The sequence below is a fragment of the Podarcis vaucheri genome (genome assembly GCF_965113315.1).
Source record: "Podarcis vaucheri genome assembly, chromosome: Z".
In the NCBI taxonomy this organism is placed as follows: domain Eukaryota; kingdom Metazoa; phylum Chordata; class Lepidosauria; order Squamata; family Lacertidae; genus Podarcis; species Podarcis vaucheri.
Window position 1 is genome coordinate 28030201 of NC_138758.1, and position 900144 is coordinate 28930344.

The 900144-nt window shown below is 44.4% G+C and overlaps 9 protein-coding genes and 5 long non-coding RNA genes across 29 annotated transcripts; 9 read left to right on the plus strand and 5 right to left on the minus strand.

The window, feature by feature from the left end:
- Positions 1 to 100023: 100023 nt before the first annotated feature.
- On the plus strand, positions 100024 to 102138 carry LOC309524261 (uncharacterized protein; the record flags this gene model as incomplete). Its single annotated transcript, XM_082208718.1, has 2 exons — positions 100024 to 100345; positions 101240 to 102138. 2 exons carry the CDS (start codon positions 100024 to 100026, stop codon positions 102136 to 102138), a joined length of 1221 nt encoding a protein of 406 aa, XP_082064844.1.
- Positions 102139 to 117758: 15620 nt separating this feature from the next.
- On the plus strand, positions 117759 to 258355 carry LOC309523955 (tigger transposable element-derived protein 1-like). The gene is made up of 2 exons (XM_082208258.1): positions 117759 to 118190; positions 256334 to 258355. The coding sequence occupies exon 2, from the start codon at positions 256575 to 256577 to the stop codon at positions 258276 to 258278; it is 1704 nt and encodes a 567-aa protein (XP_082064384.1). The 5' UTR covers positions 117759 to 118190; positions 256334 to 256574; the 3' UTR covers positions 258279 to 258355.
- Positions 124435 to 125915, plus strand: LOC309524262 (uncharacterized protein; the record flags this gene model as incomplete). Its single annotated transcript, XM_082208719.1, has 2 exons — positions 124435 to 124808; positions 125503 to 125915. The coding sequence occupies exons 1-2, from the start codon at positions 124472 to 124474 to the stop codon at positions 125913 to 125915; spliced, it is 750 nt and encodes a 249-aa protein (XP_082064845.1). The 5' UTR covers positions 124435 to 124471.
- On the plus strand, positions 169485 to 212451 carry MTMR8 (myotubularin related protein 8). Its single transcript, XM_082208254.1, has 15 exons — positions 169485 to 169735; positions 175790 to 175912; positions 176959 to 177121; positions 184310 to 184467; positions 186470 to 186598; positions 188371 to 188505; positions 189364 to 189496; positions 190764 to 190873; positions 191591 to 191716; positions 196975 to 197024; positions 198596 to 198796; positions 199991 to 200119; positions 201023 to 201149; positions 201644 to 210396; positions 210762 to 212451. The coding sequence occupies exons 1-14, from the start codon at positions 169712 to 169714 to the stop codon at positions 201941 to 201943; spliced, it is 1908 nt and encodes a 635-aa protein (XP_082064380.1). The 5' UTR covers positions 169485 to 169711; the 3' UTR covers positions 201944 to 210396; positions 210762 to 212451.
- Positions 227628 to 237463, plus strand: ASB12 (ankyrin repeat and SOCS box containing 12). Its single transcript, XM_082208283.1, has 3 exons — positions 227628 to 228081; positions 235358 to 236201; positions 237232 to 237463. Exons 2-3 carry the CDS (start codon positions 235379 to 235381, stop codon positions 237363 to 237365), a joined length of 957 nt encoding a protein of 318 aa, XP_082064409.1. The 5' UTR covers positions 227628 to 228081; positions 235358 to 235378; the 3' UTR covers positions 237366 to 237463.
- On the minus strand, positions 238228 to 243667 carry LOC309523990. Its single transcript, XR_014215717.1, has 2 exons — positions 243141 to 243667; positions 238228 to 242852 (listed from the first exon to the last, which is right to left on the minus strand). It is a non-coding gene; the product is annotated as an uncharacterized lncRNA (long non-coding RNA).
- On the minus strand, positions 255955 to 370465 carry LOC309524005. Its single transcript, XR_014215740.1, has 2 exons — positions 370300 to 370465; positions 255955 to 256309 (listed from the first exon to the last, which is right to left on the minus strand). It is a non-coding gene; the product is annotated as an uncharacterized lncRNA (long non-coding RNA).
- AMER1 (APC membrane recruitment protein 1) lies at positions 262219 to 274105 on the plus strand. Its single transcript, XM_082208235.1, has 2 exons — positions 262219 to 262377; positions 268707 to 274105. The coding sequence occupies exon 2, from the start codon at positions 268791 to 268793 to the stop codon at positions 272085 to 272087; it is 3297 nt and encodes a 1098-aa protein (XP_082064361.1). The 5' UTR covers positions 262219 to 262377; positions 268707 to 268790; the 3' UTR covers positions 272088 to 274105.
- LOC309523989 lies at positions 274277 to 279396 on the minus strand. The gene is made up of 2 exons (XR_014215716.1): positions 276402 to 279396; positions 274277 to 276365 (listed from the first exon to the last, which is right to left on the minus strand). It is a non-coding gene; the product is annotated as an uncharacterized lncRNA (long non-coding RNA).
- ARHGEF9 (Cdc42 guanine nucleotide exchange factor 9) lies at positions 313999 to 608594 on the plus strand. Of its 10 annotated transcripts, none has more exons than XM_082208208.1 (14): positions 313999 to 314084; positions 377680 to 379970; positions 392276 to 392423; positions 398592 to 398701; positions 532269 to 532448; positions 556190 to 556384; positions 560709 to 560888; positions 569217 to 569449; positions 573984 to 574113; positions 585246 to 585377; positions 593875 to 594118; positions 595363 to 595431; positions 603035 to 603224; positions 607879 to 608594. In XM_082208208.1, exons 2-13 carry the CDS (start codon positions 377751 to 377753, stop codon positions 603214 to 603216), a joined length of 4023 nt encoding a protein of 1340 aa, XP_082064334.1. In that variant the 5' UTR covers positions 313999 to 314084; positions 377680 to 377750; the 3' UTR covers positions 603217 to 603224; positions 607879 to 608594. The 10 variants fall into 10 exon arrangements, with proteins under 10 accessions (XP_082064334.1, XP_082064332.1, XP_082064335.1 ...); XM_082208206.1 differs by lacking the exon at positions 313999 to 314084 and adding an exon at positions 345523 to 345666; XM_082208209.1 differs by lacking the exon at positions 313999 to 314084 and adding an exon at positions 345525 to 345666 and having other exon boundaries at positions 603035 to 603194.
- On the plus strand, positions 471206 to 532366 carry LOC309523986 (uncharacterized protein). 2 transcript variants are annotated; one of them, XR_014215711.1, is made up of 3 exons: positions 471206 to 472545; positions 477386 to 477447; positions 532269 to 532294. XR_014215711.1 is itself a non-coding variant. In XM_082208313.1 (2 exons), exon 1 carries the CDS (start codon positions 472354 to 472356, stop codon positions 472531 to 472533), a length of 180 nt encoding a protein of 59 aa, XP_082064439.1. In that variant the 5' UTR covers positions 471206 to 472353; the 3' UTR covers positions 472534 to 472545; positions 532269 to 532366. The 2 variants fall into 2 exon arrangements, 1 of the variants encoding a protein (XP_082064439.1); XM_082208313.1 differs by lacking the exon at positions 477386 to 477447 and having other exon boundaries at positions 532269 to 532366.
- A 67252-nt stretch (positions 608595 to 675846) lies between the features above and the next one.
- Positions 675847 to 879306, plus strand: LOC309523943 (vascular endothelial growth factor receptor kdr-like). Of its 4 annotated transcripts, none has more exons than XM_082208216.1 (30): positions 675847 to 676735; positions 732380 to 732476; positions 739661 to 739881; positions 758675 to 758799; positions 764432 to 764594; positions 765407 to 765543; positions 767955 to 768120; positions 770683 to 770800; positions 771151 to 771329; positions 782499 to 782649; positions 791204 to 791324; positions 805120 to 805228; positions 812917 to 813210; positions 818426 to 818572; positions 822724 to 822849; positions 823880 to 823986; positions 825228 to 825363; positions 827505 to 827609; positions 831554 to 831670; positions 833724 to 833812; positions 835528 to 835693; positions 837511 to 837608; positions 838423 to 838545; positions 842561 to 842672; positions 850849 to 850948; positions 853868 to 853973; positions 856339 to 856463; positions 857878 to 857956; positions 865622 to 865722; positions 875048 to 879306. In XM_082208216.1, the coding sequence occupies exons 1-30, from the start codon at positions 676672 to 676674 to the stop codon at positions 875244 to 875246; spliced, it is 3981 nt and encodes a 1326-aa protein (XP_082064342.1). In that variant the 5' UTR covers positions 675847 to 676671; the 3' UTR covers positions 875247 to 879306. The 4 variants fall into 4 exon arrangements, with proteins under 4 accessions (XP_082064342.1, XP_082064343.1, XP_082064345.1 ...); XM_082208217.1 differs by having other exon boundaries at positions 675848 to 676735; positions 831557 to 831670; XM_082208218.1 differs by lacking the exon at positions 675847 to 676735 and adding an exon at positions 731733 to 731894.
- On the minus strand, positions 682254 to 686433 carry LOC309523987. 3 transcript variants are annotated; one of them, XR_014215712.1, is made up of 4 exons: positions 685132 to 686425; positions 683670 to 683786; positions 683137 to 683297; positions 682254 to 682371 (listed from the first exon to the last, which is right to left on the minus strand). It is a non-coding gene; the product is annotated as an uncharacterized lncRNA (long non-coding RNA). The 3 variants fall into 3 exon arrangements; XR_014215713.1 differs by having other exon boundaries at positions 683137 to 683259; positions 685132 to 686424; XR_014215714.1 differs by lacking the exons at positions 682254 to 682371; positions 683137 to 683297 and having other exon boundaries at positions 683438 to 683786; positions 685132 to 686433.
- LOC309524004 lies at positions 831637 to 849101 on the minus strand. Its single transcript, XR_014215739.1, has 3 exons — positions 847557 to 849101; positions 832527 to 832716; positions 831637 to 831710 (listed from the first exon to the last, which is right to left on the minus strand). It is a non-coding gene; the product is annotated as an uncharacterized lncRNA (long non-coding RNA).
- Positions 879307 to 900144: the final 20838 nt, after the last annotated feature.

Below are 900144 nucleotides of genomic sequence, written 5' to 3' on the forward strand. Positions count from 1 at the left end.
ATGTTTCTGGAATGATATAAACCAGGCTTTCTCAACCTCGGCCCTCCAGATGTTTTGAGACTACAACTCCCAGCATCCCTGACCACTGGTCGTGCTAACTAGGGATCATGGGAGTTGTAGGCCAAAAACATTTGGAGGGCCGAGGTTGAGGAAGCCTGAACAGTGCCAGACTATTTTGCACCCTAGGCAAGGCTAACTACTTGAAACCCGCTCTCCTGGCCCAAACTGCTAATTTTAATTTTCAAAAACAGATGTCTTGTAGAAAGAATGAAAAGCACAAACTTAAAACTGCTGAATTTGTTTTAAATTGCAAGAATAAGTAATACAATATTTGCTTATCTTCTAAAATTATAAAGAAAATGTTTTAGCACACAAATCATTTTGAATAATCTTGTGAATTGTGATATTAAATTGCAAGTCTCTTTAAAGTTTCAATTTCAGGCACATCAAAATCTCATTTTGCATGTCTTTTTTTTTTTTGCAAATTTTGTCACCAATTCCTTTAACTCAAGTGCTGAGGTTTGGGCATGCTCAGTTGATGTAGTTTCAAAACCACCTAGTCTCTTTTGCAACATTGTTGAGCATATGTAAAGTTTTTGTAAGTTGGAGATTTGATAAACTGTATTCACCACATGCTGCTGTCACTGAGAAGGATCCTTAACGCAACAGCAACATTAGGTACATTATCCAGGAGTTTTTGTTGTAGCATAAAGAGAAATATTCCATGTGGGAGCATAGACTTTGGAAGCCTTTGTGTTATTGTTGTAAGTTGTAAGCACAAAATCTTGCAGGCTTTAAGTACTGTATTTTTCGCTCCATAAGACGCACTTTTTCCCTCATAAAAAGAAAGGGGAAATGTGTGTGCGTCTTATGGAGCAAATGCGGGGGGGAGGGAGGCAGGAAAAGCCCCCAAGAGCCGTACACAAGCTCCGTGCAGCTCTTGTGGTCTTTTCCCCAGGAGGGAGAAGGGACTGATGCGGCCAGTCAGTCCCTTCTCTCTCCTCATAGAAAAGCCCAGAGGAGCCGCACGCTCCTCAAAGGAGCTTTTGCGGGAGGTGGGGGTATTGCCATAGCCGCGTGCAGCCCCTCCGGTGGCTAAAGAAGCCAAGACAGTGAGTGGGATCCATCCCTGGAGAGGTTGCGTGTGGCTAAAGAAGCCATAGCCGCGTGCAGCCTCTCCCGGCTGGAAAGGTTGCACGCGGCTAAAGAGGAAGCTGCTAAAGATGGATCCCGCTCACTGTCTTGGCTTCTTTAGCTGAGCACAGCCCCTCTGGCCGGGAGAAGGCAAGCTCGCTGTCTTGGCTTCTTTGCTCTTTGCGGCGGGAGGTGGGACCCGGGCTTCCCCCGGCAGCCCCAGAAGCTCTGAGAGAAGCAGACAGGCTGCACGCAGCCTGTCTGCTGCTCTTTGGGGCTGGGAGAGGGAATAAGTTTTTTTTTTCTTTATTTCCCCCTCTAAAAACTAGGTGCACCTTATGGTCCGGTGCGCCTTATGGAGCGAAAAATACGGTACATCTTCAGTAGATTTTTTTGTTGATACAGTGGTACCTCGGGTTAAGAACTTAATTCGTTCCAGAGGTCCGTTCTTAACCTGAAACTGTTCTTAACCTGAGGTACCACTTTAGCTAATGGGCCTCCTGCTGCAGCCGCCACATGATTTCTGTTCTCATCCTGAAGCAATGTTCTTAACCCGAGGTACTATTTCTGGGTTAGCGGTGTCTCTAACCTGAAGCGTCTATAACCTGCAGCATCTGTAACCTGAAGCATCTGTAACCCGAGGTACCACTGTACTGTATATATCATACAGGAGGTGAAACAGAGAGTAATATTGTTGTAGCTCTTGGAATCTCTCTTCAGCAGATGGTATGGCATAGTAGAAACCTACTTAGAATTTCTGCTTTGGATCTTGGGCCTCATGCACAAACTGCCATTTCTTTCTCCTTTTTCTAATTTGTTCTGTCTTGAAGTTTGGTAGTGTTTCTAGCTCTTTTGCAATTTCAGTAATACAATGGAACCTTGTTGTAGAACCTTGTTGTAGAACCTTGTGTATCTGAAGAAGTGTGCATGCACACGAAAGCTCATACCAAGAACTAACTTAGTTGGTCTTTAAGGTGCTACTGGAAGGAATTTTTTTTTTATTTTGACAATGGAACCTTGGTTCTCAAACGGCTTAGTTGCCGAAAAAATCGGCTCCCTGCAAACCTGGAAGTAAGTGTTTCAGTTTGCGAATGTTTTTTAGAAGCCGAATATCTGACACGGCTTCCTCTCGAGTGCAGGAAGCTCCTGCAGACAATCGGAAGCCGCACCTTGGTTTTCGAACGGTTTCGGGAGTCAATTTGAGAACCAAGGTACCACTGTACTATCAAAACTTGTTTAAAATCCTCCACACAGTAATTATTGTTCACTTGCAGTTGGCTTGCACCTGAATTTAAATCAGTTTACTTATTCTGTAGTAGCTTTCTTGTAAGATCGACTTCAAAATGGGATGTTGTACCATGCAACAAGAGATGCGGCAAACTTGAACTTAACAAATTGCGTCAGCGAGCACCTTAGCTTCAGTTTGGGAAATATTTCCAAATAAACCTTTTAGGCTTGTGTCATCAAATATCTTTATTAAAGCACCGGCATCTGCTACTAAAATGGTTTCAAAGCATCAATATAAAATATAAACGGTAAAACATCAGAAATTTATAAGATACAACAAAAAAACTAATCTGTATAAAACTGTGGCCCTCAAAGATGATTACTGCGCCTTTCTGAGGTTTGTAGGTTTCGTTTTTGCTTAACTGGCACAATGAGAGCAGTGGCCCTGAATCAAGGAGTTGGGAGGGCTTAACTGGATTACATCCGGCTGCTTCTTTGGAAGACTAGTTAGAAGCAGAGAGTGTGGGCCGAGACAAGGACGTGTCCTCAGACGGAGCTCACATTTGCCGGCTTTTGCGTCACGATGCGGGGTCTGATTTGCGCCCTCGTTCTGCAGGTGGCTTTAGGGGGAGTGGCCTTGGGGACCGAAAAGGTACCGAGGAGCGACACCTTTCAGAGCCTGGAGCAACTCCTGGCAGAGGAGGATTTGTTCTCTCCAGACATCGTCTGGCTGGACGACGAACTTTCCCCCTCTGATAACCCGCTGATGGCGTACCTTGACAACGACGAAGTTGGAGGGATAGACTGGTCCGGACCCGTGAACCGAGGTAAAGCATCTACTCTTGGTTTTAGGGTGGCCAGGTGGGCTATTAATGGGAGTAAAGGAACACGGGAAGCGGCTTTTTTTAAGTTCCTTGGTCCATCTAACTCAGTATCGTATGCTGGCAGGGTTTTAGACAAGTGGGGTGGTTCTCCTCCGGGTGCCATGTGGAGATGGCAGAGACTGATCCTGGGTTCTTCTTTATGCAAAGTCGTCTCCTATTTCCATTCACAATGATTGTCTGTGGAGCCTTGCGGAGTCCGTCAGTTTACTGGGGGCTTTGGGGCATAGCTGTCAACTTTTCCCTTTTCTTGCGAGTAATCCTATTCGGAATAAGGGAATATCCCTTAAAAGGGGGGAAAACGTTGACAGCTATGCTTTGGGGGCGTTCTGTGACTTTACGGAGTACCGCAGTAAGGGCGGCAGTTGCGTGAGCAGTCGGGAGTTAATAACTAAGTAAACCGGTTGCGGGACTTGGAAATAGGTCGCATTTGTTGCGGGAGGGTAGTTCATGGAGGCGCATCCCCGCAAAGAACCCGCTTTGCGCTAACAGCGTTGCTTATCGGTCAAACTATCTCCTGAGTTTCCTTGCTTGTGCATGAAGTTACGCATTATCTATCGAAATGATTTTATGTACCACCATCCTTTAGCGCAATTCTTGGACTGTTGTGAACAAGAGCGAGTAAGATGGCACCAAAAAAAGACATAAAACGGCACGCTCATTAACACAAGTGGTAACTAATAGCTAAGTAGTAATTTCTAATCTCTGTCGCAGTAGCAACTAACGCATTTGTCTAATCGATTCCTCCTTTCTCCAGACGCCTCGGCGGGGAGTGTGTATTAACCAGCTGCCTAAAACTATAAAGAGATGTGTTGGCCGGACTTGCTTTAGTTACTAATGTGGGTAGTCATCCCTAAGACCGCATATACACGCCGTGCGTTTGAAGTACAGTGGTACCTCAGGTTAAGAACTTGATTCGTTCCGGAGGTCCGTTCTTAACCTGAAACTGTTCTTAACCTGGAGCACCACTTTAGCTAATGGGGCCTCCCGCTGCCGCCGCCGCACCATTTCTGTTCTCATCCTGAAGCAAAATTCTTAACCTGAGCTACTATTTCTGGGTTAGCGGAGTCTGTAACCTGAAGCATCTGTAACTGTACACTACTTCCCACAAAGAATTTTGAGAATTTTAGTTTACCCCCAATGTGCAACAATTCCCTGCACCCTTAGCAAATTACAGCTTCCTGTCACCTATAAGTATAGGAAAACGGGTTTAGAGTGTCAGTGTGGTATAATGCTTCCTAGGGTATACGTGGCAAGTGGGTGATGTAAGCCTATTACAGTGGCCAAAAAAAAAAAGGTGTCCCTGGAAAGGTTAGGAGAGAAGGGAATTGTGCAGCTTGCTAGTAGGTCAAGAAATAAGGATTTAAGCAGAGAAAAAATGTTTTTGGAGGGGAGGAAAAAGGCCTGGACTTTTAGCTGTGATTGTGATTGTGACAATGTGCCACTCCCTTTCTCTTCCTAGTTGACTGGGACCTGAATATTTTCATCATCATGCTCGTTGCTGCTGAAATTTTTTGTTTGGGGCTCTGCTTGTACTACCCCAAATCACGACGTTTCTTGAGGTCCTGCTGCGTGCGATGCCATCAGTGGTGGTGTCAGTACCTTTGCGTTCCTTCGGTGACCCGTGTCCTCGATATTCCTCTGCCTTGCTACGTCTGCAAACGCAGAGCTTCACCACCCTCTGCAGCTGCAGTTATTCCGATCATCGTGGTTACCCCCCCTTCCTCAGATGCTGCAAGTGATGGACCTCCACTGGAAGAAGCGGGTCACTTGTCTCCAGTGACCATTGAAGACAGAGCTCGCCGTCCTTCTCGCTACATCATAGACAACTTAGGAGACAACATAGTCTAGACAATTGTGTACTTGGCCATCTTCTAATAGAGCGGTTTGGTGCACCTACCAAAGCAGAACTACCTGCTTAGTAGTTACACACCTCTTTCAAGATCAGGGAAGGGATTAAGCTTTATGAGATTCATACTTTTAGCTGTGTGTTTTGACTAGGCCCCTTCTAAATGTGATTTTTCATCCCAATACTTTTGCTTAACATTCTTAAAGACAGGATACTGACATGTTGTGGGGACAGTTTTGTGCTAATTGTTTACTGTCAGTGGGTTGACACGTGAAACCCCAATAGTTCTCTTGAACTTGTGAATTGTTTGACCACTTCTTGCATATTGAGGGAAAACAGGAATGTATGCTGCCTTTGTAAAGTTTTTGTACGGTGCAAGAAATTCTTTTTAGATTACACCTGTCATGGACACTTTCAAAATGAATGTTTGCAGGCATACGTAGTGAAGCATTAATAAAATTGGTAAATTTCTGATGCAGATATCTTGAGATTATTTGTTCACCTTCTGATTTCATTGTAGCTGGTACATACTCCCTGTTATGCAGCCTTTGAACTACCTGGTTAGGTTATAAATACTTCATTTCTCAACACAATGAACATAATCTACATTGCATCTTGTAAAGGAAAAATACACGGCATAACAATATCCATTTGATGCTTTTGTGAAGTTCTGAACATTGGTACAGCCCCATCCTGTGTTAGTCTGCTAATAGCTAAGAACTACTATTCAGTTTTAAGTGTGCATATTTATTATTTTATTACATTTATTAATTTCTATTACATTTATTTGATGCTTAATACAGACATGGCTCAGAGTGACAATTACAAAAGCATACATAGTGCAAAATACATAAAAATTGAGCATTTTTTGTCATAGCAGGGGTCACCAAACTTTTGGAGTTTATGGACACACCTTGCAGGCTAGAGAAATTGCTGTAGGTAATGCAAATGTGCTGAAACTCTCCGCTCCACACCTTTAACTTCCACCCAGTTGCTCCCCACAGCACAATTAGGCTTGAAAACAGCCTCCTATTGACTAAAAAATTCTTCTTTTTTCAGCATTGGGAGAAGGGGATTGGGACCCTATAGGTGCCAGAGATGTCTCTTCCTCCTCAGTTGGTTAAGAACACACAATATCAAAATATCAATATATTTTACTTGGGGTCTTATGATATTCTCACAAATCTGAAAACTTACTAAGGATTCAAAACAGTAGCATATTTCACAGGAGGCACTGGATATTACATTACATACATACAGACATACAGACATAATTATTTTTTGCCAGTTGAAAATGAGTCTTTCTGTTTGTCCTATTATCCCTTAAATTTTGAGTTCATGGATTCCTGCTTCAAGGGGCTAGATGTTCAGACAGAGCATCACACACAAATATGTGTTTTTTAAACATCTATGTTTTGCATACATATGAATTGATTTCTTACAACTTAACATTTTTATTTTTTTAGCATCGTAGCACTGAAGGGTAAATCTTTTGAAGGAACCCTGCTTACCATCTAGTTCAGCAGCAGGGGGCAGCTTTTAGGTTAGTTCATGTATGGGAAGCCATACTTGTCCAGAGAGATGCTACACGGGGCAAGGTATTTTTTTGAACATGGGGAAGTTCACATTTATTTTATTTTTAAAAACATTTTTATTAAAGATTTTCTTTTATAAGTCTATAGAAAACAGGAACTGCAAAGCTCTGGGCATGCAAAGCATTGCAGTCGAGCACCGCAGTATTTTATGTTTATTTGTTACATTTCTATCCCACTTTTCCTCCAAATACTTCAATGTGGTGACATACATGGTTCCCTGCTTCCCATTTTATCCTCAGAACAACCCTGCAATGTAGATTAGGCTTAGAGGCAGTGACTGGCCCAAGATCATCCAGTGAGCTTTGTGACAGAATGGGGATTTGTACCCTGGACTCCCAGATCCTAGCCCAGCACTCTAACCACTATGCAACACTGGGCCGTTAAAAACACTTATATATTTCTGCATGGTTTTGAACCGGTGACCTTTAGTGTGCTAGGCAAACATAATAACCACCACATTATGGAAGGCCATGTACATGCAATATTGCCTCTCCCCACAACCTGGACTCTGAGGTCTTTATCAGAGGAACTGCAGAGGATGGCCACATAAGAATGGGCCTTTGCAGTGGTGGCTCCCATTCATGGAATGCTCTCCCTAGGGAGATGCACCTGGCACCATCCTTGTCAGCCTTTAGGTGCCAGGCTAAAACCTTGTATGTTTACCCAGGCACCTCCTAAAGGTAAAGGGACCCCTGACCATTAGGTTCAGTCGTGGCCGACTCTGGGGTTGCGGTGCTCATCTCGCTTTATTGGCCAAGGTAGCCGGCATACAGCTTCTGGGTCATGTGGCCAGCATGACTAAGCCGCTTCTGGTGAACCAGAGCAGCGCACGGAAACGCCGTTTACCTTCACGCTGGAGCGGTACCTATTTATCTGCTTGCACTTTGACGTGCTTTCAAATTGCTAGGTTGGCAGGAGCAGGGACCGAGCAACAGGTGCTCACCCCATCTCGGGGATTTGAACCGCCGACCTTTTGATCGGCAAGTCTGAGGCTCTTTGGTTTAACCCACAGCACCACCCGTGTCCCCAGGCACCTCCTACAGTAGTGCTAACCTTTTAGTATGGTGGGTAAGACTTGACCATATTAGAATCCTGCTGGATGAGCATTTTATGCATTTTGGATTGTTCATTGTTTTACATTTTTTCTAGTTTTAAAGTGCTTTTATTTTGTGTTGTCAAGTTGGTTTGAGTATTTTAATTGTATAAAGGGGCCAACAACAACATCATCACCAACAAGAACACCACAGAGACAGTGCACTGGGAAGAGCGGCTTTGGTTTGTTTTAATGATTGTGGTGGCATAATATTTACTTTCATTTATTGCATTTATATCTCACCATTAATCTGAGGAGACCAAAGTGGCATGCATGGTTCTCTCTGCCTTTTATCCTCACAACAACCCTGCCAGGTAGGTTGGGCTGAGAGACTGTGGCTGACTTAAATGCCACCCCGAGCCAATCCATCAGTGTTCTGCTTGGGGATGGAGCAAAGCTTGGAGGTTTTTTTGTTCTTTTGTTTAGAACAGGAATGATTACAACAGCTGCCAGGATGCTGGGGTAATTAGTGATGCTTCCATACACTGGCAAACAAATCAGGTGAAAACATGGGCATAGCCAAGGGGGGAGGGCAGGGGACAGCTGTCCCTCCTACATCAATAAAAACCAACACAAATACTTAACTAACTGGGGTTCTGCTCCCCCCACCAACAAAAATCCAGGCTACATCCATGGGTGATAACAAGGCTTACAGGTACATTGCAATTAATGGACCTCAATTAGTTATGCCCACTAACAGCAATGGCCCATTTATTTCAACATGATTTATTTCTGAGTAGACCTAGTTAGGACTGCACTGTAAATAAATATCTGAGTTGGGGGCTGATACCTCATTCTGTAGAGGAAGAGACCTTTTTTTCTATCTCACATATTATTTGGGTTTCTCTACCCTTTTGCAGATGCAGAGAAACACTGCTCAAGTAAGCACAACTTCCAAGCACATGGATTTTATTTTATTATTTGAACTTATAGCTGGGGCTAACAAAGCCTGACATAGGGTGTGGACAATGGGTCTGTTAATAACCTCTTTTTTGGACTTTACTGGCCAGGATAGAGAAGATGGAAGCTAGGACCATAATTTTTTAAATAAAAATATATATATCTAGTTTGTTTGTTTGTTCCTCAGCAGCAGAATGGGAGTTGGTAAATGACTTTCTGATCCAGTTCCACATTTGTATGGTGTTTCTGTGAACTCCCACCCACCAGCCCCTAGTTCTGAAGGCCCTCAAGGTACCAGTCGCATGCCCCCTGCCTTAGAAAAGCCGCCTGCTCTGTAGGTCAGCACTCTAAGTTCTAGAACTTCCAAGGACTCGGAGCTCGTCTTCTTATCTTGTTTTCATGAGATGCTGAACAACCTTGGAGCCAGCCTTGGAAGCTCAATCTAACCAAGGATGTGTTAAGACCTCATCTTCTAATATACAGATTAAGTATCCCTCTACAGTACAATGCTGTGATATATAGCTGTAGCTTGCTATTAGGATCAAGGAAATGGACAAGCCCTCTAATAATGCTTTGTACATCTATTAGATCAGGGGTCAGCAAACTTTTTAAGCAGGGGGCCAGGCCACTGTCCCTCAGACCTTGTGGGGGGGGGTGGCGGACTATATTTTGAAAAAGAATAAATGATGCAAGAGCACCACGAGCCCCCATGACTGCTTACCTGTGTCTTTCAAGCGAAAGGGGCTGGCAATAGCAGTGGTAGAGGGATGATAAGCAGCACGCGAAAGGGCTCTGTAGAGGGGTTACTTAAAATGGCGGTTGCTCGGGCACTGCTGCTGCTGGCACCAACAAAGCCCAGCCCCCTTCCTCCTCTAGGCAGGGAGGGGAGAAGCCAGGAGGAGGGAGGGAGGAGGCTGTGGTGCCGCTGCCACGTGAGGGAGAGGGAAAGAATGTGCGTGCTGGCGATCCATGCGGTGATTCCTGGACCGTCTGTGGGCCGGATCCAGAAGGCAATTGGGCCTGATCTGGCCTGTGGGCCTTAGTTTGCCTACCCATGTATTTGATGAACCAGGGAAGAGTGTTCCCTGCTTTCACAAGGTTTCCTTAATCTAGGTGTGAACAATACATTGTGTCATAATCTGGAGTGTTCACAACACCTGCTTGCCAGCAACTGATGCAGTAGTTCAGGGGAGCATATAAGTGGGAAAGCACATCATTCTCCTTACTGTTCCCTTTTCTTAAAGAGCAGCATTTGCTTTTAAAACAAACTGAAGGATAATATCGATATATTCCAAGGTGGGCTGGATCGTCATGTGCTGCTGATGTAGCGGGACTGCATGGCAGTATGTTAAATGTTTTGCTTTCCATAATAAATCCATCATTAAGACAACCCTCTGGAGACAGTGACAGCTTGAAGGGGCAGCTCCCTACCTTGGTGGGTTGACTGAGGTTGGGGACCTGCCATAGCTCAATGGTAGAGCATCTGCTTTGCATACAGAGGGTCCCAGGTTCAATCTCTGGCACCTCCAGGTAGGGCTGGGAGAGACGTCCTGTCTGAAACCCTGGAGACACACTGCCAGACACTGCCAGCACTGAACTAGATGGGCCAATGGCCTGACTATGTCCTTTTTGCTGATGCTGGAAGATTCAGGACAGGTGAAAAAAGTACTTTTTAAAAAAACTTTTATTTATGTAATTTTAGCAACTTTTATACATACATCATACGGTATCCAACACTTTTCTCTTTTCCTAAGGCTTCCCAGTCCATCTCTCTATGGCATTCTTGGGAAATCTTGATCTCTTGCGTATCCTGAGATTCCACCCATTATTATCTTGTCTTCCTTTTTATTTGAAGTTATAGGCTGCTCATATGTTAACTCCTACTTGTAGGTTAAATTGTATATTGCACCCTCTAAGTCACCCCCCCCCACACACACCTCCACTCTTCTCTTCTCTTTTACTCATACTTATTCCTTAGTTTTGTGGTCATAGTTATTAGTTCTATGTATTCTATCACTTTGTTCTGCCAAATATCCTTCATGGATACCTCTTCTCTCTCCCCACCCCCACCCCACTTTTTAGCATATACTACTCTAGCTGCAGCAGTCACATACAAAAAGACGTTGAGTGCCTTTTTTTTAATGTTATCACTTATTATCCCTAATAGAAAAGCCTCTGGTCTTTTGGGAAATGTGAGTTTAAGAATCTTTTTTAATTCTGTATGAATCATTTTCCATTTCTCTCTAGCGTACTTGCATGACCACCACATGTGAATTAGGGTTCCCTCTGCCTCATGGCACTTCCAGCAAAAATTATACCTTTTTTGGGAGGGTATATTTTCACTAATTTGTTGGGAGTCAAGTACCACAGGTACATCATCTTAATAAGATAGCAGGCAGAGAAATCCATGATTGTCACCCTCATACTTTCCCCCATGCAGACAGTTCTATGTTGTAACCAATATCTATAGCCCATTTTGTTATTGTCGCCTTTGCCACCTCATCTTTGGTCTCCCACTCCAGGACAGGTAAAAAAAAAAACTTATTCATGCAGCACATAGTAAAACTATAGAACTTGGTGGTGGTCAGCAGTGCTTCTGAATACCACTTGCTGGAGACCACCGGAAGGGAGAGTCCTCTTATGCTTGAATCCTGCTTGCTGGTTTCCCACTGGCATTTGGTTGGGACATTGTCTGGATCCAGCAGGGCTGTTCTTATAACCTTATACCTGTGCATATAGAATGACATATGGGGTCCAAAATGTTGGTTGGACTAATTAATCATCATCATCATCATCATCATCATCATCATCATCATCATCATCATTTATACCCCACCCATCTGGCTGGGTTTCCCCAGCCAGTCTGGGTGGCTTCCAACAAAATATTAAAATACAATAGTCTGTCAAACATTAAAAGCTTCCCTAAAAGGGCTGCCTTCAGATGTCTTCTAAAAGTCTGGTACAATGGTACCTACGATTACAGATGCTTCAGGTTACAGATGTTTCAGGTTACAGACTCCGCTAACCCAGAAATATTACCTTGGGTTAAGAACTTTGCTTCAGGATGAGAACAGAAATTGTGCTCCGGTGGCACGGGAGCAGCGGGAGACCCCATTAGCGAAAGTGGTGCTTCAGGTTAAGAACAGTTTCAGGTTAAGAATGGACCTCCAGAACGAATTAAGTTCTTAAGTACCGGTAGTTGTTTGTCTCTTTGACATCTGGTGGGACGGCCACTACAGCAACTGGTAGCAAGATCATACAAAAGTACTGTAAAACCCCTGGGACATTCTGTGATAAGCAGAGCCCATGTGATGCTGTCAGCTATGTATGGAGGCCACTGACTAGGCAAAGTATGGAGGCTGCACGTTGCATGGTATCCCAAGGCTTTTAAAACTTGAGTATTGTATGATCGCTTAGGTGTATTGACCGCTTAGGTGAAGAAGATAAGCAAGTATGTTCCTTTGGAGTGAAATGCTTCTGGGTTGCCAGTTGCATGCTTTTAAAATGTGTTTCTAATCAACAATTTAAAAAAATACGTGTAGTATTTTGATACTGATTTCTTGTTGTGGTTTGCTCAACTTCTGATGAGATCCTGCTTTAACTGCTACTAGATATGTTGTGGCTCATGGTTTTAGGTATGTGGCTTTAGTGCTCCCCACTAACATCTTGGGTTAACATTTTAGATACCAGGATTCTTTGAAGTCATTGTTCCCAGTCCATCCTGTGCCTAGGGTGCATAGCTGATGTTCCTCCTGAGGTGGGGTGTCTGTGTTGCATTCACTGGCCTGCTCCCTCCCTCCCAGTTGGCTAACGTCTAGGGCAGGGATGAGAAAGCTACACCTCCTGCCCACTGGTCATTACTGCTCTATTCTGCTTTGGTCAGACCCCACCTGGAGTCATGTGTCCAGTTCTGAGCACCACAGTTTCAAAAGGATATTGACAAGCTGCAATGTGTGCAGAGGAGGGTGACCAATATGATAAGGGGTCTGGAAACCAAGCCTTATGAGGAACAGTTAAGGGAGCTGGGTATGTTTAGCTTGGATAGAAGGAGACAGAGGGAGATATGTTAGCCATCTTCAAATATCTAAAGGGTTGTCACATGGGGGATGGAAGATGCTTGTTTTCTCCTGCTCCAGAGGCCAGGACCCAAACCAATGGATTCAAATTACAGGAAAGGAGATTCAAACTAAACATTGGGAAACACTCACATTGTTCAACAGTGGAATGGACTACTGTGGAAGGTGTACTCTCCTTCACTGGAAGTTTTAAATAGGAAGAGTAGTAATTTGCCAGAGATACTTGAGCTGCAATTCCTGCAGTGCATGGGTTTGGACTAGATGACCATTGGATGTACCTTCCATCCCTAAAGTTTTACAGTTCTATTATTTTACCTGTGGTTAAAGTATTGCAGCTGCTGCCCAGTCTAACTAGTCTGTAATTAGGTAGGAGGGTTAGGGGACTGAGAGGGCTTGGAGTATTGCAGGTGGTGCTCATTTTTGCATCTGTGTGCCCTATGACTTAACTGTTGCATGTATGTAGAGCTGTGTTTATAATGAATATGAGAGAGGTAGACAACCTGTCTAGATCTCTGCTAAGAAACCTGTACTCAATATCACCAGGGATGGGAGAAGCAATAGCTAATAAGGTCCAGACGGTATCAAATGCAGTGCCACACATCTGGATTTGATTCAGATGGGTGATGAGGACCAAAGAAGATCATAGCAGATACCATCCAAAGGTGTTGTCAGTCTTTTGTGTGAATGGGCCATTAATGAGCACACAAAGGTTTTACAAATCATATCATAAGAAAGAATCTATATACAGTTTGGGATAAATATAAAAAATTGCTAGAAATAAAGATGCTGTGGTGGCTCTCTCCACTTGAAGCAATTTAAGTGGGGGGAAAGAATATGAGAGGTGATTGGGCAACGTATAGAGATTTATTAACAAGGAAAGATTTTGACTATCAATTAAAGATGTTTGAAGAGTTAGACCAACATGGAACCGATTGGTTAAGATATCATCAACTTAATAAATTTTGTAAAATTGATAAAAAGAATGGTTTTTCAAATCAAGCTTCACAATTTGAAAGTGACCTATTAGAAAATAATGTCAAAGTAATTTCCAAAATGTAAAAATTATTATTGGAAAATGAAAACGAAAGACAAGCAGGTGAAATCTGTGATTATACAAGGGGCAAGAGCTATAGGATACTATATAGAAATGGCTGTGTGGGAAAAACTGTGGAACGTAGATATGAAATTCACAACGTGCTATACATTGAAAGAAAACTATCTGAAAATGATGTGCAGATCACCTAGTGAGTTAGCAAAAAGTTAGCAAAAATGTATAAATCAAAATCAAATATATGCTGGAAATGTAAGGAGAAAGAAGGGCTTGTAAGAAGGGGAAAACATTCTGGAAAATGATTTATAATGAATTGAAGATTATGTTTAAAATAGCTTTTACTAAAAAAAAACTAGAAGCTTATCTTTTAGGGATAATTGGTACAAAAAGACCAAAAAACGAAAAGCAAAACCTGTTTATGTATGCCATAACTGCAGCCAGGATGATTTATGCTCCCAAATGGAAAGAAGACTTTGTACCAACCAAGGAGGAGTGGCAGACTAAATTAATAGACTATGCCAAATTGGCAAAACTTACAGGAGCAACAAGGAACCAAGATGAAGAAAAAACTTTATAAAAGACTGGGGAAATGTGTGGATGATTTGAAATGTCATTGTGCACATATAAGCTCACCAGCAGGATTAACTTAAACCAAATAGTTTAAATTATTGTTAAAAGATAATTAGGAATAAATTATTAATTGGAGTAATGAAGGAGAATCAGTGTTACAAATTTTAAAAAATAAGAAACTGCAAAAGGAGTGGGGAAGTCTATATATATATATATATATATATATGCTTTCGTAGATTTTCACGGGTACAGGAATGCAGGTTTTGGTGTCTTCGGGTGTCTTCCCGTGTAAGAGTTGGGGTGTCTGGGCGACGTTTCGACGAGGTCTCACTCGTCATCTTCAGGCTGGTGCTTTCGGCTTCTTGTTACTGGAACAGAGCAAGAAGCCGAAAGCACCAGCCTGAAGATGACGAGTGAGACCTCGTCGAAACGTCGCCCAGACACCCCAACTCTTACACGGGAAGACACCCGAAGACACCAAAACCTGCATATATATATATATATATATATATATATATATATTTGTTGGGAAATATTGGGTTGTATTTATGTCAAAATATCTCTGAAAATTTTAAAAATTAAATTTATATTTTTAAAAATACAGTAATAATAATGATACAGCAGCCCAAATAAGCATAGCAACTGAGTTATACTTTCATGTTCTACTAATGAAGGCAACCTAAGATATGGCAACTGCCACATGGAAAAAAGGCTGCATTGTGTCCCAGTTACTTTCAGCTCGTTTGACTTAATTCAAGATCCTGGTTTTAATCATTAAAGTTCTGAATGGTATGTGCTCCAGACACACTGCTACTATCTAATCCAATAATTGGCTACACCTGATGAGATTTCTTCTCCTGTATCAGCTTCAGAGGAGTAGACATTCTGCCTCCTCACCGACCCTTTTTTTTGCACCTGCGCTTTAGTGGGGAAGGGCTGTTCTTAATATATGAGCTGGCTTTCTCTAATTTAGCTTTGTCACACGATAAGGCATTTGTTGTGCACCCAACCAATACATTCTTATAAAAAAGCAAACCCAAGAACATTAAAAGGGGATTTACACCCACATAAGATAACAGTCTTGGCACACTTAACTGTGAGAAAGCCCCATTTGCTTTTGTCACCAGCTGTTTCCTCCGGGAGGTAAAATTGTGTGTATCCTCAAATAATCGGGGGGAGGGAGAAAGTATGGAGTCAGGATTCATAGAACCTGGAGTTTTAAAAATGGAACAAATTACAGAATCAGAATCGCTTTTAGATTTAACCTCTGTTTCAGTTATGGTGGATCCATGTTTAATTCTCCTTGTCTGCACGGGACAATGTTGTTATGAAACTTCTCTACAACCTTCCTTTGGAGTGGCTTGTCAAGTTCACAGCAGTTCCACTCCTTTTTAATTCAACCAGAAGTTCAGGCAGAAGAGTGGCTTCTTTCAGAACATAACATTTTGTACAATGATAAGAAGGAACACCAAACATCCCGTTCAGTGGAGCCAAGAGATCCGTTTGTGTTTGGTTTCTCCCAGAAACCATAGCATCAAGATCAGGCCTTAATAAAATAAGGTTTAAAAATGAATTTAGAAATTATAGTAATTGTTAAATGGATTTGTCAGAAATTTAAGGTGTGTGCAAGGCTGACACTCTGCATTACATGGCTCTTGTTCCAGTCCAATTTTATGTATGCTTCCTCAGAAGTAAGCTATGGGGTTAATGGGGTTTATTTACATGCAAGCCTTCAGTCTTGAGATACTTTTCTAGCAGTAAGCCTCCCCAAAGTAAGTTGTTCCCATGTAAACATGCTTAGGTCAGGCTGTGTATGACAGTGTGGCGTAGTGGTTAGGACCTGGGAGACCAGAGTACAAATTGCAACTCCACCATGAAGCTCACTGGGTGACTTTGGGCCAGTCACTGCGTCTCAGCCTAACCTACCTCAGCGAGGATTAAATGAGGAGCGGGAGGACCATGTACATCACTTCGATTCATAAAAGGAGCCTGCTTTATTGGAGGTATGGCTGATCCGCTTCTGTAGGGCTTCTTCCTAAATGCTCTATGTGAGTCCCATTGAACTGAGACTTCTGAGGAGACATGCCTCAGAGTACCAGTGTGGTGTAGCCATTAAGAGCGGCAGACTCCCGATTTGGGCAACCGGGTTCGCGTTTCCGCTCCTCCACATGCAGCTGCTGGATGACCTTGAACTATTCACACTTCCTTGAAGTCTCTCATCCCCACTCAGATCACAGAGTGTTTGTTGTGAGGGAGGAAGGGAAAGGAAAAAGTTGGCTGCTTTGAGACTCCTTCCGGTAGTGATAAAGCGGGGTATCAAATCCAATCTCCTCCTCTTCTTCTAACCAATTCTAAGTTAGTGGCAGACATTTTGCTAGCTCAGAGGAGTTTGGTCCCGAGCAAAGGTAAGCCCAGACATAGGATTGTAATCAGCCCTTGAGTAACAATCACCAAGTGGCCATTTGGAGCGAGTCATTCTGCTCTGTTGCCTGGTGAGGGAGGTGGGGGTGGTTGGAGAGGTCGTTCTTTATGGGCAGCTGGGATGGGGGCTTGCTCAGGTGAGGCGAGTTGCGCTTCCCAGCCTCGTTAGTGAAGGCGCAGGTTTATTGAGAGGCCTTGATCTTTTATAGCATGTTTGGTTCCTAGCAAAACTTCCGACGGGGTAGCGGGTATGGGTCAGAGGCTCTGGGGGGTACGGGAAAGAAGGCATTTTGTACTAAGCTAACACCCGTTCAGGGTGGGTCTGCCAAATGAGGAGGGATCTGTTGCGCTGCCTGGTCCTGTTGTTGATCGTAGTCGGTGTCTCTGATAAAGGCGGGGAATTGGAATACAAAATCCTGATAGGCGAGATCCAGTACATACTGAAAAACGTCAAGTTTGTACTGGAGATCGACGACCAGGACGAGATCCAGACTTGTGGAGGGTTTCACCGCCTGCCCTCTCCTCGGTCGTCGGAAGAAGCTCGTATAAGCGGGCCCATGTGGGTCAGGACTGCTGATGACCGTTTAAAAGTAATACGTTCATAGGAGTGTTCTTCCGCCTAGGGCATCAACTGAGCATGGGTCGCCTTCTGCTGTGCCTCCTAATCCTGCTGTCGGTTGTTGGGACCGCGTCTGGGCCGACGAAAAGCGAGTGGTGCCGCCTGTGGGATGAGGGCGCGAAGTGGCCTGGCCATTTCTTCTTGTGCCCACAGAAGAACGGCAACCCAGCCGACGGGTTCTGCTGCGGCACTTGCACCGACTCTTACTGCTGCTCGTCTGAAGAGAACCGGCTGAACCAGACGCTGTGCCCAGAGAGAGACCTAACTGTCCGCGGAAAAAAACGCAGTAAGATGTGTTAAATCTAGTGAGGTCTGGAGGGTTTCTGGAAGAAAGTCAAGCCTGTAATAGAATTAATGCTCGCGCACACGCACACACCCCTCTAATGGGTCACCTAAATACGCTTTGTGTTTTTTCCACTCTTTTATACATCACGACATTTGTTTACAGGCAGGGCTCTTCCTGCAACTTTCTCTGGGCCATGATTCCCAAGGGGTATGACCCTGCACAGGATCCTGAGCACATCTCGGGAGTAGAAGGTGGTCCAGTAGGGGGAATGTGGTGCTGCCCCACCAATCTCAACCTGCAACTTACCTGGCCCTCTCTTGCCAGCTGCCCTCTTACTCATGGGTGTCGTTAGGAATGGATTTTTGTTAGGGGGAACTGGCCTTTTGTTGGTGGGGGGAGAACCTCAGTTAGCTATCTATTTTTATTGGTTTTTATTGTTGAGGGGGCAGTTGCCTTTCTCTGCCCACTCTGCCTATGCTCTTACTAACAACCATTGGGGTTTTAGCAGCATCAGCTGTCTCTCATTGCCTGTACACTCACCTACTGCTGGTCTCCTTGGCTTCTGCCCTACCACTGCTAATAGGCACTGGCCACAATTGCCTCTTGGGATTAAATCCAGGGCTTGCTACTACAGAGCTGCCCATTAAGGCTCTCAAGGCAATGTATGTCTTCCCACTCACCCAACAACCCCATGAGGCAGGCTAGGTTGAGAGATGGTGGCTGGTCCAAACTCACCTGTGAGTTTCATCATTGGCTCAGGATTTGAACCTGGGACTCTTCACTCTGCCTTCTTAATTACTGCATTATGCTGATTCTTTTATGCTTGGTTCAGTTCTAGAGTTTCCTATTCATGCAAGCTCTCCATTCTAAAGAAACTCCCAAAGCTGGTCTTCTTCTGGGTCAGATGGCCTCATTTTTTAATTACATGAGAATGAGATCCCACGGTGACTGTGTGGAAGAAATTAGTTACTTTTAACATTCACAGTTTATTGTGGCCTCTCTACATTTTTAAGCAGCTAAAACTAGGAATTACAGCTGCAACAGCTGCAAAGGTCATTGCCATCCATAAGGTCTGGTGGTCCAGGTTTTCTGGGCAAGTGCACATAACCAAGAAATTGCCCTTTAAGACTGCTGTCTGAAAGCAGTTGTATATCTGGTTATCTATTGCATCCCCTCCTACTAATTTGGGATAGTCGTGTCCAGATCCTCTACCCACAGTTAGTTAATAGTTTGGGACTCCATCACAGAAATGTTCCATTTAGTAATTCAGACCCTATGAAGCTACAGTTTGTGGAGGCTGGATGTTAGACAGTCTAGATCAGTTTCCTCTATCTTGACTGTACTATTTGCCTGTCTCAGTTCTACTATTTGGGTTAGAAAGTGTTTGGAACTAGTAACCTGAGACCTTCAGCCTACTGAGCATGTCCTAAATGACTTGGCAACACCCCTGTCTAAATTCTTGGTCCACCCCACTCCAGTTCTTGGATGGCCTCTGTGCTTGACCTGATGTGCCTCTAATGCTCCTCAACTATGAGGATGGGGAAAAGAAATAAATAGTGATGAAGGTAGGATTATTATTATTATTATTATTAGGTACGTATTAATACATGGGGGTGCAGTAAGTGGTTCTATGGTATGTCACTGATGTGTCTTCTAAACTGCCCAGATAAACTGGTGATGGATAGAGAGAATCATAAATGCATCCCTTGTTGTTAGAGTTGGAGAGCAGTATACTGGGCTACATTAAACGTGGATGAATATATGTGGGACTTTCATATGCAGACTTGCCCTCCTAATAGGAGGCATTTTGGGTTTTGATAGGGTAAGACAAAGCAATAAGAGGGAGTATGTAAAGGTACCTGTGGTGACTAACTTGTATCCCTCCTTTTTTTCCCAGGCCGCAAGACGTTTCTTCATATTATCTTGATAGCGGCTACCGCTGGTTCCATCTTTATCTGTTTTGCCTGGGTCACTTATGTTCTCTGTGATGTGATGAAACGACGCAATTCAGGGAGCCATAGCTGTAATATGGAGCTGAACGAAGTTACCCTTCCTTCAGATTCTGAAGCCACTGATGAAACAGAGCTACAATCTGCAGTTGCTGAGGACCCTCAAGAGATCTGCGACTCGCCCTCTGCCTCGTGTGAACCACCTGCTCTGGATTTCAGTAATCCAGACTGCAGCACTGGGGAAGACAGGGAGCTGCCCTTGTCTCCGGTAAATCCATGTGCTGTTCCCCAAGATGCAGTGGATGAAACCATGGAAGCAGAATCTTCTGTTTAGCCAGTGATGTTTAGTTGTGCTTTTACTAGACCAGCTGCTCTAGGGGTAAGCATTGTGTTTGTCATCTAGATGTTGTTGAACTACAACTTTCATTAGGCCAAGCCAGCATGGTTAATGGCCACATATTATGAAAGTCCCACAACAGAAGGGTACCACATTGCTTACCCTGCTTTAGACATGCAGTGAACATCTGCCCAAAGTTTGCCCTTTGTTCTGAACTGCAGACCCAAAAGAGGGCCTGAGCAAGTGTTTTGATGCAGAGGATATAAAAAATGCCAGCATGGCCAGTTCTAGAACACTGTGTGCAGAGCCTTGCTACCTCTACAAACATGTCTTGACAACCTGTCACCATTGCAGTGTCTGCACCTCTTCTGTAAAGGCAGTGAGACTCTGCAGCTGTATTGTAAGTTTACACCTTCCCCTTAATAAAGCACTTGAACTGACCATTCCAACAATTTTGTTATCCTTCCTTGGTATCCCTGCATCATATCACTTGCATAGTCCCTCCTTGGCCCTTCCCCTGTTTGTGAAATACGTTTGTGAAATATCACAATAAAGCCCAACAATGAGGGGTGCAATACATCCCTTTGCCTCAAGCAAAGTGGGAAGAACCCATTAATCTTTCTGGCCACAGCCACTGAGTCTTTGCATGATGGATAGAGCTTGTTTGATGTCCTCAGTGCTTTAAAGATGTCACTAAATGGACAAAGCTTGCGGTTGTCCCCGAAGCCAACTTTGCTCCTTTACTGCCAATGTTTGCAAAATATTCTTGAGTTGCCATTTGAAATACTTGGGTGGGTGACTCAGGGCAGTGGGAGGTACTTAGGGTTTTATCAGCTATGAATAATCGGCTCTTTCTCTTTTTCCTCACTTGTGAGATAACTTCTTTTCCCATTCTTTCTGATTTATTGACCTCTACCTGCTGAGATGGGCAAAGAGTATGTCTGAAGTTTGTTGAGGTTATGTTGTATAAAACCCTCAAACTTGTATATTCTTTAAAAATGCTTTTCACAGTTACACTGCATGTTTGTTTTATTTTTGTAATGCTTTTAAAGCATTTGATAAATCTTTCTTAGACCATAAAACATTTTTTCTTAGGATATGAAGTTTCCTTTTTTTGCTTTAATTATCTTGTGCAGTCAGTCTGCAAAAGACCATTTGAGGCTGGTGGTTGCCAGCTATTTTCCTTTTATGATGCATGCTTAATAAAGAGATACCATAGCATTCAAAACTGTTCCTTCATGTGTGTTTTTTAATTGTTCCTGTGTTTAACCTTTTTGGCCATCTTTCCACCAATGCAATTGTCCAAATTTGCTTGACATCTTTCCTCAGGGCCTGCAAGACAGAGCTGTTCCACCAGGCCTTTGGCCAGGGCACAGCCTGACCCCCTCCTTTGGTAATCCTCACAGAACTCTAGCCCAATGGTTGCCATTAATTTGATTTGAACTGATTTTATAATGAAATGATGTTAGAATGCTGTATTATCATATTTTTTGCTCTATAAGATGCACCAGACCATATGACGCACCTAGTTTTTGGAGGAGGAAAACAAGAAAAAAAATATTCTGAATCCCAGAAAATCATCATTGAACAGCTATTGTTAGGACACACAGGTTCAATGATGCTTTTCTGTATGTAAGGCAACCGGTGTGTAATGGGGAATAGCTTGTTCCTCTTGTGAAACAACATGAATGACACATAGCTTGTACACTGTAGCATTGTGAGACTCCCAACTGCTAGTGACTGGCTTGTTCCCAAGAAATGCCAACAGGTAGATCTTACATGAGGGTCCTAGTGAACTGTTTCTAGATTGGACAGAGACATCCCAATGTGCCTCATAATAATCCTCATTCGTGAGGATGATGGAAAAGGAAATAGAATGTTGAACCTGGTATTGGTGTGGTGCATATTAATGCATTGAGGGTGTGATAAGAAATTATTTACTGATATGCTTTGCAAATTGCCTAGTTGAATAGTGTGGCTCTCCTAAATAAATAACCCATCTTGTTCTAGTTGGATAATTTAGGGTGTGTGCAGGGACTTGCCACTCTTTGCTACCACATCCTTATTCCAGTCCAAATTTATAAAGGTTTACTCAAAAATAAGATCCACTACAGTCAGATGACTTTATTCACGTGGGTGCAGGCAATGCATATGTACCAGGCCTCAAGCCAGCAGGAACTGCAGACTCTCCACTTTTATTAGCAGCAGCAGCAGCAACAACAACAACCACAGCAGCAGCAACAACAACAACAGGAAGAAGAAGTGGTCCATGGACCCCAGGGCCCCAGGGCGTATGTGCCACCACTCACATAACAAAAATTACCATAGAGGTATCAAAATTTTCAAAAGTAGGGCATCCATCTCAACACATTTACAATGGTGTCAGGCCTACAGGTAAATTGTGCAAAGTCAGAAGCTATGTGCTTCAACACCCCTCCCCACATGCAAAAAGAGCTAGCTAACGTCACCAAGACAAAACTTTGCCACACTAAGTTCAGATACCTAGGGGTACAAATGACCAGAAACCTCAATCAATTATACCTCCACAACTACAACCCCCTGTGGCAGCAAATTAACAAAGACCTACAGAGATGGAACAACATGAACTTCACTCTCTCCCAGACAAAATAGCCATGATCAAAATGATCACCCTACCAAAACTAACCTACCTATTCCAAACCTTCCCAATCTGGATCCCCCCAACCCAACTCCGAAAATGGCAGAAAAACTACACTTATTCATCTTCTCACACAAAAAACCAGGAATAAGCCTCACATATCTGCACCTCCCCTCCTCAGAGGGAGGATGGGGAATCCCCAACATAGAAACATAATACATTGCCAACCAAATACGCCACATAATCCCATACATACTAGGAGATGAGACAAAACAATGGGTACATCTGGAGAGAGACACAATTGAAAATACCTGCACCACAGCATACCCATTCCTTCCAAACAAACTAAGGAAAATTCCCACAACACTTACCAGATACACACTGACCATGCTTAAAGCATGGAAAACAGAAATAGATGAACTGTCCCCAACCCCATCCCCACTAATTCCCCTGGCACACCACCCACTATTCCATCACGCAGCACAAAACCTCCAGATATAAACATGGCAAACCAAAGGCCTATATCGCATAGCAGACTTCTATAAAAATAACAAACCCTTGTCAACACAAGAAATACAAGACAAACTAGAGGACACCCAAGTGCCCTGGTTAACACATCACCAATTACATGCCCTCTTAAACAACCCAGTAGTAAAATCAGCAGCAACTAGGCCCCTGACAACCTTCGAAAACCTCCTCCTAACAATAAAGGGACACGGCAAAGGGATGGTATCTGCAATATACAAAATACTACTCCAAAACCCCATGAACCCCCTAGACATAATCAAAAAACAATGGGAAGACGACATAGGCTATGCGATTAATCCCACTCAGTAGACCAATTGGGATTTTTGCATCTAAACACACACTAATCAAGACAGATTAAGATTGCATCTTAGCCTTGAGGTATACTGTATTTTTGGGGGTGGGGGGGAATATCTCCCTTTACAAAGATAAATCATTTTGGTTAAAGGAAGCAAAATTTAAAACCAGCAATAAACTAAAAACACATCAGCATTCTTGTCTGAACAAAAATGTTTGTATCAGGTGCCTAAAAGGTACAGTGAAAGCTCCTGCCTAATGTCAATAGGCAGGGAGTTCCAAACTGTAGGTGCTGCCACAGCAAAATATCAGATCTTTACAAATGCAGAACTGGCATCTGTAACTGTGCCAGTTCTGCAGATTAAAGTGGTCAAGAGGGCATATATGAAGTAAGGTAGACTGGTCCTGAGTTATTAAGGCCTTTGTATAGCAATAGTAACACGTTGAACCTGGCCTGGTAGCAAACCCAAAACCAGTGCAGATCTCTGAGCCCAGGTGCTATTTGCTGACAATATCTCACCCCATCAGAAAATGTATTTCAGAAGTCTCCATATCAAATACAAGGGAAGCCCCACATAAAGAGAATTACAGTACTTAATTCAGTATTGAAGTAATTAATGTATGAACTACTGTGGCAAAGCTTTTCTGATCCACGTATAATGGCAAGCTGTTGAACCAACTGCATTGGTAAAAGGTGCTTCTAGTCATTGACACTACCAGAGTCTCCATTGACAATGGTGTATCTAGAAGCATGCCAAACTGCAAGCCTGCTTATTCAGGGGCAGCGCGACCCTATCCAGGGTAGGCAGTTAACCAAGTTTCCATCCATGGGAGCAGCTCATCCACAGTGCCTCCATGTTGCCAGGGTTCAGGCTCAGCTTGTTTTTCCTCATATTTCCCACCCTTGCACTCAGGCCAGGGACTGCATGGCCTCTCCTGATTCAGATGTTATAGAGAAATAGAGCTGAGTGTCACCAGCATACTGATGGCACCTTGAGACAAAACTCCTAATGACTGCTCCCAGTGGCTTCATATGAATATTCAGTAACATTGGAGATAGTATTATGCCCTGCAGTACCACGTAATGTAAGTGCCAAGGGGTCAAAAAACAGTCTCGCCATGCTACTCTCTGGACACAGCCCCAAAGGTAAGAGTGGAACCACTGCAGTACAGTGCCTTCAATTCCCATTCCACAGAGCTGGTCCAGGAGGATACCATGGTCAATGGTAAGCAAAAAGCCCAAGAGAGATAAAAAAGCAGGAACAAGGTCACTCTCCCCCTTTATATCTCTTTCTATGTCTTCACAACAGCTACAGGTGAAACTCGGAAAATTAGAATATTGTGGAAAACTTCATTTATTTCAGTAATTCAACTTAAAAGGTGAAACTAATATATGAGATAGACTCATGACATGCGAAGTGAGGTATGTCAAGCCTTTATTTGTTATAATTGTGATATTATGGCGTACAGCTGATGAAAACCCCAAATTAACAATCTCGGAAAATTGGAACATTAAATGAAATCATCAAAACAAGGATTGCAAATAGAGCAATACTGGACCTCTGAGAAGTAGAAGCATGCATATGTACTCAGTACTTGGTTTGGGCCCCTTTTGCATCAATTACTGCCTCAATGCGGCATGGCATGGATGCTATCAGCCTGTGGCACTGCTGAGGTGTTATGGAAGACCAGGATGCTTCAATAGCAGCCTTTAGCTCTTCTGCATTGTTCGGTCTCATGTCTCTCATCTTTCTCTTGTAATGCCCCATAGATTCTCTATGGGGTTCAGGTCAGGCAAGTTTGCAGACCAATCAAGCACAGTAATCCCATGGGCATTGAACCAGGTTTTGGTACTTTTGGCAGTGTGGGCAGGTGCCAAGTCCTGCTGGAAAATGAAGTCAGCATCCCCATAAAGCTCATCTGCGGAAGGAAGCATGAAGTGCTCCAAAATCTCCTGGCAGACGGCTGCGTTGACTCTGGACTTAATGAAGCACAGTGGGCCAACACCAGCTGATAGCATGGCTCCCCAAATCAGCACTTCACACTGGACTTCAAGCATCTGGCATTGTGTGCCTCCCCATTCTTCCTAATGAGATGCAAAAGCTGCTCTCATCAGAAAAGAGGACTTGGGACCACTGAGCAACAAACCTTTTTTTTTCCTTTACCCCAGGCAAGATGCTTCTGACGTTGTTTCTTGTTCAGGAGCGGCTTGACAAGAGGAATACAACATTTGAAGCCCATCTCCATGTTCCGTCTGTGTGTGGTGGCTCTTGATGCACTAACTCCAGCCTAAGTCCACTTCTTGTGAAAGTCCCCAACACATCTGAATGGTCTTTTCCTGACAATCCTCTCCAGGCTGTGGTCATTCCTGCTGTTTGTGCACCTTTTTCTTCCACACTTTCCCCTTCCGCATAACTTTCCATTAATGTGCTTCAATATAGCACTTTGGGAACATCCAACTTCTTCTGCAATTACCGTTTGAGGCTTTCCCTCCTTATGGAGGGTCTCAATGATGGCTTTCTGCACAACTGTCAGGTCAGCAGCCTTCCCCATGATTGTGCTTCCTACTGAACCCATTGCAGGTGTTATGGATTGAATAGCTACTGCACCTTTTCACAATATTCTAATTTTCTGAGATTGTTAATTTGGGGTTTTCATCAGCTGTACCCCATAATCATCATAATTATAACAAATAAAGGCTTGACATATCTTGCTTTGTATGTCATGAGTCTATCTCATATATTAGTTTCACCTTTTAAGTTGAATTACTGAAATAAATGAACTTTTCCACGATATTCTAATTTTCTGAGTTTCACCTGTATATGAAGTAGGGTAGGCTGAGATTTGGTGGTGGGACCAAGGCAAGAAGTGAACAAAAACAATGATGACTTAAGCGAGTTTAAAGTGTGAAACTGTGCACTCTCAGAGTATTACAAAATAAGATTCAAATTTGGCAAACTAATTTTTGTTTGTTTCCTGTAAAACACCAGGAGTGAAATGGAGCAATCAAAGCATAGAGGGTAGTCAGACGACTGCTTTCCTGGCTTTTGCTACAATCCTAACTACACTTACCTGGGAGTAAGCCCCATTGAGTTCAATAGAACTAACTTCTGAGTAGACATGTTCAGAAATGCGCTCTCAGTGTGGGGTTTTTCTTAAATTTCTAGTGTTTCGTCTCCTCTCTTAAATGGGTTTTTGTTGTGAATGGAAGAGCTCAAGATGGTGTAAATGGCTTTCCTCACTTGCCATATTATTCTCAAAACAAGCCTGCGAAGTAGGCTAGGCTAAGAGACAGTGATCCAAGCGTTCCAAGTGAGTGTTGTAGCTGAGTAGGGTTTGAGTTCTTTGCACGGTTTGGGACTGGTACTGGGGGAGAGGAGGGCTCCTATGCCTTTAAAGCTATATAGCAGACAAACTAAGGGTTTTCTAGTCTGCAGCTACACTTATGAAGAAAGCTTCACCTACTGATATTTTGTTTGACATCTTATTACTTGCGTGTGCCCCCTAATTCATTTTGGGTGCTCCAGCCCACCTACAAAAACGGCTACAAATTTGCGTGCCATGTAAACTGTTTGCAAACTTTATGCAAATTTGTGACGTTTTTGGATGCCCTGTTGCACTTACCAATCAAGGCATAGTATACAGGGCACAGAGAAGCCTATTGGCCCCTGATACCTACATACAAGCCCCCAGTCTTAGAAAACTTTTCTAGCGCTAAGCCCTGCTGAATGAGTTACCCCACTGTAAACATTCAGAGATACTACAGGATACTGGGGAGAAATGCGTTTTTTTCCTAGTGGCATGGAGAAGGCTTTTCTTTGCGTTGTGTTTCTGCTGCTGATTTATGGAGGGGCGCCTGAAGAAAAGGAGAGCCAGTTGTCCACCGCCTCCATGGGTGCGACGGAGCCTCCGGCGACAGTTTCGGAGGGGACCGAGGGGCGTGGCACATCCGACCCCAACTTTTCTGGCAGCACCGCAGAAGTCGGACTAAATCAGACGGAGAGCCCCACCGATGGAGAGTTGCAGCCGAACACAACGTTCCTTCCGCTTAAAAAGGAACGTAAGTTGTCTCCACCCCCTAGCCTAGTAGTTGCGAAGAGGACTTTCTGGAACCCCGAAAGCCACTTTACTTTCTCTTCGACCTTTCTGTGGAAACCCTGTCTCCTCTTTTCCCCTATGCAATTGCCTTTCCTCCTCTCAACATCCAACACGTGTTTACAATAGTTTCACTTCAGGCAACTTTCCTTTTAACCCAGGGTCTCCAGGTGGTGGAATCCAGAAGATGCCTTGCACTACAATTCCCATCAGCCCCACCAAGCATGGCTGTGGTCCCAGAAGCCCCACGTCACACAGCTCTTTTGTAGTCCTAAGCATCCGCTGGGGGACAGCAGGCTGCCAAAAGGAATATAGCTAACTAGTGGTTTTGATATACCACAGGATCCTGGGTAGTGCTCCGCACTGAGCCCAGGGTTGCCTCCCTTCCCTTCTGCTCTCTTGTCTGGTGCATGGCCTAAGCTTGCCATGGACCTTCAGGACTACTTGCAGAATTTGATTTTGGTTCCCTTCAGTCTGCCCTCCTTGTTCTGCCACCATCTTTCAAGTTCTTCTGCCTGCAGAGTTAATAGCTGGGAGCCACGATACTGAAAGTTTTCTCTCAGTAATTTAGATGCGTGAAACCAAAATTTGTGTAGGTTCAACATTTGGTCAGCTTTCCCCATTCCTGTCTATTTTGGACTGTGGGGGTGTGCCTTTCTCAGCCCTTCTACTTGAGTTAGAGGGAGTGGAACTTGTAAGGAGAGTCAAGCATCCTCTTAACCACTAGACTGCACCCCCATATTAAATTATTGGTTTCTCGGTACCAGAATGGGAGTTGGTATGACTTTCTGGTCCACATCCCATTCTTGGATGACCTGTGTATTACAGCTTCTGATGACGAGATTTTTCTTTATCTTACTGATACATTTTGTAAACTGCAGAGAGAGCTTGAGTGATGAATAAAATGAGACTCCTAAATAAATTATCTCTCCTTGTTTTGCTTGGAGAGCAGTGAGATACTGCATGGCTGCCTTAGCCTGGCATCATAAGGTATTGGTTGGAACTTTGACACTGTAAGATGAACTATTGAAGGACAGGTGTGTGGGAAAACCTGCAATCAAAATTATGATTATGATTGCTAAATAAGCGTATGAAGGGGGTTAAGGCTGACATAGTTTCTTTATTCCTAGAGAAGACAGACAGGAATAGGACAAAGGATCTTAATATTTTCTTCTTCCTACTTCTGTCTCTCTCTTCTTTCAAGCCAGTGATTGCTTGGGCTTTTCTTAGAGTCCAGACTCCATTTTTGAAACTAGTTTTGTATTTTGTAACTAAAAAGTATTTGTACATGAATACTGCTTTGATACATTTGCTGTCTCCATTGAAATATAAGTAAACTTTTTTTTTTTTTACTAAAATATGTGACTCATCAATGGGGACAAAGAAGAGAAAGGTTAGCAGGATAAGAAGTGTGCTTTTACTCTGCTAAAAGTGCTCCGCAGCCTGTTTACTCTGTTTCTCCTGCACACATGGGACAGGAGGTTTAAATTTTAATTTACAGGTTTAAACCTCAATCCATCTCCATGAAGGGGTGGGTTTTGAGGATCCTGGATCTGTAGGGGTGCCTGCAAAAAGTCATGACTGACAAGGTATCTTCTATTTTTCCTCCTCAGGTCGACAATACTACCCGTGGGTGCTCCTTCTTATGCTTTGCTTTTCACCATATGTTGTTGCATGTGTCTCTGTTACTGCCCGTTGCTTCTTTTCAAGGCAATGCAAAGCCCGTTGGCAATGTGGAGGAAGTGATGTGGAGATGATAGGTATGCGGCTATTAAGCAGTTCTGACTCTGAAATTCCATCTCCTGAGACTTCTGACGACTAGGCAATCACCTTTATCCCATCAGCTCTTGCAGCTCATGCTCCTGATTCCAGCTTGGAGCCAACTTGGAAGCTGAACCTGCTTTGTAGCCAGTGATGTCCTAGGATCTTCTTCTCTAATGGACAGACTGGGCAGGCCTCTGAAGCGCAATGCTGTTTTCAATAATAATTAAGGGTGATATGTCTTGCACAATGCATTATTGATTATGCTTCTGGTTATGAATAAACTAGATTCACTACTGCACGGACAAGCAGTGCTCTCCTTGTCCAAAGTATTTCCTTCACCTTTAGTGAAAAATGTGCTGGTATGTCATAATATGCATGGAATGGGATATTCACTACACTCTCTTGCCCCAATTAATACATCAGGGGAAACAGTAGTGAGGAAAGCACAGTGATTGCTCTCTTAAGGGTAGAACTTGTGCATGAACAAAGTGGGAGCATAGCAGGAATACATTTATACATATGCTGGATCTTCACATGCTACGCACCTACCTGGACTTTATGGCAGTATGTTAAATGTTTTGCCCTCAATAATAAGTCCACCATTAGGACAACTCCCATGAGCAAATGATAGCCTAAAGGGGCTTTTCTGCCTCTGATTTGGAATATTGACTAGATGGCATATAAGAAAACAAATGTGGTGTCCAAAATGTTGGTTGAAGGGAGAGAAGGAACCATGACAAAGGCACTGCAAAGCCACTAAGCCTTTCTTTGATGCTATCAACAAGTCTGATACTGACAGCTCCCTAAAGAAACCACTGGCTAGGCAAAGCATGGAGGCTGTCTCTGAAAGCAGCTCTGAGAACATTGCCAGTGAAGAAGGGACAAAGCATTGTTGAGCTCCCATGTGAAACCCTTGGGTGGCTGACTCCTGCAGGTATGTGGGAATGTTCAGGGAGGCAGGAGAGGATGGATTGTTTAATTATATCCTTTCCAATTTGTGTTAACAAGTTCTATAATTTAACAGAGTAACATTCCCCTTTTAAACTTACACAGTGGATAGGTTTGCCAGGATTGCTTAAGTCTCTAAAATAAATTTTGTGGTAATTCCCCTTTATTCCCTCCTAAAAGGAATAGACATGACACAGCCTTGTATAAAAGGTATAAAATAGTTTATTCACACATTCTGTTCACAGATGGATCCCAGAAGGCAGACTTAAGTTACCCATAAGGAGATAGTTCCTTTGTCCTCTCTTGGCTGCCAAGAGAGCATCTCAGGCTGGTGCTTCTTCAACGAAAGCAAAATGGAGAAGAGGAGGTGTGGTGGCCAGCCCTGTGCTTTTGTTACCTGCACAGGTAAGGTCACGCCCACCTCTAGTCACATGTAGAGGAAGTTTGTCCCAGTTTCTCCAGGAGGAAACAGGAAGTTTATCTACTGGCTGGACAAACATCCCTCTTCGTGTCTAAACATGCCCCCTCTAGGAATGTTGAATTTGACTGCTCTATGTTTCACACCCCACATTTAGGCTATCTCATCCATGAATAATTTGGTATCACACATTTTCTGATTTGTGATTTGACCTCTACCTGTTGACAGGGGTCTACACAATGGCATTAGCTTATGTTGCATACTACCCTGGAGACTTTTCAAACCACTCTCTAATCTGACATGACAAGGTGTGAGCGTCTTGCACCTCATGGATGCTCCTATTTGGCAGGTGGGGGGAATTTTTGGCCCTCCTGATGTTACTGAACAACTCCCATCATGCCTGACTGCTTGTTATGCTTGCTGGGACTGATCAAGTTTGTAGGCAGCAACACCTGGAGGGTCCAAGTATAGAAGTTTATGCATGGTATAAAAAAAGTTGGTTGAGAACAAAATTTCTCCCTCTGTCATAACATTATAATTCATGGACATCCAATAAAGCTGAATGTTGGAAGATTCAGGACAGATTCTTAAAAAAAAAAAGCCTTCACAGAATGTATAGTTAAACTATGGAACTCTATCCCACAGAAGGCAGTGATGGTCACCAATTTGGATGGCTTTAAAAGAAGATTAGACGAATTGATGGAGCAGAGGGCTGCTGATGGCTGCTAACCATGATGGCTGGGCTCAGATGCCACAGTTAGAAGCAGCAATGCTTCTGAATACCGCTTGCTGGAAACCGCAGGAGCGGATAGCGCTCTTGTGTTCGAATCCTGATTTCTGGTTTCCCACAGGCATCTGGTTGGCCACTGTGAGTACAGGATGCTAGACTAGATGAGCCATTGGCCTGATTCAGCAGGCTCTTCATATGTTCTTATATCCCCACACCTGGTCTGAGGCAAAGCGGGGAGAGAAGACCTTTGCTGCTTCCCTTCCAGGTGTTCTGAGATGGAGCAGATCAGGTGTAAGGCAGGGATGAGGAACCTATGATGCTTCTGCTCCAAACCTCTTTGAACCTCCAACTCACACCCTAACTGAACATTACCTATTCTGCTTCAAACAGAATGGAGTTGTAGTCCAAGACATGGAAAGCCACAGTCTTTCACTGTTCTTTGGGGTTCCTGCACTTTCCTTTACTTTTTATTAAAACTGGATTTCTTTTTAGCACATGCGTGTTTGGAGATGCTTTTCAGGGTCCCCATTTTTGTTTCTGTCTAGGATTGGATTGAAATGGGAACTTTCAGAATTCCTGACCTACCATTCTCCCTTCCAGCCTTTCTCAACCTTGGGTCCCCAGATGTTTTTGGCCTACAACTCCCATCATCCCTGACCACTGGTCCTGTGAGCTAGGGATCATGGGAATTGTAGGCCAAAAACATCTGGGGACAGAGCAGGCCAGTGTCATATCCTCCAGAGAGAAAGAGGCACTTTCTCATTGATTCTGGAGTGGCCCTCTTAGCACAAAAGAGTGGCTGCTGAGACCACATAACACTGGTCCTGAAAGACCTACATTGGCTCCCAGTATGTTTCCAAGCACAATTCAAAGTGTTGGTGCTGACCATTAAAGCCCTAAACAGCCTCGGCCCAGTATACCTGAAGGAGCATCTCTACCCCCATTGTTCTGCCTGGACACTGAGGTCCAGCTCTGAGGGCCTTCTGGCAGTTCCCTCATTGCGAGAAGTGAAGTTACAGGGAACCAGGCAGAGGGCCTTCTTGGTAGTGGTGCCTGCCCTGTGGAATGTCCTCCCATCAGATGTCAAAGAAATAAACAGCTATCTGACTTTTCGAAGACATATGAAGGCAGCACTTTGAATTGTGCTCGGAAGCGTACTGGGAGCCAGTGTAGGTCTTTCAAGACCAGTGTAATATGGTCTCGGCGGCAGCTCCCAGTCACCAGTCTAGCTGCCACATTCTGGATTAGTTGTAGTTTCCGGGTCACCTTCAAAGGTAGCCCCACGTAGAGCGCATTGCAGTAGTCCAAGCGGGAGATAACTAGAGCATGCACCACTCTGGCGAGACAGTCCGTGGGCAGGTAGGGTCTCAGCCTGAGTACCAGGTGGAGCTGATAAACAGCTGCCCTGGACACAGAACTGACCTGCGCCTCCATGGACAGCTGTGAGTCCAGAATGATTCCCAGGCTGCGCACCAGGTCCTTCAGGGGCACAGTTACCCCATTCAGGACCAGGGAGTCCTACACACCCGCCAGCCTCCTGTCCTCCAAAAACAGTACTTCTGTCTTGTCAGGATTCAACCTCAACCTGTTAGCCACCATCCATCCTCCAACCACCTCCAGACACTCACACAGGACCTTCACCACCTTCACTGGTTCTGATTTGAAAGAGAGGTAGAGCTGGGTATCTCCTGCATATTGATGGACACCCAGTCCAAACCCCCTGATGATTTCTCCCAGTGGCTGCATATAGGTGTTGAAAAGCATGGGGGAGAGGACAGAACCCAGAGGCACCCCGCTACGTAAAACACATGTGCGGTGTCGCACATGCACTGTGCATAGTGACACTGTGCAGGCGCTGTACATAGTGGTTTACCACCGGAACCGCCCAAGCACCATACGGACAATGGTGGGATGCCTCCATCGCTGCTACAGCCGCGAGCAGAGGACCCCACCACCGTCCATGTGGTGCTGACAGCAAACCACAATTAAAACGCATGTGCGGTGTCACACACATGCGCTGTGCATAGTGACACCGTGCATGTGCTGTACATAGCAGTTTGCCAAAGGTGCCGTCTGAGCACCGTAGGGACAGTGGGGGGGTGCCTCCATCGCCACTGCAGCCGCGAGCAGAGGACCCCACCACTGTCCATGGGGCGCCAGCAGCAAACCGCTACGTACAACGCATGTGCAGTGTTAAACACATGCGCTGTGCATAGTGACACTGTGCAGGCGCTGTACATAGTGGTTTACTATCCAAGCGCCGTACGGATGGTGGTGGGACGCCTCCATCGCAGCTACAACCGTGAGCAGAGGACCCCACCACCGTCCATGTGGCTCTGACAGCAATATGTTACGTACAACAGATGTGCGGTGTCACACACATGCACTGTGCATAGTGACACGGTGCATTCGCTGTACATAGTGGTTTGCCAAAGGCACAGCCCAAACACTGTACGGACGGTGGTGGGACGCCCCCATTGCTGCTACAGCCGTGAGCAGAGGACCCCACAACTGTCCATGCGGCGCCAGCAGCAAACCACTATGTACAATGCATGTGCGGTGTTTCACACATGCGCTGTCCATAGTGACACAGTGCAGGCGCTATACATAGCGGTTTACCATTCAAGCGCCATAAGGATGTTGGTGGGACGCCTCCATCACCGCTACAGCCGCGAGCAGAGGAACCCACCACTGTCCATGTGGTGCTGACAGCAAACCACAATTAAAACGCATGTGCGGTGTCACACACATGCGCTGTGCATAGTGACACCGTGCATGTGCTGTACATAGCAGTTTGCCAAAGGAAAGGTGCCGTCTGAGCACCGTAGGGACAGTGGGGGGATGCCTCCATCGCCGCTGCATCCGCGAGCAGAGGACCCCACCACTGTCCATGCGGCGCCAGCAGCAAACCGCTACGTACAACGCATGTGCGGTGTCGCACACATGCACTGTACATAGTGACACTGTGAAGGCACTGTACATAGTGATATACTTTCCAAGCGCTGTACGGATGGTGGTAGGACGCCTCCATCATCGCTACAACCATGAGCAGAGGACCCCACCACCGTCCATGCGGCGTCGGCAGCAAACCGCTACGTACAACGCATGTGCAGTGTTGCACACATGTGCTGTGCATAGTGACACCATACAGGCACTGTACATAGTGATTTACCATCCAAGCGCCGTACGGATGCTGGTGGGACATCTCCATCGCTGCTACAGCCGCGAGTAGAGGACCCCACCACCGTCCATGTGGTGCTGACAGCAATATGTTACGTACAACAGATATGCGGTGTCGCACACATGCACTGTTCGTAGTGAAACCGTGCATTCGCTGTACATAGTGGTTTGCCAAAGGCACAGCCCAAACACCGTATGGACGGTGGTGGGACGCCTCCATTGCTGCTACAGCCGTGAGCAGAGGACCCGACAACTGTCCATGCGGCGCCAGCAGCAAACCGCAAGTACAACACCTTTCCAATGTCGCACACATGCGCTGTGCATATTGACACTGTGCATGCGCTGTACGTAGTGGTTTACCTTCCAACCGCACTACGGACAATGGTGGGATGCCTCCATCACTGTTACAGCTGCGAGCAGAGGACCCCACCACCGTCCATGTCCATAGTGACACGGTGCAGGCACTATACATAGCGGTTTACCATTCAAGAGCCATACGGATGTTGGTGGGACGCCTCCATCACCGCTACAGCCGCGAGCAGAGGAACCCACCACTGTCCATGTGGTGCTGACAGCAAACCACAATTAAAACGCATGTGCGGTGTCACACACATGCGCTGTGCATAGTGACACCGTGCATGTGCTGTACATAGCAGTTTGCCAAAGGAAAGGTGCCGTCTGAGCACCGTAGGGACAGTGGGGGGATGCCTCCATCGCCGCTGCAGCCGCGAGCAGAGGACCCCACCACTGTCCATGCGGCGCCAGCAGCAAACCGCTACGTACGACGCATGTGCGGTGTCACACACATGCGCTGTGCATAGTGACACTGTGAAGGCACTGTACATAGTGATATACTTTCCAAGCGCTGTACGGATGGTGGTGGGACGCCTCCATCATCGCTACAACCGTGAGCAGAGGACCCCACCACCGTCCATGCGGCGTCGGCAGCAAACCGCTACGTACAACGCATGTGCAGTGTTGCACACATGCGCTGTGCATAGTGACACCATACAGGCACTGTACATAGCGATTTACCATCCAAGCGCCGTACGGATGCTGGTGGGACATCTCCATCGCTGCTACAGCCGCGAGTAGAGGACCCCACCACCGTCCATGTGGCGCTGACAGCAATATGTTACGTACAACAGATGTGCGGTGTCGCACACATGCACTGTGCATAGTGACACCGTGCAGGCACTGTACATAGTGATATACTTTCCAAGCGCTGTACGGATGGTGGTGGGACGCCTCCATCACCGCTATAGCCGTGAGCAGAGGACCCCACCACCGTCCATGCGGCGTCGGCAGCAAACCGCTACGTACAACGCATGTGCAGTGTTGCAGACATGCGCTGTGCATAGTGACACCGTACAGGCATTGTACAAAGCGATTTACCATCCAAGCGCCGTACGGATGCTGGTGGGACATCTCCATTGCTGCTACAGCCGCGAGTAGAGGACCCCACCACCGTCCATGTGGCGCTGACAGCAATATGTTATGTACAACAGATGTGCAGTGTCGCACACATGCACTGTGCGTAGTGACACCGTGCATTCGCTGTACTTAGTGGTTTGCCAAAGGCACAGCCCAAACACCGTATGGACGGTGGTGGGACGCCTCCATTGCTGCTACAGCCGTGAGCAGAGGATCCCACAACTGTCCATGTGGCGCCAGCAGCAAACCGCAAGTACAAACACCTTTCCGATGTCGCACACATGCGCTGTGCACATTGACACTGTGCATGCGCTGTACATAGTGGTTTACCTTCCAACCGCAGTACGGACAATGGTGGGATGCCTCCATCGCTGCTACAGCCGCGATGAGAGGACCCCACCACCGTCCATGTGCATAGTGACACGGTGCAGGCGCTATACATAGCGGTTTCCATTCAAGCGCCATACGGATGTTGGTGGGACACCTCCATCACCGCTACAGCCGCGAGCAGAGGACCCCACCACTGTCCATGTGGTGCTGACAGCAAACCACAATTAAAACACATGTGCGGTGTCACACACATGCGCTGTGCATAGTGACACCGTGCATGTGCTGTACATAGCAGTTTGCCAAAGGAAAGGTGCCGTCTGAGCACCGTAGGGACAGTGGGGGGATGCCTCCATCGCCGCTGCAGCCGCGAGCAGAGGACCCCACCACTGTCCATGCGGCGCCAGCAACAAACCGCTACGTACGACGCATGTGCGGTGTCACACACATGCGCTGTGCATAGTGACACTGTGAAGGCACTGTACAGAGTGATATACTTTCCAAGCGCTGTACGGATGGTGGTGGGACGCCTCCATCATCGCTACAACCGTGAGCAGAGGACCCCACCACCGTCCATGCGGCGTCGGCAGCAAACCACTACGTACAACGCATGTGCAGTGTTGCACACGTGTGCTGTGCATAGTGACACCATACAGGCACTGTACATAGTGATTTACCATCCAAGCGCCGTACGGATGCTGGTGGGACATCTCTATCGCTGCTACAGCCGCGAGTAGAGGACCCCACCACCGTCCATATGGCGCTGACAGCAATATGTTACGCAGAACAGATGTGCGGTGTCGCACACATGCACTGTGCGTAGTGACAACGTGCATTCGCTGTACATAGTGGTTTGCCAAAGGCACAGCCCAAACACCGTGTGGACGGTGGTGGGACGCCTCCATAGCTGCTACAGCCGTGAGCAGAGGACCCCACAACTGTCCATTTGGCGCCAGCAGCAATCCGCAAGTACAACGCCTTTCCGATGTCGCACACATGCGCTGTGCATATTGACACTGTGCATGCGCTGTACATAGTGGTTTACCTTCCAACCGCAGTACGGACAATGGTGGGATGCCTCCATCACAGCTACAGCCACGAGCAGAGGACCCCACCACCGTCCATGTGGTGCTGACAGCAAACCACAATTAAAACGCATGTGCGGTGTCACACACATGCACTGTGCATAGTGACACCGTGCATGTGCTGTACATAGCAGTTTGCCAAAGGTGCCGTCTGAGCACCGTAGGGACAGTGGGGGGGTGCCTCCATCGCCACTGCAGCCGCGAGCAGAGGACCCCACCACTGTCCATGGGGCGCCAGCAGCAAACCGCTACGTACAACGCATGTGCAGTGTTAAACACATGCGCTGTGCATACTGACACCGTGCAGGCGCTGTACATAGTGGTTTACTATCCAAGCGCCGTACGGATGGTGGTGGGACGCCTCCATCGCAGCTACAACCGTGAGCAGAGGACCCCACCATCGTCCATGTGGCGCTGACAGCAATATGTTACGTACAACAGATGTGCGGTGTCACACACATGCACTGTGCATAGTGACACGGTGCATTCGCTGTACATAGTGGTTTGCCAAAGGCACAGCCCAAACACTGTACGGACGGTGGTGGGACGCCCCCATTGCTGCTACAGCCGTGAGCAGAGGACCCCACAACTGTCCATGCGGCGCCAGCAGCAAACCACTATGTACAACGCATGTGCGGCGTTTCACACATGCGCTGTCCATAGTGACACAGTGCAGGCGCTATACATAGCGGTTTACCATTCAAGCGCCATACGGATGTTGGTGGGACGCCTCCATCACCGCTACAGCCGCGAGCAGAGGACCCCACCACTGTCCATGTGGCGCTGACAGCAAACCACAATTAAAACGCATGTGCGGTGTCACACACATGCGCTGTGCATAGTGACACCTTGCATGTGCTGTACATAGCAGTTTGCCAAAGGAAAGGTGCCGTCTGAGCACCGTAGCGACAGTGGGGGGATGCCTCCATCGCCACTGCAGCCGCGAGCAGAGGACCCCACCACTGTCCATGCGGCGCCAGCAGCAAACCGCTACGTACAACGCATGTGCGGTGTCGCACACATGCGCTGTGCATAGTGACACTGTGAAGGTACTGTACATAGTGATATACTTTCCAAGCACTGTACGGATGGTGGTGGGACCCCTCCATCATCGCTACAACCGTGAGCAGAGGACCCCACCACCGTCCATGCAGCGTCGGCAGCAAACCACTACGTACAACGCATGTGCAGTGTTGCACACATGCGCTGTGCATAGTGACACCATACAGGCACTGTACATAGTGATTTACCATCCAAGCGCCGTACGGATGCTGGTGGGACATCTCCATCGCTGCTACAGCCGTGAGTAGAGGACCCCACCACCGTCCATGTGGCGCTGACAGCAATATGTTACGTACAACAGATGTGCGGTGTCGCACACATGCACTGTGCGTAGTGAAACCGTGCATTCGCTGTACATAGTGGTTTGCCAAAGGCACAGACCAAACACCATATGGACGGTGGTTGGACGCCTCCATTGCTGCTACAGCCGTGAGCAGAGGACCCCACAACTGTCCATGCGGCGCCAGCAGCAAACCGCAAGTACAACACCTTTCCGATGTCGCACACATGCGCTGTGCATATTGACACTGTGCATGCGCTGTACATAGTGGTTTACCTTCCAACCGCAGTACAGACAATGCTGGGATGCCTCCATCGCTGCTACAGCCGGGAGCAGAGGACCCCACCACCGTCCATGTCCATAGTGACACGGTGCAGGCGCTGTACATAGCGGTTTACCATTCAAGAGCCATACGGATGTTGGTGGGACGCCTCCATCACCGCTACGGCCGCGAGCAGAGGACCCCACCACTGTCCATGTGGTGCTGACAGCAAACCACAATTAAAACGCATGTGCGGTGTCACACACATGCGATGTGCATAGTGACACCATGCATGTGCTGTACATAGCAGTTTGCCAAAGGTGCTGTCTGAGCACCGTAGGGACATTGGGGGGATGCCTCCATCGCCCTGCAGCCGCGAGCAGAGGACCCCACCACTGTCCATGCAGCGCCAGCAGCAAACCGCTACGTACAACGCATGTGCGGTGTTGCACACATGCGCTGTGCATAGTGACACCGTGCAGGCACTGTACATAGTGATATACTTTCCAAGCGCTGTACGGATGGTGGTGGGACGCCTCCATCATCGCTACAACCGTGAGCAGAGGACCCCACCACCGTCCATGCGGTGTCGGCAGCAAACCGCTACGTACAACGCATGTGCAGTGTTGCACACATGCGCTGTGCATAGTGACACCATACCGGCACTGTACATAGTGATTTACCATCCAAGCGCCGTACGGATGCTGATGGGACATCTCCATCGCTGCTACAGCCGCGAGTAGAGGACCCCACCACCGTCCATGTGGCGCTGACAGCAATATGTTACGTACAACAGATTTGCAGTGTCGCACACATGCACTGTGCGTAGTGACAACGTGCATTCGCTGTACATAGTGGTTTGCCAAAGGCACAGCCCAAACACCGTATCGACGGTGGTGGGATGCCTCCATAGCTGCTACAGCCGTGAGCAGAGGATCCCACAACTGTCCATGTGGCGCCAGCAGCAAACCGCAAGTACAACGCCTTTCCGATGTCGCACACATGCGCTGTGCATATTGACACTGTGCATGCGCTGTACATAGTGGTTTACCTTCCAACCGCAGTACGGACAATGGTGGGATGCCTCCATCGCTGTTACAGCCGCGAGCAGAGGACCCCACCACCGTCCATGTCCATAGTGACACGGTGCAGGCGCTATACATAGCGGTTTACCATTCAAGAGCCATACGGATGTTGGTGGGACGCCTCCATCACTGCTACAGCCGCGAGCAGAGGAACCCACCACTGTCCATGTGGTGCTGACAGCAAACCACAATTAAAACGCATGTGCGGTGTCACACAAATTGCGCTGTGCATAGTGACACCGTGCATGTGCTGTACATAGCAGTTTGCCAAAGGAAAGGTGCCGTCTGAGCACCGTAGGGACAGTGGGGGGACGCCTCCATCGCCGCTACAACCGTGAGCAGAGGACCCCACCACCGTCCATGCGGCGTCGGCAGCAAACCGCTACGTACGACGCATGTGCGGTGTTGCACACATGCGCTGTGCATAGTGACACCGTGCAGGCAGTGTACATAGTGATATACTTTCCAAGCGCTGTACGGATGGTGGTGGGACGCCTCCATCACCGCTACAACCGTGAGCAGAGGACCCCACCACCGTCCATGCGGCGTCGGCAGCAAACCGCTACGTACAACGCATGTGCAGTGTTGCAGACATGCGCTGTGCATAGTGACACCGTACAGGCACTGTACATAGCGATTTACCATCCAAGCGCCGTACGGATGCTGGTGGGACATCTCCATCGCTGCTACAGCCGCGAGTAGAGGACCCCACCACCGTCCATGTGGCGCTGACAGCAATATGTTACATACAACAGATGTGCCGTGTCGCACACATGCACTGTGCGTAGTGACAACGTGCATTCGCTGTACATAGTGGTTTACCAAGGGCACAGCCCAAACACCGTATGGACGGTGGTGGGACGCCTCCATTGCTGCTACAGCCGTGAGCAGAGGATCCCACAACTGTCCATGTGGCGCCAGCAGCAAACCGCAAGTACAACACCTTTCCGATGTCGCACACATGCGCTGTGCATATTGACACTGTGCATGCGCTGTACATAGTGGTTTACCTTCCAACCGCAGTACAGACAATGGTGGGATGCCTCCATCGCTGCTACAGCCGCGAGCAGAGGACCCCACCACCGTCCATGTCCATAGTGACACGGTGCAGGCGCTGTACATAGCGGTTTACCATTCAAGAGCCATACGGATGTTGGTGGGACGCCTCCATCACTACTACGGCCGCGAGCAGAGGACCCCACCACTGTCCATGTGGTGCTGACAGCAAACCACAATTAAAACGCATGTGCGGTGTCACACACATGCGATGTGCATAGTGACACCATGCATGTGCTGTACATAGCAGTTTGCCAAAGGTGCCGTCTGAGCACCGTAGGGACATTGGGGGGGTGCCTCCATCGCCGCTGCAGCCGCGAGCAGAGGACCCCACCACTGTCCATGTGGCGCCAGCAGCAAACCGCTACGTACAACGCATGTGCAGTGTCGCACACATGCGCTGTGCATAGTGACACCGTGCAGGCACTGTACATAGTGTTTTACTATCCAAGCGCCGTACGGATGGTGGTGGGACGCCTCCATCGCCGCTACAACCGTGAGCAGAGGACCCCACCACCGTCCATGTGGCGCTGACAGCAAACCACAATTAAAACGCATGTGCGGTGTCGCACACATGCACTGTGCGTAGTGACACCGTGCATTCGCTGTACATAGTGGTTTGCCAAAGGCACAGCCCAAACACCGTACGGACGGTGGTGGGACGCCCCCATTGCTGCTACAGCCGTGAGCAGAGGACCCCACATCTGTCCATGCGGCGCCAGCAGCAAACCACTATGTACAACGCATGTGCGGCGTTTCACACATGTGCTGTCCATAGTGACACAGTGCAGGCACTATACATAGCGGTTTACCATTCAAGCGCCATACGGATGTTGGTGGGACGCCTCCATCACCGCTACAGCCGCGAGCAGAGGACCCCACCACTGTCCATGTGGTGCTGACAGCAAACCACAATTAAAACGCATGTGCGGTGTCACACACATGCGCTGTGCATAGTGACACCGTGCATGTGCTGTACATAGCAGTTTGCCAAAGGTGCCGTCTGAGCACCGTAGGGACATTGGGGGGGTGCCTCCATCGCCGCTGCAGCCGCGAGCAGAGGACCCCACCACTGTCCATGTGGCGCCAGCAGCAAACCGCTACGTACAACGCATGTGCAGTGTCGCACACATGCGCTGTGCATAGTGACACCGTGCAGGCACTGTACATAGTGTTTTACTATACAAGCGCCGTACGGATGGTGGTGGGACGCCTCCATCGCCGCTACAACCGTGAGCAGAGGACCCCACCACCGTCCATGTGGCGCTGACAGCAAACCACAATTAAAACGCATGTGCGGTGTCGCACACATGCACTGTGCGTAGTGACACCGTGCATTCGCTGTACATAGTGGTTTGCCAAAGGCACAGCCCAAACACCGTACGGACGGTGGTGGGACGCCCCCATTGCTGCTACAGCCGTGAGCAGAGGACCCCACATCTGTCCATGCGGCGCCAGCAGCAAACCACTATGTACAACGCATGTGCGGCGTTTCACACATGTGCTGTCCATAGTGACACAGTGCAGGCACTATACATAGCGGTTTACCATTCAAGCGCCATACGGATGTTGGTGGGACGCCTCCATCACCGCTATAGCCGTGAGCAGAGGACCCCACCACTGTCCATGCGGTGCCGGCAGCAAACCACTATGTACAATGCATGTGCGGTGTCGCACGCATGCGCTGTGCATAGTGACACGGTGCAGGTGCTGTACATAGTGGTTTACCATTCAAGCGCACATGCACCATCAGCATGGGATAAAGCACCCCCTACCAGTCTCTGGAAACCATTTGAATCCACTACGTGGCGGGGGTGGACCATCCAAATCGGTCCTACCTCCCTGCAGAGGGGAAGGGTCGTGGAGAAGTCCTGTTGCACCCGGAAGTGATCTGACTATGGAACTTCTTTCATTTCACTTTTACTTAGTGTCAGATCACAAACAGCCATAGAGGTGTCTGAACACCCAGTCTAAGGCATGTCCGCGGCTATGGATTGGGCTAGACTTATTCAGGGACAGCCCCATGGAGGCCACGGAGTCGTGAGCGGCCCCTTGTAAGGTCGTGTCGACATGGATGTTAAAATCCCCTAGGACAATCAAACTACAATCTGAAGCAGCTCGGGCAGGGAATCCTTGGTGCAGTGAGGAGGTCAGTACACCAAAAGGAATTCTGTACTGCTCCTATTGCCCAACTTCCAGAACATGCACTCAGAGAACTGGGTCTTCCCAATAGGACACCTGGTGCAAACTAATGACTTCCTAAAAATCACTGCAACCCCCACTCCCTGCCCAGAAGGCCTGGGTTGCTGTGTGTAAGAGAAACCTGGTGGACAAGCCGCGGCAAGGACAGGCCCACCTGCTTCATCCAACCTAGTCTCTGTTACACATGCCAGGTCAAGTCCTCCATCCATGATCAAGTCATGGATGGCAGTGGTCTTATGAATCATTGACCTGGCATTGCACAGCAGCATCTTCAGGCCGTGTGGGTATCCCCTGCTGATTCTAGTATCCGTCCAGTCAGGACCAGGACCAGAGATAGGGACAGTCCTCAAACAACAACTAAACCTGTCTCCTTGGTAATGACATGGTCTGGTCTTAGCGTAACTCCTCTTCCTACCCGTGATCACTGAGATCGTCCCAGTGCATTCCCCCCCCCCCCGTGGAACCTGCCCCAGCCATTTTGTTGGCTGGGACCCACTTCCAGCAGCCCCTTAAGAACAAAATTAAACCTTTTAAAAAACAACAATAAAACGATACAAACTAAAAACAGTAAAAATTACAAACACACCAAAATTAAACAAATCCCTGAATCTGATTAAACATCCATCCCATACACCCCCACAAAAAAATTTAAAAGGGAAAAAAGAAATTTTAAAACATTTTTAAAAGCAATTATTATTATTATTATTATTATTATTATTATTATTATTATTATTATTATTATTTGATGGCCCATGGGAAATGCTACATTCACAAAGACCTCATATATTGCTTCTTGGGGGTTTTGCGTACATATATGCACACAAACAGAGGGAAGAGTAAATCTTTCTATGGTTAAAGCAGCTGCCTTAATCTCAGCACACTTCCTTGAGAGTAAGCTCTGCTTAGCTTTGTCACCTGTGGTTTTCCCAAAAGGTGAAATTGAGGAATTGATGGAGATCTGTGGGTGGAGTAAATAATGGGACATGTTGCATAATTTTGACTATTGCCTAAATTTTATTTTATTTTCAGCCATAGTTGGTTCAATTTCTGTCCTCCCTGTTTGCACAAAGTTGTTAAGAAACCTCCACAACAGTGGATTTGTTTTGAGTTGATTCTCAGGTATGAAGGAGTTACAGTCCAATTGGTTTATTCAGAAGAATAGACTTCTGTGGAAACACAAAATTCTGTAATATGATAAAAATGAAGATGGGATATAAGCAGTTTGGCTATACCAAGAGAGAAGGAACTTTATATATTCCAGAAATGTAACAGCAAGGTCAGGGCATAAAAAAGTATTTTCAAAACTCTATTTGCAAATGACAGTACTTGATAAATGGATTTGTTGGGGATGGGGTCGTTGTGTCCACACAGTCTAATATGGGCTTTGGACATTTTGGTTTCCCACTCATTACAAATGCCTTAGTCCAAGTAAATGTTCAGTGGGGTTTAATTACATACAAGCGTTCGGACTTAAGAGCTTTTGAAGCACTATCCCCACCAAATAACTTACTCCCATGTAAACCTGTGTAGGATCAAACAGAAAGTGTGTTTACTCAGAAGCAAGTCGCACGGAATTCTACGTATGATAGGACAGAAAGCTTTTCCCGGCAGGTAAGGCTTGCAACCTGGTTCCCTATTTGCTTCCTCGGAAGTAAGTATGACTCATTCAATGGAGCTTCCTAGCGTGTATTCTCTGCACACTTACTTGAGAGTAAGCCCCTTTAAACTGAGTGAGATTTACCATTGTAGAGCCATGCTTAGGGTCCAGTTGTGGCACAGCCTCAGAAAAGGCCTAATTCTGCAAAACTTGGATTAGGCAGAATTTGAGTTTGCCCAGTGGAACGAATTTCCAAGTAAACTCCAGCATTTGGCAGCGGCCGAGTTCTTATCATTAGCGGCCCACTAATCAGGGCCACCGGCGGTGCCGGAGCAATCTGGGAGGAGTCCTCGTTAATTGATGGGTGGAGATCGAAGCTTACCCAGCCGGGGCAATTTGCGCTTCCCGGACCCCTTAAGGGGTATATAAAAAAGACTGGTTTGCGTGTCTTGCACCAAACTTGCGGTTGACCACTAAGGTAAGATTACTTGTTGCTGTTGGACGGGGAGGGATCGGCGTACTCAGGTGCACTGTGGGGGAAAAGACGTATCTAAAACTTGTTCTCTGTCTAGGATAACTCGCCGGCATGATGAAGGCTTTTTTTTGCGTTGTGTTCCTGCTGCTGATTCATGGAGGGGCCCCTGAAGAAAAGGAGAGCCAGTTGTCCACCGCCTCCATGGGTACGACGGAGCCACCGGCGACAGTTTCGGAGGGGACGGAGGGGCGTGGGACAGCCGACCCCAACTTGTCTGGCACCACCGTAGAAGTCGGATTCAATCAGACGGAGAACACTACCGAGTTACAGTCGAACACAACGCTCATTCCGCGTCCCGAGAGAGGTAAGCTGCCTCCACCCCCCAGTGGCGTAGCGTGGGGGGTGCAGGGGGGCCGGCCGCACCGGGCGCAACATCTGGGGTTAGGGTTAGGGGGCGCAAATCCACGGGTTAGGGGGCGCAAATCCACGGGTTAGGGGGCGCAAATTACTTGCCTTGCCCCGGGTGCTGACAACCCACGCTACGCCACTGCCACCCCCTAGTCTAGTAGTTGCGAAGAGGACTTTCTAAAACCCCGAAACTTTCTCTTCGACATTTTTGTGGCAACCCTGACTCCCCTCTTCAGAAGAGGCTTTTTTCCCGTCCAAGGAAAAGGAGTCCTTCCTCTTCCTCCTCCCAGCATCTGTTTGCAATAGTGGCTCTCGGGCAACTTTCCTTTTAACCCAGCGTCCTCAGGTGGTGGAATCCAGAAGACGCCATGCAGTACAATTCTCATCAGCCCCAACCACCATGGCTGTGGTCTCAGAAGCCCCACCGTCACACAGCTGTTGTAGTTCAAAGTATCCGCTGGGGGCAGCAGGCTGCTAAAAGCTGCTTTAGATCCGTGCCTGGGATATAACTAACTAGTGGTTTTGCTATTCCATAAGATCCTGCCTAGTGCTCAGGTTTGAGGCCAAGGTTGCCTCCCTTTCCTTCTGCAGGACATGGCAATGCTCTTGCAAAAATCTTGTGTTGTAACTTGTTAAGAACTATTAAATACCTGAGTTGTTAAATACCTGCCCAGAGAGCTTGGCTAATGTATAAAGTGAGCCTCTTAAATAAATAATCCCACCTTGTTCTGCTTGGGCAGCAGTGTGTTACCATGTGACTTCCTTAACAAGGTGTGAGCATTTTGCACATGCAACATTATTCTCCTAAAGCCAGGCAGCTGGGACTGTAAGATGAAGGACAGAGGGGAGTCTTGATTTATAGGGGTCCTGACTGAACAATTTTCTTTTTTTCTTTTTCTCTTCCCAGAACGAATCAACTACCGCTGGTACTACGTTGCACTGTGCTGTTTTTTTGTCTTTGCTTGTTCCTTTTCCCTCCCTTGTTGTCCATCGCTGCCTGACGAGGAGATATCCTGCAGTCTGTCCGATGATACGGAACAAAGTAGATCTGAATGTGGTTCAGAAGCTTCAATGGATGCTGTCGTTGATATGCCACACACCGAGACGTCTGAGGATTTAAGCCAATCAGCTTGAGACCACCAGCTTTCGCAGTTCATGCTGCTGAGTTTACTTGAAGCAATGCTTAGAAGCTGAACCTCATTTTCAGCCAGTTCAAAGTGCATGTTTAGTGCAGTCATTGCATGTGTTTTCAATTGATGTTCGTTATGCTCAATAAAAATTTAAAATGGCATTTCAAAATGGACGTCTTTGAGTGGTTTGTTCAACATCTGGTGATCCCCAGCTCTCATTGCCACTTGGTATCTGGTCTACATTTTCAGCCCCATGTTTTCAGGATACAATTGTAGGCCTTAGCAGGCTTAGAAGTCCATGTTACCAGTCAAATCTATGACTGGGAGGTCACACTGATGCTCCTCTTAGGTAAGATGCGGGATGTATTTTACTTTCCAAATGTTGCTGAACTACAGTTCCCATCAAGCATAAGAAGACACCAGGAATTATGGGAACTGTAGTTCAGCAACATCTGGGAAGTAAAACTTGAAGATTCCCCTCTCCATTCTCAAAAGCTTTTAGTCTCTGTATTTTTAGTAGTGCCTTCTCTCCAAGAACTATGAATCTAGTGTGCCAGGTGTTGCATATCTTTCTAGTCCTCCAACTTGTAAAGAAATCAGGCAAACTGCAGACAGCTGATGTAGCCATGGGGCCCAAGCAGGTGTCATGAGCCACTTCCTACAAAATAGAAAAGGAATAGCCCCTCAAGTTAATTAACTGGCGAGGCCATACAACAAGCAAGGGGGCACACAGGAACCAAGTGCTGGTTATTTTATTGCATCAGATGAAGCATGAAGTTTATCATTACTAATTTATATGATTTTTCTTTAGTGAAATCTCAGTTGGACATCCCTTCTAACGCATGCATTTTGTAATCCCAGAGATATTGTCACCATTTCACTTCTCCCAGATTGATCTGATTCTGTGCCACACTGAGCTTAGCATGTCACCTTAGTTCTCCTAGATGAACAACAAGCTATAAACCATAAAGCAAATCTAGGTTACAAACTCATGGTTAGTCTGGAATGAGTCAGACTGTCAGCTCGGACTTGGGCAACAGGTTAAGTCAAACAATGGCTCAGCTCAGTGCAGCAGCAAAACAACCGGGGGGGGGTGAAACAGACTGCAGAATGCACTGCACTGGCAAAGCAGGGGTGCCAAAATAAAAACAGGTTTTGAGATTTTATATAGAATTTGACATTGGATATTTTAAATACCGCATCTAAGTAGTCATAATGGGAAAAATCAGAAAACAGACTTCCTAACAATAGGTTCCACACACTTTCACCATACTTCTCTTACTATTACGTAGCAAGCCCCGGTGGTACCCGATGCGGAATTATTTTTTGTCACACACACACACACACACACATCAACAGCTCACGGTAGGCTTGGGAGTCACGGGGCACCGAATGTTAACCCCCTCAGCAATGACACCTAGGGGTGGTTCATCCCCCCATCCTACACCCCTGCACCCCAACCCCCGTGAATCCCAAGTGCCGTTGGGGAAAGGGGGGCAGCTATGCCACTTTGCCAGGGCTAAGACAAAGCTGTGCAGTTCGGGATCCCACTGCTGTACATACGGCGCTCCGGCGGTACCAGTGGCAAACTGCTATGGGCAGCGCCTGCGCGGTGTCACTATGCATAGCGCATTTGGGTGACACAGCACATGTGTTGTACGTAGAATTTTGCTGTTGGCACCGCATGGACAATGGTGGGGTCCTCTGCTTGCGGCTGCAGCGGCGATGGAGGCATCCCACCACAGTCCATACAGCACTTGGGCAAAGCCGGCGGTAAACTGCTATGTACAGCGCCTGGACGGTGTCACTAAGCACAGTGCAAGTGTGCAACAACGCACATGTTTTGTACTTGTGGTTTGCTGCTGGCGCCGCATAGACAGTGATGGGGTCCTCTGCTCGTGGCTGCGATGGAGGCATCCCACCACCCGTCCATACGGCACTTGGGCCGGTGCCAGTGGCAAACTGCTATGTACAGTGCCTGGGCAGTACCACTATGAATAGTGCATGTGTGTGACACCACATATGTTTTGTACTTGTGGTTTGCTGCCTGCGCCGCATAGACAGTGGTGGGGTCCTCGGCTCGCGGCTGTAGTGGTGATGGAGGCATCCCACCACAGTCCATACAGCGCTTGGGCAGTGCCAGTGGTAAACAGCTATGTTCAGTGCCTGCGCGGTGTCACTATGCACAGTGCAAGTGTGCAACACCACATATGTTTTGTACTTGTGGTTTGCTGCCTGCGCCGCATAGACAGTGGTGGGGTCCTCGGCTCGCGGCTGTAACTGCGATGGAGGCATCCCACCACCGTCCATACGGTGCTCGGGCCGGTGCCAGTGTCAAACCGCTATGTACAGCACATGCACAGTGTAACTCTGCACAATGCATGTGTGCAATACTGCACATGCATTGTACATAGCTATTTGCTGCCGCTGCCGCAGGGATGGTGGTGGGGTCATCTGCTTGCGACTGCAGTGGGGATGGAGGCATCCCACTACCGTCCGTACGGCGCTCGGGCCGGTGCCAGTGTCAAATCGCTATGTACACCGCATTCACAGGGTCACAATGCACAGCACATGTGTGTGACAATGAGCATGCATTGTACGTAGCAGTTTGCTGCCAGCACCGCATGGACGGTGGTGGGGTCCTCTGCGTGCAGCTGTCTTGGCGATAGAGGCATCCCACCACCGTCTGTCCGGTGCTTAGACGGTAAACCGCTATGTATAGCGCCTGCACGGTGTCACTATGCATAGCACATGTGTGCAACACCGCACATGCATTGTACATAGGATTTTGCTGTCAGCGCTGCATGGACGGTGGTGGGGTCCTCTGCTTGCAGCTGAAGCGGAGATGGAGGCATCCCACCACAGTCCATACAGCGCTTGGGCAGTGCCAGCGGTAAACCGCTATGTACAGTGCCTGTGCGGTGTCACTATGCACAGTGCAAGTGTGCAACACCGCACATGTTTTGTACTTGTGGTTTGCTGCTGGCGGCGCATAGACAGTGGTGGGGTCCTCTGCATGCGGCTGTAGCAGCAATGGAGGCATTCCACCACCTGTCCGAACGGCGGTTGGGCAGTGCCGGCGGTAAACCGCTATGTAAAGCGCATTCACAGTGTTACTGTGCACAGCGCATGTGTGCGACACCAAGCAGACATTGTACATAGCAGTTTGCTGCCATCACCCCATGGATAGCGGTGGGGTCCTCTGCTTGCGACTGTAGTGGCAATGGAGGCATCCCACCACCATCTGTCCAGCGCTTCGGCGGTAAACCGCTATGTACAGCACCTGCACGGTGTCACTATGCACAGTGCAAGTGTGCAACACCGCACATGTTTTGTACTTGTGGTTTGCTGCTGGCGCCGCATAGACAGTGCTAGGGTCCTCTGCATGTGGCTGTAACTGTCTATGCGGCACCGGCAGCAAACCCCAAGTTCAAAACTTGTGTCACTATGCATAGCGCATGTGTGCGACACCGCACATGCATTGTACGTAGGATTTTGCTGTTGGCACAGCATGGGTGGTGGTGGGGTCCTCTGCTTGCGGCTTTAGCGGTGATGGAGGCATCCCACCGCAGTCCATGCAGCGCTTGGGCAGTGCCAGCGGTAAACCGCTATGTCCAGTGACTGTGCGGTGTCGCTATGCACAGTGGAAGTGTGCAACACCGCACATGTTTTGTACTTGTGGTTTGCTGCTGGTGCCGCATAGACAGTGGTGTGGTCCTCTGCTAACGGCTGTAGCAGCAATGGAGGCATCCCACCACCCATCTATATGGCGGTTGGGCAGTGCCGGCGGTAAACCGCTATGTAAAGCGCATTCACAGTGTCACTGTGCACAGCGCATGTGTCCGACACCAAGCAAACGTTGTACATAGGATTTTGCTGTTGGCACCAAATGGACGGTGGTGGGGTCCTCTGCTTGCGGCTGTAGTGGGAATGGAGGCATCCTACCACCGTCTGTCCGGCGCTTGGAAGGTAAACTGCTATGTACAGTGCCTGCGCAGTGTTACTATGCACAGTGCAAGTGTGCAACACCGCACATGTTTTGTACTTGTTGTTTGCTGCCGGTGCCTCATAGACAGTGCTAGCGTCCTCTGCATGCGGCTGTAACTGTCTATGCGGCGCCGGCAGCAAACCCCAAGTTCAAAACTTGTGTCACTATGCATAGCGCATGTGTGCGACACCGCACATGCATTGTACGTAGGATTTTGCTGTTGGCACAGCATGGGTGGTGGTGGGGTCCTCTGCTTGCGGCTGTAGCGGTGATGGAGGCATCCCACCACAGTCCATACAGCGCTTGGGCAGTGCCGGCGGTAAACCGCTATGTACAGTGCCTGTGCCATGTCACTATGCACAGTGCAAGTGTGCAACACAGCACATGTTTTGTACTTGTGGTTTGCTGCTGGTGCCGCATAGACAGTGGTGGGGTCCTCTGCTAATGGTTGTAGCAGCAATGGAGGCATCCCACCACCCGTCCATATGGCGGTTGGGCAGTGCCGGCGGCAAACCGCTATGTAAAGCGCATTCACAGTGTCACTGTGCACAGCGCATGTGTCTGACACCAAGCAAACGTTGTACGTAGGATTTCGGTACTGGCCCCAAATGGATGGTGGTGGGGTCCTCTGATTTCGACTGTAGTGGCAATGGAGGCATCCCACCACCATCTGTCCTTCGCTTCGGCGGTAAACCGCTATGTACAGCACCTGCACGGTGTCACTATGCACAGTGCAAGTGTGCAACACCGCACATGTTTTGTACTTGTGGTTTGCTGCCGGTGCCGCATAGACAGTGTGGGGTCCTCTGCTCATCGCTGCTTTTGAGGCATCCCACCACCCGTCCGTACGGCACTTGGGCCGTTGCTAGTGGCAAACTGCTATGTACAGCGCCTGGGTGGTACCACTATGAATAGTGCATGTGTGCGACACCGCGCATGCGTTGTACGTAGGATTTTGCTGTCAGCGCCGCATGGACAGTGGTGGGGTCCTCTGCTTGCGGCTGTAGCGGTGATGGAGGCATCCCACCACAGTCCATACAGCGCTTGGGCAGTGCCGGTGGTAAACAGCTATGTTCAGTGCCTGCGCGGTGTCACTATGCACAGTGCAAGTGTGCAACACCGCACATGTTTTTTACTTGTTGTTTGCTGCCGGCACCGCATAGACAGTGGTGGGGTCCTCTGGATGCGGCTGTAACTGTCCATGCGGCGGCAGCAGCAAACCACAAGTTCAAAACTTGTGTCACTATGCATAGCGCATGTGTGCGACACCGCACATGCATTGTTCGTAGGATTTTGCTATTGGCAAAGCATGGGTGGTGGTGGGGTCATCTGCTTGCAGCTGTAGCGGTGATGGAGGCATCCCACCACAGTCCATACAGCGCTTGGGCAGTGCCGGCGGTAAACCGCTATGTACAGTGCCTGTGCGGTGTCACTATGCACAGTGCAAGTGTGGAAAACCGCACATGTTTTGTACTTGTGGTTTGCTGCTGGCGGCGCATAGACAGTGGTGGGGTCCTATGCTCATGGCTGTAGCAGCAATGGAGGCATTCCACCACCTGTCCGAACGGCGGTTGGGCAGTGCCGGCGGTAAACCGCTATGTAAAGCGCATTCACAGTGTTACTGTGCACAGCGCATGTGTGCGACACCAAGCAGACATTGTACATAGCAGTTTGCTGCCATCACCCCATGGATAGCGGTGGGGTCCTCTGCTTGCGACTGTAGTGGTAATGGAGGCATCCCACCACCATCTGTCCAGCGCTTCGGCGGTAAACCGCTATGTACAGCACCTGCACGGTGTCACTATGCACAGTGCAAGTGTGCAACACCGCACATGTTTTGTACTTGTGGTTTGCTGCTGGCGCCGCATAGACAGTGCTAGGGTCCTCTGCATGTGGCTGTAACTGTCTATGCGGCACCGGCAGCAAACCCCAAGTTCAAAACTTGTGTCACTATGCATAGCGCATGTGTGCGACACCGCACATGCATTGTACGTAGGATTTTGCTGTTGGCACAGCATGGGTGGTGGTGGGGTCCTCTGCTTGCGGCTTTAGCGGTGATGGAGGCATCCCACCGCAGTCCATGCAGCGCTTGGGCAGTGCCAGCGGTAAACCGCTATGTCCAGTGACTGTGCGGTGTCACTATGCACAGTGGAAGTGTGCAACACCGCACATGTTTTGTACTTGTGGTTTGCTGCTGGTGCCGCATAGACAGTGGTGTGGTCCTCTGCTAACGGCTGTAGCAGCAATGGAGGCATCCCACCACCCATCTATATGGCGGTTGGGCAGTGCCGGCGGTAAACCGCTATGTAAAGCGCATTCACAGTGTCACTGTGCACAGCGCATGTGTCCGACACCAAGCAAACGTTGTACATAGGATTTTGCTGTTGGCACCAAATGGACGGTGGTGGGGTCCTCTGCTTGCGGCTGTAGTGGGAATGGAGGCATCCTACCACCGTCTGTCCGGCGCTTGGAAGGTAAACTGCTATGTACAGTGCCTGCGCAGTGTTACTATGCACAGTGCAAGTGTGCAACACCGCACATGTTTTGTACTTGTGGTTTGCTGCCGGTGCCGCATAGACAGTGCTAGCGTCCTCTGCATGCGGCTGTAACTGTCTATGCGGCGCCGGCAGCAAACCCCAAGTTCAAAACTTGTGTCACTATGCATAGCGCATGTGTGCGACACCGCACATGCATTGTACGTAGGATTTTGCTGTTGGCACAGCATGGGTGGTGGTGGGGTCCTCTGCTTACGGCTGTAGCGGTGATGGAGGCATCCCACCACAGTCCATACAGCGCTTGGGCAGTGCCGGCGGTAAACCGCTATGTACAGTGCCTGTGCCATGTCACTATGCACAGTGCAAGTGTGCAACACAGCACATGTTTTGTACTTGTGGTTTGCTGCTGGTGCCGCATAGACAGTGGTGGGGTCCTCTGCTAATGGTTGTAGCAGCAATGGAGGCATCCCACCACCCGTCCATATGGCGGTTGGGCAGTGCCGGCGGCAAACCGCTATGTAAAGCGCATTCACAGTGTCACTGTGCACAGCGCATGTGTCTGACACCAAGCAAACGTTGTACGTAGGATTTCGGTACTGGCCCCAAATGGATGGTGGTGGGGTCCTCTGATTTCGACTGTAGTGGCAATGGAGGCATCCCACCACCATCTGTCCTTCGCTTCGGCGGTAAACCGCTATGTACAGCACCTGCACGGTGTCACTATGCACAGTGCAAGTGTGCAACACCGCACATGTTTTGTACTTGTGGTTTGCTGCCGGTGCCGCATAGACAGTGTGGGGTCCTCTGCTCATCGCTGCTTTTGAGGCATCCCACCACCCGTCCGTACGGCACTTGGGCCGTTGCTAGTGGCAAACTGCTATGTACAGCGCCTGGGTGGTACCACTATGAATAGTGCATGTGTGCGACACCGCGCATGCGTTGTACGTAGGATTTTGCTGTCAGCGCCGCATGGACAGTGGTGGGGTCCTCTGCTTGCGGCTGTAGCGGTGATGGAGGCATCCCACCACAGTCCATACAGCGCTTGGGCAGTGCCGGTGGTAAACAGCTATGTTCAGTGCCTGCGCGGTGTCACTATGCACAGTGCAAGTGTGCAACACCGCACATGTTTTTTACTTGTTGTTTGCTGCCGGCACCGCATAGACAGTGGTGGGGTCCTCTGGATGCGGCTGTAACTGTCCATGCGGCGGCAGCAGCAAACCACAAGTTCAAAACTTGTGTCACTATGCATAGCGCATGTGTGCGACACCGCACATGCATTGTTCGTAGGATTTTGCTATTGGCAAAGCATGGGTGGTGGTGGGGTCATCTGCTTGCGGCTGTAGCGGTGATGGAGGCATCCCACCACAGTCCATACAGCGCTTGGGCAGTGCCGGCGGTAAACCGCTATGTACAGTGCCTGTGCGGTGTCTCTATGCACAGTGCAAGTGTGGAAAACCGCACATGTTTTGTACTTGTGGTTTGCTGCTGCCGCCGCATGGACAGTGGTGGGGTCCTATGCTCATGGCTGTAGCAGCAATGGAGGCATCCCACCACCCGTCCATATGGTGGTTGGGCAATGCCGGCGGTAAACCACTATGTAAAGCGCATTAACAGTGTCACTGTGCACAGCGTATGTGTTCAACACCAAGCAAACGTTGTACGTAGGATTTTGCTGTTGGCCCCAAATGGACAGTGGTGGGGTCGTCTGCTTGCGGCTGTAGTGGAAATGGAGGCATCTTACCACCGTCTGTCCGGCGCTTCGATGGTAAACTGCTATGTACAGCGCCTGCGCAGTGTCACTATGCACAGTGCAAGTGTGCAACACCGCACATGTTTTGAACTTGTGGTTTGCTAACGGTGCCGCATAGACAGTGGTGGGGTCATCTGCATGCGGCTGTAACTGTCTATGCGGCGCCGGCATCAAACCACAAGTTCAAAACTTGTGTCACTATGCATAGCGCATTTGTGCGACACCACACATGCATTGTACGTAGGATTTTGCTGTTGGCACAGCATGGGTGGTGGTGGGGTCCTCTGCTTGCGGCTGTAGCGGTGATGGAGGGATCCCACCACAGTCCATACAGCGCTTGGACAGTGCCGGCGGTAAACCGCTATGTACAGTGCCTGTGCCATGTCACTATGCACAGAGCAAGTGTGCAACACCACACATGTTTTGTACTTGTGGTTTGCTGCCTGCGCCGCATAGACAGTGGTGGGGTCCTCAGATCGCGGCTGTAACTGCGATGGAGGCATCCCACCACCGTCCATACGGTGCTCGGGCCGGTGCCAGTGTCAAACCGCTATGTACAGCACATGCACAGTGTAACTCTGCACAACGCATGTGTGCAACACTGCACATGCGTTGTACATAGCTATTTGCTGCCGCTGCCGCAGGGATGGTGGTGGGGTCATCTGCTTGCGACTGCAGTGGGGATGGAGGCATCCCACCACCGTCCGTATGGCGCTCGGGCCGGTGCCAGTCTCAAATCGCTATGTACACCGCATTCACAGGGTCCCAATGCACAGCGCATGTGTGTGACAACGAGCATGCGTTGTACATAGCAGTTAGCTGCCAGCACCACATGGACGGTGGTGGGGTCCTCTGCTTGCAGCTGTCTTGGCGATTGAGGCATCCCACCACCGTCTGTCCGGTGCTTGGACGGTAAACCGCTATGTATAGCGCCTGCACGGTGCCACTATGCATAGCACATGTGTGCAACACCGCACATGCATTGTACATAGGATTTTGCTGTCAGCGCCGCATGGACGGTGTTGGGGTCCTCTGCTTGCAGCTGAAGCGGAGATGGAGGCATCCCACCACAGTCCATACAGCGCTTGGGCAATGCCAGCGGTAAACCGCTATGTACAGTGCCTGTGTGGTGTCATTATGCACAGTGCAAGTGTGCAACACCACACATGTTTTGTACTTGTGGTTTGCTGCTGGCGCTGCATAAACAGTGGTGGGGTCCTCTGCATGCGGCTGTAGCTGCAATGGAGGCATCCCACCGCCGTCCGTACGGCGCTCAGGCCGTTGTCAGTGTCAAACCGCTATGTACAGCACATGCACAGTGTAACTCTGAACAGCGCATGTGTGCGACACTGCACATGCGTTGTACATAGCTATTTGCTGCCGCTGATGCAGGGATGGTGTCATCTGCCTGCGACTACAGCGGGGATGTTTTTTACTTGTTGTTTGCTGCCGGCACCGCATAGACAGTAGTGGGGTCCTCTGCATGCAGCTGTAACTGTCTATGCGGCGCCTGCAGCAAACCAAAAGTTCAAAACTTGTGTCACTATGCATAGTGCATGTGTGCGACACCGCACATGCATTGTACGTAGCATTTTGCTGTTGGTACAGCATGGGCGGTGGTGGGGTCCTCTGCTTGCGGCTGTAGTGGCGATGGAGGCACCCCACCAATGTCTGTCCGGCGCTTGGATGGTAAACCGCTATGTACAGCGCCTGCGCGGTGTCACTATACATAGCACATGTGTGCAACACCGCACATGCATTGTACATGCATCCACTTAGTGGATTCAAATGGTTTCCAGAGACTGGTACGGGGTGCTTTATCCCATGCTGATGGCGCATGTGCGCTTGAATGGTAAACCGCTATGTATAGCGCCTGCACTGTGTCACTATGGCCAGCGCATGTGTGAAACGCCGCACATGCATTGTACGTAGGATTTTGCTGTTGGCGCCGCATGGACGGTGGTGGGATCCTCTGCTTGCGGCTGCAGCGACGATGGAGGCATCCCACCTCCGTCCATACAGTGCTTGGGTGGCGCCAGCGGCAAACCACTATGTACAGCGCATGTGCGATGTCACTATGCACAGCACATGTGTGTGACACTGTGCAAGCATTGTACATACTGGTTTGCAGCCAGCGCCACTTGAATGCCATACAGACGGTGCTGGGGTCCTCTGCTTGTGGCTGCAGCCGCATACGTAGGATAGTCAACATGCAGCTGCGGCAGCACAATGGGTGCTCACACCGCCGTGCCTGGGCCAAATTGCAGGGCAAGCACCCCGCACTGTGCCTTCTTGTCACTCCCCCCGGACATGGAACCCACGGCGCACCACCCCCCCTGCCCCCACCTTGCAACACCACTGCATATCTCCCTCCCAGCTTAGAGTGAGAAATGGAACTTTCCTTCATAGGTTGGCTTCTGTGAAAACATGGCGCTCGACTAGATGGGCCATTGGCCTGATCCAGCAGGCATATGAACATGTCCCATAATTTTGACTATTTTTTTTAGATTTAACTTCACTTTCTGTCCCCGAATCCATAGCCATCTTCCGAGTTTGAACAATTTTGTTGAGAAACTTCATTAGGAGCAACCTCGCAAGTTTTGGCTAACAGCAGTTTTATTAGTTTATTCACATGGTCACTTCTTTTGAAACATAAAATTCTGCACAGTGATGAAAATGAAGATTGAAATTGATTGGATTTATTATATTTCTATGCTGCTTTTCATTCAAATGAATCCCAAAGCAGCTTACAAGCAATAAATAACAACAATATGACAATCTATACAACACTTTTAACAAAGTAACAACTAAAAATAAAATAAACATCACAATTAAAGCAAAAGTCAGATTATATGAGTAACAGATCAATACAGCATTAATAATCTATGAAACGATATTAACAACACAGCAACAAAAAATTAAGCACTGTTAAGTCCATACACTCTCTCCACACACCCTTGATTCACTATCTTTAACTTTATCTATCGCATCAAAATGCATATGCAGATACAGTGGTACCTCGGGTTACAGACTCTTCAGGTTACAGACGCTTCAGGTTACAGTCTCCGCTAACCCAGAAATAGTACCTCGGGTTAAGAACTTTGCTTCAGGATGAGAACAGAAATCTTGCAGCAGTGGCGCAGCGGCATCAGGAGGCCCCATTAGCTAAAGTGGTGCTTCAGGTTAAGAACAGTTTCAGGTTAAGAACGGACCTCAGGAACGAATTAAGTTCTTAACCCGAGGTACCAGTGTAATGTCTATGGCTAGAGCAGAGGCAAAACAAAGCGAGTTTAGGCTGGACTTTTGTCCTAGAACCTAACTGAAGCCTTTAGCGGCTCTGAGCCCATCAACCATTTTACTGTCTGGGCTTCTCTCCTGCCTCCCGCTCTTTTCCCCAGGCGTAACCAGGATTAGGGGGGGGGCTTTTGTTGGGAGGAGCAGAACCTTAGTTAGCTATGCATTTTGATTCATTTTTATTGATGGGGGGGGCAGCTCACCCTTCCTGCCACCCTTCGCTATGTCCATGCACCCTCCCCTGCAGCCCTGAGATTCCCTTCACCGCCAAAGCCAAAACACGGAGCTCCAGCTCCAGGAGGAATCTTGCATAGGAGGAAAGATTAGCAGCGCTGGGTGCTCCGTTGTCCTGCTCACCCCGCCCGCAATGAGATATACAAGGTGGTGGCCCCGCAGAGTGTTCTGCTCATTGCAATGCCAGAGCTTCAATCCCACAAGAGTCCTCTTCACCCTACTTAGGTTGGGGCTCGCCCCAGCATCCACCAGGTGTATGGGACGAAACCAGCGCGACGAGCTGTTTGAAAAGGGCTGGAGTAAATTTATACAATATATGAGAGAACATTGCAAACGTTTGAAAACGTCTGCAGATTTGAGTTAAAATATTTTGTAATGTTACTTTTTGGAACCTTTTTGCAATTATTAAGGTAAATTTTATAAGCATGAAAGAAGGTAGATAGGTTGATATAGGAATGCTAAGTTGTAAGTGAATATTTATGAAAGCCAAGGAGTGGGGGCGGGGGGAGTCGAGGCTCGGTTTGAGCAAAGCTATAGGTGATGTTATGATTCTAACGGATTGTGATTATGGTAAAAATAATGTAAACTCAATAAAAATTATTTTAAAAAAAAAAGGAGAATGGGATGTGTGCTTGTGTTCCCTGCTGCAAAAGAATCCATGGGTGGTGGACGTGGAATGCGGGCACCCAAGATGCCTGCGAGAGAGATGCCTCAGTTTCACTCTTGTTGTTGACCTAACCCAAGGGTTCCCAATTTTTTTTCTTTTTAAACAAAATATATATAACAAAATGAAAAGGAGGTTTAAAATAATGTTTGCACAATCTAGTAAGGAAAATAATAACACAATAAAATTCATTTCATATTTATTCAAAATCTAATGACATCGATTTAAATTATTTCAACAAAATCGATTAACTTGATCCAGTGATACCAGCATTAAAATTATAATACTGTAGGTTGATATACATTACCCTGTGGAATGCCCTCCAATAAAGGAGATAAATAACTACACAAATTTTACAGGACGTCTGAAGGCAGCCCTGTACAGGGAAGTTTTTAATTTTTGATGTTTTCTTGTGTGTGTTTTGTACCTGTTGGAAGCTTTCCAGAATGGCTCTGGCAACTCAGCTAGAGGGGTGGGGTACAAATAATAAAGTTGTTGTTGTTGTTATCTGCTAATATTGTAAAAAAAAAAATGCTAACACCTATTTTTACTTTTGTTATAAGCAATCTTATGTGAGGTGGATGAGGTACTGTACCTGTAGATGGGTTTGTATCTGGTTGAGAGATCCAACTCAGAGTGCTCACTAATGGTTCATCTTCATCCTGGAAAAAAGCGACAAAAGGGGTGTTGCAGGGGTTCTATCCTAGACCCATTGTTGCTGAAAGTCTTTGTAAATGTGATGAAGGAATTGTGAGGATACTCATCCAATTTGCAAATGACACCAAACTGGGAGGGGTAGCTAATGCCACAGAAGACGCACTCAGGATTTAAGGTGACCTTAGCAGATTGGAGAACTGAGTCCAGACTAAGAAAATGAATTTCATTAGGGACAAATGTCTGTTTCTACGCTTTAGCAGAAAGAACCAACTGCACAAATATAAGATGGGGACACCAGACTTACCAACAGTATGTATGAAAAGGATTTGGGGTCTTAGTAGATTACATGGTTAGCATGAGTCAACAATGTGGTGCAGCAGCAAAAAAGGCAAATGCCATTCTGTTCTGCATCAACAGAAGAGCAAGGGAGGTAGTAGTACCACTCTGTTCTGCATTGATCAGACCACACCTGGAATACTGTGTCCAGTTCTGGGTGCCACAATTTAAAAGAAGATTTAACATGTGCAGAGGAGGGAAACAAAAGCGATCAAGGGTCTGGAAACCAGCCTGGCGGTAGGAGTTGTTTAGAATGGTCTCCCTCAGGAGGTGGTGGACTCTTCTTCTTTGGATATTTTTAAGCAGGGGTTGGATGGTCATGAGTCAGGGATGCTTTCACTGAGATTTGTGCATTGCAGGGGGTTGGACTAGATAACCCTGAGGTTCCCTTCTACAATTCTATGGTTCTATGATTGTACTTTTTATACCCTTTAAGAAAATATGTGTTGAGGTTTGCGGGAGAGGGAGAGGGAGAGGGAGAGGGAGAGGGAGAATGCACATTTACCAAGTGAGGGCATGTATGAACTTACTTAACTGATTAATATATTTAATAAGTTTGTACACCACATTTTGAAACCAAGTGCCCGCAAAAGGGCACATAAAACAAAAACACGGTATCTTGATCCAAGTATGCAGTAACCGAGTGCAGCAAAGTTGTGGCGTGTTTGTGCATATAGACCTTCATCCAGGGATGATTAACCTGTGCTGTTGAACTCAGGGCTTTTTTCAGCTGGAACTCACCAGAACTCAGTTCTAGCACCTCTCAGGTGAGCACCAATGCCATTCTAAGAAAAAAGGAGAATTCCAACACCTCTTTTTTGTAGAAAAATAGCATTTGTTGAACTCTGGAGGCGCACTGGCTAAAAGAATCCAAGTTTTATGCCCATGATACAAGCAGAGCTTGTATACCTTCTTCTGTACCTTCAAAACAGTCTAACCCAACAGGATGGGTTAGACTGTGGGCTGGTCACTGGCCAAAGCCAGGACTTAACTATAATAATAAATAATAATAATAATTTATTATTTATACCCCGCCCATCTGGCTGGGCTTCCCCAGCCACTCTGGGCGGCTTCCAAAAAAATATGAAAATTCTGTAATACATCAAACATTAAAAGCTTCCCTAAACATGGCTGTCTTCAGATGTCTTCTGAAAGTCTGGTAGTTGTTGTTCTCTTTGACATCTGGTGGGAGGGCATTCCACAGGGAGGGCACAACTAAAACTAATGATGAATCACACAAGTTTAAAATGGAAAACTGCACATGCTGCTTTAAATAAAATAATAATCAAGGTTGGGGTGGAAAGTTGGCCTTATTTGAGGTCTTCTTTTTTTGCATGGAAGTGGTGGCCTTATTTTGAGAACTACACCAGGACTCCCAGCCACCTTAACCTAACCATACCTCTTGAGCTTACTCCAGAGTAAACATGCATGTGCACTGCAGGGAACTGGACTTGATAAGCCTTGGGGTTCCTTCTAACTCTACAATCCTATGATTCTTGTTATTTATTTTATTTATTAGATTTGTATACCCCTATCCATCTGAAGACCACACAGCAGTTCACAACATAAAAAAACAAAATTTAAACACAAAATACATAACAAGAAAACAAACCAATAGCCCCACCTGCACCCCTGCCACAGTTTAAAAGGCCATACGTGGTTCTAGAGAAAAGTTTTTAGAAGAAGAAGAAGAGTTTGGATTTGATATGCCGCTTTATCACTACCCGAAGGAGTCTCAAAGCGGCTAACATTCTCCTTTCTCCTCCCCCTCCCTGCAACAAACACTCTGTGAGGTGGGTGGGGCTGAGAGATTTCAAAGACTAACCCAAGGTCACCCAGCAGCTGCATATGGAGGAGCAGAAACGAGAACCAGGTTCACTAGATCACGAGTCTACAGCTTTTAACCCTTGCACCACACTAAAGATATATATTGGAGATTCCGTGTTAGACTCCCTGGGGAAAGCATCCCACAAATGGGGAGACGTTTCTATCTCTTTTCCAGAAGTTTGCAATCTGAACCCCCTTGGCTGCTTCTGGACCATTGCCTCTTCTGATGCAACCCACAACATTTCCATCCAGTAATCAGATGAGCAGTTGAGCCAGTCATAAGCAGAGGTGCTAGGGGAAGGGGAGCTGAAGAAGGGCTGCCCAGCAGGGGAATGGGAAGGAAGAATTGTGACGTCCATCTGATCTGATCCACTTGCTTTCCTCATCCTTACTTCCCTGGTCTGAAGTTTTTTCATGTTAGAAATGCCATCATATTGATGGAAGCATGCGTTCACCTTCTCTGAATTGCTCCAGAGGCTATGCATGTGGCCTTTGTAACTTCTCCACACTGCAATCCAAAGGGAGCTTCAGAGTTTAAGGAAATGGCAGGGCCACCACTGGATTTGCAGTCCTGCTGCTCATGCCAGCAGGAACAGCAGCAGAAGGGGAGGGGCCAGAGGGGCAAATTGCTTCATGGTTGAAGCCATCATATGATGGTATCTGGCCTGACATGGGCTCCAGACTGGCAGAGCACTTTGTATATGCTGCTCTGTTAAGCCGTGATGCTCCCCTGGCTGAGGTTTGGAATGCCCCCATGCTGTGCTTGCGCCCTGCCAACACACAGTGCTATAGACTTGAATAAAGTGTGGCAGGGAGAAGAGGAGTGGACCACCTTTCTCCCATCAACGGCTGGATTCTCTTGGAGTAATCTCTCAGCAGAGATGCTTCACGCTTCTCTTCCCCCACTTCCTCCCCCCCCCCACCTCTTCTCTCCTGATGGCTGGTTGAATATTCCCTTCCCATGTGGACTGAAGCTGGCAGGGGGGAGGGTACTTCCATCAGAATTGTGGAAGAGGGAGGGAAGGTTTAAAACCTTTTGCTCCCTGAAAAGTGGCGTGGACTGCCTATTGGTATCCTAAGGCCCCACCTCATGGAGGGCAAGGAGGGAGCAGAGAGAGAGAAACAGGAACATTAAAGGTGAGAGCACCCAAGACCCTCCCACCAGTTCCACAACATCTTTGGCTGAGACAATCACCAGGGTGACCTGTGAATGTTTAAGGTCCTTAATCAAGTATAGGGTAGTGGTGAGAGTGTTGGACTAAGGATGGGGGGAGCAGGGTTCAAATCCCTCCTTCTCCATGGCACTCCTTGGGCAACATCAAGACACTCACTCTCCCGTCATCCAACCTACAAGGCTCCTTGGGGGAAGGGTAAAATATAAACTTAATAGAAAGCAGATTGAATTTAATCTGTGGGGTCTAATTAGGGCTACAGATCTAAAGGAGGCAGCTAAACCATTGGGCCACATCATATCAAGTCCCAGCTGTAATAGAATTTAGTCAGAAGATGGAAAACTAGAATTGAAGAGACCAGGTTGAGGAACAAATATTTTTTATTGATTATTTGGTAGATACGTTTGACAAATTATACAAACATTCCATGCATTGAAGATGCAAATTATTCAGGACCCATCCGGGCTTTCCTGGTTTGCTCTTCAGGAGTCACACACAGAAATGTTTATACAGTGAAAGATTAAGGAAACCTCAGAGTCTACCATGTGGCAAAAAACCAACCCTCCCATAAGTCATACCCCTGGCCTGTGCCAATATAGAGCAGGCAACAAGTCTCCAATAAGAAAAGTTAAACAAACAGAATGAAACAATGGTCTGACCCACCACCATGAATTTATAGCATATCTAAGTTGCATTATAGCATATCTAAGTTGCAACATGAATTTATAGCATATCTAATTTGCATTACATAATAATAAAGCAGCTTATTGCAACAAACCAGTGTCTACAAAAAGGGGACTGATGGTATTGCATAATAGAAGTAATACTTTTACTTAAAAGGTGGTAAGACATCCTCCTCATAGGATTAGCCAACTTCACTGATTCTGCAAAGCATGCTGTGGGTGATTAGCACAAGGCTCAGCTTTGGTAGGGAAGCCTAAGCCTTAAATTTCAGGATCTCCTACTTCTCTGGTGCAGCCCACTGTGGAGGAAGCCACTTGGGCACCTCGGGAGGTGTGCCCAGGGGTAGGATGTGCCGCCTACCAGGGCGAGGTGAGGGTGGGGTGAGCCCATCGGGGCGGCGCACACGGCGGGGCCTACGGAGTCTGCCTGACTCGTCCCACTCAACCATCCTACAGCCGGGGGGGAGACAGCGGGCAGACTGTCTGGGCAGCATGGAGTTTCTGCGCTCCCAAGTCACCGTGTCTCTCCCAGGAGTGGTGACACCTGGCCGCACCCCCCGCCCTCTGTCCCAGGGCCCAGCCAAGGGTATTTTGGCACCCCTGTTTGGCTGCGAGGGAGAAGGGTCAATTTGGAGTGAGGCAGGTTCTTTTGGATTCCAAATCCTTCTCCCAACATTAGAGCCCTCAGCTTGGGGCTGGGCACTAGGTGCATCGCTGGGTGTAGCTGCTGGTTGTCCACGGGGACCTGGAAGACCCTCTGCACCAACAGAGGACGGTGAAGCTGTAGTGGAGGCATTGGAAGAGCCAGGATGCTCACGGGGTCTCACGGAAGAGCGGTCCTCCAGCTCCAGCTCCTGCTCTCTTGCAGAGGTATTCCTACGGAAGTATCTTTTGCCTTTGCCCCAGAGGGCCCAGTAAAATATCGCAGCAACAAGAAGTCCTGCACAGAACCACGTCAGCTTCACTCCGACTGAAACTTAAGAAAGATATTGATCAGTGCTTGTTCTGTTATCAATTTGCTCGATTGTTTTGCTCAACGGCACAAACTGGACTCTCTGTGAATGGAGTGAGAGGTTTTTACCCCAAAAAAATCTGGGGGCGGGTATGGCAAGCATCGTGAGGTAGACTATCTCATACCGCAACCATTCCCCCGCCCCCCGTGTCTCACTTCAGGAGTCAAGACTCCAAGGCAGGAAAGGAAAGGAAAGCGTTTCCTAATAACTGGGGCGGCCTACACCGAAGCAAACTAGAAAGCAGTACACCTGAGGCAGAGTATCTCACACTGCAGCCATTTTTTCGAAGGGAAGTAAACGAATAGAAAGGAAAGCGTTTCGAAGTAACTGGAGCCTGACTGTACTAAGTTGAGAAGACTCCCTGGGACAAATGTCCCTGCACGGGAGAGGCCTAGAAAGCAGGACACTGCAGACTACGCCGGGAAATGTCCCCCCGCCCCGCCCCCCGGCGTACAAAACTTGCCCAAGTCTTTCGGAGCTGCTTGCAGAGCCGCCAGCAAGCTAGTCCGTCCGTGCCAGCCCAGAGTCTTCTGGCACGTTAAAAACCAACGAATTTCTCACAGCACCATAAGGCGTCTTAGCGCAGCCTAAGACTGGGCCCACGCGACCCCCCTGAAGCACCTTCGAAGCCCTTCTTGCCCTCCCCGCAAGTCTTCTGCGCACTGGACTTCACCCTAATGGAGTTCCCGTTCCCAGCCACCCTTCCCAAGCGATAATGCGCAGCCTTCTTGGAGAGGCAAAAGGGGCACCGAAGGTGCTCTCCCCGTCGCATGCAGAATTAGGGGTAGCGCGGAGGTAGTGTCCGCCCGAGGTACTAAGAGATAGGAAAGGAAATGGCCGCCTTACTTAGCGCACCAGGCGGAGGGCACGGCTCTGGTCCGCCGTCGGTGGGACGCGCAGTGGAGCCCTGGGCCAGCTCTTCGAAGGAGCAATTGCGCGTCTCCTCGCAGGTCCCGCAGAAGAACTTGACTTCGGCGCCGTCGGGTTGCCCCGCGCACTGGAAAGCTTCCACCTGCGGCGGCACGGTCCCGTACAGCCAGGGAGCACATGTTGATCCATTGGTCTTATTCAGCATCAAGGGGTCTTCGGTGGGAGCAGGGGCCCCATTGGTCTTATTCAGCATCAAGGGGTCTTCGGTGGGAGCAGAGGCCCCATTGGTCTTATTCAGCATCAAGGGGTCTTCGGTGGGAACAGGGGCCCCATTGGTCTTATTCAGCATCAAGGGGTCTTCGGTGGGAGCAGGGGCCGGGCTCTGGGTCTCGCCACAAGACAGAAGGCGCAGCAGCAGCAAGAGAATGCAGAACAGAGCCAACTTCATGGCGGCGCAACTCCCAGCTGGGCTCACCTCGAGGAACCGACTCACTCTCTGCAGCAAGCGAAGGAAGTCTGGCTGGCTAGTCTAACCCGCCCCACCCGGACAGGTCCGTCCCACTCAAGCGCAGCCAGTGAGCAGTGCTGTCCCTGGTATCAAACTTCCTCTAATAAGACCGCCGTATCCGCTGGGGCGGCCCCGATTCCGGCCTCACAAGCGCCCCCTGCAGAAAGCCAGCTTACACTGGAAGCCAGACCCTTGGTCTATCTCCCTGGGTGTCCTATCCGGCAACTCTTCTCTGGTCTTTCAAAGGGGGGCGATGGGTGGAACCAGGGACCTTGCGCCTTCGACGCAGGTGCTCCGGTACGGAGAGCTGGTGGGGTTTAGGGGCATCGAAACGCTCCCTTCCCGTGGCAAGTGGGCGCCAATAGCTCCAGAAGCTAACTGAACCGGCTGACCTCTGACCATTCCCCCATCTCCTGCCCCGATTCCTGGGAAGCTGTCCTCTCGAGCCCACCCAAGCTTCCTCAGGAGTAACAACCACAACGTGCGTTTGTATTAGAAAGAAACACAGCTGGCGGATATTTGCTCGCAAGAACTGCTCCTTCTAACTCATCACTCTTTAAAAACAGCTGGCTCCGAGGCAGGAGCACACAGAAGTCTCCATTATTCCGAGGCGCTTCTTAAGGGGTAGTGTGGTGCAATGGTCAGAGTGCTGGTCTAGGAAGACCAGGTTCAAATTCCTGCTGGGCTATGAAGCTCAGTACCTTGAGGCAGTCAGTATCTCTCAACGTAGTCTACCATGCAAGGTTGTTTTGAGGTTAGAACTGAGGCGGAGAGAACTACGTAGACTTATAGAACTGTAGAGTTGGAAACGATCAGGGGGGTCATCTAGTCTAACCCCCTGCAAAGCAGGAACTCTGCCTTTAACTCCTTGAAGTAGCAAAGCAAGTACATTAAATAAAATAAATGCATGCATTGGACACTTAGAAATCAGTACTGAACCAATTAGGACGGGCTCCTGACTCTCTTTCAAGCACGTCTTCTACTTACTGGGAAGTAAGCGCCATTCAAATCTTTGGCAATTATACTTGGGCTGTCCTCAAATATCTGAAGGGATGTCACATGCAGGATGCCGTAAGCTCATTTACTATTACGTACAAGCAAGCAGTAGGAATAACTTTTCCATGGGAGGAGTGGACACAGGAGCCAACTCCTAGGGACCAAGGCCCTTTCTGCCCACTCCAGCAATAAAATATTTGAGGGGGCTACCCCCCCAGTTGATGGACGTTGCCATTCAAATGGTGCCTGTGTGCCACGTCTTCTGATTGGTTAAGCTGAATGGGTCTTACCTCGGCCCCCAAATATTTTATTCAAGTTGGCATCCCTGACAGTGGATAAGATTACGTTGAATGGTGGTAATTTTCCAACTCCACAGTTCTATCTATGACAGTTCTCATCTATACTGCCATTTCCCGGATGACCCCCTCCCTCATTAGCCCATGTTGCTTTCAGGTGCGAGCACATTAATGGCACTTTCTGAAGTCCTTGCTTCCCATTTGAACGAAGCTTAAATGCGGGGCTTTGCAATTGATCACAAACCACTTTGGTTAGCCTCACCTGTACCTTAATTTCAGGATTTTGGGTTCAAGTCCCATTACACACTTGAGGTGTGTTCCCCTGCAACCCCGAGTTCTATCTATGACAGTTCTCATCTATACTGCCATTTCCCGGATGACCCCCTCCCTCATTAGCCCATGTTGCTTTCAGGTGCGAGAACATTAATGGCACTTTCTGAAGTCCTTGCTTCCCATTTGAACGAAGCTTAAATGCGGGGCTTTGCAATTGATCACAAACCACTTTGGTTAGCCTCACCTGTACCTTAATTTCAGGATTTTGGGTTCAAGTCCCATTACACACTTGAGGTGTGTTCCCTTGCAACCCCGAGATTCCCCTTCATCCCCAAAGCTAAAAGAGGGAGCTCCAACCCCAGGAGGGAAACACCAGTGCCTTTTGGAGTTGCAGGTTGCTATGGAGGGCATGGGTGGGTGTGGGTGGGTGGGTGTCCCCTCAGCCCCACATCCCCCACCACCCAGATTCCCTTCCTCTCTCGTAATCTTGCATAGGAGGAAAGATTAGCAGTGTGGGACGCCCTGTTGTCCTGCTCACGAGGCGGTGGACCCGCAGAGGGTTTTCCAGCCCCATTCTGCTCATTGCAACACCAGAGCTGCAATCCCACCAAAGTCCTCTCCACCCTAGTTATATTGAGGCTCGCTCCAGCATCCATCAGGAATATGGAATGCGTGTTTGTGTTCCCTGCTGTAAAAGAATCAACGGGTGGTGGATGTGGAATGCAGGCATCCAAGATGCCTGCGAGAGAGATGCCTCAGTTTCACTCTTGCTGTTGCCCTAACCCAGGGGTTCCCAATTTTTTTCAGGCCACTGCCCCCTTGGTTCCATAAACTCCACCCCTGTGCCCCATTCCCTAGCCTACAAGAAGCATGAATCACAATGGCAGTTTGCACAATCTAGTAAGGAAAATAACACAATAAAATTCATTTCATATTTACTCGAAAATCTAATCAAATCGATTTAAATTATTCAACAAAATTAATTACTGTAACTTGATCCAGTGATACCAGCATTAAAATTATAATACTGTAGGTTGATATACATTACCCTGTGGAATGCCCTCCAATAAAGGAGATAAATAACTACACAAATTTTACAGGACGTCTGAAGGCAGTCCTGTACAGGGAATTTTTTAATTTTTGATGTTTTATTGTGTGTGTTTTGTACCTGTTGGAAGCTTTCCAGAATGGCTCTGGCAACTCAGTCAGAGGGGTGGGGTAAAAATAATAAAGTTGTTGTTTGTTATCTGCTAATATTGTAAAAATAAATAAATGCTAACACCTATTTTTACTTTTGTTATAAGCAATCTTATGGGAGGTGGATGAGGTACTGTACCTGTAGACGGGTTTGTATCTGGTTGACAGATCCAACTCAGAGTGCTCACTAATGGTTCATCTTCATCCTGGAAAAAAGGGACAAAAGGTGTTGCAGGGGTTCTATCCTAGACCCATTGTTGTTGAAAGTCTTTGTAAATGGCTGTGATGAAGGAATTGTGGGGATACTCATCCAATTTGCAGATGACAACAAACTGGGAGAGGTAGCTAATGCCACAGAAGACGCACTCAGGATTTAAGGTGACCTTAGCAGATTGGAGAACTGAGTCCAGACTAACAAAATGAATTTCATTAGGGACAAATGTCTGTTTCTACGCTTTGGCAGGAAGAACCAACTGCACAGATATATGATGGGGACACCAGACTTACCAATAGTATGTATGAAAAGGATTTGGGATCTTAGGAGATTGCATGGTTAGCATGAGTCAACAATGTGGTGCAGCAGCAAAAAAGGCAAATGCCATTCTGTTCTGCATCAACAGAAGAGCAAGGGAGGTGGTAGTACCACTCTGTTCTGCATTGATCAGACCACATCTGGAATACTGTGTCCAGTTCTGGGTGCCACAGTTTAAAAGAAGATTTAACATGTGCAGAGGAGGGAAACAAAAGCGATCAAGGGTCTGGAAACCAGCCTGGCGCTAGGAGTTGTTTAGAATGGTCTCCCTCAGGAGGTGGTGGATATTTTTAAGCAGAGGTTGGATGGTCATGAGTCAGGGATGCTTTCACTGAGATTTGTGCATTGCAGGGGGTTGGACTAGATAACCCTGAGGTTCCCTTCTACAATTCTATGGTTCTATGATTGTACATTTTATACCCTTTAAGAAAATATGTGTTGAGGTTCGCGGGGGGGGGAGAGGGAGAGGGAGAATGCACATTTACCAAGTGAGGGCATGTATGAACTTACTTAACTGATTAATATATTTAATAAGTTTGTACACCACATTTTGAAACCAAGTGCCCGCAAAAGGGCACATAAAACAAAAATACGGTAACTTGATCCAAGTATGCAGTAACCGAGTGCAGCAAAGTTGTGGCGTGTTTGTGCATATAGACCTTCATCCATCCAGGGATGATTAACCTGTGCTGTTGAACTCAGGGCTTTTTTCAGCTGGAACTCACCAGAACTCAGTTCTAGCACCTCTCAGGTGAGCACCATTGCCATTCTAAGAAAAAAGGAGAATTCCAACACCTCTTTTTGTAGAAAAATAGCATTTGTTGAACTCTGGAGGCGCACTGGCTAAAAGAATCCAAGTTTTATGCCCATGATACAAGCAGAGCTTGTATACCTTCTTCTGCACCTTCACAACAGTCCAACCCAACGAGATGGGTTAGACTGTGAGCTGGTCACTGGCCAAAGACATGACTTAACTAAAACTAATGATGAATCACACAAGTTTAAAATGGAAAACTGCACATGCTGCTTTAAATAAAATAATAATCAAGGTTGGGGTGGAAAGTTGGCCTTATTTGAGGTCTTCTTTTTTTGCATGGAAGTGGTGGCCTTATTTTGAGAACTACACCAGGACTCCCAGCCACCTTAACCTAACCATACCTCTTGAGCTTACTCCAGAGTAAACATGCATGTGCACTACAGGGAACTGGACTTGATAAGCCTTGGGGTTCCTTCAAACTCTACAATCCTATGATTCTTGTTATTTATTTTATTTATTAGATTTGTATACCCCTATCCATCTGAAGACCACACAGCAGTTCACAACATAAAAAAATAAAATTTAAACACAAAATACATAACAAGAAAACAAACCAATAGCCCCACCTGCACCCCTGCCACAGTTTAAAAGGCCATACGTGGTTCTAGAGAAAAGTTTTTAGAAGAAGAAGAAGAGTTTGGATTTGATATGCCGCTTTATCACTACACAAAGGAGTCTTAAAGCGGCTAACATTCTCCTTACTCTTTCTCCCCTGCAACAAACACTCTGTGAGGTGGGTGGGGCTGAGAGACTTCAAAGACTAACCCAAGGTCACCCAGCAGCTGCATGTGGAAGAGCAGAGATGAGAACCCTCTTCACTAGATCACGAGTCTACAGCTCTTAACCCTTGCACCACACTAAAGATATATATTGGAGATTCCGTGTTAGACTCCCTGGGGAGAGCATCCCACAGATGGGGAGACGTTTCTATCTCTTTTCCAGAAGTTTGCAATCTGAACCCCCTTGGCTGCTTCTGGACCACTGCCTCTTCTGATGCAACCCACAACATTTCCATCCAGTAATCAGATGAGCAGTTGAGCCAGTCATAAGCAGAGGTGCTAGGGGAAGGGGAGCTGAAGAAGGGCTGCCCAGCAGGGAAAAGCAAAGGAAGAATTGTGATGTCCGTCTGATCTGATCCATTTGCTTTCCTCATCCTTAAGTCCCTGTTTTGAAGTTGATTGATGTTAGAAATGCCGTCATATTGATGGAAGCATGCGTTCACCTTCTCTGACATCACTCCAGAGGCTATGCATGTGGCCTTTGTAACTTCTCCACTCTGCAATCCAAAGGAGCTTCAGAGCTTGAGGAAATGGCAGGGCCACCACTGGATTTGCAGTCCTGCTGCTCATGCCAGCAGGAACAGCACCAGAAGGGGAGGGGCCAGAGGGGCAGATTGCTTCATGGGTGATGGCTGTGGCAACTCAGTAGGGGTGGGGTACATATAATAAGGTTGTTGTGTTGTTATCTGCTAATATTGTAAAATAATAATAATGCTAATGTCTTCTTTTTTCACTTTTGTTATCTTATGTGAGGTGGATGTACTGTACCTGTAGCTGGTTGACAGATCCAACTCAGAGTGCTCACTAATGGTTCATCTTCATCCTGGAAAAAAGTGACAAAATGGGTGTTGAGGGGTTCTATCCTAGACCCATTGTTGTTGAAAGTCTTTGTAAATGGCTGTGATGAAGGAATTGTGGGGATACTCATCCAATTTGCAGATGACAACAAACTGGGAGGGGTAACTAATGCCACAGAAGACGCACTCAGGATTTAAGGTGACCTTAGCAGATTGGAGAACCGAGTCCAGACTAAGAAAATGAATTTCATTAGGGACAAATGTCAGTTTCTACGCTTTGGCAGGAAGAACCAACTGCACAAATATATGATGGGGACATCAGACTTACCAGTAGTATGTATGAAAAGTATTTGGGGTCTTAGTAGATTACATGGTTAGCGTGAGTCAACAATGTGGTGCAGCAGCAAAAAAGGCAAATGCCATTCTGTTCTGCATCAACAGAAGAGCAAGGGAGGTAGTAGTACCACTCTGTTCTGCATTGATCAGACCACATCTGGAATACTGTGTCCAATTCTGGGTGCCACATGTGCAGAGGGCAACCAAAATGATCAACGGTCTGAAAACCAGCCTTATAATGAGTGAGGGAGTTGTGTGAGAATGTTAAGGAAGGTAGGAGAGGATATGTTGTTGTGATATTCTCCCTCCTCACTCATGCTAGTGAGTAAACTGCAGAGTATGTTTCCTTTGTAATTTATTGTAAGAAAGTTGATGATTCATTAGAATCCTTTAATTAAGCAATCCAGTCTTATAATAATAACACAACACAGTCTTCTTTAAAAGTAAGAACAAAGTTTTACTAATGTTCAGTTCACAGCAGTCATCTGAAGGCAAGCTTTATTTTGTGGTTACAGTGAAAAGAAGGCTGAGCTACATCACAGGCTTTCTGCTTGTGGGCTCAATTCTATGTGAAGGTTGAGCCATGCCCTGGCTAAGAACCAGGAGAGTCCAAGAGCAAGAGTAAGAGTAAGAGCCCAAGAGTCCAAGAGAGAGATGGTTGTGTGGCCGGCCCTTTTATCTGGTCAGCTAGGGTCATGCCCATCTACCTGGTCACACACAGGGGGAGGAAGCTCCAGTGCAGGTATGACAGGAAGTCCTCCCTGTCTGGAGCCACATTCCCCATGTGTGTCCATTCTAGGCAAAATGAAAATGTTGACTGCTCAATTAATAATGCAACCCACATTACTTGCTGGCCAACACAGAGTCTCCACCCCCCCTTTGCCAGTGTGGTGTAGGGGTTAATAGCGGTAGACTTGTAATCTGGTGAACCGGGTTTGCATCTCCGCTCCTCTACATGCAGCTGCTTGGGCTAGTCACACTTCTTTGAAGTCTCTCAGCCCCACTCATCTTACAGAGTGTTTGTTGTGGGGGAGGAAGGGAAAGGAGAATGTTAGCCGCTTTGAGACTCCTTCGGGTAGTGATAAAGCGGGATATCAAATCCAAACTCCTCCTCCTCCTCCTCCTCCTCCTCTTCTTCTTCTTCTTCTCCTCCTCCTCCTCCTCCTCCTCCTCCTCCTCCCTTCAGTTTGGGCATACCCAGAGAGATGAGTTTGCAAGAGACTTTTGGAACCTTTTTGCTTATATAAGTATTTCACAAAACAAAAGGAAAATCCCTACACTGTAGTCCATTATATGTATTTGTTAAAATGATTGTTTTATTTATTTATTTAGTTAGTTAGTTAGTTTTAAAAATCACAGATTACAGGACTTGGGAAACGGATTTGCTGGGGATGGACGTGAGTGCAAGGGCTTTCTTCTTTTCCACTCCTCCTTACAAGGCACTTCTAATGGAGATTTACTCAGCTCCACTGTGGGCAATACTTTCATACAAGTCTTAGGAAACTTCCCTAAGGAGTAAATCCCATCTTACTAATCAGGTAAACATGCTTAGCATCATGCTAAGAATGCACATGGGAGATGAGCACTGCTGCACAATATTAAATCTGTTTACACAGAAGTAAGTCCCACTGAAGGGACGCGGGTGGCGCTGTGGGTTAAAGCCTCAGCGCCTAGGGCTTGCTGATCGAAAGGTCGGCGGTTCGAATCCCCGCGGCGGGGTGCGCTCCCGTCGTTCGGGCCCAGCGCCTGCCAACCTAGCAGTTCGAAAGCACCCCCGGGTGCAAGTAGATAAATAGGTACCGCTTACCAGCGGGAAGGTAAACGGCGTTCCGTGTGCTGCGCTGGCTCGCCAGATGCAGCTTTGTCACGCTGGCCACGTGACCCGGAAGTGTCTCCGGACAGCGCTGGCCCCCGGCCTATAGATGTGAGATGGGCGCACAAACCCCAGAGTCTGTCAAGACTGGCCCGTTCGGGCAGGGGTACCTTTACCTTTACCTTTTAAGTCCCACTGAACTTGATGTTCCTTCCAAGCTTTAAACATGTTAGGATGCAAGGTCTTTCACTTATGGCCTCAATCTATGCCTTTCTGCTCAGACTTACTTCAAGATGGCTTGTGCCTGGCAGTTCCATGCACCTTACATGGAAGGAAGTCACAGTGAACTAAGTGCAACTTACTTCTGAGGAGACACGTCTCAGGCTCAGCTCTTGCAAGGAGCAGCCTCGGACCACTGCTCAGGGTTTGCTTCTACTCAACCACCATTTGTGCCCAGTTTTTCTAGCTCAGAGGAGCATGTTTCCAATAAAAGACAGGCTGACAATGAGGGCTGTTAAGGCCAGTGAATCAGGACCATGTGCTTGGTCGATTCCTCATTTGGAGCAAAAATGGTCAAAGATGTTCTTGGGATTGGGCCAGCGCAGGTGACGAGTCTCATTTCCTGGCCTCATAAAAGACACTTCTGGGGATGGATAGACTTGGTTTGTATCCAAAGCTGGTTGAGTTTGCTGGGCTGGCCTTAGGAAGAAGCCTTTTTCATAAGTTGTTTGCTTTTAGGTGAGGAAGGTTCTTCTGTGCACCCTGATCACGTTGCTAACTTTAGGGTGTGAGACTCAAGGTGAGTTATGCGGCACCTGGAAACATGGGTCAGCGTTCCCCATGGGAACTTCCTCATGCCCTGAGTGGGGAGATGGTGAGGACGTCAAGTTCTGTTGTGGGACTTGCAGCTGACCCTACTGTTGCTCATTGGAAGAAGCTCGCTTACATCTTTGGGCTAATAGTATCCTTGCTGCAGCTATCGCATATAAAAACTTATTTTTACCATTCTTATGAATTTCTGTGCCCACCATACCCAATAGAAGGGCTTCTGGTTTTTTAACAAATGTATATTTCAACATTTGTCTTTATCTCATTATAAATCATTTCCCAGGTGTCCTTCACTTTCTTACATTCCCACCACATATTGTAAAAGGTACCCTCTTTTTCTTTACATTTCCAACATTTATTATCTGTTTTATACATTTTAGCTAATTTCGCTGGTGTTATATACCACCTATACATCATTTTCATAGTATTTTCTTTCAGTGCACTGCAGGCAGTAAAATTTATTCTTGCCATAATTTTTCCCAGTCTTCTATTTGTATATTATGACCAATATCATTGGCTCAATGGATCATAACTGATTTAACTTCTTCATCTTTCAAATGCCATTCCAATAATAATTTATACATTTTAGATAATATTTTAACCCTATTACTTGTTGTTGTTGTTTAGTCGTTTAGTCGTGTCCGACTCTTCGTGACCCCATGGACCAGAGCACGCCAGGCACTTCTGTCCTCCACTGCCTCCCGCAGTTTGATCAAACTCATGCTAGTAGCTTCAAGAACACCATCCAACCATCTCATTCTCTGTCGTCCCCTTCTCCTTGTGCCCTCCATCTTTCCCAACATCAGGGTCTTTTCCAGGGAGTCCTCTCTTCTCATGAGGTGGCCAAAGTATTGGAGCCTCAGCTTCACGATCTGTCCTTCCAGTGAGCACTCAGGGCTGATTTCCTTCAGAATGGAGAGGTTTGATCTTCTTGCAGTCCATGGGACTCTCAAGAGTCTCCTCCAGCACCATAATTCAAAAGCATCAATTCTTCGGCGATCAGCCTTCTTTATGGTCCAGCTCTCACTTCCATACATCACTACTGGGAAAACCATGGCTTTTACTATACGGACCTTTGTTGGCAAGGTGATGTCTCTGCTTTTTAAGATGTTGTCTAGCTTTGCCATCGCCTTTCTCCCAAGGAGCAGGCGTCTTTTAATTTCGTGACTGCTGTCACCATCTGCACTGATCATGGAGCCCAAGAAAGTAAAATCTCTCACTGCCTCCATTTCTTCCCCATCTATTTGCCAGGAGTTGATGGGCCCAGTGGCCATGATCTTCGTTTTTTTGATGTTGAGCTTCAGACCATATTTTGCGCTCTCCTCTTTCACCCTCATTAAAAGGTTCTTTAATTCCTCTTCACTTTCTGCCATCAAGGTTGTGTCATCTGCATATCTGAGGTTGTTGATATTTCTTCCGGCAATCTTAATTCCGGCTTGGGATTCATCCAGCCCAGCCTTTCGCATGATGAATTCTGCATATAAGTTAAATAAGCAGGGAGACAATATACAGCCTTGCCGTACTCCTTTCCCAATTTGGAACCAATCAGTTGTTCCATATCCAGTTCTAACTGTAGCTTCTTGTCCCACATAGAGATTTCTCAGGAGACAGATGAGGTGATCAGGCACTCCCATTTCTTTAAGAACTTGCCATAGTTTGCTGTGGTCAACACAGTCAAAGGCTTTTGCATAGTCAATGAAGCAGAAGTAGATGTCTTTCTGGAACTCTCTGGCTTTCTCCATAATCCAGCGCATGTTTGCAATTTGGTCTCTGGTTCCTCTGCCTCTTCTAAATCCAGCTTGCACTTCTGGGAGTTCTCGGTCCACATACTGCTTGAGCCTTCCTTGTAGAATTTTAAGCATAACCTTGCTAGCATGTGAAATGAGTGAAATTGTGCGGTAGTTGGAGCATTCTTTGGCACTGCCTTTCTTTGGGATTGGAATGTAGACTGATCTTCTCCAATCCTCTGGCCACTGCTGAGTTTTCCAAACTTGCTGGCATATTGAGTGTAGCACCTTAACAGCATCATCTTTTAAAATTTTAAACAGTTCAGCTGGAATACCATCACTTCCACTGGCCTTGTTATTTGCAGTGCTTTCTAAGGCCCATTTGACTTCACTCTCCAGGATGTCTGGCTCAAGGTCAGCAACCACACTACCTGGGGTGTACGAGACATCCATATCTTTCTGGTATAATTCCTCTGTGTATTCTTGCCACCTCTTCTTGATGTCTTCTGCTTCAGTTAGATCTTTACCACTTTTGTCCTTTATTATGGTAATCTTTGTACGAAATGTTCCTTTCATATTTCCGATTTTCTTGAACAGATCTCTGGTTCTTCCCATTCTGTTGCTTTCCTCTATTTCTTTGCATTGCTCGTTTAAGAAGGCCTTCTTGTCTCTCCTTGCTGTTCTTTGGAAATCTGCATTCAATTTCCTGTATCTTTCACTATCTCCCTCGCATTTTGCTTGCCTTCTCTCCTCCGCTATTTGTAAGGCCTCGTTGGACAGCCACTTTGCTTTCTTGCATTTCTTTTTCATTGGGATGGTTTTAGTTGCTGCCTCCTGTATAATGTTGCGAGCCTCCATCCATAGTTCTTCAGGCACTCTGTCCAGCAAATCTAAATCCTTAAACCTGTTCCTCACTTCCACTGTGTATTCATAAGGGATTTGGTTTAGATTGTATCTTACCTGTCCAGTGGTTTTTCCTACTTTCTTCAGTTTAAGCTTGAATTTTGCTATAAGGAGCTGATGATCTGAGCCACAGTCAGCTCCAGGTCTTGTTTTTGCTGACTGTATAGAGCTTCTCCATCTTTGGCTGCAGAGAATATAATCAATCTGATTTCGATGTTGCCCATCTGGGGATGTCCATGTGTAGAGTCGTCTCTTGTGTTGTTGGAAAAGCGTGTTTGTGATGACCAGCTTGTTCTCTTGACAGAACTCTATTAGCCTTTGCCCTGCTTCGTTTTGATCTCCAAGGCCAAACTTGCCAGTTGTTCCTTTTATCTCTTGATTCCCTACTTTAGCATTCCAATCCCCTATAATGAGCAGAACATCCTTCTTTGGTGTCACTTCGATAAGGTTTTGTAAGTCTTCATAGAACTGGTCAATTTCAGTTTCTTCAGCACCAGTAGTTGGTGCATAAACTTGGATTACTGTGATGTCCAATTCAAATCTTGATTTTGTATATCCAAATCCATTTTTATTTTTATCCTCTTTAAACATTTCATTGACTTGACAATAATGCAACCAATCATTCACCATACATTTTACATATTCATATGTCTTTAATTTCCATTGGTTCTCCCTCTCTATTACTAGTTGTTCATAGGTGGCCCAGTTTTTCCTCATATTTGTCTTTTTTACACTCATTGCCTCAAATGGCGAGAGCCACCATGGTGTCTTACGTTCTAGTACATTTTTGTATCTACCCCACACCTCATACAATGACTTTAGAAATATGTGGTTTCCACCATTTGGTATCCATATTTAGTTACCGCCATGCGTCCCAAACACATCATTGCGACTGGAGGCAAGTCTCCCTTCAGTAGAAGTACGGACTTGGCAAAGAACTCTAAACTTCTGGCTCCACTGAAACTCAAACCCCCCTGGTTTACTATCCCTAGTACTTCAAGACTCCCATAAAAGTGCCTGGCTTAAAACCATCTATCAAAAACTCCACTCTTGTGGCCTATCTCCACAACACCTACTCACTATGGGCCCTACTAAAGCAAACAGTCTAATTGGTCAACATCTAAAAGATATCGAGCATCAGAACAACCAGGCCACTAGAAGGAAATTCTGCCCTTGGTATGTTCATTTTCCACCTTTCCATTTTGATTCTCTGGCCCCATATCTACACAAACTTATTAACCCAAAATACAGGTGTGCTTTTACACTTGCAAGACTGGGTGTTTTGCCATCTGCAGTACTTATGGGTCAATTCGAAAAGATCCCGCCTGAGAAATGTTTGCCCCTATGGAGACGGTAGCACCAAAAAAGTAGCACATGTCCTTCTGTCTTGCACTCTCTACAAAGGCCTGAGGAATGAGATAATCACCCCACTCATACTAACCAATCCAGGGTGCTTAACCACTCCACCATGTCCTTTCTCCTATCAGATCAAAATGAGCAGATAACAGCAAAGGTTGCTAGGTTCATAGCAGCGACAATCAGAATAAGGGCCACTAACTGACTGCTGATTCAGGACTTTAAATTGTGCTCTTATATCAAATTTCCCTTTCTGCATATACTGTAATGTTTTATTGTTGCTATGGCCATTGGCTAATGAGAATAAAGTTTTTACCTATCTATCTTGTAATCAATTGACATCATTTGTATGGTTAAAAGAAGTTTTGTAAGGAGTAATTTATAAATTATTGTGAAAAGAATTAAGAATAGATGTATTGGAAATTTGAGTTTATAGCAATAATTATAGAAATAAAATGCATAATTAGAAGGACTTTAGAAAACTATCATTTGAGGTTGAAGGAAGTCTTAGGCTGTGATAGCCAAAATTTTTGAAAAGATGTTTAAAAGTATAATTCTGAAAATATGTGTAAAAACAAAACAAGAAAATACTCTTTTTGTTAAAAAAAAGGAAGAAGCTTGCTTAAACCAAGCTCTCTGCTGCACCGAAGGGCAGTGGGAAGGGATGGGAAGTGCTGAGAATGGTGTGGTGACTCCACCCTCCGTTGGTGGTAAGTTTGCGGGGGGAGGGGAGGGGGATCTTGGCAGCAAAGAGACACGACGAAACCTTGTGAGGATCTGGGAAATGAATCAGCTCTACATAGATACGTTTTCATTTTGCATTAAATAGACCAAGTAATCTTCTAGGTATAGAGTCTGTTGCTCTGCTTACCCTAAGTTGTCTTTCATTTGTTTGTGAAAATTGCATGGGTGTGTTGTAAAGGTAAAGGTAAAGGGACCCCTGACCATTAGGTCCAGTCATGGCCGACTCTGGGGTTGTGGCGCTCATCTCGCTTTATTGGCCGAGGGAGCCGGCGTACAGTTTCCAGGTCATATGGGCAGCATGACTAAGCCACTTCTGGCGAGCCAGAGCAACACACAGAAATGCCGTTTACCTTCTGTGATGGCCTGGGAATCCGATTCAGAGGGTGAACCGGAGGAATCCCAGCCTGCACAGGAGTCCCCGCCTCCAGGGCCGGCTGAACTGGGGCAGGGCCTTGATTCTGAGGCGCCTGCACCTGTGCCGGATCCTCAGGAGCAGGCACCAGGTGAATCCACTCTGGCTCCAGAGGTGGTTGAGGACTCAGTGCCTACAGGTGAGTCTCCCTCTGGGGCCAGTAACCCTTCAGCCTCTCCTGAACTGCAGAGGCTCAGGGCAGAGAGGCGAAGGGAACTGGTTTCTCCCAGGAGGAGTGCTTGCCTTAAGGCCAGGAGAAGCGGGTCTCCTGGGGGCCGGGACCGCCCCTGGCCTCAGAGAAGATAAATGCCAGTCAGCCCGGTCCCAGGTTGTGGGAGCAACGTCATTGTTGAGTACCTGTTCCTGCCCGGACCCAGACCTGACCCTCCAGTGTTCCTGTCCCCGCCCAGCTTCCTGCTTCGGACCTCGCCCCGCTCCTTGTGAACTGTTTCCAGGCTAGTGACCCAGGACCGGACTTTGACTACGCCAACGGTAACCTTCCCCCCGGAACCAGCACACCTTCCCACCCAAGCGGTACCTTTTTATCTACTTGCACTGGCGTGCTTTCGAACTGCTAGGTTGGCAGGAGCAGGGACCGAGCAACAGGAGCTCACCCCATCACGGGGATTTGAACCACCGGCCTTCTGATCGGCAAGTCCTAGGCTCTGTGGCTTAACCCACAGCGCCACCCGTGTCCCCTTTCTTGTCACATAAGGTAAAGGTAAAGGGAGCCCTGGCCATTAGGTCCAGTCGTGGCCGATTCTGGGGTCGCGGCGCTCATCTTGCTTTATTGGCCGAGGAAGCCGGTGTACAGCTTCCGGGTCATGTGGCCAGCATGACTAAGCCACTTCTGGCAAACCAGAGCAGCGCACGGAAACGCCGTTTACCTTCCCCCCAGACTGGTACCTATTTATCTACTTGCACTTTGATGTGCTTTCAAACTGCTAGGTGGGCAGGAGCAGGGACTGAGCAACAGGAGCTCACCCCATCGCAGGGATTCGAACCACCGACCTTCTGATCAGCAAGTCTTACGCTCTGTGGTTTAACCCACAGTGCCACCCACATCCCCTTGGATGTGTTGTAAGCGCTGTCAATTCACCATACCTGCCGACTCCAGTTAATATATTAGTTCAGGAGAGGCTATAGTGGGAAAGTGCACCTCTTTGCTGTTGTCTTCTCTCATGCCCTCTCTTCTTTTAAGCACATCAGTGCATTCATAGCGGGGTTGGATACTCACATGCTACTAATCTAACTAGATTGCAGGGCACTATATTAAGTGCATTGCCTTCAGGAATATAGGTCACATCTGCACCATACATTTAAAGCACTACCACACCACTTAACAGTCATACTTATGAATTATGGGAACTGAAGGTGAAGAAGAGTTAGGATTTGATATCCCGCTTTCTCACTACCCAAAGGAGTCTCAAAGCGGCTAACAATCTCCTTTCCTCCCCCCCCCCCACAACAAACACTCTGTGGGATGAGTGGGGCTGAGAGACTTCAGAGAAGTGTGACTAGCCCAAGGTCACCCAGCAGCTGCATGTGGAGGAGCGGGGACACAAACCCGGTTCACCAGATTACGAGTCCACCGCTCTTAACCACTACACCACACTGCTGTTAGGAGACCTCTTACAGTGCTGGGAAATGGGGCACGTTTAAAAAATATTTTGTGGATCATTGTAAAAACATGATGTCTGTGGCAGCCTTTGAATAATTTCTGTGATACATCAGATAAGCACAAGGAAATACTTTATTCATTAAACTTGACAAAGTAATTAGTGTGTTAGGTTAACCAAGGTTTACAGGCATGAGAGGTTGACAGGAAATTGTTAGAATCTGGAGAAGAGTGTGATACAGTGTAACAAAATTACAATTTTCTTTTTCTTTTTGTTATGGATAACCTTGTCTTATGTTCCTTTTTTCTAATTTTCAATAAAGCATTTTAAAAGGGGGGGAGTGCCAGTCCAAATTGGTTCCATACTGATTTATTGTGTTTGATGCATGTATTTATTTTATTTTATGTATCTGCTACATTTAATTCCGTTGTTACTTCAAGGAAGTGAAGGCAGTTAGATGAGTTCCTGTTTTGCAGGGAGTGGTCCCTTCCAACTCTACAATTCTATGATTCTACTTCATTCTCTCCACCTCAATTCTACTCTCGCAACAATCCTGCAGAGTAGGTTAGACTGAGAGATACTGATCGTCTCAAGGTGAGCTTCATGGCCCAGTAGGGATCTGGTCCTCCTAGACCAGCACTCTGACCACTACACCACACTGCCCCTTAAAAAGCCTAACGGAACAATACAGGCCTCTAAGTGGTCCTGTATCGCATCTAGACGGAGCTTTCCTTGCCATCAAATATCTTCAAGCTCCGTTTGTTTGTAACTCAAACGTTTTGGCTGTTACTCCTGAGTAAGCTTGGGTGGACTCGTGAGGCTAGCCCCCTAGGAATTGGGAAGGAAAGCAAATTCAGTTCGCTTCTGGAGCTTCTGGCGCCCACTTCCAACGAGGAGGGAGCATTTCAATCCCCGGGCAGGGACGGGAATGCCCCACCCATCGGCCCCTGTTTGGAAAGTCCGGAGAAGCGCTGCCGGATAGATCGATTAGGTGGATCGACCAAGGGTCTGGCTTCCAGTGTAAGCTGGCTTTCTGCAGGCGGCGCAGAAATCGGGGCCGCTCCAGCAGAGACAGCGGCCTTGCAGCCCTTATCAGAGAAAGTTTGACACCAAGGACAGCGCCTGACTGACTGGCTGCGCTTGCGTGGGGCGGACTTGTCCGGGTGTGGGGCGGGTTAGACTAGCCAGCCAGACGTCGTTCGCTCGCTGGAGAGGTTCGGTTCCTCGAGGTGAGCCCAGTTGGGAGTTGCGCCGCCATGAAGCGGGCTCTGTTCTTCCTCCTGTTGCTGCCGCGCTTTCTGCCTTGTGGCGAGCCCCAGAGCACGGTCCCTGCTACCATCGAAGCCCCCCAGCTGCTGAACAAGACCAATGGATCGACGTGCGACCAGTGGCTGTACGGGACGGAGCCGCCGCAGGTGAAGGCTTTCCAGTGCGTGGAGCAGCGCACCGGCATCGAAGTTAAGTTCTGCTGCGGGACCTGCGGCCAGCCAAGCAATTGTTACTTCGAAAAGCTCCTCGAGGGCCCCACAGCGCGCCCTACCGACAGTGGCCTAGAACTGCTCCCGCCTGCACCTCCAGCGCCACGTAAGGCGGCTAGCTCCCTTGGCTTTATTAGCACCTCGACACTATCTGGGCCTCGGTCTGCATGCAAACCCGCCGTTCTCTCTCTTTTAGACACGGGTCCCCCGCTCCCTGTCGGCTGCCCTTTCGGTCTATCGCTCTCTTCCCCGCCCTTGAACTGGGGTTGCGGCTCAGAGGCTCCACTCGACGGGGAGGGCACCTTCGAAGCCCTTTCGCCTCTCTAAGAAGGCTGCGCGCTTTCGCTTGGGAAGGGAGGCTGGGAACGGGCACTCCGGGAGGGAGGGAGGGTGGCTAGGAACGGGAAGTCCAGTCCGCAGAAGACTTGGGGGGCAAGAACCGCTTCGAGGGTGCTTCAATGGGGTTGTGTGGGCCCAGTCTTAGGCTGCGCTAAGACGGCTCCTGGTGCTGTGAAAAATTCGTCGGTCTTTCACGTGCCTGAAGACTCTGGGTTGCCACGGGCAGACTAGCTTGCTGTCGGCTCTGCAAGTAGATCCGAAAGACTTGGGCAAGATTTGTACACGGGGTGGGGGACGGGAGTGTCCTGCTTTCTAGGTTGCTTCAGTGCAGGCTGCCCCAGTTACTACCAAACACTTTCCTTTCCCTGTCTTGGCGTCTTGACTCCTGAAGTGAGACACTGGGGGGGGGGGGGGCGTTGCGGTATGAAATACCACCTCACGATGCTAACTATACCCGCCCCAGGCTTTTTTGGGGGGGTTAAAAATCCCTAGCTCCATTCCTAGAGAGTCCAGTTTGTGCAGTTGAGCAAAACAAGTGAGCAAACTGATAGCAGAACAAGCGCTGATCAATATATTTCTTCTGTTTCAGACATGGACAGGCTGACCTGGTTTTGGGGAGGAGTTATTGCCAATGCGATATTTTACTGGGCTTTTATCCGCACTTGCAGAAGATTCTGGCGGAGGAAGATTACCCGAAAAAGACCCGTGGAGGGCCTTGAGCTAGACATCAGTTCTTCTGGGAGATCAAGTGAGCATCCTGACCCCTCAGGTGCCTCCACCAGATTGGTTCCGCCATCGTCTGAAGGTGCAGAGGGTCCTGCTGCTGCATCTGGCAGCGCACCTAGTGTGCAGCCCCAAGCTGAGGGCTCTGAGAATGTGACCATCATGTGGACAGGATTTGTCCCACTCCGAGTTGGTGCTACTTCTCCCTCTCAGCAAAAGCGGGGTGGCAAAAAGCGTCGGGCTAAGGCAAAGATGGCAAAGAAGGCAAAGAAGGCAAGGAAGTAAGAGATCCCTCATTCAAAGGTTAGGCTTCCCTGTCAAAGTTGAGTCTAGTACTAATCATCCACAGCATGCTTTGTAGCATCATTGAAATTGGCTAATCCTATGAGGAGGGTGTCTAACTATCTATTAACTAGAATTACTACTACTATTGGTAAAAAGGTAAGAAGGTAAAGGACCCCTAAATGGTTAACTCCAATAAAAGGAAACTATGGGGTTGCAGCGCTCATATCGCTTTCAGGCCAAGGGAGCTGGCCTTTGTCCACAGACAGCTTTCTGGGTCATGTGGCCAGCATGACTCAACTACTTCTGGTGCAACGGAACACTGTGACGGAAACCAGAGTGCACAGAAATGCTGTTTACCTTCCCGCCGCAGCGGTACCTATTTATCTACTTGCGCTGCGTGCTTTCGAACTGCTAGATCGGCAGGAGCTGGGACAGAACAACAGGAGCTCACCCCATTGCGGATATTTGAACTGCCGACTTTCTGATTGGCAAGCCCAAGAGGCTCAGTGGTTTAGACCACAGCACCACCTGCGACCTTACTACTGTTATGCAATACTGTCAGGCCCCTTTTTATTATGTATTGTCACTTAAATGTGCATTGATTGTGCTATCAGTGTGGATCAGCCCCCCTTTTTTTCTTTTCTTTTTTTCTTTTCCTATAGGTGGTTTGCTGCCTGCTATGTATTGTCAAATGTATCAATAAAAATGTTTGCTTCTCAACCTGGTCTCTTCAATTCTACTTTTTCCTTCTTCTTTTTATTAAAGATTTTCTTGTTTTACAGAAGTATGTGTAATGTCTCTTGTATTTTTTCCATGTAACATTTTTACAAATCAGTTTCATTTGTTGAGACATTGCAGGGGGGGGAGATGGGTGGGGCTGGGGTTGGGTGGCGATGTTTCTATTCTGCTTAATGTATGTAGGGTTTGGTGTCAGCATTGCTTGTGCTGTTCATTTGTGTTTCTTTGATGGTGAGAGAGGCTGGGGTTGGCCTAGGGTGTGGTTCTTTGTTTGTGATTGGCTGTGGTGATCTTTATCTTTGTGTGTGAGTGGGGTGGGTGGGTGTTTAGGATCAGGTTAGCCATATTGATTTGTATGCTGTTGGTGGATTCCAACTTCTGAGTAAATTTGCAGCTGGGACTTGATATGATGTGATTCAAGAGTTTAACTGCATCCATTAGCTCTCTAGCCTTGATTAGTTCCTACAGATGAAATTCTGTTAGCTTACTAATATGTTTATATTTCACCCTTCCTCCAAGGAGCCTTGTGATGTAGGTTAGAAAGTGAGAGAGTGATGGCCTGATGTTGCCCAAGGAGTGCCATGGAGCAGGAGGGATTTGAATCCCGCTCTCCCAATCCCTAGTCCAACACTCTCATTGCTACCCTATACAATACTTGATTAAAAACCCTAAACAGTCACAGGTCACCCTGGTGATTGACTCAGGCAAAGATGGTAGGCTGGCTTGTGGAACTGGTGGGAGGGTCTTGGGTGCTCTCACTCTTAATGCTCCTATTTCTCTCTCTCTCTGCTCCTTCCCTGCCCTCCATGGGGTGGAGTATCTCATACCTTAGGATACTGAGAGGGAGCAAAAAGTTGTAAACCTCCCCTCCCTCTTCCACAATTCTGATGGAAGAACCCTCCCCACAAACATAAATCCACATGGGAGTCACAGGGAGGGAAGATTCAACCAGCTGAGGTAGCATCACTCAGCAAGGGGAAAGAGATGGGGGAGGAGGAGGGGAAAAGAAGCGTGAAGCATCTCTGATTCTACCCTCTGCCGAGAGATTACTCCAAAAGAATCCAGCTCTTGTTTGGCAGAAAGGTGGCCCACTCCTCTTCTCCCTGCCACACTTTATTCAAGTCTATAGCACTGTGTGTTGGCAGGGCACAAGCACAGCATGGGGGCATTCCAAACCTCAGCCAGGGGAGCATCACGGCTTAACAGAGCAGCGCATTCAAATTGCTCTGCCAGTCTGGAGCCCAAGTCAGGCCAGATAGAATCATGACTTATTATCATCATCATCATTTTTTTATTTTTATGCCACCTTTCCACAGTTAAAAAAACAATGCTCAAGGTGGCTTACAGCAGAACAAGATTTAAAAGCAATAAACAATAACTAAACCACATTAAAAAACACACAAACAAATGGGAAACAATTTCCAAACAAATCAAAATCTAGAACTAAGAATACAGCATGAATATCAAAGTTTAAAATGACATAGGTAAAAAATAACAGCAATTTAAACAAAAAACAAAGACAAAATAAAATGGAGCCCTCTGTGCCCAGCGGCAGCGGCAGCAGAGGCAGCAGCAGCAGTTCTTATAAGGCCGTCAGGCCCCATCATGGGAAAGGTGGTGAGTGGCAGGACTGGGGCCCTCAGGCAAAGAGCAGGGAAGTCCTCCTGGGTGGCAGCCGCAGAAGCTGTTCTTATAAGTCTCTCAGGCCCCGCCCCAGGCCAGGTGTTGTGTGGCAGGACTGGGGCCCTCAGGCGCTGAGCAGAAGAGTCTTCCTGGGTGGCAGCCGCAACAGCAGTGCTTAAACGCCTGTCAGGCGCCGCCTTGGGCCAGGTGTTGCGTGGCGGGAATGGGGCCCTCAGGCGCTGAGCAAGGAAGTCCTCCTGGGTGGCAGCCGCAACAGAAGTTCTTATAGGTCTGTCAGGCTCCACCCTGTGCCAGGTGTTGTGTGGCAGGACTGGGGCCCTCAGGCGCTGAGCAGCGGAGTCCTCCTGGGTGGCAGCCCCAGCAGCAATTCTTGTAGGTCTCTCAGGCCGCTCGTTGGGCCAGGTGTTGCGTGGCGGGAATGGGGCCCTCAGGCGCTGAGCAAGGAAGTCCCCCTGGGTGTCATCCACAGCAGCTGTTCTTCTTGGCCTGTCAGGCCCCTCCCTGGGCCAGGTGTTGAGTGGCAGGACTGGGGCCCTCAGGCGCTGAGCAGGGAAGTCCTCCTGGGTGTCAGCCACAGCAGCAATTCTTATAGGCCTGTCAGGCCCCGGCCTGGGCCAGGTGTTAAGTGGCAGGACTGGGGCCCTCAGGCGCTGAGCAGGGAAGTCCTCCTGGGTGTCAGCCACAGCAGCAATTCTTATAGGCCTGTCAGGCCCCGGCCTGGGCCAGGTGTTAAGTGGCAGGACTGGGGCCCTCAGGCGCTGAGCAGGGAAGTCCTCCTGGGTGTCAGCCACAGCAGCAATTCTTATAGGTCTCTCATGCCCCTCCCTGGGCCAGGTGTTGCGTGGCAGGACTGGGGCCCTTAGGTGCTGAGCAGGGAAGTCCTCCTGGGTGTCAGCCGCTGCAGCAATTCATATAGGTTTCTCAGGTCCCTCCCTTGGCCAGGTGTTGCGTGGCAGGACTGGGGCCCTCAAGCGCTGAGCAGGGAAGTCCTCCTGGGTGTCATCCACAGCAGCTGTTCTTCTTGGCCTGTCAGACTCCTCCCTGGGCCAGGTGTTGAGTGGCAGGACTGGGGCCCTCAAGTGCTGAGCAGAGAAGTCCTCCTGGGTGTCAGCCACAGCAGCAATTCTTATAGGTCTCACATGCCCCTCCCTGGGCCAGGTGTTGCGTGGCAGGACTGGGGCCCTCAGGCGCTGAGCAGGGAAGTCCTCCTGGGTGTCAGCCGCTGCAGCAATTCTTAAAGGCCTGTCAGGCCCCGCCCTGGGCCACACGTTGCGTGGCAGGACTGGGGCCCTCAGGCCCTGGGCAGCGAAGTCCTCGTGGGTGTCAGCCGCAGCATCAGGTCTTATAGGCCTGTCAGGCCCCATACTGGGCCACATGTTGTGTGGCAGGACCGGGACCCTCAGGCGCTGAGCAGGGGTGTCGTCCTGGGTGTCAGCCTCTGCACCAATTCTTATAGGTTTCTCAGGCCCCACCCTGGGCCAGGTGTTGTGCGGCAGGACTGGGGCCCTCAGGCGCTGAGCAGGGAAGTCCTCCTGGGTGTCAGCAGCAGCAATTGTTATAGGCCTGTTAGGCCCCGCCCTGGGCCACATGTTGCGTGGCAACACTGGGGCCCTCAGGCGCTGAGCAGGGGAGTGGTCCTGTGTGGCAGCCGCAGCAGCAGTTGTTATAGGCCTGTCAGGCCCCATCCTGGGCCACATGTTGCGTGGCAGGACCGGGACCCTCAGGCGCTGAGCAGGGGAGTCGTCCTGGGTGGCAGCCGCAGCAGCAGGTCTTATAGGCCTGACAGGCCCCATCCTGGGCCACATGTTGTGTGGCAGGACCGGGACCCTCAGGCGCTGAGCAGGGGTGTCGTCCTGGGTGGCAGCCACAGCAGTTCTTATAGGCCTGTCAGGCCCCGGCCGGGGCCACATGTTGCGTGGCAGCAATGGGGCCCTCAAGCGTGGAGCAGGGGAGTCGTCCTGGGTGGCAGCTGCAGCAGCAGTTATTATAGGTCTCTCTGGCCCCGCCCTGGGCCACATGTTGCGTGGCAACACTGGGGCCCTCAGGCGCGGAGCAGGGAAGTCCTCCTGGGTGTCAGCCACACCAGCAATTCTTACAGGTCTCTCAGGCCCCTCCCTTGGCAAGGTGTTGCGTGGCAGGACTGGGGCCCTCAGGCACTGAGCAGGGGAGTCGTCCTGGGTGGCAGCTGCAGCAGCAGTTATTATAGGTCTCTCTGGCCCCGCCCTGGGCCACATGTGGCGTGGCAACACTGGGGCCCTCAGGCGCGGAGCAGGGAAGTCCTCCTGGGTGTCAGCCACACCAGCAATTCTTACAGGTCTCTCAGGCCCCTCCCTTGGCAAGGTGTTGCGTGGCAGGACTGGGGCCCTCAGGCACCGAGCAGGGAACTCTTCCTGGGCGTCAGCCGCAGCAGCAGTTGTTATAGGCCTGTCAGGCCCCATCCTGGGCCACATGTTGCGTGGCAGGACTGGGGCCCTCAGGCGCTGAGCAGGGAAGTCCTCCTGGGCGTCAGCCGCAGCAGCAGTTGTTATAGGCCTGTCAGGCCCCATCCTGGGCCACATGTTGCGTGGCAGGACTGGGGCCCTCAGGCGCTGAGCAGGGAAGTCCTCCTGGGCGTCGGCCGCAGCAGCAGGTCTTATAGGCCTGTCAGGCCCCATCCTGGGCCACATGTTGCGTGGCAGGACCGGGACCCTCAGGCGCTGAGCAGGGGTGTTGTCCTGGGTGGCAGCCACAGCAGCAGTTCTTATAGGTCTGTCAGGCCCCGGCCGGGGCCACATGTTGCGTGGCAGCAATGGGGCCCTCAAGCGTGGAGCAGGGGAGTCGTCCTGGGTGGCAGCTGCAGCAGCAGTTCTTATAGGTCTCTCTGGCCCCGCCCTGGGCCACATGTTGCGTGGCAACACTGGGGCCCTCAGGCGCGGAGCAGGGAAGTCCTCCTGGGTGTCAGCCACACCAGCAATTCTTGCAGGTCTCTCAGGCCCCTCCCTTGGCAAGGTGTTGCGTGGCAGGACTGGGGCCCTCAGGCACTGAGCAGGGGAGTCCTCCTGGGCGTCAGCCGCAGCAGCAGGTCTTATAAGCCTGTCAGGCCCCATCCTGGGCCACATGTTGCGTGGCAGGACCGGGACCCTCAGGCGCTGAGCAGGGGTGTTGTCCTGGGTGGCAGCCACAGCAGCAGTTCTTATAGGCCTGTCAGGCCCCGGCCGGGGCCACATGTTGCGTGGCAGCAATGGGGCCCTCAAGCGTGGAGCAGGGGAGTCGTCCTGGGTGGCAGCTGCAGCAGCAGTTCTTATAGGTCTCTCTGGCCCCGCCCTGGGCCACATGTTGCGTGGCAACACTGGGGCCGTCAGGCGCGGAGCAGGGAAGTCCTCCTGGGTGTCAGCCACACCAGCAATTCTTGCAGGTCTCTCAGGCCCCTCCCTTGGCAAGGTGTTGCGTGGCAGGACTGGGGCCCTCAGGCACTGAGCAGGGGAGTCCTCCTGGGCGTCAGCCGCAGCAGCAGTTGTTATAGGCCTGTCAGGCACCATCCTGGGCCACATGTTGCGTGGCAGGACTGGGGCCCTCAGGCACCGAGCAGGGAAGTCCTCCTGGGCGTCAGCCGCAGCAGCAGTTGTTATAGGCCTGTCAGGCCCCATCCTGGGCCACATGTTGCGTGGCAGGACTGGGGCCCTCAGGCGCTGAGCATGGAAGTCCTCCTGGGCGTCAGCCGCAGCAGCAGTTGTTATAGGCCTGTCAGGCCCCACCCTGGGCCACATGTTGTGTGGCAACACTGGGGCCCTCAGGCGCTGGGCAGAGAAGTCCTCGTGGGTGTCAGCCGCAGCATCAGGTCTTATAGGCTTGTCAGGCCCCATCCTGGGCCACATGTTGCGTGGCAGGACCGGGGCCCTCAGGCGCTGAGCAGGGGAGTCGTCCTGGGTGGCAGCCGCAGCAGAAGTTCTTATAGGCCTGTCAGGCCCCAGCCGGGGCCACATGTTGCGTGGCAGCAATGGGGCCCTCAAGCGTGGAGCAGGGGAGTCGTCCTGGGTGGCAGCTGCAGCAGCAGTTCTTAAAGGCCTGTCACACCCCGCCCTGGGCCACATGTTGCGTGGCAGGACTGGGGCCCTTAGGCGCTGAGTAGCGAAGTCCTCCTGGGTGTCAGCTGCAGCAGCAATTCTTATAGGACTGTCAGGCCCCGCTCTGGTCCACATGTTGCGTGGCAGGACTGGGGCCCTCAGGCGCTGAGCTGGGAAGTCCTCCTGGGTGTCAGCCACTGCAGCAGTTCTTATAGGCCTGTCAGGCCCCATCCTGGGCCACATGTTGCGTGGCAGGACTGGGGCCCTCAGGCGCTGAGCAGCGAAGTCCTCCTGGGTGTCAGCCGCTGCAGCAGTTCTTATAGGCCTGTCACGCTCCGCCCTGGGACACATGTTGCATGGTAGGACTGGGGCCCTCAGGCTCGGAGCAGGGAAGTCCTCCTGGGTGTCACCTGCAGCAGCAATTCTTATAGGTCTCTCAGACCCCTCCCTGTGCCAGGTGTTGGGTGGCAGGACTGAGGCCCTCAGGCACTGGAAAGGGGAGTCATTCTGGGTGGCAGCAGCAGTTCTTATAAGCTTGTCAGGCCCCGCCCTGGGCCAGGTGTTGCGTGGCAGGACTGGGGCCCTCAGGCGCTGAGCAGGGAAGTGCTTCTGGATGTCAGCCGCAGCAGCAATTCTTATAGGTCTCTCAGGCCCCTCCTTGGGCCAGGTGTTGCGTGGCAGGACTGGGGCCCTCAGGCGCTGAGCAGGGACGTCCTCCTGGGTGTCAGCTGCAGCAGCAGTTCTTATAGGTCTCTCATGCCCCTCCCTGGGCCAGGTGTTGTGTTGCAGGACTGGGGCCCTCAGGCGCTGAGCAGGGAAGTCCTCCTGGGTGTCAGCCGCAGCACCAGTTCTTATAGGTCTCTCAGGCCCCTCCTTGCGCCAGGTGTTGCGTGGCAGGACTGGGGCCCTCAGGCAATGAGCAGGGACGTCCTCCTGGGTGCCAGCTGCAGCAGCAGTTCTTATAGGTCTCTCAGGCCCCACCCTGGGCCAGGTGTTGTGTTGCAGGACTGGGGCCCTCAGGCGCTGAGCAGGGAAGTCCTCCTGGGTGGCAGCCGCAGCACCAGTTCTTATAGGTCTCTCAGGCCCCTCCTTGGGCCAGGTGTTGCGTGGCAGGACTGGGGCCCTCAGGCAATGAGCAGGGACATCCTCCTGGGTGCCAGCTGCAGCAGCAGTTCTTATAGGTCTCTCAGGCCCCACCCTGGGCCAGGTGTTGTGTGGCAGGACTGGGGCCCTCAGGCGCTGAGCAGGGAAGTCCTCCTGGGTGTCAGCTGCAGCAGCAGTTCTTATAGGTCTCTCAGGCCCCTCCTTGGGCCAGGTGTTGCGTGGCAGGACTGGGGCCCTCAGGCACTGAGCAGGGACGTCCTCCTGGGTGTCAGCTGCAGCAGCAGTTCTTATAGGTCTCTCAGGCCCCTCCTTGGGCCACATGTTGCGTGGCAGGACTGGGGCCCTCCGGCGCTGAACAGGGGAGTCCTGCTCAGCACATCCAGATTGCTCTGCCAGTCTGGAGCCCAAGTCAGCCAGATACCATCGAAAGTTTGGAGCCTTCCCCCCTCTCTTGCGCGTGGTGGCAAAAGCTCGTTGGATTCTTGGCACTCACTCAGGGTCTGTATTTCCTTGGGGAATAGAGACATAGCTTTTAGAAATATGGTTTATTCACCTATTTACAGCTTTAATCTTCATATAGAGTCCAAATCTTACAACATTGTCATTTTAAGAGGGCTTGTACGCCATTGAAGTGTAGCCGTGGAATCTATGACACCTCTTCCAGCCAGCCTGCAGCAGTCCTACCCATCATGGATTCCAGCCCTTCCTGCTGCTTCTTCCTAGTAAGCCTTGCTCAAAACTCTCTTTTCCTGTCACCTCACACCCAGTTACCCTGACAACCTTCCAAACCAAGTCTCTGTTCACACCTCAGGAAAAGGGGAAAGACAGTTCTCTTGATTGCCAATGTCCCTCAATGATCCTGTATTGTTCCTTAATGGTCCTAAGTTGGCCAGGTCATTTTGCATAGGCTACTGTCAACCTTTCCCTTTTCTTGCCAGGAATCCTGTTCCGAATAAGGGAATTTCCCTTTTAAAAAGGGAAACATTGACACCTATGCTCAGGAATTCTTCTGCAGCTTCAATTCTCACTTCATGTCTGAGATACCGTATTTTTCGCCCCATAGGGCACAGCGGCCCATAGGGCACACCTAGGTTTTTTTGGGGGGGATAAAGAAAAAAAATATTCCCCCCCCCCAGGCACGGGGCTGGGGCAGGGGAAGCTCAAGCTTCCCCCGACCCCAGCCCCCAGGACAGGCTGCTATCCGCAAGCCTAGGGAGCCGGTGGGAAGTCACGCTGGTCTCCCCCGGCTTGCGGATATCTGCCCGAAGCCCGGGGCGTGCTGGTCAGCGCGCCCCAGGCTTCAGAATGCAGGCTGCTATCTGCAAGCCTAGGGAGCCCAGCAGGAACTCCCGCGGGCTCCCAAGGCTTGCAGATAGTTCCTGAAGCCTGGAGAGCGAGAGGGGTCAGTGCGCACCGACCCCTCTCGCTCTCCAGGCTTCAGCAAAAGCCTGCGTTCGCCCCATAGGACGCACACACATTTCCCCTTCATTTTTGGAGGGGGAAGTGCGTCCTATAGGGCGAAAAATACGGTAATAAAAAACCCTACCATTTATTATTCTAGGGTTTTAAAGGGTTTAGGGGTGTCCTCCAAAAAATCAAATATGATGGCAGTGGGATTGTCTCAGCCCTCACCCCTGAAGCAATTTGCCCTTTTACCCCTCCCCACCCCTCTTCCCTTCTGCTGCTGTTTCTGCTGGCATGAACAGCAGGACTTTGTGGCTTAGGGCCCTCATATTTACAGGACTGTCTCTCCTGGTATGCTCCACAGAGGACCTTAAGGTCCATGAATAATCATAATTTAGAGATCCACCAGGGCCAAGGCCTTCACAGTGATGGCTCCGACCTGGTAGAATGCTCTGTCCCATAAGACCAGAGCCCTGCAGGATTTAACTTCCTTCTGCAGAGCCTGTAAGACAGAGCTATTCCACCTGGCTTTCAATTTAAACCTAGCCTGATTTTTTATTCCCCTTCCTTCCCTCCCACTCCCCTTTTTATGAAGATTACCCACTCTGGGATCCCACAGCTAATTCTCCCCTGGTCTCCTCGTTGGCCCAAATAGGACTAATTTAGCCAGCTAATGTAGATCATCTAATGTTTATTGGATGGATTTTCACCCTAAATTGATTTTTGAATTCTGAATTTATTGTTATTCATGTTTTATACAGTATTTTATGCTGTTTTTTGTTGCATCCATTAAGTGTTTTAAATTTGTTGTTAGCTGCCCTGAGCCCGGTTTTCTGAACCAGGAGGAGTGGGGTATAAATAAAAAATTATTTATATTATTTATAGGACTGCAAATCCAGTGGTGGCCCTGCCATTTCATCAAGCTCTGAAGCTCCCTTTGGATTGCAGTGTGGAGAAGTGACACAGACCACATGCATAGCTTCTGGAGTGATGTCAGAGAAGGTGAATGCATCCTTCCATCAATACAACGGCATTTCTAACATCAAACAACTTCAAAATAGGGAATTAAGGATGGGCAAAGCACTACAGAGGTATTATTTGCATAGGATTCTAAAGAGCTGGAAAAGTTACTACAGGTAACACAGAACATCTCAACAATGATATATATACGATATACGATATACGATATCTTTATTGTCATTGTCCCATGCAGAACAATGAAATTGAAAAACTACATAAAACTACATAAAAACTACATAAAACTACATAAAAACTACATAAAACATTCAAAACCCCCTAAAAACTCTAAAACCCCATTTTAAAACACACTATACTATAGAGAATCCTTATGCTGCGTTTAGAACCAGAATTGCATTTGCGTAGAAACAACAAAATGTGCAAGTTATGTCACTGAAAACACTGTTAAAATTTCATTTTCTCCTTGCAAAGAACAAAGAAGCACCCAAGTGCTTGACATAGTCTACAGTGATTTATGTGGTGGAATGAATGTTCACTCATTGGGGAAGAGTGAGTACATATTAATATTTCTCAATGGCTTTTCAAAATACAGTATTGTGTAGCATATTTTCTCAAGGAACACTGGCTGTAAATGTTCCAGAAATACCTTGCCATGGTGCAGAACAAGTTCCAGAGAAAGCCAGCTATTCTGATGACTGACAGTGGGGGTCAGTAGGGTTCAAACAATATGGAAACTCTCCTGGGAAAGGAGGAGACTAAGCATGTTCCAAGCGTTCCTTCCACCCCACAACAGAACTCAGTAGCAGAAAGAAAGTTTAGATCCATCATGAAGATGAAAAGGTGCATGTTAAAATATGCATCTCTACCCCAGTGCATGTGGGGAGATGCAGCAGGGATTGCAGTGAATCTCCAGAACAGATTGCCAGAAAAAGGGAGCAAAACTCAAACCTTTTGAGCTTTGGCATGAGAGAGCTCCCAATCTGTTACATATACATGTATTTGGAACTGGAGGAAAAGGCTACAAAATTATGGATCTGAAAACAGGATTTCAGCTCAAAACACATGGATAATTCTATGAACAGAGTAAGGATGACACAAGAGGAAGTGTTGCTGATTTCTCTAAGCAATCAGAAGAAGAAACACAAGACCTAATGTATGTGGGAATGTTAAAGAAGCTGGGGGGGTTATATTGTTTTGCTATAATCCCTCCTCACTCACGCTAGTGAGCAAACAACAGAGCACGTTCTCTTTGCAACTTATTGGAAGAAAGTTGATGATTCATTACAATTCTTTAATTAAGCAATCCAGTCTGGTTTGTCCAGTCTGAATTGTTCCTGGTAAGATTCCCCATTTCCCCCTCTTAAAATAATAACACAACACAGTCTTCTTTAAACATAAGAACAAAGTTTTACTCACATTCAGTTCATAGCAGTCATCTGAAGGCAGGCTTTATCTTGGGATTTAAGTGAAAAGACGTCTGAGCTACATCTCAGACTTTCTGCTTGTGAAGCTCAAGCCATGTGCTGGCTAAGACTCCAAGTGTAAGAGAGTAAGAGTCCAATAGTCCAAGAGTAAGAGCTGGTTGTGTGGCCAGCCCTTTTATTTGGTCACACAGGGTGGGGGGAGCTCCAGAGCAGGTATGATAGGAAGTCCTCCCTGTCTGGAGCCACATTCCTCTGTGTTTCCATTCTAGGCAACAGGAAAATGTTGTACTTGACTGCTCAAGTAATAATACATCCCACAAAGTGTTTGTACACCAAGTGCAAATTTGGACAATTTTTACGTTCTTGCCTCTGTTGAGGACTTTATTGTTGTCGTGGTCGATGATAGAGATTGCATACAGGATGTGAAACATTTAAGCAAGGATGTGGAGGTCAAGGAACTAGGAAAGATCTTGTACAATCTAGGAATCAAAGTTGAGAGAGAAAAATATGGTTCTTTTCTTGTAAGTCAAAAGCAGAAGGTTGCTGAACTGATTGGCAATCTCGAGATGCAAGAAGCACATCTAGTCGCCACACCCATTAACACTGACTTCTCAAAGAATCTAGAGGATTCAAAGTCTTTGCCTGACAACAATAAATACAGGTCAGCAATAGATAGACTTATACCTGGCCACAAGCTGCAGACTGGACATAGCCAATGCAGTGGGAATTCTATGCAGAATGGTAAATGTTTCCACTGAACATTACTGGGTGGGTGTGAAAACAGCAGTTTCCTATCTTAAAGGTGTGGAAATGTTGAATCCACCAAAAATACTCAACTCTGAGTCCCATAACCCTTTGTGGGAATGTTGAGGATAGTAGGAGAGGATATATGGATTAAATATTATCCTTCCTCACTCAAGCTAGTGAGCTAGTAGCAGAGCACATTCCCTTATACATAGCAGGAAGCGACCGTATTTTTCGCTCTATAAGATGAACTTCCCCCTCCTAAAAAGTAAGGGGAAATGTGTGTGCGTCTTATGGAGCGAATGCAGGCTGCGCAGCTATCCCAGAAGCCAGAAGAGCAAGAGGAATGGGTGCGCACCGATCCCTCTTGCTCTCCTGGCTTCAGCGATAGCCCCACAAAGCCTCCTGAGCACAGCTGGAGTGCTCCTGCCTCTTCGCCCAAGTGGCTTTGTGTTGCTTTCTTGTTTCTTGTTTTCCTCCTCTAAAAACTAGTTGCGTCTTATGGTCAGGTGTGTCTTATGGAGCGAAAAATAAAGTAGTTGATAGATTCATTAGAAACATTTGATTTAGGCAATCCAGTCTGGCTTGGGGTGCAGTATCACTATGCACATGAGGCCATTCCAGATGGATTTGTGGAGTTGGCTTCAGGGGTGTCTTACCCATAGAGGCTAATAGCGCAGGGCGCCAGGGTGCCAAGTTCTGGAGGCTGCCAGGGAAGAGGTGGAGGCTGGACACAGCGCCTCCCAGCATCAGCTCACCGCCCTTGCCTGCCTCCGCCATGCTGCACCAAAACAGTGCTGTGCCTGCAGTGGCCACCATGGCACGAAGCAGCCAGCTGAGCTGGGAGTCGCCATGTCCAGCCTCCACCTCTTCCCCACCAGAGGATCTGCCCTCCAGCCGCTGCCTGCCTCCTCCAGCCCCGCAAACCTGGGCACAGCGCCGGCAGCGCAGTCCTCCCTAAAAAAGGTCAGCAACTCTGGGAAATGGGGGGGGGGATCTTTGCACCACTGTGTCAGATATGCTTAAGACAGCCCTGATTGACTTGTTGCCACACAAGAGAGATGGCTGCAGATATCCTGACCAAGCCTCTACCAAGAGACAGTTTGCAGAATGTTTGAGTGAAAATGAGTTTCTGGGTGGTTTCATAAAAGTGTATATGAATGTATGTTGTTTTGCTTGAGAAGGGGTGTGTAGGATATTTACAATGCAGTCAAAAAAACAATTCATATTTGCTAGATAGGCACATGATAGGAGCTGAAGAGAATTTGGAGCTCACAGATATTTCCTGTAAGTTTGCTAGAGAGAACTGTGAGAGCCACTTCCACTGTGCCCTGTCAGGGGGCAGGCGTAACCATGTATAAACTCATTGCCAAGGCAAAAATGTGAGAACATCTGCCTGTCTGGGCTCCATTGCTCAGACACCACCTTAATCTAGACTAAAGTAAGTCTAAAGCTGCTGTATCTCTTACTCATCAACAAATATTCTGAGTAAATAATTGTTATTTTTACCTTTTCCAATATAATATGTATGATTATTGTTTTAAAGGAGAGGGGAAAGACCAAGATAATCCAATCGCTTTACAGCATCCTGGATTACTTAATCTAAGAGGCTAAAACTAACCAATCTAAGATTCCCTTTTAATCTGCAATGTGATGCACTCTTCTGAATTCACAAACGTGACAAAGGAAGGATAATATCTAATAAATACATATTCTCCTACCATCTATACACATCAGTGGTGTAGCGTGGGGGGTGCAGGGGGGGCCGGCCGCACCGGGCGCAACATCTGGGGGTTAGGGTTAGGGTTCGCAAATCCACGGGTTAGGGGGCGCAAATCCACGGGTTAGGGGGCGCAAATTACTTGCCTTGCCCCGGGTGCTGACAACCCACGCTACGCCACTGATACACATGTCTATATTTCCAAGGTAATCTTCTCGACGGTCTAACGGCTTCTCTTGTTACAAAGTTAGAGCTACCATTTACCTCTAATTTGAATCCATAAGTTTGGATCCTACCCTCTGGAGAAACAGAAAATGAGCTTGCACCACCGTGCATCCCTTCAGACATCTGTTCAGATATTTGAAGACAGCCCAAATAATTGTCAAAGATTTGGATGGTGCTACCTACCCAGTAAGTAGAAGATGTGCATGAAAGAGAGCCAGGATCCAGTCCAATTTGGTACAGTACTGATTTCTAAGTGTTCAGTGTATGTATTTGTTTTATTTTTGTATTTCCTAGATTTGAATCCTGTGTTACTTCAAGGAGTTGAAAGCATAGTTCCTGTTTTGCAGGAGGTTGGACTAAATGACCCTCGAAGTCCCTTCCAACTCGCCAATGCTATGATCTTACATAATTCTCTCCACCTCAGTTCTACTCTCACAACAACCCCTCAAAGTAGGTTAGATTGAGAGAAACTGCCTCAAGGTCACGGGCAAGCAGGGATTTGACCCTGGTATTCCTAGACCAGCACTCTGACCATTGCACCATACTACCCCTCAAGAAGCGCCTCTGAACAATAGAGACTTCTGTGTGCTCCTGCCTCGGAGCCAGCTGTTTCTAAAGAGTGATGCGTCTAGAAGGAGCAGTTATTGCGAGCAAATATTCGCCAGCTCCGTTTTTGTTTGTCTGTTTACTTCTAATTCAAATGGGGGTTGTGGCTGTTACTGTACTGAGGAAGCTTGGGTGGGCTCGAGCGGATAGCCCCCCAGGAATCGACAGGAGATGGGGAAATTGTCCGAGCGCATCAAGAGCCTCTTCATTCGACTTCTGAAGCTATTGGCACACACTTCCATCGGGGAGGGAGCGTTTCGATGACCCTAAACCCCACCAGCTCTCCGTACTAGAGCACCTGCGTCGAAGGCGCAAGGTCTCTGGTTCAATTCCCGGGAGGGCGGGAATGTTCCACCCAGGGCCCCCCTTTGAAAGCCCAGAGAAGAATTGCCGGATAGCGGAGAGAACACCCAGGTAGATCGACCAAGGATCTGACCCTCCGTGTAAACTTGCTTTCTGCACGGGACACCTGTGCGGCCAGAATCGGGGCCGCCCCAGCGGATACGGCGCCCATGCAGCCTTTATGAGAGGAAGTTTGATACCGAGTCATTGTCTCTGACTGGCTGCGCTTGAGTGGGACGGACCTGTCCGTGTGGGGCGGGTTAGACTAGCCAGACAGACTTCGCTTGCTGGAGAGAGTCGGTCAGTCAGTTCTTCGAGGTGAGCCCAGCTGTGAGTTGCGCCGCCATGAAGTGTGTTCTGCTCTTCGCTCTTCTGCTGCTGCTGCGCCTTCTGCCTTGGGGCGAGACCCAGATCGCGGTCCCTACTCCCAACAAAGACGCCCGGCCGCTGAGCGAGACCAATGGATCGACGTGCGCCAAGTGGCTGTACGGGATGGAGCCGCCGCAGGTGGAAGCTTTCCAGTGCGCGGGGCAACCCGACGGCGCCGAAGTCAAGTTCTGCTGCGGGACCTGCGACCAGACGCTCAAGTGCTCCTTCGAAGAGCTCGCCGAGGGCTCCCCAGCGCGCCCCACCGACGGCAAACCGGAGCCGTGCCCTCCAGTGGAATGTAAGGCAGCCACCCACTTTCGCATCTTTTGGCACCTCCGAGGGACACTACTTGAGCCTCATAGGCGTAGCCAGTATTTTTGTTAGGGGGCGCAGACCTCAGATTTGTTATTATTTGTATTAATTTTGATTAATTGGGGAGGCAGCTGCCCCTGGGGCCCCTTGGCTGCGCCCATTGTGCGCCTCATTCTGAAAGCGAAACTGCTGCTTTCTCTTTTTTGGACACGGGTCTCCCGCTCCCCTTTCGGTCTATTTATGTCTTCCCCGCTCATGATCTTGCGGTGAATCGCAGAGGTGTACACGGGACGAGGAGAACACCTTCGGTGCCCCTTCCGCCTCCCCAAGAAGGCTGCGCGTTATCGCTTGGGAAGGGTGGCTGGGAACGGGAACTCCATTAGGGTGAAGTCCAGTGCGCAGAAGACTTGCGGGGAGGGCAAGAAGGGCTTCGAAGGTGTTTCAGGGGGGTCGCGTGGGCCCAGTCTTAGGCTGCGCTTATGGTGCTGTGAGAAATTCGTTGGTTTTTAACGCGGCAGAAGACTCTAGGTTGGCACGGACGGGCAAGATTTGTATGGGGGCGGGCGGGAATTCTCCCAACTAAGTCCAGGGTTCCTGTTTTCTAGGTTGCTTCGGTGCAGGGACATTTGTCCCAGGGAGTCTTCTCAGCCGAGAGCAGTCAGGCTCGATTAAGGATATTGACTCCTGAAGTTAGAGATGGGGGAAATTGTTGCAGTGTGAGATACTTTGCCTAAAGATGTTAGCCATACCACCCCTCTCCGGATTTTTGGTTAAAATCCCTTGCTCCATTCCTGGAGAGTCCAGTTTGTCCCGTTGAGCAGAACAATCGAGCAAATGGGTAGCAGAACAAGCATTGATCAATATCTTTCTTTTGTTTCAGACTGGCTGTTGGTGACCGTTTTTTGTGTTGGAGTTCTTGCTACTGTGATATTCTACTGGGGTTTTTACCGCCCTTGCAGAAGATTCTGGCTTACGGAGACAGTCACCTTTGAAGTACCAGAGGAGATCGAGGAAGAGAGCGGCTCTTCTGTGAAACCCCGTGAAACCTACACCAGATTGGATCAGCTATTGCCTGTTGGTGCACTGGGTCCTCCAAGTCTCCATGACGGTCCTGCTTCTACCAGCGATGCCCCCAGTGTGCAGCCTCCAGCTCCCCCCAGCAATGCACCCAGTGTGCAGCCTCCAGCTCCCCCCAGCAATGCACCCAGTGTGCCGCCTCCAGCTCCCCCCAGCAATGCCCCCAGTGTGCCGCCTCCAGCTCCCCCCAGCGATGCCCCCAGTGTGAAACCTCCAGCTCCCCCCAGCAATGCCCCCAGTGTGAAGCCTCCAGCTCCCCCCAGCAATGCCCCCAGTGTGCCGCCTCCAGCTCCCCCCAGCGATGCCCCCAGTGTGAAACCTCCAGCTCCCCCCAGCAATGCCCCCAGTGTGAAGCCTCCAGCTCCCCCCAGCAATGCCCCCAGTGTGAAGCCTCCACCTCCCCCCAGCAATGCCCCCAGTGTGAAGCCTCCACCTCCCCCCAGCAAAGCACCCAGTGTGAAGCCTCCAGCTCCCCCCAGCAATGCCCCCAGTGTGCAGCCTCCAGCTCTTCCCAGCAATGCCCCCAGTGTGCAGCCTCCAGCTCTTCCCAGCAATGCCCCCAGTGTGCAGCCTCCAGCTCGGATGCCTGGGAATGTGGCCGTTGTGTGGTTTTCAACAGGACTTGTCCCAATTCGGATGGAATCACCTCCCCCGCAGCGGAACCGGGGCCGCCGAAGACCCCTGACTCGCCCCGAAAACTAGGAGATCCTTCTCTCAGTGAAGTGCTTAGGATTCCCTGCCAAAGTAGAGTAGCTTGATAAGCAGCATGCTTTGTAGAATCAGGGACTGCAGAAGAAATGAGGCAAATTATCAATAAAAATGTGTGTTTTTCAACCTGGTCTCTTCAATTCCTGCTTTCCATCTTCTGATTAAATTTGCAGCGGGTACTTGATATGTTGTGGCCCAAGGTTTAGCTGCCTCCATTAGATCTGTAGCCCTGATTACAACCCACAGATTAAATTCAATTTGCTTTCTATTATGCTTATATTTTACCCTTCCTCCAAGGAGCCTTGTAGGTTAGATGGCGAGACTGTGAGTGTCCTGATGGCCCAAGGAGTGCCATGGAGATGGCGGGATTTGAACCCTGCTCTCCCCATCCTTAGTCCAACACTCTTGCCACTACCCTATACTTTGTTGTAATAAGGTGTTTTTATCATTATGTCATGTGCTTTAAGTATGCATTGAATGTGCACTGAAACGCTTGTTGTGGCTCAGCATGTTGCATCACTTTGTTTGTTTGACTTTTCCTATTGGAGGCTTGTTACCTGCTCTATATTGGCACAAGCCGGGGGTATGTCTTATGGGAGGGTATTTTTTTCTTTTGCCATATAATAGTCTCTGAGGTTTCCTTAATCTTTCATTGTATAACCATTTCTGTGTATGACTCCTGCAGAGGCAAATCAGGAAAGCCCGGACGGGTCCTGAATCATTTGCTTCTTGAATGCATAGAATCATGTTTGTATCATTTGTCAATGTATCCACCAAATCATCAATAAAAATGTGTTTTTTGCAACCTGGTCTCTTCAATTCTAGTTTTCCATCTTCTGACTAAATTCTATTGCAGCTGGGATTTGATATGATGTGGCCCTTCATTAGATCTCTAGCCCTGATTAGCTCCTAAAGATGCAATTCTATTTGCTTTCTATTATGCTTATATTTTACACTTCTTCCAAGGAGCCTTGTAGGTTGGATGGCGAGACAGTGAGTGTCCTGATCTTGCCTAAGGAGTGCCATGGAGAAGGAGGGATCTGAACCCTACTCCCCCCCATCCCTAACCCAACACTCTCACCACTACCCTATACTTGATTAAAGACCCTAAACCAGCGGTTCTCAACCTGTGGGTCCCCAAGTGTTGTTGGACTACAACTCCCATCATCCCTGAGCTCTGGCCTTGCTAGTTAGGGATGATGGGAATTGTAGTTCAACATCTTCTGGGGACCCACAGGTTGAGAAAGACTGCCCTAAACAGTCACAGGTCACCATGGTGATTGTCTCAGGCAAAGACTGTAGGCTGGCTTGTGGAACTGGTGGGAGGGTCTCGGGCGCTCTCTCTCTCTGCTCCCTTCTTGCCCTTCACAAATAACCCAGAGGCGCATTTTAAATAAAAGCACACATTCTACTCACATAAAAACACCAGGCAGGCCCCACAAATAACTCAGAGATGCATTTTAAATAAAAGGACACATTCTACTCATCTAAAAACACACTGATTCCCGGACCATCCATGGGCCGGATTGAGAAGGCAATTGGGCCCCATCTGGCCCACAGGCCTTAGGTTGCCTATCCCTGCCCTAAACAGTCACAGGTCACCCTGGTGATTGTCTCAGGCAAAGATTGTAGGTTGGCTTGTGGAACTAGTGGGAGGGTTTTGGGTGCTCTCGCCCTTAATGTTCCTGTCTCTCTCTCTCTCTCTCTCTCTCTCTCTCTCTCTCTCTCTCTCTCATCTCCCTCCTTGCCCTCCATGGGGTGGGGCCTTAGGATACTGATAGGCAGTTCACCGCACTTTTCAGGGAGCATAATGTTTTAAATCTCCCCTCCCTCTTCCACAATTCTGATGGAAGTACCCTCCCCCCTGCCAGCTTCAGTCCACATGGGAAGGGAAGATTCAACCAGCCAGCAGGAGAGAAGAGGTGGGGGGGAGGAAGTGGGGGAAGAGAAGCGTGAAGCATCTCTGATTCTATCCTCTGCTGAGAGAATTCTCCAAGAGAATCCAGCCGTTGATGGGAGAAAGGTGGCCCACTCCTCTTCTCCCTGCCACACTTTATTCAAGTCTATAGCACTGTGTGTTGGCAGGGCGCAAGCACAGCATGGGGGCATTCCAAACCTAAGCCAGGGGAGCATCATGGCTTAATAGAGCAGCACATCCAAATTGCTCTGCCAGTCTAGAGCCCTAGTCAGGCCAGATACCATCATATGATGGCTTCACCCATGAAGCAATTTGCCCCCTTGCCCCTCCCCTTCTGCTGCTGTTCCTGCTGGCATGAGCGGCAGGACTGCAAATCCAGTGGTGGCCCTGCCATTTCCTCAAGCTCTGAAGCTCCCTTTGGATTGCAGAGTGGAGAAGTTACAAAGGCCACATGCATAGCCTCTTCACCTATAATGCCTAGTAAAAAGGCTTCTGGTTTTTTTAACAAATGTATTTTTAAACATTTTCTTGCGTTCATTTTATATCATTTCCAAGAAAGCCTTTACCAATGTACATGTCCACCACATATGGTAAAAAGTATTCTCTTTCTCTTTACATTTCCAACACAGTTTAGAACTTGTTTTGTACATTTTAGCAATTTTATTTGGGGTTAGATACCAAGGGTACATCATTTTCATATAATTTTCTTCCAACGAACACAAGGCAGTAAATTTTATTTCCACTTTCCATAACTTTTCCCAGGATGAAAGTTGGATATTATATCCAAAGTCTCTAGCCCAGTCTTGATCAAGATCTCAATGGGACAGAGAGCCCATGGTTTGCATTCACCCCAAGCATCTCAGCTCAGAGTAAAAGTGGATATTATCACATTATGCCGCTTGCGGGTTTAGCACCACTCATTCAGGAAAGCTTTTGGAAGCCTACAGAAATAAATTCCTGTTATCAAAATGCCAGCCTATATCCCTTCCCACACTTTAGTACAGATCTACCTTTTTCAAGAGGAAAAAAAATGTTAAAAAAGTCTAACACCAATGACCTTTTTTGACATGCCAGGGACCCATTGCAACATTAAACCCTCGAGTGGGAACATCCTCTAGTGCACTCCTGACCCCCTGCCTTCCAGTACACCACCTTTGGCAAGCCTAATGTGAGACCTCCTCTTAGCCTCCACTTCATAGGCCATTCTTACCAGGGACAGGCCCTCCTGCTCCCTTGCCAGAGGCAAAATGGAATAGTGCCATCTCACCCGGCCACTGGCTCTGCCACTGTCCCACTAAGGGTGGGGCTGCATGGCTGCAGCATCAGCTTCTGGGTTCAGGGGGTGGGAGAAGTGGTAGCAGGTTCTGGGTTCCAGCAAGATCTCTGAACTCACCTGCCTGGGTGTGAACTCCACTGAAAAGAGGGGACTTCCCACTACAAAATATACTTAGAATGCACACTTGTGCAAAGGCAGATAGTCCTTTAATAATATGATATCTTCACTCAGAAGCAGTTCTGAAATGGGTCTCCTAGTTGTATATGGTTACAGCCCAGTGGTATCCGTTTCTGCTCAAAGATTTTAATGGTGCTTATTTCTATGGAAGTGAAAGAAGCACATAGAATCATACACAGCCGGAGGAACGGGGATGCGGAGGGAATGCACCGCCCCCGGCACCACTATTCTGGTAGGGTGCCATTGTGCCCCCCCGACATGTGTTGTAAACCCTCACGTGTGCTGGGCGCTACGCCCCCACAGGTGGCACGCCACCCCCCCGCGTGCTCTCCGCCCCCAGTAGCGGAGCATGCAGCTTTGCCCCTGGAATCATATGAATCAGCCGGGACCCTGTGATTATCATCTGAGGCCCTTTTTTGTGTGCCTCCTTCACAAGAGGTCTGGAGGTGGCCTTTTTCTGCATGGCTGTCCATTTGTGGGATGCTCTCCCCAGGAAGGTTCACCTGGGGCCTTCCATACGTATCTTTAGGTGCCAGGAAAAAACATTTCTCTAGGGCCAGGCCTCTGGCTAACAAAACATTCTATGGCCTTTTAAACTGTGTGTTTGGGACAAGGGTTATTGGCTTGTGCTTTTTTCAGTATTTCGTGTTCTCATTTTGTATTTTTATGTTGTGAACTGCCTTTTGATCATTGAATGAATAACTGAATACAAGTCTAATAAATAATATAAATAACTAGAATCATAGGATTATAGAGTTGGAAGGGACCCCAAGGTTCATCTAGCCCAATCCCCTACAATGCGCATGCATGTTTACTCTGGAATAAGCTCAAAAGGTATGGTTAGGTTAAGGTGGCTGGGGGCCCTGGTGAAGTTCTCATAATAAGGCTACCGCTTCCCACAAAGTCAGATACAAATGTGATTCTTTTAGCCAAGTGCTTAATGACTCAGTATATCTTATCTTCAGAGTAAGCGTATGTTGGCTGTTAGCAGTTATGTGCTTGCTTCTGAACTAGTTGAAACAATCTGGAGCTGGCATACCCCCACAAACCTGGGCCAGAGGTGAGATAATTCTCCGATTCAGCTTCTTTTTTTGTCTATTGGCAGAAAATGTTCAGAAGAGAAAGAGCCTTCTGCAAAGGCTTCCCAGTTTTTGGAATCATTCAGTGGCCCATATTTAAAGATCTATGTTGGGACTTGCATCCTAACCTGCTGCTTCTCATTGGAAGAGTCTCATATAGGTCACCCTTGATGCCCTGCCAAAGGCAAGCCATCAGTGCCTGTGAGGTGCCTCAATCACCATGGCAACATGAGAAAGGGCCTTTTTTGCAGTGACTCCCTGCTTCTGGAATGCTATCCCAAGGGAGGCTTGCCTGGCACCATAATTTATCTCTATCTCTATCTCTATCTCTATCTCTATCTCTATCTCTATCTCTATCTCTATCTCTATCTCTATCTCTATCTATCTCTGTCTCTGTCTCTGTCTCTGTCTCTGTCTCTGTCTCTGTCTCTATGCCCCCAGCAAAAAATCCCCTCATAACCAGGCCTTTGGACTTCAATAATCTGTAGCCTTTTAGAAATGGGCAGGATGTTTTATGTATGGGCATAGGCTGGGGGGGCAGGGGGGAAGCTGCCCCCTGCCTACCTTCCCAACATAAAGCCCGCCCCCTCACGTTTTAACGTATTTCTTTTTCCTATTGGTTTTGATGTCTCTTTGGTAGGGGTGTCTGTCTGGCTTTAAATTGCTTTGGAATACCCTGGGTAAATACTAAGAAATTCATATTCAACAACAACAACAACATTTCCCAAGCTGGCATGGGTGGTCAGCATTATTCTACTTACAGCACTGCAGCTCCTTTGGAACAGAAGGAAAAGTGGCAACCTTGTGGATCTCAGAGATCAGAAGTGGAGAACGGGCCTTCTTCTTGTCACTGGACTACAGCTCCCATAAGCCCTGACCACTGATAATGCTGTCTGGGGATAATAGGAGTTGGAGTTCAACAACACAGGCTAATCATCCTTGGATGAAGGTCTACTGAATAAATGGCACAACTTCTCCGCACTCTGTTATTGCACACTTAGATCAAGTTATTTTTCTTCTTATGTAAACCCTTTTGAGGACACTTGGTGATAAAAATAGATATATAAACTCTTTAAATAAATTGATAGGTTAAATAATGATACCTGCACTCACTTGGCAAATGCAGTAGACTAGGGTTTCTGCTGATCAAGTGGGCTGTGCTCTCCTTCTTATGCTTTTAAGAGGAGTGCAATATCTAGACATTGCTAGGTGATGATACGTATCTTCACCTGGTGTTGTTAGTTAGTTAGTTAGTTAGTTAGTTACCGTATTTTTTGCACCATAACACTCACTTTTTTCCTCCTAGAAAGTAAGGGGAAATGTCTATGCGTGTTATGGAGGGAATGCCTACGAGTGGCATGCCTATGGATTTTCCTCCTCTAAAAACTACGTGCGTGTTATGGTCGGGCGCGTGATATAGAGTGAAAAATACAGTAGTTAGTTTAAAATGTGTGAATCACAGGGTTAACTAAAGGCAGAGGAGTATGACTGGCCATCTCATTTGGGTCTTGCCTGCCACATCAAGTAAAACCTTGCTACCATGATCTAGCAAGCAAGCCACATCTTTCACATCTCCTCTGGCACAAGGCTTTCCAATGGATTCGGTTCACCCATCCATTTGACACTCAACTCTCTAGCATTCTAATGTAATAAAGGGATATCATCACCATTGTTACTACATATGCAAGGTGTTCCCTGTTCAAATTTATGGTCTCTCTCTCAATGACCCTCTCCCTAGTTTTTCTATTCCCCACTAAACATGGAATAGGCTCAGTCCTCATTGGGTTGTTGTAAAGAATGGAGTGCCTCTCAAAAAAAAAAAAAATCCCCTTTCACTTTTATTTTAGGTGGACTTAGATTATCTTTTCCTGTTTTATGTTTCCCTCTTAATGGAGAAATCACTCTCAGGCTGTTTAGTAAACAAGGTTTACTCACTTATCAAAGTCTTGTCACGATTGAACAGATACAGTGGTACCTCTAGATGCGGACGGGATCCATTCCAGAGCCCCGTTCTCATCTAGAAGCAAACGTAACCCACGTCTGCACGTGCGCGGGTCATGTTTTGGCGCTTCTGTGCATGTGCATGATGTCATTTTGAGCACCTGCACCTGCACATGCACAAGCGGAGAAACCCGGAAGTAACGCACTCCGTTACTTCCAGGTTGCCGCGGAGCGCAACTCGAACACACTCATCCCGAAGCACATTCAACCCGAGGTATGACTGTACAGTGATGAAAACCAGGAAGGCAATAATCTTTAAATGTTACAGATACCCATAGGTAAAGGTAAAGGGACCCCTGACCATTAGGTCCAGTTGTAACCGACTCTGGGGTTGTGGCGCTCATCTCGCTTTATTGGCCGAGGGATCCAGCATACAGCTTCCGGGTCATGTGGCCAGCATGACTAAGCCGCTTCTGGTGAACCAGAGCAACCCACGGAAAAACCATTTACCTTCCCGCCGTATCGGTACCTATTTATCTACTTGCACTGGCATGCTTTCAAACTGCTAGGTTGGCAGGAACTGGGTCTGAGCAACGGGAGCTCACCCCGTCGCGGGGATTCGAACCGCCGACCTTCTGATCGGCAAGCCCTAGGCTCTGCGGTTTACCCCAGAGCCACCCACGTCCTTTACACATACCCATAGTCCAGTTCAAAATGAAGATTGGTCTTTGGGGGAGAGCAAAGATATGTTTTCCCCATCACAGGTAGGAAAAAGAGTGTGGTGATAGGAAGAAGTAGAGATTAAATTTCCCTTTCCAGCCACAAAAGTTTATAGGATGTGACATCATAGAGTCCCCTGTTTGCATCTATCTAGCAATCATGCATTTGTGATTTGGCCACAGATTCTCCCACAAAACCCTTCTCAGGAAAACATTACATTGCATACCCAATTTTATTAAACTACCCAGAGTCCCAACTTAACTCAGAGGTTCTAGAAACTGTCTCTTGGTAGAGGTTTCATGAGAATATAAGCAGTCATTTTCTTGGTATGCCAATAGGTCAACTCAACAAGCCTATTCTGGATCGCCTCATGCACCAAGTGGTACTTTATTTTGATACATTTGGTTATCGAGTGGAACTTCTCACTGTGTGTTCACTTCAAACAGCTCTGGATGTCTTCCGTCAGTTAAAATGGCTTCTCTCAAACGAACACAAAGTCCTCAGTCAGTTGATCAAGACAGGCAAGCTCTCTGCATGCCCCTATAGAAGCTACATATTCAGATTCTGTGGAAGAAAGAGCTACACAATTTTGTTGATAACTGCCCCATTTCCATACCTAAAAACATAACCACTGTTGACTTATAGTCTTCAGTGTCCCCGGCCCAGTCAGCATCATCAGTGCAGGATTGATGTCTGCTGGCAACTTAAGCTTACACTTCATAGTTCTTTCAGAGATCTGGCAACTCGTTTGACACCTGTTCAGTCCTTTTCAGTGGGAGCATTCATTTGCCTTCTAAGGATTCCCACTGCATCTATGATATCTGGTCTTGTAGTCTTGAAGTACCCACTTCCCCGCCCATGCAAGGCTAAGGACTTACCCAGTGCCTAAACCGCCTAAGTTGTTATGATTGCTATGAGGTAGGCAAAACCCTCAGGCCATAGCCAATTCGCCTGCTAGGTAAATTCCTGCCCCAAATACGGCGACCACTACTAGCAAGGCCAATCAATAAGTGAAATGCAAAGCTGATGGAGTCGGTGGGTGGACTGATGCAACAAGGAGAGCTGGGTGCAGGGGGCTGGTGTGGGCAATTTAAATCCCCAGGGAGCGAACCTGAGGGAAGCCTGGTTGCTCCATCAGCCCCTCCCCACACAGTGTGCTCAGCCCTCTGAGCCAATCTGCCATTGACTAATTGAGCAACTGGCACAGAGCTGAAACTCACACCCCAGCTGGGATTAACTCCCCAATGCCCAGCTCTCCTGTGTTCTGCGGATGAGTGGACTTATCAAGTACAGAGATTTCCCTCTTGCTGACCTGTACTGGTTGTTGACAGGCAATAAATAGTTCAGATTCAACTTGATTCTTAAGATTAGAAAATCAGTGGCCATAAGTCTGGCAACAGGATGGTTTAAAACTGTCAAGTGACCTTCTGCTTCTGGCTTAGAAGGAATGATCCATCTTTCTCCCTTTCAGTTTGGTTCCCTAGATATTAGGAGACTTTTCCAAGTTCTTTTTAAAAAACAAGTTTTAATTGAAGCTTTTTCATAATGCCATAAAATAAAACAACCTAATCTAAACAAAAACAAAGGGAGAAAGAGAAAAGACAATACCAAAGGAAGAACAAAAGAAAAGTGGAAGGAAAAGTAAATAAGAGAAGAGGGAAAAAATTAAAAGGACTGCTGATTCTCTGTATGTAAGTTACATACAAAAAATATTCAAAATATTCGCCCTAGAATAACACACAACTGATCTACTTTCTGTTAGGCAATATTTTCCCTATTTTCAAAACCAAACAGATTAATTCATTTTCCTTTCCACACAAAAAGGCCAAAAGGGGTTCTCTAATTATGATTATTAATGCACGTCAGCGATAGTTTTTCCTCTGATCAAACATAGCAACATTGTCTGCAATGACTTCAACAATCATTCCTCCCTATTAAACAATAACAAGCCTTCCCATCTTTGTCTACACAATTCTCTCTGCTGTGACCATTCCACGTCCTAAAAGCCTGTTTCAGTCCATATAGCCCCTTCTGAAGCTTACATACTAAACAGGCTTCACTGGGTTTAACAAAACCCTTGGGCTGTTCCATGTAGATCTCCTCCTCTTAGATCTCCTCATGCAAAAATGCAATCTTAATGTCAATGTTCATTTCACACGCAAGCAAGGTTATGCTTAAAATTCTACAAGGCAGGCTTAAGCAGTATGTGGACCGAGAACTCCCAGAAGTGCAGAGGAACCAGAGACCAAATTGCAAACATGCGCTGGATTATGGAGAAAGCTAGAGAGTTCCAGAAAGACATCTACTTCTGCTTCATTGACTATGCAAAATCCATTGACTGTGTTAACCACAGCAAACTATGGCAAGTTCTTAAAGAAATGGGAGTGCCTGATCACCTCATCTGTCTCCTGAGAAATCTCTATGTGGGACAAGAAACAACAGTTAGAACTGGATATGGAACAACTGATTGGTTCAAAATTGGGAAAGGAGTACGGCAAGGCTTTATATTGTCTCCCTGCTTATTTAACTTATATGCAGAATTCATCATGCGAAAGGCTGGGCTGGATGAATCCCAAGCTGGAATTAAGATCGCGGGAAGAAATATCAACAACCTCAGATATGCAGATGACACAACCTTGATGGCAGAAAGTGAGGAGGAATTAAATAACCTTTTAATGAGGGTGAAAGAGGAGACCACAAAATATGGTCTGAAGCTCAACAGCAAAAAAACGAAGATCATGGCCACTGGGCCCATCACCTCCTGGGAAATAGAAGGGGAAGAAATGGAGGCGGTGAGAGATTTTACTTTCCTGGGCTCCATGATCACTGCAGATGGTGACAGCAGTCACGAAATTAAAAGATGCCTGCTCCTTGGGAGAAAGGCGATGGCAAACCTAGACAGCGTCTTAAAAAGCAGAGACATCACCTTGCCAACAAAGGTCCATATAGTTAAAGCCATGGTTTTCCCAGTAGTGATGTATGGAAGTGAGAGCTGAACCATAAAGAAGGCTGATCGCAGAAGAATTGATGCTTTTGAATTATGGTCCTGGAGGAGACTCTTGAGAGTCCCATGGACTGCAAGAAGATCAAACACATCCATTCTTAAGGAAATCAGCCCTGAGTGTTCGCTGGAAGCACAGATCGTGAAGCTGAGGCTCCAATACTTTGGCCACCTCATGAGAAGAGAAGACTCCCTGGAAAACACCCTGATGTTTGGAAAGATTGAGGGCGCAAGAAGAAGGGGACGACAGAGGACGAGATGGTTGGACAGTGTTCTTGAAGCTACGAACATTGAGTTGACCAAACTGTGGGAGGCAGTGGAAGACAGGAGTGCCTGGCGTGCTCTAGTCCATGGGGTCACGAAGAGTCGGACATGACTAAACGACTAAACAACAAATGTCAATGTGCCTCACTTCCATTTGATTTGAAATTGCTGTGCTTAAAGTGTTCTGATAGTTGTGTATCTGACTACAGGAGCAGAGGTTTCCTCACAGTCTTCTCTGTGCTTTTGCAAATAGCCATTCGTGACAACACTTGCTTTGAAGCGTTGAACTTCCCTTCTACACCTTGTTTTACTTTAAAAAACCATTTTCTGCCTATCACCCTCTTTCCAGGAAGTCGGTCAGTAAGGATTCAGATTTTTCTCTGGTGGGCTGCATCTATTTCTTCCTGCTAGCATCCTTTGATAGCTAAGCTTCAGTGGCTGGCATCTGCTCTCTCTCTTCCCAGGTAGAAGGCTCTAGGGATTGTACAGATCTTGTGGTCTAGGAGAATTTTGGTGGCTGCCCAAAGAGTAAGGTTACCTTAACTTCCACCATAGAGCTTAAGTATGCTGATGACAACGTAGGATGTGCACACTCAGAGGATGACCTCCAAACCATCCTAAATATCTTTGCAGAGGCTTACGAAAAGCTTGGCCTATCGCTCTACATCCAAAAAACCAAAGTGCTTCACCAAAAAGTACAAAATAACCCCTCTGCAGCACCACAAATCCTACTCAATGGTTTAACGTTGGAAAATGTTGATCACTTCTCCTACTCGGGCAGTTATCTTTCCACAAGGGCCAACACTGATGCCGAAATCCAGCATCGCCTGAGCTCTGCGCATACAGCTTTCTCCCAATTGAAGTGCAGAGTGTTGAGGACCGGGACATTCTCAGGAGAACCAAAATGCTTGTTTACAAAGCTATTGTACTACCAAACTTACTGTATGCTTGTGAAACATGGACCACTTATAAACACCATCTCTAGCTCCTCGAAAGATTCCATCAATGGTGTCTCGGAAAATTTTTACTCATCACTTGGGAAGACAGGCGAACTAATACCAGTGTACTGGAAGAAGCAAAGATCACCAGTGTTGAAGCAATGATTCTTCAACATCAACTTTGTTGGACTGGTCATGTTGTGCGGATGCCTGATTATCGTCTTCCAAAGCAGCTACTCTATTCCAAACTTAAAAATGGAAAGTGTAATGCTGGTGGTCAACAAAAGAGGTTTAAAGACTGTCTCAAGACTAATCTTTAAAAATGTAGTATAAACACCAACAATTGGGAAACACTTGCCTGTGAGTGCTCCAATTGGAGAACAGCCTTTACCAGAGGTGCCATGAGTTTTGAAGACACTCAAACTCAGGACACAAGGGAGAATCATGTTAAGAGGAAGGCACGCTTGGCAAATCCACACCATGATCAACTCTCACCCAGAAACCAATGCCCCCTCTGTGGAAGGACATGTGGATCCAGAATTGGCCTCCACAGTCACTTACAGACTCATTGTTAAAACCGTGTTTATGGAAGACAATCTTACTCGGCTACGAGTGATCACAGGAGAAGAGGAGGAGAAGGAAGCCGCTAGGAGCTTGACCCTCTGCTTCTACTTCCTCTTCATGGTTCCATCTGGATGCTGTGACAATAGGAAACAGATCTGGACTGACATACAGTGGTACCTCGGTTTATGAACTTAATCCGTTCCGGAAGTCCGTTCTTAAACCAAAACCATTCTTAGACCGAGACGTGCTTTCCCTAATGAGGCCTCCCACCACCAGCGCCCTTCCACAGTTCGGATTCTGTTTTTAGACCAAGGTAAAGCTCTCAAACTGGGACACTATTTCCAGTTTTGCGGAGTTTGTAAACCAAATCGCTCTTAAACCAGACTGTTCTTAAACCGAGTTACCACTGTACAGTATACAGTGGTGCCTCGCAAGACGAAATTAATTCATTCTGCGATTTTTTTCATCTAGCGAATTTTTCGTCTTGCGAAGCACGGTTTCCCATAGGAATGCATTGAAAATCAATTAATGCGTTCCTATGGTCAAAAAAGTCCAAACAAAGCCAAATTTGGTACAACAAGAGTTTATTAAGTGCTCTTTAAAGTCACACATACTGTAAAGAGCATTTCAAAATTCAAACCCAGAATTTTTTTTAAAAAAAAAGCAGAGTGGCCCAATGGTCACAGAAAATCATAAAAATGCAGAAAAAAACCACAAGCTTACAGATTCTTGCAAACCCCTCCCCAACTGTTCCCCCAGCCACCCAGCACACAGAAATTCAAATCCAGAATTTTTTTAAAAAAACAGCAGAGTGGCCCAATAGTCACAGAAAATCATAAAAATGCAGGGGGGGAAACACAAGCTTCCAGATTCTTGCAAACCCCTCCCCAGCTGTTCCCCCAGCCACCCAGCACACAGAAATTCAAATCCAGATTTTTTAAAAAAACAAACAAACAGCAGAGTGGCCCAATGGTCACAGAAAATCATAAAAATGCAGGGGGGGGGGGACACACAAGCTTCCAGATTCTTGCAAACCCCTTCCCAACACCAAGTCCTTGAATTCCAAACACCCCAATGCAAAATCCAAACCCCCCCAAAAAAGTATTAAAAGCTTAACTTACCAAATGGCTGCAAAAGAAGTTTTGGAAAAGCTTCAAAAATCACCAAAGTCTTTAAAAACCTCAAAAAAGGCTACTATGTACCCTGCTTTCTATGAGTTGCTCCTCGAAGTCAAGTCGCAACTGTATTAATGGTGTTAAGAAAAAGGAAACAAACTTGCAAGATGTTTTTGTCTTGCGAAACAAGCCCATAGGGAAATTCGTCTTGCGAAGCAGCTCAAAAACGGAAAACCCTTTCGTCTAGCGAGTTTCCCGTCTTGTGAGGCATTCGTCTTGCGGGGCACCACTGTACCTGTTTTGGGAAGCACCCAAGAGCTTGGGATTCTTCCTCTGGTTGCTCAGAAAGATCTATTGCAGTTCCTCTCTTATCAGCTTTGCACCATTCATCAAAATGAACTACATGTCTCTCCCATCTTTAAGTCTAAAATTCTGCATCCTTTGCCTCCAGAAGCATATCCTACCACGATTCCTAGTTCTGCTCTGGAGTCTGGTTTTTGCCTATGGGGGGGGGTCACATATGTTCTTGCATGCCAAAGTTCAAAAGGTGAGTGTTATGGGAATGTTGTGGGTAGCAAGAGAGGTTATATTTATTAATATTATCCTTCCTAACTCACGCTAGCAAGTTTCTTCATATAGCAGAATGCGTCCCCCTATTACACAGCAGGAAGCTGGTTGTAGACTAGTTAGAATCTCTTAAGTTCTATTATTCCTGGTTAAGATCCCTTGAATCCCTCCTAAAAGAATAAAGACACAACAGTCTTACTCATAAGTAACAAAAAGAAGTTTATTCACGATCAGCACAGTGTGATTCCTGAAGGCAGGCTTAAGGCTTGAGGTTACAAATAAGTACAAATATCTCCCATATGGGAGATAGCCCAGGCCAGCAGTGTAGTCCAGGTAAAGCAAGAAGCAGGCAGGACAAAAAAGAAATGGGGAAGAAGGAAGGTAGCTATGTGACTTGGCCTTTTACCAGGTCTGGAAAGGTCACACTCACCTACCTAGTCACATGCAAAAGAAGGATGCTCCAGCCAGGTGTAACAGGAAGTTCAGCTGGCTGGACCAACATCCCCTGCATGTCCACTCTAGCAAAACAGGTAATGTTGTACTTAACTGCACCAGTGGGTTACATCCCACAAGTGTTTAGCTCCCTTAGTAGGCAGTATGTTTTGGAGGTACACTGCAGTGGATACTGTGTCTCCCCACATGTGTTTGGGGAGATTTGTATCACTTACCATTCATCTGAGAGAAAAAAATTCTACCTGCAACTGAGTTCTGTTGCAGGGTGTAGAGTGCTCCTCAGCTGTGTAATGCCTTCCTCTTCCAAGAGGTTTCTCATGTGGTGTGAAGTGTACTCACCACCATCATTGCTCATGAAAATTTTGGGTTTCCTCTGGAACTTGTTGTTCACCATGGTGAGGTATTTTCTGAACACCTCCATGGTTTCACATCTCTCCTTAAGAATATATGCAACATTTTATCTTGAGAAAGCATCTAAGAAAATTAGGTAAAGGGTAAAGGGACCCCTGACCATTAGGTCCAGTCGTGGCCGATTCTGGGGTTGCGGCGCTCATCTTGCTTTATTGGCCGAGGGAGCCGGCGTACAGCTTCTGGGTCATGTGGCCAGCATGACAAGGCCGCTTCTGGCGAACCAGAGCAGCACACGAAAGGAAACGCCGTTTACCTTCCCGCCAGAGCAGTACCTATTTATCTACTTGCATTTTGACATGCTTTCAAACTGCTAGGTGGGCAGGAGCAGGGACCGAGCAATGGGAGCTCACCCCGTCACGGGGATTTGAATCGCTGACCTTCTGATCGGCAAGTCCTAGGCCCTGTGGTTTAACCCACAGATGGGTTAGATGGTGCTTACTTTTCTATTGTGAGGGAACATTCAGTGAAAAACATATATTAGTGTGTGAACAACATCAAGTACTCTGATACTTTGCTCTATGCATGGAGGAAAAGAAGGTTTTACCATTTCCCAGTACAGTGGTGCCCTGCAAGACGAACGCCTCGCAAGACGGAAAACTCGCAGGACGAAAGGTTTTTTCGTTTTCGAGTTGCTTCGCAAGACGAATTTCCCTATGGGCTTGCTTCGCAAGACGAGAACGTCTTGCAAGTTTGTTTCCTTTTTCGTAAAACCGTTAATACCCAGGGTGCATTGCTTGAAGAGGTGCAGTTGCGACTTGACTTTGAGGAGCAACACATTACACGCGGTGTGGTGGCCTTTTTGAGCTTTTTAAAGAGTTTGCTGAATTTTTGAACTTTTTCCAAAACTTCTTTTGCAGCTGTTTGGTAAGTTAAACTTTTAAAACTTTTTCGGGGGTTTTGGATTTTGGGTTGGGTGTTTAGAATTCAAGGACTTGGTGTTGGGGAGAGGTTTGCAAGAATCTGGGAGCTTGTGTGGGTTTTTTTCTGCATTTTTATGGTTTTCTGTGACCATTGGGCCATGTTTGTTTTTTGGGGGGGGAAAAATCTGGGTTTGAATTTCTGTGTGCTGGGTGGATGGGGGAACAGTTGAGGAGGGGTTTGCAAGAATCTGGGAGCTTGTGTGGTTTTTTGTTTGTGGTTTTTTTTTTTTTGAATTTTTATGATTTTCTGTGACCATTGGGCCATGGTTTTGTTTTGTTTTTTTGAAAAAATTTCCTGGGTTTTGAATTTCTGTGTGCTGGGTGGCTGGGGGAACAGTTGGGGAGGGGTTTGCAAGAATCTGGGAGCTTGTGTGGTTTTTTTGGAATTTTTATGATTTTCTGTGACCATTGGGCCATGTTGGTTTTTTTTGAAAAAAATTTCTGGGTTTTGAATTTCTGTGTGCTGGGTGGCTGGGGGAACAGCTGAGGAGGGGTTTGCAAGAATCTGGGGGCTTGTGTGGGGGTTGGTTTTTTTTTTGGAATTTTTATGGTTTTCTGTGACCATTGGGCCATGTTGTTGTTTTTTGAAAAATTTTCTGGGTTTGAATTTCTGTGTGCTGGGTGGCTGGGGGAACAGTTGGGGAGGGGTTTGCAACAGTTGGGGAGGGGTTTGCAACAGTTGGGGAGGGGCTGGGGGGAACAGTTGAGGTTTTTGAAGACTTTGGTATTTTTAAAGCTTTCCCAAAACTTTTTTTGCAGCCATTTGAGGATTTTGAAGACTTTGGTGATTTGCAGCCATTTCGTAAGTTAAACTTTTAAAACTTTTTGGGGGGGTTTTGGATTTTGGGTTGGGTGTTTGGAATTCAAGGACTTGGTTGTGGGTTTGAATTGCTGTTTTTTTTTCTTCTTTTTCTGAGTTTACGAAGGTAAGAGCTGTGCTGCCATGGGACCCAAGAAGACTGCTGCTGCTGCGGAGGCCGGCGAGAGGAAGAAGGAGAAGGTGACGCTGGAAATGAAGAAGGAGATCATCTGGAAGCACGACGGTGGAATGCGTGTGACGGACCTCGCCAGGGAGTACGGCAGGAACCCATCGACCATCGGGACCATCCTGAAGATGAGGGAGAAGATCCTTGCGACTGATGCAGCCAAGGGAGTCACCAGGATCGTGAAGAACTGCCCAGCTGTTCTGGAGGAGGTCGAGAAGTTGCTGCTCATCTGGATAGAAGAGAAGCAGCGTGCAGGGGACACAGTGTCTGAGGCCGTCATTTGTGAGAAGGCCAAGGCCTTGCACGCAGACCTCATCCGGGAACAGCCAGGAACCTCAGGCAAGCCAGAAGTCTTCAAGGCAAGCAGAGGCTGGTTTGACCGGTTCAAGGCAAGATCTGGAATCCACAGCGTGGTCAGGCATGGAGAGGCTGCCAGTTCTGATGTTCCTGCAGCTGAAGACTTTGCAGCGGAGTTCCTGGAGGTTGTGAAGACAGAGGGCTACGTTCCACAGCAGGTCTTCAACTGAGACGAGACCGGGCTGTTTTGGAAGAGGATGCCCAAAAGGACTTTCATCACACAGGAGGAGGCCAAGTTGCCTGGCCACAAGCCCATGAAGGACCGTCTGACCCTGCTGTTCTGTGCCAACGCAAGCGGCGACCTGAAGATCAAGCCCCTGCTGGTGTACCACTCGGAAAACCCACAGGCCTTCAAGAAACACAAGGTCGACAAGGAGCGGCTGAGTGTCATGTGGCGATCCAACTGCAAGGCTTGGGTCACACGTGTGCTGTTTGTGGACTGGGTCAATCTTGCTTTTGGCCCTGCTGTCAAACAGTACCTGCTGGACAACGACCTGCCGCTGAAGGCTTTGCTTCTGATGGACAATGCTCCTGCTCATCCTAAAAGCCTTGAGGTGGACTTGTTGGAGGAGTTCAGCTTCATCAGAATCATGTTCCTGCCGCCTAACACCACGCCACTGCTCCAGCCGATGGATCAGCAGGTCATCGCCAATTTCAAAAAACTCTACACCAAGGAGCTTTTCAGGCGATGCTTTGAGGTGACTGACTGCACCACCATCACCCTGCGGGAATTCTGGAAGGACCACTTCGACATCGTCACCTGCTTGAAGATGATCACCACGGCCTGGAACGGGATCAGCCAGAGAAATTTGAATTGCGCTTGGCGCAGCCTGTAGACGGACTGTGTGGCACCAAGTGACTATGATGCACCAGAGTCAACAGTGGTGCAGGACATTGTTGCCTTGGGGAGGACCATGGGCCTGGAGGTCACAGAGGAGGACGTCAGCAAGCTGGTGGAGGAGCATGACCACGAGCTGACCACCCAGGAGCTGGTTGAATTGCAGGCAGAGGTTGCGCAGGAGCAGGCCTGGCTGGAAGAGGAGGAAGCAACTGAGGAACGGCCGTTCTCCAAAGAACTGAGGGACATTTGCCAGAAGTGGAAGGAGGTGCAGGCTTTTGCAGAGCGGCACCACCCGAACAAGCACGTGGCACATGACCAAGCGAACACTTTTGATACGACGGTCATGTTGCCTCTCAGGGAGCTGCTGAAAAGGAGGATGAAGCAGCAGACCATGGACAGGTTCCTCAGCAAGAAGCAAAGAGTGGAAGAGGAACCTTCTTCGAGTGGTCCCCCAGAGTCTTAGAAAATGTAATGTACCCTTTTTTGATTTTTAAATGTTTTTCCTGTCATGTTTAGAAACTTAATTTATTGTTCCTTCAATTTTTGAAATGCTCTTTAAAGTATGTGTGACTTTAAAGAGCAGTTAATAAACTATTGTTGTACCAAATTTGGCTTTGATTGGACTTTTTTTTACCATAGGAACGCATTAATTGAATTTCAATGCATTCCTATGGGAAACCGTGCTTCGCAAGACGAAAAATTCGCTAGACAAAAAACTCGCGGAACGAGTTAATTTCATCTTGCTGTACATCACTGTACTGTACACCACTGTACAGTAATGTAGTTCACACACTTTTTGGTGATGGAAGCATCCTGAGTTAGCTTTACTCTTCTTTCAAGCTCCTTGTGCAGTACTGTATAGCCATAATAGCTTTGATGTCTCTGTGGCCAAGTTTTCTGTGCCAAAGTTCCACATTTGTGTCACCCTTCTGGAGGGATTGGACCACACATTAACTCTGGGGTTCTGAAAAATCAGTCTTATATACACCATTAGTTAGAGGTGCTTCTTCTGCATACAATCCCCATCTCAAATTGGTCTAGAGAAAACCAAGCCAACCATGCTTGTTCTCAGACAACAGAACCAAGATGAACTCTCATCCTGAAGTGCAAATGGGAGGAAGTTGTAAGTGGGTTGCAAGTTAAGACTGTGTCTGGCTAAACTTCAAACGACAAAGAAATCAGCATACAGGTCAAAGGTGCAGAAACAGCCTAGGAACCTGGAGGTCTATTATAACCCAATGTAAACCCCTTACTGCAAGTTGAGTTTCACCTAAACTTTCAACAGAAATGGCATAGAATCATAGAAGGGAACCCAATGGTCATCTAGTCCAACCCCCTACAATGTAGGAATTTTTTTGCCCAACATGGGGCTTGAACCCATCAGTGGCAGAGCTAGCCTCTCTGGCACCCAGAGCGGCACACATGCCGTGCAACTGGGGGGCAGGGCAAGTTGGCCAGGGGGGGAGAGATCAGCATGGTGATTGGCGCCCAGGAAGGCATTAGGGGCAGTGATCAGCGCCCATTGGGGGCGATCGGCACAGCGATTGGTCCCAGGGGGTTGACCGCACAGCGATTGGTGCCCAGGGGGGCGGCACAGCAATCCGTCCGGGGGGGGGTTGTCACACACACCCTCAAGGATGACATCCAGGACAGGCCGCCCCCATCACCCCCTCTTCCTATGCCCCTGGAACCCATGATCCTGAGATTAAGAGACAGTGAGGCTAACCAAGGTTGATAGTGATCAAATGCAGAGCCCCACACTTTATCTTCCTTTCAAGTGGGAGGCAAGGGCTGCAGAAAGTGGCAGTAATGTGCTCAACACTTGAAAGTAACATGTCCTAATGAGGGAGGGGGCCATCCAGGAAACAGCAGCATAGATGAGAACTGTCATAGATAGAACTGTAAAGTTGGAAGAAAAGTTGGTTATCTCATCCAACCCCCTGCAATACAGGAATCACAGCTGAATAATCTCTCACAATTGGGCACCCAACCTCTGCTTGTAATTGCCATTTATTTGAATGGTGCTACGGGTGGCACTGTGGGTTAAACCACAGAGCCTAGGACTTGCCGATCAGAAGGTCGGCGGTTCAAATCCCCGTGACGGGGTGAGCTCCCATTGCTCAGTCCCTGCTCCTGCCAACCTAGCAGTTTGAAAGCACGTCAAAGTGCAAGTAGATAAATAGGTACCACTCCGGCGGGAAGGTAAACGGCGTTTCCGTGCACTGCTCTGGTTCGCCAGAAGCGGCTTAGTCATGCTGGCCACATGACCCGGAAGCCTTGGCCAATAAAGCAAGATAAGCGCTGCAACCCCAGAGTCAGTCACAACTGGACCTAATGATCAGGGGTCCCTTTACCTTTACATTTACCTACCCACATGTGGAGGTATGTGCCTGTGAAGGTGACCCTCTCCAGCATTTTGGTGAGGTTCCTGGTTGTATTAGCGCTGGTTTTCTCGGTGTTAGGTACCAGCTGTAGGTGATTTTCAGAGTGAGTTTTTTTCTTTTTGCTGATATGGATTTAAAGGGGGGTTTAGACCACATTCTGCTCCATTGAGTGGGGTTAATCTCATAGCCTATGTCATCCTCCCATTGTTTATTGATTGTGTCTAGGGAGTTTGTGGGATTTTGGAGTAGTATTTTGTATACTGCGGATACCATCCCTTTACCGTGTCCCTTTATTGCTAGGAGGAGGTTTTCGAAGGTTGTCAGTGGCCGAGTTGCTGCTGATTTTACTACTGGATTGTTTAAGAGGGCATGTAATTGGTGATGTGTTAACCAGGACATTTGGGTGTCCTCTAGTCTGTCTTGTCGCGGGACGCGGGTGGCGCTGTGGGTAAAAGCATCAGCGCCTAGGGCTTGCCGATCGAAAGGTCGGTGGTTCGAATCCCCGCGGCGGGGTGCGCTCCCGCTGCTCGGTCCCAGCGCCTGCCAACCTAGCAGTTCGAAAGCACCCCCGGGTGCAAGTAGATAAATAGGTACCGCTTACCAGCGGGAAGGTAAACGGCGTTCCGTGTGCTGCGCTGGCTCGCCAGATGCAGCTTTGTCATGCTGGCCACGTGACCCGGAAGTGTCTCCGGACAGCGCTGGCCCCCGGCCTATAGATGTGAGATGGGCACACAAACCCCAGAGTCTGTCAAGACTGGCCCGCTCGGGCAGGGGTACCTTTACCTTTACCTTTAGTCTGTCTTGTATTTCTTGTGTTGACAAAGGTTTGTTATTTTATAGAAGTCTATTAGACGATATAAGCCTTTGGTTTGCCAGGTTCTTATCTGGAGGTTTTGTGCTGTGTGATGAAATAATGGGTGGTATGCCAGGTAGTGGGGATGGGGTTCGGGATAATTTGCCTATTTCTGTTTTCCATGCTTTGAGCATGGTCTGTGTGTACCTGTTAAGTGTTGTGGGAGTTTTCCTTTGTTTGTTTGGGAGGAGTGGGTATGCTGTGGTGCAGGTATTTTCAATTGTATCCCTCTCTAGGTGTATCCATTGTTTTGCCTCATCTTCTAGTATATATGGGATTATATGGCGTATTTGGCTGGCAATGTAATATGCTTCTGTGTTCGGGATTCTCCATCCTCCTTCTGAGGTGGGAAGATGCAGATATTTGAGGCTTATTCCTGGTTTTTTGTGTGAGAAGATGGATAAGTGTAGTTTTTCTGCCATTTTCGGAATTGGGTTGGGGGAATCCAGATTAGGAGGGTATGGAATAGGTAGGTTAGTTTTGGGAGGGTGATCATTTTGATCATGGCTATTCTGCCTGAGAAAGTGAAATTCATGTTATTCCATCTCTCTAGGTCTTTGTTTATTTGTTGCCACAGGGGCTTGTAGTTGTGGAGGTACAATTTCTTGAGGTTTCTGGTTATTTGTACATACCCCTAGGTATCTGAACTTGATGTGGCAAAGTTTTATCTTGGTGACATTAATGAGTTCTTTTTGGGTGTGAGGAGAGGTGTTGAAGCACATAGCTTCTGACTTTGCGCAAGGTAGGTTAAATTGAGAGAAAGTGACTGCCTCAAGGTTATGGGACAGCATTCTGACCACTGCACCACACTGCCCCTTAAGAAGCGCCTCTGAACCACGTAGAATCATAAGTGGTCCAGGCTTGGAGCGGCAGAGCCAGCTGTTTTTCTAAAGAGTGATGCGTCTAGACGGAGTTTTTCTTGCGAGTTTATATCTTCAAGCTCCGTTTGTTTGTAACTCAAACATGGATTTTGGCTAATAGTGCCTTAGAGACCAACTACGTTTGTTATGTTACTCCTGAGTAAGCTTGGGTAGACTCCTGGGGATAGCCCCCCCCAACCGGGAAGGAGACAAATTTCAGTCCGCTTCTGGAGCTTCTGGCGCCCACTTGCCACGGGAAGGGAGCGTTTCGATGCCTCTAAACCCCACCAGCTCTCCATACTAGAGCACCTGCATCGAAGGCGCAAGGTCCCTGGTTCAATTCCCGGGCAGGGTCGGGAATGTTCCACCCACCGCCCCCCTTTGAAAGCCCAGAGAAGAGTTGCCGTATAGCGGAGAGGACACCTAGGGAGATAGACCAAGGGTCTGGCTTCCAGTGTAAGCTGGCTTTTTGCTCGGAGCGCTCGTGCAGCCAGAATCGGGGCCGCCTCGGCGGATACAGCGCCTATGCAGCCTTTATGAGAGGAAGTTTGATAACGGGACATTGTCTCTGACTGGCTGCGCTTGAGTGGGACGGACCTGTCCGTGTGGGGGGCGGGTTAGACTAGCCAGGCAGACTTCGTTCGCTTGCTGGAGAGAGTCGGTCAGTTCTTCGAGGTGAGCCCAGCTGACAGTTGCGCCGTCATGAAGTGTTCTCTGCTCTTCGCTCTTCTGCTGCTGCTGTTGCTGCGCCTTCTGCCTTGTGGCGAGACCCAGAGCACGGCCCCTGTTCCCACCGAATACCCCTTGATGCTGAACGAGACCAATGGATCGATGTGCGCTCAGTGGCTGTATGGGTCCGAGCCGCCAGTGGTGGAAGCTTTCCAGTGCGCGGTGCAACCCGACGGCGCCGAAGTCAAGTTCTGCTGCGGGACCTGCGATCAGATGCGCAATTGCTCCTTCGACGAGCTCGCCAAGGGCTCCCCAGCGCGCCCCACCGACGGCGGACCACAGCAGTGCCCTACTTCGCCTCCAGTGACCCGTAAGTCTACCACCTCCCTTTCTATCTCTTAGTACCTCGGGTGAACACTACCTGCGCGCTGCCCCTAATTCTGCATGCGAACCTGCCATTCTCTCTCATTTAGACGTAGGTTCCCACCTCCCCAGCTGGTTCCCATTTCCTTCTATTTCTGTCCGTCCCGCTCTTGAACTTGCGGTGATGCGCAGAAGACTCTGGGTTGCCGCGGTCGGACTAGCTTGCTGACGGGCATGCAAGTAGCTCCGAAAGAGTTTGGCAAGATTTGTACACCGGGTGGGGAGTGGGCAGCTTTCCCGAAAAAGTTCGGAGTGTCCTGCTTTCTAGGCTGCTCCCATATAGGAACGTTTATCCCAGGGAGTCTTCTCAGATGAGTGTAGTAAGACTTCGGTTACTATGAAACACTTTCCTTTCCTTGAGAATGTTAGGATATTTATCTTGGTACCTAAAGAAGGAGGGGAAGGTAGTTCCTGTACTCAGTATGCGGTGGGCTTTATTTCTTGGCGTATTGACTCTTGAAGAATGGCTTCAGTTTGAGATACTTTACCTTAGGATGCTAGCCATACCCGCGCTCCTCCTGGTTTTGGAAGTCAAAATCCCCTGCTCCATTCCTGGGGAGTCCAGTTTGTCCCGTTGAGCCGAACTCTCGAGCAAATGGGTAGCAGAACAAGCACTAATCACAGTCTTTATTCTGTTTCAGAGTGGGAGAGGGTGACTTTGTTTACCGGAGGAGTTGCTGCTAGCGTGATATTCTACTTGGCCGTTTACCGTACCTACAAGATATTCTGGCGTAGAAAGAGATCCACCCGCGAAGCACAGGAAGGGATCGAGCTAGAGGTCACCCCTTCTGAGAGATCCCATGACTCCTCCGATCGCTCCAGCACATTGGCTGCACCGTCGTCTGCTGGTGGAGAGGGTCTTCAGAGTGTCCGTGGCGCTCCTGCTGCTGCATCTGGCAGCCCACCAAGTGTGCAGCCCCAAGCTAGGGGCTCTGAGAATGTGACCATCATGTGGTATCCAACAGGATTCATCCCACTCCGAATTGGCCCCCCTTCTGCCTCACAGCCAAACCAGGGCGCCAAAAAAACCCCGGCTAGGTCAGAGAAGAAGTAGGAGACCCTCCTCTAATTTAAAGGGTTAGGCTCCCCTGCTAAAGCTGATCACCCACAGCATGCTTTTTAGAATCAGGGAAATTAGCTGATCCTATGAGGAGAATGTCTTGCAATCTATTAAGTAGAATGTCACCTATTATTATTCAATACTATCAGTCACTGCTTTGTTGTAATAAAGTGTTTTTATCATTATGTCATGTGCTTTAAGTATGCATTGAATGTGCACTGAAACGCTTGTTGTGGCTCAGCATGTTGCATCACTGTGTTCGACTTTTCCTATTGGAGGCTTATTACCTGCTCTATATTGGCACAAGCCGGGGGTATGTCTTATGGGAGGGTATTTTTTTCTTTTGCCATATAATAGTCTCTGAGGTTTCCTTAATCTTTAATTGTATAACCATTTCTGTGTATGACTCCTGCAGAGGCAAATCAGGAAAGCCCGGATGGGTCCTGAATCATTTGCTTCTTGAATGCATAGAATCATGTTTGTATCATTTGTCAATGTATCCACCAAATAATCAATAAAAATGTGTTTTTTGCAACCTGGTCTCTTCAATTCTAGTTTTCCATCTTCTGACTAAATTCTACTGCAGCTGGGATTTGATATAATGTGGCACAGCAGTTTAACTGCTTCCATTAGATCTCTAGCCTTGATTAGCTCTTGAAGATGCAATTCTATTTGCTTTCTATTATGTTTGTATTTTATCCTTCCTCCAAAGAGCCAGTAGGCGAGACAGTAAATGTCCAGATGTGGCCCAAGGAGTGCCATGGAGAAGGAGGGATTTGAACCCTGTTCTCCCCATCCCTAGTCCAACACTCTCACCACTACCCTATACTTGATTAAAGACCCTAAACCAGCGGTTCTCAACCTGTGGGTCCCCAGGTGCTGTCGGACTACAACTCCCATCATCCCTAAGCTCTGGCCTTGCTAGCTAGGGATGATGGGAGTTGTAGTTCAACAACATCTGGGTACCCACAGGTTGAGAAAGGCTGCCCTAAACAGTCACAGGTCACCCTGGTGATTGTCTCAGGCAAAGACTGTAGGCTGGCTTGTGGAACTGGTGGGAGGGTCTTGGGTGCTCTCTCTCTCTGCTCCCTTCTTGCCCTTCACAAATAACCCAGAGGCGCATTTTAAATAAAAGCACACCTTCTACTCACATAAAAACACCAGGCAGGCCCCACAAATAACTCAGAGATGCATTTTAAATAAAAGGACACATTCTACTCATGTAAAAACTCGCTGAGCCAGATTGTGGAACTAGTGGAACTGGTGGGAGGGTCTTGGGTGCTCTCGCCCTTAATGTTCCTGTTTCTCTCTCTCGTCTCCCTCCTTGCCCTCCATGGGGTGGGGCCTTAGGATACTGATAGGCAGTTCACCCCACTTTTCAGGGAGCAGAATGTTTTAAATCTCCCCTCCCTCTTCCACAATTCTGATGGAAGTACCCCCCCCTCAAAGCTTCAGTCATCATGGGAATCATGGGGAGGGAAGATTCAACCAGCTGAGGTAGCATCACTCAGCAAGGGGAGAGAGATGGGGGGAGGAGGGGGGGAGAGAAGCGTGAAGCATCTCTGATTCTACCCTCTGCTGAGAGATTACTCCAAGAGAATCCAGCCGTTGATGGGAGAAAGGTGGTCCACTCCTCTTCTCCCTGCCACACTTTATTCAAGTCTATAGCACTGTGTGTTGGCAGGGCGCAAGCACAGCATGGGGGCATTCCAAACCTCAGCCAGGGGAGCATCACGGCTTAACAGAGCAGCACATCCAAATTGCTCTGCCAGTCTGGAGCCCATGTCAGGCCAGATACCATCATATGATGGCTTCACCCATGAAGCAATCTGCCCCTCTGGCCCCTCCCCTTCTGCTGCTGTTCCTGCTGGCATGAGCAACTTGACTGCAAATCCAGTGGTGGCCCTGCCATTTCCTCAAGCTCTGAAGCTCCCTTTAGATTGCAGTGTGGAGAAGTTACAAAGGCCACATGCATAGCCTCTGTCGCGATTCAGAGAAGGTGAACGCATGCTTCCATCAATATGACGGCATTTCTAACATCAAACAACTTCAAACCAGGGAAGTAAGGATGGGCAAAGCATTATAGAGGTATAGCTTGCGTACAATTCTAAAGAACTGTAAAAGAAGCAGCAATGTGGCCTGCCCTTTTTTTTAGTGGAACTGAGAGCATTTCATGCCAGCTGGGGGGAAAGGAGGGGTCAGACCACTAGCCAGTGGTGGACTGGGCCCAAAATGGCCATGGCATGGATCAGATGGACATCACTCCTTTTCCTTCGCAGCCCCCTTTGCCCTGCTGGGGAGCCCTTCTTCAGCTCCCCTCCCCCATCACCTCTGATCCTGACTGACCCCACTGCTCATCTGATTACTGGAAGGGAAGGTTGTGGGCTGCGTAAGAAGAGGCAGTGGTCCAGAAGCAGCCAAGGGGGTTCAGACAGACAAAGGGCATATGTCCTGGGGGCCGTGACCAGAGAGTGTGCGCATTGCGTGGAAAACCTACCAAATACAGGCCAGATATGCACATTCCCTGAAACCTCTTGGGACATTATGCATGCTGACTAGGAAATAGGCACCATTCCCTCTTCAAGGATGCATTGGGTGCACATTCTCCATGACGTGTGGTGAATGTGCACAATGGCCGCTTGTTACACATATTAACTACCAGTCCCCACAACAGATATCATCCATGCTAGGATTCTTAGGACTAATTAAATTTAGTATTTAATTATTCAGTGTGTTTTATTTTATTCTGAAGTGCTTATGAAAAAGATTTTTTTAAACAAAATTACAGCATTACATGCTCCGAGTAATGATAGTGCAGCCATCATGTGAAGTTCAAGTCCTCTTTGAACTAGTTTTTGGTCTCTGCAGCTGTCTCCTCTGCTGCTGCTCTTTCATTTGAGCTGGGGGGGGAGGCGCATGGGTTCAGGTGGTGGGAGAAGTGGTAGCAGGTTCCGGGTTCCAGCAAGATCTCTGAACTCACCTGCCTGGGTGTGAACTCCACTGAAAAGAGGGGACTTCCCACTACAAAATATACTTAGAATGCACACTTGTGCAAAGGCATATAGTTCTTTAATAGTATGATATCTTTACTCAGAAGCAGTTCTGTAACTGATCTCCTGGCTGTATGTGGTTACAGCCCAATTTTATTCATTTTACTCAGATTTTAATGGTGCTTATTCCAAATAACCAAAGAAGCACATAGAATCGTATGAATCAACCTGGATCCCCCTGCAATCATCATCTGAAGCCTTTCTTCCTGTTGCTGCTTCACTGGAGGACAGGAGGTCGACAATACAAGAACTGGCCCTTTCTGTAGTGGCTACCCATTTGTGTGATGCTCTCACCAGGGAGGCTCCTCTGGAGTGTTCAATATTTATATTTAGGTGCCATTTCTGTATAACCAGGCCGTTGGCTAATAAAACAATCTATGTCCTTTTAAACCGTGTGGGACAAGGGTTATTGGTTTGTGGGGGTTTTCAGTATTTTGTGTTCTCATTTTGTATTTTTATGTTATGAACTGCCTTGTGATCTTTGGCTGAATAGCTGTATATTAAAATAAATAAATAAAAACTAGAACCATAGGGTGGAAGGAAGCCCAAGGCTCATCTAGTCCAAACCCCTGCAATGCACATGCGTGTTTACTCTGGAGTAAACTCAAAAGGTATGGTTAGGTTAAGGTGCCTGGGGGCCCTGGTGAAGTTCTCAAAATAAGGCCACCACTTCCATGCAAAAGAAATACCAGAAATAAGGTGCCAACATTTTTTCCAATATTGATAGAAAAGGAAGAAGATACTCTGAGCATGTGCAGTTTCCCATTTTAAATTTGCTTGACTCATCATTGGTTTTAGTTACTTTATGCCAAGGGCCCATCACCAGCTCACAGTCTAACTCCATTTGGCACTTTCCATTTCCTAAACTGTGTGTCGAAACCTCTTCTGTCCAAAACATACACACCAAGCATATTGAAATTCAATTGCGGCACATAGAGAACAGGAATCTCTGTTAGTTCAGTTTTACCTATACTGTGTTACCCTGCTTTTATCTGTCTTTTTCACATTGTTTTACTGTGTAATTTAATGTTTTATTTTTGTGGACAGCACACACGCACGCACACACACACAAACAAACCAAGCATGTTATTTTCTTGTGCTTGCTATTGCACCCTTAGATGCTAATCAAGACAATGAGAGCTGTGGAAGGCAGGTAAAGCTTTCAGTCAGAGGATGCCAATTACCAGCTATGGCTAAGTTAGACTAGAGATCACAAAATTTCTTCGGCCCTTTTGCAAACCATTGATACCATGTACACACTGCAAACACACACACTCAAATTCCCTTCAAGTCAATTAGTATTTTAGAAGTTTGCTTTCCACTCTGCAGGTGTAACACACACCATATGAAAGCTAGGCTCCAAAGAAATCTTTTCTATTGACAACCATTGATAGCTTCTTTAAAGCCTAGTTTTGTGAGGGTGTGGCAGGGAAAGCAGGGAACCCTGAGGACACAAGGAAGGGCCTCTGTAGGTACATGTGGGCACCACGTTGATGACCCAAGAATGAGACCAACCAATTTAAGACAGAGACCAATATCAAATCACATGTTTTTATTGAATTGGTACATGTGGTTTGTAAACATAAATCTGGACAAGGGTTTGTGCTATAAAAACAGCTTCCTGCATCGCACGAGCAATAGATTAGTGAGGCACCCATCAGGGTTTGCCTGCTTTGCTTCTTGAGGGGTCATATATAGAAGTGGTCATACAAATCTCAAGATCAAACAAAAGTGCTTCGGGACAACATAATGTAGGAATGTTAAGGAAGGTAGGAGGGGATCTATTGTTTTGATATCTTCCCTCCTCACTCACACTAGGGAGCAAACAACAGAGCACATTCCCTTTGCAACTTATTGGAAGAAAGTTTATTGTTCATTAGAATCCTTTAATTAAGCAATCCAGTCTGGCTTGTCCAGTCTGCACTGTTCCTGGTAAGTTTCCCATTTATTTCCCTCTTAAAATAATAATACAAAAACACAGTCTTCTTTAAACGAAAGTTTAAAGTTTTACTCACATTCAGTTCACAGCAGTCATCTGAAGGCAGGCTTTATCTTGGGATTTAAGTGAAAAGACGTTTGAGCTACATCTCAGACTTTCTGCTTGTGAAGCTTGAGCCATGTGCTGGCTAAGAGTCCGGAGAGCAAGAGTAAGAGTAAGAAAGTAAGGGAGTAAGAGAGAGATGGTTGTGTGGCCAGCCTTTTATATGGTCAGCTAGGTTCATGCCCATCTACTTAGTCACACACAGGGGGAGAGAAGGCTCCACAGCAGGTATGACAATGTCCTCCCAGGCTGGAGCCACATCCCCCCCCCCTGTGTGTCTATTCTAGGCAATAGGAAAATATTGTACTTGACCGCTCAAGGAATAATACATGACATATTAACTCCCATGGTAACTGCACAAAGGTGCCCCCCCCCCCCGCTTGTCTCTATGTAGGCAATAAATATGAAAAGTAGGAACAGACATGCAAACAAAATCATTTATGGGAAAGATCAAGCTGACTCAAAATACATCTCTCCCACCCCTGTCCCAAAGTAAACGTAACAAGCTGTTGTGTAGCAGTTCAACAATGATACATAATGTCTTCACTGGTCCCATTTGCAGAGATTATTTTCAGGGCATCATCTGTGCTTTGAGTGCAACACAACCATCATTTGCAGGGATGAATCATAGACTCATAGAACTGCAGAGTTGGGAGGGAGCACAAGGGTACTAGTCTCTTCCCCCCCCCCGAGCTACCAATTGAGCTATCCAGCTATGAGATGGTGTCTTCCCTGCTACTGGCAGCTGGGGTAGTTCAGCCAAACCAACAACTTTCTGGATTGTACTTACACCCTGTCTTGTACTTACCAGTTTAGTAATCTGTGCTGAGGCAGCACAGAACTAACTCTGCCCTGTAGGAAAAGAATATACAGTCATATCTCGGGTTACAGATGCTTCGGGTTGCGCAGTTTTGGGTTGCGCACTGTGCCGAACCTGGAAGTACCGGAACTTCTGGGTTTTGGCGCTTGTGTATGCGCAGAAGTGCTAAATTGCTCTTTGCAGATGCACAGAAGTGCAGAAGCGCCACCCGCGCATGTGCAGACACGGCACTGCAGGTTGTGAAAGCTGTGGGTTGCGAACGTGCTTCCTGCACAGATCACGTTTGCAACCCGAGCGTCCACAATATCATCTCATTCAGTCCATTACTGAGGCCAGACACTGGTCCAGCACACCCACCTGTAGATGTAAAGGAGAAATTGTTCCAGGAACAAACACTCTAGATTCCCACTCAGCTGGACAGAAAGCTTGGAGAGAGAGAATTTCTATAGACCACAACAACCCCCTACTCCTTGGCCCTCAAATTTGTCCTGATGTTGGGCCTTAAAAGTATGTTTAAATACTACCATGTTTTTCTCGAAGGCTCAAATATTTACATCAAAAACCATTTCCTAACCAGGGGGCAGGAGGGGGGGCAGGGCGCCCCTGGTGTCATCTCTGAGGAGGGTGACAAAATCTCCCCATGGCGGATCACTGCTCTGCTCCCCGGGTGCCCATCGCCGCACCCTTCATCTTCCTGGACGCCCATCGCTGTGTCCATTGCCCCCATTGGGCACCCATCGCTGCACCCCTGGGCTCCAATTACTGCACTGATTGCCCCCAATGGGCACCGATCATCATGCCAATCGCCTCTCTGGGCAGCTTGCCCCCGTCCCCCAGGTGCATGGCATGTGCACCACTCTGGATGCCTGAGCGGCATGGGCGCTGTTCCTACCATCGGAGACAACCCAAAATGGCTTGATTTCTGCCTAGAGTTCAACCTCAGTTAGCAGTGGGATAAATTCTGGGTTTTGATCTACTTGTCTGCCAACAGAGAATTGTTATTTGAACTAAAAGAATGTAAAAAATAACTTTGCAGGGCATCAGATCTGAAGTACTTCACCTATATATATTGGAGGAAGGGATGGGTAGAGTAAAAATAATTCTTGGAGTGGAAGTACAAGAGAGATTCCATGGGGCAGAGCCCCCCCCCCAATACTCCAACAATATCTAGATCTGTTCCCCTGGAAGAGATAGATAGGCTAACTGCACTGGATTCAGTGATGATATTAGAAGGAATATGTTCAGGCCAATGGATCAGAACCCGTGTTCCTCCAAAATTATATCCTCCAGTAAGGACAGGGGGGTTTACAAGGCCAAACTATCTAAGTCTGGGATTGGTTGTACTTTTATTTTTTATTTTTCTTGGCAGCTCTCTAGGGAGGTGGGAAAATGTGCCTGGGGAGAAAGAACTGGGGAGAGCTGTGTGGGCCCAATCATATTGGTTCTGGGCAAGGTGAGGTATGGTGTGGGAGGTAGGGCAAAAAGGATAAAGGACAGACATGAGAGACAATTGGTGATTGTGTGCCAACACTCTTTCCAACCTGAAGAATTGTGATGGTCCTATCAGCCAGCCCTCAGGTCTATGGCTGCTGCAGTTGAGTACCAGATTAGCCATGAATAAAGTCTCTCATCCGTGACTTGACTGTGAATGAAAAGGCTGACCTGGCTTGAATTACTGAGACCTGGGTGGGTGAGCAGGATGGAGTTAGTCTTCCCCAGCTGTCCCCACCTGGATACTTCGTACAGCATTGGGGCAAACTTGAGGGCCAGGGATCAGGGAGTACTGTGGTCTACAGAAATCCTCTTCCTCTCTTCAGGCTTTCTGTCCAGCTGAATGGGGATCTAGAGTGTTTGTCCCTGGCACAATTTCTCCTTTACATCTACAGGTGTGGCTGTGGATGTGCTGGACCGGTGTCTTGCCTCAGTAATGGACTGGATGAGAGACAATAGACTGGAGCTCGACACAGATAAGACAGAGGCACTGTTAGTGGGTGGTTCCCTAGACTGGTTGGATGGGAGACTGCCTGGTCTTGAGGTGGCTACATTCCCTCTTAGGAGCAGGTACGTAGCTTTGGGGTGCTCCTGGATCCATTGCTGTCACTTGAGGCCCATGTGGTTTTGCGCCCCGAGGCCCCCAAGCCCTTCCCCTGAAATAACCTCACACTGACATGTAATTTTAGTTACAGATAGGTAGCCGTGTTGGTCTGCCATAGTCAAAATAAAAAAATTCCTTCCAGTAGCACCTTAAAGACCAACTAAGTTAGTTCTTGGTATGAGCTTTCGTGTGCATGCACACTTCTTCAGAAGTGTATCTGAAGAAGTGTGCATGCACACGAAAGCTCATACCAAGAACTACCTTAGTTGGTCTTTAAGGTGCTACTGGAAGGAATTTTTTTATTTTTTATTTTGACTATGTAATTTTAGTTTAAGTTATTGGGAAAAATTTAGGCCACAACTTTATTGATTACAGCAAAGTGAGCGGTGTTGGCTTAGGCATTGGCAACAGACTATAACTGACTCCTGCCTCTATGGCTGGAAGTCTGAAAGGGTAAACACCAAACGAGAGAGCAATATCGATGAAGACCAACGAAGCTCACCCCGGGGTTCCTGTGGTCCTGGCATGGCCCTAGCCCCTCAAGCGGACTTCGGACAAGATCCAGGACCCCCAGATTCCTTTACCGGAATACCCTTATTCATAGAGGGGCAGGTGATGGCTGCACCTCCCCTCCCACACACTTCAATAAGCCAATGCCTAACCACCAAACTTTACAAAGTTGTGACGATTACTAAGGAGGTAGGCAAAAACCAAGTGGCTACATCCAATCTGCCAAATGGAAAAATTCCTACCCCGCCCCTGCTCCAAAGCAGGCAACCCAATCCAAAGCAAGGCCAAAGCAGCAGCACCTAAAACTAGGGAGGGAGGGTATTTGGCAGCATGAGGCAAGTTCCCCTAGTTACACCACACCACTGCTTTTATAGGCCCCAAGAATCACACCAACTGCCCCGATTGGCCCAAACAGCCAAGCACGATCCTGGGGCCCAACGGTTAAGGCTTGGGCCATGCCTGGCAACAACTCTCCCCGTGGGGGTGGCTTAGGGGCCTGCACGCAACCAGGACCCTCATTAAGGAAGATCCCATTTGCTGGCACAGAGTGTCTTCTGTCAGCTTCAGCTGATGGCTCGGCTACAGCCCTATCTGGACAGGGATAGCATAACTTCTGTGGCCTCCTCTATGGTAACCTCTATGTTAGATTACTCTGATATGTTATACATGGGGCTGCCTCTGAATATGGTTCAGAAACTTCAGCTGGTACAAAATTTGACAACCAGGTTGCTCATGGGGGCAAGACAAGTCGAGCATATAATGCTGCTTTTGGGCCCCATTCAGAGTGCTGGTGCTGACCTATAAAGCTTTACATGTCTCAGGACCTCAATACCTTAAGGACCACCTCTCCTCATATCAATTTGGACCCAGTGCTTGTCACCTGAGGCCCTTCTTAGTATCCACTCTCCTCTAGAGGTCCATAGGCTGACATATCGCAAACATGCCTTTTTTGTGGTGGCTCCCAGAGAGGCTAGTCTGGAAACATCATTACATGTCTTTAGGTACCAGGCAAAAACATTTCTCTCTATCCAGACCTTCAGCTAGTAAACAATCTATGGCCTTTTAAATGTGGAGGGACTTTTGTTTTTATATTTTCTGTGGTTGTTTTATTGTTTTTTATTATTATGCTATGAAAATTATATTTTTAAAGTTGTACACTGCCTTTGGATCTTCAGATAGTAATAAAAGCAAGTTATGGTTGCGCAGTGTGGAGTTTTGCTTTGGTGGGTGCACCAATCTCTTTCATTATGTAGAAGTGCACCTCCAGTTATGCTGCTGGTTTACTGTTTGGTCCATAGGATGTCCATGAACAACTCCATGTAGTAAAAATTGAACCTCTGTGTTTCTATTATTTGCATGATTAAACTGCACTGTTGCCTCATCCTGTGGAACTCCATAATTTGCAAGATGAAACTATTCAGTAGTGGAACTGGGCCATGGAGATGGCATGATGCCATGAGGAACCTCAACATTATATGGCAGTCGCAGTTCATTGTTAGGATATGGTGGCTGAGAATCAGTAGGATGTGGTACTGGGTTTTGGAGGAGGGGCAGAGCAGTCGAGGAGGTCCAAGATTTTCCAGATAGTTATGCTCTTGGTTCTCACTGTTGATTGTGCCCTCGTCCACACTGTAGGGATGAGTGGCAGTGTTGGAGGTCCTTAAACAGCCTTATTAGGAAAAAGGTAAAGGGACCCCTGACCATTAGGTCCAGTCAAGACCGATTCTGGGGTTACGGCGCTCTCACTTTATTGGCCGAGGGAGCTCCCAGGTCATGTGGCCAGCATGACTAAGCCGCTTCTGGGGAACCAGAGCAGCGCATGGAAACACCGTTTACCTTCCTGCCAGAGCAGTACCTATTTATCTACTTGCACTTTGACGTGCTTTCGAACTGCTAGGTTGGCAGGAGCAGGGACCAAGCAATAGGAGCTGCGGGGATTCGAACCGCCAACCTTCTGATCGGCAAGTCCTAGGCTCTGTGGTTTAACTCACAGTGCCACCTGCATCCCTATTAGGAAAAACTAAACAATTAAAAAGAAACTGACATGGGGACAAATAGAAGAAGACACCTTCAACCTGGTTTGGTTCCCCTTTATCACATACACAGCCCAACAAGACAACAAGAAGAATCTGCCAACAACATACATATCAATCTAGCTAACCTGATTCAAAAATACACACTTACACCCCACTCCCTCACAAAAACAATTCTCACTACAGCCAACCAAAGACAACCAACCACACCTTAAGCCACACTCTCTCACCACCAAGGAAATACAACAAGTGAATAATAAGAGAACCCATACAAGTAATGCTGACACAAGGCCCCCCCCCCTGCACTAAGTAGAATAATAGAAGCATAACTACCCCCCCTCACCATTCCCGCCCCTCTTCCCTTTTCTTCTTCTTCTTCCTCCTCCTCGTCCTAATTGTTTAAACCAATTCATGAACTGAGAACTTATGCATTGACCACTAATAATGAAACGTATGTTGTAGATATCTCCCCAAATTTATTATGCTATTTTTGTGATTATACAAATGACGTGAGAAATCTTGATATATTTATTTGTATAGCATTATTCATGGTAGCCTTCATTATAGAGTATGTGCCCCGTTTCAATGGATTTTTGCTTGTGGAAACAAGCTGCATCTCAGCTTGTAGAAAGAAACCCCAGAGATTGTGAAGATTACTAACGTGTATATGTACCTAAGTGAACTTGAGGCTGGAAACAGAAATCGGCTGGTCACTTACTGCCTCAAGGTCTTCCCACGTTTTTTCTGCCCCTGCAACTCTGTAGGAGATTTTGCAGTCAAAACAACTAGTAAACACAATGCGTTTCTCAAAACACTGTATCTAACATGATAAAGGCCACAGGCCTCAGAAGTAGCAGGCATAGCTGTGGGAACTTCCACTCCTGGATCCTGCAAGGATTCCTCTGCTTGAGGCAACCGCCTCTGCAGAATGGTAGTACCAGTGATGCTTGGCCTGATGGGAATTGTAGTCCAACAATGTCTGGCGTACACTAAGCTAGGGGAGAAGACTGGAATAGACATTACTGGGATAGATTAGGCATTAATAAACTTTTTAGGGCCTAGGACTATATTGAACCACCATCCAACCTATAGGGGAGAGGTCAGCTGCACATCAGAATGGGTGTGGCCACAGTTCAAAAGTGTGCAGGGCAAGAAGTGCAGTCCTTAAGAGTGCCTTGCTAGTCAGCTAACTACAGTGGTACCTCAGGTTACATACGCTTCAGGTTACAGACTCTGCTAACCCAGAAATAGTGCTTCAGGTTAAGAACTTTGCTTCAAGATGAGAACAGAAATTGTGCTCCGGTGGTGCGGCGGCAACAGGAGGCCCCATTAGCTAAAGTGGCGCTTCAGGTTAAGAACAGTTTCAGGTTAAGAACGGACCTCCGGAACGAATTAAGTACTTAACCCAAGGTACCACTGTATTCAGTAATGTTTGTCTTTGTAATGGGGGGCAGGGTTCAAAAGGGAGGCAATTTTGCCCACTACACAACCAATTGTGCTTATTTATTCATTTTATTAGATTTGTATACTGCCCTTCATCTGTAGATCTCAGGGTCATATACAACATAAAATTACAATATAGAAAACGCAGAATACATAATAAAAATAAGACAAAAGCAAACCAATAACATAGGGGGGGCCCTTCCACAATACATTTAAAAGGGCATTGGATATCAATCAGCCAAAGGCCTGGTTGAAGAGGAGTGTTTTCACCTGGCACCTAAAGCTGTATAATGAAGGTACCAGGTGAACCTCCCAGGGGAGAACATTCCACAAATGGGGAGCCACTGCTGAAAACATCCATCCTCATGTTGCCACCCTCTGGACTTCTCATGGAGGAGGCACAGGGAGAAGGACCTCAGATGATGATTGCAGAATCTGGGTCAGGTTATATGGGGAGAGGCAGTCCTTGAGGTATTGCGGTCCTGAGCCGTTTAAGGCTTTATAGGTCAAAACCAGGTCTTTGAATTAGGCCTGGAAATTAATTGGAAGCCAGTGCAGTTGGCCAGCATCAGTGCATGCACTGCCCAACAATTAGCAACCAGCAGAAATTTCACCCCAAATTATTTAAGCAGTAATACTTGTCCTAATTGTTTTGTTGAAACTTGTATTGTACAAAAACTCTTCCTTTAAATTTGGCTTTTAGTGGATTTTATCCATTTGTATTTTATTTTCTTAAGTTTCTTTGATACATTTATTTTTCCTATAATGCAGCTATGTGAAACTTTGGACCGTTGGTTGCTGCTGAACTACAACTCTCATCAGCCCCAGCAAGCATACATTGCCACTTGCCTATTCTGCCCCTTTGGGATTGCTATACAGAAGCCATCAGTACAGTTCACAAGTTTTAAAAGGCCTTGAGGGTATCATGTGGTATACACCTTCCATAGTAATGTTGCAAACCTGTCTCTGGCTTGTGCAATAAAGATTGCACCTCAAAAAGGAGCTGCCACTTAGAATTAAGGTGGCCCAGAGTACCTTCCCTTTGCACCCAGGAGTTTCATAGGGCACCTCAACAAAAACTCACTACTGTATTGTATTCCCCAGCAGCATCTAAGGAGTTTGCTTAGAGGACAACCTCTATGGCTCTTGTTTCCTGATCTCTTTATAGGTGGCTGCAATGACAGCAAGAGCTAGCTCTTCACATCAAAGGATCATGCAAGGCCTTCGGCAGCAATTCCTTTGCCTCCTCACCTCAGGGTTGGGCAAAATCATCCCATACACGCTACTTCCTTTTAAACATTGGGCCTTTTAGAGTTGAAGAAGACCTTTCAAGTGTCATTTTGAAGGAGAAGGTTTCATTTTCAGGACAAAACACCAGACACACATGTTTTAAGCATGAATTTATAGGAGTGATTTATTTGATATTTATATTATATATTTCATATAGTGATTTATTTGATATTTATATTATATATTAATTTCATATAGCAATTCATAATGATCCAGCATGACATGCAAATAAATATTCTTAAAGGCAGATCTGTTTTCCCCGCCCTCCATACATCATTCTTTCAGTAATGACTCCAATTCCAGGTTGGCTTCAGAAGCAGCTTCAGGAACAATTCTGTGTCCCAAAAAGCAGGTCTCAGCCTCGGCATCTGCAGTATTATGGATCTGAGCAACCGAGATGGGCGGGGGGTAATCCACATCTTCTCGAGGGCGCCAATCACTGTTGTTGGACTGCTGATCATCATCATCATATGGTGGCATAACCGTAAAGAAAGATGGAGGGACATCAAGCGTATCAAGTGGATCAATACGTTCCTCTTCGACCCGATTGTAGTAGTCACTGATTGCTCTTGCAAGACTGCGATTTCTCCTCCGACGCCAAATCTCTCTGTAACCCTTGGTACAACAGCGGTACAAGCCAAATAATAATACGGCACCGCATATCATTGCGAAAAGGAAAACCATGATCCGACCTGGAAACAGAAGAAGGCTCCAGTCACCACTTGTTAAAGATGACCCATCTCTCTCTCTTCCTTTAAGCAATGATACATAAGCAAAAGAGCAGCCCGGCCAGATCAGACTAAAGGGCTCCTCTTCTCACATTGGCCAGCAAGTTGCCCATGGGAAGACCCAAGTACAACAGCACTTTCCCCTTTGTGATTCCCAACAGTGTGCACTCAGAGGCATTCTGGCTCCAACAGTGGAGGGAGAAAACCACCCAAGCTGATGACCATCACTTCTTGCTGGCATGAATGCCATAGTTTAAGTACGCAGTGTGCAAAGCACTTTCTTTAATTAGCCCTGGGTTTTCTAGCATTCTAGGATGGGCTCAGGTTGTAGCATCACGAGGGATAAAACTTTACTGCTATCTGCTTTCTCTACACCAGGCATGGCCAGCAGGTAGATCGTGATCCACTGGTAGATCACTGGGACATCTGTGGTAGATCACAGTAGATCACTTTGGCTTCCCTAAATAAAAGCTCAACAACTTTGCCCTGCACCCCTAAAAAGCTTGACCTTCCTCCTCCTCCATAAAATTCAAAAATTTGACCTGAACCCCCCAAAGGGGGTAGATCACTGCCAGTTTTTAACTCTGTGAGTAGATCGCAGTCTCTTGTGAGTTGGCCACCCCTGCTCTTTACCATTGACAATTTTATACATGGAATCATAGAACTGTAAAGTTGGAAGGGAACCCCAGAGGTCATCTAGTCCAACCCCCTGCAATTCAAGAATTGCAGTCAAAGGGTCTCTAAAAGCTGGCCATCCAACCTCTGTCCAAAAATATCCAAGGGAGGAGAATCCACCACCTTCCAAGGTACTCCATTGTTTTTTGTTTTTTTTTTCTCTCTAAACTGAAAAGCCCCAAATATAACTTTTCCCAAAAGGGAGATGTTCTTATCCCTTAACCACATGCATTGCCTCATTCTAGCACTACAATAACACTAAAGAGGTGAGGTGGGCAAAACTGTACATGACATTCCAAGTATAGTCTGACCATCATGGGCACCATTGGGGGGGCAAGGGACCCCTAAATTACAAGGAGGGAGCTGGGCCCCCTCAAAATTCTGTGGCAATGTATGCACACAGTGCCATCAGGGGGGGCCAAGGGCACCCCCAAATTACCAGGAGGGGACTGGGCCCCCTCAAAATTCTGTGGTGACGTATGCACACAGTGCCGTTTGGGGGGCAAGGGACCCCAAATTTACCAAGGAGGGGGATGGGTCCCCTCAAAATTCTGTGGCGATGTATGCACACAGTGCTGTTTGGGGGGCAAGGGCACCCCAAAATTTACCAAGGAGGGGGATGGGTCCCCTCAAAATTCTGTGGCGATGTATGCACACAGTGCCGTTTGGGGGGCAAGGGCACCCCAAAATTACCAAGGAGGGGGATGGGTCCCCTCAAAATTCTGTGGCGATGTATGCACACAGTGCCGTTGGGGGGGCAAGGGCATCCCAAAATTACCAAGGAGGGGGATGGGTCCCCTCAAAATTCTGTGGCGATGTATGCACACAGTGCCGTTGGGGGGGCAAGGGCATCCCAAAATTACCAAGGAGGGGGATGGGCCCCCTCAAAGTTCTGTGGTGACGTATGCACACAGTGCCGTTTGGGGGGCAAGGGCACCCCAAAATTACCAAGGAGGGGGATGGGTCCCCGCAAAGTTCTGTGGCGACGTATGCACACAGTGCCATTTGGGGGGGCAAGGGTACCCCAAAATTACAAAGGAGGGGGATGGGCCCCCTCAAAATTCTGTGGCGACGTATGCACACAGTGTCGTTGGGGGGGCAAGGGCACCCCAAAATTACCAAGGAGGGGGATGGGTCCCCTCAAAATTCTGTGGCGACGTATGCACACAGTGCCATTTGGGGGGCAAGGGCACCCCAAAATTACCAGGGGGGTGGGTCCCCTCAAAATTCTTTGGTGATGTATGCACACAGTCCCGTTTGGGGGGGCAAGGGCACCCCAAAATTACTAAGGAGAGGGGGATGGGCCCCCTCAAAATTCTTTGGTGACGTATGCACACAGTGGCGGCCAAGGGCACCCCCAAATTACCAAGGAGGGTATTTTGATGGAGCCACAGAATTTTGATGAGGCCCAGCCCCCTCAATAATTTGGGTGTCCCTTGCCCCCCCCCCAATGGTGCCCATGATAGGGTAGACTTAGAATGTTTTGGCCACCTTACCTCCTAAATGTTATTTTATGAGTGCAGCACATCAGCATGTTGCACAGTGTGCATGCATGACATGAGCATGGCATGTGTGCAGAGTTTGCACATGTCACATGGCATGCACACATGAATTGAGCATTTGACATGGCATGTGTGGATGTTGTCTACATGTTGTACTGTGTGCGCGCCCAACATGCACACATCACATGGCATGTGCACAAGGCACAAGCATGTTGTGAGGCATGTGACGTGTTGGGAGGAATATGTGACTTGGCATACACGCAGAGTGTGCGTAAAGTACCCAGCATTTGTGCATGACGTGATTGGGTTGAGTGTGCTGCGCCCCCCCCCCCAAAAAAAAAACCAACCATGGCAGTCATGTTTTCAATTCCCTTCCTAGTGATTCCCAACAAAGTATTCACCTTTTTCCATAAATGCATTGCACTGGGTTAAATTCTAGAATGTATCATTTTACACTTGCCCACCGTAAATCACATTTTATTACCCATTTACCCTATTTGGAGAGATCTTTTTAGAGCTCTTCCCCATTCTTTTTTGTTTTAAACACCTTGTCTCTTAACCAGTTACAGATCCATAACACATAGAAAACTGCCTCATAGTCAGACCACTGGGTCCATCAAGCTCAGCAGTGACTACACTGACTGGCAGCAGCTCTCCGGGGCTTTAAGCAGTTTTCTCTCCAAGTCTTTCCTGGAAATGAAAGGGTTTGAATATGGGACCTTCTGTCTGCAAAGCAGATGCTTGCTCCTTTATTCTGTTAGCTCCCTTCCCATTGAGCTAGGGCCTATGGGCATAGCTGGGAGGGCAGGTGGGCAGCTTCCATCCCAAATCAACAAAAACCAATAAAAACATGAGGTCCTGCCCCCCCAAAGCCTGCTCTCCTCCCCCCAACAAAAATCCTAACTACGCCCATGCTAGGGCCTCTCCTCTCTTCACAGCGTGTATCCCAAATATGCTAGAATTTGCTTACTTGGTCAAGGTACCCAAATCAATAAAAACCAATAAAAGCATGAGGTCCCCCCCCACCCCCCAACAAAAGCCTGCTTTCCCCACCCCGCAATAAAAATCCTGGCTACACCCATGCTAGGGTCTCTCCTCTCTTCACAGCAAGCGTATCCGAAATATTCTAGAATCTGCTTATTTGGTCAAGGTACTCTCAAAAACAGCGCTGGCCCCCGGCCAATAGATGTGAGATGGGCGCACAAACCCCACAGTCTGTCAAGACTGGCCCGTTCGGGCAGGGGTACCTTTACCTTACCTTACTCTCAAAAACATCATTAAAGTAGTGTTACTTACCCACTGTAGCTTCTTGATTAAGAGGCCGGATGGTGTATGAAATCATGGTGATCACTTCATAAGGAGCAGCTTGGCGGCACTGCTGCTGGTCTAGTTGGGCTTTTGCAGAGGAGCAACAGTAGGGTGTGGCACAAGTCCCACAGCAGAACTTCATATCCTCAGGACAGTAGAAAGATTTAACTGGCGAAGCTATCCCTTGTGTCCAGGCATGGCACATTGCATCATTGATCTTCGTAGAGACACCCCCTACAACCAACAGCAGAAGCAGGAGGTGTAACACAGCCATGGTCACGGTACACTCTTCTCCAGGCAAGAGAGTCCACTGCAGTAACGCCTCTTTTTCAAATGTTGTTCTTTTACTGCCAAGGTTGCCCCAGAAGCAGCCTTTATATCTCTAGAGCACTTCCCTTAATGAGGCACAACTCCTTGCAGCTGGCCTGGTTCTGATCCCAGCCCTCGACCACACCTCCTTCTGCCTGCAAATAGTGTTTCATCACACTCTATGGTGTTGGTGAATATTCTAGAATAAGCATAGTCACTCCATCTACTTTCTTTGGAAGTAAGGTCCTGAGTTCTCCAAGACTTACACATTTGCAGTACATCCTGTAATGTCTATCCAAGAGTAAGTCATTGAGTTCCATGGGGCTTACTCTCATGTAATCAGCTATAGAATTGCAGCCTTAGTAGTGAGTCTGCATGTGCAATGGAGACTCCTTTCTAGGTGCAATTGAGATTTCACCTAATGAAGTGTGCACAGGTATGGATGAAGTGAAAATGAACTTACAATTTTAGGGGGGGAGAGTTATGTCATAGAAGGAAGGGCCCTTGCTTAGTGGTAGTGCACCTGCATAGCATGAAGAAGGTATCATGCTCAGTCCCTGGAATCTCCAGGTAGGGAAACACTCCTGTCTAAAACCCTGGAGAGCCATTGCCAGTAAGTGTAGACATTTCAAAATAAATTAGTTCACAGTTGTTGATGGTGGTTCTGGACAAAGGCAAAAGCCCTCTCCTGTTGCTAGCCACAGATTCAGCTTATTCTGGGCTGGATGGCCTCTAGATGGCCACATAGCAATCAACTGACATTTACATTTCCTTCTCCAAGTTGAGGTGCAGTCTATCAGTGAATATTCTGAAGGAGACAAACAACAGAAAAGCATTATTGACCCCAAACACTGTTTGTGGGCTTCATTGTGCATATGGTTGCCATAGTGAGGAGCAGGATGCTGAATAAATGGATCTTTGGCATGATCCAGCACAGCTGCTTTTATTTTCAAAGAAATACCCACCCACCCCTTTTGCAGAAAATATTGCTCCTAACTTTGTTACTTGAGTTCATTTTTATTTTAAACTTTTGTTAACCTGTGAGCACAACTCTGTGATTCAAGACCCTTTAGCAAACCCCACTTTTCCAGAGCATGAAGAATTTAATCCTGCATATTGTACAACGGGGAGAGAAATGAAACAGTTTACCCCTCTGTCCAGCAAGCAGGAAAAGGTTTCCAGATTTGATCACAAGGTTCAATAATGAGATGAGACAGTTATAATATGAGTCTCTCTTTGAGGAAGAATTTCAAAATAAGTTATCAGGGAGGTGGGAGAAAAAAGTAATCACTATTCTAATTTCAACTCTGCAGATGATCATAGTGCCTGGAGACAGGCAAGCCAGGTCCTGTATCCACAGAAGTGACCAGAGGAGGAATGACCACTGGGAAGAGCAGAGAGAAGATATGCTCTCTGGGAAATACACAGGGAGTGTACCTGTAGCAGCAAAACCGGACGCCTTCATCTACCTCAGCTGCAATAACACATGTCTCTCCTGTATTGGTCTCTGCAGCCACAGAAGGCACTGTAAGTCTCCAATAGTTTGACTTTACCTCCAAAGGTTAACTCTTCTATTGTCTGCCAAGGCAGACAGCTGAGTCGTTAACTACGTGTGAAATTTGAGGTCCCCTCCAGACAGTGCCAAAGTTTTGCAATCATTTTGCAGCCTTTGGCAGTGCAGCCACACATTTTGCAGCACCCCACAAATTGGGTAAATGATACTCAGTGAACTGGGGTTCATAGGTATCGCCCCCAAAACGCAAAATTGTACAATTCATTCCAAACTGGTACCAAAGTTTTGCAATAATTTTGCAACAATTTGCAGCATGAATCCTGCATTTTGCAACGCCCCTCAAACTGAGAAATAGATACATCAAGCCAGGGGTTCATGCTGCAAATCAGTTGCAAAACCTTACCACTGGTTTGGAGTATCATTTGGCATTGGTTTGGAATCAGACGATGTTGGGATTTTAGGTGATACTCCTGACTTGAGTATCAATTACTTAGTTTGAGGAGGGCACTGTATACTGCAGGCTTTCTGTTGCAAAAAAATTTGCAAAACTTTGGCACTGGTTTGGAGACGATCCCAAACTTTGGGGTTCATAGCTAATGAAGTGCCCCTGTGTTTCCATTCTCCCTTCCACTTCATCTGCTGTCATTATCTCTCTCACACACACACCCCACCCCCAAATTTGTCATCCCTACAACTGTCAGCCTCAGTAAACACCCTCCATCTATTCTGGCTCCAACATTCTTCTGCTCACTTTTCTCTTCTACCCTGATGCTCAGGATACCCCTAGAGGCATCTTCATCCAGATGTATCAAAGATTGCTTTCTCCATTGTTTGCAGTGTGGGAATAATAATTGGGGCTTTAATCGGGAGCAGTAGATAATTTTGCAGTCCGCCCCCCCCCCCCCCATTCCAGGGATCCTGATGCACCTAAAATGGTAGAGGCAATGTCTGCAAACTGCAGTTCAAGAGCTTGGGCATAGCTGGGAGGGGGTGCAGGGGGCATCTGCCCCCCCCCATCAAGTAAATAAATACAGTAAAATTACATAACTGACAGACTGTATCACAAATAACTCAGTTCTGCCCATGTATCATAAAGCCTTCCCCCCACACCCTTAAAATGGATCCTGACTCAGCCCCTGGGCTACATTTCTGATTTGGCTACTCTGCAATGGTTCCTTGCAATGGTCTCAGCAGAGAACATTACCCACACCTAACATTCTGGTCTAAGGTTCTCATTCTCATCTTTCCCCACATTTTTTTCTAGATTTAAATGCCTGCAAAACCTACTGTCTCACAGGACTGCAAAGGCAACCCCTTTAGGGGCCTCTTCCAAAAGAATGTGGAAGCTCCCTTGCTTCAGGTGGTGGAAGAACAAAGTCATCCCTGCCAGTGAAGCCAGACCAGGTGAGGCTGCTGATGAGGAGGTTAAGGTGGGGGCCTGGAGTCTGAGATGATGGCAGCTGGTGCTCAGGCTTCCCCCCTAAGAAGAGTCCTGCTGGATAAGGCTAAAGGCTTGTCTATGATCCCCAACAGCTGGTACTATTGAGAGGCATACTGCCTCTTTTCCTAGGGGGTAAGATTGAGCCATTGATGGCCTTATCTTGCATGAATTTCTCCAATCCTCTCCTACAGTTGTCCAATATGGCAGCCGTCCCCTTAGCTAGTGGCAGGGAGTTCCATCCTTCGGTGATGCAACAGTGTGTGCAGAAGTCCTTCCTCTTGTCAAGGGCATTGAAGGTGAAAATCCTGGTGAAAACTGGAGATGCCCATGGTTCTATGCAGAATAGATCCACTGAAGTTAATGAACAGGACTAACTTGTTTCAGTGAATCTACTCTGCATAGCGCTAGGTTTAATGCAACCTCTGGTGTTTGGGAGGTACCACTTTGGCAGCACAAGTTATATGAGGTGGCAGGAATAGATTGATAACATTCAGAATGATCCAATGGCCTTAGCAAGGGTGTAAGTTACTGGTGTGAATTGGGATTTGCATTGGCACAAGGACCATTGGATTGTCCCACTAGTTACTGTATAGTAGAGAACTACTAACTGCTACGGAGAGATCAACACTAATACAAGGATGTAAGCAAGGACCAAGGACACTTTGTTTACAGTTGGGAGTTGTTGTTGTTTTTTGGTGTGGAGTGTCTGACAGGGAACCTGTGCAGTACGAAATTTGCTTTAAAAACAAGAACTGTACATTGAAGTTACATTGTGGACATGAGCTTGGCTTTGATTAACTTCTGTTTTGTCCATTTTTGTGTTTAGGAAAAAATGTTATATTCTTGTCCCCAAATATTACACTAAATAATAATAATAATAATAATAATAATAATAATAATAATAACAATAACAATAACAACAACAACAACAACAACAACAACAACAACAATAATAATAATAATAATAATAATAATAATAATAATAATAATATATTATTTATACCCCGCCGATCTGGCTGGGTTTCCCCAGCCATTCTGGGCACCTTCCAACTGAATATTAAAAACAATACAGCATTAGACATTAAAAACTAATGTGAGTTTCTAGTGCAGGGTGTTTTTTCTAACCTTTCAGTGGCCATCCCTGCCCCTGCCCCCCCCCCCGCCAGCCTCTCAACATTCAACTTTACAGTGGGGACTACAAGCATGTTGGTGTACACTTAAATGTATGTACACCAGCATGTTGTAGCTTGCATATTTGCTCAAAGTGCCTTAGAATGCAATCCTATTCAAAAGCAAGATCTATTTAACACAATGGGTCTTACTCCCAGGTAAGTGGCGATAGGATTGCAGCCGTAGTGTTTTGACCCTTCAAGCCACTCCATGAATAATTGGAGATAGAAATCACAGAGAAGCAAGTTTAGGAGAAATGCCCTAACAATAAGAGCAGTTTGTCAGTGGCACAGACTACCCCACACTAACCCCCCCCACACACACACATACCTCATTGCAGGTACAGTATTTAAGAAGAGTCCACCATCAGGGATGCTGTAGAACCTGCAAACCTGCACTGTAGAACCTTAATTCAATAACGGGTGCAACTAGATGGCCACAAGCCGCTAAGGCACCTTTCAAATGATGATGCCAAATATAGTCAGGCTAGGCTCCTTCACGGAGAATACGCAGGTGGAGCAGCTGGTTGCTGCTTTACTTTCCATTGCACACAATAGATATTGAATCCTGGTAGGGAAGGCAAGGGGGCAGCAGTAATCAAGCACACACACTTATCCTGTCCAGTACGTCACAGCACACCAGCCTGCAGTCTTTGCCTCGGAAGCAAAGACTGGGGAAACCTCCCAGATATAAGGATAGTTTAGCCTACTCCATGCATTTCCAGCCCACATGCAATTGAGGAATAGCGTCACCAAATGGTCATCAAAGTAGGAGAGATACAGGAGACAGCTACAACTTTAGGCTGTAAACATACCACCTGCAGTAAAATCTCAACCATAAACCACGCCACAGAAGCCATTATACACATTTTTATTCATGAGCCTGTTACAAAACAGAAGCATCTGATACAAATATATTTGATACTAGAAACAAGTGCAGTTGATACAATTAAACAAGTGATAGTTCTCATTACAGCTCAAAAGTTTAATGTTGTAATACACACCTCCCATAGTAACTATGCAGATTTCCATATCTAGACTGGCATTTGCCCACCCTGAATGCTGCATTGACTGGTATGCAACAGTGAGGTTGTGAACATCTCCACACTTTTCCTAATCACAACAAACCTAAATACTGTTTGAGAGAACTAACATGGTTGGTGAAGAACACTCTTAAAGATCATTTTGGGGGTTTATCCATTTTCTGCATCGCAAAAGCAACTTGATGGTGACCTGCCACTGTACCCAGTAAACCATGTTGGAAACAGAGTTGTCCCTCTCCATACATCAGTGGTCAACATCAGAATCAGAATCGGATTCCAGGTATGATGCTGAAACATTCCCAGCAGCATCTCTTTGCAAGATAAGCCACATGACAGGCCCATTCTCTCCATTTACAGGACGTCGTACACGATACTGTACATAAGCTAGGCGGGGATTTTGTGAGGGTGGATTCCCAAAAAACACAGAGGCGCCAACATTAGATGGTGATTGACTTTCTTCATAAGAGGGAGGGGGGCCATCAACATAGGGAGGAGGGGGGCCTTCAAAATAGGGGGGAGGAGGGCCTGCAATATAAGGGGGAGGAATGTCAATGAGATGGTGTGGTGGAGGAGAGTCCAGCTGAATCTGCTCCAGGGGTTCATCCAATGTGTCCTCATCCTGGAGGTCTCTTCTGCGACGGTAGTATCTCATCCTGCAATGGCAGAATGTGTTCCAAGCTAATATGACAGCAGCCAGCATAGTGAAAAACGGGAAGGAACCTGGAAAACAGAAAAGTCATAGAATCAGAGTTGAAAGGACCCCAAGGGTCATCTAGTCCAACCCCTCCAATGCAGAAATCTCAGCTAAAGCATCCATGACAGAGGAAAAGGCTAGTCAACCATTGTTGCAGAAATCCCATTTCCCCCAGCTAGTCATTTTAGCTTATTGTGGATCTTAATTATTTTTGGATTCTTTTAAATAGCTGGTTTTACTGATGATTTTATTGTTTTACTCGTTTATGTAAGATGCGCTCCTAAATTTGCAAAGCGCAGGGAATCTCCGTCAGGCAGGAGGAAATATGGGACAGCAGGGGCTCCGAGTGTATAAGACTGAATTAAAGGAGGTGAGAGCGAGGGGTTCACAATCCACATTAAGACGAGGTATAGACGGGCCCTTAGGGGATTATCTTTAAGAGAAAAGCTAATTTGTTCGGCGTACAGAGTTTTCCCAATGAGCAGACCGGGAGCGAAGAGCATTGTCCCGGCGCCCCGTGCCCCCCCCCCTTCCCTATTCCACTACACCACTAACCCAAGGGGAAGGAGAGCGAGAGAAGAGAAGGCTAGAGCCTTGATCTGAAGGGAAAAGCCAGGAGGCTGCAGAGGGTGTGGAATATAGCTATTCAATAGGACAGACTTATTTCCTACCTCCCCCCCCCCCAAAAAAAAAGTCGCCCTCAAGTTGGTGGACGAAGTAGGCTTACCTCTCCGCGCGGGACTTTCAAACGGAAGTTTTGTTATCCGTAGACCTGCGGCAGGCTTCTGTTGCTGTTTCTTTAAGCCGGTCTTTCCCAACTCGTAACAGCGAGGCAAGATGTCATTCCCGCCGCGCTCCTTGGAGTCAACGGCTCCGAACCCGTATCTCCAGGCTGGGCACATTTCGACCTCGGGGCACAATTGGACTTCTATGGCCAAAAAAAGTAGGATCCAAGACACAGCCTTCGCCATGGTGCACACGGACTCGAGGGATCCCTTCAGCGCGCGACACCACCTTTCCAAAGTCGCTGCTCCTCTCCACGAACAAATTGCTTCCACTCTCTCCGTCTAACAATCCTGATTAACAAAACAGCCTCTTCGCCTCTTCCCTACATCAAACTGTCCTTGACGAGGCCTTAGTCGCTCTGCGTTTTAAAGAAACATGCACGAGCATCCCAGGGTCACATGAAAACCAAAGGAAACAAGGCAGAATTCCCTGGAAACTGCCTGTGAGAGTTCCACCAACTTACTGCGCTCTCATGAGTATGCATTTTGTTTTCTCATTGTGGGGGCAGGGGAGTGCGTGGAAGAACTGGGGGGGCATAGACAGCACAAGTTATAGTCTTCTCGCTTTGTTTTATAATGACAGTACTTCTAAAAAGAAATCCTGAGTAGGTGAGAAGTGTATGTGTTTCAAGCACAGACACAAATTTAAGTAGGTATAGACGTGTTTCCACCCTTAACATCGTTCTTTAGACTCCTTCGCAGCTAAGAAAGCTAGGAGCGCCTTGAGCCCAGGGCTTGCTCACCCCCCCCCGCCCACTTGATGGCTCTGGGCCAGACGGGGTGGGATGGGGGCCTGCAGGTGCAATTAATATCATCGGCACGCTAACAGTGCGTTATTTATTCTGTGATCCTATACCTGCGTTGCTACATTGTTGCTATCTGCAAGAGTGCTCTTGTACCGTAGCGCAATGAAAGTGGGGTGGGGGTGGAGGGGAAAAAAGACCCAGATCCAAAAAGCGAATCACAGATTTAAGTCGGTATAGGAGTAACCAGAACGTGTGGTAATGCAAAAGGTAACAGGATTTCAGCAATAATTTTCTGGACATGCGTCGGTTGAAAATGAAGCAGCATGTCCACCCCAAAGCTTCTGCAGGCGTAAACAGTACTGAAAGAGGGGCTGCTCCTACCTGCCCCACACACTTTCGTGAACGCAGAATAAAAATTATGTCTTGAGCGGTCCTCCATATAAGCAAGCAAGCAAGCAAATAACGCTGTATCCCGTTCTCATATTTCGCAGCTAAGACAAGGAATAAAGATAAATGTGCGGGGTGGGATGGGGATTAACCCTCTTTTCCTACCTAGACTCCAAACACTTCCCAATAATGAATGTGTGCAGCATTTTCTTCTTCTTCATAGAATCATAGAATTGTAAAGTTGGAAGGGGCCATAAGGGTCATCTAGTTCAACCCCTGCAATGTAGCAGTCTTTTGCCCAATGTGGGCTCGAACCCACGACTCTGAGGTGAAGTGTCTCATGCTCTCTGTTTAACTATAACAAGGATAACTTAACAACAACAACAAAAAAGTGGCACTGAGCACTGAAGCACAAATTTGGCTCTCAATTTCCCGGCTGCCAATGCAAATAGAGAAATACGCAATGTGGCATGATTTTCCATATCGAACTGCAAAAAGCGCACAATCTCACTTGATTTAACAAAATTCCTCCCGAAGTTACATTCAAACGGACTTCTTAGAAGTGTTCTGATTTTTTTACTTTTTTACTTTTAGCGCTAAGAGAAGCCTCTTTGCTGCAACACACACGGTAAAACAGGGTTTCCCAAAGTTGGGGCTTCAGCTGTTTTTGGACTACAACTCCCATCATCCCTAGCTAGCAGGACCAGTGGCCGGGGATGATGGGAGTTGTAGTCCAAAAACAGCTGGCGATCCAAGTTTGGAAAACTTTATCTTAAAGGTTGGCATCAAAAATAGTAGGTTGATTTCTGTATTTCCCTTTTTAATATCTGGGTTTTGATGCATTGAGAAAACTCTGTGAAGGATTACTTTGGACTGAGATTAACTAATCTAAATTTTACTCTAATTCTCCTTAACACATCTCAGTCTGACACAAACTAACCTGTGAATCCAAGAAAGGAAATTGTACAAAATCTTACTTCTAATATGGTTTTTCTTTTCTTTTTTTACTCAGCATCTGGTATTTTGAGCGTTTTGAACAGGAATAAAACAGGGCAGCACTGAAAAAAACTTTAATTAAAGTTCAGCTGGACCCTGATTCTGAAAAGTGGCATTAAAAGTGTATTCCTGCATATGTCTACTCAGAAGTAAATCTCATTAAATAATCTCATGATGAAAGTGACTAATAAATTTAATTATTTATTAAATCAGCAAGAAAATACTATCTTAGAAGCAATGGGAGAGAAGGACAGGTTCTCACTGCCTAATGTAATCAGAGAGACTGGTTTCCTACTTCACACCTATGCAATGTGATGCACATGTGCAAGATAATGTGAAGTGATCAGCTCCACACAGATCCTATCCTATGAAGAGCACTTTGTGCTACATGAACCTGCATAAATATTATGGTAAGGATGCCATATGTCCAGTTAAAAATCGCTGGAATATCCAGGAAAACCTGGACATGGCAGCCCATGTTGGTAGTGTAGATTTCGGGCTCAACAATTTGAAGGGGAGGGAGCTCAACAACTGGGGGGGGGGGCAGGAGAAAGCTCAACAACCTTTGTGTCCAGATTTTCAGTTTTTGAAATATGGCAACCCAAATTATGGTCATTGATGAAAGCTTCTCTCCACATCCAAGGGCCAGTCCCACCATGCCAGCGGGTTGAAGCAACCAGGTTGTTATTATTGCCTGACTTCCCTTTAAATGTGAAATCACACTCCCATGTTGGGTAGCTCAGTTGGTTAGAACATGGTGCTGATAATGCCAAGGTTGCAGGTTCAATCCCAGCTGCACATTCCTGCATTGCAGGGGGTTGGACTAGATTATTCTCAGGGTCCCTTCTACAAGTCTATGATTCTATGTGTTCTAACTCTACAAGTCTATGATTCTATGTGTTCTAGAACAACCTCCCACAACTTGGAGGGGGGGGGCTCGATGTTTTGAGCAACTGGGAATCTGCTGTATCAGTGATTCCACATGCAGGGTACTCTGACACATTCCCAGTGTTGGTTTGCCAAAACAAGTTATGCTCTCCTTTTTGCTTTCGCTATGTTTGGGCTCAGTGGTAGAGCATCTGCTTCGAATGCAGAAGGTCCCTGGTTCAGTCCCCAACATCTCCAGATAGGGCAAGGAGAGACTCGCTGCCTGAAACCCAAGACAGACTCTGCCAGTCAGTGTAGACAATACTGATCTAGATGACCCAGTAGTTGGACTAGGTAAAAGGCAGCTACCCATCTTCTTATAATGGCTGCTGCTGCTTTTCTGTTTCTCTAATCATGTCAATGTTTTCACAACCCTTATCAAAAACAGCAAAAATGCGTACAATCAAGTCCAGCTGGGGATCTGGGAAGAGAGAACAGGAGTTCAGAGAGGGGAGTAAGTTCTGTGACCTTGCTGCTCAACTCAATCTTTTGTGGTATTTTGAGTATTGTAATTTTGCTGTTCTTTTTATTGATAATAATTTAGTGCAATTGTTTAGAGTGAATTTCTGTACAATTATTATTTGCTGATATTCTGAGAGTTAATTTTATTGTGTACTTTTATAGTCTAATGAATTATTTAATATGGCTTTAAGTTGTTTGAGCCATATTTTTTATTTTGACTTATTTGCATTGGATCGTATTGTTTAAAAAATTGTCTTTGTTTTATATTTTGTTGTTTCTTCAGCTTATAAAGCATCTTCTGTATAGGAATATAAAAGGGCAATATATAAATCAAAATGACGATGATGATGATCTAGCTGTGAAAAGAGGGTTGGTCCTCCTGTGGATGAGTAATGATGAAGAACTAGGAAGCTGAAAGGAGGAGGAAATGGAGGGATGTGGAAAGCTATCAATGACTAGTAGCTGTTATGGCTGTGTTCGACTTCAGGTCTGAGGCATTGTGCCTCTGAATTCCAGTGGTGAGAATGCTGTTGTGCTTGGGGCATGCTTGTGGGCTTTCCATGGCAACCAATTGACCACTGTGAAGACAAGATGCTGGCTGAGATGGGCCTTTGGCCTGGTCCAGCAGAGCTCCTTTTTTAAAAGCAAGGGTATATGTGTTGGTCAATAATGCAGTTGCTCAAAATTTTTATGAGAATAAAAAAGATGCTACAAAATCTTGGCTTTTCTCTATTGGCCTGCTGAACCCCTGGCTCTCTTGAAGTTGTCTGGATTTTCCTTCCAATCAATCTCTCTTCCCCTTCCCACAATTGTTGTTGTACAACTATTGTTGTACATAGTTCAGTCTGTATTCCTTTCCCCCAAGTGGCTTGAATTGATGTTGGCTTCGCTGCACAATCTTCTTGGGTACCCGGGATCTGCTTGTTTTCTAAGTGTGCCAGGAGGGCAATTGCAGTTTCTCATCACTGATCCAAACAGTGTAGTTACAATGACAGTGCCAGCCCTACTATTAGGCAAAGCGAGGTGACTGCCTTTGGCTGTGTTTGTTGAGGGAAGGTGGGATTGTGGCTGCCCAAACACTAGCCATTCCCATCCTCTGGAGCTGGCAGAGTATGGACTGCAGTGCTGCTGGGTTGAGCTGGCTGGACCTCTCACCTAGTGGCTTTCTTCTAATATTCCATAGATAGTATTCCATTGGGAAAGGACCCTAACTGAGCCACCAGGTAGAAAAACAGCTGATCCCAACCACACATTCCAACAGGCATGATGACAAACCCATGTGCCATGCAAGGAAAACAAAAACAACAAATCACCTGAGGCCAGTGAAGTTAAATCTTTATTCAAGGAAACCAACCACAAAGCTCAGGCCTAGTGGTCTCAACAACCAGTGTGGTGAGCCAATGTGGTGTAGTGGTTAAGAGTGGTGGACTCGTAATCGGATGAACTGGGTTTACTCCTCCACATGCAGCTGTTGGGTAACCTTGGGCTAGTCACACTTCTTTGAAGTCTCTCAGCTCCACGCACCTCATAGAGTGTTTGTTGTGGGGGAGGAAGGGAAAGGAGAATGTTAGCCGCTTTGAGACTCCTTTGGGTAGTGATAAAGTGGGATATCAAATCCAAATCCAAACTCTTCCCAGAAGGTCCTGGCCCAGTGAAGCAGCTGTGAGGACTGAAGGTCCCCACCTTCCCACCCCTCTCTAAGGTTCTTCCTCGCCAAGGTTTTTACCACACAGCACCAATCTGTGACTGCACACAACTAATCTCTGTTCTGCTCTTTTCATTTCTCTGTGCATTCTCAGAGACCAGCAGGGAGTGGGGTTGGTTGCAACAGGAGGGGGAGATTCCCTGAACTGCACTCTGCTCAGGCCTCTTCCTTCTTACCAGACCTTGTTACCTCTTCAGCTTTTGACAACTCCTCCTCCTAGTCTGCTCCTTCTTCTCCCTCTGACCACATAATCGATCACAAGACGTGTCACAGTCACACCATTTGAATGGCAATAATAATAATAATAATAATAATAATAATAATAATAATAATAATAATAAATTATTTATACGCCACCCTGGGCGGCTTCCAACAGAATATTAAAAACAATACAGCATCAGACATTAAAAACTTCTCTAAACAGGGCCGCCTTCAGTTGTCTTTTAAAAGTAAAATAGTTGCTTATTGCCTTGACATCTGCTGGAAGGGCGTTCCACAGGCCAGGCACCACTACCAAGAAGGCCCTCTGCCTGGTTCTCTGTAACTTGGCTTCTCACAGCGAGGGAACTGCCAGAAGGCCCTCGGCGCTGGACCTCAGTGGGGGTGGAGACACTCCTTCGGGTATACAGGACCGAGGCCATTTAGGGCTTTAAAGGTCAGCACCAACACTTTGAATTGTGCTTGGAAACGTACTGGGAGCCAATGAAGATCTTTCAGGATCGGTGTTATACGGTCTCGGCAGCCACTCCCAGTCACCAGTCTAGCTGCCGCATTCTGGATTAATTGCAGTCACCAATTAATTGAGTCACCTTCAAAGGTAGCCCCACGTAGAGTGCATTGCAGCAGTCCAAGCGGGAGATAACTAGGGCATGCACCACTCTGGCAAGACAGTCTGTGGGCAGGTGGGGTCTCAACCTGCGTACCAGATGGAGCTGGTAAACAGCTGCCCTAGACACAGAATTAACCTGCACCTCCATGGACAGCTGTGAGTCCAAAATGACTCCCAGGCTGCGCACCTGGTCCTTCAGGGGCACAGTTACCCCATTCAGGATCAGGGAGTCCTCCATACCAGTCCACCCCCTGTCCCCCAAGAACAGTATTTCTGTCTTGTCAGGATTCAACCTCAATCCATTAGCTGCCATCCATCCTCCAACAGCCTCCAGGCACTCACACAGGACCTTCACTGCCTTCACTGGTTCCAATTTAAAAGAGAGGTAGAGCTGGGTATCATCCGCATACTGATGAACACCCAACCCAAACCCCCTGATGGCAATGCCAATTCATGAAGGATATGAATATCTATGAATGTCTATTAGCCATGATGGTCTCTGAATACCTAGCACAATACTTTGCTGATAACATATTCCTTATGACATCCTATAAGGCGGTGGCATAGGCCAATGCATCTGTGATGCCAGTTTGTTGTCAGCTTCTCTAGCTCCACCACCAAACTGGCAGTAAGAGATATATCAGTGAGTTGAAAGGGTTTTCATTCCTGACTCTAGCAGATGAAGGGTTGTGGCCCAGTTGGAATTAAGCACTTCCCTAATTTTTTGAATGTGTTCATTTGAACCTCAGTCCCTGCTTTTGCTAGCTTTAAGGCCTCCCTGTGCTTTGTTGTCAACTAGCCTGCTGGTAGAGGCTGAAGCATAGGAAGCTGTTTTATACTGAATCCATCTAGCTGGGAGCAGCTTTCCAGGATTTCAGACCAAGGAGCCCAACCTGGAGATGCTAGGGATTGAACTTGGGACCTTTGTATACAGAAGTGGATGAATTCACATTAAGATATGGGTCTTTTCTAAATTAGTAGTTATGATGGCCCTTCCCATAATTTGCCCTTAGGTGATGGAGCTTCTGCGACCTCCAGTCAGGAGAATCAGGAGACATTACCTGTATGCAGATTGAAAGGCGGGTGGTCTCAATAGGATTTAAGGACTTCCAAGCAGGAAAAACCCTGTTGATCGGGAAGACTTGGAACTAAGCCGTCACTTTGCCAAAGGAACAAGCCATGTTCCCACTACTCCTGTTTTAGGGAAACTCCTAGACTCAGTCCCCATGAGAGGCGATATAGGGGTGTACCAAACAGGGCCTCCTCCTGGGTGGCATCACAAATGTGGAATAGCTTCCCCAGGAAGGCCAGCTTGAGAATCTAGCGTGGTCACTTTCGACACTGCATTAGAACTTTATGATGATTATAATTCTTCTGCAAACACCTCACTTTTCAGTTTTCTTATTAGCTGTTTTCTCCAGCTTTAGATTTCAGCACCTTGTTTACAGTATTGAGCTTCATGCCTGTGACCTGTGGCTAGGATTTCTTCTTCTGCAGTTCTTCTTCAGATCAAAAGTTGGAAAATACAGTGGAATAAATTACCCATTAGTGATTATTCACTTTGCTCTAATTGCAAACTAAAGAAAACTGCATGGGATAGGCAGCTCAAGATTCATCTATCAGCTTTCTCAGCCCTGTTGGAAGCAGATTGAACATCAGGGGATTTTTGTTGTTCATTCCTTTCAATTCACAATATCCAGATACAGCAAGAACAACACACTTGTTTAAGCATTGCCTTATCTCCTTTGTAGCTTTCAGGCTCTGCTAGCAAGGCCTTAATTAAAGGGGAAAGTTCTAAATTTGTGCAGCTTGGGTCTCAGCAACCTAGGAGGCTAAATGTAATGGCAAAAAATATTTTGCTTTAACCGACTTACAGCATAAGCATTTCAGATTTCAGGGAATTGGGAAGAGCCCTGCTTCTCACTTTAAATGTCTAGTCTTAGTCTCATTTTAAGTGTCTACTCTTTGATATGTTTAAGCTAAAGTTATAAATGAAACATACTTTTATTGCAGCAGAGCTCTGTTCTTCAGAATAACCCAAGGAATGCTGTCAGAAAAGGTCACCCCACCTTTGTGGGTGTAAAGGAGATTTGCTTTTTTGGCAAACATGCAGATAAATTATGGTTTAAAGCTGCTTGTCTGCTTCACTCTTCCACCTGTTTGGCACTGTAGTTTCTTTAGTTCAAGGTCCTCTAGAAATGGAACAAACACTATAACTATGGTTTGCCAGTTCAGGCATGGCTCTCAATCACAGGGGTATGCATACCCCTAAACATTTTGTGAAACTATGTTTGGCCTCATTGAGGGACAGTATTTCAATATGAGTAGGAAAATGAGAGTACCCCTAAACATTTTTTAAAGAAAAAAGCACTTTATATAGATATGTGCCATATGCATAGAATTAGGACCCATTGCAGCTGAGAGCCCCCAAAGTTATTAGCATACATTGCTAACTAAGAGGATATCACTGAAATGTGACTACAATGAATTGTCATAGCTGAATTCCAATTTGTAAGTTAGTTGCATCGTTTCCACTCTTCGTTTCTCACACTGCCTGATTATAGTCAGCAGAGGCTAGTCCATTAGGGCAGGGGCCACCAACCTGGCACCAGGTCTTATTTGGCACCCCTGAGCTTTTATTTTTTTAAAAAAAAAAATGGTAGGGAAGCACCGCTCGCCTACTTCTCCTGGACACTGTCTCCGGCTGAACGGAATTACAGCCAGCTCGACAAGGAGGCACTGGCACTTGTGGCTGGAGCAAAGAGGTTCCACGAATACCTCTATGGGAGAACCTTTGACCTCATCACTGACCACAAGCCACTCCTGGGCCTCCTCGCCAGTGATCGACCAACTCCATCAGTCCTCTCGCTATGCATGCTGCGATGGACTGTCTTTCTGGCAGCTTACAGCTACCAGCTCCAGATAGGTAGCCTGTTGGTCTGCCATAGTCAAAATAAAAAAATTCCTTCCAGTAGCACCTTAAAGACCAACTAAGTTAGTTCTAGGTATGAGCTTTCGTGTGCATGCACACTTCTTCAGAAGAAGTGTGCATGCACACGAAAGCTCATAAGCATGCACACGAAAGCTCATACCTAGAACTAACTTAGTTGGTCTTTAAGGTGCCACTGGAAGGAATTTTTTTTATTTTGAGCTACCAGCTCATCCATCACCCTGGAAAATTGATGGGTCATGCCAACACTCTCAGTCGTTGCCCACTTCCAGCGCTTGTGGAAGACCCGGCTCCTGCTTCATCGCTCCTCCTAATTGAGGACCTTCCAGCAGCGCCAGTATCGGCTGCCAATGTAGCCTCTGCATCTGCCCAGGACTGCATCATCAAACGTGTACTCAACTGGGTGTGGAGGGGGTGGCCGGAAGGGTCTTTTGCACCAGAGTTCCAGCCGTTTGCAACCAGACAGCACGAGCTCTCGGCTCATCGCGGCTGCCTACTGTGGGGAGACCAAGTCGTGGTTCCCCAAGACTCCGCCAACGCGTCCTCAAGGCTCTGCACATCGGCCACCCAGGGATTGTCAAAATGAAGGCATTGGCTCGGTGTTATGTCTGGTGGCCTAACATGAACGATGCCATCACTTCGTGGGTTGACTTCTGTCAGGGGTTCAGGAGCAGAGGCGAGGGCAAGGGAGGAAACAGAGAGCGAGGGGGAGGAGGCAGAAGAAAGGATGAGTGATGACGACGACCCGAGATCTCCGAGTCTTTCCAGTGAATCAGAAGATTCACAAAAAGGAGCACCAGTGGCCAGGGCAAGGGGGGAGACTAGGGGGACACCCCAGGAAGATAGAGCCAGAGGGGACTCAGAGGGGAGCAGTTGGAAATCGGGACCAGCGTCACCGCCAGAGAGTAGGAAAGAGGAAGAGCGCCAGGGATCAAGCGCTGGCAGCTCGCAACAGGAGGGAGGGCACGAGTCAGGAGTGGCCACACCTTCATCGGGGAGCGAAGTGACGGTTAGACGGAAAGTGGAAGGTTGGGCGCGCGCGCCAAGTTCAAATGCACAGGAAGGTGGCGCAGTAGGCAGCCCGGAAAGGGAGCCAGGTCCTAAAGCCCGGCGCAAGGAGACAGGAGAGTCAGGGGGGTCAGCGTCAGAAGAATCCCGGAAGGAAGAAACCCAGGGGGGCAGAGGGACCCAGAGGAGAACTGTCAGGCGGAAAAGGTGGAGCAGGGCTAGGATATTAAGTTGGTGCGCAAGGGGCGGAGACTCAGACGGAGCTTCGCCGATCTAAGCATAAGACGTAGGGTTGCACGCAGCAGCTCGAGAATGGAGACTGTAACTCAATAAAGACTTTTATTTAACGATCGCTGGCTAGCGTGATCCTCTGTGAGCTAGGATCTGGAAGTAACCCTGACAGTAAGCTCCGTCTCATCAAATTGTGGGCATCCACGGCTTCGCGGAGAGGAGAGAAAGCGGGTGCCTACAAGAGAGCTCACGAACGGCAGGCAATATGACGGCCGAACAGCAAATAACGGAACTCAGAGAAGCAGTTTCACGACTGAATGCCGAGGCGCTGGCGTCCAGGAAGAGAGAGGAGGAAGCAGCTGCCGCCTACAGGGATCTCCAGCTCAGGTTGGACGTGCTTACGAAGCAAGGGCAACAGACACCCAAACCAGAGGGGATTGGGTTGGGGAGACGCACAGGCGGTCTGGTCTCTCACTTCGATGGGAATTTGCAACAGTACCCCAACTTTAGAGCAGACGTAATGTGTGCACTGCAACTGCTGCACAAAGACTTTAGAGATGAACAAGAGAAAGTGGGGTTCGTCACGTCCCATTTGCATGGAGACGCTAAAGCATGGCTGCGCAATTTGTGGAGAGATAAGGATCCTGCGCTCCAAAATGCGGACGCCTTTATTAAAGCGATGGATGGCTGTTTTTTATCAAGCATTGACGTGGATATTGCCCGAAAGGAGGTGCATGGACTAAGGCAAGGGAGGGCCAGCGTAAGGCAGTATCATGCCCGCTTTTTCGCTTTGGTCAGTGCCCTGGAATGGGACAGAGATTCGGCTCCTGTCAGAGACCTTTTTTGGGAGGGCTTGCACAACTCGGTTAAAGATGAGATTGCGAGGGGGGAGAGACCTCGGACCACGCAGGAGATCGTTCAGAGGGCGCTGGCGGTGGGGGTGCGGCTGGAAGAACGTCCGTGGAGCAGGGACGAAGGGCGCAGCGGGCGCGAACCAGCCAGGGGCTCCTCCTTCCTTTCCAGAGAAGCAGCGCGTGCGCAATCCACGCCTCCAACAGGGCGAGGGGTGGAACCGATGGAGGTTGGGAGTGCAAGGGCTCAGTCAGCAGCCAGAGCCCTAGCACCGGCAGCAGTGAAAGCGAAGCCTCCTAGAGGGAACAGGAAGTGTTATATCTGCGAGGATCCAGGGCATATGGCGAAAGAGTGTCCCCGGAGGCTCCACAAGCACACTGCAGCCTCAGCAACGGTGACTGCAGCAACGCAGCACGGAGAACCACAGCAGGGAAACGACGATGTCTGGCTGGAGGAAGAGGCACTGGGGCCCAGCCAGACGTGTCAGTGAAGCAGTCCCCAGAGATTTTACCGCCCATGGACCCCCTCCCGCCCAAGCCAGTAGTGAGGCTCACCGCATCGCTCCAGCTACCCAATGGAATCACCATGGACGTGCCAATCACCGTCGACTCGGGAAGCAATGCAGACTTCATAGGGCAGGACTTTGTCGACCGGCACGCTATACAGTTGCTGCCTGCCACGCTGCCCCTGCAGGTTGTCACGGTGGATGGCAGGGAACTGCTAGGGGGGCAAGTGGTGAAGCAGACGCCACCTATGGTGCTGCGGCTTGGAAATCACAGGGAAATCATCAGCTTCAACGTCACTCAACTGTCGGACACGCCTATTGTATTGGGCATGAGTTGGCTGGACAAGCACAGCCCGACGCTGGCTTGGTACCAGAGGCAGCTGACCTTCGGCTCTTCCTTTTGTGCTGAACACTGCATCATGCCCCAGCAGGAAGGGGAGCAAGAGGAGTCACAGCTGCTGCTAGGCACGCTGCAAGCGATTCCCCACAAGTACGCAGAATTTTTGGAGGTTTTCTGCGAGAAGGAGGCAGACAAGCTACCCCCCCACAGACCATATGACTGCAAAATTGACCTGCTGCCGGGGGCGGCGCTGCCCAAAGGGAAGCTGTATTCCATGCCTGAAGACGAACTGCAGGAACTCAAAGAGTTCATAGATCATAATTTGGAGCGCGGTTTCATCCGAGAGTCCCAGGCAGCGGGGGGCAGTCCCGTATTCTTTGTGAAGAAGCGAGACACGCCCCAAAAGAGACTCGTAGTGGACTACCGCATTTTGAACAGTGTGACGAAGCCATCGGACTTCCCCATGCCCCGAATCGACGACCTCCTCGCCAAAGTACGCAAGGGCAGCGTGTTCACCAAGTTGGACCTGCGAGGGGCGTACAACCTCATTCGCATGCGGGAAGGAGATGAGTGGAAGACAGCCATGTTCACGTCCCTGGGCACCTACGAATATAGGGTTATGCCTTTTGGATTGCAAAATGGCTCCCACGTTTTTCAAGCTTTCATGCATCACGTGTTGGCGGGGCTCCTCTACAAAACGTGCGTCTGTTTCTTGGATGACATCCTGATCTTTTCGGAATCGCAGCAGGAGCATGACAGACACGTCAGGGAAGTGCTGAGCAGGCTACAGCAGCATAGGCTTTACGCCAAGCTGGAGAAATGCCAATTCGACGTGACGGAGGTGGATTTCCTGGGCTACAAGTTGTCTGACAAGGGGCTCGCCATGGACAGCGCCAAGGTTCGAGCGGTGTTGGATTGGAAAAGCCCACGCAACCGGAAGGAGGTCCAACGGTTTGTCGGCTTCGCGAACTTCTATCGCAAGTTCATCAAAGGCTTCGCTATGCAGACAGCGGCCATCACGGACACGCTCAGTTCCAAGAAAAAGAAGTTCATCTGGACAGCACAGGCGGAGCAGTCCTTTCAGGCACTCAAGCGTCTTTTCGCGTCGGAAGAACAGCTACTTCATGTCGACCCCAGCAGGCCGATGAGAGTTGAAACAGACGCCTCGGACAGGGCCGTCGGAGCAGTCCTGCTGCAGAAGGACCCGCAGGGGGTTTGGAGGCCGGGAGCGTTTTACTCCAGGAAGCTCAGCAAGTCCGAACAGAACTACACCATCTGGGACAGGGAGTTGCTGGCTATTCATGCAGCGTTCAAAGCATGGAGGCACTTCCTGATTGGAGCCAAGCACACGGTGCAGGTCTGCACGGACCACAAGAATCTGGAGCACTGGCGCACGGCACAATTCCTGAACCAGAGGCAGATACGTTGGGCTGAGTTCTTTGCGAACTTCGATTTCCGAATAGAGTATGTCCCGGGGGACACCAACATCATGGCGGACGCGCTCTCCCGTAAGCCACAGTATCTGGAGGACGCCACGCCAGCGGCCGCCATGCACATCTTCGCACCAACAGTGTGGGCGTGCGCTGCGGCGACAGTGGACCTGGAGGCGGTGCGACGAGCGTTGCAGAATGACTCCTTCGCGCAAGCAAAGATGGCAGAGATGCAAAGGGGCACGGCAGCGACCGACGGGTTCCAGCTGAGAGATGGATTGCTCATCCGCAAAGGGGCCATCTACGTGCCGGGAGACGAACTTCGCGCCAAGGTACTGCATCAGCTGCACGACGCGCACACTGCCAGGCACTTGGGCAAGGAGAAGACGGTGGAATTAGTCGCCAGGGATTTCTGGTGGCCCGGAATGAGAGGGGAGGTCGCGGACTACGTGGCGAGGTGCGACACCTGCCAGAGGGCCAAACCAGTGCACAGACCGCCGGCCGGACTGTTGGAACCGCTGCAAACTCCGGTCGAGCCATGGGAGAGAGTAGCCCTGGACTTCGTCACGGATCTGCCCAGCTCGAGGGGCAAGACGGCCGTGCTGGTGGTGGTGGACTTGTTCTCCAAGATGGCACATTTCATCCCGTGTGCGAAGGTGGCCACGGCGGAACAAACCGCCAAACTGTTCATAGACCACGTGTTCAAGGTTCACGGGCTGCCACGGTCTATTCTGTCCGACCGCGGGCGGCAGTTCATCTCGAATTTCTGGCAGAAGCTGATGGGCTTCCTAAACGTCAAGATCAACCTGGCGTCGGCGAGACACCCGCAGACCAACGGGCAAGCGGAGCGGGTCAATGCCATCATGCAGCAGTACCTGAGATGCTATGCGAATCAACAGCCGGCGACGTGGGTGGATTACCTGCCGCTCGCCGAGTTCGCCTACAACAACACGAAGCACGTGTCCACGGGGGTCACGCCGTTCTTCGCCAACAACGGGAGGCACCCCAGAACCTTCCCGGGACTGGAAAGACTGGTGGAGGGGGAGCCGCAGACAGCAGAAGCGTTCGCGTCGGAGTTGCAGGAGGTCCACGATCAGCTGCGGCGGCACCTGGAGCTGGCTAAGCACGCATACAAGGTACAAGCGGACAAACACAGGAGGGTTGGCGAAGAGATCCAGGTGGGAGACTGGGTCTGGTTAGCAGCCCACGCAGTGCCGGCCAGGTCGTTGGCCAAGAAGAAACTAGGGCATAAGCAACTGGGGCCCTACCAAGTCGAAGAGCAGGTCAACCCGGTGGCTTTCAGGCTGGCGCTTCCGGAGGGTTCCAGAATGCATCCGGTGTTCCACAGATCGGTGCTCACTCCCTACAAGGCACCGCACAGGTTTCAGGAACCCGGAACGGCGCCGAGTCCGCTCCGAGAGGGAACCAGGCAACGGGGAGTGGCACAGGAGGTGCGCCTCAACGAAGTCACGGAGATTTTGGACTCCAGATGGGGGGAAGAGGGGGTAGAATACCTTCTCGCTAAGGAGGGCACCCCGGCCAGTGCCAACAGCTGGGTGCCGGGCTACGCTTTAGATGAACCTCTGCTCAAGGAAGAGTTTCATGCCCTCTTCCCCCATAGGCCAATGCCAGCGGACTTTTTCGACGACTGGCTTTTCACGCCCACGCTTTCAGCCAGCACGTTCCGGGGGTTCGACTCGGATGAGGAACCGACACGAGACGCCCGTTCCCCGGAGGGGTCACCCTCGGGATCTGCTTCAGAACCCTCGTATTGGTGGGATGATCGACCAGAGGAGCAGTGGCGCAGAAAGTGGCTGGAGGGTCCAGGACGAGCAACGCCTCCAGAAGGAAGCGAGGGAGAGACGGACATGGACGTTTTCGGGGACGACCAGGGTTTCGAGCACGGCGGCACAGAGATGGAAGCAGAGGTGACCGTCGTCGACGAGAGCAGGGAGGAAGAACTGGAAGACTTCGGATGGAGGCCCGCCACGGGAAGCGAACTGTACCCGACATTCGTCCCCTTGACACTGCAGCACCCAGCTCCCACACCGGAAGGAGGGGAGGGGGGAAGAGGGGGCTTCGAGGGGGGGATGGATGTCAGGGGTTCAGGAGCAGAGGCGAGGGCAAGGGAGGAAACAGAGAGCGAGGGGGAGGAGGCAGAAGAAAGGATGAGTGATGACGACGACCAGAGATCTCCGAGTCTTTCCAGTGAATCAGAAGATTCACAAAAAGGAGCACCAGTGGCCAGGGCAAGGGGGGAGACTAGGGGGACACCCCAGGAAGATAGAGCCAGAGGGGACTCAGAGGGGAGCAGTTGGAAATCGGGACCAGCGTCACCGCCAGAGAGTAGGAAAGAGGAAGAGCGCCAGGGATCAAGCGCTGGCAGCTCGCAACAGGAGGGAGGGCACGAGTCAGGAGTGGCCACACCTTCATCGGGGAGCGAAGTGACGGTTAGACGGAAAGTGGAAGGTTGGGCGCGCGCGCCAAGTTCAAATGCACAGGAAGGTGGCGCAGTAGGCAGCCCGGAAAGGGAGCCAGGTCCTAAAGCCCGGCGCAAGGAGACAGGAGAGTCAGGGGGGTCAGCGTCAGAAGAATCCCGGAAGGAAGAAACCCAGGGGGGCAGAGGGACCCAGAGGAGAACTGTCAGGCGGAAAAGGTGGAGCAGGGCTAGGATATTAAGTTGGTGCGCAAGGGGCGGAGACTCAGACGGAGCTTCGCCGATCTAAGCATAAGACGTAGGGTTGCACGCAGCAGCTCGAGAATGGAGACTGTAACTCAATAAAAGACTTTTATTTAACGATCGCTGGCTAGCGTGATCCTCTGTGAGCTAGGATCTGGAAGTAACCCTGACAACTCCTGTCAAGAATGCCAAGAGTCGAGACCTGCACCGCCGGCAGCTAAGGGCAACATCTGGGAGATGCCCATGGCACCCTGGACGAGGATGCACATCGATCTTGCTGGCCCCTTTCACGGCCGGATCTTTACGGTAGTGGTGGACGCCTATTCCAAATGGCTGGAGGTCGCCCTGATGCCCTCCACCACTACCGAAGCCGTCATCCGGGTGCTGCGGAGCCTGTTTGCCACTCCTGGGTGTCCTGATGTCCTTGTCTCCATCAACGGACCTCAGTTCACGTCGGGCACCTTTGAAAGGTACCTCTTGGGGCTAGGCATCTGCCATGCTCTAACAGCACCATTTCACCCAGCCAGCAACGGGCAGACAGAAAGAATGGTGCATTCAGCAAATGAGGCACTGGCGCGCCTGGAACAGAGGGAATGGCACGAGCAGGTCACTGAACACTTGCTCATGCAGCACATCACCTCTCATGTAGCCACAGGGCGGAGCCTGGCCGAACTGCTAATGGGTCGCCACCTCCCGTCTCCGCTCGACTGGCTGCACCCAGACTTTGATGTGGCCGAGCCCACGGGCTGTACTCACGTGCCACAGTCCTTTATTCTGGGGAATCAGGTTTTTGCCTGGAACTTTGTGGACAACATTCCTTGGGTGCCAACCATGGTAGTGGGAGTCACAGGGCTCCGTTCATACCAGGTGGCACTCAAGAACGGACACTTGTGGTGCCGGCACATAGACCAGCTAAGGCGCAGGGTTGGGGATTTGGACAGTACTGCTGTGCTCCCAACTGCGGCCCCAGCTCCGGAGCGGTCGCTAATGGAAGGCGAGGCTCCACCTACATCTTCCTCACAAACTGAGGGCATGGAGCCAAGCCAAGCCGTTTCGGTGGGTCTGCCTGGCTCTCCAGAGACTCAGACCACCGCCGTGCCTGACCGTCCACCGAGTCCACTCATGGTTCCTTCGACAGCAGCGGAGCCAGGGAACTTGGGCTCAATGCCACATTTGGTCGCACCACAGTTGCAGCCAGAATCGGGCAGCCACCTGGACTAAGGTACTGGCCCTTGGAGGTCTGGCAGGGTTTCCAAGCACCCAGCTTATTTAAAAGACTATGTTCACTGGACAAACTGCACATGTAAAGCTGTATGATGCATAGGTTCAATTAATATGCTTATGTGCCTTACTGAAACCAATAAGGGTATTGCTGTATGTAATGGAACCACTATGACTGTAACTACAGTGGTACCTCAGGTTACATACGCTTCAGGTTACAGACTCTGCTAACCCATAAATAGTGCTTCAGGTTAAGAACTTTGCTTCAGGATGAGAAAAGAAATTGGGCTCCGGCGGCACGGCGGCAGCAGGAGGCCCCATTAGCTAAAGTGGTGCTTCAGGTTAAGAACAGTTTTGGGTTAAGTACGGACCTCCGGAACGAATTAAGTACTTAACCTGTGGTACCACTGTAATGCCTTATCTCGGTGGGGAGGGGTGTTATGTATTGAAGTTCTCACCCTGGCCACCAGGGGTACTGTGTATATACAGTCATACCTCACATTAAATATGCTTCACGTTGAGTGTTTTCAGGTTATGCTCCGCGGCAACCTGGAAGTAATGGAATGCGTTACTTCTGGGTTTCGCCGCTCGCACATGTGCAGACACTCAAAATGACGTCAGATGCAGATGCGCAGTTGTGGGTTGCATTCTACTCAGGATGCGATCGGGGCTCCTGAACAGATCCCGTTCGCACCCAGAGGTACTACTGTAGTTTTCACTCAGGTCCACGTCAGTTAATTTAGGTGGGAAACCCTGGGGTGTTGTTACAATGTTGACAGCCGGCTGCCTATAAAAGCAGGCTGGCTGAGCTGTTCAGTTCAGTTCAGTTCCAGCTTACTACTATAAAGAACTACTTGGAGAAATCTCTGTGTCGTCTGCTTTGTCAACCCACTACTTAATAAAATACATACATATTTGCTTCTTATCTCCCAGGAGAGGAGGGGACATGACATCACACAGAGCCTTCTCTAACAATCCTGTTTCTATGGACTGCCTATCAGCAATGCAGCTCTATGGTCTTAACCACATGTTAACTAGCAAGAATACACATCGTTAGCTTTGACTGCATGTCTTCCACAGTTCTCACAGTGGCCAACCAGATGCTTTTATGGAAAACCTGCAAGCAGAACCCAAGCACAAAGCTGACCTCTCCCTTCCTGCAGCTTCCAGCTACTGGTATTCAAAAGAATTGCTGCTGGCAACTATGGTCATAGAGCACAGTCATCGCTGCTAGCAGCCATGGATAGCCCTCTCATCCATGAACTTGTCCAATCCCCTTTAAAACAATCTAGGTTGAGGGCTGTCTCTGTTCCTGTGGCAGAGAGTTCCATAGCTTAACCAAGCACTGCATGAAGAAGTATTGTCTTGTATCCATCCTGAATCCTCCAACCTTGCTCTTTCCCTGCTTATCCAATGCAGGCACATATGCATATAGTTTTTGAATTTGAACTCGGTGCAGTCTGTATCTGAGTAAATATACTTAGGCTTGTACCATTATCCTGCAATCCTGTGCAATATGACTTGCTCGCTCCATGTAAACGTGTATAGGGCCAGGGCTCTCTGATTGACGGATACCTGTTTACACTTATTTTCAAGACTGCTCCGTATTTTGGGGAAATTTGGGAATATAAATAGGCAACGCAGCAAAGGCCACAATTTTCCCCACAGCCAGTTGTGTACTATTATCATTTGTTGTTGTTGTTGTTGATGATGATGATGATGATGATGATAGCACTAACGTGTTTCTCTCCCTGGATCTCTTTCCCCGGCCTCTACTCCCAAGCGGCGTGTTTCGAACTCAAGCCTTGGCGGAGGTCCTCTCCTCCGCCTGTTGCGTGGTGAACGGTGCCCTTACGCAAGATGGCGCTTGCGGTTTCAGGCCACGGAGCAGGCCTCCGTCGGGCTCGGAATCTCGCGAGGTTCGGTGAAGAGACGGGGCTGAGGTTCTGAGGAAGAGGCCGGGTTTTTTTGTTTTCCTTTTTTGCGGCGCGGGCGGGGAAGGTTCGGTCGAGGGTTCCGCCGCGAGGTAACCGGGGAGAGGTGCCCAGCTTTGGGGTGGGCCTCCCTCAGCCATGGAGCACATCACGACGCCCAAGGTAAGGGGTGATGTGTGTGTGATAGAGAAATGTGGCAGGTGCTGGCCATTCCTCCTCATGAGGCTTTTTCAGCCACCCCCCATCCCCCAAATTTTCAGCTAGTCCTTCCCATCCCCACATAACGGAGGAGGAGATGGTGAGGAAGGCCTGTTGTGGATATTTCCTTCTCCCCCCCCCATCCCTCCCCCCTTTTTGGTAAACCATATGCAGTGTAAAGTAAGGGGTCCCTGAGCACGTGCAGAGTGCATTTCATGTTCGCCTTTCTGGTGTCTTATGCCCTAATCTCGTATTTGCTTGGCCAGGACGGGAGGGTGCGTGCTACAACCCTTTAAAAAATCTCACCATAGTAAAAATAAATAAACATACATACCAATGAGTAGAATATGCAAAATGAAACATTATTAAAATACATAATTTTAAAATAGAAATCATTCAGTAATGATAATATCCCGTACTGATGTAGTGGGGTTATTTTATTGTGCATCTTAATTACAAATGCTTACATAAAATGTTTGTGTGACTAGTTTTTGTGCTTTTTATATCGTTTAGAAGCCTGTTTCAGCATTAAGTAGTAGCAATAGTAATGATGATGATACCCATTTAAAGCCTGCCAGGAATCCTTGTTTTCCTTTTTAAACCAGACAGCACTAGTATTACTGTATGCTAGCCTTGAGGCTGCTGCTGAATTGCTAAACTGTGGAGTTAGGTCTTGATAACACCACCTGGCCTTCCTGTACACAGGAATTGTTAGTCTTAAGGATGTTTTCCTCCTCCCACAACAAAACCTAATCAGACCCTCATTCTCATCCAGCCTTGCTCCAGACTCCCAGATCTTAGTCTTAGCAGCTGGTTGGGGTGTTGAAGGGAGGCAGTGGTTAGAAGCATAGTTATATGCAGTGTAATGTAATCTCAGAGTTTTTGAGCTTGTAATAGAGTGCATTCCCATAATCTTTCAGATGTTACATTATTGCTGGTGAACTGGAATTGATTAGCATTGACATAATGGAATATGCTTTCAACAAGTCTTAGAAATGGCTCAACTCATCACTGAAAATAATAATATTTCTATAAACGTTTGTGTGCTTATTGTTCTCCCTTAATGCATACTGAAACCCTGAGCCTGCTTCCCAAGGTGCTCCTCAACCTTTGCCACTTATCCACATAAGGTGGGCTTCTTGAGATCTTGGTCCTAGAATCTGGTCTTGAAAGCAGGGATAATTGGTGCCAGACTGTGCAGGCATCTCACAGGGATTCTGAGCATGTGCAGAATATGTTTCCCACTTTTAGCACCTTAAATGGTAGATTGAAATTCATTAGCAAAATTCAGATTGTTAAAATCTACTAATCTGTTCATTTAGCTTTTTGACATGATACTCTGCAAACATTTGAGCTTGTGTAAAAATGTCGTAGTCTTGCATATCATTGCCTTTCTGGACTCACTACACATTTTTCCTGTGCTTTTTCCTGTAGTTTTTCTGTATTTAAATCAGCCATGTAAATAAGACTATGTAAATATATAAGCATGCTAAGTGGCCAGTAACCTCTGTTCCCATGCTTACTGTAGAGAATGGCTTCACTATGGAATGCTTACTGTAGGTCATAGCTTCACTATGGAATAGTGAGGTGTGGGTCTTTTGACAAATTCACTCCTGAGTACCCCCTTGGGTGCTATGGAGTCAGTTTTACTCCTTAGTATACTGAAGAACGGTGGTTGATGAAATGGAATGGTCAAGGGCTGGAGCACAAGTGGTGTAAATCTTGATTGGGAGCTGACTGAGCACATGCTCATAATTTGAACTTCCACACAGTGGTGAGAGTCGTGAAGGGATCCTACTCCGTTGCCTCCATTGCATCCTCAGGGAGCCATCCAGCAAACCTTTTCCGTGTCCAGAGATTGGTTATTCCTGACGAGGCAAGGGTTGATCTTTGGAGTACAGTGGTACCTCGGGTTAAGAACTTAATTCATTCTGGATGTCTGTTCTTAACTTGAAACTGTTCTTAACCTGAAGCACCACTTTACCTAATGCGGCCTCCCACTGCCGCTGTGCTGGCGCCAAGCGATTTCTGTTCTCATCCTGAAGCAAAGTTCTTAACCCGAGGTACTATTTCTGGGTTAGCCGAGTCTGTAACCTGAAGCATCTGTAACCCGAGGTACCACTGTACACAGTCGCCAGCTGTAACCAGATGGCTAAACAATTTGAGGATAAAGTTGCTTGGCTCCACAGCAATTTAGATGCTACTAAATCGAGAGCTATAATAAGTTAAAAGCAACATCCATAATTGTACTTACTGCTCCAAAACTTTTTCTTTCGAAGTCTTTGGTTGAATATTGAAGAATGTGAAGAAAATATTTTGTTTAGTGGGTTTTGCACTTGCTGGAGCATTCTCTGAATTCAGTAATGAACATTATCTAGCAAGCGTATGAAAGCATTCACAGTGGTACCTCTGGTTACATACACTTCAGGTTACAGACTCCGCTAACCCAGAAATAGTACCTCGGGTTAAGAACTTTGCTTCAGGATGAGAACAGAAATCACGCAGCAGCTGCGCGGTGGGCCCCATTAGCTAAAGTGGTGCTTTAGGTTAAGAACAGTTTCAGGTTAAGAACGGACCTCCGGAACGAATTAAGTACATAACCAGAGGTACCACTGTACTGTATAGTTTAGGCATTCTTCACTGAGAAATGATAAGCAACATCACTGAGAAATGATAAGCAAACACCAGCTCCAACTAGCATGGACAATGATAAGAAATTATGGGACTTGTAGTCTAGAAGCATCTGGATGGCCACAAGTTGGCCACCCCTATTTTAAAATATTTATGACTTTAGAAAGTTGGTGTCTCTTTAACTAAAGCATCGTACTCTTACCTAAGATGAAGAAATCTACGTGCAATATTTTTCTTTAACCTAATAGTGGTTTATCTGAATGGAATAGATAAGAAAAGCAAACGCCGCATGAAAGGGTCCCAATGAGTCATTCATATATCAGGATCAGGAAACTCTTGGCTTAGCCATCTTGCTTCTGCTGTGTCCTTTTAACTTGTTACATCCACACTCCAACTTCCTGTTTTGCTGGCTGTTGCCTTTCAGAAGGCATGGGGGGACATGACAAGCTCTTTCCTTAGCCTGCACCATGCTAACATGGCAGAGAAAAAGCTAGAGATTTAGTTCTCCATAGCATTTTTTATTCAACAGTTTCTATCCTGACTTTCTGTCCTAACATTGAGCTGTGCAAATGCATATTAAAATAGAAAGCATGAAAGTTCTAATGTTTTTGACAACGCTAATGCTGGATAGCTCTGTTGGTTAGAGGGTGGTATTGATAATGCCAAGGTTACAGGAAAATTCTGCAGTGTACTTGTTTAATTCATATATGTAGCTTTATAACCTGACCCATCTCAAAAATGTGAGGCAAGTAACAAAAGCAGGCTTCCAGCTGTGATTTGCTTAACCTTGAGCCCCAAAAGCTCAACAGGTAGGCATTTCTCTCTTTAGGCTAGGTTCACTACTAATGAAATATTCACTTTGCAGATGAGAAAACAGGAGGGATCACTGGCTCGGTTGCTATCACTACTGCGGCATCTTAAAATATGATATATGTCACAAGTTGGTTGTTTTGAGTATGAATCCAGAGTCAGCTGTGCTGCAATCCTCTCCATTTCCTCTTCGATTATTTTCGTATTATCTGTATACCAAGGAGTCCTCTAGCAGCAGGAACTTGTGCTTGGAAGCTCTTTTGCCAGTGATCCAAAAATCCATTCTTTGTTGCACAGGCTAGCAAGGCCATTGGCGGAAGAGCTATCAAAGCTAGTAGGAGTGTTTCCTACAGAGCTCTGGCTCATGATTCTTTTGGATAGAGTTCTTACAAACACAATGAGGTGCTGAAAAGGAGTTGAGAGCTAACACTATTTGCACTTAGAAAATCTTCCTTGCTTGTTTGCCTAAAAGTCATTATTTTCCTCATCACGGGTGATCAGGTGAATGGTTGTTGCAACTGGTTCCCCACCTGGAATATGAGTATCTATGCTGAATGATAATAATAATGCTGTTTCCATATGCTCAATAATTAAAAACCTGGTGTTCAGACCAAAGCATTCTCATTTAATGTTGAATGCTTGAAAGTAAATAAGCTTGGTGATAAAACTCCACATTCGGAATATGAATCTTCCCCCCTTGATTTGCATTTTCTATAAAGATGTTATTGGAATTGAATAACTCCATAGAAATTTTCTAAGCAAAGAATTTATTTTCTGAACATATTTTCCAGATACTGTATATGAACTGAGATCCTGTCAGAATATAAATTAATCTGGGAATAATGTTCATTTTGAGAGCATTCACTTTCCCCCAAATGGTGAGGTTTAATGACTCTCATCTATCAATATCTGAATAAACCTCTCCCTATATTTTATTTATATTGCATGTTACTAATTGAGATATATTTTGGCATAGACATACCTAAAGATTTGATAAGATTTGGTACAAATACAAAATTGATTTGGGCAAGCAAATTTTCACCTATAGGCATCAATTCCGATTTGGACCAGTTAATAGAGTATCTTGATATTTTACTAAAGGCATCTATCATTTGCATCAACAGAGGAATAGTAGTATGAGGTTTAGAAATAAACAAAAGAATTAAATACTAGAAGCTAACAATTGGTGTTAATTTTCTGAAGTGGGCAACTTTGGAATATACCATACATAGCATCTTTGGTTGGGTGGATAGTATTGGGATCAAAATACATTAGAACTCTGGTATCTCTTGAAACGATTATGTCTGAGAGCTGTGGAATGCAGTGTCTTAAAAAATAGGATTTGACCCCTTTAAAAATTGGGGGAAAGATGGTAATGTGGAAAAATTTGATGGAAGTGGGCATATTGACTTTGGATCAACTGATAGATGATGAATTTTAACATACACTGTGTTACAAGATAAACAGTAGCTATTGCATGCAACCCAATGGCAGTATTTACAGCTACAACATTTGTAAACTATGCTACTTTGTTTGGACCAGTAGCATTTTCAGCTTCTGGGACACCTGAGATACTAGAAGAACTGGTTAAATATTTTAAAACTAAAAAAACCCACAATTACTTTTTATAGTTATTTGTTATCAATAAATCAATTTGATATGCAGATGTTAAGAAATAAATGGAATAAAGAACTGGAGGTACTTATATGGCCTAGACAATGGGAGAGCTTTTTAACTCTTATACCAAGGGTGTTAGTGGACCTTAAATTATGACATAAAACAAAAAATAATATTTAGAATTTGTTGTATTCCACCATGTTTATATAGAAAAGAATTTTTTTGGGAGATTTAATAAGGATAATGTTTCTTTAAAATGCGTTTTTACAATGTCCAGTGCTTTCTAAGTTTTCAAGGGGGGCAAAAGGGATCTCAGCCCCTAGGAGTTGGCTCCTATGTACATTTATTAAATGGTTTGAAGACCTGACTACACCTGCCACCTATGAGAAGATTGCTTATAGACATAGACTTTGCATAAACAATTACAGTGGTACCTTGGGTTAAGTACTCAATTCATTCCGGAGGTCTGTTCTTAACCTGAAACTGTTCTTAACCTGAAGCACCACTTTAGCTAATGGGGCCTCCTGCTGCCGCCGCTCCGCTGGAGCACGATTTCTGTTCTCATCCTGAAGCAAAGTTTTTAACCTGAAGCACTATTTCTGGGTTAGCGGAGTCTGTAACCTGAAGCGTATGTAACCTGAGGTACCACTGTATAATGAAATTTGGAACTCCATTATACAAAATACAGTAGGTTAAAAATTGTAATTGTTAACAATTATAATGATATACTATATCTCTTTTTGCTCTCTTTTCCTCCACTTTTCTTTAAAACCACTTTTTATATGTTGTATTTAATTTAAAAATGAAATAAAACATTAAATCTCACAAGTGTGCACCCTATCTGGGCAGCGCAGATGACTTTTACGTTTTGCAACTTATCTGGTGTACTGCAGATATTTTAGAAATGTTCTAAACTAATGCCTACCCCCTGGCACTCTTCCTTTTATTATTACCCTACAGGTAGAAAATGTCAAGTTACTAGATCGTTACACCAACAGAAAGCCAGCTAATGGAACACTGTACCTGACCGCAACACATTTAATCTACGTAGATGCTTCGGCTGAAGTTCGAAAGGAAACATGGGTAATGTCAGAGTGCAGTGTAACTCTCTTGCTGAGCACTGGGAGACAGGTTGGGGGTGTCTTGTGACCTAAAGGGCTGTATTGATGTCCATGTGTCTATTTAACAAGCCTAATTTTTTTCAGAGCTTTTAATGTACTATGATGTGTTCAGGATTTGTCTGGTGATCATTTCGCGAGCATATGGATAAAAGCAGCCCTAGTGGTCCATCACCATCAGCAGTCTCTTCAATGTGAATTGGAAGCCAGAAGCGATCTGTGAAGGCAATAGCACAGTTTGTTGTTCAGCAACTAGTATTCAGGAGCATACTTCCTCTGATACTGTTTCTATAGTGTTGTTGGTGATGTTTTTAACATGATATTAAGCCCATAGCAATTGTTAGAGATAAACATCAATTGGCTGAGGACTAAGTTTGCAACTATAAAATTTAAGCAACATTTGCTCAACTTTGCATTACCAAAATGGTATCTCCATACTGCAACAAGTACACACCCACCTACCCCAATTAATAGTTTCCTTTTCACATTTTTTCTCGCACTATGTTAATCTTATTTCATAAAAAGGAAAATCTTAAAGCAGGCTAGCAAATAAGTCATACAACATTTTTTGTCTGCAATTCCCCCATCTGGCCCACAGTTTTCCTGCCCACACATCCCTATCTTAGTCATTTGTGCCTTCAAAGTAAAAGAGAATCTACTCCTATAAAGCACCCCTGCCTGTAGACACTCGCCCCAGGAAAGTAGCTGTTTATGAGCCTGATTCAAAGTATCTGTACCAGCTGAGATTTAATTCATGCTTATGAAATTAAGCATCTTAGTAAACAATAGTGTTCCTGTGGTGTATGATGGCATAACTGAGAGATTTAACTTTCTAGAAGTAAAATTACATCTTTCATGACAAGATGTAGTTCTCAGTCATAAATACTGAGTATTTGGTTTTTCTAAAATGTAAATAGTCTCTAGTTTCAGTTAGAATTCAGTCAGAATGGCTTTTTAAGCTGCAGTCAGTATTGACCCTGTAAGCTTTCTTTCTCTTTTTTTTTTTTACAGATTCTCCACCACCATATTGCTACTGTGGAGAAACTGCCTCTGACCGCATCTGGCTGTCCACTGCTTATTCACTGCAAGAATTTCCGTGTTGCTCACTTTATTATTGGTCATGAGCGGGACTGTCATGAAGTCTACACTTCCCTGCTGAAACTTTCTCAACCAGGTACTTGGAAAGTGCAGTTTGCTTCCATATGAAGGAAGGAACTTAGCTTAGTGATACAATACTTGCATTGCATGACAGAGATTTCAGGTTCAATCTCTGGCATCTCCAGGTATGCAAAAAATGACACCTGTCTATCTGGATTTCCACTGCCAGCCAAGGCAGACAGTACTGAGTGGATACACCAATGGTCTGATTCCTATATTTCATACCCTGGCAATGCAAGTGCTTGTTGATGATGAGCTTTGGTTATTGAACTTTGAGCTCTTGTTAAACCAGACAGGAAGAAAGGAAAGCATCAATAGCTCCAGCTGTTTCCATCGCTGTTAAAAGAGTGGAAATACTTTGCATTTTCTCCTCTCAGGATGTTGGTAATAATTAAAACATTAATTTTGTTTTGGTGTTTGTATAGATTAAAATTGTCTTTAAAGCTAAAAAAAAAAATATCTTTTGGCCCTCTAAAGTAGGAACCTGAGGCCCTCCAGAAGTTTTTGGACTTTAACTCCCATCAGTCCCTGCCGGTCAAGAATGATGGGAACTGTAGCCATGCAACATCTGGAGGGCTGCAGGTTCCTGATTGCTAGTCAAGAGTATTTGTATTCTGCTTAAAAGATTTCTGTAGTGATTTGATGTTGGTGGGTAGTAATTAAATTTGTTAGTTGCTTGTCGCACAAAGAAGCTTTCCAAGTGACTTACAGTGTATTTAAGAGCACAAGCACACATGAAAATAAAACACATGAAATCCATAATAAACCACAAAGCAACCCTCAAAAGTAGTTATTGTTGAGAGGGGAAAGTGCCTGGATTGTGTGGTGATCAATTACATTATCAGTTTCATTTTAGAATCATATTTTTAAGAGCAAAAAAGAGAACACATTTGCTGACTTCTACTTTTAACTATGGATTGCTATAACGACTCTCGTTTTACATACCCATGGAAAGGAGGATGTGTCCTGGAAAAAGAGGACATATGGCAACCCTACTCTAGTCACTAAAACTGGAAAAAATAAGATACTGTTTCAGTGTTTATAGGACCTATATGATAACAGAAAAAAATTATCTGCACTTAATACCTTATTGCATGTAATAATGGGCCATGGATGAGCTGGCTTCCTCACCTTCGAAGACAGAGCAATTTGTGTGGGATCTGGAAGAAATCCTACAGGCTGTATTGGGGACCCTGCATAGGCCTGATGAAGCTCCTTGGGTCAGTATTTGACACTGTTGAGATTAGAATACCTGTCACGTGCAGCATTCCTCAACCTAGTGTCCTCCAGGTGACTTAGACTACATCTCCCATCAGTTCCATCTAGAACAGGGCTGATGGGAATTGATGGGAATCGAAATCATGTGGAGAGTACCAGATTGGGGGGCGGGCTGCATTAGAGAGTCCTGCCAGCAGCTTCCATTTTCTCTCTAATTTAGGGCATCGTGGTTTTTGTTTCTTTTGTGCTTGAATACCCATAGTTTTGTTGTGGTTCAGTACCTCCACAGAATCCCACACTGTCTTTCCTCAGCAGAGCTCAAATAATTACTCATTATTCACTAGTGGGTGACTGACGGTTGAAGATTACCTGTTTGGCAAACTGACTATTTTATCAGATGCTGGCAGAGACCAATCTGTCTCTGGAGAATCTGCTTACTTGAGAGTCAACAGGATAAGTTATCGATTGGATTTGCATTTTGCAACAGAAAGGAAGGAGGCCTGGAAAGGCAGGGAGTGAAAAGGTAGGGAGTGAGTTATTGTTGATCTGTTTGAATTTCAAAGCTGTCACTGAGTTTGACAATGTTTCAGAGAGCTACCATGTTTTCCCAGCAAACCCAAGAGCATCATTTTGCTGTAACAGTTCTAGGCAGATGAGGTTATCAGATTCAGATGATAAGCAAACATATTTATTTATTTCAGTTTCTTTATGAATTGCTTCCTGTGAAGCATCTCATTGTAATTTAACAGTAATAACTGAAAAAGGAAGGTCTTCAGTAGGGACCAGTGGAGACGGCATCTGTCTGATAAGTAATGGGTGGGAGTTCCAAAGGGTAGATGCTGCCACATTAAAGTCCCACTTCCTACATTATATGGAGCAGACCTGCTGAGATGGTATCTGCAGAATGCCTTCTCCTGCAGAGGATATAAGGGATATAAGAGATGAGATCCTGTTTTAGGAATCAACTCCCAAGCTGTACAAAGTTTTGTGTAAAAGTACCAGCCCCTTGGAACTTGGCTCAGTAGTTAATGGGCAGCCAGGGAAATTTTATACATTTATTTATTGAATTTATATACCGCCTTTTCCTGGAAGTCTCAGTGTGGTTCGCAAAACAAAATCCAAATATAAACTACAAAACGTGTAATCAAAATAACAACAATCCAATAAGCCACCCCCCAAAAAAAACACATTTTAAAAGGGTATAGGATGTCAGTCAAATCAACCAAAGGCCTGGTTAAAAAGGAATGTTTTTGCCTGGTGCCTAAAGGTGTATAATGAAGGCGCCAGGTGAACTTCCCTGAGGAGAGCATTACAGAGACAGGGAGCCACTGCAATGAAGGCCCGTTTTCGTGTTGCCACCCTCCAGACCTCGAGGAGGAGGCACACAAAGGGCTTCAGAAGATTATCTGGGTAGGTTCATATGGAATGAGGCAGGCCTTGTGGTATTGCGGTCCTGAGCCGTTTAAGGCTTTATAGCTCAGAACCAGCACTTTGAATTGGACCCGTAAACTAATTGATAGCTGGTGCAGTCAGACCAGTATCGGTGTAATATGCTCAAACTGTCTTGCTCCAGTGAGTAACCTGGCCACTGAATTCTGCAGTAGTTGAAGTTTCCAAACCCTTTAGAGGCAGTCCTACATATAATGTCTTGCAGTGATCTAACCTTGAAGTTACCAGAGCATAGACAATAGTAGTTTGGCTATCCCTGTCCAGATAGGGGCATAGCTAGACCACTGATGGTACTCCGGTCCATTGAGACCACCTGAGCCTCGAGCAACAGCAAAGGATCCAGTAGTATCCCCAAGCTATGAACCTGCTCTTTCACAGGCAGTGTAACCCCATCAAGAGCAGGCGACCTCCCACCCATCTGGTCTAGGGAACCACCCTCTGACAGTGCCTCAATCTTATCTGGATTGAGTCTCAGTTTGTTGGATCTCATCCAGTCCATTACCAAGGCAAGACACTAGTCCAGCACTTCCACTGCATCACCTGCAGTTGTAAAGGAGAAATAGAGCTGAGTGTCTTCTGCATACTGCTGACAGTTCTCCAAACCTCCAGATAACCCCATCCAGCGGTTTCATGTAGAAGTTTAACAACATGGGGGATGTGATTAAATGACCCTACGTTGAAGATTCCACGGGGCTGAAAAGCATTCCCCAAGCAGCACCCTCTGGGAATGACCATCCAAGTAGGACTGGACCACCACAAAGCAGTGCCACCCACTCCTAGTTCAGACAGTTGCTCCAGAAGGATACTATGGTTGATGGTATTGAGAGGTCGAGAAGAATTAACAGGGACATGTTTCCCTTGTCTCGCTCTCGACAGAGGTCATCATACAGGGTAACCAAAGCAGTTTCTGTGCCAAAACTGGGCCTAAACCCTGATTGAAATGGATTCAGAAAACCAATTTCTTCCAAAAGTGCTTGAATCTGGTCTGCAACCACTTATTCCAGAACCTTGCTCAGAAAAGGGAAATTAGCAACTGGCAGGTAGTTAGTTAGGTTTTCTGAATCCAGGAAAGGTTTCTTAAGGAGTGGTTTTACCACTGCCTCCTTCAAACAGGCAGGGACCACCCCTTTTTGTAAGGATGCATTCATTGCTTCTCTGGTCCAGCCAGCTGTTCCCTCCCTGCTGGTTTTTATCAGCCAAGAGGGGCAAAGGTCTAGAGCACAAGTGGTTGCCCTGACTGATCCTAGCACCTTGTCCACATCCTCAAGCCTTACCAACTGAAACTCATCCAACACAACAGGACTAGACTGTGCTCTAGACACCCCATGAAAGCCATCTGCTATAACAGCAGAGTCAAGGTCTTGGTGGATGCAAGCAATTTTATCCTCAAAATGCTTTGCAAACAAGTCATAGTGAGCTACTGTTGGTTCTATCACCTCCTTTGGGCCAGCCTATAAAAGGCCCCATACAACCCGGAAAAGCTCTGCCGGCTTTTGATGACATAATAAGGATGCAATGGAGTCAGCAAAGTATGCCTTCTTTTCTGCCTTCACTGCCACTAGGTAGGCTCAATAATGAGCTCTTACCAGTGTTTGATTGCATTCATTTGGATCTTTCCTCCACTTGCGATCAATTTTTTAAAGCAGTGGTGCAATAAGATGGTGATGTGTTTGCACAGTGAACAGCCAAGCTGCTGCATTTTGCATTAACTCGATAGTTTCAGGCACCCACATGATCAACTTTGCACCTACACACAAGCAGCAAAACCCAGGTGTTCCAATTAGTGCTAGAAACACCACAGAATGACAGCTTGTTTTTCTGATTTCCAAGGGAGAGCAGCCATTTCTGCCTGTTTCATTTGTCTTTGGTGCAACATGAGCCTAATCTAATTAATTCTGCATATTGCTTCCCAAAAACATAAGAATAACATGTTGGATCAAGCCAATGGTTTTCTAGTCCAGCATCCTGCACCATAGTGGCTAAGCAGATGCCTTTGGGAAGCCCACAAGCTGGATGTCTTCTCCCTGGTTCTTTTTTTCCTCTTTAACATCCAGCAAAAGTTTGCTTATTCCCATTTTCCTTCTTTTCTTTTTTGGAGACTTATTTGGTTGGTCCTAATCAGCAAGGTTACATGTTTTCACATTCTACACTAAGATTGGAGTTAGGCTGAGAATATGATCCCTGTGGGCTGAAACCTTGGATTTGTTTTGGCTCTTGTTGAATGCAAACATAAAACCAAAACAAGCCTCTTCCCAGAGAAAAGAGCAAGGTATTCCGCCCCCTCTGACCTTGTACTATGTATGAGGGAACAGAAATCTTGATAATGTCAAATGTCTGCCTCACCAGAAGGGTCTGCAGAGCTTTCTTAACCTCTGATGATAAAAGTACTATAAATGCTTTTATGTTTGACTTCATCTCCAAAGGACCAATGTGGCTACCTACAGGTTTTGGTCATATATGTACAAAGGCATCTTTTGGGGTTATTGTACATCCATAGAATCATAGAATTGAAGATTTGGAAGGGAACCTGAGGGTCATCTAGTGCAACTCCCTCAATGCAGGAATCTCAGCTAAACCATGCATGACAGATCCAACCTCTGCTTAAAAACCTTCTATGAAGGAGAGTGCACAGCCTTCCAAGGGAGTCCATTCCACTGTTGACTAGCTCTTACCATCAGAAAGTTATTCCTCTTGTTTAGCTGAATTCTCTTTCTTATAACTTGAGTCCAGTATTCACATCCTAGCCTCTGGAGCAGGATAAAACAAGCTTGCTTCATTTTCCAAGTGACAGCCTTTTAGACAGTTGACAGTGACTATCATATCTCCTCTCCATCACCTCTTCTACATGCTAAACATACCCAGCTTCCTCAACTGTTCTTTATAAGGTTTGGTTTCCAGGCCCTTGATCATCTTTGTTGCCTCCTCTGCTCACATTCAGCTTGTCATCCTTCTTAAATAGTTGCACCCTGAACTGGTCACAGTATTCCAGATGTGGTCTGACCAAGGCAGAATAGAGTGGTACTATTTTTTGATACTTTATTGCGGTCATTGACCATAATAAAAGGACTTGACTTGATGACTTGAGTGGTACTGTTACTGTTCTTGAGCTGAACAAGAGACTTCTGTTGATACAGCGTAGAATAGTGTTAATTATTTTGCTGCTGCATCACACTGTTGTATCATTTTAAATTTGTAGTCTACGAGGATCCCTAGATCCTTTCTGTGTACAATCCAGATGTCCCCCATCTTCTTTTTGTGCAGCTGGTTATTCCTGCTTAAGTGTAGAATTTAGGGTTTAGCTTTTTTCTATTTTATCTGTGTTTTTGTATTTTCATCTATAAGCCACCTCAATTCCCAGACTGGGGGGAAATTGGATGATGATGATGATGGTGGTGGTGGTGATTAATAATAATAATGCTAGTCTAAAATATATCCATGGGTCTTTCACAATAAAAACTTATAAACTTTAAAATACAATGAAATAGCAAAATAACCTCACAGAGCACCAAAATTTTAACTACAATAAACAATAAAAGTATCAGTGGTTTGGTTTGGTTTTGAGAAGGAGCCTAAAGGCCTGGGCAAATAGAAATATTCTTTCTTGGCACCTAAAAACCATGTACCTCCCATTCAACCTGTCGCAGAAGCTTCATGAAAGTTTGTTCTTTCTTTTAACAGTGGAATGGACAATCATATGTATATGTAGATGAATAAGAGGGAACATTGGTAAATGTCGTGTGAATTAGTAATTTAAGGGCTTTTCCCCCCAAGGCTGGGGGAGGCTGTTAAAACAAAATCTGAAATTGGAACAAAACTGAACACAAAGGAAACCTCTCAATGAGGATAGAGGAGAAATTTGTTCTGTTTTACTGCTACAGCTCAAACATCAGCTGGATAGCTCAGTTGGTTAGAGTGTGGTCTGATTATACCAAGGTTGCAGGTTTGATTCCCATATGGGACAGCTGCATATTCCTGCATTGCAGGGGATTAGACTAGATGATCCTCAGGGTCCCTTCCAACCTGACAGTTCTGTGATTCTATTTTACCTAATTCACACCTTCTAAACCAAAACACAGTTATCCTTTTAAATTCACACTTCTCTGAATTGTGATGCAGTTTTTTGTAATGCAGTTTTCCCACCAAAAATGTGTATATAAAAAAAGCATATGTTACAGGAACATGTGTGCAAAAATATGTATAATAGTGAATGAACTGTCCCCACCCAGACCCCATAGAAAGGAATTATATTAGGGGAATTGCCAAAAAAATGAGTACAGATTTTGTGCTGACTTGAAAAGAAAAGCATATGCCATTTTAAAATGCCACATTTATTTATCTATTTTAAAAAAGCATAAATAAAGCACGCAGAGCCTAAAACTGGAAAAACAAGTAACCAAGCAGAGCACATTTGCAGAGTAATCCATCCCTACTCCTGATTCCACTTGTGTGTGTATATGTGTACCTGTGATTTATGAAGGATTCTGGCTTACACAATCACTTATCTTTTTCCTCTTTCAAAATTGTTTTTGTGCTCTAGTGAAACCGGAAGAGCTTTATGCATTCTCTTACAATCCCAAAATGCCCAAAGAGAACCGGGAGATGGGCTGGAAGCTGATAGATGTCAAAGTAGACTACCAGCGCATGGGGATTCCAAATGACTATTGGGAAATAACCGGTTTTAACAAAGACTATGAGGTAATTCTTGTTCAGACGGCAGCTTAATGCAGTGTTTCATTCCAATGGCTTGTTACATTTTTCATTCTAATTTTGTTCATGTATTACTTATTTTACTTGTGAGCTGCTTCAAAAGATGAATATCCTTAAAGGCAGGATATAAATAAGCAGAAGAATACCAACTATCTTCCAGTGGCAAATATGCCTTTTTCTGGGCAAAGTGCTTGAGAAGGTGTTGGCAGTCCAGCTTCAGGCATGCTCAAAGGAAGCTGATTGCTTGGATCCAATCCCTTCCAGCTTCAGACCTGGTCATGGCACTGAAACAGCTTTTGTCATCCTAGTTGATGACATTTATCAGGAGAGAGATGTGGAAGCTGTGCCCCTGCTCCTACTCCTTGATCTTTTTGCAGTTTTTGATACTGTTGTCCATAGTATCCTTTTGAGGCAGCTCAGGGAGGTAAGGGTTGGGGGCACTGTATTTCAGAAACTCTGCTCCTCCCTCCAGGTCCATTTCCAGAAAGTAGGCTACTGTTCAGCACCATGGCAGTTGTCCTCTGGTATCCTGCAGGATTCCATCTTATCCCCCATGCTCTGGTGACTGGGAGTGGCTGCCGAGACCATATAACACCGGTCCTGAAAGACCTACATTGGCTCCCAGTACGTTTCCAAACACAATTCCAAGTGTTGGTGCTGACCTTTAAAGTGCTAAATGGCCTTGGCCCAGTATACCTGAAGGAGCATCTCCATCCCCGTTGTTCATCTCATACACTGAGGTCCAGCGCTGAGGGCCTTCTGGCGTTTCCCTCACTGCGAGAAGTGAGGTTACAGGGAACCAGGCAGAGGGCCTTCTCGGTAGTGGTGCCCACCCTGTGGAACGCCCTCCCATCAGATGTCAAGGAAATAAACAGCTCTCTGACTTTTAGAATATATCTGAAGGTAGCCCTGTTTAGGGAAGTTTTTAGTGTCTGACACTGTATTGTTTTTAATATTCAGTTGGAAGCCTCCCAGAGTGCCTGGGGAAACCTAGCCAGATGGGCGTGGTATAAATCATAAAATTGTTGTTGTTGTTGTTGTTATTTAACATCTATTTGAATTTTCTGGGAGCTGTTGTCATGAGGTTTGGAGTGACACATCATCAATATGCAGCTGACACCAAGCTTTATCTCTTTGTTCCTTTTGGATCAGGAGAGGCGGGTGAGGTGTTAGACCAGTGCTTGGAGGCAGTGATGGAATGGATGTGGGCCAATAGAATGAAGCTGAATGCTGAAAGTACAGAGGTGGAACCTTTGATTTTTGGGGGCAGCAGACAAAGAATCTCAAAAAAGAAAGCCAACCCTAAAACCCCTTCTATTTTCCCTTTACTCTTAACTTGGTTAAATATGTCTTAAGTGATTTGGACATCCCATGGATGGGGCTCTGGAAGGCTGGAAAGCCATTTGGAAAAGGCCCATAATTTTATAAAATAAGGCTGGATATGTTAAGGAAGGATAAAACTGAGCTAATTATGCATCACTTGTTTTGGGATACAAGCTTTTGTATTGCTACATTGCAATAAGGTGTATTAAGGAGATAATAATCTATGAGAAACAGTACAAAGTCAGGGAGAAAACCTGCTCTTCTCTCTAGCCTTGCATTCTGTAAAAAACTGTTGAAACAAACCACACATAAAAGGGTCCTGTAACACATCTCCTGAAAACAGTTACTGTTGGGCTTTGGTGAGCTTTCCCTGGGGAATTGTACAACAGTGAAACTACAACTGAAAAGGTCTGACTTGTTAATCAACCTGACCTTACATGTCCAGGGAACTTGCAGAAAGGTCCCTCTCTTCTAGATCATAATGAACAGTAATGCTGTGCGTTCTGTCAGTCAGAGCAATTTAGAATGAGTGTTTGGTGCGTGCTTGCTTGCTTGTAGCAATAGTATCTTACTCCTGCTGATTCTGAGCAAATACTGCTAAACACCTTAACACATTTGCAGCTGACTTAGCTTTAATATCAATGTTGAGTTTCTTTTTGTATCTTAGGTTTGCAGCACATACTCTCCAGATCTAGTGGTGCCTAAAGCAGCTACTAGGGCAACGGTGCTGGGGAGCTCAAAGTTTCGAAGCCGGGGTCGGATACCAGCACTTTCCTACTTCTACAAAGAGAATAATGTTAGTAACACATGCTCTGCTTTTCATGGGGTTTTGGTCTTCCTCCATAGTCAATCCCGTCGTCTTCCTCAGGACTCAACCTGATTGTGCTGTATGTGTAGACTAGGGGTGGGGAACCAATGGCTCTCCAGACATTACTGGACAACAGGTCCCATCTTCCTTGATCAGTATCAATATTTGGAGCTGAAGTCCAGCAACATGCAGAGGGCCAGAGGTTCCCCACCGCTAGGATAGAGCAAGCCTTAGACAATTCTTATTGATGCAGAGGGCAATCTTGTCTTCTTGTACTGAAATTGCTACCTTGAAACTATTTTAGCTTTACATTTTAAACACATGTAAATATGGCTCATGTCTTCTCTCTTCCTCTACCATACCATATGACTTCTTGGCAACATTTTACAGAAGTGGCTGGGCAAAATAATTTTGACCATGATTTGTCGCTTTACGACATAGCGTGGCCAAAATTATTTTGCCCAGTTTTGGGGGGCCCATCCTAAATTGACTAGATGTTCTTTTTCAAAATTTCATTTAGAGAAGAGATGAGGAAAAGCAGCTTCTTAAAATTAAATATTATTACAGTTTTAAACTGGACTCCTAAAATCAGGAGCCCAGAATTGTGATTTTCCAGTGTTGTTTCATCCACAATTTGTGGAGGGGATGTGGAGGTGAAATGAGTAAAGTTAGATGGTTCAGCAACTACTGGCTCCTGATGACTATTAGCTCTTGGCTGACTGAGGCATGTACAGCAATTTTTTGGTGTCTCCTTTTCCATACACACCCCACATTGTCCTAGGGAGACAATGCAGGACTGATGGGGAGAACCAGCTCCTGGCTATACACACCTCAGCCTGCAAGTGTTGGTGAAGTCTTCAGTGCACACAGATGCCTTGGCTCTGGCCTTGTGGTGACTCAGTGGGGGCCTTGCCAGAATCTCTTTATGGGAAACCCCATGGACAGCAGTAAGTTTCTCCTCTTGGTCTCACCTGAAACTATTTTACCCAGTTCCATTTTGCACAGAACCTAGTGGCAACACTTCATTCAGATCAATTCAGAACAGCATTTTTCTTCTTGAAAACTACAGATCTAGTTATGTTGGGCAATGTTCAGCTAATTATATTTCAACTCTGCTAATCTCAGCTTTTTGAAACAGGAAATAGCTTGCAACAGAGAACCCTCTTTTATTCATTATTGGCCTGATTTAAATGGCACTGGTTCTCATTGTGGAATAAAATGCTGAGCATTTAGCTTTTAACTTTGCTGTCCTTGCAGTGCCCCAGGTTCAAGTATGGACAGAATTATTTTGTTACTGCATTTTGGGGGAACTTCCCTTGGTTGGTGGTATATGCGTTTTCATGCCAGTATTCTAGTTACTCAGCATTGGCACTGGTTTGGGAGAAGAATGATGATCAAAAGTAAATGGATATGAGGGTGATGATCTCATTTCACAAAAGGCACTGTCTCATCCAAAAGGAGGTATTCTTGGAATTAAAGCTGTTTCTCCTAACCCTCCTAAACATTGGCAGGCCAGATAAACTTCAAACAGCTGTTAAAAGATAAGTTGGTTTCCCTCCCCACAATTGTGTCACTTCTGTATACTCTCATAAAAGTTTCTCTCATAATATTTATGCATGTTGGTAGACCAAGGCAATTGCTTAATACACTGCTGCTTCTATCTGCAAGTTGTGGGTGGAGAAAAGCAGGTGACTTACTGCACAATTCTGTGCTGGAGAACTTCTTACTTGCTACACGTGACATACTCTTGTGTCTTTCAGGCTGCAATATGCCGTTGTAGTCAGCCCTTGTCTGGGTTAAGTGCTCGTTGCCCAGAGGATGAACAGCTGCTGCAAGCACTTAGGGAAGCCAATCCAGGAAGTCCCTTCATGTATGTTGTAGACACAAGGCCAAAGGTATCACTTCATGGGATCTGGGGGCACTTATGTGGTCAACACTCTGACTTTGACATTGCCTAAACACAGTGTGGCCATAAAGGGATTCTGCTAGGGAGGAGAATCATGACATCCTTTTCCTAGTTTCATGGGTGGGCCTTACATAGTCCTTGGACTGCTTCATGTGGACCTTGGGCTAACTTCTTGCAGGTGGTAAGAAGGAGGGAAAGGAGAGGAAAGAGGTTGGCAAAAAGATAGAGAAGAGTGTGACCTGCTCACATTTTGTTCTTCCCAGCCCACCACTGCATGTACCTCCCACAACAGATTATCCGCAAGGGAATGTGGCCGTCAGCGGAAAAAGCGTTACCAGCTCTTGACACTACTGATGCTTCTCACGCATGCACAAAAGGATCTGCCAGTCACTTCATATTTGCTACTCTGTTAGTATGCCTTTTAAATCAGCCTTCTGCAACTCGATGCTCTCCAGATGTTTTGGGCAGAAACTCCCATTAACCCTAGCCTGCACAATGGGAGTTATGGTCCAAAGCATATGGAAGGCACCAAGTCAGGGAAGGCAGATTTATCTCTTCTTAACTGGCTGCTACTTGCAGCAGGTGGCAAAAAATACTGACAATGATGCATCATTTAATACTTAGCATCCCTAGGGGAAAGAGGAGAACATTATGGTAGGATTGTAGCCTTGCAGTTCTGATAATGTTCTAGTTTCTGTCTTAGAAATTTTTGTGAGACACCACACTGTATATAGGAAGAATTCCACTTTTTAAGTTACTTTTTCAAATAATGCTAAAGAGGGCCGGTGGGTGTGTATGTATCAGAAAGGGCTGTGCATAATCATTTTTTGCTACCCAATTTTTCCAGCTGAATGCCATGGCCAACCGAGCTGCTGGAAAGGGTTATGAGAATGTTGATAACTACGACAACATTCGTTTTAAATTCATTGGTATCGAAAACATCCATGTTATGAGGAGCAGCCTGCAGAAGCTACTGGAAGGTGTGTTTGGTTTTTTTATTTTGGCTGGCCACTTGCGATGATCACCTGTTGAGCTACGTTGCTGTAAGACAGGCAATTATTGTAGACACAGGAGCCTGTGTACTCTGCAGGTGTGGGACAGGCAAGAGATTAGGAGAGTAAATAACCTGGCAGCTCTCCCGGCTTGCTGAAGTGGCTTGCTGGTGTTACAGCTTGCTCTAAAAAGCAATATTTAGAGAGATGAAAGCTGGTGGGGGATAAACACCTGCATTTTAATTTTAAAGCACATTGAGAAAGGAGGGTTTGAACTATTTGAGCTGCAGAGTTCAGAGTCCTCCTTGTGAAATCAGAAGTGACCAACTTCTTTATATGGAGGAGGAGGGTCGAATCATTCCTGGCCTAGCTGTTTGGAGGCAGGATTCTCCCCAGTCATGATATCACGAAGGGAAATCTGATCATGCAGGGTGAATAAGCTGGCTTTCTGTCACTTCTCACAAGCTGCCAGCTGAATCAGAATGGTACCTGATGGCACTTTGTTGCACACAAGTTTGTGTTTCCACTTTGGAGGATACCTTGTGAGGTGACTGGATGCCCCAAAGGCTTTTCACCTTTGGTACATAGCAGTGATGGAGTGCCTCTTTCCATTCCAGCCTGCCCAAGCATTAAGGTTTTCATATCCGTGAGTTCCATCTCTTGGAGAGATGCATTATGCATCTGCAAAGGATAGGGCCTTCTTGGTGGTTTTGCCCTGGATTTGGCATACCCTCCCACAGAAGGGACGAATGGTGTGTACTCCTTTTGCCACTTCGTTTTGGATTAATATTCCTCAGATTTTATTCGCATCTCATTTTTATTATTTTAATATTGTATTGATATTTAGAATTTTTATGCACACTGCCCTGGAATCCATGCTTGAATGAAGTTTAGGAATCTGCAATTTTTTTTTTTTAAGCGAAGCACATAACCTGATAATATTAATAATAGTAATTATTATTTTATTTATATACCACCCAGCTGACTGGGTTGCCCCAGCCACTTGTGAGTGGCTCCCAATAGATTATTAAAAACACAATTTTTGCTTCTCAGCTAACATGCCTTTTAAATCAGCCTTTTGCAAGGTGCATGGCTGAAAGACTCCCTAGTTTCTGCCTACATGAAGGAGGAATTTATATTGGGTAGCAATTTCTGAGTGGCCTTCACACAAACAATTTCTCAATGCTTGGAAGAAACTTCCATAATGATAGAGACAGTTGTATGTTTATCATACCTTCCGCTTTTGTTCCTTTAGTGTGTGAAACGAAATCTCCTTCAATGAGTGATTTCCTTACTGGCTTAGAGAACTCTGGCTGGTTACGGCACATTAAAGCTGTAATGGATGCTGGTGTCTTTCTTGCTAAGGTAAGGCCCACCTCTGAATTTCCAAAGATATACGTCATCAGAGAAATGGGAGAGCAGGAGTGAAAGCTTTATTGCTTGGGCTGTGCTTGGGCGAGGCAGATCTTGAATGAACACTAGGGAAAGTAGGTCTTCTGTGTTAAACCTGTCATAGTTCCATGACTTTTTACATGGATTTGGCACTTCAGTGTGCTCAAGATGAGGCAGTTCCGCTATTCAGCTTGATTAGGAAGTTGTTCAGTGTTGGGGCACTCTTAAGGGCAGCAGAAAAAACTAACAGATCGTTAAAGTCCTTGATGGCAAGAAGCATAGAGGGGAAATCATAGGTTTGTTTTTTTTCATATCCAGGCTATTAAAAACAAATGGAGGGCCACCTACTTAAATGGGGGGTGTTGGAGGGGGTCATGTGTTCTGTAGGCTAGGAATGGGAAACGTGGTGCCCTCCAGATGTTGCTGAACTCCCAACTCACATCAGCACCAGTCAGCATGGCCCACAGTCAGGGATGATGGTAGTTGTAGTCCAGTACGAAGGATCACAGGTTCCCCATCTGTCCTCTAGGCTCCACCTGCTTCATAGTTCATTGTTTGGCCTTCTCTCCATATTGGTATCATGTAATCCAGCATTTTATTTAAAGCAGCAGTCAAAATATTTTGCTGTGAAATGTTCAGGAGGTTTATATGGTATGTTTTTATTTGTGTGTGCCATCTCACCTGTCATAGGCAGTGAAAGATGAAGGTGCCACTGTCCTAGTGCACTGCTCTGATGGCTGGGATCGCACTGCCCAGGTCTGCTCAGTGGCCAGCCTCCTCTTGGACCCCTTTTATCGGACCTTTAAGGGATTTATGGTAAGAGCCGGAGAAGATCTGTCTTCGCTTTTTTGTTTTTAAACCATATGGTCGATTCATGTAAATGGTTAGAATTGGTCTAGGTGTAAACAAATCCTAATTAAAGCATCTGATTGCGTCTGTTAAATGCTTGTGATTTGGAGAAGTCATGGTGCAGTTGCACATGACAAATCTAATTAATTTGAACAGTGGTGGGACTGGGGGATTATAATATATCATATATGACATGCCCCTTGACTTCTTTATATACAGTGGTACCTTGGGTTACATACGCTTCAGGTTTCAGACTCCTCTAACCCAGAAATAGTACCTCGGGTTAAGAACTTTGCTTCAGGATGAGAACAGAAATCATGCTCTGGCAGTGCAGCAGCAGCAGGAGACCCCATTAGCTAAAGTGGTACCTCAGGTTAAGAACAGTTTCAGGTTAAGAATGGACCTCCAGAACAAATTAAGTTTTTAACTTGAGGTACCACTGTATTTTCAAGTAGTGATGTGGGATGGATTTTTTTTTTTTTGGGTGCTTTATGTCTCAACAGAATTTTTTCTGTTTCATAAGTTAATTAAGTTAATGAATACTGATTGCAAATACAGTATTAGTCAAGCTTGACAACTTCAAAGGTTTTAGCTTTGTTTACTGAAAACATGTAAAATAAACAAGCTAAATTAGAACACTCTCTAGGGCATCAGAAAATGTTCTGATCCAAAATGAAATCCAGTACAAATCATCTTTTGCAAATTTACCCTAATTTGCATAAGACATTCTTGAACTGTCTTCAGGAGCACTGAGTGAAGGTGAGCAGGCAAGTTATGGCATGGGCAGCTGCAGTTCCTGGTACCAGCTAACAGAATGCTTATGGGCCAGGCAGTGATGTGCAGTTGTGCCTACTCTCCTTCTTCCACAGCTAAGCAGATGGGAGGCAAAGCCGTTCCACTGGGCAGGGCTGCACTTTTACTGCAGTAGTATGCATCAATGTCACTATTTCATACTTTGAACTTGCAGGGCATTTTTCTCTGTGCACATTTGAACATAACATCAGTCTAATAAGACTTGAAGTAAAGACTCATGTGAGTTGTGGAGGAGGCTCTCCCTTATTTCATACAGCTCATACATATTTTTTAATTAAAGCCATCTATTCTTGCAGTTAAACTTCTGCATAAATGTTTGTCTTTATTCAGTCTAAGGGTATGTGTGATAGACCACCATAATGAATTGTTTCTCTCCCTTTCAGTTTTAACCAAGAATGATAGCTGATACTGAGATTGTTTCATTTATTAGCATTCTTTGAGAACTGAAGTGAAGGGTTGTACTAGGTTGCTTATTAGCACTCTTTGGGTTTACTCCCCAGTTTTTACAACAAGATACTTTTTGAATGCTACAGCTTTATAATCCACTGAGGAAAAAGGCTTAAATCCTTCTAGAGGAACTGTGCTGGGGGACTTGTGATTTCAAATTCCTGTAATGTAAGCTGCCTTTTAGGATTATAAAGTAAACAAAGTTAGCAACTACCGCATTTTTCGCCCTATAGGATGCACTGCCCTATAGGACGCACCTAGGGTTTTTTTGGGGGGGGGAAATAAAGAAAAAAAAATATCCCCCCCCAGGCACGGGGCTGGTGCAGGGGAAGCCCGAGCTTCCCCCGACCCCAGCCCCCAGAACAGCCTGCTATCCACAAGCCTAGGGAGCCGCGCCGGTCTCCCCAGGCTTGCGGACAGCTGTGCGAAGCCCAGGCGCGCTCTTCAGCGCGCCCGAGGCTTCGGAATGCAGGCAGCTCTGCGCAACCCTCCAGAGCCCGGCGCGGCTTGGCGCCGGGCTCCCGAGGGTCGCACAGAGCTGCGCGGAGCCCGGGATGGCAGGCAGCTCTGCATGACCTTCCGGAGGCCGGCGCGGCTTGGCGCCGGGCTCCGGACAGTTGTGCAGAGCTTCCTGAAGCCTGGAGAGCGAGAGCCTCTCGCTCTCCAGGCTTCAGCGAAAGCCTGTATTCGCCCCATAGGACGCACCCACATTTCCCCTTCATTTTTGGAGGGGGAAAAGTGTGTCCTATAGGGCGAAAAATATGGTATATGCATCAGCTTATGTCTGCCTGATATCTGCTACTGCTACTCGACATAGTAAGGAAAGAATTACTGTGCAAAATGCTGAAGAATTACTGTGCAAAATGACCTGTATGTTAAATCACAACCAGCATTATTTTTAAAGCTTCCTTACACTTATTAGGCAGTTAAAATGCTAATTTTGAAAACACGCACACACCACAGTGAATGTAGGTTTGCAGTCTAAAAATAAACAGCACAATGGATGACAGAAATATGACTCATTCTGGCTTCAAAGATTTCATTACATATTGGCTATCAGATTCAAATTCATATTTGTGTGGCTTTATTAGAGAGTAGATTTATTTTGAACAAAAAGAACGATATTACATATTGGAATGTATTGCTGAATTTCCATATCATGGGCTACACACAGTCAGGATTCTAAGTTGACGTGGTCTGTCCTACATTAGAGATGCATATGCTCATTGTATAAGCACAGCGTTGCCAACAAGCATTTCATATATTTAAAGATACAAGCGTTTGTGCGGCACTGCATAATCTGATCCCAAGGTGTACCTCAGAATGCTTCCAGGCACTTAAAAAATACTCACTGGAGGCATTTCATGATTCTAAATGGTTTTTCGCTTTTTATGTCGCTCTGAGGTTGACATAAATTGGTCTTCGTGGAGATGAGTCATGCATCTGTGTATGTTGTCTGTTTTCTTCCATGGGAGGGCTGCTGGAGCAATCCCATATCATGTAGAAATGCTTGTCTTAGAATTGGAAATCTAAATGTGTGGTGGTGTTGCTTTTGAAAGCAAAAATCACTTGTGGGAAGGGAAATGAGGATTTTTCAGTTCTACTGTGTCTCCACATGCATTTCTTCCTTGGGCATCTTTCTAGAAGCCCTCCTGCAGAGGAAAATATTGTAAGAGATCTGATAAATGTTGCTTGGCTATATTAACAGTCCTTTAATAGGCTGCTCCTTCCCTTGTGCAGAATGAGGTAGTAGAATTCCGGGCTATACCACATCAGTCTGAAGGTGGAGTTGTTCATTCTTCCCCCTCCCCTATATATATATAAATCCTATAGCACACTAATACATTAGGGAAAGGGCCGTGTTTAAATCTTTCATGCTGAAGTACTTGTTTATTACATGCTTTAAGCTTTCTGTGGAGTGGGAGTGCATTCAACAATATGACACATACATGATGTGGTATAGTTCAGAATTATACTGCCTCATTCCTCATGTATAGCCAGGCACTTAGAGCTATTTTGCACACAATGCTCACCCTATTAAAGCATCTCCATGATGCTGATGTTCAGAATTCTTGATGTTCTGATCTTGCCCTGAAACGACCTGCATTTGGCAAGAGCTTCATGATTTAACAAAGAACTGAAATTGCTATGATATTCCAAAGGTTATCAAGCAGCTACTTTTCGGGTAGTAGAGAGATACAATTAACGATGAAGATCTTTGAATTGACTGCGTCTTTATTTATTGATGCTAGGCTTCATGCTGCTGTTTGCTGCCATTGCTGCACTGGACCCTTTCCCAAGTTAATTAGATACACACCAATGGTATAATAAAATCAGGACATTTATTCACAGTGCAAGAGGAACAATTAGCTACCTTTTTGGCTTCTGTTGTTTTACGTCACGCTGTTGCTTTCGTAGTAGCTACCATTTCCCGCTTCTCCCCATCCCAACTCCTATGGAAAATTAGCTACCATGGATGGAGAAGAGGGTCCCAGTGCTAACAATGAGACCCTCTTCTCCATTCTTTGTAGCTAGTTTTCATAGCCATTCCTCCACCAGCGGGTATGATTTCTAGCCCTCCCCCCCAATCTTAAGCTTTCTCTGTATTTAGGAGGGAGGAGAACCTTTAGAAATCTTAAATGAGAGAACTTCAGATTGATTTGTGTTAGTGTAATTTGTTTAAATCTGAGCAATATTGGGGAGAGCATTGAGGTGTCTCCTGCACTGAGGCTTCAGCTTATTGCTGCTGCTGTTCACTATCTTGGTTGTTGGCTTTATGTCCCACTGTTCTTCCAAAGGAGCCCAGGGGGTGACAAACATATCCACAATTTAAAAGCAAAAGCTGTTGTCCCCCCAAAATGCTTAACTGCACTCTGCCCTAGAAACCTTACTCCCTTTTCCTCTGTCTAAATCAATGTTTCCCAAACTTGTGTCTCCAGCTGTTTTCGGACTACAGTTCCCATCATCCCTGATCACTGGTCCTGCTAACTAGGGATGATGGGAGTTGTAACCCAAAAACAGCTGGACTCCCAAGTTTGGGTAAGACTGTTCTGGATAATTTGCATCCAGGAGGGCACCCTTGCCTTATTAAGAATGACTTGCAGCATTTGAAATGGACTGCAGAACACAGTGAGAGCACACTTAAGCCCTGTCCCAGTACTCTCAGGAAAAGGGAGTGGGGTCTTCAGTTACTGAAAAATGTGGGCTGAGGATTTCTTTTCCCTCTTCCTGCTTCAGAGCCTCATTGGGTTAAAATTTGCCCAATTCCTGCTCCAGATAGATCAGTCATTGCTTGCGATTTTTAAAATTTATTTATCTGCATAGTTCTTGAATATTATTTTTTAAAAAACACACCTCTAAGCAGTTTACATAAAATATGCAATAATCTGATTTACATCCTATGCCCTTTTAAAAATGTGGGGGGTTTTGGGGGGGTGCTATTGAGTTGTTGTTATTTTTATTATGTATTTTATAGTTTTATATCTTGATTTTATTCTGTGAACCACCCTGAAAGCCCAGGGTATAGGGTGGAATAATAATAATAAATAAATAAATAAATAAATAAAATGCGAACAGAGTTAAAAACCTATTACTGTAAAACAGAAACCCAAAATATAAATAAAACCAGCAGTTAAATATACGTTATAAAATAATATTACATGTCAGCTTTACATACTGTAGTAGGCTTGCCTAAACAGAAAAGGTTTTAGCCGGTGCTATAAACAGTACAGCAAGGACACCTTCCTAATGTTAATGGGCAGAGTTCCTGAGTGTAGGTGCTGCCACACTGAAAGATCAATTGGACGGTGTCTAGGCACAGTTGGTTTTTCTGATGGACCTGGCAGCCTTGTCTTACACTTGTTTAGCCCGAAGTAAGTCCTGATGTGCTGCCCTGAATGGTGCCACTTATTTTTCTTTGTAAGCCACTTTGTAATTTAATTTCTGTCTCTAATTTATCATTAAAGGTCCTGATAGAAAAGGAATGGATTGCAATGGGCCACAAGTTCTCACACAGGTAAAATCCAAATTGTGTGCTAAGATTAGAATGTCTGGAAAGGGGATCCTTCTTGTATATGCTCTTCTTGGCCAAGTGCTTTCCGTTGATATTACAATGTGGTTAAGGGGCTGTAGTATGACTAGGGACATCAACATTTATATCCCTACTCAGCACTGAAGCTCATTGGGTGACTTTGAACCACTAGCTTTCAGCCTAACCTACCTCACAGAATTGTTGTGAGGATACAATGCAGAGAGAGAAACTCTGCATAGCACCTGATGAACTCCTTAGAGTGGAACTGGTACAAGGAAAGATAAGGACTTGTGCTAAGAAATTCCACAGATAAGACAAACTTCTCTAAGCGCTCTCCCATCCAGCTTAGCAACTGGAGTTGCTTGGCTGCAAAGGACTACGTTTTTTTTTACACTCAGTCCTGCCTTTGAGGTTGTGCAGCTTCTCTAAACCCCTCACCAGTTAGGGATGTAGGAGGCTGCTTTTTTCTAAGTCAGATGGTTGGTTCATCTAGCTCGGTATTATCTACACAGGACAGCACACAGGGCCTTTTTAAGGCCTACCTTGAGACAACAGAGATTGAAAATGACACCTTTTGCTTGCAAGGTAGATGATCTAAAACTGGGTTGTGGCCCATCCCCAAGCATAACCTTATCAAGCAGGGGTGGTGTGTGTGTGTACACACACACACACACACACACACACACACACACACGAGTCCCCCACTTACTGAGGGGTTTTGTTCCTGGTCACTGCACACATCATCAGAACATGCACAAACAAGTTCCAGCCTGTTCTGTCCCCGCCTTGCCCCCTTTTCTTACCAGAAACAATGCGCAAGTCAGTCACACGCATGCTGATCGTGTGCAAGTGGGGAGTTGCCTGTACGCATGCGCATACACACACCACCCCATCATAAAATATCAGGGTAGTGTACAACAATATAGATGAGATAAAATATAAGAACCAATAAAATGCTTTGAAAATGTTTCTATCCACAAAGTTTCCTCACACAATTTAGAACCCTGGAAGATCATTCACTTCTTACCCAGTTCCTCCCTGCCAGCTCTGCGCTAAGCCAAAACTTGTTGCATGAACGTCACCATAGAAAATCCTACTAACATCTTGGTTGTTACAGAATATTCAGTGATATTGCTATATTCATTCAAGGCACCATAATAGTACTTTGATATTGTGCCTTTCCTTCAGGGAGTTCAAACTGGCACACATAATTTTACAGGTTGAACTTCTGTCTAGTCATCAGATAAGCCCAGACCTCCTTACCAATAATCATAAGGTCAGCTGGTCTATCAGAATAATCTCTCCAGAGTGTTTATTCCTGCTACTTCTCCACCAGATAATCCCCTTTCTTGATTCTCTCCTTGAGGTCCTAAAAATGTGTCTTTTCCCTACCCCCAGCTAAAATTACAGTAGAAGTTTTGTGAAGGATAACTGAATTTTCCACACCTCTGACCAGATTCTTTGGTGAAGGATGAGGATCCACTGAAGGTTAAACATCTATTGTCTTCCTTCAGCAACACTTTTGATGATACCCTCAAACTTTTCTGTCTCTCCAGGTGTGGCCATCTAGAAGGGGACCCCAAGGAAGTGTCTCCTGTCTTCACCCAGTTCATTGAATGTACCTGGCAGCTCATGCAACAGTTTCCTTGTGCATTTGATTTTAATGAGCGGTGTCTTCTTGAAATTCACGATCACGTCTATTCCTGCCAGTTCGGCAATTTCCTGGGGACCTGTCACAAGGACCGGGAAGATATGAAGTGAGTTGGCATTTCCAGCCGGCAAAATTCAGTATTTTCTCCTTTGTTCCCTGACTATTAAAATGAAGGAATAATTTCCCTAAACCCACCTGAACTCTGGAGAGTACAGTGGTACCTCGGGTTACATACGCTTCAGGTTACAGACTCCGCTAACCCAGAAATAGTGCTTCATGTTAAGAACTTTGCTTCAGGATGAGAACAGAAATTGTGCTCCTGTGGTGCAGCAGCAGCAGGAGGCCCCATTAGCTAAAGTGGTGCTTCAGGTTAAGAATGGACCTCCGGAACGAATTAAGTGCTTAACCCGAGGTACCACTGTAATGCTCTAAAAACATTAGTTGAGGCCCCTGCAAACGTGTATGTGTTTCTTAAATGCATTGTCCTGTTGAGTCAGAAAGTATTTTAGAGATGGCATTAAAGGGGGTTAAACAAATCTATAAGAGAAGTTGATGGCTGTATGGAACCTCCATGTTCAGAGGCAGTTGCTGGGCAGTTGGTAATAGCAGGAAAAGTGCTATTGCCCTTATGTCCTGCTTGTGAGCTTCACTGAGGAATCTGTTTGGCCACTGTGGTGAGCATTATGCTGGACTAGATGGACCTTTGGTTTCATCCAGCAGGGTATTTGCATAATGTTCTCCCGCACAGAAGCAGCCTGAGGTGTGTTCTTGGAACTCCATGTGAACCTTCAGGATTTGCAGGAAGCTCAAGAGGATAAGAGGGCAGCTGACACTAGACCCCAATGGTGTGTCTTGCCTCCTATGAACTGCTATCCCAGACCTGTAAAGGGGGACTGTATATGGATAGAGTTACAGATGACAAAGAATTTGGGCGTGCCATTGAATGTGGTACCCCTGTAATATCCTTCTGTAATACGCCAAGAAACTAACCTGTGTCCTGATCTTACCACACCGCTCATTTCACCTCCCTCGTTCTACTGCAGATGGGAAAGTGTACAATGTAATGGTGACAGGAAGATTGAAAGGGATGTTTCATGGTAGGGACGCAGGAACTTGACACAGGGCTGCCATTTTTGGTGGCAGCAGCATGTTTTATGTCACTTTTAGTTCTTTCCTATGATTGGCTGAATTGCAGCAGTTCTCTCCCTCTATAGCACCCTTCTGCTTCACTAGATCCTTTTGTTTATATCTCCTATCATCAAAAACTGGCTACTGTAATCACTCACTTTTTATTTCCTAGAATCCTTGAGAAGACTCATTCCCTGTGGCCTTTCCTTCTCCAGAAGAAGCAGGAGTTCAGAAACCCTCTCTATAAGGGATTTGCAGCTTACAAGGAACTCCGGCCGAACACACTGCCATTTAGTTTCCAGTAAGTTGCTTATTAGCTGCTAACATGAGTTTGACTAAACTGCAGGAAGCAGTGGAAGACAGGAGTGCCTGGCGTGCTCTGGTCCATGGGGTCACAAAGAGTCGGACACGACTAAACAACAAAAGTTGCTTATTGGCGGAAAGTAATTAGGGAAACAAGGAACCTTGCTGCTGCCTTGACTCTTGAGTTGTCCCATTGCTGATTCTGCTTTAATTTTGTAACTGCATAATGAAAATGAAGAGACTAAGGCTGCCTCCCCCAGTCCTGGTGCTCTTCAGAGGTTTTGGGCTACAACTCCTATCAGCCCCAGGCATCACAGCCAATAGTCAGGAATGATGGTAGTCCAACAACATCTGGAAGGAACCAGGATGGGGAAGGCTGCTGTAAGGAAAAATTAAAATTTTATTGCTTTGCTTGACCTCAAAACAAGGAAAACGCATGTTTGAAATCCTTCACTAGAAGCAATTTCAGTAGAAATAACTGATTGTGTATACTGTTGTACACTGTGTTGTCTATCAAAAGGCATGGACACAATTCCCTTGTGGCCAGAACTGTGAAAAAAGTTGTTGCCTGGGATTGTGCTGCTTCACTGGGTGAAGAAGCCCCTTCCCAGAGAGAAATGTTTGCCAATGTTTAATGCTTTGTTATTGTGAGATGCTTTGAGTTCAGTGTTATTGGAAGAGCTGCATACAAATATTAAATCAATCAAATGTTGAAAACTCTTTTGAATTCTGAAGTGTACCTCTTCCTATCAGGTTTATTTAACATGAGGAGGATGGGGGTTATTACACCTTATAAAAACTTCAGATCGCTTTCTGTAATAAGGAAACACACTTACATTGTCATCATCATCATCCCCTTCGCAGATCTTAGTTTCTATTTTTCTCTCCCCCTTTCCTTGAGGTTCTGGTGTGGCATGTATAACCGCTTTGACAAAGGAATGCACCCAAAACAGTGTGTATTGGATCATCTCCTTGGCTGCATCAGCCAGAAAGTGGAGCTGGAGGGTGTTGCTACTGACTTGGAAAATGTAAGTAGTGCACAGCAATGAAATACGTGTTCAGAAAAAGAAAACCTAATCTTGCAATGCAGGCCTTCACAATACAACAGAGATTGGGAAAAAGGAGGCACTTTTCACTGGAAGGTAGGTGTGGAATTATCCCAAACTGTGCCTTAGTATATCCATGCCTTTGCAGTCCTAGGCAGCCGGCAAAGCCACAGTACTTGTGAAGCTTACTGTGGGCTGTGTTTTGGTTTGGTGGTTTACCAGCTGTGTGGGAGTCTTCCAAGTGCTCTGTAATTCTATCTTTAATAATGCTGTCTGCCAATTTTACTGTGACCAGTTAGGGTTAGTCCAAGATGTTACCCAACAGGTACATAATATCAGCTAGGTGTTGAAGTGCTTTCCTTCCTCCATTCCGACCTGCTTCAACAGAAGATCTGATATTTGTAAAGCAATGATGCTCCGTATGCTGGTCTCAAAAATGCTTTTATTCTCATAGTTCATTCTTTCTTCTGATATAGAAGTTGCCTCCCTTAGAGGGACCGCTGCCAGATGAGGTTTCCATCTTATCCAAAATGGTTACTGCATCAAGTGTCTGTTCCAAGTCCCCAATGCTCAACACACCCCAGGACTATGAGGATGAGCCTCCTGCCCTGTTGGCTAATGGCATCCTGGCAAGGGAGGAGGGAGATGAACCTGATCAGCAGCTGAAGAGCCAAGAGGGTCTTGTTAATCCCCGCGACATTCCAGGTGGCGACAGCAGCAGCAGTAGCATCCGTGGGACCATCCAGCCTGAGGCTCAAGCAAGAAATCTCCATTGAACTGATCTTTGCATCTGCCCTGAGCCATAGAAAATTGGCAATAAAGCATGCAAGACCTGTGGCCCGGTGCTGGGAGAGCCACCTCACTCACGTATGGCTAAGTGTTGTGTTATGTATTTTGGAAGCAAGGGAGGAGGCTGGTGTTCAAAGGCTTTCAAGAGCAACCCATGGGTTTGCATGGGGCTGGCTTTTGGGCTGCCACAAATAGTTTCTGGGCATATCTTCCAGAACAGCCACACATGTTCCTTTTTCTGGTGCAAGTACACATGGCTTCTGAGGCAGGTAGCCCTTTCCAAGATGAGGAAGTTTTTTAAAGCCACAAGGTTTCAGATACATGGATTCAAAAGCATTGTGAGCTACTAGCGAATGGAAGAAAATGCCAGTCCATATTAGAGAGGCTTTCTTTGGCTGGCTTCTGACACCTTGCATGGGAATTCTATTCAGTGGCAACATTGGGTTAATATTTGCTGGCCCCTGCACATATTTTTGTAAGCAGTTGTGCCTTTTTTGTTCTTTGTTCTTTTTTTAACTAGAGATTACAGTCGTGTCCAACCATTAGCAATGTGATGTTTTATTACTGTGATATGTGGCTGTAATGTGCAAGTATGTGATCTTTTTTATTGATACCTTTTTTAAAACACAAAACAACCTGTTTTGAACCTGTCTTGCTGATAGTTTATATCTTTATCAATGTTAATGAGCTTGAATAATATTGTGGCATGTAGATGAAGTGGCGATAGACTATGGTCAAAGGTCTTAAAGCATCTAAAGTCTTGGCTGCTCAGTGACATGCCATTTAGCTTCCACTCATTCCTGGAGGTCTAGTCCAAGCACTGTCTGGGTTACTGTGCATCTTTGCTGGTATAGGAGTGGGTGCACAGACTCTCCACTCTACCCCACCTACAGTGTTACATGTGCACAGAAACCCAGTTACATAAGACAACACATTCTCAATCTTCCTGGCTTTCAGGATAATGAATCACATGAATTCATTAACCTTGTGGAACACCTGGTTCATGCATGGAAGGAAGGAGGGCAGCACACCTATTATTCTACCATGGGAAGCCTCTTGTCAGCTTCCTAAATATCTGAGCTGGACCAAAGTCTGATTACTGTGACATATTTGAGACAAAATGGGACCGAGGTTTCCCATTTCATCTCTTGGGAATTGCCTTGTGTGATTTGCTATTGACCTCCCAGAGTGAAGGATTTGGAAATAAAACGTATGAGTTTGTAGTGCTTCCAGTTCCACCATTATTGAAATAGATGCACAAGATTTGTGTTGTTTTATGCTTGTTAGTGGCACACTCCTTATCTGAGTGAGTGAACTGCCACCATGCTATAGATCAGGGGTGGGGTACCTTGGCTTTCCAGATGTTTGACCCCAATGCCCATCATCCCTGGCCATTCTCTGTGTTGGTTGGAACAGATGAGAGGCAGCTGTATTCCAGCAACAATTGGAGTGTCACAGGTTCCCTATCTTTCTTTTAATACATTCCTTATTGGGTAAAATAGTGATACGTAGGCTTGGAGATTCCTGCTGACTTAACAAGAGGAAGAACAGTTTGCACTTGCAAAATCCTAATTTTTCCACAAAGCACTAACATACAGTGTAGCATCCTACATTTGTTTTTTACTCCCCATCCCCCACCCCACTGTTGTGTATTTGCAGTCTTGGCAACAGGAGTGGATCAAAGTGAAGCACTGCTCCTTGGAATCTTCTGCACTTATCCAGGGAAATGAGATTCCAGGCACTAAAACACTGTATCCTATTATGATAGAAAAAAAGTCTCTTCATAAGTTAGTCACAGTTCCTGACTTGTCATTAGCAGCTGATTTCAGGACTGTGTTTTAGGGAATACATTTTGAAATATTGTACAGTTTATGACCAGCCTGGCATTTTCTCCGCATGTAATATTGCCAGAATGGTATATGCTTTGCCAGGACACTGAGCTCTGGTATTCTAATAAAGGTGCTTCTTAAGAATCTCTGCCTGGTTAGACGAGAACATTTCGCCTCACTTCCTCTTAGCCTTGCTGCTCAGAAATCCATTAACAATATGCTGCTAGAGAAGATGCAAGCTTATGCTAATGCATATTTATCTTGCTTGTTTGCTTTTTGACTTGCTGGTCTTTTAAAAAAAACAAACACAAAAAATCTTCATTTTCAGAATATAGAAAAGGGAAGAAAAGTCAGGACTTGAAACCCTAATTAAGCACCGGGTCCTGATGAAGAGAGTTGAAACAGTACACATACATAACAATTATTAGCAAGCAAATGTGTGACCAAATATATTGATGCTAATCCATGGGCACTAAAAGTCACATAAGTTGTAGTTTATTTCCTGTAAAGCAGGTGTGCAAAAACCTTCTCAGCCCAAAGGCAACATTCCTTCCCAGAGAACCTTCCAGAAGCCACATATTGGTGGTAAATGAAGCCAGAGCCTAAAGAGGGCAGATGTAAGGATGTGACTCTCAGCAGGCCACATTCCAGGAGCACAAAAGTTGGATGTTACTACAGCTACCCATGTAGGCAAGCAAGAGTCATAGTTGTCATTCAAGCACAGATTCCAGCCATGCAAAAACACTCAAGCATGTATCAGAGCGTTAGTGAGTAGCATGGCTTGAGTGGGGGTGGCCTCATGTTGTGGGGCAGCATAGTGAGAGTCCCAAGCAGAGGAAAAGGCCTGGAGGGCCACATCTAGCCTCTTGGGCCCGAGGTTCCCCACCCCTGCTGTATAGATAAATTAAGTCCTTTGTTACACTGTTTTTAAAAGGAAAGCAACTTTTTAAAATATGAATTATGTAGGAGTAAGACATTCCAGTCAAAAGTGAGAAAATGTTAAACTATGCATTCAAATGTACCTCTGTAATAAGCACCTAATACTACTATATAGCATTTGCTAAGTGATTCCGTTTAAATTTCAGTATTAATGTTGTTCATTGTGTTCCAAAATGAACTTGCCTTTTCCTGGGGTAAAAGCACCTGTTATCTGACCAGTGTGATTTGAATGGAAAACAGCATTAGAATCATAGAATTGTAGAGGTGGAAGGGACCACGGGGGTCATCTAGTCCAACCTCCTGTAATGCAGGAATCTTTTGCCCAACGTGGGGCTCGAATGCACAACTCTGAGATCTCATGCTCTACGGACTGAGCTATCTCCTAGTAACTAAATTCAGTCTTCTGAAAGAATGGTAGTTGCAAGCTTTGAAGCTGTGATTCATGTCTCTGGAGAAAGTTCTGAAAGCACTTGAATCTTTGCCTGATTGCTGAGATTTTGGATTCTTGCCATTAAGACTCAGTCATAAATTTCATTATCTCAGTCTTTTATCACTACTGAAACATCTTCATTCTGTGCTAGCCTGAAGTGATCACATTTTCTTCCATTTCTTCAAGAAGATCACCAGTTGCTATCTTTTTCTTTGGGCGACACCTCTTAAAATATATTTTTCCTTCCTTGTATATCTAGTTCCTTCATTTTGTTAAACACAATCCCATCCAATCTAATAAACTTTTCCAGCCTTGTAGTTTTGATCTCTAAGCCTTTCTAGCCTTTCATCTAGTATCAAAGTTCCTTTCCTCATGTAGATTGATAGAAAACTCTAATGTTAGTTCTTGGTAAACAAGAGGATAAGTTTTCAAATAGGGATGCTTACAAAATTCTCCCCATCTGAATTTCTTATAAATCAATGTGGAGGGGATCCACATTACTCCATATTACCTTAAACTTGCTGAAGTGGCACTAATGTATCATTAGTCCAAAAAAATTCAGATCCTAGGTGTTTTGTTTGGTCTCATGTGAAACTCATCAGTCTGCTCCCCCTCATTACAGATACATTCACCAGAACCTAGTATGTATACTGATTAAGCTGTGGGAATCCTGATACATAGATCAGGGGCGATCAATCTGTGGCTCTTGGACTAATTTCTTGCATGTGTTGAGGAAGAGGTAAACAGAGGAAGCTTCCTTATACCAAGTCAGATCCTTGACCCTTATACCAGGTCAGGCCCCATCTAGCTCAGCATTGCCCACACTGACTGGCAGCAGCTGCCCAGGATTTTAGACAGAGTCTCTTTTCAGCCCTTCCTGGAGATGAACTTGAGACCTTATTCATGCAAAGCAGATGCTCTACCACTGAGCTGCAGCCTCTTTTGGAGTGGGGTGGAATGACAGGGGGGACCTGTTCACTTTGAGTTCTGGCCCGACTCACCACCATCTGGAAGCAAATACAGTCCTCAAGAGAAAAAGCTTTCCCCATCGCTATGGTAGGTTGAGATCCATTTTTCCTGACTGTGATTTAATCAATCTGGATTCCATTGGTGTGTGCATTAGTCACATGGAAGTAGGAGAAATATGTGAATTAAGAACTGCAGTGCCTGCTACAAATTCACAGGTTTTATAGTCCTTGCCCAATCTAGAAAGTCATGCATGACCCAGTAAATCCATGGAATGAAATTGGGGTGCGGGGAGGGAACTAGCCATCCCTAACTTTTAAGATATTTAACTTGTGCCATGAAATGTAACATTTGGGGTGGAGGAAGTAAGTCAGGGAAGGAAGATCCATAACAAACTAGAACAGAAATAATTATTATAAGAGTTATTTCATGTTTGTACACAAGTAAGCTTATATTTTGTCAAACTCAGTTACAAAATGTTTTGTAAGAACTGAAATGTTCCCTTTATGCTGGAAACAGATTCTGTAGCATCTACCTCTCATTATATTCAGAGATCAATTTGCTCTCTCCCTTTTCCTTCAGACTTCGTCAGAGGAGATAGCCAAACATTCCTTGCTAATGTGAAGTAGTCTGTTAATAAACTGATTTTATTGCATTGTTTTCTCTCTATAGATATTATTAAAACAAAATATGATACCTAATCGTTCAAAGCGGTTTAAGCAAAAAGGGATTGTGGTAAAATGGCAAATGCAGTCCAGTGTAAGCAAGGGTCAGGTTATGTACACTGAGGCAAAATAATAATAATTAATTTCACATATACAGTGGTACCTCGCAAGATGAATGCCTCGGAAGACGAAAAACTCGCAAGACGAAAGAGTTTTTTGTTTTTTGAGTTGCTTCGCAAGACGAATTTCCCTATGGGCTTGCTTCGCAAGACGAAAACGTCTTGCAAGTTTGTTTCCTTTTTCTTAAAATCGCTTGAAGAGGTGCAGTTGCGACTTGACCATGCTTTGCAAGACGAAAAATTCGCAAGATGAAAAAACTCGCAGAACGAATTAATTTCGTCTTGCGAGGCACCACTGTATATGCTCTTGGGGGATGAACTGCTGGTGAGTGACCAGGAATGAGACCTTGGGGTTGTAGTGGGTATTTTAATGAAAATGTTGACCCAGTTGTGAAAAAAGTGGATGCCATGGTAAAATAAAACTGCCAATATCATATTTCAAATAATGCAAATCTATGATGCAGCCACTCTTAGAATACTTCCCTCAAAAAGGATATTTTTCATGGAAGAGGTTATGAAAAGGGCATCTAAAATGATCAAGGGGGTGGAGCAGCTCTCCTATGAAGAAAGGTTACAGCATTTAGTTTGGAGAAAAAGCAAGTAAGATTTTGTGGCATGGAGAAAGTAGAGAGAAGTTTTTTGTCCCCCATAATACTAGCACTCAGGGACATCCAATGCTGGAAGAATCAGGACAGAACGTATTTCTCCACACAGCAAATAGTTGAAATGTGGAAATTGTTCCCACAAGAGGTAGTGATGAACAGTAACTTGGATGGCTATAAAAGAGGATTGGACAAATTCATGGAGGATAAAGTTATCAATGTCTGTTAGCCAAGATGGTTATGTTCTATCTTCACTTGATGCTGGGAGGCTTCTCTTGTGCTCGGATCCTACTTGTGGGTTTTCTTTAGGCATTGTTGGCTGCTTGAAAAACAGAATGCAGAACTAGATGTGCTTTGTGGTGATGCAGCAGGCTCTTCTTATATTGAACTTGTCGCACAGCGAAGTCAGAACGCAGAGTCAAAATTCACAGTAAAAAAGAAAAACTTGTACTGAGGTAAACAGACTTCTTTACAAACACTGTACAAACAATAATGGAAGAGAGCAAAGTAAAAAGAAGTAAAGTGCACACCGAGCCCATGTATTTATCCTTCCTGGCTCCATGTGACTTCCTGTAATTGAAACAACATAAGGAAATGAGTTAGAGTGAGTCAGCTAAAAGAATGAATCTGCACTTTTCAGCCTTTTCCAACACTTTACTGCTTCTGCTCTCAAAGACCGTTGTCACATGACAGAACTTTCCATCTTATGCCTTGCTCACATTTCTGTCCAAGAGATGTGCATATCTGAAAGACTATCTTTGCATGTGGACAGATGTACATATTCTGGAGGTAGGCTGTATCTCTTCATGTATATGTCTGTAGCAGAGGTGGACTGGTTCAGTTAAGAGATGCAAGTAATTCTTATGCAGGCAAGCTCTGAGATGAGTTGAGATGAAAGAAAAATAGGCATCTTTTATTTTGAGCAGTACACTTTCTACTTAATGTTTGTGTGTAAGATCTGTATGCTAAAGGTCTACACACACCTGAATGTACCAGGTCACTTGCACTGACGTGTAGTGCATTAGCAGGCAATTTCACCAGACTGCATAATGTAGCTCTTCTCTCCAGCAGTTGGATCATTTTTGACTTCTCTAATTATGAACAACATTTTCCATGTCAAGAACAGAAATACAGAAGACTGTTGAAAACGCTGTAGCACGTCCTTGGACCTCCTATATCAGATATAATTGGCTTCCCACTGTGGCACCAAACAGAGTCTAGATTTCTTAAAGCTCTTACCTGCTGCTAAAAATAGTGTTTAGGGATGAATGGGAAATGGGAAGTCTGAAAATGTCTGCCCAAGTCTATCCATGAATAGGTTTCATGAGGCTCCTTTTCTCAATGGATTTGTGGAGCGATTTACCTGATCACGCCCACTGGTCTTCCCTAAGAGTCTGTTTTTTCTGATCCCCCTTGCATCACTGTTACCTCTGGTCTTTATTTGACTCCCTTGTGTTTCCTTCTGCTCAGTATGCCATCACAATTAGGAAAAAATGCCAAAGGGGGGGAACCAGTGCCAGGTGTTTACATTACACCTGTCATGGACATTATAAAGAGAAGGCAAGGCCTCTCCTGGTTCCCACTCAAAACACAATGGCAGCTGCTCTTCCTTGAAAGGGTGGAATAGATCTTTAGTGAAGCAGAAGTAACAGTACAGACCCAGTGACCAGCATAGAATTATAGTAGGATCAGAGCTCTGAGAAAGTGACAGTAATTGGCAGGATTCGTTGGGCTAGAAGCAGGAATTCCAAATTCAAAGAGTCCAAGATCAGGGCAAGAGGTTCAGAAATGCACTGAAGCCAGAGTTCTCACAACCAACTGCCAAGCTTTTAAAGGTGGGGTTTGCTTATTCATGAGATCCCTATACCTTGTGTGAATGTTGAACTTGCAGACATGCACTGCATTGGTGATGGTGGGATGTCTTCCCACCTGCAGAGCTGCCATGAGGTCCTGAATGACAAGGCTGTGCCCTTCATTTCTGTATCCTTCACACACACACACACACACCCCGAGTAGTTGGCTGATGCACTCCCCAGACTGCACTGATACTGACTTCTCTGTTGGAGGAATTCCCACCACCCCACCCGGGGCTGCCGGACCCTGGGGAAGGGGTGAACCTGCCTCCTCCAGTCTCTCTTCCATTGACACAGCTCCCACTATCCCTTTCTCCTCATCACCTTCCTTGTTCTCCCCAACTTTCCAACCCTAAATCTGACAGAGTCTCGGGACTCACAATATAGCTGCTGCTGCCCCAGTCTTTTATGAAAACACAAGATGGGCACTGGCTAATACTGTCGAAGCAAAGTGAGTTCCTGTTGGCTGCTTGCTTGCTTCCTTGCTTATGATCAGTATGTGGAGTTGGGCAACATGATGCCACATAGACACCTATAACCTTGTAGAGTGCTACCAGCAACTGGGTGGGGAGCAGTTACTTGTAATGGTGAGTGATTATGCCATGAATAGGTAAAGATAAGAAGATCCTGGTAGAGCAAGCCAGTGACCCACCTAGCCCAGCATCTTCTCACAGTGGTCAGCCAGATGCTTATGGGAAGCCCCAAAGCAGCAACCAAACGCAATAGCACCTTAGCCACTTGTGATTCCCGGCAACTGGCATTCAGAGACGTACTGCCTCCCAACAAAGGAGGTAAACATGTGGTCCTCCACATGTTTGTTTTTAGACTCCCAACTCCCATCAGCTTCAGCCAGCATAGCCAGCGGCCAGGGATGATGGGAGGTGGTAGACCAGCAACACCTGGAGACTCACAAGTCCCCTATCCCTTGGTTCAGCCAAGCTTACCATGCCATCACTACCACATGGAAGAAAGGGTAGCATGGACAGAGTAAGTCTGGGTTCATCGCTGTCAAACACTGCCCCCCTACACACCTGCAGGTAAAGGTAAAGGTACCCCTGCCCGAACGGGCCAGTCTTGACAGACTCTGGGGTTTGTGCGCCCATCTCACTCTAGAGGCCGGGAGCCAGCGCTGTCCGCAGACACTTCCAGGTCACGTGGCCAGCGTGACAAGCTGCATCTGGCGAGCCAGCGCGGAACACGGAACGCCGTTTACCTTCCCGCTGGTAAGCGGTACCTATTTATCTACTTGCACCCGGGGGTGCTTTCGAACTGCTAGGTTGGCAGGCGCTGGGACCGAGCAGCGGGAGCGCACCCCGCCGCGGGGATTCGAACCGCCGACCTTACGATCGGCAAGCCCTAGGCGCTGAGGCTTTTACCCACAGTGCCACCCGCGTCCCTGCAGGTAGTTGTGTGTAAAATAGCTGTGTGATGTGATGACTTCCAGTCCATACAGTGTCCCCTGTTACCAGGTTAAACCATAAACTATGACTATGAAAAGGAAAGTAGAATTTGCACAGCAAGGGTGAGAGGCCCCATTCTCCAGTTCTTGCTGAGCATTTGCATTAGTGATGCAATGAGACACAGCACACATTGCTTGGGCTCTTGTCTGGTTGTCATTGCATGTTATATAATTTGATTTGAACATAGCTGTTGGACACGAGCAATCGTGGAACAGACCTCTGATTTTACATCCCTCCTCCTGCTTTATTCAGCCTTCATGGTTTCATGGCAAAAGTCATCCTTCTTGCATAATGGCACTTCTCTCTTTTCCTTCCAATAATACCTTGTACCTTGAATACTTCAAGAGCACATTTTACCTACACAGAGCCTTCAACTCCCACAGAACCCCAGTGCATTGCAGAGGATAATAGGACATATTCTGCAGTAGCCTTCCCCAACCTGGTGTTCTCCAGATGTTTTAGACTGGGGTAGTCACCTTTTTTATACCTACCACCCACTAATGCATCTTTCTTGATGGTAAAATTTCCTTACCACCCACCAGTGCTTGATGGAAGGAGGATTCAGCTTGTTCCGTAGAACCCTCTACCGCCCACCTAGAATCCTGAAACACCCAGTAGTGGGCAGTAGGGACAAGGTTGACAACCCCGGTTTTAGACTGTAACTCTCACCAGTGCCCCCACCCCCTATCTTGGCTTGAGCTGATAGGAGTAGAAGTCCAAAGCATTTAGAAGGCATATGTTTCAGGAAGGCTGTTCTTCCATCAAGGAGAGCACTTGACCAAGCTTATTGATGAGCCTTGTGACCCTAGAACATGACACAGAACACACCTGCTTCTTCTCTGTGGATCAGCAGGAGGCTGAAATGCTTCTGAATGACCCACAGGACTCCATACCATCCAACATTTCTCCAATGAAAATAGGGACATCCTAAGGAAAAGTACTTTCCAGGATAAAATCAGAAATGGACGGCTTTTCTAAATCAGGGACATTCCTGGAAAATAGGGACACTTGGAGAGTCTGCAACAGATGGGAGTTGTAGTCCAGCAACTCCTGCAGGCAACACATGTTCTCACCCTGTTCTAGCTGAGGAACACGCCCCCCCCCAAATGTATTTGGCCCATTGCCAGAAGAGGGTAGGAACATCTGTACTAGTTACCACAAACATTAATCCGACTGTGCGTGCATATTTGTATGTATATATGTGTGTTTGTGGAGCAATGTAATTATTGGGTTGTGCAGTGTGTCTGTTTCTGTTTTTTAAAGTGAGCATACAGAGATTGCTTCCGAAACTGCCGAAACTTTTGTAGTAAATTTAAATTACATCCAATATTCAAGCTGAAATGTTTTTTTCCAGTTTCTGTAAGCATACTGGCCATATTTTGTCTTAAAATATTGCTGTCTTGAACTATGTGATTAATGCCTCACTGTATGTCAGTTTGAATACATTTCCGTGGTCCAGTTTCACTTGATATAGTGCTTAAAAAACAAACAAGAAAAATATGTTACTGCCCCTTAGAGTGGTGCATTGCATTATTTAAAATGTGGTTACAAGTCTCATGGAGAGTTTAATTCGTACGTATTGCTTTTTTATTTCGTATGAAAATGAATAAATTCCTTGCATTTTTTAAAAAAGATAAAGCTATTGTATATTTCTTGAATATTGATTAAGAGAGCTGTGGTAAGAAACACAAAATACCACTTCTTTCTTTCTAGAGAGGTTTCTGTTGAATGAAAGAATTGTGTTTCCTGGAAAACACCTTTGGCGCCAACCGTGGGGTTTGAAGATACCGGTGCCGTCTCAGAACCATTCCTGGAATTAAAACAAGCAGCCCATCCCCTGCAGGCTTACAATCCAAAACACACACACACCCCACACCAGTGAATAGGGGTACAAAGGAAAGTGGGAAGATCAAAATCGGACACCAATTTGCAAACGGTTTTGTTTTTTTTAATGACCAGCTTGCATAGTTCAGGGGCAGGAGGTGTCTGGCGAGGCTTGTCTTTTGGCAAAGCTAATGCAATGAGCTCTGCTTTCTAACTCTCCCACCAAAAGAATCCAACGGAACTGCTGTTCCCATGGGACAACTGAGGGGGAGGAGGTTTCTAATGCAGCTGCCTTTCAAGTTACTCAAAATCTTATCGCATGGATGGTATTTGTTGCTAGCTGAATACTTATAACACAGGAAGGTAGTTTCAGCTGCACGATAGCATCTGTTGCTTAGACTCTTGTGTGTCCTTCCCAGTAAACAGCAAGTCCGGTGCATAATTAAAAATTGAAGCCTAGTGGGAAAGGGACAGTACCATGCTAAGATTGATGTTCCTGTTTCAAGGTCAGCCTTCCTTTTCAAAAAAAATTTCTCTCTCTCTCTGTCTCTCACACACACTACTGAAACCTCACCATTGGCTGCCTTCCTTCAAAGACTTCTTTGGTGGAGCATACTACTATTCCCTTCCATCATTTCAACCCAAAATTTGGTGCACAAAAGCACCATCTGTGCCTTTCCCACATTTTGGAAAAGGTATAAAAAGGTTGGGGAGCTTGGGACCCTTCAGAAGCTCTTGGACTCCAGCTCACATCAGTACATGGCTAATAGTCATGGGTGTTGGAAGCTGCACAAAGCACCTAAGGGAAACTGAAATCTTCAGTCGGCTTTTTTTTGGGGGGGGGTAGACTTTATACTATATTGCTTATAGTATATTAAAGGTACAGGGACCCCTGACCATTAGGTCCAGTTGTGGCCAACTCTGGGGTTGCGGCGCTCCTCTCGCTTTATGGCCGAGGGAGCCGGCGTACAGCTTCCAGGTCATGGGGCCCGTCGCAGGGATTCTAACCGCCGACCTTCTGATCGGCAAGTCCTAGGCTCTGTGGTTTAACCCACAGCGCCACCCGCGTCCCTAACAGTATATTGCTTTATACTAAAAGACTCATTGTGATTTGCAATATATACAATGCAATAAAACATGATGAAAACATACCAAAAAATACACAATAGCACTGTGGTAACGCGGGTGGCACTGTGGGGCTGTGGTCTAAACCACAGAGCCTAGGGCTTGCCAATCAGAAGGTTGGTGGTTTGAATCCCTGCAATGGGGTGAGCTCCCGTTGCTCAGTCTCAGCTCCTGCCAACCTAGCAGTTCGAAAGCATGTCAAAGTAGATAAATAAGTACCGCTCCGGCAGGAAGGTAAACGGTGTTTCCGTGCGCTGCTCTGGTTCGCCAGAAGCAGCTTAGTCACATGGCCAGAAGCTGTACGCTGGCTCCCTCAGCCAGTAAAGCGAGATGAGCGCCGCAACCCCAGAGTCATCAGCGACTGGACCTAATGGTCAGGGGTCCCTTTACCTTTACCTAACAATTGTTGAAACATACACACTAAAAGAGTGGATTGAGTAGCTAACAGCAATGTCATTAAAGCTGCCCGTGTACTGTAACTGGTGTTACCTGGCACCAGAATGATAGTAAATTTGGTGCCAGGTGAGCTGCCTGGGGAAAGCAATCCAAAAACTGGCAGCAAGGTGGGTGGGAGGTGCTGTTATTTCTGAATCGGGAGTTTGCATTGCACCAGGGAACTGGATATATTTAGAACAAAGTAACTAAATGAAATTAAACCATGACTATGTGTGATGTACCACTTGATCTTTTGGTGGTTTTATTAAGACAACTAGATGGGGTAGTGCAAACATGGGGCCACAAAAATATAGGTAGCATGATACAACTTTCAGAACTTACTGGCAAGATGTGCAGATGGGAGACAAGATGTGCCTTCTGTTTACTGACTCCTGCCAGTCTGCAGCAAGGATATTTAGGTACTTAAAATACTCATGTCGCTTTTCCTTCTGCAATTCAGTGCAGCTAACAGACATTGTAAAATACAATAAAAATGCATGTTCGCCCTAGACAGACGGGCATTTCAGAACCTGGCACATCATGCTTATTTCTCTTAGAAATCAAGAAGAGAGAAATAATACTGGATTAATGAGAGAATGGGTTTTGTTTTTTGGTAACATTTTGGAACAACCAATGCCAAGATGCCATGCAACCCTGTAGTATTCTTTTAATTACTGTGAGTTGTAAGTTGGCGGGGGGGGGAGTGTTTGTTTGTTTGTTTGTTTGTCTTCTGCCTACTAACTGTAGTTCTTAAGGCAGCTTTTGCAATGTATTTAAAACACAATAAAAAAGGCAGTTATGCACTGTCACTACAGCAAGGCAAAGCTGTATACAAATTGTATATAGTGAATTTTGTTTGGTATTCCTATTTTGCAACAGAATTAGTTACGTAAATAAAATGCAATAAGAATGTATCCCTATCAGTGAGAGGGTTCAAAGGCAACATTTCTGCTATTCATCCCGTCATTGTACTCATTGCCTTCTGAACTCTGCAGAAGTTGGGTGCTCTTTAAATAGTTACGTGGGCTTAGACTTTTTTAAAAAGAGAGGGGGGGGAACTTGCCATCAATTTTTTTGCCCTTTTACACAAATTAATCTTTTTTCTATTAGCATAATTAAATTGCTAACATTAATACAGAAATGAAATGCTAAGCCTTTGATTTTCATTTTGGAACTCTTTGGCAGGGTAATGGCTTCCGTTGTGGAGTCATTCTCAGCCTCTTTCTATTAATGAGTATTTATCTACAATTTAGAGATGCCAAGCACCTGTGGATGTCAGGCATAGATTATGAAATGCAGAACTATATATACCCTCTGCTTAAAATATACCAGAATTTTGTGTAAAGAAAAGCAGATTTGTAAAAACTTCAATTTTAAAAGTAAGGTCAGGTTTCTCCCCTATCACTATGGGTTCAAGGAAACTTCAGAGTCTACACAATGAAATTCATTCCTAACCACCATTTATAAACACAGGAAATACGATAGTGCAAAAAGTATTGTATCCTCATGCACTTTCAGGCACCTGATAAAACACTTAATAAAGATACTTATTAGACAGAATGATCCCAACACCCGCTGAAATATAACTGTGTTTAGCTCCTTTTCATCCTTCCCTCTTTTTAATGCGGAGTGGGTGGAATTGCACAGGTGTGATGAGCTTCTCTACTCCAGCCCTGCAAAGACCCTCATACCAGCCAATCTTGCTTCAGGTAAAGAAGGGGCTCGATCATTCAGCAAAATATGGCTTGCATAATCTCAAGTCTTGTAGAGGAGAGCAATTGCTTGAAGGATCTTTTGATATAAGCAAAAGGCAGTTCTAGAACAAACTAATAACAACCGGCCAGCTTGTGACTCCAACTCCTATCAAGCCCAGCCAGTATGGCCAGTAGTCAAGGGCAATGGGAACTGCAGAAGCAGCTGGAGGGCCATAACTTAGCTACCCTTCAACTAAATGCTCCTTAATCCTTCTCCATTATAAATCCAGCAAATTCTCCAGCAGTGGATTTCCTTTAAAAATAATAAGCAATCATTGAATCCCTGGCCATCTCTTTTTACAAGAAGCTATTGACAGAGCCTCTCCCCTCTCTTTGAGACTGGTGGGTGCCTATGAAAAAATAGATTCCCTATGGCAGGGATGAGGCAGCTGTGGCCTTCATGATTAAGGAGGGAAGAATCTGCTCATTCCATGTTCTAATTTTCCAGTCCTAAACTGAGCTTTCCCTGTTTCTGTATCAGGCTGTGTGCACACTATATATTGAAAGCACACACTCCCTACGAATCTTGGGAACTAGTCTGCAAAGGGTGCTGGCAATTGTGAGATAACCATGTCACCCTGACATTGACAGTAAGGAGGACATGTGAATTGACACAGATATACCGTATTTTTCGCTCTATAGGACGCACTTTTCCCCCTTCAAAAATGAAGGGGAAATGTGTCTGCCTCCTATGGAGCGAAGAAGCCATAGCCCCGTGACCCTCTCCCGGCTGGAGAGGTGGCGCGCGGCTATGGCAGGAGCCTCTTTAGCCACACACCACTTCTCCAGCTGGGAGAGGGTCGCGGGGGGCTTCTTTAGCTAAACAAGCCCCCCGAGACCCTCTCCTGGCTGGAGAGGTGACGCGCGACTATGGCAGGAGCCTCTTTAGCCGCGCACCATCTCTCCAGCCGGGAGAGCGTGCGCGCGGCTAAAGAGGCTCCTGCCGTAGTCGCGCGTCACCTCTCCAGCCAGGAGAGGGTCACGGGGGGGTGCTTTAGCCGCGCGCACGCTCTCCCAGCTGGAGAGGTGACACGCGACTATGCCAGGAGCTTCTATAGCTGTGTGTCATCTCTCCAGCCTGGGGAGCGCGCGGGGGGCTATGGCAGGAGCCTCTCCGCTGCGCACCTTTCCCCGCTCCCCGACCTGCTCTTTGGGGCTGGTGGTGGGCTTCCCCCTGCCAGCCCCAAGGAGCAGACGGAAAGGAACCTGAAGCCTGGAGAGTGAGAGGGGTCGGTGGGCACCGACCCCTTTCGCTCTCCAGGCTTCCAAGGTAGCCGCCTGAAGGCGACTGAACGCACCTTAAACGGCACCTTGTTTTAGAGGGGGAAAACAAGAGGGGGAAAATTCTCCCCCTCTCCGCGCAGCGTCTCCTGCCGCTTAGCTGAAGGGGTGCTGGGCAGAGAGGGGGAGAATTTTTTTTCTTGTTTTCCCCCCTCTAAAACAAGGTGCGTCCTATAGTCCGGTGCGTCCTATAGAGCGAAAAATACAGTAGCTGTTGTTAGGAGGGGTAAAAAGAAAGAGAAAGATCAAAGGTTTGCAAAGGGTTTGAGTAATATTGCAGGTAAACATGCTAGGTATTGAAGGAGCAAAGAGAGGGGATTTAATAGGAAGATCTTCCCACGTGTATTGTGATTTTAAGTGGTGGGGGTGGACCATCCGAATTGGTCCCACCTCCCTGCAGAGGGGAAGGGTCACGGAGAAGTCCAGTTGCACCAGGAAGTGATCTGACCATGGCACTTCTTTTGTTTCACTTTTACTTAGTGTCAGATCACCCACGTCACTAGAGGTGAACACCAGGTCTAAGGCATGTCCGTGACCATGAGTTGGGCCAAACTTATTCAGGGACAGCCCCATGGAGGCCATTCTTTCCACGAAGTCCCGAGCAGCCCCTTGTAAGGTCGTGTTGGCATGTTAAAAGCCCCTAGGACAACCAAACTAGGTGTCTCCAGGAGAACATTTGCCACAACCTGAAGCAGCTCGGGCAGGGAATCTTTGGTACAGCGGGGAAGTCGGTATACCAAAAGGAATTCTGTACTGCCCCTATTGCCCAACTTCCAGAACATGCACTCAGAGAACTGGGTCTTCCCAATAGGACGCCTGGTGCAAACTAATGACTTCCTAAAAATCACTGTAACCCCCCCTCCCCGCCCACAAGGCCTGGGTTGCTGGGCGTAAGAGAAACCTGGTGGACAAGCAGTGGCAAGGACAGGCCCACCTGCTTCATCCAACCAAGTCTCTGTTACACATGCCAGGTCAAGTCCTCCATCCACAATCAAGTCATGGATGGCAGTGGTCTTATGAATCATTGACCTAGCATTACACAGCAACACCTTCAGGTCATATGAGTTTCCCTTGTTGATTCCAATATCCATCCTGTCAAGACCAGAACCTTAGGTAGGGATAGTCTTCAAACAACAACTAAACCTGCCTCCTCGGTAATGACATGGTCTGGTCTGGTAACTACTCCTGCTGCCCTTGATCATGTCCCAGTGCTTCCTGCCCTGTGGAACTTGCCCCAGCCATTGTGTTGGCTGGGGCCCACTCCCAGGCAGCCCTCATCCCGCCCCTTAAAAACAAAACGCAAACTATACAACAACCAATAAAACAACAAAAAACAAAAACAGAACAGTTATACAGTGGTACCTCAGGTTAAGTACTTAATTTGTTCCAGAGGTCTGTACTTAACCTGAAACTGTTCTTAACCTGAAGCACCACTTTAGCTAATGGGGCCTCCTGCTGCTGCCGCGCCACTGGAGCACAATTTCTGTTCTCATCCTGAAGCAAAGTTTTTAACATGAAGCACTATTTCTGGGTTAGCAGAGTTTGTAACCTGAAGCGTATGTAACCCGAGGTACCACTGTACTAAAATTAATCCCCAGCCAGATATCCAAGCCACCCCCCTGCCCCCCCAACAAAGCAAAAAGGGGGGGGGGTAACCTTAAAATGCCACTGACTGCTTAAGGACATTTTAAAACACATTAGCCACTTGGAACAGGGAAGCAATAGCGGAACAATCCTGCACTTCCCCAAGGGTTTGTTCCAAATGAGTCCAGCCCCACTCTCTAGGCACTGCCACAGGAGTCCTGCTGTAGCTGGGAGAGTGAGGGCCTGGGCCACACCCCCTGGGCCAGCTGGAAAAGGCCTTGGAAGGGAGCAGGCCCGGCAGTCCTCACCTCAGCTGAGTGGCACCTGAATTCAGATGCAGTATTTGTCTGGGAAAATATGTGTACGTTGGCACAATACATTCCCGTTTCATGAAGAAACCGGAGAAAGGAGGTGGGAAATTATGGAAGAGCATGTGAATATCTGATTTATATAGCTATTTCACACAGGGCTAATAGCAATTTAGGTAATGACACAGGTTATTCGTATGCACATTTCAGTAAGTCAAATGGAATAAATGGCAGGGATCCAAAGCTCCCATGACCCTGATCAAGGCAACAGAACAATATGGTGATTTGGGCTACCCCAGAAAATATTTGGGGTTTGTGGCACCTGGGTGGGCAAAGTGTTGACACTCGCTTCAAATGCAACATGCACGTTAGGGACCTTATTCCCTTCTGGATATTCATTCTATCCACACCAACCCTGTCAGACCAGACAACAAAGGGATGTGAAGAAATAGATAAAAGGAGACTTTTTTTAAAAAAATTGAATGTATTCAAATACCCCGTAGTGGGGGTGGGGTATTTATGAATCAACTAAGGTCAGATAATGAAATCTATGGCAAATGCTACCCTGGAAGGATTAACCAGTCTCCAAACAGAAGTTAATTTCCTGGTTAAAACGGTTCTCCGTGTGGCTCTTGATTGAATCCGGCTAAGCAGGGAGGTTTATGTGCTTTCTTGAACAACACCTGCTGTTATTATGTTGCTAGGAGTTCTGTAACAGAAGCCAGCTCCAGGTGTTGGCATAGGTCTCTCAAGAGCTGTATGATGCCAGGTGTAAGCCTAGGCATTACCCGATGTTCCTGCTCAAACTATGGGCACAGTCCCTGCATACCCACCCTCTCATTCAGTGTGGGTGTAAGAAAATTGGAAGCACCTGCTCCCTGTTTTAAACTAGCCAAAGTTTGTCATTATGTCTGAATTGTGGAGAGCTTGGTTTAGCTGTAGTTTCTTAATAAGCTGAGATCAACAACCATGACCTGATTGTGACTTCTTTCAACAAACCATAGTTTAATTTAAAGTTTAAGGTAACCAAAGGTACACCCAACCATCCCAAAGTTCAGACATAAGTAGTTCAGGTTAGTTTAAAACAGGAAGTAGATGCTTCCATAAGATCATACTCAGAATTGGAAAAGGTTTAAAAGATTATCCAGCCCAACCCTGTACCACTGGAGGAAATCTACTGCTAGGCAGCCCTCTGGAAATCTCAAATGAAAGTGAACTGAGCACTTCCAAAGACTCTTTGTTCCACTATCAAGCAGTTCATGTCATCGTGAACTCTTTCTTAAATATTTCTTATCTGTGTTCCCGTCCTACTCTTATCCAGCAATTGGCATCAATTCTTTAGCTTGGTAATGCTAGGATGTTGGTCTTCTTTCCAAAACATCTAGTACCATTGTGCCCTCTAGCGGCTTAGAGCAGGAAAGGCAGGGGAAACATAACCTTTTTGTTCAAATTAGGCACATTAAAGAGGGAGAGGGAGAGAAGCTCCGCTGCATATATACAGTGGTACCTCGGGTTACATACGCTTCAGGTTACAGACGCTTCAGGTTACAGACTCCGCTAACCCAGAAATAGTGCTTCGGGTTAAGAACTTTGCTTCAGGATGAGAACAGAAATCGTGCTCCAGCAGTGTGGCGGCAGCAGGAGGCCCCATTAGCTAAAGTGGTGCTTCAGGTTAAGAACAGTTTCAGGTTAAGAACGTACCTCCGAAATGAATTAAGTACTTAACCTGAGGTACCACTGTATATTATGTCGCCCATAAGAAGGGCACTAATATTTCATGCTTTACGATCCTGCTTCAGCCAGTGCTGTGTCTCTCCAAATGTTGCTGAATTAAAGCCTCCACCATCGCTGACCACAGGCTATACTGCCTGGGGCTGATGGGACCTGGAATTCTACTGCCCTGGAAAGCCACAGGTTCCCCAGCACTGCCCTATGCAATCTAAACTACAGACAGCAAAAGCAAGCCTCTGAGTCAGGGATGAGGAGCCTGCCCATAGTATGTTGTTGGACTCTGTTATCCCTAGCCAACAATCAGGATCGTACGAGTTGTACTCCCAAAACATGCCAGGAACATATGTTCACCACTCCTCTGTTAGGCCCATGGTGGTCACAGAACCATAAAACTGTAGTCTGTCCCACTGTTGAATGGCTCTCACCATCAAAAAGTTTTTCCTAATATTTAGTTTTTGGAATCTCCTTTCTTGCAAATGGACTCCATTGGATCCGGTCCCACTCTCTGGGGCAGAAAAGAAACAAGCTTGCTATGTAATGCATGCGAGAACCCCTCAGATTTTTGAATATGGCTGTCGATCCCTGAGGGTCATCTAGTCCAATCCCCTGCAGAGCAGGAATCTCAACAAAAGCACAGGTGGTCATCCAGCATGTGCTTTAAAACTTCCAAGGAAGGAAACACCACCACGTACCGAGGGAGTCTATTCCACTGTCAAACACCTATTACCATCAGACAGTTCTTCTTGGTGTTTAGTTGGAATCTCTTTTCTTTTAAGTTATCTTAAATCCATTCATTTGGGTTCTGCCCTCTGGTGCAGGAGAAAACAAACTTGCTCTGTCTTCCATGTGACCGGTCTTTAGATATTTAAAAGTGGCTATTCATATCTCAGTCTACTTTTATCCAGGCTAAACATACCCAACTTCCAATGTTCCTCCTAAGGCTTGGTTTCCAGACCCTTCATCATCTTGGTTACCCTCCTCTGCACACCTTCCTGCTTGTCAATATCCTTAAACGGTGGTGCCCAGTGAGTGGCTCATGATTCATACTTTCTTTTCCTCTATTGGAAAAAGTCTTCTGTTTCAGGACTGGGAAGCCTGTGGCCCTCTGCATATTTTTGGACTACTGTTCGCATCATCCCTGACCATTGGCCATGCTGTCTGGGCTGAAGGAAGTTTCTGTCCAACAACAACTGAAGAGCCACATGTTCCCCAGACCTGCTTTACTTTAAGGGGAGATGGATCTGGGAATCTTGGCCCTTCTCCATTCAGACCAGCAGCTCAGTTGGTACAGCATGAGAACTCTAGGGTCATGGGTTTGAGTTCCATGTTGGGCAAAAAAGCTCCTGCATTAGCTGTGGTCCCTTCCAACTCTACAATTCTATGCTTACGTTAAAGTGATATTTCCTCAAATGAGCATGTCTGTCTGAAATATACTCAGAGTCAAGTGTGGATTTCATGCTCTTTATTCAGCTCATAGTAGTGAGGAATGAAAGTTTCCCCAAAATATCTGCTTTATATACATTATTTACACAATGGGCCACACGTGATTGGCTAATTCTGGGATTCTACTGTAGGCCAATCAGGTTGTGGATTCACTTCCACCTGGAGCTGGATTGGGTGACTCCTGCGGACCATACTGCTGCATTGTTCTAGGACCAATCAGATTGCTGCATTCTGAATCCTATTGTTCTAGGACCAATCAGACTGCTGCCTTTTGGATCCTATTCAACTCAGTACATAACACTGTCCATTCTTCCTCCCACATTTCCCCTAGTTTTAGCTGTTTCCATTTGCTCCATTCATTTGTATGGGACAGGGGAAGTGGGTGACAATCAGGACACATTCCCAGAAGGCAACATAGTCACCATCATTCCATTATACAAAAACTAACTTTTGCATAGATCAGTGAAATAGTTAGCCCTGAAAAATCTCAGCCCTTCGTGCCTTCAGATCTAAAGTCCCTCTCCAGGTGTGTGATCCACCCCCCCAAACATTTTTGTGTGAAGTGAAAACATCACATTATAATGCAATTCGCCTCTCGCAGAGGAGGCACAATAATCTACCTTATTTTTTATCAAACATATTGTGCTAAAAAATAAATAGTGCATTACAGTGGTACCTTGGGTTAAGTACTTAATTCGTTCCGGAGGTCCGTTCTTAACCTGAAACTGTTCTTAACCTGAAGCACCACTTTAGCTAATGGAGCCTCCCGCTGCTGCTGCGCCGCAACCACACGATTTCTGTTCTCATCCTGAAGCAAAATTCTTAACCTGATATACTATTTCTGGATTAGCAGAGTCTGTAACCTGAAGCGCATATAACCTGAAGCGCATGTAACCCGAGGTACCAATGTACCGGTATATGATTGCGAGATGACAATTGCTTTTAATTTTGAACACTTTGCATAAGTTGTTTTCTTTCCCACACACACTCCTTTGCCCCTGCCCCAAATATCAGGCCAGGGTTGCCTCCAGAATCAAAAGCAAACCCCAAGGAATGCTCTCTTTCTTCCATCCTAGGACGTCTTTCTCATGTGACTAATTTAGTTTGTTTATTTACCACTTCAAAGTCCTGATAAAAACCCTTCAACCTGTCAGATAAATTCTCCTGGCAGTTTGCTTTTATTAAGGTGTGGAATCATCCAGTCTAAATCCAAGAATGCCTTTCCCTGGGAGGGCGGGGGGAGGAGGCTGATAAGGCTGGCTAAACTGCCGCTGCATGAATAGCCGCACACTCTTTAATGTGATCAACCATTTCTGCAGTCTTTTAATGTCCAAGAGACCTGCTTAGACTAAATCCTCCTACATACTACACTCACTGAATTAGGCCCTCCAAATGTTACTCAGTGGGAACTCCCATAGCCACACTAATGAGTCTGATGGAAGTTAATTCAACCTTTGGAGGGCTACAGCCTCCCCATCCTTGCAAAAGCCCCACCTTCTAATCTAAGGATGGGAAAACTGTAGCCCTCCAGATGTTGTTGGAGTACAACTCCCATCATCCTTGACCACTGGCTGTACCGTCTGGAGCTGATGGAAGTTGGAGTCCAATAACATCTATGGAGTGCACAGATTTCTGCTCTAATCCTAAGAGCATGGTGCAAACCACAGTTGTTCAGTTTTGAGAAGCAAGCGCTCTGCACATGCCCCAGGCCTCCCTTTGTGACAGTATTCCACATGTCCGGTTCTGTCACTGAACACAAACAGAAACCTGGTGTACCTGCTGCTTTCTATCATACCTACAGAAGGTATTTCAGGAGCAGGTCTGATGCTCTCATTCAGTGCATTGGTGCCTTCAAGCACTGGCACATGACTGGCACTGTAATACTGATATTCTACATGGTAAACTGGTGAAAACTGAGGGGAGAGAACTCGATCAAGAGAGGATCCGCTGAGCACAGGGAACGGAAGGGATGAAGAGGTGAAATCCTTATACAACCCACACCTTTCGACATGACAGCTTGCAGGATGTCTGTGTGTGGTGACAGTTCAATGACTGGCCAACCGATCACTCAAGTACCAGACCAGAAACCTCTGCCACCTTTGAGTCTGCACTGTTTCCAGCTATGTGCTAAAAACATTTTTAAAAAATATGTTGGAAGGGATCTTGAAGGTCCTCCAGTCCAACCTCCTAAACAGTGTGGGATCTGCAATGCAAGATGCAACTTAAAGCAAGGGTCACAATAGGAGCACATAGCTGTAAGCATAGCTGCTGTTTTCTACACCTTCTTGGGGGGGGGCACTTTTGGCTGTGTGCACACAATACAATTGAAACACATTATTCCTTGCACAGCTACAATTCCCAACACTCTTAACTACAGTTCCTTCCTTTGGGGAAGGCCTTGTGGAACGCCCCCACATAGCCAATACAATACAAATCTGAGGTTCTGCCCCCCTAACAAAAGCCTGCCCCCTTAAGAAAAATCCTGGCTATGCCCATGCCCCCAGCCATTGCCAAGTTCAGTGAAAGTGGGGCAGTCTAGCACCTTCACATTTCCACTCATCCTTCCCATCCCTGGAGCAGAGGAGAGGAGCATCAGGGCCTTGGCAGAATGCTACCTCTCTTGCCAAGTTTTGGCAGTGGCAGAAGTGGCAGGGTGGGCAAGGGGGTGCAGCAGAAAGGCAGAGAGTGACATACAGTGGTACCTCTGGATGTGAACGGGATCCGTTCTGGAGCCCCATTCACATCCTGAAGCGAACGCAACCCGCGTCCGTGTGTGTCGCAATTCGCCGCTTCCGCGCATGACGTCATTTTGAGCGTCTGCGCATGCGCAAGTGACGAAACCTGAAAGTAACGCGCTCCGTTACTTCTAGGTCGCCACGGAGCACAACCCGGAAACGCTTAACCTGAAGCTACGTCAACCCGAGGTTTGACTGTACAGTGGTACCTCGGGTTACATACGCTTCAGGTTACATACGCTTCAGGTTACAGACCCCGCTAACCCAGAAATAGTACCTCAGGTTAAGAACTTTGCTTCAGGATGAGAACAGAAATCGTGCCCTAGTGGCGCGGCGGCAGCAGGAGGCCCCATTTGCTAAAGTGGTGCTTCAGGTTAAGAACAGTTTCAGGTTAAGTACGGACCTCTGGAACGAATTAAGTACTTAACCCGAGGTACCACTGTATTCCCACTTCACCTCAGGTGGTGATACACATTTACTTCTAAAGCAGGAAACGGCAAACTTCAAGCTTGCAGGATCTAATTTGTGGTGTAAAAGTGCAACCCCGAGATTCATCAGCTGAAGCCTGACGCAGAAGACATATAGTTAAAATTACATAATCCTGAGCTCAGGATTTTATTTCCAGTCCCAGATCTGAACTGAGCTCAGTCCTTGCATGCAAAACCAGTGTGGCATAGTTGTTAGGGTGATGGACTGGACTGAGGAGACCATGGTTCAAATCCCTGCTCAGCCATGAAGCTCACTGGGTGACCTTGGGCCCGTCACTGCCTCTCAGACTCACCTACCTCACAGGGTGGTTGTGAGGATAAAATGGGGAAGGGATAGAGCCCATGACGTCCTTGGAGGAAAGATGAGATATAAAAAGCCCAAATAAATAAACAAATAAACAAATCCATTCAGGGCGTTTCCCATAGTTTCAGCACATAATTAGTGGTTCACTTTGCTGTTGCCATCATTAAACAGCTAGGAGTAAGAAATCCTTGTTGATCTAACTTGCAGTGCACACAGAGCTCTACCAGTAGATCCCCACCTACCCTTTGAAGCCCACACCTGGCCTAAAAGGGAGCCATCCAAAACGCATTAAGTCCAAGTTCTGAAATTGCCCAGCTTCCCCACCAGATCCCATCCTCATGTTAATCAAGTAAGCAAACACATCTCTAAACCTGCAGGCACTTTAATGGCATTGTGAGTCTGGAGCAGATGGCTTTAGCAACACGTTCTCTCCCAAGTCTAATAATAAACCAAACACACTGGGGAGGCAGATGATAATGTTGTTGTTGTTGTCGTCTCAGAGTTGCATGAGCCTCTGCTGCCCATCTCATTTTACTTCTGTCCCACGAAATTGTTTGACCAATGATGCTCACGGGACAACGAGTGTACAGTATATGAGCCACGGGCAATGCAGAACATTCTTCTCCCTCTCCAGACCGGATGTGTGAGATTCATTAATCCTAAAGGCATCAACCAGGGCTGAGAAAGAGTTTGGTGTAGTGGTTAGAGAGTAGGAACAAGGGCCTGGGAGAGACCAGGGTTCAAAATCCCACTTAGCCATGAAGCTCACTGGGTGGACTTGGTCTAGTCATTGCCTCTTCCAGTCTAACCTACCTCATGGGGTGGTTGTGGTGATTACTGGTAATTGAGATGGAGGGAGAATCATGTATCCACCATGAGCTCCTTGGAGGAAAAGGGTGGGGTATAACTGCAATAATTAAATAAATTATGCAAACATTTCCCCCGGACTTGATCCCTGAACACTTGGTAAGTGGTGGCTGAATGTTTGAACCAACTCAGCTGAAAAGTATTTTTGTCGAGAAATGGCTGAGGTGATAAGATACTTCCGTCTGTAGGTGTATTTGAGAAGGTTTGGCCTCCCCCAAGTTGATGGGCATTGCCATTCAAATGGTGTGCGTGCGTGCCACATCTTGTGAATGATTATGTGGGGTGGGGCTTACCTGGAGCCTCCCTCCTCCCCATATTTTATTCAAGTTGACACCCCTGACTGGAGGCCACCAAGCTCCTCCTCATCCTTGAACTAGGCTGTGGGGCCACTCAGGGCCAGGAACATAGCTGTCAACGTTTCCCTTTTTTAAAAACGGAAATTCCCTTATTCCAAATAGGATTCCTCGCAAGAAAAGGAAAAAGTTGACAGCTACGGCCAGGAAGAGTATGCAGCCACATGCATCATTCTCCTGGGCTGAATCCTGGCACTGCAAATCTCTTCCAGGCCTGAGAGCTTGTTGCCGACAATGCCTTGTTACCGCCATAAACCTACTCATCCCCTTTGCTAAATCCCCATGCAAGGGAACAGATCACCTGGGGAAGGCTTCTCCAGCCTAGTGCCCTCTGGTGGGGGAGGGTTTCAGCTCACTGGTGGAGCACCGGCCTGGCATATAGAAGGCCCCAGGTTCAGTCCCCCGTGGCATCTCCACCCCCGCCTGAAACGCTAGAGAGCTGCTGCCAAGCCGTGTAGGCAATACGGAGCTGGATGGAGCAATCATCTGACCCAATATATTCCTATGCTTTGGACGGCAGTCCCTGGGGATGATGGGAGTTGTAGTCCAAAAGACCTGCAGAGCACCAAAAGGCTGATCTGCGCCATGCGTCCCGTGTGCTATTGCGAGGCCCGAGGTCCAGGTCCCAACCCAAGCCCTTCTAACTTGCCTCCTGCAGGCTGCACTTTCCAAGAATGGAAGTTGTCAGATAAGACGCCCAAGCAGGGGGCTAAAATTAGCCCGAGAGCCCTTATTTGATCGGCGGCCGGCAGCAGCGCAGCTGTCCACTTAGCCGGCTGGCGCTAGCCTTCGCTATTCTTCCTAGTCGGTGCCCCGACGACCACCCCTGCCCCCGGTCCCCTTCCCTTCTCTCGCTATTCTGGCCCAGGGAGAAACCCGCGATGTGGGGAAGTCTCTTGCCCTAGCTGGTCCCCAGCGACCTCACAGAGGCCCGGCGGCGACGTAGCCGGGCTGGCCGGCGGCTCACCAGACACCGCTCCGTCGAGGCACAGCCAAGCGACTCGCAACCCGCCCGGCCAGCAACCAGCTCGTGAGTATCTTCAGCCAGGTGGCCTCTCCGTCTCTCCACACCCCTGGCCATGACTCTCAGTCCTCCACCTGGAGAGGCAGATCGTTTTTTTCCCGGGGCGGCTGGGAGTTGGTGCCGGTTCACACGTGCGCGCATACAAGCAATTCCCAGGCTCTCTTTCTACGCGCTGGATCGCTGCCCACTTGGCCTGGCCTACTAAGCGGAGGAGGTGGCGGGGATGGATTGCGACACTTGGGGGGCGGGGAAGGGGGCTATTAATCCTGGTACCTGGACAAAACCAGAATATTTTTCCCCGATAGGAAGTGAAATTTGTTGGTTTCTAGAATGGGTTTTGCTGTTGTTTTCGGACAGGAAGCCCTGAGAAATGGTGGTGCAAGCCTTTCAAGATTCTAATTCCGAGTTCCACTGCGTCTCTCCACCTACAACAGACGTATTACATTCGTGTACAGTAGTTGTGCAGATTTATTTATTTTTGCATTTTTGTCCACCTTTTTCTTCCAAGGTGGCACATAACGTTCTCCTCCTCTCTCATTTCACACTCACAACCTCCCTGTGTGGTAGGTTAGGCTGAAAGCTAGCAACTGGTTCAAGGTCACCCAATGAACTTTAGGACTGAGCAAGGATTTGAACCCTGGTTTCCCAGGTCCCAGTCCAACCTCATTTATCATACTGCCATAGGGATTGTGGAAGGAATAAGTGCACCTCAGGGCCATTCAGCTGATTAAAATTGTTGTGGTATGTATTAACACAAATTTCAAAACTGTACTTGATTGTCCTTGTAACTGTTATAAAAATTATTCTGACTGTTTTGAAGGATATGCCTGTAAATTACCTTGGGGCATATTATGTGGAAAGTGATTTGCAGACTAAATAATAATGCAAATAATAATATTAAGCTTGGGTACACAGGAACATAATGGGGTGTGGGTGGCGCTGTGGGTTAAACCACTGTGCCGCTTGGGCTTGCCTATCAAAAGGTCAGAGGTTTGAATCCCTGCAGTGGGGTGAGCTCCCGTTGTTCGGTCCCTGCTCCTGCCAGCCTAGCAGTTCGAAAGCACACAGTGCAAGTAGATAAATAGGTACTGCTCTGGCAGGAAGGTAAAGGGCATTTCCATGCACTGCTCTGGTTTCACCAGAAGCAGCTTATTCATGCTGGCCACATGACCTGGAAAAACTGTCTACGGAAGTGGACAAACAGTGGCTCCCTTGGCCTGTAAAGCGAAATGAGCGCCGCAACCCCAGAGTCGTTCGCGACTGGACTTAATTATCAGGGGTCCCTTTACCTTTTTACACAGTAGCATAGGAATCTGCCTTATACTCAGACCTTTGATCTATCTAGCTTAGTTTTGTCTACACTGAATGGCAGCATCTCCAGAATTCCAGACTGGGTACATTCCCAACCCCAATTGGAGATGCTGGGGATTAAACATGGAACCTTTTGCATGCCAAACAGATGCTCAATGACAGCCTTGTTTAGACCCTGGCCTTAATGCTCTCACAGGGGCTTCCTTAGACAGACATTTATTACTTTGGTTGTGAAGCACACAATTAACATTCCCCACCCCCCATACACCATTCTCTTTACATTCCTTATATCAGAACTTTCCAAACTGTGTGTTGCGACATGTTAGTGTGTCAGCTGCAGTGTGTAGGTGTGCCGTGCAACTGCTCCCTGCGTTCCTCCCAGGGCTAGAAATAAGTTAGTATGGTTCCAGTTTGCTAGTAGAACTGAATTACTGTGTCACAAAATGGTGCATGTCTAAAAAGTGTGTCACCAACATGTAAAGTTTAGAAAGCTCTGCCTTATATGTTAAAACTAAAAGGCATTCTGGCCAACCCAGATTATTATTATTATTATTATTATTATTATTATTATTATTATTATTATTTGGAATAAGAAAATAAATACTCTACTCACGTGCAGTTTTACTTTCAAACTCACCTATAGCATGATCATGAGATTGGGAATAAAATAGGGTTTGTGTCTGCTGCCCTGAAGCTAAATGCCTTGATTTAGAAATGAGCCCCATTTTGTTGAAGAAAAGGATAATGTGGTTAAAGTAAAGATAACAAAACGAGCATTTCTAATAATGTACTTGCCTTGCTGGCCACCTCGACTTTAAATAGAATAATAATAATAATAATAATAAGAAGAAGAAGAAGAAGAAGAAGAAGAAGAAGAAAATAAAGGATGTTGTGGCAAGCTGGACCTGTTTGCTGCGGGTCCCATCACCTACTGCTTCCTGACCCCAGAGCTGAGGTCCTGCACGACTGTATAGAACACCCCTCTTGTATGTACCCCCCTTTACATTAAACTCATTATGGTAGGCCTCTCTCAGTATGCTGCCCCAGCCTGAAGTTTGGAGGGTAGCCATAAGGCCTCTTTGGTGGTGGTCCCCTCAGCTCTGAAATGGTTTCCCTAAAGAAGCTCGCCTGGTGCCCACATTTTTGTCCTGGAATAAAATGATAGGTCCTCTTGTGGATTAGGAGCTGGTTAAGTAGAAGGTGGGATGCGGGTGGCGCTGTGCGTAAAACCTCAGCGCCAAGGACTTGCCGATTGTATGGTTGGCGGTTCGAATCCCCGCGGCGGGGTGAGCTCCCATCGTTCGGTCCCAGCTCCTGCCAACCTAGCAGTTCGAAAGCACCCCTAAGTGCAAGTAGATAAATAGGTACCGCTTTATAGCGGGAAGGTAAACGGCGTTCCGTGTGCTGCTCTGGTGCCGGTTCACCAGAGCAGCTTCGTCACGCTGGCCACGTGATCCGGAAGTGTCTGCGGACAGCGCTGGCTCCCGGCCTCTTAAGTGAGATGGGCGCACAACCCTAGAGTCTGTCAAGACTGGCCCATACGGGCAGGGGTACCTTTACCTTTTAAGTAGCAGGTAGCAGAGAGTAGGAATAAATGGACAATTCTTTGAATGGAGGGGTGTAGAAAATGCAGTCCTCCAAAGATCAGTATTGGGAACTGTGCTTTTTAACTTGTTAATAAATGATCTGAAGTCAGGGGTGAGCAGTGAAGTGGCCAAGTTGGTGGATGGTACTCAATTCAGAATCCTTAATACAAAAGGGTTGTGAAGAGCTCTCCAAACCAAGTGAATGAGAAGTAGAATGGCAAACGCAACCCAGTGTAAACAAGTGTAAAGTGATACATGTTGGGGCAAAAAAATAAATAAATCTTAATTTCACATGTACACTCATGGGGTCTGAATGGGAGATGACTGACCAGGAATGAGACCTTGGGGTCATAGTAGGTAGCTCAATGAAGATGCCAACCCAGTGTGCAGCAGCTGTGAAAAAGGCAAATTCCATGTGAGGGGTCATTAGGAAAGGAATTGGAAATAAAACATCATAATGCCTTTCTATATAGGCTTGCAGCTCTTTTGGAATATAGTTCACAGTTCTGATCGCATCACGTCAGAAAAGATATTGCAGAGCTGGAAAAGGTTCAGAAAAGGGCATCCAAAAAGGCTTTTCCAATGCCCCTATGAGGAAAGGTTGCTGGGTTTGGGACATTTTAGTTAAGAGTAAAAGTGAGTAAGAGGCAACATGAAAGAAATTAATAAAATTTTGCATGGCCTGGAGAAAACTCCTGTTCCGTCCCGTCCCCTTGCCCTGTATTCATAACTCTAGAACTCGTGGATATTCAAGGAATCTGAATGTTGAAAGATCATTAAGGACAATTTTAAAAAGTGCTTCTTCATGCACTTCATAGTTAAGCAATGGAACATGTGTCCACAAGAGGGAATGATAACCACCAACTTGCGTAGCTTAAAATTCATGGATAATAAGGCTGTCCTTGGCTGCTTACTGGCCATGATGGAGCCTATGTTCTGAATACTTCCAAAAACCAGCTGCTGGTAACCCCAGGAGGGGAGAAGGCTCTTGTGCTTGGGCCCTGCTTGGGGGTTTTCCATAAGCGTTTGGTTAGCCACTGTGTGAACAGGATACTGGACTAGATGGGCCATTGGCCTGTTCTTATATTGCCCATTCAACACCAGCTTAAATATTTTCAATTTCCCAGTCCTTTTAATATAGACCAGTAGTTCTTTTCAGTGGTGTGGCTGGTGGGTGATTTTTAGGTTCTGTATTTGGTATTTCATCTCCTGTATTCCTTGATTTCGGGTATTATGAGAGGGAGGGGGGAAATTCTCCCCATTTCCTCCAAATCACATGTTGCAACCTTTCCTCCTAGGGGAAAGGTTCTTGGTGCAGGCCTTCCTAGATAGGCTGCAACTAAGGCTTGTGGGTGGCTGTTTCCAAAACCAGGGTGGGCTTGTCCAGGCTGAGGTTGCGAGGTGAGCAGCTGGAGATGGATGCTTTGCAGGAGGCTCTGGCCTCTCATTTCAGAGCAGGAATGGAGGAGTAGGGTGGTTGACTGAGAGGATATATTTGGATGCTTTGGAGATGGAATGCATCTGAAATTCTTTTTTTACCCTTCCTCCGAGCTTAAAGCATTTCGTAGCTGGGCAGGTGGAGTTTGGCATTCCTTCAAGTGAAAAATGTTAGGAATTGGCTTCCAAAGGGCCTCCCTGGCTGTCTGGAATATATTTCTGCCCCCCCCCTTTTTTTGGCTAACATCTGATGCAGCCCCTACCACTATGACCCTGATCTCAGGTTGCAGAAGCACTTGTGATTTTTACAGATTGAAATGTTAATAGCATCAGGACAAGAGTAAAAATTGGCCACTCACAGAAGATCCTGCCTGCAAGGGGCAGACTTTGGTAATCATTCATAATATTGTGTCCAGTGCAAGACCAACATTTGGTGGCCCCAAATGGATATTCTCAGCTGTGGATCTTCTCAATTTTGCACCCCTTTCAGCTTGGCACCCTGCGTGGGGGAAATGCACGCAATGCCCTATATCCAGTGATGCTCCAACCTATTCTGTTCCTTCATGAGGCATCTGACCTTTTTTTTTGGTATGAAGTCAAATCCAAAGCAGTGACTCATGCAGAAACACATCATCGTCATCATCATCATTATTAATTTATTTATATTTTATTTATCACTAACCTGCTTTTTTAAAAAAATAGTGGCTTACAAAAATTAAAGCAAGGCTAAAACATTGAAAGCAAAATACATATACCATTTTAAAAGTAATTTATAATGGATCTGAAATCATGTAAAAAAAGCAAATTTAATAAAACACAGTAAAAACATTAAAAACAGCACAGCACTGCTAAGGTGCTTCTGCAGTAATGTCTCTCTCTAATGCAGAGATGGGGAAACTATTTCAATCTGAGGGGCACAGCCAACCTTCTGGGGTGGGTGGGGGGAAATGTGCTAATAGTGGGTGGAGCCAGAGACAAAAGTGGGTGGAGCAAAGGATATGACTTTGTAGAGTAGGTTAGATTCCAACCATGCAAAAGTCAGATGTTTCAAGTTTCTATGCATGCAAACACATGCAGAGAGAGAGAGAGACAGACAGGCAGACTACTCTCCATCAGACAAACAAGAGGAAGTTCAAGCATACTTTCAAACCAGTCGAAAGCACAGGAGGAGAGTGCAGACCAGGTCCAGTGAGGGGTGCAGCCTGATAGAGAGGGATGTTGCTTGGGAAGAATCCCGGGGACCCAATAGAAAGGCATGGAGGGTCACAATTAGCCCTGTGTTTCCCCACCTTTGCATGAGCACCTGCAAAACACACCTACAGTAAGGAAGGCCTTTTATCAGCTACAACTGTTCTTGGATGGGGAAAGTCTGGCCACTGATTTATGCATTGGTATCCTCAAGATTCAGTAATTGCAGTTCACTCTACATGGAGCTATCCTTGGGCCTGGTCTGGAGATTCCTGCTGATGGAGAATGCTACAGCTAGACTGTTGAAGGGGACAAACTATTGCCAGCACATAACTCAAAAGCTTGCACTGGCTGCCTGTACACCACTGGACCAGGTTCAAGGTTCTTGTATTCATTTTCAAGGCCCTTAACATTTTGTCTCCAGGATACCTGATACTTTATATTCCTGTTTGATCACTGAGATCTCTGTGAGGAGCCACTATTAGTGGATCCCCCATGACACAAATGCATGGCTTGAATCTGCTAGAAACCATGCATTCAGTATCGTGGGCTCTATTTTATCCCTTAGAGTTGAGGCCAGGCAGGCCCCCTCCCTGTTGAACTTTCAGTGCCCACTGAATTTTAATTCCAGCTGGCATTTTGAGTCATATGTGATTTTATAGTTTTTAGCTGTTTTTTATCTTTATCAGACACTGCTTAGGGACTACTGTATTGTAACTAAGAAGTAAACAAATAAACTGTCAGAATAATAAATAATAATAATAACTGAAGATTTTACGGCTTAGACAGGATGGTTTGGAAGGTGATTCTTCATATATTTGGGTCAAAAGCTGTTTTAAAGGTAAGTACCTGCATGCTGATTTTGGCTCGACCATGAGTAGTCACCCAGTGTAATTCTTTCCAAATTCAAGTAATAGAATTCTGGTAACCAAGTTCTATATATATGACATCAATGTTGGCCCTGATGCAATTGACAAATGAAATAATAATATATACATAGCCACTTTTTGTTGCAGTCTGTGATGTACCTGCATGTGTGACTCAACCCAGAGAGCTTGATCTCCATGACTGCCTTCTAAATCGCAGAAACTGGCCATTAGCTCCACTGACCCCCATCCCTGTTTATTAGCTGATCCCCAGGACTCTATTACAAATGCAACCCATAAACAGATACCTGTTGGTGTCTGGCTGAATTTGAATGAATTTTATGTAGGAGATGGTGTTGATGTTGTTCAAATTGTTCTACCTTATATATTATTTATGCATTTTGACAATTTATATAGTCCCCAAGCAGTGTGCAAAGACTACAGTACAATGTAAATAAAAACGGGTTAAACCCATAAACTTAAAATGCCTCCTGAAATAAAATTAAAAAGTCTTTAGTGAGGCCAGGAGTTCAACTGTAAAGGGACCTGTCTGACCTCAACAGTGGGGAGGCGGATTTCCACAAAATTGGTGAACATACAGCTCCTGGGGGATACAAGCATGCATCCCATAATTGGTTTCCCCCCCCCAATTGTTTTAATATATAAAACAGTGACACCTGCTTTCATAAATGCAATTGTGCTCTATGTGTGCTTTAATTGTAAATAGCTTTGGCATGCCTCATGGGAAGCAATTGACAAATGAAATAATAATAATGAACGATAATAATAACTTTTGCTCACCGATCCCACCAGCTAGGAGCCCCTATCACACATGCATCCCATGTATAACCAGGACATTGTGACTGTGTTTTGTTTATTTGCTTTGCCTTATAGCTCTCTAGCATTGCACAGTTCATGATGAAAATCACCCTCAAGAGACAAGCAAAGATGAGCCTGGTGGACATAACCAAGATTTTCTCCATGCTCCAGCCCAGTGAAGATGAAGAAGGCGATGAAGAAAGACAGGAGCTGAATCTCGCCGTCTCCCAGGACAACTACAGACTTCTGGACGAACTGTTGCGCCAAGAGAGATACAGGCGGTTCATCAACAGCAGGAGCGGCTGGGGGGTGCCAGGGACCCCGCTCCGCCTGGCGGCTTCAAAGGGCCACGTGAGGTGTGTCAAGGTCCTCCTGGCCCATGGAGCCGAAGTGGACAGCCTGGACGTGAAGGCCCAGACACCACTCTTCACAGCTGTCAACAACGGCCACCTCAACTGCGTGATTGCCCTCTTGGAGGCAGGGGCCAGTCCTTCTGGCAGCATCCACAACAATTGCACCCCACTGCTCACGGCAGCAAGAGAAGGGGACATCGACATCCTTCAAGAACTTTTAGAACATGGGGCAGAGGCCAACGTCAAAGCCAGAGTCCCAGAGTGGGCGGCCAACTCTGTTGCCTGCTCAGGCCCTTTGTACCTGTCCGCTGTCTATGGGCACTTGGAGTGTTTCAAGATGCTGCTGCTCCACGGTGCGGATCCCAACTACAACTGCACTGATGAGAAGATGATCACCCGCATTAAGCACCCAAAGAGTCTGCTGGAAATCTGCTTGAGGCACGGATGTGGAGCGGAATTTGTCAAACTCCTGATAGATTTTGGAGCCAATGTATACCTACCGGGTATTGTGCTCGATAAGATCTCAGTGAACTCTGAGATGCTGGATTTGTTGGCCAGAGAAAGAGGTAACTTTTTTCCATTTGATTATTATTATTATCATTTGGTAACATCCATTACTGACTGTGTATGCACCATACATTTTAAAGCACACACACACCTTCAAAGAATCCTGGGAATTGAAGTTTGTTTAAGATGATGGGAACTGTAGCTCTGTGAGGGGTAACCTACAGTTCCCAGGATTTGTTGGGGAGAGAAATGCACTTTAAACGTACGGTGTGTACACAGCCACTGTTTTTTTTTGTCACAACCATACAAACACAACACGTAGGCTAATGATATCATTATTCTATTATATATTTTCTACGTGTTGTGTTTGTATTGTTGTGATTAGTTCTTATTGCAACACAGGGGTTTGTTTTTGGTTCGCTGTTTTTTATTGTGACATTCATGTCTTGTCTTTGGAAAGGACCTACTTGTTAAAGCAAACACAGCCAACTAAATTCACTAAAGTGCAACTACTTTGTACATTAACAAATACTGTTTAAATTGAATAGATAGGGCCCCTTAATATGCTCAGTTGCAAATTTAGGACCCATCCACCTGTATTGTGTAAATGCCTAATCAGATGTGTGGCCCTGCCTACCAACAGTATTTGGCTCCAGCCACTTTTCCTATAAGGAATGTGCATTGGCTTCACCCCTCTCACCATATATATCTTTCAGGGTAGCTCTCCAGAATTTGATCAAATACTTCAAATACTAGGGAATAGCTCAGTGGTAGAACATCAGCCTTGCAAGCAGAAAGCTCCAGGTTCAATCCCTGGCATCTCCAGGTAGGATTAGGAGACACTCATGTCTGACAGATCATCTCCCAGTCTGTCAGGAGGTGGATGTAGATTTCAGTAAATGTTAGAACTGCAAAATTATGAACACCTGAGGTGTTGCTCTAAAGTGCCTTCCCAGATTTTTGTTCAGCTCCCTGCTTTTGTTCTTGGCTAATGCCTCAGACATTGAGGAGTTCTGGGGGGCTTGGAATCTGAGCGGTACAATCATCATAGTCTCTCCATTCTCTTTTTCCTCCCCACTCCCCTTCCAGCTGTCCCCAAATCCTTGATGTCGCAATGCAGACTAGCAATCAGGAAGTTCCTAAAACTGGCCAACCGTCCCTTTGCTGTGGATCAACTGGATATCCCACTGTCGCTGCTGAACTACCTCAAACACCGGTCGTAACTGAAGATCAAAGTTGGAACTGCCCAGGGTTACCAAATATTGTAACTGATTAAGGGTAAAGCAAAAAAAGAACATTCTAAGAATAGAAAGAAGCGTGATTTGGTGGCATTGTTTAGATTTATTGTGTGTGTGTAAGTATTGCCTATGCTGCATTTATGCAAGAACACTGTTTATTTTTCTTTAGAGCCAGTGTGGTGTAGTGGTTAAGAGCGGTGGACTCATCCACATCCCTGCTCCTCCACATGCAGCTGCTGGGTGACCTTGGGCTAGTCACACTTCTCTGAAGTCTCTCAGCCTCACTCACCTCACAGAGTGTTTATTGTGGGCGAAGAAGAGAAAGGAGATTGTTAGCCGCTTTGAGACTCCTTCAGGTAGTGATAAAGCGGGATATCAAATCCAAACGCTGCTTCTTCTTCTTCTTTCTTTAAGCAGAAGTTGATCAAGTGGAATGAAAACTGAAAACCTCACTGTATCCTGTAGATATATTCTAGATTAAACACCTTACTTTGTTATTCTTTTTAAAAGTACCTGGCCGAGGTGTTCTCGACCAGTCTTCCCCAATCTGGTGTCCTTCAGGCATTCTGGATTCCAACCAGCGTCAGCCCATGCATGAGGCGAGGTGAAGCCATTTGCCTCATGCAGCAGATCTGACCCCCTCTCTGCTTCCCTGTTGCCCCATTCCAAGCCCCACTCATGCCGCCAACAATGTACTCACTGCACCCTTGCCACAAAGTTGGGCCAGCAGTGCAGCTACAGGTGAGGGCACAGGTGCAGTGATGGGACTGGCAGCAACATGGGAGCAATGGCGAGGTCAGGCAGAGGGAGGGGACCCAGATCTATGGGGTTGGGGCAGGGGGATTAAGTCTGCAGCAGCAAAATGTCTCTGACAGCAACTTGCATCAGCCCCAGCCAGACCAGCTGTTTGAGATCTTGGTCCCCCTTACAGTGTAGGGCATTTCTACCAAGGTTGGTAGGTTGTTAACAGCCTGATCTTATGCATGCCTGCTCAGAAGTACCTATTGAGTCTAATGAGGCTTACCTTCCCACCCACCACTCACCCCAGATAACTGTGTGTAGAATGGGAGCAGGCTAAAACTGCATTTTACAGATCAGTCCCACCAGGGAAAAGGTGAGACCGTGAGATCCTCAGCAGAGCTACCACCATTTCTTAAATGCAGCCAGTTCAGGTGGAGGCAGAAAAGGGAAACATTTGTTTTTCTTTCTTTGGTTTGTTCCCGTTGCCTCCAGTGGGGCAGCCATGGATTGTGGATATTTGTGCCATCTCCCAAAGATGAGAGATGGCATATTCAGTATTCATATTGATGCTTTAATTTTCTTTCATTCTACAGAATTCAATTTGTCATAATATAAAATACGACATATTGCAAAATAAAAGGAAGGAATAAAAATGCAATTTAAAATCATACAGCATCTAGTACACCACATTATGATGTCTACAATGGGAAGAAAAATCATTAGGTGTTCTGTCAATACTGACAGCAATTTTCAAATGCTTGGGAACCACTACTCTAATGAATGTTACCTTTTTCTTGATTGGCAGGAATAAGAAATGCAATAATAGGTTTGCAGTGTTACTTGTAAAAAACATTATTAATTCTATGGGGGGGGGGGACAGAGAGAACATTGTTTACATTTTAAAGCACACACACTCCAAATAGCAAACTACAGAAAAAGGGGAAACAGGTTGAAATAATATCATCATTACAAAACACAGAGAATATTTAAGAACTATTAATTAAAAATGCAAAGGACACAACTTTTATAGAGCAATTTTGAAAGCAACCTCAGAACACTCAGCACAATGTACCTTTCTTGTTTTGAATTTATTTAATTCATCTACTTTAGCCATTTATACTCCCACTCTTCAGGATACAAATTAAGTTAGCTCACAACAAAACAAAATTGGTTTTAAAAACTAATTCTGCATGTCCATGGCATGGTTTGAATTGTGGAAAAGCTGGCTGTGGGAGGCACTGATTAGTACCCTTGTCATCACCAACACACCTCACAAACCCCAGGAACGACTTTGCAACTATTATTAAAATGCTTGTACATTTTTTTTATAAGGTGATGAATTGATAAACAAAGAGGCAAACTCAAAGATGGACCAGTGTATAACTAGCTGACTTGTTTGTATGCTCTGTCTTTAAAAAAGGTAAAGTTACCCTGACCGTTAGGTCCAGTTGCAAACAACTCTGGGCTTGCGGCGCTCATCTCGCTCTATAGGCCGAGGGAGCCGGTGTTTGTCCACAGACAGCTTCCAGGTCATGTGGCCAGAATGACTAAGCCGCTTCTGGCGAACCAGAGCAGTGCACGGAAATGCCGTTTACCTTCCCACCGGAGCAGTACCTATTTATCTACTTGCACTTTGACGTGCTTTCGAACTGCTAGGTGGGCAGGAGCAGGGACCAAGCAACAGGAGCTCACCCCGTCACGGGGATTCGAACTGCCGACCTTCTGATCAGCAAGCCCTAGGCTCTGTGGTTTAGACTACAGTGCCACCCACGTCTCATGTTCTGCCTTAACCCTAAGCAATAATGCCTAGTTCACATGATATTGAGATGAGTGATGAGATATGTTGTTTTGTTAGTTTTAAAAAACAATAGCATATAAAATCACTACCACTAGATGCCACTATTGATCCAAATGCAAGGCCAAAATGTATAATGCATGATTGGATCTCCTGGTGTTTTTATTTTTTTTATTTTTACTTAACAGCAGTCCTGGCAGGCTCCAAATTTAGATGGAGTAACTGCAGGGAGAAGGGATGCTCAGGCCATTTTCCTGACCTATATTGCCCTAACTTTTTTTTTTAAGCATTTAGCCCTGCAGCGGAGGTGGTTGGGGAAACAGGTACCTGTGTTTCCTCCTTGTCCCCAGGGCTGACAGCAGCTTTGATGGATGAGGAGTTAGCCTGGGAAAATGGCACAGGGATTAAGCACTGCTCTCCATCCCAGTGCTGCTGTTTCAGTTGATCTTGGAAGCTCCAACAATTGCTTTGGAGGAAGGGGGGGGCAGGAATCCAGGCACTCCAGTCATGGACCTCCTCAGGAAATACTTACCTTAGCCTGCAGCCACTCACTTGGCAGATGGATTGTCAGTTCCTAAGGCTCTTTCTTTTTTACTTGGGGGGCCCCTCTAGATGTTTTGAACCAAAGCTCCCCCTAGCCCCAGCCAATTCTGACCATAGGCCATCTTGACTATTGGATGTGCTGGTTGGAGCTGATATCCAACAACTGTGTGAAGAACTGTCCAGCAGAGCACAGGTGAAAAAGCTTTGTGTTTCTATTGCCACAGGGACCACGGAAGTGAATCTGAAGGGATCTATGATGTAGTTTCAGTCTTGAGATAGACAGCAAAATGCAGAGTCCCAGCTCCTAAGAGTTAGGACACTCACTCTTTGTTCTGTTTCTCATAAGCAGCTAATGAAGTAGTAAGCAACCCTGCAGTTGAATTGGAACTGGAAGGATCAGATTTATTAATTCCGGTGGAATGGAGACTGATTTCACTAGAAAACTAGATTATGGTTTTGATAGATCTTGGAAGTGTGCAAGAACGGGCAACCAAAATGAACAAGGCATTGAAACATCTTGCCTATGAGGAGAATGTTGGGTTTGTTTGTTTTTAGTTTTAAAAAGTGGCAACTAACATGGGGCATGTAGAGGTCTGAAATGCATGTGTTTTTATGTTGTGATTTTATATTGTAAACCACCCTGAGACCTGTGGGTACAGAGCAGTGTACTACTACTACTACTTACTACTACTACTACTAGTAATAATAATAATAATAATAATAATAATAATAATAATAATGTCATCCCCCCAACCCAAACTCCATATGCAAACATGGGGCCATCAGTCAATTGGGACCTGTACAGCTTTGTTCAGTGAACCTGGGAGATCAAGGTTCACTCAGCCATGAAACTCACAGGGTGACCTTGGGCCAGACACCATCTCTTAGCCTAGACTACCTCACAGGGTTGTTTTGATGATGAAATGGGGGCGGGGAGAACTGTGTACACCACCTCGAGCTCCTTTGAAGATTAAGGTGATGTGTAAATATAATAAATAAAATAAACTTTGGGCCTAAATATTTTTAGGATTGACTCTTCCTATAGTCTGCCAGCCAGTGAGATCTACTGGGGAGGCTCAGCTGTGATCCCACCAGTAAGTATAGCCTGAAGGTAGGGAGCAATGACCTGATACAAGGCCTTTTCTGTTGTGGCACCCAGTTTGTGGATCTCCCTGCCTCTAGAAATGCAGTAAGTGCCTTTGTTTTTTAAGTTCCTTTGATATTGAGCTTCCGTTGTCAGCATAAGATAAATAAGCTTTTATTATTTAGTTATTTATTATTTCATTTCTATCCCACCATTTCTCTAAGGATCTCAGTGTGGCACCCATGATTTATCTGTCCTCAACCCCAGTTTTATGTTCACAGAAATCCTGTGAGGTAGGTCAGGCTGAGAGGAAGTGACTGGCCCAAGGTCACCCAGTGAACGGCTGAGTGGGGATTTGAACCCATGACTTAGTTCAAGATTCTAACTACTATACGACACTGACTCCTATCTCTTGGAACCTTTTAATGCCAGGAACTGCAAAATTGGTTTCGTATTTGTTGCTGTATTCTGATTGTGTATTATATTACAGTGGGACCTCTAGTTACGAACTTAATTCATTCCGGAGGTCCGTTCTTAACCTGAAACTGTTCTTACCTAGAGGCGTGCTTTCGCTAATGGGGCCTCTTGTTGCTCCTGCGCCACTGGCACACGATTTCCGTTCTCATCTTGGGGCAAAGTTCTCAACTTGAGGGAACTCTTCCAGGTTAGCGGAGTTTGTAACCTGAAGCGTTTGTAACCTGAGGCGTTTATAACTTGTGGTACCCCTGTATTGGGTTTCATTTTAATACTGCATTAATATCATTGTATTTTATAGTTTTTATCTGCACTGTATAAACTGTTTTGTGTGGGCTTTTTAAAATATATATATATAAACAGCAGGCTTGAAATGCAATGTGATGAAATAGATAGAAGGGTTCAACAGAGAAAGAAGTCACAGCTGCTCCTTCAACCACACACAATTCACTGATGGTGTTTGCTGCCACAAGATATAATAATGGCTGCTCCCAGAGCTGGCCCAAGACATTTTGCCGCCTAAGACAAAGGACAAAATGTTCAAAAGGTAATTGGACTAAGAGCTGACTCAAACCTCAATGCTGGCAATAGGACAGCAGCATTCCTGAAGCACACCTGCGGGGGGCTACCCTGCACATCCACTTCTGGCAGCTGTGCGAGGGCCATTGCCACACCTACCTGATGTCCCCTCTAACCTGGTGGAAGTGAAACCAGGATGTGCAAGGCAGAGAGAGCATCCAGCTCACCTGCTCCTCACCAGAGTTCCAGGGGGCTTGTTGCTTTTCCTTTTCAATTCAACTTACAAATACATGCTGTTTGGGAAATACAGTGGTGCCTCGTAAGACGAAATTAATTCGTTCTGCGGGTTTTTCCGTCTTGCGAATTTTTCATCTTGCGAAGCACGGTCAAGTCGCAACTGCACCTCTTCAAGCGGTTTTAAGAAAAAGGAAACAAACTTGCAAGACGTTTTCGTCTTGCGAAGCAAGCCCATAGGGAAATTCGTCTTGCGAAGCAAGCCCATAGGGAAATTCGTCTTGCGAAGCAAGCCCATAGGGAAATTCGTCTTGCGAGTTTTTCGTCTTCCGAGGCATTCGTCTTGCGAGGTACCACTGTAATGGCTCACCATGTGAGGGGTAAATAGCCTTTTAAGTCTGGCACAAATGCATGCACAGGCCCCAGCAGCCAGTTTTCAGAAATATAAGAAAAGTCAATAGGATGAAAAGGAAGGGGGAGTATGGGCCTCTAAGAAAATAAAGAGAACATTTTTGTTCAAGTCTCGCTGCTCTGTTGTAGCTGTTTTCCAAGCAGACTTTCAGTCTCCTCACATATAAGTTGGCAACATGAACAGCCAGGTGGAAGTTTAGGGGCAAGGACCTGTTTGTTACAGTCATCTTTTAAGCACTTCAGACCAAGGTGGGTTTTGTTTGGAAGATGCATTTTAGGCCACATTTGCACCATATTGTTAAAACAGTGACAGCTTCCTCCAAAGAATTATGGGGGTTGTAGTGTGTCAAAGGTGCTGAGCATTGTTACGAGGCCTCTTTCACCCTCACGGAACTACAATTCCCAGAGTTCCCTGTGAAGAGGAATTGATTGTTAAACCTCTCTGGGAACTGTAGCTCTGGGAAGGAAATAGGGATCTCCTAGTACATGGGTATTAGGGACGCGGGTGGCGCTGTGGGCTAAAGCCTCAACGCCTAGGGCTTGCCGATCGAAAGGTCGGCGGTTCGAATCCCCGCGGCGGGGTGCGCTCCCGTTGTTCGGTCCCAGCGCCTGCCCACCTAGCAGTTCGAAAGCACCCCTGGGTGCAAGTAGATAAATAGGTACCGCTTACCAGCGGGAAGGTAAACGGCGTTCCGTGTGCGGCTCTGGCTCGCCAGAGCAGCGATGTCACGCTGGCCACGTGACCCGGAAGTGTCCCCGGACAGCGCTGGCCCCCGGCCAATAAATGTGAGATGGGCGCACAAACCCCACAGTCTGTCAAGACTGGCCCATTCGGGCAGGGGTACCTTTACCTTTACCTTAGTACATGGGTAGGCAAACTAAGGCCTGGGGCCAGATCTGGCCCAATCACCTTCGAAATCTGGCCCACGGACGGTCCGGGAATCAGTGAGTAGAATGTGTCCTTTTATTTAAAATGCATCTCTGGGTTATTTGTGGGGCCTGCCTGGTGTTTTTACATGAGTAGAATGTGTGCTTTTATTTAAAATGCATCTCTGGGTTATTTGTGGGGCACAGGAATTCGTTCATTTTTTCTCCTTCTAAATATAGTCTGGCCCCCCATAAAGTCTGAGGGACAGTGGCCCAGCCCCCTGCTGAAAAAGTTTGCTGACCCCTGACCTAATATCTCTCAGCACTCTTCACAAACAATACTTCTCAGGCTCTTTTGAGAGAAAGCTATGAATGTTTAAAATGGTATCATAGTGCTTTAATTGTATAGCCTTATTTAGCCTTTTGTAAGGCACCCACATCTCTCAGTGAGAGGGGATTGACACCTTCTTGAAGCTGGGAGATAAGCTATTGCCCATAATACTTTGCTCCTCCTTCCTCGCTAGATGGGTTCTGAAGAGGTGATGTGATTCTGTTGATGACAGAGGACTAGCTTACGGTAACTGGGCAGTCTTGTGAGGCAGGTAGATATGAGTCAAGATGATTCTATGACGCTTCTATGTTCAGAGGCAGTGTACCACAATATTGACTGCTGGGGAGTAGCGTTAGGAGTGGAATTTTGCCCTCAGACTCCTGCTTGTGGGCTCCTTGAATGGCATCTGATCTGCCACCATGTGAAGCACAATGCTTAGCAAGATGAATCTTTACAGTGGTACCTCGGGTTAAGTACTTAATTTGTTCCGGAGGTCTCTTCTTAACCTGAAACTGTTCTTAACCTGAAGCACCACTTTAGCTAATGGGGCCTCCCGCTGCCGCTGTGCCGCCGGAGCACGATCTCTGTTCTCATCCTGAAGCAAAGTTCTTAACCTGAAGCACTATTTCTGGGTTAGCGGAGTTTGTAACCTGATGTAACCTGAGGTACCACTGTATAGCCTGTTTAGGGAAGCTTTTAATGTTTGATCTTTTATTATATTTTTAATATCCTCTTGGAAGCCACCCAGAGTGGCTAGGGAGGCCTGGCCAGATAGGTGGGTAATAAATTATTCATTTTTGATATTTTTATTATTACTATTATTATTAGGTCTGACCCAGAAGGGCTCTTACTAGGATTCAAAACTAGACACTTTCCCAACATGCTAGTTTTGTGGGTACAGGGGGATTAAAATAAAATAAAATAAAACAGTGGTACTATCTAAAAACAGGCTTACAGACTCATCTGTTGTATTTGAGAATTGGGCCTCAGACTATGCTCAGTTTGGGCACCAAATGCCCCTTTGAGAGCATTCTGGATATTTGGAAACACCGAAGTCTAGAAACAGGTCTGCATTATTTATAAATCCAAAATCAAATTATAATGTCAAGGGCTGTGAACTCTATTAACCAGCCATCTATTAAGCAGTGTGCAGGTCTCTTAAGGGAGATGCTGGAAAGCTCTGTGGCCCTGTGCAGTTAAAATTAAGCCGGAGAAACAATTAGAAAGGATATTGTGGAGAGCAAGAGTTGTTTGCCTCAGTAATAGAGTGGATGCTAAATTAGCTGGTGTTTGTGCTGCCTGTGTGTGTGTGTGTGTGTGTGTGTGTGCGCGCGCGCGCACATATACACACACACACACACATTTTATCTCCCATTTTTTCCTCCAAGGAACTTGTGGTACAGTACAGGTTTCTCCCCCTCTATTAATCTGCACAACAACTCTGTGATGTTGTTTAGGCTGAGAGGCAGTGACTGACCCAAGGTCACTCAGTGAGCTTCATGGCCGAGGGGGGATTTGAACCTTGGTCTCCCAGGATCCTAGTCCAAACTCTAACTACTATGCTACACTGTCCCCCTCCGAGGTGGTCTGCAGCCAGCCTGCTTCACAAAGGTAATGGAGACAAGCAGCACATGGGAGAAGGACCAAATGAAGATATTAACTGTGCATCAGAAGGCGAGATGGTTGTATTGAATCCTCCAAATCTATGTGGATATGAGATGGTGGAGATGCCTTCTGACCCATAAGCATCTGCTTCGCACTTCACAGAGGTTGCCTTAAACCAGGAGTGGGGAACTCTTTTCAACACAAGATCCACATTTCCTCCTGGCTAGGTTTCCAGGGGTCACATGCCAGTGTGCCACAGGCAAAAGTGAGGAGAGCCACAAATGTGAGCATTTTTCTGTGTACAGTAGTATGCAAGTTTCTTCACATACCCACCCCATCATACACCCCATCCTACTTATTCCAACCAGGCAACAACATTGGTAAGTCAATAAGAGGTGTTGCCTGGGGAGAAGGGGTGTGGCTGTGGAGCAGTATATCTGGGGAGGGTCTCAAGGGTAAGATAAAGAGGTCTGAGGTGCCACATTGGGCCCCTGAGCCTGAGGTTACACACACACACACACACACACACACACACACACACACACACACATACCTCATCTTAAAACAGTCAAATAAGTACAGTGTTACACTCACAAATGTTTCTATCTGTAACAGACTGAAAAACAGGAGTGTGTTCTGATCTGTGTGGATGTTTCACTCAACATAAACCCTGACTCTTGCTTCGCTTGGAAAAATGACTTTTGCTTCTGTCTTGACTTGTGGGAAAAAATCTATGTCAAAGCTCAAGAGACTCCAAGCAAAAAACAAACAAACCCTGAAATGCTACAATATTTAACAAGCCTGTGTATGTGTGTGTGTGTGGAGGGGTGTTTATAACTCAGCTTGCTATGGAAAATTAGAAACAAACACTTATTTTTGATCTGCAAAGAAACTTCAGCTGCAACCTTAAATGCTCTAACGAGGAGATAAACCCCATTGAGCACAGTAAGGGCTTACTTCTAAGAAAACATGCTTTGGCCTATGCTATGACAATGTTTGCTGACGTTTGTGCATTTGAAGCAAAAGTGTCCCCCCCACCTTCCTCAGCCTATGGACTCTTGAGTATTATTATTATTATTATCATCATCATTATAATTACTATCATTATTATTAAAATGTATATCCTACCCTTCCTCCCAAAGGAGCCCAGAGCAGCAAACACACGAATGATAAAACAATTGCCAATTCTACTGTAAAAGTAAGGGGCTCTGAGGGAGCCCCCCCCAACCTAGTGTCCTTCAAAGGTTCTGGGTTCCATCAGCCCCAGCCAGCCAGGCCAGAGGCCAGGAATTGTGGGAATTTAACTCCCGACTAAGGGCTCCTCCAGAATTGGGTGTGTGTTTTTCTGCCGGTGTAGTCTGCAACATGTCATTGATTCAACAGTGCATTTGCGGTGGATTCAAACTGGGCTGTTCACAAATCATTCTGCTTTACTAGTTGTTCTGCAAAGTTTCCGCAATGTTAATGCATTATTGCCATTGAGAGAGGCAGTCTTGGTACTGTACAAAAGCAAGAGTTCAGACAAACAAACAAGCCAGAACACTTGTGACATAAATTACAAGATTTCAGCAGGAAGCTTTGTGACATGCGCAGATTAGAAATGGAGCAGCATGCCTATCTCAGAACATTTGCAGGCACAAGCAGTATTGAAAGCAGGGTTGCATACTACACCCTGAGAGCATCATAAGCACAAATCATCGTGAATATAGTATGAAAAGGGTGTCTGGAGGGGCTGAACATCTGGAGGGCACCAGGCTGCGGAAAGCCGGTGTGACCATTGTTTACCGAAGTGTACAATGAGATTAAAGGAGGTAGTCATTGGCTCCTAGTCATCTCGCCTGAGTATACTGACTGAGACCCCAAAAGCTGTGTCTTCCATTATGCTTTTGACACCACCACCAACTAATCCCACCCTTTCACTGCACTGAGCTAAGCAACCATCCAGAATGTAATGCCTTTTGGGTTGACCTGGGATGGATTTGAACTGACAACCCAAGGGGAATGTAATTTGTTGATACTTGAATGGGCACCAAAAAGATAACAATTTTTAAAGCAATCAGAAACCACCAGCTGGATGCAGTGCTAACAGCTGCCCATGCTTATTTGTTCCTGTAAGTTTCATGATCAGGGGCTTTTTCTCTTGATCATTTACTATTCTCCCTCTTGGGTCTGAAAAAAGTCAGATCTCTAGCAAAGGATTAAAAAAAGAAAGATGGTTTGCATGGAAAATAAGCATGAACAATTTTCCATGGATTTTCAGCTGATGAATAATTGGCTTTGATTTGGGAAGTTTAATAAGCCGCCTAGAGGCTGAAGCCATACCAGGCTCAATGAAAACTAGCTAGGAAGGTATTGCAAAAAGCGGCAATAAAACCAGAAAACTATCTGCCCCTTCTCCTACCTCTAGAACCAGCCTCGATCATTTTCTTCACCCTGATCTGTTTCTTAGAACTCTAGCTGCCAACTAAGAATGGATGAATTGCAGTTCTCTAAGTTTCTCGTTCTTCTGGTCTTAAATTCAGTTCTCCACATTTCTACAGCAATTGGCAATTATTCTAAACAAGAATCCTCATGAAAATTCATTAGCGTTTTAGTGCCATTTTCTCCCAGTAAATACATTTTTGTATGTAGTTTTCACTAATTACGCACTTTGCAAGTCATTATGCTAACAATGGTTTTTTTGGTAGTTTCACTAACATGCATTTTTCTGTACCCTTTCCCCTAGTATATGTACTTTTTGTACAGATTGTTTGTGTGGGGAGCTCCATTGCAGAATGCAGAGAAGCACACATTTCAAAGGATTGTTGTGCTTTGGAATAGTAAGAGCCTGCTAGAGCAAGCCAATGGCCCATCTGCTCTCACAGTGGCTGACTGGATGCCTGTGGGAATTCTGCAAGCAGGACCTGAGCACAAGAGCACTCATCTTGCTTTTGGTTTCCAGCTATTGGTATTCAGAAGCATTATTGCTTCCAACTCAGGAGACAGAGCACAGCCATCCAGCCATCGTGGCTAGTACCCATTGATAGTCTCCTCCTCCATGAAGTTACCTAGTCCTCTTTTAAAGCTATCCAAGTTGTTGGCCATCTCTGCCATCACTGGGAGTGAGAACTTTCTGTTATTTGTCCTAAATTCTGTAACTTCATTGGATGTCCATGAGTTCTAGTGTTATAAAGGAAGGAGAAAAATCATTGTCCACTTTTTCTATCCCATATATAGTTTTATAAACTAGCACAGGGGTAGGCAACCTAAGGCCTGGGGGCCAGATCCAGCCCAATCGCCTTCTCAATCCAGCCCGCAGATGGTCCGGGAATCAGCGTGTTTTTACATGAGTAGAATGTGTGCTTTTATTTAAAATGCATCTCCAGGTTATTTCTGGGGCATAGGAATTTGTTCATTCCCCCCCAAAAAAATATAGTCCAGCCCACCACATGGCCTGAAGGACGGTGGACCGGCCCACGGTTGAAAAAGGTTGCTGATCCCTGAACTAGCATGTCACCTGTTACTTACCTTTTGAGTATAGAGAAAAGTCCAAACGCTGCAACCTTTCCTCATAAGAGAGTTTATATGCCCTTGATCATTTTGTTTCTGAAAGTGCAGATCTGGCCATTTCTCATTTCTCCAGAATCTCAGGGAAGATTCTGGAGCAGATCATTAAGCAAACAGTCTGTGAGCACCTAGAAAGGAATGCTGTGATCACCAATAGTCAGCATGGATTTCTGAAAAATAAGTCATGTCAGACTAACTTGATCTCATTTATTGACAGAATTACAAGCCTGGTAGATGAAGGGAATGCAGTGGATGTAGCCTACCTTGATTTCAGCAAGGCATTTGACAAGGTGCCCCATGATATTCTTGTAAAGAAGCTGGTAAAATGCGGTCTTGACTATGCTACCACTCAGTGGATTTGTAATTGGCTGACTGACCGAACCCAAAGGGTGCTCATCAATGGTTCCTCTTCATCCTGGAGAAGAGTGACTAGTGGGGTGCCACAGGGTTCTGTCTTGGGCCCGGTCTTATTCAACATCTTTATCAACGACTTGGATGATGGACTCAAGGGCATCCTGATCAAATTTGCAGATGACACAAAACTGGGAGGGGTGGCTAACACCCCAGAGGACAGGATCACACTTCAAAACGACCTTGACAGATTAGAGAACTGGGCCAAAACAAACAAGATGAATTTTAACAGGGAGAAATGTAAAGTATTGCACTTGGGCAAAAAAAATGAGAGGCACAAATACAAGATGGGTGACACCTGGCTTGAGAGCAGTACATGTGAAAAGGATCTAGGAGTCTTGGTTGACCACAAACTTGACATGAGCCAACAGTGTGACGTGGCAGCTAAAAAAGCCAATGCAATTCTGGGCTGCATCAATAGGAGTATAGCATCTAGATCAAGGGAAGTAATAGTGCCACTGTATTCTGCTCTGGTCAGACCTCACCTGGAGTACTGTGTCCAGTTCTGGGCACCACAGTTCAAGAAGGACACTGACAAACTGGAACGTGTCCAGAGGAGGGCAACCAAAATGGTCAAAGGCCTGGAAACGATGCCTTATGAGGAACGGCTAAGGGAGCTGGGCATGTTTAGCCTGGAGAAGAGGAGGTTAAGGGGTGATATGATAGCCATGTTCAAATATATAAAAGGATGTCACATAGAGGAGGGAGAAAGGTTGTTTTCTGCTGCTCCAGAGAAGCGGACACGGAGCAATGGATCCAAACTACAAGAAAGAAGATTCCACCTAAACATTAGGAAGAACTTCCTGACAGTAAGAGCTGTTCGACAGTGGAATTTGCTGCCAAGGAGTGTGGTGGAGTCTCCTTCTTTGGAGGTATTTAAGCAGAGGCTTGACAACCATATGTCAGGAGTGCTCTGATGGTGTTTCCTGCTTGGCAGGGAGTTGGACTCGATGGTCCTTGTAGTCTCTTCCAACTCTATGCTTCTATGATTCTATGATTCATTAAATACAAGCAGAATCAAATTCCTCCTCCATACTTAACTGGCAACAGAGGAAAGTGTTGTGCTCTCTTTTTCACCTTGTCTTTTCAGATTCAAAAATCTCAGCCTTATAGAAGATCCTGTGATTTGATAGCATTTTGGTTCCAAGAGGCTCAAAAAACCTTTGGGAGAACTTTTTCCTTAAATGAATGTTGAGGTTCAGCCATCCCTTGTGATGACTGCATTGAGTCTGATAGTATAACAAGCCTAGAGCCTCAGGAAGGATCTGTGCTGTGGTGTAGCAGGCAGGAGAAAGGATGAAGTTCTTCCCCTTACATCACCGCAGGGATGCTGAGATCATTTTGGGTGCCATTTGCCAATCCTCTGCACATCAAATTTAAAAAAATCATATTCCCCCCCCCAAGGAGGAAACTACCAAAGAAGCTAAGCAGAGGAAGAGGTAGGTTACATCAGTGTGCATGGCTAAAGCTTAAAACTGTAGACCAACCAAAATGTCACAGAATAGTGAGACTGGATGGAAAACAAAGTAGGGGAGATTGTGTGAAAGAAGATGCTCACTTTCATTGAAGCCTGCCACAGCACTACAGTTTTCTGGGGTCCTGTGCTGTGATGAGGAGAGGGAGATGCAGCCTGGTTGGAGTAGATCCCTTTCTTTTACACCTTTTCTGCCACCAAGTGAAATAGTCGTTGTCTTTCACCAATCGGCCTAAAATTACCTGTGTCTCCCCCAAGAACACTTCCAGGTATCTTAGCATGTTGCACTAGACATGGGGCAGCCTATTAAAGGAGACCATTCAAGTTATTTTCCCCAGTAGTGATGTATGGAAGTGAGAGCTGGACCATAAAGAAAGCTGATCGCCGAAGGATCGATGCTTTCGAATTATGGTGCTAGAGGAGTCCCATGGACTGCAATAAGATCAAACCTATCCATTCTTAAGGAAATCAGCCCTGAGTGCTCACTGGAAGGACAGATCGCGAAGCTGAGGCTCCAATACTTTGGCCACCTCATGAGAAGAGAAGACTCCCTGGAAAAGACCCTGATGTTGGGAAAGATGGAGGGCACAAGGAGAAGGGGACGACAGAGGACGAGATGGTTGGACAATGTTCTCGAAGCTACGAACACGAGTTTGACCAAACTGTGGGAGGCAGTGGAAGATAGGAGTGCCTGGCGTGCTCTGGTCCATGGGGTCATGAAGAGTCAGACACGACTAAACAACAACAACAACACAAGACTTCCGGGTTGGTGCCTCCGGTAATGGCAGAATTCCTCTGATCGGGAGGAATTTGCTCCATGGGAATTTGGGTCTGGCCGCCACGGCGAAGGCGGAGACCCGCAAAAATCACAGGTGGGAGAAACCTGTGAGCGTGGGATTCGGCGGGCACCCTTTGCGCCTCCCCTACTCACGGGGAAACCCAGTTTCGGGGGTCCGGAGCGACGTGGGGTGAGCAGCGCGGTGCTTCGAATCATCTGCTTCTTCCACAGAGTGAAGCCACATAGCTGTTGCTGGAGAGCACTGGCTTTTTCCTGTGGACAATTTGACTTCAAAGTAATTACCCGTGAGTAGAGCTGAAGCGGGAGAATTGGATTTTTAAACGTTCGATTTGGTATTGAAACGGGGAGGTTCAATGCAGGAAGTCTGCCTTCCCCCTTTTGTAAATAGGCTGAAGCAATGAGGCTGCAAGCTGAAGTCTTGGAAAGCCTTTTGTAAAAGACTAAATTTCCATCGGTAAAGAACATTAAACCCCCCCTTGGAGGCAGGAGAAGAGGGGGGGAAGTTGTGGACTGAGAATGCCTGTAGGAGAGAGTGAAGAGAGCTAAAATACCGCCGCTCTGACCCTGGAAATGGGCTGCTAGTAGGACTGACGTCTTTTGGAATGTTAATTGACAGCGTTTAGAACGTTCATTGACAGTTAGCTAAATAAGAGAAATACATTGTTTCTACGGTCTCCGGCTGCTTTTAAAAAGGAGTAAAAGTAACTGAAAACTGAAACTAACTTTGGATTGTTTGAACTGTGTTTAAAAGAGGACATTACTGACTAATATAAATAGAAACTGTTTCCCCCTAGTGGAAGCCTTTGAAACTGGTTGCTTTATAAGAGCTGGGCTAGGCGAATTTGCAGCTGCAAGATAAAAAACTGTGAGACTCTGGGACTGACCTTGAATCTTGTAAGAGTTATGGCAAATGGAAAGGAAAAAACAGACCAGTCAACTGCTGAAAAAACATTAAGGTCTGGGAGGAATTGGCAGCAACCCAGGTGAGGCTCAACATTAGACCCCCCTGCTTCTTCTTCTGCTGCCTCTGCACCAGCACACTCAAAACCAAGAGGAATGTCGACAGAAGAGGCCTTAGCGGTTGCATTAGATAAGATAAATCATAGAATCATAGAGTTGGAAGAGACCACAAGGGCCATCGAGTCCAACTCGATGATTCACTGGAACAGCTAAACAAGAAAATAGACGCGATAAATGTGAAAGTGGATGTTGCAACTACTAAAATCGACTTAAATACAGAAAGTATAAATAATACCAATACAGAAACCATCCAGAAATTGATACAGGAATCTACTTTGATACGGCAAACTGCGGAGGAAGCCAGGGAGAAAGCCATTGCTGCTGAATGTAAAGTAACACAACTGGAGAGAGAGAGAGTCCCAGCCCTACAGAGGCAACTTGATGAACATAAGTTGACGCTTGCTATGATTGAACGTAAAGAAAAACAGACGAATCTGAGGATTAGAGTTCACCTTTGGTGGACATGCCCAAGGATTAAGACATTCTGGGAGATGATTTATAACGAAATGAAAAAGGTATTTAAATATACCCTCCTGAAGAAACCAGAGGCCTTTCTCCTGGGCATGTTCGGCCAATTGGTGTTAAAGAAGGATAGAACTTTTTTTTACGTATGCAACAACAGCAGCAAGAATACTCATCGCGAAGTATTGGAAGACACAAGATTTACCCACCCGGGAAGAATGGCAGATGAAGTTGATGGACTATATGGAACTGGCGGAAATGACTGGCAGAAATCCGAGACCAGGGAGAAGAGTCGGTGGAAGAAGACTGGAAAAAGTTTAAAGACTATTTACAGAAATACTGTAAAATTAATGAATGTTAGAAGAATGTTGGAATGAAGTTATATGGCTTTAGTAGAAATGTTATAAGGAATTAAGTATAAATAGATTAATAGAATATTAAAGGAAAAAATAAGGTTAGAATGTGTTAAGATAATTATAGGATAGAAAACAGAGGAAGATGGAAAGGAATTGCTGAAACAATTAACAGAAGTGGAATACAAAAAGGGAGGTGTGAGGAGGTCGTTGAAATAAGTGAATGAAAGATAAGATACTGAAATTGTTTGATGTGTTTTAAATTGTTTTTGTTTTGTTTTGTTAGTTTAATGTGTTAGTGTTATGTAGTGTTTGTGTATTGTATTGTTCTTTTTTGTGTGTGTAGTGTTTAAATTGTTGGAAAAGTAATAAATATTTTAAAAAAATAAACAACAACAACAACATGCAAGTTATATGAAAACAATAACAAAAGTTTAGTAAAGGATTTCGGTGGTTTTAAGGTAATTGTTGGGGAATAGGTTTAACATAGGAATAGCTGTAAATATCCATAGCTTTCCTTCCATTTGGAGCAAAAGAGCATATAAACAAAGAGTTAAAAGCAAATCTACTTTCCCTCCAGCCTAAAACATTCCCTATCAACATATGACAGCCAGGCAGTTCTTAAGATGTTAGAATGGTGCCCTTTAGCAGAGTTTCTTCCTTTGTCTCTTGAGATCATGCCTTGATCTCTTCATCCTTTGTTCTGGTTCTCCAATATACCTTCTGGCTACAAGCCTTCCAGTCCACCAGTTCAAGTACTAAAGTCTTTTGCCAACTATATACAGCCTATTTTTCAATGCTATTTTTCAATGAATCTACTACCTTGCAATTTGATCCCAGGGTGGGTCAGGTTTAACAAGTCCATGCCATAATCCCCAAACAAATTTACATGCAAAATTTGAATGTTTATATAACAGCAGAATCTATAAAAGGATCGTATATTTCATTTACAAAGCCGAAATGTCTGTTTCCCCCTCTTCTCTTGTTTCCTCAAATCCAAGATCCTGACTTAACTGGGTTCTGGTCAAGCTGCTTGATTCTCCCATTCTGCAACCCATTTTGCAGAGTTCTGCAAAAATTCTGTACTACTAAGATACAAATTGTGTATCTTAGTAGTACAGTGAAGCACATTCCTTACATTTGCAGCACAAAAGTGTACTTTTAGAGTATTTTGGAATAAGAACAGCTTCCGTCTGCCTTTCACTTCAGAAAGAAAAAAAGGCGAGTTGAAGACAGAGATGATAGAGGCATATGAAATTAAGCATGATACAGAGAAAGTGGGTAAGAGAAGTTTTTCTTTCACTCATTATATTAGAACCCAGAGTCATCCATTGAAGCTGCAAATGTTCCAAGATTCAGGACAGACAAAAGAAAGTACTTATTCATACAACACAAAGTTACACATTTGAATTTTCTACCACAATATGAAATGATGGCCTTAAAAATGGATTATACAAATTAATGGAGGATATAGGAATTAATTTATTTGCATGTTGACTTATTTATACAGTCTATATCCCATCCTTTGTCAAAACACCTCAAGGTGGATCACAATGTAAATGGCTATTAAAGCCACTTCCGGCCTGCCCAGGAGGTGGGGTTTCGGGCTTCACGCCCACCCCCACGTGAGCGGGGGCTGGTTTCAGCCCCTGCAGGAGCAGGGGAATCCCGGCTGCGTCTGCCCCCCCGCCAGCCAATCGGCTGGCGGGGGGCGTGGCCTGCCCTATTTAGGGCCGGCACAGAGGGGGCCCGCCCTCTTTCGAGAGTGGCATCCCTGGGTGGGAAGGTCATGTTGTTGTTTTTTTGAAAAAAAAATCAGGGTTTGAATTTCTGTGTGCTGGGTGGCTGGGGGAACAGTTGGGGAGGGGTTTGCAAGAATCTGGGAGCTTGTGTGGTTTTTTCTGCATTTTTATGGTTTTCTGTGACCATTGGGCCATGTTGGGTTTTTTTGAAAAAAAAAATTCTGGGTTTGAATTTCTGTGTGCTGGGTGGCTGGGGGAACAGCTGAGGAGGGGTTTGCAAGAATCTGGGAGCTTGTGTGGTTTTTTTCTTCATTTGTATGATTTTCTGTGACCATTGGGACATGTTTTTTTGAAAAAAAAAATCTGGGTTTGAATTTCTGTGTGCTGGGTGGCTGGGGGAACAGTTGGGGAGGGGTTTGCAACAGTTGGGGAGGGGTTTGCAACAGTTGGGGAGGGGTTTGCAACAGTTGGGGAGGGGCTGGGGGAACAGTTGGGGAGGGGTTTGCAATTTCTGTGTGCTGGGTGGGTGGCTGGGGGAACAGTTGAGGTTTTTGAAGACTTTGGTGATTTTTAAAGCTTTCCCAAAACTTCTTTTGCAGCCATTTGAGGATTTTGAAGACTTTGGTGATTTGCAGCCATTTCGAAAGTTAAACTTTTTAAACTTTTTTGGGGGGGGGTTGGATTTTGGGTTGGGTGTTTGGAATTCAAGGACTTGGTTCTGGGTTTGAATTGCTGATCCCCCCCCTTTTTTTCTGAGTTTACGAAGGTAAGAGCTGTGCTGCCATGGGACCCAAGAAGACTGCTGCTGCTGTGGAGGCCGGCGAGAGGAAGAAGGAGAAGGTGACGCTGGAAATGAAGAAGGAGATCATCTGGAAGCACGACGGTGGAATGCGTGTGACGAACCTCGCCAGGGAGTACGGCAGGAACCCATCGACCATCGGGACCATCCTGAAGATGAGGGAGAAGATCCTTGCGACTGATGCAGCCAAGGGAGTCACCAGGATCGTGAAGAACCGCCCAGCTGTTCTGGAGGAGGTGGAGAAGTTGCTGCTCATCTGGTTAGAAGAGAAGCAGCGTGCAGGGGACACAGTGACTGAGGCCGTCATTTGTGAGAAGGCCAAGGCCTTGCACGCAGACCTCATCTGGGAACAGCCAGGAACCTCAGGCGAGCCAGAAGTCTTCAAGGCTAGCAGAGGTTGGTTTGAACGGTTCAAGGCAAGATCTGGAATCCACAGCGTGGTCAGGCATGGAGAGGCTGCCAGTTCTGATGTTCCTGCAGCTGAAGACTTTGCAGCGGAGTTCCTGGAGGTTGTGAAGACGGAGGGCTACGTTCCACAGCAGGTCTTCAACTGCGACGAGACCGGGCTGTTTTGGAAGAGGATGCCCAAAAGGACTTTCATCACACAGGAGGAGGCCAAGTTGCCTGGCCACAAGCCCATGAAGGACGGTCTGACCCTGCTCTTCTGTGCCAACGCAAGCGGCGACCTGAAGATCAAGTGCCTGCTGGTGTACCACTCAGAGAACCCACGGGCCTTCAAGAAACACAAGGTCGACAAGGAGCGGCTGAGTGTCATGTGGCGATCCAACAGCAAGGCTTGGGTCGCACGTGTGCTGTTTGTGGACTGGGTCAATCTTGCTTTTGGCCCTGCTGTCAAACAGTACCTGCTGGACAACGACCTGCCGCTGAAGGCTTTGCTTCTGATGGACAATGCTCCTGCTCATCCTAAAGGCCTTGAGGTGGACTTGTTGGAGGAGTTCAGCTTCATCAACATCATGTTCCTGCCGCCTAACACCATGCCACTGCTCCAGCCGATGGATCAGCAGGTCATCGCCAATTTCAAAAAACTCTACACCAAGGAGCTTTTCAGGCGATGCTTTGAGGTGACTGATTGCACCACCATCACCCTGCGGGAATTCTGGAAGGACCACTTCAACATCGTCACCTGCTTGAAGATGATCACCACGGCCTGGAACGGGATCAGTCAGAGAAATCTGAATTGGGCTTGGCGCAGCCTGTGGCCGGACTATGTGGCACCATGTGACTCTGATGCACCAGAGTCAACAGTGGTGCAGGACATTGTTGCCTTGGGGAGGACCATGGGCCTGGAGGTCACAGAGGAGGACGTCAGCGAGCTGGTGGAGGAGCACGACCACGAGCTGACCACCCAGGAGCTGGCTGAACTGCAGTCAGAGGTTGCGCAGGAGCAGGCCTGGCTGGAAGAGGAGGAAGCAACTGAGGAACGGCTGTCCTCCAAAGAACTGAGGGACATTTGCCAGAAGTGGAAGGAGGTGCAGGCTTTTGCAGAGCGGCACCACCTGAACAAGCACATGGCACATGACCAAGCGAACACTTTTGATACGACAGTCATGTTGCCTTTCAGGGAGCTGCTGAAAAGGCGGATGAAGCAGCAGACCATGGACAGGTTCCTCAGCAAGAAGCAAAGAGTGGAAGAGGAACCTTCTTCGAGTGGTCCCCCAGAGTCTTAGAAAATGTATGTACAGTACACTTTGTTGATTTTTAAATGTTATTCTGTCATGTTTAGAAACTTAATTTATTGTTCCTTCAATTTTTGAAATGCTCTTTAAAGTATGTGTGACTTTAAAGAGCAGTTAATAAACTATTGTTGTACCAAATTTGGCTTTGTTTGGACTTTTTTTGACCATAGGAACGCATTAATTGAATTTCAATGCCTTCCTATGGGAAATTGTGCTTCGCAAGATGAAAAATTTGCTAGACGAAAAAACTCATGGAATGAATTAATTTCGTCTTGCGAGGCACCACTGTACGTTTCAACTGTGAGGCCCTCTACCGGTTTGATGGCGTGCATCTGTCGGATGCTGGAAATGATGTTTGGCTAATGGATATAGCTAAGGGAATAAGGGATTGGTTTCAGACATGAGAGTACTGGCGGCGAGCGATTGCTCTCGTGTGGCGGTAGGCATTGGTAAGAAGGGGTTAAGAGGATGTGGGGGGGGGGAGGAACGCCATCACCTCCCCCAGTGAGCGAAGGGTGGTCCATTAAAGGACTCCGGGGGGGCGTGGCCCTGTCCGAAGCCTATGGAGGTGTGGGCCAAAGGCACGCCCCTGAGTGGTGACCCAGGGGAGCTCCTAGTCGACATGCCTCAGCAGGAGACTCCCCCGATATGGTGTTAACCCTTCCCCGTGTCTCCAGCAAATGGGCTGCAGCCGGATAGTCGATAGGACCAATGCCTAAGCCAATGCCTCCCATTCCTGAATTCAATAAAGTTGTGGCCTAATTCGCCCATTTAACCTTAAACTATGGTGTCTCGTGTCTTTATTTTATCCTGATGGGGGGCGGGAACTCGCCGCGCAATGTCTAGGCTATTGCCTCCAATATTGATAGTATTATGCTCCTCTGTGTTTTGGAGTGTGCCTCCTCCTTAGAATCCAGCAAGAGACTCTGCCGGGGGTGCGGGGGATGCCACTCCTCTGAGCCTAGTAGGTAATTGATTCATGCTGCTTCTCTTCATTGGTAGTGATTGAATGTTCCACTCAAATGCTATATGGAGATGCTGCAGGATTGCTCGTCCTCAGCAGAGGTTGATTGGAAGGAGATAAGTCCAGAGCAATGACTCATAAGAAGGAAACATGTAACCCCCTCTGAGGATAGGTCATTACGCTTCATCCCTACAGCAAAAGCAATTGAATGGCTCTGGTGCATCACAGGCCAAGGCAAGGACAGAGCAATGAACCAGGCAGAGAGGCAGCAAACAAGCTCCTTTGTTGGTGGATGTTTGGGCTCAGATAAGCCTTTCTTAAATGTTCTCACTACACATGCTCAGCTGCCATATTTCCAAGTTAAAGGAGCTGGTCCAGGACACAACCCATGAAACTGTCCTGCTTTTGGCTTGAGCTGAACGGTTTCAGTGCTTTCCACAGGTCTGTCATGCACAGGTCGTTGGCTTGTGCTATTACTTTTGATTCTCTGCCTGGTTTATAAGCTGCAGCAACAGCCCACAGGCACCATCTGTCCACTCAGCAAGTCATCTGTCTACTCAAAGCCTGTAAAGATCTTTCCCACACTCCTCTTCTCCCGCTCTGCACTTTTGATTACTCCAGTGGAAATTGGATGGGCTTTACGAGGGATGAGAGTTGATGCAAATGAAAACCGACTTGAGGCTGGTTGCCATGGCAAGCCTAAAGATTTACTATCTGGAGGGGGAACTTCTGCTCAAAGAGCCAGTGGCAACTGACCTTTTCCTATGGAATTGTCCAGCTGCAGTTTGCCTGTGAGTTTGCAACATAAAGCAAGCGGCAGCAAAGTGCCCACAGCAGACCTTTGTTTGGCTAAGGGGGCCAGACCAAATAGAAGGGTGTTTCCTTCTTTACAGCAGTGTTTCCCAACCGGTGTTCCGCGGCACACTACTGTGCCGTGAGACGTTGGCTGGTGTGCTGTGGGAGGGAGGCGGGCGAGTCGGGCGGTGAGAGGCGGCGGCGGCGAGGATCCGCGTCGAGCCGGGGGCGGCTCCGCGGTGGTGGTGCCGAGCGGTGGGGCAGCGCGTGCAAAAGGGAGGAGCGCGAGACAGCGGAGGAGGAGGAGGCCGGCATGTCCGGGCAGCAGCAGCAACAACAGCAGCAGCAACTCCCGGCGACGGCTCCTCAAGCCCCGCCGCCGCCCCCTCCTCCGCCCGCTATCGCCGCCGCCACCACAACAGCCGCCGCCTCAGTTGCCGCCGTCCCTCAGTCCCTCGCTCTGCTGCCTCCTCCCACCCCCAAAGCTTGGAGGTTCCCCAGCAAGGGGGAGGGAAAAAACTTTCACTTTCGTGCGTCCCTCCCGGCGTGACGCTGCGCGCTGACGTCACGGGGCTGTAATGGTGGTGTGCCGCGAGATTTTTTTCATTAAACAGGTGTGCCGTTGCCCAAAAAAGTTTGGGAAACACTGCTTTACAGTATGACAGCAAAGAAGCCTTTGGCTGGTAAGACTGCGATAGTCATTTTATGATGAGTTATTTGCACCCTGAATCCAACTTTGCAACTGGTCAAACCAGCAAGCTGGATGTTCGGCTGGTGAATGGTTTAGTCCAGGGATGGGGAACCTTTTATGTCTAACCAAGCCAGGTCCTTATTTGTCCCCACCTTCCATGGGCCAACTTTGACAAGTGAGTGAGGCACCCTCTGTCATTTACTTGATGTCATGATGCCAGAGGGTTGACTGGTGGTTTGTCCCACCGACCAGTCAAAGCTCATTGCACAGTACTTCCCAAGTGTCCTGGCAGCCATCTGATTTAATTATTTATGTTTATTTCATAAGGTTTATACACCACTTGATTGTAAACAACAACAACAACCCACCCTCAAAAAAGTTTACAAAGCGAATAGAACAATAAAATTATCAGTATAAACAGTGGAAGCAATTCTTTAAAACTTGAAAAGATAAAATCAACAAGAAATTACAAAAGCAGATAATATGTATATCAACATTCCACATGCCTGGACAGATTCATCTTTAAAAAAAAGAAGAAGTTTTCAGCAGGTGCCAAAAAGAGTACAGTGAATGTGCCTGCTTGATGTCCATTGGCAGGGAGTTTGAGAGCATAGGTGCTGGCATGCTAAAATGTTCATTTCTTACAAATGTGGAATGAACACTGGTTAACTGTAGCAAAGGGGGCTTTGCCAACCCCGTGCTTGGCTCTTGAGTTAGTCCCAAACTTTGTCCCTCCCCTTGTGCAGGGTAAAATCTGTCTTTTGATATATTTATTAAAAATAAATGCATTTATTAAAAATAAGTGCATGCTTCATTTTACAAATACTTAGACTTGGAAGATCAGGGTTCAAATCCCCACTCAGTTGTTCACTGGGCTGGTCACTTTTTTTCTCGTTCACCTTGGGCTGGTCACTTTTCTCAGCCTAACCTGAGGATGAAAAGTGGGAAGAACCATGTGTGCCACTTTGAGCTTCTTGGAGGAAAGAAAGGTTGGTAAATACATACATACCTACTTACATACATACACCAATGCTGCCTGCCCCCGGCGCGCATTGAGCATCTTCAAAACCCAATTCCACTCTGTTGAACGTCACATGCTTCCAGAGAGGTATAGGATCGCAGTGCAATCTATGCCCCTCCTTGAGTTCGATGGGATTTGCTCCCATGCAACCCAGCCGTGAATAGGATTGAAGTCTAATGCATAGGATTGGAGCGCAGGTGGGGAGCGTGGAGTAGGAACGCCCACTGATCTCAACTGGGGGCTTGCTTCTCAGTAAAGATGCATACTCTGGCATTGCAGATGTACTCGTGATAACAACTTTTAATCTACGACTGCAGCACTTTGCATTTCAAAGAATGTTGGAGTAAGGCTGGAAAACCACAGGCGGGAGACAGAAAACCCCGCCCGACTCCGCCTCGATCGCTCCTCATTGGTTCTGCGTGGCCGTCTATCACCTTTCCAGCCGGCCCTGCCTCTCGGTAGTAGTAGCAGCCGGGAGCCTCCGGCCCCCACCTTCCTGTCTCTGCCCCTGCTCCGTGCTGGGTTTGGCGAGGCGAGAGCCATGAATGTATTGCCAACTTTCCTCCAGACGCGCGCTGTGCGGCGGGTCCTTGCGCTCCGGGAGCGCACGCAGAGGCGGGTGAGTGGGGACTGCAAGGCGAGCGAGAAGGGAGGGGTGCCTGCCTGCCCTTCTCCTGCAAGCTATACTGGCCTGCTTGGAAGTGCCAGGAGGAGAGGCGCCCGGCCGGCCGCAGCACAATCGCCCGGGGCTTGCTCGCGCAAACAGCCTGCGATATTTACGCGTTTGCAGTTTACCGACACATTCTCTCCCTTCTATCTTTCGCGCGCGTGTACGTGTGTGTGTGTTGGGACTGGTTGTGTGCACGCGTCTTTTTCTTTTGTGTCGACTCCTGCAGGAAGTCGGGAGGCCTTTTTCGCTTGCTTCTCCCCCCACCCCCCGCCGCCCTTTCTTTCTGCGGTTGCCATCTCTTTTGGAGGAGAAAGAAAGAAAGGACAGGCGCGAGTGGGATTTGTGGAGCGGAGCCGATCACCTATCGCTCCATCGCATAATGTATGTGAGGCTTCCTCCGGTTCTCTAGCCTCTTCTTTTACCTCCGTCGGCAGTCTCCCTCCCTTTCCCCCCACCCTTGGGTAGGCCGGGCGCTGGGTAGCTTTGTTGCTGAGTTGCCGGAGCTTGCGGTGGCTGGTGGTGGCTGGCCTCCCCTGCTGAGATCACCCCTTCCCCACCGCAGACGCGCCGCGCTTCTTAAGCATCCTATTATTTTTAAGAGGCCAGGATAGCTTAGAGGCAAACCTGGTGATAGTTTGCCTGCAGGAAGCCCTAGGATTAGACCCTGGTACCTCCCTCTTCTATTTTATTTTTAAAGGACCAGGTAGCAGTGCTAAGAAGCACACTTCTGCAGCTTTTCAGAACCAGAGAGCATTTCGAGTTGGAAAGCATCTGGATCGGTGAAATCAGAATCTATCAGCTTCCTGTGCTCTTTTTCAGAAAATGGGGTGGTAGCTTTGTGGTGGTGCACAGGCTTTAAGTGCAGAAGAACCAGGTTTGATTCTTAGAAAATGTGGGTGATGGGAAACTCTTCTGCTAGAGAGCTGTTGTCCAGAGCAGACTATATTGGGCTAGATCATGGAGTCCCTGTACCATCATCTTCCTTTGGCCCTCCAGATGTTCTTGAAGTACAACTCCCATCAGCACCAGCAAACATGGGCAGTGGCAGGGGAAGATGGGAGATGTAGTTCAACCACACCTGGAGAGCCAAAGGTTTTGGTGAAAAACTAGTTTGGCTGGGTGTATGACACTTTTCTATGTGATTATGCTCCATCCACTTATTGCCCTCTCTGTCTGGGGAAAAGGGCATATGAATAGTGTGGCCTCTCCACCATGAAACTCTCTGGCTTGGTGGACTCTTGCCTTTAATATCTTAATCCTCAAGAGGTGTTAGGCTGGTGGGTAATAGGGACAGGGCTTTTTCAGTGGTGGCCCCACAACTTCGGAACTCCCTCCTTGTATAGATACACATGACCTCATGACTGCTGGTGTTTAAAAATTCCAAACCCTGAAAACACTTGTCTGTGTTTTGTTGAATTGTGTTGTCCATGGAAAAAAAGCTGCTACTATCCTTGGGTGTATATTTTATTTTCATGTGTTATAGAGTCTTGTAAACAGCCTTGTGAAAGTGGTGTGCCTGGAAAGGTGGGCTTTTTTTTTTTAAGTAAATAAAGAGACTTTCTTCCCCCCAACACAGTTCCCTGATTGTACACCTAAAATGCTGCATGTGGATGTGTCAAACTTCACTTTGGAAATGCACAAGTGTTGTAAAATTGCACGCCTTAACATTGGCTGCAGCTTCTTATTGAATGTAAATTCCACCACTCAGTAGCAAATATATGAAATTTCTGGGGGAAACATTTCTCTCTCTCTCTCTCTCTCTCTCTCTCCCCACCCCCCTACATAAATCCAGGTTTGATAGGACAATGAACTCAGTGGTGGAGCATCTGTTTTGCATGCAAAAAGTCCCAGGTTCAATCCCCAGCATCTCTAGGTAGGGCTGGGAGAGAATCCAGCCTCAAACCCTGGAGAGCCACTGCCAGTCAGTGTTGACAATACTGAAATAGACAGATTGGTGGTATGGCTCAATATAAAGCAGGTACCTGTGTTTCTGTGGCTGGTCCTTGAAGTCCTGCCGATTTACAGCGGGACTTGGCTTCCTTGCGTTGTGTTTAAGTATTATAGAGACTGACATTGTTTGTTTATTTATTTTATTTCCCCCCCCACCCTTTTCTCCAAGGAGCTAATGGTGATGTACGCATTTTTGCCCCTTCCTTACTTAAACCCCACAACAACCCTGTGAGGTAGGTTAGGGTGACAGGCAGTGAATGACCCACGCTCACCCACTGAGCTTTATAGCTGAGTTAGGATTAGAACCCTGGTCTCCCAAGTAATAATATTCCCACTCTCTTAACCCCACACTGGCTCTCCCCTGTTACCTGTGGCTTGTGTCCATCACAAGAGAAAAGTGACAGTCTTGTGGCACGCCTTTAAAAAAAACTGACAGATTTATTATTGATCAATCCAGCTTCTCCAAGATGTTGTTGGACTACAACTCCCATCAGCCCCAGCCAGCATGACTGGCGGTCATCGATGACGTGAGCTGGAGTCCAGCAGCAGGGTCAGGATAGGCCCTAGGGGCATTATAAAACAACAAGAGTCAGAAAACCTAGCTGAATCTTCTTCAAGGCACACAGAGATCTATCTACAGTTAGGTATATCAATAGCTAGGGTTTGTTTTTTCCTTTAAAGAAAAGGGGAAAAAATGAAGCCTGGGTTTCAAGTAAAAGTCAAGAGACACTTATTTTGAACATCTCTTGCACACGTTTTTATATTTGTGCTAGGATAATTTATTTCCAGATTTTAGAATTCCCAGCCAGATCCTATGCATAAATAAGTGCACAGGACTGTAGGCAAGGTCAGGCAAATCTAGTGTCAAAAGAAATCATCTGGACAGTTTTGTAAAAGTAGTTAATGACATCTATGTTAATCGCTGTCAGCTTTTCTTTGTGATAGTTGCATTAAATGAATGCATACAGAAGAACTAATGTTGACCATCATTTGACCCCATTTTTAAAAAAATCATAATTGGGGTTGGGGGGTTGGAGGCTTGCATCTGCTTGCCTCCCTACTCGTTTTACAACATTGTATGTCCTGCGAATGCATGAACACAGTTTATAGCAGGACTGAGCAACCTCTAGCCCATCAGACTAATAATGCCTGCTCATTTGGCTCACCGGACTGTTTTGGCCATGCTACACACACCTGCCAGTCACCTGATGTCTTATATGATGCCAGGGGTGGACAGGTTAAAAAGGTGGCTGCACTGGGCCAGAAACACCAGCTGATAGTTGGCACTTTAGGAGACTCATGCTCGGTTCTTCTTAAGTCCTGACCATCCTCTGGGACCTCCCAAGAACTGCGTCCTGAGCTTTGAAGTTCCTAGCAACCAGATGATTTCTGGCACTTCAAAGTGCTGCACAGAGCTGTTTGCAGGAGGCTTGCAGAGAATCCTGCACAGTGCTTTTAAGGTTCTAACAATCATTGCCACCTCATTTGACATTAGGTAATTGACAGGTGCGGCAGCCTCCCACCTTTCAAAATTGGTGGTGTAGTGGGTAAAGAAGAATCTTACAAGGTTAGAGTGTTAAAGGTGGCCTGATAGACCATCAAGCATAACTCCTTGCTTGGCATAAGTGTGGGGAACCTTTGGCCCTCCAGGTGTTGCTAAACTAGAACTCCCATCAGCCCTGGCAAGCACAGCTAATTACCAGGGGTGATGTGAGATGTAGGTGAGAAGCATCCGAAGGGCCACAGGTTCCCCACACCTGGGGTAGAGGCTCCCCAGTAGATGGCTGTCCAGCCCCTGCAGACTCCAGGAGATTCATTAAGCTCTTGTGAAATTGTTTTCTGTGAAGACGAGTTGTGTAAAGCAAAGCACCAACAGTTGACCAACATGAGCTCATCAATTTAGAATTTGTGCGGCTGTTAGCGATGGCTGCAACAATTCAAATGAAAGGCTATTCCATTGTAGCTGGAGAGCTATGCAAGAGAGTGAAAGTGATTTGACATGATATTAAAAGTTGGCTTGTGATACAATACCAAAGGTGAGATGGTGTTTTGAAGTCGGGTGGCCTTTGGTGAAATAAAGCTGGTATTTTGTGGGGAGGTGCTTGCTTATGCAACATGAGTGCCTTGGTGGGAAGTTATTTATTTACCCATATTTATTAATTTATATCCTGCCTTCCCTCCAAGGAGCTCAACACAGCATGCAATGTGTTCTCCCTCAACTCTTCTCTATCTTCACAACAGCCCTGCGGAGTAGGCCAGACTGGGTGATAGCGACTGGTGCAAGGTCCTGCAGCTGTAGGCCTTCAGTCTGGGTTGCGTAAACTGCCTAGCACTGCCAGGGTATGGACTGAAGGCACGTGAACCCCCTTCCTGAAATGAAGCTCATCTGGGTCTGGCCAGTGCCTGCATAGGTGGCCACCTGGGAATCACATGAATGTTAAAAGGTAAAGGGTAAAAGGACCCCTGACCATTAGGTCCAGTCGTGACCGACTCTGGGGTTGCGACGCTCATCTCGCTTTATTGGCCAAGGGAGCCGCCGTACAGCTTCCGGGTCATGTGGTCAGCATGACTAAGCCGCTTCTGGCGAACCAGAGCAGCGCACGGAAACGCCGTTTATCTTCCCGCCAGAGAGGTACCTATTTATCTACTTGCACTTTGACGTGCTTTCAAACTGCTAGGTTGGCAGGAGCAGGGACTGAGCAACGGGAGCTCACCCCATCGCGGGGATTCGAACCGCCGACCTTCAGATCGGCAAGCCCTAGGCTCTGTGGTTTAACCCACAGCGCCACCCGCGTCCCTCACATGAATGTTAGCACAGGTATTATACCTGGAGAACAACCTTTTTTACATCCCCTTCTGAGTTCTTTAAAGTAGAGGCACAGGGAAGATTGTCTGGCATCTATTGACAGATCTCTGGGTGTAGTTATCTAACAAGGCTTTGGAATTTAATCCCAGAAACTGTCTCAAGATAATCTTAAACAGCACAGTGCTGATGTAGAAAGTTTTCAAGCCATAGGGGTTATAAATGAAAATTTTGAAGCAGCTGTCTCTGATCTGATGTGACTACTATGATGGAAATGCTGCATTTGAGCACAGGCATTTTCACTTGGTCGGAAGCTGTTGAAGCCAGGTGTAAATGCGCCTGATGCCTAGTTAATTTCTAACACTGCATGAAACTCACTGCTCAGTATCAGTCTAACTTACTTCTCAATGCTGTTGTGAAGATAAAGTTTGGCAGGGGTGAATGATGTATGTCACCTTGGAGGTAAGGTGGGATATAAATCCAATGTAATTAATTAATTAAAAGACTAAATTGTGTGTTTCAGTGCTCAGTGCAGCTTCCCTTTCCCTTTTAAGAGAGTTGGTGGGTGCTCACTATTAATGAGAGATAGAAGTCTGGCATTAATAACATTGCAGAGTCCCCTGCAGTTGCTTTGGCCTGTACTAGTCTTGGAATAAAAATTGCTACCAATGTTGACTGTCCGAAAAAGAATAGGGAAAAGCTCTGACTTGATCGATGACCTGATGTTAGAGCTCTATTTCATTCTTAAATGTGCCACCCTGAGGCCTGTAGCTCTCTCTTCAGTCCGTTGTGGGGCCACAGGAGAGGAGAGAAAGAATATGACCAATAAATTGGTGGAACAGCCAATTCCAGGATTTCTTAGGCCTCTTGTCTGAAAATTTATTTAATTTATTTCATACAATTGGATACACTGGGAAACCTCAAAGCAGATTATAAAAAGATAAGACAATAAAATGAAGAAAAAACTACAGCCCTACTTTAATACACACACACACACAAATACTACAACATGTTAAAATTACCTCAGCTTTCTAATCATCTGGTTAGAATGTTTTTAGCAGCTGCCGATAGGCAAGGAGTTCCAGAGAGCAGGTGCTGCCACACTAAATGACCAAGTTCTTACAAATATAGAACAGGTATTATGTGGCACCTGTTGCAGTGCCAATTCCACCCATGGAAGTGGTTGAGTGGACACATGTGCAATAAGGCTTACATTGGGTTACATTAAATGTAATGTCCATTTGTGTATTTGTCAATTTCTCCGACCTAAGTCTGCCAGCTATTTACCTAATGTAGGCTCTTCTGCTTTTTTTGAACAGCTGGGAGAAATGTAACAGAGGCAGCTTTCCTCCCATTTGTTACATCCCTCCCATATTTAGAAGTATGGGAGCCCCAAACAGGGCAGCTGTTGTGGCCCTGGGTTTGCTTGGTTACGATGCACTTGGATGAAATAATGCTCAGCACCAGTATAATCTCCTGATGCATTTCCTGTTGTCCCCCTCCCCTTCTTTCCTATTTCTTTCAGATCAGCCAGGATGCTTCACCCAGAGCATGTTGAGGAAGATGCGGCCGCAAGAGACTGCCCGTCCAGCTAAACCCGCATGCCAGAATGGCCGCCACGGAAGCTGCCTGCACTGGAAACAAACCTGGAGCCAAATCTCCACTGGTAGAGGAAGGCCATCACCATCAGCGTCTGCAGGAAGAGAATGGGGCAGCTGACCAGCTCTCTGAGCACAGCGATGCCTCCTTTGCCACGGTGGAGCCCAGCCGCCAGCCGCCACCTGCTGGGAAGCTCAGGAAGACTGCCTTCAAGCTCTTTGGTGGGAAGCGAAGCATCTGCACCCTGCCCAGTTTCTTTGGTGGGAAAAACAAAGGCCAGGGAAAGGGAGCTGCAAAGAAGGGCCTGAGCAAGAGTAAGACACACGATGGCATCAGCGACGTGGGGTACGAAGAGGCCAACTCGGGTGGCGGAACAGACTTCCCTCCTGCACAGCTGCCGAGTTCTCAGAGCGCTCTCCTGGGAGCAGACGCCAGCCTCCGGGTTGGTTTTGTCCGGCCATCAGCATCCCTGTCTGGAAGCTCTGAGGGCTTTGAGAAGAAGCCCTGTGGGGAGAAGTCCTTGTTCCTTCCACGCTCTAAGAAGGGGCTCAGGGGCCTCTTCAACAGCATCCGGCGCCACAGGAAGAGCAAAAGCACTGAGCCCGAGAGGACTGAGTTGCAGGAGTGGACTTCAAGGGATGCTGTGGCTGAAGGACTGCCCAGTGCGAGTAAGCAGAAGAGGGGTGCCGAAACCCAGCAAGTCTTGAAGCAGGGGAGCCTAAAAAGCACTGCACTTCCGCCAGAACATGGGGAGCATTTTCATGATGACGCTTCTTCTTCACCTGGAGTAGCGGCTGGTCTCAATGAGTCAAGAGAGGAGGTCCAACCGGTGGCCAACGAAAGTAGCTCTGTAGGGGATGCAGCCAGAGGAGGGACGGGCAGCGAAAGCTCTCGAGATGCAGAGCTGGAAGCAGATGACACCCTCTGTGCTAACTCTGTGTGCGGAGAGCTCCCTGATGCTCTCCAGTCTGAGGACCTAGACAGCAGCCCTCCCTGTGTCCCATCTGGGGACCAGCTCAGCTTGATGTTTGGAGATGTCACTTCCCTCAAAAGCTTCGACTCCTTTACTGGCTGCGGAGACATCATAGCTGAACCAGATATCGACAGCATCGCTGAGAGTGCCACCACTGCAGAGCGCGGCAGGGATGTGGCCAAGAGGAGCTCCTGCCTAGTTACTTACCAGGGTGGAGGGGAGGAGATGGCCATGCCAGATGACATAGAGGAGTATCTGCAGCAGATGTGGGAAGGTGCCGTCAAAGCAGATGCTGGATACGAAACACGCCTTCCAGAACTCATGGCGAAATGTGAGCATCAGGGAGTGAACGGTGGCAAGCCAGAGGTCCACCTCTATCCTGAAGGCACAAGGGGTGACGTGGACCTCTTAACACCACACAGTGACCAGCAAGAATCTGCTCCCAACAGCGATGAGGGGTACTATGACTCTACCACTCCAGGTCCTGATGATGAAACTGGTGATGGGCTTGAAGAAATCAAGAAGGACCGCCTCCCGAGGGACAGCTACAGTGGTGATGCGCTGTATGAGTTCTATGAACCTGATGATGCCCTCATGAGCCCCACTCGTGCTGATGAATCTTGGTTTGGGAGCAAAGTGTCCCCACCAGAGATCTTTTCCATGAGCCAGTTCTTGGACTTTGCTCTCCCTGACGAGAAGGATTTGGTGCAGATAATGGGCCAGAAGAGGGAAGTGATGGAAACCGAGGAGGAGAGGCTGGCTGCCATTCAGAAGCAACTGCTCTTTTGGGAGATGCAGAGGGAGCCAACTTTGAAAGACCTGGATATCCTCAGCAAAGACCAGCACCACTCCAGAGAAAAGCTACATATGGAATGTAACACAAAAGTGACCAGCTTAACCGACAAGAGTCCGAGTGGCCTTGGCTGTGATCAGATGTCCCCCCCTGCTTTGAACAGTGGTCTGGATGCTGAAATTCTAACTGAAAAGCAAGAGTGGAAAGATTTCAAGGAGATGCTGTGCCCAGAGAAACACTACAATGGCAGTGGGGGCCTTTTTCAGCACGTGGAAAATGGCTCAGTGTTGGATTCAGATAGAGATAATCCAGGGCTTGAACCGGGTGCTTTAAGTGGCCTGGAGAATTCTGTGGCATTCCCTTTCTTCAAAACGCACAGCTGTCCACTCAATGAGCAGCCAAGCAGAACCGAAGCTGACTTTGGGGAGCCCCCCAACATGGAAAATGAACCAGAACAGGCCGTTAACTTCTCCCAGGCATTGGTGGAGTTCACCAGCAGCGGGACTCTCTTCTCCAGCCTCTCTGAAAGCCTTGGGAGCTCTGATTCAGGCTCTGCGTTCACCCAGAACCTCCCTTCCCTCCCAACGATGGTCACATTCGACATTGTCGATGTGGAGCAAGAAGGCGAAGGGGAGTGCGAGCAGCACCTGGGGATGAACACTGATGAGGACATCGCTGCATCCTTTGAGGCCTTTGATGATAGCTACGCTGCAAAAGAATCCTTCGCCGAATGTGACGAGAGAATGTTTCCTGGGTGTTTCCAGAGCTCTTTCCAAAGCTGCAACTGGGGTGTCACCAGCCTTCCCCGGCGCATGAGGCTTCAGGAGATGAGTCCTCCCATGCCAGAGCCTCTCTCCAGCTGCAGGAGGAGCAGGTCCCTTGACACTGAGAGCTTGGAGTTTGAGCTGGCTAGCTTGCAACTCTCCAAGGGTGGCTTCAAGCCTTTTGACCTCTGGTCTCGATGGAGTGGCTGCCGGAAGGATCCTGTGTCTCCTGGTCTAGATGCAGACCGTGAAAATGCTCTGGGCTCTCCAGAAGGAAAGGAAGGAAGTGATGCTGCTGTCTTTCCTTGGGCAGAGCTGCAGCAGAATGTATCATGCAGGGAGGATTTTCCCTCACAAGGCGTGAAACCGTGGGACTGTGACCTGAGCACCCCAGCCTTCCAGAGCACGTGGGGTGCATCGGAACAGCCAGGTATGGAAGCACCTTGCATGCCCATGGTGCAGGAATCCGCCAAGGAGTCTGGTGGGAAACCTCGCGCAGATGGGGCCAGCGATCCGGCACCGATGGCAACCAGACCAATGGCCAGGCCATCCAATTTGCCTCTGCAGACTCCTGCTGTGCCCCAGGAGGTGTGTGCCTCCCACAGGCCTGGTGGGGACAGCGCAGGTAAAAAACTTGCTTGGGTCCTTCCTTTGGGAGAGAAGGGGGCTGACCTGCTCCCGGACCCCAGCTTCACCCATTCCCCCGACAAGCCAGCAATGTGCAAACCTGCAGGTGTGACACAAGGAATGTCCCAGCTTCACAGCAAGCAGTGCTGAGACCTTCTGATGGCAAGGCTGAGCGTCGTGGGAGCGCCGACTCTCTGATCTGCAGAAAGGGAAAGCCCCCACGTTGGAGGTGGCTGCTTGTGCTGCCAGCTGTTGGAACACCGCGATGAATGTAACAGTAGCCAAATAGCTTGCAGGAGAGGGTTAAAGGAGGATTAGGGTGGGTTTGGTTCCCTAGGGCCTGCAGAGAGACTTGGAACATTACAGATGGTTAACTTTGATTTGAAATTGGGTGGTGGTGGTAGTAACCAATTCTTTCATTAGTGGTGGGTAAGGCAGAGTGTGCCTGATAGGACTTCTGTTATAACTCATCACTGCTTGATGGTGCTTCTTGTTGGGTTGATGCTGAATTGCACTTCCATAGTGTGAACCACTGTTAATCCTGAACACAATACAGGGGAAAGGTGCCAATACCTTGGCTTGGAGATATTCAGATATGATGTAAGAGAGCTCTGGAATGTCCAGCTTGCCCTTTAGTTAAAATCAGAAAAAAACAATTTCTTAAAACCGACTAACTGGGTGCTTCTTAACAAAAAACGAGTGGTTGTAACAACTTTAAGAAATGGGATGGTTTACTGGTGGTAAAAAGAAAAAACTATTTAATAAACGTTCTGTGTTTTTGACAGCACAACCCTACTGTGCATTCCTTCTCTGGAAGCAAGCCCCACTGAGTTCAGTGGGGCTTGCTCTCAGCTAGGGGTGCATTGGTTTGCAGCCTTGTAGTGCAGTCATGTGCAGATCTACTTAGAAGTAAGTGCCACCCTTTTCCAAAGGGGGGGGGGCGCTACTTGCAAGCAGTTGTGCATGCAGAGCCATCTGTATCAGGTGGCATTTTGAAGATGAAATAAGACCTGCAAAGTGTGTTGCCTGCCAGGGGTGGGTGGGTGACAGTGGCAAAGCATTGGGCATGTGGTTCTAATGAGGCAAAGTTTGGCCAGGGGAAAAGAAGTACTAGGAAGACATTTAAAAATCTGGCGTATTTTATGGATGCTGTCAGTATGGAGTGGCACCCAAGTGACTGCAGAACTGCAGACTTCAAATAGATATAGTGTGTGTGCGCGCTTTAAGCTAAAAGCAGCAAACTCTGTTTCAAACTGTATCCCTTTTTAAAGATTTTAATCCCATTATTTCCTTATGACTAAATCTCACTCAGTGGGATGTCCAATGAAATGAATTCTCCTGTGTGCCCCCAGAACAGAGCCTCCCCCCCAAAAAAAAATAATTTACTCTTGAATACTTGGGTTCTAATGCAAATCTGGGCAAGCGTATTCACCATACTGTGGTTTAACTGGCTTGTGTAATGCAAGGCTGGCGTTCTGTTGTTTGTAAATAAACGATATCAAGGATGGGGAAACTGTGGCTCCCCAGGTGTGGCTGGGCTACAGCTCCCAGCACCCCTGACCATTGGCCATGCTAGGGCTAATGGGAGCTGTCTGTCTGGAGCATAGCTGTCAACTTTTCCCTTTTCTTGCAAGGAATCCTATTCGAAATAAGGGAATTTCCCTTTTTAAAAAAGGAAACGTTGACAGCTATGGTCTGGAGGGAGCTATATGATGGACTTCTGCTTATAGATGCTATGTTGCAAGGCCAAATGTAGCCTTCATTGGAAAATCTGTTTCCTCTCTTCCAAGCACGGCTGGCCCAAGAAGTTGATTGGAAAATCCAAATCTTTCCACACATGCAAACAGATGCTACTGTTTAATCAGCCAGAAAGGTCTCCATCAAAACTCCACTTGAAGGGACCTTGTGAAAGCATGTTGGAGCTGTTGGTGGAGATGTACAGGAGGGCTTCTTGGTGGATTGAGCCCCAGGAATCAGTTCTGTTCACCTCTTTCTCAGCTGCCCCTTATGGGATTGCAACATCTATTGCTTGAGGTGGACATAAGAGGAGCCCCTGTTTGAGTAGGCATATCTAGTTCAGCTTAGTTTTTCTAACTGTGGCCCATTAAATGCTTCCAGGGAGGCGGCAAGCAGGGCTTGAAGGAAACAGACCGCCCCCCCCCAATCAACTTGCCTTGTGAGAAACCTGCCATGGCCTTCCACCCAGAAGTGATCTTCCTGGAAGGTAAGCCTGGCAGTAGAGGAGGGTCCTCAGAAATGCATGAAACTAGCACTAATCTGTCTAGTCGAATCTGGTCAACTCTTGACTAGCAGAAGCTGTCCAGGGATTCAAATTTGGGGGGGGGGTCTTCAAAGCCCACTATGCAAGGGGCCTTTTTTGGTTGCAGGGGGAGGAGATGCAAGTACCAAAGACTGGGGTGTCCTATATTGGAGGTGGGGAATCTGGCTCTCTGGATGTTGCTGGATTCCCATCAGCCCCAACCAGCATGGGAGCTGTGATTTGTCTTCTGGTCCAGGAACACCTGGAGAGCCACAGGTTCCCCTCCCCTGCTGCACATGCAGAGCAAATGTTCTGCTGCTAAGGCGGGCCTTGCCCTCTTGTTAATTTGCTCTGGAAGAGTCATATCTGGCATGGTAGCTTTTAGGGGAAATCATTTTGAAAGAGGTGGTGCACAACTTGCTGCTTTGCTCAAGGAGTGCCCATACCTGCCAGTGTTTGTTAGCTAATAAATCAGAGAAGAAGACCAGCAAGAGGAAAATCCTACATTAAAGCCAAGTCCCTTGAAGCTGCTGTCAGTACAAGGGCAACTTCAGAGGAAGGGCCCTACCTCAATGCTTTGCATTCAAAAGATCCCAGGTTCATTCCTCAGTGGCACTGCAGGTAGGGCTGGAAAGGGTTTCTGCCTGAAACCTTGGACAAATGCTGCCAGTCAGTGTAGACAGCACTGAGCTAGATTGGCAAAATGTTCTGATTTGGTATGAAGCAGTTTCTTATATTCTATCTTCCCTTCACTCTTGTTTTCTTTTTTTAGCAGTGTGTATGTAAATACTATGTAGTAAGACTCGATTATTATTATTATTATTTTAAAAAAAACACACCTCTGACCAGCCTCTTATGAAAGATTAATCTTATTTCCTGCTGTAGCTCAGAGCCAGCCAAAGAGAGTGAGGAACCTGAGGTGGAAAATCCAAATGGTTTGTGCATACCTTAAACTAATTAAGATAGCATCAAGAAGTTTTCTTGCACTGGGCTCTTTCTGTTCCTTTGTGGGGCTCTTCATGTTCATTCCAGCAGGGCTCAGCTGGGAGAGTGTTGATGTACTTACCCAAAGGCCAGATCTGTCTCTGCCTATAGTACTTCATGGCACAACAAATCTCCTGTCTGTTCATCCTCCTCCTCCAAAGGAGGACTAGCCATGTGAGATGGGTTGCCAGGTTTTTGCCTTTCTGTTATCTCATGTGGCTAAACATCCCCTGACGTTCAGAGGGGGCTAAGCACATGGCAAAAGGGTGTGTGTGGAGTTCTGAGCTAGCCAAGATTCCCCCCCCCAATTGAGAACTACATGCCGACCTTTTCCACGTACATCACCCACTATGAAGGATGCTTCCTCACGTGAGAGAACCTAGGCAACTGGTAGCCCACCCTGTCCCAAATGCTAGTGCAGAGGTGCTCTGACAAGGCAGAGAGTGCATGCTCTCTTGCTGGGAGTGCATGCATGCCAGCACGTTGAGCTGCATGCTAGCAAATCAGTTCTGTCCTGCTTTCTTTGCCTGGAGTGGCACCTGGCCGGAACTTCTTGTCTTGTGATTCTATGTAATGTGTAGACTAGCTTGCAGCCTGCTCATCATTCCTGCCTTCACTAAGCAACTGAATTAACATCAAACCCAAATCCTCCTTTGCTTTCAGTAGAAAGCGCAGTCAGCTGAATGTTCACAGAACTGGTGTCAGACCTTTGTTCTCAGTACATATGGGGCAGGTTGAGGGTGGGGCTTGCACCCACACCCCTGCACCTCTGAAGCTTTAGCTTTCAAGTGCTCAGGGGACTTAGGAAACAAGCTGCAGAGCAGTTGTGGATGAGGTCCTTCTCCTCAAGCTCTTGATTTGACAAAGAATCCCTCCTGTGGGATGGAATGTAAACATTTGCTTAAAAGATAAGTATCTGGGCAAGACAGGGACACTGGGAACCAAATGTCCAGATTCGCAAATCCACCCATGTTAGATTGCATAGATCTTTTAGCCTTGATGTCTGCCTGATTAATGGCCCCATTGACCCAAACACAACCAATTGGCCATGCAAAGTAACTCACCAGGGGCCTAATAAGCCTCCATGTTTTGGTATCTGTGTGGGACTGCCAGTGAAGGAGCCTTGTCAAGCAGCTGCCAAGCTGCTGGGCCTGTCTCATTTTGCCTCTGTTCTGAATCACAAACTACTGCTACAAACTCTGTTCTGAATCACAAGCTACTGCTCACAAACTAGAACTATTAATGACCACACTGTATCGCACACAGGTTTTCACTGTGGCCTGCCTTGGCCAAGTCTTCAATGTGTTTTGGGTTAGGTTGGAGGCATGGCAGGTCCCCCCGCCCCCATTTTCCTTTTGAACACATCACCAAAGACATCTTGTGAAGTTTGTTGTCAAATGGTGTAACTCTTGTTGATAATGTATTTGTGTAAAAAAAACAAACCAACAACTCTGTGCTAATAAGAATGTTCTTCTACAAATGTGTGCGTATAAGCATTTTGGTTTTTACATATTTAATGGGGGAATTTTAAAAAAGAAAAGAAAAACATTTTTATACAAGTGTGTACAACAGTTTGACTCTGCCTTGGTAATTTGACCTGTTTGTAAAGGATTTTTCAATCTTCGTACTATATAACCTTTCCTCTGTCTCTTTTTAAAATTACCATCTTATCTGATTTGGTCTGTGGCTAAAAACAATGATTTGGCACACAGAAATGACAGCAGGACAATGGGGTTGCAGAAGCATGAAAGGTTGGCTGCTTGTTCGTCTTTCTCTCTTCCTATGGTCTTGTTTTTTGGATTCTTGGCCAATGGTAGAAGTACCTGCTTTGCATTCAGAAGGTCTTGGGTTCCGTTCCCATATCTTCACTTAGGGCTGGGAAAGATGCTTGCCTGAAACTGCAGAGCCACTGCTTGTCAGTGTAGAGAATGCTAAGCTAGATGGACCATCGTCTGACTCAGGGTAAGGCATCTTCCTGACTTGAAAGACGTAGAACAGGGTGGCCAACCTGTGGCCCTCCAGTTATTGTTGGACTACTGTCTACATCATCCCTAACCATTCACTAACTGGCTGGGGCTGATGGGAGTCCAGCAACATCTCTGGAGAGCCATCGACTCCCCTCTCCTGACCTAGAATAAGGTTATCAGACATCCCCGTTTCCTGGGGACAGTCCCCAAATTTACAAATCAGTCCCCATTGAAGTTGAAGTGTCCCCGGACTCATTGGAAAAAATCTGGTAACCTTAACCTAGAAGGTAGGGAAGGTTGACTTCAGTAGTGAAGCTAACTGTATTTTAAAATTATTTATGCAGAATGTGGTAGGATCTTGGATATGGGTCATGTTTTAGACTGTTTCCCCTCACTAAAGGGGGGGACCCTCATTGCACATCAAAAATTAGTTTTGAGGGGAAATGTTTAGCATGGCCTTTTTTCATGGCTAGTTCACCATGAAGATTTTAAGTTGGGGAACATTCAGAAATTGGACCTCCCCCAGACAGTCTAAACCAGTCCAACTTAGAATTATGCCAGCTCATCTTGCACCCCTCAGTAATGTATCAGATGGCTCTAAGGAAAGAAATAAAAGGCCGTGTTGATTTGTGTCTATGGCTATAACCCAGAACATTGCCCACTGTAGCCCCTTCACTAATACTGTTGTCTTCCTAAGACTAAGAATAGCTTTGCCAAGGAAGACATTCAGTAGTCCAATGAGTAGATAAAACTCTGTACAATCAAAGCTTGAATATTTGGCTGCAATCCAAAGAGGTGAAATGCATCCAAAAGAGAGCACTGTGTACAAATACATAGCTTTGACTTTTAATTTTTAATAGAACTGTTTCCCCAATTGTTGAAGAGGCAAGCCACTATCCATGGTTAAAAAGCTCTTTTCCCTCCAGTCATTGGAACTGTTGCTTGATGAGCAAAGACTGATTGTTTGCAGAGTTCTGCACTGTGCTTGCCTACAATATCTGTTGATGCTCATTTGAGGCTGGTTCTTTTTCTCCCCATGAAGCATAATGTTTTTATAACAAGAGGTCCAGAATCTTCATGTGTAATTCTAGTAGGAATTGTTGGGTGGTGTGGGACTGCTTTGGAGAGGCTTCTTTTCAGGTTTTGCAATCTTGTGCAGTTCCATTAAGAATGGAAGTATCTTTGGTTTCCTTTGGTTGGCATTGGGTTCAAGCCAAGGAATACTGGGATTCCTGTTGCAATGGGGCAACAATTGGTTGGTTAGTGTTAAGTGGTTGGGAGTGGAGATAGCATTGGTACTATTACTAGAGGAATAGGCAACATGAATTCACATGCTCTAAACCACTGATATTCAACTGGTGGGTCGGGACCCACTAGTGCATTGTGTCCTGCTCCAATGTGGGTTGCAACAGACAGGAGAACTACCACCATGCAAACATATGATGAAAAATTAAGAAACTGGTCCCGGAATGCATATTCAGGTTAAAAGTGGGTCTAAAAAGGTTGAAGATACCTGCTCCAACCCATGCTGACTTCTAGTCTAGTGTGATCTAGGGTTGGTTAGAGGTGGATTTGCTTTACAGTCCATTAGCATGTGTTTAAAACTACAGGACTTCAGGATGTCTTGCCAGATAAAGCATAACTAAGCTGTGCTAAGTGATCCTGTGGATGCTTAAGAATTTAAGAAGTCATTTGCTGGGATCATATTGAGCTCCAGCTAAGTCCAGCACATTTGTGAAAGTCCCAACAATCGGCAAGCGGCAGATGGTCCAGTTCTTACCTCCCTCCAGATTAAGAATAAGTGGACAGTTGTTACAGTGGAGGGAAGGAAGATGTGGAATCTCCCCACAACCTGTACCGAGACCAGTTCTTTTTTTTAACTTGGTCAGAAGCAATCTAGAGTTAGGGGGGTGAGCAGTGAGTTTGCAGATCATACCTTGTTATTTTAATGTTGTGAACGTCCAAATGGGTAGGAAAGAGCCCTGAAAGGGTTGCTTTGCAAATGGGGTGAAAGAGCAACAAAACAGCAAGTTAAGATTCAGTGTGGGTGTAAAGTGATGTATACTGAAGCAAATAAATCCTAATGTTCTACACATGCTGAGGGGATTAAGAACAGGTAATCAGGAAAGATATTTAGGGTGCATGATGAATATATAGATCAATGAAAATATCAAACCAGTATGAGGTAGCTGGGGGAAAAGGGAAACTCCTTACTAGGGATTATTAGGAAAAGGATTGAAAAATAAAAGCTACACTTCCGGCGGAAACTGCAGCCATGATAAGAAGTGCGAGATAAACCCTCCGGGGGATCTCGAGCGGTGTGGGGGCTATTTGAGAGGTTTCGCGAAGGCTACGCGGACCTCGGAACCTCGGGAAGAGATCCTGAGGGGTGCTGGTACCCAGCGGTGCCCAGAGGTGCTCTCTTGCTCCCTGGGTCTTAATAATAGACTCAGGGACAGGATTGAGCTGCGGGCACGAAGGGGGAGCAACTTTAAACCCACACCGTGAAGCCTCAGACTTCTTATGAAAGCAGTTAGCTTCCAAAACCAACAACGAATTCGGACCTACAGCTGACGGAGTTAATCCGAGCATTGCTTTAAAACTTGAAATCTACTAGAATTCGGCGAGCTACGGGATGCAGAAAGGGAGTCCGTCCCGGACAACTGGGAGAAAATGGCGCACGACGGAAGGTTGGAGGAAGGAGGAGTGAAAAGAAGTCTCTGCTGAGTGAGTGTTACTTTCTAAGCCCTCAAACACGAATTACAAAGTGCTGAGGCAAAGCTACTTTTGAAATGACTACTAGGGAAAAAGTACTGTAGGTGTCTCTTGATCGGCTTGGGACGGGTCTCTGTCGGACGGAGGCAAACCACTAAATAATTCACTGCATTCCTCCATTTTAAGTGAAGAGGGGCGCAGCTATACTGGACTTACAAAAAGATTTGGACCGCAGACTCAAAGAGAAAGCAAGGAGAAACTCTGATGGTAGGCTTCTACACTGACTTTTAACAGTTTCTTTAGGGGGCCAAGACCAATATTAAAGGAACAAAGAAAACAAGGGGGGTTTAATCTCCCCCTCCCTCCCCCCTCCACCATCGGGAGGAAGAAGAAGCCGGAAATTACGCTTCGGGAACTTGGGAGCCTTACACAATCCGCACGTGGTTTGGAACAACCTTATGGACTGATAGAAGAAGAGAAGAAAACACACGGGGGATAACAAATAAACTTTTACCTTTTGCCCTTTGGAATATTTGTCTGAAGACTCTCGGACTTCCCTGCTGCCTCCTGTGTATTGGAGGACGAGGGGAGAGGAGGGATAGAAGTGACGGACGTGCTGGGAGTGAAGATACAGCGTGTGGATTAGGGACTGCCACCGTGTGGGGAGCTAAAAAAATTACATTCTAAAAGCAAAGAAGGCGGGAAAGTGCTCCCCCTGGTGGCTGGTTGAAACACCGTGTGGACTGACCTTGTGTGATATATATATAAGATCTAAATTTTTGTATAATATATATTTAAGATGTCCGGGAAAAATGGGAAAAAGGGAATAGGGACCCCAGCAGAGAGATGCCCATCCAGGCAAGAAAATGGAAAAGAAAACAAGGAATATGAGAGCTTACTGGGGGAAATAAGAAAAGAGTTTAAGCAGAATGAGCAATATATAGAGAGAAAATTATTGGAGGTCCAGGAAGCGTTAGACAAAAAATTGGAAATGGTGGTGGGAGAGTTGACAGGGAAGGTAAAAGATTTGGAAATAAGAACTAAGGTAGTAGAGGATTCAAACAAACGCAATCAGAAAGATCTAAAGGAAGTAAAAAGACAGACAGAACAAATTAGAGGAGAAATTATAGAAATGAATAGGGCACAGGAGGAGATGTTGGATTATCTATCCACTCTGGAGATGCGTCAAAAAGAGCGAAATTTGAAATTCAGGGGTCTCCCGGAGACACCAAATGAGAATATAAGAGATAAAATAATAAGAGAACTGGCTGGGTGGATGGAACTAAGAGAAGAAGATATTGGCCCAATGATAATGAATGTATTTAGAATAAAGGTTAGATCAACGAAGGCAAGGGTAAAAAAGCTTCCTGGAGACGTCCTAGTCATGTTTAACTCATTGGACATAAGAAATGAAATACTGAGACTGAATTACAACAAAAATCTATGCATAGATGGAGTGAAAATCTTGATTTTTAGGGAGATCCCTGCCAGGTTTTTGAAACGAAGGGGAATTTATAAAGAAATGGTGAGTCTACTGAAAAGGAATGGAATTCAGCATAGATGGGAATTCCCAGAAGGAATCTCCTTTTACTTTAAAGATAAAAGATTCAAACTAACTAGCCCCCAAGAGTTAGAAAAATTCTTCAGAAGATACGATAAAGAGTTAGGGAGGACAGGGAAAATAAAACCAAGACAGGATCAGAAAGAGGAAGGAAAGGAAAAGGAGAAAGAAGAACAACGTCAGGAAGAAGAGGAGGAACAAGAAGAGAGAGAGGAATCAGAAGAAGAAGACAACAACAAAGAACAGTAAATTTAGCGCAACTGAGTGGGTACTCATAGATAAAAGAAATAATGAACCTGAAAGTATTTTCCTGGAATGTTAATGGGATGAACAATTTAAACAAGAGACGAAAAGTTAACCATGTTTTGATTAAACGAAACCTAGATATCATATGCTTGCAAGAAACGCATGTAGCAAAAAAGCATAAAAGAATTTTAAGTAATAAAAAACTGGGCCAAGAGTTTATCGCGTCAGATTCAAACAAAAAGAGAGGCGTGGTAATATATGTAAAAGAGAAGCATGACCCAAAATTAATTTTTAAGGACGATGAGGGAAGAATATTGATTGTACAAATTGGGTTCCAAGGGGAAAAATGGCTGATTGTGGGGATCTATGCCCCAAACGATAAGAAAGCGGAATTCTACACAAAGTTGAATGAAATAATGTTAGAGTACTTAGATAAGAAATTGATATTACTGGGAGACTTTAATGGAGTAGTGGTACCGGACTTAGATAGATTAACAAAGAGGCAAAATACATATGAAGGCAAACTCCCGAAGGCCTTCTTTGATATGGCCAATACATTGGGAATAATTGACATCTGGAGATTAAGGAACCCAACAGTAAGACAATTTTCATTTCACTCTGAACCAAATCAAAGCTTCAGCAGAATAGATCAGATCTGGGTCTCTAAGATTCTAACACCAAGAGTAACTAGAATTGAAATCCTCCCAAGAACCCTGTCAGATCATAATCCGCTATATATGGAATTAAAAGGAAAGGACCCTTCTACACATAGATGGAGAATGAATGAGAGCTTATTTAATGACCCGAGAGTAGTGGAAACTGCAAAAGAGACAATAACAGACTATTTTAAATGGAATCTAAACAAAGAAACACCAATTGAAACAGTCTGGGACGCGAGCAAAGCGGTGATGAGGGGTTTCCTGATTCAAAAAAATAGCTTCCAGAAAAGAGGGAGAGAGAAGAAGAAAGAGGAGATCCTGTCCCAGCTCACCGAGAACGAAAAACAGCTAATAACAAAACCCAAAGATGAAATAATAAAGCGAAATATAAAAATGCTGCAGTCTCAGTTCTCCATGGTGGTGGGACAGGAGATCGAATGGAAAATCAGTTCTGTCCTGCTTTCTTTGCCTGGAGTGGCACCTGGCCGGAACTTCTTGTCTTGTGATTCTATGTAATGTGTAGACTAGCTTGCAGCCTGCTCATCATTCCTGCCTTCACTAAGCAACTGAATTAACATCAAACCCAAATCCTCCTTTGCTTTCAGTAGAAAGCGCAGTCAGCTGAATGTTCACAGAACTGGTGTCAGACCTTTGTTCTCAGTACATATGGGGCAGGTTGAGGGTGGGGCTTGCACCCACACCCCTGCACCTCTGAAGCTTTAGCTTTCAAGTGCTCAGGGGACTTAGGAAACAAGCTGCAGAGCAGTTGTGGATGAGGTCCTTCTCCTCAAGCTCTTGATTTGACAAAGAATCCCTCCTGTGGGATGGAATGTAAACATTTGCTTAAAAGATAAGTATCTGGGCAAGACAGGGACACTGGGAACCAAATGTCCAGATTCGCAAATCCACCCATGTTAGATTGCATAGATCTTTTAGCCTTGATGTCTGCCTGATTAATGGCCCCATTGACCCAAACACAACCAATTGGCCATGCAAAGTAACTCACCAGGGGCCTAATAAGCCTCCATGTTTTGGTATCTGTGTGGGACTGCCAGTGAAGGAGCCTTGTCAAGCAGCTGCCAAGCTGCTGGGCCTGTCTCATTTTGCCTCTGTTCTGAATCACAAACTACTGCTACAAACTCTGTTCTGAATCACAAGCTACTGCTCACAAACTAGAACTATTAATGACCACACTGTATCGCACACAGGTTTTCACTGTGGCCTGCCTTGGCCAAGTCTTCAATGTGTTTTGGGTTAGGTTGGAGGCATGGCAGGTCCCCCCGCCCCCATTTTCCTTTTGAACACATCACCAAAGACATCTTGTGAAGTTTGTTGTCAAATGGTGTAACTCTTGTTGATAATGTATTTGTGTAAAAAAAACAAACCAACAACTCTGTGCTAATAAGAATGTTCTTCTACAAATGTGTGCGTATAAGCATTTTGGTTTTTACATATTTAATGGGGGAATTTTAAAAAAGAAAAGAAAAACATTTTTATACAAGTGTGTACAACAGTTTGACTCTGCCTTGGTAATTTGACCTGTTTGTAAAGGATTTTTCAATCTTCGTACTATATAACCTTTCCTCTGTCTCTTTTTAAAATTACCATCTTATCTGATTTGGTCTGTGGCTAAAAACAATGATTTGGCACACAGAAATGACAGCAGGACAATGGGGTTGCAGAAGCATGAAAGGTTGGCTGCTTGTTCGTCTTTCTCTCTTCCTATGGTCTTGTTTTTTGGATTCTTGGCCAATGGTAGAAGTACCTGCTTTGCATTCAGAAGGTCTTGGGTTCCGTTCCCATATCTTCACTTAGGGCTGGGAAAGATGCTTGCCTGAAACTGCAGAGCCACTGCTTGTCAGTGTAGAGAATGCTAAGCTAGATGGACCATCGTCTGACTCAGGGTAAGGCATCTTCCTGACTTGAAAGACGTAGAACAGGGTGGCCAACCTGTGGCCCTCCAGTTATTGTTGGACTACTGTCTACATCATCCCTAACCATTCACTAACTGGCTGGGGCTGATGGGAGTCCAGCAACATCTCTGGAGAGCCATCGACTCCCCTCTCCTGACCTAGAATAAGGTTATCAGACATCCCCGTTTCCTGGGGACAGTCCCCAAATTTACAAATCAGTCCCCATTGAAGTTGAAGTGTCCCCGGACTCATTGGAAAAAATCTGGTAACCTTAACCTAGAAGGTAGGGAAGGTTGACTTCAGTAGTGAAGCTAACTGTATTTTAAAATTATTTATGCAGAATGTGGTAGGATCTTGGATATGGGTCATGTTTTAGACTGTTTCCCCTCACTAAAGGGGGGGACCCTCATTGCACATCAAAAATTAGTTTTGAGGGGAAATGTTTAGCATGGCCTTTTTTCATGGCTAGTTCACCATGAAGATTTTAAGTTGGGGAACATTCAGAAATTGGACCTCCCCCAGACAGTCTAAACCAGTCCAACTTAGAATTATGCCAGCTCATCTTGCACCCCTCAGTAATGTATCAGATGGCTCTAAGGAAAGAAATAAAAGGCCGTGTTGATTTGTGTCTATGGCTATAACCCAGAACATTGCCCACTGTAGCCCCTTCACTAATACTGTTGTCTTCCTAAGACTAAGAATAGCTTTGCCAAGGAAGACATTCAGTAGTCCAATGAGTAGATAAAACTCTGTACAATCAAAGCTTGAATATTTGGCTGCAATCCAAAGAGGTGAAATGCATCCAAAAGAGAGCACTGTGTACAAATACATAGCTTTGACTTTTAATTTTTAATAGAACTGTTTCCCCAATTGTTGAAGAGGCAAGCCACTATCCATGGTTAAAAAGCTCTTTTCCCTCCAGTCATTGGAACTGTTGCTTGATGAGCAAAGACTGATTGTTTGCAGAGTTCTGCACTGTGCTTGCCTACAATATCTGTTGATGCTCATTTGAGGCTGGTTCTTTTTCTCCCCATGAAGCATAATGTTTTTATAACAAGAGGTCCAGAATCTTCATGTGTAATTCTAGTAGGAATTGTTGGGTGGTGTGGGACTGCTTTGGAGAGGCTTCTTTTCAGGTTTTGCAATCTTGTGCAGTTCCATTAAGAATGGAAGTATCTTTGGTTTCCTTTGGTTGGCATTGGGTTCAAGCCAAGGAATACTGGGATTCCTGTTGCAATGGGGCAACAATTGGTTGGTTAGTGTTAAGTGGTTGGGAGTGGAGATAGCATTGGTACTATTACTAGAGGAATAGGCAACATGAATTCACATGCTCTAAACCACTGATATTCAACTGGTGGGTCGGGACCCACTAGTGCATTGTGTCCTGCTCCAATGTGGGTTGCAACAGACAGGAGAACTACCACCATGCAAACATATGATGAAAAATTAAGAAACTGGTCCCGGAATGCATATTCAGGTTAAAAGTGGGTCTAAAAAGGTTGAAGATACCTGCTCCAACCCATGCTGACTTCTAGTCTAGTGTGATCTAGGGTTGGTTAGAGGTGGATTTGCTTTACAGTCCATTAGCATGTGTTTAAAACTACAGGACTTCAGGATGTCTTGCCAGATAAAGCATAACTAAGCTGTGCTAAGTGATCCTGTGGATGCTTAAGAATTTAAGAAGTCATTTGCTGGGATCATATTGAGCTCCAGCTAAGTCCAGCACATTTGTGAAAGTCCCAACAATCGGCAAGCGGCAGATGGTCCAGTTCTTACCTCCCTCCAGATTAAGAATAAGTGGACAGTTGTTACAGTGGAGGGAAGGAAGATGTGGAATCTCCCCACAACCTGTACCGAGACCAGTTCTTTTTTTTAACTTGGTCAGAAGCAATCTAGAGTTAGGGGGGTGAGCAGTGAGTTTGCAGATCATACCTTGTTATTTTAATGTTGTGAACGTCCAAATGGGTAGGAAAGAGCCCTGAAAGGGTTGCTTTGCAAATGGGGTGAAAGAGCAACAAAACAGCAAGTTAAGATTCAGTGTGGGTGTAAAGTGATGTATACTGAAGCAAATAAATCCTAATGTTCTACACATGCTGAGGGGATTAAGAACAGGTAATCAGGAAAGATATTTAGGGTGCATGATGAATATATAGATCAATGAAAATATCAAACCAGTATGAGGTAGCTGGGGGAAAAGGGAAACTCCTTACTAGGGATTATTAGGAAAAGGATTGAAAAATAAAAGCTACAGTAGTATAATGCCCTTATACAAATCTATAGTGTGGCCATGCATACAATGCAGTGTATGGTTATAGTCAGTGAATCTCAAAAAGAAGACAGGGCAACCAAAAGCAACTGGAAGGTGGAGGACCTTCCAGTTAAGTTAAAATGTGGCCTTTTTTTAAAGGAAGAAAGAAATGACTAAATACTATAATCGAAGAAGAAGAAAAACCTTGCCTGAGAGTAAGCCCTACTGAATTCAGTAAGGGTTACTACTAATGGAACATGATTAGGATTGTACTGTAAGGCACAGAATGATAGGCTGATTAAATTGTACAGGTGTTTCTCCCTCCTTTGTAACACCAGAAGGGATCATCAAAAAAACAACAACATTGATTAGTGGTAGATTCAGAAGACAAGAGTTTCTTCATTGTGTGCATAATGCAACTTACAGAATTGGCTGCCTTAGGATTCATTTATTTTATTCTATTCCATGTATGTCCCTTCTTTCCTCCATAGAGCTTACTGTGGCATACATGTTTCTCCCTCCCCCCTAATGCTACATATATAATGCAGGTCAGATTACCAGGTGCTGTGCCTACACTGCACATCCGAGATTTATCTATTTTTCTATAGGTTTCATTGTTGTTGTATACATTCATGGAAAATTTTTATGGGCTGTTCTTTTTACTGTCTATTTTTAAAGAAAGGTGCAATTCGCAGTTTTGAAAGGGGGGAAAGCATTGGCTACTGCTTATACATGTGCAAAACAGTGGCGGGGGTGCAGCAAGCTGTTCAGAGGTCATTGCTGGACTATAAACTGACAGCCATCTTGGAAGATTTTAAGTCCCCCTACCTTTTTCATTCACATATACCCCTTGCTTTTCTGGGCTCTAATATGCATTTAATAACTTTTTGTAACTGTTTTGTGGTGTTCTCTCTGTGTGTGTGTCTTTATTTCTGCTTTAATCTGTAAAGGGTGTCCCATTTTTTTCTTGCAGGTCATCTTGGTTGCTACTTAAAGCTAATAAACTTGCGTATTCCCCCCTCCCCTTCCTTTTGGTGAAAACTTGATCCACAGTTAGGATGGTTCTCCCCTAGATTTACATTAGCAGAAAAACGGCGTTTTCTCTGTTGAATAAGGTAGCCAAGTTCCTTTTCCATTTTTTTCTGGCTGGTCCTTTTTAGTAAACTATGCCTCCTTGAGTTAGCTACAGCCTTTCATTCCACATTCATTGGCAAGAATGTGGATTGACATCATGCTTTGTTATGGGGGGAATTTGGATGAAACTTAAAACACCTGAGTCTTCTTCTTTCCCTCAAAGATAAGAGGACTGGTTCTAATAAGTAAAAATCAAATGCATTCCAATAGTACTACTTTTCTTTGGAAGGAGATAACTGCAAATTCCTCATATGGCTTTGTACCAGCTGAAGAACACTGTTCACATCTCAGTGTCAGTTCCTGCCATTATCTGTCTTTATTGCACCACCTTCAGGCTTGTGGGATATACTTTTGCTTTTCACTGAGGACCAGCAGCTGAAGTCAGGTGCCACTGAACCCAGGAATTTTGCTTTGAAGTGCAAAACCAAGTGGAGCTCACAGTCCTTCCATACAGAAATGCACTCCTAGCTACCCCCAAGCTTTCTAACATTTCTGCAGTACCATTTAAGGCAGGGAGTAGAGTTGTTCTGTTGCTGCTATTCTTAACCAGTTGGGAGTCAGAAATCCTTGAGATCTCCCAGCAGATGCAGATCCACCTTCTGCCTACCCCAGCCATGAAAGTATGCAATGCAGGGCAAATAGTGATGCAGCGTTCGAAGGATGACAGTGTATTTCCTGCCAGTGGGTTTTGATAAACCTGTCCTGCAGCTTCTCAGGCATAACTGGGGACAGACTGACACTGATTGTTTTACAGCTGAGGTGGTTTTATCTCCAGGGCCAATATGGTTTTTGTAATGCTTGTGCAACCAGTAATGCATCTCTGCTTTTTTGCAAGTGAGGAATATAGTTCTCTATATATTCCCCCCTTAAAAAAACAAGCCCAACCCTATCTGTTGCACAAACGGAAGAAGGAGATTGAGGACTGTCAGACTGGCTGATGAAACTACCTCTTAGCCGCAAAGCTGGGTTATACCATGAAGAACCCAGCTGTAACATCAGTCTTCACCTTTCACAATGCTTGGATACTCCTGCACTGACTGAAGATGGGTGCAGTAACATATGGGGTTCCAACCACTTGGCCTTGCCTCTCCGTATCCTTGTGTACCTATTAATACTTCCAGGGTCATGCCTGGAGACTGATGCATCACTGTTTTGCAGAGCATTTGCTAAGTGTATGTCTTGTCATTGTGTGTTTTCCTACAGGACCCTCAGTGTGGGGCATTGCTTCTCCCAGTGTTTTTGAGGTGTCTCTTACCAGTTTCAGTTTTCCTGCTTCCGGTTACCTAAAGTGAGAGAGAAGGCGCACATTCATAACTGAGAATGGCAGGAATTGAAAATATTTGTAAGAGGGCCCCCCTTCCTACCCCTAAAAGGGAGTTGGTATCTGCTTTGTAAAGCTGTGAAGATAATCTCCCTATTTTGGGGGTGGGGAATAATTTGATAGTTCACTTGGTGCTCATTTTCCAAAATAAGTTATAAGAACTGGTCTGTCATACTGGTTTGCTAAAAATGGCTCAAAGCTCACCCCTGCTGCCACCTCTGTAGGTGACTACCTTGAGTTATTCACTCTTGACTGGCTCTTAATCTGTGATGAGTGGATAAGAACGCTGATCTACTTTACAGAGTTGCACACCCTCACTGTGAAGAACAGAGAGTGGTTTTCATCCTTGCTGCAACACTGGGCTAGGAGGAGAAACCTCCCACCCCAGAGCTGTCATGGGGATGAAAAACATTGACTTAACTTTGTTAGATCTGCTCTTTTGCCTGTTTTCTAAAGTGCTAAGACCTAACAATATTGCTGTGCCAGAAGAGGATAAGCCCCCTTTCCTAGGTAAATGGAGGTCCAAAGGGAGAGGCTAAGCCCCTGGTTTTTGCAAAGGGCTGGTGAGCTACTAGAAGTAGCTTCATGGGCTGGATACAGGCCGTGTGTGCTTTGCACCCATGTTATGGGAATTAGTGACATAATGTCTGTAAAATGCTTTAAATTACTGAAGCACTAGAATTGTATACTAAGTGTTCCTCCTAAGCCTTGGTAGGCTTAAACATTCCATTGTAGTACTGTATTATTGGGGCTGGTTTTGGTCAATGGCTAATGTTGCTGTTTTGGTACAGGGTTTACATGTAAAGGCTTGAGAGGGAAGTGATTTTATGTACCCTAATCCAGAGAAGAAGATGCACACATGGATCTCCAAATTAGGGAATGTGGCCGTAAGGCAAATCCAGATGTCCACTCTGCTGCTTTCAGTAGGATCCCCACATAGCTGGATCGGGGGACGACGACTATATAGAGCAGTGGTGGAATCCTGTGTCCCTCCAGGTGTTGTTGGACTCCCAATCCACATCAGCCCAACCAGCATGGCCAATGGACAGGGATGGTGAGAACTAAAGTCTAATAATATATGGAGATTCAAGATTCCCCACGTCCTGAGTTAATTGGTGACTTAGGATGCATAGGCCCAGTTTTACTTCTTACCATAGAACTTTGAAACCATTCCTATTGAAGGCAGTAGGATTTATCACAAGTAAGTGGTTTCAGGTTTTCAGCCTCTTATTTAAACACTGCCAGATACTCATTTATGTGGTTTGATTTAAACAAACTGTCACTCCATTATCCTCCATTGCTGTGTCAGCTGGTTTATGTTTTTGCTGAAGTTTCATTAATATTGGTTTATTTTATTTTCATTTTATCTTCAAGTTTTTAATGTGTTTTTCTTTGTTTTGCAATGTATGCCCTCCTTGCTGAAGTCTAATAAATAAATCTGAGGGTTTTTAAAGAGACCATCCTATTTCATTAGTGTCCTTTGATTTATTTCTTTTTACGGGAGCTTCTTCCTTGCTGATGCCATGGTCATAATCTTAACCAAAGAGGAAGAAATAGGAGAACAAAACAGTTTGCAATACGTCTTCCTATCAGCATTCACTAACCTGGTGCCCTCCTCATGTTTTGGGACTGCTCCAATAGGCAGAGTCTCAGTGCTAGTGCATGCCACAAAGAATCGTAAAAATATTGGGAATGCAATAAAAACATACACTGAACAATTGCACATACAAGATCAGCTCAAACATTTGCATATATAAAAGCAAACATATATGGAAATAACACATCAAATCACACTACAAATAAGATAGTATCTGGGATTTTAAGAAATCACTTAGAAGAATGTCTTCAACAGGTGTTGAAGGGACAAGGTGCCTGTCTGATGTATAAAGTGAGGGAGTTTCAAAGGGTAGTTGCCACCATAGAGCCTGATTCCTGTATGGAACACTCCTCTTGAGAAGATGGTACCTGCAGGATGCTTCTCCTAGAATCATAGAGATGGAGGGGACCACAAGAGTCATCTAGTCCGACACCCTGCAGTGCAGGAATCTTTTTGCCCAACTTGGGGCTTGAACCCACGACTGAGATTACCAATCTCGTGCTCTGCTGACTGAGCTAGCCCTCTCCTGCAGAACACAGCAATCAGTTGGGTTATGTAGAGAATAGGACCACCTTTCAGATATTCTTTTCCTGAGCTGTACAGGGCTTTGCACACCTCAACTAGCACCTTGAACTTAACCCAGTAGTTGAATGTCAGTCAGTGCAGTAGTAGCGTAGGATGGTGGTTATCCCACCATCAGTGAACAGTTGAACTGCCATATCTTACAGTAGTTTCATCTTCTGGCTCAGCCCCTCATAATCCACATTTCGGTTATCCCACCTGGCGGCTACCAGAGCATGGACAACAGTGGTCATGTTATCTCAGTCCAGAAATGGTTGTAGCTATTTTACTAAAAGAAAAACTGGTAAAAAGCACTCCTAGCCACTGAAGTCACCTGGACCTCTAGGAATCCAGACTATTAACCTTCTCGTTTAGGGAGAGTATGATCAGCACCTCTGCCTTCCCAGGATTCATTGTTAGTTTATTGGTCTTCCAGCTCACTATAGATTTAAGGCACCAGTTCAGGGCTACAGCTGCAGTGCTACAGAGAAACAGATCTGGGTCTAGTGAGCTAATGTACACACAAACTGCTTGGAATGCATGAAAGCAGTAACTGGCTTATAAAATGTATATAGGTTCTTGGTCTTGAACAAGTCACCAGGCTTTTGCACTCAGACTTCACTGAACCATGGAAGGCCAGTAACAACCCTATGCATTACTTGAACAGTCTCCCTCCCCACTTGAAATGAATGGTGTCACTGGGATGTCACAGGTGCACACAGCAAATGTGATGCTCCCAACCAGGCTAGAAATTTTATTTCTTAAAAAAATCTGGGTAAACAGTTGCACATGTGTATGTACCTTTGTAATGCTGTGTGCAGCGTTTTCCATTTTGAGTAGCATCAGACCCTAGAAGTGTGTCTGTGTGCTTTGCAGGGAGGGAGGAGCTGACCGTTATTGATTTGAACATGAAAGCTAGAACTAAGCCAAGTGTGTGTTTGGCCATATGCACCCAAAAAAATCAGACTGGGGAGGGGGCTATGACATCCACACCAAGCTCCCATTGCAACAGTACAAACAGTATACACTCCTGTATTATAAGAACATTAAAAAAGCCTGCAGGATAAGGCCAGTGGTCCATACAGTGGCTGAACAGTTGTCTGTGGAAAACTCTCAAGCAGGATCAAAGTACAGAAGCACTCTCCCCTCCTGTGGTTCCCGCAACTGGTATGTGGAAGCATTGCAGGCGGAGTATAGCCATCAATAGCTCTCCATAAATTTTATCTAATTCTCTTTTAGAGCCATTTAGGTTGTTGGCCATCACTGCCTCCTGTGGGAGTGGGTGCCATAGTTTAACTGTGATGCATAAAGGACTGACTTCCCTTTGTGCTGAATCTTCCAATGTCCAGCCTCTTTTCATGGCCACAGGTTCTAATGTTGCAAGAGAGGAAGGAAAACTTTTCTCTGTCCACTTTCTCCATGCCATGCATAATTTTTTAAACCTATATCATGTCACCTCTTACTCACCTAAAGTCCCCAATACTGCAGCCTTTCTTCATAGGTGACTCACTCCACCCCCTTGATCATATTGATTTCCCTTTTCTGAACCTTGCGATCACACTGCTGAGTTTAAGCAACTCTCTCTTTACAGGGTTTAGAATATGAGCCTCTGTTTTTGGCCGCAAGTGGATTTATTGAGGCAGTTGATGCTGCTGAGAGGACACCAGATGTATGTGCAGTGGCTGGTTCCAGGTAAAAAACACAGATTAGCAGATGCTCTTGGCTTCCCAGCTGTTTTATTCTTACTGAACATCATCTGGGATTGGTTGTTGTAATCAACTAAAAGAAAAAAGCTTAATTCCATTCCAACCCCTTAAAAAAAAAAGCCTTCTAAGCTTAGCTTGGCTATGCCTGCTATTTCGGATTCTCAGGCATGGCTGCTGGTACTTACAGAGTCAAAGCTGCATCAGCCACACACAGAAGAAATACCAGGCTTGGAGGAGTTTTGCAGAAGTACAAAACATATTGAGAAGAAAAAAAGGCTGGAGGGGGAACCCCCAAAGTAGCCAAATGAGCAAGGGAGGCTGGTCTATTAGGGCAAATGGGGCATCCATTCATTCATTCATTTCCTAACAATTGTACACTGCTTGTAAAAACAAACAAATCTGAAAACTGTTTACAAAAAAGATAAAACAATCAGTAAGAATAATTAACAACAACGATTTAAGACTTCCAAAATGTTATTTTTTTAAAAAAAACAACAACACCTAAAATAGATTAAAGCTCACACCAACTTTCTAATCATCTGGGTAGCCTTATCTAAACAAAAATGCTTTTATCAGGCACCAAAAGGTATACAGTGAAGCTGCCTGCCAGATATCAATAGGCAGGGAGTTCCAAAGTGTAGGTGCTGCCACATTAAAAGATTGAGTTCTTACAAATGTAGAAAGAGTATTATGTGGCACCTGTAACAGTGCCAGTTCCACTGATCAAAACAGCAGAGTGGGCATATTATGGGGGTAAGGCAATCTCTTAGGTAAAATGCTCCTAGTGCAGAATTCACAAAAAAATACATTTCCTAACACCTCAAATTTGGCCATGTAGCAAACTGGCAAGCAGTGCAGATCTTTGAGCACGTGTTACATGTTGACAAGGCCTCACTTCTGTCAGCGACTGTGCTGCAGCATTCTGTACTAACTGCAAATTCCAGATCAAGCTCAAGGGAAGCCCCTCAGATAGCACATTGCAGTAATTCAATCTTGAAGCAACCATGTCATGAAGTGGGCATTGACCTATCAACTTTAGCCTGGCCTCAGCTAGCTCCCACCAGCCTGCCTTTTGCCTTACAACCAGTCAGGGTCCAGCTTCAGAATGGTGGGCGTGGAGACACTTCTTCAGGTATACTGGGCCGAGGCCATTTAGGGCTTTAAAGGTCAGCACCAATATTGAATAGTGCTCAGAAATGTGCTGGGAACCAATGTAGGTCTTTCAGGATCGGTATTATATGGTCTTGGCGTAAACACATCAGTGCAGGATTATCTTTTTTATATACAACAATTCTAAAAAGCTTTACTGTTTATGTACTTTCACAGTGATTCAGAGTCTTAATTGGGATGCAGTCTTAAACACCCAGTTATTGAAGAAGAACAAGTCACTCTGTACTTTGGAGGAACTTATGTCTGAATAAATATGCTGAGTTTCTTCAGAGTATGGATCTGACATTAAAGAATGTTTGCACTGCATAGTACAAAATCAACCTAATGACTGATTGTCCATTTGCAGAATTTTTTATATTCTGAGCCAGAGAAGAACTTCTCAGAGGAATTTGTAATACATCTGAGCCTTACAAGATCAGCAAAAACATATTTAGAACCAAGGTGATTCTGAACTTCAGCGGCATGGGTATATACACAAATAGCTGCCCAGCATGAAGGGGAAGGGCTGTCTCCCAGTGAAAATGCATTTGCTTTTTATGTAAATAGTCCTCATTTCAGTTCCTGGCATTCCAGATACTGCTGGGAAGGGCTCCTGCCTGAAACCCTGAAGGGCTGCTGCCAGTCAGTGCAGACAATGCTGGGCTAGTTGGACCAATGGACTGACTTAATATAAGGAAACTCTGTATGTTCATAAAAGCCATCACTTTGAGGGTTTGTTATTATTGTTATTATTATTTCTAATTCATGTGGGGTGAGTAGTCATTTTAATTTAATATTTTAGGGTCCTCGTTCCAATCTCTCAGTTTCAGGGTTTCTCCAACAGTCATTTGCATAAAATGGCTTTCAGCCTTATCTGTTAGGCAGATCTTAAAGAAAGCACAGAGAAATGACGATCAGGGTGTTTTTTTCTGTCAGGTACCCAATTTATGAGCATAGAGGAAAAGCGTGGTGTCAGTATGATAAACAGTCCTTAAAATCACTATGGCTAAGCAAGTGTAACCCATTTTGACCCGACATCTCCTCAATTGGATCTGTGTAAAGCCATTAGCAAAGGCAGCACCTGTCACCAGGTCTTGAGAGAAAAGCTGAGATCCTCTCCTGTGGGGACCTGGGGGTCAGGTGGCAATGGAAGAGGTTGCTTGTGTGCCTTTAGGGAGCCATGACAGTGATATGCTATCCATCTTGCTGCATGATCTAATTAGGCCTAATTCAATTTAAGGAAGTGGCAGGAGGGCAGGGGCAAAACTAGAAAAAAGGCAGGAGGGAGGTATAAACAGACAAAGAGTGATTGGCGGGCAATTATGGCTTGGACAGAATGAAGGCTGAGATTAGGAGGGTAAGTGGCTGTAAAAATTAAGTGCAAAATTGAATTGGGTAAAGGCCCAACAGGGACAGCTTCTCTGCCCTCCCTTAAATTACAAGCGTGAAATGTCTTACACATACATGAAATGGTAGAAACCATTTCTTCTCACAAGTAAAACAGAGCAAACTTTCTATGAGGCCTTGTTTAAAAAATGGTAGATTACCATGCACCACATCAAATTTCTTCAGAGCCTGGGTTTTGATCTGTTTGGTTTGTTTGTTTATTCATGAGGAGTGTCTAGCGCTTCCCGGAAATTTGTAGAAACCTAAAAGTATTGTGTTTTTTAAATGGATAGTTAACTTGTAGGAGTTTGGACCTGTAACACCAAAAATCAGGTGAAGTTATATCAAGGTCATATTTAGGTCTCCCATCTTGATTCAAAATGGCAGCCGACATCCAACCCCCACCTTGGGAACTACCATGCTGAGTTTGGCAGTGATATATCGAGATGTGTCTGAATCTGTGAGGACAAACGGACAAACTACCTTTGAAAATATATAGTAGATTTCCAATTCTTAATTGCTTCCCTGCCTGTCTTTTTACGTGCATCCAACCCATGGGTAGGCCCTGGTTGTCTACTTGTTCATGCAGTGCATAGTTGAACTATAGATCTCACTCCCACAGGAAGCAGTGATGGCCATCATCTTGTGTGGCTTTAAAAAGAGGATTAGACAAATTCATGAAGGATAAGGCTATCAATGGCTACTAGCCATGATGGCTATGCTTTAGCTTCACTGTTATGTTCTGTATTCGGAAGCATTCAGAACCACAGAAGAGGGGAGTAGTCTTGCACTCAGGTCCTGCTAATGAATCTCCTGTTTGCAGCATTTGGTTGCCCACACTGAGAACAGCAAGCTGGACTAGATGGGTCATTGGCCTGAACCAGCAGGACTCTTCTTATATTAGGTTCCTTAATGCTGGGTACAACATTCAGGTAAGTAGCCGTGTTGGTCTGACACAGTCAAAATAAATAAAAAATTGTCCAGTAGCACCCTAGAGACCAACTAAGTTTGTTCTGGGTATAAGCTTTCATGTGCATGCACACTTCTTCAGATACACTGAAACAGAAGTCGCCACACCCTTATATATAGTGGGAGGGTGGGGCGGGGTTCTTCTGCTTGCTTTCTTCTGACACCGTTGACTCTTAGTCTCCTTTTCCTCTGCCCTGCCAGTCACAATAAACACCAGGCAGCACCACCCTCCACATCCCCCTACCTCTCTCCTCTTCCATCCAGGCAAGGAAGAGGTGTTGTCACGGTTCAAGGACACATTCCAAGCAGCCAAAGGGCTCGAGGAGGGTGGAGAGCAAAGCTGATGAATGGAGTGGGCTGGGAAGAGTGGTCTGGAGGGCTGGGCAAGAGGTCCCCCCAATGAAATGGTAGATATACACACATCTTTTACTATACTTAAAAAAAATAAAAATATTGAGAGCTTCTGCTACTGACAGTGCAATCCTATGCATGTCTATGCAGAAGTAAGTCCTATTGACTTCAGTAAGTCTTACTCCCAAGGATGCATAGGATTGCCAACTGAATTTATTATTTGGGCAGTCATTTATACAATTTATTTTGCAGTAGAATGCATTGACTTATGAGTCTGTGGCCACTGCGGTGGAACCAGCCACGCTGCCCTAAATCTACCTCTGCTTGCAGCTGCCCACCTCCCCCATTTGTAACTATTCAATAGCCAATCCAGCTCAAGGGGTCCAGGGTTGGTTTGTTTAGGAAAGGCTGCCCCACTGCATATTTCAAGGCAGTAGGCACCAACGCCTCACACAAATCAAGCATTAGCCACTCTCTGGACCCAACCAACCCCCACACTTTACTGGACAGCCATAAGAGGCTGCTTTGAACCACCTGGTTTCATAACTTTAATATAATTGTCTGTCTCACAATGAAACTGTGATCATTGCCCAAGAGCAAATCAACTTACAAAAATGACCTTTCATTCTCTGCCAGAGATTGATGTAATGGGAAATTATAACAGCCACGTAGATGCTGTTGTTATCTAATTAACTTGTGATGGATGCTCATTGTGGGAGTTATTTAAACTTGCTTCATGGAGGGACAGGTTCTGAGGTTCACAGCAGATGAAAAGCAAGAATTCTGGAGAACCATTTCAGTGGTGCAGAGAAGAAAAGGGTATGGTGGCTCACTGATAACATCAGGTTGCAGTGACCCAGGCTTTAGCTGTTTTCACAATACTTACAATATTAATTCACCAGAGCTTTAGGGTGGGGTGTAAGAGTTAAAAACGACAACAAAAGCCTTTCCAAAAAAAGGTCAACTGATGCAGTAAAAAGGTGTGGGGAACCTTTTCTCCTGTTTGGGGTGGGAGGTTGCATTTCTTCAGAGGCAATCTGCGAGGTGTTATGAAATGTATCACAAAGAGGTGATCAAACAAAGGATGCATATACAAGAAAACTTTAATGCAAACTGTGCAGTGGGGAGTTTCTTGTAGCACAGAACAGAAATGAAAAGCACAATGCTGGAGAACAGACTTGAGCAGTTCCTGGTATGACCAGGCAAGAAGGTCTACATAGGACAGGTTTCATGCAAATGATGGGCAGGGTTAAAGCCAACAACAGGCAGGAAAACTGCCCCCCCTTCTCTCTGCCCCCTTCCTTCTCTCTTGCTCTTTCTTTTTTCATATTTATTCATCTATTAATAACAAAAAAGAAACAGAGCAGGACATAAATATTTTTATGCTGGTTTTAATGCATGTACGAGTTTGGTTTTCTGCTTTAAAATGCTTTAAGTAACTTTAAGTTGCCATGGCAAAAAAAAATTGTGACTAATAAATTTAGTTAACTAATTAATTTAATTATGTTAGGTAAGAAACAATTTCTACAAAAGAAAACAAAAATATTATGAATGCCAAATTTCCTTGTATGGTATAGGCAGGGAATTTTGCACCTTTGAGTTTGAAGCATAATAAATAAAGTCCACATGCAGAAGTGTTATGCATGTGAAACAGACTAATTAGTTAACTTTTATCAGAAAGAAGTGGACCAAAATAAATCAAGAAGAAACAAGGCAGGTGGCATTCATAGAATCATAGAATTGTAGAGTTCGAAGGGACCCATTCTCATGCTTTGCTAAAGACTAAACTCCCTGTTTTATTTTGAAAACCCCAAAGGATGCTGAAGCAAAATGTCACAGAATAGCAAGCAAACATCTGAGTCCACCAGAACTCTTCATCACACTGGATGTTAAGCAAAGTGTAAGAGGAGGTGAGAGGAAAAAAGCCTGGCGTGGTGTTGTAGCCATAATTCCAAGCACTGATGAAAAATTCACTTTTGCTGCATAGTCTTTTAAGAGGAGTAGCCAATGGTGGTTGGTGCCCATTGGGACTGGATGGGTGGAGGGCAGGGAGACCAATGGTAGGTGGAGCAACAGGCAGAGCCATCCTCCTGGATTGGTTGTAAGAAAGAAGACAGACAGGTGGGAGCTGGTTAAGGGTCGTCTGAGGTTGGTGGTGCAGGGCCCCATTTGCCCAAATGGGCCAACATCTACTGGGCACAGCTATAGGGGTGTGGCTGTAGAGGTTGCCAGGAAGAGCTCCTGCAGTTCAGGATTTGCCACTGTACTACTGCTGGTGCATTGCTCTGTTCACAAACACAGCAGGATTGTAGATCAGACCCACCACCTACTCACACCCCCTGATCCTAAGACCTCTAAATATCACCCAAATTCCTTGTGGTATTATTGTCCCACCTCTCCTTTGCTCAGCTTGCCCACTTAAGCTAGTAAGTCCAGTGACACGTAAAACATCACCTTTTGCTGGGATTTCTGCATTGCAAGGGGTTGGACCTGATTCCCCATTGGATCCCTTCTAACTCTACAATTCTTTGATTCTAAATGACAACAGTCCCCCAATAGATTAGTGTAAGCTGCACCATTCCCCCACCTCCCACAAAGGTCCAAGTTATAGATATTCAATTACAGAGGCACAGAGATGGGGCAGGGGGGACGCCAACCAAATCACATGTTGTGTTAGTCACATTTAAAAAGGCACGCTTAACCTGGCCGCTTTTATTTTGGAGACAAAGTAACCCAGGGCCCTGATCTGGAATGTGTTCCTGGTTGGAATCAGCCCACATCAATTTTCTGCTAAAAATTACCCCTTAGTTGTTTGCTATTGCCACAGATCATGGGGTGGGGGGTGGGGTGGGAGAGCTGTCCAACAGGAAAAACGTGGCATGGTTGTACCAATTGGGAGGAAGTACCAGAATGAGGCCTTGCAGCTGTTTCTTCTCAAAAATGAAAGTGGCCAATTGAGCATGGTTATTTTAACATGTGTTTAACATCACATGCAGTTTGGTCCACAGAGGCAATAACAGAACAGAACGCACACCCTGCAACATATGCATGTTTGTAGCAGCCATAATTATGTCAGCTCTCTTGATTTCAAGTTCTCTAGCATACACTCCAACAGCAATACAAGATATAGTTCCTTGCAATTTCTCTAAGGAGCACTTTTAGTGAATTCAGTAGGATTTCTAAGTATACATTGGGATTGCATTGCAAAGTCATTTGAGGAAAGTCTCCTTATACGTGATGGGCAGAATTAATGCACTGAAGTTTTTTAACCTGTCTGTAGTGATACCTGCAGCACTAGCCATAATGGTGATAACTCTTCCAGGAGATGCCCTTCATAAACCTTTACATCAAACCACAGAGGTGCAAAATTGAAATTGCCATAGCAACACTATCTGCCAGCATCTGATACTCCTTTCTCCTGAAAGCTGTTTGTTCCTTGCTGCCTCTAGAGGATGACAGTAAAAAAAAAAAACCAAAACCCTCAATGGCTTTCATGAGGAATTAAAATGCACAGCATTCTCTGGGTTTATTTTTAATCTCTTTATTTTTAGTGCACATCTAGGGCAACAGTCTCTTTTGTGCTTCAGATTTAAATAATAATAATGGAGGCATGCGCACGCACGCACGCACACACACATGCACACACATTTGCAGGGTGGGCATAGGATGTGCAAGCTATTCTGGATGACATTTTTGGTATGAGAATGGAAATGTTTGGGGGCAAGCTTAAATTCTTTGGTGGTAATGAAGATCCTATCTAGACACGGTCAGAGGCACCCCTGAGGCTGTTGGAGAACATCCACCAAAGGGTCAGAATGAAAATGTGACCTAAAGTTGGATGGGTCTTTGCACAATATGCAGAATTCATTCATCTCCTAAACCTTGGAGAATGTATTCCCAATTACCCAAGACTTACATTCCAACTTGGTTGACTTTTTTGACAGGAAATGTGTTGGTTGTGGCTAATACCAAAATCCCCCCCCCCCCCGCTCTCCCAGGCCTATTACATCTAGCAGTCAATGACCAATGCAAGATGTGTTGGTTGCTAGGCATTCAAATAGCCCTGTGAGTGGGACAAATAGAATGATGATTGACATCTTTAGGAGGGTAAGGGGGCAATTGCTCCCCTTTCCCATAATCCACAGATTCCCAGATGTCATTTAGAGGCTGCGGCAGGAGCAAAGGTGACATTCAGCCGAGTTTTACTCCGAGTAGACCCATTGAAGTAAATGGACATGACTGTCCATTAATTTCAATAGGCATACTCTGAATTGAATCCTACCGTGAATTTGTAGCCCTTGTAGAACCCAAGAAAAGAGGCAAAATATACATGTACTATACTATTCTGCTCATTTTTTAAAACATGAGAAATCTATTATTATTCTGAGTGCAGCTGCGACAAGGTAGTAGTGGACCTACTCTCCAAACTAGTTTGCAACAGAGGCAATGATGTTTCCAACTCTGATCTTATTTCATACAAGAAAGTGTAGACCTTGTAAGCATTAAAAAAAATTACCGTAGCAATGTCAGCACAGAGAAAGTCCATTGATATTTTACTAATATTGTAGGAAGTGGGGTGGGGGCTGAAAGAATGGGGATTACACCAGCCCAGCAAAACAGTCCAGTCTTGTTATAACCCACTTTACTGCAGACAGGGGAAAGTACAGTGGTACCTCGGGTTACATACGCTTCAGGTTACATATGCTTCAGGTTACGGACTCCGCTAACCCAGAAATATTACCTCAGGTTAAGAACTTTGCTTCAGGATGAGAACAGAAATCTTGCTCTGGCGGTGCAGCAGCGGGAGGCCCTATTAGCTAAAGTGGTGCTTCAGGTTAAGAACAGTTTCAAGTTAAGAACGGACCTCCAGAATGAATTAAGTACGTAACCAGAGGTACCACTGTAGTGTATTATGAACCTGCAGCACACTCCAGTATTGTTATCCAGTCTCCTGGCATATTGTTAGGGCTTTCTTTGTTTTTTAGGGAAATGCGAGTGGTGACTTTATAAAGTTGGTTGTAGCTGCAGAGCCAGTAATTAAGGGCTGAAAGCAGGTGAGCAAGTTGGGTAAATGCACTGAAAAATTATGGGATGGGTGATTAACAGGAAGACACGCACACACACCTTACAAGCAAATCAGGATGGCTGCTCATTGTCGTATAACTACTCTGCAAACAATCCAATAAAATGCTCCGGATAAAGACAGGATATGGTCTGACATTCTGTGTACGCAAATCAGGATGAATGCTTAATAAGCAGGTTGTCTGAAGGAGCCTTAAAACTCAGGAATCATCCAATGAAGCAAAACAGTGGGAGATTCAGAACAGACAAAAGGAAGTATCCCCCCCCCCCGCCACAGCACATGGTTAATTTGTGGTATCTTTTGTGAAATCAGGCATATGCTTTGTATTCAGAAGATCCCAAGTTAAATATATGGCAATGCCAATACTTTATTTTTAAAAACTGAAATTAGTCCGTATTATGAACCCCAAAAAGAAATACGTTAAGGGGAAGCTTTCATTTCACAAAATTCCAGCTTCTGCTTGGTGTTACGGTGACCCCTAGTGGCAACGTTATATTCCTGTCCCTGTCTCTGCTTCTTAGCTATTGTTAAATAATGAGCAAATAAAATCGCAAAACAAAAACATATTGGTCCATAATCGGGGAGCGAGCGAGACACTTCAGAATAAACAACTGAACAATAAATTTATTCGGATCAACCAAAAGATCAGAAAAGAGTGCACAATTTTTAGTTCTCAGGTACTCTGTAACAGACTATATGTTACACAAAACAGGGCTGGATGAAGGAGGAAGTATTTATTGATTTATTAAGGTATCTTTATACCACCCTTCACTGCAGCAGTCATAGAATCAGAGTACTGTAGATTTGTAGAGGGGACTTCAAGGGTCATCTAGTTCAACCCCCTACAATGCAGGAGTCTCAATTGATTTGCTTTTTTTGCTTTTTTCCTCTCAACTGATTTGTTGATAGTGTTTATAGACTGCAATCTGCTGTACTTGCATCTTGCGATGCTCAGGTACAGTGACAACTTTCCCATCTATCAATGGTATCTGGGCAGTTTGCTCCACAGATCTCTCTCATACACATGTATGCTCATAGCTGTCAACTTTTCCCCTTTCTTGTGAGGAAGCCTATGCAGAATAAGGGAACTTCCCTTTAAAAAAGGGAAACATTGACAGCTATGTGTACGCAAACCATTGCACACAGAAGGGAGGCCCACCTCACAACCAGGACCAGTGCCCAGGATCATGCTCTTGGCTGTTCCGTTGTGGGGTATGAACCTCCTTGCTCTAGGCAGGCTTCTGTGCTCTCTGGTGGTGTCTTCAGGATACTTCTTGTTGTTTTTACACATATATGCAACATGAGCATAGGATAGAGTGGCTCACAGCATTAACACTGCAAAAGTTATTGCTTCCTCATTAGGTTTCCCTGGAAGCCCCAGGCCAGGGGTCTGCAACCCGCGGCTCCGGAGCCGCATGTGGCTCTTTTACATCTTTGCTGCGGCTCCGGGGCGGATACTAGCGAGGGGAGGAGGCGCATTGTGCACCCCGACACTCCCCACTGTGGCGGGCGCTGTACTGGCTGTGACGTCGCATGGGGGCGGTGCGTGCCTTAGTCACGCACCATCCCGACGTCACCTTCCTGCCCGCTGTCAGATTGTGGCTCCGGAGATATATTTGTTTTAAATGTCGCAATGGTTTAGCGGCTCCCAGTTGTTGTTTTTTCTTCGGAAATGGGTCCAAGTGGCTCTTTTTGTCTTAAAGGTTGCAGACCCCTGCCCCAGGCTCACTGTCTTTTGTCCAGCACAGAGCAATCATGCTTCTGTGTCTCTACCTCCCAGCATCAGCCAAAACTCTTTCTCATACACTTACACTTCTGGGGCTTTCGGTCCCCAAAAGACATTCAGTTTGAGGCAGCAAATATTCCGCCCCCACCCTTTTGTCTCTATGGCAACAAAGCTCACTTTTTAAGATGTGGATGACAGGTATTTAACTGAGTGGTGAAGACACCTTGACAAAGAAACTGATCTAACAAGTTACAGATTCTACTGCCTCTGATACAGGATTGCAGGTTTGGAAGGGGCAATAGGTATCATCAAGACACATCTGCCCAGACTCACAACAGGCAGTTAAACCCTTAGCTGTGTATGCTTAGGGTTGCCATATGTCCAGAGTTTCCCAGACATAGCCGGAATACTGCAGTCAGAGGGAGTGTCTGGGCAGAAATTGCTAAAAATGTCCAGGAAAATCCGGACACATGTCAACCCTTGTGGGCAGTGTCGCTTTTGGCAATTTCCCTTTAAAATAGCTCAAAAACTTCAATTTTTGCGGTTTTGCCAAAAAAGCGCAACAACTTTTGTCCTGATTTTCACTTCTTGAAATATAGCAACCCTATGTATGCTTGTGTATCCCAGTGTTTCACAATAGGGGGCCATATGGCCCCCTGGCCCCCACCCCCCCGGATATTCCAAGGGGGACACAGGTAAAAATCGTGAGGCTAGGGGACCACAAAGGGAAGTGAGAAGTTAAATAATCCTGATTGGCTGGCTATCTGCTAGGCCAATCACGAGCTGATAAGGGGGCAGCCCACCAGGGCCTAATCTCCTTTTTGCCATGTGTGTTTTCTTGGAGCAGTCTTGGTTTGTTTCCGGTGGGAGAGGGTGATCTCTGAGGCCTCTGTTTTGACCAGTAGAGCCCACAATCCAGAACCCCCAGGTCAAGTAAGTGCGGTGGTGGGGTGGCAATGGGTAGGGCTGGGCAAGTCAGAGCTGCTTGTTGCTGCTGCCAGTGCTGGGCCCAGTGGCAGCCTGGGACTGACTCTGCAAGGTGCAGAGTGCAATTCACCCCAGCGTCTAGTGGATCAGGGCCTTTGGATGTTGCCAAGGGGCAGAACCTGTTGGCAGCATTGATCTGCCCCTGCAAGGCTCAGGGTGAAATCCTCTCCAGGCCTAGCCAAGCAGGGTCGTCTGGTGCTGCTGACCTGCATCTAGTAAATAACTAAGTGTCTACTCAGAAGAAAGCCGCACTGAGTGGGCCTTACTCCCAGGTAAGGGTGTGTGGGGCTATAGTGTTTTATCTAGGCAGCCAGGGCTCCTCAGGATGACAAGATCTTTTTGCACCTGGTCAGTGAGGACCACTTGCTTTTTAAAATTAACCCATACATACAGAACTCGCTTTGCACCTTTTGGACTGTATCTGTAGGTTTACCCCTCTACGTCAAACAACTGGGATCAAATAAGTGTTTACTTTTTATAATACATGGAAGATGAATCTCCCTTGGTTGGTTCTGGACTAAGAGGTTTTTAAGCAGAGGTTGGATGGCCATCTGTCATGAATGCTTTAGCTGAGTTTCCTACGTTGCAGGGGGTTGGACTAGATGACCCTTGGGTCCCTTCCAGCTCTGTGATTCTATGTTCTTCTGCTTCAACAATATTTCAATATGTTCCTACCATTTTATGTAATTGAACTTTGTATAAATTGTATAAACTATAAATAAAACATGTTCCATTTTCAAACAAAACATTTAAATAGCTATCTTTCTACCAGTAGGCTATGGGTGTAGCCAGGATTTTTGTTAGGGGGGAAAGCTTTTGTTAGAGGGGGTCAGAACCTCAGATTTGTATTGATTTTTACTTATTTTGGAGGGCAGCTGCCCCCCTGTCCCCCCTTGGCTATGCTGGGGGGGGGGCACAGGAAGGAAACAAGGTTGGAAGGTTGGGAAACACTGGTGTATCATACCTCTTCCTCTGCAGATCATATTTAGTGGGTTTTTCTCTAAGAAAAGCTTATTTATTTGGCACACAGAGAACTGGCAAAAAGTGCCTCAGGAGATTAGATCATTCTAACAGCACTTTGTCCCTGTTCTATGACACCTCTGAGCAGCAACACCAGCCGCTCCCTCTGGCCCCTCCTGGTACCAGAATATTTCAAACCCAGAGTTCTCATCCAGGCAATACATTGTGCCCTCATTGTGCCAGAGTTCAGCTGTGGTCAAGAAAGCAGAACCCAATGACGACACTGTGAACTTTCTCCTGTCCATTGTTGTCTGAGTGGATGCGTCAGAAAGCAACGAGCCTCTCTCTCTCTCCCCCCCCCACTAGCTGAGCACAGCCAATTAGTTTGCATCCTGTAACAGAGATATTTTTAGGGGAGGGGGAATCATAGGGAAAGGTCAATTGTTCAGCCTCTTTGTGAAATTCTTGGGCCTGGTCCAAATGCCTCAGCTACACTCTTCAACTCTGTCTTCTGTTTGTGCTTTGGCACATAGGAGGTTACTGGATCGGACCATTTGTCCATCAAGCTCAGTACAAGCAGTGGTTCTCAGATGGAGGACATTCTCAGCACTGCTTAGAGATGCCCTTATGGATCAAATTTGGTTCCTTCTGCATGCAGAGCATATGCTTCACTGATGAGCTTCAGCTCCTCCATGATCAAACCTTATATTTCCTGCAGCTCATTGCCAGCCTCCACCTCAGCGCTCCACTTCTCTAACACTGGCACACTTGGGACCCAGGCTTTTCAGGAGTGGATTTCAAAGCAGCATTTTCCTTGTGAAATACAACCACCAGCTGTTCTTGGTAGGAGAGCTTCCTGCTCTGAAAGAACAGGCATGTTTTGTAGAGATTCCACCTTCTTTGCCACACCAGAGATGAAAACAGGAACTCTTGGGTGCTTGTAATGACAGCCAACCTCTGCCCTTGCCCCATCACTGCTTCAGTTCTACTCCTGCCACACAGTACCTGTTACCTGCATTTGCCAGGGACTCTTCTGGCAGGGTGCCATCAACAGGGTGCCCTCCCCTTCAGATGGTGTTGGACTCCTACTCCCATCAGCCCCGGCGAGCATGGCCAGTGGTCAGGGATGATGGGAGATATAGTCCTGCAACATGTCACATTGCACCACAGTGGGGAAGACTGCCCAGGTAACAGGTGTGCCACTCAGTCTGCTATCTGAACACCAATGGTCAACTGGAAACTTCACAGCCTATTACCCCCCCTTCTTATGCAATAACGGAATACTAAATGGTATAGTTTTTGTAAAATATGCAGGTTTTATGATATATAAAATGAACCATGAAAAGAGAAGAGGGGAAGTCACTTAAAATAAGTATTTTAAATTGTAAAACAGAAAATTTAATTAAAATTATATATATAATTATATATAAAAATTATATGTGTGTGTACAAAATATGTCTCCTATGTTACTTCTGCTAGACAGCCTTGCCACCAGGGGTGTAATCTAGGGGTTGGCCATGATGGCCCCCAGCCAAGGGACCAACAGGCCCAGAGGCATACAAAATTGTGTCTTTTCAGTCCGGCTTGGAGTGGCTATGAGCCCACCCACCCACCCACCCACGTGCTCCCTAGGCTGCACCTCCACTGCTCTGGGCAGCTGCCAAGGCACACAGGCTCCTCTGGGTGCCTTGATGGAGAAATCTGACGGCTGGCATTGGCCAGCGGCACTATCAGAAGTGTGAGCAGAGCACCCAGCAGGGCTTAGAAAGAAAAGAAAGATGGGAGAGCCAGCAGTGATCAAGGGACTTCCGATGCAGCTCTTTGCCAAGGGTGCCTAGGTATGCCTCTGCTTGCTACTGCCCTGCACTTGATTTACCTCCTATAAAGATTATTGTAATGCCTTCTGTGTAGGGTTGCCCTTGAAAATTGCCCAGAAACTGCAGCTAGTGCAGAATGCAGCCACAATAAAACCAACTGATAATGCAATGATAAATCATTGAACAACTATCTTACGAGATCATCTCTGATGTCCAGTATGTTATCAAACCACATAAAACCCTTGCATCTTCGTAGCTAGGCATCTGACAGAGTTCCTCTCCTCATGATAACCACCCCATGCTGTTAGAGTGGCATGCAGTCCTCCCAACATGCATTGTTCGCAGTGCAGGATGTCAGAGGGGTTGGTGGAACTTGTCATTCAAAACATCTAGATGGCACCAGGTTGGTAGAGGCTGCTATGTGGCTGATAAACAATATAAACTAAAATTAAAAATCTAACAAATTATCTGAGTGCTGTTGAAAGTGCATTTATACGCCAATGTAAACCTATCCCCATGGGTACTGAAACACCAAGTAGTGTCTGACCCTTGCCATTCTACCCAGGGTGCTACTTGATTAGCCTGCTTATTGAGCATTCATTCTGATCTGTTTATTGGGAGATTAGAGGACACTGGATATTTAATGATGATTCATTCTGGTTTGCAGAAAGGTTAGATGATGCTATCAAAACAAGTATTATCCCACATTTTGCAGTGTTTCCTCATTATTTTCCTTATCACAAAAGCCTGATCTTTTGAAGGAAGCAGGGTAATTATTGCCAAGACCTCCCCATCAACTATAATTGTGCAACCTGAAGTTGTTGCTATATGACTGAATCCCACCTCAAGAGAACGACCGTCTGGAAGTGTCCATACTGCAGCTGGTGCAGTTTACTTTAAATGGTTATGTGTGATGAAGATGTTAGGTTACTGGACAATCAGATGTTTCTATCATAATAATTGTCTCGGGCTTAGTTATGTTATTTTGCTTTTGTGTTTGAACAGCAAAAACTCACTGCCAACATTAGCAGGTGAGCCTAATTCTTAGGACCCTGCATCAAACTTCACCTGCTGATTCCTGCAAATGAAGCTGCTGTTAAAGGCATAGGAGCAGCCGAGGGTGCATTTTCTGGTCAATTGACAACCATTACACATAACTTCTATTGTAATCTAATTTAGGTTGGAGATTAATTAGGCTGTTGCCCACATGAATTCTGCCCGCACACAAACAAAAACCAATGAACACACCTGAAATTAACCATCTTCTATACCTGATCCCCGGAGGATAGAAATATTATAGCCACATATCTGATAAGGTGACTATTGCTGCAAGAGGACTCTAGTGCCTCGAGAGGCTGACAAAACAAGTAACAGAAACACAAGATGCTTTTTTCTTTCTTTTACAAGAAAAACAATGCCTTGACATACGCCCCTTGCAGATGAGCGTAGGTAGATGTTACAGAGTGCTGCAAAACACCATAGTAAGTCACCACTGAATTCTGTGGGACTTAGGGCCACTCCAGGGTGATGGTTATTTTGTGGGTGTCTCCTGACAATAATAATGCATTAGTGGTGGATTTATACTAGGCTATCAGCACCTCCTTCCGCTTTATTAATTTTTCTATGATGCTTCCCTACTGTTACCACATTACTGCTACCTAGAGGGCACTCTTGCACTGCAGCTCAACAAAAACAGGACCCCCTCAACACCCTCCCCCCCCCCGAACATTTGTGATATAAAAAGTTACAGGATGCCAGGGGAAAGCTACGGGTTATGTCTGCACTGAAACTTTTGCAGCTGCAAACAGTATTGAAAAGCAGGATCGTGTATAACCTCCTGGTGTCATAGCTGTCAACTTTTCCCTTTTCTTGTGAGGAATCCTATTCGGAATAAGGGAATTTCCCTTAAAAAAAGGGCAACGTTGACAGCGATGCCTTGTGTCCATTATGAATGCACAATAAAAATGACATCTGCAGAGAGACCCTTTACTTCTTAGGAAGAATTCTGTAGACTACCCTGTTAGCTTCTGTGTGTGGAATTTAGGCACATACAGTATACAGTGGTACCTCGGTTTACATACGCCTCAGGTTACATACACTTCAGGTTACAGACTCCGCTAACCCAGAAATAGTACCTCAGGTTAAGAACTTTGCTTCAGGATGAGAACAAAAATCATGCTCTGGCGGTGCAGCGGCAGCAGGAGGCCCCATTAGCTAAAGTGATGCTTCAGGTTAAGAACAGTTTCAGGTTAAGAACGGACCTCCGGAACGAATTAAGTACTTAACCCGAGGTACCACTGTACTGAGTTAGTCCATCTTAGCTCAGTATTGCTGACACTGGCAGTAGCTCTCTAGGGCAGGGGTCAGCAAACTTTTTCAGCAGAGGGCTGGTCCACTGTCTCTAAGACCTTGTGGGGGGCCGGACTATTTTTTGGGGGGGTGTGTGTGAATGAATTCCTATACCCCACAAATAACCCAGAGATGCATTTTAAATAAAAGGACACATTCTACTCATGTAAGAACACACTGATTCCCAGACTGTCCGCGGGCTGGATTTAGTAGGCGACTGGGCCGGATCCGGACCCCGGGCCTTAGTTTGCCTACCCATGCTCTAGGGTCTCAGAAGGAGGACATTCTATACCTGAAAATGCTGGAGATGGAGCCTGGAACCTATTGCATGCAGAGCAGGTGCTATACCACTACTGAGCTTATTGCCCTTCACCTCAGCGGTACATTGTACTTGCACATTTTTTGCCCAATCTTTACATATTTTCTCTATTTGGCCCCAAAAGGCAAAGTATATTTTTTTAAAAAAACAAGCAGACAAAACTTTTGCCAGAGCAGTGGTGATAAAATGAAAGGTGTATGTGGTTCTGGTTCTGCACCTACTTAATTTCTAAGTGTCCAGATGCTGTTACAGGCAATGGAGTAATTCTTTAGGGGAAAGGATCAGGTGGGCTGCTTTTAACTGGCTGTCTATGGGTTTGCTATCTCTTAAGTGCACATTTCTTCTGTTCTGATATTCATGCTTTTGCAAGAAATTTCTCCATATATAATGCATGTTTACTTCACTAATGTTTTGCAATACTGTCCTCTGATATACACATTTACAGTTTTTTGCTGTGAGAATCGCACTGCAAAATTAAGTCGTGAGAAATTTAAACGGCAGCTATATTCCATTTGTATATCATTTGCGGACATGTTTGTATTAAAATGTGAACTAAACTGAAATTCTCCCCCATCTCTATCTTTCACAGGCAATCGAAAATTGCCGCATCCTTTGGCAGTGGCCCCATGGGATGAAACAATGAACTTCAAAAGGTGCCTTCTCAGTGAAGGTTCCTTCAGGCCCTAAACAAGAGGTGGGAGGAGCCTCAAAGCTGGGGCCCAAATACAGCCCACAATGCCTTTCTGTCTGGCCCTTGGAACTTTCCCTAGTCCTCACACACACCCCTGTTCCCAGCCTACGCTGCTCACTAGCCCTGCTGCACATTCCAAGTGCCTTGAATGTGTCCCTGACCTCCAATAATGCCTCTTAGTTGTGTGCATGGAAAACAAGAGGGATCTGTAAATGTGTGTAGAACTTATCCTACTGTAAAAAAGGTAAAAACTGCATTTGTTGCACTGCCCACTTTTATTTGTGGGTCCACTCACCCACCACTGGCATGCCATGGTGGGCATGGAAGGTTGCCCCAGAAGGAATGTAGTCCTTGGATTGAAAAGGGTTCCCTTCTTCTGCCCTAGACTGATTTTGCCCATCCATGCTGACTATTGAATCCTTGGCAGGAAGGAGTTAAAAGGGCCAGCTGTTCTGATTAGGATTTGCTTGAGGAACAAGTTTTTTATGAGCTCTGATGCAGCCCTTTGTTCTTCATCCTTTGGTTCTTTCTTCTGGCTTGCTCTTTGACATGCCACTTTGTAAACCACTTTGAGGGCGTGTGGTTTTTTGTGGTTTTTTGTTTTGTTTTGTTTTACAATCAAGCAGTGTATAAATTTTATGAAATAAATAAAGGCCTCCTGAGCTGTCCTTTGGACTCAAGCAATAGTGATCAGATCCATGCATCAAAATGTATCATACAGTGGGGTGATTAATGTATGCAAAAGCTGCATTTTGAATTGGGCTATAAATGCAAGGGGGTAGGAAGCATTCAAATATTGAAAAAACAGGCAGGGGAGCCTGAATATGCTTCTTGTCTGGGGCGCCATTTAGTCTGAGGCTCGTCTTTGCCTAGTGACATCAAAGGTGACAGGCCAGCTCACTGGAAGAGAATGGAGCAAAGGGGAGCTGGGTTCTATTTATTTCTGAGAGAAATCTCACATCAAATACCAGAGAAAGTGGCTGTTGAAGGAGGCAGTACTGTCTATTTCTCTTGACTGAAGTGCTTCCTTTGATAATACCTTAGGGAACGGGAGACGCCGAGTCCACACAGAACGGAAAGGGAACAGAGGTTGTTGTCTCCTAGGCACCAGCTTTTTATATATTTCCTCCTGCTTGGACTTCTCCTTGCTCTTCTACTCCTCCCACCCCATATAAAATAAATTAGAAACAGGAAATGGACCCTTTCCCCTCCAGGCCATGATTTCAAAGCCTGTCGTGTAAATCAAATCCTGATATTAAACTGCTAAGGTGAACTGGATGGACCTTGACCAAGTACTGGGGGCATTTGTTTCTGTGTGTAGTGTCAAAATGCTCCCTGGAGGAGCAGGGTTGCTATTGAAATAACCTACCCAGTCAAAGATGGAGGAGAAACCCAGTTGTTTGCATTTAAAGGTGAACCCACCTTATTCACATTTTCTGAAACACAGCAAACCCACAATAATTGAACTTCTCCAACTATTGGACCCCAGCATAGCATTACTGAGGCATGCAGTGCCAAGCGTTGGGCCCAGAGGTATTCTGTGGGTAATGTAAGATGGCAGCTGCATTGCCTTGCACTTTCTCTCTCAAAGCCAGGCACTCCTGAGAGATACGGTTGCCAGTCTCACCACCAGTCCCCACTGTGGCTGATCTGACCACTGAAATACCTGGCAACCCCATTGCCTCGTTTGACAGGAAGGGGATGCAAGGCTTTCCCTGGAAGTTCCTGCTGGAGAAAACCTTGCCCAGGACACACACACTCTCTCTCTCTGGCCTTCATGACCATTATTTTGGGTATATACTTACTGAAATCACTGACTTAACGCTTTGCAAGTGTACCATCTCCCAAAGTGGTCACAAAGTTTTCAGACAACTCAGGATCAATAAAAATCTATGGAATATAGCAGAATGCTTCCTGCTGTGGCCTTACCCCCAATGCATTGGGTTGCCCACTATGGGAACAGACTGCTGGACTACATATACCTTTAGCCTGATCTAGCAAGACTTTTTTTATGGAGGAAGCCTGAGCACCAGCTGCCATCAGCCTAAACTCCTTGTTCTTACCCTAACCTTCCAGGGCTGGCTCAAGACATTTTGGTACCTGAGGCGAACCACACAATGGCACTCCCACCCTGCCACCACCAGCACAATGACATGGAGGTGATGGTATGGAATAAATTTTGCTTTATCTGGATAAAGTACAAATCCAGACTTCTAATCACAACTCCAATACATACCACTCTGTAGTCCCCACACACTGAAGCACACAAGCATCAAGTTGCAGTGTTTTGGGCCTCTGGAGTTTTCAAGGTTACATACTTTTAGCATTCCAATTTTGATACCAAGGATAATTGTGTGAGCTCTGTGTTGCCCTCACCTTGTCTGCCCAATGCACATGGTAACACACTCAGATATCAGGTTCAAATCCCAGCTTCCCCATAAAGCTCACATGGTCACCTTGAGTCAATTACAGCCTCACAGCCTAACCTACCTTACAGGGGATTGTTGTGAGCAAAAAATGGGGGAGGGTTATCAGTCAGCAGCATCTGCGGAGGTCAACTGGTGGAGGAAGTGTGTGTGTGTGTGTGTGTGTGTGTGTGAAGATAATAGAATTATAAATTGTAGAGCTGGAAGGGACATAAAGGAATCTTCAGCAGCGAGATGGCCTGGTCATTTCCTGAAGTCTTGCAGACCTCATGGGCAGACTACTGAAATCCAGACCTCTATTACACATGGAGTTCACATGGTAGACTAAGTGTTTCCAGTTTATTTGTATAGAAACACAAAGATGGCTTGTTTAAGCCACACAAGCATCTGGACTTGGAGTGATCAGCAAAGATGTCCTTCCTGGTCAGTTACACAGTGCAAAAAAGGGAGACAAACAAACAAACGGACTTGATTTCCTTCCTTCCAAGGTGAGGGGTCATGACCTAGTTAAGTCTGGGAAAACAGCTTACTCTATGGCCTTAACCCCTTCATGCACTTACTAGAGCTAAGCATGCTGGTTACAGTATATGTGGCTGATTTGTCCCACAGGTCTGTTGTACCTCAAAGCAGATGCTTTTCCAATGAGCTACAACCTTTCCCATAGACACTGGAGGTATGAGTTTTATGCTGTGCATAGAAGGAGGCTGGGATGGTTTCCCTTTAGAAATGTTGTTTAATGAAGTCAGAACAGCAGGTGCCTCAAAGTTTCAAAGAAACACCAAGACTCTGGAGGATCAGCGATAATGGTCCAGGTAGGTGAGTTGCCATAAGGAAAACACGGGGGTCTAATTTGATCAGTAGAATGTTGGGTATGTGGTGGGCGGGGCTTGTGTGTTTTGCTCCGGAGTCAGCCCCTCCCTTCAGTCTGTGTTCCGTTAAGAATGTCAGTTAAGACCAACTGCCTCTTCTTGCTTCTTGCCTCAGACTTGCCTCATGTTGTTGTATTTAGTTTCTCTCATTCAGGGCTGGATTTAGGTTTGATGAGGCCCTAAGCTACTGAAGGTAATGGGGCCCTTTATATGTCCAGCTGTCCTTTGTCAACAGCAAATTGTTGCTGTTTTTTGTGTTGAATATATACTATATGGTAATTTATGGACCTAATAGGTATCTAAAGCCATTTGCAGATAACAAACAGGAACCTACAAAACACAAAACACTGTTGCTGTATGTAGGTTTTATTTTATTTGTTTTTTATCTTGTATTTTGGAAATGTACATCCAGGCTTTTTCCTCTTTAATTTTTTTGGGGGACCCCAAGAGAGTGGAGCCCTAAGCTATAGCTTGTTTAGCTTATACGTAAATCCAGCACTGAGAGTCTCATTATGTTATTTTGTTACAGTTTTCTTTATTATTAAAGCTTAGTTTAGATATACATGAGCCACTTATTTTTCTCAAAGGAAGAGAAGCTCTGCTGAAGAATGGTGGAATATCCTAAACTAGGGTGGGTGAGAGGATATTCCCAGTTTGCCAAGAGGATTGATTTTGCTAATCACCCCCACCCAGCTCCAGTTGCCAAGGTAACAGTGCCATCCTTGTGACATCTCTTGCTGCTGGCTTAAAAATCATCAAGCAATGTGGGCATGAGACATGTTAGAGAAAGGGGAGGAACTAAAGAGTGAGGCTAGGAGAATTAGAAGAGAAGTGTTATTTGTTTTAGTTACTTAGATTTTTAGGGTGGGGCAGAGTACTCTGGGAAACCAACCTAGGTATACAAATCTCAAACAAAAATTGGAAAGCGCTATGGACCAAGAGACCATTGAAATCATTCTCCTCCAAAATCTGGAAATCCACTCTGAAGCTACTACATAGGTAGTCCAACACACCAGCACAGCTCTCTAGAATTTCCAAGTTAATCAAGCCTGCTGGAGGGGATGTAACACTCTAGGTACCTATGTCCACATGTGGTGGCATTGGGGAGGTTGTAAAAATATTTTTGGTTGTGGGGGACGGTTAATGTAAATAATGTGTGGAATGATAATAGATATGACACCTGAACTAGCATTGTTGGGCATAAGAGCTACCCACCCTCAGGGGTCACTGAACAATGATTTGCTCTCCTTTGTGTTAATGGCAGCGAGCATGGAAGTTGCCAAGTGTCGGAAACATGAGGAAAGTTTAAATATTCAAATAATATGGTGAGTAGCATTGGCTGAGAAACTGATAAGCAGACTCAAAGCTGCCAGAGGAAATTCTAGTCCCTTTTCATTTTATAATACTTGGCAATCATCAATGGTTTTTGTAACGAAACCAGAACATGACAGAAATAAATCCTCCTTCAGTGCACACAAGAATATGGCCAGACCTTTTGAAATAATTTTTGAAATGTTTATTATAAGATATTGTACACACTGATCAGTATGAGTTTCGTAATTTATTGTTATATGTATTCCATGTAATATGCAGTTATAGTGATAGTTTTGTTGCATTATGATGGGCAGATGTTGTATGTACAGTGTACACCATCCTGAAATCCTTTCATGACTGGCAGTATAAAAAATGTTTCAAATAAATAATGCAAGACTGTTATCCTTCTGGACTTTAGGAATGTCTGTCTTTTGTTATGTCTTTGACAGACGTTCTGGTTTCTAGAGGACTTGTCAATATGCGAAGCCTATAGATAGTCCTTGTTCCCTGTCCTTGAATGTATGTTTTACTTACATTGTTCTCTCCGTGAATTATGCTGTACCTGATTTCTTACGGTTTGAGAGTGATGGGAAGCTATTTCCTCGGTCTTCTACTCTTGTGTTCTTTTTATGAGTGATTTGGCCAAATTGTTGATGATGCCTGCCAATGTGAGCTAGTGTGAAAAAAGCTTTGGAATGCCCCTGAGGATTTGGCAATACAATGGTGTTATCCACCACAGCTGGGAAACCACTGCATATATTTGCCAACCTGGTGTTGAGATCTGCTCTAGGAAGCTGTCCTCTGATGCTCTATATGTTATGTTATGTTATGTTATGTTATGTTATGTTATGTTATGTTATGTTATGTTATGTTCTCTGTGTTGTTCAAGACCGAGAAGCTTGGGTGGTGTCTGAAGAAAATCAACACCCAGGATTTGGGGTTGCTGTTTGCTTTCCAAAGAAGCCAAGAATAGTCTCATGCTTTCTCTTAGATGGGATGTTCCTGGGACTAGGGCATAGACCCATGGCTCAAACTTGCATATGCTAATTTATAGGTATTAGATGTCTTTAGCAAATTAAGATGGCAGGTGGATGGGGCCTTTGCAGTGTACCCAGCTCCCCTCGCCATCATCATAAGTAATAGTAAGTAATAATGATATTCTTGCATGCCACCCCAATCTCAGAGTGATGTGAGATTCTAGGGGTTTCAGGCACTTCCCCAGGGTTCATGTTTCCTTTTGGAAAGAGGCATAACAGAGACAACAGAGACTGTGGTGCCTTTATTATATATGGTATATATTTACACATATATACAACCTGAGTCAATGCTAGAGGGGTACACAGCATTAACACCCCTAAAGAGTCAATTTTCTGCATAACTGCAGCTTTGGATTCAAACAGAGATCAGACATTGCTCTCAAACATTGCTCATATCCTCTCTCCAGTTTGCTGCTTTATTTCTAGGTCACATCAATGGAAAACTCCAAACTCATAACAATATAATAATAAGTCTAATAAAAAATTTAAAGGGAGGGAGGCTCAGTGCAAAAGACTAAGGTCACAGAACTCTGAGCCACCTAATGATGTCCATGCTCTTAGATGCGGATGGGAGACCTCAGACCAAGAGACCAAATGTGGCCCACCAGACCTTTCTGTCCAGCCCTTGGGACTCCCCCCAGACCACACCCCCTTCTCAACCATACCCGCTTTCCACAGGTCATGCCCCACACCAGCCTTACTCAGAAGAGTCTTTGAATGCTGGTAATGCCTTTTGCTTGTGCAGCTGAAAAATAGAGAATGGTGTGTGATGCAGCGGCGTAGCGTGAGTTGTCAGCACCCGGGGCAAGGCAAGTAATTTGCCCCCCCCAACCCCTAACCTGCGAGTTGCCGCTGGCGCTGCCGCCCAAACGACGCCGCTTGCCTGGAGGAGGAGGGGGGCAGAGAGGCAAGGAAAATGCAACATTGCCCAGCAGCTGCAGCAGCAGCGGCGGAGGTAGGGCTGTGAGGAGGGGCTGCCTGGCGCGTCCTCCGCGGCGAGCGCTGAGAGCCGCTGCCTGCCGGGCGCCTTCAGCCCGGACGCGTGCACAGCTCGTCGGTTCTGCGAGACATGCGGCTCGGCTACAGCCTGCGCCAGAGGCTCTTCAGCGACTCCAGAGGCAGCAAGTGCGCCCCCCCCAGATGTTGCGCCCAGTGCGGCCTGCCCCCCTTGCACCCCCCACGCTACGCCACTGGTGTGAAGACACTAGCATACTGTGCAGAAGTAAAATTTACATTCATTGCTCTGACCACTTTCACTCCAAAGGCCACCTACCACTGGCATGCGGCTTTTAGAAGGCTGTCCAGAAAGGGAATGCAACCTTTGATTGGAAGGAAAGGTTCCCCACTTCTGTCTTGGATGCTCTATACAGAAAGAAAAAGGAAGCACTACTTAGGGGCAAATGCCTGACTACACCACCCTCTGAAGTGTGGCAAGACTAGTGCATGTCTCTAGCAGTCTCTCACAAGCCTTTAAGAGTGTGCATAGAGCCTCCACATCTCCAGATCTAACTCCAGCATGGCACCTTTTCTCCTGGGGCAGATGAGAGGTGAGGTATGGATGTGAAGCTGATCTGAATCAGGACCATGTTGGGGGCAAATAGTGAAATCTATTTTCTCCGTGCCATGGCCCTAGTCAGGCTCCCTCACTCTTGCTGTTAGGCAAGAAAAAACAAGTGCAGAAATGCTAATTACTGGCTTAACACAAACTGTTGTTTGGCCCAAAATCTGCATTTCTTAAACTTATGGTAATGGAGGCTCACTTTCCCCACTCTGAACTAAAACCAGGTGCATTGCTTGGGGCTATTCATGCCTGGATCTGAAAAGTAGGCCTATAACCCAGTGTTGGTTGTTGTTGTTGTTGTTGTTGTAAAAAAAACAAAATGATAAATCGTATTAGATTCATTGTGCAGTTCTATACATGCCTTCTCAAAAGTTAGACTTGCTGAGTTTATTCAGGTTTATTCCCAGGTAAATGGCCTGTCAGGCCAGGGGGGGGGTACATAAGCTGGTGGAGGAGGCACAGTCCCCTGTTGCAGCAACTGCTCCATACAGCACAGACCTGGGAATAGCTGTCTAGATGCTAGACTGCTGCGTGGGGGTATTCAGAGCTATAGGAACAACTCTAAGTGTTAGCTTTTACAATAAAGAGTTAACTATTAGCTGTGTGCATTCCTTTGGCTAGGGAGCACCCTTGACATAATTGACCAAAGCTAATTGGAAGGAGGGGACTTGGGTGGCACTGTGGGTTAAACCACAGAGCCTAGGACTTGCTGATTAGAAAGTCAGTGGTTCGAATCCCCGCGATGGGGTGAGCTCCCGTTGCTCACTCCCTGCTCCTGCCAACCTAGCAGTTCGAAAGCACGCCAAAGTGCAAGTAGATAAATAGGTACCGCTCGGGCGGGAATGTAATCAGTGTTTCTGTGCGCTGCTTTGGTTCGCCAGAAGCGGCTTAGTCATGCTGGCCACATGACCCGGAAGCTGTACGCTGGCTCCCTCGGCCAATAAAGCGAGATGAGCACCGCAACTCCAGTGTTGGACACAACTGGACCTAATGGTCAGGGGTCCCTTTACCTTACTAATTGAAAGGAGGCATGGACAAATCAGTAACTCATGACTAGCTGGATGTGCATGTATTTTGTACACTGAAATAAATATATTTAGGATTTGGGGGTGCCCCCCTGCCCCACAGACACTCATGACAAAAAAAGACCTTAAAGACCCTGTAGAGTCACTGTAACATAGGATAGCATCCTACATTCAAAATATTATTTTTTAATCAAGTTACAACATTGAGGTGCTCCGAAATGCACTTGCACATTGCATGCAATTAGGCTACTCACTTATAGGAGCAGGTGCAGCCTTCCAGATCTTGTCACATGCTTCTCAGGAAGATTTACAACTGGGGTTCATCCTAGCATCCTCCCTAAAAGCTATGGGTGCTTTTATCTGTTGTTCAGGTTGATCACAGGTGCCAGTATTAGCCAGGATCCATATGCCTAGAGGAACAGAGACCGGGTGCTCCTGTGATATACTGCAAGCAATTATGTTCATTACTTCTGAACATCTTCCATGAACCTTTTGATTTCTTAGAGGAGACCCCTTTAATGAAAAGTGGAACAGTCATGCCCAAAAACAATATTGTGCCCCAAAAGCTACATTTCCCCCTTAATCCAGAGGTGCGGGGCAGGAAAGTCTTGGAAAGGAATCAGTTACATAACTCTTTGCTAATGAATCATCTGCCTTTTAAGCAGCTACTCAAGTCAGTAATAAAATGTAAATAAACATACATGTATATTGCCTCACAAGAGGTGCATTATTGGAGGAAGAATAAGATAATGAACAATTTAATGAACAAAACTTACCATTGTTGTTGTTACAAGGCAAGGTCCTTGTTAAAGCTCTTCCTAGTTTTCTTTTAAAGAACAGATGGGGAACTTGTGGCCCTCCAGATTTTATTGGACTCCAACTCCCATAATTCCCAGTCAACATGGTCAGTGGTCCAGCATCATGTGGAGGGTCACAGGTTTCCCAACCCTATTTTACATTTGTACACCAAAATCAAGTAACTTTAGTTAATAGATAACTTTAGATGATAATAATAATAATAATAATAATAATAATAATAATAATAATAAGGAATTATTCCTTACTTGTAGTCCAACCAATTAAAATTTGGTCCTGCCAATAAAAACTACCACCACACACTAATTACTAGATTGTCACCCATTCATCTACCAATCAAAGCAATTAAAGCTCTAATTTGAACAGAGCCATGCAAAATTGCCATAGAAATGGTCCAGTTATGTTGTCAGAAGCTACAGAGAAAAGACTTGTAGAAATGTAGAGTTGGAAGGGACCCTGAGGGTCATCTAGTCCAATTCCTTGCAATGCAGGAATCTGTTGAGTGGTTTTATTTCTGTTGCATTGCCAGATTGAGGTCCCCTCCCTTGATGTTGTCACACCCTCAATAGCTCCTGCCCAGAAGCCATTAACCTAATTTAAAGCAACAGCTTGTGCTAGTACAGACATGCTACTTGTCTTCAGCTGCCTTTGCAACATCCAAGCAGATTCTGGAAAGCTGGAACAATCCCAGTGCTGGAGAAGTGGCTGTCTAGAACATGGAATTGTTTCAAAATGCCAAGAGTTTCCCAGTAATGAAAAGTTGCAGGAGGGGATGAAAGAAACCCATATGCTACCAAATGATAGCTGTATACAGTGGTACCTCGGGTTACAGACGCTTCAGGTTACAGACTCCGCTAACCCAGAAATAGTACCTTTGGTTAAGAACTTTGCTTCAGGATGAGAACAAAAATCGTGCAGCAGCGGCGTGGCAGCAGTGGGAGGCCCCATTAGCTAAAGTGGTGCTTCAGGTTAAGAACAGCTTCAGGTTAAGAATGGACCTCTGGAACGAATTAAGTTCCTAACCCGAGGTACCACTGTATATAGTGATAGAACTAGGGTAAACATGTGCCCTGCTTTGCACAGGAAAGAGACTCTTCCATTTGAAGGCTGTTTTGTCCAGATCCACATTAAAGATTAAAAAAAAAGGTTAAGAGAGAGAGAGTAGATTTACATGTAAACTGTTACTTCTTTACTACACTTACCTGCTGAGGAGTAATAATATATTCTTATTACATTAAGCACCAAAGGGTCTGTTGGGGGACGGAATTTAGTTTTGTTTCAATTAGCTTTTTAATTGTTAAATATAATTAATGCCCAAATGAGTCTCTGGAGTGGGGGGGGGCATTCAGACATGGGGAATATGCCATAGTCTAAGAGGTGCTAGTGCTTCTTTTCCATTTCCTAGCATCCGTTTCACACTGACCGGCTGTCATCTTTTGGGATAGTCAGTGTATTTCCCTCCAGATGCTGTGGACTACAGTTCCTATCATCCCCTGTCACTGGCCATGCTGACTGTGACTAGTGGAAGTTGGAGTCTGCAACATATTGTCTACCTCTTAGAGAGAAGCACCAGCACTGTGAAGAGTTGTTTAATACAAAACAAGTTAATTCGTCTTGTGTAATTGCAGCTTTCCCCAACCTGGTGTCCTCCAGATGTTTCAGTCTTCAGTTCCCATCTGGCCAATAGTCAGGGATGATGGAAGTTGGTATCCAAAACTTCTTGAGGGCACCAGGTTGAGCAAGACCATGTTAATAAAGAAAGCCAGCATGGAGAGCCAAACAAGGGTCTCCAGATGTTGGACATCAACTCTCAAAATTCCAAGCCAGCATGGCCCATGGTGAGAAATGCTGGTATGTATAGTCCAACAACACCTAGAAACCCAAGGTTGGGAAGGCTGGGTTATAGTGGTTATAGTGTACACTACCCTGGTCTCTTTAGAGGAAGGACTGGATATAAATGTAATAAATAAATAAGTTTATAGTTAATGCCACATAATACTTCCTGTCTTCATGCAGGTGTGGGGAGAAAATACTTAATATCCTAACATTTCAACTGTACACATAGGAATCTGAAGATTGATGGGTTTCCCCTTTTTGGGGCGGTGATGCAGTTTAGAAGTGATTGTCTTGCATTGATTCTGCATATTCAAATAAGCCCTTGATCTGTCTGATGCATATCTGCATAAACATTAACGATGAGCCTGAAGTAGCACTGCCCAGTTTTACTTTCATAGGAAGCTACCTTATACTGAGTCAGATCATTGGCCATCTACCTCAGTACTGTTGACACTAACTGGCAGCAACTCTCCAGGGTTACAACTGGGAATCTCTCCCACCTGTACTTGGAAATACCAGGGATTGAACCTGGTGCCTTCTGCATGCAACGGAAATGTTCTACCACTTACTTATATGCCCTTTCCTTTTCATACCTCCTGGGCAGCAGGAACAGTTCAGTTTTCTTTTTTCTTCTGTGGCTGATAAATGGAGCATATTCTTGGTTTCTAGTGTTGGATGAAGGAACTGCACACAGCAGCCTCATACTTGCTGTTGCCAAATGTCCACATTTCTCTGGTGCCACCCACTCTGCCTCCCTTGGCTCAACAGAGCCTGTGGTGTGTGTGTGTGTGTGTGTGTGTGTGTGTGTGTGTGTGTTTGCATAGTCGAGTAGGAAGAATGCACCATCCCACACAACAGCCTATGAAATTGTGCACTAGGCCTTTACTCTGTAACATTAGTTCATGTGGTTTGTTTGTTTGTTTTTTCCAGAGTTCAAGCACGTGTCCCTGACAAAAAAGATATGTACTGTAGAACTGTGGTCAGAAAATTCCAAGTTTATTAAAACAAACACATAAAGTTTCTTCTTTTTTCTCTGAATTTAGTTATTTTTTAAAAATGCCTAGCACTGTCCCCTCCTCTTCCACTTGCCCTCCACTGGTTAATTGGCAGCCAGACAATATTTCCTTTTCGAATTAACTAGGAGGCAAAGCTTTTAAAAAAATAAAAATGAGGGAAATAGGGTTGGAAGAGCAGTCTCTGTGAGTGCATTGTGTCATGACTATTTTTATTCTGCTCCCTTATGATAACTTTTCACGGAAGGAAAGGGAACTTAAAGAGCAGAGGGCGTGCCAGAGAGGAACTTTGCAGGAATATGTGTGTGTGTGTGTGTGTGTGTGTGCGCGCGCGTGTGCGCATGCACACACACACACACACACACACACACACTGCTTCTGACTCACAATTCCTTCACACTCCCTAAGGGAAGAAGGAGCCGATGTTTTCCTTGCCAGGAACAGCTCTTACTGTGGCTTCCTGCTTGAAGGTTCATAAACAGATGACGTCTAATCTGACAAAAGCCCAGTTCTCTCACTGTAGCGGAAAGCCTGTGTGGAAAGCTGGACCACTTCAGACTTAGAGTGAGGGCTCATGGAGTTTAATGATGCCCCATGAAGAATACAGATATTCTCTGCATTGCACATAATGCTCTAATTCAGCCTTATATCTGCTCTACTTGCACAGGTGTTTGGGGTGGTGGTGGTATAGACAAGGATGCAGTCATGTGAGTCCTGCCCCCAACCCTGCAGTCTCACCCTGCAGTCTCAAGTGGTGCAGCCCAGGACAGAGTGGGCTAGATCATTCAGGACAGTGAGAACTAGATCATGGTGACTCAATCCTCTGATAACAAAGAGAGTCACTCCTGTCCTGACTCATTTCGCCCACAGGTTACACCAGCCTTCCCTAGCCATGAGCAGACTACAGTTGAGTTGACTGGGGCTGATGGGGGTTGTATCCTAAATTGTCTGGAGGGCACTGGCTTGGGTTGCACCCTCAACTAATTCCATTTGCTTGGTTTTAAAAAATAAAGAAAATAAATACCAGAATCATGCCTTTTAAAACTAACAGGGGCTTCAATTCCAGCTGCCCTCCTACGACACAAACATATTGCTGGGTGCCCATAAAATAGCTACCAAAACACACAGGCATGAGCCAATTTGAGACAATAGGTCATGTGATACACCATTAGTTCTTCAGCAGGTTAAAAGTGTGAACAGGAGGGAGAGGTGAAGGGGCTGTCTCCTGATGGAGTGGCACTTCAGTTTCTACTTCAACCTGGCTGCTGGTTTTTCTTTCTTTCTTACAACAGATCACACATTATGGGGGCAATCCTATGGCAGGATCTGATGGGTGGGGCGGGGCGTAGATTCAACAGAGCTTGTCTGACTCCCATAGCAGGAGTCTTTCCCATGAAACATGCCCGCCACGCTGCTGCAGTTTAATCTAATCTGATGCTACATGCTAGTAAGCAGTAATGTAGTTCCAGATTCTACTATTGAAGTCTTGCAGTGCATACAGACAGGCATGAGCGTTTCACCCCTGGCCGTTTGACCCATTAAGTCCTGGTTGGCTGGGAGGCCACTTAAGTTAGGTCTACTAGACCAAAATTTTAAAGCAATGTGAACTAAAATAGCTTCTGGGACACCTTTGGAATTAGTTTCACAGTGAATCTGACCCTGGCCTTGTGTGAAAGGATTTCCCATCACCCTGAGAGTCTTCTAACCTGGGAATGCCAGGCATTCAACCTGGAACCTTGTGTGTATAAGGGATATGCTGTACCACTAGGCTATAATATGACAAACAATTTTGCTGAAGATGGGAGCAGAGCAACATGACTAAGTCTGGCGTGATTTAACCTTATTACCTGTCCAAACAACTTAGAATTCAGGGATTCTCTATATGTGGCTGTGCATAATGTAAATCTGCAGCAAGGATTCTTGATATTGGGGTTCCCATGATACCTTATTCCCTCAACCAAGTATAAATTAAAGCTGAGGCATGATGGAAACACGAAGCACATTTTTATTAACCAACAGCCCATGAGGGATAAATCTTGACAATTTCACTATTAAAGTAACAGAACTTCTGTCAGAAATGCTGTTTCAGGTTTGAACAATAATTTTACTTCTAAGAACTTTATTTGTTATTCTCCACAACAGAACTGTTTTTTGTTAAAAATATGTCTTCCTAGAATGGCTGCTCATTTTAACTCTGCCTGTAAAACACCACTAACCCATTTCCATGTCCTTTTCCGTATCCTAAGGCTGTAGGCAATTAAACAGGTTTATCCTGCTTGACAAACCTCTAAGCACACCCAGCTACCTCTTCTTCTTTGGCGATCAGTCATAGCCGAGTAAGATTGTCTTTCATGAACACAGTTTTAACAGTGAGTCCATGACTGTGGAGACCAATTCTGGATCTACATGTCCTTCCACAGTGGGGATATAGGTTTCCGAGTGGGAGTTGATCATGGTGAGGGTTTGCCAAACGTGCCTTCCTCTTAGTGCATTTCTCCCTTGCGTCCTGAGTTCGAGTGTCTTCAGATTCCATGACACCTTTGGTAAAGGCTGTTCTCCATTTGGAGCACTTGCAAGCCAGTTGATGGTGTTTGTACTACATTTTTTTATTTTTTTTTTATTTATTTTTTTATAATAATTTTTATTACATTTTTCCAAATTACAGAAAGAACAGAAGAAAAAGCAAAACAGAAGAAAAAAAGAAAAAAGAACAGAAAATCACATCCATTTCAACAACTTATTTCAAATTTCCATTGGACTTCCCCACATCTCCCGCATAATGCATTCTTGATAATAAAATCATCAGCAAATTATACCCTTATTTCGTGTGTTTCTTTATATTTTCAATTGCAATTTAAGTTTAAATCTCTTATTCTCCAATTTTTCTAAAAATATAACATGATATCATTTTTACCCATTTAAACTTTGATTCTTTCACAAATGTTAGCAATTTCATAAATAATTAAATTTCATTACTGGGGCTAACGTTCCAAGTCATACGACGTCTTATGTTTCATACAACTTATAATACTTTTGCAAATAGTCTTTAAATTTTTTCCAGTCCTCCTCCATTGCTTCTTCTCCCAGGTCTCGGATTCTTGCAGTCATCTCGGCCAGTTCCATGTAGTTCATCAATTGCGTCTGCCACTCCTCCAGTGTGGGCAAATCTTGGGTCTTCCAGTGCTTGGCGATAAGAATTCTTGCTGCAGTTGTAGCATACAGAAAAAAAGTTCTATCCTTTTTTAACACCTTCTGGCCGACAATGCCCAGAAGGAAGGCCTCTGGTTTCTTGGGAAAGGTGTACTTAAACACCTTTTTTAACTCGTTATAGATCATTTCCCAAAAGGCCTTCAATCTTGGACAAGTCCACCAGAGGTGAAAGAATGTCCCTTCAGCCTCCTTACATTTCCAACATTTATTATCAGACAAATGGTATATCTTAGCAAGCTTGACTGGGGTCATGTACCACCTGTATACCATTTTCATAATGTTTTCTTTCAAGGCATTACATGCCGTAAACTTCATACCGTATGTACTACATTTTTTTTAGATTTACCTTGAGAGAGTCTTTAAAATTCTTTTGTTGACCACCAGCATTACACTTTCCATTTTTAAGTTCGGAATAGAGTAGTTGCTTTGGAAGATGATAATCAGGCATCGAAACAACATGACCAGTCCAATGAAGTTGATGTTGAAGAATCATTGCTTTGACACTGGTGAACTTTGCTTCTTCCAGTCCACTGGCATTAGCTTGCCTATCTTCCTAAGTGATGTGTAATTTTTTTCAGAGACATTGTTGATGGAATCTTACAAGGAGTTAGAGATGGCATTTGTAAGTGTCCATGTTTCACAAGCATACAGTAAGGTTGGTAGTACAGTAGCTTTCTAAAAAAACATTTTGTGAATGTCCTGGTCCTCAAACACTCTGCACTCCAATTGGGAGAAAGCCGCACTTGCAGAGCTCAGGCGATGCTGGATTTCGGCATCAATGTCAGCCCTTGTGGAAAGATAACTGCCAGATAGGAGAAGTGATCAACACTTTCCAACATTACACCATTTAGTTGGATTTGTGGCACTGCAGAGCAATTGTTTTATGCTTGTTGGTGCAGCACTTTGGTTTTTTGGATGTTGAATGATAAACCAAGTTTTTGTAAGCTTCTGCGAAGATATTTAGGATGGTTTGGAGGTCATCTTCTGATGAGCTTGTGAAGTTGTTGTTAAGTTCAATTCCACCCACTTTGAAGACTTCGGCAGATATCCCATGAGGTCAGCTGGCTTTATTATTCTTCATTTGGTTAATAGCTGTACACAACTCTCCCAGATTTAGAGATACTGCAAGCTCATCTCTAATTTGTTTATGTGGAATTTGTGAGAGGACATCAGCAGCTACAGGGGAGTTGCCATTAAGGAGATGCTGGTAATGTTCTTTCCAGTGCAGTGCAATAGCTTCATTATCTTTTAGAAGTGTGGTACTGTCTGTTGGGGATGCGGGTGGCGCTGTGGGTAAAGCCTCAGTGCCTAGGACTTGCCAATCGTATGGTCGGCAGTTCGAATCCCCATGGCAGGGTGAGCTCCCGTCTTCCGGTCCCAGCTCCTGCCCACCTAGCACGAAAGCACCCCTAAGTGCAAGTAGATAAATAGGTACCGCTTTATAGCGGGAAGGTAAACGGCATTTCCGTGTGCTGCGCTGGTGCTGGCTCACCAGAGCAGCTTCGTCACGCTGGCCACGTGACCAGTGTCTTCGGACAGTGCTGGCTCCCGGCCTCTTAAGTGAGATGAGCGCACAACCCTAGAGTCGGACACGACTGGCCCGTACGGGCAGGGGTACCTTTACCTTTACTGTCTGTTAAGCGTAGGGGGCACATGCCATTATTTATTGGCCCATAGATTGTCTCTGAATGCTCCAACTACCGCACAATCGCACTCATTTCACACGCTAGCATGGTTATGCTTAAAATTCTACAAGGAAGGCTCAAGCAGTATGTGGACCGAGAACTCCCAGAAGTGCAAGCTGGATTTCGAAGAGGCAGAGGAACCAGAGACCAAATTGCAAACATGCTCTAGAGAGTTCCAGAAAGACATCTACTTCTGTTTCATTGACTATGCAAAAGTCTTTGACTGTGTCGACCACAGCAAATAATGGCAAGTTCTTAAAGAAATGGGAGTGCCTGATCACCTCATCTGTCTCCTGAGAAATCTCTATGTGGGATAAGAAGCTACAGTTAGAACTGGATATGGCACAACTGATTGGTTCAAAATTGGGAAAGGAGTACGACAAGGCTGTATATTGTCTCCCTGCTTATTTAACTTATATGCAGAATTCATCATGCAAAAGGCTGGGCTGGATGAATCCCTAGCCGGAATTAAGATTGCCGGAAGAAATATTAACAACCTCAGATATGCAGATGACACAACCTTGATGGCAGAAAGTGAGGAGGAATTAAATAACCTTTTATTGAGGGTGAAAGAGGAGAGTGCAAAATATGGTCTGAAGCTCAACATCAAAAAAACGAAGATCATGGCCACTGGTCCCATCACCTACTGGCAAATAGAAGGGGAAGAAATGGAGGCAGTGAGAGATTTTACTTTCTTGGGCTCTATGGTCACTGCAGATGGTGACAGCAGCCACGAAATTAAAAGACGCCTGCTTCTTGGGAGAAAAGCAATGACAAACCTAGACAGCATCTTAAAAAGTAGAGACATCACCTTGCCAACAAAGGTCCGTATAGTAAAAGCTATGGTTTTTCCAGTAGTGATGTATGGAAGTGAGAGCTGGAACATAAAGAAGGCTGATCGCCGAAGAAGTGATGCTTTTGAATTATGGTGTTGGAGGAGACTCTTGAGAGTCCCATGGACTGCAAGGAGATCAAACCTATCCATTCTTAAGGAAATCAGCCCTGAGTGCTCACTGGAAGGACAAGTCGTGAAGCTGAGGCTCCAATACTTTGGCCACCTCATGAGAAGAGAAGACTCCCTGGAAAAGACCCTGATTTTGGGAAAGATGGAGGGCACAAGGAGAAGGGGACGACAGAGGACAAGATGGTTGGATAGTGTTCTCGAAGCTACCAGCATGAGTCTGACCAAACTGCGGGAGGTAGTGGAAGACAGAAATGCCTGGCGTGCTCTGGTCCATGGGGTCACGAAGAGTCGGACACAACTAAACAACAAACAACAACAAGATTGTCTTTGTGGCTTTAAGTAACTCTGTGCATCATGAGTGTCCAGTTAGTGTCCACCAGGTTTTTTTTAGTTCTCTGGTTCTTCTTTGAACCTTAGCCTTAGCATTGGTATAGTTTTTCCCCCCTTAGTAGCACATTTTCTTTCTCTTTGCCAGATCTGAAAGGTCTTCCGTTTCCTGTCAATAATGTGTTCAATCTCACTGTCACCCTCATCAAACCATTCCTGGTGTTTCTTGGTTTGATATCCAATAGTTTGTTCACAGGCTGCAATAATGGATGTTTTTAGCTTGGTCCAGTGTTCCTTGATGTTATCAGGGAACTCTGAAAGCAGATGGTCCTTAAGAGTCATTTGGAAGCAATCCCGCTTAATGGGATCTTGAAGGACTTGGGTGTTCATTTTGTGCCTTGATTTCCTTCCTTGACGCCTGTGTTGAGGTATAATCTTGATAGCCATTGTGAAGCGTATTAATCAGTGATCTGTCCAGCAGTCATCGGCACTCATCATAGTTCTGGTAAGGGGCACATCATGGCAGTCTTCAGCTTGGAAAATTACATAGTCTAAGAGGTGCCAGTGGTTGGACTAAGGGTGCCTCCATGATGTTTTAAATTTATTTTTGTTGTTGAAAGAATGTGTTGGTAACAGCAAGATTATAGTCAAAAGTAAGAATCCATTCTGGTTGCTGTTGCCAATTCCTTCTTTCCCAATAGTTCCAGGCCACAGATCAAAATCTCGCCCAACTCTTGCATTAAAATCACTCAGGAGGATAATTTTATCATACACCAAGCTCTTAGAATAGTAGCCTGTTGGTTTTTGGCGAGTTTTATTTGAAGGGTTGAAAGTTGCTCATTAATACCAGTAGGGACTCCTGACAAGAGCTTAACAAGATCGTTTTTGATAGCAATCTGTGTTATCCAGCAAAGTCTGTATAATCCATGTTCTAAAGTTCACTTGTCTTTTACGACTGCTGGATGGTGACCCAGTCAGGAAAAAAGAAGGCAGACTATATTTAGGGAACCTTTTCTAGCCCCTCTCCCTTTTTGGGGTGAGCAGAGTGGATCCTAAATAGGGCTGCTCAGTCATGGATACAGCTGCCGAGCTGCTCAACTGCCTCATTCCTTGAGTCAGAGCGCATGAATCTGTATCCACTGCCCATGTGGTGGTTCATGACTAGGGGCTTCCAGATTTCATGGATCTGCCCCCGTTACCATTTGCTGATCACCATGGGACTTTTTTGGGTTTGGAATGGGTTTTTGGAAGACACCTGTGAGTGAATTTGTTTTGTGTGTGTAGAGCAGTGCACGCTGACCAACGCACAGTCTTCGCAGTAAGGCTCTATTCCGATGGCATGAGTATCACAATGACTGGTAGATTCTAATCTGATGCAACCTTCATCTGCCTTCACAGCTGTTGTAACATACTACTTGTTATCTTCTGCCTGTTTTGCCGTTGAGGACTTCTTGGATCGTTCTTTGTCTAGCTCCTCCCCTTTGACCTTACCGCCTTGGGTGACCCTGCTAGGAGTATGAGACTCCTGACGGCTTTGCTCACAAGGGACATAGGAATGTGCAAGTCCACTCACCACGACAAGGTGGTGATCCAGTGAGTGGGATCATAAGCCAGGTCCTATTTGGTTGTTAAACTGCCAAACTCTCTCTTTACCATCCTCACTCTCTCCTGATTGGCTAAAGGTCTCTAGGAGGATGACTCAGTGTTCTTTCTGTCATGTATGGTCCTTCCCAAAAGCTGTGTGAAGGTGGGTTGAGATGCACGTGAAGACTAATCCATTCATGTGGGCGGGTGCTTGTTGGTAGAAACATGACTAAAATAATGTATGTGCCCCTGTGACAGACATGGCAGGGAAAAGGTGGCAAAATAGTGGCTGTATGTGGAGGCCTCTAATGATCTGAAAAGCAAAAAGGTGACAGGAGAAGGCATATCTGGTAGAAGAGGAGAATGTCAAGAGTGAATGAACACCCTGAGCAGCAATACATATTAAAAAAACAACAGTGGGAAGTGAGCTATACAAATTCTCAGGAACCAAAGTCAGGCAGGCCCAGATAGAGGCTTTAAAAAGGATGTTTGGATTACTCTGATGCATTAACAAGTTCTGCTTCTGACAAAGTGGGGAGGCAACTTGTCAAGAGGAAATGCAACGAAATAAGCATCTTGCAGGAGCTGTGAAATATTTCTCATCATATGCACATTTTTGCATACAATTTCCCTGTTACAGACATTTTTGCAAACACTTTCCAATAATGCAATGCATTTACATACAATATTAGTTTATTTAATATATGAAGTAACATTATTTGGGTGGAGAAGTGTGAATTTTGATTCACATTTTGTTTCAGAAAATGCAAAATAGGTAGGTTCATACTGATATTCTAACCAAACCTAGCATCTCCCCCATCTCTAACTGAGATACAGCAAAATTCTCTGGTGTAGAATGAAGAAGGCTCAAATCACACATGCTGGTGAGGGTGGCTTAAACCCAGGTTTCCTCCAATGGACTGATTTAAATAATAATAGAAATAATAATTAAGGGTTGTATTAACTAATATGTTCTATAAATACAAGGATTTGTACTTGTGCAACAGAACTCCCCCCTCTCTGTAAAGGTAAAGGTAAAGGTACCCCTGCCCGAACGGGCCGGTCTTAACAGACTCTGGGGTTTGTGCGCCCATCTCACATCTATAGGCCGGGGGCCAGCGCTGTCTGGAGACACTTCCGGGTCACGTGGCCAGCGTGACAAAGCTGCATCTGGCGAGCCAGCGCAGCACACGGAACGCCGTTTACCTTCCCGCTGGTAAGCGGTACCTATTTATCTACTTGCACCCGGGGGTGCTTTCGAACTGCTAGGTTGGCAGGCGCTGGGACCGAGCAGCGGGAGCGCACCCCGCCGCGGGGATTCGAACCGCCGACCTTTCGATCGGCAAGCCCTAGGCGCTGAGGCTTTAACCCACAGCGCCACCCGCGTCCCACCCCCTCTCTGTACACCCTCCCTAAATCTGCTTGATGGGGGTAAAGAAGATGTAATGTCTCCTCACTCTCCCCTCCATAGTTTTAAAACCCTAATTAAACATTAGCCCCACCCCCAAACTAATTGAGACTGAATCTGATGAGGAGCAGGTGGTCCTGGTGTTACCTAGGGCAGGGCAGCTGGGAGGGGAGAAGCTGTGCACAGCCATAGTAAATATATCAGGAATGAGGCAAACCTAGTAACATTGTTATATATACCTGCTAAAACACAGCTCGTATCAAACTGTAAGAGGAGGCACCATTAAATCAATGGTGGTAAATCTGTAACAATTCAGTTGTTGCTGAGCTACAGTTCCCTTACTTGCCATGCTGGCTGTGGCTGATGGGAATTGGAATCCAATGATAACTGGAGGGCCACTGGTTTCCCACTGCTGCATCAAATAATGATTTGACACGTCTTGGAAGTGGTAGTTGTGGGTAAGATTTTGACTCTGATTGTAGAGACAATCAATCCCTCATATACCAATGATTTCCTTGAATGATGGTCAGCATTGTATTACCGTATCTATACAAACCCAACCAAAATTCACACAGTTCAATATTTAATTCATCATGACAAGAAAATATACATTTCTTAGTTGCAAGCACTGGCAATGGTAAGGAGAAGAAGCAGTATCTTCCACATGTGTTGTGCTCTCGAAGGGAGTGGTGTTGTGGTACAGAGAGTCAGTGGATCTTGCCCAAACCTCTCCCACCTTCACACAAAATCTGGAACTGAAACTGAACAATAGAAAAGGACACTCAGTGATGGATGGTGTAGTTAATGTAATGTTCAGGAAACTGCCTTACTTACTTAGTCAGATCACTGGTACATTTTGCTTGGTGTTGTCTAAGCCAGTAGTTCCCAAGCTTTTTGGGGGCATTGTGTTCTTGGTTCCATAAACTCATCCTCAGTGTCCCCTACTTGATAAAAAGTATTGTTCTAAATAGCTGTTTGCACAACTCACTAAGACAATAACATTCAAAATAGTAACAATTAATAGTAGTTTTATTCAAAATCCAGTTAAAAAAATTTAGTTTAATTCAACAAAATTGATGAACTTGATCCAGTGATACCAGTTTTTCAAAATCTGGTAGTCATTTACACCTTCAGTCACCCCTGCCATCCCTTACCTCTTAGTGCCCCCCCTTAGGTAATCTCACTGCCCCCAGGAAGTGGTACCACCCACTTTGGGAACCGCTGATCTTAAATGACTGGTAATGGCTCTCCAGGATTTCAGACAAGGAACTTTCCTTGCTCTGTATGCAGATGCTGAGGACTGAAACTGAAACTTTCTGCATGCAAAACAGGTCCTCTGCCACTGAGTCATGGCTCTTCCCTATGAGTCTTTGTATAGGTGATGCACGATATGGGAACACCCTCCTCATATCATCATTTTCCACGGACTGTAAAAACAACAGGAGTTGTATTCCTAACCCATTATTAATACAGGGTTGGATCTTGGCGGAGTTAGTCGAACTTAGTTCCTGCTTTAGTTACAGGTAGGTAGCCGTGTTGGTCTGCAATAGTCGAAACAAAATAAAAAAAATTCCTTCCAGTAGCACCTTAGAGACCAACCAAGTTTGTTATTAGTATGAGCTTTTGTGTGCAGATACACTGAAACTCAGAAGGGTGGTGGGAATGGGTGATTGGCGTGGTAAACCTGTTGATGTGGTAAACCTGCTGATGTCTATTCAAACTAGGTCTCTCCATGGTTTTAAGTTTGGTAATAAGTTTGGTAATAAGTGCTGAATTGCAACTTATTACCAAACTTAAAACCATGGAGAGACCTAGTCTGAATAAAGACATTGTATTCTTATCTCATTATACATGATAAAGATATTTTTAGCCATCTCACCCCTTGCTTTTTCCTGTAAGACCAATTGCGGTCGTTAACAGTCGTCAACAGGTTTACCACACCTATCAGCCAATCAGCCATTCCCACCACCCTTCTGAGTAATACCCCTCCCCACCCTCTCACTATATATAAGGGTCTGGTGACTTCTGTTTCAGTGTATCTGAAGAAGTGTGCATGCACATGAAAGTGCATACCAATAACAAACTTAGTTGGTCTCTAAGGTGCTACTGGAAGGAAGTTTTTAGTTCCTGCTGAAATCAGTGGCATGTAAGTAGGTAAAGTCATGATTAACTTGTCCTCATTGATTTTGATGGGACCTTTGTTTGTCTGGATCCAACCCCCAGTATTTATGGCTAGGTGTAATATGGTGCATAATAGCATAGGCAAGTCTTGGGACCAAGTTGGCGGGTGAGCTGAGTGGATTTATGGAGAATCTGACATGTGCATAAACCAGCCAAATTGCAATGCTTTTCTGTCAAAAGCTACAAAATATGCAGGTGAAGTGCAAGTTGTTCACAAAGGAAGGCACTGTAGATATTGAGCCTCATACTCTGGTAGCTGTGCCAAGTCATCATTCTCCCCTGTGCTAGGTGTAGAGAACACAGAGTTATACTGCAACTACTACCTAGTAACAAACAGGTGACATGAGCATCCAATAGGCTCCCATCTTGACCTATAAAGCTCCTTCCTTAGCCTTCATTCTTCAGTGTGGACAGGGCCACTGAAAAATAAAACACTGTGACCTTCCCCAATATGTGGCTATCCAGATATCGTTGGACTCCAAGTCCCATCAACTCCAGCCACCATGGCCAATATCAGGGGTTATGGGGGCTGAAGTCCAGCAGCATTTGGAGGTCAACAGGTTGGGGAAGCTAATATAGTGGATTTAACGTACAAGGGGGTCTTCATCTCTCTCTCTCTCTCTCTCTCTCTCTCTCTCTCTCTCTTTTAAAAAATATATCCCAAACTACATGACTGCATGACAACAACCTATAAAGTTACAGAATGTTGATAGCAGCTGAGCCTAGAGACCGGTAGGCCACTGTTGTGTCCTTCAGACATTACTGGATCCTAATTCCAATCAGCCCTAGCCAGCATATAGTGGGAGTGTAGTCCAGCAATATCTGGAAGGCATAAAGAAATTAAGTCATAGGAGCCAACTCCTTAAGGGCCAAGGTCCATTCACAACCACCCCTAAGATATTTAAGGGGTCCCCCCAGTTAATGGGCTTTGCCATTCAAATCGTGTGCATGTGCTGTGTAATGTTATCGATTATGCAGGGCAGGGCTTACCTGGGTCCCCCAGTATTTTATTCAAGTTGGCACGCCTGGTTGGAATGGAGAAGGAGCTAATATGCTGTATGTGGAGCTGCCATTGAATATGAATTGGACACTTCAGTTGGTTCAAAATGCAGTGGCCATTTCTTCTTAGAAATGAAAGCAAGTGAAATAGTCATGGCTTGCGAGGGAAGGAAACTTTGCATTCTGCTTTAGCTTTTATAAATGTGAATTACTGTCACAATGGTTTGGGGAGGGGACAGAAGTATGCTTTTGAAAAAGATCTATGCCTTTCCCCTATGCAAGTTAATGGCAAGATCTCTCTCAGGGAGAAGAGGCTGTCCCTCCAAAAATCTGTGGGGGAAGGGCAGAGGCCCACCCCCAAAGAAGGAGTGGCAGGTGGGGTTCCCACCTAGTGGCAGGAGCTTATTTTACCCCATTCTCAGGCTTGCTGGGTTTTTGTGTGTGTTTTTTTAAAAAAAGGTTAGAGAGGATAGGAATCAGTACTGATGATAGCTCAGGCTGCTGTTGCCATTTAGTTCCTTTGCCTCATGCTGGGGCTTGTTTATTTCATATCTTTCAGCCCTTCCAGATGTTCTTTTAATTGTTCATCCATTATTATTTGTGCCCACGGTGGTATTGGGGCAGTCCTGCTTTAAGAACTTATAAAAGAACATAAAAAGAGCCCTGCAGCTGGATCGGCCCAGTGGCCTATTTAGTCCTGCATCCTGTACTCAGTGGCCAGCCAGATGCTAATTGTGGGAAATCTGGAAGCAAGACCCAAGCACAAGATCACCCTCCTCTCCTGTGGTTTTCAGCAACTGGTATTCAGAAACATTGCTGCCTCTGACAGTGGAGGCAGAGCATAGCTATCTATCATGGCCAGTAGTTTACAGGTTTGCACCTGTAAACATTTTGAAGTGTACAGTGGTACCTTGGGTTACAGACGCTTCTGGTTACAGACACTTCTGGTTACAGACGCTTCAGGTTACTGACTCTGCTAACCCAGAAATAGTACCTCGGGTTAAGAACTTTGCTTCAGGATGAGAACAGAAATCATGCAGCAGCAGCGCGGTGGCAGAGCAGGAGGCCCCATTAGCTAAAGTGGTGCTTCATGTTAAGAGCCGTTTCAGGTTATGAATGGACCTCCGGAATGAATTAAGTACTTAGCCTGAGGTACCACTGTACTTCCTTTGTTTCTAATAGATGCATGCCTCAGGATCTGCTGAAATCCTGTAACTTTCATGCCACAAATGTTCTGGCGTTTCTTCTCACTCACCCCACTCCACTTTTGAGAATAATTGCTATAACAATCATTAAAGTGGAATGATGTGTGGATGGCCCAGTATAAATCTACTACTATTGCACTGTAGAATACACACACAAAAAAACACCTTTCTGGAAGGGAGTATTCTGGATTCCCTTCTGCAGAGCAGATTTTCTGTAACAAAACTACAAGGGGTAATCCCCTTCTAACACTACAATTTAATTCAGCACACACACACCCTGCCTAATTTGAAAACAAATTTAAAGGGAATGAAAATCCGATTATCAGCCTAGGTCTAATAAAAGCTGTGGATTAAAAAAGAAGCATAAAACATTCAAAGGAGCCTTTTCTGCCCCCCTTTTTATAATAGCCTTTGTGTTTAAAATTGTAAGTGATATTTTACTTCTCAGAAAGGCACTTATGTTGAGGTTTCATAAAATCTGCATGTTCATTTAAATTTAACTGACCATGAGGCAGATAACTACCAGACAACTGCCAAAGAGAACTGCACTTCTTGCAGATGCTGTCCTGATTTGCAAAACTCATCAGGTGAAACTCACAGCATTGTAACACATAAATGTGTGCAGATAAAACTGCTCTTAAAGGTTGAGATGGTGGAGCCCCTAAAACAGAAGCTGAGATTGTCAACAGCAACCCCGGGGGTGGGCAGGGGACCTCTTCTGTCTCTTTACCAGATGTTTAATCTACCAGCATATGCTTCTGATGCTTTTTAATGGCATGGAGATCAGCAGAATATTACAGGATAATTAATGCCAATCAAAATACTCTTTGAGGGATATAATAATAATAATATATAATAATGTATTATTTATACCCCGCCCATGTGGCTGGGCTTCCCAAGCCACTCTGGGTGGCTTCCAACAAAAAATTAAAATACAGCAATCCATCAAATATTAAAAGCTTCCCTAAACAGGGCTGCCTTCAGATGTCTTCTAAAAGTCTGGTAGTTGTTTTTCTGTTTGACATCTGGTGGGAGGGCATTCCACAGGGTGGGTGCCACTACTGAGAAGTAGTGGTCCAGTATATCTGAAGGAGCGTCTCCACCCCCATTGTTCTACCCAGACACTGAGGTCCAGCACCGAGGGCCTTCTGGCGGTTCCCTTACTGCAAGAATCAAAGTTACAGGGAACCAGGCAGAGGGCCTTCTCGGTAGTGGCGCCTGCCCTGTGGAACGCCCTCCCATCAGATATCAAAGAAATAAAGAACTATCAGACTTTTAGAAGACATCTGAAGGCAGCCCTGTTTAGGGAAGTTTTTAATGTGTGAAATTTTAATATATTTTTTATCTTTGTTGGAAGCCGTCCAGAGCTGCGGGGGAGACCCAGCCAGATGGGTGGGGTATAAATAATTTATTATTGTTGTTATTATTATTATTATTATTATTATTATTATTATTATTATTATTACTACTACTACTATGATACATATTACTTGGCTGTTGAACTGCATTGCAAAATTTCAAAGGGCGGTTGTGTGTCAGTTCATGTATTATTTCAGAAACTATGGATTGGGCACATTCGCCATTAAATGTGAGCTGAGTCAAACTGATCTGCTTACCCTCCACCATTCCTCAGAACATAGGGACATTATTATCTGTATCAGTAGAGTGTTCCTATTTCCTCCAATTCCTAGTGCCAGGAGGAGGGAATGGTAATCAGAGGCGTAGCCTGGGGGGCTAGGGAGGCCATGGCCCTGGGCACATTTTCGAGAGAGGGGGTACAGCCAAGTGGCCCCCCACATGCTTACTCATTGGAACCTGCCTTTGGCATGCAAGGGAGCTGTCAAAGCATGCCCAGCCACAGCTCCACTGTCAGGTCAAGTCTGGCCTGTGGGCAGAGTGGAGGAGAGGCAGTGGCAGCGGTGTTGCCACCCTTCTCCTGCACTGGGCTGTTGATCACTCCCACATCCATGCTCCTGAAATTATGTCAGCAGACTTTGGCAACATACCAAAACTGAACTGACAAATGAGCCCCCAAAATGAGACATGTGTATGTCTGTGTGTGAGAAAGGGATGTTGGTATGGCTTTGGATTAGATAAGAGATTATTCAGGGATGTAGAATCTAAACATGGTGGGACATAGGAGTGAGCTGGAAGCTGCAATCCTATGCACATTATCCTATAAAACAACAGGCCTCACCACTTGCAGCATTTAACTATTACGTTTTATGTTAAATAATAGGCAAGCATGGGAAACTGCAGCACAGGAAAGAGAGATTTAAGCTTCTTGACTTCCGGGTTAGCACCATCGGCAATGGCGGAGTTCCTCTGACCGAGAGGAACCCGCTCCGTGAAAATCAGGTCTTGCCGCCGCGGCGAAGGCGAATGGAAAGTCTTTTGACAGATAGTTAAAAAAGAGAAACATATTGATTCCAATGTTGCCTTTTGCATTCAAAAGAAACAAAATATTTGAAAAATGAAAGTAACTTTCTTTTGTTGGACCTGCTTTCAAAAGATGGATAAATAGAAATTGTCTCCTCTAGAGGGAGCTTGTTAAATTATTGCTGGAGTCGATCTGGGGATTTCACAGCTGTGGAGATTAAGGATCGTGAGACCAGACTCTGACCTTGGATAAAAATGTGTCTAGAAGAAGTTTTGGTGCTTGCTTTTTGCAAGACAAGTGCTTTGTTGGAGCAGCTGCATGAGAAGATGGATTTTATGACTGTTGCAGTCAAAAACTTTGGACAAACAGTGAATACTCATATAGAAACCATTCAGGAACCAACCCAGGAATCTGTTTTGACAGGGCAAGTGCAAGGGCAGAAGATAATGGAGGAGGTTGCTGTTGAACCTCAAGTAACACAAATGGAGAAACCTGAGGCCCTGCAGGAGCATAGGCTGCTGTTTTTGAAGACTGAACCTGGAGAAAGTCAGATATGGAGAGAGGGAGTATCGTTTGGTTGGGAGATGGGAAGTTGGATGGATCCCCCTAGGCAGGGACGTTTTGGTTTTTGGGATTTGGTTTTGGGCCAGGGGGGGTTTTGGAGTTGTGGGGGCTCTTAACTTTGGAGCGACTTTGAAACATGCTTTTAAATACTTTCTGGACTACAGTGCTGACTGTGGAGAATGGGCTGATCTGTTGAGGGGAGACGGAGATATTGTTGGGTTGGAGTGTCCCCAAGACCTACTCCTCAATGATAAAGGAAAGAAATTAAGAAAAAGATCAACAAAAGACAAGGTAAAGCGCAGGTATAAACAAGAAGAAGATCTGCAGAAGGGACATGGAAAAGAGTTAAGAGCCTTGGACATAAGATCACCAGGTTGATGGACTAGATGGAATGGACAGTAAGGACTGACTTAACCCGAGACCAGGAAGAAGAGACGTTGGATGAGGATTGGAAGAAAGTTTTTTTAAAAAAAATATTTTGAGAATTAGGGTAAAATTAATGAGTAGATTAATTAGGAAAAATGTTGGAATGAAACTATTTGGCTTTAGTAGAAATGATATAAGGAGTTATGTATAAATAGGTATTAAGTTTTAAGTTTTAAGGTATTTTATGGTAAGATAAGGTTAAAATAAATTAAGGTAAATTGAATGACAGAATATAGTGAAAGATGGAAAGGATTTGCTGAGTTAATTAATAGGTTAGACCGTTAAGATAAATTATTTAACAAAAATTGAGAAAGATGGAAAGAATTTGCTGAAATAATTAATTAAACTAGAATACAAAAAGGGAGGTATGAGGAGGTCGATGAAACAAGCAAATGAAAGATAAAGATATGGAATATTGGATGTCTGTTTTAATGTTATTGTTCTTTTTTGCTGTATTGTATTGGTTTTTACGTTTTTTTCTTTTTTATGTATTGTAATATATGTCTTGTTAAAATTTTTTGTTGTTTTCTTTTCTTCTTTTTTCTGTAATTTTTAAACTTCTAATAAATATCATATTTTTTTAAAAAAAGAGAGAGAGATTTAAGCTTCTTTTCTCAGCTGTGGTCTCCCTGCACCCATGCAGCCAGGCAATTAGCATTAGGAGAAAACTCCCATTGGTGTAAATGAAAGGTGTCTTTCCTAGTGCTAATTGCTATGTGTGTGAACTTCGTGGAAATTGTGGCTGCGAATGGAAACCTTCAACTTATAATCTTGCTTGTGGTATCTATTTTTAAAAAGCAAACCTACATGATTCCTAATGACATTATTAATGTCACAGTGGGACTTACTTCAGAGTAAGGACTAGACCTCATACATCGACAGTGGAATTTGCTGCCAAGGAGTGTGGTGGAGTCTCCTTCTTTGGAGGTCTTTAAGCAGAGGCTTGACAACCATATGTCAGGAGTGCTCGGATGGTGTTTCCTGCTTGGCAGGGGGTTGGACTCGATGGCCCTTGTGGTCTCTTCCAACTCTATGATTCTATGATTCTATGATCCCTTTCTGCACACACAGGGCTGGATTAACCTTTGAGCAAAATAAGCACAAGCTTAGGGCATCAAAGGAATGGGGGAGTGGGGCACCACAGAAATTTCCCATTGCTGGATTTTTAACATTAATGGTCATAAATTGCTCAGCTGAGCACTCATTTTCTTAGTTGAAGTATATTAAAAATCCCAACAGAACAACTATGCAACAAGACAGGCTGAATGCCTTATCTCTACTGAGTATAGAAGCAGATCTGTTACAGAAGATTGGTTTTTTGAGGATCTGATCAAAGACTTTGCAATTAGAAAATGTAGGAGAAATTTTTTTCAAATATAAGTAAAGTGTAAATATACAAAAATAAACATTATTGTCCATCTTACTATAGGTTTTGTTTCATTTCAAAAATTGAAATTTTATTTTATGGTTTATGATTGTTTATATTTTGAATTAGATATATTTGGGGCACCAAAATCTTTTAAGTGTTTTGGGCCTGTAAAGATCTTAATCTGTCCCTGTGCATGCATGTGCAATTGTGCATGGCTAGTGGAGTGGATAGTAGATAGTAGATAGTTCAGGCAGATAGTAGATAGTTCAGGCGGAACAGGGCATTGGCTCAGTATGGTTCAGATAGCCTCAGGTCAGATCAGGTAATTCCACAGGAGATGCATTGGCAAAGCAATCCGCAGTAGAATTGCATACACCGCTTACTAGGTTGTGAGCCAGTGGCTCAATCCTGCTGCCTACAGAGATTTGCAGTCACCAGCTGGTGAACAGAGGGTCCAGTCCTGTGGCTACAGTGTGGCAGTGAGAAGGGGAAGGAGATCTTGATGATACATGGGTCTGGGAGGAGGCAGGGAAAATCCCCCGCCCCAAATCAATTTCGGCTCTAGAAATTGGACTGAGGAGCATGCATAGCCCTAATGGATGGAGAGATGATAGATAGATAGATAGATAGATAGATAGATAGATAGATAGATGATATATAGTGTTCTACAGCAGCCTTCCCCGAACTGGTGACCAGATATTTTGGACTTCAATTAGCCCTAGCTAGCACTGCCCTGCCAGCTGTGGCTATTGTAGTTCAAAACCTCTGGAAGGCACAAGGTTGGGGGAGCCTCTCCTGTTTGGTGGTGTATGTGCCTCCCTCAAGCTTCCTATTCATTAAGCTAGAGGACCAAGTTCATTACAGCTAAAATGAACAGATTATATATAATAAGCACCACCCCAGAATTTCTGGCTAAGGGCTTCAGTGCAGCACCAGACTGGAAGAGTAGGTATCTCCTGTGTGGACATGCCCAAACTAAGTGCACCTCCCTTACCAAATGTGACATCTCCATTTCTTCTGTAAGAAGAGCCTCACTGGATCAAGCCAACAGCATCTTGTATCCACAGTGGGCAAACAGACGCCCATGGGAAGCCCATATCAGGATCTGAGCACAACAGCACTCTCCCTTTCTGTGGTTTTCCAGCAACTGGTATGCAGAAGCATACTACCTCTGACAGTGGAAGCAGACGGTAATCACTATATCCTCAATGAATTTGTCAAATCCACTTTTAATGTCATCCAATTTGGTGGCCATCAGTGCTTCCCACAGAAGTGAATTCCATAGTTTAACTAGGTGCTGTGTGAAGAAGTACTTTTTTTGTCTGTTCATCTTTCCTAAGGGCACACTGAGGTAGGTAGGTGTTTATGAGACTGGTATGGGGTACTACCACTTTGGTTATAGGCAAAAGCTCAGTGTTTTAAATCATGGCAGCAGTGATGGGATGGGGGGGGGGGGAGCTTCGGTTGTGAATTTTTGCCATGCAAAAGCATGAGCCTCTGCCCTCTAAGAGGAAAAAAGGAACATAGCAACCTTGGCAGCTCTTGAGTAAGACTTTTATTCACTTGCACAATCCATTGAAACTTGAGTACATCCGATTCCTGCTAAATTCAGAGAGTAGTGAGCATATACTTAATAATTTCATCGACACCCATGAGGTGTGTTTTAGATTGCACCCATGTAATATGCAAAATACGGGGAAGAAGGATGATGCTACTCTGCACAGCAGGGACTTGGAACTTGTACCCTCTTGGTGCTGTTGGGCTTCAGATCCCATTATCTCTGATCATTAGTCAAGCTGGGGTTGATGGAAGCTGGAGTCAATAATGCCTTGAGGATGGTAGGTTTTATCAGATGTTCCTGTGTATCACAAGCATACTCATGCTCCAAGTGTGAATCCTCATGTAGCAAAAACAGTACCACTCACACAGAAGGAGGATGTATTAGCAGGCTCAAGAGAATCCCAATGTTTGCAGAAAGTTTTTTTAAAAACCAATCAGCATATGCAAGTTTGTGCCCTGTAGGCCTGGGATTCCTCTCTTTTCGGCCACCAGCTAGCAATGCCTCTGAAAGGCAGCGTACAGAAAGTGTAGTGTAATGGTCAGAGTTTTAAAATAGGACCTGGGGGACCATGGTTTTAATTCCCACTCAGTCACGAAGCTCACTGGGTGACCTTGGGCCAGTCATATTCTCTCAACCTAACCTACCTAAGTGGGTTGTGGTGATGATAAAATGGAGAGGAGGAAAACAGTATGAAGGAAAACCTTCAGCTCCTTGGAGGAAAAGGTGGTATATAAATGGGAGAATTCGAAAGAAATAACTTTTCCAGGATGGAAGCAACCACTTTCTAACTTTCTCTGATAGCCATCAGCTTTCATATGCTGTGAAATCAGCATATGAGTCCAGTGCCCCATAGCTCATTTTTAAAAGTTTTGTTTTGATTATCTGGACTTATTAGAAGGAATGATAGACTTTGGGGGACAGGGAGACATACTTAAATGATATATTTGTTTTATTAAAACTTATATACCATTTGATTGTAAAAATATCCCTCAAAGAAGTTTACCAAAAGAGTTAAAAACAATTACCAAAAGAGTTTAAAACAAATATAAACTGTGCACAAAGTGCAATCAAAATAATTAAAAAATTTAATTTTAGCAGCTTAAATGTTAACATTCTACATATATTTTTAGCAAGTGCTAAAAAGAGTACACTGATATATAAATAGGCAGGGAGTTCCAAAAGATGCCTGCATGCCACATATTTGTCATCTACAAAAGCTTGTGTCATAATACATTTTTTTTTTTTAATTCTGCTACAATACTCTTTCTTTCATTTTCACTCTATCAAGAGTGGTCCAAATCATGGGGAGAGGTTCATAGCTCAGTGGCAGTGCATCTGCCTTGCAGGCAGATGGTCCCTTGTTCATTCCCCAGCATCTTCAGGTAGGGCAGGGAATGAAACCCCTGAAGAACTGCTTTCAGTCTGTGTTGACAGTTCTGGAGTCAGACAGGCCAAGGACTCTGATTCAGTACAAGTCAGCTTCCTATGTTTCTATACATCAGGGGAAGATAACCTTTGGTGCTCTTTATTTTGCTGGACTCCAACTCCCACCAGTCCCCAGCCCCCATGTTCAATGGTCAGGGATGATGGGTGCTGTAGTCCAACAACTTTCCCCCTAACCCTGTTAAGCATTAAGAGGGGTGGAAGAAAGATACCAACAATAGTAGAATGGCAATTGAAAATGATGGACTATGCAGAAATGGCAAAACTTACAGAAAAGCTCAGAGACAATGACATTGAGAAATTTAAAAAAGAATGGGAGGCATTTATTGCATATGTACAAAAATATTATAAAGAAGTAGAAACATTGGCAGGCTTTGACTAAACACTTGCAAGCAATTAAAATAAGATAAAGTTTTTGGAAGGAAATTTGAACTGAAACAATAAAAACTGATGGTATGTAATATATTCAATGAACCAGGAAACGAAATGGAAGTCAGGAGGTTACAGAGAACCTCCGAAAAGATGTTTTTAAATTTTTATTTTAGTTCTTATATTCCATGTTGGATATTTTGTATTTCTCTTTTTTATGGAAAATAATTGTTGAATTTGAAATTGTAAAACCAGTAAAATTTTATTTCAAAAAACACACCAAAAAAACCCAACCAGTTTCAGAGGACATACGGTACTTTAAAGTTAATGCACGCCAGGGATTGGACAGGAATGGTTTCTGAGCAGACATGGCAGATGTTTATAGGATTGCCCTCAAGGTGTCTGATGCCAGAAAGGTCCCCACCCACCTACTTACCTCACTCTACAAAGAAGACTAGTCAGAGACAGGAAGCCAGACCGCCTCTCTTCTCTCCCTGCTTATTTCCAGAAAGTTGAATAAGGTGGAAGGAAATTATGTGGACCAGGGCCTGGGAGACTGGGGTTCAAATCTCCATTCAACCATGAAGCTTACTGGTAACACTGGGCCACGCATTGTCCCTCAGGCAAAACAGCCTAACAGGTTGTTATGAAGATAAAATGGAGAGCGCCACCTTGAGCTCCTAGAAGTCATAAGTGTAGTACTATTTTTTTTATTTAAAAAACAACCTTAAAAGAAGCCTGTCAAGCGATCCCAGTGGCAGGAAGAAGGGGTGGGAAGTTTCTCAACAGCCAGCGAGTAGCAGCTGTGAGGCCAGACTTTGTTGCTTTCCGACGGGAGCCCCGGGACAACCGGCTGCCTCTGAGGAACCAGCCTTACAGATTAAGGCTTCCCGCGTTCTCAAATTCACACGCATGTGCCCCCCCTCCCTCCCGACTCGTGTGAATCTTTGCGGATAGCGGCGGCAGCGGCAATTGCTCCACGCTTCTTGCTCGACGTGTCTCCGCAAGCCCAGAGCAGCCTCTTTCGCTCTCCGGTTTCTCCCGCAACTTCAATGCGTATTGCGCGTCAGTTTGGCCTGGGGAAAAACGCGTGACAAGGAAAAGGAGGTGGAGAAAAATAATAGTACTTTTTTTTTAAAAAAAAAAAAGTTAAAGCACGTTTTGCAAAGCAGTGAAAAGTAGATTCGGCTAGGAGAAGGAGGAAGGGTGTGTAGCTGTCTGTGTTGGTGTTCGGGTTGCGGAAACTGCCCTCTGTATTCGGATTCCTTTCTGGAGCGGCGGGGAGAGAACAGCCGCGCTTGGGGAACGGAGGAAATTCCCTCCGCTACGAGGCGGCGGCGGCGGCAACAGCGGCGGCGGCGAAACCAGACGGCCGCTGCGGGGACGCCGCTAGAGCCTGCTTCTCTGGAATGAGGAACCAGCTGGCGCCTTCCTTGACACCAACCTCGGCAGGCCGCGCCAGAACCGCGTGCGGAGGAGCCGCGCAAAACTTGACAAGGTAAAACCACACGGGGAACTTCGAGTCGTTGCGAGCTCCAGACTTTGTGGACGTATGGTGCGAGGGCAACGCGCATTGCTTCCCATCATGCGAAATGCTGCGAGGCAGACCAGTTCTTTTTGGCCCCTGCAGAGTCGGGGGCCGTGAACGTCTGCCCTGAAGTCCTGCCCTGGTGGCGCCACTGGAGCCGCGGAGGGAGAGGGAGGGCTTCGCTTTCTCTTGGTCGTCTGAAGGGGTGGGTTACCTCTAGACTTTGAAAAGAACAGTTAATTTTCTCTCTCTCTCTCTCTCTCTCTCCCCCCCGCGCCCCTAAGCTTCAATAGATCAAATGCTGTTTATATATCTATATAACCCAACGGGTTTATTTCATAAGGGCTGGGGAAAGAGTTCTCTGGCTGAAGATCCCTGGGGTGACAGCCCTACAGAACTCAAGCAGGCTTAAGACCCGGGTCCACTGAGTGATTTATGGGAAAGACCCATCCGTGCAGTGGAACTGAATCCTGAGCATGTATAGGACCGGGAGGTTGTGTAGGCTGCAGAGGTCAGACCTATTAAACTTCATTAGGCTTTCAGTAATCTCAAAAACAACGACAACAACAACAACAACAACAACAACAACAACAACAACAACAACAATAATAATATGCATTTAAGGACCTATTTCTTCTTCTTTATATGGTAATGGTACTGCTGTTGTGACCACCTTAGATCAAGTCCTGGTAGAGGACCAATACCCCCCCCCCAGCCTGGCCCACCCATCTTCTATGCTATTGTCAGCCGTATTGGATCCAAGTAAACATGTATAGGATCAAGTTGCAAACCTGAGCTCACACATACACCCTGGGATAGCACAAGCATTTAAGTCAGTGGGATTGACTTCTGAGCCAACCTTCATATGATTAGGAGGTAGACCTAATGAGAACAATTAATCCCTAACTTTGGGCGTAATGTGCCATAATTTTTGAGTAAGTCCTATTGACCATAAGTGGGATGTGCTTCTGAGTAAACTTGCTATGAAGACTGAACTCCTATAAACACACTGGCTGGTGAGTCCTGTTTACTTTTTAGCAAACATGCTTAAAGTTCTGGTGTTATCTAGCTGGGAACCTCTCACACCCCCCCCCCCCAATTTAAGGGCAGATGGACAGAAGGGCAGCTGCTGCAGATGGAATGTGTGTATGCAGTTTTGGCTCTCTCTTTTTAAAAAGCACCTGGAAGCACCTTATTTGAATATCTGTTAGCTCCTCCCTCCCACCATCTGAAAACTTATCAGATGCAGACCTAGATGGCTTGATTTAACATCAACATCCTTTTCTCTTTCTCTCACCCATCCCAGCTTTTTAAACATCCACTCCTGATGAAGGGTTCTGTGGAAGTCAAAGGTTTGGTGACATTTTGCTTGGCCTAATAAAAGTATTGACATAATAAGGGCTTGGGAATTTTTCTAACATGCCAAAACAGCTAGCACTGATCTTTAAAAGTGAGTGTCTGTTTTGCAGCATAATCAGTGCATTGCCTTGTGGCACATCCAAAGTGGACAAGTTCATTGTGAGTTCATTTTTTCAGTTTGTGTTAATTTTTATTAATTAGCCCCCAACTTTGAAAATCAACTGATAGCTAGTACAGGGCATGCACCAGTACCCCCAGTACTTCTTCCTGCATTCCATTACAGTGGTGCCCCGCAAGACGAATGCCTTGCAAGACGAAAAACTCGCTAGACGAAAGGGTTTTTCGGTTTTGCGTTGCTTCGCTAGACAAATTTCCCTATGGGCTTGCTTCGCAAGATGAAAACGTCTTGCGCTTTTTTCTTAAAGCCGCTTGAAGAGGCGCAGTTGCAACGGACCGTGCTTCGCAAGACGAAAAACATCGCAAGACGAAAAGACTCGCAGAATGAATTCTTTTCGTCTTGCGAGGCACCACTGTATTGACTTGTGAAATTTTCTGCTGCAATTGGTGGCAATGACTACAGTCTGGGGATGCCTTTCAGATGTTGTTTGAACTCCCATCAGCTCCATCCAGCACGTTCAGTGGTAAGCAATGATGAGAACTATAGTCCAGAAAAAAACTAGAGGATGCCATGTTGACTATCCCCTGCTTTAGGCTGAGAGGTCTTTCTTTGAGGGTTTTTACAAATTTGTGCAGCAGGTGATTTTTATCACTGGCTGTTAACTATAATGTCTAAATGGAGCCATTCTGTTGAGAGGCAGTCTATCTCTCGATAACAGTTGTTGCTGGGCTAATGGTAGAAGAGGACTGTCTGTTTTCTTCATCCTTTAAGCTTGTGGGCTTCCCAGCAGCATCTGGCTTGCCACTGTGAGAAACAGACTGCAGGTCTAGGAACACAACTGGTCTGACAAAGTCAGCGGGTAGTTCATTTACTTTTCCGCCTTTTGTTTCTCTCTCACTTACATCTATGTGCATGCAAAGCCTTCTGCACAGGGATGCCATATGAAATGTATCCAGAAACTTGATTTTGAATAAATGTGCAATTAATCCCTTTTTGAATGTTATTATGTTGTTATCTTCCTTAGTGGGATGTGCAAATCGCTATTATAAATAATGTTTTTTGTAGGGTGGGGGTCACTGAGGATTAATTTATGGAATCAAGGGGCAATGGTTTTTGGGAACAATCCTATGCATGTTTACTCAGGAATGCATCCCACTTTGTTCAATGGGACTTCCTCTCAGTGTGGATAAGATTTGAGCTTAAATAATGAAGAGGCAGAAACTTGAGTCACGCTCCAATGGAATGTCAGTTTTGAAAATGGCTGGACTCTTGGGGTGACTGAAGACTATGTTTGCAATACCCATGTCAGTAATTATCAGTTAAAAACAGGCCTCTTCCCCTCTCTATGTTGCACTGATGACATTCATGCATTTTCAGATTACTGTATAAGGGAGAGGCTCCACCTTTTCCATGTCAGATTTTCTGTGTGAAAATGGTCCAGATCTAAATACTGAAGATTCTTGCTCTCACTGAGTATATATTACAGTACTACAAGTATTCTAAGCCCTTATAGATCAGATGATGACACACAGTGAATATATATTTAATGTATTTTGATTTGCAGGTGTGTGACTAATGGTCTTTGAGGTTTTGTGGTTACCTGACTGTACTCCAAGCATAACAAACCAGGCCTTTGCACTTTTATACAGTGGGAATATGCTGCTTTGGAGCACTTAAAATATAGAGAGATTTATATACATGTGGCTCAAGAAACCAACAAGTGAAAGCAATCCTGCCTCTTACTTTCACCTAATAATACGGTGTACCTTTTACAGTCACGTAATAATACATCACATAATAGGCTGTTCTGGTGAGCAAAGTCTGTAAAATTAGGTTGTCTCAGTACACCTTATTTTATAATATACCACAAACTGGAGAATCTGTCTGCCTGCTTTCTCTTGCTGAACCATGTTGTTGGTGCAGAGTTCTCTTCCAGAGCTGTGAGGGATGTGAAAGTTACATAAGAGCAGCCTTCCCCAGCCTGGTGGCTCCAGATATTTTGGACTACAACTCCCATCAGTCCCAGTGGTGTCTGGGAGGTGTCCTGGCGTCTGGAGGGCACCAGGTTGGGGAAGGCTGTTGTAAAGTGTGTTCCCTGATGAAGCCTACCAAATGTCACCTTTCCCCAAGCACTTGTGATGCTGTATTCCCCTTCTTTAGAACCTTTGGGCATCTTCTACACCATCCTGTTTTGGGGAACTGCATTTGCCTCTCGTTTTTCAGAGCATCTTGAAATATTACTATAGAGACATGCAGGTTCCTTGCGATCCTATGTCCACTGTAATTGTCTCTAATTCTTTTAGACTTTCTGGGCATCTGTGCCGCAGGCGGCAATTCCCCCAGTGAATGCAGCCACCATGTTGCTTGTGTGCAGTGACACTCGGTTGTTGCTCTGCTGTGCTTAGGTAATAATAGCTGCTCATTTGCAATTGCTGTGGCTTGACCCCTTCTGAACTGTGCATCTGTTGCCCTGGGACTTGATTATGAGCCCTCTGGAAGCCAAGCGCTTAACTGACAGGAGCCCTCCTTCCAAGGTGGGAACGTATAGTATACCCTGCACTGGTATGGTTAGCATTCCTCCATTTAGCTTATTGTAGTTCACAAAACCATGTCCAATTCCTTCTGCAGTGATGATGCTTCCATCTGCTAGATTGGGTTTTTTCTTTACTGTTAAGGTCTAACTCTGTAAGGAAGCTTCTGTTAATGGCCATGTGACTTGTTGCTCTAGTCCAGAGTCCGCACATGAGCTGTGGGATAAGTTTCCTTGTGTGGCTTTGAAGCACGCACTTCATTGCTGTTATGACTTTCTTACCTTATCTCTCTGCCTTGGTTTTTGGTGCAGTACTATTTTTGTTAATACTATTGTTAGCACAATTCACCCTCCTCTTTTTTCTTTTTAAAGTTTACTTCATTCCCCCCTCTCTCTTTCTTTCCTCTTTCCTTGCTAGATTTACAAATGAAAAAAATAATTTAACAAGTTAAACTGCAAACCCGAAATTCTTTTTATTTAATTATGTTTTGATAGGCAAATTGGTGGAAGACACGGTATAACCGGCTACTAGCTGTGATGGCTATGTAATGCCTCCACTGCCAGAGGCATTATGCTTCACAATACCAGTTGCTGGGAACCACAGGAGTGAAGAGTGCTCTGGTGCTCAAACAATCCTTGCAGATTTCCCACATGCATTTAGTTTGCTAATGTGCAAACAGGATTCTGGACTAGATGGACCATTGGGCTGATCCAGCAGGCTCTTCTTATGTTTTCAGGCTTTTGCTGTTTTGCTTTCCGTATGAAGCAGCCCCTTGTGGGTTCATCCACACTTCTGTTTGCCCTACGATTTCTAGACACTGGTCAGAGAGGTTTTTTCTTTTGTCCTGCTGCTTTTCCTGGGAAAACCCGCTGTTTAGTACTGAATCGCAACAAATGTCAGTTGAGTTTTCTATAGATTGACACGTGGTCTGATTCAGCAGTAATCAGCAGGGTATTCCCGGGAAAAGCAGCAGGACGAAAGAAAAACCTCTCAGACCCGTGCCTAGAAATCAAGGGGCAAATGGAATAAACTGGGACAAAGGGAAGTGTGGTTGAGCCCTAAGTGTCCTTTAAGTGTTCCTTAAGTGTTGTTTCCTTCTTCTGCATCTTGCGGTCAGTGCTTCTTAGCAAAGCTTCCCTATCCTGGCGCTGACTTCCCTGTATAATCTCCTTCATGCCCTGGAATCCATCCATTAGTCGACCCACCACAAACTCAGGGTGAGTTGCTTTTCAGGCCTTGTTTCTAAGGCATTCACGAGGGCAGCCTACGCATGAGTAAAGCTGCCACATGGTTGTCCTTCATGTTCCCCCACCCCATGCCAAATAGTTTACCCACCGCTTCCAACTTTGTGCTTTTGTGGTCTTGTATCTCAACTCCATCCCAAGTCTTCTGCTGTATGGGAAAGACCCTTTTTAAAAAGAAGAAGAAGAAAAGGTATTTTCATGATTTATTTGCCAGTCCCCTTTTAATGTTTCTTCCTAATGGTCTTTGGATGCTGACCTCCTCTGCTGTGGTTTTAATGAGAATGATGTGAGTTCTGAAGTCTGTTCTGTTTTTCATGGTGGATGTGGTTTTATTCTGCTGTTTATGTCTTTTTCTTCTTTGCATTTTTTATTTATGTTGTTTTTTAATTGAATTTATTGAATTGCTTGCGATAAGGCAGGGTAAACACCTTTTAAATAAAAGCAAGCAAGCAAGTAAGAGGTCTCGCTAAGGTGAAGAAACAGTAACAACAACAAAAACCATTCCAGTAATCCTTCATCTTTATCTTGTATCTTTTTGTCTGGCTAACAGCCAAATAATCAAAGGAAGAATTTCTCAAACTGTTGCCCATGGACTGCTTGTGGTCCAATTGTTACACAGTTAGGAGTATCTGTTCTTGATGCCACAAATGATTGCTGAATATCAATTTCAGGAGATCAAGGCTGCTTTAACTGGGGCTGGGTTATTAGAAAGGCCTCTTACTTGAGGCCTGTGATTGTCGTAATATTTTAATTTTTATTCTAATATAACCCATAAGTGCATTTATATACCTCTGAACATCAAAAGCATCTCCAAGTGGTTTGCAACAACAAAAGTGTGTGTGTGTGTGTGTGTGTGTGTGCGCGCGCACACACACACACACACAAAACGAACTAAAAACCACGGTACCAAATAAATCAATAAAATTCCCCAAAAGCAAGAACAGCAGCCTATTTCGAAAACATTTTGAGTCAGAGCTCTTTTATCTCTTCACTCTCCCTTTGCAAAGGCAAATCCTGACTCACATTATGCATCATTCACCCCACCAACAGATACATATCACACCCAGATTCTCCCTTACATGTCCTCCCAACCACTTTTCTCACTACGTAAACAGAAATCTTGCAGTACCACTACTCATCGAGCATCACTCATTCCATTCTGCTCCCACACCTCTTGCTAACATCCCTCTCCCATCACTCTAAAATCTCCCTGTGAATCAGGAAACCACTCTCACCAATGACATCCACCACATTGGAAAGGCAAGACTGTGCTTATAAAAATATCAGTTTTGCTTGCACTCTGACTGCACCAGCAAAGAATATATTTTTTATAACAATTTATTAATTTTCCAAAAAGATAACATCAAAAATAAACATAACAGCAACAATATATAAAGAAAAAGGAAAAATAAAAATAAAAATGCAAAAAACAAAACAACCCCCCCATCATAATCAAAAAATTTAAACCATAATTTTTGATTGACTTCCCTCCCCTCCTCCTCTTGGTTTCATTGCTTAATGCTTGTTCATGCACGTCCTTATAACCTTAATAATCCATTTTTTAGACCTTGTTCATCTTAATACAAGTGAGTTTTTAAAATTTATACTAACGTAAAAATCTATACACAAAGCTTAAAAGATGAGCATTAAACCTTTACCCTGAACACCAGCAAAGAAAAAGGTTTGATGAGACCTCCGTCAATTTTCAAGTGGTCGATGGGAGAAAAACACAATTTTCAAGTGGTCGATGGGAGAAAAACACAATTTTCAAGTGGTCGATGGGAGAAAAACAAACAAACAATTGTGCTAAACCAAGGAGGAAACTGTTCCCCCCTTCCTTCTTTCTTTCCCTTCCTTCTTGCATTTACTAGTCATTTTTTCATGAAAAAATGTGATCAAAGCAACTTATAAAAATGCAATTAAAACCAAATTTAAGAAATCAAAAGGGGGTGGGAATAGAAACACATCCATGCCTTTAAAATACCAGATGTAATATTTTAAATTTAGTGTGCAGCAGCTTATGGCATAGTAGAACTGGGCCCTTAATCACCTGTGTAGGGATAGAATTAAGTTGTGGCCCTTAGTTTGAGAATTGACAGTGTTACACATGGGGAATCAAAGGCCACAGGTTCTTCATTTCTGGCTTAATAGAAGGATGAGGCATGGTACAGGGCCAATACCAAGCAATTGTATAATAGCCCTTTCAATACATCACTGTATACGAAACAGGAAGGTGTGGATTGCACATAGGAAACCTACACACGTTGCATTCAGCTGTATGCACATAGGACCTAGAATACACAGCAATTCCATCCCTCCACCTGTTCACTTTTATTCTGCAGGACCACCAGTAGAAATATTTAGTTGGATAAGAAAGATGGGTATTTGTCATGAAAAGCGTTACCTGAATTTGTGGGTTTCAAGGAAGTGGGGTTACAGAAGTAGCACAGCAAGATTCTCTTACAAGCCCCTTCTCAGTTTGGGGGCACATAGAAGCTACTACAATTCCAATCTTGTTGTTACTTACCTGGCATTAGGCCCCCCACTGAGCATACTTGGATTTGGGCTGTTCAAAACGGCTTTAGGCTTGCCTGCAGGATCATGTTATTTATATACGTATAAATACTGATATATATACCTAAAGCAATGCATTGCATAAAACACAACCAAGACAATAAAGCAGTATAAAACCAAACAATTTAGTGTTTATGTATAACAACTATCCAGTCTGATGTTTGCATGTGTAGGCAACATGTGTGTTTGAAGAAATATGTTTTAAGCATGCAGAAAAAAGATAATATGGTTGCACATGCCTGCTCTCCAAGGGGAAGTTGTTCTACATGGCCAGTGCCATTCCTGTAGAACAGTTGTCTTCAAGCTTTTCAGACCCAGGACCCAGTTTTAACTCAAACATACATCTGGGGATAGCTTTCAGAATCTTTTACCATCTATTTGCCTGGTGGTAGTGCTCCTGTTGCGACCCACCTCGGATCATGTTGTGAGCCACTAGTGGGTCCTGATCCACCAGTGAAAGATGAGTGCTATCCTTCTGGATGGAAGGATCCTTCTGGATGAAACACCACAGGCTGCAGACAGGTCCATTGGGGATAAGACACTCTTTCAAATAAATTGTTGCCAAGCTGTTTAGGGCTTTATGAACTACAACAGTAAAGCCTTAAACCTAGCTAAGTAGCCAGCCAGCCAGTGTACCTTTCTCAGCAGATGTAATATATGCTCACACCACGGTGTGCCTCTCAGATGAAGAGCTATGCTGCTGCATTCTGCACTAGCTGCAGCTTCCAAACCAGGCTTAAGGGCTTCCCCACATAGAAAGCATTGCAGTAATCCAGTGTTAGTGTTTCATTGCATTGGGTTTTGAATAGTTTTGAATAGTTCAGGCTGCAGCAATGTGAAAGGCAGGAGATAAATATTTTAAATAAGTAAAGTAAACTTCATTTATTTTATTGCATTTAGGAGGCAGGGTGCCTCCAAATGTCAGTTACTGAGGTTCAAAGACAGCAAGAGTGCTCTTGATTCTGGTTGGCCACTGTGAGAGCAGGATGCTGGACTAGAAGGCCCCCCCCCCCGATCCATTAGGATTTTTCTTCTGTCCTAATGAAACCTCTTTTTTGTATTTCACATGGTACAAATGAAATTATTTTCTGTTTAATGCCTTTTCTGTCATTTTTAACTCAAAAGGTCCTGGAAGAGTAATGTTTTCTAAAGAATATAAATACCCCTCTCAGGAGAAATATATCAGCCTTTTTCCTCCCAGGGGTTTGTCTATTGCTGTTTTTGAACACCAGTGCCCATTTTATTTTTAAAAGGGCTGGCCTGCAATGCAAATATTAGCACTAGACAGGGCTATGCTGATTCATGGCTGCTTTAAAAACCTGAATGCTCCGTACAGTGGATTTGAACTTGCTCAGACGGTGTGTTTTTTGGAATGTTGGTTACTCCCATACCAGTACCTTGAATGACTAGCTTTGGGGGAAGGAGAGGAGAGAAAAAAATGTCAAGTTTATCTCAGTAAAACTCTTATAACTTCTACAGCAGGAAAAACCTGGCGGCGCTTCTTGTTGGATGCAGTAAGCACAGTGGGTTTTGTTTTTGTTTTGGGGGGAGTTGGTTTTACTGAAGGATGGTGATGAAAGTGGAGCCAGTCTGACCCAGTACCCAGTACAGGCAGCTCTCTATGGTGGTGAAATTATGGTGAATAAACCTTCTAGGCAGGGCACAATTCCTATTCTCTGCTCAACTCCAGAAAACCTTGGAACAACATGGTCTTAGTCATGGGTATAGAGTGTTTTTCAACCTAAGGACCACCTTCCCTTCTGGAAGAGGGATGAGAGGGTGCAGTCTGGACAACCCTTTTCAGGGAGAAATTTAATTGATCCTCCCCAATGAATACAGCACAATGGGATTCTCAGGCCTAGGAGCCGATGGTGGCCCACTAAGCCCCTCTGTCGGGCCCTTGCCATGTTCTCTAGGCCACAGCCCTACCAGTACAGCTCTGTGCCCTCCTTGGGCGCTTTTGCCTGGCCTTTTCCTTGAACTACAAAAATGTCACTTGCTTGCCTATATGGAGGTTGGAGAGAGGTGTAGGTGTAGGAATCTCTGCATTTTGCCTGGCTGGAGTACTGCCCACAGTACAAAGATAAGAGTCACTCGTCCGTTGCTCCTCCCATTTTCACTCTGGCCCCTCCCACCACTGGCATGCAGCCACACGCCCTGAAGGTTGCCCAAGAGGGAATCCTGCCCATAGGCTGAGCAAGGTTCCTCACCTCTGGCAAAGGATAAGATTGGGCGGGTATTGGCAGGTACAAAGAGCTGGCGTAAAATTTAGGGTTGACTACCGTGTCCTTTGGGTGGCACTGTGGGTTAAACCACAGAGCCTAGGACTTGCCAATCAGAAGGTCGGCAGTACAAATCCCCGCGACGGGGTGAGCTCCCATTGCTCGGTCCCTGCTCCTGCCAACCTAGCAATTTGAAAGCACGTCAAAGTGCAAGTAGATAAATAGGTACCACTCCGGCGGGAAGGTAAACGGCGTTTCCATGTGCTGCTCTCGTTCACCAGAAGCAGCTTAGTGATGCTGGCCACATGACCCGGAAGCTGTACGCCGGCTCCCTTGGCCAATGAAGTGAGATGAGCGCCGCAACCCCAGAGTCGGTCACGACTGGACCTAATGGACTTTTACCTTTACCTTACAACTAATATCTGCTCAGAGTAGACATTAATGGCCCTAGGTTCATGTTCATGAATTTCAGTGGGCCTTTTCTGAGTAGAACTAACTTTGGAGACAACCCTTAGTAGTGGGACTCCTACATTTTAATAGTGTCAGTCATTCACTTGGTCACTTTTGCAACAACCCTACATAGGGTGGGGGTGGTGACTGTATTATTCCCATTTTGCAGTTGCGGGAACTGAGACTGACTGACTATGGATTGCCTGAGAGGCAGAGGCAAGTTTTGAGATGTGGATGTCTGGTTCACAGCTCAGACTCCTAGCTGCTCTGCTAGCTGTCAGTGGCACAGGTAGACCCCCAACGGCTGCATGCATCCCCTGACCTTATTATATAATAATAATAATAATAATAATAATAATAATAATAAAAATAATAATAATTTTTTATTTATACCCCGCCCTCCCCAGCCAAGGCCGGGCTCAGAGCGGCTTACAAGCAATAATAAAAACAAGATGAATGATTACAACTTAAAAACAAAAATAAAATACAACATTAAAATAATGGAACATTAAAATATTAAAATGGAGCCTCATTGCAGGAGAAGGAAAAGAAAAAAGAAAATGGGGGGGGGGGGAGGGAATCAAATTGGCTCCAAGCCAAAGGCCAGGCGGAACAACTCTGTCTTACAGGCCCTGCGGAAAGAAATCAGATCCTGCAGGGCCCTGGTCTCATGAGACAGAGCGTTCCACCAGGCAGGAGCCAGTGTTGAAAAGGCCCTGGCTCTGGTTGAAGCCAATCTAACTTCCTTAGGGCCTGGGACCACTAGGGTGTTGTTATTTATGGACCTTGAGGCTCTCCGTGGGGCATACCAGGCGAGGCGGTCCCGTAGGTACGAGGGTCCTAGGCCGTGAAGGCAACTCCTGATACCACCTACAGTTGTCTCATTCTTCCATCCAAAAATAATTCCTTCATTCCTGCTCCTTATTTTTTCCTGGCTGTTAAAAAATGTAAAAGACACTTCTGGAACTATAATGGAATATAGTGCAAGCTTAGTGCTCATGTTGGTATTACAGGCCACAACCATTTCAGGCACATCTGATATGTGCACAACCGCGCTGAACCCAGAAATGACCTGAAAACGTCACAAAAATGGGCAGGGGAGGAACAGGGTGTTTGCAGCCTTTATCCATGGATGTTCCTATTATATGTGATTTCATGTAAGCCTGCAGTGCCATGGAACATAACCCCACACAAATTGGTCACTGCCTTTATTTGCTTCCGGGAAAAAGCCTGTTTGCAAATAATATGGCAATATGGGCTAAACTTGCACTATATTCCACTATAGTTCTGGATGTGGCTTCTACATTGTCTGAAAGTTCAAACATAATGTGGAAATTAACAGGGAAACATGAAAACAGAATAAACTGCCTAATAGGCTCTTTAATTTCAATCAGTCTACAACTGAGTAGATCTGCCTTTCCACACTTTCTGGGCCAAACTAGACAATGGTGGGACATCTGTGTTTTAGGCCCCAATCTGCCCCATTCCCACAGAAAGCAGGAAGATGCGCAGGTCCAGTGTAAACTCTCCCCCTGGAATGTAGGAAGATGTCCTAAACAGTGTAGATAGTTCTAGATTAAATACATTAATCTGCTGCCATGATGTCTAATTTGACCATTTCTGTAACAACATTTACCTTCAAGTATGCCTCTTTGCAGAACTCAGTGGCCTGACTTCTGCACAGACATGTGTAGGATCATGCTGTTAGTCACTTTGACACTTGGAGCGAGCCTCTGGTTTTTGTGCAGAGCTTTAATAGGTGGGTAAACAGGTTTTCAAAGCTGAATTGTGGAGGCTTCAGCCCCACTGCCTCTCTCTTTTCCTCTTGCACCATCCCTGCTGTGTTTTAGAAAGTCCCACTACAACAGCGCCCTTCAAAAGAAAATCCTGTTAGCTTTCACATTCATTGTTAGCGTGAAAGCCCTGGATGGCTAAACTGTGCTCTCTTATTCAGCGGGACCCTATTCTCTCCCTCAGAGCTGACAATGTGGCATACTTTGGCCTCAGCATGCAAGCACAAGGTTGAAATCGCCAGGCTGCCTACATAAGCCAGAGGGGAAGGGAATATCGCAATGGGATGGAGAGTATATGAACCTCTGGAATAAAAGCAGAAAGAAGAGGAATCTCATTGGTCAGAAATGGTTGTGAATGAAATGTTTGAACTACAGATGATGCCCAGCCCTACCTTTTGTGGCTGGGGCAACCCAGTCAGATAGGCGGCATATAAATAAACAAGTTGTTGTTGTTGTTTGTTTGTTTGTTTAACTGCTGTTTTTAGAAGGTTGGAGAGGGGGGATAATGGGCTTAAAACTGGCAGTGTGTGTGTGTGTGTGTGTGTGTGTGTGTGTTAGAGTATAGAAATGGGGCTTTTGGCTTAATTTGTTGCATTTAGACTCTTCCCTTTAGCAAAAGGAAAAAAAGAAAGCATTAAGAGCAGTTTGTAATCTAAAGAAAGACAGATGACACACAAAGAAAAAGGAACAGGAGGGAGGAGGGAAAAGCAAGCTTAAGCACATGTTCTCAAAGTTACAGTTCTTATAACTGAGTTAAGACCAGCAACCCCTTGCCATTGTGAGTGGTGGTTCTGGGTACCTCACCATAATGAGTGCCTCCCCAAAACACCCTTTCCTCCTAGATCAGATGCAGGAACCAGCTGATCCACTGGGCAGTAATAGAAAGACAACCTGCTCATCCTCTCTCACTCTTCTTCCTCCCTACTGATTCCTTCTTTTTAGTAACTACAGTGGTATCTCGGGTTACAGACGCTTCAGGTTACATACGCTTCAGGTTACAGACTCCGCTAACCCAGAAATAGTACCTCGGGTTAAGAACTTTGCTTCAGGATGAGAACAGAAATCGCACGGCGGTGGCGTGGTGGCAGCGGGAGGCCCCATTAGCTAAAGTGGTATCTCAGGTTAAGAACAGTTTCAGGTTAAGAATGGACCCCTAGAACGAATTAAGTTCTTAACCTGAGGTACACTGTACTGGTTCATAAAGTACATCACATCCTTTCAGCCATTACTTTCTTCTTGCTGGGAGACAACCCTGCCAGAAATCCTGGAGAGTAGCTGCCAGGCAGTATGGACAGTGCTGGACAAAATGGACAAATGGCCTGACTTGGTATAAGGCAGCTTCCTATGTTCCTTCTTACATGCACATGCAGTTGCCAAGTTGGCAAACCCTGCTCTGTGTGACACTGACTATTAAATCCAGATGTTCACTTCAAAAGCAGGAAGGATGGAGGTGCTGGTGGTACCTTTCTCCCAGGCTTCAAAATGCTTGATGTTGTTAATGGCTGGTTTGTTATCTGCCTCCTTTGGCAAACCAATGGATGAATCAAGAAACCCTGTTCATGGGAATGGACGGAAGAGAAGAGAAATTATTATCTCCCTTTTCTAAATAGGATGTTATTGCTGTCCGCTGAAGTCACTTTTCAGTCAGAGACTTGTCTCTTTCTTTCTCATGTGTTGCCTTTCAGCTAGATCTTCTATTTTCTGTGCATGTGGCTGGGCAAACAATTTGGAGTGCTCTAATACCTTTCTTTTCGGAGTGCCTTAAGTTGTGTTTAAGTTGCATTGTACATATCAGAACTTGTGCAACATTACAGTGGTACCTCGGGTTACAGACGTTTCAGGTTACAGACTCCACTAACCCAGAAATACAGGTGAAACACAAAAAATTAGAATATTGTGGAAAAGTTCATTTATTTCAGTAATTCAACTTAAAATGTGAAACTAATATACGAGATAGACTCATGACATGCAAAGCGAGATATGTCAAGCCTTTATTTGTTACAATTGTGATGTTTATGGTGTACAGCTGATGAAAACCCCAAATTAACAATCTCAGAAAATTAGAATATTAAATGAAATCAGCAAAACAAGGACTGCAAATAGAGCAATATTGGACCTCTGAGAAGTAGAAGCATGCACATGGTTCAATGCCCATGGGATTACTGTGCTTGATTGGCCAGCAAACCCACCTGACCTGAACCCCATAGAGAATCTATGGGGCATTGCCAAGAGAAAGATGAGAGACATGAGAACGAACAATGCAGAAGAGCTAAAGGCTGCTATAGAAGCATCTTGGTCTTCCATAACACCTCAGCAGTGCCACAGGCTAATAGCATCCATGCCACACCGCATTGAGGCAGTAATTGATGCAAAAGGGGCCCAAACCAAGTACTGAGTACATGTGCATGCTTCTACTTCTCAGAGGTCCGATATTGCTCTATTTGCAGTCCTTGTTTTGCTGATTTCATTTAATATTCTAATTTTCTGAGATTGTTAATTTGGGGTTTTCATCAGCTGTACACCATAAACATCACAATTGTAACAAATAAAGGCTTGACATATCTCGCTTTGCATGTCATGAGTTTATCTCATATATTAGTTTCTCATTTTAAGTTGAATTACTGAAATAAATGAACTTTTCCACAATATTCTAATTTTTTGAGTTTCACCTGTAGTACCTTGGGTTAAGAATTTTGCTTCAGGATGAGAATAGGAATCGCACAGCGGCGGCGCGGCGGCAGTGGGAGGCCCCATTAGCTAAAGTGGTACCTCCGGTTAAGAACAGTTTCAGGTTAAGAACGGACCTCCAGAACGAATTAAGTTCTTAACCCGAGGTACCACTGTATCTTGAAGCTGAAGCTTTGGAGCATACAGAACCGCTCCTTGCTATTCTTCCCACATACCTTCCCCAGAGTGACCATAGGAGCCAATTCTCAGTGGCTGACTCACCACCTTTCACTCTGACTCCAATAAACACAAATGGCGAAAAGATTTCATGGTGGCTAAAAACCTCATCTTTCATGCTGACTGGAAGGCTCTGGGATGCTGGAGACAAGCACCCCTCTGGGATCGCGCTGCGGAAGTAGTAATGGGTCCTTGATCTCCTGCAACCCAGGCCACTACAGCTTTTATTTTAATAGTTGTAATGGTTTACCAAATCACTTTACTTCCCTCTCCAACACAATCACTCTGTAATGCTGTGACTCCCAAACTAACTCTTTAACTTACTCAATAACTCTTTAACTCTCCTGAAAGAAATGCTCTAAGCAAAAACCTTTGGCAAGAGGACATGTAGGACATGTCACCGTTTCTTAGCAACATTGCTCAGCAATGACATTATTCCTCTTAATGTTAGTTTTTGTAGCCTTTAATAGGTTAAGCAGTTTTATTTATATCTATTAACTTAAAAAGTAATAATTCTAGACCATCCACCATTCACCCAGCAGATCCCAGTGCAGTGTTCCAATCACAGAAATACAATATATGAAAAAAATAAGATTCTTAAAAGAGAAATAAGATTGAAAAGCAAAAATATTATAAAACTGTTGCAGCAGAACAGAAGCTGCACAAACCCAGTGCCAGAAATATTACACTACTTTTCTAGCCAGCAGAACTGTTGAGATTTCATATGTGTGTTACTGCATTAGAATTTTCAACTTCCAGTTCCTGAAACACTGGGGCCAATGACAGTTAGGAGGAGTGCAGAGAGAAGAAATGCCATGATTCATCTGCAGCACCATGACTAGATGCGTTCATGTGCCCCAGCTGCAACAAAACATGTCTCTTTTGTATCAGTCTCTATAGCCACAACAGGCACTGTAACTCTCCATTGGTTTGATGTTTCCCCCAAAGGAGTACTCCTCCATTGTCTCTCAAGACAGACAGATGCCAACAGAGCCAAAAATATCATATTGCCCAAAGGTTGCAGAGTAACATTGTCTGGTTTTGGCACCTGCACATATACAGCAGATACAAAAACAATGAAAGTGTGTTTGTCACGTCAAAATTCCAGGTTGAACCCTTTGGCACTGAGACTACATATACTGGTAGATAAGTTAGGAGGGCCATTCCACGGAGCATTCTTGGGGTGGTAGAATCTTGCAACAGTTTGTTGGAGACTGAAAAAGGAAATTCTTAGAACATTCATCACTTAAGGGGAGCCCTGCTTATTCATGACCAACTGTTCCAAGGAATGGACAAACCAGCCTCTTTAATGATGCAGGCATTCAGTCATAAACTAATCCTGTTTTCTGCAGGTTTCCCCCCCCCTTTAGGTGGGGGAAAAAATGAAAAATATTGGATCTAAACTTTACCCATTTCAGGTAAAGGTACCCCTGACTGTTAGGTCCAGTCACGGACGACTCTGGGGTTGCGCGCTCATCTCACTCTATAGGCCAAGGGAGCTGGCGTTTGTCCCCAGACAGCTTCTAGGTCATGTGGCCAGCATGACTAAGCCGCTTCTGGTGAACCAGAGCAGCTCATGGAAACGCTGTTTACCTTCCCATCGGAGCGGTACCTACTTATCTACTTGCACTTGATGTGCTTTTGAACTGCTAGGTGGGCAGGAGCTGGGACCGAACAACAGGAGCTCACCCCGTTGCAGGGATTGGAACTGCAGACCTTCCGATCGGCAAGCCCTAGGCTCTGTGGTTTAGACCACAGCGCCACCCACGTCCCTACCCATTTCAGGTACTTTCCCCTATAATACTCCTCTTGCATCCAATTCTGCTCTAAAGTGAGGACACTCAGCCTTGTGCACTCAGCACCCGCTCCTATAAAATGCAGATGTTTGAGTTTTTTAAAGTCTCGAAACTGGGAATTATGTGAGATTGCTTTAAAATTCAGACCAAACAAAATTCTTCTCCCTTCTTACCTGTTCCAGTTCCTAGTTTCTGATGGTGACCAGCCAGATGCCCCGAGATGTCCAGAAGCAGGTCATGCAAGGCACTGAGTGTTTCTCATTCCCTGTACTCAGAGGTACACTGACTCTGAACATGGAAGAGCCATGTCGCTATCCTAGCTTGCAGCTGTTGGTAGACCTGTACTCCTATGAATCTATGTAAACTCCTTTTAAGAACAATAGGTGACTGATTGCTGTTGGTCTGCCTGTCTGTGTCTAAGTATGTTTCCCTAGAGATGAAATAGCGGTTCTGAAATGCCCTCTGGGCCTTATTAGTAAACCCAGTAAGCAGATGCTAGAATCCCAGCTGTAACAACGTGGGGAGCTCCAACAGAATTTTGGTGGGTTCACTCTGGCTCCCAGTCTCCTTGTGTAAATAGCCTTCATCAGCAGCAAAAAGTCACTTTACTTTCAGGATTCAAAGTGGAGCTTTGGTCTCATTGAGATACAACTGCACTCCCCATGGGTTACTTCAGATATTCCATTTTTCTACTTGCTTTGGGGGGGCATATTTGCTGCCAACTTTAAAATATGCCCATTACCAAAAGAAGCAGCAGCTGAATGTATAAATGGAGAAACACAGAGAATGCCAAAGGGCAAGCAGGCATAGACAAACTCGGCCCTTCAGATGTTTTGGGACTACAACTCCCATGATCCCTAGCTAACAAGACCAGTGGTCAGGGATGATGGGAATTGTAGTCCCAAAACATCTGGAGGGCTGAGTTTAGGGATGGGCTAATCTGTCAATTTTGGTTTCTCTTAGTTCCTCACTTTCTTAGTCTTAAATTCACTTCTCCACATCCACAGAAATGTAGATTGAAAACAAATCCATTTTAAATAGAACATTGAATTACAATTTCAGCTAAGAGAGGGCATAATTTTGAGAACATCCATAGGAATGCGAATTCTGCTGAAGCCAATGGGGCTGACTAAGTGGTGTTAAAGAGAGTAGGGATGTTAATGTCAAATCTAAATAGGTTTGTGTTTTGGATTGGTTTTAATATTCAAGATGGAGCTTGCCACCTTCAAAATCTATCCCCCACCCTCTGTGGTCCCAGTGTGTCTGTGTGTAATAGGGTTGTCTGGAATGATGTGGAATGCAAAAGAGAGGGCTGCATACAGGATGTCCTTAGGAGGTCTATGCGAAGCTGTGGACTGTGCGTGAGAGAGAGAGAGAGCTGGGCCCAGATGTTCCCGAGTGCCCTGCTCAGTAATGAATTAGCCACACGTGTTTTCTCGATTGTACGGTTTTTGTCATTCTTTTCTGCCAGAGGAGCTTTACTGGCCCAGTCTTCAACCTTAAGCCTCCCTCCTCAACAATCTGGCTGTAGGGAATATATGTCTGCTGTCCTTTCGGGATTTATGCCCGCCCCACCCCCGTCCCACAACCCTGCTGTCTTAACGATTTTCCATGCTGACAAGTGAGCTGAAAGAAATGCCATTCCGTACAAAACCTTGGCTGTATTCTGTTGCTTGAGACCAGCCCCTGCGAAAAGAGTACAGCATCCTCCTCTTTTTGTTCATACCAGAAGTGAAATGTTGAAGGAGGTAGGAATGTCAAATAATCTACAAAATTTCGTTTGAGCAGTAAACCTTAGAGGAAGCGGTGTTCTTTTTTGTTTTCCTGAGCAGCCCTAAAAGTTCTGTGGTATTTGGCCTCTGACTTCATTTGGCAGAGATGTAAGTGGTACACGCCAGAAGGGTGCTTTGCTGCATTTGCCGCAGATGTTTGTCATAGGGACCAAAACAAGGATGGGGAACCTCAGGTGTGGGTGGCCAAGTGTGGCCCTCCAGGTCTGGCTCATGGGACTTTTCTTCGGTCACATTCCTCAGTGGCTCATCTCTGTTCCCCCCCTCAGCACATTTGCCTGACTGGAATGTATCCTTGAACTATCACCATGGTCAAACAGTACATGAAAACAATATGTGAATTGAAAAGTCTCCTTCCTTCAAATTTTTAACTTCTATGGATTTTGGAATGCAGTTCTCCAGCCAAGTAATCTGTACAAAAAGGCATATACTCATGTGCCAAAAAAAGGCATATGCCCATAAAAATAACACACACAAATGCATAGTAATGGGGCAAATGGCTTAGAAAAATTTGTGCATTTGGCAAAATTACATACAAAACGGTATATATTAACAGAAATTCAAAATTAATCAAAATGTTCATTAATTTTCATGAGGCATTTTTTCATCAATAATGAAAACTTATGTGGAAATGTAGAGAACAGAAATTAGGATTGCAAAAAAAAAGAAACAGAAAAACTGAAATTGAGATACATCCATGCCTATATGTAACATGCATTTATATACTTTTCAAAAAATATGTGCCACTCCTTCTCAAAGTGGCCATCATCTGCCACTTCTGCTGCTTTCATAGGCTTGCCTTCCCCAACCTGGTGCCCTCTGCCACTCTCATCAGAATCTTTTGACTATTCTGGTTTAGGACTGATGGAGGTTGGAGTCTAATACATCTGGAGGGCACCAAGTGGATGAAAGCTGATCTAATCAATCTGGGGGTCAAAATATCTTGTGAATTCCTGAAAGCCCTTCTGTGGTTGGAGCTGTAGGTTCTCAATTCACCCTGAATCTCATGATCCTTTTGTTAGATTTCATATATATATATATATATATATGAATGAAAACAATGGGAGGAAGCCACCTGGGCACAATTTAAAGTAAAAATAAAGGTTTCAAAAAAGAGCATCTCTCTCTCTCTCTCTCTCTCTCTCTCTCTCTCTCTCTCACACACACACACACACACACTGATTGGTTTTTGTAGGAACAAATTATGTATTCTAAATTAAGAAGGGGAAAATGGAGCGTTAACAGGAAAATGAGGTAGCTGTTCCTTCCGGGGAAGTTTCAAATGCAAAGGGAAATACATCTGGAAAAAGTATAGTATCAAGTAACTTGTCAAAACCATCACTCAGACCATCACTCAGGTTAACTACTTATTTAGCGTTCATCTTGATTTGTTTGCTGGGACATTAGCTGGGAAGGGCTATTTAGCAGATAAGCTTTTTGATATATTTGTGGGAAGGTTAGATAGCATTGCATCAAACCAAAAGTAGTATCGAAATTTCCAGTGCATTTCCCTCGTCACTTTCCAGATTGCAAAAAAGTCTTGACATTTTGGGGAGGCAGGTTTGTTGCTCCCTATCAACTGCAGGTGCCCAACCTGAATTTGCCAGTCTGCTATATTCATCAGGGAGAGGACAGTGCATCGAGATAGGAGTTTCACCAATGGGGTGGAATAATGTAAGCGCTGTCTTTATTTGCATATAACTACAGTTCACAGGAGTTTGGGCAAATCTCACTCTAGATATGAGGCAGGAGCCAAGAAACAGAAGAGCTATGGGCTAATGATAAGAGCTGCTGGATCAGGCTAATGGCTCAATGGCCCATCTAGTCTAGCATCCTTCTCACACTGGACAACCAGATGCCTCTTTTGGGAAGCCCACAAGCAGTAGTGCAACAACACACTCCCCACTTGCAATTCCTTTCAGCTGGTGTACAAAGGAGTGTACAGAATGTAGATGGAGCCCAGCCTTTGTGTCTAGTGGTCATTGATAAGCCTTATGCTCCATGAATTTTTCAGTCTTTTAAAAAAGCCATTCAAGTTGCTGGGCTGGTGGCCATCATTGCCCCCTGTGGGAGCCAGTTCCATAGTTTAACTTTGTGCTGATCTGGGGACCGTATGTGGATTGGGAGCACATTTTGAATTAGGTCCTTATGTTTTCTTCAGGGTATCTCCTGCTGCCAAAAAAATTCCTCCCCAAATCTCTTCCTTTTTCAAAAAGCCTTTTCAGAGGAGATTCTTACTCCAGTCTGCTATCTGTACTGGATTTGTAATTGATTTTATTGCTATAGTTTTTATTGAAGTTTTTATTGTTAATCACTTTTGGATATCTTATGGGAAGCAATTCATAAATGAATTTATTTATATAAAATAAATGTGGCAAGGTTATGTGCACTTGGGTTTTGTTTTGTGTTTTTTTTTTTAAGAAGTGTCTTTCTATTAATGTGTACTTTGGCCTGAATTTATTTATCAGGAAAGCAGTAGCAATGTATGATAATCTGGAAGTAGAATCTTCTTGGTTTTCCAGATTAGAAAACTAGACTCTCATCCCATTGTGTTGACTTTGTGTCAGCTGGGTCTGTGTTGAGTTGAGTCACCCTGGATTCCAGAAGCAGCCAGAAAGGCCTTTGTCCTTCATTTCCATGTTGGGTTTGGTTTGGTGTTATTTTTTCTATTCTTTTGTGTCTTCACTTCCCCCAGTAGTAATTCCACAGCAAGGAGGAAGTACAAAGCAAATAAACTCCAAAAACACACACACAAAAGGAGTAAGGGAAAAATAACCCTTTCAAATGGCTGCACAGGAACAATGGGGTCGGATATGTGCCTTCTGGGGAAAGGTTTGGACTGAAAGAGAGGAGCACGCAATCAGCCCAGTCTTGGAAATGATAGTCTGTGAGCTATTTTGTGAGTAAGGAAATGGGTGATCTCCTCGGTCACCCCCAATGAAAAAAGAGTTTTGTCTCATGTTTTGGATGAGGCGGTGAGTTGGGCATCGGGGCAACACTTTGTATAAACAAAGTTTGGTTTGTCTGCATTCATTTGTAGAGTTTATTTACAGTACTGGCACAGCATGGACTGATGTCATTTTATAGGCACTTGCTGGGGAGTAAATCACATTAACTTGCTTCCGAATAAATGCACTGCCAAACTGTTTTGTTCTCTAATGAGGCATGGGTGGCACAATCCATATTGTGCAAAGATGGGTCATTTCTTAGGATGGTGGAGTGGGTCCTACTGCAAGCATTGATCCTGCATAGTGTTGGGGCACAGCTCTGGATGAATGCTACAGGAAACCAGAGCTCTGGTATTGCTTCAGCTCTCTCTATAGGAGCACCTTTTTTTTTTTTTTTGCATTTGCAAGCTCCACTTTCACTGAAAGGTAAAGTAAAGGTAAAGGGAACCCTGACAGTTAAGTCCAGTTGCAAACGACTCTGGGGTTGTGGCACTCATCTCGCTTTACAAGCTGAGGGAGCCGGTGTTTATCTGCTCTGCAGACAGTTTTTCCAGGTCATGTGGCCAGCATGACTAAGCCGCTTCTGCCGCAATGGAATACTGAACTGACACCAGAGCAGCGCACGGAAACACCATTTACCTTCGTGCCAGAGCGGTACCTATTAATCTACTTGCACTTTGACGTGCTTTCGAACTGCTAGGTTGGCAAGAGCTGGGACCGAGCAACGGGAGCTCACCCCGTTGTGGGAATTCAAATTGCCAACCTTTTGATCGGCAAGCCCAAGGCTCAGGGGTTTAGACCACAGCGCCACCTGTGTCCCAGGAGCACCTGGGTTTTTTTTTTTTTTTGCATTTGCAAGCTCCTCTTTCACTGAAGGGTACTCTTCTGTTAAAGAGGCCCAGCCCATTCCAGCAGTCTTTTATGTCCAATAGAGCAATAGAGATTCTGGCTGGATTGGGGCTTTTGTGACTGAGTCCTCTGAGTCAAAGGATGGCAATGCAACATCCTTGGGCTGGAGGGGGCACTGACACCACAGGATATTTTTGCAGGGCAGGCCCTGCATGAATTTCTGACTCTGAGACCTCAGTTTCATTCCCTGAAGACGGGGAGTCTGATCTGCAAGGCCATGCCAAGGAGTAGGTAGAGGTTCCACCTTGTTCACATCTGATTTTTATAACATGAGGGAGAGGAAGTTTCCTGGTCAGACATGTTTTCAGTAAGCTGTTTGGAAACACTTCAGTGCAAAACTGCACATTGCAATAAACATGTTTTTGTTTTTTAAAAAGCATGCATTAATTGACCATTTTTGTTTTTAAAGAAAAGCAGCCAGCCCAACTGTTCCAGAACATGAGGATCAATGCCTCATGCCACTTTGCTTCCAGAACTAAATCCTGCTGCAACTTGACATCCCGACTGGGATGCTTATTGTAAACAGCACCCATGGAAGCAAATAGCAATTGGAAGGGGAATGATTTTCAGCATGAAAATGTCACGAGGGTCTGACCCAAATCAGGAGTTTGTTCCAGAATGAGGCTTGGAGGCAGTTTTTCATCAAAATGCAAGTGGCTAAGTAACGCTGCAGCTTGCAGGATTTCTTTACCCCACATTTGCCCACTTGACAGCCTTGACCTGCAGAACTGACACTGTTAGATGTGCCACATAATACTCATTCCACACTTAGTGTGATAACCTGGCCAACAGGGTGGGCTGAACCTGTGGTAAAGCTGATGTTGTTTGAGGATACACACACTAGCTCTATGGTGCTTCTGTAGGGATGGATGGATCTATTAGTTTTGGTTTCCAATCTTAAACTCAGTTATCCACATTTCTGCAGCTATTTGCATTTCTTTTTAAACCTCATGAAAATGAATCCTCATTTTAGTGCCCTCCCAGATATACACATTTTGTGTGCAATTCTGCCTAACGTATACATCTTTGCAGAACAGTTTTCTCATCTACGGTGAATTTCTGTATGTTATTTTCATTAATGTATGCATTTGTGTGCACAGCGGTACCTCAGGTTAATAACTTAATTTGTTCTGGAGGTCTGTTCTTAACCTGAAACTGTTCTTAACCTGAGGTACCACTTTCGCTGGGATGCAGGTGGCGCTGTGGGTAAAACCATAGTGCCTAGGACTTGCCAATCGTATGGTTGGCAGTTCGAATCCCCACGGCGGGGTGAGGTCCCGTCTTCGGTCCCAGCTCCTGCCCACCTAGCAGTTCGAAAGCACCCTTAAAAGTGCAAGTAGATAAATAGGTACCGCTTTATAGCGGGAAGGTAAACGGCGTTCTGTGTGCTGCGCTGGTGCCGGCTCGCCAGAGCAGCTTCGTCACACTGGCCACGTGACCCGGAAGTGTCTGCGGACGGCGCTGGCTCCCGGCCTCTAGAGTGAGATGAGCGCACAACCCTAGAGTCTGTCAAGACTGGCCAGTACGGGCAGGGGTACCTTTACCTTTACCACTTTCGCTAATGGGACCTCCCGCTGCTACTACACTGCCACCGCACGATTTCTGTTCTCATCCTGAAGCAAAGTTCTTAACCTGAGCTACTATTTCTGGGTTAGCGGAGTCTGTAACTTGAAGTGTATGTAACCTGAAGCGTATGTAACCCGAGGTACCACTGTACAGTGGTGCCCCGCAAGACGAATGCCTCGCAATACAAAAAACTCGCTAGACGAAAATTTTTTCCGTTCGCGATTTGCCTCGCAAGACGAATTTCCCCTATGGGCTTGCTTCGCAAGACGAAAACGTCTCGCGACTTTTTACTTTGACTAAAAACAAAGACATGTTTTGTTTATAAAGTTAATTTATTTTCCCTTAAATTTTTGAACTGCTCTTTACAGTATGTGTGACTTTAAAGAGCAGTTAATAAACTGTTGTTGTACCAAATTTGGCTTTGTTTGGACTTTTTTTGACCATAGGAACGCATTAATTGATTTTCAATGCATTCCTGTGGGATTTCGTGCTTCGCAAGACGAAAAATTCGCTAGACGACAAAAATTGCGGAACGAATTAATTTCGTCTTGCGGGGCACCACTGTATATCACTTGGCTGGAGAAGTGCATTGCAAAATTTGGAAAAGTGAATTTTGAAGGATGTCTGAGGCTCAGTTTGCATATTGTTTTGGAAAGTGCAGATTAAGTAGGTTTACCCTTAAAAGTGAATTTCATGAAATTTCTGCATTGCAATGCCTGCACAAACTGTTTTAGATGTTTTGGATCTTTTAAAAGCACTTCTGGCTTTAGCAAAGCCAAACCAGCCACAATACGTGGTAACCAACATTACTGCAATAGAGAGTGTAAATTTTATTATGATGCTGAGGGCACTTACGCCTGTGATGAGCTGTGCACACATTCCCTCTTCCATCCCTGTGCCCAAAGCAATTTGAAACTTGAACAAATAATGGTGGATGTTTTTTTTTTAAAAAAAAAGCAAGAAAGGGCAAGTGCATATTTGCATTGTCTCATCTACACTGATGCGTTGTGTCTAGCTTGATCAGTTTCAGCACTTATTTGATTTGTATTGGACAGGGTGAAGCTGCTGCACTGAGCATTAGAACAATGAAGAAATGTGCAGTGCTCTCTCTCTCCTAAATGAAGGCTCCCTGCTTGTTCTTTAACTCTGCATGTGCATGATAGCCGTAAGACATGCTGCTCTCTTTGTTTCATAAAAAAAAGGTATACAACTGAAGCCCAGTCAAAACATAAGATGTGTCTGTGACTGGAAATAAAAAATAGCTTTCAAGAGAATTGATGATGGTTTGACAGAGATGCCCTTTTCAATGCAGCATCTATTTACATATTTCTTGTCTTCCCACTTCAGGCACTCCACCCACCCACTCACCTACCCCCCAATTAAATTTAATTAGTCTTGGCTTCCCACAAAAACCTCTCAATTGTGCCTCTTAAGCAGAAACTCTACATTTGCTATACAAGTTGCTTTAATTCAAATTTCAATAACACTTGTAATTTCCAATATATTTCACTTTAGGGGGGACTTTTCATCCCATTTCATCTTAAATTGTGTGCCAGCCGCTCTATGGTGATAACCTCCAGGGGTGGGGGAGTGGTGCTAGTCTGTTGCAGAATGCGCCCCCCCCGTACTGTTACATCATAAAAACAAAGAGATTTATTAGCCTTTCATATATTTATCAGATGAAGTGGAGTCTAGCTAGTCCAACAAAGCTTCTGCCTTCATACTTTTTAGTCTGTAAGCTACTACAAAGCCCTTTGATATTCTTGCTCCTCTATTGGCTTTCGTCATAGCAGATTTTCAGGAGTTTGAAACTTTTTTTTTCTTACCCGCCCTCCTCGCACTCCAAACCTTGTACTCTGAGGCTGTGCACATGGAGGCGACAATGGTGCTTTCCACTCCTATTAACAGCAGCCAGCATGACCAGTGACCAGGGATGAAAGGAATTGTAGTGCACAACATCTGGAAAGAACCCTCTGGGTTGCCCCTGTTGGCTGTTTAGTCGTTTAGTCGTGTCCGACTCTTCGTGACCCCATGGACCAGAGCTCGCCAGGCACTCCTGTCTTCCACTGCCTCCTGCAGTTGGTAGTTGGTGTTTATTTAACCATTTTAAGCTGATCCAGTCCTGTTGGAATCAAGGGAATTAAGTAGGTATTCACATATCAAACTTACCACTCACCTCCAATACATAACATAGGAGTAGCTCATTCATTGGCTAGAGATGTTTTAGCAAGGAATGCCATAGGTGTGTTGCTATCTTGTATGCTTTGATCATTGTCTTATTACCTGGAGCAGGGATGGGGAACCTGGGCCCCTGCAGCCATCAGGGGTGATAGGAAGTAGAGTCCACACTATGATCCATGATCTGGGCAATGATGCTACCTCTGTTATAGCACATTGTCCAAGGTGATCTGGTGCTTTGTTTGAATTGAAATAACTTTGATATCAAGGATCATCATCCGATGAATTTTTGCAGCCCAGGGTAGGGTTTGAACTGTTGACCTTCCTTGAGTGAAAAAGCTTTTGCATTCTGCTGTTTGATCTCCTCCTTCACTTTGTCTCCTTCTTGCTAATAAAAGAGCTTAATGCTTCGCATACAACATGTTTTTCAGCTGATGTATTAAAAAAACCTGTGGCTTTAATTCCATTGCTTCTTCCTGCAGCAGACCTTCATTTCCTTTAGGGACTTGGTACTGGGATATCTTTTCATTTGGCCTTCTAGAATACCAGGGTTTTCTTCAGCAGACATAACAATCACTGTTTGACTCCTAGCACCCTGCCCTGCAAAGAAACTGATATAAAAGAGGTAGCTATGATGAGCCTGTTGCATGAAGAAGAATCCCATGGCACTTTAAAGATTAACCAATTGTATTATGGCATCAGCTGATGTCATGAGATCCCAAACTCTGAGTTGATCAGTGACCTGAGTTGTTACATAGGTTGCTGTATCTGATGTATGCAAGGAATTGGGGAAGGGTGATAGCTTAGTAGAGCATCTGCTTTGCACACAGAAATGCCCAGGTTCAATCTCTGCAGCTTCAGGTAGAACTGGGAATGCCCTCATCTAAAACAGTGTTTCCCAAACTTTTTTGGGCAACGGCACACCTGTTTAAGGAAAAAAATCTCGCGGCACACCACCGCGGCACAGCCCCGTGATGTCAGCGCGCAGCGTCACGCCGGGAGGGACGCACGAAAGTGAAAGTTTTTCCCCTCCCCCTTGCCGGGGAACCTCCAAGCTTTGGGGGTGGGAGGAGGCAGCAGAGCGAGGGACTGAGGGACGGCAGCAACTGAGGCGGCGGCGGCTGTTGTGGTGGTGGCGGCGATAGCGGGCGGAGGAGGGGGCGGCGGCGGGGCTTGAGGAGCCGTCGCCGGGAGTTGCTGCTGCTGTTGTTGCTGCTGCTGCCCGGACATGCCGGCCTCCTCCTCCTCCGCTGTCTCGCGCTCCTCCCTTTTGCACGCGCTGCCCCGCCGCTCGGCACCACCACCGCGGAGCCGCCCCCGGCTCGACGCGGATCCTCGCTGCCGCCGCCTCTCACCGCCCGACTCGCCCGCCTCCCTCCCACGGCACACCAGCCAATGTCTCAAGGCACAGTAGTGTGCTGCGGAACACCGGTTGGGAAACACTGATCTAAAACACTGGACAACCATGGCATCAGTCAATTAAGGCTCCTTCTGGTGATCCTATGAGCTCCCCAGATCAAATGAGCCTCTGATTCTGCTGTGCCAGGTAACGTGGCTCATTTGCTAGAGAGAGCAAATACATTTCTAGCCTACTTAACATCCTGCTAGCACCTCCTAACAGTGGTACCCTGGGTTACTTATGCTTTAGGTTACATACGCTTCAGGTTATAGACTCAGCTAACCCAGAAATAGTACCTCAGGTTAAGAACTTTGCTTCAGGATGAGAACAGAAATCGTGCTCCGGCGGCGCGGCGGCAGCAGGAGGTCCCATTAGCTAAAGTGGTGCTTCAGGTTAAGAACAGTTTCAGGTTAAGAACGGACCTCCGGAACAAATTAAGTACTTAACCCGAGGTACCACTGTAATGCCTCCTTCACCTCTGCAGTTGTTTACAGCAGTGTCACAGGGACCAGCAAGGCTGCATTGGCCCAAGCGTACCCCTCATGCCTGCTCTGGGTTAACCAGAAGCACAGGTGGGCCAAGACAGTGTGGTGCAGCTATAAAGGTGAGATGAGTGACTGATAGGGATGGATGAATCTGTCCACTTTGGGTCCTCTCAATTTCTCATTTTCCCAGTTCTCCACATTTCTACAGCAATTTGTGATTTTTTAAAATTTAAAAATATCATTCGCATACCACTGTGAATTTAACTAATTATACAAATTTTTGTAAGCAGTTTTAACTAATGCATATGTTTTTGCAAGCCACTCCCCCTAATACAATGCATTTATTTCCTCTCTTCCTGCCTATCACTCTTGCCTTCTGCTATGCAAAGTGAGGTGATTGTCCAGGGCTGTCGTAAGAGTTCTATTTTGGCATACTTCTCCCTGTGCAATCAACACTGCACAAAGGAGAGCATTGTGGACTGTGTTTGCAGGTGCCTCCCCTGCCCAGGACTCTCAGGACTCTCAGAACTTAGCCTGCCACTATCTCCACACTGCCACGCACAGAAAACACACAGCAAGGCTCTCACTGGTTACTTGCCCCAGTTGCATTGAAGAAGCTGTACCATGAAAGAGATATTCCTGTCGCTATATGACAAACATCTGTTTCCTCCTATTTTTTGAATGCAGCATACACTGGCGGAAATGCTGGGGGGCTTTCTTCCCTTTTCTGGGCAGGGGGAAGTTGTATGCCCTGGATCTAAAGAATGTTTGGAGCAGAGAGGTTTCTCTTGAGGGTTGTATGATTGTTACTCAGTTTCTCTCCCCCCCCCCCTTCTCTTTTTATCTTCCTGGAGAGGAACGGATATGAGTACTGTACGTTGAAGCCAGGCGGAACTTCCTTAGCTTGCTTTGGCACCTTTGGGAAAGTGCAACTCTCTGTGCTTAATGTTATGTGTTCTCCATGTCCAACAAAGCAATGGCCCAAATGCTCCATTCTCTTGTCTTTTTCTGTTCTGTAGCAGTATCAGTGACAATTTGCCCCAGGATCCAATGTGGCTTATTTTATAATCTATAACTAGTTCTCAAAGACAACTGATCTCAAAAAATGCAATCACTGCCCTTGTTGAGCAAACAGTACATTTCCAAGCACAATTCAAAGTGTTGTTGCTGACCTTTAAACCCCAAACGGCCTCGGCCCAGTATACCTGAAGGAGTGTCTCCACCCCCATCATTCTGCCCGGACACTGAGATCCAGCTCCGAGGGCCTGCTGGCAGTTTCCTCATTGCGAGAAGTGAGTTTACAGGGAACCAGGCAGAGGGCCTTCTCGTTAGTGGTGCCCGCCCTGTGGAACGCCCGCTTGTCAGAATTCAAGGAAATAGGCAACTATTCGACTTTTAGAAGACATCTGAAGGCAGTCCTGTTTAGAGAAGTTTTTAACATTTGGAGTTTTATTCTGTTTTTAATGTTCTGTTGAAAGCCGCCCAGAGTGGCTGGGGAAACCCAGCCAGATGGGTGAGGTAGAATTTAATAATAATAATAATAATAATAATAATAATAATAATAATAATAATAATAATTAGCACCATGCTGTTGCTGGTACAAAGAGACACCTTATAGAGAGAGATGCCTGGTATTTATTTCTTATTTTTTAAAGTTGAAAGGGTCTGCCTGTTGTGTACAGTAATCTTAGGTATTGGCACAAATGTCACTGTCTATCTCTTTCTCTTCCTCCTTCTCCTAAAAATCATTCTAAACTATTCTTACAAACTAGTGATTGGCTGGAAGTTCAGGGTTCTTGTGAATCAACTCCTGAACTGACAAGCAAAAGGGAAATCTAGTACTGTCCCTTTATTTATGGAAGACTTGAGTATGCAGAGAGCCTCAAGGTGCTGGTGGGTGGAGACTTGGCACCAAGAAGGCTACCGTAGCTTGCTGTTGGCTTGAAGGCACTTGGCACTCCCACACTCCTGTGGGTACCACCCAGCCAGGATCTGGCCCTGTTGCAACTTGTTCTCTTTAGATGGAAAGAACAAGCCTGATGTACTTTCTTATTGTTATGAAACATAAACATCCTGTTTGAATGGATGCTTCCTTTTCAGTTCATCCCTCCTTTTCTCTCCATTTGAGCTCTATGAAAAGCCCAGCCATTCATAAATTGGCAAGGATCAAAAATGGAGGAAAATCAAAGCATTGGCCTCTTGTGCACTTTCGTCTCCTAGTAGGATATGTACACACAAATACACATTGCAAGAGGCCTCAGGAGAAGGAGTGCCTAGCCATTGCCAAAGCTTTGCAAGGAGTGCATTTATCTTCGTAAAAGGGCCATTTTTCATGTTCATATTTTCTGTCTTCATCAAACCAAGGCATACATGGTCTACAAATTTAGTGTCTGCCTAAAAACTACTGAGCACAATTTTAGATCTTAAGTCTGCAGGCTTAAGTCTCTTATTTTTTTGCTAAGTGGTTAGATGTGGTGCTTCATGTAAGATGCTGCATAGATAGGAGGCTGCGTCAAAATGGAGCTCCCAGAAATCTGGCTCTAGCACCTTCTCTTGAATCCAGCTAAGTCATATGCAGGGTGGACTCATTGAAATTAATGCACCTAAATTAGTCACATTCATTAATGTCAATGGGTCTTCTCTGAATGTGTCTAGTCAACCTCTTCTCTCCTGCAGTACCAGGCCTCTATCTCCAGCGCACACATGTGCTTCCAGTGCACCACCAAGACTGCACTACACATCTGTTTGAGCAGTTTGTCAACTGACTGCACTACACATCTGTTTGTGGGGTCTGAACTGAACCTTGTGACCAGTGGTTCTTATTTTATTTCTTTTTCAGATATATAACCTGTGGGACTAGGTTTGCTCTTGCCCCATAAATGTGCTGGTTCCTCTTTGTTCCCTGTCCCCAGTATCCTCCACCATGCACCCACCCCTGGTGCTGACACTGGGGGCCAAACTAGATGTGACATTTGTTATGTGGCTGGCCATGAATGATTTATTTTTTCTTTTACAAATGGCTGGAATGAAGGGGAAGCTAAGCCAACTCAGGAGCATGGGAGGGGAAACAACTTATTCCCATTGTTTCTACTGCAGTCCCAATTGGAATTGCTCCCCATACACCAGCTAATTGGAAGAAAGCCCCCATTGGTGCTGTTGGAAACTTTCTCCTCATTGCAAATAGGTGCCAGGCAGGGGTGGGGATAAGGGTTCAAGTTCCCCTCCCCAATGTCACAGTCCTGATCCAGATCAGGAGGGCTTTATACCGTCTACTCATTAAAAAAAATATCAGCCATGCAAGGCCAAACCACAGGACCAAGCCACCTGGAATGCACTTCCAGTTTCACAATGGAGATAATGTGTGTTTTATAGCATTAGGTGTAGTAGCTGAGGTCAATATTGTTCCTTATTCACTCCTTGACAGCATGTATATTCAGCAGTACTGGAAACAAACAGAAATGTTTGTTTTAGATAGAATATTTCTGTGATTTATTAAGAAATGTATTCAAAGGCATTACTTATTCAACTTATAGAAAGTTTTTAAATTTTTGTGTCTGTGTTTTTTGGAAATTTCTGTGAGTGGTCTGCAAATTAGTCCTTGTAATGATCCGGCTGTTAGATGCCATTTTCAGAAATTCAACTTTCCTTTCTCTGGCTTACTTTTTTTAAAAAAAGGCACAGAAACTAATTGAATTGTTTTCTGTTTACCCCCTTAAGCTCTGCAGAACGTAAGCATCTGGTGGTGATGGAGCTGTGACATTCGGACATTGGATTTGTCAGCTGGAAGTATGGAATTCGTTGACAGCTGCCAACATGGTTGCTCTAGGCCAGTTCCAAATGGATATGGAAACAAGATTTTTCAAACTAATCAAAAGGAAAGATCCAGTGATTTTAAGCATTCTAATTCTTGTGATTTCAATGATGATGAAAAGGAGGATGGAGCCAAGCATAAGAAGAAGAGCAAGGGCAGTCGGCTTTGGAATTTTGTCAACCTCAAGAAAGCATCCTCCATGAATTCCAAGAGACCTCAGTCCATGATCCTCTTTGGAGATAATACGGAGATCTTGGAGCAAAATCGTAAGATGTCCTTAATGGAAAGGGTGAGGTCTTTCAAGAAGCTAAGATCGTCTGGTATGGCCAAGAGTATGTCCAAAACCAAGGCTGTTATTATATCTGTGGAAACTCAGGAAGATCTTGAGCAAAAAGCACTTCACCGAATTAAGAACCTAAGTAACAATCAGCGTCCATACCGCCATTCCTATGCAGGTCATATTGAGGATTTGGATTCTTCTTTTGAAGATGTTGAGGTGAATAGCTGCGTGCTAGATATCGCTGCCAGTGAAATTAAATGGCACAAGAATTTTGGCACTGAAATAAACAGCGACAGTACTGATAATGACTGTCACAAAATGCCATCGACTCAGAGGTGCATGGCTCTAGAATGTGAGAATTCTCAGGAATCTGGTGTTGCACAAGGGGACTCTCAAAGGAGATGTTCTGCAGCTGCTTCTGAAACTAAAAAAGGAAGAAGTTCTGGGGTCTGGAGTTACATCAAAGGGATTTCATTGACAAGCAAGGACAGTGAAAAGCTGCCCGACATAAGCAGGGAACCTAATTTTCAGGACATGGGAAATGCAACAGATGATCCCACTTCTTATTTTGACTTTGATGTGGGATGTGAGGAGAGCGTTGGCCAGTCTCAAAGGGTTAAGGGCAGCCACTTTGGTGGGGTTCTCCGATTCTTCAACAGCTTTGCTAGGAAATGGCGGGGCTCTTCGAAAGAACAAAGGCCAAACTCCAGTTCCAGACGCCAAAGGCAGGAATCAACTCCTCCCCAGGAGCCTCTGGTCATCATAAATGATAAAGCCAGCAGTTTCTTTTCTCCAGGATTGTCTCCGGATTCCGGAATCTGGGATAACCGTAGTTCAAAAAGTTCTGCTGGTAAAGGGCCACCCCAGGAAAGCACAGATGCCGAGAATTCCCATGAAGTCTTCAGTGAGAATAGCAGTTTCAATGAAGTTTCACCCCCTGCCATAGGTTTGCCAGCTTTTTGCCAAACAGGCTTTCTCAGTGACTGTTCATTTCTTGATGTGCATGGTCTGTCTATGGATGTGCCACAGGTTCAAGAGCCACTTCTCGATAAAGTAGACAACTGGGGCTTAAGTGCTGCTCCAGTAGGCACCTGGGCATTAGAGTCTTGGGTAGAAGGCAATACTGAACACTCTGCTGATACCCCAGTGGACCCCAAGAGCTTGGATATTAGTGATTTAAAGACTCGGGATTTGACTAAGATGGATGTTAGGGATATCAAAAATGCCTCTCTGAATTATGAAGGGTTTTGCAACACTGAGCTGGATTTGGAGGTTTTTTGTAAAACTGATGAGGGTACACTGGGCCTAAGCATTGTATCAGAGGATGTTGACACTGTACCAAGTAGTGTTGTTGATGTTCCAGATCTGGCTTGTCCTGTAGTAGATGCTAGATCTCTCCATAGGACTGCAGCAGATGCAGAGCACCTGGTCAGAATTTCACGAATTAACCCAGACCTAGAGCTGATGACACCAGCAGATATCACAGATGCTGGGACTATATTAGCACATAGCCAGATCCTGGAGAGTGTTCCAAGGGATGGACCGCCCTTGGCTACTGTACAAGCAGACAGCCAGGATTTAGCAAGGACTCGAGTAGATGCCCATAATTCAGAAAGTTATCCTGTGGATACTGAGAACATTAGCACTACTCTGTCTTCTACTCAAGGTTTGTGCAGCATCTTGGAGGATGTTCACAACCCTTCTACATCTGCTTCTTTATGCTGCCAAAGCTACAGCCAGCAAGTGCCAGATCGGGAGAATTTTCCCATCAAAATGAATGGAGACACCTTCCAATTACATCCAGATCCGGTGAGGAAAGCTCGCAAAGCACAACGCCCTGAATGCAGGGGAGTTCGTCATCCAGTTCAGATGAGTGTGTGTACAATTGCCCCCTTCGCTGAATTCAACAGTGCAAAGGTAGTATCTTGCTCCAATTAGGCAGTATGTCAAATAAATCTCGTTTATTGCCTCTTCCCCTATTCCTTCTACAGTGGTGCCCCGCAAGACGAATGCCTCGCAAGACGGAAAACCTGCTAGAGGAAAGGGTTTTCCGTTTTGAGCTGCTTCACAAGACGAATTTCCCTATGGGCTTGCTTTGCAAGACGAAAACGTCTTGCGAATGTTCCGATTTTTCCCCGCTCACCCCCTTTTTCTAATCCACTAAGCCGCTAATAGCCTTTTAGCCGCTAAGCCGCTAAGCCTTTAATAGCCCCTAATCCGCTAAACCGCTAATAGCGCTAATCCGCTAATAGGGTTGGTTCGCAAGACAAAAAAACCGCTAGACGAAGAGACTCGCAGAACGGATTATTTTCGTCTTGCGAGGCACCACTGTATTCTTAAAGCAAAGCTATGTGTGCACAATGTGCTAATTGCAGATCTTTCGAATTCTGTGATCAGAAAAGCTGCATTCTGCAACCTATAATAATTTTTTGTTCGTCCTTTTTTGTTATAATATTCTTTTCCTGCTAGTCAGGAGATTTCTATGGGTTGCAGACACCAAACACTTTGCCAAACTGCCCTATTTGCATAGTGATTGGTTACAAGGGACACTCAGACCCAACAGTGTAATACATTAGAACAATCTTTCTCCAACCTGATACCCTCCAGATGTTTTGGACTACAACTCCCATCAGTCTATCTAGCATGTTAGTACTGGCTGGGACTGATGAGAGATGTAGCCCAAAACATCTGGAGGGTGCCAGGTTGGTGAAGGCAGTACTGAAAGAACTGTGACTTTAAAAAAGCAAGCACTAAGCACAGTTGCAAAGGAGCTATTGGTCACCAGTGGCAAGTGTGCTGCAGGAATTTTGCACCTTGATGTGTATTTGTTTTATTATTATTATTATTATTGCATTATCTTTCTGTCTATTTATTCTCAATCTAGTTACAGGTAGGTAGCTGTGTTGGTCTGCTGTAGTCGAAACAAAATAAAAAAAATCCTTCCAGTAGCACCTTAGAGACCAACTAAGTTTGTTATTGGTATGACAGAGCTTATTTATCTGTAGTTCTTTCTGTGGATTTTCTCTCTCAATAGAGGACATATCTTTTCAGTTCTGCCCGTCTGTTCCTGACAACGTGCTAGGCCTCTATTCTGTGCAAACACCCTTTCGTTTGTTCAAATTGAAATGTACAGAACACTTCAAGTAGAGAGAACTGAGGTTTTCTTGGCAATTTGGGGTCATCTGTGGAGGATACCTGCCAGCAGGGTCTAAAGAGAGTGAGGAGCATACACCCCCTTTTAAATCCACCCCCTTTCCCTCTGCTTTCCTTGCCACTTAAATGAAATTAGGCACAGCACAGGACAGATGCACAGGAATAAATGCCATGTTGCACTGAGCTGACCTCCTTGCTACCTCACCCTTCTGGTAAAGAACCCACCCGCAGGGAAGCTAGCGCATTGACCTGGCTTGCCATTTTTGTCAGGGTGATGTGAAAGCACTCAAAGGTTTCCCGACCAAAGTTGTCACATGTAATTGGCAGTTGCTCTCTGTTGCGGGTTAATCCCCTAAATTTGACAACTAGCAAGGAGTTAGGGTGGCTGAATCCCTGTAATCTTACCGTTCAACTCTATCACTGCATTTCCATGATTTCCACAGGGCAGGCCTGTGAATGTGTGCAAAATACGTGCATGGTTTGTGCTTTTCTCTCTCCTGTGGTTGGCTTGCTGCAGTTTACAGGGGGAGGGGGAGCGCTCCCAGTCCAGCGAATGGGCTTACACAATACAACAGGAACCTCCCCCCCCCCAAAAAAAGCCCAACAAGCGCAGGGATCAAGCTGATAAGAGCAACCTGTTGACTCCTGGGCCTTCCGGCCTCAAGCATTCAGGAGCCTCTTGCTATTTTTGGCCAGAGGAACATCAAGAGCAAAAGGGATACAAAAATATCCCTCCCTGGCCTTTAACAATCCGTTTTTGCATGCTCAGATAAAGTGATGTCTAGAGAATTAGAAAAACAGATGTAGTTCAGTGGCGTTCTAGTTAGGGAAGAGTGCAGAATAGCTGTCAACCAGCTTCCATGTTTGGGAGAAGGGGTGGCATCAGGCACCAGACTTAAAAATGCTGCAGAGAAAAAGCCTCTTGGAATGTTTATACTAATCGGCCTTTTGGCTGCTGTTCTTCCCGCAAGGATTTGATGGCTAGGGAAACTTCTTCAGGAAACCGGCTTGAAACATAGGACTGTACATAGTGATGGGCAAACCTTGTTAATTTTTCTCTCTTTCTCAGTTTCTTGTTTAAATCAAACCTTAAATTCAGCCTGCCACATTTCCACATTGATTTGCAATAAAAAAAATAAGTCTTTAAGGGAATTTCTGTGTACTTTCATGTACCTTTTTACTTAATACACACATTTTTGCAAGCAATGACCCCTAATAGAAAGCATTTTTGGACATTATTTATATCAATGTGAGCATTTGTGTGTGTGTGTATTTCCCCTAATACATTGGTGGGTGTGGGTGGGTTGTACAATATTTTTGCTTGGATAACTATATTGCAAAGTTCAAAGAAGTCTGAATTTTTAAGGATAGCTGCATTTCAGATGACACTTTGCAGAGGCAGCCAAGTTGGTTCCCTCCAGCTGTTGTGGATTACAACTCCCATAATCCCTGACCAGTGGCCCTGCCGGCTGGGGCTGATGGGAACTGGAGTCTAAAAATATTCAGACGGTTCCATGTTGGCTACCCCTGTTGTTTTGGTTTAGGAAGTGCAAATTAAGTAGCTTTATATTAAAATGTCCAATGAATGGGTATCTCACCCATTCTTACCTGTATTTACATTAGCCTGGAATTGTGACTTACTAGGTGCTCAGCACAGTAGCTTATTAAAGTGGCCTTCCTTTTGTTGCTGGGTGTGGAGTAGGAAACTGCATGTTCAATGACTTGGATTAGAAAGGTGCAATTGTTAGTGGAGGGAGGAGGAGGAGGAGAAGGGGCTACTAAATCCTTAATTTAATAATAATAATAATAATAATAATAATAATAATAATAATAATAATTTTTATTTATACCCTGCCCTCCCCAGCCAAGGCCGGGCTCAGGGCGGCTAACAAGCAATAATAAAAACAAGTTGAATGAATACAACTTAAAAACAAGATTAAAATACAACATTAAAATATTGAAACATTAAAATATTAAAATGCAGCCTCATCACAGGAGGAGAAAGGAAAAAAGAAAAAAGAAAGAGGGGGAGGGAATCAAAGTGGCTCCAAGCCAAAGGCCAGGCAGAACAACTCTGTCTTACAGGCCCTGCGGAAAGAGATCAGATCCTGCAGGGCCCTGGTCTCATGAGGCAGAGCGTTGCACCAGGCCGGAGCCAGCGTTGAAAAGGCCCTGGCTCTGGTTGAAGCCAATTTAACTTCCTTAGGGCCCGGGACCACTAGGGTGTTGCTATTTATGGACCTTGAGGCTCTCCGTGGGGCATACTGGGAGAGGCGGTCCCATAGATACGAGGGTCCTAGGCCGTGAAAGGCTTTAACGGTCAAAACCAACACCTTAAATCTGACCCTGTACTCCACCGGGAGGCAGTGTAGCTGGAAAAGCACTGGGTGAATATGCTCCCAGGACAGAGACCTCGTAAGGAGCCTCGCTGCAGCATTCTGCACCCGCTGGAGTTTCTGGGACAGCCTTCAAGGGCAGCCCCGCATAGAGCGAATTTACGTGCTAATTGTTTCCTAGAAATCCCCCTCTGCTGATTTTCACCTGGTGAAAGAAAATATATATGGCTCAGGACCCCAATATGTTAAGGACTTCAACTTCTCACATGAACTTACTTGGATCTTGCAGTTGCCATCTGAGGCCTATTCTCGTGCACAGTTCCCTTGAAGGGGTGGAGTGCAGTGTGGCAACAGAAGAAAGAGTCTTTTCAGTGGTGGTTCCCCAATTGTGGAACGCTGTCCTCAGGAACCATTATTTTCAACTTTTTGGTGCTAGGTAAGGATGTTCCACTTTACCCAGGCATTTGATCTTTATTTGTAACCATATGGTATAATGATGCCTAGCTTGAAGTTGTGTTCAACTGTTTTGTATGGTGAAGTAGGACTTCTCCTTTTTGTAATAATATTGCAGGATGAGCTCCTTTAGTAAATAATGTTTAAACTTTTGTATTTGCATTTCTTTTTCTTTTTTTACAATTGAAAGTCACTTATGTAGTAGTAGTAGTAATAATAATAATAATAATAATAATAATAATAATAATAATAATACCCCACCCATCTGGCTGGGTTTCCCCAGGCAGTTTACAACACATTAAAAATGGTAGAAAAAAATATAGTAAGTAATATGCTGTTAAACTTTTAAAAAGATATATTGACACTTTGCTTTTTCCACATTTAAATTAGGGCTTGTTACCCAATTATTGAAACCATTGGCTCTTTGTCTGTAGGCTAACTCAGTAATGAACATCCAGCTACTGCATAATGCTAGCAGAGTTAGAGAAAATCTGAACTAGTTGCTGCTTATGTGGGTTTTTGCTTTGCATTTTTTGCTTTGCATTTTTACTGTCTAGCCCTGTTCATATGTAGTAATCCCAGTCTGATAAACTATGGTTTATCAGACTAAAAATGAATCCTCCCTTCTTTTGTGCACATTGATGCAATATTTTTCGTGTTTGTTAAACCATAGTTTCCTATTAGTATCTGAATCAGGAAACTCTGGTTTCAGCTCTGACTACAGATAAGGATTGCAAGTTGCTGTTTCATGATTGTAGACAGAACTTAAACCACACTTTCCCCATTTAGACATAATGGAAAACTGCTTTGACAAATCGTAGAAGTATTGTTTTATAAAGGCTTGCTTAAAAAAGAGGAAGCGCATCCCTTAAAGAAGACAAGAAATGACTCAGATTTGTGTAGATTTGACCCAGATTTGAGGACCCAATGTGGTGTACTGTAGTGGTTAGAGCGCTGGACTACAACCTGGGAGACAAGTGTTCTAGCCCCCACTCAGCTGTGAAGCTCACTGGGTGAGCTTGGGTCAATCACTGTCTCTTAGCCTAGCCTACCTCACAGGGATGCTGTGAGGATAAAATGAGGAGAGGAAAAGCTGTGTCCACACTGAGCTCCATGGAAGAAAAAAAAAGGTGGAATAAAAATGTAATAAATAAGCAAACAAACAAATAATAAAAATTGCACAGTAAATTTATAATTACTGCAATTGCACATTTAAAAATAATTACCAATAATCAGCATCAGACAGCATAATGGGTTGCTTCCATGCACCAGACTTCTAGTTGGTCGCATTGCTGTTGCTTCTTAACCCAGAGGTAGATGGGGAGGGGTAAGGCAGCGAGGAGGTTGCTATGGAGCAAACACACCAGACTGGCTCTGCCGGTGCATCTGCACTGCCTTGACTTTAGGGATGGGTGAGAAATCTGGTTCAGTTTACATTGAAAGGTAAACCTACCTAATTTGCACTTTCTGAAAAAATACACAAACTGAAGCATAGCTGTCATTTGAAATTCACATTTTCTCCAATTCTGGCAGTTCTCCAGACGAGTAATTATCAGTGCAAAAATACTCATGCTTAGGGTAAAGTGTGCTTTAAAAGTTGTACATTTAGTGGAAACAACATACATATGTGAATTATGTTAAGGCAAATGTAAATATTAGGGGAAATATGCTTTGCAAAAATGTGTGTATTAGGCAGCATTGCATACAAAAATGTGTACATCATGAGAATTCCACACTAAAACGCTGCTTAAATTCCACAAGGACTTCTTTTTAAAATTGCAAACTAATGTGGCAAACTGAAATTAATATTGGAAAAATGAGAAAACGGGAGAAAGGGAAATTGGCAGATTCTCCCACTCTTTCTTTTCAGTTCCTAGCAATGACCCTGGTCTAGTCTGCATTCCTACAGCATCTTCTCTGATGTGAGAGGGAGGGTGCCAGTACAAAGAAGGAATGTGGTGTCACAGAATGACCTGGTGCTGGCTATCTCCTCCCAACCCTGTGCTCATTTGGCAAGGCAATTGCAGTGCAGTGTGCTCTAGGAGCCAAAGAACATCTTACTTTATTGGTGTGAGTGCAATCAATGGGCTTCACTTTGAAGTTTAATCTGCAGCTTTCAGGGAGGGAGAAACATCAGGATCAGGCTTGTGGTATGTGGGAGAGTTTTGAAAAAGACTTTGCCTTCCTACTCCAGTCCAGATGAAAATTATCTACCCATAAGCTTCATTCTAGCCTTGAGGGGGAATCTCCCATTCATGCTTTCTGGTGTGGATGTGGGTATGTCATCAAGACCACAGGCAAGTGGGGGAAAGGGTTAATCATCCATGCGACACAGTCCTGATTTCTTCCATACATGCACAGTTGCAATTAAAACTTTAAAAATAAAGCAGGTTAATTACATTCAGAAAATTAAAATGACACCTAGTTTGGAACTAAATTGTGCAGTTTGGTGTCTTGTCCAACACATGCAGACAGACAACTTTTATTTGTACTTAAGGAAGATATACTTATTCAGGCAAGGAGTTGTAGAGGTTGGGCAGCAGAGGCAGTGCTCAGGAGTCACAATGCAGGAGTTCAAGAGCAGGGCAAGAAGTTCAGAGCTGTATGGAAGTGATGAAGTTATCCCAACAAGTTTTCCTGCACCTCTTGGCAGCATTTAAAGGCAGGATCTGGGATGCTCACTCATGAGACTCTCTCACGTTATGGGAATGTTGAAGCTGTTGAATGCACTCCTTCAGAGTGGGTCTGGGTCCCATCTGCAAAGGTAGCACCTAGTTCTAGGTGGCAAGGCTGAGCCCTCCTGTTCAGGTTCCCCCCTCGGCTTATCAAACCCCTCCTCTGCTTCCCATGAGGGGAGAGTCCGCTACACTAAGGATACCAGATTTTTTCCTAAGAATCTGGGGACACGTTTTTTTTTTTTTGAAAAGAGAAAAAAAAGTTATTTTTTTAAAAAAAATGAAGAAGTAATATAGTCTCTTATGTGGTCTCCTCTGTCACATGGCCTTCCTCTGGGCCCTGGCCTGCTCTCTTGGAGTGCTAGCCACCGTGGAGTAGGCTCGGGTTGGCCTGGGCTCGGCCACGTGTCCTTCCCGGTGCTCTCCTACCTCTCCTCCTCAGCGGCAGTGGTGCGGCAAGGTCGGGGCTCCTCTCTTTTTTCCTCCTTACTTTTTCTCTCTTCCTTCTCCTCCTCCTCTCCTCCTTCTCCCTGCATCGGCTCCGGGGTTTTCCTGGCCCTGGAGCGCTGCTGGGCAGTCGGCCGGGTGCTCTCACTCCCAGCTTGATTTGGTTCGCGGGGTGTGTGTGTGTCAGCGATTTCCCCAGTTGACACGCCGGGTGTCCCTAATTTCCCCTCAGCAGTGGCGGTGGCCGCAGCAGCCTCAGCAACCTGGAGCCAGCCAGGTAGTGCAGTTGGCTCTGGCTGGCTTCAGGAGCTACTTGCTGCCATGGCGTCCACCATTTTGCCTTGCCAGAAGTCCCCACATGATGTGTCTTGTGCTGTTGAACCAATCACGCAACATTCATTCCCTACTAATAAATCTACAACACTTAAAATATAAATCTGGGGACATTAAATGAAACCCGGGGACATTCTAGGGATGGATTTTGTCCAGGGACAGATTTGAAAATCTGGGGACTGTCCCCGGGAAACAGGGAAGTCTGGTAACCATACTCTACACTCCCTTCCAAAGTGAGTGATGTTGGGGTGGAAAGAGAGCTCTCCCTTCTCCAGGCCAGGTTCCCACCATTCACCCCCCCCTCCTCTGTTTCTCCCTCCTCCTATGTCAGAGCTTGCAAGTTCAAGCCCAGCAACACTATGAGGCTCATGACACTCAGTTGTTTTTTGACACTGACCCTCTCTATCCTATTTTATTGAGCCTCAAGCCATGCTTAAATATTCAACATTTTAAAGGTTTTAAAGATTCTGCTATTGCTTTGTAAAGAAGATGTAAAGAACTTCTTCCCTGGAGTTTTCTAATGAGAAGTCAGATGGCCATCTGTCAGGGATTCTTTAACTGTGATTGTAGCGGGTTGGACTAGATGATCCTTGGGACCCCTTCCAACTCTAGATTCTATGATTGTATGGCAACATTATGCTTTCCAGTGGCAGGTTTGCCCAGGGCTGAGGAAATGGATTCCAACAGCTTGATGCCAAGAATGCTGGTGAAAGGCTCTCACATAAAATCAGGTACATGTAGAGAATTATTTTTACTCTCACTGAGCCTTCAATCTAATGCATCTATATCTTTCATAGTTAAATAAAGTTAAAAATACAGACAACTTTTTTCATTGTAATCTTTTACTGCCCTCTACAGGCTGCTGGTCAAATGAGTATTTTTGTTTTTAGGGATCTTGGAAGTATAATTTTCCTAATTAGTTGCTTGAGATTTTTTTTAATATATTTAAATAAAATATGAGATAGAGTCTGGTTCAGATCTGATCTGTGCTGGAGAAGAATTTCAGGGCATGTAAAGCTCACTGCCCATTTGAGGTACTAGGGCAGAGCTTCCCAAACTGTATGCTGCAACACATTACTGTTGCTCCCCCAAACTCCTCCCGGGGCAGGAAAGGGGTTAGTTTAACCTCCACTTTTCTAGCAAAACTGAATTACTGTGTTGCAAAATGATGCATGTCTAAAAAGTATATCACCATCATGAAAAGTTTGGAAAGCTTTGTGAAGTGTGCAGAAAAATGGAAATATTATACAGAACTATAGCATATTAGGCAAAATTGCTCTGCAGATATGTTTGTGTTCAGCAAAATCATAAATGTATACATTAGGAGAAAGTCACACTAATCCTGCTGTATTTTCACAAGGACATTAAAAATAAAAGAATCACAGACTGATGTGGGACTGCGAAGAACTAGACTTAAAATTGGAAAAATGAGAAACCGAGGGAAACCTGAAATCAACGTATTTGCTGATCTCTAGTTTCATGTTTAAGGTTCAGCTCCACCTTGAAGAAACACTTCTCATTTTATTTTTACAGACACCACTGAGCATTCAATCTTATACATCATTTTTTGCTCACAGAGCCTGTTTGATGATAAGGATTGCTGTGTAATCTGATTGCAATCACTGTGATAAGAAATTAAAGGATCGTGCTAAACATTCAGCATCGACAGATTCCAGCTGGTTTTGCTTCTTAGCAAAGCATTTTCTCCAAGTTTGAAATCCCAGGAACAGTAGCATGTTTGGTGCATTGACCTTGAATGTGGATCCTGTCGTGGCTGTTGCTTTGGCTTCCAATCACATCTCCTCTGCCCAACTCCCAGTGCATACAAATAAGGCACTTTCCCATTTGCTTCTGTTCACTGAAATTTCCGCAAAGTTCCTGACTCCCACATTATTTACCGCGCCTGAACAGTGGCATTGATTGACAGCGGAGCAGGCTCAAATACAGGCTTTAGGATTGATTAGTTAGCACTGCATCAATCTACTCCGCTGTATTTGTGTCTTCTTTAATGTAATAGTATATTGGCAGCAACAGTTGGCCATAACAGAATTTTCAGTCATTAAACCTCACGTCAGCCTACTGTATTGGAAAACTGACAAGAACTGGTGAATAAAAATAGGTAGGGAAGCTATTCTAAGGGTATGAATGATTTGTGGTTAATAAACCACTTCTGAATTTCAACAAAGGCTGGCTTTCCTTTTGTTCTGTTTGATTTTGGAGGTTTGGTCTTTCTAAAACAATTATTATAGGTCTTCAAAACTTGTTACAGAGAATTGCATAATGGCATCCATAATTCTGTAGCCCACCAACATGGTGGCAGTCTCCTGTGGTTTTTCAGACATTGGGTGACCCTTCTCCCCTGCTGTTCATGTAGTCCAAGGCAAGAGGAGGGAAGGAAGATTACTGAGTTCATGGTGGGCTGGTGACCTGTTCTTGGTCGGGTGGGTCACACGATGTTCAGATGTAGTGATACCGTGTTGGACTTGGCTTAAAGTCCCACCCAGCTGCATCTCTCGTTGAGTAACCTTCAGGCCACCCTAGGCTACCTTCAGAATTGTTTTGTGGGTAAAAGAGGGGCAATTCCCCTTGTATGCTGTATTGAGCTTCTAGGAGGGCACGTGGTTTACAAGTGTAATACGTATTCACTTTCCCCAGATTGACCAAAGGGAGGGATCATTCATTCAGTGGAGTCTCCTGTTTCTCAATCAATAAGAATTTTGTTTTAAATAACTTGTTCCTCACAAGAGTAGGTAATGCACTTATGCCATCAATCATCTTTTGCAGCTATTGCCCCTATGAGGCCTGCTGCTTTCTGTGGTAGGGATGATGGGCAAGGTTGAGAAAGAAGAGTCGGTTGAAAAGGGAGGAAGACTGTGCAGAACCCTGAATGCTGGTTCAGTGCTGCTTTTATAATGGAAATGAAGTCTTGCTTTCTGCATTCTTACTTTGAGAGGTTTGGAAGGCTGCTGTATCTAAGAGGTTTTTAAAAGGCTTCAAGTGTTTCTAAGGAACTTGGGGAGGAGGGAGCCAGGAAGGTAAGAGCTTATGCCTGCTGCAATGAGGAGTGGAGCTTTAAAGGGGCATAAAGCTTAGAGATGACAGGGTCTGACCATGCCTCATGGGTCTGGATGCAGCCGGATAGACACAGAGAGGTGGTGATGAAATAAATAGAAGCACTAAGCAGAAATCAGGCTGCCCATGCTTATTGAGCATTTTTATTTCTTTGCAGGAAGATTGGATGATGTTGGCTATTTTATAAGTGCTTATCCTGAGTTCTTTTTGAAGATTTTATATGATGTTGTGCCAAAGAAACTGTTATCTCACATTTCCCAATGCATTTTCCTGTCACTTTCCTTATTGTAGAAAGTTTGATCATTGGAGGAAGTAGGTTTGTTGGAAGAATAACGAACTGAGACAGTCCAAAATCTACATATCCACCCATCCCTATTTGTATCAAGGTTGTTTTTGTGTATGCATCTTCTGTGTGATCTCCTCTTTTTGATACTGTTTATCTGGCCTTATTATTAGACAAATGGGTAGTTATTTAGTTTATTATTTTGTATTTTTTACTGTCAGGGAAAAGTATATTTTTACTGTCGTGGTGCTTGTGCGATTTTCCTGTCTCAGGTACCTGAGTAACTTCTCTTGACTTGGAGACTGTGGATCTTGACTTGCAGAGGTTGGGTACTAGTGACTGCTTTGCCTCAGGCAATAAAATGTCTTGAGCTGGCCCTGTGAATATAACACATATATGTGAGAGGAGAGCACCTTATTTTTGAATGTGGCTAGGTTCTGACAGAGCAGAGGAACATACTGCATTTTAAAGTGTACACAGAGGATGTCATGTGGGGATGCGGCAAAGATGTACATCCCAATGCACATCAGGTTGGCTTCAGTTCTCCTGTGAGTGTTCTCTGGACAGTTCCCTAGACAGCCTTGTGTAACGTAGTGGTTGGGAGTTACTCATGCGTAATCCTGCCCCGTTTGAGCATCGGATTGCCTGGTTAAACCCTCCGGACTGCACAGCCCATCTCAGCGTGGCTCCCCTTAGTCACTCGTAGAGTCTGTCTGTGGGCGTTTCTTAAAGCGCTGCCAACATAAGAGTTGTTTGACGCCTAAGCGTCTCCTCCTCTCACTGCGCAGGAGTCTCCTGTGCAGGGTGGGCGTGGGCAGCGGGGTGCTTGGGCTCTCCTCACTAACTTCCAACGAAGAGTCTTGGAGCCCCTGCACCTCCCTGTCCCGTTGCTCTCCTGGATCTCTGGTGTTACACTCATTCTCTTCCCCTCTTTCCCAGCTGAGTCTCCCCCTAGCGCTAGGACCTTCTCCTGCAGAATCAGAGACCCTCTCCTTCTCCCGTGCCTCTGATGTCAGTTCCCTGACATGTAATGTGGTAAAAAGCTCACAGTGCGTAGAAATCACTCCCATGAGAGATCCTGATGGCCAGCAACTTGAATGGCTTTAAAAATGGATTGGACAAATTAATGGAGGGTAAGGATTTCAATGGCTGCTAGACACAATGGCTGTGCTACATCTGCCATGTTCTGTATGCTGTACTATCAGAGGCTGTATGCCTTCATGTATCAGTTGCTGGGAATTGCAACTGGGGAGTGCACTGTTGCACTCAGATCCTGCTTGTGGGCTTCCCAAAAGAGTCATCTGGTTGTCCACTATGACAACAGGATGCTGGACCAGATGGGCCTTTGGCCTGATCCAGCAGGGCTCCCCTTATGTTCTTATACCTGCATCTTGATGCCTTCTTAATACTCCTGCAATTTTTGCGGAAATAATTTAACTCCTGTTTGTTTTGCTTTCCTCCCCTTCCCAGCCACTGTCCCACCCAACTCATCCATCACCAGAATCTCCACCTTTCAAACTCCTCTTGGACAGATGCCAGTCTGTGCCACTCTCCCAAAGTACCCCAATGGGGCTGGATCAGCTTGGCCGGCAGCGGAAGTTACTGTTGAGTGCTGGTGGTAAGTAATGTTTTGCGTGGACTGTTTCGAAGCAAAGTCCTTTGCTCTGAAAGGTGAGATTGCAACGGGTGGGGGGGTGCATGAGGGATGGCGGCGAGGGAACATGATAGAATGCTGTGAAATTGTGCACAGTGGAGAGAAAGTGCATTAGGGCACATTTTCCCTTCTTCTTTGGGTCATCTAAATAAATTGATAGACAGTTCTTTACACAACATTCAGTTATTCACTGCCAACAGACATGGCGTGGCTGCTAGCTTTAGAGGGTGATTTGACAAATTCACAGCGAAGTTACAAGCTGTTATAGTGATATATACCATCTCTGGTTTCAGAGGCAGCAAGGCACTGAATACCAGCTGCTGGGACCAACAGCAGCTGAGGGCTAGCGTCTTTACATTGCATTTCTAGGCTTCTCAGGGGCACCTGAGTTCATCACCATGAGGATATTGAATGGGATGGGCCTTCTGTCTCATCCAGGCTTCACCAACACAGTGAACTCCAGATGTTTTGGACTATAACTCCCTTCAGCCCCAGCTGTGTGAGCCATAGTCTGAAACATTGGAGGGCAAGTTGGTGAAGTCTGGTCTTAATCCAGTCAGACTCCTCTTATGCTCCTTTGATCATCTTTGGAGCTAAGTCCTGTTTGAGGTACAAAGGCTAAATCTCTTTCAGTCATGCCCCTGATGTTGAAGTTCTGACACTTGATTTCCATGAAAGTTAGGTTTCAAAATGGAACATAATGCTTGAAAACATGGGTCTTACTCTCCATCTCCCTCCCCATTTCCCCCCTCAGAACAGCTGTATAACGTAGGCTAGTTGGAAAGTTTGTGAATGGACTTCATAGCTGAAAGGGGATTTGAACTTAGGTCTTCCCTCGTCCAAGTTTAATGCCCCATCCCATTGATTCCCAAACTCAGAAATGGATTCATTAAAGACTGTTGTGAGCCCAAAGCTCCCATCCATAGAGGAAGTCCCACTGTTTCTCTGCATGAATCACTACTCTTGTTTTCCTCTTCAATTAATTTCTGCTGGAAGCAAGTAATTTTGTGTCTATCCATTGGTTGTGATTGGGTCATTCATTAACTCCTGATGCAGAGATGCAGCAAAATTAACCACTCTTAGGGCTTATCTACAGTTCCTCTTGTTGTGCTGTTTTCCCACGGGGAAAACCCACTCTTTAGTGTTCATTTGGAGGAAACGGCAATTTGGGTTTTCCCTGGATTGTCATTTGTTCTGATCTAACACTAAAGAGCAGATTTTCCCTTGGAAAGGAGCAGGGCAATGAGAAAACTACTCAGACCTATGGCTAGAAAGTGTGGGTCAAATGGAAAACCACTCAAACTCATGCTATCTAGACACGGCACAAGCAAAAGTGAGGACGAGCCCTTAGACTCTAGAGAATGTTGTTTGCTGCATCTCTGTATGAGTCACTGCTCTGGGCCTGCCTCCTTTGATCAGCTTCCACTGAAGTCTGTGCATCAGACATGCTTAGATTATCATCATTCCTACTGCAGATACAGCATAATTACCACACTTCATCTCTTCATGATTATCTGCTTTGGCTCCATTCCTTTCTAATTAGCTAACCCCAAGTTAGGCTCAATTCCTCCATATCTCTGCAATGGGTGTGTTTGCATCATTCAGTCCCTCCCAGTACAGAGCAGCAGTATTTCCCACTTTTTAGAGGAAAGCTGGAGATTGTGTCTCTGTTTGAGTTGCTTCCCTCCTCCCAATCAGGCGTGCTATCAGAAACATTGGGGAGCTGTTTCTCTGAAAGTGGGTGGTTCTGGACCCTTTTGCATATTAAAAAGTGATGACTGTGAGGATGTTGAATGATGGGTGCCTCCCCTTGGAATTCAGGGGAAAAAATTGCGTTGTGCAATGGTTTGTCAATGCTGTGCTATCCACTGTCCATCTTTCTTTTATTTGTTTCTTCAACATATGCTGCTTTCAGATGTTGTGGGTCTCCAATTCCCACCAGCCCCAGCCACTGCTGGGAGTTTTAGTTCAGTGAGTTCAACAGGGCCACAGGTTCCTCACCCCAGGTTTACAGCCTGCATCTCAATTTTCCCTTGTTGTGCCATTGCACTGTATTGATTTTAAGTTTCAGGATAGGACTATGGAGACTTGCATTGTAATTCCTTCTTAGCATGACTAGGTGAGCCAGTTGTGCTTTCTCTCCCTCTCTCTTTTTCAGCCTAACCTACATTGCTGAGTTGTTGTGAGGATAGTGTGTGTGTGTGTGTGTGTGTGTGTGTGTGTAATGAACCATGAACACTGCCTCGAGGTTATACAAATAATCCTTAATGAATTAATCTCATTGAATGACTTCATTTCAGTGTATTAGTGAATTTTACTAGTCAGCTGAGTTCCTGAACAAAGATTTGAATTATGTTTTACCTATTCAAACCCACTGCTCTTTCCTTTCCCACCCACCCATTGCCGGATCCTCTAGTTTTGGGTCATAGATCTATTGCAGCCTTCCCCAAGTTTGGGACTACAACTCCCATCAGCCCTAGTGCTCAGGGGCCATGGGAGTTGTAGTCCAAAACATCTGGATGGCACCAGGTTAGGAGAGGCTGCATTACAGTGCTGCATACTCCCAGATAAATATGGGGTGCACCTGTATTGTCTGGTGTAGTGGAGGAAATTTAGTAAAATACAGACTGAACTTTATTGAGGAATTCATCCCAAATCCAGCTGCTTTTGGTAGGCGCTCTTCTCCCTTAAAGCGATGACAAGCCCAAAGGAGGGAGGGAGTGAACACACAAACCCCCACATGTGCAGTTTGTGATGTGCTGAAGCCACGTGCAGCCTGCTGACTCAGGAGCCTGCCTAAGCAGCAGCTGTGGACTTGCACGTGGTCTCTGCGTTTCTCTGCAGCCTCTGCTTCCCATTGTGTGTCACTTCCAAGCGAGAACAGTGCGAAAAAGGAGGATGTGGCTTTGCACCCTATCAAAAGGCAGCCGTGCCTCTCTGGAAATCTCAAAGGCTGCTCTTCTTACAGCACTAGCTAGGGGGAGCTTAATTCTTGGCTTAATTCAAATCATACCTTTTAATTTTAGAAACTTTGATTCCTCAGTAGGAATGCTTCCAGAATTCTCATCTGTGTTCTCCCCCAGATTTTGGAGTTTTGAAACACAGAGCCGGAAGCTTGCCGATCAGAAGGTCGGCGGTTCAAATCCCCGCGGCGGGGTAAGCTCCCGTTGCTTGGTCCCTGCTTCTGCCAACTTAGCACTTCGAAAGCATGAAGGGCAAGTAGATAAATTCCCGCTCCGGCGGGAAGGTAAACGGCATTTCTGTGCGTTGCTCTGGTTCGCCAGAAGCGGCTTAGTCATGCTGGCCACATGACTTGGAAGCTGTACGCCGGCTCCCTCAGCCAATAAAGCAAGATGAGCACTGCAGCCCCCGAGTCGTCCGCGACTGGACCTAATGGTCAGGGGTCCCTTTACCTTTATTCTTGTTTCTGGAGTGGAACACTGTTGCATAAGAGCACGGGGAGTGGGGAAGCTTGTTGCTCTCCAGGTGTTGCTGGATTTACACCTGTCATCATCTTGGCTGACTGTGCTGGCTGTGACTGATGGGAGTTGGAGTCCAGCAAATTCAGGAAGGCCACACATTCTCCATCTCTGCATTAGCGAACCCTCCATTGTTTACCCCTAATATTGTTGAAAACACCCTCCATGCACCACTTGTGCTAGCATTCTTTGTTCCTACACAGGTATTTTCCCTCCCACCCTTGCAAGTACACAGTTTTAAAAGTACTGCTTTTAAAAAAGCCATCTTGAATAGCATGCCTATATACCTGGTTGTATCCAAGGTTCTTTGATGTGGTGCACCAATGCAAAGGAGCGCAAGTGCACACTGGTCGTGCAGTGAACTGACGGAACAGAAATCATCAAGAGGCTATGCATGCCCCATTTCTGTAATTTATTTTAGAAAGTTCCTGCAGGTCAGCGGTGGCTAGCCCGTTGCAGTCCAGATGATGTTGGACTTGGAACTCCCAGTAGCCTAGGCCAGCATGGCCAATAGTGAGGAGATTGGATAATTTCTGTGTAAACTGGAGCATAAATTCCTAGTGTTCACTTTTTTATCTCATGTCCAGAATGGAAACTAATCTGGCGAATATGATAGGCATTTTTGTTTGCACGCTCACTGGTTGTGTTTGTTATTAGTCAGAGTGATCTGACTTCCGGTCAAGATGGCAATGGAGATGGTTGGATGAAAAGAAAGCTCTTCTTTGTTCTTTTTAAGCATTGCTTGATGCTTAATTCACTTTCTGCATTAAATGGATGAATTAATCCCAGGGATTCTTAATATTGATGATGTAATAGGCATAGCGAACCTCTTTTTTATGACTGCCGTCATGCACTCTGTGGTGACATTTCATAAATGGCAGATGGCAAAAGGAGTATATGGTAAAAAGACATAAATTATGGAATCAGGGAACGATCAGATTCTTTGGAAACCCCGTTTGTACACCCGTGTTCCATGAGGATTATGAGACCTAAGCAAAATGATAATGAAATTGTTGATCTTATTGGTTTGGAGGAACCCTGAATCTGTGATTATCACAAAAATGTAAATCACCATTGTAGAAAGCAGCACCTACCCTATGTAGAAAATGATTCTAGAGACTCTTTCTGTGGAGCATATAAGATTTCTAAACTCTTTCTTAGCTTTACCTAATCAGTCACAAGATAAAATAATTGACAGAATATCATCCTTGAGATACACTCTACGAGGCCTTGATAAAGGCATAATTATTCAAGAAGAAGATATAGAGATAATGAGCAACCAAGAGAGATCTGAGCAGGGGAACAGAGGAGGTTAACCTTCTTTAAAATAAGGACAAAATACCAGGGGAGATTTACTCCCTCACTAAAGAATGGTAACTTAATGTGCCTCCTAGGGGCCCGTCGACTAGAGCAAAATGGCAACAAAGAATATATTGCAGCTCAGAAAAATGGGGACAACATGAATCTTTAAGGCACCACAATACAGTAGTACAAAAATAACTCTTGAAGACCCAGAAAGGAAATTGGTTTGTTTTTGTGGACAAAAGAGGGAACTTTGTATAAATGGAATGACAGGTTACTTATCAAAATGGTAATGGGGGAGGGGAATAAGGGGGATGGGATTTTTATGTCGTGGAATGTGTGGGGACTAGGTAATCCCATAAAGAGATTTGGAGTTTCTGAAAACCTTTGGAAGTTCTGCCCAAACATAATCTGCCGGCAGGAAACACACCTTCATTCTAGGTGGACATGCTTGCTGACTCACAGATACTTTGGGGGCATTTCTCAGCTCCTGGGATGCCCAATGTGATGCCTCCTTCCTAATAAGGGTCACTCAGATCCTGAGAGACATTGCATATTCTTAAAGGGGAAATTGGGATCAAAATCCTTAACTATTGCTTCTATCTATGGTCCAAACTCCCATCAGCGGATGTTTTTAGTACACACCTTTTCTCTTTTCGAGAAATTTAAGGAGGATGACTTCTTGATTGGTGGCTATCTTAATATGTCACATTGTGAGGGCTTGGACAGGAAGGATGAGGGAGCCCCAATTTCTCTGTCCAGGGAGTGCACAATTACAAATATTTTAGTCTGTCATGGCTTGGTGGACCCAGTTGTCACTTTCTGTTTCTCTTGTTATGGGTCCCTCTCCAGAATAGATTATGTCTTAATAGATTCTTCCCTCTATGAGGGGTCCTCAACCTAGTTTCAAGCAGAAAGTTATCAGCAGAGTTTTAATACGTAGTTCTGTAGAGTTCTGAGCTTTTCTTTCCCTCTGCATAATTACGTATTAAACATTTACTAAATTTTCATCCTGCCTCTCCTTGTATGTTGTTTTCTCTCTATGCCCATTTTATCCTCACAATCACCCCTCAAGGTAGGTTAGACTGAAAGCGATAACTGACCCAAGGCCATGCAGTGAGCTCCAGAGCTGAGGGGGATTTGAACCTAGGTCTGCTCAAACTTTCTCTGATATTCTTTCTTCCCCAATGAGTAGATGTTGGCATGCCCAAATTCCCTCTAGGGGATTCAAAAGATTTAGAACTCGAGAACTGGGAAGAAACAAGTTTGCAGAAAAAGAAAGAAAAAGAAATCTGCTTTTCCAAATATGTTTTTATTTCATCCCACTTTTTGTTGAAACTTGTCCCGGCAGCTGAGAGTGATCTGGGGTCGAAAACCTTGGAGGTGCATCGTGCTGGGAAGAATGGCAGGCGTAGATGGAGACCTCTCAAGCCTGGAGGGGAGCAGTTGCTACTCAATAAAGTAAGTCACCATCTGAAAATGTGTGCCTAACTGCGTCGACAGCATCATTTATCTGCTGCATAGCTAGCTGTGAAAGAAGATGAAGAAGATGACTCTGTATAACTTGCATAAATATAATTTGCTTCGGCAGCAGCACATTCTTGTTGTTTTAAAGCGTTATTATTCTTAGCAATTAGTCACTGAATTATTTTGTGACTCAGTAAAAACTAGCACATTAACCTCCCCATTTCTGTTGGATATTAATGTTGGAATATTATCTTCAGCAATCTTAGTTTTTGCAGATGGAAAAACGAAGTAATTTTGAATTTTTGTGTGGCTTCGACCTGCTTTTTCCTTATCCTTTGTGGCAATAGAATGGAAATGATCTCAGCAGCATGTCTATGCAACTGGTTTCTTTACAAAGTGCTTTTCTCATATACAGTTAATTTGCAGGGCTGTTTCACACCTTGATTTAATTTCGAACTTCTGTGCACATGTTGTAGTCTAGGGCTTGCAGACTAGGTTGTGGAAATGTGTATTTTGATAAGAATTGCCTGGTTTCTCCTGACAGCGTAAGACCAACCGTCAGACAAAGTGAGATGGTAGATTCTGGGTAATGGTACAGGTGTCCACCAACTTATGTGCGATCAACTTGTGTGTATACATGCATCACGGGAAATAATTAAATAATTCAATTCAAACCTGGAAATGGTGGGCGAGAGCTGGAGAGTACTCTTGACTCCTGAAGAGACCCTCCTCCGAGCCTGAAGAGGATGTCAATGAGAGTGGTGAAAGCCCTGAAGAGACAGGAGGGACAGTGGGACTTTGTTTATATTGCTCAGCCTTCCCATCAAATAGCTTATGCGTGCAGTAGTGCAGCTGCAGCCACCAATTTTCCACGCGTCCTCCAGCCTCCAGCTGGCTCCCAAGCCTCCATCCTGGTTGCAGATATTTTTGGATACAGTATTTTTGGTCTGGATTGGAGAGAGTGGCAGAGAAAGCGCTTAAATGGTATTTGGAGGGTGCTCCCCACGTAACACGATTTTCGCTTATGCAAACAGGGACTCCGAACGTAACCTGCTGTGCTTTTTAAATACGTTTGGCTTCTGTATGTGGAATGTGGGGTAGGAGGCATGAAAATTAGCCTAGAGCTTGTCTCCTGAACCTCAGACCTTGAGACTTTCTGGTGGCATGCAGATTCAGAGTCCCGGAGTTCAGCTGCGGTGCATCATTTAACAGGAAATGGTTATTGTAAGTGCTTACAACTGGTTATTGTAAGTGCTGCCAGTTAGGATAGGAGGTAAATTGTGGATGCAGCAAATCTTTTTTAAAAAGATAAAGAAATCACATGCCTCTCCTCTCTATTTCAGAATTACCACCCTCTTTCCAGTGTGTTTACAAAAAGGTTTTATTATCACATGTATTTGTGTTTAACACTCAGTGTTTTGACCTTGAAATCCCTATTCAGAGAGAAAGAGATATGATGCTTACTGGAGGAACATGCTGAAGAAAGGAAGCAATGTAAACTTAAGAATGGGGGAGAAGGGCAGGTGATGGGTCCCTGTGTCAGGAGAAATATTTGCATACTTCCATGAAACGCCTGGTGTCCCTTAGGGCAGTGGTGAGATAATGACATATTCACCCATCAAGTATATTGTAGAGGAACTTTATAGGCGCTGTTCTAAACTTCAAAAGTGTGTGCAGAGGCTATACATGTTTATTCTGTACTCATTTGCTATATGGAAAGGATTACTTGGCTTGACTGTGCGTGATGGTTTTTATTTTTTATTTTTACATGGCTTGGGAGAAAATGCTTTTCAAGGGCTTGCAGCTGTCGATGAGACAGTTTGCTGTACTTTGGACAGTAACACCTGGGAAGGAAAGGCTTGCAGAAAAAGGTTTTCAATTTGGGGAGCCTCTTTATCTCCCTGCCAAGGCTGCCACCTTTAATTGCTCCTTGTTTCTTCATTTATTGTGTCAGCTGAAATATAATCCATAGAGAAGAATCCCATTAATTGGGGGACAGAGGTGGAGGGAGATGGTGAATCTTGTCATTCCATTTACATTTGGCTTTGATTAAAATGGCTGCCTGCATATTGCAATAGGACCCTCACAAACAGACAGAATAAAGGTAAAGGGACCCCTGACCATTAGGTCCAGTCGTGACCGACTCTGGGGTTGCGGCGTACATCTCGCTTTATCGGCCGAGGGAGCCGGCGTACAGCTTCCGGGTCATGTGGCCAGCATGACTAAGCCGCTTCTGGCGAACCAGAGCAGCGCACGGAAATGCTGTTTACCTTCCCGCTGGAGTGATACCTATTTATCTACTTGCACTTTGTGCTTTCGAACTGCTAGGTTGGCAGCAGCAGAGACCAAGCAACGGGAGCTCACTCGGTCATGGGGATTCAAACCGCCGACCTTCTGATCGGCAAGTCCTAGGCTCTGTGGTTTAACCCGCAGCACCACCCGTGTCCCTAACAGACAGAATATATCCCTGTAAAAATGGGGATTGGCAAGGGGGGGTCCAGTGGGCAGGTAGGGTTGACAAGTGGAGTAAGCATGGGCAGCAACTCCTAGTTGCCTGCGGTGTTGGCAAAGGCCTAAACAAAGAAAACGACACTGTTGTTCATCGAGAGCGGATGTGACAGTGTACAACTCATCTTGTTGTACAGTATACAAGCCCTATCCAGGCATGCTGTCAAGTGCATCATATTGTACTATAACATTACCATTTCCAGGAGCTGGCTCTATCTGATGCATAGTTCTGGTCAGCCAACTTTAATAAATCACATTCTCTATTCATTCAAGAGACGAAAATGCACCAACCATAAATTACCATATCCACTGTTTCGTTGCCCTTGTGTGATAATGAAACCAGTTCCTAGAGTTGATGTGCATTCTCATGGCTAACATGTTAATTTACCATCTCCATCATCTTGTCAGCATTGCGAGCCATAGGAGAAAAATTTTAATGCAGAGATTTCACATGCTTTTAAAATGAATCTTGGGAAATCTCCTATGACAATATTCTATGCACTTGAATGAATCTGAAAGCGTTTTTAAAAGCTTAAAAATAAGAGCTCTCTTCAGGTGTTTGAAGCAAATGAGTGGGGACTTGAAAAGAGGAAGTGTGCTGTGCACCAGGGCTGGTTCTACCATTAGGCAGAGGGAGGCAACTGCCTCATCTTTATAACCACTCTGCAAGGTAGGCTAGGTTGAGAGACAGTGACTGGCCCAAGGTCACCCAGGAAGCTTCATGGCTGAGAGGGGATTTGAACCCTGGTCCAACTTGCTTAACCATTACACCACACTGACTCTCTGGTGGATAACACAGATTTCAGTCATTGGTCCATCTAGCTTAATATTGTAGCTCAGTGGCAGAGCTTCTGCCTCACATGCAGGAGGCCCCAGGGTCAATCCCCAGCATCTCCAGGTAGGGCCAGACACCTGTCTAAAACCATTGAGAGCAGCTGCCAGTCTCTGTAGACAATACTGAGGTAGGTGGACCAATCAGGTAACTTCCTATGTGACTGGCAGAAGCTGCCCAGGACTTCAGACAGGGTTCTTTTCCAGGCCTACCTGGAGATGCTGGGGATTGAACCTGGGACCTTCTGCATTCAAAGCTGATGCTCTAGTACTGATCCAGGCCCTTCCATAAAGCTGCAGCTCAAAGGAAAGGAGGCTGAAAAGGGAAACCCAGCTGACACCATGGAAAAGAAGCTGGACTTGGCACTCCACCCTACAGCCCATTCATATATGGCCACATTTCCATATAAACACCCCTACCATGTGGTGGCCATTTTAGTCATAATGTTGGACTCATCAAGCTACTGATTCTTCTAACCTCACTTTTTAGGCTGTGCAGTGGGTCTTTCTGGTGCAGCTCTAACTGCTGTTAATAGTGTCTGTCCCAGCATGATTACATCTTTGGTTGATACTTGCTAGCTTTCAGACTGCCACCCCTGACAACTATGTGCCTCTGCCATATGAAGTTCAAATGAGAGTGTCCTGTCTGAAATGCATACTCAAATACCTCTTGAGCCTTGTTCTCCATCCAACTGCTGATGCATGTTGTTCAGAGCCTGAATTACAGCACTTCTTAGAGCATCTCCTAAAATCTTCCATTGGGTTTATAAATCAGGTCTGCCAAGTTAAAAGAGGCAAGTGGGGTTTGTAAGCCTGGGCGTGGTGATGGGAGCACTTACGGTTCCATCCATCTCCAGTAGCCCAAAATAATATCTGTAAATCAGGACCAGCTAATTATGGAGCTCCTTGTAAGCTTTGTAATGCTGCAGTAAGATTTGCAGCCCTTCGCGTTGGTAAAAGATATCTATTGAATCTTCGTGGAAGGTAGCAAAAATGTGGCTGCTCAAGCACACAAATATTGGTCTATTTAAAAATCAATAGCACCTACCTGCAAGTAAATGCCATCATGACAGAGTTGCCAGAAGCTTAAGGCTGGATAAGCCCTGTATAATGAAGGGATTTCTTTTCGGCAAACATAAGCCCAGCTCAGAGAGAGATGGAAGCATCCAACTAGGGGTAGACAAATCAGACTGTTTCTGGTCCCTGTCAATTCTGGTCCCTGACAACTCCTTTCAAGTGGAAAACTCCCTGCAAATAGAAGACTAGATGACACATAAAAATGGGCTGGAGCTTTGATGTTTCTCTGCTGTTTTCTTTTTATATGGGAGGGGCATTGCAATTTGACTTCACCCATAGGCAGTCTGAAGTAGAACAGTCCTCTCTGTTTTCTCGGGACTCTGCCGTCCCACATGGTCACATATGCAGACCCAAAGTTTGGCACTTAGCTAATGACTAGGAGTTGCAGCCAGAGGTGGGCGAGATTGCCCATGCTCACCTTGGACTGACTGGAATAAAACTGACTCAGAAAAAAGCAGAATAGGGCCATCAAAATGTCCAAGCGAATGGAACCATTCCCTGCCCCCCATGAGGAAAGGTTGCCACATTGGGGACTTTTTAGTTTAGAGATGACGCAGGTGAGATGTAATATGACAAACGTTTATGAAATTATGCATGGGGTGCAAGAAGTGGATAGAGGAAAGGTTCCCCTTGTTTCTCATAACCCTAGAACTCATGGATATTCAAGGAATTTGAATGTTGAAAGATTAATGACAGAAAAAAATGAAAGTTATTCTTCATGCAGGGAGTGGTTAAACTATGGAACTTTCCTCTCTGACAAGGAGGTAGTGATGGCCACCAACCTGGATGACTTTAAAATGAATTCATAGAAGACAAGGCTATCAGCGGCTATTAGCCACAATGGTTAAGTTTTGCCTCCATGGTAGGAAGCAGCTATGCTTCTGAATGCCAGTTGCTGTGAACCACAGGAGAGGAGAATGCATTTGTACTCTGGTCCTGCTTGCAGGTTTCTCATGGGCCACTGCGAGAGCAGAACGCTGGATTATGCGGGCTGTTGACCTGATCCATCAGGCTCTTCTCATGTTCTCACGTTTCTTAATCTGAGGTTTGAAAAATATTCCCCTCGCCTCCACCAAATACCCTCCAAACCTGGCCAGAGAATGGGACTAGAGGCAGCGTGTGAGGGGGAGAGCAAATGAATGAAGCTTCTTTCCCCTGGTCTCTAGAGATGGGGAAGAAATTCAATTCAGTTTGCATTATGGGCTTACCTAATTTTCACTTTCCGAAAAAAAATGTGTGCAACAAAACACAGTCATACTTTGAAATTTGCCCTCCTTCAAATGTTGCAATACAATTCTCTAGCTGCGTAATGTGTACAAAAGATGGATATAACAGGACAAAATGTTCCTTAAAGTGCTTATAATAGTGAAAACAACATGCAAAAATATTACCGTACTTTTCCGTATATAAGGCTACGTTGGTTTTTTTACTTTAAAAAATCTTTAAAATGGGGGGTAGTCTTATACAATGGGGCAATCTTCCCCCCATTTTCTTAATTTTGAGTACCCCAAAATAGGGGGCGTCTTATACACGGGGGCGTGTTATACACGGAAAAATATGGTATGTTAGAGAAAATTACTATGCAAAAATGTGTGTATTATGAGAAATTGAAACCATTTTCTTTCTGTCCCCTAACCACATGGGTTACACAAGCAAATAGCATTAAATGTACTTTCCTATGCAAAGCAAAAGCAAAAACCCTTTTGGGCTGCTTATCACTTTCTTTTCTCTCCCCTTTTTTAAAAAAAGATGGAAATTCTGCATCTGCAGTATGCTGGTTTCGTAAACATCCCTCTGTGCTAATAGCAAGTGCAAACCTGCTGTGGGGAGAAAGCATTTAATATTCACAAGAGATGCACTTCTCTCTGTAACAACTACTGCTTATTTCTAGAGGCAGGAGGAGGAGTAGAAGTCGGCAGTCACAGTGTCTGTGGACAGGGTCCCTTCTGGGTGATGCCCCCTCCAAATTCCTTTCACTTTGCTTTTTTTAATGCATATGCAAGGAAGCGGTGTAAATGCTGCATTTCCAAAGAGTGAAAGATGAGTGTGGGCCGCTGGAGGTATTGTCTCTTAGTTTGCATGGTGCATGGCGATAAAGAGGTTGGGGTGCTCTTTCTTGCTCCGGCTTTGGAACTGCTGTATTTTCAGCTCCTTGCAGGGTGCTGAATGAGTGATTTGTTTTAGAGGAGATGCTTTTCCGTTTGCTGTTTTTCAAAACATGGCTGACACTGTAATTCTCTCCTCGGGGTGGTGGTGGTGGGGAAGATTGTCAACTGCTGCATGGGGAGACGTGAGCTGTATTTAATCATGACAGTAAGCAACAGCCTTCCTTATCTAAGGTGAGGAGATGACAGACAGGAGAACAGGAAATGGTGTGAATTTATCTGGGTTAATTAGTTTTAATGCCAGTGCACCAGTCAACTCTGAGGTTTTATTTGCATGTGTGTAGAAGAGCCAGAAATCTTCACCTGCTCTTCCCCTTATGTCTCTTTCTTCAGTCTCAAGCTCTGCACATTTCAGGAGCATCAATATATATTTTCCCCATGCATTAACCAATCACTACCCAAGGACTGTAGCTCAGTGGTAGAGTACCTGCTTTGCATGCTGAAGGCCCCAAGTTCAAGGCAGGGAGAGACTTCTCTCTGAAATTCTGGAGAGCCACTGCAAGTCAGTGCAGGCAGTACTAAGGTAGATGAATAAAGGTCTGATTCAGTAAAAGGCCGCCTGTGTTACTATTCTGGGGTCTTGTTTGAGCTAGAGCTGGGCCAAAACCCTCTCTCCAGTTTCATCGAAATTCTGCAAAACAAAATGGATCCCTGCAAAACAAAACAGGATGCAATTTTGTGCTTCTTTTTGCAGAGGATTTCCCCAACATTTTGGGTTCTGTTCCTTCCCCCCATACACACTTAACTTACATTAATCTGTTGAGGTGACTGAAGGTGTTTTTGTTTCCAATGTTAAAAGAAAGGTTTCTGCCTAGCCTAGCGGCACTTGGCTCTGTCTGCAGCTACTTGCTAGCTATGCTTCCTGGAATGCTTTGGGAATGGAAGCAAAGGTGCCCTCATAATGTACCTCCTAGGAACCCCCGCCAGCAAAATGTGCTCTGGAACATCTGGATGGCACCAGATTGGCGAAGGTGCTCAAAAGGTTAAGAAATGGTGATCAGCAGTCCCTGCTTGAACAATATGGGGAGATTTCTTCTCCACCCTCTTCCTGAGGGGCTCCAGCACATCAATGTATCTGTTCCCATATTCAGTGGTATCTCTAGTTCAGGGCCAGGGAACCCTTTTCAGCCTAGGGCCTGCTTTCTTTCATGATCAACTTTCCAGAGGCCATATGCCGCTGAAGGGAGGGCACAGAGGCAAAAGTGGGCAGAGCAATAGATGTGATTCCTGACCTTTGTGTGGTAGGCTATATGCCACCCACCCACAGAAAAACCAGATGTTTCTACACAAAACTCTTCATTTTCTTCCACCCAGTCAAAGCATAAGGCTTTGTTCAAGGACACTCCAGGAGGGGGCAGGATCAGGGCTAGTGAAGGGTGTGCCCTGGGGAGGCCAGGTAGAGAACTATGGAGGGCTGCATTTGGCGTCTGAGACTCAGGTTCCTCACCCCTTCCATGGCTTTGGAATGAATGACTTGGTTCAAGCCCTTGTAGAGGGAGCATTGTGCAGCATTGGCCATCAGCCTCCCACAGCTGAGTGCTCCAAGCTTTTTGGTATGGAAAAACGGAATTAAGATCATGACAAACCTCAAAAGGGAGGGTGAGGGGCAAAAAACCCTCATCCCCCTAGGGTGGAGATAGATTCCTGGGATGTTCACGTCACATATGTAAGCCTATGACTTGATATGAAGGTGATGTGAAGCTCACACATGTACACAGCTGGATCAGAGCCGGGCCCCTTCTGTCTGGACCCCTTCCTGCCTTCTGCTGATGTTCCTCTCAGTCACGCTCAGTATTTCACCCTCACCCTCAGATCTGGATGGGCAGGTGCATGCAGGTATAGCCTTCCCCTTCCGGCTGCGGGCTCTCACCAAGCTCTCCTGGGAAGTGCCTGCTGCTCAAAGCAGAGAGGTCACAGTTTTGATTTGTATAAAGCAGCTGTTTACATGGAAAGGGAATGACTTTTATTCCAGGAAGAGAAAGTGTAGTTTAGGGACTCCCAGCTTTAGGCTCATGGGCACATTTGGAGTGTGTGTGTGTGTGTGTGTGTGTGTGTGTGTATGCATATCAAACTTTATTAGGAAATAATTGATTTTAGTAGAATAGGAGAAAACATCTATTTTTCAAGTTGATAACATAAAGACCAATTTGGCAAAATTCAAAATCTATCTTAAAAGTTAGGATGGTACTTAACTTGGCTTTTTGTGCCTGCCACCTTGCTGCAGTCTTTAGGAGAGAGATTTGTGTGCAAACCTTTTGCTATTTTCCTTTTTCCTGATCTTGACATGTGTCCAGTCAAAGACCCATCCAGTCTAGCATTATGTTCTTGCAGTAGCCAAGCAAATATACACAGACACAGAGTGTTTCATAGGAGGAGCTGGGAGATTTTTTTTTTTTTTTAAAGGAAAGCAAAGAGGGAGCTGTTTCAAGCTGTCATGCCACATTAGTGTCTATCATCAGCTCAAATAGCTCAGGGTGGATGAGTTCAAGAAAGATCCACGGAGGGGCAGGGAAAAACAATTGGTGTGTCTGCATGACCATAGTGTGTGTGTGTTTTTAAAAGAGGCAAGTGATTGGAGGAGCTGCTGACTGCATCACTTTGACTGGATAGAGTCAGGAAGTGGAGTGACAGGACAAGTGGGGACAGGGTGCACGTTTCCATTTGTTTATCCTGCACCGCAGGGTCGAGATCCGGACTAGCCATTGTTGGAGGGCTATCTGTGCTGGAGGCCCACAGTTGGCCCTGGGGACTCCTTGGTGCCTCTGCCTTTCCACCTGCCCTCTCTGAGCATGCAAGCAGTGACCAGAGGGAGGAAGTGTAGCAGCATCTTGTATGGAAGAACTATAGGTCATTGGTAGAACCTTGTGTGCAAAGGTCCCTGGTTCAGTCCCTGGCATTTCCAGGTGGGGCTGGGAACCGTGCAGTATGGCTGAAAATAAATAAAGCAACACAAACCTACTTCTGTCGATTTTTGTTGCTTCCCATTTAAAAGTGATGTTTGTATGGCTCAAATATATATAGATGACTCTCAACTTTTGCTGGAGCTACATTCCAGGTGTAGTGCATAAAGCTAAAACACACTCTCCCTGCACCTTCATATGTTCTTCCAAGACCACACACACACTCCAAGGCTACTAAACACTCTCGCTGTACCTCCAAACACTCTCCCAAGGTGCGCGCAATGGTGAGTGGAATTAAGAATGGGATTTCCCCCTCCCGGATGCCCAACCCTTTTTATTTATTTTTATTTTTATCAGCCAAGCATGCAAAGCTGAATTTGCACAGGTTAAATGCACGTAAGCTGCAAGTCGACTGTATGTGTGTGTTTCTCATTTTTTCTTCATGAAGGAGGACCTTGTGTGTTGGATTAGGAAACCTGGGTTCATATCCCTAGTCAGGCTTGAGCTGACTGTGTGATATTAGGATGGAAGCCTGTCTCAGCCTAACAAGGAAGGCTGGTCCATAAGGGCAAATGGGGCACTTCCCCACTCACTTTGTTCTCAGTCAGCCCCATCCCCGACCTGCCTGTCTTCTCACTCACCAGCTGAAGGAATGGTCCTGCCATATCAGCTTCCTTCTCCTCTTTGCAGTGTTGCCTTTGTAGAACTTTATTTTTCAACTCTATGTGCCTTCCAAGGCTAAGATAAATTCTACTACATCTGACTGTTACTCATGGCCCCTTGGAAAAGCAAAGTAAATGCATGCATGCTTTGTTTGTGTGTCAGTGTCTCTAGGTGGGGGCTGATCTGGGAGAGTAGGGAGAAGGTACTCCAGCACTTGCTCGAGAATTCATACGTGCCCATGGGCCTAAAATGGTTGTTAGCTCCTGCTTTGTCAGTAGGAAGAGCAGAATCAAATCTTCATATAGTACCATTGAAAGCTGTGCAGAATGAGAAAGCTTTCTTTTTTTTAAACTGCTTACCTGAAACTAAGCAGATATGGCAGACAGCCTAAATTTTCTTATTGTGTGTGTGTGTCTTCACTCCTTATTCAGAGTGCATTAAAACACCGGGGATGTGTGACCTGCAAAGGTGTCAGGCTGGCATGTGAATGCAGAATGGTGGAGGGTCTAGTTTGATTCAGTGGATTTTTTAAAGCATGCCCAGCATCTTGGGAGCTCCACCCTCCAGACCCAGGCTTAGCACACGGGTAGCCAACATATTGTGGGCTCTGACTCCCATCATCCTGGACTATTGGACATGCTGACTAGGGCTGGTGGAAGTTGCAGTCCACATCTGGAGGGCATCAAGCTGGCTTTCCTGGTTTAGCAGCAGAGAAAGAGGATTTTTTATTTTATGTTTTGGCCTGCTGCTGATGTACTTGATCCCTCTGACATTAATGTGTGAGGAAGTGGGTTGCTGAAGGGACTGCTGGCGTGAAGATGGAAAAACGGTAGTGAACTGAATATCAAGCAGGATGCGGCAGGTACCGCCCAAACTGCAGCTGCGGTGCTGTAGTTTTTCTGCAATTAGGTAGAATATTGCCAAAGGTGAATGCTAAAAGGGGGTGGGCTTGAGGAAAAGGGTTTGCAGTGTGCAGTTTCACAAGTCGATTGATCCCACAAGCTCTGAGAGTCCTTGATAATGACTGGATCAGACCCAAAGGCCTATCTCAGTGGTTCCCAAACTTTTTCAGACCATTAGCCCTTTGTTTTCATGAACTCAAGTACTTGCAGTTATATTGTATATTAGTGTATATTAGTATCTATTATTGTTACTATTATTATTTAGTATTACCTAACATTTTCAGAAGGTAAAATTAAAATTCTTTGGTTTACCACGAACAGTTTAAGTGCTTTTTCATCAAGAACAGATTTACCAAGCTAAATGTTTTCCAATCACAAAAAAATTAAAAGCAGGTTTGAATTCTTCATACCCCAAAACGTATTTTTAAGACCCCTCACTGAAGAAATTTGCAAAAAAATAAGTTTCAGCCCCTTAAATGACACACCATAATACCACGGTGATATTCAAAACAGTAACAATGAATTTCACATTTATTCAGTAGCTGATAGAATGGGTTGCAGCATCTGGGTGGGTAAGACCCACAACAATTAATAAATGTGAATCCACAGACCCCAAAAGGTTGGTGACCCCTGCTGCATGACCTCACATGTTCCTTGAAAAACTGGACAGATTTTACAACTGTCTGAGAATCTATTTAAGGCTGAGGATTTGCAGATGAGGTATAAATTATCCTGAATTGGGTAGATCTGGGTGGTGCCCATAGCAATCAGGAGAACCCAAGCTATAGCAACCGTGATACGTTCCTAGGCAATGTGCTGCTTTGATGGGTATCAACAGTCCCTAAATTACACAGGATATTATTAAAGTGCCTGTGCTGTCTTTGGAGAGCAGTTACAATATGCTGTCTCCATCAGAGGCACTCAGCAATAGATCACCGTGGATTTGCCCAGTAATTACATAATACGTTGCTTGCTGCATGATTCTCTAGCCTCTGTTTTAGTGTGTGAAAGAACAAGAGCCCATCTATGTCACCAAAATGTTGAACAGTGCACTTTTGAAACAGATTTTCAATACCTTCCTTTCACTCATCTGATAGCATAGTACAGAGCAGAGAAACCTTTCTCAGCCGGAGGGTCACAGTCCCTTCTGGGCTACCCTGCTAGGGGCCACATGTGGGCAGGGCCAGAAGTAAGTAAGTACAGTGGTACCTCGGGTTAAGTACTTAATTCATTCCGGAGGTCCGTTGTTAACCTGAAATTGTTCTTAATCACTTTAGCTAATGGGGCCTCCTGCTGCTGCCACGCTGTGAGATCCTGAAGCAAAGTTCTTAACCTGAGGTACTATTTATGGGTTAGCAGAGTCTGTAACCTGAAGCGTCTGTAACCTGAAGCGTCTGTAACCTGAGGTACCACTGTAGAGCAATTAATATACATTTTATCTGTGAGCAGTAGGCTGGCTAGTTTCTGCAAACCCTCGCATACACCCTTCTTTATTCTCCATTCAAGCAAGCAATAGCCATTATCAGAATTAAAGATTGCATTCCCTCCAACATTTGTCCAGTGAAAATAGGGAGGTCCTGTTCAAGTTGTTGTTGTTTTAATGTTGATACCCCACCCATCTGACTGGGTTGCCCAAGTCACTCTGGACAGCTCCCAACATAAATAAAAGCATAATAAAACATTTAAAAAGCTTCCCTATACAGGATTGCCTTCAGACAGCTCAGGGTTCATCCTAAGGAAAAGTGGGACGTTCTGGGATCAAATCAGAAACCAGGATGACTTCTGTAAATCTAGGAATGTTCCTGGAAAATAGGGACACTTGGAGGGTCTGAGATTGAATTCCAGCCAAGCAAAACCACTCAAGGAGGGTGTGAAGTTGGGCCCCTGAGGGGTGTGGCCTGGAGGACTGTATTTGACCCCCTAGGCCTCTGCATCCCTGCCCAGAGGTAGCATTCAGAGACCCTGTTGGCAACTGTCTTCCCCTGCAGTGGCATTATTCCCATATTTAAACACATACAAACATAAGAAGCCTTCTGCTGGATCAGGGCAACAGGCCATCTAGTCCAGGGGTAATCAACCTTTTTATACCACCGCCCACTAATGCATCTTTCTTGATGGTAAAATTTCCTTACTGCCCACCAGTGCTCGATGGAAGGAGGATTCAGCTTGTTCCGTAGAACCCCCTACCGCCCACCTAGAATCCTGAAATGCCCACTAGTGGTCGGTAGGGATCAGGTTGACAACCCCTGGTCTAGTCTATCATCCTGTTCTCACAGTGGCCAATCAGATGCTCCAATGGGAACCTTGCAAGAAGGACAGGAGCACTCAACCCTTTCCCTTGGCTTCCATCAACTGGCATTCAGAGGCAAACTGTCTCTGACAGTGGAGGTAAACCATAGCTATTGTGGCTTTCAGCTTTCAATAGCTTTAAAGGTAAAGGGACCCCTGACCATTAGGTCCAGTCGTGGCCGACTCTGGGGTTGCAGCGCTCATCTCGCTTTATTGGCCGAGGGAGCCGGCGTACAGCTTCCGGGTCATGTGGCCATCATGACTAAGCTGTTTCTGGAGAACCAGAGCTGTTTCTGGAGAACCAGAAGTGCCGTTTACCTTCCCGCCGGAGCGGTACCTATTTATCTACTTGCACTTTGATGTGCTTTCGAACTGTTAGGTTGGCATGAATTTCTCCAAACCTCTTCTAAAGCCATCCAAGTTGGCGGCCATCACTGCCTCCAGTGGGAGTGAGTTCCAGTGGGAGTGAGTTGCATAATTTAACCACGCAGTGCATGAACAAGTACTTTATTTTATCTGTCCTGAACTTTCCAACTTTCAGCTTCACTGGGAGTCCACATGTTCTAGTTATCAGAGGAAGAAAAAACTTTTCTCCATCCATCCACTTTCAACATTCCTTACACAATTTATATAATAAATTTATAAATTAGAAGTTTATATAACTTCTATTTTGTCATCTCTTACTTTGCTTTTCTCTAAATTGAAATGTCCCAAGTGCCACAACTTTTTCTCACTGAGGTGTTGCTCCATCCCCTCGGTCATTTTGGATGCCCTGTATGTTCTGCTATAGGCTATGTCCATTTTGCATGTGTGCGACCACCAACACATGCACCATTTTTGGCCTTGGAAGGGGGTGGAACGGGGGCAAGGGTGGGCTTATGCACAATCCAGCGACATGCACAATGACCTGGAATACAACCCCTGCACAAATAGGGAGTTGCCTGTATTGGGTACTTCTTATTTTCATAGTTTTTGTTTCATAGTTTATTATTCACTGCTTTGGGAATTTCCAGATAGAAAGCTGGTTTGTAGATCTGTATCCATGAATAGACCAGCTGATCTTTCATTTCAGGCACATGTATGTAGATTATGATCAAGCATGATAGCCAGTCTGGCAAACTAGATTTGAGGGTGGAATGGAGTTAATACGGAACCTGGTTCACATAGTTCTGCAGGCAGTTCTGCCTTGAAAAGGAACATTATCAGCCTCTTGTCACCTGGCTGGTCTGATAACCCCACATCCTGCCCACTCTTCTCTCATCAGCCAGCATGGCCAATGGCCAATGGCCAGGATGGTGGGAGTTGAAGTCCTGCAACATCTGGAGCAGCCTAGTGCCCTTCAGATGCTGTTGCACTCAACTTCTGATCAGCCCCAGCAACCATGGCCAGTGATCTGGGATAATGGGATCTGGGATAATCTGGAGTGTAGGAACATAATAACACACACACACACCCTTTAAAAACATTTATAACATAGCATACAGTGAGCCTGCTGGGCAGCACATGAATGATGGGAACTGATCTCACAAGTCTGCAGCAATCAAGAGGCAAATGAAGAAAAAATTAAACAAACTTTTTTGAGGGCTGGAGACTAGGAATCCTAACTGAGATATATCTTACTCTTCAGAAATGCCCCCACCCCCACCCCAAGAGCCTCTGTCAGAAGCAAATGTAAACACAAAATCAGCACATTTCAAATAGGCCATGCAATCAATGGGAACATATTGATCAAAGGGGATAATGCAAAGACTATTATTCAGTGAGCACCACCTTTGCTTCCACAAGCCTGCACATGGCTTCAATCAATAATTCAAGCAAATGGTCCGTGGAGGCTTCAAGGAAAGGGAGAAAAATAAGCTACAAAGTATTTCCCAACAAGAATCTTTAAGCATGACAGGCTTCTTACTCAAATTATGATCAGGCTTCAACATTAAATAATTAGAGGATTATTTAAGATTACAGACTGGGTGAAACAGGGTGCAACTGAGCCAAAATGCAAGCATCTTACTTATTTATTAATTAAATGTTGTTAATTGGATTTTTGCTACAGCAACCTAAAGCGACTTACAATATTCTAAGCAATAAACAAACACAAATATACATTAAAACCAGCAAAAATATCCCAAACCTACATTAAAACATCCCCCTTCCCACACACAAATGTCCATAGATAGTCAAAAGCCAAAAGGCCTGGCTGAAAAAGGAATATTTTTGCCAGGCACCTGCAGATGTGTAATAATGGTACCAGGCATGTCTTCCCAGGGAGAGCATTCCACAAGCAAGGCCTTTTCTCAGGTTGCCAAAGGAGCCTCATTAGAGCAGGGCCTGTGTCAAATCAGGACACACAGCTCCCCTTCATCTCTCTTCTGAACCCCCCTTTCACCTTTCTAAAGCAGATGGGGAATCTTACCTTACAGAAGAGAGAAGGAGTAGCAGGTGGTAGAGATCCTGCAGAGTCTACTCTTGTTTACATACAAATGACGCATAGGGCATCTTTTCATTCTGGGGATCATGGACTTATTGAGTCATGACAAGCCCCAGCAAAGAATCATGCCCTCCACATCACATGCAGCCAATGAAAGGTTTTGTGGGGTCAAGGGAGGAAGAGCTTTGCATATCCTCAAGTCTTATAACTATTTAAATATTTTAATTCAACAGTTTGAGAAGTAACTTTTGGTGGTCTTTTATTTTATTGCTTATTGCATGCTATTTTTGACAATGCTGGTAGCCATCCTGAAAACAGTAGGTGCTGGAGGATAGGATAAACAAATATATTAAATAAAACAGTTTGGCCAGAATACTACTATTATTACTACTACTACTACTAATAATAATAATAATAATAATAATAATTTATTATTTATATCCCGCCCATCTGGCTGGGCTTCCCCAGTCACTCTGGGCTGCTTCCAACCAAATATTGAAATACAGAAATACATTAAAAGCTTCCCTGAACAGGGCTGCCTTCAGATGTCTTCTAAAAGTCTGGTAGTTGTTGTTCTCTTTGACATCTGGTGGGAGGGCGTTCCACAGGGCGGGCGCCACTACCAAGAAGGCCCTCTGCCTGGTTCCCTGGAACTTGGCTTCTCGCAGTGAGGGAACCTCCAGAAGGCCCTCAGCGCTGGACCTCAGTGTCTGGGTAGAATGATGGGGGTGGACACGCTCCTTCAGATATACTGGACCAAGGCCATTTAGGGCTTTAAAGGTCAGCACCAACACTTTGAATTGTGCTCAGAAACGTAAAATGAGACAAAATACTAAAACAGCCTTCCTCAACCTGGTGCCCTTCAGATGTTTTGGACCACACCTCCCATCAGCTCTCACTATTTGGTCATACTGGAACTGATGAAAGTTGCAGTTCAGAATATCTGGAGAGCACATGCGCACGCATACACACACACACACACACACACACACACACACACAGTTGCTTTAGCAAAACCATTCTTTAACACATGCCCTTAAAGCAATGGTTTTTTACCAGTGTGCTGTGGCACCCTGGGGTGCCTTGAATGATGGTCAGGGATGCTGCAGGCAACAATGGCCTCTGCCCCCCCTTTCCTTCCCTCCCTCCTCTGTTGCCCTCTCACATCTTTGCTGCCCAAAGACTTGCACAGCTTTTTATTGCAGCAGCCCTGGCTATAAGCTCCCTGGGTGAACGGTGCCTCTGGGAGGCACCTCTCTTTGGGGGGTGGGGCAGCTCAGAGACCAGGGATGGCAGCAGTAGCTGCCCAGAGGACCTCCAAGCAGAGGGGAGAGGAGGCTAAGGGAATACTCTGCAAAGGAGGGTGTTTGAAAAAGGGGCTGCCAGCTCTTCAGGCAAGGGGTGACATCACTGGGCTCCTGAGCCCCACAGGGATGCCACAGAAAGAATGTAGTTGGTCAAGGGAGCCGTGGACTTAAAAAGGTTGAAAACCTCTGCCTTAAAGGAACCATTAAAAGGCATGGTGAGCAGAAAAAGGGAAATGGACCACTGATTTCCATTCAACTTCCAAGGTCAGTCAGTGTTTGTCCACCATCAAAGCCTTCTCTTATTTCATGCTCTCCGTTTCTCTTGCCCCCATCTCTGATTGTGCCCTTGATCCTCAATTAAACCTGCAGACAATTTCTCCAATTATCATCATCCTGATAACAGACAAGGAAAGCAGAACAAGCTATGCAAACATATCACCCGGGCATGCGTTCAAAACAAATCTCAAAAGCGATATAGAGAATGGATAGGACTCATGATAAGCCCATAATTATATTAATTTAAAACCTCTATGTAAGAGGGGGGAAAGGCTCTGTGATAGACTGATCTTTGCTGCCATTGCATTGTTTATTTCACAGCCACCCAGAGAGGATCCTCATGATTTTATTTAATCGACAGGCTAATCAACCAATGCTAATCTCCCTTTCTTTTGTATAGTTACGCATGCTGATTTTCAGCCCAGGTCAGCTATTAGGGCTGATAAACCTTTCAGTGTTTTCCCTGGAACCCTCCAAAGCACCACAGGGGATGGAAGTCTCCTTCTCTTCTTCCACCTCCTTCCTCTTCCTCTTCCTCTGTCAGCAGTTTAAGTGTTCTGTTTGCACTATCCAACGATATCTGCACACTTGGGGGCTGAGATTGTACTTCAGAAACCCCAGTTGGATTACTATCTGTCTATTGCATTCATATCCCATCTTTCCTCCAAGGAGCTCAAAGTGGCACACGTAGTTCTCCTACTTCCCGTTTTTTCCTCACAACAACAGCTCTGTGAGGTAGGTTAGGCTGAAAGTGGTTGATTGGCCCGAGATCACTCAATGAGCGCCATGGCTGATTTGATTCCTGGTCACCCAGGTCCTAGTCCAACAGTCAAACCACTACACAACACCACCCTATTGCTAGAAGCACAGATGAGCTGTAACAGGGCACCTAAACTAGACAAACGGGGGCAAGGGATGCTCCTTTCCACAAAACATTTAATTGTCCTGCAGAAAGACAGGAGATCCATCTTCAGAGCTCCTGCCATTAGGTCTATTTCACAGGGCTTAGACATCCAGTGTGGTATAGTGGTTAAAGGAGATTTGAACTCAGATTGCCACTCAAACATGAAGGCCACAGGTTGACTTTGGGTCGGTCACTATCTCTCATCCTAGCAGAGACATCACAGGATAAAATGGGTCATTGGTCTGATCCAGCAGACTCTCATTACATTCTGATGTTCTTAGGCCATCTTTCCAGGTGTGCGCTTTTCCAGGTGGTGTCTGAGCATTTTCTTTTTTTGCTCCACTGCTTTCCCCAGGAAAATCCGATCTTTGCCGCTCAATCAGAGCAAATAGCATTTGAGTTTTCAGTGGATTGCTGTTTGCTCCAATTCAATGGTAAAGAGTGGGTTTTCACAGGGAAAGCTTTTATTGGCATCCCTCTTTCTAGGGAGACAATGGAGGTATGTGCCTAAAAACAAATAGGTACCTGGAAAGCCCAGACCTGTGCTTAGAAATGCAGAGCAAATGTGAGTGTAGATGAGCCCACAGGTCCAAATCCCAGATTGGCCATGAAGTTCACTGGGGAACTTTAGCTTTACCGCCAATGTTTTCCTTGCATGCTGTTCAGTTTTCCTTTGGCACACTTGAGGCTCAGGTATGTGTTTCTATTGAATTTCTTCAGGTTTTCCCAGATGTGCTGCCATCTCTGTCCTTTGCCTTGCCACTCCCCCAGGTTCTTTGTATTGGATTTCTCTGCAGCAAAGCTACTTCTGGGACAATCTGGCAGAACATCTATGGTTGTGGTGGTCGTGTGTGTGTGTGTGTGTGTGTGTGTGTGTGTTAGAGAGAGAGAGAGAGAGAGAGAGAGAGAGAGAGAATGAACACACAACTAAATCTAAGTTAAGAAGCTTGCTCAATTTTTAAACACTTACATAAAACCATCAGAGACTGACAACTTGAAGATGCACATTTCTGCAAGAAAAGGATGATGAACAAGAAGGGGAAAAATGGGCTGAAATGGAAGTATTGATGTCAGTTCCTTGAGGCTTAAACCTAAATGGAGCTTCAAATCATGGGAGAGCAGGTAGGGGTGGGCAAACAAAGCAAAATCCTCCACAGCTTTCCGTTTTGCTTTGTTTTCATCCATTTTACTCTTTCGGACAAAAGTTTTTACAGCATGAAAGCAAGCAACTTCCCAAGGCCTATTAGAGCACTCCCTCTTCCTCTCCAGTCTGCAGCCAGATTCACATATGGGCTCCTGACCAGTTTGAAAGGAAGACTTTTTGGGTCACATCCGTGCAACACATTTGGAGCACTCTTTTACCACTTCACCTGCCATGGCTTCTTCTCCAAAAGAGTGCTGACCTCACAGACCTCCAATTCCCAGCACCCTTTACAAACATTCATTCCCAGGTTTCTCCATGACAGTTAGCAATGTATAAGGGCGCTTTAAATGTATGGCGAGGAGGTGACTTTAGTTCTCAACCTGTGTCTGGGTGACCATTGTGACACAGGACCCTGGCCCCACCATTTCTCTTAGCCAGGCTGACTAACTAGCTCTCATCAGAGGCATACCTAGGGGTTTGCAAAACCAGCCCTCACTGGGGGCCCAGGCCCAGGGGTGCACAAAAATCACCCATCAAACTACGGCGTGTGACATATGCAGTGCGGTTTACCTAGAAAAAGGTGCTGGAACTCACCATGAATGCCTCCCTTGTTCTCTTAGAATGGTAATGGCACCCACCTGAGAGGTGCTAGAACTGAGTTTCTGTGAATTCCAGCTGAAAAAAATCCCTGCATATATGTGTATGTGGCAATGTGTCTCCGCTATCACACTAAGATCAAACATGGGAGAAGCTTCCTGTCTTTGCACCATGGCACAAAGGCATGCAATTTTTTTCACCCTTCCTCCTTGCCCTCCAGATGCTTTGAGTACTTGGGTCACATAATATGCTATCATTTCTAATGCAACTATTGCAGTAAAATGATTTGAGGGGAGGGACAGATACAGCTCCTTGACAAGTATGCAAGGGTCCCTAGGTACACCACTTGCTCTCATTGCTCCAGTGACAGGGGAGAGAGCCTTTGAAAGCTGACTGTCCTTAGTTTTGTTCCCTATGCCACCAACATGAGTTTTCTAAACCACCAGGAAGCTGATTCTGCTACACTGCCTACTCAGCCTAGTCTAACACTCTAACCACGACATCACTACTGGCTCTGCATTGCAATGCCTCTCTTCCGGAGTGGAGTTTTCATTAGTTACTGGGAAAGAAGGCATATACTTCAACAGTCATATCTTGTTTGTTTTGCATGCTATGACTTTTACGCACTTTTAAGAACAAGCAATGTGTTTGTTTTTAAATAATTTATGGGGTCGCAGGAACAGTAATAAGAGGGAGATTTGAGCTCCAGGGATTGAAACTTCAGGGTTCAGTTTCAAGAAAGAATACCACTACCTACAGTAGTCTCAAGATGGCCTGGGTGGAACTATTTCAATTTAAATCTTGGGCAAAAGAATAATTTGCACATGATTCTTTAAAAAAAAAAACCACAAAAAAATCCTGTTGGAACTGTCTGTACATACACTATTTCAAACTGCAGCATTATACGAGCTGTCTCCATGGATACATATCCACGTATAGCAAAGGACCTCATTAGATGCTGGTGGGAAATGGCATCCTTTTGATTTGTCCATGTAGAGACCTCAAAATGTAACTATATAAATCTTCCTCATCTCTGATTGATGGATACTTGTGGGTTCACAAGAGGAGTTGTACTACAGAGAGAACAAGGAAGCTATCTGTTCAGTGACGCAATTCACACGGAACTGCGTGTGTGTGCTATAATTATGAAAGCTGGGAAACCCTTCCCTTGAGAGAAAAGGGTTTCCTTCACACACACCTCTGGCCACTTTTTCCTCCAATGCTTGCTTCTTTAATACAGCTATAGGAAAAGGAAGTTGTAACTGATGCTTCCTTGGCTACTGGTTTTGCTTCAAGTTCATTCATCCAGGACCAAGATACACATTACGTGAGACATGCAGACATTCCTCCAAGGCAGGAATGAGGTTGGACCTCATCTCCTATCAGCACCCACCAGCCAGCATGGCAAGTGGTTGGGGATGATGGGAGTTGTAGTCTAACAACATTCAGAAGGCATTAGGTCATTGCTTTAAGTTTAGAGTGTGGTTTCAGCCCCCACCCACCCAAATTCTCATACATAGTGTTAAAAACCAATTAAAACCAAGTGTTAAAAGCTAATTAAACCAGACTAGGCTTCCAGCATGAAGTGATAGCTTGGGGGATAAGCCGTTAAGAAAGAAAGGATCAAAGGAGTTTGCTGTGAGAGGGCAAATGGGTGGGCCTTTCCCTCAACTCAGTTAGAAGATAAAGCCAGAAATTAGAGAGATTAAACTCAGAGTTGCTGTGATGAGAACTAGAGAAAAAGAGGCAGAGCATGATACTGGATCTCTCCCTAGGCTGCAGCTATGGAGGCAGCAAGGCCCTCTTGGAGTGCTAATGCTGTGAACCCCTCCATAGCAGGCTCAGGTTGTATATATGTGTAAATAAGCCATATATCAAAAAGAGACCACCATCTCTGTGAGGCCTCATTCCCAAAAAGAAGCAGAAACCCTGCGTTCCTGGAACCCCTGGAATCTCGCATCACTTGGAGACTGGGGTGGTATGTAACAAATTCGTAGCTAATGTAATAAATGGTTTGGTCCTTAGACTGTATCCAAAACCAAGGTCTGTGAACCCATAAGTATAAATTCCAACTGTGATTTCCAGACTTCCAACCTCTCGCTGTGTGTCAGGAAACCTGCACACCTGCCAGGAACAGGTGCAACTCTGTCAAGTGCTATCTACTTGGGCCTGCCCCCATTCCACCCAAAGAACCCTTTGCTCACCAGGTCTCACCAGGTGGCAGTGTCATGTTGCTAATGGCCATAATTGTAAGCCCCCCACCACATGCCCCCAGTGTAGAACTCTTCCAGGGAATTGCAGGGCATTGAAACAGAGGCTTGCAGTGCCTTGAGGAGCCCAGGTCACGTATCAGTGGCTGTGGGCACTCAGGGGTGCCTAAGAATCCAAGGTCAGGTGATGCTAGGCGTGGCGTTTGCTGAGGAATTCCTGTGCAACACATACACACAAATCTGGGGCATGCTGAAGGGCACCTGCTCAATGTAAGTGACATGTTCGCCAGCCTCACAGGATCTGCTATGCCATGCATGCATCATGTGGAAAGAGTGGGCCACCTGGAGTGTGCCTGTTGCACACTCTTGTGGGCTGTCAAGGGCCCTTTTCTGAATACCGGTGGCACGCAGCAGGAATCACAAACTCCCCTTTGTCTCCGGGCCTGCTAGGATCAAGACTGCACACTTAGTAGCTTGCCACCTCATATTTTGAATGGTTGTGGGAGAGTGGAGAACTCAGGCTCCTGCTGGGTGGGAAAGCAATGAATCAGACTTTTCAGGAGTCTTGAAAGCTGTTAACTCCTCTCTCCTGACAGCATGTGTGGGAGGCATCGACGTCTGAGGGCTGCGATGTCTGAATATTCACTGTGAAAGATTGCAGGCCTGGAAGGAGATCTTTTATTTTTCATTTCCTTGTCAGCTGACACTTCTGTTTTAGGATGGAGGTGGAACATCACCTTGCCTTGGCAAGTGTTTGCTTCCAAACTTGCATTTGCCAAGGTGACCTGACTATGGAAGGGTGGGTGGGTGGGGGACAGTATGTTAAGTGTAGGAGGAAAGGCTATGGGGAAGGTTGCTGATCACTACCTGCCCCCACTGATCTCTCCCTTGCAAAGGCCTCACTCCGCACCCAGGCTACCTTCGCTTCCAGAGCCCAGCTAGGAAGAAAAATGGATTTCAAATGAATTCATGTTTGGGGTGGGTGGATAGCACTTTTCAGGGGGCAACTGACATGCAAAGAAAAATTGGAAACCCTCTCTCACTTATCAGTACTCCTCTGCTTCGTATCTGTTTTAATGAGAAATCTGGGAGAAATTGCATCTGTCTTAGAAAGCTGAGTGGGAGAGCACATGTTTTTCATGCGCCGGGACCCAGGTTCAGCTTTGGCATCTCTGGCTGAAAGGATCTGGGCTAGTAAGTTCCTGAAGGGCCTTTCCCTGAGAAGTTGGAGAGCTGCTGCTAATCAGTGCAGGCTTTACTGCACTAGGTTTGCATTCTTTGTTCTGAATACTTATACCTCTGGTTTCACCCAGCATTTGCATGTGGTCGTCAGAAAATTGTCCAGAAGGGAATGCAGCTCATGAACAGCCTGATCAAGAGTCCCTGGTATAAACCCTCAGATGAAATATTTTCAGTATATGTGTACCTTTAAAAAAAACACCAAAACAAAGATCAAATTTAATTGCTCTCTCCTCCCGTCTCTGGACTAGGGCTCTTCCAATTTACTGTTGCGGTTGTTAGAGTGGAGTCCAGATCCTTTTCACACATAAGAAACAAAACAAAACAAAACAAAACAATTTCTTACTTCTAATTAGAGCTTCCTTATTTCTTTTTGCCTTTTTTTGGTTGTCCAGCCTGAGATGTTGCTCTTGCATGCTTGAGCTGAGAACAGGCACTGGGGAGAGTCATCTGCCGCTTGGAGCTGCAGCTCTTTAAGTATGTTGTCAGCCTGTTGGTTATCACTCCCAACCCAGGTTCTGCCCTTGTGCTGGACCATCAACTTAAAAGGGAAGCCCCAGCAATATGCTATGCCCGCTTCTTTTAGTGCCGATGTGTAAGGGGGGAAACCCTCCACTGCCGCAGTGTGGCTGGGCTGATATCCTGAGATATTTCAGCGGTGGCTTTGCCGTATTTTAGGTTTCTAACATTTCACAGAGCTCTGAAAACTGAGTCTATAGTGTTCAGGGAACACATCTCTTATAGCTTCCCTGATTCTGATTCATAGAATCATAGAATCATAGAATTGGAAGAGACCACAAGGGCCATTGAGTCCAACCCCCTGCCAAACAGGAAACACCATCAGAGCACTCCTGACATATGGTTGTCAAACCTCTTCTTAAAGACCTCCAAAGAAGGAGACTCCACCACACTCCTTGGCAGCAAATTCCACTGTCGAACAGCTCTTACTGTCAGGAAGTTCTTCCTAATGTTTAGGTGGAATCTTCTTTCTTGTAGTTTGGATCCATTGCTCCGTGTCCGCTTCTCTGGAGCAGCAGAAAACAACCTTTCTCCCTCCTCTATGTGACATCCTTTTATATATTTGAACATGGCTATCATATCACCCCTTAACCTCCTCTTCTCCAGGCTAAACATACCCAGCTCCCTTAGCCGTTCCTCATAAGGCATCGTTTCCAGGCCTTTGACCATTTTGGTTGCCCTCCTCTGGACACGTTCCAGTTTGTCAGTGTCCTTCTTGAACTGTGGTGCCCAGAACTGGACACAGTACTCCAGGTGAGGTCTGACCAGAGCAGAATACAGTGGCACTATTACTTCCCTTGATCTAGATGCTATACTCCTATTGATGCAGCCCAGAATTGCATTGGCTTTTTTAGCTGCCGCGTCACACTGTTGGCTCATGTCAAGTTTGTGGTCAACCAAGACTCCTAGATCCTTTTCACATGTACTTCTCCCAAGCCAGGTGTCACCCATCTTGTATTTGTGCCTCTCATTTTTTTTGCCCAAGTGCAATACTTTACATTTCTCCCTGTTAAAATTCATCTTGTTTGTTTTGGCCCAGTTCTCTAATCTGTCAAGGTCGTTTTGAAGTGTGATCCTGTCCTCTGGGGTGTTAGCCACCCCTCCCAGTTTGGTGTCATCTGCAAATTTGATCGGGATGCCCTTGAGTCCATCATCCAAGTCGTTGATAAAGATGTTGAATAAGACCGGGCCCAAGACAGAACCCTGTGGCACCCCACTAGTCACTCTTCTCCGGGATGAAGAGGAACCATTGATGAGCACCCTTTGAGTTCGGTCAGTCAGCCAGTTACAAATCCACTGAGTGGTAGCATAGTCAAGACCGCATTTTACCAGCTTCTTTACAAGAATATCATGGGGCACCTTGTCAAATGCCTTGCTGAAATCAAGGTAGGCTACATTCTGCCTCCTGGAACGCAATGGGCTCTTTATATGTCATTGGGGGACAGTGGTATGTTTAAATTTAGGGAGAGTATCTAGTCAGTAATGAATTGCACCATGTACCGTCCCCCCCTCCCCGTTCCTGGTTCTCTGGTAGGCCTTGTATATTACATTTTTTCCTCCTATCCCTGTCCAATTGTTCCTCCAGCTTCATTGCTAAATTTTCAGTCATTTGTAAGAGCTGGATCTCAGACTGGTTGATTAGAGCAAGATTGTGCATATCATTTGCTGTTTTAGGAATATCTGACAGTTAGTTAGATGGCATATCAAATTTCTGCTTGAATGGAGCTAAGGCTGCTCCTTAGTATTCATCTGAGTCTATGTCCTCCTCCATTATGGCAGATATTTCCCCGCTTTTGGGGACCCTCATCTTGCTTTTGGTCATGTCAGTATCTGAGGCCTTCTCTAAGTCTCAGAAAGGGCTCCATCTATTTCTTCCTGAAGATCTAACTTCACAGATTTGCTTTTTGGTCCCCTTATTCCTTGCTGGGGTGTATAAAACTTTTTGTTTAGATGTCAGTAGGATCCACTCTTAGGGTTGCCGTATTTTGAAGAGCAAAAAAAGAAGACATGTTTGCCAACTTCTGGGTCAGTATTGTCTACACTGACTGGCAGCAACTTTCCAAGGTTTCAGACAGAAACTCTTCCCAGCCCTACCTGGAGATGCCAGGGATTGAATCTGGGGCCTTCTGCATGCAGAGCAAATGCTCTGTCACTGAGCTATGGCCCTAAAACAAACAGAAGATCACATGAGCAAAGAGCGGTTTAAAGCGATGGACAGACCCTGAATGAGGCTCTCACTAACAGGAAGTCATTAGGCAGAGGCTAGGCAGCCACCATAGTGTAGGGGGTAGAATGCTGGACTTTGCGGGGGGGGGGGGAGAGAAAAAGGACGCAGCAGGTGGTGGAGGAGGAAGCCCTTGGAAGGACGAGGAAGTGGAGAAAGGGGAGAGAATGGAAGAGAGATCCCAGTAGAAGGAGAGAGATGGAAGGAAAGGAAGAGGGTCTGGAGGAGGAGGAGGAGAGGGGTGTGCTGGAGGGGGTTGTCCAGGCAGGAGGCAAGAGGCAAAGGACTGAAAAAGCCACACAATGGTGAGAAGCTGGGGTGGGAGCAAGGGAATGCAGCATCAGAGAAAGGGAGAGTGAGCGAGGAGACAGCGATTAGAAATTGCAGCAAGAGGAAAACAAACCCGTTTGGGGGAAAAAGTTGGGGAGCACAGCTGAGATGCAGGTAAAGGAAGGAGGGGGAAAAATCATTAGGTTCCAGTTGGGGGAAAGGAGGTTCTCCCTGAGCCAAAGATAGCCTCATTTTCTGGAGGACGCCCCCCCCAAAGGGGGTGAAGGGATGGAAAAAGTGAGCAGGAGAGGGGGGATATGGAGGAGGCACGCCAGGGGAGGGAGGGTAACAAGCAAGCGAGCACTCGTGTGCCAAGAGACAGGGTTTGGCGGATGCTGACGGGCAGGTGAGCGTTTGCACGCCACCAAGCAAAAAACCCCATTTTGCCACATTTTAAAATTCCGGCCAGATATAAATTTTAAGCCTGAAAAAGGGGACGTGTCCAGCAAAATCCAAACGTATGGCAACCCTATTCCCTCTGGTTATATTGCATCCCAGGGAAATTGGAGACACAGAATAATGCCACTTTTTAGCTTTCCAGCTAGCCACACCCCCTTGAATTTTTCACAAATGTAATAAACTCTGTCACACAAGATGAATTACAAACATGATTGCAGTGAATACTTCATTCATATATGTATTACACTACACACATTAATAAATAAATCTCAAGCTACATTTTTGTCTATATCTGCTCTTCTACCTCATAGCAAAGAAACCAAACAAAATCACAATGTTATTGGACTGCTAGCTGCTTTCTCTTTTTAAAGGCATCTTTAAAATAAAAAAGATACAAAAAAAAATACTTTTGAAAAAAAAGTTTAATTTTATTTTGTGGATTTTTAACCTGCTAATTTGCTGCCTTGCCTTGCATTCATTTTAACATTTGCTATTAATTACTGCTTTTAGTGCTGCTTTATTTTTGATGTAATTTTGTTCTTCACTTTCATTAGCTGCTTTGAGTGATTTAAAAAAAAAACAGCAACAGAACATCAGTAGGAAAACCAATGAATAAATCAACTCCTTTTTATTTCAGTTAGGTATGCATAAGATAGTAGCCTGATGGGTTGCTCCACCAAGTCAGGGATGGGAAACCTTTGGCTGTCTAGATGTTGCTGGACTACAACTCCCATCATCCCTGACCATTGGCCATGGTTGCTGGGGCTCATGGGAGCTGTAGTTCAGCCGCTTCTGGAGGGCCACACATTTCCCATCCCTGTTCCACACTATTTTGTGCGTGTGTGTCTTTGTGCCCCAAATGCCCAAGGCCAACCCTCTCACACAGCACAGTTGGTGTTAACAGATGCTTCCTTAGAAATGTCACTGCACACCAAGTGAGTTACTTTATTCAGGTTTTTCTATTAAATGAGAACAAAGGCCGCCGTTTAAGGGATAATAATTGCCTGACATAAAGAAGAAGAAAAGCCAACACCGTCTTCTTGAAGCACTTCCTCATCCCATGCCTGCTTTCACCTCCTTAGATCCATTTATAGTTTGGTAGGTATTCCTGGAATGTCCAATATTAGCTTTCTTGCGTGTCTTTTTGCAAGCTGGGAAAGGAAGGCAGTGGAAACAGAGACCCACTTGAACAAACTTGTTCCAGGCTAGTGACTCAGCTCAGTAGGGGCTGTGCCTGAATCTCAGAAAAGAGCAAAAGATGGTCTTGTTTGTTCTAGCAGTATTTGCAATAGTGGGATGTGAAGGGGGAGGTGTTTAAAGAGGCTGAGAACAGATTTCCACTAAACTTTCACTAGCAATGCAAATGGGACCTGCAACAAAATGTTGCAGGCCTGACCGTGAGTGCCTGGGACCGCTCATGCAGCAGGCAGCATGTGTCTGATGTCACACCTGCATGTCAGTGGGCGCGCTGATATTGGGTACACACCCCAGTGTGCATGCAGATATCGGGCATGCATGCCCCTGTGGTGTGTACGGCCCTGGCGCAAAACTTGTGGGTGTCTGGCCCCTTCCTGGGGATTGTTGTGGGGGCTGGAGCACCCAGAGCCCCTGGCACCTATGCAGCATAGAGAGCTTCTCTTCAGAGCTCTAGCCAGCCAGCTACCCCTTTTTCCAGGATACTCCATTCCATATACCTTCCCCAGTTTGCCTCCCTATCTCATCTTCCCAATAAATCATTTGCTAATGCATCAAATAGTGTGAAAATGTGCAGGCACTGCTTGCTAATGTTGGGGAAATAAATTTCATTTTCATTTCTATACCACTTTTCAAAACTGCTGTACTCAAGTCCGTTTACAATCCATAGAAATGACAAAATAACACAAGAAAAATTGCTTTACCAACCTATAACAATTCAAAATACCACTAAGAAGACCACATTTCAAGAATGCATTTCATATACAAAATTACAAGGTACAGTGGTATCTCGGGTTAAGTACTTAATTCGTTCCGGAGGTCCATTCTTAATCTGAAACTGTTCTTAACCTGAAGTACCACTTTATCTAAGGGGGTCTCCCGCTGCTGCCGTGCCACCGGAGCACAATTTCTGTTCTCATCCTGAAGCAAAGTTCTTAACCTGAAGCACTATTTCTGGGTTAGCAGAGTCTGTAACCTGAAGCGTATGTAACCCGAGGTACCACTGTAATAGCAACAGAATGTCAGGAAACAGTTAAACAAATTCACCTGCACCTGCTGCAGCAAATTAATCATTACAAACAACTGTGATGTTTGCAGAGGTGCAATAGACAGTGTGCCAGAAACTATGCAAAAAGAACAAGTGATCTACAAAGTCACGTATTTACTTTCTTGTTCTGTAGCAGTTCTCTCTCATGCCACACAAGGAGCCACAGCACAAGAGCCCTTTGACTCATGCCAAAGGCTCACAACATTGGTGCAAGCATCTGTCAGATAAATGAATTCTGGAGAGAAATTAGATTCACTTCACATTTAAAGGCAGGCCTAACTAATTCACACTCTCCAAAACAAGTACACAAACTGAAACACAGCCATCCTTTGAAATTTCTACTTCTCCGAATTATGTGGTACAGTTCTTCAGCCAAGTCATGTGTAATGTACAGTAATGGATATGCTAGAGTGAAGTGTACATTAACATGCACATATGAATGGAAAACAATGTGCAAAAATGCATTTATATTAGGGGACATTGCTTAGCAAAAATGTGCATCTTGAGGAAACTTGCATACAAGCAGGAACCTATCAGGAGAAATTTGCGCTAAAACACTGATGAGTTTACATGAGGGCTTTTCAAATACAAATTAAATAATTGCACTCTGTTGTGGAAAGGTGGAAAACTGGTCTTAAGAGTGGAAAAAATGAAAAGTCCAAATTGGCAGATTTGCCAGTCCCTGACTCATTCTGCCCTCTTACAACCAAGCCAAGGGTGACACTGCCTGTCGGCTTCTTCTCCCTTAGTTGGTATCAGTATTGCAGGGAAGCAGATGGGGACAAACCTTGAATTAGTTTGCTCTGCCTGTCATTGGCTCTGGCCCCACTTACAGTTTGCCACCATGCTTTCTGCCCCACCAGTCCCATTGGTGCCAGCCACTATTGGCAGGGTGAGAGGATCAAGGTAGACAAACCTAGCTTCCAGTCCTCCAGGTGCTTCTACTTGTGACATGCCAGCCCTTCTGGGCCATATACAGATTCTGCTTGTGTTAAATCCATAAATCCTGTGTTTCTGCGGTATGAGAAATGAGTCAGGGCAAATTCAGTGCAAGAAGATAATGCTCCTAAAGTAGGGTTGCCAAATGTTTTTTAACCAATCATTGCTCTCATGCCTCTAACAGCAGCATGATCTGTAGATATTAGCAATTGCTCATGCTTATCTCCATGTTGCAAAACAAAACACAACACAACAACAAAAGCCTCTGCTGGTTGATTTATCTGGTTGCACTTCTGTTAAAGGCACATAAGCATGATGTGTCATTTTCCACCAATCATTTGGCAGCTTTATTTACAAAGTGCTGGCTGACAGTGTCCATCTTAGCTAGGAGGGGGCAGAATCTATTAATCAACTTGAGCACCTTATCAAGACAAGCAGTTTAATTCCAAATTATGAGGCTGAGGGAGATTCAGTGGTCCTTTAAAACTGTCTGAATAATTAAAAATAAAAAAATGCTTTCATGTTTAAAAGTATGATTAAATATTAAACACAGCTTATTTTCTTCCCATTGTGAAGCTAACTCTCCAGTGCCTACAGATACTTCTCTGCATATTTTATTTATTTATAGGTTCAGTTTATAATTATTGCTGAAATGTAGCCTGCTGGCCAAAGTCCAGCAAATCAGGAATTATTCTTAAATAGATATTTTGGGTTTGATCCAACCATGCATATGCAGGGCTGCTGGGGCTCTTCATTTGAGGTCCTGCTGCTGTTTTGAGGGGTTGCCACAAGCTCAGATTTGGCACTTGGACAGGCAGTGGCTCCTGATCGACAGCACCTGCAGGTGGCAACATTGGCTTTGGTGCTTTAGTGCAACAAGGAACACAGAAAACAACATTAAAGGTAGCATTTCTAATGTTCGCCTTGTTCTCACATAACACTAAGCTGTGGTTTGTTTGAATGCCTGCATCCAGCCCAGAAGGCTCACTATGGTTTGTTTTCATGGAATCAAAGAATTGTAGAGTTGGAAGAGACCCCATGGATCATCAAGTCCACCTCCCTGCAATGCAAACATCTCAGCTAAATCATCCAGGACATAGGGCCATCCAACCTCTGCTTAAAATCCTCCAATGAAGGAGAGTACACCACCTTCAAAGGGAGTCCACTCCACTGTCAAACTACTCTTACCACCAGAATGTTCTTCCTTATGTTTCATTGGAATCTGCTTTCTTGTAACTTGAAGCCATTTGTTGGGGTTCTACCCTCCAGAGCAGGAGAAAATGTACTTGCACCATCCTCCATGTGAAAGGCTCTTAATTAATTAAATTTCTATACTGCCCTTCATCCAAGGATCATAGGGCAGTTTACAATATAAGAACACAAAAATATGCAACATCTTAACTAACAAAACAGTAACCCACCTACAGTTTAAAAGGGCACAGATTGTTTAATTAGCCAGAGGGCTTAGAGAAGAGGAATGTTTTTGCCTGGTGCCTAAAAATATGCAATGAAGGCACCAAGCAGGCCTCCTTTTGGAGAGCATCGCTTAAGCGGGGAGCCACCAAGGAAAAGGCCTGCTTTTGTCTTGCCACCCTCTGAACCTCTCACAGAAGAGGCATGTGAAGTTCTCAGCATCCTTGACCATTGATCATGTTGCCCGAAGCTGATTGGAGTTGGAGTCTAACAACTTTTGGAGGGTTGCATCTTCTTCAGTCCTTCTCTAAACCACTTGAGTGCCCTGTTCTGAAAAAGGATGACTTGTGCTTACATAAGAATGCAATGAAAAAGGTTTTAGACTTAAAGATCACCATCTGAGCTTGATCCAGGTAGCAATATTTTAAGCGCTTGGGTGACCAAAGACCTGGAACTTTCAATCATTGCTAGCAATGCTGTGAATGTTAAATCTGTTTTTCCCTGAGAATGTATCCTACATTTCTTTCTCTATAGTATCCCTATTAAGACTTTCAGTTTTGCACCATCAATTTGTAATAGTGCTGTCATGTTGCTTTCTTAACGCTGTTCAGGGATTGTTTTGCTTAGTGGGCAGTTTTGCAAAGCCATGGGGAAAGTTTCCTTGCTCAACTGTTTCTTTCCAGAGTTCTAATTTTAGATCCAGTGCAGGGTAGGGTGAGACTCCCTCATTAATGTTTAATGCTTCTGAATTTTCATTGGAACCTGAAAAAATGTTTGCATCCTGGGTGTTCCCTCGGCACTCTGCAGAAGGGCTGTTTGTCATCTCTGAGGGATTCGGACATCTCTCTAGCTCTTCTTTGTCTGCCAGATCACTTTATGAATCTTGAAGACAATTCGATGCTTGGTAGACTTTTTTAAAATGGGGCTTCCAAAGGAAGGAGCAAACACATTCTGGGGATAACAGCAACAGAGCCTTGAACTCGGACTCCTTGTTTTGATGGGATATGTCATCTTAAAGAGTTTGTATCCCTGCTGCTACAGCTACACCATCTGCACCGTAACGTGGGAATGGTTGAAACTGGCAGAGTATGGAATTGTGTAGTGCCAAGAGATGAGGCTTCTTACAGATAACATCTGGATTTACAAGGAATAAAACTATGTAAACAGCCCCCTTGATCTCATGCCTCCTCCCGTAGCTGCAGGACTTTTGTTGTTGTTGTTGTTTAGTCGTTAGCACGCCAGGCACTCCTGTCTTCCACTGCCTCCCGCAGACTCATGTTTGTAGCTTCGAGAACACTGTCCAACCATCTCGTCCTCTGTAGTCCCCTTCTCCTTGTGCCCTCAATCTTTCCCAACATCAGGGTCTTTTCCAGGGCGTCTTCTCTTCTCATGAGGTGGCCAAAGTATTGGAGCCTCAGCTTCATGATCTGTCCTTCCAGTCAGTGGCGTAGCGTGGGTTGTCAGCACCCGGGGCAAGGCAAGTAATTTGCGCCCCCTAACCCGTGGATTTTGCGCCCCCTAACCCGTGGAGCGCCCCCCCAGATGTTGCGCCCGGTGCGGCCGGACCCCCTTGCACCCCCCACGCTACGCCACTGCTTCCAGTGAGCCCTCAGGGCTGATTTCCTTAAGAATGGATAGGTTTGATCTTCTTGCAGTCCATGGGACTCTCAAGAGTCTCCTCCAGCACCATAATTCAAAAGCATCCATTCTTCGGCGATCAGCCTTCTTTATGGTCCAGCTCTCACTTCCATACATCACTACTGGGAAAACCATACCTTTAACTATATGGACCTTTGTTGGCAAGGTGATGTCTCTGCTTTTTAGGATGCTGTCTAGGTTTGTCATTGCTTTTCTCCCAAGACGCAGGCGTCTTTTAATTTTGTGACTGCTGTCACCATCTGCAGTGATCATGGAGCCCAAGAAAGTAAAATCTCTCACTGCCTCCATAGGAAGCTGCAAACTAATGCCAGTCTGGTATCCCTTTTGATGGTGATTGAGTATTTTTGTAAAACAAAACACAGAATAAGACACAGAATAAGACAAGCCTCTGTGTCTCCAGCTTCCAGTATCAGTTAAAACCTTCTGTCTCACACAGCCCCGCAACCCTCCCCACAGCCTATTGTTCTCCATCCTAGGATTATGTGGCATCCAGGCAGGTGAACTGGGGGGGGGGAGAAACCCACCCATTTATCTCTATGGTAGCTTTTAAGACATGTAAATGGAAGTACTGAACTGGCCAACCAAGGCCATTACCTTAAAAAAGGGAATGGCTTGGCAGCTTTTCCTCTTAAATATTCCAACCCTACATATATGAGATCACAGGTTTGGAAGAGTATCACCCAGACTGACTCCTCCTGACCTGTGACTATATTTATAACCTACGCTTCAATCCAAAGGTTGCTAAAAAGCAGTATGCAAACAATTCATTGCAATACATCATAGTAATATCACATGGAAACCATGAAGTCAACAGATACCATAACACAAAAGTCCATCAGCAGAAGAAACAAATTCATATTCATGGGCCTAAAGAAACAAATGGGGTGCCATTACATCAAAGGTCCTGCTTTAAGATGTCACAGCTGTCGCTGTTGATAGAACTGCAAGCAGGGGCTCTCTCACAGATCTTAAGGTACAGGTCAGCTGGTAATGGGAGACTTGGAAGGTGGGTGGAAGGAAAAATTAACCAAGCTCATGCCTTTATTCAGATGATAGGTATCATCACAAAGGTACATCCTAAGTTCAGTTCACAAATGCCCACATCAGTAGTCATGGAAATCTACCAGCATTTTATTGAAGGTATCTCCTATTATGCACATTTTAATGCAAATTTACCTGATCCACACATTTTTGCAAGCAATTTCTCCTAATGTATTTATTTTTGAGTCCATTTATACTCATATATTCATCTATCTATCTATCTATCTATCTATCTATCTATCTGTTTCAAAGCCTTTTTAATTACTGTGAGAATGGTAGAACAAAAACATTTCAGATCAGTAAGAAAGACAAACTCAGGAATAAATTGTTTTGATCTTTGCTCATACTTTAGAGGGCACAGATCGCCTTTGGAAAAGAGCAAAGCATCCCTGTTGACACTGATTGACATTGTTTTGCTGAGGAAATTCTGTTTTTATATGCAAACACTGAAATGGCTCATGAGAGGGATTAGACTGTTCTCCAGACTCTTCTGCAATTAGTAGGACAGGTTGCTGTTGAGGGTCAAAGGGGCTTAACCATACCTGTCAACTTTCCCCTTTTCTTGCGAGGAATCCTGTTTGGAATAAGGGAATTTCCCTTAAAAAAAAGGGAAATGTTGACAGCTATGGGCTCAACAGGTATCATGACCACAGAGTCCAGTAGTTGGGGGCTGCAGAGTCACCAGCCAAGGACCTAGGCCAGGTTTAAGGCTCCAAGCCTCCCATTGGAGATTGGGAGGCAGCTGAGCCTCAGGCTGACAGCCAAGAGCCCACAAAAAAGCCTCCCATAGCAGCAGAGCCTGTATAGGCAAAGTTGGCACCTTTGTGTTAGCTGAACCTGAGGAACCATATGCTTCTGACCATACATCCCAGGTCCAACGGCACAAGGAGTGCAAGAGGCCTTGGTATGTAGGAGGAGCCGCCTTCTCCAGGCCAGACGCTTGGCCCTTTTAGGCCCTTTGGAACTCCCCACCTATTGATACCAGGCAGGTACTTCACTGTAATAGAAGTTTAGAAAACTTATGCAAATTTTTAGTCTCTTGTTATTTTAACATTTTGACAACAACTTTTTGTTGTTAATTTTTCTTATTGATAATTTTTCTGTTGATAATTGTTTCATTTATTTTTTGTAAAGTCCTTTGAGGGTGGGCTTTTTTAAAAAAAGTGCTGCATAAATGTTATAAAGTAAACAAACAAACAAAAACAGGAAATTTAGTTCTACACAAGGGAATGGCACATGGGAGGTGTAGTCTGGGGGCAGAGGCTTAAAGAGCCTAAATTGGCTTTCACCTTTGTTGTCCACTTATGTTTCTCCAACTCCTGACCAGCTGCCTTACCATGTGGCTCCTTGTCCAAACCAGAAGAGGACACCAGATTGTGGATTGTGTCTAATTAAATCCTGCTTAGAGCAGACCCACTGAAATAAGTGTGCTTAAGTTGTCCATTAATTTCAGTGGGTCTACAGTGAGCAGGACTATCATTGGATAACACCTTTAATCTCCAGAAGCTTAGAGTTTGTTTTTGGTGACTTTGTTTTATAAAAACAAAAGCTTTATTATAGGGAGAAAAGGGTTTCATAGGGAAGTTGTCTAATGGACTGAAAGATCTGGTCAGTGGTCTGGACAGCAGAAGGAATGCTTTTCTAGCCAGCTTCAAGTAACAGTTGGTTGTTTAGGGTTCAGCAGTTTCCCTAAAATAGAGAAAAGCACTAAATAGCAAATGGAACTAGTCGCACAACATTAACAGGATGTGTGTAACTATAGAGAAAGTACAGGAATATGGAACTGGGTGCTGAATTCAGTTATGTTCCCTGAGAATCTCAGCTTTGTCTCTAAATTAAATATCAAGTTCCTAGTCCATGTGGCTATAGTGATACAATTGAAAGCAAGTGGACAATACCCATGGAAGTTCCAAAAGGAAGAAGGGTAACTTGAAGCAGGGCCTCAGTGCCTTGTCCCTTTCTGTGGCTACAAAGAGCAGAACAATTTGTGCAAAGTGTTCTGGAAGAATTTATGCAAAAAAGAGAAGAGGTGCATTTGCAGACCTCATCTGTTCACCAGACCTTGTACTCCTCCCAATGTTAAAACATAGCTTTTGCACCTCTTTAAATACATGTTTTTAGAGAGAAAATGGACATTTTAATATAAAGTAAAATATGAACCAAATAGGCATTTAAATGGGTGTTTTGAGTTTAAAAATTAAAAACAATAACCACAGAGTAATGTATAAGTGAATTATGGATCAAAACATGTGAACATCACATGGTGATAGATTTACCCCTCCTTAAGTGGACAGTGGAGGCTACGAAAGAAGCATGGAGTGTTTCAGAGAGATGAAGAGAATAGTGAGGGGCAAAGAGTAAGAGTCAGACAAGAGAAACTATGCAAGTGACTGGACAGAGAAGAGATCTCCAGGTAGCCAAAAGCTGCTATATTGGTATGAAATAACCAGCCAAATCTTTGGCTTGCAGTTTTCAAGTTATATTAAGGCGGTCCAGATATATTGACATTTGTTGAAGTCTCTTTACTGAGTGTTTCTGTAATAGTTTGTTATGTGCAAACTTATTCTTCATCTTGAATTGAGTGATAACTGAATTGAGTGATAACTGTAAAGTGGATTCTGTGTTTGGCTAAAACCAGCTGGTGGCATTAGTAAAACAGTGTGTTCCCTTGAACTTAGTCAATGCCTCTTGCTTGCCTGGATGGAGGATGGAGGATGGAGATGTGGACAGTTTTCGCATGGCTGGAATGTAGCCTTCTGTACAAAGACAAGAGTCACACATATTGCCCCCCCCACACTTTTACCTCTGGCTTCTCCCACGCTGGTATGTGGCCCCCAGAATGACTATGGTCAAGGGAAGGCAGCCCCTAGGCTGAAAAGGGAAGAAGGGATAGAAATAGATGAAGGGTGGTGGGAAAGAGTGTATATGGCCTGGAGCTATATTACTGTAATCTTGTGAGCCCCACTAAATGAGATGGCTTCTGTTCCTGAATGACGCTTTTCATCCTCTGCACTTTTCCATTGCATATCCATTGCCTGATCATTCATGGTGAGACTTCTTGACAATGAATATGCCAGGCTAGCAGAGTTTTAGCTTCATTGTGCTGGCTCTTTTAGGTCCTCTTGTCATAGAGGGATTAAGGCTCTTCCCACTGCATAACAATGTCTGGCCAATTGTCAGATGGATGACTAGACAAAGGCTAGTCAGCAGCTGCTGTGAACCAAGGGATTTGGGGCTAGAGCTCTCTCCGGCTGGGTCACGGCACATAAGGACTCAGCTAGCCCTTGACAAGGGCTATGGGAAGGTGGGATACAGGAGCTCCCCATCTTTTTTGAGGAGTAGTACTGGTAGCTCAGGGATGTTTATGCTCAACTTGGCACTACTAGGGATGAGTGGATCAGTCTATTTTTCTGGTCCTTATCTCTTGCTTATTTGCCTAACCATAAGTCCATTCCATCCCAGTTACCCTTGAATACATCATTTTTTAAAACCCACATTTAAATATATATCTTAATATATTTTCTCTCAAAATAGCATTTCTGAACATAGCCTTTTATTCATTACATAGATTGCAAAACATATTCTTCATCTTGATCTGACTGAAACTGATTTGTTACTTTTACCCCAGTTTGCTGCCCATGGGTCACATACACACTACAGATTTAAAGCACATGGCTTCCCCCATAGAAGTTGGTGGGAGCCCTAATTTATCCCCCTATATCTTTGGGTTGCTTTTTGGGCCAGTGGACGTTTCTGAGCACTTTTCAAAGGCAGCCTCACGTAGAGTATGTTACAACAATCCAAATAGGATGTAACTAAGGCGTGTACTACTGTTGCCAAATCAGACATCTCAATGAATGTGGGTGCAGCTGATACACTAGCTTGAACTGTGCAGATGCATTTCTGGTACCTACCTGCTGGCTATACCAGTAAAAATAAAGTGCAATTTTGATGCTAGGTGCAGGCAGTCCCCTGTTCTCTTTGGCAGGGGAACAGGCCCTCATCCTCTCACCACCCCAAAGTGTAAAGCCTCTTTGGTGTCATCAACAAAGCTTGATGACCTAGTCAGGTGTTGTTGGGGACTCAGTCGGGGCTTCAGTTCTGCAAGGAGGCAAGACAGATCAGGAGTCACGCTAGGAAGCAGCCAACCACAGATAGCTGGCTCCTGATGTTCTTGGGTTCTCCCTCTCTCTCACTGGGGCGCTGTGCATCCATTTATACCTATTGTGCCTGTGTATATTTTTGTGTGTGTGATGATGGGGAAGAACTGTTTCCATTATTTTATTCTAATTATGTGTTGGGTACTTTCAGGGTGTTCAACAGAAGAATAAATGTTTATTATTCAGATTTGCATGGCTTAAATGCCCTTTTCGAATAAGAGTCATTTGCATGAATTACATAGCTTTGTTTGAAGGCCGAGGCAACCCAAAGTGGACCATTTCAAAAAATTCATGCAAATAATCTCATCTGGGCACCCCCACTTCCACTCTGATTCATTATTTTAGAACCATGTGTGCAATTTGGCCATAGAAAATATTGCTGAGCCTATGCTAATAAATCACAAAATGGCTTTTTCCAGTTAGAAGTTAATCTGGAATGATTGGCAGTGTCTTTTGTTAGCGCTAGTAGAAATGCAGATAACTCTGTAGATGGGGATGCTGAACAGTGGAAATGCAGAAATCCATAAATGAGCAGGAGCATATAGGCAATTCTCTGAATCACACTCTTCACTTTAGTCACTGTTAATCCCCAATCCCCTTGAAATGAGATGGAGCCACCAACCAGAGCCTAACTCATGTATTATGACACGAGGCATTAACTGGCCTAAAAAGATGGCAGATCCTTCTCTCCCCTTTTAATCTGAGGCCACATTCACACCATGCCTTTAAAGCACCATGCTACCACTTCAGACAGCCAAAGCAATCTGGGAACTGTTGTTTGTTAAGGGTGCTGAAAGTTGTTAGGAGACCCCTGCTAACTGGGAGCTGGTGTGGTGTAGTGGTTAATAGCGGTGGACTCATAATCTGGTGAACCGGGTTCGCGTACCTGCTCCTCCACATGCAGCTGCTGGGTGACCTTGGGCCAGTCACACTTCTCTGAAGTCTCTCAGCCTCACTCATCTCACAGAGTGTTGTGGGGGAGGAAGGGAAAGGAGAATGTTCGCTGCTTTGAGACTCCTTCGGGTAGTGATAAAGCAGGATATCAAATCCGAACTCCTCCTCCTCCTCCTCCTCCTCCTCCTCTTCCTCTTCTTCTTCCCTCACAGAGCTACTATTCCCAGAGTTCCCTGTGAAGGGGGATTGATTGTTAAATCACTTCGGGAGCTGTCACTCCAGGAGGGCAATAGGAGGCCCTCATACCCCATTCATATTGTACGATGGGGAAACTCAGGCTGGGGACCAAACACAGCGCTTGAGGTCTCACTGTTTGTCATGGTTCCCTTTGATTCGGAGTAGGGGATGGAGGCACCTGAAGACAAGGACTTGAAGTGGGAGGAGGGGTAATGTGACTATGCAGCAGAGTCCACTTGATGGAGAATCCCCTAGATCTGATGAGGCAGGAGACCCAGGGACATTCGCTTCCTATCCTATGAGGGATGATGGGAGCTTGGGGGCTCAGCCTGATGGGACACAACAAGAGAGTTCAGAGGAGGAGGTGTGCTCAGTGATGTCTCCTAGGGAAAGGCAGCACATCTACCCACTTTACCTCTTGCCGCACATCTGTGTCCCCCAGGAAGTTGCTCCAAGAAACTTTTATCCATTTGTCAAACCTAATACCCAAGTGGGGTCCTGAACTCACGTCACCCACTTCCAAGCACCACACTGGTTCTTGTGGTATAAGCAACCTCATATAACCAACATGCTTAAGTCTAATTAATACATGAAGGGGTGAATGCTATAAAGTAAGCTGTGCTTTGTCCACTTCCCCTCACTTTGGGAGAAACTAGGAAATCAAGCCTTTGTTCTCCCCCAGTCTAACTGAAAAGCTCTGTGCATGAAGAGGTTTGAGCTGGTTGCTCCCGTTCAACCTCATGGCTCTCACAAGCCACTCTTGCGTTCCTATACTGATAATGTAGGAACTTTCACCACTTTGTAACTAAGCTAAATTTTACTGCCTGTGCAACTTTTTCTGAATGCTATATCGAGAATCACATGAATCTGATCTTTGGAGAATTTATAAGTACAGTGGTACCTCGGGTTAAGTACATAATTCGTTCCAGAGGTCCGTTCTTAACCTGAAACTGTACTTAACCTGAAGCACCACTTTAGCTAATGGGACCTCCTGCTGCTGCTGCGCCGCCGGAGCACGATTTCTGTTCTCATCCTGAAGCAAAGTTCTTAACCTGAGGTACTAATTCTGGGTTAGCAGAGTCTGTAACCTGAAGCGTATGTAACCTGAAGCATATGTAACCCGAGGTACCACTGTAAACCATTTCTAGCTTAGCAGTGTGTGGTCCTTTCCTATGCTGGGGAAGAGGGAAACTTTGGAAAAAATCTATTTGGAACCCACTTGAAATGGCATCTTTCTATGCATATTTTGTGTCTATATATCTTACCTACAGTTTTCCATTTAGCCCATGTAGGAGCAGAGCTACCTACATAACCAGAGTCAGACACTGCCTGAATCGGATGGAAATGACAAAGCACTGAAAAGAGTGCAGTTTTTAATGAGCCCAAATGGAATATTGATGAATTTTGAAGAAGGGATAACAAAAGGAGCTCAGCTTTGCTAAGAGGTGGGAACTCCCAGTGCGATGGATACTGTTTTTGAGGAAAGCTTCTTTCCCTCCTAGGAATAGGAGAATATGATACCCAGCTGTGGTTTGTTTGTTTGTTGTTGTTGTTTGCTGCTCTTTTAATCTGTGTAATGGGCACACTTTATTTATTTACGGTAAATCACACTGAGGGCCAGACAGAAGGTTAAACAGCAATATGTGGATGGACAAGAGACTATACAAAAGCCCTGCTAGTTTCTGAAAAGTCAGCAAGATTAGCAGCCATTTAAAAATTGAAGCATTGTCAGGCTAGACAATGCTTCTGTTTTTTTAAAAAAAACACCATGAGGCCATGATGTTGACACTGAATATTATCCTGGTCCTGCTAGTTCAGAAGGACTGGATGGGTTTAAAAGATAGATTCATGGTGATAGGCATAGTGGCTTTGCTTGACCCTCACCGTCAGAGGCAGTATGTTGCCTCAGAATCCCAGTTGCTAGGAATCCCAAGTAGGGAGAGTCCACTCTGGCCCTGTTTCCCATGGGCATCTCATTGAGAACAGGATGCTGAATGAATGGATTTCCTATTATTGTCACAGGCACAGGTTGCTGGGCCAGAGGAGCCTTTGACCTGATCCTGCAGAGCTCTTTTGTCTTCTTATGCATTATGCTGTTAAGCACTAACCCACTGGGGACTAGGCAAGTTAAAAATAGGATGAGTAAGAGGCATGGTATCCACACTTGAGGCTTGGATGGGGTGGGGCATCAATCCATGCTCAGCACTGAAGCTTACTGGACCAAAGACTCTCACTTGGGCCAGACTCTTACAGAGTCACTGTGAGGACAAAGATAAATTACCCACATGTGCATCAACCTGAGCCCTGCAGAGGAAGGCAGTGCAGAAGACAATTGTGCAATAAATAAAAATAAAACCATTTCATGTGTTTGGAGGGCTAACTGGAAAATTAATGCAAGCAAAACTACGGTATGTCCCTTGTTGGTTTCATTTAAAGTTACATTGACCAATAAATTCTCTGCCCACCACCTGTGGTGAATTACATCTTCTGCCTGGCATTACGTGCCCTTCAAAAGTCTAGATGAATTAGATTGCAATTATATTTCTGTGGACAGTCTATTGCTCCAGGTCACCATGACCACATTTGCATCTTTAGATCTGTGCCAGTGCCAGTAGCTGGCAGAAATTGAGTCAGTTTTTCCTCCACTTACAGTACGCCCACTGTTACTGTCTCATTTCACAGATGAATGTGGGGTCATTCTTGTGTGCTTTAAGCACACACACATTCTCAATCACAAGGTCATTTGGTTACCCCACCTTCTGCTATTAAAAATTGCTGAGGAAAAGTATCTGCTTCCTCTGTAGAATGGTCAGATCTTTAACCAGTCCCTGCTTCTCCTTCTTGAACTGTGGCTTGAGGGGCAGCAGTTAGCAGGTGAAACTCTTCAGGTCAAGGAGATACTTATATTAGTACCTTCTTCTTGCTCCAGGTAAAACTGTGGTTAAAAGACATAGAAAGTATGCACACTCCTTTCTGTAACCCACCCCATTTTGCATTTTCAAAACTCCATGGATCCTAATGTGAAAATCACTGTCACAATGGATATTTACCTGCCTTTTCAATTGTAGGATAAGTGGGTAGTTCGAAGACCTAGTTACGTTCTCTTCCACATGCTCATAATCTGGCTGTTCCCAAGATTCTCAAGTGCATTTATTTAAGGAGAAGTGAAACTGCTTGACAATTTTGTTCCAACCCAGACTGCCCCCAACCTTTCATTTTACAGCAGCCCTTATAAACCTGGTATCCTCCAGATGTTTTTGACCACAACTTCCATTGGCCCCAGACAGCACAGCATTCAGAACCTCTCAAAACATATTGAGGGCACCAGGCTGGTAAAGACTGTTCCTCACTCACTTTATGTAACTTCAAAATGAAATCAGTTCATTAATTTGCAGCAAAGGAGAGTCAAATTCTTTCACTTAGCTTTCTGCAGCAATATTATTGTTACTTATTACTAGGGATTGATTGATCTGTCAATTACGGTTCCCTCACTTTCTTATTTTTCTAACAGTAAATTCAGTTAGTCACATTTCTGCAACAATTTGCATAAAAAAACCGCATGAAAATTCATCAACATTTCACTGTGAATTTCTGCTAATAACACATTTATATATAATTTTTACTTAAGTAAAAAAATTTGCTAGGAAATTTCTGAAATATAGTGCATCTTGTACGTTGTTTTCATTGGTGCAGGACGTGGGGGGAGGGGGAGAATTCCTTGATGCCAAGATCCAACTTTGGGGGAAGAACTCTTTGCTGAGAGAACCTCAGTAGAAATATGCAGGAAAGTAAAGCATGGAAATATAGGCTGTTAGACATTTAAAATATGGCTTTGTGAGAATTACCCCAGCACAGGAAAATACCACGCATTTTGCAAGTTAAAAAATGTTTTACTTGCAAACTGTTCAGAAGTCTGGTTCATGTGCTTTTTCATACAGTATGTAGAAAAAGCTGCCTAGGTAGTAAAGCATGGTTTAGTTACAGTGGTCAAAGTTTGTAAATTATTGTTATAGGAACTTGAAAGTGGCTTGTGAAAGCCATGTGGTCTGAGCTTGGAGCAACCAGAATACAATTCTCAGAGGGGTTCAACAATCATTCCCTCTTCACAGGGAGATCTGTGAGTTGTAGTTCTGTGAGGGTAACAGGGATTATTTGGGGGAAGCCATGACTGTTTAAAGTGGTATCATAGTGTTTTAAAGGTATGGTGTGGATATGGTCCTGCTACTGAATACAGTGGTACCTCGGGTTCTGGAGGCCCGTTCTTAACCTGAAACTGTTCTTAACCTGAGGTACCACTTTAGCTAATGGGGCCTCCCGCTGCTGCCGCACCGCCGGAGCACGATTTCTGTTCTCTTCCCGAAGCAAAGTTCTTAACCCGAGGTACTATTTCTGGGTTAGCGGAGTCTGTAATCTGAAGTGTATGTAACCTGAAGCGTATGTAACCTGAGGTACCACTGTAGGTGATTTTTATGTCAGTAGAAAGAACCAGCTTGTTACATCCTCATATGCTTCAAGGAAAGGCCCACATATTTTGCTTGCCTTTGATGGCAGACCTCAAAACTATCATTGCCAGGGCTCTGAACATGACAGTCCTGTCTGAAGAGCTGCCCATTTTAAAAACAAAGAACCGTAAGAAAGGAAAGCAAGCAGGGGCCTTGAAGTTACCCACCCACAGTTAGTAACACCTGGACAGCAAACTGAGCAGGTGTGCAGGTTACTTGGCCAAAGTTGTTCCAGTATGGTGATGCATATAATATGCATATTTTATGAAAATCCATGTTATTATTTGTTATGATGCATATAACTGGCCATCCTGTTTCAAAGGATTCTGAGTTCTGGGGCCCCTCCAGACAGGTGGTCTATTGTGTGTGTCTTCTGCAATGTGTTATTAGCACAATAATAGTGCATTCGTGGTGGATTTATTCATTCTGCAATGCTTCCCCAATGCTACCACATCATTGTTATCTGAAGAGGGCATAGTGAAACAAAAGCAGCACTACACACCCACCCTGAACATTTGTGAAATTAGAAGTTAGAGAATTTCAGCAGCAAGTTACAGGTTATGCACTGATTGGAAGTGAAATGGTATTTCCTCCCCCAAGCAATTTGCAGCAGCAAATATTATTGAAAGTGTATCAGGTATAACCAGTGCTTTTTTCTAATTAAAATGTTTAGGGGTACTCTCATTTTGACTCAAGAAAATCACCATTTTATAGTTCAAATTGGGAAAAATAAATATAGTAAATGGACAAAAGTACAAAGATTCACAAATGTTTAGGGGTATGTGTACCCCTGTGTACCTCCAGAAAAAAGCACTGGGTATAACTGTGCCTTTACCACCATGAGGGGAACTGATAATAATAATAATTTATTATTTATACCCCACTCATCTGGCTGGGTTTCCCCAGCCACTCTGGGCGGCTTCCAAAAGAATATTAAAATACTGTGATACATCAAACATTAAAAGCTTCCCTAAATAGGGCTGCCTTCAGATGTCTTCTAAAAGTCTGGTAGTTGTTGTTCTCTTTGACATCTGGTGGGAGGGCGTTCCACAGGGAGGGTGCCACTACTGAGAAGGCCCTCTGCCTGGTTCCCTGTAACTTGGCTTCTCGCAGTGAGGGAACTGTCAGAAGGCCCTCAGAGCTGGACCTCAGTGTCCAGGCAGAACGATGGAGGTAGAGACGCTCCTTCAGGTATACTGAACCAAGGCCGTTTAGGGCTTTAAAGGTCAGCACAACACTTTGAATTGTGCTCAGAAATGTACTGGGAGCCAATGTAGGTCTTTCAAGACTGGTGTTATATGGTCTCGGCGGCTGCTCCCAGTAACCAGTCTGGCTGCTGCTTTCTGGATTAGTTGTAGTTTCCGGGTCACCTTCAAAGGTAGCCCCACGTAGAGTGCATTGCAGTAGTCCAAGCGGGAGATAACCAGAGCATGCACCACTCTGGCGAGGCAGTCCGCAGGCAGATAGGGTCTCAGCCTGCGTACAGATGGAGCTGGGACACAACTGTCCTGGACACGGATTTGACCTGTGCCTCCATGGACAGCTGTGAGTCCAAAATGACTCCCAGGCTGCGCACGTGGTCCTTCAGGGGCACAGTTACCCCATTCAGGACCAGGGAATCCTCCACACCTGCCCGCCTCCTGTCCCCCAAAAACTACTTCTGTCTTGTCAGGATTCAATCTCAATCTGTTAGCCGTCATCCATCCTCCAACTGCCTGATAACTGTTAAAGATGCCACATAACACTAGTTCTCTGTTTTGCAAGTAATCAATCTTTTAGTGTGGCAGAACCCACATTTTGGAACTCCCTGGCAATTGATACAAAGTATGCATCTTCACTGTACTCTTTTTGGCACCTGCTAAAAGCACCTTCATTTAGACAATCCTATCTGGACACGCAAAGCATTGAGATGGGCGCACAAACCCCAGAGTCTGTCAAGACTGGCCCGTTCGGGCAGGGGTACCTTTACCTTTACCTTTAAGAGGGACGCGGGTGGCGCTGTGGGCTAAAGCCTCAGCGCCTAGGGCTTGCCGATCGAAAGGTCGGCGGTTCGAATCCCCGCGGCGGGGTGCGCTCCCGCTGCTCGGTCCCAGCGCCTGCCCACCTAGCAGTTCGAAAGCACCCCCGGGGGCAAGTAGATAAATAGGTACCGCTTACCAGCGGGAAGGTAAACGGCGTTCCGTGTGCGGCTCTGGCTCGCCAGAGCAGCATTGTCACGCTGGCCACGTGACCCGGAAGTGTCTTCGGACAGCGCTGGCCCCCGGCCAATAGATGTGAGATGGGCGCACAAACCCCAGAGTCTGTCAAGACTGGCCCGTTCGGGCAGGGGTACCTTTACCTTTACCTTTAAAAGCACCTTCATTTAGACAATCCTATCTGGACACGCAAAGCATTGACTTGTGTTTTAATCTGGTTTTTGGCTTATTGTTGATTTTAATTATTTTTTAATGTTTGAGGTAGTTTTTAAAAAATTGTTTTATTCTTTTTGTAAACTGCTTCAAGGTTTTTTTCTTACAATCAAGCAGTATGTATTTTTTAATAATAATAATAATAATAATAATAATAATAATAATAATAATAGTTTGGGGTTGGGAGAATAGGCTGTATGCCCCAACCCCTTCTAATTCCTGGATCCAGAAGGATTAAAATCAAACAAATTCAAATGATTGAAAGAGCCAGACAAAATTCTTGGTAATGGCCCTCTATGTATGGACCATTAAGGTAACAAAGGAAGTTTCTCTGTACCAGAAAGCATATGGGTGGGGCTCCCTGCCTCAACTCACCTGTATTTAGAAAGACAAAGGTTGAGAGTTATGTGATGTAGAAGCTAGAAGCTGGCAGGCTGCAGGCTGGGCAGCTGGGAGGCAGAACTATGCCTGATTTCTGCTGGATTCCAGGGCTGAAAGAAGCAAGAGCCTCTTGGAGTGTTAATGCTGTGAGCCTCTCCAATGTAGACTCAGGTTGTATATATGTGTAAATAAGCCATATATCATAAAGGCGCCACAGTCTCCACTGCCTCTTATTCCAAGGAAACACAAACCTTGGGTAAATGCCTGGAACCCCTGGAGTCTTGCATTGCTCAGAGACTAGGTTTGTGTGCAACAATATAAATAGATAAAATCAGAAATGTGTAACAAAAATGAGGATTTATGGAGGGGCCCTCACTTGTAAAGGAAGAGGTGCTAGCCTCCATGAATCAGGAGGCAAAAAAATAAATAGTTGTTTTTTTCTTGAGAACTGAAGGTGGTATGTTAGTTGCTGGCATCATTTCCCCAGAATAGAAAGTGGTCCTGCCAGTAAATGCAGCTTTGCCCAATTTCGCATCTTCTTGTCAAAAACACTTTCCCAGACCGGCATGTTGCTGCTGCTGTGAACTGGGGCATGTTCTTCTTTATGCTGTGAGTCTAATTTGACCGCTGGTTATTAACTCTCACTTGCAAAATAAGAGGGCCTTGGCAACCAACTGCGTTCCCTGGCAACAGGACCCCAAAGTTTAATTAAAGTAGGCTTGGGAGTTGAAAATGCTGGTGTCGGAGTGTGTGTGTGTGTGTGTTTTGGGGGAGGGGGAAGGAGGAGAGTGAAGAATATTAGCAAATAAAATGGGCCTTAGGAGAGCTGGTGAGGCAGAGGGCAAAGTATAATGCCTGAATAAATAAAGCTCCTTGAAGGTAGAATGGACAGTGCTTGGGCTGCAGTCACAACGTGACTCAAGGGTGTTGTGGTCCGCCAAAGCTTATTTACTCAGATGTTAAGCCACACTGAGGTCAATGGGAAGCATGCACAGAACTGTGTGAAGCTTGGGAACACCAAGGGCTGAGCTTAGTATTGCTTTTAGTGACTTCTCTGGAAGGAACAAAGGGAAAGGAAGATTAACACTTCCTCCCCACCCCAAATTGAAGCTGAATGTAGGAATATATTGATTTAAATATTTGGCACTACTACAAAGTGATGTTTTCTTTTGTCTTATACTTTTGGTAAACTGACAAAGGTCTCATCTCCATCCACTTCACAGGGCACAGACTTTTTAATATGCAGATTGTTGCTGTTGTTAGGAGTTTGGGTGGTCAGTCTGGATGATATCCTGGCACCCCTTCCAAATCTGCAATCCTGCATCTGTGAGAGCAGAATGTATAATAGGAAATAATAGTAGTAGTAGTAGTAGTAATAAATAATAATAATAATAATAATAATAATAATAATAATAATAATAATAATAATAAAAATTATACCCCGCTCATCTGGCTGGGAAGCCTGCCAAACCAGACAAACCAGTTCCTTTGTAATGCCTTTGGTTGGCAAGTTAAGTACCATCATTTAGCATTTCCAAATAAAGCCATAGAGACCTTTCCCAGGTGGAGAATGATAGGCCAAGGGGAGCTTGGTATGTGAGAGTTGTATGCAAGAGTTTTTGGGCTGAGGCTGGAAGCTGGAAGCAGAAGCATATTTTCCCCTGAGCAAGAGCCAAGCTGACTTTGGGGTTCCACTGGGAACCTAATGGGGAAGCAAGATCTGTTCACCATCCCATGATCCCTCCTTATATTCTGGGTCAAAAATCCAGACTCCTGGACAGCTGACTATTTCTCCCATAGCCACTCCTCATAGTGTCATTGAGAGTCAGCCTGCCCTGCAGCATCTCCCAGCTTCTGCCAATGTGCCCCTGATTTACACATCAGGATGGATGCCTTTCTGTTTCCCTGAAGGACCTTCATAGCCCCTGTTAGCATTCAAGCAGCCCATACCATCTGCCACCACACTCCAGCACATTACAAAGGATTCTTGGTTGTGTTTGAAGGTGCCAACTCAGTTCATCTATTATGGTGGCAGGGCATGATTTATGCATGAGCTGAGGATATATTATAAGACACACCCAGCATTGCTTTCTGGCTTTACATAAGATGGGTAGGTTAATAATGATGGGCAACCTGTCTCTCAATAATGTTTGTCCGCCACAACCAATCTTCTCATTCAGGGTATCCAACAAAGCACAGCTTGAAATCTATTGGTACAGGCATGTGTGATCCTCAAAGTGTTTCCACTCCTTTCAAAGTCAGTTTTGCATTGGCAAAGGGATTTGATGGTCAGTCTGCAACTCTGGTTCCAGCCTTTACATCTCTATCCAAGCTTCCACACTCCTGGCATTCTTGTTCCTTTTCTGAAATGGGGCTTTAAAAAATAATAAATCTGGTAAACAATAAATGAGCATCAATATTTAAATTAGAAATAATTATAATAAATGCCAGCAGGTATAGTCTGTGGATACGAAAGCAATCCATGCTGAGGAACCGGCAGTGAGACAGGACTCCTGGGTCTTTTTCTTGTTTACTGTGGTTTTCTCTGTCCCATTTGTGCAGAAAATGAAGGCAACAGTGACATGGTTAGTACATAGTCTAACCATGGCTTAATGTTAACAAGCAAACATGCATGTTCACGGAGCAGAAATTGTGGCTGCTGTGCTTCCCTCCCATTCACACTGCTTCTGCAAGACCCAGAGGTAAGCCATGGTTTGACTGAGCATAATGTCTGAATCTTGGCACATGGTTTGTCTTGTTCCTGACATGCCATGAGCTGTACGTAAGGTTTGCTCTTGGTTTACTGCTCATGGTTTGTCTGGGGGAGACAAACCATAAACCTAGGGTCAGACACAATACTAAGGCAACTAAGCCAAACCATGACTTTGCCCCAGGTCGCACAGGAACAGCAGGATCAAAGGAGCAGCAGAGCCCCCATCAGGGCTGGCCAAAGATATTTTGGCACCTGAGGCTGACTCCAAAATGGTGTCCCCTTCCCCACAAGCGATGAAGGAGCTAGGGACGATCTACAACAGGAACAAGTGGGGAAGAAAGATCTACAACAGGATTTGCTGTTCCAGTGGATTCTGCTGCCTGAGCTGGTCATCTCACCTTTCCTCATGCGTGGGCCGATCGTGGCCCCCCATGAACTCCTTTCCATTTGCTCATTTGTGCTAAGCTTTAGTTTGTTAGCATTATGGGACATCGACTATTGCTGCTGTTCTTTTTCATTTTTAAAACATTGTGCAAGGTCAGAGGAGACAATCAAAGCATGCAATTCAATTCTAGTGTGTTGTTGTTACTTTCACCATCAACATCTATTTATCATGCATTATAAGCCTGAAATTTATCAAGTGCTGTAAACAATTTAAAAACAGTTCCTGTTACAATCTAAAAGACACTACATGAAAGATATAACCTGCTTGTGCACTAAGATCTTAGGAGGTGGCCCTGCTTGTGATCCTACCCCAGGTGAAGTTCACTCTTCTTCTGGTAATGATCATGTACATGATCATGTACAAGTCCTGGAAGTCTGTGAATGAGGGGAAACCCTTGGCCACCTTATTTGCTTAAAAAGATAAATGTACCTCCACAGCAATGTCTGCTGCAAGATCAAAGCAGGGAAGGAAATGGCTCAGCAGAGAGGTAGACATATTCTTTGCAGATATGTAAAAAGTGTACTTGCATTTTGCAGTTGTGTGCATGAAATTAATGGGATGCAATTGCATTTTGAAGTTGGAGGTTTTAAATCCCTCTGAGATAAGACTTGTATCTCACCTGTACATTGATGATATTTGCATTCTTCTGGGATTACCAAGTTATTTTGCCTTTTGCACAATGAGGACAGATAAAAGATGCCAGAGAGTTTTCTTTACCAATTTATTACAAAGTTATTGAATAAAATGGAAAGTGACTCTTGAACAGAATGTCTGAGAATTTAATATATGCCTCCGTCTCCATGGGAAACAGCTCTGTGTGTGTGCGCATACCAAGAGTGTGTCAAGCGATTTTGTGCAGGACTGGCCACTTTTGGAGCAGGTCCTGCCCACTACAACTTTCCATCAGGGCAATGTGATCCTCAGCTCAGAAATGTTCCCTACATTTGCATTAGTGCACTCGAATTCTATGATATCAGTACATCTTTGTATGAACATTTAGCTAACATTTACAAAGCTTTTTACAAACCTATCAGATATTTGCTTCTTTTCATTTTTTTATATTTGCAGAATTTTTATTGCAATAAACTGCCCATTTGTGTGAGTTAGCCCGCTGACAATTCTCTTTGTACAATAATTTTTGTTTTTGTTTTTACTTAATGCCATACAGTGGTGCCTCGCAAGACGAAATTAATTCGTTCCGCAAGTTTTGCCGTCTAGCAAATTTTTCGTCTTGCGAAGCACGGTTTTAACGGTTTAACAAAGTCGCGAGACGTTTTCGTCTTGCGAAGCAAGCCCATAGGGGAATTCGTCTTGCGAGGCAAATCGAAAACGGAAAAACCTTTCGTCTAGCGGGTTTTTTGTCTTGCGAGGCATTCGTCTTGCGAGGTACCACTGTACTTTTAATCGGAAGGGAAGCAGGTGGAGGGTTAAAACCGCTGCTTTTAAAAAATGTGTTTTTGAATCCTACAGCAGTATAATTTAATTAAAAGCTATATAAATATAATATCTAGCCATTTAGACCTGCTGGCAATTAGCGTTAGATCAGGCTTCCTCAACCCAACTCTGATCATTGCTGATTCTTGTCCATGATGGCAGGGGCTGCTGGGATTTGTAGTCCAACAACTTCTGAAGGGCTAGGGCAGGTTGGGGAAGCTTGCCATACATACATACATAATTTTAATTTTATACTGCCTTTCCACAGTTTAAACCATGCTCAACATAATTACATGTAGTCATAAACAATAAATAAAACATCAAAAATACACAACCAAATTGAACAATTTCCTCATAAATCATAAGATAAAAAATAAACATGCAAAAAAAATAATAATCTATGTCAATAACAGCAACAGCACACATCTTCAACAAAACCCCTTAAGCAATACCCCCGCTCAAGAGTCCACTCAGCAGCCTCAGCTTTTGTAATTGGAGTCAGTCTGGGCCCTGCCTTCCCAAGCCTGGGGGGAAAAGGCCGGAGGTAGGTCTTCCAAGATGGTCTCTCCCATAGACAATGAAAGCTGGATGGTTTAGTATTTGGTTTATTCCTATGTCCCTACTTCATGTGGTAGACTTCATTCATTCAGCTAGATTTAAGCAACGGGTGGATGGTGTGGGTGGCAGAATGGTGTTGTTGTGGAATACAAAGAACATCAGAAGAGCCCTGCTGGATCAGGCCAATGGCCTATCTTGTCCAGCATCTTGTTGTCATATTGATCAACGAGGCACCTGTGGGGAACCTGCAAACAGCAGAGGTGGATTTAGGGGAGTGCAACTGGTTCAGTCACACTGGGCATAAAGTCTCAGTGTGCCTGCAGGGGGCAATGCAACAATGAGGTACAATGGAAGGCAAGAGGTGGGACGGCATGTCAAATTTTGGTATTGCACAGGGTGCTGCTGAAAATTGAGACTCCAAGGTCTGCCACTGCAAGAAGGGCCTGCAGACAAGAGCAGGACTTTCCCCTTCTGTGGTTTCCAGCAGCTAATATTCAGAAGCACTAGTGTCTCTGACCATGCAGGCAGAGCATAGCTGTAATTGCTTGTAGCCATTGAGAACCTTATCCTCCATGAAAATGTCTAATCCTCTTTTAAAATCATTCAAGTCGGTGGCTATCAAGGCCTCCTGTGGGAGTGAGTTCCATAGTTCAACTATGTGCTGCATGGAGAAGTCCTTCCTTTTATCTGTCCTGAATCTTCCAACATTCATTAGACGTCCATAAGTTCTAGAGTTATGAGAGAGATTTATTATCTTGCTCTTGCTCACCTCTCTTTCTGTCCATATAGTGATCTTGCATAAATGTTATGGGGAGGAGGGAATTCCTGCCTTAAAATCCAGGCACATTAAAAAAAAAGGGGGGGAGATTTATAGAAAGGGACAGGTTGGAGGGTATTAGTGGATGGTGAGGCACTTCCTCCACTGTAGGTAGAGAATCCCTGGTAAATGGGAAGGGTGGGAGGCGGAAAGAAAGGTGGGGGTGCCACAAGGCATTAAGAGCCAGTTCTTGCCATTCCACAAATGTCAGCAGAAAGCTTAACAGTGAACTGTGTGCACACAAGCAGATCTGCTGACTCTGCACACCAGGGAGATCCCCTAGCAGAAAGGCTGTGGGGTGTGGGGTGGATGGGCAGAGAGCCCTGGAGCAGCAAAGCCAAGGGGAGGGGGCATAGACAAAGAGAGAGCATTACAAACCCCACTTGGGTCTCTGCTGTCCCCCACACCCTCACCCCTCTTTTCTGCGCGCACGGTGAGGGGGGGCGGGACGTCAACACTGTTCCCTCTTCCTTCCTCCCTTGAGCATACCCAGTTTCCCAAGCACAGGTAGTGGTTGGGGGAAAGAACCCAAAGAAAGAGTTGGAAAAGGAGGGGAGGAGAGAGAGAGAGGAGAGAGGGGAATCCTGCTCCTTCCTCAAATGAAGCCATAACTTCCAAGGTAGCAAAGAGGCGGCTGATCTCTGCTCCTTCCTGAGTTGCTGGGCTGGAAAAGACTGGGCAAGAGACGAGGAGGAGGGGGGGTCTTTCTTTCTTTCTTTCTTTCTTTCTTTCTTTCTTTCTTTCTTTCTTTCTTTCTTTCCAGACATCGTCAGGCAGGCTTCTCCCCTCCTCCCCCTTTAATAACCAAGAGGACGACATCCAAAGAGAAGATGCAGTGGCTCAGGAATGGACCTGCCATGGTGAGTTCAGGTAGCTCTCTGCCTCCCACCCCTACCGCCCCCACCCTGCTCTTTCTGCCTGCAGTAGTTGGGTGTCCCCGTTTTCATCCCCCTCGCTTAGGAGTCTCTCTTTGCTTTGGGGATAGCTTCGATAGGTTCGTGGCCATTTTATGGATCCTCTCCTCCAAGACAACGAAGCGGAGGTGGAGGAGGAAGGGGGGGGCACTAACGGAATTTGGTTTTCTGCAAGGAGGTGGAGGGGAGGAAGGTTGGGTTTCAGGAAGGATGCTTGTGTGTGGAGAGGGGATCCCCTTTCCCGGGTGCAGAGAGTTGCCGTGAGGTCTCTGCCCAAGGGAAAGAAGGCGGGGGGATGGACTTTTTGTGAGCGGCGGCGCGGGGGGGGGGCATTATTGTTAAAAGGATTGTGCGCAAGTGAAAGCTTTGCGATCTGTAGCAGCTTAATGGAGATGTTCTTTTGGAATAGGAGCGTTTCTTAAGGTTTGTCTTCCAGCTTTGTGCTGGCAGAGGAATGTATTGAGGGGTTATAGAACGACAAGGCAGCTTAAAAATAGAAGCTGCCGCCGCTTCTTCTTTGTTTCCATTCCGGTGCAATTTGGTGGCGAATGACTTGGGCAAAGGGAGGAGGGGATCTTTCACTCACCCAGCTGTGAGGTCCTTCAGATTCTTAGAATGCACAGCTCCACAACGCGAGGATTTGCAAAGCAATCCTGTGCTCCCTTCTTTGAAAGGAGCAACCCTGAACCTTATAATTAAGCATTTGCTGAGGGATGTACGTACCACATAATGCCAGGCATCCTTATTCGGAAGTAAGTCCCCTTATGCTTTACTCCTGGGTTAAGTGACTGCATAGGATTTCGGCATTTTGGTGCCATCCTATGCACATCTACTCAGAAGTAAGTCCCATTGAGTTCACCCCCAGATAAGTATTATAGGGCTCCACAAGCTTTTGTCCTTTCTTTTTATCCCCACAAAATGACCTGAGACTGAGGTGGGCATCATTTAGTGTTCAAATGAATCAGAATGCATATGTGAACCCAAGGAAGCATTTGCTTCAACAACAACAATATCCCTCCTGCTTCTGTGTGCATGTTTGCAGCCTTCCATTTCTCAAAAGTGGCCCGACACAAGCGACATGCAAAGACTGGGCTGGATCCTTTTGTCTGCCATGTGCCTCAGTCAGCTCTTGTGGATTGTGGTCCACACCACACCTCTCTTTTCCCACAACCTTGATATATTGATATTGTTCTGTTGGGGTGACAGTGAGGCAGGAAGGTTTCCACTACCTGGTTCAGATAAGCCTCACCTGGACCCTGAAGTTTAATGGCAATAGATATCCTTCTTTGGAGCATCCAAAACTACGTTATATAGATCATTCTATGTGATCATCTGGCACATGATTTCCCAATCTTGGGTCTCCAGCTGTTTGGTGAGTACAGTTTGCATCATCCCTGACCACTGGTCCTATTAGGCAGGGGTGATGGGAGTTGCAGTCCAAAAACAGCTGGAGACCCAAGTTTGGGAAACCCTGATCTAGCACAATTGCTGTCTACTCTGACCAACCTGCAGTGGTTCTCCAGGGCTTTGGGCAGGGTCTTCCCCGTTACCTACTACCTGATATGACTGTATAGAATTATAGAATTGTACAGTTGGAAGGGGGCGTAAAGGTCATAAAGTCTAACCCTCTGCCACGCAGGAATGTTTTGCCCAATATGAGGCTCGAACCCATGACCCTGAGACCTTGATGCTCTACTGACTGAGCCGCAAACTAGATGCTGGGGTCTGAAACTGTGACCTTCTGCCTGTGAGCATGTTTATTTATTTTATTGCATTTATACCCCACCCTTTTCTCCAAGGAGCTCAAGGTGGCACAAGTTCTCCACCTCCTCATCTGACCCCACAACAACCCTGTGAGGTAGGTTAGGCTGAGAGGCCATGAGTGGTTCCCAAGGTCACCTAGTGAGCCTCATGGCTGAGTAGGGATTTGAAGCCTGGTCTCTCCCAGGTCTTAGTCCAACACTCTAACCTCAATGCCACCACTGCCTCCCTTGTGCACAAACACTAGGCTATACTTTGCTTCAGCTGTGCCCCCTTCCTTTGAGGCCACCCATCTCCTTGAATAGCTTGATGCAAATAGCGCTAGATAAATCTGCAATCTGAATCATGATCCTTCAGATGCATCTGGTGGCGGTGAGTGAGGGTTGCTTAACTTCCACAGTGTTCATCTCCTGCGCCCACTCTTATCCTCCCACACAATCTACCTCCTGCTTCCCCTGCCCCCCTCCCCAATGCACAGAATGTAATATTCAAGCAAAGTCCCTTGCTTGTTCCCACGCTGTGCCAGAGCTACTCAAGCTGTGCCATGCTGATTTGCCTAGTAACATTTTCGGAAGAAAAATAGTTATGGGGGAATAAAGCTATTTTGTCTTCCCTGTGGTGTGGGGAGAGGTGAGGGCAGTTGTAATTGGAAATAATGAGAGACATTCCCTACTGTTTGATGTTTTCAAAAGAGGCCTTGAAGGTATAACTGATAATTCTCTTTTCCTATATCTAAAAATAGGCTGACAGCTTAAACACCCTGATTTGTGTAAGTGTATATCTGATTCTCAAACATGTTCTGTTGGGCCAGTGCATCCTACTAATCTTTAGAAAATAGAGAAAATTTCCCTTCTTTCCTTTCATCTAGTGGTTTTGCCTTAGTGGAAGCAGTTCCCCTTGCACAAAACAGGGAACAAGATTTTTGCCTTCCCCCCTTGCCTGCAGCACCCAGCACCCCAGAAATCCTGCTCTTGAAACACTTTTTGGAATAGCATGGGATACTGAGGTCCAGCTCTGAGGGCCTTCTGGCGGTTCCCTCACTGCGAGAAGCAAAGCTAGAGGGAACCAGGCAGAGGACCTTCGCGGCAGTGGCCCCCACCCTGTGGAACGCCCTCCCATCAGATGTCAAAGAGATAAACAACTACCTGACATTTAGAAGACATCTGAAGGCAGCCCTGTTCAGGGATGTGTTTAATGTGTGACATTTAATGTAATTTTAATCTTTGTTGGAAGCTGCCCAGAGTGGCTGGGGAAACCCAGCCAGATGGTCGGGGTACAATTATTATTATTATTATTATTATTATTATTATTATTATTATTATTATTATGTGAAAGGGTGCAGTTGCTGAGCGGTTTTGGTGCCAGAGTGGAATCACAAACACTAGGCTATGCTTTCCACTTGTATAAAGCCACTGTTGGATGCAACTCCTTTCTTAAATGTGCCCATTGCAAAGGCAGCAAGTAAATCAGTTTTGTAAATTGGTTAAGTTGGGGGTGAAGAATCTGTGATATGTTGTTTGACTCCAACTCTCAACGGCCTCAGCCAGTATGCCCAATGATCAGGGAGAGGGCTGGCCCAAAACATTTTGGTACCTGAGGCAAACCACAGAACAGCACCTCCTCTCCCACCAGTGAAGAAGAAGGTGTGAATGAAGATTTACACTGGGAACAAGGGGGGTGGGTGGAGATCTAAATTAGGAACAAGGAGGGAATAAAGATCTATGTTGGGAACAAGGGGGGGGGAGTCAAATAAACCTTACCCAATGGTTGAAGTGGGAATTAAACGCCATTGCAAGGGGGAGGGGCACTCTGAATCACCCTGGGCAGGTGCAGACCCCAGGAGACCCTAGAGGGCAGCCCCTGGGGTGGGAGGAGACCAGTAGCACCTCCTATTCGCCAAGAGGCCACTGTAGAGGCAGCTTTGGGAGGGCTGCTGAGCATAGGAGTCAATTCCTATGGGCTGAGGGAGCTTTGGCCTCCCCAATAAAATATTTGAAGGGGCTGCCCCCCCAAAGTTGATGGGCATTGCTATTCAAATGGTGTGCATGTGCCCTATCATATGATTGATTATGAGGGGCAGGGCTCACCTGCCCCTACCAATTCAAGTTGGCACCCCTGTTGCTGAGGCAGCGGCAGATCTGGCCTCCGAGGAATGTGTTGCTGTCACCACAACAGCGGCACTGGGAGTGGGCGGTGCATTTCTTGGAAGCCTGGATCTGTTGTCCTGGTGGATCCTGATGCCTGAGGCAGCTTCTCCACCTAATAATAATAATAATAATAATTATTATTATTATACCCTGCCCATCTGGGCCAACCTTAGTCAGGGATGATGGTAGTTCAGGTCCAGCAGTGTCTGGAGGGTCACGGGCTCCCCATCCCTGAGCTAAGCAGATGGGGCAGCAATGCTACATACTCATATCTGGGATTCAGCCCTATTAAACTGATTGGGATTTTTAATTTTTTTTATATATATAAGCATGTTTAGGGTTCCATGGAAAAACACCCATTTCAGTTTTTAAAAAATACATGATCTACTATATTAAATTAAAATTGCCCCATTCCTGCTTAATCTAGAAACGAACCTAGAAACGAAGATGCTCCTCTTTGCTCTCCACTCCATTAATGTGCCCATCATAGAGAATGTTATTATTAAAAACCAAGAGAGGAATGCATCTATAAAATCTTATAAGCCAGAGCATTGCACAGCAAGGCCAACTTCACTTACTGGAGCAATGGTGGATGTGCCTGTTCAATGCGTTATGCCTTTATTGTGGCATCAAGTTAGCACATTATTGTTTTGTTGCAGAGAAGGTGCTGTTTTGATGTAAACACTGTGATGTAGCTGATGTGCAAATTGGAGTAGCACCTGGGAGGCCAGGGTTCAACTCTCCTCTTAGCTATCAAGCTCCCTGCATGACCACAGGCTAGTCACTGTCTCTCAGCCTAATCAGCTACACAGTATTATGAGAATAAAAGTTCCTTGAGCGTGAGCTTGGTGGAGGAAGGGTGGGATATCATCATCAATAACAACAACAACAACTTCTGCACACATAGAGAGTGTTGTTAGAAATTCCATGTGTTACACACAATGGCAGTATGCCTTGGGTGGAAGATATTGAAGAGTTGAATTTCTTGTTACATTTTCACCACAGTCTTGCATGTCTGTGTGGTGGACTACACTTTTGAATGCATCAGGGCAGACATCGTCTCAGAAGAGGAGGAAGAATTACCCATCTCAGGGGGTGCCTCTAAGTTTGTATGAAAAATTTAATGGAGGGAGCATTTTGAATAAAAACATTTTTAATTACTTAATAACCATGCTCAGTCAGCCAGTTGCAGCTTGTGACTTTTGCAACTGGCAGAGTGGAAGGCAGAGAAGTGGAGCCAGAGCCAATGGAAAGTGCAGGCAACCAATTCTGGTTTGTTCTTCATCCTAGCCCCTGCTGAGTTCTGCAAGGGCAGTACTGAGACTAAGAAGAGAAAGTTAACAAAAGAATGTAAGAAGAGCCCTGCTGGATCAAGCCAATGGCCCACCAAGTCCAACATCCTGTTCTCACAGTGGCCATCCAGATGCCCGTGGGAAAATTGCAAGCAGGTCCTGAGCAAAAGAGCCCTCTTCCTGCTGTGGTTTCCAGCAACTGGTATTCAGTAGCATTACTGCCTCTTACAATGGAGACACAGCATAGCCGTAATGGCTAGTAACCATTGAGAGCTTTGATGGTGATCAAGTGATGTGGCTGAGGTGCAAAACGAGTGTGGTGTAATAGTTACTTCCATAGGCAGATGCACCACACCCTTGGTATAAGTAAGAAGGCAGGAAGGTGGGGCTGTCTGAGAGTAGACTGGGATTGGTGGGGCAGTGCCTCATTCACCCTAATGGATCAGCCTCCACTGCAAACCAACTAAATATCATGGTTGGTTGTAATTCAGCTCAGGAGCAGAATGCTCAGAGAAAATCTTAAGTATCTCCAGCTGAGAGGATTTCGTGTAGGAGGTGATGGAATGAGTCTCCTCTGCATGAGTCCCTGAAAAAATAGTCCTACAGATATTGTTGCTTCTCCAGCTCTGGTCAATCCCAGCTAGCATGGGTGAGGAATGATGAGCTCCAACAACATCTGGAAGGTACCTGTGAAGGAGACAATGCTGAGGTAGATGAACCCATTGTGTGGATCAGTTCAAGATAGCTTCTTCAGTGCAATAAAGAATGAATAAATTCAGTGATTTATTGATGGTATTTGAAGAGAAGGTGCATTACCAAAAAGTGGTAGCAGAGGTCTAGATGACTTAAATAAGTTGCGCTGAAGGCATTAGGGAAGTATAGACACAGATAAGATTAGCAGACAACCTGATCTTGGTAATCATTCATTCCCAACCTATATCTTCCCTGTCTATAAATTGATTTCAGATGGTGGCATGACATTGTTAATTTCTAAGCTATATTCCTTAAACAAGGGAGACTTCTAAAAATAATCCTCATCCAAATTTCTACCTGGATTCTGGAGTTCTGAATTACCTGGTCTCTTTACCCCTCAAAGTGAAACAGATATCTGATACATTAGGAATTCTCCATTGTTTTTATCCATCCACAATAGCTTTTTCCAATCTGATGCTCTGCAAAGGTTGTGGATTACAACTCCCATCAGTTGGCTGTGGTGGCTAGGGTTGATGGGATTTGTAGTCCTAAACATCTGGAGGGCATCAGATTGGGAAAGACTGGTGGAGAGAGACAGTGAGAGGTATAAATAGATATGGGTAATCTATGGTTAACAAAACAGAGGGTTTTTTGTTTGTTTTTTAAAAAATGTATGTGGCAAAATGTTTTGGCTTCTGCTTTCATCAACTGTTCTGATGAAAATGATGCTGTTTTCAAAGTGGTACTTACAGAGCTTTGAAGATTGAATGCTCAGAAGGGCATCATTCACTGAAGCCAAGTGATGCTGCTACTACGCTCCAAGCTGAAGCCGTGCAATGTTATTGTGTCCAGTGTGTACACCTTTCCTAACACTGTTGGATCTGTTGGCATCTCTGGAGGAATTATTTATAAGTCTGACAGGTTGTGGTTTTCAGAACCGAAATGTTTATGAACCGGTTGCTTCACTTTGGGGGTCAAAATTGCAGATTTGTCGTTTCTAAAATGTGTGCATAGCTTGGTTGTAGTTTTACCTCCTTATTAGATATGACAACCCATTTTTTTGCAGGATCTATCCATACTGGTGCTTTTGAAGGTAGCTTCACACAGTTGATACAACATTTGGAACTAGAATCATAGAATCATAGAATCATAGAGTTGGAAGAGACCACAAGGGCCATTGAGTCCAACCCCCTGCCAAGCAGGAAGCACCATCAGAGCACTCCTGACATATGGTTGTCTACAAGGATTAGATTCAGGATTGTCGATTTGGAGGCTAGTAAAATGCTATAAGAAGAGGTCATTCAGAGTTTGCTAGCAAGGGGTAGATTTCCCTGACAAATGAAAAAACAGTGCTTAGAACAATTTATAAGTTACATCAACTCCATTTATCCAATTATCAAGTGTTCATTAAATAGCACCACTGATACACATCCTTTCCCTTGATGTCCTCCTTGCCACTGAGAACAACAAAATAGTAGCTGATTTCTGAAACAAACCCACTAACACCTATGCCGACCTATCCTGGAAATCCTGCCATCCAAAACATATAAAGAAAAACATTGCCTATAGCTTGGCTCTCAAAATGAAACATGTTTGCAACAGGAAAGATAAGTGTCACAGAAGAATCTTCCAGTATATTTCACTGCAACATCCTCAGGGTTTCCATCCTGTCTAGGGAAAACCTATTCCACCAAAATGAGGTGACAACAAAGAAAGAACAGTGTATCCGTTTTGTAGTAGATTTTCACCCAGCAGTTCCTAACTATCACCTGACAACCAGAGAAAGCCATACTTTGTAGCTTTATTCACGCACATGTGTGTTGGTGATATATAAAGCCGAAGCAGGGGGTGGGCGGTGGACACTGTGGCTAACTTTGTGTGCTCCGTTTCCAAAGTTAATTTTAGAAATGTTCCTGGTTCAATTGGGATTCAGGAGGTGGGAAACGCAGGCAGAGCAAAGCCACAAAACAATATGGGATCAGAATGTTAGAAATCCTTTCATCCCTTTTTTCAGGCTTGCTCAGCTTCTCTCCACTGTACTCAGTTGTTTAATGGTTGAACACACTGATTTCCATCCATCTTTTTTTTAAAAAAAGAAGTTTAATCTACGGCTATTCATGCCAGCTTCCCATGAGGGTATTTTTGCATGCGTCATTGGTACTGGGTTGCTAAAATCTTTTGAGTATCTTCTTCAACCTCATATAATAATTCAGTTGCCAGTAAGAAAATGAAAAATAAGCATCTGATCAGCAATGCAACAAAGTAATTGTCTAGTATTGATTTCTGGAACACCCGCCCAGAACAGCTACATGCTGCTGCTCCTCTCTTCTCCCCCCACCCCCCCCTTCCATCTCCTCCTCCTTTCCATCCATAACCTTTCTGTTATGTGAACTCAAAAACATAAGAAGAGGCTGCTGGATCACACCATCCTTTTTTCATAGTTTGTTTGCTTGTTTCATAAATTTATACAGTACAGTGGTACCTCGGGTTACATACGCTTCAGGTTACATATGCTTCAGGTTACAGACTCCGCTAACCCAGAAATAGTGCTTCAGGTTAAGAACTTTGCTTCAGGATAAGAACAGAAATTGGGCTCTGGAGGCGCGGCGGCAGCAGGAGGCCCCATTAGCTAAAGTGGCACTTCAGGTTAAGAACAGTTTCAGGTTAACGGACCTCCGGAACGAATTAAGTACTTAACCTGAGGTACCACTGTATTACCATTTGATTTTAGAAAAAAACCTCAAAACAGTTTACAAAAAAAACCCAAAACAAACAAACCACAACCACCCCTGATAAAATTACCACTAAATTTTTTACAGCCATGATTTAAAACACACACAAAGTTAAAACCATAAAATAACAGACTAAAATGAATTTAAACGCATACAAACTTTCTAAACACCTGAGTAGGCTTGTCTAAATAAGAATGTCTTCAGCGGGCACCAAAAAGAATACAGTGATGGACACAAGTAGAACCTGAGTGCAACAACACTCTTCCTTTTTGTTACTTCCATCGTCCGGTCTTGAGAAGCATTATTGCCTGTGACAGCAAAGGGAAAACATAGCAACCAGGGCTAGCCTTATACTCTATGAATTTGCCCAGTCCTCTTTTAAAGCCAACCAAGGAGATAACAGTGAATAAGCAGGCCAATGGCCCATCTAGTCTCTTATCCTGTTCTCACAGTGGCGACACAAATGTTTGTAGGAAATATGCGAACAGGACCTGAGCACAAGAGCACTCTCCCCATCTGTGACTCCCAGCAACTAGTATTTAGAAGCATCGCTGCCTCTGACCATGGAGGCAGAGCATCATCACTGGCTTCATCCCTTAGACTTCATCTGCAACTGATGACCCTCAGGGTCCCTTCCAACTATACCATTTTATGATTCCTAAGTTCCTTTCATAAGATGAGCAGCCTTTTAATGTTACCTTAAGAACTGCCACCTGATGGAGGCATCACTGCCAGCCTATCCATTACCGTTTCATATATTTAAATTGGACACACCTACCACATTCCTATTCTTACATCAAGGCTCACTACCCAAGTTCCGCCCCCCCGCCCCTCCTACCAACTGTTAGCAAACCTCTACTCCACCTGCTTGCATTTTGATAGATAGCAGTGGAGCTGTATGGAGACAGGAGATTCTTCTGCTGAGTCTCCAAGTAGGTGGGGGAACACAGCACCCTTCACAAACACATTCTGAGCAAGGCATTCCCAGAATGACTCAGGCCCCAGATACCTGAAAGACCCCTTCCTTGCCTGCAGACCCTCCTGGATGCTAAGATCTGCTGAGGGCCCTCTTTGTGGTTCCACTGCCCTCAGAAGCTTAGACTGAAGATGATCCATAAGACAGCATTCTCTGTGGCAGCCCCAAAATTGTGGAACTCCCTCAGAGAGGTGCATCTGGCATCTTCATTATGTGAATGCTGGAGACACACCTCTTTTTCCTGGCTTTTGGTCATATATTAGGGCAAACGTAACAACTTAAGGGCAAACTTAACAACAAGAACAACAAAAGAACAGGCAGCAATTTGTCCAGGTTCCAGAAAACAGGGGCATTTGGTGACAATAAGTCCTTGGACTATGAGTGTGGTTTGCAGAAGGCCAGATCTGCCCAGTTGATACCAGTCTTAGCTGGAGACCAGTGTGGGAGGAGTCCCAATGCATAAGTAGTTGGTAAGCCTGAGCACATTTTGGAGGCTTAGTAGAAGCTTCTTTGTGTTGCTGTTTGGCAGCTGGGAGCACTGTCTGCAGCCAAGTGTGTTCCTTTAGCTCAGGGGTAGAGAACTGCATCCAGCTGGTGGGCCAGATCCTTAATTCCTCTCTCCCTCTCCCACTGACCAACTTTTAAAAAGATGCATAAATTAGTTTTACTGAGATGTTATTAACAGAACAAACTGCATTATAGTAATGCATACTTCTGGCAGAGTACTTTGAAAAACCAAAGTATAAATCAGTGGAAGAAATAAGGAGAAGTCAAGAAGAAGCCAAAGTGGCCTAAAAATATGAAAAGAAACTATCTGCCAGAATTCAGTCTGCTAATGTAAGACCTCAGTAATGTAATTTGCCTTGATGAGGTTGTAGTAAATGCTCACATTGTTAACATAGGCTATAAAGGGCCACCATATTGTATCAAGCTTACCTTTCTTAGCTGTCCCTCATACTACACTATTTTGGTAAGCTGCTCTTTCAGACTAAACCATATACCATATTTTATCCAAACTCCCACAGGCCAACTTTCGGCTTTGATTGGAGAAAGCCCCTGTGATGTCCATTTGCACATGTGGTTTGGCTTCAACCCACGTCTGCAAATGGCTAAAGCGAGGTTTGCTGACAGCACCAGTCAGCTGAGCCCCTTCAGTTGTACCCCCGGGCAAAGGACTGTAGCTTGGAGGTAGAGTATCTGCATGCAGACTGTCTCTGATTCAGTCCTCAATGGCATCTCCTACCTGAAACCCTGAAGAGCCACTGCCAGTCAATGTGGACTGTGCTAAGTTAGGTAGAGCAATGTGGTCTGATTTCCTATATACAAATTTCCAGTGTTCCAGTAGGCTACTCCTTAGTACAGCCAATCCAAGAGGTACTCATTGTCAGTGCTAATATGCTATTTGGGACTGACAGGGTACCCCACTTGCCAATAAACCATCAATAGCTCCCTTTAAGCTCCCTATTACTCCTTTTTAGCCACACACATATGACATCAGGTGTGCCACAGATTTCTTGTGGCCTGGGGGAAATGTTCTTATGGGGCAAATAGCAGCCCATGCTTGGCCTAAGCCCTCAGGTATACATAAATTTGGAATTAAGGATCAGAGGGTTGTCTCCAACTAAGTCAACCTATTAAAATAATGGACCTCAGTAAGTCATGTCCATTATTCTCAATAGGACCAGCATTGGCACAACCCAGGATGCCAAAGATTTTTACTCCCCTAGTACATAAATCAAATTCATGGGGGACCCCAAAATCCCATTCCTGATTCCCTCTACCTTACTTGTTTATGGCAGGTTCTTTTCTTTTTCAAATTTAGGAAACAAAATGTTGGCTGTTGCTAAACAAATGTGAATCAGAGACCTTACTGGAAATCTGCTAGAGATCTGCAAGTAACTCCATCTAACTTCTGCCCACCGCTGATATAGTATATATCAGATTAAAAAATAGCATACATTAGTAAGCTGTATTGTTCCAGACAAGACCGTTCACCTTTCTGGCAACTGCTCTCCAGGATCTTTCACATCTCTTGCTATCTGAACTTTTTTTTGTCAAAGATGCCAGAAATGGATTATGGAATCTTCTGCATGCAGAGCTTATCACTGAACTCTGGGCCCTTATCTCTAGACAGACTGAAACCTATTCTAAACATTTAGAGACAGGAATGGGATAGTGCAAGAAATCACTTGAATATTATTGATTATTGAATCAACTTGAACCATTTTGCGCTGGAATATACTTGAAATTGCATAGATTCGTGGTGGGGGCCCTGAAGTGAAGTATTGAGATAATTATTAAGTAACAAGTTTACCATTTAAAGGAGATTCAGACCATTAATTTTCAACAGGGAATGTTTAACATTAACATATAACAGCCACAGAGGAGCTTTACGTGTCTTTAATGCCCCTTCTTACCCTCTTAAGTTGGTAAGGAAGCCTATTTTGCCATTAAAAAGCATACAGATTAATTAATTAATATAAATAAAATTTAAAAATGCAAGAATATCATACCAAATGATCTGCCTATGATAGTAGTACCAATAAAGAGGGAACAATAACCACTGTATTAACATGGAGTCAGCAAGATCTAACAAACCGTGTGAACCTTGTACTTCCATGTCATGGGTTCAAATTTCAACACAGCCTTGAAGTTTTGAGCCAATCAGTGTCCCTTAGTTAAGTTCTTTGTTTGTAAGACAGCCGTCAACTTGTAGCACAGACACAGAACGTGAATCTTTAAGACTTTGTCTATACATGCAGTAGAATGAGGAACCTAGGTAGAATCCTAAGGTGGTTAAGAGTGGCTGTTCCACTTCTGGGTTCAGGCAGGAGACGATGCTTTTGAATGCTCCTTGGTGCAACAACTTCCCTGTAAGTGGAAGGTTGTCACACCAAGGACAAATGTCTAAGCCCATGTTGTTCTTGGTGTGCTATTCATTTTTAATGCAAGGGAGAATTCAAGAATGGAAGTGGTATTGTCCCATTCCTTCACCATAAGACTACCACCTCCTTCTGCTGCATGTATAAACCAGGCTATAATCTTTCCCCACACCTTTTGGATGGAAGATATGGCCATAATGTTTGGTTTCTTCAGTTTGTTGCCCTAGGACAAATTGGCTCCTCATATGTTGCTAATCTACAACTCCCATCAGCCATAGCTAAGCAAGGCCAATAGCCAGGACTAATGGGAGTTATAGCTCAACATCTGGAGGACCAAAGGTACCCCACACCTGCCCTAGGACAACATACCTCTACATTATGGTGCAGTGGTTGAAGTATCACACTAGAAGATAAGAGTTCAAATCCTCACTCAGCCATGAAAGTTACTGGGGGACCTTTGGCCAGATTCTGCCTCTCAGCCTAAGCTACCTCACAGGAAGGGTTGTTGTAGGGATTAAATAGGGGAAGGACTTTGAGCTCCTTGGAGAAAATGGTGGGATATAAATACCGGTATAATAAATAAACAAACCTGGTGCCCTCTGGGTGCATTGGACTACAATTCCTAGTATGATGGGAAGGCTGCCCATGGGATGCAAGTTATTATTTTTTCACGCCTCCAGAAAGTGTTTGACATTCCATTGCGTCTTCCAATTGACCTCTAAAAGTAACTGGAGGAGTGGGTTTAATTCAGCTGACCAAAATGAGAAACAAATAGACGATGTGCTAAGGGGTGTTTGTCTGAAAAGTTTGTATGAGACATACAGAGACTTTGTAGTTCACAAGTTTTTGATGAAGGCCACAACATTATTTTCCTATCCTTGATCATGAAGAGTCAACTGAAGTAGGTGCCTCTTGAACAAGGATGTTCTTGACCCCTCGTTATGACAAGAGGGTGGATTTGTGCAGCGAACAGCTTCGTTAAACCATTTCCTCCTTCAAGGCCAGCTGATTGAAAATTTCCCTCTTTCTTGCCACTCCTTCTGCGTGGTTTTTAGTTCTGCTTTTTATTTAAAAATCTAACTAACTATATAGTTTCCAGTGCGCCATTTTTCTTTTGGCTCTTGATTACCATCTTGAGGCAGAAAATCATCATAATCATTTAGATATGAGGAGAGGAGGGTTGCAGCAGCTAGATCATTCCTAGAGTTATAATTGTTGAGATAAAATATAAATTAAAAAAGCAATTAATATACATTTCACGGAGTGCTAATTTTTAGATGCATACATTTTAAATAAAATGCTAATTGGGGTGCAGAACAGGATAAGGTAGAGACATTCAACTACAAATCTTTAGGAGGACTACCAGTTCAAACGTTTCATTGCCCACTTGTGGAAGGAGAGGTAGCCTCAAGTCAGGGTGGTCAACCAGGTGATGAGGAGTCAATGGTTAGACTGGATGGGTGCAGCCCAAGATCACATCACAGCCCAAGAATGTCCAGGACTTGCAGACCTGTTGGCTCACTGTATGGGACAATAGGGCACAGATTCTGATGGTGTCCAGTTGCCTCCAAATAACAGAGCAGGAGATGCAATTTTTGAATGATTAATTGCTGTTGTCATTGTTATTTAATTTCTATCCTGTAATTCATTGCTGAGTGATACCATTGCAGGTTACATATTGAAAACAAACACACAAACATCACCATTCAATAAACTTATCAATGTAAGACCTTCCTTGGGGAAGAGTCCATAGCTCAGTGGCACAGCATCTATTCTCCGTGCAGTTTCAAAGCTCCCAGGGCTGGGAAAGACCCTGTCTGAAATCCCCAAGAAGCCACTGTCAGCCAGCAAGTGATACTGAGCTAGGTGGACCAATGGTCTGATTCTTTATAAGACAGTTTCATATGATTCAACTGGCCACTAGCAGCTAATGGTACTAGAAAACATATCCAAGTTTGACTTTCTTTAAATAGCAGGTGTAAGGATGCCCAGTTTTATTTGGAGCCACATTGCAAAGGGAGTTTTAAGCCATGGTCCTTAGCAAAAATCCCCACCCCTTAAACAGGTGGTATTAACCCTGGAAGAACAGCCCCCCTTGGTGCCTCTTGAAGATAATGGCAACTGTGGGGGCAACTTTCATTGTCACCACGGATTTTTATCTTAAAGACAAACCAGTAGACTGAATTCCCACTTACCCTTTTGCCTGTCTTTCTTTTTCCTTCCTTCCTTCCTTCCTTCCTTCCTTCCTTCCTTCCTTCCTTCCTTTTTCCAAGGGGGAGGGCAGTTCTAGTGTTTGGTCTTAGGCTGCACCACTGTGTTGCACAATGTTTCCCACCATAGCCTTTACCCATGCACACTGCTGATCTGTGCTCCATGGAGGAAGTGTGGGAACAATTATTGTTAAATAAATATTGCACACCATTCATCACAAAAGTTAATAATGGACTATCCATGTTCAGAGGCAGTATACTTTACAGGACACAGGGTTGAGGCAAAAACCAGCCAAGGCTATTGTCTATAAGCCCTGCTTGAAGTCTTCCCAGAAGCATTTGACCGCCCTTGGGCCATTGAATTCCAGGAATATTATTGTTGAATCATTTCAGAAGTTTCATAATTCATAAATGGAAATAAATAAATAAATAAATTCCTTTTCAAAAGCTAGTGCGTGAGAAGTTGGGGGGCAGAGGCTGGAGTCATTTGATAGAGCAGGAGTCTCAATATGCTCTTTCAGAGTTGCTTCATCTCTTTTTTTCAAGAGCTTCCTGAAGGTACTTCTTCCTTCGACAGCCTTCTTGGATCCTTCTAATCCTCCCCTCCCCACCACACACACCTTCACCCCTTTTCATTCCATTTTCTCCTGCTATTCTGGATCAGGATGAATGAAATGGCATCAATTCTGCCCACACACTGCCTCCATCTTCTAGCAAGGCTTTTAATGCCATTGTGCTGTGAATACAAAATATGTTCCATGAGGCTTAAGCTGATTAGCAGCTATTGTGAATCAAGGACCTCTTCAGTCACCTCTATACTTTTGCATTTCACTCTGATGATGGGCATGGAGGGCACTGAAAGAGGCTGTTTGGGGCAGCATCAGAGACTCACCAGGAGAAAGGTTTAGTACACGGGCTGTTGGGGGAGAACAAACGGACCTGGATCATGGCAGTGACAATCTCAGACCCTCCAAGTCTCCCTATTTTCGAGGGAAAGTCCCGGATTTACAGAAGTCATCCCAGTTTCTGATTTGATCCCAAAATGTCCCACTTTTCCTTAGGCTCTCCCTATTTTCATTGGAGAAATGTTAGAGGAGATGCAGTCATGGCTTATAGGAGGCCAAAATATTAGGGGTGCCTGGAGTGTGAAAGATAGAGAAAAGAAGTGGGCTGCAAGATACATGCTTCCTAAATTGCAGTCAAATTTTCTCAAGTATCATGCACAAAGCAAAGGTAAACCATGTTGTCCCATTAACAGCCATTCTTTTGTATGGTTTGAAGGCACATGAGCCTATTACCCTTGCTGAAAAGAAGCCGGTCAGGGTCACTGATGGGATGGGAGACCTTCTGAGAACCATACACATGCCTCCTTGGGTTGTGCGATTGAAGAGAAGTGGGATGCAAATGTTAGAAAATGAATCAAACAAAATTTATAGTGGGGCAATACATTTATTATGCCCTGCTTATTAAAATTTCTCAATAAATTTATTTTACTTCTTTCTTTCATTTGAAAATCAAGCAATAAATGTTGTTTCTGGCATTATTTGAGGGGAGAAAGATAAAAAGAAAAGAGCTTTTAAAAATATAAATTCCTGATTCCTAAAACTGCAATAGTCCAGCCATTTAGCAGCAGAATCCTAAGCATAACCACTTGTTGGTAAGTCCCATTGACTTAAACGGGCCTTACTCCCAGGTAAGTGTGTATAGGACTGCAGCCATGCACACCATGGCTGTGGAGCCAACCCTTCCTTCTTAAGCATGAGAGAATCAAGGGCTGGTGCCACTTCTAATGCAAAATAGTCTCACCCATTCTGTGATGATGTCAGCAGTCACACCTGTCTGGATGCAAACAGATTCAATGTCCATTGCTTATTGCCTACATAACACCATGGTGCTGTGCAGAATGCATGGGTTGAGCATGAGCCCAGTATATCAGTGAGAAGCATGTTTGCATTAGTTCAGCAAAGACTTTAGGACTGGGTCTTTCAAAAGCAGTCAACTGGCATCTGGGCTGCACCATTTGAAACTGAAACAATGAAGCTCTTCTATGCCAGAAACTCCTTCTACGGTGATGGCTGGTGCCCATTGGGACTTGCAGAGTGGAAGGTGGGGAGATCAACTGTAGGTGGAGCCAGAGCCAATGACAGGTGGAGCCAAATCATTCCAGTTTTCCCCCAATTCTTACCCCTCCTGAGTTCTACAAAGGACAAAACTGAGGCCAAGGAGAAAGGAGCTGTCATCCAGTTCTATTCCAACCTAGTAAGAAGGCAGGCAGGTGGCAGGTGGCTGGCTGGGGTTGGTGCAGCAGCGGCATTTGGTTTGCAAGTAAAACTATATGCATTAGGTGGATCAGCAGGTACTACTGAACTAGAAACCCCTCACCCTACCCACCCCTTGTTACTGTTCTCACTGCCCTCCATGAGTTGGAAGGAGACTGTCTTAAGTAGGGAGGTCTTGCATTTTTTGATTGATCACTTTAAAAGGTTTATAGGTTGCCTTTTTAGAACAATCATCTCACAATCACTAAAGTGCATCAATAGCAATAATTAAAATGTAGGAATAAAACTGCTCAACTTGATTACAAGCGGGTAAATAAACACAATGAAATACACTAAAACTGGTGTTGGACACATGGCCCAACTGTTCTAAATCAACTGCCAGCCTTACATTTAATTCCCAAGGGCCATTCTTTAGAACTCATTCAAAAGAGGTCTGTGAGGGGCCATTGCAGAAAAGGCACTGCTCCTTGTGCTTACCAGCTAAATGATTTTTACTGTTGAGCCTCCAACATAGATTTTAAGGGATGGGTGGGTTAGTATGGGTGCAGATGCCCCCTAAGTTAACTTGGTCCTAAATCAGGGCTTTAAATGGCAGCAAACGACATGGTGAGGCTGTGCCGCTCACTTGACATCAGTCCAGTTGAGTTGCTGCAGTATATTGGGATAGAGAGAGGGAGGGACACTGTGGCAAGAAGGTTGGTATGGTGCAAACGTGCCATCAGTGCCAATCCAACACTCCTGCTGGTGCATTTGCACTCTGCTGTGCTTGTTAACACAACTGCTTTGAACTCAGGCAAGATTTTGGAGGCTCCCCAGGCAATTTAGAACGGTGGTAGAATTGGGGTTCCATTTGTGACAGCATAGTTTTCATAGTTTTCCTTTTGGCTGTTTTGAGTTTCCAAAAGTGCCTCTTCCCACCCCCACCCCACCCCCGGACTCCTCTTCAACACTCTTTCATTCCCAAAATGCATCTTTTCAGTTACTTATTTCAACACATCTACTCCATCTTTCTTTCACTGAGTGGGTTCTGAGGCGGTTAACAATATATCAGTACAAAGTCATGAAACATTTGCCTTTAAAAGCATCAAAAGCAAAACAAATTACCATTATATTTAATTGTTCCAATTAATTGCCAAATAGATGAACCTAATAACGACCACAAATGTTTTAATGCAGGCAGAAATTGATAGAAATATTCAGCAATTAAGATTGCTGTGAAGTTGTGATTGAGCCATAATAGCAATTCACCATGCAGAATTACCTACCCCTGACTAAGGCTGTAAGAGGGGAGGGGAACCCTCAGCAATGTCTCATGCAAAGATGCAGTGGAGGGTCTCAGTGGGCAAATGCTTCCCAGGAGCCTCTGAATAGTGAATGCCTGTATTTCTTGTGGCACTTTTGTGGTTGTGTTAAGACCAAAGTTTCAGATAAATGCACTTTACATGGGGCTACTTCGAGAAGTGGCTTGGAAACTTGGAAACTGGTGCAAAATGCAGCTGCCATTATGCTGGGGTGAGTGTTGGGAGGAAGCGGAAGGCCTGGACATGTGACACCACTTTTGCACCATAATTGAATGGAGTATGCTGGGAAAGGGCCTGGCTGGCTAAGCTGAAAGTTGAAAGTGGAGCACCCAAAACTGGATGATGATGATGATGATGCAAGTCTTTTAAAAAGAATAAACTGTTTCATAGAGGGACATCCTGTCAGTGACTACTGGTAGCCAGGATAGCTAAGTGGTACTTCTGTATTCAGAGGATGCCTATCTCCGAACACAAGCCGCTGGGATGCGGGAATAGTAATGGGAGCACACTGTTGCATGTGAGGTTTCCGGAATCCGGAGGCACCTGGTTCTCTTCCCCACCTCCGGCCCCGCTGGAATTGAGATGTTGGACCAGATGGACCTACCCCGCCAGATATAGCACCCAATACCTTTTTCTTCTTTTGCTCCCAAGTCACTGCCGCCTCCTTCCCTTGCGGAACAAAGGGAGGTCAGGAGGAAAAGAAAGAGCGGAAGGAAGGAGGAAATGTGGGGCGGGGAAAGGGAGAAGGAAGGAAGGAAGAGGAAGGAATGGAAGGAAGGGGGAAGGGAAGACTGAAGAAAGAAAGAAGGGGGAAAGGGGGGGATGAAAGGAGAAATAGGAAGGAGGAAGAAGAAAGGGAAGAAGAAGGAACTTCGGCAGGAACAAGGAAGGAGAAGGAAATTGGATTTTGCTTTTCCGTGCTTGGAGCTTTTGCTCCTCTCCAGTTTTTCCTCCTCCTCCTCCTCCTTTTACCCTTTCCTTCTCTTCCTTGCCACTGAGTGACAGCGCCGCCTCTCCTCCGCCCGCCCGCCTGGCTCCTGGCAATTGATTCGTATGCGAAGGGGGTCCGCCTCGCGACGAGAGATGCGGCAGCAGCAGCAGGAGTGGCGGCGGCGGCGGCGGCTTGAAGAGCCCTCCAGCGCGGCCAGGCTTCTGCTGCTCGGCGCTGCCTTGGCGAACTGAGCGGGCAAAGGCAGCTCCCCCACCCTACCCAAGAGCTGAAGCCACACACACACGCAAGCTCCTGGGGGAGAAGGACCTTTGCGGGAGTCGGCAGCAGCAGCAACAGCATCCTGCAATCTCAAGCGAAGAAAGAAAAAAAGAAAGAAAGCATTGAGGAGACTCCCCTCCCTCTTCTGTGGCACCTTCCCTTCCTGCTCCCTTCCTTGTGCATCTTCTCCAGCGCTCAACTAGTTGGCGATACTGCTGCTGTTTTGCATCGCAGGTTCCAGCAGGGGCTGAGAGAGAGAGAGAGGAATATACAAAGCAACAGGCGCGTGCACGCGCTCCCCCTCCCCTCCACACAAACACACACACAAGCAGGCAGACCCAACAGAGCCTCTACCACCACCACCACATCATCCTCCAAACCAGCAACCCTAAAAAAACCCGCAAGCGGAGAGAGCCAGCGGATAAAAGAGGGAGCCAGAGAGCTAGAGAAGCGGTGCCTTTCCCTTGCCTCCTCCTCTCCTATAGCATGGTGGATGTATGGACAGTCTCACAGAGCAGAGGTTGACAGCTCCAAGCCTCCAAGCTCCACATCTGGAGCACTACAGTGTTCTGCACTGCACCATGACCTTGGATGTTCAGACGGTGGTGGTGTTCGCTGTCATCGTGGTGCTCCTGCTGGTCAATGTCGTCCTCATGTTCTTCTTGGGCACCCGTTGAATGGACTCTGGAGTGTGTTTTTTTCCTTCCTTTTTTGATCTCTCTCTCTCTCCCCCCCTTCTCCTCCCCCCTTTTTCCTTTTATTTTTTGCTCCTGAGTTGGTGATGGTGGCAGCGAAGGAGGCGGCGGCAGCATACCACTAGCAAAACTCAAAACAAAACAAAACAAAAATCCCAAGTTTCCAAATTAACAAACAAAATCCATCCAGAGAGAAAGGGAGAGATTACACACACATAAGAGAGAGAGAGAGAGAGAGAGAGGAATTTCCTTACTGAGGGGGGAGAGCAGCTTTGAGAATCAACATGGCCTCGCTGTGATCTGTATGACGTTGGTATATTATCTCTCCCTAAATCTTTTGTCATGTCTTGTCTATTAAGTATGCCTGTAAGTGTATCTGCTTAATGCCCAGTTAATTCTATATTGATGGCTATAGATATACAGATATATATACACACACACTAAGCCAATGTCTCTGTGCCTACCTATCTAGGTAGACACAGAGTGCTGCTATAGCTCCATATCTCTGTCTATACTGAATTAATTCCTGCTTATATTTCTTGTTGTTTGCAAATGATCAGTGGGAGATAAATATTTCAAAGTGAAATGTGGGTTTGCATCATAATAATGAGCAATGGATGCACTGCTAGTTTTAACATAGTGTGTGCATGTACATTTATTATTACTTCTTAAAGCGGAAAAAGGGCACTGGAATGCTTTAGCTTAATACCAAAATAAGGCTTGCTTTGTGCCAAGTAAGTGGGAATCAAATGCCTTTGCAAAGGAGATTGCAGGGGTGGAGAGAGTGCCCATTCAGCTTTGCATTTTCCTGATATATATTTAAGAGGTTTGAGAGGAAAGGAATGTCATTGAAAGCTTTAGTCAGCTATTGGGAAATAAGAGTGTGTGTGTGGGGGGGGGGAGAGGTTTATTTTATTTGGTTGCCTTGGAAGTGTGATTTGAATCCTCAGACCTTCTGGCCCCCGTTTCAACCCTTTCAGATCTGCTTTTACACTGCTTATTCACAGCTGCTCCATTCAGCCCACTAGAAGCACAACCAGCTGGGCTTCGGCTATTAGTGTGCTTCCCATCTTTGCAGACTGGCGAAGCAAATAGAAGAGGTGTTTTGTTTCCTTTTAAAGCATGCTTCCCCCCCTTTTTCTTTTTGAAGCCATATTTTCACAGTGACTTGGTCTGTCAAGGTGGATGGGGGAGTGGGGGTAGGGAGGGGAGAGGGGAAAAAAAAGCTTTATGCACCACTTAGATAACAAGATTCAAATATGGGTCGCTTAGGGTGACTTAATTCACATTGATTTCCTTGAGAATGAAGTGCTAAATTATGTTTTATGAGACTCTGGCAAAGAGGTGTCTTCCTAAAAAGAAAATGAAATTGTTCCATGAGAGATAGCTTTGCATGGCGGGGTGGGGAGAGGTATGAGGGATGCAGGTATGATGAAACAAAGTCAAAGTGGTACAAAATGTACCTTTGTGTCATATGTCTCCTGAAGCTGTGATATATATAGAAAGGGTATGGTTGATTGCAGTCTTCCCTGCCCTTTGTTTATTTATTTGCAGGAAGAAACGGCACAGGCAATTTTATCTCGTTCTATTTGCTTACATCATGTCCATCCATTGCCGTGTGTGTGTGTGTGTGTGTGTTACCATTTAGCACACTATGGTTAAATAGTTAAAAGTGCTGGTGTCTGAAATGAATTAAAACACCGGCACATAATTTTACAAAGGTAGAAGTGCCGGTGTTTGAAAATAACTAAAACATGACCAAGTTGATAAAATCACAGAGAAAAAGAGAATAAAATTGGGTGGGAACACTGAGTGATTCTCATTACCTATGACTGATTTGGCAAATTTAGGAATAAAAAATTCACTGACATTCACAACATGTGTTAATATAGAAATATATTGTGATATCGCTTTTTATTCATAACCTATTGCTTGGATTTCCAGCTTTCCTGATTTCTTTCCTTCTCTCTTACTTGTAGCTTTAAGAGAAGGAACAGGTGTTATTGCATTCAAGTTTGGGTGGGTGGTCTTTAAAAATAAAATAAATATTCAGTGAGACAATTTGGCTTGGAATATTTCCCTCCCTGAGTATTTAAACACACAAGTTGGTGTCCCCTTAACACAGCAGCATTTAGCAGGGTTCTCTTTTCTTATGCAATGCCTCTTTCCAGGAAACAGGAGATTGTTATAAAGTTAATATCATTCATTCATTCATCTGGCATGAAGACTGAATGGTGGAACTAGGAGGGGGGCGGAATGAGTTCTAAGAGGAAGAAATAAGATACATGGATTTTATTAGCATCTCAGAATGCTGCTTATTTCTCTGATGTTCAGTTTAGCCAAAACAAATAACTACAGGCAGCACTTGGCAACTGTCAAATTCCACCACCTGGGTGAATCAGATTTCTCCATGTCCAGATGTTGGCAGTTTGCTCTATGCATGTGTGTGCATATGGATGTGTGAACACTTAGTATGCAAAGGATCTGTTTTCTTTTGGCATGGCTCTCATGACTCATTTTGATTACATCACTGGTGCTTTTTATTTATTCATTATTTTGGAGGTGCATTTAATCAAGCTTGAAGTACCTTTAGATGCTTTAATTTGGTGGTGCCTGTTAGTTTATAGCAACAGGCATATTATTTTGCTAATGCTGATACTCCTTGCCAGAGCAACAGATGCCTGAATTCTAAATTTTGTCTGGAATTCTGCAATTCAGAATCAGATTTCTCCCCCACCCCACCTCACCCCACCCCACACATAAAGAACCCTGGATGCCAGATTCAGACATTATGCCATGTCACCTGGAGTTTAAGGGTGGGGGGTGGAGATAGGAAACTTGAAGCGGGTTAAAATTGGGGGTGGATTTAAGACATTAAAAGCCTTAATTCAATATTGTTTACTGTTAAGACTTAATGAGTCTAATGGAACTGATTCCCAGGAAAAGCTGCCTAGGATTGCAGAAGAATTATTAGTAAATGCTTGCTGAATATGTTTTAAAATACATTTTGAAAACAGCCCCATTGTTAATACTCTGCCTACTGGTAGTGTGTTTGCCTGGAGTTGGCAGAGAACTCTGAGAGCAGCTGAACTTTGTGATTAGCTGTGCAGATATAGTACTAAAAACAAAACAAGAACCAGCAACCCATGATACTTACTTGTACCCCAGTTTGCAGGGTGTTGGTTTGGTCCCTTCCTGCTGTAGTGTTATATGATTATATACATATATAGTATATAACTTAAAAGAAAGACCCACTGAGATCACTGAGACTTACGCACACATTAGTGTGTGCCGGACAAAACTGCAACTACAATTTTGCATTTTGGGTTTGGTAACTTGGCTTGTTTGATGGGCAGAATAAGCCTTAAAGAGGGAATGAGTATTTTCTCAGCTTTGAATAGGGGTGGAGAACCTGGTGCCCTCCAAATGTTGCTGGACTCCAGCTCCCATAATTCCTGATTATTGGGCATGTTGGCTAGGGCTGATGGGAACTGAAGTCCCAACAACCGGAGAGCCACAAGTTCCCTGTGTTGAGTTGTCATTTTTTTAATAAGAGAGAATAGAGGTCAGTGTTGTAGGCAACGGCGTTCGGTTATGCTTTGTAGTCCTAGAAAAGGGTGCTGCATACACCTGCTGCACAATATGTCATCCACCTGTCATGCAAATTTGAGCTATCCTGCTTTATGGCATCAGAAGCCCTCAAATTTTGCAAAGTTGCTCCCTCTCCATCTGGTATTCAAACCACAAGACGGGGCAGAGGGGGATCTCGCCTCTCTGATCTTTTGTGATGATAGGTTCCCTTAGCTACAGCTTTAGGTGAAACCAGGAGTGTCAAAATTTGGATACAGTTGACAATAGTCAAGGAGTGAGGCTTGTGTATTTCATCAATCCCCTCCACCTTATGTTTTCCCCCACCCCATAATTTGAGCACTGTTCCCCTCCTGGATGTATAGGAACCCTCCAACTATGGCATTTCCCCTCCCCATAGACAAATCTGAGAGAGAAATCCTAGCAGCTGTGGCCACATGTACTTTATAGATAAAAGTCTCAGATGCATTATTTTCTACAATATCCAAGAATAAAGCTATTGACTGTATCACAGCAACTCCTGCACCACTGTACTTTTTAAAAATAAAAATAAAAAAGCATATTTCCTCCTGATCTGTAATCCACCACCTTAAAGCTCCAGGATCCTTTCAAGATAAGAGGAGCATTGACACATCTCTCCTCCCTCCCTCCCTCCTGATGCTCTGGATTGGGGGGGGGGAGGCAGTCTCTCATGCCACCGCTGCCGATGCCAGACCCATTGGGCTTTCCTGGTGGCTAGTACATTGAATCCTTCCAGGCTGACAGGATAAATTATTTTTATTTATTCTTCTCTTCAAACTCTCCTTTATTTCATTTCCAGCTCCTCCCTCCCTCCTTCCCTCCCTCCCTCCTTCTCCATCCCTTCTCCCCCTTCATTCTGAATTTCACATGTCAAGTAAGAGGGAGGGGGAATAGGCGAGCTCTGGATATTTCTGACGCTGTTTTGGCCTTTTTTGCATGAGCATTTGAGGCTGAATAGCTATTTATTTATTCTCTTCCCTGCCCATCTCCCCACTTCAGTGGAGGGCAAGGGTAGCTAGGGAGCTTTCCACTTCTTTCCCAGTTCAGACAGTGGCAGGAAAGCTTTACTGGATCCCAGTCTTTCTGACTGGAGGGGGCAGTGGGGAACCCGGCAGAGAGGTGCTTTCTTCTAACGTTTGTTAACAGCTGCATGCCTAACCTAATTCCTCCTCTTCCTCCGTCCCTGTCTCTTTTCATAATGTGGTTATATTTCTCTTTGGATCAGGTATTCTGTACACAGCCCAACTGCTGTGTATAATGACCGAAGGAAAATTGCCAAAAATCAATGTAAGTTTTCTTTTTTTAAACACCCCCCCCAATTTATTTTAAATTATTAGAACCCATAGTTTATGGTTCATTGTCTCGTCTTGTGCTGTCCTGTCCATTAAAAAAAAATGTAATGAATGCTAGTTGAGTGAAAATGCCTTTCCTTCATTTCTCTGGGTGAATGCTGCCTGCCTGCCTGCCTGCATGTATGGGTGTATTTGTGCATCTTTTTGCTTGCACTTCGCTTGTGTGTGCAATGGATTGTGAACAATGCCTCTATATGGAGCAAAAAAAAAAAAAAAAAAAAAAAAAGCACCGGAAAGGCTTTGATTCGATATGTTGCATTTACAGTGTGTCTCTTTTTGTGAGCTGAATTGGGTACTGTATTAATGTGCATCTCCATTAACTGGATATGAATGTAGCTGATGTATTAAAAGCATACTTAAAAACACTGCCAGTTGCTGGAACATAGCTGGTAATTCTGCTGAATGACTGATCTAATGGCCTGTTGTATTCAGTAGATTATGGGTTTTATGGTGGTTATTTTTAGCTGTTAAAACTGGAAGGTTATGCTACCTCTTCAATGCCTCATTTTGTTAGATGACCCAAAGCAATGCTTCCATGAGGTGAGGAGGTTGCCCTCACATTCTTACGGTAGGGTGAGTGGGGGGCTGGCTGTGAGAGATGCCTGATGAAATACCCTTCAGTTAGATGACACATGGCATTTAAAAACCAATGCAGATGCCTAAAATATGCTGGTGGCCAGGATCAGTTGAAGTAGATAGTGCTGTTTTTTTAGCATTCCTTTCTAAGGAAATGGTGTGCCGTAGTGTGAACTGCAGTGATTTATATGCTCCAGCCTAAAAATAGATGCTCTTAGAAGGAAGACTACTGAGGAAACCAGAAGAGGGCTTGCGCGTCTCATTCGATGCACTGTAGACGGATTTCATGTGACACCTGACTTTCCTTTTAGGGGGGGGTCAGGAGGGAATAGCATTTTATCTTCCATTTTAGAGAACCCGCAGACAACTGGGTTTCTCTTAGCCCTCCTCCTTTTCCATGTTGAGTCCATTGCTTTTAAATCCTCCCATGCTAGCTGTACTGCAACATATATCTCCCCCAACCCATTTCTAAAAATAATACTGCCTTCTGCTTTATTGAGCACCATTATCTCTAGCATTCACAGGGCAAGCAAATAGGCCAACAGAGAATCCCTCGTTTCATTGATGACTTGCGTTACGTTGGTGAGCAGGAAGCTTTATCATTAGAGCAGCGCAACTGCATGTTGGCTCAGGAGTAGGACCAGCTATGCTCAATATGGCTTACTCCTAGGTAGGCATACACAGAATTGCAGCCCAAGAGGCAAGAAAGCTCAATCTATATTAAATACAAGTACTGAGATTTAGGTCGCATTCATGGTTAAGGCACTTGACAAAAATCTGGATTAGTGTTTGTCATTTCTAAGGCTGGGTTTTTGGCTAAGCTGAGCCCCAAGGAGATCTAGCTTCTATATATAAGTTTTTTAAGGCAGCTAACAGTAGATCTGGCCCTTGTGATTTGTATGTGGTTTACTTCTTGGATAACACTTAACTTTTTAAGCTTCTAAAATTCCTTGCAAACTAGAATCAAAGAGCAGTTTCATCTTTATTTGCAAAATTGCAATTAGATTTCAAAAGTTTTCTGACTTGTTTTGGACCGAATGGCTCTCTTTCAAGGGTCGCCTTCAATTATTTTTTTAAAAAATGAATGGTTCAACTGTCTGCTGTGAGATGGAAACAAAAGCAAAAAAAGAAGAGTTGTGTATTAATTTAAAGTTTGCATTAATGGAGTTGCTAAAATGAATCTAAGAGCTTTTTCTGTAACTACCTGCACTTTGCTTGGTTTTGTGCAATGGGTGCCATGAATACACTTCTAGATAAATATGGGGTCATATTCACCTACTCTCACCTTCATGTAAGATCTCTATCCTGTAGTGTGCAGTTGGGCCTAGGCCTAGTATATCATGGTAAATACAATAATTATCATAACTTTACAACATTCAAGCTAGCCAGCTTCCAGTTGTTCAGAAGGATGTAATATCTGTTTCCACTGCACTGGTATATAGATATAGCACAGTATCCGCCGATTAAGAACTCAGAATAGACCCTTGGAAATCAATGGCATTAAGTTGGTCATGACTGACAAGTCCATTGATTTCCAAGGGTCTACCCTGAGTACAAGGTATCTGGATACAGGCCATGACCATTAAAAATAGCATGCTGCTGTTATGTCACCATACAGTGTGGAGATTTGGAGATTGACAATGTGACATAATGAAAAAGTTAGAGTCTCTGCCTCAAGGAGATTCCAGTCTGTATGATGCCAGAAGTAGAATGCGTAAAAAGGGGAAGGGAAGAGTAAGAAGGAACAGATCCAGACAAACTGCAGTTACGTGTAACTTAGGCTTCAGCTGGGTTGTACGCACTGTTTGCATCACAGTTGTTTTCATAAGATGGGTTGTTACTAATGCAGCTCAACTGACCTTCTTTTTCCACTGCAAATCTGTGCACCATTATTTGGGAATGAATCCTGTTTGAAATCAACGGGATTTACTTCTGAGAAAGCATGAATGGGATTGTTCTGTATGTGTCTGAGCATGTTTGGTTTGGAAGTCTCATGGAAACCAGGCTGATAATTAGGTATCTGGGCTCATCCATTTCTAGTCTTATCTAGGATACCTCGAATTTAGCCTTCCCTCCTGCTTTTTTAAAGTGGTGTTTCCAGGATATATATATATATATATATATATATATATATATATATATATATCCAAGATCCAGGAAATTTAGGTGCATGAAGTATGTGCAGGGAGCACCTTCCACCACTGAGCAGATATTTTTGGAACATTATTAGTGTGTTTGAATTCAGGGTGTGTTTTTTGCGAAATGTTGTTGACTAGTCAAGAGACTTAGATATTCATTAACATAAAAGGTGGAGCGTCTCAAGAAAAAGCATTAAGCTTTACTGATTCCTGTCTGTAATAGTTTAGGTTCAGTACTCAACCAAAAATATGAGAATGTGTCCTCCAGCTGGGCTCTTTTTTCCTTACTTAAAAGGGGTCAGCCACAGCCCTGTTTTCACTTTAGCTGTAAGGCTACCAAAGCTCTCAGATTAAGCTGCATTTGATCCTGGTCAGTATTTGGGCAGACAAGGACCGAAGAGACTGCTCTGCACAGTGTTGAAAATTTGGGAGGTAGCCTTCCTCTGTCTGAGCTGGTATGAAGAGAATATTCGGGATTAAGGTGAGCAGGACTTCTTAATTCTCATAGCAATGCTTATAACTAAGATTCTCCTTGTTTCAGCATTCCTCAGGATCACAATAAACCCGCTAGAGATTCCTCTGGCATCTGACTTAGGCCAGCAAATGTATTTTCCTACATGTCCTAACAGCGCTGACTTACTGGGGGAAATGCTGTTACTTTGCAAAAATAATAAATAAAAACAAATCACCATAAATTCCGTATGTAACGGAAAGTGTGGGCACTGTCGTTCTGTGCTCATAATTTGATGAACGAGTTTGCTGTTTAATCTTGAACAAACTGTGCTGGTCTCCCCAGAGGTGGATGCTTCTCTGTAGTAGTGAAGAAAGAATTCTGCTTTATATATCTGAGTGTGAAAGGCAGCACATCATCGGAATATAAGTGTTGTTCTGCTTTTCTCTAGTGTTGTTTAGTCCTTGTTTGGTGCTGTTTTTAAAGGAAGTTTTTAAAGAATCCAATGCTCTTTACAATGTTCTTACCCTTCACCTTTATTGTATTGAGGTATTTATTGTAAACACTTCTGCAGTTCCGTTTGAGGGCCAAAAGATAGTTTATAATTTATTTATAAATATAAATACGTAAATAAAAGACTAGGCTGTATTTGCTGTTATATTTCAGGAAGAGACTAAGAGCAGGCTCTCAATGCTTATCTTTTTAAAATGACATGTTATTCATAGTACATTATTATGCCATTTGTCGCTGACCTGGAAGGCATTTCTCACTGAGCTATGCTTCTGGTAATCTTTCGGATGCTCACTGCTGAACAACAGCAAATCTAGAAATCTCTATTTTTCTGGGTTTTCTGTTGTGATAACTCTGATATATTTACATGGGCATCTTTTTGGTTCCCTGTGGAAGGCAGGTGCCTGCTATTCAACGACTCCTTTCCTTTGGCTCCAAGTCCTTGAATGCACAATGTCCTTTGTTTTGTGGGCCACCTAACAGGCAGCTGTGAAAATGATTCTGATGGTGTCACCAAGACTTCAGGAGAGAATTTGCCTGCTGGAAAGGAATGAGATTAAAACATACACACAACTTCTTTATGAGCAACAATAATAGGGTTATTACAAATGCATGTACTATGCAATGAGGTATCTTAGGCCCAGTATGGGGATCGGAGAGGAATTAGTTTTGGTTTGCATTTTAATACAAACTGACCTAGTTTGCACTTTGCAAACCAAGACATGAAAAACAACACAGCTGTCCTTTGAAACTTGTGCATATCAGAATTTTATGATGCAATTTGTCAATTAAAACAATGTATACAAAATTGCATATATTAGGGAGATGCGTGAGCAAGCATGGAAGTGGCATTGAAAAATGCATTAGAGGAGAAGGCTTGCAAAAATGTACATAGGCAGAATTGTGTACAAAAGTGTTTATATCAGGAGGAGTGTGCATGAAAATGCACATGAATTTTTGTTTATGATTCCCTCTTCTCCAGTCATAAACAGAAGCAGAAAATGGGTAAAGTGAATTTAAGACTGGAAAAAAGAGAATCTGAAATTGATAGATTCTTCCATTCCTAGCCCAGACTCCCTGCTGACTCCCTGCAAACTATGTTTTGTAAATTGGGAGCCAGCCTTGAGACCTTGCACTCTGCACTTCCTTCTTCTCTCTCTCTCTCATAAAACCCCCTTCCCTTTGCTTCTTAGTTTTAATCTCTGGTGTAACACTGCGCACTCAAGGTATCCATAGTTAATTTTAGCCATGGTTTCTTCTTAATCAGATTTGGCAAACACATGCTTATATATGACTTCAGTCCGTGGTTTCTGAGTAAACCATGGTTTACTTAACCACAATATGCATTAAGTATGGTTTGACTCAGTGCTAATGTATCGCTAAACCACAGTTGACTATGGAAGGGGAAGGAGAATTCATGGTATGGAAGGCGAGAGAAGGATACATTCTTGTTAGTGAGTCTGGAGGGAGCCACATACATGCCCCTAGTTTTATTTGTACATGTTAATTTGTTTTCAGTGGGTGTAAGGTAAAGTGGGACATTGGCTTTAGAACTGAACAAGAATGCTAGATACAAAGTGGAGCTGACTCAGGGCTCTGTTGCCACTAATGTGACATACAAATTCAAGAAATAAATCGCTTGTCACCCCAGATTTTTAAATTTCTTTTTAAGGTATGCTGCTAAGCAGCTACACTTGTATTCTGAGCTATGCACACAGAAATGGTTTTGACATACCAAGTGCCCCTGCTATGTGAACAAGATTGAAGATTTGCTCCTAAGAGGATTATTTCAATAATTCTTATAGACTAGATTTTTCCATGTTAATTTTTCTGGGCTTTGTCTCATTCGGTCCCACCAATCAGTATTTATTTGCCAAGCAATATTTAGATGCCTGTGTTTTTTACAATTGTTACTGTTCTAATATGGGGGTGGTAATGATGATGAAGATGATGACGATGATGAATTATTTGATGCCTGCAATTATGCAGCTCGGACAGTCTGTGGTTCATGCCGCACAAGCAAAGCATTTCAAGGCAGCACTCAGGGCTAAGCCCCAGAGTGTAGCCACAAATTTGCTGGGGCCACAGTGTTGCTCCGATCACAGCTGTTGCTCTGTGCTTCCTCTTCACATATCAGAAGTTTGGGGCAGCCTGAAGGATTCTTGGTTGCACACCCTTTCTCTTTCTAGGGAGCCCCTTTACCAAAGTCCGCACACAGCCTTTGCAAAAGAGCGAGATAAATAACCATTGAGCCATTAATAGCTACAGTATTGACCCTTCCCTTTGCAGTTAGCAGTGATAACTTATGAGTAAATGCAAGTTATTATTCTGTCTTCATTGCGTTGTCTGGTCCTCAAAATGCACGAGGGAAGTGGAGATTCATGCTGAATCTAGTGCCCTGATATCCGTGTAGTTTGATTCACATTGCAAGGGTTGCGGCCAGTGCTTTTTTTTCAGGGGGGATGCATGGGGACGCATACCCCTAAACATTTTGTGAATCTAAGTTTGGCCTCATTGAGGGACAGTATTTCAATATGAGTAGGTAAATGAGAGTACCTATATATATATCTATATATGTATGTATATATATATATGAGAAAAAAGCACCAGTTATGGCTATCAGATGCTCTGATAGATTGGTTAAGAGTGTGGGCTGTGAGCCAGGAACTCCTTGGTTCAAGTCCTCTCCTGAGCCATGAAATTGACAAGAGGCCTGAGGCAGGCAGATGCTTTTCCATCCCCACCTTTGCAACAAGGGGATAGTATCACCTACCTTAATGTGTTGTTGTTAGTGTTTCTGTCAGTGTCTGACAAGTTCTTTCTGGGCACTTCAGAACAGCTCTAAATCAGGAATGGGGAGTACTTTTTAAGCTGAGGGATTCATTAACCAGTAACAAGTTATTGAGTGGAGCCAGATCCAAACATGGATAGGGCTAGATAAACATCTCTACACATGCACACGCCACACACACTCTCTCTCCATTCAAACTGAAGCATATATTGAACTCTTACTAACTCCATTAAAATTGTGCCTTCAATTTTCTCCATAGACAATTTAAAAAACCAATGTTTGTAAAAAAAGAGAGAAAGAAACAAGCTCTCCAACATTCTTTATGTGTTCTGAATGTGCAGAAGGCAAAAATAACTCACAAATTCCAGAAGAAGTATGCAAAATAAGGTGCACAGCTCAACTGCCTTACAGCTATTAAAGCCTCAACCTTCAAATGCAATTGCACCCTAAAAAAGCCATTCATGCAGTTGCAAAATTCATGGACAACATTTGCATTTTTGCAAGGAACATAATTCTACCTGTCTCTGCTAAGACATTTCCCCTCTGCTTCGATTTTCTAGCAGATGAAGGAGCAGCAGTTGCTCTTTTTGCACAACATTAAAGTCCTTGCTGAACAGCTGCTGAGTGGGAGGAGACCAAGAGGGCCTGATGAAATCTGGGAGTTCCCTATCCCTGGTTTAAATATAAGTATTAGGTGCGAGCATTTTTGCAAGCATATTTACTTATTTACATAGCACCATCAGTGTGCATAGCACTTTACCGAGTACAATAGGATAGGTCTCTGCCCTGATGAACTTGCAAGGAAAGGAACTGAATGCACACGACAGTTATATGTGCTTAGGGTTAGCTGCAGTAGGACTTGGAACAAGGAAGTTATACCAAAGTTGGGTTTGGGGGAATGTTCTGAAGGAACACGATCAGGCAGGTGATCTGAAAGACAGTTCTAACAGAAGCAGCTTGTCATGCAAGTCAGAGCCACACTCCTCCCAACAACTGGGTCACTTCTGCTTACCAGGAGAGGGGGGGGGGAGGTGGTGAGGATTTGTGGTGCAAATCATAGAATCATAGAACTATAGATTTGGAAGGGACCCTAAGGGTCATCTGGTCCAACCCCCTGCAATGCAGGGATCACAGCTAAATAATCTGGCACTCTTGCCAATACATTGCACCAGCTAGCATGCAATGCTCCTCCTCCCAGTAAACAACAGCAACCCACCTGCCAAGTAGCTTAATGTAGCAACTCTGCCCTACCCAGCGAGTTGTTTCTGAGTTGGAGGAAGCAAACTTTGAAATGAGAAAATATATTGGAGGAAAATCTGCATTTGAATTAGAAAGATATTGTCCCCAATCCAACAAAGGAGAGATTTTTAAGCAGCAGGTTTTGCCACATGGTGCTGGGGTGCGATGAGATCTGCTTCTGCCTTGCAGTGCTCCTTGAAGTCCCACTGAACTGGCTGTATATTTTGGTGCACATTCTAGTCCAAATGCAGGTCACTGATTGTTACATGTATGACTAATAGAAGCCTTGATCCATGGCATTAACGTCTGGAAACTTCTTGGCCTGTTTTTAGTGATAGTGTTGTTGTTGTTAATGGCACCCATGATTTCATACCTGCCAGGTGCTTTGAAAATGCCGGGACCGTCCCTGAAAACCCTCTAGCCACCACAGCTTCACACAGAGTCACTGGTCTCAATTTCCCAAGGGACCTTCCCTTCAGTAAAGCATTTCAGTCTATTACCAGAAGTTCATATCTGTGTGTCCCTCAAACACATTTCTTAGATCTATGCCTCCCTCTTCCCCCACCCACTCAATAAGTCTCACTTCCGGTTGGAGGAGAGGGACGTGTAAACAGCATATAACTTTGCATTGGGGCTTGCAAGCCTCAATTATCTTGAGTCCTTTCCCTTTCCATGTGCTATTAAAAAATATTTGTGCTCCAGCTGCAAACCTTTTCAAATATGCATAAGTTTTGGTTTTTTAAAAAGAGACTGGTTACTTGTCCTTCTGATTCTGTTTTGTGAGATGGGCACGCAGCTGGTATGCACATTGTTTTTTTCTATGGGCAGGTCCCCCTCCCTCTGCGTGTGGTGCAAGATAAAATGTATAAATAAAAACAGGAAGGGAATTTGGTGCACCTTTTAACTTTTCATAACTCTACGCCTATGTTTCCCAAACTTGGGTCTCCAGCTATTGCTGGATTACAACTTGCATCATCTGTAGCCAGCAGCACCAGTGATCAGGGATGATAGTAACTGTAGTCCAAAAACAGCTGTAGACCCAAGTTTGGGAAACCCTGCTCAATGCTGTGAGTTCCTACCAACATCTTTGCGCGAGGTGCCCCATTTGGTCAAGTCAGGGAGCAGTAGCAGCAGCAGCAAGGGGAGGAAGCAAAACACATGCCACAGCTGCATACTGATGTAGAATAGGATGTCCCTATTTTCATCTGAGGAATGTTGGAGGGTATGTGGGAAATAGTGATGGGGCATTTTAAAAAGCCTTGGTGGATCAGACCGAAAATCAGTTCTAGCCCAATGTTCTGTTTCCACATGTGGCCAGATGCCTTTGAGAAACCCACAACCAGGAAAGGAAAGATGGCCTTACCTCTTTTATATCCACTAGGTCACTGTGTACTATAGGAGAGCTACACCTGCAAATTACAAAGATTATCTGAAGCCTGCTTTACAGTAACTTGGAGCAGGACTATTAGTGTAGGTGCCACATTCTGTGGAATAGCATTTCTGTTGAGATATGACAAGTGCCCCTAACTGCAGTTTCTGGAAACAGCTGGAGACATTTCCATTCCAAAAAGGTTTTCCTGGTATATGAATAGGTCTCTACCGTGGGTGTCTTCTGTATACAGTGGTACCTTGGGTTAAGAACTTAATTCGTTCTGGAGGTCTGTTCTTAACCTGAAACTGTTCTTAACCTGAGGTACCGCTTTAGCTAATGGGGCCTGCCGCACTGCCACCACATGATTTCTGTTCTTATCCTGAAGCAAAGTTCTTAACCCGAGGTACTATTTCTGGGTTAGCGGAGTCTGTAACCTGAAGCATCTGTAACCTGAAGCACCACTGTATTGTTCTTAAAATTAACAGACATTATCTTAAAAAAAAAGAACTTCTAAAATTTTTAAAGAAAAGTTGCTCATCCCCTTACTCCTGACCTTTTCAGGTTTGGCATGAATGTTTGAAGCAGAATTGTGTGCTTGAATGGCTTGAAAGCCTCTTTGAAACCAGGAACTCTGCTTTGATTCACCCAGGAAGGTAGAACTGGTTGGCCCCCTCTAACACATGCATATTTTGCCATTTTTGTATATAGATGGTTTCTTGGTATAGTGGTACCTCGGTACAGAGGTACGATTTCTGGGTTAGCAGAGTCTGTAACCTGGAGTGTCTGTAACCTGAAGTGTCTGTAACCTGAGGTACCACTGTAGTTGTTAGGGGGGTTTTGTTTCATGTTTGTTGCCACTTGCTCTGGAATTTATTTTCGAATGAAAAGCAGAACACAAATTATAAATAAGGAAATAAAGCTTTTAAGAAAGTGTTTTGGGAAAGGGCAGAGCCTGTGTTGTGTGTTTGGGAGACCCTTGATGTCTCCCTTCAGAATGTGATCTCAGATAGCAGAAGCAAAAAATGTCTCCTAAGCAGACAGTACTGGGCTAGGTGGTTTGACTCGGCATAAGGTAACTTCCTATGAATCAGTGGTTATGATTCAAGGGCTGGACACATGCTTTGCATGCAGAATGTCACATCGTCAGTGGTGTAGTGCTGGGGGTGGGGCACAGATTGCTCCGGGTGCAATGCTGCTTCTCCATGCGAACCAGGAAGCCTCCTCTCCAGACAAATCCAGTTCTTATCTCTGTGGCTGTGATCTCCTGGGTGACTCAGACGCTGTGAGGCAGTTGAATGTACATGCATGCTCCATTTCCTACCTTCTGCGTAGCCCCCAGCACTGGCAACCCATGCTATGTCACTGCACATGGTTAAAGTTGTTGTTTCTCCAGCCAAGAGGATCTTGGGTAGCAGACAGGACTTGGATGAGCCAAAGGAGATGGTTCAGGAGTAGATCAGGGCTGGGGAACTCATGGCCCTCCATGCATTGTTGGGTTCACAACTCCCATGAACCCCAACCAGCATAGGCAGTAGTCAGAGAGGAGTTTTAAAAGACCATTAGCATCTGGTTCCCTATCTCTGGGGTAGGGCAAGCAGCAAGCAGTGGTGGGGCAAGTAGAGTAGCAGCAAGTTATATCCATAGTGTAATTTGTTAGTTCTTCAAACTATTTTTATGCTTCCCCTTAACGAAAATGATCTGATAATTAATGTCAAACGACGCAGGTGGCACTGTGGGTTAAACCACAGAGCCTAGGACTTGCCGATCAGAAGGTCAGCCGTTCAAATCCCCGCAATGGGGAGAACTCCCGTTGCTCGGTCCCTGCTCCTGCCAACCTAGCAGTTCGAAAGCACGTCAAAGTGCAAGTAGATAAATAGGTACCGCTCCGGCGGGAAGGTAAACGGCGTTTCCGGGCGCTGCTCTGGTTCGCCAGAAACAGCTTAGTCATGCTGGCCACATGACCCGGAAGTGTACACCAGCTCCCTCGGCCAATAAAGTGAGATGAGCGTCGCAACCGCAGAGTCGGTCACGACTGGACCTAATGGTCAGGGGTCCCCTTACTTTTACAATATATACATTTACTATGTGAGAAACATCTCAGTAACTAGTCAGTAGTGATCAAAGGCACATTTGCTCTCCTGACTTTCCAACGCAGAGGGTCACTGGGACTTAACAAGAGGGAGAGGTGACAGCCAAGGTGTAGCGGAGTTTAGTCCAGTGTGGTGCATGGCAACCGCTACTGGAATTGGTTCATTCCAGGCATTGTACAAACCAACTTAAGTGTATCCAAGATACTGATAGTAAAACAGATTTCATTTGCAGGGTGAGGGGGGGATATGTCTTGTGCTTTATACAAAGTAATTGCTTTAGGTTGCTAAAGTTGACGTACGTTGATGCCCTTTGTATAGTGTCTCTTGTTGATATGCTTCTCCCACCATTGGGGGGAAATGCCAAGCTCCATAGGGCAAAATTCAGAAAGAAATGCTTCTGAGCAAACCTCATTGAAATGAATAGGTGCTGCGCAAGAGTTCTTGGATTGTTCTTGCACAGTTCTCATTCAGTTCAACAGGCCTTTTGCTAGGGAACTTTTCCTCCAGATGGTCCCCTTAGGCTCCTGCATATAGTTTGTTTGCTTTTTCAGATGATAACTATTCCAAAATCTTGCATGTATGTCAATTATGAGAAGATTGCATTCATCCTTCACTTGTTTACTGGTGTCTTTTGATTGCCAGCAGACTCTCAAGAGCCCTTGTGAAATCTCCCTTTTGGTCACAACTCCATTACAGTGATCAAATAATCATACTTGACAAATAATCATACTTGTAGAATAGAAACACAGTAGTTTACTCAAATGTGGGGAACACAATACTTTATATATATTTTCTGTTTCTCTTAAAAGAATAAATGGTCATGTGAAACTGACAGATAAATGCCTTACGGATCAATCAGCAGCCGTAGTCCAAAAAATGCAATTACAAAGCTTATTTTATGTGCTATAATCATAGCTGTCAACATTTCCCATTTTTAAAGGGAATTTCCCTTATTCCAAATAGGATCCCTCGCAAGAAAAGGGAAAAGTTGACAGCTATGGTTATAATGCACATTTGTAATCCTGGTGAATGGTGTGTTTTTTTTGAAACTTGATAGGTTATATTATGAGAAAAAGATAAATAAATCTGAATAACATGTTACTATTTCGTGGAAACTGCTTATTTTAGGATGTTGTGTATTATTAAAGTTTTTATACTTACTTTGTTTTTAGACATAATTGGCCTAGTACAAACCTCATTTTCTAAAAGTTGCTTTGGTGCATTTTGTGTGTGTGTGTGTGTGTGTGTGAGAGAGAGAGAGAGAGAGAGAGAGAGAGAGAGAGAGAAGTGGGGATATTAACCCCCCCAAAGTTATTATTTTACCCTGAACATGTTTGCAGGTGATCATTGAGTATAGGCCTCCTAAAAATAACAAAGAGCATATGTTGTGTCACAGTTATTTCTATATTCTAGGGCAGGCATCTTCAACTTTTTTTCAGACCCAAGACCCACTTTTAACTGAAATATGCATTTTGTGACCCATTTGTTTATCTTAATTTCATAAACAGTGAAACAGAGAAAAAGTGAAACTGACAAATTCCTCTCTTCCTATTCTGGAAAGGGTATGGTCTCCTCAGTTATCCAAATGATAATATCCTGTGCTTGAGGAAAGGCTGGGCTGCTTCCTTCCAATCATATTTCAATCTGCTGCAACATATCCAGGGCCTCCATCATCATTTCCTATCCTGCTGAGAATTCAACGCAGTTTATGAGCTCCTGTTGGGACAATGTTGACCAAGAGGCAATAAAAAGGAAAAAGGTTTAGAATGATTTATGGGTTGGGAACAGCAACCTTCCCCTTGGTTGAGGCAAAGGCTCTTTTTTGGCCCTTTGCCCCTGATTTTCTGGAAGGCTGTCTCCCCAGCTCCATCAGCCTCTGTGAAGCACAGGTATATCATTTCCATAGTTTTAAGCAGAGGGTTGCATTTTCTTAATGGGGAAGAGACAACTGGTAGTTAGATTATGTCCACCCCTCTTCCCATTTGGAAAAAAAAGGAAGAAGAAAGAGAAGATGCTGCAACCTTGCTGGGAGGAAAAATAGTTTTTTTGTCTTGATTTCTCTCTAGACTGTATTTGCACTAGCCTGCCATTGTGCTGGTTTCATTGTCTGTTTCCCAATTGTCAGGGAACTGACATCGGAGGAAAGGGAAGTGGTAGGGCTCCCAGAGACTGGGAGAGAGTCAACAGCTAAAGCAGGGACCAGTAGGGGGAGCGCGGGGTCTCTGGAGGAGGATCTCAGTAATGCTGAGAGAGACGCAGCAGCCCAGGCAGGAAGCAGAAGGGGAGAGAAAGGGGTGAGAGATACTTCGAGCGAAAATAGCGGGGAGGTGTCAGAAGCAACTGCAGGGAGACCTATGTTTCGCCGGAAGCTGTCACGTCGTGAGTCCAGGAGACGCGTTTCCGTTAAGGAACTTCTTTGCTGGAAGCGCTTCCGCAGACAGCCACTGTCGGACTCTACAAGTGACTAGAGCAGACATGTCTGAGGAGCTCTGTCACACACAGAGGTTTGTGGGGTCGCACAAACTCTGAAGGGGCACTATTTTAAGCACAAGCAGCTAATCATCCCCTGACAGCAGTCCGACAGTCTCTGTACGCTGCCTGTGCAGGAGAAGGCATCATGAGCGACCCAGCAGGAGCCGGAGCCGCAGGGGGTGGAGCTGGTCCAAGCTTGGAAGACAGATACCGAGCATTGGAGGTCCAACTTGCGCTGCAGACGGCGAGGCTCGAGGAGAGGAGGGCTCAAGATGCAGACAAGAAGGGGAGAACCACTCAGTTCCCCAGAAAGGTACCAGGATTAGTGCAGAAGTTTGGGGGGGACCCCAAGGATTACCATGCCTTTAGGACTGAAATGCAATATGCCCTGAATGTGCAGTTTGATGAGTTCCCTGATGAGGAATCCCGAGTTGCTTTCGTAATTGGGCATCTTGAGAAGGGGGCGCGGGACTGGGTTCGACCCCTGATGGCAACGCACAACGATATCCTGAAGGACGCTATGAAATTCTTTCGTGCAATGGATATCATGTTCTCCAGCGATATTGAGGAGGGGGGAGTGCGCAGACAGCTAATGGCTTGCAAGCAGGGAAGCAGATCTGTCCGTGAGTACTGGACTGAATTTACCATGCTGATTCACAGATTGGGGTGGGATTTATCGGCAGCACCCATTCAGATGCTATTTGAAGAAGGTCTTTCTTCAGCTGTGAAAGACGAGCTGGCCAGGAGCCCCAGGGCGGTGTCTATGGATCAGCTGACCAAATCTGCGCTGACCATTGGAGCGCGCCAGGAGGCAAGAGCCTTGGAGAGGCGGGAAGGGAGAGGGGAACGTTGGAAGGAGTTACGCATTCCAGACATTCCTGAGCCAGCTTTCCCGCCGGCAGAGCCGATGGAAATCGGAACAGCCCGCGCGCGCGCAGTTTCAAAGCCCAGTGAGGGGGCGAAGAAGGAGGGAAAGGGACCCCGGAAATGCTATCTCTGCCAACAGCCAGGCCACTTTGCCAGAGTCTGCCCCCAGAGGAAGGAATGGCAAGGGATGGTGGGAACTGTTGAGGGGGAAGAGCAGGGAGAAACGGAGCAGGTAAAAGCCAACGCCTGGTTGCCAGCAGGGCACTGCAGCCAGGCCAAAGAGCAGTGAAAGTGCCCCTTTCCCAAGTGCCAGTGCCAGAAGCTCCTCGACCTGCTCTAGTGATTGAAGTGTCGCTAGAGTTGCAAAATGGACACCCCCTAAAAATAAAGGCGCTGTTAGACTCAGGCAGCTCCTGCAATTTCATGAGCAAGGAGTTTGCGGCTGAACACCAGATACAGACTATCCCCTTAAGCAACCCCCTGCAGGTGACCACGATCGATGGCAGAGAACTGTTGGGAGGAGGCGTCAGCTTGCAGACCATCCCAATGATAATGAGGGTGGCAAGGCACACAGAACTGATAGCGTTTAATGTGGCCACCTTGGGAGGCGCTCCCATTATTTTGGGAATGAGCTGGCTAGCCCTACATGATCCGCTGGTGGGCTGGCATCAAAGAGTGGTTTCCTTCGGTTCCGCACATTGCTTAGAACACTGCAGGGGGGAAAAGGGGTCAGCAGGGGCCCAAGCCACCCTAGCAGGGACGGAAGTGATGGAGAAGGGGAAGGTGCCATCACAGTATGCTGATCTCAGCGACGTGTTCAGCGAGAAGGAAGCTGACCAACTACCCCCGCATAGGCCCTTTGATTGCCAGATCAATTTACTCCCTGGAGCACAGCTTCCTGTAGGCAGGTTGTATGCCATGTCAGACAGGGAGATGCAGGAGTTGCGAGCGTTCATTGACAAGAACCTGAAGAGAGGCTTCATCAGAGAGTCCAAGGCAGCGGGGGGTAGCCCAGTGTTTTTTGTGGATAAAAAGAACACGGACAAGCCGAGACTGGTATGTGACTTTCGGGCCCTAAATGCAGTGACAGAGCCGGTGGCTTTTCCTATGCCCAGGATTGATGATATTTTGACCAGGGTGCGAAAAGGAAAGATTTTTACAAAGCTGGACCTAAGGGGGGCGTACAACCTGATACGTATAAGGAAAGGGGATGAATGGAAGACCACCATGTTCACCCCTTTGGGGGCATTTGAATATCTCGTTATGCCTTTTGGATTACAAGCAGGCTCCGCGTGTTTTCAAGCCTTTATGAACCATGTACTGGGGCCTTTGCTCTACAAGAATTGCGTGGCCTTCTTAGATGACGTGTTGGTGTATTCGGAGAATGAGGAGCAACATGTGAGAGACGTCAGAGAAGTGTTGAGCAGGCTGCATGCCAACAGACTGTGGGTGAAACTGGAGAAGTGTCAGTTTCATACCAAGGAGGTGGAATTCCTGGGGTACCGCTTGTCAGACAAGGGGTTGGCCATGGACCCCGGCAAGGTTCAAGCGGTGCTGGAATGGAAAACCCCCAAGACTAAGAAGGATGTGCAGAGGTTCCTAGGGTTTGGAAACTTTTATCGTAAGTTCATCCGAAACTTCGCTCACCTGACGGCGCCCATCACGGACTGTCTCAGCAGCAAAAAGAAGTTTGTTTGGACGGGGGAGGCGGAGCGAGCGTTTGAGGAACTGAAAAAGGCCTTCGCCTCTGACGAACAACTTCTACATGTGGATTTACAAAAAAAGCTGAGGGTCGAAACAGACGCTTCTGACAGAGCCATAGGGGCGGTGCTTCTTCTGCAGCCAGGGAAGGAGGGGTCCGAGTGGCGACCGTGTGCCTTCTTTTCGCGAAAGCTGAACAAATCGGAGAGAAACTACACGGTGTATGACCGGGAACTTCTTGCGATTTATGAGGCCTTCCGGAGATGGAGGCACCTACTAATTGGGGCACAACAGAAGGTGCAAGTACGCACGGACCATAAGAATCTAGAGTATTGGAGAACTGCGCGAGTGCTCAACCAACGGCAGTTGAGATGGGCCCAGGAGTTCTCCAAATTTAACTTTGAGATTTGTTACGTACCAGGCCAGGAGAACGTTAGGGCGGACGCTCTATCACGCAAACCTGAATATTTGGAGGGAGAGGGTGCACCCGAAGAGACCCATGTCATTCCCGAGGATCGCTGGGTGTGTGGGGCGGCACTGGTGGGGCTAAGGGAACTGATAGAGGGAACGGTGCAGGATGAATATGCCCAGGACAAACTCAGGGGTCTCAGGAGGGAGGGAGACAAACCCGGGGGTTTTGAGGAGAGAAACGGGGCGTTGTACTACAAGGGAGCGTTATACGTACCTGAAGGAGAATTGAGGGAAAAGGTACTCAAGCAACTGCACGATAGCCCCACAGCAGGGCATTTTGGGCAACACAAAACCATGTGGCTGGTTACCAGGGAATTCTGGTGGCCCAAGGTCAGGGAAGATGTGCGGGAGTATGTGAGAGGGTGTGACCGATGTCAACGAGCCAAGGGGGAGAGGCGGGCACCGGCAGGTTTATTAGAACCACTACCCACGCCGGAAAGACCATGGGAGGCAGTGGCAATAGATTTTATGACTGATCTGCCCAGGTCCAAAGGGAAGACAGCCATTATGGTTGTGGTAGACCTGTTAACCAAGATGGCCCACTTTATAGCCTGCTCACATGCGGTCACAGCAGAAGAAACCGCTAAATTGTTTGTGGAAAATGTGTTTAGATTGCATGGTGCCCCCTTGAGGGTGGTTTCGGACCGAGGGAAACAATTTACTTCCAGGTTCTGGAGGAAGCTCATGAGCTTATTGCATGTAGAGGTGAATTTCTCAACTGCCCGTCATCCAGAAACCAACGGGCAGGCGGAAAGAGCTAATGGTGTCCTCCAGCAATATTTGAGGTGTTATGTGAATGACAGAGAGAATGATTGGGTGGAGAAGCTGGCGTTGGCAGAATTTGCCTATAACAATGCGGAGAACGTGTCCACGGGAATGAGCCCTTTTTTGGCCAATCACGGGTGTCATCCCCGAGCCTTCCCAGGGGGGGAGGGGGAGAACTGGAGCGTTCCAGCCGCAGAACAGTTCGTTGAAGAAATGGAAGCGATCCATCGCCAGCTCCAACTTAATTTAAACAGGGCGAAGGAGGAATATAAGAGGCAGGCAGACAAAACCAGAAGGGAAGGAGAAAGCATTAGGGTGGGGGATCAGGTGTGGTTGTCCACCCAAGGGTTACCATTTAAAGGAGGTTGTAAGAAGTTAAGACCCAAAAGACTGGGCCCATTTGAAGTCACGCAACAGGTCAACCCAGTGGCTTTCAGACTCCGGTTACCTAACCACATGAAGTTGCACCCAGTGTTCCACAGATCATTGCTGTCACCGTATATAGGGGACAGAGAGGGGAGGGTCAATAGGGGACCAGCTATGGAGGAAAAAGAACACAGCTACCATGTAGCGGAGATTCTCGATTCCAGGTGGAGGGGAGAGCAAGTAGAGTATTTGGTAATGTGGGAAGGGGAGCCGGAGTCGGAAAACACCTGGGTCAGGGCAGAGGATGTAGATGACGAGGTTTTGATTGAAACTTTTCATCAGAGATTCCCTCGGAAACCCCAGCCAGTGGCGAGGTTCCGGAGGGAATACTTCGCCACCACCGACGAAGAAGAAGAGTTGGAGGGGTTCGCTGATTCCGAGGTGGAGGAGGATTCAGCGAGTCGGAACGAAGACCGATGGAGGGAAATGTTCGAGACGTCGGAAGATGAGGAGGATTCTTTTAGGGGTTTCAGCTCCTCACTGCCCAGAGGAGAGAGAAGGGGCGGGGGAGAGGGGGGCCCTGGAGGGGAGGTGGATGTCAGGGAACTGACATCGGAGGAAAGGGAAGTGGTAGGGCTCCCAGAGACTGGGAGAGAGTCAACAGCTAAAGCAGGGACCAGTAGGGGGAGCGCGGGGTCTCTGGAGGAGGATCTCAGTAATGCTGAGAGAGACGCAGCAGCCCAGGCAGGAAGCAGAAGGGGAGAGAAAGGGGTGAGAGATACTTCGAGCGAAAATAGCGGGGAGGTGTCAGAAGCAACTGCAGGGAGACCTATGCTTCGCCGGAAGCTGTCACGTCGTGAGTCCAGGAGACGCGTTTCCGTTAAGGAACTTCTTTGCTGGAAGCGCTTCCGCAGACAGCCACTGTCGGACTCTACAAGTGACTAGAGCAGACATGTCTGAGGAGCTCTGTCACACACAGAGGTTTGTGGGGTCGCACAAACTCTGAAGGGGCACTATTTTAAGCACAAGCAGCTAATCATCCCCTGACACCAATGGAAACAGGTAGGAGAAGAAGTAGAAGTTGGAAAGGGTGCTTTGTGGTTGCATGGAGTGGGAAAGGAAAGTGGCAGAAAGCGAATTTGTGGGGAGTGATGGCGGGGAGCTGGCAAGCAGGATGGCTGATCCCCCCTTTAGTACACCTAAATGCATGCTGTATATCTAGAAATAATTGTTTGTTTATTAGCTGTTGCATTTATATCCCACATTTCCTCCAAGGAGCTCAAGGTGGGGTACATAGTTCTGCCCCATAACATTTCATGCTTGCATCAACTGTGAGGTAGTTCTGGGTGAGAGACAATGACTGGCCCAGGGAGCTTCATTACTATTATGTTTTACCATAATAACCACTGCACCACACTGTCAAGTGCAAGAGTAATGACCAACCCGAGAGATGATTTGAGCCAAGGAATGGGTTTCTCAAGGGTTAATCAGAACCTGTTGGTACCGAACCATTCCAGCACATTGGAACCTTGAGATTCTCTAGCCCTCCTTGAACCAGAGGTTACAGGAAGTAGCTATGTTATGCCTAAAAGTGAAGACCCATGGCTAACAACTAATAGTAGACCCACCCCCCCTCAGTGAATTTGTCTAATCCCCTTCCAAAGCTACCTGTGCCAGTGATCATTAGCTCACCTTGCGTTAGCAGGATCTTTCAAGCAGATTCCAAAACCTCTTTGACTGGTGGGACAAAAGAAAAACCTGTGTGTGCCATAGAAAGTGAAGCCTCTTTTTGGTCCCTTCTGACTCTCTTAAATATAATTGCCTGTCTCCAACCTAATGCAGAGTGCCTGAGATAGTGTTTAATACCACGTTTTAATAGGACAATTTCATTATCGTCACCATCCTTAACCTGGAGGATTTTCTTTGTCTTCCCAGGCATGCAGAGAAAGTTTTCTCGGTGCAACCCAACTGCCCGATGCTGTAGAGAAGGGGAGGGCAGACTTTTGGCTTGAAAGATCCATTATTTCTTTTTTTTTTTTACTAGAACCCAGAGATTCACCAGCATTAAAGAATTCTGAGCCCAGGAATTTGTTTTGAGTATCAGAACTGGACTGAATAGATAAACCCACGCCATGTTTTCCCCAAGCAATATAATTTAGGAGTTCTTTCATTGCTGTCATCTCAAATAAACAGGGGACAGAAATACTTGCTAATCTACTTCAGATCACTCAGGTATCCACTAGTAGATCCCAGTCTACATTTTGCTTATCCCTGTTTAGGGATGAGCTTTCAATTTTGCTTTCTCTAAATTTCAATTTTGCTTTCTCTAAATTTCACACTTTCGTAGCAATTTGAAACTTAAAAAAACTCCTTGTGAAAATTCATCACAATTTCTCCCAGTAAACACATTTTTTTAAATATGCAGTTCTGACTAGAAATCCAAATTTGGGCAAGCAATCTTTCCTAATAAAATGCAATTTTTGTATGCTATTTTCACTAATGTATGCACTTCCCCCTAATATATGCATTTTTGTATACATCGGGTGGTTGGAGAACTGCATTGCAAAATACAAGGTGTGTATTTCAGGCGATAGCTGTGTTTTGACTTTCATATTGGTTCAGAAAGTGTGAAGTGGGGAGTTTCTCATGAAAATGCAAAAAACACTGAATCCCTCCACCCACGCCCTGCATTCCAACGCCTGCTATGGACCATGTGTTTGTGGCACGTGTGTGATTTTCTGACTGCATTGTCCATAGCACACTGTCTGATAAATGAAGGAAGAGTATCTTATGTAATGCCTTGAAAGGAATAACCCAATGCTGCTGAGACCAGCCTTCCTCTGCAGGCAGCCTCTGTTAGCATCAGCGAACCATTGGGGTGTGCAGTTCTGCCAACTGGCCTTGTTTTCTTCTCCTCTTCCGTCAGACATCACCTTTGTTGCATTCTGCCTTACCCCAAGCAAAAAAATGGGGGGGGGGAGTGCGGGGAAGCAAGAGCGTGAAAACTTAAAGAGGGTGGCTTTTTCTGTCCTTCCCATGTTACGTGCAAGAACATGCTTCGTGTGGGTGGGTGGAGCTCAGGGGAGGGGAGTGAGAACTTCCTCCCCACTCTCTTAAAAAAATAAATCACACAGTTTCTTCTAGAAATAAATGCAATGCCCTTTCTTCTGCCTTCCCACACACTATCGCCCACTCATCCACCTACGTACAAAATAAATTGTAATCAACAGCTACTTTTAGGGCTGATCTGTAGCGCCTCTGTGCTCTTTCAGTGCACCGATTTTAGACTCCTTTGTCTCTCCCACCAGCTCCTGCTGGGTACATGCCTGTGATTGCTGTATATATTAATGGTAAATTAGGAACTCCATCTGAGTTTTGTTATTAATTAGCACTGAAGCTTTACAAGCCAGGTCAACAGGGTTTCACGCTGCTGTCGTTTACATACTGTGTCCGATCATTTGCAGCAGATAGGCAGTTTCCTTCTTGTTTGGGTAAGCTCTGTGGTTTGGGGGGCTCACTCCACTGACAGTGCCTGCTGAGCAATCTGTTAGTCTTTGCATAGCACCGATGCTTGGTGGATTGTGCCCTTGGGTGAGCTGTGTATATAGTAAGGGACAGTGCTTGCCAAGGAAGTAACTATGAATGGTCTAGATTTGGATGGAGTTGAGGAGGGCCGCCAATTCCTAAACGCTTGCAGACAACTGTGTTTGGCTGCTGTAGTAGTATCTTAGTGGTTTCCTAAAGCTAAAGGCGACAGAATCAGGAGGAGATCAGACATCATGTTGAAAATGAGCATTTAAGAAAGGCTGTTGAAAGACAATAAAAATGCCATTCTAAGCAATTCTTCAAAATTGGTTCCCGAGGGTCAAGCTGAAAGTACCTGCCTTTGCTTTCGTCTTCCGAAATCTGCCTTCTGTGTTCCGTGACTTTTGGCACCTATGGCAAATAGATTTGTATCTCCCCCCACCCCCATCATTTTTAGTGGCACCTCTCTCCTTGGTAAATCCTACTGGCCTCAGTTTCATTGGCTGTCGCTGCATTCAAGTCTGGTCAGCTACGATGGCCCACATGGTTTTTGTCAGTGACATTACGGTGTCACATCTAACTCAGTGGCATCACAGGGACCCAGATACAAAATCATGCAGGTAGCCACAGCCTGGAAAAAAAGTTCCGAAAAGGGCATCTAAAATGACCAGGGGGCTGGAACAATGTCCCTATAAGGAAAAGTTGCATTGTTGGGGGTTTTTAATGATGCCCTCAAAAAGAGGCTCTCCAATAATAGGCAGTACTTCTTCATGCAGCACATAGTTAAACTGTGGGATTTGCTTCCCCAGGAGGCTGGGATGACCATGAGTGGTCTGCTAGCACAGGGCAGCTTCCTTGTTTCCCAGAAGAGCAAGGAGTAGAATTGTTTGCCTTCTCCCTGCACCTTATTATTTTGGCAGTGACTTGTGCAGCCCTCAATCCACTTTACTCTAAAGTAAATCAATAGAAGACAGGGTGAGAACACTGAAGGTAAATAAAGAAGTGCCTTAGAGGTTTTCAGCTCTTCATCCATTTAGTTCCATGTCTTGGTCACCTCTTCTGACTTCTCTGATGTTATGGCAGGAACAAATCTATCCAGGATGGCTTAATATGTGCATTTCCTCTGTACAAATATCAGATTATAGAAAATAGTACCATGGACACACGTGGGGCATTAAACATCACTAATCTTTATTTATTTTCGTTTAAAGTACAGTTCAGCCTTTATTTCTGTGTATATTTGTTATTTTAAAATTTCATGATTATATTTAAAAGAAAACATGTGGAACATCTTCTGTGGAATCTCTAAAAATTATATCTAGCATTCAGCTAGTCTGTAGATAAACGAGTGCAGTAAATGTTCCAGAAGTTTGATCTTGCTTTAATCATCATGAAAAGCATTATTGAATTGGGCTTCAGGTACTTTAAGGTGAAGCTCTTTGAGCATTGGCAGGCAGTGGAAACATAAGGCTACAATACAACACACACAATTGTCCGGCCCTAAGGTCCATAGAATTACGTGGTATTTAAACTTCCTCAGGCTGCTCTGTGTCGCTCCAGCCCTATGCATACGTATTTGGGACAAAGCCCCCATTGAACTCATCAGTGGAGAAGTTCAGTGGTAAAACATCTGTCTCAGGTCCAATCCCTGATGTCTCTAGATAGGGCAGCTTCCTATTACCATAATGGCAATCACATCTGAATGAACATGTGCAGATTGCACATTAATTAATTAATTTACAAGGCACTCTAGGCAGCATGTAGAATATTCATTTTATCCTCACAACTGTGTGAGGTAGGTTAGGCTAAGTGATAATAGCTTTGTGTGTTCAGACCCAGAAACCTCCCCCCTAAATAAATTCACACATGACTCAAATTTTGGTTTTGGCTTTTGGCAGAATTTAGGCCACAATGTTATTGATTACAGAAAATGATTGGTTGCATAGACTCTGGTTCGACTAGCTCCCTGCCATGCAGGTAGTGCTGACCCAGGGTTCCAGAATAGGTCAGCCAAGGGTGAACACCTGGATGAGCGGAAAGCCGGAAACAGGCTAACTCCGCCACCCAAATGTCCTTTATTATATTCCCAACAAATAAGGCGCCTTCCTGGCTTCTTAACCTCTTGCTTGGATTTTGCTTGCTCAGTGGACTTGCTCTCAAAATTCGGAGAGACATAAGTAGTCCACACATCAAGGTATTTTCGATCCCATTAAGCAGAAGGGATCCTGGCGGCACAACGTCTAAAATTCTCATCGTAGCCTATGGCTGCCACCTGACCAGCCAATGCAAACGCCTTATGCACCAATGATTGGTAAATCCACAGGTGCAGACTTTTTGGGGGATATACTCCTGCAAATACCTGAAAGGCATCGAGCCATTTCTCAAAAGACCTCTCTACCTTAAGGGTGCTGGGCTTTCCCTTCCCTGACACCACCTGCTTGTCCTTATCCGGACATTCCTCAGGTGGACATTCCTTCATGGCTAAGCAGAGACTTGAACCCAAGTTGGCCACAGCTTGGTTTTGCAAGCTTTTTCAGGAAAATTTCTGGCCCTTGGATGAGCAGGGCTTTTTGGCCTTTATTTTCCATCATGCCATGCAGAACCAGTATTGCATAATGGCTAGAGCATGGGTAGGCAAACTAAGGCCCGGGGTCCGGATCCAGCCCAATTGCCTTTTAAATCTGGCCTGCAGGCAGTCCAGGAATCGGCATGTTTTTACATGAGTAGAATCATAGAATCATAGAGCTGGAAGAGACCACAAGGGCCATCGAGTCCAACCCCCTGCCAAGCAGGAAACACCATCAGAGCACTCCTGACATATGGTTGTCAAGCCTCTGCTTAAAGACCTCCAAAGTAGGAGACTCCACCACACTCCTTGGCAGCAAATTCCACTGTCGAACAGCTCTTACTGTCAGGAAGTTCTTCCTAATGTTTAGGTGGAATCTTCTTTCTTGTAGTTTGGATCCATTGCTCCGTGTCCGCTTCTCTGGAGCAGCAGAAAACCACCTTTCTCCCCCCTCCTTTTATATATTTGAACATGGCTATCATATCACCCCTTAACCTCCTCTTCTCCAGGCTAAACATACCCAGCTCCCTTAGCCATTCCTCATAAGGCATCGTTTCCAGGCCTTTGACCATTTTGGTTGCCCTCCTCTGGACACGTTCCCATTTGTCAGTGTCCTTCTTGAACTGTGGTGCCCAGAACTGGACACGGTACTCCAGGTGAGGTCTGACCAGAGCAGAATACAGTGGCACTATTACTTCCCTTGATCTAGATGCTATACTCCTATTGATGCAGCCCAGAATTGCATTGGCTTTTTTAGCTGCCACGTCACACTGTTGGCTCATGTCAAGTTTGTGGTCAACCAAGGCTCCTAGATCCTTTTCACATGTACTGCTCTCAAGCCAGGTGTCAATGTGCTCTCAAGCCAGTAGAATGTGTTCTTTTATTTCAAATGCATCTCTGGGTTATTTGTGGGGCATAGGAATTCGTTCTTCTTCTTTTTTTCAAAATATAGTCCAGCCCCCCACAAGGTCTGAGGGACAGTAGGCTGGCCCCCTGCTGAAAAAGATTGCTGACCCCTGGGCTAGAGTGTTGTACTAGGACCTGGGAGACCAGGGTTCAAATCCCCACTCAGTCTGGAAGCTCATTGGATGACCTTGGTCCAGTTGCTATCCCTCAGCCTCACCTACCTCACAGGGTTATTATGAGGAGAACCATGCATGCTGCTTTGAGATTCTTTGGAGAAAAGGCAGGACACAAAGTGTAGTAAATAAGTAAATTCAACAGGTGATTTCCTCAGTACTGAGTTCACATTCAGAGTGGCCAGAGCTGTTCAATTCACAGCTCTTAAGGGCATAGGGCTTCACTGTAAAGACAAGGAGACAGGAAGAAACTCAGAATGGGCACCTCAGACTAATTCCAGTTTGTATCACTTTCTCATGTGTTCTCCCATTTCCATTTGTTCCATCTCAGTTCTGCACCACACTTCTGTGGCTTTAAAAAATGTGCATGAAAACCCAAGATTCTGTTCTGTTCTGGATTAATTTTGATCCCATGGCCATCTTAACCATACGCGTTACTGGCGCGGGGAGCCAGGGCACCTGGCCGAGAGTCCGATGCCGAGATTTGGAGTCCGGGGAAGAGCCCGTCGGAGCGCCACAGGCTGTTCTGCTACGGGTGGGCGGCTCTGCTCGAGTTTGGGGCGGGGGTGAGCGAGGCACCGAGGTGGCCAGCCAGCTCTCCTGTGCGCCTGGGAGGGGGAGGGGGGGGAGAGAGAGGCAGTGGTAGGACTCTAGCCTTTTAAATACGTAAAGCAGCAAAGGGCAGGACTTAGCCTGGTGCTGATTTAACAGGAGGGGGGTGGAGATGCCCAGTGGAGCATCCAGTTGGTCAGGGCGAGGGAAGGACCAGGAGAATCCCACTCTGATCGACAGGCGGTGGGGTGGGGCTTGAGCAGAATGGTGGCAGCCGTGGCTGCAGCTGCAGCAGCGGCTCTGGGCTGAGGCTTACACCCGTCTCCCTCCGCCTGGCAGCTCCGAGGTCCGCTCACAGGCTGTGGCAGGCTGCTCTGCCCAGCCGCCTGCGGCCGCTGCCTCTCACCAGTCGTGGGGTGGGAAGGCGAGTGCTACTGCATGGAGCTGCTGCAGCCTGCAGAGAGCTTCCCCCCACCCAGATTCCTCCTACTCGGGGCTTGGATTTTTTGTGAGCTCCCTAACCCTAACCCTGTCAGTAGATTCCCCTCCATTAGATGCAAGGATTTCACATTTTGAGGAAAGTGAGGAGAAGGAACAGGGAGAATGCAGGAGAAGCAGCATGCGAGGCTGCAATCTTACACCTGCTTACTTGGGAGTAAGTTCAGTTGAGCACAGTGGGGCTTACTTCTGAGTAGACATGCTTGGCATTGCACTGTCAGTTTATTAACATTACACTAGAAAAAGAAGCTGTCAATTAACAGAGTACTCTCCATCTTTTTAAGTACAGCATCTTAAACCATTTAAGATCAATGGGGCATAGATATATCTATAATAGTAGTGCCTAGACCCACCGTGGGAGAGAGAGTTATAGCTCCTTTCCCCTCGAATTATAGTATTGTAGAGTTGGAAGGGACCCTCTTGAGGATCATCTAGTCCAGCCTTCTGTAATGCCTAGAACCTGGCATTGGGCTGCAAGAATGTACTGTAACTATCACATTTTCAAAATGTCTGATAGCCAAGACTACTTTTCACAGGCTGGGAATAGTGGCTCCCTCAGATTGTACCCGCTATGGAATTAGATTTGAAAAGAAAGTTTGTGTTGTGGATATGCTACTTCCATAGTTTACTTGACATGGTTCAGACTGACCAATGCATTATTTTCAGTGATGGTCTGTAGCAATGTGAAATGTGCTAGGGGCAAGCATTTTTGTTGTTGTGAATTCTATTGCTGATAACATTATCTGACCAATAGTACACAAAATCTCTCAACTGGTCTTTGAAGCATACAGTACAGTCATACCTTATGTTACATCTGCTTCTTGTTACGTTATTTCAGGTTATGTCCCGCGGTGACCCGGAAGTACCGGGAAGGGTTACTTCCGTGTTTCACCACTTGCGTATGCGCAGAATCACAAAATGACGTCATGCACAGAAGTGCCGAATTGCAACCCGCGTGTGCGCAGAAGCGCCGCTGCGGGTTGAGCTCTTTTCATGTTGCAAATGGGCCTCCAGAATGGATCCTGTTCGCAACCAGAGGTACCACTGTATGTGTTAATGAGATGAAAGAAAACTAACCATGGCTCCAATTGAGAAAATGTTTGATATACATTGACTTTTAGTGACTTTTTTGTGGGTTGATTTATTTTCCACATTGATCAAAAGGTCGACTCTGGGAAACGGGGCGGGGGGGGCAGAGGAATCTTTGCACCACGGGGCTGGATATGCTTAAGACGGCCCTGTTTGTACCGCCCTGAAATCTTCAGATGAAGGGGCGTTATGCACATTTAATAAACAAACAAACAAACAAATTATGCAATGCCCTGAGCTATAAATCTTTGAAAATGTAAGTTTTATAGACTTGTAGTCCTATCCAGACTATTTGCAGGCTTGGGCACTGGAATCTTGATAAATTTTATGGTAGGCAAAGACTGCAAATGGGAGATGTGATTCAAAAGTTAAACTACCACCTGTCTGGCTCTAAAACAACCTGCAGGGGCTCAGTGGGGAAGTCAGGGAATGGAAGAGCAGCTGGGTCAAGTGAGTAAGAAGCCTTTCTGAGCCCCTGGAGCCCCTAGCTATTTCCCAACTTGGCTGGTCACTGGCACAGGGACTGCGGTCCCTTGAGCTATTCCTGCACCAGACCAGACATGTAAAATGGCTACTATAACAGCATGTTAAAGGTAAAGGTACCCCTGACAGTTAGGTCCAGTCGCAGACAGCTCTGGGGTTGTGGCACTCATCTCGCTCTATAGGCCGAGGGAGCCTGCGTTTGTCCTCAGACAGCTTCCAGGTCATGTGGCGAGCATGACTAAGCCGCTTCTGGCGAGCCAGAGCAGCGCACGGAAATGCCGTTTTACCTTTCCGCCAGAGCGGTACCTATTTATCTACTTGCACTTGATGTGCTTTTGAACTGCTAGGTGGGCAGAAGCTGTTAGTACTGTGTAATTTTTGACCTCCTTTATTAGTGGTGGTTGGGGGTTTTTTTTGGGGGGGGGGGAAGTGACACTTTACTAGATATTCTAGCAGGTTTATACATCCAAATAATAACCATTTTTAACTTTTCCCAATTGTTAAGAATCAATGAGCTTACTAAAAATAGGACGTTGATAAACATAAATAATTGCATTTGGTAATAAATTCGTTGTAATACAGTAGTTGCTGTTCTCCCTAACCCAGACACCCAGTTTATTTTTAGTTCAGTGGTAGAGCATCTGTACTGCATGCAGAATGTCCCAGGTTCATTTCTTGGCATCTCTAGGTAGGGCTGGGAGAGAGACTGTCATAAACTCTGAAACCCTGGAGAGCTGCTGCTAAGTCAACATGAACAATATAGACAGACTGATGTTGTTATGCTGCAATAGGCTGTTTCCTATGTTCTTTTGTTAATTTTTAAAGTGGTTTTATTGTACAAGTGTTTCCAATTCAGGATTAGATTAGTTTGATTAGATTAGTTTCCTGTGGAATGTTACTCCTTAAGGTTAACAGGCTTCTTAATTCTCTTGGCATATTACATATCATTCATTCTGATTTACTGTGGTTGATTTTATAACCAGATAAATTACAGGGTTATTATAATATATTTATGAGTTGTGGAAAATATTATTCAGGGCTTGTTGGAGTTAAGGCAATGTTGCCTGTGCACTGTAAATGATTTCTGCCCGTGCCTAGTCTGTAGCCCAGGTGTCTTCTTATAACAGGTGGGAACAGTATTTAAAAACTGAGATATGAAAGCTAGGAGCTAAATGGCACCTTAAACATAGGTTATGGACACAACAACGGAATGTCTAGGTATGCTTTTTTAATAACTAGAATACAAAGTTGGAAATGAACGAACTGCAGCTAAAATATGTTCATTTTTTGCATGGTCTAGTCCTTCCCCTGCCCACCCACCCCCCAATATTTTTAAGAAGGTCTTCTCCAGTCTTCAGAGAGTAGCTGGAAGTGGGGAGGCAGAAAAAGGCCCTCCTTTCCTTCCACTCTGCAGTTTTAATCTGAAATCTTAGGCACAGTACTGCGCCAAGAGCTCAGAAACAGATTTCAGTGCACTAATGAAATCCCCTGTCGCAAAATGCACCTAGAACAATGGGAGCTTCGAATGCTGAGTGGGAAACCTGTGGCCTCATGAAGTTATTGTACTACAGCTCCCATCTTCCATGACCATTGGCTTCGAATTGAGGTCAACAACATGAGGACCACATGTTCCCCACCCCCATCATATACATCTAGCTAAGTCATAGAGTAGACATATTGAAATCAATGGACTCGTTACTTGAGTGTGGATTTCAGTAAGCCATTTGTTGTCTGGGCAGCCCACGACCTCCATGCACACTGTCTAGGCTTTCTTCCAGGAAGGTCACTTTGATGCTGCCTCCCACACAGTGGTTTGAGACCCCCCCCCTCGAAATGCACTCTGTTAACAGTCTCTTATGACAGATGGGTGCCAACAACAACAACTCTGTGTATGCCTAATGTTGGCTACCACCAACTTGATCTGTGAACAGCAAGGAAGGAAGTGGATATCCCTGTCAAACACCTTTTTGATACTGGGGTTCATGATTGTGGGGAGGCTTGCAAGTACGTTCAGGCAAACACACAACCCTCTTCAGATCTTTCTGCTTAGTATACCAAAGGTGAAAGGGGGCAGGGCCTGCACACATAGCCCTGAGGGCTTCATTCACAGTTAGAATTTTATAACAATCGAACAAGAAGCCATCTCCGTTGTGTACTTCTGGTTTTGAGCCATCGTCACCAATTTCTCTGTGGCAAATAATACAGAATGGAATAGAATCTAGTGGAGGCTGGTTTATAAGGGCAAATGGGGCATTGCCCCACCAACATCAGCCTATCCTACCAGCTACAACCTGCCTGCCTTCTTACATACAAACTCTCACTGGCTCCAGTTCCACCTAGTGTTGGTCTCCCGGTTGAGACCCACTAGTCCCAATTGGCAGTCACCACTGTATCTAGCAGGGAATGGAATCTATAAGAGCAATGTATGGAAAAGACTCTTGAGGGGCTTCATGTAGAATAGAATCCACAGGGGGATTGCATCTAGAAGGGCTATATTTGTCTTCTTTCCAAGTGCTTGCTGAGAGGAACTTGCAAAAGAGTGTGTGCATTTGTGCATGTTTCTACTTCGCTCAGCATATGATATGAGCATCATGCGACTGATGCAGTGGCTCCCAGAACAGATGTTATGTTGCTTAAATGCGCAAGCATCATTGTAAGTCCTCTCTCAGCAGCCCTTTTTTAGTTCCTGAAACAGGAATATTAGCCACGGGCAAACTATAAATAGGGAGATGTAGCAAAGAGTATGAGCTGCCCATAATGTAATCCCTGACTTAATAAAATATAAAGGCGGATGGATGTAGAACAGCTTGACTTGAAAATGAAAAAAGTGGGGGGGGGGGAGTAGGGGCAGGGGAAGACAGAACTACAAACCATAGGCATAATAATGTCTAGACCAGTCTTTTTCAACCTGGTGCCCTCCAGATGTTTTGGACTACAGCACCACTGGGGAGTTGCAGCCCAAAACATCTTTAGGGCATCTAGTTAGAGTATCCATTTTGGGGGTACTTTGGATTCTACCCCCCTCAGAAAAAATACTCCACATAATTTTATTTAACAAATTTATCTTGAAGACAAAAAGCACAAATTTCTGCACATTTTAGAATTCGCACATAGCACTAATAAGATTTAGAATGGTAATGAATGGTCAATTACTTAATTATGAGATTATTATTTTTTCAGGCTCACAGGACAAAAAAAACAACAACCCCAAACAATGTAGTCTGATACATGTCTACTCAGGAGTAAGACCTATTGAGTTCACTGGGCCTTACTCCCAGGTAGATGTGTGCATTGGCCTTCCCCAGCCTGATGCTGTTTACATGTTTTGGACTGCAACTCCCATTAGCATAGTCATTGGTCACGGATGATGAGAGTTGTAGTCCAAAATATTTGGAGAGCACCAGGCTGCAGAAAACTAGTTTAGAAGCATGAAAGGTTCAAAGACATTGCACAGAGAGGCGCTACAATGAAAGCACTAGTGAAACAAAGGTACTATTAATGACATAGTGCCATTCTTTTGTGCCTCATGCCTGTATGTGGCAGGAAACCATGACAAACACAGGTGATTTAGACTATGGGTAGGCCAACTAAAGCCCGTGGGCCAGATCCAGTCCAATCGCCTTCTAAATCTGGCTCATGGACAGTCCGGAAATCAGCGTGTTTTTATATGAGTAGAATGTGTCCTTTTATTTAAAATGCACCTCTGGGTTATTTGTGGGGCATAGGAATTCATTCATTTTCCCCCTTCAAAATATAGTCTGGCCCCCGACAAGGTCTGAGGGACAGTGGACCGGCACCGTGCTGAAAACGTTTGCTGACCACTGATTTAGACGATCCATATCACAAACTAAAACTGCTTGAACTGTCATTTCCTCTACTGGGGGGACACTTGACAAGGGTTGCTTTGTCACAGCAGCCACACCCTATCAAAATTCCTTGGATCCTTTGGGGCAAGCCTAAGTGACAGGGCAAGGCAGGACAGCAAAAACATGAACAATGGCTTGCATCACCCCAATCACCTTTCTACTTTCCCCCCATGTATGTGGATGTGTTGGTTTAAAAAATAAAATAAATAAATCAGCAGCTCTTTAATATAATGTTGCATTGTGAGCACAATTTCTTCTCTATCCAAAGTACTGCCCTCACAGTGCAGGGGGCAGTAGTCATCTTCAGGCACAGTGAACCCCTGAGAGATGTCTTAGTTGGTAGAGCATGAGCATCTTAATCTCAGGGTCGTGGGATCAAGCCCCACGTTGGGCAAAAGATTCCTGCATTGCAGGGGGTTGGACTGGATGACCCTCATGGTCCCTTCCAACTCCACAGTTCTATGAGTCTATGAAAGCTGTTGCACACTGAGTCAAACCATTTATCCGTCTACCCTAGTATTGTGACAGCCAGCTCTCTAAACTCTTAGGCAAAAGAGTCTTTCTTATCTCCTTCTAATGTGATTCTTTTAGGTAGAAGTGACAAGGATTTGAACCTGAGAGCATCTACACACACAGCGGATGCTCTTCAAATGAGCTGTGGTCATTCCATATCTGATACCCCATGGTTTAGGTGGGGTTAAGGAATAAAAAGGGAACAGAAAAAATGGAGGAAGGTAGTGTAGTGGACTGTAATGAAGTCTAACAAAATTGATCTTCCCCCAAATGACCACTTCAGTGGGGTTTTTCTGGTTTTTTAATTAATGACAAAATATTTTATATATAAAAAAATGTGTTTGTGTGTGTCCCTGCTTTACTATTGGGCAATCCAGGTGTGGTAAAGGGAATATGAGAATACTTTGACTTTCTCTGTGTGGCTGGTGACTTTACCTCAGTTACCTGTTTCCTCTTTGTTAAGGAAGGGCAACCCAGCTGTCCTTTATAGCTTTTGAAAATGGGGCAGTGCAACTCCTGTGATCACTGCTGGCCATCAGAAAGGCAGAACAAATGACAGTAGACTTTCCCTGGAAGCTTGGCAGCCACTAGTGTCAGGGTCATAAGCAAAGGGAGTCATCTATGAGTGTTAATATATGGACTCTGCCCAAGATGTATAAAGGAGCTGGGATCCTTAACTCTGAATATGCTGAAAAAGATTTTGAGGTTGATTGGTTAGCTAGCAATACAACTAATCTATCATGATGAGCACTTTGCGACTTACATGCTATTGCATTTTCAGCCAGAAGCCTCTAAGATTCTTGGCAGATCTCAATGCAATGTGCCATTTCCTTTTCTTTTCAGATTGGGAAAACTTTGGCTTGGTCTCAACTGCTGACTCTCAATCTCAGATGGGCAACCTGTAGCCCATTTTAAGTAGATAGATCCCTGCTGTTGCATTATACCTAGTCTATTATTTTTCCTAAAAATGGCAGATACCTGTGGGAAGCCATATACCATAACTGTAACCATTCTTCATTTGATTTTTGTTTGTTTGTGTTTTGCCAGGATCTGTTATTTAGATGAAGACTGCCTTCAAACATGGAGATTCCTTTTGGCCATCAAGGTTAATAACTACTGATAGGCTCAATTACCATAAGTCTTCTGTTCCTTTAAAAAACACACTGAACCATTGTCACACCTTCCTGCAGCGAGTTCTCTGAAGATTGAACAATCTCCCCTGTAGTTGCTCCTGAGTCAGGAAATAATTACTGTACAGTGGACGTGGGGAACTGGGTCCAGCCAGTGGGCTGGATCCATAATACCCTCCCCTGCATGAGGACTAACTTTTATAGGTGGGGACACACACTTTTGAAGTCTATTTGCAGATGCAATTTGGATTTAAGCAATACTTGCAAATGGACAAAGTGAGCCCCTTTAGCTGCACTTAGGAGTTCCTAATGGGGAACTCATTAGTGCAGCCAATCTCAGTGGGGTTTGTTGTCAGCTGATCGGTGTTGTTAGCTAGCCCTGCTTGCAAAGGAGCAATTTTGAGCTTACATTAAGCTCTTGATTGTTCCTATGCAGCCATACCTGCCAAACACTTGGCATCATTAAAACACACACACACACAAACACAAATTTTAATTCTTAAACCTAAATGAAATTAACACGTTTGACACAAACTCCTACTGAACGTCAGGCATTTGAGCGCAAGTTGTTTTCTGTTCTGCTGAGTTTCCTTTGGGCAGAACAGGATGGGAGTAGCAAAACTGAGGAGAGCAGGTCCCACCTTTAAAGTCTAGGTTTATCTTTTGGTCTATTAAAACAAACAAACAAAAAACATGACCCCAAATCTGTTCTGACAGTTTGTCACAATGGCTCAGACAGTGAATTCAGTCGTGAGGAAAACTAAACTATTTTGATAAAGGATCCAGTCAACTCACTTAAGTAGTTTCTGAATATCTGCTGTACTGACTTTGGTCTAGAATCACGGCTGGCAACTATTAAGTCTTACAGGCTCTAATCTGATTTCAGCAAAGGAGTGACTTGCCACCGACCAGTAAGAAACTGCTTTATATCAAGTCAGGCTGCTGGTCAATGTAGCTCAGTATTATCTACACCAGGCACCCTCAAAGTCGGTCCTCCAGATGTTTTGGGACTACGATTCCCATCATCCCTGACCACTGGTCCTGTTAGCTAGGGATGATGGGAGTTGTAGTCCCAAAACATCTGGAGGGCCAACTTTGGGGGTGCCTGGTCTACACTGACTGGCAGTGGTACTCCAGCATTTCAGACAGAGCCTAACTGGAGTTGCCAGGTATTGAACTAGGGACTTATGCCTGCAAGGCAGATGCTGTAACCACTGAGCTATGATGCTTCCCCCACTTGCTGATTCCTCCATGAGCTAAGTACAGGTAAAGTTCACTCTGGCCTCCTCTTTCTTGAAGGCTTTAGGAGAGCATGGCCTCCAACGTTCTTCAGAGGAAAATAGGGGCATTTCTCACTCCCCCCTCCAGCTGATCCCATTTTTGTCGTCCCCCTCACCATAGACCATTTCTTATGGCCACCACCACCACAGCAAAAGGACACAGCACCCATGCTCTCCACCATCCTGAGAAAACCCCTTAATCCCAATTTTATTTGATTTGATTCTTTGGCAGATTTGCAAAAAGAAAAAAAAACCACCGATAAATAAATTTTAGAAAGGGGCAAGATTAGACATGGATGCACAAAGCATTTTAAAAAACCAAAAAACCCTGTCAAGTTGACTTGTGCTCCATTCTCCCTTTCTTCCTGCCCCAGGCATTCCTACCCTTAGAACTGGCATGTAATGCTGGGCTGGCCTTGGCAGTAGCAGCCTCTTCTCCTCCTCACCTGCTCTCCAGCAGCTGCTGCGAGTTGCCCAAGGGAGGAGGCTGGCAGCAGCAGCCATGGAGAGGCAACCAGATGACCCCTCATAGCTGCTGCTGTCGCTGCCACCACTGATATCACTTGGGACAAGTGCCGGCTTCTCCCCCTCAAGCTTAGCGTTGGTGGGGGAAATAGGGACATTCTGGGATCAAATCAGGAGCTGGGATGGCTGTCGTAATTTCGGGACTGTCTGTGGAAAATCGGGACACTTGGAGGGTATGGAAGAGCTCTCTCCTCACAAGTCTTAAGAGACTCGCTCCAATTTACCTTTAAAGCCCTATGCACTTTTGGACAGCAGACCCAGCTACCTGACGAAGTAGAAGCTTTCATACACACAAAGGTCATATTTCGAGGCCTTCCTCCAGATGTCCCCATTTTATTTTTTTCTTGAGACAATGTACTGTATATAACATTAACTTTATTTTTTTAAGGAAAGCTTATGAATCAGGCCTCTAGGAAGACTTGCTTGCGTATATGGTTTTGGTTTCAGGTGGATAGTTATTTCCTCAAACCTTCACTGTTTTGTTGTTCTTTCTTTTTGTTGTTTTTCTGTTCTCTGATTTTTCTGCATTTATTTACTTATTCATATAATGGCCTCCCTGGAAATAGTAATATTGATCAGATATTAGTACAGTGGTACCTCAGGTTAAGTACTTAATTTGTTCTGGAGGTCCGTACTTAACCTGAAACTGTTCTTAACCTGAATCACCACATTAGCTAATGGGGCCTTCCACTGCTGCCGCTGGGCTGCCGCCGCGCGATTTCTGTCCTCATCCTGAAGCAAAGTGCTTAACCTGAGGTACTATTTCTGGATTAGCAGAGTGTGTAACCTGAAGCGTATGTAACCTGAAGCTTATGTAACCTGAGGTACCACTGTATAATAGATGATGATTAGATATATAGATGGAGAGAGAGATAGCTATTCATATCTATATGTACTAATATTCAGATGTCATATAGAAACAAGGTTCTGTGCACAAGCTTTGAAAGAGATTTGCTGAGTCCTTCCTGTGTTACAACTGGAGGAAAAAATAATATAATAGTCATAAAAAATATCTATTTTTTAAATTTAATTCTTGCAAGGGGGAGAAAAGGGAAGCACAATAATAAAATGCCTTTTCTATGGCTGCAGGCAGAGAGGAAGGAGAATCTCGGGTTTGTTGAGCTGTGCAATGCATGCTGGGACTGAGGCTCACATTTCCTCTCTCTGTACATCCTGCCTTCAGAAGAAGCCCCTGTGGCGCTGCCTTTAATTTCCTTTTCATATAAATACTTAATACTCCTGTGTTCATGCTGCTGGGTGATCAGCTGTGAGGGTGAGATGCAAAAATGCACTTCTATTTTTATATCACATGCTAATGAGGCTTTGGCTCAGAATTGCCTGCTGCATGATTGGGTGCCAGCGAAGCAGAGAGGAGACAGGCAGGGCAAATGGGCAAGGAGGAATACTAGGAAGATGGAGCACAGAAAGCTGTCTTTTTCTAAGTCAGGCCATCAGTTCATTTAGATCAGCGTTGCCTTCACTGACTGGCAGCAGCTCTCCAGGGTTTCAGGGAAAGGGCAGGGACTGAACCAGGAGCTTCGCTACCGAGACAGTCAGATGACATTCTAGTCCTTACTACCGTTATTAAGAAACATTTGCATATAGCTTGACAATAGTCTGGGTACGGGTTCTTGAAAAGGTGTATATTTGCAAATTCTGGTGCAATCTAATCTGACCCGCACCTCCTGGGCTCAGTGACAGCTACTGTCATGGGAACCCTCAAATCATGAGGCTACCTTCAGACTGCCCTCACTGTCAGATGCTGATGCTGTTCTTGTGTCTCAGTCATTGCAGGCAAGCTGAACTAGTGTACAAATATACAGTTGCAGATACTTCTAATCACAATGGTTGTTTGCTTCCCTATTCCACACTTGCCCCTGCTTGCCCTCCCACCTTGCTGGGGCAGAATGTGAGGCAGGTTTTTATTTGCCTATTTATTACCTGCCCTTCACCTTAAGGTCCCAGGGCGGCTTATAACATTAAGATTCAACATTTCTAACCTGTTGTAATATTTTCCCTCCCTGCTGCAAGAAAAGGTGGAGGGGGGGAAAGCCTCCAATTTAATAGCAAAATGCCTGTGTATGTGAGTCTGGTTTGAGAGTTTGCATAACATGGCTGGAGAGAAGTGCAGTCCTCTCTGTGTGCTTTGTACATGAAGGGGCCTGGCATTTTGGGGGATCTTCCATAGAAGCCTGCAGGGCAGGTACCATGTGCATGCTCTTAAATCTTTATGAAGAGTAAATAATAAATAAAAATGGCAGGTAGTAGTGCTGGTTCATTAGATAGAAGAGGAAAATAGAGAAAGTTGGTCCCAATGAAGGCATTACCCAACCATCTTTCAAATGGTGTGGGGAAAGCTATTATCACATCACCACCACAGGAATTAGGACAGTTGTGTATCTGCTACCAGTGTGAGAGTAGCAGTTTACACAAGCTGCATGTATGAACTGACAGCAGGCGTGCCAACTCCTAGGGGTGGAGGTGTTTTCGGACCCCTTCAGTATTGGCTGGCAGGGGGCGGGGGGCTGAGCATGGAGCTAAGCGTGGCGTGGTTCAGTGGCTGGCTCCTGCTGAGTGCGAGCAAGGAAGCAACACCATGCTGGGCTCCATGCTCAGCCTCCTCCCGACAATCTGACATATCGCACATGTGTTGCACATTGCACTCTCGATGTCCCACAAACATGACTTGTCCCCCTCGATCCTAGGTGCAAGATTGCACCTCTGACTGACAGGTATTTGCTTGTCTACCTTGCCTTCTTCTAGTGAAAGGCTGGTTTTAGTGATAAGTGGTACCAATAATTGGTGAATATGAACTATGTGCTGTGTTGCTTCTTCTATGAGACTCTTGAGGTTCCTACCACCATCTGGTATTTTTCAAAGCTGCTGAAATTCTCATATCTTTGGCAGATAATCACTATAACCTCCCACTCATCTATTATTGGCTTCTCCCAACTCCTGTTCTCCCTCCCTCCATCATCCATCTCCAGCATGCTACAGCCCTGGTATTATTATGATTATTATGATTATTATTATTATTGGTAGTCTGCAACTATCTTTCTTCCGACATGCTTGTTGCTAATATCTGCCTTTCTTGCAGCAGGGAGATTTTCTTCTTTTCACTCTGTTAAATATCAGCACAAAAGCAGGTAACCTGACAGGTATCTTACTCCCCTTTTAAAACGTCTGCCTTTCCCCTTCTCTATCTGCCTGCCCCCCCTTACACACACACACACACACACACACACACACACACCCTTACCCTTTTACCTGCCAAGATCCATCTACTTGTAGCTTAGATTATTGGCAGTCCCTTAAGGTATGACAAATGAAAATGCTCCTTTGCCCTCCACTTATTGAAAAAGTGTTGGAAAGCAGGTAAGCACAAAATCCCTCCCCCACCTCATAGCACTGCCACGTTCCTCTGGTGTCAGTTCCTTCAAACAACAACATCCTTCTCAGAAGGAGTGGGGAAGAATCCTGACCAAATCCAGAGTTCATCTTTACATGGAAGAGCTCTGTGCACATACAGCAGTATGTAAGCAGAACTTCTTACGTAGTTGGAGTGTGTGGACTTGGCAGGGGAGCCAACTTGGCCCCCAGGTTATGGGTGCCCAGTGCGCTGATGTCATGACATCACGGACATGCCCCCGGCCTTGGAACCTGACTTCTGGTGGCATCTCACACACATCAGCGAGTTCCATCTGACTGTGGGGATGGCCTGTGTCTCAGTGGAAAAGCATTTGCTTTGCAAGAGGGATCTTATATTTATACAACAATGATAATTAGGGATGCATTGCAACAATCAGTGCAGCTCTCCATGTGTTGCCCTTCAGACATACCTTCTATTTTCTGTTCACATGGCTGGGTAAATGGTTTGGAGTACTCCAGTATACTCTTTTGGAGTGACTTCAGTTGTGTTTCCCTTGGAGTCCCATTGTACGTAACAGAACTTGCACTCTATTCTCTTGAAACCGTGGCACTTTGTGTTTTCAGTGCTCCTAAATGCTTAGCTTTGGAGCATACAGAACAACTCCTCAGAGGCCTTCCCATGTACCTAGAGTGACGGTCAGAGCCAACATTCAGTGGCTGACTCACCTTATTTCACTCTGATTGGCTCCAATCAGCACAAAGGGTGAGAATACTTCTTTTCAGTGGCTAAAAAGCTTCCATTTCGTTGCGATTAGATGGCTTTAGAATGCTGGAGACAGTGACCCTCTTGGGACCCTGCTGCAGAAATAGTAAATGTACGTTGACCCCTCATGACCCTGATTTTAGAAAGAAAAAAAAGGGGTGACAGAAAGAGAGATGGGAGAGAAGTGAGTGTGAAGAGAGAGGGGGGAGGTGTCAGAAAGACAGAGAAAAACAGGTTGGGGGGGAGTGTTGCACCTGCTTTTAGTTCTGGTCCCACCCACCACTGCCTTAAGCCCCACCCATGTTTCCAAAAGACCTAGGAGGTTGAAGGCCAGCAGAGAACCTGTCCACTGCTTTGCTCCCAGCAAAATGTCAGAATTAGTTGCCAATTTTGTACAGCTTTTGTTCTGTTAAAACCAATGAGGAAGGTTAACACCCAATCAAATGCATCAGAAGTAAATTGCTTCTTGATGATTCTGAGATTCGAAAAGAATTGCTTGCTGGCACCACATTGACAGTCTGGGGTTTCTTCTGGCATCCATTACGCTGTTCCTTGTTCCAAGATTCTGGAACAGTTGTATTTGTAAGGTCTTTGTTTCCCAGAGCTAAATAGCTTTGGCTGCATTGGAAGGCTGGATAATTAATATCCTGTCTAAGGATTCGTTTTCAGGACTGCTGTGTAAAGGCAACAAGGCCTTCAGTAAGGCCCCTTTTACTGAAGAAGATATATTTCCCGCAAATGATGGGGCTTTGTTGATTCATGCAAAACTAACATAGTACAGAATAATAACTGTAATAACAGTGATAGAACTAAAGTCTTCCGAAAGAAACTTAAAGCTACAATTCCTCCCCCACCCAAGAAACAGCTACATGTTCTCAGATGAAAATGTTAATTTTCCCATTTTCAATTAAAGTTTAATCCTCTGTATTATATTTTAATCATTAGTTGTGGAAGTGGTAATAAGTCATCATGAATTGTACAGGCAGTGCATCTAAACGTGGAGATGAAATATCTTCATTTCCCAGTAGGTAGCCACTGTGGTGCTCTCCAGATGTTCTTGCACTCCGAATTCCCAACAACTCCAGCCAGCATGGCAAGTGGAGTGGTGGGCGTTGTCACCCAAAATATCTGGAAGGGTTGACACTGGCTACTCCTTTCTTAGCTGAATGGGTGTGGGCTTTTTAAAGGTATGAGTGCATGAAGTGTAACTGAATATGCCTGTTAATATATGTATCCATGCATATAGTGCTTGCTGATGGATATTAAGGCATGCATATCTTTCTTGTTTTGATCACTGTCATCTGCAAAATGTTACACACACAGAGAGAGACACATATGAGAAGGAGAAATATGTATCTATATCTAATACAGAGAGAGAGAGAGAGAGAGAGAGAGAGAACCCTTGCTAACATAATGAGATAATAACTTTAAAATAAATGGATATTAATTTACTGGAAAGTTTGAAAAAACAGTTCTCATCACCAATACCACTGGGTTTTCCATTCCCCTTTTCATTCTGCTATAAACTTGTAAATTGTCACCCCTGAAATTTGCAAAAAGGTCAGCAAGCGTCTTGCTTTGCTCTGCTCCATTCCCAAAGGTTCTGAACATGAAAAGTAGCAAGCCCTAGTTCAGCTTTTCTTCAGACTTGCTATTTTGATGGGCTCTCTCCACAGACCTTTCAATTATTTATAGCAGTAAAGGGAAATAACGTGAAATGTAGGGCCAGCGCTGGTGAATTTCTCACGCTTTTAACATTAGCCACAGCATTTCCCCTTGAGTTGAGGGCAGTAATTGCAGGAATACATTCTTCTGTAGTTACGGCAAATGGTTCCATCTTTTCTTAAAACTTAACTATCAAGTAGTCACAGTAGATGAGAAATTGTTTTCAAAATAATGTCAGTTCAATAAACTAACCGTCTTTAAGGGCTTTTTTGAGGGGGCAGCGGCGTTTGTATGTGAACTCAGCCTCTTCCTCCACTTTGTCCAACCTCTGAATATTTATAGCTGTCTTTCAAACCTGGTGCCCTCCAGATATTGTTGGACTCCAACTCCCATCAGCCCCAGACAGCATGGCCAATAGTTTGGTATGACGTTTGAAGAGCTGCAGGTTAGGGAAGGTCAGGCTGATTTACAGCATTACAGATGTTGGGGGTGGGATTCCCTCAGGCCTGAAAAGAGTGGCTTGAATCAAGTTTCTTTTAGGGAAGGTCTGCAACTCAGTGGCGGAACACATGCTTTGCCTGTAAATCTCTTGGGTTCAGTCCTCACTGGGAAAGACCCAGTCTTAAGACTTGGAGAGCCGCCGCCAGTCAGCGTGTAGAGCAGCGGTGGGGGACCTGTGAGCCTCTAGATGTTTGCTAGACTACAGCTCCTATCACCCTGACCACTGGCCATGCTGGCTAGGGCCGACAGGAATCACCAAATAACATCTGGTGGCCTACCTGGTGTAGACAACACTGAGTTAGATGGCACAGTGGTGTAACTTAGTTCAAGGGAGGTAAAGCTAGGAAAGACCCAGATTGAAACCCTGGGACCAACTGGCCTTGGTGTCTGGGGCTGATGGGAGTTGCTTTATCTTCTCTATGGTTAAATTGAACGGAGTTACCTAGTACTAGAAATTTTGAGATATCACCTGAAAGGGAAGTAGAGGAAGTCACTTGTCAAAAAAATAACAAGATAAATCCAACCAGCATTATCTTTATTATTACTACTACTTTGTAATCACAATTTCAAAGCATTGATATAGATATATTTTCAATAATCTCCAATCTAACTAATTTCAAACAACTTTATATAAGGGCATAAAATATGCAACTCTTTAGCGGTATTATTAATAGCTACGACTGAAAAGCCCACTTAATCATTAAATCTTTTCTTTTGCCTGACTGTAAATCTTAATTTTTATGTGAGTTCACTCTTTCCATTACATTAAACAAAATATAATGAGCAGGAGGTTAAGCTTAAATAGATGTGCTCCTCCTCTGTCGGAGCCACACTCCTCTTCTTCCTTTTTGATTGGTTTTGTTACATCTCCCCACCCTTCTGAAGTTTAGGTACAGTGGTGCCTCGCAAGACGAAAATAATCCGTTCCGCAAGTCTCTTCGTCTAGCGTTTTTTCCGTCTTGCGAAGCAACCCTATTAGCGCTATTAGCGGTTTAGCGGATTAGCGGCTATTAAAGGCTTAGCGGCTAAAAGGCTATTAGCGGCTTAGCGGCTTAGAAAAAGGGGCGGGGGGAAGCGAAAAAAATCGGAACACTCGCAAGACGTTTTCGTCTTGCGAAGCAAGCCCATAGGGAAATTCGTCTTGCGAAGCAGCTCAAAAACGGAAAACCCTTTCGTCTAGCAGGTTTTCCGTCTTGTGAGGCATTCGTCTTGCGGGGCACGACTGTACAAGTTAGGCAAAATGAAGGCTTATGTTGAGTTAACTTTGCTGATAGAATCTATGTTTAAAAACACTGTTTATGTCAACTTGACATTTAATAGATTGAAAAAGAAAACAGTGTCTGGAGGGCCACAGGCATCCCATGCCTAGTGTGGACAACACTGAGCCCAATGGTCCAATGGCGTGATTGTACAAAGCAACTTCCTGTGCTTCCTAAACTGTGCCAGGGCACTGCAAATTCATCGTGGAACAGTGTCCATAGGAGCATAGAGCTAAAAGGGACAAAAATGCAATTGAATCCCATCCATGCTCCATGGCAGAGCCCGCTAGTGTTAGTACAGTAGAATAGTAGTAACCTGGACAACTTTTGTGGGAAAGTCCACAGGAAGACGGCACCTTGCCTGCCTTTTTCACACCATCATATATAGAGAGAAATAATCCACTGCAATTTTTAAAGTGGCATTTGTTTGTTTGTTTGTTTTTATTGATTCTCTGAGAATGTGAAGCTCCTAAACTGGGATAGTGGGGTAAGGAGATATTGACTTGGGTGCTTTACCCCCACTTTCCCAGTTTAGGAGCTTCATATTCTCAGAGAATCAATAAAAACAAACAAACAAACAAACAAACAAACACCAATTTAACAATTGCAGTGGATGATTTCTCGTAAGCAGTTATACCAGGAGACCTTTTGTAATCCAGTTTTTGTAATCAGTTTTTGAAAGAGTTGGGGAGGACAACGCAAGCAAGGATAAAAAAGACAAAGAGAAAGCAAAGTAAATATGTGATATATGACTTGATGTTACTCTCCCACTGCCACCACTTCCATATGTGCAGAGAGAAATGTTCCTTGTGGAACTCTCAGTTTGTTTATGCTGTAGTAGCAGTAGGAATAACTGTAGCATTTGTTATCTTTATACCATACCGCATAGAGAATAATTCCTGTGTGGTTTTTGCTGTGCCTACTAGTTTCTTGAACTGGATTTTGTTTCTGCTTTAAGTGATGTTCTGAATTTTGTTCATATTTTTAAGTCACGTTCTTTGTATATTTCTGTGGGGGGGGAATTAAAAGGGGGGGGGGACAGGAAAGCATTGTTAAAAACTACTGTATTGAAGAAGGCAGCGCTAATCTGCAATAATTTTAAATGGGGGTGAGGAAAGTTCACACCAGCCAAAAAAAGCAATGGAACTGATTCTGCACGTTCCCAGAATAGCATCCAGATATGCAGGATGAGATGAAGATATTTGGGAAATGTGTGGATTATGAATATGGCAAATGCAGCAAAATGAAGAATCAGGCAGTCACATGTGTGCTCCTGCTATCCGAAACTGCTCTGTCTGTGCATCTGTTCTGTCTTCTAAATAAAGGAAGGGCCACTTGTTCACTGGTAGAGCAGCTGTTTTGCATGCAGAAGGCCTCAGGTTCAATCTCCATTCAGAAGTATCACGCAAGTCCACTGGTTGGGGAGATCCACTGCAGACAGAGTAGGCCAGCACCCTCCAAGTGTTTTGGTCCCTAACTGGTGTAACTACTAGTTAGAGATTAATGGAATGGCAGCACCAAGTTGGGGAAGGCCGAAGCAGACAAATAGTCTAACTTGATGTAAGGTAGATTCCTGCATAAATGATGGGTGGGAGAGTATTGCAGAGGGAAAACTGACTTAGGGAAAGGGATGGAATAGCCTGTCCTGCCTCCAGGCTATCAGAGTCGACGAGTCTTTAATTAATACATGCAAATAGGGGGTGGGGGAGGCCAAGCAATTTTTATTTATTTAATTTATTGCATTTATATGCCACCTTTCTTCCAAGGCATTTTGCAATTTTAAAGGGCTTAAACTAATTATACATGTAAAGTTTAAAGTTGACTGGGGGCGAGCAGGGAAGGACAGTCCCTCCCTTGGCCTTCTTCCTTCTCCCCAGCAGGCAAAGAAAATAAGGCTAAGAGCCTTCCCATTATGATTTATTCCTTTATTTAAAAGCATTTATAAATGGCTCATTAAAAAATAAAGTGGTGCGCAAAGTAAAACAATAAATGATATCATTAAAGCAAAAATCCAACATGAAGCCAGTGAAGCAATAACATAAAATCATATAATAACAGGAATTCGGGGAATTTTTGAAAAAAGAAAAGCAGGGTCTCATCTGATGGGTCAGAGAAGCTGAGGCAGAAAGATAAATCTTCGCACAAGAAATCTGAAGCAGGTGGTGGTTGCTGCTTCATATACATGTAGAAAGAAGGGAATTGCATAATACAGGGGCAATAGTGGGAATTGCCTGTTTTCAGGTCACTGCCCCATGATACTCTGTAGGGTTTGCCAGAAGCAGAATTTCCCCAGATAATCTTAGTGATATTATAGGTCTAGATAGGGGCAAGCAGTCCTTCAGATAAGCTGTAATTATCAATACTGTATTGTGATGCTGGGCATTTTGATAGCGTGCAAGAACTTTACAAATTGTCACACAAATGCATGTCTCTGAAAGAGGTGTGTGTGAGAGAGAGAGAGAAAGAGAGAACACACGTTAGGCTTCTCACTGAGCTATTCACTTTACTCCTGGGTCCTGCTAGCCATCATCCATTCCTCACCAGTTGCATGACACACCCGCAGTCCTGTTGGCCAGTGTAACAATAGGATTAGGCAACAAATGAGAGGGACCAGCTTCTTCTGTGTTCTGATGTGTTGGAATATTTAAGTTAATTGTACAGAGTCCAGGTTGCAAGGTTGCAACACATCATAGCTGTCAACTTTCAGATTTGAAAATAAGGGATCAGCAGCCTCGAAAATAACGGATCAGCAGCCTCACCTGTTCCGGGGACAGTCTACAGGATATCTAATAATCCGGGATAGCAGTGGGAAACGGCGCTGGAATAAGGGAATTTCCTGCAAAAAAAGGGAAGGTTGTCAGCTATGCAACACATGTGCAGACACATGACCACACTTGAGTTTGACTTGAGCACAGCTTGAAGGCACCTGCCTAAGCAATTCTTGATCTGCTCAGTGCCTGGATGGGAAGCACCAATTGGCTGCCTAGGGACTCCATCTTTGACACCTTGAGCTGTGTCATAAGAAGGTGGCATATTGATGTAATAAATAGATGCTGTGTAGTTCTTGTTGCAGTCTGATAAGGCCCCCCCCCATGTAATGGACACTTGTGGAATTCCATTTGAGAGGCCTGTAATAGAACAAGGCAAAAAGAGCTTGTAAATAAGTAATGGAAACTTCAGTTACGTTTTGTCTTTTGTGGCTGGAGACTTTCTACACAGTTCAAAAGCAGTAAGTGCAAAGCAAGAAGAGAGGGAAAGAATCGTAGCAGGGAGATGGGCTTCAGCAAAGTGACTTGGAAGGAGACCAGAGACTTATTTCAGAACAAAGATTTCTTCACAGCCAGCCAGCTCCAGCAAAGGATTCAAATGAAAGGTCTTTATTACTGAGGGAATGATTACAAGTTACAAGGAGGGGCACTTGTAACCATAGAGCTCAGCTGGCATGGCATTCCCTTCCTAGTACAGTGGTGCCTCGCAAGACGAAATTAATTCGTTCCGCAAGTTTTTTCTTCTTGCGAGTTTTTCGTCTTGCGATGCACGGTTTCCCATAAGAATGCATTGAAAATCAATTAATGCGTTCCTAGGTAAACCGACTTCAGACCAGGTCCGGGGACAGTCTGTCCCCGGACCTCCTCTGAAGGCTGGGGGGGGGGACAAGGGCTTTTCTTCCCACCCCCAGCATTTTAAAAAACCCTGGGACAGCGGAGGACTTCTCCGCTGTCCGAGGCGATCTTAAAATGCTGGCGGGCGGCATTTTAAAATCGCCCCGGACAGCGGAGGACTTCTCCGCTGTCGGGGCGATTTAAAAGCCCCTGGGAAGGCAGGCAGGGGGGGACAAAGACTTTTGCCCCCCGCCAGCCTTCAGAAGAGGTCCTGGACCTCTTCTGAAGGCTGGCGGGGGCGAAAGTCTTTGCTCCCCCCGCCTGCCTTCAAAAGCTGTCCGGCCCAGGCTTCCCGGACCTTTCCTGCTGGCGGAGACTTGCCGGCATGCAGAAGCCTGCGCGCAGCGCGCCCAGGCTTCGCGGATCTCTCCGCCAGCAGCGGCAGCGATGCCGCTGCTGGCGGAGACTTGCCGGCATGCAGAAGCCTGCGCGCAGCGCTCCCAGGCTTCGCGGATCTCTCCGCCAGCAGCGGCAGCGATGCCGCTGCTGGCGGAGACTTGCCGGCATGCAGAAGCCTGCGCGCAGCGCGCCCAGGCTTCGCGGATCTCTCCGCCAGCAGCGGCAGCGATGCCGCTGCTGGCGGAGACTCTCCTGCCTTCAAAAGCCGTCCGGGATAGCAGGAAGCGCTTCCCTGCTATCCCGGACTGCTTTTAAAATGCTGGCGCTGGGGAGCAAAGCCTTTCGGCCCCCGCCAGCCTTCCTGGACCTCTTCTGAAGGCCGGAGGGGGGGGAAGGCTTTGCTCCCCACCGCTAGCATTTAAAAGAGGTCCCCGGAGATTTCCCTATGGGCTTTCGTCTTGCGAAGCAAGCCCATAGGGAAATTCGTTTTGCGAAGCGCCTCCAAAACGGAAAACCCTTTCGTCTAGCGGGTTTTCCGTCTTGCGAGGCGTTCGTCTTGCGGGGTACCACTGTATGCGTCGTAAAATAAGGATACATTATTTAGATTTCTGTGTGCATAAAATTGTGTTTCATTTTCGTGGGCCCTTCCACCTCCAGTGAGCTAGCCTCAGTAAGACTTATGCTTGCCTAGTCTACTTCATATTTAGTCAGCGGTAGGGATGGATGGATCCACCTATTTTGATGTTGGAGCTCAGAATATCACTCAACAAGCAGATTGAACTCCTGAAATCAGTGAAGAGGTCAGTAAGATTTTTATAGGAATATAAGACCGTGATCTCGAGAATAACTGTTAGGGAGGAAATAGCACACCACCACTGAAAACCTTCTTGTGCCAAGGGTCTTTCTTTTGCTCAACTCCCCCCATCCCAAAAAACATGCCACAAATAACACCCAACACACTTGATAGGGCAAGCTGGGAATTCTTCTCTGACTCAGATTGTAATGTCTCTGTGCGGTGAGCAATACTGAGACTGCCAAAGCCCATTTCTAGGTTTCAGCCCAGTGAGTTTTGCCAACATCTCTAACCTTTAATCACCCTTCCAGTTCACATGACAGTAGAGGGAAGGTGCAGCTGAGGTTATTTAACTCATCACTTCCTTGGAAAGGTGTGTGACCTTTTTTGCACTCTTTGCAGCATAAAAGATTTCTCCACAAGGCAGCAGCACCTTTCAGGTGACCTTCTCTGTGCAGTGCTTACCTAAGGAGAGTTGGTGGAAATTACCTTGAGACAAGCTCCCCTCTTGCTTGTGTGTCAGAACAACCCTATACTTTGGAGTTGCCAGTTTGATTGATTGTGGGGAGCTGTTAATTCAGTCTCATGAAATCACAATGTTTTGGGTTGTTTTTGATACTTCCAGTTCAGCTTACTGATGTGTGGTGATCAAGGTGGAACGGACTTATTAGAGACATTTGTATGAGCAGTCCCTAACCAGAGCTGAGTATTATACTGTAATTCTGCAGTAGTTCCAAAAAGTGTAGAACATTAGACGAGACCCAGAATTCAGCTTCCTGAGAATCTTAGCTGTTTCTTTCTTAAAGACCCAGATTTCTAGCCACCCAGGTTGAGTAGATAGCCTTAAAGGTTTGTGACCAATGGTGGCCAAAATATCAGGCAATGGGAGGTTGAATAAGATTTTCAGGTGTGTGTGTGTGTGTGTTGGGGTCAGGGCCAGTACCTTTTCTCTCCTCATAAACAGCAAAATTAGAATCAGTTATGCAAAATAACAAGCATTGTAGAATAAGGTTTATGTGAGGGGAACGTGTGCCCCCAAAGCAGATACATTAGTGAAAATAATGTACAAACAGGTTTTATGTTTAGCAAAACTTTGCAAAAAAGGGCATGCATTAGGCAAAATTGCTTACAACATGGGCATATTAGAAGAAATGTGAGTGGGAAATGTGTGCAAATTTTCATGCTCATTTAAAAAAATCTCAAACTGATGTGAAGATGGGATGAACTGAATGTGGTGAAAACTTGAAACTCAAGGAAACTGAAATGGATGCAACTCATCCCTCCCTAGTAACAGTCACACCACTGATCCATCTAGCCAACAACTTGGCTACTCTTTCCTTGACAACCATTCTCTCTGCTGTATGATATATTTTTAAATGGAGATTCTAGGCTTGGGACCTTCTGAATGCAAATAGGTCCTCGACTGCTATGCTTTGACCTCTCCCCAGCACACATGCAACTGCCTACTACTATATCAAAACATTGGCTCAGATTAGCCAAGGTGTGACTGCCAATGACTCTCTAGGTCAGTTGTGCTATCTTAGATCACTTGAACCGTAGCTGCTGGGAGCTGAACCTGTGACCTTGTGCCTGAGGGCAGAGACTGTTTTATTACTGACATATGCAAGCCACCTTGGGAGTCTTTCTTTCTTTTACTGGAGAGTAGAAAAAAATTGCTTAAACAATAAACTCCCAAGGGATTGTGCCCTGTGTTAATTATCTGAAGGTGGGGAGTGGGCCAGAGTTCTTTTTTTTAGATTTTCCACTTCAGGCACCTGAAAGGCTTGCACTCAGATTCTTCAAGGTTATTAGAAACCCAGGCTCTTTTGAAGACAAATCTTTCCTTTCTGAAGTCTGCTGAGGATGGACCTACTGTCTAAGAAGGGGTCACAGGTTGAAGCCATCCTTTTAACAGTTCTGTCCTTCTCAGACCCAGGCTTCTAATGAGCCAAAATCACAATCCATTAAAGAGGAACAGCCAAGCAGCTTATTCTACAGTCTGGAGAGATGGGATCAACTGATAAGGGGCAGGAGCTGAAGCAGTTATCAGAATCATTAGGACATCAGATTTTATTTTATTTTTTATCACAGACTCTGGCTGTGGTTTTTCCAAATCAGAGGCAGCAGGTTATAAAGATTCAGTTTTCTCCTTCCACTAGATATCTTCTTTTTTTATGGCAAACCACCAATTGATTCTCACAGCTGCAGCAAAAAAAATGAGCAGGAATGGAAGCAAGGTATAATATCCCACTGAAGATGTTTTGGTGAAATTCCAAATTGCAAAATTAACAATGGGGGCAGGGGAGCTATTTTGAGAACGAGGGTCAGCTTCATAAGGAAATGAATTATATAACATTAATGGGTATCCACAGCTACGGAAGGGATGGAGTCCTCCAAGTAGTTCCTAATCCAGATGTTGAGCAGGTTCTCACACTGACTCTCTGGACACTAGATGGAGGGGTGTGAACCCTAGGGTAGCCAAGTTCCCTACATTACAGAAGATAACCCTCTATTTGAAATAGTACTCTGTTTGAATGGCTGTACTGTTCAAGTCTAGCTTAAAGATACACATGAAAGAAGTACATAAGGGGCATTGAAACTGCCCATCCGTAGTTATCACTTGGGCAGCAAACAGACCAGACACACCAATTATCTGACTATGGTCCTTCCCACCATGATGAAATATGTAATATAGTAATTCCCCACTGTGCTGAGAAACAATATAGTAATTATTGTGGGAAATTTCAGTCAAACTTTACTATGCATAAGTTTGTGCATGAAGGGGTTAAGACCAGAAAGGTCTGTTTCTAAACTCAGGTGGTCATGCTCCCTCAGTAAGGGAGGAATTGAAGCTGCTCCTCTTCCTTTCACTTTCTCCACACCATATAACTGACCAGGGAAGATGTATCTGAGCAAACTTCTAAGCTTAGAGCACATGTTTGGAACTATCTGTATTTTCTACCCAAGAAGTATTATGCCTGTGTTTTCCTTGCTTCTGCTTAGATAAATGCATGAATCTGACCTTTGGAACTTTTGTAAGTAAGTCATTTAAAACTTACTGAACAGTGTGTGGTCTGTTAATTACAAGAGGGGTAGAAAATGGGGAGTTTAAACTCTGCTACTGGGGACTCTCTCCTGCTGGAGAGGGAGTTTGTCCCATGTTTTGAATCCAGGTACCCAGCTGATTCTTTTGTTATTTAGCCCACACATGTGGGTCACAGGCAGTGCTTCTTTTTTTCTAAAAAAATTGTTTAGGAGTACTCTCATTTTCCTACTCATATTGAAATACTGCCCCTCAATGAAGCCAAACTTAGATTCACAAAATGTTTAGGGGTATGTGCACCTTTGGGTCCCCCCAGAAAAAAGCACTGGTCACAGGGATTCATATTTTCCTCCCACAGTTGCAAGAAAGTCTCTTACGTTCCACTCACACAGACTGAATATGTGGAAGAAGGGGATTGAAAAGTAAACTTTAGCCAACATATTAAGTTAGGTTCCTTCCTTTCATCCTCAGCTCTTGCTTGCTTCTGATTGAGGTCATGATTTTGTCTTCTTCATTGCTGGCATAGCTTGAAAAGCAGATCCAATTTCTGGATGTTGCCCTTAAGCCTTTTAAAGTGTAACAGAAAATGATAGTTATTCTGGAAACCTTTTAAGGCATTCTGCGGCATTTAACAGGGTCAGAGTGTTGCAGTCAAGAATGACAGCTTTGGTACAGAATGGAAAACTTCTAGAGCTGAACTGCGTTTTCTGTGATAAATTTTCCCTGAAAGTCTCATATGCCAAGTTTGAAAATGAATATTCTCTAAATATGTGATTGCAGAATGTGTTTTTGACACACTGTGTTATTTGCCATTGTGTCCTAGATGTTATTTATTTAGCCGTGTTTGATGAAGTCTACAATTGTTGTGCCTTAATATTACTATCCAGCACACTTGATAACTGAGCCACAGCAGTATCTAGTGTTTGACAGTACAAAATTTTTGCAGTGTAACCTTACCCTCTGCAGAGTGGGATGGGGGAATGAACTTGTTTAGAGTGCCAGCCAGCTAGCAATGCCATCCTCCAGGATACCCTATTCCATCCCCCCATTCTATGGTCACTTAGGATTGGCTCAGCCCTCATTGAACTGTTTGGGCTTTATTTGCTTACATTTAGGATATTTCTTCCATTGCAGAGTCCAAGGCAGGGTACATGTGGTATTCAGGCAGTCTCCCATCCAGACACTGACCAGAGCAAGTTCTGCTTGAGCTCAGCAATGTGATGGTCTCACGTGTCTTCAGACCATACCCTGGGAGTGGGAGTGGCCAGCAGAGCAGCACAGGTGGTCTGCATTGCTCTCCTAGCTTTTCAACACCACATAGTGGTTCTACTTCCCAGGATGGGGTGGGGGAGGTGGGGAGATAGGCACCCCACACATCCCACTAGCCACTACTTCCTGGGACCCCCTATTTGTCTCATTAGATTTTTAAAAAGGCATTATACTTCTGATATTCTTGGGGTTCCTTCAAGCATACTGATACCCCCTTCTTGTTTACATGTCACCCTATTTGGGGTACATAGGCATTGTCACCCAATACATTAGTTTGCTATTACAGTAGAGGTAGTGATTTGACTGTGATGACTAAAACCCAACATGGGTTTCTCAAAAGCAAGTCATATCAGACGAATCTCATATATTTCCTTTCTTTCTTTTTCTTTTTTCTTTTTTGGTTACAAGTTTTGAATTTTGGGAGGGAAATGCATTTTTAATGGAGTTACAAGTTTAGAATTTTGCATTTAAACTGTGAACTAGTAAAAACTAGAAAATGTCAAATGTTGAATATTTGCAAACATTTCCCTCCCAGCTTCAGTTGACATTTAATGTGTATTGGTATTTAGTGTGGTAGATGACATGCAGTGATAACATTTAGTAGATGACCTGCAAGAGTATTAGAATCTTGACAGTATTTGATAGCCCTAAAAGCAGTATTGCCAAGACTTGAAGTCAAACATTGATGTCTATCAATTGCTACCAAGGATAAGGCTTTGTGTTTTGAGCTGCTGTATTTCACTGACATGTTTTGCAAATAGGGGCTCTGAACAGAGCTGTTGTGTCTGTCTACTGGCCCTCCTCTCTTCCTGTTATGGTGCATGGCCAGAGAATTATCACATAACTGTGAATGGACACTTCCTTCTCTTGTAATTAGAGCATTATTTTGTGGGCTCTCTGATTCAGATATGCTGTGTGTGTGCGCACATGCGTGTTTACTGCTTTTAGAAGAAGAAGAAGAAGAAGAGTTTGGATTTGATATCCCGCCTTTCACTCCCCTTCAGGAGTCTCAAAGTGGCTAACATTTTCCTTTCCCTTCCTCCCCCACAACAAACACTCTGTGAGGTGAGTGGGGCTGAGAGACTTCAAAGAAGTGTGACTGGCCCAAGGTCACCCAGCAGCTGCATGTGGAGGAGCGGAGACTCGAACCCGGTTCCCCAGATTACAAGACTACCACTCTTAACCACTACACCACACTGCATGCAGCCCCATTCTTAAGTCATGTGCCTTGTGAAAGACTTATATTCTGTCCACATAGAGTTTTCACATGGTGTGCCTCAAACAAGCACCACCACACCTCAGATTCTGAGACAGTGTTAGACTGGGCCATATTGGCAGCTGAATATTTGAAGGGATTCTCATTAATAGCTTCTTCAGAGTTTAGGGACTAAGCCAATCCAGGCTTTGAATCAGTGGTATACCTAGAGTTGGACAGCTGGAGCTGGAGCTTAAACCAAAATCTGGAATGTGGCCTTCTTTGGAGAACCCTTGGATGTTATTATCCTGGGCTTTGGGGTCTGCAGGGCAAATTGTAGTGATTACCGGAGTCTTTTCCAGTCCTAAGCCCTCAGCAGCTCCCAGTGGACTCTGGCAGCTAAATTATGAAAAACATTCTCTCAACCAGAGACCAGAGCTCTCCGAAAACCTAGAAAGGTTGGCAGGGCTTTCCCTCTCCAGTGGCTTCACCCTCCCCTCCCAAGACAGGCTTTGTGGGAAATAAGGCTATCAAAGTGTACTTGCCGTGGTGGTCATATCTTATGTCTAGGGCCAGATGTTGTTGCTGAAGGCTAGTTGTGGGAAATCCTAAGCAAGAAGAGTTCTGCTTTTGTGCTCCGGTCCTGTTTGTAGGCTTCCCCTAGGCATGCAGTTGGTCGCTGTGAGAAGATAGGGGTGGGCTAGATAGGCCTTTGCCTGATCCAACTACGGGGCTTTTCTTGTGTTCCAAAATGGCCCATAGAAATTCTGCAGCTGTATGCATCTGCATGGGTTTGGGGCAGGTGAAGTTGAGGTTTCCAAGGATGATAGGAGAGACACATACTTAGGCTAGGATGGTGTAGAAGGGAGTGTTGAGGGGGGCAACTCATGAGTATCAAGATTGCCTAAATGAGAAGATTAGTAATGCTGGACAAACTTTCATTACCTACCATTGTCCATCTGTTCCTGCATGTCTGGGAGGACTGGGTGTTTTCTGGAGTGCACACTAAAGTCTAGTTCTTTCTCACTGAGACAGAAAACCTGCATCTCAGTTATATTGCCTCAGGTGGAAAACGCTTAGCAAAGTGTTTTCTCCTAAAACAACTCCAACAGACAATTTGCATAGGAAATCTGCCCAGACAATACAAAGCTTGGTTATAACCACGATGATTTATTTATTTATTTATTTATTTCATTTATACTCCGCCTTTCCCTCCAAGGAGCTCAAGGTGGTGTACATGGTTCTGTTCCTCCTCATATAAATCCCACAACAACCTTGTGAGATAGGTTACGCTGAGAGGCAGTGACTGGCTTAAGATCACCCAGTGAAATTCATGGCCAAGTGGGGATTTGAACCCTAGTCTCCCAGGTCCTGGTCCAACACTATAACCACCACACCACACTAGTTCTGCAGAGATTTTATTTGTGCATGGAGCTGTGTGTGCCCTCATCTGCAGCCTCTGGAGTGCTGTAGCTCAGACACAGAGTGATCTTGGTGAGATTTAGTCCCCCAAGGTGCCAGGAAGGGCCCAACAAACTGGCATGGTGTGTTGTGTCAACTGGATGTTTGCAGGGGGTTTTGTAGTGTGCGAGTCACATGTGAAAGAGTTTCATAAAAATATAAAGTTCTTAAATATAAATTATGTGTTTGAAATGTTATACTGTTTACTTCTCTCTCTCTCTCTCTCTCTCTCTCTCTCTCTCTGTGTGTGTGTGTGTGTAATGTAGGTTTTCCATTAATTAGAAAATGCTGTAAAAGTTTATTGGAAAAAAGTAAAAGCATTGCTCTGGGGTACAGCTGAAATTCCTCACAGCAAGGTTGTTGTTTTTAAAAGGAAGAAGTATTGGACAAACCAACCTGCTGTAATGATATGGTTAGGAAATGCCTGCTGATGTTTCGTGTGTTAAGAGGGTGGAGGAAAGGGTACAAGCCTTTTCCCAGGGAAGACGTATTTGCTGATTGTCTCTTATCTTGTTTTTCAAGCTGATCAGTGGCGGTTCTATTGTAAGCGCTGAGGCAGTATGGGATCACGTCACCATGGCCAACCGGGAGTTGGCGTTTAAAGCAGGAGACGTTATCAAGGTCCTGGATGCCTCCAACAAGGACTGGTGGTGGGGACAGATCGATGATGAAGAAGGATGGTTTCCTGCCAGCTTTGTAAGGGTGAGTCAGACCCTCTTTTTTCCTCCTCTCTCTCCCTTCTTCCTCTATTCCTGAACATTTGTATCTTGCTCATGGATATTGTGATGACCATTGCTTTAGGAAATCACACAGCAGGGGAAGACTTTTGCCACCATTGCCTTTCCCTGCAGACTTTCAAGAAGCATCTGGTTGGCTATTCAGGGGGTGGGTGGCAAGGAGGTCTTCACTTTGCACCAAAATGAGTACACCATGGACACCAGGCAAGCATTTCTGAGGAGGGCAAGCCACAGTCAGCGTGTCACCACTGAAAAGATCCACTCTCTGATAGCCACTCTTGCACCTGATTTGGCATGGGCACTGCAGAGAAGGGCCTTGGTAGATGGCCTTAGGGTCAGTTTATATGGGAGCAGATGATCTTTCAGGTATTATAGGCGCAAGCCACTTGGGGCTTTAAAGCTTTGAATTACCCATCAAAAGTTAACACATATAAGTTAGCACATGCAACTTGATATGCAGATCTCTGTCACTTTTTGCCCACCCTAATGAACAACCATGTATCTCCACCATCGTGTTCACACCTGCCATGCTTCGTGCCAGTGGTATGTTTAGGGTAATGGCCAACTCCTCACTTCCATGTCCACATGCTCCCCCAGCAGCTACACATACAGTGTGCGTTTCTGCAGATATACTTCTGCAAATATTTGCACACATACAGATTTTATGCAGATATGCGCCCGCTTTTACCCTCTTTGTTACAATGAATTTCATGGCCACCCTAGTTGTAGAGCGAAGGCCTTTCCAAAAAAGAACATCTGTCAAAATACCATAAGGAAGGGGAACTAAAGAAACTTTCCCCCAGGAGGGAATTCGAGACCCCAGTCATGAATCCTGAGTAGAACCCCCTCTCTAGACCAGGGTTGAAAACCTCTTTACACCACAAGAGATACATTTCCATCCAGGAAACCTTCAAGGGACCACATGCCAGTGATGGGTGGGGCCAGAAGCAAAAGTGGGCAGAGCAACTGGTGCTAATTTTACCTTTCTAAAGTAGGCTACTTCCTGCACAGCCATATCTCCATCATAGCAAGCATTATCAGAGTTCAGTGATATGTTCCAGTCAGGCAGAAACACTCAGGGAAGATTCATAGTAGGATTGGTGAGGTGTGTGGTATGAGGAGAAGAGATGTGGCTGAGGATGGAATTTGGCCTTGAGAGAGTCCCTAGGTCTGCCGTAGACACAATCCAAGTGACATCAGGGAATGTTGGAACACATGAGAAGACCTTTCTGCCAGGACTGCAAAGGGCCTTGCTAAGAATTCCGAAAGTTTTTAACATATGTCTTTCTTGGCTGTTTTATTCTGCTGCGTTTGTGTTTGGTTTTGTAGGCTGGACGTCTCTTTTATGTGTATTGCATATTTCTTGTTATGTTTCATTCTTTTTTTCTGTACAATGCTAGGGAACTATATTTCACGAAAGGGTCTCATAAATATAGCAAATAAGTAACCAGCCTATTGAAATTTTCTATCCTATTTGAGAACAGAAAAATGTCAGGTGGGGTAGATTTAATGGCATTTCTCCGAGACGGAGAAATTTTCCCATCTGTTTCTCATGGCTGGGGCTGACCATTAACAGAGACAGTAACACAGAATCATTCTTTTACCCCAAGTCATTTCATTGTCCGCACCACCACTGCATCTGTTTCAAGTGGCAGCAACATCAACATCTGATTTAACAGCCTGGCCACTGTTTTGCTTCCACCACAATCTTTTGCGATGTAGCATCATAACAAGGTATTGTTCAGTGGGGGAATGGTGGCAATCATATAAAGTGGTGGAGAATATTCTGCAAGATTTTTTTTTTTTCTTTTATGGAGAGGTGGACAGACAGAGAAAGGAAAAAAATAGCAGATATTTTCTCTCCAAAAAATGTCAGCTCAGCTGTGTTTCTGTCATTCTTCCCTTCCTTGTTGATAGGATTTGTGGTGTATTCTCATGGCTCCCAAAGCAACCCTGCAATTTGTCTTGAATGCAGCAATCCTTTCATAGTTGGGAACGATAGGAGAACTTTGATGATGGTGTTATTGTTATTAGTCCCAAGAGAACAAAAGTGCAACAGGATAACTTCCTCGCTGTCATAATTCCTTACCATTTTTCTAGGGACTTCTCAGACAGTTGGGGGGGGGGCTGAGACCCAGATATTAACCCCTGTCCTTTTTAGTTCCATCCATCCTTCTCCTCAGCACAGCGTCTCTGTGATAGGTAGGACAATAGCTTTAATCTCTTTTGAAGCCTAAGAGATATGGAGATTCCTTTTTCCTTACAAAATCATCTGAGTTGGGTGTTATCTGCTTAACTTTCCAGGTAATTTGACTAGCTCTGTGCTGGTGGGTGGAAAGAGGAGGCAATTTTATAAGCAGCACATGAAATACTTTTCTGATGGTGCATTGCTTTTTCTGTCTCTTCCACCTGAGCTTATACCAACCACCCTAGCTTGTCTTAATCCCTAATTTATGTTCACTGTTCATAATATCAACCAGTAATGATAACAGTAATAATTACCATTTGCAAGAAAAATGCCTTTATGATAACTGCTGTGTGTATAGCGAAGGCTTGTATATTACAAAGACGTCTGGGGGTGTAGTGCATCTCTGCAGAGGCAAACCAAACACCCACCCCTATACAATTGTAGTTGGGGTGGGAGGCAAGCTTTTTCTACTAGATATTTCCCTGTAGAATTAAATAGCAGCCATTGACATATATGGAAGAAAGTTAAAAGGCACTCCACTGGGGTCAAGTGCAAATGATCTTCTCATGAGTCAAGGCATTCAGAATCAAGCTGTCTTCTGTCTGCAGAGTCCCGCCTCTTCATCTGCAGAGCTTCCTCCTTGATTCTGTTTCTTGGGCCACATGCACACTATATAGTTAACACACAGTGATACCACTTTAAACAGTTATGGCTTCCCCCAAAGAATTCTGGGATCTGTAGTTCATTAAAGGTACTGTGAGTTGTTAGAAAACCCAGGTAACTACTGACTGGTGAGCTTGACATCAATACCAGGAAAGGTCCTGAAACAGATCATTCAACGGTCAGTCTGTGAGCACTTAGAAAAGGATGCTGTGATTTCTAAAAAACAAGTCGGGTTCTACACTTAGACAGGAAGAATCAGCTGCTCCAGAATAAGATGGGGCGATAAGATGGGGAGACATGTGAAAAGGATCTTGGGGTCTTAGTAGACCACAAGCTTCACATGAGTCAACAGTGTGATGCAGAAGTAAAAAGAAGAAGAAGAAGAAGAAGAAGAAGAAGAAGAAGAAGAAGAAGAAGCAGCAGCAGCAGCAGCAGCAGCAGCAGCAGCAGCAGCAGCAGCTACTTCTATTCTAGCCTGCATAAACAGAAGTATAGCACCCAATCAAGGGAAGTAATAGTACCGCTCTATTCTGCTTTGCTTAGACCATGCCTGGAATATTGTGTCCAATTCTGGGTACCACAATTTAAGATGGATATTGACAAGCTGGAATGTGTGCAGAGGTCTGCAAACAAAGCCTTATGAGGAATGACTGAGAGAACTGGATATGTTTAGCCTGGTGAAGAAGAGACTGAGAGGTGATATGATCGCCATCTTCAGATATCTAAAGGGCTGTCACATGGAAGACTTGTTTTCTTGTTTTCTTCTGCTCTGGAGGGTAGGACTTCAAACCAATGTCTTCAAGTTACAAGAAAGGAAATTCTGACTAAATGTCAGTAAGAGCTGTTTGACAGTGGAACATTCTTTCTCGGGGGGTAGTGGACTCTCCTTCGCTGAGTTTCCTGCAGTGGGTTGGACTAGATGACCCTTGGGATTCCTTCCAACTCAGTTCTATGATTCCCCTCACAGAGCTACAATTCCCAGGGTTCCCTGTGAAGAGGGATTGATTGTTAAATCACTCTGACGATTGCAGCTCTTTCAGCAGAACAGAAGTCTCTTGGCAACTGGGTGCTGTTTCAAATGGATGGTGTTAATGTGGGAACCAGACTCAAAACAAAACCTAAGGCTAAATGTGAGGACTAAGCATCCTCTTTACAGCAGAACAGTTTGTTCTGGACAAATGTCCTTCAAAGTACAACAGCAAGGAGAACAAATCAAGCACCTCACCTTGTTTCAGAAATACTTCTCCCCCAACCCTGCAGGGACTGTTTTTCAGATGCTTTAGGTTTGCATCTTAAAAAATTGGCAGTTTCTTCCCAGATTTGTCATGGTGAAGACTTTCCAAGAACTACTGTAGTAATCTGTCTACAGCATGGGACCTCAGTGGGGAAGTGCCTGCTTATTTATATGGACATCAGCATCCAAATAAGCATTTCCACTAGTGCAAGGACTTTTAAAATAATTTTATTATTGAATTAAATCAAATTAAATTTCTTATCCATCCTGCACCAGCAGGGCAGGTAGCAACAATTTAATATTCAGAATTTTTAAAAGGTAAAACAGATTACACATAATATCAGTTCCTCTTGTTGAAATGGGAAGACAGTGGGCATTTCAGAATAGCAACTTTTTATTTATTCTAGCTTATTTTAAAGCATCACATATATGTTTATACATACATTACCAAGAAGCTCAAGTCAGCTGGAACTTTGCACATGTCCTGTAAATGATGTGTCTGTTTTGTGTTTGCTCAGAGCAGTGAATATGGTACCATTGCAAAGGTTTCACAGAAAGCTGCATTGGTCTAAGCCAAATCCTCTCTCACAGTGGTTGCAGCCTGATTAGTCCTTGGAACCTTTGCCATTTTGAATGCAACCATGTGCTCTTATTTGGCCCTAAGGCATTTTCCACTGGTATTTGGGTTAAGTCTAAATATGTGTTTCCTGGAAGATGCCACCACCTTTCCTTATGAGAGACACCTCAGTAACCTGGCTGTGAGTTCTGGTTGGCCAGAAACCCCTCATGACCTCCTGGCCATTCTGAGGTTAGAGTATTGATATGTCTGGTCAGCTAAGTGGCTTCTAATTCCCCTTTGCATCCAGAGCTGTCATTAAAGTAATCATTCCAATTGGCATTAGAGCTAGCACCCACCAGGAAGCAACTGGGCACCGAGCACTTCCCCAAACTTCTCTTGCCTAGGAGAGAGGTTAGCCTCTGACGCTGAGATGGAATGGGTCCCATGTCTGAGATCAAGTGTCGCCTTCAATGCCAGAGGGAAACCTGGCCCATCTGGAGAAGGACCTGACTACAGGCAAGGACTACAGGCAAGAGCAAACTTTTCAGGAATAAGGCCCTCCTCTTAAGAAGACCTCTGGGAAAGAGGAAGTTAACAGGAGTCAGCTGGTGTAAGCATTTGGTTCCAGCAGCTCCCACTGAAAACCCCCAGTGTTGGGTTGGAAGAGCTCCTTAGACAACATCAATATACCAGCTCTGTGTCCTGCCTATCACAAACCTGGCCATGAACTCCTCTCACTTTTGCCTCTTGCCTGCCTCTTTGTTGTGGACTCTGCTTGATTGGACTCTGATCTTGGAGTAGCCCTGGATATCACTTTGGTTGCTACCCCATTGTTGCTGCTGGCAGGTCCCCTGCTTACTCAGGATTGAGAACAGGTTGGGCTGTGAGTCCTGGAAAACTTGCTCCCTGCCTTGCTGGCCTTTTCCCACCTGGCCTAGAAAAGTGGGACACGGACTGACCCCAGCTACAAAAGTTGCTGAACACATTCTTGGGTTGTGGTATTGTTTAGGGTTTTTCGTTTGGTTTTGTTGTTGTTAATGATATTAATTAGGGTATGTTTAGCCTGGATAAGAGGAGACTGAGAGGGGATAGGATAGCCACCTTCAAATATCTAATAGACCGTCCCATGTAAGACAGAGCAAGCTTGTTTTCTCCTGCTCCAGAAGGTAGAATCCAAACCAATGGCTTCAAGTTACAAGAAAGGAGTTTCTGACTAAACATCAGCAACAACTTTCTGATAGTAAGACCTGTTGACAAAGGAGTGGACTCTCTTGGAAGTTGGTAGACTTCACTGGAGGTTTTTAAGCAGAGGTTGAATTAGGTTTGCACTTTTAGAAGACACCTGAAGGCAGCCCTGTTTAGGGAAGCTTTTAATGTTTAATAGGTTATTGTATTTTAGTGTTTTATTGGAAGCTACCCAGAGTGGCTGGGGAAACCCAGCCAGATGGGCGGGGTAGAAATAAATTATTATTATTATTATTATTATTATTATTATTATTATTATTATTTTGCAGTCTCACATAAAGCCTGTTGCAATAATCCAGCCTGGAGACTAGCAGTTGATGGACGCAGTGATCAGGCTATTGTGGTCCAGAAATGAATGTAAATCACCGTATTTTTCGCTCTATTAGACGCACCGGACGATTGGGTGCACTTAGTTTTTAGGGGAGGCTCCTCACTCCCCTGCGGAGACTTCATCCCGTGGCTAAGCCAGAAGCCAAGACATCCAGCGGGATGCATCCTGCTCGCTGTCCTGGTGTCTTCTTTAGCCACACGCAGCCTCTCCGGCCTGGAGAGGCTGTGCGCGGCTAAGGCTCCCCCAAGAGCCGCGTTCCCTTTAAAGAGCACTCGGGAAAAGGCCCCAAGAGCCGCACACACGCTCCATGCGGCTCTTTAAAGGGAGCGCTGACAGAGCCTTGCGCCTGCATTCGCTGCATAAGACGCACACACATTTCCCCTTACTTTTTAGGAGGGGAAAAGTGTGTCTTATAGAGCAAAAAATACGGTATGTACCAGCCAAAGCTGGTGGAAGCCACTCTTAGCTACTGATGTCATATGGGCCTCTAGCAACAGATGGATCCAGGAGCACCCCCAGATTGCAAGTTTCCTCTTTCAGAGGGATGTCAATTCCATCCAAAGGAGGCAATTGACCAATTATCCAGACTTGGGAACCACCCACCATCAGTGCCACTGTCTTGCCAGGATTTAGAGTCAGTTTCTTGGCACTCATTCAGCCCACCACCGAGTCCAGGCACCGGTCCAAGGCTACACAACCTCTCCTGATTCAGATGTTACAGTGAAGGAGAGCTAGGTATTATCAGCATACTGATGACACCATGTTCCAAATCTTGCAATGGTGACTTCAACAGCTTCATATATGTTAATCAGCATTAGGGAACAAGATGGTACCCTGTGGCGCCCAAAGCACAATTGCCAGGGAGCTGCTGACAGATCAAGTAAGAATAATAGAGTTGCATTCACCACGTCCTTCTCCATCCATCAGGGTGGCCAAGGTGAATGCAGTCCCATAACCAGGCCTGAACATAGACTGAAATTGGTCCGTTGGATGAAATTGGTTTCATCCAAGAGAGCATGCAATTGTTGCACTACAACCCTCTCAATCACCTACCCGAAAAAGAGAGTATTTGCAACTGGGCAGTAGTTGTCACATTGTGTCACAAGCCAGTGGGTCTGCGGTGGGCTTTTTCAGGAGTGGTTTGATAACTGCATCTTTCAGTTACAGATAGGTAGCCGTGTTGGTCTGCCATAGTCAAAATAAAAAAATTCCTTCCAGTAGGACCTTAAAGACCAACTAAGTTAGTTCTTGGTATGAGCTTTGTGTGCATGCACACTTCTTCAGATATCTGTATCTGAAGAAGTGTGCATGCACACGAAAGCTCATACCAAGAACTAACTTAGTTGGTCTTTAAGGTGCTACTGGAAGGAATTTTTTTATTATTGCATCTTTCAGGACAGCCAGGACCACTCCCTTCCACATGGATGTTTTGCCCACACCCTGTATCCACACATTCATAATCCCATGGCAAGCTTTAAGAAGCCAAGAGGGGTAAGGGTTGAACAGAGATGTTGCTGGCCACTGGCTGCATTGTCCCAAGAACCTTGTTCCCATTGTCAGGCGACATCAACTGAAGCTGATCCCAATAAGTTGAAGCAGATGTTGCACTGGATGCCTCACTGGGGAATGTAGTCTGTGGCAGAGGAAGGGAGGTGCAGGGGGTGCTGTCCACCCCGGGTGTCATCACTGAGGAGGGGGGGTTGACAAGATGAGTTGGGGTGTGTGGTTTTTTTCAAAAAATGGGCTCACAAAACTTTTTAGGTGTGACGTGGTGGCTTAGATGCCTGCAGGTTCCACATGCCTGAAATGGCAGCATAGGACTTGTGTCTGCCTACTGCCTCTCCCTCAGCCTCCCTACAGCTAAGGGGGAGGCAGTGGAGAGACTCCAAGCGTCGGAGAGGCTCACCTCTCCCCACCCCCAGCTGCAGGACACCCCCCCCCCGCCCCAGGCACCGGAGCAGTTAGCTACGCCGTTTAATGTAGTGAGTATGGATATGGCATTGATATTTCTATGAAAGCGAGTGACTTTAACCTCAAAGTGCCTTGCACTGAGCCTAAAACTCGCTTCCCTGAAGTAGATGTTAACAGACCCTGGGCAATATGGCTACTTTAAGATGTGAATGGAGGCAGAGAAGTGAGCCTTCTTCACTGCTCTGACTGCTCCGCAGTTATGTTTTACTCATACTCTGTCAGCTTCTTTCATCACTTGCACTTTAGCCATTGTCTGGCCTGTTTCATTGCCCCTAGTTCACTGGTGAGCCAAAGTACACAACAGGCCTCACAATGCAGGAGAGGGCACTCGGGGCAGTCATGTCAGCACGCGGACCTAGTGGTGGGAGGAAAAAATCCTTAAATAAGAGACACGGGGGAATGATTAATGGACTTCAATGTCTCTACACTAATGCGCAAAGCATGGGAAATAAACAAGATGAGCTTGAGCTCTTGGTACAGCAAACTAAATATGACATAATAGGCATCACTGAAACATGGTGGGATAAGTCCCACGATTGGAATGTAATAATGGGGGGATACAATCTATTTCAGAGAAACAGACCAGACAAGAAAGGAGGAGGAGTGGCGTTATATGTCAGGGATGTGTATACCTGTGAAGAGATCCAAGATTTAGAACCTCAAAGCCAAAGTGAGAGCATTTGGGTCAAAATTAAGGGAGAGAAGAATAACAGAGACCTCATTGTGGGAGTTTACTATAGATCCCCAAGCCAAACGGAGGACATAGATGATGCCTTCCTGGAACAGATGGCCAAGCATGCAAAAGGAAGGGAGATAGTAGTAATGGGGGACTTCAATTACCCGAATATTTGTTGGACGTCAAACTCAGCCAAGAGCATAAGGTCAAACAGATTCCTCACTGGCCTTGCAGACAACTTCATTGTCCAGAAAGTGGGAGAAGCAACAAGAGGAACAGCCATTTTAGATCTGGTCCTAACCAATGTTGATGACCTGGTTAGTGGGGTAGATGTGGAAGGATCATTAGGCGCGAGTGATCATGCTCTTCTGAAGTTTACTATACAGCGGAAAGGAGCAGCCAAGCATACTAGGACTCAATTTCTTGACTTTAAGAAAGCCGACTTCATAAAACTTAGGGAAGTGCTGGGTGAGATCCCATGGACAGCAATACTAAAAGGAAAGGGAGTTCATGATGGCTGGGAGTTTGTTAAGAGGGAGATAGTAAAAGCACAACGACAGGCAATACCAATGAGACGGAAACGTGGAAGGTGCCTAAAGAAGCCAGGGTGGCTATCTAAAGAACTTTTAACTGAATTAAGATTAAAAAAGGATGTGTACAAAAAATGGAAAAGGGGGGAAACCACCAAAGAGGAATTCAAACAAATAGCCAGCACGTGTAGACACAAAGTCAGAAAAGCTAAAGCACAGAATGAACTCAGGCTTGCTAGAGAGGTTAAAAGCAACAAAAAAGGCTTTTATGGGTATGTTCGTAGCAAAAGGAAGAACAAAGAAACAGTGGGGTCACTCAGAGGAGAAGATGGTGAAATGCAAACAGGGGACACAGAAAGGGCTGAACTCCTCAATGCCTTCTTTGCCTCAGTCTTCTCCGATAAAGAAAACAATGCCCGACCTGAAGAATTTGGAGCAAATGATTCAGCAAAGGAAACACAGCCCAGAATAACTAAGGAGATAGTACAAGAATATTTGGCTAGTTTAGATGTATTCAAGACTCCAGGGCCAGATGAACTGCATCCAAGAGTATTAAAAGAACTGGCAGATGTGATCTCAGAACCACTGGCAGTCATCTTTGAGAATTCCTGGAGAACAGGCGAAGTCCCGGCAGACTGGAGGAGGGCAAATGTTGTCCCTATTTTCAAAAAGGGGAAAAGAGAGGACCCAAATAATTACCGCCCAGTCAGTCTGACATCAATACCAGGGAAGATTCTGGAACAGATCATTAAGCAAACAGTCTGTGAGCACCTAGAAAGGAATGCTGTGATCACCAATAGTCAGCATGGATTTCTGAAAAATAAGTCATGTCAGACTAACCTGATCTCGTTTTTTGACAGAATTACAAGCCTGGTAGATGAAGGGAACGCAGTGGATGTAGCCTACCTTGATTTCAGCAAGGCATTTGACAAGGTGCCCCATGATATTCTTGTAAAGAAGCTGGTAAAATGCGGTCTTGACTATGCTACCACTCAGTGGATTTGTAACTGGCTGACTGCCCGAACCCAAAGGGTGCTCATCAATGGTTCCTCTTCATCCCGGAGAAGAGTGACTAGTGGGGTGCCACAGGGTTCTGTCTTGGGCCCGGTCTTATTCAACATCTTTATCAACGACTTGGATGATGGACTCAAGGGCATCCTGATCAAATTTGCAGATGACACCAAACTGGGAGGGGTGGCTAACACCCCAGAGGACAGGATCACACTTCAAAACGACCTTGACAGATTAGAGAACTGGGCCAAAACAAACAAGATGAATTTTAACAGGGAGAAATGTAAAGTATTGCACTTGGGCAAAAAAAATGAGAGGCACAAATACAAGATGGGTGACACCTGGCTTGAGAGCAGTACATGTGAAAAGGATCTAGGAGTCTTGGTTGACCACAAACTTGACATGAGCCAACAGTGTGACGCGGCAGCTAAAAAAGCCAATGCAAATCTGGGCTGCATCAATAGGAGTATAGCATCTAGATCAAGGGAAGTAATAGTGCCACTGTATTCTGCTCTGGTCAGACCACACCTGGAGTACTGTGTCCAGTTCTGGGCACCACAATTCAAGAAGGACACTGACAAACTGGAACGTGTCCAGAGGAGGGCAACCAAAATGGTCAAAGGCCTGGAAACGATGCCTTATGAGGAATGGCTAAGGGAGCTGGGTATGTTTAGCCTGGAGAAGAGGAGGTTAAGGGGTGATATGATAGCCATGTTCAAATATATAAAAGGATGTCACATAGAGGAGGGAGAAAGGTTGTTTTCTGCTGCTCCAGAGAAGCGGACACGGAGCAATGGATCCAAACTACAAGAAAGAAGATTCCACCTAAACATTCGGAAGAACTTCCTGACAGTAAGAGCTGTTCGACAGTGGAATTTGCTGCCAAGGAGTGTGGTGGAGTCTCCTACTTTGGAGGTCTTTAAGCAGAGGCTTGACAACCATATGTCAGGAGTGCTCTGATGGTGTTTCCTGCTTGGCAGGGGGTTGGACTCGATGGCCCTTGTGGTCTCTTCCAACTCTATGATTCTATGATTCTATGTCAATAGCCCAACACATCTAACTGTTCCACAGCATGACAAGGGCTTCAAGAGGGTCACTTGCTCTGTCTACTAGAAACTCCTCCAATGCACTCAGGAATCCAGTGAATTCTGTGAGTCTTCAGGAATGAACCATCATAACCCACCATTCTTGCTTTTTTGTATGTTATTTCAATGATAAATATGTTTCTAGGTAAACATCCCATTGATATGCACATGGTTTTTTTGTTGGAGAACTGAGGCAGTATTGTTTTTGTTTGCTACTCTGCAATTTATTTTTGTGTTTTTATATTGTAAACCACCCTGCGATCATCGGACGAAGGGCAGTAGATAAATTTAATAAATAAGAATAAATAAAAACCATATTACAAAATTCAGAGCAGTGTTAATTTTGAAGGATTATATGTGTTTAGAAAGTGCAAGTTAGAGAGGGTTCACATTAAAATTCAAGCTGAATCTAATTCCCCCCTGTCCCTATCACAAAGGTTATTATTATTATTATTATTACATTTCTATCCCACCTTTTCTCCAAGGAGCTCAAGGTGGCATATATGGTTCTTCCTCATCTCCATTTTATCCCCACAGCAACCCTGTGAGGTGGGTTAGGCAGAGAGATGATGACTGACCCCCATGGTTATGTAAGGATTTGAATTCTGCTCTCAAAGGTTCTACCCCAGCACTCTAACCACTCTACCACTTCTCAATATAAATCACTTTATGTAAACCATTAATGGTTTTTATGAATAAGCTATATATAAAACCTGCTAAATATTGTATTTTTTTAAAAAAAAATCATTGCAAATCTCTTAAATGCAATTCTCCTTTTCATCAAGATGGCCTTCCTGTTATGCATGACTATTGCTTGGTAGGAGGAATCTTAAGACCAGAGTGTTGGGCTCTGCAGTCTTGTCATTGTTCCTTGAAGGGACTCCTGTGGTTTTTACAGTCTCAGTTCTCCCACCCGCAACAATATGAAAAGCACGATTGTCAAAAATGTTTCTCACTCCTACTCTGCTCACACAAAAACACAGAGCAGCTCAGTGAGAGGCAACACGAGTGAGGTTAGCTGCAGAAAATGTTCTGTCTAACCAGCTAAATGGAGAGTTGTGTCAAATGCTCAAAGGAGACTTGCAGGCGGGAATCTTCCTGCTGCACTGTCTTTGCCTCCAAGTAAATGCAGGTGTTATTTTTTTAAATAGCTGTAGGCTTGAATATCTAAACGTGATTTATTATTTATTATTTTTATCTTTTTAAGGAAAGGGGTGCTTGGGACATCTGAGTGTAGGGGTGGGCATGTGGTGGCTCAGCACCCTTGGGCTAGTTGCCAGGGACCCTCTTTATGTCACTCCCTTTTCTCCTGTGTAGGTGAGATACACAAGGGAGATGGAGGTAAAGGGTGCCTTGAAACCTTAATTTGCTGTGGGAACAGCAACAAAGTTTTTTACAAAGCCCTCATTTTTCACATCTCCCTTTTAGACATAGACAAAGGGCTCTTTAAACCCCTTATTCCTCTAGAGTGGACAGCAGCAAAACCTGGCTCATTTCTCTCCCTCAGCTGATGACCTTGCATGTAGCAGATACCAGGAATTGAGAGTACTTATGTGGGATGAGTGTGTTTCCATGGGGCTTTCTTGTTATATCTATCTATCTATCTATCTATCTATCATCTATCTATCTATCATCTATCTATCTATCTATCTATCTATCTATCTATCTATCTATCTATCTAATCTATCTATCATCTATCATCTATCTATCTATCATCTATCTATCTATCTATCTATCATCTATCTATCTATCATCTATCATTAATTAGTTAATAATATCTATATCTATCATTAATAAGTTCTTGCAGCATATTGAACCATCAAACAAACATAACCTTTAATATCTCACCCTGAACCAGAAAATGAAGTTTGAACAATCCATCCAAAATGTGTAGAAAAGACCTTGTTTAGTTTATGCTAACCAAAATGTTTTATAATATGAAAGGAGTTCTCTGTTTTCATGTTTAGTCATGTACGTGTACCAGTCTTTATGCTTCAGACCTTGTGCCAGTTGTATTTTATTAGTTTCTTACAAGTGCTATTTGACCAGTTTGTCAAATAAGCACCCTCCAAATTTTTCCAATACTGTATCTTATTATTACAAGCCTGGCTGCCCTCTGAAGCCTTTTTTTAGGAGGCCAGAAAGAAAATGTGAGTCCCAAACTGGGGAGGGAGCAGCTGTGCAGGTTGTGCCCTGCTCCACAATGGATCCTCCCAGATCATGCAGGAAGGCTGGAGGAGGGTTTCTAAGTGTGCTTGATTGGATAACAGAGTTCCCAGTTGCAGGGAGCCTTCTACATGTGTACATGCTTAGATGCTCTCTTCAGACCTTCCTGCTCAGTGTGGGGATTGGGAAGAGGAGCTGTGTGCATGCCATCCTCCTCCAATTTCACCCCTTACACATTCTTTCTAAACGCCTGCAGAGGACTCAAGCTGCACTCATTTCCTGTCCTACTCCCCATCTCTCAGCTGATGCATAGGAACCTCATTTGCATGCTGGCAATTTCCCCCAAGAGTGGGGTGGTCATTTTTTCTGGATGAGGGTGTGTCTTTCACCTCCTGCTCTTATCCTACTGAGTCAGCTGCCAGAAAGACACTGCTGCCTCCATGACTACACTGTTCTCACCTATTTGATTCACCTGTGTAATGCCCTGTCTCATCCTAGCTTGGCTCAGGGCTCTCAGGAGAGACTGGAGCAGAGGCACTTACCTGGAAGGGCAAGATTATACCAAGAAGATCACAGTCAAGTCCAATAGGGCAGGAGGATCACAACAGTCCAGTCTTATTCAGCACCCTGGACAGATCACTGTGCCAGGTGTTGGCTGGAAGTCATCCAGGAAGAATGGTTCTCTTAGTAGCATATTGACGCCTTTTGAAGGGTGGCTGATCTGGACCTGCTATTATCCCTGCTCCTCTCAGGGGAACTATCTCTGTTTCTTAAATGGGCATTGCCTAGTTCTACAAGTGTTGTCTCCCGTGGCATGGGGCAGTGAGGTGCACTCTGAGCCTTCAGAATGTAGTAAATGTATATCTTCTGACCTGCAAGATCTTGGTGTAGGGAACAATGACTCCCCAGACAATGCATCTCCCCACTCTAAGTTTTCCTCTCAGCCAGAGGAAGGCTGAGGTAACAGAGTCTGGCACTTCTCAGATCCAAGTCTCCCCTGACATGGATCCCACTCATGTGATCTCTGGCTTTTTGCAAGGAAGATACCTCCTCCACTCAATCTCTCACAGTAAACAACCTAGGTCATAATGGGAGAGATTAGAGTAGGGTCTCCGCAGGGAGTGCACTCATATCCCATGGAGGGGTCTGGGCTTCAGCAAAACACCGAAAAGAGTGTTGGAACTGGAACAGTGTCTCATCCAAGTGAAGATTACATCTAATAAGGTACCAAACTAAGAGCATGTCACCCCCAATTTGTCTCTTCAAGTGCACTGTTGTCTAAAGCAAACCATCAAGCAGGGTTGAGTAGGCAGGCAAGTGAAGCATAGAAGATTTGCTTGGCAGTGTTGTGACTAGGCCAACAGGCCCAATTAAAACTGTACAGGGTGTAACCCTTTGAAGCTCAAAAACCTGTCTACCTCTTAGATACCACTGGATGAAACCTCTGCAGCAATCCTTTAAATCCCCAAGCTCCTAACAAATATCTGAAATTTATTTATATTTGTAAGTCATAATAATTGGAGAGAGATGATTTGGGGGGGGGGGTTCAGAGACTGGAACTGGTGTGGGGGAGGGACCATAGCTCAGCGGTAGAGCATCTGTTTTGCATGCAGAAGCCCCAGGTTCAATCCCCGGTATCTTCAAATAGGGCTAGGAGGCACCCAGTCTGAAGCCTGGGAGATCTGCTGCCAGTTTGCATAGACAATACTGAACTATATAGACCAATGCTCTGACTGGGTATAAGGCAGCTTCCAGTGTTCCTTGTCTAAATGCTTTTGCTTCTGGTTAAAGAGATTTTGCATTGTTTCTATACCTGTTTGACCAGAGTTGACAGTGGGACCCCCTGGAAGTGATACCCCTTATTGAATGCTTCAGGGAAATACTCACTGCAAGTGATGATTAGCTGTGCCATGTCATTATATGATCAAGACTAAGGCTTATTCCCCACCCCCCGCCTTGCCTCTGTCACAGCAGTGAGGAGGATAATCAGAAGCTTCCACTTTTAAATATCAAAAATATAAATGGGGGGAATTGGGATGGCCTTAGAAAGGGTCACAAAAAACCACTTTTGCCATCAGGGCACCCCTGCAATAATAGTGTGTGTGTGTGTGTGTGTGTGTGTGTGTGTGTGTAAATGACAAATCTGTGGGATCTCTTAGGAGGCAGCAAACTGTCTTTGGCCAGCCAGCCTTGCTTACTTTACATGCTGAAGTGATAAACTGGCTGTGATTGGCCTTGTCCTACAGCACCCTTCACTAGCTACTGCCTTCCAGATGTTTTGGACTACAAGCCCTTTCAGCCTCAGTCAGTATGTTGTAGTCCAAAACATCTGAAGAGTACCAGATTGACAAAGGACAGCCTTCCTCAGGTGCTCCCCCCCCGTGTCACATGCTGTTCAACATGTACATGAAACCACTGGGGAAAGTTATCTGGTGGTTTGGATTGAAGTGTTGCCTACTCTGCTTTTCCAACTAAGTGTCCCAGGGAGACTGTTAAACGTCTGACTCAATACCTTGAGGCAGTTTTGGGCTGGGTGAGGGGGGACATTCTGGCACTTAATCCAGATAAGATGACTGATGCTGTGAATGGGGGAAACCCGTCTCTTCAGATGGAGGGTTGCAATCCTTCTTGCATGAGGCAGCACTGCCCTCAAAGGGCTAGGGGTATGTTCACATTACTGTCTTAGAGAACAATGAAAGTGTTATTTTTCCGATAAGTTTTAGAGCTCTTCCTCCCCTAGCTGTTCACATCAGCACAGCTTCAATTAGTTTCTTATTGTATACACACCTGTCCATTTGTTTGTTCTCTCTGCATTTGGACACTTCTTGAGTTATTATCGCCAAACTTTGCCAGAGGGTTTTTGCAGTGGGGGCAGCAATTTTCATAGACTTTTGAACATCAAGCACCATTTTGATTCAAGACGGCAAACCAAAATGTGACTTTGGAAGGAATTTGCCCATTTCTTGGCATAGGTTCAGCCACCTCTTGAGATATTGTTGCCATGAGAGATCCTGGGATAGGGGCGACAATCTTAATCAATGTTTGGATGCTAGGCACCATCTTGAATCAAAATGGCAGACCAAAACGTGACTTTGGCATGAAGTGGCTTTGCAAGCTGTGGGCTTGTGCTTCATCGTGGTTAGGTGAGATGTCTGAATTTACAAGCCATAGAAGAACAGAAGAAGCTGCCTTGTACTGAGTCAGACCCTTATATTGCCTTATACTGAGTCAGACCCAGATCCATCTAGTTCAGTATTTTCTGCATTGACTGGCGGTTGCTCTTGTTTCCTGCTTGGCAGGGGGTTGGACTCGATGGCCCTTGTGGTCTCTTCCAACTCTATGATTCTATGATTCTATGATTCTTCAGCTTTTCTAGCAAGGGACTCTTCCAGCCCCATTTGGAGAAGCTGGAGACTGAACCTGGGACCTCCTTTAAGACAGTCAGTGTGCTAAGCCCTAACCATGTACCACAGAGGCAAGAATGTAGTAATGAAGCTGAGTGTCAAAAGATTGGAGAATGGGAGTAGAAATCATTATTTGCCTGTCAGCATGTTGGAAGTTCATGCCATGGTTTTGGGTTCTAAGCAACAGTTCACACCAATAGTAGTTTGACATGTTGTTTTAAGTGCACCAACCTCCTTTATTTTCACTCTCCATAAGCTGGCACTGAAAACATGTCTCTAGGCTATAACTCACAGCAAGCTTTGAGAACAAGCCCAAAGGTACAGCTTTCCACGGCATGGAACAGTGTGATTCTTCCCTTTTCTAAGAACAACCCTCTAGTTTTTACTCCACTCACTCAGAGCCTGCCAAGTAAAAGCTTTGCTTTGCCTTTACAACAGTGGTTCTGTTTGACCCTAGCATCACTGCTAGTAGGTTCAGTATCGTGGAGGAAGTGTTTTGTTTTTTGCCGCCTGACTCCCCTGTTCCACCTTGGGTGCATCAGGACATGAAAAACAAGAGCTGACAGCCGTATTCTCTGCATTTCATTTCTGCTCCCTCATGTAAGACATTAAAATGGGCTCTCAGTTTTACTATTGCTGGAAAAGGTACAAAGTGTTAGGAGTCAGAAGGTGAGCCTCTTATATAACGCTGGGTAGGTGTGGTTGGAGAGAAGGGTGTAAGGTCTTTTTGTGGGAGATTTTTCACGCGCACACACTCTTTTGTAACTCAGATTAAAGAAATAACAACAAAAATCACATTTCAGCAAGTTACATTTTCATATCCTGATTTTCAGAAGAAGTTGAATATACTAACACATTTTCAAGTTCAAAACAATTATAAAACACACCGGACAGTCGAATTGTTGAATAACAAGTCTGGGGTCACCACTGTTAACACCTGGAAAGGATCCTTGCTCCACCTTAAACTGGGAATTAGATCACTCAGGGTTCTAGTATTATCAGAGGGAGAAAAATGTCTCTCTGTCCAGTTTCTCCACGTGATGCATAATTTTAAGCATTTCCGTCACATCTTCCCTTACTTACCATTTCCCCCTCTTCCTTAAACTAACATTGTCACCATGTCTCTTAGAGGAGTTGCTCCAGTCCCCTGATAATTTTGTTTGCGAACCAGCATGTCCCGCATTCAACAGGGAGCTGCATTGGATAGAACTCCCTGATATTTGCAGCGGACTGTGGTTTATATCTGTAGAATGTGTGGAATGACCCTGAATTGGGTGCACGAAAGAACTCAGTGATCAGACAAAAAGGGATCTCAACAAAGACATTTGTAATTTGTCCCCTATCTCATAGTTAGTTTGTTTTTTGTACACAGTAGTTCTTTTCCTTGCTTAGCCCAGTTTCTGGAATTGGTTTTCTATTCTTAAAAGGCCCATTATGTATTTTTTCACTTCATTTTGAAAATAACCTATTTTATGCTCACTGTGTCTTTAAATCCTAAGTTAGGGAAATCGGTAGGCCGTCTCTGAGATCTCCCATTTCTTGACCTTTAAAGTTCTCTGTAGGAAGAGAAAACACTGGCACAGTAATAAAAAGAATGTTGTTTAGCGAAGTACAATCATCAGACAGAAGAGTGGTGAACATACATTGTAGGGGAAAAGAATTGATGGAGCCTTTTGCAAATTAAAAGGACACAGCCATTTCAAAGGTACATGTTGTAAATGCAACAGCAGCTTTGTACTTGCTAAATTATATTTTGGCGCAGAGTATACCGGTAACTTGCATGCTTTTCTTAATATGCATGCTTTTTGCTGCTGGACTGTGATGGCTAATGAAGAGAGTTCTTCTGTTTGTTGCAATCATTTTCAATTATGAATGGGAAGGAAGCACTGGAATTTAAAGAATACCATGCCATGTACTTAGGACTTATTTTGACCTCTCACTGTTTCTACTTTAAAATTGTTGGATGTTTTCAGACCGGACTGAGATGGTTGAGCCTTCTAGTCATATTTTTAAGGGATCTTGGTGGGGAAAAGTGGGGAGGAGGAGATCAACAAAACGAAAGGAATAAAGCTCTTAACTTTATAAACTGAAGCTGCACGCTCAGTAGAAAGTCCTGTTGAATTAATGTTATTTACTAAAGGCCAGACACCCACAGGATTGCACTATTAGGCTCCAATCCAGATAAATTTGCAGTACAACCCTAAACATCTTTAATCAGAAGATAATCCTACTGCTCCTACTGCTTGTTTTTAAAATTGAAGCCTTAGTTGCACTTATGTCCCATCTGAAATAAAAAAAGACCAATTTATTTTTAATGGTTATAGTCCAGTCTGATGTGACCGTGCCTTTTAGGTGGTCTTAGGGAAGGAGAGAGAAGGAGCTATGCAGTCGGGACGTATGTCCATACTAAAAAAAATCAAAATCAAAGATCAAGCTTCTAGTTTCATAAAACTAACTGTTTGGTTTCATAAACTCTGTTAAATGAAGTGGGAGTTACTACTGAGAAAACATGTTTAGAAATCCAGTTAGGTTCCTGTCCAGAGAAAATGAGTTACACTTTTCTCCTGTTTGAAATCACTTGAGACTTACAGCTTAAGCTACGCATTACATGATGTTTTGTGATTCTTATCTTAGCAGGCTGTATTTGAGCAGTTGGAAATGGGCAGAGAAATACTGCATAACTGTATTATGTGTTTTCTTTTATCTGTCCTGAATTATCCAGCATTCAGCTTCATTGAATATGCATGAGTTCTGGTGTTATGAGAGTGTTATCATTGCAAGGTGGCCCAGGGTGTTGTTGTTGTTGTTTACTTCCAGTAAACATTTTCCAGTAGTCTGCATCCTCCCTAGCTGGCTGTGCTTCCTGATCTGAAAAATCCTCCTGAGAGGAGTTACCTCACGATGTCTTGCCTAGGCTTTAATTGAAGCTGGCCACCAGGGAAAGTTACAGAGTTCAAGGCACTGATGAGATGATTTGTAGAACAACAACAACAACAGGACACTCACAAACACCCCTTTGGCAACATCAGAAACCCTAAACTTCACTCATGAAGAGTCCACTGAATTTTTCCTCTCTTCTAATCATTTGGAGATGCAATTTCTTTTCTCATTAATTGATGAATAGTGGGGGTTTTTTAAAAAATAATAATGAAGGAATATTTATTGGCACAGCACTAGCTTGTTAATTTTTTTTTAATGATGTTTATTGAGAATTTTAAAATTACAAAAAAAACAGAAAAAGGAGGGAAAAAAGAAACAAGAGAAAAACAAATAGCAATTAAACAATACAAATCGATAAAAGAACAATACAAATCGATCAAAAAACAAAAACAAAACACATAGCACATCAAAATCATAAAGCAAAAATGAACCACAAAGATTTAAAAACAGATCCAATATTCCCAAATCCTTAACTGTCATTACCTTATTTCATCGACCTCCTCATACCTCCCTTTTTTGTATTCTAGTTATTGATTGTCACAGCAAATCCTTTCCATTTTTCATAATATTCTGTCTTTAAATTGCCTTAATCCATTTTAACCTTATCTTACCATAAAAAACCCTAAAACTTAAAACTTAAATCTTATTTATACCAATTTCTCATAACCATAGCGTATTCTTACATAGTTCTTTTAAACATTTCTGCTAAAGCCAAATAATTTCGTTCCAACATTTTTCTAATACTCGTTAATTTTAGAAAACATCCCTAAATATTTTTTTTAAAAAAACTTTCTTCCAATCTTCATCCAACGTCTCTTCCTCCTGGTCTCGGGTTTTGTCAGTCCTTTCTATCCCATCCATCTAGTTCATTAACCTGGTAACCTTATGTCCGAGGCCCTTAAGTCTCTTCCATGTCCCTTCCACAGATCTTCTTCATATTTATACCTGTACTTTACTTTGTCTTCTGGTCCTTTCGCTCGTGGAGACTCCAGCTTAACAATATTTTTGTCCCTTCTCGACAGATCAGCCCCTTTTCCATAGTCCACACTGAACTCCATGTGGTATTTAAAAGCATGTTTCAAGCTCCCTCCAAAGTTGAGGACCCCCACAACTCCAAACTCCTCCCAGCCCGACGCCAGACTTGAAAAGTCAAAACATCCTTCATAGGGGGGTCTATCCAGCCCCCCATCTCCAAGCCAAACAAGACTCTATCTCTCCAAATCTGGCTTTTTCCAGGTTCATTCGTCAGATCCAACAACTCATGTTCCTGCTGGACCACAGTTCCCTCCATCTCTGCCTCCTGGGGTCCAGCCACAGCCTCCTCCCTCATCTGATCTGTCAGAGCACACTCCTGAATTGATTCTTGAGTGGGTTCTATATAGATACCCGCTACCTGTTCAAAATTTCTAATCGCACCAGTCATCAAATCTGTCTTCTCATGTAACTGTTCCAATAAAGCACTTGTCTTACAGAAAGCACGCACCAGAGCCTCCGAATACATTGTTGTACAAGGTCAAAGTCTGATCCCACGATCTTAATCTGTTGCAGCTGCAGCTGCAAGGCTCCCCAGTTCAGATTTAATAACAGTTTCACAAGCTCCCTCTAGGGGAAGAACTTCTATTTGTATCCATCTCTCTTCTTCTTCTTTTTTTTTAAAGCAGATCTAACAACAAAGTTTCCTTTTTCAGATATTTTGTCAATATTTTATTCCTTTAAACTGCGAAAGAGAACAATGGAATCACTATGTTTCTCTTCTTTTAACTATCTGTCAAAAACGTTTATCTATAGTCAATGAACTCCGAAAACGTCTGTCCTGACACCCCGCTCCCAGGTTCAAGATGGTGGAAAATTGCTTTTCTTTACACACTCTTCTGCAGGTTTAAACAGTCCAGAAAAGAAATCCCCCCTCTTCTCCTGCTTCCAAAGGGGGTTCAGATGATGAAAGTTGATCCTTTACAACAATTTACTAAACTCTAGCTTGCCATGTCTTTGCTTTAATCTTTCTACAAAAAGCGGAAGGCTGACTTCCCGTTTAGACCTTCCCGCTTCAGTGCCAAATTAAAGGAATTTCTTAGTCCAATTTTCCGTTCTACTCACGGGTCATTGTTTAGAGTCCAATTGTCCAACTTTAACCTACTCACAGGTAGTTGTTTTTGTAGCCAGATTGTCACAGGAAAAAGGTAGCGCTCTCCGGCAACGGCTGTGCGTCTTCGCTCCACGGAAGAAGCAGTTGACTCTCAGCACCGCGCTGCTTGCCCCGCTTCGCTCCGGAACCCGTAATTGGGTTCCTTTACAAATTGGGGGGGGCGCGAAAGGTTCCTGCTGAGTCCCATGGTCACAGGCTTCACCCGCCTGTGATTTTTTAAAGGGTCCCTGCTTCGCCGTAGCAGAACAGACCCGATTTCCGTGGAGCCAGTCCCTCCGGATCAGAGGGAGTCTGCCATTACCGATGGCGCCACCCCGGAAGTCCAGCACTAGCTTGTTTAGCTTGGAGAAGAGAGGATGGCTAAGTAGTACCTTTTGAAGATATATAGGAGGCCAAGAGCTGACCATGGACTCAGACTCCTCCTCAAAAGGCTTAGATGAGAGCTCTGTGGAAATGGCCTCTCAAAACTCTTCACCCTATTTGTGTGCAAACTGCAGAAATCATGTCACCAAATTTCTTAAGGGGAGGAGAAATTCTCCCTACAGTTTCCAGCTGTGACTATATTATTTTTTAAAAAAAATTGTTGTGACCTGGCCTGGGACCTGTTGGTGGTACATGGGTAGTAAATATGATGATGATGATCATTATAGGGGTCCTTATTAGCAGTGGCAGTAGCACAAACTCTGTTGTTGTTTTCTTTTAAAGTTTCGTTGTTGCCATTTCAGGTGGCAACAGCAACAACTTCGGTGGGCAGCCTAGTCCCCATTTTGCATTCCCACAATGCATTGCATCCTCTGCCTAGCATTGTTCCAGGGCATTGCCCCCCTGCGGAGACCATTTGGAGAAGGTTCTGCAAAGTGGCCTTCTTTCCTTCTTTTTTCTGGGGTGGGCAGGGAAATAAAATAATAAATTGTCAACTTATAAATATCTGATGATAACCTTTGCAAAGCACAATCAATTATTCATTTCTAAAGCTTCAACAAAGCATATAATATGGGTATGTGCAAGGAGATTTGCACATATGTCAGGTTGGAGACATATTGCAAATAAATACATAGTAAAGTCACACATTGCTTTTCCTTATGCTTTAAACATTATGAACCAATAATTTGCTTCTGGCAACAACTGTTTTCTTTTACCACCCCAGCTGCAACAAAACATGTTTCTTCCACATCAGTCTCTACTGCCACAGCAGGCGCTTTAATCTTCAAACAGTTTGACTTCACCCTCCAAAGGTGCACTCCTCCATTGTCTCCCGAGACAGATGGAAGCCAACCAACTCATTAAATGTATTTTATTTTAGTGAAAAACTATCATGCCTTTGCTTTTGCTCTCTAAAGGTTTCAATTTAGTCATAGCTTCAAATTCCTATAATTTCATGACCTGTTCTTAAAAATCTTTTTTAAAAAATTGTTGGAGGTGGGAAGTACAGAGACGTTTCAGAGGTTTACATCAGACATTAGGGAGAAATTGAAAGATCGGTGAAGTAGAGATGAGCTTTGGAGAAGCTTATCTCCAAATCTAAACTTCATAGTGTTGCGTTTCCTTTCTCTACAGCTATGGGTCAACCAGGAAGATGGTGTTGAGGAAGGGACGAGTGAAGTACAGAATGGGCACCTGGACCCAAATGCTGCTGACTGCCTTTGTCTCGGGAGGACCCTCCAGAACCGAGACCAGATGAGAGCCAATGTCATTAATGAAATCATGAGCACGGAGCGCCACTATATCAAACACCTGAAGGACATTTGTGAGGTGTGTATGCATGTATTCTTACTTATCCCTGTTTGGCACAAGGTAGTGGCTGTGCTGGTGGAATCGTAATGGGGAAGGCCAACAAATGACTTTCACAATCATTTCATTGCCATTGGAGAAGTCTTCCTGGCTGTCAGTAACACCAGCCCATAGCAAGCTGGCTGTGCCTGATTCAGTTCCAGTTAAACTTTTCTTCCACTACCTTTCCCTGCCCCACCCTCTAGGGGGGAAAACAAACCCAAACCCTACCTCAGGTTAGAGGGAGCGACAGAGGTGGTGAATGCTCACTGCCCCCTGGAGCATCATTTCCCACTGGTGTCGGGGACTCAGATTCTCAGAATCCAACAATCCGTTCTGCATTGGGGAGAGACTTGCTGTTCCTGGTTGATAGTGTAAGGTTCAAAGGCGAGGTTCACTGCAAAGGGGGTTGAAACCATTATCCAATTCTGCATGAGCAGTGTTCTGCTCATGAAACAGGAGCTCCCCTCCCTCTCCTCTCCCCATGCACCCCCAAAATCTGCTCCAGAGTGTCTCTCCCATCCCTAGGAGGAGAATTTGAGAGGGTTTCAGGCGGAAATTCCAATGTGCAAGAAGTCTGCTTTGTGAGCTGAACGGCAGCATTGGATACAAATTGTAGTGGCAAACTCCACAGCATCAACTCCTTTTGCTTAAACAACACTGCGTGCTTCTGAGGGAAAGCAGTCAATTATTGCCTGTTTTTTGCCAAGCCGTATAGTATCCCCTCACATTCATTCTTCCTCCTTTGTACATAGCTTCAATGCTCTCTGCTTTAACAAAAAAATGGGGAAAAGATTTGAAATCAAAGCACTCAGCTTTGAGCTGCATGCCTCAGAAAGTTTAAAATTTAACAACTCTTGCTTACAGCCTCTGCAGAATCTATGCTGTTGTCCAGCTTCTGATGCCTTTAACTCTTAGGTGGGCTCCCTTCCTTTACCTCAGAGAGGGTTCTGTTTCAGTTGAGAGGCAAATTTCACTCCATAGGAACGGGAGCCTCCAAATGAGGGTTTTAGCATAGTATTAGAGCATCTATTTTGCATGCATATGGCCCCAGATTCAATCCCTGGTATCTCGAGGGCTGGGAAAGACATCCCCATCTTCAATTCTGGGGAGCTGCTGCCAGTCAGTGTGGACAATATTGAGGTAGATGGACAACTGGTCTGACTTAGAATCATACAGTTGTAGAGTTGGAAGGGACCCCAACAGTCAAAGGCACCTTCCTACATTCCTATTCAAATCATCCCTTTATTCTGAACCATGTAAGCTGGATTCTCACTCTTTTTTATGAGAAAGGCAAGAACACATGACTTGCATGCAGAAGGTCCCAGGTTGAATCCCCAGCCTTTGGGAGAGAACCCCACCCAAAACCCTGGATAGCTGCTGCTGTCAGACAGTGTAGACAATACTGAGCGAGATGGACCAATGGTATGACTCAGTATAAGGCAGCTTGTTAGGTCCCTATCCCACTCTTCAATTGAAGAGGCTCTCAATGTGGCTTACAAACATGTAAAAGAGCAACAAAACCATCAATGAAATAGCAGAGCAGCATAAAAACAAAGTCATTAACATGCAGGTTAAATAAACCATGCGTCTAAAAAAAGATCAAGAACACCTAAGCAAATAAAAAGACATTTTCTCCACACTTGTGTCCCCTGATTTGCATGCAGAAGGACCCAGGCTCAATCAGTGTAAGGCAGTTTCCTGAGTAGCAGTCTTATTGCATCCTGGGGAGCTTTGTGATTTTAGTGTAGAAGCAGGTACATTTAATTTTGTTTACACCCCCTTTTAATCAGAGGAATCTTTCTGCACCGCAGAAGAAATAGCATCTTCAGTGTGTGTTCTCCTGTCCTCCCATCCCCCAATCTTCTCCTATTTTCCTGCCAGCAAAAGCTAGCAGCTTTTGAATCTGACCGTGCCTGATACTCTTAAACTGGATCTCCTGGGTCGAATTTGTAGCAGGCCGATGGCTCTGTTGGAATTGCTCCCATTTACTCCAGCCTGCAATTAAAATCACTGTGTCAAGGCAAACTATATTGCTAGGCCTTGTACTCTGCTCTTTATTATCCCAAATGGAATCGAATGAGAAAACCTGCCAGAAGGTGAGAGTTGCGACAAATCTTCCAGACGTCTTTTTAAACTAGAGACGACTGCAGCAAACATTCCCATTTGCAACGTGATGGCCTATATGCCACTTTCGGGGGGTGGGGGGGCGGACTTCACTTTGCCCAGATTAAGTGCTCGAAACCAGAGTGACATCATGACTACCAGAGAGAGAGAGAGAGAGAGAGAGAGCGCTTAATCACTCTATAGGCTCCATCTAAATTGGTCGGCTCTGTTCTGTGCTTAAATGGAATCCAAGGGCGCTGGCACGAGCTTTCACAAAGAAGGCAAGGAAATGGGTTTCTTGCCTTTTGGCAAGGATGAGGGACCTCGTACCACTTAGGACTCTTCGCAGGCCACATCATGAGGCATGACCAAAGGGATATTTTAAGAGTGTTCCACAACATGGGATCAGCAACATTAAATGCCTGATTTATAGTGGAGGCTAATCAGGCCTCTGTAACATGGGGCACAAGTAATAGTTCTTCAGCGGAAGATGCCACTATCATGGCTGTCTGCTGATATCATCAGCAGGACAACCAGCAGTATGGTAGTGCTCACTTGAGCACAGATTGAGCCTATGTTGCAGTGGACACTCCAACATGCACACTACCACCATCAACAACAGAGCCCCACTATGAGAACCATAGCTCAGTGGTAGAGCAACAGCTTTGCATTCAGAAGGTCCAATGTTTAATCTCCAGCATCTCCTTGTAGGGTGCTCGGAAAGACCCGTACCTGAAACCCTGTAGAGCCACTGCCAGTCAGTGTAGACAATATTGAGCTAGATGGACCAGTTGTCTGCCTGGGTATAAGGCAGCTTTACCTTGCTTGGTGGATGAGTTGCTTGCTGGCTGGTTGACAACCCATCCCAGTTAATAATGAGGCAAACAGCAGGCACTGGAACACTAGTTTACTTCCAGAGACAATTGTCTCCTTGCTGCTCATTAATGGGCCAGTGCTGGGAGAGGGAGAATATCAGAGGGAAGCAGGACCTCCCTAGCTGGCAATAGCAATAGCTGGCAATAGCATTTTTTGCTAGAGCCCTGTAAATATAGGCATAGTTTCTGCATTGGAAAAGCATGATAAATGAACTTGTGTTCACTTTCTAAAAAGAATTTTTGGGTTATCTGAGAGACCTCAAATTCAGTACAGTTCCAGGCTACCCACTAGATAAATTCCATCCACTCCTCGTTCCTTGAAAAGGAGGGAAGATAGATGAACAATGATGGAATGCATCTATCTCCCAACCCACGACTCTGAAAACTTAGCACTTAACCTCCTGCAAATACTCCCCAACTTTGTGCAATACCACAGGGACTACATGGAAACGTACTTTAAAAGGAGATGGTCTGGAGGCTATTTATAGCCCATCACCAAGCACAGACTTCTCCAGCCTTTGATCATCTGTCCTTTGAATCTGAGGATATGAGCAGTGACTGTATGACATTCATCTTGCATAACAGGCATAAATTTACTGGGAAATCCATGGAGTAGCCCTTTCAGGTGATAACCTGCTGCGCATTAGTCATGCTCAGCCTTTGGGAACTTCACCAAGCCACCATGGCATATCCTATGGAGCATTTCAGCGAGAAACATGTTCCCTCTGCAGCTTGGTGGTCAAGCTTTTCTGTAAATGTGCCAGAAGCAAGCCCAAAAATGTGAGAGGTGTCACTCCTGAGGGGCTCACAACAGTACACATAGAATCATAGAAATGTAGAGTTGGAAGGGACCTCAAGGGTCATTTGTTCCAACTCCCTGCAATGCAGGAATCACAACTAAAGCATCTATGACAGATGGCCATCCAGCCTCTGCTTAAAAGGAAGGAAAGTCCACTACCTTCCGAGGGAGTCTGTTACATTGTCAAACAGCTCTTACTGATGTTTAGTCGGAATCTCCTTCCTTGTCATTTGAATTTGTTCAGCAAAACAGCAAAAAACAAGCTTGCTCCATTCTTCCATGTGACATCTCTTCAGAGATTGGAAGATAGTTATCATGTCATCTCTCAGTCTTCTCTTTTCCAATCTAACTAAGCCTAGCCAGCTCCCTCAACCATTCCTCATAAGGCTTGGTTTCCAGATCCTTGAAAAGCAAGAGAATGCAGAAAATAATAGTTTCATTGCTTCAGGAAAAAGTGTAATTGAACACTGGAAATTTGTTTGTAATATTTGTAGCATCATTACCCTCTTTTCTCTGTTTCTCACAGGGTTACCTGAAGCAATGTCGGAAAAGAAGAGACATGTTCAGTGATGAACAGTTGAAGATAATATTTGGCAATATCGAAGACATCTATCGGTTTCAGATGGGCTTTGTCAGGGACTTGGAGAAGCAGTACAACAATGAGGACCCCCACCTCAGTGAAATTGGGCCGTGTTTTCTGGAGCATGTAAGTGCTTTTGAGAGGAAATAGCTTGAAAGGGGGGAAGTAACTCACCTTATTTATTTACACTTGTTTAAGGCCCCTGTGGGATTCTGCATAAGACCACACCCCCTAAAAGTGTTCTCTTATATCAGAGGACAGGAATCTCTGTTCTTGAACATAAAGCCCCAACTCGAAGTATTGATAGATAATACCTCTTCACATATGAACTGACACGGACCCTGCAAACGTAATATGAGGCTGTTCTCTAGGTGCCCCCTCCAGGTAGGTTTTTGGGGAGTAGCAACAGTACAATGGCTCTTTTCCCAGGTGACTCCCACTTGTGGAATGCTCTCCCCAGGAAGGCTCACCTGGGGTCATCACTACTTATCTTTAGGCACCAGGCAGAAACATTTCTTTTCTGACAGGTCCTTGGCTTTTAATTATCTGTGACCTCCTTCAGAGAGTAGGATCTTTTAGTTCTTCCTTTTGAAAATATGAATGGGTTTTAGATTTTTCCATGTTGTTTTATGATGGTTTTAATGTATGTGCTATTTATTATTGTAAGCAACTTTGAACTACCTTTGTTAAAAAGAAAAAGAAAAAAAGCCACTAAGAAATTTAATCATAATAATCCATGGGAGAGACCATTGCCTGTGGACATACCCAAATTCTTGAAGTCCCTGTTTAGGGAGGCTTGCATGACCCATCTCTGTTGGCCTTGTGCCATCTGCTTAAAAATGTTTCTTTCCAGCAAGTTTTTGTTTTGCTCAAATGATGAATTGCTTTGAGCTGACCCTTTCTTCTAAGGTTGTGTTTATTGACCATGGCTGTAACTGCCTCTCTTCTTTTACAATAGAAATGTGGGGTGCAACTATTTTTAAATAAATGTTCTACAGATAATTAACACAGAAGGTGAACTAGCAATGACTAAAACATTCAAATTAATAAAATGATTCATAAGTCATATGTTTCCCGCCACAACAAACACACCTATGCCCACCCTTTGGGGCTTCGAAACCAATGATGGAATTCAGATCAATAGCAACATGTGTGCTTTGAAGGATTGTGTGGGATGTCAGCAATAAGAAGATGCCGCAAATAGTTTGCTTAATTTGATGCTCGTAAAACTGTACTGGAAACAGCAGCAGCCAGAGCTTGCTATATGGGAGCCACACGTAGCACAGGTAGTCAGGATAGGAGCAGGAGGGGTGAGGAGTTGAACTTTTTGCACTTCTACCTGATATCTGACTCTGCAAAATGCAGGCGAAAGCTACATAAGGGTGTGTTGTGAGGTAGCGGCACTGCCAGGTGCCTTCTGTGGCCCTCCCAACCACTCTTCGCCATCTTCCTTTACATAAAACTAGGGTTGCCATATTTCAAAATGTAAAAACCAGGACACCTAGAAAGTTGTTGAGCAAGACCCCAAAGTTGTTGAGCTTTTTTTTTTTTAAAAAAAAACACCACAATTTTTATTAGCAGACCAAATAAAACAAAAGGTGGCTGAGGGTTGCTCTCCTTATCTTCTGCCCTCCTGCCCCTTGCTTATTTGAAATTGGTTTTTAAAGGAAAGCTACTGCTTTCTCAACTCTCAGGACACGGGGGTCCTTTCTCAGAGTGAGGCATTCTAGGAAACGTGACCTAGGAGAGAGCACCACCCCTGCCTTTGCACATTAGCAACTACAAAAGCAATTTTAACATAGACAAGGGTGAAAGGAGAGGGGATCGTTATCTGGTGCCTGTTGCTGGTCAATTTAGTCTTTGACTTGCCTTTGGAGGGTTTTTTGGCATAAGGTTGCCTTGATAACATTTTTATGTGAATGCCTGTCCATGCTTTAGCATTGCTGTTCTTTGAATTTTTACGCCTTTCCCTTTAACTATCAGCAGGTAAATATCGGAGAGAGAGAACAGGTGCCTCTTGACTCTCAAAGACATGCATGCACTAAATATCTCCCCATAAACAGTATGGCACCATGTAGCGAGCCTCCTCCTGTTCCACAAACTGCAGCTGGCGATGTTCATTTTGAACTGTTATGCCTGATAACATAATTTAGGATAATTAGGCTCCCCCTCCCTCATCCCACATCCTTACTCCAAACAGCCTCTTTTCTTTTAAATCATGTGATCAGGCTCAAGCTGTGTCTAAGTTGATCCATTCTTGGTTTTCTAAATATAAATCGTCAGTACACAACTAGCCTTCACACTCCCTGCTTTATTCTGATTTTAAGTGCTTCTGGATGCAGCTCAGAAAGGTTTTCAAGTTGCAGCAATCCTATATAAGTGCAGCCTGTTCCGTAGTGATATTCTATCAGACGTTCTTCATTTGTTTATATCAGTTATTATTGTTAATTGTTTTCTGCTTAACTAAATCCTACTCAGAGTAACCCACTGAAATGTCTAGATCTAAGTTAGCCCTGTCTTTTAATTTCAGAGGAGTTTACTCTATGCATGACTAACACTAGATACAACCTGTTATTACATTTATATACTGCTTGGTGCCAAAATAGATTTCTAAGTGGCTTACAATGTATGAAAGCCAGTTACGCAAACAATTAAAGTCCACCATTCAAATCCACAATGAAACAATCCCACTAAAAACTGTGCAGCAATTAAACAGGAGATAATATCACAGAACTTCTGTGGCTTATGGTAATCATGGTGGCTGGCTAAGACCGTTATCTTACAATTGCCTAAAGAAATGGGCTGGTTTGATAAGCTTCCTGTCAGACCTTCTCCTTTTTGTCCCATAATCCTGCATTTCCGCCCACTGGAACCTCTGACTACCCCCAGGATGCTGGAAACCCCCTTTCCCTTGGGCTCCTTGCCAATGCATCACTGAATGCCCACTATGGCTGGGAAATGCCCGCTCACCCTGGGTTTGGATTTAATCACCTGCTGATGATTCACCTTCCATTCCCGACCTGGCTCATCTTAACAAACTAAGAATGGTTAAAAAGAGTTCTCTCGCACACTCACTTCTATCCCTGACGTATTACCCAGATTTTACTAATTACTCTCCAAATGGAATAATTGCATAGAAATTGCAATTGCGTAAAACTGGGAGCCTGCTTCAGGTGAAGAAATCCACCCCCACCCCCAATCACAATTACTGTTTTTCATTGCATGGAAAAATGAGTTTTAAGGAGGTAATGATAAGACTGCTTCTTCAGAAACCATCCCTGGATTCTGGGAACTTCATTAATTACCAGCCAGTTGCCAACCTCCCTTTTCTGGGCAAGGTTCTTGAGCTGGTGGTTGCTGACGAGATCCAGGGGCTCATGAAGGAGACTGATTTCCTAGATCCATTTCAATCGGGGTTTCGGCCAATAAGCTGAAGCTCAATCCAGATAAGACAGAGGCACTGTTAGAGGGGGATTTTGTAGACCAGATGGATGGTCTTGAAGGGGCTACCCTCCCTCTTAAGGAGCAGGTCCTTAACTTGGGGGTGCTCCTGGATCCATTACTGTTGCTTGAGGCCAGGTGGCCTTGGTGACACAGAGTGCCTTCTGTTAGCTTCTGCTGGTGGCCCAGCTATGCCCCTATCTGGACAGGGATAGCCTAACTCCTGTGGCCTACACTCTGGAAACCTCTAGCCTGGATTATTGCAATGGCATTATACATGGGGCTGCCTCTGAAAATGGTTTGGAAACTTCAGCTGGTGCAAAAACCAAAAACCAAATTGCTCATCAGAACAAGACGATTTTGGCCTATAAAGCCAATCCTGGCCCAACTGCACTGGCTGCCATTTAGTTTCTAGGGCCAATTCAAAGTGCTGGTGTTGACCTCTAAAGCATTCCACAGCTCAGGACCTCAATATCTTAAGAACTGCCTTTCTGCATATGAACTAACCCAGACACTGTGGTTGTCATCTGAGGCCCTTTTCTATGTCCCCATTCCCTGAGAGGTACATAAGGTGGCAACACAAGAATAGTCTTTTTGGTGGTGGAATGCTGTCCCCAGAGAGGCTTGCCTGGCGTCATTATTGCATGTCTTTAGGTGCTAGGCAAAAACATTCTTTTTTACCCAGGTCTTTGGCCATTAAATAATCTATGGCATGTTAAAGCTCTGGGGGTGTGGGAGGCTGTTACTATGATTATTTTATTATTATGCTGTCCATTATTTTGCTTTTTATTATGTTTTTATTATTGTGCTCTGAAAAATGTTGTACACCACACTGGGATGTACCATACAGGGCAGTATATAAATTGTAATAATAATAATAATAATAATAATAATAATAATAATAATAATAATAATAATAATAAACAGTGTGTATGTCTCAGACCAGTCTCTACATGATGAGTTGATAACTACTGGTGAGGAGCTGCGATTCCATCATATTCCCCCCCCCCAGCTGCTAGCCCCATCTTTTTCTTTTTGCTACTGCCAAAATCGGGGGGGGGGGGAGGTGGCTTTGTGAGTGGGAAGAAAAAATTACTTATGAGGGAGGTAAATACGGTGCTGGCTGGTTGGAGAGGTTTAAATCTCTTCACCCAGCCTAGTATGGAGATACAAATCTTCCCCTTCCCACGCATCAGGCTAATCATTTGATGAGCAGAGAAGGAACAATTTGCATCCCCATTAGGTGAATCTCTGCAACAAATTAAATGGATGTAAATCTGACATCAGAAATAACAGAGTTCAAAAACCAGTAGAGGAACTTTTCAGTATTGCAGAACCTTCTGTAATTGAAGGACAACCTTTTCCCATATGAATCAATCCAGACCCTTCAATCATAAACGGAGACCCTGCTATGTTTGCCCCTTCCCCAAGAGGTCTGGAGGACAGCAACGCTAGAATAGGCCTTTTCTGCAGTGACTCCCTATTTGCGGAATGCTCTCCCCAGGGAGGCTCGCCCCGTGCCTTCATTACATATTTTAGGCTCCACTAATTAAACAATCTATGGCCTTTAAAAATGTGGGGAGGGGTATTGTTTTGGTTTGTTACTATGTTATGAATTTTTATGTTTTAAAATTGTAAACTGCCCTGCGATTCTCAGATGAAGGGTGGCATATAAATTTAATTAATAACAACAACAACTTGCAATGACCATTTTTGAACAAAGGGGAGTGTAATTTGAAATGGCTGAGTTATAATTAATCAAGTAATTAAATTATTCCATATGTGGCTTGAGTTGGGACAAAGGTTTTCATTTCATTTCTTAAATCACGCTACATGCGTTGGTTAGCTTATCAATGCCAGTAAGTGTGTGTCATATCACTAAATTTTGTGAATGACCACTGTTAATAATGCAGGTATTACTTTCTGGACTTTCTTCACTTAATTCCCCTCTGGCCCCACTGTTCATAAGTCTCCCTTTCTCCCAGCCATGTGCATATAATATATATCTGTAATTCAGGATAATGCTCCAAGCATTTGATGAACTAAATTGTAGTCCACAAAAGCAGATGCTGCTGTACATTTGTCTAAAGTTCCACAATACTCTTGGTTGTTTTCCTGTTCCCATATTTCATCCTCACAGCAACCCTGTGAGATAGGTGATCCTGAGAGATAATGAATGTCCCAAAGTGACCCAGGGAACCTCACAGCTGAGAAGACATTAAAATCTTTCTCCCCCCCCCCCTTTTGTTTTGGTTTGATGATCTTAGTTCAACACTCACTGTACCACACTGACTTTTCCCAGTTGGTACATAAACATATACAATGAGTAGGATGCTTAAACTGACAGCGTTCACTCTCAGAGATCCCACCAAGCCCGTCCTCCCTTGTTACATAAGCTCCACTGTTATGGGAGCTGACGAAATGGCCAGTGTTGTAAATACGTCAGGAAATGTCAAGAAAATCATGCAGCCTTGCTTTTTGAGCTTTTCCTTGAGGGGGAAATAAAGCACTATCTTGGCACTTATGTAAGCGGATGCAGCTATCTAGGATGCTGGATCCTTTTATGCATAAATATATTACTTTCAGTTATGGCTTGGCTGGGCTATATTTCACACCGGCAACACTTCAGATACTATTAGAGAACCACACTGTAAATGCTAATGAAATTACAACAGGGCACAATTAAAACCATTCACAGCAGCTTCTCTCTGAGTGCCATAGATTTCCCATTCCTGTAGTTTCATTGTTGTTGTTGTTGTTTAAAAAGGGATAAGGTTGTAATAGCAGCACTTTTCTCTGCTTTTCAAGCTCAGGCTCTTAATGGCAAGCAGGCTTCTGAACAGGGGTGAGCAGAAGGTAGATTATGATATACTAGTAGGTCTCTGATTGCCAGTTTTCTAACAAAAGCAACAGCCCAAAACATTTTTCTCTCTCAGCTGTCATCATATTAGGTGGCTGGAAAAGATAATCAAGGGAAAACCAGGAGTGAGTTTTTGTATGAAAGGGTTTGTGAACTTGGTTCTGATACTGATCACATGTTTGGAGCATGTGCTCAGAGGTACCCTGTTCCTTAATTTTTACGGTGTGCTCATCCACCTGAACTACCATTTGCACTTGGCTCCAGTTGATAGACATCAGAATTCTAGTAAAAAAGCACACACGCAAAACAAAATAGATCCCAGAGGTCCGTGCTATAAAACATGCAGCGGAAATAAGCAGAACTGGAAACTGTCAAAATCCATCTGTGGATGTGATGGCTTTGCTCCAAGCAGAGCTCTTGCCACAAAGGTCAGAAAGTTTAACTTCAGCTGTCGGTTTCCAATAGAAGAGGGTAAGGAAACCTTGTTGGCAGAACCACGTAAAAAAGGAAGCCGGGGGGGGGGGATGGAGGAGAAATTTGGTTTGGTTTAGCATTTTACTGCATACCTAATTCACTTGCAAACAGCAACATGACTATCCTTCCAAAATTCATTGAATATTGTAATTCAATTCTCCAGCCAAAAAGTGTGTACAAAAATGCCAAGGCTAAGTTTGCACAAAGATTAGGGCTAACTGTGCATAAGGATGCATTTCTTAGGATGCAATATCATTCGAAAATGCATCAGGGAAAATTACTTGCAAAAATTTGAGAACTGCTGATGAATTTTCAAGAGGGCTTTTGAAAAGGAAATCACAAACTGGTGCAGAAATATGGAGAACTCACATTTAGGTTGTAAAAACAACTAGAAGAAGCCAAAACTGACAGACGAGGGAGAAATCTGTGAAGTATAGTATACGTTCTCCTAGGTCAAGAAGGTTTTACAAAAATTAGCCCTGGCATTGAATATTGGAGACCAAAGTTCAAATCCCCACTCAGCTACAAAGCCCACTTAATGGCCTTGGGCTTGTCACTGTCCCTTAGGCTAACCTACCTTACGTGAATTTTGTGAGGATAAAAAAGACAGGGGAAGAAACATGCACCCCACCTTGACCTTGTTGAAGGAAAATAGAATACAAATACAAATAAGCCAAAATTTAGAGCTCGTGTAGTAAAGATGATGGAATTTCAGGAATGGCATACTCAGGAATTTCAGCACTTGTGCCCAGATAAGGATATCATGTAAGCTGCTCTGAATGTTCCATCAGCTCCTACCAGGGTGGCCGATGGTAAGAGATTATGAGAGTTGTAGTCTAGTAACATCTGGAGGACCACAGGTTTCCCATTCCTCTCCTTTGCATCAAATCAGATTCAGAGGACCCCCAAAGCAGACCAGAGGAGCAGTGCTAGGCTTGAAAGTGTTAAAACACCTTTTCCCCAGGGCATTTTTCACACATCCCTGCCCACCCCCCTCTGTATTGTTTTGGCTTCATGCTGTGCCATTTTTACCCTGCATGTTTTCAAAAGTCACATATCTTGCATTAAATGACTAATATGTAAAATACCTCTTACAATGTATAGATCAGGGGTCAGCAAACTTTTTCAGCAGGGGGCCGGTCCACTGTCCCTCAGACCATATGGGGGGGCGGACTATATTTAGAAGGGGAAAAAATGAACAAATCCCTACGCCCCACAAATAACCCAGAGATGCATTTTAAATAAAAGCACACGTTCTACTCATGTAAAAACACACTGATTCCTGGACCATCCGCAGGCTGGATTTAGAAGGTGATTGGGCCAGATCCGGCCCCTGGGCCTTAGTTTGCCTACCCATGGTATAGATACAATTGTTATAAATCACACTGGTGTTTTTATGAAATTGCAGATATGAATATCTATATGGATAATATGTCCAATAAATTAATAATAGCTCCCTGCAAATAGAAATGTATTTTTTAAAAATAAAAATGCAATGTTTTTGTGGATTGATGCAACAGCAAGACAGAATGGACTTGCAAATGAATGCATGCAAAACTGAGATAGACTGAAAATAAACTGATTGGTCCATCTGTAGGTGAGTAGCTGATGGTTTGTGATGTTTCTCACACTTCTTTGTTTCCTCCTCCCCCCCCCTTTCCTGCTCCCACCCCTTGCAGCAAGATGGCTTCTGGATCTACTCAGAGTACTGCAACAATCACTTGGATGCGTGCATGGAGCTATCCAAACTAATGAAAGATGGCAGATACCAGCACTTCTTTGAAGCTTGCCGCCTCTTGCAGCAGATGATTGACATTGCCATTGATGGTTTCCTTCTGACACCTGTGCAGAAGATCTGCAAATACCCACTGCAGCTGGCAGAGCTGCTGAAGTACACTGCACAGGACCACAGGTACACTGATGCTTGGGTTTGGATTCTTTAAAATAGGGATCTGGCAGAAGGAGGGCAACAGGAGTTGCTCTCAGCCCCCGCCTGCCCATCACCCATGGAACTTCAGAGATTTGACAAGTTCCTTAGGCTGAGCATCTTTTGGAAGTCCTCCCAAAGGAGTTTAAATGATTTTAGAAATAGTTAATTTGATTTGCCCTAGGCTTTTGAGGAAGATAGTACAACTGCTATAACACCCATTAGCCCCAAGATGGCCATGGATCAGCAAAAGATAGGAGTTGTTGTTGTCGTCATTATACTACTATTACTATTATTCCTGCAAACCTTGGGATCCTCTCCCAAGCTTCCTTATACTGCATGATCGTGAATGGATGCTGCTATTTTGACTAGAATAAGCAACTGCACTCATAGTCTGCATATGAGAAACAGAAGGGGTGGGGACAGACGACGATCCAGCCCACCTGGCCAGACAGGTTCCCCGTCCCTGATCTGAACCAACAGCATCAGGTAGCTGTTTAAATAAGCTCAGGGACATCTCTCTGTCTCCCATAATGAAGGGTTTGTAGAGCAAGGACCATACTAGACGGTCCTTTCTGGTGTCCATCTAGGCAAGCAAGACTTTTAATGCCATTTATTTCAATTAGCTACCTTTAGCTAATTGAAATAAATAGCAACAATGCTTTGTTCTTCAAGCCATGCACATTTACTGTACAAGATGCCGTCTAAGGCATTGAATTGGAAGCCAGATTTCTGGTTATTGAAACCCCAATTAGCATAGGATGGGCTGGCAGAGAGCCTCATCCATGTTCCCTGCTTAAGCATTGCGAACAACTCAATGCCTGTCCACCTAAAGCCAAGGAGCAATTTCATGGAATTAATGTATAAGGCCTGGGCAAATGCCTTCCCTCCCTCTCCTCTGATGGTTTTCATCTGTGTGTTTTTGCTGGTTCAGCTGAAGCTGCAGGCTCTCTTTCTAAATGTTCATTTTATTAATGAATGGAGGGGAGGTGGGGAGGGGACCTCGGTCATGATGACACCTCTAATAAAATGAGTGAATTAGGCTGGAATTAGACGTTGAGCATCCGTCGCTGCCATTGAGATCAGCAGCCCAGGATCGCCTCCCCTTTGGCTCTCTCCCCTGCTGACAGCTAAAAATACCAAAAGTGATGTCATCATGCTCCGTTTCCTTCCCCAACCCTCCACCAATGTCAGCCAGTGAGGCAGAACAAGGGCAGCAGCACACAAGGCAGGGGTGGGGAATCTGAACCTAAGGGCCGCATTTCCTTTTGGGAAGACTTCCAGGGGCCACATGCCAGTGGTGGTCAGGGCTAGAGGCAGCAGTGGGTGGAGCAATGGATGTAAATTATACGTTTGTTCACAGGACTGTTTTCTATGCACCACCCTCTATCCCCCATCTGGGAAATCAAGAAGCACCATCAGGTTCAAGGACACATTCCAGCTAGGAGTGTGTAAGGGAGGCTGGGGAGGGGTGCAGCTTGGGTACAATACAGTGATACCTTGGAAGTCAAACAGAATCCGTTCCAGAAGTCCATTTGACTTCCAAAACATTCGGAAGCAGCAGAAGCTGCACTGGACATTCGGGTTTCAAAGAACATTCGCAAACCAGAACACTCACTTCTGTGTTTGTGGCGTTCGGAAGCCAAAACATTCAAATACCAAAGCGTTCAGAATCCAAGGTACGACTGTACTGAGGGCCTGTACTATTTGGCCCTTGACTCTGAGGTTCCCTGCTGCATACTGTAGGTATGCACAATTTGGTCCCAACTGATTTGGCTGATCAGCGGATCTGTGAGCATGTGGCACAGAAGCATTTGCCCACATAGTGATGCACAAAGACTAAGGGCTTTTGTCTTAACACTAGCTGTGTAGGGATAATGGGAGCTGATGTTCCACAACACTCGGAGAGTGTTAGCCACCCCTGCTGTATAGCTACAAAGCCTACCACACTCTCAAGCTGGATTCATGCCATTTAAAGCACATGACTTCCCCCAAAGAATCATGGGAAGTAGAGTTTGTTGCTCACAGAGCTACAACAACGGTGGGCAGTTCCCAGGATTCTTTGGGGGAATCCTGTGTGCTTTAAATGTATGGTGTGCATGTGGCCTCAGCTTGGGCTGTCTATCACTAAGTGAAGCCACTAGGATGCTTTTCTGCCCAGCCAGATGCCACCTGCAACTTCCTCCTGTTGGTTTTTGCCTTCTGCCTGCCAGTCTCTTTTCTGCTTAGTTGTACTTCACATCCATCAAACCTTGGCCCTGGCTTCTGCCATTGGCCTCAGTCTCCAGTTTTGCTTTTCTCTTCTGCAACCTGCAGCCTCTCCAGCCACAGGGATCTGAGCCTGCCTGTGCTCAGAACTTTGTGTCTGTCCAGTTGCCATCTTACACATCTCCTCGCCTCCACTGAACAAACACATTCTTCCACATGCAAAAGCAGCATGGGTGGCTGCAACAAAACCATAAATAAATAGCAGGAACTGGCGTACTTTTTTATCTGACATAATGACGAGTGGGAACATACCAGGTGCTTGTAGGAGGCCAGAGTAAACTCTGTGCTAAAATGAGCAACTCATTTTAAAGCTGAATACATGGGAACATTCTGCACAGGGCAGGTGTCAAGATGCACTGAGGATGCTGCTAGTGAGGATAGAAGAGAAAATGGGTTCCGTTTGCATTTAAAGATGAGCTCTCTAATATTCACCCGTTCCAAAACAAATGAAAACAGATACATGGTTGCCTTTCAAATGCTGCACTTTTCCGAATTTTGCAGTGCTATTCTCCAGTCAAGAAATGTGTGCAAATATGCATGTATCACACATATCAGGGGGATATGCCTATATTTTGTTTACAAAACTATGCATATAAGGAGAAATTCGCACTAAAATACTGATGAATTTTCATGATGATTTTTTTAAAAAACCCTCTTCTGGATAAGAGCTGAACTTGAAAAAATAAGAGAGAAAACCAAAATTGACAGATTAATTCTGCCAGTACCCTCATTTTAGATTCTGATGGAAATGCTGCCATGTGGTGTCAAGTGATGAGGGGCTCAGAGATAAAGGTGCTTGAAGAATTCAGGCTGACTTTGATACAAACCAACCTGATCTATGCCTCTTGCATCAATGTGCAGATCCAGCTATTCATTGGGTTTTGCATATCTCTGAAAATTCTCCCCATTCCTCCTCAGGATCTGGCCATCTGCTCCATGACATCCCCATGGAACTCATGGCACATATAAAATACGTAATTTTGTAAAACACACACGCACACTAAACAATGTGAAGCTTTGTGTGGTGTAAAAGCCAATTTGCAAATTGAAGCAGAAATGGGACAGGGTGGATTTATGAACGAAGACATCCAAAATGAACTGGGAATATACTTATATGCTCATCCCTAGTGGGAAAGGGCTATACTTCAGAACTACAGCTGTACACCTCCAGTCCTCTTGCTCAACAAGGAAACTGACTCTGCAGAGCACCTTCACTAACCTGGTGCCCTCCAGATATTTTGCACTACGCCTCCTGTTGTCTCCAGCCAGCGCAGCTGTGCAGCCTCAACCAGGACGCAAATATGCTCAGCAGGCTTCTTCATTTTTCTCATTAGTCAGCAGTCAATAGTAAGTCCCGAGTTAATCATAAATTTATGATGACACTGAGATGGCAGCTGGCCCTGTCTGGCTCTCCAATTGTGATGAACATTAAGGTTTCTTGGAATGGAAAGTAAAGCATAAGGCAGAAATCAATAGCATTGATTCCAACATCACTTTTTCAAAAGACTGCTCATTGTCCTTGCTGGCCCTGGCAGGAGGCTATTTTCTTTCTGTGTCATGACTCACATGTGCATGCACACACACACACATCCAGAAAGCAGAAAAATCCCCCCCCCCCCGGATTTGCATAGAGAGCTCACAAGCCATCAACAGTGAGAGCCAACACTGCCTGGGCTAAAAGGGCAGAGAAGGATGCCATATGGCACTCCTTGAATCACTCTGTGGCCACAAAAAACCTCTTACATTACAGTTGAACTGACTGGCCTCCGTTCTTCTGTCTTCAGGGGCTGCAAGGCCACTTACGCACTGTATTCTCTGCTGGCTCCAGCCATGGAGCTCTGGATTTGATATTCTAATGAATAATGAGACCACAGCTGGGTAGAAAATTCTGCTTGGAGCCACGGAGTAACTGCCTGTGTGGAATGAGCAAGCGAAGGCAGCCTAAAGTGGATGGGGGAAGAGTCCATGACTCTTTGTAATAGCACGTATTTTGCATACAGGAGGTCCCAGTTTCAATGCAGTTGAAAGAATTGGGTAGGAGATGATGGGGATGACCCCTTCCTAAGACCCTAGAGGGTCACTGCCTGGCAGAGTAGACTTATGGGGTCCCTTCCAACTCTCGGATTCTATGATGAACCAACGCCCCGGCCTGGTCTAAGGCAGCTTACCAGTGAGTATCTTACTAAAATTCCCATTTGCATTTCTCAGGCTGGTTTCTCTCTCCCTCCCCCCCCCCCTTTCTTCTGCATAGTGATTACAGGTATGTGGCTGCAGCTCTTGCCGTTATGCGGAATGTGACTCAGCAGATAAACGAGAGGAAAAGGAGACTGGAAAACATTGACAAGATTGCTCAGTGGCAGGCCTCAGTTCTGGACTGGGAGGTATGTTGCACACGGAACAGTAATTTTCTTCCATCGTTCAGTGTGATGCTCCAGATCAGACCCAGTGTCTTATGTTCTGGGCAAACAGTTATTGCACTTTTACCTGGGAGGTTGCATTTGTAGGAGGTTCTCTGTGACAAACGCAGCCTGTGATGTTCTCACCAAAAGACTCTTAGGGCTTATCTTGAGAGGTCCAAGCTACCTCTGTAGTATAAAGCACTATTTTGCCTGTTGATTTCCAGCTGCAACTCTTGATGGAGTTTAGATAGCTTGTCCACATGCTCTGGCAGCCTCAAAGTTAGACTACTGCAATGCATGGGGGCTGCCTTGGGATACTCATTTGAAACACTAGTTTGTTATATCTGTTAGTATATTCCAGTTCCTTGGGCTCCGGGCTGGCCTTACCATTAGGCAGAGTGAGACAGCCCTTTCAGGTGACACATGTTGAAGGGCATGAAGCAGGCCACCCAATCTGCTCTGTGTCCCTTAAACTAGCTTGCTGCCTTTGGGTGCAATGGAGGATGCTGTCCCATTGCCGGTGCTAAAGAAAGAGTGAAGTCCCCATAGAGCTGACTTCTCTATGCAAAATGGGGAGGGCATCTTATCCTTTGCCCCGGGCAGCCAAATGTCTTGGACTGACCCTGTTTTGACTGCTAATGTTACTTCTGTGTAGGAATGGCTAGGAAACTGACACACTGATTGATTGATTGATTGATTGATTGATTGATGGGTTTATTAACTTACTGCACTCACATACTAATGTTCTGCCAATGTACTGAGCAAATTAAAGCTTGTGGCCCCAGGTACCTACCCTCGTTTCAACATGCCCACATGCTACAATTTTTTACTGAGGTCCTTCTCCAGGTACCCTTGCCATCAGGTATAAGGTGGATGGTGGAAGCAGGATCAGGCTTTTTCACCTGTGGTGCCTAACTATGGAGGCCCCTCTTCAAAGAAATGCACATCTGGTATCTTCTCTGTTAACTTTAAGGCACCAGGCAAATACTTTGCTATTCTCTACACAGTCGCTTACCAAGTCATTTAAAAATGTTATAATGCTTTTTCCATTTATACTTGCATTTGTCTTACTGTATTTACCATTTTTAATTTGTATTGTAAACTGCCCAGGGATATATATTACAAAGGGTGATATAAACATCTTAAAATAAGTACATAAATGAATTTAAAATAGCATGCAATTTAATAGAGACAATGCAGAAGGAAAGAAGAAAATAAGCAAACCAGGTCTCAGTTCTTGCATATTGTTATACAGTTGTTATAATAACCAGGTAGAAAATATTATTATAATGTCCATGCTATCACCATGGTTACTGTGGCATAGTAGACATAGTCAGCAGACACATTTAAGCTGCCATGAGCTGTGAAGTAAAGAAATTATGTGGGTTGTCACAGCCAATTATATTTAATAACTGTGTGGGCAAATGAAAGGAATGATCAGATTCCTTAAAATTTTCTGCTGGGATTAAGGGAGTTGCTGGAAGGCAGGTTCCGTCCCAGGATAAAATGAGACACACCCAACCTCTCAAATGCTATTTTGCCACAGTGTGGAGATAGACCACCAGAGAGATTTAACTGGTCATGAGGAGTTTGGTTAGTAAAATGATTTATATATTTATTTTATGTGCCATCTGATGCCAATATAGGCTTGTTAGCAGGCTTCAACTATAGAAAACAGACCACACAAGCATGTGACTATAAATACTCAATAAAACAAACCCATTAAAATATAAGCTTTGATACTTAAAATATGCAACAAAGCAATCTGATTAAATAAGAGCTAGTGTGTGTTAGCTGAATCCTGCATCTTTCTCTCTCTCACACACACATATACACATAGGGTGACCACTTAATGCATCACACAAACCCCAAAAGGAGAAGAGAACAGAACACACTTTTCATGAAATTGCATAGGTTGCTTTGCATATATAGATGCAGCTATCGTTATCACTTAAATAGAAATACAAGCCATCTCACCAGAGTGGAAGAGGTTGTGTACAAGTGGCCCCTGTGCCTGCTCAGTTCTCTCCAGGTACCTGTGGCAGCTCCTTCAAGGCCTCTTGCTCTCTCTCTTCTTAGGGCTCTTTGTGGAAGTCAGGCTCACAGATTGCATGTAGGAAAAATGGGGTAGCAGATGTAGGGCCAATGGCCTTCTTTTTTTAAAAAAAAAAAAGCGGTGCAGTCCCAACAAAAGCCTTTTTGATTCTCACTGGGAGTCACTTTGATGAGTGGAAGTATAACTTGGAAAGAAAACTCGCAAGTGCTAAACCAGTTTGCAACAGATTGATTGTGGGTTATTGGAGGGGTAGCCAACATGGTGCTGAACTACAGTTCCTATCATCCCCAGCTGAGCTGTAGTCCAGCAACATCTGGAGGGCACAACATTGGCTACCCCTGGAATTATTGCTTGTGTTCAAAAGCAGTTGCTTGGGAGGAAATATAGCCTCAGATATTTTGATGCCTGCCTGTGATCTCATGTGACTCATTTGTAAGGATCCTCATGCTGTAAAAAAAAAAAAGAGCTCAGTGTAGGAACATTTCAGCCTCAAGATGCTTAATATTCATGTATGGGTGGAAGGATAATATGACCTCTGTCTTGGATCGATTGCTATTTTTATTCCACCACCATTACTACTTTGAAGCATTCACTTTTAGCAAACCGTGGCTATCTGCCAATTTTCTCTCCTTGGGATTATCTTTTTTACATTAATTTTCCAAATCATTCAGGAGGCTGCCCAAATAGAAGTCACTTTAAAAAAGAAAACTGTAACCTGTTTGAAGATGAAAGCACTCCAAGCATACCAACCATTTAGAGGAGAGTACTGTAGTGATTTTGTGGCTATTAAACTTCTTGTATTAATTGGCTGAGCGGGTGCTTGTTTGCAAGGAATGTTCAATTGCCTGAGGAACTGATCAATTTGCCACAAGGGTGGCCAAGCTGAAGTGTAATGCCTTGAAAATGAATTGAGGGCTGTTGTGCAGTTAGGAATGTGGGAGAATTCTGACAAAAATTGAAAGGGGATTGGAAATTGCCAAGGTTGACTTATTTGTCTCCTGTTCAGAACTGAGATCAATGCAATGAAAACCATTGGCATTCACTGTTGTTCTTGCATTCATTTTGCTAATTTTCCATAATTAATTACATCCCCTCACATTTTGCATTGTGTTTCCTTTGCATTGAAATTAATTTGTAGGGATAATAATGCAATGGCATTAACAGCAACTGTTTGCCTACCCTTGCAGGTCTGTATTGCACCTGTCAACCCCTTTGCTTCCTGAACAGGCAACCCATCCATTCATTTAAACATAGGAAATTAAGAGGAATTGAGTGCAGAGGCAAAAGAAGGGTATGTCCAGAGTGATTAAAAAACTGAGAACAAGGAACATGAAGGGACTTAACAACTTGATCCATACCCTAATTTAATGAACTGCCTCACAGCTCCCTCGAAGCATAGAGAGAGTTTAGAGGTGGGCAAATAGAAGTATTTTGAACCTCTATAAACATCTTGAGCACAGGCTCACTGCATCGGTTTGTATGCAATTTGCATAGGCAAATATATATGCATATGTGTCCAGGGCAGATGTCTCCATCTGGGACGCAGGCTGAGACCCTACCTGCCTGTGGACTGTCTTGCCAGAGTGGTGCATGCCCTAGTTATCTCCTGCTTGGACTACTGCAATCCGTTCTACATGGGACTACCTTTGAAGGTGACCCAGAAACTGCAACTAATCCAGAATGCAGCAGCTAGACTGGTGACAGGGAGCAGCCACTGAGACCATATAACACTGGTCCTGAAAGACCAACATTGGCTCCCAGTATGTTTCCAAGCAGAATTTGAAGTGTTGGTGCTGACCTTTAAAGCCCTAAACGGCCTTGGCCTAGTATACCTAGTATACCTGAAGGAGCACCTCCACCCCCATCGTTCAGCCCTGACACTGAGGTCCAGCTTCAAAGGCCTTCTGGCAGTTCCCTCCCTGCAAGAAGTGAGGTTACAGGGAACCAAGCAAAGGACCTTCTTGGTAGTAGTGCCCTCCCTGTGGAACGCCCTCCCATCCGATGTCAAGGAAATAAACAACTATCTGACTTTTAGAAGACATCTGAAGGCATCCCGTTTAAGGAAGTTTTTGATGTTTGATGTTTTATTGTGCTTTTAATACTCGGTTGGGAGCCGCCCAGAGTGGCTGGGGAAACCTAGCCAGATGTGCAGGGTAACAACAAGTTGTTGTTGTTGTTGTTACATTTTTATGCTTCAAAGGGGAAGGGGAAAGAGATCCCGGTCTGGGACACACACACAACTCTACCAATGCCCCTGGTGGTCTTTGCAATTGTCAGCCATGCAATGTTGAGTAGGAGCTACTTGGTTGTGACCCACTGTGTCTACTTTAGCTGGGTTTCCCACACTTTTTTCCTGCTGCCACTATCATCAGAGGAGCTGGAGAGGGCAGACATTTTTTTATGGGATTGGGGTAATCAGGCTCCTGTACCAGGGGTTTAGCCACCCTTGCTCTAAAACAACCATGGCACATCTGAGGAAGGATTTGGAAACATGAAGTAGAAGCAAGCTTGTTGGCCTATTTGTGTCAGCATTAGTATTCATAGTTCTGCTTGGCCCTCAAGGTTGTTCTGTTAATCCTGTAGTTTGAAGGTTAAATTTGGGGGTCGGCCTTTGCAAAACACAAATGCCCGTGGGTTAGCTAGATAGTGGTGTTCTCCCCCGCCCCGCCATCAGACATTTAATTCTAGCTCAGCTCAGGTTTTGTTCTCTGAGTTTATCTTCCTTTAGCCTTATCAAGATTGAGAGTAAGCTACTAATGGCTATGAAGTCAACCAAGGGGAAAGAGAACTGGGAGGGGGGAGCAGCTAAAACTCAGTAGTCATCAGCTGTGCAGAACAATCTTAAGCATGTTTACTTGGGGGGGGCACTTGGAACCAGGGGACCTATTCAGGATGGTCCATTTGTTGGACTTAATGCTCTAACCAGGCAGGGGAGGGGAAGTCAGTATCTCAGGTGACTTGCTCCACCTTATGTGCAGTGCCTGCCTTGTGTAAATTGTTAACATGGGGAAGCAGCTCTAAAAAGCCACTAAAGAGAAGTTTTGCAGGTGAAATGGTGCGGTGGGTGTCATTTGCAGCATTTTGAGTGTCATCTGCAGCACCGTCGCTTGGAGGTAGTAGTGCTTCTGAATGCCAGTTGCTAGAAGCCACCGGAGGGGAGAATGCTCTTGTGCTTGGGTCCTGCTTTCGGGTTTCCTGCAGGCATCTGGTTGGCCACTGTGAGAACAAAATAATGGATTAGATGAGCCATTAGCCTGGTCCAACAGGTTCTTCTTATGCTCTTAGTTTATTATGCTCCAGTTGCCTCATAGAAAAGATTTTGGTAGTTGACATGCAAATATGAAATTCCCCACTGCTTTCAATGCACACAAATGCACAAATTCAGGGATATACACAGTTGTCCCCTGTCGTCCCACTAGGTTTTCCTTAGTTGTCACAGTGTAGTGATAACATCATTCAATTCCTAAAGCTACAGCCTGGTCTGGGCCAGTCTTCTGCAATATTGGGTCTTCAAGTGTTGTTGGATACCCCCTACCCTTTAGGTTTCTCTTTGTCCTTTCACGGCCTTCTCTCATGCTTTGCACCCAGTGCTATTTTTCTGGGGGGACGCGTAGGTACACATACCCCTAAACATTTTGTTAATCTAAGTTTGGCCTCATTGAGGGGCAGTATTTCAATATGAGTAGGAAAATGATAGAACCCCTAAACATTTTTTAGGGGGGAGGGAGCACTGTTTGCACCTATCATTTCATCCCATCTTTAGGCTACCCTCTGTCCCGGGACTTCCTGACAGTCCTGGCCTTTCTCTGTGTGAGGTTTTAATCTCAGCCAAACAGACTATTGGTCCTTCCCTCCCAGAATCTGAACCCCAAACTGTTTCATTCCCTGAGCATATGAACATTCCGTGCCTTAGGAAGCAGCTCAGCCAATCAGTGCCCGAGGTTTCACTACCACAAGCGTAATACAATAAATATGTTCTCTCATTGGATTCAACTGTTTACAGTAGCACCTCGGCTTACATTACCCTTGGGTAATGTAAACTTTGGGTTGCGAAAGCGGCAAATCTGGAAGTGTTTCGCCCCGTGCGCATGTGCAGAAGCACTCTACTGTGCTGCGCGCATGCACAGAAGAGGTCCCTCCGGTTGCAGAAACCTCGGGATCCGATCGGAGCTCTGAGATGGATTCCGTCCGCAACTGGGATCCATTCTGTATTGGCTTTCTGTATTCAATAAATTACTGTGTTTCAAGACTTGTTATTGAAACTTATGCTGTCAGTGATTACAGTTTTCCTTGTGCTCACCATGTTAGCCCCTAGAGTTAACTGTAAATACAGCTGTTCTGTCTGAGAAACGGTGTTCTGAAGCTCAGATGGTTCCACCATCTAATATGTCAAATTTTCTATCCCCCTGCCCAGCCAGATTTATCCTTACCTAATGTGCTACTCTCATTCTCTGAGGTGTGATTTTTTGCGCTTTCCAGTAATATTAAATTCACTGAAAGATGAATAACTGTATAAAAATGTAATTGGCACTGTCCTTTTAAATTTCTTCTAGCTCAGAAACCTTCCAGTTATTTATGGAACCTCTAATGGAAGCCTCCGTGCCCTTAATTATGTAATGTGTGAGAGCTGGCTGCGGACTAATGCCGCATTATTAAATCCAAAGACCGTTGTGAATAAAAAAATATGATGCATGCAGCAAACTTCCTGTTTTCAAAGCTAGAGCAGTATGACAAGAGATAACCTTTTGAGGGAGGGGGAAACTCATATGGAGGTTCTGCAAGAAAGGAAGGTTATTTTACTCCTGTCTCCGGCAACAGAGGGTCTGAAAAATGAGGCTGATGAAAAAGATGGTATTTCTCCTGCTTTTTTTCATTCTTTCTGATCTTTCTATCACCCAAAACTTTGATCAGTCAATCATTAAAGCACTGGAGGCTCAGTCATGGAAAGGGCATGTTTTTCTGAATAATGCAACTGGTGCAGTGCCCAAAAAAACCCCTCCTTCTGCAATTTCCTTCAACCATTCTCCACCAGTTAATGAGAAAAGAACTTTGTTTGATAAAAGGGGAGTGAACTTTTGATGAAATTTTCATGGGTGGGGTACCAGGAATTTGTCACTCTTACCTTACTGTTGAGGTGGCCAAGGGGTGTCTGAGTGTCTGAATCATTTTACCAGTGGTCTGCACTCCCCAACTTATCACTCTTCAGTGAAAGGCATGGGTGCTTCCAGACTGCTGCTCTTTTCACTTGGGATTCAATTGCATACAGGCAAATTCAAGTTGCATGATTAAAGTTGATTAACAAACCCACTTCTTCCCAAAATTGGACCTTTTGTAATAAGGAAAGTGACTGGGAAATGCACTGGAAAGTGTGGGATAACATTTGCTTGATGCAATGTCATTGCACTTTCCTGCAGACAAATCAAAACGAGTTCTAAAAGAATAGCTGATGTTTGCAAACTTTGTGCAAACAAACCAGGGTAAATGCTGAATGAACAGGTCATCTGGAAGTGACCCACAGAATCCCTCCTTTCGGGGAAGGGTGTTGAGATGAGGAAATGGGGGTGGCTGCAGTCGGTTGGATAAATATTTGCTGAAAATAACTCTCACACACCATGCTCAGCCACCTCACATGATCAGGTAAGCTCAAAATTTTACTCCCATTGGAAGTCTTAAATGTCCTGAAAATAGTGTTGGAAACTGGTGGACCTCAACCCTATTCAGTGTTTGAACCCTAGTCTCCTCATTCTCCTCAAGGGGTCACTAAGAAATCCAAAAACCCTTATGCCCACCATGGGAGAGGCCAGAAAGTCAATCCTCTTCAAGCAGGTCTCATGCTCCATGCTCTCTGGGGGTCGAGGCTATCACGGAAGTGATACCTGGAGGTCCTGAGTGTCAGTATCCTTGTTGCTGATGAAAGCTGTGAATCAGGGCCCAGGATGCCACAGTGCATTGTTGTTCTCTATTTTTTCTGCATAACCAGGCATAGAATGTGGGGGATAAGAGGGTATAAAGAGGCCTTACATAATGGCCCAAAGTGGAGCATAGGAAAGAGAAGCAACACACTGGCAGAAGCTAATAAGCTGTCAGTCATGCATGACCAACCTGCTAATGAAAAAGGCTGCAGAAACCATCCTTTTGCCAGGCATGGGCACTTAATTGCCAACCAGATATGGAGATTCTTTGTATTGGATTATTGGTTTACCATTTCATTGCAAGCCCACATCAGAGATCATGGAATAATTTGGTCAAGTGCAACCCATTGTTCTTCCATGCTTCTATAAGTTCACAGGTGTATGGACTAATTTCTAAAGAACATCCCCACTGATGTCAATGGGATTTTCGAAATTCATGAACACTAACAACCTTTGCCTAACTGCCCCCCAAATGTCATCATCACACTTTCTAAAAGATATATAATATGTGGAGAGAATCCAGTACCTTCTGAGCAAAGCACCAGTCTCCCTAGGGAGGTGGAGGAGAAAACCGGCATGTTTATACATAGCACACATCTGGGTCAAGGAGACAGAGTCTTGCGTATGCTTCAGAACTTATAGCAACTATGGATGACCTGCCCTATAGCTGTCCTTAGATGAACTCTGGTCACCTATTGTGTTTTTAAGGCATTGTGTGAGAGCCCCTATCTGAAAGATGCTGAATGGTCACTGTGTGAGAGGCAGCTTGGGTTTCGTGTTGACTATGCTCATTACAAACACTTTCAATGTTCATATGTAAATTTTGTTTGAAATTGTGTCTTTGTAATCTATTTTACGTGTGTGGGGATTGTGTCAGGGGAAACCTTGTCTAAATATTCAGGGCAGTCTACTAAATACGTATTTAAAAAAATAAAAAAAATAAAAGAAGGCATCCTGGAGCCCCTCCCTATATGTTAGGCTCCATATCCCCAAAGCATCTTTCCTCCAACCTAACCATTGCAGGGCACATCACCGTGTCTTGGAGGAAAAATGCTGACTGTACTTTTGCATATGGAATTCATACTGACCTCTGAGGCTGCCAGCTTTTTCACCTAAGCCGGTCTGTGCATGTTTGCAAACAGAGATTTGAAATGCATCTATTTATACCCTTGATACAGTGCATTTAAGTGGGGCTCCCAATGTATTCAGTGTAATAAAAACCTGATCTTTTTCAATCTCAGTCTCATTTCTCCATCCCTTGCAGGGTCTCAACAATTTTGATTCAGTTAATTATCTTGGAGCACTTGCAGAGGCATTCAAGTCCTCAGGCCTTAGCTACTTCTAAAACTGGCTCCAGGAGCAAATGTTCTATTTTTGTTAGGCAGAGGGTTCTTCTCCTTTTCCCTGACCAAAACATAAGATGGCCAATAAGTGTTATCTTGAATAATTTCTCTTTTAAAAAAGGAAACAGAAGCCTTTGAAAAAATGGATTAATTTGTAACATAAAGTTAATATAAAGTAGTGAAGAGAACATTCTCGCCTCCACTGTGTAGACTACAGATGGTGTTGTACTCCAGCTTCCACCATCCTGGCCTGATGGGAGGTAGAGTTCAAAAGCATCTGGCTCCCCATCCTTGATCTACAATGATGGGAGTGGGGCCTTTTTCAGATGAAGGGCCACATTGCCTTGTGGGCAGTTTTCTGGGGGCCACAGGCTCGTAGTGGCAGAGCCAAAGGTAAAAGAGGGCAAAGCAACAGACACAACCCTTAGTTTTGTACAGTAGGCTGCATTCCCACCATGCAGATGACAGAGCTTTCTACAGATGTACACATCTTTCTTCCATCTATCTAGGCAAGCAAGATATGCTGGATCCTTTTATTGGTTCCAGTGTAAAAAAGAAGAAGCCAGTGCCTGATAATCCAAGTTCCTTCCTGACATTTGATGGCTTTACAGCAGGTATCAGCAGGCTTGCAGCAGAGTAATCTGCTAGATTCCAATGATTCAGTAGCCTAGTGCAAAAAACCACACACAGAGAAAACAACTCTTGTAATTGCAGTCATACCTCGGGTTAAAGTAGCTTCAGGAGGAATATTTTTGGGTTGCGCTCCACGTCGACGCGGAAGTAACGAAGCATGTTACTTCCAGATTTCGCCGCATGCGCAGACGCTCAAAATGACGTCACGCACATGCATGGAAGCATCAGAACATGACACGCACAGATGCGCAGTCGCGTTTTACATTTACTTCAGGATGCGAACGGGGCTCCAGAACGGATACCGTGCGTATCCAGAGGTACCACTGTAAAGAGTTCTGAACCCAACAATTTGTCCTTGCACAGTCCGTATAATTCGGAGGTGGAGGCTAAGTTTGTTGCAGCTGTTATTGAGGGTAAAAGAATCCTTGCTCATCTACTGAAAATCACCCAGAGATCAATCTTCTGTCCACCTGTGATTTACACATTCTTCCTCCCTACATCTAGAATAGTTAATTTGTTACCTGAAATTGTCTCCTGCAAATTTTGATGTCTGATATTTTCAGGAGGCTGAAATGTTTGTTAAATTTATTATCTCACATAAATATTTCATTTCGACAGTTAATATCTGACAGTATTTGATAGCTGACATGCAATGGTAGATGTGTCTGATACTATTTGATGTTAGCATGCAATGGTGTTTCATTTTCACTGCATATCAGTTCTATAGATGGAGTTGGCATATAATGATACTTACTATTTGACAGCTGTTTATGAGATTTCATTTTTAAGGCTTGCCGAACCATGAAGTACGGATATGTCTTAAAACTCTCAAATGTCAAAATTTGAAGTAAGAAAATTCACATTCAATTTGGAAAAAAAGGAATACCTTATCACTTTCAAGTATGTACTATTATCCATTGGTACATGTGAATCCCTGTGGGAAGTTTGAAACAACTAAATTTCTGCATATAGCATATTAAATTTCTGTCCATGTTGCTTGTATTCCCTGAAAATAAAAAGGATTTTTCCCATTCTGCAAGCAAGATTTTCTACCTCTGTTTTATGTTCCATATTCCATTGCATTTCATAGGAGGACCCTGTTGTCAAATGATACTCCATTAATTAGAGAGGTAGGATAATTTATTCTCCCATTTGTCTTATACTCTCTAGGGGGAGGACATCTTGGATCGCAGCTCTGAGCTGATCTATACAGGAGAGATGTCCTGGATTTATCAGCCTTATGGACGAAGCCAGCAGCGTGTCTTCTTCCTCTTCGATCATCAGATGGTTCTCTGCAAAAAGGTAGTTAAATTTGGGGTGAATGAAGAATTTAATCTTTGTGAATTCCTGTGAGGACTTACCTGATCTGTGCCACACAGACTACTGTGCCCATTGGAACAGAGATATTCACCCACTTTTGTACTTTTGAATTTTGTGATATAGTAGTTCTCAGCTCAAAAACACTTACCAAAGTGTGTTTTAAAATGTGTATTTTTAAGATAAAATACATTTAGAAAAGTGTACCTTGAGCAAAATATATTTGGAAATCAGTATTTTGTGGAAAATAAATTGAAAAATTGGCATTAAATAGAATTTTTAATGAAAAATGTGCAGTTTAATGTGGAAAAAAGGGAATACAGACTTTTGCATGAACATATATAAAAGGATCAGATGTTGTTTGACCAATCCAAGTGAAATCTATAGCTGCCCTCTGGAGACAGCTAGGGTTTAGTCTACTGCCCCCTCAGAAAAGGAGCAGAGTCTTTGAATGTTATGACACCCCTGGTGAACCATAACTCACTGCTTATTGCAGTTGGCTTACTTTAATTTCTTATTTATCCTTTTCAGTCTGAAAATGGTTCAGATATGTTGTTAGTCCAAACTCTGGGTAGAGATCCTCAACCCGAAAGAATAAAATATGGTCTGATTTGATCTAACACTAGGTGTTTTGGGTGGGGGGGATTCAGGGTGTACAGCAGAGCTTTCCAGACTTTTCAAGTTGGCGACACACTTTTTGGACATGCATCATTTTGTGACACAGTAATTCAGCTTTGCATTATTTTGTGACACAGTAATTCCGTTTTACTAGCAAACCAGAGGTTAAACTACCGTAAATTTCGCTCCAAAACACGCACTTTTTTGCTCCGAGAAAGTAAGGGAAAATGCCTGTGCGTGTTAAGGAGCGAATGCACGGATCAGAGCCATGGCTGCCGTCAGTCAGGCAAAGCGGGAGCCACTTACACGCTCTACGAGGCTCTCACTTTGCTTTCTTTAAAGCGACCTGGAGCCAGGAAGGAGGGAGGGAAGGAGAGCCATAGCAGCAAAGCCGGCAGCAGCCGCTTACACGGGAGGGGAGAGACGCTAGCAAAGATCTGCGCGCTCTCTAAACAGAGCAATGAGGCTGCAGAGAGACGGCAGGAAAGATAAAATTTAAGCAACCAGCAGCAAAATAAAACCAACCTCGAGCTCTGAGCCAGCGCAGTGAAAACCAGGAAGTAAAAAAAAAGGCTGGGGAGGGCATGAGGGAGAGGGGAAAACTTCGCAAATCCCCCGCGTCTCAGCTGATCGGCTGGGATGGAGCAGCTTGTTTTCAGGCAGGATAGATTTGAGCAATGTCTAGGTCCTAGTGCCCCTACCGCTTTTTTGTGCTCCATTCTATTGCTGCTGGTGGCTGCTTATCATTCAGGCTGCAAGGAGGAGCACATTTACACAGCTAATGGTGAATCTCCTGCAATCCAAGTCCTCCTCACTTGCTCAAATCTATTCCACCTCAAAACAAGGAGCGGAAGGAAAAGGCTGCAAACTGTTAAATGGGAAAAAAAACCCAGGCACAGGGCAAATACCTTAAGTATACCTTTAAAGCAACAGTGCTCTTTCCCTCCCTCCTCCCCGCGGAAAAGCTCCTTGTCCCTTGAGTTCTTTTCCTTCCCTCCCCACTTAAAACGTGGTTACAAAGCATGGATCCACATGGATCCTCAGGATTTTTGTATTGGGCTACCCCAAACTCACTGTCAGATCACATGTCTGTGGCCACAGCATGAACCATAAAAATCATACATCCACTGTTTCATTTAGAATATTTTTTCCTCGTTTTCCTCCTCTAAAAACTACATGCGTGTTATGGTCAGATGCGTGTTATAGAGCGAAAAATACGGTAACCCTCCAGGAGGAGCTCGGGGAACGTTCCTGTTACACTGCAGTCGACACATTAATGTGTCACGACACACAGTTTGGAAAGCTCTGGAAACTCCATGTTTAGTTCTAGTGCCCTGCAAACTACCGAATAAAGGATTCTGTGGGAAGGGAGGAAGCTAGCATCAAATACCCAGGTTGTTGTGTAGGGTCTCTGTATAACCTCTTCCTGTTAGTTTCTCCCTATATCTGTGTTCTTTTGTAAAGGTCCTAATGCCTTCTTTTGTAAATGCATTAGAAATCTATTGATAAAAAGAGTAGAAGGCTGCATTTTCAACTTCTGTGTTCCAGCATAATTTGATTAAAGGGGGGGGGGGCAGCACGGAAAGCAGAAGTGTAATGTCACTGTCAGCAGAGCACATCAGGATACAATGAATGCATCCTCCCTGCCACCAGGGAATTGGCACAATGAGGGAAAGCTGTGACTTCTTCTGACGGATTGACTTTGAATCTCAGGGCTGCATGGCTCTGTCTTTCATGTTGATGCTTATTAATTTTAATAAGGTCTCTTCTGTCAAGGTGTCGGAAGTTCAATATCGAAGCCCTGTGGGTTGAGATGGGTAATTCTCTTTGCAAGACAAAAGGGGGTCCTTCCACATTATTCAATTAACTTTGATGTGATAGAATTGGGTTTCACTCTTCCTCTAATTCAGCTCCTGAGCACAAGAGAGCATACATTCAGATGACTCACTCACCCTATTGTGTTTGCTGTCGCTGTGGGATAAACACAGCTCCTGAGTAATATTATCATGCTATTGTAGTACTGGTTTGCATAGTTTTATAACCATGACATTTCTGAGCACGGTGAAAAGTACTGGTATTAATCTTCAAAGCCTTAAATGCCTTTTAGTTGGGATACCTGAAGGATGGCCTCCTCCTCCATATACCTGCTCAGACCTTGAGATCTTTATCAGAAGCTGTTCTACAGGTTTTCCCACCTAGTTTTTAGTGAAAGAACCTTCTCAGTGGTGGTGCCACAGTGTTGGAATATCCTCCTCAACAATAATTGGTGTCGTTGTCACAGTCTTCTAGGAGAAATTATCTCTAAATTATTTTATTTTCTTAAGTGTTTTACTGGTTTTGCACTGACAGGCTGACAAAGGTTTTGGGTTTTTTTTGTAACAGCTGTTTTTAGCTTTGATTGCATTTGCGTTAGCATTTTGTTGATTTTTAAATTTGTGAGTCATTCAAAGGATGTGGTTAATTGGACCATGTAAAAATAACTAAATTCCCTTCTCCAGAATTCCTCCTTGAATTTTAGAACTCTGAATTTGCCTCTGCCAACTAAGACTTGAGGAATAATTTCAAACACACAGCTGTTTGTATTCCACAGTCCTGCAATTGCAGCTCCCTCAAAAGCTCAGCTTGATTTTAAAAGCAAAGTTTCTGCTCTCAGTTAGAATTATTTATGCAGTTTGCTGATTTGGGGGGGTGGGTCAAAGTTTGGGTTACCTTAATGCAGAGGTTCCATTGCAGCTGTTAATACAATCAACTCAACAGTTATCACCAGTCTGCTACTGTAAAAAATTAAAGGTGTTCTTATTTAATGTAGATTTAAGCTCCAATTATCACTGACTTAATTTTTGCATCTCATTCACATTTTATCTATTCATTATAAATAAATATCCCACATTTCCTCCAAGGAGCTCAAAATGGAATTTCCCTTTGAAAATTAATAAAGAGGGTTTGTATTATTTTTACTGCAAAATATCATTGACTCTTAAAAAACTGCATCATTCATAATCATAGCCATGTGTATTTCTAAAGAAATGTATGGGTTATGTGTCTTTGATCTCTAGATCAAAGTTGATCTACAATTCAGTTAGCTTTTTGCTCCTAGAGCGTGAAATGTGCATATAAGTCAGACTTATCCAGTTATTACAGTATGTGTCTAAACTCACATGCATGTCCAGCAGTCATGTGCATCCATACACACACTAAATAAAGGTTTGGGATCATTTGCTAGAGTTACAATGTGTGTCCATTTATGAATGTTCTTGACATCCAATACTTTTTGTTATGGGCTGGTGATCCTAACAATCTCTTTAACTGCCAGATGGACAACCAGTAATTTTTAAAGGTGAACAAATAGCTTTACATTAAGATCCTTGAGAGACAAATTAACAAAGAGAGCTTGGTTTATTATATAAAATGAAAATGAGAGACTACATAAATCCTGTAAAAATACAGTTTAAGCAGGCAGCAAATCCTACCTTGATCTAAAGAGTGAAAGAATCCCTATGTCTTCTCAAAACCTACAGAAGTGAGCATGACAATTTTACCAGCAGGACTCGTATAATAGTATGTTAAGCAATGGAGGGGGGAGTATACCTGTCCTTAAGTGAAGCAGACATGTGCTGATTCCTTGAGAACAGTGAGTGAGTTATTTTTGTTGGAGCAAGGAGAGCCAAACTAACTACTGAAATCTGGAGGATTTAGGTTGAAAGAATATCATCCTAGTGTCATCCTTTGTTTTCTCTCTGCCTTCAAATTATCTCACCATTATCTTGATAGCTCCTATTCAGGTGGTGAATAGACTGTATTGGCAGCTAAATTTACACATGCTGACCTTTATGCAAGATGTGAGAAACTCTGGATATTTCCTGAATGACTTCAGGTCATGTTTTGTGATCAGACTTATACCAAGGTCACCAGAATTCATCATGGAGGATCTCCTGTCATATTAGAGTTATGTCCCTTTTCTTTCTTTTTTATTGAGTTTTGTTGGACAAATAGCCCTCTCATAACCGCCTTGCTGGCGTCCTATACTATCTGTAATGAAACCTCCTTATTCAAATTTTGACACTATTTTTTAGGGGGAAAACCTAGTCTTATACACGGAAAAATACGCTAGTTGGTCAAGAGAGCTGTGGACTCAAAAAGGTTGGAAACCTATGCCACAGTGAAACAGACCAGCACCCTGGAGAGCTCCTTCAAACAGCATAAACATTCTAATCTAGGCAAAAAAAGAAGAAGAAAAAAAAAAAGGAAGATGTAAAACTGGTCTGTCAAAAGCCAATTGCAGAAGTGTAGACTTACTAACTAACTAACTAAGACTTGATTCAATAAGCTGTGAATGAATGCAGAATTGGTGAATTATTTGGACGTACCTTATTCTGCAAGATAAGACCAGATACTGTACCTTTAATGCAATTTCAATTCAAGCCTTCTGTATTTACTTACTTTGTTTTTTAAAATAATGTTTCATTGATTTATTAACAAAAAAGTGCAAACATAACCAAACAAAAACAAAAAACAAAACAAAATGTAAACCACAAGGCAATCTGTACCTACACACACTTTTCTGATATTTGCATTTGGGTGTCTTATTAGCATCTCATACTAAGTACAGTGGTACCTTGGGTTACAGACACTTCAGATTACAGACGCTTCAGGTTACAGACTCTGCTAACCCAAAAATAGTACCTTGGGTTAAGAACTTTCTTCAGGATGAGAACAGAAATTGTGCAGCGGCAACGGGAGGCCCCATTAGCTAAAGTGGTGCTTCAGATTAAGAACAGTTTCAGGTTAAGAACTGACCTCCAGAATGAATTAAGTTCTTAACCTGAGGTACCACTGTATATTCATACTTGGATTGCTCACCTTCCCCCTCAAGTGCTTCTGTCCCATTCATTTGTATCCCTACCAAACAATCACCTTACTAGGAAAGCAGGAGAAATGTGTTCATGTGCATTTGCACCTAATGGATTCTTTCTGAACCAATACATGAATTTAAAAAACAGCTTTCCTTTGAAATTTGCACTCCTCCAAATTTTGTGTTGCAGTTTCCCAACTGAAAAATGCAGCCCCCCCCAAAAAAAAGTGTGTATTAAGGAAAAGTGCACACAAGTATGTATTTTAGTGGAATTAATATACACAATTGAACTGAAAAATGTGTGTATTAAAAGAAATGAGGATGGAAATGCATCCACAGAGAAATCATAAACTGATGTAGAAATGAGGGTAAACTGAACTTCAGACTGGATTTCCACCAGCCCCATCTAGCATAGTCATTGCTTAGGGATGTTGCAAGTTATATCCCAAAACATCAGGAGGGCGCTAGGCTGGGGAAGTTGATTACTACAGTCCCATTACCCTTTTCTCTTAAGCTCTGGCTGGTACTCAGTCAGTCCTCCTTGCATCATTCAGGTGCCTAGTCCTTGCTGTTTTTTTCGCCTTTAAAAACCATGCAGCTAGGAACCAAACTTTCACCCCAGGAATTCTGCTTTTTTAGCAACCATTTTCCTGTGCTCACCCAAACCTACAAATAAGATAATTCTGTAGGTAGCTGACCAGGTTGTACTGGCTATCTGCTGAGTCACCGAATACTCATGTAGGTCAGCTGACTCAGCTGATTCCCCTACTGCTCCTATGAAAAAGCTATTCAGGTAGCTAGAGCATGGGATTTGTTTGTTTTTTAACCACCACCTCTGTGCCAGCAGTCCTAAATGTGTGTCTGTGTCTAAATAAATTATCATTTGCCGATTACCCTTGGCCCAAAACCTCTCCTGGACTTTTCACCATTAAATTTTGTTGATGTTTGGTCTGCTACTTGTTCCTGCTGCTAAGATTAGTATTTCAGTGTGACATTTATCTTTTCAAAAGATGCTTTTCAAAAGCCTTGAAACAAAATTTCCAAGAAATTTCAACTCCTTGCTGCTTGAATGGTCATGAGATCAACATTGCACAGCCTGAGATATGTTTATGGTTCTCTTGTAAAAGACAGCATTGCTTCAGTTCTGTTGAAATTAGCTATTTAACTTTTAAATGGTTATTGTATGCTTCTCCTTATAAAGTTGTGCCTTTTTACATAATCAGTTTCTGTGGGTTTGTGTTTTTTCCTGATGAGTTAGCTTTTCTAGAACCAGGTCATGTAAATGATTGATACAGCAGGGCCTGCTTTTCATTTGGGCTGCACTGAGGTTCATCAGAAGTTAAGACCTTAGAAACAGTTATGTCTTGAATCTTGGATGATTTATATTATATCTTGCTATGTGGATAGGAATAGGAGATGTTCTGTGATAAGATGGGTGTTTGCTAACAGCTGCAAGTTTTGTGGTACCCTTCTGTTGAATTTCCTGTAAGATCTTTCCAAATATTTGCAGTGTGGCATATTCACTGAGCTAGAATAAGCAACCAGCCAGGCTGGCTGATGGTTCAAGCAATGCAAGCAAGTCAGAAGCAGGAAGGGATATTAGGCTATGCCAGACATATCTAGCTGCTCAGTAAGCAGAGAGAAATTTGTTTAAGAAACCTAAACTGTTAGAAATAAATAGCAAACAGTTCTGGGAAATGTACATCCCATATGCACACTTGAAACCCTGCAATCCCAAGCTCTTTTGATAGAGCTAAAAAAAATCATGGCTTGAGGAGTTCCCCCTGAAATCTCCCTGCCAGTTTCCATCTCCCACTGCTCCCCCAGCAAACTAGTTATAGGAGTAAGATCAGCAATAGGAAGAGCTTGCTGACAATGGCCAGAACCTTGTAAGTATCAACCTTATGGTCTGGACAGTCATGGAGTATGATTAGGGTGCTATTTCCTGCTGGGCTTTTTGAAATGTGTAGTTTCTCCTACCTCCCAGAACAGAACATTTAAGGCATAGGAAATTACAAGTCCTGTGCACCCTGGCTGGAAATGATGCTCTAGAGCAGGGACAGGGAACCTGTGGCTTTCCCATCAGCAGTAGAGAACCATTAGTCAGTAATGATAAGACTTGTAGTCCATCAACATCTAGAGGGCCACACTTTCCCCAACTCTGCTCCAGGTCATGTTTTAGACTACCTGGCTTTGTTGTTGACAGTGTTCACTGCCATTCACCCTCATTTCAAAAAAGAACATTGCTTGGGAAAAGGGAAATGACAGATTCTAGAAGCAAACTCAGTTTGAACTAGGTCTGAACTTCAGGGAAAGACTGGTTTTGGCTCCTGTTGGATTTCTCTCAATTCTGAATGTCCTCTATTGTCAAATGGTTGTACTTTTAGAGAGAATGGAACATTGGAAGAATGAGTATAAAAGATAGATGTTGAAAGCTCATTCTAGTATATGATTGGGGTCCTCTCTCCTGCACTGTCTAGCATAAACAGAGGACTTAGGAGAATGGCATCTTCTCTCCATTGTGTGGGGTATGGAGAACAGTGAAAGTCTCTTCTGCTTCTTACAAGGGACTCCTGCTTATTCCCTGCTTGAAGATTACAGTGAATATGTGTCCTATGGTAGGGATTTCTGTGGGTGCTGAATGTGTTGCTCACCAAAAGACTAGGAGAGGGAAGGAAGGTATCCCTGGCAAACTTGCAAGTGGAGTTGTGGATTCCTGGCTGAAGTTCATAGATGGATAAAAAACTACTATCCAATCCTTGCCTGCATACCTCCAGCATTGAGAGAATGCTGCAGTCACACCCAGACATCCCATTTCCTAGTGCTCTAGGATTACGATTAAGGATAAGGTTTAAGAACGCTCATCAGCTAAGGCTCTGACCACCTTAATTAGCAGCCTTTCATATTCTGCTCTTTGATTACATTGTTAAATCTCCCAATGACATTAAGTTGGTATTTAAGTCCACCTAGATTCTAAAATGGCTTCTTTTTCTTTTTCAACTTTCCACATAGGACCTGATAAGGAGAGACATCCTGTACTACAAAGGACGCATTGACATGGATCGGTATGAGGTTTTGGATATTGAAGATGGAAGGGATGACGACTTCAATGTCAGCATGAAGAATGCCTTCAAGCTTCGCAACAAGGAGACGGATGAAATGCACTTGTTTTTTGCCAAGAAGCTGGAGGAAAAGCTGCGGTGGCTGAGAGCTTTCCGGGAGGAGAGAAAGATGGTGCAAGAAGATGAAAAGATAGGTGAGCCCCATGGGTCAAGTCAGCTGGTGGGCTGGGTTACTGATACCCCAGACTAGTTGCTGGCCAGTAGGACCATCTCAAGATATTTTGCTACCTGAGCTTGAAGGGTATGTTGTAAACAAAATCTGCTCTTTTCCCCTTATGGGGTACCCAAGAACCCGTATAGAGTCCTTAAGTGGGTTCCCTATTGGTAGGAGAAAATAACAGAGGCTAACCAGAGAATACTGAGAAGCAAAGCAGCCAGTAAGCCTGATCTTTATTAAACTGTTCAACAAGTTGCTCACTCACCACATGCAGGAGGGAGGAGGAACCCAGAACATTGGTGTGCAAGCTCTTATATAGACTTTTGAAATTGCCCACCCTGTAGCCCAAGCCACCACCCCAATCCATCATACATACATCACTGAAGGACGTGGTCAACAGCAGAGGAGGCGGTCTACAGCAGAAATTCTGTCTGCCAGGACCTGATAACGGTCTTAAATTTCATTACTTGGGCAGTCTGGCCATTCTTTTGTGAGAATGTCATGTGCATGTGTGCATAGTGGAAACCACAGGAGGGGAGAGTGCTATTGCACTTGGGTCCTGCTTGAGGTACGTGCTTGGCCACTTTGATAACAGGACACTAGACTAGATGTACCATTGGCCTGATCCAGCAGGCTCTTCTCATGTTATTGTGTTCCTTAAAAGTAAAGGGGGTGGGGAGATGTACCTGGGCGGAGAGAGAGGGAGATCTAGTTGTATATGTGTGAAGTGCCTGTGCATGTAGGAGTGACAAAGATAGCACCAGGGGGATGTATGTGTCAGTGGTCTGGATGTGCATGATGAGTGCATGTCTCTTGTGTGCGCACACAAGGGAGTGTAGTATGGTCACATTACATATCTTTGTTGGTTTTTTGAAGTTCATCACAAATTCCATAGTGCGGAGGGGCACAGGAAGCTGGGAAGGGTAGAAGAGGCATTTGATGGTTTATCAAGGTATGAGTACAGGTTCCTCGTTTCCTTCTTCAGAAGAATAGTAGCACTGGGAACACCCGTGTGGTGCATTAAGTCAGACAATCTAATTTCGCACACTAGCTTAAACTATATGAGGTGGAGTTGACCTTCCATTTAGAGTATGTGTACACAACAATCAAACTAACATGATTTCACCTATAAAATATGGGGATTGTATTTTTTACCATGATAAAGAGAATGCTTGTTCTGACCTTTATGTCACATTCACTTTCCTCCAACACCCTCTTTAGGTTTTGAAATTTCTGAAAATCAGAAACGGCAGGCAGCAATGACAGTAAGGAAAGTCAGTAAACAGAAAGGTAAATTACCTGTGCATGGTCTCTTTGGTGGGGGGGAGGGAAGGGGGAAGAATCCATCTTGGTTAATGTAATCCCACCAAATTATCATGCTTTGAGCCAATACATGAACCAAAATGCAGATATTCTTCGAAATTTACACTTCTCTGGATTTTGCAATACAGTTTCCCAACCAAACGCACACAAAAAAATCATATATTTGAGAAAAGTGTGTGCATAAATGTGTATGTTGTGCAAATATTAGGATAACTGCATTATAATAGGAGAAATGGCCTGCAAAAATGTGTATATTTACAAAAATGTGCATGAAAATGAGTAAGTTTTTTATGAGAACCTTGGGAAAAAACTGCAAACTGATAGAGAAATGCGGTGAACTGAAGAATGGAAAACGGAAAACAGCAGATTCTTCCATCCTCATTATTTTTATGCCATCTTCCCATAATTAAACCATACTCCAGGTGGCCTGGAGAACTTTTGAACAAAGCACACATACTCCTTCTTGAACAAAGTACAGTCATACCTCGGCTCCCGAACGCCTTGGGAGTTGAACGTTCCGGCTCCTGAACGATTGAAAACTGAAGTGAGTGTTCCGGTTTTCAAATGTTCTTTTGGAAGCCAAACATCCGATGGGGCTTCCATGGCTTCCAGTTGGCTGCAGGAGCTTCCTGCAGCCAATCAAAAGCCGTGCTTTGGAAGTTGAACGTTTCGGAAGTCGAATAGACTTCCAGAACGGATTCTGTTTGACTTCTGAGGTACGTCTGTACACTGAAATGAAAGAAGCTTGCAGAAGTAGATTTCCTCTTCTCAGTTATATCGGGAAAAGTTCCTAGCAGGTTATGAACATAGCCTTGATTATACTTAATGAAACTCAAGTCAACCCAAGACTCTGTATGAACATTTCCAATTAAATTTCCAGTTAAATTGCTTTAGACCTTCATCCGAACAAAAACAGCATACTTAATTGTGTTTAGTTTTTTTTAACATAACAATTGCTTTCTCATTTTCTTTGTCTCTCTATGGATCCTCTGAAAAATTGAGGTATAATGTTAGTCCAGGCTGCTTTCAACATAAAATTAATTAGTTTCTGTTTCTCTAGTTGATCAGGCTGTGCCTTCCTTGTGCAGTGTGAATGTCTTCTGCAATACTGGGAATTCCTTATATAATTAGACATCTTTGGTCTTCCTGCTTTGGAGAAACAAATGGAGTGAAAACTCAATTGTGCTCTCTCTCTGTATGTGTCTTTTAAACCAAAGACATTAACCTGGAGATAACAATTAGAAGGATTTCTGTACAAACAAACAACAGTTACGTAGCATGCATGTGCCTAGTCTGTGAAAGCTTGTGCTGCCATGAAAGTTATTAGTCTTTAAGCTGCCACACAAACATTTTAACTCTGTAAATAAGCTGCTTTGAAGGCTGCATGCAGAAAGGCAGTGTATACATTTCTCAAATAAAGCTCATTATAAAACAAACTCCCAAAGTGTAAGCTGGCACTCAAAGTGAGGAGGTATGCTTTGCCTCTGATGTACTAGCTCATCACCTGCAAGGAGGTTTAAGATAATGGTGGGGGTAGGGGGAGTTAAAACAACACACGCCTGCAGTCTGATACTATCCAGAAATCTACCACCTCATTCTGTATAATTTGTTGATAGTGGCTCCTAGAGACTAGTTAAAATTTCTGCAGCACTTGATTATAACATCCCATCCAGCAAGGCATTTTTTCCTTGTGGATTCTTCCAGTAATTGTGTCTTACATGGAGAAGGGACCTCTGACCTTCTAGATGTTGTTGGACTATGATTCCCAATAATCACCCCTGATTCAATATGCTGTCTCGTATGCTGTCTGGGGCTGATGGGACAACATCTGGAGAGCCACAGGTTCCCAGTTTCTGGTCTGTTGCATCCTTTAAAACATATGAAATACAACAATATATTTCTCTGTTGCAGTTCTTTCCTTTGTTCCCTGTGTTTGGGGAATAGACCCTCTTTTTTGTCAGTGATAGAATTCCTAATGCAGTGAGGAAGGAGCAAAAAGAAGTGTTTAAGGGAGTGAAACATAAACACATGAGCCAATCTAACAGAGGTGAACTTGACGATAAACTGCCACTTCATGAATGGGCATGCCACATATCCCGAGAGTATTCAACAGGAGATGAAGAGCAGACTCATTAAATGGAAGTGTGTAGGTAACCACTTTCTGCAAAATGACAGGGAGGAGACGTGAATAGAACAATAGCAAGGAGAAAAACCTACAGAATGCATTTGATCCAAATGTGCACAACAAAAGCCCAGCGACTTCTCTTGTATTTGATGGAGAAATCAAGATTTACAGTGCAGAAGCTGCAGGAGTATGTGTGCTTAGCTCTTCAAACACAATGCAGTTGTGTATACAGAGGCTATTCTAAATCATCTCTAAAACTCCTACACTATTGGGACCATACTCCTGGCATGTGCGGACAAGTACATCAGTAAAACATTACAGAAAGCATCTTGGTGCAGTTATGCATAGTCATGCATGCACCCCAATTTCCTGAGTGGCGTGGTTTCAGGGCTCCCAATGCTTACTCAGGCTTTTGGTTTCATTTAAAGGACATCACTTGACACTTAACTGGTGTTTTGTGATATGTGGTACACACACACACACACACACACACACACACACACAGGTTGAGCATATTTGGAGAGTCCACAGCTTTACATATGTTGAAATTTTCTCATTAAGAACCCCTTTTGTGCAGCCCAACTCAGCTATGAGTTGCTTTTCTTTCTCGTTCTTTCAGCCTGAGTCAAAAATTCAAGAGCCACAGCAGTGTAGTAGACCACCTAGAGTGCTAGATTTAGACCTTGGAGACCAGGGTTCCAGTCCCCACTCAGCCATGGAGCTCACTGGGTGTCCTTAGGCCAGTCACTCACTTTAAACTTAATGTAGCTCTGTGAGTTGTGAGGGTAAAGGGAGAGGAGGGAGGACTCCTGTATACTAGCTTTAGCTTCTTCAAGGAAAAGTGGGATATAAAGAAAATAAAAAGCCCACTTTGATAATCATGGAATTGAATCATAGAATTGAATCATAGAATCACAAGGGTCAACTAGTGCTACCCTTTGCAAAGCAGATGTCATCTGGTTATTTCCTTAGTCAGAACTTGCTGCAAAAATGGGATCTGACAGGCTAAACTTGTTGAACCAGTATAGACCTCTTTAGCACACTATTAATTTTACTTTACTTTACAACAACAACAAACCCACATGATCTTGGAAGAGGGGATCCCAGAGAGATCATTCAGACCTCACCTGTCTCCTTATAAAATGCTCATATCAGGCTTGCTTCTGGGCACATGCTAGTTTCTGCAGAAGCATGGGGAAGGAAAAACAACAGAAGAGAGAGCCAACCTCCATGGCCCTTTGCTAACCACACTGTTTGTCCTTGAGTGCATGGTTTTGTTTCCTCTGCAAGGGAGGATAAAATCTGGATTGGGATCGCAGTGGGGAGCCAGAGGACTAAAGGACCCCTACCTGCTACACCAGGTTTCTGATACACTTAGAGGGGAAATGCTGGCTGTTTCTGAAACAAAAATTCATGCACTCCAGGGTGAATGAAGTGATTAATGTTGTGTAGTTTGGCCCAGAAAGCTGTGGGAAGCTGGCCATGCATATCGCTCTGTCAAAATTCAGTAATAAAGAGCAGCAAAAAAGCCTGCATAATGCTCTTCAGGCATTCTCTTTGCCATGCAGTTGCCTTCACATGAAGGAGAGTGGGGTGCACTGCCAAGCCCCACCTCCATTGGTGTGGCCTCCTCCCAATGATTTTTCAAGGAGCCTATAGGAGGCTTCCTGCCCTCCCTCTCACAGTGGGCTGTAAAGCAGAAAGCAATGTGCCAGAAAGGTTTGGATTTGGTAGCACACCATGTGATAACAATTGCAGAAGCAAACAGAGGAGGGCTCACCTAGGATTCCTAATTCATCAGTTCCACTGCAGAATCGATTTCTGAATCCCTAGATTCAGAACTCCGTAATCCAGGGGGAAATTTGCATGGTGAGAACTCCAGGTGCCTCTTTAGTTAAAAGATTTCAGGGCTTTGTGGTGGATTAAGACCCCTCCAGAAATGATATCATGACAATGAGTTTAGATTTCCTGGGATTTGCAGTTTCAGATTGAGAAAACCCAGCCATATCAAACTACTTAAGGTAACTCTAAACTAATTCTATACTTTCCCTAAGTCTGCTAAGCTTAGAGTAAAGTGCACAAGGGGAAGATTGGAGGCATTTCTTACCCAAACAGAATATTACATTCAGTGATCAGGAACAAGATCCCAGATTTAGAGTCAAAGACACAACAGGAGACCTGCGATTGTGACTTCCCTTGGTTTGGTTCATTTTAAAGCATCCACTCAAGGAGGTGTCCATTTTTTTTATCAGAGCATCAATGCTGGAAGTGGGAGGGGGATGTTCCTCTGTTCTTCCCCCATTTCAACCCTCTCCTCCCATACAACCTTTAATTGGTGGGGGTGGAGAGACCTTTCTACAGACATGATACAATTTCATATTTTTGCATTAGATAACATTCAGGGTCAAATCATAATGTGTTTAGTAGGAGTTAAATGCTGACATGTGGTACAATCCTAAACAGAACTAAATCTAAGTGTGTCCAATGGTGTTTAGGATTGCTGCCTTAACTGAGCTTTATCTGACCACATTGTCAGACTGGTAAAGTATTATTATTGTTTTCTCCACATGTAGGATGATTATTGCTTTTTTCTGCCTGGGAGGAAATTGAGATCTATGCAAGGGCCAGTCTGTACAGGTTCTGGGTATTTGCATCCTTGTTCTCAACTCCTTTGTCATCTACCATGATTCTGCTGCTAGTCCAAAGGAATTTACAATATTTGCAGGCAGGTCATTGTCTATCTTGTGGCTGCCACTAATAGTTCTAAGCACCTGACACTCAGTTTAGGATGATGGGCTTGTATACAAACCACCCTGTTCCAGTGGTTTGCAATGCCTTACACTGTACTAATTTAAAATGCCTTGCATTGATTCAGGAAAATGTTCGGGCTTTGATGGAAAAAAGCATCCCAGGAGTCTAGTGGTGATTCTGACTAAGCACATAGTTAGACTAACGAAAGCACTTCTGGCTGTGTAGACATGTAAGGTGGAAACAACTTCCTAAATATGTGAGCTTAAGACTGCTTCAGGTTATTTGTAAGTCAACATCAGCACCTTGAATTGAGCATGGAGGGCAACAGGGATCCAGTGCAGATGGACCCTAGAGCAGGAGTAGCCAACCTGCTGCACTCTAGATGATGTGGTTTCCACCTCCCATTCACCCCAGACAGCATGGTCAATGGCTAGGGATGGTGGGAGTTGCATAGAGCATTGGTGTATGGCTACCCATGCTGTAATACATTGATGCATGTGGGCAACACAATGCCTTTCTGCAGGGGCAATCTGGGAAAGCTTTTTTTATGCTAGGGGAATGACCTAGAGTCAAAAACAAACATTCCCAGATTGCCAAACTTCAATAAAGCCTAGGCACTTTTATGAATCTATTTCTTCTCTCCAGAGTTTCAGGTAGGAATCTTTCCCAGATCACTCAAAAATGTCTCAAAAAATGAAGCGTAATGCCCTCTGGCATATGTTTCTGGATGTAAACTCTAAATAATATTCTCACCAGCTTCCCACCTGAATGTGTTCATCCATATCTCCTGGCAGTTCATTGCCCAGCTGCTCCCATGCTAGGACTGCCCCCTTCTGGCTTTTTTCTAATCTGGTCTGATCCAGTGTAGTACAGCACAGGCTTCAAAAGGTTTGCTGTTCAATTTTTGAGACATTTTGGAGTTTGAGCATGCTCATAAGTATACAGAGCTCTAAGAATCAATTAGATGTTGGTCTTTGTTGGTTTTATTGGAGTAATTAAAATTAAAAGGGAAATCTGTAATGTTACAGTATTCAGAGAGCATAGGGCAATATTCTTACCCTATGCTATATTAAGTCTAGAAAGTCTAGAAATATAATAATAATAATAATAATAATAATAATAATAATAATAATAATACAACCAAACAGTGCAATTCTTTGCAAACTCCAGTGAAGCAGAATATTGCAATGACATATTTATGCTGTGCTCAGTCAGATCAAATTTCCCCATGCCCAGTATGCCACCTGTATCAGTCACCAGTAATAAGCAGGATGAAGATAACTGTCATTTGCAGATTGCTTCACATCTATCAGTTAGATGTGTTAAGGTTTCCTCTTTTAGCTATCATGACTAATAGCTAATGACCAAGTATTCGGCGAGAAAGGATATCCTACTTTTTTTGAACAGAGCTGATTCAGAAAATGATTCATTCTTCCTACCCCTTAAAATATGGTTTAGTTTGGCATTTATCAGAGAGCTATATCTTACCCACAAATGCATTTATTAGTAAGTGAGTAAGTTAATGCATTTATTATGCATCTTTTCAATGTTGATTTGCCTGGGTATTTTTCTTCGTATTTGTTTATTAATTAGCTGAGCTACTTCTCCGCTTCTTTTCTGTATGCTCTCAACCACCATTAATATTGGGAGTGGGGTAGCTCAGTGTTTGAGCACATGCTGAATGGAAACTATTCAGGTTCAGTCCTTGACATCTCCAGGTAGAGGGTTGAGGGGAACCCTGCCTGAAACCCTGGAGAGGCACTGTACATTGGGCTAGCCAAAAGGGTGCTCTTCAGATGCTGTTCTACTTCTATCCATGAGCCCCATCCAGCATGGCTCATGGTCAAGGGTGTTGGGAGTTTTAGTCCAGCAACATGGAAGGCACTAGGTTGACTAATCCTGGTAGCCAAGCTACCCTCACATCAGTGTGCAGCTTCCTATTTTCCTAGCTCAACAGGAACCATTAAGAAGTAAGAGACAATGTTGCTTTTTCCTATGTGGCCTTGCCCTGGATTCTGCTTCTTGAGGGGTATTCATACATCACGTTCAGCTAGAGTACAATCTGTGTACCTGTGTGCACAGTTGAGCTCTACATTCATATAGTCATTCACATGTAACATTCCACAAGTGAACCTGCGTATCCAAGAGTTGAGCTGCACAAATAACAAGTGCACAGTCTTTCATACAAACACTTGTAGATGTGTAGAATCACAGAGGGGGAAGGAAACCTGAGGGTCTTCTAGTCCAACCCCCTGCAGTGCAGTAATCTCAACTAAAGCAACCATAACAAATGGCCATCCAACCATCGCTTAAAAACCTCCAGTGAAGGAGAGTCCATCACTGGACATCACCCCTCCAAGGGTGTCCATTCCACTGTTAAACAGCTCTTATTATTAGAAAGTTCTTCCTGATGTTTAGTTGGAATCTCCTTTCTTGTAACTTGAATCCATTGGTTCTGGCCCTACCCTTCAGAGCAGGAGAAAACAAGCTTGCTCCTTCTTCCATGTGACAGCCCTTTGAAGAGACAGCTTGAAGCTTTGTAATGTGTAAATAAGCCTTTGTGCTAGAATTTGATGTAATATTGGGAACTGGGATGAATGGATGTTCGTATCTTTAGCCAGTACATTCTGATGGGCGTTTCTTTCTTCCTACTCCATCCCACCCCATATTCTTTTTCCTCCACCATTCATACAGGTGTTGGCTACTCTCGATCAGTTCCTCCAGCCTACCCACCACCCCAGGATCCACTAAATCAGGGACAATACATGGTGACCGATGGCATAGCCCAACCCCAGGTCTACGAATTCAACGAACCCAAACGCAGCCAGTCACCATTCTGGCAAAACTTCAGCAGGTTAACGCCATTCAAAAAATAATATATAGAGTGAGATGGAGAATTTTAAAATAAATTTTAAAAAATGCTTAAAAATATTTAAAAAATATATATTTATAGATGGACCTTTTTTTGGAGAAGCACTGTTGCAACTTAAAAAAACCATATAGATATATATAGATATATATAGATATATATATAGATATATGTATATATACAGACATGCATATATACATATACATACATATATATGTATATATATTTGAAGGACCAAAAACCTTTTTGTTGTTGTTGTTGTTTTGGGGAGGCAGTCTCTGCTACTATATTCTAAGTAGCACCAATTACTTCTGATCATGTAACCTGCTTTATTTTGGCACCATTGGAACCATTGTTGTTACTGTTGTTCTTTTCTTATATATATAATTTGTTTTGTTGTCTCAGAATCGTCTCCCGGGATGATTTCTTGTTCATTGTGCATTTCCTCCATTGACATGTTCCATCCAGCGCCACACTGGTGTATATTTCCTTTGGGGTTTTATTTATAGATTACCTTCTCTTAGAAGGGGGTTGGGCGCATGGTGAGAAAAGAAAAGAAAAGAAGTGTCTGTTCCTACATCTCATTCCCACAGCCCACCGTGGATGCAACCTGTTCCTGTCTGAGCACCATTGAGAAAGGAATGAGAGGCCTCATTTGCTTCAATGGGATGTGCTCAGATGGTGTGCCGGGGCGATTGTACCACACACATTGAATGCTGATTTAAAACAAGTCAACAAGCTGCATTTTATCTCCCCACATTCTTCTGTTCTGAGTCCATGCTCCATTGTGCACTGTATAATATGCTGCTCAGTACTTCTGTTGCTTTTTAATGTTGGGTAGAGGGATGCTGGACATGAGACCCTTCTGCTCCGCAAACTCCCAGGTAAATGGAGGTTGGAAAGCAGAAGCGCCTGTTGGACTGTGTCCCAGGTGTGCAGGATGGTAAGAGGGCATCCAACTCTTTATTATGCAAATAATTATGTCAGTTTAGCTGATGTCGTTGCATTTTTTTATTGCACTCCCCCCCTTTCCCTTCTTCTTACTCTGTGGTTTGAGCATAACTTCATCTTTTTTTAACCCCCCTAGTAATATCCTTAGGGTTGTACCCTTTTTGGTTATATATTTTATTGCAAACAAGTTTCCCCTTTGATTTTACCATTTTCTGTTTTATTTTTTATCTGAAAGATCTGCCAGTTACAGTGCCCTGTGCTCTATTTATACAACCTACAGACTCAAAACAATTTGCAGAAAAGAGTTTGTGGGTCCATATCCCATATCCAAGATTAGAACCAAATGGCTCTTAGGACCTCCCCACCCTCCCACTCCCAGAACTGGCCACTTTCCCTATCAAGGAGACCTATTGATTCTGCCATATGTAGTGTGGCTTTTATGCACCATTGGTTAATGTTTAGAGATGCATTGTTCCCAGTGAAGACAAACTATTATACAGACCTTTGTGTCTGACCTGTTTCATTTGTCCCTAGTTGTAGCCATAGGTCTCTAACTACCATGCACAGCATTAGCCGGTAATAATGAGCTATTAGCTGTAGGATCATTGCCTTAGTAATCAGAAGCATTTCCCCCATTTTAAAGGTATCAAATCCATGGAAGGAGCTTAGCGCTGCATATATGAACAGACCTGCAATGCTTATTTGGACCGAGGAATGTGCTGAGCCTGACAAAGCTAATAGCTTGGTGATGATTCCTTATATAGGTTATAGCAGTTGTTCAGCAAACAGGCATCACTGTCAGTATCCAACCTCTTTCTGCCTTTCTGTCTTCCCACTCTCTTCTTTTTTCCTCTCTCTCTCTCTCTTCTCCCCTTTCTCTATTGAAAAATGCATTTTTTCAAAGCCATCTTGTAAATTTCACTTTGGAGTTCCTAGATAGGCGCTGGTCTCATCTCACTAGAAGAACAATCCTCAGTGGCGACCAGAGCTATATGGCAGAGGTACCACCACATCCAAACCCTGGGTGGCTCATGTCAACCAGGGTGCAAAGGGTTTGGGTGTGTGGCGGGGGTGGTGGTTTTGCCAAGCTTTTCGGCCTGGCACCCAACATTTTAACCTCCCCACCCCCACTGAAAGCAATTAGTCACACCAACTCCAGGCTGGTGTAGCTGAGGGCTCCCAATCAGAGAAGCTTTGGATCCAGCTGATCCACAGCCTGCTCTGCTCCACCCCAGTTTCAGGGCCCTATGCTTGCTACCAGCAGGAGGAACACTGCTTTTTTTAAGTTCCCACCCACTGAGCAGGTGCATTGGATGCCTCCACCTTGGTAGGGCCACCTGCCTCCCAAGTGAAGTTGGTAGGGAGGCACCTCCATAATGTGATTGTTCTCAAAGGCTTCAGGCCTAAACACACTTACTAAGGAATAAGCCCCAGTGGAACAAAGCTGAAATTTCTCAGCAGGCATGATACCAGAGATTCCTCTTGTTTTCCTCAGTGCTTCCTGAAAGAAATAAAAAAGGATGCTACTTTATGAAATTTCCTCCAGATATTCTCCATTTTATTCTTTTATTTAGCTACTTATTTTGTGTTGCAGTAGCCATTTCATACTTACAGTGCCCCAAATAACATGAGGCCCGGGGCATTGTGGAGGATACAGGATGGAGGCTGAGCTGCCAACACAGTTGGTTCTTGCTGCCATTTGCAACAAAAGAAACCCCTAAGGGCAGAAATAGAAAGAAGCTGAGCTGCTGCCACCACTGATAATGGTGAACCCTACCTCTGAGAAACTGTTGAAGAATTTCTAACCCTTGAGAAGCTTGATGAAATTGTCTCTCACAAATAGGGTCAAGATTTCAGTGGACAGCTCTGCATTGAACAAATACGTATAGGAGTGAAGTGTGCACCCCACATTTAGTTGCAAAGACATAGAAGTAGCTCACCTAAGATACCAAGGCTAAACAATAACAGAGTGTTGCATTATCTAAAGCAGCCTTCCTCCATCACCTGGTCCTCCCAGGTGTTTTGAACTACCCATCATCCCTGACCATTGGCTGTGCAGGCTAAAGCTGATGGGAATTGGGAGTCCAGCAACATCTGGAAGGCACCAGGTTGCAGAAGGCTGCACTGAAAGAAGCATCCCTGTGCCTAGGAATAACCAGCAAGCTAAAATGGTTGGCCTGACATCTTCCACTGCGTTGTGAGTTTCTCCCCTTCGCTGATTGCCATTTGCACAGGAATGGAAGCCCACAAAGTGGTGACACCACACAGTTTAGCTTCCTATATGTCACCAGGGCAGGTGGGAGGATGAAAAGGAGAAGCTAGGTGGTAGGTGCTCTGGATGCCAAGCCTATTACCTTCATAATGCTTAGCTTGCAAAGAAAGGATGAGCTTGGCTAAAAAGGCTAAATTTGGGGTAGGTGTACTTTTCTTTTCTTTTTTAAAAAGACTCCTTTGAAAACAGACGGCAAAATGGCCCAACCTCCTTTGCTTTCTTGCCTGTTCACTGTTGGGTTTTTTTGGTCACAGTATTCTCTTTCCTTCCTAGGCAAATCTGGCCAGCCTTTAAATAGGGAAGATTCATTAGCTTTGCTCATAAAGCTGATGCTAGTGGGAGTTGTAGCTCAAAACATCTGGAGTTTCATATTTTACCCAGTGAACAAACAAACAAACAGATTTTTAGAATAAAAATTTTAGAATAACAGCCTTTGAGTGCATTATTAGGTTGAAAGAAGCCTCTTTCAGGTGCATCCATAGGATGTTTTGTTAACACTAACACGTGTCACTGTAACATGTGTCTCAACTCTTGCTGGTCCTCGTCCCACAAACCCACAACAGATGACACCAGCCAGTTCAATGTGCACAACACTGTTTGTGCCATGATGTTTGATATGGGCTTCTTCAGCTGCACCCCATAATTTTTAATCTTCTCTTGGGCTACTAAACCAGGAGTAGAGGATGCTCCTGGTCTGAGTAGTGATCCTGGTCTGAAGGGCTACAGCAAGCTCCAAGAAAAGAAATGAACTGGCAAGATAAGTGGTTGAACTTATCTCATGCCTTAAACACAAAGGCAGCCTAAGTATTTTCTCCTAGCTTCATCCTATCCAGTTAAATTTAACCACCTAATTCTAGGCAAACTGTTGCAGAGGAGCACTGCAGTGTGTGTGTGAAACAGTCCCATCTGCATTCATTTCCAGGGAGAGGCAGCTCTTCATGCACAGAACTGCTTATGCAGCAACTCCCTGGGTGCTGACTTTGGATCAGTCTTCCCAACTGACCTTAGTGTGTCCAGATTTTCAGTGCAGAGTGACCAATAAAGGGAAGAGTCAGTGACAAAGTTTTGTATCAACAAAGAGCATATTTTTATTGTGGGTTTGGGGGTGGGGTACTCTTTTTTAACTTTGCATGTTAGTGGGTAACAGAACAGGTTTTAAAATAGACTTTCATTTGTTTAATACCTTGGTTTTCCTAGCTAGGCAGATGCTTAGGAATTGAACCAGGGTTATGAAACTGGAGGTAGAATTTCTTGCAGTTTGTGAATGGCTAGCGAGAAAGAGAGAGAGAGAGAGAGAGAGAGAGAGAGAGAGAGAGAGAGAGAAATTAGGGGCAAGTTGTCAACATGATGAAAGTTTTACTTATTCCTTTGCCTTTTTAATTGCATAAGAGGTGGGAGTAACAAGCACATTAGTTAAGCCTGTTCATTTACTGTTTTGTGCCCCAGAGAGCGAAAATGAAACATCCATTATTTTTATGAGAAGATGCTTCCTAACTATTCAGCGCTAGGAAAAAAAAAGAAACCAACATCGTCACACCATTATTTGCATCATAAATCAAGATTCGCTTGGTCTGACAAGAGCCACTTGTTGGACTCCCAGCATCTTTCTTAAAGTGGAAAAAATAATACCCAAAGGGGAAGAGCTTTGCCGACTCAGTGCCAAAGCAGAGCAGATGCTGGCATTTGTTCCCAACAGAGGGAGTGCGTTTGCCCCGGCTAGTGGCATTCAAGAACTCTCCTCCTTTCAATGTGTTGCCAAGGTGCTACGAGGAACGAAGCATTGCTGCCATGAAGAACCAGCCGTGGGTGCCAGTGTTACTACCTACTACATGTTCTTGATGGGGAGGGCTGGTGTCAGGTTGGGCTGTCTTGTTATTCTCGAATGCTTACATCTGCTCAAATTTGGGGAGGGAGAATGTCGGAGGAGTATCAGAGATTGAGCATGTTACATAGACTTCAACTTTCCATTGCCAGAAGAAGAGGAAGCTGTGGTATCACAAGGTATACATCAAGGACGCTTGTAATACGCTTACTGTACACAGGATCTCTCTGGCATATATAGATATATTTGGGGAGGGGGGCATTTCCCCACGCCTCTTTCCTTAAACCACTGATCACATTACCCCTTTGACTTTGCAAATACAAAGGATTTATCTTCAAGATTATTGGCTCCCTAACCTTCTTTTAAAATTTAAGGGAGGGGAGGCAAGGCAAAGGTGCATCTAACAGTTGTAAATAGACAATAAATAGAGGGGGAAAACAACAACATATATTTGAAATTTGTTTCAGTTTTGGATGGACGCTAGCCATCCTTTGCAATGTTATTGATAGTACACCGTGGTGCTTTTGGGTTTCTGGTTCCGTTCTCTTTATGCTCAGTCATCTTTTTTAATTGCAGCTACATTTCAGGGAACATGTATATTTAGTAGCTATTGTAAGTTCTGCATGGCATCACCAAGCTTATTTTTCCTTGAGAAGATTAAGAATGAGCCTGTCGGAGCTTAATGGCATGATGGCTGGAGAGAGGCTCTTGCCAGAGAATGCAAGTGAGGTTGGAAGAAGATTGAAAATCCAAGTTTGGGGCTGAATGCTGAGGTTTTTGTGTGTGTGTTGTGGGGGAGGCTTTAATGGTCTGAAGGAGCAGATAAACGGAGGATTTGGGTAACCCAGCTAATTCTCACTTGCCAGTTCTATTATTTTGTTTCTATTGGATTGTTTGACTTTGTCAAACAAATGTCAGAATTGTGTGTATTAAAAAAAAAAAGCAAGCAAACAGTGTTTTAAAAAAAAGTGTTGTAAAAGACACTGAGCCTTATGAAAAATATTTATGGAGTTAAATAAAAAGAAGTAAAAAAAGACATCTCTGGGCATTTCTTTTCTATTAAAAAAAGAAACACGGTTTCTCTCTACATATATCAGATTTATGCTTTGTTTTCAAAGTGGTGTCTCTGGCACCCACATGAGTCATAGAAGAAGAAGAAGAAGAAGAAGAAGAAGAAGAAGAAGAAGAAAGCAGTACTCTGTGCCGAGGTACATTTCCTGCAGTTTGCAGCAGGTATTAATCCAACACAACACCCAGTTCTTCACTCCTTTTCTGGACATCCACTGAAGTCATAACTTAATAGCTGGAAGGTGTACCAAGTTTTGGACAAAACGTCCATTCAGGACTAAGGCAAAGCCACAAGCCAGGTTTCTTAAGTTTTCTTAAGGGTCAAAATTCTCCTCCCACTCCGAGGTTAGGTGTCAGCAGATGTATTTGCACTGCCTTGATGCTCTCTGGTGCTCTTTTTTGCCTGGGCAGCTGTTTCTCTCCAGCTCCTCCTCCTTTGACTTCACTGTCCCTGCTGTCACCGATCTGGTGACCCAAATGTTTGTTTGTTTGCTTGCTTGCTTGCTTGCTTTTCTTGATAGCATCATTACAAAACATGTGGCCTGAGGTGTAAAAAGCACAAGTAAATAAATAAATGCAATGACAAAGCAGGCAACATTACTTAATTATTAAAAAGCTCTGACTAGCCTGCAGCATTCTGTATCTTGGTGTGAGTAAAGGCTTAATGATGTCTCCTTCCAACTGGATGTTGGTAGTAGATAATTCCACTGCTCTGCACCACTGGTGTGACCAGAGACCAGTTTACACATTCGGTTTCCAGCAGTCACAGAAACCACTGCAAAAAGGGGGGGGGGAGCACAGACCTTCAATGAGGTTTGATACCTCCAGACTTGGAGGTTGTATGCTTCTGAATGTCAGACATTTTGGTACCTAGGTTGGTAAAGTGTAGCAGAGCACTCCTCCATCTCTCTGTCATCGTCCCCCCCTACACACACTGAGGGCTCATCCACACTTACCTCCCCCACCCCCCTGCTTTCTAGGCACAGGTCCTCACTTTAAAGCTCCATGGCTTTCCCCAGAAAAGCCCACTCTTCAACACTGAATCATAACAAATGCAATTTGGGTTTTTTGCATAATGACATTTGCTCTGATTCAGCGGTAAAAAAAAAGCAGGTTTTCGTGAGGAAAGGGCTGGAGGAAAAGAAAACCCACTCACACATGGAACTTTAAAGTGCAGGCTTGTGCCTAGAAATGCAGTACAAAAGGAAGTCTGGGTGAGCCCTGAAACTTGCTTAGTTTCAGCAGAGTTAATGCATTGTGTGCCCTCAAGTCCATGCTACTTGGCACTCTTGCTTCATAGAACATGCTTTCCACCTATGTTCCCGATGCCATCCAGAGACTATCACATGGAAGCACAATTGACCCATCATCCAGTCTGTAAGGCTGCCAAATTTAATTTGGAGTAGAGTGACTAATTATCAAAGCACATATATGCCTTTCTGGTTACGGTAGTTAATCTACAAAGTTATGGAACACTTCTCCTACGAATTATTGTCTGCTGTCTTTCTGGACCAAGCGAAGATCCATCACTCCACTTTGTGCTTTCACACAATAGCTACCCTGGTGCCTTGGGAATTTCACAAGCAAGATACAATGCTCTCTCTCCAGTATCTGGTAACCTGAGAAAACCTGCTTCTAAACATGGAGGTTATGCTGTGTCTTGACAGCTCATGTAGGGATCATATTGTTATTAGGTACATTTATATTTTGTTATAATGTACTTTTAGTTCATCAGATTACCTCATTTGTTCTTACAAAAGCTATGTGGGTCACTCCCTCTCCACTAATGTGGAACCAAGCAGAGAATAAAGCTTGCCAGTGGTTAAGAACTGAGGCCATGTGCAGTGGGATTGGAACCCAGTTGTGACGGATTATGAGCAGCTGTCAGGAGGCAGCAAATCACATACACCACCATGTCCCCACCCCAGAACAAGATCCAGTGTTGCCAGCATTTACCTGGTCCATTATGTAAAATGGAGAAAATCAGTGGACAGCCCACCCCCGATGCTGCTCAACTACAGCTCCCATCATTCCCAACTAGTGGCCATATTGGCTGAAGCTGTAGGGCCACAGGTTGACCACCCCGTATGACAGTAATGCCCTTGCCTCCTTACAAAGAATTGTGGCCATGTCTTTCTTTACCTGATCTCATCTCAATGAACTCTGCAAAACTATACAGAAGAGGTAGGGGTTGCTTTAACTGTGGCTTTGATAGACAATTCAGATAAGGGCCTTTTAATCTTTTCATTTTGGAGAAGGTAAGCAAATTAGCAAGGAGACTGTTTCTCCTGGTCCATTCCTTGATTTAAAGCCTTTCCTCCACTCTGCACTTCCCTAACGATTGCTGGTGCCCATTGAGACTGGCAGGGCAGATGACATGGCAGCAAACACCAGGGAGAGCCAACTCATTTTGGGTTTGTCCCAATCCTCTTCCCTGATGGAATCTACAGTGACAACACCAAGACTAAGGACATGTAAGGTTACAAGTAGCACTTCCCCTGGACTGGTTGTTAAGTCAGGAGGCAGACAGGAGGCTGGCTGATGATAGAATGAGGTTGATGGGGCACTCTAATGTGCTGGGCTTGTAGCCAATATTAGTCCTACTCAGAGCAGACCCATTGAAATTAGTGGACCTGACTTAGGTCTATTAATTGCAATGGGTCTTCTCTGAGTAAGAGTAGCATTGCATAGAACCACTGTATTTTACTTCTCCTGAATTCCTGCTTTAACTTGGAGAATTTATAAAATGAATTCCAGATTTGGAGCATATTTACTTGCAGTTTTCAGTATTCCCCAGTTTGTTTTGCTCCTTGCCCTTCATTACTAGCACATACATTTGCATGAGTGAAACATTGCAAAAGAAGTACCAGTAGTCCTGGTAACCATTAATAAAATACTGCTGAAACAAAACAAAACAAAAACCACAGTGTTGGTGCCAAATTATTTTTGTGCAGTGTTTTATTCATGCACACGAATGAGCATGCTCATTGGTAAGATGCCACACAAAGAGATATGATGTGATTGTATATATGATTTCATTAAAAGCACTTTTTTGGCAATGTTTTATCAATGCTTGCATGTGGAAGGGAGAGTGTAGACTTGAAGGATCTGAAGACTATTGCAAACTGCACATGAAACATGTTCTGGATAATAATTTGAAATAATAATGAAAAACATATCAATGGAAAATTCATAATTCATCAGTTCTGCTTCAGAAACAGAAAGGTTTAATATGGAACTGCAAAATACGATGGTACATTCACATGAGAATTTATGCATTTGACTTTCATTTGCTATTTTCAGGGATCACTCTGCTACATACCCACACCAATAAAACTGCAAAGGTCCCCCCCCCAAAAAAAAGCATCCTCAGAAGTGTAGTGCAATGGTACTAAAACAGATTTTAGAGACCTCTAGGCTACCTCACTGACCTACTGTTCTCAGAGTTGGGAACAAAGGAAGCTGCCTTATGCCACCGGTCCATCTAGAATGGAAATGTCAGCATTTGCACAAGATGTTGGACATAACATTATGATGGCTGACTGGGAACAGTTATGGACCACAGGTATGAAGTTCACGGCATGTAATGCCTTAAGAGAGAATATTATGAAAATGATATACAGGTGGTACATGACACCAGTCAAGCTTGCAAAAATCTATCATTTGCCCGATAATAAATGTTGGAAATGTAAAGAAACTGAAGGTACATTCTTTCACCTTTGGTGGATGTGCCCAAGGATTAAGGCTTTCTGGGAGATGATCTATAATGAAATGAAAAAGGTATTCAAATATACCTTCCTGAAGAAACCAGAGGCCTTTCTCCTGGGCATAGTCAGCCAATTGGTGCCAAAGAAGGATAGAACTTTCTTTATGTATACCACAACAGCAGCAAGAATACTTATTGCAAAGTACTGGAAGACACAAGATCTACCCACCCTGAAAGAATGGCAGATGAAGGTGATGGACTATATGGAACTGGTGGAAATGACTGGCAGAATCCGAGACCAGGGAGAAGAGTCGGTGGAAGAAGATTGAAAGAAATTTAAAGACTATTTACAGAAATACTGTAAAATTATTGAATGTTAGAATGATGTCGGAATGAAGCTAAGGGGTTTTTAGTAGCAATGTTATAAGGAGTATGTAAAAATGGACTGCTAACAGATGAGAATATACAATTATTACATATTAAGACAAAGGACTAAGATAAAAACAAAGAGGGAAAGGATTTGCTGAATTAACTTACTGAACTGGAATACAAAAAGGAGAGGTGTGAGGAGGTCAGGGAAACAAGTGAATGAAAGACAAGATATGGAAAGATTGGTTTGTTTTTTATTGTTTTTACTTTTTTGTATTTTGTATTCTCTTTTTTCTTTTTTATCTTTTTTATTATTGTAAATTTTTTTTGAAACTTTAATAAATATCTTATATATATAAAAAAGGAAATGTCAGCATTTGAAACTGAGACCTTTTGTATGCAACGCAGATGCTCTGCCACTGGAGAAAAGAGAAATTATTGCACCAATGTAAGTTGGTGCTATAAAAATGCCTGCCTGCTGTGAGTTGCAAAGGCACATTCATTTGCTATCTCAAAGAACAGAAACTGAATTCTGGGTTGCTTCCTGGTTTATTCTGTTGAGAAAGCTCAGATTGGTATTTGTTCCTGTGCACAATCATATTTGCTCTTGAGCAGAGCACCCCTGTTTCCTAAACCACAGGTGTAACAAAGCAGCTTATTTTGCCAGTTCTAACTTTGATAAGTCAAAGCACTGAAGCTCATCTTTCAGTGCTTTCTAGAAAAGCACTTAAGAGTGGCTAGTAATCAGTTATTTAATGACACTCATTGGGGTTAAGAATGTTTAAGGACTTAAATGCCCCCCCCAGCTAAACATGCCATGTTTAGCAAATTAATTTGTATGCCAAAAAAATCTACTTTTGATAATATTTTACTATTGTAATAAATGAGAATCTGCCCTTATTCCCTTAGGGGGGACACAAGAGCCCTTATAGAGTCCTTTGTAGGTTCCCCATCGGTCAGAGAAAAGAATAGAGGCCAACCAGAGAATATTGAGAAGCAAAGCAGCTTGTAAGCCTGATCTTTATTGAACTGTTGCAACAGGGTGCCCCCTTCACACGCAGGAGGAGGAGGAGGACCCAGAACCCAGGTGTGCCTGGGTTTAAATCCCCTGCCCTGGAGCTCAAGACCACCCCTCTATACATCATACATACATCACAGAAGGGATGTAGCTCAAGACCACCCCCAAACACATCATGCCTACATCACAGAAAGGGGTGGTCTACAACAGAAATCTGAGTGTGTTGTTTACCAGAAATCTGAGTGCATTGTTTACCTCCTGTCTAGCAGGTTACCTGTTAATGCTTACTTGGTTGGATACCCTGGGGAGCCTGGTCAGTCTTTTGTAATGATAAATACTTAGTTCCTGAGCCAGGTCACAGGCTCATCCTATTCATACACAGACATACCCTTAAGACAGGATTTGTGAAGGAAAAGACAAAGGGGAGGCTTTTCCATTTTCCTTTGACCTTGCAGAGAAAACATTTGGTCAGTTTGGGAGCCAAAATGGCTTCATGGCTGTATTTCTGTGCTGCTGCAGACATTTATGCTACATATATTTATGTACATGTTTGCTTGGTACATTTGTGAACATTTATTATATATTGAAGACCTTAAGTTTTTTATTTCACTATTTCTCATGAAAAAACCCAGGCATTCATTTAAATAAATGAAATTAAATGGACAGTGGAGTTATTGGTTGGTTGGTTCTTGTTTTTATTATGAATTTTGTGTTTTTATCTTGTATTTTTATGTTGTGAACTGCCCTGAGATCTTCAGATGAAGGGCGGTATACAATTTTTTAATAATAAGAATAAGAATAATAATTGTCCTCACTGACAATTGCCCACAGTGACATTGGAAACCCAAATCTGACTGGCTACAAAGCACTGGGATGTCATCCAATATGTGATCCCTGACTGAGTGGGAGCCTACTATGTGACTAATCCAGGAAAATGAAACAGCAACCAGGCACCTAGAATAAAATATGGCAATTGACAGAATTGGAAGAGCTGACTTAAAAAAACCCAAAACACCCTGCTGAAATCACAAGTAGCTATCTATAACATAATACAAAGAGCTTCTTTAGACAATGGCAATAGGAACAATAAAATAATCTATCTATGGTTTGCTAAACAACCACAAAAGGCTTGCAATAAGAAATTGCACATGTCACTGGGGATCACTGCTGTTCTTTTCCCTCGCTGGAACCTAGCTAAGGAAGCTAACTACCATTTCTGCAACCAACCAGATTTGTAGCTGTGAGCATTTGTGAAGCTAATCAATGGCTTTTCCAGCTGGCTGCCAATTCTATTCTTGCCACAATCCAAATGCTACTGTAAAATACTTCTAATTCAGTTACATGTCTCAAGTGTTCAATCAAATGTTTCTAGTATCTGAGTAACAAGCTTACTGGACTCACTGAAAGCCTTTAACCGACCATACGCTTTATTAATCTCTGCAGTTTTCTTCAAAAGCTCTTGGTTTTACATTATTGCTTCCAGGAAAAGAAAATCAGAATTTGCTCAACTTATAATTGAAGAATATGTAATGCTAAATAAGTTTCTTTTCATGGACACACACAGGCAGATTTAGGGCAGCATGACCAGTTCAGCTGCACTGGGGGCTGAATCTCGGGGGACCACAACTATGATATAGAATGGAAGGGAAGAGGCACGGGGTTCTGTATTTTGGCATTGCACAGGGTGCCACTGAAATTTGAAACCCCAGTGTCTGCCACTGACAAACACCCAGCCTTTTATTTGTTTTATGGCTGACCACTCCACACATCTGCTATATTTTATTTTATTATACTTTACATACAGTAACTGTTGTAATAAGAGGATTGATTATGTGTTCATACATGTGCAGAAGCATGCTAATCAATCCTAAAAGCTGTGCTGGCAACAGCCCACCATGCCCAAATACTCTTATTACCCACTCTTGGCCATTGTGGTTCATGGTTAACTAAAGCATAAACATTTGTCTAATCACACCAAAATAACTGAATCATGCAATAGTGATGACAGTATGAAAGTACCAAGCCATCTGCAATTTCTCTTTTCTTCTGTTTTGGATGACCTCCCTCAAAGAGGTATGGAGGTTTGGATGACCACCCTTTAAAACAGGTATGGGAGAACCTGTGGCTTTCCAAATGTTATTGGACTGCAGCCCCCATAATCCTTGACCATTGGTCATGTTGGCTGTGGTTGCTAGGACGTTTTGGCTGGCAAAGAATCCTGCTGGAGTGTTAGGAGGGTCAAGCAGATAAAGGTAACTTGTGTTCACTGCCCTATCCATCACCATTCTCCAGATATTTTTTTAAGCAGGGAATTGTTATGATTGTGATTTTGATCATCTGCTATTCACTATCTGAAAGGCCACAGGTTCTCCATATCTGCTGTTAAACATTTGGATGATGGCACTGGGTCAGGTGGCACACACCTTCTGTCTGCTTGCCCCCTGACGGCACCCCAGCTTGGCTCTTTGCCAACAAGAACTTCATGCACAAGATATCCTTCCCATGGTCCAGCAGGAAGTTTTCTGGATTCAAAGTCTGGTGGGATCTTTTCCTTTTTGAGGCTGTGGGGCCTGGAATAATAATACTTGGTGAATATTACCTGGTGAATAATAATACTTATAATAAAACACCCAGCACGTCATAATAATCATGAATCTTGTGTTTGGCAAGGCTGTGATAACACAGAACTAAAGACACGGTTTCCATATGTATATTTTTTCCTTGTTAAAAATAGTTTCAAATACACAAAGGATAGGCTGCTTCTCCCTTTGGTCCACAGAGCAGAATGATTCTGTCGTAGCAACCAGTTTCTAAGGAAGAAGAATACCTTGCCTCCCCAAAAGGCTGACTTCTTTTCTTTCTCTCTTATGTAACATAGTTCACTAGGAACATCTTCCATAAAATAAGGACAAATGATGTGAGCTGTATATATTCAGTGAGCCACTTCATTCAGTGTATCATACAAGTTGTGGTGCAAGCTGACCTGAACATTTGATGATTCTTCTTCTTTAGTCCTTCAGCTTGATCAAACAGCTTTGATCTTGATGGTGATGAGCTATTTGTGTTCTGTTTGGAAGGGTGTACAGATCATCAGTGGATGCATACAGGCACTGAATGCAGAAGGTCCCAGCAGCTCCAATCAAAAGGTGCTCGTGCCTCATTATTATTATTTTTTATATATATTATAAAAAATAATATTATATACCAGCTTTCATTTCAAGAAGGAAGAAGGAACCAAGGTGGTTCACAAAAAATAGAAACCAACAGAAAAATAAGAATGGCAATCATAAAAATACAACTACGGTATCTGCAATCAAAATACATAGTAAGACATCTACATTTAGATACCTGTAATCAAAATGTGCAATATTCAAGCCTGTTTTCAGCCTCAAAGAATTTCCCCCTCAAAAGGTCCAGAATAAGTACCAAACACCTGCCCTTCCCCACACTTGAAGGAAGCTGGGGAGTCCCAAAACAGGTATATTTCATTGCTAGCCAAGTAAGACATACATTCCCTTTTATTTTAGATGATACTTCAAAACAATGGTTCCAATTGGAAGCAAAACAAATTGACGGAATTTCAGCCTCAGTATACCCCTTCTTAAAGCAAAAATTTAGAACTGGCCTAAAAGTTCAAAACCTATAGAGATACATACATAAGTTTATTCATATGCTGCCTTTCCACAGTCCAAACTATGCTCATGTTGGCTTACAATATGAAAAAATGCATAACAATAACATAACAAAAGTAGTTATAAGCAATAACTAAAACATTACAAAATACACAAAAATCATGCTTAATTGCATGGAAAGAGAAGGCAGGAATCCTAACTCCAGCACTGTCCCCACTGAGACACTTCATCTTCTACCCACTATTTCAAAAGATCTATTCTGGTAATGTGGCTTTTATAGCAAAAATACACCACTATCAGACCAAGAAATGTGGACTAAAATTTACAAACTCTTTGACCGCTACTCCATACAATCCACACTTTTCTGCTAACCCAATTACCAGTAAAGCAGCCACAAGACCTCTAGTCCCTTTTGAAAGACTTGTAATATCCACAGAAAGACAAGGCCCAGCTATAACCTCCACAATCTACAAAATTCTACTTAGTGCATTGGTGGGTTCACTTGACGCTATTTTGGCAAGCAATAGAGAATTAACCCTAAAACACATATATAGGTGGTACCTGACCCCTAGGAAGCTGGCAATGATCCATCCTCATGCCTTACTATGTTGCTGGAGGGGCTGCCCCACTCTTGGTACATATCTGCATGTGTGGTGGGAATGTGCAAAAATCCAGAATTTCTGGAATTTGATATTCCAAGAAATTAATAAAATAGCAAAACAACAATTGGAAATCAAACTAGAATTAGCTTTATTAAATATATTTCAAGACAACAATCTTGAATTACATAATAAATAATTAATAAGGCATTTATTACAAGCGGTGAGACTCAGCATAACCAGACACTGGAAATATTTTTCTGGCACAATGATAGACAATTGGTACAAAACAGTTTAGGAAACAGCTTTCCTCGAGAGATAAACAAATAAACTACAGTTGACACGTGGCTAGCTCAAGAAAGATGTTTCTACCCCAGTGTGGTTTAATACATCACATACCGGTATGTCAGTATCCCAGAAAATAAACAATCTATCCCCCCACATCCTCAGCATTTGTCTCAATGAGGTTGGATCTAAATTTAAATTTAAACAGAAATTATTATCTTCATTTTTAATCTGCTTCTCACATCCATCAATAGACCAACACTTTATATTGTTTCATTGGTAACATAAGAGAGAAAATTACCATTACTCATAGTGATTCAAAGCACAACCAGTGAAAGATTCAAGAGCCTGCGGAAAGCCAATACTGATGGGGACTATCATATTCCAGCAGGAAGGGAGAGAGAATGGAAAGCCGCCACCTAAGCCCTTGGGAAGCTACTGCCAGTCTAGACAAAAGTAAGCTGGATGGGCCAATTGTCTGAATCAGCATGTGACAGGCTTATAGCTGCAAACAAACACAAGAAGCACAGCAAATAAAATTACTCACAGACATCCCCAGTGCTTAACATTTTTGCTGCAATGAAGCTATTCCCAAAAAATCATATATTTAGTCAGTATTGAAGAGAAATGCCCCAATAAGCAAAGTGTTCTTGGGTTAGTATGAGGGGGCAGAGAAAGCATAGTGACATGATGTGCACTTTAAGCCAGTCAATAAATGCTCAGGTTTCTGCTTTCCCATTGGTAAATGATGCACAATTATGTCAGGCCCATGCTACGATGGGTAATAAGCAACACCTGTGCTTTCCAATGAGGTAGCATGCACGATGATGCCACTTGCATTTTGCAATGGATAATAACCATGCATAATATCTGAGGCTACCCTTGGTGTTGGTCTTGAGGCTGAAAATGGTGCAGAATGTACCAGCTAGGTTGTCTGTGGAGGCCAATTACCACCAACATATAACACCCTGTCTGTAGGATTTTCACTGGCTGCCAATCCACAACCAGGCCAGCCCAGGTTGTTGGTACTTAAAATATAAGACCATATACAGTTCAGGGCCAGGTTATGTGAGAGACCACCTTATACTAGATTGCTGCATGAAAGTTTCTCCTGCAAGTTCCTAAGATTTCAGAAGCCTTGTTCCACAGTAGCTGAGACATCATTGGTTGATGCCCATTGAGACTGGTAGGGCAGAAGGCAAGGAAGCCCAGCAATAGATGGAGCCAGAGTCAATGGCTGGCAGGGCCAACTAATTCCAGTTTTCTACTCTTCCTCATCCTCCCTGCTGTGTTCCTCAAAGGACAAACACAAGACTAAGGAGAATAAAGCTGACAGGCTGTGCCCCCCCCCCCTGGACTGGTTTTAAATAATAAGGCAGGCAAGTGGAGGTTGGCCGAGAGCAGACTGAGGTTGGTGGGGTACTGTCCTATTTTGCCTAATGGACCAGCCTCCACTGAACTGGTCCATCAGTGAAGATCCATTTATCCAAGTGGGAAAGCCTGCTGGAAGAAAAATGTGTTCAGTTGTTCTAGGAAAGTGCAGATAGTGGGAACCTGCAGTATCTCAATAGGAATTCTGTTCCACAGAACAGGGGCAGCCCAGCCATTCTGAAAATTCTGCTCTGAGTTCAGTGGAGGCTTTCTTCCAACAGGCTTTCACACTTGGATAAATGGGTCTTCACTGATAATGTCTGTTTTGCATTATTTTATTTTTGCTTTAAATGTATTGGATCACCATCTCAAAGTCTGGAACAATCTCTTCCCCCTCAGAGCAGGAGATCCAATGCTCCCTATAGTACCTGAGTGTCCTCCCAGTAAACGTAGGATTGCAGATTTAGTGGGTAAGTAAAACAGTGGAATGGTTTCTATGAGATTTGAAATTACACTGGGAGCAGAAAAATGGCATGGTCCTTGGTGGGTTTGGCTCCTACCACAAATGGATGAATGTCCCTTAATTAAACAGTGTAATTATAGTAGGTGTCACCAGATGGCACTGGAACATACAAGTTTATTTTGTTTGTCCACAAGTGCAAAGGTTCTCTCTTGCATAAGACAACATAAAAGCATTTTATTTTTTTTAAAGAGAGAAAGAAATGTTGTAGGAGTCAGAGGTAAGTTTTAAACTGAAATGTAATATGGTGTACAGAGGCACCTAAGATCACAGTCAAGTGTGGACAGGTGTGCCCATATATGTATAATCGCCTAAGACAAATTCTCAAGATGATGCACTTCTGTGATTTTACCCAAGGGACTCTACCCAGCTGGAACCACTCAAATTCATTAATAATTCCTTTTGTTGCAAAATTCTCTTCATGAAAGGCAGTAGAATAGTAGAACTGAAAGAGCAAAACAAATGTTAACTTGAAGAGGGTTCCACAACTGTGGGGCCACCACCACAAAGGCTCTGTCTTGTGTGCTTGCCAACCTGATTTCATTAATGGGCACACAAATATCTTAAGATAATGGGCAGAGTCCAAAAGTCACATAAGAGGGGGGCCACTAGGTGGCGCATCAGAAGATGGCTGACAATAACATCTCTCCGACCCACACGAGGTAATTTAGAGGCTATGATGGGAGTAATTAGCCTCCCTACCCCCCCCAGGATGGTGAGGGGGGGACTGCCCTTGCCTGCTGTGCCCTATACCACCCCCGAATTTGTGGGGGTGGGGGCACTAGGCACAAAGCCCTCATGTGGGATTCCGGCGCTCCTGGACGCCGTCCCTAATCTGCGCCACTAGCTGCAAGAACTTCAAAAGAAACAATTTGGATGAAGGAATGCACATATTTCAAGGAAGGAGGGGGAGTAAAGACTGCTAACAGAAGAGATCTCTGATAAAACAAGACAAGAATAAATCATGAGAAGATACGCCAAGATACGGTATGGCAAATGACTGATGGGGGAGGGGAAAAAAACTTTCCTTTCTTTCCTTATGTGATTAATCAAGAACCCCTTCCCCCCACAAGGTAGAAATGTCGTTTTAAGGACTTAAGCTGTGGATTTAAGGCTGTGTGGAGATAAACTTTTGAACCAAAGCATGTTTTAAGAAGAGCGTGGAATGTATAAGGGCTTTAGAATGACGCAGTTAAAAATGCCGTTGCCATATTGGGAAGTTCTGTCGGAGGACATAAGTCTGGGAGGAGAAATAGAGAAATAGAGCTGTTTTTATATTGTGGGTGAAACTCCTCAGAGGGACTTAAGAGCGACAGTTCTGTAATTAATGATGGAAAGAGCGATGTTATCTATGAAGGCGATGATATATGGAAACCATCTCGATTTGAGGATTGGAAGAACGGAAAAAATCACACAGGATTATTATTATTGGTGTTTATCGGCTTAAGGAGACTATCAGAAGAGATCATAAAGAAAAAAGAGAAAATATATGAACAAGATGTGATGTGGAAACAGCAAGATAAGACTGGATAGAATTATGAACTCTGTTTGGACTGATTTGGACATTAATGGAGTAGCAAGAAGATGATCAGAATCCCCCTTCGGATCTTGAAATATGGGTCCCCCCAACAAAATTTAAAATTCGGCTTTGTAATTCGGAATTTATGTGATGTGATTTAATTTGATTTGATTGGCTGGTTAATAAAAATTATTTTTTTAAAAAAAACAAAACAAAAGTCACATAAGAGCCCTGATTTTGCATTAGATCTGCAAAATTCCCCCCCTTTCTTAATTATTTCTTAATTATATAATTTATAACTGAGAGAGATGTCTCCATGGAGATTTACATTTGGTGCATGAGCTGCATTCTAGTTTCCAGAAGAAGGGGAGGGAAGGGAAGTCCACTGTTAAAGGGTTGAAGGCAGAACAAAAAGCCTGTCTTATGGCTTGAGACAAGAAAGTTTTAAACAAACAAGAATTGTGCTGAGAATTTTTTTTATTTGTTGTTTTCTCAATGAAAGTCCTGCTTAAAAATTGAAAGTAACTCTGCCATTTGATACTGTGTGGGAAAGGAATTTGTTCATTCTACATGGACTATGCCTGTTGGGTCTCATGTTACATGAAGAGATAAGGCTGTGAAGATATTAAGGAAAGGAATTTGTTCATTCTACATGGACTATGCCTGTTGGGTCTCATGTTACATGAAGAGATAAGGCTGTGAAGATATTAAGGTAGAGATGTGAGATGTAATGAGACTCAGTTGTTCATAATACATTCAGTATGGCAAAAGCATTCAGTATGGCATGTATATATTTGGACATTACACTTACTGTTTGTATTCTTCAGCAAATGTTTGCTGAGCAAATGAAATTGATTAGATCAAAGATTGATTAAATGGGAAATGAAAGTAAGCCTCGGATGAGTGAAATGAAAAGCAGAATCAAAGATGATGCAGAGACTTTGGAGAAGAATACGGATAAAGGACTGGCAGAGGTTGAAATGGTAGAGTTAGAGGGAATAAATGGTGAAGTAGAAAAGTCCTTCACAGAGGTGTTTGGAGGATTGAAACAGCCAAATGGAAGAGTTGTGATTTTGGAGGAGTGGAATGAAATCATGGATGGAAAGATGGAGAAACATCTGGATCTGGCATTGATAGAGCTGACAGAGAAAAGGCTTTGTGTACAACTTGGAGTGAACTCAGAGGAAAGAGCTATCAAATTTCTGGCACTCGTCTTGGAAAAAGAATGGAAGAAATGCAAATGAAATGGATAGTTTTAGATAAGGATGGAAAACCATGGCAAACACAACAGGAAATGGGAACTGAGGATACAGAACTGGGTGCAAATTAATGGATATATAAGAAAAGAACTGTGGAATAATATCTCAATATATGAACACAATGGGGAGACTTATATGGACAAAGACAGAAATATTTATTATTGTTTATTATGAAGACATGGTTATTGAAATTATTGGAGGCAAGGTTGATATGGTTGATTAGAGAAAAACCATTGTTGACCTTTAAAAATAATAATTAGATAACCCCTTTTGGACTTTTTGTGTGAAAAGAAAAAATGAATGCATTTGAAACCTTTGGATCTGAAAATTGGACAAAATATTTCTTGACAGAAAGTAGAATAGTTGGATGTCATCCTTGAGTGAATATTTTGAATAATTTATTTAATGTAACTGACAAATGGAAAATGTGAAGACCTTTCCCCTTTTTTCTTTTTTCTTCTTTCTTTTCTTCTTCCCTTCCCTTTCTTCTATTCCTTTTTTCTTCTTTGGTGTCCTGTGCTCTTGGCCACTATTGGAGTTCAAGGATGACACATACAGTGGTACATTGGTTTGCGTGGACAGGTGGAGTCCCCCAACGCCAAGCGACCCCCAAGTGGAATAATGACTCAAGACAACGTGCTGTGGGATTAAAATTGGCCACAACTTTATTAAGTTTCAGATTTAGTGAGCCCTTGGCTCAGGCATTGGGCATTTATCCTTCCTAGTCCCCAACCGGGGATCTGGGAGACTTCAGGGTTATCCAGAATGTGTGGGGTTTGCTGGCTCTGGAGAATGTATGTTCAAGCAGGGAGCCCACTCCCTGTTTTCCAGCCATTGGAGGGGAGAGCAATGACAACCTCTCGGCGTATGGCCAATGCCTCCCCTCAAGACCCCTTTAACGGGGAACCCTGGTATCACCACCGTAAAGGGGGCGTGGGTCACTACTTCACGCCCCCCCATTTAGGAAGATAGACTAAAGGATTCCACCCAAGGCCTGAAACCGCCAACCCGAGGCCACAATTCTTTTGTGCACGACCACAAAAGGCACAAAAGGCGCTCCCATTTAATGTGGGGAGTTGTCATTTTGAATGTAATCCATTCCAGAAGACCATTCGACTTTCGAAACATTCAAAAACAAAAGTATTTACTTATGGAATCGTTTGTTTACGGAAAACTCAATATGGAAGCTGCGTGGCACATTTGACTTCCCAAAAGCATTTGAAAATCAAAGCAGTTACTTCTGGGTTTTCAGCGTTTGAAAACTGAAACGTTCAATTTCTGCGATGTTCAAAAACGGAGGTACCACTGTATATGAAGGTGGTAGAACATGTGTGAGAGACAGGGAAGTGAAGATCTTCCAATGTGAGAGTTTTGGAGAAGAAAGGGAAGCTCACAGGTGAGAGCTAGGAGAGTCCACCACTTTCTATGGGTGACAATAGTCAAGAGCTACCTTTGAGAGAGTTTTCTTTTCTCTTTATCTCTGTTTTTTTAATTAATTTATTTTCTTTTATTGTATTATGAAAAAGCTTTAATAAAATCTTACGGAGTAAAAAATAAAGATTATGGGCAGAGTCATACAAGTGCAGGTTGTCCTTCAGGTGATCTGATCCTAAATTATTAGGGCCTTAATGGTGGCTCCTCACCCAACCCCATACCAAGCAGTTTTTTTTCTGGCCAAGCAAGACCCAATTAATTTTGGCAGTGGGTGCAAAAAGAAAATAAAAGTAGGCTAGGCCCAGAGCTGGGATGCATGGAGCTCAACACTGATGGAAATTAAACCATCCCTGATTATCAGAGTAACCGTTTGATGAGCAGAGAAGGAACAATAACCACCCATTCTCATCTGAGCTGCATGGATCAGAAGATGGAAGCTGTGTGCCTGTGTGTGTGTGTGTGCGTGCATGCATCTAGGAATGAGGGAGAAATTCAATTCAGTTCCTATTTTGCAGATGAAGCAACCTAAATTTGCACTTTCCAAAATAATATGCCATCCGAAACACAGTTATCCTCCTAAATTCACACTTCTCTGAATTTTGCAATGCATTTCTCCAGTCAAGGTATTAAAAATGCATATACAACAAGTGTGTAGTGTATAAAATGGACATATTAGCAGAGACAGGGTAGAAAGATGCATTATATTTTGCTTTGTAAAAGTGTGTATATTTGGTGAAATTCACACACACACACAAAAAAAGAAAATTTATGAAATGCTGTGAAAATGTGGGGAAATGAACTTATGAGTGAAAAAATGAGAAACTGAGAGAAACCAGAATTGACAGGTTCACCCATCCTCAGTACATACACAAAATAGGGAGGGTGGGTAGTGGTGAGCCAACACTGGCATGCAGCCCTCAGGGAGCTGGCCAAGTGTGAATGCATGCCTCAAGTCAAAAAAGATTAGCCAGACTAACTAAACCTTAGAGTACAGCTTCTCCACAACAATTGTGTATCACCCAAAAAGGACCACCTATCTGCTTTTTGACACTTTTAGGATTTTGTTCCAGTTTTAGTTATGCCTCTTTTCTTTCATTTCCATTACTGTTAAATATAATGAAAAATCTTAGTACATTATTGATTAATAACACACTGAGTTTATTTGACTATTGCCTGTGAAGCTCTGATAACACCTTGCAAAATGATAATGCTCACAGTTAAAACACTTCCCGCCTCGCCCCCCAATACTTGGCATTATTTAGGACTATGCTCCATGGCACAATAATGAAATGCTTTTCTCTTCAGCCTTTCTCACTTAGTATGTAGAAGGAGACCTTTCCAGTTTTCCAGCTGACTTCCTTATACAGAGTTCTGTCGTAATCCGTTTACAAACAATACCTTCAGACAAATTCAAATCTTCGGCTTGTAGCTTCAAGATTCTTCAAATCTTAATATCTTTGAGTGATCTTATTCTTGTAGAAACCTCTCTGATGACTTTCTCCTCTGCCACCAGAGACAATTCTATTGCTTGTTAGAAATCCTGCTAATTCACTCAAGCAGCAATTGTTACTGACCCTTCTTAACTGTGTGACATAAAGATAAACAGTTTGATCTGCTTTTTGCATGCATGTACAGAATAATTCTTTCCAAATTTTCACCACCACCATCATTTTAGGTATGCAGTATTCTTCAACTCTGGCCAAAATTTAACTTAGTTTCATATTTTCCACCTTTTGCAAACCTAGAGCTATTACAAAAGTCCAAGGCATTCTCTCCCACAACATGTAGAAACATTTACAGTTTTGTTTTTTCACTTCTCTTTATGCTCCAGTTGTTGCCAGGTAAACTTCTAACCATTGTTTGTCACTCCCCACAATATCCTCTGACAACTGAAGGCTTGCAGGTGGTTGTAGCAAATCCATGTTTTTATGGATCTTTTTCACTTCAACAGTACTTACAGAAGCCTTCTGCTCTTAATGGTTCCCTTGCCCGCTGTTAACACGTCGTATATCCCAGAAATGGTGTCTGCCAGGTTATTCCAAGGTCCTCTTCAATCGGGTATTCTGACAGTGTGAAATGATTTTAGATCCATAAATATAGATCCCAACCTGAATCTGCAGAGTGACGCAGCAAAGTGCATGTCAGCCTGAACCCCTTCTCTGCTCCAATCTATTGTGGCCTGAGGGTGTGCCCACAAATGATAATTTCCTTAATATTTATTAACCAGTGCCCCATATGTGGGAATGCCTCTCAATGCTAAACTATATCACTATAGTAAGGAAGCAGGACTTAGTTCTATTCTGTCTATGTGCATGTATTTTTTCTGCAAATGAACATCACTCAGGCTCAAATCCTATACATTGATATCTGGGATAACATCTCATTGAACTCAACAGGACTTAATTACAAGTTGGCATTCACAGGATTGCAGAACTGAAGATTTAATGTCATATGGGTACAGGCAGCCCAGAGGGAGAGGAGGCCTCAAGTATGGGAAATGGGGGAGGAAAGCCAAAATGGATGGAGCTATTTGAGAGGAAGATAGGTAAGAGAAGGCTCTCTTAAAGCAATCTGTTCCTCCAATAAGAAAGATCTACCCTATCCCAACAGCCCCACCAGGTGAGGAAGAAGAGAGAGAGAGAGAGAGACAGACAGAGACAGAGAGATATTAAAGGAGAGAAAGTGGGTGGCCCTGCCCATTTTGGGATCCAGCCCCACCCAGCCCCAGAACACCTGTAACCTGAAGAATAATAGTGGAACAGCGGGGGGGGGAAGCATCACCAACCCCCCCCCAAGTGGAAAAAGGGGTACTATAGAAACATGGAATCACAAAGTACTCTGAGGGTCTTCTAGTCCAACCCCCTGCAATGCAGGAATCTCAACTACAGCATCCATAACAGATGGCCATCCAACCTCTGCTTAAAAACCTCCAAGGAAGGAGAGTCCACCACCTCCAAGGGAGTCCATTCCACTGTCAAAGAACTGTTACTGTCAGAAAGTTCTTCCTGATGTTTAGTATGAATCTCCTTTCTTGTACAGTCATACCTCAGGCTGAAGTAGCTTCGGGATGAATATTTTTGGGTTGCGCTCCGTGGCAACCCAGAAGCAACGGGACGCGTTACTTCCAGGTTTTGCCGCTCGTGCAGACACTCAAAATGACGTCACGCGCATACACGGAAGCAGCGAAACGCAACCCGCGCCCGCGCAGTCGAGTGTTATGTTCACTTCAGGATGCGAACGGGGCTCCGGAACGGATCCCGTTCGCATATAGAGGTACCACTGTAACTTGAATCCAGTGGTTTGGGTCCTAGCCTCTGGAGCAGGAGAAAACAAGCTTGCTCCATCTTCCATGTGACAAGTCTCCTCTTTTCCAGGCTAAACATACCCAATTCCCTCATCCATTCCTCATAAGACTTGTTTTTCAGACTATTGATCATCTTGGTTGTCCTCCTCTGCACACATTCCAGCTTGTCAACATCTTCAATTGGGGTGTCCAGAATTGGACACAGTATTCCAGGTGTGGTCTGACCAAGACAAAATAAAGTAGTACTATGGCTTATCTTGATCCGGATACTATACTTCTGTTGATGCAGCCCAGAATAGAATTAGCTCTTTTTTGCTGCTGCTCCACACTTTTGACTTGTGTTAAGCTTGTGGTCTACTAAGACTCCAAGCTTCTTTTCACATGTACTATTGACAATCCAGGTGTCCCCCATCTTATATTTGTGCAGCTGGTTATTCCTTGGTTATACCAATAAATTTGCATTGCCTGTTATAAACAGAGCATTATTTGTAGGATTCCTCTACTGCAGAGTGGAACATGTGGTTGATTCAATCCACCACACACCTTTGCAAAACAATTAACCACCAAACATTTCTGCTTTAACACAACAAAGAATGCTAGCCTTTGTTAGCCTTTCTTGGGCAGTGTTTTGATGCAGGTAATTCCCCTACCAATGGTGTAAATATATCCTCATTCCAATGCACCATGAAGGGAAGGAGGTAATGGGGAGAGCTTTTAGTGTTTTATTTTCTTGTGGCAGTTGTCACACCCACCTTCCTCCCAGTTAATTTTTAAAACAGATGCAGATGGACAGGGAAGACTCATTGTACTTTTAATTGAAAGCTCAATTAAGCAATAGTAGGATGGGTGTTGGCCTGATTTACAAAGCAATAATCCAGACCTGGAATGAATAAACAAGAATGAAGGTTAAATACAGTTATTGGCTTTAGCCAGAAGGCTAAATTAATCCTGGATGAGTCAAAGATAGTGTTTCCCAAACATCCCCAAAGGCACACTTCTTTTGGCAAGGAGATGATAGAATTGGAGGTGCATCTTATGCCTCAAAAGTTTTAGTTTAGAGTGGGTAAGCATCAGAACACAATCTGCCCTCCATCTGCCCTCCAAGCAACCTCACCTCTTCACACACATGCCTCATGTTTCTCCATGCTTCTTTATTAGAATGTGGTGGGTCCAGATCAGGGAATCATGTAGGGATGTAACATTCTCTATAGACAGGTAATTCCAATGTACCTCTTCATCAGGAGTGATTAAGTAGGCCCTTGCAGAGATAGGGCAAAATTAGCTGACACCCAGTAAAATATGATTAAAGTCATATTGACTCAACAGTTAGCTGCTTCTGGAAGTGAGGAGTCCTGCTGTGTCCCTGCATTGGGAGGCAGAAAACAATCTAATCTCATTCTACCCAGAAATGTAGCAACATTACTTGCCCTTAGCAGACTCAGTTTGGAAGGAGGCAAAGCCAGAATGATCTAATGAGTAGTCTTCTGGAGGGTAGATGGCAGGAGCCATTAGCAAAACCATTGATTTCTCACAAACCACTAACCAATTCTTTCACAGGACCCACAGGGCAGCAGTTTGCCAGTTTAGAAAATCAGCATGGATCTGTAGACATCCCTCTCGATGCTTCCATCTCATACTTTACTGCTTTCCAGCAAGTAGGAAATGTTTTAATGGTGACTAAGGGAGAAGGGGGTTGGCTGGGAGGAGGAGGCTCTCAGAGAATACTCCTGGGGAACTTTGCAAGGCTGTCAGTGATATTTTGAGTTAAGGGCCAAGAACTCCAACAACTCAGTAAGGTTTCACAGGTAGCTGGTGGTTGGCAGGATCTTGAGTGGAAAACCCCCATTCCTTCAAGATGAAAAGTGTCTGACATTGTGCCCTGATTATTTTAAATTGAAAGAGGAGAAGGAAAACACCAGTCCTTGCTCCTAAGTAGGAATGGGTTGGTGATTTAGGCACTTGAGGAAAGAAGTCCAAACTGCCACATGGTTGCACCACTTAACATAGGTGCTGGGTCTAGGGGGCCCTGTGTGTCAGGACAGCCACACATTTGGGGGGGGGAGAGTGCTTAGCACCCACAACATGGGGCTCCAATGCAAGTTCCAGTTTCTACCAGAAGTCACACAAGAGCCCCAATGCGAACTCCCAGAGGATGTCAGAGACCCTGCCAGGCTTACAACCACAACTTCTGGTACTGTAGTGTCCTGCACTTCTGATAGAAACCGGAAGTCACAACGTCACCATGCCATGTTATATCACAGGCGGCATTGGGCACCCATAACCTGGGGCCCAAGTCAGCACCCCTGCCATATAAAAAGAAATCTCTAAGCAGCTCACACAAACAAACTAAAAACCTAATAAGCTGTAGTTGTTTTTAGAACATTTTAACTGTTTTAAGAACACAGGTATATCTGTCAAAAAGCCAGTTTCATAAGACAACTGGTACAGCAGTGTGAAAGGAGCAGTAGAAAATGGACCAGAAGCGCTAATGATTGAATCAGGAAAAGTAGCACAATATTCACTGTCTCTGAATGCACCAAATATCTCGAGTCACATGTTCCCTGTCCCCAATTTAGATGTTCTTGGTGCAACAACAACAACAAAAAGGGAAAAAGAAGGAAGCTTGAACAAAGTCTTGGGTATCCCTTGTGGAGAAAGCATGAATGTCTCTCATATCAGCTATCTCCAGGTTACCGATTTAGGATGCTGAACAGATAAGCTGATACCAGCTGCAGCAGCAGAAGGGCTCCTTTCAGTCAAGCAGACATATTCATAATTAGGAGAAATGCATCGTTTGTCACGTAACAGCTTGAAACTGCAAATGGGGCTGCTGCCGTTTCACAGTTGCCTACTAAGAGAGTGGAACGGCTTCAGTGCCTCAAATTGGCATCTCTTGAAGGAGCATCACACTTTTAAAGGGTGCATGAAAATACCATAAGGAACTACCCCATCCCAAAATACACACAGTAGCCACACCCTGGGTGGTGATGCGCATGCCATACCTGAGCACCTCCTGCCCCTGCCCCCACTTGCTTGCTAATCTATCTATCATCTATCTATCTATCTATCTATCTATCTATCTATCTATCTATCATCTATCTATCATCTATCTATCTATCTATCTATCTATCTATCTAATCATCTCTCTCTCTCGCTATCATATAGCTAGCTAGCTAGCTATAACTCTTCTTTTCTCTCTGAGTACTCAAGGTGGCTTACAGATAAAAACAGGAAAAATCCCAATAATTAAAAAACAATTAAACATTGATAGAATTAAAACTATATAGTTGTTGGCATTGATTCAACAAAAGTGATTAATTTGATCAGTGATACCACTTTAAAATTATAATGCTATATATTGATATACACTATTATCTCCTAATGCTGTAAAAATGCATGCTTTCTTCTTCTTTTACTTGTTATAAGTTACATTGGATATTTTGTTGTGTAAATTATGTTGGAGATCAATTAAAATATTATATTAAAACATATATTTTGTATTCAAATAATATATTGCCTACTTCTTATGCCCTTCGAAAGCAAATGTGTGTGCAAATGCACATGGTGGTGGTGGGTTCCGAACTGAGTCTTTGACCATGGTAAAAGAAAGCCTAGTGCTTTGAATCAGGGATGGGCAAAATTTGGCCCTCCAGATGTTACTGAACTACAGCTCTCATCATTCTTGCCCATGGGCCATGCTTGCAGGGGCTGATGGGAGTTGTAGTTCAGTAACCTCTGGAGGGCCAAAGTCTGCAAAGTTCTTACAGTGGTGATTCACTGTTAGGTATTTCTCAGTTTATGAAAAGCATCACAGGACAGGCCCCTGTTCTTTCTTCATGGAAGCAGCAACACAAGCTCAGAGACTGACAGCTTTAAGGCCTAACAGACTGGAATAGTTAAGGTGAGCTGCAGAGACTGGTGGAGCTGCCTGGCTGGTTAGGAGCAGTCCAAACCCCAAGAATGCTTAAGTGCCCAGGAAGACACTCCTTGCTGCAGTCCTGAAAGCTCATGGCATAGCTCAGCTATGCACAGAGCTGATTCTAGTCCAGATGACTCTCAACGATCTCTACAGTGCATAGACTCCTATTATTAAGAATTATGTTATACCTTTGTTGCAGACATAAGATTGCACAAACAATGGTCTGCTATACTACACTAGCTTTTGTATAACCCAACATGTTTCGTTAAGCAAGGGATTACAGGAAGGAGCCCTTGGAATTATGGCCATAAAAAACACACCACCCAGGCTGTTGTATTCTGTTTCTCCTTTCCTTCCTCCTAGTTCATTGGAGCAGAGAGGGCGGCAGGTTGCCCATCTTCTGCATCCATCAGAAGAGATCAGAGCCCTTTGCCAAAACCTCACCCATGTCATGAAACAGATTTCAAGGAAGTTGGCAGCACATTCAGGACAGGTAACAAACACCCCTTGCAGGCAGGGATTCAAATTCTATTTCCCTGGGCTGACCCTATTGAAGAGGCTTGGATTGCTCAACACTCATGTCACAATGCAGAAGAACGATGTGTACTGTATACATTGGGGTAGCCAATGTGGTACCCTGCAGAAGATGTGACAAAGGCTCAACCTCTGAGCTACAGCCCTTCTCAAGATCAACTCACCTGAGATCATCTGGACTCTTGTCCTGCTTACCAGACTTTTAAAAGGAAGATACTTTCTCCTCTTCATACATAATTCTGATATGACACTTGTCAGTGTATGAGTGGTGGGGGAGAGATCTGATCCACTTCACATTTAAAGATGAACCTTGCTAATTCACTTTCTGAAGCAACAGGAGAACTGAAAAACAGCAATCTTTCAACATCCACATTTCCCTGAATCTTGCAATGTAGTTCTCCGGCCATGTAATGTGTGCAGATGTGCATGAGCAGGTTAAAGTGTGCATAAAAATTACTCCATGCGCAACACATTAGGGTGCATAATATATTAGTGAAAATAATATACAGAAATGTATTATATTATGGGAAATATAAATTTTAGGGAAAATCCATGTATTCAGCAAAAATGTGTCGATTAGGAGAAATTCCTACTAAAATGCTGGTGAATTCCCATGAAGACTTTGAGAGAGAAAAGCTGTGGAAGTGTGGAAAACTGAAGACTGGAAAAATGAGAAACTGGGAGAAACAAAAATTTACAGATTTTTTTTACATCACTTGTCAGTTTACCGGATAACCTATTTTAAAGTAGGAGGATCAAATTCTTCTAACTCCATTATAATATTTTCAATAAATTATAAAATGATGAAGAGTTTTGTAATGGTCCTCTTCATAAGGGCATATTCTTTCTTCCAACTGAGTATGGCTAAATTGACTCTCCATTAGTACTTGTAGCAGAAGTCTGCTCCATGCCACCATAAAAGCTATTTGAAGAGTTAGAAAGGGCACTTATAAACTGTTGCTATTTTGGGATGGAATTCAGTCATATCCCAGCAAAGTCAGGTTGCACAACCTTGGTTAGAAGGTCTTGCACAACAAACCCACTTCCCCAAAATATCAGACATTTTTCAACAAGGAAAGTGATGGCAAAATGCCCTTTCAAACAGGTAATCTTTTCTCCTCACAAACAAATCAGAAAGGGCGCTCATTAAATAGCCAACATTGCCTTATCTACCAGCAAACAAATCATGGATGATTCCTTAATAAGCAGGTCATCTGTAAGCACCCAAAGTTTAATAACTTGTTCATCTATAATTTTCCAATTATCCAAATCCAAATGTATTGGCGGAATGCTATCAAGTACTGAGATTCCATTGTTGCGTCATTAGATTATGCTAATAGAGCAGCACCCAGTGTCTCTGCTAATAGCACCATCACTCAAGAAACATCATTGCACCCTTTCTTCATAGTTTTTGCTGTTTGTTTTTGTTTCCAGGTCTGAAAGTCACCTGATGTTGCTAATTTCCAACAAAACCATTCAGCTGACATAAAAAGAAAAAAAAAAGGACAGTGGTACCTCGGGTTAAGTACTTAATTCGTTCCGGAGGTCTGTACTTAACCTGAAACTGTTCTTAACCTGAAGCACCACTTTAGCTAATGGGGCCTACCGTTGGTTGCCGCCGCACCACTGGGGCACGATTTCTGTTCTTATCCTGAAGCAAAGTTCTTAACCCGAGGTACTATTTCTGGGTTAGCGGAGTCTGTAACCTGAAGCGTATGTAACCTGAAGCTTATGTAACCCGAGGTACCACTGTATATGTATATACCAACCCTTCCTGACCACCAAAATGAAAATATCTGCTCTCCGCTTCCTTAACATGACATGCATTTGTAAACAAGCCCATGCCAGGGTTGGGGGAGCGAAGTACACTTGCCACAGGCCTCAGAGGGCTAAGCTAGCTGAGGGGCCCCCACCAGGGGCCTGCCATACTTATGCTGTCGTGCCAAAAACAAGACTCCCACCATGAGCCTCAGACAAGCTCTGCACATGCCTTAACCTCAAGCTTCTCCAAAGGCATGCAGCACTCCCTGCTGGATTTTTAACTTGAAATGAAAAGGCTTTTACCTCGTCCTCTAATTAAAATCCTCAAGAGCATTTCAAATCCAGCAGATATTAGCTTAGTTTGCATGTAACTATAAACTTAACCATGGTTTAGTATATCCATGGTTGTGACTGTATGGGCTCCCATAGACGAGATTGCAGTCTGTCTGCTTCTCTTCCAGTACTGCTGCTGTTGGGCTAAGTCACAGTTTAACTATGCATGTTATCCAAACCTGGGCTCACAGTTCGTCTCTCCAAAGAAACCACAGGCTGCAAACCAGTAACAAACCATGATCCTGAATTCAGATGATATGCTAAACCAAACCATGGGTTAGCTAACACTAGTGCAATAGCAGTAGCAAAACTAGAGGAGAACTAAAGTGACCAAACCATGATAAGTCAACATTATGCATGAACAAAGTACAGGGCTGCCATATGTCTGGCCATTACCAGGATTTCAAAGATGGCATTTCTGGGGGGAATTTCTGAAAGACGGAGCTTTGCCCTGGCCTTTAAAAAGCTCTACATTTTTGGGGGGGTTCCTAAAAAAAGCTCAACAATAAACCAGTTCATTGTCTCTACTAATCTCCTACTCTGTAGCTCCATGATTTATATCATTCATTTATTATCTAGCTAGAGGTTTCTTCCTACAAGGAAACATCAGAGTCAAAGGCAAAAATAGCTGTGGGTATTTCCCCTTTTCCTTTTCTGTTTAATTTGCAATTACATTGCTTCAAGGAATGTCTCACAGACAGATTTTTTGATGCATCTTTGGGCAAGAGTTTTAGGCTGATGTGAATGGGAGCCTTCCTTCCACTGAGAACAGCATTTGTGCTACTCCAACCCACCCCTGGTGGGGGATAAAAGTGGTCCTGTGGTCCCAATTGAGCTCTGCCACTTTCCCTGCACTGAAGGCCCCTCCAGAAGTCCTTTTTCAGTGCTCATTCATGATGACTTGTGCTCATGGTGGTATTGGGGAGTTTATATGTGGTTCCGCTTTCAATACTGTTTGCACCTGCAACAGTTTCAGGATGGGCATACTGCTTCGATTCCAATCCAGTGCATGTCCCATTGCTTTGGGCTCAAATCCTGTACCCTTTCATACCACAAATGTTCCGGGATTGGTTTCTCTCTCCCCCTTTTGTTGTGCTATAGTGCAAGAGTGTCCCTCCTGATGGCAAAAGTGCAGGAACATTGGGGAAGCATTGCAGAAAAACTAATAGAGTGGAACGATTTATGGGTGGTCCACCACTAACGCAATGCACCAATGCAATGGGTGATCCTGGACTCATGGATGTGAATGGTTTTTGGACTAGGGAGGGGGTTGAGGTTTTGTTTATCTGCTAATTAGTGAGTCTGAGTATTGCCTTGTTTATTGTTTGAGTATTTCTAATGTTTTTTGTTACTGTTTATGGGGCTAATGTGTTGTTTTTGTCCCCCCCCATCAGCTGTATTTTATATGAAATATGAAAGTATTATATGACACCCCCCTCTATTTCCTCCTATGGCATATGTGCATATATTCTTCTTCAAAGTCAGATGTTTGAACACCTTTAAGTGACAAGGGACTTTTAAGTTCAATAAATAATAGCAATAATAAAAGACTATTGTGTCAACAATATGTCAAAGAATATACCCACAAAAGACACAAGTCTGGGGTGGGGGTGGGGAAACTGCTCAGTGGTGTGAATAATGTTTCATCTATCTTACAAAATAATTAAGGAGGGAAGAATTATTGAATTTTTGAGTGAGTGCTGTGGGTGACACCCCTTCTGGTCAATTCCACCCCCGGACTCCACCTGTCCTCAGGATTACCCCCTCTTCTAGGAGACTAGTTGTGTGTCCACACACTTCACTTTTCCAAGGGATCTGATAAAAGCTGGGTGCAGTAGAATTAAGTTGATCCTTAACAATCCTTTCCTCTTTCAGCTCTATGTCTTTTTCAAAAGGGGAGGGTTAACTACCCTCACCACCTCTTGACGAAGGGAAGAGTGAGTGGGGAATATATTTTTTATTAAAGATTTCTTAGTTTACAAAAATATGTGCATTGTCTCTTGTTTTAAAGTTATGTTTTCTATTCACTTGTTGTATTTCTTTGGTGGTGAGAGAGGTTGGCCTGGGGTGTGGTTGGTCATATTGTATTGCTATGCCTTCTTTTCTGGCTGTCAACCTACAATAGCTGAAAAGCTTTTTTAAAAAAACAAAGAAACAAAAACACAAAGGCTTATTGAAACAGTTTCTAGGCCATGCTCAAGCATTGCACCTGATATGCAAGAAATTTTAGTTATAGTCCATGAAATGGTACTTGCACTTTGACAATTGTATTACGTCATTTAAAGGAAGGAATCAGACATTTAATAGCAACGCTTTGAACAGCAACTAGAATGTGCATTGGTCTTTGTTGAAAATAATCACAAACCTCAAATCTCTGAATAGTTAAGCATAATTTTGTGGGAAATAGCACTATAAAAAAACTAACATATTTTTTGCAAGGTATCAAGGTAGAGTACAGGCAATCATGTTTACAGAAAAACTGGGGATTTTTTAAATAATAAATCCTTGGGATGATAATGTTCCTGATACTTTTTGTCCAGTGGTAATGGGAATTAAAATGGACACTTAGTCTTGTATTATTATATTTGTTCTTAATTTTAATTATCTTTGTAATGTTTATACCTGTGTCTTAAAATAAATTAAACACCCATTTGTATAACTTCACAAACCTGTAGTCACCTGTTTACCGAAAGACTGTGTAAGAAACAGAAATAAGCAACTAATCAAAAGAAACAAAAAAGCAGCAGGTGGCCTGAAGGGGCAGCACCACTTACCTGATCTTCATCCAGCAGAGTCCCTGCCGTGCACCATGATAGAGAGGGAGAGGGGTTAAGCCGCCACCAGTGTGGTGCAGTGCAAACATTCCAGCAGAACAAATCTAGTACTCCTGCTGGTGCGTTTGTACCAAGCTGAACTTGATGCCACGGTGCTCCTCCTGCTCTCCAACCCAGTACAAACATAACCTCATGTTACGTTTTCTTCATGATACATTTTTTCAGATTGCGTCCTGCGGTGACCCGGAAGTACTGGAAAGTGTTACTTCCAGGTTTTGCCGCTCACGCATGCACAGACATGCAAAATGACGTCATGCGCATGCTCAGAAACGGCGAATTGCGACCCGCGCATGCACATGCGCAGAAACGCCACTGCGGGTTGCGTTCCATTCATGTTGCGAAAGGTACCACTGTATGCTGAATTGACTCAGCTGGAGGGAGTTCAGGTGAGTGGCACAGTCACACCACTCTGTCTGCTGCTGAGCCTTTACTAACTCCCTTTCTAACACACTCCCTGTTTAACATCCTAAACCCCGAGGGTGGGGGAAGTATTGAAACAGGTTGCTTCCAAAACTAAAATACTCATGATTAAATTTCACAGTGGGCACTATTTAAGAAATCTTACAAAGTTTTCCATCCTAGTTTATTGTTAAAGACATATTCCATTCAAGGAAGAGACAATGTTAGGGGATGAAACCCTGGAAGCCCCTATCTGCACTTTCTCCCCCCCCCCTTTTTTAACAAGTGCTAACAATATGTTTTACAAGCATAAGACAATCAATAATAAGAAGCATCAAGTCTTAGCATCAAATACATACAACTTGCAGTTTTCTGGCATAAAGGGCTAATGCAGTAGCAACTTTCCTAGATGAGGCACTGGAAATACTCTCCTCTGTATATAATGGGATGTCAGATTCTATTGTACTTTTGAGAATGCACATTTTCCAGTTAAAATATCACTCCTAAATTGGTGGCTCCCGTACAAAATAGAAAATGTGCTGAATGTGCCATTTAGCTTTGATGGCGGTGGGGGGGGGGCTCCATTTAGTGGTTTACTTGGTTCTGATCTGAAAACAGAGTTGATTAATACATAATGAGACAATCTAACAGGCACATATGTTCTAATCAGCAATTCCAGACGAGTCCTGAAAAGCTGAGAAGAAAAACAATTGCAACCTCCCTTATTAACTTGATTATACTAGACTTATAAACACAACCCAGAAACATGATTCATTTTCTTAAAAGCTTAGCAGGTAGTGCTGTAGGGAGACGATCTCTAGTCTCTGCCTACAGGGCAGGCCCAGGATGACCCTGCCCCCCCAAAGAAAACTTCCGTCAGGACCAAAGGTAAGTAGTTAACACAGTTTCCACCTGAGGTCTTTCACATAACACCAAACAAACTGAGATTCCTGACCACAAGTCAACATTGTACTTCAGAATGCCATTTTCAGATTGATGTGCTAATCAGATTTTGAGGGAACTAGACTGATCATGTCTATTAGCACGTATTGCACAAAACAACCAGCTGGGGAGCTTATTTTCTCCAAACAGAGTCCTCCAATCATGCCTTTCAGATGTAGTCATAGTGAATTCAGCAGATATTCTGCAGTCACTTTTTATTTTTATTTTTTGGCACCGTAAAGGCTAACAAATTTATTATGGCATAAGCTTAGGAACAGAGCTGTCAGTACGAAGGTTTTATTTGGGGGGGGGAGGGTTGCATTCATTTACTTTTTTAAAAAAAATATTTTTATTAAAGATTTTTTGGTTTACAAAAGTATGTGCAATGTCTCTTTTTTTCAAGTTATGTTTTCTACAGATCAGTTTCATTTGCTGTGAGACATTAGTGTTACATTAGGAAGAAAAGGGGGGAAGGGGGAGGGGGCATGGTGAGTGGGGTGGAGTGGCAATGCCTCTATTCTACTTTGTGTATGTGTGGCGTTTTGTGTCACCCTATCTGCACTTTCCAGAAAAAAAGTAATTTTTGTTTCAGTGGGCTTTTGTAGTTGCATGAAGGGTCTCTGACATGAATATCTATATTGTTTATTAAACATATTTCTGTTTCCTGTGTTGCCTTGACTGCTTTTAGCTGTTTTATTGTGTCTTGTATATCACATTGAGAAATGTGTGTCACATGATATTATTCTGAGTGCATTTCAAAGCTCATCTTAATTTGTTCATAGGCATCTATACACTATTTATGTTATGGCTTCTAGGTTCTAAGTTGTTTACAAGTGTAAAGCCAACTACGGAATAAAAACACACATAATTAAAATACACAATGAAAGAATTCATTCCAACCATAAAAATCCACAACTGATATGTGCAATAAAATGAGCCCATTGAAACAGCACAACAATTAAAACAGGAGGTTTGGGTTTTGATAACTTTTTTCCTGCTTCTCCAATTATAGGTCTTGTTGTGACTCGTGGTTTTGTAAGCGGTTTTATTTTGTACTGATTTTGTTCTGCTTTATGGTCAAGTAAGCAAAGCTCACTTATGAAGGGCACCTTTGGAATATATGTGCCCTTATTAGGGCAAAGCCAAGCTTTCTCCCACTGGGAACAATAGAAGGGGAAATAATTTTGTTGTGGTTCTTTTTTTTAATTTTAAGGTCACAGAAAAGGGCCACCGTCTTCTGCCCTGGAGGCAGCAGAGCTCCAGATTCAGTCGTCTCTCATCTTCAAGTTCCCCTTCCTCTGAGTCCTCATCCTATGCTTCTTTTCACCATGTTCTTCTAACAAATTTCAGTCATAAGAAGGTGTATTTATTTATTTATTCCATTTCATAATCTGGCTATCTTCCATCATGGAGTCCAAAGATTTGATTTACTTGTTCATTTAATTTGGAGCATCTGCACTCCTCTCTTCAGCCAAAAAGGCTTCCCAGGTGACTTACATGCAACCAACCAATCAATTAATCAAGACAAGGCAGTCCCTTCCCGCAGGCTTACAACCAAAAACCCCACAACACACAAGGAAAAGGGGACAGGGAGGGAAGAGGAAAATAAAAACCAAAGCTCAGGCACTAGTCTTTAAACAGTTGCTCCTCTAATGCCCAGTTGGCCCAGTTCAGGGGCAGGAGGTGCCTGATGGAGCTGGGCTCTTCACAAATGTGATGGAGTGAGCCTTCTGCTTCCTGTCTCTCCCACTGTGGCAGTCTGGGGGAATGAATGCCTCCCGATGACAGCTGAGGGGAGAGCAGGCCTAGTGGGGCTGGCCTGTCACAGCAGAGCCAGTGGAGCTTCCCCTACTGCTGGAATGGCTGTCCCTTGTTATTCTTGCAGTTGACTCTTTGTGGAGCTTCACTTGCTCTTGGTCCAGAAACTTGTTAGTACAGAATGATCACTCATAAGAGTGAGTGAGATCCTATCAGTATATTGTTCAGAGATCTGCCACTGCTGCCAATTTGTTACCGGGTCAAATTCAATATGTTACTTAGTATATATGAAGACCTCAACAGTTTGGGACAGTTTCCTTGCTCCTCATTCAGCTGCTTCAATATGTGGAACTACCATGTTTACATGTCCCGGGTAATAATCATTCTGCATTTGCAAAAAAGTCAATCCTTCAATGTAGAAACACCTACTCTCTGCAACCCCCAGCCTAACCCTATGCTATATTGTTTTCAGATAAAGTTTTGATAACTTTATTATGTCTACTAGTTTTGAGGTCTGTTTTTATTATAATTTATATAAAATAATTTTATTGTATGTTATGTAAACCACCTAGAAGCCTTTTTAAAAAATTAAGTGGCATATAAATCTTGCTAAGACAATACACAGCATTTATTACATTTCTAATACACTTGTGCACTGGTTCTAGCTGAGGCTTGAATCATGAACCAAATAAGGCCATTTCAGCTGGGTTTGGGCTTCTGGATGATTGGGTTCTGGCAGCCTTGGATCTCCCCAGGTTGAGATGGCCCACCTGGATTGATATGGGGCTGCCATAAGACCAGGAGGGTGGTGGTGGTAGTAGGAGATGCAGGAAGCCACAACAGAGTCTGGTCATGCTATCCTAAAACCTCCTTTGCAAATTGGATCAGTGTATGTGGGCATGCATGTAATTCCTAGCTGGTCATCCATCCAAGCACAGACCAAATGCAGACCTGCTTAGCTTCAGCAAGGTGTTTTCTCTTGGAGAACCATTGCCACCACTGCCACCATTGTCTTTATATTTGGAATAAATGGACATTGATTCAATAGATCCTCCTTGCAGAAATGAGGTTTCTTTATTACACAGCTGCTCATCCCTTCTGGTGGGTATGCTGGGGGCATCACAGCCAGTTTCCTAACTGTAAAATAAGGTGGAGGATGAGAAAGAACTCCTTGTAGCGGAGGTTGTCATGAGCACAACAAAGATTGTAGTGGACTTTGAATCGGAAATTCTAATAGAAACAAAACTGAATCAGACCAAGTGTTTATACCACAAAGTCAGAAGGTCTCTCTCTCTCTCTTTATTTAAGGGGAAGGAAAGCACAACCATCTTACATCTCTGGCAGATCATACTTCCTGTGCGTCTTTTTATTTATTTAGCTCTGCAACAGGATGCCGCATTTTCCAGGATATGCTGTCTGTCTCCCTTGGCACTTACCGGCAGTTACAAGGACTGGGTGCATTGGGAAGCTAAAGGCAAGTTCAGGATGTCTTGAAACCTGAAGACTTGTCTAACCTCTGCACGACAGGTTTATAAACTGTCCTCTCTTTAAACTGTGCACTTATTTATAACTTTGCACTGGAACAACTGCCTCCACCCTATTCCCATCATGGAAACCTGGATTTATCAGTAAGTCTGTTGCATTTCCCAGAAAACCGGCACAGCAACTGAGACACTTTCATTTGTTGCTGGAATTACTGGTTACTCCTAAGGACAAATGCTAACATTGCAATGACTCCCTTGATTCTGAAGTTCTGAACTACCTGGTCATATTTTCAAAGTGGAACTGAGGCATTTAGGAAATTTGTTTTCAGTCAAATTGTTTCTTTCCCACATTACCAATATGAGGAACAAGTGGGATTCAGGGGAGGAAACAATAACCATTGAACAAATGTTTTACTCTGAGCCGTATTATAAGGAAATATACTAAGAACATTAAGAATAATATTTATGTAGCCTTTATTGATCTTTCCGCCGCATTAGACTCTGTTAATCCAAATAGACTATGGGAGAAATTTTAAATTGCCAACATCAACTGCAGGCTTCTGCTATTGATCCAAGAACTATACTGCAACACAGAAATGAAGTTCAGAGTAAGGACTGATGCTATTAAAACATAGTGAGGAGTGAAGCAAGGTTTAATTCTGGCTCCCACTTTTAAAAAATGTTTATATTAATGATTTGGTACCATATTTAGCCAATGCAAACTTCCCTTCTCCAGTAATTAGGAACAGAAAGATCTCAATCTTGATGTATACAGATGATTTAGTGCTCCTCTCTTTCCATATTGGGCCTCAAAAATCTTTTGGAGGTGTTCAGCACCTGCTGCAAACAGGAAAGCCTGTATATAAATTACTCTAAAACCAAGTTACAGATAGGTAGCCGTGTTGGTCTGCCATAGTCAAGATAAAAAAATTCCTTCCAGTAGCACCTTAAAGCAGTGTTTCCCAACCACTGTTCTGCGGCACACTAGTGTGCCGCGAGATGTTGCCTGGTGTGCCGCGGGAAAAATTAAAAAATTTGAAAGATATTTTTTTTAAGTCAAATTTTCGATTGGGGCGCCGTCACTAGATGACCCCTGGGGTTCCCTCCCTCCCGCTCTGTGCCTCCCTCCTCCTCCTCCTCCTCCTCCGGGGAGGCCCTTCCTGGCTCTCGGCCAAGGCTTGGCGGCTGCCACTCACTCACTCGCTCACCCACCCGTCCCTCCATCCCTGCACCCGGCCTCTCCCCCTCCGTCCCCGGCGCGGGGGCTGCCGGGATCCGTTGTCCCCTCGCCCTTGGGCTCCGCGCCCGCGCGGGGTGCGCGAACTACGTTTCCCAGCGTGGCCTGGCGGGCCAGGCATTTTGTTTGAAGCGCTCTTCTCCCGGCCATGGAATGAGCGCGGCGGCCGGGCGGGCAGGGGCTCTTCCGCGCAGACCCCGCGCAGCCTGCCTGCGCCCCCGCGGAGATCGGGCGGCAGGATGGAGCCCGGGGATCCCCGCAGAGGCGGAGCGGCAGAGGCTGCCCCCCAGGTAGGGCTGCGTCGGGGGGGGGGGTGTTATTTTTGCAATGCTGCATCCGCGCCGGAGGGGATGCATCGGACCGCGGGGAGACCCCTTGGCGGGCATGCAAGGCAATGCATGCGTGCAGGCGTTGCATGGAGTGCAATGCAATGGCAACGCGGCGCCTTGCATGCATGCATGCAACTTCCACCGGCGCTCCGGACTTGGCAGGTGAGGGGGGTCCCCAGTGGGCGGCAGAGAGAGCCGGGAGGGTGAAGGGGAGCCGGGGGGGAGCAGCGCTGCTCCCCGAGCCGAGCCCGGGGGGAAACTTCGGCGTCGTTGCGCCGGGTGTTGGAAGCGGAGGCTGGCGGGGGCCCCTCACCTGCAAAACCTGGTTGCCTCTCATATATTTCGTGCATTGCATTCATCGCCCGCTTTCTCCTCCAAGGAGCTTCCGGGGGCGCGCGTGGTTCTCCCCGTGTTATCCTCACAACAACAGCCCTGCGAGGTGGGTCAGGCGAGTGGCCCAAGGGAGCACCCAGGGATTGTCCTGGCCAGGTGGGGTGATTTGAACCCTGCTCTCTGCCCGGTCTTCGTCCTCATTTAGCCCCCACATGTGCATGACTGTGCGTGACTGAGGTTTTCCCCCCTCGTCTTGGCTATGGTGTGAGTCTGTGCTGTTAATTAATGGGGTTCTGCCTTCGGAGAAGATGAGCCAGCCCTCAAGGAGGTGATTATGTAATTTGCTAGCAATTCATGTCCCTCCCGGCGTGACGCTGCGCACTGACGTCACGGGGCTGTAATGGTGGTGTGCCTCGAGATTTTTTTCATGAAACAAGTGTGCCTTTGCCCAAAAAAGGTTGGGAAACACTGCCTTAAAGACCAACTAAGTTAGTTCTTGGTATGAGCTTTCGTGTGCATGTATCTGAAGAAGTGTGCATGCACACGAAAGCTCATACCAAGAACTAACTTAGTTGGTCTTTAAGGTGCTACTGGAAGGAATTTTTTTATCTAAAACCAAGATTATGCTTTTTGGTAAACATCTTCCTAGATATAAATGGTGCTTATATCAGTAAGCTATAGAACAAACTCACCTATTTAGAAGACACTGCAGAAACATAATCTTGAAATGATCACACACATATAGTGACATAGGAAGCTGCCTTATACTGAAATAGACCATTGGGCTTTCTCAGTAGCCATGCTCACCCTGTGGACTGCCTTACCATCAGATGTTAAAGAGATAAATAATTATGTGAGCTTCCTTAGACACCTGAAGGCAGCCTTGTATTGGAATGCTTTTAATGTGTGATATGCAGTTGTGTTGTTGTTGTTGTTGTTGTTGTTGTTGTTGTGTTTTTATATACTCTGCTGGAAGCCTCCCAGAGTGGCTGGGGAAACCCAGTAAGATGGGTGGGGTTCCTCCTCCTCCTCCTTCTGAACTACTCCTGTCCCCAGGAGGGATGGGAAGGCAATTGTTTAATATGTTGTTTTTTTTACAGTGGAACAATTGTCATCAGGTGTTCTTGAGCTTGCATGTGGATCAGAACACAACTCCCCATCAGCTAACACACTCCAGATTTTGTGATGCAGGAAATGTGCACACAAAAATAAGAAATGCAAATGAAATGCATATTTGATAGGCAAAAGTACCAAAAAGTACAGAAAGGTGTGTGTTTTGCATTAAATTTCTGCACCAACTATTTACAGTTTAAGTTTGTGCATGTTTTTATTATTACACATGGAGCTGAGAGGACTGACTTGAGTACTAGTGGCATGCAATGGGACAGAACTGGGGGCTGAGCCCATCCCTATTCCCCAGTTAGCTTTTTCAGTATTGTTAAACCTCGTTTCAACCAGTTCCCATCCTTTCCAGGAAATCTTGCTATCAAAAGTGTTTTATCTGTCACTTAGACTCAACCTGAAACAACACATCCCTTAATGGATACACTCTGACACTAGGAAGACACAACACTGGATGAGGTAAACAGGCTGCTTTGTATTAATAGTGCTAACCAGATTGTCCAATGTGAAGCCAAAGATAAGCTCAGCATCTCAAAAAAAAAAAACCACACATCCAGCAATATTTTGGATTTGCACAGGGCTGCAGGACTACACAACAGTTTGCCCTGTAGCAGAAATGGTTTCCACTGCCTCAGAGTAGAAGGAGACACAGCTCAGTGGTAGAGCATCTCCTCTGTAAGCTATCAGCTTCAGTCCCTGGCATCCCCAGGCAGGGCTGCGAGAGACTCTTGGCTGAAACCATGGAGGGTTGTGGTCAGCCAGCGTAGGCAGCAATGAGCTGGATGCATCAGTGGTCTGACTCAGAAAAAGGTAGCTTCCTGTATTCTTAGAGTCATGCATTCAAGGAGAAAAAAGAAAGTCATATCAAAAGTAGGTTGGGGATCAAGGACTGAACTGATATATTCACACAATAGAGCACAATTGAATATGTGGCCTTGATTGCATATTGAACAGGTATTGTATCTGAGTCATGGCTGTGGTCACGGGGGTGAGAGTAGGCGGCAGTGTTGGAGTGTTGGCCTTCCTAGCCTTCCCTCAAAGTTCATCTTTCATCTGCAAAGTAAATCTTTAGCTCTTTCACATAAAGAGATAGAAGGGGAATGTGTGTAGGCAATGCTTAGTCATTTTTCTAAGAAGTAAAATTGCTTCTGCCTTTCAATATTCTGCCTAAGATGTACAAAAGCCACTGGTGCAATGGGCTACATTTTACTTATTTTTTGCCAGTAACAGAATGTTGCACTGAATGCTGCCCTGTGGAGTCCTTCAGTTGAGAGATCCAACCAGTCGCCCAAATTCAGGAGTGTGTCTACTATGAAACTAATGAATCTTTAGCTTCAGGGCCCGTAATCCTGGAGGTGACCCAGAAGCAGTTTAGACCACATTGCTTTAAAATGTTAGGTCTAGTAGACCCAACTTGAGTCACACAACACAATTTGCTTAATTTTTTGTTTTAGATATTTCAACTATCTCAAGATTTAAGAGTCATTAGCACAGATGAGGTTGTAAAAGTAGAGTGTGGCAGTAAGTTGGCTGTTCCGCTGAAGTGCGCTTGAATCTTTATGCATATTGTCTCCAGAAAATGGCATTGGAAGGAAACTCTCCTATGATGAAACCATACATGAACACGTTGCTAGAAAAACCAGGAAAACAGTATTTTGTAAAATGTGCTTCATGTAAAATGAGATAATCCAGTACAACAATTGTAATCAAAATCTGAGATATAGCAGTTAAATTTTTAAATAAAAAAATCTGTGGTGATCTGTCGTGGAACAATCCCACTGAACAGTGGTCATCCCAACATCGTTGCTGGTTGTGATGAGCTTCAGAGCCCCCCCCCCAAAGTAGGTCTACCACTGCCCAAATGCCATCTTTTAGGATACTCTGTCACCCATACCAGTTTTCCACACACACACCATCCCAATAGGACCTTTTTCTCTGCAGATTGTTTTGCAGTGGTTCCCATGAGGCAGCTGAGACCTCCCTCTTGTGCTGGTGTTGCATTGGCCACCTAAGGATTCTCAAGCAGAGAATGAGTTCTCTATCTGCACACAACACATCTTATGCACATTTAACATACACGATTTCAACCATATGTGGTTGAAGGCAGGCTGGTTGGAATTCCTCAAGTTGAAGCCAAGCAAGGTGAGGAGCGTAAATGTTATTTTGTGCTGAGTCTGCTCTGATTTACCTGGTGCAGGAAGAGTTTTTAAGCTCCTCACTTTGCTAGGGGGAGGGGGCAAGGGCTGCTTGGTGCACTGGCTCTGATGTGCTTTTGAGAGGTCTCATGCCATCTGAGTACCTGTCATATCTTGCATGAGCATCTCTAGGCTTCCACAGCTGGTGTGTTGAGATGGCCTTTCCTTCCAAGCAAAGCAGAGACCTTAAAAGCTCTTTGCCTGCTGGGTCTGCTTGGGCTACCTAGCATGAAAAGAGCTTTTAAGCGCTTTGTCTTGCTTGCTGGGCAAGACCCACTTGGTGCAGAAGTTCTGGGAACATGTGGGATTCTCTCTCCCTCTTCCCTATTTGCCTGCTAACAGTGGAGCAGTTCCAGGGGTTTGGGTATAGTGATTTTTAGGTATATTCAAAACCCTTGGGACTGAAGCTATGCTTAAGATGGTATCATAGAATCATGGAATTTGTAAAGTCAAAAGGGAATATGAAGGTCATCCAGTCCAACCCCCTGCAATGCAGGAATATTTTGCCCAACATGGGGCTTGAACCTATAACCCTGAGATTAATATTCTCATGCTCTACCAACTGAGCTATCCCAGCTGTTGTATATAAGAGACAACTTTCTTTTAAAACACACATTAAGCTACCTGTATATGTGATCTGGCTGTTTTGCAGTGACTCCTTGCAGCCTTAGCCCTTTCCACAAACAGTCACAAAATCTCTTTAAATGCCTGGTTTGTGTTGATATGAACCTCTGCTTTCAAGTCCGTGACCTGCAAGCCTATGCATCTAGCTGTTTAATGCCCAGAGCCCAAAATTATCTCTCCCCCTCCCACCCCAAAATCAGGTGCAAGTTTGGATTTCTAAATTTGGGTGTTGATGGCAAAATTTGATCTCAAATATTGCTGTTTGGATTGTGGGATCAAACCTGGATGCCAGCATTCAGCATTGTGTTTCTTTAACTAACAGCACAATCCTATTCACAATCTACTCAGAAATAAATGTTATTCAGTTCAATGGGGCTTACTCCCAGGTAAGTGGATACAGGATTGCAGCCTAGGTAAATTAAATGAGTTCCAAAGCCCCTAAATTCCACTGCAACACAGCAGTCAGATGCTATCAAATAATGGCTGCTACCTGCATTGCTGCTGTCAAATACTTTCAAAGGCTGATAGCTGTATGTCTGGCTACTGCCAGATCCTGGCATCCTCTGCAGGGCAGCTGCCAGAGGCTATTGAATGCTATTGTTGGGGGGGGGGGGAATCAGCTGTAAAAAGCCGCTGCTGAATACTGAGCATCAGGCAAGACAAATAGCCCAATGAGTATCCACACAGCCAGAGAACCTGGTGAAGTTGAATTTCAAGCAGAATTGCATATGGAAGAGCCAAGGAACCTGTGAGCCTCCATACGTTGTTGGACTACTGTTCCCATTATCCCTGACTGTTGGCAGTGCTGGCTGAGGCAGATGGCAGCTCAACAATATCTGAAGGGCCAATAGTTCACCATGCCTAGTGTAGGGGCAAAGACATTCACTCTCTACAGATAAATGTACATACATATATGAATTTATTCTAAGATGGAGAAAGTGGATGCACCATTAACTTGCTAAACTATATGCAACCCACCAGGTTCGTATTGGTTCAGTGTGTGCTTTCTGCCTGTAGCTATAAAGATGGTGGGAAGTAGGAATGTCATCCATTTGTTTGTTTATTAAACTTATTAGTTATTTATATAATACATTAGGGGGGCTCATATGATACATATAATTTTGCATAACACTTATGGAAAAACAAAAACAACACACCAGCCCTGTAAATAGTAGCAAACGACATTGACAATACTCAAATAATAAGCAAAGAAATACTCCCACCCACTAATTAGCAGATAAACAAAACCTCAAACCCACTCCCTAGTAAAAAACACACACACCCATTCACATCGAATCAACAACCCCCCCTTTCAACTCCCCACCCCACCTAGAAGTAGGTGGGTTAGGCCCTCCAGTGATGCCTCAGCATTTCTCATGTGGGGCACAATAGCAAAACAAAGCATGGAGATGGTGGCAGCAATTTTACTTGCTTTGCAGTTGTCCCGGCTGCTGTACCTCTCTTGTTGATGGTGAAGGTGCAGAAAGCATCTGCCATGCATCTGCTAGGGCACTACACATGCCTTGTGGGCTTTAGTTGCACTTGATGACTCACTAGTTGTCACTAAAATGATTCATTCTAATTGTTTTCTCTCTATTGACCCTTATTACAATGGGACTTCCTCAGTGTATATCCAAATATATTGGTCCTTTTATACAGCCAACATGGTACCCTCCATGGCCAAGGGTTGATACGATGGGAGTTATTATTATTATTTATTGAATTTATATACTGACATACCCAGAGGTTTCAGAGTGGTTCACAGAACAATATCGGTCACTATGTTGGCTACTCTTGCCTTGAATAATAGTCTTTCATCTTCAACTGTAGTCCAGTTGTATTATATCCCCTCCCACACATGATGAACAGGGCTTTCTTCTCATTCCCTCCATTCCCACCCACCCACAGAAGACCTGGAATGACACACGGCATGGGAGGAGAGTGGTCAAAAGGGGCACCATAATATATATTATTAGTAATTACATGGTTGAAGTACATCATCATTCAACTTAGAATATTTTAGTGGGGATTCTAATAGTAACTTGTCTTGAATGCACATTTGGTTCCAAATATGGTTAATCTAAACTTGCCAATGCAGTAATAGCTTTGGATATAGTAGGGTTATATAGTAGGATTATGACTGTAATTCATACACACCTGGAAGTCTCATTGAACTCAACAGGACTCCTAAGCAAACATGAGTAGGTTTGCCTTTGAAGTTAGAGAAGGTAGGCAGGTAGATAAAAGATATACAGAGAAGTGGAGCATATTTGTAACATACTGAAATTCTCTCTCTCTCTCAGTTTTAATATAAACAAACAATAGAAAAAGCATGATCTTTGTCAAAGTGCAATGGGTACTGCAGTCATAAAATCATTATAATAGAAAAGCATAAAAGAAAACAATATCTGCAAACACAGTACAGTACTAGGGTAGAGGTAGCAGTTGATTTAAAGTATAATAAACATCAAACACCAACAGCATCTAAAGTTATTTCTTAACTTCCCAGGTATGGGAGCATTGTTTAAGAATTTACCCAATAGCATTCTTTATCTGTTGAATCAATGCACTAGAATTCTAAAATACAGGATGTTTTCCAGCCATATATCTTATTAGGCATTGCAAAATATTTAATATCTAAAATATTTAATATTAGTAGTATAAAATATATGTATTAATCTCTCTTTCCTCTGAGAAAGCTCAGGGTGATGTACAACCAAGGATCAGCAATGGAATTACACCAGTGGATTAAAACAAATAAAGCACTAAAATATTCATAAAATAAGTCATCTAAAACACAAATCAACACATCAGTGCTTGAAGCAATTTGTGTGTGTGTGTATCACATGCATGTTAGATTGATTACTTCTTATGTATTTCACTACCAGTGCAATAAAAATATTATTTAAAAATGTGTGTTACTTTGTGACATGATGAAAATCCAACCTCATTAATACTAATTGAAATCCAGGTAATATGTCAGTGGCAGAAATCACAATCGATATATACAGTGGAACCTCGGTTGTCAAATGTAATCTGCTCTGGAAGACTGTTCGACTTCCGAAACGTTTGACAACCAAAGCATAATGGCTGATCAGCAAAATCCATTGAAAAAATGGAGAAACGCACCTCGGAAGCCATTCAACTTCCGAGGCATGTTCGAAAACGGAAGCATCCACTTCTGGGTTGCCAGCGTTCAAAAGCTGAAACGTTTGACTTCCACTCTACTGTATTTCAAAATGCTAGTTTTTCTACCTTCCCTCTATGTGTTGATTAAAACAGCTGTAGATATGAGCTTAAGTGTCCTGAGACCGAAAGTTTTGTGTGGGTGAACTTTCTAATCATATGGGGAATTCCCAGGAAAATGAATCACAACTTTCCCTCAATTCTGCCCCTACATCAATGACATAGTTGTCAAGTGTCCCTTATTTGAAGGGACAGTCCCTTATTCCAGCGCCATGTCCCGCTGCTGTCCCTTATTGGTGGATGTCCCTTAAATGTCCCTTAAATGATGTCCCTTAAATTTCAAAGGAAGCAGCTCCTCTCCCTCCCTCCCTGCCAGCCAGGGAGGAGGGAGGCTCCAACTGTGTTGGTTGGCTGTGTTGCTCACCCAATAAGAAGTCTAAGAACGACTGGGGGGTGGAGCTTGCATGCCTTGTGCTGATCAAATCGGCTGTGTTTCCTGGGGACTTGCCTTTGCTCAGCGCTTCCCAGCGGAGAGATGACGGTGGTTTTCCTTGAGGCTTTGTTTGGCTGCTGGCTGGCCTTTCTGCCATTGGCTCAGAGGGGCTCAGAAGTTGAACATACCTGTGCTGAGTGCTGGGATCGGAATTGGATGGATACGTCATCGACGGCCCACTCACCCTTGCCGGCGAAAAGGTCTGTCTGGAGCGGGGGCACATGGTGGGGGAAAAGGAAAGGCGATCTCGTGGGAGGGGGGGAGGCTGTGTGTGTGTTAATGCAAGCTGAGGGTTTTTTTTTATGCTGGATGCCATTTTGTTGCACGTGCTGCTGCAAACTTTGCAGTGCAAAGCCAGGCCGGGAAGCCATCCTAAGTTGAGGCTGCATAGGCCTTGTGGTGCATGTGATTCAGATTCTATTCAGTTGAACCTCTGGTTACGAAGTTGGTTGGACAGTGTTCTCGAAGCTACCAGCATGAGTTTGACCAGACTGCAGGAGGACAGGAAGACTGGAGTGCCTGGAACAGGTGAGGCTGCAGGTCCCTTATTTTGGCTGCTGGTCCCTTATTTTCAAGGCTGCTGGTCCCTTATTTTCAAATCTGCAAGTTGACAGCTATGATCAATGAACATTGTTCTTTGGTCCACCTGTTTCATAGGATCTTAGCAAAGCCTAACAAGCCCTTCCAAAATTGAGGACCACTTGCACAAGACAACAGCTTATTGAGCAACTGTTGGGTCCACCACATGGAGGGTTACCCTGGACATGATGGGCCACCTGTTCTGCACACCTAATACAGATGTCATTTTCTAGCGCTAAGCCAAGAAATTTCCTGGGGGAGATTCTAGGGTAAAAATTATTGGATTTGAGGATCCAAAATGGCACCCTGAACCCCCAACTCATTTACTAGAAGAAGGTGTCCATAGCTGTTTGCAGCCCTTTTACACTATTCCTTCACTATCATATTCATTTCTCCCTCACTGTGTTTTCCAGTAGTGTATTGCCCGTGCTTGCAGCAAAGCACCAGATGGATGGGGACAGGATGTGCCCTTTTGCCTTGCTTCTGCAGTCCCAAACCGTTGCAGCTGAATGTTCTTTCAGGCAGGGAGAAGGAAGTGAGCTCACTGAAGCTGCTGCTCCTTCAGCTGATAGACAGGTCTCCTTTCCCCTCTGCCATGGAGTTATTCCTGCGGCACTGAAACCCGGTCTGCTCCCTAGCTGTGGAGTAGAGGATTCAGTTCTGCCAGGGTATGCTGTTACTGCAGTACGTTTGATGAGAGGAGCATTTTGGGGCCACTGGCCTCTCCTTCTTCCCAACCACTGACAGCCTCATATTGCTTTGGATAGCCCAACCCAGCCTAGGATTATCTGGGGTTGCCTCCAACGGGCTCACCTGAAGCTTGGCTCCAGCTGTATTTTATGTGAAGCCCTAATTATGAGTAGTTTGGATCAATTTTGTAATTTAGCACAGTGCCATATGAATAGGGAAAGGTAGAAATGTAGTTGCTGAAGATACTTTCCAGATTTGCAAATCCATGCTCACTTATCTCTGCTGGAGGTTCTGTGATTACAAGGTGTGCAAAAAGCTTTATGCTGCCATCTGCTCATGCAACAAATACTTCTTGCTGGTTGAAGACTGAACCCTCCCACCCCGTGGTTTATTGATCCTCTCAGAGTGGCCATTGCTAATTACTAAGAGAACACCATTCTAGGCCACCAAGAAGCAGATGCAGGGAGCACTACTTTGCCAGACTCAGAGTCAGCAAGGGTGCTACACACTTTAGGCTGCTGCTGCTGCTTTAGCCCTAAGAGAACAAGAGGTATAAAGCAATTATGTGAAAGGTACAAACATCATTCAAAGCATCACTTTGAGTCCTGTTCTGATCTGGTGAAGGAGCTCACAGAGCAAGGCACGTCAGGAAGTGTAGAACCAAAAAATAGCTAAAATAATGAAATCACATGCTCAGGCTTTCCCACAACTGTCATGACTGAATATGTGGACTGACAAAATGAAAGCTTTTTGCTCCAAAGGGATTTTGACATGGATGTTACCTGCACCTTGCATTTTAATAGCCCAGTAATGGAAAACCTTGAAAATTATACCTTTGTCTTTGTAGTATAAGAACTTGTGGGCTTTGGCTGCTGCAGAAAAAAGTGAGGAACAGTGTGGAGGGTCACTGGGATGGTATTTCCTTATTATATACACACACACATTTTGAACACAAAATCCAGCCCAACAATCGTCTTTGCACTGAGGGATGTTGGAATCTCAGAAGAATGACAGAATGTGACAAAGAGGACCTGCTCAGCTGTACAAAGCCAGGAGGGCTGTGACTCAATATAACAGTTTTGTTTACACTTCCCCAAGTGGGAATTCTTTTTTATACAAAACCACAAAAGGGCCTGTTCTATTCTGAGGGAAATCACTGGGGTTTAAGGATTGGGGAGAAATTCCATTCAGTTCAAATTTATAGGTGAAGTTAGCTGGTTGGTTCACACTTTCCAAACCAAGATGCAAATCAAAATTCAGTCTTCCTTTGAAATTCATACTTCTCTGAAATTTGCAATGCAGTTTTCTAGCAAAGCAATGAGTACAAACAAGGAATTACAAGGGGGAAGTATGTTAATTCTCCTCGACATCTCCGCAGCTTTTGACACCATCGACCATGGAGTGACTGTCCAAGTTATGGGTGGGTGGCACCACGTTGCAGTGGTTCCAGTCCTACTTGGTTGGTCGTTTCCAGAGGGTGGTACTTGGGGAATGCTTTTCAGCCCCATGGAATCTTCAATGTGGGGTTCCTCAGTGTTCAGTTTTATCCCCTATGCTATTAAAATCCAGAGGTTTGGAGTACGCTGTCAGCAGTATGCTGATGACACTCAGCTCTATGTCTCCTTTACAACTGCAGGTGACACAGTGGAAGTGCTGGACCAGTGTCTTGCCTCAGTAATGGACTGGATGAGAGCCAACAAATTGAAACTCAATCCAGATAACACTGAGGCACTGTTAGACCAGATGCGTGGGAGATCGCCTGCTCCTGATAGAGTTACACCTCCTCTGAAGGGGTGTATATACATACGGCTACTTCTGAAGACTGTTTGGGAACTTCAGCTTGTGCAGAATTCAGCAGCCAGGTTGCTTACAGGGGCAAGATGGTTTGAGCACGTAACACCAATCCTGGCCTGACTGCACAGACTGCCAATTAGTTTCCAGACGCAATTCAAAGTGCTGTTTTTGATCTATAAAGCCTTAAACAGCTCCAGACCGCAATCCCTCAAGGACAATTCCTCTCCATATGAACCTACTCAAACCTTGAAATCATCCTCTGAGGCCCTTCTTTATGTGCCTCTTCCATGAGATGTCCGGAGGGTGGCAACATGAGAACAGGCCTTTTCTGCAGTTCAGTGCTAGAGCATTCACTTTGTATGCAGAAGGTCTGAGGTTCAATCCCTTACATCTCCAGGTTGCCTGAAACCCCAGAGAGTCACTGCCAACCAGTGTAGACCAGCCTTCATCAACTGACAGATATTATGGAATACAATAGCCCCATCAAACATAGTCTTAGGGGAAGACTGATGTTGACAATACTAAGCTTGCCAACAGTCTGATTGGCAGGCAGCAGTTTCCTATGTTACTTTGCTATTTATAACCTTGCCGAGAGACTTCCAGTATCTTTTTGCTGAGAGGCACATCCAACACAGGTCCACATATCGGGGTGAGGGCTGGGACATCCTTCCATATTCCTGTTGACAAATGCAAGGTCCTGACCTATAAACAATGAGAACTTCTTACGTGCATGATAGGCTTGTAAATTAGATAAATACTGGTGGTTCAATAACATCCTGACTCTGGATGTGGAAGAACACTATTTTGTGTATGCAAGGTTGTCAAAACTATACAGATTATGTAAGGGTTCGAAAGGGAGAACAACCTGCTTGATTCTTTTTCTTTGTTTAAATGACTATTTCTCATTATTTACTAGAGAACTAGATTGAGCCTAGCGAGCAAGTAGAATACAACAAAGGCTTGCAACCCTAAACACAATCACTATGGAGTAAATATGTATATGCAATGTGATTTAATTTTGAGTAAACATGCAAAGGATAGGGTTGAGCTGCACTTATTTGTGATTAGCTTCTATTGGTCAGTGAGTTAGTCATTTTCACATTGAATTCAATGGGAAACTAAGCACAATAAAATTATCCCTATATGTAGCCCAAAGCAATATACAAACATATGACATGCATTTAATGGATTTTGGAAATCAACATAGGAAGAGAGGGGTACAGTTCCATATATAGATTATTTATTTATTCCCATGTATGGTAGTCTTCCCTAAGTTGAATAGCTGGTCATGTGAGAAGGTGGTCATGTCAGGTTAAGCAGTGGACCAGAAGAAGCTCTGGCAGCCCAGATTGCAAACTTCTGAATAAGAAATAGTGGGGAAAGGAAGTTTGTTGGACACGAGGCATACTAACTGGAGAATGTGGACACTGCCCAGAGAATATGCAGAATTTAGTAAATGTATGCACGTCCTCCAAAGCTTGATGGGGATATGTGCACAATTCTTCATGGAATGATTATTTGCACATTATCCAAGAGGCTTGGTAAATGTGCACAATGGCTCATTTTTACACACATTAACCACTCAACTTACACTCCCCTTTACAGAAAGAGAGATGAAAGAAGAGAGAGGAGAATATGAGCGATTAACGTGCATAACATCTGGCAATTATGTGCATTTCGTAGGCCTCAAGGAGAACATGCAGATAATCTGTCTATAAAGGGACAGGTATGCATATTTCCTAGTCCATTTATACAATATACTGACTGTCCGTCTGTCTATCTATCAATCTATCCGTCCACCCATAATGAAAAATGTCAATAACATACTTAAAATATAAAAATGCTGTGCCGTAATTATTGCTTGTCCCTTCAATATGTGTAGACACAATACAACATTTATCTTGGCTCTTAAGCTGTATTGAAAAAATTGTCCTCCCCCCCCCACATTTTAATTAAGGCTTAGGCTGTCTGTTTAATACCAGATTTTTCTTTCTTTCTGTTTTTAATCAGCTCTCTATAATCTTGGCTGTTATTTCTTTCCTGTAGCTTCAGCAACACTGATGCCCTGTTTCTTCTGTTGACTTTTAGAAAGTTGTAAACATGATGATAAATTCAGGGCTTGTCCTGCAGAGACCTGAAACATTTGCATGTGAAATCTAACAGAAAGATGGAACATTTCTGAGTGTACTATGTATCTGTGTACTGTATGCTGTTTTAGTCTCTTGGATGCTTAATGAAAATGAAATGTAATTTAAGATTATCACTAACAAGCAGGAATGTGCAAATATAATTTCCATTTTTCTCACTTTCTCATTTCCAGTCTTAAATTCAGTTGTCTGCATTTCCATATTTGCAAAAATAAAAATAAGTGTTCATGAAAATTTCTCAGCATTTTATTGCAAGGTTCACCTAATGTACACATATTTGTTTGCAATTTTGATCAATATACACTTGTTTGCAAAGAATTTCCCCTGATATAATGGAGTTTGTATGCACTTTGGCCTAGTTCTAACCTTGCAATCCTGTGTGTGACTACTCAGACGTACACGTTTCACTGTATTTTATTGGGCTTACTCCCACAGAAATAGAGGAAACTGTCTTTTAGCAAGTCAGACCCTTGGTCCATCTAGCTCAGTAGTGACTACACTGACTGACAGCCGCTCTCTGGGATCTCAGGTGACATTCTCATTCTCCTACTTAGAGATGCCAAGGATTGAACCTTCTGTATGGAACGACCGCTCCCAGCTTAAAACGGGGGGCGCCCTTTGCATGGATGCGCGCAGTCCCTAGATCTGGAGCGGCTCCATCAGCATAGGCTTGACTTTGCCTTCCCTCAGATGGGATACCTGGAGGTCTCCGCCTACCTCAGTCAGTTGTCCAATCCCACCTGGGGGAAGCGTTGCCAAGGAGACCAGGCCAGGTAGGGGAGGGATTACCTGCCCACACAATAGAGGGAGGATCTTACCTGGGAATCCTCACTTGGCTCCAGAGCTTCTCCCACCCTACCCACCCTCAGTTAAAGTCTTCTTTTCCAGTTTAACTTTTCTTCATAGGTTTTGCAGGTTAACTTTTCTTCACAGGTATGTGGGCGCTGCTACGATAAGGTCGCTGTTAAAGGGCCGGAAAGGAATTTCCCTGCATTGGCAGGTTTCGCCTTTCCCGTATCAAAACGTCACAACTTTGGCGGTATCAGGCCTTGGGTGGAATCCTTTAGTCCATCTTCTTCTTTGCGGCGGCAATACCAGGGTTCCCCGTTAAAGGGGTTTCTGAAGGGAGGCTTTGACCATATGGCGAAAGGTCATCATTGCTCTCCCCTGCGGTGGCGGCGTAACGGGGGCGGCTATCTCTGCTTGAACATATGTTCTTCAGAGCCAGCCCATCCCCCCCCACTGGATAACCCTGATGCTCCCTAGGTCCCTGGCTGGGGACTGGGGAGGGAGAATGTCCAATGCCTGAGCCAAGGTCTACCCACATCTGAAATTTAATAAAGTTGTGGCCAATTTAATCCCATAGCACGTTGTCTTGAGTCGTTATTCCACATGACGGGGGGGGGGGGGACCGCTCGGGATCTGGGCACTCCGCCTGTCCACACAAAGGAGATACTCTATCACAGACTGACACCTTTCCCACCAAAGTGTGCATAGGGCTGGCTTCACGTTTTAATTACCAAGCAATAATAATAGCTAAAGTGCTTTTCGATCTAGTTTGGGGAAGGGTCTGGCAAGGGTGGCTCATTTGGTGGATTTTTGTTTGACTGTTTTTCAGCATCATATACCGTTACTTTTCTCTTTTCCACATTTTCTTTTACAGGTAATACAAAATATAAATCAGCAACAAAGAACTTCCCCTCACTGCCATCCCCTTGGCATGTTTTTACCGTACCCTTATATCCCAGAAGCTCAGGCCATAATAACCCTGTGAGGTAGGTGAGACTAAAAGGCTGAAGGAGGTCACCCAGTGAGTTTCATGGCTGAGTGAGGATCTGAACCTAGATCTTCTCCGCCTTAATCCAACACACTAACCCCTACATCACACTTTCAGATCTCTCTCTCTCTCTGTGTATATGTATGTGTGTGTGTGTGTGTGTGTGTGTGTGTGTATACACACACACACACACACACACATATATATATATATATATATATATATATATATATATATATATATATATATATGTTTATGCAGGTTTTGGTGTCTTCGGGTGTCTTCCCGTGTAAGAGTCGGGGTGTCTGTGCGACGTTTCGACGAGGTCTCACTCGTCATCTTCAGGCTGGTGCTTTCGGCTTCTTGTTACTGGAACAGAGCAGAATCTGGTGTTTGAGTTCCTATAAATACTGTTGAGGGGTGTGGTGTATAGCCTCCAACGTTCTGGGCAGAGAGGAAGTTCCTAGATTAGTGTGCCTCTTCTTCTTTTGTTCCTTAATTACTTGAGGGATATCTTGAGTGATTTCATGAGTGATATTCTGAATACCACTGGGTGGGTCATTAAGTGTAGATTAGTTGCTAAAGCTTTTGTGTCTTGACCTCTTGAGCTTGTGAAGAGTTTTTCTGAATATATATGTTTATGTGTATATATATATATATATATATATATATATATATATATATATATATGCACACATACAGTCATACCTTGGGTTACAGACTCTTCAGATTACGTTTTTTTCGGGTTGCGGACCACTGAAACCCGGAAGTACCAGAATGCGTTACTTCCGGATTTCAGAAGTTGCGCATGCGCAGAAGCACTAAATCGCACTTTGTGCATGTGCAGAAGTGCCAAATTGCAACCCGCTGCAGGTTGCGGATGCTGCGGGTTGAGGACGTGCATCCCATATGGATCACGTTCGCAACACAAGCGTCCACTGTAATCTGTATTCTGAAGCAAACTGTGGGAAAACTTTGGACATCTCTTATCAGCCATCAACTCTTACTTGGCTATTTTCTAAGCTAAAAAGTAAAAAAAGGTACCCCTGCCCATATGGGCCAGTCGTGTCTGACTCTAGGGTTGCGCGATCATTTCGCTCAAGAGGCCGGGAGCCAGCGCCGTCCGAAGACACTTCTGGGTCACGTGGCCAGCGTGACGAAGCTGCTCTGGTGAGCCAGCACCAGTGCCGCACACGAAAACGCCGTTTACCTTCCCGCTAGAAAGCGGTACCTATTTATCTACTTGCACTTAAGGGTGCTTTCGAACTGCTAGGTGGGCAGGAGCTGGGACTAAACAACAGGAGCTCACCCCGCCACAGGGATTCGAACCACCGACCTTACGATCAGCAAGTCCTAGGCACTGAGGTTTTACCCACAGCACCACCCGCGTCCCTAAGCTAAAAAGTAGTAAATGCTTAAACCTTTTCTCACAGGGGAGTTGCCCCATCCCTCAGATTACAGTGATAGCTCTGTCTGATCAGAAATGACAGTGAGGAACATGGGCAGGGATGGCTCTGGCAGCTCGTCAGGAGTGGGGAGGTTAATGCAAACCAGGAGTAAAGTCAGGCACTCAAGTGGTAAAGCCCAAGAGCATTCATGTAAAGTCCCACATTCACATTTAGTTTGGTATTTGAAATGTTCCTGTGCTGTCTTTTTTCCTTTTGCACCTCACCAAATCTGCTTGTTTTCCCAGTTATGTTGCGCCAGTGCCTTTTGATATCACAGCTATTAATAATGCCTTTACTTCCTGGCATATCATTATTTTAAGGATTAATTTCCTGTGCCCCCGGTTTTAACAAAATAAGGATGATGAAGAAAGCATCCGCAATTATACAATATGGCCATTATGTAATAACAAGTAAATGGAAAAACTACAAAAGCAGCAGCTACATAAAGACTTAAAATTAATGCCAGAGATGAATGAGGAGGGTGAGCAAGCTGAACCCAGAGAATACAGAGGAGGTGTTGTGTCATTTAATTTTTCTCCCCTTCAAAACTGTAAGAGATGTGACTGGTTCCCAGAAGCTTGGGTGGGGTTTTGTGATTTCCCCAGGGACCAATTTTATGGGAATTCCAGCCTTACTCATGGCGACAGGAAGCCATAGAAAGGCAGCTCAATCTCAGAAGCAGTGCTTTGAGAACTGGAGTTGAATGAAGAAGGCAAGAAGTGGGGCATTCCAACACAAATGAAGAAGCAATATGACTTAGGGCTTAGTGCTAACTGAGAGGTTTGCTTGGTGTCAGCCCTTTAGTCTGGCATTTATATTGTTGCATCCTTGTCACCTTGCAAATTAGCATAATTTTCTCCCCCTTCACATCATGTATAAGGACTCTTGCTTGCTGAGCCAATTGCAGATGTGTTCACTCCTGCAGTCAAAAGTGGTGGAGTCCAGGCACAGGCTGTATAAATAAACAAGGCCCTCAACAACAATAACAGAAAGCTCACATTGGAATCAATATAGTGAAATTCAGCTTTAAAAACAAATTTGGCTCACCTCCAGTAAATTCCTGTTAGAATTATTTTTTGGTGGCATTGGACCCCCACACGCCTTGCAAAGATAAATTCTTTAAGCTCACTACTATGTTGGAAAGGCTGTGGAGAATGTGGTTCCTATATTCATGTTTAGTGGGAGTGTACCATGGTCCACGCTTTTGGGGAAAAGTTTTTAATCTGACCTCAAAAATCACAAAATAATCTATCCCTCCTAATTTGGCACTTGCCTTGTTATCATTAGAGTTAACCCTAAATTCTACCCTTAAATCTAAATAATTAATTGTCATCCTGTTCACAGCAGCTAGACTAGTTATTGCCCAGTGATGGAAGGAAACTTCTAATACAGTGGTATCTTGGGTTACATACGCTTCAGGTTACAGACGCTTCAGGTTACAGACTCTGCTAACCCAGAAATAGTACCTCGGGTTAAGACCTTTGCTTCATTATGAGAACAGAAATTGTGCTCCGGCGGCGCAGCGGCAGCAGGAGGCCCCATTAGCTAAAGTGGTGCTTCAGATTAAGAACAGTTTCAGGTTAAGAACGGACCTCCGGAACGAATTAAGTACTTAACCCAAGGTACCATTGTATAGCAATAGAGACTTGAGTTAATAATAACATCTGGAGTATTGCTCTATCAGAACGCCTCACATACCATCAATGACTAATCAAAGGCATCTCCAAAAAAGATACCTTTGACACAATCTGGTTTCCCCTTTTCTCTTTTATTGAAGAAGAACAGGCTATTTTAATGCCGCCATCATCACAGAGGTGTCAGTAGAGAGGATATATTGATTGAAAATGTATTGTATTGTAACTGTAGAATAAATGTTTTAAAAAAGGAAAGAAAAAACGGGGGAGTGGAAGCCCACAATACTGACAACCAAAATAAAACAGCATAAAAACAGTTCAGGCTTCTAAGTGACTGCAGTGCAATACAATCCATTATCTATCTGCGTGTTGATGTGTGCTCAAATCAATTTGCAGCTTTGGTTTGAGGAAAATAAGTAGTAAAATAATGGTTTTTAAAGGCCTCTCAGAATCCTCTACCCTGTTTGTAGGCAGAGAAACTGGTTGAGGGGGAGCATGTGGTCAGAGGCGGGGACGGGGAGCATAAGCCACAATTTTTTGAGTGGGAGGAAAATTCTCAAATAATTTCTCTGGGATGGGGATTTGCTGTTAGCAATGTTAGCAGCATAGCTTCTTTCTCCCCACTCCCAAGGCCAACTATCTTGGTAGCCTTTCTTCATCCTCTACAATGCACTGGACCTTGCATTATTCTGAGGCATTTGAGTGGGTGCAGATCCTCCAAGTGTCCCTATTTTCCAGGGATGTCCCTGATTTAGAGAAGCCATCCCAGTTTCTGATTTGATCCTGGAATGTCCAATTTTTCCTTAGGACGTCCCTATTTTCCTTGGAGAAATGTTGGAAGGTATGAAGTTATCCAGCCCCCAAGCCACCTGAAGGCAATCCTGTATAGGGAAGGGTTTTTTATATATATATATATATATATATATATGTTGGAAGCTGCCCAGATTGGCTGGGGCAACCCAGTAAGATGGGAGGGGTATAAAAAGTAAAATTATCATTGTGGAATGGGACGACCCTATTTTCGTCTGAGAAATGTTGGAGGGTATGAGGGTGAGGGGGGGGGGAGAGATTCCACAATGTGGTATTTACCCCTAAGGCATGCAGAAAAGAACATTTAAAAATCTCCTCAGAAATTTTCCTCAGAAAAATACTTTTGCACCTTCCCCATTCCCTGCCAAATATCAAAATGACAGGGTGACAGGGAGAAGTACCTGAAAGTGAAGTTGTGGAGAAGATTCCTAGGGAAGGAGGTGGTTCCTGAGAGATTATTTATTTATATATCACCTTTATAACCCCACCTTTCCTCCAAGGGGGTCAAGGTGGCAAAGAGAGTTCTCTCCCTCCCATGTTAATCCATACAACTGCCCTGTGAGGCAGATTAGGTCACCAAGAGAGCTTCATGGTTCTGTGGGAATTTGAACCCTGGTCTCCCATGCTCTGGGGTCCAACACTCTAACCTCAACACCCCACTAGCTTAATATGGTATCTGCCTATTTAGTGCTGGATAAAACTAGCACTTCGAACTGAGCCCAGAAAGAAATCAGCAACTATAATAGCGGGTTTTATTTTTATTGATACTTTTAATATAGAGAATACCAACTGAAAAACAGAAAACCATAACAAGGCTATGAAAATGAAGAGGAGGGGAGAGGTTTACAGAACAATGTAATCCTATTTAAGGAGAAAGTTGCGGGGGAAAATACTGTCCGTAACTTTTTCATTCCAGTACAGTGCTGAATAATGAAGGCCCACCTCTCAATAAATCTGTCTTGCTGGTTATTGCTTGAAGCTTTCCTTCTGTATGTTGCCATTAATGCTATCTCCCATATTTCTCTCAGTCAGTCTGTTATGACTGGAGAGGTTTTATTTTTCAGTGGACTTTTCCATACAAAGTTCAGCAATGGTCCACAAGCTTGCTACCAGTAGGAGGTCAACATTGCTAACTACTGACTATAACAAGGAGAGAAGTATTGTTCTAGGGTTCCCAGATAGGAAGTATGGGGTACTGTGGCCCAATTACTGCTACTTTTTCTGAAGTTCCAGCAGATTTTTATTTATTGCATTTATCTCTCAACTTTCTCTCCAAGGAGATTGGGGTGGCATGCATGGTTCTCCCTGCAACAACCCTGTGAGGTAGGTTAGGCTGAGAGAAGGCAAGGGACCCAAGGTCACCCAGTGAGCCTCATGGCTGAGTGGGAATCTCCCAGGCCCTAGTCTAACACTCTAACCACTACACCATAGTAGCTTATTGTGTAATCATCAGGTTGAGCATTGCTTTCCTTTTGGGTGAAGACAGATACAAGTGACATGCCAGAGGGTATCCTCAACACTGGCACCCTGACTTTGGAATAACATTTCCCCAAGGCTTGGTGGGCACTAATTATCTTTGAAGGAGGCAGTGGTAAAACCACTACTTAAGAAACCTTCCCTATATTCAGAAAACCCAACTAACTACTGGTGAGTTGCTAATCTCCCTTTCCTGAGCAAGGTTCTGGAGTGAGTGGTCGCAGACTAGGCACTTTTGGATCTATTTCAGTCGGGATTTAGGCCTGGTTTTGGCACAGAAACTGCTTTGGTCACCCTGTATGATGACCTCTGTTGAGAGCGAGACAAGGGAAACATGTTTCCAGTTACAGATAGGCAGCCATGTTGGTCTGCCATAGTCAAAATAAAAAATTCCTTCCAGTAGCACCTTAAAGACCAACTAAGTTAGTTCTTGGTATGAGCTTTCGTGTGCATGCACACTTCTTCAGATACCTGAAGGGAAACATGTTTATTCTTCTTGACCCCTCAGCAGTTTTTGATACCACCGACCATGGTATCCTTCTGGAGCGATGCTCCAAACTAGGCTTGGGTGGCACCACTTTGCGGTGGTTCCAGTCCTACATGAATGGTCATTCCCAGAGGGTGTCACTTGGGGAATGCTTTTCAGCCCCATGGAATCTTCAATGTGGAGTTCCTTAGGGCTCAGTCCTATCCCCCATGTTGTTTAACATCTATAGGAAACCCCTGAGTGGGCTTATCCGGAGGTTTAGAGTACGTTGTCAGCAGTATGCTGATGACACTCAACTGTATTTCTCCTTCACATCTGCAGATGAGGCAGTAGAAGTGCTGGACCAGTGTCTTGCCTCGGTAATGGACTGGACAAACTGAAACTCAATCCAGATAAGACTGAGGCACTGTTAGAGGGTGGTTCCCTAGACCAGATGGGTGGAAGGTCACCTGCTCTTGATGGGGTTACATTACCTCTGAAGGAGCAGGCTCATAGCTTAGGGGCACTCCTGTATCCCTTGCTGTCGCTCGAGGCTCAGGTGGCCTCAGTGGCCCAGAGTGCCTTCCATCAGTTTCGGCTGGTGGCCCAGCTATGCCCCTATCTGGGCAGGGATAGCCTAACTATTGTTGTCTATGCTCTGGTAACCTCAAGGTTAAATTACTGCAACACGTTATGCGTAAGGCCGCCTCTGAAGATGGTTCAGAAACTTCAGCTAGCGCAGAATTCAGCTGCCAAGTTGCTCACCAGAGCAAGATGGTTTGAACATATTACCCCAATCCTGGTCCAATTGCACTGGCTACCAATTAGTTTCCGGGCCCAATTCAAAGTGCTGGTTTTGACCTATAAAGCCTTAAATAGCTCATGGCCACAATACAGTGGTACCTTAGGTTACATACGCTTCAGGTTACATACGCTTCAGATTACAGACTCCACTAACTCAGAAATAGTGCTTCAGGTTAAGAACTTTGCTTCAGGATGAGAACAGAAATCGTGCTCCGGCAGCACGGCAGAAGCAGGAGGCCCCATTAGCTAAAGTGGTGCTTCAGGTTAAGAACAGTTTCAGGTTAAGAACGGACCTCCGGAACAAATTAAGTACTTAACCTGAGGTACCACTGTACCTCAAGGCCCTCCTTCATGTGCCTCCTCTTTGTGCGTCTGGAGGGTGGCAAAACAAGAACGGGCCTTCTCTGTAGTGGCTTCCCATCTGTGGAATGATCTCCCTAGGGAAATTCACCTGGCACCTTCATTATACACCTTTAGGGGCAAGGCAAAAGCATTCCTTTTTAAACAGGCCTTTGGTTGATATGATTGACATCCTATGTCCTTTTAAAATGTGGCTCTTTTGGGGGGGTGTTATTGGGTTCATAGAATCATAGAGTTGGAATAGACCACAAGAGCCATCGATGGACGATGTACTGCATCATAATTTCCTTGTTTTGATTTACTGTGATGTGTTTTGTTGGATTATGTTTTATTTAAAACAATGTTATTCCCCACCCTGATATCACCTGCAATGGTAGGGTAGGGCAGGAACTGCATAAATAAAAAACAAAAGCCACACACTTAACAACACAACCTTCAGGATATTTTTCCTCCCTGGATCTGTTATGACACACGAGGCTTAGAGCCAGAGGTCATGGATTAGATATTGGATCTGTACCAGGGGACCAGCTATGTTAGTGCATTTTGTAATTTTATAAGCTATATAACTTTGTTGCTTGGTGTAATCTTTTTACATTGTATTTTATGTACAGTGCCTTTGCTGTTATTTTTATTGATTATAGTCTAGTAATTATTTATGTTGAGAGTGAATTTCTATTTAATTGTTATTTGGTGGCATTCTGAGTTAATTTTATTGGATTGTTGAATATCAATTTATTTGACATAGATTTATTTTAAAGTCATATTTTCTATTATGACTTATTTGCATTGGGTCTGATAGTTATAGAATTTGTGAGCTTTGTTGTACCTGTTGTTTCTGTGGCTCGTAAACTGGCCTGTGTATAGCAATATAGAAAGGCAACATGCAAATTAAAAATGAAATGAAATGAAGAAGCACTTTGGTTAGGTGCCGAGGGCATCTGCAACATTTTGTTTCAGGTCCCACTTGCATCTACGCACCCTTTTTAAGACTCCAAGAAGCACCATGTACCAATGACCTTTCCCCACCCCACACCTGGGGGGGAAATATGCAGATAATCCTTTGAAAATAAATGATACTGCCAGACACAGCCTTTGACGTATAACGAGGGACTATAAGACTTTGGTCAGGAAGCTGAAGGGCTTTGGGGCATGGGTGTTTTTTTCATTACTCCTTCCTGTTGAAGGTTGTGGCCCAGGAAGGGAGAGGAGAACATTGGAAGTAAACCACTGGCTGCGCAGATGGTGTTATTAGGAACGGTTTGACTTCTTGGACCATGGTCTCCACTTCCTTGAGGAAGGACTTTTGGCAAGAGATGGGTTGCACCTCACAGTGACTGGAAGAATGTGTTTGCCAAGAGTCTTGCAAACCTGACCAGGAGAACTTTAAATTAAATCTTGAGGAAGCAGGAGACAATATTACAGATCACAAAGGAACAACTGGTACTAGGGATAATAGCTTCATTGATGCACAGGAGACTGAGGTAGTGCTACAGAAACCTGCTAAAGCGCCTGAAACTGTAAGAAAGAAGCAGCTGGATGGAATGATTCGTGGTTTAAGTTTTCTCAATACTAATGCACAGAGTATGGGAAACAAGCAAGACAAATTCTAGCTCTTAATAAAGGTAAAGGGTAAAGGGTAAAGGGACCCCTGACAATTAAGTCCAGTCGTAAACGACTCTGGGGTTGCAGCGCTCATCTTGTTTTACAGGCCGAGGGAGCCAGTGTTTGTCCGCTTCTGCAGACAGTTTTTCTGGGTCATGTGGCTAGCATGACTAAGCCGCTTCTGGCGAAACAAGAGCAGCACACGGAAATGTCGTTTACCTTCCCGCCTAGCTCTTAATACAAGATGGTAAATATTACTTAATAGGCATTAGTGAAACCTGCTGGGATGAGACCTATGACTAGCATATAGAAACTGAGGGGTATAAAATATTTGAAAGAATAGACTAAACAGGAGAGGAGTAGTAGCAGTATAAGTAAAGGAGGTGTACACTTGTGAAGAGCTCCAGGATCTGGAAAAAGGAAGGTAGATTGAGAGTACATGGGTAGAAATTGTAGGAGAGGAAAACAACTGTGAACTTACTGTGGGTGTCTGCTATAGACCTCCAGAGGCTAGGATTCAAGTTACAAGAAAAAAGATTGTGACTAACACCAGGAAGAACTTTCTGACAGTAAGAGCTGTTCGACAGTGGAACAGATTCCCTCAGAAGGTGGTAGACTCTCCTTGATTGGAGGTTTTTAAGCAGAGGTTGGATGGCTGTCTGTCAGGGACACTTTAGTTGAGATTCCTGCATTGCAGGGGGTTAGACTAGATGACCACCAGAGTTTGTTCCAGCTCTACAATTCTGTGTTTCCATGACTCTATGAAAAACTATGTATATTGAATATCAGAAGCAACATGACTCTATGAAAAACTATGTATATTGAATATCAGAAGCAACATGTTATGATTTGAAAGAAATAAAAATATTTAAAACAGGTGGGGTGAACTGAAAAACAAAAACAAAATAGTATATTAAATAAGAGGTTCAATTCACTACTACAATCTTTCTGCATATATGAATCCTCTGTTTCATATTTCATCACATAATGACAAACTATATTCAGATTATTGTAAAAGTTTTCTAGTTTTCCTGGCATTAAATTAATATATGAGTTTCTCAAAAATAATTTATCTCAAAAGATCCCATTCTGTAGAGAGAGCAGATAATGGTGCCAGTCTTGACTGCAGCATTGTTTATCATAATTTATTTTTTTAATAAAGGGCAATTAGGAGAATGCTCTTTCTTCTTAACAGTTTGAAATGGAGAGAGTTACATCTATATGGGCAGAAAGCTATATTTGGAACTGCTCCAGCCCATTCTTTATTAAAAATTATATTCAAAGGTCTTTGTGCAGTAGTGTCAGATTTATCACATCCTTCTGCAGAAACTAGAAAATGAGTCATCCTAGCAAAGGCAGAAGATGGGGAGGAAGAGGGCCAATCACTATATTTTGTAGGTGAGTTGTGTGAGTACCTAATTCCACTTTTAAAACATTAAAGCTACAGTCCTATTCCCACTGACCCAGGAGTAATTCTCATTGAATTCAGTGGAAATCACTTCTGAGTAGACAATGAAAATCTAACTGGCAACACACTTATATTCCTAAAATGTGCTTGATTTTGTTAAATTAAAAAAAGCAAAACACATACAAAAAATGCTAGCAGTGCACAATAAATAAATAAAGAAGCAAATTAGTCTGGCAAAGCCTGGGTGGGGAAAAAGTGGTTTTTAGTATGTGATGAAATCCCAATCAGGCAGGTTAATGGGATTCCAGGCAGGGAGTGGGCAATAATGTGACCATTCCCATAGAACCATAAAAGTGTAGAGGTGGAAGGGACCATAAGTGTCATCTTGTCCAACCCCCAGAAATTCAGGGATTTATGGATCAATGTAGGGCTCAAATATTCTTACACAGTTTACAACCATAATTGGTTTACAACCATAATCCATTCTGGAGGTCCGGTTATAAACCAAAACAGGTTGTAACCCAAGGCATGCTTTCGCCAATGGGGCCTCCCCCCCCAAAAAAATGGTTGTAATTCCCCAAAAATGGGTTGTAATAAAAAAAGGGGGACATGCACTTCTAGGTAAGACATAGTTCTAATCCAAAACAGTTGTAATCCAAAGCAATTGCAAACCAAGGTACCATTGTATATCTGAATTATCAGATGACTGAATCATCTTTGTTGCCACGCTCTTATGGCCCTTCCCATCTAAATGGTTTATTATCAGTGTTGATGTGGCCCCCTCTGTGAATGAGGTAAGAAGAAGAAGAAGTGGTGAAGGGAATGCCTGCGTAAACAGGCACGTCTTCAAAACCTGGCAGAATGTCCCCCTTTACTCTAAATAAGTGTGTGTATATACAAAAAACAACAACTGCACTGTAGCACTAAATACAGTCGTGACATCCCCCCCCCTCCAAATTTGCATGCCTGAAAGCATCAGTGAACTTTGCCCCATTAAGAGACTCCTTACATTCCAGCATCCATATTCAAACCTGAGATGTTTGATCTACAGTGGTACCTCGGGTTACATACACTTCAGGTTACATATGCTTCAGGTTACAGACTCCGCTAACCCAGAAATATTACCTTGGCTTAAGAACTTTGCTTCAGGATGAGAACAGAAATTGCGCAGCAGCGGCGCGGCGGCGGCAGCGGGAGGCCCCATTAGCTAAAGTGGTGCTTCAGGTTAAGAACAGTTTCAGGTTAAGAACGGACCTCCGCAATGAATTAAGTTCTTAACCCGAGGTACCACTGTATTGGTATCATGAACATACTTGAGCAGTTTTGAGTTGGTGCATACATGTATACAAGAAACCAGATTGTGCAGTTTCTCTCCCAGGTGATTTATGGGATTCCCTTGCAGGAAAACTGCCTGCCTGCTTGTCTCTGAGCCTCATGGAATGGGAACATAGCAGCTTCTTCCCTCTGAACTATCACCTTGTCCAAGACTAGTTGGAACAGCCTGGATTTTTGTAAACAACCTCTGGCAGTCCTTTCCCCCACTTCTTCCCAATAGCTTGGAAGAGGCTTCAGAGCTCAGTAGGCAAAACAAGCTGGAAAAGCCAATACATGCTTATAAATAGAAGGACCACAAGCACATAAGCTTTGTCTCAGTTTCTGTTTTTCTTCTGCAAGTTTCAACACCAATGTAATCCAAGCATCATGGCCTGACTGGCACCTCATTCCTCAGTTTAGCTTACTTTCAAAACCCAGGTGTTTTTGGAGATTCAGGCAAATGACCAATAAAACTGCCCTTGCTGAGTTTTCTTCTTACTCCATTTCTTCCTCCTTATGTATATCTACTGTGATGGGCCCATGTCCTATAACAGCTTTCTTTCCACCATGGGACCCCAGATGTTCATTTATTTACAAGGTGGCTTACAATTTGTTTGTGATACAGCCGCTTTGAATCCATTGAGTTCCATCACTCATTTCCTTTAAGTCACAGATTCATTTGCAACTATCTCCACTGCCCAGAGATTTACTTGCTATATTTCAAGATTCCAAATTCCTGCAAACTAGTAAGAATTGAGGAGGAGCCATAGGAAAGTTAATAACTGGAGGCAAGGAGGAGTTGCATTTAGTTTCCATCCTAGCCTCCAGCCTCATGGCTTGAATGCATGTCAAAATAGCCTGTTGAAAGAGTCCCACGGCTATTCTGCATTGCCTCTGCCTTCCTCTGTCCCACTTCTACAGTGGCTGCACTGTGGCATCATTTACTTATTTTGCTGGAATACAACTCTCAGCATCCATGTTGGTGGAGCTGTCTGGGGATGATGGAAGTTGTCATCCAACATCTGGAGTGCTGAGGTTGAATAAATCTGTACTATAAGAAGACCCAGCACACCTGTCCTATTCAATAATACCAGCTATTCATAGAAGGGTGGTCATAATGCTCATTCATCACTTAATGCTTGCACAGTGCAGCAGTTGCAGGCTCAGGTTGCATGGGTGATTCCTGGATTTTATCTGGGAAGTGGGTTACCTGATGTGGTATCTACATAAGACTGAATGAGAGGGCAGGACATGCCAGCCAGGTGGATGAGCAGGTAAAGGGTAGTCTTGTTCACTGCTGCACATAGGGGAGTGATTGGACAAAATAGTCAACCAGCTAGGCTGAGAGATGCAAACTAGGAAGTCCTCAGTTGAACCCCTCCCCAGCCTTTGAGCGTGCCAAACAGGTCATGTACTATTTATTCGTAAAGGTGAATGAATTGCCTCTCAGTCTGGACAATAATAGTAGCAACAGTAATAACAATGGTTATTATCACATAGTAGACAGCACCACCTCTATTTCTGCTTGTCATCTGAGTCAAGTAGGGTGCAGGTGGTGATGGACTGGCTCTTACAGGTCATGGGTGAGCTGAGGGCCAGTGAATTGCAACTGAATTCCAACAAGATGGAGGTACAATGTGTGGGTGTCTCTTGTGTCCAGGTGTTGGGCGGCAGGCTGTTCTAGATGGGGTTGCACTCCCCTTGAAAGCACAGGTGTGTAGCCTGGGAGCACTCCTTGATCCAGCCTTGTTACTAGAAGCCCAGGTAGCTCTGGTGGCATGGAATGCTTTTTCCTAGCCTAAGCTGGTATGCCAGCTGTCACTGTTCCTAGTCAGAGATAGCCTCGCCATGGTGACACATGTTCTGGCAGCCTCTTATTACTACTGCATTGTGCTTTAGAATGGGCTGCTCTCGAAAGCAGTCCAAAATGAAACTGCCGGGGTATCCACAGAGACAGTTGCAAAGAATCATATAACTCTAATCCTCATAAAGTGCCACTCATTGCCAGGTGACTTCTGGTTTGAATTCCTCCCATTGACTTACAAAGTCCTAAGTGGCTGGGGGGCCAGGTATCTGAAGAAGCCAAAGATACAAAGTCCTCCCCTTTCCATAGTATCCTCGCAACAACCCTGTGAGGTAGTTTAGGCCGAGGTCACCTCTAGGCTGTCAACAGTTTGTGGGAGGGATTCCACAGCATGCCCAAAATTTAGGTTTGTACAGTTAAAGTGGAACTATAAAGTACTCTATTGCTCTGGCACGATAAATCTGCTTTAAATAATAATAATAATAATAATAAATTTTATTTATATCCCGCCCTCCCCAGCCGAAGCCGGGCTCAGGGCGGCTAACAACAATCAAATAATCAGTCAAATGATCACAAAATCTAAAAATATTTCATTATAAAAATTAATTAAATCAAATTGATGGCAACCAATTAAGCAAAATTCTGTGCAGGTTGCCAGAGGAGGGAGTCAGGCTGCGCCCTGACCAAAGGCCTGGCGGAACAACTCTGTCTTGCAGGCCCTGCGGAAAGATGTCAGGTCCCGCAGGGCCCTAGTCTCTTGTGACAGAGCATTCCACCAGTTTGGAGCCGCAGCCGAGAAGGCCCTGGCTCTAGTTGAGGCCAGCCTAACCTCTCTGAGGCCTGGGACCTTGAGGATGTTATTGTTTGCAGACCGTAGGTTTCTCTGTGGGGCATACCAGGAGAGGCGGTCCCGTAGGTACGAGGGTCCTAGGCCGTATAGGGCTTTAAAGGTTAAAACCAGCACCTTAAACCTGATCCTGTACTCCACCGGGAGCCAGTGCAGCTCGTATAATACCGGATGAATGTGCTCTCGCAGCGAAGACCCCATAAGGAGTCTCGCCGCGGCATTCTGCACCCGCTGGAGTTTCTGGGTCAGTCTCAAGGGCAGCCCCACGTAGAGCGAGTTACAATAATCCAGTCTGGAGGTGACCGTCACATGGATCACAGTGGCTAGGTCAGGGCGAGAGAGGTAAGGGGCCAACTGCTTAGCTTGGCGGAGATGAAAAAATGCCACCTTTGTTATAGCTGTAATCTGCGCCTCCATAGAGAGGGAGGTATCGAAGATTACACCCAAACTCTTAACGGACGGTGCTGGCACTAATTGCACCCCCGCAAGAGATGGGAGTTGCCCCCTCGATCCCATATCGTCCCGCCCCAGCCAGAGGACCTCTGTCTTCGAAGGATTTAACTTCAACCGGCTCCCACGTAACCATCCAGCCACAGCTTCCAGACATCTGGTCAGTGTGTCTGGGGCCGAGTCAGGATGGCCATCCATCAACAGATAGAGTTGGGTGTCATCAGCATACTGATGGCAACCCAGCCCAAAACTCCGGACAAGCTGGGCGAGGGGGCGCATAAAGATGTTAAAAAGCATCGGGGAGAGAATTGCACCCTGAGGCACTCCACACACCAAGGAGTGGCGTGATGACAATTCCCCCCCAAGCGCCACCCTCTGTCCCCGACCAGAGAGAAACGAGCGCAGCCATTGAAGGACTGTGCCCTGGATCCCCACGTCGGCAAGGCGGTGGTCCAGGAGTTCGTGATCGACCATGTCAAAGGCTGCTGACAGATCTAGAAGAATCAGCAGCCCCGACCCGCCTCGATCCAGCTGCCTGCGGAGATCATCTGTTAGGGCGACCAGAGCCGTCTCGGTCCCATGACCAGCGCGGAAGCCGGACTGGAATGGATCCAGAGCAGATGTTTCATCCAGAAACCTACCAAAAAAGACTTTGTGGTGATGGGGAAATGCACTACAAAGTGTGGAATAAATGACCACATAAATGGAAAGGCATAACCACTGCATAAGCAAATCAGGATGGATTCGGGATGAATCGTTCTTATTATATTATTATTGCTACAATTAATTTAATACATTTATAACAAGACTAAAACCCTAACAAGTGGGCACATGCGGTAAAGACCCATTTTTCCCGCTGGGAAAGACTGTTGGAACAATAATATCTTTAGCTGTTTCCAGAAAGAACAGATAGTGAGTGCTTGCCTGTATTGTGACAGGAACACTATTCCACTGCACAGGGGCAACCGCTAGCAAAAGCTCTGCCCTGCATTACTGTGAAGTGAACTTCTGAGGACTTTGGAACTTGTAGAAGAAACTCTCCTGCAGGCTACAGGAGTATAAGGAATAAGGAGGTCTCTCAGGAAACCTGGTCCTGGGCTGTATTGAGACTTGCATGTTGACACCAACACCTTGAACTTAGCCAGGTAGCCAGTTGGCAGCCAGCGCAAATCCTCCAAGCAAAGTGTTGTATGCTGAATGAGAAGGAGCTGTGGGGAAAATAGAAATGCTAGCTAGAAAGCCAGCTTGCATTTAAAGGCATGCCTCTCAAATCCACACTTTCCAAAACAATATGTGAACAGAAACACACTCATCCTTTTGAAATTCGCACTTCTCTAATTTTTGCAGCATGGCTCCCCAGCCAAGAAATGTCGGCAAAAATTATTATATATTATTATCTATTGAATTTGTACAGGTCTCAGGGCAGTTACAACATAAAATCACAATACAAAAACACAAAATGCATAATGAAAACAAAAACAACCCAATAACGCCCCCTCAAAAAATGCATTTACAGGGGTAAAGTGTTTGCAAAGATTATATATTAGTGAAAATGACATTCAAAAATGCATACTATCAGGAAAATAGAGCCAGTGTGGTGTAGTGGTTAGAGTGTCAAACCAATACCTTGGAGACCAGGTTTCAAAGCCCTACTCAGGTGTGATCCTGCAGTAAGTCACCACCTCTCAGCCTCACCAACCTCACAGGGTTGTTGTGGAGATTAAATGAGGAGAGGGAGAAGCATAACTCCTTAGAGAAAAAGATGGGATATAAATGCAGTAAGCAAATAATAAATAAATGCAAGTATATGTTATTGATTATGAGATACATCAAATAAATTATGGAAAGAGTGCTTTATATTTATTTTAACCTAGGAGTATAACAGGTAACAAAAAGGGTACATCTTTTGGATAAGCTTTTGTCTAGCAAGATTATTGTTATTGTTATTGCTCTTTTGTTTTCTCATATGAGTAATGATCTTATAAATGTTGTGGTATAATTATGAATGCTGTTATTATAAGAATAATAAATAAATGAAAACAGAATAAAGTGCCAGGAAGGAGGCAGTCAGGAGAAACCAGGCTGAATGTTTACTGCTGTATAACCTTCCCGCAAACAAGTTGGAACGTATATCCTCAGTAAAGACTGCACACCATCTGACCTCCATGTCAGCTTTGTGTAGGCAAATCGGGATGAATGCTTATTAAACACATCAATTGGAGGAGCCCTGAGAAAAGGTCACTTGTGAGCTTTATGGCAAAGCAAGGATTTAAACTTGTCTCGCCAACAATACTCTAGCCACTATGCAAAACTGCCACCGTCCTCCTGCTTCGTCTTTTTTTCTGTTTCGCCACTTGCTGCTGCTACTTATTCAAACTTTGGAAGCAAAACTCAGGGCAAAGTAGTCTGGCATATAGAAATGTGTGGGTAGGTGGGTGCGTCGAGAAATCTTGCCCAGACCTAAGCAACAGGAAGCAGCAGTACTCCCCGGCAGCCGAGGAAAAGTGACAGAGGTGGTGGTGGGGTCTCTCCCCCCCCTCCTCTCTCTTTCTGACGTCTCTCTTTCCTCCTTTTCTTTCGCTATAAAGAATTCCAGGCTTGCATTAAGCATCCCAGCAAAAGCAATCCGTCTGGGAGGAGCTGGAGAGAGAGAGAGAGAGAGAGAGAGAGAATAATACCTACACTCTGATCTGTCCAGGACAAGCCCCAGACCTCTGAGAGGCAGCAGCAGAGCTGGTCGCTTCTTCCCAGCTTTGTGCCCCTCCGCCCCATCACAACATTAGATCCTCGTGAGTTCTTGGGAACTTAAAGCGGTTCTTTTTTCCCTTTTCTCTCAAGCATCCTCACCATCCCTTGGAAAGCCTGAGCAAGTTTGGAAGCTTCAAACTTCGGTCCCCGCACAGCGGGAGCTGCAGCAGCAGCACCTGTGCCTCCCGGGCCCACCAGGGAGAGCTCGGGTGAAGCTGCGAAGAAGCCGAGAGAGAGCTGCTTACTTTCTACCAGAAATAATTGCAGCCCAGTGGAAGACTGCAAGAGAGAGACTTCTGTTGGGGTGTCTGCAAACTTTTGTTGGAGTGACTTGCTGATTATTTCCCCCATCGTTAACCACATCTAGGGATTGCTCTTCCTTTATGAAACGGAGCCACCCCAGAAAAAAAGACCTTCTAGATCAAAAAAGGATTTTTTCTTTCTTTTTTTAAACGACAAATTAAGATTTGCATCACCAGGAAAAAACAAAGAGAGATAAACTTTTTTCACCCCAGCAGTGAGTGGAGCAACAAGTGAGAACAGCGCTGGACGTCTCCTCCAGCCCAGACAGCTAGCTTGCTAGCAACTCAGCTTGTTTGCTGCTCAAGCGGGCATCCTTCGGCAGTACTCGTCGTCGTCGTCCTCCTCCTCTTGGCACCTTTCAGAAGATTCCGCTTCAACTGCAACTGAAAATGTTGCCAGACCTCAGGATTTCCCTACTGCTGTCCCTTCTGCCTGGACTGCTGTTGCTTCAAGGTAAGAGCGGCTTCTCTGTGCAGACTGATGCATTTTCCAAGTGACTCAGTCTGGTTTCATTTCAGTTCTTCTTTTTTAAAACAGGCAAGATCAACTTTCTGGGTTACCTGGCTTTCCCTCTCACTCTCTCCACCTTCCAGGTGCACCTTTGCAAAAAGGCTCCTTGTTTTTATTTCTTCTTCCATCCACCTGATTGGCTGAGAGTTACTTTTTGCAAGGCACGGCACACTTTGACAGCCACCCTTGACAAACGAGGGGTTTCCAAAGCCAGCCAGGCCTCCTTGTTCTGGGGACAAGGTGGATTTGGGTTGAAAGAGCCCTTAGGTGGGATTGGCACTTTGCAAAATCCCATCAGCCACTTTCATGTTGATCTTGGTCAGCGCTCCTTTAAAAATGTGGCCTTTGTTTTCAGCTCCTGGGTTCTTGGGCCTGGCTTCAAGGCATTCCCACTGGGCCAAAACATACACTGTCAGGGAGATTACTGGATAAAAGGAGCGAACAAATATCCCATGTATTTGTCCTCACCCTGTCCCCATCCCCTCTCCCCTAGCCTCTGCTTCTTTTGCTTTCTTTCTCTGCCATGAATGCAAACATTTTGAAGTTACTTCACATATGCATGAATATGACTCAGTGGCAGGGCACATGTGGTACATAGCTGTCAACTTTCCCCTTTTCTCGCAAGGAATCCTATTCGGAATAAGGGAATTTCCCTTAAAAAAAGGAAAACGTTGACAGCTATGATGTGGTACATGCAGAACATCCTGAGTTTAATTCCTTGCATCTCCAGTAATGGGAGACACCTACCTGTGCAAGGAAAGCTGCTGCCAATCAGAATATGCAATGCTCTGATTTAAATGGACCAGTGTGCTGATTCAGCAAAAGGCCAGTGTCATATGCTGAAATATGCCCTGTGGGAGAATTTACCCTCAGTGGGGTAGTGCAGGCTTTGCATATAGAAAGCCCCAAGTTCAATTCCAAGCACTGCGCTGGATGGACCAATAAGCTGACTTGGTATAAGGCAGCTTTCTCTCTTCCTAAAGAGACAGGACAGAAATGTAGGATATGTTGGTATCTTGTCAGTGGATAACTGAGCCCTTGTCTGTTGCATGCAACCTGCTGTTCAATGTTTTGCAAAGGACAATAAGAAACTGCTTTGTACCAAGTCAGAACACTGGTTCATCTAGCACAGTATTGCCTTCACTGACCGGCAGCTGTTATTTAGTATATTGGAGCATAGGAAGTAGCCTTATACCAATTGACCATAGGTCTATTTAGCTCAGCATGGCCTTCCCAGGGTTTAGATGGGGGACTACTAGGACACCCTTAGGCACATGTAGCACCCCTCTTCTCTCCTTATCAAGGATCCCTGTTTGATCTCTCTCCCCAAATCATGCATTGACGAAATTTCTCCTGTGCCATCTCTGTGTTGCACTTATTTTCTCTGCCCTGCATTGGCTTTTGAAGCAGGTCATATTAGCAGGCTGACCATAACAGGCTTGTTTGCTTGCTGTTGTTGTTGTTGGGGTTTTTTTATTTATAAAAACTAAATAGGATGTTTAGTTGAGCTGTTTGTATTTATTAAACAGCAGCTGCAACTCTTTACATATCCAAGTGAACAAATGAGACGGCCTTATACCAAGTCAGGCAATTTGTCCATCTAGCCCAGTTATTTGCAACTCTTGATTGGCAGCACCTGTAGTTAATACCCCCTTTTAACTAGAGGTGCTGGCCTGGGACTTCTGCATGGAAAGAAAGTGCTCTGCAATGAGGCTAGAGTCCCTGCATATGGAGGTGGGTAGGTTATATGCCAGGGAGAGGGGAGGAAAAGAAAGCGCAGTGCTTAGATGCACGTGTGTCAGAAGCAAGATGTATACAAAGATATGGGGACAGAGTTAACTTCCGGAGTCTCCAATGACAGGGTTGAAACTTGAAGAATTTTGATACACACCTGTGCTTTGAAAGGGACCCCCACAGTCTCCCCAGAATGTGAATATGGGACAGTAACCCACAGGGGCCAGAACATCAGTGTTCATTGGGGACAGTTTGAGCATTAACCATTTGCAGTAAAAGGTGCAGTGCCTGAAGTAGATCCAGGTGATATTATAATGCTTTCTGAGGTGGCTTAGTCATGATGCAGTCATGTGGTGGAGAAGATGTACACACGAACATATGCATTGCCCTTTGATTTTGCAGCCAGCCATCATACATTGTGTTTATGTGTATATAAACCCCTCTCATACTGGTCCATGCTTTGTGGCTCTTATGCAGCATCCCAAGTGCACATGTTATGGCAACCATCTCTGCATTTGGTTTGTAATGAGAGTAATTCCCTCTTTGGGTGCTATACTGTGGCACAGAAACAGCTCTGAAAATCACTCATATATCCACTTTCCAATAGAACATCTAAAGCAGTGGTTCCCAAAGTGGGAGGTGGCATTACCTAGGGGGTCACTAAGAGGCAAGGGGTGGCAGGGGGACACTGGGAGTGGGTCCTTCTAAAGTGTGATGATCTCTTATTTATAACTGACCAGGCTAGAGCTTGGAGCAAAACACCTTCCTCGCTTCAAATTTAAAGTTTTACTGCTCTTACTGCTTTCAAAGCTTTTTCCTTTGGTCATGTTTTCTTGCATTTGTCTCAAGTCACAAGATAGCCTCTTATTGGGTATAGCTATTGATTTTATTATAAATTAGTTCGGTAAGTAGTTATCTATAAATACTTTAAGCTATAAATTTGCTTCACATTTCTGTTTTCATTTGTAATAACGCACAAAAATATATTTCTTGAAATATCTGGCATCACTGGATCAAGTTCACCAGTTTTCTGGAATTAATTAAACTAAATAGTTTTAACTGGATTTGCAGTAAAGGTGTAATTAAATGTTACTGTTTTGAATATTGTGTTTTTATCTTCTTTGGTGGGTCATGCAAACTGCAATTCTGAATAATGCTTTTCGTAGGGTAAAGTAGGGGGCACTGGGGGTGAGTTTATGAAACCAAGGGGGTGGTGAAATGAAGTACAAAGTTAGTCAATGGCCCATAGGCAGGATTTCACTTGTGCTGGGGGGCTTGGGGGGCACTTTATGTCAGCCCGGGCATCCATATTTAATGCCAGAATGGAATCTGGAATATATGAAGTAAAAATGCATTCCCTAAGCTGGTGCAGAATGCATCAAATTAGGCATGGTGTGTGCCTAAAGGCTTCTAAATAGTCAAGTGTTTGTTCCCAAACAGACTTGCACCCCAAATGACTTTTCTCAAAATTAAGTACTCTTTCCAAAGCCAGATCTTGCCAGCATCAAAATTTCAGTTTGACTTCTGAGGTGTCTGACACGGCATCTGTCTGGATGCATCCTTTATCTAGAATAATTTTCCTGCAAGTTATTCCAGCATTTGGTATTTTCAATTAAGGGGACAGATCCCCAATGCTATTTTTACTTTGGGTTAAAAAAACCTGTCCCCTGCTTCAGTACTCCCAACTTTGAACGCTGATTATATTCTTCACAAAGCAAGGACCCCTTAGCTATTTCTGGAGGGGTAGTTCTGTTAGTCGAATAAGAAGAATTCTTTGCAAGAGGTCAATATGAAATGAACTTACGAGAAGCTGGGGTGCTAAAAAGATATTGGCACATGGGCACACACTTGTACATGTTTTTACCAGCAATGCTTAGGCATGGAATAGGGAATGTAAGGGGTTCTATCACATATTGGGTTTAGAGCATCTTTTGGTTAATGTAGTTTCTGACAAGCAGGTATCCATGCTGATAGCAGGAGAAAGACTGAAAGGCAACTTGAGCTTCATGTTCACTCTAGGATGTGTTTATAGTGAGGCTGAGAGAAGGAGAGAATAGTTCTTTCAGAATTAGTGGCTCCAAAGTAGAAGGAGGGTAGATTGACAGAGGGCTGCTCTTGTGTAGAAGCCTTCATTGGGTATGCACTGCTGTCTAGTCGTACAGATGTGTTCATTACCTATCATAGCACAGAGCTAGGGAGTGACTGTTCCTGCTTAAGTTCTGACAGTTTCATCAAATGGTAATGATAATGGTTGCTGCACTTGTCTGAAGAGAGGGCACTGGTTGGGGGAAATCATTCAGCCTAAAGTTGAACGGTTACAGAGTTCAGTTTGGTTTCCTTTATAGACACAAGTATTTCAAAAATGCTGTTGACTTAATTGGCCAGGATTTTCCTAGATATGTTTCCAATTACAATGCTTTTTCTCTTCGCTTTGAAGCAAAGCAGAACTGGAGATGTGCACATTAATACCGGGGGCTGGCACTAGATGGCGGTTCCTGCTAGAAACATTTTCGTAGTTGCTACAGATGCTAGGTGGAAATTCAGGAAGATGCCTCCTATTGCTGCACTACTGCATTTGCACATAATGCCAAACCATCATTTAGTGCTTGTGTGCATAAGCCTCAGGCTTATGTCCTCCATCACTTTCTTCTCGGCATGGCTGCATGGAAGGTCTTGTAAGCTTTTGCTTCCAGGTTCATCTAGCTGCATTTTGAGGTTAAGTCCAAGACTGGACAACCTGTGGTTAATTTTAACAATGGTTTGTCTGAGCAAGCCACCTTTGAACTGTGGTGTATTCCAGTAAACCATAAATATTAACCTCATTTTCCTGTTTGGACATCATGCAAAAGTGTTGTTAGTAGAAAACTGAGGGAAATGCTCCTCTTCATAGCTGCACCAGAGAATCAGAGCTTGAGACTTGTGCATATAACACTAACCCACAACTTGATATTATCTGCAAGTCAGGCCAGCTGTCCATCTAGCCCAGTACTGTCTATTCTGATTGACAGCAGTCTTCCATGCTAGGTCACCACCTACATGACTTTTTTATTAAAGGGGGGGGGGCAGAAGAAAGCTGGCAATGTCAGTTATCAGATCTGAGACCTTCTGTAAGCAAACACCCACTACCTGCATTCAGTTAGTATTCAGTAGGATGGAGTAAAGACAGTAGTAGATGGGCATTACCTTTTGCAATTACTGTTCTCCCTCCAGTAAATTTGCATTGATGATCAGCCCTTCCCCTGTCCACAAAAGAGTCCCAACTTTTCATTAACTCCCCACTTGCCTGTGGACACCTATTAACACAACCATTATTTTCATCTTGCCCTGGAGAACCCCTTGGAATCTTAGTGTGTGAACAGGATTTTAAAAAAGAAATCTGGATGCAGTTGCTCAGTCACCAGGTACCCATTATAGGGTGACCCATTATAAGGATACAGGAGAGGACAGGTGTGCCTTTTAACACCAGAATGTCAGCAGGTGCTGCTTGTGAAAGGAAAGTGAGAATTTGTCAACCATTCCTTCTGCAGGATAGCAATTAAAGACCCTCCTTTGCAGCCAATCTTCCTTGCACACCAAAACCTACATTTTGAGCCTTGTGAGGTATCTCAATACATAATTGGATTCTGCAGTTAGGAAGAATCAGAAGTCAGGTATGCACTCTCTGCTCTGTTTCTTGGTCAGGGAGGCATACCCAGGGTTGCCAATTGTTCTAAAACTCAAGCCTGGCCTGTTTCCATGCCTTTATTAGCAACCTGATCTTCCAAAATCAGTGTGTCATGCAGTTGTCAGCCAACTGAGTTGTTGTTAAATGTACAGGAGCTAGGGCTGGTAAAGAAGCTTGCAACCTGGGAAAAAATGGGAACAGAGTTAAGAACATAAAGTGAGCACTGTTGTATTAGGTTCCTGTTCATTTAATCAGGAATTCTCTTCCTACCATCAGTCACCTGTGTGCTTCTGAGACATTTATAAGCAACGTGTGAGAGCAACAGACCCTGCAGTTGCTTCACAGATATGCTGCCTCTGAACATACAGGCACAATCTGTATGATCGCTAACACCCATTGTTCACTTTAACTGACATGAAGTTGCCTAACTCTATTTTTAAAATAGCAGGAAGAGCCAGGGGCAATTGGTAAATACCAGAAAATACTATGTAGCAATAACTTGAAAAGACTAGCATGAGGGAGATGCAGATCTCCCCAGTGAGTTTGCACAGCCAGAGTCCAGATGGATCCCTACTACTAAAAGAAGTCACTGCAAAGTTGGTTTTGTACTGTAGTACCATTATTATTGCAGACACTGGGGTTATTCCCCCATGTAAGGACCCCTCCTGCACACCCACATATAGACAGGTCAGTGTCACCAGAAACTTGCAATCTACATTTTGACAGCTGGACAAAGAACAGAAAAGAAAGGTCAAGCAAAGCAACAGACAAGAAACCTGTACTAAGTCATGCTTTGAAATGAAATTTGCATCATTCGCTGTCTGTGGAGACTAGCAACAAGGGATCCTTTAGACAGGGCCAGCCTATCCATGAGGCAAGGTGAGGTAACCACCTCAGGTGGCAGAATCCACAAGGGAGTGGATCCCAGTGTAAATCTATATTTCACCTTTATTTCTGGTGTCAATCTTCACTTCCCACTTCTTTCCTGCCAGGGAGGGGAGCACCATTCTGTGGTTCACGTCAGGTGCCAAAATGTCTTGAGCTGGCCCTGCCTTTAGGAATTCAATTTCTGTGGATTCCAAAACAAACTGACCTAATTTGCAACTCCTGGACAATAAACAGTTTGGAATGTAATTATTCTTCAGAGTTTTCACCTCTCCAGATTTTGCAATACGGTTGTCAGCTCAAAATACGTGCCCAAAATGCATTACAAATATGTATTTTCAAAAAGAGAACATTGAGATAAATACTATTGATGTATTTTATTTAAATACTTGTTAGATACATATGTAAACATGACTGTTCGTGTGGAGTTTAAGTAAATAGATAAAAAAGCAGTAAAGGGATGAAATGGATTTATGACTGAACATATGTGAAGTTGACACTGTCCAAAAATAGATTGATCTGCCCATCCTTACTTGCTAACTCTGGCAAGATACCATCTTTATAGGCTTCTCTTTACCACTTGTGCATCCTCACCCTTGATTTCCTCCTTCCAGTAAACAAGCACTTAGATTTCCAGAAGTCAACTCCAATTATCCAGCAGCCTACAGGTGGTCAGATGAAGCAACAGGAGACCTTTGGAGGTGTGAGTCCCTGCCAAAGAGATCAAGCCCACTTCAAAACGCATCAGCCCCTTGTTAAAAGAGTGTGAAAATCAAGAAAGCTCTCTGTGTTTGTGTGTGTACTGTATGTGGAATCTCATTGTAGTTTTGTATACAGTGGTACCTCGGGTTACATATGCTTCAGGTTACAGACACTTCAGGTTACAGACTCCGCTAACCCAGAAATAGTACCTTGGATTAAGAACTTTGCTTCAGGATGAGAACAGAAATCGTGCTCCGGCAGCAGGAGGCCCCATTAGCTAAAGTGGTGCTTCAGGTTAAGAACGGACCTCCAGAACGAATTAAGTTCTTAACCCGAGGTATCACTGTACTTGAAAGGCATTCACACACACACACACACACACAGAGAGAGAGAGACTACCCCAGGCAAGGACTTGGCAGCGGAGTCATATACAGTCTTTTTTAAATTCCCATAACACTTCTACCTGATTATGTCACACTTTCCTGTCCCTTTAAGATTACAGTCACAATATAGGAACATTGAGATCCTGGCTTTCCTCTAAATCGGTGGTTCCCAAGTGGTGGTCTGCAGACCCTAGGGGGTCTGTGTGAGACACCCGCAACACCATTAACATAACAAAAACTATCACAGAGATATCAAAATTTCCACAAGTAGGGGGTCCATGGCTTTGTTTTTGAAAAAACAGGGCATCTGCAGTACTTGGCTAATTGGGAACCACTGCTCTAAGGAGCTAGAGGTGGATTTGCATAGTTTCGTTTCCCTCTCCAGTTTATCCCTACAACAACCCTGTTTGGTAGGGTACGCTGAGAGACTGCTGACTAGCCCAAGGTCAACCCAGTGAGTTTCATGGCTGAGTGGGGATTTCAACCCTGGTCTCCAACGACTTAATCCAACACTCTAGCCACTATACTCCACTCGCTGTCTTCCCACTGGGAGCCACCACCACCCTGCAAACTTTCTGCCATGTTACTAGTGCTCATAAAATTGTTCCTGAATTTTAGGGTATAAAAATGTGTCAGGCTCTGCGCAACTATGTGGCAGGAGCCAATACATGTTTACTTGGAAGTAAGTTCCACTGAGCTCAACGTATATTTCCCAAGTCAGTGTCTGAAGGTTTGAAATTCTGTCTGCTCAAATCTGAATGGAAGTAGGTAGAGGAAATAGCCTGTTTGAGCACTGTTGAGGTGAATAAGAGCATAGGAAGGTGACATACTGTACTGAACCGGGCCACTGGTTGGTCTACACCAACTGGCAGCTGCTCTCCAGGGTTTCAGGTGCGAGTCTCTCCTAGCCCTACCTGGAGATGCTAGGGATTGAATCCGAGAGGCACAAGCTCTACAACTGAGCTGCCTACCTCGTGGAGAACATGCTGCCATATCCCCCTGGACATCTCAGGTTTGCCTTGGAATCATTCTTATGCTGCATGCTTGCTATTTAAAACAACACAAGTCTATCTCTTCTCATTCATCAGATGTTGAAGCACGTGCCAAGATTTGCAGAGAAACCTGGCTTCAGACAGGGTGTAATTTCCCTTCAAAATACTCGAAACCTGATCTTGTTCCTTATTCTCCATGGCCGGGTGGGGCTGTGAAAGCAGACCGTCACTGCCCTCACCCCCAGCCAGTGATTTCAATATTGTGTTCCAATTGGAAAAAAAGCAGTAATGAATGGCTGTAGAAGCCAATGAGACTTGTAATGCAACTAGGAAAGGGGGACCAGGAGTCACAGAAAGAAAATAGATATTGCCAGTTCTGTCTTATACACCTCAGAGATGGGGAACCTTTTGTGGGATGTTAGCATCAAGGCATATGTAAAAGGTCAGTTGCAAGAGTGTAGAACTCTATGATGTCATTGACTCTGTGGCAGTTATTTTCAGTTGGTACAGTTATGGCAATTAGTAGAACAGTCTTAACAGTTAGAGCAGCAGGCATATTGTGTTGTGCTGCTGTCTGCTTCAGAGTAAAAAAAAAAGTTTCAATGATCTTTGAGACAAAATCGGTCTGAAAATGTTTAAAAATAATAATTGTACATAGCACTTTGTCCGAGAAGGGGAATTAAAACTCTAGTTCCCATTTGCAGAGTATGCAGAAGACAGCCCTGTGTCATTATACCCTTTAATTAGTTCTCTTTTCACTCTCTTTTAATGTTTAAATAACAAATAACTTTTACTTAGTGTACTTGCAGTTATAGATTAAAATATACAATGCAGATAGGTGATACAGTCATACCTCGGGTTGAAGTTGCTTCAGGCTGAGTGCTTTTGGGTTGCGCTACTCAAAATTGCTAAAGCATCTTACATAGATTTGTATCTAAGACTGACTAACATTTACAGACTTACGGATACTCTGAAGCAGACAGCAGCACACCCACCTTTTCTCAGGGGCCACATTGCCTTGTGGACAGCCTTCCAGGGCCACATGTCAGCAGTGGGTTAAGCCACAGGAAAAAGTGGGTTGGGCAAAAAGATGCAACTGACCTGTGTACAGTAGGTTACATTCCAGCCATGCAAAGGTAAGTGGGTTTTTTTCTACACACACATCTGTTCATCTACAGAGGCAAGCAAAATGCATCACTACAGTCCAAGGACACAATTCCAGACTGGCAAAAACGCTTGAGGAGGGCACAGAGCACTGGAGGGAGGGAGTGCTTTCTAGGGAGGGTGACCCTTGAGCTTGAGAGTCTTTATCCCTCACTATACCTGTTTACTCAGATGTAAGTCCCACTGAGCTCAGTGGAGATTGTTTCCAAGTAAAGGTGCCAACAAATTCATAGTTGAAATTACTACACACACACACACACACACACACACTTCCATTTTTCCTTCTGGAGAATGAATTGTAATTTGAAGGGGGGCGTGGCAACATGGACACAACAAAACCATGCTTTCAGTCTCTTAACAGTTCCTGAAATAAGAGATCAGGGTTGTTGTAGTTTTACCCCAATTTTGCAGCCTGCATGAAATGACTGACATGAAGTTAAGCTGCCCTTTTGCCAACATCCCTTCACCCCTTGAGAAGTAACTGGGCAGGAAGCCCAGCTCCATACCCAAAGCACTCTGGCCAAGTTGGCACCCTGGCATAAGAATGATGGTAGGCTAAACGCTCCTCAGTTCACTAGCTGATGAGATATTTTATCCACTACTTGTTTATTTATCTGCCAGGAAAGACAGAGAAAGCAGCAATACCTGCCAAAATCAACCAGCCCAGATTGTTATCTGGCAATGCCACTTCACATAAGCACATTTTTACCAAGGGAGCGTTTGCTGTGGCAGGAGAAAGCCCCAGCCAGCAAGGAGCAAGGCAATATAGGAGTTGACCATATGTAACTGTTATCGTGCAGCAGATGGGATGCTAATGACTCATCCCAGGCCCATTTCTGTTACAAAGAAGAGGGGAAGAGGGGAAAGTGGGAGAGTCAAGTGAGGCAAAACATTAATACATGATACAATGAGAATATAACGATCAGGCCAAGGAATTATCTAGTTAAGTGACAGAGCCCTCCGATTACTATTATGCACTTTAGTCCCTCACTTTAGAACATTGACTAAGGCAATGTTCACAACATGCATTTAAAGCTCTATGATACCACTTTAAACAGTCATGGCTTCTCCCAGAGAATTCTGGGAGCTTTGGTTCATTGAATGGTGATGATAGTTGTCTCATAGTGGTTTAACAGTCAATCCCTCTTCCCAGAGAACTCTGGGAAACTCTGGGTTCTTGAGGGGAATAGTGGTCTCCTCCAAATTTTGTAGTGCAGTTCCCCTGCCAAATAATGTGTACAAAAAGAAAAGGTTTTAGAGGAAATGTTGTTGCAGACATGTGTACATTAGACTGAATTGCATACAAAAAATGTGTGTATTAGGGAAAATAGTTGCACTGAAATGCTGATAAATTTTCATGGAGATTTTTCTTTAAAAACAACAACAACAACAACATCTCCCTCAAACTGATTTGGAAATGTGGAGAACTGAACTTAAGACTGGAAAAATAAAAAACGGAGAGGTGCTTAAGTTAGCAGGTCTGCCCATCCCTATAACATGAGCAAAGTGGCCAAACAGAGATTGAGGTAAATAAATTATTGTCCACTCTGTGAATAGGAGAGTTGTTTGAGCTGCTCTTTGCTCACTTGAAATGAGGTACCTAAGGTGCATAATGAAGGGGCAGTCAAGGGCTTTGTATGGGGCCAGACTGGACCAGTAGGCACCCCAATGCTGCTTCTTCCTTCTCCATTTATTTAGTCATTCAAATAGAGGGATGCCCCAGTCCTGTTGCCCATTGAGAGCAGCAGAATTTATTGTGCTGGGGTCCAATCGGTTAAGTTGGCATGTTCCGTTTCTGCAGATGGGAAGGCAGCCGTTCTTCATTTGCCACTGAAGTGAGCTAGAACTGGGTGGGGTTTTTGTTGTTGTTGTTGTTGTTGTTAGTTCCTCTCATGCCCCCATAACAGAAAGGGAATTTGCACAGTGCAGATGCAAAGAGATTTTGTTTTGGTTCTGACATGGGAAAGCTTTTAGCACCACAAAGGAGTTTTTGAAAGGACTGGTCAAGAGGGAAAGAAAACAGGATTGTTTAAGCACTTAGTTGATGATGGCATGGCCCTTGCTATGCTTCCTTTTATGGTGTATGGGGAATCATGAAAGCCTATGGGCCCGAAAGATTTTGCAAAATCCTGGTCTTGGCTGCGATATGTAAAGGAAATGTATGGTCTCTCGTTCTATTTTCAGGACTCGTGGCTTTTGTCTTCTGTGTTTCCACATAGGCTTCCTTAGATCTTCCTGTGTTTTTTCTCAAGTGTGGGAAAGAGATTGCCAAGGAAGTGGACAGAGGAGCTTGCAGAATCACTGGGATTGTTCTGAGGTTTGAGGGTCAAGGAAAGCTGACCCACCATTACCTGTTCAGTTTGTTTGTTTAGTTTCAAAAGCCTGATCTACAGATAGCACATCCAACCACAACGAACAATTAAAATTATGATTGTTCCTTGGTGAAAAACTTGGAACCTAAGGTTTTCCCCCTCAGCCAGAATGTGTGGCTTGCTTTTGCTGCCATAAATTCTCATTGTTAGGTATCATGCTCTGCCTTCTATTGGCTTCAGACACAAGGGGCAACCTTCACATTATTATCCAAACCGATAAAAATCTCTGCATTTTTATAGCACTTTGGAATGATTGAAGCACTTTCAGATTAGTGGCTCAGTCAGATCCATCTGAAGCCCAGATAGTGAACCGCATTAACCTGATATGGGGTTGATTTGGGCTTTGAACAGATTGTGTTGTGATAGCCTTGCATCATTTGGACCCACCTGGAGTGATCCAGGGCTGTCTAAAGGCAGGGTGGCCAGGGAAGAAGAGACATGCAGGCATTATTACTAGAGTGTATGGTCCCTTTTATACTGCTGCGGCTTCCTTTCAAGCAAGCGTGCATAGGGGCTGGCTTGACAGCAGCAAACACATGCAACCCCCCCCTTTCCACAAAACCAAGTTCCATTGAGTCCAGTGGGGTTTACTCTCCAGTACATTGTTTCTCAAGTGGTAATGGCAGAAAAACATGCACAATGTGTGATTTCCACTGAGCTGCGGCCACAGGGATTAAATGCAATTGTCCTTGAAATCCCTTCTCTGCCTGAGAGCTTGGAGAGTTGCTGCCAGTCAATGTAGACAGTCCTGAGCTAAAAGTTAGGGCTGTCATATGTCCAGGATTTCAAATCCAGAAATGATGTCCAAGGGGGATTTCAGAAATGTGGTGCTTTGTCCTGGATCTTAGGTAAGTCAATCAAAAAATTACAATTTTTTTATGTGTTTTTGCAAAGAAAAAGCTCAACAACTTTTGGAATCTTCCCCCAAAAAGCTCATAAACTTTTGGGGTATCCTGCTTTTTTACTTTTTGAAATATGGCAACCCTAAGCTAAGTTGACTCTGTGCAAGGCAACTTCCTTTGAGGACACTTTGCCAAGTCCCTTTGTCCAGCGTCAGCCATCCTGACTCACCTACCATTCCCTCTCAAGAAGTCATGTTTGAAACACATTGTAATGTGAGAGGAACCGACCATCACATGTGGTGGGACTGTGTCCAAGTAAATAAGTTCTGAGGTCAGATAGTGCTGGAAATTGGATTATTTACTGGGCAAAAAGTTTTCTTGGATCCTAAGTTATATTTGATTTCTCTGTTTGTAGAAGGTAGCTCTGAAATTCACAGTAAGACTCTGATTACCCACCTGACGGCTACAGCCTATTTGATTATAGCTCAAGGATAGAAGAATGCACTGCATTCTGTGTTAAAATGGTTTAAACCGTTCATGGCCATATCTGAGAAATGTGAGTCACCAGCTAAGGGTTGTCTGGGGAGACACTGCTCCACTGGACTATAGTGCTGTCAGAGAAATTATTGAAATTATTGGAGTTCTAGAATGAAAATTGAAATGTGCATGAGAAGGGTTGAACAAGTGAAGGTTGTGTCTGCAAGAGAGGCATGAAAGAAAGACAAAGTGGCACATAAACAAGAGAAACTGTTGAAGGACAAAGGAGATAAGGGTGAAGGCCATTGTTATGCCATATGACTTAGCCAGACAGAATAGCTGTTGTTTAGGAATGCTTAAGGTAGAGAGATTTCTGTGTCTTTTACCTGGTGCAGTATTTTCTTCTCTGCCTTAAAGGTAAAGGTAAAGGGACCCCTGACCATGAAGTCCAGTCGTGGCCGACTCTGGGGTTGCGGCACTCATCTTGCTTTATTGGCCGAGGGAGCTGGCGTACAGCTTCCTGGTCATGTGGCCAGCATGACTAAGCTGCTTCTGGTGAACCAGAGCAGTGCACGGAGCGCCGGAGCGGTACCTAATTATCTACTTGCACTTTGACGTGCTTTCGAACTGCTAGGTTGGCAGGAGCAGGGACCGAGCAACGGGAGTTCACCCCATCGCGGGGATTCGAACCGCCGACCTGATCGGCAAGTCCTAGGCTCTGTGGTTTAACCCACAGCGCCACCCGCATCCCTTCTCTGCCTTGGGGGGGGGGTTAAATGTCATCTATTGCAATGTTTTTAATAAAGACATCCTGTTTGGCCAACAAATTGGTGTCTGGATTATTTTGACCATCCAGGCTGAACCCACAGGTATTGTGGGTTGGGAAGGGAGCCCCCTTCCAATATTTCCACAATATAGCCACCTGGTGGTTTTTTGTGACTTATTTATCAAATTAGACTCAACACTGGCAAGTCCAGTCCAAATACAATTTTGTTTGGAAATGGATGAAACCTTAATCTGATGCTCCATTTGGTTTTTTCTGTTTTGTATCCTGCTGCGTACCTTTGTATCTCTTTTTATTCTCAATTTAAAAAAACCTGAAAAAAGTAAATAAATGACAAAGGAAAACTCCCATTCTGTCTCACAGAACCTTTCCTCCTATTTTCTCCACCATGAGGAGAAGTATTATTATTATTATTATTATTATTATTATTATTATTATTATTATCATCATTATTTATACCCTGCCCATCTGGCTGGGTTTTTCCAGCCACTCTGGGTAGCTTACAGCACATAAAAAATTGTAAAACATCAGGCATTAAACATTTCCCGGTACAGAGCAGATGGCAAATACAGAAGCTGTTGAGGAAAAACTACAGGTTTCTCAATATGCATTTCTGTATGCCCTTCAACACTTTATAGAGATAAACATGGCGGGTGTGTGCCTTAGGGCTCATGCATATATGAATGAGGACTAAAGACAAGATGCAGCCACCCTCCTGCCCAGAAAACTAACTTGAAGTGACCCTGAAGAGAAAATTGAATTCTGAAGACTGATGACTGTGGCAGCTAAGGCCGAGCATCCAGTATGGAGTGGGTTAATGCAGCCCCAGATCATCTCGGATTGGGTCGGGTTCACTCAGAGCAACCTGGAGCTGTGAAAATTTGGGGGAGGATATTAAACATGCAGCCAGGTGGCAAGGAGAAGGGAGAATTAGACTGTGCAGGTGAGAAATCTCTCCCCTCCCCCTTGGCACTTGACCCTAAGGCTGTGCAAAACCCCTGGCTCCATTCAGAGCCTGGATCCTCTTGGATTGGGTTGGGCCTGAAGCGATCCAGCCTGAATCAGGACCTGAATCTTCACAGCCCAAGTAACTAGTCATACCTAAGAAAATGGGCAGCAGAGAACAAGTCTTTGTCCTCGATTATGCCAAAGTTCTTCAAGATTTTGAAGAGTACTTCTTTCAGCTAACTAACCTGCATTCCTTCTTTGCAGACCTTGTTTTGAATATACCTAACTATCTTAACTGCAATCCTCTAAACCTGCTCCAGTTTATATCTTTCTTAAAGTGTGGTGCCCAGAACTGGACATAGCCTGTCTGCTGGGGCAGAGGCACCCTCTTGACATCCCTGGCATTACTGCAGCATAACTAGATGGGACAGTGGTGGGTAGCTGAGAGGCAATGGGGTTGGGTGGGTGCACCAGCAGAGCCTATCTCATTCATTCATTTTATTTGTATGTTGTCTTTTCACACATAAAAGCCATGCTCAAAGCATCTTACAACAAAGAAACAGGGATGCATTTCAAACAAACATTGCAAAAACTATTTCATAATAACATAGTAAAACAAAAATATAATAGCATAACAAAAAATACATTTCAATACTATAGATATAAAAAGATCTCTTAAGCAATTTGCAGCATCCAATAGCAAAAATAGCAAGGGATCATTACGGTTTCACCACCACTCCTTGATGTTTCTCACAGTCCGTCATCTGCAGCAGATGCTTATAAGGTTTCAAAGGGCAAGGAGTGGGGTAGCTGGAACCATCACTCCCATGTCGTATGATGTTGCTCATCTGGAACAGCCCCAACCTCACCATCATCCTTCCCTGCCTCATCCCTATCCCATTAAGTTGTACTGGTGCCAGTGCTGGTAGGATGTCTCCAGCCCAACACATGGGTTGCTGTTGGACCCAATACTCTCATCTGGAGTGCCTTCATCAGTTTAGGAATGACCTAGCCAAAGATAAGCAGTGTGAATTGGATCAGGACAAGTTTCCCAGATGCAAGCACAGTGGTTATTATCTAAAGAGAGCAACACATTGTTCTAGTGCTGCACATGGCTGCTGTGTTTGCTGGGGAGGAGCATGGAGAGAAGAAGAGAAGCCTTGGATAACTTTCCCTGAATCACACCCTCTTATCTCTCACTCTCAGATATTTGAAAAGCTGGGAACTTTTAAATGGCTTTTTCTGGACATGACACTGGTAGGGAGAATGGGAGGGGAGATTTGGCTAGTTGAGAAAATGTTTCTGCTATTGCAATTAGAAGGCATCCAGGCAAACATAAACAATGATGTCACCCCAATATGCATTTCAAACATAATTCTGAGCTGGTTCAAGAAAAGAATCCAAGAGAATCATCTAACCTTTTAGCCCTTGGAATAGTTTTCATTTCTGAGAAGATGTGGCTATTTTGGGTATGGTACTTTTGTAAACAGAGACACATTTTTGTCTGTTGCATTCGGACCCCTCCCTTTTTTCAAGTTGCTCCAAGTGTGGGGAGACTCACAGCAGAACCCACATCTGCTTAGCTTCTGAGATGTAGCTACATCGGACACACGGACACACACACACACACACACACACACACACAGCCCATAGTGTAATAACAGAGCCTATCTGCATGTTAAACAGAATAAAGTCGTAGCATCCTGGGTGGTAGAATTCTGGACTGTACCATGGCAGACTGGGGCTTATTCAAAATGGATAGAGCTCTGTCCACTTTGAGCCAGGGATACCTCTTTCTGTTGCAGTTTACTTGGATGTGGCTGGGGCAGGAAGTCAGCAAGGATGTGGCTTGGATGTGGCTGGGGCTGGAAGGCAGTAAGGTCAGGGCTGCAAAGATGTGCTGGCAGGAGTGCCAGATTAGGCCTGCTGGTGTTCACACAATACAGCCTTGAATTTACTTATGCTCTATTCCATCTCCAACCAAGTGATGGGTGGACATCTCTACAGCCCTGCTGCTGCCTCATCTCTGCATCTAATTGAGAAAAGGCTAAGTTAAAACTGAATAATTTTGAGGACATGTGCTGGGTACTCCAAAATTATCAAATCCAGTTTCAGATTAGCTGTTTTTGGGACTAGCTAGACCTTGAGGCAGTGTTGCCATTGGGGTAGGACTTTGGGGGGCATAGAAACAGGGTTCCACTCTGCAGAATGAGGAGGGTCTCTCTGAGGAAAAAAAAAGCACCTGGATATGGGTCTATAAAAAGCTTGGTATATTTATTTTATCCAACTTGGTGTTATTTTATACTGGATTGTGCTCATTAGCACACTGGCTAAAAGGAGTGACAGCAAATTTGGCAGCAAATGTGGGCTGGGGAAAGCAGCTCACCATTGGAGGACTGTAGCTCAGTGGCAGAGCATGCAGAAAGTCCCAGGTTCAATTCCCGGCATCTCCAGGTGGGTCTAAGAGAAATCCTGGAGAGCTGCTGCCAGTCAGTATAGGAAATATTGAACTGGATGGAACAACATCCTGACTTGGGACTCAGCTATACAGCTGCAAATAAAACATTTTAAGTATGTTTTAAGTGCAATACACAATGTTACACTAGATGGCGATGGTGAGCTTTATAGAAAATTCAATATATTTTTAAAAACGCTTTTTAAAAAAGCATTTTCAGAACGATTTTTATATGTGTGTACATTCCACCTTGGTATAAGTAAACTCCCTATGCTCCTGCAAACAACCTGTATATAATTTCCCTTGGGTGGAAATGATTCCATAGAGAATTTATTGATTTTAGTAAACCTACCATAGCTCAGTTGTAAAGCACGGGCTACACATATATAAAGTTTGAGGTTTATTTATTTGGGCAATATATAAAAAAAAACTGCAAGCAGTGCACATAAAGCCTAACAACAAATACCCCCAAAAACTATTAATACAAATTACTAAATGAATATTAAATCCTTTTTCTGACACACTTCCCCACTCAATGTCTCTCAGTCTCCTGACCCTCAAAGTAGGACACCCAGCTACCCTGATTCTCACCCAGGGCTCAAACAAACTCACAGATCACCCCAAGAGGGTTCCTGGAATCCGATAGTGTCACCCTAGTTTCTCTCACCTGGGTCTGTGAGCAGGCACCCAGGCGTAATGGAGCTTTCTCAAGCTGCCCACAGTTATGTCCCATTCAGCACTCCAATCAGCTGCTCTGCACACACCCAGTTCCAGGTGGCAGAAGGCTTGGTCTGGGGAGTTCCCAAGGATGGTAAAAGGACACTCACTGTTCTTTCTCAAGCCTCTGGACACATCTCCTCTTTCCGCTACTTCCTTGACATCTCTACTTAAAGTACGGATGAGGGACCTTTGGGCTGACAGAACTTTCTGGACTACAACTCTCATCATTTCTATTGGCCACAGTTACAGGGGCTGATGGGAGTTGTAGTTCAGTAGTATTCAGAGGGCAGGGCAGCCACCCTGAGCTAGAAAATATGCCGCCTGTCAAAGAAGAAAAAGAAATTAAACAACTAAGGGCTCCATCTCTGCTTGCTCTCCTCACAAACCCCACCTTCTCCTTCACATGACCAGTTCCCACTGCCATTACAGTTAACCCAACCCCTCACCTCTCCCCTTAAAGCTCTCACCTAGCCCATCCTCCCCCTCCTCTCACAGCTCACTCCAATCCCCAACCCCTTGCTGCAGCTGCATTTAATGGGTGGAGTTGTCATTCACAAAGTGGCTTGCTAAAGCGATCTGTGAAGCAGCTCCACCACCCTCAGTTAAATGCTCACCCCCAATGATGCTTTCTCACTCTGATGCCTGGTATTTATTGTGCTGGAGTTGGCATCCTCACCTATTGGTGGCCATGTGTACTGCACAGCATGATGACAGACTTAGATTTTTATGTATATGGGAAGATATAGACCAGTGGTCTGACTCAGTAGAAGGCAGGTTCATACATTCAAAAGCAGCCTTTTTGTTTTCCGTTTTCCAGCATTTATCTTTTCTAAAAAATAGTGGGAACAGAATGAGCCATGAAGCTACAATATTGGTTAATTCATCTGTACCATACCTCCCAAAATTAGGAGGAATCCTTGTCTGGCTAATTATGTTATGCACAGACTGATAAAAGATGACTATGATGATCCTGTCCTTCCTCCTTTGGTAGTTGGGAGTGGATGAGTAGTAGGGTGTATAGGTGGTTACACTTCAGCTCCTTTGTCTCCTGGACTCCAACACTTGCTTTACTACAAAATCGTGACATGAGTTTCTGAAATGCCAGGCATGTGCGCAATCTTCATTATGCCCCATACATCTTCCTCTGTAGGAATGCCCATAGAATTCCCCCACCTTTTCCTGCCATAAATTTTAATTATGCCATCTGTGCAAAACACTGATTAGCTGTGGGTCTGTTAGGTCTCCTTGCATCTATTTTTGAATACAATCCTCCCCCCTGTGTTATTTGCCCACAAACACAATGCAGTGTCCTAATTTCCTAGCAGGGACAATGCATATTGTGCATAGAACAGGGAATGCATGAAGAGGAAAAATAATGGCCTCAGCTGTGGAATTCATCCCCAAAGGCCACTTTGGTTATATTTCGGCAGCCTTCCCAATCAGAATGAAATACTCAGAGCCTGTTCCTGTCTGTCTTAAGTGGAATTCTCACTCAACATCTGCCAGGGTTAAGGAGTTGTGCTTTGATCCCTATGCACTGTCTGTGTCCAGGAACCTTTCTAAGGGGCCACTGCTGGAATTGGAACTATATCTTTCTTGCTGTCACTGAGAAAACTAACAAATCTCTGCAGAGATGTGGTTTCATCTCTTGCAAGCTACATTGGCTCCATCATTCATTTTTCCTCACAGGAAAAGGGAGTTTGGTGCTCTTTACTTGTCAGAATTCATGCAACTACATTCATGTTGTGTTTACCACAGCTGAGGGAGGAAAAGGGTGGGGATCTTCTGAGGCTCTTTTAAAGAGATGATAGGATAGGATGCCTCAGGGAAGATCTCGATTAAGGCCTTTGGATGCATGGCAGCCGTGAGAAAAGTGCTTGAAGAGCTTATGTGTCTTTGGCTCCAGAGCTGCAACAGGTATTTGAAACTATGATTAAATACAACAACTGGGAGTTTTATCTTTGTTTTTCGGCACTCAGATTTGGCATGCAGAACTGCACCTTGAAAATAGGTAAAAGTGGGTGCTTTAGGCTTGTCCTAACATGACATAATTGCACTGAGATTCCCCACCCCTGTGAAAAGCAGCCAGTCAGGTGGTGTTGGGCACATGGGTGAGGGATTTGCCCAACACATATTTTTGTCAGCTATATGTTTCACTGCATGTCACAGGATCAGGGATTAAGATTATGCTTTTGGTGAATGTGGGAAGACCTCAAGGGCTTTCCCTGTCAAGGATATTCCTTTCAAACTCTTTCCTGCATTTTTAGGTTTTGTTTTTAATATAGGCAAGCCACTCTTTTATTTATGGCATTTACTCCATACCTCCCAGGAGTACGTTGTTTCATCCCAGTGTACATTGTTCTCCCCCCCTCCTTCTCCCCATTTTATCTCCACAAGAACCCCACAAGATCAGTTAGGTTGATAGACTGTGGCTAGTCCATGATCAACTCAGTGGATCTGCCTTCCACATGACAACCTTCCTTGCTTTTTTAGATCATCAGTGTGTCCTCCTGCTCCTTGATGTTGTTTCTTCACCTCAGTCTGCAGCACTTCCTTACCATGTGACACAGGGATGAGAAACCTGTGCCTCTCTACCAGATGTCGCTAGATGGCAACTTGCATCAGCCCCTTCCAACATGACTAATGGTCAGGGGCGGTGAGCATTGCTGTCTCATCATACCTGGATGGTCACAGGTTCCCCACCCCTGATGTATTGCATATCCCCCTGCAAGGCTGCAATATTCTGAGTTGGAGAAGATGTTTCTAACAGAAAAGCCGGCTCTTACAAATTAGAGGTAGAGAGCATGATTTGGCATGATCGTCTTCACTGAGACCGAGGCTTGATACAAAACACCCTTTAAAAGTGACTCATGAGCCGAGAATAATCTTCATAACTACCAATCCAGCATGCCAGGAATTTTCACATTTCTCTGCTAATCCCTCCCTCCAATGGACCACATTGATTGGCTGCTTGTTTTATACCCAGGTACTGGGTTTTAGAAGATGTTATGGTTAAAATAGAATCTTGAGAAAAGATGGAGTCTCAAAATACATCTCCTATTTTTCCATGTGGAAAACAGAACAGTTCTTTTAACTTTTCTGGGTAAATAAAGATGGGAAGCCGCTTGCAATCTTGTAAGACTGTACCTCAGGGTGAAATGGAAATGAAAGATCCAGGCACAGGAGAGTTGTGAACTCAAAAACAAGAGAGAAAGGATTATTTTACCATGCTGTGAGTTCTCTCCAGAGTTGGACAATTTTGCTTTCTCTTAGTTTGCATTTAAATCTTTTTCCAAATAACTTTACATTTAAATTTTTTAAAACAAAAATGAAGCTTCTATCTCAGCACGTTTTTGTGCATTTCTCCTACTATATGCACTTTGTACACAATTTTACCTCATGCATTCACCTTTGCAATCAATTGTGCCTATTGTACTACATTTATGTACTTTTTTGGGGCTAATGTAAGCATTTTTGTGTTAGCTTACCCTAATATACTTTGAGCTTTGGATATTGCACTGCAAAATTTGGAGAAGTGTGAATTTCAAGAGTAGCTATTTTTCAGTTTGCTTATAAATTAAGGAAGTCCAGATTAACTTGGTTCCCCTAAAACACAAATGCAAATAAATTCCACCATCCCCTTTGTTCTAACCTCTTCTGGGGGAGCAGCTGTATTCCTGGTCAGGCCATTTGTTAATTAGCTAGCTCTACTGCCTACTCTGACTGGCACCCACCCACTCTTCAGGATCTCAGGTATCATTCCTTTCACCTTCCCCCATATCTTTTTTTAAAAAAACCTGGAGATGTTATTGGGACCTTCTACATGCAAAGCAGCTGCTCTACCCTTGACCTATGGCCCTGTCCCTTATGTGCCCTCTTCTGCCTTGTATTTCTATTCATTCAGTCTATCCATACTATGAATTATCCTGTCACTGTAGTATCAGTAATTTCTTTTCGGTGTCAGTTATTAGAGACTGTAAGGAATATCTATTATGCACAGTAATGTCAGGTTGTTGTTACTGCTTTTAACTACATTATAGGGAAATCTGATTTCTGCATCTAGGCTTGGAAACAGAATATCAATTGGATCAAATGCTCCTGAATAATTTAGATTGCATGAATTTTGGTTTGATTTGTTTTCAGTCAGCATTTCATTAAATAACATCTTTGAAAGTTGTTGGTCATTGTGGGTCTTTACATCCATGGCACATGTACTTCTGAGGCTGTGGCCTGAGCTGATTTTTTCATGTATTTATTTGTTGCTTTTATATCCCTTTATTTCCTCCAAGGAGCTCAAGGTGGCATACATTATTCTCCTCCTCATTTTATCCTCACAGCAACTCTGAGATAGGTTAAGCCGAGAGTGAGTGATGGGCCGAAAATCATCAAGGGAGCTTTCTGGCTGAGTGAGGATTTGAATCCTGGTCTCCCAGGTCCTGGTCTAATACTCTAACCACTACACCACACTGCCTTAAAAGTCCAGTGTCCTTGCAAATGGGAACAGCCCTGTTCCTATGTCATATGAAGCTGCATCAGTCTTTGAGGTGGGGGATAAATTTGTTTGATTTGCGTTTTAAGGCAAACCTGCCTAATTCACGCTTCTGGAACCAATATGCAGACTGAAACACAGCTATCTTTCAAATCCACACTTCTTCAACCTACAGCGGCACCCAAAAATGTCCATTTGCAGGAAATAAAGTAAAAATGTTTATATGAATGAAAACAGAGCTACAGTTCTCAGAGTGGTTTAACAGTAAATCCCTCTTGCCAGGGAACTCTAGGAATTGTAGCTCTGTGAGGGGAATGGGGGTTGTCTCCTAACAACGAGTGTTCATAGTGGCATGGTACTGCTTTAAATGTACAGAGCAGATGGCTGCCCTGGGTGAGATGCACCAACTAGCTTTCTCTTTCTGTTTTTAATTATAATCACTTGGCCTCTGGATTTAGTGAGAAGCTGATGCAAACGAGAGTCTCTCAGTCTATAGAACTCAGGGACTGGACATCTGGTTCTGCCTTCAAGCAGTAAGGCCATAAATAAGTGGGCCAGTGAACTAACTTCAGCTGCCAAGATGTCCCCATGGCCGCCAAGTTCTCAGGCTTTCATAATTTGTGGCAGGGGAATACATGCACCACTGGATCAGTTAGAAACCAGCACCCAAAACTCACACAAACGACGCCTCCGCTATTTTTGCATACAATGCGAGTTAACACCTGCTTCTGGACAGGGCTGCGAGTCAACCACAGGGCGCTGCTGTTATCACTCCACATATCTCAGGCTCTTTGGAGTGCATAGTCACTGTATCTTCAAAAGGAACTGTTACTTGATCCCTTTTTAATTGTGGGTTTGCTCCGCCTCCAAGTTTATTCTCAGGGTTTAGTGCCAGAGCTTGCTCCTTAGCAAATTCCCCAGCACTAAGATCTCCAATAGAAAGTAGTGCTGTGCTGTGCCATGGGATGGGTAAATTGGTTGATTTTTGTTTCTCTCAATTGTTCCTTTTCTCCAATCTTAAGTCCAGTCCTCCATATTTCTATATCAGTTTGTAATGATAGTGATAGTCCTCATTAAAATTCACCAGCATTTTACATATTTTGCAAGCAATTTCCCAAGGATGAAGCAGTTTTACATGCTATTTTTCCCCCTAATATATGCATTTTTAGGCTAACTCTGCTTAAAAACCTTCAAGGATGGAGAGTCCACAACCTCCCAATGCAGACTGTTTCACTGTTGAAGAGCTCTTACTGTCAGAAAGCTCTTCCTGATGTTTACTCGGAATCAGCTTTCTTGTAATTTAAAGCCATTGTTCCCTCTTCCATGTAACAGCCCTTGAGATATTCGAATATGGCTATCATATCTCCTCTCAGTCTCCTCTTTTCTAGGCTAAACATACCCAGCTCCTTCAACCATTCCTCATAAGGCTTTGTATCCAGATCCATGACATTCTGGGATCAAATCAGAAGCCAGGACAGCTTTCATAATTCTGGGACTGTCCCTGGAAGATCGGGACACTCAGAGGGTATGCCAATACCCTAATCAGTGGTTTTCTTTTTTTCTTTCTTTCTTTTCTTTTCCCCCTCCCACTGCCATTTCCCTTTTCCTGAAACACACTCAAGTGCCTGCGCCCAGCACACATCAAGGCTGCAGAGAAGCAAGAGTCCACAGGGTCACCTCGGTGCAAGAGCTTGTTCTGAAACTCGCTCCCGACAGGAGACGGGTGCAGCAGGTCGGCCTTGCCTTTGGGCTCCATCACCTGCTCAGGAGGCAGCCACCTGGGTGAGCGGGTCTTCGAGGTACTGGACCAGAGCTTGAGCCTTGGCTTTCAGCATACCAAATCCCACCATCTCTTTTGCATACATGCACAGGAGCAGATTGGCAACGCGGGTGATGGCAACACGGCCCTCCATACAGTCCATTAGGATGAACTTCAAGTGGTTTTCAATCAGAGTGTCGTGACCAGGGGTGCCACGGGCAACAGTGGCCTCCATCCCTCCCTCCTCTGATGCCCTCTTGTGGCTCTGTCTCCCAAAGGCTTACATAGCTTTTCGTAGCAGCAGAGACTGCTCAGAGGACTCCCAAGGAGAGGGGAGAGGAGAGAAGGCTGAGGTAACACTCCACAAAGAAGGATGCTCTAAAAAGGGTGAGGGACTGCCAGCTCTGCAGGCAAGGGTTGACATAACTGGGCTCCTGAGCCCCACAGGGGTGCCACAGAAATAATGTAGTTGGTCAGGGAAGCCAAGGACCCAAAAAGGTTGAAAAGTCTGACTGGCCAAAAAGGCAGGGAGGGGAGGACCACTGTTGCAGGGGGCAGGGCAGAAGACAGGCACAATATCAAATGAGTGTCTGCTGATGATACTTTGGCAGTTGCAAGCTCCAAGGAGGGAAGGCACCCTACCCACCCCAGTGCCAGGCTGCAAGTAGACCAGGGATATGTAGTTTTGCCAAGGGCCACCACATCTTGCCTTGCATCCTGCCACAGAGACCACAAGGTTGCACTGAACATGCAGCCACCCTTGGCCAGTTTTGTGTGCAAAGAAAAAAGGCTGGGGGTGCCTAAATACTTTGGCTGCTGGAGGAGTTTTATGGGAGTTGCCAATGACGTTTTATTTAAAGGGAATAATCAGATGAACTCCTCTGGTGAAATGTCTAAGCAGCGTTAGTTTCTTACATTTTGCAGAACAATTCAATGGCTGCAGATTGCAGAAGGGTGGTAACCATGTTAGCCTCCTGTGGCAAAAATAGCAAAAACTATTTTGGCACCATAAAGACTGATGGTGGCCTAATGATAAATGGGATCTTACGCAATAATGCATAGTGTTTAAGGTCCCACAAGACACTTCGTTGTTACTGATTAAAATGTTAGCCTTTGCATAACTTGGTTCACATTTTTTCCCTTTCTTTATACCCTCACATCCCCCCCTTAGATTAGGAGAACAAGAGGGGGCAGTAGCTAAATAGCTGCAATTAGATTTATCACAGAGGAATAATCAGCTCACTGATGCACTTCCCTTATTAGATTAGAAACCCAAGTGTGTGTGTTTTTGAAAGCAGTCGAAGTCAAATTTACTACAAAGAGGTTGTTATTCCCTTTCCTTATTCTTTATTGTTAACTTTTCACCTTGAACACCTTTCAGAAAGGAAAGGGTTTTTAAAAATATTAAAAAACAAAATCCTGCCCCAGGAAGATTTTTAAGAATAAAGCATCTTTAATAGCTGGGGCTGCAGCAGAAGTAAAAAGTGGGGAGTGGGACTTTGTGTATACTTAGGAGACGGGAAGGGGCCTGAGCGCCAGGAGTCATCACAGATAGAGGAATTCCGGCCATTGTTTCTTGTGATATGGAACTTCCTTTGCCCAGCAGTAAATAGACTCTAGGCTGTTTTGCAAAAGATGGTGCTCGGGGTAAGAGAGTAAGTGAAATATTGTTCCTGGTGAAATAAAAGACAGTCCCACCACCCAAATGTCCAATGTTCTCATTGGAGCAGCTCCTCCAAAATTCTCCTCTGCATATTTTGAATTCATGTATTCTCCAGGAAGGCAAATATCCAGCAAATAATTGATATACAGGATTGGCATTTGAAATCTGATATTTATGCAGCAGCCGTCATCCTTTGATGGCATCTGACAGCTTCCAAGTCTAGTAGTACTCCATATCTGATAAGAACATAAGAGCTTTGCCCATCTGAGCCAACCCAAAGTCCCTGAGAAGCCCACAGCCAAGCTGAGGGTGCGCGAGGGGACAACTCCCTGGCAACTTCTTATAGGTCTGGGAAGGATTCTGGGCTGAAACATTGGAGAGCCAATGCAAATCAGTGTCAAAAGTATTGAGACAGTCCAGTGATGGTTGAGTAGCCATGAGTAGCCTTGACCTCCATGAATTTGTCTAGACCCACTTTTAAAGCCATCCAAATTTGTGGCCATCAGGATATAGAATTATATAATTATAGAACTGTAGAGTTGGAAGGGACCATGAGGACCATCTACTCCAACTCCCTGTAACGCATGAATCTTTCACCCAAAGTGGGGCTCAAATCCATGACCCTGAGATAAAGAGTTTCATGTTCTGCCAACTGAGCTCTACCTTGTGGTAGTGATTTCCATAATTCAGCTGTGCTGTTTATGAGGAAGTACTTCCTTTTGTCATTCCTGAATCTCCCACCCTACTCACTGGATGCATAAATCCATAAGATGGGGGAACACTGCTGCAAAGTTGCCTATATTAGAAGAAATGTGTACTTTTTTAATTACAAATTTCCATTGTATTGAGCACTATTATGTAAATGGGCCAAAATGAATTTACAACTGGAAAAATGAAAAGTTTAGAGAATCTAAAAGTGGCATATTAGTTGTGTGTGTATGTCAGTTTGGCACTCAAGCATTACACAAATGAGGTAAAAGTAGAAATATTGCACTTCTGAATTACAAGCAGCTTGAGAAAACTGTGAGGGGGCGCTTTAAATGAGTCAGAGAACGAGCTTGGTAAAGGACTTTGACATTGTTTGAAACTTGGTGTTTTGAAGGTCTGCTACAAATCAATGTCCAGCCAGATTCTCACGATGGTTTCAGGGGGAAATCTGCCAACAGTCAATTGAAATACAGAACCTTGAAAAGAGGTATCTAAAATCATGATCTGGCTAATAATAATGTAGAAAACTGTCAATGTGCACTTCTTAGAAAGGGGATTTGTGTTTGTTTGTGCCATTTATAAAACCTCGTCTCACACATTTCTGAGTCAAACTCTGTTTTCTTTATCTGAGTTGAGAGGCTTTTTCTTCCTCAGGAATTCCATTTTCTGATATTCTTGTTAAAGAACAATGGTAGAAACCTTAAACTTATCTTCTTTGGAACAAGTAATAATAATAAAAAATTAGATCTAGCAATCAGAATCAGATTTTTATTTTTATTTTTAGAAAAAGAAAAATAGCATACCAGTGCTCTTAAATATGAGATTTTAGACACTTCAGAGTGTGGAATGAATTCTAGGGTGGCCTGCAGAATCCCTACCACTTTCTACACAAAATATTGGACTCCTGGTATCCTGATCTGGACACAGCACTCAGGTCCTGTAATTCCGTGGTCACTGCAGTAGTTACTGGTGCCCATTAGGACTGGCAGGGTGGAGGGCAAGGAGACTAACAATAGGTGGAACCAGCGCTTATGACAGGCAGAGTCTTCCCTTGGCTGCAAGCAGAAAAGCAAGCAAGTAGAAAAGCAAGCAGGTAAGACTGGCTTAGGTTGGTGGGACAATGCGCCATTCACCCTTATTGGTATTTGACAGTGTGTAACAGCTAATATAGGGACGTGGGTGGCACTGTGGGTTAAACCACAGAGACTAGGGCTTGCTGATCAGAAGGTCGGTGGTTCAAATCCCCGAGCTCCTGTTGCTCAATCCCTGCTCCTGCCAACCTAGCAGTTTGAAAGCACGTCAAAGTGCAAGTAGATAAATAGGTACCTCTCCGGCGGGAAGGTAAACGGCGTTTCCGTGCGCTGCTCTGTTTCACCAGAAGCAGCTTAGTTATGCTGGCCACATGACCCGGAAGCTGTACGCCGGCTCCCTCGGCCAATAAAGCAAGAAGAGCGCCACAACCCCAGAGTCAGCCACGACTGGACCTAATGGTCAGTGGTCCCTTTACCTTTAACAGCTAATATGCAATGGTGATAGTGTTTGATAACCAGCTAATACTAAATGATACAGCATCAAAGAGCAAAGGAAACATCCCCTTTTGACACCTGCAAAACTGTCAAGATGTGCCAACAAGCCTAAAAGCACTCAAATGTAAATATAAATTCTGAATGCAACATTTTGCTCAAACCTTGAGTGGCAATATTGGAAAAAATTACAAGCATACACAAAATTTTAAACTTGGTTGGAAGAAGTCAAAGGCTGGACAGAAAGAAGAAGAAGAAAAGAAATTGCATTGCTTGGACCAAGTGTGGCAAACTTCAGGTCTGTGGGCCAAATGAGGCCCTCAGAACTCTCTCTGTTTGACTCATGGGACTCTCTCCAGGCCTCATTCCTCCCGAAGCCACAGCCCTGCTTCACGCCCCAAGCGTTTTGGCCTGGCTTTAATGTGTCCTTGGACTTTGATAATGATTCTTGGTTGTCTAAATGGAGGATAGATGGAGGTTTGTGAATATAGGTAGAAACAGTATAAACCTCTTGGTAATCACAGAGGTCCCATAATTCATCTTCCTTTCAGATAAACAGGAATATATATTTGTTCTACACAGCTACACAGATACTTTGTTCACCTGTGAAATCTCCCTCTGACCTTTTGTTTTCAAGTCTGCTGCTTCACCCCTGATCTTGTATTACCTCTATCCTGGGCCTGATCTTGACAACCTTTGTTCACACCCACCTAACCTTTTCCTACTTTATTTGTCTCTATGCTGCAAAAGGTAACCAGAAACATATTTGCTTTCCACTTGGCTCAAGCAGATATTCTCAAATAACAAAAGCGGTTTGTGCCAGGCTAAAACTCTTTTCCTAACTGAGATGGGGAGAAAACAGATCTTCAGTGGGATAAACTCAGTAACTGTGGCTAATGCTCTTAGCAGCTTGCCAAGCTGTTTGGCTGCTGCACAGGACCTGGCTTTTGTTAACAGGATCAGTTCTTCAATTTATTAGCCTAACTAGTCACATCTACCTTGGGAGTGGAATGAGAGCCTTCATTTTTATAATTCACAGTTGTACAACTCAGATATCTCCAAAACTGAAACCTGATGCAATGTTTAGCCCAGGGTTTCCCAAAGCCAGGGGTTCTGCCCCCCCAACCCCATATCCCAGGGAAGTTCACAACATAAAAATGCAAAATGAGAACACAAAATACATTAGATACATTACACACAATTAAAAAATGGCAAGGCAAAAGATGGCCTGATACAGGCAATGCTTAAACTGAGCTGGTGCTGCTAAATTCAGTGTATAAATGTATTTAAAATTACTGCATTACACATTCGGTCTTTTTAGGAAACCCTAGCCCACACTTTCAGGTTCTAGTGATGTGTCAAGAGGTCAAGAGGATTGCCCACCTGGACTGAACAGTGTAACAAACAGGGATCTACATAGACACATATATACCCACCAGGGGAGTCTTGCTGAAGCGAGGAATGTGTTTTTGCCAGGAGGTTTGCTGTTGCTAAATTGATCCGTGTGTCTGCTATGCATGTAACCAATTTCATCAAAGGCATCTAAATACCTGCAGAAGCCCAGAGGCATCACTTGTAGCAGAAATAACCAGAGGTGGTGGTTCATTCCTGAAAACTATTGGAGGCCAGCTAGACATTGTCACTGAATGTGTGCCTGTGTGGTAAGGTTCAGTTCAGCAAAGCATTTTTTTGGTAAAATTATTATTATTATTATTATTATTATTATTATTATTATTATTATTATTATTATTATTTCTGTAACTATCTACTGCCATTTCATTTCAAAAAAGCATTTCAAAAAGAATTCAGTAATAAGAACTCAATAATAGCACTGTATTTCAATAAGACAAATAAGTAATAACATAAGAACACAAGAATACCCTGCTGGACCAGGCCAATAGCCTGTTTAGTCCAGCACCCTGTTCTCACAGTGGCCAACTAGTTGCCTCTTTGGGGAAGCCCCCCAAGCAGATCAGTTTATTATAATTTTAATTGTTTAATTGATTATGTTGATAACATGGAAATTGCAGTCAAACATAATTACGCATGTGTGTCAGTTAGTGCTTGAAGGGATTAAGACCATAGAATTCTGTTCCTAGATTTGGCTAGGTCACACCCCCTCATCACCGTGGGGGAGTAACTGAAGCTGCTTCTCTTCCTTACTCTCTCTGCTGTAACTGACTGAAAACATGTGTTTCAACCTGTCTTCCTGTATTTTCTGCTCAAGAGTATTCTGCATTCTTGCTGCTGCATGGATAAATAAATGAATCTGAACTTTGTAAGTACAGCATTTGAAACATACTTACCAGTGTCTGGTTGGTTCATTGTAATGGGGTAGAAAGAGAGGAGTGCTGTATGCAACTAAACAGGAAATGAAAAGGGTTTAATACCCTACGTTCCCACATTACTTTAGAGTTTAACCTCTGTTGCTGGGGGCTCTCTTCTGTTGTGGAGTGAGTTTAGCCGTGTTTTGAATACAGGCACCCATCCAATTCTTTTCTTATTTACCCCACACACATGGGTCACAGGGATTCATATTTTCCTCCCACAGGTATCATATGGAACTCATGGCACAACATCAGCCCAGACTGAATTAGGGAAGTTTGGTGCTTTTGTATACAGTATGCCATCCTATATGCTTATCTTACCCACTGCTATTCCAGTTAGAAGTAGGAAAAGCAATGTTTAATCCAGAGTAGGGAAACGTTTTTCTGTTGAATGCAACAGTTCCTCAGGGGTAACCTGTCAGGGCAGTTGTGAGCGGGGCTAAAGCTAGTGGTAGGTGGGGCCAGACCCCAAAGTAGGTGGAGCACTATTCCTTCCTTCCTTCCTCCCTCCCTTCCTCCCTCCCTCCCTCCCTCCCTCCCTCCCTCCCTCTCTCCCTGCCCCCTGTCCTCTTTTGTTCCCCTGTTTTACAACCTCATTCCCACCCACATTAAATTGGTCCAAGGGCCCCATGCAGCCCCATTCTGCCCACCCTCCTTTAATCAGATTGATAGTTTTAAAAAGAAAGACTGAACTAAAAAGATGCTTCGAACTAACAGGCAACAGAGGGATGCGGGTGGCGCTGTGGGTAAAACCTCAGTGCCTAGGGCTTGCCGATCGCATGGTCGGCGGTTCGAATCCCTGCGGCGGGGTGAGGTCCCGTCTTTCAGTCCCAGCTCCTGCCCACCTAGCAGTTCGAAAGCACCCCTAAGTGCAAGTAGATAAATCGGTACCGCTTTAAAGCGGGAAGGTAAACGGCGTTTCCATGTGCTGTGCTGGTGCTGCCTCGCCACAGCAGCTTTGTCACGCTGGCCACGTGACCCGGAAGTGTCTCCGGACAGCGCTGGCCCCTGGCCTCTTAAGTGAGATGGACGCACAACCCTAGAGTCAAACACGACTGGCCCATACGGGCAGGGGTACCTTTACCTTTTAACAGGCAACAGATTTATTTCAAAATTGCTTTTGATACAATGCTTTTCAAAACTGCTGAGGGTGACCACCAGTTTTTAGAGAGAGATTCTTCTTTCTCTCACAGACAGGGCAAATACCTGGGTTGAAACCCTAGATAAAAGAGCATATGGAGGAGAGGTACTGAAGTCTTTGTTGTACTCAGGTCCACCTAGTCCAGAACACTGTTTTCAAAGTGACCAACCAGACAACTCTTCCAAGTGTGGCTATCTTGTGGGAGTGAATTCTATACAATGCACTGTACTGAGGAGTATTTCCTTTTGTCTGCCCTTAATCTTCCCACACTGAGCTTCATTTGAGTTACAGTAGAATGAGAGTGTATATTCCTGGCAAAGACTTGTGGTATAGATTGTCTGCCCCACTTATGAGAATAAAAAAAACCCCAGTGGTCAGGTAAACCAAATAAAACAAGTTCTTACTCAGAGTAGACCCACTGAAATTAATGCACATTATTAAATTAGGTCCATTAGTTTCAGTAGACCTACTCTGAGTAAAACCTAATTGAATACAACCCATTATCTCATAGAACATTTCAGCCAACTGACCTATTAAAAATAATGTTGTATACTATAGTTGTATACTATAGCTGATGATCAGCATTTTTGTGTGTTCACACACACTCTCTGCATGAAGAAAACAAATCAGGGAGAGAAAGGCTAAGTGCATCTTTCTCTCCCCTCCACCCTGATGTGCACATTCAGGGAAGCATGAAAAATATGATAGACATACATAAGCAACTGAAGTGGTTCAGTTCAAAATGAGCAGTTAAGGAAGTTGCCTTACACTGAGCCACACCATTGATCCAAAATTGCTTACTGCTGTCTACAATGGCAGGCAGCATCTCACCAGGGATTTGCCCAGTCCTGCCTGGGGAGGCCAGAGACCTTTTGTATACCAAGCATGTTAAGGACCCCGCATTGTGCAAAACATGCAGATCAATCCTATGGTGTGCTGATTTCCGCAGAGCTCCCTACCAAGTAAGTGTGCTTAGAAGCACAGCTTGGTAGACAGCAGCAGTGGGGAGGCAAAGGAAAGGAAATGTGTTGTTTGCTGCACAGGGACTTGATAAATAGGTGGAGTGCTAATGCAAAGCAGATTCTCCTCCACAGCCTTGCCACAAGCAGAATTCTTCCAGAGCCTGTCGTTATGTCACAGCTGTGGAGAAGCTGAACAAGAACAAACAGGGGTCGTGTAAGGAAACAGCAAAGGGATAGCTTGTTGGGAGGATGGAATTTGCCACTGAATCTGATTTCTGAAATATTTGCTTTGTTTTTATGTCCAACTGGTGTGCCTGGGTGTAGTTCTGCTGAACTTCCCCAGGAGAGATTCTAAGAACAGGAAATTCAGGGAACCTGCGGCTTGGGAAAGAGAACAGAAACATCAACATCATTATTTGTTTCTTTTTAAAAGGCATATCTCTACACCAGGAATGGGGGACCTCAAGCCCAGGGTGCTGATGTGGCCCTCTAGGGTTTCTGTCTTGCCCTCTGGGCATTTCTCACTGGCTCTGCTTAGTGCCCTCCTCAGGTGCTGCAATGTTCTTGAACTGTGATACTCATGTTTCAGATGTATTAATTATAACCAAATACAAGTCGTAGCTATTTTGAACTGTGATAGCATGTCTTGCTTGCCTGGATGAAGAGTTGTGTGGGTGATGGGGAGTATATTGCGTGACTGGTATATAGCATCTTGTACAAGGGCAAGAGTCACATCCATCACTGAAGGCCTTCTTAGTGGCTGCTCCCAGACTTTGGAATTCCTCCCTAGAAAAGTTGAATGGGCTCCCTCCTTGTTCTTCTGCTGGCAGGTGGCAAGACCTTTTTGTCCCAACAGGCTTTGGGGAACTGGCTGCTTTTAATGAGGGGTTGGTGCCCTGCTGTTTTTGTTATGATTGTCTCTATGTTTTTAATATGTTGTAGAGGGACGCAGGTGGCGCTGTGGACTAAACCACAGAGCCTAGGGCTTGCCGATTGGAAGGTTAGCAGTTCGAATCCCCGCAACAGGGTGAGCTCCCCTTGTTCGGTCCCAGCACCTGCCCACCTAGCAGTTCAAAAGCACATCAAGTGCAAGTAGATAAGAAGGTACCACTCCAGCGGGAAGGTAAAGGGCGTTTCCGTGCACTGCTCTGGTTTGCCAGAAGCGGATTAGTCATGCTGGCCACATGACCCAGAAGCTGTCTGTGGACAAACGCCAGCTCCCTCAGCCTATAGAGCAAGATAAGTGTGCAACCCCAGAGGCATCCACAACTGGACCTAATGGTCAGGGGTACCTTTACCTTTACATGGATTGACAGAATGATAGATTGTGTTATTTCTATTGATGTTTAATTGCTTTTTAATGTTATTGCCCCCTATGTTTTTAGCTGTTCTTGTTTCACTTGTAAGCTGCCTTGAGTCTGCCAGAGAAATATATAATAATAATAAAAGTGTTGCACAGCACTTCTGAGCAGTAGCAAAATTCCAGGGGGTTCTAAGCACTCACTCTAAGTTGTGTTTCCATTGCAAAATCAAAGCACAATGGAGACTGGTGTCTTTAAGAAATATGGTTTGTTTTATAAATACTTATACCTAAAGCCTTCAATAGTGGGGGTACAGAACATTACACCCCAAGAGTGTGCCTCTTCACTCCTCTCATAGCTTCAGCAAGCTTGAGTCCAAAGCAGCTGTCAGTCACGGCCACTTGTCTCTCAGTGTAGCCTCTTCCTTCAGCACTGCATGGAGTTCTGCCTAGTTCCCCTCCTCCTTCCCAGCAGTCTTTCCAGAAAACAACTCCTCCCCTTCCGCTTTCAGCGTCCCCTTTCCCTCTGCCACTCTGGCAACCTCCATTTCAAAAGCCTTCTGCAAAAGGCACATTTTTTCCTGTAATCCTGGCAGCCTTCCCCTTTAATGTCTGGTGATGAACCTCTCTCCTTCTGTCAGGGTAGTGGCTCTGCAATCACTTGTCTTTCTTCTTGGATGGCACTCCTCTAAGCCCAGCTCCTGAGGAATTTACTACATTTACTAATATCAGAAATTATGGGGAGAACCAGACACCCAGGAATTTTAGGGGATCCTTGCTACCTCCAAATCCATACCAACAATAATAATCACTCTGCACGCTTTTTATCTCTGGCTTCATCCACCTCTGACATGTAGCCTCCCCTCCTGAAGGTTCCTCATCAGATAATGTGGCCCTTGGAATGAAAACAAAATGTTATTCACTGTTGCACTACACTATAAACTTAGGGCTTCTCCCAACAACCTGTTTATTGAGCATTCATCCTGATTTGTTTGTACAAGCTTAGACTATATCCGGTCATTACTGAACATTCCTCCTGATTTGTTTGTAAGGAGGTTATATGGCAATGAGCATCCAGCCTGATTTGCTTACGCAATATTTACGTGTCTTCCTGTTGACCACTTGTGCATTCTACACTTTTCAAAGGGTTCACCCATTATTTTCCAAAACACAAACAGTCCCATTTTCTCTAAAAGATGGATTGTTTGTATTAAGGGAAACAGAGCACTTTAATCCAGTTTAAAGTCCTGTATGTGCTTGAACTCTCTCCTGCAAAATACCGAAAGTCTTGAAGCACCCTTAAACTGGCTTAATTTTTATTCCTTTTCTCAAAGGAATCTGTCAGCTGTGGCTCTGTTGGGGAGTGTGGCGTATGACACCCCAGCTTCCTTGGGTCCTGAAGGAAGAACCTTCCTAGTTAAAGTGTACCTGTCTGCTTGCCCATCATTCCTTTTAGACCTTCGCTTCCACCAAGTACAAGAGTTATTTAATTTAGGATTGCCATATGTCCTCTTTTTCCAGGACACATTCTCTTTTTCTGGGGTAAATTCAAGACAAATTGCATTTGTTTGCTTTGAATGGCTGTCATAGCGTCCTCTTTTTTCCCCCTCTTCAAAATATGGTAACCCTTTGGCTGTCTTTCACCTGACAGCCTAAAATTCCCCTGTATCACTGAGAATACCCCCAGGTATCATGACACTGACTTGACACTAGATGTGGAGTAGTACATGAAAGGAGACGATGAAGGGTCGATGAAACAATATTAAAAGTATGCTAAATGATAAAAGGGTAGTTTTTTAAAGAAGAGATTTTAACATAAGAATGGTTACATGCAATAGGGCAAATAGAATACAGCAAATAAATATAACATTAAACACCATGTATTTTACCTCTAGATCAAATATTCCCTAACAACTTACAACTGGCGGTTCTTTGTATGATGTTAGAATGGCATCCTCATTCCTTTCTCTCTTGAGATCATGCCTTGAACTGCTAACCCAATCAACTCACTGTGTAGAAAAGCCTTGGGCTATGCGTCTCCTGATCCATATTTTCAAGAAAGTTGGAGGGTCCCAACAACAGACAGTGCCTACTTGCCACCTACTTATCACCTGCAATTAATCTCCCACCTTCAAGTTTAACAAGTTAACCTTTAAATGTAACAGAACAGTCTGTAACAGTACAGTCCATTTGCTTCACATATTATATGAGAAAACTATTGCTAATGGAGATTTTTCAGCTCCTTGTCAAACTTCAACCACCAGAATTTGTTGGAGAAATCCCCCGTTCTGTAGGTATGTCAGAAGTAGTAGTAGTAGTAGTAGTAGTAGTAGAAGAAGAAGAAGAAGAAGAAGAAGAAGAAGAAGAAGAAGAAGAATTTGCTCTGGACACTTTTTGCTTTTTGCTGTGGACATTTCAATGCATTTCATTTTGTTCTGCACAGAACAGCTTTCTAGCCCAAAGCCCAGGGCTATCCTAGCCATGTCTACTCAAATGTAAGCCATATTGCATTCAATAGTGCTTACTCTCAGGTAAGGGGGGCTGGGATTGCCGCCTTAGTCTCTAAATCTATATTCAGTGTCTGAGAAGTATGTGAAGTAAAAATAACAATAAACAACCATATAAGAATGGTAGCAATACACTAGAATTAGATGCCAGGGCAGGGGGGTTAGAGCAGTGGCTATCATATTTTTTAGTAAAACAAATTTCAGCACACAGTCTCATACCTAGCTTAAAAACTACTCCCATATAACAAGCAAAAACAAATGCAGCTTCCAAAATAATGTTAAACAGCATACAAGACTCAGAGCTTTAAAAACTGCCCCCAGATAAAAAGTATTTTTAAAGCCTCCAGTCAAGTAAAAACAAATGCAGCTTCCAAAGCAACTTGAAACATAGAACACAAGCTCATACACCGTTCCCATGGCATTTAAAAAGGGGGGGAAATGATTTTTTTTTCCTATCCAGAAGCAGAAAGTAAAAAACTATATTTCTAAATACTGATTTCTCCAATCAGTGAATGGTGTGAGGAATGAAGAAGCAGATTGCCCAGAGATACCTTAGTAAAAACCACCTTACTTAAGGACTCTCTGGTGGGAATTTTAAGTCTGTCTTTAGGCAAAGTCTCTTTTAGAGCGGTTAGGCTCAACTGTTATCCAACTAAAGCTCAATGAGGATGTTCTAGCAAGGTGTGGTATGGTGGCAATATCTTATTTGATTGACAGGTGCTGGCATTTACCGGTATCAGCACCACAGATAGCAATGTCAATGTCACCTCCTCAAATTTGCCACCATGAGCAACTGTCCCATTTGCCTTCCCAAAAACATGTGGCACCCCAGTTTTGGAATAGCCTCCCCAGAAAAGCTCACTTGGCACCTTTGTTACAGTTTTCTCAGCACCAGATCAATAACATTATTACTAGTATTATTAGTATTCACACATCTAATCTGCAATTTACTCAAAATCTATGCTTCTAAACTGCTGCTGTTTTTTACTGTACAGATGGAGAGGGGAGGAAATGTTCTCTCTGTACTGTACATTAATATTTTATTTTATTTTGTCTGTTATAAAAAATACAGTCAATAAATAAATAAATAGTGGCTCCTAGTGAGAACAGAGATTGCACCCAGGGAGCTGTGCTTAATTCTTTAGGGTAGATGTTGGTGGGCATGGCGGGGTGGGTGGGTGGGTGAGGGTGGTACAAATTAAATAGCAAGAAAACTCTCAAGACAAAGAAAGAATGCCCCAGTCCTTAATTCTTCTCCTCACTATGATTTTAACTGTGTCAGGGAGACCCTGAGAAGACTAAAAGTCTGAAGTTTAAGATTAAACCCTTAAACCCAAAAATTTATCAAGCCATCTAGTTTAGATATTTAGGACTCCAGCTCCCATCAGCCCCTGCAGCCAGATACCCAGTAACTGTGACAGTGGTGGTTATAGTTCAAAAAATCTGGAGGGGACGTGATTGGGGAAGGCTGTCCTGGGATGATGGTAGTCGTAGGGGAAGACTTACTGGTTTCTAGTATGATCACATTTGTGGAGCTAGAACATTCAGAAATGAAAGAGCAGGCTTTGAAGGTTACCCACTGTACATTCCCTCTATAATAATTAGTCACTTTGTGAAGTTCCTGTCAGCAAGGATGTCCTCATTTTCAGTATGCTGAATCTATACAGGTCAAAGAAAGGAGTCAACATTCAAAAAAGGAGGTTAATTGTGTTAATCTCTCTGAACTGTTTGACTCATTTGCTTCTGTTTCTTTCTCCTTCCTTCTTTTTGGAAGTTGCGAAAGAATCATAACAGCTGAGTTCTAAAGCTAACTGTGAGTGCGAGGATGTCATTTGATTTCCAGATTCCTTCAGCCTTTGCCACCACAGTGTTGATTTTCCAAGCAAAAACATCTGATTGTAAAGCAAGCCCAGAGATTCAGCTCAATAAGACGGTATTTATTGCAGTCAGATTGTTAGATCAAAGTGCCATAGTCCACCTTTTAGATAGACTGGCCCCTCTCTAAATGCTATTAAATTAAAAAAAATAAATGCCAATGCACTCAAAACACTGGTCATCATTTCAATCCTGGTTCGGTAGAGAATGCCAATAAGACAACAGTGATAATCCATTTAAGATCAACTACTTAGAGCTTTTTTTCTACAATCAAGCAGTATATAAATTTTATGAAATAAGAAATACATAAATAAATCTACTGATTATTTTCCAAGTGTCCTAGGGTATGATCTGAAGACATATGAAGCCACCAGCTTGCTGAAGTTTAAGCAGGCCTGGGTCTGACTAGTGCATTCCCCTGAGAGCACAACATTGGTTCCCTCTTCTGCAGCTGTTTCTCCTCATTTGTTTGAATAGAAATTGCAATTCCTTGATATATCCATTGGTCCAAAGCTAGGTCTTTATTGAAGGTGAAAAGTCCAATGGATAAGTTTGTAAAAAATGACATAGGAAATGGATAACAGATCACTCTGCTGGCAGATACAGATGTATTTCTGCTATTGCTACACATGAGGCCTTGGCTTGCATCATAATAGATTCTGGTAATGTCATTCCTTTGATATGTGCTAAAAGGTTGGAGAATGCTCCTTGGACCAGGCTGCGTGCAACAATTGCTTTCATTCCTTTGTGGCTGCGGAAAGCAAATGGGTTTGAAACAAACAGAGGGAGGAGATGCCAAATTTGATACACACAGGGCTGCAGGAACGACAGCACAAAGCCTGCAGGTTGCCACCAATGACTTTCCAGCTTTGCAAGTGCTCTTTTGATAAATGAGTTAGGTGTAATAATATGGCAGCTTAGTCCTAGCTATGTGTGCATTTTTCAAAACATTCCCCTTTTTTAGAATCCAGAACTGCTGGAAGTTGCTACACATGAGGTCTCTTACAAAGATGTTATTCTTATTAGATTAACCTGGATGAACCAGGATGGGGGTTTTGGCAAATGGAAAGCCACAACATATGGTTTATGTTTGACTGGTGTCTGCACCATTGTCATAGCATCATGTGGGTAAAACCCTCAAATTGATTGCTTTGTCAAAGGATGTGCAGCTCATGAGAACTCTGGAGATCATGGTGGTGCCAAGTTTTGGCGCTCTCTCTTGGCCTCTAAAGGAGAGGCAGTCATTGGAGTATTGTGGTTCTTCTGATGGGCAACAATGCAGTGATGAAGTGGTATGTCACACTGCCCAGGGAAAACCAAGGAGAAGGGAAAGGGAAGAAATGACAGCAAAGGACCTGGAAATTAGATAAACATCTGACCAACGGGAAATTAAAGAAGAAGAAAGAAGAACTGTTAAGACTGTCTCTGAGTCCAGAATGAGCTATGGAGAGACAGCACATCTCTGAAGAGTCTAGGATAGAAATGGGAAACCAAACTAATTTCATGCACATCTTCAGCACTCCATGTGCAGTTTTTCCCTCTCTTAAGGTCACCACCATTCCTCTCTCAATCCTTCTGGGTTGTAAAAGGCCCATTGAAAATTGATGGGCATGACTAACATAGGCTAATGAATGTCAATGGGTCTACTCTTAGTGAAACCTAGTTGCATATAGCCCATTCTCTCTCAGTTCCTAAGATAAAGAGAGAGAGAAAAGTGAGAGGTGGTTATCATATTTTTAAAAAGCTTTTATTTGTATTTGTCTGCCTATTGATATCCACTGCACTCTTTTTGGCACCTGCTAAAAACAAACCTACCCAGTGTTTAGAAAGTTGATGTGAGTTTTAATCTGTTTTTAGTCTATTGTCATTTTATCTTTTCAAAAGTCTTAAATTGTTGTTAATTTCTCTCATGGATAATTTCATTTCAATTTTTTTTTTGGTCCCTTATTTTGCCCAACCTGTCCTTTATTTTTCCAGACCAAAGGTGACAACCCTAATTTTTCACCCATTGGCAGTGCACATTGGGCAGGAAATGACACCACTCCTTTATCACTACTGGCTGCACATCATAAGGGATGCAAAAAAAAAAAAGGGGGGGGGAGATAGAAACTATCAAGAAGTGCCAGGAAATTCTTGAAATTCTTGACCTTCTAAAGCTTCCCATACTGTGCAGACACAGTGAGCCAGAACCAGAGATGCAGGGCAGGGGTAGAGAACCATTCACAGCCTGAGGGCCCCATTCCTTCATAGACAGGCTTCTGAGAGGTACATGTCAGTGGTGAATGGAACCAGAGGCAAAAGCGGGTGGCACAGCCGATGAGAATGCCATTGTGCAATTGGCTACATTCCACCCATGCAAAAGTCAGAGATTTCTGACATCCACCTATATGTTTTCCTCCTCCATGCAGGCAAGCAAGAGGCATTATCCTAGTTCTAGGGCACATTCCAGCCAGGCAGAAGCAGTTGAGGATGGCATGGAGCAAGGCAACTGAGAGGCATGGCCTGGAGAGGGGTGAGTCCTGGGAGAGTCCTGAGGGCCAGATAAAAGGTCTCATTTGGCCCCCCGGGCCTCAGGTCCACAACCCTGGTATGAGGAGAAATGAGACTTCTGGGTTCAAAAAAGTGCAGTGCTGAAGAATCCTCAGAAATTATTAGGGAGTTGCCAATAGCAAGGAAGGGCAGTTGAGTGACCCTTATGGAAAGGTTTCTACTGATTACAGGAGGAAACTAGCGTGACCCCATGGCAGTCCAACAGGAAAAGCTTATTCATATATGACTGGCCTGGTTAACACTGCAACAGGAGCTCAAGATACCACCACTTCCTTTGGGATTTATTTCTCTTATCTCGAAGCTGTGGCCTTCCTTGCTTATTTTGAGTGTGATGTGATAAAATGTGCTACTCGCTTGAGACAAGGGGAAGGCGCATTGGAGATGGTGCATTCGCACCCACATAAAGTGCCTGTGTGAAGTGCTTATTTGTACAGAAAGCATAGGAAACTGATAACATAAGAAGAGCCTGCCTGCTGGGTCAGAGCAAAGGCCCATTTAGTTCAGCATCCTGTTTCCCACACTAGCCAAACCAGATGCTTAGTGGAAGGCTACAAGCAGGACACAAGCGGAACAGCACTCTCTCCACTTCAGAATTATTCCTCTGATCCTGGAGGTAGCATATTACCTGTAGTAATACTTAGAACAAGTCCAATGGAAACTACCAGAGCCCTGTCTAATCCATCTTCACAGGACTGCTTTCAATTATTTTGCCCCAAGGAGATAGACAAGCTGCTTGCAGAAATGTAGCCAACCACTTGCCCATCTTGGCTTCTTAGAAGTAGCTGTAGGGCATTGACTGGGCGGGTCACTCCAGGGAATGATCAATGCTTCTCTGGAGGGAGGGGAAATACCATCCACCTTGAAGGAGGCAGTGGTGTGTCCTCCTTAAGAAGCTCTGTTGGGTTAATGCATCCTTGATTAAGAACAGTTTTTCAAAGAAGATGAGAATGCAATGTGCAATATAGGAGCATGGATTGCTTTCCTGCACAACCTAACCAGGCTAGCCTGCTGCAGCAGACACCCACACAGCAGATTTGCCAAGGAGTTGCACGTAAAGTCTAATGTGCATAGGCAATAATATCCTGATTGTGTCCCAGATTCCCTTTTCTCTGATTTATAGGTTTGTTTGTTTGTTTGTTTGTTTGTTGTATTATTCCAAACCTAGCCTCAGCTGCCCTTTTCAGAATTAGGGCAGATAGACTGGATATCTTATCCTATGTTCATAGTCCCCTGCAAAGGAGCTCAAGGTGGCATTCATGCTTTTCCATTTCCCCATGATATCTTCATAACAACCCTGTGATGTAGGCTAGGCTGAAATACAGTGCCTAGTCCAAGGTCTCACAATGAGCTTCATGGGCAAATGTTGGTTTTCACCATGTTCTCACCATTGGCCTGATCCAGCGGACTCTTCTTATCTTATGATGGATCTAATCATAATCATGACTACTAATAAGGTGGTGATACCAGGGACAGATGAGAAGGCCCCATAGCATGGAAGTGTATTCTTCTACCAGAAAAGGTGATGAAAAAAGAAACACGAATCTTTCATATTTGCTCATATATTGGTACACAGGTAAGGATGCAGCTAAAAACTTAACACTCTGACTGAAACATATATCCTGAAATAAGGTTTTTTTTGCATATTAAATACCTTTAAAATAAAAAAACTTAGGATTTTTTACTTAGCATATATTTCTTCACAGATTTGTGAACACAACATGACAAATAATTGTGCAGCCATTAAATGGGCCTTTTCATAGCAGAACAATAATGTCTGTTTTAGAGTCTGTTTTCCCTGTTTTCTTTGTTTTTTTAACCAATTATGTAAAATTCTAAATTTAGTATTTTTATTTATTTAGAGGCCCTAAGCCATAGCTTACTTAACTTGTACTTAAATCCAGCATTGTGTGGTAGCTTTATCTTAGACAGATCTGTCTCATTTTAATGCCATCTCAGTTGGTGGTCCTAGCCACATCATGTAGTAGCGAATTCTATTAATGGGGGAGGTTTGGCTGTACTCATGATTGCAGTTCAGATAATGCCACATTACAGACAAATTGGGCACAATCCTCTTTTATGTTCTGTTCTGCAAACCCTATTGAAATGCATGGGAATTGTGACATGTAGCTATTGCTGATGTCATGACAGCCAGGTTCGCAGTACCAGGTTAAGAGATGCTTTTTTGAAATCTGTCACCACCCCTGAGACTGAAAAACAATATGTTGCATCAAAATTCTGAGTGTATGCATAATTCTTGTGGTGAGAAAAACAGACATGTCTTTAAAAGATTGGATAACTTGTTCAGGTTTGACTATTTCAAATCTTTCTGTTCATGCTTCAGACAGTCTAGTGTCCCCGCTCCCCAACCAGCAGAAGAGGTCAAACCACAGGCAATATTATGAAAGACACACCATTCATTTTCCTTAATTTATTTTGATTGCTCTCATCTTCTCCTTTTCTCTTCATTAAGCGTCTTGACCACTGTAGATCACAAACTCAGGTGAGAAAATCAAAAAGGAGGCAAGAGAATAACCTGCAACTCTTGGAACACAAAAGAAGAGGACCAAGAGTTCCTTGTTCCATTCCAGTAGGAAGATCAGTGTTTCCGTTCCACAAATGAGGAATCAAGATTTAGTTCAGACATCACAGCTAGATATGGTTTGCAGCAACTATAGTAACCTTGGTTTGCAGTGATTTGATTACCTAAGATTAAGGTTACCAGACATCCCCGTTTCCTGGAGACAGTCCCCAGATTTATAAATCAGTCCCCATACAAAATCCATTGAGGTTGAAAAGTGGCCCCGGATTCATTGAAAAAAATTGGGTAACTTTAGTGTTGTTGTTGTTGTTAAAGTGACTTTATTCTTTTAATTTGAACATTATAAATCACTTCGGGATCTTTTAGGGCATAAGGCACTATAAAGTAAATTGATAAAGATACAGTGGTACCTCGGGTTAAGTACTTAATTCGTTCTGGAGGTCCGTTCTTAACCTGAAACTGTTCTTAACCTGGGGCCTCCCGCTGCCACTGCGCCACAACCACACGATTTCTGTTCTCATCCTGAAGCAAAGTTCTTAACCCGAGGTACTATTTCTGGGTTAGCGCAGTCTATAACCTGAAGCTTATGTAACCTGAAGCGTATGTAACCCGGGGTACCACTGTATATACAACTGTGCAGATGGGACAATACCATAGGATGAATTGCAAACTGATTTCCGATTCTGTCAGAATCTTGTAAGGAAAGAAGTAAAACTTGGGTGAAACTGGCACATAGGCGCCGACTCCATGGGGCCTGAGGGGGCCCAAGCCCCCTCAAAAATTCGTTTGGGGGGCTCCGCCCCCCAATAATCTCGGGCGCCCCTCCAGCAGAGCGCCATCGCCGCCCCTCCCCCAGCCCAAAATGCACAGGGTCGGGCTGCATGCCTCCTGCCCTCCCTCCCGAGCAAAAGCTCCACCCAATTTCCTTCCGAGTTGATTAATAGGCGCAGCACGCTCTCCCCTATTCGCTCACGAGGAGGCGGCGCCACTTTATTTACATATTCATGAGCTTATTTATTATTCATGAGCTTACATTTATTATTCATTATTTATTATTCATGGGCTCCCCCAATATTTTTTATAAGTCGGCGCCCCTGAACTGGCAGGACAAGTGGAACTCTGCATAGATGAGCCCATAGTCTTGTAAGACTGCTGGTTGAAAGGATGAAGAAAACCTAAGGTTTATTAGTGATGGAAAACAAAGCCTTTCTGAGTATAGGTTTTATCATACCCCACAAGTATCCTGGAAAAAGATGGGACTTCCCATTTTCTCATGTGAGAGCACTCACTGGACACTTGGTGATGTGGTTCCAGGCTGGAGCCCCTGAATCCCTGTTCCTCCTTTCTCCTTTCATGGTTTTTCCACAGCATACATTTATCAGCCCGCTTTCTTGCAAGCTGCTCACTATAGCCAAGCCTTTTTGAGGGAGAAGTCAATAAATATCTGCCTTGCCTTGTGTTGTGCTTGGCGCCAGGCTGCTGTTTAAGCTTGTGGTTAAACCAAGTGTCTAAGAAACACATGTGCTGGAAATATCTCCCTTTCAGACTGATGGCTTGGCAGGTTGTGCTGACACGCTCTCAAAAGAGATGTCTTCACTTAGATTGTTACGTCTTCTGTTTTTCAGGGTTGTGCTTGGATGAAGCAAGGGGGTTATGAAGCAGAGCTCTGTTTGCTAGGGGGAATTGGCTTGATGCAGAGTGCAGCGCCCGTGCAATTGTCAGGCTTAAAAGGAAAATTGGGAATGTAGTGGTGTTCTTCTGCACATATTCTGACCCAGAGCCTCTGGGGTGCCACAGGGCATCAGACAAGGAAGATCTGTTTACATAAGACTTGTTGCTGCAGTACATTAGCATGATTGATCTCAAAACCTCTGGCTGGCCTGGAAGGTGACACAGATATGTACTGCTGTTTTGATTGATGCAAAGACATTGGGAAGCATCATAGTTAAGATATGAAGAACCAAAGTGGCCACATGTCATCTACAGAAGACAATCCTATCTTTGAAGGTGCCTTGTATTTGAAGGGCTTCATCTCCAAGTTTCATTTAAAGCTGTGGGGAACCTAAGCGTCAGGTGCCAGATGTGGCCCTCCTTGCCTCATCACTCTCTATACTCCCTCCCCAGACCAGGTCTCTCACTGGCTCAACTCTACAGCCTTTTCCCTGGCTGGTATATATACTTGAATATTCAAAAATCTTCTTGCATAGCTGGACACAGAGATGTGCATGTTAATATTTTGTCCTGTTCTTTGAACATGCATTTCATATTTTGGGGTCAACATGTAAATTGGCAGCCTATTGAGCTTTGCATGCAGAAACTGATGGGTCTGATCGCTCAGTCAGCTTCAGCTGCAACCTCTATGGACACTGATGTGTGTTTTTTTTAACGGATCAGTAATTTGGTGGTGGCAAAGTCCTCTCTGAGTGTTTGAACAGCTGCTGGCAGGTTCAGAGTAGAGAAAGCTGAGCTAGATGCTAGCTATAACCCCGATTGAGAGAACATTGATTGAGAAGATTAGAATCATAGAATCATAGAATCATAGAATCATAGAGTTGGAAGAGACCACAAGGGCCATCGAGTCCAACCCCCTGCCAAGCAGGAAACACCATCAGAGCACTCCTGACATATGGTTGTCAAGCCTCTGCTTAAAGACCTCCAAAGCAGGAGACTCCACCACACTCCTTGGCAGCAAATTCCTCTGTCGAACAGCTCTTACTGTCAGGAAGTTCTTCCTAATGTTTAGGTGGAATCTTCTTTCTTGTAGTTTGGATCCATTGCTCCGTGTCCGCTTCTCCGGAGCAGCAGAAAACAACCTTTCTCCCTCCTCTATGTGACATCCTTTTATATATTTGAACATGGCTATCATATCACCCCTTAACCTCCTCTTCTCCAGGCTAAACATGCCCAGCTCCCTTAGCCGTTCCTCATAAGGCATCGTTTCCAGGCCTTTGACCATTTTGGTTGCCCTCCTCTGGACACGTTCCAGTTTGTCAGTGTCCTTCTTGAATTGTGGTGCCCAGAACTGGACACAGTACTCCAGGTGTGGTCTGACCAGAGCAGAATACAGTGGCACTATTACTTCCCTTGATCTAGATGCTATACTCCTATTGATGCAGCCCAGAATTGCATTGGCTTTTTTAGCTGCCGCGTCACACTGTTGGCTCATGTCAAGTTTGTGGTCAACCAAGACTCCTAGATCCTTTTCACATGTACTGCTCTCAAGCCAGGTGTCACCCATCTTGTATTTGTGCCACTCATTTTTTTTGCCCAAGTGCAATACTTTACATTTCTCCCTGTTAAAATTCATCTTGTTTATTTTTGCCCAGTTCTCTAATCTGTCAAGGTCGTTTTGAAGTGTGATCCTGTCCTCTGGGGTGTTAGCCACCCCTCCCAGTTTGGTGTCATCTGCAAATTTGATCAGGATGCCCTTGAGTCCATCATCCAAGTCGTTGATAAAGATGTTGAATAAGACCGGGCCCAAGACAGAACCCTGTGGCACCCCACTAGTCACTCTTCTCCAGGATGAAGAGGAACCATTGATGAGCACCCTTTGGGTTCGGTCAGTCAGCCAGTTACAAATCCACTGAGTGGTAGCATAGTCAAGACCGCATTTTACCAGCTTCTTTACAAGAATATCATGGGGCACCTTGTCAAATGCCTTGCTGAAATCAAGGTAGGCTACATCCACTGCGTTCCCTTCATCTACCAGGCTTGTAATTCTGTCAAAAAACGAGATCAGGTTAGTCTGACATGACTTATTTTTCAGAAATCCATGCTGACTATTGGTGATCACAGCATTCCTTTCTAGGTGCTCACAGACTGTTTGCTTAATGATCTGCTCCAGAATCTTCCCTGCTATTGATGTCAGACTGACTGGGCGGTAATTATTTGGGTCCTCTCTTTTCCCCTTTTTGAAAATAGGGACAACATTTGCCCTCCTCCAGTCTGCCGGGACTTCGCCTGTTCTCCAGGAATTCTCAAAGATGACTGCCAGTGGTTCTGAGATCACATCTGCCAGTTCTTTTAATACTCTTGGATGCAGTTCATCTGGCCCTGGAGACTTGAATACATCTAAACTAGCCAAATATTCTTGTACTATCTCCTTAGTTATTCTGGGCTGTGTTTCCTTTGCTGAATCATTTGCTCCAAATTCTTCAGATCGGGCATTGTTTTCTTTATCGGAGAAGACTGAGGCAAAGAAGGCATTGAGTAGTTCAGCTCTTTCTGTGTCCCCTGTTTGCATTTCACCATCTTCTCCTCTGAGTGACCCCATTGTTTCTTTGTTCTTCCTTTTGCTACGAACATACCCATAAAAGCCTTTTTTGTTGCTTTTAACCTCTCTAGCAAGCCTGAGTTCATTCTGTGCTTTAGCTTTTCTGACTTTGTGTCTACACGTGCTGGCTATTTGTTTGAATTCCTCTTTGGTGGTTTCCCCCCTTTTCCATTTTTTGTACACATCCTTTTTTAATCTTAATTCAGTTAAAAGTTCTTTAGATAGCCACCCTGGCTTCTTTAGGCACCTTCCATGTTTCCGTCTCATTGGTATTGCCTGACGTTGTGCTTTTAGTATCTCCCTCTTAACAAACTCCCAGCCATCATGAACTCCCTTTCCTTTTAGTATTGTTGTCCATGGGATCTCACCCAGCACTTCCCTAAGTTTTATGAAGTCGGCTTTCTTAAAGTCAAGAAATTGAGTCCTAGTATGCTTGGCTGCTCCTTTCCGCTGTATAGTAAACTTCAGAAGAGCATGATCACTCGCGCCTAATGATCCTTCCACTTCTACCCCACTAACCAGGTCATCAACATTGGTTAGGACCAGATCTAAAATGGCTGGTCCTCTTGTTGCTTCTCCCACTTTCTGGACAATGAAGTTGTCTGCAAGGCCAGTGAGGAATCTGTTTGACCTTATGCTCTTGGCTGAGTTTGACGTCCAACAAATATCCGGGTAATTGAAGTCCCCCATTACTACTATCTCCCTTCCTTTTGCATGCTTGGCCATCTGTTCCAGGAAGGCATCATCTATGTCCTCCGTTTGGCTTGGGGATCTATAGTAAACTCCCACAATGAGGTCTCTGTTATTCTTCTCTCCCTTAATTTTGACCCAAATGCTCTCACTTTGGCTTTGAGGATCTAAATCTTGGATCTCTTCACAGGTATACACATCCCTGACATATAACGCCACTCCTCCTCCTTTCTTGTCTGGTCTGTTTCTCTGAAATAGATTGTATCCCCCCATTATTACATTCCAATCGTGGGACTTATCCCACCAGGTTTCAGTGATGCCTATTATGTCATATTTAGTTTGCTGTACCAAGAGCTCAAGCTCATCTTGTTTATTTCCCATGCTTTGCGCATTAGTGTACAGACATTGAAGTCCATTAATCATTCCCCCGTGTCTCTTATTTAAGGATTTTTTCCTCCCACCACTAGGTCCGCGTGCTGTTTGCTCCATTTGGTCTATGACATTTGGATGATCATCTTCATTAATTGATAGACTCCTACCTTCAGGAGCACTGTCTCCCTCCCCCACATTAGTCAGTTTAAAGCCCTCCTGATGAGGTTTCTGAGATTTTTGGCAAAAACATTTCTCCCAACCGTTGTGAGGTGCAGCCCGTCACTTGCCAGAAGTCCATCTTCAAGAAACTGCAGTCCGTGATCTAAGAATCCAAACCGTTCCTGTTTACACCATTTGCGAAGCCAGCTGTTCACTTCCACTATTTTCCCCTCTCTCCCTGGGCCACGTCGTTCAACTGGGAGGACAGATGAGATGACAATTTGTGCATTTAGTTGCTTCAATTTCCTGCCGAGAGCCTCGTAGTCTCTTTTGATCTTCTGGAGGCTATTGCTTGCAGTGTCATTGGTTCCCACATGAACCAAGAGGAAGGGGTATTTGTCAGTGGGTTTTATGATTCCTTGCAGTCGTTCAGTTACATCTTGGATCTTAGCCCCGGGGAGACAGCACACTTCCCGAGACATCTTGTCAGGCCCACAGATCACTGCTTCTGTTCCCCTCAGTAGGGAATCCCCTATCACCACTACACGCCTCCTCTTGGGTTTGGTCGGGGTTCTTCCGTGAGCTGTCCGTTCCAAGGTCGCCTGCACATTCCCTGAGGACTGACTTTGCTGCTCGTCTTCATATACCTGATCGACTGTAATGAGGGAGAGATCCTCAAATGGAGTTTGCTCTTCGTCTTCCATCCTAGGAGAGAGGACCTCAAAGCGATTGTGTATTTCTAAGCAATCAGAGTGAACCCTGGGCCTCCTACTTCTTTGAGTCACGTTTCTCCATATATCTGGCTCCTGTGTTGGTGAACTAGACTCCTTCTCAGGTGAGTCCCCTGTCTCCTCCTTGGTGGAGACGGTGTGCTCTGTTGCTTCCAAGAAGAGCTCCAGCTCTCTAATTAAAAAGAAGGTTCTGGATTCAACCCATTTGGAATGTGAATGCAGGAGTTCCCATTTGCATTAGAAATTGCTCCACCCTGCTTTTATATTCTGCGTAAGCAAAAATCAGACATATGCTTAACATAGCAAGAAAGAGTCTCAGAGGTGATTTTTCACGTGTAAAGTTTGAATGGGCTTTGGGTCTGCCTTGTGCTTGTCATGAAGACTAGAAAGCCCATTTCACAAGTCTTCTTGGCTTTGTAGTTATTCTTCTTGGGCAAAGAGCATAATCCTGTAGGATCCAGACTTTTGTTGTTGTGAGAACAAGATGCTGAACAAGATGGGCCTTTGGCCTAATCCAGGAGCAGGGCTTTTCTTAGGTTCTTAACATTCGTTCGGCTTCTTGTTTTTCTCTTGTACAAGTGCTGCTTCTCTTGAGTTTCTCTTGAAACAAAACTTCGAGGCTTTTCTGCTGTTGGAAGAGTCCCTGACATTTGCTCAAAGCCTGCTCTATCTATGTGTGTTCTTGGACAAAGTGCTCGATCAATTTTGAGGAGCAGGGGGGAAAGTTTTGAGAAGACAAGCAGCATTTCTTCATGAGGAGGGGGCCCAGGGCATCCCTATTTATATCACAAGTCCTTGTGCTTCCTCCTGTGTGTATTGTGCTTTGGCTTCCTTCCTGCCTATTCTGCCACTTCAAAAGGGCATGTGGACCTTTTACTCAGATGTCAGGATGACATTCACTGTCATTCTGCCGAGTAGATGCGCACCTTCAATAGGCAAGCTAGCAGCAGCAGTGAGCGTGCTTGCGTGTTCCTTTCAACCTTGCCCCTCTCCCCAGTTTCTGCTGCTGTCGTGCGTTCTGCTGCATAATAGGAAATTGTCAAGACTTAAAATAATAAAATGAAACCCGAGATTCAAAGGTGATCTTCCTATGTGCATCACAAATGATGTTCTCGCTGAAAGGGGATTGAAGTCTTCCTCCCACCTCATGTCTCTTTCATTCATTGTCGTCCTTCTTCAATTAATTTGCTTTTCATGCCATGAGCCAGCTGAGTTTTCAGCATGGCAAAGACCTGTTAAGAAAGCATACACCTTTTTTCAAGTGCTTGACAGCTAGCTGGTTGTCAATGGATCCGGTGCCTTGAACACTTCTTCATGTCAAGCTGTCGTGTGTTCATTGGTAGCTATTTTAAACCGGGCAGATAACTGGATGGGCAGGGGCTGGAGTACTTGTAGACCAGCGGTTCCAAACATGGCGCCCACAAAAGACTTCTTGAGTACCCACAAGGCTCCCTTGACCCTCTGTGCAGATCAGGCATGAAAGAAGCATTCTTTGGTAGGCGATACAATAGGTTGCAATGTTTTCTTGCTTGTGGTGTGCCTGTGGTACCCAAAACAGATTCCCTAGTTTGCACATGTCACCCCAAGCTCAAGAAGGTTCGTGACCCCTGATTATATGACCCATTAAGACAAATGCAGGTCACCAGCTATTTATTGGGGTCTTTCAAGGTGTTTGAACTTTCTTCCCTGCTATCCACAAGTTCATAACCATAAACTTTTGAGAAGTTATGAAATTATGCTTGAAATCCAGCTCCCATCATTTCTTGATAATCCTAGGTAGGAAGCAAAACAGAATGCTGGCTTTCTACGGAAGGCCTTGATCATATATGATGAAGGAGTAGCCATAGCATCCCAGAGCAGGGCCTTCTCAGTGGCTATTCCCAGACTTTGGTACTTCATAGAGAAGCTAGATTGGCTGCTTCCTTGTCCGTCCTTGAGCAGGTGAAGACTATTTTATTCCAACAGGCCTTTGGGGACTGACAGTTCTTTAAGGAAAGGGTTTTAACAGTGCTGTGGTGTTTTTACTATCTGTATTTTAACGTGTGTGTGCATGTTTATGTATATGCAAAAATACAGATAGTAAAAACAGCACCCCCACACAATTACTTTTTAATGATTTTTAAAATATGTTTGTAGCTTTTTGTATTTTATCTGTATTGTTTTGCTTTGTGAAAGCTGTTTTGAGTCCAAGTCCGGAGAAAAAGTGGGATATTACTTTTAACTCCATGGAGCTCATGGTGGCATACATAGTTCTTCCCCTCCTCATTCAACCCCAACAACAGCCCTATGAGGTAGGTTAGGCTGACTGGCCCAAGGCCACTCAGTGAGCTTCAGGGCCAGGCGGGGGTGGGGGTGGATTTGAACACTGGTCTCTCAGGTCCTAGTCCAACACTCTAGCCAGTACACCACACAGGCTCTCATATAGATGGATAAGGGAAGGCACCAATCACAAGTAGAGCCCTCTCACTCACTCTGCTGCCTCATGGAGGGGAGGAGATGTCATGAGTCCTGAGGAGATGCCATGCAGGGGCTGGTCAGACCAGAATGAGTAATGGGAGGTGACTGCAATGATCTGCCCCATTTTCTCTCATGTTAACCAGATGCTCGGTGCCCACTTTTCCCTCAGTTCCCATGACAACCTTGCCTCCAGTCCTGGAACCACCACCAGCACTGCCAGAACCCATCCACAGCCTATCCTCTGCCAAGTCTGGTTTGGAGCCACCATTGCCAACTCCTCTATTATCTTGGTCATAGGGATGCTAGCTGCGGCGTGAACAAGCAGTTCAGGTCCATCACACCAAGGGAAGTTCCTCTTTCCATGTCCAGTGCAAAGGAATGCCCTGCTTGCCCTGCTGAAGTTGTGCCCATCCCATTCCCTTATAATGAGACCCAAGGAGGCATGTTGATCATTGGCTCAACCTCTTCGCTTTCTTGGCCATGTCCACCACCTGTTGTGCCTTTGAACCTTATTTTGCTTGTGTTCCCTGTACTGATTTGAGCATTAAAAGATTTTGGCAGAAAATATAAAAGCCAGGACAGGAGAGAGGAAACATCCACAGCCCACTTCGTTGACCCTTCCCCCCCTGTCCCCGCTTTGTGAAGCCAAAGGAAACTCACTTAAAGAAGTAGCTGTTTAATGCAAACACTTGTAATTGCGGAGGAAGAAAGCACTTTTCTCTCTCTTGCCTCTTGTGAAAACATTTTGAAGGATTAGGAAAAGCTCCACACTGCATGCTCCTCTCTCTCCAGTGAAAACATCAGGTTGGAGTGAATCAGAATGCCAGCCAAGTGCATGCTTTATGTTATTTCGGTACTGTGCAAACACTGTATCACAGCTGGAGAGCACCAGGTTGGCCAATGCTGTTCCAGCTGTTTGTTGCATGTCAAAAGCAGTAGTCTTCTGCCTTGTTTCTTCTCCCTCTCTCTCTCTCTCTCTGTGTGTGTGTGTCTGTCTGTTTTTTACCCTTTATTGTTATTTAAAGACAAAATGGTGGTTATGATCCTGCTGCAACTTCTCTTGGTTTTGCCTGCAATCCAACTCCAACCCATCAGTTTAAGACCAACAACTAACGACAATATTTAACAATGTTTAGTTTAATATGAGATAGTCTGCTTTACTTTTTATTTTAACATTTGATATTTGGCAGTCAGTTGAGTCAACATTTCTGATGAGTGATATGTTAATGCCATAGAATATTTGACAGCATTTTATAGCCAACATGGAATAGCATTGGTGTGTTTGGTGTGCGACTGCTTGCAACACATTTGTACTTTTTAAAATTTAGAAGCCAAGAAGTGTCATCTAAAATCTGTTGCTCAGATTTCAAATGTCAAAGCAGAATTTCATTGTCAAGTATCATTCCACTTTTTAGTGATAAGTTTGGAAATTCCAGAAAACTTTTGAGTTCTTGCAAAGACTCATTTCAGCTCCACTGATGTGTCATGTGATATTTGTATTGGAAAGTCCCATGGTGAAACAGAACGGAATTGTTGAACCATGATGCCTCCACTGTTGGAGGCAATAATGCTTCTGAATACCAGTAGCTGTAAGTCGCCGGAGGTGTGGGGGTGTGGAGAGTCCTGCTTTTATGCTTAGGTCCTGCTTGCCAGTTTCCCAGAAGAGGCTACTGGTTGGCCACCTTGAGAACAGGAAACTGGACTGGATGTGCCACTGGATTGATCCAGAAGGGCTCTTCTTATGTTCTTATGACTGGCTTCAGTTGCACATGAAGAAATTTCTTATTTATGGTCGGTTACTGCGGAAAACCACTAAGCCAAGTGAATTGTGTTGCTGACAGGACCATTGCTACATAACTTAAAAGAAGATACAAATGTCATACAGTAGACCTGGACAGCTCAGTTGGTTAGAGCGTGGTGCTGATAATGCCGAAGTTGCAGGTTTGATCCCCATGTGGGGCAGCTGCATATTCCTGCATTGCAGGGGGTTGGACTAGATGTTCCCCAGGGTCCCTTTGAACTCTACAATTCTATGATTTTGAGTTACGTGCATTTAACTTGTGCATATTCAGCTTTATGTGCTTGGCAAAAAAGTTTCAATTTTTTTAAAAAATGGGGTGGAAACAGGGTGAGTGGGATTAAAAAAACCTTTGGCAATCCCACCTAACATTGCACCCAATGTGTTTTCACAATACTTGATTTTTGGCTTTATGCACTATCCCCAGAATGTAACCCTGCATAAATTGCGGCTTTACTGTATATGTATAGATACAAATCTCTGTCTCTGAGCAAATTCAGATGGTGAGTGTCTGGGTTCTTGCTGATACTCTGTTTTGTTTACATCCCCCCCCCCACTTTCCCGCCATTAGCTGGGGTGGCTAATCTTTATTTATTTTATTAGTACTTTGTTCCAAGGGACATGTGCATGCACACAGACACAGGCACACAGTCCCTCTTCTCAGCTGATTCATGAAGATGAAAGGTGGGGGTGATTCACATTCCCATCAGGGCACTGGGCTCGGTCACCTCCACACTGCCACTCAAATGGGCACATATAGTACATTGTGCGAGAGGTTTTCCAACCCACCTGTCAGGGATGAGTATGGTTGCTCACGAGTAAACAGCCAGGGCTCCGACCTGCCTTTTTACAGGTTTTATTTGGTGCAAACTATGTACAGTGCAGACATCCAAAGTTCATGACTCCCTCATTCGCTAGCGGATTCCGAGAGTGGGCTTTTCCTGCCCTCCCCTATCATAAAAACCTCGACACGCCCAGTCTCCGCCTTTTTTCCTTACGCTTGACACTCCTGCCAAAACTAGGCGACGGAAGTTGCATCTCTGCGTCCCGCAGATAAGTCTGTGAGCTTTTGCCTTCCCTCTCTCCACCTTTCTTCTTCCGTTTCCCCTGAGGCTTCGCTGACACCAGTCTCTGAGGAAGTGTTACTGCTGATCAAAGTGGGAGGCTCTCTCATTATTATTTTTTTACAAGTTTTTAAACATCTAAAAAAGCAGGAGGAGGGAATAGGGAAGGGAGGAGGGAAGCCCAGCACAGAATATCCCCTAAAGTCAACCTTTGTCAGCCTGGCGCCCTCCAGCTGTAGTCCAGTTGTTTTGAACTACAACTCCCATCAGTCTCTGGCAGCACTTCCAAGTTCCCATCAGCCCCAGCATCATGCTGGGGCTGATGGGAATTACAGTCCAAAACATCTGCAGGGCTTCCAGGTCAGTGGTGGCTGCCCTAAGCCACCTGATATTTGACTCTCAATTTGTCATCATAAGAGTTGAATGGTGAAAGAGTTTTCCATGAGATGTGTTAATCTTCGAAATCTGCAACCTCCTGTCCATCAGTTTGGGTTCAAGAAGTGAAAAAGGGATGGAACTATATAGACACAAGTATTTAAATTGTTTTGCTTTGTGTTCTTTGTGCATGTTTGATGCAGGTCATGCAAAGGAACTGCGGCTGATGAAACCGGAGTTGAACTTGAACAGTGACCATATTACAGTTGCCGCCGGAAAGCCTTTCGCAATCACTTGCCGGTAAGTGGTGCACTGAGGATCCAGGGTTCCATCCTAAAAAGGAAGGGTGTGGTGGTGAATCCAGAGTTGATGCATGGATTCCCAACAAGCATCTTTCCCCAGACAGGAAAGATTAGGGGAGGAATTCTAAATGGGAGGGTGTTAATTAAGCCATGATCCAAAAATTGCAGGAGGCAGAAATTTCAAATATTTGTACCCTACTTCACCAAACCTCAAGGTACTTTTACAAGAAAATGAAAAATCAGACCTACAACCTACAATAAAATAAAAATGCAGCCCTCTCACCACTCTGGAGAAAACAGAAAGACAAAAGCCAGATTCCTTGAAGGAACAGTGGGGTATAAATGCAATAAATTTAAAAAAATCTTTTTAAAAATCTTTGGCAAAAATGTGTATTTTAGGCAAAATTGCATACAAACGTGTGTATTAGGAGAACATGCACTGTGAGATAGTGATGACTTTTCATCAGGACACTGACGTGGACGTGTAGAGAACTGGATTTAAGAAAAATGGAAACTGAAAGAAACCAAAATGGATGGTTTCACTCATCCCTAGTGGTGACAGGAAGGAAGCTTAGCTGAGTAGCAGAGTAGATCCTTTGGATGCAGACAGTCCCAGTTTGAAACATCGGTCTGGAGGGTCACTGGTGCCCCACTCCAGCTTTTGCATTCTGTCCAAACCAATCAAATAACTTCCTACCAGATAGTAAAACTTACTGAACATGTTTTGAATTACACTCCCTGCATCCCCAAACACTATAACCATGTATATATTGACATATTAGCAGCGTGATCCTATGCATGTCCACTCAGAAGCAAGCTTCATTGAGTTAAATGGGGCTTTCTTTTGTTTAAGTCTATGGTTGGACCATAAATCTTTTTTAAAACCTTCTTTGGAAATCACCTCCTAATCATGCTCTAATAAGGAATTCAGTACAAGGCAGAATATTTTTTTTTTTTTGCAAATATTTTTTATTACATTTTCTATAAAAACTTCCATCTTTCCATTTTCCACATCACGTATTTTAGTTTGTTGAACCTCCCTCCACTCCTCTGACAGTCATCCATAATAATTCTCCTATTTACACATTTCTTAATATATAGTATCACCTTTAAGTAATTCCTTTATATCCTTATTTACATTTTTGCGATATTCCTCACTTTTCACAAAGCCTCTTTAAAACACACTAGCGTTGTATTCTCCTCACATATAGTTTTCAAATACTCTCTAAATTTTCCCCAATCCTCCAAAAACTTATGGTCTCTTTGAAATCTAATTTTCCCCGTTAGTTTGTCTAATTCCGCATAATCAATTAGTTTATTTCTCCATTCGTCCAGAGTCGGTACTTGTTCTTGTTTCCACCTTTGAGCTATCAGCGTCCTCGCGGCAGTTATTGCATATTGGAAAAGTTTGAAATCCTTCCTTTTAATTTCCCTTCTGGTTATTCCTAGTAGAAAGGTCTCTGGTTTCTTAACAAAGCTATATTGTAGCATTTTCCTTACTTCATCATATATTTTTCCCCAGAAACCCTTCACTTTCTCGCATTCCCACCACATATGCATAAACGTGCCCTCTTTCTCTCTACACCTCCAGCATTTATTACAGATCTTATACATTTTGGCCAATTTAACCGGTGTTAAGTACCATCTATATACCATCTTCATGGCATTTTCTTTTAGTGTTATGCATGCTGTGAATTTCAGATTTTGATTCCATATCTTTTGCCACTCTTCCAGCTCTATACTGTACCCTAGATCTCTGGCCCAGTGGATCATTACCTCTTTCACCTCCTCATCCATCGTATGCCATTCTAGTAGGATTTTATACATTTTTGATATGATTTTACGATCATTATTAACAATTTCTGTTTGGAACTTCGAATCCTTTTCCTCATACCCTTTTTCTTTCACCTCCTTTTTAAACATATTACTTATCTGCCAATAGTGCAACCAATCCCGTACATGTTCTTTCACTTGTTCATATGGCTTAACTGTCCATTTGTCCCCTTCTTTGAATACCAGGTCTCCATATGTGACCCAGTTACTTTCCATATTGAGTTGCTTAATTCCCATCATCTCTAAAGGGGATAGCCAATGTGGTACCCCCCTTTCTAATATATTTTTATATCTGATCCATACTTCGATTAGCGATTTCCTGAATATATGATTTCCAAAAGATTGATGACCTTTTCTACCCTCCTGCCATAGATAAGCGTGCCACCCGAACCTATTGTCGAATCCCTCTAAGTCCAATAATTTCGTGTTTTGGAGCTTTATCCAATCTCTTACCCAGCAAAGACATGATGCCTCGTAATACAACTTCAAGTCTGGCAGGGCAAATCCTCCTCTCTCTTTTGCATCCGTTAGCAGTTTATATTTAATTCTCGGTTTTTTGCCCTGCCAGATATATCTTGAAATCGATCTCTGCCACTCCTTAAAAATTTTAACTCCTCTTAATATTGGGATCGTCTGAAATAAAAATAGTAATTTGGGTAGCACGTTCATCTTGATCATTGCTATTCTGCCCCAAAAGGATAGTTTTAACCTTCCCCATCCTTCCAGGTCCTTCTTAATTCCTTTCCATATCATAACATAATTATTCTGGTACAGATCAATATTTTTTGGTGTAATCCAAATTCCGAGATATTTAACCTTTTTAACAACTTCAATTCCCATTTGTTGTTGGAACTCTTCAATCATTGATTGCTCCATATTTTTAGTTAGAATTTTAGTTTTTTTCCTATTTAATGTGAAGCCTGCCACTTCCCCAAATTTACCAATTTCCTCTAACACTTCCTTTACGCTGGTCGTCGGGTCTTCCACCGTAATTATCAAATCATCAGCGAAAGCTTTGGTTTTGTATTCATTTTGGCCTACCTTCACCCCTTTTATCCTTTCATTTTTCCTAATTGAATTAAGAAGGATTTCTAGGACCAATATGAACAGCAGGGGTGAGAGCGGGCAGCCCTGTCTAGTCCCTTTAGATATTTCAATTTCTTCTGTTATCACGTTGTTCACTATCAGCTTCGCTCTTTGTTCGGTGTATATGGCCTTTATTCCATTGTAAAAATCATCCCCGATCTCCATATTTTCCAAATTTTTCAGCATGAAATCCCATGATACGTTGTCGAATGCCTTTTCGGCATCTACAAACATTAATATTGCTCGTCTCTCAATCCTTACTGACAGAAATTCCAATATGTTTATTATGTTCCTCACGTTATCTCTCATTTGTCTGCCAGGAAGGAAACCCGTCTGGTCTTCATGGATAATACTCAGTAATACCTTTTTTAGTCTCTTTGCCATTATTCCTGCATAGATTTTATAGTCCGTATTCAATAAGGAAATCGGTCTATAATTCTTTACTTGTGTTGTATCTGCATCTTCTTTGGGTATAAAGGTTATATACGCCTCTTTCCACGTCTCTGGGATCTCTCTTTCTTTTAAGATGTTATTCATTACCTCTTTTAGTGGTTTTATCAAGTCTAATCTCAATTCTTTGTAGTACCTTGCTGTAAAACCATCTGGTCCTGGTGCCTTCCCGTTTTTCAACTCTGCTATGACCCCCGTAATCTCCTCATTCTCTATCGGAGTATTTAACCCCTCTCTTGCTTCTGTCGAAATCTTTAGTACCTCTTTCTCTCTTAAATACCTTTCTATTTTCCTCATATTATTCTTCTCTTTATTTCTGTACAGTTGGCTAAAAAAGTCCAAAAATCCTTTCCTAATACCTTTGCTGCTGATGATCTGTTCCTCTTTCACTATGATTTTATTTATTGTGCTTTGTTCTTTTCTTTTCTTAATCTGCCAGGCAAGCCATTTTCCTGATTTATTCGCAAATTCGAAGTTCTTTTGTCTCAGTCTTTGAATGTTCCTTTCCACCTCTTTATTAATTAGCATTGCAAATTGGGTTTGCAAGGTCTTGATACTTTGTCTAATTTTTATGTTGTTAGGTTTTTGAATTAACTTTTGTTCCTTATCCATAATTTGTTCTAGAATCTCTTTTTTCCCTTTCTCTCTGTTCTCTGGCTCTCTGAGCCAGTGTGGTGTAGTGGTTAAGAGCGGTAGTCACGTAATCTGGGAAACCGGGTTCGCGTCTCCGCTCCTCCACATGCAGCTGCTGGGTGACCTTGGGCCAGTCACACTTCTGTGAAGTCTCTCAGCCCCACTCACCTCACAGAGTGTTTGTTGTGGGGGAGGAAGGGAAAGGAGAATGTTAGCCGCTTTGAGACTCCTGAAGGGGAGTGAAAGGCGGGATATCAAATCCAAACTCTTCTTCTTCTTCTTCTTCTTCTTTCTAATTGAGTTTTGTTGTATGCAGAATCCCCTCATCACAGCCTTACTTGCATCCCACACTATATTCATATTCGTTCCTTTATTGCAATTATCGGCAAAGTATTCTTTCAGTTTCTTCTGAGCCCCTTGCACGAATTTTTGATCATCAAATAAATAATCATTCAATCTCCATCTGAATGTTCTTTCTTCATACCCTTTGATTTCTAATCTAATTGGGCTATGATCTGAGATTACTCTTGGTTCAATTTCTACTTGATGAACTCTTGGTGTTAGCTCCCCTGATATCCAGATTTGGTCAATTCTCGACATTGATTGGTTAGGTTCCGAATAGAAGGTGAATTGTCTTTCCAATGGAAATCTTAGCCTCCAGATGTCCATTAAATTACAATTTCTGACCAGTTCAAAGAATGATTTGGGTAGTTTACCTTCTTTTGTTCCACCATCTCTCAATCTGTCCATAGTACAAGGCAGAATATTGCAGTGAAAACGCTGTGTTTAAACCTCACAACATGTGAAAATATCCTAACCTCTTTGCAAGCTCCTGAGCCGATCACTCTTTCCCCTTTCCCTCTCCCTTCCTCCCTGCCCCTACAACACCCACTCACTCACACTGATGGAAACAAATAGATTTGAATTTAACTTGGAAGAAATCTATAGTGTGTTTTCCCACTAATGTCTTAGAGCATTTCTATAGCAACTTCAAACAGCCACTATTTGTTGCACCAAAATGGAATATAATCATACCTTTCCTCCAGAATCAATACTGTTCTGCTTATAACCTTGCTCTTGTAACATCACGTATGTCATGCAAGAAACGCAGGAACACTCATCCCTTAACCTTTCAGAAGTTTTCTTTTGGGGAAAAGCAACTTAGCATAACTCCTCAAACAGCTTTAGCAGTCAACCTCAGGAACATAGGGAGCTGTCTTATTGGTCCATCTATCTCAGTATTGTTGGCAGTGACTGGTAACAGCTCTCCAGGGTTTCAGATGGGGTCTGTCCCAGGACCGCCTAGAGATGCCATGGATTGAACCTGGGACCTTCTGCATGCAAAGCAGATGATCTGTCTCCAAGCTGCAGCTGTTCTCCTGAACTAGCCAATCATAGTTTTTACTTAAAGAAGATGGGATCACAGAATACAGATCGTGATGGGATTGTCTCTTCCAAGAAAAAGAGAGAGTGCTTAGAAGCTACTCTTCTGCTTTAAAGGAATTCGTAGCAACATACAACATTGACATGTTTAAGCAAAATGAACACCATCAGTGTAGTATATGAACAGTCTACAAACAAGCTATAAGCAAACTCCAGGGAATAAAGAGCAGTGGCAGGTTTGGTTCATCCCATTTGTGGCCTTCTGACACACACATGAATTATGTCGAAGCTAGCTAGAAAGGTAGCCAGGCAGAGTCCCATTTGGGAGTGAATTCTGCAAAGATGGGAGCCAACACTGAGGAGGCCCTGCTCCTTGCAGATGTCCTGGGTAAAAGATAGAATGGAAAGCAAACTCTCTTCCAATGAATCTTGAGGAACAGGGATTAGGATGCTTGTGAAAGTCCACAGTTTGAGTTGCTTGAGTTAGCAGAATCTGAGAATGTAGAGGTTGTGCTTACTGGGCCAAGGATAGTACCTGGTCAGGGCAGAAGATGGTGTCTGGCTGGTTGGCAGAAGAGCCTGACTGTGTCTGGAGTAGGGAAGGCCCATAGCTCAGTGACTGAGCGTCTGCTTTGCATGCATAAGGCCTCAGGTTCAATCCCTGGTGTCTCCAGGTAGGACTGATAATGTTCTCTGTCTGATATCCCACGAGAGCTGCTATCAGTCAATGTAGGCAGCACTGAGCTGGATGTACCAGTAATCTATGTGTCCTACTTCTTTAGAGGACAGCCCTATACTTGAAGGAGTTCTCTATTTGAAGAGCTGCCTGGAATAAGTCTGGCTTAAATATAATCCTATAAAGGGGGAGCAGCCTCAGGAGTGGGCAGGGAGACAAAGCTTGAGGCTGGCACTAGGACAGCAGGCTAAGCCAGCACACACAGGCCACCTCACCACTCTTCCCCACTATAACATTAATTTTATTTCTATTTAAATTATTTCTAAATGTGCAAATATACATATAAATTAGCATCTGTAAAAAATATACAAATCTGTGCCCTCTTTGGTGCACTTTTTCTTTTTCTTTTACTGCCCCCAACTTCAGAGCATAGCCATCATGGCTAGTAGCCACTAATTATTAGTGACTAATAGCTTTCTCCTGCAGGAATTTGTGTCATCTTTTGAAACCAGCCAGGTTGGTGGCTGTGACTGCCTCCTATGCACTGAGTGATGAAGTGTTTTGTTTCATCTGCCCTTAAGCTTCCAACATTCAGCTTCATTGGATGTCAATGAGTTCTGGTGACATAAGGGAGGCAGCAAAACATTCTCCAAGCCATGTATAATTTTATTCATACATCCATGCAACATACAATTCATCCCCATTCCATATAGTTGAAGCATAGGTTGCACTCACATATATGCCTGCCTAATATGTTACATCAGGGGTGAGGTGCCTTTTTCAGTCTGAGGGCCGTGTTCCCTCATGGACAGCCTTCAGGGGGGCCGCATGCCAGAGTGGGTGAGTCCTGACCCAGAATGAATGAGGGGGAAAATATTTGGAGCAATGGAGGAGACTCTTACATTTCTACGGTAGGCTACATTCCTGCCGTTCCAAAGGATTTTTGCACACGCTTCTCTATCCTCCATCCAGTTCCAAGGGCCAGACAGAGAGGCCCAGAGGGCTGCATTTGTTCCCCAAGGCTGAGGTGACACATCTCCATGTTACACTCACATATGTACTTGCCTAATTATGTCTGAAGACCAAAACAGGTTTCATGTCTCAATGTCTTCTTTTGACAGAGGCTCGCCTGGTTTGACTTGGATCTGGAGAAATGACCAGTACAAGGATGGCAATCGGTGGCAGGTATTCGAAAAGAAATGCCCAGGCAGGTCGCATCACACCTGCAGCACCCTTGTGGTCAACCGAGCTGTTGCCAATGACACAAGCTACTTCACCTGCTTTTACAGCGACCTTCCATCAAACAAAGAACTCAAGGCCGAGTTATACATTTTCGTCAGAGGTAAATGGTTCAAGATATATATGAAGTACTCATTAACCTGTCTTTCAGGCTATCAGTCTTTACAAGGCTGCTTCTTCTCGTGGCATGAAAGATGGCAAGCCAAACCCCTTTTATTAAATCTGCCAGGCTGGATGCTGATGTCTGCTTTCGGCTCCCCGCCCTCAAAAAACATTCCACCCTGATGCTACTTAATTTTCCACAAAGCCCACAATGCCATGTGACTCTGGAGGGGTTGTCAGTGGCCCACAACATCTTTGTTAAATCTGCCAAGACAGCCAGATGCATTTTAGGTCCTTTTACTCTTTACCAAAGTGCATCGAATACTCTTGGTGTGGCAAAGTTTTATGCTGCAGCAAGCAAAACCTTCCAGGAACTGACCCTTCTGACATTTTGTAATTTTCCTCTTTTGGAGTTCATGACATGACTACAACATTTAAAATTCTGGTGCCGATTTTATTTCACTCTGTGCCACTTCTGTGTTGTTGTTTTCTATTCTCTTTTTCTTTTACTCTACTATACACACCTGGATAATGCAAAGCTTGTACTACTTATCTTGTTTGCTTATCATTGACTGTAACAGCAGAGATCTGAAAGGTGTCAAGGGCAAAGAGAAATACATGAGCTAGTACAGGACGAGGAAGAGAAAGATACGCGTGGGAGCCTGAGGGGCAGGATCTTGGACTCACTCACATCATGTATTTTCATTCTGCTGTGTGGAGGGAGTGTGGAGGGAAGCCCTCAGTGGTGAAGAAATGAACCTTCAAACCAACTAAACAGGATGTAGAGGGGAATCCTCTGTAGTCATCATTGCTTGGCCCTTAGCCTCTCAATTTGAGGAAGTGGAAATCCTAGGAAGACAGAGAACAACCAAGGCTAAAAATCTGGGGGAAGGGCAGCTCAGTGGTTGTGCACCTGCCTCGGCTTAATTTCAATCATCAGCATTTCCCCCAAAATGGGGCAGTTGCTGGATGGACCAATGATCTGACTCAGTAGATCAGTCACAGTAGAAACCAACTTGAGCAGAGGAACCTGGATACCACGGGAGATGTACTATGCCAGACACCAGCTCCACAAATTGTGGGAGGAGGGGGCAGGGGCAGGCAATGCATATTACCAGTCAGGTGATATATTTTTTAGGGTCCTCCTTCCCTCTAAATTATACAAAGCCTACTGAAATACCTTGCAGGGTTTTGGAAAAGTGCAAGGCTTGGGGGAGCCTTTGTTAGTAGAAGAAGAGTTTGGACTTGATATCCCGCCTTTCACCACCCTAAGGAGTCTCAAAGCAGCTAACAATCTCCTTTCCCTTCCTCCCTCCCTCCCTCCCTCACAACACACACTCTGTGAGGTGAGTGAGGCTGAGAGACTTCAAAGGCTAGCCCAAGGTCACCCAGCAGCTGCATGTGGAGGTGCTGGGACGCAAACCCGGTTCACCAGATTATGAGCCCACCGCTCTTAACCACTACACCACGCTGGCTCTCAAGAGTGATCAAAGAAGGTGGCTGTCAGTGCATTTTCTTGGTGGCTTTATAACACACACACACACTTGTGAGAGGACTGGTCAGGCTTCTGGAAACGAATTACACTGTTTAGCAAAGAATAGTAACAGCAGCACTTAGCATTATTTATTTAACAGGATTTATATACTGCATAATATAAGAAAATCATCTAAACTGTTTATATAAAAGAATATAAAATATTTATAAGAAAATACCAATAAATTCAAGAGACTTGGAAAAACAAGGAGGCACAATTTTTTAAAAAAAATCAAAATGTAGATAAAACCAGCTCTTTTAAAAAATGGTATACATAATAAAATTACATGCCTTAGTAGGCTTACATAAATAGGAAAGCTCTTAGCCGGCATCAAAACTACAATGAAGGCATATATATTTGCAGAGCTGCCCAGTGACACTTGCAACAACCTTGCATGGAAAGCCAGGTTTATCATCTGGTGAGCCTCCGAGATACTGCCTTGCAGGGAGCTCCTGAAGCACATGGTTACCCTCTGCACTGACTCTAATGTGCTGGTGTCACAGTCCTCCAAGCATCTCCCAGGCCCATCACTTTCCACTGTTTTCCTTCCGGGGGTGGGCGGGCACTATAGGCTTTGTGTCTTAATACCTTTAAAAACAAAACACTACACTGCATCTTCCAAGAAAGGCAGAATACAACCATACCTCAGGTTGAATGTGCTTCAGGTTAAGCACTTTCAAGTTGCGCTCCACGGCAACCCGGAAGTAACAGAGCGCATTACTCCTGCTCACGCATGTGCAGACGCTCAAAATGATGTCACGCGCGGAAACGGCAAAATGCGACCCATGCACACGCAGACATGCCGTCGCATCTTATGTTCCATTCAGGATGCGATCGGGGTTCCGGAACGGGTCCCGTTCGCATCTCGAGGTACCACTGTATAAGTTCAAGTCATCTGAATAATGATTTAGTCTGTCCTTAGTCTCTTAAAGCACTGCCCATGCAGTGGTGCAGACCAGTAATCTTAGAACCTGGACTTAATTGTCTTATAGCCTTTAGTCAACCATGTGTAGTAACGGTTAACCTTTCTCTCCTCTGCACCTTCCCCATCCCCATTATTCCATACTTTATACTGTAATTCTTTCTATGTTCCTGATCTGTTAGAGCAAAAGAAAAAACAAAAAGCCAAATTAAAGTGTTTGCAGACCCAGATTTTTCTTAATTTAGTGAATACTCAGAGCATGTGCAGTTTTGCATTTTAAAACTCACGTAAAGCAGAGAGCCATCATGAATACAGGAATAAACCGGGGTTTGCTTCTGATACCATGATGCAGAATTTGAAAATTATTCTCTACTCACTTTTAAAAGTGAATGCCATGAAATATTATCAAAAAATAGAAAGGAATAAATCATGATGTCACAACCATGTCAGTCCAGATGCTGTTGCCCCTGGCACCTGCCGCTCTCTGCGTGGTCCTTTGGGTGGTCTTTGGGTTGTGGGCCCTGTGCTTCTGCCCAGCTGCACTGCTGCACCCACAGGACTTCGTTCCTAAACCCCTTAGTGAGTTCCCTTGATCTTAGTTGGGTTTATTTCTACATCGGTGTGTGCGGTGAATTACTCTTTTTCTTCTTCCTCCATTTTGTACATTCCTGGAATTCCCTCTGCTTGCAACACAATAACCTTGATTTGTCTTTATCTCCCTTAATTCTAGTCTTGAGCTGTTTCCTCTTCCTGTTTCAACATTCTGCTGTGATTGCCTGCCTTTTAACTCTCTTGACTCACCCCGGGCATCTCAAGCCACAGGAAGCAGGACACACAAAAATTCAATTCCCCTCTCACATTCTGTGCCCTTGGCAAATTAAAAACCACCTTGACTTGAATTGCTTTTCTCTGCGATTGCCTCAACGTGGGTTTTGAGACCCTTCCAGGAGTGCCCAAGGTCTTTCCTTTTTTTACAAAAAGCGCAGTCCGGTATTAAGAAAATCTTCCCTGTTGTGAGCAAGAAATGAGGACTGATTAACTCTAGAAATACTTCAGCATGATCCCTAACTCTCCAGCTCTTAATTGTGACTTGTGAAATCAGTATTGCATTTCAGCAATTCATAAATTATCATCTTATTAATTTTATATTTTTTAATGAAACTGATAATTGGGGAACTTGAATATCATACCTTCAATCCCTGGGGACAGAAGAAGGCAGTGGAAATTAAAACCATTTGTGTAAGTAACTACAAAATATGGCAATCATAATATGCATATGAATAGGAAAACTTAGGTAAATTAGATTTAAATAAAAATTGGTTCCAAATCTCTTCATATGGCACATTATGTAGAGCTCGGTGGTTCATTCTCCTGCTGATCGCTGGATACTTGTTTTACCACAGCGGTTCCCAAGGTGGGCAGTACTGTCCCCTGTGGGGTGGTGGGATTACCTACCGGGGGGCATTAATTGGCACGGGGGCAGCAGGGGAGTGCTAGAGTGTAAATAACCACCAGACTTTGAAAAGCTGGATCAAGCTCATCAGTTTTGTTGCATTAATTAAACTAAATAGTTTTAATTGGATTTCGAATAAATGTGCAACCAGTTGTTATTGTTTGATTATCTTCCTTACTGGGTTGTGCAAACCACAGTTTTGAACTATGCTGGGTGGAGGCACAGGGGATGAGTTTATGGAACCAAGAGGGCAGGGGCCTGAAAAGGTTTGGGATCCAGTGATTTAGCACATGGGCAGGGAACACCTGACTATGGAAATAAGAGACAGGACACATATACTTATTTCTTTCTCCTTCCTTCCATTTTCCAGCTTAAGATCACACATCTCTGCTTCTTTTAACACCTATGAGTGGACCAATACAGCATGTGGCCTGTACCTGCAGTTATATCGGACTCATTGTAAGCCAGCTAGTACAAAATGTAACTTACTGGTTTACTGTGCTTCCTCTTCACAACTCTCTCCTCTTTAGATACAATCTCCTTGCCACAAGCACATTAACAGCCAACCAAAACAAAATGATCCATGGTGCTAGGCAGAGTTCGCCTGCACGTCTCTGATTTTCTTTTATCTGTCCTGCTGTGCTGTGCTGGAGTGGGTTAGGATGTGGCAGAGGTCACCTTCTCCACCAGACTCGATCAGGCTGCACAGGGGCAGAGTTGGGGGTGGACTTCACCATCAACTGTACCCACCAAAAGACATGGACAGAAGGCCCCAAAATGGGTTGTTTGGGAAGGGGCAATGAGGACAGAGACAAGGATCCACTGCATGCTAAGACAGTCCAACTAGCAAAGGGACCCATCAAGGCCCATTCAGATCTGCTGCAGCAAGAATTGTCAGAATTTCAGCCCCCTCTGAAATTCCATCATGGCCTTTGTAAGCAACAGGAATCTAGATTCAGCCACACTACACTTGGCCGGAAGTTTGCATTTCACCCTAGTTCCTGCTATGGTGCTAAAACACCATGTAGGATTTAGGTGCCTCCCCTTCCCATCTCCATTATATGTAATATGCAGGTCCTCCTGATGGGTGTTGGTTAGGGGATCAAAGAACCCTCAGCAGGATGCCATATGATTGGCCCCTAAATGCAATCCCAAAATGCAGTGCCATGGAAGTTCCAATCAATAGCATTGTGAGTAAAAAAAAAAAGTGGGGAGAGGACAGTTGCCAAGTATTATGGTTGCTGCCATGCTTTTTTAAAACTACTACTTTATATTTAAGCTCTTCCATAGCTTTTGTTTCATGTTTGCATCAAAGCAATTGTGGATTTTGAAAGGTCTATACAACTGCTCTGGGCTGTAGCAGGTGGAGTGAGAGGAACTGCTGAGTAAATTGTTCTTCCTCTGGGAGCACCAGGCCATTCTTAATAAAGGGGAAGAAAAATAGTATCCATCCCTCTTTGCCCTCCACCCCAGCTGTGCTTAATGCTGAAGACCCTGATTGTTGTTGCAACAGAAGTTTTGCTGCCCTTGCTACTGTTTCCTGCCCCTGTTTTGACAGCCTTCCCCGGGGAGTTTTGCAGGGCTGTCAGACTAGGCTCCTTGACAGCTGAATATATTGGCCTGCACAGACTGCCTGAGACAGGAGTGGCCAATGTGGTGCCCTCCAGATGTGGTACTCTAACTCCCATCAGCCTCAGCCAGCATGACCCGCAGTCAGAAATGATGGGAGCTGTAGTCTGACAACATCTGGACTCTAGAAGGGAACGGGTTAGACATCCCTGGTGTGGAGTGGAAATTGCCACTGTTCACTTATTCATCCTATGTCTGGAATGAATATAATCAGTAAACCCTGCTGTTGATTTCAATCTGCAAATTAATTATTGCCCCCCTCACTTGCATTGTCCTTCCCTTGCATTGAAATGAATGGGGTAGAATAATATAATGACAGTGTAAATTATGTAATTGTGCCACAGAGGACAGTGACTAATAATATAAGTTTTGGCAGAAAGTGAAATGCAGCAGAACAGAAGTGATGCTGCATACATTGATTACAGGGCAGAATGGGGAACGATGCTGTCTTGCATCTCTGACTGCACAAAATAGGCTGGATTGAGCCAAGTACATTATCATTATCATTATCATTATCATTATCATATTTATTTATATCTCGTATTTTCCCCGGCCAGGATTCAAATTACACAAATTTTAAAAACACAGATAAAATACAAAAAGTTAAAAACATGTACAAGATAACTGTTAAAAAGTAATTAAACTCTAATAGAATTAAAACAATATAAACAAAAAAATTATTGAAATACAGATAATAAAGGAGCACAGCACTATTAAAGCCCTTTCCTTAAAAAAACCCCAGTCCATTTCAGAACAAAGTCTTCAGCTGCCAGCGGAAGGACAGCAGTGAGGGAGCCAGCCTAGATTATCTAGGAAGGGAATTCCAAAGTCTGGGAGCAGCCACCAAGAAGGCTCTCCCCCATGTCCCCATAAAGCTGGCCTGTAAGAGTGGTGGAATCAAGAGATGGGCCTCCCCTGAAGATCTCAGAGCCTGGGCAGGTTTGTGTGAGAAGATAGTCTTTCAGAGAGCTTAGACCTAAGCTGTATAGGGCTTTATAGGTCATAACCAGCACTTAGAATTGTGCTCAAAAACAGACCAGTAGTCAGTTACTCAGACAAAAAGAGAGAAAACATTGCTTTGTTGAACAGTCATATTGTTCCAAAGCTTATTGGTGCCCTCTGTGTTTACCTAGCCTTCACTGTCCTCTGCCTCATGTGGCCAATTGACTTTTGCAATCCATGTGATCTTCTCCACCCCAGCAACATTTGTAGTGTTTTCATCGCAAACACAGCATCATGACACCAATGCTGCTTTAAGTCTGAGTTTGCTGGCTTTCCCCTTCTCTCACTGGCATTTTTTCATTTTCTGTTGTGCCTTCTAGAATTTGATCCCTGGAACACGGACTGTCTTGTTTTGTATTCTCTAAATGGTGCTAAACCAGATGAGTGCCAGGACTCTGCGTCTTCCTTCACCCCACTGCCTGCCCTTCTTAGCATGTCAGCTGTGGTATACTGATCATTGTTAACTCAAACTGGGAAACCATGACTTTAATAACCAGGATCTTAAACCATGGCATGCATGCATTCACATACACACACACACACACACCTCCTGATATCAAATATTGAGGAGGTGTTACAACAAAATATGCAAGTGCAGCAAAACATAAAATACCGTCAGTACAATACAGAATCACTGTAAGAATGACTGGCTCAACACAAAACACAACTTGCAGTTTGAAGCAAAGGACAAGATGGCACCCTTCCACTCCAATTCCACCCTCCAGGCTGGCAGAGTGAGTCTTACTTCAACACTAGCTATAGAAGAACATATTCCACTACACCTGAGAACAGCAAGCTGGTGGTGCAGGCCCACTTGTGTGTGGTACACACAACTCTGCTCTCTAACACTTGACCATCAGTTGCCCCCCACTCCAGTCTGCTGCCTGAGGTAGTTGCCTCATTCTGCCTAACAGCAGGGTCAACTCTGTTCCAGGTGTAAAGTGTGAATTGGCCTTAGTGTTCTGATTTTGTGTGGCATGCACATTTGTCAGTGATAGCTGTGCAAGCTACTGTGATGAATTCCAATGAATCACAAAGCTACCCATTCTACTTTTTGGCCACTTCTGAATCATACATTTAAAACACTTTGATACTGCTTTAAAAGCAATGGCTTCCCTGCTCGCAAAGAATCCTTAGAACTGTAGTTGTTTAAGGATGCTAAGAGCTGTTAGGAGATCTCTGTCCACATCACAGAGCTACAATTCCCAGCGTTCTCTGTGAAGAGGGATTGATTCTTAAACCACTATGAGAGGGGTGGTTTAGTGTAGCTCTGTGAGGGGAATAGGGGTGTCTATTTTTCTAGAAAAAGAGGTGACGGAACTCACCATGGACACCTCCCTCGTTCTCTTAGAATGGCAATGGCGCCTACCTTGAAAGGTGCTCGAATTGAGTTTCAGCAGGTTCTGGCTCAAAAAAAAGCCCTGGTCCTGACAACTCTCAGCACCCTTTAAAAAAGCTACACTTCCCATGATTCTTTGAGGGAAGCCACAACTGTTTATAAAGTGGTATCCTATTGGGTTAAATGTATGTTTCAGATGTGACCTTTGTTTTGTTTTTCCACTACAGATTGGTGTGGCTTCATTTTGCCTGCTAATCTCTGCTGATTTAAGCTCGCATCTGCCCCTCTCTCCTCTTCACTCCCCCCCCCCCCAAAGCTTCTGACCCATCATGAATGCTTCTTCAGCTCTTCCATGTAAGTGTACCTCCTTGACCTACACTGGACATAAATTGTGTGAGCCCCGCCCTGCCTGCCTTCCTGCAAAATTCCACCGACCTGCCGAGCCAGACAGCCTGTCTGCGGGACCCACAAAAAAACCCTTTTCCGTCTCCTCAGACTTCCCTGACAGCCGATAAGCTGTGAACATTCTGCAGTGCCTGCTTGTCTCTGGGTGCGATGTGTGTTGCAGCTCATAGCAATTTTCTTCCCTTGAAGAAGCTGTGGGTGGCTTGAAGGGTGTTTGAATGGGAGGCAGTGAGCTGCCCTTGCAGCACAGACATTTTGTACCGCAGGGGAAATCACTTCTCTAGGAGCTCAGGATGCCAGATATGCTTCCATCTAGGGTGGTCCCATGTGACTGCTTAGTCAGCATTTGACATTATCCGAAAGCTTGTGGACGCCCTGCAAGATAATTGTATGGACCTTTGTTCATTCATCCACTTAAGACAGCCTTCACCAACTTGGAATCCTTCAGGTGTTTTGGATGGGAACATCTGGAGGGCACCAGGTTGGTGAAAGCTGGATTGAAGAAACATTGCCTTGGGAAGCTAAAAAATGCACTGCCAACTCTGGATGGAGCAAGCTTGTTTTCTGCTGCTCCAAAGGAAAAGACCCGAACCAATGGATTCAAATTACGAGGAAGGAAATTCCAACTAAATGCTAGGAAGAACTTTCTGACGGCAAGAGCCTTTTGAATGAACTGCCTCAGAAAGTGGTAGACTCTCATTTGTTGGAGGTTTTTAAGCAGACGTTGGATGGCCACCTATCAGAGATTCTTTAACTGTGATTCCTCCATTGCAGGAGGTTGGAATAGATGATCCTCAGGGTCCCTTCCAACTCTACAGTTCTATGATTCTTGTATTCATCTGCCTGATGATGATACCCATGGATTCATCTCTTTCTTTTCTGCTGTGTAAGTGAATGGCTGCTGATAGTTGATGGCCTCCTTCTGTATTTGATTCAAGTTAGTGGCTATTGCTTTTAAGCCCCTATCAGTGGCTTCGAGAACAGGATTCGGGCGACACCACCGTAACCTGCATAATTCTGCCCATTCACTAAGGTCAGCAGGGAAGACCCTAACCCTTTGTGAGATGGGTGGATGTGATCACAGGGGGCTTCCACCATTGCAGCACTTGCTCTTTGGAACTCCCTGCTCCCTGCTCTGGTAGTATTCTGCTGTCATCTGGAAACAGCTTTGCTCAGCAGGCATTTGACCTAGGTGTTGGGTTGACTTTACTGCCCGCCTCTCTCCCTTTTGGTATCTGTTCCCTCTGGTTCTGACTGTTAACCAACCTGCTGTTTTTGTTTGCTTGTGGTTGATGTATCGATGCCTTTGTCCTGGGATAGCTCAGTTGGTAAAGCCTGAGGCTGTTAATCTCAGGATTGTGGGTTAGAGCCCCACACTGATTTCTGCATTGCAGGGGATTGGACTTGATGACTCTCATGGTCCTTCCAATCCTATGTTTCTATTATTCTCTTTCCGTGTTGGCCATCTTGCTGCAGACCCACACCATACATTTAACACAAATTGGGTGCACATTTAAAAGACATGGCTTCCCCAGAGAATCCTGGGAATTGTAGTTCCCCCTCACAGAAATACCATTTCCAGCACCCTTAATAAACTACCATTCCCAGGATTCTGGGTGGGAAGCCACATGTTTTCAACCAATTCCAATCTGTTACCTCCGAGGATGTGGACAGGCTGCTTGGACAAGTGAAACCAGCCACCTGTCTCCTTGATCCTTGCCCATCCTGGCTGATAAAAGCGAGCCGGGAAGAGCTGGGAGATGGGCTTTGCGGGGTGGTGAATGCTTCTCTCTGTGAGGGAGCCTTCCCAGACCCGCTGAAAGAGGCGGTTACCTGAGCTGCCTGTGGCAAAGGCGGATCTAGGAGCAACTTGAAACTCTCATGTTCAGTTGCCAATATCATAATGCTGTTCTACAAATCTGTGGTGCAACCTCATTTGGAATGTTGTGCACAGTTTTGGTTGCCTCGCTGCAAAAAGGATATTGTACAGTTGGAGAAGGTTTAGAAAAGAGCAACCAAAATTATTAAAAGGATAGAGCAACTCCCCTGTAAAGAAAGGATGCAGCGTTTTTTTGGGGGGAGGGTTAGCTTAGAGAAAAGGAGAGTAGGAGGTGACATGATGGAAGTTTAGAAAATCATGCTTAGCATAGAGAAAGTGACTAGGAAAACATCCAGTCAAGTGGAATGTTGGAAGATTCAATACAGATTAAAAAGTACATCTTCATGCACCACATAGTTAAAACTATGCAACTCACTTCCACAGGAGGCCATGATGGCCACTAACATGGATAGCTTTAAGAGATGATGATGATGATAAAGATTATTATTATTAATAAGTGTTTATTTATATACCGCTCTCCCCTGCCAAAGCTGGGCTCAGAGCAGCTAACAAGTAAAAATAGCACAGTGTACATAAAATCACACAGTCAGTTAATTAAAAAACGTTCTAAAATCAATTCAGAATCAAATTAATGGCAACCATTGGGCTAGAGTTCTATGAGGATTACAGAAGGAGAGAGGGGTCAGACTGTGTCTTAGCCAAAGGCCTGGTGGAACAGCTCCGTCTTGAGGGCCTGCAGAAAGATGTCAAGTCCTGCAGGGCCCTAGTCTCTTGTGACAGAGTGTTCCACTAGATCGGGGCCACAGCTGTAAAAAGCCCTGGCTCTGGTCGAGGCCAGCTTAACCTCCCTGTTGCCCGGGATCTCCAAGATATTTTTATTTGAAGACCGCAAGGTCCTCCGTGGGACATACCAGGAGAGGCGATCCTGTAGGTATGAGGGTCCTAGGCTGTATAGGATTTTAAAGGTTAAAACCAGCACCTTAAACCTGATCCTGTACTCCACCGGGAGCCAGTGCAGCTGGTATAGCACTGGGTGAATGTGATCCCACAGCGAGGACCCCATAAGGAGTCTCGCCACGGCATTCTGCACCCGCTGGAGTTTCTGGGTCAGTCTCAAGGGCAGCCCCACGTAGAGCAAGTTACAATAATCCAATCTGGAGGTCAGGGCGAGGTCAGGGCGAGAGAGGTAAGGAGCCAACTGCTTAGCTTGGCAGAGATGAAAAAATGCCACCTTTGTTATAGCTGCAATCTGCGCCTCCATGGAAAGGGAGGTGTTGAAGATTACACCCAAACTCTTAACGAACAAATTAGGCAAATTCATGGAGGATAAGGCTATCCATGGCTACTAGCCACAATGGCCATGCTCTGTAATGCTTCTGAAAATAATTATTTATTTATTTATTTATTTATTTATTTATTTACACCCCGCCCATCCGACTGGGTTTCCCAAGCCACCCCGGGAGGCTTCCAACCGAATATTAAAAACAATACAGCATCAAACATTAAAAACTTCCCTAAACAGGACCGCCTTCAGTTGTCTTTTAAAAATAAAATAGTTGTTTATTTCCTTGACATCTGCTGGGAGGGCGTTCCACAGGGCAGGCGCCACTACCGAGAAGGCCCTCTGCCTGGTTCCCTGCAACCTCACCTCTCGCAGCGAGGGAACTGCCAGAAGGCCCTCAGCGCTGGACTGACGTGTCCGGGCTGGACGATGGGGGTGGAGATGCTCCTTCAGGTTTACAGAACGTGGTCTTAGTGGCCACTCCCAGTCACCAGTCTAGGTGCCACACACTGAATGCCAGTGGCTGGAAACCATAGTGAGGTTGTGTGAGTTTTGTACTTGGATCAGTTTTGTACTTGGATCCTGCTTTTGGGCTTCCCACAAACATCTGGTCAACCACTGTGAGTAGAGGTTGCTGGACTGGATGAGTCATTGGCCTGATCCAGCAGGCTATTCTTATGTTCTGGTGTTCTTAAATCTAAGCAGCACTTTTCTGCCAAAGCTGCTCATTATTAAGACTCAGGTGGATAGCCGTGTTGATCTGTCATAGTCATACTAAATAACAAGATGAAAGATGAAAAAATCTTTTTTAATAATTCCAGTGGCACCTTAAAGATCAACTAAATATAAGCTTTCAAGGTATGAGCTTTCGTGTGTAATACACACTTTGTCAGATACTCTCTGTCGTTATTAAGATTGTTGTCTTTGTTCTCTGAAAGCTCCAAAAACAGTCAAAAGTTCATTGAATAGGGTAGTCTTAAGAACATCCAACTCAAGCTTTTTTGCTTCTAGCTTCAAGAGAAGATTTCATCCTGGTCTCTGACTAGACAGTTGCAGGAAAATGGTCTTTCAGATGGAGCCCAGCTATTATAAAAATGAACAATTCAGGTTTAATAATGGGTACCAATGTAGAGTGAGTCAGCGGTTTGGGTTCTTTGTCTTGTTTTTAATGTCACTATCAGATCCAAGGACAATGTGTTTGTGAGGAAAGAACTTGCACAATGAGGTCTGAATGGCTTTGTCCTTTTGCCAGCAAAGGATCTGCAAAAAAGCAGTGAGGCATTTAAGAAGTCTGGAATATGGGTTTGTGTGTCCTATGACCAAGGGTGGGGGAGGACTTCGTTTGCATTTTAATGTGAACCCACCTAATTCACACTTCCTGAATTAGTATGTGAACAAAAAGTGCACCGATTATCCTTTAAAATCCAACCGCTTCTGAATTTTGGGATGTAGTTTGCCAGCCTCAAAAAACACAAACCAAGATTAGCAGAAAGTGTGTGAAAGAATGTGTATGTTGGTGAGAGCAATGTTCAAAAAGCAAGTTACCTTAGAGGAAATTGCTTGCAAAAACATGAATTTTGGGGAAACTTTCCTACAAAAATGTGTCTGTTAGGTTAAGCCTACACAAAAATGCCTATGAATTTCGGCTAGGGCTTAAAACAGTTTTTTAAAACAAACTTAATTCTTTATTAAGTAAAATTAATACACTTATTGATTCCAGAAAAAGCCTCAAAGTAGTCTAGAAAGAGAATAAAACAATAACATTATTAGTAAAATACAGTTAAAAACAACTGTTTAAAAAGCATTCCCCCCAAATAAGCTAAGCAATAAACTAAAAACACCTGGGCAGACTTGTCCAAACAAAAATGGTTTTTAGCAAGAGCCAAACGCGGGTGGCACTGTGGGTTAAACCACAGAGCCTAGGACTTGCTGATCAGAAGGTCGGCAGTTTGAATCCCCACGACGGGGTGAGCTCCCGTTGCTCTGTCTCAGCTCTTGCCAACCTAGCAGTTCGAAAGTACGTCAACGTGCAAGTAGATAAATAGGTACCGCTCCAGCGGGAAGGTAAACGGTGTTTCCGTGCGCTGCTCTGGTTCTCCAGAAGCGGCTTAGTCATGCTGACCTCATGACCCGGGAGCTGTACGCTGGCTCCCTCGGCCTATAGAGCGAGATGAGTGCCACATCCCCAGAGTCGGTCACGACTGGACCTAATGGACAGGGGTCCCTTTACCTTTACCTAAAAAGCGTATAGTGAAAGCACCTGCCTAATGTCAGGCAGGGAGTTCCCAAGTGTAGGCGCTGCCACACCAAAAGACTGTCAGTAACCTCCAGACTGCCCCAAATAACTTACATATTTCTTTATTATTATTTTTATTGGGTTTTTGATAGTTTTGTACATATAAAACATAATCATTTCAAACATTAAAATACAAGATTCTTTAGAACCTTCGGACCTCCTTCCTTCCCTCCATGGGTTCCATATTTAAGTTTAAATTTGTTGCATCTTTTACCATTATCCATCTATTACATAACCATAATTATCATAAATAATTCCACATCACAACTTGCCATTACATCCCATTGGGGAATGACGTAATGGCCAAAAATAACCTATGCAGAGAAGGGGAGAACTGAATTTAAGATTGGAAAAAAATGAAATGGGAAGAAACTGAAATTGACAGATTCTTCCATCCCCATCACTTCAGAATGTAAGGGTTATATATTTACTGTAATGATGATGGAACTGAGGGCAGAAATACACCTGTGATTAAGGAGTGTACTTGTGAGGTCAGGGTGGGGCCCCAGTGCCAGTGCCAACCCCAACTTCCTCTTTCAGCTGGTTTTGCCCCATTTTTTAAATAAAAAACCCCCAAGCTAAAATAAAATATAAAATAACCATCTTGCAAGAGCATCATGTTGACACTGTCCAAATACAGTGGTACCTCGGGTTACATACGCTTCAGGTTACATACGCTTCAGGTTACATACGCTTCAGGTTACAGACTCCACTAACCCAGAAATAGTGCTTCAGGTTAAGAACTTTGCTTCAGGATAAGAACAGAAATTGTGCTCCGGCGGCACGGCGGCAGCAGGAGGCCCCATTAGCTAAAATGGTGCTTCAGGTTAAGAACAGTTTCAGGTTAAGAACGTACCTCCAGAACGAATTAAGTACTTAACCCAAGGTACCATTGTATAACTTTGTCATCCAATGTTTTGACATAGTTTTTTGAGGGCATGGAAGGTTTCCTTTGCTGGACTTGTTTTCTCACAACAAACCAAATCTTGAAAGAACCTTTTCATCATTTTTACAATTGCACATTGTTGCAAACAACAAAATTATCGGATGGACAATAGAACCCTTCTTTCAATTTTTATCAAATCTAAAATCAAATCTGAAAACACTCTTCTGGAGCGCATCTGGATTTGTTCTACAGGCTTCTGATGCAGAAAACATTCTGAGAGTGTGAAATTGCAAACATGAGTTGATGTAGATACTCTCATCTTCCTTAGGCACTTTGCTCTTGGGGAAATTTTAATTTACTGGCCAATGGATGGACTTTAGGCTGACAAGGAGCTGCTTCTGGGTATTTTCCAAAACTAATTTGAATAGTAGCTATAATAGTAGCTATAATGCCATCCAACCTGTCAAAATGTGAAGAGCTATATTGACTGTGATTAGCAAACCCTGTGGGCAGGGGAAGCACAGCTAATGAAATATGAGGGGAGCCAAGAAAATAGCTTCCTTGCCCCCTCTCTTCCTCTGCCCCTTCCAGTGTGATCCTAGCAGGCTTTCAATTTCATTGTTCCTCTGTCTTGGATCCTCTGCCCCCCTTTGGATTTTTCTTCCCCAGCAAAAGCATGACATGGGCAAGTTTGTGAGTGAAAAAAACACAGGGTGTGCCATAAGGTACACTGAGAAACTTATGGAATTGTTTTTATGACTGTGAGGGAGAGAGTTTGGAAAGGCATGGGCAGTGTTTGCTGAAATCTTGGCAGCCAAAATTTCAGCTATAGAAAATGTGTGGCAGTTAGGGTTGGGGCCACATGTATCTCCTTTCCCTTCCCAATGACTTAGTGAGTCCAGACTAAATTAGGCAAAGCAGTGAACAATCCAAGAGGAATTGTGAAAATTTTGCAATAATTTAAGCAGATTGCAGAATGCAGCCGTTTGTGGTGCAGAACTTAGTGAAGGTGTTTTGGGTGTTTTAAGGACAGGGTACATATAGCCCTGAATAAAACGAAAAGAGAAGGGATGCAAAATGCATGAGGGAGGATGTTTCTCTTCTTACTAGCTGCTTTTCTGCTTCACATGCTCAGTTTCCTCCACCCAAGCATAAATTTAGAAGTATGGTAAAATTTAAAATTCTGTACAAAATACTGGTACCAAGAGAAACGTTTGGATGTGATTAGAAGTCACCCTAACTGCACCCTCGTGTGGTAAGAACTGGTATTTCATGGTACTGGATCAGCCTGTAAGACTTACATCCTTTGCTACAAGGCTTAAATAGCGAAATTGTAATGATATACTGTATTGCAAAGTCAAACAACAGCAACCCACTTGCATGGAGCTGCCAGGAGAGTCTCTTACTTGGGTTGTAAAACCAATGTCTCAGATTTGAGACATTAGAAGAACAAGTCCTGTCCTGCAAGCCTGTCCTGCAAATCCTGAGGTTATTCTGTTATCACGAATGCCTAGGCCCAACAGATATGCTACACAGCATCCTTCATCAATTTAGTGCCTTCTAGAGGTTTTGGACTACACCTCCCATAAGCCACAGCAGCTTTGCCTGATGGAAGTAGTTCTCCAAGGGCATCAGGCTGGCAATGGCTCCTCAATAACATATTTTTAAAATCTAATGCAATCCATCTTTGTAATAGGCAGGGCTTGTGTTGCAGAACTCTTCTGCCAAAGGTCTCCTGAAAGCATTAGGGAAGCATCATGCTTGAATGGTGCACAGTGTATAACACAGTAAAAAGCAGATGAACCATGTTGACGACTGTCTCTTTCCCTCACGGATGGAAGGGAGGGGCAGCTCTTGAAGCCTGTAAACCAGTGAGCCAAAGCAAGTCAAGACTTATCACTAAGCTTATTGAGTTCACCATGTGTGTAGTGGAAGCAGGGACTATGGAACTTTCTTGTAAACAGCATTATCTGTGAACCTGCTGGGCATGTGATCTGCTTCCTTCAGTGCTTATAAACCTGGGAACCCAAGACAAAAAAGAAGAAAGTCAGCTCTATTATCTCTGAGTAGCTGTCTTCTTCTTCAATATATCTTTTGGTAATGTTTCTCCTCTGTCTTATTGATCCCCTCTCTTTGTGCAGGGTGCCTGGGGACCCCAGGTACACTACTGTGACTTCTCCGAGGGAAGAAGGCAAGTTAGAAATGTGAGAAATAAATAGAAAATGTTGGAATGTAAGGAATTTATTTTTCAGCAGTATCTAAACAATGGACAGCCTCTTAGAGATGCAGTATTTGGATATAAGTGTTTTGGATGGATCGCACCAACTATTATTTCCGCCAAACAGCACAGGTTTCTGGTGTTGCATTCTGTCAGCTTTGCATTGGCTGAAATTGCATACCCTCCAAGAGTCTCGATTTTCCAGAGGATGCCCCAGAATTACGAAAGCCATCCCAGCTTCTGATTTGATCCTGCAATGTCCTTTCCCCCCTCCAGTGCTGCCACCAATGAGCTCAAGGAGGAGGAGGAGCTGATGCTTGTCTCAAGTGGCAGTAGCATCCCATTGCCTCTCCATGGCCGCTGCTGCCAGACTCCTTCCTTGGGTAGCTTGCAGGGTTTGATGTAGAGAAGGCGAGGAGGAGAGGCTTCACCGCTGAGGCCCAGCTCTGAGGCTGGCTCTGAGGGGCAAGTGGAGGGCAGGGCCACCCCAGAAAGGGGGGCAGAGTGGAGCGCAAAGAGTCTTGATTTCACCCTTTGTAAAATTTATTTATTGGTGTGTGTTTTTCTTTTTGTAAATCTTTCAAAGAACAAAATAAAATCCAGACTAAGGGTTTTCTCAGGATGGCAGAGGGGTGGGTGCTGTGTCCCATTGCTGTAGTTGTGGGGGGCTCTTGCCCTTCCTCTGCTAGGAAATGGTCTGCATCGGGGGGGGGGGGGGAATGAGGGGGGTGCAAGGAGGGTCAGTTGGGGTGGGGGAGTGAGACATTTTTCCTGTTTTCATCTGAGGAATGTTGGAAGGTATGAAACTGATCCCACAATACACAGCATTTGACACTTCACGTCTGTAACTGCATAAACTGTGGTGTCATGGTCATTACAAAGCTGAGAGATTCCACCCTCCACAGATTTGTCTCAAAAGCTCATTGCAAACAAACAAACAAACAAATGAAAACTCATCACAGTTGTGTCTCTGTTATTTTGAGCAAAAGCAGAGAGTGATGTGAGGTAAAAGTGAGTCTACAGCCTGTAAAAGCAGGCATTAGCATTGTCCAGACCAGTGAGCAGGATCCATAAACTCTTACGTGCGTTAAGGACCCATTCTGACCTATCGGTGCAAAGAAGCTTCCTTGACCGGTGGGGCTTTTTCCTCTACATTTCCTTCTGGACTGAAGCTGGTTGGTGGTGTACCAGATTAAGCCCCTGCCTGCAACCGCACAGGTTGACAGCTCATGCCTTCCTACAGACTTCAGTCCTGACACTGTGGACGTCTTGCTCACATGTAAAGCCAGCAAAGTGTAGAGTGACAGGCTAAGACTGGGCAGATCCAGGCTCAATCGAGCATTCTTTCATTCTAGCCCAGGGGTTGCCAGTGTGGCACCCATGGGCAGAAAAGCACCCTTGAGGCCTCCCCAGGTTACAACAAAGCCTCTGAGGCCTTCACGTACTGCCCACTTCATCATGGTACAGGTAAGGGTGGTTATCATTTCTCCCAGGAAAAGTACATAGAGTGGAAAGAGAAAGTTGGAAAGAGTGGTGCTCTTTCCCACTTCCTCATTCAACCTTATATGCTTTTCAGGGCTCAGATTAATTCAACTGGTGACTGTGATCTTTATCCAGATCCCCGGAAAAACTGAAGCGTGTGTATGTGTGTACACACTCACTTTTTTTCCTTCCTGTTTCTTGCATAGGTGGTGAGTGGGAGCTGATTCAGAGGACAGGAAGAAAAGTGACCAGAAGGAGTGGCACCCACATCACTCACTCACAAATAAAAATGTACCCATGGTCCTGAAATGGCTGCTGATCATTGGTCTAACCTATCTCACAAGGTTGCTGTTGAGAAAAACGAGGGGCTGTTTTGTTTTTGGAGAAAATAACAGGCTACAAAGGAGAGAAATACCATCAAAGTTGCCTGCATGAGCATCTGACTAATGACCAAACGAGCTTGCTGGCTGGCACATAACTAACATTATCTTCTCTGTGTTCCACAGATAACACACAGCCTTTTGTAGACTTCCGCCCAAGTGTTCCTGATGTTATCTTCGTACACAATGCTACAGAAGTGATCGTGCCTTGCCGGGTCACCTCGCCGGATATCACACCAACGCTCCTGCTGGTGAGCACACTTCTTCTAAGTCTCATCTAAGAGGAAATAATCAATTCCGCAAGTGGCATAACCAGATTATGGGTGTAATCCGATTCTTGGTAGCGGCTTGGAATAGGATTTGACGGACTTGTCACCCGTCATAGCGTTTTGCTTCAGTCCTCACTTCAGCTATTTTTAGCTATTCCTGATCCAGCCCTTTAGCTTTTTGAAAACAACACTATCGACCTAGATTGAAAGCAGCGTGCTGAGTTTGAGCATGAATGATTCCAGATTGAGAAAAACACAAACTTTAGGGTTCAGACAGGTTAGTGTGAAAGCATCCTAAATTGATAGTGCCTCTGGAAGCAGATCCCATAGTTTAATTATGTGCTATGTGATTAAGTACTTTATTTTGTCTGCATCTCCCACCATCTAGCTTTATTACACTTCTCTGGCTTCTAGTTTTTTGAGAGAGGGAGAAAAGAGTCTCTGTAGCCTCTTTCTTCATACCATACATAACTGTACTCACTTGTATCCTATCTCCCTTAACTCGCCCTTTTTTTTTACTCAGGGCTCATCCACGTTTTTGCTTGACCCGTATTTTGATTGCATTGTGTGCTGATGAATTCTCCTGGGTCAGAGAACTTTTCTCATTGTTCCGCAGCTGTGCCCTGTGAAAATCTAAGGTAACTCGGTTAAGCAAAATCCCTCCTCAGATTTTCTGTGAATCTGATAAGATCTGATTTAGCAGGTCGGATTGGATTTTCCCAAGGCACAGCCACAGAACAATGGAAAAAGCCCTCAGACCTGGGAGAATTAATTGGGACAGGATATGATCAAAATACATGTCAAACGAAAGTGCAGATAGATGAGCAGCGCCATCTGAAGCATATCCGGTGCTGTGGTGCAAAGATCCCTCTGGCGCCCCCCCTCCAATTTCCCAGAGTTGTTGACCCAGTGGCATAGCAAGGTCAGGAGGTACCCAGTGCGGAAATTTTTTTGTCACCCCCCCCCCAATTGAAATTATTAAAGAAGGAAAAATAAGATACTTACAGTTGAAAGTGTTATTTTCTGGTTTATTTACTTGACATTGTGAGCATAAGCACTTAAAACCCTTTTTTCGTAACTTTGTTCTCTGCAAATTTTGAAATCATATCAGCTCCCAGAGTTGGTGGAGCTAGAATAAAACCCAGCCACCCCTCCAGCTGGACTCTGTCCATGGAACCAGTGAATGTGTGTGCTGCCTTCTTCCATTTTGGGGTGTGTGTGGGCCAGATGACCCTTGGGGTCCCTTAAGTCCTACAATTCAAGGATTCTCTGTTGCCACAGACAGAAAAATGTCTCAGGCCAAACAAAGTGTGTGGGTACCAATCCTCATGGCTTCATAAGATGACGAGCCACATTCATGGAGGGGATGGCTACCAATGGCTACCAGCCAGGATAGTTCTGCTCTGTCTCCTCAGTTGGAGGCAGGGATGCTTCTGAATGCCAGTTGCTGGGAACCGCAGGAAGGGAAAAGGCTGCTCCTGTGCTTGGATCCTGCTTGCAGGTTTCCCAAAAGGGGCATCTGGTTGGTCACTGTGAGAACAGGATGCTGGACTAGATGGGCCACTGGCCTGATCCAGCAGCAGGCTCTTCTGGTGTATGTATGGTATTTGGGTTGCTATTTCCCCCCAAAAAGGTCTTAGCAGGGAAGGTGATGATGGCCACAGAGTACAAAACCCTGAACTGACCAGGCGTATTCTGGCATGGAGGGGTAGCCAGACAAGAGAACTGTTTGCCCATTCTGTGCGCAGCAGTGATTGACAAGTTGACAGTGGCAGAGCAGCTGCTTTGCATGCAGATGGTCCCGGGTTCAATCCCCACAGTTCCAAATTTTAAAGTTTCAGTTACAGATAGGTAGCCGTGTTGGTCTGCCATAGTCAAAATAAAAAAAATCCTTCCAGTAACACCTTAAAGACCAACTAAGTTGCATGCACACGAAAGCTCATACCAAGAACTAACTTAGTTGGACTTTAAGGTGCTACTGGAAGGAATTTTTTTATTTTAAAATTTCAGTTTATCTCTCCAAGCATTTTTATAAGCACACGCGACTTCCAGCTTTAAGAAGGTGGTGTGGGGGCTCCCAGATTATGGCACCACCTTCCCAGAGATCTTTGTACAAATAATTTCTCCTTTCAAAAAGACACAGGCATATCCAGTCCTTATCAATATTTCAGCTTCTCTAGTCCATTCCAAACTTTAAAATTCCAATTTATCTATAAGAATACGTACTTTGAAAACAAACTCAATCTTCTTTAAACCACTCCAGCCAAGGTGTATTAATAATCCACAATTAAGAATCCAGTTGAAGGCAATAAAGAATGAGTTTCAGTTAATTTTTAGTCTCAACGTCACATCAACAGGCAAATATACCATTTATGCCTGCACGTTTGTAACACATACAAAGCTCTGCTTTTTGACTGATTGTAGCTGAGTGTAAGACTATACTCAAGTCAAGTTACAAAACTAGGAAGAGATGAAAACGAAGGGTTTAAGTTGATAAAAGTTTCATGGGTTAGAAGTGGGGGTTAATATAAATGTTCTGGAAGGTAGTTATGAGCATTAGGGGACAGATATTCCTGCTGAGATAGAGAGAAACTGTAAGCAGCATGGTCAGAAAGAAATGAAACATCTGCTGCTGGGCACCTGAGCCCAGCAACCCGATGGACAGGGGCTGTGGCACAGGGTGCCACTAAGACAAATGGAAAAGACGTCCCTGCAGATGAGGCCAAAACTAGAAAGCCCCAGATGTTCTAATCATTTCTTCATAGAGGAGTTGTTATGAACTTGGTTATGTTGGTTCCCTGTTTCTGCACCTTTCCAGCTTTACAAAATTCTTTCTGAAGTACAGGATGGCTCCAGTTAAGCTGAAGGCAGGGTGAGATAACATGAAAAAAGTGAGAGGAGGAGCAACTCTACACTTCATCATCAGCAGACAGTTTCCAATTAGGGCTTCATTTCTGGGTTTTTTCATAGGAATGCAAAAGGCAAGAAGACCCCAGTAGTCCCTACAAAAGAATGCAAATAATGCCAATACACAGCTGAACTGCAAGCACCACCTTACATCTATTTAAATTATCAAACTTCAAAAGGCAGCTGCATCCCCAAAATTTCATATATGCAATTTGCAAAACTCATGGACTATGTTTTGCATATTTGCAAAGAGTACCAGTTTCTTCAGACAGTATCCCATCTGCTTTGGTCTTCTTGTAAGAGGAAGGAGTAGCAGATGCACAGTTGCACGATATCACCCTCACAGTTGTATCCCAATGAAAAACTGCTGGCTTGAAGGGACCCAGAGGGTGGAATGAGATGTGGGGTGCATCTGATTCATGGCCAGAATCATTCTCCCCCACCCCCAGAACTGTATAAAGATTAATATTGACCAGTGGCATAAGAAGGTTCCTTGTGACTATCTTTGAGCAACTGAGCATTACATACCTTATTTTTAGAGTCTTAACCTTCCTTTTACCTGGCTTTGTCTCAGATTTCTAGCTGGTCATTTCTTGTTATTGGAACTGAAGGGACCTTCTTCCTACTACCCTTTTGAGTGGATAAACAAAATGTTTCCACTTCGAGCTGCTACAAAATCTAGGCCAAATATTCCACTCTTCCTCTTTGAAAGGGGACACATGGGCAGGGCTGGAAATCATACCGCAAAAGGAAGGTGCCTCCGGACATCCTCAGTAAAGATGATGAACCTATTCATGGAGGTGTGTGAGTGAGCGAGTGTTTACCTTGGGTGCCTTCGTTCTGTTCCCATTTAAGGAAATACCATAGTGGCTGTTTTGGCCTGGCCCGGAAGCGTGTAGAGCCATGCTGGCTGCTTCCTGTACTCAGAGGAAGTTTGAGGGGACGCGGAAGGAAGGAGTCCGTTGATCGGACGAATTTAGAATATCCTCACCCAAAATTAATAACTGGCCACTGATAAAGCTGAAGGAGAGAGAGGGGGGAAATACCAGAAGGTCTTTTTAAGTGGTTGGGTAGATGCTACCCTTTTGTTGTTGTTGTTGCTAAAATATTTTATTATAATGAATAAGTTTCATATGTGGGGCCATCTTAAAAAGGCAGATATTCCTTCCTATTCTTTTTCTTGACCACTGGGGGATACTCAAGCACAAAGCCGTAATATTCAACTCTATTCCATTGTATTATTCCTGTAGGAATGTACTTTCCCTCTCATAAATTACCTTTCTTATGTTTCCATTATACTTTAAAATGACTGCACTCCATATCCTTTAAATATTTATGGGGAAGTGTGCAGACTGCTAATGCTCAAGAAAAGAGGCTAACTTCACATGATTTGTTCTTTGGTTTGAGCTTAAAATCCAACCTTTTCAACATCCCCATCATCCCCAATATAAAACTTAACACACTAGAGAAACGAGGGCAGGGGCATGACTCTTTGTGAAGGCTGATTCATTCACTAAATAGGGACCAACCAAAGCATGTGGTGCTGTGCTCTGTCACATGGTGCCGTTCTGGCTATTCACCACCATGGGGGGGGGGGAACCCTGCTAATAATACAGAACAAGGATGAGGAGTGTTGAATGAAGTTGGCCCTCAAGTTCTCTCCATTTGGCCCTTAGAACTCTCCTCAGGCCACACCCTCTTGCCTTGCTGCTTTGCATGCATGCTCTTGAATGAATTTGTACCCTTGAGGTCTTGCCTGGGTAGAGGACAGGGAAGGGTGTGTGCGCATGTGCAGATACTGGCCAACTCTACAAAGGGACAGAAAAACAGCTTCCCATCCCCGATCACAAGGATAATCAGTCCCTCCTCACAGGGAACTCTTGAGAATTTTAGCTTTGTGAGGGGAATAAGGGGCCTCCTAACAACTTTCAACACACTTAACAAGCTACAGCTCCCAGAATAATCTCTGCCCTTTGTAGGAGCACCTCTTGCAGATACCATCCCATCAGGAGGTCTGTTCTGTATGATGTGGGAATCAGATCTTTTTTAGCATGGCAGCGGGTGGCGCTATGGGTAAAACCTCAGCGCCTAGGGCTTGCCGATCGCATGGTCAGTGGTTCGAATCCCCACGGCGGCATGAGCTCCTGTCTTTCAGTCCCAGCTCCTGCCCACCTAGCAGTTCGAAAGCACCCTCAAGTGTAAGTAGATAAATAGGTACCGCTTTATAGCGGGAAGGTAAATGGCGTTTCCGTGTGCTGCGCTGGTGCCGGTTCGCCAGAGCAGCTTCGTCACGCTGGCCACGTGATCCGGAAGTGTCTCCGGACAGCGCTGGCTCCCGGCCTCTTAAGTGAGATGAGCGCACAACCCTAGAGTCTGTCAAGACTGGCCCGTACGGGCAGGGGTACCTTTACCTTTACCTGCCCCTTGGAACTTCCTCCCATTCCTGTGATCTTTTCATCATCTTTTCCTTTTTCAACAAGCCTCCTAGGTAGAGATTCTTATCCACAGTGTGTATGTGCATTGGATTTGAAATTGTGTTTCTATGTTTTCGTACTTGATGATATATAGGTGATCGCTTTGGGATGTTTCATGAAAAGTGTTTCATAAATAAAACGTATTAATGAATGAATAAATAAATAAATAAATAACTGTTGGGGTGGTTTTGAATGTCAGGTGTAGCATCACATCTGCCTCTCATCTTCCTCAGCATCCTTCCAGCAGTGCTGTGAGGTCTGTGAAGATGGAATGGGACCCCAAGAGAGGATTTGTGGTCACTTTGCCTACCTATGAGTTCTTCAGTAGCATGCTCAAGTGTGTTGCTATGGTCAGGGGAGACGAATACACATCCTACTATGTGACACAGAAAGTAGGTGAGTAGCTTGTATGGATGTGAGGAGGAAGCAGATCCCATCCTGTGCAGTATTCATTGTAAGCAGCACTGCCTTAGGGCGGACACTGAAAACCAGCGCTCCCATTGCTGACATCACTGGAGCATAGTATTTGTGAACCCTAATTTCAATTACAGATCAAATTAAGATGCTTCCACAAATGCTGCCCAGAGTTTTACCTTGCAGAGCCTGGTGTCAGAAGTTCTCCAGATATCCTTTAAGTCAGCCTCTCCCTATCTGGTGCACTCCAACTGGGACTGATAGGAATTGTAGTCCAAAAACATCTGGAGGACACCCAGTTTGGGAAGGCTGCTTAAATACTTGGATATTTTGCTGATGATCTTTTAGTGTGGCAGCACCTACACTTTGGAACTGCCTGCCTATTGACAGTGGCAGATCTTGGACAGATTTCAGTGGGATCCTGTGTGATGTCAACATGTGGTGCCCCCTACCTCTCACACTCCATTCTAAATCATATTTGTGGCGTCACCTGTGGCACCCCCATGCGACCGAACCAGCTATGCTACCCTAAATCTGCCTCTGCTATTGATTATCAGTTAGGTGTCTTCACTGTACTTTTTTGGGCACCTGCTAAAAACATTTTCATTTAGACAAGCCTACCTAGAGGTTTAGAAAGCTGAAGCAAGTTTTAATCTGTTTTTAGATCTTAAATTGTGGCTATTTTTCTTATCGATAATTGTATTATAATATTTGCCAGATACTTGATAATCTGCATTTGACATCTGCCACTGTTTGGATTTTGATATTGGCTATTGGCTTGCTATGTCTTCCAGAGAAAAGGATACAGAACCTGGTTCTCAAAGCAAATCCCCAAAAGCTGGTGGTTGGAGACAACCTTAACCTGGAATGCAGTGCGGAGACATTTTTCAATGGACGCATTGAATTTGTATGGACAATTCCTGGAAGGACTGTGAGTAAATCACATCTGTCCCTGGATCAAGGACAGTTATTGGTTCTGCTGAATGCAAACGATTCTAGTCAGAAGTTTTGTTGTGTGCTAGCAATCTCTGTCCTCACTTCCTCAAATAGTTTTTGAGCGAGCATTCAAATGCTCAGTATCCAATCAAAGAAATTATGATGTCAGATATGTTGTTGGACTGCGGGCTGGCACTGACTGGGGGAGCCCAACAGCATCTGCCTGCTTTCTAGCATCAGTTCAGAATTGCTAGGAATGCACAGAAATATTTGGGTTGGCGGTAGTACATTTTGATGGGGAGAGAAATGATTATGGCTGCTGCACTGAACATCCTGAGTAAATTTAAAGGCATAACATATTCTACATGTTTGCAGAGAGAGCTAATGTACATAGGAATATAGGAAGCGGTCTTATATCATGTAAGACTATGAAGCCATCTCACTTAGTATTGTCTGCACTGACTGGCAGCCTCCATGAGGGTTTCAGACAGGTGTCTCTGTCAGGACTACCTGGAGCTGCTCTACCACTGAGCAAAGCTCTATGGAAGAATCCAGCATCATGTCTAGGGATGGATAAATCTGCCTCAGTTTGTTCTCTTCTGGTTCCACACATGGCTGTCTTAAAGTACGTCCTGTCAGTTCCCATGTGCATTTTGGGGGGGATAACTCTGTACAAATCCTTAAAAAGTAAAAGAAAAAGCCATAACCCCTCCCCCCATGCACAGATGTGGAGGACTTATGAGGTGAATTTCTGTTTCCTTGTTTTAACACTGTAAATCTTATTGGAGTAGCTTCAAAGCCCAGCACATCAGCTGCACAGCAAAGAAAACATTTTTCAAAATGGTACAGGAAACAACTTATTGTGTAATTCTATGCACAACGGTTCATTCTACATACAACAAAATGGCTGCCCCATTTTATACTGATGGAGGTACATTGTATGTACAATGGCCCTTTGTGCATAGAATTATACAAGAAGTGGCATAAGGTCACTTCCTGTACCATTTTAACAAGCATGTTTACCTTGTGTGCTACAGGTACTGTATTTTGAAGCTGCTTCAAGCATCTTTCCAATGTCAAAACAATAAAAAGGAGAGCAGCCTCATATGTATGAGTAGTGAAACAGCCCTCAGAAGGGTTCATAGATCAGCAGATTAAACCATATATCTGCAGTCCATTCTGATGAGTTGTTTGCTAAGATTGTGTTTTTAGTCAGGATAGTGGGGAGGGTATGCAGAAAAATAAAGCCTGGGTTAAAATCCCCCGATATACTAATTTTGTTGCAGTCATTTCCTTTCAGGGCTGTCTTAAGCATATGTGGCGCCGGGGTGCAAAGATCCACCCGGTGCCCCCCCCCCCGGTTGTCCAGTCCCAGGCTCGCAGGAGTGCGGAGCCTGCCGGCTGCGTCAGCATCTCACTGGCTCAGTCGCCCTCGAACTCGTGGCACAGAGCTGCCCGCAGAAGAGCCCGCCACGGTGCTCTAACCGACGGGTGGGCTCTTCCCCAGACTCAATTCTCGGGCCCCGGACTCTCAGCCTGGTGCCCCTGAGAGCCCGGCGCCCAGGTGCCCTGCACCCCTAGTGCCTATGGGTAAGACGGCCTTGTTCCCTTTCCATCTTAGAGGATTTGGGTCACAGACAGAAAGACCTGGAGATACCACTGCCCTAAGGCTGCTGCTGATGAGCAAATGGAGTAATGGTTCCACCACCCTTTGCCTCACTAGAGGTTTTTGAGCATCTGAGAGAAGGTCTAGCATGGCTCATAGATGTGCTTTGGATGTGCTGCTCAGCCTTGCCAAATTTGCTCTGAGGCCTTCAGCACAGCAAAGGAGAGTTATGTTGTCTTTGCACCACCTGCCTCCCACCTTCAAGGCATCTTGCACACAAAGGCACATGCTACGCCCACCTCTCATGCTGTTTCAGACACAGGCCCCAAACCTATCAGAAAGTGGCAAGCCCTGTGTCCACTCAGGAGGAAATTCCCTCCCAAACTGTGGTTCTGGCCTGAATTTTGATTCTAGCCCATCCTACATTGCAATGCACCACCATCACTGGTAGTTAACTCTGTCATTGTTATAGGAATGAGTTGCACTAATATTGAGGGTCCAAATATCATTGTGACTGAATACCATTTTGCAATTGAATACCATTTTACCTTTTAATATTTCATGTTCACTAAAATTCCATGAGGGTGGAGCTTTTAAAAGTCACAAGAGTCTGAGGACTCACCTGATTTAGCCTTTTACATTGTTGGATTCATGGCTTTCTAAGGAGGAAACTTTTAGGAAATCTAAGATTTGCCTTTGTAGTTCACTGTTCTTGACTGGATATGTGTTACTCTCAGTTTGAGCTGTTCTGAACTGGTCTTACAGCAGGTTTTTTTCTGTCTCCACTCTGCTCCCTTTAGGAAACCAAGGCTGAAAATACATTCGACCTAAGTGAGCCAGTGTATAAAGCTTCTTCTAATGTGGTCATCAAGAATGTTACAATGGAAAACAGAGGGTTGTATGTATGCAGAGGCATAATTGCCAATACAACACAATTAAAATCAGAGGCCAACATCACTGTATACAGTACGTATGATATCTATCTATCTATCTACACTGGTTAGAAAGTAGCAACTTCTTTTTGTGGAGGCAGAGTCCACCTGTCCACTCCAGCAATCAGTTTACAGCACTTCACAGACCTCCAACTGTATCATAATCAACATCACAAACATTCACTGACACATATATGCAGCCTAAAGTCAAGGAAATGATTTACCACTCGATATTTCTGATTGCATCAGCCAGCATTCAAGAAACTCCAGGGGTTTCTGTGACATGTTGTTACATTGACAGGCGCCACACTTTAAAAAAAGAATAGTACAGAAAGGGATATTTGCCCTTTGGAGATCTTTGTTTGACTGTGTGTGTGCCTTTGATCTAAAGCAGTTGTTCCCAAACAGTATGTGTCATAAAAGAACTAATTATGTACTGTGAGAAATTAATTGATTCAACAGTTTAAAAGAGTACCCATCTGCAAAGAGAGCAGCTGAATGATGCATTCCAACAGCTGGCCTCCTTTGCTCAGGGTGGGCATTTTGAAAATGTCTCTGCTGCCTAAATGTTGTTATTTCAAGTATACACCACCTTTCATCAGAAAAAAGTTTTCACAAAGCAGGTATAAAGAACAAAATTAACAAACAGTATATAAAGCAATTAAAGCATCAAAATCCATAAAATAGGATTCCATTCACCCAATACCCCCACAAAATTGCACATCCAAAACCACACCTATTGTTGTTGTTGTTTAGTCGTTTAGTCGTGTCTGACTCTTCGTGACCCCATGGACCAGAGCACGCCAGGCACTCCTGTCTTCCACTGCCTCCCGCAGTTTGGTCAGACTCATGTTTGTAGCTTCCAGAACACTGTCCAACCATCTCGTCCTCTGTTGTCCCCTTCTCCTTCTGCCCTCAATCTTTCCCAACATCAGGGTCTTTTCCAGGGAGTCTTCTCTTCTCATGAGGTGGCCAAAGTATTGGAGCCTCAGCTTCACGATCTGGCCTTCCAGTGAGCCCTCAGGGCTGATTTCCTTAAGAATGGATAAGTTTGATCTTCTTGCAGTCCATGGGACTCTAAAGAGTCTCCTCTAGCACCATAATTCAAAAGCATCAATTCTTTGGCGATCAGCCTTCTTTATGGTCCAAACACACCTATACTTCAGTCAAACTACACCTGTACATATTTGCCAGCTGTTGGGCTCACGCACACCTGCAAACCCGCTGTGCTTCATTATAATCAGCTACTGGTCCCAACACCCCCCTGGAAGCATATACAAATAGACCACCCCACCACATTGGCAACCTAGCTAGAAGACTAAAACCAAATCCAATCTAGGACCCCACCAACATCAATAAAAGCCTAACATCCTACACCTAATCACTTGTTCACATTCATAGAGTTATCCTCTACAGCTGAGGATCTGTCTTTTCACCCTAGTAATCAACCAGCAGTTTCCAGCTCCCACCTGCGAAGTGATCAGACTCAAACTACTTCCCTAACCATTTTATGTACTTACCTTGGAACAGCACCACACTAACGATGGGGGAGAAATTTGCTCTAGTTCACATTTATAGGCAAACCTAATTAATTCACACTTTCTGAAACAATATGGCAGTGTTGGCCAAACTTGGGTCTCCAGCTGTTTTTGGACTACAACTCCCACCATTCCTAGCTAACAGGCCAGTGGTCAGGGATGATGGGAATTGTAGTCCAAAAACAGCTGGAGACCCAAGTTTGGCCAACACTGCAATATGAGAACTGAAACACAGCCAACCTTTGAAATCCACACTTTTTTGAATCTTGCAATGCAATTCTCTAGCCAGGTAATGTTTTGGTTTTTTTGTTTTGGTTTTAAAAAATGCATGTACTAGAGTAAACTATGCATTTAAAAATGCATAATTAGTGAAAATAGTATACAAAATGCATTTTATAATCAGAAAATGCTTTGCAAAAAAATGTTTGTTAGGCAAAATTGCTTGCAAATTCTGCAAATGCTGGTGAATTTCCACAAGGACTTGCTTTTTCAAAAAACAATTCCAAACGGATGTGGAAATGTGGAGAACTGTGTGTTCGATGGGAAGAAATAATAACTTGAAATTGCCAGAGGCACCCACGCCCTGCACCACAATCCCTGCACTCAACTAAAACACAACCATGAGGGGAGGGGCCCTTGTCCCTGAAGCCACCATGGCTCTTTCTACAGCTCTGTGTGTATCAGTGGAAAATCCAGCACTCAGGAAGTCGTAACACCATATCTTATGGCTACTGCCACCAAGTGATATTGAATGTTGGAGCTGGTAAAAGCACAAAAGTAGGTGAGGAAGGCAGATGTTGTAAATTCCTTTCTCCAAATAGTTTGATCATGTGTCCTTTAGGGATCAAAATCAACTGCAGGTTTAAATTAATTAAAAAATGAAGCACATGTTTCAAATGGCAGCATCCTTTCCTATTCTTACTTTATACTAACTTCTGGCTAGCCAGTCCTTCTGCTTGCTTTCTGCTCCACAGCTTTTATTATCCGTTGTGTTACTATTGTTTTGCAAAAAAGCAAATTTGAGATTCATGCCTGCAATTTTTCTTGTTTATTTTAAGGAGAAGCTTTCATCAAAGTTTCCTTTAAGAAAACCAATCCCTATGAAGTTATCGAAGGGCAAAAGATGCTGAAATTGTCTTGGAAGGTTCAAGCTGTCCCCCGCCCCATGGTGACCTGGTAAGAACCAAGGAGGTACTTTGAATTGACAGAAGGAAAATGCTGGTGCAGGGGGGCGAGGAAAGCATAACAATCTAACAGCAGTTCTTTGCAGGTCTACTCAGGCTTGCCTGTGCTTAATTGCAGTGCTTAAATCTGTGCTGTGGTGTGTTTTGTTTGGCATTTGGTATTCCCAATCCCTTGTTTGTTTTGAACCATTTTTGTGTACATTGCCCAGAAAACTTTAATTAAGGGGTTGCATAGAAATCATGTTAATAAAGAATAAGAATAAGTCTCAGTAACCCTATAATGGGATTGCCCTTGTTCGCCTCTACTCTTTCAATTGGTATCTTTCTTGCTGGACATTATAGGTACAAGGATGGCAAGAAGCTGACCAATGCGAACAGTGACTGCTATGAACTAGATCCAGTGAAATACAGGCTCATCATAAGGGATGTGAAACCAAAGCATGCTGGGAATTACACCATAACCCTGAGCAACACTAAGCATAATGTCCATGAACAACACACTGTCGAGCTGGATGTATTAGGTAAGCACCTATTAGATCTAAATAACCAGCTTATTCCTCTGTTTCTGGTTTCCAGGGCAAAGGAGAATGGCAAGCAGTTTCTGGCCAAATGCTTTGTATAATTGATGTAGAAACATGTGGCATCTATCCAAGGAGCTGCCTGCTCCTGCTGCTATAGCTGTTACTACTATCATTATTTCAGTACAGTGGTACCTTGGGTTACATACGCTTCAGGTTACAGACTCCACTAACCCAGAAATAGTACCTCGGGTTAAGAACTTTGCTTTAGGATGAGAACAGAGATCGTGCTCCGGCGGTGCGGCAGCAGCAGGAGGCACCAATAGCTAAAGTGGTGCTTCAGGTTAAGAACGGACCTCCAGAACGAATTAAGTTCTTAACCCGAGGTACTACTGTATAATAAACGACACAGAGCTTGTGTGTTGTAGTGGTTAGAGTGCTGGACTTAGGGCTCCATCCACAGTTCCCTTTGACCCAACACTGCCTCCTGGGGAAACCCTCAGTTTAGCGCTAAAATGGAGCAATCGGCAATTGGGTTTTCCGATTTAGTGCTACAGAGCAGGTTTTCCAGGGCAAAGCAGTGGGGCATAGCCAAAACTTCTCAGACCCATGCCTACAAAGTATGGGGCAAGTGGGAAACTGCTTGGACCCATGCTTTCTAGGCATGGGATAAGCGGAAGTGTGGACTGAAAAGGTCCAGGTTCAAATTCCAATAACACTCACTAGGTGGCCTTGGGCCGATTCCCACACTCTCAGTCTCACCTACCTCACAGGGTTGTTGTGAAGATAAGATGGGGATGGGGTGAACCGTATATGCTGCCTTGAGCTCCTTGAAGGACAGGCAGGATATATGTAAGAGGGGATGAAGCATTGTCCAAGGGACAATGTGGCCCTATAGGTCTCTCTGTCCTGCCCTCAAGATTTAGTATACAAGAAAGGCAAGGTCTGCTATGTCCATTCTTTTGAGCTTCTGCTTTAATTCAGCATCTCATAGGACTGGGGGCCTTATTTGCAGGTCTGTTGCAGTGCTTGTATTTCTGCTGCCAAAGTTTTTTCCATCAAAGTTTTTCAGGGCAAGAAATCCCGTTTGATTTTGATATATCAACATTTGTCTCATGGCTTTGTTTAGTATTGGTTGGATGGCGTGTGGATTATGGCTAACGGATTTTTTTGCATGTTGTGTGCAAGACAGAATTATTTTCTAGTTAAAGAATTGACTGTCCGTAACTAGGGATGCAAACACAAATCAGTTGGCATAAAATTCACAGGCAGTTAACAAAAGGGTTTCTTGTGTGCTGGCTACAATCCATTCAATTCATCTCCGTTAATGCTTTTGCAAGCTTTTCGTATTTGTATTTGTTTACGATTTCATGCCCAAGTGCTCTCTGTTGTTCTTTTGTCATGCATCAGCATGGTGGCATGAATTAAACTGGGATCATTATTGCAATTACTGTAAATATGTTGCTTATCGCAACCGTTCCAGCTCAAAGAATGCTGATAATTCATATACTGAAAAATATTTCTGCACGTAGAGGGCAGGAGAGAAATTAACAACGGGTGCTTCATAAGTTTTAGCAACAGATTGCTCTTCCAAAAAAGATGATCTGAAAAGGAATCTCTGGTGTTGATTTATTTTCCCTGTGATGTGACTTACAGTAATCATAATCGTAATAGCAATAACAAGAATAGTAATATGACTATTCTTGTTATGAATGTGGATGCATTCCCCACCCCCGCAAACAGGTTTGTTAGGGATAAACTAACCGTGATGTAAACACATATGTGGCTATTGCAACACAAGGCTCACAGAATCTTCCTGCCATGCTGCTGTATAATGTTTGCTAGAACTGACTAATTTCCTGATATCATGGTGTTCCAAATTCTTGAAACTCCTCTCTACTTTACATTGACTGCTACAAGATATAGTGACATCCTCTGGTTGTAGAAGTGGGTCAAAGAAGGAACTGAAAGAGGAGTAACAATATTCCTTGCCCACCTTTCACCACAAGGTCCCAGGGCATGTTACAGCAATATAAAAATGCAAGATTAAAAGCAGTTCTAAAAATTTACAGTCAGAAGAATAGGGTGGCTCCTTATGCGTGTGTTTGTACATTAGGCAAAATTGCTCACAAACAGTATAGTAGGAGAAATTTAAACTAAAATGCTGGTGGTTTTTCATGAGGACTTTTTAAAAGATAAATTAATTTCAAAGTGATGTGGAAATGTAGAGAACGGAACTTAAGGTTGGAAAAACAAGATGCTGAGGGAGACTGAAATTGACATATTTCCTGCCCCCTGTGTGCACTTAGCATGCAGTGCTCCCATATTTATGTAGTATGAAAGGTGGGGTAACCTGCAGCTTTCCAGATGTTGCTCAATGGCAGTTGTAAACACTCCTTGCCATTGGTCATCCTGTCTGGGACTTATGGGAGTTGTAGTCCAAAATATCTGGAAGTGTGGTCTACATCATTACTGGTGGATCCGTTAAGTACTTATAAGTCCTTTCAGATGTGGCTTTTACTGTCACTACAACATTTTGACATGGCAAACCTTGGAGAAAATTTAAGTAAAGGTAAAGAGACCTCTGACCATTAGGTCCAGTCGTGGCCGACTCTGGGGTTATGGTGCTCATCTCGCTTTACGGGCCCTGGGAGCCGGCGTACAGCTTCCGGGTCATGTGGCCAGCATGACTAAGCCGCTTCTGGCGAACCAGAGCAGCGCACGGAAACGCCGTTTACCTTCCCGCTGGAGTGGTACCTATTTATCTACTTGCACTTTGACATGCTTTCAAACTGCTAGGTTGGCAGGAGCAGGGACTGAGCAACGGGAGCCCACCCCTTTGCGGGGATTCAAACCGCTAACCTTCTGATCGGCAAGTCCTAGGCTCTGTGGTTTAACCCACAGCGCCACCCGCGTCCCTTGGAGAAAATTTATACACCACTTAATTGTAGAAAAAATGCTCAAAGCGGTTTACCAAAAAAAACCCATTAAAATTTAAAAGTACATAAAAAGTACAAGTATGCCTGTATACTTAATTTCATGCCACCTTTCCATAGTTCAAACCATGCGCAAGGCAGTCAACAACATGGAAAAATACATAATTACAAACAAAACAGAAGTGGTCATAAACAATAAATAAAACATAAAATTAAATAAATTAAAGTATTTCCACATAAATCATAAGAATATCTGAAATAAAGGTACAGAATTAATACTGATAAAGGCAACAACAACCCCACCCCAATTATTTTGCAAGCATACGGTAATTTAAAACATACAGAAAGTTTATACCACAATAGAACAGACTAAAAACAAAATAAAACTCATACAAACTTGGAAACTTATGGGCAGGCTTGTCTAAATAAGAATGTCTTCAGGTGCTGAAAAGAACATATTGCACAATTTACCATCTAATGAAGGGGTTTCTTGAATGATCCTAGACAACATGAGGTACTTAATCAAATAGCCTATAGTTAAACTATTCAGCTCAGTCCCACAGCATATAGTGCTGGCCACCAACCTGGGTGATTTTAGAAGAAGAGTAGACAAATTCATGGAAGAGAGGGTTATTGAGGACTACTTTTACTATAATGGATATGTTCTATTCAGTGCTATTTTTCTAGAAAAAGAGGTGCTGGAACTCACTTATTCTCTTATAATGGCAAATATCTAGATGTTGCCACATCTCTCAGACTTACGATTGTTAGTTCCTAGCTTGTCAGTAGTAATAAATAATCATTGGCCCTACAGAGACTCTGATTTTGCATTTTATATTTTGTATATTGTTTGATCCACTGTAATAAGCACTTGATGGATTGCTGTATTAATTGGGGGGGGGGGTTGTTTGCATATATGAGGAGAAACAGCCAAAGTTTTGTGTGGACTTCTACAAAAATATAAAAGGAATTACAAGTTAATATGGAAATGAGTCAAACTGGACTTGCGGTTGGAATGTGAGAAACTGAGTAAACCAGAATTGATGGATTCACTGATCCGTAAATGTAAGGATTGTTGCAAAATCCGTTCCTCCTTAAACTTCCTGTATAAAGATACATGTAGTAGCCCTATGCTTGGGCCACCCATGTTTCCAACCCACTCTACAGGCAGATGGAATTTAATCTGGCATGAGGAATATAACCCTCTTGCTTGCTTTGCATGTAGGTCTCTTTGAGTCTCCTGGAGGCCACTGGACCCCTTTTTTTATATATAAACCCATTCTTCCTTTATATGTTTGCACATTAAGAGCTGTCCAAGAAGCTGGTGGGTTGCTGTGTTTTTGTTTTGTTGGATTAAATTCTTGTTGAGAGCCAAAGTTTCAGGCAGCAAATGTCATGAAATATTAGAGAGGAGGGGAGAGAGTGAACAAAAGAGAATCTTAACAAACAGCTGGCAACTATACATCCTGGTGAGCCAAGAATGGAAAGAAGGAGAAAAAACATGGGAGAAAATGGTTACTCCAGACTTGAGTACAAAGCAAAGGTGGGTGGGGGGAGGATTAAAAACTACTTATGGTCTGGTAAGGGTATTTTTAATTCTCACCCTAGAACAAATAAACAGAATATTCTGGGTCTTCTCCAAGGCTTTGTGGAACGGCAGCGTTTCAGTTGAAGCTAGCTGCATATTATTCTCAGTTTGTAAAACAACTGGAAACTTTGTTGAACCATTTTACAAAATGGAACAAACAGACTGCAGCCATCCTACTGCCTTCTCTGCTCTGCAGCAGAGGACTTGTAATAAAAATTGGCAGATATTTGTGATACCTTCACTCATCAATCAGAAAACATCCTTTTGAGGAGTTGCAAAAAGCAACCTGATCAAACTTTTGGATTTGACTTCAAAATTTAAGATATGGTTTGGTGTGGGTGTTGAGATTTCAACCACTAAATCCAAATTATGAAATCTGAATATTCAGCAGAATTTGATGTTTCTTAAAAAGTTGTTAATATGTTTATTTAGGAAACTTCTATAAAGTTTTTCACCTTTACAACGAAATTATCAAATTGGTTTACATCTATTGCATAATAATAATAATAATAATAATAATAATAATAATAATAATAATAATTTATTATTTATACCCCGCCCATCTGGCTGGGTTTCCCCAGCCACTCTGGGCAGCTTCCAAAAGAATATTAAAATACTATGATACATCAAACATTAAAAGCTTCCCTAAACAGGGCTTCCCTAAAATACAAAAAAAGTCATATTATATTTATATGTAAACCTATTTGATAAAATGAAACCAGTGATTGAAACCATACAGTGCAATGCAGCGCATCTGCTATTTAAAACTGGAAGAAAGCTCCAATTAATTAGTGTTACTGCATCTGATGAAGCAGACCATGTAAGTTTTTGCAATAGCAGATGTAGGTTTTTTAAAAAAGATGCTTCTGTGTGCAATGACTGGCAGCAGCTCTCCAAGGGTTTAGGACAAGGAATAAGAGCATAAGAAGAGCCTGCTGGATCAGGCCAATGGCCCATCTCGTCCAGCGTCCTCTTCTCACAGGGGCCAACCAGAGAAGCCCATTCTGGGAAATCAGCAAGAGAGACCCAAGAGCAAGAGTCCTCTCCACTCCTTCGGTTTCCAGCAACTGGCATTCAGAAGCATTTCTGCATCTGACTGGAGGCAGAGCATAGCCTCCATCATGGCTAGTAGCTATTGATAGCCTTATCTTCCATGAATTTATCCAATCCTCTTTTAAGGCCCTAGAGTTTTGTGGCGTAAAACCAACAAATTTGAAAGGTATAGAACAAGGGAGGAAAAAAACCCTTTCTTGATTCTTCTCTCAAGTGGAGCACTGGGGAAATTCTTTTGTTATTCAGGTCAGCTTTTACACCTTTCATCAAAGCAGCCCTGAAGCCCTTTAACACTTTAACCCAAAGACAAGGGTAACACTTGACATTGCATGTTTAGTATGTTTGAAGAGTGTGAATTTGCAATTGGCAAACTCCAAAGGTTTAATCTATCCTTAGTTGTGGCAGGAGGGTGGATTGGGAGGGAGTGTGCCAGGAGAGGCAGCTGTTGTATTTTGGAAGAGTGGTAACACCCACATATATTCCTCTGCCTTTAACAGAAACTTAACATGCAGACATTAGCTAGTAATGCTTTTCACAGCTTGGAGAAAAAGATGTTCACCGGCTGCTTCCTGCTGCTCGCACTGCTGTTAGAGCGAGGGTGGAGATCCTCCAGATGTTGCTGGACTACAGCTCCCATCATCCATGACCATTGGCCATGCTGAGTCCAACAACAGCTGGAGAGCCACAGGTTTCCACTATTGCATTAGAAGCACAGCAAATGTGGATTTTCCTCTTATTTTGTTTTTTTAAAATTGGGCACTGCCATTCAGCTGAGCTTCTAGAATAGTTTACAAAACCAAGACAAAATACAAAAAAGTCATTGAAATGCTGGAACAGGGAGGGCTGTATCTTAGCAGCAGGTCCCCTGGTTCAGTCTCTGGAAAGACTCCAGTCTGGAACCTTGAAGAGCGGTTGCCAGTCAGATTGGACAGCCTACCTAGCACTGAGCTAAGTGGACCAACAGTGTAAAAGCAGCATCCTTTGTTCCTGCTTAAATAACAGGCAAAGTTAAAATACCCTTGCCTAGTGCCAGTAATATAACAGTGTTGCTGCCAGGTGTCGATCGCCCCTTGACATGTTGTCCCCTTCTGAAAAAAGAGGAACTGCATCATTGTGTTCAGAAACACACTTCTGGTTAATCACTTGGCAAGTCTATTACCCCGCTGCGTCACTGGAGTTCTTTGTCTGGCTAGAGTTGTAACGCTAGCAGGGTACCATGCAAGAGACACCTGCAGACTCAGTAAGCCTGAGCTGACACTATTCTGTGATTTGGCAGATGGAGCTAAGGAAATGTGGGAGTGGAGGAAGAAGTTGTTGGATGTCTTTGATGATGGAAGAATTTTCCATATCCCCCGATACTCGTCGTCCTTTCCTTCAACTCCCTTCATGCTCTGCCCACTGCTCAGCAGCCTTGTTATTCTTTCACACAGCATGAAAATATGCACAGAGGGCCTGTCTACACATGCATGACTGTCAGCTCAACTTTTCATCACTTCTTTATTCAGCATTTGGTGATTTGCACACAAACATGCAAACTGATTCCATTTTATGTGAGTTGAGGCTCATCTGCGGTTTTTGACCATCATATTTTGGATAGCATGGCACACATCTTAACTGGAAATTAATTATAGCAATAAACCCTTTGCTACAAAAGTGCCTAACAGTCACACCCAGTTGCTGAAAAAGAGATGGAACAGTTTTCTAGTTTCGTCAAAGTTACCAACAGACTGTTGTCAAAACAGTTCTGGCATTTGCTATCCTAGCTTGGATTTGGGGGTCATGGGCTGAAATGAACATTGCCAGAGAACTTGTTGCACCTCTGTATGCTTGCTGCTTCATTCCTCCAACATGCTAAATCCATACATTTGCTATTTGTGGCAATGTGTTACTTCTGTGCCTGAAGATGCCTGAAGATGTTGGTTACACCCGTTCACCTTGCATTAGCTTTTTGCAAGTGTATCACTTAGTAAGCTCTGAATTCACACCAGATGGATGTGGTAGGTTGTATCTCCCCCCCGCCCCCTCTTTTAAAGAAATATTCTTTTTGTAAAAGCAGCTTCATTTCACAGTCCTTGTCTTATTAAATTTGTGTTGGAGATGCATGATTTTTAAAGTGCAACTCAAGTTATTTTTAGATCTTGGAATTCGTTAAAAATGGGCTGTTGCTACACATCAGCCACAGCAAGGAGATACTGAAGAATCCAGTTTGATTATGTACACAGAGGAAGCTGCCTTATATTGATTCAGCTGCATCTTTTACCATTATCCGGGGATGCGGGTGGCGCTGTGGGTTAAACAACAGCCTAGGGCTTGCCAATCAGAAGGTTGACAGTTCAAATCCCCGCAATGGGGTGAGCTCCCGTTGTTCGGTCCCAGCTCCTGCCAACCTAGCAGTTCAAAAGCACTTCAAAGTGCAAGTAGATAAATAGGTACCGCTCCAGCAGGAAGGTAAACAGCGTTTCTGTGCGCTGCTCTGGTCCACCAGAAGCAGCTTAGTCATGCTGGCCACATGACCCGGAAGCTGTACGCTGGCTCCCATGGCCAGTAAAGCAAGATGAGCGCAGCAACCCCAGAGTTGTCCGCGACTGGACCTAACGGTCAGGGGTCCCTTTACCTTTACCTTTACCATTATCCATCTATTATATTACCATCATTACCATAAATAATTCCACATTGCAAGTGTAATTACATCTCTGCCAAAGATTTTAACTGTTTACAACGGTCTTTTAAATAAATTACAAATTTACTCCAGTCTTTAGAAAATACTTGATCTTCCTGGTTTCGGATCTTCCCCGTCAGTTTCTCCATCTCCGCATACTCCATCAGTGTCATCTGCCATTCTTCTTTTGTTGGTGTTTCTCCTTCCACCCATCTCTGGGCTAGTAGCATTCTAGCCCTCGTGTATTTCAGGCAGGGGTCTTCCCAACCTTACCTGGAGACATCAGGGACAACTCAGCCTCAACAACACTGAGCTAGATGGACCCAATGTCTGACTAGGTATAAGGCAGCTTTCTGTGTTCCTGTGTTCCACCCATCAAAATTCCAAAGAAATTCTAAAACTGAACTGAGAGGGAGGCAGAAAAATGGAAGTATATTTCTCAGAAATGGGGTGTGTGTGTCATATTTCAGCAAAGCACTAATTTCATTGAGTAGCTTAAGAAATGTTGCTGCCATGGTAACCTCCTATCAGTTTATGATTGACTCCTTATACAGCAATCACATCCCTCTAGCATACAACAAAACAGAATTATATATGCCTCCCACAAAGCACTTCCTTAAGTCACTCATTCTCATACTATTTATCTCTGCCTCATAATTAATGTGCCCCTCATAATTGTTATATGCATGTGCACAACCCACCATTGTTTCTGTTTCATAAAGAATTAAAATGTTTTCAATAGTCCCATTTTTCATTTTAAAGTCAATAATTACTCATTTGTTTTCCCAGAAATTATTATTTTATTCAATGAATCATTTTGCTTCACTATCAGGGTTGGAGTAATATTTAATAACAAAATGCATATAAAAATTATTCTGGAGTTATAAAGGGGTTTCTGAATCATGCTATTCATTATATTAATTAACCCTAAAGTGGGGGGGATACTTACTAAAAACAGATATTTGAATTGTTCTATTGATTCCTTCAGAGAGAGAGAAAACAGGAATATCGTGTTCATTTGCTTTGATTTTGCCAAATCCCTAATCACAAGTTTAAAAGGTTACCCCCTGAAATATAAATGAATTATTTTAATATATTTCTTTTTAATTCTGAAATACAAACAAATGCTTTCTTTTCTTTCTAGAAAGTCCTAAGCAATCAAGTCCCAGACAATCTCAGGATATTGAGGCAAGGATAGGGAACTGCAGTCCCAGAGCCTTCTGCTCTGAGGCAACAGCCTCACCTTGCCTCATGGGCAGATAGGCACTGCATTCACCCCACAGGCTGGAGGTTCTGCACCCCAGTTCTAACTGGAGATGCACACTATGTTGTTCACAGCTTTGGGGGGCTTGGGCTAAAAAGTGGCATATAAATGAGCCATACCATACCATATAGAAAGGCCTTAGAGGTTTGCAAGTGGCTACCAAGGCAAAGAGGTTCCCCATTCTAGGCCTTAGAAATGAGGGCACCTAGGCAGGGCTGAACGGTGGAGGAAATTGCCAGGCAGGGGCCTGCTTGACAAGATGAGAGAGAAAAAATTGTTGCGCAAAGACAAGAAAACGAAAAAGTTTAATTTGTGGACCGTTCCGCACATTGTCGAAAGGGCTGAAAGTACAGCAGCTGCCCCCAATTGGACAGAGGTGCTCTAACTGTGGGTATAAAAGGGATACATCTGTTCGATTTCCTGTTATGAATCAGCCTTGGGATAGGGGGAAAACATCCATGCACAATGAGAGGTGACTTTTTTTTCACCTCAAACTCAGAACCATTTCTTTTTTCTGGGGTCAGAGAGCCTTCAGTTCAGCCTCTTTTGTTTTTATTTCTTTGTTTTTTAAGTGGAAGGAGGAAGAAAAAAGAAGTAATATTCTTTATTTTGTGTTCATTCTAAGGAAACTAAAATTAGAGGAGAATAAGTCTCCTGGTGTTTCTTGTGATGAGCGCTCATAGGAACATGCTGTGCTTTGTTCATAGGTAGTTTATGATGTCTGAGACTGATCCTGCGGTATGTATATTTTGGTGGGAATTCAGTGGAGACAATGGAGAAGAGTGACATTGCATACAATTCTGCATTTGTGTGGAACGATACAGGTCGCCTTTTAAAAAGTACACACAGAAAGACAGGAAGCTGTCTATGACTGTACTACCCTGAATACACCCAATCTCATCTGATCTCTGAAGCTAAGAAGAGTCAGGCCCGGTTAGTACCTAGATAGGAGAAAGACAGGAAACTGCCTCATACCATTGCTTTACCTAATTCAGTATAGCTAACACTGAGGGGGAGCAGCTTTCTAGGTCTCCAGAGTTTCAGATGGGGAACAATCTCAGCCCTACCTGGAGATGCCAGGGATTGAACCTGGGACCCTCTGTATGCAAAGCAGATGTTCTACCACTGAGCAATGGCCTTTTCCCCAACGCCCTGACAGCTTCCATATTTTCACCATCTACCTGATTCCATGTTTATACCAAGATAACAGAGCTTTGGAAAATGTGATCAATCACTGCATTTCCTCAACTAAACTACTTGAGGGGGGCATAAAACATTTCTTTCCTGAGACTCAACTTTTAAATAAATTTGTGGGTGCCAGCACAGTATTGTGATCTGCTCCTGCTAACTAGATATTGGGCAGAGGAGTGGGATATAATTTTAGTTAATCAAGTGTCCTAGAACCTCTGGTGTACAACATCCTGATTTTGGGGGGGCATAGGTGGACTGTCATAAATCAAAGACAAATTTCATCAAGACAAAAACATTCAGAGTGCCTGGGGCCTGGCCAGTGAGGTGTGTCATGGGCTTCTCAGACCAGTTTGTAGTTCCTGGATGCTCTCTATGGCAGAATGCATGATTCATAAAGTTCTTTCCACCGATCTTTTTCTTCTGCTTAACTGCAGTTTTCTGGAGAAAATGGTCCTTTGACAAATTTGCTTTTTCTTTGCAGAGAGACCCAGGATTTATGAAAAGGAGACAGATTTTTCTAAAATGGAGCTGGTCACAAAAGGAGGAGAGCAGAGCCTCCAGTGCACATCAAGTGGGAATCCTCTGCCCACCATACATTGGGAATGGGAGCCATGCAGTCATGAAGACAACCTGTAAGTTATCACTGTAATGTGCTGATCTGAATCAATAACCATTTGCCCACAAGTCATTTCCCTGACTGTTAACATAGGGCTCTGCACTGAAGATGCCAGAAAACTGTGATATATGAAACATTATTCACCCAAGTCCTGGAAAGAGAGCTAAGGCTTGCTCTAATGCAACTAGAGGTTGCAGGACGTTAATTTATGAAGGTGTTTCTTCAACTCTTAAGCTTTGGAAGAAAATTGGTAAAGACTGTGTGGGTCAAAAACAAGAAATGCCCTGCTCAGGCATCCATCTAGTCTGGCATCTGGCTTCCCCCACCAATCAGCCAGATATGATTGGCAAGCCAACAGGACCCTACACCACTGCACAAGCACCCTTACAGGTGGACGGATCTTTCTGTTTTCTTTCCTAGTCAGTTTCACATGTGGTGGTCCATAGGTTTGCTTTAATCTGTTTTCTGGAAAACAGATTAAAATACACATTTCCACCTAGCATAAGAACATCAGAAGTGCCCTGCTGAATCAGGCCAAAGGCCATCTGGCCCAGCGCTCTATTCTCACAGCCAACTAGATGCCTGTTGGAAGCCTGCTAGCAACATCAACTCTGGTATTCAGAGACGTGCTGCCTCCTAAAATAGGCAGTTTTGCATGCATTTCCTTCTGAGGTATGCATCTTTTTGGCATACATTTTTTGAGCCCAGGACTGTGCTGCAACATTCTAAATAGTTTGCAATACAGTGGAGAGCTGCGTTGTGATCTGTGCATTAGTCCCTGGAATACAAGTCAAGTCAGTTCACATAACAAAAATCCCCAGCAATATTTCCCTATGGTTTGCATGCAGCATCTGAAATGTGGTATATTGCTTCTGGGCACGGAAGTTCCATTTATTATCATGGCTAGTAGACACTCTCTTTCATGGATTTGTCTGAAATACTATCACAATTACTTGCGTCATCATCATCATCTTGAGATAGTTAACTTTTACCAACTAGAAGTTAAGGATAGGATAGAAAAGGAAGCGGCACCTCCAGCTCTGCCTGCATTTGATAATCACAGCCAGTAGTGTTTCCACCTACACACATTTTTTTGCAGCTTGGTGACATTAGAAAACCCCAGCTCTGAGCATCATCTGAGAAACCAAAATTGACAGATTTGCCTATTCATATTGGGAAGCTGTAAGCCAAGGTGTTTTTTGCACAGGATCTATTTCCATATATCCCCACATCCATCCCAAAATTTAAATGACCCCTTCTCCCAGCATGCTCTTCCAGCTCCAGGATCCTCTACTTCCTTCCACGTGGAGGGAGGGATTGAGCGGCTGACTGCACCCGAGATAAAGAACCCTGCGCTGAAGATAAGTCGCCTAGTAAGGACAGGCTTCACCTCCTTCCCCAGGAATCTTCATTGAGCTCTTAAGCTCCACTCCTTGAACCTCAGGGTTTTTTTAAACGCTTCCCCTCTGACAGAACTGAATATCAGTGAACATAAAACTATGAAGTTGATCTCAGTTTTGTAGCTTTGAAATAAGCTCCCCAATTGCCAAATTACCGGTAACTCCAAAGGGATAAGAACCCCCCCCCCAAATAAACAGCTACAAAAAACACACACCCCACTGTGAAGTTTTGAAGTTTTCAGAGATTCCAACTGCAACAGCTGTTCAGAAGCAAATAAATAGGCACCTACAGAATGTCTGTTGTAGGGTCTTCAGGCCAGAACAGAAACCAAGCTGGTTTTGTAGATTCTGGCAGTCCAAGATGAGATGTTAAGGGGAAAAGAACAAATGGCAAAACAACAGAAGCCCAATAATATTTTGATGGGTTTTATTAGGCAGGCGAGGAGATATAATTAACTATATTTTATCCCCCTACAGAGCCACATGTGTGGGTTAACAGACAGATAAAAGAATCAACTTATTGCTTGAGTTTTAAAATGTGGGGCTGAGCAGAGTTTAAATTCCATCTTAAGCAGGTTAAGTGAAAGCAAAGAAATTAGGTTTATCAAGGAAACAGGCTACAGACTGAAAAGTAAGTTTAAAACATATATTTTACTCACAGTCAAGCATTTGTCCTTAGCAGCAACAGCATTAAAAGTAAATGCAGGTTAAATACTTGTGTTTACAGCAAAAACAGCTTCTGCTTCTGGCAGGTGCCCCTGATGCTGGAGTGTTTAGAGGCACGTCCTTCTTCATGGCTGGTTGAAGAGAAAGAGAAAGAGAGAGAGAGAGAGAGAGAGAGAGAGAGAGAGAGAGAGAGAGAGAAGGCACCGGAAATACCGCATTTGCTTGAGTCTAATGCACCATCAAATCTAATACACACCTCAATTTCCAGAACCTTGAAACAAAAAAAAGCATTTGCTGGTGAATGTAAATGTGCCAGCGAATCTAATTTACACCTTAATTTTCGCAACATAATTTGGCCAAAAATGCTGAGCATTAGATTCAAGTAAATACGGTATTTCTTTTGCTTCTTCCCTCCCAGGAGTGAAGGGGAATTGACATCACATTGGGTCTTCTCTACCAAATGCATTTCTATTGTCTGAGTCTGCTTATTGGCAGTATAGCTCTATGGTCTTAATCCTTTCACATGCCAACTAGCAAGAAAATGCATTGTTAGATTTGACTGCATATCTCCCACAATTTTGAACACCGATATGATTACAGTGTTCTACATGTCTGTTAGTGACAGAACTGAGACAATACAATTGTCTTAAAAAGAAACAATGATTCTTCCTATGAGTCTTAATCAGAGGTGGTTTTTGGGTGGTGCAACCGGTGCAGTCACATTGATGCCACACTGTAGGGGGCACCAAAACAATGCTGTAAAATGAAGCAGGAGAGATGGGGGCACTGAATTTTTGTGTTTTACAGGGCAGCGCTGAAATGTGAGAGCCCAAAGTCTGCCACTGGTCTTAATTCTGCTTCAGCTAGCTATAGAGAACACTGTTCAGCACTTAACCCCTTGGTTAGTCCCCATTCTTCCTCACTCTCAATGCCCACTGTCAGGGAACTGTCATCAGAGCTAGAGGTGGAGGGAAGGCTCCAGAGGGATGCCGGAGAGGGTCCCAGTAGGGAGAGAGGCAGCCCATCTGCTGGGGAAGGAAATCAGTGTAACACCAGTGGAGAAGGGGGGCAGATGGGGGAATCGGAGAGGAGGCTCCAAGACTCCTCGCCGGAGACCAGCGGAGAGAGTATGGGTACTCCGTTGCCCACACCCTCCCTGCGCAGAAGACTTCCGCACAGGGAGAGTAGGAGGAGACTTGGCGTCAAACAACTTTTATGCTGGAAAAGTTTCAAGAAACACCCACTGACGGATTCTGCCAGCGACTGAGACAGTCATGATGCTGGAGGCTGTTCAGTCAGAAAGGGTTTAACCAGGTAACCTCGCCAGCAGTGGCGGCAACTTACGCACGAGCAACCCCTAAATCCATTACACCCACCAACTCAGATGGCTTTAAAAGTGCATAAATTCATGAGTTGCTACTGGCCACAATGACAATGTTCTGCTTCTGCTGATAGAGGCTGAAATCTAGGAGGGGGAATCCTTTCAGCCTGAGAGCCACATTCCCCCATGAACAAAGAAAAATCATAATTGATGCAGGGAGAGGTCAAGGAAATGGAATAAACTGCCATGTGAATGCAGCCCAGTTCCCTGGAGCATACCATACACAGCTCAGAATTGTGAGCTGGGCTGGTCTAGGTGGGTTGCAGCTGTGCAGGCCTGGCGCACCAGATCCCCATGCCTCTTCTGCATGCATGTGAAGGGCAGATTCTTATCCTTGACTTCACTCACTGTTCAAAACATATTGCCCGGCAGGCGTAAGATACAGGAACCCCCTAATTGCCTTATTTCTCTGTGTGGGGTTAGAGGAGGGACAAAGAATCCCAGATCTACCAAACAGGAATTAAGTGAGTTAGGCATGAGGTGCTGCTCGGCGCTGTTTCTCTAAACAAACAGACAAGTTTCCTTTGTTCCTATTGAAATGTTAGCAGAGCAACCCATGGAGAGATGCCTTGGTTCAGGCCTGAATGGGGAGCACTCCCCTTGGTGAGGACCAGGAGGGATGTCTGGGAGCCAAACCCAACATCTCCTCCTGTACTTTCACCCTTCTGTGCAGCAAGGAGGCTGGAGTCAGGTTTTCCACCCTTAAAAATAAAGGACAGATGGAGGAATATAAAGAGCCAAATGGGCCCCCTCTTGTCTCTTTTCTGATGTTTTTGTTGGGATGGGGAGGCTTACTGTCATTTGAAGAACACCCATGGAAAAAAATATTTGAAGTTGAGATTGCAGCTTAATTTGTCCAAGGTCATTGCTGGTGATAGTTCGTTGGAGGAGCAGCCAGGAGAACCTCCTGGTGTGTGTGTGCGTGCGTGCGCATCAGTAATAAAACAGATTTATTGCAACCCATGACAGGATCTGATTTCCTCGCATTATTTCAAACTATGTTAGTAAGATGCTCCCTGGTTTGGGTAGCGATAAATAATAAAAAGAAAACAGAAATATGGAGAGTGGGGTGGAGTGTATGGGGTGGATGCTGTCAGTCTATTTCTGATCAGTTTTGCATGTGTTCATACACAAGTACATCCCATCGAATTTGGGAATCAATCTGCATTTAAAAACAACTTGTGTATGTTTTCATAAAATATGAATCTTTGTGTGCTTTTTGCCTTAAAGTAGGCATTTTTAATGTGAATTTTGGTATGCACTGAAAATGTCAAAAATTACAGATGAAGAATTTTGCTAATATAGAACTCTACCTCTTGTTTCAACTGACACTGCATACCAGAGGCATTGCCTGTTTTTGTCATAACTGGCAACTCAGTCTAAGGTCACATTCACACCATACCTTTAAAGCTCTATAATACCACTTTGTCTGGCTTCCTCCAGATAATTCTGGGAGCTGCAGTTTGTTAAGGGTGCTGAGAGTAGCTAGGAGACCCCCTATTTCCCTCGCAGAGCTATAATTCACAGAGTTTCCTGTGAAGGGGGGATTGTTAAACCACTCTGGGACAGGAATCAGGGTCTCCTAACAACTCTCAGCACCTTTAACAAACTCAGTTCCCAGAATTCTTTGTGAGAAGGCATGAGAATTATAGTGGAATCTTAGTGCTTTAAACTTGTGTGAATGCTGGTTTTGCTTGGCATAAGCACTCCTTGCCACATGCCACTTGAGACCCCAGTGACAGGTTGGAATCCAATACAAATACACCTATTGAAATTAATGGTTGCAGTTTATTCATGCTCATTAATTTCATTAGGTCTCCTCTAAGTTAAGCTTCATTGACTACCACTGCAGGAGTTCCCACAGACTACGAACCCATTCCCTCAGTGCAACCCCTCCCAGAACAGATCATCCACATAATTACCCAATATTGGAAGCTCCCACCCAAAGCACCTCCAGTCGTTACCAGCATTTAACCTTAGATTATTGACTCCCTTTCAGCCTTACTGCTTCAAGGCACTAGTGCAACATCTGCACAACATCTCGTCTGTTGTTATCAGTTAGGCTGACCAAGGCTGTTTCTGTGCTAAAACTGGACCTGAAACCAGATTGAAGTCTGTCTAGATAATCCAGAACAAGTCAGGCATTCTTCCCATGGCAATGCATTAGCTAAAATGCCACATCAACACATTTTGCATGCAAATTGCCTTACAAGTAGGGATTTAAGCATCTTTACAGTCCAGTCCTCTTTAGGCTTACTCACATGTAAGGCCCACCCTGTACAATGGACAAACAGGATTGCAGAGTAATATAATCTTGAGTGTTTCTGCTGACCTCAGGAGTGTAAACTAAGCCAAATAATGAAAATGCCCAGCTTGTGGTTCTATCACTTTAAACACAATGGCAAAGTGTGTTTGTATCTCCACTTGACCTCCAAAGTAGCCTTATCTTTCCTTACAGAAGCTGGAGGGGAAGCCTCTTGTGAGAAAAACACCCCTTCCCTCATTTCCTGTTGCTATTTCATTTCCCCTAACCCCCACTCCCCACTGCTCCCATTTTTATTTTCTAATGTCCTGATTTTCTGACATTGTTCAATCTGCGTACAGAGAGTTCTGTCTCCTTTGCACTCATTGAGTGATATTGTGTCTGAAGGAAACTGCAAAAGCCACCAGGAAATTACAGGGGCCGAGGAAGCTGCTTTATACTAAGGCAGCCCCTTGGCCCATCTAGTTCAGTATTGTCTGCACTGATTGGTAGCGGCTGTCAGGGGACATCCCACTCTTCAGGGAGATGCCAGGAATTGAACCTGGCACCTTCTGTTTGCAAAACAGATGCTCCATTATTAAGTTGTGGCATAACTTCCTTAAATGGAAAGGTGTTTGTAGTGTAGCAAAATAATAATAATAATAAAATCACCTTATTTACCTGATATTGTTAAAATAATTAGCTGCCCCATTGTTTTTGTTCAAGGGCAGTTTTTAGTGCTGGTGAATAGGTATTCTATATTTATCTTTCTAATAATAACTGAAATTGTGTTTTATTTGTTTATTGCCAATGGCCTCGTCCCAAGGACTGTGTGGGCCTACCTCATCTTTGCCACTGTCATCAATACTGATTTTCTTGCCACCTCTCAAGAGCCACAGCTCAGAGTTGTTCCGCCAGGCCTTTGGTCAGGGCGCAGCCTGACTCCCTCCTCTGGCAACCTGCACAGAATTTTGCTTAATTGGTTGCCATCAATTTGATTTAATTAATTTTTATAATGAAATATTTTCAGATTTTGTGATCATTTGACTGATTATTTGATTGTTGTTAGCCGCCCTGAGCCCGGCTTCGGCTGGGGAGGGCGGGATATAAATAAAATTTTTTATTATTATTATTATTATTATTATTATTATTATTATAGCATTTGCTTTGCATACAAAATGTCCCAATGTTCAATCCCTGACATCTCCAGGTAGGATAAAAATAGACCCTTGCCTAATACCCTGGAGAGCTAGTGTCAGTCTGTGTAGGAAGTACTGATCTAGGTGGACCTATGACCTGAATTAGTATAAGACATCTGCTTGTTTGATCCTCCCTCTTGGCCCAGTCCATAGAACCACCCAGAGTAGTGTAAGACAAACTGGAAGCTCCTTGTTCTTTCCCTTTCTCTTATCACTGCTCACATCCTCAGAGAGGGCAGGTGATCATGCAGAGACAGCAAGAGAGGTGAGCCAGTCCAAGAGGACTCTGGAAAGGCCCCTCCCTGGGATGTGGTCCTTGGCAGATGCCCAATGATGCCAAACCTGTTTGGTACCCTGTTCTGGCAAAGGTGCAAGCAGTATGTAAAAAATACATAAGCTACTAACTAGGGTGCCTATGTTCTTCCTCCATCATTGGAAGCAGTCGTGCCTCTGTATAGCAGCTGCTGGAAACTGCAAGTGGGAAGAGTATTGTTGCACTCAATTCCTGCTTGTGGGCTTCTCATAAGCATATGGTTGTCACTGTAATAACAGGGTGGTGGTCTAGATTTCCTCCAGCAATGCTTAATTTGACCATCAAATTTAGCAATAATTCCATTTGTTTCATAGAACAATCTCCTTCCCTTCATCAAGCAGAAAACAATTCTTTGTAACTCTGAATCTGATCTTTAATTCCTGATTTTCCATATAGATTTTTTAAGGCTAGAAACACTCCCTTTTCAATATTTTCATTTCCCATGTGTATTTGCTGGAAATTAGCCAAACATTGGATTAAAAGAGTCTTTGCCCTATGTTTTTCCCATCTAGCGATGGTACCAGCACCTTACACAGATTTTTCAGTCTTCACCATTTCCAGAAGTCCTTCATCATCCAAATGCAACTAGATTATGTACAGCCAAGCATGGAAATCTCCTGATTGCAACGTTGGGATCAAGGCATGCCTGTTAACGTTGGCCTGAGCCTTTGTTCTTTCATTCAGAAACCTTCTGTAGCTTTAGTAAGCTGGCATTGGGCCCAGAACTTTCTGGAGTTTGGTAAATATATTGCAGCAGTGTACAGGAAAGAAATGGTCTGGTGAAACTGCTTGAAAGTATGAAGAAAACGTAATGTTTATTACTCATGGCAAAGAAAGCCGTTCTGAGGATGGGTTTTATATGTGGCCAAAATGGAATCACATGTGGACTAACTAAAGTGCAGCTGGCTTGAGCTAATTCACTAGGAGAATAAGTCTCCTTTACCAACAGGTGGTTACTAAAAGAGAAGGAACCAGTGCCTTTCTGTCTATCATTCCCCCCCCCCCACTGGTTCAGGTAATTTATTGCAAGTATTATTGTTTTATTTCCAATACTGAGCTTTTGGCCTGATCCAACAGGGTTCTTCTTATGTACTTTATTCCAGGCTTTCCTAAATTGTGGCCCTCCAAATGTTAGGAGGTTCCACTTCCCACCACCCCTGAGAATTGCCTCTGCTGACTGGGACTGATGGGAGTTGGAGTCCAACAGCAACTGGAGGACCACAGGTTCCTCACTCCTACTTCAAACCCTAAGTCCATTTTCTTGGATGCTATGCTAGAAAAATGGCCATGTCTCAAGTCAGGTGCACAGATTTATGTGATTTGCCATTTCAGCTTATTCTTATTCTTTTTCCTTTTTTTAAATTTTCAGATGCAAGCAACGAGGGGAAAGGATCAAGGTGGAAGAAACCATTGGCCGTGAAATCACCTACCCAGCAAATAAAATCAAGTCCATTGAACCTAAGTACATAAGACATGGCAATAAATTAAAGGTACGGAGTATTGATTTCCTGCAGTTTCAGTGGCTTCACTCAAAAGCCCCCTTTCTCTCTTTGTGTTTTTTTTTAAATTAATTTTTGAATATAAAAACCAACATACGATCAGTTACAATTTCCCCCTGTTCACTCCCCATAACAACCACAACTACATCCAGTTGTGTTAGTAATGATAAAATAAAACATAGCCTCCTTTGTCAAACATCTCAAGCACTGATTTCCTTTTAGCGCTGAATTTTTGACGTGCTTGGAATTCTTCCACCCTGGGATCATGTTCAAATCTTCTCTGTTTATCGACTGTGGTGATGATGTCACTTGTCCCCCTTCCCTGGTTTTCATTTTATTTTTAAAGCTCTCAGAAATTGCACGACTCACTCAGAAAGCTTTTTGGTCTTGAGCCTGAGAAAGTGCAAGAAGCGCTTCCAGCCATGAGAACTCTTGCAAAGGGCACCCAGCTAATGAGATCCCTTATCTCATCCAAATGCTCAGCTGTCTTTCTTTTTTGCTCTCCACCATTCCAGCCACACTTGCTATTCACTCCATGGTTCCGACCCCAAACAAAGCAGAAATGCATGAAATTCCTACCTCACTTCTGTTTTGGAGAAATGCCCTTTTTCGGGGGACAGTGTGGTTAGGACAATGTAGGCTGGTTTTCTGTAGTCTTCATCCATCTATCTATGTGCATTTTTATCTATATTCAGTGCTTTTTTCTAGTGGGAAAATGGTGTTGGAGCTCACCATGAATACCTCCCTCATTCTTTTAGAATGGCAGTGGTGCCCATCTGAGAGGGGCTGGATCTGAATTCCAGCTGGGGGAAAAGCCCCTTCTATAGCTATGTTGCTGTCTGCCTGCCTGCCTTATACCTACCTGTCAGACCATTAATCCAGCTTGCTCAGTATTAGGGGGTGTTTTTCTTTTCTTTATATTTGTATCCTTATCTTGAAAATCAATAAAAATAAGATTTAAAAAATCCAGCCCAGTATTGTCTACACCAGCCTTCCTCAACCTAGTGTACTCCAGATGGTTTTTGAATTCCCATCAGTCTCTGCAGCCAGCATGGCCAGTGGTCAGGAATGATGAGAGCTGCAGTCCAACAACATCTGGCAGACAAGAGGTTGTGGAAGGCAGATCTGTGGTGAATGGCAGTGGGTCTCTAGAGGGTTTAAGAAGGAGTTCCTCCCCACACCCCAGTCCTACCAGTCTCATAAAAGACTGTGGGTCTGGCACTAAACTTTCAGTTCCTTGCATCCACTGATGGGGGATGGAAAGGTGTCTGCGTGTGTGTGCAGGTAGGTGGAAACATCTGGCTCATATGGCTAGGATGTAGCCTACTGTACAAAGATAAGAGTGACATCAATTGTTGCAAACATTGCCTTTGGCCTTACCTATACGGCCTCTGAAAGAAATGTGGCCCTTGGGATGATAAAGGTATGTGTGTGCACATGTGCAAATTGTACAGTATTGGTTTTCCTTTCGGTTCCTAACCTTTGTGGTAATTGTGCCAAAGACTCATAAAGCTAAATTATCTGAGGCTTGGATTTCAAGCATTTTCCCTGTGAAGGCCCATTAGAGAAAAAAATCCTGCGCAAACACTTTAACGAAGTCCAAGGGTGTCTGCATTAAGCAAAACTTTCAGATAATGAATATAATTTTATAAACAACACACTGATGAAAACCCTATTGCCTCCAGCCTTCCCCCCACCCTCTTTTTATCAGTGCCAATTACCTCCAGAAATAGAACATTAAGGAAACAGACCAATTCATTTCCCACCATATACTAGCAAGTAATTTTATTGGTGCTTTGCAAGCCAGATAAAACAAAAATGCCAGAGACTCTGGTGGCCTGCCTTTAATTGACTGTGCTGTGATGCTGGCATGAGCTCAGATCTGATAATCTTTCCTATGTGCCTTGACTCTCTTGTACTGTATCAAGAGCCTCACATCACAGACCTCACTGGAGAGACAAATTTCCTCAGCCTCCAGTGAATCACTTGCTGCCTACTTCCATTTTGGAGATTGAGAGGCCTGTAAGGATGCAGAAATTTCAGAAACAAACAAAAATGGTTATTAAAAAACCAAACCAAAACACACGGCTTGGAGATGCTTACCCTGCTCTGGTGGTGGTGGTGGTGCTGGTTGTGGTGATAAAATAGGCAAGGCACAGCATTCCCCGCCAGGTTCATAACTCCTATTTGTTTATTAAAATTGTGTGTTTTAATAACACTTCACAGTGTGACTAACTATCACATAAAACAGCTGGCAAGCTACATTAAGTTTAGACCTTATTAAAAGACTTCACAATTTCAGGGCCTCAAAAGAGTCCTGCACTGGGTCAGGAGTGAGTTACTGTATTTTTCGCTCTCTAAGACGCACCAGACCACAAGACGCACCTAGTTTTTGGAGGAGGAAAACAAGAAAAAAAATATTCTGAATCTCAGAAGCAGGAACAGCAAGAGGGATCACTGCGCAGTGAAAGCAGCGATCCCTCTTGCTGTTCTGGCTTCTGGGATACGTGTGCAGCCTTCATTCGCTCCATAAGACGCACACACATTTCCCCTTACTTTTTGGGAAGGGAAAAGTGAGTCTTATAGAGCAAAAAATACGGTATATGCATGCCTGACACCTTGCTTGGAAGCAGCAGACATCTCTTAAGTTCTGTCTCCACTACAACCCAACCCTCATTCTCCATTATGTGTGGTCACCATGAAAGGCAAAGGAAATCTTCTCTGACTGATGAGCAAACATTTGAAGAGCCAGAAGGGTTGGATGAGAATGCAATTATTCTGAAGTTTAGATAACTAAGCAGTCAGATGTTGGCTTTGGTCTGATAAATAAATGCACCCACAAAGGCTCAAGACAGTATAATAAAGAATGAGACACTCACCCTCCATGGGGTTGCCTGTGGATGCAGGGACCTAAATAGCAACACCCAAAATTTATATGCATAATGTAGCTTGCTATACGTTGAGGCATTCATGTGGACTGCCCACATCACAAATTATTATTATTATTACATATTTATTTAATATCCTGCCATTTTTCCCCCAAAGGAGCCTAGGGAGGCAAACACATCAAATACATTTTTTAAAAATACAGCGTTATAAAACAGTTAAAGCATTCTAAAAACAGTTACAGTTTAAAACATTGTTTCATCTTCTCTCTCTCTCTCTCTCTCTCTTGGTGTGTGGACAAGATGGTACTGGGGCAGTTAGATAGCTTGTACTGAAACTAGCTAGGGGCTTTGAAAACAGCATTATAAACTTGACCCAGAAATGTATTGCAGGTGGCATATATAATACAAGTGTAAATGAAGCAGACCATCATATTCCAATGATAGTGGTGGTGGCAGTAAAACTTCTTTCATTCCTGAAAGTTTCTAGTATGCTTCAGGCCCCCTTTGTAATCTTTAGAGGACATGCCATCATCCTTAAGACTTGAGGTGAATTGTCTTCCGTGGCTTAATAGTGATTTCTTTTCTTGCAGTAACGTTAGCTTGTTGCCATGCACTTGGCAGATTTAGGGAGTTGCTGAACGACGCTAGTGTAAACCTGCCAATTCTGTCTTCCCATAACCATCTCTATCACAGCACTGTGACAGTATCCAACAGCTTGAACTGTTTCCCACCCACTTTCCCCACACCTACTCACCCGCATTGCCTCACTGCAAGGGAGAAAATAGAGGTGGGGGTGGGGACGAGACTATGGAACTGAAAAGTGTGGAGTCACACAAGCCCTGTCTATTTTTGCTGACTGCAGTTTCCTGTCTCTTAAGGCTTAATTGGAAGATCAATTTAAGAGCGTGCCCCTTCATCACTTTAGCCTTTGCAGAATAATCTTGCAAATAGTCCTGGAGACAAAGCTATTTCTTATTCACACATGATGGATGGCGTAGCCTTCCTTTGGGGCAAATAACCATGTCATGTATTGTGTTTTTCTTAGAGGCTCAAGGGTGTGCATTCTAGAATTTTAGAAGCAGAATACTTGATTCTGCAAAGAGGAGGTTACTACATGGTACTTGAATCTATCCAGTCTCAAAGCAGAGGGTTGTTCTTATGTGAATGTATATCCCACGGATACTTCCACAATTAGATTACTGAGGGCTTCTCCATGCTTGCCTTTCCTCCACTCTTTCTAAGCATGGTCTGCGATTTTAAGCTCAGTATCCAAGCTCCCCACCTCCCTTTTTTTTTGTTCTAGAGCTTTCCCCATGAAAACCTGCTCTTGAAAGCTCAGTTGGCGTCAACGTCAATCTGCAGAAAACCCGAATTGATGTTTGCTGGGTTTTTGCGGGGAAAGGTCAGGGCAAGAAACCAGCAACACCATGCTTATGTATGGGGCATTAAACCACAGGCCTCTGCCTGGAAAGCATATGCCAAAGGTAAAGTGTGGATAAACCCTGAGGCAGCTGGCTCCACTGAAACACATTGGGGACTAATCTACACTGGTCAGTGAAAACATAAAAGATGCGTTATAAACATGAGACACTCGAGGGCACTGTAGAGCAGTGATCTATTGCCGATGTAAATTTGCATTGAGAGCTATATTACTTTCTAAAAATAATGTTATCCCGATCAGTGTAGATCCAACCTGGCTTTGATACAATCAGAAATTTCTCTTCGTCATGTTATGGTCCATTCATACACATAATCATAGAACCAAAGAGTATGTATAGGCTCTGAGTAGGAATATGAAGCACCTGTTTATGTACTACAAGTACTTGTGAGAAGAACAGCTATTTTACCTGAAATCCTCCAGGCATTGCAGAAGAGAATTCTGGAATCCAGAGTGGATTCTGGGATCCAGCTTGATAGACTGGCTGCTGAAAGTTTGCCATGCAGTATTTGTGTGTAGCCATAACCATGGATGACTAGCAGGCCAGGGTCACCCAATGGGGAGGAGAAAGTGTTGAAGCTCAGTGGCAGAACATCTGCTTTGCATGCATAAGGTCCCTGATTTGATTCCCAGCATTTCCAGGTAACACTGGGAATGTCCCATGTCTGAATCCCTGTAGAGCTACTACCAGTCAGCATAGGTAATACTAAGCTAGATGGATCAGTGTTCTGAATATAAGGTAGTTTCTCATGTTCCACCCTAATCTTTATCAGACTCCATTTTTGCAGGCTATGCACTCCTCATTACAGTAAAGTGTGTCATAAGCTGGAAACAGGAAGCTTTTGTTGCTAGTGTGATAGCATTGGCACTGCCCAAGGGCTACACTTTTCTGTGTGAGAAGAGGACACATTACAAAAGTCACAGTGTGTGGGGGGGGATTGCTTAATTGGCTCCCAATTACTGCCTCTTCCTCAGTCCTGGGATGGGGAACCTGTGACCCTACGGAAATGGTTGGACTACAACTCCCTTCGCCCTGTTCTTTGGTCATGTTGACTGCAGCTGGGATGGTTGGAATTCCAACAACATCAAGGGGGCAGGGGCAGGCTCTTCATCCATGCCCTAATCTATAATTCAGGACCCCCAGTAATTATGATCAGCATAGCTCTGTCAGTGTCTGCCTGCCACAATGGCTATAGAGAGTCTTCATGCTTGGAGGCAGTCTATCTCTGGGTGCAATGTGCTGGGGTTACACAGCAGGGGAGAGGGAATGTCTTCCAAGCACTGCTTGTGGGCTTTCCGGAAGCAATGGCCTGTCCACTTCTGAAAACAAGAAGTGGGAAAGAAGAGGCTTTGGTTTGATCTTGCAGTGCTGGATTTATCCTTTTCAGCATTTATGTTTTGTTTGCTTGCCTTTATCCCACTCTTCTCGTTATTTGATCATCTTTCTCTGCACGTTTAAAAAACGTGTGCCTTAAAGTTGTTCCAAAGAGACGAGATTTGAAAGAAGAATCCCTTAATCCCCAACGGCAGTTCATGGCCAGACACAGACGGATTTCATGGAAGTGGGGCTTCTCCAACCCGAGGTGGTTTTTCTAAGCACCTAAAATAACAGCTGGGGTACATCTGTGCAAACATCTGCATTATGTAGTCATAGGCAGTTTATCGTTTGTATTGGTGCAGGCCATATCTGGACTGAGGGGGCGTAGCCGCACATTTTCACATTGCATTCAACCCTCTGAGCATATAAATGAGGCATAATCAGGTTTTTTTGTTTTGTTTTGTTTTAAAAAAATGTTATCAAATCAATGAAACATCAGGATCTTTTTAATTGCAAATTTGCAATTTAGTTACAACATTTTAAGTGATGTGTCTGAGTCATTCTTAGAGCTGCTTCCTCACTGAGAAATGGCTATAACTCACTAGCAAAGGAGATGTTTTGCATGCAGAAGTATCCAGGCTCAGTCTTTGGTGTTTTCAGGTAAGGCTGGGGAAGATATTTGTCTGAAAACTCTGGAGCTCCACAGCTGATCAATGTATAAAGTCCTGAGTTAGGTGGATCAATGAACTGACTTGGTATACAGTGACTTCCTAAGTTCTTTTTTTAATTGAACCTTTATTCAGAGCAAGGAAGGCTGAAATATTAATTTATTTTAGGGAAAGAGCTGCAGCTCAGTAGCTAAAGGATATCTGCATGCAAAAAGATCCAGGTTCAATCTCTGACATCTCCAGTTAGGGCTGCGAAGGACTGCTGTCTGAAATGCTGGAAAGCCACTGTCAAGTCAGCAAAGACAAAAGTCACATCTAGTCTGACCCTAAGCCATTTGCACCGTGAAAAGGTAACAGAACAAAATGTAAAAGGAGTTCCTTGAGAACCAGGATGATCTTAGGGGGCAGATCAGCTGTAAAAAGCCACTGTGAGCTAGACTCCGCTCTCAAATACCCCAATGTCTATCCCTTTTCTAAACTAAAATCAAGAGCGATATTCCAGATAACCTTAGAGCATTAAGGACATTCTGTATCTTTTGATTGCAAGCAGGAAGTGCCTGGCTTCTAAAGAAGCTACCAGTGCTGACGTCCTGCTGACCATTTCCATATGAGTTCAGTTTTCTGATTTACTATTTAATATGCTGGAAAGGGAAATCCACAGATAGGTTTGCTCATGCAGACATATAGCACCATGTGCAACATGTGATATTCTGGAGACGTGTGGCATTATTGTATTGGCAACTGAAAGAGGACCTGAGCATGCAGACAACTAAAACTTTTGCATTAGATCCTTGCCAAGATAACTGAACTCTTGATCTCAGGGATTTACGCAGAAGAAGAAAGCTTGAGTGAAAGGCTGGCACATAATCATTTCAAGGGATTCTTCTTATTAAAAGATAATCACTCTCAATCTTTCATTTCCCCACTGAAATCCTGCAAATTTCTGGGCTCAAGAGTTGTTTGCAAGTAAAGGCAGGTATGCAGCAAATGGGTTTGGTGAATGTCTGCCTGTGTTACACCTTTATTTCCCACACAAGCATGGAGGGCATGTAAGATACATCTGTTTCAATGCCTGTGTAGCTCTAAACATCTGTTTGCATGTGTCTGGGGACCCTGGTTAACCCAGACAGGCTAATATGGGTAAAGGTGGTCCTTCAAGTAACTTGGTACCCAAACTATTAAGTGCAGGGATAACCAACAAGGTTCCTTCCAGATGTTTTTAGACTACAACTTCCACCAGTCCCAGTTTGTCAGGAATGTTGGAAGTTGTAGTTCAACAACATCAGGAAGGCACCTTGTTGGCCATTGCAAGCTATAATAGTTAGCCTGACCACTGTAGTCCATAGGTCTTCAACCAGTGGATCAGGACTCACAGGTCGGTTGTGATGCCATTCTAGGTGGGCTGTGGCAAAGTAGTTTCTGCCCTGATGGCTGACCAAACAGAGGAGCACTATTTGCATTGTCTGAGCAGTGTCTCCTTTCCATGGGTGCTGCAAAACGGCAAAAGAAAAGCAAAAGCCTTTTTCAATGTAAAAGATATTTCTGGCCAACCGTAGCCCCAGAGGCAGGCTATTTTGTACCCTAGGCAAGGCTAACTACTTGAACACACCACTCCCCAAAATTGCTAACTTCGATTTTCAAAAACAGATGTCTTGTAGAAAAAATTAGAAGCACAAAATTGAAACTGCTAAATTTGCTTTAAATTGCAAGAATAAGTAACACAACAGTCTTTGATTAACTTTCTCAAATACAGAAGAAAATGTTTTAGCACACAAATCATTTTGAACAACCTTGTGAATTGTGATGTTGAAATTCAAGTCTCTTAAAGGTTTTCAATTTCAGGCACATAAAAATCTCATTTTGTGTGCCATTTCCTTTGCAAATTTTGTCACCAATTCCTTCAGGTCAAGTGCTGAGGCTTGGGTATGTTCAATTGATGTAGTTTCCAAACCAACTAGTCTCCTTTGCAACATTGTTGAGCATGTGCATTTTCTTAAAGCTTTGAGCAGCCACATGCCACTGACATTGGAAGTGTGAGAATGCCCCTTCCGATCGTCAGGAGGAGGGGGGGTTGCGGGATCACGACCCAACCCACTCTCGCCCTCGCGAGGCCGGCGCCAGCCTCGCGAGGAGGTAGGGGATTCCCTTAATTTCCATACCCGGTTGCCCAGCCAATCGGCTGGCGGCAGGGGCGGGCCTTCACAAGGCCACTTAAGGTCGGGGCAGCCCTGGGGCTCGCCCCTTTCATCCCTGGAAGCGACGCGGTTTCCCACCCACCCGCCCTTTAGGTTTTTGCCAATGACGTTGCTATGGGCTTCGGCTGGTCGCCGCAAGGGGCCTGGTAGGAGTTTTTCCATTTGGCTAATTGGCTGATTTTACGAGCCACTTGGTTTTTTCGCCTACCTCGTAGCAACTCGTCACAACTTCCCGGTTTTGGCGGTAGGCATTGGCCGGGGGTATTGTCATGCAGATGTGGTTGGGGGGGAGGAGCGCCATCACCTCCCCCAATGCTTGAAGGGTAGTTCGTTAAAGGACTCCGAGGGGCGTCGCCTCGTCCGAAACCTACGGAGGCTAGGGCCTAAAGCGCGCCCCCGAGCGGTAACCCCTCGGGGAGCGCCTAGGGATACGCATCTCGGGTGGCTCCCCCTGTTGGTGTTTAACCCTTCCCGGTCAGACCGGATAGTCGGTTAGGGGCCAATGCCTAAAGCCAATACCTTTCTTTCCTGTAATCAATAAAGTTGTGGCCATTTTCGCCCATTTAACCTAAAACTCTGTGTCCGTTGTCTTTATTTATTCCACCCGTGGGGGGGGAGGGAATAGCCACGCAAAGATCCTTTGTGCAACAGAAACATTGGGCACATTATCCAGGAGTTTTTGTTGTAATATGAAAGGAAGCACACCTTTTGGCATTTGAACTATTGTTATAAGTTCACAGCACAGAAAATCCGCATCAGTAGTTTTTCCAAATTCTTTTTTTTATTTTTTTTATTTTATTTTTTAAATAATATATATTAGTTTTCCAACAAATTAAACACAACACTACAAAACAACAAAAAAGAAAAAACATACAATACAATACAAAAAAGAAACAAACAAAACAAAACAAAAACCATTTAAAACACAATCCAATTTCAACATTTTATCTTTCTTTCCCTTATTTCCTCGACCTCCTCACACCTCCCTTTTTGTATTCCACTTCTGTTAATTGTTTCAGCAATTCCTTTCCATCTTCCTCTGTTTTCTATCCTATAATTGTCTTAACACATTCTAACCATATTTTTCCCTTTAAAGCTCTATTAATCTATTTATACTTAATTCCTTGTAACATTTCTACTAAAGCCATATAACTTCATTCCAACATTTTTCTAACATTCATTAATTTTACAGTATTTCTGCAAATAGTCTTTAAACTTTTTCCAGTCTTCTTCCACCGACTCTTCCCCCTGGTCTCGGATTCTACCAGTCATTTCCGCCAATTCCATGTAGTCCATCAATTTCATCTGCCATTCTTCCCTGGTGGGTAAATCTTGTGTCTTCCAATATTTCGCGATGAGTATTCTTGCTGCTGTTGTTGCATACATAAAAAAGTTCTATCCTTCTTTATCACCAATTGGCCGACCATGCCCAGGAGAAAGGCCTCTGGTTTCTTAAGGAATGTATATTTAAATACCTTTTTCATTTCATTATGTATCATCTCCCAGAATGTCTTAATCCTTGGGCACGTCCACCAAAGGTGAGAGAATGTACCTTCAGTCTCTTTACATTTCCAACATTTATTATCGGGCAAATGATAGATTTTTTTCAAGCTTAACTGGTGTCATGTACCACCTGTAAATCATTTTCATTAAATTTTCTCTTAGGGCATTACATGCCGTAAATTTCATACCTGTGGTCCATAACCGTTCCCAGTCAGCCATCATTATGTTATGTCCAACATCTTGTGCCCATTTAATCATAGCTGATTTCACTGTTTCATCCTGAGTGTTCCATTTCAACAGCAAGTTATACATTCTTGACAAATTCTTGGTTTTTGGATCTAACAATTCTGTTTCCAATTTTGATTTTTCCACCTGGAAACCAACTTTTTTGTCCAATTTGTATGCCTCCATTATTTGATAATAAAGGAGCCAATATCGCACTTTGTTTTCAATTTTTCAAAGCTCTGCAATTTTATTCTCTCTCCATCTTGTTCCAAAATTTCCCAATATTTTGGCCATTTGGCCTCCATATTGAGTTTTTTCTGTGCCTTCACTTCCATTGGTGACAACCATCTTGGGGTTTCCCCCCCTAACAAATCCTTATATCTTATCCAAACATCCAAAACAATGCTTTTCTAACAATATGATTTTTAAATGCTTTATGTATTTTTACCTTATCGTACCACAAATATGCATGCCAACCAAATACATTGTTAAAACCTTCTAAATCCAAAACTTCAGTATTTTAAAGAAGCAGCCATTCTCTCAGCCAGCAAAATGCAGCTGATTCATAATAAAGTTTAAGGTCTGGCAGGGCAAATCCACCTCTTTCTTTAGCATCCGTTAATATCTTAAATTTTATTCGAGGCTTCTTGCCCTGCCAAACAAATCTAGAAATATCCTTCTGCCACTTCTTGAAGCAATCCATCTTATCCAAAATTTGCAATGTTTGGAACAAAAATAACATCCTTGGCAGCACATTCATTTTTATCACAGCAATTCGGCACAGAAAATCCCCATCAGTAGTTTTTCCAAATTCTTGCAGGCCTTAGGTACATCTTCAGCAGATGTTTTGTTGTTACTGTATATATCATATGTGAAGCCAAATAGGCAATTATGGTTGATACTGCATATATCATATGTGAAGCCAAATAGGCAATTATGGTTTTGTAGCTGTTGGAATCTCTTCAATAGATTGTTTAGCCATATCAGAGGCAGCATAGTAGAAACCTGCTTTGAATTTCTGCTTTAGATCTTGTGGTGCCTCTTCCTGGGCCTCATTCTCAGTAGCATATATCCAAACTTGTTGAAAACCATCATCACCCCTGCAGCCCACAAGGAAATTTCTGGGGCAAAAAGTAAAATGCTCAGACATAGAGCTTTGAAGGGTAGACCTGTGCCTCAAAAGATTGGGGCAAAAGGTATGTGTGGATAAGTCCCCAGTCCTTTGAACCTGTTCCTTGTAGGGGTGATTACCAAATTTTTCACTTACAACATCAAAAAGAAAACTCACATATTTTGAGGTTGAACGTGTCAACCATTGACAGCATACTTCTTCACTATTTGCTAGTCTCCGCCTGTAGTGTATAGGAGAAAATCTTCTTTTTTTAGTCTTTGGAGAAATCGTATGATACAACCTGCTGTGGTCCATGTTCTGTTATAAGATGTCACAAATTATCACTGCAATAGTTGGGCCAGTTAACAAGGTGACTGTAATTCAAGTCAGGCACAATACCTTCTTCTTTTGCAGACTTTGCATTACTCTCGCTTTCTTGACATCCTCTTTTTCCTATGCGTGTTTTCAAGAAACGTATCTAATTTGTAGTAGAAGCACCACATTCAGCTCCCTCCGTGCTAGCTTCAAGAAGAGTACAGTCGTATTCTTGTTCTTCAATTGCTTTCTGTGGACAAAGGTATTTCAGGAAGAACTCTTCTTGCTTTGCCTGCTCCTTAGCTTTTTCTGCCTTTTGTTTGTGGTACTGAGCTACAGGTGGCCAGTTTTTATCAGCCGTAGCTTACTAGAAATATGTAACATAACCTCCGATCAACTCTATGGTCTTTATCTATTTCACATATACATAAAGAACAATTCTAATTCATGAATTATTTCAGAAACGATAAAATTCTTCAAAATATAAAAGACCTCCTCCGAGGTCTGCAGTTGGTCCCATATTGCAGTTTGGGAGTCAGAGTTGGATGTCGTGTCTGGACCAGTTGAAGACCGTGTGTGGTAACTTTGAGGCTAGATTACTGCAGTGTACTGTATTTGGGGCTGCCCTTGAGCCTGATTTGGAAGCTCTAGCTGAAAAGTGAAGCTTAGTTTTTGATACAAATTCATTCAAGGTGAATGTTTTACAAAGAGGGAGAGGGAACCTACTGTGCATATTTGGTGTAGGGTGTTAAAGAAAATAGCCAGAGATACTTTTTTTTTTTGCAAAGCATTCTACAAAGATAAGGCTTAGGGGAATTCTCACATTCAAACCCTGTCAGCAAAAGGGATCTTGGTATCAAGAACAAAACGACTTGAGACCCTCAGGCAAAATCCTCATCCCATCCCTATTCAGCAGAGGATCCACAAGGGTGGTCCCTGGCAGGAAGTGACTCACCAGGTATAATTTCCAGGTAAAGAGGGACCTTGTGGGTCCTCTCCTGTGTGGAAGCGAACCCTTTACCACTTTGCCACCACCCCCACTCCCCCAAAGTAAGGCTTGTTTTGCTTGTGGAAAGGAGGAGACTGGCAGGCTTCTTTTATTTGGGCATGTCCAATGTGTTTGTTAAAGACTAACAAAATGAAACAAAAGCACCTTGAGGACTTTTTTTATGTTCTACAAAACTACTTGGAAGGTGCAAACAGTTTTGGGGGATGAACTGTGGTCAGAAGACTGACACATCACTGGTGTAAGCTTGGATTTAGATTAGTAGGAAGATTCTCTCTTATTTCATCTGCCTGGTATAGTCTGAACTCCTTTCTTAATCCCTGCCCCTTAGTTCATCTTCACAAGCCTAACATAACTTGATTGTGAGATAGAACCGAGAATCAGGGCAGGCGGGAGGATAGACCATATCATATAAATTTTAAAACAAATTTAAAATGACACAGAAGAGGGAAATATATCCTGGATCCCAGCTCCTTCTCTGGCAGTGGAATGTCTACTCAGTAGTAAGCTCCATTGTGTTTGATGGGACTTGCTTTTAGGTAAGGGTGTATAATAGCCTTCCACAACCTGGGGCCCTTCCAGATGTTTTGGAATATGATTATGATGCTCTGGAGAACATCAGGATGATGAGGGCTGGCCTAAAACTGCAAAGTTTCCCTAGCTAATGTGGATCTTTTAGCTCTAAGCTGCATTGATGAAAGTGTGAAATCAATGTGTGACAGACTGGTAGATGTGTGTAAGAAGCAAGCAAGATGGGAATGACCTCAGCTAGAATCCCCTTTCAAGTAGAAAACTCTTGGAATTTTTCATCCTTGCTGTTACCCTAAGCTAGGCCCTGTCTGCACCACCAGTTTCCTGAGTATCAATATTTAAGTAAAGTAGCTTAACCTGCACCTGACCTGTAGCTGAAAATATCTGAGGATCTGTAACGGTATCACTGCAAGATGAAATTTGCCTTGCTTGGGCTAAACTTTATCCCTGTCCTCCCTTGACAATGCCTCTGCTGTTCATCCCCCAAAGGTGAGTCTTGGGTCCTTTGCATGAAAGATTCTGCAGATTTGCTTATTCCATGACCTCTAAAAGTAACCAGGCTGTCTTTTCTATTTCCCCACGTGGCAGATCATAAGCACCCTGGAAACCACAGCAAGTAATGTCTCTGGGGTCTATTTCTGTGTGGCTTCCAACAAGGTTGGCACAGAAGAAAGAAGCATTCGATTCTACGTGTCAGGTAAGGTACTAGTGCGCCTTCACACCTTATATTCTGGAAGCGCATCTGCAGCAGTGCACATATATCCATGCATACATGTATTGCAGGTTCACTGGACACCATGGCTGCTTCAGAATCTGGCATACTTGCTAGGGAAATATTGGGGTTCAGTAGCCTGTGGGTTCAGCCAGGGTGGTCAATAAGAGCCAGACTCCAACTGTGAGTCAAACATAATGCTTATTTACTAAAGCATTGCATTGCATTCTGACATACTCTCACCATGCAGATGAAGCAAGTTGGACGCCAACAGCTGAAACACACTTCTGTTTCCATTAAACATACATTGTGACATAGCACAAAGAGATACACATGGCAAGAGTAGGAATGTCCCACTTTACAATAGCAAGGTTGCAAAACAGGGTCTTCTGTGGCAGAGGCTATGTACGGTAATCTTGTCAAAGATGCCTGTGGTTATCGGTTTAAACAGATCTTACATTCCACTCAGCCCAGAGCTGCAAGGGACACACATGCATGGCCAGCTTGCTTACGAACACATTTCTGATTCTTAAATTCATTAATACCTTCATAGCTTCCATTCCTCCCCCCTGCTACACAATCAGTAGCTTTCTTCCCATGGAAAGAGGGTCCATATGTAGAAGATGAAGTATGGCTGTGCTGCTCTCCCGACCTGCACAGTTATGTCTGTCCCAGGCATCTATGTTGAATGTTGAGTCTCCAATGAATCAGGAGCCCTTTTGGCTCCTGCAGACGTTATTGCTGAGCCAGCTCCCAGCTGGTGCAACAGAGGTGCTTGGATCAGACCCTTCACCCCACCTGGCAAAGAACTGGCAAATCCTAGGCTGACCCAACTCAACCTCCAAAATGTCCTGTTTTAGAGTCCTACTCCATCTCAGAGCCTCCACCAATCAGCAGTGCTCTCCTCCACTAGTGGAGAGGAGCCTGCCCTGAATCCTAAACACATACACACAGCCACCAACATCAGTATGCAAGGATTTCTCCCTTAAGTTAGGAATGTTGCAAAGAAGAATCCTCTTGCACAAATCCCATGCAATATGAATGAAGAGGGTGGAGAAGAAAATCAAGCTCATTTGCATCTCAATGAGAAATTCACACTTCTTAAATCTAGGGAAAATAGCACTGTGTCCAACCAAACGACATATACAAACATTTACATTTTTTGTGCAATGTGCATAAAGATGCATGTTTTGGTGAAAGTAACTTATAAAAATGCATTGTATTAGGGGACATTAGGTTTTTTAAAAAGTACATTAGTCAAAAGTGCATTAAAATATGCTTGTTAGGAGAAAGTGGCACAAAAATGCTGATGAATTTGCAAGCTGATGCATCATCATCATCATTTTTTATTTTTATGCCGCCTTTCCACAGTTAAAAAAAAATGCTCAAGGCAGCTTACAGCATAACAAGATTTACATAATTACAAAAGTAATAAACAATAACTAAACCACATCAAAAAAATACACAACCAAATGGGAAACAATTTCCACATAAATAAAAATCTAAAACTAAGAATACAGCATTAATATCACTGTTTAAAATGATATAGGTAAAAAATAACAGCAATTTAAACAAAAACAAAACAAAATGGAGCCCTCTTTGCCCAGCGGCAGCAGTGGCAGCAGTCCTTTAAAGAGCCCATCAGGCCCCGCCCTGAGCCAGGTGTTGCGTGGCGGGACTGGGGTCCTCAGGCGCTGAGCAGGGAAGTCCTCCTGGGTGTCAACCGCAGCAGAAATTCTTATAGGTCTCTCAGGCCCCTCCCTGTGCCAGGTGTTGCGTGGCAGGACTGGGGCCCTCAGGCGCTGAGCAGGGGAGTCCTCCTGGGTGGTAGCCGCAGCAGTAGTTCCTATTGGCCCTTCAGGCCCTGCCCTGATGCAGAAGTGTGGTGCATTGAATTTAATATTGGGGAAATGAGAACCTTCGAGAACCGAACTTGCCAGAACCGTGCATCCCTAAAGCCTGTTCAGGTCCGATTAATTTTACTGGAGCTTGCACAGAGGACTTTGCTGTACGATTGTGTCCCTTAAGGTTCACTAGATTTCCTCACACAAAAGTTTAAATGTCCTACCTAACAGACATAAGATAAGATTTGCTGCCAGATTCCCAAATGGGGACAGTTACAAACGGTTGCCCCAGGCAGTTTATCCTCTCCTGACACATTTATGAGACACATGAAAAGGGCCTGTGCTTTTTCAGGCTGGCAAGGGGGCTGTTCTGTCCATTCTCACTGTAAGCAATGCAGCTGTTCTGCAGAAGCTCAAAAACAGAACTTGCAAAAGCACAGAGGGTTTAAATTATGCAGTTTATTGTGCAAAGGACAGGAAATTAAAGCCAATTAATTCCTTGTAAAAACAAATGGAACCAGACTTCCTTTTTGATATATACTGACAGTTTACCTTTTCTTATTGGAATAATTTATATGTTTTTGTAAGGAATCCTGGACACTTGAGCTCCCAAATTGCAGTAATAGCAATTAATAAATACAGTAACTACAGCTGAAAGCAAATGCTCAGCTACTTTTAGAAGATGTTACATAGCTCATGCTTTACAGCAGTGAGTTGTGTGTGTGGATTTTTTAAAGGCTATTTGCATTTGTCAGTGCAAGGATGTGAATTATATTTTTGTGCCTGGACAATGTAAGCACAGACATTCAACAAACAATCAAAGTGAAGATGCACTCTCACTCAGGTGAATCATCCTCCTTAGGTATGGTATGCAGAGTGACACAAGAGGTTTTCACATTTTTCAACCTTTTACATAATAGGGACACCATGTTTAATCTAGCCTCCCCAACTTGGAACAATCAATATGTTTCCGACCACAACTTTCATCAGTGCCAGACATGCACATGATGGGACTGATGGGAATTATAGTCTGAAATACCTGTAGGACACCAGGGTGGAGAAAGCTATTTAATTAATTTAAAATTTTTTGGTTGATTGTCCCGATGTTCCTTTTTGTTGTGCATTCATGACAGTTTGTGCTCATGATGCCATCAGGGTGATTAACCACAATCTTGCTTTCAATGCTGTTGGTGCCTCCAAAGGTTTGGGGAGCAATCACGCTGCTTTGTTTCTGATCAGTGCAGGTCCCATAACTTTCTGCTGAACTCCAGTAACTTTTCATACTACAATTTCCCAGGGGTGAGGTGGGGGTTGTTCCACTTTTCTGGTGCTATAGTGCAAAACTGTCCCTCTAGATGGTGACAAGGAGGTAACATTAGGGAAGTATCTCAGAACACATGTGCCCACAGAGGCCTTCCTTAGTACCCGCAATGTTACTTCCCCACTTCCCTGCTGAAGTTCACCTCAAGAGACGCATTATGTTACAGCCAGTAGAATAGGCTGTGTTGGGTGGGTAATGCCCAAAGAATTTTATTTGGTTTGCAGATGTGCTCACGGGTCCAAAACATGTAGTAGATGTGTGAGTTTGGCAAGCTCTACACACCCACCCTTATCCCTTACACATGAGGGAAAGCGTTTTCTAGATGGCGTTACAGGTGTGTGCATCATCTCAAACTAAGTAAATTCTGCTTTTTGGCTTTCTTTCACAATATTATCTTATTCACCTGCAAACATGCAGACATTTTGATGAATTAATTTGATTAATCAACTAAAACCCATACATTAACTCAGATTTCTTTAATTGGGTGTCAGCCCTAGAAATAATTGAGAATCAAACTGAATTAAATTACATCTGACAAGCACTTAAAAAATAAAATAAGTTGAATGTAGCCCTTGAGCTTAAAAATGTTCCCCCTGACTGGCAACAGCTCTCTGAGGTTTCTCTCGAGATGCTTGTTATTGATCTTTAAGCTGCTCTGGAAGCCTTTTTGGTTGTAGAGTGGAGTTAAACATGCTTTCATTCATTCATTCATTCATTCATTCATTTCAGAGTTCCAAACTATATCTTTCCCAGCAAAATGACCCATCATGACAATTGCTGAATATCACCTGGCGAATTGCCATATTTTTCTGTGTATAAGACACCCCCATGTATAAGAAACCCCCTGTTTTTGAAGACTCCAATTTAAGAAAATGGAGGGGATTGCCCAGGGTTGTTGAGCTTTTTTTTGCAGAAAATCACTCACCAGACTGACAAACGCTGCCAGTCACATGCGTCACAATCACCACAAAGCGTCTGCCCAATCGACACCAGCAGCCAGCAAGCAAACACACCATTGCAGTAGTGGAAGCCAATCCACAGCAGCCCTTGCCACAGCCGCTAACTACCCATCCAATCACTGACAACCTCCTCATGGCTACAACCCATCGCCCATTCCCCCCTCTGCAATATGAGCAAAATGAGCCCCAATTTTGAACATTATTTTAGAGTAAAAAACCCTCATCTTATACACGGAAAAGTATGGTATGTCCTGTTTTCTGTGGTGTTGTTTCCAGGGCAAATTCACACCCACCTTCAAGCTGACAACTTGCAAGTGTTGATGTGAAATAAATCCATATTACAGAAGTTTGTTTACAGTCCACTGAACAAACAACATGTTAGCTGAGAGAAGCAGGGAAGAGGAACTCAGCTGAACAAACCATTGCATGCCCTCATCTGGAATCCCTGAACAGCTCTTGATTCCAGACTGAAATGAGTGTTACTAATTCTGGTCTGGAAAACATGAATGTGTTGGAGAGAAATCCTTCCATGGATTCTATGCATTCAACTGAAGGCCTTGACAGTGTATCTTTACGTACACGTGACAAACGTGGTCATGGACCTGCCCTGTATGTTACCATTCATACAAACAGAGCCCAGTTACAATAGGCAGTGTAAGAAGGCAGGAATTGCCACTTGTCACAATTAGCATTGTTTCTATTCTGCTGCAGTTCAGTTTCTGCCAAATACTACATTATTTATCCCAAATGCAATGCCCAAGCCTATAGACCTATGATACCTTCTGTTTGGGGTAGATGAAGATGCCTCAGCAAAATAGCTATTTAGAGGCCTAATGGGGTGTTTAGTGAATGGCAACATGGCCAGATCAGGCCTAGGGGTAGAGCAGAAATTCTATTCAGTACACATTTAAAGGTGAGCTTATGCAGATTTCACTTTCTGATGCAATACATGAATTGAGAGTCCCCCTTCAAAATGTGCACTTCTGCAGATGTTTCACTGCGGTTCTCCAACCAAGTAATGTGTACAAAAATGCATATACTGGTGTAAAGTGTGCATGAAAATGCATATATTAGTGAATATAATGTGTTAAAAATGGGTTGTATTTGGGGAATTTGCTTTGTAAAAATATGAATACAGTCATACCTTGGATGTTCAGCTTCCAAAAATAGTTTACTTCCGGGTTTGCAATGTTCAGGAGCCAAAACGTTCAGGAGCCAAGCTGTTCAACTTCCAAGGTATGGCTGTATTAGGACAACTTCACACAAAAATGTTGATGAATTTTCATGAGAATATTTTTTTTAAAGTCACAAACTGATGTGGGAATATGGGGAAACTGAAGACTGTAAAAAAAAGAAAGAAAGAAACCGAGAGTAACTAAAATTGACAGATTCACCAATCTCAGGCCAGAGAGAAGCCATCAGGAGCCAGGCCTGGGCATTTACATCTGACTAACTTAGCATTGCCTAAATATTATTTTATTTCAGTTTATTTTTTGGATGATGGTTTTTTTCTAAAAGTTTCACACAAGTTTTGACTGCTGCTTTTACATCAGATTTCCATGTTATTTTAGACAAACATTGCAGGTAGCTATATTGATCCATTAGGGCAGAAAACAAACAACAACCCAAAAGCATCAGTAGCGTAATATCTATTATTAGGACTGACGGAAATGTTGTGAGCGAGCTTTCAAGTCCCCTTGAGCTGGATTTTAAGCCACAGAGGAAAAGGGGCAGGGAGAAAGATGTTGCTACTGGACGTGATCCCATTCTGCAGTTTGTAATCATCACAGGATGGAGTGGAGCGAGTGTTTGTGCAGCTTTACGTACTGCTGCTGGGATAAAGAAGCAATGGCCACTCTTCCTTTGAAAATCTAAAAGCCAGCAGTTATTGAGAGCTGGTAATCAAACACATGGGGCTGTTGAAAAGTCATAAAAATAAAGTATTACTTTACAGTGCAGTCCTATATATAACTACTAAGAAGTAAGCTCCATTGAGTTCAGTGAGACTTACTCCCAGGTAAGTGAATATAGGATTGAATTCTTTGTACCTTTTTTCATTGAGCTTTTATCATATAGTGATTGCTTGACTTTAATAGTGAATTTATTAACTTCAGTGTTTTATTTTAGAGGAGCAAGCCATAAACTTGCTTGTTAATAGCAAGAAAATAACTCAAGATCCAAATTTAGACCAGGAAACAATACCTTTTTATTAGCAGGGAAATTCTACAAAGTAGTGAGCAAGGTTTTTAGTTGTGCCATGGTCTTTTCTGGGATAGATGACTAAAATGACTCAACACAGAAGGGTTTTATGTCTTAGGTGGGAACCTTTACCAGCCTGAGGCCCACATTCCCCCATGGGCAATCTTCCAGGGGTCTGCTTGATAGTGGTGGGTGGGACCAGAGGCAAAAATGAGCAGAGAAATGGAGGTGTCTTGGGGCAAACATGTTCTGGAGAAAGAGCCAATGGTTGGATAGAGAAGCCTAGAGGGTTGCATTTGACCCCCAGGCATGAGGTTCCATACTCCTGTTTTAGGTAGAAGAAATGGTGAATGCACAGTCTGCTGTTAGTTTCAATCCTAAAAAGGGAACAGAGAAATCTATGTGTATGGAAAATGTATTAGTCTCAGTTCAGTAGCTGTGAGGATAATTGCCAGGTAATTTCGAACTATAAAAAATGGTTAAGGCCTGGCTGCATGCCCAGGTGCCATGAACCTGCCCCCATCAGGACATCTCAGCAAAACCAAAGACCACCAACAACATTGTATGGGTTAATATTAGGCCACAGGTTTATTGATGACAGATGTGAGTGAATTAGGCTTGGCACTGGGCTAGCTACCATCACCTCCAGCCCACCTGCTGGAGGGATACCAGGGGTCAAGGCCAGTTTTGGGATTGACCCATGACATACATCAAGTGGGTACAACCCCCACAGAGTTGCTGCATCAGAGGAGGCCACACCAGCTTTTAAATCCTGGGAGTGGATCTGAGTGAAGACTCCTTAGAATCAGTCTCAGGCCTGGCCCGTTGAATTGCCCCCCAGCAGCTGGTGTGAGGGGAATTTGTCTCCTAACAGTTGCCAGAAGCGATACCCAGTGGTGCAACAGATGGCAGCAGGCCGCAAATACCACATCATCCACATAGAGGGTGAGCAAATATTGTCAGAGGCTGAGGAGAGTGTTTGGCAACTGACACACACAGTTTCCCTGTCTCATCCCATTTGTAGCGTTGTTCAGGTCAAACTACATTAGTCTATATGCGCTTCATTTGGTAAAGACCATAGCTTAGTGGCAGAGCATCAGCTATGCATGCAGAAGGTCCCAGGTTCAGTCCTTGGAGTCTCCATACAGGGCTAGAAAAAGACTCCTGCCCGCTGAGACCCAGGAGACCCACTGCCTGTACGTGTTGCCAATACTGAGTTAGATGGACCCGTGGTCTGAGTCAGCTTCCTGTGCGCCATTGCTTTTTTTGCCATTTGAAAACAAGAAGTTATCCATCGTCTCAATTGCATTTCAAGCATGGTTACAAGTGTCCTCCTTCCCCCCCTTCCAGATGTGCCATCCCAACTACAGACTGAGCCACAAATCACAGCCATTGTAGCAAGCAATGTCCAGTTGACCTGCAAGTCCTCCAAGTACATCTACAACCACCTCTCTTGGTACAACCCCACCTTGCAGGCCGTTCCTGATGCTTTGATGCAGAAGAAGGTGGACAACTATTCCATCTACTTGACGTTGGGCCTTAAGAATGTCTCGCAGGCCCACGCTGGCCTATACAGGTGCAGAGCTCGAAGCCACCCAAATAGCACTGAGGGGCTGGAGAAAAACACCATGCTCAACGTCAAAGGTGAGTCTGGTAGAGTGGCCAGATTTCCCAAGGGAACATTGTTGAACAGGGACATACCTGGGCAGGTCAAGGGATTGAAAATAAAACTACAAATATCATTATGCATATCTGTGGAATAGTTGGACTACTGTGTATCATTCTAGTACAAAGTGGCCTCGCCTTAAAAAGGATATCATAGAGTTGGAAAAGTTTCAGAAAAGTGCAGCTCCCCTATGAAGAAAAGGTACATTAGGGATTTCTTTAGTAGAAAGAACTCGGGTTGAGAGGGATTTGACAGAGGTGCATAAAATTATATGTGGTGTAGGGAAGAGGTGGACAGAGACAAGTTTTTCTCATTATCTCACAATATTAGAACTCAGGACCATTCATTGAACCTCAATGTGGAAAGATTGAAACAGGAGGTGGTGCTTTGCACAGTGCATGTCTCACTTTTCTGAAATCCCAGACAAGCAGTAGAAATACAAAAACAAACAAAAAAAAACAGCAAGAGATTTTTTCAAGGTCAACCTCAATAAATGTCAGATATATTGTATTTGGCTTGGTGGGTCACAAGTTGTGTGGCTCTAGACTTTAGTGTGGAAACAAATAGATATGAACATATAAGCACCCCTTGATAGATGAGACCAGAGGCTCATTTAGTATAGTAGCCTGTTCCCCAGAATGGCCATCTAGATATCTATGAGCAGTGCCCACCCACCCATGAGGTGGGCTGAGGCAGCTGCCTTGAGCGGTGGAACACCAAGGAGCAGCTTCATGCCACCACTGGCAAGATCACATGTAATCTCACTGAAATCTCACAAGAGCTCTGAACCTCAAGGCCTTCATAAAGCACATCTGTGCATTTCATGGTGTATGCTAAAAGTCTGAAAACCATAGCTCTTATTTTCAAAATAATGTGGTATTAGCCTCATAATTGAAGGAATAAATATACGGCAGTGGACTATGATAAAGACTAAGGGTGGCATCCAACAAAGTGCATTCACTAGCACAATGATTTCCACTTGTGGAATGGAAGCTTCTTTCTTCCTCGTTTTCCTCTGCCCATGTGCCCCCATGCCCCTCTCTAATCTGATCTAGAAGGTTGAGGGAACCCTCAGAATAGATTTAGGGGTGTATGGGGAGAGGAGAGGGAGGGAAGTTCATTGTGCAACCAAAAGTACTTTGTTGGATAACCATCCAAAGAAACCTTTAGGAGACAGATAAAGGGAGATCCAGATTATTTCTTTCACATCTTACAGTTTCTAAAACTTGATTTGTGATTTTAAGGAATGTTCATGATTATCTAAGCCTATAGAAGACTCCTGCTGGTCAACGGGTCCGTGTCAGATTTCTTAACATACCAAGAACATACCAAGAAAAAAAGAAATTCCACACATCTCAGTTGTCCCATCTTTCTAGGCATGGTATTAGTGAGTGAAGATTTTCTCCAATTGACCTCAAAGAAAGCAGGAATGGATATCCTTCACTGCCACCAGTTGCACCCTGGTGTCCATTCAGTTTATGCTAGTTAGGGGGGACTGTGAAAATAGGGTGAGTCTCCCAAGTTCATAAGTCAACAGAGAGACTTGGCTCCTAAACAAATTCCTCCATGCCAGCTACAATACAGGACTGTAGCAAATGTCCCCAGTGTCCAGCCTGAAGGTCCATGAGGCCACCTCCTTGCTGAAGCAAAGTAAGTCTGGGTCTGGTGAGTGCCTGGATGGGAGACCTCTGGGAACAACATGTACACTGCCTTGGATTCCATGGTGGAAGAAGATGGGTGTCAGGGGTTCAGGAGCAGAGGCGAGGGCAAGGGAGGAAACAGAGAGCGAGGGGGAGGAGGCAGAAGAAAAGATGAGTGATGACGACGACCCGAGATCTCCGAGTCTTTCCAGTGAATCAGAAGATTCACAAAAAGGAGCACCAGTGGCCAGGGCAAGGGGGGAGACTAGGGGGACACCCCAGGAAGATAGAGCCAGAGGGGACTCAGAGGGGAGCAGTTGGAAATCGGGACCAGCGTCACCGCCAGAGAGCAGGGATGAGGAAGGGCGCCAGGGATCAAGCGCTGGCAGCTCACAACAGGAGGGAGGGCACGAGTCAGGAGTGGCCACACCTCCATCGGGGAGCGAAGAGACGGTTAGACGGAAAGTGGAAGGTTGGGCGCGCGCGCCAAGTTCAAATGCACAGGAAGGTGGCGCAGTAGGCAGCCCGGAAAGGGAGCCAGGTCCTAAAGCCCGGCGCAAGGAGACAGAAGGGTCCGGGGGGTCAGCGTCAGAAGAATCCCGGAAGGAAGAGACCCCGGGGGGCAGAGGGACCCAGAGGAGAACTGTCAGGCGGAAAAGGTGGAGCAGGGCTAGGATATTAAGTTGGTGCACAAGGGGCGGAGACTCAGACGGAGCTTCGCCGATCTAAGCATAAGACGTAGCGTTGCACGCAGCAGCTTGAGGATGCAGACTGTAACTCAATAAAGACTTTTATTTAATGATCGCTGGCTAGCGTGATCCTCTGTGAGCTAGGATCTGGAAGCAACCCTGACAATGGGATATAGATGTAAGAGAACAAATAATAAAATATATAAAAGTGAAGTGCAGCCCCACACTTATCTGAATGATTAAAATGTGACAAGCAAGGTTAAAAGAGAGCTTCTTCTCTCTACCTGGCCACTTGATTTGCTGTGACGTTCTTTGAGTCAGAGAGAATTTCTCCAACAGAGCAAATGGAAAATCCAATTCCAGCTTTTTCGGAAAATCCAATTCCAGCAACAGCATTCTCCCTGTCAGGATGTTATTATCTGCAGCCAGGTGCCTCAGAACACTTTACTTCAAAGACCTGTGTCCATCATTCGCTTGAACCAAAATATTGTAGCTGTACAGGTGGATTTATTTATTTATTTTTTAAGCAGATGCTGATTTTCTCTGTCAGAGTGTTGAAAAAGTTTAGGCTGCTCAATCATTCCGTTGTTAGGGAGCAATCGTGAGCTGTGCCACCATGGCTAAAGCAGGGGTAGGGGACCTGTAGCCATCCATATGTTTTCTCATCAGCCACAGCCAACATGGCTGATGGATAACAATATTTTCTGGGAGCTGTGGTGCCAACAACATTTCGAAGGCCACAGGTCTCATAATCCTATAAAACCAACATGGTGTGCTCCATTAAGACCTGGGTGTGAGAACTGAATGGACTTGATCTGACTCAGCTCTGCCTACTCAGTATGATATCAACCCTGACTGGAGGGTGGGATGGGACAGGGTGGGAGAGGTATAGCTGCAGTCCATAGGACACAAGTATCTGGTTAGACACTTTGAGAACAGGATGCTGGGCTAGATGGGTGTCTAACCTGATCTAGCATGGCTCTCATTGTGTTCTTACACCCTTGTGCTGACATTAGAACTGGGGATGGAGGGCAATCCTGATATTTCAAACAGAAAATTTTATACTGGATAATCTGGTATAAAACTAACAGTTCACATCCACATTTCACATCCACAAAGTTCACATCTTCGCCATACCTTGAAAGCACATTGCTTCCTCTAAAGAATCCTGGGATTTGTAGTTTGTTAAAGAGGGCTGGGAATTGTCGCTCCGTGAGCAGTAAACTACAGTACCCAAGATTCTCTGGGGGTAAGCCATGTAGTTTAGATGTGCTTTAAATATGTATGGTGTGTATATGACCCAAATGAATGCATAAGGGTGATACTATTTGGAGAAGGAAAAAGAAAAGAAAACTTCCAAATCTTGACTAGTCTTCTTGAGGAGTGCCAGTTTCAGCTCTTGGGAGGGAATCCTTGGGGAAGACACCCTCTGCTCTTGTTTGTTTGCACCTCCCCTCTGGGGCAGAGGAAGAGGCAGGTGAACAAGTAGGTTGCAGTGGTAAACATGAAACGCAGGTGCTCAGGGCTCTTATCAATGGGGCTCCTGCTGGGCTTTGGGCCCTTGGCAGGTGTCCTACCATACCAACCCCTGGCACCAGCCATGTTTCTGAGGTTAAAATACAATAGTTGAGGCAGAAAGAATGGAAAGTATAGACAACTGTACTAGATTGTCTGGCAATTACTGGTAGGAGAAGTACCGTATTTTTCGTCCCATAGGACGCTCTGTCCCATAGGATGCACCTAGTTTTTTGGGGGGGAAATAAAGGAATTTTTTTTCTTTATTTCCCCCCCAAAAGCAGGTCGGGGAAACCAAACCAGGTCGAGGAACAGCGGGATGGCGGCACTGCGCCTCCCTGCTGTCCCCCGAGCTTGTGGGGCTGGCCGATGTCTGCCCGGCACAAGGGGCGCCCTGCTTCAGGGTGCCCTGCCCGCCGGGTGGCAGGCTGCTATCCGCAGTGTGGGGAGCCCTGCGGGGAACTCCTGCAGGGCTCCCCACGCTGCGGATGTCTGTCCAGTGCGCGGGGTGCTCTGCTTCAGGGTGCCCTGCCCGCTGGGCGGCAGGCTGCTATCCTGCCTAGGCTGCAGATGTGTTCCCGAAGCGCCGGGCGCTCTGCTTTCAGGGCGCCCAACGCTCCGGGAAGCAGGCTGCTATCCGCAGCCTAGACATCCCTGTGGGACCTCCCGCAGGGCTGCCTAGGCTGCGGATGTGTTCCCGAAGCCTGGAGAGCGAGAGGGGTTGGTGCGCACTGACCCCTCTCGCTCTCCAAGCTTCAGCGAAAGCCTGCATTCGCCCCATAGGACCCACCCAGATTTCCCCTTCATTTTTGGAGGGGAAAAAGTGCATCCTAATGGGGCAAAAAATATGGTAAATAATGCTTCCTGGCACCTGTCCTTGATACTTTGAGCATATCATACATTAATTTAGGGTGGTGGTCATCTCCACTCTTGTTTTTACAGGACGAAACTGACTTTGCATTCTTGTCACCCCAATATTTGGCTCAGGACCACCTCCTGTGAGCATGTGATAAAACTGACACCCGGGCTGAATTTGTGGCCTGAGGACGTCCTCTGAGTAAAAGCACTTAATATAAGCTATCTGCAACCATGAGAGCTACTTTCTATTATACCATATTCCTCTGAATTTTGGAGGATAGCCTCAGCCATCTGTTCGTTCCTAGTTTGGTTGGATTTAAATCTGTGCTGTGTTTTTATTGATGTGATCTTTCTGTATCCTTTCCACTTTTCTTTCTTTTTCTTTTTCTTTGCTTTCCATGCATTAGAGACTGTGTGTTGGTATAAGGATGGAAATGCAGGTGTTTGGTGAATATGTGATCCTTAAAAGCGTTGCTTCCTTATATTTGCAGTTAAGACTGTGCCTTACATTATGGAGAACTTCACAGACTTCGAAGTAAATGTTAGTGGGAAAATTGTTCTGGAGTGCAAAGTGAATGGGACACCCAAACCCACAATTGCTTGGCTGAAAAATGGCTATCCAATTACTCCTGCTTCAGGTGAGCCTCTGTTTCTTCAACCTTTGATTACTGTAGTGGTATTTTCCTTTGATTAACACCAGAGACACACTCACATCTGAAACCTGGAGAACTGCTGCCAGTCAGTGTAGGCAATATGCTGCTCTGCATAGCTCATAACTGAGTTAGAAACATGGCTTACTTAACTTTTAAAAATAAAAGGATAGAGTAGAAAAATGAGATTTGATCCATTTTTTTTTAAAAAAAAACATTATACAGGGATATATCATAAGCATAAATGTCTCTAGCAAACATTACTAGGTTGTCAAATATACAAGTCATCCTTAGTGCTTTTGCTTATTAGGGTTGGCAACTTACTAAAACCATGTGTAAAAAATACAAAATGCATTTTAAGCATGACAATATGACCCAAGAAAGAAAGAAAGAAAGAAAGAAAGAAAGAAAGAAAGAAAGTTAACCTGCCCCACCACTATATAAGAAAGAAATCAGAACAGCAGGTTTCCTTTCTTTAACTGCTGGACAACACAGTTAATATTACTCCTGATGTTCTGCTTCTTTTGTCCTCTTGGTCTGAGATGAGGAAAAGTTTTCTGTGCAATTGTGATAGTTCTGGGATGCTCAGCGTGCTAGCTATAGTGCAGGCCACATCCAGGAACCCACACCTGTTCACTTCAATTCAGATAGTGTCATTGTCCTGATACTGGCGGATTGATGAGAAATCCTGGCTTCATGAGTCTTCCCAATTTAATGAGTGTGGATTGTCTGAAACATCTGATGGCATGGACTTAACTTACGGCTTGTCCATACTTCCAGTTGTTTCATGCCTAGAAAGCACAGGTTTGAGTGGCTTTGCCCCTGCCCTGCCACTTTCATCCAGAAAAACTCTGTCTTTAGTGCTAATTTGGAGCAAATGGGAATGAATGGAAAACCTGGTTGCCAGTTGTTCTGTTTCAGCACTAAACTCTGGGTTTTCCCCGGGCAGGAAGCAATGGAACAAATGGAAGTATGGATAAGCCCCATATCATATGCAGTGCAAAATATACTAAGAAGTAACTCGAATGCTGCATTGGCGAGCGAGTCCTAACTGCCCCTTTCATTTCAGCTAGTCTGCCTGACCTTTAGAAAGGGGTGGATGCATGAGAGAAGGAGACATATGGTCATTTGCCCTTCACAATCTTCTTTTTATACATTAACACTGCTCTGGGGAGTGTGTATGTGTGTGTGTTGTAACAGTTGCTAGCTGAGAGGTATCCATCACAACCATAACCCAGAGAAGGGGTCAGCTTTTCTCCAGTTGAGGCTGAAAACTTGCAGGGCTGATACTAGTATTACTATTATTTTATTTATTTATATCCCACATTTTCCCCAGACCAGGACTCAAGGTAGCTTGCAGATAAGATAGAAACAACTAAAAAACAGAAAAACCATTATTAAAAAGCAATTAAAAGCTAATAGAATTAAATCTGTCTATCTGTATTTATCATCTATCTACCTATCATCTTTTAAGGATACAGGTTATTGCAAAGAAAACATCACAGCACCAGCCCTTTCCTTAAAAAGTCAGTTCCCAAAAGTTCCCAGATTTGTTCAGTACTTGTCCCAGGGCTGGAATAAGGTATGTGTTTTTTAGGGGTCGTGAAGGTGCTAAGACCAGCCTCTGTTGGTCTTAGAACATTCATCCTTTAGAGACATTTGCCACCCATGTCTCAAACTAAGGCTTGATTAATTTGTGTTTTGCTCCTCATCAGTGGCTGCCCCTGTGTCTTTAATTTTCCTTCTTGGGTTAGGCAGAAAGGGATATATAATTCAGATCGGGCTGTTCTGGGCAGAAACCCTTTACAGCTCCTGAAATTTCATAAATAATTCCAGAGGGACAAGCATGTAACTCATCCAGCCAATGGAAACATGAATAAAATATCTGGAGTGGAGGGGACACCTCAGGGTAAATATTTCAGCATTCTGCATGGAAATTTGCACGCAGAGCTTATGTTAACAACAGCCGTATTCATAGGCAGGACACGTTACAGATCTAAACCCTATCCTCCTTCAGTCCCAGTGGGTTTTACCTGCTTGGTGATGATACCTCCTTAGCAAAACAGATTCACTTAGAAATCCCCTGCATTAGCAGGGAAATTAAAGATAGAAGGCTTTGCTTGGTGTCTGCACAGGCAAATGGACTTTTTCATAGTGCTTGTAAGAAGCTTCCATCGCTACAGAGGGTGAAGTATGTGAACACAGAGAGGCCTTCCTTGATGTAAGGAAATTTGGAAGAGTGGGGCCCACCCACAGCATGATCCCTGTAAGTGGGGGCCGGGGCAAGGCAACGTCCGGATGGAGGGGAGGGCTTGTGCTCACTGCAGCAGCGTCTCCAGGAGCTGCCCTGCCAATTCTATTTCATACATTTTAATACCTACCGCTTAATATAACAAAATATCTGAAGGGTTCACACTATGTTATAGCCATAAATTCACTCTTCTCCTAACAACGGACACTTACTCCAGCCATTGAGAATCATACCCACAACCCCCTCTGTAGTCTCTATCTTCTGTACCTTCTGTTTCTTGGTCATGATAAAATATGGTCAAATGTTGAGGTATGACAGACTAAACATATTGTCCCATCTTATTTAGAATGGTCCTTCATTGAAACTACATCTTCTAGAACAGCCATTCCTTCACTGAGTTCTATTAAGGCATGTGTGGCTTATGGGTGGCCCTCCAGATGTTACTTAACTACATAACTGGATCAGGCCAGTGACCCATCTAGTCCAGCATCCTGTTCTCACTGTGGCCAACCAGTTACCTGTGGGAAACCTACAAGTAGGACCTGAACACAACAGCACTCTCCCCTCCTGCATTTTCCAGCAACTGGTATTCAAAAGTATTGCTGTCTGCAGCTGTGGAGGCAGAGCATACCCACCATGGCTAGAGGACCATGAATTCGTCTAATCATCTTTTAAAGTCAGCTAGGTTGGTGGGCATCATTGCCTCCTGTGGGAGCCAGTTCCATAGTTTAACTATGCACTGCGTAACTATGTTCTTCCTTCTATTTGTCCTGAATCTTCCAACATTCAACCTCACTGGGTGTTCACGAGTTGTAGCAATATGAGGGAGGAAGAAAAACTCTCGATCCACTTTTTCCATTCCATGCATAATTTTTAAACTTCTGTCACGTCACCTCTTACTTGGATTTTTTTCTCAGCTAAAAGGGCCCAAACTATAACTTTCATAGTACCTGATCGGTGGCCGTGCTGGCTGCAGCTGGTGGGAGTTGTAGTTCAGCAAACATTTGGAGAGCTAGCCTGGCTCTGAGAACCTCATGCACCTTAAAGTTTTGGGTTGCTTTTCAGAGTGCATCAGAATGCACTGAGAAAGTGACAAACAAAAGTAACCTTTTGTTCCGGGGGGGGGGGGGCGACGTACTGTTTTGTATTTATTTAATCCTATTTGCAAATCACTTCCTATAAAAAGCTCAGAGTGATTTTAACAAGAAAAACAAAGAAACTATAATAACAATTAAAGAACAATTCCATATATAACAACAATTTAAAAACAATTTTGTACATAAAAGCAATTTCACATCCAATACAGATTGTAATAGATTGGCAAAGAATTCCTGAATCCCAATTTTCTAACCATAGCTTCAGCAAAATGACTCCCCTGCTGCTCTAAATTATGCTGCCAAAACGAAGAAAACTTGGAATGGATTTTTGTGTGGAAGGACTAGGAGCTCAGTTTCATTTTGAGATTCAAAACAAATTCCTGAGCTCTCTTCTTCAATTTGGTGCTTTTTTTCAGCAGGCTCCTGCAAGCCTGAGGCCTATTTTATGCCTTAGATGTAGTACACATTGTGGGTTGGGGTGAGGGGAGAGCAGGCCTCATATGATCCTATACCCAATACATCTAGTTAACAGGGTTTCAGAAAGCTGAGAGAGCAAAACTCTCCCTGAGATGCTGGAGAGCTGCTGCCGGTCAGAGCAGACGGCCCTGAGCAAGATGATCCATTGGTGTGACCCAGAATAAGGCAGCTCCCTTTGATTTCATGTTCCTTCACGCTGCCAGGCACTTTTGTGTGATGTTGCCAGCAAAATGTAGATGCCAATTATATGTTGAAAATGCTGCCATGAAAACACTCTAGTACGTGCTAAAACTACTTTTCAATCCATCCCACAGGAATTTCCATGGAAAACAACACCCTGGTGATTGAGCGAGTGAAAAAGGACGATGAGGGTCACTATAAGTGCAAGGCCATCAATGAAATGGGCCAAGACAGCACCCAGGCGTTTATTAAAATAGAAGGTGAGATTGCAAGAGGGGAAAACCTTTGACAGGCTCAGTCAAGCATTGTAAAGATACCCTAGATAAGCTGCAGTGCGGATGAGCTGGGCCTGCAACAAAATGTTGCGGAATATCCTTGCCTCCTAGCAGGAGTGCTTCTGGTCATTCGTACCAGCCAGATATGCTCTCTTCCAGGTATTCCAGTCCACCCCACCACTCACACTGGTGTTCTGGATCACTCTACTCCCTCATGCCCTCCATACTGTAGCTATTGAGCATGCCCAGTCTTCATTGGGCTGTTTTTCATTGCTTTTGTTTCTTGCTCCATAGGTTTATTTAGGTTGCAATCCTGTGGTCCCTGGAAGGGTGACCCAGAGGCCACAGGATACAACAGAGCATCTGCTGTCCCTTAGTGATGCAGAAACCTCCAACATACTGGCCCAGCCAGTATCAGAGGCCAAAAGTGGTGTCTCCAGTTAGTTTCCATTTCCAAGAACGTAGGAAGAGCCTCTGCTGGATCAGGCCTGTGTCCCATCTAGTCCAGCACCCTGTTCTCACAGTGGCCAAACAGATGCCTGTGGGGAACCAGCAAGCAGGATTTGAGCACAAGAGCCCTCTCTCCTCGTTGTGGTTTCCAGCAATTGCTATTCAGAAGACTTGCTGCCTCCAACTGTGGAGGCAGAGTACAGCCACCACATGCCTAGTAGTCATCAATAATCCCAGCACCCCAACACACACACCTTCCCTGCAAACTGAGAAGTAATTTAAATTGCCACCTGCCAATATTTTTCCTTCCTACATGCTCCCAATCCATATAAGGTTGGTGTTCCACCACTGTATGAAAGTGACTCCAAGCAACATCCAATCTAGCCATCTGAAATCAATCCCTTGGTTTGCTACACCAATGACCATTTTAATTTTACAAGGTGTTCTTTTTAGTTACCTGCAGCGGTGATCATTGTGTCTGAACACATGTGTGGTTTCTGGAATGTTGTGCATAGTGCTGTGGGAAACACTTTGCTGTAAGTGAATCATGTATTTCTTTTTCCAGGCTCCGAGGAAAAGTCCAACATTGAAGTAATCATTTTGGTTTGCACTGGTTTAGCAGCCACCCTCTTCTGGCTCCTCCTCACCCTCTTCATACGGAAACTGAGAAAAGTAAGAGGATCTCTGAAAAGTCCCAGGCTTTTCTTTTAGATACCAAAATTGTTCAGAACAGGAATAGGCAGCTATTCTGCAGATAATGATCTGTGGCAGGGGTGGGGAATCTCAGGCCTTGGGGTGGAATACGGCCCTCCAACCCTCTCCACCTGGCCCTTGGGATTCTCCCTAGGCCACCCTCCTTACTGGCACTGTTCTGTGACCTCCTTGAGTGCTTTTGCCTAGCTAGAACATGTCCTTCAACTCTGGTGATGGAGAGATGCCTGTGGGCGTAGAAACCTCCAACTTTTGTGAGAGCCTGCTGTACATAGATACGAGCCACAGCTGTTGCTGCACCCCCTGCTGGCACCCCCCCCTCCAGGGTGCCTATTACAGAATGCAGTCATTGGGATGAGAAGTGCTCCCTGCCCCTGGTCTGGGATTTGTTTGGGGTCAGAGTATCTGAAGAGCTGTCTATTCCCCTGTGAACTTGCCCCTTTTCTGAAACGGCCACCTGACGTACAGCTCCCAATATTCACACCTCCAAAGAGCAGACAGATAGTGATTGGGACAGGACCTTTTCTGTGGTGGCACACTTATGAAATACATTCCTCAGCAAATTCCTCAGCTTGGCAGCAAATTTACTGACTTTTAGGTGCCATGGTTAAAACATTTTTATTCTCACGTGCATTGGGTTGGCAATCAGCATGGCTTCTTTATGTGTGCTCCAAATCAATTGCAGGGTGTTGGACTTGATGACCCTATGGGCCCTTTCCAACTCCACAGTTCTATGATTCTAATATTGGTTTTTCAGCTAAGTATATTTATTGGGAGGTTTTTAATAAAAAAAATCATTGCATTTTTTATTTAATATTTATTAACAGTATATAATATATTAAATGATATATTTATAATCATCACCATTGTTATTGTCATTATCTTAAATATTTAATCATCATCTCAAATATTTAACCATCTCAGTTATTTAATCTAATATTTATTGAGCATATTAAAAAAGTCATCTCTGGTTACTTGCCTGGAGATGTATTTATTTAAACTTTGCCAGGTGCGACTAAGTGAACGCCTATCTATATTTATAAGTCTGTGCTCATGTGAACAGAACGCAAACTTAAGCGAAGCCAAGATTTTGGGCCAGTCATGTGCTCCTTTTATTAGACTCCCTCTCCTTTAGTTTCGGATCCAGCAGCCATTTGCCACATTAACTGGGGATTCCCACCCCTCACCTCCGTTCTTTGCAGCCAGATGCCACAGATATTAAAACAGGATACTTGTCAATCATAATGGATCCTGAGGAGATGCCGCTTGATGAGCAGTGCGAGCGTCTCCCATATGACAGCAGCAAGTGGGAATTCCCAAGGGACCGTCTGCGGCTGGGTAAGTGATGTGTATCATGCCAAGCTTCAGAAGCAGGAGCTTGAGCATTCTGAGAACCACAGCCTAGGTCAGGAGTGGATAGAATTCATGTTTGTAGGACACACTTTTGCCAGGACCCCAAGGTCCACCAGTCAGAGCTGTGTGCAAAATTGTGGCCAGGGGTGGGGGAAATAATTCTGAGCACATGCTCAGCCCAGGGGTTTTATTTCACTACCAGAAGTGACCTCACAGTCCTGTAAAACATAAATGTACTCCTGATTTCCTTGCTCCTCATTTCCTTTCTCCTTGCCCTTACATTGCAGGGGGTTGGACTAGATTGGAAAAAGATATGTCCCTTCCAACTCCACAGTTTTATGCTTCTATGATTATCCATGTCAGCAGTGTCGTTTAGAAAAGGGGGGCGCTTTTCATGTTGCCACCGTTAGGTAACGGGGAGTCAGAAATGCTTGGTAGTCTACTGCAAATCACTCAGATATCTACTGCTAGATCCCAATCTACCTTCTGCTGATACCTCGGTTAGATATGATATTCTTGTATGGTGGTTTTCAAATTTTCACCCTTCAAGTAACTGCTTTCCATATTGATTTTTCAGCTACAGGACCCCAAGATGGTATAAAAGGATTTGACTGGGCCATCATATAAGCAGGAATAGCCAATGCAGTGTCTTCCAGATATTGCTAGACTACAATTCACATAATCCCTGACATGCTGGCTGGGCTGATGGGAATTGCAGTCCAACAACATATTGAGGGCACCATGTTGACTAAACTTGGTCTACAGTGTGCTCTGAGTGTCATGCAAAGCCTTGTCCAAATCTGTCAAGCCTTTTCATTGCTCTGAAGTAATTGAATATACACCCAAGTATGCACCCCTCCGCAGCTAATGAATCTTGGAAGAGGGTTGGTAGAGGCAGGCAAGCTGTCTTTCAAGGAAACTTGTCCACATTACTAGTATTTGCATTGAGGAATCTTGAATTACAGATTCTGTTTTATAAGCCACTGTTCCTGGTAGGCATGTTGACCAACTTGATGGCTCCCAATTTAGTCCATCATCTTTGCAGGAACTGATGGGTTCATTAAAGCAGGGGATGTGCAGGCCACCATAGAAATATGCTTCAAAACATCTTCAAACTCAGCTCTGCAGAAGAAATGTCATTGCCTCAGCTGAGGCATAGCAGAGAATTCTTTTTCTTGCAAGTTTTTCATGAGAGCAATAATTTGTGGTGCAGTGAATGTAGAGGAAAACAGACCTTGGAATTTATCCCAGTTTAACAGTCTGCACCGTAGGAAAATTCACGATTAACAAAGCACATTTTTTGCAAGGTTGTCTGAATGCAACCTGAATTCTGGAATAACTGCACTCTTGAGAGCTAACTCCTACCCTGTTTATTATCTCTGCAATGTATGTTCCCTCTGATGATTTTTTTTATAGAAAAAAATCATACATCACATACATCACATATGTCCAGTGCTTCTTTTCTGGAGGGATGCAGGGGGACGCATACCCCTAAACATTTTTTAAAAGAAAAAAAGCACTGCATATGTCCATAAACTTTGCTTAGTTTATGCACATGTTCTGGAGTGATATGGGCCTTTGATGGATTTCTGGTGGCTGCTGCATGTGACCAAGACTCCAATGTTTTGCTCTTCTTGCACAGCAAGCAGTGCATGTTTCTCTTGTATCCAGGGCTGTGTGTATGCATGTCAATTCTGTGCAGTTGCAAAAAACGGCACAGATTGTGATCTTGAGAGAATTCAGCTTCCTTAAACTCTTAGTTTTTGTTTAAAGATAATAAAGCAAGTTTCCCCCTTATAGTTACAAAGATTCTATCTGAAATGGTAATCCTGGGGATGAGGGTTTGTTCCCTGCATTAGATCCTAGTTCTACCCCAAGATTAGCAGAAGAAGGAAAAGCGAAATGAACTGTGCTGAATAAGTGGGATTATGCAAAGCTGTTCAGTTTTGCATAATTTATTCAGGTTGATGAATGCAGTATTTCTTGACGCAGAATTCAGGTTACCGTGATATAGTTTTGTTCTAGGTTTTTTTTCCCCTTTGCACATACTACACACAGCCTTGCTTCTGTCGGATGCAAACTGTTGACGGTTCTGCCTGGCTCACTCTTTCCTCTTGCTTCTCTAGGTAAAACTCTGGGTCATGGTGCTTTTGGGAAAGTGGTGGAGGCATCTGCTTTTGGCATAGATAAATCTTCAACCTGCAAAACTGTTGCTGTTAAAATGCTTAAAGGTACACTTCTCTTAGAATCTCAGAAGGCTTCTCCCAAAGCATATGGCCAACCAGTTCTCCGTTGCTGGCTGATTTTCCACATGATGGGACCACTGCTGAAAATGGTAGCCCTGTGTTGCTCTTCACTCCTTCTCCACATAACCAGAAATGTGGAGCCACTGCTGGAAACAGCAGATTAGCACTGACTTCCTCCCTCCCTCTCCCTTACTCTTGTGCTGACATCACTGCATTGTGTGTCTTCACATCCCCGTCTGTGAATTATGTGGAATAGGGGATGGGAAAATGCAGTGTGGTGATGTCCACACCAGGGACCAGGTCTGGGGTCAGCAGTCCTGGACAACTCCTGGAACCCCAGCACCACAGCTGGGGTCACTGGGGCTGAAGGGCTAGGTCTACATGCTGTATCTTAAATTTCCCATAAATCCCCTGATATAGAAATTAAATGGCAACTTCCAGTGGGGCGGAGTGGCACTATGTTGAGACAAGGTGGAAACTGCCCTTGCCACCAGAGAAGCCCAAGACTGGGGTCCCACCAACATGAGAGAGCCCAACAGAGGCCGCTTTGCTGAGAGTCGCCTCAAATATGGAGCAGGCCCCTCTTAGTGACCCCAGGACCTTTCCTTGAACATTCAGCGGGATTTTAGAGGAAACATCCGTCTGCAGTCCTCCAACTTGTATAGTGTCAACTAATTGTGCGGGCAATTGTACCCATCTGGCAACCTACCCATTTGGTCAGTGAGATGCAAACTTGTGCTTGCCTTCTAGTGTTTTGGACAGCAAGTGCAAAGGGCCCTAGAAAACTGACCAGCACTATCCGATCCTTATTTGGTAATATGTAAATAAATATTTAACATAGCGAAATGACTTTAAATATATTAAATTTGATATATCTTGGTTCTGGTTGTCCTTAATGGATTGTACAGTTAGGCCAACCCTCACCTCAATATCTCTGGGCTGTATCCAAATCTTGCTTGTTTTTATGTTGCGCAAAAGAGGAATCCAATGCAAGAGCAGCACTAGAAGAAGCTCGTTTTTCACAGATGTGCAACAAAGTTATCAGCAACCTGCTTGTGCATTTACTTGTGTGACATATGCACCAGCAGAATTATTACTGCTGAGTGACTTTAGTTCTACATTGCAGGCCCATGCAGAGCTTGTCTGAGGCCTGGGGTGGGGGTCTTGTTAAAATAAAATCAAACAGAAAAGCAGCTGGTCCCTGGTGGGCCCCCCAGCCAGCTTAGCTCTCTGAAGCCCAGGGCAAATATACCCAGCTGTCCCCTGCCTGCACAGATTGGATACAACCCTCTGGCTCCAGAGCTGTTTCATGAAGAAAAGTGGGAAGACGTCAGATGTAAGAAGGGAGGGAGGAGACTCAAGGTGCACAAGAGAGAGACAGAAAGTAATTCATTCAAAATGTTCGGCTACAACAAAACAAAACAAATAAATAAATGTGCACCTGAGGTACTCTTCCATTCCTTTTGACTACAGCTCTGATCCCAGAGCTACTTGAGGAAGAGCTGTAGTTCATTGGCAGAACATCGGATTTGCTTGTAAAAGGTCCTAGGCAGCAACATAGCATGGGAGGAGCCATGGGGGCCGTGGCCCTTGGCGCACAATCTGGGAGGGGCACGAACCAAGTGCCCTCCCAAGATCCCCCTTGCACCCTGCCAATGGCAGGGACTGGAGAACACATAGGGTGAAGATCATCCTCTGCATGTTCTGCTCCCACCTGGCGGGCCCAGCTGCAGCTCCCCCTTCCCAGAGTCAATCCTGAGCCAGAAGCAGAGAGCGGCTGTGGTGCCCAGCACACCCAGCCACAACAACTCCTTCCCCAGGTCAGGAAGGAGAGCAGCTACAAAGCACCCAGCCAAGGCTCCGCCTTCCCTGGGTCAAGACTGACCTGGGGGCAGAGAGCAGCTCCCTCCATGCCCCACTCCTTTTGGGAGTGTGCCCCGTATGCACGACCCAGGCATTATTTACCTACACTCCCAGGTCCCAGGTCCAATCCCTGGCATCTCCAGGTAGGGCTGGGAAGAGATTCCTGGTCTGAAAAATGAAATAGTCACTGCTAGTCAGTGTTGAGCAAGTTGGACAGCACAGCCCCACCACCATTGTTGTAAGCTTTCCTGCCAGTGGCTACAGACAATGTGGACTTACTGCATGGGAACAATTTGTCAGCTGCACAGTAGCTGTCTACACAGAGGGAATAACATGTGGACTCTACACTCAGCCATCGATGCAGCCTTGAATTCCTAGCATAAATGGAGTGGCAGCCTCCATTAAAAAGTAGGTTGTGCGGGAAGGAGATCACAGAACGTAATGGAATTTGATTGTCTGAAATGGGATATAAAACTTTGATCCCAGCCCTTGGGGATGGAGAGAAGTTCAGGGGCCTGAAAAGTGAGTGGTGCCAAGAGAGCAAATTAAGGGCAATAGGCTTACCATGTTTAAAACAATGGAATGTGTTTCTTATCCAAAGCTTGGGCCATATGGTACCTCCTAATGACATTTACATATCAGAAACTTGATGAACAAACAAATCATCTGTCAGGTTATACATTATAAAAATATTTTAGTCGCACTTTTAAATATTTTTGGAACTGTGCATTTGCCTAATTATGCAAATGATTCTTTCATTCCCTATCACTAGTTCTGGTGTTAGTTCAGTGCCTTTTTTGCTTTAGAATCTCCCCCTATACCTTGGTATAGCTTTCCCCAATCTGTGGATGTCCAGGTGTTCCTGTACTACAACTCCCATCATCCCTGGCCATGCTGGCTAGAACGAATGGTAGTTGTAGTCCAAAATGACTGGGGGGGAGGGGCACCAAGTTGTGGAATGCTTCTCTAGCTCAACCATCACAATCTTCTGCCTCCTCTCCTGGGCACCCAACCCCTTTAAATGTTGAACTTCCTCCCAAAGCTATCTGGATAGGCACCTTTGCACTGTGCTGCACATCATTTTCAGGTCTCCTTCAAGGGTTAGTTCTGACAACAAACAGCTTTTGAGGCAGTTCCCACAGCGGAGCATAGGTGGGAAAATTTCATATTACAATTCACCATCCATGTGGATTGTGCAGGAAATATCTCTGGGAAAGGTGCTGGATTCTTGACAGCCAGGGTCCACAAAGCTTTCCTAAAAGTCCACTTGGGTCTTTTGCAAGATGCTAAGTGGTTTTGTGATGATACTTTGTGCTGCCAGGTTATTAGCATACACTGTATTAGAAAAACCTTCGCTAACTGGTGTCCTCCAGATTTCCAACCTGGTGCCTGCTAAGCCCTAGTCTTGTGACTGTAATTTGTTTTACACTGTTACTTAATATTGTGATTTAAATGACTGAAAACAGCTCTGGGACCTTATAGTGAATGGCGAGCAATAAACTGAAATAATAACAAGAAGAAGTAGAAGAATAGCTCCACGTTTTGGGCTGCCCCTCCCAGGAGCATTTGTGCTGACTGGGGATGATGGGAGTTACAGCCCAAAACATCTGAAGGGCACCCAACTGGGGAAGATGTTCTTAGAACTTCAAAGGCCTCCCTTCTCTGTGTAACTGGCAGCACAGAGAGACATTTCATCAGCTGTAGCTCTTTCAACCTCTAGCAGGAAATGTGGAGAGGAAGAGTTCCTGCAAGGCAGTTAACTCCCCCCACCAACACCCCAACTCCACAGATAAAAGAGAAGTTACTTTGAGGACTTGGTGTTGTAAGGGCCAAGGCAGGACGTTTGGGTGGAAGGCATTCCTAATCTAATGAGAATAAATAATAACACACACACACACACACACACACACACACACACACACAGCAACCTGGGAGGGCTTTATTCATTTCCTTTCCACTATGGTGGTTGGTGGTGTTTTGCTTCCGTTTTGAGTATAAACAGGATTTTCCACCCACGTTGACAATATCCTGTTGTGTCAAGATGGCTCTGTCCTGTTTATCTCAAGCAGAGTGCTCAACGACCAACGAGCGCAAGGCTTTGATGTCTGAACTGAAGATCCTTATTCATATTGGACACCACCTGAATGTCGTCAACCTGTTGGGTGCTTGCACCAAGCCAGGAGGTGAGCCACTACAATCTCTTTCTTTTACTCAGATCAGTTTCTGTAAGGGAAAAACAACTCACATCACAAGTGATCTGATCCATGACATGGCCAAAAAGCAAACTTCTCCATAGATGCAAATTCTAAATATTACCCAGAATGATGTGGCAGAATTCTGAAGTGTATTGCTTTAGAGTGCAGAGCAGCTCATGCTTTTGAGCGATCTTCTCACACATATGGCACCCTGCATATAATAAGTGAGCAAATCAGGGAGGCAGTTATGTCAAAAATATCTATCTGAGGTGCTTGTTTTCCATCAATAGGAAAAGTAGGGGTGTTGGGGGGAAAGGGAGTTCAAAAGTGCAATCCACAGTCTGAAGTGGTACAGCTAATAGTTCTACCACTTCATTCTGTACAATGTGTGTAGCACCTCTTGGGACTATTATACCTCCCCCATTAACCCTACACCCTGATCCACCAGACCTGACCAACAGATCCCTATTCTACTAAAAATCACCAGACCCCACCTCTGACACACCATGACTTACCCCTAGTCCACCCACTGACCAATTTCTGCCAACACTCACTGAGGAAGTTGGAAACTTTACAAAAAAAATTGTAGACAGGGCAAACGTGTGTGTGTGTGAGAGAGAGAGAGAGAGAGAGAGATTACACATGAATGGAAGGGAACCTATTGTGAGGGGCCCGAGTTCACAAACTTTCTTGAAGCTTTGAGAGTACCACTGGATTTGCTCACCCCTTGCAGAATAGTTTACTGGGTCATGAGATTCGTCTTGGTGCCCCTTTTATAAGCTAGCTGTAGTGAACGCAAGCATTCAGCTTTCTGAGTATTCAAATATGTAATTGTAGCTCTTACGTGTTGGAGAAGGTTTCTAGACATTGAAAGGCTGATTGCTTGAGATGGCTATTAATGGCTCGTTCCATGTGGTCTAACCCCATTTGTTCATATTTTCTGGCATTTCTGAGGTATTTTTCTTGCTGTTATTTTTATACATCAGACACAGAGTACAAGCTGATGGCTTCAAAATGATGCTGTCTGGTTCTCACTATAATACAAAGGGAATTGCTTAAAACATTGTCCTGTGTCTTGGAACACCAACAGCAATTATAGCAAACTAAACAATACTTAGTTGGCTCCCCAAATACAGAAGAAACAAGCTGGCAAATGGGTGTGATTCAAGAGCAATTGTTTTTTTGACACGCTTCCATTCCTGGAGTTTCACATCCAGATGTACAACAACAAAATATATGGAGGTCAAGCTAGATGACAGAATGCAAACAAAATTCAATCGTGACTGCATAAAGAGAGTCAGAGAGATGGAAAGGCACATAATCACAGGGACAATCTGTGTTTTTATTGAGGGTTTATAGGGATGGGTGACTCTGTCCATTTTGTGTTCACTCAGTTTCTCATGTTTCCTGCCATGAGTTCAGTTCATCCCATTTCCACACCAATTTGCTAACACAAAAATGGCTTCCACCTCCAAAAGATCAGAAAAAGAAAAGTATCAGAAATATAAGCTTGTACAAATAATGATAATAATCATTAGCAATAGTAATTATTATGCTAATAATGATGATTATGCCTCTGCACTATGCTCCCCGCACCATGCTCAAGATCTTAGGAACAATCCCTGAACCTTCTGTGGGCAGGCAGCAGGAAAAATATAATGAAACTGGGCTCTGCCCCCCTCCCCAAAAAACCCCAGCAAGAAGTTGGGAACAATTCCTGGTGTGAGGCAGGCAGCATGAACAAGAAAGGCTTGCCATATCCCCCGGCATCTTACCTCTTCTCCCCATCTTCTTTCTACGTGGCCTGAAGAGGTTTGGGGATTTCTTGATCTGGGCCTTGGTCTGAAAAAGATTCCCTACCCCGACTTAGAGCCTGGTAACTTCCTTACGCCAGATCACCATTTGCCCCTGAATCTGTAGTTCCTTTATCTGCATCTCATTTTCCGTCAGGAATCCAACAGGGATGTTCTCTTAAACATGATGATTCCTACATCCTTTATATGTGGTCATGTTAGAAACTTTTCTTTGATCATTTTTGCAGGTCCTTTGATGGTCATTGTAGAATACTGCAAGTACGGAAATCTGTCTAATTACCTACGAGGAAAACGAGGAGACTTCATCGCATGCAAGGTAAGATGAGTATCTGACCTCTGAGGCATATGAAATTGGCTGTCCTTTAAAAGGCCATTTGTTTGTTTCCTACCAAAAGCCCGGATAAATTCTGTTTTGCCCTCTTCCTGACATCAAGTGAAAGAAGGAAAACTGAGGAGAAACAGGCCCTGGGAATGGTTGGGTGGAGACAGGCATGGCATTCCAAAGCTGCAGTCCTGCATGTTTTCCTGAAGTAAGAACCATTGAATTCAATGGTACTTTCTCCCAGGTATCTGTGCATAGGATTACACTGTCCAAGCAGCAGATGCAGCCTGATTGCAGCTCTGCTTAAGTTTTTCTCTCCTGAGAAAGTCTGAGAAAATGAGGGGAAGGCTGGTTGTGTCTTTTCAGAAAGTAAAGGCGATTCACTGGTAGAGTATGTGATCTGAATGCAGGATGACGCAGGTTAAATCCCTGGCTTCTCCAGATAGACCTTGAAAGGATCCCTTTCTGAAACCCTAGAGAGCTGCATAGATAGATAGACCAATGGTCTGATTCACTATAAGGTAGTTCTTAAAAGCTGACTCTGCAGGTTTGTGGACACCTAAAGACTAGTATCCATTTCTTCTGCAGAGCAAATGTGCCTTAAATGTTTTGAATGTTTTTTGGGAGGGAGGTGTAAGGTGAACTTTCAGTGTGTACATAATACAATGCACAGGTACCACTTAATGAAACAAAACAGGTAGGCAGCCCACCTCAGACACGATTAAACTGAAGGGATGTATGTTTGTCCCATGAGTAGCAAAGCTCATCATGAGTGAAGAACCACTGTGAGTGCTTATAAAATTCTGAGCCTGTCTTTAATATTTGTTTCCCTGCCAGCATCGAAGACAGCATCAGCTATGTATATTCTTTTGAGTGTATTGTTCAAATTCCATCACAGCCTTATCTACTAGGGGGTGCATGAGATTTGCACTGCACTTTCTAAACTCGGGTCCAAGTTTTTCAGGTCTACTTCTGAGCAGGGTTTTATTTCTTGGTACCGGCATTTTCACCAGGAAAACCTGTGTTTTACTGCTGAATCAGAGTACAGTGGTACCTCGGGTTACAAGAACGGACCTCCAGAACGAATTAAGTTCGTAACCAGAGATACCACTGTAAATAGCAATCCTACACCCAGCAGAGGGCCACTGGCAAGGGCCCCCTGGACTGGCTTCAGTGAGGAGGTAGACTCATGGAGGGAATGGGCGCATGAATGGTGTCTTGCTCAAGCCCGCCCCCCGTGAAACCACCTCAGGCATAAGAACCAATGAAAAGCTTGCTGGATCAGATCAGTGACTCATCTAGTCCAGCAACCTGTTCTCACAGTGGCCAATCAGATAGTTATTGGAAACCTGCAAACAGGACCCAAGCCCAATGTCCCAATGGGAAGCTGGCAGGCAAGATTCGAGCATAAGAGTGCTCTCCTCTTGTAGTATCCAGTAGCTGGTGTTCAGAAGCATTGCTGCCTCCCAGCTGTAGAGGAAGAGCATAGCCATAGCGGCTGGTAGTCATCAGGAGTATTTGTCCAATCCTCTTTTAAAGCCACCTATTGCTATCACTGCCTCCTGTGGAAGCCAGCTGCATAGTTTAACTATGAGCTGCAAAATGGCAGGAACATGTATTGATCCAGCTGTACATTAGGGTGTGATGACTGCTGGGAATGGAGAGAGAGAGAGATGAAAAGAGCTTCTATGGGTCTTTCTTTCCTCCAGCCTCAGGAAAATCCAGACCCTGCAGAGAAAGAGCTGGAAGCATACATCAGTGATTTAACAGAACTGATCAAGAGGCGCCTGGAGAGCGTGGCAAGCACAGGAAGCTCTGCAAGCTCAGGATTCATTGAAGACAAGAGTTACACAGACTCAGAAGAAGAGGAGGAAGGTAAATATATTGCTTATTTATTTATTTGATTGTTTCTTGCATTTATAACCCACCTTTTTCTCCAAGGAGCTCAGGTTCGTTAACCACCCTCTGCCCCCAATATTCTAGTATTATAGAGAACAGTTCTCCCTATCTACTCTCTCTGTCATATTCGTTAATTTGTATACCTGTACTATAACCCTTTTAGTTGTATTTTTAAAATAAATAGAAGAGTGCTGAATGTTTCCCCTTGAAGAGCTGCTTTCCCATTTAAATTGGCAGTCCCGGGAAGCTACTTTGACATTTTTCATAAAAAGGAGCTGCTGTGCCAATCATGGATCCTCTACCGCCAAATGTCAAGATTGAAGCTTTCTGTTGCAGTTGCTTCTAGGGCTCCTTCATGTGTCTTAGGAATTTATAGCTATCAACTTTTCCCTTTTTTTAAGGGAAATCTTATTCGGAATAAGGGAATTTCCCTTTGAAAAAGGGAAACGTTGACAGCTATGCTTAGGATGTGTTTGGAGCCATAGCCTTTGTAAAAAGGTAAAGATACCCCTGACCGTTAGGTCCAGTCGTGGACGACTCTGGGGTTGCCCGCTCATCTCGCTCTATAGGCCGAGGGAGCCGGCGTTTGTCCGCAGACAGCTTCCAGGTCATGTGGCCAGCATGACTAAGCCTCTTCAGGCGAAACCAGAGCAGCGCAGGGAAACGTCGTTTACCTTCCTACCGGGGCGGTACCCATTTATCTAATTGCGCTTTGACGTGCTTTCGAACTGCTAGGTGGGCCTCTGTAGTAGAGACTTAAGTCTTCAATGGTACCCTGGACAGCTCCTTAACAGCAAAGCTCAGCTGTTGCTTCAGCACTTGTTATCCTCAGACTGAACTTTAATGCAGTTTTGCCACTATCGCAGTTGTGATATTCACACCTGACGATGGGAGCCTCTTCCTGTAGGGACTCAGCCTGTTTTAGCAATCATTGATTCTAGCAGAGCAGGGGAGACTCTGATTGCACTAGTACAGTGTTTCCCAAACGTTTTTGGGCAACGGCACACCTGTTTACTGAAAAAAAATCTCGCGGCACACCACCATTAAAGCCCCGCCCCGTGACGTCAGCGCGCAGCGTCACGCCGGGAGGGACGCACAAAAGTGAAAGTTTTTTCCCTCCCCCTTGCCGGGGAACCTCCAAGCTTTGGGCAGGCAGGCAGGCAGAGCTGGGAAGGGGGTTTCCAGGGGACACGGCAGCTCCTCGAAAGGCTTCTCTCAGCTGTGCTCAATCCTCCTCGGAGAGGATTTCCCCTCCGGTCCCATGCCTTCGTTTGGGGCATCGCTCCGGCTGCTCCCTCTCCCGCCGCGCAGGAGCGATGCCTCTCTCTGGCTCTCCCTCCGCGCAGGCTGAGGGAGGGAGAGAGGGGCGCGTGTGACCCGTCTCTGCTGGGAGACCAAACCCAGCGAGGCAGAGTCGCGCGGAGGCGCCCAGGCAGCGCTGCCGGCTGCGAGGAGGAGCGCCAGGCAGCAGCAGGAGGCGCGGCCTCTCCTCGCCGCCGCCGCCCCGCCTCTCGCCGCCCGACTCGCCCGCCTCCCTCCAGGCATCTCGCGGCACACAAGGCAACGTCTCACGGCACACTCGTGTGCCGCGGAACACCTGTTGGGAAACACTGCACTAGTACTTCCAAGCAGGAGTCCTTGGGCTGGAGGGGTATTGCCACAGTGGGCTCCTCTTGTGGGAGTGCTTCTGGCTAGGACTAATCCTGAGAGCAATTCCCTTTACTGCTCTGAATACATGGCTTGACCCTGTGATGTTATGTGCATTGCTCAGATTTCTCCTTGGTCTCTCTTAGATGTTGAAGATCTCTACAAGCGCGCCCTGACCTTGGAGGACTTGATTTGCTACAGCTTCCAGGTCGCCAAAGGCATGGAGTTCTTGGCCTCCAGGAAAGTAAGTCCTGTTTAAAACCCCTTTGCTGTTAAAGACATTGAGTGAGAAGGTCCCATATGATCTTTATTAAGAACCGTGGATCAGTTGATAAGCACACTCCAGTCTTATAAGTCCTCACTAATGCAAGAATCACTTTCGCATGCATATGGAGATGTAATCAAAGTTGTAGGATCTTCCTTGCTGAATCAGAACAAGATCCAACTAATCCAACATTCTAGCCCAACATTCTCCATTTAACAGAGGCAAAGCAGCTGAATGCGTAATTATTAATAAAAGGCAATATTATTGCACAAGGTATGAAATCAGGTATAAATAATCAGATTGACAGTGTCCTTTCTATGTATGGTAGAAAGATTTGAACCGTTCAGTTATGGCAGATCAGTTTATCTGAAAAACATGGGTTTGAATAAAAGATTATATGTTATTTTGATATATGCATATGTTAGGATTCAAAGTAGAAGTTGAGCATATAGTAATGTATAAGATGTAAAGAAAGTGTAAATATCTGAGGAATGTGTGTCTTAGGAGTAATGTTTTATATTGGTATATTTTAGCAATAGTGTTTCTGAAGAAAAATATAAAAGGAAAGCACATCTGATCTTGGGGGATTCAATAATATTTTTGGTTCTGATTCCATTCTCTAGTGACTTGCTTCATTATTTGCAAAATTTTTAATTTTAAAAAATGCCCTTTAATATTTCAATAAGTTGTTGAAGCTCAGCTCTTGCAATGAGGGTATAAAATAATAAATAAAACAAAACAAAACAAAATATTTTTTTTATTTTTTATTTATTTCATTTGTCCTTTCCTCCAGTGCATTCACAGGGATCTGGCAGCCAGGAACATTCTGCTGTCTGAAAACAATGTGGTGAAGATCTGTGACTTTGGATTGGCCAGAGATATTTACAAAGATCCTGACTATGTGCGGAAAGGCGACGTAAGTCTTGTAGGCATGCAGAATCATGTGTGGTCCATCCTTTTAAGCAGACTGAAACAAATAAGTCAGTGGGATAGGATATGGGTAAATACAGGTTGATAAATCTAGAATCCTAGAATGGTAGTGTTGGAAGGGACTCCAAGGGTCACCTAGTTCAGCTAGGTAGATGGCCACCCAACCTCTGCTTAAAAACCTCCATCAAAGGAGAGTCCACCACCTTCCAAAGAAGTCCATTCCACTGTCAAGCAGCTCTGTCAGAAAGTTCTTCCTAATGTTTAGTCAGAATCTCCCTCTTTGTAATTTGAATCCAAAGGTTCAGGTCCTACCCTCTGGAGCAGCAGAAAACAAGCCTGTTCTATCTTCCATGTTACAACCCTTCAGATATTTGAAGACAGCTGTCCTATCACCTCTCCATAGGCGCCGACTTCATGGGGCCTGAGGGGGCCCGAGCCCCCTCAAAAAATCGTTTGGGGGGGCTCCGCCCCCCCAATAATCTCGGGCGCCCCTCCAGCAGAGCGCCACCGCTGCCCCTCCCCCAGCCCAAAATGCACAGGGTCGGGCTGCATGCCTCCTGCCCTCCCTCCCGAGCAAAAGCTCCACCCAATTTCCTTCGGAGCTGATTAATAGGCGCACCACGCTCTCCCCTATTCGCTCACAAGGAGGCGGCGCCACTTTATCTGCATATTCATGAGCTTATTTATTATTCATGAGCCTGGTTGAATGAGGCAGATGGGCCTGTCCTTGCTGCCGCTTGCCCACCAGGTTTCTCTTACGCACAGCAACCCAGGTCATGTGGGCGGGGAGGGGGGGTTGCAGTGATTTTTAGGAAGTCGTTAGTTTGCATCAGGCGTCCTACTGGGAAGACCCAGTTTTCTGAGTGCATGTTCTGGAAGTTGGGCAATAGGGGCAGTACAGGATTCCTTTTGGTGTACCGACCTCCCCGCTGCACCAAGGATTCCCTGTCCGAGCTGCTTCAGGTCGTGGCGGATGTTCTCCTGGAGACACCTAGTTTGGTTGTCCTAGGGGATTTTAACATCCACGCCGACACGACCTTACAAGGGGCCGCTCGGGACTTCGTGGAAAGCATGGCCTCCATGGGGCTGTCCCTGAATAAGTTGGGCCCAACTCATAGTCATGGACATGCCTTAGACCTGGTATTCACCTCTAGCGACGTGGGTGATCTGACACTAAGTAAAAATGAAACCAAAGAAGTGCCATGGTCAGATCACTTCCTGGTGCAACTGGACTTCTCCGCGACCCTTCCCCTCTGCAGGGAGGTGGGACCAATTCGGATGGTCCACCCCCACCACTTAATGGATCCAAATGGTTTCCAGAGAGTGGTAGGGGATGCTTTATCCCATGTTGATGGCCTTTCAGCTGATTCCCTGGTGGCCCGCTGGAATGCGGAGTTAACCAGGGCTATCGACTGTCTGGCTCCGAAGCGCCCTCTCCGATTGCATGGAGCCCGGACAGCCCCGTGGTTTTCTTCGGAGCTGAGGGCGATGAAACAATCGCTGAGACGGCTAGAGCGTCGGTGGCAGAAAACTCACTCCGAATCTGACCGGACACAGGTTAGAGCTCAACGTCGAGCCTACCAAGTGGCGATAGCGACGGCGAAGAAGACTTTCTTCACCGCCTCTATTGCATCTGCAGAAAATAGTAGCAGGAGACTCTTTCAGGTGGTCCGCAATTTAACGGAACCACCTTTACCACCGGGGCCTTGTAAAGACCCCAAGATCTCCTGCAACGATTTTGCTAAGTTTTTTGCAGATAAAATCACTCATATTCGGAAGGAGCTAGACACCACCGTGGGAGCAGGGCTGGGGCGGGAGAGTGCTAGAGCCCTGTCTGGTCAAGTTGCATGGAATCAATTTCAATCCATTACCCCCGAGGATGTGGACAGGCTGCTTGGACGAGTGAAACCAACCACCTGCCTCCTTGATCCTTGCCCATCCTGGCTTATAAAAGCTAGCCGGGAAGGGCTGGGCGATGGGCTCTGCGGGGTGGTGAATGCTTCCCTCTGTGAGGGAACATTCCCAGATCCGCTGAAAGAGGCGGTCATTAAACCGCTTCTTAAAAAAACATCTTTAGACCCGGCCAGTATGGCCAACTATCGCCCAGTCTCAAATCTTCCATTCTTGGGCAAGGTGATTGAGCGTGTGGTTGCTGAACAACTCCAGGCACGCCTGGAGGATGCGGACCATTTGGATCCCTTCCAATCAGGGTTCAGGCCTCATCATGGGACTGAAACTGCCTTGGTCGCACTGGTTGATGATCTCCGGCGAGCTAGGGACAAAGGTGAGAGTTGTTTCCTAGTTCTGCTGGATCTCTCAGCGGCCTTTGATACAATCGACCATAACATCCTTCTGGACCGTCTACAGAGGTTGGGAGCTGGGGGCACTGTTATACAGTGGTTTCGCTCCTTTCTCCTGGGCCGTGTTCAGAAAGTGGTGGTGGGGGATGAGTGTTCAGACCCTTGGGCCCTCACTTGTGGGGTGCCTCAGGGTTCCGTCCTCTCCCCCATGCTTTTTAACATCTATATGAAGCCGCTGGGAGAGATCATCAGGGGGTTTGGACTGGGTGTCCATCAATATGCAGATGATACCCAGCTCTACCTTTCTTTCAAATCAGAACCAGTGAAGGCGGTGAAGGTCCTGTGTGAGTGCCTGGAGGCGGTTGGAGGATGGATGGCGGCTAATGGATTGAAGTTGAATCCTGACAAGACAGAAGTACTGTTTTTGGGGGACAGGGGGCGGGCTGGTGTGGAGGACTCCCTGGTCCTGAATAGGGTAACTGTGCCCCTGAAGGACCAGGTGCGTAGCCTGGGAGTCATTTTGGACTCACAGCTGTCCATGGAGGCGCAGGTCAATTCTGTATCCAGGGCAGCTGTCTACCAACTCCACCTGGTACGCAGGCTGAGACCCTACCTGCCCGCGGACTGTCTGGCCAGAGTGGTGCATGCTCTAGTTATCTCCCGCTTGGACTACTGCAATGCGCTCTACGTGGGGCTACCTTTGAAGGTGACTCGGAAACTACAGCTAATCCAGAATGCGGCAGCTAGACTGGTGACTGGGGGCGGCCGCCGAGACCACATAACACTGGTCTTGAAAGACCTACATTGGCTCCCAGTACGTTTCCGAGCACAATTCAAAGTGCTGGTGTTGACATTTAAAGCCCTAAACGGCTTCGGCCCAGTATACCTGAAGGAGCGTCTCCACCCCCATCGTTCTGCCCGGACACTGAGGTCCAGCGCCGAGGGCCTTCTGGCGGTTCCCTCATTGCGAGAAGCAAAGCTACAGGGAACCAGGCAGAGGGCCTTCTCGGTAGTGGCGCCCGCCCTGTGGAACGCCCTTCCAGCAGATGTCAAAGCGATAAACAACTACCTGACATTCAGGAGACATCTTAAGGCAGCCCTGTTCAGGGAAGCCTTTAATGTATGATATTTTAGTGTTTTTTGGTTTCTGTGGAAGCCGCCCAGAGTGGCTGGGGAAACCCAGCCAGATGGGCGGGGTACAAATAATAAATTATTATTATTATTATTATTATTATTATTATTATTATTTCGCAGGCTCCCCCAATATTTTTTATAAGTCGGCGCCCCTGCACCTCTCAATCTTCTCTTCTCCAGCCTAAGCATACCCAAGTCCCTCAACTGTTCCTCATAAGGTTTGCATACCCTTCTAATTTTGGTCGCCCTCCTCTGCACTTTCTAGCTCTTCAACATTCTTCTTAAACTAGAACTAGACACAGCACTCCCGGTGGAGTCTGACCAATGCAGAATGGGGTGGCACTATTACTTCCCTGCATCTGGACCAGTGGTGGCTCTTGGGGTATCAAATCTCACCACAACGCCAAAATCCCTCCATCTCTTGCCTTCCATTCTATATCATAGTTGCAGCTAGGAGGCTCCACGCCCAGTACGGCCAAACTGTTCTTGCTCCCCTAAGTCCGCCTCTGTCTGGACAAATGTAAATATTGTTAATACTAGTCTCCTTTTGCTTTCTTCATTTTGTAGGCGAGACTTCCTCTGAAATGGATGGCTCCAGAAGCTATTTTTGACAAAACTTACACCACTCAGAGCGATGTTTGGTCTTTTGGTGTGTTGCTGTGGGAAATATTTTCTCTAGGTAAGGTTGTGCTTACTTTTATTGTGGTTTATTTTAAATGGACTGAATGCTGTGCAAAATACATTTCAGATGAAGAATGAGAGTAGGATATTTGTTAATAGAGAGTAACAAATCAGGCATGATTTAATATTACTGAGTTACTATTGGAGCTCTGTGTGCTAATCTGCATGAAGGGTTCCTAATTCTTTTTCGGTGCTAACGATGGTTGTCTATATTACCAGTAGATACTGAGGTGCTCTCTTACAAAGCTTGTACTTGTCAGGACTACTGAAGGGCAGCATGCCTGTGGTGGCTATATTCAAAAGGAGTCAGTTACAGCAGCCCTTAGATGGAGCTGTGCTGAGAGTACCACATGTCCTAGAGATGTGCTTGGTTTCTCCTAGAAACCAGACTTTTAGAGTTGCCGTTCCAGCCATCTGAAAATTAGACAGCAGCTGAAAATAGATGTTTAGGCACCTGCTGAAGACAACTTTATTTAAGAAGGTTTTCACTGAGGTGTGACCAACTCATTTATGAAATATTAACTATAGATGTGTAGGGAGGGGTGCTTTTAATTTTTTAAAAAATCTTTTTTATTTTATTTTATTCCCTTTTAATGTTGTACACTACTTTGATGGCCTCAGACCCTGAAGCAGTTTATAAATTTGTTAAATAACAACAACCACAGCAGAACAAGGAAATTTGCCTCTATCCACAGTGCTTACACCTCCATATGCCATAAGAACAATCTCACCTCCTGTTCATGAAAATGGCTGGCATGCAGCTCTGTTCACATCCTCTGGTGTGCACAAGCCCTTGCTTGGCAGAGTCACACATACAGAGCAAATATTTAGGAGTCACGGTGCTCAGGAATATATAGGTATAAAGTGAAAGCAAAGCTACTTTATTTAATACTTACCAAAGAAATGGAGGGAAGTCAGAGGCATGATAGAGCCTAAGTTAAATATGTAACCTATATAAGTGTAATTTATGAATGTATGTATGTGTACTGAAAATCAATAAAAATTTAATTTGCAAAAAAAAAAAAAAAAGTGAAAGCAAAGCTGAGCACCTCAGTAACAAGTCAAAGTTGCTGCAGCCAAACATTTCTATGGGTAGGGTCTCAGAAGGGATCATCATCATCATAAATATATTTATATGCCGTCCATCTGACTGGGTCCCCAGCTACTCTGGACAGCTTCCAACAAATATAAAAGCATAATAAAACATCAAAAATTAAAAACATCCCTATACAGGGCTGCCTTCAGATGTCTTCTAAAAGTCAGATAGCTGTTTATTTCCTTGACATTGATGGGACAGTGTTCCACAGGGCGGGAGCCACTACCCAGAAGACCCTCTGCCTGGTTTTCTGTCATCTCACTTTTCTCAATGAGGGAACCCTCCGAGAAAGTCCTCAGAGCTGGACCTCAGTGTCCAGGCTGAAAGATGGTGGAGATGCACCTTCAGGTATACAGGGCTGAAGCCATTTAGGGCTTTAAAGGTCAGCATCAATGCTTTTCCCCATATAGTTCAGGTTAGGGCTTATCCACACTTCCTCTCATCCCGCTGCTTTCTCCTGGGGAAAACAGCTCTTTAGCTCTCAGCTGGAGCAAACAGCCATTTGGGTTTTTCCTGGATCTATTCTGATCTATTGCTAAAGAGCAAGTTTTCCTTTGGGAAGGAGAGGGCCAAGGAGAAAACAGCACAGACACGTGCTTTCTAGGCAGGGCATAAGCAGAAGTGTGAGCAGCTGATGGGCAAGAGCCCTTCCTGACCCTGGAGAATTTCTGCCGGTCAGAATATGCCATACAGAGCTTGATGGATAAGTGGTCTGAGGTGATATGATACAGCTTTCCTACTTTCCGGGAGGCAGGCTGTGAGGGCTCAGTGAATAGCTTTGCCAATCTCTGAATTGGTTTGAAGCCAAAACCCTTTAAAAAAAAAAAAAAGCTGATTGTTGATTATACACTCTTCTTAAGCCAGAGGTTGATTTCAGATGGATCTTGATGTGACTGATAGACATTTTGGCCCACAACAAATGCTTTCAAAGCTGGAATTGACATTTGCAGCAGTTCAAACCAGGAGACTTTGTGGAAAACTCTTAATCGTGGCTTCTGTGGATTAAAGCTATTTTGATGGAGCAGAAAACCTTCCTGTCAAATGGTATTTTCCCACAGGCCGAGCGGGTTCAACTTAGGGACCACACAGCTCAAAGAGTTGCTTGCTGCGGCTCCTGCCCCAGATGGCTCATCTGCCCCCCACTAGCAATATAAGAACTCCCACAACAAGGAGGGGGGAGAGAATGAATGCTGCAGATATTTGATCCTAGAATAATTCTTTCCAAAATGCTGACCGTATGAAACACAAAACACCCACAGGGCCCACAGGTTGGCTGAAGCCGCTGTCACAGAAATGCAGGCAGTTATGTCGGACTTTGCATGTTCTTTTGCCAGAAGGAGAAATAGATGCCCCCCCCCGACTGTGCCACTCATGCAAGCCACAGAATGTTTGGAATGATTATTCATTCTCCATTCATGCCCATGTGCATTTTTAAGGGGTAAGGCTTTCTAGAAAGGCAAAAGTAAGGATGGGGTGGGGAGAGAATTTGATTGTTTTCATTTAATGGCAAACCAACCTAATTCACGCTTGCCAGTGCAATACGCAAACCAAAACACAACCCTGCTTGGAATTTGCACTTCTCTCAATTTTGCAATGCAGTTCACCTGCCAAGTAATGTGTGCAAACATGCATATATTAAGATCAAGTGTGCATAAAAATGCACATATCACTAAATGTTGCTTTGCAAAAATTAATGTATTAGGCAAAATTGAATAACAAAAAATTAGGAAAAAATCACACTAAAATGCTGCTTCAATTTCATGGCAACTTGTTGATTTAAAAATTCACAAAATGGTGTGGAAATGTGGAGAACTGAACTGAAGAGTGGACAAATGAGAAAGTGAGAGAAATTGAAATTGACAGATTTTGCTAATCCCTAGATCAAATCGCTTACATTTTGGGAAAGGAATGTGGATTGTTTCTTCTTTATCATAGTATGCAGTGGAACAAACCTTAGGCATTTTGAGTAGAGAGCAGGAAAACTAAATTAGTCTGCAGAGAGTTTCATGAATAACAATCTACAAGTGCAAGTATTCAGGCTGATCTATTAGAAAGAATCTGAATAACAACAAAGTGGTTATTTTTGTCCAAATGCTTCATCAGGCTGTGGATCTTGGAAAAGAATGCCAGTTTCTATTTCTCAGCTTAGACTTAGTTACAATATTCTGCTTTCACTCAACTTGGTGCCCTCCAAATGTTTTGGGCTCCAATTTACAGACTGCCTGATAGGAGTTGTAGTCCAAAACATCTGGAGAAGTCTGAGACATTAGGGCGGTGGGGGGTGTGCTAGGCTGCTTTTCAGCATCACTGTTTCTAAACAAATAGAGGTGGAACATTAAAACCACATTTTTGCATGGCCAGATCTCAGAAGAGATTTATATGGAACAGCCTAAAAGTTTTATCAAACCAAAGGAAGCACATCTAGTATGCAAATTTCAGAAGGGGCTTGGTGGCTCAGAACAAGCTGCTACAGCATGGAATGAGAAACTATACAGCTGGGGTTACACACAGCATCACACAGACAGGTGCTTATACACCAAGTGCAAAAATGAATAATTTTATTAAGTTTTGGCATTGTAGATGGTTTAATTATTGCAACTGAAAATGACCAAGACCACACAGAGGTTGTGGAATACCTAAGCAAAGTAGTCGAGGTAAATGAACCACATGTCTTGTGCTGACTTTCCCTTTCTCACGCCCATTATGTTGTATACTTTGCTCCCAGGAGCATAGTCAATCCTAATAGTCTCTTCTGCTCTGGAATCCAACTTGTACCTACTCTCTTTGGGTACAGAGTATATTGGGTATATTGCAAAAATATGCGCATGAGGGAAAGTTGCATACAGAAATGTGCATGTTAGGAGAAAATCACTGAATTTTCATGGGGCTTCTTTTATATATTTAAAAAGATTACAAACAGATGTGCAAATGTGGACAACAGAATCTAAGTCTGGAAAAATGAGTAATGGGGGAAAAACTAAAAATGACAGATTCGTGCATCCCTACTGCCAACCCAAACTGCTCCATTGAGACAACGGGTTGCTCTATCTGCACCCATTCTGGTCACAGCACAATTTCTGATTACCTTGTTGTGTGACTCAGGATTAGAGTCCCATTTCCTTTTCTGTGGCTGCAGTTGAAAAGCAAGTTTTTCTTCCAAAGCAATGTGTTGATAAAAATCAGCCAGGCATTTCTGTGTTTTGGCACTCTCCTATCTACAGTTCATGCAATAAATATTTAATTGAGGAGCTGTGTCAGTGATGGAACTCACTTACATAAATTTTTTTTTACAGATCATTAAGAACCAGAACATGAAGGCTTGTTTGCCTTTGTTATGGGGCATGTTTGGGCTTCCAAAATCCCCTCTTTTACAGGGCTCCTCCACTACACTGCCTATATTAAAATAAAAAATTCAGATAGTAAAAGACATCACTTCTACATACACATACCACTTTTTTTCTGAGACGACTATGCTTTGTGCCTGCTGCCCGGAAGCAGTCAAAATAAAGACCATTTGAAGGTTTGGCATAGCATTTATTAAGTAGTGCAGACGTGACACTGACCTATGATTAAAACTGATACAAGGAATGTGGAGTTGGAGGTAGTCAAAGAGGAAAGGAGGAAGTGCAAAGGAGACCAAACCCTAAGGATATATTATTTATATCCTCTATGTTTGATTACATTCATATTTTAAATATTCTTATACACCCAAAAGGGATTTTCCAACTTCTGTCAACATTGTTTTCATAAAAGCCTCCTTAGCAATTGGAACACATCTTTGCATACCGTGGCTGAAGCGACAACCCCCAGGTTATCCAAACAGTTTTAAGGAACAGTTGTTCGCTGGCCTGGGTTCTCATTCATTCCTCCTTGTTCCTGCATTACTTACTTTGCTCCCAAGCATCCAGTGAAAGCTGTCAGGCCAGAGATAGACAAAAACAGGAAATTGAGCATGGAATGTAAAGTGTACAGAGATTCTTCAAAACTTGGACTCCCATTCAGATTCCTTTAAATCTCCTATGTTAAAACCGGATTACATGTTCTTCCAAATGATTCTTCAGGCTTCAGGGAGGCCAGATTATGAAAAGAACGTTACATCCCACAACCCTCTGGGAAATAAAGGAATTGGGAAGCTTACAGAGTTAGAGCGGAATTAATTCTTCTATTAACTTTTATAATAACTCAAGCTTTCAGGAGGCATGATTCCAGGGAAAGCTGCTGAACAGGGAACTCACACACAGAACATTATCTGTTGTTTTCTGAAACACTAAGTTATTTTAACGCCCGTCCAGCATTGAAGAAGCAGTTATAATATACATTTAAGCGATCAATAAATTGTTTGAAAAGTTGGCAAGTAGTTGGTTAACATTTTACAATGCAATGTAATCAAAGGGTTGGGGCAATCCTGGTTGCTGTTTGATTTGAGGTGGACTTAAGATTTACCAGGTGTGCAGTGACAGCTCAAGGAGTTGCTTCAGGTTCACTTCCTGACATGTCAGAAGGATTGTATGAATTAGCAATGACTACATACAGCACAGATATTTTGTCTAGTTCTAAATCCCCAAAGCATGTTTTTTCACATACAGTAGATAGGTAAGCTTCAGGATCAGGGGTGACTTTGGGAGCACTGGGTTAGACCACTGTGGGAAACAGTATGGTGAGCTAGATGATGTCCTCCTCGTCCTGATGCAGTGGGGGGTTCTTTTGCTCTTTTGTCCTGTAGATGCTTATAGTCAAATAGTAACTTAAGGCGCCTGAGGCTAAGCAGGTCAAGGTCTGGTCAGCACCTGGATGGAGGACACAAACTAAGAACCACATTTAGGCTTCCTTGAGTTCCAAAGCTGAAGAAAGGCAGGATGTAAATGTAATAAAATGTACATATGCAAGAATGAATGAATGAAGAGGAAGAAGGCCTGGTTTACCTTCGTTTTCTGCCTTCAGGCTGTCTCAAGCCAACAGTTTTATGGGCATCCTGTAAAAAACAAAACAAAAACAAAAAGGGAGATAAAACCTGAAGCATAGTTGAAGAGAGTCATGTTTTTCCCAACACTTGCAATTCTGAAGTGGAATATACTTCCTCGCCCCCACCCCGCTCTGAGGAAATCAAGGTCTATTAGAGAGCTGCTCAGCTCCATTGCACACTTACTTTCTTTGCCCTGACAGTTGTATTAGTCAGGGTGATTTATTTGTGTTCTTTTCGGTTTCCTTGTCATATTAGTTCAGCTGTCATTACTGGAGGCAAGGCTCCTGCAGGGTCTTCAAAAGAGAACAAGGTGCAAGCAGCGGGCTGAGGTGGCTTGTCTCTCTAGACATTTTCTATACAGTACATTTCACATTTCTTTTTATCCCATCAGCCGTTCATGAAACAAGAGCTTGAGCCTATCTTGCCTTAAACTTGTGCTCTTGACCGAGTCTTTTCAGGAGCTGAAGTCACACAATAGTTTTGCTTGATCGCTGCAAGGGGATGTCTGCATTGACTTCGCATCTATGCATAACTAAGAGGAACTGAATCACCTGCAGGCAACCATCTCATGACATTTCTTCGCCTAGTCCCAGGCCATAGATTTTCAGGGAAAATCCATCTGGACAATGGGATACTGGCCAGCCCCACTTATGAGCCCATCCTTTCTATACATAATAGCATGTAGGTCACAAATCTCCTTACCTTATCTCCTTTTTCTGCAATTCATTTTTTTTATAATAATATTTATTAGTTTTCCAGCAAATTAAACACAACACTACAAAAAACCAAAAAAGAAAAAACATACAATAATACAATACAATACAAAAAAATAAAATCCAAAACACTAACATACAACTAGCAAAACAAAACAAAAACCATTTAAAACACAGTCCAATTTCAATATCTTATCTTTCTTTCACTAATTTCCACGACCTCCTCACACCTCCCTTTTTGTATTCCACTTCTATTAATAGTTTCAGCAATTCCTTTCCATCTTCCTCTGTTTTCTATCCTATAATTGTCTTAACACATTCTAACCTTATTTTCCCCTTTAATGCTCTAATAATCTATTTATACTTAATTCCTTATAACATTTCTACAAAAGCCATATAACTTCATTCCAACATCTTTCTAACATTCATAAATTTTACAGTATTTCTGTAAATAGTCTTTAAACTTTTTCCAGTCTTCTTCCACCGACTCTTCTCCCTGGTCTCGGATTTTGCCAGTCATTTCCGCCAATTCCATGTAGTCCATCAACTTCATATGCCATTCTTCCCGGGTGGGTAAATCTTGTGTCTTCCAATATTTCGCGATGAGTATTCTTGCTGCTGTTGTTGCATACATAAGAAAAGTTCTGTCCTTCTTTAACACCAATTGGCCGACCATGCCCAGGAGAAAGGCCTCTGGTTTCTTAAGGAAGGTATATTTAAATACCTTTTTCATTTCATTATAAATCATCTCCCAGAATGCCTTAATCCTTGGGCACGTCCACCAAAGGTGAAAGAATGTACCTTCAGTCTCATTACATTTCCAACATTTATTATCGGGCAAATGATAGATTTTTTCAAGCTTAACTGGTGTCATGTACCACCTATAAATCATTTTCATTAAATTTTCTCTTAAGGCATTACATGCCATAAATTTCATACCTGTGGTCCATAACCGTTCCCAGTCAGCCATCATTATGTTATGTCCAACATCTTGTGCCCATTTAATCATAGCTGATTTCACCGTTTCTTCCTGAGTGTTCCATTTCAACAGCAAGTTATGCATGCTCCTTTTTCTGCAATTCAGTGCCACCACATTTGGTGATGGCAACCAGCTTAGACAGCTTAAAAATAATTTGTCTATCAATAATTCTGAGCCATAATGATAAGTGGAGATTTCCGTTTCAGTGTGCTTCCAGATGACCAGTTTATTGAGCTTTCTTCATTATCTGATCCTAAGGAGATTGGTCCATGTTGGCTATTTAGTTAGCATCCATTCTGATTTCTTTGTAGGGATGCTAGATGGTGTTGCATCAAGGAAGTGTTATCCTTCTTGCAGGAGATGCAGGCCCTGCTTAAAGCATCTGGCAGAACATTAACTGTCTGTCTGTGTTTGTGTCTACAGGAGCGACACCATATCCAGGTGTGCAGATTGATGAGGACTTCTGTCGACGCCTCAAGGAAGGGACAAGGATGAGATCACCAGAATATTCAACTCCAGAAATGTAATTTCATCTTGCATGTCTGTCTTTCTTTTCTTTTTAAATGCTTTATTGGTTTTTTTTATTTAAAAAAGTACAAAACAATACTGTATTGTTTTTAACACTCGATTGGGAGCCGCCCAGAGTGGCTGGGGAAACTCAGCCAGATGGGCGGGGTATAAATAATAAATTATTATTATTATTATTATTATTATTATTATTATTATTATACACAACAATCAACAAAATGATCAACACTCAATACAAAAAAAAGATTGAGTTCACACATCACAAATTCCAACATGATTTCCAATCCCCCCCATTGTGATTCACATGTCTTCCTTGGTCACTCTTCTGTACTGATATATTGACCCTGTAGGAGATGAAATGCATGAATCATATCTATCAATTAATTTTGCTAATGGACAGCATTATGTATTAATGTGCTTCAGCATATGTGCCTCATTGTTCCTCTTCCTTTTGGAATGTTGAGTGTGCCTGCCTTACCCTCTCCCTTCTTCTTCAAGTACTGTGTGGATTTTTGCCTTGCAGAGCTGCTGGCTGGGTAATGTACTCTGAACAGCTGTTTCACCCAACACCTAGTCCAAAAGCAGCGGTTAGGAAATTATATCTATTCTTTACCATTCGGGGGGGGGGGTCCTCCCTTAGAAGTTCTAAAAACAAGTGGGATGCAAGTTGCTTTTAAATAGACAAGTGGGATTTTTTTCCATTAAAAACATTCATGTGGACACAGTTATACTGTGTAAAAGTACTGTAATTTACTATGAAATTGGGAATATGTGTTCATTCATTCATACAAATGACCTTAGGACCAATTCATACAAGCATTTGGCTTTTAAGAGTGATAAAAAGGGGGAAATGTAGTAACCAGTCTTCTCTCATAAATACCAAGATGTCAGCTTACCTTTCAGTGGTTCAGCTTTCTAGAATGTGGGCAGTCATGACTAGGGTTGGGTGATAACAGCTTTTCAACATTCTGATGTATAACCAGCTAAACATAGCGATGTTGAAAAGGAGCATCATTCAGCCCCAGCCCTGCAAGACAATGGGGTGAAACTGCCTCAGTTCCCTCCAGCGACAGCGCCCAGCACAGGGACGAAGGAGGCAGCCAATGAAAGAAGGTGGCAGGCAAGCCCCACCAGTGATATACCACCAGGTGAAGGCCTTCAGACCGGTCCAGGACAATGTTTTGATACATCACCCAGTCCTAATCATGATCTTAACCCGCAATGCATCATTTTAAAGAGGTTAACATGGGAAGCTACCTTACACTATGGAAACCTATTGGTTCATCAAACTCAGTATTATCTACAATGACTGGCAGAAGCTATCCAGGATTTCAGGCAGGAGTCTTTCCCAGTCCTACTTGGGATGACAGAGGTTGAACCTAGTATCTTCTACATGCAAAGTGTATGCCTTATTACCAAACTTCCTTTTTGAAGATGTGGGTGACATTTGCTCACAGGGACCTTTTCTGTTTTCCAGCTATTCCAGATTATAGACAGAGGCTCTGAGATTATATCTGCATGCTCCATTAGTACCTTGAGTGAAGCTCATCAGGCCCTGGAGATCTGAATTCATTTAAAGTAGCTAGGTGTTCCCTTACCACTTCTTTTCCTGTCTTCGGCTGCAGCTCCCTCCTTGCATCATTAATTTTGTTATCATCAGGTTGGGAACTGCTTTTCTGGAAGTGACAAAAGAGGCAGAGGACGTGCTGAGCTCCTCTGGCTTCTCTCTGTCCCCCAATAGCATTTCTCCCTCTTCTCCATTCAAAGGACCTACTACTTGCTTATTCTTCCTCTCTCCTCAAACATAGCCAAAGAAACCTTTTATATATTTTTTAACCTCTCTTGCAAGCCTGAGTTCATTCTGCACTTTAGCCTGCCGAACCTCTGCCTTCAAGTGTTGGCTACTCATGTATATGCTTCCTTTCGTGCTTTTCCATTTATCCATTCCCTAGACATGCCCTTCTTAAATCTCCACTCATCTGTGAGCTCCTTATGCAATTGTACTGGTTTCTTTAGATGCCTCCCACTTTTTCTTTCTTGGAATTGTCTGCTTTTATGTCTTCAGTATTTCACCTTTAAGAAATTAGCATCCATCTTGGACTCTTTTCTCCTTGAGTATTTCTGATCATGGTATCTCACCCAGAAGTATCTTCAGCTTTTTGAAATTGACCTTCTTATAGTCCATAGTACGTGTCTGACTACACTCAGCTTTCCCTTGTCTCTGTTTCATGAAACCCAAGAGGACATGATCACTTCCTCCCAAGATTCCCTGTACTTCCACTTTGTTGATCTGTTCCTCCCTGTTAGTGAGGACCAGATCCAAGATAGATTTCCCCTTTGTTGTTTCTTCCACCTTCTAGAAAATGAAATTGTCATTGAAGCAGTTGAGGAATTTGTTGGACTTTACATTTTTGGCAGAGTTTGAATTCCAACAGATAAGTAAATCTTTATTGCAGTCCAAAGACCCATAGAACAATTTCAGAACAAAATACGGTCAAGACAGCCAATCACAAAAGAGAGAGAAACCGAGGCCGTCATTTTGTTACGTCTCAAGCATGATGATCTTTGTTTCTTTTAACTTCTGGAAGAAACTTTGCCACGGCCAATGTAATATCATTGGACCTGTCATCCAAAATATATTTGGGTAGTTGAAGTCTCCCATTACTACTGTACCACTCCTTTCTGAATCTTTGGTAATCTGCTCTAGAAAAGCATCACCTAGGTCTGCAATCTGGGGAAAGCAGTGGAACAAAACAAAAAACCATTCTCAGACACAGACGTTGAAAGCGTGGCACAAAAGGAAGTCTGGACAAGCCCTTATACGAGCTTTCAGATGGTGACAGGTAGAGAAAAGATAACATCACAAGTGAATAAGAACTGTTGATGTTTAAAGCTAAATTCTCTTTTCTTGTAGCTACAAGACCATGCTGGATTGCTGGCATGGAGTGCCGACAGAGAGGCCCACCTTCTCCGAACTTGTGGAACGTTTAGGAGACTTGCTCCAGGCAAATGTTCAACAGGTAAAGTTCAGGGAAATCTATCTTGTTTCAAGTTTAATCAATGTGTGCAGAGCTTGTGTGCTTTTGCTGAAATATGGGACCTTACATTAAACAACTTTGTTAAAGGTTGCATCATAGCGGAAAATACAGAGCAAATGTTGAATGGGCACGATATATCTCATGCTCACAGATCCAGTTGTAGCCATGCATGACCAGCAAAAAATATCATGTCCAATCATTGAAAGCCTAACTTGTCTCCCTAGATAAACAATATGCATATTTTTAATTAGTTTTCAGCATCCAGAAAGTGACTACCTTGTTTCTCCTTAGATATGTAGCTTGGACACAGACATATATCCGGTGTCCTAAACTCATCATTGCTTTCAAGGGCTTTAACATAAAAGGCTTTGTGTCCCACAAAGGCAATTACATAATTGCCTGCTTCACAATAGCTTGATCAACCTTTTATTTCTGCTTTTAGAGCAGAGCTGTTATGTAACCTTCAGTATCTTGGTTTTCAGTTCTCCCTTTTCACTTGGCGAAACAAATCAGTGAAGCTCAGTTGATGGAGACCTAGTTTGCCATGTGGGGGTGGGGGTGGGGAGTATAATTTGTGTATTCCAAACATAGCCAAGGAGAACAAGAAAGAAAAGATGATGTTAAGGAACAAGAAGAATAAAAGTAGGTGAAGAGGGTGGTGGCAGAATTGAAAAGGGGTCTAGGACCAAACTAGGACTTGGGGGGACCAGGGTTCAAATCCCTGCTGAGCCATTGTTATTGCTATTATTTATTAAATTTGCATACCATCATTTGTCCAAAGAACAAAGAAAGGCTCACAGCATAAAAATACAAAATGAGAACACAAAATACATAATCGAACAGAAACTGAAGCTGAATAGAGATCTTGGGCCTGTTGCTGCCTCTCAGCCTAGCATGCCTCACGGGGTTGTTGTGGGGATTAAATGAGGGGGAGAACTATGTGCCCCACCTTGAGCTCCTTAGAAGAAAATGTAGCCACAATGATGTGCAGATATCCTGAGACACGTCTTCGGGGAAGCTCATCTAACACAGCCTGCACCATGCTGGTGCCCTCCAGATGTTTTTGACCGTAACTCCCATCAGCCTTGTGCCCTGGCTTGGGCTGATGAGAGCTGCTGTCAAAAACCGTTCAGGGACACCTAGTTGGCAAAGCCTGGTCTAGCTCTTTATTTTGACCCCTTGGAGGATATGGGTATGGCTATGTAAAGAATACTCAACGAAACTAGCACATTGAAAAGGGGAGTAAGAGATGATGATATAGTGGACTAGGTATCTTTGCTGTGTTTCTGTATTTTGATCTTTTAGTAGTTACTACGTTAGTTCTTTTAGATTTATATAATGATATGTTTGGGAGGATGTTATCTAATTCTTCTGTGCTGCTTTACAACGTGAACTTTTCAAAATATGTTTTGTATTTTTGATGATTTTTTTTTTAGAATGCTGTAAACCCCTTAGAGCCATTTTCAAAGTATGTGACAATGTATAAATTACCTAAATAAATAGATATATAAGTGATCGTTACTCATTTTATTGATCCAGATTTTACAATAAAGCATACCATAATAAAACTTCAGAATTATCAAATATCTCAGGGCAGGGTTTGTGTGTGGTTTTTGGGAAAAGATTTCATTTATTTAGAAAATATTTTTACTTGTATCATCATTGCACTTAGCAGAAATTTAACTACCATTTCTGTAATTAACTTCTTTGTATCAGAAAGAAGAAGATAAACATTTCCATCAGTCTTCCAAGATTCAAAGTGATCAGGGGATTGATCAACTATTTGGTGTTGTTAAAATTGCAAAACAATAAAACATAGATTACTTTATCATTTAGGTCTGAACCACAGGGACATAACCTGTTAATATAAGGTAACTCCTTAAATCTTCCATCAAGGAGAACTGAGGGCATAACATTAAAATGTGCAAGAGGGTGCTCCAGTTCTGCTAATATTTGCCTTGAAAATTGTTATAGGAAATGCCAAATGACAGAGATGCAGAGATCTTTTTAGCTACTGAAAGTGAGTGTCAAATTTGTTATTTTTGTCTTCCTGATCAAGGCTTTGAGTTGGGAGACCCAAGACTAAATCTCAGCTCACTAGGTATCCTTAGATCACCTCAGAGATGAGAGGCCAGTCAAAATCCCTAAACCCTAATCGTGCTGCTGCATTGCCAATACATTCACAGTAGTTTCATAGAAAAATGAAAGAAAGAAGCAAAACTCCAGAGGGTTTCTGGGATAGGCAACCTGCTAGAGACCAACTCAGCAGAATGTGACAGTCACTAATGTCTGAAGCCAAGTAAGAAAAATGAATCCCTTGTTTTCTTCTTGATTATGAAATATGTAGGATGGGAAAGACTACATCCCACTGAACATTACGTTGTGCCCAGATGGAGATTCCAAACCCAAAATCAGCATCCTTGAAGAGAATGTGAAGAAGGGTTTTCATCGCTGGAGTACACTGGAAGCCTAGTAAGGATTTTGTAAAATAATCATAATGATTCGTCCTTCTCTTTGGGGTTTGAGAGAAGGCTGCTGCTGTTTCTAAGCTTTTGCTAACAGGAGGGTAAAGCCAGAGGTTTTGTTTGCTGTTCCGGTACGGAAACAAGAGATTCATGTAAGAGGTCCGGGGTAGCCTGCGGAATCTCAGCAAATAGATAATACAGCATCTATATATCTTTACCAGCAAAAAGGCATCATTATCACAGGGAGGCAGAGGCAGTGGCTTCATTGCAGGAGGACATGGCTGTGAGTTATGGGGACAGCAATGCATCTCTTGGCAACAATTGTACTTCTTCTTAAAGAAGATGGCAAGGTGCAGATGGAGAACCTTTTTCAGGCCAGAGCAAGACTAGTAAGAGGTACAGCCAGGGGAGAATCCTAAGGGAATAGAGAATAGAGAGAGTTGGAAGACCACATTTGGCTATTAGGCCTGAGGTTCCTGACTCTGATGTAGGAGACAATAAAGGGGAAATTTTCAGGAATACAGTGGGTGATAGAACCTCTCCTCTCCCCTGCTGACTTGGTTTTCTGGAGGGGTCATTTTTGCCCCTTCCATAACAGTCATGCCATTTGCTGGCTACTTCCTTCATCCTCCATAATGTATCATTCTCCTGTATTCATAGTTATGTTGCCTGCATAGCCCTATTCTGGGTTCTGTTTTTTGACCCCTTTGTTTGCTTGTTTGTTAATATATTTATATTCTTTATTGAAATATAAAAGGTAATGTGTATGTGATTGTTAAGTGCACAGGATAAAATAAAACGTAAAAAAAGGAGGAAAAGCAAAAACGGGGGGGAAGATAACAACCATATACAATACGAAACAAAAACAGAACTTATAAACATTACAATATTGTTATTGTAGTTAACCTACATTTAACCTAATACAGCATTTATAGAAAATGCCAAATATCATTAAATTTGTCCATGGGTAGTCTACGTTTATAGGCAATTTTTTCATGTGTTGTGAGTTTGTACATATCTTCTATCCATTCATTGAAGGGAGCTGCATTTTAATTTTAAGTTAGAAGAGCATGACAGAAACCTGAAAGAGAGAGAGTAGGCTGTGGAGATTTTTTCTTTCTTTCTAATTTTACCTCCAAACTATTTTGGGGGCTTGTGGCTGTTATTTCCATATTCCATGCAACTGAGGCTAGGTGCTAGAACAACTTTGTTGAGGCCACACAGCAACTGCACAGGTGAGTCCTAAGTTTTTGGGGACCAGCTCCAGCATTCTCCTTGTATTGTGATTGTGCCGTGGCTCAACAAAAACGATTCAGTACACATGTGCCTGAAAGCTAAATGCAGCTGTTATTTTCATCTTTCCACCACACAATAAAGAACTAAAAGTCCATGACTGAATCTCTCATTCTGCTTGTTTTCAGTATTAACCCCAAGAATCGGCCACTCAGTGTGAAAACATTTGATGAGGTGTCAGTGAAGAAAGAAAAAAGATTGCATGAGGTAAGCTTGGGCCAAATGCTTTCTTCCCCACAATGCATCTCTGTGCTTCCTTGCTCCTCCCAGTCTCTCTCTTGGAAAACAGCAATGAACCATCCACCAGAAGGTCAGGTAATAAACACCTCTCTATCCTGCTGCCCACTTTTTTTGTCAGCATCCATCTGTTTCAAGAGACAATGGAGTGTACCTCTGGAGGTAAAGGCAAACCACTGTGCTAGCAGCACTGAAGTGACCTCCCCAGGACGCAAGCCTGGGCAGTGTGCAAGACTATCCATTGGCTATTAGCCATGATGACTGCAATCCACCTCCACTGTTGGTAGCAGTGTACCTCTGGATACCAGTTGCTAGGATTCACAAATGGCAAGAGACCATTACGCTCATGTCCCATTGCAGGCTTCTCATAGGCATCTGGTTGGCTACTGTGATGACAAAAGCTGGACTAGATGGTGTGATCCAGCAGGGCTCCTTCTTAGATTCTTAAACTAGTCTGAAAGGACATTATTGTGGGCACAGGTGAGCCTCTCAGTTGGTGTCATTGCCAAAAAGGCAACGTTAAAATAGAAGCCTGTTGAAATAGTTTGTGGTGCAGGGGGAGAGACCCAACAAGCTGGCCATCCCTGAACTGGATGGCTCTTGGGTTTCTTTCACTATATGGCACCTATAGTTATAAATACCTATCAGTTTCCAAACAAGAGCTTGCATCTTTTCTCATTGGTGACATCTATCTTTTCTCATTTTGTTCTGCAAGCTGCTTCATAAAGGGAGATAGTTTTTAACTGAAGCACTTTAATGGTAACATCTGTCTTTGCTTTTATATCAAGGTGACATTTTAAAATAATGGTGCTGCTAATGAGCTCTGAATTGCTTTGGGACTCTTGCCCAGCCAAGCCCTCGTGCCAGTCCATGTGATGACTTACATGAGGATTAGTATCAGTGCAACATGTCAAAATAATTCAGTATGCTTGATTCAAAGAGTTGCTTGGGAAGGTTCAAAGTGTAGGTTTAGGCTCTTTTCTCCCTTTGCTTGTGTTATTTTTAGTGTTCATCGAACTGGATTGTCCTTAAGAGAAAACAGTCTTGCTATCAGACTGACTGAAATCAATAAGAAGACTCCCAAAATCATTACCGAACTCTGGATAGAAAGCAGAGTAGTTGTAGGCAAGAGTCAGATGTTATGGAGTTTGTACAGCTACCACCAGATACTGCAGCCTTACCTCTTCTCCTTCTCTTTTCCCCAAAAGCATCTAGCAATACAGAAGTGTGACATGTGACATCATTGTGTTCTGAGTTTCCTTGTACCTCTTCCCTGGAACTGGAGTGGGAACACTCAGGAGTGCAGTGATATTGCATCATACATTTGGGATTGCCATATGTTACCAGTAGTGGCTGGTGTGGTGGAGCGGAGCCATAGTGTTGCCCTTGTGGTAAAGGTAAAGGACCCCTGACAGTTAAGCCCAGTTGCGAACGACTCTGGGGTTGCGGAGCTCATCTTGCTTTACTTGCCGAGGGAGCCGACGTTTGTCTGCAGACAGCTTCCGGGTCATGTGGCCAGCATGACTAAGCCGCTTCTGGCGACACCAGAGGAGCGCACAGAAAAGCTGTTTCCCTTCCCACCGGAGCGGTACTTATTTATCTACTTGCACTTTGATGTGCTTTCGAACTGCTAGGTTGGCAGGAGCTGGGACCGAGCAATGGGAGCTCACCCCGTCATGGGGTTTCAAACCACCGACCTTCTGATCAGCAAGCTATAGGCTCTGTGGTTTAGACCACAGCACCACCCACACCCCTGCATAATTCCTAGATGAGCACAGGTTGCCTATATGATTGAAGGCTTAACCACATTTACCTATTGTCCCGCCCTTTCCAGCTGTAAAAGCTCTGTGTCTGAGTGGTGCTAGGGTTTTTGCCCTGGAGCCATGCCTGTGGAAACCTGCTCTTTAAAGCTGAATCAGAGCAAATGTCAGTTCGGGTTTTCTGTAGATTGACATTTGCTCCGATTCAGCTTTAAAGAGCAGGTTTTCACAGGGAAAGCTCCATTGGGGGGGGGCGCACTCAAATACAAAGCTTTTCAGTGCAGACCTGCCTAGAAAGAGTGGAGCAAAAGACAAGTGTGAATAAGACCTGAGGCTCTGGATGATGCAGCAGCAGGAGCACTGCATTGCTTCTGCTTGCCACTGTCCTGCCCCAGCCCATCTAAGCAAACTGCAGTGACACTGGTGTGGGGAGAGCAGCTCTACTCCACCCTATTGGCTGCTATGTGGTTAAATTTATAGACTGCTTCACACCATAAAGCACATAACACAAACTCTAGTGAAATTGATTCGACAAACTCTAAAGTGATAAAACCAGCCATACAAACTCTAGAAACAACCAAACTATTTCATCAAATATAAAAGTGATTTTACATAAATGATTGAGTTACACCTCTGGGATAGCCTTACTAAACAAACATGTCTTTAGTAGGCACCTAAACATTATCACGGTTGCTAATAACAACATTTCTTGGGAAGGTGATTGAAAGGGCTGTGGCAGGGCAGCTCCAGGCATTCTTGGATGAAACTTATTGTCCAAACCCATTTCAGTCTGGTTTCAGACCTGGTTTTGACACCGAGTGAGCCTTGGTCACCCTGGTGGATGATCTCTCTCAGGAGAGGGACAAGGAGACTACAACCTTGCTTCTTTTGCCTGATATTTTCTCAGCTTTTGATACCTCCAACCGCGACATCCTCCTGTGAGATGAGTGTTTAACAGCAGTTACAGTCCCACCTGCAGGACTGTTCATTGGCCAGTTGGTATTTATGTTATGGGGTACCATTTTGTCCCCAGCGCTATTTATCATCTATATGAAGCTTTTGAGAATGGCCATTAGGGATGTGGAGGAAAGTGTCATCAGTATGCTGATGGCATGCAGCTCTGTCTCTCCAGAACATCCGAATCAGGAGTAGCCATGCAGCCTCTAGACTAGTGTCTGGCCACAGCTGGATGAGAGCCAATAAACTGAGTTTTAACATGTGAAGTGCTAAACAACTTGGGACCAGGATATCTATGGGACCATCTTGCCCACTATATTCCTGCCCAGCAACTGCACCCCTCAGATCGGGCACTTTGGAGAGTACCATATGCCCCAGAAGTGTGCTTAGCCTGTACTAGAAATTGAGCTTTTAGTGTTGCAGCTCCAGCTCTCTATTACCAGTCAAAATTAGACAGGCGCCTGTTGCAGGGAAGGCAGGAGGAGTCATCTAGGTCAGTACTGTCTGTGGGGCATGTACACAGATTGGCAGAAGCTCTCTAGCGAAGTGTCTTCCCCAGCCCCTATCTTGACTTGGTGGGTTTAAGCCTGGCACTGTCTGCATGCAAAGCAGATGCTCTACTGCTGATGTTGCATTAGCTACATCTGTGTGTCATTAGCTGAAGGCTTGGGACTTTCTGAACACAAAATTGTCAGCGTGTAGAAGAAGGGGGAGCAATTCAGACCATCGTATGGAGGATAGGAGGCTTGATAACTCTTCCCTTGCAGACAGTACTGGCCTAGTTGGAAGTGGCTTCCTGCATTCCTAATGTATCATAATTTAGTAACGCACCTGTTACAAATATATTTGCCTGTGCGTTGTGTGCATATAAATAGTCATTGCTCTTCATCATGTTTTTTCATAATGAATTATTTTATAATTCACAGTGTCCTTAGAAGAGAGTAATAGAGGAGATGCATTTATCAGTTCATAAGCTGTCATAAGAGCCTGCTGAGTCAGGCCAGGGGGGCTTTCACAGGATGCCCACAAGCAGGAACAGAGAGTAACAGCACTCTCTGCTTCTGCAGTTTCTAGCAGCTAGTATTCAAAAACATGCTGCCTCTGACAGTGCAACATAACCAGCACAGTTAGTGGTCATTGATAGCCCTATCCCCCATCAATTTGTCTATTCCCATTTCAAAGCGGAGGGAGAAAGGTTGTTTTCTGCTGCTCCAGAGAAGCGGACACGGAGCAATGGATCCAAACTACAAGAAAGAAGATTCCACCTAAACATTAGGAAGAACTTCCTGACAGTAAGAGCTGTTTGACAGTGGAATTTGCTGCCAAGGAGTGTGGTGGAGTCTCCTTCTTTGGAGGTCTTTAAGCAGAGGCTTGACAACCATATGTCAGGAGTGCTCTGATGGTGTTTCCTGCTTGGCAGGGGGTTGGACTCGATGGCCCTTGTGGTCTCTTCCAACTCTATGATTCTATGATTCAAAGCCATCCAAGTTGGCATCTTATTTTCTTTCTTGGTTAGGATTGCAGTGTGTGAGTGATTTTTAATAATAAACAATAAAATTAAAAAGTGACCATCCTGATCGCAGCAACTTCACGTTTTCCAGGGCCAGAATACATAGAAATGTGTTTTGCCGGGGTCAGTTTCTGACACTTTGTTGGATGCTGCCCTCCAGTGCTCTGCAATGCATAGAAAACCTGAAAAGGGAGACCAGAGACAGATGCCTTCCTGGGCATATTTTGCAACACAGATTGCAGGCACAGGGAGCAAAGGGGGGTTAATGTCCCCACTATCCTTTGTGTGGTCAAGTGTGTGTAAGGGAAACCCTGCGCCCAAGGCAGAACTGTCAGTATAAAAGTCATTTGTCGTTTGGCCCTCTGTACAGCCAGCGAAAAAAATGAGATCATTCTGATTGCCATTGCAGCCTGAACACATGTTTTTATTTCTCTCATCGCAACTGTAAAGAATATATTGAACTTGTCAAAACCACACAAGCAGTGGAAAACCGTAATTATAGCTGCTGCAGTAAATAAGATACAAATTTTGATAAGGTACCCGCTAACCGATTGCTCTTCCTTGGCAAATGCCCAGCCTCTGAAAGTAAGAAGAAAAACTGTGCTGGATCAGGACAAGGACCCATCCTTTTTTCACAGTGACCAAACAAGTGTCGTGGGAAGCACAAAAGAAGGATCCAGGTGCAACAGCACTCTTCCCACCTGTGACGCCCAGAAACTGGTATTCATAGGAATTCCACCTCTGACAGTGGATGCAGAGCATCAGCCTTGTGGCTGGTAGCTGCTGATAGCCTTGTCCTCCATGAATCTGTCTAATCCTATTTTAAAGCCACCCAAGTTGGTACCCATCACTATCTGTTAAAGAAACAGAAGCAGTTATAGCTTGTGGGGACCTCACCTAAATGGAAGTGACACTAATCAGCCTCTATCCACAGCTACCCAACTCTTTCATAACAGGCTTTAAAACAGAGATGGGGAACCTCTGGGCTAGGCCTCCCTATTTGGCCCTCAGGATGCTCCCCAGTTCACCCCCTCTTGGCATCCCTGCTCCTGCTTTTGCTTGGTTGTAATGTGTGATAATGCTTTTTGATTGCTTGGATAGAGATAAGTGGGAGCGGGGTATAGAAAGCTTTGGCTTTCGCATGGCTGGAATGTAGCTTACTGTGCAAAGGTAAGACTTACATCTATTGATCGGACCCAGTTTTGCCTCTGCCTGCCCACAACAACTAGCATGTGGCCCCTCCAAAGGTTGTTCACAGTGGAATGTGGCCCTTGGACTGGAAAAGTTTTCCCACCCCTGCTTTAAACACTAACCCCCCTCCCCAGGAGAAATCCCTCTTGCTAAATATACCCAGGATGGGAAAGCCAAATGAATCAAATAAAAGCATCTTTGCTTTCTATATAATTAGCCACCCTCACTATACCATCTGTGTGCGTTAATTTTGTATGGTTTTTAAAACTTGCCTCTTCCCCTCACCCCAGCATTATCTTCATAAAACTAAGAGAGGAAATAATTTACAGGCTAACTGCAGAGTGCCAGCATTATAAATGAAACTGCAGCCAGCTGTAAGCCAGGTGGCTGAGAATGGGGAGGTTAAGCCATTTCTCTGCCAAGAATATCCTTGAATTTAAAGTAGAGAGTGGGCTCTCTAATCACAGGAGTAGATCTGTCTTAAAACCAGTGGGGCACTACCATTCTGAAGAAATGCTTTCTCCGTGGAAGTATTTAAACCTAGCTTTCCTCTCATTCATAAGACCCCCCTCCCATCTCAGATCAATTCATTGAATGAATGCATGGATACATAAGGGGTCACTGGTGGGTTCCCAGCTGAGCGGCAGTCTCACAGATGTGCCGTTTATGTTGACAGGTGTCTCCATATGTCATCCTGTACACATGTGCAAGGAAATACGCATGGTTTCAGCAGCTCAGAAATGTTGTTGTGTCACAAAATTCATTACAGTCACTTATATGAACTACAAGACTATGTGGGGAAAGGGCTGTGCTTTGTACGCAGAATGTCCCAAGTTCAATCTCTGGCAGCTCTAAGTAGTGCTGGTAATGCTCCCCCCCAAAAAAAAAAAACAAAAACAGAAATCCTGAAAAGTCGCAATTGGTCTGTGTAGACTAGAGATAGCCAACATGGTGCCCTCTAGATGTTATGAACCACAACTCTCATCAGCCCCACTCATCCTCTCCAGTGGTCAAGGATGATGGGAGTTGGATTCCACATCTGGAGAGTCTTGTGTCTGATGTAGACAAGGCAGAATGATATAGGCCAATGGTATTGAGTCAGTATAAAACAGCTTGCTTTGTGGTTAAGTATGCCGATCAAAAGGTCAGCGGTTCAAATCCCCATGATGGGGTGAGCTCCCGTTGCTCGGTCCCTGCTCCTGCCAACCTAGCAGTTCGAAAGCACAACAAAGTTCAAGTAGATAAATAGGTACCACTCTGGCAGGAAGGTAAACAGCGTTTCCATGTGCTGCTCTGGTTCGTCAGAAGTGGCTTAGTCATGCTGGCCACATGCCCCGGAAGCTGTACGCCGGCTCCCTCGGCCAATAAAGCGAGATGAGTGCCGCAACCCCAGAGTCGGCTACAACTGGACCTAATGGTCAGGGGTCCCTTTACCTTTACCTATGCTCCTTGGACAAGGGACTGACTTTTGACAAAAGCATTTAGGGCCAAACTAGAAATGTGACACAGGACATCTGTGATCAGGATCTCTCTCTCTTTTTCTCTTTTACCAATTAACATCCCCACATGGCTCCTTTGAATATGATGGGCTTGGCACCTTACGCACTGGTATTTTTCCCTTCGTGGTGCCAACTGGTGCTTGGGATGTGTTGATTTACTTTGGGGAAATGACCTGAAAGAGTCGATCCAAAACCCAAAAAAATCTTACCTACTACTTCAATCTTCAGAGGAGTTATGCAGATCTCCCAATTAGTTTAAAAATAAAATAAAGCAAGCAAGCTGGAAAACCTAATCATGGGAATTCTGCATTGCCCGGCTTTGCTGGCTGGGACTGATGGGAACTGTAGTCCAAACATCTGAAGGGCACCAGGTTAGAGAAGCCTGGCCTCAATATTTGGTGGTTCCCTAACCATGTGCTTAATGGACCCTCCATAAACAAGGCTTGTGAAGCCTCCTGTGGTTCTGATGGTCTCATCACTAAGGGAAGAAAAGCTGTTTGCATTACAAAAATTCTAGAGGGGTGGAACTCTGCTTGGAAGGGTTAGCAAAAATTGAACAGCTGGTGTTGGATTCACTTCCTTCTGCTTTTTCTGCCACTGCCAGGCTGCATTTGCTATGAATCCAACCCTCCCTCGAGATTGTATTTTGAGCTTGAAAGGAGCTGTACAGCCCTCAGTTAGAAGAAGCTAAAGCTTTTGTGTTTTTCCCCTTCTTTAGGAATGCGAGTCAGATAGCGGGATGGTGCTGACTTTGGATGAAATGAAAAGCCGGAAGAGATTGGAGATTCGTTCTTGGCCTTATGGAATCATGGCTCTGGCGTAAGTACCCCTGGATGAATACATAGTAGTTGATACTGGCCTGGTGTGCTTATCCATGGTTTATTTGGGATAACTGTGGTTTGTTTGGATGTGCAAACTCAACCCAGCAGAGTAGCCATGGTTTATTTTCTGCAAATAAAGTTGTGATATATAGGCATGGTTTTGTTGTTGGCTTATGAACCATGGCTTGTTTTAACTACGTTTTGGTATTATGTCCAAATCCTTACTTAACCATGGTTTGTTTGGCCACCCCACCACAGACACTCTCATGAGGCAAGAGCAGCTGGAAAACAAACCAAGCTTTGAAGAAACAAACTATGGCTTGTTACGACATCTGTGAGCTGACTTGTGGTTTATTAAACAAACCACACTTAGCTTTACATGCAAATGTAGCCATTGGCATCCTTTCATAAACTAATATATCCAAGAATTGGCTTGTGATGAAATACAAGTTGTATTCATTCATTATTCATGTCTGGGGTCTTGTATAGAAAGAGGTAAAAGGGCCATAACACTGGCCCTGATCCCCATTTGTGACTTTTTAAACTTAGTATAAATGTTTTACATTGCAGTCCTATACCCACTTAGCCTGGAAGTAAGCCCCATTGAACTCAGCGAGACTGGCTTTTGAGTAGATTTGAATTGGATTGGCTGGTCTCTGCTACGTAATTCAGAAAGTTTTTTTGTTTTTGTTTTTTGCTATGCACTTGGACACCTCTTATGATATAAGCAAATTTGCATGGTTCTAAATTTGGTTAGATCAAGGAGCAGCTTTCATCTATGTTTGGATACAATTAGACAACAGTGTGAATCAAGATGAACCTGATTTTAACCAAATTCTGAATGATGGTTCATGAGATCAAGGAGCACATTTTTGCTTATGTTTAGACATAATTTTGAATCAAGAAGGCTGACTAAACCTGTCAAAACTGCACTGATTTTTTTGTTTCTTGAAATTTCCAAACAACACCATATATGAAGCTGCTAGTAATAAAACAAATAAATAATTAGCAGTGCAAATCTGTACATAAATACCCAGAACACTATTTCAATGGTACTTACTGTTGTGCCACCTTATATTTACTTCAGCTCCTCTGTACCACTTTCTCTATCTTAAGAAGATATACAGTCCTGACCTGGGTTTCTAAGAGCTATCTTTATAACTTGTTAATGCTGCCACCAGAAATACCAAATATCTGACTATTTCCCACCTCTAACATAGCCAGTCAAGAGGCATGTGTGTATAATACAACAATTTATTAAAACAGAAATGGCAAAAAATGGGTTTTGATAACTCGGTGTACAAAAGCATATGGTGACTGTGATTCATATAAAACAAAATCTAGTAACAATGCTGACCCTACCTTATCAAACTAATCCTGCCACCACCCAAACACTCTCGACTGCCCTCCCATCAGTATTCAAACTCCCTTTCAAATCTTCTGTCCAATCATTGCTCACTTCCAACACTCAAAGCACTCTCTCTCTCTCAATCTTCCAACCTCACACCTACCTCAGTTCATCTTGTATATTCACCTACACATTTATCACATTTTAGTTTTCCTTAATTGGTGATAGTAAAGCACCATTGACCACACCTCAGAGCTTCATAGCACATAAAACCTCTGTTCTCTAGCATATCAGCACTGCCATCCACACCCCATCCACATCACTGCCTGTGGTAGGGCTGGTCCTGGTGTGTATAGCGGGAATGAGTAATCTCCGGTTTGGGGGCCAAATTTGGCCCTCCATACCTCTTTATCTGACCCTCAGGACTCTCCCCAGGCCACACACCTAGTGGCAGCCCTTCTGCCAAGGTAACACTCCTCTTTCTGACTGGCTGGAATGTGTCTTTGAACTCTAATAATGCCTCTTTCCACCCTGGACAATAGAGCTGGGTATGGCAGTGTGTGTAGACAGTAGCCTACAGTAAAGTAAAATTCACATTTGTGTCTTTGCCCACTCCTATCTCTGGCCTTGCCCATTAGCATGTGGCTCCTGGAAGGTTGCTTGGAAGGAAATATGGCCCTTGGGCTGGAGTAAGTTTCCCATCCTTGGTGCATAAGGTTTCAGCCTCAGTTGACTAAATAACTGCACTCCTAAAGTTTATTTCATATATTTATGAGGATCATTCCATGTCATCGAAAGCCAACACCTACTTAAGCCCTGAGAAAAATACAGCTTTGCATCTACCCACAAACTTGGAAAAAGCAGCTCTGAATATCTTCTCTTCTCTTCTCCATGGCTTGCTGAGGCTGGCTGGGAATCAGTATGTCGCCCTTGTTAGCGATATCTCTCTTCTTATCAAAAACATTTATTCTGGACCTATTACAAACAGTCCTGCTTTACTTCTACAAGCCCTACGGAAGGCTTAGTGTGTTTTCCAAACCAGGGTGGCTCTTGAGGCTCCCGTCCTCTTTCCACCCCCCGCCAAATCTAGCTGTTTATTTGACTTGCATTTGCTGAGTTGAAAGGGTGGAGGAGGCGGTGGAATTGGCAATGCTTAAGTGAAGAATTTGGAGAGTTTAGGGAAGACAAATACAAAACTCTGGGACTGGGAATCCTGTTGGACAAACAATGGCTGTATGCTATGTCAGGTGTTAAGAAAAGAGAAACAACATCCAAAGAGACAGGCTGAATATGAGTTGGGTGTGAGTCCTGTATCCTCCCTCCAGAGATATATCAAATGAATGGAAGGAAGGTCTGAATCCTTTCCCCCTGAAAAGTGAGCTGTTTTCAGCAAGGGGCATAGCATGGGGAAGGCCAGGGGGCCCATGGCCCTGGGTGCAGATTTTTGAAAGGGCGCAAGGGGGCGCAAGGGACATGGGTGGCGCTGTGGGTTAAACAACAGAGCCTAGGACTTGCCGATCAGAAGGTCGGCGATTCGAAACCCCGCGACAGGGTGAGGTCCCGTTGCTCGGTCCCTGCTCCCGCCAACCTAGCAGTTCGAAAGCATGTCAAAGTGCAAGTAGATAAATAGGTACCGCTCCAGTGGGAAGGTAAACGGCATTTCCATGCACTGCTCTGGTTCACCAGAAGCGGCTTAGTCATGCTGGCCACATGACCCAGAAGCTGTACGCCGGCTCCCTCAGCCAATAAAGCGAGATGAGCACCGCAACCCCAGAGTCGGTCACGAATGGACCTAACGGCCAGGGGTCCCTTTACCTTTAAGGGGGCGCAACCAGGCCCCCTCACTTGCTAAGCTGCACCCAGGCTGAGCCTTCAGGGCTGGGCAACAGCAGTGCCTCCTTTCCCTTGTGGCCGGTGAAGGGGCGCCACTGGCGCTGCCCACAGAGGCAAGAGGCACAGGCAGCCACTTCTGCAAATGGGGCACCACGGCACTCAGTTCTGTCCTCATCACAGAGCAGCTTCGAGCCTTTTTCTCCTTCCCTCGCCTCACTCACCTGTGGCTCAGACCATTTAGTCAGCAGTGAGGGCTTCAGCTGGCACAGCCACCTCTGCACTCTGGTGTACTCGTACTCCCCAGGCACTGAGAACCCACACTATGTGGCTGTTTTCAGCCTTTCCAGTGAATGGGTGGCAGGCAGTGGAAGGGAGTGGGTTCAGTCCTGACGCCTCCCACCAAACATTCACTATAAGGTAAAGGTAAAGGTACCCTGCCCAAACGGGCCAGTCTTGCCAGACTCTGGGGTTTGTGCGCCCATCTCACATTTATTGGCCGGGGGCCAGCGCTGTCCGGAGACACTTCCGGGTCACGTGGCCAGCGTGACAACGCTGCTCTGGCGAGCCAGAGCCGCACACGGAACGCCGTTTACCTTCCCGCTGGTAAGCGGTACCTATTTATCTACTTGCCCCCGGGGGTGCTTTCGAACTGCTAGGTTGGCAGGCGCTGGGACCGAGCAGCGGGAGCGCACCCCGCCGCGGGGATTCGAACCGCCGACCTTTCGATCGGCAAGCCCTAGGCGCTGAGGCTTTAGCCCACAGCGCCACCCGCGTCCCTAACTTCTCTAGGATACAACCCACTAAAATCACTGAATCTATTAAAATCTTAGAAAAATATAGAAACAGTATTTTAGAATTTTTAGACAAGTATAAAAGTCTATTTTCAATCTGCTTTCTTTAAAAAAATTGATAACATAAATCTTAAAATTACATTCACTATATCTATCACCAAAAATGATTGACTGCAGCCCTGAGAAACTGTTGGAGAATTTCTTCTCTATCCCTAGATAAATTTTCCAAGGCTGAAGCAGGCTGACACGTAACACAGAGAGAGAGGAGAGGGCTATTGATGGCTGCTTCCAGAGTGCTCTTGCGCTCTGATCCTGCACGCAGGTTTCCCACAGGCACCTGGTTGGCCACTGTGATAACAGGATGCTGGACTAGGTGGGCCTGATCCAGCAAGCTCTTCTTATGTTCTTAGAGAAAATTTATATGCTGCCCTTCCTCCCCTTCCCATGGATACATTCTCTTTTCCCCTCCTGGGGGAATTTTGTGAAATAGCCCCCAATATTTCTGTGCCCTCAAGCAGTATGGAGGATTTTCATTTGGCAATTTGTGCACCACTCTCGTCTGAACAGGCCTGTAGCAGTGAGGTAAACCTCAAGTTTACATCTGCAGCAGGGCAGAACCACCTTGGTCGTCATACTCCTCTGAATTCATTCAGCAAACCATTATTTGATATACATTGAAGTCTTGGCTCTGCCTTGTTTTTGTCATACCCAATTAAGCTCAGAAATAATTAGACCTAACGATTTAGCTGAGAACCAAGATATTCCCCAAGTAGGGCATAGCTGAGGTGCTTCAGGCATCAGAATGCCAAAGCATTCCAGGAAGGATACTGCTTTTGCCTTAGACGCATTTCTCCTGGCAAAATCAAATCGAACAATCCTCCTCAACTGTGGCAGGCCTTCCTGTTCCAATCTAAAGTGTTAGGGGGCAAATAATAATCATTAACAGCTTCTGATGGGGCTCCAACTGGTTGTCCGAATCCTACATTGAAGCTAAGAAACTTGCCTCAGGGACCGTAGCTCACTGCTACAGCACACACACTCTGTGCTGAGTAGATTCCAGGTTCACTCCCCAGCATCTGCAGGTAGGGTTGGGAAAAACAACTAACTGAAACCTTGCATAGCCATGGCCCATCAGTGTAACCCAGAAGTGGAAAGAGCTCAGGCTTGTGGAATGTACTTTGCTTTTTGCTAGAACCCCTCAATTCACCAAATGCAATTAACTGAAATTCTGAGCTCATGCTCATAGAATCATAGAGTTGGAAGAGACCACAAGGGCCATCGAGTCCAACCCCCTGCCAGATCAAGGATTTGTTTTCAGTTTCAGAACTGAACTCTCAGCAACTTTATGCAAAAATCTGCTCCTGGTTTTCCTCCCAGGCTTTTTTGCATTTGGGAGGAAATATGGCTTATTTAGTTGTCATCCATAAACAACTGGGAGTTAGAAACCCTTACTGCTGTACTGTAGATCACCCAGAGACCTATCAGTAGTTCTTGATCTACATTTTGCCTACCATTAACACTTGATTGGAAGCCGCCCAGAGTGGCAGAGTGGCTGGGGAAACTCATCCAGATGGGTGGGGTATAAATAAATAAAATAATAATAATAATAATAATAATAATAATAATAATAATAATAATAATTATACTTCATAAACTAAACTAGATGGACCAATAGTCTGACCTGTTACAAGGTCCTTTGCTGATGTTTATTAAAATAGCAAAGTTTCTCTGGTAATCTAGGTGCTCACTGAATGCCGAATTAGTATCCCCCGAAATTAATCTGACAAAAATCAGGGGAGACAACCTGAGCATCCAACTGGCATCACTAGAATTTTCAGTGTTTGTACCACCTGTTTCTAGCATGTTAATACAGACTGAGAGCATGTTCCAGGCCTTAAACCTTTACATCCCATTAATTGTCCCATGAAGCAGACTGTGGGGGAAATTTCCATTGTTCCAACAACCACATTCACTACTGCGAATTCTAATTCAACTTACAACCATTATTAAATCCATTAAGGGCCTTAAACATGCTTGCCCTGCAAAAAAATAAAAATAAAGCCTCATTAAACACCTATAAAAAGCCATAAAGCCCATTATAAGCCCCTGCAGCTCAATTACCGCAATTGTTACAGGACTCAGATGCAAGGTATAACTTGCTGCAAACAGCAAATTGATTGGGATGTCTTTCTTTGAGGGCTGCTGCTCCTTGTGTACAGAATTTTTAATGAATGGGAAAATCTATTAAGCCTGCAATCCTAGGCAATCTTATTTGGGAGTAAGCTCAATTGAACATAGTGGACCTTGCTCCTAAGAAAGTATGCATGAGCTCAAGCATTCTCATTCATAGGGTTTTGGAGGCACTATTCCAGACCTATGAGGCCACCATAAGGTCTCTGCCTTATTTACATATAAATCAGGGTTTTGCTTTAAAAATAAAAGAAGTGCTAAGTGCTTCCCCCTCCCACACCTTAACCTTCTCACAATCTTGCACTATCCACTTTTCTCCATTTCCAGCTACAAAAACAACATTAGCCAAGAATAGGGAAAAATGGCTGGAACAATTGACTGTGGAGAAAAAATAACCTCACCTTTGCTTTATAGATGAGGAACACTTGAAAAGAATAGACCATTGGTCCATCTAGCTCAGTATTGTCCACACTGAATGACTGTAGCTTCCCTGGGTTTCAGACAAGGGGTGTTCCCATCCCTTCATGCAGAGCAGGTGTTCTACCACATGGCTTTGGTCTTCATAGTAGGAAAGGAGATGAAAAGGGGATTCCAGAACTTCAATGGGAAAACAAAATGTGCATCTAAATTCATGTAAACAACACTGGCAGCATCTCAAGATTGGGTCAGTTGCTGAGCAGGGGAAGAACAAAGTGAAATCTCAGTAAATAGAGAAAGTTGTTAAGGGTTAGGAAACAAAGGCTGAAGAGTTGTCTTAATTTCAGGGTATGCAGCTTGGGTGAAATGAGTATTTTCTAGGATGGTAATTGCATTTCAAATCTGCCAGAGATAGTTAACCACACTCCTTGCCTCTGACCAAACTTGTCATCCCTCTGACTTGGGAGCAAATATTAAATGTCATTGTTTGAGAGGCTCGCTTTAAACATTAGCTGACAGACAGTGTCATTCCCAGATTTGACATGGTGGCTGGGATGAACCAGAAATGCAAGCTCCCTTCTTCCTACATACTGGGAGCTGACAGAGCTCAGAGAGTCTCATTGTGTGGCCAGGCTAAGCCTTAATAACACTTCTTTTATTGGGCACAGCAAGACTCGCCCAGGCCAAGGGTCAAGTTACACCGATATTTTTGTGTTTTTCTCCATCCCCATTGACCAGTTTAATACCTGGTAAATTATAAAAGCTGCTGGATCTATGGAGTCAGCTGAGAAGAAACATCAGGGGTTACCAATGGCAGGGCGTGTGGGTGAGAAATAGATGAATAGTAACATTTTCACATGAAGAGTTTAACAAAGAGAGGGGAGCAGCCAACTGCATTCAAGGATACAAACATGCCTATGATTATCATAAGAACATAAGAGATCAAACCAAAGGCTTACCTAGTCTGACATCCTTTTCTTACAATGGCCAACCAGATGCTTCAATGGGCAGCCTGTAAGCAGAACCTGAGTGCAAAAGCAGCTAGAGGAGGAGGAGAGAACAGAGGGTGAAGAACAGAGGGTCCTCTTCCCATCCTCTAAGCCCCCTGGGAAACTCAGGAAACCTGCTGCACCTGGTACTGGGTGTGGAGAGTGCAGCTGAATAGGACTCAGCTATGGGCAACCTAAGGAAGTGCCGTTCACCTTGGGCCTGCCCATAAAAAACAAGTCTAGAGTGGGAGAATGTCTGCTCTTTACAGAAACTCTTCTCGTCGTGAGACTTTTGTGGGTGAGCTGAGAGTTTGTTTGGACCTTGGGTCCTCACCTGGAAGCTGAGAGGGAGGGTGCGTGCCAGAAGGAAAATGAATTTATATTGATTAACATATATTAGAAACTTCATGTTAATGAAACATTTTTATGTTTAACTCTGTATTTTTGTAATATTTTAAGTTGCCTGTTGTTGCTTCGGTTTTTTGTACACTGCTTAGAGATTTTTTTAATATATTAAACAATATAGAAAATAAATAAATAAATAAATAAAATAATCACCCTACCTGCAATTTCCAGCAACTGGTATTCAGAGGCACCCTGCCTCCACCAATAAAGGTGCCATCTTGCTAGCAGCCATTGATGGCCTTTTCCTTCATGAATTTGTCCAATACTCTTTTAAAGCCTTTCACAGTTAACAGTCTTTGCCTCAAATGTCTCCGTTCCCAGGAGCAAGGATCTTACAGACCTTATTTAGCTAAATGGTAGAGCATAGCACTGCAGGTTCAATCCCAGGCATCTCCAGGTGCAGCTAGGACACACTCCTGCCTAAAACCCTGGATAGCCACTACCAGTCAGTATAGGCAGTTCTGAGCCCATGTAGAACTCTGACTGAATATGAGGCAGCTTCTTATGTTCCTAATGTTCCACTCAGAGTGGTTTTCCACCAGTGTTCTAGGCAGACACCACAAAATAATAGTACTATACAGATAATTCCTTTGCCTTCGGACAGGGCTTCCCAGGATGTTAGAGCAGTCAAAACAACAGGTGCTCACAGGAGAAATCTAGGATGCTACTGTACCTGTGATTTGGTAGCAGCGTCTCCCAACCACCAACTGCCACCGCCTCTTCTGTGCTGCAAACTATGGTTTGAATTCACATGAGACAACACTCAAACCCACAGGCTGAGCCAGTGTCCTTGGTAAACCAAGTGTGGCACATCCCAGAATTCTCTGCAGCACACAATGGTTTGAGCTGATGTGGGGCCAGGAAGCAGAAAGAGATGAGATGAATTTATTCATTCATTACATTATATATCATTATATATCAGTAGCTCATGGCAATGTGTAAGGGTCTCACCATCCACATTTTATCCTCAAAGCCTCAACCCTGGGAAGTAGGTTATGCTGAAAACCCAGGCAACTTCATAGCCAAGTACGTTTGAACCTGGGACTCCTTGGTCTTAGTGTGACACTTGAACCCACTATACCATTATTCGGAACACAAATATTTTATGTCTTAAGGGTAGGGATGGAGGAGAGACTTGGTTTGGTTTGCATTTTAATGTGAACCTTCGTAATTCCCACTTCCATAAATAATCCACAAACCAAAGCACAGCTATCCTTCTTAATCCATGCCTCACTGGATTTTGCAATGTAGTAGTCCAACAAAATATGTTATGAAAAATGTGTATGAAAGTGCTGGTTCGTTTTTGTGAGGACATTTTTGCTGAATTTTCAAACATTTTTCCTCCCACAGGAGAAAAGCCATCAACAAGAGCAAAGAGTCTGTATTCTCGGAGAACGAGCGTGAGGCTGTGAAGTACCTGTCGGCAACACAGGTGAACGATGCCGTCCAGGAACAGTATGTTCTCCTGCCAGTCGATCCCACCCTGGAGTGCCACAGCCCACCTCCTGACTACAACTCAGTCATTCAGTACTCTGCTCCTCCAGTGTAATTGGCTCAGGGCTGATCTTCATTTTACACATCTTTGACTATACAGTATATTCATCAGGCTTCCTATTTGTGCTGCCTGCTTAATGGAACCAGTGGGGTGGTTTTTTCACACAAAAAGGGGGATAAGAGATCACACTCTTATTCAGGTCCATCTGTCCAAGGTATTAAACCCCTAAAGCAGATAGAAGTCCTTTGAAGAGCAACTGTCTTAAAGGGTATATTTCTGCTGATCTAGCTCTTATTTTCTAACCTTCTGCACAGCAAATTTTTTTAAAGGAGAAAAAATGCAGTTGTACCCATTGCATTGTCATTCTGTGGGGGCTTCTTTTTCAAAGCTTTGGGATATACACTGAAAATTCTGGTTCTGTTAACAGGGGCATATTCTTCAGGGATCACTTCTCTCACAGTTTCAGGTAGAAATAAGAATTTCTCTTTTCCTCATTTTTGGTTCCTTATTATCATTACCATATTTACATCTGCCAGAATCCCACCCTTTCCCCAGCCCACATCAGATTACAATTAGCTTGCACTGCAAAACAGGGCTGGGGTGGGATTCATATTTATATTGACAGCCAATGTCCTTTGTTCCTAATAAATAAAAGCTAATAAGGGAATAATTAGATGAGCTCATTCTTTTCCAGAGCAAACTTCCCTTCCCTCTTTCTCCCAATGAAAAGTCTGACAATTATAACTATGTAACTGTCATGACTTCCCCCAAAGAACCCTGGAAATTATAGTTTAGGAAGGGTGTGGGATAATTCTCCATTGCAGATCCCAGGCCCTTCCTCATAGAAATCTCCCTTGGAGGAGAAAATGACCATTACATAACATCCTTTTCCCTGGCCTGTAGATTTGCCATTAGCTCCACTTTCCTCAAAATCTATTACAGAAAGAAATGGGTGTGAAAACTTTCATGGCAATGAATGTTAGTCATTCAGCAGGGACCAAAAAGACCTTTAGCCATCTAGGGTAATGAGGTTCAATAGATCCAACAATATTGGAAAAACATAAAGAGAAAATATGCCTCAGGTGTTTTTGAGCCAGGCTAGGTCAAGCTGGAAGGCAAGCCTGCGACCCTGTGAAACTGTGACTTTAAAAGCATCCTCTTAAAAGGTGTTTGGAAAGAATATCTATTCGATTCTAGTAGGGATTTTTCAGACAGTGGCTCCAAAAAAGAAAATTGTATGCCTTGATGAGCAGCAAAAACATTTCGTTGAGAGGAAGAGAGGAGAGATGGCTATTTAAGGTGGTGGGGGGGTTGTATTCCAGTCACTATCCTGCATATTCTGATCAATAACATGTTTTCGTTGGCTGTGTAATATGAATGCTGTGGAGATTGTGGCTACTTCCACTTTGTTCCTGCTCCCCACAAAGAGGTGTGTTGGCTGCACAACCACCCCAGGGCATCTACACCATACTGTGATCCTGAAAATCATTGTATGGCTCCCAGAAAGGTGTAGTTGCCGTTTCTCTGTGATATCCTTCCCCTACTACACACACACACACACACACACACACACACACACACACCATTCCAGTTAATGTTAACATGCAGCACTCTTTTGGGAGATACCCATGCTGGTGTTGTAACTCCTTGGAAGTCAAATTATCTGCTCATTCCACACTAGTATTGAAGGAATATGGGAAGATGCAGCCAGCCACTCTTATAAACCCAGAGAATGGCACAGAATGGCACTGTATTATGGATTCTTGCTTTGCTTGACCCAAGGAACCTTGCGGCCCTTTCCTCAGAGGCAGAGCAATGGAAGAAGTGCCCTAACCCTTTTGCCCAAGCCCCCAATCCTGAAACTCTGACAAACACATAACCTTCTAAGAGGGTCTCTGAAAACTAGTTTCAGGACCAGCAGAAGAACATTCAGCTTTCTCAAGGTGTACATTCAGCATCTCAGGTGTACAAAAAGGCGGCACTGAGCAGAGACGTAGTAAGAGAGGTGCATGTTTGTGTTCTCCCTAAATTCAGCTAATTGGAAACAGAGAAAGGGAGATGCAAAAAGTGCCTTATGGCATGAGAGTAGGTGTGACCCTTATCTTCTTGCAGGCAGGTTGCCTAATTCACCTCTTGTTCTGGATCTGAAACCCAAAGAGGCCTTCATTGAACTAATATGGAATTGAAGAATTTGTGTAGTATGGCTCTTCCCAAAGCCAGAAGCACCCCATCTGGACTCAGTGCCTAGCTTCTTGGCAGGAATGGTTCTGACTTTGGGTTCATAGACTTCCTCACTGTTTTTGTTTTAACCAGCCTGTGTAACTACCTAAAAATGAACCTATATTACTTGTATTTTATTTACTAATATTTTTCCTGCCCTTATCTTCCCATTCCCTTAATTTAATTACTATGTGTGTGTGTGTTTCCAATTAAGCTGCTATATGAGATAGATATAATCCTGCAGAAGCAAAGCACCTGATCTCACTGGTAGAGGTGAGCCTTTCCTTTGCATAACCTCTTTTCTCCCCAAAGGTGCTACTAATATGTTTGACTTCTGCAGGATCTTGCTCATTGTGTTTAATCTGTAAACGCAGTTCTATATAGACTTTCATTTATGTAGCAACGTGTATAATTCTTATGTAGTACCAAAGAGCAGGAAATCCCCTGGAATAAGAGCTTTCCATGGGTTTACTGAAAATGTCACTAACGCTTGCAGGACAGGCCCCAGTTTATGAGAATCTCCCCAGTTCCACAATTACTGCCAATTTGGCCGAACACCACCCACTTCCCCACCTTCCTTATCATTTTGGGGACATCTTTGTTTTATTTTTAATGCTACCTGGCTTCTTTCAGAAAACAGGGAGCTATGTGAATCTTGTGGTGTTTGGATCAAAGAGCAAGAAAGACATAACTGACCTTGTTCCCACGTGAGGCTGATCTCAATTGCAGGACAAAAAGAGGAGCCAGTTGCCCAATAGAAGTGTATATTTTGGTATCTTAAGACTACTCAGGGAATATTTTGTGACTTCAGAAGATACTCAGCCACCTGCCTTTGTGACCTGACAAACCTCAGATATGTTCAATGTTAATGAGTACAAACCTGTCTCTCTTTGTTTCAAGCCAGACCTTATGTTTTTCACTCCTGTAGCAACCCTACATTACCAGAGAAGATAGTATTATTAACCTGTTTTGTATCCAGGGCCGGCTCCACCATTAGGTAGAATCACACTGAGGGGCACACAAAACTGTGTACCATGTGGCTGACCTGCACCACCTGCCTGCTGCCTGTGGAGTTTCCGGCACTAGTGTTGAAGTTAAGAATTAAGCTGGCAGTCTAGACAGCTTTTGTACCTGGAAATGGGCGAGACACTGACACATGCTTCCCTTCAGGCAGCAAAATGTCTTCAGTCAGCCCTGGTTTTCTCCCCCTTTATACCATAATCAGCAGCTTCAGAAAAGACATTTGTTCATAGCCACAACCTATTCTTACAGTGAGATGATTCTTTCAGAAATATATTACTCGTCCTGCTCTAATTATATGTCGTTATCTGCTGCACTGACAAAAGCAATAATCACCATATTTCCTGCCCTATATTTCTTTGGCCTTCTGCCTCTCGGTTGAGAAAGACACAGAGACAGAGAGAGAAATTTGCTGGGAATCACAAGCAGGGAGAGTGCTGTTGGAACCATCTCCTGCTTGCGAGCTTCCCATTGGCCACTGTGAGAACAGAATGCTGATCCAAAAGGGCTCTTCATACATCCTTAAATCTCCGGGCCTAGGTTGTGGGAAGACTTTTTATCAGGAACCGCACTGAGCAGAAACTCCCATAGTCTTGGGTTTCTTTTTTCTACTGCCCCATTTTCCCATTGTTCCTGAGTTGTCAGTACCATTAACAAATGCCTGTGACCCAAATAATGAGATGGCAGAGCAAGCAAATAAGCAAATGTCCCATTCTGCTCCAAACACTACAGAATGTACAGTGAGACCAGACCCTGTCTGTCTGAAGAATGCACTGGGGGGGGGGACCAAAACACCTGCTCTCATTATATATTCAAAAATGTATTGTAATTATTAACCAAAAATAAATAAATAAAAATAATTTGATTTTATACAGCCTTAAGCCTCCTTTGTGTCATATGTTCTGAATTCATGCTCTATCCCAAGCATCGGATAGGAATTCTCATGTTAACTGAGGCATCAAAACAAACCCAATCATGATGCCTTCTTTTTTTTCTTCAAAGGCCCAGTTAAAAGCACTTTACACTATAGTGCAGGCCTGGTGCCTCTGGTTTGTTGGTAGATCTTTGGGTTCCACTAAAATACACAGATAGACAGAATTGCAACAGTAGCTCAGCTGCTTTGCATGCAGAAGACCTACATTCAATCCAATCATGCCCTGTTATAAAGCTCAGCTGACAGGTAATGGGGACAGTCCCTAGCCAAGAACCTGAGGAGCTGCTGCTAATCAGAGTTAGAAACAGGCTTTGTGGGTAAATAATCTCACCTAGAATAAGGCATCTTTCCTAGGAAGGAAGGTACATACTCAATGCATGGGGCCACAATGCAGACTTGGACTGCTATAGTTTTCAGTTTAGTGCTATAGTTTTCATCCAAAGGATGTTAGAAGTGGGAGGGAGAAGCACACAAGGACATTGGAAACAGAATCAAAGGCAGCCTCTCAAAAGAGCCTGTTATGTGACCAGCAGAACAGGAAGAATCCACGTGACGGCAGAAGCCTGAAAGCACTCAATGATTGGGAAGCCACAGTGACAAGAAGCATAGCAGGGTCCTCAAGCAAGAAATCAGGTCTTCTCACAGTTGTGGGTGTCCCACCACTTGGTGGTCAGCATATGACCCTTGTCAAGATCACATGGCTAAATCCAGACCAATGCCTTTACAAAATGAAGGCTGTTAAAACAAGGAGGATACATTCATGGGTACAAAAATGGTGGCAGCACATCAGTATGCTGTAAGCAGGGCTATTAAAGATTTAATATTGCATTTCCCCATTGTAGCTCACATGAAAACCATCTTTTTATAAAAGAATAAAGACTGATTTTCAATATGGTATGCCAATGTAACCAAGAATTACAAAAGACATCCCGGCTTCTGATTGGATGTCCTGTTTTTGGTGCCAAGCTCTTGCACGAGTCTGCAGGCTCCTGCAAGAGCTCAACTCCAAAAGATGTACATCTTTCATGTGAAAGAAGGACTCTGAGTTGGAGCCCATGGAGGGGGAGGAGGGCTGGTGGTGGTGCAGGCCAGGCTTCTCCCACTGGGCCCAAAGGTTGTGCCACCTCCACCCAATGACATCCCCACCAGAGGAGAAGAAACCAAGGAAGTCAAGGATGACAACAGAAGAGAAGGAGGAGCTGGAGGTGCCGGTATGGTGCTTGCTCTAAGAGTAGCAGCTGGTAACTGAGACGGGATGGGGCCCAGCTGGCTTGACACCGAAAGATGCACTTCCTGATTTTAATTGGTGGAATGCTGAAGAGTAGGATATGGCAATGGCATGACAGAATCAGGCAAACACCTCTTGCAGAAATCCTAACACAATGATGCAAGTTGGCCAGGGGTGAAATTAAACAAGGCCCTTTTAAGGTATGTAGTTTGGACGACTTTCATTTGTCAGCTCTGAGCCGGGTGAGTCACATCTGCTGACCTCACAGGAATCCTTTTGAAGAACTTCTCAGTATCTAGATGTATCCTGTACAGTATATTATTTCCATGTCAGTGAATGTCTGGCAAAATGCTGTGACCAAAGATTCACAGACTCTGTCACTTATATTTTGAGTTCAGTTTTTTATATCAATTGTTATTTCTAACCTCTCTTCTTCTTACAATAAAACTATAAATTGGGGGTGGGGACAGTAACAACATGGAAATGTTTCAGTGCCAGCTGAATAGTTTTAAATACAACACAGCCACCAATGTTCACATACACACATAACACAGAAAAAGCCACGCACACGCACACCCCCCACCTGTGTATAGTATGCTAGTTCCTACACACCTCTCTCTAGCCTCCATCCAGGCAAGCAAGAGGCAGCACCAGAGCTCAAGGACACATTTCAGCCAGGTAGAAACACTCAAGGAGCGTGTGAAGCAGAGCTGGTGAGAGGTGCAGCCTGGGGGAAAGTCTAAGACTTGGAGGCTTGGGGGTCCACATTTGGTCCCATGCTTGTTCTTCCCCACCACTGCACCTAGCCAAACTATGGCTTTTCAGGAACATGTGAACATGCAGGCTACCACCAAGGAACTCACAGCAGTTTTGCTTCCTCACTTTGCTGCATTGCAGATTGGACTAGAATACCCTTTGGGTCCCTTCCAGTTCTGCAGTCCCATGAGTCAGTGCTTCTGTGCTGTGTTTACTAAGCCAATGTGTAGCTTAGTGTGTTGTCTGAACCTGGACTCATGGTTATGCTCTCTCTCCTCACTAACCATAAGCTGTAGCTAAGGTTTATACCATGTCATCCAAACCAGAAGCTACATCTTGCCTTAAAATGGAAAGCAATACGGGCTATCAAGAACTGCAGGTGGGGAGAGTGCTGTAGCACTCAGGTCCTGCTTACGTGCGTCCCATTAGGGCATCTGGTTGGCCACTGTGAAAATAAGATGCTGGACTAAATGGGCATTTGGTCTGATCCAACAGCCGTGCTCCTCTTATTTTCTTAAGACATTTGAACCTAGCAGCCCTCACTCATAACTCTCTGACATCTGGTCCTCTAATCTCACCCAATAAACAGTCACTTGAGTAAGCCAGAACTATAGACTCTGATTTGCAAGGGATATTGATTTGTTGATGTGCTTACGGTTTTGTTTTTATATTGGAGATATAAAAAGAGATGGCCAGGAGAAGCCTCTTTGGATTTGCTGGTGGTGAAGTAGCTGCCTCTTAATTTTGAAGTTGAACCTTTGTAAGAACAAATTCTTCAAGTTCTAAAAGGTTAATTTGCTTTTCATAAACTACACATTTTTTTTAAAAAAATGATAACTTTATTCCTTCCTGGAAGAGTTTTGACCTTTTATTCATGTATATTTTTCAACTCCACTATTTGCTGTTTACGCCACGAGCAAGGATGTCACAAACTGTCTTAGCAAATCGAGTAGCAAACAATGAAACGTGGGGGTAAGATGAGGAGAGCAGGTTGTGAGGGGTGGAAAACAAGCTGTCTGAAGGTAACAACTCCCTTTCCCCCCCTTATAAACAGGTCTCTGATTCATTACTGGGTGCCAATAATGGGGAAGGGCTATAGGTCCATGGCAGAGCATGTAGCTTTGTGTGCAGAAGGTCCCAGATTCAATCCCCAGTGGCATCTCCAGGTAGGGCCGGGATTGTCCCCATTCTGCAACCATTCTGCAACCAGTCTGTATAAGCAATCTGAGCTACATGGACCAGTAGCCAGACTCGGGGCTTATCCAGACTTAACTTTTTCCTCACTCTTTCCAGACAGAGGTTTGCGCTTTAACGCTCTGTGTCATAGTTGTTGTTGTTTTCCTCTCCACTTTCCCCACCAAAACACACTCTTTAAAACTGAATCAGAGCAAACATCGATTTGGGTTTTCTGCAGATTGACATTTGCTCCAACTGAGCTTTAAAGAGTGGGTTTTCACAAGGAAAGCTCGGGACATGACACATGGAGGTTTAAATCACAGACTTGGCCTAGAAAGAGCGGAATAAAGGTAAGTGTGGATAAGCCCTCAATATAAGGCACTGATGTTCCAGTTTTGCTCGATGGAGAGACAAAACATGCCAATAGCACACTAGAACTGAATTGCCCTGTAGAACCTTTTCAAGATCCCCTTTTCTTGCATTCTGAAGGCTGAGTCATTAGAACAGTTAATAAATTCTTTCCTCCAATTTGCAAACTGAAGGAGAACATTTTACCAATTCTGGGGAGCAGGAAATCCATGTACCGTATTTGCCTTAGCATCAATGTGTTTTGGTGTAGTTATTGTTTGGCAGCTTATGTGACTCTTTCTATAGATCTGCCATATTAACTTGGTGCCCTCTGGACTACAACTCCCAGCAGCCCCAGCTTGTTCTCTCCCATAATGGTCATATGCAGAAAAGAGCAACTGAAATGAAAGGACATGACTAATTTAGGGCTATTCATTTCAATGGGCCTACTCTGAGTACACAACCCTCCAGGGTGCATGGAGTGTTAGGGGAGGGGTTAGTACCTCTGGTGGGGGGCATGTCATGCTCCTTCGAGGGCAGTTTGTCCACATTTGGCCCCCACTCTGCAATCAGCTCTCACCTGTGACTCCTAAATGGGCTACCTTCCCAAGTTGATGAGCCCAACCTGCCCCATACAGCACAGGCCAAAACTACCTTCTTGGCTGTTAGAACCCCAATTGACCTTGTCTACTCAATCTGCCGGAGCCTGTCTTTGCATAAAGGGGAAGTCCCTAACTCACCAAGTGTTTGCGATCCATTGGCTACCCTCACCTAGTTTAGCCAGCCAGTTGAAGCCTTTATATGATCCACAGAATGGAGCAACTCTATGCTGAAAGGTTGCAGCATTTGGGTCTTATTAGTTTCAAGAAAAGCCAAGTAGGTTCCTAAAAGTATGCATGGTGTGGCATATCATGGAGACAGTGGATAGAGAGGTGTTTTCTTCATGGAATCATAGAATTATAGAGTTGGATAGGACCCCAAGGATCATCTAGTTCAACCCCCTGAAGGAGTGCCATTGGCAGGATCCCTAGAAGGGTAACCTGCAGAAGGCCACAAAATGGAGCATTCCAGGGTGGATGGAACCTGAATCAGTCTCACTGCCATCTTGCAGTGGCATCAAACCCAGTCCAGGCCCACTCACTGTTCCACTTACAGACTTAGTGTGGCAATTGCCCTGTCCCATCCCCATCTTCCACCCCATCTGTTGTGAGTTCAAGGCTGCAGGTGCAGCAGTTGCCCTGCTCCATAAAGCCCTAGCAGATTTGGATTGTGCTCTGAGTGTGCCTCTCAAGCCCATGATAAAACATTCCAAAGTCCATATTGGGGCAATGCCTTTATTAGGGCAACCAAAATTTCATGAAACAGTGTGCAAGTTTTCAGGTTCATCAGAACTCTTCATCAGGCCTCCATCAGGTTCTAGAGAATTTGAACACTTGCACACTATTTGGCATTTTTGTTGCCCTAAGAAAGCAAAAATAATAATAACAAATGTCATTCCATTACCCACTTAGAAAACGAAACAAAAACAATACATTGGTCCTTAGCAGGTTGGTTGCCCCAATTTAAACTGGGTTACACCAGAGACAGTGATATTATTTCCTTTTCTATCTCTGTTTTTAAAGGAAAGTGGGGGGGGGGGTCCCTCATCTAAAAAGCTGGAAGTTGATTCTGCTACTTTTTCAACAGGCTCTGCTATCCTGGTTCTCATGCTGACATGAAGGTAGCAGGAAGCCTTAGAGTAAGCCATTGTAGCAAGTGTCATTTCAATATCAGCTTCTAAACTTGAAACTGATTAACTTCAGCCCTGCTTTTGAATGAGAAATGAAATTTATTCTGCCACAAACAGCTCCAGCTGAGGCAGCTAAGCTGAATGTGAAGAAATAAAAGTCCTCTTTAAACATATTGAATCAAACATCTCAACAGAGGTAGAATTTCATGAAATTTCATTAGCTGGTGAGTTCCTAAATCACAGAAAATGTAGGGAAGGAAAGTCAAATTTAAGCTAAGCAAATCCAGGGTGGTAAAAAAAGTATCTATAATATGTTGTGTCAGTAAATGATCTATTTTAACAGTAGCAATGAATGAAGCCTATAGAAGTGGAAGTTATTTGCTATTAAAACACCAAAGAAAAGAAGTTTGCTATACCAGATAAACTTCAATTTAAAGACACAAAAAGCATTTGGTCCTATCAAAACTCATAATGCATCTGTGCAATAGCTAAGAATATCAGCTGTGAGCTGGGAAATACTGCATCTCACTACAGCAGTGGTGACAAAACCTCCAGCTGTTTTGGGACTACAATTCCCATCATCCCTGACCACTGGTCCTGTTAGCTAGGGATGGTGGGAGTTGTAGTCCCAAAACATCTGAAGGGCCGAGTTTGGCCACCACTGCACTACAGAATATGTATAAAAATATGTATACAAGTAGGGAACTGCAAGGAAATTTTGCAGTTGAGGCTTAAGATTAGTGCTCCCCTTCAAGCCTTCATTTCTACCAACAAGGGAACATGCTTCCCCATGAAGACTCTGAGGGTCATCTAGTCCAACCCCCTCCACTCCAAAGACAATTAGACAAATTCATGGAGGAGAGGGCTACTAGCCCTGACAGCTATGCTGTACCTCCACAGTTGGAAGCAGCAATGCTTCTGAACACTAGTTGCTGGAAACTGTGCTCAACTCAACTTGTGCTCAACTCTTGCGTGTTTCTCAGTTGTGGCACCCGCCCTGTGGAACGCCCTCCCATCAGATGTCAAGGAAATAAAAAACTATCTGACTTTTAGAAGGCAGCCCTGTTGGTTTTTAATGTCTGGTGTTTTATTGTATTTTCAATATTTTGTTGGAAGCCGCCCAGAGTGGCTGGGGAAACCCAGGCAGATGAGCGGGGTATAAATAATGTTGTTGTTGGCATATGGTTGGCCACTGTGAGAACAGAATGCTGGACTAAATGAGCAATTGGCTTGATACAGCAGGTTTTTCTTAGGTTCCTAAAGATTATTCCACTGAGGCATGATGTCAGTGAAATGAATAATTCATCAACACAGGAAATAAGACCTCTTGCAACTGGCATCCCATGATGGAAACTTCCCCAACATACCGGATGTTAATCTAGGACTATAGCAGAACATTGACACTCATTTATCCTATACCTTATCTGAGCATGCAGGCCTAAACATTGTATAATATGCTAAATATATTAATATCAGAAATCTTGGGTGGCTGTCTGTCATGGGTGTTTTAGTTGTGATTCTTGCATTGCAGGCTGGGTTGGAAACAAGTCTCCATCCATGGGCAGAAATGAATATGTAAGGGGTTCTAAATGACTTGAAAAGAAAATGACTTGATTTCCTTACAAAAAAGATTATGCAATCTTGGGTTAGCAAAGATGCAGGCTGTAAAATCACATTTTAGAGATATTCAGTTCACTTGCAGGGAACCATGGCCGCATGGCTTCTTGCTTGTTCCAGGTAGGAAAAAAAGGGGTGGGGCAGAGCCTGCTAAGATAAACACATTGGCAACTTGAGCTCAGGGCTCAGGCTAACCCTGTTATGCATGCAAATGTGAGCCAATAACTGCATATAACAACAACAACAAACTGGGCCTTGGGCATAGACTTTTAATTCTCTTGCCCTCATTTCACTACTTACATGGGTGGACCTACTTAAGACATAATCTATCCAAGAGGGGAGTAGTGTAGCTGGGACTCTTACTTCATCAGCAATTCCCCACACAGGATTGGCCAAAGTTCACTATGTTTTTGGTTTTGTACTGGGTCTACAACTGTTTCCTGCCTTCTAATCTTGTCATCCCTCAGGATATAGAGATCTCACACAGAAGGAAGTGAAGTCTAGCATAAAGTTCCAAGCAACTTGCACAGAAACAACATGAAGTTGTACATTTCATCCATTCTGATCCATCATTTACCTATGCTCTACTGTGTACTTCAAGTTTCCTCTAGTTTACTGATTCTGCAGACCTAGCGAACCTAGCAAGGCTCAGCAAGCTTTGGGCTGAACTGGGCTTTGGGTGAATTACATAACTCCTGGGTGGAGGGACCAAATAGAGGTTGAGGATAAATTGATCCAGTTCGCATTTAAAGGCAAGCATTCCTAATTACCATTTCCAAAACAACATGCAAACCTAAACACAGCGATTCTTCAAAATTTGCCCTTCTCTGAATTTTGCAATACAGTTCTACAGCCAAATAATGTGTACTAAAATGTATATACTAAGATAAAGTGTCCATTAAAATACATATATTAGTGAAAATATTATAAAAATGCATTGCATTAGGGGAAATGGTTAGCATACAAAAAATTGCATATTTGGAGAAATTTGCAGTAAATGCTGATAGATTCTCATGAGAATCAGAAACTGAAATTAACAGATTCACCCATCCCAACTCCCATGGATCATGAAATGGACTGTATCTAGCTCTACAAAGTTGGAGATAGTGCTCTGAGGTCAAAGATGGAGATCCAATGTTAAAGTCTCCCTCCCAGCAGTCTACAATTGTTTTAATATCTAAATGGCACCAGAGCTCTGACTTTTAATTTTATATACATATATTATTGAAAAATTTCAGTAGAGAAATAATGTGGAAAAGGTGGAGAGAACTCATAAGAAAAGAAAAAGAAAAGTGCTTGAAACTGTGGTGCAATACAATATTGACTTAAGATGGGCCAAAGTGTTCTGGGAAGGGCCCTAAGCTATCTTGGTCACCTGACACATCCCCAAACCAGGAAGATATTTAGTTACACTCTGTGGAGTTATTCATCCAGACAAGGTGACATTTGCTTCACTGGTGAGTTGCTTCTTACTCTGCAAACAGGTCACCTTCAGAGGCACTCAATACTCTGATGTAGTGATATGGCTCAGGGAGGCCAACAGAAGCTTTGCTCCACACACCAGAGCCAAATGTCACAGCTTGCCTCTTCTGAGATCAAGATGCTGGAAAGGGAAAGGAGTTTTTGCCACAGGTACTTCTTCCTGCTGTGTGCCTAACACAAGAAAGGGACAGTCCCAACCACCACCTACCCCCAGGCAAGGCTTTTTGAAAGGAAGGGAGGTGAATATTTTCAACTGCCAGGGATTTATGATATAAATGAATTTCCTTTACTTGCTTTGCAGAATCCTGTTGTTCAGCAAGCCATGAAACAACAGGCAAGACTTATCTATGTTGTCTATGTCACGTTAGAAGCCATGGAAGCTTCTCTCCCAATCAGAGGCAACACCTTCTGCCAATGACTGAGTGGGCCCGACGTTGCACACACATGACATTGCATGGTTGGGAGGAAGCTGCCTGCACCAAGCACCCCATGCCAGTGTTGCTGTGCCAAGCGGCGCTGAGCATGCTAAGCTGAGCACTCAGCCACCTCAATGGACAATGGCTCCTCTCTTGCGCTTGGCCTCCTCTGCACTTTGCTTCCTCTGCACTTGGCCTCATCCAATATTGAGGGGGCTCCAAACAGTTCGGCCCCCATGAGCTGGTGCCGCTGCTCCCAACGCAAACAACAACCCCAGAGGTGGGAATTGCCACCAACTTGGTGATATGGGATATTGCCAAGTTGGTCAGCTTCAAAAGGCCATTTTTATGGAGTATCAATAGTTCTTCAGCCATGATGGCTAGGTTGTACATCCACTGTTGGAGGCATACTGCCTCCGAATCCTAGTTACTTGGAATCGCAAGTAGGGAGAGTTGCTGCTGCACTTGAGTCCTGCTTGAGGGCTTCCCACAAGCATCTGGATGGCCACTATGAAAACAGGATGCTGTAGTAGGTGGGCTTTTGGCCGGCTCAAGCAGGCTCTTCTCATGTTTTTAGTATTTTTTGCCAGGATTGTGGCAGGGAAAGGAAGTCCCTGCAGCCCTGTTGCTGCTTCTCCACTGCCCTGCAGTAAAGGTAAAGGGACCCCTGACCATTAGGTCCAGTCGTGGCCGACTCTGGGGTTGGGGCGCTCATCTCGCTTTATTGGCTGAGGGAGCCGGCGTACAGCTTCCGGGTCATGTGGCCAGCAGGACTAAGCCACTTCTGGTGAACCAGAGCAGCGCACGGAAACACCATTTACCTTCCTGCCGGAGTGGTACCTATTTATCTACTTGCACTTTGACGTGCTTTCGTACCTGCTGCTTATTATTTTTACTTTTCCAAAATGTGCATTAGGCAGGCACCTTCATTATACTGTTTTATTTACATATGAATTTTCAACCATTTATATGCTGCTTTCCACCATAGTCACTAAGGGGTGTAAGGTTACAAAATAAAAGGTGAAGATAAAACCAGATAAGACTAGCCATAAAATAAGAAAACATACTTAAAAAGTCAGCTGAAATATAAGAATCTTTACCAGGAAAAATAAAAATAAAAATAAAAATTTTATTTATATCCCGCCCTTCCCAGCCGAAGCCGGGCTCAGTGCGGCTAACAACAATCAAATAATCCAACATTCTAAAAACATTTCAATATAAAAATTAATTAAAATCAAATTGATGGCAACCGTTAAGCAGAATTCTGTGCAGATTGCCAGAGGAGGGAGTCAGGCTGCGCCCTGACCAAAGGCCTGGTGGAACAGCTCTGTCTTGCAGGCCCTGTGGAAAGATGTCAGGTCCCGCAGGGCCCTAGTCTCTTGTGACAGAGCGCTCCATCAGATTGGAGCCGCAGCTGAGAAAGCCCTGGCTCTAGTTGAGGCCAGCCTAACCTCTCTGTGGCCTGGGACCTTCAGGGTGTTTTTATTTGCAGACCGTAAGTTCCTCTGTGGGACATACCAGGAGAGGCGGTCCTGTAGGTACAAGGGTCCTAGGCCGTATAGGGTTTTAAAGGTTAAAACCAGCACCTTAAACCTGATCCTGTACTCCACTGGGAGCCAGTGCAGCTGGTATAGTACCGGATGAATGTGATCTCACAGTGAAGACCCCATAAAGAGTCTCACCGCAGCATTCTGCACCCGCTGGAGTTTCTGGGTCAGTCTCAAGGGCAGCCCCACGTAGAGCGAGTTACAATAATCCAGTCTGGAGGTGACCGTCGCGTGGATCACAGTGGCTAGGTCAGGGCGAGAGAGATAAGGAGCCAACTGCTTAGCTTGGCGGAGATGAAAAAATGCCGCCTTTGTTATAGCTGTAATCTACGCCTCCATAGAGAGGGAGGTATTGAAGATTACACCCAAACTCTTAACGGACGGTGCTGGCACTAACTGCACCCCCGCAAGAGATGGGAGTTACACCCTCAATCCCATATCGTCCCGTCCCAGCCAGAGGACCTCTGTCTTCGAAGGATTTAACTTCAACCGGCTCCCACGTAACCATCCAGCCACAGCTTCCAGACATCTGGTCAGTGTGTCAGGGGCCAAGTCAGGATGGCCATCCATCAACAGTTAGAGTTGGGTGTCATCGGCATACTGATGGCAACCCAGCCCAAAATTTCGGACAAGCTGGGCGAGGGGGTGCATAAAGATGTTAAAAAGCATCAGGCAGAGTATAGCACCCTGAGGCACTCCACACACCAAGGAGTGGCGCGATGACAATTCCCCCCCCCAAGCACCACCCTCTGTCCCCGACCAGAGAGAAACAAGCGCAGCCATTGAAGGACTGTGCCCTGGATCCCCATGTCGGCAAGGCGGTGGTCCAGGAGTTCGTGATCGACCATGTCGAAGGCTGCTGACAGATCTAGAAGAATCAGCAGCCCCGACCCGCCTCGATCCAGCTGCCTGCAGAGATCATCTGTTAGGGTGACCAGAGCCGTCACGGTCCCATGACCAGCGCAGAAGCCGGATTGGAATGGATCCAGAGCCAGGAAAGGGGGTTCGTCTGATTTGAGCCAGGATGAACTCAAACCAGGACAAACGGTTATGTGCTAGTGGTAATCTGGTCCCACCAACAGTTGAGACCAGGGTTTCCTAAACTTGGGTCTCCAGCTGGTTTGGACTTCAATTCCCATCATCCCTGACCATTGGTCCTTCTAGCTAGGGATGATGGAAGTCATAGTCCAAAAACAGCTGGAGATTCAAGTTTGGGAAACCCTAGTCTGGGCACAGCATTATGCCACAGCTGGAGTTTCTGGACCAGCCCAACGGCAACAAAATACAACCTCACTGCAATGATTGAGTCTTGAGGTTAGCAATAAGGCAGCTAGTATGTTCCTAATTCTGGTATACTAAGCTCTTGCCACATAGTTGAGTCTTCAAAATAGAGAGTGGAAGTGCTACCTATGTATGCCCAGCAAGGCCTAATGTGGCTTAAGGATGTCTTTAGGTCAGACCATGCTGCAAATGTGGAGAGGTCAAGTGGTCATTGATGCCTGACACCTTGACAGGCTATAAGCCTCTGTGTTTATTTCACACACGCCCCTGCATTATTACATTCGTATCCCACATTTTCTCCAAGTGATTTCCAGGAAGTATGCAAGGGTTCTCCCCCTCTCCATTATACCTTCACAACAACCCTGTGAGGTAAGTTAGGTTGAGAGTGAGTGACAGAGCTCAAAGTCTCCCAGTAAGTTTCATGTATGAGTGGGGTATTGAACCCTGGTCTCCTAGGTACTCCTCCAGCACTCTAACTGTCACAAAACACTGTCTCTTGCATGGCGGTGTGTAGCAGCTTAACAGAATGCTGTGGAATATCTTCAGTCTCTGGCAATTAAAAGTTCCATTTCTAATGGTCCTTTACAAGATCCACAATCTGTTTCACATGCTGTGAAATTCATCAGGATTCGTGGCTGGTGTGTTTGCACAACTTGTACCCTTAGGTCTCAAACCTGTATTTTAATCAGGTATCTTAATCCAAGGGGGAAAGCCAAAGCTCAGTGGTAGGACCTCTTCTCTGTATGCAGAAGGTCCCAGGTTCAGTCCCCAAAATTTTCAGGTAGAGCTGGAAAAGTTCCTACCTGAAAGCCTGGGTGGTCACACACCTCTGACCTTTGGCTTTTTCACTACTAGCCAGGTCAGGGAGAGACCTACCATTTGCTCTTTTTTCACAAAGCCACTTCCTTTGCTACTCTAACAACTCACACTTAGGGACCCTATCTCCACTCCCCACCTACCCCCACCCCCCAAAACCCCCTCATGATACATTTTCTGAATCTTTTGCTATTTTTACCCGGTTGTGAATGACATATTGTGGCAATGTCTTTCTTGAGATAACCTCTTAATAATGCCTTTGAGAAGCTATCATACTGCAAATTGTGCTTTATTGAAATCAGAGACGTGTGTCGAAATCTTCAGCTGACAGATAGAACTCATTTAAGGTTTCAGAAATGTTTGCTGCCTTCTTGGGAAGAGTTTTCTTCACTGCCCACACATTTCTATTTTTAAACCCGTCTTACTCTATTCTGCAGAGCAATTTGCTTTAAACTGCAGCTGTACATTGACAAACCACCTACAAAGAATACTTCAAAGCTTCTCCCTTGCTGACACTGGAAGGTCCTTTGACACCACTGTTACACTTTTCACTCATGCATTTATTTCTAGACTGAATGGAATGGCAGGAGGCTGTTTCACATGCTACACAGCAACAAGCCCCAAACTGCTGCCCCTGCTGCAATGCAGCAGCCAGTCCTGCCACACATAACTATTATCCCTGCTCTTCCATCCCCGCCACCCACCTGCTTCCTCACCCAGCCCCCTGCTTCCTGCCATACACACTTGGAACTAGGGAGGAGGAATAAATTTAATTCTGTTTGCATTTTAATGAGAAATTACCCAGTTTGCACTTCTCCAAGCAATACATGAACCAAAACACAGCTACCCTTCAAAATTTGCAGTTACCTGAACTATGCAATGCAATCCTTCAAACAATGTGCACAAAAATGCATACATTCAAGAAAACAGTATACCCAAATGCATTATATCAAGGTGTGTGTACAAAAAATGTCTATACATTCATCTTTAGTAAAGATAACTGTCTGGAGCATGATGTTCTGCACTTACGTTCTGCAAACATTTTACAACAATGATTTTCCAAGCTTCTAAAATGCATAAGGAACCACCACAAGATCATGGGGAACCTTCTCCCTGAAGAGGGCTATGCTACAGATACTGTTCCCACCCCCACAGCTTTGTTGTTTTATCAATAGCTATTTGTAAGAGCATAAAAACACAGAGAGCTTCTGGATCAGGCCAAAGGTCCATCTCTTCCAACACCCAGCTCCAACAGTGGTCATCCAGATGCTTCTTCTGTGAAGCCTGCAAGCAGGACTTGAGTGCAACAGCAACTCTCCCCACTGGATGAATCAACAGAAGAATCAAGGGAAGTAATAGCACTGCTCTATTTTGCCTTGGTCAGACCACACCTAGAGTAGTGTTTCCAGTTCTGGGCACCACAATTTAATAAGGATATTGACAAGCAGAAATGTGTGCACCAAGATGATCAAGGGTCTGGAAACCAAGCTTTATGAGGAACAGTTGAGGGACTTGGGTGTGTTTAAAAGGAGACTGAGAGGGAGATATGAATAGCCATCTTCAAATATCTAAAGGCCTGTGACATAGGGGATGCAGCATGCTTATTTTCTCCTGCTCCAGAGGCCAGGACCCAAACCAATGGATTCATGTTACAGAAAAGGAGATTCCAACGAAACATCAGGAAGAACTTTCTGACAGTGAGAGTAGTTTGACAGTGGACCACACTCCCTAGGAGGGTGGCAGACTCTCCTTCCTTGGAGGTTTTTAAGCAGAAGTTGGATGGCCATCTGTTATGGTTGCTTTAGTTGAGATTCCTGCACTGCAGGGGGTTGGACTAGATGATCCTCAGGGTCCCTTCCAACTCTACAATTCTGGTACACAGAGACATGCTGCCTCTGACACTGGAGAGGGAACATAACCGTCATGGCTAGTAGCCATTAATAGCCCTATCCATATTTTTGAGTTTTTAAACATAGGGTATGAGAAGCAATAATCTGTAACATTAGTCTTTCAGAATGAAGCTTTCTTTCCGAAAGAGGAAGGAGGATCACTCTCTTTAAATGCACTTTCTTTTTTGTCTATTTGCATTTCTGTAAAGCAACGAACACCAGTTAATCAGTAAGCCATGTTAAAGTTGAGAGGAATTGAGAAAGCCAGTGGAGGTCAATAAACTGAACTATGTTGTGATCACTTACCGAATATAATCAACTCAATTCTAAAAAATGGGTAATTTGTGGCTGTAATAGTAGGAAACAGAAACATTTCCTATGATGTATTAAAAGTGCCATCTAGTGGAGAAAAGTCATTTTCAAGCATCCATTTGTCAGTCTGAATTGTATTGCTGCTAAATTTTCTATATCTTCCAAGTCCAATACTATTTGGCATGCAAGCGTACAGAATCCCAACCCTCAACTGCATGTTCAGCCTCCCACTGCAGTTTGCATAAAGATCTGAGGACTTGGCAGTTAATAATGAATGCTGCAGGAGCATTAGAAGATATTAAAGGTAGTTGTTGAACTGAGTACCTTAGAATTCCCCCTAAAACCCAGCCAGTCATGGAATGAGGCCCAGAGTGGGGAGTTGTTGTGGCATAATTCCCCCCCCCCTTGCAACCTTCATGCTTAGCAGAGCAGTTTTGAAAGCTGCAATGTGACCCCTCCCCTTTGCTGAGAGAAAAGTGTTGTAGGACTGGATACCATCTCTTTCTGAGATTTTCACAAACAGCTGACACATAGGCAAGGGGGCCCAGGACCATCTCTGGGAAGCCAGGTTCTCAGAATCATGATCCAGGTACAGTGACCAGCTGTCCATATGTGGCCAGGCCATGAGCCCATTGAGGCTGTGAGGAAGACCTCATGGAATGTGGTCTGAAGGCACATGAAGCTGCCACCTTGGTGAAACTAAGTAGGTCTGGGTCTGGTCAGTTTCTAAATGGTGACTGCTTGGGAACCACCCACCCAACACCACCGCTTTAGGTTCCATGGCAGAAGGAAGGCAGGTAAATAAAAGTAAGAAAATAATAAATCTCTTTCAGCTCCTTGGAACTCTTGATATGGATGCTGCCAGCTGTCAGAACCTCAACTGCCCCCAAAATGGAAAGCCTTGCAGGATTTGCTACTTTTCCTTTGGTATCAAAATGTGTAGAGTTTGGCACTAGCTGAGAAAATAACCCATAAATGCTGTATGGTAGCATATTATCTTATATGCAAAAAACACAGTGCTCCCTCAGTACAATGTGAAATTTTATTTTCCTAATGGTTTTAAGTACCTTAACAACCTAATGTTAAGTCTCTCTAAGATATACTGGGCTGCTTTTTTGTACTTCTGTTACTTTTATCACATTATTTTCTTTGATTTACTTTAATGACATCTTTTAATAAGTAAGTAAGTCTCGACGGTAACAAAAGGCAGTTTTAGGGAGTGGTGTGGGGGCAGGATCACATATTGCAGGGCCAATGAAAAGCTGACCTTGTATTGTCAGGACAGTCTCAGAAGCAAAAGCCCAGGGCCCCGTGAGGCAGAGTGAGCAGGGCAGACCTCAAACACAGTAGGGCCAGCTTGGCAGTAAGTAAGAAAGAAGAGCGCTTCTGGATCAGACCAGAGGCCTCTGGAGTCCAGCATCCTGATCTCACAAGATAAAAGCACAAATAAATTGTTGAAACCACTAGGTGTCTCCCTTGCTGTGGTTTGGTTTGTGTTTTTTGGGGTTTTTTAAGCATTTAAGCAAACCTGTATGTTTTATGCAAGAACCTTCTGCCTTTGGTCACAGGACAGTGCTTGGGTTGTGTGTATGGTGAAATGGACAATTATAATAAAAAGTTGGAGGTGATGCAAAATACCTTTCTCTGCTGGTGAGTTGATGTCAGTCAGAGTAGATCAGGGGTCGGCAAACTAAGGCCTGTCGGCCGGATCAGGCCCAATTGCCTTTAGGATCTGGCCCACGGAGTGTCCATGGATCGGCGTGGGGATTCTGTTCATTTGAGCTATGCCTCTTTTTCCTATGCCATTCCATTTTCCCTCTCTCTCACACACACACAACGTGCGGCGCCTCCTCCCTCCCTCCTCCTGGCTTCTCCCTGCCCTGCCTAGAGGAGGAAGGGGGCTGGGCTGAGTGCCATTTTAAGTAGCCCCTCTCCGGAGCCAGCCCTTTCACGCCGCTCATCTTCCCTCCACAGCGGCCACCGCCCTGGTGCTCCTGTAGGCCAGTGAGTGGAGTGGATGAGCTCGCTCTGCCTACCCACGAGAAGCAGCAGCGGCAGTGGTGGTGGTAGCCCCAGGGAAGGTAAGTGCAGCGGCTGGGTCTGGGGGGTGGGGAGGAGGACTACTTGCCCCCCCTCGCCTCTTCTTACAGCTCCCCGCCCACCCACCCCCGGTGCCGTTTCTCTGGCCCGCCACAAAGTCTGAGGGACAGTGGACCAGCCCGCAGCTAAAAAAATTTGCCGACCACTAGAGTAGATGATACCAGGCTATATTTTGATGGCATATGTAAGTCGGCCTTAAGTGGTGCTGCCAACATTTCTGCCCATTAAGTTTGTCCTGATTATTAGGGAAGAAACTAGTGTGCAAAAGGGGAGGCAGGGGCAGGTGTCATGCAGACTAGTGTGCATATTTAGAGCACCCTTTCCCAACACAGTGCTCTTCAGATGTTTTGGAATGCAATTCCCATCAGCCCCAGCAGATGTTTTGGACTAAAACATAAATACAGTATAGTTAAAGCATGGAATTCACCTCCACAACTTAGATGGCTTTAAAAGAAGGTTTGACAAATCCATGAAGGATATAAATTACTACTACAGTGGTACCTCTGGTTACATACGCTTCAGGTTACATAAGCTCCAGGTTACAGACTCCGCTAACCCAGAAATAGTGCTTCAAGTTAAGAACTTTGCTTCAGGATGAGAACAGAAATCGTGCTCTGGCGGTTAAAAAGAGTTTCAGTTCTTCAGGTTAAGAACAGTTTCAGGTTAAATACAGACCTCTGGAACGAATTAAGTACTTAACCTGAGGTACCACTGTAGTCACAATGGCTATGCTGGATGCCATGTGGCCCTGCATACCAGTTACTGGGAATCACAAACATTCAGGTCCTGCTTGGATGCTTCTCATAAGTATCTGGTTGGCCACTGTGAGAGCAAGATGTTGAAGTAGGTGGGGTTTCAGCCTGATCCAATAGGCTCTTCTTATGCTCTTATATTAATTCCCATGTGGTTGATGGGAGTTGTGGTCCAAATGTTGTAGTGGCACTAGACTGAAGGCTGATTTAAGCCATCTAAAAGGACCACAGCGAGGTGTTACAAGAGGAATGGAAACAGCAGAATATCAGAAAGGGAGAGAAGATTAAAGGTGGCTCCAAATTCTGAAAAAGCCAAAGACTTCTTTTCTAATGCAGATGCTCCAACATAAAACAGATTTGAAATTGCAGGTGCTACAGCAGTATCTGTGCGGACCTACTGGGAACAAAGGACAAGCAAAAGAAAAAAGGAGAATGAAACTAATTGATATGACCAGTGCTGGATTTATGTATAAGCTAAACAAGCTATAGCTTAGGGCCCCACTCTCTTGGAGGCCCCCCAAAAAATTAAAGGGGGGGAACTGGATGTACATTTCCAAAATATAAGATAAAAAACGAAGAAAATACAACCTACATACAGTTAGAGCTTAATAATTATTTCACTATTAATATACTTCTTAATTGTATTTCGGTTCAACAATTACTTTGATTGAAATAAATATTTTGTTATGTTCAAATGGCTTTAGGTACCTATTCCATAAATTACCATATAGCATATATTCAACACAAAAAGCAGTGACAATTTGTTGTTGACAAAGGACAGCTGCACATATAAAGGGCCCCATTACCTTCAGTAGCTTAGGGCCTCATCAAACCTAAATCCGGCCCTGGATATGACCACTTGAACTGGGGTGTTACCAGATGGGCTCAGAACAATGTAATGGTCTTGTCTGCTAGTCTCTCTCCAGCAGTGGCTTCTACCAGCTAGTACAAGGGGAGAGTAAAACCTGTATAGGCTCAGTAAACATCTCCAGGGGTTGATCCTTCTCATCCGCAGGCAATTAAAACTATTTAGAGCCGCTCAGTGGGGAAATGCACTGTGAGAGGGCAATTGCTTTAACCAGAGAGGAAATTGGGCGTGGGGGTGAGAAAAGTCTAGATGTCTTAATTGATTTTACACACCACAAAATTTAAAGCTGTTCCAATCCGGTATCTCTTTGAAGAGATGATTTCTGCTTTTCTGAACCGAATTACGATCACTGTATTCAGTCTTTTCCTATCGGGGCACTCCAGCTGTTTTTGGACTACAGCTCCCATCAGCCCCAGCCAGCATTGTGGTCCTAAAGCAGCTGGAAGACACCAAATTGGAGACGGCTTCTCTATTTGATGTATAAGGTAAAGGTAAAGGTACCCCTGCCTGAACGGGCCAGTCTTGACAGACTCTGGGGTTTGTGCGCCCATCTCACATTTATTGGCTGGGGGCCAGCGCTGTCCGGAGACACTTCCGGGTCACGTGGCCAGCGTGACAACGCTGCTCTGGCGAGCCAGAGCCGCACACGGAACGCCGTTTACCTTCCCGCTGGTAAGCGGTACCTATTTATCTACTTGCCCCCGGGGGTGCTTTCGAACTGCTAGGTGGGCAGGCGCTGGGACCGAGCAGCGGGAGCGCACCCCGCCGCGGGGATTCGAACCGCCAACCTTTCGATCGGCAAGCCCTAGGCGCTGAGGCTTTAGCCCACAGCGCCACCCGCGTCCCCCATTTGATGTATAGTAATTGCTTAAAGATTCTGCCTCTATGGAGCCATCTGTAGGGCTTCTCTGCTCTAAGCTTCCGAAAGGAATGAGCAGGATATAAATGTAATAAAATTAATCCTGTGCCCCATGCTAAGCATTTAATTATTTAAAATAGTTCTCATCTCTCACCATATAAAGGCAGCTAGATTCTGGAAAATGTTTGAGTTAGTTAGTTTGGACTCTTGGTACTCAAGGGTCTGGCAGACAGCCTTCTTGGGGAAAAATTCTCATAAATTGAAAGTCTCTAAGAGGTCTAGTTAAAAAAACAAAAAAGCCCCCCCCCCTTGCATTATGGTTTAATATATTTACAAATAAGGAGGCATATGGACGGATTATCCCTCCAGCTAATGCTGTAGTATTGGTTACATGAAAATACTATCAATAAGATTCAACACACCCATGCTATTTTCTTTTGTTTTATGATATTTTATTTTTAATCATATCTCTGTTCTTATGGTGTATACATATGAAAGCAAGGGAAATAAGAATAACACATTATTATTTTTACCTTGAGGGTCATCTAGTCCATCCCCCTGCAATGCAGGAATCTCAACTAGATCATACATGAGACATGGCCACCCAACCTCTGCTTAGAAACCTCCAAGGAAGGAGAGTCCACCAACTCTTGTGGGATCTGTTCCACTGTCAAACAACTCTTACAGTCAGAATGTTCTTCCTGAAGTTTAGTCGGAATCTTCTTTCTTGTAACTTGAAACCGTTGGTTCTAATCCTACTCTCCAGAGCAGAAGAAAACAAATTGCTCCATCCTCCATGTGACAGCCCTATAGATATTTGAAAATAGAGACTACACTTCTGTTGATGCTTGCTTTGCTGCTGCATCACACTGTTCACTCATGCCAAGCTTGTGATCAACTAAGACCCTTAGATCTGCCATCTCTCCCAGAGTGTTGCTTGAGGTGACTATTTCAGAAAGGCTCGTGGTAGTGCTGGCCCTGGAAACTCCTATGGGTTTTCAGCATCATCTGAATGAAGACTTAGCTATTTGTCCAGGTAAACAAAATGTAAGAAGAGCTCAACTAGGCCAAGTCAAAGGAGCATCTAGTCCAACATCCTGTTCTCAAAGTAGCCAGTCAGATACCTTTCCTGGAAATCCTACAAGCAGGACCTGAGCACAATAGTACAGGGGTACCTCAGGTTAAGTACTTAATTCATTCCAGAGGTCTGTTCTTAACCTGAAACTGTTCTTAACCTGAAGCACCACTTTAGCTAATGGGGCCTCCTGCTGCTGCCGCGCTGCCGGAGCACGATTTCTGTTCTCATTCTGAAGCAAAGTTCTTAACCTGAAGCACTATTTCTGGGTTAGCGGAGTCTGTAACCTGAAGCGTATGTAACCTGAAGTTTATGTAACCTGATGTACCACTGAACACTCCCCACTTGTGACTCCCAGCAACAGATTGCCTCGGACAGTAGAAGTAGAATATAACCATAATGGCTAGTAGTCATTAACAGCCTCTCTCCATGAACTTGCCAGATTGTCTTTTTGACTTGTTCAAATTAGTGGTCATCATTACATCTTGTGGTAGCAAATTCCATAGTTTAACTATGTACTGTGTGAA

Coding starts and splice junctions, on each gene's coding strand:
- MTMR8 (XM_082208254.1), top strand. CDS start 169,712: ATGGAGCACATCACGACGCCCAAG. Junction 169,736..175,789: donor AGCACATCACGACGCCCAAG/GTAAGGGGTGAT, acceptor ATTACCCTACAG/GTAGAAAATGTCAAGTTACT. Junction 190,874..191,590: donor CTGGTGTCTTTCTTGCTAAG/GTAAGGCCCACC, acceptor CACCTGTCATAG/GCAGTGAAAGATGAAGGTGC.
- ASB12 (XM_082208283.1), top strand. CDS start 235,379: ATGATGAAAATCACCCTCAAGAGACAAGCAAAGATGAGCCTGGTGGAC. Junction 236,202..237,231: donor TTTGTTGGCCAGAGAAAGAG/GTAACTTTTTTC, acceptor CTCCCCTTCCAG/CTGTCCCCAAATCCTTGATG.
- LOC309523955 (XM_082208258.1), top strand. CDS start 256,575: ATGGGACCCAAGAAGACTGCTGCTGCTGTGGAGGCCGGCGAGAGGAAG.
- AMER1 (XM_082208235.1), top strand. CDS start 268,791: ATGGCCGCCACGGAAGCTGCCTGCACTGGAAACAAACCTGGAGCCAAA.
- ARHGEF9 (XM_082208208.1), top strand. CDS start 377,751: ATGGAATTCGTTGACAGCTGCCAACATGGTTGCTCTAGGCCAGTTCCA. Junction 392,424..398,591: donor GTTACTGTTGAGTGCTGGTG/GTAAGTAATGTT, acceptor TTGTCCCGGCAG/CTGAGAGTGATCTGGGGTCG. Junction 569,450..573,983: donor TACACTGCACAGGACCACAG/GTACACTGATGC, acceptor TCTTCTGCATAG/TGATTACAGGTATGTGGCTG.
- LOC309523986 (XM_082208313.1), top strand. CDS start 472,354: ATGGACAGTCTCACAGAGCAGAGGTTGACAGCTCCAAGCCTCCAAGCT.
- LOC309523943 (XM_082208216.1), top strand. CDS start 676,672: ATGTTGCCAGACCTCAGGATTTCCCTACTGCTGTCCCTTCTGCCTGGA. Junction 739,882..758,674: donor GTTATACATTTTCGTCAGAG/GTAAATGGTTCA, acceptor TGTGTTCCACAG/ATAACACACAGCCTTTTGTA. Junction 835,694..837,510: donor CTCAGAAGAAGAGGAGGAAG/GTAAATATATTG, acceptor GGTCTCTCTTAG/ATGTTGAAGATCTCTACAAG.